The sequence below is a fragment of the Nothobranchius furzeri genome, chromosome 16 (assembly GCF_043380555.1).
Source record: "Nothobranchius furzeri strain GRZ-AD chromosome 16, NfurGRZ-RIMD1, whole genome shotgun sequence".
Taxonomy (NCBI): Eukaryota; Metazoa; Chordata; class Actinopteri; order Cyprinodontiformes; family Nothobranchiidae; genus Nothobranchius; species Nothobranchius furzeri.
The window spans coordinates 49,311,341-50,418,840 of NC_091756.1; the positions used below are offsets into that span (position 1 = coordinate 49,311,341).

The 1,107,500-nt window shown below is 42.0% G+C and overlaps 32 protein-coding genes and 4 long non-coding RNA genes across 58 annotated transcripts in view; 17 read left to right on the forward strand and 19 right to left on the reverse strand.

Moving 5' to 3' along the window:
- The first annotated feature begins 9,673 nt into the window (after positions 1-9,673).
- On the forward strand, positions 9,674-49,038 carry wnt3 (wingless-type MMTV integration site family, member 3). Its single transcript, XM_015962660.3, has 4 exons — positions 9,674-9,825; positions 35,171-35,412; positions 40,687-40,952; positions 48,427-49,038. The coding sequence occupies exons 1-4, from the start codon at positions 9,746-9,748 to the stop codon at positions 48,904-48,906; spliced, it is 1,068 nt and encodes a 355-aa protein (XP_015818146.1). The 5' UTR covers positions 9,674-9,745; the 3' UTR covers positions 48,907-49,038.
- Positions 49,039-53,098: 4,060 nt separating this feature from the next.
- Positions 53,099-80,120, reverse strand: LOC107387615 (vesicle-fusing ATPase). Of its 2 annotated transcripts, XM_015962657.3 has the most exons (22): positions 80,002-80,120; positions 77,785-77,870; positions 74,474-74,570; positions 74,039-74,078; positions 71,250-71,416; positions 71,054-71,164; positions 70,909-70,978; positions 70,156-70,311; positions 65,367-65,566; positions 61,700-61,865; positions 61,495-61,569; positions 60,450-60,637; positions 59,849-59,944; positions 59,169-59,325; positions 58,955-59,088; positions 56,909-56,975; positions 56,747-56,826; positions 55,585-55,719; positions 55,348-55,461; positions 54,174-54,229; positions 53,973-54,028; positions 53,099-53,506 (listed from the first exon to the last, which is right to left on the reverse strand). In XM_015962657.3, exons 1-21 carry the CDS (start codon positions 80,011-80,013, stop codon positions 54,007-54,009), a joined length of 2,229 nt encoding a protein of 742 aa, XP_015818143.3. In that variant the 5' UTR covers positions 80,014-80,120; the 3' UTR covers positions 53,099-53,506; positions 53,973-54,006. The 2 variants fall into 2 exon arrangements, with proteins under 2 accessions (XP_015818143.3, XP_054605356.2); XM_054749381.2 differs by having other exon boundaries at positions 70,909-71,164.
- Positions 80,121-81,023: 903 nt separating this feature from the next.
- Positions 81,024-91,076, reverse strand: psmd11b (proteasome 26S subunit, non-ATPase 11b). Of its 2 annotated transcripts, none has more exons than XM_015962658.3 (13): positions 90,932-91,075; positions 89,956-90,057; positions 87,521-87,717; positions 86,144-86,201; positions 85,121-85,315; positions 84,410-84,554; positions 84,254-84,314; positions 83,970-84,032; positions 83,180-83,305; positions 82,367-82,402; positions 82,233-82,284; positions 82,006-82,148; positions 81,024-81,918 (listed from the first exon to the last, which is right to left on the reverse strand). In XM_015962658.3, the coding sequence occupies exons 1-12, from the start codon at positions 91,020-91,022 to the stop codon at positions 82,006-82,008; spliced, it is 1,269 nt and encodes a 422-aa protein (XP_015818144.1). In that variant the 5' UTR covers positions 91,023-91,075; the 3' UTR covers positions 81,024-81,918. The 2 variants fall into 2 exon arrangements, with proteins under 2 accessions (XP_015818144.1, XP_015818145.1); XM_015962659.3 differs by having other exon boundaries at positions 81,379-81,913; positions 90,932-91,076.
- Positions 91,077-93,269: 2,193 nt separating this feature from the next.
- On the forward strand, positions 93,270-94,929 carry cdk5r1b (cyclin-dependent kinase 5, regulatory subunit 1b (p35)). The gene is made up of 2 exons (XM_015962655.3): positions 93,270-94,322; positions 94,770-94,929. Exons 1-2 carry the CDS (start codon positions 93,421-93,423, stop codon positions 94,789-94,791), a joined length of 924 nt encoding a protein of 307 aa, XP_015818141.1. The 5' UTR covers positions 93,270-93,420; the 3' UTR covers positions 94,792-94,929.
- A 6,927-nt stretch (positions 94,930-101,856) lies between these two features.
- myo1d (myosin 1D) lies at positions 101,857-244,763 on the reverse strand. Its single transcript, XM_015962652.3, has 22 exons — positions 244,320-244,763; positions 196,324-196,532; positions 195,653-195,746; positions 194,436-194,601; positions 191,728-191,781; positions 191,218-191,313; positions 190,595-190,711; positions 188,855-189,058; positions 188,476-188,621; positions 188,234-188,348; positions 186,780-186,950; positions 171,926-171,996; positions 168,846-168,920; positions 167,621-167,753; positions 166,906-167,072; positions 163,531-163,738; positions 151,378-151,601; positions 150,611-150,749; positions 149,828-149,932; positions 149,568-149,681; positions 141,770-141,924; positions 101,857-102,236 (listed from the first exon to the last, which is right to left on the reverse strand). Exons 1-22 carry the CDS (start codon positions 244,412-244,414, stop codon positions 102,080-102,082), a joined length of 3,015 nt encoding a protein of 1,004 aa, XP_015818138.3. The 5' UTR covers positions 244,415-244,763; the 3' UTR covers positions 101,857-102,079.
- Positions 244,764-249,281: 4,518 nt separating this feature from the next.
- LOC107387612 (uncharacterized) lies at positions 249,282-251,764 on the reverse strand. The gene is made up of 4 exons (XR_011516860.1): positions 251,492-251,764; positions 249,893-250,099; positions 249,697-249,797; positions 249,282-249,627 (listed from the first exon to the last, which is right to left on the reverse strand). It is a non-coding gene; the product is annotated as an uncharacterized lncRNA (long non-coding RNA).
- Positions 251,765-253,572: 1,808 nt separating this feature from the next.
- Positions 253,573-261,540, reverse strand: pdk2a (pyruvate dehydrogenase kinase 2a). The gene is made up of 11 exons (XM_015962651.3): positions 261,303-261,540; positions 260,519-260,660; positions 259,982-260,053; positions 259,713-259,897; positions 258,670-258,759; positions 257,538-257,615; positions 257,344-257,420; positions 257,148-257,246; positions 256,476-256,586; positions 254,625-254,738; positions 253,573-254,526 (listed from the first exon to the last, which is right to left on the reverse strand). The coding sequence occupies exons 1-11, from the start codon at positions 261,418-261,420 to the stop codon at positions 254,386-254,388; spliced, it is 1,227 nt and encodes a 408-aa protein (XP_015818137.1). The 5' UTR covers positions 261,421-261,540; the 3' UTR covers positions 253,573-254,385.
- Positions 261,541-269,535: 7,995 nt separating this feature from the next.
- tbkbp1 (TBK1 binding protein 1) lies at positions 269,536-600,872 on the forward strand. Of its 3 annotated transcripts, none has more exons than XM_054749384.2 (10): positions 269,536-269,720; positions 338,439-338,697; positions 364,025-364,150; positions 367,785-367,889; positions 371,378-371,525; positions 375,700-375,902; positions 378,002-378,063; positions 593,040-593,155; positions 596,953-597,740; positions 600,528-600,872. In XM_054749384.2, exons 2-10 carry the CDS (start codon positions 338,455-338,457, stop codon positions 600,654-600,656), a joined length of 1,920 nt encoding a protein of 639 aa, XP_054605359.2. In that variant the 5' UTR covers positions 269,536-269,720; positions 338,439-338,454; the 3' UTR covers positions 600,657-600,872. The 3 variants fall into 3 exon arrangements, with proteins under 3 accessions (XP_054605359.2, XP_054605360.2, XP_070401875.1); XM_054749385.2 differs by lacking the exon at positions 269,536-269,720 and adding an exon at positions 323,218-323,357; XM_070545774.1 differs by lacking the exons at positions 269,536-269,720; positions 338,439-338,697; positions 364,025-364,150 and adding an exon at positions 366,246-366,978.
- LOC107387610 (uncharacterized) lies at positions 345,452-346,280 on the forward strand. The gene is made up of 3 exons (XR_001573226.3): positions 345,452-345,776; positions 345,849-345,979; positions 346,118-346,280. It is a non-coding gene; the product is annotated as an uncharacterized lncRNA (long non-coding RNA).
- A 67,740-nt stretch (positions 600,873-668,612) lies between the features above and the next one.
- On the reverse strand, positions 668,613-683,129 carry LOC139063433 (uncharacterized). The gene is made up of 3 exons (XR_011516793.1): positions 683,015-683,129; positions 681,870-681,920; positions 668,613-668,799 (listed from the first exon to the last, which is right to left on the reverse strand). It is a non-coding gene; the product is annotated as an uncharacterized lncRNA (long non-coding RNA).
- Positions 683,130-685,920: 2,791 nt separating this feature from the next.
- Positions 685,921-711,561, forward strand: tbx21 (T-box transcription factor 21). Its single transcript, XM_015962405.3, has 6 exons — positions 685,921-686,693; positions 701,233-701,387; positions 708,580-708,701; positions 709,343-709,501; positions 710,197-710,258; positions 710,585-711,561. The coding sequence occupies exons 1-6, from the start codon at positions 686,149-686,151 to the stop codon at positions 711,393-711,395; spliced, it is 1,854 nt and encodes a 617-aa protein (XP_015817891.1). The 5' UTR covers positions 685,921-686,148; the 3' UTR covers positions 711,396-711,561.
- Positions 711,562-717,734: 6,173 nt separating this feature from the next.
- osbpl7 (oxysterol binding protein-like 7) lies at positions 717,735-750,177 on the reverse strand. The gene is made up of 22 exons (XM_054749386.2): positions 749,426-750,177; positions 746,557-746,761; positions 742,601-742,744; positions 742,478-742,531; positions 742,132-742,245; positions 741,890-742,042; positions 741,666-741,789; positions 741,298-741,416; positions 741,138-741,227; positions 738,572-738,722; positions 738,336-738,442; positions 738,094-738,250; positions 737,522-737,668; positions 737,297-737,433; positions 727,074-727,211; positions 725,695-725,758; positions 725,543-725,621; positions 724,550-724,694; positions 724,320-724,470; positions 724,026-724,152; positions 721,521-721,643; positions 717,735-721,068 (listed from the first exon to the last, which is right to left on the reverse strand). The coding sequence occupies exons 2-22, from the start codon at positions 746,686-746,688 to the stop codon at positions 720,960-720,962; spliced, it is 2,565 nt and encodes an 854-aa protein (XP_054605361.1). The 5' UTR covers positions 746,689-746,761; positions 749,426-750,177; the 3' UTR covers positions 717,735-720,959.
- A 213-nt stretch (positions 750,178-750,390) lies between these two features.
- mrpl10 (mitochondrial ribosomal protein L10) lies at positions 750,391-753,074 on the reverse strand. 2 transcript variants are annotated; one of them, XM_015962414.3, is made up of 5 exons: positions 752,984-753,074; positions 751,940-752,109; positions 751,443-751,607; positions 750,919-751,063; positions 750,391-750,843 (listed from the first exon to the last, which is right to left on the reverse strand). In XM_015962414.3, the coding sequence occupies exons 1-5, from the start codon at positions 753,021-753,023 to the stop codon at positions 750,605-750,607; spliced, it is 759 nt and encodes a 252-aa protein (XP_015817900.3). In that variant the 5' UTR covers positions 753,024-753,074; the 3' UTR covers positions 750,391-750,604. The 2 variants fall into 2 exon arrangements, with proteins under 2 accessions (XP_015817900.3, XP_015817899.3); XM_015962413.3 differs by having other exon boundaries at positions 752,963-753,059.
- Positions 753,075-753,401: 327 nt separating this feature from the next.
- Positions 753,402-760,422, forward strand: pnpo (pyridoxamine 5'-phosphate oxidase). Its single transcript, XM_015962411.3, has 7 exons — positions 753,402-753,630; positions 756,775-756,899; positions 756,981-757,080; positions 757,660-757,713; positions 757,824-757,952; positions 758,030-758,100; positions 758,214-760,422. The coding sequence occupies exons 1-7, from the start codon at positions 753,448-753,450 to the stop codon at positions 758,374-758,376; spliced, it is 825 nt and encodes a 274-aa protein (XP_015817897.1). The 5' UTR covers positions 753,402-753,447; the 3' UTR covers positions 758,377-760,422.
- Positions 760,423-761,092: 670 nt separating this feature from the next.
- Positions 761,093-780,768, reverse strand: prr15lb (proline rich 15 like b). The gene is made up of 2 exons (XM_015962416.3): positions 780,585-780,768; positions 761,093-762,058 (listed from the first exon to the last, which is right to left on the reverse strand). Exon 2 carries the CDS (start codon positions 762,040-762,042, stop codon positions 761,716-761,718), a length of 327 nt encoding a protein of 108 aa, XP_015817902.1. The 5' UTR covers positions 762,043-762,058; positions 780,585-780,768; the 3' UTR covers positions 761,093-761,715.
- An 855-nt stretch (positions 780,769-781,623) lies between these two features.
- On the forward strand, positions 781,624-797,630 carry cdk5rap3 (CDK5 regulatory subunit associated protein 3). Its single transcript, XM_054749388.2, has 14 exons — positions 781,624-781,820; positions 782,096-782,141; positions 782,884-783,015; positions 783,208-783,308; positions 783,392-783,440; positions 784,558-784,736; positions 784,815-784,951; positions 787,686-787,830; positions 788,343-788,450; positions 794,157-794,238; positions 794,318-794,406; positions 796,021-796,226; positions 797,113-797,284; positions 797,503-797,630. The coding sequence occupies exons 1-14, from the start codon at positions 781,815-781,817 to the stop codon at positions 797,566-797,568; spliced, it is 1,518 nt and encodes a 505-aa protein (XP_054605363.2). The 5' UTR covers positions 781,624-781,814; the 3' UTR covers positions 797,569-797,630.
- A 1,693-nt stretch (positions 797,631-799,323) lies between these two features.
- Positions 799,324-804,070, forward strand: nfe2l1b (nfe2 like bZIP transcription factor 1b). 2 transcript variants are annotated; one of them, XM_015962407.3, is made up of 5 exons: positions 799,324-800,104; positions 800,843-801,064; positions 801,943-802,032; positions 802,109-802,267; positions 802,465-804,070. In XM_015962407.3, the coding sequence occupies exons 1-5, from the start codon at positions 799,547-799,549 to the stop codon at positions 803,836-803,838; spliced, it is 2,403 nt and encodes an 800-aa protein (XP_015817893.1). In that variant the 5' UTR covers positions 799,324-799,546; the 3' UTR covers positions 803,839-804,070. The 2 variants fall into 2 exon arrangements, with proteins under 2 accessions (XP_015817893.1, XP_015817895.1); XM_015962409.3 differs by having other exon boundaries at positions 801,982-802,032.
- Positions 804,071-806,237: 2,167 nt separating this feature from the next.
- On the reverse strand, positions 806,238-822,519 carry cbx1b (chromobox homolog 1b (HP1 beta homolog Drosophila)). Of its 3 annotated transcripts, XM_054749389.2 has the most exons (7): positions 822,363-822,503; positions 819,246-819,410; positions 816,595-816,676; positions 816,228-816,381; positions 808,791-808,944; positions 806,999-807,093; positions 806,238-806,916 (listed from the first exon to the last, which is right to left on the reverse strand). In XM_054749389.2, exons 2-7 carry the CDS (start codon positions 819,288-819,290, stop codon positions 806,775-806,777), a joined length of 672 nt encoding a protein of 223 aa, XP_054605364.1. In that variant the 5' UTR covers positions 819,291-819,410; positions 822,363-822,503; the 3' UTR covers positions 806,238-806,774. The 3 variants fall into 3 exon arrangements, with proteins under 3 accessions (XP_054605364.1, XP_015817901.1, XP_054605365.1); XM_015962415.3 differs by lacking the exon at positions 819,246-819,410 and having other exon boundaries at positions 822,363-822,519; XM_054749390.2 differs by lacking the exon at positions 819,246-819,410 and having other exon boundaries at positions 816,595-816,732; positions 822,363-822,500.
- A 7,855-nt stretch (positions 822,520-830,374) lies between these two features.
- snx11 (sorting nexin 11) lies at positions 830,375-847,714 on the forward strand. The gene is made up of 7 exons (XM_015962417.3): positions 830,375-830,544; positions 838,098-838,137; positions 838,356-838,442; positions 841,779-841,879; positions 845,936-846,031; positions 846,112-846,333; positions 846,411-847,714. Exons 2-7 carry the CDS (start codon positions 838,114-838,116, stop codon positions 847,570-847,572), a joined length of 1,692 nt encoding a protein of 563 aa, XP_015817903.3. The 5' UTR covers positions 830,375-830,544; positions 838,098-838,113; the 3' UTR covers positions 847,573-847,714.
- Positions 847,715-849,859: 2,145 nt separating this feature from the next.
- skap1 (src kinase associated phosphoprotein 1) lies at positions 849,860-877,071 on the reverse strand. 2 transcript variants are annotated; one of them, XM_015962418.3, is made up of 13 exons: positions 876,876-877,071; positions 875,895-876,000; positions 874,584-874,609; positions 874,384-874,485; positions 863,197-863,277; positions 863,024-863,107; positions 862,827-862,951; positions 861,531-861,594; positions 860,310-860,492; positions 857,621-857,668; positions 857,436-857,545; positions 850,321-850,423; positions 849,860-849,983 (listed from the first exon to the last, which is right to left on the reverse strand). In XM_015962418.3, the coding sequence occupies exons 1-12, from the start codon at positions 876,913-876,915 to the stop codon at positions 850,331-850,333; spliced, it is 1,062 nt and encodes a 353-aa protein (XP_015817904.1). In that variant the 5' UTR covers positions 876,916-877,071; the 3' UTR covers positions 849,860-849,983; positions 850,321-850,330. The 2 variants fall into 2 exon arrangements, with proteins under 2 accessions (XP_015817904.1, XP_070401880.1); XM_070545779.1 differs by lacking the exon at positions 849,860-849,983 and having other exon boundaries at positions 850,104-850,423.
- Positions 877,072-887,103: 10,032 nt separating this feature from the next.
- hoxb1b (homeobox B1b) lies at positions 887,104-889,607 on the reverse strand. 2 transcript variants are annotated; one of them, XM_015962424.3, is made up of 2 exons: positions 887,984-889,607; positions 887,104-887,786 (listed from the first exon to the last, which is right to left on the reverse strand). In XM_015962424.3, the coding sequence occupies exons 1-2, from the start codon at positions 888,528-888,530 to the stop codon at positions 887,491-887,493; spliced, it is 843 nt and encodes a 280-aa protein (XP_015817910.1). In that variant the 5' UTR covers positions 888,531-889,607; the 3' UTR covers positions 887,104-887,490. The 2 variants fall into 2 exon arrangements, with proteins under 2 accessions (XP_015817910.1, XP_015817908.3); XM_015962422.3 differs by having other exon boundaries at positions 887,485-887,832.
- Positions 889,608-889,630: 23 nt separating this feature from the next.
- Positions 889,631-895,914, reverse strand: LOC107387454 (homeobox protein Hox-B3a). 3 transcript variants are annotated; one of them, XM_054749394.2, is made up of 3 exons: positions 895,711-895,914; positions 890,567-890,843; positions 889,631-890,177 (listed from the first exon to the last, which is right to left on the reverse strand). In XM_054749394.2, the coding sequence occupies exons 2-3, from the start codon at positions 890,742-890,744 to the stop codon at positions 889,633-889,635; spliced, it is 723 nt and encodes a 240-aa protein (XP_054605369.1). In that variant the 5' UTR covers positions 890,745-890,843; positions 895,711-895,914; the 3' UTR covers positions 889,631-889,632. The 3 variants fall into 3 exon arrangements, with proteins under 3 accessions (XP_054605369.1, XP_054605370.1, XP_054605368.1); XM_054749395.2 differs by lacking the exon at positions 895,711-895,914 and adding an exon at positions 891,696-892,471; XM_054749393.2 differs by lacking the exon at positions 895,711-895,914 and adding an exon at positions 891,652-892,471.
- Positions 895,915-899,969: 4,055 nt separating this feature from the next.
- On the forward strand, positions 899,970-909,283 carry LOC129166586 (uncharacterized). Its single transcript, XR_008565571.2, has 4 exons — positions 899,970-900,108; positions 903,242-903,381; positions 905,589-905,742; positions 909,199-909,283. It is a non-coding gene; the product is annotated as an uncharacterized lncRNA (long non-coding RNA).
- hoxb5b (homeobox B5b) lies at positions 900,320-902,475 on the reverse strand. The gene is made up of 2 exons (XM_015962419.3): positions 901,684-902,475; positions 900,320-901,271 (listed from the first exon to the last, which is right to left on the reverse strand). Exons 1-2 carry the CDS (start codon positions 902,291-902,293, stop codon positions 901,024-901,026), a joined length of 858 nt encoding a protein of 285 aa, XP_015817905.3. The 5' UTR covers positions 902,294-902,475; the 3' UTR covers positions 900,320-901,023.
- hoxb6b (homeobox B6b) lies at positions 902,923-905,559 on the reverse strand. Its single transcript, XM_015962421.3, has 2 exons — positions 904,571-905,559; positions 902,923-903,726 (listed from the first exon to the last, which is right to left on the reverse strand). The coding sequence occupies exons 1-2, from the start codon at positions 905,019-905,021 to the stop codon at positions 903,470-903,472; spliced, it is 708 nt and encodes a 235-aa protein (XP_015817907.1). The 5' UTR covers positions 905,022-905,559; the 3' UTR covers positions 902,923-903,469.
- ttll6 (tubulin tyrosine ligase-like family, member 6) lies at positions 909,254-929,107 on the reverse strand. Its single transcript, XM_054749391.2, has 17 exons — positions 928,968-929,107; positions 924,554-924,720; positions 921,213-921,365; positions 921,038-921,075; positions 917,709-917,827; positions 917,254-917,384; positions 917,013-917,169; positions 916,795-916,938; positions 914,942-915,027; positions 914,636-914,861; positions 913,739-913,917; positions 913,225-913,413; positions 911,571-911,748; positions 910,992-911,267; positions 910,852-910,908; positions 909,993-910,137; positions 909,254-909,543 (listed from the first exon to the last, which is right to left on the reverse strand). The coding sequence occupies exons 3-17, from the start codon at positions 921,362-921,364 to the stop codon at positions 909,254-909,256; spliced, it is 2,367 nt and encodes a 788-aa protein (XP_054605366.2). The 5' UTR covers position 921,365; positions 924,554-924,720; positions 928,968-929,107.
- A 1,424-nt stretch (positions 929,108-930,531) lies between these two features.
- On the forward strand, positions 930,532-947,213 carry calcoco2 (calcium binding and coiled-coil domain 2). 4 transcript variants are annotated; one of them, XM_070545784.1, is made up of 15 exons: positions 930,532-930,799; positions 931,504-931,692; positions 931,764-931,866; positions 932,568-932,728; positions 938,340-938,465; positions 938,589-938,714; positions 938,787-938,858; positions 938,929-939,026; positions 940,875-940,944; positions 941,357-941,515; positions 941,583-941,771; positions 941,952-942,068; positions 942,156-942,336; positions 943,816-943,844; positions 945,860-947,213. In XM_070545784.1, exons 2-15 carry the CDS (start codon positions 931,525-931,527, stop codon positions 946,022-946,024), a joined length of 1,764 nt encoding a protein of 587 aa, XP_070401885.1. In that variant the 5' UTR covers positions 930,532-930,799; positions 931,504-931,524; the 3' UTR covers positions 946,025-947,213. The 4 variants fall into 4 exon arrangements, with proteins under 4 accessions (XP_070401885.1, XP_015817914.3, XP_015817915.3 ...); XM_015962428.3 differs by having other exon boundaries at positions 931,519-931,692; XM_015962429.3 differs by lacking the exon at positions 941,583-941,771 and having other exon boundaries at positions 931,519-931,692; positions 941,357-941,530.
- On the reverse strand, positions 947,212-950,475 carry snf8 (SNF8 subunit of ESCRT-II). Its single transcript, XM_015962430.3, has 8 exons — positions 950,081-950,475; positions 949,587-949,637; positions 948,967-949,105; positions 948,766-948,870; positions 948,544-948,616; positions 948,286-948,427; positions 947,935-948,009; positions 947,212-947,633 (listed from the first exon to the last, which is right to left on the reverse strand). The coding sequence occupies exons 1-8, from the start codon at positions 950,132-950,134 to the stop codon at positions 947,496-947,498; spliced, it is 777 nt and encodes a 258-aa protein (XP_015817916.3). The 5' UTR covers positions 950,135-950,475; the 3' UTR covers positions 947,212-947,495.
- A 657-nt stretch (positions 950,476-951,132) lies between these two features.
- Positions 951,133-956,810, forward strand: msl1b (MSL complex subunit 1b). Of its 2 annotated transcripts, none has more exons than XM_015962431.3 (9): positions 951,133-951,233; positions 951,720-952,384; positions 952,480-952,679; positions 952,790-953,151; positions 953,256-953,320; positions 953,416-953,483; positions 953,907-954,031; positions 954,143-954,215; positions 955,521-956,810. In XM_015962431.3, the coding sequence occupies exons 2-9, from the start codon at positions 951,785-951,787 to the stop codon at positions 955,609-955,611; spliced, it is 1,584 nt and encodes a 527-aa protein (XP_015817917.1). In that variant the 5' UTR covers positions 951,133-951,233; positions 951,720-951,784; the 3' UTR covers positions 955,612-956,810. The 2 variants fall into 2 exon arrangements, with proteins under 2 accessions (XP_015817917.1, XP_015817918.1); XM_015962432.3 differs by having other exon boundaries at positions 952,790-953,109.
- Positions 956,811-962,083: 5,273 nt separating this feature from the next.
- Positions 962,084-965,339, reverse strand: chmp2a (charged multivesicular body protein 2A). 2 transcript variants are annotated; one of them, XM_015962433.3, is made up of 6 exons: positions 965,168-965,339; positions 963,834-964,001; positions 963,575-963,754; positions 963,354-963,484; positions 963,017-963,078; positions 962,084-962,920 (listed from the first exon to the last, which is right to left on the reverse strand). In XM_015962433.3, exons 2-6 carry the CDS (start codon positions 963,999-964,001, stop codon positions 962,799-962,801), a joined length of 663 nt encoding a protein of 220 aa, XP_015817919.1. In that variant the 5' UTR covers positions 965,168-965,339; the 3' UTR covers positions 962,084-962,798. The 2 variants fall into 2 exon arrangements, with proteins under 2 accessions (XP_015817919.1, XP_015817920.1); XM_015962434.3 differs by lacking the exon at positions 965,168-965,339 and adding an exon at positions 964,887-965,147.
- Positions 965,340-966,056: 717 nt separating this feature from the next.
- mrm1 (mitochondrial rRNA methyltransferase 1 homolog (S. cerevisiae)) lies at positions 966,057-969,683 on the forward strand. Its single transcript, XM_015962435.3, has one exon. It carries the CDS (start codon positions 966,300-966,302, stop codon positions 967,437-967,439), a length of 1,140 nt encoding a protein of 379 aa, XP_015817921.1. The 5' UTR covers positions 966,057-966,299; the 3' UTR covers positions 967,440-969,683.
- fbrs (fibrosin) lies at positions 969,528-987,183 on the forward strand. Of its 5 annotated transcripts, none has more exons than XM_015962438.3 (18): positions 969,528-971,107; positions 973,141-973,317; positions 973,616-973,642; positions 973,733-973,762; positions 973,946-973,994; positions 975,781-976,123; positions 976,211-976,452; positions 976,862-977,106; positions 977,201-977,245; positions 977,380-977,478; positions 977,777-977,845; positions 978,037-978,075; positions 978,457-978,528; positions 978,600-978,753; positions 979,005-979,106; positions 979,232-979,315; positions 983,789-984,005; positions 984,259-987,183. In XM_015962438.3, exons 1-18 carry the CDS (start codon positions 970,805-970,807, stop codon positions 985,817-985,819), a joined length of 3,858 nt encoding a protein of 1,285 aa, XP_015817924.1. In that variant the 5' UTR covers positions 969,528-970,804; the 3' UTR covers positions 985,820-987,183. The 5 variants fall into 5 exon arrangements, with proteins under 5 accessions (XP_015817924.1, XP_054605371.1, XP_015817923.1 ...); XM_015962437.3 differs by having other exon boundaries at positions 969,529-971,107; positions 977,762-977,845; XM_015962439.3 differs by having other exon boundaries at positions 969,529-971,107; positions 977,762-977,845; positions 979,005-979,085.
- Positions 987,184-988,286: 1,103 nt separating this feature from the next.
- srcap (Snf2-related CREBBP activator protein) lies at positions 988,287-1,028,461 on the forward strand. Of its 2 annotated transcripts, XM_015962442.3 has the most exons (34): positions 988,287-988,520; positions 989,831-989,907; positions 991,490-994,515; positions 994,801-994,842; positions 995,109-995,381; positions 996,130-996,315; positions 996,444-996,584; positions 997,448-997,637; positions 999,009-999,184; positions 999,462-999,555; positions 999,703-999,792; positions 1,000,025-1,000,198; positions 1,000,281-1,000,498; positions 1,000,582-1,000,759; positions 1,000,865-1,001,001; positions 1,001,205-1,001,374; positions 1,008,440-1,008,769; positions 1,008,988-1,009,174; positions 1,009,269-1,009,438; positions 1,009,734-1,009,885; positions 1,010,620-1,010,835; positions 1,010,943-1,011,107; positions 1,013,595-1,013,747; positions 1,013,865-1,014,197; positions 1,014,508-1,014,677; positions 1,017,163-1,017,476; positions 1,017,555-1,017,757; positions 1,018,558-1,018,727; positions 1,018,817-1,019,013; positions 1,020,078-1,020,192; positions 1,021,821-1,021,946; positions 1,022,156-1,022,332; positions 1,022,455-1,022,538; positions 1,023,127-1,028,461. In XM_015962442.3, the coding sequence occupies exons 3-34, from the start codon at positions 991,729-991,731 to the stop codon at positions 1,027,288-1,027,290; spliced, it is 12,282 nt and encodes a 4,093-aa protein (XP_015817928.3). In that variant the 5' UTR covers positions 988,287-988,520; positions 989,831-989,907; positions 991,490-991,728; the 3' UTR covers positions 1,027,291-1,028,461. The 2 variants fall into 2 exon arrangements, with proteins under 2 accessions (XP_015817928.3, XP_015817929.3); XM_015962443.3 differs by lacking the exon at positions 994,801-994,842.
- A 129-nt stretch (positions 1,028,462-1,028,590) lies between these two features.
- On the reverse strand, positions 1,028,591-1,043,301 carry stx4 (syntaxin 4). The gene is made up of 10 exons (XM_015962444.3): positions 1,043,103-1,043,301; positions 1,042,700-1,042,804; positions 1,039,399-1,039,498; positions 1,039,204-1,039,278; positions 1,039,059-1,039,129; positions 1,037,771-1,037,879; positions 1,036,698-1,036,771; positions 1,034,847-1,034,984; positions 1,034,657-1,034,767; positions 1,028,591-1,029,756 (listed from the first exon to the last, which is right to left on the reverse strand). The coding sequence occupies exons 1-10, from the start codon at positions 1,043,130-1,043,132 to the stop codon at positions 1,029,679-1,029,681; spliced, it is 891 nt and encodes a 296-aa protein (XP_015817930.1). The 5' UTR covers positions 1,043,133-1,043,301; the 3' UTR covers positions 1,028,591-1,029,678.
- A 6,605-nt stretch (positions 1,043,302-1,049,906) lies between these two features.
- Positions 1,049,907-1,059,286, forward strand: LOC107387467 (uncharacterized). The gene is made up of 4 exons (XM_015962445.3): positions 1,049,907-1,050,270; positions 1,052,204-1,052,344; positions 1,057,731-1,057,919; positions 1,058,001-1,059,286. Exons 1-4 carry the CDS (start codon positions 1,050,030-1,050,032, stop codon positions 1,059,020-1,059,022), a joined length of 1,593 nt encoding a protein of 530 aa, XP_015817931.3. The 5' UTR covers positions 1,049,907-1,050,029; the 3' UTR covers positions 1,059,023-1,059,286.
- A 998-nt stretch (positions 1,059,287-1,060,284) lies between these two features.
- Positions 1,060,285-1,107,500, forward strand: part of LOC107387469 (rho GTPase-activating protein 44) — a 119,646-nt gene continuing 72,430 nt past the window's right edge. Inside the window, exon 1 of the mRNA XM_070545781.1 lies at positions 1,060,285-1,062,977. Coding sequence (XP_070401882.1) covers positions 1,062,925-1,062,977 — 53 coding nt within the window. The 5' untranslated portion in view covers positions 1,060,285-1,062,924. The remainder of the gene's footprint in view (positions 1,062,978-1,107,500) is intronic.

The window sequence follows — 1,107,500 nt, forward strand, 5'->3', positions numbered from 1 at the left end:
CAGAACTGCACAAAACACAGGATCCAGAGTACAAAGGAGGGAGGTGGGCAAGAGGCATTAGGCATTTGCTTAACTACTCCAACAAAATGAGTAATTCCTGGATGCTCCTTTGTGTAAAGAGCTTATGGGATGAGAGCGGTGAAAGGAAGAGGCAAAGGAATGAGTGAAAGGTTGGAGGAAAGAGAGACAGAACAGGGCGTGTTCAGAAACTTTCTCTCTACAGGCTCAATGTGTTTAGATACCCTCCTAATCCCGGTTTTATTGGCTGCCTGTGTCCAGCCACGCTATTCGGATTGAGTAGGATTGGTAGAGAGGTGGGGGGGCTTAACACATGTCCTTCTTTGTGGTAATGAGCTGATTAGGCCTGAGAACGAGCCGGACCTGGTTATGGCCTTTCTCAGGTCACCGTAGAAACCAGCCCGGTAGGGGACCTCTGTGTTTGCCTTCCCCCTCAATCCCGTGCACCAAACTGTGCACCCCCCCCCCCCCCCCCCCCCGTAGATTTCGTTTTGAAACCACCACCAGAAGTGTTTTTCACTTACATTTTCAGTGAATCGGACCGTGATGGCTGTTGCCTTTCGAGGCAGTTCGCGCTGCACTTGCGGCCTCAATCTGGGAAACGTGGTTTCAATGTTGTTTAGATTCAGACCGCAGACAGATTCCTTTGCCTGTACTCATAAATTAGACCACTGACACATTCTCCTAATTCATCCTTGGCCCCGAACTTCGTCTATTGCTCGTACACAGCAGCTGTCATCCAAATCCCAGAGCTGAGCTAGGCACATTTCTGACGATGCTGTAACACACGACAATGTTCGTAATCAGAAACAGAGTTGCCTCATTGTCAGCACCACTGTGACAATACCACATCTTAGGTCGGAGCATGGAGAAAATGACCTGATTGGTCCAGAAAATACATGCTAGACCAGTATGTGTCCAATCCACCCCCCATGGTGAAACATGGCGGTAGGTCCGAGACTCCTCCATCAATGTCTGTTTCCCAAACTCCTTTGTTGAAAAAGACTAAAACTGAGTGGGTGAGCAACTGTTGGAGGGGGCAACACATTACTGACTTCTACACTGTGGTCACCGGCTCCTTCCCCAGTGGTGGGCTCCAAGCCTCTACTGTGTACAGGGCACACTCCCAGCCCCTGCTGAGAGACCCCTCTCAGTCCACAGAACTTCGGGTCTAAAGGACTTGAGCAGAAACCAACGGGCTCCCAGCTTCACAACACTGTCATGTGTAACTGAGGTATTCATGAAAAACTAATGCAAACATATCCATGGAAATATTTTTGATGGGATTGTAAAAGGCTGTGACCAATCTTTGGCAATGACAATAAACAGTTTCATTTTTGTATGATGTTTTTCTGACCAAAAAAAAACAGTTGCTTAAATTTTATTTACCTCTTCAGAGACCTTGAATACTTAAAGCTATTATAGCAAATCTGCAAACAAGCTAGGTTTTGAATGCAAACATGGTCAGGGAACACACAGGTATCTTCACTGGATCAGTTTCAACCGCTACTGGAAACCCGTGATGCCAGACGGAATGAGATAGCGTTAAAAACCAGTCGCTGTTCTCTAGATCCAAATATCTTTTGTCCATGACTTCAAATTGTGTTTTTCTTTTTGGGACTCTGGTATTTTGTCCTAAAGTTGAAGTGGTAGCAGCCGTCTGTTTCTCCTTCTCTGGTATTATTGAGCAGAGAACCTCTCACACCAGTGGTGTTCTGTTGCTAAATACATGAGTGTGTAATGAATGGAGAACCCAGGGAAGTGCAGAAGTACTGCAGTTTGGCATTACCAACATCCGGATCCAATAGTTTCTTTCTGTCCGAAATATGTTATAGAGCTCCGGACGTCACGTGACTCTCAGAGCGTAGGTGCCATGCTGGCAGACATCAATGTAAACAAAATAAACGGGACTGGCTTGAATTTTACTCCGTTGGGAGTTTACTTCACATTTTAAAATAGTATAGTTTTATATACTCAGAAATTAAATAGACTAAACATCTATGACTCTTATCATGCCCCTTAGATACTTTTCAAAACTCCAGAAGCTGTCAGAGCGGACCTTTTACCGTATTTGAGATACCCTAACATTTCCAATTTCCTTATTAATGTTCCCTCATCCTCATCCGGAGCATTGCTAAGAGCATACAAAAACCCGTAGGGATACAACAGGACTCAATCAGGGTTTTGTGTCAGGATCCAGAACTGGATTCTTCTTCCAAAGGATAGAGCTGTTGTCAACGAGAGGGTAAGTAGAGATTTTTATTTCCAAAGTGCTTTTCATGTGTCATCTGACCATTGATCGATCATTGCTTAAAAAAGTAAATACAGCTTAGCCAGTTCCTCACTGTGATCATAAGACACGTAAACACCAGCAGAAATCGTGAATGATTGGGCAAAGTTTTATGTGATGTTTACTTGTTGCTATGAGCAACAAGACAGAAAAAGCCACGCCAAAATAAGTTTAGGAAGCCCACTAACAATCGTAATAAAAGTATTTAAAATATATACCTTAGAAAGTTGAGGAAATGTTGGTTCAAGTACCTGATATGAAGTGGTCACTGCATAAGAGAAAATCTGTGCTCCCAAGATCCCACACTTAAATTTTAGCCTGGTCGCTAGCGTGTTTCATTGCGATGCTCCAACGTTAGGAATCCTATGAAAGGCTCTTCCCTTATCTCATCTGCATCTGTTATGGCATCCTGGGGCACAACAGGTATCTACCAAATTTCCCATTTCTAGTTTGCGTTTTCTGCAAATAATAGCCTAACTGCAGGCAACTGCCTGCCAAAATGGCACCATTCAATGTGAACTGTTGAATGCTGGGAGAAGTGACGTCAACTACTCTCGGAGATTTTTAGACAAAAGTGAGAGAACCACCATTACTTTTTTATCATATTTTTTTTAAATCTCCACAATCTATTTATTAGCCTGGCAAGCCAGACTAAATAAATGTATTATTTAGTCTGGCCATGTTCCATTGGCGGCTCTCGGTTGTGGGGCGGGCTCTACCGTTGTCTTTCAAATGATCTCTGCATTCCACTGGACAATGAATGTGACATACTCTTGTTTCACTCTGTTGCATCATCCCACCCACCAGGCATATAGAGTGCCCTCATTGGCCCACAAAGTGGATAAAGCTCTGTGATTTGTTCACCAAGCAGAAAGAGCACTATGATTGGCCCACCATTATGGACCGATCACAGCTCTTTATGTGTTTGAAACCCCTCTAGAGAGCTGTGATTGGCCAGCCAGAGTCCTGGTAGGAGCTGCTGAGGTTCCAATGGAGCATGCCTAGACCATTCTTTGCAAAGCAAGAATTTGGTCTAGTTCACTAGGCTATCTATTTATAGCTACACTGTTAGAATGCTGTCACGAAAAAAATGTTTTTGTCATGATCAGAACTTGGAAGACCTGTGATGACACCAAACACAGTAAAGCTAATCAAAAAATCTTTATTGGATATGGCGTTACCAGAGGAGGGCGAGGCTGTAGACAGAGTTGGAGAGGGTGCATGGATCAAAAACCAGAAAGAGGCGAAGCAGGTAAATGTAGCTGGTTAGAGAAGGGGTCAAAGACAGGCGGGGGTCGAGATGGCAGGCAGAGTCCTAGGCAGGGGTCAGGCATGAAAACGCGGTCCGGAGGCTGTGATCAGGCAAGGTGAAATGCTGGACGATACTGACAAAGAGCGTTCAATAATCTGGCAGGGAACTGGTGGCTGGCTGGTGAGTATATAGCAGGGGGAGCAGGTGAGTGAGATGAGCTGATGACAGGGTCCAGGTGTTGGTAATTAAGTGGCTGAGGGCTTGATTGAGGAGGCAGCAGAGGCAGAGGAGGGTGTAAGACTGGGAGTCATGACAGTTTTAGGCTAATTTGTTTTCAAAATTTGCCATTGTATTTTTGTCAGATGAAAATACAAGGAGGATCATTTTTGCTTGAAAGTGCTAAAAGATAAGCTGGCTTCTACAGTTATTGCAGCAGTTCATTTATCTAATGTAGTAACGGCTACAAAAGCACAGGAATGACAAAAATCTGCTGATATTATTGGTCAAACGTGTTCTACCTCCACCTGATTCAATGTCACACAAACCAATTGGATTTCAAAGAATCAAATATATTAAAAATCTAAAATAAAGAAATGCACATGAACTTCAAATTATTTCTTTTATCTGTAAACTTTCATGTCTGCTGTATAGAACTGACAGTAGGTGACATAATAATATTAAATTGTGCAGAATTTGAACATGCTCTGTCTTCGTTTTCACTGATGGATGTTCATGAAAGGAAGTAATTAATGCTAAAGATGTGTTAACTTGATTATTAATGTCAATTATGTTCTGTCACTGTGACTTTACGGCAAGTTTGTTATCAACACAGTTATTTCTGTTGTGGCTGTAGCAGTATCTTAACTTTACTGTTAGCAATATGCAATTTAATTTCACTAGATATAGCACCATTGTAATTAATACAAACTTTTTTTACAGGCTGAGATGCTGTAGTAATGATTATATGTCAATGAAGCTGTTAAAGGTGTGAAACACTAATAAAAACATTTTTAATGATTTTTTTCTGTTTATAAAGTTTGTGAGTTTTTCATGCAGACTGAACATGAAAATAGTCTCCTACACCTATCTACTGCATTGGCTTCTGATAGAAAATAGACAGTGAAACTCTGGGATCAGAAATTCCTGGCTCATCCACATCACACTGTGAATTAACATTCATGGACTCGCCCATCTTCAGTCACGATGGAGACAGCAGAGATTGTTTCGACTAGCAGAAGCTAACCATTGGCATTAGCAACTCCACCACACAGTAGAACTCCTTCGGGCTGGTGTTATTTGTGATCATTAAACATCAATGTTGTAAGTCAGTGGTAAAGCCATTTTACTTCGTCCGAGTTTACTTCCCACATTAAAACCGAAGAAATCGTTTTATATAGTCAGAAATTAAATAGACTAAACATCTCCGACCCTTACCGTGCCCCTGAGATACTTTTTAAAAATGCCAGAAGCTGTCGGAGCGGACTTCTTACTGGACCTGGCCGGGGAACCCCTTGGGATTCCCCCGGGGGAGCTGGCCCAAGTGGCTGGGGAGAGGGAAGTCTGGGCCTCTCGACGCTACTGCCCCCGCAACCCAACTCTGGATAAGCGGATGAAAATGGATGGATGGACAAATAACAGATTTACATGTAAGTAGTTTACATGTATTTACATGTAAATAGAGTGCTGTGCTGTTTGAATGTATAAAATGAACGCCAAGAGAAATCACTAGTTTGATTTTTTTCCGTGAATAAAATAAATATGTCAGGCAGGAGCGTCTCAGGATCTGTCTGAGATCTGTCTCGGTGAGACAGATAATAGCAATCCAAAGTGCTTTTTATGTGTGATCTGACAATTGATCAACCATTGCTTAAAAATTAAATACAGCTTAGCCGGTTAATTGCTGTGATCATAAATGTAAACGGCAGCACGCAGAACTCACAAGGCAACGTTTTACGTGATGTTTACTTGTTGCTATGAGTAATAAGACAGAAAAAGCCACGCCAAAATAAGTTTAGGAAGCCCACTAAGAATCGTAATAAAAACATTTAAAATAAATACCACACACAGTTGAGGAAACGTTGGTTTAAGTACCTGATATGAAGTGGTCGCTGCATAAGTGAAAACCTTTACTATCGGGATCCCACAGCTTCATTTTAGCCCGGTCACTAGTGCGTTTTATTACAATGATCCAACGTTTGCGGCGCTCCGGATCTTGGGGAATCCTGTAGATGGCTCATTCCTTATGTCGTCCGCATCTGTTCTGCATCCTGGGGCACAACAGGAATCTACCATATTTCCCGTTTGATTGAGTTTTCTGACAATAACAAATAGTCCAGCTGCGGGCTTCTGCCTGCCAATATGGCGCCGTTTCGATTTGAACCGTTGCATGACGGGAGAAGTGACGTCAACTCCCAGAGCTCTATACCAGTGTGGGTCATGTATCATTTATCACTGTAAATATACTGATTAAACAAGTATTCAACACCTTTAACTCATAATATAGTCTCAGATGTTTGACTTTATATCCCACTTGCCCGATGATGCAAAATTCACTATATCACTAAGTTGAAAATTACCTGCTTGCACATTTTGCACACTATATCACACATGTCTGTGTGATATAGTTTGCATTTGCATATTGGAAAATTGTTTATTAATTAACTTTTATTTTAACAAAGACACAAACATTTTACAGGTGAAACTAAAAATGTTTAATTAGGTGCAAAAGTTCTTTTATGTCAGTAATTCAACTTAAAAGATGAAACTAACATATGAGACAGACTCGTTAAATGTAAAGCCTTTATTTATTCTAAGTGATGATTATGGCTTACAGCTTAAAGTGACAGTGTGTATTTTTCCTGGCGATGGGGGGCAGTAGATACCTAAATCGTTGCAAGCAAGCAGTGTTTTTGTGCTGGAGTAAGACGTTACCAATGGAGGCCCATTAGGGTCAAAAAGCCCTGGGGAGTGCAAACTTTAGCTAAATAACAATCACGTCAAACCCCCTTTCATCACTGGCAACAAGTGAAGAGGTAAATGTGTAAAACAACAACATTTAAGAGTGATGAAAGTTTTGTAACCGTTTGTTACAAATCAGTAAATGCTTTTTGGCTTCATGGGCTCCTGTAGAAGGAAACACGGCATCTAATAGATAACATATAATGGTTATATGTTATGAAGCCAACAATATTTTTCAACAACTGGGCATCATTTCATTCATTTTAAACAGCATTTTGATGGAAATTAACAGAAATTCATGGTAAAAACTACACATTGCCCCTTTAAAAAACACATTCAAAATATCTGACTATTAGATTATTGTGAAAAGATTAAATATTTTAGTCACAAAGTGTCACTCTGATCAGCTAATGAATCCAGAACACCTGTAAAGGGTTTCTGCACCTTTAGATGGTCTCTCAGTCTAAGATGTGTTACTGACACAAATAAACTTTTGGGTCAAATTCAAATGTTTAAAATTTCCCCTATATATGATGATAAATAGTAAATGGCTTGTATTTGGTACTCTAGGTTTTAAGGGTTCTACAGCCCCCAAGGCGCTTTACAACACAACCAGCTATTCACCCACTCACACACGCACACACACACACATTCACAGCTGCACCGTGGCACTCTGACAGAGACCAGGCTGCCGAGGACAGGCAAACCCAGTCCCTCCGACCACCACCAGCAGCCAAGGAGGGCTCTGTGTCTTGCCCAAGGACTGCAACAGATGGGGATCGAACCTGCAACCCTCCGGTTAGCTAGAACTGAGCATTGTTATTTCGTCTGATTTTAGCACCAAGTGCTTAACATCTCTGTAATGCAACAAAATAATTTACACCTATTTACTATATGCTCCTTTTTCAATGATGCTCTTATTTTGTAAGTTATTTCGAATGACTAAACTCATGCATCTTTAGTTGGACTTCAGAGATAGTTAAAAAGGCAGAACCAAAGCAAAGTACACAGTCTGCACATGATGTGGAATATCTGGATAAAAGACCCCCAAAAGCTTCATTTATGACTTCACACACAATGTAGCACCCAATATACATACAAACGCCAAAAAGGTCTGAATGAAAAATTCCCTTTTTTTTTCTTTTTTTTTTACTCTTCCTTGTTTGGGCATCTGTGCTCACATAGCAGCACTTCACTGCTTTTATAGCAACCTTGTGTGTCATGTGACGCATGTATCAAATAGAAGTAAAATTGATAAAAATCTACATGTGTTTTAAAGTTTGAATATTGCCAAAATGTTTGATGTAATTTTTTTTCCTGCAGGCCTGAACATTATTTATCTACATGGAATCTTTACCAGTACAACAAGTACAATCACTAACTCATGTTTATTTAAACCTACAGTTAAACTCTGGATGGTGTTTCCCAATGCTGTAAATTATTGTGTTTACTATTTATGTTTACATATTTACCATAATGTTGTTTTCTCTCAGTCAAGTAGCCCAGATATTAATGGATTTTACAACCCTACTTTAAAACAAAGAGTGTATGTATGATAGATAGATAGATAGATAGATAGATAGATAGATAGATAGATAGATAGATAGATAGATAGATAGATAGATAGGTGTGTGTGTGTGTGTGTGTGTGTGTGTGTGTGTGTGTGTGTGTGTGTGTGTGTGTGTGTGTGTGTGTGCGTGCGTGCGTGTGCGTGTGCGTGTGTGTGTGTTTATGTTTCAAACAGGTTTTGAGAAAAGTTGGTTTCTAAATGTACACCATTAGAAAACAGGTCAGGTGTCAGAAAGGTGGGTGACCAGTGAGATAGTTAAATATTGCCATAAACTGACAAAAAGATTATACCATCAGGAAGCAAAAATCTGGCAGCAACTCCACAGGATAAATCACTTTCATGATTTAGGACTTTTAAATTTACTCTTTTTCTTAGGGGGGGAGGGGGGGATACCACAGACGACTGTTTGTTTTGTCACATGGTCATTCTTTGCACCCAGACTGACTGATAATCCAGATTATCATCTGAACAACCGCCTCTCTTTGATCTTTTCCAGGGTATCTCGTTTGCATTTGTCCTGATCAGTTTCCTTGTGTGTTTATCACATGCAAGTTTACTTCAGGCTAAGTCCATCTCAAGTGTCCCACCCTCCTCCTTTACTCTCCCTCAACCCTCCTCCCCTCTCCGTCGCACGGCTGCTCGCCCCACAGCCCATCAGAATGACAATAGTACTGATGTAAACTGTGTCGCCTTTGGGCCGCTGGAGCACATAACCCCTGCGTGCTCGGCCCGGCTCGCCCCGGCCACAACAGCAGTTTTATGGCTTTATTGTGTCCTCTTTTATGTTCTCCCCTGTTTGGACGGGCGGACAACTATTTAGAATATTCACTGTATTTCTGCCTATAAGTGGGGTGGAGGTTATGAATGCACTAACGTGCATGTTGGTGTGCACTTATATCCGGATCAATTAGTCAGGGCACAACCTCTTAAAAGGGGGAGAGAGAGAAAGAAATCAAGGTGTCAACATGCAGCAGAGCCTCCTCTGAAAACCTCCTCACCTGCCCCCAGCCACTTCTTGGTGTTTTTTTCCACTGATCAGGGATTAAACAAGTTGAGCAACAACTCCGCTCTACCTTTTTCATGTGTCCCTCCCTACACCTCCCTCTCTCCCTCCCTCCTCTCACTCTTCTCTTTCTTTTCCACATTACCAGGGGGTAACGTGTGATTGACAGATGGGAACGAATAATAATTTTTTTTCGTAACCTAAGGCCATCTTCTGTGATTGGCTTGCCAGCTGACATCTCCAAAATCCTCAGCCCCCTACACCCCCCACCATCTCCACCCCGCCGCCCGCCACTTTAATATTGGGCCTGTGGATGAGGCATCCTGAGGGAGAAAAAAGTAGGGAGAGAGAAAAAGATATCTACCTTAGGGAAGAACCTCAGAGAGAGGGAGGGAAGGAGAGGACGGGTAGGAGCGTGTGCACGAGTGTAAGAGACTCTTATTCTCTTAACTACTAGGAGACAGACACACTTTCCTGGCCCGACTCAAAGAAAGGGGGAGAAAACAAGAGGAAGGCTTTTATTTTTTCAAATATCATTTTAATTTTCCCCTCATTCAACAATCAAGCTGCTCTAAACCCCCTCTTCCTGGAAACTCTTCTTCATACTGGAAGCTCTATGTATTGATCCCTCTCACACACTGCACGGTTTACCTCATGGATTTGTATCTGATTGGATATTGGATGTGTGTGTGGTTGTCCAGCTCGCGGGTGCTTGGAGGCTATCCCATCTGGTGGTGAGTACTACAAAGATACACACTTTCAGGCGATCGGACACCATCTAGGTAGGGAAACAAGTCTTTTGGTCAAATGATGGTTTTTGGGAGAGGGCAGAACTTTCAGTTGACTGTGTGGAAAATGTTCTCCTGCCCAGTCCAAAGAATCCTAACCTCAAACACGAGTGTAACGGAAAAGGTTTGCCGGTCTTTTCCCCTTCACACTCAGGTCTATGTAACATGTTGGAGTATGCCGTGATACAAGAATCGTTTTATCTTTATTTAAAGACTTTAAAATGGTTCAACATGGACATTTAGTTTTTAAAGATAACATGTCAGTAAAGAGACATCTCTGTGGACGGTCAACAGGACGTATCAGGTGTTACACGTGGGCTGAAATGATAAAAATACTTAAAGTTTGTTCTTTTACTCAGAAAATTAAACAAACCCAAAGCCACAAAATAACTGATGAAAAATTATTTCTTTTCTGCCAAGAAACTTAGAAATATTAAAAACACAAGAGACAGTGCTATTTTTCTCTTCTTGTCACCCTGCTCAAATATGAAGTTAACAGTTTTTCATCAATAAGCTTTAGCAAAACTTAAAATCTTATATAAACATGCGATCCGGATCATTTGTACTTAAATCTCAGCTAAAACATGCTTTGCGTTTCATTTGCTTAACACTTTACCCCCCACACCACAGATTCGTCAGCAGATGATATGTTCAGGTGCTGCAGGATTTTATTCCTTGGTGAATTAAACAGAAATTGTTACTTTTGCAAAGTCAACTATGCAGCTGAACCTTTAAACATTCTGTAGCACAGAGCTTTTATTTTGAAGACATTTGTGTATGACAGCGCTTCTTTTCTTGTCAGAACTCCTGCGTTTTAGCATCCTGACTAGCATGTGGTCCCACCAGAGAGCTGTCCAAACCGCGAGCATCTTCTGGTTTCACTTACAGACCAGACAGCTGCCAAGCACACAGGCCACAGGGCTGAAGTGTTAATGGCAGAGAGGACTCTACACCCACTCCTGACTCCTATCCGCGCCACAAGACAAGAGTGACAAAGAGCTGGGGATTCTCTCCATGTGAATTACCTGCAGCTGTTCTCTTCAAGGAGCTTACATGACACTGTCTGAGCCTCAACAATGCAGACAACCTTTGATTTTGCTACCAAATTTTTTGAAGTTGAAGTGAAGATGAAACGTAGGCTCGTGTAGCTTCAGGTGACTGGGAGTCAAACAGTGCTGTCAGTGGCTTCAGCCAGCGGTGCAGATGACTAAAGGAGACGAAACAAGATGGCACGTTGAGCAGGAGGGTGCCGAGTTTCAGCGAGGGCCCGGCGAGACTCCTCTCAGCTTCTGTCTCAGGGGCGATCGCTTGGGTCATAAATCCTGCCGCCAAGGTGGGACGACACGGAGCGGAGAGGAGCTGTGACTGCTTCGTGCCTGGCAGCCTTCCCTTTTACAAGACGAGGTGTTGAAAACAAAACAGAGCATAAATAACTCCAGTGGTATGCACATATGCAGAGATGAGTTGAAAGATCAGGTTTGAAGGCAGGAAGTAGAGTGTGATTTTTTTCTTTTTTAATGCAAGAATGTTGGAGGAGTTTTACACATAATGGAGATAACTGAGAATAAACAAGCTAGGATGTGACATGACTTTTTCCACGCATCCTGCAGGGTTTCTGCTTTTGGTCAAAGCAAGAAAAATACTCATTCCAAAGCTGCAGAAATCTCAAATTAAATTCAGCTTCTAATAAATGTTAACATTTCATTTAAAAATGTTTAACTTTTGTCAGCCAGTCTGTGATCTGTTTAAACTGAAATGCAAAAAATTCTTCTTCCTGATTTTTTTCTTAAAAAAACACCTGATCTTAAGAAAATTGCTATAGCACATACAAAGCTAATTTCTAGTGAAATTTAAAGATGAATAGATATAAAACACAAGTGAGAAGAAAATTGAGAATTAAATGTTAAAACTATTTGTAACCCAAGTTAGATAAATAATATTGTTGTGCCAGTTCAATCGAGATGAAACAATACTGGATATCTGATCAATCCTAATCAGTTCATATTATTCAGTCACTGCCACAAATTTCAGTTTTAAAACTTAGAAAATTTTCAACGCCTAAATTCTTCATCTCCAAAATGCTTTTAGAAGTAAAAAAAATAAATAAATAAAAAACACAGCACGAAAAGTGTGAGCTCTGACATTTTACTTTATTAGGCACCAGCAGTTGGAAGGAGTCTGTTACACCGCCTCCTCATTTAAATTGAGAGTATTTAGGAGCTGAATTAAACTCAATCTGTAGTGAGAAGCATCACTTGGGTCTAAATCTGTACACAAACCTTTCCAGTTTAACCTGAGCGGCTCAAACGAGACCAGAGTTCTTCTCTGGGTCTCAGAAATGTCATTAAATGACTGGGACGCCTCCAATCCTCCGTCCGAAAAACCGTAACACTGGCAAAAAAAGGATGGGGGGGGGGGGGGTCACTTACCTATAGCAAGAAAATCCTCTGTCTGCTGTGAAAAGATCAAAGCAATGCACAACTGCCTCAGAGGGAGGAGGAAAGTGTAAAAGAATGTCATTCACAGGAAACGTCAGGGTTTGATCAGGAATGATCAGAGAGAAATGTTTCCACAGAGTGAAGCTGCATTTAGAGAGGTGTACGGTGTAAACACTGAGACCCTCTACACCAACGTGAGCTGATGCTACAAATCATCCCGACAAAGAAATAAGGCCCAGGGGCCAGAGGAGGCCATAGGATGGCTTCCATCTGACCTTTCGTGACATTAAATGATGGGGGAAATCCACGTAACTAATGGTTGGTGGCAGGGGAAGCTATAGTGAAGCTTTAATTTCCCATTTACAGGTGCTGCCATGTTTCATAAGAACCAGAGTCTGAGCATTTAGGATGTGGGGCTAGAAGTCCCACCTACTGCCGCTCTCACTCATGGTGTTGAAGCATCCAATAATAAGCGGTAGGAGATTAAAACAATAGTGCAACCAGCCACTAGATGGTTGTAGATTTTATTTGGCTCCAACTTTTGCATTTAGTTCTCTATTTTCCTTTTTACTTAATCCCATCACTGTCTACTTTTAGGAGTCGTGGCTGCCTGGATGAACATTTTTTCAAAAGCAGTCAGTCATCCAGGAAACACAATGACGGCTATCTACAGACAGATACATCGAAGCAGGGCTTTATGATAATAATATCTTTCATAGCAGTGGGAGTCATGGTATATGATTTACAGACTTTGATTGAATAAAATATTCTCATTGTTACAGGAATTTAGAGGTCACCCTGCAGTAGAGCCCCCTTGTACTGACGGAAGGACAGTGCAACTTAACTCAACAGTAACTTTCCACAACCTTTTTCACTAGTAGAGATCAAAGATATTTCTAATTGTTTTACTGATATAAATAAGAGCATGATATAGATAGATAGATAGATAGATAGATAGATAGATAGATAGATAGATAGATAGATAGATAGATAGATAGATAGATAGATAGATAGATAGATAGATAGATAGATAGATAGATAGATAGATAGATAGATAGATGATAGATGATAGATAGATAGAAAGATAGATAGATAGATAGATAGATAGATAGATAGATAGATAGATAGATAGATAGATAGATAGATAGATAGATAGATAGATAGATGATAGATAGATAGATAGATAGATAGATAGATAGATAGATGATAGATAGATAGATAGATAGATACGTTTAAATAATTTATTTTCATAAATCGACAAAAAAAGCGGTGACACCAAAGGAGTGCATGTACAGTGGTGTGAAAAACTATTTGCCCCCTTCCTGATTTCTTATTCTTTTGCAAGTTTGTCACACAAAATGTTTCTGATCATCAAACACATTTAACCATTAGTCACAGATAACGCAAGTAAACACGAAATGCAGTTTTGAAATTATGGTTTTTATTATTTAGGGAGAGAACAATATCCAAACCTACATTGCCCTGTGTGAAAAAGTAATTGCCCCCTTGTTAAAAAATAACCCAACTGTGGTGTTTCACACCTGAGTTCAATTTCTGTAGCCACCCCCAAGCCTGATTACTGCCACACCTGTCTCAATCAAGAAATCACTTAAATATGAGCTGCCTGACACAGAGAAGTAGACCAAAAGCACCTCAAAAGCGAGACATCATGCCAAGATCCAAAGAAATTCAAGAACAAATGAGAACGAATGTAATTGAGATCTATCAGTCTGGTAAAGGTTATAAAGCCATTTCTAAAGCTTTGGGACACCAGCAAACCACAGTGAGAGCCATATCCACAAATGGAAACAACATGGAACAGTGGTGAACCTTCCCAGGAGTGGGCGGCCAACCAAAATTACCCCAAGAGTGCAGAGACAACTCATCCGAGTGGTCACAAAAGACCCCAGGACAACTTCTAAAGGACGGCAGGCCTCACTTGCCTCAATTAAGGTCAGTGTTCACGACTCCACCATAAGAAAGAGACTGGGCAAAAATGGCCTGCATGGCAGATTTCCAAGATGCAAACCACTGTTAAGCAAAAAGAACATTAGGGCTCGTCTCAATTTAGCTAAGAAACATCTCAATGATTGCCAAGACTTTTGGGAAAATACCTTGTGGACTGATGAGACAAAAGTTGAACTTTTTGGAAGGCAAATGTCCCGTTACATCTGGCGTAGAAGTAACACAGCATTTCAGACAAAGAACATCATACCAGCAGTAAAATATGGTGGTGGTAGTGTTATGGTCTGGGGTTGTTTTGCTGCTTCAGGAACTGGAAGGCTTGCTGTGATAAATGGAAACATGAATTCTACTGTCTACCAAAACATCCTGAAGGAGAATGTCCGGCCATCTGTTTGTCAACTAAAGCTGAAGCGATCTTGGGTGCTGCAGCAGGACGATGACCCAAAACACACCAGGAAATCCACCTCTGAATGGCTGAAGAACAACAAAATGAAGACTTTGGAGGGACTTGGTCAAAGTCCTGACCTGAATCCTATTGAGATGCTATGGCATGACCTTAAAAAGGCGGTTCATGCTAGAAAACCCTCAAATAAAGCTGAATTACAACAACTCTGCAAAGATGAGTAGACCAAACTTCCTCCAGAGCACTGTAAAAGACTCGTAGCAAGTTATCGCAAACGCTTGATTGCAGTTATTGCTGCTAAGGGAGGCCCAACCAGTTATTAGGTTCAGGGGGCAATTACTTTTTCACACAAGGCAATGTAGGTTTGGATTTTGTTCTCTCCCTAAATAATAAAAACCATAATTTCAAAACTGCATTTTGTGTTTACTTGTGCTAACTTTGACTAATGGTTAAATGTGTTTGATGATCAGAAACATTTTGTGTGGCAAACATGCAAAAGAATAAGAAATCAGGAAGGGGCAAATCGTTTTCACACCACTGTATGTCACCAAGGAACATAGTAATTTATGCCATATCTTGCCACCCTTAAAACATTTTGCCCCACATAGGACCACCTCTACTAATACAGAAAGCTAGCTGCTTAAAACCCCCATAAGGTTTTGCTCCAAACGTTAAAGAAATAACATGAGGGATTGTTTCCAATCTATTGATTGACTTTTGCCATGTGACAACCAAAAAGGTATTCAATAATCCAACTGTCCGTCAAGAATCTTCACTGTGGGAGTTCAGGGGAATGTTTTTTTTTCCCACCCCATCCTTGAAAACAACAATGTGAAGTAAGATGTTCCTTTTTAAAAGAACAGAAAAACCAAATGCATCATTCTTTAAACAGTGACAGTTGGTCTCATGTGCTCAGCTACATTATCCAGTCAAATGTCAGCAAAGTGAGAGCTTCAAAGGTGACTATATTTCAAAGCAGTGAAGGTGAGTCGTAATGTTCACCCAGCATCAAAGGATGAGCAACATTCTCGTGTAGGAAATGACAAAGTTCCTCTGCTGCTCAGCCCTTAGCTGCACTAAAACACAAGGCAGGAGTGCTATTCAAAGGGAAATCACCAAAGGCCAAGAGGCAAAGACACCATTAAAGGACACGTGTGGGGGCGCACACACTCATACATTATTTAAAGTCTTCATTACCTGGCTGATCTCACCTGCATGGGCTGTTACACAAGTTAATTATTAGCAGAAAGCAATTTTTCTGACACACAGGTCAGTGACAAAGACATACTGATCACACCTGTATTCAGACAAAGCCCTCAGGTCAATGACCAGGTCAACCAAACCAGCAGTCTCATATAAAGATGAAAAGACTATCATCTACTATCTGTGAATCAGATGGATCAAGTTCCCACGAAGCACAAACAGGTGTTAGGAATACTTTTGAATGGATGGTGTCATGTTGTTTTAAGCCTACAAAATCATCTGCAGAAGTGGAATATGTTTTCGAGTGCAGGCGGCATTTGCTAAAGGGATACGTTGCAACTTATTCATATCATTTTCTTGAGCCAGTATGTGCTAAAATGATCCTATACAGGGTTAATGAAAGACCACCCAGCCCCCATCGCCTCCTGTGGTCAGAGTATTTCACTTGCATCTTCAGACTAGCGGACCGCTCTGTTGGACTTAGAAAAACTGAGCTGACATACCTGGTGCTGCAGTCTGCTTCCAGCACCCTTCCTGCATGTTTTAGCAGATGAACACAGCTGATTTGTTCAATTGAGTAATGAATCACTAAAAGGAAGCCAAAACTGCCTAGTTTCCCTTTAACATTTCATTTGATGAGTTGTTACAAGAAAGACACAAGAGGATCTAGTTAGCTGCAAAATCATTAATCATTACAACCTTTCGGAGGAGGTGAGGCTGCCCAAACAATGCGTTCCTACATTAACTTCCTTCTATAATCCTCAACAGAAATGTGAGATTTATCTCAGACAAATGTATTACATTTTGGTACATGAGATGTGTAAGAACAGCAGAATTGTTAGAGCTGTTGCTAGAGGGTCACCAGGGTCAGTGTGGTTACCAGTAGCTTACTGATAGCTTTGATATTACCTGCTACTGAAGGTTCTCAGTCATCCAGGTCATGGTAATCCAAAAGGGTTCTAATGAAGGCAACTGGACTTCTTTGGTTTCTTGAAGACGCTTTGCTTCTCATCCAAGGAGTTTAGTTAATTCTGACTGAAATATGGGAGAGTCAAGCTTAGAAGTTGTAGCTGTTTGTTGTTGCTTATTGAGCTGAAACTACCTATGAATACCCCTCCTCTCTACATCCCAAGGAGTCATTTATGTTGTTAGTTCCTATTGTGTTTGAATGGTTGTATTGATTAGATGTAGGAGGATGTGACCTAGACTGAAACTGTTTGGGAATTAGGTTCAGAGCTGCATTATAGGTACAGGAAAGGTAAAACCTGAGACCTCCTCCTCTTTGATATAGGATTTTCTAGTTTGACATAGATCGCTTCCTTTACTTCTCTCTCAAACCATCTATTTTCTTTGTCCAGAATGTGTAATTTGCCATCTTCAAAAAAGGGTCCCTTGACCTGATGAGGTGGCTCTCCTGTGTTGTGCCATGCACTCGTGTGTTGTTTACTTTCCTCTATGTAAAGGTTTGGACCGTCTTCACTGCATTGGACCGCATAAACAACGCCACTAAGCTTCTGTTTGTGTTCTCTGAGACTCCTGCCATGTATGGGATAATAGTGATGGTGCTTTTGCGCCCGTTGCCCTTGTCTTTTCCATTTTTGGCTGTGGATTATTTTCCAGAAAACTTTGTTGATTTGTTGTTTTTTGGTTTTAGGCATTTCTTGCTTGTTAAACAACAACAGACAGCTACAGTTTATAAGCTTGACCCTCCCATATTCCAGTCAGAATTGGCAAAGCTCCTCAGATGAGAAGCAAAACGTATGCTTATGTATCCAGGTGACTTTAACTTTCGGTATTTCCAGTGCCGTTTAGCCTTGATGTATTCAACAGAAGATGAAAGCAGTCCAAGATTACATGCCTACACCCACACCAAACAATACAATAACTAAAATAAAGACTGGCTCCACATTCCGATTTTAATACAAATTCACTCATATATTTATCACTTATGTGTTGGGACATGCATAACCTAAGGTAAAACATTTTTATGCAAATGGATCCGTAACATTTGGAGAAATTCAGTCTAACACACCGACAAACCCTCCAGAGGAAGAAACAGAAAACAACATGCACAGTAGTTAATCTCAAACCAAAGGTAGATTATCACTCTGGTTCTGCCTCTACAAAGTATGTGAGAACTGGCAAACTGTTCAACAAAGCCTCCTCCCTGGAATGTGGCTACACATCACTTTTATTTTCCCCTAACAAACCAACCGCTAGAAAGTCAATGGTAATTAATAGTTTTAATTACTTTCACAGACAAAATAAATTCCAAACTGTCACCTGAAGATTCCAAACCATCAAGGATGAGTTATGGTTTGCATCAGATGCATCAACGCTGCCGAGTGCCAGCAGGCAGATGAGGGCTGCCCTTCCTCAACAGCAGCTCAGACTCATGTCCACCTGCAGAGAGCAGCTATCCACCCTAATGTGAATTTGTGCAAAGCTGCTCCCACTTTTTCCCCCAACAGGCAGGTTCACAAGTTTACACCCTATTTAGATTTCCTGCTCATGTCTAGAAACTTGTTACTGGTGGCGCTTTTTGTCCCAACTTTCTGCAAAAAAAAAAAAAAATAATAATCAGCAGAGTTTTGGAAGGAGGGGAGGAACTGTTAGAAAAACAGGTTGTCGTTTTTTTTCTGATAAGCCAGGAGCTGTTGGACTACAAACCAAAAGTGTGCCAAAGAGAAGCAGAAGACCACAAAACGCAGATACGTTTTGGCCTCCATCAGGAAAAGTCCCTTACTCCAGGGAACTCGTCAACTTTACTTGTTCCACTTACTCTCTTTCAAATATCTTCATAGTTTCATGGCTTCCATCATGGGATTTCTATATGCGACTTTTGAAGGCAGTGTTTCCAGAGCACAGAGCATTCTGCTCCTCACGGTGTCCTCCAGGCAAATCTGACAAGATGTGCAGCGGCGTCAACATGTAGAAGTAAAATGAAGGTGGATCAGAGTTTAATGCAAACTATGTTGTGCAAATGTCTTCTTCCACAGAAATGTGTTTGGGACTTGGGGCTCCAGGCACAAACTCAGCACAAGCCAACATTATTACTAACTCTTTAAGTGAACTTATTCAGACACGGCTCAGAACGACTGGCACCCATTGTCAATAATTGCTACGGGCAAACACAACAAAATTCCACAGCATTTTATCAAATCTGACGCCAGCGTCAAATCTGTTTGTACAGGCTGAATCCTCTCAAAGCTCTTATAAAGCCCATTTGGCTGTTGCTTTAAAGACACGCTAAGCAGAAATCAACACATGGCTTATTAGAAGATATAATTCCTACTCATGTTCTGTGACTCACTAGAAGAGTGTGGTGGTGCTTTTTTCTGAGGACATGCTGGATTTTATTTTTTTTTTTTAGTTTGGGATCTTAATCTTGGCTTCTGTTATGTGTTTGGGTGGTGAACTTGGCCAAAGACCAAATGTTGGCATACTTGCTGTTGGTTGAAATCGTTGAAATCCAGGAGGAAAGAGGGTCAAGTTCAAATAGTTTGGTAACAAACTTTAACTACTTTAAAATATTGTGAGACAAAAACAAGGTTTGAACTAAATGATTTAGAATAAATTAAAACGTTTTCATTAAAACCATGTGCTTTTGCATTTTGCTAATGAAAAAGTCGAAAGAAAATCCCAAATTTTATTGACTTTATAAATATACCATTGATTTGTAAGTTTAGCCTGGCTTCTACTAGTTCAAGCCCAAGAAGTAATACACCTAGGTGGGGCTCATAGAGTGCAGTATTTAAGTTACTGCACCCTCACCCCCATAAACATGTATGTAGATGCCCCATTGGACGATGGACAGTGTAACAGTATTGCCATCATCTTGGGTAGGTCTCTTCTTGTGATGGGACTTATGGCTCTTTGAAGGGAGCCGCTCATTAGTCAGTCATTTACCTAATAGAGACGTTCACAAGAGCCAGCCTTTTGAACGAAGCAGAGGCATGAGATCAGGTTGTGTGCGTGTCTGCAACATGTCCCTCTGATAACTGTGAGAGCGCTCACAGGGGAGGGGCACTAGAGGACAAGATGAACGGTTCTCTACAAGGACTCAGCTGTCGTCGTTCACTTTGAAAACCCGTTCAAAACATTCAACTGGTGCAGTATTGGAAACAGATCACTATTGAGTTTTCATGCCTACTTATTGGGATTTTATATTTAAATTAATTTTCATTTATTTTGATTAATAATATTTACATCTTAATTACCATGCCGTACAATATGTTAGCAACTTCCTCAGTAGAAATGAATGCACCGGGGGTGAATGGGGACCCATCCAAGATGGTGGCTCACTGCTATGACAGCTCTAATTAGCAGTGCCATGGGGTGTCTATGTCTGTGCTACACTGGAGCTGATTTAAAAGACTACAAAAAATGTGAATCCCTACCAGTGTTTCACTGGGACCAGCTGCTACTCTGAAACCATGGGGACTAGATATCTTATTATGGAAAAGCTCATCACGCTAAATAAAAAAAAAAACAATTTTCACACATACAATCCTACATTGAAACAATTAGTATCTAGCAGCTCACTATCGTGGACAGAAATACACATCCTCCATAATGAAACATAGGATTATTAATACTAAATAAAAAATATAAACACATCACATTTGTGATTTCAGGTCCACCACAGGCAGTTAATCTTTCCCTGTAAAATATGTTTGGGGCAAATTAGAATATAATTTGAGAAATGTCAGTCCTTTTGATTGGCAGCTGCTGTCCATCCCCATTTTCTGTCTCTATCAAAAGTACTTAACAAAAAGACAAGTTTGATTAGCACCCTTATATGCTGATGGAGCCAACCACGCAGGAAGCTGTTACCATTTTACTATGAAACCAACAAAAAAAAAGTGATATAATGGCGCTGTCACATCTGGGCCGGCTCAAGTTGGGTGGCGTCAGTCCGGGTCTCGCACCGGACAGGTTTGTTCATGCACACTTCTCAGAAACACAGAACTCTCCAAGCACATGGGTGAGGCAAAAGATGAGCAGAGAAGTCTGTGGTGTCTCCTTTACGTTAGTAAACAAAGGCGGCCGTGAGCAGTTTTGCTTTTGGAGACTCTGACTGATATAGCATCCTGCTCTGCTGCGTCTGTCCTCACGACTCACAGCTCAAGCTGTGGCGGCGCTGCCTCTTGCGTGAAGCCCCGCTGGCTGATTCTACCGAGCAATCAGGGGCTCCCACTAATGATAGCCGTGAATTTGAGAAGGCCAGTCGGTCAGCAGCGGGTAAGTTGGGTCACCTCAGCCTGAAGCAGACTGCCGGGGGAAAATCTGAAAAATTAAACGGCCAGTTGAGCACAGAAAAAAACAGGCTACTCAGATGTGAACACAAAAAACCCTACCTGGGCGGGACCAGGCTGGCCCAGATGTGAAAGATCCATAAGGCTACAGACTACCTTGTTGTGGCTAGCAAAACTGAGTTTTAATAGATGTAATTTGTTTCTTTGGCATTCATCATGACAAAAGACGCATTTCCATGAACAAAATTATGTCACACGCAAAGGTTCACTAGCAGCCTGAGCGGAGGATTGTTGGGTGAAGTCAGCCCCTGCTTGTTTTCTTAAAGATGTGGAAAACTGAAAAATTTCTGATTATAATCTGTCACTCAGTTTTTCATGCAGGCTGAACATGAAAATAGTCTCCTATGCCTATCTCCTGCATTAGCATCTGATAGAAAATAGATGGTGAAACTCTAGGATTTGGAAAGCCTGACATGTCTACGTCACACTGTCACTTAGGAATTCATGGATTCACCCATCTTGATTCAAAAGGGGGGGGGGGGGGGGGGGGTTCTAGTGTCCCCCAGGCATGTGCTATTTGTGGAGAAAAAACATCATCATTGAAGAGCAAACAGTGTCAGTGGTTGGGTTTCGTTGCTAGCCAATCAGAGGTGAGAAGCCTAAATATCAGGAAATAAGAATGTAAAACCTGCCATCAAAAGCTACTTCCTTCTTCAGCTGATTTCCTGATTTAGGCGCATCTGCAAACATTTGGAGCTACGCCTTGCCATGCAAGTCAACTCAGGAGCTTCACACATTAGCTCTCCAGCGACATTTAAGTAACAGAAATGTCAACAGGCAATCTGTTACTTTAAAAGTTCATCATATTACCAGCTGCTTCTGGTATTTGTAATGTTTTGTTCTTGTAAAACAAACCTACTGCAGTTCCTCAGATAGGGAGCCCAGGTGTCCTCCCCTTCCAGTCGGCTCATGGGTCCCCAGAAGAACAAAAAAATGAATGCAAGTTATTGGGGCTAAAAGAGATATTTTTTATCTGCTTTGCCTCATGTCCTGTATCACATATGTTGTACTTCAATTTAAATGAAAACTAATGTGCGTTTAAACCACACAATTCATGTACTTTGAGATTTCCCAGCTTGTAAAAATTCGTAATGACTACAAATCAGACGTCACCACAGAATCTCCTCTGCCCTAGCGTAGCTGTTACATGGCCAGATTGATGGTGGTTCTTTCCTCCTGAAAGAAGGATTTGAAGTTTGCTAAACTTAAAGCCATTTTTCCTCTGCTCTTCTCCACATCTACATATTCTGGTTCAGTGACGTTAATCTGGCGATGCACATTTGTAGCTCTGGACGTATATGATATAACTTTTGTCCCTGTTTGAGAATAAACACTTTCTTGACATCACGTGACATCCATGGCACATAACAAACGAAAATAGAAAATGGATTCCTTTTTTCGTTCTTCCAGAGACCCATGGCCCGGAGGTAAATGGGCATGACTTGGACTGCCTATCCTGCTGCTGCCACATAATCAGTGTTTTTCAATGTCAAGGAACCTTGCCTTGATGTCTTGATCCCACCCCAGTTGCCAAGGAGATAACTCATCAGGAACCACCAAGACGTGTTCCAATGTTCATGTTCTACCGCAGTGTCTGTTCTTCGTTTGTTAGCTGTTTAGCTATCTGAGAAAGGATACACTGGAGGTGCCTTGTAGCTTAGCTTTGATCAAAAATTTCCCAGAATACAGAGCGGTATTTTCAAAAGGGTGGCGGATCAGAAGCCAGCAGCTACTTCATGGGCAAATTTCAAGTTTAAATGTAAGTCAACTAATTGTAGCTATCGGGCTGATATCTAAAATATATATATTTTTCATATCCAAAGCAGTTATCTATGGTTGGTTAATTGCTTAGTAATTGCAGCTTTGGTAGCTATCAGGTAGTAACTGGCATACATATTTAATTTAACCAATATATACACAATTAAAAAAGTACAAGCCTTTTTATACTGAAACTAAAAACATAATGTAATAAAAATATAACGTTACCTCACATGTCACGTGACGTGACCATCACGGTCACGTGATGTAAGTCTGTTCCATTTAACTGTTTTCTTTGATGAAGGAAGGACAGTGTCCTCGTAAGCAAGGAGCCTGGCCTCGCACTGCAATGTCTTGACATTGAGAAACACCCAATGTCTATGGCTGCTTCACTAGCAGGCATGTCCTTCACCCTTCACTGTCTGTGTCACAAGGTGATGGCATTATGGTTCCCACTGGTTTGCCTCTAACTTTTATTAGACACTAAAATGTTCAATAGTTAGATCATTTTAGCAGCTCCTAAGCTTCTCTAATGGGGAAGAAAGATGATATAAGTTACTTTTAAGTTGACATGGTGTTAGTGCCAGACAAGCTGGTCTGAGTATTTCAGAAACTGCTGAACTTCTGGAATTGTCAAGCACAACCATCTCTATGGTTTACAGAGAATGATCCGAAAAAGGGAAAACAACCAGTGAGCAGCAGTTCTGTGGTTGAAAATGCCTTGTTGGTGCCAGAGGTCAGAGGAGAACGGCCAGACTGGTTTGAGCTAATAGAAAGGCAACAGTAAATCAAATAACTTGTTACAACCAAGGTATGCAGAAGAGCATCTCTGAACGCACAACACATAAAACCATGAGGCAGATGAGCTACGGCAGCAGAAGACCAGACCAGGTGTCGCTCCTGTCAGCTAAGAACAGGAAACTGAGGCTACAATTCACACAGGCTCACCAAAACGGGACAAGAGAAGATTGGAAAAATTTCTCAATTTCTGCTGCAACATTCAGATGGAGGGGTCAAAATTTGGTGTCAACAAAATGAAAGTATGGATGCATCCTGCCTTGTATCAATGGTTCAGGCTGGTGGTGTAATGGTGTGGGGGACATTTTCTTGGCACACATTGTGTGCTAATTGATCATCAAAATGCTACAGCCTACCTGTGTATTGTTGCTGACCATGTCCACCCCTTTATAACCACAATGTACCCATCTTCTGATGGCTACTTCCGAGATAGATAGATAGATAGATAGATAGATATAGATAGATAGATAGATAGATAGATAGATAGATAGATAGATAGATAGATAGATAGATAGATAGATAGATAGATAGATAGATGATAGATAGATAGATAGATAGATAGATAGATAGATAGATAGATAGATAGATAGATAGATAGATGGATAGATAGATAATAGACAGACAGACAGACAGACAGACAGACAGACAGACAGACAGACAGATAGATAGATAGATAGATAGATAGATAGATAGATAGATAGATAGATAGATAGATAGATAGATAGATAGATAGATAGATAGATAGATAAATAGATAGATAGATAGATAGACAGACAGACAGACAGACAGACAGACAGACAGACAGACAGACAGACAGACAGACAGACAGATAGATAGATAGATAGATAGATAGATCGATAGATAGATAGATAGATAGATAGATAGATAGATAGATAGATAGATAGATAGATAGATAGATAGATAGATAGATAGATAGATAGATAGATCGATCTAAAAAATGTTGCCTAGGAATCTAGGTTCTTTTGCAAACGAACACACGCTCTGCGATTGAAATCTGTACGTAAGTGGGTGTTTAACACTATTGGGTAAAGCTGAGCAGCACTCAAATCAAATTGCATGAGACTCTACGGGACGGGGTGGCAGGCTAACAAAAATGAAAAATCTGACACAATGCCAATATTATATGACAGTACATAATTCATGGAAAGGGAAAATTCTGGATTACAGAACTTGTGTTTGATGAGGTGAACAGTCAGTAGCTCAACACTGCATGTGGAACCTGATCATGAACATTTCCTGGCAGTGAGGTCAGAGGTCATGTTCAGATCACCTGTTGCTTTTGTCATAAAGAAAGCTCCTCTAGTCATTGAGATGCTTTTAAATCAACTTGTTTGCTTGTATACAAAAAAAAAATCAGACCCCCCCCCCCCCCCCCCCCACACACACACACACACACGAGTAGATGGTTACATGCAAGTCAGATGGTTTTGTTGACGGTCTTGTAATTGCATGATTCTGCTTCAGCGAGGTGTGTGGTGGAATCCCTTTGTTTCCTCTGCCTCGTGTCTGTGGTTTCCACTGGGCCTTCGTACTTTCACATCAGCCCAGTTCAGACTCCCAACAGAGTTGTAACCACCCTGCCTCCAGCCCAGGAGAGGCCCCTTTCCAACGTGTCTGGGCATCCACCTTCCAAACCCTGCTGCTGCTGCTCAGCTTGTCTCGGCCCCTGCCCCGCCGCGCTGCCTCTCTGGAGGTCTCCGCTTCTCTTCCACTCAGTTGAGACACGTCGCTCATGGCTTCTGAGAAGTGAGGCGAGGCAGGCAGGATCAGCATGGCATACATGTGGTCTACATACATGAGTCTGCGTGTGTTTCTGTTTGCACAAAGCACCTTATAAATAGGGTTAAGACTCTCATTAGCACCTAGCTAGAAAAAAGGAAGGTCTCTTTCATCTCATCTGTTCTTCTAGATCTAGCAAGGCACATCCATTACTAATGAAGACAAATAGACTGGCAGAGGTGTGTTGTTTAAACATGCTTTGACCACCGCAAAGTCTTTTGTGGCTGTTTAATTGATGCCATCAGAAATGTGAAATTCACTGACTGAGTCAGCATCATCAAAGTGATGAAAGTAGAAAAAGGCTGTGACATCTCTCTTGATCAGGAGACGTTTTATGGTTTTGTCGTGCAAAAGCAGCATCCACTCCAGTCCTTCCCACAAACAAGAGATTAATGGGCAGAAACAAAAACTAGCAGACGGTGTAATTAAGGTGCTTAGTCGCCAGACGGAGTGAAGTCAGCAACATTTGAACTTGGTGATGTTGGTCAGATCTGAACTGGCAGATGAGCTCATGAGGCTTCCTCTGATTAAGTAAACTCAAGACACAATCATGAATAAAAATCAAATGACAAACTCAGTAATTGTAATTCTGTGACTGTAGACATGTTTGTTTACCTGTGAGGCAGAGCTTCCTAAGAATTGTTTGTCAGTCTAACTTTGATCATCATATTTAAACCAACTGTAACTCTTGCAGAAAAACTTCATGTCTTGTAGCATCGCTCACCTCTTAGATCTGAGGCCATAAAGTTGGGGCTAGCAAGGTTTTGGTACAGGAAGAAGGTGCACATATGAGTTGATTTGGGTTAGCAGTGCTCGCAAGAGTTTACTATTTGTTTTGAAATGTTCAGAAAGGTTTTCAACTCTTGTGTATGGGAGCCTGATTGTGACATAAAAGGTTGAATATGCCATACCATGTTTATTTATAAAGCACATTTAAAAACAGCATGACCGCTGTATAGTAAAGTACAGGGAAGCTCCATTATAAAAAGACAAAACTTAACAACCAAAAGATGAAATAAAAAATGTGTTAAAAGATTCACAACAATAGTGGAAAGACAATAAGCTGTGAATGAAACATAAAACACGATACAAATATGTAAAAAATAAAAGGAGGGAAAGCACCACAGAATAAAACACAAATAGCAATCATTCTAAAAGATAATAAAACCAGGTCACTGACCAAAAGCTAAGTGATAAAAATAGGCTTTTGGCCAACTTTCTATGCCTTAACAAAAACAAGACTGGCACTACTATTTTAATTCCAGTAAATCTCAAGCTTTCGCCTGATGACACCTCTCTCCCCTTGCTAAACTTTGCTAGACTTCACAACTTAATGCTACAGTCAAGTCCTTTTTCTTTCAACTGTGCCGCATCACTTGTTTAAAGTCCGTAGATAAGAGACCTCATCTGGAGTCTTATTATCCACGCTTTTATCACCTCAGGATTGAACTATGCTAACTCAGCGCTCATTGGTGTTAAGGTCTATTCCATTGAGCGTCTTCAGAGAGTACAGAATGCCGTAGCTAGATTCCTCACATGCACCTCCAGTCGCTGTCACATCCTCGCCGTTTACACTGGTTACCTGTTCAGTATTGGATTCAGTTGAAGGTATTAATTTTTGTGTATAAAGCCTTGAATGGGCAAACTCCCTCTTATCTCTGAACTGATAACACCTTAGGCCTGTGTATCTCGAAGATGTATTACAAATCTTGGGAGCTCTTATTCGTTGCCTCCGAACTCTGGAATGCACTCCCTATCCATGTACGACAGGCTCTGTCTCAACTTTTGTCTTTAGAGAGACAGTCTATGAGTAGGTGAAAGAAATCTGGTTTATTTATTTATTTATTAGCATTAAAATATCACAGTGCAATTTAATTTAAGGCTGTCGCAGACAGAGTAACACACAAACAAGGCAAATCAAAACAATTCTTATAATTCATTTACATAGAAACACCAACTGGAAGAACAAGAAATATCTAAACAAAAAAAATTAAACAAGATTGAATTAGCTTTCCACCTTTATTTAAAGCCAAATTCATCTGACAGGCATCTGCATAGAGGTGGTAACTCATTCCAAGTTTTGCTAAAATCATTCCCTGTGATAACAAGTAAATTGAGAAGAGGAGTCTTCCCAGGATTGAACCTACAGTAGAGAGACCTCGCAGGGTAGCGGCACAGATGGAGAGGAGCAGTCTTCAATGTGGACACTAAAATGTCTGTCTGACAGGTAAGACCAGAACCAGTCAAGTGGGACCCCTTTCACTCCTGCCCACAATTCAAGCCCCATAAGTAGAATGTTATGGTCTACTGCAGTGTTTCTCAACCCTGGTCCTCAGTACCCCTCTGTCCTGCATGTTTTCTATGTTGCCATTTCCAACAGCATTGTTTCCCCGCTGCCACACACCTGATTTAAATGAATGAGTGATTAACAGGCATCTGCAGCACTTGATGTCCTCCTGAGGAGGCAATGTATCGTATTTTCCAGGGTATAAGTTGCTCCGGAGTATAAGTCGCACCAGCCATAAAATGTATAATGAAGAATAAAAAACATATATAAGTCGCACTGGACTATAAGTCACCTTTTGGGGGCGAATTTTATTATTTTTCTTACAAAATCTGAGACCAAGCGTTTCCCATTGCAAGACAAGTACCGGAAACAATAACAGAATAAACAACCAGGGCGCAGCAGCACACCACGGTCTCCAGCAGAGGATGACGGTGTTTGAAACCCTCCCAGCGGGCGGGGAGAGCTCATTCCTGGGCCGGAGCCGGCCGGCAGCACCCCGCCACAGGCTGCAGCAGGTGATGGCAGGGCAGAGGAGCTTAAACCTGGACCAGAGCCAGCCCGCAGCAGCGCCACGGTCTCTAGCAGGTGATGGCGGGGCAGAGGAGCTTATTCCTGGTCCGGAGCCGGTCCACAGCAGCACGGTATACATAATTTGGTACATAAGTCACTCCGGAGTATAAGTCGCAGGACCAGCCAGACTATGAAAAAAAGTGTGACTTATAGTCCGGAAAATACAGTACATCAGATGTGCTGAAGCAGAGACATGGAAAACATTTAGGTCAGTGTGCCCTGAGGACCAGGGTTGGGAAACACTGCAGTTTCATGGAGTTTACCAGTTCCTTCAGGTGATTCAATGAATATGGAACAATTTATTAAAGACTTATAGTTTGTACCTCCACGGGGCGTTTAGAGGTGTGCGGAATGAAGGTACAGTATTTCCTTTAAAAGTTATATTTCAAATAAAAAATATTCTAATTTTTATTTTGATAGACCTGATACTGGGTTTATGTTTACATCTACCAGCTATTTGAGGGCACAGTCGAGAGTTGCTAAAAAGTGCCCTCGGCACAGCAAGGCTGGCTCTGTGGAAAATGGCGGACTCGGCAAGTCAAGCAGCTGATCTGAGCCCAGAAGATGTCGCTATCCTTCTCAGAAAAGGAGCGACCATAAAAAATCTAAAACCAGAGTGAGTTTAGGTGAAGTCTACAACAAATGGACCCAAATGAAACATTTCACATATTGGCAGTGAACCTGGTATCCCAACAGCTGGAAACCTTGTTCTTGTGTTGCAACTACAACCTCCACACACTAGATGTCACTTTGGTGTTCGTGTTCCATAGTCAACCTTTAAATCATTCACAATCAGTCCATTTTCATAGTATTCTGTCTTATGTCACAATGTAAGAGCCAGCCCATAATGCCTTCCTGATGGGACCCCAGTTCCTTCACTAATCCAGATGTGGCGAGTTATTCTGTAAGCATTTCCAAGGTCTTGGTCCAAATGTTGCCCCTTGCAATCCCAATGGGGTCCAATTGACACTGTGTGTGCTTTTTCGAGTTTTCTTTGGCTTTTTCTGTTTCTTGACTAATTATGCTGCAGCAAGCCCTCTATTCAGAGTTTTGGCAGAAATGTTATGTTTGTTATTTATTTTCTTTATTTTCAACACACCCATATTTCTAATGGGGGCCATGTTTATTCATTTATATCTTTTTTTTTTTTTTGGAGGAGTGAGCAACACCTCACCCCTGCCGCATGGATTCTAAGGAATAAGCCATAAACACTGCTCAACCATCCCTGTCCTGGAGGGGGTCACCCGATAGGACAGCAGGAGGGTTTTTATCAAGTTTTTAAATGATTTGATCTAGGTTAAATGCAGACCTTTTCACATCTAAAACGAAATGTATACTTAAAACAATGTCAAATATTTTTTGTCTAAAAATTGATCTAACCTCCGGTTTTTATGATTTTGTTGATATCTTGCATACTTGAATAACTTAATATCACACAAAGTTTTAATTTTATTCTGTTTGGTTTACAGAGAGGGTGGATCTGGTTTAAGATGTTAAAGACGCAACTTTGATGATAAATCTCATATTCATGCTGCAGAGTTAAACCGAACCAACTCAAAGGTTGGTGATAGAAACTGAACATTTGTTTTAACTAAAGTATTTTTGCAATTTAAAAATTTAAAAATAGGAATAAATGCAGACTATTTCTCGCTCTTAATCCTGAGAGATGCTTTATGAGAGGTTTACTTTTGTGAAGTCAGAAAGTCAAAACTCCACCCACCTCCTAACAGAATAGCAAAACTAGAGTAGCAGCAGCAAACTCAGGTTAGTTTCTGGAAGGGCTGCATGATCAGAATACAATTAGACAATTAAGGCCCTTTGGGACTTAAACATGAATATGAAATTTGTATTATTTTCTGTTACATTATATCATGACCCACATGACGTAGTCAGATAGGAAACCTCTGGAAAAAGTGTTCTATGTATCAGTTTAGTTTCAACTGAAAACGTTAGGATTTAGTCACTTTTGTGTGTCGCCAACAGCTGTAGCTCAGTGACATACTGGTATTTGTAGGGTTTGGGAAATTGAGTGCTTCAAGAGCTCAACACACACCACCTCTACCTATGACCAATGAGCTGGGATACTCTATCTAAATATAGAAAATCAACCCTGCTTGGTCTTTACGGTGTTTAATCAGAAGATTCTAGGATTCTTTATTTATTAGGGGATTGTACACACTTGGTTTTCATTCAGAAAAAGTCAGGTTTATAAAAGTAAGAATTTATTTTACCAACAATTAAAACATGACAAGTTAACTAAACATTTACTGTGATGTATGGAACTAGATATGATGTATGAACCTATGTGTGAATGCGATGTTAGTCAGCACTTCCGCATCTAGGAGAGCTGGGTTCTGGATGTAAAATAATTTGGTTTGCGTTAGGCATGTTTGCATGAAGCTATGAAGTTGATTATCATCAAAAGCACATCAGACGCCATCTGTGTGTCTACTTCACCCATTTTCGGAGACCCTCTTGATGGATCCGAAGGTCAGAGAGGTTGGATGACCTCTGGCACCAAGGGCTGTAGAATACCGTGGCACCAACGCTTCAGTCCAGAGATGTCTCGGTTCACGACAGATGGATGGACCCTAACCGCGCGTCTGGGACTCTTTAAGGAGTCGGAACAAGATCAGCTTGTTCTGCAGGAACTGTTTGCTGTATCAGCTTTGCAGGTGCAAAAAAGGTTTTGACAACGTGTCAAAAGCTTAGATGGATTAAAGAGTGTTTTGCTTCAGATGGTCGGTCTGAAGCTTTCTCTAGAACTGAGGAATCACCAGAGTAATCTGGTTTTGATGTTCTCATGTTATGATTTGTGTAGCCAACCAGAGGTTGAAAAGTTTGAGGAGTATTACCAAGAATCTCAGAAACACACCTTCCTTGATACCGGATGCTGTGATCTGGGGTAGAGGACTATTTATGTGTCATGAGTTTAACTTAACCTCAATTTGTTCTTGTGTGATTGCAAGTGGTGATGACCTTGTCATATAAACATGCTGAAACATAATTCAATCACTGTAATCATAACATAACATTCATTTCAAACCTCAATCATTGAGCACAGATTAATGAAACATGTCATTATATTATAATTATTATAAGTAGCAATAAACAAACATTTATTTAATGATTATCTAGCTTATAAGTTGTAGAAGGTCATATTTGATTTAGGAAATCATTCTTTGATTTAGCAACTAATCCGGGCTGTGAGTGTTCCTTATATGGAGGCATGAAGAATCCTGAAAGACTGGACCTCGAGGAGAGAACATTATTATTGACATTTCGTTATCTGTGTTCAGAGCTGCAGGCTCTGAGCTCCAGCTGGTGGGATGAAGGCAGGCTGATTTAAAGGGGACACATGCAGTCTCGTGTCTCCTTTTTGACCAGATGTTGAATGGTCAAACAGTACCTAAAACTGACCATTGCTGGACGTCACATATTTAACCTACCTAGATGGGATTATCTTGATATAATCTGTGTATTGGGCTGGCTAAACTTGTATGTTGAACTGTGATTGGTCTGAGTCGAATCCTGAGGTCTTCCAGAGTACCGCTCTGGTCTGATCCCCTGGTATGGAGACTCCAGACGACCCTGACCCAACCTCTGATAAGCATGGTCGTAGCATCATGTTTACGCAATTTTAACTCAAAATGCACATGAAAGAAATCTGAGAGTGACTCGTTCGATGATTGAGCTTCAGGAAGAACCTGCACAGTTCTGTTTGAGCATGTTAAAACACGTGGGTGGCAAACAAGTTTTCTGTCTCTTTTATTTCGAGAACTTCAAAGCAATTAAAATTAATTGCCTGAATGAAACTGTAATAGTTTCAGGCATCATCTTGTCCGTCTCATACAGCGATCATTCCCATTTAAGCACATCTTGCTCATACTGTAGATGTGACATTTGTGTCTGTTACCAGCTAAACACAAAAACAAGTCAGCAGCATGCATGGTTGTTGTTGCAACATCAGCTCAAACAGAAAACCACAGAAAAACCATGAGACAGCAGAGACAGGTGCTTTATATGGTTTAATCTGCAGGAAGGGGGCTTTTCCAAAACCAATCAGTCAGGTTTTTATCTGTTAGATGAACAGATTTGTCTGTGATAACAGGGAAACATGTTTGTAAAGTTTGTGCTAACAGCTTGTATTTCTGCATTTCACTACAAGGAGCTAGACTTTTAAAATGGATGTCTGTCTGCCTGTTCATAAAGCGAGATTGTAATTTACATTTTACGGTCTCAACATACAGATGCTTTGTATGTGTCTTGAAAATTCCAGGTTTGTATTTTAATCCTCCTTCAAGGAGGTTCCAATTATGTGTTTCTGGATTTAGTCCTGATTTCACTATAGTTGGAGGTCATTTTTAGAATTTGCACAATGTTTGAAAAATCTCACATCTTCATTAATGTCAAGTGTTTTTCTATCATCAATACAGACTGAACTGAAACAGATTTTTTACTAACTTATTTGTAGTGTGCTTCAGAGTAAAAATGTACTTAAAATACATTCAGGTGAAAAAATTGGTGTTTAATTTTGGGTTTCCCTTGTGGATCTCTGTTTGGTGCCGTTGATTTTCTTTATTGCCCTCTGTTTTATTTAATGTTTTATGTTATTCGAATTAAAATCGGAATACACTTCCAGGTTGAACACCCTATCAAAACGATGGAATTTTGTCCCATGGTGGTTGTTCTAAAAGGAACCTCAGTCTCCTCTAATGGCTGATCTGGTCGCAATAGTGCTGATTATTTATTTATTTATTTTTGTTTAGTAAATTCCTCTAAAGGGGGAGGGGCCAAGCCATGAAAAGATTTATAAACCAGTGTTTCCCAACCCTGGTCCTCAGGGCACACTGTCCTGCATGTTTTCCATGTTGCCCTTTTAAACACCAGTGTTTCCCTGCTGCCACACACCTGACTTAAATACATGAGTGCTTAACAGGCATCTGCAGCAGTCCTCCTGAAGAGCCAGTGTGAAGCAGCTGTGCTGAAGCAGAGACATTGAAAACATGTATGACAGTATGCCCTCAGGACCAGGGTTGTGAAACACTGTTATATACAATGCAAGCATATTTAAAACTTTGGAAGTTTTCTAAACTCAAAAGGTTATATTTTCCTTAAATTGGACAATAAGGAGATGAACAGGGTTTTGTTTAGTTTTTCGCCAAAAAAAAAACTCAATTACCTTTTTATATAGCTGTTCTAAAGGTTTAAGGGCAGTGATACCAGCAAATGACCATATAGTACAACAGTACTTAATTTGTAATAAGCTCATACAATGAAGAAAAGATTTAGCAGCAAGGACCCTCAAGTTGTCCCCTGGGTGTGATACAGATTGCAGCCCGCTGCTCCTTACCAATGGGTCAAATGTAGAGAACTGTTTCGCCAAGGGGATCAATAAGTTATTAATAATTATCATTATTATTATTAATATTACTATCAACATCATCATGATTATTATAATCCAACTTTCTTTAACTTCAGACTAGCATAAGGACATTTAAAGGGGACATATTAAGAAAATTAACCTTTTGCATCCTTTTGTTATGCCATTGTGGGTCTCTGCTGCCTCTATAAACACTCCAAGCATGAAAAAACAAACTGTCTCACTGTTTTTTTTATCAGTGTTTGGTTTTAGAAATTTTGGGCCTGAAACAAGCAGTTTTATATAGTCCCCGTTTGTGATGTAATTAATGAGGAAATTAGCATCGAACCACCTCTCACATGCAAGAGAGAGCTGCTGCTGGAGGAGCAGCAGCTCCACTTTGACCCTCTTCCAGATATTGGAGCTTCTCAGCTTATAGAAGCCTGAGTGGGGTGGGTAGGTGTGGCCAGCTCCAGCTGTTTCTCTCAAAGTGGCAGAGCCCTGTAATGGCTCATTCTCGAAGGTACCGAAACGGTCAAGGAAACTGCTGAAATTGTTTTATGTGAGAGGGATTTATAAATTGACAATAATCGACCACAAAACTACTATAACTTAAAAATAGTCTAAATATGCCCCCTTTAATTTGCAGTGGAGGATTAAATAAGACTGTTTTTTCTTTGCATGTCTAACTTTCAGCCAAATGCTAACTGGTTTAGTGAGTCACAAAGGATAATTGACAAAAAAAAAACTCCAAATTAAAGTAATTTTATTCCTCGTTTCCTTGACAACTCAACAGATTTGGAGATAGACAAATTACCTTGTGTGATTTTAACACCAAATTTTAAGATCTTGTGTGATATGTCAGCACTTTGAATGGTTTACGTCGAGCAGCTGAGATGTGCAACAACTGGACTGAACTGAATTGGACTGGACTTTTGCATTAAATGTTTTACGTACAAATAGAAGTTTGATGGGGATGCTTAAGTTAAAGGTCACTGAAGATTTAAACAAAATTTACTCTTTTTATCTTTTTCCCTACATCTTGTCAACTTTATCCAGAATTCTTGGTATTAAACTGATTCTTGAATGAATCAAACAAGCTGATCCCTTTTTTTCCAAACACATAATTAGCAATGAGGATCTAAGTTTTCATTTTCCTTCGTAGCAGAATGAGACTCAGTTACCAGCTCCTACAGAGGCACATGAGATCAGATAATCACAACAAGACAGATTTGTTGTTGCAAGTCATACATTTTCTTGATGTTGTATATTTTAGAATTTATACATCCTACATCACAGCTACCTTAACCTTAATCCAGCATATTTAAGTATTTGCAGTGAAGCCAGAAATGGTCTGCTGTAACGAAGCCTCTCCTCCTTGTGACTCAGGTCCCTGGCCCTGGGGCAGCAGTACTCCTCTCTGGGATCCCAACCCATTCTCTGTGGTTCCATCCCCGGATTGGTACCCAAACAACTGAGATTCTGTCGAAACTACATTGAGATTATGCCCAGTGTCGCTGAAGGCGTCAAACTGGGGATCCAGGAATGTCAGCACCAGTTTAGAGGGCGCAGATGGAACTGCACCACCATCAAGGACAACCTGGCTATCTTTGGACCAGTACTAGATAAAGGTAGATTTGTTTAGCATATGCTTCATTTCCCCTTAGGTTTCATTTGAAACCACAATCCTAAACCCTTCCACATATTTAACGTTTAGCTGCAACAACATTTTTTAGGCTTGTCAATGAAGATCAACCATGATAAACCAGATCACCACATCTGAATATCTGTGCCCTTGTGCTCTGCCCCAGCCCTTTTGGCTTTGGTTGGCACAAGCATTTGACATGTTAAACAGCATTATTAAGATTATATTTTGTTTCTTGTTGTTTACCACTAACATCTCTGGGAAACAATTATAAAATTTACAGCTGCTCGCAATGATATTTATGAAGTTCTTTCATTCAAGACTGAAAGAACCTGGGGCCTCATTTATCAAGCTTGCTTACGCACAAAACAGGGTCGGAAAACTGTGTAAGCAACTTTCCACGCAAACTTTGGGATTTAGGAAAGAAAACTTAGCAGAAAAATGTGTGCAACTTTAAGTTGACTAAGGACCTGGCTTACGCACATTTTGGACATGGAGAGCACCTGCAGTGCTGCTGCTGAGGATAAAATTATGAAATCCTGCAGCATTATCACTTGTACTGCTTCATTTTCACACAGAACAAGACCCCCCACACGCAAGCGTACACACAAATGCGCGTACACTCACACACACACAGCCTGAAGCGCAGAATACGGAATGCAGAATATCAGCAGGGGGACAGACTGAGACAGAATGTCATGTGTCTGTGACAGTGTGTGTCCTGTCACTGTGACCCTGATCACGCGCCCCGGCTACTTGTACAGGGGAGATCTCTGTTTGGCTGATTGGTTAGCGCGCGTCTTTCGCCTGGGAGTCTGGGGATCGAATCCCGATTGGACCATTTTTTTTATATCCGCCACAGATCTCTGAAGAATTCACAACATTGACGGCTTCAGCCACACTGTGCCACTCTGTGGATTTTCTCTTATTTGTTTTGCAAAAGCACTTCCTTTCATTTCTCCACCTCACCCACAGGTACCTCAATTTCTGCTTCTGTGAAATTGAGCATCCTTGATCTGCCTTGATCTATGGTCGCCATGTCATTGGCGGAGCGCTGCAAAAGCCGGCTTATGTATATGCATGAGATCCACAAGGCACTTTGGATTGACAATTTATGGCAGTAAGTGGGCGTGGTGAGGGCGGGATGTGACTAAAATGCAGCTGAGAAACATTCGTGTTAGTCTCCGATTTATGAAGCGGAGACTGTGTGCAGTTGTGCGTACTCCATGTTTGATAGATCACAAACCTACTTGGCGTAAGTACTTTTTTTTTTTTTTTTTGCTGAGCTCAAGTGCAGTTTTAGTAAGGATTCCACGCAATGTTTGATAAATGAGACCCCTGGGCCGTTTCAGGGCTCTGTCACTTTAAGAAAACAAGCTGGAGCTGACCACGCCCACTCATCCCCCACTTAGGCTGCTATTAACCTTTTTCACCGACGTCACCTAATCACGTGGGTCCACCAAGCATGTAAACAGTGAGCGACACGATTACTAAACAAAGGGAAAAATAGAGCCTGAAATTGTTTTTGCGATCAAAACAAAAACAAAACTCCTCCGGCATTTCTTCAACTATTTCATACCCAGTTCAGTTATCAGAAGTAGCGCATCTAGCGGGGGCTCATAGAGAGCGGTATGTTAACTAGCTTACCAACGTTAGCTTACGTTCTCTCTGCAGCTGTTCACCGATGTAAACATGTTGTTGACTTTGCCTAAATTCACCCCTCTGGATTTATAACTTTATGTTGTAAACAGCATTTCACTTTACACCAAAGCTGATTTTTAAAAAGTCCGGATCCCTACCAGCTTCTGTTGCTGGTGGTGTTACCAGGTTCAGCTGCTGCTCTCACACCAGAATGAGAAGATCTCTGAACGCCGACGCTCATATAAATAAATAATGTAATTTTAACACGTAATCATACATCGGAGCTTTAATATTGTTAATAATTGTCTTGCTTTACACTACAGTGGACGGAGGGCAGTCTCCGTGGTGAAATACCCATCCATCAGGATTATCAATAACTTGTATAAACACATCACATTTATTCCTGTCCCTGTCTTCCTCGTGAAATAAATTAACATTAATCTTACCCGGTAAAAACATGTTCGCTGCAAATCTGAGGCCTGCTGGTCTGCTTGATTGATCGCTGCAATTCATCTCCGTCCTCAGTCTCCATCAAAGTTATTAAAAAGAAAAAACAAGTTGAGTTTACGTCCTTGTCTTTTAGTGCAGCCAACCACACAGCAAGCTAAAACCATTTTACTGTCAAATCGACTAAATAAAAGCGATAAAAGGCTACAAACTGGCTTCACTGGAGTTTCTACGGGTGTAAACAGTCTTTTTGCCATCCATCATGGCGAAGGGGGCGGTCACATGAGTGGTGTGACGTCACGTGCAAAGGGTCAATAAGATGAGAAGCTCTGATATGTGGGAGGCGCTCAGAGAACAGCCACTGCTTCTTTAGCAGCAGCTGCTCTCCACCATGTAAGAGGTGGTTCAATGCTAATTGTGATGTCACAAATGGAGACTTTTTGAAATGGCTTGTTTTAGGCACGTAATTCCTAAAAGCAAACACCAGATAGAAAACAGATGGATGTTTTTTTCACACTTTGGAGTATTTATTGTGGTGTTTTTATGTAATTATTTTTTGTATTTTGTTGACGAAATATTTTTATTATTTTCCATGATAAATGTGTTTTTTGGAAGAAAATGGGTGGGGGGGGGGGGGTGCTGGTAGTATGGGGGCTACAAAGAGGGGGTTGCTTATTGAGTACCGCTGGTCTATAGCACCCTAACTAGCATCCATCACCATTTACATGGCGCATAAAAAATGACAACAGCATTTCAAGATCTGCAGCACTAAAGAAATTAAACTCAACAACTAGAAAGACAAAAAAAACCACTAGAAAACAAAGAACATAAAAAAGTAAAGTCATTGTGTAGTTGTGTAGTTGTTATATATTGTTTTAAAATGGTGAAAAGTGACTCCTGAAAACAAAAATCCAGATATTTGCCAGCCTTTTTTCTACTGATTTTTGTGCGATGTTTAGTGTCTGAAGATCTGAATACGTTTAGCTCTTCGTGTAGAGCCGTCCCTTCATTTACAGCTCAACTTCAAGCCCTCTATCAGTTTTTATATTTTGTTAAAGGAGAAAGTTGATCCTGAATCCCTGATTAACCCTTACATAACTGGGTGACATTTTGTCCTTGGGTTGGACATCCCCTCTTGTCCTGGCAAACCCAGTCGGACCTCAGAGAACAGACCCCTGTGAGCTTTGGGCCCCTGGAACTCTGGCTGTTAACCAAGCCCGGCGCTGCTCATGCTACCTGCTGGGCCCATCAATCCGCCTTTGTTTCCCTTGTGTCACACTGTATTACCCGCACAAAGGGCCCAGCCACCAGCGCCCCCACAACCCCACTCTGCCCAGAGCTGGCATTCCCTAAACCTCCTCCTCCTCCCCCTTTACTCACTCCTTTCCACCAAGCTGAAATCCCATACACCACCACCCATCTTAATCCCACATTTCCTTCAGGCACCCTCCATCGCCGGCATATAGCTGAAGGTGGCGATACTCTGGTAGCTTTTCCTTCTCCAGCTTTTCCATTCATCACTCCTAAAGTGACTCTCTACTTCTTCTTCTTACTTCCTTCCTCTTCCTCACGGGTCGAGTGAGATCCCCTTTCAGCCTGTTTTCATGACAGAGTCAAAAGGGCGTGTGAATGGGGTGTCCGTGGGAGCTGGACTGTGAGGAGCAGAGCGGTCTTCATGCACAGTAGGGGTTGTGCGGAGCCCCCGGCCCTTTTCTGTGGCCTGTAATCTCATTTGCCCTCCCTTCTCCCTTTTATTTGACCGGGAGAGCTTGAACTGCTCACACTGCCCGTCTATGCACCGATGCCTTCCACTCTGACATGCAGGCTCACTCGGAGACCTCTACCTTTATGATCAGGGACCACAGGAGAACACCCGAGTTCAAGAAAGGGATTGTTTTCAAACAGTGGCAACAGTTATTTTAGGTTTTGTGTGAAAAGACGTGTAGGACTACAAATGTGTCCCACCATATTGATGTCATCGAACCAGACATGAAGAAAATGGCTGAGTTTAGCGAGCTTTGAATTCTTCTTCCAGGATTACAGACAAAGCATTAAATGTGGAGAAACCAAAGCAAACTATCTGGCTATGTGGTGTTTTGATTCGGTGGCGATCAGATTCATCCCCATCAATATTTACAGTTGGCAATTTTGTTCACACCACATTTAAAAACCTGTTTCTGCCTTTTACACTCGAGTAAATGTGTTGTCATGGCACAGATTATAGTGGAACTGACCAGTATTTAAACCCCTCTCTTCCATTACCTGGCTCACTTCCAACTTAAAACTGCAGCAAATTTTCCTTCAGCACACGAATATTTCAATTTGTTAATAATACTTCAACTGCGAATAAAACTGAAACCATAATTACATTTTCAACATTTAAGAAAGTGTGTGGCATGCTGGGAAATCTGTTCTAGTTTTCAGAGAAAGATGATTTAGGGAAAGATTTCTGATCGAGTTCTGATATTATCCTTGCTGTGAACCTGGTGTGCAAAGTTCAAGTTTATTCCTCCAATCACGGAAAAGTCCAATCCCATTTATTGCAAGTGATGAGAAAAACCCAGACCACTGAAGGCCGTTTGAGGCTGTGGGTGTTTTCTAGGGATGTGTGATGAGCATGCCTTGGTAAGTGTGCTGTGATTGTGAAACAATGGTGTCTGGTTACATAATAAGCCGTTGCCTTCAGAAGAGGAGTAACCCCATCCCTCAGACGATGCTGGATCTCACCGGAGGGCTTTTGGGGGCTCTGAGCAAGGACGGAACAGGGTGGGGGTAGGGTGACGGCAGGGGTGAAGACAACATTTTTGTCCCACCTGACACCCCAAAAGGCAGGGAATCTTCCACAATGATCCTAATAAATACTGTAAACAACATGTGTGTGTGTGTGTGTGTGTGTGTGTGTGTGTGTGTGTGTGTGTGTGTGTGTATATATGTGTGTGTGTGTGTGTGTGTGTGTGTGTGGGGGGGGGGGGGGGGGGGTAGGCTCACTGTGTCAAATACCTGCGTCTAAATATGTCTCATCAAAGCTGAGATGTTAAAAGGTTACAGCCTGAGGGTCTCCTCTCTGGTGCATCTGTCTGAACATCAGCAGATCTCTTTGTCCATATCCCTACCAGACTAACGTCCTCCTACGTCTTCTTCTCTCCCCTGCCTTTCTGTCTTTCTCATTCAGCAACAAGAGAGTCGGCATTCGTCCACGCCATCGCGTCAGCAGGTGTAGCGTTTGCAGTGACCCGCTCATGCGCCGAGGGGACGTCCACCATGTGTGGCTGCGACTCACACCACAAGGGACCCCCCGGTGAGGGGTGGAAGTGGGGAGGCTGCAGTGAGGATGCCGAGTTCGGGGTGCTGGTGTCCAGGGAGTTCGCAGACGCCAGAGAAAACCGACCGGACGCACGCTCAGCAATGAACCGTCACAACAACGAGGCAGGACGCACGGTAAACAGACTTAGTGCTGCCTGTATTCTGTTACCACCAACCTTAGTGATCCACCTGAACACAGCAGGCTTTAAATCCAAATCGTGTTTATTTATAAAACACTGATTAAAAACAGCAAGGTAAACGAAAGTGCAGTATATTAAAATGCATATATAAATGAGAAAGAAACTATTAGGTGGCACACAATATTTATAGTAAAATTAATAGTTTTAAACTGAAGGGGGAATAGGCGAGTCTTTAGGCAAGATTTAAACACCATAAGCAGATCAGCTTGTTTTACACTAAGAGGAAGCCACACTGAGCCAATCTAGCGACACAAAGTGGCGTGTGACAGCAGTTCCAACAGATAGCAAAGGGCAAAACCATTTAGGAACTTAAAAACAAAGAAAATAATTTTACAATCTATTTGATAACGGACCAGGTGCCAATGAAGAGCAGATAGAACCGGTGACATATGTTCATGCTTCTGTGTCACTGCTGCAGCAGTCTGAATCAGCTGCAGAGGCGTAAGCAGGGACTGGCTAATGCCCGCGGACAGAGCGTTACAGTTGTCTAGCCTAGTCGTCACAAAGGCATGAATCAGATTTTCAAAGTGATAAGGTTAAGGTTGGCTTCATTAATCCCCAAGGGGAAATTGAGTTGCCATGGACATAAACAACAACAAACAGACAAAAACAAAGAAATCACAATCACTGGACTCTGCTATAAACCACAACCATGATCAAAACATCCAATATGAGATCATACCAAATGGTCGTTGTAAAAACGCACTGCAGCAGGAATAAAAGGGGTTCTAAAACATTCAGTGGAACAATGGGGCATTAACATTCGTCCACTAAAAGAGCTCCTGAGATCCTTTAAAACATGGTGGAGAGGGTGATCCTCCAACGACAGAACAATCTTAAGTTTACTCATGCCTTGATCAGAAGATTTTATCTTGGCTAGTTGCCTCAAATGAAAGAAACTAATCGTCACCACAGCACATGTTTATCAAATTTAAATTTCCATTCATTTTCACACCCAGATTAGACACTGTGGGCTTTAAGTGACTATGTGTATTTTCCCTGGTGATGGGGGCAGTACATACCTAAATCATCCAGAGAATAATGTTGTCAGAGAATAATGGTAAAAACTACACATTGTCACTTGAACAAATTGGGTTAATAGTCCCAGGTTAAGAAAACTATTACTACCTGCATCCCTAGGCCCACTTTGCAGAACTTTTTTTTTGTCATTGAAATGCAGGAAGTTTGCAGGCATCCAGGATTTAACTGCAGTTAGGCGTTCCATAGTTTAGCTGCACAGACGTTATTCTCACAGCTAAAGGGCACATAGATGTGGCAATCATTAGTGTATCAGTGAAAAGACACCCCAAACCTTCGAAAAATAGGCCCAGGTAGAAGCAGGTACTGGGAGAACAAGAGTGGCCCGAGGATTGACCCCTATGGGACACCACATGGCATGGGAGCTATGGAGGAAATCAAGTCATCAACCCAAACACAAAAACTACTAATAGTGAAATAGAATCAAAACCATTCCAAAGCAACTACCAAAATACTGACTGTAGGCTCCAGGCAACACAAGAGGACTTCATGATCCACTATATCTGACGCTGCGATCAAGTCCAAGAGCACCAAGACCACAGTATGTCCAGAGTCAGAAGACAGCAAAATATAATTTGTAACCCTCAGCAATGCCAACACTGTGTTGTGATGATTATTCTCAAGCATTTGAAAAGCCTGACATATCTACACCACCCTGTCACTTAATGATCACAAACTCATCCATTTAGACTCAATGGGAAAGGCTGTAATTGGTTTAGCATTCAGGAAACCGCAGAAGCTAACAGTTAGCATTAACGATTGCACAATATGGCAGAACTCCTGCAGATTTAAGTTATTTGTGAAGATAAAACATCAAATTTGCAAAGCAGATTCTGTGGTAGAGTCACGTTGATGTTATCCAATCAGAAGCAAGATATCCAAATATGAGGAAAGAAGATTCTAAAACCTGTCATCTGAAGCTCTCCTCTTCTGCCATTTCCTGACAACGGTGCAGCAGGGCTTTTTTTCCCAACAGAATACAACTTATAAGACATTCATTTCTACAACAGACCACTGCAAAAGTATTGATTAAACGAATATCCAAGTAAGACTGGAAATCCTCAGGAATCTCATGCACATCCAGGAATGCTTTAAACTGATTAAAAACACATTTCCCCTGATTTTAGACAGCAAAGGAAGCTCAGAAATTGGACAGACGTTTGAAGAATCAGTTGAAGCAAGGCCAGACTTCTTTGTTACTGGCTGAACAACAGCATGTTTAAAACTTACCGGCACCACCCCATTTACCAAACTTCCATTCACATTATGCAAAACACAGGGGGCTATAGTGGAAACTACTTATTTCAACAGGCGTTGAGAGATGGAATCATTTGGAGATTAACCAGCTGGCTTCACTAACAGTGAGATATAATCTGCTAAAATAACATCAATAAAGAATTAAAACTGGCTCCTGCCATCTGCAGATCCTCCACCAGAAGGCACCAGACATGTCCAGGACAGGATATGGCAGGTTTATAATGAAAATACTAAACCTGATATTTCATGTGGATGATTTAAGGCTAGAAGTAGTTTGATGAGAATTTGTAACAATCTACTTAAACAGTGATATCTAACTTTGGTCCCAGCTGCTATCCACCGCGTTTTTGTTGTTTCTCTACTCCAACACACCTGATTCAATGGTTAAAAGATCTGTTCAGCAGGTCAACAAGCCTGCTAGGGCCTGTTAATTACCTACTGATTAAATTCAGGTGTGTTGGACAACAAAAACAACTAAACATGCTGGATAGATGCTCACAAGGCCCTGGTATCAATGCTCTGTGGTGTTGGTGCCACTTTGGTATTTGTAAGTTGAAGTTAAAATAGCTGGACTTCCGTTAGCACCCAAAACATAACTTATACCTTTCTTCTTTTTTTCTGTCTATACCAAGTTTAAAAAGTCTAATAATTTATTTACTTATTTAAAGTCTGAACTTCTATTTGTGGCAAGGTGGAGAAATGAGAGCCCGGGTGGGATTTGATCTCCAGACTCTGCATGCAACCAGTAAGCCAAAGGGATATCCTGTGGCCAAGTAGCCAGGATGCATGATCAGTTAGGATACAGAGACAGGATGCTCACCCTGTCACATACTTTTCAGATACATGAAAATATAAATATTTTAACAAAAGTGTATTTACATTTTTTTTATTTAAAGGGGCATTATGGAAGTTTGACAGCCAAAACATGTATAGAAATAATTAATTTCTTCTTCATACATTCTCCTGCAATGCCCTGGTCCTGTAGAATGAGCCCTGCCATTTTTACTGTGATCGCCTGTTTTTCTGTAAAAATCACAGAAAAAGAGAGCAGCTCGGGTCGAGCAGGCTGCTTCATGCGCGTTCACGCTCAGGCATAGCCCGTAGCATTTGCTATCCGTAGCTTTAGCAGCAGAGAGAGAAGTAGTGCCAACTCTGCGACTTTGTTGCTGTTCCTAACGCCTAGTGACAAACCTAGCTACATTCCTGAGGACCCTTAGCTACTTCCTTCTAGATATTTCCTGCAAATTAGCAACAAAATAGCCATTTTCGCTCCGAACCGTTCTTTGGTTTGACATTGTTTCAGCTGTCATCAAGGATATGAAAGTTACAGATATTAAAATTGTTGCTGGTGTGTAGCTCACCTTGTAAGATGTCTGACTCCCATGCTGAACACCTGGGTTCGTTTCTGGATGTGAACATAGTTTATTTAGTTTCTTTTTTACATCAATGGTATGGTTTTTTTTTACAGTAAGATGCCCAAATTTTTATTTGAGACTCGCCGAACAGCATTGAATTCACAGATAAAAAAGATGTGGGTTCAAATTTCATTTTGGAACAATTTTTCAAGCAAGGGAAGGGAATGATCTGAGCATGCAGGAGGACTGACCCATCTTAAACCTTTGTCGGCTGTGCTGAAGAGAAAGGTACAGAACAAAATTATTTAATTAATTAGCTGCATGTTCTCCTGTCCTCTGTCCTCCGGGCCACACACACACACGGGACTGTCTCAGCTGTTATTTTCGTTAAGGAGTGTGCACGTACAGCATGCGCGCCTTGTGCCCGAGCCTACTATTGAAGCTGCCGTTACGCTTTTGGCCTGAGGGGGCAATCGCGAGCATAAAAATTCAAAAGTCCGAAAAGTCCCTTTAAAGATTTTTGAACTCCTGACATCCACATTTTTTAAAAGCCCACATTTATTTTATGGGCTTGTGTTTTTGCTAATAGGTCACTGTCACTACAGGTTTTTCTTAGAAAAATAACATTTTATTGATGGATTTGAAACAAATGAAATGTCAAACTTTTAATTTGTAAACATTATTTTTTAAACCGAAACACAGCAAAAAGTTATGTAATTACTGGATTGTTGAATCATGTTTTCATGTCTTAAAGTTTTAAGTTTTAATCAAGTATCAGCAGCCGTGATTTTCTTTTACTCTGTCTCAGGTAAATGCTGTGGTAAACCACGGATGACTACGTGTTCATGTGATGGGCAGGGATTTGGTATTTGACTTGTCTGCACATTTCTGGGTTTCCAGCTGTAGATGATCTCTTGATTTTGAATGACTGCTTAATTACACATCTAAACAGAACCTTGCCTTTCATGCTCTGCATCCCAATAAAAAATTCCCCAACAGTCAAATAACCTGCGTGAGCTGGGGGGGGGGGGGGTATCAGACTTAAAACATCACCAACTGCTGTCACCGCTGGGGGAGAACAGACCTGGGGCTGGGGGGGTGATTGAAGGACCACACGGCAACAAGACGACCCTTTGATCACAGTCAGAGGGACCACAGAGCAGCACTAACCTCCACCTGCACCTCTCACGCTCCCTTATTTAGCCCCAAGGCCTCAGGACTTTCTCAGTGTGACAGGCTCACATTGTGATGTCACTAGTCCACCTTGCCCCCCCCCCCAAAAAAAAGAAAAACGTTTAACCATCTGCGTCCCACCCCAGCTGGGGGGATTCAGCTGCTAAATGCATCTGATGAATTGCACAACAAAAATCAAAACAAAGGTGAAATACACCCTGAGGGAGCGAGCTGAGAAGGAATGACTTCAGAGAGAATCATCAGCAGCAGAACCGAGCATCTGGGCTTCACAGCTGCAGAAAACTACAACGTAACAGCCGCAGTGACTTTAAAAAAATGTTTTTAAGTCTTGATCACCTGTAAACTCAAACCTATAAAACTGTAACCCATTCAGAAAACAGAGTATGATCACACTATTTCAGATAGACTCCTTTTACAGGATGTAAAATCTGCCTCATTCATCAATTTCCATCAACGTCTGAGTTTTTAGGAATCTTAAAGCCCAAAGGGCAACAATTACTCTTTCTCCACCTCCCAGCTCCAGAGATATGCCTTTAAGAAAATACCTATAAGGAGGATTTAATTTAAGATATGATTTTGTTGATTTGGGGGGGGGGGGGGGGGGGTCTTTTTAACGAGTAAATTGGATACGTAAATGTAATAAGTACATTGTAAACACATCAGTTATGTAGACACTTTAAAACAGCTCTAGTTGCCTCATTTCCATAGACTTCATGCGTTTTTATAAACCTTTACACATGCATGGTAAATGCCCTTAAATTGTAAATGAAAAAGCAGAAATTTTCTTAATACAAATTACAAAAATAAGTCATTTTTTTATTTTTAATTATTATGCAGTCTCCATAAAAAATAAAAAGGATCTGAATTGAACTGAATAAAATAGTCATGGTCAACTTTAAACATTTTGCACATTTACTACAGCAGCTGCTGCCCAAAGTCCTTCACATAGTAAAATACAATCATACGTATATACAGTGCTTGGTGAGAGACAGATAGACGAAAACAAAGAAATCTGTTATTTAAAACATTAAAACATGGTTAAAACAGATAAATGTATAAATGTAGTTCAAACTTGAACCGTAAAAATAAATTTTCTGAAGCATTTTAAGGTTTTAGCAGATCCAACATTGCAAAGAAGACCATCCACAGTCTAGAACTGGCCACAGAAAAAATAACTTTCACTAGGAGACTTAAGTTTTGTCCTTGGAATCACTGAAAAATGCTTGAAGAAGGCGTGTGTGCTTGATCTCAGGAGTTTTAGGAAATTAATTCAACAATAATTCACACAAGCACACTGGGGCAAGACCATTAAAGATGCCAGATCATGCCATTTTAAATATTTGAGAGCAAAGGTAGGCACAAATATTACTATTGGCACTATTGCGATGTCACTTGTCTGAACAACAAGTTATTTTGTCAGCCTGAATTTATATTCGGAAATGAAATTTGTTTTAGCAAAGGTCCGCCCACACCTGCTCCGACTATGTTTATGTTTATGTTTATTTATTTGGCAGACGCTTTTATCCAAAGCGACGTACAATTTTTAACTTATAGGGCATGTTGTGATCTGTAGGGGAAACCGGAGTACCCGGAGGAAACCCACGCATGCATGGGGAGAACACGCAACTCCACGCAGAAAGGCCGCAGCCAAGTTTCGAACCTGCAACCTTCTTGCTGCGAGGCAACAGTGCTAACAACTGCGCCACGTGCACCTACAACAGCGTCTTAGGCAAGGCTGCTGTTGTGTTGATCTTGGTAGTCCATGAGCCATGACCAAATGGAGATGGTGCACAGTAGACTGATCCAAGCCAACATATAAAAAGTTGCAATAGCCCCATCTACAGGAGATGAACAGGTGGATAGCTTGCTCAAAGACTTTAACGAGGAGACAAGGCTTAAACTTAGCTAGCTGCCCAGCCTAAGATGAAAAAAGCCTGACTGAAAAACTGCATTGACTTGCCTGGACAACTTAAAATCACAATCAATATAAATAAATACAACATAAATACCCCAGGATTTTTGGCAACCATCTTATAATAGGAAGAAAAGGGCCCAGAAAACAATCAGACGTGTCCCGGATACATGAACTGCTAAACATGAGAACTTCCATTTTGCTGTCATTAATTTGAGAAAGTTTAGGGCTGAGACATTTTAATAACAGACTGAGTCAGCTCCAACTCGTAAAGGTAGATAGATTTGAAGATCATCTGCAAAGCAATGAAATGACATATTATATTTTTTGAAAAGTGGATCCCAGGGGTAGCATATAAAGAGAAATGAGCAGGACCCACAATAGAACCTTGGGGCACACCACAACTTAGAAAGGCGTCATCAGAACTGAAACAGCTCATATTTACATAACAGGTTCTGTCAGACAAGTAGGAACAAAACCATTTGACAACCGTAGCTTTAAGACAAACACAAGCTTCCAACAGAGATGAAAGATTATTGTGGGCGACCATAACAAATGCTTCTGTTAAATCTACCAACATCCTGGCAAGGGGATATTTTTAACATACAATTTAAATCCTAACTTTGTTCCTAATGAGTCTTTGTGTTTCACAGACCATCCTGGACCACATGCATCTGCGCTGTAAGTGTCATGGCCTCTCAGGAAGCTGCGAGGTAAAGACGTGTTGGTGGGCACAGCCAGACTTCCGCATGCTGGGCGACTATCTAAAGGATAAGTACGACAGCGCCTCGGAAATGGTGGTGGAGAAGCACCGCGAGTCTCGAGGCTGGGTGGAGACCCTACGAGTCAAGTACGCCTTCTTCAAGCACCCCACTGAGCGTGACCTGGTTTATTACGAAGGCTCGCCTAATTTCTGTGAGCCCAACTCGGAGACTGGCTCCTTCGGGACGCGTGACCGTGTCTGCAATGTGTCGTCGCATGGCATCGAGGGCTGTGACTTGCTGTGCTGTGGCCGTGGCCACAACACTCGGACTGAAAAGCGCAAAGAGAAGTGCCACTGCATCTTCCACTGGTGCTGCTACGTCAGCTGCCAGGAGTGCGTGCGTGTGTATGACGTACACACGTGCAAATAAAATCAAACTGACTGCTGGACCTTTAAACCTGTTCCCCTCCAACTCCTGCACGACTTCCCTGCTTCCCCAAACACACACACACACACACAGTGTCCCACTATGTAATCCAGTCAATCTCAGGCTCTACTTCCACATCAGACAGAACCTTCCCCACCTTAAACCTGCACTAAACTCGGTCCGAACCACTTTTCTCCTCGCCCCTGTGTCTTTATTTATTTCCCCCGTCCATGCCAGCTACATGTTTGTGCCATGTCTAATAACACTTCTTTCCTGTGGGATTAATGCAGTAAAACTCTTTGCTTTCAAGTCAAAAGCATCTTCTAACACCTCATTCCTCCAGCCACTCAAGCTGTTTTTGTTCCTTTTTTATTGAATCCAAACCAACTTCTGTACGTGAAGTGAAGCCAAACACACCAGCAGCTTCAGAGAAACCATCACGTTGTAACTACTGAACTGAAAATCCAGCAGGATGTCCTGTTTTTGTAAACTACTGAGCTGATCGACTCCTCAGTGTGGCTCTTTGTCTTTACTTTTCTGACTGACTCGACTGCACAAGTCAACTGGAAGGTATACGCTTCGGTGTGAAATTTTTATAGCCTCGCATTTCTGAATTATTACCACTGGGATGGGACAGGAGGTATGCAGGAGGCTCATTCCTCTGACTAACAACCCCACACACGTACGTGTATGCACTATTCAGTTAATTTCTGAAGGTTAAAAATAATCCCTGCATATTTCCTTCAATCGTCCTGTGAAACAGCTCGTGATCTCCGCAGATTTATGCATCGTTCTTGAGTCAAGCTTTAGCATGTCTAATAATAGTGCTGATCTTCTGAGAAAACACACCTAAGTCTAAAAATAAATCTTTTTTTTTTTAAGAAAAAGAAGGGGGACATGTGATGACATGTGGAGACCACGAAGCAGCAAAGCCTCCGATTGGATGTCTCATCTCTCCTTCATTCCTTCATGTTTTCCCCCTCAGCTGAAGTATTCGAGAAGCCTGATTTATGAACTTGTGTTCTCGTCTCTACACCCTAAAACACGCCCACCTTACTGTTTTGGAGCAGCTTGGTTGGGGAATTTCAGCAGAGGCATGGATGTCTGATTGTTTAAGTGGTTTACAAATCACTGAGGGGGAAAAAAGCTGGAATTTGCAGAAGGAAAAGACTTCCAGTTCTGGTTGCTTCTGAGATGTGGGTTCATAGGACCAACTCTCACCTGCTTCCTTCTCGTTGTGTCGGACAACAGACCCACTGTTTACCCCGTAGCGCGCAGGCGGCTCTCTCCTTGTGACATGACTTAGCATTTCTGTCATCTACCACATCTTTCAGCATCCAAACCCCCATTTTCCCTGCTATATCCAAAGTTTTGTACAAATGTTTTAAAGTGAATAATTCCCTTTTTATTTTATAATCGCAAATGTTATGTTTTTATAAATATTATTTATTATACAATGTATATATCTGTATGACTGAACTAAGATTATATATTTGAAGAACAAAACTTGCCTCCTGATTTTATTACACCTTCATGTCTTCACTTTTCTAATGGTTGTCAGTTATTTTCTTGGGAAAAAAGACCTGCTTCTATTTAAGAGCCTGGTTAAGGTGACAGAATAGAATAGAATAGACTTTATTGATCCCACAGTGGGGAAATTCACTTGTTACAGCAGCACCGACACTTGAGAGTAATTTGAAGAAAAAATAATAAAGGTGTAAATACATACAGGCAGTGAGCTATTATTGTAACCTTCGACCAATAAAAACCACAGATAAAAAATGAAACTTGTGTTTCCAGAACTACGCAGCAAACTGTAAGGGACACAGACATACTATGTAAATCTGGTATTGCACAGGAATTGAACTCAAACTGAGTATTGCATTGGTGTTATTGTTTACCAGGATAATGCCAGTAAGAATTAAAGAGCAAGTCACCCCATACCAGAGTAATACTCCACTCCCACTTACTGTTTGAAAAACACAACAAATGCTGTTGCCTAGCAGACCGAAAGGGCGGAGCCGCTAACAAATACACACACACACACACACACACACACACAGAGAGGCTCACAACGACATTGTGACATCATATGGTACCAGCTAACGTTCTAGGGTACCTCTTAGCCAATAGCGATGGCAGATTTAAATTCAAATGCAGTGCAGTGTTTTTACCTGACAACGGCACAACACTGACTGTTTTAGGCAGAAAATTAAAATTTTTACTAAAATGCACTAAAGTGCTAAACTATTGACTACACATGTCTGCAGCATGATTAGACACTCATTTATACAGTTTATCAGAAAAAAGTTGATTTGGGGGTGACTTGCTCTTTAAACTGAGGAGTTGAACTATGAAATTTTTCGTGCTATTTTGGCTGATATTGGCATTAAAATGTAATGTAGGAATTTATCAGCATCAGTTTTTATTCTTTTAATATTCTTTATCTACTTCTCTCACTCAAAATGACAAAATATGACAGATTTAAGGTTTAGTGTTTGAGATATTTTTGCTTGCTTGGCACAACTGGCCTAAATTATTTTGGAGTAGTTGTCAGATTTTGCACAGATAATGTTTAAAGTTTAATTATGCATGATAGAAAATATGAGATTTTAGCTGCCCAAAACGATTGAGCTTTTCTATTTTTACTGGGGGGATCCCACATATATTTATATTGGTTTATAATGGCATCAGTTGTAATAGTTAGACAAAATCTTTATATCAGCTACAGTATTGGCAAAAAAGCCTAAATCAAACAGCCCTACTAATACATTTGAACAGAATCCACTTTTTGATAATCTCAGGAAAAAACTTTAAAATGCGGAAACTTTGTTGACAACCTTTAATGGATCTTATAAAGACAGATTAAAACCTCAAACGACTTGTGATTTATTTTTACTCAACAAAAGTAGGTTAAAAGTTCTTTCCAAGAATGGATGTCCCAACAAGTTCACCCCAAAAAATAAATGACAATAAAAAATAAAAGAAAGCACAACCTGAACCAATCACCAGAGTTCTGGAACCAGATTCTTTGAACATATTATACCAAAGTTTACCCATAATGCACTGCAGCTAATTAGATAAAGACCTAATTCATTTGTTGCCCTCCAATCATGATCAACACAGCCATTTTATTTAGAATAAAACCAGACATAAGAGAGAATCACAACATTTCTGACGTAAAAATAGTTTGAAACAAATTAGCTTTTAAATGTACTCTTTAATTATAGACATCTATAACAGGACTATGCCTGATTTGATTATCCCTTTGTGTAATTTAACTGATGATTGTTTTAAACAAAGTGCAACGCAAGTTATTTGTTTTCTTTGTGTAATTGCCATAGTCAGATTTAACGGCATAATTTCTAGATTCAGCAAATGAAACATTATTTGGCTGCATAAACAAAAACATGTAGATCTAGTAACCTGCGGCAAATAATAACTTTCCCACAGACGATGCTGCTCAGCAAATCATTTACTGATTTTTTTAAGCCGTTAAACCCAGAGGACATGGAGGTTAACCACCAACATCACTCCTAATTAGGAGGCAAATTGCCATAATTAAACAAACTATTTTATAATTTAATGAGCTTATGTTTTTAAAACTACCGGTTATGAACTTAAGCAAGTTTTTTTTATTTATTTAAAAGAAGCAAAATGTTGTTTTCTACTAAATGTCAATAACTTCATGCGCTGGCCTGAGCTCCTATTTGTTACCAGTTGGTCTAAAAGTCCATAAAGGGAGTCCACGCAGCAAACTTTCAATTATATGAAAGTTTATTTGTCCAAAAAAATTACATATGTAGAAGTGTTGAAATCAGTGGTGAAAAACATGATTTATAATTGCTAAAATATGAAGTAGGCTAAATCAGCTAACAGCTGGTTTGGGGGCTGGTCCAGGATCAGAGCAGTTTTGAGGCCTATATGTAATTAAATTATTTTAAATTAAATATTTAGCATACAAGACAAGTTTGTATGCAGCCAAGCAGGACCAAAGCGTACTGCTGCCCTCTTATTATGGAACTAAAATCCTGTCAGAAATTAACTCAATTTCCCTCCACATAAAGCAAAATATTATAAGTCTGTTATTATTTATAGCATTTATACAGAAAAAGACTTCAAAATGTCCAAAATATCCATTTAATACCAAGTCTGATGTATGATGGTTTGAACAATAATTTCCAACATAACAAAGTTTCTTGTTGGCAACAAATTTAATTATGTATTATTTATTATAATAAAAGATCAGACAAAAGCAAGAGCACAGGATGAACACCAAGTCATGTCAAGGAATGATGAGATTACACGTCTGTGCATCCAGATAAAACATCTTCTATAGTGTTTGAGTAAGCATGTTGCAGTGTGGAAGTGCATCGTTTGCCCAGACTCGTTTTCTTTAAACATATCTAAATAAAATCCCAAAGGAGCGCTGGGGACATCACAGATTAGTCATCGACACAAGCACGTCTCTGATCCTACATGTGCGTGTAGTGCTGAGGAGGAGAAGGCAGGCCTGGTTGGTTTCTGCACCACAAAGCAGAGCTGCAGAGAGCTTCAGGGAAGGATTCCTGCCAGCCTCTTTCAGGCTTCCGTTCCTCAGAGGCTGAGCGAAAAGAGACGAATAAAAGTGAGAAAAGGCAGAGAACGCGCTGCCACAAGAGAGCACCTGTCTAGTCGACCTATTTTTAGGCACGACAGCTATACCATAAGTCTCTGAGGCTGCGATGAGAAGCAAAACTCCTGCAGCAAGAATAAAAGTTGCCTCTCATTGTCTGTCACCCTGGACAGCCGGTCCTCAAAGGAGGTGTTTAAAGGAACAAGTGAGAACTTTCAGAAACTTTGCCGTTTATTAAACTTCATGAACGTGTAAGAATGTATAAACTCTAAATAAAAGGAAAAAAAATGTTTGTATTATCTCAAGATCTTTATACCATGTTTTATGAATTATTGTGACCTTCTGCTTACAGTTTTTGTAGTGAGAATTCAGTTTCAGGCTCACATCTGCAGTTAATCAGTCTAATTTGGTGCCACATCTGTACACCTCCCTAATAAAAGCTGTGCAGCCTTACCGGATTTTCACCATGTGGCTCCGCTGGGTCCAGATTATAGTAGATGAGGACTCAGACTACAGGAAACATAGAACATGGATGTGATTAATCCCACTACAGTGATCAAATGTATACATGTGTCTCTGATGCTTTGGCAAAATAAGATGGCTAAAATTGATGCATGCATGTTCAGTGTCACAGACAAAGGAAGCGACTACTTACGCTCTTTCATCCTTCAGTAGGCTCAGGAACTTACTGACTCTGAGGTCTGGATCCATCTGAAACAGAGCGGGAACTTCTTAGTGGAATTAAAACAGATTTGAATAAACTAAAGTGGAGAAAAGAAGAAAAGGTAAGGTGGATGTTGAGAGTTAAAGAGCTGTAGGACGGGACAGCTACATTGTGAATCATGGCGGTTTGTGCTTCCAACAACAGGATCCTCACATATTAACCACGGTGACCTACGCCAAAAACAACAAATATTTTAGGATACCTAAAACACAAAATAACTGTTCTGACATTAACAACCTGGCATTTAGCATCTGACAGAACTGGGACAAGAACCATAACATCGTTCCAGTCATGTTCTTCTACCTGGAGGTCACTGAAAACACAACCCAGTGAACAATTTGTGTTTTTCACACAGTTACTCCCAAACTCTTATTTTATAACTCATTGCCGTTACCGCCGTGACTTTCAACTCAACATAGTCGACTAAGCAACAGAATCAAGACTCAAGACTCTTTGAATTTCAGCGTTGACTTGACGATCCTTCTTTCTTCCAGTCTAAAGCAAGCAGATAACCTCTGGATTTGGTGACATTGCTCCTGTGATTCCAAACACGCAGATGTAACTTGGGACCGGCCCGGAACACGGTTCCATGAGGCTGAACACACTGGTCCTTACAGCTTGGAGGACAGCCGAAGACTAGAGATGCGCTGGAATCCTTCTGCTCGACAAATCATCCCTAAAGCCACACGCTTTCTTCATTCCAGCCAGGAGGTGACAGCTTTTTGTCCCTGACAGAATGACTGCTGGGAATGGTGACCATATGTGGAGGAAGAGGAGGGACAGGGCTCTCTGGTTTTAGACACAACACCTCAACATTTCTTATCTCAATAGAAACCAGGAGATTTTGAGTTATTGGGTTTGTTTTTATTTTTAAAAGGTAATATTATTTGCTTCGTGATGAATAAACTTTATGTTTTTAGTTGACAGCGTTAAAAATCCCACAAGGTGAAAGAACATCTCATTTGTTTGTTTTTAACTGCATGAATTCATGTTTTTTTAAAGTGTTGTTTCTTAGCGGCAGATTTTATTAAGTTAGCTGTTCTGTGTGGATAAAGGCTGAGGATGTTTGATAATAACAGCCGTGGATATAAAATGTGTGTTTTACCTGTGCAGCCATTTCAATCAGCATGAGCAGCTTTTTAATCCCGATGAACAACCTTTGACCTTTAACAGCTTTAGCTATGCTCAAACGCTCTTTGTCCTGGAACGAGCCCAGCAGCTGTGAGAGGCAGAAGAAAACAAGGATCTCCATATAAGATATAAATAATGAGTGTATCTGTGGAGATCAGCCAACAGAGCATTTGAGGTATAAAAGAAGTTCTGTGTGAGTTTTCTTTTTTACCTCCAGCGCCTCCATGAGCTGTTCTCCCTCAGAGATGTTGGGGATGTTGACGGTGGTGCTGAACGCGTCCAACATCTCCATTTCCTGGAGGACGTCTTTCCGACTCGTGGTGCCGATGATCAGCAGCTTACGACTCTGGAACGGGAAAAAAAGACTCGCTTTACTCCGACTTTCATACAAACATGGAGTAGTGGGAATTATCACGAGTTTGGCCTTGTCTTGTCACTTGGAAGGCGTTTACTTCCTGTGTGACCTCCTCTTTAGTTCCAGTGAGACGTCTATGAGACTTTAAAGACCAGGCCACTGATATTTTTTTAAAGAATGAAACTATGACGTCCGACAAGGTGAGATTTTGCCAGTTTTGTCTCATAACTGCGATTTGGGACTTCTCTGATGAAGGCCGCCATTGTTCAGGGGCTGGGTTACAAGAAATGCCTGAGAAACCAAAGAAAAGAGAAGAATACAGCGTAGCAGAACAGAAGACAACAGCAGAGAGGACAAACACGAGGAAAGAAGACAAAAGAGAAGTGAAAGAACCGTAGCCCCGCTAAGCCGACAACTTGGAGGACGACCAGCAGAAGACAACGAGGGAAGAGATTCAGAGGAGTGGTGAGCAGACAGGGGGATTATGGCTGCCGGCTTCCCCCCCCATGGCGTGGGGGGTTGTGATGCTGCATGTAGATGAGGTGCCACACAGGCGGCGGCGCTGCCAGGTCCTGGCTCTCTCACAGAGCCCTTTCTCCTCCGTGTCCCCCCGGCCTCCCTCGGCCCCAGGCACCCTGCTGGGCTCAGCGCTTTACAACCTCGGAGGATCACTGCAGCCAGGCATTCAGCACCCGGCCCCGCGCCACTTCTCAAGCAGCCATTCGGTGGGTTCTACCCTCATTCACAAACAACAACAGGCACACACAAACTACAACCAAAGGGACTATGAGAAATGGGTCTCTATCGCCACCATTCACTCAGAACACAACGGACCTGGAGCTAAACACTCACTAATAACCACACACACACACATGCACGCACACACACATGCACACAGGAAGCTGCAGCCAAAGAACTCCGACTATTCGTGGTTAGACTTGCTGCTGGCAGCCATAAGATCTGCTGCCCCCTTTCTGCCACCGCTGGACTCACAGCACCACAAACAAAAGGTTTCTACCTTCGGAGGAGGTTTCTTCAGCAGCACCAGCAGCGCTTGTAGCACCAGGTTGGAGAAACGAGGTCCGATTGGGACATAATCTGAGGAAAGAGGAAGTTTCTAATTCAGGCATGTGAAGTCAATTTAACTCTCGTGTTTTATGATCAAAACTAAGGTTGTTACCCAGCAAGCGCTCTATGTCGTCCACAACCACACAGCTCAGCTGGGATTTGTAGGCGTCTTCAAAAATCTGTTGATGAAAAACAAAATATTCACTCAGTTAACAGGGTATGCAGCATTCACCAAGTGAAATTTAAGACCTTTGAGATTTTTTAAGACCCTATAAAATAAACTGAAGACTTTATCACGATGAACTAATCAACTCTTAAGCATTTATATATTTTATTTAAATACAACATTGCTTCCGTTTCCACTTCATCAATTGGTGGGATACGTCACATCGGGACAGCAAGGCTGTAGCAATGGTAGGTAAAGTCGCGTGGTACGGAAACACAAGGAAACAGGTGGAATAGGAGAACAGAAAATCGGTTTATTAGTTTACATGCATCTATTTTTCAAACCTGCAAACTCTGAGGGTGGGAAAAAGGTGACAACTATGAGTCAAGCATATTTTAAATTCATGCGAATACTAACCAAATTTAAGACTAGACTAAATCGATTAAAGACTTTTTAAAGATATTAATGTTCCTTAAATCAATTTAAGACTATTAGACCCTACTGACTGAAGTTAGATTAGGTTGCAGCTGTAGCACCCTTCACCTTTGAAAGTATTGTTCTTGTTTCTTTATCAGTAGAGTTATTATTTTTTTCTTTAATATAAAATCAGAGATAAAAGCTGCTGAATCAAACTTAAGAAAGTAGCATGAGTTGCTATTGGCTGGTGAGAAGGTTTCAGGCAAGATCGACCAATAAGAGCACAGTTTACATCTTTTAGGTAAGGCTCAGTCCCGTTTTAAAAGGACCTGTATCATGATATCTTACACCTTCCACAGCATTAGGAACATCCATCTAATGTCTTTGCCCACTCATCCACGCAGGGTTGTGCGTGTGTGTGTGTGTGTGTGTGTGGGGGGGGGGGGGGGGGGGGGGGCTGGTGCCTATCTCAAACATTCTCTGGAGAAATAGGCAGGGTACACCCTGGACAGGTTGCAGGCCATCGCAGGGCAACACAGAGACACACAGAACAAACAATCAAGCACACACACTCACACCTAAGGACAATTTAGACAGACCAATCAACCTGACAGTCATATTTTTGGACGGTGGGAGGAAGCCAGAGTACCCGGAGAGAACCCACGCATGTACAGGGAGAACATTCGAACTCCGTGCAGAAAGACCCCAGGCCAGGATTCAAACCCAGGACCTTCCTGCTGCAAGGCAACAGTGCTAACCCACCACTGCTCCACTGTGCAGCCCTGCATTAGGAACAATATATGATAAAATATTACCGTTGGCACTATTGAGTTGAGACAGAAAAATCCACGTGTGAAGCCAAAAAGTGCTTTGGATGCGTTTTTCATGAGGAAATATCAATAAAGCATGTTCCTAAGTGGATTTTACATGATATAGGACCTATAAAAACCGTTTTCAGAGTCTCACATTAAAGGTGCAGTATGTAAGAATATAGTGAGAATTTTACAGTGAGAAAAAAAAGACTAACATTTCAGTCACTTTGGAAGGAAGGTTATGGAAACATGTTTCATATCCAACTGATGTGAGGATTGTCAGTTTTTCTCCTTTCTAAACAAAGGTAGAAGGGACGTAACTACGGTTTACCAACGGTGAGTGTGGGGGTGCCGTGTCTCCTGTGAGCTGGTACTGCAGTGTCAACAATGGTAATTTGACGACATCTGACAAAAAGCTCCAGAGTTGTTTAAAGTGGTTACAGTAACCAAATTGTACCACAGGATGTCATTTTTCCTTCATTCCTACATAATGCACCTTTAAGATTTTCTGTTTTCATTTGAGAAACAAAAACATCTTTAAGAAGGGTGACCTGAGGGTGTGTTCCAACTATAGGGGGATCACACTCCTCAGCCTCCCTGGAAAGGTCTACTCCAAGGAACTGGAGAGGAGGGTCCGATCGAGGTGCCGGAGGTGGGAGGTGGGAGTCAAATCTAACTCAACTCTTGTTTCAGACAATGACATCATGTTCAACTTATGAATTAGACAAGACCTTCCTTCCGTCCAAACTTTAAACCTGGTTACCTTTTTGATCGCTTGGCACTTTGCAATCTCCGAGTGTCCGATCATCTTGTCTGGAGAGCAGATCTTGATGAAAGGAAACTGAGAATCTTCAGCAATCTTTGCAGCCAGCGCGGTTTTCCCGCTGCCCGGTGGGCCTGGGGGAGAAGATCAACCAGCAACTCTTTGGTAAACTTCAGTGATGGGGTCACTGCATTGTGTGACGTCATGGCGCTACCTTCTAGAAGCACAGACACTAGTGGCGTGCGGTCGCTGTTCTTCGTCTGCTGAACCAGCAGCTCTCCGTCCTCCAGGACCACCGACACCGGGTCGCCCCACCGGATTATACCGTTCATGATGTAGCTGGCATAATCCTCCTGGTTGGTTCCAAATGCCTGGAGGAGAAAGAGGCAAAACATCAACCTCCTCTTTTGTTTTTAAATCAAATGAGTCAGAAAGAAAACAGAAACTTTCTGTTCAAGTTCTGCATCATCTGCTCTATCATAACCAGAATTGTGTCTCTAGCAGGCTGTTTATGTAGACTGATACTTTATAAGACAACCCCAGTTCCGTGGTCCATGAGGACGAGAGTTTTGGCCCTCATTTTGAAAAGCTTAGACACCCCAGCTCTATACAGATAGCTGCTTTTACCTTTTCAGTCAATTCAATCATTGCTTTCCTCATGTTTCTAGTTGTTAGACATGAACTTTGTAAATTGTAAATCAAAAGGAGAATAATGTGAAATGCGTCCTGAAGCTTTACTAGTCTCAGCTGAGCTATTGGAGGAAGAGCTTCTCTGTCTCTATAAGGACACATGAAGTGGGAGGGGCTTGTGGTCTATTATAGAGTCCAGTTGGTTCAGGGACTTCCTGTCCCACTGTGACTCAAATCGAAACAAAGAGACGCACAGAAACTCACCGGTTTGATATCGTTATTCAGAGAAGCCATGAAGTCCAGCCTGCTGACCTGCAGCTTCTCTGCTGTCTGAATGTCCACTTCCACCGTGTTGCTGGCCTACAAGAGATCAGAAAATACTTCTGTTACTGATGAAACAACATCATCCCCTGCTAGATAAATCTAAACACATCTAGGTTGAGTGTCAGAAGATGATGTTCCTTCTTGGAGCAGAAAGGTCAAACAGAGAGAGGGAGGAAAGAGTTCATAGGAGGGAAGATGAACGTCAACCATCAGACGTTTGTACAGGCCTTGTATGTCATTTATCATCACCCTCCAATATCTGCTGCTGCTGCGTGCGTGCGTGCGTGCGTGTGTGTGTGTGTGTGTTTTGCTCCAGGTCCATTGTGGGGAAGGGGCAGAGCATTTAAGATGAGAACTCCCGCTTATATGGAGAACTTGGGACTGCACCTGATAAAACATTTCACTCAGGGAGCCAAATGACAGCCAACCTGGTTTTTGCATCCATCCACAAACCAGCTGTGGTGATTCATATCCTAAATAACCCGTAACTCCTTTTATTAAGAGGATTAAGTGTAAACTGTGTGAAGATGAGGATTCCTACCTTGATGTGTCTGTTCATGGCGGTGGACTGTGCCGCCCTGACCAGACCCTCCAGCTCAGCACCACTGTAGTTCTTAGTCTCCACAGCGAGCTCCTTTATGTCCACGTCACCGGCCAGCAGGCTGTGTTGTCTCATCTTGGCTGTGTGGATGTTGAGGATCTGAATGCGACCCTTCTCATCTGGCAACCCTTGAAGGAGAAGCAGTGAAAACCTTGAAAAGTCTGTGAGAGGAAGTCTACCGTTTATTCTGTTCTGCAGCCCAATGCTAAAGCTTCTAATGCTGATGGGGTTGCTAAAGGACATTTTACCACCTGAACTCAAACATGCAGGTTTGGTTTTTCAGATGGAACATGTTGGACGTCAGTGCACTGCTTGATCAGCTTGTGGTTCACTGCTTTTAGTATTATAGCAGTATTACTACAAACAGCCACTCATGCATCCTTACTGAAAATGCCTACAAAGGCACTTTTTCCTTTTTCCAGAGACCCAAGCTGGGATTTTGGGTGTGAATTTTTTTTTATTAACGTTAGAAATGTCATATTAGTGGAAGCTGACAAACAGTACTGGGTTTGAACATTCAGTAAACAAGAAGTCCTAGCTCAAGTTCAAGTATCTCAGGGTCTCAGCTGAGGCGTTGGGAAAACGGCCGGACAGTCTACGTAAAATGGAATAAAAGCCAACGTCCTCTTTCGGGGAACCATGTTCCCAGTAGGATGCTATTCAATATAACTGAAGCTTTGTTTTTGTCTTTCCACTCAGACAATGTTTCTCTCTAAATAAGTCATTCAAAGCATCTGGAAATTTTTATGTTCAGCTTCTGTGAGTCAGAAAATGAATACGATAATGGGTAAAATGAGCTCATTTCATTTATTTCAACATTCACCTCTAATTAAAGCAGGAACACAGACACATATTCAGAATATTAGACCATCAATTTTAAGCTCTTCGTGTTATGATTACCATGATTTAAATTCACCCATCCACCCGGCTGAGATAAACCACTTGAGATAAACAGAGCTGTGAGATCTTATCTGTGTGTTCTTACCAATCTCCATCTTCACCTCCAGTCTTCCTGGCCTCAACAGGGCCTCATCTATCAGGTCAGGCCTGTTGGTCATACCTGAGGAGGACGCAAGAGATAAACATGGGAACCGGGTGACTGACAGATGAGATAAAGTGCAGGTGTTCATGTCTACAGAGTTTGAACGTATGTGTTACCATCTCTAAACCCAGAGAGAAAGTGTTCTCACCTATGACTAAGATGTTATTGAGCTGCTCAACGCCGTCGATCTTGGACAGCAGCTGGTTGACCACTGTGTCATGGACACCCGTGCTGCCCGCCATGCTGCCACGCTGCTTACAGATCGCATCGATCTCATCGAATATGATGATGTGCACGCCGCTGTTGGCACCTAGCTGCTCAAAAAGAGATGAGGAGGAGGAAGATTAGTGTGTGAACAAGCTGTCTGCTGTTAGAACATCTGCAGCAGGGAGCTCTTCCTCAACTCTTTATGCATAAAACACTTTTATTCATTCCACTCACACACACACACACACACACACACACACACACACACACACACACACACACACACACACACACACACACACACACACACACACACACACACACACACACACACACACACACACACACACACACACACACACACACACTTTATTGGGTACACCTGTCCAACTGTTTGTTAACGCAAATTACTAATCAGCCAATCACACGGTGGCAACTCGATGCATTTAGGCATGTTGACATGGTCAAGACGATCCTCAGCAGTTCAAAGTGAGCTTCAGAATGGGGAAGGAAGGTGATTTAAGCGACATTGAATGTAGCACAGTTGTTGGTGCTATCAGACAGGCTGGTCTGAGTAATTCAGAAACTGCTGATCAGGGATTATCACGCACAACCATCTGTAGGGTTTACAGAGAAAAGGAAAAAAAACCTGTGAGCGGCAGTTCTGTGTGCGAAAATGCCTCGTTGATGCCAGAGGTCCAAGGAGAACGGCTAGACTGGTTTGAGCTGATAGAAAGGCAACAGTAACTTAAATAACCACTCATTATAACCAAAATGGTAAAATGGCCTGTATTTGATATAGCGCCTTCTAGAGTCCTGGAACCCCCCAAGGTGCTTTACAACACAATCGGTCATTCACCCATTCACACACACATTCACACACTGGTGGGGATGTGCTACAATGTAGCCACAGCTGCCCTGGGGCGCACTGACAGAGGCGAGGCTGCCGAGCACTGGCGCCACCGGTCCCTCCGACCACCACCAGCAGGCACGTAGGTTAAGTGTCTTGCCCAAGGACAACGACAGCGACAGACTGAGCGGGGCTCGAACCTGCAACCTTCCGATTACGGGACGAGCACTTAACTCCTGTGGCACCGTCGCCCCAAGGTATGCCGAAGAGCATATCTGAATGCACAACACGTCGAACCTTGAAGCTGCTGAGCTACAGCTGCACAAGACCAGACCAGGTGTTGCTCCTGACAGCTAAGAACAGGAAACTGAGACTACAGTTCACACAGGCTCACCAAAATTGGACAATAGAAGATTGGAAAAACGTTGCCTTGTCTGATGAGTCTTGACTTCTGCTGAAACATTCAGATGGTAGGATCAAAATTTGGCATCAACAACATGAAAGCATGGATTCATCCTGCCTTTTATCAGCGGTTCAGGCTGGTGGTGGTCGTGTAATGGTTTGGGGGAGATTTCCTTTCACTTTGGGCCTCTTAGTACAAATTGATCATCATTGCAACTCTACAGCCTACGTGAGTATTGTTGCTGACCATGTCCATCCCTTTATGACCACAGTGTACCCATCTTCTGATGGCTAATCCCAGCAGAATACTGCTCCATGTCATAAAACTCCAATCATCTCAGACTGGTTTACTTGAGCATGACAATGAGTTCACTGTACTCAAATGGCCTCCTCACCCACCAGATCTAAATCCAATAGAGCTCCTTTGGGATGTGGTGGAATGGGAGATTTGAATCATGGATGTGCAGCCGACCAATCTGCAGAAACAGCGTGATGCTATCATGTCAATATGGACCACAATTTCCTAAATTTACATTAATTTGGTTTTATGTTTAAAGGCCCTCTCCCAACCTCAAACCTTATTAAAGAGGTCCTTCACTCATATTTTTAATACATTGGCAGTGGTCTCCAGTAGGAATGAATTCCTTGCAAGTCGTACTATGGAAAAAAAATCTCTGGTGTGCCTATTTCAGTTATTAGAAGATTGGCAGATCAAAGTTGAGCTTCAGACGACAAGATTTGGACTCTTCTTTCCTGATGTTTGGACATCTCGCCTCAGACTGGCTAACAGCAACGCGACTACCACGGACTCTGTTTGCGCTGCAACACTGATGTTTTATCTCTACAAATAACACAAGCCTAGAGGAGTTATGTCGTGTGCTAGTGTTGCTAATGCTAACGGTTAGCTTCTACTAGCCGAGACATTCTCTTCTGTTTCCTGGATACTAAACCAACAAAAGCCTTCCCCGTAGTGAGACAAGATGGGTGAGTCCATGAATGTTAAGTGACAGTGTGATGTAGATCTGTCAGGCTTTTCAAATACTAGAAAGCAGAAGCTAATGCAGGTGTAGGAGACTATTTTCATGTTCAGCCTGCATGAAAAACTCTGAGTGACCGATCATTTTCAAAATTAATAAGTAAAAAATTGTTTCAAAGTAAATGACCTGTTTAACCCTCTCAGGTTCAGAATACGTTCTGATAAAAGGACGAACAACTAAGTCCTTCAGGGGTACTTCTGAGTTTAAAAACGCTCATGAAATACGTACGTGGAGTAACCAGGTGGGTAGGTTTAAACGTTGCTAAACTGCAGCGCCTGCCTCCAGAGGGTTAAGGAAGAAAGCAGCCTCTACAGGAGACGACATGAGGCAAATGTTGCTGCTTTGTTTCTACGAGCCTTTATCAATCTGCTGGTTAGGTTTCATGTTTCTGTTATTTTACATGTCAGTATTTCTCCATCCAATGATTCCTGCTTTGAATTGTTTTTCATTTCAATTAATGCAAATTTTTTTCATATAATTGTTTGAAAGTTGGTAATAAAGGTTTTTTTTTAAGTAGCACAGCGACTAGCATCCCAGCACGCGTTGCAGTCGATGACAAACACTCACTGTCTCAACTTGGCAATTGTTTGCACACTTGTGTACCATGCACTTGAAGCCTTACTGCGCACTTCCTCCAAGTGCAATCTACAGAAGATCGTAGGGTGCAGTGAGAGTATTGGGATTGGGCCTGAGATGGACATAAACACACCCAGTGCCTGGATGTAAACATTTAGTAGAAATCAATCAAGTACAATTTGTGACATCATGTTCATCCATTCAGTTTTATTCCTTCTGAAACATGCTCTAATGCTGCAGATGGCACTGAGGAAAGTACCGTCTGTCTACAAAAACACAGATGGGAAAGAGTGAAGGAGCAGCAGAGTGGGGGGTTATCGCTCCATCTACAGGCCTGTCAGCCCTGACGTAGCATTTAGTGCAGGTGGGGTGTGTGTGTGTGTGTGTGGGGTGGGGGTCTAATAGAAGGTCAAGGAGAGCCTAGCCCCTCATTAAGTGGTGCAGAGTGAGGCTCGACGTTCGTGTCAAACCAACAATCAGTGCTGGTTTTCTCTCCTTCTACAAACACACAGCAGAACTTGAATGAGGTATTTCTGGCTAAAGGGCAGATCTCTCCACTCCTGAAGAAATAACTTTTTTTCTTCTCACACAGATGAAACGCTGATCCTTCTCCTGGATACTGAGAAGCAAAAGCTCCACTGTGAGATTCGTGATTTCTCAAATTCTGGAAATTGTTAGTCAGACGCAGCCGCGGACATCTTTTTAGTTTTAGTGTGAACATAAAACGCTAATCTTCCTCTCACCCGTTTCTGCTCCTCTTCAGCATCTGCAAACAGCTTCCTGATGTTTGCCTCGGACTCTCCCACGTACTTGTTAAGGATCTCGGGGCCGTTGACGATCTTTGGCTCCCGGGCTTTCAACATTTTGCCGATCTGTCGAGCCATCAGGGTTTTACCGCAGCCTGGAGGTCCGTACAGCAGGATTCCCTTCACATGCTTACAGCCTGGAGATAAACACACAAACAGGAAGTGCCTTAACAAGAAAAGTGTCCAATTTAGAGCAGGTTTTCTCTCCCGTGGCTCACATTTACCTCATGTAGACTGGATGTAATGTTAACATAACCTCTTTCACTTAAAGTGACAAATCTTTAAAATATAATATAGGTTTGTGTGCTAAAGTCAGAGAAACACACAAGATAAAGAATCTATGTAAGAGCCAAGTGTTTCTACCTACCTACTTTAAACTGTAGGCATTGTGGAGGTGAATTATTCAGATTCACATTCATTAATCCCACGAGAAAGAACGTTTGATTACAGAACCCCACGGAGGTGAAATAGTGTTAACGATGATGATAAAATAATATTACTAATAAAGCTTCAACACATAGTAAACTCAAATCCACCAAAGACAGAACAACAACATCATGATTTTCTCATTTCTAGCTTTACACGAGACCTTCCCTCCTAAAGCCCAGACCTTCTCCTGACATGAAATCAGATGTTTGTGTTATAAAATTATATTTTATCTGTCGGTTATAAAAGGTTTTGTGCAACAGTAACAATCGGATTTCACTTTAAATGCAATATTAGCTTTTTTGTTGTTGTTTTACCAAACCAGCAAAATTTTTAATCAGATAAAGGTTCATCGATGAAAGGTTAGGGTTACTTTAAAAAAAAAATAAAAGCCTTGAATTTAAACATTTCCGAATGTTTAAGTTCAAACAACATCATGTTGGAGAATCCATCAGATTTCTGGATGTCCTTATATAAAGTTCTAGTGCGCTCTCCGCCATGTTTAAAGCGTGGATCTGTTCTGGCCTTTTGCACCTGTTTAATGACATTTAGCCCAGACTAATTGAGAGGCCCCTGATAACCATCAGCGATGCCATTCGGGCCTGCTGAGGGAAAAGCCGGCAAGCTGACAGGTGGGGGATTCTGGGAGAAGAACGCCCTTCTTATACAGCAAGGAGGAGAAAAGGGGCGTGGTTTGTGAGGCGAAGCACTGAAGCTTCTGTCTACCCGTTTCACCTCTCTGGGAGCAAAGGGGAGACAAGGTGAAACTTTCAAACTTTAGTGCGGACGCCGCGTCTCTCCATCAGCACCTGCAGCCCCAGCTCCCCGTGACTCCCTATTAAAACTTTCCCCTGGGCTGGGCATTCTATCAGGACATGGCATCTCATTACAACGGCCAGCTGGCTGCAGCCAAAGGCCAGCCACCCGGCTAAAGGTCAGCTCACGCACTGTGACACACCACCACAGACCCAGAACTCCAAGTCTGTGTGAGTAGCAGCTCTGAGTACAGGACATATTTGCCAAGCTCAAAGGTCCCAACAACAGGTTTTCACAAGTGAGCAGGGATTAAGACTGACCTGATTGTGTGCAGATGTGGGAAGGAAGGGTTTTATGTTTGAGTCACAAAGAGGACTCCGCGGTGGTTTTCATTAGAGCAAGCTGCTGTCCTTTGGAAACTGAATCATCGTGTAATCTGACAGCTGTCACAGATTTATTAATGAGTGTGTGCAGAGGTTTCTGTCAGGGATCCGGGCGCTCAGAGAGGACACTGGTTTGGCTGTTAGATCATCAGGATTTGTGCTGATTCAGGCAAAACGACGACCCTGGGAGGGGTTTGTTTGGTAGCCGTTCGAGGAACGGATTCCAAAAACACTCGCTCATTGTTGTTATGACCTTTGGGTTCTCGCTTTATCTAGTCACAATAAACCACAGTGATGTTTGGCTGGAGAAAGGGCCCAGTGAAGAAATCTTGTGATTTTTTTTAATAATCAGTATTAGAGATAAGCTGATGTATCAGTCGGTCTGTATTTACTAATTTGTTCATACGCCTAACTATATACTTATTTAGTAGAGCTGATTTAAAGTCAGGCACATCCGTGGGCAGCCCAGTGCTGCTGCAGAATTGTATGTAAAAGTACATCTACAACTTTTTAATCATCGGCTTAAAAAATACTCTAAAACAGATTGACAATGGGCATTTATTTTTGTTTCAATGTTTTTGTTTTTAGATTTAAAACTTGGCCAGTTTATTTATTTGCTTGATTTACTTTAGTTAAATATTTCATTTTAATACTGCAGATTGCTGCACATAATTAAGATTCTACAGATTGTTAATTTTAGTTTTGAAAACATGATTCCGGATCAGAAATATTGGTGCATTAGTTGTAATTAGCAATGTTTGTAAAATAGCCTTGAAATCTACACAAATCGGAGCAGTGGGGACAGATGTTGCTCTGCAGACGGGTCTAGCCACGCTGCATTATAGCCTCAGCAGGCCTACCACTGGTCTGAACAGGTGAGTGTCTGGCCGACCACAGCGTGCTACATTTGTGGAGTGGGTTTAATACCAGAGCTGCAACGAAGCAAAACAAGAAAGATGGCGTCAGCTCAGGAACTACTTTTGTTTGAATCAGCTTTCCCATCAACTTTGGCTATTTAGACTTTTTTTTGAGACATGAGCAGAAGGAGGTACTTGAGTTGTTTATTTAGAAAAGGGATGTAGGCATATTTGCTTTTTCTTCAACGGTGTATAACGGACTGCTCTGCTGACTGACATGGGTGGGTAAGTCACGTTATTTAGAGCTCTGATTGGTCCTAGAGCTGTCCAAATGCGTAGATTCTGCCCCTATGAGTGAGCCGCTTCAACGGGTCGTGGCCAGACTATACATTTACATATAGGGGATAACATCATCATCGCTTAAAATCACCAGCTGGTGTTTACAGATCCTGGTTCCGGCTAAAGTTCAGCTGATTCTTCCTCATTCAGCTCCTTCTACCAAATCTGCCTTTCCCAGGATCTACTCTCAGTCCCTTTCTTCACATTTGTTTAAAATCACATTTTTTTTAACTTCTCCCAATTTTATGATATTTTTTAATCATTTATTAATCTTATTTTGAAATTTTTGTTCTTGTAAAAGGCCTCATCATTTTTATCTCTATAAAAGATAATTTCTTCTTCTTGTGCTGTTAAAGGCAACGGTGGCACAGGAGTTAAATACTCGCCTCGTGATCGGGAGGTTGCAGGTTCGAGCCTCACTCAGTCTGTTGCTTTTGTTGTGTCCTTGGGCAAGACACTTAACCCACGTTGCCTGCTGGTGGTGGTCGGAGTGACAGGTGGCGCCACTGTATGGCAGACTCACCTCTGTCAGTGCGCCCCAGGGCAGCTGTGGCTACAGTATAGCTCATCACCACCAGCGTGGGAATGTGTGTGTGAATGGGTGAATGGCTGATGGTGTTGTAAAGTGCCTTGGGGGGTTCCAGGACTCTAGAAGGCGCTATATCAAATAAAAGCCATTTACCCTTTTTACCATTCTTCTTCTAGTGTTCAACCAATGCTAGTTACTAAAAAAGGTAAGCAGTTACCTTATTCAAAAAGTAACTCAGTTACTTTGTTCATTACTTACACTAAAAAGTAATGGATTGCTGTTAAAGTAATGACAGTTACTAGTTACTTTATTCAAAAAGTAACTGATATTTTACATACACCAAAAAGTAACCCATCCATCCATTCATCCATTTTCTGGACCCGCTTGTTCATGTAGGGTCAAAAAGTAACCCATTACTGTTAATAGTAACAATTAACTGTTACTAGTTACGTCATTCAAAATGTTATTTTATTATGTACACTAAAAAGTAATGCATTACAGTTAAAAGTAACAAACAATATTTTTGAAAGAACATTCTTAAAAATCTCCTTAATGCCCTTATAAACTAACTTCATTGCTGTGTAAAAATATAATATAAACTCAAGCACAAACACCATTTTACTTTAAATATTTTTAAATATTACATAAAATAGTTTAACTATTTAAAAATACACAACTGCTTCACAACTTGCATGTCTGCAGCTTGTTTATGCATGTTCCACGAAGGCTGCCCACCACCATGTGATTTATGACGTACTGGTGATGTTACAGCAGATATGTGCAGTTGATTGGACAAACTGACACTTTGTTATACAAAAAAGAACTTTATTACTTGGTTATTACTGATAATTGTTATTGCATCATGTAAATAGGTGAAGTTTATTATATTAGTGACTGCTCATATAGCTAACGTGATTTCTAAATGTCTCCTTTGATAAACGTTTCTGCTTTGTGCTGTAAATAAAATTAGGTGTCTACTGACTGATTAGGATTGTGCCAGTTTACTAATTAATTTTTTTTAACTGCGATGTGAAACGGGCCAAATCTATAGTAATTAGTTAGAGTTAAAAGTAGAATATATTAATGAAATGACAGGTATAGATAAGTCTGGCAACTGTGCACCTTGTATTGGAAGGAAACGGGCCTGGTCTTACTGGTGCTGACTCGTGATATTCAGGAGATAAGTCAAACTTCTTCCAGTAAAAAGGACACAGAAACCTCAGCTGTGATTAAACATGCCCAGCTTTAAGTTGACTCAATGCTGACTAAGTCTTTTCTACAAAAAACTGTTTCATCAAATAAAGGCCAGATTTACAGTTTCAGCACATTTGTGGGTAACAGCGAAGATATCCAGGATGACGCTGAGAAAATCCTCAGATTGTCAACACTTTGAAATTCAAACAGAGGAGCGGGTTATGGAGGTGAGGGGAACTCACCCATCTGCTCAACGATGTCTGGAGGGAAGACTCGGGAGGCGAAGGCTCTGCGGAAGATGTCAGAAAACTCCTTGTCAAGGCCTCCGATCCCCATCTTCTCAAAGTTCCAGTCTGGGCTGATGATGGACTGGCGAGCCTCACGGGTTTTAGATTTGCCTTCAGGGTGAAACAAAAGTGTGTAGCTGACAAGCTGAAAACATGATTATCACAAAGGATTTCAGCCCTACAGGTACACGGAAAACAGCCGTCTCCTTTTGCTTTCTCTTTTTAAATTATCATTAATGGATCCAGGGAATGTTTTTTTTATAATTGGACTTTAAATAAATCTGATTTTTGCCATAAAGTTTATGTAAAGGCAGAAAAATATGTGTCTGTTGTTAGCTGTAAAAATATATGATTATGAAAAAATACAAGATGCACATAAATTAAAACGGTAAAAGGATCAAAAAGGAAATCATGTCTGAATGTGTGTGCAGATCACCCCCAATGGAGATCAGGAGAGCCACTATAACGAGTGTGCAATATTACTGTGTGTGTGTAAAATATATATATATATATATATATATATATATATATATATATATATATATATATATATATATATATATAATTTATTTTTTTTATTGATTGATTTTTAACAAATCAGGTGTTTGGTGTAATAATTTTATTATCAAAATGTATTCATTAATAATTTTAGATGATTTTTTTTCAGTTAATAAGCAGAGTAAACAGGTAAAAGACATAAACATGTACCTGTCAACAAGACAGCCGAGTTGTCTGACTTCTCAAAGATCACCTGACTGTTGGGCAGCAGCAAACCAACCTGCATGAGAGGAAAAAGCAGCAAAGCTTTGGCTGGGTTTAAAGGAACGGATCTGACAGTTGTTGGACAGTTTACCTTTTTCCTAAAATCATCACAAACAGGTTTTCCCTTTAAGATGCTGGCGTCCATTGTTTCTATGTCTTTCACCACAATGTTGAAGAGCTTTTCAGAAAAACTGAACACCAGCTATTGATACAAACACAGAGATGTGTAAGCTAAAACTGTGAATCTTATTCAACAAGTGCATGAAAACACATGACTCCTGGAGGACCTGCTGGCCCACAGTGAAGGCCTGGTTGTTGAAGAGCTGCAGGAACTCCCTGGCCATCTTGTCGGTGTCGTACGGGTTACTGTCAACCAACTTCTTCTGCAGGAAGTCGATTTCCACCGTCATGTTGCTGATGCAGCTTTTTGACTTGTCAAACTTGTAGTTTGTGACTGTGAGGAGGAAAACAAAGGATGTGAGGGCCAAATTTCACACAAACACCTTTTTATCAACAATTCTATGGAGTAATGAGATGTTGGCATCATGAGTGCACCAGCTCCCCTGCTGTGTGAGTGGAAGACATGCCGAGTGCTTCATTCTACTGCAGATGACTTTCATTTTGTCTATTGGGTGTTCACACAATAAAAAAAAGTTTCAGGTTGGTCGATCAAGCATAATATTGGTGAATTTTTGGGCGAATCTCTACTAAAACAGCACTTACCCAAGCACCTAAATCCTTTTGGAGTCTCATCTGAAATACTTCGGTTTGTAAACAAATTATTTTTAAAGAGAATATGTGCAAAATCTGAAAATAACGTCAACATTTCTGTTTTTTCTCATTTTAGAAACACGTTTGGTTTGAAAATGCAGATCAACAAGAAAACGCTTCATTCCTTCAAATTCAATCATCAACCTTTCCTTTCCCATCTGAGCTGATTTTCAAACATTATTCTGTTCTTCCTTCAGATAACGCTCAGGTAAAATGTTTTAAACTGAGGTTTTATTGTAAACAAAACCAAAATTTAAACAATAAATGAAGTTTTGGTGGTTTTATAGGAATAAAAACAGATTATTCCTTTTAATCTGAGACTACAAAGGCTGGGTGCTCTGATGCTTTTCAAAGTGATGTCAAAAATGTTGAAATCAAGATGAAGCTTATTCTTTTACTCAAGACATGGATTCAGTTAGCCTCCATGTCCTTTCATTCCTGAGATGAGGACAGTGTGATAATAGCATGTATCATTTCTGAACATCACTCTGGCCTCAGGGAGCTGAAGGGAATAAGCATCAAAGACGTCCTCTGGATGCTGGCCAACCTCTCAGACAGATGTGTGGAGACACCACCCACACACACTGTCACCCTGTTGTCGTCCGTCTCCACCCCACCGCCCGCAGGGCGGGTAAGGGTCCACGAAGCCCAGAAGTCACTCAAATAAAAGTTCTGCTCATTAAAAGGAATCTTTGGCCATTTGGGAGGGTTTCAATGTAAAAAAAACTATACAAAATTATTTTTTACTTGTAGATCTGCCTAGGTCTCGGCTGTACTTGGACTAGCGGTTAGCTCATCAATCCTGGTAACCATTAACTATTTCTCTGAACAGAGGCCACTCAGCCATCTACAACAATTACTGATAACTGATTGAATGTTTCGAAGGCTGAAGCTGGAGGATCTGAGACGTTTGCAAAAAAAATAAAAAATACCTAGAAAATCTTCTTAATCAACAAATTAAATGACAACGCTAAAAACCAAAAAGTTCAGGCCTGACGCTGCAGTGATGGTGGCAGGATCCATGTAGTACTGTCAAGTAGGTCCATGGATGTGAAGATTGTGGCACCCTGCGCGGGAGCACGAGGACGTGCTTGTGGAAAGAGTGGGGAAGATGTGGCAGTGTGAGCATCCTGTCACTGTCCTGATTGATCATGCGCCCTGGCTACTTGGCCAAGGGGATGTCCCTTTGGCTGACTGGTAAGCGCGCGTGACTCTCACCCGGGAGTCTGGGGATCGAATCCCGCCCGGGCCCTCGTTTTTCCACCCTGCCACATTTGGCATTGTAGCGTGCCCTAGTCCTGTGATGTTATGGCATGATGTTGATGGCGCAGAATACGACGTTACACTGATGAGGCTTCAGGAGGACTGTTCATGAATAAACGCCCGTATCAAAGAACCAAAAATTTATCCACATAAACAAGAATCTGTGAATTTGCTGAACATTGAAAATCAGCGAGACAATTAGTGATTGCTTGAGTGAAAATAGTGGGACTATCAGCGAACCCTTGTGGTAGACGGTTGAAAGTGTATTTTGAGTTTTTGTAGGTGAAAGCAAACCAAGACTGTGAGTCAGGATGAACAGGAACACTGAAAAACGCATTGCTCAGATCAATCGCAGAAAAGTACTTCCTGGAAGGCTTGAGAGAATTTAACAGCGTGTGAGGATCTGGCACGTGTGGAGCACGGGTTTGCACAGCAGAATTAACCATTCTGAGATCTTGTATCATACGCCATGCTTTTCCATCAGCCTCCAACTTATTACCAACAGAATCAGCAACGTGCTTAGAGGTTATGACAGTGAGCGAAGATCTAACCATAAACAACAGCTCTGGGAACCATGTGGAGGATTCTGCGGGATAAAGAGCATTACTCAAAAAAGTTATGTAAAACTTCATTTTATTTATTTTTTACAGAAAACTGTGAATTTTATAAAGTCATGACACTTTAATCTTATTACAGCTTCTAGGAGTTGGTCGATGTGAACTCATTGAACCTAAATTATCTTGTTCTACTTGTGTTTAAACAGCTGTTTCTCAGTTCCAGCAGCAATCACAACAAGTCATTATTTGAGAAACACATTTGAAAAGTCGGATGTGAAATTAAATCAAAAATAATAATTTACTTTAAAATCTCAGACAGCAGCTCTCAGCAGACTTCATGAAAATTTAAAGCTAATGATAAAACATTAACTGGTCCGATACTGGTGTGAGGTATGAAGTGCCTCGGGTTTGTTTAGCTTCAATACTCCACTGCCCCCTGGTGGATAAAGAGTGAATCTCTAAATTAAAATAAGTGTTCAACTCACCTTTAAAGTCATCTCCAAGCACGATGCCTGCCCATTTCCTCTGTAAAGGAAAGCAGCGGTTTTAAATTCATTTTTGTTTATTTAGTAATAAAATGTGTTTCGATGGTGAGAGAATAAGAAAAAACAGAAACCAGGCAGACAAGACTACATGTTTCATAGTGCAACGTTTCTCTTTAATTGATCTTATTTCACAACAGCTTTACCCCCCCCCACACACACACACACACACACACACCGGTCTACTTTATGGGAAACAAGAGTCCAGAGACCGTGTGGTAAAATAAGACCATCCTGAGAAGGTTACAGCAGTACCTGAGTCCTGAAGCAGAGCAGGCAGAGAAAAGCATAAAGAAGAAGAAAGGCTAAACACACTGAAACAGAGAGGTTTGTTAGAGAAGATGTAGGTGGATGCGGAGTCTTTCTGAACAGACGTACCTGCGGCAGACTGAAAGCAATGCTGCCAATGGACACTTCATGATGCATCCTAACGGTGAACACAAACTCATGCTTGTTGTTATACACAGCTACATGTCTGCAGAGGAGGGAAACAAATACAAACGAACAATAAAGAAAAACACAAAAGAATTAAGCTGGACATTGTAGGTGTTTGTGTTTTAATAACAATCACTGAACTAACTAGAAATAAGTGATTAATGATATTAATAATAATAATAATTATAAGTCTGGACTAAAATGACAGCACCCCTAGAAAAGACTGAACCCCCACAGGGACATATAAACCAAGGTGTGTCCTAGGGCTGGGCGATTTAGCCTAAAATCAATATCACAATATATTGCTGATTTCACCTCGATAATGGACGATAGGGAGCCTAAGCCACGCCCATCTACTTCCAGTCCATGGATCCACGGAAGAACGAAAAAATGAATGCAAGTCGATGGGGCTAAAAATGCTATTTTATAATTACGCTTGTTTTGTGTCATGGATTTCAAATATGATGTCCGTGAATTTTAATGAAGCATTTTGATACCAAGAACGCGCTTATCATCGAACGGGGGGAAATGCTATTTTAGGTTGTGTGTGAAAATAAGTCCAGGACTACAAATGCGATTTACGAAATTGACGTCATCAAACCAGACACAAAGAAAAACCAAGGGAAAATGGCTGTAAGTTCAGCTAACTTAAAATCCTTCCTTCAGGAGGAACCATAAATCTGGCCATTTGATAAGTAGCAGTTACACTACGGGAGTGGAGATTATGTGGTGACATCATATATGTGACATGCCGATGAAGTCAAGCTAATTACAAACTTTTACAAGCTGATAAATCTCTAAGTACATGACTGGCGTGATCGAAACACCCATCATTACTTTTCATTTTACCCTCCCACTGTCCTAATGGATGTGACCCTGCAAGGAAAGTTGATCATTGAGCAGGGTTGATGGTTTATCCCTTGGGTCCATGTGGCAGGGGTGAGGAGTGAGCACCACCTCACACCTGCCACGTGGACCTCAAGGGATTAACCATCAATCGTGCTCAGTGGTCAACTTTCCTTGCGGGGTCACCCATAAAGACAGTGGGAGGGTTAAATTCCAGTACAACATATGTGTGATCCAGGGTCTAAGGCAATGCGGATTAGAAAATAGCTATTTTAGCCTCGTTGACTTGTAATCATTTTATTGTTTTTCAGGGGACCCATGAGCAGACCAGAAGGGGAGGAGACTAAAGGTCGGTTTATGCTTGAAGCGTCTGCGAGGTTCGCATGGCTCCGCACGGCGAAATTGCGTCATTTTAACAACCACGCCCCTCCACCGCGCCTCCGCATGGCCCAAAATTTCCACAACGCACACCTAGGAAAATTTCTAACAACGCGGACGGTCGGACGCGGAAAAACATGGCGGACCGGCAAGAACTAGTATGGCAGAGGTTCGTAAATACAGACATTTGTATGATTCAGCTCTCAAAGATCACCGTGATCAACGTGTTGTTAATGATTTGTGGAAATAGCTCGCACTGTCGGAAAAGACGAGGACGCGGTTAAAAATGCTGGAATGCCATGTTGTAAACAGCAATTTCTACTTCTACTATGGTGAAGTGTTGGATGCATGCTGTAGAGCTCCATGCTGCCTCTACAGCTTGGGAGAATATTGGCTCACCGCAGAGACAAGCCGCATGAACCATAAACGCTGCAAGTTGTGAAGCGCGTTCCATCCGCGAGCCGCATCACCAAGCGGAAAGTGAATGCGTCAAGCATAAACCAAGCTTTAGCCTCCCTATGACTACGCGCAGAAAAAAGCTGTCCACTAGATGGGGCTGTCACATGTATTACGGAGTCACATTTTTACGTGACTCAAGGTGATACCGCTTCTTAAAGGGACATGAATGTTGCCAACCTACACACATCTTTTCATTTTTTTATTATCTAATTTACTGACATGGGAGAAATTATCTCGATAAGAATCAGATATTTCGATAACGATACAATTTCGATTTATTGTCCAGCCCTAGTGTGTCCTGTAATCAGCATCTCAGGTGTCTCATCAGTCTGTCTGACCATAAGTGAAAATTAATCACACTACTAATCATTATAATGGCGACCCAAAGAGAAGGGAGGTTGTGATGGCCAGAAAGAAGCTTTCCAGCTCACTGCTCCGCCCAAAGGTCGACTATTCAAGGCTTCATAGAGCTTCATTCAATCAGCCTGATATAGCAACATCTGCTGGTGGAGTTAAATATGAAAGCCAAGTCATCATAATGGTGACCATCATGTCTAACCTGTACAATTAATTAAAGTATGTTTTATGACTGCTGCCCTTTATCATTCCCTCTGAATGCAGCTAATTGTGATTTATGCTCGTGTTCACGTCAAGGTCGCAATCATTCAAGGAAATACTTGTGATTTCAAGACAGAGGAGGTACACAGATGACATTAATGGTGAGGGTCAGTGATCCACATTTTATAGAGACTTTAGGATCAGGTAAGGATAAATTTTCTACCTCAGTAGTTTCAGTAAAATTAAGTAGAAAGTCATGTGACTCAAGTAAAACGAGGCCTCTTTCGTCACCAGCTATGTGGCTTTCTGTGAAACCAATCGAACGCTGAATCGGTACACGCCTCTGCTTCTTGGCCCATCACTAAACATGGGCCTTAGAAAGCTAAGGACAGAGTTGTCCACGCAGACAAGCATCTTGAAGGTAAAGGCTAGAACACCAAACAAATAAGATGCAAATCTTGGTTGACTGAAGATTAGCAGAGCTATGGAGGAGGAGGCGGCAGTGGGGGACTCAAGAGGCTGGACAGCTGTGTCCAGTGGGGGGACTGAACCAGCAGAAGAAAGAAATTTATATTTTATTCAAGTAGAAATCTTTTAATTCAATCTAATAGATTTTGTTTTCCTGAGCAGACACAGCTGTTGCTAGTATTTTCTGAGAATGTCCCATAGTCAATGCTGTGTCCAAGAACTTCTACCCATCCTCCATGTCTCTGGGAGTTCCTTGAAATAAAAAGACATTTGGTGCAACAAACTTAATGAAAAGTGAAAGATTTATCAGACTGTGTGACAAATCTGCACAATAATTTTCAACAATGCTGCCCTGGATTAGCAGGACAATACGGCGAGGATTCAATTACAACAAAGGACAGGAAAATTCTTGTTTCAAGTAGGATTAGAATACTAAGAATTATAATTTAGTACAGTCAGCTCTTCTGTTATGTTCCTCGGTGCAGTACAAAAGCAGTTCAGTGCTGCTGCAGAAGTCAGAGGTTGCATGTGTCAGAGGAACTTACTGCTCCAAGTTTGGCTCCTTTTCATTTATCACAACGCAGTTGGTTAACGAGAGTTCTTCTGTTGGGCATCGAACTGCTTTCAAAGTCTGAAACATAAACAGAAGCCGTATCAACAATGACTCTTCTGGAGGCATCAGCTGATTTATGGAACATAAAGCATAAACTATTTGGATCAGCTTGTTTAAAATTATGAATTATTAATGTTGCTTGTGAGCTTTTCTAATTTCCCCCTCGATGAGAAAATGCTGCGTTAAGAGTCATAAGTGTGAAATAAGGAGAACCTCAACTCCAAACTGCTAAAACTGGATAATAGACAAAGTTTGGCATAAATGATTAATAGTAATATTAGCCTAAAAATCTAGACAGCAAGTCAGTGGCGGGTTGTCCATAGGGGGCGCTAGGGTGCCGGCCCACCAGTCTCACAGGAAGAAGATAGCAAACACAAAATATTTAAAAAAAAACATGAAAAATAAACTAAACTATCTATACATCATACAGATTATGTGTGCTGTTTATAATGTGCATTTAAGTGTTTAGTTTAAATATGTTATTTACACTTTTATCACGACCGAATTGTCTTGTGATGTATTTCTGTTCCTTTTGGGCACTGTGATCTCTACCATAGATGTACGCTAACTGGAGCATGTGTGCTGGATCCCCTCCTCCAATGCAAAGAATAGGAGAGCCTTTGCCTTAGCTCAGCTCAGGATGTTCACCTGGAACCGGAAGCTCTCCACAGTTCACCATTCTTTTTCATTATTTTTAGCTCATCCTTCTATATTTGTTGTAGAGCAGCTGAGTACACCTCCTGGAGTATTTATTTTTTTATTATGGAGAACTGGAAAATTATGCAATGTAGCATCAGAGACTTGTAAACACTCTCCAGCAGGTAAAAGAAATAAATAACACAGGACAGTCAGATATCAGCTCAGTGTGATGTTGGGACCATCGGTTGGGACACAGGATTACACGAACCGAGTGTTATTTTTACTATAACACAGCCTTTTGTGACAATAAACCAGAAAATGTAGGGCAGAACTTACACTTTTGACTTCATGAGATTAGCTTTGTTTAGCTACTGCATTGCACCATGAGTTTTGCAGGTAGAGTGATGGTACTTACTTTGAGTCTTGACTTTAATTTAAACTACTGCTTCTGTGGATAGGATCATGTTGCACCATTGCCAATGTGTCTTTTTCTCAATATATGTTTTTAGCTTTATGTTCAACCTTTTTATTTAGCGTCATTGTTGAGGTAGAAAACGTACATGCTGTAATAAGAATGGTAATTTTGCATCCCCTTGTGGTGACATGTGGTTAGTGCATCTGACAGCATAAACGCACAGCGCCACTGCAGACAGTAGCCTGTATATTATATTCAGATATATATAGGATGGCTTGCCAGGCTAGATTAAAATTAGAAATATAACATAAAACAAACTTTCATGATGAATAAATACAATACTTCTGGGATGATTTAATGAATTGAATACAGCAAAAAAATGAATGTGAAATTGCAAAGAATATAAATCCAAAACATCATTAATAATAAATATTATTAATAATCTATTAAAGAGACAGATTTGAAAGTTGGCTATAACGCATTAATCCACTTTATCATTAAAATCCTTAAATTGTCTAAAGCTGTTTCAACAACATTTGACCAAAGTGGAAATTCTAAATAGTTTTAGGTAATTTCATTAATTAAAAATTACTACGTGCCATGGATGACAGTTGAGGATCAGATAAAACAAGATCATTCATCTCCGGGTTGTTTAATATTTAGCATCCCTGCGCTCAGTTTTTGGACGACTGCTGTTCACTTTTAGTCATCAAATCCTGTGACATTTCCTTCTTTGTAGACATTTAAACCCCGGAGCTTCTTTAGCAGCTCTTACCATCATTTTTGTTCACTAATTGTAACATTATTGACGGTGCAGTTAGGAGCTAGTCAACAGTTAATTGAATCAGAACAACCCTTACAGATTAAAAACATTACAGAGCTAACACAAGTGTTTGCTAACAGTGACGCTGGTCATGAGATTCTACTTCCGGGCTGACGGCTAACTTTTGAATGACAAGTGGTCCTGCCACACAGGCTGCTGCTACGCTGGCTCGCTCTACGTGTGAAAAAGTCTTCGGTCCCCCGACTAAATGTCCGGTTTAGTATTCGGTGATTTCCTGTCGGAGTTTTGAATTTCACACCAGACAAACTCACCCGTGTGCCCATCGCTGCGTTGTTTTATACTCCAGTTCAAGGCAAACTGGACATCAGGGTTCCGCTGACAAAACAACTACAGAAATGAGCGACGTACCAGGGGCGGGATCTGTATACGTAGCCTTGCGTCATCACGCAGAAAACGTAGGCGGGGTTAACCGCAGACATATAAAAGTATAAAGGGCCACACTTTGGTTTTCTTTGCGTTGTAAATTTGTAAAAATTAAAATAGAAGTCGTTCAAATTAATCCCGTCAGTCTAATTTACGTTCAGTACCGGAAACGAGTTAGGAAATAAAGAAACGTGTAAAAGCTGACAAATTTCTTTTTTCACACTTTAGATATCTTTATGTATATTTTAAAAATTACAAGTTAGAAGAACTGTAGGTTTGAAAATGTGTCTACAAACCAGCAAATGGGAAAAATAAATATTTTCAAATGAGATTACAAGCACCCCTATCACACTGGTGCATGTAATCTTGTAATAACTAGTAAACACTCTGGTGAATTGATGTTAATCAATTTTGGCTTAATTGTGTAAAATCATTTAATTTTTAATTCCTATGCCATCTGGATTCTTTTGACAAAAACAGAAAAAAAACTTCACGTAAGTAAAACTGCCTTTTATCCTAATGACATCAGAATAAACAGCTACTTTCATGAGCACAACTTTGTTACATTGCATTATCATTTGAAAACCGTTAAATGAAGTTTTTGTAGTTTTCTTATGAAACTTTATTGTGTACAGCTTTGTAAAATTTACATTTTATGTAAGAGAAAAAAAATCAAAGACAATATTTTATTCAAATGAATAATGCCCTTTGATCAGAAACCATTTAATAGACTGAAAAAGCAACAAAGACTCTTAGATTGCATTTTGTCTTTACCAGTTTAAAAACGATTTCAGTGCATAAACATTCAAATTCAATTTAATAGAAACGTGACCGTTTAGCGACCTGGGGAAACACCTGTTCTTCTCACATTCAGTTACCATCAGCATATTTTAAGAGACAAGACAAAATCTTTAAAATACAAAATATTTATTTTTGAAAATGTATTTTATATAAGAGGAAAATAAACCAAAACCAAATCAAACCAATACAAATTGTTTGGTTACTAGCATACCACGCTAGTGCTAAGAACTACCAATGGAGAAGTGTTCACTCAGGAAAACTCAGATGCTCAGAGGCAACAAAAACATCTCTACCTCCACCCCGTTTCATGTTGCACCCAATCCCCAATGCTAACTCAAGCGCCAAAAAGTGGCACTAGTGGTGAAATGGCATACTGTCTCATCTAGAAACTTACAAAAAAGCAGGAGGGGCAAACCTGTGGCAATCATCTGATTTTCCTTAAAAACAAACAAAAGGGAAAAAAATCACTAAATCAGAAACAAATTGTTTAATACATATTTGAAATACAGAGGGGACTTAAATGTTGGCATCGATATGGTCGAGGACAAATTAAAATAGATCTAGTGAGAGCTCTCTGAACAAAATCCAACCTTCCAAAAACAGTTTGCTTCTGAAAGACGTGGAAAAGCAGCCTTGCTGCTGCTGACACAGCCGCTAGCAGCGCAGGGCCGTGGAGGTCGACGTTGCACATGTGAGGTTGCAGTGGAGTCCGTTAACGGCTGATATAAACCCATTTGTACTCTTAAACCTAGTATTTGTTCCATCCTTGTGGTCGTAAAATATTCCCTGATGGCCTGATTTGGCCGCTGAGTGTTTTACAGAATCCTGAATAGATATAAAAATCAAAGGAAATAAACAGGAGTAGTAATGAGACTGTCCGTGTAGGGAGGGACGTTTGATGGGGAAATCCTCTCTGCTGCTCTTTCTTGTCCCCTTCTTCGAATCTTACACATGCTGGTCAAAACACACACAGTTCCTCGATCGCACAGCCACAGAATCCTGCTCTGAGAACAGAGACAAACACTTTTAGGACATGATTCACAAAAAAATAAAAAGATTTGTGATTCTATTTAACTATGAAATGTCTTCACCTATGTGAGCTTCTTGGCTTTGTTGTAAAGCGAGTCCACAACTTTACTCATGTTCTGAATCGTTTCCAAGGCTGCTTCATACGTTTTGTCCACCGGGGGCTCTTCAAATATGATTAAAACACCTTCACCTTGGTCGAGGATTCCTGCAAAGGTCAGAAAACACATCAGCAAATGGGTGACAATGTTTGTTTTAACCAGATAAAACAAACAAAACAAAGTTCTGCTACCATGAAACTTTTTGTCCAGAATCATTTGTGATAATTTCCTCTCCACATCACCCTTTACAAGAGAAACAAAGGGGTGGGGGTAAGTGCAGTTTGACATATTTTGCTAAAACTGAATTAATTTAAGTCAAATGTACCTTTGATAGTTTGATTAGATCCGATATGTGTTCTATCTGAAACCAGAAAGAGAAAAATGAACAAAAGGCTTGATAATCAGTTTTGGAAAATGACAAATTACACTTGTTAGGCCAACTCTACGATTAGAAATCTCCAGATTTATTAGCATAGACCAGGGGTGTCAAATATGCGGCCCGCAAGTGGGTTAAATCCGGCCCGTGAGATGGTTGTGTAAACTTTATTTTCATACTTTACAATGTAGAGTGAAAGTAAATTTGTCTTTGTGAGCAAGTTTTCTCTGTAATGAGCATAAATAAAACAAAGCTGCGCTCAAGGCTCACACAAGAACTTGAATCACATCCTGAAGTTGGCCACCACTCAGGATGTGACTTCTGATATTGATGTGCCGGTGAAAGCTAAAAGGTGTTAAGTAAAATGAGTCAAATTTACTTTAAGTGCTGCATGAAACTGATCTAGCCATGTGATCTGTAAGCTCTTTGAATCACTAAGGAATGTTTATTTATTTATTTATTTATTTATTTATTCAAATTTTCAAGTACACTTCAGGTGTTGTACTATTTTGGATACACTGTCCTCAGGCTCCAGCCTTGTTTTATATTGATTGTATTAAAACAAAGAAAACAATCTGAGTTGTTTTTAATTTACCAGTCCGGCCCACTTGGGACTAGATTTCCCTCAATGTGGCCCCTGAGCTAAAATGAGTTTGACACCCCTGGCATAGACCAAGTTAAAACCCTCATCAGGTCTGAAGTTTGAATTAAACTGTAGAGCATGAGTACTTGTTCACACGGTTTCACTTGGCAGAGTCTGACCTGTACTCTGGAAAACGGCTCGATGACTCGGATGAGGTTTTGCTCCAGCAGGCTGTCGTACAGCTTGGCCAGGTGAGTGTTGATGATCGGATCGTCCCTCAATTCTGCTTTGTACTCTGTGAGAGCCTGGACGACAGAAGGCTTTCAGTTAAAACCCTCAGATCCTACGATGCTTGCCTACAAACGGCTGACTAAAATGAGTTTGAATCAAAGCAGACCAAACGAATATTGTGAAGACAAACCAAACACATGCAGAACTATCCTAGTCTGGACTTTAATTACACTGCAGGTAGGAATTATGAGGAGAGGTTAATAGATTATTTGGTCAGAATGAAGGCAGTAAAAACAGTTGAATTGTACAAAAAAGAAAAACAGTAAATGTTTACATTCTCCATAAAACATTAAAATCAATACACTGCTTGTACATATCACTTTCGGCATTTTGCGGAGATAATGCCGAGCTCTGGTCGGCATTTATACTGAAAACAAAAGTAAAAACGAGCACAAGTTTCGTTTTTGTAAACGGAATCAGCTGAGATGATAAACTGAAGGGGTGTAGCGCACCAGGAGCTTTTCTCCGTTAGAGCTGGAGCTCAGATCACCTGAGACTGCACAGGGACTGAGTGACAAACACCTTTAGGAGCGGCTTGCGGAAAAACTAAATGAGCGCAGCTTCGATCTCAATGAAAAGCAAGCTATGTACAAGATGAACGGATGTCCGTGGCAGCGCAGAGACCGCCCCCATAAAAAATCTGACAAAAGGATGAAGTGGACCTAGGATGATTCTTACCTTCTCGAAGTCTGCTAACGATCGGTTCTTGCTGGCTTGAGCAACACATTTCAGGGCGTCCGTCTAAACACGGAGACAGAAAATATTGTAATTTAAATCCAACTGGTGGACAGATTACGCTGCATTTTAAGTAAAAATATTTAAACATATTTCACTTAATTTAAATTTTAAAGGCAGGACCAAAAAAGTTTCAATCTAAGAAGTATTGAAACTCAGTTTCTCTTCCACCATAGAAACCCAAACCCCTCAGCTGTTTAGCCAACTGCTTTAGCGGCTGGACTGACCTGCCGGCCGGCGTATCTCAGGGCCAGTTTGCCGCTGATCAGAGCTTGTACCTCCTCTGGTCTGAAGGAAGCAAAACAACTCGTTTACAATTCTTAGTTAAAACGTGAATTCCAGGTTCTGAGTAAATGACCACATAAATTCACACAACTACTCACAGGTTGAGCACAATTTTGCACAGAAGCATGTATTTGAGTGCTGTGATGGCTTTGGGACTGTCGATGGAGTCGTAGCCTTCAAAGGCCTCAAAGAAGTAGGAGTAGGCCGTCTTCCAATCCTTCTCCTCAGCTGCGTGGATGATCCCTGCAGCCACAACGACATGTCAACAAAAACCTGCCAGGCTGATGACACACATTTAGTGTGTGTGTGTGTGTGTGTGTGTGTGTGTGTGTGTGTGTGTGTGTGTGTGTGTGTGTGTGTGTGTGTGTGTGTGTGTGTGTGTGTGTGTGTGTGTGTGTGTGTGTGTGTGTGATGCACAAACTATTATCCGTAGGAAGAAAACAACTAGGGCTGGGCGATATGGCCTCAAATCTATATTGCGACATAATCTGAAGCATGTGCAATTACGATATATACTGAGATATATTTTTTCCTTTGTTAATATATGTCAAAATGACATGCTTTAAAAAAATCCTCTTATGGAAAATATACTGCAGCAGAATAAAGACATCCAAAAAGTGTAGAATGCTGCCACTCTGCTGTTCCAATGTCGGCGCGGGTGCACATCTTAGAGACATCATGTGTTATCGCGGTAGAGCCAAAAACTTATCATTACGCAATTTTATATTGTTTCTACCTTACATTGTTTATATTGCCCACCCCTAGAAACAACTCATTTAAACTCTTTACATTGATGTCGGACTTCTGACCTGACTGCATGTCCAGCGCTGCCTGGAGCTTCGGAGGACAGTAGATGGCGTTGGCAGTGGTTCTGGCTGAGGTCAGGGCAGCACGGGCCTTGGGCAGGTTACTGAGAGCGTGGTACGTCTTACTTTCAAGCAGCTGAACCTCCACAAGAAGAGCTTTGTCATCCATCTTTTTCAGCTCCTGCAGCAGCTGAGAGCCTGTAAGGATGAGTCGTTGTGGTGCACGTAAAGTGTTACAGGAACAGATAAAAACACAACCTTAACTCTGATTTGTGGTTAATCTCTCCTCTAAACTTGCTGTTACCCCCAAATTCCACTACCTCCGCTCCGCTCCGACACGAACGCCGGAGCAAAATCGGTCCCGTCGTAGTCAATCAGAGCAATTCCACTACTGCGGCCGTGCTCCGGCAGTGCGGCGCCGTGCACCGCCCTCTGTTCCGGCGTCCGGCAAAAATGGAATCGATCCTATTTTCGCCGGACGCCGGAGCACCTCCGCAGTCAATGGACAGAAATCACAACCGTCCAACAGGAAAAGGAGCGGGCACAACTTCCGTTTTTCACAATACATCGATAAACAAAAGGCGTTTTTTGTTTCATATGCACAGGTTTAACAACTTTTAACAACTATCAATGGCGGCTGAAGTTTAAATGCACAAAAGTAAGCCATAAATACAGTTTCCACTATCAAAGTGGTCACACTTTGTTGATCCAAACACTGCTGATCTCTCAACACAAATGATGGGCAGATTAAACAGTTCATTTCGATGCTTCTCCCACACAACGGGTGTTTGGATCTAACTTCCGCGTTTATTGCTCGGACTGTATCGGAAGATCTCGAAAATCCCGCGCATGCTTGTTTGCCCACCTCAGGTCTCCGCACCGGAGCGGAGCCGTTGTAGAGCGGGTACCAGTAAAAATTGAGTTCGGAAGCGAGCGGCAGCGGAGGGCGGGGGCGGAGCGGAGGTAGTGGAATTTGGGGGTTAGTGAGGACCTGCAAACAGACTTTTGAAATCTGTGAGAACTCACCAAGAGCCAAGGCCTCCTGGTATCTTTGGGTGTCAAAATACAGCGAGATCAACCGAGCCTGAAATCACAGGAATACATCAGACAGTCGCTTGGATGACATCATATTAAGACAGCAGGATCTTTAGTCTCCATCTCTCTGGACTGCAGCTGCCACTTAAACAGCTTTGACGTGGACGTTCCCAAAAGGTCTTGAAACATTTAAGGGTTCTTGATTTTCCTCCACGAGTGGCATGGACTCACCATCATGTTGCTATAATTTTGATCACTTTCAGCTCATTTATGAGACAAATGTTCTTTCAAAATACTTAGTCATCCGAAACTCACGAGACATCTCAAGTGTCAGATGTAGCGATTCAGAGTGATTCCAGCTGAAGATCTGGGCGTCTCTGACCCCGTCAGCTGTTGACTTTAGCTCTGATCATCCAAATCAGTCAACTCTCCAGTGGGACACAAAAAGCTCTCACATGAGACTTCTGTTAAACAAACTACCAAACTCTTCCATAGGTTTAGGATTTTATATAAAATCAAGTCTAGTCTTGTTTTTCCAACTCATCCTTAATTATTTTATCCAAATAAGACAAATCCATTCAGCTAAAATAATAAACGCAACACAAGTTAAGAAGAAACTTTCTGTTTTTAATCAAGCTTAATCATGTTAGAAGGATTGATCAGGAGGAACTCCAGCAACTTAACAAAAACGACTTTATAGTGATTCTGCATGAAAACTTTTTTTTTTTACCTATTTTATTAATGTATCTTTATTTTAAGGTTGTGTGAATAATTCTAATTAAAATGTCCCTTGTGTCAGCCTCAAACACCACCTTGTTGATTGATTGTTGTCATTTAGATTAAAGCAGCCAACACTGTCTGTAAACACAACATCTGATCACGATGTTTAGTCATGATGCCACCAGCGTGTCATCGAAGCATTTGATAATCTCCTACAACAGCCAAACACTCGTGTATAAAGCTTCTAGTTTTTATTTGGTGTTCTCACAGCGATGTCATGCCACATGGGACTAAACTAAATGCTCCTCCACTTTCTGCGTCAAAGCGTCTCCCACTCCATGAGTCAGAGCATTTAAGAAATTAACATCAGGCGAAGCTTCCACTCAGATTTTGGTTTTGTTTTAACTCTTATTGCTCATAATCTGTTGTATGTGCTGCATTTTGAGCGAATGAGAAACGGCGACTCTAAATGAACTTATTCCTGAGACATCTTAAATGAGCTACTGATGAGTATGTTTGAATTTACACCAACAACTTTGATTACAAAGTGGGGATCAAAGAACTTTCCACTACATTATATTGATAACTCATGTAATGTGTTTGAAGTGGAAGTTTGTGATTGGTGTGGCATACAAGGCTACTTCTGACCTCCAGAGCCTGTCGTAGGAAGGTCCTCTTCTCTGCCTTGGCCCACTCGATGCATTCGAGACACAGCTCCACCTCCTGCCCAGTGGCGGCCTCCATGTCGAGGAAGAGGTCCAGCAGGGAGCGAACGAGCCGGGCTGCCTTGGCTTTGCTGATAGAAATCAGGAAAGGCCTCACAAATTTCAACAAGCCACCAAGCTCTGCAAAACCAAACCACAAGCAGAAATTGTTTGGATGGTGGGATCTTTCTTCAGCTGAATGAAGATAAGCCTGAGATCCTCATCTGTGCCCCAGACAAGCTGGTTCCCAAAGTCAGAGACTCTCTTGGTCAGCTTGCTTCTCACAAGAAACCCTCTGTCAGGAATCTTGGTGTGACCTTTGACCCAGCCCTCACCCTGGATTCTCATGTCAGTTCTCTTGTTCGCTCTTCCTTCTTCCATCTCAGGAACATTGCTAAGCTGAGTCACATTCTGTCCCGCTCTGAACTTGAGACAGTTATCCTCACCTTCATCTCCTCACGCTTAGACTACTGTAACTCTCTTTTCACGTGTCTGAGCAGAACCTCCCTGAACCGTCTACAGGTGGTTCAGAACGCCTGTGCTCGGCTTCTGACCAAGTCCTCCAAACACACCCACATCACCCCGCTTCTCCTCCAGCTTCACTGGCTGCCAGTCAACTTCAGGGTTCATTACAAGCAGGGCAGCAGCTATCAAATATTTTAGTATTCGAGTATTCTATTGAATCCTCCATGGACTAATCGAGTATTCTATTTGACGACATTTCAAGTGAAACAAGATTATGGTCTGCTGCTAAAAATATGAAAATAAAAAAGCAAAATTATAAAAGGCTCAATAATATATATTAAATTGGTGTTGTCTAGTTCCCTTTTTCCCACCTGATCATTATAGTTAATAAATATTTTATGGAACAAAATTTGACTTGCATTTCATTCTCAATTTAGGTTTGTATTGACCTCATCCTAGTCAAAATAACATCTAAATATATTCACATATACTGTAATCAGTAGAATTTAATTAACAAGTTCAATAGCAAGCTACTAGAAATGCTAACATTTAATTTCTAATTGTAACAATGTACTTGTGGTATATTTATTTTATTAATTACTAGTTGGCAACATAATCTAGTCTAAATTGTATTAAAATATACAAGTGTTAGTAAATTATATGCTACAACGGCTTGTCATATACTCCTGCGGTGGATGGAGCAGACTCTTAACAACAACCAGACAGTAGCTGCAGCGGCTCTGCCCCACACTGCAGCAGAGATCCACACATAAACGGGGTGATGGGGATTTTTCTTCCGCTTGTGGAGTTTAGTCGTTCACAACCAAAGTTTTTTCTGAACCACGCTAGCTCGCGACAATGTTACCCGCTAGCTTAGCATTAGGAATTCTGCTCGTAGTTTAACTCTTGATCCAAAACTTTGGGCCGTGTCTGCCTTTTACAATGGTTTCTGTCTTTGCTGGTTTCTCTATTTTCCACCACAGCTCCAGTAAAATGTGTTCAGACTGTGGAGCGCACATTTAACGAAGCTTCAAATCCATAAAAAATGAATCAAGGAATTTAATGAACCGAACCATTCAATTAATTCGATGATTCATTTCAGCCCTAATTTCAAGATCCTGGTTCTGGTTCTTAGGGCCTTACATGGACAAGCACCATCATACATTGAAAAGAAGAAAATATCATTTCTATAGCGCCTCTCAAGATAAAAATCACGAGGCGCTTCACAAAAACAAAAAATGTAAAACTATAAAAAATAATTTAGAAAATGGTTAAATATATTTAAAATGAGCAAAAAATAGAAAATTGTGATTAAAAAATGTTTAAGAGAGAGAGTGACTAGGAAAGAGGGAAATCAGTGGATCCTGAGGAAGGTGGAATAGGTGGGGAGAGCAGAATAAAGAGAGAGTGGTGAAGAAGATCATACAAAAATAGGGACATAGGGACCTTCTCAGTCCCTACACCCCCAGCAGGTCTCTGAGGTCCAGTGACCAAAGCCTACTGGTTGTGCTTAAGACCAAAGGTGACAGATCATTTGCTGCTGTGGCCTCCAGACTCTGGAACTCTCTCCCCCTGAGCCTGAGATCAGTGGACTCAGTGGTCTCCTTTAAAAAGCATTAGACATTAGATTTTAAACATTTCAGATAAGCATCACCACTTAAACTGATAGCACTTTATCAGAGTGCTATATATTTCTGTTGTATTTGAAAGAAACTACATTAGATCCTCAAGAAACGATGCCATCTTGTGAAAAGGCAGCACCAGATGTTTCATTTAAGGCAGTTGTGACATTGTCACCAAGTGCCCAAGTCTTAAAAATAACAATAGTCCTTATAGTTCCTTTTTCTCGTAAAACATTTTAACTATCAAAGATAGTTAGCAGCTATAAAAAGATGCTCAGAGTTAAATCGTTACCAGCAGCTTGTCCCGTCTTGGCCAGGAGTGTCCCCAGCTCCAGGATGCTTTGTTCTTTAACCCTGACAGCTTCTTCATCGTTCTCTTGAACATCTCGTCTCACTAAAATAGAAAGAAATGCAGCAGGTTAAACAGGAAACTAACATTTTAAACAGAACTTTTCTGAAAATGGGTACAAAGTGATTTAGTTTGCCATTGTATTAGAAGTTAATAACACTGAGTTTGGAAAACTAAGAGTAGGCTGATAAATAAAAATGTCAATATTACCCCAAACATCACCTGACTTTAGATGCATAAGGAGCTGATCGGAAACAAAACAAAGCTCCAAATAATAACATAATTTTCAAGTACGAAACCATTACATACCAAGCTTTGTGGAAGATAAAGATCACAGTTTTATTAGTAAATTGAAGAATAAACCAAGTTATTTTTCAGAACCACTAGCTGACAGGTAGGATGACAGTTTTCCGACTGGTGTGACATGGCAAAATGAAAGCCAGGCACGACCAGGTAATCAGAACAGCACGTAATGTTAGTTAACTATTTATCGTTTTTATATAGGACCCAATCTCATAAATGTATCACAGATTTCATAAATAGTGGCTCTTTTTACTCAGAGGGCAGTTTTTCCACTGTGTTCTGATTACCAGAAGCTAATGCTAGCCGCAGCCGTACCCACGCTAACGTGACAATTTTATGCAAAAAATACTTAAGAATCTACAAAAACACAAAGTAACTAGATTTTCATTAACAAAAATGATTTTACTGCTCTCATTTGACTCATGTCACACTCAGGCCTAAAGCCGCTAGCGTCCAGTGGCTAACAGTAACTAGCCGCCGTTCAACAGTGAGTCAGCACGGCACGGAGCACCGGTTTGGGCTACCGAAGCCCTGTATCCAAGCTGTGGACGACTAACAGATAACTAAGTAGTTCCAATGGACAATGTCCACCTGGAAAGACAGAATCAAGACGCACCTATTGAGTGAAAGATGTCGATAGAGGCGTTGCGGTCCGTGCTGATGAGAGACTGAGCTCTCTGAAACTCAACCACTGCTGCAGCCGCCATCTTCCTTATTCAAATTCTACTTCAATGAAAAGTACGTGGGGGGAATACGTTACTGAGCGTGGAGGACGTTCCTGTACGTGCGAAGCCATGCACTTTAATTCACGCAGGGAAATGTAGTTCATTATGGACGGGGCTCCACCATCGACATTCCACCAACTTATACCGTTAAAATAAAAATAATGAGCTTATTTGTCGTCATTCTTCGTTTTAGATTCTATGTTACCATTTTTTTATTTTTCTATTTATAAAAGTTTAATTTTTTAGGCTACTTTTGCTTTCAAATAAGCAACGTGTTATATTTTGGAGCCCTTGAGAAATGGTTCGTTTATAAAATTCATTCAAAACTTTTCTTTACAACGTGGCTAGTCTCGGATGACAACTGTTACTATTGTTGTGTCTCTTAGCCGATAGATAATTTAAACATAATCATTTGGTGTAAAATTGCAAGAGAAGATGGAAAATTCTGTGCTTGATACGTATTTGTTCATTTAGACCTATTTGTTTCTTATCAAATTAATTTCAAGTGGTTTGTAAAAAAAACGAAATGACAAAAATAAAGAGGAAACACAAAAAAATTATAAAGCAAAGTGAGTGGTAAAAAATCCACGTTAAACAAGAAAATGTATATAAACAGACAAATAAGATCGACTAGTTCAAAATAGCAAACCCAAATATTACCCAAAAGATAAATAAATAAATAAATAAATAAATAAACAGTTTAGAAATAAAACAAACTTTTTTTTGTTTTTATTTACAAAAGGGGTTTCCTCAATAATTTCTGACCATTTTTTACTAAATAAGAGCAGCTATTGATTAAAACCCTCTGGATTTGCTTATACCTTTACAGAACTGATGTTATTCATATGTTTCCAGATAACTCTGTCATGTACATTATCGTAAGTAGGGAAGAAGTTTATTTTTAATCCATTCTTTTGACTGATTCTATTTGAGCTGCAGATAAATGGAGCGTCAGGTCGTTGTTGTGGCAGCAGGGGGCGCTGTTTCGACAGGGAAAAGCAGCGCCACGCACAGAGAGAGAGAGCAGAGCGGCGCCTCAGTACCGCCTTTGCGTCAACCATCATCACAGAGACGCAACATCAGCCCGCAGCATCCGCATCCCTCAGCCAGGAGCACATCCTCATCCGAGCATCCATTCCACAACTGCCCTCTGCCGTCTGCGCACCACCGACTCCGGGCGCCCCCATCCACTGCTTGCATCCTCTCTTTTTGTGTTCCTCTCCTTTCACTGCCTCCAACTGGATTATCTCCTTCGTTGCGTTTCAACATTCGAGATGATTTAACGTTTTAAACGCACATTGAGAAGGGAGACGCAGACCTTTTACGCATTGGAGCTGGAGATCTGGTGAGTTTGTTGTGATTTTTTTTTATATATTTGTGGATTTCAAAACAAGCGACAGGAACATAGAGCGTTCCTTTAACGGAGTACAATCATGTACGTGCAGCAATCCACGTCAGGTGAATTTGAGGACATCTTGTGTTAATTACGGTGGAGAGCCATAATCTGGATTTTTAAGCCACCGCCTATCAGAGCGACGGATCTGATGGCTACGCAGCCGCAGTTTCAGCACCACGGAGAGCGCCAAGTAGCACCAGAACCAGCCGTTTATTTAGACCCTGTTATGGCATTTGTGATTACGATAATGATGATGATGGTGATTATTATTATTATTATTATTATTATTATTGGATTATTTGACATTCTGAAGTAAATGAAGAATAAAAAATGATAAAATAATCTGTTTTCATGTTTCTGAATAAAATCATTATGATCTTGTTTGTTTGATGCATTAAAGGCGACCTTCACCTGTTTGTGGTGTTTACGTTTCTGACGTCCATTTTAGTGCGGGGGTGGGGGTGGGTGGTGATTCATTCGTCGTCCATTGCTTGTAAATCCCTCACAGTGAATTATGGATTACAGATCCATTTTCAATCCTTGGTGCAGCTCAGTCCTATTAGAAAATGACGCTGCTTTCACATGAATTTCCCATTAAAATCAAACTAACATTGTTGATCATCTGCAGTAAAAACAACTAATTTTCATGCATGCCTCTCCTGATTTTTGTCAGATAAAGACATTTATGACATCTAATTAGGATATAATCTGATACAAACTAAATATGTTTTAGGTTGGGGTTATATAGAATAATAATTCAAACAGATCTTTATCTGTCGTCTGTCTGTTTCCTTCAGCGCTGTGGGCAGACACACCACTCTGATCCCTTAGAGAGATCCTCACAGTCCATTGATGCCCAGCGGCAGCCTGTAGCCCGGGACTTCCACATCCCAGAAGCACCTGCAACTTCGAGGCCCTCAGGACCTCTTCCCCAGCAGACACCCCCCTGACCCCAAAGCTCCTGGAGCCCCTCCCACCGTCGCCATGGGAACTGTGCTGTCCCTGTCACCTAGCTACAGAAAGGCGGCTCTTTTCGAGGATGGACCTGCAACCGTGGGACACTACACGGCCGTCCAGAACAGCAAGAACGCCAAAGACAAGAACCTGAAGAGGCACTCGCTGATCAATGTGCTGCCATGGAAACGGATTGTGGCCGTGTCGGCCAAGAAGAAAAGCTCCAAGAAGGTGCAGCCCAACGGCACCTACCAGAACAACGTCTCCCACTTGAACAATGAAAACCTGAAGAAGTCGCAGTCTTGCGCCAACCTGTCCAGCTTCACCCATGACCAGAGCACCCCAGCTCTCACCAAGAGCTCCAACAACACTTCTTCGGTGAAAAAGGCCCCGCTGACTAACTCCAATGTGGCCCCTGGGACCCCTAAGAGGGTGATTGTCCAGGCCTCCACCAGTGAGTTGCTGCGCTGCTTGGGGGAGTTTCTGTGTCGGCGCTGTTACCGTCTGAAGCACCTATCCCCCACTGACCCGGTGCTGTGGCTGCGCAGCGTGGACCGGTCCCTGCTTCTGCAGGGCTGGCAGGACCAGGGCTTCATCACACCTGCCAATGTGGTCTTCGTCTACATGCTTTGTCGTGACGTGGTCTCCTCTGAGGTGGCCACGGAGCATGAGCTGCAGGCCGTGCTCCTCACCTGCCTCTACCTGTCTTACTCCTACATGGGCAATGAGATCTCATACCCGCTCAAGCCCTTCCTGGTGGAGTCCTCCAAGGAGACGTTCTGGGATCGCTGCCTGTCCATCATCAACCTGATGAGCACCAAGATGCTCCAGATCAACTCCGACCCACACTACTTCACTCAGGTGTTCGCTGACCTGAAGAATGAGAGCCAGAAGGAGGAGGAGAGGAGCCGCCTACTCATCGGCCTGGACCGGTGAGGGGATGCTGGGGGTGGGAGGAGACCAGGGGTGAGGGTCCTAATCCAGTCTGGCATTGTGACACCTTTTGATTATTAGTGATGCTATTTGCTCATCGTTGTCCAGACCACGGAGAGGCCAGGCCAGTTAGAAGGTGTTTATAGCCACTTAGTAATCAGTCTGGACTTTTTATTTCAGTATTTGCTTTCATCGACTATACTGCTTCTAAAAGCCAAACTCTATTTTCAGCCCTGCAAAAGACAGATTTTCTGTAAACTCAAGAATGACAGCTTTTTTAAATTTACACATTTAAAAAAATGCCAGATTTGGGTGAGTCCTTTGTCAGATGTTAGATAAAGTAAAGACATTATAGAAAAGAAAGCAACAGCATTGAATGTGGACAGGACTGAGGCTGCAGCAGCCCACCAGTGACCTGCTGACTGTTTGTGCACTGCCTACTGCAGGAGGGTGAGAGCCATTGCCTGACTGGCTTCCTTCACGCTCCACGGATGAACATACATCCCCGGCTGGCTCTCTGGAACACCCCTTCCATCAACACGACTGGTTTTTGCCGCGATGCATATCTGACCACCCGAGGACAGAACAACCGTCGGGGCTGGAGTCCCTCTTACTGAGACTCAACAACATGGATGAGGAGATGGACAGTGAGCGCTGCTTTGTGGGACTTCTACAGAAAACAGACAACAGCCAGTGGATGTATATCGTGCGTGTTCAGATGGACTTTATTTTCATCTAGAAAAAAGAAAAAAAAGATTCAAACATGTCAATGGATGTTTTTATTATTTTGCTCCTCAGAAGCTTCGGAGGCTTATATTTATTGCTTTTTCTCAAGTTTTCTTTGCTTTGTTATTTTTGTTAGAAATGTACCATGCGATTTTACTGCATCTTCAGGAGCTAAATATTCTGTTTCCTCTTTAAATTTGGTTTTGTAAATCAAACTGCATCTGCATTAGAGAATGCTGTGAACAAAGTGACTCTAGTTTCATTTAGCTCTGCTTGCTGAAATAGGCTATTTCTGTACCGGGAAAAAACCTTTTTGTACTTTTCGTCTACAGGTTGTGTTGCAGCATCTTGGAATGACGTTTGATTTTCGTGCTCATGATTCAGCGTTAAAACTGTTATAATGGTGCCATATCCTTGATGTCGGAACTGGTGGGGAGGATTTTCATATTCTAGCTACTTTCTGACACCTAATTTGTTGCCATTTAAGTATTTATCGTTTCTGCACATTCGCAGTCATTTTGGTTAAACTAAAGGACAGATTCTGGAGAGGAGAATTTCTTGGTGCTGATGGTTATCAATGGTGGGAATGAAGATTTATCTGGTTTGTGCAAGTGAATGTTACGGGGATTACCAGTGAATAGCTCATGACAAGGCCCTTAAACTTAAACCACAGTTAAATCTGACCATCACCAACGTGGCAGCCTCGAGGACATCCAGAAACAATGCAGTTCAGAGCTTTTAAGTAATGACCTGAAAATATTTTTATTTCTGATCTAGAAGCAAATCCAACCTGCAGTCTCACATATCAGAGACAGAAACCCATTTCCAGGTGGATAAATGGCTCAAAATGGAGGTTTGAAAATCATCTTTGTGTGAAAGTGTAGAAAATGAGTGTGAGAAATGTTGCCAGGTCAAGGTGACACAGCAGCGGGTAAATGCACACAGAGGAGATCATATCTGCAGCTCCTCACACTTTGGATAGGAAGGTGCAAGTGTGTCCATGTAGGCCACTCTTCTGTTCTTCACTTTGAAAATCTATAAAACTTTATGAATGGGTGCCTAAAAAAAGGCTTCTGTATTTTAAAGTTTCCCTCAAAGATTGAAGGACCTGTTTGCTGCCCCCCCCCCCCCCCAATGCAAATCAAGGGAGACATAGCTGGATGAGTTTTTGAAGACAAACAGGAGAGTAAAGACTTCAAACAGAAACCCAGACTATTTCTCTGTCCATTTACCTTGACTCAGCCTGAAATGTGCCATGTTTCTTCACTTGCATCATCAAGTTGTTGTTTATAAGCTTATAAAAGATGAAAAAAGACTCAAGCTGAAGAATTCGGTCTGATTCTTTTCTGTATCTTGTTGCGTACTTTGTAGATAAAAGAAAACAGTGATTAAAAACTTCACAGAGTGGCGCTCAGTGGGCTGATGCATGTGTGTGAATGGACGAAGGTGTGTGTGTGTGTGAATGGAAGCATTTTATTTGTGATGGGGAACGTGTAGTTTTGATTTAACGATAGGAAACAGGAGTAAACACGCTGGAGTTCAGGAGGGTGGATAAAGGCGTTCTTTTCTAAAAGACTGAACCGTTCCTGCTGTAATTTCACCTTTTAAGTACGTTTCGGTTTACTTTTAATTTATTTTTGTACTGTGATGGATAATAAAATGCACTGATTGTTCAAAGGTACAGGTGGTTCTTTTGTGCTGTTTTCTATGACAATCACTTTTGTTTGAACTCGTCTCAGATTCTTCCTGGCTCAAAGTTCATGTTTGACCACAAGTTTTAATTTTACTACTTTGGGTAAAAGTCCCTAAATACAACCACTGAATCTGCTTTTAACAGTCTCTGATCCACATGAACGGAAGGGGTCAAAGTTCACTCTCAAGTAAGCACTGACATTACAAATATTGAAGCCACCGTTAGCCAGAGATGCTTCTCCCCAGATGTGTGCCAGAGCAAACAAGCTTGTCTTATAAAACTGCGCCAACTCTTTGATTGACGGTGTTAATATGTGCAGCTTGTTCCTCGCCAAGGTCACAAACCAGATATAAACACAGTCTGAATAAGGATGCAGTTACCATGGTGATGCTAGGTGATGCCAGCACACCCGCAGCATCACAATAGAATAAATGCTGATTCTTCATGTGTGGTCGGAGTGGTGTGGACACTCTGGACGGGCCTCACTCACACCAAGAGGGTGGTTTCGAATCATCAGTCAACCTAACATGCACGAGAACGCCGTAACTCCAGGCAGGATTTGAACCTGCAACCTTCTTGCTGCAAGGCTACCAACCGCTCCACCATGCAGCCCCTTCTGGTTTGATTAAACAAAATTGTTTTTTTTACCATAAACAAATGTATCTCAAGTCTTTAAACCTCTTTTGCATTTAATCTTCCAAATATGGACACAACCAAAACACATGTGCTCTAATTAGCAAACTATGCAGATTTTTGTTAAAGGTCAGACTTGTCTGTTAGTCATAGCTGATCACTGACCAGCTAGGTGCAACGCTAAAGCTAGCTGAACCAAATATTTCCCCCTTAAGTGTATTTTATTTATTTGACAAAATTTGCTTGTTTCTATCAGTTTTAGGAACTTTGTTCTTAAATTGTGCTTTTTCAACATTGAAAACACGTATGCTAACATGATGCTAATAAGGTCTGTGAAGTCTGCAGCTGTTGGTTTTATCTCTGATCTGATGTTGGGGACACAGGATGCAACGTGATCTGGAATATTTTCTGTTTTCTCCGCGGAATAATAAACTCCATGTTACATGGAAATGATCCTTTAATGCCTCCGTGATTAAAGAGCAGATGAGCTGCTAACACCCATCTAACTGCTCCACAGGACGTTTTTATTGAAATAATCAGATCTAAACAGAACCGAGTGCACACAACTTCATTCAGATAGTTCTACAGATTAAGATTTCGTGTTGTGACTTATTGTAAAAATTTCACACAAAATACTTAATTCTGGTTCAACTCATCACCAATTCTAACTTTAATGACAGAAATCCACCAGGCTCGTGTCATTTTACCACTTATTCTGACAGTCACTAGCTTTGAACTTGTCCATTAAACCACCAACTCCTGACTTAGTCACCCTATTGAGGAGAAAACATCCTCCCTCTCTGCAGCAGTTACTCACTCATTAATGAGAGGATTACAAAGCCTGCTGGTGTGGACTGTTGCACCAGGAACAAGAACTGTCTCCCAAACGACGGGGCATTCAGCCATGTGCACGTGACTCCAAACCAGCTGTTGGTGGGTGGATTAACTCCACCGGGTTTTACGTCAGCCACTGGAAACGAGACTTCTACGTCAGCACGGCATCAGTCTGTCTACCGAATGTAGGTTAAAGGCTTCCAGCAGACCCAAACAGAAACAGGAGCAAATACATTTATTAATGAACTGATTAGTGAAATATTTGACATTATGGAGGATAGAAAGAACTCATACAAACAAACAAAAAAAACTATATGCAACAACATGATAATACAGCCTTTCCTTAGTGATGGTGAATCATTGCAAAACAAAAACTTGATATAAAATTAGGCACATCCAGATTTAATATAAAGTCACTTAGTGCAGAAACATTAACAGCAAACATCAATTTGTTACCATTTGGCTGACATGGGCGGATCTGAGACAAAACACTGGAATAAAGGGCATTAAAGTGAACGACACAATGGCACTAACATCCATATTTACACCAGTTTAGAAAATACAACAGACTTCTTTTACCACTATGAAGCGTCACAACAGAAAAATAATGCTTGTTTTGCATAAATTATAAAACAAGGAATAAATCTGGTGATGCTTTATAACTTGCTCTAAGTGAGGCGAACTGTTATGTTACACTTTCTAAGCCTCACAGCTGTTTAAAATAGCCCAGATAAATGAGAAAACACTCAACGTTGCACTAATTCTGTATTGATACACTGCTGAAAATTTACTTCTGATTACATTTTTCAACTCCAGCTATTTAATTAAATTCTTTGGTTTGTGAATGTTTTGCTAAAGAGTTAACATTTTAGGTTCAAGTAAAAAAGCAGCATGAGGAAGTCTTCGTTTGTATCTGCGAAAGTAGATATTTAAATCTGTTTCATTTGGGATAAAACATGAAACAACAGAAGCTCAGAGTTCTGCTGGGAGTTTAGATATCTATTGTATTTATACGTGCCTTCCCCAAAGAGGTTGGGATGTATTCTTCCTCATCTTCATCTTCATGCAGATTTATTTCTCTTTAAAACATCTTGCAGGCAGAGAAATAAACACAACAAAAACCACCTCTCAGCTGACCTGCAGGACGACACAGTGAGCACAGCTGGGCTGGAAGTCAATTTGACAGAAGAGGAAACAAGGAAAGGAGGGAGGAGGAGCAGAGGAGGCGAGAAGGTCGAATGAGGCTTTGTTCACACCCCCCCCCCCCCCCCCCCATTTTGCCTGAAGAAAGTAGGGAGAGAAGAGCTGGAATGGGAAATGACACGAGATTCATCTTAATGATGAGTAGAGAGGGAAAGCCCTGTGGGAGTTGACCGCCCACACAAACACACACACACACACACACACACACACACACAGAGTGTCACTTCCTCACTATGAATGCACCGATTTCCCTAAACAGCTCTTTTCTGCATGACGGCGTCTGATCGAGCAATGAGAGACAATAAAGATCCGATTCTTCAAAAGACCAAAACTTCTCAGACTCATTCAGCTAAAGACTTTACTCAGAAAACAGACGGAAAGAGGTGGTCGTGGAATAATCTGATGTTAGGAAGCCTCCTCATCTGCTTTAGCTTCTTTTGATTTTGCCTCCAAGCAGCCAGACCTTTTAATCTTTTAGAGTGGACTGGAGTTGGCCCAGCAGTTCTCCAGACGGTCTTTCAGAGCCTTTCTTGGACTTTGACACCTATGTTCTGTTAGTTCTTGTACCTGACCCTGACAGCATGTTTCAGAGTTTCTGCTAGAAAAAGAACAAGTGGAGGACAAAAAAGTCTCAAACCTAAAAACCAACCAACCAACCCCCGGTAACAGAAAAGTCACCTTTAACATCTATAAACTACCTGGTGCTAACTGATATTGCCTGCGTCAAATTGTGTTGCTTTTAGTGGAATCTGAGAAAATAACTAAAGAAATAAGAACAAATTGTTTTTGTGAAGCTGCAGGTACTAAAATAAACAAAGCTCTAAATACAACTGGGTCAGAGCTCTACAAAAACATCCTTCTGAAAATATTCAGGTACAAAAAGCCCTGAACAATCATCCAAAGTCTAAACTAAAGAAGCTCTAAAGACATCAGTGACCCCTGAAAACTACAGATGTAATCAGAGTGCAGGAGAGTCTGGCTGCTGGGAAGGAAACATAAGGGAATGAGTGGATCAAGACTTTTGCACATCATGGGGGGGGGAGCCTTGTTTTTCCGATTTTCAGAAGTCTGATGTATTTGTGGATTAATAAATATTGGCATCAATATCAATCCTTCCTAATTTGGTGGTATGGAAACACTTTGCGTCATAATTATTCTGGCTTTTGTCAAACAAAACTCGATCCAACAAACCCCAGAATTTCTTGACGTTGAAGGATTGAATATGAAACCTCCTCGAACACTTAAAGCTGTTCAACGTGTTGCCAAAGCTAATAGCATCCAAGCTAACCCTGATAAAATCCACCATCTTAAGAGTTTTTACAACATAATTGATCAATGTATAAATGTCAGCATATGTTTGTTCGGTTAATCAGAGAAGTGGTTTGTCAGCTGGAATGAAAAACAGACATTTTATAGAAAGCTCCAGAACATCTACTAACCCGACTGTCTAGCTTTTTTTTAACGTTGAGTTATTTTTTCCTACAAAGAAGAAAATTCAAAGATTTGGGCTGAATTCATCCAAAACAAGCAATAGCACCCATCTAGGTTCAGTCTGTAAACCTAAGGTGTGTACTAGCTTTTACCTAAGGTTTCACGTCAAGCACGCCTCCTAAAACCCAACATCTCATCTGCTGAGCTTCAGCGCTGACATCGGCTGTTTTATAAGTTGGAAACAGAACACGATGTTGCTATCTAACACTTAAAAAAGGTGCAAACATTCAGCACAGCTGACAGCTGGTGGGAACGACACAAAGCCCACTGAAGTGTTGTGTTCGATGACCGTGTGACTCGTGTTGTGTTGCCTTCTGCCCTTTCAGAAAAGTGAAAATCTTCATCAAGCCTGCGGAGCTGCAGGAGTTTAAATGGAAGCCTCTCAGCTGTGTGTGTTTTAACTCCGATCCAGAGCTGAGCTAAACCTTTACCTCTAAATGTGGTTTAACAGTTCCATATAAATATTTATAACCTTATTTCAGATACAACAGCACATAATAACACGTTTTATTAGATATAAAGCTATGATGCAGAAAGAGAAAATATTTAAATTATTAGAACTTAACATGTTATTGTTTTTATTTATCAGACCTTTTTGTCCAGAATATGCTCAACATATTCTACTAAACACCTTGTGACTGAAACTAAAACAGCCCATTTGTCCCTCAGAGGTCTTTTAACATTTCACCAACTAAAACTGGACATTCCAGGTCCGTTTTATCCTCCATTATCCTCTATTTTAATGAACAGAACGAGCATAGCAAATCTGTAGGAAGAAATACAAAGGTGTGTTTGTTGCATTAAAGCAGATGTGAGCAGCTGGTGTTGATATAAACATGATGTTGAGTTTCTCAGGCTTCTGGTTTGATCTGCCCCCACATGGACTCAGAATGATCAGCCTATGAACTATTGCACAGAGGAAATCACCTCTAACTAAATGATAAAGTGGCAGATAAGATTTAGTGAAATGTTTTTAAATCGGTTTAACTAACTAATGTGAAAGATCAAATACTTCTTTAATTATCACCTAGACATCTACAGAAGAGCTGACATTTGGCAAAGATTTGGAAAACAGGGAATCAAAACCACACGAACTGCAGAGCTGCTTTGGCTCATCCATAGAAGCTCAGGAATCATCTTCATCACCCAGCCGGGTCTGAAATCAGCTGCTTTCTCTTAGTTTCCAGGAACATTCAGGATGTAACCAGATCTGCTCTTGGTAAAGTCGGGCTGTGATTGGTTGATCTTGGGCTCGACGATGATCGTGCACTTCCTGCCATTCATGCTGCACTGGATCGGACTCGCGATGTTCACCTGCAGCTTCCTCTTCTCACTGGAGAGTCAACAAACAGAAACATAAAATAAAACATTAAATATGTTAAACCAGATATCTAAGCTGGCTCACACACATCCCCCGCTCTCATCGCTCAGACTTTATACAATTACAATAAAAACTTTAGACTTGTTAATGACCAGAGAAAAAACAAGATGCTGCTTAGAACATAAATCATCACTTCTCATATCAACAGGATCTTAAATGTGTGTTGATATAAACTCATTACACACACACACACACACACACACACACACTAGGACTCTTAAAACACATTATGACATAACCTGAGTAATATTTCCTTCACACACACACTGACACAATTCACAGCAGCACACAGAGACAGGAAACATATTTTCTTTAATAAATAAAACCTTTTTAAAAGATGTTAAATTTGTAAAATAGAAGGAAAGCCTAAAAAGTGTATAAATTACACCCATATACATATATATATACATATATATATATATATATATATATATATATATATATATATATATATATATATATACATACATACATACATACATACATACATACATACATACATACATACGTACATACATACATACATATATATATATATATATATATATATATATATATATATATATATATATATATATATATATATATATGATGGACAATATATCGGCATCAATATCGGTATCGGCCAATGTTAGTCATTTTTTAACTTATAGGTAAAGGTTCGATAAATAAAACCGAGCCGATATTAACAACCAATATTTTTTCCATCTCGTCTCTATTAGTTTGCCTGTTTCAGAGGATGAGGGGGGTGATGTGTAATTGTTTAGTCATGTCATGTGACAGTGAATGTAATCATCTCAGAACCGCAAATGTGTGTGTTGTATGTAAATAATAATGCCAATCCAGCTATAATAATTTTCATTCTATACAAAATCTACTGACTTTAGAAGCATTTATGTCAGCATATCGGTATCGGCAAATATCGGTTATCGGCCATACCAGTGATCTTAATATCGGAATCGGCCCAAAAATTTCATATCGGTGCATCACTAATATGTGTGTGTGTACACACACACACACACAAACACACACACACACACACACACACACACACTGCGGTTTCATGGATGTTAAACCAACAACAGACTTCCCTGCCATGAGTCAAGATAAAATAAACCAAGCTAAGACTTTTATTGATCCCACAGTGTGGAAATGTGTGTGTTACACAGCTCAGACAGACAGCAAGGGAGTACAAAAGTGACCAAGAATGCAAAAATTAAAAAATGGAAGACACTAAATACAACAGTAGTTACTATGTAGACACATACACGGTACACATTATTGATAGGGGTTTTTGAAACTTGTGGATGTAATATTACATAAAAAGTATCAGCTGTTCTGCTACTACCGACCAAGTGATAGATAGCAGAGATTCTCTGCAGGTGTAGGAGACTATTTCATGTTCAGCCCACATTAAAAACTCAGTGTCTGATAATAATAATAACACCTTTAAAATGTTTCCAACTTTTTATCAACAGCAAAACAAAAACAACCATTTAACTCTGAGGAGGTTCTGTCTTACTGAAGTGAAGATGTCTGCTGTGAAACGGCTCAGTACTAAAACAGGTGTTTGGTGCTTTGTGTAGTTATTCTGATCAGAGGCTTTTATTATGTAGGAGACAGTAGCAGGTTACATTCAGCATTGTGGAGCTGGTGTGTGTGTTAGTTGAGGAAACAAAGATGAATACCAGTAGAAATCACACAGGAGGGCTGAAGGACTGATCCATACCGAGCTGCTGGAGCGGAGGGCTTTTAGTGGCTGTCAGACCCAGTTAGAACCTTTCTGGGTGAACGGGTGCTTAGGCTCGTTTGCTGTTAAACAGGATCGATGCAGGGACTCAGCAAGTGAAAATAAAAGCATATAAATAGTGGGGCTGCTAAGGAGACAGAAACGTGGGGTAGCACTAGCATGAAGGAGGAGAGGAGAGAGAGGATGAAAATGACAGATACACATTCATCTGTTTCATCAGCCTAGTGTTGCTCTGACACACTTTCCTGCTGACACAATTACTGATCATATCATCACACTTGTATTCTTCTGTCATTCTGAGTCCCTCTGATCCAGATTGGTTCTGAACCTGCTGACACCAACGTTTTGCACAAAAACAAGTCATAAACAATATGAAAAAAAGAAGAAGAAAAAAAGATTCTTCTGCCTACGCCGCACTCCTCTGCAGAGCATGTTCAGCTCTGAGGCTCAAGGTAGCGCCGATGCTGGTTACCATGGCAACCCTCGTGAACTTAACTCCCCCCATCTGTCATGGCTGCCAGCCAGCCAATGGCACTGTTTAGCACGGGTCTGTCTGTCTCTCATCCTGGTCCTGTCTCATTCCGGGGGGAATGCTGAGCTGAGCTCCTCCTGGAGGACAAACAGGCTCCAGAACAGCAAAATGTTTCAACGATGAACAAAATCTCCTCAACACGGAGTTAAAGACATCCAAACAAATATGCCTTTGAACAGCAAAAACACCATCAGTTTAGTCTTAAGGTCAGCGGCTGGTCCTCCCATCAGGAGCTGCTTCCAGTCAATCGCAGCCCCGAGGGCAGACCAGGTCCACCATTGGACGGCCTCTCCAACTGGAAAATCAATTCTCTCCTTCCCCCTGTCCCCCAATGTCTGTCTTTGCCCTTCAAGCCACATGAAGCCCAAGCTAACTTATTCCCAAAAGGAGCTCCTTTGTGTTTGGATGGAAGGAGACCAGGAGGAGAGTATTACATATGAGCAAAAATAAATAAAAATGTGAGAAAAAATCACCTTCAGTAAAAAGATAAAATAAATAAAGGGCCAAAAATGAATTCAATGACAGAAAATCACATTTCATGTCTGAGTTTAAATAAAATGATCCTTTTTTAAAAATGACAAGAGGTATCGTATGGACGAGGACACTTTAAAACAACGTTACGAGCTCTTTTTACTCATTAAAAATGCATGTGAATAGTTGTAAAACTGACAGACAGAGGAATTTTTTCTTGAGCTACAGACAAAAAAACCCCAGGTTTTTTTTGCCTTTTTCCCCCTAAAATTCTTAGTTGGGCCAAGCTGGTTTGGTTATTGGCACAAAAATCTGTTGGTGAGTGAGAGGAACAGACCTGACACGACCTCAGGCCCAGACAATCAAACACATATGGGGAGCAGAATCTGCTAACACATGCTGCCAGGAGCCAATGAAGAGAGAGGATGTGAAAAAAGAAAAAGCTTCAGAAGAAGCATGACAATGAAAACGATGGAGATCACAAAGTCCAGTCAGAGCCACTAACTGGTGTGCTTGATTTAAACTGTTGCTTTGACAAATTGTTTAGTCTTTGATTTGACACCAGAAGCTGTCACTAAAGCTACTGCGTCTGTTAAAAACCGGCGTGTTAGAGTTAAGACAAGCATTTTCAGAATCTGTCAGGTCACTTGGCTGCTGTGGCCTTCTGTAGATGCTCATCTAGTGATTACTTCTGAAATTTTAAATAAAATCCATCCAGTGGTGAAAGAGCTATCTAGCTAACAAACACTTTCTGGGGCAGGTGATAAATATGAAGAAAATGAGTGCTGAAGTGCATCAGAGCGAGGAGAAGTATTGCAAAGTGATAAAGGAGGAATAGAAGGTAGAGAGGCTATTTTCAGGTTGAAACTCCGGGATCAACCTCTACCCAGCCCGTCCGAGTCATCCTTCTAATGTGTACCTGGACGTTCCCAAACTGCTGCTGAAAAATACGAGTGGAAAAGAGGAGGGAAGCTTTACCCTGGAGTGTCGAGGCTTTGATCAGAGTTTTCTTATTTCCAGCTAAAAGACATTTTGGAACAAAAAACTGTTTTTTTTTTCCTTTTCAGAATAAGCAGTAATTTAGTGTTTGTAAAATTGGTATTTTTACTTTTATCTTTATCACAAATGAGTTCATTAAACTCAAACATTGATGGTAATCGTTGAAAAAGTACAATGTGGTGATGGACTTGGCGCAAAGCGAATGCAGAAGGAACAGTTCCTTTCTGAACCGAAGCACATGTCTGTGCACCATATGGGAAGAGATTTCATGCTGATCTGTCAGAACTTCACTTCAAATCTTCTGCTCAAGATGTCATAAAATGTTTCCTTTTGATCTTTAGCTTGTGAGATGACTAAGATGAAATGCGATGAAATGAATGAAAAGCGAGCTGCTCGTAGTACAGAGTGTTTGCTCCTGTCTTTAGTTCAGGCACCACTGGATTGGATCTGAGGAGATGAATTCTGGTGACAGAACCAAGCTGCCTCCATGACTGATGGGCAGCGAGGCTTTGATCCAGGATCTTAAAAGTGTCCTATAGCACCAACTCAAACACACCAGCATCAAGTAACTGGAAATCAACACAATCAGTGAGATATAGTCTTTGACACGTCACTCTAAAAAGTTCTGTATGTTAAAAGTTTGTATGTTTAGACATATTTAGCAAATAACACATTCTATTTAGGAGCATTTAAAAAAGTTCCTTCAGTCTCTATGGTAACAACATCTTTAGTTGTAAGAAAATGTTTCCTAATGATTCGGTCTGTGCATAAAGTAAAAATGCTGCATGAGCACCTCAGTGTGATCCCAGCTGGAAATAAAAAATAAATATAAAAAATAAGGTAATATCTTCTCTGATTTTATTCGCCTGGCAACCCATCTCTCTCTCTCTCTCTCTCTCTCTCTCTCGCTCTCTCTCGCTCTCTCTCTCTCTCTCTCTCTCTCTCTCTCTCTCTCTCTCTCTCTCTCTCTCTCTCTCTCTCTCTCTCTCTCTCTCTCTCTCTCTCTCTCTCTCTCTCTCTCTCTCTCTCTCTCTCTCTCTCTCTCTCTCTCTCTCTCTCTCTCTCTCTCTCTCTCTCTCTCTCTCTCTCTCTCTCTCACACACACTCACACACACACACACACACACACACACTCACTCTGGCCATTATGCCTGGGGCACACCGGAGGTGGAAGCGCCGCGCCGAGCGGTCATGTTAAATAGAAGCCATTATAGTTAACGAGAGTGGGCACACGGGGAGCGCCGCAACGCACCTAGGTGCTGAAGATAAGCTCCAGTTCTCTCTCTAGCGCCACAGCTGTTTACAACATTGTGGAGTACTTTACAAAAGACATTACGATACGGAATGGCTTTATGGCACAAACTCAACTGTCGGCACAAACCCAGCCGCAGTTTTGATAACTTTAAAGTACTATTGATCTTAAAATATTCTAATAAATAGCATACTTACCAATTTTTAATGAATTTGAGTCTCACAAAACACGATAGCATGTCTGATCTATTAACAATAGAGTCACTTCCCGCTTCCTGTTCTAAGTCCCGCGTGATGTGAATATCGCGCTACCTTCCAAGAAGCGCTAAGTGGCATGGCACATCCTGTGCGACCCCTTTACTTCTCAAAAACTCGGAAACAATGCAGTACGTCAGCCTCCGTTGAGTCCCAGGCTTTAGCCATAGAAACCATATACAGGTTTCTTTCAGTCTCGGCTACAAACAACAAACTCACCGCTACATATGTCAGTCAACAGGGCAGGCTGCCATACTTCATCAAAGAAGATGCAAATACAACCTTTTTCTAAATAAACTTAAGTGCCTCTGTCTATCTGATCTTGACTCAATGAAAATGAAGTCTAAATAGTCCAAAGTTGATGTCAAATTTGTTTTGAACGAGCCGCCGTCACCTTTGTTGTTTCGTTTTGTTGCATCAAATCAACAGAGACCTGTGATTGGCCCACCAAACCTACAGAGAGCTGTGAAAGGTGAGGCACAAGACTGTTCAGGCCAAAGGTAGACCTGCTGAGGCTCCTATGGAGTGTGGCTAGACTGACCTACAGAGCTAAACCATTTAGCTTCAGCTACTGTCTGTCTACATTTCTAGGCTATATTCTGTGCCTCCAACAACCACAGCCCAGAGACATACAGTACTGGTTCTATTGGAGCAGAAATCCAGTAGTAACACAGATTTATGGTCAGGGTGGTTCTTGGCCCGGGTTCTTTCTGTAGATGTTGAATTACTGACGATTTGTGGTGACATAATTAACCTTGAACACATGTTTAAGTATAGATGCTGTTTGAATCCTTCACTTTGCCTTTTTATTGTTGTTTCAGGATTGTCTTCTTGTTATTTTCTGTCTTTCATCATGAAAGAGCGAGGAGAAACTCAAATCACAGATTTTGTGTGAAGGACTTTTATTATAGAGTTGTGTACTTTTAAACAATCGATAGAACCTTTAAAAATGTTGCATTTTAGAAAGTCAGTGTTTTATTGACATTTTCTGAACCTTGATTAGATTTCAATCTTCACCATTTTCTGACTTTTGGCTCCACAAATGCAATTACCACCAAAACCAGACAGAGCGTATTTACTTCTCACCATCACAACCTCTATGCCTCACATGTCTCCCATTCTTGTGTCTGCTACGCTCACGCTGAAAAAGAAAAGGCAAGATGCTGCAGCAGCACAAATACTCCAGACTCACACCTACATAAAAAACTAAAAATAATCCTGAACAACTAACAGGTGGCGCAGCTCTCGTCCTGCATCACTAAAACTCAGAAGGAGGTAGCTGCAGTCTGAAGGGATGGAAGTGAAACCTGCCCCAGTTTAATGTGGCTGTCCAAGTGCAGCTCTAATTAGCATGACTGAGTTCTGCAGGTTGGGTGGAACCGCAAGTACAGATGTCATGTGTGAATAATAGAAAAGGAGAAAATAGTTTTCCTGGAAACTTGGAGAATTATCAGATGTTACATCAGTAGGAGTCAGAGTTCTAACTCCTACTTCTACTATTAACTTACAAAATATCCTTCTAAAGTACAAATCTGCACTATAAAATGTCAAATCTTAACTGCTTTCAGTTTGGCAAAAATGTTCTAACACTTCAGAGACTGAAAATAATATATAAGAAAAATATTTTGTGCGCAATAAAACTTCAAAGATCTATTAAACCCTATGTGCTGTTTTACTGTCCTCTTAGCGCATTCCTATGTTGTTAATCTTTTTGAAACTGCATTTTAAAACGCTGTAGGCGTATTAAAATCAAAGGCTAAAACTTCAGTAGTAACTACAATAATACTGAAGAAAGAGAACAGACATTCTCTGTGGCGGATTAGAGTTCAGAGGTGAATCTCCTCTTGTGATTTTATATCATCAGATAAGACAAAGACCTGAAACTTAGCAAACACTAAATAACAAAAAACACAGCAGAATGTACAGGAGTGTCTGAGTGGCTCTCAGAAACACTGATAAAGGCACTTTATGTTTGATCATACATGAATACTGAATCTGAACTGAAATACTCCTCCTTTTCCATGTGCTAAGCTGGTTTTTCTGCCTTTTATGCACCAAAAGCGAGATCTGGACGGCTGCAGTCGAGGGATTAGAGGCGCTGACAATCAAACGCTGCCGAAGGCCATGAAAGAATCTGAAACTACAAGCATTTCTGTGATCTAAACAAGTAAAAATATCTGAGGAATACATACAAGCGTTTCCAAACTGTAGCTGGATGGAAGATTCAACTGAAGACAAGCGTGACCTTTAAAACGCTGCTTAACTTCTCCAGCTGCTTTCTGTCTGATTAAAGAAGTAGAGTTTGTCCTACAGGGTTTCAGTCACAAGGACAACTGATGTGTGGGCAAAATATTAAGAAAATATGGAATATCTGAGATTTATATCTAAAAATGATCATGTAGTGAATAAACATGTGCTTAGTGTGTAAGATAAGAAGGAGCATTTATGTAACTTGGAATTTGACTGATAAAGACTTGGTAAGACTGCCACTACTTTGGTTAGTAACGAAGCTTTTTCCTGCTTGCACCAAAGTCTCTGAAATCCAAATCTCTTGAGCAATTCAGTGTTAAAGAACACAAACTTTTAGAAGTTTGGAGGGATGGAGTTTGGATTTTAAATGTTTTAAACAACAGAAGGTCGCAACTCTGCAATCTTCAATGGTTCCTAGTTCATCTGAGTAATTTAAGTCTGAATTATAGTTTAAACTCAATAAAAACTCCATATAAAGCTGATTTTATCTCCCTAGTCTGACCAGTTCAACTAAAAAACAAGTGACAACATTCATCAGATGTCCAAACGCCCATCAATTCAATGAATATCTTGGATCAGGGGCATCTGTATGGGCCTAACCACTTTCAGCATGCCACGTGGTATTTACCTTTAAATAGTTCTCATTATCAATCCTCATTATACAAACATTATACAAGCATTCAGTGGGTGAAGGAACATGTCTACGAGAATCTGCAGTCTCTGGGTCTGCAGCTGTGTACTATGGTGGAATGGACAAGAAGGGAGGTGGGGTTTCATTTAATCCAAGAGTCTTTTTTATGGGTAGAAGTAATGGCTCATAAAAAATTACATCTCAATAGTATCAGTGGTAATATTTTACCATATATTACTGTTGCTCTGAAAGGTTTAAAATGACATGATACAGGCCCTTTAAGTTCACATAGTCAGTTTTGGTTTAAGATAAACGTTTAAACAAAATAATCTCAAACAGATTTAAATGAATTTCTCAGGAAATAATTAAGTGCACATCTACAACTGTCTACCCTATTCAATATGGCCTTAAACACAACAAAAGCAGAACACATTGAGTCAAACCAATTCAAGATGGCTGCCACAGGAATGCACATAAAAAAGACAAGCAAGGCTCTACAACTCTGTCGATTTTACCGCTATTGAACTAAAATTTGATGTTATAGTAGCTGAAAGTCATTTACATTTTATGTAGACAGTAAATGTTGTTGCTTTAAAGCTTAATATATTACCTTTACTTATGACCAATAAGCTGTGATACTCTATATAAATATAGAATATCAACCTGCTTGGTCTTAGGATGTTTAATCAGAAGATTCTAGGATTATTTGCTTTTTCCAGGGATCAACACACTTCATCTCTATTCAGACATAATCAGGTTTATAAAAGATAAGAAATGTATTTTCTAAACAAATTAAAAACAAGACAAGCTAACTAAGACGTCTGTGCTGGATGAATCTAAGTGGATGGGATGTGATGTGTGGTGATTTAATGGTGTGTGTTCATCAGAACCTTGTATCTAGAAGAACTGAGTTCTGGGTGAAAAGAATTTGGATTGCATTAAGCTATGAAGTTGGTTCTTCAAAACCGGCTTCAGACACAATCGGTGTGTCTACCTCACCCTTTCTTTGGAGACCCTCTTCGCGGATCAGGAGGTCAGGGAGGTCAGACGACTGCTGGGCACCAAGGTTTGGTAGATTAACCACAGCACCGACTCTCCAGTCCAGGGATGTTTCCGAGTCAGAACAGATAGATGAAATCGTTTGCGTCTAAAAAGACTCTTAGGGAGTAAGAACTGTACCAGCTTTGTTCTGCAGGAACCATTTGCTGTGTCAGCTTCAGCATGTAGCAGGGTTTTTGACAGCTTGTCAAAAGATGCTCTGGGTTAAAGAGGGTTCGTTCCAGATGGCCTGTGTCCGTAGCTTTCTCTGGAACTGACTCACCGTCAAGTGAGCTGTGTTTTAATATTCTCATGTTATGATTTCTTGGCCAACCGGGACATGCCATGTTAAGGGGTGTTAACAAGCAAACCTCACTCAGGCCATCACAAATTCTTTCAGATACAGGATGCTCTGACTTGTGGCTAAGAAAATATCGATGGGTGTGTCCGAATCCGTGGGAAGGATGCTTGTAAGAGCGCATTTTGAGGTCGAAGACGTCACAGTGCAGCGACGAGTACCGTCTGAATTTCAAGAATACTCATTCTCGCTTCCTCAAATGTGTCCTCGCTTCGCCCACATTTCAAGGACGGGTCTGTTGTATCCTCACAGAACAAGGCTATCCCAGTATGCTTTGCACGCCGGCTGTGGATTTTCAACAGGAAAAGAAGATGGGGAGAGCTACGAAGCTTTAAACGTAAGTTTGTTAAAAACCAGCCGTAGAAAACTAAAAAGCTTAAAGCGGTTCTGTTTATAGACATTTTTTGTTTGCATATCCATCCATCCATCCATCCATTTTCATCCGCTTATCCGGAGACGGGTCGCGGGGGCAGTAGCCTAAGGCGAGAGGCCCAGACTTCCCTCTCCCCAGACACTTGGGCCAGCTCCTCCGGGGGAATCCCAAGGCATTCCCTGGCCAGGGCAGATACATAGTCCCTCCACCGTGTCCTGGGTCAACCTTTAGGTCTCCTCCCGGTTGGATGTGCCCGGAAAACCTCACCAGGGAGGCGTCCAGGAGTCATCCTCACCAGATGCCAGAGCCACCTCAACTGGCTCCTCTCGATGTGGAGGAGCAGCGGGTCTACTCCGAGCCCCTCCCAAATGACCGAGCTTCTCACCCTATCTCTAAGGGAGAGCCCAGCCACTCTTCGGAGAACTCATTTTGGCCGCTTGTATCTGCAATCTCGTTCTTTCGGTCACTCATGACCATAGGTGAGGGTAGGAACGCAGATCGACTGGTAAATTGAGAGCTTCGCCTTCTGACTCAGCTCTCTCTTCACCACAACAGACTGGTACAATGCCCACATCACTGCAGATGCAGCACCAATCTGCCTATCGATCTCATGCTCCAGTTTTCCCTCACTCGTGAACAAGACCCCGAGATACTTAATACTTAAACTCCTCCACTTGGGGCAGGACCTCATCCCTGACCCGGAGAAGGCATTCTACCCTTTTCCGAATCAAGACCATGGTCTCAGATTTAGAGGAGCTATTTCTCATCCCAGCTGCTTCACACTCTGCTGTGAACCGCTCTCGTTTGTATATTTGTTTTTTTTAATTACATTTTAGGCAGAAATCAGCCAGAACAAGTTTGTATCAGAGGTCTCGTAGTTATTCCCATTTGTGTGTGTGTGTGTAGTGAATTAAACTTGTCATTTGTTTTAAGGACAATAGAGCGTTTTTATTAAGCTTAGAGGTGGAGAGTGACGCTGTCTACACATGAGTACAATAGTTCTTCTGTGAAAAGTAGTTTTACATTCAGGGATTTACACAGCTGACACGTTTTAATGAAGTAAAAATTGTTTGTGTGAAGAATATAATTTTTATCTTCTCATGTGGATAAATGTAAAAATGTTTTTATTGCCTTTTTGTCACCTGTGAACTGATTTTCTCTGATTAGGACTGCAGGTGTCCGGGGTCAGGAGTGGCTTTACCTGGTGGTCCTCCTGGGAGAAAGGCCTTCTACTGTCATCATGTTAATGTTATCTAGCTGTTTGATATTTTAACACATTTATTAAAACAAATACTAACTGATAACACTTTCTGGTCATTGATTTTATCACCAGTTTTATTATTACAGATGTGTTTGAACATGTTACATGAACAGAAAATGAAAAGATGGTAAGGAGACACGATTATTTATAAAACGTTACAATTATTTACAGATCAAAACATATATGGACCAGTTATGTACGGTTAAAGCAGGATTAACCTGAGTGACTCTTCCTGGATCATTTATTTAAACTGAGTGAGCAGGAAGTCTAACAGTGCAGCTGGATCTGCTGCAGGAGGATCCAGACGTAGATGGAGGGCTGGAGCAGACCCGCGGCTGGACGTTTCTGGCCAGAGGAACATCATACAGGACGGTCTGCAGAGAGCTTTGAGATGCTTCCTCTCACTGTCCACTCCATCGTCCATCTACAGGGACTGCTGGGCTGGCTCAGATGATGGCTTTTACATCTCTAAGATGTATTCAGAAATATGAAATGAGGAGATGGTTTATGGATCCAATGGTATAACAATTGTGACTCTTCAGCAAATAAAACCACATTGTTGTTTTTAATAGAGGTTCCTACATAAATGACTTGCCTGTTAACAGCAGTGGTGGTTTGCTGGCACCTCCTCCAGGACAGTGCACCACTGACCTCCTCCACACACATCTTCCTCAGGCTCATCCTCCAGACCCACAACTTCACCAGCACAGAGGCAGATGTGCAGCACAGTGCATGCTGACCTGTAACAGATTAAAAAAGAGTTTTTTTTATTGAAAAATGTAAAGCAAAACATAACCTGCAGTACATTTGTTCTGTTCAGTTTAAAGAAAAGCAGCAGGAAATAGTTAAATCAAAACTACAGAGAATTTACATTTTTAAGACAAATCTAATCATTATTAGGCTTAAGTTGAATAAGAAATGCACATTGAAAACACTTCAATGCTATTTTATTAAAAATCCTGTTTTTTTAAAGCATTTTACCCCCATTTGATGCAAAATAAGAAGTTCTAAGGCCCAATTTACATTAGAAAACATCCAACCCCATTCAACATTTATAATGCATTTGGTTTATATTAACTACATACACAATAATACTCTGTAGTAATGTGTTGTGTACATTCAACCAGTTCATTCTGTAGCTTAAAACTTACAAGAAACCATCTAAAGTTAACATGTAAGTCCTGAAAGCTTCTAGAATAAACAAAATTACTTTACCTGAAACGGTTGTGAACAAATGCTGCTGATGGAGGTAAAGGGAACACAGCCTGACATCTTGTTCCTCCTGAAATGTCAACAAGGCTGCAGTATCCTTCTGGGTTTGTAGGAAGCTAGGATGTAAAATCCACTTTAGAGAATAGAATTTATGTCTGCAGATGACCGGTGGCATGTAGGTCAATCTGTAGGTGAAAACTGACCATTGCTGGATGTTACAGTTATAACAAACCATTATGATCTGAGTGTAAAACTACTGGCTAAATGGCGGTGATTGAAACAAAAAAACTTTCATTTTTAAATGTCTTAAAAACAACAAAATTGTAAAATAACATAATTTTCATCTCAGTTAACAAAACTACAACAGTGGTTTTTAAGAGACATAACTTCATGCTTGTTCTCAAACCTCTCATTGCCCCATGTTTCTCCTGAAGGTTTGTCCAACTCCATTGTCCTTAACACACAATACATCTCCCAGGAGAGATGGATAAAACCCAACATTTGTGCAAATTACTGGCAGGTTCTCCATGTGACATCCGCAGATCGACTCCACTTATTCCCACAGGAAAGCCGGTAAATGGTTGGGTAAAACTCCTTGAGTCATGTGTTCCCAGACACCCCGTTAAACAAAAGAACAGACTTCTCACCTCAACATCTCACTGTTTAAAAGATCAGAGGGAGATGAATCGGGACCAGAAACGTACAAATCAAAGGCCTCTGTCTCTGGAGGATGGTGTTGCTACTCCACAGATGGTGGCAGCTAACACACACACACACACACACACACACACAGAGCAGAGTCTTTATAACCACACAGCAGGAGGTTTGAATAAGCATGTATCTGTGAAAGGTCGACACTCAGCTGGACCTTTTCTCCTTAAAAACCATTGAGCTGAATCATTCGTGTCAGGGGTCTTTTCTGAATAACACTCCATCCTTTCAAGGCTCAGAAGTGTTAACTTAAAACACATTAGATTCATCAATACACACACACACACTCATACGCACACAGAGTCAAAGCAAATAACAAAGACGAGTTGGATTAATTAGCTGGTCATTACAGAAGGCGACTGCTCACTTCAAGTGGTCACGCCTCCAGTTTGATTAATTAAAGTTATTCAATATTTAAATAAAAGTTTATGCTCTTTTCATGTCATTCTTTGAAAAAGATTAAAAGGTTCAGAGTGAATTATTTAACATGGCCGTCATGTGGAGTGTCCCATCAGCATGTCAGTTTCATTTTGACAGTAAAAGTTTTGGGGTTTTTTTGGAAAAAAGAAATATTCAAAAAGCTTTGGCTCAGAAGCTCTTCTGGCTGTAATTTAGTAGTTTAAAATATATTTTAAATTAACTGAAAAAATAACGATGATTCATGTTTAAAGACGAGCATTTATGTAACACCTTTTAAAGAAGACAAATCATATCTTTAATAGTTTTCTGAGAGGTTCTGGACAAGACCTGCTTGGTTTTAAATACTAAAACCTCTCCACTGCTTAAAGAGACAATGTGTCAGGGGCGGCTGGTCCATACGGGCGATTGCGGCGACACCCTCCCAAGAAAAAAAAAGATTTTTTTTCATGTGCTTCTCATCACCATTGTGGTCTGCTTGTCTGTGTTGTCCAATCAGTCTGAACCCTCACTGCTGGGTGTTCCGGCCTTACAGAGCGATAGGGGGCGATTAGTAAGATCGCCCCTATCGCTCTCATAGAAAGTAATGTAAATGTCAGCGTTGGGCGGGGGAGTCTGCTCATCAGCACCCCAGCAGAAAGGGTCAAACTCTGGTAACCAGTAATGGTTGTACCCAATGTGCAGCAGTACCGGGACCAGAGTGAATAGGGTGTGTATGGGGAGCATGAGTGGGTGCCCGGCATGCATTTTTGTAAGTCTTTGGTTGTATGTGTATGTGTGAGCATGAGGGAGGGAGTGTGTGAATGTGTCTGTCTATGACTGTATATGTCAGGTAGGGCCTTTGACTCCTCTCTTCTCCTGGGACTTCTTTTGATGATATAGATCTTCGTCTCCCCGCACCCTACCACACCTGGTGTGGAGTGTGGTGCCTTGGTCTGCCTGAGTGTTCGTGGCTCCCGGGTCAGGGGGTTTAAGATTTTTGGCGTCTGCCTGATCAATCCCGGTGGCTGTCTGGTGGGGTCTGGGCCCCTGGGCTCTGCTGGGTCCCCGGCGGAGGTGGTCGCCCCTGGGTACCGGGTCGCTGGGTCCTGGGCTCGGCCGGCTAGGGGGTGGGAGGCTGCGGGCGGGCCTGTGGGCTTGCCGCTGATATCTCCCGGAACTCTTCCGGCTGCTGGTTGTGGCCGCCCGGGGCGATCCTCTGTCCCTCTCGAGGGGGGCGGGGGCATTTCTGGTTGCAGTCTCCTTGGGGTTCCTGTATTCTGGGGCAGCGCCTGGATCTCTGGGACTTGGAGCTCCCTCCGTCTCCTACACATCTTTGGGGGGCAGACCTGTGGTCCCTCACACTCTCTATTGGACGCTTTTATAGAGAAACCTTGCATAGACAAGCATGTGTACACACACAGGTGCTCACATGGTGCTCTCAAAAGTATGGGCTTGGGCATGTTCAACACATGTCTTAAGGCTGTCATTGCCACTAAATGCACTATGATTTATTATCGTGTGATTGTTCAGTTAAACAATGTTGATTTTATATTTCATCATCAGGCTGATGCAGTGATAGCTTGCTCCTGATGTATTATTGTGTGTCCCATTTTTTTCTATTCTTTCTCTTTCTGCAGGTCTAGAAGCAGACTCTTGTTCTCCCCACCTTTTGTCTTTTCCCTTCTCTTTCACCTCTGACTGTGTCTGGTCGGAATTACAAAGCATTCAAAAACAATAAAGTTTTAAGTATCAGGCGTGACATTAAAAGCAGACGCTTTGATGCTCCAACTGAGAGCAAATCTGTAAGGCTTGTCACCAGCATTCAGACATCAATTATGTTTGCTTCACTGCCAGACAGGACACGGAGAAGGAAAAATAAATAAATAAATTTGCCTTGTGGGGGAAAGATGAAAGTGAAGGCTCAAAGAATGTAGGCATTTTTCAGGGATTAGTGGACTTGGTGGCGTCTTTGGATGAGGTGTTTGAGGAGCACCTGAAAAAAGCGACTGTTTTCAAGGGCACGCCAAAAACTGTTCAGAACAAACTGCTGGACAGCATTCTGGCGGTTGTCAGAAATTGCATTACTGAGGATGTCATAGCGGCTAGATTTGTTGCCATCCAAGTTGATGAGACTACCAATGGGTCAACACAGACGCAGCTCGCGCTTGTGATTAGATACATTGACGCACAGCACGCAGTGCAGGAGCGGCATTTTGAGTTTCTCCCTGTTGTGGATTCGACGGCCAACTCGATTGCCAATGTGCTTTTGGACAGACTTAACAGCCTCTTTCCTGATGCTCACAAGGAGAAGCTCATCGCCCAGGCTTATGATGGAGTCAGTGTGATGAGAGGAGAGCAGGCTGGTCAAATTTTACTTAAGGGTGGAATAGCCCTTTAAACTAACCAGAATTATAACGAAAGCGCACAAAAAAATCTGCATTTTACCTGTTACTTTATTGTCATATCAGATAATCATTTGACATATACAAAACACTTCAAAGTAATTATAAGCAAACTTTCCATGCTTCTGTTTCACATTCAAGTTAGGGAAATTTTATTTTTGATGCATAAAACTTCTTAGTGTTGTCAAATGACCCACATATTCTTATGCCTATCTAATTTTTTGTATGTTCTGACACTTGGATTTGTTGGTCTCCCCTCAGGCAGTCATCTCAACAGCAGTGGCAGGAGGCCACAGAAACCACCACTAGAAGGAGAACGGCCTTGGGAGAGGATGAGAAGCAGAGGCTGTGGGAGAAGAACTGTGACACCATCCTGACTCACACCACAGAGATGTTCTCCTTCACCAACCACCTGGTCAGTGCCAACTGCTGCAAGCAGAAATGTTTGAGCAGCACTGCCACACATTTCTCATGAATGCTCTAAATGCCACGGTGGAGGCATACCCCATGCTCAACAAAAACAAACTGACAGAACTATCTCTGGTTTATGAGAACCCCGAGTTCAGGAGCTGCTGCAGTGCACTGGCGCTGTATCAGCTTCTCATGAGATACAACCTCCAGGACACATTTTCTGAGACGGCCCCTTTGATGAACATCCTCATCACAACCCCGATGACGAGAGCTGAGGCTGAGAGGTGCTTCTCAACTCTCAAAAGAATAAAGACATTTCTGAGAAATTCAATGGGCCAGGAACGCCTTAATGTGCTGGCCATGCTGTCCATAGAGAGGGAGCTAGTCTGGTACATGCCTGACTTCAGTGAGAAGGTCATCAATCACTTTGCTGCTTTGAAAGACAGACAAGCAAAGTTTCATTACAAATGAGCAGGTTACATATCTTTGCTTGAGGCAAAACTACTCTGTCAAACTTTTATATGATCAAAATGTGCACTTAACAAATCAGACTGCAAAAACTTAATAGGTTCATGAACCAATTCACAGAACTTTTCATTTGTGATAATTTACAGACAGCTGATTTATTGCTGATTGGTTTATATTATAATTATACGTTGTCTATTTTGTTTATTTTGTTCAACTTGTTTATAGATGTTTTATGATAGCCATACAATTATACCTACAGGCATTAATCCATGAGAAAAAAGGTTTACTTTTGTAAAAATGTACAGATAGCCCGACATTGCTGATTGTTTTTTTAAATTATATTTTCTCTATTTTGTTTTTTTGTTCAACTTGGTCATTGATGTTTGTTCTGATGGCCATACATTCTATACTTACAGGCCTGTATTCAAGAGAAATTGTACATTAGTTGTCACATTTGATGTAAATATGACTATTGCATCACAGCATTAAACATTTTTTTCCCTGGAAATTGGTTTCTGTTTTACACTTAAGGTGATACTTTCTGATTTACTTACCTTTCTGTAATATTGGACTATTCCCTTGCTGAAGGGCCAAAATACTCACATTGCTTAAAAAACTATAGGCTGACTCAGATAACAGCTTTGCAGAGCAATATGTAGAGCAATAAATCACAATACAGTTAAACAAGTAGACTTTGAAAAAAAAAGTGGACTTTGTCGTCATGTATCGCCCCCTCTGAGATTTTTCTCAGGAGCCGCCACTGCACTGAATAGTTTTTATCATTATTCTCTGGAACTATGCATCTAAATGTTGTTGAAAATTAAATGAATGATGTCCAGTTGGTGAAAAATATTGGCAGCGTCATGACATATAACTATAAAAAATTGGGTCTAACGGACATAGGGCGAGGGTCTAGCCTCTTTGGGGGATGCTCCGTTTCCTTCTGGCTGGCTCGGGGTCCTGCGCCTGTTGATGAGGCCACACGATGATGATTAGCTGGACGTATGGCTTACGGAAGTTACATTACCACGTTCAAAAACATTTAGGCAGTAAGAAAAATGAATTTAAAACTGCTAAACTCTTTCCAAAACCTATGTGAATGAACATAATCGAAAGAGATGCAATATATTTTGGCTAAGTGGTGTTGCTGTAGTTTGACGTCCTCTGCAGGCACAGGACCCTGAGCAGACCCAGAAGCTACAGCACCAGAAAACTAGCATAGGCATTGCCTTTTCTCAATGGAATTAACTGAAACACCATCTAAGTCTGAGGAGTCAAGCTGAGGTTGCGTCATGCTTTCTGCTCCACAGGTAAAAACATGAACTGTAATGTTTTTATAAACTAGCGATAGTCACAGCGATATGGTGTAAAACTAGCCTGAAATTGATGTACTGCCCCCTAGTGCTAGGAAACTACACACTGTCACTTTAAAGCTTTAAAAAGCTGCTTTTCTTTCATTTCTCAGCCAGTAACATTTGAAATGTGAAATATAAACTAGCCCAAGAGGTTAATCTTTCTCAGTTGATTAAAAACATTTGACTTTATCTTAAGGTTCTTAAATAACTTTTGTCCCGGAGCTCGAGGGCCATTATGTATAGTCCAATGTCATAAGAAGTTATCATGTTTTTTCTTAATGTGTTTGTAGTTTAGTTAGCATGATTGGTCAAAACATAACAATGATCCCTTAGCATTTTAAACTAGTGAGCTGAGAACAATTGCTACTAAAAATAAAATTTTGAAGATATTTGTTCATTGTTCATGAAAAAATCATTCTTATTCTCTTCCAGCCAGTGCAACATTTGACCTCACAAAGCAGAAAAAGCGAACACAGCCCAATTTAGACAAGAGTCCTTAGCTTGTAGTGAACAGTCCAGACCAAGATGCACAAGCAGACAGAGAATTGTCCTGAATCGGAAGTTACCAGCAGCCTATCCTGGTGGTTCTGACTGAAAATGATAAATGGACTGTATTTGATATAGCGCCTTCTAGAGTCTTGGAACCCCCCAAGGCACTTTACAACACAATCAGTCATTTACCCCTTAACACACACATTCACACGTAATTCACATGTAATTATCATCCGTCTCGTTGACACCAACATACATTTGAATTACACACACCTCTGATATGTTACTCCTCTTCACTTAGACTAGCTGGATTGCAGTTCAATCAGCATTCTAAAATAATCAATATTAAATGGTAAAATATGAATATAAATAATGGGCAGGACACATGGACCCAAGGGATAAACTATCAAACCTGCTCAATGGTCAACTTTCCTCGCGGGGTCACACCCATTAGGACAGTGGGAGGGTTAATATAGATTAGTCTAATATGTTATTTTTTACCTTGGATTTTTCCAATAAATATTCAAGTCCTGCAGCCCTGGAAAAGGAAATGAGCCACTTTCCATTTGAGAGGTCTATAAATTAGATTTACTTTGGACGTGTTTGAAAATCATTTTATAATGAGCTGAAAGCATCGCCTCTGTGGGCTCAGGGTGCCATGCATTATAGTATGTTTTGACAGCTTCGGTACACCACTTTTATTGGACCACGTGATGAAGGTATAGGATGCTATATAGTTCTGCAGAGGCCTGTTAAGCACTCAGTGATTCAAACAAGGTGTGCTGGAGCACAGAAGCATCTAAAACCTGCAGGGTAGGACTGGACAGCAATGGTCCCACTACATCACTTAGCGATGAGTTGGTTTTTTGTGCTCCATGGGATGCAGTCAGCTTGAGGTTGACATTACTGAAGCTCTGATGAAAATTGCTTCAAACAGAAGCAGAAAAAACGAGTGTGGTTAAAGACAACAAAAAGGACAGCAAAGAGAGAAGGGGTGGTGGAGAGATGGAAGGAAAGAAATGAGGATAGAGGGAAGGAAAACGAGATCTGACTCAGACAGGCGGAGGAGAAACGAAGACGAGAAGGTGGAGGGGGAGAGCGTGTGCTGACAGTGGGAGATGGTGCTGTTGCTGGGTGAAATGTGTTTTGGGGGGTGGGGAGGATTATATGTAGAGGTCACTGAAGAGATGGAGGCTTTCCCTGTACCATCTCAGCTATCCTGCTTTTAACTCATGCTTTTACAGAAACCAAGAGCCAGAAGAGCGCAATATGTATTTTTACTCTAAAGCAGAAATGAAGTTCCTGCAGAGGAGCACAGAGCATGTCCATGTGGAGGATTTAATATAAAGCACATCAACAGATGGACACAAAAGCACTCCACAGAGGCGAATTTCTGCTCAAACAGGCACCGGCAGGATAAGAAAGGTCTTCTTCCCTTTACTTTGATTAGAGAAAAATAAAAAATAAATCTACAATTTGCAGCAACAAATCCCCCTGTCTCCCTTTTCATTATGTAAACAAAACACACACTAAAATGGAAAATTAGGAATTGGTTGGAAAAACAATGAGTGCTGCATTTATAGCACAAAAAAGCATGAGGCTAATTGCGCGGAGCCTTTAATTTACGGTCGTGATCTGTTTGTAATTAGCATCTGATTCACTGTAAAAGAAGCCCATTAACCAATCAGCAACTGGGACTGTGCTAAGTAGCATTCAGTGCTCAAACAGAAGCCTAAAAGCCAACGTTCAGGGTGTGAATCTATCTAATCTGGAAGCTGAGAATTAAAACAAACAGAAATGCTCATTAACAAAGCAGGAGCGTCCCAAAACGCAGATTAAGATTATTTTCTAGGAAAGGATGAATTCCAATAAAGACTCGGGAAATCCAGCACCACTTTTCTCCTGCACTACTTGGTTCTTTTTATGAGTTGCTTTACCTTCTTTTATGCTGACATTTCGACCACTCCTATAGTCATCATCGGCATTGCCCTCTGCTGCGCGTGCTCTCCTCGCCGATGGCACAGTTCAGTTTGTGATCCAATGTGCAGACGCTATCGTCTCTGATCGTGATTGTGTGTCCATGTCTCCTCAGCTCTATGGCTTCCCTAATCTAGCTTTGTATTTTTGTTGTTAATAATCATTGTTTTGACCCAATCCATTATATGATTTTCCCTTGTGCGGTGGCCTGTTACAGCTGATTTCTTTATTGTACTTTCTGTTTCTTGTTTCGCTGCTTTTGTGCGTCTTCGTAGACAAACAAACACAGCGAACCGTCCTCTGTTGCCTGCGGATAAACAGAGAAGAAAGTGACGCCCCCAACAGCGGCAGCAAGATTTCCAATCCATTTAAACCAAGTTCAGCCCTTCACTCATTGTCGGTTCCATGTGTGTGCTGTATGCGTTTGTCCCTCGCCCCCAGGGCTCCTTGTGCCCTAGCCTTTTTATCCGTTAAAGGATTTTTAACTGCTTCAACTGGCTGCCTTCTGGATTTACCGCATTTTGGGTTTAACTTCAACATCTACCATTTCATGACACAATGTTGATGTTCCACAAATAAGACAAGCCAGAATGTGTTTCGCCATGTAGTGAAGTTGCTAATGCTAATGGTAAAATTCTACTAAGTCACTAAGCAAGTATGTAGCGAGAGTGGAGAGGAAAACACCCTATTAACAGGAAGACACCCCCAGAGAATCCTGGCTCAGTATAAGCAGCCATCTGCCATGACTCACTGGAGACATGTCATTGATAAATCATTATATTACATTTATTCATTCATAGGTTTGTCTTTTAACTCATCCACTGCCGGCCGTTTCCTGATCGCTAAAGCCCTTCGCTGCCAGCAATTCTCGCCGTTTTTTTAAGAGTCACAGAACGTTGCGCGCTAGGATGATGTCGACACCAAAACGACCAAAACAAAGTGGAGACTCACCACTTCCATCAGGAAGAATCCACGCATTTCGAGCGTTACCCGTTCTTTCATAATCCGTTGTCGAATTGTGATCGGCAGACTCTTTTCCAGTTTGCGCCTCACTTTTTTTTACAGGAATGGCCCAAAATAATCTCCTAACACATGGATTTTCTGCTTCCTGATCATGTGACGTGTGATGTATGCGGATGAAGATCAGCTTCAGAGCTGAGATGTTTGTTCTCACGGTGTGGGGGCTCGCTCCGATGCCCAAACAGTAAAAGCGAATGAGTTAACTGTTATGGCTAAATATAACATTAAGTTATTTGAAGATCTTTTTGAGGCCCCCAGCTGGTGTTTCAACCCTAATTTTATTAGTTAATTGCTTATTAAGTAAAATTCATTAGAACTTTACTATTTCTTATTGGTTCATTACATATTTATTCGTGAATAATCAATATTAAATACGATGTAGTCATTATAGAGTGCAAACGTTTATTTAAAAAAGCTGCAGACACATTTTATTTACAAAACTAAATGGAAATGTTTATGATTAGAGGATCATAACATCAAAACTTCATTTGTTCTGTGGGTAATAAATGCACCAAAGATTCTAAATTAAATACTAATTTGCCTTTTATTAAATGTCCCTCTATTCGGGACGCTAACTCTCCCTAAAAAGAAGCAAAAATGTCACAAAGCTCAGATGCTATTTGTGAGGTGACGCACATTTATTTAAGAAGCTCACTGTGCAGTTTTCGTATATTTGATCCAAACACCAGGTAGCTGAGCTCTTACCTGGACCTAAAAGCACAGTTATTACTATTAGTGTTGACTGCTCTGCAGCACACCTAACTAATTATTTTGTCCTTGTGGGTGTGATAGAAAAAAAAAAGAGGTGGAGCGAGAAGATGGCTGGCTGGCTCTCAGTGGATCTGGATTCTCTGCAGTGGAGAAGTAGGTCAACACACACGCGCGCACACACACATCTTTCATTCATACACAACCTCTGAGACAATCCCCACATTTCTACACCTGTAAGCATCATCTCTAATGTGGACTTACATAGTCAGCACATATAAGCGAGCTCTCAGGGGATACAGAAACACAAACGCTCTAACCTGGCCACCCATCGCTCCACCAGCGTCCTCCTCAGGGCTGCTGCATGCTGCCAAATGTGACAAAGACGATTCCTCAGTGGAAACAACAGAGTCTAACAGAGTGATTTTGGGGCCCCTATTTAAAAAATAAATATGTACACCTACATAAAGTTTGACTATAAAACTCAGGTGATTTATGATGGTTGTGCAGCTTAGTCTGTAGCTGTAAAAGCTTTACTTTGTCTATAACTGAACTTAGAAAAAACAATTAAATCAGACAAAATGTTCAAAACTTTTTTAACCACTCTTATCTAAAATGCTAAGTGACACTCTGTAGTAAGCCTGCAGATTAAATTAAATCTTGTTACAGCCTTTGATGTTTTTTTACAGAACAGATTATTCTGACACATTTGGCCTTAGTTGATCTATTTTTCCCCGTCTGTGGTCCAGTGTGAGATACGCTGTTATTATCTGCAGCCAGCGGGGTTATTATTGGATCACATACAAATCCAGACAAGCATGGATCCAACGGTTTCCATGGGAACTGCATCCGCAGCGCCCCAGAAAGGAGGGAGAATGAGAGGGTGGGAGGAGGGTGAAGAGGAGGAGGAGGGGATGTGAAGAGAAAAACAAGAGGGGGAGGGGCAGGAGTTGCAGCAGCAGTGAAGCGAGTGATGGATGGAGAGTGAGGAAATGGAGAAGGAGGGATGGAGAAAAGAGGAGGAGAGAGATGCCCACTTCTATCAGTGTGAAATATTTGATTCAGCAGAAAGGATGACCTTGGAGAGAAAGACAAAGACCACATCTTCCATTCTCTATCAGTTTCTCTCTACCACCTTCCTCTTCCTGTTTTAAAATTATCTATACTGATGTTAATTACATTTCTGTTAGATTAAAATGCAATAAGGGTGTAGCAATTACTATATTTGTTAATTGTGACCAATAAGATGTAATGATTCCATATAAATATTAAATATCAATCTGATTGATCTTTTAATGTTTAATCATAAGATTCTAGGGTTTGTTGCTTATTCAGGGACCATAAACACACTTCATATTAATTCAGACAGAGTCAGTATATAGTTTATAAAATGAATTTAATAATTTTTCCTAATCTAATGATGCATGACAAGATGTGAATAAGGAGATGTGATGTGGTGGATGTGAGGTGTTGGGATGGAAGCTAGATGTTGTAGTAACCATTCTTTGTATCTGAGAGAAATTGTGAAATCTGGGTGTAAAATAATTTGTTGTTTGCTATAAACTAGAAAGTTAGTTATTGATAAAAACCTCAGACACCAGTATGCAGGCTTACGATACCCTGGTATGAGTTGCTCCCGGCGGTCCGGAGGGTTGTGGTAAGAGTGGTGAGGTCACCGGACGTCGAAAACACGATACTCAGAGATTAGAAGCTTCCTCTGAGGTCAGCTTCCCCGGTCATGAGATGCAACTCGGGGTCTGCAGGTTAGAGGTCTGAGGTGGATGTCTGAGTTGAAGTAGCTCTGAAAAGAGCTGTTGTGTCTGTTATCATTTGCAGTGTCGCAGAAAGGTTTTGACTTAAGGTCAAAGGAGTTTGTTTCAATAAGGCATCTTTCCCGATTTTGCAGAATCGGGGGTCAGCTGGAAAATGAATTCCTCGGGAAGTAAATCTTGTTTTATTAAACTACTTTGTTATGATTTCTGGCCAAGTTTGGCCAATCAGAATTTGACACGTTTCTGAGTCCCTCAGAAAGCCGTGGCTTCCTTCAGATACAAAATTGTTTTTAACCTTAATATGTATCTTATTGTAATGTGTATGAGTGTAAACAATGATTAACTTGTTAAATCAAACACATGGTGATTTGTGATATAAATGGATCACTGTTAGAACAATATTCATTTCATGTTAATTGATTTAAGCACAGATTATTCAAACATTTGATTTATACATCTTGTTCATTCATCACATATGATTATTTACTTATTCAGAGTGAAGAATGTTGATGTCTGGCGTTCACACAGTGCGCAAGAACCTTGGGTGAGAATGTTTGAATGTTTTGTCTTCATGGAATGTAAACATGCGCTGAGCAGAACCTTCTGGATTTAGAAGGTCACCTAGAAAGTGGATTTATTTCTGTAGATGAAAGGTTATGTTGATCAATATATAGGAGAAAATTGACCCTTTTGGACGTTACAAGGGCTATACTTATATAACTGCAGATCTAAGTTTAAAAAGATCATATAGAGAAGATTACTTAATTTAATTCTAATAAGAATAATAATGAATAATGTTTTTCTGATACAACCTTGTATCATAGTGAGCTAACTGGCTTTAAGGGCTTCTAATCAAACGAGTTGTTTCTGCAAATATAAGTTTATTCCACGACTTGTGCTGATGGAGCCACACAAAAATAATCTTTGGTTTTGTGTTTACCCCAAAGAGAAATCTGAGTTACAGCAGGGCAGACTTATTTGTATTTGGAGAAAAAGGGGGAGTGATAAAAAAACATTGTGTAAAAAAAACAACAACAAAAAAACTAATCTGTGCAGAAATACCCCAAAGCTCATGGGGTAAAAGAAAAACATGTCAGCACTGAAATCTTCACTCTATAGCAAGATCTTGTATACTCCATTAGTCCTTAAAGTGTGTGTTGACAAAGAATCTCTGCTGCATTCCAACACATTCTCACACCCAAGGCGTCAAAATATGATGCGTGTGACCATTATATACCATATATGACGATTTGGGACGCCCCAGCGAGTCAGGAAACGACGATCAGGGACAAACTGCTGACGCAGCGTCCCAGAGCGTCTGTATCCGACGCCGGTGGTGAGACGGACATTATGTTTATGTTTATTCATTTAGCAGACGCTTTTATCCAAAGCGACTTACAATTTATAACCTGTAGGGCATGTTGTGATCTGTGGGGGAAACCGGAGGACCAGGAGGAAACTCACGCATGCATGGGGAGAACACGCAACTCCACGCAGAAAGGCCGCAGCCGAGTTTTTAACCTGCAACCTTCGTGCTGCGAGGCAACAGTGCTAACCACTGCGCCACCATGTAGCCCCTTAGAACATTAGAACTACTTGCGAACAACTTAACCTTACCCTCACCCCAATCCTAACCTTACGGTCACAGTTTATGGACCTTAAGGTTAGGATTGGGGTGAGGGGAAGGTTAAATAGTCAAATAATGTCCATGTGACCGCGCACGTCAAACTGTGACGCCAACGGAGCCAAGTGACCCTGCGTGTCCCGGATTGTTGTTTCCTGAAGCGCTGGGGTGTCCTGAATCGTCATATATTGACGCTTGGTCACACGCGTCATATTTTGACGCCTTGGGTGTGAGAATGTGTTGTGCATTCACAAATAACTCTCATTTAATACCTAGAAATTCAGTTAGCCATGGTAGCCATCTTGGATTGGAATGACTCCGAAGCAGTTGTAGCGATTCCTCCAACAAAGAGGTTCTGGGAGTTTTATGAAAAAGCAGAGGTTCATAAGAGCCTACGCCAATAGTTTTAAACATGGTCTACTGAGAAAGATAACTACAACCCCGTCAATTGTTAGCTCAACATTTGCTTCGTGATGACCTTGGTTGTGAGGTGAAGTGGTGGCCATCTACAAGTCTTCCATCTAGTGATTTTTTTCTGGAAGTATCATTTTTTCATTTCATGTATTTGTAGAGCACCTTTTTACCACCAGTCAAGGTGGCCCAAAGTGCTGTGCACTCAAGCCAAAGCATTTAAAACCATAAAAACATAAATGAAACTAAAGGACATTTTGATACAAGATGTCCATTAAAAACAAAGAGTCCAAACCTAAAAACAGTGGTCTGAATCAACCTGACAGAGCGCAAAAATGCAGAATGAACTTAAGAATTAAAACGCTGCACTGAAGTAGACTGCATAATGTCAGCAGGAAGTTGGTTCCGGAGCAAACACAGAAAATGCCCAGTGCCCGCAGGATTTCCTTCTCGTTCTCGAACAACCAAAAGATCATGTTCAGATGACCAGAAGGTTCTGGCTGGAGTTTATTTTGACACCAGTGATGAAATGTTACGGTGCTGTACCTGACAGAGACCAGTAGTTTTATGTAGATCCTGTTCTGGACAGGGAGCCATCTCTAAGATGCCAACACTGGAGTTATGTGACCCTATCTGATGCCACATATAAACCTGGCAGCAGCGTTCTGCACTAACTGCAGCCGCGACAGCGTGGACTGACCCAGTCCAGTATACAGGGAGATAACAACAGTCAACTCGCAACAAAACAAAAGCATTTGTGTCAGTCACCAGATCCTTCTTGAAAAGTAACAGCCATTAAACTTTGCTCTGTAGTTTGTGATAGTTTGCTAGTGAACATTCAAATTTTGGCAGCAGATGATAAAACAACAGATGAGCTGATAAAAATAGCTAACCTCTGTAGATTAACATCATAAGACACGTTCACTACGATCATCAACAAAATGGTAAAACATCAATCACACACTGAAAGCAAAACAACACACTTGATGTCGGGAACATCATCAGATTACTCCTGAACCAAGAACGAGATTTTATTTTTCCAGATCAATAAGACTCTACGTGCTCATTCCATGGCCGTCTGCCTTTTTCTTCTGAACCCAATTTTTATCTGATCATTTTAACTCCTCTCTTTCTCACTTCCAGTTTTTGCCCTCGACATTTTCCCTCTTAACACAGAGTCTGACTAAGAACTTCCCAGACTCCTCCAGTAGGGTCAGGAGCTGGCAGAGAGGTGGTTAAATGGTGTCTTCAGGGGAACAGCAGCAGAATATGAGCATATCACTGTGACAGATCAATGAGAGGCTATGCAGTGCACATCAGTGCTGACTCATACGGTCAGGAGAGAGAAGGCGACAGGGTAAACTAGAAGAATCTAAGTAAGTGGAGGTATAATAAAGGAGAACGAAGGCTGTGGTGAAGGTTAGAGAGGAGAGAGAGAAAGCATGAATGGATGCAGCTGCACTCAGATGGCTTTGAAGAAGTAAATCTAGAAAGATCATTCAGAGACAACTCCTCAACCCCAAAGTATTCCCAACCCAGAGTTAATATTTCTTCTCATTCTGGTCGTGCTTCAGGTTCTCTGCACAGTGAGACAAGCCCAGAAAACCTTCAGAGAGAAGCATCCTAACCAGATGCACAAAGCACCTCAGCTAACTCCTTTCTTTGAGGAGCACCAGCAGCTCTACTGAGTGAAGAAAATCATAAGACAAAATAATAAAAATGAAATTTTGAAACAGCTTTGATTTTCATAATATAAGGAAGAAAGTAGGCCAGATAATTCACTGACAGCAGTTTTGTGTCTTTTAGAAGCTGCAATAAGAGCAAGCCCTGTTAGGCTGAGTGCTCTTTGTGCTCGCCAGGGTCAAGTTGTTAGATATCCTGATGATGTCATGTTGTAAACAAAAGACGGCACTACAGGAAAACAAGCACAAGGATAAATGTCTTCTCTGAATGTTTGCATTTCAGAAGACTCTTCTCTAAAACAAGAAGGTTAGAGGCAGACATGTAGCGTTAAAGAACTAGTATTTAAATCTAACAAATTTACAAACTTTATTTTCCCTGACGATAGGGGACATTTCATTCCTAAATCATTGCAGGAAAGTTGTATTTTTGTGTTGAATAAGACCTTACCATTAGGGTCAAAACCCCCTGGGAGAGCAATTTTCAAACAAGTACTTTGTCAGATTATTCAACCTCCAACATAATGACAAGCACATCAGAGTGAAGAGCTAATGTGTAAAACTTTTATGAATGGTGAAAGTTTTATAGCCGTTTGTTACAAAGCAGTAAATGCATTTTGTCCTCATGGGCTCCAGGAAACATGGCATCTAAAATGGCGTCACCCAGAGACTTAGACCCGCTCCCATGTATTTTGACCCGGTTTTTATGGTTAAATGTTACAAAGCCGCCAATATTTCTCAACAACTGGGCATCATTTAATTCATTTTCAATTACATTTTTGATGGATGTTTCCAGAGATTAAGGTAAAAATACACATTGTCTCTTTAAAAGAAAAAAAAAATCCCTTTCATGTTTGTAAATTTTTACAACCTTTGAATTAATCTTCCATTCTCCTGACAGGAAACAACTGAGAAATGCTTAAATAGATCACAAAACAGCAGTGAATAGTTATATTGTGTCTCTTTACACAAACGTCTAGGCATCCTCATTACATTGCTGTGGATTAATGACTCTGATATTTCTGTTACAAAGCACCTGATTTGTATTAGATGGTCGTTAACTGGCTTGGGGACAAGATGGAGGGGTCATTCAGCCATTGAATCAGGCGTGCTGGAGAAGAGAAGCATTGTGGCTCTCAAGGACTGGGACTGGGCATCACTGCAGTAGATAAACCTCTTAGCCAAAAGTGACACATGAAAAACACCATACATACATACATTCAGTGTTTTAGTTTTAAAGACTGTGGTCACTGACAGAGGTAAAAGCCATCAAAGTGTTTCTACAGAAACAGCCATCTGATGATCTGAGAAACCATCCCCAGCCGCTTAAAATAACACGATGTCTACAGGAATCCAGAGTGCCGACGTTGGGACACTCTTGTTACTATGTTTTGACTAGCAAATGCAGAGACAGCAGGAAAAGAAACTGTGCCAACTCACTGTGATTCACTCATTTTGAATAACATGAATAGTGCCACCTTTCAAAACATTCAAATCCTCCTGCTATTAGATAAAATGAAGATTTTTGCATAAACATGTTTCCTTTTGTGGGGAGAAAACTTGCAGCTTTTCCACCTGTGAGAATTGAGGTTTGGAATGAATAATTCAATAAAAAGTTATTTTTTCATTCTGGCTCTCAGTGGAAGGAGGGTTAGAATTAGAGCAGAAGTTTGGGACGCAGAACCGACTCGGAAATTAAAATCAGCAATTGTCAAGAAACTGGAACAAAGTAAAACAAGAAAGGAAACGGCAGTGAGCAACAGACCAGATCTGATTCATTTAGTCCAGAATAAACTTAAAACAATATTAAGTAATTAGTCATTTATTTATTATAAAGTCTAACAACCATTTCCCAGCTCTCTAATGATTCATCAATAGAATTTAGATGTCCATGTAGAGTTCAGATGATGTTTACACATCTTTTCAACCTGAAAATGCCTCTCAGGATCATGTAAGTGGGCAGTATAAATGAACTGTGCTGCAATATTTAACGTCTGTAGCTCAGGTCAACTTGATGTTATGTCCTTTTATGTAGTTGTTGAATTTGAAGTTAAAGAATAATAAAGATGCATTTATAAACTACAGCCAGTCAAAGATTGTTTATTTATCCAGATATCCAGAAATGAGAGGAAGGTTTAGATGTCTCTTTTCTTCATCATGAAATGTCAGCTGAGGACTGAGTCACTGCTGAGATCTTCATGTACAAATGAAGGAAACCGGAGAACATATCAGTAGTAACCCTTCCCCTGACATTGACCCATAAAAGCACAACATGAAATGGTCACAAAGACACCAGAAGTAGCTTCAACAAGTTTCTCCAACCATGACCTTGTTTCTGAAGCACGGTGGCAGAAGCATCATGGTTTTGACTCATTCTGCTGCATGCGTGTAAAATGTATGTAATAAGAAAGTAGGTCATGCAACAGCAGAAGTAACTAAAATGTATAAAATACATATTTTAAAAAGCACAACGTTTACTAAAAAATGTAATTTTCTGAGTTTCATTGATTTTTAAGATAAAACCAACAAATATTGCAAAGACGATTATTTCCTTTGTGCAAGAAAGGAATGAAATTCCTTCCAAATGAATCAATAAAAGGTTTAGCTTTCATTGTTGCTGCAAAACGGGATCATTCCAGACACTAAAACTAAATGAAATATTTATATAAACTTATCATTTACATCTCAAAAGTTAACAAGACCCTATGGACTTTTAAAGCTTGAGAAAAAATCTGATGTTTTGGGTCCCAATTTTGCTGAAATATAGACTTATTACAGATAAATATGGTTTATCATGTAATGTAATCAACAAATGAAAATAAAACATTGAAAATCTTAAACCTGTCATTAACTTTTCCAGGTTTAAATGGTTCTCTGTTATTCCTGCTGTAGACTGTGGGTTTGCAGCTGCTGCTTCACAAAGTGACACCCAGATGAGCGAACGAGTGAAAGGAAGAGAGAAAACGGGGTGGCTCAGTCTCATCTAAATATAGCCTCCACAGCAGCACAGTTTTAAATATTTCATCACCTCTTCACCAGAAATGAATAAAGTGGGAGTCAGAAGGAAAGAAGAGAAGGACAGAGAGAAAGAAGTGAAGAGGAATGGAGGTTCGTTAGAGACACAAATGAGTGGGTGCAGTCAGAAATAAAGAAAGCATGAAATAAGGAGAGAAGAAAAGGAGGAGGGAAGCTGAAGGCGTGCATGTCTGATAATTCCTCCTTTTATATGCAAAATCAAAAATGAACTATTTCTGAATTTCTCCAGACATCTGGTGCGCTGGGGCTGATAAGAGGGTTATCCTCTTAGAAACCAACAGCAGAAACGTCTGAGTCACTACGGTTTGAGGCAGCAGGGCATATCTATACCATCACTTCATTGACACCAATCCAGTAAAAATGCAGAAAGCAGAGAACAGATTCATTCCAAACTGTTATAGAAACGCTGAAAGACAAACGCCCTCCGATGGAGATTTGAGTATCCAAAGGAGGGTTTAATCACACCGGCTGTGTTGGCCTCACTGCCACATTGTGGGGGATAAAGTGTTGCTTTGTTGCTGCTGTAAGCTGCCCTTCTGTCTGCCTGCTATTGTGCATATTGCGCTCCGTGCAGCATGTTGAAGGAGAGATAAAGGTTAAAGCCACATGCAGGAGGAGCTGCAGCAGCAGGACAGTAGAAAATAACACAACACTAACACAGGAATCTCTCAGACCCTCAGCACAGATCTCACCCCACGCGCCGGCGTGCTCTTTGTTCTGTCGGTGCTTCTCAGTGATGGATGAGTTTGAATCTGGATCCCCCCGCCCCCAAATCAGACACCTACAGAGCAACGAGCCCCACAATAGCATGAGATACCATCACAGACTGGCAGTGATGGAGCGTGTTCACACCTTCCGCACATGCGCGCGCACACACACCAACAACCTGTACACAGATGTGGGCACATCCCCCATCATACAATGCAACATTTCTGCTATTGTGACAGAATCCTTCAATGATGAGTGAGATGGCCGAGGTTTTAATGACAATAATCAAAGATTAAGGTGTTTAAACAATCCCTCGTTTGTTGACATAAATTATCCATGAGTGATTTATTTTTATCTTTCATTATTTAGATTTACAAATGTTTTTAAATATGTATAATGATATATCATTATAATATTGGTAAATATCAGTTATAACAGCTATATGAATATAAGATATTGACTTCAGCCCATATTTTCATATTGCTGCATCCCTAAAAACCAGTTTCCAGATCCCTGGACTCCTCAATCACTAAATTCCTTTGGCAGAACAAACCTCCACGAATTAGCTTAAAAAGACCAAAGACAGAGGAGGACTGGATCTACCCAACTTTTATTATTATTTATTAGCCAACAGGCTGCAATATATACCAAGATGGTTGCAAGATAACCCACTAGATGAGTCCTGGTTAGATATAGAACAGGCACTTTGCAATATGATAGAGCTTTCAGACTTACCATTTATTAGCTCAAGCATAAGAAAACATGAAGGTTCAACAGTATTAGTATCAGCAGCTCTGACAGCAGGGTGGAAGTATCTAAAAATGACAAGAGTCTTCACTAATACCGTGCAGACGTACACCTATCTGGAATAATCCTGATATTTTGCAAAATAACAAAATGATTAACCTTCTGGACTGAAAAAATAAAGGAATCCTATACCTGGAACACATATATGAAGGACTGGACTTCATCACATTTAACAGAATAGTCTCCCAATTTGGAATAGATAAGAATAGCTTTTTAGAATATCACCAAATTAAATCTGTAGTCAAACAAAAATTTAAGCTCAATAAAATAGAATTACAAACACCACCAAGGGTATTAGACTTCTATAATCTCAACCCCCCCAAACTACTGTCTTAAGTATAAAAGACACTGTCCAAAATAGACGATAGAATAGTAATCCCTATTGAAAAATGGGAGGTGGATCTATCAGTAAGCTTTGACCAGAACTTCTGGTCCCAAACTTGTTTAAAAACGTTTCAAATGATCAGACACTCCAATTTACAATTAATTCAGTACAAAATTCTACACAGAGTACACTATGCAGGTCATCGGATGTTCAAGATGGGGTTTGTGTCATCTGACACCTGTACACACTGCACAAACAACATTCCTGACAATTACATCCACACACTGTGGTCCTGTCCACCTGTCCAGGAATTTTGGGGTAGAGTATGTGAAGGCCTGTCAAAGTGTCTGAAATGTCATATCCCAACTTCCCCCTCTCTTTGTTTACTGATAAACCTGGACGATGTCCCGATTGAAACATCTTTGGTTCACGTGGTTCTGATTGCCATATGCATTGCTAAGAAAACTATCCTCATGAATTGGAAAAATAGAGATACTCTGCATTAACCAGTACAGAAATCTTTTGTTAGATCATATTACACTTGATACAGCCTCTGCTTCCACTTCAAATCAATCTCTCTGGGCTCCTTTGATTGGTTCCATCACATAGCGATGATGGGGGATCATAGATATTGTCCTGCGGGATGATGTGGGTGGGGGGGTGGAGGGTCTGAGTTTGGAGTATCCGGACGTTCCCTGGAGGTGGGTTCACTGGGAATGTCTGGGACTGCTGCCGCCCTCTGGGGGTGCTTGGGTTGCCTCGGGGGGTGGACTACTGGAGGTTGTGAGTGGGGCCCCTTGGGGGTCTTGGTGGTGGCCATGGGTCGCTGCCTGGCAACTGCATTGCCCCTGAGCGGGTCTGGGTGGAGGCCTGGGGGCTCGGGGTGGCAGACCCCGTGTGGGGGATCTGGGCAGGGTCTTAGGGGTTGGGTCCTGACATGTATGCTGCCGTGAAGAAAGCGGGAACATGTGGCAGTGCCTGGCCCGGGCTCAGGGGCCTCGGGTAGGCCTTGGCTCCTCTGTTGTCCCATCACGGGAGGGGGATGCCCAGGAGGGGGAGGACCCAACCTTACCTGGATGTCCTACGTCTTACATATTCTGGAAGTTGTGCAAATACAGGGATGGGAGTAGATATTCTGCTGGGGTGGGGCTGGGTTGGTGCCCTCGGACTCCGTGAGGCTCTGTGATGCTGCTGCTTTGGGCCCTGGCAAGATGGGCTGGGGTCTCCATGCCCTGGGTGGCATTTTGGCAACATAAGAGCCTATTGGGGCCAATGGGGGAGCTGGCTCCCTGGAGGGCTTAAGCCCAACTAGCCATTCCTCCCCATCTCCAAACATTTTTCTCCTCCTGCTCCCTCACATCATCACAAAACCATGCACATAGGACCTTGGGGGTGGACAAGTCAGGGGGTGCAGGTATGGATCTCATTTCCGCATTTCTGTGGCAACCTGCCCCCCAATTTTATTTGCACCTTATACACTTCCACCAACGACATTCCAGGGAAACACACACTTAGGGCCTTGAGAGTGAGCACATTCAACAGCATTTGGCAGGGGGATTTTTCAGCCTCATCCCGAGTGCCGGTGCCCACTTCCAATTTTAAACTGCACTTAGTCACTGAGGGCTGTGGGTCCAATTCAATTCAAATTCAATTCAAAGATACTTTATTAATCCCAGAGGGAAATTAGGGTGGTGTGGTGTAGGGTTGTCACGGTAACCGGTATAGCGGTAAACCCCGGTAAAAAAGTTGACAATAAAAATAACCGTCCAGTTTTTAAAAAACTATATTATCTCGGTGGGTTTACCGTGGCCGCGGTTTCGGCGCGATGACCCTTACCAGCCACCGTCGCTTCAGCTGAAGTTCCCGCTGCGCGCACACGCACTTTTTAATTTGCAACGGCACCAAAACTTTGAAGCTGAAATAATGGCCGAAGGAGGCGACGGCAGCGCCCAGGACATCCATCAGCCCTCAAAGAAGACTAAATCGGAAGTATGGGCATATTTGGGATTTCTGAAAAATGCTGAGGGACAGTTAATAGAAGACGGCTATCCCGTTTGCAGAACGTGCAGGAAACAAGTGTCTGCAGAAGGCAGCAACACTTCAAATCTCATGGCACATCTGCGTGACGATCACCCACGTCTCCACAGCCAGTGCAAGGTAAGATAACATTAGCATTTTAGCTGAAATGCATGACGTGAGGACTTTTGGCTGAGGGAGAATGCAACGAGTCTATATACTGCAGCCGCAGCGTCCTCTGCCAGCATTTAAACCGTGTCACGGACACCCTGTTGCTGGATGAAGCATCTTATTTGTTGATGATGAAGAGAAATATACAATTAGTTCCTTGTCATGGATTTGTTTACTTATTCAATGCCATTTATACTTGAACATTTGGATTTGATTACATAGTGTAGTAGTTATTTTAGTAATTTGTTTAAAGTGGCTATTTATTTTCAATACATATTTTTTAAGGTTGACTTGTACAGTGCTCAAGTCAAGTGTGGACTGGAGTTTTAGATTTTCATTTTGATAATGAAGAAAACAAGTATATGAGAAAACAAGTGGTGTTTCTTTGATTTGTTTACATATTGTTTATGTTTTGAATGTTTGGATTTGTATAATTTAAACCTGCACTGACTACTGTAACATGTTCCAGAAAAATAAGCTATTTGTTCCTTTACTTGTGAAAAGTTGCACTTTTGCTAAGGCTTTGTGTTATTTTAGGTTTAATAAACACTGTTAAACCTTTTCAGAACTATTTCAGTTTGTGTAGAACAGGACTATCAATGCTTTCTGAACATATGCAACACCGTTTAAAAAAATACCGCGATAATACCGAAAACCGTGATAATTTTGGTCACAATAACCGTGAGGTTAAATTTTCATACCGTGACAACCCTAGTGTGGTGACAACAGCTGGCGTAGGCCAGACGATGCACGCACTGCCCGCTCACCACAGCCATGGAATACACCTCATCAACACACACTAACACTATATTGGAGCAGGCGGAGGGAAACAAGGGGTCTTAGCACACCTCTGTTGCCGCTTGGCTTCTCGGGGCTGGAGGCTAGGAGGGAGATCTGGCCGTCTGGTTGGGGTCTTGGGTGGTGAGTTGCTTTGCTTGGGTGGGGGGTGGGGGGGTGGGGGGGGGTGATAATAAGTAAATTAACCTATTTCCAGGCATTCAGACTTAACTATTATATACAACATTATGTCCCAAGATATTTGACGAGTTACTCACCCGATATAAACCATCCCATCCACTTAGGTCTCAACAGCATGATCTGCTAGTTGTTCCAAGAGCAAAATGCTCAACTAGAGGAGGCGGGGCTTTTTCAGTTTTGGCCCCCAAGCTATGGAATGGTCTTCCACTTGAGGTCCATCAAGCACCCTCTCTGCCGATATTTAAGAGTCGGCTGAAGATACACTTTTTTACAGTGGCGTTTCCTCAGCATGTGAGCTAGCCATATTTTTATGATCATTTAGCTTATTTTGATCAAGTTTTGTTGCATTTAGTTACTATGTTTTCATTTCATTATCATTCTTTGCTCTTATCTGTTTTTATGACCATTTTTGATTACCATTGTATGGGTCTGTGATGTTTTTATGTGTGTACAGCACTCTGGTTTGCCTTCAGGCAGTTGGAATAAAGTGATGATGATGATGATGTTCTTTTTTGTCTGACGTGGTACTTAAGGTCATTGATAAGACTAGGGATGCTCCAATCCGATCAAGTGATCACAATTCAGGCTGGTCACATGATTTTAAAATGGTCATAATCACCTCTTAAAACAAAAACCACGACTTTTAAAATTCATCCTGAGATTTTCAAATGGAACAACAATGGCTTAGTTTTAAAGTCAATAAGTCCCTCTACATCAGTATTCTTTGTTTCTTGTATGAAAACACAATTAAGTCACACAATTCACAGCGGGCAGGGACTCAGGCACCAAGTGCCTCTGTTAGCAAGCGAGCTAACACAGAGCTAATGTGTCTCTTTTGGAGAACTAAAATGTCTTCACCTTGGTGGTATTTTAAACCGTACAGTGAAGGCAGAGCTACAGACACTTGTAATGTGTGCATACTGGGCATTCAACATGCTGGAAAGGACACAGCTCCATAATTCACTGCCTTCAAACAAACTACTTTCACTACTTGCATTTCCCTTCTGGCATTAACAAAGCAAATCACTGGTCTCCAATAATTCCCAGTTTGCCTCTAACAGTGCAAGTTTACTAGCCTAGTGAACTAGACCAAATTCTTGCTATTTATTTAGTCTGGCTTGCCAGGCTACCAGTTTACAACTAACTCAGACAAAAAAGTGAAGCCAGTTGACAGAGAAAGATATGTTAATAAACAAAAACAAATTGCCAACAGACTGCTAAATGTTGGGTTAAGTCTCCTGCAGCACCCAAGCTGCCCGTGGTAGCTAGAGGTGTTATGCAGGGAAAAGTTAGCCTGTCGGCCGAAGCTCCACATTCCAGCTCCATCACAGGAATGCCTGTCGCTGCATATTGAGGAAATAAACAACTTGATATATGAGCAACGCTGCCACTTCTAAATATATTTGTAATATAAACATGCCTTTTAATTTTAAAAGTGAAACTTAAAGCACAACTTAGATCTGTTTTATTTTTCTTATTATTTAAATGCTTTCCTTAAAAGTATCGATCAGAACATCACCAGATAATATGTGGGGGCTCAGAGTAGACCCGCTGCTCCTCCACATCGAGAGGAGTCAGTTGAGATGACTCAAGCACCTGATTAGGATGCCTCCTGGACACCTCCCGGGTGAGGTTTTCCAGGCACATCCAACCGGGGGAAGACCTAAAGAGGAAGACCCAGGACACGCTGGAGGGACTATGTCTCTCGCCTAGCCAAGGTTTTGGGGTTCCCCCGGAACTGGCCCAAGTGGCTGGGAAAAGGGAAGTGTGGGCCTCTCAACTGAGACTGTTGCCCTCGCGACCTGACCCCGGATAAGCAGAAGAAAATGGATGGATGCTGAGTTGTAGAATTTTTATAGCAACATTAAAATAGATACCAGAAAACATTTTAAATACATTTAGCTCATTTAGCCAATCTCAAGCCCCACCCCCTGGGCAATGCTTAATTAAGATGTGAGATCATGTACTGCAGCACAAACCGCCAAGACCTGCTCTTCTGCATCAGTCTAAGAATAGTAAGATCTAAGGTGTAATGTTCCGGTATTTAGGACCACTTCCTTCCTTCAGTGACAGCACCACCATTTGACTGTCCTTGTCACGTTGAGAGTGCAGGAGGACTGGACCCAAAATGCAGATACCAGAACAACTCAAGGCAGGAGCGGTAGTATAAATAAATTCCTTTATTTAAAGGAGGATATACAAAAAAATCCAGAAGGCACAAAAACCAAGCTTAATCTCGAAAACACGGAAGGACTGAAAAAATAAATAAATAAAAAAACAGAAGCTCACTCATGGGCACAAACCTGGGGAAACTCGAGAGGGACAAAACAACGCTGACACAAACAATGGACCGACAAAACACTGGGACGCAGACAGGGTTATATACACAGGGGCTAGGTGATTGGGAGACGAGGAGCAGGTGCGTGGGGAGAGAGAACTGAGGAGAGACTGGTGAGATTAACTAAATGGGAAGGGAAAACCAAGCAGAGGAGGGAATAAACCATAACCTATGAGACACTACATAAATAAACCTAAAAGACTAAGGGCACAGGAGAACCAAAGATAAATAACTAATGACCTGAGGAGTGAGGGAGACTAATAAACAAGTGGGGAAGGAAAACACACACACAAAAGGAGACTAATAAAATGAAAACCTGAACCTATAGAAAACTACAGAGGAGTGACTAGGGAAAAACCTCAAGGGACACCTGGGGGAAAACCTGAAGGGGCTAGGGAACCAAAAGGATACAGAAACACTAGGGGGAACATGAGGGAAACCAGAAGGGAGCTGGGGACAAGAAGAGACACAGGAGGCTTGGGGACACAGGAGGGGAACCTGGAGGGGGCTGGGGACCACAAGGACACAGAACATGACAGTCCTGAACTGAACCTAAAATAATCTTCTGAGTACTTTGCTCCTTGGAAACCAAGAAACTAATGTTTTATTCAGCATCCTGCCCTAAACCGAGAGCTGTGAGCTCAGATTAAGTCAACATTACAGTTTTACTGAGGACAGCCGCGACCGTGTCCTCTAGCTGCCCTATAATCCTCTCCACTCAGGTCAACACCAAACACATCCTTCAGTGCTACTCAGTCTGATGTGTCAGAAATGCCCTTTAGGGAACAAACAGGGAGGGGTTCCAGTTGTTTAATTTAGGCCACTCCTGCAGTGATGCTGCAAATTAGCTCAGATGAACCTCAGCAGGTTTAAAAGGAAACAAAATGCTGATTGAAAGTGTTTTCTCTGAATAATAACTAGAAGATATTAATCAGGACCTGGTTTTACTTTCAATTATGATTTTACTAATTTTTTTAAAGGAACCCAGGTTACAAAACCTTGTGGTTCTTAAAAGATAAATGTTAGTATCAGTTATATTAAAATGGTGCAAAATACCTTCTTGTTGTCCTACGTATGTCAAAAATGTACTAAATATTATAGATTTATAAATAAACAGCAATATTTTGTGTGTTTGTGTGTTTCTAACAACAGTTTGGTATAACAGAAAACTTGTGGCTTATTAGGGCATAGATGTCCTCATTGCTGGAGTTACTTTTAAGGCAGATTAATAAAAAATAACTGCTTCTATCAGTACTTGTTGCCCACTACTTGTTACCACTTTCTCAGATAGCTAACCTCTTAAAATGGCTGAGTAGAGTTCCAACCAGCTCCCCGATGCGGCTCTCGTTGGCAGGTACCATGCCCTGCAGGCACACCACGAGATCCCTGCTGTCCTTAGTGTGGAACACAACTAGCTGATCCTTCCCCGAGGAAATGCTCATCCCTGTCACCTGGAACCAACAAACACACAAATAAAACAGGTAAACATGAGAATAAAAGCATCCAAATACATGCGTAAAAGGCTCAAATATGGATAAAAATCTGTTTAAATCTACATGCATGTAGGCACATGATCCAGAGACACTGGAACGTGTAGCATACAAGTGGATTTAGTGAGAATAGAAGAGCTACAATTAGAATTTCAACATTCTAGTAAATGGTAAGAGGCCTGTATTTGATTTAGCGCCTTCTAGAGTCCTGGAACCCCCCAAGGCGCTTTACAACACAACCAATCATTCACCCATTCACACACACATTCACACACTGATGGTGATGAGCTACGATGTAGCCACAGCTGCCCTGGGGCGCACTGACAGAGGCGAGGCTGCCGAGCACAGGTGCCACCGGTCCCTCCGACAACGTGGCAATGTGGGTTAAGTGTCTTGCCCAAGGTCACAACGACAGCAACAGACTGAGCGGGGCTCGAACCTGCAACCTTCCTATTACGAGGCGAGCACTTAACTCCTGTGCCACCGTCGCCCACAGTAGAAGTGCTCTCTTTTATTAGCCTAAATCTAGACCAGCAGTAGTAGCAGCAAAAGATTTTGCTCTGCAGGTCGGTCTAGCCACGCTCCATTGTAGCCTCAGTAGGTCTACCATTGGCCTGATCAGTATTGTGTCATGTAAATTACAGCGCTGTTTGCTGGGCAGGTTTAATGCTAGAGCTGCAACAGGAAAAAAACAATGATGGCGTCGGCTCAGGAACGGCACTCGTTTGAAACGACTTCGGCATCAACTTTGGACTATTTAGACTGCCTTTTCTTTGAGTCAAGAACAAATAGAGGTACTTAAGTACTTTACTTAGAAAAGGATGTATTTGTACCTTCTACAACAATGTTAGATTCTTGGATTGGTCCTAGTGCTGCCCTATAGCATGCAGAGGCGGTTTGAAAGACAACCATAGATTCCCCCCTCCCTCCCTCCTTTTAAGACTATTAAAAGAAGCAAACTGATTAGAACAAAGGATTTTAATGTGTTTGGATGGTGAAATCATCCCCCACTGGGAGATCAAAGCGTTCTGCAGAAATACAACAGGTAATGTTCAAAAATCAAAGTTTTGTTTCCTTAGCATGTTTGAAAACATTATTAACTGAGTGCATTTTACTCTACCTTTACAAAGTCATTGTGTGGTGTCTATTAAGGAATGTGAAGGTTTCTACTCAAAAACAAGATCAGCATGTGGAGTATAGATTTATTGACCCGAGTCCCAAAGGACAAATCTTATTTTTCTAATTAGAACCACCCAACTACATTCCAGTGGAGAACAGCGAAGTCAAAAGAGAAACTCCTGAATTATTGTTGGATGTTTCTGCATTAAAGGTCTTCAAAGCGGATGCTTCAGGAAGAAACAAATCTCTTCACAGGGAAACACTTCTCAGGAGGAAAGAGAGCTCAGCTTTGTGGCTCATTAACTCCCCATTCTTTGCTCTTTTTGTGCTTTAATCTCTTTTTGTAGCACAGCTTTCTTCTGCCTCGTGAATTTATTCCTTTCCAAGCCGTGCCACGGGCGGGGATTATTGAGAAAACAGCCACGGGGCAACAAGGCAGGTACTTTAACATCCATCATCTAAATGCAACGCCGAGAGAGAGACTGACAGAGACAGGCCATCACTGGCAGCTAAACAGGAAACAACTACACAAACTCTTGACGTAATCATCAAGATTTAGAGCCTAGAGCCAGACCTCTCTGTCTAACAATCCACCCACAGTTCATTACAAGGCGGCAGTCACATTTACATTTTTATTAAAGGCCTAATTAAACGGAACGGCGATTTGTGTTCTAATGAGTTGAGTGATGATACGTTTAGATTCATTTCCTTATCTCATTTTTTATTTCGATTTACAAAATCCATTTTACCCCATGTATGAAATCTGTAGGAGACGTTTATCTGCTCAGCCATCTGTCAGAAAGCCCAGAGAACATTTCACCACTGGTGCCTGCTTCTCTGCAGAGGCCTACTTCATTAGCTCTAGCAACCATAAACACTTGAAACCCAGTGAGAGCGTTAATCTACCTCTCAGACTGAAATGAGTGACCCAACCAAAGTCTTGTTACAGGAAACTCGAGGCCTACTTCACATCAGCTGTGAAGACTTTCTTCTTTTCTTTGTTAATGTGATAGAACCATCTATATAATGTTTCTAATGAAAAAACAACCTGCTGTTGTTGAAGAGGGGAACTAGAAAGTCCATGCTGCCATATTGAGTCTGTGCACCTGAGAGTCCTGCACAGGATCATGATGGTTTTTAGACTGAAAATAACTAAACACAGCACAAAGAAACACCTGAAAAACACACCAGAGGTTTTCATCAGAAAAATTTCCCATTAGTTTTTATAAGGGGGTGAGACTTAACATTCATAGTGGAACCAGCCATTGGGCAATCCTTTGTGCAGTCATATCATGTGCTCATTGTTTTTAAAACATTCCTGGCAGGTCTGTTGTTCGGTTTTGGTTCTGCGTGATTACGTTGTGGGTTTTCAGAGTCAGGGGAGAGGCTATAATCTGGTTGGTTGGAAGCGTTCTTGCCCTTTCCCTTGTTTGGGCCGGGGCTCACAACTCTCTTTGGGTGTTTAAATCAAACTCTGATTCGTTTTCCTCCCTGGTGGGTTTTCAAATGAACTTCTATGTGGTTCATTTATGAGCATCATCTGACCTTGATCCTACAACTACGTACACGGGAAGCCTGAGCCAAACACTGACCTGTATTTGGGGATGCTTTGCATTTTGGGAAGTGGTGAAGGACAAACTTTGGTAGCTAGCTACCTAAAACATAACCCAGAGCCAAAGGCTCATGTGGCAAAACAATGAGGAATTCTGCCTAATTGACATCTAGGCAAGTGTAAATTATTTATGGACTTGATCGGGCTCAGAACACGGACCCTACTTCCTGTATTTCCCTTTGACATTTAAATTATCTAGCTGTTTGCTGTGTCCCTTCAGCCTTTATTGACACCAGATCTCAGCATAAACGTAAATATTAAACCTAAAAGTCATTTTGTTCTTCATAAGCAGTTTGCTGACAGTATTATGAAATTTACCAAGATCGAGCACCTAAACAGAAATCATTCAATCATAAAACTGTGTGCAAAAGTGGAAAGTGCTGTGACATCGCTGACCTGGTGTAGACATAACAACAACCCTTTTACATGATAAATGTCGAGCTGTAATGGTGAGGAAATTGGTCAAGGTGAAAATGTGCTGACGTAGGAGAATAAGAATAGAGATGTAATCCGTAGGCCACAGCAGCATGACGTGGAGCTATTGATCAGAAAGGGTCAAATTGAGGGGAAAGCAGTTAGCTCAGTGTTGATTAGCCCTGATAGGCCAACAGCACAGCATCTCCTCGGCTGCCCCACACTGTGTATTTACTGCAGCTCCTGCGGGGCTAAAGAGGAGGGCTGGGCTAATAGATGGCTAGTTAAAGAGTGAGGAGCCAACAACTACCTGCCAAACGATTTATAAACCAATTCATGTTGGAGCTGGAAAGGTGAGATCACTACATTGTTATCCCTCATTTAAATCAAATAAAGCGGGTAGAAGAAAGATCCTCTGTGGATGAAGCAGCTTGTTCTACCATCTTTTCTCACCTTTTAATTTTCCATCTTCTTTTATCATTTTCTCACCTCCTCCTCCCCCAGATCCTCATCTAAAACACTGACTTTCCCCTTTCTCCTCATTCTACTGTCGCTTGCCTCTTCCTGTTGTTGTCAGGCCAACTTCCCAGGAGATGGTGTTGTCATGGAAACCATGTGCTGGGCAGATCAGCTGATGTCTGCTATCATTCTGGCATGTGGATACATCAGACTATTCTTTAATTTCCTTGATTGTTTGATCCTAACTGTTCTGTGGCTGTGGTGTTTTTGTATAAGATTTTATATTAAACTCACTAAAATAAATATAAAGTATGGAAACTAAAAAACCCAAAGTAATTGTTAAAAGAAGCATCGGCAGAGAGACGGGGATGTTATGAGGCATAAACCGTAGATAAATGAATGAGTACACTTGCTGCACAGGCTTGATTATTATGCCCCACCTAAACATGACTGGTGGTCTTACCCTCTGATTTACAGCTTTAATAGCTGCTCAGCTGCCCTCATCATAATACATTTATTTAGTCACTGACCCTTGATTCTGCTCTGGACAGCAGTTACATAACCAAAAAGGTTAAACTGGGTAAGCCTGCAGTTATAATGATGTCTGTGATGTTCAAGAAGCAGAACATCAGAGTCAGAGTGAAGAGCACTGAGCCAGGACTCCATGTTGATTCATGACAGACGATCCTGATTAGCAATGGTTAATTCTCTGAAGTCTTACACGAAACATTTATTTGTTGGTGAGACTTTGAAAAAGACTAAACAGAGAAGAATCCTGTAAAAATCCAGACAAACAAGAACCAAAACCAGTAATAACCCTTCCATATATCAGAGTAACTACGCAAAGAATAATAATGATGAAAAATATAATATCAACACACCAACAGAACCATACATGACAAACAGAAAAAGATTAGTACTCCCAAAAGACAACATATCAGCAGAAGCAAAATGTGGAGTCATTTACAAAATACCTTGTAAACTCTGCAATAAATCATACATAGGAGGAACTGGAGTCAACACATGAAAAATAGAACATCAAAGAATAGGAGAGGGAAAGAAGTCGAAGAAACACAAGAGCAGCAAAACAAGAAGTAGAAAGTACAATAAAGAAATCAGCTGTGAAAGACCACTGCACAAGGAAGAATCATATAATGATTAGTGGTGTTCACGGATGGGGGGTGTTGAACCGTTTCGGTTCCATCCACTTGCGTACTGTTTTGTTTTTTTTCCTGTTAAATAATGAATTTTTATTTGCATGATTTAAGTGCAGCAAATAAAAGTTCCTAGAAGAGTTTCTATACGGGCGCTGTATTACCATACCATACCATAGTTTATTTATATAGCACATTTAAAACGCAGTATGGGAGCTGCCCAAAGTGCTGCACAGGCTAAACCAAACACAACCAATCTAAGCAACTAAAACAGAAGATAAAAATACCGATCAAAAGCAGATAAAACATGAGGAATACTAAGAACACATTAAAACAATAACACAGTAAAACACTAAAACGAGTCACTGTCTATTGAGTGACGCATGATGGCTGCACGCACCCAATCTCAGTTTAAAAATGTGATCTGCAAAATCTGATCAACATCTTTCAGAGCAGATAAAACCAGCTGGCTGTTGCTGCTACTGGAGCCTGTAGAAACGCCAACACCAGGCATCTCTGATGATGGCTAGAGATACTAGCCGAAACATGTAAGGTTAAAAACTATTTTTTTTTACTAAGCTGTGTAAAAAAGAACTAAGTAATAGATGGAGAAGAGAGAGACTGAATAAGAGACAGTTTGTAGGTAATCAAACCCTCATCTCATTAATGTACATGCTGGAACCGAAAACAAATGTGATATAATGTGTTGATTAGGTGTAAAACAGTTGATTGTTACCAAACCACCAGGAAGACATCAGTCACAGCCAATCACCATGATCTCTAGAAAACAGTATGCACTGTTTGCCCATATGCCAGAAAAAAAAGAAACTATCTAAATAACTCTACCCCAAGCAAAGCATGAATGACTAGTTGGACAAACTGGAGCTGGAGGAAAAAGTTCAACTGTCCATGATGAAGGGGAGGATGTACGGTAAACAAGAAGGGTAAAAATGTATGCACTTTGGAAGACCTTCTGATGACTAATAGATGATTTTAATTGCAGCACCAGACGTTTTGTAAACGTCACCAACGACAGGAAAAGGGCTCTCTGGCACAAACCATGTCTGTGATGCCTGTAGTGTTTACACTATGGACAAAACACTATAAAAACAAGACAAAACGCACACACTAGCATTCTGTCCACACCAAAGACAGCTACTGCCTGTTCCCTTTTACTGTTGTTATACTTGGAGGAAAGAAGAATGCCTTCTAAATACAACACAACAACTAGTGTGACCACACTGGTTTTGCTGCATCAAACTCCTCCAGTCTGACAAACTTGAAACTGTTTGGTGAACAGATTTATTTGGGTTCCAATTAAGGGTTGTTAACAAAAATAAACAACTGTTTTTATTGTGTTGAAGGACGTGTCAAACAACCGTTTCATCTGTGACTCACTGGTTTATCTGTAAAACCTTTTGGTTGATGAAGCATGACATAAATAATATCCATGATTGTTTCTCAAATTTTTATGAACTCTACTGGCAAATAATGGAAAACTGCCTGAAAAAAAGGTGTTTTTGTGTATTCTTAGCCTTTTACACACTGTCACTCTCCCCTTGAGTCATGTTTGTAGACTGAATCTGATTAGTTTAACGTTTGTGAGTGACAGTTTGGCTCCATGTGAACAACTAAAAACTTGTCCTGCTCTTCCCTTTCTGCCACCATCTGTCTTGACTCCAGCCCTGTTTTTCACTTCCAGACGCTCAAGTAAAGACTTCAGGTTTCCACTTTGCAGCTCTGTGATTCCTACTTGTCATTTTGTCAGTCTGAACTCTGCGGTGTCTCGTCACAGCTGTCACTCCTCACCAGCCTCATATCTCACTCATTTTCACCAAACAACAGAATCCCGCCTCTGCCTTGGAGATTAATGTCTCACACATTTCCTTTCTTCCTGACCCCCAAGGTCAGTGGACCAGAAAAAAGGGTGCATGCACTATTTGTGCCACAGCAAAAATAAAAAGTAACATCCTACTCAAGATATTACTGTTACAACTAACTGTAAATTAAACTTGAGTGTACATTTAGAAGAAGGAGAAGAAATGATCTTTTATATAGCACCTCTCAAGATAAAAATCACAAAGCGCTTCACAAGGACAAACCATTAAAAAAAAATATATATATTTTATTATTGAAAAATGTAATAAAATTGGGAAAAGTAACAATTGTGATAAAAATGTGAGGAAAGGGAAAAAGAAAATTAATTTGAAAAGATAATCAGTGGATCCTGGGAAAGGCAGAACTGATAGAGAGAGCAAACGGTGTGATATTCTTCTCTTAGGCTGCATGTAAACATGGTAGGATCTTAAATTTTACATTAAATCAAATACATGTTGAACATCAATAAGGTCCTGCAGACCTTCAGCTGAAACTACTAACCGGTTGGTTACTTTTGATAAATAAACTTAATACGCTACTCTAAAACCTCTAAGGCCACAAAAATTGTATTTTTATGTCATGATATCCAGATTAAAAGAAAAATTAGCTTTTAAATCACCAGTAATGTCACCATGATTATATTTCAGTCTGAGATTTTTGAAAGTCTGAAAAGCTCTTAACTTTGCTAAAATTAAAATAATTGTAATATATTTTTTATTTCTTGAATGTCCCATCATTGTAACTTCACTAAAGCACATTCAATCCAATTAAAACAAACTTTTAATAGCTAATTCAGAGCTATTTGTCATCTCCATCTTTACGGATTTCCATTTAGATTTTCTGACACTTTTAACCAAGCGTACAGTAGGTAACTTTTACCCTACAGTGCTAACACTCTGTGTGTAACAAGGTTTTTATTACCTCCTGTTTGCTCTAAAGGAGGCAGTAAAAAGAAGGGGGAGTCCTACATTGTAGAGGGGGATGCTCTTCATGGGTTTGTACTGCCTCAGGGGGTCCATCTTGTACAGGTGCCGATCAGTGATGAGCACGGCTCGGTTCTCCGTCTTGTGGAAACGGTTGATCTGGGAAGCACAAAGCTCCTCATTAGTCATCCCATGAGATGCAGCTCAAGCACACAAACAGGCTAACATCTACACATCCTGCAGGAAGACGATGCTCTCCAGCTGCAGTTTAGAGATTCATGCCCTGAACCCTCTGAGCCTTTCACCTTTCGCACGTTGCAGGAGAATAAAACTCTCATGAATTTGTCTTTGCGCTGCAGCATGCTGGAAATGAGGGTGAAGGATGATGCCGTGTCAGGGCTGTCGCGCTTCTGTTGGACCCAAAAACAACAAGAGGAAAGTTAAAGGACATCACATCAGACTCGACAACATCAGAATTTTTTTTATTTAAAGGATTCACTAACAGAATGATTTTATGTCCTGTTGAAAGTGGCAACAACTTTCTGAAGTGAACCATCTGAATCCCATCATACTAAAGCGTAACTCGCTCTTATTACTGTTGTTGATCTCAGTGGCTTCATATAGCATGGACTATAAAAACATCAGCTATGTGCTAGATAAACAAGAGTAGAATGAAAAAAAAAACTGTTTCAACTGTTTTGAACTTTTATTTTATCTTTTTAAATCAATGATCGTGTAGCGATGTGTAGACATTTTTTGACTTTTGATTTTTTTTGACATTTTAAATGACAACACTACAACCTGTGCATTTGACTGAAAAATATTTAAGTCATAAAAGTCTGACTAATCAGTCTTTTATCTCCCTACATGATGAACCTTTTTATTTACAGATATCTCAACTCATTTGGAAAAAAAAAAAAACCTGAAAACTCTTCAGTGAAATCAGAAATTAGCTTTGAAGCGAGTAATAAAAAATACTGGTAAGCTGCATATTCACAGAGACACATGTACAAGTATAACAGAGGGATTTTTTTCCCCTTCTTTGCATTAAGTATTTTTATCCCATCTATTTTCCTCCTCCCCCTCACCAGGTAGTTTCCTTCCCAGTCTCTCTGTAGACCCAAGTCAGCCCTTTGGCTCTTCAGGGCCTCCAAGCAGGCTACTTTGGCTCGAACCTGTAGAGTCTCCTCCGGAGAGAGGCCTTTGATCAGAGTCCATGCCCACCACCTGAAGGAAGCATCCAAAAATATCCATGAAGAGAAAACTCTTCTCACAAAATAAAAAAATGAAACATTCTCCTTTAATGGACCAACACAAGTCCTGATTTTGTGTTTGTTATCGGACCCCAGCTGTCCTGTCCTGTGTTTTCATCTTTCCACTCACAAATCCTGACAGCCAACATAATTCAAGGCTGCTTTTTCCAACTGTGCTGCCTTCAAGGAGCAAGAAAGAAAAGCAAACAAAGGGATGAAAGGCAGTGACGAGTCTTTGATGAAGGAAGAATAAAATCGATGCCCAGTTAGAGCCGGAGGCCAGAGGAAACATATGTAAGTTCTTTCAAAAGGACGGATCTGGTTTTGAATCGCACTTGAGGCTATCTTTCATCTTTTAAAGATAGGTTTGATGTCAAATTCAGTGTTAGTTTAGCAAATTTCAGAAAACTCAAACTAACAACATGTCGTATTTAAAATATCAATCCTGTTCTGAGAGAACCTTACCAGTCTGACAATGAAAACACGTTTTATTTACACTGAAGTTGCTTTACATAACTATGAGCTAACGCTGAGACCAGACACATGAACATCACTCCTACGCAGGTTCTCCAGCAGAAAGAAGCGTAATCCCAGGTGGGTACCTGCTGTGGATGCTCTTCAGCGACTCCTCAAACTTTCGCAGGACTTTGGGAGGCGTCGGCCACTTCACGTGTCTGCCATAATCCTTCATGGATTGCACATTTTTGAAGCGACGGTTGACCTCACGGATGTAGGACTTGACCTTGTAACGTCTGTAGGCCTGCAGGATAATGAGGGCGGCGCGCATTCGCCGGTAACGCCTTCTGGCAAGTGCACCCCTCCAAACCTGGACACATGGAAGTTTGGGGAGTAAGAACACTGTAAACACGTGAAACTACAGATAAAAGAACTACATGCTTTATGTTGTGTTTAAAATATCGGTTTGTGATATGTACGAATGAGGTTTGATAAATTCATGCTTTTAAAAGATTTTAAAGGCATTTTTTATCAGTTCCTGAACAATTTCTTTCAAGTTTGGGGACAGACAAGTGAAGACATGGTAAATATCTTGCATATTTAGAAGACAATCCTACATTTTTGAACCACAGTTAATGAAATTAAATCTAGTTGTCAAAAAATACTCCGACTTGTCATAATAGCTCTAATTTCTATCTTTACCTGATAGAGTGCCACTTCAAAGGGAACATGCATACCTTTGAAGTGTTATACAATTACGATAACAATGTCTTTCCGAGTCTGGTCCTTGAACAGAATGAATTCAGACTAAAACTGGGCATAAAACAACCAAAACAAACCTACCTCTAAACAAACAGACACTGAGTGGCTATGAGACCCTCTATTACATGAATAATAGATGTAAATGGGGCTTTGGGGGCTGTAACTCCTAATCCAGCCTCTCTAAAATCACCACCATATGTTCAGCTTCTATTGTACACACTCTCTCTCTCTCACACACACACACACGCACACGCACGCACACACACACACACACACACACACACACACACACACACACACACACACACACACACACACACACACACACACACACACAGATGATAGTGTGCCTCCTAAATAACCTTTTATACCCACTAATCCAGTGTCACAGACCTAACCATCACAGATTTAAACCAATTCAGCGTAGTGCATTTAAAGATCTGAGAGTATCATTTGAATTTGATGCAGAGTAATCATGAATATTTAATATTCCAATGAGAGGGGGAGGCCAGAGCACGTTAAGAATGATTTCTTGTTTTTGCATATTAAAACAGTGGAGGGGGCAGTATTAACCTGATGAGACCTGCATGCTAAGATAATTCAGATGAATCAACCTTAACAGCTGCACATATAATTGTTAATAAAACCTCTTTGACACTAAAGGAATGCCAGCCACACAGACACAAGGACAAACCGTTTGGAGAGCTACACACACATGGACCCGTTTCTGATCTGGAATGAGAGTAGCCTTCTGAACACGGCCAGTCAGCCATCTAATCCGACACTCAGGCTGGACTTTCTGAGAAAAGAAATCTGGATTTTCAAGCTTTTAACTTTATGCAACCATGTAATGTGCATTAAGCTTTGATCAGCTTTTATGCGCAGAAACCAGGCCGGGGCTTTAGCTTATACAGGCTGTCACCTCAGAGAAAGAGTTCAACCATCCCTAAAATTTTTGTCTGATTGTAACCAGAACAATGAATAAAAATAACCCGAGACGTTTCATATTGAATTATTCCACCTCTGCTCTGGTTCTTTGAGGCAAGGCTTGTACTTTCTGTTTAGGCAAATCAATCAACATAATATCTGTTCCAACTATAGTTGTTGGTGTACATCTCGCACAGAGTTTCTCTGAATAAATGATGATTGACGACCCAGTCCTCCATTCTTACCACGCTGCACCATTTCTGATACATAATGCATGAGAAAGAGAGAAGAACGATTACATTTTCATCACCGACTGTCCCCCGAGATGACTCCTCCACGTGTTCAGGGTGACAGCAGCGGGAGGGATGAATGGGTTTCATTCACTGCAGCCAATTGAATTTCTCTGGCAACAAGGCTACCAGTTGTTTCCATTTAAATTCTGACCGTTTTCACTGTGGTTCTGCTAATTAAACCAGGTTTTACGAGGAGGCGCTGGGTCAAACATTCACGTCAAAATGTCAGTGAGAATAACAGACAATACATTTAAATCAGATCCCTAAAATCATACAGCAGCAAAACTTCAAGAGTTTTTAGTGCTGCTCTTAGTGAAAGTCAGCTTTCCTCCCACTCAAGTTCAGATTTAGATGTTATGTTTGCATGTTGCTTAATTCTCTCCACTGTTGGAGCAAAACATGGCTCATCTTCTCCAGGAAGCAGTCAGAGCAAAAATCCAGCAGCAGAAAGTCACCTGCAACTCATTTCACGTCATTTTTAGTGTTGTCACTCAAATTACTTAAACTCCAAAACTCAAGACTGTAAAACTGCTTTCTGCTTCTTCAGCAGTTATTGAGTATTAAATACTTCCGTCTTCAAAACTCTGATTTGAATCTCACAGATTAATATCTCTGTTTTGACCATCGAACATCATTATATCTCATCTCATTCTATCATTACTTTATGATAAAACAAGTTAGGTGCATTACCAGATTTAGTTTTTATCAATTCTCTGCTAATTTAGCAAACGGCTGTTGATGTTTTGGGCGGACTTGTAAAAATCAAAATATTACCATGCTTGTGAACTCCTGAAACCTTTTTGTGGTACAATTTCCTTCACCTCTCCTTGCAGCGACACTTTAAGTCATGTGCTTTCTGTTTAGTTTTGAGAGGGGAGGCCTTGGTGATGGAGCATGCCTTGGTCAGTGTTTTTGATTGGTTGGGAGTAAGTGATGACTCTGGTATAGGGTTGTCACGGTAACCGGTATAGCGGTAAACCCCGGTAAAAAAAGTTGACAATAAAAATAACCGTTCAGTTTTTAAAAAACTATATTATCTCGGTGGGTTTACCGTGTCCGCGGTTTCAGCGCGGTGACCCTTACCAGCCACCGTCGCTTCAGCTGAAGTTCCCGCGGCGCCACACGCACTTTTTAGTTTGCAACGGCACCAAAACTTTGAAGCTGAAATAATGGCCGAAGGAGGAGACGGCAGCGCCCAGGACATCCATCAGCCCTCAAAGAAGACTAAATGGGAAGTATGGGCATATTTTGGATTTCTGAAAAACGCTGAGGGACAGTTAATAGAAGACGGCTATCCCGTTTGCAGAACGTGCAGGAAACAAGTGTCTGCAAAAGGCAGCAACACTTCGAATCTCATGGCACATCTGCGTGACCATCACCCACGTCTCTACAGCCAGTGCAAGGTAAGTTAACATTAGCATTTTAGCTTAAATGCATGACGCGAGGACTTTTGGTTGACGGAGAATGCAACGAGTCACTATAGACTGTAGCCGCAGCGTCCTCTGACAGCATTTAAACCGTGTCACAGACACCCTGTTGCTGGATGAAGCATCTTATTTGTTGATGATGAAGAGAAATATACAATTAGTTCCTTGTCATTGATTTGTTTACTTATTCAATGCCATTTATACTTGAACATTTGGATTTGATTACATAGTGTAGTAGTTATTTTAGTAATTTGTTTAAAGTGGCTATTTATTTTAAATACATATTTTTTAAGGTTGACTTGTACAGTGCTCAAGTCAAGTGTGGACTGGAGTTTTAGATTTTCATTTTGATAATGAAGAAAACAAGTATATGAGAAAACAAGTGGTGTTTATTTGATTTGTTTACATATTGTTTATGTTTCGAATGTTTGGATTTGTATCATTTAAACCTGCACTGACTACTGTAACATGTTCCAGAAAAATAAGCTATTTGTTCCTTTACTTGTGAAAAGTTGCACTTTTGCTAAGGCTTGTGTTATTTTAGGTTTAATAAACACTGTTAAACCTTTTCAAAACTATTTCAGTTTGTGTAGAACAGGACTATCAATGCTTTCTGAACATATGCAACACCGTTTAAAAAATACCGCGATAATACCGAAAACCGTGATAATTTTGGTCACAATAACCGTGAGGTTAAATTTTCATACCGTGACAACCCTACTCTGGTATTAAGCTACCCGATAGGCTAAAATGAAAAAAGAAAGGAAACTTTTTTTCAAAGTTTATATCGGCTCACCTGTTCTTCTATTTAACTACACGTCTATGGATAGATATAAATATATATTGTTATTGAATTATTGTCCAACCATACTTTAAAGCATGTTTTTATGTTTGCAACACTCCCCCATATAAATCTGACTATTGTCGGTTTTCTTTCTGCTGCTACAGTTTTTATGTTCCGAGTTGAGGGTGTTGGGAAATACAATAAAACACAAACACTCACAGTTTCAAGCCAAAGCACAACAAAAAGTGAACAACATGCAGCATCCGTGCAGACTCTGTTAAGATGCTGGCTGTCTGACATCAACATGGCGCCCAGGCTGATGCCAGATCAACAGCTCTGTTTACTGAAACCATAAATGATTAATTACAATGTGACTGATGTTGGAGGTGAGAGGCAAAAAAAGAGGACCATAAAAAAATAATAAATCAGATAGGAAAAGACGTTAAAGGACTAGATGGTCTTTGGAGCATCATTACTGTGTGTGACAGGTGGAGACATGCTAGAAAACTGCTGTTGGGGGGGTGGGGGTCTACTTTCGGCCCCATAAAGACACAAACCCTTTTCTGCAACTCAAACCGTGTAGCAGGCCGGCTGGTTGATGAAGATGACACTCTGGGGGATTGTGGATAAATCAGGCCAATAACAAGGCCCCTGACGGTCTGCTGCTTCACGCTTCGGGCCAATAAAGCCATCTGATGGTTATGGAGCCAGTCCTCACTGAGCTGCTGGGACCTGGATTTATGAGATCATCACATCCAGATTGGGCATTGTTCTTTTGTAGCAACAAATTGGGTTGGACAACTGGTGTTTGGGACTGAGAAATGAACACTGGGTAAAAGTTTACCTGTGCTGGTAAAAGGTAAAATGCTTCTAGTGAGATGAACAGAAGAAAATCAGAACCTGATCGTTAGCTCTTTAGAAGTACTGGGGTAAAGGTCCAATCGAAAACCTTCAGAGACAGCCAACAAAAACAACAACATGATTAATTCTGGCTTGGAAACACCCATGAGCTAGACTGAACCACTGACACACTTGACTGCAGCTGAACGCCTGAGTTTCCACATCCTCAGGGGACATTGAGCTGCTTGCCCAGTGAAATCCTCGATGCACATGTTGGGCTGAAGCTGAACAAAATCAAGAATGTGTGACAGGCTATGGCGAGGCTGCAATGTGCACTCACCATTTCCTGTTAGATGGAAATCTCAGGCCGAAGCGCAGGTCAGCAGTCATTATCATAAATCAATAAGGGGCTCGTGTGAGCAGCAATCTCACCACTAACGCCGCTATAATCAGGTTGATTCCTCATCCCTCCATTCATGTCTCCCAGCATTGCATCGGTTTGGATTCTTACCTCGGGGCTAATGCACTCCAATGATGTGAAACAAACATGTTCATACTGATTTGAAGCTGTGCAATCTCGTTAAAAGAGGCATTATTTAAAACTCAAATCAGCTCAATGGGACCAAATCGAGGGGGGGATATTGCTGATGGTCAGCAGTTGAAGCCTAAAATAACAATTAGTCAAAATGGTTAGGACACATTTACATTAACAGTATTTATCACTTTTGGCATTCTCTTGATTCAAGAGGTAGTCCTTCAAGACTGGTGGAAAACCATTTCAAGTGACTACCTCTTGAAGCTCATCAAGAGAATGCCAAGAGTGTGTAAAGCAGTAATCAAAGCAAAGGGTGGTTATTTGGAAGAAAATAGAAAATAAAACATGTTTTCTGTCATTTCACCTTTTTTGGTTAAGTACATAACTCCACATGTGTTCATTCATAGTTTTGATGCCTTCAGTGAGAATCTACCAATGTAAATGGTCATGAAAATAGAGACAACACATTGAATGAGAAGGTGAGTCCAAACCTTTGGCCTGTACTGCATATGTTTATTTATTTAACTTAATAAGGCATTTGAAAGTTAACTCCCAAAACGATGTCTTGAGAAATTGTATACATAAATTCATCAGTAGATTCAATGCATCTAAAAGTGTATTTATTGATGTCAAAAATTAAACTTTGAGCCATTCTCTACCAGTCTGAGCTTTAGACACACTCGTACAGCTGTCTGATTAACACACATGTAGGTTTATCTTTATGTGTTTTACATGGTACCTTTTTACAATATTTTTTTCTGTTTTAATGTAAGCTGGACCATGAGTCTGTAATAGTGTGTATGTCTGTCTGTCTGTCTACCTTCCTATCCATCCATCCATTTACAAAAAAGGCAATGAAAAGCTAAAGCTACATGTCTCAAATGCCAAATAGGCACTTTTAGATCTTTCCACACTAATAGGAAAAACAAAACCTGGTGCAACAGCCATGGAGAAACGGATTCCTAAAAAACAAACAAACCCCCAAAATTAAAAATCATGAAGCTAAATGCAAAGTTCATAAAACACCTTAACCCGGAACATTTTTATTTATCTAAAAAACAACTTGTGTTAGAGCAGATGCATAAGAATACATATAATGGCCGCTTAGAGATGTAGAAGCAGCAAAGCTAGCAGGTGTGACGTTCACTGGTCGTTTATCTACAGAGGTGTGAAAAACTATTTGCCCCCTTCCTGATTTCTTATTATTTTGCATGTTTGTCACACAAAATGTTTCTGATCATCAAACACATTTAACCATTAGTCAAAATACAGTTTTGAAATGATGGTTTTTACTATTTAGGGAGAGAACAAAATCCCAACCTGCATTGCCCTGTGTGAAAAAGTAATTGCCCCCTTGTTAAAAAATAACCCAACTGTGGTGTTTCACACCTGAGTTCAATTTCTGTAGCCACCCCCAAGCCTGATTACTGCCACACCTGTCTCAATCAAGAAATCACTTAAATATGAGCTGCCTGACACAGAGAAGTAGACCAAAAGCACCTCAAAAGCTAGACATCATGGTAAGATCCATAGAAATTCAAGAACAAATTAGAACAAAAGTAATTGAGATCTATCAGTCTGGTAAAGGCTTTAAAGCCATTTCTAAAGCTTTGGGACTCCAGCGAACCACAGTGAGAGCCATTATCCACAAATGGCAACAACTTGGAACAGTGGTGAACCTTCCCAGGAGTGGGCGGCCGACCAAAATTACCCCAAGAGCGCAGAGACAACTCATCCGAGAGGTCCCAAAAGACCCCAGGACAACTTCTAAAGAACTGCAGGCCTCACTCGCCTCAATTAAGGTCAGTGTTCACGACTCCACCATAAGAAAGAGACTCAGAATTCCAAGACGCAAACCACTGTTAAGCAAAAAGGAACATTAGGGCTCATCTCAGTTTTGCTAAGAAACATCTCAATGATTGCCAAGACTTTTGGGAAAATACCTTGTGGACTGATGAGACAAAAGTTGAACTTTTTGGAAGGCAAATGCCCCGTTACATCTGGTGTAGAAGTAACACAGCATTTCAGACAAAGAACATCATACCAGCAGTAAAATATGGTGGTGGTAGTGTGATGGTCTGGGGTTGTTTTGCTGCTTCAGGAACTGGAAGGCTTGCTGTGATAAATGGAACCATGAATTCTACTGTCTACCAAAACATCCTGAAGGAAAATGTCCAGCCATCTGTTTGTCAACTAAAGCTGAAGCGATCTTGGGTGCTGCAGCAGGACAATGACCCAAAACACACCAGCAAATCCACCTCTGAATGGCTGAAGAACAACAAAATGAAGACTTTGGAGGGGCCTAGTCAAAGTCCTGACCTGAATCCTATTGAGATGCTATGGCATGACCTTAAAAAGACTGTTCATGCTATAGAAAGCCCTCAAATAAAGCTGAATTACAACAACTCTGCAAAGATGAGTGGGCCAAACTTCCTCCAGAGCACTGTAAAAGACTCGTAGCAAGTTATCGCAAATGCTTGATTGCAGTTATTGCTGCTAAGGGAGGCCCAACCAGTTATTAGGTTCAGGGGCAATTACTTTTTCACACAGGGCAATGTAGGCTTGGATTTTGTTCTCTCCCTAAATAATAGAAACCATCATTTTTAAACTGCATTTAGTGTTTACTTGGGTTATCTTTGACTAATGGTTAAATGTGTTTGATGATCGGAAACATTTTGTGTGACAAACATGCAAAAGAATAAGAAATCAGGAAGGCGGCAAATAGTTTTTCACACCACTGTATGTTGATATAACTGTAAATGGAACCAAACCGAGCGCTGCCAGATTGCACAAGATTTTACAATATCACCTAAAATCACACATTTTTTTCTCTTAGTTTTAAACCTTGGACTAAAACTCTGGCATGGAAGGCAGAGGGTAATATGCAATGGTTCAAAGAATGCTAGGACTTTTATTTCAATTTGGACTTTAAGATTGGTTAAACAGTAAAACGATGTTACCAGGCTGGACAAAACAGAACCAACAGAATATTTGGTAACAAAAACAAAGAACGCATAAGAAACATTTCTTTTCATCTAAATCTAGCAGAGTGAACATTACTGAACAGGTTAGAACATCCGACCTATATTTTACCAAGAGTTTTGTAAACGTGAAAGCCTTGAATGATTCCTGAAACACTTTGCTGGATCAGAAGGGATCAGGGGATTACAGGTGAGGTTTAGCAGAGGACGGGTCAGGAAGCACTGTTGGGTTTCGCTCCACACTATTCATCACCTTTAGACACAACTCACCCTCTAGGAAACAATAAAAATGCTAAAATAAAGGTCTTCATCCCTTGTAGGTTTCTTCATTTAGCCCCCATCTGAACAAACCCAGCGTGGGTTTGCTGTGAAAGCTGATGACCCAAAACTCTCCACATCTGATAAAACTCATTTTACACACAGGCTATGTAAGGCTTTGGAAAGCAAATATGACTGTGTCTCAGAATACTCGGGGGGTGGGGGGTCCTCTCATCACATTCCCACTCCGACAAACGCTGACAGGTACTGTGATGTGGATGGCTGAGCTTGGATTTATGAAATATTCATTTGTAACACACAGAGAAGGTGGGGGAAGTTTATGTATTATTTATATTGTCTGTATTTATGCTGAACTGCAGGATTCGTTTCCTATAATTCTTAAAGATGCAATGATTGGATGGTTTGGTGCTGTTTTCTGTGATGTCAAAGTAGGATTGCACATATGTAGAGCAATCAGCTGTAACGCACCAAGAATTTCCTGTAGATGTGTCCGGAGCACAAGAGTAGAAAGATGAGGTAAGTGTTTTAGGATGAGAGAAGGACTGATGAACGGAGGATTAAATAGTCATGGAGGTGCTCCTCCCCCCTCCTTACCTCCAACTACACCCCCACATCAAATGAAAAGACATTATAGTAATTTAAAGGGATAAAACGAGGGGAGAGCAGCAGAGAAACATCATGTTCTCACAATTCAGCCAGGCAACTTCACGATGAGCTGCCACTTAAAGTGTATGCAGAGTCACAGATTGTGTTGTTTGATGGGGCAAACTGGGGGTTATTATTATACATCTGTGAGGCAAATGGAGAGGCAGGGAGTGTGTCTGAGCCTCGATCGTACCCGGCAGACTTGGCATAGAGGGGGATGGTGTGCCAGGTGCTGATAAGACAACTGTTTGGCACAGTGGCTCAGACTCAGGCTGGGATCACAGCACCGTGGATACAGGAGTCACTTCTGCTGTCACACTCTGGTTTGATTTGGTGAGAATATACGAGTAAACATGGATCCTTGGCTTTAACTCATCTGTTGCCTTAGACCTGCTGTGATGTCTGTTTGGTGGAAAAGCTGCAGCTCCTCTGGGTTTTCCTTCTGTTATCAAAGCTGGCTTACAACCGAGATACAAGATGGGATTTCTCCTGAGAGAGAGGTGGAAGGAGCACCCATAGGGTCATACGGATCAATACAAAGGTCCACCAATCATTCTGCCACAGAAATAGTTCACCTTGGACAAGTCTTTCATGCCAGGGCTTTGCTTTAGAGAGGCATACATGAAAGCTGCTCAGTGTGGAGGAATCCGCCAACACGTTGGGGGGATATCTGAATGTCAGGCTCCCAGGTGTCGAACACGGTTCTTCAGATGATTTACACACACACACACGTGCGCACACACAGTTGACAACCTGGTGCCGTTTCTGCACAGCTGTCAGTCAGAAATGACATTTTTTAAAGCACCCGGTCAGTTAGGCCTGAATTTGAAACCAGACAGAATCTCAATCCGCATTTTCAAACCCAATCCCTGCATCTATCTCCCTCTTAGCCTGAAAACTGAAATGGTGCCTGTCAGCAAAGGCAGAATAATCACACCAGCATCTTCTCGCCTCAAGGAGGTGTCATTAAATCAGTGATGCATGAGCAGACTAACAATTCAGTGACACCTACAGCAGTCAATATTCACAGCAGATCGTTTAAAACATGTTCAGCAGACTGTTGGATATATTAAAAATCTTTTTTATTTTGAGAGTAAGGAATTTTTTCTGAACAGGTTAATGCTGTGAAAATACCAACATGTAGTTCATTTTAATGTGACTATTATAAAAACCCATCTACATTTACCATTTATTGTTTTCCTCATGAAGGTCGAATGAACTGAAAATAAATGAATATTAGCTTGAAAAAAAAAAACAAATTTAATCAATTATAAAATTGTTTATTTAAAAAAATCTTCTGAGGTCTCTAGTATGAATGAATGCCTTGTGAGTTGTTTTCTGAGGGAAAAAAGAGCTCTGGCATTCCTGTTTCAGAAAGTTAGCACAAGGAGTGGGGGCAGAAAATGGCTAACAGCTCATTCACTGCCTCTATTCGCCTGTCAATCATGGGTAAAAATATACAACATTGATGTTTTATCTCCAGGAATAACACAAGCCTGAAGGAGTTCTGTCATGTTGTGGAGTTGCTAATGCTAACGGTTAGCTTCTACTAGCCAAAACACGCTCCGATCTCTCCTGGTTGTTAAATCAACAACAGCCTACCGTGATCGTGAGCAAAGATGGGTGCGTCCATGAATGCTACGTTTCAGTGTGACGTAGATCTGAGTGGCTTGTTCTGATCCAAGTGTTTCCACATCTTTTTTTATTTTAAAGCTAATGCAGGGACTAATGGTGAAGACTTTTCACATTCAGTCTGCACGTGAAACTCAGAAACTGTAAATCTAACTCAGTTACATGTCTGTGAAGGTTCTCAGTCATCCAGATCATTGTAGTCTAAGGAGCTTTGAAAGAAAAGCGTCTGGACTTCTTTGAGTTGCTTGAAGACGTTTCACCTCTCATCCGAGAGGCTTCTTCAGTTCTAAGGTCAAATGGTGGAGAGTCCCAGATTCAAACCCAGTGGGAGTTTCCCCCCGAAGAGGGAACAAAAGACCCCCTGATGATCTTCTACCAAGGTGTTACCTACAACATCGCGAAACACCTTGGTAGAAGATCATCAGGGGGTCTTTTGTTCCCTCTTCGGGGGGAAACTCCCACTGGGTTTGAATCTGGGACTCTCCACCATTTGACCTTAGAACTGAAGAAGCCTCTCGGATGAGAGGTGAAACGTCTTCAAGCAACTCAAAGGAGTCCAGACGCTTTTCTTTCAAAGCTCCTTAGACTAACTCAGTTACATATGTCTCTCAGATTTAAAAGTCACATTTTTAGCTTACTTAAACACCTTTATTGCACTATTCTGTTTTCTGTGGCTAAATGAGAGACATTTAAAAGTCTAATTCTAATTGTAGCATAAAGTTAGAGGAGCTGTGTGGGCTAAAACAGGCAGGGAGGCACTTGCCCTCAGAGACCAGGAATAACACCGCTAATACAAGATGATATCAGCTCTTTAAGTGCCTCTGTGCTTGGGTAATTTTGTGCAGACTCAGGGCTTTTCTTGTCTCAAAGGTTATTCTGATGCAGAACAACGGCTGATGAATTCCAATGCGAGCATGACTCTGAAACCAGAGGAAGCTGATAATCTCGTTTCAAGGTTGTAATCAGATGACAGCTGTTGACCACTGCCAGCCAGACGCTTTTATAATGACGGGTCGGGTGTTTGCAATTATCATCTGAATTAATTAGTTTAAATACAAGAAATTAATTCTGGGAAAGTGTAAAGAATTGGAATAAGAGTTTTTTCTCTGTATATATGTTTAAGTTTAATCAAGGTTCTAGCATTCACATTTGCATTAAAGTTCATGAAATAACTTGACATGTTCTCATTTTTACCTTTTGCAGGAAGAGGATGATTCTCTGGACCATCTCTGCTCGCTGCTCCTCCAAGCTGAAGAGCGTACGCGGTGTTCGAATGAAGACTTTTGTTTTGCCATACGCCACATCGTGATCAAACCTGCAGCCCTGTAGGAGTTTCTTTACAGCCTCTTTGTCTGATGGCAGGTCATGGTTAGGCCATGTAAACTCTGAGATCATCTTGTATCTGAGGAAGGAAAAAGTGGCTGCATAAATATTTAATTTGCCTAATCTTGGAAAACTGTAGAACATGATGTCAGTATTTAGTTACAAAAGTGCCAGTTCTGCGATAGTTGGGTGGTATATAGTCTAATGTTTGATACTGAGTGAAAATATATATCTGTGATCGTACAGACATTATAGTTCATTTTGAAAAAACGGACCCATTTTTACCCTAAAATGCTAAGATTTATATGAAACTATATGAAGGGCTTAGAATAATTCAGGTATACTAATAGCCATGAAGCATCAGTAAGCTGAACATTTAAATTTAGAGCTGTCACACCTTAAATAGATTGATGTGATGATTTATTTATGTTTGACTGTTTTTTTAATCTAAATGGTTTGACAAAAGTTCAAGTTGCTTTAGAAAAACAATCTTGAAGATGGCTGATGAGGAAAAACGAGTCAGAAACTGAATCTAAACCTTAAACGTTTATCTACCCATGACTGAAGGAGTATATATACCTGCAGCCAGCATTTTATTTGTGGATGGAAATGACAGGAAACATGGGTTTAGAGGTGGTGTGCATATAGAGAAGTGGAGAAGAATGAGGGACAAATGTGTCTTTGTTGAAAAGTATGTGGAATACAAAAACACAGTATAAATGCAAAAATAAGTGCACTATCGTGGACCGAATACATGACCAATGGTAGCAGGATACCCCAGAAAAGAGCTACCCTCTCCGTTTCTGACGGGGAAATGCTTTGCAACATTACCCAGCAAACGGAGAAGTCCGAAGGCAAAACGTCTATGTCAATGCGTGTGCGTCTCTCCCTGGCAGAGCTGACGGAGAAGTATATATCAGGCTTAAAACCTTAACAACAGATGGCCATTAGGGTCAAAAATCCCTGGGAACACAACCTCCAGCAAAATCCTAAACACATCAGACTCCCTTTCATCAGTTGCAACGAGTGAAGAGGTAAATGTGTAAAACATCATTTATGAATGGTGAAAGTTTTGTAACTGTTTGTTACAAATCAGTAAATGTATTTTGTCCTCACGAGCTCCCGTAGAAGGAAACATGGCGTCTAATATGGCGTCGCTCAGAGATTTAGACCCGCTCCCATGCGTTTTAGACCAGATTTTTATGGTTATTTGTTAAGAAGCCTCCAATATTTTTCAACAAATGGGCATCATTTAATTAATTTTAAACAAGATGTAGATGGATTTTCTTAGAGATTAACGGTAAAAGCTAAACATAATCTCTTTAATTGATTTTATTTTTGACACCTTTAGCTGTTTTCTAACTATCATTGATCCCCATCTACGACCATATTTGATCATATATGAGAAGTGACTATTATGAACATGTATTAAAGTGGTCTTTGTTAGCAATATTTGTTTTCTAGAGCGGGGTTGTCACGGTAACCAGCGTAGCGGTAAACCGGTAAAAAGGTTGACAATAATAATGACCGCCTTGTTTTTAAAAAACTATATTATCTCGGTGGATTTCCGTGGCTGCAGTGTAGGTGCGGTGACCCTTACCAGCCACCGTATCATCTGCTGAAGTTGCCGGCGGCACATACGCACTTTGTTGTTTACAACCAAAACTTTCTTGAAGCTAAAGCTGAAATAATGGCCAAAGGAGGAGACGGCAGCGCTCAGGACATTTATTATCCCTCAAAGAAGACAAAGTCGGAAGTATGGACATTTTTTGGATATTTGAAGAATGCCGAGGGACAGTTGATAGAAGACGGCTATCCTGTTTGCAGCACGTGCAGAAAAAGTGTCTGTGAAAGGCAGCAACGCTTCAAATCTCATGACACATCTGCATGACCATCACCCACAACTCTACAGTCAACATAAGGGAAGTTAACGTTAGTGTTTTAGCTAAAATGCGTGATCCGAGGATTTGGGTTGAGGGAGAATGCAACGAGTCTCTATATAAAGCAGCCGCAGCGCCCGCTACCTGCATATAACCCGTGTCGCGGACACCCCCATATTGAAATGACGCTATGCATTACGGGGCTCCCAGGGGCAGATAATAGTTGGTCTCTCTCAAAGAATAATTATGAATTTAACAATGATTACTGCCTGATGACATTTTCCCAAATCTGCAAAGCTCACTGGAAGGACACAAACTGAGGACAATATTTTGCTGATACAGGGTTTATTACTCAAGTAAAGGTATAAAAGTATCTGATTCGAAGGCTACTTGAGTACTGAGTATCATCTGATCTAATATTTTTAAATGATGAAAAACAGACAAAAAATAAGTTATGGGCAAATATTGGTATTTTAAAGACTAAAGGGGAAAAATGTTAACAAATAAACAACATAATTACAAAATAACAAATTTTAGGCAAAATTTTGACACAAACTGAGGACAATATTTTCCTGATATACAGGGTTTATTTAGTTGTCTGAAAATGTAACACATTTAAAAAAAATACTGCGATAATACCGAAAACCGTGATAATATTGGTCACAATAACCGTGAGGTTAAATTTTCACACTGTGACAACCCTATATACAATTAATCTAAGAGATCCCTAATTGCCACTCACACTCACAAACAAATTAGTGCTAATTGGGATGTAAACATGTTTTTAATGATGAGAGTTTGAGCTACTATATGAATAAAACATGAGCTATTAACGCAGGTCATTTACTTGTGCTGGGCTCATTCATCAACACATAATATGTTTTCATCCGCATCTCTCCAGCAATTACAATCAAACCTGGGCATTTAAATGGGCTTCTTAACCAAAACACTAAATATTATGGTTGCGGGAAAATAATGACAGGCTATATCGGAGTCCTAAATGATGAGCTGCAGGAGATTGCATGTCAGGTGAAGAGGTCAGGACACAGAAATATAAGCCTCAAAGTCAGAATCTCATTGAGCCACAAAAGTCAACTTTCCAAAAGGTTGTGAGTCATTTGCGAGGATGCTCATTTTGCTTGTGAGTCTCAGAACATTGCTCTTGTGTTTCTAAAACTCTGAATAAAAGTGAATCTAAACAGAATCCCCGTGAACACAAGGAACTTGCCTCAACTTAGTTTCTGTGTGTGAAAAGCGTGAGACAATTTCAGGAGGTGTTGGCAACAACATTTACAATGAGACGAGGGTAAATCGCGGCTAAATGGAGAAATAAAGCAGCTTTTTTGATAATAGTTTTGTGTCATACCTCTGTAGAAAGCGAGGATATGTCTGCCTGTAGGCGAAGCCGGCTCGACGCACTCTGACATTCTCCAGCAACCCGAGGTACTCCACCTGATGGCGGCAGCGCTCGTGCTCGAACAGCAGAGGGGACTTAACATCATTGGGCTTGATGCAACGCACATAGTAGGGTTCCTACAAATTCAAACAGAGCACAATCACGACCTAACAGAACACATTCACCAGTCAGGTGCAAAAACAACTCTTCCAGAGAACAACCCAGCAACAGGAAACAAACAAGACTCAGATAAACCTGAGATGTCTTTAAAGTTAGTTTGGTTTGGTTATTTGGTGACCTGCACTGTTCCAGACAGGTGGTTTAAAGTTGTACCCGAATATTTGCTGCTTCTAAGTAAACTTCTGTTATCTAACATTTTCTTAAGAGCTGTTTATTATCAGCAACAGGTTCAAATCAGTCTTAAGGACATTTCTGCCTCCTCTTAAGACACAGATGTAGGTCAAACCAGTTATTAATAACAAGAGTAAAATATGAGCTGTTTAACATAAACAGACCAACCAACACAGATTATCTCAATTACATAATTTGTTGACTGAGATCTCGCCATCCCTTTTATAATTATTTTTCCAAGAATGCATTATGCCCATGGCTTTAGTCGGATTATCCACCATCTTGTTTTGGGTTATTTATTTATGAAGTGGTTTGAATAATCCCAACTCCTCACCTTGCTGGCAAGGTTCTCCACCAGTAAGATCATGGAGTTTTTGAAAAGTGTTGCTGCTGTCAGCGGCCGTTTGGTGACCTCAGTGATGCGGAGTTTACCCTCAGGCCACATCCCCTTCAGGACTGGGTTGGAACTGAGAAGACAGGAAAAACAACAAAATAAATCCTCTACGAGACTGTGAGACACAAACACACTAAACACGGGGCACCTGCTGGTTTAAAGAAGACCATTTTAAGACCTTTAAGACTATTTTGATGACCATTTGGATCAAAATTAAAATCTTAACAATAAAGCTATGTGACCCATAGTTCTGTCCAAACCTTTATTGGAAATGAGCGTGCTAAAGAATAACACAAATATCAAGATAACTGCACTGCAGAGGATGAAAATGCATTTATTTTCCAGAAAACAATGCAGAATCACGAAACCTGCACTTCCCCATGGCTCACGCACCCATTAGCAAAAGTGGCTCATGTGCATTCCTGAAAATAGCCCTCCCCATTCACACACTCAATTGAATGGTGGTAGTTCCACTCATGCCAGTCTCATGAAAAAATGAAAAACACCAATTAAAAATATGCAATTTCTTTATAGATGTCCTAATGAAGTAAATCTTGTCTATTGGGTCTGTGGTATTTTTAAGAGCTTTGGACTCTGGATTCAAGAACTTCATAAAACTGAATTTCAGGCTGTTTAAGACTTTTTAAGGACCTGCTGCTACCCTGGAAACAGTACTTTAAAACAAATGTAGAAAATAGTTTGTTTTTAAATTATTTTTGTTCACCTCATTATTATAAGATGAAGATCGAACAGTTGAATCACATATATGAATTCATGTAATAGATTTGATTTTAGGAAAAGCACCATATCGCATGGTATTTTCTAAGCACTAGATGGACAGCTCCTTCAGTGGCAGACTGAGACATCCCAGGTGTAAAACAGAGCCTACCATAGGTCATTCATCCCCTCTGCAGTAAGAGTGTATAACTCCTCAGTTTAACTGGTACTGGCATTATCCTGGTACACAATACCATCAATGCTATACTCCGTATGTGTTCAATACTTGTGCAATTTCGGATTTACATAGTATTCTATTCTATTTTATTGTTACGGAGCAAAGCTGAGCAGAGACTATTTGACCTCTAATGGTTGAAACTTTAAGAAGGATTCTAACAAACAAAATAGATGTTTGAAGGAAGGGGAGGTGTTTGAAAATGCGTGTCACCTGTTGTACAAGAGTCTCTTAAAATCCTGGAACAGCGTGTCTTTGTTCTTATCAATAAAGCCCACCACGGAGTACCTGTGAAAGAAAGACGCAGGTAAACACACATACACACACGTTGATGTTCGTACACACTGTGCTGCTTCCTGTTCCTTTAACAGCTTCATCATAACTACAGAAACAGTTTCCTTAGGTCTCCATGATAAAAAGAATCGTATTCATCTGCTCTCTGACAGCGGATCCTCTTGTTAATGTGCATTTAAAGATGAAGTATTGTGTTAGAGATGGAGCTGCTATAAATATCAAAGCTGTTATAATCTACGCTGTGAGATGTGTGGAGCTCTCAGCCTCCTGCCTGGTCTAAGTGTGGCTCGGGGATCAATCAAGTCCTGCACCCCCGCCTGAGCTCTCCCCCAGGTGGCAGACACTTAGCCTTTACAAATGGGCTCAACACATTTCTATGAGAGCTCTTTCTGAGGACTTAGCGCGTGTGATTTAATCACTTGAATCATGTCCAGGAGCTTTGGGGATTAGAAAGTGGTGATGGCGGTTTAAGAGGGGGTGCATCGTACAACAAAGATGTCATTTAAGTATTCAGATCTGTGGTGTAGAACTGTTAATGCTAGTTTATAGTTCAGAGTCTAGAGGAGCTTTCTGGGTAAAGATCATCTTGGCTGCTGTGGTTATTTATAATTCACACAAATCTAGATTGGTCCACATTTTCAGATTTCCTATTTAACAAATATCGTCAGAGTTAATTTCCGATACCGATATATGTTGTCCCCCTTTCATAAAGACTGCAAAACTGAAACATTCTAGGTTACCAACATCACATTTATCCCATCATGCAGGCTTAAATTGTAAACACTTTCTTCACAAAATAACAACTACTTCAATCTACAATGGTATTAGGAAAAGTTACACATTTAGTTTGTCTCCAACAGCAGCTGAGTCTCTTTCTCCATCACCGTGATGCTAAGATGTGTGTATAACTGAGTAATGTAGTTTTTCTGTAAATTGCAGCTATGGTGATAAAACATTTATAAAGATCTTCAGAAAATTAAAACACGCCTTGAGTGATGATTCTCCTTTTTGTTTTAGTCGTTTGTTAGCAGTCTAGCGATACAGCTATGTGATGTGAGTCCAGCGTACCGTCACTACACAGGGCAAATTTCTACTACACAAGTTGTGCCAAATAAACAGAAATATATCACAGAAACTACCTTAGATCTGTCCTATTTTGACATTTTGAGAAAAAGAGGAGAAGTAGCTGAAGAGTCTGATGTATAATATGTGTAGTATGTTAAAGTTGTGTCATTAAAAGACTGAAAACTGATACTTAAATTAAATTGTAATGCATTAGGGCGTAACGGATCATCATTGATCCATGATCCACACAGATCTCTCTCTATGGTTCTGAGCACACATGATTTGCAGATCGGTCACGTGAAGGGCCGAGGCACCCGCTGTTCAATCCAAACGAGAAAAACACAGCGGTGGTCATGGAGGAGGAGGAGGAGAGGAGCTTGAAAAACCACCTGCATTGTTGAAACTGTTTATGGGAGCAAGTTGGTTTCCCTGTAAAACACGACAATGCAGGAAAAATAAACACGTGCGTGCCTCCTGTCTGATGGTGCAGCGCCACTCACACGTGCATCCTATCGTTGTGAAAGGCACATGCAAAATGCCTGGGACAATTATTACATTAACATGGTGGGACCTGAATATTGGTGTGGACAAATCTGTAAAAGAGGAAAGAAAAATAAACAGCACTTCACAAAAGTGAGGTTATGAGGTGAAACCAGGACAAGCAGGGAGTGAGCCCCCATCGGTAAGCTGTTTTATTATTTAGTCTGCTATCGGATCTCTATAACTCTTATTTTTACAGAAAGTTACAAATTGAGCATGAAAATATTGCATGAAGTGTTCTACAAAAAAAAGGAGAACAAAGCCATTTGTCTTATTTTCGTTTTGTGGAGCCAATGAAAACTCCTATTCGGACTGAAAACTGATTCGATCCGAACCATGAGTTTTTTGATCCGTTGCACCAATAGCCGATATCGGCCCATATTAATGGTAGACCAATAATATCAAACATCCCAAAATTTTAAGGCATACTATGCAACTTTTTCATATTTTAAAAATAATTTACTTGCGTCAGTACCTTATATCTTGAGTCAGTGCTAAAATGACCCTTTACAGGGTTAATGATGTCCCTGCGCCCTCCACTCCTTGTGAGCAGGATACCAAGTTCATAACTCCAGCCTCTCCTGTCCTAAAGTCTCACAAAGTCACGCTTTATTCCATGTGCTAGGTTAGCATTCAGTAACGTGTTTATCATGGTGGAGCCTCAGAAGAAACAATGATAACATTAAAAAAAAGGAGTTTTCTGAATCACGAAAGCTCAGAGTCATGATTCCTGCATTAAATGACAGAAGTAGCTCAGCAGGTAGAGCGAGTTGTCCAGTAACCCAAGGGTTGTAGGATCGATACCATCTCCCAGAAGAGAATGCTGCTGTTGTGTCCTTGTCAGTGCGTCCCAGTGCAGCTGTGGCTAAATTGTAGCTCAACCCCACCAGCATGTGAATGGATGAACGACTGATTGTGTTGTGAAGCACCTTGGGGGGGCTGTAGAAGCCTAGAAGGCTCTAAAATCTTTCTACAAACTCAGTTAACAAAATCTAAATAATAACATTCCATTTCAGTTTCACATAAAATTACCGTTCATAAACAAGAAGAGCGTGTGTTCCTGCAGACTAAAGTAAAACACACACAGTTATCTTTGCTGATAGAAATTATATTGATCTCACGTCTGCAAAAATAAATAAGAAAAACAAAAAATATATTACACATTTCAGAGGATTTAATGTTTCTATCAAACCAGTTTATAAAGAGAACATGCGGTTAAATTCGAATTAAAAACTCTGTATAAGTGGTGTTCCTTAAGAGACCTCGGTCAGTTCTGAAAGTACACCACTGTGGTTCGTCTCTGCAGCTCTGAGGCATGATTATGTAAAAGTGTGGAAAAGAGGATGAATCATCAGTAAAAGCTTTTCCAGAATAAATCAAACTCGGATACTTACGCCACATCGCCTGCATAGTGCCTGATGCGAAAGTCTCTGTCAAACTCCAAACTCTTGTCAGTCGGTGAGAGCTGTGGAGAGACATGACGAGAGAACAAAATTACACAAAGAATCAGTTATTTAAAGGTCAGAGCGTTTGGGCAAAGAAAACATTCAGCATTTACCTGAAATAAACCGTGTTACATCACATCATATAGATCCATGTCCATTACACCCTACTCAAGTGTTGATCAGCACTCGACAGGCTCCTAAAAACCTGGACCATTAAAAGTGACTGACTGTAGGGCTGCTCAATTAATCGAATTTTAATCACGATTACGATCTGAGTTTTGGACGATTATAAAAAACAAAACAAGCCGATTATTTGCTCCTCCCGCTTGCGCTGCCCTGAGTTACAAATGAAGCGCTCCTCCACAGTGTTGCCAACTTAGCGACTTTGACGCTATTTCTAGCAGCTTTTCAGACCCCCTTCTTGACTTTTTAATCCTAAAAGTACCTGGCGAACATCTCAGAAACATCTCTGGTAACCCTTAGCTACTTTCTGGATAACTGTCGTCGACATTTCCTGCAAGTTAGCTAAACACTCCGCCTGCGCTCCGGACCGTTCTTCAGGACATTAGGAAAGGGAATGATGCAGTGATGTGTCGGTCGCTAAAGAAACAGCTCTCGGAGCCGGCTCCCTGTTGGAGTAACCAGAGTGAGTGACACACACACCGCACCTGCGGACTCCTGAGCCACTAAAAACAGCTAAATGTGCGCGTGCAGCGTGCTAAACACACGTGCAGCTTGCCCCGATTGCTGTGAGACCGGGTTGGGGGGTGGGGGGTGCAGCTGTGGTTGGGACAATTATTACATTAACTGATGGACTTGTAAATAAATAGTTTATAAATAAGGTAGAAATAAGTTCCTCACGCTGATAATTAATAACTAATCTCTCTGAGGACACGGTGCTAGTGCACGCTCCTACAGCACCTTGACACGACTCAGTAAATGTTACGCAACATTTTGTGAACATCAATTTATTTGCATTTATTTGTTATAAATGCCACTGTATAATTCTTGCTGTCAGTATTTGCAAGATATTGGTATTTGGGTCTGTACTGGTTAGACTTAAATGAGTTAAACCAAGGTCTATAGCCCTTGGGTCATAGACTATGAGCTATAAGTATATTGGTCTTTTTATACTGGGAATCAGGAGTTATTTTAGTGATCATCTTGTTTCTTATTTTTGTCCTGATTGTGCCCTGAGCAGTTTTATGACTGAATAAAAACAAATAAAATCAACATAAATTGAAAAATCGTCCTAAATAATCGTGATCTCAATTTCAGTCATCATAATCGTGATTATTATTTTTGCCATAATCGAGCAGCCCTAACTGACTGGCTTTAATAGAGGTGATTAGCCCATACGGCTGACAAGGAGAGGTGAATTACATAAATCGGGATTATGTACTCAGATTACAAAAATAAGTAATCAGTCCAGACTTTGTTTTCAAAATACATTTTCTTCTTAAGGAGTAAAAGTCATTGTTCTGATTCTAAGTAAAAAGTAACTGATTAATATACTATTACTATTACTATGACATTGTGGCTTTAATCTAGAGGAAAAATAAGACTTCTAATGCCCCAAATATACACGCCTTAGACAAAAACACTGACAAGTCCTCAATAATTGGAACTTTTATCATGACAGTGCTCTCAATCGCAGGGCAACACAGACACACACAGGACAAACAACCGGCGACACACTCACACCGAAGGACAATTTAGACAGACCAATTAACCTGACAGTTGTGTTTTTGAACTGTGGGAGGAAGCCGACGTACCCGGAGAGAACCCACGCGTGCACAGGGAGAACATGTAATCTCTTTGCAGAAAGACCCCAGGCTGGGGTGTGAAGCCAGGACCTTCTTGCTGCAAGGCAACAGCGCTAACCACTGCACAACTCTGAAGCCTGTGCAAGAGATCATTTTAGATTTTATATTTAAAACTGAAACTTGTATGAATCTTTGTCTCTTTGGTTTGCTGTTGCACTGGTTTCACTCATGAGCTGTGCTAATCATAAAACCTTATTTTTAAAGACTAAGTTCACTTGTTTACTCAAGACAGTTGCAGTTGATTCCAGTATGAATACTTTGTGAAATAATCTCTGTGGGGGAAAATGTGCTCACACTGCTGTTTCAGAAAGTAGGCAATAGCCAGAGGAAAGGGAAGCAGAACACGGCAGGATTTAGATTTCTTCATATTCAGACATCTTGCCTCTGACTGGCCAACAGCAACGTGACTGTACCACCTACTCCATTTGTTTTGCAGCATTGATAATTTATCCCCACAAATAGCTCAAGCCTGGAGGAGTTTTGCCATGTTGTGGAGTATTCAATGCTAGCTAGTGTTAGTTCCTACTAACTGAGACATGCTCTGCTCTCTCCTGGTCGCTAAATCAACAACAGCCTTCCCCATTGCGAGCCAAGATGGGAGAGTCCCCAAATTCTAATTTCTGATCTGACGTGCAAATGTCACTTGCTTTTCTGATTTGTGCATTTCACCGTCTATTTTCTATCAATGGCTAATGCAGAACCTGCATGTTAAACAAAAATAACAAGTAAAAATTTTCTTTTTCAGTGAACCTTGGCCTTTGATTAAGAGCCTGACTTAACTTTAAGGCCCCAAGTAGGCATGAATGGATTTTACAACAAATTGAAAATCTTGAACCGTTTTAAGAACAGAGTTTAAATCAGAAACTGTAGTTTATGTGATTAATAAAACCACCACCTCAGAGCTGATTCTGGTTTCCCTAGTAAACGTTGGCTACACCCAACACTTAAAGATCGTCTCCACTTTGCCGTTTTGTCTTCACTTCCCATAATTGTTGGATAAAGCTTCTTCCGATCTCATGAAAAATTGTATTGAATTTCTGATAAAACAAACTGTCCAGATTCATCAGTAGTCTTTTGATCATAACTCCCTCCAAGTTGAGCCGTGAAAGTTAAACCGAGTACTCTGAATGATTTGTAGAGCTGTTAGTGCTACAGTTACAGCTAAGGCACTGGTGCAGAAAACGCTAAAGACTGTCAGGTTTGATTAAGTCTTACAGGGAAGAGCGAGAGGAAGAAGAGGATTGTGCACCAGTGTGAGGACCGAAATTCAAACACAGAGTAACAGAGACATTGAGATGAACACTGAGGAAGAAGAGGAGGGAGAGGATTTTCCATGATGTGATAAAATGAGACACCCTAAGCTAAAATAAAAGGAAAGATGGTGGTGATACTGATGTCTGTATGAGGATGGGTTAGAGTGAGAAGCAGCAGAAAGGATTCCTTTGGCATTGAAGCAGCTTCTGATGAGTATGTATCTTCACCATGATGAGCTGGAAATGACGTGTGTGTGTGTGTGTGTGTGTGTGTGTGTGTGTGTGTGTGTGTGTGTGTGTGTGTGTGTGTGTGTGTGTGTGTGTGTGTGTGTGTGTGTGCTGTGAGGAAGAAGTGATTAGCATATAAGAGCAAATGAACTAAAATGAACAGATAATTAAGGCATGACTCATTGATTGAATCTAAGAGTTAACAGACCCTGTCAGTAATTTAAGACCCTCATAAGTAAAAGTAGAAACTTTACGGAAAAACTTTTGAAGGATGTCAATTCAGTTACTGTCTGACAATCTAATTTTTTGACATATCAATATTTTTTTGTTACAATAATCTGAAATTGTGGCAGAAATGAAGGAATAACAGATAAACAGCATGAAAGGGAACTTCAGTGGTTAAGTGTCCGCATCTGTAATTGGGAAAACCAGACAGGGAACAAGCCCCAAAATAAGCATATTTTACAGCCACACTGGCTTCCGACTAGAGGTTATTTCTGTCTAACCAGCCAACACAGTATGTTCTGTTTCTTTCTGAAAGAGCTGAATGACTCACTGATGTGCTTGGTGCTCTCAGACACACAAATGCTGACCGATACACACACCTAGTGAAAGGAGTGACAGTCCTGTATGAGAGGAAATACTGCAAACACCATAAGAGACTCAAACATTTTAAAGAGCTAAATCAATCAATTAATCCGGATTCAGGCCCAAGGTCCTAATCAAAACCAGCAGGGACCTGAAAGTAAATCTTTGATAGCTCCAAGTGAAATTCCTTATGGAAATCAAAAGTCTATTTACCTCCCCGACACTTTCTGAAGCGCTACACTGCCATTAGTGAGTCAACAATGATGATAAATGTGTGAATGACACAAAGTAATTAAACCGTAGAGCTATTGTTATGATGATGAAAGTCTGTCATCATCAGACAAAGGTAGATGCTGTTGTTCAGCGGTTTTCATCTTTGTTGAGTCTGATTTTTAAGTGCTCTCGCTCTGGTTGGATCCACCACTCAGATCTAATGGATTCATTACACGCAGACAAACGTCTGAGTATTGAACAGTTTAGAAAATCCTATTTTTTTTCTGTCAAACTGGAATGCTGATGTTTTCAAGAGAGGAACAGTGACTTTTGAATAATTGAAGAATTGTTGAATAAATATACATTTAAGACATGTTACTTCCTATTAATGGTGCGGATCACTGATCTTTTTTTATTTTATTATTATTTCTGATTATAATCGATCACTCACATCTCCTGCATTAGCTTCTGATAGAAAATAGACGGTGAAACTCTAGGATACAATTAGAGGCCAGATGTCCAAATATCAGGGAATAAGATTCCAAATCATGTCGTCTGAAGATCTCTGATGTGGGTCACTTCTAGTTCCTCGAAGAGGCGCACTGGAGCTTTTTTACCACAGAGTATGAGTTTCAAGGCATTCATTCCTACTAGAGACCATTGCAAGTGTATTGATTAAATGAGTGAACCAAACCTTTAAAAGTTAACTTTACTCTTTTACTGCATTTGCAATGAACTAGTAGGAATTATGTCATGTAAGTTGTGCCTTTTTCAATTTTTTTTGAGGGCACAGAATTAAGCTGGAGGAGAAAGTAGCTTCAGACAACAGGATTTGAAGTCTTGTTTTCCATTATTTGGACATCTAACCTCTGATTGGCCTATAGTAACGCAACTCTACCACTGACTGTTTGCTTTGCAATGTTGATGTTTTATCTCCACAAAAACACAGGCCTGGAGGAGTTCTGCCGTGTGGTAATGTAGCTAATGCTAACAGTTTCTACTAGTCGAGGCATTCTCTGCTGTATCTTAAAAAACAGCCTTCCCCATCACGAGCCAAGATAGGAAAGTCCATGCTGACCGTGTGACGTAGATCTGTCAGGCTTTTCTTTTTCTTATTTTTTTTTTCTCTTCTTGGGCAGCAGTAGCTCAACAGGTTGAGCGGGTTGTCCAGTAATCGGAAGGTTGTAGGTTCAATCCCGGCTCTTGACAGAGAATTCTGCTGTTGTGTCCTTGGGCAAGACACTTAACCCACCTTGCCTGCTGGTGGTGGTCGGAGGGACCGGTGGCGCCTGTGCTCGGCACCCTCGCCTCGGTCAGTGCGCCCCAGGGCAGCTGTGGCTACATCATAGCTCATCATCACCAGTGTGTGAACGTGTGTGTGAATGGATGAATGATACACTGTAGTGTAAAGCGCTTTGGAGTCCTTACTCTGAGAGGTGCTATACAAGTGCGGGTCATTTATCATTTTCTGGACTGTCTATTTTCTATCAGAAGCTAATGCAGGAGATGGTGTAGGAGACTTTCACATTCAGCCTGCATGACAAACTCTGAGTGACTGATTATTTTCTAAAACAGGTTAAATAAATGGTTTCTCACAATGAACCAAGTGATGACCTAATCACCATAATGAATTGCCTAACAGGTTGAATCTTTCAGAACACCAACAAGATATCTCACCATCCCAGTTTGATCCTCAAAGTATTCCAACGCAGAATTTGGAGAAACAAGAATGTGCACCCCTGCAACTGTTACAGTGTAAAGTGTTTTCATATTATTTAGTCTATATAGTTAATTCCCTAATAAGGGAAAATGGGGCAATAGATCAATGAGGATGTCCAAAGTTGGCTGACAAAATAAATAGTGATGTGGACTCTAAAACCAATGGTTATGGTGACAGGGACGGTGTGGCGGATTCATTATTACTTGAAGAAGTGACTCAAAAGGATATTCTTGTAAATGTCAGAGCATGTAAAACTAAATTTTCATTAGATGGAGATGACATAGATATGTTTTTAGTTAAACAAACTATTGATTGTATTGTCGAACCACTCACGTATATATATATAATTTAACATTTAAAACAGGAAAATTCCCAAATAAAATGAAGGTGGCTAAGGTGGTTCATTTTTACAAGTCTGGCAATAAGCATCAATTTACAAACTACAGACCGGTCTCCTTGTTACCTCAGTTTTCAAAGATATTGAAAAAAATTTGCAATGGCAAGCTGGCAAAATTTGTCGAAAAAAAAAAAGGCATTTTATTGGACTGCCAGTATGGTTTCAGATCAGGTAGATCTACCGCACAAGCTCTAATGGAATTGGTTGAAGACATATCCACAACGCTTGATCAGAAAAAATATGTTCTGGGAATTTTTATTGATTTGAAGAAAGCCTTTGATACAGTCGATCACAAAATACTTATATCAAAAATGGAGATGTATGGTATAAGGGAGACAGCTCTTAATTGGCTAAAACGTTATTTGAGTAACAGAGCTCAGTATGTCCAGTTGGGTTATCACAAGTCTAGCTGTCTCGAAGTTCACTGTGGAGTTCTGCAAGGGTCGGTACTCGGCCCTAAGTTATTTCTTTTACATATAAATGATATCTACACAGCATCAAATTTATTTAAATTTATTGTGTTTGCTGATGATACAAATATTTTGTGTTCAGCAGAAGATATACAGCAACTTGTACAAAAGGTCCAGAAAGAATTGAGTAAGCTTAAGAATTGGTTTGATAAAAACAAACTGTCGTTAAATGTCAGCAAAACAAAGTTTATGTTATTTGGACATAAAAGAAGTAGTAAAGAAATCTATTTGACTGTTAATGAAATAGCCATTGAAAGAGTGTATGAAATTAGGTTTTTGGGGATATTGATTGATCATAAGCTCTGTTGGAAGCCATACATAGAATATGTGTGTTCTAAATTAGCCAGAAGCATTGGGATAATAAATAAAACAAGGTATTCTCTACCACAAAAAGCACTACACATACTTTATCGTACAATGATTCTACCATACTTATCATATTGTGTCAAAGTATGGGGTAATACTTATGAATCTAATTTATTACAGATTTGTGTTCTCCAAAAAAGAGTGGTAAGGATAATTACTAATTCTGGATATAGAGATCATACAACTCCATTATTCTATAATTCCAGATTACTCAAATTTTTTGACTTAATTCAATTTAAAACTGTCCGAGTACCGTATAGGGCCATGATGGGTGTACTACCGGGTAATTTGCAAAGGATGTTTAACACTCATGAAGAAGGTCATGAATTGAGATGCGTTAAAAACGTCATTTTTCCATTATACCGAACAACTATGAAAAGTAATGTGTGTATCTGTGTGTGGTATCAAACTGTGGAACAAACTTGATGTGACTTTAAAATTATGTAAAAACATTAGATCATTTAAAATGTTGTATAAACGACTTATAATTGACTCATACATAAATAGTAAGTGATAAAAATGGTAATTGGTAGCAAATGGAATATTTTATTTTTGTTGTTTATTGGTTTTCTTTTCCTTTTTCTGTAGATTCATGTGAACAATTGTTTTGTAACTGTATTTTTATGTAGCAAGGTGAAGATAGAATGACCTGAATAAAGAAAAAGTTTGTTTTTTTCTTTCAAATTTGCTAATGTGAGCAAATGTGATTTATTAACTGAATTGGGGCTGGACTAGATAAGCTTTTTCTTCTTCCAGTTCCCTCTCAAACGGTTTTATGTTATTGTATGTTTTGTATTGTTTTCTTCAACAGCATTTGTTAATCGTATTCCACATTTTTAAATTTTTTATGCAACAAGAATATGGAGGAGTGCATATGCAATTTGATGTTTTTCAATGGTTTGAGATAGATCAATAAATAAATAAATAAATAAATAAACAAACAAATAAATAAATAAATAAATAGGATTGGTGCTGAAAGTTTTAAAAACTACTTATCAGGACAAGTTTAACCAATCAGAAGAAAACCCAGTCGTTTGTAAAGAAATGTAAAGAAAGGAGGTCTACATAAACACCTTTTGACATAGCACAAAAGCTGGGAGGAGAACAATGTAGACAAGTGATTCTGTAGCTGAAACACAAAAGTGTACTCTTTCTGACAGCAATGACAAGCTCAGTCTGCGTGGGTAAAATAGACAACAGAAAGGAACATCACATATAGTTTGTACTGCATCCTGCATGTTCTGACATCTGTCTACTACAGGAAATTCACAATAAACATTTTAAAAGTTAATACAGTTTATTTATTTAAAGTTTAGATATTTTTTAAAAACTGAGCAGGTAGACAAACAGATGCTATAGCGAACAGACAGACTGCATCAGCTGGAGGTCACACAACCCCTCATCCAAAACAATCAGTCACACTCTAACACACACACACACACACACACACACACACACACACACACACACACACACACACACACACACACACACACACACAAGCAGCACTGTGACAACCATCTTGACATCAGACTGGATCCAAATCACAGCAGAGACACCAGTAAAGGTGCCAGTGTTTTTCTTGTGTGCATATATATATATATATATATATATATATATATATATATATATATATATACATACACATTTTTGTTTTCATTTTAGCAGCATGTGCCCATAAAATTTATTGTATTTGCTTTTCAACTGTTGCATCAAGGCTTAAAATGTGCACTTGGTTTCATATACTAATCTATTCATTATAGTGCACCATTTAGGATTGCTTATTTTATCCAATTGTGTTTCATGTAATAATTAAAACTAGTTCATTAACTTATCAGTATTTATCAATAATATATGACCTAAAAACTGAAAAAAGGAAAAGTAAAAAAGAAAACTCATCTAGTTGGTTGGCTCTGATTCTAGATGACAGTTTAATGCAGATTTTATTGTAACACTGCCAGTAAAACAGACCTCCACCTTAATCTGCAGCTCCCCAGCCACCCTCCTGCACATCCCCATCACCACTTTTCCTGTAGTCCTGTTAGCCACCTGTGCCCTATAAGCTCCAGCTCCTGGAACAAAGAGGCATGTACCAGAGAACAAGCCAGGCTTCCTGATGAGCAGCATCTGATCACCTCAAATCTCCACAGCAGGTGAAACCCACTTCAGCTGATTCTGACAACAGATGAGGAAATGAAGTTTGTGTTTCATGCCTAATCGGATGACTGGCAGCTATCAGGGCTTTACAACATTATGTCTCAAGCTACATTTTTATCCTAAACAGAAGGATCCTGCTCTGCTGGATCTTACCTCCCCTCCGCCTGATCTCACAGGCTCCTCTGTGTGTCCTTTCTGACCTTGTGTCACCCTGGTGTTAATGATCAGTGTGAACCAGTGATTAGCCAGTAAAAGCTCTGCTCTTTAGCACATCCCCCCAAATGCATCTATACACGTGAGAGCAGGTAAAGGGCACCGGCAGAGTTCCCTCTAGGAAGCTCCACCTCTACATGCCATGTGCTGCAACACACATTAAAGTGTACTTAAGAAAAGAGCAAGAGATTATCGACACAAAGAAGAGAGGAAAACATGAGGGATTGTAGAGTAGAAAAAAGGGCAAGCAATTAAACTTTCCCTTTCAGATGCTTAATAAACAAAAGCACAAATTAATTCTGAAATCTGTGAAATATTCAGAAAAAACTGTTGGGGTTAGGGCAAACAGATCCAGGCTATGCACTGAACAAACATTCACATTCCTGGATCAGATTGGTGAGGTTTCTTCTGTTAACAAACCTGCATCAATCACTACCTCATGAGAAACAAACTAAGAAAGAAGCTGGAAATTAAATAAAGATGATCAGAATCAGCAGACCGTAAATACCAGTTCAGAAGCCACAGAACCGTACATCTGTTATGGATCCATACTTCCTCTCTGACTACGTCCCTTCCCGTCTATAGCAACATGCAATCTGATCATGCCTTCAGCAGACTCCTGACAGCTCTGTGAGACTACATATGTGGTGTGTATTTACTGTCCATATGCTGAATTTTGAGTGAATGAATGAACCAGCAGGAAGAACAGCCTGGGCATAGTGTGAGTATTTGTGTGTCACGCAGTGAGCTGTGATTCTCAGCACAAAACACAAAGTAGCATCACACAGGACAGGAAGCAGGGTGAGAACGTCACAGTAGACATGCAAGACCAACTCGGCTCACTCACAGTCTTCTGCACCACATTGTGTTCAAGTCTTTTTTAAATGAAGCACCTTAAATTTTCTGGAAGCTGCCTTCATCATAATCGGCTCCTGCTGACATCTCTTTGTGAGGCAGACATTTGTAAAACCAGATCCATTTCTCACAGATTTATGTCAGACATCACACTTTCTGACATTGTTTTTCTGCCACTCACTTGTTTGAACATGAGACAGAAAGGGATAAGTCACCATGGTAACAGATGAGAAGTGAACTAGCTTCTTGATTCCATCCTGAACTGCCTACCCTGCTTAATTTTTTATCCTAATCCTAATTAGTACAATAACCATCACCTGCATCCTTAAATGACTAACTTTCTGTTTCTTTGTCGAGTTTTGGATGTTGAGAAGGAAACAGTGGATCGTAAAATAAGAAAAACTCCTTTTTCTGGAGACTTTCAAAGTGCATATCTCACCTCACATTTCATTCTCAGTCTCTCGCTTCACATCACTCCTCTCTCATTCTCACAGGTTTTTTTCCAACCTTCGCACCTTTATCTTAGCAAACAGACATGAGATGTGAACTATGCAGACTGACGAGCTGCAGTGAGGTTTTAAAGTTTACTGAGCTCATGTCGACTCTCTGTCCTCAAAGCCTCGAGAAGTTGTTAACTTTTAAAAAGCTAATATTCATCCCAAGTGTTGGATATCCACTTCAGGTCATATTAAAATCTAGTGAGAGCTTTTCTTTACCTTCCTTGTCTGTGAGTTAAAGTCAGGGCTCCTTAAGATAAAGAAACATAAAAACCTAAACCAAAGTGAAGCAAATATTTACATTTAAATCCAAATCTTCATTTTTTTAGTTTAGGAAAAATCTAACCCAGACAAATGTGGCTTTGGTGTTTATGAGATGGGGCCATTTCTGTGTCTCCAGTGGAACCTGGCTTAACAAATATGACAATAGCACTAACCCATTGTGTGCAGAATTGAGATCATTAGGTATATTTTAGGTTTTGCTTAATTCATTTAAATTCAAAATACTTTAATAATCCCAGAGGGAAACCATGTTGTTTTAACTCCTTCAAAAAAATAAAGTAATAATAATTATGATCTCGGGTGATAATCTGCAAAGAATCGTTAAAGATGCTGATTGCTGGTGGTAAGAAGGACCTCCTGTAGCAGTCTGTACTGAAGATTCTTTGTTGTTTCAGGATGCTCAGGGTTGTCCATATTTGCTTTTAGGAAGAATCCTTCTTTGCACCATCCTCTCCTGTGTTTCCACAGTTGTCCCCAGAAAAGAACCAGCCTTTTATCAGGTCCCTGGCTCTAATGCTGCTACACCAAGAGACTAGACCCAGCTCTTCAGAGAGTCTCTTCTAGACTAGCACCATCCCTGCACCTGTCCTCCACTCTACTGACCGCTCCTTGTTCACTTCCCTTTATGATTTATTATGCTGCCTCCATGCCACCCAAGATCGACTGATTAATATTTGTTGTTAGCCTCAAGGGCAAGGCTCCAGGGATGGATGAGATCCGCCCGGAGTTCCTTAAGGCTCTGGATGTTGTGGGGCTGTGTTGGCTGACGCGGCTCTGCAATATCGCGTGGACATCGGGGGCAGTCCCACTGGACCGGCAGACCGGGGTGGTGGTCCCCTTATTTAAAAAGGGGGGGCACAGGGTGTGTTCCAACTACAGGGGGATCACACTCCTGAGCCTTCCTGGTAAGGTCTATTCAGGGGTTCTGGAGAGGAGGGTCCGTCGTATTGTTGAACCTCAGATTCTGGAGGAGCAATGTGGTTTTCGTCCTGGCCGTGGAACACTGGACCAGCTCTATACCCGTAGGGGGATCCTGGAGGGTGCGTGGGAATTTGCCCAACCAGTCTACATGTGTTTTGTGGATTTGGAGAAGGCGTTTGACCGTGTCCCTCGGGGGGCCCTGTGGGGGCTACTCCGGGAGTATGGGGTACCAGGCCCTCTGATACGGGCTGTTAGGTCCCTGTATGACCGGTGTCAGAGCTTGGTCCGCATTGCCGGCAGTAAGTCTAGCTCGTTTCCAGTGAGAGTTGGACTCCGCCAAGGCTGCCCTTTGTCACCAATTCAGTTCATAACCTTCATGGACAGGATTTCTAGGCGCAGCCAAGGTGTGGAGGGCATCTGTTTTGGTGGCCTGAGAATCAGGTCTCTGCTTTTTGCAGATGATGTGGCTTCATCAGAACGTGATCTTCAGCTTTCGCTGGAGCAGTTCGCAGCCGAGTGTGAAGCAGCTGGGATGAGAATCAGCTCCTCTAAATCTGAGACAATGGTCTTGATTCAGAAAAGTGTAGAATGCATTCTCCGGGCCAGGGATGAGATCCTGCCCCAAGTAGAGGAGTTTAAGTATCTCGGGGTCTTGTTCACGAGTGAGGGAAGACTGGAGCGTGAGATCGATAGGCGGATTGGTGCTGCATCTGCAGTGATGCTGGCATTGTACCGGTCTGTCGTGGTGAAAAGAGAGCTGAGTCAGAAGGCGATGCTCTCGATTTACCGGTCGATCTATGTTCCTACCCTCACCTATGGTCATGAGCTTTGGGTAGTGACCGAAAGAACGAGATTGCGGATACAAGCAGCCAAAATGAGTTTTCTCCGAAGAGTGGCTGGGCTCTCCCTTAGACATAGGGTGAGAAGCTCCGTCATTGGGGAGGGGCTCGGTGTAGACCCGCTGCTCCTCCACATCGAGAGGAGCCAGTCGAGGTGGCTCGGGCATCTGATCAGGATGCCTCCTGGACGCCTCCCTGGTGAGGTTTTCTGGGCACGTCCAACTGGGAGGAGGCCTAAAGGTAGACCCAGGATATGTTGGACGGACTATGTCTCTCATCTGGCCAGGAAATGCCTTGGGATTCCCCCGGAGGAGCGGGCCCAAGTGGCTGGGGAGACAGAAATCTGGGCCTCTCGACTTAGGCTACTGCCCCTGCAACCCGACTCCAGATAAGCGGATGAAAATAGATGGATAGATGGACGGACGGACTACACCTTGTCTCTTAAAGATTAGATTTTTAAGAAAATTCTTCTGACCAGTAGGTGGCAGCGCTGGAACAAATGAATGAATAATTTTTCCTTTTGCATTAGTCCACAGAAAACTATTGATTACTTCTTAACCTCAATGTATACGCCAGATAAAACACATCACTTAACTAATTATTAATGTTTGTGGTTTTAGAAGCATAGTTTTAAATAATATGTACAAGCTGCATAAATTAATAGTCAATAGTGTTTATTAGCATCTTTAAAAGGGCACAAAACAAGAAAAAGGGTTACTACCACACATGATTACAGCATTCCTAAATCACTTGTTTTTGTAAATGTCTCCTAAAAATGAAATGTTATTAGGGATGAAATAGATTCACCTTGAAAGGTGACAGAACAAACACCATATTTCATTAAAGAAACCAAAAACACAAACTATGAACAAATCAGGCAACTCCATGATAAAATAAAGAAAAAACTACAGACGGCAGATGAAAGAAACAGGTTCCTTGCCAATATTGACTCATGCTGATATCAGTTCCAGGAAGCAACAACAGGATTACTGTATCCTGAAGGCCTTGATGTGTTTGAAAGTGAAAGTCGGAGGCAGGAAGAGCAGGTCAGAGAGTAGCAGAAGAGTGATAGCAGAGAGAATATCTATTCCTAGATGAAAGGAGGAAAGCAAGCTTCACACCCTGCAGCAACAGTGGTCACCATTTCCCCACCAATAAGCATCTTTTTCACTCTGAACTAAACGTGTGGAGGGATAACTGCCCACTATGTGACCATTTGGATCATATGGGATCGTGGAGACACGCTGTGTCACTCTGAGGCCTGTTGCTTTTTTAAACTGTGACCCACAGATTCTCAAAACTCCCTGCAACCTGTCAAAGGTTGTTTTCAAAGCATCGCCATGTCCCTTCCTCGTTTTCTGCCCCAAGTTTTTCCTCTCTCTGCATGATTCTCCTCATAAATATATAACCTGTATCCTCCGATTCCCTCCACAGGTTCCTATAGGCTGCCAGTGACATCACATAGTAAAGTGTTGAGTCAGACTCCCAAACACACATTTACAAACACACAACACCCTCTTGTGTTCAGAGAAGTAAACTGCAGTCTTTCAGACAAAAACAGCTGTAGCCTGAGATCTATTTAACAACTTTTCTAATGTAGGAAAAACCAAACAGACCTGAACCCAGATCGGTGAAGATGAGCGACTCTGACCCCATCTAAGCTGTGTGCGCTCTAGACACTAATGTCAACTGATTTAATTGGCTTAAACAGTCTGAACAGACCACTAGAGTGAATTAGACTGTAAGCCTACCTGATTATCGTATCTGACAGAATCAAATTGAGTCTCTACTTCCAGCACTAAGTGCTGCTTAATGCACAGAAAACCCGCCCCTGCTGTTCTCAGGTTACAATAAAAGGATTAGATTCTAGTATTGTGCAAATCTATCAAATAATTTCTACCCCCCCCCCTTTTATTTTTACCACCTGCAATAGAAACATACCACCGATTGGGTCAAATGTGTGTTTTATTCTCTGTACCTTGCGGCTGGAAAAGTGGGCGTGCTTGGCCAGCTTGACGTCGAGTCCTTGGAGGAAAACCTCGTCAGTGACTTTGCCCACATTCATACAGGCTTCATCCAGGATAGAGAAGATCCCTTTATGCTGCTGCTCCACCAAGTCAACAATGATCTGATTGTTGAAGTAATCAATCTAGAAAAAAAACAGGGGATTAAACAGATAACAAGGTCATAAGAGATATTTTAAAGTGCTAAAAAAGGTAAATGAGAATTTAACTTGTGGAAACAGCTTTTCTTAGTTGGACTCCATGATTTTTTTTTTCATTGCGTTTATTTATTAGCTTAAGACGGACAGTGTGTATTAATGAACGTTATTACAGTGATAACGTAAAAACAACCAATTACAATCAAAGGCTGTATGACATGTATTAATGTTAAAACTATAAAGAAAAAACACAGCAAGATACATATTATTATATGATAAAAAATTATAATATAGCAAAAACAACAAAAATACTATGTAAACGGGTAATGTTCACACTGCAGCATTTACACTAATTAACAGTCATCCACAAACAGGCTAAAAACAACAAATACTAAAATCCAAAACACCAAAATACTATATTGCAACGCCATCATGATAACGCCACATAAATAAAAAATTGACTATTTTCTATCAGAAGCTAATACAGCAGGTGTAGGAGACTATTTTCATGGTAAGCCTGCATGAAAAACTCAGTGACCGATTTTTACCAGAAATAAGATTTTAAAAAATGCTTTTTTCAGTGTTCCACACCATTTGTTAAATTAACAACTGAACCATAAATGTGGATGGATTTCAGCTCAACCACAAGTAACATGGAAACTACATCACACACTAACAACAAGGTCCAACTGAAACACAAGTTAAATATCAGTTCAACATAAAACAAGCTGATGACCAGGACCAAGAATCCATAGTTTTACGAGTCTTTGCACCCACTTGGAAAAAATGTTTGAAACTCTGATCTGAACCACATATGAAGGTAAAGTTAGATGCTCAGCTGGAACAACCTAACCAACAAAAATGTTTGAAACTCTGATCTGAACCACATATGAAGGTAAAGTTAGTTGCTCAGCTGGAACAACCTAACCAACAAGAGCAGAAGGGTAAAGGATGCAGATCTAGGTTTAAAAATGTAATAAAAAATCTTTGTGTTGCATTTGTCTCCATTCTCATTTCCTCATGACTACTAGAAATAAGCAGGACCCTATTAAAAAGTCTTTCTAATTCAAAAATGTAGTCATATCAATAATGGTGTTTGCAGATAGTATCAAACCTTTTATCACCTTTTCTCAAATCATAAAAAGAGAAAAAACAAATCAAAAGATTTAGATCTAACTAAACTGGTAATGTTCTCACTTCTTAACTTCCTCCAAAGCAAACTAAAACATCTGAATTTAGTTAGGAACAACGAGGTGGAAGAGAAATCTTACATGTTTCCAGGGGATGCCTTCCCTCTGATACTCCTCCTGTTCCTGCTTCAGCACCAGCTGGATGAAGAGCTGCTGCAGCTTCTCGTTACAGTAGTTGATGCAAAACTGCTCAAAGCTAATGAATAAAAACAAATAATTTAAAACACTTCATGAAACGTTTTACAATATTAAAACATCAACGTTTTAGTGTTTCAATCTCACATTTATACACATGAAGAAATGGAGATAATTGAAATCCGCACCTGTTGTTCTGGAAGATTTCAAAACCGTAGATGTCCAACACGCCGATGACCGTATTCTTCCCATGGATTCTGGCGTCGTAATTTTTCACCTCAATAATGTCGTTGATTCGCCCGACGATCCAGCAGAACAAGCGCTCATACATCGCCTAAAGACAAAATCGTAATAATCAGAACAGCAATTCAATCAGTCAGACTTCACAACCTCTCAAAGTAGGTCTCCCAGCTGCTTACATGGATGCAATGCTGCAGTGTCCAGCCTGTCTACAGTCATAACATTATGACTCACTAGTGAATGAATGAAAGTCAACGCAGAGCACTAAGTGAGGCATCCAGGGAATTTTAGACTAGAAATGAGAACCAACTTGTGCCCAGAAATGACCTTTGCAAGAGCGTCTCTCCCGTAACTGGCCTCCTGTGTGGTATGCTGCTTTTCGATGACGTCTCGACCCGTCGCCACCGTGCGGTAAAGCAGAGCCTTTTCCACGTTCTCCTCTTTGGTGGAAAGCAGGTCCCTGATCACAGACACCTGCTTTGTGTTCTCTATCAGGGTCACATCACCGTCCACTCCAAACGTCAGGTTTCCCTGTAGGAAACAACAAAAGCACCAGCTGCTCTTCACAACCAACAGCTTCACATATGTAATCTAATCATCCACTGTAAATGAAGATTGGGGGAATGAGAAAAATCTTTCCTGTGTGCAGCAGTTATGGAGCTGTCAGGTCAGAGTGCCCAAGCTACTGTTAGCACCTAGCCTGCAACTCTTCTAATAAACAAATGTTTAAATAATAAAATGGTCCATGGTCTGTATTTATATAGCTCTAGTTCTACAGCCACCTGAGGAACTTTACAACCCCCCAAGGCACTTTACAACACATCAGCCATTCACCCATTCATAAACACATTCACATGCTGATGAGCTACATTATAGCCACAGCTGCCCTGCTGTACACAGGCGCCACTCAGATCATCGCCAGCAGGTAAAGAGGGTTGTAGGGCGGGCACTTAACTCATCGGCCACCATTACATATTTTAACAAGGAACCATTCACTTCTTTTTTAACGACTGTTTACAGGGAGATATTACATAGAAATATTACTTGTCTTCGTTAAACAAAAGGATAGTAAATAAACATGTTTCTCAAAAGAAAACATTAAAGTTCTTAGTCACTCAATATTTCAACACATTTGCAGTGGTCTAGAATAAATGAAAGTCTTATCAGTTGTTTTCTGTGGCCAAAAAAAAAAGCTTGTTTCAGGAAGTAGACTTTAGATGGAGGAGAGGGGAGCTGGATCGCTAATATTTTCTTGATATGCAGACATCTCTCCTCTGACTGGCCCTACCTCTGACTCTGATCTGCAACACTGATGTTTTACCTCCACAAATAGCACAAGCCTGGAAGAGTTCTGCCGCATTGTGGAGCTGCTAATGCTAATGGATAGCTTCTGGCCAAGACGCTCTGCTCTCTCCTGGTTGCTAAACCAATAACAGCCTTCCCCGTCGTGAGCCAGGGGAGTCCATGAATGTTCAATTTTAGTGTGACGCAGATCTGTCAGTTTTTCTAATCCAAGAGTTTCAACGTCTATTTTCTATCGACAGCTAAAGCAGAAAACAGGGGTAGAAGACTACTTTCACATTTAGCCTGAATGTTACCTGGAGTCCCATTTTGTATGGAGACCTAGTGTTCTTTTTTTGAAATATTCTTTTTTAAAACTTAAAAAAACAACAAAAAAAACAGGATAGCTCGGAAAATAAATGATGCTAAATAAAGGCTACAGTGTTCAGTTGGTGCCTTTTCCATTATTTTGCATGTAACGAGGTAAGAACTTCTTTATTCTTTTAATGCCAAATTCTGACATTTATCTGAAGGCAAAAACACAACTCTACATCCTAGAATTACAGTTATGAGAATAAATGTAACTCGGTAAGACTGGTGTGATTCTGGGAATCAGAAAAAAAAGAGGAAAAAATTCCATTTGTTTATCCTTTAAACTGTGCACCTCTAAAAGTGAATATTTTACATGTGCTATGTCAGATCTTCTCTGCAGTCATCTAAGACGAGTATAAACAGAGGATTTCCAGACATGGATGCATTTGACGCATGAAGTGATTTGGGTATTACCAGATGCAGGATGGTGGCCAGGATCTTATAAACCGTCTGAATCTCATCTCCTGTGAAACCAATCACTTTCATGGCATCAGCTACAGCTTTGAAGTCTGCGTTATCGTTGATGGAGGTCTGAAAAGAGAAAGGGAAAAGTGCTTTTTAAGTAAATAAACAACATAAGTATAAATCTAATTACAGCCACATTATAACATATTTGATCAAAACAGGAACATGAGGGATGATACATGTTAATATTAAATATCTTCCAGCTGGGTTTTCACTCCTTTCTCTTTTAGTTATTGCAGGCAGGATATCAAGTTTCAGCAGCTAATTAAACTACAGGCTGGTGCTGAACGGTAATGTCTGACTGTAAAAACATGAGTTGCCTGGACACACGGAGCAGAAAACCAGTGCCTCAGCTGTTTGCCTGTACTGTGTTCCATGACGTAAGGTACTTTGTTGTTGTCAAGTGATTTTGTTGCTTTGCTTTCCTTCCTACTCATTAAACGCTTGCAAAAACAGCTGAGATCTGAATTAAAACATCTTTAAAAAGGACTGAACGCAGTGTGCAGCAACACTATGTGTGACGTGTTTCCAGAACTGTGGTGAGAAACACTTTAATTCTGTAAATAGATTACCTTAATCTGCCCTCCGATTTTGATGTAGGTGTAGGCCTTTGGGTCTTTTTTGATGTGAAGAGAGTGTAAGAGGGAATCTGGAGCTCCACTGAGCAGCTGGAGGTGGAAAACACAGATGATGTGAAAACCCAACCTACCCCCCCGCCTTCGGATTGGCGGACTTCAGCCTGGCGAGGACCTCAGCTGGAGGAGTCAATGTGCTCTTTGCTTCTCCCAAGATCTCCCTCCCACCTGTAACTGTACAGTAGATGAGCGCCTTGGATGGCTGCTCTTGCTGGGGGAAAACAGGATCCCAGCCCCCCCTCCCCCTAATGTGAACTAATGTGAAAACTATTTTATTCCAATGTTCATATGCAAATATCATGTGTGAGAACAGAGAAAACAGTCCTGGAAACAAGGAGCAAACAACTCCAAGGCCACGGCAGTATCATCAATCTCCCCAGGGAACCCTTCACCAACAACCAAACAAATGGAAGAATGAAAATGACACAGGTGCAAATATACATTTACCTGGTAGAAGGAGTGAAAGCTTCTTTCCCCTTCCTGCTGAAAAATTACGCGGGACTGTTTGGGAAATTGAGAAAGAAGGAAAAATAAAGTTGTTGCATCTCAACAAGAGAATCATTCATTTTATGTAAATGGCCACATATGATATGGAACAAGCAACATCACAATATTGCCGGAGATTTAGCACAACTACAAATCTACTAAACCTTACAAAATAAAATGTTTCAGCAGCAACGCATTCTTATGATTTAGGACTTTTTAGTTTCCTCTGTAACAGTTCAACCTCCTGAGACCCTGTGTCCTCATATAAAGACATTGGCTTCATGCACTAAAAATTTTATTCTCTTCAACTTAGTCCTTTTTAATTTATATAGAGACACTTGACTTTTCGTTTAAAGCATTTCCTTTTTCTTTCCTTTTTTTAGGAAATTTGTCAACATTTGTCCATCTGTCCATCCATTTTCTTCCGCTTATCAAGAGTCGGGACGCGGGGGCAGGAGCCTAAGTCGAGAGGCCCAGACTTCCCTCTCCCCAGCCACTTGGGCCAGTTCTTTCGGGGAATCCCAAGGCGTTCCCTGGCCAGGTGAGAGACATACGCTGTGTCTCAATTCAGGGTCTGCATCCTTCGAAGGACCCAGCCTACTTGGCCGACGTGGGCTGGGTCCTCTGTCGGACCGCAGACTATATCCTTCGTCGGCCGGTTACGTCACAGCGCCGCGACCAGGCCTGTCCCAATTCGAAGACTCCTTCAAATGCGGTCGACGAATCCGGCCTTCTTTTCGCCTGAATGAAGGATGGGTCCGGTGTATTCTTCAGTGGTTTACATTTCCTAAGATGCCTTGCGGGCCGGATGGCAGAACTTTTAAAAACAATGGCGGACAGTGAAGCGGGAGCTGTTGGAGAGGACTGCGCATATAAATGTCAGTATAAACTAGAAAACTGTTAGGTTAAGGGCTTTTTGTGATACATGAACGTTATTTTTGTTTGAAATGTTACAGTAAAAGTGCTTGTACTGCGATCTCGGCTCGTATGTTCGGCCGCTCGGTGTCGTACTTTTCCCGCTACATTTTCCCCCTGATTTTAATAGGAGTTTGTATTTTAGGGACAAAAGAGAAAACCACGGACTTTATTAAGCTTAGGGCAGAGATGGACCACATGTTCACTGGAGCAAAGTATTCGGCGGCTGTGGAGGTACAATAACATCTCATATTTTAAAAACTGTAGTGTAGTTTTTTCTGCAAAAACATGAAAGGAATAACCCGTTGTCCTCTTTTCTCTTCCTGTTTTTTTCCTACATGTTTGTTAAGACTATTCTGGACAAAATGGGCATCCTGGGGAAGGTGACAGCGATGACCAGCTTCTGGAGCTGATCAGGGAGGACTTGAGGCTGCAGAGGGAGGCAGAGCAGCAGAGGGCACAGGAGAGAAGGGAGAATTTTGGCAGGCTTTTTACTTTGCTAGAAAAAAATGGTTAAGAAAGATTAAACATGTACATATGAAAGGAATATCTAAATAAAATCAGTTCTGTATTAAACTCTTGAATTTTATTTTTGTTTACAAATGTGAATTGTTTAATATTACAGGGTATCCGCTGGGTCTTGAAAAATCTTAAAAGGTGATAAATCGGTTTTGGTCAAATTGAGACCCTTAGAAAGTATTAAAAACTATTATCACATCTTTGCTCAGGCTCAGCTAGTCGAAAGTATTTTCTCTGAATTAGCTCTCCAACAGTCAAGGAAATTATTAAAAAGCTAAATAAAACTTCGAGCTCCATCGTTTAAAGTTCCTTCTCCGTTTGGCTCAGCGGTTCCACGGTTGCTAGGCGACGCAACGTTCGCGAGGGAGTGGCGGGAATTCATGAAGGCTAGGCCTGTCCAAATTCACAGCCGTTAACATCCGGTCTACTAGGCCGACGGAGGACGCAGCCCACGTCGGCCGAGTAGGCTGGGTCCTTCGAAGGATGCAGACCCTGAATTGAGACACAGCGGCAGTCCCTCCAACGTGTCCTGGTTCTCCCTTTAGGCCTGCTCCCGGTTGGACGTGCCTAGAAAACCTCACCAGGGAGTCTCAGGAGTGTGATCCCCCTGTAGTTGGAACAAACCCTGCAGTCCCCCTTGTTAAATGTCAACATTTGTATTTCATTTAATTTTTACATAAGTAATATTTTGCTTAAAGAGCAGGTCACCCCCAAATCAACTATTTTTTCTGATAAACTATATAAATGTGTGTCTAATCGTGCTGCAGACACGTGTAGTCAATAGTTTTGCACTTTAGTGCATTTTAGTTCAAATTTAAATTTTCTGCCTGAAACTGTCAGTGTTGTGCCATTGTCAGGTAAAAACTCTTCACTGCATTTGAATTTAAATCTGCCACCGCTATTGGCTAAGAGGTATGCTATGATGTAAACTGGTACATTATGATGTCACAATGTCGTGAGTGTGTGTATTTGTTAGTGGCTCCACCCTCTCAGTCTGCAAGGCAACCGCATTTGTTGCAGTTTTCAAACATGAAATGGGAGTGAAGTACGCTTCTTGTAGGGGGTGACTTGCTCTTTAAGTTTATGAGTCAACTACTTAATAACTAGAATTGTTTTCTTCTTTTAAATTGCACCAAATACAAATTCGGGAGGTTCCTAAATATGTACGTAAACGTGTATCTTATTACATAAAGTACGCCTTTATTCCCTTATTTTTTCCCAAACCAGCCTGATACCTTCTCCAGCAGATAGTTGTTGATGTGGCCCCCAATGGGATCTCCTTTAAAGTCAAAGTTGATGTCCATGTATTTGCCGAAGCGGCTGGAGTTGTCGTTGCGGTTGGTTTTGGCATTTCCGAAGGCTTCCAACACACAGTTGGATTTTAGCAGCATGTTTTTTACTCTGTGGGGAAACAGGGGGGTATAGAGAAAGTGTGCATCTGAATCTCTTGTTTAGGGCGTATTTCTCCTCACGAATAAACAACAAGAAACACTTGAGCCTGAATTCTATTTATTGGGTGAAAAGCTCATTAACAATTCACTTTAACAATAAAATTTAAGTTTAAATCAGCACAACAGATGTCAATCACATGTCGGGTTTTCAAGTTAAGTGAATAAACTCCATTAAAAGCTAATATTGTGTACAGAAGAGGGTTTGTTTTTCATGCAACATTCTGCTACAGTTTAAATTCACTGCATTCTCAATCTGGTGTGTAAAAATAATAAAACTGCCAAAAGAAAATACAGAACAAGTTTTAAAGGTGTTGCCTGACACCGCTCCTACATCTAATCTCAAAAAATCATATTTTAACGAAAAAGGAGACTGGAAAGATAGAAAATTCAAACTTTTTTCATAAAAACAGAAAACTTATCTGAGGACCTACATATTTATAAAGGTATCCTCTATAATAACATGTCCTTAATGGTGTTTGGATGTAAAAATATGTGCTTATGATTTACTGTGTTTATGTGTATTATCAGCACTTTGTATCAGTGATCACTTTGATCTTTATCTGACCTGCAGTTTGTTAACTTTGAATAAAGTTTATTTCCTTTTAATCCTTCATGGAAAGCTACAATCAGTTCTTCTGTAACATGGTGCAATAATGTGTTGATCATTAAGCACAGCTGCTCAGGTACATGAGACGCCTTTCTAAGGTGAAACTTAAGCTCTTCATGTTGTGTGAGCATTAGACACTGATATTTCCTGTTATATACACTAATAACTACCTATAAAATGGATTCAACAAAAAGCACTACCTGATACCAGATTTATTAACACCTGGTAAAAAGCTAATCACCTGAATTGTGAATCCCAACATTTACATGAAAAAATAAAGAATTCAGGATGAAACTCAAAGCAGTTTCATGATCCAACAAAAACCAAAATCCCCTCCCTCTCAGAAAATATTTGCTCTTTAGCCACCAAACCCAGTTTAATAACAGCAGCTCACCTTTCGACTTCAGCCCTCTGATTAGGATTGGTAATAGCAGCAATATACTGCATTATGTACTTGCTGGCCTCGGTCTTTCCTGCACCACTTTCTCCTGCAATGAAATGAGCATAAATCTTTCTGACACCTGCAAATTAAGCTGCCAGACCATAAGTGGACAAAATTACCACTGAAAACAGTTTTCAACTTTTACAGTGAACATATTAAACACAAATCTGTCCTTTTATGGTCAACGATGCCGCAGACCAAGACCCATATGAAAAGCCTGAATTAGAGCTTTATAGTGCTTCATAGTGAATTTAATGATTTTTATTCTGTCAGAAACAAAATGTTCAAATGAATCACACACACACAATGAAAGGTGCTTAAATGTTTTAGAGCCATTATTTGTTTGAAGTAACATGACGCCAGGATTTGGATGGTCTCAATTCCTGTTCCGACCACCGAGAGGTGCTTCGTTCTCTTTCCTCTATGCTGCCTCACAGCACAGCCTAACATCATATGGAACTTTTGATTTAAGAAAAACATATTTCTTAAAAATAAGTTTCAAAGTAGGAAATGATAAGATATAAATTCTTTACACCATTCCTTTGAACATGTCTAGTACACAAAGCATTTTTGTGCTCTTGTCAAAGTTTTCCTATCCGATCCACAGGGGTTTCCTGTGTTACCTGAGATGACAATACAAGTGTCTTTGTTCCTCCTCTTCATGGCTTTGTATGCGGCGTCAGCGATGGCAAAGAGGTGGGGGGGTCTCTCGTACAGCTCACGGCCCTTGTACTGTTCTATAGTGTCCCGACCATAAATGTTCATGGCACGGTAAGGGTTAACGGACACCACCACTTCTCCAATGTAGGAGTAGATCCTCCCCTTCTCAAACCTAAAACACAAAAGGCAGATAAGGTGGAATTCATTTAAATGTTATGAAAAAAGGGGAGTCTTTTTTCCCCTCTCTGTCCAAGAAGAATTAAACTATTTTTTTTTATTTCATTTATAATTAAAATAGAAAAAAAACAATACTAACAAATAAAATGAGGTTTCTCAAACCAAGAAAATGAAAAGGGAACAAAAAGAAGGAAACTTATGTTATCTGCCCCATTTGAACTAAAATGACATTTTTACAATGAAATAACAATAATTGTAAATTGGCCTATACAAAGTAATTGCGTGACTGGTTAGCTAACTTGAGTTCAATTTTTAAAGAAGAACAAAAAAATTAATAGTAATAATAATTCAAAAAGCAAAATGATTTTTGCACATACATAGATACATTAACTCATTCACTGCCATTGACGACTAAAGTCGTCATTTTAGATCCAACCGTTCACTGCCAATGACGACTAAAATCGTCATTTGCATTTTTTTTACTGTTTGAGCATCGGAACGAGCCCCCGCGCTGAGAGAACAAACATCTCAGCCTTGAAGCCGATCTTCATCCGCATACGTCACAGATCACATGATCAGGGAGCAACACATCCATGTGTTTGGAGATCGTTTTGGGCCGTTCCTGTAAAAAAAAGTGAGGCATGAACCGGAAAAGCGTCTGCCGATCACAATTCGACAACGGATTAGGAAAGAACAGATAACTCTCGAAACACGCGGCTTCTTCCTGATGTAAGAGGTGAGTCTCCGCTTTTTGGTTGTTTTGGCATCGACATCATGCTAGCGCGCAACGTTCTGTGACTCTTAAAAAAAAACTGTAAAAACGGTGAGAAACGCTGGCAGCGAAGGCCGTTAGTGATCAGGAAACGGCTGGCAGTGAATGAGTTAAAGTGCATCGCATGCCCATATTGTGAGATAGTAGTGGAGTCATTTTCTAACACACTCCTAGTCATAACAACTCATATGTCATTCACAAGATATTGTAAAAAACATGGTCTTAGTTTGATGATCTGAATTGCAATCACACAGGCAGGAGACCAAGGACAAAGAACTTAGTGGAATAGTTTGGGAACAATCATCTCATTCTGAATGTGAACTAAAAGGAGATGCCTGTGAATTTTAGAAGAAGAAAGAATATGTCAGAAGTTTCCATCATGGAAGGACTGGATTTGGTGGAGGAATATAAAGCCTTCTGTGTTCACCTGGACAACTGACTGGAGACACAACAGTGAAGCTGATAACAAGAAGGGACAGAGCAGAAGAAGCTGAGATCCTTCAGTGTTTACAGCAGGATCCTCTATATATCTATGAGTCTGTTGTGAAGAAAGCATTCTCATCTGCAGTCATCTGTTGGGCCAGAGGCATCAGAGCCAGTAGTTGCTAAGAGATGAACAAGCTGTCATAGAAGCCTAGTTCTTTTCGGGACAGATTTGAAGTTGACTGGACAAAGTGGAATATCACATATAATAGTGAACATGGAGGACAGCCATAACCATCTAGTTCACAAGATGGTAACCAAGGTTCACTTTAAAGTTTTCACAATAGTCAAAACAGACATTTGACAACCGCTTTAGATTGATGCTCCAAGACCTGTTCAAAAACAAATGAGTTTACTGCAACAACCCCAGAGCATAGAGGACTTAAACTTTATCCTTGAGTCAGCATCTTATTTTGAATCAAAACATATTCACTTCTGGCAAATCTTCAGACTTTTTTTTTTTTATAAGTTGGGTTTTGTTTATCTGGCAGTACTTCAGAACTTAAATGACAGATTTTATTCAAGTATTTTGGAAAAATAAGCTTCTGGTGAGGCAGCAGCAGAGGTTTAAGAGTTGTGGAGAAAGAGTTCATTCTTCTTTGGAGAGAAACAAAAATGCTAGAAGTGTTTAGAGAGGAAGGGAGTTGGTCTGTTAGCCTCATGCTGTGAGAATCAGAGAAATAAAAAGGTTGTATAGTTCCAAGAAAGATGTTGGAGGCCTTAGGTAAGACAGGAAGAAGAATAAATAACATCTGGTACGTGTATGCAAAAATAACTATAGATCAGCGGCTGTCACTTTAGCTTTTATAAATAATGTGAATATTAGCTCACCGGAAAATAGTTTGATTATAAAAGTTTACTTATTTTATTCTAGTAAATGTTCCATTAGCTCATCACCTCTTCTGTTTTTGGCTAAAAACAGAGTAATAAACATCAGTGGAAATATGAGCTAATTCCTAATTTATACTTAAAATTTGTCATTGAGTGTTTTAAAAACGGACAACCCAAAAAGACAAAGTTCTAATTTTTTTGGATCTAAATGTGATAAAATATGTCCCCCAAAACAAAACCGGTCAGGTTATTCCACGGGAAGATTGGACAGTCTCAGGTGCACCAGGGCTCTGTTGTGTGGTCACGCATAAAGATGAAACACAACCTGTTGATAAGCCGTTTAGCTCCCCTTTCATTACTTTGTTGGTGATGTAAGTTCTTCAAGCTTGGTTCATCACAATTGTAGAGTTTACTACACATTCAGTTGGAGATACTGAAAATGACCAATCAGATTAACCTATGAGGCTTAGATCACGTATAAATATCCCGGATACTTGTATATCAATCTAAGTTCATACACCAACCTGTTTGGTCTAATTTTAATCCAAAGATTAATGTTTAATTTAAATAGTTAAATTGTATAGCAAAATTTATTTTGAATCAGAAGCTAGGAATCTTTGCTTTTCAATAACCAGATATATTATACCTTTTCTGTGGTTCGTTTCAATAATGAGGCAAGTTTAAAAATGAAGAAATTTTATTACTAACAATTTTAAACTTAAAGATTTGAAACGACAATTATAAACGACAATTCATGGATGACAGTTTAATGACAATGTTTAACAGCTTTGATATTAAACTTGTTTTAAAAGGCAAACCTGTGGCTGGATGGAAGCTAATTTGGAAATACGAGTTTGGATGCATGAATGGAATTATCAGAAGATTTCTTTCAGAGAGAGAGGAAGCGTTCTGAATGGAAATGATGTTTTGCAGCTAACTTGAGTTTTTACTTAGAGAAAACAGCATCAAGTACATTCTGTCGAAGTCTACCTCACCCAATCAGAAGACCCCCTTTAGGATCTGAAGTGTCCAGGTGGAGATGGGTTTCCTCACGGCACGAGGTTGGTAGAAAAACCTCTAGCACGACCAAATCGGTCCTGAGATGTCTCCTTGGGCCACTCGACTGGTGGAACTATTTGCTTCTCAAAGTCCGTAACTCTGAAGGAGTTTTTGCATATTAACTTGACTCAGAAATCAATAACTCTGGGTAGAGTTTTCGTCAGCTGGTTACAGTTAAGTTTATTCTTAGCTATTCTTGTCGGAGTGACAGAACAGCACGAGAGGTTAGGGACGGCAGTTCCCTTCCTCAGTGATGTTGGTTCAAGAACTGAACATGAAGCTGTGATGGTTAGTTTTACAAAGCTCTCAGGACACTCTCACTCTCTCAGCAAGAAAGCTTGGTCATGCGTCAAAAACATGTGTTGCAGTTATTGTTTATCTGGACTCTGTGTTAGATGGATAAGGTGAAACTGACCTTCTTTGCTGAACACATCTTTTACTGTCATCAACCATAATCATAATTAGTCATTATTATGCCCAAAGCATAGTAATTCATTTCATGTAATTAAAATACCTTGATATTGAACCAAGTGATCATTTATGATGATTATAATAAACAGTAATAAAATCAATGAGTTTTATTAATATTATTATCTAATTATTATCATCATCATGAACTTGAAGTGTCCTCCTCCTGGGACGGAACAGCAGCAGATAGGTGATATGTTCTTCCAGAAATCATGGCTCCTTGGTTAATCTGTGGATTTAAAAGTACTGTTTGACCCAGCTTGACCCAGCTGGGTAAATGTGACCTTTGCCACAAATTAGAGAACCTTGATGATGCTACACAATGAAAGACACTTGTAGCTTTGGGGTCAGTGATATTGCTGCTGTGGTTTATTAGCTGCTGTTAGCAAAAACCAGAAGATCTAACTTATCTGTTTGTATTTAGACTTGTTGGGAGCTGTAGAGCGTAACTGAGTGTCCAACATTTTGGATGGGTCTCCTCACTGTCCAAAGTCATTGCTGAGTGAATAACTATGCCCGTTATTGTGCAGTCAGCAGGTTGCAACAACCGGCGTACTGTTGAAAACAGATCACATGGGATTACTATTGATGACATAATGGCGGCTCGCCATTATGGCATCTCTCATAGGCAGCGCCTGTCCATGGGGCGTCTACGTATGTATGTCTGTGGTAATTACACGTATTCTCACGCATCTGCACAATCAGAAATCCTCTGGGTCAATGTTCTGCTCTAAACTTTGCGTCTGGCTTTGTGGCTTTTATTATTTGGAGACGTTTGTTTGTGTTTTAGCAAGCCCTTTCCCCCTGACTGCCGACCGGAGTTCTCTTTATCCTGTCTTTGTTGAGAAAAAGGCCAAACCTTATTGGTAATATTGTAAATGGTAGGAAATGAGCCACCTCTAGATAGAATTTAAATTATTTTACATTAAATATAAAATAAATAAAAGTGCATCTGAGACATGCATTTCTAGCTCTTCAAATGGATAGAGTGATAGGGATAGATATTGGAAAGTAGGAAGGTATTTTAAATTGATGTATTTAACTGATAAATAGCTTCCTAAACATTTGAATTGTCGAAATGGAAAGAAATTGCGATCATGATTTTGCAACAAAAAAATATCTGATATGACCCCAAAATTCAAACAAAAAGACAAGGGATGATGGATGATAAAAGGGCTGCAGAATGCCTGTAAGAAAAAAAAACCTTATATAGATGCTTTTTAAAGCAAAGAACAAGTGAAGCAGAAAATAGGTACAAAAAATACAAGAATACATTAGTTAAAATAATAAGAAAACAAAACAAAAAAGGATTATAATAGCAATTTATTAGACAAAAATAAAAATAATATCAGAGCAATTTGGGGAATACTAAATAGTGTAACAAAAAGAAATAAAACAGCTTCAACTGTTCCGCAATACTTTGTAAATGGACAGTCGGAAATTAGTGAAACTAGCACAATAGCAAACGAATTTAACCATTACTTTACTAGTGTGGGAAAAAACTTAGCAAACAACATTCCTAAAAGAACTAATTATAACATCAGTGGAAACATAACAAGTAATAAAAATAGTATACTTCTGAGTCCAGTAAATAGCGATGAAATAAGAATCATTGTAAATAAATGCATCAATAAAAGAACTACTGACTGTAACGATCTAGACATAACATTAATAAAAAATATAATAGAAAATATCATCCATCCCTTCACTTACATATGTAATTTATTTTTCACAACAGGGACATTTCCAGATAACATAAAAATAGCAAAAGTCATATCGATATACAAAAGTGGTGAAAACACATTTTTTCCCAATTACAGACCAATAGCCTTATTGTCACAATTTTCAAAAATATTAGAAAAACTATTTATTACTAGGCTAGATGAATTCCTGACGAAAGAAAATATATTAAACGACAGTCAATATGGTTTTAGAACTAATCTTTCAACTTCCATGGCACTAATGGAACTTACAGAAGAAATATCAGAAGCCATTGACAAAAATAACCATTTCATAAGTATTTTTATTGATTTAAAAAAAGCGTTTGATACAGTAGATCATGAAATTCTTCTTTAAAAAAACTTAGTAAATATGGTATTCAAGCAATGGCTCTAAAATGGTTAACAAGTTATTTGAATGATAGGAAACAATATGTACAAATAAATGACATTAAATCAAATCTACGTGATATTACTTGTGGGGGTACCACAAGGGTCAGTACTGGGTCCGAAACTATTTATTATGTATATAAATGATATTGCCTCTATATCAAATATATTAAAATGTATTCTATTTGCAGATGACACTACCTTTTATTATGCAGGAGATAATATCAAACAGATGGTAGAAACAGTACAAACTGAGATGAAAAAATAAAAGTATGGCCTGATGGGAATAAACTCTCATTAAACACTGATAAATCATGTTTCATGATATTTAGTAAACATAACTCAAATGATACAAGTCTATTGAATATAGATGATATTAATATTACAAGAGTAAAAAAAGTAAAATTTTTGGTAGTTATAATCGATGAAAATGTATCTTGGAAGCCACATATAAACAATGTGAAAACTAAAATAGCTAAAACAATTGCAATGTTATATAGAGTAAAATGGTCACTGGATGATAACTCCCTAAATTTATTATATAATTCACTTATTGCACCATATTTGAACTGTTGTATAGAAATCTGGGGCACAACATACAAAACTTATACAAATTCTATCTATATATTGCAAAAAAGCAATAAGAATCATTACAAGGAGTAATTACAGAGATCCATCTAACCCGTTATTCATAAAAACAAAAACATTAAAATTCTATGACCTAGTAGACTACAATATTTCTAAATTAATGTATAAGGCAAACAAAAAAAACCTTCCGAAAAATTTACTTAGAAGATTTAGAAAAAGACAGAGTAAATATGAACTAAAAGAACATGAATTATTTATAATACCTAAGTATAGAATCATTATAAAGGAACGCTGTGTCTCTATATATGGAGTTAAAATATGGAATAAGCTAGGTAATGTAATCAAGGATGCGAAAACAATATTTACTTTCAAAAAACTAGTTAAAATGAAATACTGGAATCATATAGGTGCAAATCAATTAAATATATATATATATATATATATATATATATATATATATATATATATATATATATATATATATAACTAAATAAATAAAGCTATAGAAGATGTGTGTAGGTATATTCATGTGTGTATGTATAAATTTGTATGTATGTGTAGTGGAGACGTGTGTATATCTATATGTATAAATTAAGTATGTGCGACCAATAATACCTATGACACTATCTACATTCTAGCTATTTATGTGTTTGCTAAGGTCCATTAGCTTGAATTTGACTGAATTCAAATACATTTTTGCTATGCATGTACACCTAGTGAAGACAACTGTGTCATTTAAAATTGATCCAGTTGTTTATGAGATATTTTGCCAACAGTAAAAAAAGGCGTAACACAATATAGGGGCTTGTCTGAACGTGTGCAATAACATATCTATGAAACATTGCCAATGTTAACCCAAGTACTGTTCCAATCCTTACATAACATGGCAAGTACGCACAAAGTTCCCAGATGAGTTCTTTCTCTACTCATTATGGAGGATAAACCAATGCATCCTCCTGTGGACTTGGGTTACCAAAGTATCCCATAATGCATTGCATCACAAACTGTTAGAACTACACCCCGAACAGAAAATGTCAAAGAAAGATAACTGCATCGTTTTCTATTAAATACAAATAATTAAATTTGAATAAATAAATAAAATGTTGTCTTTCATTGTAGATCTTGGTGTGAAACCTGTAAATTTTGCTGTGTTTTTGGGTTTCTTCTGACTTTTCAGGATATCTTAAAAGGCTAATTAGCTAACCCACCATCAAAATAAAACCAGCATTGCCATAAACAGCTCTGTTGATTAAAACAGCTTTGTTTTTCCCCATTCTATTAAGGAAATGCTGGTATTTTATCAATTTTGATAAAAAGTGTTGCAAATATTAAACAAATACAAAGTATTCACTTATATTTTTTTTTACTAAAGGGACAAACTAGACCTTTTTTTAAATTTAACCATAGAAAAAAACAGGATGGTTTTGTTTCAAATGCTATCCTCATCCTCCCATACTTGATAGAGCGGACTTTGTGCCGTATACTAGCCAAGAACATACTTGTCAAGTGTGCAAGACCGTACTAGCGTACTTTGGTATTGTGAAACTGCCTAAAAAATGGTGCTATGTGTAACATTTTGAGTATGTGTTAGGGGTGGCATTTAGCTAATACAAGATAAAATTTTAGCTCACTATCAGTAAGACTGAATTAGCTTTAATCACTTATGTGTCTCTATGCTTACAGAGGCCTAAAATAATGCTAATGTCAATCAAAACATGCAAGCGGTCATTTATCAAAATTTGAATGACAAATAGTAAAGTTGAGTTAAATTTCATTAGTGAATTTCAGAATAGAAGTATTCAAGGCTCCATTAGCTGTAACAGAGCATTATTACAATGTAGTTAACTGGTTAATTGATGTTAATGCTGTAACCGGGTAAAATAGTTTTGCCCAGTTACTGCTTCAATTCCTTTGGCTGGAAACACGTTAGTTTCCTTACATTGAACTAAACCTTTTTTTTATTAAAACCATGGTCTCCAGAACGCGCTTATAAGCACGCAATCGCAAGCAGCGCTATGTGTATTTAAGCCCAGATGGTCCGCTGCGCAATAAGTTCTGAGTCTGATGGATATTTCAGCGGTCATCCCACGGTTTACTTTTGTTCATAAATGTAACAAGTGTGGGACTTTTGTTGTGCGTCAGAATTATATTAAAAAGAGTAGATGGAAAAAACGTTATTATTTATAGAGCGGGGGCAAATGTTTGTGGGCATTGGGGGGGTTGAAGAAATTTTTGAAAACGTGCATCCCTGCAATGTAATGATCCTGTAATGTTTAATGTTTGATGCAAAAATCAAAGAAACAAGATCCAGAGATCTTTATGACAGTAGGCTGTTGCAGTGATCAGAATGCTGACAGTAAACAGCTTATCTGGATGTTAACAGCCAACAAAACCAAAGAAAACTTTCCACTTTCTGCATCTATTAATGTAAATCTGACATAAAGTGACAATGCAACCTTCCAGTTGCAATAGAAAAAGCCCTATTGTGCCATTTATCTCCTCAGTCAGGAGGCTGCTGTGTGCTTGCTCCATTGTCCACATGTCAATCGGAGGTCTTTGTCTAGGTCCCCCATCCATGGGCCAGCACCACAAGCTGCCCACCCCATCTCACACGTACAATAGTTTTGGTGTTGATGCTTTACATGATGGGAGGGCTGAATATGAGACTTCAACAAACGTATGTGAAGGAAACAGGATTAGCTGATGAAAAGATAACTTAGAATGGGATTTTCAGTTTGCTGCTCTTCCAAATTTTACTGACGAATAGAAAACACAACAGAAACACAAACTTCTTTCACCACACTTGGCATTTGAGAATATTTGGACCTGAACTGAATAAAATATAACATTTACTAGTGCATACCACCCAAAAAAAAAATAGAAATCACAAAACGTGTGGAAAATGTCAACGTAATTTTTTGTAATTTACTTATATAATTATTTAATTTCATCAATAAAATTATGACCAAAATTAATTTGATCAAGCTCGAATAATTGCTTTCTTCTGACTGACTGTGTTACGGTGAAACCAGTCAGCTCCAAAAGATGGAGGGAAATGCAGGCAGTATTTTTACTTTTGTTATCAGGAGAGACATCTCTGGGGGGGTTAAAAGTCTGCCCAAAACAAAACATGTACGAAACAACATACAAATAAACCAAACAACAATGAAATCATTAAAGTTGGAAGAAGTGTTTAGATCATTGAATGAGTTACTGTAATTCCCCCACCTCCAAGTTCATCAAACAAACATTCATCTTCATCCCACGGCATCAAGTTGATTAAGATGGAAGAAAAAAAACGAGAGGCCAAGGTATTCAGTTGTCAACTGAAACAGAGATGTGATCCATCTGTTGCCATCTCATCTAGTAGGATTTAGACAACAGCTTCCTGGATCATAGTCATGCTTGCTGAATGTGATTCAGTATCTACACTGAACAAAAATATGAACGCAACACCTTTGTTTTTGCTCCCCATTTTTCATGAGATGGACTTAAAGATCTAAAATTCATTCCATATACACAATATTACCATTTCTCTCAAACATTGTTCACAAATCTGTCTAAATGTGTGATAGTGAGCACTTCTGCTTTGCTGAGATAATCCATCCCACCTCACAGGTGTGCCACAGGTGCATTTTAGGTGCAGTTTAGCATTGAGCATGTTTGGAATGTGCTTGACCGGCGTATACGACAGCGTGTACCAGTTCCCACTAATATCCAACAACTTTGCACAGCCATTGAGGAGTGGACCAACATTCCACAGGCCGCAACTGACAATCTGATAAACTCCATGCGAAGATGTGTTGAACTGCACGAGGCAAATGGTGGTCACACGAGATACTGACCGGTTCTGAGTCCCCAGACCCCCAATAAAGCAAAAAACTGCACATTCCAAGGTGGCCTTTTATTGTGGGCAGTATAAGGTACACCTATGCACTACTCATGATGTCGGATCAGCATCTTGATGTGGCACACCTGTGAGGTGGGATGGATTATCTCAGCAAAGCAGAAGTGCTCACTATTACACATTTAGACTGATTTGTGAACAATGTTTGAGAGAAATGGTAATATTATGTATCTGGAAGGAAGTCCATCACATGAAAAACCGGAGCAAAAACAAAAGTGTTGCGTTTATAAACAGTCGTGTGGCTATCGTGACCCAGGGATTTGTTTTATCTGTGTGCTATCTAAATCCTTCTAAATGAAATGGGAACACATGGATCTCCACCTCTGTTTCAGGTGACAACAAAATTCTCTCTCTCCCAGGTTGCTTTGCTGCCATAGTTGAGACTGCAACACGCCCCCTACTTTTTTGTTGACAGTCATTAGCATTCATGCCACCAGTCTCAAACTAAACAAACTTAGCTTCAGTGCAGAGTTTACCTGCAAGTTGCCGACTTTGAAGCCCAGAATCAAGATTTCACCTGCTCCGTAATCCATTTGCTGTCGAAGGGGAAAGCACACTAACCAACCTCCAAAAGGGAAAGGATTAGAGAGACATGCTCAAGTTAAAATATGATTCTCTGGGTGATGCAGAGCTTCCATCTTTCCTCCCCGACACACTAACCCAACTTCTGGCCAATCTGCTCAAATGCTCTCCATGTTCGCCAGCACATAGGTGAGGAACTGGTGTCTTTGATGAAGATGAACAAAACAACAGTCACTGATGACCACCTTCCTTAGCTCACAGCCTAACCCCAGATACAGATGGTCCAAGAAGAGATGCAGGTATCTGGATTGAACCAGTAAATCAGTCTAGCAAACTGAGCTTGAATTATTGTGGTTTTTATGCACTTTTTCTATTCCAAGGTATCGACTGTTAGTAGTTGAAAGACTGCATTTTCATTTCAGGAAATTATTAGTATTATTTCATGAAATTTTCTTTTAACTGTTATTCTGTGAAAAAGGATTTACAAAAAAGAGACATAAAAGGGAGGGGCTCAAATGCAATAAAGTCTTCAACAGCTGTGCTTAATAGCAAAAACGAATAAATAACAATTTTGAGTACCTGTCCACTGTAGTGACCATTATGCATCAAAGGGTTAATATTATGTGTGCTATATTGTTATTGTTTTAGTTATGTTTGTTATTTAGTTTCTGAACGGTGAAGGTCCATAACAACAGTTTGGTAATTCCACTTGAGGCTTATGTAATCATTTTTGAATTAGTCCCGGTAATACCATACACTGTGGAGAAAGCTAGACCATATAAAAATCTGGATACCGCCCAAGCCTAATGTGCACAGTTGCAGTCAATTTTTCCATAAACATTGAGTTTTTCCCATGATTTTGTCCCAGTTTTTCATTTTGGCCCCTCACCTAATGTGTCATGCATGTTTTGTTTAGGATGGAATTATAAACAAGTTGTTACATGTTGTGTCCTTGGGCAAGTCACTTCATCCACCTTGCCAGCTGGTGGTGTTCGGAGGGACCGGTGGCGCCTGTGTATGGCAGACTCACCTCTGTCAGTGTGCCCCAAGGCTGCTGAGGCTACAATGTAGCTCATCACCACCAGGGTGTGAATGACTGATTGTGTTGTAAAGTGTCTTGGGGGGATCCAGGACGCTAGAAAGCGCTATATCAAATACAGGCCATTTACCATTTTTTAAACCATTTTACTAAAGCGATGAGCTCAGTCTCCTGACATGTTACCTCTGCCTACATTTCTCTCCATCTTTTGAAGGGGACTGACTTCCCTGACACACAACCACTGAATATAATAAATATAAGGAGCTGAAAGATGCTTTTGGATGTAAATCAGTTCAAAAAGCAGAAGAGATTTTATAGGTTTCATTCCTCCTTCATCCTCTTGTCCAGAAGGAAGGAAATGAACTGGTCTGACCTGCAGCCATGTGATTTCCTTTCATAAAAGCTCATTTAAATCCCTGTCAGGAAATAACCAGGATCACACAGAACAGAGAGAAAGGAATGGAGAGATAAAGATTAGAGATTAAACATGGAAACAGAAATTATTCATTCCAACATCTCTAGCAGTCCGTTTTTGAATGATAGTTTGGTCAAATATCTCAGAAAATGTTTCTTATCTTATTCGTTACTTCATGAAACTTTACAAACTAAAGACAAGTTGTTTTAATAAATGCCCTGTATTTGTATAGCACCTTCTTAGGTTTCTACAACTATGGGCAGACCGATATATCGGCCGACTGATATATCGGGCCAATAATAACTTCTTCTATATCGGCCAAAATATTTTTTTAAAGCTGGGGGGAAAAAATTTATATATATATATATATATATATATATATATATATATATATATATATATATATATATATATATATATATATATATATCAAGCACCTGTGTGGCCAACTGCCACCACTAGTAGACTGAAAGAAGGACAGAAGGACCACAACACACCATTTTTTTTAATGTTTCAAGTTTGTTTTACATTTGAAGTTCAATAAATAATAAGAAATGTAATCAATGTGCTGCTAAAATGTGTGTGTATATATATATATATATATATATATATATATATATATATATATATATATATATATATGTAAATCGGCCTTATTGACCTCAACTTTTACATATCGGCAGTGGTATCTGCAACAGAAAAACAAACATCAGTCTACCTCTACTTCTGACCTTAATTGAACCCCTGAAAAAGGGCTTATTTTGATCTTGCTGAGTTGTTGAAAAATTTAACCGGCAAATGGTAACATCTAATACTCTAGATCCTAAACTGTTAAAACAGCTAAACCCAGTCAGAAAAGGTTGGCATTAGCTTACAATCAGCTTAAGATGGTGGAGGCTCCTTAGATCTGTGACATTTTAAAAACCAATTAAGACAGGAGCAGCAATGTGTTTAAGGTTTGTAGAAACAGCAAAATGGGCACGACCAAATAATTCAGACATAATGCGAATAAAACACAATGCCTATCTAGGGAACTGCCCTTAAAATATCAGAGATACCCAAATACTACCCACACAATAGGGCTGCACAATATATCGAAAAATTATCATCATCGAGATAACAGGATGTGCGATGGGCCCATTGCAAAGCACATCAAAAATGGCGATAAATGTTTGGTTCAAACATCTCCATCCGTGTCATACATCAACTTTTTGTAAACCAGCTCTGTTTTTTACGCGGAAGTATTATTTGACCAATCAAATGTAGCCCTTCTGGTATGCGGCCAATCAGATGGATCCGTTCACGTAATATGCCCGTCCCCTACACAGACCCTTAGGATGGAAAGCAACACCCGAACTGAGTATGCGGCGCTGTTCCCTTGTTTGTCATGCTGGCTCAGAGCAACAAACACACTTTGTGCTGAGGTTTCTGGAATCAGCGCTGCTTTCAAACGTGAACGTGAGTCTGCTCGGTGTCGTTAATCATTTTTACCGGGCTGACTCCGACACGTGCCGGTGAACCAACCCACCTTCATGTCGCTAGTATTCCACCGGGTGGTGATGTTAGCCCCAGGCTCCAGTTAGCTTCCAGCTAAAAGGCTACAGAACTCTCCTCCCAGTCCCACCCTGCTAAAGAGGGCCTGGAAAAGTTCCCCCACACATCAAAGTGATTTTTCATTTATGAGCTTTTATAACCTTGTTAATCAGGATAGTTGATTTGCTGCTGCACATAAACTGTCAGTCAGAAGCTCTGCTAGCCGGTTATCTAAGAGGAGCTAGTTCAATTTGTTAGCTTGTTATCAGAATCATAGTTGCAGTTTCATCCTCTGAGCTGCTTTTTAAGATCTAGGTAAACTTGTTCAATTTGGGGTTAAAATCAAAGGTTTTCACATATGTTCCATGTAGTTTTTTGCCAGTTCCTCTTCTGAAAGGCAGACAATAGTTTTTCTCTTTCCCTCAAAAAATCTTAATTTTCTCCTAGTTTGGCCCAGCACAGATCACTTCCCAATAGCAGCAACAGCCTTATATCATAACCACATATGTGGAGAAAATGTTCAGTAGCAATGAGAGAATTTGCTGTTGCATTTAAGTGATGTTAACTATTATTTAACATTTAAACTTATTTTCTGATTTTTTTTTTATTTAATCAAAAAACCCTGGTAAGGGATGTTTTTCTGTATTTGGAGCATCAGAAAAGGTTTTACGGTGGTGACTGCATGCATGCAGTTTGCTGTTTTGCTGCGAGTACAGTAGCAGATGCAGCTGCATATTTTTTCAATAAAAATGTTATGTTGTAATGGAATTCATGCATTAGTTTTTGTTTGCTTTGAACCCAGAGCAGACATCACACGCCAGACGACATCAACACTGCATACTTTAGTATTTGTTCATTTATCGTGAGTAATATCGATATCGCAATATTAAGCACTGTTGTTGAATATCGCATGTTTTCCTAATATCGTGCAGCCCTACCACACAAGCTGGTGAAAAAACATTCTGCATGTAAACATTCACGTCACTCTGCCCTCAGAATTACAGAGCAAAGCAGGACACAACCGCTGTCTCCAATCTTGTTTGGGTGGGTCTGTTTTATGGTTAACTCAGGGAGGAGCAGAAGGGAACCATAACATTTTCTCACCAGCAAGGCTCCATCTCCACACAAGGAAGAAACAGTAAATGTGACTGGGATAATGATGGAAAAAGCCACTCTCGATACCAGTGCAGTTATAGCATTAATAATACTTTTTCTCTGAAGAATCGAAGATTGGTTCCGTTTTACCACAAAATTACTTCATGGCAGGAGCGTGATCTGAAAATGACTGTAATAAGATGTACTAAAGCTGTAATCAAAGCTTCTTCATACAAAGAGCATGTCTTAGCTTTACCACTAAATCCAAATTTACTGTGACATCTTAGTTTTAATTACAGTGAGTGGTTTGAGAAATATTACCTTCTAGAACAATGTGACAACCCTTCAGCATACCGATTGTTGCTCATTCCTTAAATGTTAATGGACCCAGCAGTGACTCTGCTGAAACTCTAAGCTGGTGTGATCTGTAGGAATCAGTCATTGCCTGCCACTAAATAAAAACAGAGACATGTTTAGGAGCTGCTAATGCTGGCAGCTCCGTGTAAAGCCGGGCAGACACTGTGCGACTTTTTCACTCGCAGCGTTCAGCTTCAGCTCAAACTGTACAACTTCCTCGCAGAGCAGATCTCACGAGCCAGGCGCTCACACTGCACGACCCAGTTCTCGCATGCGACCTGACTGCTCACACTGTACGTCTGGTAGCAACACGTCGGCCCTAAAAATATGCTAAAAATAGCAGTTTTTACTCAACACGTCAGACTTTTTTGTCTTGTCTTGCCTGTTGTCCTTCGGGAGTGATGCAGGAGGACACACAGGGATTTATTGGGGTTGGATGAGGAAAACGAAATAAAGAAAGTAAATCTGTGTTTTGTGATCAGTTTAATGTGACATGAACACGACAAATATGCTTTCTTGACAATCTTTGTGAGTAAAAAAAACATGTAGAAACAAAAACGAACGGCGTGTGTTATTAGGGAAATAGTGAGCGAGCAGCGTCGATGCAGGATTGCGCATGCGCCGTGAGCGGTTCTGATACTTTTTGGGTCGCAGCTGCTCGCAGCGCCGCTTCAACAGTGCGATACCCTCACGAGGGACGAGAAAAATATTAAACACGCCAGAAGTCAGTGCGACCTCACGACTGCTGATCGGCAGCTGGTCACGTGGTGTTAATCGCCTCTTGTAACCCCCTGTACACTACACGACCGCTCGGCGCAAAACTCGCCCCGATGTCGTGGATTCTCGCACGACTGGAAAATCGGCTAAAAAAGTGAAAAAGTCGCACAGTGTACGCCCGGCTTTAAGGAAGTATAGATGACTGAAAACTGTTTGCTCTGTTGTTAGCCGCAAGTTAATTAGGCTGAAAGGCTGTTAGCAAAACTTCTCAGACAAACATGCAGACAAATTCTATTTCAGAAAGCCAGAGTGTAGGGCTGGGCTTTACGGCCTAAAATTTTTAAATTCGATTTACGATTTTTTTCCGATTCTCTCTCCCCCTTAATTATTAATAATAGCAATAAGTACAAATGGAATGAACCTTAAAGCCAATTTTGTATTTTTATTTCTTCACAAGAAAGACAAATGTAACCCTCATTTTTGAGATGAATAATGAATAAATGAACAGCCTCTTGGAATAAAACTGCCACGCTCCACGTCCATCGCAGCAAACACAAACCAGTTCCAAACAGAGGATGATTTATTTAATTTCTTAGGAACAAACTTCCCACTCTCACTGGTGGCCATGGAATCGCTTACTATTGCTGTTCCATGTGCGTGCTGTGACATTGTTGTCGCGGTTATGTGAAACTAACGCTACGGAAGCTTCGGAGGGCCAAAAAGGCACCGTTACATTAAAATTCTATTTACTTTTTTTCTGTCACCCTCAACAAAAATTCGAATTCAATAAATCAATTTATCACCCAGGCCTGCCAGAGTTACTACTGGATGTTCATCTACAACTGATTAATGGTATTCACAGATAACAGAACTTGGCAAATACAAAAAAGATATAATTCAGTCAATTCTGCAGGTGTTAAGCTAAAGATTTGTTTTTGTAGTCGCTAAAAGTGCTTCATAACACAAGTGAAAGATAAAACACACATGCTGTTGCAGTTTTGATAGATATTTTCAAGATTTGACCACAATACCTATTAACTCCATAAGTTCTCTAAATAAGATGCCTTGTGTTTAAAGGTGTCGAACACTCATTTAATAAATATATTTGCAGTGGTCTCTAGTGGAAATGAAAGCCTTGTAAGTGAGCCACATCACAGCTGAGCTTCAGACGACAGAATTTGGAGTCTTATTTCCGGATTTTTGGACATCTTGCCTCTGACTGGATAACAGCAACGTGACAATACCCCTGATGCGTTTTTTGCAATGTTGATGTTTTTTCTCCACAAATACCTCAAACCTGGAGTTCTGCTGTGTGGTGGTGTTGCTAATGCTAACGGTTAGCTTATACTAGTCAAGACATTCTCTGCGGTTTCATGGACGCTCAAACAACAACAAGCTACAATGATGTTCTGCTGAGCTGTGGTGGCCTCATGGAGGGAGCCATCAGCTTGAACACTGCCGCTAACCACTTAAACATTCTCCCTCTCCTGATAATAATATTTTACTCTCTTTGACATTGAATGTGCTACTACTAGTTTACCGTTTAATTATAGATTCACTAAGATGAATACAATAAAGTTTATCTCTCACTTAATAGAATATTTACTAAGAAATCACAATGTAACCATAGAAACACTACTTGGTATATATGTTATGTGTGTGGATGTGTGTGTCTGTGTGTGTGTGTGGGTGTTTGTGTGTTTGTGTGTCTGCTGTCTTCTCGATCTCCAGTGAGTCGTGGTGGATGGCTGCTTATACTGAGCAAGGATCCTCTGGAGGTTTCTTCCTGTTAAAAGGGAGTTTTCCTCTCCACTGTCGCTAAATGCTTGCTTAGTATGAGGACTGCTGTAAAGTCACTGACACCAGTCAGTGCCTCAATGCAATTTGCTGGGTTCCTTATATAGGAAACTTTTTTACTGATTGGCTTAATGAACTGACCTGTATTGGAATGTTTACTGTGTGAAGTGCCTTGAGACGACTCTTGTTGTGATTTGGCACTATATAAATAAACTTGAATTGAATTGAACTGAACAACAGCCTTCCCCCGTCGTGAGTCAAGAAGGGTGAATCCATGACTGTTAAGTGACAGTGTGATGTAGATCTATCAGGATTTTCAAATTCTAGAGTTTCACCGTCTATTTTCTATCAGAAGCTGATGCAGGAGAGAGATGTAGGAGATTTTCATGTTCAGCCTGCATAAAAAAACTTAAAGAGTGACTGATTATAATCAGAAATAAGATCTAACAAAATCTACTTAATTCACCTTTAAATTAATTTGAGGTGATCCAAATGTGTTCCTTTATCCTTCCCTGTAACATCTGTGAGCCATATTAGTGGGAGTTCTGGCAGCACGTGTTATCCATGTGTGCCAAGTTCACGGTCACCATAGGAATTAGGAAGGGCAGAGACATAATCTGAGTCTGTTCCACTTTTATCACAGAGTTCATTACCATCACTGCTCTTGTTTAGAGTCACAGCAGGATCCTTTCAAGCTTATCTCTACAGCTGCCAGGGACGAGCCTGACTTAAAAGAAAATGTAGCATTTTAGCATTATATAACCATGAAAATTGTTTCTAAAAATAATTGATTTCATTCACAGATTAATGCAAGTTCATTTCACAACATTTGAATACAGACAGCATTCAAAGAAAACAAATAACTAACACACACACACACACACACACACACACCTTGAACAGAGAAACAGCAGCAAGCTTCCTAGTCTGGAGGATTTCTCCATCTCCTTCACCAGATGAAAGAGGAAAGGGAAGGGAGGAAGGATTTTTGGAAGAGGTGAGCGGCTCTGAGCCATATTGTTTCATATCAACTCAGGTGGAGAAATGGCCATGACTCAGCTTCAGTGCAACGGAACCTCGTAATACAGTACCGGTAAAACATCATAAGATACCGCTTAGCCATTATCAATGGCTGATTCAAATTCAAATGTAGCACCTGAAGAAGGCACCACACTGACAGAATATTTATATTTTAAATGAGATGCACTAAAATGCCAAAATAATGACTACACACGTCCACAGCACTATCAGACACACATTTATACAGTTTTCCTAGTAAAAAAAAAAAAAAAGAGGTTAATTTGGGAGTTGCTCTTTAAGCAGGATTGTGATGCCCTTTGAACAGAAATTGTTTCGCTGATCATGTATAATATGAGGATCAAGGGCCTTCAAATTCTGTTTTCACAGCAAGGGAGGAATTTCTTTCTTACATACATTAAATAGGGAATGAAAAACACACTGGAAGTACAATATGATTCAAAGGGATATTCCACCCCTAAGTGAAATTTTGTCTATTTCTGTATTCCCCAGACTTAGATACGTGAGAAAAAAGAATTTTGTAACCAGGGGTCTTATTTAGCAAACATTGCGTAGAATCCTTACTAAAACCGTACTTAAGCTCATCAACAACAAAAAAAGTATTTACGACAAGTAGGTTTGCGATCGATCAAACATGGAGTACGCACAGCTGCACGCAATCTCCGCTTCATAAATCAGAAACTATCTAAAATGTTTCACAGCTGCTTTTCAGTCACATCCCTCCCTCACCACTAGCGATGGGTACTGAATTCGATACTTTTTAAAGGTACCGACCGAATTCCATAGGACCGACTGAGCACCGATTCACGTCATTTGAAACGGTGCCTCATTTCGGCACCCGTCCTTCATAACAAAAACTTGCCTAGACAGCTGCGCATGCACGAGAGCGTTATGTCGTCAGTCGCTGCGAGCCAGTTGTAAACAGAGCAGCATGGTAGAAAGAACGAACGCTAAAGCTTGGGTCCACTTCACTAAATGTGATGGGTAACTGGGTGATGATGAAACCAGCGACAACGATCTAAGTGAGACATCCTCATCTTAATCTGCTCCGGTAGGTAAATAAAATGTTCAAGATAACGTTAGCTTGATATGGTAGCTTCCGTTCCGCTAATGGTGCGTTCGCTTTTTCCTCGGAACTCCGAATTTCCGAATAGAAGAACATGAACGCACTCTAAAGTTTGGTTTCACTTTACTAAATGCGACGGGTGACTGGGTGAAGATGAAACCAGCGACAACGATCTAAGTGTGAGGCATCATCGTTTTAATCTGCTCCAGCAGCTAAATAAACTGTTTAAGATAAGGTTAGCTTGATAAATTAGCTTCCATTGCCACCATTGTTATCAGCTAATGGTGCGTTCGCTTTCTCCTTGGAAATTCTAACTTCCCAGTAGGAAAAATCTAATGAAAAAGGACGGCAAAAGAAATGAAGGTACACAGTAAATTTAGTTCACAGTAAAAATGTTTGCTTCAGTTTTATTATCAGCTTATAAAACTACAAGGACGATGTTAAAATAAAAACAGTTGTATGTTATTTATCATGATATTTATCAAATGTGGTTATAGATTGAGAAAAATATATATTTAATTATAAAAGAGAATTAAAATATTAAACACTCAAAAGTATCTAAAATTGGTATCGATTCCTAGGTACCCGGAATTAATACTGAATCGATTTAAATGTCAAAGGTACCCATCCCTACTCACCACAACCACTTACTGCCATAAATAGTCAATGCAAAGTGCCATGTGGATCTCATGCATATACATAAGCCGGCTGTTGCAGTGCTCTGCCAAAGACATGGCGACCGTAGATCAAGGCAGATCAAGGAAGCGCAATTTCACAGAAGCAGAAATTGAGGTACCTGTGGGTGAGGTGGAGAAACAAAAGGAAGTGCTTTTGCAAAACAAATAAGAAAAAATCCACGGAGTGGCACAGTGTTGCTGAAGCCGTCAATGTTGTGAATTCTTCAGAGAGATCTGTGGCGGATATAAATAAAATGGTCCAGTCGCGATTCGATCCCCAGACTCCCAGGTGAAAGTAACGTGCGCTAACCAGTCACCCAAACAGAGATCTCCTTTGAATAAGTAGCCAGGGCACATGATCTATCGGGTCACAATGACAGGACACACACTGTCACAGACGCACGACATTCTGTCTCAATCTGACCCCTGCTGATTATCTGCATGCCGTATTCTGCGCTTCAGGCTGTGTGTACGTGTGTGCACGCGCGCGTGTGTGCGTGAGAGTGTGCGTGCATGTGTGTACGCGCACGTGTGTGCATGGGAGTCTTGTTCTGTGTGAAAACCAAGCAGTACAAGTGATAATGCTGCAAGATTTCAAAATTTTATCCTTCTCAGCAGCAGCACTGCAGGTGCTCTCCATGTACAAAATGTGCGTAAGCAAGGTTCTTAGTCAACTTAGAGTTGCGCACATTTTTACGTTAAGTTTTCTTTCAGAAATCCCAAAGTTTGCGTGGAAAGTTCCTTACGCAGTTTTACGACCCCGTTTTGTGCGTACGCAAGCTTGATAAATGAGGCCCCAGAGCAGTAATTCTCCTGATCTGGTAGCAGTCCATCTACTTTAGTTTAGCATAAATAATGGAAGTGAATAGCAGTAGTTAGCATTTTGTGTGCAAAAGTGATTAAAATTACTCAATAATGATACCAATTATTTCTGGTGAGTGCAATAACTGTGTGCAATAACTTACGATCAGAATAAAAAGTGGGTCTACTTTAGAAGAAGAAATTTACATTTGAAGTCAGTATGAATGTACAATTTTTATGAAACAAACAGCTAGTTGCCACAAGAGGTGGGAACGAGATGAAACAAAAACGAAACACGTAGAGGTGATGTTTTGAGCTGGAGTATAATCACTTTGCTGCCATATTGGATGGGTCCCTAACTCCAAAACCTAATTGGAGTCAAAACTGAGTGAGCAACTATGCCTGTTTTTTTGCGGTCTACGGTTCCGACAACTGGCGTACTACCGAAAACAGATGTGGGATTACTATTGTCTTTTCTAGCCCAATGAAAGCACTGAGGGCAAAAGTGACCCATCCAACATGGCGGCCTGCAGTTACAGCAGTGCCAATACAAAGCCCCAGCCCATGTCACCTCTACGTTTATTTGATCTCTATGCTTCTCATATTCATTTTCTGTTGTGTGTAGGGTCATGAAGAGTCTGTTTTTCCACCTAAAGGTCATCTCCTTGATATTGCTCAAGGCCTGTGATGCCTCGGCATCTAGACGGTTTAACTAGCTATTTGCCTCCCCCTACAGCTCAAGAGAAGACAAGAAGAACTCTTAAATTAAGAACTCTTTTAGAATCAGAAGAACTATTAAATAAATAAATAACATATGTTAGTCCAAATAATGATGTGAAGCAATGTTCAATTAATCTGTGAAATGAAAATATTAATTACTTGATATTATAATCCTATGATAGAATATAACAAGTAATATAACTTTAAATATTTACACTAGACATACTGATCCACGTAATATTAAGTCACATGACACATTCCTTTTGTCTCATCCAATCAGTGCTTTCGTTCTGACGCGTGGCATGGCTTTGTGTGTGTTTACAGCATCCCCTTTTGTTGTCAAATCCTGATTCGACCATAAATCAAAACATCTGGATTATAAAACAAACTCCCACGTCACCCTTAACGCAGTTCAACGTTCTAGAGTTTCAAGCCGGCCACTCGTCACTTTTTAACAACAAGAACCTTGACAAGCTGGATAACAAACCTGTTGCGAGCTGCATCTGAACACAACGTCCTTCAGACTAAGAGCTGAACTCACCGACCCGGCTGGGTCCCTGCTGACGCTGTAAACCACCTGTCGCTTACCTGGAGGCATTCCAAAGACTAGTCTATCGTACCGAACGCTGTTTCATTGGTTTCGGTACCAAAAGGGGGGTCCGAGGACCTGGCATTCTGGATCTACCACGGAGGTCTCCGCAAGGGTATGTAGACGACAAGATAGCGTCCGAATGTGTTTTTGAAACTCCGAATGTAGTTTAGAGCAAACCTTTCGCTCCCACACAGAACTAATGCTTTTCCGAAAACGAGAGTTCTGATAACAACATTCCATCACACCACCATCTTGCCTCATTCACAACTAGATCCATTCATCACATAGAGTGTTTAGAGTTATCCTTGTTTTAATTTGTTTAGAAATAAATCTTCTTAAACTTTTAAACTTGGTCTCCATCTCTCTGACTCTTGGTTAATACAAAGTGTTATCTAATCCCTGCAATAAAAGTTCAGATCTTCTGGTTAAAGTAATATTCCAAGATCCATCAGACTGATATTTCTTAATTGTATGGAATCTCACATTTTATGGTTCATACATAAAACGTATGAACGTAACTATCAATGAACACAATGTCCCGACAAACAGGAGTTTGTACAACCATACACAAACATTACCTGTTGTTAAACTAGTTGAATCTTCAAGTTTTTCTTGGGGTAGGTAATAAGTCACGTGACCCCAAAACTGAGTGTTTTTTAGGGAAGTCTGCCCACTTCCCTAGATTTAGTATTTTTAAACACCTGCTAGTTATCTGAAAATCTGGATGGACAACCAAAGTAACTTTTTGACCTTAGACTATGTTTTTCTACCATTTAAAGAACATTAAAGATGCACTTTAAAGGACATGTACAGTTGGATGTCATCTGCATAAGGACGGTAGGAATTTAGAACTGAAAGATTTTGGAAAATAATCTAAATGTGATTTTTTTTTCCAATATTGCAATTACTATTTATTTTGAGATTATTTTCTCAAAGGGCATTTCTCATGTTTTTCAACTAATGCAAGCAAAAAAAATCAATTAATGTATTAGTAAAAAGAATGTCAGATTTAGTTTACATAAATTATTCTCATACAGCTCTGTCAGTGATCTCTGTTAGATGAAAGTGTTTACAGAAAGTTAAAGCACTGGTGGCTGGCCTTTTAGTCATGCAACTCTCATATATGGTGGTGTGATGTTTTTTTTAGGTGTTTGTAGTGTTACCTTGTGAGGTAGCAACAGTAGCAAGGCAGGTTCTGCACAATATCTCACATTATACAGCATCTTCTTTTTTATAGTCATAATTCCACACAGCTGATATGCTAGTCCTCTTTGGTACCAAACTTTGTGCAGCGTTGGACTCTGTTGAGCCCAAGGCCATTTTATAACAGGTTAAATCAAAGCGTTTTCGCACACGACTTTCCTAAATCTTGCGACCAGTCAAATAGCAACTTTGCGATTAGAAAATATCATTTTGTCACATTGCAGCATTTGTGCACGTTATTAATTGTTCAGCCTTATAGGCGATTCCTTTAAAAGAGCTCAGGATGTGCTAAAGAGGAAGCAGATAGAGGAGGAAAAGTAGAGGTCCCAGAACAGAACCTTGCGGGACACCATGGGTAAGGGATGTGGTAGAGGAGCTGTATTATATCCATGCACCATGCAGCAGTGACTTACACATGATCCAACATATCAATTGATTCCCAAAATAATTGGTGACAAGTTGATTAATCGAAATAATCATTTGAGGCAGCCATGTTTATAATCAGCATCAGTGCTCTGCCCAAATGCATCACACACTTTGCGTAGGGCACAGAGTGGCCAGGGGTGTACCAACCAATCAGGCTTATAACTTTAGTGAGGCGCTCCGCATGCTGAGCGCCTTCTGACAATCATATTAAGGGGAATTCAATTCCACTTAGGGCATCCATGTGGCCAGCTCTGTGTCGGTTTACAATTAAAACTCTGAAAATAATATATTTAAAGTTCATAGTTTCTTCAGAGACGAAAAAATTTAGATCCATGATTTCAGGTTTTCACAACAGTGTTTACTATTTTTAAATTACCATTTTTTAATATAAAGTACTCATCCTAGGAGACATTATCTTTCTGAGTCAGATTCCCTATGCCAAGTCAGACTTTTCCATTAGAAAGGCCAGAGGATTTTCTCAAACCAGGTCAACCACCACGACTTTCCCGACATGACCTATAATCTTTAGAAAATAAAATCCTTTATTTTTATTTTCCTCATTCTACTGACACAGACAGCAATTACACAATGCTTCCAGGCACAGATGTGATCTGCACCAAGACATAAGAGGAAATATTGCAGACATAACAAGTGTGTGCAAGACCATGTTTTTGCTGCTTTCTGTCCTTTGAACTAGATGAACAAGCGCAAAACAAAAACAAAAAGCTGAATACCTCAATGAGGATAAACGACACTTAAAGACAAGTTAGGTGTGATGTGTAATTTTCACTTCAACAGCTCCTGATGACAGCTGCAACACTTATAGTGGAAATAAAGGAAAACCAGTAAGCCTCTCAGATACGTGAAGTGTAAATCTTGGGAACCCACCAGAAACCAGAGAGACATGTTGCTCATCACACCATTTTTAAGTGTGACAGAGGCTTTCTCCATGGTCTGTGGCTGACAGACATCTGGGTTCTGCATTTGGGGATTTTCCACTGCTTTTTTTGTAAAGCCTGCTTAGTGCTAAACAGACTGTAGGAGTCACGGCCCATCAACACACCCACCCTCCCACAGGCCCACATTTATCTTTCACAAAAATCAGGAGTTAGATCATACGCTACCTGAAACATGTTTCGAGGAGTAAAACAGGAGCAGTATGACCATTCTTGTAGAAATTACACTCCGTTTAAATCCTGCTGTAACAACAAATGATGTAATGACTTTTATTTTATAAATTGGCTCAAGTCTCTGTTGTAACAATAAATTAATCTAGTTTGAAGATTTAATTAATGAAGGTTTTTGATACATCTGAAAGTGAGTAGTAACATTTAGAATTTGATACTGGGTTGTATGGGCAGCCAGTAGAGCTGTTGGAATTACTGGGTTGATGTGTGTTTTGGAGGAAATGTGATGTTGCAGAGTTCTGAGGGAGCTAGAGTCCTTGGAGAGATTTGTAAGGGGGGGGGGGGGGGGGGGGGCAAAAGAAAAGCCATGTAAATCTGAGAGATGACGAGGCTAAGTGAAGAAGAGAGAAGCCCATTAATACTGTATGTGGGCGCTGGCTGGGTGATATTACTGATGTGGGATTGAAATGATAAGGTTCTGTTGAGGATCACAGCCAAGTTTTTCATCTGGAGGGAAGAGGGGGACAGAGAAACTGTCAATGTTGATGAATTTTTAAGATTTGGTTACTGGAAGCCTGTATAATGAGAAGACATTCTGTTTTATTAGTTTTAAATTTGAGAATGTTAGAGGAGAGCCTTACTGGTCAGTTATTCGATGTATCCTGGCTTGGTCACGTGAGCCGATAAGCTGTTCAGGTACTAGGGTTGGGAATAGAAAACCAGTTCTTGTTGAGAACCAGTTCCCATTCTTTCTATTCCTAGGAATCATTCACCACTTTTGCAAACGCTTCCCCTCATCAATTCCAGTCTGTGCAAATGACGCCAGCGCGCACATTACGTAGATTATGGAAGCGGGAAACATGGCATCTAAGTGGTACAAACACTCGAAAGTTTGGTCATATTTTACAAGAAACCATGACAAACTTCCAATAACTGCAAAGTAGATATTTTATCAAGGGAGGACGCATTACAGATTTACAAAAGCCTTTGGGCACAAAATATGCTAAAACTTTAAGTTATTGATGTGTTTTGACCCGCTCCGTACTAGTGAATATCAATGCAGCAGCAGCGGGGATGTTCGCACGTCCTCTCCTGTTAATACTGCAGGTAACTAAGTAACTAACACTGCATTTCATGTTAGCGTCATTTACCTTATATACACACCTCCACACTAGCAGACTCCAGGGACAAAGATCTGACCTTTGGTGAGATTTTTCCCACCCTACAAAGGCTACAGCAACACTGCACCAAACAAGATGACTACCTTCAAAGGGTGCATGAAGAAGAACATTTGGAAAGATGTTTCCAACCAATACAGGTACAACTGATTATTTATCATAAAGAAACCAGTTAAATAGCACGAGCCATGAGCAATTACTTTTTGCTACTTGTTTAACTACTCTGACGTTTGATAAGGGAAATGATAAGGAAATGGATCGATAGACAGAATCGATAATGCAATTGATATTGATAAAAACTTATCAATTTCCACCCCTATCAGGTATAGGTGTTCAGATCATGTGTAAGCCAGATTGACAGATGTTTGAGCTAAAACTTGGTGTTGTAGCAGCTAAGTGTCATGGCCACCACATGTTCTGAGAACTAGACACTATGAAAGGCTGCCAGTGATGTGCATTCCTTCAAGGAGTGCTAAGCTTTCAAACTGATAACAGACACAAAATCAAAAAAAGAAGTATGCCACAAAAATCCAAACCATGTTGAAAGATATGCACATTAATAATTAGTCATTTTTTCACTACTGCACAACACAGATGTTGCTCGCCATATGTCAACACATATTCCTGAAGTTTGACTCAACAACCTTCAAACTTTAAAATCTGAGTAGAATATATGTTCCAACATGCATCACCAGTACAGCCGGAGCTACTGTAAAGATATTAGGTTGGTAGTGCATCAGCCGTTTTAAAGAACTTGATCCAAAATTTACACACCTTTAAAAATGTAAACAACTTTTTCAAGATTTTCCAACACCCATACAACCCTGATGATCTTATGGCTTAGCTTCTACTCCCAGTAAATGCTGTAATGGGTGTGCTGCTAATGCAGGCAGAGACAGATACACGCAAAAACAAACTTTTACATCATAGTTCACAGGATTTCCGTTAGCCTGGTAGTTCTCCTGGAATAGGTGCTATGTGTCAGGTGGCTGACCTTCCTCTCCAGGTTAACTGCAGCTGACCACTACATCTCTATAAAAAATCTGCAAGCGTGCGTGCACACACACACACACACACACACACACACACACACACACACACACACACACAACTGATAAACCATAACTAAAGTTGGCCTTGTAGCGTGTAATTAGCAAATGGGTTTCGCTGTGTAATAAAAATGAACTTGTCATCTGTTGTATAATTGCTTTATACAAGTTATTGATCACTACTGTTTGTCAATCACACTTATCATGAGGATAATCATGGTAGAGCCGAACATAATGTGATCATGAGGATGTAATCAAGGTAATCTTGGTGGAGGTGTGCAGCTTTGCACGCACATCAGGGAATGTATAAGGAGCAGAGCAGAGCTCAGAGCTGTTAGAGCTGCTTGTTGGATTCTACCTGACGAGGTTCATGGATTACATGTGTTCAGTTCTTCACCTATCATGGATTACGTTTTCTAACTGGGGTGTTCAGCTCTCCACCCATAAGCAACGGTAAGAGAAATGTTTCGTTCATGATTGATAACTTGTATGAATGCCGGTTTAATAAAGCCTTGTTGTTCATCTGATATTCAAGTTGTGTTTCATTGTTTCTGGCGTCGACTTGACAACGATCCTGATTAAATAAATATAAAGTGTAAAAAGAGACTTTGAGTCTTTTTTGGTAATTAAAATAAAATAAAACATTTTATTTTAGAACATTTTTGGCGTCACGAACAGGATCAGTCAAGCTATTCCAGCAACAATGAAGTGTTTTTGGAGAAGCAAAAAGGAGCCGAGTGCTTCTGGGGAGGGAACGCCGATTCCCGTGCCGATTCCCGGCTGGGAAACGGAGGAGTTCCGAACCATTGGTGATATGTTAAGGCAGCGCGGTGGACGCCCTGGGCCGTGGGGAGAGTTAAATGGAGTGGTCAGCCCCGCCGTGGTGCTGGACCGTTTGACGCGGATAGAAGTTAAAGAAAAAGCGCCGCTGGCAGGAGTGAGAGATATGATGTGGCTTTTTGCAGAAGCATGGAAAAAACAGGAGTTAGAATTGAGCAGTTGTAGAGAGCGAGCGGCGCAGGAGAAAATCCATGCTGAAGAAGTTGAAAAATCATGCTCAGAGTTTGAGCAGAGAGTGTGTGTGATGGGGAAAGAGCTAAAGCATGCTCAGAATGTTTTGGATAAAACGCTGACTTTTGTGTCTCGAGCGCAAAGGAAGGAAAAGAAGCGACCTCGTAGAGCAGGTCCTGCTCAGATCCGGGCGTTTGTAAAGAATGTTGGTGAAGATTGGAACCCAGAGAAATGGAACGGGGATCTTTGGGGGGATGATGAGGAGGAGGAGTGGGCGATTAAACCTGACCCACCACCTCAGCCCTTGTATCCATCATTACAGGGGATAAAGATGTCAGAACAAAGACCTATTACTAGGCGTCGGCGAGAACAGCAAATTATTCCACCAATACTGGTAGATATGGTGGATGATCAGGGACGGCCGGAACTCGATGAGGCGGGTAATATAAGAAGGATGTTACAACAGCAGCCACAACCCGCCCCTAGGCTGCTAACAACGCTAGAGGATTATTCACAAGATGAGTTAAATCACATGAATGGGAAGCTGAAACAGCGCCCAGGCGAACCAACTGACTCCTGGCTTAATCGCCTTATGGAGGATGGCGCGTGTGATATAGCCATAGATGCCGGTGATGCCATGAGATTTTCAGGATTAAGTACTGATGCACAGATAAATGCTGAATACCGGGCTACAGTCCGGGCATTGCCAGCTGATGAAGATTTCAATGTGGGGGATGCATATGCTCTGGCATGTCATGTAATCTATCCTACCACGGCGGACTGGTCTGAGATTAAAGGGCAATGGCAGACAGTGAGAGATGCCATTCAGCGGCTCACCAGACTCACTATTAGAGAGCAAGTGGCTCGAAACGGGGGAGCTGGAGTGGTGGACTGTAACATCTCTAAGGCAACTAGAGATCACCTCATCAGACATGCCCCACCACATTATAAACCCATGGTGACCAGCTTGTTGTTTGGCGCGGCAGACCAGACTTTTGCCGCGATAAAAGATCGTCTTGGCGAACTCACCACGCTGGGTGATTGGTCTGAGACGAGGAGAGAGGGAGCTAGAACTGAAAATAAACCCAGGATTGATCCACATTCAAGGGGTCGTAAAGGGGGGGCAATGGGCCCCTCTAGAACAGATCTGTGGAGGGCACTGCGACAAGCGGGAGTGCCGTTTGAGGAGATTGATGGATTGCCCACTAATGCATTGATGGAGAAATGCAGCCAAATGGGACTGAAGGTCCATTGTCAGTTCAGACATTGTCCTGAAAAGGACGACAGGATGTCTGTGTCAGAATTGGTTGGAATGTTGCAGAATGTGATCAGGGAGGTGGCGTCGAAGCCTGCTGAACCTTCCGCCCCTCCCAAGGAATCTTCAGAGGAGGAGAGTTCAGATGAGTGTTATCAGGTGGCGGCAGTGAAGCGTAGAAAGAAAAAAACAGCACCGAAGGGAACATGATGATGAATAGGATGAAGGTCAAGCTCAGGTTGTTGCCAGTGCCTCAGGATGGTCAATAAATGATATCAGACCACATGTGGAATTACAGATTTATTGGAAAAAATCAGTACAGACAGTAATGGCATTGGTTGACACTGGGGCGGAGGCCTCGGTAATTCATGGCAATCCTGATAAAATAAAGGGAAACATTGTAGAAAAAGGAGTATCAATGCTCCACGAGCAAGTGGCAGACGTTCCAGAAATGGATGAAGTGCCTTTTGAGGTAAAACCAATCCAGGATTCTCCTGTGAAACTGGGGGTAAGATGGAGCGAACTCACCCCAGAGCAGCAGGAGCGAGCCTGGTTCACTGATGGTTCCTGTCAATATGTGGCAGGAACCAGGAAATGGAAGGCTGGGGCATTTAACCCTGGTACACAACAAGTTATGGAACTCACAGGGACAGGAAAGAGTAGTCAATGGGCGGAGTTGAAAGCAGTACACATGGTAATAATGGCGGCTGGGGTGCAGGGAGTAAGTATTTATACTGACTCCTGGTCAGTAGCCCAAGGAATGTTAACTTGGATGCCAACTTGGCATGCTACACAATGGAAGATACATTCAAAAGAGGTTTGGGGAGCTGACCTATGGAAGGACATTTGGGAGAAATGCCAAAATATTCCTGTGTCAGTATTACATGTGGATGCTCATACTAATAACAATGATCCTGAATCCCTGCATAATCAGACTGTAGATAAGATAGTGAAAATTCAGGCTGTAAGACAATCAAGTCCTGGATTAGCCAAATGGGCTCACGTTACTGCTGGACATTGGGGTGTGCAGGGAACATTGAAATGGGCGAGGGACAGAGGAATAGATCTCATCATTGATGATATTAAAACTGCCATAGAAGATTGTGAACCTTGTCAACATCAGAAAAAGAGAATCCCTCGACATATACAGGGACAGATACATCGAGGTAAACAAGCGGGACAGTGTTGGCAGATTGATTTCATTGGACCATTGCCAAAAAGTAAAAACTGTAAGTATGCATGCACAGCCGTGGATACGGTGTCAGGGGTACTGGTGGTGCATCCGTGTCATAACGCCAATCAGGAGGCTACATTGAAATGTCTGTCATTAATAGAGACCTATTATGGACTACCTTTGCAGGTTCAGACTGATAATGGTACCCATTTCACTGGAAATAAGATCAAAGAATGGGCAGAGAACAACGCGGTAGAATGGATCTATCATGTAGCATATCACCCGAAAGCTAGTGGACTCATTGAGAGAATGAATGGGTTACTGAAAGAGAAACTAAGGAAACTATCGGTTACTAATTCTTTGGACAAATGGAGAGAAAATCTGACTAGGGCAGTACATCAGTTAAATAACAGACCCGTGGGGGATGGAGTTACTCCACTGATGCTAATGGTTGCCAGGGCAGGAAGGGAAACAACTTCTACTGACCCTCCTATACGAATGTGGAAACTAACTTCTGAGGCAGAACTCCCTGTTAGAGCAACTGCGGGCTCTGTGGGATTAGATCTTAAAATCTTGGAAAGCATCACTTTAGTAACCAATAAAGTGACAGTGGTAAAAACAGGATTGGGAATTCAATGTCCACCAGGAACTTATGCTCATGTGTGTCCAAGAAGTGGTTTAGCTTTGAGGGGTCTAACCATTTTAGCTGGGGTAATAGACTCAGACTATCAAGGGGAAATAGGTGTGGTGTGTCAGCATACAGGTAAAGAACCGTTGGTACTGGAAAAAGGAGACAAGATAGCTCAGTTAGTAATCAAACGGTGTGTAATGTCCAAAGTTGAAGAGATTACTAAACCTACCACTATCACTCAGAGGGGTGAAACTGGGTTTGGATCATCAGACTTTACTGCGGGGGCAAAAGTGTGGGTGGAGCAGCTCAATGGTCCTCCCAGAGCTGGAGAGATTATTGCACAGGGAAAAGATGCTGTGGTAAGTGTATTGTTCCCCGGAGAGGAAAAATGGATTAATATTCCGATAAACAAATGTTACAGGAGAGAAAATTAATGCTTGTCATTCTATCTGCAGTTTTGTATGTATCCCATAGGCGGGTGTCTGAGTGACGGTGGTTGACTGGGTCCCCTTCCCCTACAAAAGGATTGAACCCTTGTCGAGGCGATGGATGGGCTCCGCGGACCTGGTGGTGTCGGATGTTTGGTCATCGTCCTCCATGTCCTCGCTGTCATCGCACTGAGGGCACATTTCTGTTGGGGGCTCACGGAAGGACAAGTGTTGGAAGAAGGGGTCATGGGCCATCTGGAATTGGTTAGCAGTATGTCCAACCGCACTCAAGGCACATTCACATGCAGAGCAAATGACGCTTGCTACTTGGGAAACCTAACATCTACCGGTAAGATGTACCGGTGCAGAGGATGTCTTAAAATCCGAGGAAGGGTGATCAGCCCGGGGGTGTTGGTTCAAGGATCAACAGTAACCTTTAATTCTGCAGCGCGCATCTGTGCATACCATCAGGGGAATGGTACTTGCATACAAAATGGCACAAATTGGAGTATGAAGGTTGATCGCGATTTCCGGATCAGGAATGGAACTGTAATCACAGGAGGATACGCCTATTTGTACATATTCTGGGTGCTGCCCGACACAGCTAGAGCTACGCAGACAGCTGTAGCTCCCCTGGTTCACACTTGTCAACAAATGGGACAAATAAGGGTAGCCGAATATGTGCGATGGACTGTGAAATTCCCTCCTATTCCGCCTTGTAACAGGAGGAGGCGAGCATGGTATGACACCGTGCTAGGAGGAACTGGAACTTTGTATGGTCTGGCTAACACAGCAGACAATGAGGTGACACGAACTATGCTGTCCAACACTGGAGAATACACCGCACAAGCTGTCACCAAGACTGCAAGATGGATGCCTTCGACTGTATCTAGTCAGTTAGAAGGAAGTGATGTGTGGAAAAGTGTATTTAAATGGAATCTAAAGCTTTGGAATGAAACTTATGATGCATTGCATAATTTGTCACACATAGGTAATTGGACAGTCTGTTCCTTGCAGACTATTCATGCTGAGACACAGAGAAATAGGTTTCAAATACAGGTAATGAGTAATAACTATCATGCATGGCGAACATTATGGAACATCAGTAGTTCATTATGGCTACAGCTACATGCAGAAATGACGATTTGTAATAAATCTATGTGTACTGGATACTGGGATCAGTATAATATGACATCAGTAATGACTGTGTGTAGATATCAGATACTGCCGGTGATAACCACTAAAGGGTTTTGGTATCTCCATGTTAGTGGAGAGTGGTGGGATGTTAAAACAAATCGAACATATGAAGTAAAACACTGTGATGAGACTGATAAGGGTTTAGCCTGCCCATTGGTAAAAGGACATAGCAATCCATGTTTCACTGATTCAAGGGTCGTACTCTGTGATTGGACGGTCACACCCCCAGAGGAACAGTTTTGGCAGGTGGGTCCTAACACCTTATGCGTGGCTACAATGACCAATTCCCCACAGGTACCTTCAGTTCCCTTTTCAGGTTGTCTCAAGGGTATACATATGTGGGAATGGAATAACGTGACCTATTGGTTGAGTAATTACACTGTATCTAGTCGGCTGACTAAGATACAATGGGAGGTTTTACACTCCCCTTGGACACTCTCACTGGAACGATTCAAATGCGCATTGGATGGTTCCACTGAAGTGGCAAAATTGATTGACTCTCATAGGTCCAACCTTTCCAGGCTCATGGTGTCTACTCTTGTGGCACAAGGGGAAATAAAACATGTTGCTACATTGATTGAACAGGCTTCCGCTCATCATTGGTGGGATATATTTACAGGCATGTCGAGTACCGCTAATAAAGTGCTAATTCCACCTATGATTGCAGCATTAATTATAATCAGCATTCTAACATTGTGTATGTTATTCGATTAAGAAGAGAAATAAATTGGGTAATAATGCAAAGACTACGATGAAAATTAAAGTGGAACTACAAGGTATGTTATAAATGACGTTGGTTTTGATGGGGAAATGGTGATGGATCCATGATGTTACATAAATTAGATGAAAAGTTCAAGAGTGGAATGTAATAAAAATGAACTTGTCATCTGTTGTATAATTGCTTTATACAAGTTATTGATCACTACTGTTTGTCAATCACACTTATCATGAGGATAATCATGGTAGAGCCGAACATAATGTGATCATGAGGATGTAATCAAGGTAATCTTGGTGGAGGTGTGCAGCTTTGCACGCACATCAGGGAATGTATAAGGAGCAGAGCAGAGCTCAGAGCTGTTAGAGCTGCTTGTTGGATTCTACCTGACGAGGTTCATGGATTACATGTGTTCAGTTCTTCACCTATCATGGATTACGTTTTCTAACTGGGGTGTTCAGCTCTCCACCCATAAGCAACGGTAAGAGAAATGTTTCGTTCATGATTGATAACTTGTATGAATGCCGGTTTAATAAAGCCTTGTTGTTCATCTGATATTCAAGTTGTGTTTCATTGTTTCTGGCGTCGACTTGACAACGATCCTGATTAAATAAATATAAAGTGTAAAAAGAGACTTTGAGTCTTTTTTGGTAATTAAAATAAAATAAAACATTTTATTCTAGAACACGCTGTAATTTCTAAATCCAACAGCAGGTATTTTTGAAAGTAGGACCAGTGAAAGAAGGAGTAATGGTTGGTTTATGCGCCTGAATCAAAACCTGTTTACACTTTAATCATGCTCCCAAAAGCAGCCGATGTCAGAAAATATGTTTGGTGGGTTTGGCTACAAAACAGAATCACTGGACAGACTAAGAGAAGCTAAATAAAGAATGATCCAAAAGACCCAGACATTACTCAACAGAGCTATTTCAGGAACGTTCGGGTTTTTTTTTTTTATCTCACATGAGTTGAAAGTTCAGAAGAGAGGAAAACAAAACCAGAACAACAGTCAGGATGGACAAGAAGGAAATAAGGAGACAGAGGAAAATATTCAGTATTAAAAAAAAGTTACAATTAGAATATTTACTGTAGCCAATATGAAAATGTCCACAGAATAATAAAAATGTCAGATATCTGCTCATTTTAAAATGAAACGATGTTTTGACTACAGCACCTGGGTAAACTAAAGATAACTACAGATTTTATTGAAAGGATTGCAGTTTAACAAAGTGTGTTTTAAAAACCAACATGACTTTACTTCTGACTATAACTCAAGGAAAATCTGTGTTATAAAAAACAGGAAAATTGATTCAGGGTTTTGATTTATTAGTTAACTACCGAAGTCCCTGCAGCTCCTATCTGAATGGTAGGTGTGTGTTAGGGTTGGGTGATTTGTGTAAATTTTCCGACCGCCAATTTTCAGTCCAATAAATGATGATGGGTGATATATCCGTGCATGTGACGTCATGATGCACGGACTGATTTGTGAACACAGAAGTAAAAACACAGATTTTTTTTTTATTGGAAGCACAGCGTATATGTTTGCTGGAGGAGAAATTTAGATTTTTGTTTAATTCTATATTTGTAGATTGGTAGAGTGACGTATAAACGGCTTTTATTAAATACGGTTAAAGTGTTAAAAAGAAGTCTCGTCTTTGTTTCCCTGCAGTGCCCACCATTGTGGTATTTCATTTAAGCAAAATGTTTTATTATTTCTGAACAAAGGTTACTGGGTTTCATTCTTTTATGAGTTTGAGTAGGAAATAAAATGAATCGCTGCTGCGTTTGGACGCACTCTGAGGAGGCAGCATTCGATCGCTGCCAGAGATCACATGATCCATTTATCCTGTCACTTTCTTTTTTAAAATAGTCTAAACAAGCTGATGAGTGCCCCAGTAACATTTCACCTGCTGCGGCCCAAACTCACATTCCTTCTGCTCCGCGTAAACCTGAGCTGGTCATCTGCAGCTTGTGCGTAATCAAATGTTTCTAGAGAGCCTGCTGAAGAGGTTATGAGGTCCTGGAATTTTGCCTCAGACTCGTGTCTGTTTAAACGTTGTTCTGGATGAATCCGCACTCCACCAACACACTTGAAGCGGGTGCTGAATAACGAGCGCTACTTAAGCCAAAGTTTTAAAACTAGGAACATTTTCTCTAACTAAAAATCCAGAATCAATTACTCTGTTCTTTTTTAACATGAATAAATTCCGAAGTTACACACAGAACGAATGTACAAAACAGAAGTAACCAGACTCGACACTGCGCTCTTGTGCACGATGTTGAGTGCGTCACAGACGCTCTCCAAGCTCTTCCTCAGCACGCCGCTTGTGCGCACTGTCAACAGCAAGAGGTGGTGAAAGGGCGAGAGAATGCTCATATGAGCTGATGGAGATCTTTCATTGATTGTTGCCTCTGCAATGTTCCCTAAAATATCTGTCATTAACAAACTCATTCATGGGCAAATAAATAAACAAATCACCTCTTGTAAAAACACCTGTAACGGGTCAGCCCATCGCTGATGATCGAACAATACTTCCCATCGCTCAACCCTAGTGTGTGTGTCTGCTCTGTCTTCTCAAACCCCCAGTGAGTCGTGGTGGATGGCTACTTATACTGAGCCAGGATCCTATGTAGGTTTCTTCCAGTTAAAAGAAGTTTTCCTCTCCACAGTCGCAGCATGCTTGCTTTTAGTATGAGGCTTGCTGTAAGGATACTGACACTAGTCAGTGACTTGATGCATTCTGCTGGGTTTCCTTGATTAGGAAACGTTTTACTGATCGGCTTAATGAACTGAACTCAGTTGGAATATTTACTTTGTGAAGTGCCTTGAGGCAACTCTTGTTGTGATGTGGTGCTATATAAATAACCTGGACTGAATGGAGCTGAAATGGATTTGGAAGGTAACAAGTCAAAATAAGGATGTTACAATCTAACTTTATTCTGAAACCAGCCAGATGTAAGAAGAGCTGAAGATTCTACTAAGAGCTAGGTACTTCCTGGAGAAAACGTTGTTGTAAAAGACGTAAAACTTCAATTTAAAAATAAAACTCCAAAAAACAAAAGCCGATTTAGAATTTCTCAATACTGAACTTTGGTGGATTTAGGACAAAAGACAGATTAATATAATTACATATATTTCATTTATATTGCACCTTAAGACTGAAAACAGTAAAGTGTGAATGAAATCTGAACACCTGTACCTGAGCACAAGATGCTTCACAACACACAAGCAGAAAAGACGGCAATAAAAAACATCAGGGTAGAAAAAAATAAACAAACAAGCTAGGAAACTGTCACATAAGAACAGATGAAAATAAGACTAATAAAAAGCAGTAATCATAAAAGATCATTAATAAAGACACAATGCAAGCCACAGATTGTCCTATACTTTAAAAGGCCTGTGAACAATATGAATTCAGGTCTGTTGTCTGAGCAGACCAAGTCCCTTTGGTGCTGTAAAGGGACGCGATGAACTCTACGAGAATTAGCAGCTCCACCCTGCCAGAGATCCCAATAGTGCAGATCCAACAGGTGGACTAAAGAACAATAAGGCACTGAAGGCAACAGGTGAAAACATCAAAGCAGCCTGAGGCATACTAACCAGGGACAAATAGATGACATAATAATCTAAGTATGCCGTAAAGGCTTTATTGTGAATCTGATGATTACTAAACATGACGGCATGCAGGCCTATCCTTCAGAAGTGACTAACACTCTTTACCTCAGTTATTCAGGCTCAGGTATGAGATAAGTAGTGTGTGTGGGTGTGTGTGTGGACTTGACAACAAGAAGCTTGTGTGGTGGTGTATCGTTGCAGAGGACAAGGTTCTTGTTAAATTATGAGCCAGACAGGTTACATGTGACACCTGACAACTTTAACCCCTGTGTCAAACAGCATCAGTGGTTTCCTACTGATAAATTTTAATTCTAGGAATCACAGAATGTTATTTAATCAAAACAGAAATGACAGATTAGCATTTCTCGGCCTGTATCCCCATATGTTCATAAGAAAATGAAGTATTCCTAAACTATGAGGAGATAGTAATGGTGGTTACAAATTAAACTTTTGGCTTCAGCCATGTCAGTTCACATAAGCAACCAGATATGTGGATGCAGACTTAATCATTTCTAAATGTATTATACAACATAGTCGGAATAATTGCGTTTTAGATTAGACAGTTTTTATTAGTGAAACAGAAACAACCTCTAAAAATGTACAAAAACTCTAGAGGCCAGCCTATATATTCAATCTTTTCTATATCGGCAATCGGCCACAATAATTTTTAAAAGCCAATGAAAAAAATAATCAGGCACCCGCCACTACTAGACTGAAGAAAGGACCCGAACGACCCCAACACACCATTCTTTTTTAGTTTGTTTTATATTTGAAGTCCAATAAATATTAAGAGATTTATCAACTTATTTATTTATATTGCACACATTGAGCGTTCAGTTGTCTTTCACAATTGATGTCCTGCTAAAACGTATATATGTTTCGGCCTTAATAATTGGCCATCTGCAACAAAATTCCTTAAAAATCTGTATCGGCATTGACCTTAAAAAACCATAATCGGTCGCCGACCGACGGTCGGCCACTACAAAACTCTTTGTTACGTTCGTTCTGTTTTCTATCCTATTTCATTTTTTATGATTCTTCATCGTACACAAAGCAAAAAGAGCTTGTTTTTACTTTGCTGACTTTCGGCATTCACTGCCCCCTTTGGCAGAGCAAATGCCGATGACTATTGAGTCACTTCCATTTGGGCAGTGGAGGGAGATCTCACCCTCTATACTGACAAAGACGGCAGTGGACGCCAAAAACATGTCAGCAAAGGTAAAAATAAGCTCTTCTTGCTATGTGTACAATGAAGAATCACAAAAAATCAAATGCCCCAAAACTTCCCCATAAGATTACTGATTTTCCTCAACATGCAAAGTCAAACAGGGCAAAGTCATTCAAGGCAGTCATGCCACTATTGTATGCAAAAAATAATAACACAGATCTATTGGGGGGATACTCTATTTGGCACCATTTCCTCCTTTTTTTGGAACACAACCCCATTTTTTCATTGCAGAACACATGCTGTATTGCTGACAAGCATTTGCAGACATGAACATGTAAGAAACAGACCCTACTTGACCCTAGAAGCAAAGTAAAATGGACAAGAGAAGGGAGTGCAGCAGAACCTGTTTCTGCACTGAACTACACAGAAACACAAGGGTTCTTGCAGCCTTTCTGGATTCTCCTACAAGATGGCGAACGCATGTTAAACATCTCGTTTTTCTGGTTTAACTGGTAAACTTCATGCAGCCATGATGATCAAGAAATTATTTTGATAATAATTGTCTTTGAAAGAAAAATCAAAAATCGTATGTATTCATGGAGGTCTGATTTCCTGGCCATTTATCCTAATTTCATTTTAGAAAACACGTGACATGTTCCATTAAGCAACTTGTGTTTAGAGCTGAGGGAAAGTTGGGGTGAAAGTGAAAAACTGTGAGGTAGAAACCTAATGTAATGAGAAACTTTGACACAATCGTTCCAGGAAAAAGAAATAACAAACTGGTCGTGAAAGCCTGAACATAAGACCCGATCCTGACCCGATCTGCCAGCTCAGTCAGTCCACAAATGAGATGTCTGGTGAGCCTATTTTAGAGAGAATAAAGCTCCACAAGCACAGCCCCTGTTTATGCAGCAATGGGAATGTGTTTCAGATTACATTTGGTCATATGGAAATTCTTGTGGTGAGACTGGACTTTTCACTGCTGGATTACAGGAGAGCAGACCTGTGAGGCATTTCTCATGGAGCCTTCTATGAATCAGTCAGCTAAAAGGAGATTTTTTTTTCTTCCTGGTTAGCAAGAAAAAGTGTCAGTATTCCAGTCTGAGGACACCCTTCCATAGATTAGTTTGTTTTGAGGCAGTTTTGCTTCTACATCATAAACTAAACACACGACAATGACACAATGTGCCTGTGATCTGTAAAGGTTTCAGATTGTATCTTTGCATCATATTCCACTGCTGCTTGCTTTTAGTGACATCAACTCCCGGAGCTCTATGTGAGCACAGTGTTTCCCTTACATAGGCGTAACCATGGCGGCCTGCCACGGCTGAAATCCCAGCGCCATGCCTACAAAATCCCAAGTTGTATTGATTTTTTTTTTTGCGCCATTTCCCGAAGAAGCAGCGGGAACTACTCTGTTGTTGCTTGTGATCACAGCTGGCAGGCAGCAAGGAGAAGAGGCAGGCCAGGGTGGTTACAGCTAGGGATGAGCCGGATACTCATATCAGACGAGTATCCAGTACGGATAAAGCATTTTTGACGAATACGAGCATGAAACGAGTAAAACTCGTAAATATCTGTAATCGTGCTGAAGGAAAATCCTCATTGGGTAACTGACTGTCTTCATGTTCTGTGATTGGCCAGTCACATAGAGCGCCCGCCCCTCCCTTCACACAAAACTGCAGCCGGGAGCTCAGTCCGTCCGGCCCATCCACACACACAGTAATGGATCTCTGTGCTTGCTTCACTGTTGCTCACATTTCTTCAGTGCTCCCTAGGTTTTCTTCAGATCGCCTCTTTTTCAGTTGAATATTAAAAGTTACTTTTATCGTAACGTACGCGGTGACAAGACAGCTGAAAACGGCTCGTGCTGCAACGGTCACTGCCTCCGCTCGGGTTTTTTTTTTATTATTATTATTTTAACTCTCCCTCTCTATCTCTCTCTCACACACACCTCAATCAACATTGTTTTGTTTAACTGTGTGTGGGAAAAATACCAACAACGTTAGGAAAAAAATCAGTTTAATCAAATTAAAATAAATTGGTTCTAGTATTTCATATTTTCTAGTTCCTACTGCATGAGTTCAGATGCATTAATTCATGCACTTAAATAATAATGTTCTGATTTTACTGAAAAACTTGTTCTGTAATAGTTCCTTTACTATTGTGATCAAAACTAATCTCAACTCTGAGGCTGCTCTGTCAATAGTTTTCAAATAAACAATACACATAGCATCTTCTGATCAATCCATATCAATTTCAGATTTAAAATAAAGTATTAATATAAACTACACCCACTAATTTCCAAATAATAAATACGATGTGTATCTCCTTTGTTCCGCATTAGTGATGCTTTCAGCACCAGAACAATGAAGCAAAGAAACAGATTCCTGAGGTTATGTTAGTAATTTTATTTATTAGGTGCATCTGACCTGTTCTATTTTTCTCTGAAATGAGATCAGATCAGTGCTTCTATGGGTTGTCTCCCCTCTGCACTAGAAAAATGTACTTTATTTTAATGTTCACTGTAATGCATCTTGATGTTCTTAACAAATAAATTAAATCAAAGATATTGGTCAATATTGCCAAATATGTAAATTTGTGTTTCAGTCATTTTTATACTGGCTTAAAAACACTTCATTAAGTCAACTAAGCAGGGGTGTAGAAGGTTTTTAATAGGGCCAGCCCAGTAATGATCTTGGACCAAAATAAAGGGGGCAGAAAGTCAAATACAGGGGGGCAGAAGGAGATGTTTTTCCAGACGCCAAGAAAAATTAAATGCCAAATCCATCCTGCAAAGTGTGTCACTGAGAGTTTAAAACAAAAATTATTCTTATGCAAATATTGGTGTATTCACCTTTAATACTAGTTATTAAAATGCAGCAGTTGCTGGATTGGTGCAGTTCAAAGTGGAGTGCATAAAGTAAAACAATATTAACATAAAGGTGAGACGTGTCATAATCCCACACCCCCACACCCACCACCAGAGCTGGAAACATTCCTAGGGGAAACACTGGAGCAAGTAAAAAAAAACAGTCCCTATAATAGCAATCATCTATAAATATTTCCCTTCCAGTCTGTGACCACTGCAGGGAGGAAAAGACGGTAATAGGCGGGTTGGGATTAAGTATACTTAGAAGCATCTTCAGCACACTATCACCGTTTTCATCTCTGCTGCCGGGTGAGTGGAGCAGCACTGTGTGTTCTCCATATGGACTTTGGTTTTATTGCTCAGGAGGACTGAACCAAAGCATAAAGAGCAAATAAAGCGGACAAACCCTGTGCTCAGTGTGTTTCCAATATGCCAGTTATCAATTTTAAAAAGGAAAACAGACCGAAGCACCAGCTCACTTATTGCACTTTGGCACAAGAAAAAGGTAACGTTTAACCTTCACGTTATCTTCCTGGTGGTTTGATCTTAAAGCAGGATTAATAGAGGCAGAGTTAGCTTGTTTTTGTCTGAGCCACACCTCTTCTACCTGCAGCCAGAGCCGTAAAACAGGAGAACCACTGTTCCTTAAGGGCTGTATGAAAACAATTTACCAGGGAGCATTAGGGTGAAATCAGGAATAGCAACTGTAACTACACTTACTGTGAGTTATTCAAATGATAGAACCATGTGTCTGTGCCAGCTAAAACATCCCTCTGAGTGCCGAAACACACACAAATAACAAGAGAAAACACACTAAAAGAAGTTCCAGGAAACAATGAAACGCAAGGAGCAGAAGGGAAATGCCAAGCTTTCCTGCCCTGCTGACCTGTTCCATATTATTGGAGACTTCCTGCTCAAAGTCCTCTTCAACTACTCATAGACGGGTTCAAAGGTCAGATCACTCAGAGCAGTTCAGAAGTACAAAACCTTTAGAGCCACCATTCATATATAAATATAAAGAAAGTACATGTTAAATGAATGAAAAGTATTTTAACAGTGCCAAAAACAACATTTGCGGATGATGTGGTCCTCCTAGCTTCATCCAGCTCTGACCTTCAGCTCTTGCTGGGTAGGTTCACGGCCGAGTGTGAAGCGGCTGAGATGAGGATCAGCACTTCCAAATCTGAGACCATGGTTCTCGACCGGGAAAGGGTGGCTTGCCAACTCCGGGTCGGGGGAGAGGTCCTACCTCAAGTAGAGGAGTTTAAGTATCTCGGGGTCTTGTTCACGAGTGAGGGTAGGAGGGATCGGGAGATCGACAGGCAGATTGGTTCGGCGTCTGCAGTGATGCGGGCGCTGAACCGATCTGTCGTGCTGAGCTGAGCCAGAAAGCCAGGCTCTCGATTTACCGGTCGATCTACGTCCCAATCCTCAACTATGGTCATGAGCTTTGGGTAATGACCGAAAGAAGGAGATCGCGAATACAAGCGGCCAAAATGAGTTTCCTCCATAGGGTGGCCGGGCTCAGCCTTAGAGATCGGGTGAGGGTGAGGTGTTCGGACATTCGGGAGGGACTCGGAGTAGAACCGCTGCTCCTCCGGATCGAAAGGAGCCAGTTGAGGTGGTTTGGGCATCTGGTCAGGGTGCCTCCTGGATGCCTGCCCCGGGAGGTGTTTCGGGCATGTCCTGCTGGCAGGAGGTCCCCGGGTCGACCCAGGACACGTTGGAGAGGTTACATCTCCAATCTGGTCTGGGAACGCCTTGGGGTCCTGTCAGAGGAACTGGTGGAGGTGGCCGGGGAGAGGACGGTCTGGAGCTCCCTAGTTGGGATGCTGCCCCAGACCCAGATAAGCGGAGGAAGACGACGACGACAAAAACAACATGAACACATGTACTAATATGTGTTCGGAGTGGTGCAAGTGCTTAGGTAAATCATGCACAGAGTTTTGAAGGTTTTTTATTTCCCTGGACTCCTGGTGAGACTAAACAATGCTGCCTTATAAAGACATTTCAGACAGGATGTCAGATCTGCAGAATGCTGGGAACCTTTACTCCGTGGGGTTACTTTTTCACATTCTCATTTAATCACCTTTGAGAAACTTCCAAAGAGAACCTTCATTAGAATATTCCTGTAAAATGTTCTAATTACTTTTACCTTGGAAAGGTTCATTTAAATATTTCTCATGTTTTGTAATACACAAGATGAGGGGCCATGGCTCAGTGGTAAAAACTTCTTCCAGTTGGTTCACGCCTCAGCCATGCTGTGTGTTGAAGAGGCCTGAAGCGAGACAGTGAACCCACATCAGCCCTATGAGCATATTGTTGTGGGATTCCTGTGGAGTGTTTACACCTATCCTGTTGATTTCTACAATGGTGATGAGGTGAATGAGTGAACTAGGTTGTCTAAAGCCTTTCGTGTTCTCATCTAAGGAAAATATAGTCAAGTCTTTTCTCCTGACAAATTTTCCAAGACCCCACAAGAATTTGTACTTTTATCTCTCCAGGCATCTCCACAAAAGGGCCGGGCATCTGCTGGGCTCTATTTAGAGAATGGCAAACTCAGTGGAACAGGCCACAAAGTTCTACTTCAAATCAAGCTAAGTAAATGTCAACTTGAACAACCCTGTTTGGCCATATGCAATCTTTTCCAAATATGCCTTAATTGTTGCCTCAAGGGAATGAGACTAGCAACCCAACATAACTGGCCTTCAACAACAGTAGAAATCCCCTACTGCAGGAGAAAAAAAGTCAATACACGACAGCTCACCCAAACTTAAGCTACCCTTCAGTTTTCCGTGTTTAGAAAGACTGATCAGTAGATAAAAGCACAGTAGTTGTGTTGACTAAGTGAGGCTAGAAAACACTGAGCAGATGTGCTCCAGCCCTATTTGTTTTGGAAAACTGCACCAGGACAAATGGAGACCATTAGATGCTGTCTGCATCCGCCTCTCAAGTGGTCTGCTTCTGCTCAGACAAACACACTCACACTTGCTTGCATGAATGCGAACACCCCTGAAACTAGAGGAAAAGGAGCAAAAAGGAAGTGCTCCTGGCTGGTCACACCCTCTACAAATAACAATCTGCACACGCCACCTCCGGACCGAGCAGTGTAGCTGGAGGGAAAGCAAACAAACTGAAAAAGGGTTGGGGAAAATTAGGCCTGGTGCTGTCTGGCCATACACAGGTCTTCTAGCTCAGCTTCCAAAGCTACTGTTCACAGCACAGACGCTGATCTAATATTAAAAGAATGGCTATGAAAACCGCGCTAACCAGGGAGGCTGGGTGTTCTTTCAAACACGTTCACTTGTTCACCTGGCACTCATTTTCCCCACACGGTCAAATTACCCATTAAACCTGAGATACAGATATATTGAATGGATGCAACGTTCACACTAAACAAGGCACAGATTTGTCCAAAGCCGGTCACTTTCAAATCGGGCTGAGATCTACAGTTTTAAACTGTAAAAAAAATAGGGATGCACCGATGGATCGGCATTTGATCCCAATCGGCCGATAGCGCCCCTATCAGTTTTGATTGGAGTTTTCAAAATAGATCAAAGCAGACCGATCAGGTAGGGTTGTCACGGTAACCGGTGTAGCGGTAAACCCCGGTAAAAAAAAGTTGACAATAATAATAACAGTCTTGTTTAAAAAAAATTATATTATCTTGGTGGGTTTACCGTGGCTGCGGTGTAGGCGCGGTGACTCTTACCAGCCACCGTATCATCTGCTGAAGTTGCCGGCGGCACATGCGCGCTTTGTTGTTTACAACCAAAACTTTCTTGAAGCTAAAGCTGAAATAATGGCCAAAGGAGGAGACGGCAGCGCTCAGGAGGACATTTTTTATCCCTCAAAGAAGACAAAGTCGGAAGTACGGGCATCTTTTAGATATTTGAAGAATGCCAAGGGAGTTTATAGAAGACGGCTATCCTGTTTGCAGCACGTGCAGAAAAAGTGTCTGTGAAAGCCAGCAACGCTTCAAATCTCATGACACATCTGCGTGACCATCACTCACAACTCTACAGTCAACGCAAGGCAAGCTAACGTTAGCGTTTTAGCTAAAATGCGTGATCCGAGGATTTGGGTTGAGGGAGAATGCAACGAGTCGCTATATAAAGCAGCCGCAGCGCCGCTACCTGCATATAAACCTTGTCGCAGACACCCCCATATTGAAATGACGCTATGCATTATGGGGCTCCCAGGGGCAGATACGAGTTGGTCTCTCTCCGAGAATAATTATGAATTTAACAACGATTACTGCCTGATGACATTTTCCTAAATCTGCAAAGCTCACTGGAAGGACACAAACCGAGGATGATATTTTCCTGATAAAGGGTTTATTACTCAAGTAAGGGTAAAAAAGTATCTGATACTACTTGAGTACTGAGTATCATCTGATCTAATATTTTTAAAATGATGACATCAAACAGACATAAAATAAGAAGTTATGGGCAAATATTGGTATTTTAAAGACTAAAGGGGAAAAATGTAAACAAATAAACAACATAATTACAAAATAACACATTTTAGGCAAAATTTAGACACAAACTGAGGACAATATTTCCTGACTTACAGGGTTTATTTAATTGTGTGAAAATGTAGCACGTTTAAAAAAAATACCGCGATAATACCGAAAACCGTGGTAATTTTGGTCACAATAACCGTGAGGTTAAATTTTCACACCGTGACAACCCTAATACAGACCATTTTAGATTAGGTTACATTTCCTTTATTCCCAGATTATGTAGTTTGTAGCACTCATTATAATGTTGTAGAAAAATTCTGGCCAATCCACGTGATCGGTATCGGTGATCAGTATCGGTGATCAGCATTCTTTGATATCGTATCATGATCGGCAGCAAAAAACCTGATCGGTGCATCCCTAAAAAAAAGGTTTAATTCTTCACATTTCAGTCATTCTGTTGTAGATTTCTATCTTTGTCCTGTTTGATGATGTGGTTTGGTCAAAACTGTCAGAAAATTTCAATTAAAAATCCTCTATCTTCAGGACAAGCCCAAATCATCAGCCCCCCACCACCATGCGGACAGCTGTTAGGCTGTTTTTCATTTTACCCAGGTATTGTGCGTTATGGGTCAGTACCTCCACTATGATCTCTTAACTGTCTAAAGGACCTTGTGACAGATGTTTTTGGTTCTCTCAGATGCAGCTGAGCTCACAAAGGTCTCAACCACTTGGGGTTCTTTTAACTTGCTGTTGTCTCCAGTATGAATGAAAGAATGCAAGTTGTTTTCTGTGGAAATAAAGCTCTGGGGCTACTGTTTCAAGTAGTAGAGGTTAGCCAGATGAGATGGGGCAGAAAAGAGCAGGATTTCAGGTCTAACTCGGTATTCGTGATATTACAAATGTCTTAACTCTGATTGGCTAACAGCAGCGTGACTCTTCCACTGCTGCCCTTCACTCGTATTTCTTTGGGACAAAGGCCATGTTGATGTTTTATCTCTACAAATAACATAAGCTCAAAAGTGTTCTGCCACATTGTATAGTTGCTAATGCTAATGGTTAGCTTCACCTAGAGAGCCCTGCTCTCTGCTGGACACCAACACAACAGCCTTCCCCGTCATGACTCAAGATGTGTGAGTCCATAAATGCAAATTGACAGTGTCACATAGATCTGTGAGGCTTGATAAGTTGCACATTCTGTTATAATAAACCTTAAAATTAAAAGATTAATTTATTAAACGGCTATTAGATGTTAATTGCCTTTGAACTTGCTACCTCATTTACTAAACAGGGGGGCTTGCAGCATGTTCTATGTGCTTATTGTCCCTGCTGCTGAGTAAAGACACTTACAGCTCTAATCGGGGATCAGTTTGCACTTTCATCCCAGATGGCAGAGGTGAGATGATGAAACCGACTCTGAGCCACAGCCCATCTGACTCCACAATGCTCTCCCTTTATACACTCACACACACACACACACACACACACACACACACACACACACACACACACACACAGGTGTGTTCACCAGGTACCTCCGAGCTGAGTTTTATCAGCTGAACCACTTGGTGAGGGACAACTAAAAGGCGTCCACTGAGACGTTTCTCCCAAATAAATAATTAAACTGAGTGGTTTCAGTTTGAGTCCGTGTGAAAGGTGCACATCCGTGAAAGCTGCAGTCTTACCTGAGTTTTAAGTTAGCCATAAATTCTTCCATCGACACGGTGTCCAGAAGCACGAAGTCCGCCTTCCCAAACTCCAGGCTCTCGTGCTCTGCCATCCTGCAGCTTGTTTTAGAGCTGGGCTCAAAGAAAATATCTCAACAGCTTATTTTGAAGTACCAAAGAGTTCATTGACGACCTCCACCTCCTCTCCTCCTCCTCAAAACACGGTGGCGAAAGCGGTTCGCACTCAGATTCCTCTGGCAAGTCGGACTGTGATGTCACTCATAAGTTCAGGTGGAAGTTATTAATACTGATAATTTGGAAAATAAATCCTTTGTATTTTTTAAACGCTGTTCTCCTTCAGCAGCGGCTTCTTTGATCCAGAAACATCGCCAGGTCCGTACAAAGTTCCCTCTCCTTTCCGAAGTTCAGTCAAAGCGTGCGCGAGCAGCACCGTTTCCTCCTGTCGCGCGGACACACCGTCCACCAATGGGATAGAGGCATGCGCTGCTACGCCCCGCCCCCTCGCCTGTACAGAGGTGTGGCTCAGACCCAGACCTGAGTCAGCTGAAAAGCATCGCAAACATCTCCAAGTACCACGGCTTCACTGGTTTCTGACCATTTCTGACACATGCTTCAGCAATGCCGAGGCCGCCGTTAAAGAAAGGGGGAAATAACATCTACTGTTATATTTTATGATGTTTATGTTACCATAAAAAATACCGTTTTGTTGTTGTTGTTGTTGTTATTTTGCTAAGGAGGTACAAATGAAAATACAGCCGTGCGTGTAGGGAGAATTTATTGTAAAAACAAACATTTTCATTGAACCTTCATACCTGAGAGGGTTCTATGGTTCTAAGCAAAATAATCACAAGCTTGCCCTAGTCCCAGAGCGCCCTCTTGCGTAAGAGCAGTGTAAGTGTAAGACTTCGCCTAAAAATATGCCTGTCGCTTAGAAACGTGTTTAAAGCATCGACATATAAATATTTAAAGTTTTAAAGTATAAGCATCTCACCTGATATAGGCAGCGCCCTGCAGGACCGACAAGCTAACGGCTAGTCTTAACTGGACTGCCATGTTAAAACAGCTCATTATTAAAAATTATCATTATGTTTTGTTCAAACATTACTTAATTAAACAGTATCTCAGCATATCTTTTACATTGTATGGTCATTTACAATCAGTAATATCACCAGCAGTTAAACATAGTGCTATTGGTGGTTTCAGGGGCAGAAACCCCACAATGTTTCTGCTAGAACAATCCTGTAAAACAAGATTTACAAATATGTAAATATTTTTTAAAAACAACTGTTGTGAGATTTTGGCAGTCAAATACGTTTAAAATTCAGCAGCAATACGCTTGAATTGTGCTGTTGCTGTTGTGTGTCACAATGAAAGATGCTCCTTAGGGGTGTCAAACATACGGCCCACGGGCCGGGTCCAGCCGCAAACGGGTTAAGTCCGACCCACGAGATGGTCGTATGATGGTCGTATAAACTTTATTTTCATACTTTACAATGTAGAGTGAACATAAACTATGTTTTCAATACAAAACTGCTGTTCCCAATACGTCCACTAGATGGAGTAATAGGCATTGTGTTAAGTAGTGCAACAGGTGTTCTGACGAGCTACTTTGTTTTGCCCCTGAGCTAAAATAAGTTTGACACCCCTGTTTTAGATTAACTAGAAAATGGCCAATCTATTTAATAATGACTCTGTTTTTCAAAATCTCAAAACAGACCAATCTGGCCAAAGACTACCAGACTCACAAAGAGTTGCATTCCACAATCCATCAGGCTTCTCGTTAATTCATCATCACTGCTGCCATGAGAAAACCAAAAGCCAATTTTTGAATTATAATGTGAAATGGATTTTAGAGGATTCATCTGTGGTTGATTTCTGTCAGCATTTATTAAAACATTCATGAGTAAAATAAACATGTTAATAAATAATAAAGTTATTATTTTAAACCTGAACGGGTCTGTTTCTACTAACCTGACCACTAGAGGGAGAATTACACAGCAAAAAACAAACAGCTCCAACGTGATTTAGACATCATGTTGTCAGTGACAGCTGCAGCTCAGTGAGAGATTTAGCACTACGTGTTTATCATCTTACACCAGTCATTATTATTATTAGGCCCGAGCAGTGAAAGCGCTGCGAAGGCCTATTGTATCTGCTCTGTTTATTTTTCTTCCGCCAAGTTAATTGGCTTTTTGGAGGCCTTAACATACCCGAAAACTCAGGATTTTTTGCACACGTGTCAGGCATGGTGTAAAATTTTGTATTTTAAAGGTCCCAAAAAAATCGCAATAAAGCTTGCTCCACAGCGCCCCTGTCACGGCTGCCAGCCAGAAGAGGGGAAAAAGCAGCCAGGATCACCCAGCTCTGGTGACTGACTAGACACCGCCCCTCCTCCTCCTCTCTTCCAGGCTGCTGAGGAGCACAGCTGAGCTGAATCCTCCTGATGAGCCACACCTAGGATAAAAAGGCTGTGCCTTCAGCAGTCTCGGAGGCAGTAGTGCAGGGGTTCTGCTGTTCTCCATGATTTGTTTTATTTTAACCCGTTCGTTCGTTCGTTCGTTCGTTCGTTCGTTCGTTCGTTCGTTCGTTCGTTCGTTCGTTCGTTCGTTCGTTCGTTCGTTCGTTCGTTCAGTCCTTCGTTTTGATGAGTTTAACTTTTAAAGATGAAACTCTTGAGTGATCATGTGGGATCTTGTGCTCGTTGGTTTTTAAGGTTAACTTCGTTTGTTGCAATTTTATTGACTTCGTTTTTAAAACACCTTCTGTTCCGGTAAAACTTTAAACATAAGTTTTAATCAGGTGTTTTATGTCAATGAATTGTTTTTAGAACTTTTATCAACTTTGTGGATTTAGAAACACCTTCTGTTTTGGTGAAACTTTTAATAAGTTTTAACTAGGCGTTTTTAATGTTGGTAACTGCTCTTTTAATGTTAACCTTTTTGAGTATTTTTGTTTAGCATTATTTTAATAATGCTCGCCATCTGTTTGCTTGTGTTTTTAATACCTTTTTGTACAAATAAACCCACTTTAAACTCCTCCGCCAGTTTTTATGTTATCCCCATCCTTCACATTTTACCATCTCATGTCGGGGACGTAACAGCCCCCAAGAATGTGAAAAATACCCCCCTCCATAAACCTTAGTTTGTCCTACAGTTATGAAATTTTGTACACTTGTAGTATTCAACAGTGTGCACAGAAAAGCCTCATGCAACCATGGTCAACATCAAACAGGAAGTCGGCCATTTCGGGTTGAAATGGTGATTTTGACCCCGGTTTGGTCATTTCTAAGGTTCGCTTCTGATTGATTTACTCGATCATTTTTCGCACAATCATCTCAAAAGTTGTGGGAAATTGCTCAGAGGGAATGGGCGATCAAATAGAAAAAATAAAACTGACTTTTTGTATATGCTGAGGGGACGTGACCTGGCCTCGAAGTACGACTACTCGCCAAAAATATATAAATGGCTATAACTTCATGCCCAAATGGAGTAGAGTTACAAAAATGTCTGTGGTCATTTGTCATCCAGCCACAAACTAAAATTGATGGTCAGATGATGACATCACACAAGCCCTGCCCCCTCAGGACCAAAAAGGTCAAGTTTTACTGTGATAGTTCCCAAATCGCCCCATTTCACTTAATCACCACAAATTTTTAGCTGGTAACTCAAGACAAGTGGGTGTTTCTTGGCATCACTTTATGGGAGTTTTCAAAAGAGGGCGGGGCTGTGGCTGCACGGCAAATTCAGGCGTACCGCTGTGGCCATACAGTTGCCTCCCATTTCGTCATTTCTAAAGATATCGCCACGAAACTTCCGGTGAGTGATCCTAGTCTGCACCCCCCCTCCCCTCCCCCAAAAAAATCTGATGTGAAAATCTGGTGGGCGTGGCCTATATTCTGAAATAGCGCCCCCTAGGACCATTAAAACTGTCGGCCCCAAGCCATGCTTTGACTTAGGATTACAAAATTTAGTACACTAATGTAGTGTCTCAGGACCTACAAAAAAGTCTCTTGGAGCCTAGCGCAAAGTCGCACAGGAGGTCGGCCATTTTGGTACAAGTACTCAATTTAGTGGTTTTTGCACACGTTGTTTGGAGAATGATGCCCCGTCGCCCTTTTCACCGATCACCTTCAAACTTCTGCTATATACTCTTAAGCTATAGGGGGAAACATTCAACTGTTGGATTTTTCAAAAGTTGAAAGGTGTGGGCGTGGCTAAGCCTCAAACTTTGACGTGTCGCCACACCACTCTTCTTTTTAACAGCTCCCTATTGGACTCCTTTCACCCACTCACCAGCAATCTCTGGCAAATAGCAGTAGACAAGTTAAGGTAACTTGGTGTCCAGTATTGGCAGGTTTCAAAAAAAGGCAGGGCTTTGGGAGCATGGCTAATTTTGCCATCACGCCATGTAAATATGTTTGCCTCTCATTTCCTCAGTTATCATGATATCACCACGAAATCTCTGGTGAGTGATCCTTGTCTAATCCCCAATAGAAATGAATGTGATAGGTTGGTGGGCGTGGCCTATTTTCTGAAATAGCGCCCCCTAGAACCATTAAAACTGTCAGCCCCAAGCCGTGCTTTAATTGAGAGCTACGGAATTTGGTACACTAATGTAGTGCCTTGGGACCTACAAAAAAGTCTCTTGGAGCCACGGACCAGGAACAAACATGTGTAGGTTGATTAGTGACTCTAAATTGTCCCTAGGTGTGAGTGAGTGTGTGACCGGTTGTTTGTGTATCCCTGCCCTGCATCTGCTGCAGATGGTGACTGGTGACCAGCTCCCTGTGACATGTGGTTCTCACAGTGACTGAGTGAGTAAAGTTTCATACTTGTTAAAATTATTCAAACGTGCTTAAACTAGTTTTATTACTTCTGAATGACTTTCTAAGCCATTTACTTTCAAGCAAAGACTTGTTTTTACAGCTATTTCTCATTTCACATTTTTACAGGCAATGGTGATTAATTTATTTGTCCAACTTTAATCGTGTGACTCGGCTGAAACCTTCACATTGTCGGTACATAAACACATAGGATGAACGAGTTCAGGATTCCAGAACACATCAACACCAGACGCTGGACAGCTTGTCCCCTGGCAGTTGTTGCTTTGGGACATTAATAATCTGATCCTTTTGTTTTATGTGATAAGGAGGCGGACAGCGCTGGATTCTTTCCACTCCTCCGTGTGCGTAGGCCCGCTGGCTCGAGTTTGGATAAACCGCTCAGCTTCACATTTAGATCAGCTGCTGTTTTCCTGCTGGCCCTGGATCAGACTTGAGTGTGTAAAACTAGACCCATGTGATGACCTATTCATCGACAAAAACAGAACAGATGACATGGAATACTCCAAGTTTTAACTCATTCATCATTTTTACCTGTAGTTACTCCTCTGTAGGGTCTATTTATTAACCATTTGTGTTTTTCAGGGAGGATGGTTGTACAGCATGCTCATGGGTCTTCTTGTGTTGTGATCACTCTGGGATGACAGACAACGAAAATGACAGAAATCAGAAGAGTCTGGTTTGACCTATAAATCAACTTTAATCTCCTGTTTTGACTTGAAGGTTGTACCTTCTGGTCTGCTTTTGAGCACACAAAGAAAGGACGTCAGCAAATCTAAAATAAACTCTTGTTAAGTTGTTACGTGTGACTTGGCGCGTTGGTTTCTGCTGCCCTCCAGCTCTTCTCTCTGAATGAAAGTGGTGGCAGGGTCAGTGGAGATTCAGTTTACTGTGTTAAGGGTCAGGCCAGCAGCAGCTGATCTAAATATGTTCACAGCTTGTTTATCACAAAACACACACACACACACACACACACACACACACACACACAGAGAGAGAGAGAGAGAGAGAGAGAAAAAAAACTCTTTTAGGTTTATTATCTGTATCCTACCTCCAGAGTTTTGTGACAACATCCTTCAAGGACCAGCCTTTGCTCCACCTTGCACCTGCTCCTAAATTAAGTATTCCTACAAGCTGCCAGGAATTCAGCCAAAGCTGTTCTGTTCTCTCTGTGGTCTATTAAAGTGATTTCTAAAGCAAGAATGTAATATCACTCTATGGTACCAAACACTGATTACAAAGATTTTCTGGGCAGGAATAACTTTCCCCCCATTTAGATCTTGTTAATCACCTTAAAGAAGAGTTTAACTGCTGTTGCATCAGAGAAATTTTCACTCCTTATCTGCCAGTGTGGAGATTGGTGGTAATCTAGTGGGATAAAGAAGTTTAACAACAGTGAATGAATGGAGCTTTCAGAGTTACTCAATCCTGGCCCTCCTCCACAGATCCCACTACAACGGTACCAACTCAACAAGTCCCAGAACTATCTTCGCAGAGCCTTGATGAAGTCTTGAGTTAAACATGATGGATCACTCACCACTGCTCTTAGCTTGACTTCATCAGATATCCTTTATCTAAACCTGGGGCATGTTTTAGTTGTTTCTCATCTGTGCTATAACATTTCATGGTTGAATCACCTGTTCAGCAGGTCATGAAGCTCTGCAGAAGCCTGTCCATTACCTGCTGATTAGAATCAGGTGTGCTGAAGTAGAGAAACATGCAGGCTAGGGGTCCTTGAGGACCAGGACTGAAGACACCACTGACTAATGCAGGTGACATCATGATTGGAGTCACTCCAACAACTAAAAATGTGATTAATATATGGTGCTTTGTTTTTTATCCATTGATGCCGTCAGGGTAAACTTGTGCTGCTTTGATGCCGTCATATTTCCAAACTATCCAACTGAAAAAGGAGTCAGTTATCAATAGAACAGTTTCAGGTTTTAGCCTTTAATTCAGGAGCCTCACATGTCCTGGATCCTGGACAAGCACAAGACCTGGTGTGTTTCTGCTCCGTAACCTCTGTCTTACTGGGCCCTGGACCAGAAGTGGCAGGATGGGAAACCATGTGAGCTCCTTCACTTGCTGGCATTATAATGATGGAAGCAGTTGTCACCAATACTTACAGAAACCTTTGCAGATTAGGCAAAAGGTGGGGTCAGGAAGAAGGAAGATTTAATTTGTTCTTAAAATTCTGAAGGTCTGATGATAAAAAAAAAGCTACTTGGTCTCATCTCCAAGTTTAGTAAAGATCCAGAAAATTTATTTTTTTAAACCCTTCATTACAAAGTTTGATTTCACAGATCTAAAAGCAAGTTGTAAAGATTACCTATCTATTTTCAGCCACTTATCCAGAGTCGCATCATGGGGGCAGTAGTCCAAGCAGTGGGCCAAACTTCCTTCTCCCCAGCAACTTGGATCGGCTCCTCCAGGGGAATCCTTAGGCGTTTCCTGGCCAGCCGAAAGACATAGTCCCCCCAGCGTGTCCTGGATCTTCTTTTGGGTCTCCTTGGTGGACCTGCCCAAAAAACCTCACCAGGGAGGCGTCCAGGAAGCATCCTAACTAGATGCCCGAGCCACCACAACTGGCTCCTCTCAATACAGAGGAGCAGCGAATACTCTGAGCCCCTCCCGGATGACAGAGCTTCTCGCCCTATCTCTACGGGACAGCCCAGACATCCTGCGGAGAAAACTCATCTTGGCCGCTTGTATTCGCGATCTCATTCTTTTGGTCACAACCCAAAGCTTGTGACCATAGGTTAGTAAGTTATAGATAGATAGATATATCTATACATACGTACACTAATTGAAAATATAAATGCTACACTTTTGTTTTTGCTCCCATTTTTCATGAGCTGAACTCAAACATCTGAAACTTTTTCTATATGCACAGAAGCCCCATGACTCTCAAATATTGTTCTGAAACCTGTCTATATGAGTGTTAGTAAGCACTTTTCCTTTACCAAGATAATCCATCCCACCTCACATGTGTGGCATATCAAGGGGCTGATTAGACAGCATGAATAATGTACAAATGTACCTTAGACTGCCCACAATAAAAGAACACCCTGACATGATGAACATGATGATGAATGAATGATGAATTTTTATGAATTATTACGCCTTTTTATGTCTAGGGACAACAGATGGAAATTAGCCTTTGGCTATAATCTGGCATGTTTACATTCATGTAATCTGCTTTTACATTTATGTTCATGTACTACGCCTGCCCATACCAGCACCCCACCGCCACCATGGGCCACTCGTTCCACAACAGCAAATTGCTCACCCACACGCAGTCTGCCATCTGCCCTAAACAGTGAAAACTCGGACTCATCTGTGAACAGAACGCCTCTCCAATGTCCCAAATGCCATTGAATGTGAGTGTTTACCCACTCAAGTCGGTTACGACGACAGACTGCGGTCAGGTCCAGACCCAGATGAGGATGACAAGCATGCAGATGAGCTTTCCTGAGATGGTTTCTGAAGGTTTGTGCAAAAATTCTCTGGTTATGCAAACCGATTGTTGCTGCAGCTGTCCGGGTGGCTGGTCTCGGGCGATCCTGGAGGTGAACATGCTGGATGTGAAGGTCCTGGGCTGGTGTTGTCACATGCTGTCTGCGGTTGTGAGGCGGTTAGATGTACTGCCAAGTTCTCTGCTTTGGAGATGGCTTATGGTGGAGAAATAAAGATTAATTTCACAGGCAACCGCTCTGGTAGACATTCCCACAGTCAGCATGCCAATTGCACGCACCCTCAAAGGTTGTGGCATTGTGCTGTTTGATCCAACTGCACATGACAGGGTGGCCTTTTATTGTGGGCAGTCTAAGGCACACCTGTACATTATTCATGCTGTCTAATCAGCCCCTTTATATGCCACACCTGTGAGGTGGGATGGATTATCTTGGTAAAGGGAAATTGCTCACTAACACTCATGTAGACAGATTTCAGAACAATATTTGAGTCATGGGGGTTCTTTGTCTGTTGAAAAATTTCAGAGTTCATCTCATGAAAAATGGAAGCAAAAACAAAGTGTTGCATTTATATTTTCGATCAGTGTACATATATATATATATATATATATATATGTACACACACATAGGAGTTGATCCATTTGCCTTCTGCTAACCTGCCTACATTTCGAGGCTGTGTAATTGCTGACACCAACTTTTCCCCCCTCAGGGACAGTAAAGGAACTCGATTTCATTTTATTTTTCACAAAGACAAAGCATTGAAAAAACATCTTAGAATTTTTTTTAATGTTGTTTTATTTGCATCAGTTCAGTCACAAACAAGTTTAGTTTTAAAAAAAATACCCATTTGCATTCTGTATGATTAAGATAAACACAAAGTAAAACCATTGATTCTGAACACATCTGGACCCAAGACATACTCGTTTGGCACAGTAGGAAAATAAAACCGACACTAGCCTTTTGAACCTCAAACAGGTTTAACGCTGAGCTCCCACTGGAGCATGAGAACACTTGATTTTATTGAACATAGCCTTTACTCAAGGCTGGCAAACACCAACGCCGACTCGAAACACGGATCGACGGTTTCTGTTACATAGTGCACATTTCTTCTTTCACACGTAAAAGGAGAATTACATTCAGCCTGGTCCGGACGCCTGACTAAACATCAGTCCTAAATTTGTACAGGCAGAAATAAACTCAGAAAAGCTGAAACATTCACACAAATAAAAATGTTGTTCTACACTTTGAACAGTTACAGTACTGTCTTCAACAAGGTGAAAAGATTAGTTTTAATAGTTCAAGTATTCCAACAAAACAACTTGCCCTTGGGTGGATTTGCTACTTTAAGGCTAAAACAGGTCTTCCTGTTAATGTGTCAAAACATGCAGGATGTCTTTCAAACACCTCTTCCCATCACATCTCATCAGTCCACTAATACGACTTTTCTTTTCTAAACACCCACAACATCCTGAGTGCTGCCTCCAACCTGCACTCTGTCCCCATTAATGCTGAGGGAATTTCAACGCCACGCAGGCGACTCCATCCAAGCATCCTGTTGTCTATTTTTCTACTAAAAACCAAAAAGGGGATGACAGGAGCTGCATCATGCTGCTGGTAAAAACAGGCTGTTCCGCTCTGTTCTTGGGAGGGTACTTGGTTTAGGAAGCTCTTCGTCCTTGGCAGATGATTCCTTGGGAAAACAAGGAGATTTGTGGTCGAGAAGCACCAGCCAGTGCTGCAGAGCTTCTTGCTAAGCCACCTTGAATTTGCGCAGATCTAGAGGTTCTTTACTGGGGACGCACCAGTCATCAGCCTCCTGTGCCATCTTATAATTCTTCAGAGCTGTTTTGTTGTAAACCGGCAGCCTTTCGATAGAGTCCGTGGACAGGGCCTGAAGGGACGGGACGACAAACGTGTTTACAAGCTGACCTGTCAGGTTTGTGTTGCACTGAGGCTGCTCATGCTGGTTGCTCTGCACATCTGGCTCACCTTTAGGTAGATGACAGCATCTGTGCCGTAACCCTCCATTGAGTAAAGCTGCAGATCTCCCTGGAAGTACTTGGCATAGAGACGGGAGATGGGGAGACCGTAGCCAAAGCCAGCCTGTGGAGACAGAACTGAATCATCAGCTTCAGGTCCTTGAACTGAATTTGGATTTCATGTTGATAGCTGCTCAAAGACAAGAATGTGTTCAGTCTTTTGTCTGAAATCAGTTCTGATCATGGGTCACCTGTTGGGACGATCACAACACCATACATGAGGACGGCTGATGGTTTGAGAAGTAAAACAAGAAAGGATGTTCTCTCAGGTTTCAACCCAGTCAAGTCAAGTCCAGTCAAAAGCCCAGTCACTACATGCGTTTACACGACCAAACATTCGGGTTAGAAAAGGGTTACCCCAGGTGTAGTAACCGGGTTTTTAAAAACCCAGTTATGAGCATATCCGGGTTTTTGGCGGTGTTTACATGGACCTGCGGAACCGGATTATTGTGAATATTCAGGTTTTAAAAGGGTTGCTGGCTGCATGTAAACACACTGATTTTCACACTGTTTTGCATGTTTATTAGGGCTGTAGCGAAGCCTCGACGAAGTCGACGGCTCCATTCTAAAAATTTGTCGACGTCAGATCCGGAAGTCGACGCACCGCGCCCACTTGTTGCATCCCCAGGAGTTTGTAAATAGAGGAGGAATCTGCCTGTTTTTCCTCTAGTTCGCCCTCTTCTCCGCCTTCACTAACATCTCCGCCAAATACCGAAGACCCGGAACAACGTCCGTCCACTACTAGATTATTTTCCTGTTTTGCCCGCCTTCGTCTCCTGGCAACGGACAACAACTTCCGGGGTCAGATGCGCTGCTTCGTGTCTATCGCAGATGTAGAAAATCACCGGGAGCGCTTCTCCCTTCATTAAGGAGCTTCTTTCAGACATGAGGAGAGCTGTTTTGGTGGTAGCAGTCTCTCCTCCATGCTGGTCTGTTTGCTGCTGGGTGTTTTTGGTTTATTTAAACTTGGTAACTTGAACTTAATGTTGGTAAAGCTACTGTTAGCATCTTCGCTAACAGCTTCTTGCGTTGGGATAAGTTGTTACGTTTTGGTTTAGAGTTCGTCTTTTTGTGGTGTAGATCTCCCTTTTATTACATTTAGAGTGTTGTGGGTTTTCGGTTGAGTGTAAAATATCACCTGAGTTTGGTTTAACCCGTAAGACCACTCGCCTCACGCACATAAGTGACCAAAACAAAGCAGCATGGAGACACTCCATCTTCTACCACCTCTCACTGTTCACTCCCAAGTTCTACACGTCACCAGAACATAACCAAACAACACAATAAACGCAGTGGTATACAAAATGGAAGGCCTGTAGTGTTTATTCTCTTACAGTAAGAATTTATCAATTTTTTTGAGGAATTTATTTGAGATTTTCTGGTTTTTGTTAATTGTGCAATAGAAAAATAATCATTAGATTAATTTTCTAAATAGTCATTAGAATAGTCGACTATTCGATAAAATAATCGTCAGAATAATCATTTTAAAAATAATCGTTTACCCCCAGCCCTAATGTTTATGACTGAACAACTGCATGTGTAGCAGGACAACAGAGGACCTCCAGCTGGGAGGAGGGGGATTTACGATATGTAAATCCTCCTCACTGTAACTCCATTCACTGCAACTAAATAGAGATAAGCTCTTCATATTTTAATGAGAAAACAAACAAAAAAGATGGGTGGGTCGCTTATTCATGTGACCTCAACAGCCCAGTTCATGGGAACGTCCCTACAGCATTTAACTCATGATAGAGCTTTTCAGACCAGCTCTGAAATGTCCCAGTGAACGCTTTTAGCTCACCAGAGGAGCCCTGGAGTGGTCTCCGATCTGAGGAGCAGGAGCAGTGGAGTACATGTAGCTGAAAAGGTTCTCGATCCGGCGGAATGCAACACCACCGCCTCGGTCGCTCACCTGCAGGAGGGGAGAAGGAATTTTAGCCCTTGAAGCCTGTTGATAATTTTAAAAAAAATTCACATAAAAAATAAACAAAACCATGCCTAAATTGAAGGCCAGATCAATAACAATTTGTTTATTCCAGCTGAAACCGGAAGGGTAATGCTGGCTCTGTGTAAAACATTAACTCTGAAGTTTTCCAGGCTCTACGGGTGGAAAAGCATGATCCCGTACAGCTAATCTTATCAGAGCTCTGCTGTCGCTGCAGGCACCGAACAGAAACCAGGTTACATAACAGGTACAACGGAACGAGAAACCAGCAGAGTGGCAACTCCTCAATAGATGTTTAAGGTCGTTATTTAAACATTTACTTAAGTGCAGACCTTCCTTCAGCCTTTAGTAAACAACTGAAATGATTATGGGTGGAAACAAAAAACCCAAATCCCAACTCCTTCAAAAGAAAATATGATATTGGACTAGAAACTTAGATTAACACTCATTGGTGACCCCGAGTTTCTACATTTATCATAAAAACCACACTTTGTTAGTCTTAACCATATGTGTCACTTTGTGACTCACCTTGATGGACATGTCCTCTCCACCCAGGGACACCATGACTCTAATGGGAGGGAGGTTGTTGCTGCTTTCGTGGGTCTCGATTGTTGCTCTCATAGCATTCTGGGGAAAAAAGGAAAAGATTATGATTAAAAGGCACAACTTTTGATATTTTAGCCTATTGGAAGTGAGTCTGCAGAGTGAAGTTGGAGTTTGTTACCTTGAAGAGCTCAAACAGCATGTGATAGAGGTGAGAGGGGACGTACACGATGGATATCGGATGATGATGATTCTTGTCTGCACAGGAATGAAAAAACAGTTTAATGCATTTGTTTATTACTTCTAAGCTCCCCTGTGCACATTACAACTATTAATGTTAAAATCCTGATTTTAAAACAATCTGAATAAACTCACTGTTCATCTCCTGTACAATCAGATCGGGGGAGCAGAGGTAGTACTGCTCACACAGCATTTTGGCACTGTGGAAAGCATCTAATGAAAAGAGGGAAATGTTAAAGTAGCTGATTATAAACCCAGAGTAGCTCAAACACAAGCACAGACTTTAAAGGGACTCCAAGGAAGTTTGAAGTTTTTATGCTCGCGATCGCCACTCAGGCCTAACGCGGAAAAAAGTAAGCTCGTGCATGAGGTGCGCATGCTGTACGTGCACACTCCTTAACGAAAATAACAGCTGAGACAGTCCCGTGTGTGTGTGTGGGGGGGGGGGGGGGGGGACAGAGGACAGGAGAATACGCAGGTAATTAATTAAATAATTTGGTTCTGTACCTTTCTCTTCAGCACAGCCGACAAAGGTTTATGATGGGTCAGTCCTCCTGCAATGCTCAGATCATTCCCTTCCCTTGCTTGAAAAATTGTTCCAAAATTAAAGTTGAGCCCACATTTTTTTTATCCGTGAATTCAATGCCTTTTGGAGAGTCTTAAATAAAAATTTGGGCATCTTACTGTGAAAAAAATATACCATTAATGTAAAAAAGAAACTCCAAATAACAAATTATGTTCACACCCAGAATCGAACCCAGGCCTTCTGCATGAAAGTCATGGCATGAAAGTGCCAGTGACATGTATTCTATCTGTAACTTGATGAAAGCTGAAACAACGTCAATCCAAAGAACGGTTCGGAGCAAAAATGGCTATTTTGTTGCTAATTTGCAGGAAATATCTAGAAGAAAGTTCTACAGAAAGTAGCTAAGGGTCCTCAGAAATGTAGCTAGGTTCATCACTAGGCGTTAGGAACAGCAACAAAGTCGCGTAGTTGGCACTACCTCTCTCTCTGCTGCTAAAGCTACGGATAGCAAATGCTACAGGCTATGCCTGAGCGTGAACGCGCATGAAGCAGCCTGTTCGACCCAAAAATCTCTCTTTTTCTGTGATTTTACAGAAAAACAGAGGCAGTCACAGTAAAAATGCCAGGGCTCATTCTACAGGACCAGGGCATACATGTTTTGACTGTCAAACTTCCTTAGAGTCCCTTTAAAACGCAGCAATTCCACACATTTAAAGCGAACTTCAGGAAACTAAAACTCACCCTGAATCACATCTTCCACTTGGCATTGAGGGTCAATACTTCCAATGGTGTTGGGGTGGACTGGGTTAGTCGTGCCATCAAACACCAGAGCTGCAGAAGGTTGGAAATATAGAAATGTCAGGAGGAGAAAAACAACAGGCTGCACTTGTTTTGGTAAAAGCACCCACAACGTTCTGCCTCTTAATTCCTGCTCACGGGTGAAAAGTCTGAGAGGATGAAGGTTAAAGAAGTCATAACTACTTGTGCAGTAGCCGTTGTGAAACACTTTGGATCACTGATTCGGTTTGCTTCAGCAGTTTCTCATGCAGGGTGACGCAAGAGCTCTAAACAAACACGACTCCAGACGGAACGGGATCAGTCCAGAGCAGCAACGTGCCCTTTCATCCCGTCTCATCTGCTGACTCTGCAAGTTTGTTTTCTACGTGTTCTTAACATGAGCAAATGCGCAGAGAGCCTCTGCACACAACCAGCTGAGCAGAGATAGCTGCCTGCTTTATTTGTAAAAGCTGAAGTATGAGGCTTTCTTCCCTTTTTGGTTTGCTGCTCTAATCTGAATTATTGCACTGGATATCTGTGTCTGCTGCAGGTTTTACCAAGATAAACAGAATAATCTCTTTAGTCATATCAGTTTACAAGCAAACCAATGCAACAAGTGACTGAAAATAAAACTTTTAACAGTAAAACACCAGAAATAGTTTATCTAAGCCGCCTTCCCAAAAATGCATTTAATTTTAGATTTTAGCTGGGAAACAATTAAAAATCGACCCACTATGATCAGTTGGACTATTTTTGGTTTCTGTGATTTCTGTATTTTTCAGGCTCCCGTGCTTATTTATCATTAATTTTCCATTCTTAAATCTTTTCTCATAATCTTTTTTAAATATTCTTTTCTTTTATATTTGTACATTAACTTTAAAAAAAAAACAATGGGATGGGAATGTAAATGTTCCCATACAAGACAGCTTCAACTGGAAACCGAGAATCTAAGAATAAATATATAAAATCAAACATGCATTAAAAATTATAATGTAGTATTGACTCACTGTGCTGGTTGATGAGCATTCGGATGGAGATGCGGCTCATGTAGAACCGATCCAGGAAATACTGGATGTTCTGGTTGGTGACCGCGTCCTGGGGGAACGTCTCCTTGTATTCGATGACCCCCTGAGCCATTGTCGGCACCACGTCGTTGTGCCGGTTTCTGATGGAGACTAACGCATCGACAAACCTGAAAAAGGAGAATAAAACGTGTCAGGGATTAATATGATTAATTTTTGCTATTTGGAACATTTGTAGATAACTTCCAACTTACTCTGAAAGAACTTTATGGTCATCTGGATTTGTGTCTAAAAAGTCGAGGATCTCCATTAAACTCTGACTATACCTAAAAAAACAAACAAACATGTACACAATTGGGGTGAAAAACAGAACAAACTGAGTGTGTGTATGTGTAGAAAATGAAAGTTCACAAAGAGGGCAAAAATAGACCACAAAAAAAAACCACACACACACACACACAGATCACGTGGAGCTGTGACCGGGAATCTGGGGTAAAGTTCAGAGTCTGCAGCCACCTCCCACATCCTCCACTGAGCCAGAACAACTTGGTCAAAGGGCATTGTTGTAATTCAGAGCGTGATGTAACTTATGAGGGTAAATAAACCGCCCCGGTTTGCGGCACAAAACAGCAGCAGAGGCTGCAGTTACATCAGAAAACAGCATAAGGCTGATAAAGAAGCTGAGAGAGGCGGATCTGAACTTTTAGCTCCTGTTTAGAGATGAAGTTACATAAAACCAGCTGAGCACAGATAACCTAAAGATGATGATCAATAATAGGTCATGGACTCACCATCTCTGCACCATCTGAACTGACGGGGTGGTGAGCAGTCGGTCAGGCAGGAGGTTGATCTCCTTCATGATGTTTGAGAGTCTAACAGGAAGTTCCTGCCTGAGGAAAACAAACGATGTCTTCTCACAGGCGTTTATGGAACCTGGGTCAGAACAAAGAAGGCCTCAATAACAGACATCTGGGAGAAAACAAACATCTTTGACTAAGATACATGCACAGATATGAAGAGCTTGTTATTTCCGCATCAGAAAAGGACACATTTTATCATTTTTAATCAATTTTCTTTCGGAATGTAAACATTTGGCTGCAAAATAAAAGGAACCAAGAGGACTTTCTGTTTTCTGACAAAAAGGTTAACCAAACATGCTCGTGTTTTTTTTTTAGAATTAATCATCTTCTCATGCCTTAATATTAATAAAACTATTTAAGCTCTGCATTATTTCCATACATTTTGCAAAGTAAACAACATTCCTGCTCATGCTACAGATTTTCTGACAGTTATGCTTATTTTTTCTGCACACATTCTTTAGCAGTCATTTTCATTTCACATAGTGAAAATTATTTATATTTAGAAGTATTGAGCGGTGCAGCACGATCCTGCAGGTCTGATGCAACACTTGCCATGAACTACATGTACTAGGAGAGCAGATCATGCAAATTCTCACTCACATTATGACACAGAAAATACAATATATCACATAAATAGTGTGCAAGATGCTCAGACTTAAAAGACACACGCATCCGAGTTGTTCCCTTAAATATCCCAAATTGAAATAAAACTCACCGAAATCAATAAACTGCTTCATGGAAAGCGGCGATGGAGAAAATTTAGAGAAATGATCGATGTGTTTCGGCGCATTTGCCAGCGCAGCGTTCTTCATGATAAAGCGAACGAACTTCATGATTGCTGCAAAGTCTCAGCTCCACCTTTCTGTGTCCTTCTGTGTTTTGATGCTAGGCTATTCTAGGCTAACAGCGCGAGCTCATTCCCTCTCTGAACATTCACAACAGCAACCGCAGCGTGAGGAGAAGTACAGAGGCTCAGCCAATCAGAGGAGAGGAATTTTATTTTCGCCAAAGACGGACCAATGAGAGCAAAGAGGGGCGGGGTAATTTCCACGCTACACTTAACACCCACCAGAGCACTTGGAGCTGCAGATCAGAACGTTTGAGCTATTTGGCAGCTCCTGGCAATTCCACGAATCCCTTATGTCTTTCCTAGATATATATCTGAGCGGGTGGAGTTTAAAACGTACGTACAAAGCTGGGACACAACATGGAAAGAGTTCTTTCAGAAGTAAACAACATTTTTCCTCCAGTAATTTCAATTCAGTAATTATTGTTTTTTAATTTCTACCAGGAGCACAACTTTGGGCGTACAAACATACAGGAACGTGGTTGTGACCGTTTTATTCAGTAAAGGGAAAGAAAACATCCGTGTCACATTGCTCAATGTTTGTTTTACACAACACTAAAAGCTTCTGAACAGATATAACAGATAACGTGTTGGATCAATAGGGTTAGATGCCACCAGACACCGATGAAATGGCATGAGAAAGGAAACTGTGGACATTAATAAATCTAATATTCGATCACATTAACACAATAACTCTTGGAAAACTAAAGAAATCTGCCGTCCTCTGGTTCCAGGTTTTCCATCTGAAGGAATAAGTCAGAGTGTTTCCCAGTTGAACCAAGGATTTTACAAACACCCACATTAAATATATGAAATAATCTAAATGGGTGTTTAAAGTGCAACTATGAAAGCATTGGGACTCTTTTTGCATGTCAGCAATGTTTGTTTGTGCTCAATTTAGACTCGAGCAATAAAAAAGAATGACGAAACTAGGTCTTCATGGTGAAGGTATGAAAGTTGGTACAATTATGTAACCACTAACAACGACATTGAGATTGCATTTGAGCGTCTCATGAAATATGATGTCCTGAGCAGAACGAACTTAGTGCTTCATTTCTTGCCACCTTGCGTCAATAAACAAATGTCTTGGTTCTTGAAGAGTACAGGTTAGACTCCCATAGGCCTTGTTGATGTTGATTTTAAGACACTAAACTTGAAAACTACATTTTCAAGGTTTAGTATGTGGTACACACTGCCGTCTAGTGGCACAAATTACCATTTGCATTCTAAATGTATGTTTATGAGGAATCTGACAACCTGATTTGTCCCTTTTGGGTTTAACCTTGGATCTAGAAATATTCTGTTATAAATGAAAATACATGTTTCCTCCAAGTGGCGCAAAAGCATTTTTGTTTATATCGAGAAAAAACTAAAAGCACATATCCAGGATGGTGTTCAAATACTCTCCATGAACATGTTCAAATGCACATTATTTTTTTTATATTCAACTGAAATGGTGAATGTTACCTTTTTAATGCTGAGAATATAATAGAGGCCAGTTGGAGGAAAACAACCTGAGCTCATTCAGTGTTAACTAAAGATGAGATCATGCTGTTGGACCATGAAAAGCTGAGCTGTACTGGTGTTTATTTGCATTTGAATCCAGTAATAAAGATATGGATCAAAGTCCTTGATGAGATAAATTCACCTCCTCCTTTATCTTAATCTTTATGATGCCACAATCAGATCTTGTTTGTTTTCTCCTCTCTAGCAGGAGTTCCTTCCCTCTGAACGGCTCCCTGGATGTTTGCCACTTATGGTTTGAATAGAAATGCCTTCATCAGAGAACACACTGTCCCCATCAGCTGTCCTGATACATAACACTTAAATGTAAACGTCAGCACCACTGGGGTGGTTTTTCACTAGAGTCACCAGGTCTCCCTCGAAATCACAACAACTTTTTGCCGTCTTGGAAGAAAAAAACACACACCAGAAAGAATAATTTTAGAAAGGTTTTTGGAAATCTGCACCATAAGAAATCATCACAGTGTTTCAGGAAACAGAAACCTGATCCCTGCAGAACCAAGCAGCCGTTGTTTTCATGGGTCGGCTGGATGTTTACCAGCTGCTGCTCAAACTTCTTCTAATGTTCTTTTCTGTTTCATCTAAAACAGGGGTGTCAAATTCAAATTCACACTGGGCCAAAATGAAAAACTGGGACGAAGTCGTGGGCCAAACTCAATATTTTTTAAAAAGTAATGGCAAATCTGCATATTTTCCTTTATAAACGGTTGAACCTTTTCATTTGGAAACAAACTTATTTTTGCAGTAACAATGAATGTGGAATAACCAAATAACACACGAGTAAAGCACACATCAGTGGTATTCGTTACTTATGTGTCAATTTTAAAAAAATATTTTTATTCCTTAAAATCTGCATATATTCAGCATTTCTTATTTTTTTATCTTATGAATCTTTTAAGTGTTTCTATTTTACGTTTTCTTGTTTATTCTTTATTTTTTACTCTCCTTTGTTGCTCCTTTAATGAATGTTATTGCTGTGACACAGGGCCGGATTTAGCCAGCCCTAGAAAGGGGTGCAGGTAGACGGGGGGGGGGGGGGGGGGGGCAGATCTGGGAAATAATTTTTCGGGTGTCACATACCCCCAAATCCCTAAAATGCATAGAAAACTATGCTATCATCATTACAGTTCTTCTATCCATATATCTATCTTTTCCCTTGATCCATTCCTTACACAGTCCTCTGCATCTATCTATCTATCTATCTATCTATCTATCTATCTATCTATCTATCTATCTATCTATCTATCTATCTATCTATCTATCTATCTATCTATCATCTATCTATCTATCTATCTATCTATCTATCTATCTATCTATCTATCTATCTATCTATCTATCTATCATCTATCTATCTATCTATCTATCATCTATCTATCTATCTATCTATCTATCTATCTATCTATCATCTATCTATCTATCTATCTATCTATCTATCTATCTATCTATCTATCTATCTATCTATCTATCTATCTATCTATCTATCTATCTATCTATCTATCTATCATCTATCTATCTATCTATCTATCTATCTATCTATCTATCTATCTATCTATCTATCTATCATCTATCTATCTATCTATCTATCTATCTATCTATCATCTATCATCTATCTATCTATCTATCTATCTATCTATCTATCTATCTATCTATCTATCATCTATCTATCTATCTATCTATCTATCTATCTATCTATCTATCTATCTATCCATCTATCTATCTATCTATCTATCTATCTATCTATCTATCTATCTATCTATCTATCTATCTATCTATCTATCTATCATCTATCTATCTATCTATCTATCTATCTATCTATCTATCTATCTATCTATCTATCATCTATCTATCTATCATCTATCTATCTATCTATCTATCTATCTATCTATCTATCTATCTATCTATCTATCTATCTATCTATCTATCTATCTATCTATCTATCTATCTATCTATCTATCTATCTATCTATCTATCATCTATCTGTCTATCTATCTATCTATCTATCTATCTATCTATCTATCTATCTATCTATCTATCTATCTATCATCTATCTATCTATCTATCTATCTATCTATCTATCTATCTATCTATCTATCTATCTATCTATCTATCTATCTATCTATCTATCTCTATCTGTCTGTCTGTCTGTCTGTCTGTCTGTCTGTCTGCCAATTTTTAAAATTTTTAATGTTTTAATATTTTTTATGTCTTTAATCTATTTGAGCTATCTTATCTGTCTATCCTTCCATTTTTTATTTTATTTTTTATTTTACTTATATATTTTTTATTTAGTTTTTTAGAATTGTTGTTGTTTTTATTTCTTTATGGCTTTCATCGTTCATGACAGAATAAGTTGTCTGCTTTTCTGTGCAAAAGTCCTAACAAATCCATCCCGATCTAGGCCTGTTGTTATGGCCTTCTCATGACCCAGAATGACTAAACTTATTTTTCTCTCATGTAGCGTAGTACGGCGGAACGGGGTAAGAACACGAGACAAAGTGGAGAAAGAGCTCTCGCATGATGCTGCTGATATTCTAATCACAAGGGAGGTCACATACATGCGATGGAGCTGAGGAAAGGCATTCTTCTACCCATGTAGATATTTGCAAACGGTGGAGAGGTCTACAAACTCTTCACTGTTACCATCATCAGTCTTTTTGAATTCTTTCTCCAACATTATTTTTGCAACAAGAATCTCAATGGAAAGTTTGTCACTGTCACTTCCTGCCATTTTCTGCAGAGGACTTAACATGTCAGGATCCAGAAGAGAGGGAGACTGAGGTTGAAGGCAGTTAACTGCTTTCATGAGATCGAGATTGCTTTTGGAGAATCTTGCCTCCATCTCTGCAATGACTATGTCCAAAATGTTGAAGAGCTCTCTTCAGAGCCTGGCTAGGAGTTGTGGAGTCTTCTGCGTGGCCCACAGTGGACATTACAACGCTACCTGTTAGCAATGAGCTTGTTTTTCTTTGTCTTTTAGCAGCTGGTGTAGGTGTGCTGGTTAATGTCTCACTTTCCTCCTCTCTCATCTGCTTCAAAGCCTGCAGAGATGCACTGACTACTTCTGAAGCACAGCACAGGTCAACAGAGTGAGACTGCAGCATAGAATTAGCAGACTTCAAGGAACCCAGAACTTTTAATAGGAATTTTCCTATTTCAAAGAAATTGTGCCTCCTTAACATAATCAACAGTCCTGATGCCTCTGTACAGATATCAACAGGAGCAGCTCTGTCCTGTGTAACCTCTGACAGGATACTCATAACAGCATCCTGATTCTCCACAAGGCACTTGGTCACATCATGGTGGCTTGTCCACCTAATCTCCAACAGTCGTTTCAGGGAGGGAACGTCATAGCTCTGTGAAACATAATGACGGTGGAAAAATGAGTGTAGAGATCCTGAAAGATCAAAAAAGGTTTTTGCACATGGCTCTGCTTGCATTGCATGGACCACTGCCAAGTGCAGCTGGTGGTTGTAGCAGTGGATGTAGGGAATATCCTTCCCTACCTTCTTCTGCAGTAAGGCCTGAACCCCACCCCTGACCCCACTCATGACAGAAGCTCCATCATAGCACTGACTGATCATTTCAGCTGCACTATAGCCTGAGTCAGAGAGATACTCAAGAATTTGGGTGGTAATAAATTAGCATATAACTGACTTCAGATTCACATTCAGATGGCTCGTGATGTCGCACAGAAATGCCATTTCACACAGAAAATTTTCATCTCGGAGCTCTGTTGAGTCTTTCCCTTTGCTTTCCATGAACAGACAGATCTCCTCACGCAGCTCGAAAAATCTTTGCAGCACCTTTCCCTGGCTTAGCCATCGCACCTCTGTGTGATAGGGCAAGTCACCATACTCTGTATCTAACTCGCCCAGAAATGCCTTGAACTGGCAGTGATTTAAACCTCTTGCTCTGATTAAGTTAACCGCCCACGTTATGGTGCTCATTACATGTTCCATTTTCAAGGCTTTGCCACACAATGACTCCTGGTGTATTATGCAGTGATAAGCTGTCAGCTCACCTGTGACATTTTGCTCCTGCATCCTCTCACGCATCCTTGCCACCAATCCACTCTTGTGCCCACACATCGCGGGTGCTCCTTCTGTCGTCAAACCCACGAGTTTTTCCCAAGGCAGGCCCATCTCATTTACACATCTGGATACCTCTTCATACAGATCTTGTCCTGTAGTTGTGCCATGCATAGGACGTAATGCCAAAAGCTCTTGTTATGCTCAGGCTGGAGTCCACTCCACAAATAAAAATTGACAACTGGGCAAAGTCAGATGTGTCGGTGCTCTCATCTACAGCAAGGGAATATGCGATGAAATCTTTTCCCTTTCTAACAAGCTGTTCCTTTAGATCGGTGGAAAGCTGGTCTATACGTTCAGCAACAGTGTTTCTGCTCAGGCTCACGTTTGAAAATAGTTACCTTTTGTCTGGGCACACTGCGTTACAAACTTTAAGCATACAGTTTTTGATAAACTCTCCCTCTGTAAATGGCCGAGCGGATTTTGCGACCTCTTCTGCCACAATAAAACTCGCCTTGACGGCAGCTTTGCTTTGTGATTTTGCTTTTGTGAACAAAGCCTGGGACTTAAGACCTCGTTTTAATTCTTCCACCTTCTGTAGTCTTTGTTCCGTGTCCTTATTCTTGTCTTTGTCTTTGTGTTTCTTAGATGTTTCATGGCGCCTTCTTAGATTGTATTCTTTCATTACAGCCAAACTTTCTCCACACAGAAGACACACAGGTTTGCCATTTACCTCAGTGAACATGTACTCTGCCCCCCACCTAGCTTGAAACCCCCTGTTCTCAGGATCCACCTTCCGTTTAGCCATTTTTTGGGGAGGAGGTAGCTGAAAGTTGACATCTGCTCTGACTGCTAATGAATGATGAAGGCAGCCGAAGTCCACTTGCTGCGCTGCAGTGAGTTCGCAGGTTACCGTTGCATTGTGGGAAATGTAGTATTGGTGGGTGCAAAACACCAGCGGGCGGCTACGGCCTGCGGGTCGGTTCTAATACTAATCAAATATCATCCCGGGGGCCATAGATAATTCATTCGAGGGCTGGATTCGGCCCGTGGGCCTTGACTTTGACATATGAGTGTTAGATCTTTTTGAGTTCATCTCAAACAGACTCAGCTCAGAAGTTAGTTACTGCCTGTATCATAATTAATAGCTTTAATTAGAAATCAATACAGTTTAAAACAATAATTTAGTAATAGTTATTAAAATTCTGTGTATTCACTGTAGTTAAAAAACAACAAAATAATAATAAATACATAGGTTAAGACTTTTGCACAGAACTTTACTTTTATTTGCGATGAATTCAAAAACATGTGAAGATTAAAAGAAAACAACACTGCGCTCTAGTGTTCATGGCAATGTTGTTTGTAAAATCGTTTTAATGAAGACATCCATAAAGTAGAATGTCAATAAAACACCCAAAATGCTTCAAATGTAAAAAAGCAAAATGGTAAAACACATTATGCTGATACAACGCTACAGATAAACGTGTTTCTGAGCTATTAACAGTTTAGATAACTTTCACAAAAGGTTTCAGAATCCCGAACAAGCTGTAAAAACACTAAGAGATGCAACAAGAGGGACGTAAAGTTTTAGAGGATTAAACACATTATACAACATATAAACACTTGGTTCTGTCATGGTTTTTCTTTTAAATTGCCATTTCAGAAAACAAACACAACGTTTATAGCCTTTAAAAACACAAAAACTTAAATAATTTCATAAAACATAACTAAACAAACTCGTCTGTCTGCAGTTTCTAAAAATGAGTTTAACACAAATACAGAAAGACACACACACACACACACACACACACACACACACACACACACACCTATAGGGTGTCAGCCACCTGGAAAACTGAATCCTAATAACCTAAACAAAAAAAATCTGTCATCATTATCCTCAACAACAACAAGACGTTTACGCAGCAAATTCAAAATTCACAAAACAGCAGTAAAAGTCATTTTAAAATGCAAAAATAAATTATGTCAGCAAACTAAATAAAATAATTTTACAACTATCTCAAACAGAAAACACACCAAAGTCTCACAGACTAACAATTATCTTTTAGGTGTGAGTGAATCAATAGTTTTCAGAAGCATTTATTAAAAGTTTACGGTCAAAGGGCCCAGTACGCTGCTGAAGTGAAGTGGGTCATTGACCCACGGAGAACGGATCCGGACCAGATCGGGTCTGTGGGCCAGCAGAACCGCGTCTTCTCGTCTCCTGCACACAGCAGTGGGGGGCAGGAGCCTCGGAGGCGTGTGGCTTTAAATGTTCTGTTCAGGCTCCGGAGCCAGATAGATAGGTTCCAGTCGGGCTGATCCAGGATCAGGTTCTGGTTTGATCTGGACTCCATATGTGGATCCATGGAATGCGTTTTCTGGCACGCTTAACGTGATGACTCAGGCTGATCTCGTTCTGAGGTAACTAACGCGCATATTCCCGCGACATCAACACCGTCATCATCCTCCTCCTCCTCACCATCATCTTCTTCATCAGCCCACATTAGTAGAGCTTCACTGTGAAGCTCAGTCCTGCTTAGGAGCACCAGGAGGCGGGCAGATCAGTTCTACGGGAGGACCGGAACCAGCGGGCTTTTACCGGGGCTCTGACCGGACTCACCGGAGGGGAAACAAAAACAGGGTGCGTTTTGTTCCTCCGGAGGGGGGTTGTTACACCTCCGCCTTCAAAGATCACAGACGATGGAATCTGCGGACCGATCAGCTGGAGCGCGTGAGTTGATCTGCTTTAAATCCACACAGCAAGACGCATTGTGTCTGCCTGTGTTTGTTGAACCAGCGCAGAGCCTCACAGCCATGTTCCGGAGAGCAGAGCTCCGTCTCCGTCAGAAATGGGCCGAGCTTAAACGCACACCTCTCCGTTTGGTTGTGAGCTGCGTGTTTCTACAGGAAACGGAGGGTTTTACATCCTCAGAGGGAGATCCTTCAGATCGCGGCTGCCTCTGCAACATCAGCACCATGCTGGGAGATGCTCCGACTGCAGGAGAGCTCCAACTTCAGTCTGCTGCTGATGGATCAGAGAGAGAACATCTGCTGGTTCTCAGAGCTCTAGTTACCCTCAGCTCAATGTGTTTAATTATTACTACTACTAATTATATTAGACTAGAACTTTTCAGTGCGTTAAACCAGAAAGTTTAACATTTGCTACAAAGCTGTTTTCTCTTCTTTTCCTCTCTGGAGACAAACTAAAGGCTAAACATAGGAGCATTCAGACACAGCCTGACCTTTTCTCCAACAATAGATGGACTGGTGTGTATTTGAAGCTCACATCTGTTTCTGAAGCCACACAAAAACAAACATCCTCTCTGCAGCGCTGAGGATCTAACTGATAAACAGGGGAAGTCATGTTATTTTGTTTATGTGAGACCAACATCTGTGCAGATGTTGAAGTAAAGTCAACCTAATATTTTGTGTGTATGAGGTGAAAATCGTCTTATGGGAGAGGCTCCATCCTCTCATGTTTATGAACATCAGAACAGCACGATAGCATGCTGCTTTTGTGTTTTGAATAAATATAAAATAAACAATGTGGAAGAAGTAAACAGAAAATATTACATTAGACCCGGTTAATTATAAAACACCCACATTCTGTTTATTTGTGATTTAAAAAAATCAGTTTAAAGTGAGGTTTTGTAAAGGTTTAATTATGTTTCTCCCTCAGATCATTTTGTGTTAAAAACTCAAAAATGTTATGAATTTAAAGTTTACTTTAAATTGTGTTATTTTCCCTACAACTCGGGCTTTCTGTTAGGTTATCTCATTATCCCAGAACAGGAGTTTAATCAACTATCATGAGGTAATTGTTAGTTTTGTATTTACAACCATTAGAGTCAGCCCAATTAAAGATGGCCACATCAGCTAAGTGACATGGCAAACCAAAAGCAGCCTCAAGGTTACTATAGCAATAGATCAATCAATCAATCAAAGCTTTATTTATAAAGCGCCTTCCGCAACCCTGTCAGGAAGCCCAAGGTGCTGAACATGGTACAGTAGAAGTACAAATATAGTGAATAAATCAAAAATATAAGCAATTCAGAAATAAAAGCAATTCAAATTACAAAATACAAATTACAAAAAAAAAGTGAAACATTCTAGTACAGGACAGATGGGTAAAACAAGGGATAGAGAGAACCAATGAAAACTGTGAAAGAAATTCAACGCAAAGAGGGCCGAATCAATCATGTTCAGGAAACGCCAAGCGGAGAAGGTGTGTTTTTAGGCGACACTTAAAGGCTGGCAGAGATGGGGACAGCCTAACTGAGGGTGGCAACTGGTTCCAGAGAGACGGTGCTAGTACTGAGAAAGCCCGGTCCCCGCGAGTTCGACACCTAGAACGAGGGACAGCGAGCAGGCCTTGTTCAGAGGAGCTCAGAGCGCGTGATGGGGAATGTTTGTTCAGGAGTGTGGCTAGATAGGGGGGAGCACCACCCTGGAAGAAATTGTAAACAAAGACGAGGATTTTGAATTGTGCACGATAGCAAACCGGAAGCCAGTGCAGGGAGGCCAAAACCGGACTGATGTGGTCCCGTTTCCTGGTCCCAGTCAGGACAACCTGTAGGCGATGCAGTGATGACTGACACAACCCTGAATAAAGAGAGTTGCAGTAATCAAGCCTAGAAATAACAAAGGCATGCAGTACCCGCTCCAGGTGGGCTCTCGACAGCATAGGCTTGATATTTGCAAGGCGTCTCAGGTGAAAGAAACTGGACCGGATCACTGAGTTGATGTGAGCCTCAAATTTAAGTCCAGCATCAATTTTCACTCCCAAACTGGTAACAACTGGTTTTGAGTAGGGAGAAAGAGGGCCAAGATCAACATAATGACCCACATTCCTGCTGTTGGGGTGAAAAAACAATGAGCTCTCTCTTTCTCTCATTCAGATGCAGATAGTTGGCCATTAGCCAAGACCACCTCGTTAACACAGGACACAAAGGACTGGATAGAGTGACCTTTCTCTTGACACAACGGAGAGTAAATCTGGCAATCGTCAGCATAGAGATGGATAGATGAGAGTTAATCACAATACGTGATCCAAGTGATGTCTGCATTCCTGTTGTTTTCAGTGAGATTGTTCACATCATTTACAAGATATGACCAAAATCTTTCCCCTCAGTCCACAAGAGGAGGTTTAAATTCTGAAAAGTGATGAAATACCCAACCAGGCCACGAGGAGGCGATTGCCTGGTTGGGTACAAAGAAAGAAGTTGTGATTCTGTTTCATGTGACATCATTTGTTTCCTTTTGGTGTCTGAACGTTTAGTCACAGGACTCTGAGGTTTAACGATAACAGCATCAGGACATGTGTAAGGGGTTAATTTACATCTAAATAATGACCCATAAGACATGAGATTCCATAAAGAATATGGAATCAATCTTGTGGATCTTTGTGTACTTTTAACCAGAAGATTGGAACTTTTTATTGCAGGGATTATGTAACACTTCGTATTAACTGAGAGACAAGAGAAGAGAGAGTCACCCTTAACCCCCAGAGACCCACGGTTGTAATATTACAACATCAGATTTAAGTCTACAAAAATAAACCTTCCCCATTTTTTTTCTTTTTAAAACCACATTTACATTGCTAATAGGTCCTATTGTTCAGTTCTGCAACACTATTGGCTGTTAAAATGTGTAAATAGGCCCGTTTATCTGGCCTCCTAGAGCAACGTGTGAAAGGTTAAAAAAAGATTTTGCAGTTGTTTTCAAAATTTTGGTCTCTGGGGGTTAAAACGTTTAAGAAGATTTATTTCTAAACAATTTTAAACAATTTAACTCTAAATTCTAAATGATGAATGGATCTGGTGTGAATGAGTCGTGAGATGAATGGTGTATGTGTGAGTGATGTTTTAATCAGAACTCTCATATCCAGAGAAGCAAGTCTGAATGATGTTGTGATGTTTTGCTTTAAGCAATGATCAGAGTTTCATAAACACATGAGACGCCATATTGTCGCTCCACACATACCCTTCAGGATGAGACCAACGTACAGAGCCAGACTGCCAGGTCCTCGAACCCCCCTTACGGTACCGGAGCCGATGAAACAGCGTCAGCAGTATGACAGACTAGTCTTTGGATTGTCTCCAGGTAAAAAGCGACAGTTGGTTGACAGCGTCAGATGGACCCCCTTTGGGTCAGTGAGTTAAGCTTTTATTCTGAAAGGAACCGTTGCTTGGTTGGTGAAATGCAACAAAATTTATCCAGCTTGTTGGTTCTTTGCTTAAAAGGAAGTCCGGTTGGCCGGTCCGATACTTTTCTTAGAATGTGGTGAACTGCTTAAGATGGCGTAGGGACTGGTTTTATTAATCTGGATGTTTTGATTTATGGTCGAATCAAAGTTGGCAGATTTATAAACACCACAGAGACTATGCCACACTTCAGAAAGGAAGGTTCTGATTGGATGAGTCAAAGCAATGTGTCATGCGTTTACATTACGTGTCGTCAGGGTGTCTAGTGCAGCTAGATTAAAGTCATATTACTCATTAAAACACTAATCATAACATTGTCATTTCACAGATTGGTCAACATTATATTATTGACTAACACTTTGTTTGATTAGCTTTATTAAAAATAGAGTTCTTTGATTTATTAAAAGGAAAGAGTCTTTTGTCTTCATTCTTCCCTTGAGCTGGAAAGAAAGCAGTTTAGAAGCAAATGCATGACCTCGAGGCAGTCTCATGCAGATTAGTTCTGTGTCAGAGGCATCTGTGTGGAGAAGGTAAATAACCTTCCGTGGAATAGCACCTTCGTCACGTTACACATGTGTGGAGAAACTAGTAAAAAAATGTGCCTCTGTTGTCATTTTCAGCTGCTACTTGAAGTATTTCTTCATCAAATTTCTTTCAGGCCAGAGTTTTAATCTAAGAAAATTTTATGTGAAGAAATGAGGGAGTTGTAGTTGTTTTGATACAGTGTTGAAAGAAGACTGCATCATCTTGATTAACAAGATCTATGAGTTGTGAATGACTATCACTCAAGTTTATGTTGCAGTAAATGCGACCTGCAAACACTAGGTTTTGATATATGATTTAAAATGAAACTATTATTGTGCTTTAAAGGGATACTAAGCAGTTTTGGCTTGCTTTTAGCACCGCTAGTGTTCCGATAGTGAAACCAAAAGTGAAATGTATCTCCTCACTGTGCCATCATGTTTTTTAACACCTTAATCTAACAGCTGAAATGTTTACCCAGCCTTCCTTAGTGTCTACTGGAGTTATTCATAACTACATCAAACAAATCAGCTGTGTTCATGATCTAAATGTGCAGGACATGTGCAGGACAGGTGGTGCCCGCTACTCAGAAGTTACAAGTGCAGTATTCTGGCCAAAGTGGGAGGTGGGGTCTGAGGTCATTTAATCAACCCTGCAAAGGTCATTTTAGCACATACTGGCTCAAGAAAATGATTTAAAAATCTGAGAAAGTTGCATTATGTGCCTTAAATGATATTACCATCAACCTTATTTGTAAAATAATTTTGCAGGTGCTAGCTTAGCCACAAAAAACAGCTAAAGTTCAAAAGCAAAAAGGGCAGCAGCAATGTTAAGTATAGAAAAGGAAACTTTATTATAATTTCCTGCTAAATGAAAGATAAACAAACGATAGAGTGGACAGTGAAGCAGTGGTAAAATGCTGCTGGGGTTGTTTTCCACAAAGGCTGCAGGAAATGGAGCAGAAACTACGAATAAGGACCAGCTTCACCCTGAATCCTGACCGTTATTGTTGGTTCTAAAAATCTCTGACAACCAACCTGACCCAATCTGATAATCCTGCTTTAATCTACCCATCAGTGACCTTACAGAGAGGTCACCAGGTGCAACATCAAGACCTTTATTAGTCTAAAAGGTCTTCATCACTTTATTTGAACCATTCAGCTTCTGTTTTCAGCTCTAGTGAGAAGAGCTAATTTAAGGACATGATTCATACGTTCACCTGCTAATCACCCATCACACAGCCGATGCGCAGAGTCTCCATTGGGCCTCTGCTTGTTTTGCTGTTTTTCTGCCTCTTTAATAAAGTTTTTTCTCTCCACACATTTAAATTGGATCTCAGTAAACCCCATGACGCTTGAAGCTGTTGTATAATCTGCTTTTTAATGTGCTGATTAGTGCCTTTTTTTAAAGGATATGCTGTAAAGTGAGTCCTAATACTCAGGAGGAAAGGGCCTCTCAATCAGACTTTGTTTAGAAAATCTCTCCAACAAGGATCAGCGCTGTGTGTTAAATCAGATGTGGCTTTTACTTTGGAAGAAGTGAGACTGCCATGTCTCTGAGATTATAAATGATTCACAGTCAGAAACAAGCTCGTTCGTTTGTGCAGATAATTGGATCGTGTTTGAACCGAGCCAGCTGACCTTGAGGAGGGCTGCTCAGGAGTCACTCCTCTGTGTGTGTGTGTGTGTGTGTGTGTGTGTGTGATTTTTGGATTGAACAGACAAAGGGTTTTGTTTGGTGCTGACTGAATTAACTCAAAGAAGCAAACAAGAAGCAGGTTCTGTCAGGACGACCTGATCCAAATTCTGAATATTTGTCTGAAAAATGACTATTTTTTTTCTTCTGAGAACAAAATGCATGATCGCCACACGGAGTTCTATAAAATGAGACCTTAGTCGACCAAACATTTTGCAAAAGCCATGAGTGGTTTTTGGTTTTCCTAAGCAGAAACTATTGTAGTTTCATCAACAGAAATTTTTTCTGCCTTTTGCATCTAAACTGTGCAAAACATACAAGTGTTTTTCTGTTATTAGAATATTTTTGCCTCAGACACAATATGATTGTAATTAAATTACATCTCTCTAATCAGAATTTCTCAGCCTCGGGGTTCAGAGCTTCTTCATTCACACTCATAAAGCTCCTCTGAGCCTCTTTATTTGTCTAAGTTACAGTTTTATTTGGCGTTTGTTTTCTCTGGGTGTTACATCTTGTTTTATTTCTCTTCTGATTGTCTCAGTTTCTTGACTTTATGGTTCTTACATTTACGAAGGATTTTCTGCAGTGGCACAAAACAGAAAACATGAAGGTCAACTGCTTGATTGGACATTTGTGGGTGTTCCATGCCCGTGAAAGCTAACGTAGCCTGCTGATCTGCTGAGGACTCACAGGTCTTGTAAACTAATTTCAAACTCATACTCAGGCTCAGTCATCCGTCTCATCCTTTAGAGCCGCAAAAGGGTTTGTACAGCATTTTCTCTCGGAGGGAACCAAACTCTCGCAGACATGAAAAGAGACTTTGATGTGGAAAATCACAAGGGTTCCCATAAAAGATGAAGGAAAGGTGGAAAAAGGCTTTAAAGGAACCAACTGAGAACAGAAGAGCCCTTCTCCCCTTCAAAAAGCAATAAAACCCCATGTAACAGGGAAGTTTGTCCACCGTTTATAAACAGGGAGATGGTCAGCTTCTCGAAAGTAGAGCACTGATTGCACCAGAGTAATACTCCCTCCTTAACAATGGTGTGTAGTGAACATTTGTTGTTTGGCTGAAAGCTGATTATTAATGAAATATTCTGACAAGCAGACAAGTTGGATGATATTTTCAGGCTTTGTTATTTTTCTTCATAATGAGATTTTGGCAAAGACAATTTGCTTTAGTGAAACACAGCTTTGATTTTGTTGTTGCTGCATAATAAAATCACAGTTTGTGAACTTTAAAATCTCTAGTGGAACTCTTGTCTTTTGGTGCCATCTTAAAAAAACTCAAAGCATGTTTGTAAATGATCCATGTCAATAAGTGTGATGTTTAGCGCTCCAAGGTGTAATGGACGCATCACATGAACTGCAGCATTTTAGATGACCTGTTTAAAAGGTCAAGTTCACGGAGAGAACATGTTTTAGTTGTTATTTTTTATTTATGATCAGTCACTTAGAGCTTAACATGCAGGCTGAACTTTAAAATAGCCTTCTACCCCTATTTCCTTTATTAGCTATAGATAGAAAGTAGATGAGGAATGCTTGAGACGGAGTACGCCACACAGATCTACGTCACACTGAAAATTTGCATTGATAAGCTCACCCATCTTGGCTCATGACCGGGGAAGGCTGTTATTGATATAGCATCCACGAGAGAGCAGAGCACGTTTTGGCTAGAAGCTAACTGTTAGCATTAATAACTCCACCATACAGCAGAACTCCACCACTCCAAACTTCTACTTCCTGAAAAAGAAGTGAGAGAGCTTTACTTCCACAGAAAATGACTCACAAGGCACTCATTCATAGAGACCGCAGCAAATGCTTTGGAGAAAAACAACAAATAAATGAAACTATAAGACTCTAACACAGACATACAATTAAAAATGATTTAAATATCCCTTTCAAACCTATTTTGGTCCTAAACACACAATAGTTGTGTTTCCACTTTAGGAGTTCTGTAAAATTTCTCAGAGGGAGGAGATGGCCCCAAAAAGTGTCCTGTCGTGCCGGCCCAGTCAAATAGAGATGTGCCGTGAAGGTCTGGTAAAATCTGAATTTCAGGAAATAACTGCCCTCTCCAAGTTTTGAAAAAATACACATGAGAGAGAAGAGTCTGCTAAAACAACTCTGGTCTTATTTCTCACTTTGGAGGTGTTAGGGATTTTATCAATATGTTTATCATTAAACCCATTTCCTGCAGCTAGAGAGAGGGACAAGAAGCAATAAGGCAGACATACAACCAAATCATGATTTGTGGCAAGTGTGCAGGGCAAATGCCCCGAACATCTGGTCACAGAGTTTATTTATACAAAGAGATAAGAAAGGAATGGGAGTGGATCTTGTGCGAGAGAGAGAGTGAGTGTGTGTGTGTGTGTGTGTGAGAGCGTGAATGCTTTCAGGACATTCAGTTAATAGATTTGTTATTAGGACTAAAGTAATGAAATATAAAATTTCCATAATATAATCCCTCCTGTTTATCTGAATAGGATAACCAAACAAAAAGAAAACAACAACATGAAGAACAAATAAAATAATAAAACACGATAAGGCAAACACGACTGACAATAACATCAAACAGCAGTTTACAGAGATACAAGTGAGATAATGGGAATCAGTTAAATCAACACCAACCTAAACTTAAGAAAAGCCATTTCAGACATATTTAAGTGAATTTACTGTAATGCAACAGTTCTACAATTTATAGCAGTCCCTAGAAAGAGATTGGGAAGGGTTAGCAAAACCATATAATATACAAAAAACATCAGTAGAGTTTATTGAAACATCAGATGAATTTAATTTAAAGCTTCAAGTTGCAGACGAGTCTTCCTGTGAATGAGGAAAAATGAACGTGTAATATTAATTTATGCAGCTCTAACAATGGCAGGATATCGTTCTTCATCAAGGGCTTGTCTCGGTTAGAGAATAGTTTGGAAGGTCAGAATCCTCTTCAGTTGGTCAGGATGGTTTCAGTCTCACGTTGATGAGTTCCTTGAAGTCCAGGTCTGGAGTGCAACAATGGAGTTTGGGATGTGGGAGCGCACAGTTCACCTTCTCAATAGGAAGACGTCAGAGTCCTTCCATGGCGTGTTGAGGCGGTTGTCCAATTGTCAGGGAGCTGATCTTGTCCCCGAAAAGTCCTTCTGATTCTTTGACCGTGAAACCATATTGGAGATTGGGTGCAGGTGATTGAAGTAGTTGATCCTTTTCCAGCGTCTCTTCTTCGCTGTGTCCTGTTGTAGTTGCGTCCAGGGGGTCTTCAGCCGAGGTGGATGCAGGTCACGTTGTCATGTAGATGTGTGGTCAGGAAGGAGCCCCAATCCGTCGTTCCAATTCCAGTTCTAGTACCCCCTCAGATGCTGCTGTCCCAGTCGTTCCATCAGGTGCTGAGAGGCGGCCCAAATGCAGGCCATGAACGTGCACCAACATCAGCAATGCGGTGAAACCAGCAAGCTTGAAGCAGATCTTTATCTTCATCTTCACCGGCGTTGAGACGTGGACCATAGAGGTAACCCACCCCTCTGCAGCTGGACTTCGTTGCCGCTCTAATATCAGTCAGCTAACGTTGATAAGCTTGCAGTGGGATAGATGAATCCAAAATGGCCTCTCAGCAAACTTCACAGCAGTGGGAGTGATGAGGAGTACTTCGAATGGATCTTCTCTGGCTGCTGCAACTGTCTTGCTTCAGCACCTTCATTATCAGCCATCCCTCCGCTTGAGCCATGAGACAACTCATGGCTCACCAGAAACAAAACATAAACAAAACAGGTCAGACACCGGCAAGCATTGTGCCAACCCGATGCAAAAGTTGGACCTCACATAACATGTTTTCTCTAAAAGCTAAAAATACCCACCCCAAGGAACTTGCAATTGCCAGTTTACAACAGCAGGGGGCAGAGCCGTGCAGCACAGTGTGCATAAAACAACAAAACAAAACAAGAAAAAACTAACAAAAAAATGCCATAATCAGTGTAATTGAAAATAAACACAAATGTGATTTACATCACCTAGAAGTAACAGGAGAAATTGCAGTAGAAGAGCTGTTGCAGAAGATTGTAATCTAATGAAATCAAAAAGGATCAACCCAAGGTAAGGTTGCGTCAGAGTACATCAACAATGTACAATGTAACTCAAATGATGTGTAAAATTTGTCAACAGGAGATAAATACTGCTAAATTCAAACTCCGCAAGTTAAATTGGATAGCAGATATATTTAAGGAAAATAAAACTCATTTGTCACATAGAGACAGTGGACGTTCAAAAAAATAAAAATAAACAACTGATGGTGTTCCTGGATACACACAACCCTAAAAGTGTTTGAAAAGATGATAATCGTTTCCGGAAAGGAAAAGACGATCTAATTTGTAATTTGTAAAAATGTAATTTGTCTACAATGGTTATACTACGGGAAACAAGCTATGCTGAGGAAGGGCCCTAATGAGATTAAAGGTCAAGCAGAGGAATACAACCTAAGTGTGATAATGAACAACGAAAGTATTTATATTCACAAAACAACAAGAAATAAACCAAATAAAAGAACAACATAACAGGAGGCCTTTCTCTTCTTATCATAGACTTCAAAGACACTTTTTCTCTTGCGACTCTCAGCCATTTTCAAAAGAACCCGGTGAGAACAGCGAGGAGTGAAGGCGTATCGCTCTGCAAAATGCGCAGAAAGTGAAAACTAACCCATTTTGTATTTATTTCCTATCTTTTGTTAGCTGAGAGAGACAGCACTAGCTCGGGAGGTAGAGCTGGTTGTCCAGTAATCATAAGGCTGCAGGTTCAATCCCAGTTTTACCAGAGAAAGCTGCTGTTGTGTCCTTGAACAAGACACTAAACCCACCTTGCCTGCAGGTGGCGGTCAGAAGGACCAGTGGCGCCTGTGTATGGCAGGCCTCGCCTCTGTCAGTGCACCTCAGGGCTAGGGCTGTCGCGGTTGAGGAATTCCCCCTGCGGTGAAACAGGGTGGCTTAATATTGCAGTGTGCGATATTATTGCAGCACTTTTTTTTATTGCAGTACTATCTAAACATAATGTTTACACATTTAAAAAAGGTTAAAAATTGCCATGCCTTCTTTTATAACACTTTACTGAATGCAGATCAAAGGGCAGTAACAACACAGATCGCAGTAACTTTTGTTTCTCAGACAGTCGGAGTCCGACTGAACTTAAAAACAACAAAATTCAGGAGAAGGTTAAACTTTTAAATGCAAATTTGGCTGCAGCATCTAACAAATAAGAAACAAGTCCCCATTTTGTTTAGTTGTTTAAAATCAAGCATAAAAAATTACATGTACGGGGGGGGGGGGGGGGGGGGGGGACACTATCATTTCACTTTCACACACACGAATGACGGTGATTTATAGCTCGGTCACGTCCTTGTTACCCACAAGGAAAACCAGCATGTTAACCATATACGGTTTGAGAGAGGATCTGAGAGGGGTGGCAACATTTCCAGCAACACTGAAAACCCTCTCGGATGGTGCGCTCGTTGCACTAACGCACACGTACTTGCGTGCGACTCTGGCGAGCAAAGGGAATCTCTCCCGGTCGTTGCTCCACCATGTCAAGGGGGTTTCTTTAGGGTGGATGCATTCCTCCTGCAGGTAGCGAGTGAGCTCCAGCTCGGCTCAAACTCTCTTCGGGACGGTTGCAGAAGCAGTGCTTGTCTGGGACTTCAGCAGGTTTCCGAGCGTTTATTATTATTTTTTTGCCGCTGGTGGCAGCTCTGTCTCGGCCAAGGACTCTGGCTGCGCAGCAGCTGACGTACTGAAAACCAAAATGCTCCCAAAGGAGCGAAGTAACGTTTCGTTTTGATACCAGTGCAGCCATCCTTCTCAACATGCATCATTGAGTTGAATCAAGTTCAGTAATCGCGGTGGCCCATGATGCAGCGCGGTGGGTTTCTTCATATTGCGATATTTCATTTTTGCGGTTACCGTGACAGCCCTACTCAGGGCAGCTGTGGCTATGTTGTAGTTCATCATAACCAGTGTGTGAATGTGTGAATGACTGATTGTGTTGTGAAGCGCCTTGGGGGGGTTGTACAACCGTTAGGTGCTATACAATTACAGGTCTTTTACCATTTAAACCAGAAACGAGCACGTATGATGACGGCCTTGCATGAAAGCTTCACCAGAAGGAATGACAGTTATGCGGACCAACAGTTATGATGGTCCACCCAGAAGAAAAAGATCCTCCCCTATACTTAAGACAGTGGAAATGAATCTGTGGTTCTTTGTTGGAAATAGATAAAAAGGTACATAAGCTGTTTACTCGCCTCATTATAGATTATATTTTAGGACATTGAAGGTTGATAGAGGTGGTCTAAGAGCTGCTTGCTGTTGGCTCTTGTTGTGCAGCAGGATGTGATGGATATGTGTGTCTATAAAGATATCCACGTGGATATATTAAACTCTAAATGTAATTTCCTGCTCAGCTTTCTGAATGCTAGAATATTGCTGTCTCAAACACAGGACTTTACAGGATAAATAACCCTCCCAAAGTCTGGACCAAAATGAGCACCATTTTCTATTTTCCAGTCCAATCTAACTTTATTTAGCTATGTAACACTTTTAATACTGCAAAAAAAAAGTGTTGAACAGCAACGTAAAAAAACAATTACAGTTCTTATACACAACTCATAGTAAAACAGGCCACATAAAATGCTAAAAAACAGTAAAATAAAAACAGCTAAAATTGTATAAAAGGAGGAAAGGTGGTGAGATAATCAAGCATGATCTTGTCTCCTTCTGAGGAGCTTTTAAGATGCTTTAGGAGTTCAGATTTCCTGCAGGATGAAAAGTGTTTTCAGGAAGGTGAACGGAAACAGAAAAGCGGAAGAACCAATCAGAACAGACGGGAAGCTTTGGTCAGGCTTCGGCTGTTAGATTAATATCCACTCAAAGGTTTTCATGCCTCACATTTAAGCTGTTTGGACGTCTATTCACACAAAAAGCAATTTTGATTGAAAGAAACAAGACTGGGTCTCAGAATCAGAGCTGATTTATTGCAGAGTGAAAACATGCCACAGCACTGAGCAGAACAAACTGTTTCCTTTTCAGAAAATAAATCTGTCTGCATCTTCTTCTGCCAACAAATGCTTTTTTTACAGGGAACTCTGGCATGGTGATTTAAAGAAATGTTCAAAAAATGCATCTAGATTTGAGTCATTCAAGCTAACAAAACATGGGAAATAAATACAATGTCTCAGAGTGGTGTTCATCAGGTAAAAAAATAATGAAACATGTCAGCAGAAGTGAATCAGCTGCATTTTCTTTATGTTGTAAAACCTTGGTTCTTTCAGCCGCCTGTGCACACAGGCCTCAGCTCCTCTCTAAGCTCAGTCTTTAGCTGCACTAGTTTGGCACAAACTGTGAATGCTTATTTGTTTTGTCCTTCGTGATGTTTGCAAAGTCTGGATCAGGCCTCCCAGCAGCATCACTGCTGGTCTGATTAGGTTGACTGGAATTAAATAGAACCTGCAGTTGGATAAGTCAGGGCTAAGGCTGATGACAGATACACACAGAGGAAAGAAAAGCTGTGCTTTCCCTTCAGCAGCCCAAATGTTTCATGTATTTATTGAAATGTGATTAATTTTGAGCAAACCCTCTCCATGCCCAGATGGTTCTTCACTTGAGTTCAGATGATCACTTGACTTCCTCTCTCATGATGCTGATATTTGTGGAGTTGAGAGGAAAATGTCAAATACAATTAATTAAATCCACCCCAAGCTAATTTTGATTCTTTTGTTTCATGAGCAGGTCACAGCTTATTATTACAAAAGGCCTCAGCTGGAGTTTACTTTGTAGGCTAATGTGTAAAATTCACACAAAGCAGAAAAATGTTCAGCTTTTATTTGCAGAAGTGATTAAGTGAAGAAGTCTGGGTAGTTTAGGTGCCTTTTTGCCACGGAGCTGGCAGGGAAAACCAACTGAACTGAGGTGAGCTGTGTTAACCCACGCTGTACCGAGCCGTTTTTGGCAGAGTAGTGTTGGAAACCAGCTCAGTGGCGTAGTAGTAGAGTGTCCGCCCTGGGACTGGGAGATTGGGGTTCAAAACCAGTCAGGTCATACCAAAGACTTAAAAGATGGGACCCAACTCCTCCCCGCTTGACACTCAACATAAGGTGGTTAAACCACCAAATAGTTCCCGAGCACAGCCACAGCTGCAGCTCGCTGCACCCGATGGGATGGATCAAATGCAGAAATGAGTTTCACCAGTTTTTGATGATGACTTACAACTACAGAGAGGTTTGAATCCAGTCTAATCTCCAGGCTGGTAACGTACAGCTTAGATTAACGGACAGTGAAGACAGGTCTGGGTGTGAGATAGTGGGTTTTACCTTGTTTAAAAGAAGAAAATTGGACGCAAACCAGCTTTTAACCCTTGAAAAACAATCCAGGACAGTGGAATTGTTGACATTAATGGATAAATTGATTTTGTAGTCATCAGTGTATACAGTGGAGGTTGACAGGTTGTTTTTAGAGAAAGTAAGCTAAAGCCGGGTGTGCACTGTGCAACTTTTTGGCTTTTTTGAGCCGATTTTCCCCTCATGCGAGAATCTTTGAGATCAGGGCGAGTTTTGCATATGCCTTGTGTAGTATACAGATGATTAACAACTCACGACCAGCATCTGGAAGTAGATGGGCGTGACTTGGGCTCCCTATTGTTTAGTACACAAATATTGACAGGATTAGATAAGATCTTCATTTACAATTGGTACACATACATGGAAATTATGGTGCAGAGCTCAGAGCCAAAATTCAGAAATCTGGCATTAGCAGTAAACACAAGTAATAAATGATAATAAAATGAAACAGTAGAATATTATAAGATCATTTCATAATATTTCTGTCAGAATGATCATGTAATGTGAAACTGATGGGAATGTAAATGTTAATAAAATGGAGTTTACTCATTGCTGAGGCGATTTTTGGATGCCACAATCCACTTTGTTCTTAACTCTGCTTGGATTGGCCACAATCTGGCCAGAATAAAAAAAAACTGAGGTTGCTCAAACAGCTTATTATAGCTGATAAAATTTTAGTTGTTCATAACTTTTCCACACAGTCGGTCCTTTAAACATTTTACTCTGTAAACAAAGTCAACTTGAAAATACTAAAATAGATTCAGCCAGACAATGGTTCAATAAACACATTTATGTAGAAATATAACTGTTTGGCCCAGCACTGGGTGCTCCAACATCCTAGTTGCAGCTCAAGAAGCTGTACATCATTAGAAGCAAAATATGAAGAAGTGAGTACAGATTACTCTTTAATTAAAGCCCATAATTAGATTTTTGTGGAATAATCGTGATTTAGAGCTGAGTTGACCCGTGGAAGCAGCCTTAAAACCTGGTTCTGCTCACGACTCAGTGATGCTTTTGTTTCTATTAGAGCCATAAGAACAAGAGGTCATCTATCTTACTGTGTAATTATCTGTGGCCAACACACACACACACACACACACACACACACACACACACACACACACACACACACACACACACACACACACACACACACACACACACACACACACACACACACACACACACACACACACACACATCCTGCCTGGAGACAGAGCTGACATAATTCACAGATAGATAATTTATGCAAAACCTAAATCATTCTCCTCCAACGTGTTTGCGACTGTTCCTTACTCATCTCCCATGTTTCCTGCCTCCGGTTTTATGAAGCCATGATTGCGGTCACATACAGACACATGGACTTTTATATAAGATAAATACAGACTGAATCATTCGATGAGGGGCAAGGGCAGAAGCCCTGCTGGCTGATGGAATATTCATGGATGGCTTTCAAGGGTCAGAAGAGGTAAAACAAAGAGGAGACAGAAAATCGAGGCAATGACGCACTTCTGTTCTGCTCTTGGAGGAAGTTTTACATCTGATTTTCCATTTAGCTCTTAAATAATTTAAAGGACCACTGTGGCAGCAAATGTCAAGTGTTTTGTTTTGTAAGTTTGAGGTCTATTAATTTGTGGCCACAAATGTCTGCTGATGTAGGACATCTGGGGAAGTAAGCTAATTGAATAACTTTAGTAGTATAAAAAGCTTGAGATGCTGTTGATTGGATACAATTTAATATCAATCAGTTAATCAACTTTATTTATTTAGCACTTAATCCTACAATACATGCAACTCAAAGTGCTTAACAAATTAAAAAGTCCCCACATACCCACATTCCTTCCCATCCCCAGAATTTTAAAAACAGTCTGACAGTAAAAACCCCTTTACAACACTCCTCCACCGACACACACGCAAATGAAACAATGAAAAACTTTCATGCAGAGGAGGTCAGACATGTGCAGCATCAGTCTAATTTCTGCACTGTAGCTCAGACAGGATTATCCAAGTTGTGAAGTCGTGCCCCACGTTAAACAGACCTAATGTTTAGGTGAAGTGTACATTAACATGGAGCCATCCTTCACTGCAAAATCCTGTAGTCTGTAGTTTATTTTGGAAACTTCTGCAAAGAATTGAAACACAGCTGCAATTGTTTGATATTTTTTCTTTTTTTTGGAACTTTAAAAAAACAATTCACATCAAACTGCTTCTGGTCTTCTAGCATCCATATGGAGTATCAGGACTAGTACCTTCATCATAAACCTGCCACACCCAGTCCTATCTGCTTCAGCTCTCTGGTGGAGGATCTGCAGCTGATGAGTGCCAATTTAATTTTTTTCATCACAGTTACATAATAACATAAACAGATTATTGTAGAGCTGTAATATCTATATTAGGGAATAAATGGTTTTAAAAACTAGATAAAATATATTATTTTTTATGTTTGAGTCTTTTAAGTGTTTAAGCCAGTTTCTCACTGGGCCACAGAAAGAATTAAAGGGAGTATATTCCATGGGCATTGCCTAGTTTCTCCTGCAGGGACCATACGATGGGCAGAGGCAGTATTTGGAGGAACACACTCATCCTATTAGAAAGGCAGAACTCTGAGGCCTAGTCCACACGTAGCCGGGTTTTTTTTAAAAACGATTATCCGCCCCTCCAAAAACTTGCATCCACACCACCTCGTTTAAAAAAAAAACTCTGTCCACACGTACCCGGATAAATACGTTGTTAAGGACATGCCAGACCTGTAGGCGGCAGTACTTCCCCCGTTCTTAACCGCGTCCTTCGTTTGTGGTCTTCCGCAAGGAGCAGTAATTCCGCTTGCAAAAACAAACAAGCAAAAAGCGCTTGGACGATTGATAAAGTGAGCGCAGCTCTGAGGGCATCCATGCTATCAGCTAGTGTAAACACAGGTCACAGGTCAGCATTTTTTTGTTGCGGAAAGTGACGTTGCGGACCTTAAAACTCCGGTTTTGTCTGTCCACACGCAGACACCCAAAACGGAGAAAACGCAGATCTTCACTTTGGCCGGAGTTTTTAAAAAGATCCGTTTTCGTGTGAAAAAACTCCGTTTTCGTGTGGATGACAGGCCAAAACGTAGAAAAATATCTACGTTTCGGCAGATCCCTGGCTACGTGTGGACAGGGCCTGAGAAACATGAAATGGGCATGGGATGATCCATTTGCAGTTTTGGGATATTGTTATTCATAGTGGTATCAAGTTTTATTCTAAACTATGTATCGCTCATCCTTATTAATGAGTTCTTGAATTATCCTTATTTTGTAGATGTAAACGTTGAATGTCAAGTTTACTGTTTTATTACATACTGTAGTTTCACAGGATGCAAACTTCTGTTTCTCCACTTTCTGATTCACAGAAACTAAACTGAGTTCTATTTGTCCCCCATAGTGCTGTGATTGTTCACATGAGGAAATAGAAAAATCTCATTTTGACACATTTTTGAAACTTTTTTATGAATGCTGTTTGCAATTAGTCACCAGCAGTCGCAGCCCAGTAAGATACTGGTTTTAAAAGGAGTACATGAGTGGAGTAGGCTCACAGTAAAAGTTGAGAGTGATGCATTAAAAGATAGATCCATATAAAGTTAAACAGTTAATCAGTCACATAACCTGTTACAGATTATTTTCTCAAGAAAATTAAAAAGGTATTGCCTTAAGAAAAGAAAATTGTTAAACTAGAATCTGATAGGCTGATTATTTTCTAGTTTTTGGTTGAGGATAAGTTTGAGAGCAACAAGAACAGGACCGTGGGTCACTCTCTGCTGTTTTAATTTATTTTTAGTAATGGTGCAACAGTTTGTGGTTCTGCTTATCAGAAAATTAAATAAAAATAGATAAAGGTTGGTTTAAAAAGACAGATTTTTAAGAGACTTGGATGTTTTTTTGTATTTTCTGTTTGGTCTCACATTACTAAAAATCTGAGTATAAAATAAGTCTGCATCAACAGCATGTGGTGATTAGTTTTATTTATCATTATTTAATTTTGCATTTGAGGGCAACAAAATATATTTCCAAGGGCAGCAAACGGCCCGCCGACCACATTTTGGACGCTCCTGATGCAAACAAACCCTGGCTAATGTTAGAAAATCAAACTACACAAATCATTTCTCATACAGATTGTACCTTAATGCTGAAAGTTCAGATGTTCCTTTCCCTCTAAATGCATCTGTAGTGAGACATTTGAGGCTTACAGCAGCTTGGTGTGCCTGTGAGGAGGCGGGACTTTCAGCCTGACATCCCAAACTTCAGGCTCAGAAATCCAACTTGGCAGCACCCATATGATGTGCCATCATGGCTTCACTTTTCAACTATGAACAATATTCAAAATGTTATGTTTATCCTTTTTACTGCCTCCCTGCTCATTTTTATACAAGAGTAGTGAAATACCTGAGTGTTTAAGGCAGAGACCCCTCGTTCTATCTTCAAAAAAAAAGCCACATTCAGCTATCTTCCTTGGAAGTCCTTCTTTAAAACTGAGTTTTAGCTTCAGATGAGTCACCTTCCTGAGAATAAAGCCCTCTCAATCACTTATTTTCTTCTCTTAAAGACAGAACACTCACACCTCCCACTGCAGCGTCCCGTCTGTGTTCGCTGTTCCCCCACTGATTGTTCTGAAGTCTTTTCACAGGAGCAGAGCTGAGCTACGGCAGTTTGTTTGTTGTGTAACCTTGAACAATGTGTGACGACTGGAGTAGGTGGTTCTACTGTTCCAGGACACCTGGTTGCTGAGGAGACTGAGACAATGTGATGTAACAGCAGCGTAATGTGACCACTGACTCCTTCAGCCCACTCAGGGCACCGTGGAGCAATAATGTGTTCAGGAGCTCCGTGTTTGTGTTACAGTGGGTCTCAAGAATAACAGAGTCACAGTAAAAACACACAAGACAACAGAGAAGAGGTGGGCAGCTATCCTGGTTTGAAACAGGAAGAAGACCAGTGTCTGACTTGGAGTCCTATGGGTCTCTGAGGATTCATGCGTTTCTTTTTGTGTCTCAGGAAAACCAGGTTACCCACTTGCTCCTCGCTAGTTACTGGACCACTCATACTCCCTCCCTCTGGTGCTCCTAAAAATATCTGCTCTGAAGATGTCCTACCTGTGTTCTACAAGGAAACGTCTTGTTGACATTTCCAAATGTCCTTTTATTAGGTCTCGAATGATAAACGTTTTAGAATAAATTACTGTCACCAGGCATGAGATGCAGAAAAAATCAAGTGTGGTTTGGCTGAGGCAGGAAAAATATTCAGATTTGTTCAAAAATGTTGCACAGAGATAAATAGAAAATGCATGATTTGCATCAGTTAAAGGTCAGACTATTAGCATAAATGAACACACCTCTAGTTTACATGGATCTGTAAGAGGTCAGAGTTTGGGTGGATTTTTGTTTTCTGAGTCTGAAGTCTGTAAATATGCTGTCTGTGGCCGATTCAGACGTATTGACAATGCTTATCAGAACCAAAATGCCTTTTTCTGTCTGGACTCGGGCCTCGCTAACAACCTGTCAGCAAACTGACCGAGGATACAAAGACTGATCACGTCAGTGGAATAATCTATGTGTCTGCAGCCGGGTCAGGGCCAAAGCATGGATTGCAATAAACAGCCAGCTTCAAGCAGAGTGACACACAAGCATCTGAGTCAGAGAGAACCCCCAGGATGTGTTTTTACAGAGAGAACTGGTTCTTCTTATGTCACACAGGTCAATTCCTGCAGGACTTTAGTTCGAGAACGCGTGGAGGATCAGAACCTTTGTTTGGTTAAGATCACTTGTTCTTTTGTCATTTGAAATAAAAAAAGGAGATAATCAGCCAGTCAGAAGGGCAGAGACGTGAAGTGTCAGATGGTTGATTAAATAAAATGATTATAAAAAAATTAAAAAATTAAAATTAAATTATTACCTCTATTGTTGTTTTCAGACCAGGAGAATTTTGTCTGAATGTGTGAAACACAGACTCAGAGGGATTTTACAGCCAAGTGTTTCAGTGTAAATGTGGGGCATAAATAAGTCCAGTTCCTGCAGGACAGACGAGCTAACGGCTAGCCCAGGTGAGGCCAGGACCAAAGTGTGTTGTTGTGGTAAAAACAGCTCCAGTCTTCTAGATTTTAGAGCTGTTCAACGTTAGTTCATAAATCTTCACTCCAAAGACAATGTTATGCTATTTTACTAACATAATAATCAGAGGTGGGGAATTGTGGCATCAACAAGTCTATAGCGCCAGTGCCCTATACACTGGCACTACCTGGTTGCTGTTGCGGGTGGTCTTTACGTGTGCTTAAAGAAATGCAGCTTGAGTTTATTTCCGATGATGTTTATTATTTTGTCTGGTTCCAAAATGTCCATGATGATCCATTTACAGCAGTTAAAGTGGTTTGCAGTGAATGCGTTACTTGCCCCAATGACAGTCCGCAGAGTCCTTTACATACAGCCACAGTCCTCGCCACACAGTAAAAAACTGTTTGTCCCATCCAGCCACACCTGAGTCCAATCTGTGCTGGCTTAAGTAGGCTGGTGCTTCCACAAGCAATTAACCAATAACATGAGGCCAAGCCTCCTCTCAAGTGCACAAAAAGAAATGACACATATGGCTCCTACAAAGTCATCTCTGGGCTGTGTTTGTCTTCAGTTCTGCAACTAAACCAGATGATTTCAACCAGCACAGAGAATGAACCTTGTTCAGTTGCTGAGCAGAAAAAAAACATGGCATGGAGTTGACTTGCTGATGCCACAATTCCCATCTCTGATAAAAACTGAAGGTTCGACAGCAGGTTGGGAATGTTTATACAGAAGGAATTACATTATTTTAATATTACGATGCTGTGAGATTGGAGCTGCATGTAAGCAACACACTTTAGTCTCAGCTGCAGTTTGACCAGCCGTTAGCTCATTAGTCCTCCGACATCAGAACGTCTGAATCTGTCAAAAAATGGTTTTGTGATGCGATGAGCAGACCACAAGCTCACTGCATCACAAAAACGAGTGATTCATGTACACTTGTTCAGCCAATAGACATATCAAACTGATCCCTGGTCAGTTTAGAAGCTCCTTCATCAGTCTGAACCCTCCGTTCTTTCTCTTCTCTTGAGAGAATCTATCTATCTATCTATCTATCTATCTATCTATCTATCTATCTATCTATCTATCTGTCTGTCTGTCTGTCTGTCTGTCTGTCTGTCTGTCTGTCTGTCTGTCTGTCTGTCTGTCTTGTCTGTCTGTCTGTCTGTCTGTCAATGAACAGAGGGTGTTAAGTATTAATGACTTCTTACACAGTAACAGGCTCGTATTAAGTGAAAATCCAATTAACTGTGGTTTGTTGTACGACAACAACAGCTGTTCAGCACAATTCACAAATACACCCAATAGGTGACTTTTTCTTTGAGTGTTTTATTACAGAAAAAAGCTTTAAAAAAAGTTTGCAAACCAAAACCTAAACCAACAGTTAAGTATTTAAAAAAAAAACGAGTTAATTTTGAAGCTCCTCATTTTAGAAAACCTGACATTTCACTGATGTTTGAATTTTAATCATGAGAGTTGCTTTGATAGACTAAACAGTAACGCCAGTTTTAAAAATATCTTAGATGTTCCACAAGAAGTTAGCAAAAAGTAATTGACGTATTGTCTACATTATATCACAGTAAAGGGTAAGACTATCACTTTTACAGATTTCTATGAAATCATACGTAATTCCTGAAAGCAGAAAACTCCTGACTGCTGCTTTAAGGCACTTCATGACCAAACTAGATAATTTGCAAAAATGCCACCATTTTTAGGCAAACACATGCCCCATGTGACTAAACCTTATATGAAAAGTGTTATTTGGGCACGACAGGGTAGCTTAATTTGTATAACACAGTAGGCAATTCAATGTGCTTTCCAGGAGCAAGAACGTAAAACATTAAAATCAATGTGACAACATAAAACAGCAATTTTAAAGTCAGAATTAAAATACACAGTTAAAACCAGTTGTAAGAATAAGATAAAAGACAAAGTTAAAGACTGAGCAGTTACAGTGCATAAGAAAAAACCTTTCAAAGGTGATGAATACATAATAGTTTTCAATTTTGTTTTAAAAGTTTCCAGAGTTGGGGAAGATTTGAGGTTCTGGGGGAGCTGATTCCATCTGTGAGCAGCATAGTACCTAAAAGCAGCTTCACCATGTTTGGTTCTGAGCCGAGGCTCTACCAGCTGACTACTTAAGGATCTCAGAGCCCTGCTGGGCATATATACAGGAAAAAGATCCAACATTTATTCTGCCCCATGCCACTGAGTGATTTAGAAGTACTTTGAAATAGATTCTGTAGTTTATTGGTAACCAGTGTAGAGCTTTAAGAACAGGAGTGATGTGTTCGGTTCTCTTGGTTCTTGCTAAGACTCCAGCAGCAGCATTCTGAATAAGCTGCAGTTACTTCACAGCTTTTTTGGGAAAATCCAGCCAAAAGACCATTACAATAGTCCAGCCTGCTGGAGATGAATGCATGAATGAGTTTCTCTAGGTCCTGTCTGGACATGAGACCTCTGAGTTGTGCTATTTGATGAAGATGATAAAAGCTGATCTATTTATAGCCTTAATGTGACCAGTGAAGCTCAAGTCTGAATCAATTATAACACAAATGTTTCTAATCTAAACTAATTTATTAACTGTGTGATTTTAACCAAAAATAAAAAGCCTTATTATTCTGTAAGATTGAAATGCTGCTAAAGAGCATACACCTGCACTCAGACCTCACTTTTCCTTTTGTCACCGAAACACAGAAATTCTAACAGATTTCTGGTGTTTTGCTGATTTCTGTGGCACATGATGGTTCTGCTTACTTAATGTGGGGGTTCTCTTGATTTGAAGGGAGGTCTTTTATGAAAACACCTGCTAGTCATTTAATAGATAAACGAGCGAGGAGGACCTCATTCCTAGTGCTCCCACTTTATGTGATGCATGATGTTGCAGTAAGAGAGCCCCCCATCCCCACCCCCAACTATCTCAGTGCATTTTTGTCATAGATGTAAAGTAAAAATAGTTGCAGGTGAGAGACGTGCTGCTAGCCTTTTCTTTGTGTGGATGGCTGGAGTTAATTCTGGTCTACAAGTGTGACGTGTGCAGAGACACGTGAACTGGAACATATGGCCATGGCGCTCTAATGACTCTGTTGTTCTGCTTGTGTTGAGTAATTGGCTGTCAAATTCAGCTCCGCTATATTTTCATTCTAAATAGAAAGTGCAGCCCTGCAGTCTGAGAGCCTCTTTAGCTCCTGCTCATCTCTCCTCCTCAGTCCGTCTCTCCTCCACCTGTTTCAGCGTTCAGTTTTAGCCTCCTGAAGCGCTGCCGTCTCTCTGGGTAACTGGGTCATTTGGTTACTGTTGTCCCTCTTCTCACCTTACAGTAATAAATAAGACCCAGGTTTTTACCTTTAGGGATATTTTTTAAGAATGTTGTGCTTTCTTGGTGAACTTTTTCCTGGCGTTTGTCCCCTCAGACATGCTTTTATGTTTTGCTTTTGTCTCTAGGTATCTAGTCCGTCCATGAACACTGCACCAGTGTGACATTCACATCATCTCCTGTCTCTTACACATGGCTGCATTAATACCCTCAGGATGAATTTGGTGCTGGCTCCTCACTGACCTCCACTGTACATGTCAGTTTCAGCTTTTCTGCAGGCCTCATGAAACCAACCAATGATCATCTAGAGTTGAGGTGAACAAATGAAATAAATAACTAATATAATAAGGAGGACTACTATTTGCTATTGCGGGTTGTAAAGTTGGGTTTGATTTTCTCTGCTCTTTAGTTTTATCTTCAGGTTTTGTTCTTGTTCTTTAAATCTTTTAACAAGGGTTTCTTTAGAAATCTCACAAACAGGTAAAATCTTACTTGTTGTAGATTTGGCCAAATTCACAGCAGATATTTTTATTTGAAGGAGTAGAGCAAGCAAAGGTTGCATCACTGAGGGCTGCATACAATTACTGCACCTGTGGATGCTGTTTGTTGTGGAAAATTGCTAACAAGCAGACCATATTCTTATTGGAATGCAGGCCTCAACAACAAACCTGTGCTTTTACTAGTACTTCATGTCTGCTGTGAAATTGGCCGGTGGCTCTCTGAGCTATAGTTTATTGGCAAAAAACAGTTGATTTAGCTCATTGACAAGCTAACAGTTAGCATGAGAGGAGCTAAGAGGAGGGGCATATTACTACTGCCTCAAAACAAATCCAGCCACAAAGTTAAGTTATGCTATATTAATTGTGATCTGAATTGTTGTCTCATTGGAACACTGATTTTGCATATTATTATTATCAGCACAGATTCTGATTATAAAGGAAAAATGTTTCTGACGTTGGGCTGTGTGGAGTATGATCTATCAACACTGGAGTGAAGGTCTGAGAACCGGATCGCTGCTACCACCGTAACACTTAAAACCAGGGGAAACTCTTAGATGTGCACTCACCAAGCAAATACTTTTCAGATTGTCACATTTAATGCTTTTCCTCCGAGCTGTGGACATTGTCTCCTTGTAGACATAAATTGTTCAACTGTCACTGACATAGACATCAGTAAACCGTGTCTGCGTTAGCTGATTGGTTCTTTTCTCATCTAGCCCCGTCTGTTCCTTGTGTGAACTGGTTCTTTTGTCTGTTTCTCTCATCATTCCCATTTTCTGATAGGATTTTTGTTACTGTCAATTTTTGTTGTCGTCTTTTACAGTTTTTTTTTACAGACGCTAGGAAACATTTGTCAATACTTAGGTCACTTTTGCAAAACTCTTCACACAGTGAGCACAACAGAAGTCTGTGGGCTGGGTTATCCGTCTTCGTCGTCTTCGTCTTCCTCCGCTTATCCGGGTCCGGGTCGCGGGGGCAGCATCCCAATTAGGGAGCTCCAGGCCGTCCTCTCCCCGGCCTTGTCCACCAGCTCCTCCGGCAGGACCCCAAGGCGTTCCCGGACCAGATTGGAGATGTAACCTCTCCAACGTGTTCTGGGTCGACCCGGGGGCCTTCTGCCGGCAGGACATGCCCGAAACACCTCCCCGGGGAGGCGTCCAGGAGGCATCCTGACCAGATGCCCAAACCACCTCAACTGGCTCCTTTCGATCCGGAGGAGCAGCGGTTCTACTCCGAGTCCCTCCCGAATGTCCGAGCTCCTCACCCTATCTCTAAGGCTGAGCCCGGCCACCCTACGGAGGAAACTCATTTCGGCCGCTTGTATCCGCGATCTCGTTCTTTCGGTCATTACCCAAAGCTCATGACCATAGGTGAGGATTGGGACGTAGATCGACCGGTAAATCGAGAGCCTGGCTTTCTGGCTCAGCTCCCTCTTCCCCACGACACATCGGCTCAGCGTCCGCATCACTGCAGATGCCGAACCAATCCGCCTGTCGATCTCCCGATCCCTCCTACCCTCACTCGTGAACAAGACCCCGAGATACTTAAACTCCTCCACTTGAGGTAGGACCTCTCCCCCGACCCCGGCTGGGTTATCCACACAGGAAATTTTGCACTTGCTTACATACTGTTTTCAAAACAGTTTAACTTATGTTTAAAACAATAACATAATGCAAAACTAAATAAGAACGCTAAATTCAACAGCAATAGTTTATTGAAACATATTTTAAATCTAAATATGAAGTTTAACCATCCACAGCTGATTTTCATTGTAGATCAACATCTACACAGGTGTAACTCTTTCTATTTCATTCCAAAAAGAGACAACTGCTAAATAGGTTTGTTATGTGATGTAAATATGGAGCCAGCCAGAAATGGAGAAGTGGCTGAAAGCGGAAGACGAGAGGCTGGGAGGGGGTGAGGATTACGTATGGATGCCTGGACATATCAGTCTGCTGTATCTGTATCACTGGATGGTGTGTTTACAAATTCTTGTATTTTGGAATTGGCAAAAACATAAAAAAAAAAACCAAAATATTGACAAATTCTGCATCATGTCTTATTCACTCTGGTAACACATTTTGCAATTAGAAACAGAGGTGTGTCCTTGTTTTATACAAGAAAACACAGAGTAATGCCTGTTAGTGTTTTTTAGGTAATTGTTTTGTGGGTGACAACGTGTGTTTGTCACCTGTCAGCCTTTGCTAGTGTTCTGGAATGAAGTGTTTATTTGAGACCTGAATGAAGTGTTTTGGTAGTTGGGGTGCATTTTGAATGTGAAAGGAACTGCTTTGCCAAGCTGAAAGTCAGGAGAATTGCATGAAGAGTTTAGCAAAAGTGATCTAAGTATTGAGAAATGTGTCCTAGCATCTGTAAAAAACTGTATTCGTAGATGAAAATGTCAATCAATATTAATCATAATTTAGTTTTAATAGAAGTGATTTTTCTTTTTGTTTTAGTTCCTCCTCCCAGCAGCTGTTACCATTACTGCTCCCAACAAACTCCGTTAGCAGTTTTTACATTCCTGCTGCTTCATAGATTTTTGGGGGTCAAAACATAAGAAGTGTGTTACATTTGAACAGGTTTTGTAATGAGGGACTAAAGCCTATTTTATGCTTTTGTCAGCTCTGCGAGTGAGAGACGCACACGTATGGACAGAGACGTTTTGTTTTCAAACTTCATCACCTGGGGAGTGTTGCGAAGCAATTCCCCACCAGAACAACAGAGGGCGAAGTGCTGTTCTGGGGTATCCTGTCATGTATCCACTCCAAGATAGTGTGGTGTCCTGACCTATCACAAGCTTGCATTTTCTGTCCCGTTTTACAGATATTTAGAAAAGTGGGCATAACTCCGTTCTTGCAAGGGCTCTCCAGCAGGCTCGCAAGAAGGGATAATAGAGTTGCGTGCCTTCGTACCGACGCAGATGCAGAAGCATAAACTAGGCTTCAGAATGTCAGCAGATGCCCTCACTGAGCTAGAGATGAATGTGTGTGTGTGTGTGTGTGTGTGTGTGTGTGTGTGTGTGTGTGTGTGTGTGTGTTTGTGAATGTGGAAGCGAATGAAGAGGAACTTTATCCTTTGCCAAGAACCGACTTCCATTAGAATAAAGCGCCAGCACTTTAACAAAAGCCACACTTGCACACACTTTCAGTTGACACACACTTTGCATTTTTTCTCCCTGACTGAGCAGATGCTGTCCGACTGAACAGTGTCACATGAGATGTGTTCTGCCTTCACGCAGCTGGTATTTATCACAGATTCCTTCTGATCCAAGACTCGCCTCTTTTCTTCCCCACGCATCATCTCATCGTCTCATCCAGCGCGAACCAGCAGAATCATTAAATAATCATCAGTCTCAGAACATAATTTCAGCTTTCAGTGCAAATGAAACTCTTTTTTGTATTTTCTCTCTTCAGCTGACCGGCACAGTTTACTGTCCTGTAATGACAAAAGCTGGATTCAGATGCATCTGGTACTTTTGGATTTGCAATTGTTATAAAATGTCTAAACACATGAGAATGGTGCTTTTATAAAACAATAGACTATCTCTGGCTAAGCGTAATAGTTTATATATTTTTTCAGGTTTTCTTCTCTTTGACACCTGGTTTTACTTGCTGATCACCAACCTGCTTCCCGCTAGTTGCTTTTGGGAGCCACTAGGGAGATTTTGAATTATTTGAACTATGACAACTCACTTTTGCTTTAACACAGCAATACTTCAATAAAAATCGACGAGGCAGTGATTCAGGTTTATCTTGGTTTACATATATAAAGCAGAGAGAATAGTACAAACACAAAAACATGAATTCCCGACTGCAGGTTTCCTAAAATACTCACTCTGCATTGCTGACATCATCATATTGTGGGGGCCTTTCACCCCCTTCTGTCACGGCATTCCCTAATTGGATTAGAAACCAAAAACTAAGTGTTCAACATGACTGTATCACGCTGATGCTAAACGATTGTGAATTATGTTGTGTCTGTGCCTGAGATAAGTGACTGGAATGAGATTAAGGCAATTCCAACAAGTTTCTAACTAACAAAGTGACCCAGGACTTAAAACACAAATACTCCAACAGATTAATTTAAACCCAGAGAGGATATTTAAGAACAAACTTAAGTATAGGCATGTTTTCTCTTTTATAATATTGTCACACTGATTCTGTTCTGACTTCTCTGGCATGCCAATCTGTAACATTTTAAACCATTAATTAACCTTTCAGTGATGTTTGACACCAGAACAGACATTTCTGACCAGGATGGGATGCTGTGATGCTGTTTGAGGCCTTAGATCTGATTGAGGATGTGTTACAATTAAAATCTCTTCATTATTTCAATGCGGTGTTGCCACAAAGCAGAGAATAATTAGCTAAATCTCAGAAAATGTTACATTCTGAGAGTTTGACATGCAAAGAGCATTCTTGCCATTTTCTGCCACCTCCAAGTTCTCCTGACATCCCATGGTGTTCCCAGGTCAGAGAGGAATTCTAATCCCTACAGCAAGTTCAAGGTCTGCCCCAAGGTCTTGGAAAACCTCCAAAGGGCAGCCATCAGAAGGCATCCCAGTCAGAGCTAACCCAGCTGACTCATTTTGATGAGGATGAGCAGCAGCTCTCCTCAAAGCTTTGCTCAAACACCGGAGCTCCTCTTTACATATCAGAGGCTAAGCTAGCTCAAATAGTTTACTGGTAACCAGTGTAGAGATTTAAGAACAGGAGTGATGTGTTCAGTTCTCTTGGTTCTTCTTAAGACTCCAGCAGCAGCATTCTGAATGAGCTGCAGTTACTTCACAGTTTTTTTGGGAAGACCAGTCAAAAGACCACTGCAATAGTCCAGATGAACACATGAATATGTTTCTTTTAAGTCTTGTCTGGACATGACACTGCTGAGTCGTACTATTTGAAGAAGATGACAAAACGCGGATCTAGTTATATCCTTAATGTGACCAATGAAGCTCAGGTCTGAATCAATTGTGACACCATGATTTCTGACTTGAGAATGTGTCTTTATTCTTCTGGAGCCAAGTTGATCACTAACCTTTAAATTACTTTACTACAATGTTTAGCACGGTAAGGGCAAGTCTGTGCTGCTTTCTTCATTTTAAACATGGTCTAAATATGAAATTAACATCATTACCATCTAGTCAGTTTTTGGTAAATGGCCTGTATTTGATATAGCGCCTTCTAGAGTCCTGGAACCCCCCAAGGCGCTTTACAACACAATCAGTCATTCACCCATTCACACACACATTCACACACTGGTGGGGATGAGCTACAAAGTAGCCACAGCTGCCCTGGGGCGCACTGACAGAGGCGAGGCTGCCGAGCACTGGCGCCACCAGTCCCTCCGAACACCACCAGCAGGCAATGTGGGTTAAGTGTCTTGCCCAAGGACACAACGACAGCGACAGACTGAGCGGGTCTCGAACCTGCGACCTTCCGATTGCGAGGTGAGCACTTAACTCCTGTGCCACCGTCGCAGTTAATTTGCAGTTAAGAGACAATAAATCAGGTGTGGGTAACCTCTACCAGGGATTCCCAAAGTGTGGTGCTGCCGCTAGGGGGTGCGCAAGATGAAAAGTGTAATGGCTGCGGAGCTCAGAGAAGTCTGTCATATGTCACCATTAGCGTAGCCAGAAACTCATTTGTGGGTGGGCCTAAGAAAAAGTAAGTGGGCCCAATAAATGTAATTGGAAACAAGTATATTTTTGCGCACGCACGTGTGTGTGTCCTCCACATGTGCCCTAGCTTCATAATACAGGGTATCTGCAGGTTTAAGGGAGCCAAATTTAAGACTTTTTAAGACCTTTTTTAAGGCCACTTGGACCAAATTTAAGCTATTTTTAAAATTAAATTTAAGCTATAATTTCCAGCTATTGCCTGGAACCGGTGCTAACCACGTCACAAACGTGGGATTAGCCATCCAGTTACCATTAAACTTGCACTTCCCCATGGCGCAAGCTCCCACTAGCTTAACCAGCTAATGTGTTAATCTAAAATAGCCCCCTTTCACAACCAACTGAATGTGTATGGTTCCGCTTATGCCAACATCGTACACAAAAAATGCTGAACACTAACTAGAAATTCACGAAAATTTTTATAGAAATAAAATAATCTTGTTTATTGGGTCTTTGGTAATTTAAGACCTTTGGAAACTGGATTTAAGGATTATTTGTCATTTTTAAGGATTTTCAAGGCCTTAAATTTGGAAAAGTAAATTTAAGACTTTTTAAGACTTTTTAAGGACCCACGGATACCCTGTAATAACAATGCGCCGAGCTTCAGCACTCTGGCCTGCACACGCCGATATGTTCCGTATTTGATCATTTTTAACGGTTTTGGAGGAATCTGAGGGTGGTGAGTCATTCTGGCAGATTGTAATTAACACCCTGTCTCATGCAAGTGTTCTGACATTGTAAACCTCACATACAGAACATTGTGGATGTAACAAAATATATCAAGATATGATTCCCATTCAGGCTATTAGCGCGCTGAAGATCTGAAGTTCAGAGTGCGCCTGTCAGAGGTCAGACGCGTTCCAGCGGAACCACGGCTCACGGGTGCACAAGTGAGCACATCTGGGCTGGGCAGAAGTAATTTTACAACATTGGTTTAAATAGCGCCAATAACGAGATGCGGTGACTTGAGTGGCTCATGGAGCTGTGCCGCGCGCGCACACACACACAGAGATTCAATAAGCGCGCACGCTGCGCAAACTCCGGAGCGCCGTCAGACTGAAGACAGAAATGAGCGCTGCCTCCTCTGTGATAAAAACTTTTAAGAGGTTTTATAACGACATTTTTCATTCCAGGTCAAATTAAGATATTAGCTTCTATTTTGGGATAACGTATTAAAGCCGGGTCCGCTCCAGCCAGTGACTCCGAACCTGACTACAGCTCATGTTACTGCAGCGTTATTCCAGTCCGCGTGGCAGCAGATCGCAGATTCAGCCACACCATGAAACAGCAATAAGTTGGTCTGAGGCAAAAGTGAACCTCATGGCTATATCTTTTCCATATTTTCCCCTATAGACATTTGATTACGCACAAGTAGGTGACCAGCTCAGGTTTATGTAGAGCAGAAGGAAGGAGAGCGCTCTGGCTGCACAGGTTAAACGTTCCTACTTTAAGAAAACTGTTAAATTGCATTTTTTATATGCTACCTGGGCACTCTAAATATTTATTTAAAATTAAATCAAAGGAAATTGTAATGGTATCGAATGTTTATTAATTACTATTTAAAAAATGAAAGTGATGGGGAAAAAGGTCGATCACATTTTTTAACCCTGTCTGTTTAGCTTGACGTCTGATATGTATAGCCATGCCCTGATGTGGGGGCTGGGGGGTGCGTCGACATGGTCGGGACATAGAAGGGGATGCGCAGCTAAATAAGTTTGGGAACCACTGCTCTACACCAAAGACTCAAGCGCTGGTGGTGAGGAATATGCAGCACCGTGTCTTTTATTAGCTGCACATGCACCAGGGTTGTATGAGTCACAGGCTGAACAAGACAGTTAGCTTTTATTGTTTTCGTTCTACTGTACAAAGTACAGTAGACATGACAAGCAACATCCACAGCATGTGTAAAGTAGCTCATGACTTCAGTGTATATTATTATGCTTTGGAAGTAAATTTTAAAAATTTTGATGTAATATGACCATTGTTTGTACCATAATGCAGCCTAGTTAGTACGTGCATTTGCATTTTCTTGATATTTCTTAGCCACACATGCAGCAACGTCTGCAAGTGCAGAAGGCTTTGGTGAATTGTGCAACGATTTTATGTCTGTAGGCAACAGAATCACACAATCATTCACTGATGTGCAACAAACCCTGCCATAGGAACATCTAAACTCATGTTCCTGCAGTTGAGTATGAATCATAGACTAGAAAGTAGAGATTGAAAGCGATTTTCTTCTTCAGCAGTTGAAAGCAAAGCCATGATTTCATATAGGTGCTGCCATGTTGTGTTTTTGGGACCAGAGATGGAGCACTAAAGTCCGTCTACTCTGTTATTATGCATCAAATAGCCAATCACAACTAAAGCAGAAATTTATAAATCAGCAGCAACAATAGAATTACATCAACCAAAAGGAGTCAACACATGGAATAGTTTTTTTGTCTCTTGACCTGTAGGTGCCATTTTTCTGGTCATCAGGTGCCAGCCATTTCATAAATTATTCTTGAACATCTAAAGCAAAACACAAACTTATGTTGTGATTTATTTTATTTTTTTTGTATTTCTCACTGCCTAAATGTTTTTAAATGTGGCAATGCAACTTCCATAAGTCGTACGCCCAGCCAATCATCTAGTGTGACATCATCGACAGGTGCAGGACCCTAGCCAGAAGGAAACATGTTGGGTGTTTCTCAATGCCAAGGAACCTTGCCTTGATGTCTTGGCCCCGCCCCGGTTGCCTAGGAAATACATCATCAGGAGCCACCCAGACGTGTTCCAATGTTCATGTTCTACCAAGGCGTCTGTTCTTCGTTTGTTAGTAGTGATGGGAATTCCGGCTCTTTTTAGAGAGCCGGTTCTTTTGGGTCAGCTCACCAAAAAGAGCCGGCTCTTTCGACTCCCAAGTGGCTCCTCAGATTTTCTGTTGCGTAGAGTACATTTATAACCAAAATAATGCAAAACTATAAGTAAAATGATTTACTAATGTAAAAAATGCATCGTATCAAATATTTATCATTTCTATGGATTTAATATCTGAACACTTTAAGAAATCTCCACTTTCCCACTGCTGGCGCTCATTTTCTCATCGTCTACGTTAGTGATGTGTCGGTCGCGAATGAACCGGCTCTAAGAGCCGGCTCTTTGAAGTGAACGACGGGAGCCGGCTCGTCATTGGGAGCCGTCCCCTCCCCTCCCCCCTCCCCTCTTGCTTTGGTGAAAGCTACAGGCGATTAGTCAACATGTGTAACTGTGTGTCCAGACTGTCCACACACAGACCAGACTGTCCACACACAGAGCAGTAGGGGCGGGGAAGACGGAGGATCAGACTCAGACACACAGCAGAGCACATGCGGGCGGAGGGAGATGAGAGGGAATGAGGAGGAGGAAAAAGGAGAGCGAGAGAGGAGAGTGCGATGAAGACGGTGAGAAAATGAGCGCCAGCAGTCAGAAAGTGGAGATCTCTTAAAGTGTTCAGTTATTAAATCCATATAAATGATAAATATTAGATATATTGCATTTTTTTATATTAGTAAATTATTTTACATATAGTTTTGCATTATTTTGGTTATAAATGTACTCTGCGCAACAGAAAATCTGAGGAGCCACTTGGGAGCCAAAAGAGCCGGCTCTTTTTGGTGAGCTGAGCCAAAAGAACCGGCTCTCTAAAAAGAGCCGGAATTCCCATCACTAGTCTACGTCACACTCTCCTCTCTCTCGCTCTCCTTTTTCCTCCTCCTCATTCCCTCTTGTCTCCCTCCACCCGCATGTGCTCTGCTGTGTGTATGAGTCTGATCCTCCCTCTTCCCCGCCCCTGCTGCTCTGTGTGTGGACAGTCTGGACACGCAGTTACACATGTTGACCAATTGCCTGTAGCTTTTACCGAAGCAAGAGGGAAGGGGGGAGGGGACGGCTCCCAATGACGAGCCGGCTCTCGTCGTTCACTTCAAAGAGCTGGCTCTTACAGCCGGTTTGTTCGCGACCGACACATCACTATTTGTTAGCTGTTTAGCTAGCCGAGCAAGGATACACGGGAGGTGTCTTGTAGCCTAGCCTTGGTCAAAAATTACCCAGAATATGCCGCGGTATTTTCAAAAGGATGGCAGATCAAAAGAGGCAGCTACTTCAGAGGCAAATTTCAAGTAGATCAACTAATTTAAAAGGTTTTTTTTTAGATCCAAAGAAGTTATCTATGGTAGGGTGACCATATTTCCATTTCCAAACAAAAAGGACATAGATTAGTTTAGACGATAGGATCAATGAAAAAAAAAAGTTGTCACACTCCATGGAAACTTTCAGAGAATCCACAAATATTGGCTTTCAAATGGTTTTGTTACCTTTTGCAAGTTTAGAAAAGAAGCTGATGAGAGAGCATGTCTAACAGTTTTGTTTTTCATCTGATAATATTAAAACATGTTAGTGATGTCTGAGGGGTTTTAACAAACACCGTATAACTAATACTCCTGGACAGGGTATGAATTACACAGAGGCTTCTGGGGAGCCCAGTTATGGTGGGTGTTCTGTTTTGCCTTGGCCCCCAAAATGTCTTGAAACGGCCCTGGGTGTGTGACTGTGTTTTGAAGGTGATCTGAATTGTATCAGATGTATAAATATTACATGTGTATAACTTATTGTTTTATACAGGTAAAAATGTGTAGTGGAGATAAATCTACCTACATTTTACTTTTCAACACTTTGTTTTGTTTTCTTGTTTTTATTTAACTATTTTCCTGTCCTGTCTGTCTCTCATCTCCCTGCATCTCCTCTAAACTCTCCAGAAAAACTGCTGCCTGGATTCTTACTTTTTCACCTCATCAGTTACTTTTGAGCAGATCAAAGGGATCTCCTGACCGCAAAGTGGAGTGCGCGTTTCGATGCTGCGTCAGTGAGGTGAAATCACCGCAGCACAGGTGATGAGCTCCGCAGTAGCAAAGAGCTTCAGGCACAAATAAGACAGTACGTAGAGAATATGAGAGGACATGAACAATCGTGGGTTAATGATAGTTTGGGGTTGCACCACTTTGAGAATAAAGTTAAAGTTAAAGTCCCATTAGTTGTCACACACACTGATGTGTGTGCGAAATTTGTTCTCCGCATTTGACCCATCCCCTGGGGGAGTGGTGAGCTGCAGACACAGCCGCGCTCAGGAACCATTTGGTGGACCGTGCGCTGGACGATCAGCGCTCTGCCGCTCTCTGTGCTCTCAGCTCAAAAGAATACCTGGTACGCTGAGAGTCCATATAAATGATGTAATATAGGTAGAAAACTTTTTTCTGGCTCTCCCTGGATGTGTAGGATATTCAGCCCCCCTCAATTTCCTGAGACATGAAAGTCATGCAGGCACCCCCTTGTCAGCCATCTTGAGTATCTTGAGTCATATTTGTTGATTTAAAGAAGGCTTTTGACACCATTGACCACAGGAGATTATTGAAAAAGATGGAAAATTATGGCCTACGAGGTATAGCGAAGCCCTGGATAGAGAGTTACTTAAAAGACAGACAACAGTATGTAAAAATTAAAGATATAAAATCTGGATTTAGAGAAATAAGTTGTGGAGTTCCACAAGGGTCAGTAGTAGGTCCTATATTATTTACTTTATATATAAATGGCATATGTAACATGACAGATTTTTTCTAATTAATAATGTTTGCAGATGATACAAATTTAGTTTGTTCAGGTAAAGATGTAAAAGAACTTTTAAAGAAGGCCGGAAAAGAGTTGAATATCCTCAAATCTTGGTTTGATGTAAATAAACTATCACTGAATATAAAAAAAACTAAATTTATGATCTTTGGAAATAAGAAAGTAAAAACTGGGGACTTTAAATGAACAATTTCAGATACTGAAGTTGAAAGAGTGTCTGAAATAAAATTTCTTGGTGTTGTGATTGACTCTAACTTATCTTGGAAGCATCATTTAAATTAAATTAAAGGAAAATTTGCCAAATCTTTTGGTCTATTACATAAACTGAAGGACATACTAAACCGTAAGGCCTTACGTCTAATATACTGTTCACCAATACAACCATACATGGCATATTGTATAGAAATATGGGGTTCAACTTTTAAAACATATATACATGAAATAAAAACTATACAAAAGAAATCTATTCGAGTTAAAAACAAGAGCAATTATGCTCATACTGACCCGTTGTTTTCAAAGTCACAGATTGTGAAATTAGAAGATCTATATTATTATAAAATAATGCAATTTATGTTTAGAGTAAAATTAACGGCTCTGCCAGAAAATATACTAATGTTTTTTGCAAAGAGGGAAAGTAAATATGATTTAAGAGGTGTATGTATGTTTGTTCTACAAAAAGCCAAAAAGGGCATGAAAAGGAGATGTATCCCTGTAATGGGAGTACAATTTTGGAATGAGGCTAAAATAGAATTAAAATTAGCAACATCTCTTTCAGTTCTTAAAACACTTACCAGTAAAAATATTTTTGAAGAGTATTAATTTGATGTTGATGGATGGATTTGTGTTTTATTTTTATTGGGTTGTTGGTTCATTGTGGGAAATTGAAAAATTGTTTTGTAAGTAGGTTAGGCAATTATATAAGCTATTGCTTCTGTCTAAACCTATTCAGTCAAGAGATACCAAATAAACACCATATACAAATGAATGCATATGTTAGTGAGAGATGGTATTTGCATCTATTTGTATGACATGTTATTGTACACATTATCTTAAGATGACTGAATAAATTCATCATTCATTCATTCATAATTTGATCCCTGCTCCTGGATGAAAAACCGGACATTTTCATCAATACAAGAAACCTGCCCGGATGCCCCGGACAGAGAATGAAAAGTGGACATGCATGGGGAAAAGAGGACATATGGTCACCCTAATCTATGGTTGGTTAGTTGCTTATTAGTTGCAGCTTCGGTGGCTAGTGGGCAAGGCACCTGGCCTCACAAGACATCGCCTCGCAAGGCCAGATGCCATGACAATGAGAAACACCCGTTGTCTAATATAGCGTCCCCCGAAGACGCTAGTTCTGCGCCCTATGTACTTTAGACACAAATTTGATGGATATATGGTACAAAGCTGCCAACATTTTTCAACAACTGGACATCATTCTATTCATTTTTAACAAAATTTCGACGGATATTTCCAGAGACTAACGGTAAAAACTACACATTGTCTCTTTAAGCCTGCCTGATTTCCAGATTTGCTGTCTAACATTTAGGGTCAGTTTACAATTATCACATAATGAATAAATCACTGACGCGTGTCACTGCAGCAATGCTGGCACTGCAAGATGGCAACATATACAAGTTGCTCATCTAATTGGTCTATATCTATATTATATCAAGGTTTCTATTGACCCATTTTGATATATCTATTGAGGAAAAGTTATTTCAAAATGTATATTGGTGCTTATGTTGGTATCATTTTATCGTATCCTTATTCCTGAGTCCTTATTCATTTACATTTGGTTATATCCCCCATTGTCTTAAATAGAAGAAGGAGGAGAAGAAAAACAAATGTGGCACCTACTATCTTAATATTGGAGCTAAACTCATCTAAGCCAAGTTCTGCACCAGCGAACTGAGAAGGACTCGGCCCAGTCTGTCATGGTCTGTGGGTTTACCTTCTGTTCAATGTTTGCTCCATTTTATTCTAAAGGGGACCTTTTCATTTAAGCATTTTAGATGTTTTATCTCTCCTTCGTTCCAACTTGTTAGTTATTCCGGCTCTTCTAGATGATGGTTCTTGTTACTCAGTTTGAGGTTCCAATGTTATTTTTAATTGTCCTGCTTAAGAAGCAACTTTAATCTTAATAACGGTCTATCTTTCCTTTTGCTGACTTGTCTCTCAGGCTCATGTTTGGGTTCTTCATCAGGGATGACTGTCACTGCTCATGTTAGAAGCTGCAGACGCCACTCTGCTAGGCTAAAGGGCTTGAAATGCTTGGTTCTGTTTTCAGAGCAGCTGCTACCCGAGTCCTAGATTCACGTGTCTTTGTTTCTGGGTGACATCACAGACCACAGATGTGTCACTACAATACCAGATCAAGGAACACCAATTAAAGGAGATGTACAATATTCTTGTTAATTGATGCTGTTCGTTTTTGTTGATTTACATTTTTTTAAATCTTTTTCAGCCATTTGCAAGCATTCTGAGTAAATTTAAACATGTCCTGCAACATCGTTCATGTGTAGTCATATACCTGACCACTGAGGACATATAAGTGTAATACAGGCTCTTTAACTAATACATTCTGGAATATTGTGTATTTACCTGGTAGATGCTAATTATATTTCACATGTTTAATTCTAACCAAATATATAATCTATAATTTTAGTTTAAATCAACATGTCTATGTCCCCTATGCTGCATAATTCTGGAAACCCAAGTTTCCGTTAAATTTGTTGTGTTTAGTGGTTGAAGGTTAGGGTAATATCTTACTGCCTTTGAGTGTTTATACCTGTAATCTTGTTATTATTTTCCTTTTCTCTAAGTGTGTCTGCTGCTGTGGCAAGTGAATTTCCCCACTGTGGGATTAATAGTCTATTCTATTCTAATGTTGACAAGAAGAAAACAAAAAGCATGAATATCTGGAAAAATTATATTTCACTCAGTCATTTGCTTGAATGGTAAAATGTTAACAGTACGGCCTAAATGATCTCCATTTGGCCTCCAGGCTCACTTCTTCCACTGACTGTCACATTTTCTTTTCATCATATTGCATCTCATCTATCCATACACAGCAGCCATTTCCCCCTCAGCCTGCTGGCGTGTACACTGCCTGAGAGAAACCACTGCACTCTGCCTTAATGCTCTTTTTACCAGCTGGGACCAAATTACAGGCTTTGTTTCACTAGGAAACACACAAAGGCTTGTGAGTCATCCAACTCACTCATTCTGTCATCAAGTATGAGTATTGTGCATTTGCACCACATGTATTCGTGACTGCGTGTGGTCATTGTTAATCGGTTACAAGAAGGTTGTTTTTAATTGCAGGCAAAAGGAATAAAAATTATTCTTATCAAACATTATGCCTTTTTCCTCTTTGGGTCTTTCTTACTAAGCTGCAGCTTAGCTTGACACGAATTTCAAAGTGAAGAAATCCAATAATTTCATTGGTTGTAGCAATAATGAGGAGATTAATGACTTTTGTGGGGAAAGTTCTCATTCAAAGTCAAGATAGTTATTTTTCCTGCTCATAGGAGGGATGAGATGAACCTTGCTGCTGAATATGAAGATGGATGAATGTAGGAGAGGAAGGCGGGAGGGAGAGACAGGGGGGGACGTTAGCGGAAGGAGGTGAAGGAATTGAAAACTAGTTTCAGTTTCAGTCGAAAGAAAGATGAGGAGTGCTTTAGTGAAGGAGAAGTGAAGACAGAAAACTGTGAGCAGAGGAGGAAAAATACATCAACACAACTCATTGTCTCCACCTTGCCCCTGTCTTCAATCTCCCAAATGGCAGTTGACACACACACACATGCACACTCTCATGTCCACTTGCACACAGCCGACCCCCTTGGTGATTAATCATGGTGCAGCATGGCATGGCACAGTGCGGCATTTGTTAGAGGTGCTGTTATTCTCCTGCACTTACAGGCTGCAAAAGCACGTTTTACTCCATGTTTCTGTGTGTGTGTGTGTGTGTGTGTGCGTGCGTGTATGTGTGTGTGTGTGTTTGTGCGTGCGTGTGTATGTGCGTGCGTGCGTGTGCGTGTTGTAGACATGGGAGAAGTGGCCAAGGCTGTTCTGTGTGAGTGCTACATTTCTATTTTTGAACTCTAATAATTATTGTCAGGCAGTGTCTTACCTGCCTGGGCAGCCAGCTATGCTTCCTTATGGATCTCTTCTATTCAAATAACCCCACCACCTGAGAATTCTAGCTGAGCCAATCAGTGCTGAGCAGTGTATGTCACACACCGCAACACTCAGTTTCTCATAAACAATGAAGACTTGGACATGAAGAACAAGAAGAAGCCCTGAAAACCTGTCTTCTAAAAAAAAACAATAATTTGCGCTGTTGCCAGACGCCACTTTTCACTAAAAAAAAAAACTACAGTGTTCCGCCCATCATGTGCCTCTCTGCCTGTGAGTAACCAGACTAGTTCTCTGAGCAGAATTAAACCTCGGACGAGTCTGGCAGGCCAGGCTATATCTTACCTGCAGTGGACAACAATCAGAAGGATCAAACACAAACACAGGGAGCTAAAAGATGACCAAAATGTTATTAACACTGGGTGTGCCGCTGAAAGTGAGGCTAACAGCTAGGGAGAGAAAGCTAATGTCCCCTTTTTTAACAGCCCTTCTCAATGTACAGTAACTCGGATGGGTTTGGTTTGGCTGGACAGACTTTTCCAACAGCACAGGTCGCTATTTCCCCCAATCTTTTCAGTTCCTGCTTTGTTGTGGTTCCTTGCATGCCGAGCCATTTCAAAATTGCGACATCAGAAACTATTGGCCACTGATTGGCAAGGAGGTGGAGTCACTGGTTGCTCTGGAGCTTCTGCCTGCTGCCTTGCTGTTTCCGGGTTTAGAGTCTGTCAAAAAGCCAGTAACAGTGACATTTCAAGATAGCAGCCATTGTGGTGTTGTGTTTTTTGTGGCACACAGTCTCCCCCATGCATTTTGACGAGGGCACCCATTAAAGCCATCATTCAGTTTGACTTGGAAAACAACCAATACTAGCTGAGCTTAGTTAAATTTAGTTGAACTCTTCATTAACAAAAAGGAGCATTAGTCTAGCTAACAGCCTCATTTTTTCCTCAGCGCCCCTTTCAACTTTTTATAATAGTCAAAAAAAAAATCTCTGGACTCCTCGATTACTAAATTCCTTTGGCAGGACAAACCTCCACGAATTAGCTTAGAAATGCTTGAGAAGACCAAAGACAGAGGAGAACTGGATCTACCCAACTTTTATTATTATTTCTTAGCCAACAGGCTGCAATATATACCAAGATGGCTGCAAGATAACCCAGATGAGTCCTGGTTAGAAATAGAACAGACACTTTGCAATATGATAGAGCATTCAGACTTACCATTTATTAGCTCAAGCATAAGAAAACAAGAAGGCTTCAAAAGTATTAGTATCAGCACCTCTGACAGCATGGTGGGAGTACCTAAAAATGACAGAGTCTTCACTAATACCATGCAGATGCACACCTATCTGGAATAATCCCGATATTTTGCTAAATAACAAAATTATGAACCTTCTGGACTGGAAAAATAAAGGAATCATATACCTGGAACACATATATGAAGGATTGGACTTCATCCCATTTAATAGAATAGTCTCCCAATTTGGAATAGATAAGAATAGCTTTTTAGAATATCACCAAATTAAATCTGTAGTCAAACAAAAATTTAAGCTCAATAAAATAGAATTACAAACACCACCAAGGGTATTAGACTTCTATAATCTCAAACCCCCCAAACTACTGTCTAAAGTATATAAGACACTGTCCAAAACAGACGATAGAATAGCAATTTCTATTGAAAAATGGGAGGTGGATCTATCAGTAAGCTTTGACCAGAACTTCTGGTCCCAAACTTGTTTAAAAACTTTTAAAATGATCAGACACCCCAATTTACAATTAATTCAGTACAAAATTCTACACAGAGTACACTATACAGGTCATCGGATGTTGAAGATGGGGTTTGTGTAATCTGACACCTGTACACACTGCACAAACAACATTCCTGACAATTACATCCACGCACTGTGGTCCTGTCCACCTGTCCAGGATTTTTGGGGTTGAGTATGTGAAGACCTGTCAAAGTGTCTGAAATGTCCCGATTGAAACATCTTTGGTTCACGTGGTTCTGATTGCCATATGCATCGCTAAGAAAACTATCCTCATGAATTGCAAAAATAGAGCTACTCTGCATTAACCAGTACAGAAATCTTTTGTTAGATCATATTACACTTGATACAGCCTCTGCTTCCACTTCAAATCAATCTCTCTGGGCTCCTTTGATCGGTTCCATCACATAGCGATGATGAGGGATCATTGATATTATCCTGTGGGATGATGTGGGTGATGGGGTGGAGGGTATGAGTTTGGAGTATCCAGACGTTCCCTGGAGGTGGGTTCACTGGGGGTGTCTGGGACTGGGGGGCTGCTGCCCCCCTCTGGAGGTGCTTGGGTTGCCTCGGGGGGTGGACTACTGGCGGTTGTGAGTGGGGCCCCTTGGTGGTCTTGGCAGTGGCCATGAGTCACTGCCTGGTAGATGCATTGCCCCTGAGCGGGTCTGGGTGGGGGCCTGGGGGCTCGGGGTATGGGGGTGGTCAGCCCCGTGTGCGGATCTGGGTGGGGCCTTGGGGGTCGGGTCCTGACATGTAAGCTGCCGGGAAGAAGGCGGGAACATGCGGCAGTGCCTGACCCGGGCTCAGGGGCCTCAGGTAGACCTTGGCTCCTCAGCTGTTCCATCACAGGGGAGGGGGATGTCCAGCAGGGCAAGGACCCAACCTTACCTGGATGTCCTATGTCTTATATTTTCTGGAGTTGTGCAAATGCAGTAGCCTAGTGAACTAGACCAAATTCTTGCATGGCAAAGAATGGTCTAGGCATGCTCCATTGGAACCTCAGCAGCTCCTACCAGGACTCTGGCTAGCCAATAACAGCTCTCTAGAGGGGGTTCAAACACATAAAGAGCTGTGATTGGTCCATAATGGTGGGCCAATCATAGTGCTCTATATGCTTAGTGAACAAATCACAGAGCTTTATCCACTTTGTGGGCCAATCAGGGCACTCTATATGCCTGGTGGGTGGGATGATGCAACAGAGTTAAACAAGAGTATGCCACATTCATTGTCCAGTGGAATGCGGAGATCATTTGAAAGACAACGGTAGAAACCGCCCCACAACCGAAAGCCGTCAATGGAGCATGGCCAGACTAAATAATACATTAATTTAGTCTGGCTTGCCAGGCTACAAATGCAGGGTTTTGAGTAGATATTGTGCTAGGGTGGGGCTGGGTTGGTGCCCTCGGACTCTGTGAGGCTCTGTGTTGCTGCTGCTTTGGGCTCTGGCAAGATGGGCTGGGGGTCTCCATGCCCTGGGTGGCATTTTGGCAACGGAAGTGCCTATTTGGGCCAATGGGGGAGCTGTTTCCCTGGAGAGCTTTAGTCCAACCAGCCATTCCTGTTAGTGTTGGTCAGAGGGGCCAACGGCGCCAAATGGCAGCCTCGCCTCTGTCAGACCTCCCCAGGGCGGCTGTGGCTACAAGTAGCTTATCATCATTAGCAGTGTGTGAATGTGTGAGTGTGTAAAAGCGTCTTTGGGGGTCTTGAAAAGCGCTATATAAGTTCAATGCATTATTATTATTATTATTATTCCTCCCCACCCCCACACATTTTTCTCCAGCTCTCACATCATCACACAAACATGCACATAGGACCTTGGGGGGTGGATAACTCAGGCAGTGCGGGTATGGACCCCATTTCCGCATTCCTGTAGCAACCTGCCCCCCAATTTTATTTGCACCTTAAACACTTCCACCAATGACATTCCACGCAAACACACACTTAAGCCTGATTTATGCTTCTCCGTCTGCGTCAGTGCAGAGACACGCAATGCCATTATCCGTCCTTGTGTAGGGCTCCGGCAGGCACGCAAGTACGTTCGGAGTCGAGCTCTCCTTTTTAAACATCCGTCAAACGAGACGGATTACACAAGCTTGTGATTGGTCAGGACGCCGCTGTTTACAGCTCCGCCATTGTGCCCTCAAAAACATAAAGAGAGCCGAGGATAACTAGAGGCAGACACGGAGAAGCTTGAAAAATACCTTGCGAAAAAACTCTAAAAACATGACGTTTAATTCCGCGTGACTAGAGGAGTGAAAAGATGTGCAGCAAGCATTTTATTTGTGGACGGAAATGACAGGAAACGTGGGTTTAGAGGTGGCGAGCGCATGAAGTGGAGGAGAATGAGAGACAAATATGTCCGTGTTAAAAAGTCTCTTATATACACAAAAAACACAATATAAACACACTATCTTGGACCGACACATGACAGGATACCACAGAACAGCGCTACACCCTCTGTTGTCCTGCAGGGCAATTGCTTTGCAACACTCTCCAGGAGACGGAGAAGTATGAAAGCAAAACGCTTCCGTCAATCCGTGCGTGTCTGTCCCTTGCAGAGCTGACGGAGAAGCATAAACCAGGCTTTAGGGCCTTGGGAGAGAGCACATTTAACGGTATTTGGCAGGGGGATTTTTTATCCTCATCCCGAGTGCCGGTGCCCACTTCCAATTTTAAATTGCATTTAGACACGGAGGGCTGCGGGTGCAAGTGGGGTGGTGTGGTGGCATCAGCTGGCGTGGGCCAGAAGATGCCCGCTCACCACAGCCATGGAATACAACTCATCAACATGCACTAACACTATATTGGAGCAGGCGGAGGGAGACTAGGGGTCTTAGCACACCTCTGTTGTCGCTTGGCTTCCTGGGGCTGGAGGCTAGGAGGGAGATCTGGCCGTCTGGTTGGGGTCTGGGGTGGTGGGTTGCTTTGCTCGGTGTTGGGCGTGGGAGGCTGCTCATCAGCACCCCAGCAGAAAGGGTCGAACTCTGGGAACCGGTAATTGTTGTACCCTATGTGCAGCAGTACCGGGACCAGAGTGAATAGGGTGTGTATGGGGAGCATGAGTGGGTGTCCGGCGTGCATTTTTGTAAGTCTTTGGTTGTATGTGTCTGTGTGAGCATGAGGCAGGGAGTGTGTGACCATGTCTGTGTATGACTGTATATGTCAGGTGGGGCCTTTGACTCCTACCTTCTCCTGGGACTTTTTGTGATGCTATACATCTTCGTCTCCCCTCCTACTATCACACCTGGTGTGGAGTGTGGTGCCTTGGTCTGCCTGAGTGTTCTTGGCTCTCGGGTCAGGGGGTTTAAGATTTTTGGCATCTGCCTGATCAATCCCGGTGACTGCCTGGTGGGATCTGGGTCCCTGGGCTCTGCTGGGTCCTCGGTGGGGGTGGTCGCCCCTGGGTCCCAGGTGGCTCGGTCCCGGGCTCGGCTGGCTAGGGGGTGGGAGGCTGCGGGCAGGCCTGTGGGCTTGCCGCTGATATCTCCCGGGACTCTGCCGGCTGCTGGTTGTGGCCCCCCGGGGCAATCCTCTGCGCCTCTCGAGGGGGGCAGGGGCTTTTCTGGTCGCAGTCTCCTTGGGGTCCCTGTGCTCTGGGGCAGCTCCTAGATCTCTGGGACTTGGAGCTCCCCCGTCTTCTACACATCTTTTTTTAGGGGGGGGGGGGGGGGGCAGATCTGTGGCCCCTCACACTCTCTATTGGACGCACCTATAGAGAAACCTTACATATACAAGCGCGTGTGCACACACAGGTGCTCACATAGTGCTCTCATAAGTATGGACTTGGGCACATTCAACACATGTCTTAAGGCTGTGGTTGGCACTAAATGCACTGTGATTTATTATTGTGTTATTGTTTAGTAAAACACTGTTGATTTTATATTTCTTCATCAAGTTGACACAGTGATAACTTGCTCCTGTTGTATTGTTGCATATCCCTTTTCTGCAGGCCTAGAAGCAGACTCTTGTTCATCATTGATTGTTTATTTTTGGGGACCCCCTCCCCCTTTTGTGTCTTCATTTCTCTTTCACCTCTGTCTCCATGTCTGGTCCGAATTACAAAGCATGCAACAAACAGTAATAATAAAGTTTTAAGTATCAGGCGTGACATTAAAAGCAGACGCTTTGATGCCTCACCTGAGAGTAAATCTGTAAGGCTTGTCGCCAGCATTCAGACATTAATTCTGTTTGCTTCACAGTCAGACAGGACATGAAAAAAAGATATATATATATATATATATATATATATATATATATATATATATATATACTTTATCTAATGTATTTTATACAGATAAGTACAACTCTGGTAAAAATGTATGCAGTCCTAATTCTGATCAGGACTGTGTGAGTATTTTGGTCTTAGGAAATGGAAATCAGATCTTAAGGTGTCGTCACTGGTATAAATTTTTAAAACTCAATTGCACATATTTAGCATGATGTGAGGAATGAATATTCACATGCAGAATGGTGAGAGTTCTATTTTTAACAAGGTGCCAGACTTAAATAGTATTACCTCTAATTTCCTGGCTTTGGCTGAAACCAGCTTAACAAATGACCTGACCTTATCCTTATACTCTTTAACCCTTTAGAAATTTCTCATTCTTTCAGATAAAAGGCAGAAGTCTTCAAAACACACAGCCAGTCAAATCCTTTACTTTCAATTCCCAGAATTGCAGTGTTATTTGTAACGTCACCTACCTCCCTGTCGGTACACTAAGTGGGCCGAAACAATTCCCATGTTTATTATTTGAGTTCTGACAGCCTTCAGAAAGGTTCAGTCGCCGCTTCACTTTGAAGAGACTTGACGTTTTACTCACAGCTGCTTATTCAGCTCATTTCTCTTGAGTGCACTGTAACAACCAGACAGCTTACATGAGGGTGTAAACATTTCACTCAACATATATCTTCTCTCAGATGGACAAGGACAGTCTAGATGGTGCTCAGAGATTTGCTAATACGCGTAAATTAAATAATAAAGACAATGGGCCTTAGCCATGGCCAAATCTGCATATTTTACTGGTGGAAAAAGGAGTTATATTCTTTTTAGTGCATTAAATGAAGTATTTGTGAGGGTGAACATCAACAAAAATCATTATACTCTTGCATCAGTGCAGTAATCTATCTTTTGGACTTTACATTGTTTATGTAAAAATAAAAAAGTATTATTTTCTTTGTACTACAGTTCATGCCAGGTTTAGATTAGAACGCTCCATTTTAGCTCCTCCTTCCAGAAAGCATCCAGCCTAAAGGCCAAATTTGTTCTGACTGATCAGCTGATCGGTCAAAACTGCACTTGGAGGAAGCCATTCATTCTTTTTTGCTGGTACAAAACAAGCTGCAAGGCAGGAACAAGAAATTTCAAAAGTTCACTCTGGAAAGTGACAAAAGGGGAATTCATAACCTTACAGAGTTTTTACAAAACAAGCAACAACAACTCTCGAATGAAGTGCGTACTACTCGGGTACAGTAGGTGGCAACGAATGAAGTGCGTACTACTCAGGTACAGTAGGTGGCAACATGTGCCCTTTCGTGTCGGTATTCTTCGGGTTAGCATTTAGCAACACAAATAGTAAGGAAACACTGGCAGGAGTGAAGCAATGGCCAAAGGAATGAACAGCAACAACGCTGCAGCACAGCTTATTTGGTACGTACTGTTTGATGGTGCTTGGGGTTGGGGTTGCTCAGGGTATAGCCGCTGCTCCTCCAGCAGCAGCTTATCTCCTGAAGGTGAGGGGTTGCTCTATTATAAATTCCCTGTTTGTGGCATCACAAACAGGGACTTTTTGAAACAGCTTTTTACTCACACAATCCCTAAAACCAAACCTTGACAGAAAACAGATGGATGGGATTTTTTGAATGTTTGGAGTGTTTATGGAGGCAGTAGAGATCCACATATTAGCACAAGCTTAAAGCTCAAACTCACTGTTTTACTTCTACAATAAAACTTGAGTTTCAAAAAGACAAAAACATGACTTTTAACCAAATTTTGACATCAAAGGCTTTCGTCTGATATGTTTTCAACTGACCTTTTGGTTTAAAAAAGACTTGTTAAGCAATAAATGTGTCATTGCAGAAAGGTCCGGAAGTGTCTTCCATCATAGCGTCGGTGCCTAATGTAATGTTTAGTAGTTTATTAACTTCTAGAAGAAATTACACTGAACAGAACTATAAACGCAACACAGTTGTTTCTGCTCTGGTTTTTCATGAGATGGACTTAAAGATCTAAAATTCATTCCAAGTGGAGTTATGGTATGGGCAGGCATCTGTTATGGACGAAGAACACAGGTGCATTTTATTGATGGTATTTTGAATGCACAGAGATACCGTGATGAGATCCTGAGGCCCATTGTTGTGCCGTACATCCATGAACATCACCTCATGTTTCAGCAAAATAATGCATGGCCCCATGTTGCAAGGATCTGTACACAATTCTTGGAAGCTGAAAATGTCCCAGTTCTTGCATGGCCAGCATACTCACCAGACATGTCACCTGTTGAGCATGTTTGGGATGTGCTTGACTGGCATATACGACAGCGTGTACCAGTTCCCATTAATATCCAACAACTTTGCATAGCGATTGAAGAGAAGTGGACCAACATTCCACAGGCCACAATTGTCAATCTGATAAACTCTATGCGAAGAAGATGTGTTGCACTGCATGAGGCAAATGGTGGTCACACCAGATACTGACAGGTTCTGAGTCCCCAGACCCCAAATAAAGCAAAAAAACTGCACATTCCAGGGTGGCCTTTTATTGTGGGCAGTATAAGGTACACCTGTGCACTACCCATGATGTCAGATCAGCATCTTGATATGGCACACCTGTAGGGCTGCAACAAACGATTATTTCCATAATCGATTAATCTTTCGATTATTTTTTTCGATTAATCGGTTTGTTATTGTTTAGCTATTTAACCTATACAAGTTGTAGGAGCCAAAAAGCAGTGTTCTGTGTACGTGCATTTTGACAAGATGTTGATCAGCCCAGCATCCTGTGTACGTGCACTTTTAACATCTTGATTGTCCAGCTGCTGCGTACGTGCTCAACAACATGTTGTTCAGTCCAGCTTATGTAACTTCCAGTAAGTATTGGCTTACTTTGACCATATTGGGTAATAAAACAGCCATCCCATCATTTCCCGAAATCATGAGGGTGGGGGCCAGAAGAGTATAACCGATGCTGCGTGGTGTAGGAGAAAGGGCTTTTGCAGCAGGTTTCCAGCCGAGGCATTTAGTTCGAGGCTGAAGGCTGTCCCCATGAAGTGTTGGTGATGTATTGCTGAATTGTACAAATAAAGCCCCACGCTGAGATTGGATAAACTGTCTCTCTCTTGTTTTTGATAAGGAAAAAGAACCACAAAGTGATGAATGCATTTCAGTTAAGGAAAAAAAACATAAGAGAATTGTGCAGTTGACAGCAATCTATTTTATTGCACATGAACAGTCAGCAGTGTAAAATGAGCTAAACAGTGCAAAATATCAGTCCAGAATAATTTTTTAGCATTAGCTGGAAGCCTGCTCCTTCCACCATGGATAGTGGCCTCATGTCTTTTACCAGCATGTTTAGAATAGAGTTTGTAAGTGGTATGCATTGCTGGGGGTGAGTGTCTTGTTCCCCATGTAGTTGTCCATCGTTGCTTGTTTTTTTCTGCATAAGAAACACAAATTGACTGAAAGAAGTACACATATAAAATAAAGCAGCACAAACACTACAACACTAAATCAATATTATATTATTTGAATTAATTAACAATATACAGTGATAATTTATTTTGAGGGTTACGTTCTACAAAAAAGCCCGCAACAGGAGATATTCAGAAAAAAAGTCAAATTTTTTTACTATTAAAAAGCTCTAAGTAAGAAGCTCATGAGGTTTTTACTTTGAGTCGGGAGTGTTTAAATTAGCTAGAGAAATGTGAAAAATGTTTATTTTGTGTAATACTGTTTAAGAAACATGATAAAAGTGTGTTGTGAGGCGTTTTACAGCGTTAGATAGTAGAATAGCCTTTTAATAGTAAAAACATGACTTTCTGAATTTCTCCTGTGTTTAAAAATTGAAAGCGTACAACTATGCCGCGTTACATTCACCTGGACACAGCTCGTCTGTATATTTTTCACCGCGGAGTTGTCCTTTTTTGAACGAGGAACATAGTTATGGGTTTGTGCCGTTTTTCTCTTAACGAGAACATTCTCATAAACCGACGTGCTAAATTTGGCAAGCGCATGATTCACAACACGGAGGAGATTCACGATTGCATCTAGTCAATCAGAAGTAGAACACTGTAGACTGACGCGGCAAAAAAGCATGTTTAACATCCACTATAACGAACTCAGCTAAAACACTAAGTCCCAAATTTGATCTGCGTGTAGTATATTTAGCTTGTTTATTTTCTGCTCCCATACTCGTGAGGTTTTTGTCCGGGGTTTCTCTTCTGTTTTGTCGCTTCTATTTTTCTTCCGTATTTCTTCTTGTTCCGCCATCTCTCAAAGCAAGATGAGCGTCAGTAACGTGTTACTTCACGAAAACCGAGGGCACTTATTGGCTCGTTTCTTCTTCTACGGCTCCACTGGTAGATCAGTGGCTCATTACTGCCACACACTGGCGGCAAATTTAACAGATTGTAACCGATGTCAGATTGTGGTAAAAATAGACTTTATGCGGTAAAATGTCATTATTAAACAACTAATCAATGACTAAAAAAGTTGTTAACTACTTTAATAATCGATTATAATCGATTAAATCGATTAGTTGTTTCAGCTCTACACACCTGTGAGGTGGGATGGATTATCTCAGCAAAACACAGGTCCTCACTGTCACACATTTAGACTGATTTGTGAACAATGTTTGAGAGAAATGGTAATATTGTGTATCTGGAATGAATTTTAGATTTTTAAGTTCATCTCATGAAAAATCGGAGCAGAAACAAAGGTGTTGCATTTATATTTTTGTTGAGTGTATTAGCATCTTGTTTTTGCTTTCAATTAAATCTTGAAGTTCATCAGACCAGTTTCAGCACAGACTGAAGTCAAATCACAGCAGAACAACTACCTCTTGGCTCAGATTCAGCTCATAATGAGAGTTTTTAATGAGGTCATAACATAATTTTTCAGATCCAAGGTTAGCATGGCTGCTGTGGTGTTCTTCCACCAACACCCAAAACCCACTTCTACTGGTGTTTATGTCTCCATGAATCCAAAAACAGAGAGTCAACTCCCACCTGCTGGCCCAGTAATCGGTTCCCAGTGTTCGCCATACTGTCCAGCTCCGGCCTCATTTGCTGCTAACGCCAGAGGAAACAGGTGCTCTGCACTCAAGTTATGAATTATGGGAGTATTTGGCAGATCATGGTGGGGATGAGTTGGACCGCCACCTCTCTGCCCTAGACTCACCAGTCACAGACATACTGTCTGAGTCAGAGGTGCCAAATGCTTAGCCTGTGGGGGTCGAGGGGTGAAGCCGAGAGGAGCTGGACTCTGCCAGACATGGAGGTAGGAAAAGGAGGAAATATGGCATGAGAGGAGAGAAAGGGTAGAAGTGAGCAAATAGGAGATGGGATGAGTAGATAACAAAGTCAAGAGGAGCGGGAAAAGACAGGAGTCTTGTTTAGGCTCCAAAATTTAGGGGCAAATGTTACATTTTAAAACTTTAAATCAAAACAGGAAGTAAAATTATCTTAACAAAGAGGCAAAAGATCCTGAAAGTGTTTAATGTTTGACTGTGTTTGGGTAACTGCGATTCGTGACAATTTCATAATTGAACTTGTTTAAGAACTTTGTTGTCCCACCTCAGAAATGCATCACAAAAAGGTTATATCACAATCTAGGCTGCATATGAGCCTTTTTATTATTCTAATCATCAAAAGCATCATTCACAAGATGACCAAGAGGATTTGGAAGAAAAATCACTGATTAAATAATTCCTCTGATGATTCCAGAGATATCATTAGCAGTATTTACAGTACAGAAAGCCCCGCTTCTGGTTTAGGATTGGGTTATGGATGTTTGTAAGTGGATCAGACTTGTTCTCATTCCTTAATTCTGCGTCGGGTTCCCTGCTGAGCCCTTTGCAGTCATTCAGCTGTGGTGGAGAATATTAAACAGAGAAGTGTGTGTAGTATTACAGTTTTATCTTTGAACTCTTCTACATGATGGTTATGTGATGCACCATTCTCATATTTAAAAATGATTTAATGTAGATTAAATAATTCAGATTAGGGTCATCTTGGAGCTGTAAACAAACGCTTCCATACTATAAATGTTATAATAGTACTCTATATTTAACAGATGAACTGCGAAGCTAAACTCAACATTCGTGTTCCATTTGTGTTTAATGAGTAATAACACATGAAGATGAACATTTAAAACAGAATAATGCAGGTTGATGTATTTGCTTTCATGCACTAAGCTTTGCATCATCATCGTGGAAACATAATGTGTAACTCCAAGTTGCATCATTGAAAGCAATACATCCTGCAGACAACAAAAATAAAATGAGGGACATGAAAATATTATGGTCTGTTTCATGTATCAGTAGCAACAAAACAGGAAGTATGAGATGAGGAAATAAAAACCTGTTTGATTCAAATTTTTTACTTTTACTTGGAGTGATGGTGGTAGAGGAGGTAAGTGCCTGCCCCGTGACCGGAGGGTTGCAGGTTCTCATCCCGATCAGTATTTCGCTGTCTTGTGTTCTTGAGGAAGACACTTCACCCTCCTTGCCAAATGGTGGTAGTCGGAGGGACCAGTGGCGCCTGTGCTCGGAAGCCTCGCCTCGGTTGGTGTGTCCCAGGGCAGCTGTGGCTACATTGTAGCTCATCACCACCGTGAATGAGTAAACAATTAGGAAAGCACCTTGGGGGGTTGTAGAACTCTACAAGGTAATACATAATTACAGATAATTTACCATTTTACAGTATTTAGTCAGCCTCTGATTGTGTAAGTTCTCCCAGAGGCCTGTAATGTAGTAATGTATGTAATATAGCTATACCTCAACTATGAGGGACAAAATGAAAAACAAATCCAGAAAAATCGGAAAAGGGTAGAATGCCTTTTCCAGGTCTGGGAGGAGGTCCTGTCCCAAATGGAGGAGTTTAACTCTCCCACATTGTTAATGGGGTCAGATGGATATCTGGTGTATTTTTATTTTTTATTTCAATATTTTTTAAGGGGTGCATCACTTCATCCGTGCCACGGCATAAACTTTAAACCCTGTTTAACCACCCCCTGTCCTGGTGGGGTCACCTGATAGGAAAGTGGAAGGGTTAAGTATCTCAGGGTTTTCCAGGCACGTTCAACCGGGAGAAGGCCTAAAGGAAGACCCATGACACGCTGGAGGGATTATGTCTCTCGGCTGGTCAGGGCATGCCTTAGGATTCTGCCAGAGGAACTGGTCCAAGTGGCTGGGGAGAGGGAAGTCTGGGCCTCCCTGCTTAGGCTACCTTGCAACCCGACTCTGGATAAGCAGCCGAAAATGGATAGATAAATGGATGGAATTCCAGAAAAATCACATTGTCTGATTTTTTAAAGAAATTAGAGAATAAAATATATCTATTAGGCTACAATATTGGTGGTAACTGGGGGCCCTCCCAGTTTGGTTTAACTGAGGAATAAGCTATGTAAGGTTGTACATGTTTTGCAATAAATGAGGCAATAAACTTTATAATTGCCTTTGACCTTGCAGAGTTGTGACTTATTCACTATTGAAACTGTCAAAAGAAAGCTTTATGTGCAGCTTACCTCTAGTCAGGTGTACTTCTAGATCTCTTCAACTTGATTACTCTTTTTGTGTCATGCTTTTAGAAAAACACAACAGAGTATGTTAATAAACTGAAGAGAAAACAAAGTTTTGCTACTAAAAAAACAAATATGATCAAACAAGATAAAATGAAATCTAGTTCACTAAAGATGAGTTGTAGTTCTGATAATTTAATCTAGTTTGTGTCTAGTGCTTGTGACTGTGACAGGATGTGGTTCAGGCTGGACCCATGCTGAGAGAAAAGGTCAGCCGCTTGTTCAAGCTAGCGTCGTTTTTCACAACAGCGACCGTGCACGGGGCAAAAGTCATTGAAACTTGAGCTGTTCAGATAATGAACGCATTAACTAGTCACGCAGTTCAAGGCTGTCTTGATTTTCCAGGTACACTAAATACAAGCAGCACGCTGTGGCCTTTTCATTTCTGTACACAATGACACCAAGAGGGGTGGAGGTTGGTTTCAATCCCTGAGGAGAAAGCTATAAAAGGAAAGAACAGAGAGAGAGAGAGAGAGTCTCAGAGGAACAGCGAGGGTACAGCTCAACCTCTAGAGATAAGGTTTGTTCTGAGCTGAGAAAGAGTGTCCCCAGGATCCAGGAGATGAACTGAGACTGGACAGGAGACGGTATCGAGCTGGACGACAGACCGACCCATTAACTTCACCCCTGATGTGAGAAACCTGGAGGAATAGAGACTTGAATCACGGTGTGCAACTTTATTTTAATTTTGAGGATTAACTCGTTTTAAGACACTTTAACATTTTGGCTCTGCTCAGACTAGCTGTTAGCTTGTCAGTCTAGTTTATCCAAACTGAGATTGTTCAAACAGTTCTCCAGTTTATTTTTAGCTGTTTTTACTGAAACAATTTTAACATAGAGTCCCATCACACTGAGTGTTACAGTGATATCACGTTTATAACATGGGGCAGCAATAGCTCAGGTGGTAGAGCGGGTTGCCTCATGATCGGAGGGTCATGGGTTCGATTCCAGCACCCACCAGGGGTATCCTGCTGTTGTGTCCTTGGGCAAGACTCTTCACCCAACTTGCCTATGTTAGTGGTGGTCAGAGGGGCCGATGGCACCAAATGGCAGCCTTGCCTCTGTCAGACCTCCCCAGAGCGGCTGTGGCTACAAGTAGCTTACCATCACTAGCAGTGTGTGAATGTGAGAGTGTGTGAAAAGCGTCTTTGGGTGTCTAGAAAAGCGCTATATAAGTTCAATGCATTATTATTATTATTATAACAAATCACATCCATCCATCAAAGTAATCAGTACCAATCATGTTAATTATGCAAAAATTATTTTGAATAGGATTAAATCATGGAACAGTCATTTGTGCTGTTTTAACAATGGTATAGCGAATCTAAAGAACAAGCTAGTTTTAGAAACAAACATGGTCATGGAACACTCACCCTGGATCGGCGTTCACTGGAACAGGAAACCTGTATTGCCAGAGGAAACGAGATAGCGCTAAACACCAGTCACAGTTTTCTAAGTTCAAATGTATTTTGTTGTCCATGACTTCAAACTATGTTTTTCATTTTGGGACTGTGGTAGTTTGTCCTAAAGTTGAAGTGGTAGAAGCCGGCTGTTTCTCCTTCTCTGATGTTATTGAACGGACAGCATCTTACACCAGTGGTGTTCTGTTGCTACAGTACGTGAGTGTGTAATGAGTGGAGGACCCTGGGAGGTGGGGAAGTGCTGTGGTTTGGTGAGACAGATGGTCCAGTGGTTGCTTTACTATTTATTTATTTATTTATTTAAATCTCTACAATAAATTTATAGATATACAATGTTAGAACGTTGTTCAGAGACGTGCAAACAATGTTTTAAAGATTTAGCGGAAGACCGTCCGCTCCTCGTTTTGGGAAAAAAATGCACATGAGAAAGCAGATGTCTTCTGTTATAGGTCATTAGATCGTTGCCACAAAAGGGAGAAGCTATGGAACAAACTCCAGGGGTGGACCTTTAAAGCGCCCGAGCGCCAATGGCGCTAAATTTTCTCGTCGGGCGGTAAATACTTGACGACTTACCGCCCGGGTGGCGCCCAAGCCTTATTTGTCATTTACACACCGGCTTTCACCTACATCATGGCCCCGCCCTGTAGGAAGCCGCCGTTGCCGTTTTCGTTTCGCGCGCGTGAACCTGCGCGCCTCTAGCCATACTGCACTTGTACGATTCGTGCACGTACTGCACATTCTAGTTGTAGTTACGTGAACTATAAGTTCACTATTAAAGACGAAGTGGAACCACGCTAGAAACACACAAGCACGCAGGGAGATCGCGCCACCACAGGGATGGGATTTCTTGATGAAATCTCCAGCAAAACGCTTTAAAACTGGTGAGGAGAAGTGAGACAGTTCGAAACGGTATGAAGCAGAGAAGCGTGTGCGTAGGTGGAATGATTCTTGGCGGTTTAAAGAAGACGGGAGGCACAGAGAATGGCCGTGTTCGAGTTGAGCAGCGCATCGCCTGGAAAACAGGCGAGAGAAGGCGGAAGCAGCGGGGGAGTGGCTGAAAGCCGGCGTTTAACGCCGGGGACACACCGGCCGCGGAAGCGCCCGAAGCGAATCGCTCACGGAATCCGGCAGCTGCTCGCCACTCCACAGTTCAGATCAGACGCGCCCCATTCGAGGCGCGCCTCGGCTCAGCTGTAGTTTTTCTTTTAACTTGTCCTCCATTTCCTCTCTATCTTTTCTCAGCTCTTTTCCTCTACGTGTGTGTGTGAGAGAGTGAGAGAGAGAGTGAGAGAGAGAGTGAGAGAGAGAGAGAGAGAGAGAGAGAGAGAGAGAGAGAGAGAGAGAGAGAGAGAGAGAGAGAGAGAGAGAGAGAACCTATGGTGTGAACCAGTTGTTTCTGCCAGTTGAATCTCTTGGATTTTCCTGCATTGTTCAATTTTAATTCTGGTGCCTGTTAGCAGCTGAAACATCCTCACGTGCTTGTGGATATCATGTATTCTATATGAAAACATGACTGTAATAATAAGTAAAGGTTATCAGGTGTAGCTTCAGTGTGCCAAAAGAAGAAACGTGACAAAAGAAAACAAAACACATTTCTCTTTATGGCCTATATTGTTGTCATCATCAACGTAACATGATTTACAGAATACATGTGATCAACTAACATTTCATGTTCTACCACCGGATGTTTGGATCAAAATATGAACCAATCAGATCTTAGATCAGGTGAGAGCCAGGCGTTTCCCATCATCCTCTAGGTTTTGCAGCCGAGGGAGAGCAACTGCAGCGCCTTGCTCCAAAATCTGCGGCCACCTTGATCTCACGAGGTTATCGTTGCCTACGTATGCATGACGTCAGAGCAAGTCGGCGTCAATTCGGACACAAATCTAACCGGCATGCACCGCTCGCCGATCACCGCTGGTCTAATCTGCGCAGAACTTGCTCATCTCGAACACAGCCGATGGCTTGAGTACAGCAAAGCGGAGTTGGTGATGCACTGCGTTGTATGCCGGAAGTATGCGACGACAAAATCGTGTTTTGTTGAGGGAACAAACAAATTCAAACTTGAATACGTTATTATGTTTGTGAATGTGTACAAAATAAAGGTTTATTACATTTAAAACTGTTCAGTTGTTATTTTGACTCGTTTTGGCAGCTGACCAGCGGGGCCGGTAGATTCTTGGTGGGGCTGGTAAATATTCAGAGTTACCGGCCCGGCTGGCCGGTTGGTTTTGAAGTTAATGTCCACCCCTGACTCCCACTTCACCTATGCACGACTACTGATGTATCCTTATTTAAGTCTGGATTAAAGACGCACCTCTTTTGTATGGCTTTTGAAAATCCTTAAGTGATTATTCTTTTTACAATTTTAAAGTGACTTTTCAAATTCTTTTGCATTGGTTTTATTTGTACTACTTTTAAATATGTCCTAAATAGTTTTAAACTGGCTCTGGTTATTAACTTTTTTACGGGGGTTTTAATTGTTTTTTTCCCTTCTTTCCATATTTATGGCAACAATTAGCATGGTAGAGGAAATAGCTAAAGCGATTGATAATAAAAATAATACAATAGGAATTTATTTAGATCTCAAGAAAGCCTTTGATACAATAGATCACAATACCCTGCTAACCAAATTATATAAATATGGCATAAGAGGAACAGAATATAACTGGTTAAAAAGCTACTTAACAGGAAGACAACAATTCACAGAAATCCTAAATGTAAAATCACCAACAAAACAAGTGTACTGTGGGGTACCTCAAGGTTCAGTGTTAGGACTCAAGTTATTCACACTTTACATAAATGACATCAATAAAGTAGCCAATCAATTGAACTACATCCTCTTTGCAGATGATACCAATATGTATATCACAGGGAAAGACATAGAACAACTATTGAATATAGTTGGAAGTGAACTAAAAATACTAAAGACCTGGTCTTACAGTAACAAATTATCATTAAATCTAAGTAAAACTAAATACATTATATTTGGAAAACAAAAACAAAACAATCTTCCTAAATTAATAATAAAGGGGGTAGAAATAGAAAGAGTAAGTGAAATTAAATCCTTGGGTGTCACATTACACCAAAGGCTGAGCTGGAAGCCGCACATAGAAAATGTTAAAACTAAGATGTCTAAAATTATTGCAGTGTTAAATAAATCAAAACATATTCTAAATGGAAAATCATTATTACTCTTATACCAATCATCAGTGCTTCCTCATATGATGTACTGTCTGGAGGTCTGGGGAAACACTTACAAATCTCACATAAAACCCATAGTTTTACTACAGAAAAGAGCATTAAGAGTAATTACCAACTCTGATTATCATGCACCAACCCTGTTTATAAAACTAAAAATACTTAAATTTACAGATCTGGCCAAACTAAAAACAGCACAAGTACTCTATAAATTACAAAATAAAATATTTCCGGATTGTATTCAGAAGCTATTCCAGGTCAAAGAAACTCAGTATGAACTAAGGGGGAAGGACAATTTGTCAGAGAGAAAGTAAGAACAAATGTTAGAAGTCAGAGTTGCACAACAGTAGGAGTCAAATTTTAAAAAATGTACATCAAGAAGATGATGTCATACTGCCATAACGACCGTATGCGAGCTAGTGTATCTGATAGATGTGAATGAAAATGTAATGTTCTTGCACAAGTTATAGTATTTAAATTTCTGTTTTGATCATTATCATACATTGACTTATTAAGATTACTGGTAGTTTTGTATAGTTCTATCTTTAGTTCTGGGTATTTTTCCTCTTGCTGAATTATGGTTTTTGTTGCTCACTATATTTCAATTATCATCATAAATATTATTTTTATCTCACTCTCATTATTATTATTACATTACTTTTATCTTATTATTGTCATTTTTTTTTAGAAGTAATGTGATTGAGTAAACAGGGTAGGCATAAAAAGCTAGGCTTCAGCCTACACCTTTTTGGTTACTATAATCGAGATTCTGTATTACTGTGTTCTTTCTTTTTCATTTTAAATGACCAAAATAAATAAATAAATAAACAACCAAATAAACAAATAATAATAATAATTTAATGTTAAGCACTTTGGTCACCCTCTGGGTTGTGTAAAGCACTATATACATAAACATTCATTCATTCATTGTTATGACTAAATTAACTATATTTGTTGTGTGATTCACTAATTTCTTGACACAGGCTGAACCAAAGAACGTTTTAATTAATGAAGTGTTTTAGTGAGTATCAGGAAACTACATGAAATTAATAGTTTTCAGCTTGTTGGTTAATGGTGAAAAAGTTCAGAGGAAATCAATTGTTTTAGATATCAGTAAAAAAACCTAGAAGTTTTAATGTAAATTACATATGTTTTAACGTAAACTATATTAATATTTACTCTGTAGAACAGAAAACTTGTTTCAACATCACAGAAACTTTGCTGTCCCAGTTGAAGCACGTCTCTTCAGTTTGTTTCATCACACAGACATTTTATTTTATTCAGCTTTTGGCGTTGTCTTTTGGCTTTGTGTGCACCGCTTTATGTTTGTGTGTGTGTTCGTGCTGGTGGGAGTGATGTTGGATCATCCTCCTGGACCCAGCTCAGAAGAGAGAGATGCGGCTTGGTCGCGGCTTTACTCCCCTCGCTCTTGAAATGTAAGAAAAATAGCAGAGTGGAGGAAGGGAGCAGATGAAAATAGCTCAGTAGGCAATCGCTGACTCACAAGGCAGCGCTGAGAGTTAGGACGGCATCCATTCCAGTACACCTCAAATCAGCCCGCTGTTGTGTAACTCCATCTCTATCCGTAAATCAGCCAGCTACACATCTAGGATGCAATCTGTGGTCACGTCTCCTTTGTGGCTGGCTTAAAAAATGATGGTGACATCACAGATCCCATTTATCTCTTCTGACAGCTCTGCACAACGGTTACAGAGCTGAAGAGGACAAAGGCTGGTTGATCTGCTCGTTCATCACGTTGCTCATGGAGCCGTCAGAGCTCATGTTTTTATAAAGTACAGTGAAACTGAACATGAGCATGAACCAAAGTCACATTTAAATCACATTCTGATCAACATAAAACCTTCCCTGCATCCAGAGTTTCTGTTTCTGTGCAAAATGAAGCTTTTTAGGTAGAAATTACTTCCTTGAAGAAACTAAGCATGTTCGCAGAAGACAAAATCATACCGGTTTATTCTCTCGTACTACAAAACCTAGTTTTGGCTTATTGCGTGTAAAAATAACACCCATCTGTAATAACGCAATGAAGCTTTCATGCATGTAAGTAGAAACATCTTTGAGCAAAAACATGACAGACCAGACAAGACAGAGGCAGGGAGATGGGATTTTACTTAATTTACTGTCAGTGGGGGCATCAGTGTTTGCCTCTCACCAAAAGCAGAAAGGTTTAACATAAATCTGTCAAAGTATGTCAACAGAACAGGGATGAAAGAAGCTGCCACTCAGATGTCCATCAGCTGTGAGTTTGGGTTGCCATGGTGACATTAGTTCCAGCACTGTATCTGAAATTCTACAGAAACCTTGTCTCAAACTGCTGCGGTTTCCACAGAAGAGCTGAAAGCCAGAATCTCACTGAGCCGCAACAACAAACATCTCCAGAGTTTCCAAAACGTCTCGAAGTGTTCACGATAGAACTCCACAAGAGACGCAGAGCCTCTCGCTCCATGTCAGAAACTTTGCAAGACATTTCTTTTTTCAAGACTGAGTTGTAGAGGGCATCTGGAAGTCTTTTTATTTAGTTTTTGAGAGACAAGAAGTTACAGACGTGAGAAAAATTTTGGTAACTAAGTTGAGACGTGAAGAGAATCTTACATTCAATTTGTAATAATTTGAGAACAAAGAGAGATGCTCTTCTGCATACCTTGGGTGTAACGAGTGGTTATTTGAATTAATGTTGCCTCTTTATCGGCTCAAACCCATCTAGCCATTCTGCTCTGACCTCTGGCAACAACAAGACATTGTTACCCACAGAATTGCCGCTCACTGGATGTTTTCCCTTTTTCGGACCATTCTCTGTAAACTCTAGTGATGGTTGAGTGACAGAGAAGATCAGCACTTTCTGAATTACTCAGAACAGCCCGTGGCAGCAACAACCATGCTACGTTCAAACTCACTTAAATCACCTTTCTTTTTGAAGCTCGGTTTGAACCATGTCAACATGCCTAAATGAGTTGAGTTGCCACAATGTGATTGGCTGATTAGTAATTTGTGTTAACGAGCAGTTGGATAGGTGTACTCAATAAATTGGCCAGTCAGTGTAGATTTTCTCTGACTGGTCACCAGCGGCCCCAGCACAGTGGGAAACTCGGTCACTGATACTATGATCCAGACATTGGTGTGTTTGGTGGTGCAAAACGGGAATCTGAGGATGACTTAAAGAAGAATTATGAGACGAGCATGCTCCTGTTTTCAGTTGGAGTTCATTTGGGAGATTGACACAGATTCTCCTAGCCTGGCAAGCCATCTTATATATGTGAAAATTTGGTCTAGTTCACTAGACTAAGATTTTCCTACATTTTAGAAGCATTAAAACTGTGACACCTTCACTTTTCAGGTTCAAGCTCTAAACTTCTCACACATTTATTTCTGTGGGGTTTATTTTCACATAAATTACGGAAGTTTAATGTTTCCTCTAAGAGGGAAAAAAAGCATTTACATTTTTTATTTTTCTGCACTTATTTTATCCATGAATAGTTTTAATGTAGTGTAGCGTTGTGGTTTTAGGCTCTTTTATGAAAGAGGAACCATGCTACGAATTAATTCGGAATATTAATTTTTAATAAATCAATAACCAAATTTTATATTGTTAAGAAGACTCAAAGGTTGTTTTCATCGATAAACTTACGATAATATCTGTGTCTGTGTTTCAGTTCAATGAACAAACAAGTTTCAAAATTAAAAGTTTTAATTCTTCAAACTAGACTAATGATTTTGAAATTGACAAACATGGGAATAACAATCAACATTGGCAACTTTGTGGGGCAATCTTTAACAGTTGATATGCTGTTCTTGCTCAAATAGACCTTCTGTTGGTGAATGAAGATTGAGAGAGATGTGATGAGGTGAGATGAATGCGTGTGTGCATCTGATTTTGCTTCAGGAAGAAACAGGTGTCTGAGTGAAAAGTGATGGTTTGAATAAACTTAGGTTTAGTTGGAAAAGATGCATCAAAATGCTATCTGTCGTGTTCTGCCTCACCGAAAATCGGACCCCCTGTTGGACCCGGGACGTCACCTTAGGATGATGTTTCATCCAGGGCACCTTGGCTGGCAAAGAAGACAAAGATGCGCCGCGAACCGGTCCAGAGTTGCCCTCGGTACACGTTGATGGTAAAGCGTTTTGTCGATGCGCTTTCTTAAGTTAATTCACTCAGAAATCAAAGACTCTGTATGAGTCTGCGTTAGAAGTTGCATTTCAGCTATTCTGTCTGGCTTGTCAGGAACAGCGTGGGGGGGGGGGGGGGGAACGAGCCAACCGGCTCTGCCCCCCTTCGGTTTCTTCAGGTCCTCTCTCTTTCGTTGTCAAGCATGAACTGAAATCATAAGACAGAAACTTACCAAAAGCCTTTCTCTTCTCAAAGCAAACGTGTGCGTCAGCAAATGTGTTTTGGAGTTTACTGTGAGAATCTGTGTGTGGGTGTGTGCTTGAGTGTGTGTGTGTGAAGGTCGGTAACAAACATCCTCAAACATTAACATGTAATTAAGAATGGATTAATTAAATCTCTTATAATTACCCAAAGCATAATAGTCATTCATTTGATTAAAACACATTTATAATGAGCAAATTGATGATTAAACTTTTAACATTCAAAACAAGAAAAGGAAGTTTAAACTTTATGTTTTGACTTGGTCTGGGTACAACTCATGGAAACACGTCTTCTGGACGCTGCAGGTGGCTGATGTTATGGCTTCTTCCAGACTCTCGCAGACTTCATGTCTGCAAAGGTCCCAATCTGTGTGTTAAAGTTCTGAGCGACCCAGTCGGGTCAAACACCAGCTTTGTGACAGAAAACCCACACTTCCTCACGTTACATTCCCCCCTTTTGTGACGACATGGTGGTCAAGCAGAGGCCACCTGACGTCACAACCTCAATAACGTGATGTACTCGTGAAGGTAGACATCCCAGATGAAGGCAGGAACGATGAAGCGTCTCCACAGGTCTCGTGTAGAAGGGAGTATATCCTGATCAGATGATTAAGGCCAAAACTGTTGCAATCATTGTAAAGCAATCCACTCAGGAAATCTTGAAAGCAGGGCTATGCCAATAGCAGTTAATTTCATCAGCAATAATGCAAAGGTATTCAAAGGATAAGCATTTCGTGTGTCACACGGAGCTGGGCAGGTGATGTATTCCTCAGGCGTAATCCAAGTGAAGTCCAGCGCAGACCTCGACCCATCTCGAACCACGACCGAAGCCCCATGCGACAGGAAACCAGTTGAAGGATGGTGAAGACGACCCCTCTGATGGGATGTAGCCCATACGAGCTCGGAGAAGGAGACAAAGTGAGACAGCCCACACGATAGATAGCATTTGATGCAAATCAAAGAAATCAATCAAAACCTATCTATGGGTGCCTCTGGGAAAATGTGGATGCCTTCTGTGAATTATCTAAAGAAGAAATGTTCTGCACCCTGTTCTACATGTCATGTAAAAACGTGATGCAGAGAAAACACAAATAAAAGAAAGTAAATCCTAACTGATATGTGAAACTCAGCAGGCTGCACTAATTAAAGGCATATATATAAAAGAAATAATCATGAAAATGAAGGGCAAATTGGCTTGTGGCCCTTTAAGGGAAATAGTAACAAAATAAAATTAAATTTGTAATCAAATATAATCATGCTACACAAAGCACTAATAAAAAGACAGAGATGTAAATCAATTCTAAAAATGTAAATCAGCAGGTTAGTAATCCCTAAAAATGTGAGTTAGTAACAGGTGTCCTGGCTGGAGGCAGGCAACCTGAAAAAAAAAATTCAAAGGATATCACATTTGTTAAAAATTCATCCCACAAACGAGAGAAATTGTAACGGTCCACCAGTTAGTGGAAAAGAATCCGGTCAGAATAGAGTTGGTCAGAATAGAGTTGTTCAGTAAGCGTTTTGAATCTGGTATTGCGGACCCACAGACACGAGTTTGGACGTATCTGTGGGAGCCGTGTCATAATAGATTTGGTCATCATGCGGTTTATATCTGGTGTTACGAACCCACAGGGAAACTTGTTTGAATTTACCTGCGGGTCCCGTTTGGAACTGGAGCGAAGCTGATGGTTTAGCTGTTAGATCAGAACCTGTTTTTTCCTGCTCAAAATTGTGTTGCAGCTTAATGGAGGCGACTTTGTTGTGATCAGAAATTGGAGTGAACTGGAGATGCGAAAATGATGCTCGCAAAGCAGGAGGAGGCTCCCCACCCCCCTTTTGTTTCTCAAACTTATGCCGCGTCTGTGAGACAGGAGAAGCATAACAAAGAACAGTTCCTAAGCTCATAAAAGCCCTATTACCAAGAAGATGCACAGCATCACCTGAATCGTGCTGAAAGAGTAGGTGTTCAGATGTCCACAGACCTGGAGGTGTCGGACTAGGAGGTTCTGAAAAGGAGTGATCCAAGGATGGTTGTGTCACGGGTGTCAAAGCAAACCTAGCCATGTTTAGAATCAGATACAGACATGACACTATCGAAAGGAACATGTTCTGCCCTGAAAACTGAAGCCAAGAATACTTTATTCCCAAGAATGATGGAGGTTCCCACACAGAATCAGAAAAACCCGGTTTAACCAGAGTATTTACAGACTGACTAGAATTCCGCCCTTTAGAAGGTGTACCACCTGTCTCCGGGTCGGAGGTCAAAGTTGTCAGCTGAATCGATGGAAGGTCAGTGTCGAATTCGCCAATGACCCAACCGCTCGGAGGAGGGTTTCCCCCGAACAGCCTGAAGTCCGCAACTGAAAACTCAGTGCCACTCGGCACCCCCCCTTTGTCAGGCGGGGCCCCGAGCAGGGCATCACTGCACGCACCTACTGCTCCCGGGCCGGGTGGCGCCCCCGGGCCCGTGAGAGAGATGCCCGCAGCAACCACCGGAGCCCCCTCAATATCGCCACTGACCACTTGACTACTGGAAACCGCAGGTTTTACTGCGCCGTTGTGGTCACCTGAAAGAGAAATCACAGGAAATAGAACACAGAGGCCAGAGACAAAGTCACACCCCTGTGAAAGGAGAAAAGAATTGGCCACCGTATTAGCAGAGGTCACAAACTGAGAAATGACAAGGTCATTTACAGAAAGGTCAAGATGTCCGTGCGCAAACCCTTCAAATGGTAAGATGGCCACGTTTGGAGGCCACAAATGCTTCACGGCGGCTGATGTTTTCATCGCGCCCCGAGAAACAAGCCGGTTTGTGCATGAGGCGGACTGACGATTAAAGCAGACCTCTGACTGAAGCGGCGGGTCACAGCCTGAGAAATTCACACCCATGCTGGAGAGATGGTCAGCCCCTAACATAGTGGAAAGAGAAAATACATCAGGAACCAAAGGGTTAAGCACCACCTGTTTGTCAGAGAGGTTAACCATAGGCTCAAGAGATTTATTTAGCTTAAAAGTAGCAGAGAAAGTGTTGTTTATTTCAAACCTTGATATCGATGGTGGGTTTTTGACCCCCTGGAAGAAATAAAGGTAAAGAAAAAGCGTTATGACTGTAAACAGCATGTTGCTTGAATTCACGTCATGAAGTGCAAACCAGAACCACCTCCGACCCAGAGCAGCTGGCACCGAACCGCTGCCACTAGTCCCCACCGCGCCCGACCGGTGGCACCCGACTAATGCGGGCCCATTCGGGCGGGCGGCAGGACCAGCGTGGCCCGGCCGGTAAACAGTCTCCTGCGTCTTGGCATGTTCTGGAAGCAGAACGTCAGAGAACCTTACACCAGGTGTAACAGTACAAGAAAGATTTTGTTGTGTCTCGTCCATCTCACATTAAAACAGAGCAACTCGCGTTTTTACCTCCTGAGTCGACGTATGAGCCCGGTACAGATCCTTAATTCATCTCACAATCAAGGACCGCCCGTAGCCCAACTTAACTTTATGACACAGGGTAAAACAAGGAGGTGTTGATAGAGAAAGGAATGTACACAACTTCACCACAAGATGGAAGAAAATGGCATGGAACTGAGCAATGGAGGCTGTGAATGCCGACCCGTTCACCGGCCCCGAAAGAAAAAAAAAAAAACCTACGCGGACGTGATGGTATTCCACGGACAAACTTCTGTTTTACTCCGACGGAAGGCCACGTAGCAAAATGTCGATTCTACACACTGTAGTGATTTACAAGAACCACCGCCAATGCGGGTTTTGTGAGGACACTGAACTTATTGTGTCAGAAATGGTTTGACAATTTATTGGGACGCGTTCCCTTTTTTGTCTAACTGTGGCTCGCTAGCTTAGCTCTCCGGCTAGGTCTAGCTTTTCGTCTGTAGCGACCAGACTTAAATTTGCCCGACTAACCAAGCAGGCATCTCGCTCCGCTGCTTAAACGGACTTTAAAGCGTACGCAATCTGGATGCAGTAACGCCTCCGGCATATATAACCCGAATCACAGCGGTTACCTAGCAAGTGAAGCTAACGGTAGTTGCTAACGAGTCATCCAGGACAGATTCGGCGTTGATCAGTCGCCTATGTAACGGAAATATCTTCCACAATAGCTCGCCCACAGTGTCAACACACTGAGACGAAGGGTGTCCGAGAATTCGGATAATTTAGACTTAATTTTAGGATTGAGGATAAGCCGCTCACGGTAGCTCACCCAGCAAGTTTCAGAGCGGAATTGTAGCTTTCCGACCTGAAGAGATTAGAGGCGCGGCGTCGCGTCAAAATGGGCAGAATTTAGTCAAAAGCACAACTCACACGTTCGCTCCGAAGGCGAAGATGGGATAATCAAAGTACTGTCTGTAATTTGCGTACAATTTGAGATAGGAGAACTTCCACCGTCAAGTTTCCACCAGGACGTCTCCCGGAAGAGTGACTTCAGCGGAATAATTTCCGTTTTTCTCCAAAATAAGACATCAAAGTGAAACACAGAGAAAAGGCGTAACTTGTGAAAAATTAGCTTTTAGATGTTTGAAATCAGATATAGAAGTCTGGATACGCTCGCCATATTGTAGCGTTGTGGTTTTAGGCTCTTTTATGAAAGAGGAACCATGCTACTTATTAATTCGGAATATTAATTTTTAATAAATCAATAACCAAATTTTATATTGTTAAGAAGACTCAAAGGTTGTTTTCATCGATAAACTGACGATAATATCTGTGTCTGTGTTTCAGTTCAATGAACAAACAAGTTTCAAAATTAAAAGTTTTAATTCTTCAAACTAGACTAATGATTTTGAAATTGACAAACATGGGAATAACAATCAACATTGGCAACTTTGTGGGACAATCTTTAACAGTTGATATGCTGTTCTTGCTCAAATAGACCTTCTGTTGGTGAATGAAGATTGAGAGTGATGTGATGAGGTGAGATGAATGCGTGTGTGCATCTGATTTTGCTTCAGGAAGAAACAGGTGTCTGAGTGAAAAGTGATGGTTTGAATAAACTTAGGTTTAGTTGGAAAAGATGCATCAAAACGCTATCTGTCGTGTTCTGCCTCACCGAAAATCGGACCCCCTGTTGGACCCGGGACGTCACCTTAGGAAGAGGTTTCATCCAGGGCACCTTGGCTGGCAAGGAAGACAAAGATGCGCCGCGAACCGGTGCAGAGTTGCCCTCGGTACACATTGATGGTAAAGCGTTTTGTCGATGCGCTTTCTTAAGTTAATTCACTCAGAAATCAAAGACTCTGTATGAGTCTGCGTTAGAAGTTGCGATTCAGCTATTCTGTCTGGCTTGTCAGGAACAGCGTGAGAGGGGGGGGGAGAAACGAGCCAACCGGCTCTGCCCCCCTTCGGTTTCTTCAGGTCCTCTCTCTTTCGTTGTCAAGCACGAACTGAAATCATAAGACTGAAACTTACCAAAAGCCTTTCTCTTCTCAAAGCAAACGTGTGCGTCAGCAAATGTGTTTTGGAGTTTACTGTGAGAATCTGTGTGTGGGTGTGTGCTTGAGTGTGTGTGTGAAGGTCGGTAACAAACATCCTCAAACATTAACATGTAATTAAGAATGGATTAATTAAATCTCTTATAATTACCCAAAGCATAATAGTCATTCATTTGATTAAAACACATTTATAATGAGCAAATTGATGATTAAACTTTTAACATTCAAAACAAGGAAGTTTAATCTTTATGTTTTGACTTGGTCTGGGTACAACTCATGGAAACACGTCTTCTGGACGCTGCAGGTGGCTGATGTTATGGCTTCTTCCAGACTCTCGCAGACTTCATGTCTGCAAAGGTCCCAATCTGTGTGTTAAAGTTCTGAGCGACCCAGTCGGGTCAAACACCAGCTTTGTGACAGAAAACCCACACTTCCTCACGTTACAGTAGTGTAAGTTTATAATATTCTAAAATACTATAAAAATGTAATGATTATTTTTTTATTCCAACATTCTATATTCATTCATTTATTTATTTATCTGTTTGTCATTTATTTTCAGTTCATGGTTTACGTGCATACACCAAGTTGGGCTGCAGGTTTAACGGTTAAAGATTTTAGGGTTCAGTAAACTGTAAAAAGTCAGATAGTGACCTAAACCACAAAAAGAAGGGAAAACTGGTCACGTTTTTTGTTTTGTTTTGATCTAGTTAAGGGTTTTAACATGTTTTTAACGTTTCATAATTCAATCCGTAAAGCGTTCCATCAATCCCATCCAAGAGGTACAGTTGAAGTAATACGTCACAAATCACTCACAGCAACAACACAAAATAAAGATGTTTTTTTAAAATAAAAATGTTCATACATTAATAAAATGCATCATAAAGTAATTTTACTCCCCTTGTTGACGAAAGGTTGACTATGTCAAGTTAAAACACATCTGCTACACGTGTGCTGGAGAGCTGCTTTGTTTGTTTACAAAAATAAAACAATAAATTCATAAACAGGTGATTTCTTATGCGTGTTAGCCCCAAAGCTACAATCACGTAGCTAATTCTGCACTTTTAAATATCCCTCACCACAGCAGTGATCCCAGTCTCGTCGTCTGAAAACACGTAGCTTCTGAATATTTTACTCTTCATGCACCAGGAGTCTGTTTCTGGCTGTTTGAGGAGCTGACGGATGTTTCCGGGACTCCTTCAGACTGTCTGGCAGCACTTTGAAACTCTGTTATTTTTAGAGTTTAACTGAATGGAAACATTCTGGTGATTCAATAATTAATACAGAACTGTTTGTGTCTGCTTCCAGTTTGAGGCTCTGAGCGATGCAGTCTCTTTTTGGTGGAGGGGAGCTGGGGCTGCTGGGGGGAGGCGGTGACGCTGGAGACCTAAAGGAGGATGGTTGCGGCAGCATGGCGTGGAGAGCCTCGCCCCTTCCAGCCGATGACGTGTACTCTGCCTCACACTTTGCCCTCATCTCCGCCTATCAGGAAATCAAAACGAGGCTGGGCAGCCTGGAGCGGGAGAACACCAGCATCAAGAGGAAGCTGAAGATCTACGAGATCAAGGTGATGATATTTTACAAACACACCCACACTTACATAAGTAATGTAATACAAATTAATTACTTCCTGTACATTACTTTTCCTTTTATGTCCCCTCCGGGGTGCCGTAGAGCAGAACTAGAATGAAAAAAATGACAAACTTAAAATAATGAATCATTTAAGTTTTTGTTAAGATGGCAATTGTAAATATTAGAAATAATACTGAATCAAATTTATAGCAAAATAGCCAAGATAAAAAGGCTGAGTGCACACAAACAACATGTATGAAGTTAATTAATGTCTTTTGTTTTTGTTAACTTGCATAAAAGTTTAGCACAAATAAAATCTGCACACCACAGCATTTATACTATAATTTGCAAAGCTTGTCTCCAGATGGGATGTTTTTTCAAATACATTTTAATAACACAAAGAAAAGAAAATACAATAAACATCAGAATAGATGCATGAGCTCTGTGACAGTTCCATACAGATAACAATTCTGTTCTGGGAGGAAAACGTGAGTTTCAGAAGTGACTGCGTTGTTTTTATTAGAATTGTTTGTTCATTTCTTCCTTTCTGGGTTGATTTCACCATCTGGCTCCACTCTGCTGATCTGTGTTCGTCCATCTCCTGCCAAGTACATCTTCAAAGTGACTGTCTTTCTTTCTTTTTTTTAAATACAGTTTCCAACAATGATTTCTTAGATGGTTTTATGTAACAAACCATCTGGAGTGTCAGGTTCACAAATAACAAAGCAAAATCCCCAAAGTCTGAGCCAGAAAAAAAGTATATTTGTACCACAGATGATGACTAGCTCAGTTAGTTTCACTTTAGGTAATGAGTTAATTAAATCCATCTGCGATTAGAACGGTGATTTCTCATCGTTTATGCTTGGCAGCGTGGATTTATTATGGGACCTCCTCTGTTGTGAGTGGAAATGTGAAGCGTGTAGAAAATACCAGCTGCTGGTCAGAACCGCATCAGTCACAGCAGGCTGATTAATCCACACAGTTTAAGAAAGTACATCTGGGATGTACAGCACCTTACAGAGGAGGCATGCTAAAGCAGCTTAGATGGAGATGTTGATTAAACAAACAAACAGCTAATCAATCAGCTGGAACAAAGGCTGATCTTAACACTCAATTTACTGTTTAACCTCTCACTCCTGGAGAAATCACAGAACATTTCAGAACATTTAATGTGTGAGATTAAGAGAATCTGTCCTGTCATGTATATTGGTTTCGTTAAAAAACAAATCCTGCATTCTGACTGTGTATCGAATGTGAGGTTTCTGTGGCTTCATTCCTTTTTAAATACAGCCTGGGGGCAATGGTGGCCCTCGAATAATCCAGTTTTGTCTTTAAGGTCCTTAAATAGATTCAAAACTAAATCCTAGAAGAAGAATTTGCAGTTGCTGAGCAGTTTTATAGCTTTAACTGAGTTAAATGTCCCTGATCTGTGTCGAATCTTCCACAGTCCAGCAGAGTCATGTGGTCAAGAGTTAAAAGTAGTTTCAGAAAAAAAGCCGTGAGCCACAGGGCTCTGTCCTTGGCCCCCTCCTTTTTTGCAGTGTTATCTTCTCTCACTGGGTCCTCCTTCGTCGGCATAATGTGAAATTCCATTTTTGTCTGCCAGATCTATCTTTCCCTCCAATGGGGGAAGGTGGATCTGTCTCTTCGCTGCTGGACTGTTTGAAGGACATTAAATTATGGATGGGTTCTAAATTTCTACACTTAATAATAATAATAATAATAATAATAATAATAATAATAATAATAATAATAATACTCAGTCCCAGCAGAAGAGATGGTTCATGTTCAGAAGTTGACCTCGTCTCTTTGGCCCATACAAAAGTAGGTAGTCAGCAATCTGGGGAGAAAAATGGATTCATCCCTGTGAGATACCGAAATTATTGCAAGCAAGCAGTATTTTTGTGTTTGAGTAAGACCGTACCAATGGATGGCCATTAGGGTCAAAAATCCCTGAGAGTGCAACCTCCAGGAAAAACACACCAGACTATCTTTCATCTCTGGCAACAAGTGAAGAAGTAAATGTGTAAAACAACAATGACCCATCCAATATGGCAGTGATGCTGCTATGCTCTCCAGCGCCCAACGGGGCACCCATGTATTCAGGTCTATGCTTAGACCTCACTCCCATGTAATTTAGGCCCAATTTTTATGGTTATATGTTACAAAGATGCCAATATTTTTCAACAACTGGACTAAATTTAATTCATTTTCAACAACATTTTGCTGGATGTTTCCAGAGATGAACAGTAAAAACTACACATTGTCACTTTAGAGGAGCTGTGTCTCCTATAGTCTCTGAAGCTGAACTCTTTGGCTTCAGCCAGACCTGCACATTTGTTGTTGGACTTTTTATGGAGATGAGATGGCAGGTGAAGCAGAAAACCTCCTCTCTGTAGCTGAATCAGCCGGCTGATTGAACAGGGGAACGAGGGGTAAATGAGCATAAAGGAACAGCGTTGGAGGACAGAAAATGAGGGAAATTGGAAAATAGGTTGAATGAAAGCAGCACATGTGCAGAGGAATGTGCTGGCAGACACAAACATGAGGGAGTGAAGGGAGATAATGATGTGAAGAGGAAGAAAGAGATGAATTGTTGAAATTTGTAACAAAGAAGGATTAGGGGGAAATAAGAAATACACCCCTGGATATTCCTGCCATCATTAGTCTTTGGTGTTCTTCCAATTCAAGGAATTATACAGCATTACTGCCACTCTTTAATGTTCAGTTTCTCCTTTTGGCTTTTAGATAGTGTAGGACCCTCAGTAGTAGGAGAGAGTGGTGTCAAAACAGCTTGTTCTTCTATAAAAAGGAGAGAACAATGGTGGACGTCAAACTGCTGCACTTCAAACTCTCAGTAAGACAAAAGGCAGCAGACATGTAGGAACAGGTTAGGTGTGTTCTTGCTGTGTCTTGTTTCTAATTCCATGCCATTGTTCTTTTTTAAAACACGGAAACGGTTTCGTTACCTGTTTTTTCGCTATGTTTCGCCTGCGGTTGCAGACTTCCTCAGGCTGACGCTGGTGCCCGCAGATAAACGGAGAAGGAAGTGACGCGCCACCATCAGCCTGAGGAAGTCTGCAGCCGCGGGCGAAACGTAGGGAAAAAACAGGTAACGAAACCGTTTCTGTGTTTTAAAAAAAGAACGATAGCATGGAATGTAGGAACAGGATTTTATTATTTTTCCTTAAAAGCGAGCAGCACGAAGATGCTGTTAGTGAGGAGCATCAGAACTCCTGCCTGGTTCTTCTGAGCAGCTGTTACTGAAGGCTTCAGGCTGCCAAACGGCTGTTGACTTACACACAAACATGCATTTGATTAGGGACGGTTTCCAGACACTGGTGTTGATTTTGGTAGAATGGATGCAGATGTTTACCCATTTGGAGTCTGAGCTGTCACACCTGTGATCGTGTCAGTACAGCTCGTTCTTATTTTTAGATTACAACCTGCCTCCAGTCATTAGGCAGCTGCTAAGTTAATACCCAGCTGAGTTTTCTCTAGTTTCCTCCCACAGACCAACATATTTTGGGATAATTGGAATAATAATGATTGTATTCAGAAATAATAGATGTTATACATTACTCGCCCAAAGTGAACTCTCCCAATGGTCAACATTGATCGATGTCATATCTTACCCACAATGCATCGTGATACTCAATAAGAGTCTTGAATGACACCAACGTTTGTAATTTCTCTTAATTTTGCAAAAATATTTTAATTCTGCAACAGGAGAAGCAACATGCATAACTTGACAGGTCAAAACTTTTACAGTAAATGCAAACATCTCACAGACTGCATTACAACTGAATTAAATTATCTCCTGATACCTAGAAAGCATCAGTGTGTGTTTGTGCTGTTTGTCATTAGAGATGATAGAGATGAAGAAACCACCCTTTCTCACACCGTTTGACAGGTTTATTGTTCTTTGACCTTTACGACCTTTCCCCCAAACCACCTTAAGTCAAACTTGACAGGTGTATTGTTTTATGACCTTTTGTGATATGACCTTTAATGACCCCATATTTCAAGAAATGAATTGATGACTGTTGTGTAATGACCCATGAAGTTATAGATTGTAGTCCCCTTCTGTCAAGATGTATATTGATGATCTGCTTTGATGTGTTCAATCTGCAACACTTTACGTCAAGTTAGGTTTGATAACGCTTTTGTGTTAGGATACCTCACCCCAGTTCCCACAGCCCCTCCCTTTCATACGTAATACCCCATATCCCTCCCTCCAACCATTGTCAGCTCTTTAAAAGGTATTAATCAGTTTCAGCACGCAGTGTCAGTTAGAATAGAATTCAACTTTATTGTCATTGCACATGTACCGGTACAGGGCAACGAAATGCAGTTTGCATCCATCCAGAAGTGCTTTAGCCGTGATATAGATGTATTACAATATATATTAGCAATAATATAGATGTGCAAGTATATTACAGAAATGGATCTATTACGTTTGTTATAATGTACACGGTATGAAGTATGTTATGAATATTCTATGACTATAAGTATGTATAGGCTGTAGTTAATGCAAGCAGTCCATGAGTTTAACGTGGGTCATATGTCAGGAGGCAGAGTTCAGGAGTCTGACAGCTGTTAGGAAGAAACTGTTCCGGTACCTGGTGGTCTTAGTCCGGAGGCTCCTGTAGCGCCTCCCAGTGGGCAGCAGGGTGATCAGTGCATGTGATGGGTGACTGTGGTCTCTGATGCTTTTCCTAGCCCTTTTCAGACACCGCTTCCTGTAGATGTCCTTTATGGCAGGAAGTGGTGCTCCGGCGATGCGCTGGGCAGTTTTCCCGACCCTCTGCAATGCCTTCCGGTCCGAGGCGGAACAGTTCCCATACCAGACTGTTACACAGTTGGTCAGGATGCTCTCGATGGTGCAGCGATAGAAGTTCACCAGGATGTCTGAGGACAGGTTGTTCTTCCTCAGAGTCCTCAAGAAGAAGAGGCGCTGGTGAGCCTTCTTGACCAGCTTGGAGCAGTTGGTAGTCCATTTGAGATCCTCGGAGATGTGGACTCCCAGGAACTTGAAGCTGCTCACACGCTCCACTGCCGTCCCCTTAACGTGGATGGGTGGATGTGGGTCAGCATTCCTCCTGTAGTCCACGATGAGCTCCTTAGTCTTCTCAGTGTTGAATTCATAATGAAGTTATCAATTCACACGCGCACGCACGCACACACACACACACACACTTAAAGCACTTCCCCCTTTCAGAAAATGCCTGACTTTCTCTAAGACAAGTACAGAATTCAGGGTTACCGACTCTAAACCATTCAGCATCCATACAGACATTTGTCTCAGCCACCCCACTCCTCACCTCCTCTCCTTATCCTAGTGTTAAATTTACAACAAAGGGAGTCACCATAGAGACATTTGTCTCATCAGCTCATTGGCCCACCCCCTTGCTTCCTCTATCGCTCATTCACTCACTCACACAGGCATCCCTTTTTTTTTTTAGGCATCCCTTTCAACCCCTCTCCTCTCCTTAGTGTCACATTTTGAACCATTCAAAATACACATTTTACAACAGGGGAAGTCATCAATATACACACATTCAGGCATTTGTCTCAGCCACCCCTTGTTTCCAATGTGACCCACACACACACACGCACGCACGCACGCACACACACACACACACACACACACACACACACGACTCCTTTCATCCGGTCACCCTCTCCTCCCCTCCTCCGCCACAGCAGCAGAGAGCTGCTTTAATAAATCACAACAGGTGACACCAACCAATACCGATCACTGTGCACATCAAAGTTATCTTTCAACAGAAGATAATCAATAAAATGATGTGTTTAAAATGGATCCAGAAGTTGTACTCTGTCTCTGCCTGCAGTATTTCAATATTTTTCACCCTGTTAGTGGTTTTACAGAGCAGGTGCCACTTTTGTCACACATCTCTCCTTTTAAAACATGATTAAAATGTTCAGAATGCAAATCTAGGCTCTGTCAAGTTGGGGGGGGGGGGGGGGTTCGGAGTGCGTCGCAGAACCAGAGCGGGTGAGGGGAGATTCTTCACACAGAAGCAAGTGCTTTCCAAATCCTGTCTCTCATCCAGGACCCTGTCTGAGGAGCACCCCAGAATCTCATATCCTCTTCAGCTCAGAAAACATATGATTATGCACAAGCGTGCCTGTTCAGGTTTGCACAGACAATCTTTACATTTAGAATTGGCATACAGACATAAAATTAATGCAGTAAAATATAAAGCATTTTATTTAAACATTCATTCATTATTTTACAACCACAGAGAGCCGCATCAGATGGGTGCAGAGCCGCGGGGTGCCGTCCCCCTTACATTCAGACACTCCCCTCACGCAGGTCCCCTTTTATTCAGTTACCCCCTCTCCTCTAGTGCTATTTAGAGATCCTTTCCAAAGACAAGAGAGGCAAAATGAGTTTTGATCTGAAAAACATACTTTTGCTGAAATCAACGTTTGAATTACGTAATGATGAGAACGGCTTAACCTCGCATCAGATTTTTCATAAACGTTTAAAGGAGCAAGTTACGGGGACAAGGCCATTCATCCGTTATATGTTGAATAGTAACGGTGATTTTATTCCTGTGGTACAACCATTGTTATGCATGGATTTTGAAGAACCGATGGACACAACTTAAAAAATACAACGCCGCACCCCCCCCCCCCACCACCACCACCACACACACAGATAATAGTATTAGATTCCACTGTGATGTTTTAGAAAAGGTAGGAATTGTATTCAGTCTCACCGTCCAATAGCACCATTTCCAGTCAAGATTTTGTTTTAAAAAGACCGTATAACTGTAATGGGAAAAACCGTCTCGGATCTCTTTCTCAGAAACACACCGTGATGTCTGGTAAGTGGAAGAATTTACTCAAACTCCACTTTTCATTGTTTTATCAATCTACTGACTTCACGTCTATTTTTAGCCGCAATTGTTTTATCGTCGGATGAGGGTGAATGGGATGGCAAGATACCTCTTTCTCAATTAGAACACGAACGCGGGACATCACCACTGCCACCAACCCCGCAAGATGCATTTAGTCAACTCAACAGAGATTTGAACAAACTTAGTAAGTGATTTTTGTACGTAATTTAATAACATAATATATCCCTTTCAGCTAAGAAATATCTTATTTCTCCAGATTGACAGGGCGGGAACAGAGACAATCAGGAACGCCCCTCGCAGCGATACGCCGAAAGTCAGGACTTTACCCCACCCACACCTCAACATGGCTGTGACGAGGGGGTGGCGTCACAGCCAGAACAGCCACCGGTGAGCAGCGATGAAGACTCTGTTCCACGCCCTACTGCCGCTGATACACAGACACCTAGTTCATCAGAATAAAGTGTTTAATAAAGTTTTTATTAAAAGATGATGATTCATTCATCCTCTCTCCATTTTTCCATCCAGAATTATGTCGGAGGAGGAATCAGCGGCTGACTCGGCTGCAAAGGACTAACAGAATGAAAATGGTCTACATGCTTCTGCAGATTACCTACGGGCTTGTGAACATCGTGGGCAATGTTCTGTCTCTGTGAGGATTAAAAGAGAGAGAGAGAAGAGGAGGACCAAGGATTTTTTGTCATTCATCAAGTTTATAGTAGTTTTTTAAATTTATTTTTCTCTTTGTATCATGAGTCATACGTCTGGATACAGTGATGTGTTACCGGATTGGTTCGATCTGAGTGGACTTTCAGAAATGATTGAAGTAGATGATGATGAATTTTCTTCTAAAAATGAGATTTTAGATAGATTTCTAGCCTGCCAAACTCCTCCTCCTTCAGATGAGGCAGAAGAAATTCTATTAGGTGGGGGGGTGCTTGTGCACCTTCCCCTTTTGACCGAAGTGCCCAAAGTGCCCTTTTTTCGGTCTTCCGTCAGATTTTACCATCCAAAGCTGTCATACTTGGATACAGGTTAGGCACTAGGACCATGTGGAGGCAGCCTCCTCAAGCTGAACCCTTAGACCCGCCCACAAGCTCACTGATTAATTCTGCTGCGTCATGCCAATGTGTGATTGGCTGTCCTTGCTGTCGCTCTAAATCTGTCGCCATGGAGACAACTGAAACCGGTGTTTCGCTTGTCAACAGGGGTCTGCGCTCATCTAGCTGAGTTTTATATTCTGCCTGCATCACGTCAGCTGGATGGATTTTAATATCAGAGCTTTTGTTTACATTAACATTTAAGTCCGTGGTTAGTGTGTGTGGAGCAGAGTCAGCATGTCTGAGACAGAAAAGAGGACACTAGAGATTCTCCGCGTGATAACTTCTGAATAAATTATCAAATGAAAATAATTCCAACGGTTTCTAAAAGCACATAAAACGAGCTTTCCAACGACGTATTACATGATGTAATTCATTTTATTAGGAAAATCGCTATTAGAGGGAAACCAGCTTTTCAGCATCACAGGAAACGGAGCAAACCGCGACGGGAGAGCGGAGAATGGAACGGAGGAGATAACTGATCATCTGCATAAGCAGCTTTTATAAAGTTATGGAAAGGTCTCAAGAGAAAATCCACCTTAATCAGGTGTCCCAGAAGTTTCTGGTGACATGAGGGGCTGATTACTGTCAAACTTTTATCAAATATTTACTAAATGTAAGATTCAGCTTAATTCCAGCATTATTTATACGTACAATAAATATTTTTTTAGCAGAAAAAAATAATTTTATATCTGGGCAGAATTTTATTAGTTGACTTTTTGCCATGAAATGTTTAGATTTCACCTTTTATTATTACTTTTTAACTGGCTTATCAATAATTATAGAAATAATGGTAGAAATTTCCATACAGTTGTGATGTGTGAGAGTTTCTTTTATGTTACCTAATATTTATTTTACTTCATGCCGTTCTCTGAACCAGAGCATAGACCTACCTGTGGTCACAGACAGGCTGCAGTAAGAAATTTAAAACATAAAAAAAGTCTAAACCGATAAACACAGGGCAGGGTTCACACTGTTTTCTGACTGTAATGATGTTCAGAGTTTAAACTGTTCATTTGAAATAGTTTGACCAAGTCCTTTTGAGGTTCCTATTTAGTAATAAATGTAAAGAATTCAAATCTTTTTTTTTGTTTCATTTAAGCACTGTTTTTACAGACTTGGATAAACATAAATACTAAATACAAACCAGACACTGAAAGCTGAGGTTGTTCTGAAAAAAGGAGCAGAGTTACAAACATTTAGCACTTTTTGGTACTATTTCACAGCCAGAAAAAAAAATACATGTTATATTTATGGTAATAAGAGGGTTAAACATGTCATAAATGTTCTGCCGCCCACGAAGATGGTAAAAGTGAATGTGAGCATAACTGCATATGTTTTATTACTTAATTATGTTTTTTTATTGTTGACTATTATGTTATTATTATAACACTAGAAATAAATAATGAGGTAAATATTCTGGATCAGCACCATGAAGCAAAGTTATGGCCATAGTATGTGCAGTATTCTGGAAATGGTATGAAAGGATAGTGTGTGTGTGTGTGTGTGTGTGTGTGTGTGTGTGTGTGGCCTGCTGTAAAGAGTGTTGTTAGGTTGGTAGCAGAGCTCTCATGTTTAGTGTTAAGTTCAGAGTGAGATAATGGAATTGGATCAGGAATTTCCTACAGACAGGAAAAGATCTCAGCTACCACAGCTGTAGATCATGCTGGATAACTTCCTGTGGTTGCATTTATTTTACTTATTTTATTTTATTCATATTTTACCACCTCTTACATGAGCTGTCTCTAGTCAATTTCAAATACAAATACAGATAGAAGGACAATTTGGGACCAGCTCAGTGGCCTTGTGGTAGTGTCCTCCCTGGGACTGTGAGATCAGGTTTGATTCCCGGTTGGGTCATACCAAAGACTTTAAAAATGGGTCCCAATGCCTCCCTGCTTGACACTCAGCTTTAAGGGGTTGGATTGGGGGTAAAACCACCAAATAGTTCCCGAGCACAGCCACTGCTGCATCTCACCACTGCCCTCCAAAGAGATCACCAGTATGTGATGATGACTATGGGAATTTCTCCAGTTTTTACTTCTTTTAAATGCATTGCATCACCATCTGGTATCAAAACAGGATTCAGTATTGGAAGAAAATCAAAAATCAAACAACTTGGATTCAGATCAGGGGCAAAATATGGTTGTAACATAAGTCAGCTTTAAAAACTAAAACACCTGTTTATGAAATAACGTTACCTTAATGACATATTTTTACTAGTTTACATTATGTTGTTTGAAACCAAGGGTGTCATTATCTGAAATTTTTAACTTGTTGGATCGTGAATCTGTTAAAAAACTTTGCTCTATATGTGCCCTTTTTTTTAACTTTGAGCACCCGCCCCTTCAAAGGTCTCTGCACGGCTCTGTTCAAATGATGAGATTTTAGAACAAATTCTAGCCAAACTCCTCCTCCTTCAGATGAGGCCGAACAAATTCTATTAAATACAGATACGCCATCTCATCTTACTTTAGATGAAATTCGGAGGCAAATAGAACAATCATACGATGTTAGCCAACGGGGGGAGGGAGCGTTAATGTTGCGTCCTCTTCCAATGATGCTTTTAATCAGCGTGCAATTAGAGAAAGCGTCTCTTTTTCAATAAACCACGGAATCATAGACCCTGCAGAGTTTTATCTCAACGTTATGGATATATTAAATAGATTTACTGAAAGGGAAAATCAGATCGCTCGCGCAAATGATAGGATTCAGTTCAAAATCAACACTCAGCATTCAACTCACCACGTTAACTTTAATTATGACGGTGCAAATATGATGCAAAATTTTCAATAATTATTCGACAAATTAGTCAAATCGAATGAAGCGCTGGCGGTTGACAGTGATTTTAATTTCAGACTGCAGGTGGTGAACAACCATCTGGTGCTGGGAAACGAAAAATTAAGAGTATTCTTTATCAGGAATTAGTGGATAAAAAGCGGATTCATCTCATTTCACTCCCCGAGAGCGATCAGGCCTTGTGTTTCGTGCTCAGCTTAGCCGGGCTGTCAAACCCCGCAGCGACAGATACGGAGTTAATGGATGTGGCAAAAAAATATTCATCATCAAACCGGACTTTCCGTTCAAACCCCCGTTTCATCCAGCGACGTGATTCAATTTGAAAATATTGTTCAAAGAAAAATTGTCATTTTTATCAGAATCGCCAAAGTCATTTAAAAATTTGAAACAGATTTCTCCGACCGTTCCAACCCATTGTTTCTTTTGCTGCTGAATCACCACTATTACAGCATAAAAAATATTAAAGGTTTTTTAGGCGCTAAATATTTTTGTTCTTGGTGCTTTACCCACTATCAGACAATGAGTGGGCATCATTGTGCATGGTTTTGCAACAGAAACCTCGCTCATCACATGCGGCGATTGTAACAGGACATGCACAAATTTCATCTGTTTTCAAAAACACAAAACACCTGTTTACAGACCTCAAGCGGACAGGGCTGTTTCTCCTTACGAATTGCTTAAAAAATGCATGAGTTGTAAGCGTGTTTATTATATCGCTATGGGGAAAACCAATTCAGGCCACGTTTGTCCTACAACTAAATGCACCATCCGCAAACAACCAGCGGTCCATGGTCATCAGTGCTTTATTCAGCTTGAAAAAAAGGATGAAAGATTAACGGATAAAGTCATTTATTACGACACGGAAACATTTCAAGATCAGAATGGTGTGCATACACCGTTTTTGATCTGCGCAAAATCCGATTCAGGCGAGATTTGGGAAAAATATGGCATGGGGTGCATACAAGATTTCATCATGCAGATGAGGCGGCCTAAATTCAGCAATTTTACATTTATTGCTCACAACGCCAGAGGATTTGACTCCTATTTAATCCTGAGAGCCATGATCCAATTCAAAATTGTACATGAAAATATTCTCATGCAAGGCTGCAAGATCCAATGTTTTTCTGATCCAGATTTTGGCTTAAGATTTATAGATTTGTTAAGTTTTCTCATGATGAAACTAGCCAACCTCCCCATGGCCTTGGGATTTTCAGATTCATGCAAAGCCTTCTTTCCTAACAAGTTCTCTAGTGAGGAGAATTTGAACTACATCTGGGCTTATCCTCGGGTCTCCGATTTAGGCTTTGATCAAATGTCTACAGAGCAGAAAAATACATTTTTAGAATGGTACACCGAAGTGAGTAAGCAGCAGCTTTTTGATTTTAAGAAGGAAGCGGTGTTTTATTCCAGGAACGATGCCGAGATTCTCCGTAAAGCATGTGGAATTTTCAGAGAAGTTTTTTTTTTACTGAAACGGGGATCGATCCTTTAAAATCAGTGACCATCGTGCCCGTGTGCCTGCGTGTATTTAGATTAGATTTTCTAAAACCCAACACATTGGCCATCCCTTGTCCTCTCGATTATCGTACTCAACAAAAACCATATTCAACAGCGAGTATTGTGTGGTTGGAATGGTTTTCTCATCGTCAAAATGTAGAGATTCAGCACACTTTGAAACCATCATGAGATGATGAAAACAAATCCGGAGGTGAAGCAGTTTGTGCAGGAATTTGACCCCCCACCAGCTCCGCTTTCACCTCGCGAGACGCTGTTCGGCGGGAGGACATTCCCCGTGCGTCTCAGATATTTGGCTCAGAACCATGAAAAGATCAACTACATCGATTTTACAAGTCTCTATCCTTACGTAAATGCGACACAAAGTTACCCCGTCGGTCATCCACAAATTCATGTGAAAAATTTCAGAGATCCAAAAAGCTATTACGGTTTCATTAAAGCTGTGGAATGCCCACCCAGAAAACTGTTTTTCTCCTGTTCTACCTTTTTAAACAGCAAAGGGTAAACTGGTTTTCACACTCTGCCACACTTGCGCTGGGGAAAATAACCAGACAGACTCTTGCAAGCACAACTCAACTCAGCAAGCGCTAACGGGGGTTTGGGTCAGTGTTGAATTCAATGTCGCTCTGGACGTAGGCTACCATGTGGTGAAAATAATCGAGGTGTGGGATTTTGACAAAAGCAGCACAAATGTGTTTGCCGGTTATATTCACACGTTTCTGAAACACAAGCAACAAGCCTCTTGTTTTCCTGAAGGTGTGACCGACGATGAATCAAAAAGGAAATATGTTCAAGACTATGAACTTCATCAGGGGATACTTCACATTTGGTAAAAATTGAGTGTGATCCTGCTAAACGTTCCATTTCAAAATTATCTCTCAATTCATTGTGGGGAAAATTCGGACAGCGAAATGAAGTTGTACAAACCACATTCGTTAAAAATCCTGATCAATTTTTGACCTTTTGTTTTCAGATAAATACGAAGTTAAATTCTTCCACTTTATAACCTCTGAAGTGGTCCTGGTGCAGCACAGCTTGAGTGAGAGATGTGTGTCACCTCCTGGCAGGAGTAACAATCTCTTACAACAGCGCGTGCACGTCTCAAATCATTAAAAGAATTGACTAAATTGGAAAACCGTGTGCTCTATTTAGACACAGATTCCGTGAGTTATGCTGTAAAACCGGGCGAGTGTGTTCCCCCCACAGGATCGTTTCTGGGAGATCTGACTGATGAACTTGGAGGTGATTCCATTCAAGAGTTTGCATCATCGGGGCCCAAAAGCTACGTTTACAAAACCTGGGACCGCCAGCAGGTGATGTTAAAGGCTAAGGGTATCACTCAGTCTTTTATCTCATCTAATCAGATTAATTTTGACGGCGTGGCACAGCTGTTGGAGGGATACCTTGGTGGAGAGAGGGGGGAGTTTCTGCAGGTGCGTCAGGACACCATTGGGAGGGATAAAGCATAGCATAGCATAGTTTAATTATATAGCACGTTTAAAATGCAGCATGGGAGCTGCCCAAAGTGCTGCACAGGCTAAAACAAAACGCAACCATTACAAGGAGCTAAAACAAAGGATAAAAATCTCAATCAAAGGCAGGTAAAACATGATGAATCCTAAGAACACAATTAAAACAATGATACAATAAAACACTAAAACAAGTCACTGTCTAAAAGCCAAAGTGTAAAAGTGGGTCTTTAAACGAGATTTAAAAACCGCCAGAGACGGAGCCTGCCGAACTCCAGTGGGCAAAGAGTTCCAAAGCTTTGGGGCAGCATGCACAAATGCTCGATCCCCCAGCGATTTTAGTCTCATCCGTGGCGTGTACAGCAGCAAAAGGTCAGCCGACTTCAACGTGCGAGTGGGCACATATGGAGTGAGAAGGGCAGAGAGGTAGGGAGGTGCCAGGTCATTGAGTGCTTTAAAAACAAAAGTCAGTAACTTAAACTGCACTCTGAAAATGACAAGGAGCCAGTGAAGATGTGTCAAGACAGGGGTAATGTGGCTACGTCAGTGTGTACCCGTCAAGAACCGGGCAGCAGCGTTCTGAACAACCTGTGTTTAAAGAAGGGCTCACTCTCAAATGCTTCATTTGTGAAAAAGTTTTGTGTGGTTTTTGATAATCAGAGGTTATTTCCTGACGGAACAACTCTGCCTTGTGGTTATTAGATTAGTGAAAATGGAAACTCATTTTGATCCCAGACTGAAAGTCCCTTTCAGCGCTCTGATAGCAGGACCATCAGGCTGTTTGAAGACTGTTTTTGTAAAAAGTATTTTGGAAAATTGTCTGGAATGTATGACTGAAATGCCAAACAATATCTTTTTTTTTTTTTTTTTTACTTCTTATCAGAAAATTTATGATGATCTGAAACTTTGTAATAAAAATATTAGATTTTTTCAAGGTCTCCCTTCTTCATTCGATGACGATCAAATGTTTCCACCTGATTAAACTCATTTGATTATTTTAGATGATCTGATGCATCAGATGTCCAACCATCCAGAAGTGGTAAAATTATTCACTAAGTACAGACATCATTGGAATATGAGTGTTTTTTTTACTCACACAAAATATCTTTCATCAAGGGAAAAATAATAGATCAATCAGTCTAAACACTAGTTATTTAATTTTGTTTAAATATCCACAAGATAAATTGCAAATAACTGTTTTAGCAAATCAAATCTACCCTACTCAAAAAATATATTTTCTCGAGAGTTTCCAAGACACAACACAGGACCCTCACGGTTATTTAATAGTGGATTTGAAACCGGAAACACCCGAACGTCTAAGGCTGTGCAGCAGAGCACTTCCGGGTCAAATGCCGGTGGTATATTTGCCTAAAATAGAACAGTGTCGTCCAGGATAAAACACAATGCCAGGATTCTCAAGGCTTTGGTTCACATTAGCCCCAGAAACGTCACAAGTTCTTAAAAGACTGCTCGCTGGATGTTGTGCACGCTCTGTGCGAGATTGCTTTAAACGTGCTGAAAGGGAACATCCGGCTCTCTCCTCTCCAGTATAAGAAATTATCTAAAAACAAAACGCTCCTGCGGAAGTTGGCTGATAACAAAACTAGCTCTTTTAAAAGAAAAAGCTTTTAATGAGTCAAAAAGGCGGATTTCTGCCGATTCTCCTAGCAGTGGTTGCACCTCTACTAGGAAAAATAATCAGCGGTGTTATAAACAAATAGGAAATAATGGCTTCTCAAAAAATTTTCATGGTTACCCCTCAACAATTACACCGTCTCACAAAACCCATCATCAGAGACGTAGCAGAGGCGGATCTTCACGCGGATATGAAATTAACTATGCAGGAGATGGGACTAATGCCGTATGAGAAAATTAAGAAATACAACGCACTGCTACAGCGTTATCTTGCTCTGGCGAGAGCCGGATTACAACAGGATTTACAGATTGTGTCGTCCCCCCCCAACCCCCCACCCCACCCCACCGAACTCTGAATCAGCTGATACCGCTGCTGCTGCTGTGCCAGCTGATCAACCTGAAGCTGTCATTCAAGACGCGCTGCAGAATTTGCCGGCACGCAGCACGAGAAATGCAGAGTACCTGCTGAAAATGACACAATTTAATTGGAAACCAACGGGTGAATTTATATATAAAGGCGATGTGCAGAAAGGATCTCACATCCTTGACTTGGTTAAAAACATCACCAACCCATTAAAAAAAAAACAACCAGAACCAACAGGGTGGATTAATTTCCTAAAACCTCTGGTGGAGAAAAATGTCCCGTTATCAGCGGTGACAAACCCGCTCGCACGTCAGCAGATTACCCAACTCAGGAGCGAAGGGGGGTTACTTCCGGCTGCGGGTGAAAAAAAGAACAAGCAAATGCCCGGTCAGGAAATGGCCGGTATTTTAAAGAGGAGACACAAGAGAGAGATAATTTTATCTCCCAGTTGGAGCGATCAACCCGCTTTGGAGAAATGGATCCGCTTTTCCCCTTAAATGAATCACATGTTCAACTTTTTGTTTGTTCAATAAAACATTTATTCAAAACAAATTTCACAGTCCGTGACATTCTTTAAACATTTTGAGAGTACAGTTCATCTGTGTGAAATACAAATCATGGCATTTTATACAATTTCTATATTTTTTAACAAAATTATAAACCATAGCATCATTCATACATTTTTATGATATTTAGACAGAATTTGTTTGGGAGAAATCCAGCTTTATGGCATAGGAATAACATGTAGTGATGTCCGCAGCGGTCGGATGTCAAACTCTGCAGCTGGCCATCCTGATAATAAAATTCTCAGCATGGTTCTTTAGAAAATTCAGGATGGTTTTGGGATAATATACAAACTCTGGTGAAAATTCGTAAAAATCGAAATATGTCCCGAGGCCATCTTGCTCCACAGCTAACGCTAACCAATGTTCACCAGGTAATTGAGCCAGGTGGGTGTTTACCACAAAATAGGCCAGGAGCTGTATTTTTTTAGGGATTGTAGACAGCTGATCAGAGGCAATCACGCCCAAAAAAAGATGATCTCCCAGCAGGCTCGATAATATTCCATGCAGTTCATGATTATCCATCAATAATAATCAACCAGCACCTCTCTCTTTGAGTTTATCTCGAGAATGGATTCATAGCATGCATACGCATACAAATGAGTGTAGCCGTCTCTCTCAGCGGGGCGCCGAAGCGCATTTCCATTCTCAAGTTGCCATTAGCAACAGGAGACAAAGCCTCTACGTCATCCGCAGAGTTCAGATTGAAGGCAAACAATGTATAGCCTTGTTGATAATCTATCCTGTTAATCACAAGAGGCAAATCTTTCAAATGTCTGGAGGTGGCTGTAAACAGATTATAAAATTCTCTGACGGATGTTCTTTGATCAAAAGTCGGCTGGAATGCTTTTGATGGGATCTGTTTGCGTCTCTGCACAACGCAAGCTATTCCACATTCATGTGGCTAAAATTAAACGAAGAAAGGTCGCAGTGCCCAGAATAAGCTTCTTGATCCACTAATCCCAGTACTATATATTTAGGGATAGCTTTGAGAAAGAGGTTCTCCAGATTACATATCCTCGAATTTTGTGGAATGGAGTATGTTTTGACGGTAACACGTGAAAGGGGATACAAGGTGTTTGCTTTTAGTAAAGCAGATTCGTGACCCAAATGTACGGCGGGTGAAATATTAACTTTTTTCACATAAAACGAAGCACCCAGCAGTTTCAGCTTGTAGGTGGAGTCACGCACCCCTATGAGGCAGAAAGCATCGCTGGCTCTTGTCAGCTTAATTCTGAGAACAACTGAGTTTAAAAGAAGCCTTTCACAGAAAAATATGGAGTATGGAATATGGAATGGAGAGGCCCTATCAGGTCCACCACTCTGGAGCTTTCTGTAAAAATCGCTTGCTGATTAAGACCTCTATTGGGCCCATTATTTATAACGATGGAATCATGCACGCCTGCTGTGTCTTTGAAAAATAATCCGGTGCTGAACTGAGATTTCAAACTTTCTTCAGAATAGTTCAGCAGAGTTTCAATAACTGCGCGGTAGGGATGCATTGTGCTGGATTGAGAAATCAGGCGGTCGCCGAGGATCACGTCACATTGTGGGAAAATTGTGTTTATAGGATAATTAATCAGAGCAGTGGCCGCTCCATCAACCAGGGGAGTTCCATCATCATTGGTGATTTTCACACGTAAAAACAGCAGGGTGTCGTTTAAATCCAAATATTTTTCGCCATCCCCTGGGACAAAAAAATTCTACAGGTCCATTATTTGTCAGCACCGCTATGGGTAAAATTTCGCTGTAGATCTTATCTTCGATAGACAGTTGCGTCATAGGCACGGTGAAGAGGTCCAATTTGCTCAGTGTGCATTCTGATGATTTACTGTGAAGCAGTGACATGATTAGAAAATGTCGGAGCCTTGCTGTTGATACTTCTTCCTCTTTTGCCTGCGTTTTGTAACTGCGGCTTTTAAGCGCCAGTCGTTTCGTGAAGTAGATCCCTTTTCACGCCTGCCGGGGGGTCTTTTCCGGACTCGACTTGACAGAACCATGAGCTCTGACCCCTCCTGGGCATTAGACTCAGTGATTTTGCTGACGGCTCGCGTCAACATGTCTGACGCGATCCCGGTCAGAGCCTTTTTGAGATGCGGCTTCGCCAAAGCAAATCCTTTTTTAACAAAAGGTGATATAAATCTGAAGAGTCTTGAAAATATCGAACCAAAGCCGCGCCCATATAAATAAGGAACGCCGTATAAACCCGGGAGACCTTGACCAGCCTGAGTTACGTAATAATTAATAAATCGGTTGGGGTCATTTCTCTGCAGGTGATAAATCATTTTTCATTTGCAAGATGTATGCTGCACTGAGTAAAAGAACATAACTGACCCTCACCCCACTTCATGCATGTTATATTATTGTATTTCTCTGAAAGGAGTGAGCGGGCCTCAAATGAAGCCTCACCGTTGTTTTTCCGTATAAGAAGTGAATCGGCTCACTCTGATCAGATTTTATTTCAATATGAATGTTTTCTATATGATTCGTAGAGACGGGGATGTAATCCACAGGGTTAACATGAGTGATCGTGTACACAAAGGTACCTTCAACTTTCACCATATGTAATAATGGGGCATACACATCACCCACCAACTGCTCGGTCACTATGCCTGAATAACAATCAAACTGATATAGACCGCCGGTTAAATTGGGGTGGTGAGGCGCTGATTTGACCGGTTTATTGCTGGATGACGCTTCAGGTGTCAGCCACTCCTCCACATTAAAACCTAGCATACACACCAAAGGCGCTGCAAATCTAAATTCTATTTCATCACCAATCTGATATTTGAGAGTGGGATCGGGGGTTCTGAAAATGAGAAAGAAATCAGGATTAATCTTTCTCATAGCAGTCTCGCACTCGTTCGTAAGTAGTTGTAAATTTTTATAATATCCGGGACTAATCGGAGCTCTGTTGATTTTCTGAGGTTCGCTCATTCTTCGCCATTCGAAAAAAGCATGCTCGTATGGTAAATTAAACCAGGAGTGGGTATGGGTGATTTCTGTTAGCCCTACTTGCAACCTGCCTTTCAGATTGATGTGAGGCGCAAGATCGGTTCTGTAACTGGAAATTGTATTATTTTTAAATACATCGGTACTGGCGTTACAGGGCAATGTGATATAAAAACCCTCCTCCTGTCTCAGATCCATATTTTTTTATTATCTCTTTTTAAACGTCATGTAGGTCTGAGGCCTTAATCCAACTTGAAAATTTTTGGGGCCAGCCAAGCCACTTAACAAAAACTTGTCGCTCTCCTTGGAATGTCTGGCGATTTAAAACTTTTTCAATGTGAAAGGATCTCTCAGTCGATAGGTTTACTTTCTGCAACTCGGCTTCATAAAATGACCCTTCAATTTTTTCCCCATCAAAATCTTTGAGTTTATAAACCGGTGGCGAGCGATGAAGACGCTCATCCACTGTGAACAGTTCGTGTGTAAAACTGCTCATATTTTTGATCAAAAACACCTGAGTTTGGAAATTCTCATAACGTTACCCTTTTTAAACTCCATTTTCTTTGCAGGATTCAGTGAGGTGGCTTCGTAAAGGTTGCGAAACACCTGTCTTTGATTTTCCATGTTTACTTCAGCGGGGAACATTTTGATGGATGAGTGGTAGAGCCCTGCACGGGCCTAAAATCTGAGCCCGTGTCCGGCCCGGCCCGAGGGGGTGGAGCCCCAGCCCGACCCGGCCCGAAAAGGTTTTCAGGATTCTCTGGCCCGGCCCGAGCCCGACTTTTTTTTAACCAGCTAAATGAAAACAAAGTGCGTCAATCCTGACCAATGTGTTAAAAGACGTGCAGGATCCGATCAATTTTTTTCCCCTCGTTTACCATCACGGAGATGACGGCGCACTGGCTCTGGTGGTAATCAAGTTAAATTTGATCTCTTTCCAACAATTTTCACAAGAAAACAGAACAGTCGAAAGCAGGGCTTGAGTTGACCGGATAGTTCCAGAATAGAAAGAATTACCCCGACGCATGCAGACTGAAGTAAATCTGATCACAGCAGGCCTACAGATTAGCTTGTTTGCATTAGCAGTTTGAAGAGACGGAATCAGCTTAAGTGTTAAAACTGCTGATAATGTCAAAAAAGTGAATATCGTAAAATTTTTCTTTTTCAGCTATGTAAAGACATTCATGTTGCCGCTGACTGGGGTGACTGATCTTGCCTCTGTGACAGATTGTTGGTAGGAGAGCTTTGATCGCCACCATCTTCACTCGGTCCACCGTGTCTTCTGAAAACACCCAGTTAGACAGACGTAGAGGTTCCTCACCGGTGCTCTGGATGCCGAGGGTCTGCTGCTGCTGCTGTTGCACACCATCCTCCCGAGCAGGTTGAAGTGAAACCAGTGACGGGTCAGGGATTGATGTCTCTGAAGGATGCGGAGTATCAGGACTCACTGGAGTCTCGTCGATCCAGGGTCTGAATGGTACATTAGCAGAGACTGTCTCCGGAACCTCCATGATTGTGGGGAGCCGTGGGAAGTTATCCTCCGGAAAGCATGATAGTGGTGGCGGCGACGTGTGCCGCGGACTGCCGTTCTATTTCGGTGGTGATGAAGTGGCTAGCACCCAGCTTGGTTGTGGAGAAAAGCTGTCTGGGGTCCATAGTTCATCAAGGGTTGACTGAGTGTAGAAACCCATCATGCTGATGCACTATATCATCTGGGATGAAATGGTTTCTAGCTGAAAGCTCTTTATAACTAGTGATGGGGGGCGTGGTGTGACGATGCGACCGCCACTCCTCCTCCTCCTCCTCCTGAGGCAGAGCTTAGAATTCCAGCTTTTTTTGCACTGTCAGAATGTCTTCCCAGCAGCGGCTGGTACAAAAAGGTGAAGTGATACGATCTGCCACTTCATCGATTTTCTCACACCAGGACTCGAAAGGTACAACCTGGAAAAGGCGGTAAATACTGCATTCAGCATGCACATTTTCCAGCACAAAAGAGCTCCCATCCTCTCTCCACTGCCCATCCGCATCCTCCAGCCCCTCCCATGAAGCGCTGAAAGCTATCACAGCGTTCTGGATTTCATCCAGCGATGGAAGAGCTTGCGGCTTGTTGCGTTTGACAGCCGGACGAGGTCTCTCACAATCATCCTTGTACACGCTGCGTGGAACTGCGAGGTTGAGCACTACCCAGTCGTTATAGGAGAGAACTGCTGAATGTGATAAATATTGCTTGAGAGGTTCGTCCTCAGCCACATCATGGATTAGACACAGCTCCTTGGTAGCTGAACCGGTACCCAAAACTACCTGTATAGCTGTAAGGTTCCAGCGGCCATATTTGCTCCAAGGAATCTTTACCGCCAAAAGGAGGAAGCTGAACTCTACACATGTAGAACAGGGGCGGATTAAGGACTGAAGAACATCCGGGGCTTAACACACGCACACGTGACATGCACTAGTCAACATCATATATGTCTTGTACCACATAATTTTTATCTGAAGCTACATATTAAGCATTTTCAGGGCAGAGTATTGTTCCTGTTAGTGTTTAGTGTGAGATGATAGTAAACATTCCCTTTCTTTCTCCAACAACGTTACCTGATAGTAAGCTAACTTTAGGCAAACCAGCAGCACAACAAATATTTTCAAATAAGACTCACAAACCTGAGTCAACACCAGTTCATCAAAGCTGGGGTTCTGTCGCCGTACTTTTGGTCTAAAAAACGTCCTTATGTCCATCTTCACTCATGCGTTTCAGGCAGAGAGTAGAAGAAGCTGGCTGCTGAAGGGCTTCTTCTTCAGTGGTGGAGGCTCAGGCAGGCTGTATACAAACTACTGCCAGCGGCTCCCTCTCTGTTGGACTTTGGTACTGCATGATAGTCTAATGAGCTTTGAAAGAAACAGACGTACTGCATGTTACTTCCGCGATTTAGATCCGGGGCTTCCTCTGAAACATCCGGGGCTTCAGCCCAAGTAGTCGGGCCTAACGCCGCCCCTGATGTAGAATATAGATTTGCGGGGAGCACCACCCCCTGCAGGCATCTGATGGATCGCTATGGATTTTTCACAGAGCAAGGTCTGTGATAGCGGCGACGGCGTGTCCACGCTCTCCTCTTTCACCTCCTTCTTCTCTCGGATAGAGGTTGAAGCATTGGTTGTAGACACTTCATCCATCTTCTCTTGCTTCACCATTTTCTTAGAGACATTTCTTCGGCCTTTCACCATTCTGACACATTCTCAGTCTGTCCCCTGAAATGGATCAGAGCTTTTGAAGAGGCAAGCAGGGTTGGAGGGAGGGATATGGGGTATTACATATGAAAGGGAGGGGCTGTGGGAACTGTGGGGTGAGGTATCCTAACACAAAAGAGTTATCAATCTTAACTCAAAGCAGATCATCAATATACATCTCGACAGAAGGGGACTACAATCAATAATTTCATGGGTCATTACGCAACAGTCATCAATTCATTTGTTGACATACAGTATGGGGCCATTAAAGGTCATATCACAAAAGGTCATAAAACAATACACCTGTCAAGTTTGACGTAAGGTGGTTTGGGGGAAAGGTCATAAAGGTCAAAGAACAATAGACCTGTCAAAAATTGTGACGAAGGGTGGTTTCTTCATCTCTCTCTGATAATGTTCCACTAGCCTGTGCTACTTCAAACAGCTGAAACAGCTTCCTGAGCGCAGCTGCCATTTAGATGGGGAAATGTATCATTCTGCTTTGAACACGGGTCGAAACAAAGTTGTTCTCCGGTTCCTGAAGCTCGGAGCTGTCAGAAAATTCAGGCCCTCAGGGAAAAACTGCACGTGTTTACCTCATTTACTGTTAAACTGAGCAAAGAACGATGCTCTGCTGAATGAAAAAAAAGGTTGTTTTCTCCTCATATAGACATTGCATCAGGAATCCAATGAGTGCACGGTGAAAATGAAGAACCCTTATAGTAGGCACTCTAAATGTAAATGTGTTCATTTAGGTCCAGCAACAAATGCATATATAACCTGAATGTTTCTTTCACAACAACCTGCTAACAACCAGAGTCTGGTTTTGTAACCAAAAGTGATCCAAGCTTTTTAGGTAACATTTCAATGCTGCATAATTTCTTGCTTGAATCCTGTTTTAGAAGGACGTTTTATCTGAGACAGTGTTATTCATCAGCACAATGTAAACACAGAAGGCATCTGCATTCTCTGGTGATTTTGCAGCTAATGCAAACAAGCTAATCTGTAGGCCTGCTGTGATCAGATTTACTTCTAGTTAGTCTCGCAAAGCAGAGGTTTACTGACAAGTGTGTAATAATTGGTCTTTTGAAATATGATTGGCTTTTCTGAGATTCACATGGTTCACAGATTAACATGGAAGTATTCTTCAACCCCTATATTCTGCATTAGCCTCTGAAAGAAAATCGATAGGTAAACTCTCAGGCCAGATAAAGCCAGTCTCTATCCACATCACACTGGTTTGCATTCATTACCTTACCAGTCTGAATATCATGAATTTTAATGAGTAAGATTTCATATCCTACCATTTTCTGCCCCTCACTCCTCTGAGTAACTTCCACTTCCTGAAACAGGAGCGCCAGAGCTTTTTCTACAGAGATTGACTCACAAAGCATTCATTCATACTAGGGACCGCTGCAGAGATATTGAAATTAAAAAGTATGCCAACTTTAAACTCATTTATCTTCTTTAACCAGCTTGATAGAAACAAAGACAACTTCCTTTAACCCCTTCACATTAAGAGCTTCAGTCAACGTCTCTGTGCTGAAATCAGCATTGGTGACCAGATCCCATCTTGCCAAATGTGGGACAGAGTCCACTCAGTGTGGGACAATGTGAAATTCCAATGCAACGAGATGAAGTAAAAAAAATTCCAATGCAACGAGATGAAGTAAAAAAATTCCAATGCATCGAGATGAAGTTAAAAAAAACTGTTCTAGCTCTAACACCACTGGTAAATTATGATTATCGTAATTTATTTCAGGTACTATATATTATATTTTGATTCAATTTGAACAAGGAAACAGCAAAGCTTTCATACTGTTCTACAGTTCCTCTCCTGGCACCACAGCTTAACTCAAGCACTTTGGACCTTCTACAGTGGCCCTGAATAACTTTAACTAACATTATTTTAAACCATCAACTCATTTTAATAATATAGATATGCCCACAATAGAAAATGCAGGTTTAAGCAGTTATTTAGAGTTTTCATTGAATATTTTCCACAACAGAATTGCAGCAGACTTCTCCACGCTCTTTTACCCCGTCCACGTGCTCGGATGCGCTCATGACATCACAGGCCACAGGCCGCCCGTGTGCTCAATCATGTCTACATTCCTAAGAAAGTGTGCAACGAATGCGGCCAGGCTTGGGTGGGCGGAGTCAAGCAGATGCTAATGTGTAAGCGCAAAAGACTCTGTCAGCCTCACTGAACAGCTTTAACCCACGAGTCCTTATTCAGACAGTGTTTTCTCATCTGTGCTCTGGCATTTCTGTTTTGATGGTTCGTGGCGCACTCTACACGCTACGGACCTACATTAAAGTACTGCCTCACGTAATGTGGGACTTCTGGTCACCCTAACATTGTAGTCCCCTCCACCCTCTTAAAAGCACATAAAACTGAATGCTGGTTGCATCATGTTTTTATCCTGCAGACTAATCAGCCCTCTCCCTTCTCGTTTACTTATTATACAGCAGATGATGAACTGTTTGTTTAGAGTTTTTCAACAATAAAAACAGCGAGGAAGTAAATGTGATTATGTAAAACCATTAATAAACTACTAATACTACCTAAACAAGATAACTGATTAATTTCAGTGATAATGACTGGCTCAGGCAGAGAGAGAGAGAGAGAGACAGAGAGAGAGAGAGAGTGTGTGTGTGTGTGTGTGTGTGTGTGTGAGAGAGAGAGAGAGAGAGAGAGAGAGCAGTTGTTATCTGTATCCACATGAGTCATGAAACTGAAGAAACACACAGTTTTGTTTGAACTGAAAAGTTTAATGTCATTGTGTTCTCCCTGCCTGAATGTTTTGTTTCTGCAGTTCCCGATGATCAATGAGTTCGGCGAGGACACTAACTCCTACTGCTCCTTTGAGAGTAAAGACACAGCGCTGCTGCAGTCAGAAAATGGCAACTTGCACCAAAGAGTCAACGTCCTCACCCACGAGGTATCCGTTCAGTACAAGCGGGAATATGAAGCAGAACAAAATCTAATTTTACATATTAAATTACATAAAAGAAACCCTTTATCACACTTTTTTCCATGTTGAAATTTCTTCTTTCATTAAAATTAATTTAATTAAATTTGGGCCAATAAACATTTGGAATTAAACGATTTAAGCTTCTTTCTGGGGACAAACACTGAAACAGAGGATGAGATGGAAGTTTTATTTCTAAAATGCTGAGAAACTGGAAAAAACTGTCCCAAGATATGGCTAAATCTTGAGTAAAAGCTAAAGAAAATGTAGACGGTTTCATATAAGTAGGAGTGCATGCAGAACAGAGATAATATTCCTGTTCTTTGTGACTCCAGTATACTTCTATGATTGTGTGACCAAGCGCAGGAGGAAATGAGACCCGTCTGATACAGGAAGACCGTGGTGAAGCTGGTGGCAGCAGTAAGGAAATGCTAAGGAGCATCAGAGATGATTAGACTCTCACGCAGTGTTGTCACGGTGTGAAAATTTAACCTCATGGTTATTGTGACCAAAATTATCAGTTTTCAGTATTATCGCGGTATTTTTTTAAACATGTTACATTATCAGATAATTAAATAAACCCTGTATATCAGGAAAATATTGTCCTCAGTTTGTGTCTAAATTTTGCCAATATTTTTTTGGAATTATGTTGTTTATTTGTTTACATTTCCCCCTTTAGTCTTTAAAATACCAATATTTGCCCATAATTTCTTATTTTTTGCCTGTTTGTCATCATTTTATAAATATTAGATTAGATTATACTCAGTACTCAAGTAGCCTTCTTATCAGATACTTTTTTTTTAAACCCTTACTTGAGTAATAAACCCTATATCAGGAAAATATTATCCTCGGTTTGTGTCCTTCCAGTGAGTTTTGCAGATATGGGAAAATGTCATCAGGCAGTAATCATTGTTAAATTCATAATTATTCTCGGAGAGAGACCAACTCTTATCTGCCCCTGGGAGCCCCGTAATGCTTCATTTCAATATGGGGGTGTCCGCGACACGGTTTATATGCAGGTAGCGGCGCTGCGGCTGCTTTATATAGCGACTCGTTGCATTCTCCCTCAACCCAAATCCTCGGATTATGCATTTTAGCTAAAACGTTGATGCTAACTTGCCTTGCGTTGACTGTAGAGTTTTGGGTGATGATCACGCAGATGTGTCATGAGATTTGAAGCGATGCTGCCTTTCACAGACACTTTTTCTGCACGTGCTGCAAACAGGATGGCCATCTTCTATCAACTGTCCCTTGGCATTCTTCAAATATCCAAAACATGCCCATACTTCTCACTTTGTCTTCTTTGAGGGATAATGAATGTCCTGAGCATTGCCGTCTCCTCCTTTGGTCATTATTTCAGCTTTAGCTTCAAGAAAGTTTTGAAAGTGCGTATGTGCCGCCGGCAGATGATACGGTGGCTGGTAAGGGTCACTGCGCCTACAACGCAGCCACGGTAATCCACTGAGATAATATATATATTTTTTAAAAAAGATGGTTATTATTATTGTCAACTTTTTTACCGGGGTTTACGCTACACCGGTTACCGTGACAACCCTACTCTCACGTGGAGGTAATGTGTGTGTAAGGGTGGGGGGTTGACACCTGATATTCATAGTGATAAAATGTGCTACAGCTCACTGAGCATGCTCTGTTGGGACAAGGCTACTGGAGCAGGACAATCACACACACACACACACACACACACACACACACACACACACACACACACACACACACACACACACAAACACTTGTCGTTTGTGTGGAGTTGTGACCTGTGGTATTTTACCGTTGTATTGATTCTTCTTCTCATTGAACTTGTCTCTGGTAAACACACCGACTTCACCTTTAGTTTGTTCAACTGAAACCTCAGAAGGTCCTTAAATCAAACTCATCAAACTGAAGATTAGATGATGGTATTATCTGAACCGGGAGATGGCTGCAATGTGGTTCCATAATGTAATTAAACATGTTACACCAACAAAGCTGGCATGAATGCCAGTTCTATTCCTTTTCCTGTAAAAATGTCTCCTGTAACAAGATCTTGGTAGATTTCGGTGAGGATGAATGCTGCTGCTCTGAGTGAGAACATTTTGGGTAAGCCGTTTCACCAATGAGTAATGGGAAATATGTATTTACCTGTCTGGTCTGGGAGTAAATTCAGTGACTGAAGATGCAAAGTCTGGTACGAATCCAGGAGTCACCCAGTAGTAATGAGGTCTACAGTCTGCAGCGATGCGGGCGTTGTACCGGTCTGTCTTGGTGAAGAGAGAGCTGAACCGGAAAGCAAAGCTCTCGATTTACCGGTGATCTACATTCCTAACCTCACCTATGGTCACGAGCTTTGGGTAGTGACCGAAACAATGAGACCGTGGGTACAAGTGGCTGAAATGAGTTTTTACCGCAGGATATCTGGGCTCTGCCTTAGAGATAGGGTGAGGAGCTCAGTCATCTGGAAGAGGCTCAAAATAGACCCGCTGCTCCTCCATATCAAGAGGAGCCTGTTGAGGTGGCTCGGGCATCTAGTTAAGATGCCTTCTGGATGCCTCCCTGGTGAGACACATCCAGCCAGGAGGAGACCTAAAGGAAGACCCAGGACACGTGGGAGGGACTATGTCTCTCGGCTGACCAGGAAACACCTTTGGATTCCCATGGAGGAGCTGGTCCAAGTGGCTGGGAGGAGGAATTCTGGGCCTCTCTCTTTAGGCCACTGCCCCGCGACTCGACCCCGGATAAGCGGAGGAAATTGGATGATGGATGGATGCACACATACCAAAACAATACAAAGGTCTATAGAGGTAAAGACAACAGAAAATATAATATTCACTTCAGTTCCTTATCTTGAGAACCTGCAGCTCTTCACAGAAACATTAGCTTTCAAGTCTTGTTTTCTTCCACCAGTTGTTAGAAGCAACTTAACGAGTAAAAACTAAAAATTCATTCTCCAGAATAAAAACTCAAGATGTTTTCTGTCTGTATCTCCTAATGGAGACATAGCTGAGGAGCTTTTTTCTTTCCCAAGACCATCTACACGTTGGTGCCAGTTTTTCTGCAGTCATATGTTTCCATAAACACTCTGAAAAGCAGCAGGCAGCGATATATGCCTTTTTCCTTGCTGACTGTTTATCTCACTCCCTTGCTGATGCTCCCACTCTCTTTCTCTGTTGTCTAAAGTGACCATGTTTTTTCACATCCTTTAATAAGAAGCTCTTGGCCTCAACTGCATTAAAAGTCCTATTTTGCTCAGTGTGGTGAGTGCCGCTGCCATCAGATCTGTCAAGTAATTACATGTGGCTTTCTGCCACAATCTTCTAATACCACACAAAAAGAATACTAAATCTGCAGCGCATCAAGAAATCCTCTTTTTTTTAACAAGAACAAGTGCTGCTTTGCATGAGCTGAGGTCTCAGATTTCCAGTGTCCTAATTTTACTTGGTAATAAAACTGGAGGGACACATTTGATGACTCTCACAATACGAGTTTTTTTTGGCCTTCTTTTTCTTTGTTAGGAAGTTTGAGACAGAGAAGTGGAAAATGTGTCAGGTCTTAAGTGTGTGTGTGTGTGTGTGTGTGTGTGTGTGTTTCTTTTTCTGTCTCTCTTCAGCTTCAGAAGAGAAAAGAAAGGGAGGAGCAGCTGGAGGAAGTGATCCAGGCCTATGAGAAGATCCACATGGAGAAAAACAACCTCCAGAGGGATCTCGACAAGATGGTCAGAGGCCTAACAGGCTTTGCTGCTATTTGCTTTGGAATATTTTACAGGGCTCAGTAATGACTGTTGGTTGGCAAATAAATAGTTAAAAAATACGATTCTACAAAGCTGTGATACTTAATTTTCAGCGCTGGGTCTGCCTTTAATGATCCTGAGTTTCTGCTTGTCAAAGAACTTCACAGATAGACTAACAGTTTTGACTAACAGCAGCTGAGCTTCACCTGGATGATGGAGCTTATCATCTTATCTATAATGCTAATTGTCTTCACGTGCTTGTCTCCAAGATGTTTTGGTTATGATCCAGATGTCATGGACACAACAGAGTGATAAAAGGTAGATGGACCAGAATATGGAGAGTTGACCACATGGATCACTCCACCTTTTGTTGGTCAAGAATCGTCACCTCAGATTTAGAGAAAAGGAACTACAAAAACATAGCCTGGCAAGCCAGAATAAATAAATGTATTATTTAGTCTGGCAATGCTCCATTGACGGCTCTCGGTTGTGGGGCGGGTTCTACCGTTGTCTTTCAAATGATCTCCGCATTCCACTGGACAATGAATGTGACATACTCTTGTTTCACTCTGTTGTATCATCCCACCCACCAGGCATATAGAGTGCCCTGATTGGCCCACAAAGCAGATAAAGCTCTGTGATTTGTTCACTAAGCAGATAGAGCACTATGATTGGCCCACCATTATGGACCAATCACAGCTCTTTATGTGTTTGAAACCCCTCTAGAGCTTTGTGATTGGCTAGCCAGAGTCCTGGTAGGAGCTACGGAGGTTACAATGGAGCGTGCCTAGACCAAACGTTGCAAAGCAAGAATTTGGTCTAGTTCACTAGGCTAACAAAAACAACCAAATTACATATGATTTAAAAACTAATTAGGTTAAAGGTTGAATTTGAAACAATTTAACAAAAAGCTATGTTAAAAAACTAAATACCCTCACTGGGTATTTAGAGGTGTGCAGAATGAAGGTATAGCATTTCGTTTTAAATAAAAGTAATAAAATATTTATTTAGATAGGTACAACACTGTGTTAATGTTTACATCTACTCGCCAATAGAGGGCACCATTGAGGGTTGCCAAACACTATGCTCAGCTCAGTGACGCTGACACTGTGGAAAATCTGCCCATCAAGCAGCTGCTTCTGAGCCTAGAAGATGTTCCAACGTAAAATACTGTTGTAAAATAAACGTATTAGTAGAAATTAGTCCTTATCCTGTGAGATTTGTTTCTGGACATGGTGTTGGCTGGTCACTTCACGTATCTGAAGTGAACCTGATATCCAACCTGACAGAAATGTTGTTCTTTTGTTGCAACTACAACCTCTACACACTAGATGTCGCTTTGGTGTTTATGCTCCACATTCAACCTTTAATTGATAATTCAGTAAAAAAAAAATGTTTTGGAAATCCAGTTATGGTTCAGACTCATTCTTGATCTCTAATGTTAAAGTACAAGGACCTGTCTGACTTATTATCACATAATTCAACACATGTAGTTAATAGGATGATGAAATATTCCTCTGAGGGATGCCAGTAACAGGGAATAATTTATTCAGAGTTTGGAACAAAACACATTGACCTCTAAAATCAGAAAATATTTATTTTCCAAGAAAATTCTTCATTTATAGATCAGAATGAAACTAACTTTCAGTGAATTTCTTATTTTGCCAAAGTAATTCTGGAAAGAGGAAATCTACTTTAGGCAATCCATTTAAGTGGAGTTCTCCCCGTTCAAATGTGCCAGATGTGGTCATTTAAAAACTCCAATTAACTTTCCTTTGTGTATCATTTTGTTGGTAGAAACTGTGAGAGACTCGTTTTTATTGAGTGATAACAAATCTCAAGCAGGCAAAGCCGTCCAAACGAACAGATTGGCTGGCTGGACTTCTCCATAGGTGCCCTCTGTGGTAATAATCCATCTCACCCGACAGACAAGTTGTCGGCAGCTTCGTCCACTCAGAGGAACAAGAGTATGAAGGTGCTGGAGCTGCCAAGAACCTTTAGAAGGACTTCATCAGCAGAGTGGCACTTGAGCTTCAACTATCCAATCCTTCTCCCACTAACCAACATAATACAGAGTTGTAGGGATTAAAAGTGGTTTTATTGTCATTGGTGATCCCAGATTTACTTCATGATGTCACAAACAAGTCACGTTTGTCTGTAGCATATAGTGATTTCCGAGTTGCTGCATACTGTAAGATCACCACGTGTGTGGTCTGTCATTCGTTAGAAAATCAGTAGACTATTTAAAAATCCTGCTGTGTGATCCAGGCTTAACATCAATAAGCCTGGGAGAGCATCATAACTGAAGTAATGAGCAAAGTCTGACAAAGTGGGAGCAGTAGGTAGTAATCACTAACATTCTGTCAAATATGAAAGTTCATAATAAAACATGAAGAAAAGGAAAAATAAACAGACCCAAATAACTCAGAAATATGAACATTACATTGTTATCTTTATGTAGATGATACTTAACCGTACATAAAACCTAAACTTCACAGCTTTTCAGAGTCAAACGTGCCTCACAAAAGCTTGTCTTTTTGACCAATCATAGATGGGCCTGCATGTTTGTAAAATCATTAATTGTTGCCGTTTTCTATACTGCAGATTCTCAAGGATAAACCTGAGCCTTTCACTCATGTAGTAGTCAAGGCCTCCATCACCTGAGTTCGGTTTGAAGCACTGCATCTGAGACAAAAAGACCTAAACAATCCTAGAAGTTGATTTCCCACCTTCTAAACCTTCTAAAGTCATAACAGGTTTAACAGAACCTTACAGCTTTGCAGAGTAGTACTATGTTTAAACTGTGCATACTCAGGGGGTTTCAGGCTATCTCTGTAGTTTTATAGCTACTAAATGAAATAATGCAACATTTATGGCCAAATAAAAAAAAGGAAAATTAATAACTGCATCAACTTTCTTTAAGATTTAGACCAACCTCCCTTCTTTCAAAGGTTTTCAGCCAATCTGCTGAAATAAATCAGAACCAGTTAAATCTTTGAATCTTTAAATGCTCTAACATCTCAAACTTCAGAGTTCATATATAGACCTTCTTTGAATCAGTAAATCATCCTATTGGAAGATGAACAGTCACATTAATCACTTTGATTGAGACAGACTGTGTGGGACACGTGTCAAAAGGATATGCGATCATGTAAAAATCTCCCTATTTCATGTCTTAATGGTTTGATATCTCTGATTAGATGTTCTGTATTGCCTCTAATGCAACACCTACAGTGCTGTTTAGCAGCTGATGAGCTGTATTTTGACCTGCACCAGGATCCAGCTCTTACAGATGGAACCGTCGCTGCAAATGCCACTAATACAGATGAGTGAAATTTCACAGCCACAAGTGCAAAGATAATAACTGTACTTTGCTTTCATCTTAGCTGTAAGGCTGCCAGGAAAGGCAGATTTTATCTTTAGTAAGTATTTGATACCCCAGTGTTTTGAAACTAAACATTGTGTGTTTTCAGACCAACCTGGTGGAGAAACACGTTGAGCGGATCCTGGGACTGGAGTCGGCTCTGAGGCAGAGGGACGAGTCCCTGCAGAAGATCAACATGCAGCTGCACAGCAAAGACATGCAGTACCTGCAGCTGCACGCAGGCCCTGACAAACACAGTGAGCAGATTAACACTTCTGTGCATTTATTGAACTCATTTTAATGATCACACAGCATTACAGTACCAGAGGATAGTTGCAGCTCTGCCTTGGTGAAGCAAGTCACTTACTTAACACTAACGTGGGTTTAATTATGGTTAAATGTTTCCAGATTAAAGAAAGAAAATTGCAGCAGTGAGTATCAGCAGAATTTAAAGAGACAATGCGTAGTTTATACCTTTAAACTCTGGAAATATCCATAAAAATGTTGTTGAAAATGAATGAAACGCAGACAGTGGAAAATATTGGTGACTTTGCAACATATAACCATAACAACGGTTTTGAATACATGAGTGCAGGTCTATGTTTCAGGGGGATGCCATATTAGACGCAATGTTTTCTTCTTTCTATCAACTGTTCCCCCACCCTCTACAGGAAGCTTAAATGAAGAGCTTCATGTACATACTGAACGCTGGCAGCTAGGTGTAACTATAGGAGGATCTTTTTGGCTTTGTAGCTAGAGCAAATATTGCCTGCTATCAATACACAACACACACTTTCACAAGAGTTTACAGGTGAAATCCACTAAATATAAACACTTTAACACCTACAGAGAGGAGGTTTAGAAAAAAGCTTAATATGTAGATAAACCTGTATGAGCTCTGGGATGACAGAAAATGGTCCAATTCACCGTTTTTATTTTTATTATTTTTTTTTTTTTTACAAATCTGCTGAAGAGACATTTATTCCATTTTGATAAAAAGCCCAGGGTCCTCATTTATCAAGCTTGCTTACGCACAAAACGGGGTCGGAAAACTGCGTAAGCAACTTTCCACGCAAACTTTGGGATTTATGAAAGAAAACTTAGCGGAAAAATGTGCGCAACTTTAAGTTGACTAAGGACCTGGCTTACGCACACTTTGGACATGGAGAGCACCTGCAGTGCTGCTGCTGAGAAGGATACAATTATGAAATCCTGCAGCATTATCACTTGTACCGCATTGTTTTCACACAGAACAAGACCCCCCACACGCACACACATGCGCTCGTACACACACATGCGCGCACACTCACACACACAACCTGAAGCACAGAATACGGAATGCAGAATATCAGCGGGGGGACAGATTGAGACACAATGTCATGTGTCTGTGACAGTGTGTGTGTCCTGTCACTGTGACCCAATTGATCATTGTACAGTGGAGATCTGTTTGGCTGACTGGTTAGCATGAGTGACTTTCACCTGGGAGTCTGGGGATCGAATCCCAATTGGACCATATTTTTTAATATCCGCCACAGATCTCTCTAAAGAACTCAGCATTGACGGCTTCAGTAACACGGTGCCACTCTGTGGATTTTCTCTTATTTGTTTTGCAAAAGTACTTCCTTTCATTTCTCCACCTCACCCACAGGTACCTCAACTTCTGCGAAATTGTGCTTTCTTGATCTGCCTTGATCGCGGAGCGCCGCAACAGCTGGCTTATGTATATGCATGATATCCACAAGGCACTTTGCATTGACTATTTATGGCAGTAGGTGGGCATGCTGAGGGCGGGATGTGACTAAAATGCAGCTGAGAAACATTCTCGTAAGTCTCCGATTTATGAAGCGGAGATTGCGAGCAGCTGTGCGTACTCCATGTTTGATTTATGGCAGTAAGTGGGCATGCTGAGGGCGGGATGTGACTAAAATGCAGCTGAGAAACATTCTCGTAAGTCTCCGATTTATGAAGCGGAGATTGCGAGCAGCTGTGCGTACTCCATGTTTGATAGATCACAAACCTACTTGGTGTTAGCACATTTTTTTTTTGCTGAGCTTAAGTATGGTTTTAGTAAGGGGTCTACGCCGTGTTTGATAAATGAGACCCCTGGACTTATGAAAATGAAAGGAAAGAATTTAATTGATTTTAGCAAATGGCTGCACTGTAAGTCCCACTGTGACTGAAAATCTGGGCAAGTCTTCATTTGTTTGCTTATTTATTTATTAATTCATGGTTCTAATGATCGCAGGTTGAGACACCTGAATCAGAAAGTGAAAACATTATGATTCTGTGGATGTAAAAATACGACGATGAAAGTTTTTAAAAACATCTTTTCTAATTATCTCTTTCGTATTTTGCGGTCCTTTATGGAGGAAATCCCAATAAAACTCCAAAATATATATATCCCCGGGCCGAACAATCAACCACACAGCAAGAACGATCCATGTGCATCGCCAAATCCTCCTCCAAGCGTGCTAAACAATTGTGCTAAGACACTCCCAGGGATTTTGAACCCTAATGGCCATTCGTTGGTAAGGTGATGTCTTACTCGAACACAAAAATAATGCGTGCTTGCAGTGATTTAGGTTTGTATTGCCCCCTACCGACATGGAAGGTACACACCATCACTTCAGGAAAAGTTTAAAGAGGTCATCTTGTTCGTCAAATTTATGGAACAAAAACAAACAAACCTGGTTTATATCTTTATAGCAAATGTCAAAAATATGATCAACATTACTATAATTAAAATAAGAAGATATAGAGTTAAGTGTGCAGCTGGTTATGCTGTTGCTTTGCAGTGAGAAGGTTGCTTGTTTGAATCCCAGATGTGCAGGGGCGTTTCCAGGTGGTAGTTTGTAGTACAGCAAGATTTGGACAAGCAACTGCCTGGCAACCCCAATGATGTTCTTGCCCCATATATATATATCTTAAAGACAACCTGTGTGGACGTTTGGTTCTGTTTGAAAACTCATTATTTATGTAAGCGCTTGTAATTATCATTCATTCTGGCTCTAAGATCATTTATTGTGGAGTGATTAATGCTGAAAATTTGTATTATTCGTCCTACTGCCTCCATCTGCACCACCAAATGATCTGTATTGTGAGTAGACTGTCCAAAAAAACATGTGAAAACCCAAAAGACAAAATGTGACTGAGGAAATCCTGCACACAGAGCAGAACAGTTTGATCCAGGCCTGCTACTCCAAAGCCCTTTTCAGACTGACATTCTGGAACATTTGCGGACAATTCAATCCGGTTTTTAATCGGAACTGTGTTTTCAGACACACCACTTTTGTACCGGAACTTGTCCTTTCGGCTGCGTTCACACAGCAGGGAAAAGTTCCAGATGTCTGACGGCGGCGGGGGGTGGGGTGGAGAATCAGACTCATGTTAAGAAGAAGAAGAAGAAAATATCATTTCTATAGCGCCTCTCAAGATAAAAATCATGAGGTGCTTAAGCATAATTCTGCGCACACGAAGATGCATAAGAGACCTGGATGATGAAGCTCAATGGTTAAAGGAATCACTGAAGCGGTGTGAAGCGCTCCGTCGCTCGTCTAGGCGGTACCGTAGGAGGCGAGCTGCCGTGGTTCGCCGCATGCTACAGCAGCGGGCTATCTAGGTGCGCACAGCGTCCCCCGGTCCCCTCCCCCTTGTCCGGAACTTTACCTCACCAGTCTGAAGCAGCCAACCTGTCCGTAACAAGTCCGGACCTGTTACTAGGGGCTTCGTCCGGATAAATTCCGGAACACGTTATCCGGATGTTTGTATTCAGACAGAAAGGTCTTACGGACAGATTCCGGAACATTTCCGTTTTTCATGGCCTGTCTGAAGGGGGCTCAAGAGATGTGGGGTCGTGGAGTTCAATGAGGTCCTGTTGAGTTTAACTGCTCGAGAGTGATGCTAAACTCTGACCCTCTTCAACGATGTGGGTGGCTGAAAGATGGGAGAAATGTGTCACCACCACCTCAGCAGAAGCCTGTGCTGATAGTGTACCCCGATGATGAGGAGGAGGACTCGCTCTGCATGAGCATGTATCCTAAAAGGACATTTTTGTTCCTTAAACTATGTTGAATTTGCAGGTTGCGTATGTGAATGAGGGGAGATGTGTAAAGCATTGCAGCGCTCACTGCAGCTTTAACTACATGTATGAGTGTTGTGTTGAGGAGGTAGGATAAAAGATGATAGTTTGCTGTTGCTATGCCTTCTGTAGCTCAAGGACTGTGAGAGCAGAGCTGAATCACTAAGCAGCCCACACAGACCAAATCACCCAGGTACAAGCTGAAAGATGCTGACCTTGGAAGGAGTCAGCTCTTTGGCTCTTTCACGGGCATCACTTGTGAACAACAACAGGGAAACAAAATAAAAACTCCTTTTTGTATTTTGCCCTTTCTGATGCATCTTTATATCTCCTCATTTGTTTGTCCCTGTCAGTGCTAGACTGTCCTGCCCTGACCCTGCAGAGCTCTCGCAGCCTGGATACCCTGTCCGACCTGAAGCTACAGCGGCTGGAGGCGGAGCTAGAAGGGGCGCGGCACGAGGCCCAGGGGGCATGCCAGCGTGAAGATGAGCTAAAGGCCGAGTGTGAGAGGCTGAAAGATGAGATAAGACAGCTGGAGAACAACCAGAGGGAAAGGGTCAGTAAAGTAAAGCTCTGAGTGGGCAGTGACTCACCAGGTCTAGTCCTCAATGGCCACTTCCTGTAAGCTTTACATGTTTCACGCTCCAGCACACCTGAAGAAAATGATCTCTGTGTTGAGTTCCGCAGGAGCTCAATAGTTATTCATTAATTGTGTCAGGTGTGTTGGAAACAGGAAACAGGTCAAATTTGCATGGATGGTAGCTTCAAATCAATTCATTGGTTTTATTTATATGACGCCAAATCACAACAAGAGTCGTCTCAAGGCTCTCCACAAAGTAAACATTTCAAAACAGTTCAGTTCATTAAGCCACTCAGTAAATAGTTTCCTACCTAAGGAACCCAGCAGATTACATCGAGTATCTACAGCACTTCAAGGACTGGAGAAGGTGACCCATGGGTCAAAAAGAGAATTGTGATAGAAATAAAAAGGCAGTTGTTACATTTGAATAAATACATGAAACACGAGAGATAAGTTTTCTATCAGGGCAGGTTGGCAGGAGCGTAGGATGTAATCCTGCCATTGCTGCAAATTTTCTTGTCCCAGTTTAATCACAAAAGGACATAACTGTCTCTGTCTCACACAGACTACACAGGGTTCCTGGTGGGTTTCTGACACATACGTATCTCATCTGTCTTGCACATGTTTTAAAGTTCATGTGAAATGTAACTGAGACCCTGTGACTCTTACGAAGAAAATGATAACAGGGGCTTCTTCTCACAGTTGCTTTGAGCAGCTTTGGAAACATTTTTCAATATCTATTGGCAATTTACTCGCATCAGTCGCAGCTCTGTGAGGGCTATTCACGGCCATTCATACGCTGTAACACCAGTTACCTCCTGTCAGTTACAGGGGCTCGCTTTCTTTTCTTCTCACAAGTCAAATATTCATCAGGAACCCATCTCAAACATCTCTCCCTGGGGTTTTCTCTGGGAAACATATGTAGTCATGGGTGCATCAGCCCCAGCAGAGAACTAAACTGCAAACAAATTGAGACAAAATTTGGAAAACTTGTGACAAAACTGAAACAAGAACAGTCACACAGGGCTAAGCCAGTTGTTTTTAACACTAGTGACAAATGTGCTTCAGTGTCTCACTGTGATTTCTATTCAAAGTTTGCTGCCAGCAGGAGCAGCGCAGAGATAAATGAACAGATTACTTGTCTGAAATGCCTGACTAAAGAATTTACTCAGAACTACAGTCAATTAGCATCATGCAATTACAGAGCCACTGTGAGTTTGACAAAAGTCCTGTTCTGATGTGTTTTCTCCACAGTTTTTGCTCTTTTTGTGACTTGAACTTCACTGTTTTTAACTAAAGACCAACTTTTCACCGCTTGCTCCTCAAACTTGGGCTTTAAAAGATTTCCTGGTGAAAAGCCTTGGGACATTTTGTTCCTTTAGAGCTAAATGCCTTTCACTGTAACACGTTAGAGCTCACAGCTGAGTGAAAATGGTGTATTAAGGTCAGCCATGAATGTTTAAGGATAAGTCTCCCTCATGCTGGTGATTACCATTTTGCAAAATAGCTTCAAATTATCAAAGATTTAGGAGATTTATTTGATTGTTATGGAATTAAAAAGAGACAACAAGCTGCATGCAATTCTGACATCTTTAGGGGTTTTAAATGTTCAAACTCGATGTAAAACTGACTGAGATGAAATCAAGACAAATTCACCAGAGCTAAGATTAATCACTACTGTGGAGAACAGCACACTACAGAAATATTTTGGATTATTAGAAGTGTTTTTTTTTTAGCTTTTGTGTCTTCAGTGGGTCACTTCTTACAGAAGATTCTAGTCAGAAATCACATAAAAGTTACTGTATATTTTAAAATGTTGTACTCTAAAAAGTCTTTAGGTCTGCAACATGAAAATATATCATCAGTTGAAAAGGAAATGAGATCCACCACCTGTTTTTGCAGTCTCTATAAAAATACCACAACTGTTAAAGACAATTACCCATGAGCTCATGCAGCATATTCTGCTGTTTTTGTCCCTTTAAACACGTCGCCTTGATGTGCTCATGCTGTCAGATTTTGTCCAATATTCCAGCAGCACCTGCACACTAATCAAATTTCATGCTCTACTTCTGCAGGAAATGACTTCTCCGTGCAAGCAGTGTGATGTGGAGTGGATAAAGAAGGTGGGAGATGAGCAGTAAGTGGCCACGGTGGATCACTGGGTGGTGGGAGATGGGAGGGGAGGCACGTGGGAGGGAGAGATGCATGAGAAGCAGTAGAAAAGAGCCCAACACCAAGAAAAATCACAAGCATCTCTGACTAAATGCTGTGAATTCGATTTTTTCATCGTGTTTCCTGTTAATTTTTATAAATTTAATTAAATGTCCGACCCAGTTTCTGCCTGACAGGAATGAAACTCAATGCTCATAAATTCTGCTCAATCAAATCTCAGTTTCACTCATTAGTTGTTGCAGTGCATAGGCCTGAGCAGCAGGGGGCAGTGTTGGCTCAGACCTAGACATCTTCCTGTCAATCTGACTCAGTCATTTTTTTATTATTAAACAGAAACGTTAAGTCTACAGTTAGACCTTTAAATGCTCCTCTATATCATTTTTAAGCAGACTCTACATTTACCTGTTTTAGTCCCTCACAGCCAGAGAGTGCAGCTGTTTTTCTTCATCTCTGTCAAATCGCCCAAGCAGACAAATGTTTACAAGGTGTCTGGCGTATAAAAAAGGCAAATACCACAGCAGGTTGGGCAACTGACTCCCACACAGTGAAACCCCAGAGGTGTTTCGATGGGGAACAAACAGAAAGTAGATGGCACGGCAGCAAAGAGAGGCTGACTTTTTACATTTTACTGTGCGGTGGAAGCCTACTGCTTTTTTCCAGACTTCGGTCACCTTTTGGTTTTACTCAACAATATCAATACTCCTATTGAACTGCCTCTACTTCATTTCCTGGAGCGTTTTCTTGTAATTAGGTCCATTTAATGTAAAGTGCACTGATTGAATTAGAGGATTTTCTTTAGGCTGTAGAAAATATAAATAAAGTAGCATTGAGCTCTTGATCATCAGACCTTTATCAGCAAAATAATCCTGTTGGATAATTGAATATGATATTTAAAAACTTCTCTGTGTGAAATAGTTTAAGCAAACAGCAAACTAGACAAAGATATATCAAAATCAATCATTTGTCTTCCGTTTGTCAGACACATTTCGTCTTATTATTTTTATTTCCTGCTTTTCATCCTTCCATTTCATCAAGTTTATCTTTTTCTGAGTTTGCAGAATTTTACCAGTTACTGTTAATACAACCTGTCCTAGTCAACCACAAGCCACAGAGCTGTAGGCGAAGACAGGTACCTGACACCCCCCCCCCAAAATCTACCTCCCCATCTCCCGTCACACACACACACACACACACACACACACACACACACACACACACACACACACACACACACACACACCCACCTCAACAGACTGACTAATCCACCCTCAGCTTTCAGAAAACGAGCTGTTTCCTATAAATAACAACATGTTCAGGTGGAATTCCCTTTTCTTCTGAACACATAATCTGTAATGAAGCAGCTTATTTAAGAAAACTGGATCTGAGTTCAACTTTATAAATACAAAGCATTACCACACTGTGGCTTGGCGTAAGAATAGTTTGACACCTCTCACCAAACAATGCACAAAGTAGAAGCAGAAAAATGATAGAAGAGTGTGAAAACCCTCATTATTTCTGCTTTTCATGTATTTGTTTCCTTCAAAAAAACAGTTTAAATCCCAAAACGAGGCTTCACTATTCAGACCAGATTTCCTCTAAATTCAAGGCCATGTTCTATGTTGGAGCTCCCAGAGGCAGGTGTGGTGTCGACCCTTATTTTAAAACACCAGATTAGAGTTCATGTTTAAGCATGAAAATTAAAATCCGCAATGAAAATCCCAAACTCAGTATCTCTGAATATTAGAACGCTTCGAAAAGGTTCAATTCTGAAGACCCCTGGTGCCACAAACTAATCAGCTAATTAACTCCAAACACCTGCAAACGCCTTTAAATTGTCTCTCAGTCTAGTTCTGTAGGCTACACAATCATGGGGAAGACGGCCGACCTGACAATTGTCCAAAAGATGACCATTGACACCTTGCACAAGGAGGGCAAGACACACACACACACACACATGTATGTGTATATATATGTATGTGTATATATATATATATATATATATATATATATATATATATATATATATATATATTTCTCTGGTTTGCGGGGTTCTTTCTTGCCATTGGCTGCCCGGGAGACAGCCTGCTCTCTGAAACGGCAGTGATGGCAAAGAGGTGAAACGTAAGAGAATCCTTACATCCTCTAGCTGGGTTATTTTTGGTGGACAAAGCTCTTCACGGTCCTTCGTAAAAAAAAAAACATAATCATTGCAAGTTTGAAACCAGAACTCATGAGACTAGTGAAAGCTTCCCTACAAACTGCTTTCAAGAGATGCTTCTCTTCAAGCAGTCCAGACAATAAATGTCCCCTAAAATGGATTTTGTTGACATTTACTGAGAGCAAAACACTGACATGTCTCAACCTCTAAAAAGTATTATTCTGTGGCCCCACAGCTGACAAACCAATAATTAAACCAAACAGCTTTAATCCCTTTTAAACCATTTAAATGGGATTATATCTGCTGGGTTGTAACTTTGATTTAGACACAAATGTCATTCTCTAGAGTTTCTAGAGAATATGTTCCCAAATCTTCTCTGGCCCTCAAACAAGATTACCAGAGTTGTGATCCCAGTTATCTTTAACTGCAGGTGGTTCAGAATGCTTGTGACCAAGTCCTCCAAACACCCACATCACCCTGCTTCTCCAGCTTCACTGGCTGCCAGTGAACTTGAGGGTTAATTTCAAGATCCTGATTCTGGTCTTTAGGGCCTTACATCGCATGTGTCAGACACAAGGCCTGGCCCGCGGAGCATTTTTATGTGGCCCGCGAGGTAAATATCATAAACATATTAAAACTGACCCGCTGGCGGAATTTACCACAAAGACTACAACTCCCATGATGCTTTGCGGCGTTAGCATGGAGCCGAAGCGCCCCCTCCTCTGTGTTTTTTCCAGAGTCTGCTGCCGGTGTCAGTACAGGATCTGCTCGGGTGCAGGATCGGCTCGGGGCCATCCGATTGCCGATGACGTCACATTACTGCAAATCTACTCTGCTTTCACACATGTTTTGGAAAGATATCAGCAGTTTTGTTAATAAATTCTTGTTTGTTAACACCTAAATGTTTTCTTTATAATTGTAATTTGTTAATAAAACACCATATTATCTTTGTTTTGTAAAGAATGTGAAACTGCATAAAACCAACATCGGACTGACAAAAAATAGAACAGTACTTATATGTGAAGCCATATCTGTTTGTATTAATGTGGAATTCGTCTGTATATCTCCTTAGTTATCTAAATAAATTCTTTGACTCAAAATATTGCTTGGTGTCTTTCAATAAAGTTCTTATGTTTTATTTTGCCTCATTTCATCAACATCAAGAGCTTTTGAGGGTCACCGTTTATCATTTGCTTATATTTTACACTTCCTTTAGAAATTCAAACACATTTTCTCCAAAAAGTGTTGATTTTTGGACTACAGGACTACAACCGCTGAGACTACGACCGCAAATTTGTTCTGCCCAATCAAAATCTGAACGTGATAACGTAACTTCCGTAACTTCATGTTCAGCCAATCAACTACTTTGACGTCACTGGCAGTCGAAGGACCCCGAGCAGATCATGCATCCGAGCAGATCCTGTACCGACACCGGTGTCTGCAGCTCCACTGTCTCGGACAAACTAAACACTCCTCTCACTCAGCGCCGAGTTTACTCAGCTATTTGCTGACGCTGAAGCCCAGAAATGGAGATTTTAACCGCTCAGTAATGTGTTCACGACTGAAAGAGAAAGTTTTCCAACTAACTTCCAGACAGAGCTGATATAACTCCAACGAGCAGCGACACGCTCAAATCAGCATGACTCTGTGGCTGCTGTAGTTTTTATTTTTCCTCCCCGACACACAACAACGTGGTCAAGCTGCTCAGACATGTTCAGCAGCCCAAACCCTATGTGAGCACCTGTTGTCATCTAATGTTGTCATTATTATGACGAAGATGAACAAAACAACAGGAATCTCCTCCTCAGCTCAGATCAGCCCCATGATGCAGGTATCTGGCTGGAACAGGTGAGCATCACAGTAAATCAGTGGAGCAAACGGAGCTTTAAATATTTTGGTTTTATCCTCGTTTTCTGCTCCAAAACATGAAGTTAACGGGTGAGATTTTGCATTTTCATTTAAGATAAAATGATATATTTATTTTGTTGTTGGCCGGTGAGAAAAGATTTAACCTACAGTAAACAGGAAGTGGAAAGGCTGCAGTTAGATGAATAGAATAGAAAATGCCCTTCCTCAGTGGGAAAGCTAGATGTCACAGCAGCGATGACACTTATTACAGGAGAAAATAGGGAGAATAAAAAAAATAAGAAAAATGAATAAACAACAAGAAAACATAAATCCTGAATAGATTTTAAAAATGCTGAACATACCACAAGTAATGAATTCCACTGATGCGTTTATTTAAGACCGACTTGCTCGTGTGTAATTTGGTTATTCCACATTCAGTGTTAACGCAAAATTGAGTTTGTTTCCAAATTAAAAGGTTCAAAATTGCACATATGTTGGTAAAGAAAATGAGCACATTTGCCAATACTTTTTCAAAAGATATTAAGTTTGGCCCCCGACTTTGTCGCAGATTTTCATTTCGGCACAGTGTCTATTTGAGTTTGACACCCCTGATATACATGGACAAGCACCATCTTACATTGGTGATCTTCTCAGTCCCTACACCCCCAGCAGGTCCCTGAGGTCCAGTGACCAAAGCCTACTGGTTGTGCAGCACCAGGCTAAAGACCAAAGGTGGCAGATCATTGTGTGACCTTCATCATCACCCTCTCCTTATTCTGCTCTTATTCCGCCTTTCCCACGATCCACTGACTTCCCTCTTTCCTATCCAATTTCTCTCTCCCTTTCCTTACAGTTTTAATCACAATTGTTTTCTTCTCATTTTAAACATAGTTTTAATCTTTTTTTAAAATGTTTATATATATTTATATACATATAGCCTCGTGATTTTTATCTTAAGAGATGTTATATAAAAGATCGTTTTCTTTCTTTCTTTCTCGTTTTTCTTTAGTTGAACGCAACGCGAAAACAATCTTAATAAAGAACAAAATTAAGAACAACAGCTTCCTCTACTGCACATTTTCTGTCTATGTTTGGCAAATATGTTGAGCTTTTACATATATTTCTTGGAAAAGGGTCAAGTTTTCAAATTTTACTTGATTTCAGGAAATCAACTCCAGACCCCAAACAGTGTTTAGTGACTCACGTTGGGGTTGTGTCCCCGATATAGAAATCCATGCTTTGGAGAAGGAAGGCTACTGCTGTTCCTATTCTGAGAAGATCTAATTACTCTTCTTGACACTTAGTCCTCTGTGGGCTGGGAACACCTAGGAATACCAAGAAGAGCTGGGAGAGTGATGTCTGGATTTCTGATGTCTGCATCTCAAACTTGGTTATGTGGTAGAAAATAGATGAACGAACAGGTAAATGAATCAGTCAATGTACAGATGGATGGATGGATGGACGGCCTAGTGTCTCTGTTGAACCTGTTCTGTATGGTTGTTCATATATTAATGACCATTTCAGACCATATTAATGAGCTTTTTAGGTCAAACTGACAGCATCAAGGAACTTTTTTAATATTTCTCTTTTAAAGAAGAAGCGTTTATGTTTCTTGTTTCAGCTCAGCCCTGACTTAGTGACACCATCAGAACCCTTCCATCCCCTCAGTTTGTCCTACATGATTCGAGTGTGACAACAGACCCAAAATCAGAAAGCATGCTCTATGTCTTCAGCAGCCAGTGGGTGACCGAGTCCACAATGTACCCACTAGAAAAGGAAGAGATGCTGTAAAATGAACTCGGCCAACGTTGGAATGAGGCTGAAGCCAATTATGTGGAAACTGAGTTCTTGTTTGGTTCTTTTAATATTAAGAAAAACAAAGCTCTCACACAGCCGCTGCTCATGTCAGCTTGAAACGATGGCAAACCACTTAACAACAATCCTGTCGACTTCTCCATGTCTGTCTGTCTCTGTCTGCACCTGACAAAGTGATGGACACACTGATGTTTTTTCCCTGTTCGCTTAGTCAGATCTGGAACAGAAGGCTCGCAGTGACATTTACCCACATCCCTTTCTTGACACCTCCACGTACTGAACTTCCACTCTGAGAGTGCAGAGGGAAGAGTTTGTTTGGTTACAAAGCACAAACACAAGCCAACAGCTAACTAGAGAGGCTTAAAATGTAGCAGTGAAACAATCCCACATGTCTTCACTTCACTGTGAAGCGGCTGTTAATGTTTATGTTGTTCTTATTGATTTTTGCCGTGTGGTAGCTAGTGAGATAGATGTTTAATGTGTTAAAGAGCAAGTCACCCCCAAATAAACTTTTTTTTGCTGATAAACTAAATAAACGAGTGTCTAATCGTGCTGCAGACAGGTGTAGTCAATAATTTGGCACTTCAGTGCATCTTAGTTAAAATTTAAATATTCTGCCTAAAACTGGCAGTATTGTGGCGTTGTCAGGTAAAAACTCTGCACTGTATTTTAATTTAAATCTGCCACCGCTATTGGCTAAGAGGTATGCTATGATGTAAACTGGAACATTATGATGTCACAATGCTGTCGTGAGCCTGTGTGTGTGTATTTGTTAGCAACTCCGCCTTCTCGGTCTGCCAGGCAACAGCATTTGTTGCATTTTTCAAACATGAAGTGAGAGTGGAGTTAGACTCTGGTAGGGGTTGACTTGCTCTTTAAGTGGTTTTCCCTGCTGCTGTTGCCCAATCCTGATGGTTCAGGGGTCTCATTTATCAAACATTGTGTAGAATCCTTACTAAAACTGTACTTAGGCCAAGCAGGTTTGTGATCTATCAAACACGAAGTACGCACAACTGCACGCAATCTCCGCTTAATCAATCAGATATTATCTAGAAAGGTTCTCAGCTGCATTTTAGTCACATCCCGCCCTCACCACGTCCACTTACTGCCATAAATAGTCAATGCTAAGTGCCTTAGGAATCTCATGCATTTACATAAGCCGGCTGTTGCAGCGCTCTGCCAATGACATGGCAACCATAGATCAAGGCAGATCAAGGAAGTGCAATTTCACAGAAGCAGAAATTGAGGTATTTGTGGGTGAGGTGCAGAAATGAAAGGAAGTGATTTTGCAAAACAAATAAGAGAAAATCCAGAGTGGCAAAGCGTTGCTTAAGCCGTCAATGTTGTGAATTCTTCAGAGAGATCTGTGGCAGATATAAGAAAAAAAAAATGGTCCAATCGGGATTCGATCCCGAGACTTCCGGGTGAAAGTTACACGCACTAACTAGTCAGCCAAACAGAGATCCCTCCTGTACAAGTAGCCAGGGCGTGTCATCAATCGGATCACAGTGACGGGACACTGTCACAGACGCATGACATTCTGTCTCAATCTGTCCCCCTGTCCGTATTCTGCGCAACAGGCTGTTTGTGTGTGTGTGTGTGCGCGCGCGTGTGTGTGTTAGTGTGCACGTGAGTGTGTGTGTGTACGCGCGCATGTGTGTGCATGTGGGGGGTCTTGTTCTGTGTGAAAACGAAGCGGTACAAGTAATAATGCTGCAGGATTTAATAATTGTATCCTTCTCAGCAGCAGCACTGCAGGTGCTCTCCAATGTCCAAAATGTGCGTAAGCCAGGTCCTAAGTCAACTTAAAGTTGCGTACATTTTTTGGGCTCGGTAAATAATGGTTTAGCAATATTGTCCAGGGGGAAATATGGAGAAATTTCGGAGAATGTTGGCTCCGGGTTAGAGAGATGGTCAAATTCATTGCGTCATTTACTTTTAACACGTTAAAATAACAACATTAACGTTAATAATTAACGCACAAATTTTCCCGGCCCTAATTTACATATATATACATACATGAATGTAGACCCCTTATTTGTTTACAAACACGGCGGATGTGCGCCGGCCCTTTAAGACAGTGTTGTTTTCAGCGGTCATTGTGTTGGAGTTGCCGTACGTTGTTAGCTAGATGATTCAGCATACTACAGCAGTTTTTCCAAGTTTCTACTTACTTGATGTTCTGGAGCATTAAAAAAAGACCTCATGTCTGCCGTTTTTTGTTTCTCTAACATTTCAACTGACCTGGTCTGCTGACAGTTGGACAGCAACACACACACAGGTGGGATATTGTCATTGGAACGGAGCTAGAGGATATTGATCAACAATAATATCTTGCCAATTTTGTACATCTCCATAAGCATCCTTTCTTTTTGTTTTCATTTCAATAATAAGACTGTGGCCTAAAACGGAATAAGCAATTCAGAATAAAGCTTTAAAAGTAGATCGTTAATAGTTGAAGCAACATGTCCTGAAATGACATGGCTATTAGCTGACCTACAACTACACGTGTGGACGGATGCAAAGCATTAATTTTAAGTACTAAAACATCTAACTTTTTCACAACAAAGAGAGAGAACATAAAATGTCAAATTAAAATTTTATTAAATCACATAACATGAAAGCTACTAAAATCCAAATAGTTCCATATTGATTTTAATATATTTGAGATTTTTCTTCTAAATATGGCTAGAAAAAATAAACTTCAAATCAGCTTTCACAAGTCAAGTATGACTGAAATATCTTTAATAAATCATAGAAATGTTTGTAGGCTATTAGAGAATAACTCTGTAATATTTAATAACTTTATCTAAGTCCTACTGAACGAAAAGATACACAAAAACCAAAAATATTTTGTTGAAATATTTGTTTCATTTTAATAATAAAAATTAAAAACATTTACTTTACAAATACACTAAACATATACATACTCTAGTTTATCTTTCAGTTTAATCGATCTGTCACTTTTCTCAGTATTCATAGTGTTATTGGGTCTGTGTGGCCAATGGGATTTTTGGCTCTGTTTTACACAGAGCTTTGAGCAACGTGCCTCCACCACACATTTGCTGCAACCAGTTCATCCCTAAGCTGCACTGTGCACTTGCACTTTGACATATGGTAAACAACTGCAGAGCCTGGGGAAGACGTGATAAGAGCGGTTAAACACTGTGGCTTTCCATACATCGGACCAGTTAGTTTTGATTCTACCATTTTCATCTGCTAAATAGGATGAAAAACGGACATTTTCATCGATCTATTAATGCTCCGCAGATTCCAGGGGCAGACAGTGAAAGCGTACATGTCCAGAGAAAGGAACTTATGATCACTTTAGTGAATGGAAAAATAATAGTGGAGTAATCCTGGAATGACCAGAGAACATGAAGTGACAACTTTTTTTTTTAATGTGGTGGTGGTCTGTCAAAGGGATCTTCCGACCGGTGATCAAAATCTAAAGATAATCGGTGTCTATGTTTAACATTTATGACCACATCTGACATACATATTTAAGTTTGTAGAACAAGAGTGTGATAAATGACTTACTGCTGGAAACCGCTGACTTTTTGATTCCCGCCTCCTGTGAGCCGGTGGGCTGCTGTGAGCGGGGCAGAGCCGGCAGCCCCGCCCATTGGAAACAGCATGTGTGGACCGACCATACAAACTTCAGGAATTGGGGGGGGGGGGGGGGGGGGGGGGGGGCCTGATAATACTTTCTCAACAATTAAAAACACATTGTTTTGTATTTGCAGACTAACCTTTACGTTGTGGTTTTAGAAGACAAAACAGGTTTACTGATAGCATTTATGTGTTTACAATAACTTTTGTGGGGGTGACAACTTTGTGTCCCTCCTGGGATCTCCGCCTAAGGCTGTAACTTCACCTTGCCCTGCCTACTCCTCCTTTCTGCCTGACGGCTGTGATCACAAGCGACAACATAGTAGTTCCCGCTGCTTCTTCGGGAAACGGCGAAAAAAATATAAAAAAATAAAACTTGGGGTCTTGTAGGCGTGGCGGTGGGATTTCAGCCGTGGCGGCCCGCCATGGCTACGGCTATGTAAGGGAAACCCTGTGTTTAAAATGACCTGAAAAAGTATTAAAATACACACACTATGGTATATTGTTTCGTATTACCTGAAATTGCATTAAAATACACAAACTGTAGTAAAATGTTTAGTATGACCAGATTTAGTATTAAAATACACATACTATAGTATAATGTTCAGAATGACCTCACATAGTATTAAAATACACACACTATAGTATATTGTTTAGAATGACCTGAAATAGCATTAAAATACACATACTATAGTATGTTTAGAATGACCTCTCTAAAGTCATTGTATAGAAGAAACTGGTCCTTTAATTTGTTAAAAAATTAATAGAAGCTGAATGACCTACACATACTATTAGAATTAGAATTACCTGAAATAGCATTAAAATACACATACTGTAGTATAATGTTTAGAATGACTAGATTTAGTATTAAAATACACACACTATAGTATTTGTTTAGAATGACCTGAAATAGTATTGAAATGCACATACTATATACTATAATGTTTAGAATGACCTGAAAAAGTATTAAAATACATACACTATAGTATATTGTTTAGAATTACCTGGAATAGCATTAAAGTACACATACTTACGTATAATGTTTAGAATGACCAGATAAAGTATTAAAATACACATACCATAGTATAATGTTTAGAATGACCCTCTTGGAGGGTGCAGACGCTTTTCTTCTCCTCTCCTCCATGTCTTATCCTCAAGGCCTTTGTCTGTCTGTGTGTGCTGGGTGAACGGCTGCTTCCGCATTTTTTCTGGAAACTGAAATTCACTTAAATGGATCTCGTCAGTTGGTCACTCAACGCGGTTGATGAAATTCTTTCAACGATGAGAACGGGAGAAGGGGCTCTCGGATGCCCATCCGGGACAGACCAGCTGCCTGTGGGGGACTCTGAAGATGTGTGGATATTCGTGGTGTTGGTGTCGGGTTTCCTGCCGATCGGCCTTGGAGGCTTCCTGTCTTCCCAGAAAAATAATGAGCTGTAGAGGAATATTGGCCTGATCCCCGAACTCAGAGATGGCTTGCACCACGCTGTGAATTCACAGACTCACATAATTGTTGAGATGAATCATAAGCTTGGAACTTTTGCCGAGATTCTTTCATTGGCACAGAAGATGGATGCCATGAAGGATAGAGTGGACGAATCAGCACAGATTGGGATAGTTTAATGTCCATTATTGGGATTTTGAGAGGTTGAGGACCAACAAACTGTAAGACAGAGAGGAAATTATCTCTGTCTAACCCCAAAACAATTTCTAATCGGAATCTGGCGCCCTTGAGTCTGCAAGGCTACAACAATCTCCCACATCAGATATGTGGAATGTGCCGTCATTATGGCAACTCAACTCTGTCTCCTATCCCAGTATACTATAGTATGTTTAGAATGACCTGAAAAATAATTTAAACACACATAATATAGTATAATGTTTAGAATGACCACAAATATTTTTAAAATACACATACTATAGTAAAATGTTTAGAATGACCAGAAAAAGTTTTAAAATACACACACTATAGTATAATGTTTAGAATGACCTGAAATGGTTTTAAAATACACATACTATAGTATAATGTTTAGAATGACCTCAAATAGTATTATAATACACATACTATAGTATAACATTTAGAATGACCAGAAAAAGTATTAAAATACACATACTATAATTTAATGTTTAGACTGACCTGAAATAGTTTTAAAATACACATATTATAGTATGTTTATCATCCAAGGTACACTTACGAACAAGATTGTCGTTGACATAGATGAGGGTACCTCGCTCTCGAGCATCAGGGCAGGCTTTGTCCAAGAAGATGTTGAACTCAGCTGGTGAGTTGGAATAACCAAAAGGACACCGAGTTAAGGTGTACTGGCAGTTGGCAAAGGAGAAGGTTAGTTTGTGTTGGTCCGATTTATGGACAGGAATTGTCCAGAATCCAGACGCAATGTCAAAGGTGGAGAAGTATTTAGCGTATTTCACTTTTGGGAGTTCTTGTTCCAGGCGCGCCATCGGCTACCTAGACAAGGGAACCTGTCTGTTGAGTTGCCTGTAGTCAATGGTTGGTCGCCACTTACCATTAGGCTTCTTTTCTGGCCACAATGGAGCCGAGTAGGTGCTGTTGCAGGGTCGGATGATCCCTTTAGCCAAGAGGCTTTCAATGATTTCCTGAACTGGCCCGCTGGATGCCAGCGTACTCTTGTATGGACGCACAAAAGTCGGCGCAGCATGTGGCAGTGTAGGAATCCTGACCTCGTGGATAATGGTTAGACCACAGTCCAAGGAGTCGAGTGAAAGAAAATCTTTGTATTTTAACAAAAGTTGTCATAGTTTGTCTCGCTCGACATCGTTGGTAAGAGCATCTGCTTGGTCCATGACCTGTTCAATCTGAGAGAAAACATCAGAGGGAGTCTGATGGCTTTGAGATCGGCAGTGAGCATGCGGTTCCCCCATGCTCAGAATCACCTACCGCAAGGCAGCGTGAGTCGAGGAAAGAAGGTGGAGTGAACGGCAGAGGTTTTCTAACACCTACCTTCAGTTCCCCTTCTCCAATATCGATAAAAGCATCAAAGCGCTTCAAAACATCGATGCCAATGAGCAAAGGCATGGTTCCACAATCACAGATGTACACGGGGTGTGTCAAGCTCATGGGACTGATCGTGAATTGGAGCAGAGTCTTGGAAGTTTGCTGTAGAATCAGAGAAAACACAGATAGTTAATGCACAGGGAATCAGTTCTGGAGGACGTACGCCTCCCCCTACATCCAAGCAGACGCAGTCGAAAAGAGACTTGCTCACAATTGTAAAATCTGAACCCGTATCTAAAAGTGTATTGCAGGGATGCCCCGTTGCAATATGACAGATACTGTGGGCTTACCACCCTGTGGCAGGAGAGGTCCCAACAGTAGTTCGTCAGGCTCGACACCACGGGGCGCCGGGCCACTATCCGTGGAGGTTACACTTATCATCAATGTGGATGGAGCGATATGGGACATGCGTGTTTCCTGTAGTTCAGAGCCAGTCAGTACATCTGGTTGAAGCGTTTCCATCTTATCTGGAGGCAAATCAACGGAGCACAGGGTTTGAGCCCCTCCCACCTGGGAGTCATCTCCAATGGTTTGGACTTTTGTGACTTCCTGTTGCAGATTGAAAAGTTGCATCTGCATGTTTTTCATTTCAGCAAGCTGCATATAGCTGGGTCTGCGTTTCATATTCCCACTGGCAAAATAGCATTTGCATTTGAAGTTGAAATTCATTTTTCATCTGTAGAAAGAGAGAAGTCAAATGACTATTTTTCTCTAAAGCCATTGTATAGAAGAAACTGGTCCTTTAATTTGTTAAAAAATTAATGGAAGCTGAATAGGAAACCCCTACACATACTATAGTATAATGTTTAGAATTACCTGAAATAGCATTAAAATACACATACTGTAGTATAATGTTTAGAATGACCAGATTTAGTATTGAAATACACATACTATATAGTATAATGTTCAGAATGACCTCACATAATATTAAAATACACACACTATAGTATTTGTTTAGAATTACCTGAAATAGCATTAAAATACACATAGTATGTTTAGAATGACCTGAAATAGTATTGAAATGCACATACTATATACTATAATGTTTAGAATGACCTGAAAAAGTATTAAAATACACACACTATAGTATATTGTTTAGAATGACCTGAAATAGCATTAAAGTACACATACTTACGTATAATCTTTAGAATGACCAGATAAAGTATTAAAATACACATACCATAGTATAATGTTTAGAATGATCTGAAATTCTCTTCTTCCGGCTCTTGGAGAGTGCCGACGCTTTTGTTCTCCTCTCCTCCATGTCTTATCCTCAAGGCCTTTGTCTGTCTGTGTGTGCTGGGTGCACGGCTGCTTCCGCATTTTTTCTGGAAACTGAAATTCACTTAAATGGATCTCGTCAGTTGGTCACTCAACGCGGTTGATGAAATTCTTTCAACGATGAGAACGGGAGAAGGGGCTCTCGGATGCCCATCCGGGACAGACCAGCTGCCTGTGGGGGACTCTGAAGATGTGTGGATATTCGTGGTGTTGGTGTCGGGTTTCCTGCCGATCGGCCTTGGAGGCTTCCTGTCTTCCTGGAAAAATAACGAGCTGTAGAGGAATATTGGCCTGATCCCCGAACTCAGAGATGGCTTGCACCACGCTGTGAATTCACAGACTCACATAATTGTCGAGATGAATCATAAGCTTGGAACTTTTGCCGAGATTCTTTCATTGGCACAGAAGATGGATGCCATTAAGGATAGAGTGGACGAATCAGCACGGATTGGGATAGTTTAATGTCCATTATTGGGATTTTGAGAGGTTGAGGACCAACAAACTGTAAGACAGAGAGGTAATTATCTCTGTCTGGCCCCAAAACAATTTCTAATCGGAATCTGACTCCCTTGAGTCTGCAAGGCTACAACAATCTCCCACATCAGATATGTGGAATGTGCCGTCGTTATGGCAACTCAACTCTTTCTCCTATCCCAGTATACTATAGTATGTTTAGAATGACCTGAAAAAGAATTTAAACACACATAATATAGTATAATGTTTAGAATGACCACAAATAGTTTTAAAATACACATACTATAGTAAAATGTTTAGAATGACCAGAAAAAGTTTTAAAATACACACACTATAGTATAATGTTTAGAATGACCTGAAATGGTTTTAAAATACACATACTATAGTATAATGTTTAGAATGACCTCAAATAGTATTATAATACACATACTATAGTATAACATTTAGAATGACCAGAAAAAGTATTAAAATACACATACTATAATTTAATGTTTAGACTGACCTGAAATAGTTTTAAAATACACATATTATAGTATGTTTATCATCCAAGGTACACTTACGAACAAGATTGTCGTTGACATAGATGAGGGTACCTCGCTCTCGAGCATCAGGGCAGGCTTTGTCCAAGAAGATGTTGAACTCAGCTGGTGAGTTGGAATAACCAAAAGGACACCGAGTTAAGGTGTACTGGCAGTTGGCAAAGGAGAAGGTTAGTTTGTGTTGGTCCGATTTATGGACAGGAATTGTCCAGAATCCAGACGCAATGTCAAAGGTGGAGAAGTATTTAGCGTATTTCACTTTTGGGAGTTCTTGTTCCAGGCGCGCCATCGGCTACCTAGACAAGGGAACCTGTCTGTTGAGTTGCCTGTAGTCAATGGTTGGTCGCCACTTACCATTAGGCTTCTTTTCTGGCCACAATGGAGCCGAGTAGGTGCTGTTGCAGGGTCGGATGATCCCTTTAGCCAAGAGGCTTTCAATGATTTCCTGAACTGGCCCGCTGGATGCCAGCGTACTCTTGTATGGACGCACAAAAGTCGGCGCAGCATGTGGCAGTGTAGGAATCCTGACCTCGTGGATAATGGTTAGACCACAGTCCAAGGAGTCGAGTGAAAGAAAATCTTTGTATTTTAACAAAAGTTGTCATAGTTTGTCTCGCTCGACATCGTTGGTAAGAGCATCTGCTTGGTCCATGACCTGTTCAATCTGAGAGAAAACATCAGAGGGAGTCTGATGGCTTTGAGATCGGCAGTGAGCATGCGGTTCCCCCATGCTCAGAATCACCTACCGCAAGGCAGCGTGAGTCGAGGAAAGAAGGTGGAGTGAACGGCAGAGGTTTTCTAACACCTACCTTCAGTTCCCCTTCTCCAATATCGATAAAAGCATCAAAGCGCTTCAAAACATCGATGCCAATGAGCAAAGGCATGGTTCCACTCTCACAGATGTACACGGGGTGTGTCAAGCTCATGGGACTGATCGTGAATTGGAGCAGAGTCTTGGAAGTTTGCTGTAGAATCAGAGAAAACACAGATAGTTAATGCACAGGGAATCAGTTCTGGAGGACGTACGCCTCCCCCTACATCCAAGCAGACGCAGTCGAAAAGAGACTTGCTCACAATTGTAAAATCTGAACCCGTATCTAAAAGTGTATTGCAGGGATGCCCCGTTGCAATATGACAGATACTGTGGGCTTACCACCCTGTGGCAGGAGAGGTCCCAACAGTAGTTCGTCAGGCTCGACACCACGGGGCGCTGGGCCACTATCCGTGGAGGTTACACTTATCATCAATGTGGATGGAGCGATATGGGACATGCGTGTTTCCTGTAGTTCAGAGCCAGTCAGTACATCTGGTTGAAGCGTTTCCATCTTATCTGGAGGCAAATCAACGGAGCACAGGGTTTGAGCCCCTCCCACCTGGGAGTCATCTCCAATGGTTTGGACTTTTGTGACTTCCTGTTGCAGATTGAAAAGTTGCATCTGCATGTTTTTCATTTCAGCAAGCTGCATATAGCTGGGTCTGCGTTTCATATTCCCACTGGCAAAATAGCATTTGCATTTGAAGTTGAAATTCATTTTTCATCTGTAGAAAGAGAGAAGTCAAATGACTATTTTTCTCTAAAGCCATTGTATAGAAGAAACTGGTCCTTTAATTTGTTAAAAAATTAATGGAAGCTGAATAGGAAACCCCTACACATACTATAGTATAATGTTTAGAATTACCTGAAATAGCATTAAAATACACATACTGTAGTATAATGTTTAGAATGACCAGATTTAGTATTGAAATACACATACTATATAGTATAATGTTCAGAATGACCTCACATAATATTAAAATACACACACTATAGTATTTGTTTAGAATTACCTGAAATAGCATTAAAATACACATAGTATGTTTAGAATGACCTGAAATAGTATTGAAATGCACATACTATATACTATAATGTTTAGAATGACCTGAAAAAGTATTAAAATACACACACTATAGTATATTGTTTAGAATTACCTGAAATAGCATTAAAGTACACATACTTACGTATAATCTTTAGAATGACCAGATAAAGTATTAAAATACACATACCATAGTATAATGTTTAGAATGATCTGAAATTCTCTTCTTCCGGCTCTTGGAGAGTGCCGACGCTTTTGTTCTCCTCTCCTCCATGTCTTATCCTCAAGGCCTTTGTCTGTCTGTGTGTGCTGGGTGCACGGCTGCTTCCGCATTTTTTCTGGAAACTGAAATTCACTTAAATGGATCTCGTCAGTTGGTCACTCAACGCGGTTGATGAAATTCTTTCAACGATGAGAACGGGAGAAGGGGCTCTCGGATGCCCATCCGGGACAGACCAGCTGCCTGTGGGGGACTCTGAAGATGTGTGGATATTCGTGGTGTTGGTGTCGGGTTTCCTGCCGATCGGCCTTGGAGGCTTCCTGTCTTCCTGGAAAAATAACGAGCTGTAGAGGAATATTGGCCTGATCCCCGAACTCAGAGATGGCTTGCACCACGCTGTGAATTCACAGACTCACATAATTGTCGAGATGAATCATAAGCTTGGAACTTTTGCCGAGATTCTTTCATTGGCACAGAAGATGGATGCCATTAAGGATAGAGTGGACGAATCAGCACGGATTGGGATAGTTTAATGTCCATTATTGGGATTTTGAGAGGTTGAGGACCAACAAACTGTAAGACAGAGAGGTAATTATCTCTGTCTGGCCCCAAAACAATTTCTAATCGGAATCTGACTCCCTTGAGTCTGCAAGGCTACAACAATCTCCCACATCAGATATGTGGAATGTGCCGTCGTTATGGCAACTCAACTCTTTCTCCTATCCCAGTATACTATAGTATGTTTAGAATGACCTGAAAAAGAATTTAAACACACAAAATATAGTATAATGTTTAGAATGACCACAAATAGTTTTAAAATACACATACTATAGTAAAATGTTTAGAATGACCAGAAAGTTTTAAAATACACACACTATAGTATAATGTTTAGAATGACCTGAAATGGTTTTAAAATACACATACTATAGTATAATGTTTAGAATGACCTCAAATAGTATTATAATACACATACTATAGTATAACATTTAGAATGACCAGAAAAAGTATTAAAATACACATACTATAATTTAATGTTTAGACTGACCTGAAATAGTTTTAAAATACACATATTATAGTATGTTTATCATCCAAGGTACACTTACGAACAAGATTGTCGTTGACATAGATGAGGGTACCTCGCTCTCGAGCATCAGGGCAGGCTTTGTCCAAGAAGATGTTGAACTCAGCTGGTGAGTTGGAATAACCAAAAGGACACCGAGTTAAGGTGTACTGGCAGTTGGCAAAGGAGAAGGTTAGTTTGTGTTGGTCCGATTTATGGGTCCAGAAACCAGACGCAATGTCAAACGTGGAGAAGTATTTAGCGTATTTCACTTTTGGGAGTTCTTGTTCCAGGCGCGCCATCGGCTACCTAGACAAGGGAACCTGTCTGTTGAGTTGCCTGTAGTCAATGGTTGGTCGCCACTTACCATTAGGCTTCTTTTCTGGCCACAATGGAGCTGAGTAGGTGCTGTTGCAGGGTCGGACGATCCCTTTAGCTGAGAGGCTTTCAATGATTTCCTGAACTGGCCCGCTGGATGCCAGGGTAATCTTGTATGGACGCACAAAAGTCGGCGCAGCATGTGGCAGTGTAGGAATCCTGACCTCGTGGATAATGGTTAGACCACAGTCCAAGGAGTCGAGTGAAAGAAAATCTTTGTATTTCAACAAAAGTTGTCATAGTTTGTCTCGCTCGACATCGTTGGTAAGAGCATCTGCTTGGTCCACGACCTGTTCAATCTGAGAGAAAACATCAGAGGGAGTCTGATGGCTTTGAGATCGGCAGTGAGCATGCAGTTCCCCCATGCTCAGAATCTCCTACCGCAAGGCAGCGTGAGTCGAGGAAAGAAGGTGGAGTGAACGGCCGAGGTTTTCTAACACCTACTTTCAGTTCCCCATCTCCAATATCGATAAAAGCATCAAAGCGCTTCAAAACATCGATGCCAATGAGCAAAGGCATGGTTCCACTCTCACAGATGTATACGGGGTGTGTCAAGCTCATGGGACTGATCGTGAATTGGAGCAGAGTCTTGGAAGTTCGCTGTAGAATCAGAGAAAACACGGATAGTTAATGCACAGGGAATCAGTTCTGGAGGACGTACGCCTCCCCCTACATCCAAGCAGACGCAGTCGAAAAGAGACTTGCTCACGATTGTAAAATCTGAACCCGTATCCAAAAGTGTATTGCAGGGATGCCCCGTTGCAATATGACAGATACTGTGGGCTTACCACCCTGTGGCAGGAGAGGTCCCAATAGTAGTTCGTCAGGCTCGACACCAGGGGGCGCCGGGCCACTATCCGTGGAGGTTACACTTATCATCAATGTGGATGGAGCGACATGGGACATGTTGTGTGTTTCCTGTAGTTCAGAGCCAGTCAGTACATCTGGTTGAAGCGTTTCCATCTTATCTGGAGGCAAATCAACGGAGCACAGGGTTTGAGCCCCTCCCACCTGGGAGTCATCTCCAATGGTTTGGACTTTTGTGACTTCCTGTTGCAGATTGAAAAGTTGCATCTGCATGTTTTTCATTTCAGCAAGCTGCATATAGCTGGGTCTGCATTTCATATTCCCACTGGCAAAATAGCATTTGCATTTGAAGTTGAAATTCATTTTTCATCTGTAGAATGAGAGAAGTCAAATGATTATTTTTCTCTAAAGCCATTGTATAGAAGAAACTGGTCCTTTAATTTGTTAAAAAATTAATGGAAGCTGAATAGGAAACCCCTACACATACTATAGTATAATGTTTAGAATTACCTGAAATAGCATTAAAATACACATACTGTAGTATAATGTTTAGAATGACCAGATTTAGTATTAAAATACACATACTATATAGTATAATGTTCAGAATGACCTCCCATAGTATTAAAATACACACACTATAGTATTTGTTTAGAATTACCTGAAATAGCATTAAAATACACATAGTATGTTTAGAATGACCTGAAATAGTATTGAAATGCACATACTATATACTATAATGTTTAGAATGACCTGAAAAAGTATTAAAATACACACACTATAGTATATTGTTTAGAATTACCTGAAATAGCATTAAAGTACACATACTTACGTATAATGTTTAGAATGACCAGATAAAGTATTAAAATACACATACCATAGTATAATGTTTAGAATGATCTGAAATTCTCTTCTTCCGGCTCTTGGAGGGTGCAGACGCTTTTCTTCTCCTCTCCTCCATGCCTTATCCTCAAGGCCTTTGTCTGTCTGTGTGTGCTGGGTGCACGGCTGCTTCCGCATTTTTTCTGGAAACTGAAATTCACTTAAATGGATCTCGTCAGTTGGTCACTCAACGCGGTGGGAGAAGGGGCTCTCGGATGCCCATCCGGGACAGACCAGCTGCCTGTGTGGGACTCTGAAGATGTGTGGATATTCGTGGTGTTGGTGTCGGGTTTCCTGCCGATCGGCCTTGGAGGCTTCCTGTCTTCCCGGAAAAATAACGAGCTGTAGAGGAATATTGGCCTGATCCCCGAACTCAGAGATGGCTTGCACCACGCTGTGAATTCACAGACTCACATAATTGTCGAGATGAATCATAAGCTTGGAACTTTTGCCGAGATTCTTTCATTGGCACAGAAGATGGATGCCATTAAGGATAGAGTGGACGAATAAGCACGGATTGGGATAGTTTAATGTCCATTATTGGGATTTTGAGAGGTTGAGGACCAACAAACTGTAAGACAGAGAGGTAATTATCTCTGTCTGGCCCCAAAACAATTTCTAATCGGAATCTGACTCCCTTGAGTCTGCAAGGCTACAACAATCTCCCACATCAGATATGTGGAATGTGCCGTCGTTATGGCAACTCAACTCTTTCTCCTATCCCAGTATACTATAGTATGTTTAGAATGACCTGAAAAAGAATTTAAACACACATAATATAGTATAATGTTTAGAATGACCACAAATAGTTTTAAAATACACATACTATAGTAAAATGTTTAGAATGACCAGAAAAAGTTTTAAAATACACACACTATAGTATAATGTTTAGAATGACCTGAAATGGTTTTAAAATACACATACTATAGTATAATGTTTAGAATGACCTCAAATAGTATTATAATACACATACTATAGTATAACATTTAGAATGACCAGAAAAAGTATTAAAATACACATACTATAATTTAATGTTTAGACTGACCTGAAATAGTTTTAAAATACACATATTATAGTATGTTTATCATCCAAGGTACACTTACGAACAAGATTGTCGTTGACATAGATGAGGGTACCTCGCTCTTGAGCATCAGGGCAGGCTTTGTCCAAGAAGATGTTGAACTCAGCTGGTGAGTTGGAATAACCAAAAGGACACCGAGTTAAGGTGTACTGGCAGTTGGCAAAGGAGAAGGTTAGTTTGTGTTGGTCCGATTTATGGACAGGAATTGTCCAGAATCCAGACGCAATGTCAAACGTGGAGAAGTATTTAGCGTATTTCACTTTTGGGAGTTCTTGTTCCAGGCGCGCCATCGGCTACCTAGACAAGGGAACCTGTCTGTTGAGTTGCCTGTAGTCAATGGTTGGTCGCCACTTACCATTAGGCTTCTTTTCTGGCCACAATGGAGCTGAGTAGGTGCTGTTGCAGGGTCGGATGATCCCTTTAGCCAAGAGGCTTTCAATGATTTCCTGAACTGGCCCGCTGGATGCCAGGGTAATCTTGTATGGACGCACAAAAGTCGGCGCAGCATGTGGCAGTGTAGGAATCCTGACCTCGTGGATAATGGTTAGACCACAGTCCAAGGAGTCGAGTGAAAGAAAATCTTTGTATTTCAACAAAAGTTGTCATAGTTTGTCTCGCTCGACATCGTTGGTAAGAGCATCTGCTTGGTCCATGACCTGTTCAATCTGAGAGAAAACATCAGAGGGAGTCTGATGGCTTTGAGATCGGCAGTGAGCATGCGGTTCCCCCATGCTCAGAATCACCTACCGCAAGGCAGCGTGAGTCGAGGAAAGAAGGTGGAGTGAACGGCAGAGGTTTTCTAACACCTACCTTCAGTTCCCCTTCTCCAATATCGATAAAAGCATCAAAGCGCTTCAAAACATCGATGCCAATGAGCAAAGGCATGGTTCCACTCTCACAGATGTACACGGGGTGTGTCAAGCTCATGGGACTGATCGTGAATTGGAGCAGAGTCTTGGAAGTTCGCTGTAGAATCAGAGAAAACACGGATAGTTAATGCACAGGGAATCAGTTCTGGAGGACGTACGCCTCCCCCTACATCCAAGCAGATGCAGTCGAAAAGAGACTTGCTCACGATTGTAAAATCTGAACCCGTATCCAAAAGTGTATTGCAGGGATGCCCCGTTGCAATATGACAGATACTGTGGGCTTACCACCCTGTGGCAGGAGAGGTCCCAACAGTAGTTCGTCAGGCTCGACACCAGGGGGCGCCGGGCCACTATCCGTGGAGGTTACACTTATCATCAATGTGGATGGAGCGACATGGGACATGTTGTGTGTTTCCTGTAGTTCAGAGCCAGTCAGTACATCTGGTTGAAGCGTTTCCATCTTATCTGGAGGCAAATCAACGGAGCACAGGGTTTGAGCCCCTCCCACCTGGGAGTCATCTCCAATGGTTTGGACTTTTGTGACTTCCTGTTGCAGATTGAAAAGTTGCATCTGCATGTTTTTCATTTCAGCAAGCTGCATATAGCTGGGTCTGCGTTTCATATTCCCACTGGCAAAATAGCATTTGCATTTGAAGTTGAAATTCATTTTTCATCTGTAGAATGAGAGAAGTCAAATGATTATTTTTCTCTAAAGCCATTGTATAGAAGAAACTGGTCCTTTAATTTGTTAAAAAATTAATGGAAGCTGAATAGGAAACCCCTACACATACTATAGTATAATGTTTAGAATTACCTGAAATAGCATTAAAATACACATACTGTAGTATAATGTTTAGAATGACCAGATTTAGTATTAAAATACACATACTATATAGTATAATGTTCAGAATGACCTCACATAGTATTAAAATACACACACTATAGTATTTGTTTAGAATTACCTGAAATAGCATTAAAATACACATAGTATGTTTAGAATGACCTGAAATAGTATTGAAATGCACATACTATATACTATAATGTTTAGAATGACCTGAAAAAGTATTAAAATACACACACTATAGTATATTGTTTAGAATTACCTGAAATAGCATTAAAGTACACATACTTACGTATAATTGTTTAGAATGACCAGATAAAGTATTAAAATACACATACCATAGTATAATGTTTAGAATGATCTGAAATTCTCTTCTTCCGGCTCTTGGAGGGTGCAGACGCTTTTCTTCTCCTCTCCTCCATGCCTTATCCTCAAGGCCTTTGTCTGTCTGTGTGTGCTGGGTGCACGGCTGCTTCCGCATTTTTTCTGGAAACTGAAATTCACTTAAATGGATCTCGTCAGTTGGTCACTCAACGCGGTGGGAGAAGGGGCTCTCGGATGCCCATCCGGGACAGACCAGCTGCCTGTGGGGGACTCTGAAGATGTGTGGATATTCGTGGTGTTGGTGTCGGGTTTCCTGCCGATCGGCCTTGGAGGCTTCCTGTCTTCCCGGAAAAATAACGAGCTGTAGAGGAATATTGGCCTGATGCCCGAACTCAGAGATGGCTTGCACCACGCTGTGAATTCACAGACTCACATAATTGTCGAGATGAATCATAAGCTTGGAACTTTTTCCGAGATTCTTTCATTGGCACAGAAGATGGATGCCATAAAGGATAGAGTGGACGAATCAGCACGGATTGGGATAGTTTAATGTCCATTATTGGGATTTTGAGAGGTTGAGGACCAACAAACTGTAAGACAGAGAGGTAATTATCTCTGTCTGGCCCCAAAACAATTTCTAATCGGAATCTGACTCCCTTGAGTCTGCAAGGCTACAACAATCTCCCACATCAGATATGTGGAATGCGCCGTCGTTATGGCAACTCAACTCTGTCTCCTATCCCAGTATACTATAGTATGTTTAGAATGACCTGAAAAAGAATTTAAACACACATAATATAGTATAATGTTTAGAATGACCACAAATAGTTTTAAAATACACATACTATAGTAAAATGTTTAGAATGACCAGAAAAAGTTTTAAAATACACACACTATAGTATAATGTTTAGAATGACCTGAAATGGTTTTAAAATACACATAGTATAGTATAATGTTTAGAATGACCTCAAATAGTATTATAATACACATACTACAGTATAATGATTTAGAATGACCAGAAAAAGTATTAAAATACACATACTATAATTTAATGTTTAGACTGACCTGAAATAGTTTTAAAATACACATATTATAGTATGTTTATCATCCAAGGTACACTTACGAACAAGATTGTCGTCGACATAGATGAGGGTACCTCGCTCTCGAGCATCAGGGCAGGCTTTGTCCAAGAAGATGTTGAACTCAGCTGGTGAGTTGGAATAACCAAAAGGACACCGAGTTAAGGTGTACTGGCAGTTGGCAAAGGAGAAGGTTAGTTTGTGTTGGTCCGATTTATGGACAGGAATTGTCCAGAATCCAGACGCAATGTCAAAGGTGGAGGAGTATTTAGCGTATTTCACTTTTGGGAGTTCTTGTTCCAGGTGCGCCATCGGCTACCTAGACAAGGGAACCTGTCTGTTGAGTTGCCTGTAGTCAATGGTTGGTCGCCACTTACCATTAGGCTTCTTTTCTGGCCACAATGGAGCCGAGTAGGTGCTGTTGCAGGGTCGGATGATCCCTTTAGCCAAGAGGCTTTCAATGATTTCCTGAACTGGCCTGCTGGATGCCAGGGTAATCTTGTATGGACGCACAAAAGTCGGCGCAGCATGTGGCAGTGTAGGAATCCTGACCTCGTGGATAATGGTTAGACCACAGTCCAAGGAGTCGAGTGAAAGAAAATCTTTTTATTTTAACAAAAGTTGTCATAGTTTGTCTCGCTCGACATCGTTGGTAAGAGCATCTGCTTGGTCCACGACCTGTTCAATCTGAGAAAACATCAGAGGGAGTCTGATGGCTTTGAGCTCGGCAGTGAGCATGCAGTTCCCCCATGCTCAGAATCACCTACCGCAAGGCAGCGTGAGTCAGGGAAAGAAGGTGGAGTGAACGGCAGAGGTTTTCTAACACCTACCTTCAGTTCCCCTTCTCCAATATCGATAAAAGCATCAAAGCGCTTCAAAACATCGATGCCAATGAGCAAAGGCATGGTTCCACTCTCACAGATGTACACAGGGTGTGTCAAGCTCATGGGACTGATCGTGAATTGGAGCAGAGTCTTGGAAGTTCGCTGTAGAATCAGAGAAAACACGGATAGTTAATGCACAGGGAATCAGTTCTGGAGGACGTACGCCTCCCCCTACATCCAAGCAGACGCAGTCGAAAAGAGACTTGCTCACGATTGTAAAATCGGAACCCGTATCCAAAAGTGTATTGCAGGGATGCCCCGTTGCAATATGACAGATACTGTGGGCTTACCACCCTTTGGTAGGAGAGGTCCCAATAGTAGTTCGTCAGGCTCGATACCAGGGGGCGCCGGGCCACTATCCGTGGAGGTTACACTTATCATCAATGTGGATGGAGCGATATGGGACATGTTGTGTGTTTCCTGTAGTTCAGAGCCAGTAGGTACATCTGGTTGAAGCGTTTCCATCTTATCTGGAGGCAAATCAACGGAGCACAGGGTTTGAGCCCCTCCCACCTGGGAGTCATCTCCAATGGTTTGGACTTTTGTGACTTCCTGTTGCAGATTGAAAAGTTGCATCTGCATGTTTTTCATTTCAGCATGCTGCATATAGCTGGGTCTGCGTTTCATATTCCCACTGGCAAAATAGCATTTGCATTTGAAGTTGAAATTCATTTTTCATCTGTAGAATGAGAGAAGTCAAATGATTATTTTTCTCTAAAGCCATTGTATAGAAGAAACTGGTCCTTTAATTTGTTAAAAAATTAATGGAAGCTGAATAGGAAACCCCTACACATACTATAGTATAATGTTTAGAATTACCTGAAATAGCATTAAAATACACATACTGTAGTATAATGTTTAGAATGACCAGATTTAGTATTAAAATACACATACTATATAGTATAATGTTCAGAATGACCTCACATAGTATTAAAATACACACTATAGTATTTGTTTAGAATTACCTGAAATAGCATTAAAATACACATAGTATGTTTAGAATGACCTGAAATAGTATTGAAATGCACATACTATATACTATAATGTTTAGAATGACCTGAAAAAGTATTAAAATACACACACTATAGTATATTGTTTAGAATGACCTGAAATAGCATTAAAGTACACATACTTACGTATAATCTTTAGAATGACCAGATAAAGTATTAAAATACACATACCATAGTATAATGTTTAGAATGATCTGAAATTCTCTTCTTCCGGCTCTTGGAGGGTGCCGACGCTTTTCTTCTCCTCTCCTCCATGTCTTATCCTCAAGGCCTTTGTCTGTCTGTGTGTGCTGGGTGCACGGCTGCTTCCGCATTTTTTCTGGAAACTGAAATTCACTTAAATGGATCTCGTCAGTTGGTCACTCAACGCGGTTGATGAAATTCTTTCAACGATGGGAACGGGAGAAGGGGCTCTCGGATGCCCATCCGGGACAGACCAGCTGCCTGTGGGGGACTCTGAAGATGTGTGGATATTCGTGGTGTTGGTGTCGGGTTTCCTGCTGATCGGCCTTGGAGGCTTCCTGTCTTCCCGGAAAAATAACGAGCTGTAGAGGAATATTGGCCTGATCCCCGAACTCAGAGATGGCTTGCACCACGCTGTGAATTCACAGACTCACATAATTGTCGAGATAAATCATAAGCTTGGAACTTTTGCCGAGATTCTTTCATTGGCACAGAAGATGGATGCCATTATGGATAGAGTGGACGAATCAGCACGGATTGGGATAGTTTAATGTCCATTATTGGGATTTTGAGAGGTTGAGGACCAACAAACTGTAAGACAGAGAGGTAATTATCTCTGTCTGGCCCCAAAACAATTTCTAATCGGAATCTGACTCCCTTGAGTCTGCAAGGCTACAACAATCTCCCACATCAGATATGTGGAATGTGCCGTCGTTATGGCAACTCAACTCTGTCTCCTATCCCAGTATACTATAGTATGTTTAGAATGACCTGAAAAAGAATTTAAACACACATAATATAGTATAATGTTTAGAATGACCACAAATAGTTTTAAAATACACATACTATAGTAAAATGTTTAGAATGACCAGAAATGGTTTTAAAATACACATACTATAGTATAATGTTTAGAATGACCTCAAATAGTATTATAATACACATACTATAGTATAACATTTAGAATGACCAGAAAAAGTATTAAAATACACATACTATAATTTAATGTTTAGACTGACCTGAAATTGTTTTAAAATACACATATTATAGTATGTTTATCATCCAAGGTACACTTACGAACAAGATTGTCGTAGACATAGATGAGGGTACCTCGCTCTCGAGCATCAGGGCAGGCTTTGTCCAAGAAGATGTTGAACTCAGCTGGTGAGTTGGAATAACCAAAAGGACACCGAGTTAAGGTGTACTGGCAGTTGGCAAAGGAGAAGGTTAGTTTGTGTTGGTCCGATTTATGGACAGGAATTGTCCAGAATCCAGACGCAATGTCAAAGGTGGAGAAGTATTTAGCGTATTTCACTTATGGGAGTTCTTGTTCCAGGCGCGCCATCGGCTACCTAGACAAGGGAACCTGTCTGTTGAGTTGCCTGTAGTCAATGGTTGGTCGCCACTTACCAGTAGGCTTCTTTTCTGGCCACAATGGAGCCGAGTAGGTGCTGTTGCAGGGTCGGATGATCCCTTTTGCCAAGAGGCTTTCAATGATTTCCTGAACTGGCCCGCTGGATGCCAGTGTAATCTTGTATGGACGCACAAAAGTCGGCGCAGCATGTGGCAGTGTAGGAATCCTGACCTCGTGGATAATGGTTAGACCACAGTCCAAGGAGTCGAGTGAAAGAAAATCTTTGTATTTTAACAAAAGTTGTCATAGTTTGTCTCGCTCGACATCGTTGGTAAGAGCATCTGTTTGGTCCATGACCTGTTCAATCTGAGAGAAAACATCAGAGGGAGTCTGATGGCTTTGAGATCGGCAGTGAGCATGCGGTTCCCCCATGCTCAGAATCACCTACCGCAAGGCAGCGTGAGTCGAGGAAAGAAGGTGGAGTGAACGGCAGAGGTTTTCTAACACCTACCTTCAGTTCCCCTTCTCCAATATCGATAAAAGCATCAAAGCGCTTCAAAACATCGATGCCAACTAGCAAAGGCATGGTTCCACTCTCACAGATGTACACGGGGTGTGTCAAGCTCATGGGACTGATCGTGAATTGGAGCAGAGTCTTGGAAGTTCGCTGTAGAATCAGAGAAAACACGGATAGTTAATGCACAGGGAATCAGTTCTGGAGGACGTACGCCTCCCCCTACATCCAAGCAGACGCAGTCGAAAAGAGACTTGCTCACAATTGTAAAATCTTAACCCGTATCTAAAAGTGTATTGCAGGGATGCCCCGTTGCAATATGACAGATACTGTGGGCTTACCACCCTGTGGCAGGAGAGGTCCCAACAGTAGTTCGTCAGGCTCGACACCACGGGGCGCCGGGCCACTATCCGTGGAGGTTACACTTATCATCAATGTGGATGGAGCGATATGGGACATGTTGTGTGTTTCCTGTAGTTCAGAGCCAGTCAGTACATCTGGTTGAAGCGTTTCCATCTTATCTGGAGGCAAATCAACAGAGCACAGGGTTTGAGCCCCTCCCACCTGGGAGTCATCTCCAATGGTTTGGACTTTTGTGACTTCCTGTTGCAGATTGAAAAGTTGCATCTGCATGTTTTTCATTTCAGCAAGCTGCATATAGCTGGGTCTGCGTTTCATATTCCCACTGGCAAAATAGCATTTGCATTTGAAGTTGAAATTCATTTTTCATCTGTAGAATGAGAGAAGTCAAATGATTATTTTTCTCTAAAGCCATTGTATAGAAGAAACTGGTCCTTTAATTTGTTAAAAAAAATTAATGGAAGCTGAATAGGAAACCCCTACATATACTATAGTATAATGTTTAGAATTACCTGAAATAGCATTAAAATACACATACTGTAGTATAATGTTTAGAATGACCAGATTTAGTATTAAAATACACATACTATATAGTATAATGTTCAGAATGACCTCACATAGTATTAAAATACACACACTATAGTATTTGTTTAGAATTACCTGAAATAGCATTAAAATACACATAGTATGTTTAGAATGACCTGAAATAGTATTGAAATGCACATACTATATACTATAATGTTTAGAATGACCTGAAAAAGTATTAAAATACACACACTACAGTATATTGTTTAGAATTACCTGAAATAGCATTAAAGTACACATACTTACGTATAATGTTTAGAATGACCAGATAAAGTATTAAAATACACATACCATAGTATAATGTTTAGAATGATCTGAAATTCTCTTCTTCCAGCTCTTGGAGGGTGCCGATGCTTTTCTTCTCCTCTCCTCCATGTCTTATCCTCAAGGCCTTTGTCTGTCTGTGTGTGCTGGGTGCACGGCTGCTTCCACATTTTTTCTGGAAACTGAAATTCACTTAAATGGATCTCGTCAGTTGGTCACTCAACGCGGTTGATGAAATTCTTTCAACGATGAGAACGGGAGAAGGGGCTCTCGGATGCCCATCTGGGACAGACCAGCTGCCTGTGGGGGACTCTGAAGATGTGTGGATATTCGTGGTGTTGGTGTCGGGTTTCCTGCCGATCGGCCTTGGAGGCTTCCTGTCTTCCCGGAAAAATAACGAGCTGTAGAGGAATATTGGCCTGATCCCTGAACTCAGAGATGGCTTGCACCACGCTGTGAATTCACAGACTCACATAATTGTCGAGATGAATCATAAGCTTGGAACTTTTGCCGAGATTCTTTCATTGGCACAGAAGATGGATGCCATGAAGGATAGAGTGGACGAATCAGCACGGATTGGGATAGTTTAATGTCCATTATTGGGATTTTGAGAGGTTGAGGACCAACAAACTAAGACAGAGAGGAAATTATCTCTGTCTGGCCCCAAAACAATTTCTAATCGGAATCTGGCGCCCTAGAGTCTGCAAGGCTACAACAATCTCCCACATCAGATATGTGGAATGTGCCGTCATTATGGCAACTCAACTCTGTCTCCTATCCCAGTATACTATAGTATGTTTAGAATGACCTGAAAAATAATTTAAACACACATAATATAGTATAATGTTTAGAATGACCACAAATATTTTTAAAATGCACATACTATAGTAAAATGTTTAGAATGACCAGAAAAAGTTTTAAAATACACACACTATAGTATAATGTTTAGAATGACCTGAAATGGTTTTAAAATACACATACTATAGTATAATGTTTAGAATGACCTCAAATAGTATTATAATACACATACTATAGTATAACATTTAGAATGACCAGAAAAAGTATTAAAATACACATACTATAATTTAATGTTTAGACTGACCTGAAATAGTTTTAAAATACACATATTATAGTATGTTTATCATCCAAGGTACACTTACGAACAAGATTGTCGTAGACATAGATGAGGGTACCTCGCTCTCGAGCATCAGGGCAGGCTTTGTCCAAGAAGATGTTGAACTCAGCTGGTGAGTTGGAATAACCAAAAGGACACAGAGTTAAGGTGTACTGGCAGTTGGCAAAGGAGAAGGTTAGTTTGTGTTGGTCCGATTTATGGACAGGAATTGTCCAGAATCCAGACGCAATGTCAAAGGTGGAGAAGTATTTAGCGTATTTCACTTTTGGGAGTTCTTGTTCCAGGCGCGCCATCGGCTACCTAGACAAGGGAACCTGTCTGTTGAGTTGCCTGTAGTCAATGGTTGGTCGCCACTTACCATTAGGCTTCTTTTCTGGCCACAATGGAGCCGAGTAGGTGCTGTTGCAGGGTCGGATGATCCCTTTAGCCAAGAGGCTTTCAATGATTTCCTGAACTGGCCCGCTGGATGCCAGCGTAATCTTGTATGGACGCACAAAAGTCGGCGCAGCATGTGGCAGTGTAGGAATCCTGACCTCGTGGATAATGGTTAGACCACAGTCCAAGGAGTCGAGTGAAAGAAAATCTTTGTATTTTAACAAAAGTTGTCATAGTTTGTCTCGCTCGACATCGTTGGTAAGAGCATCTGTTTGGTCCATGACCTGTTCAATCTGAGAGAAAACATCAGAGGGAGTCTGATGGCTTTGAGATCGGCAGTGAGCATGCGGTTCCCCCATGCTCAGAATCACCTACCGCAAGGCAGCGTGAGTCGAGGAAAGAAGGTGGAGTGAACGGCAGAGGTTTTCTAACACCTACCTTCAGTTCCCCTTCTCCAATATCGATAAAAGCATCAAAGCGCTTCAAAACATCGATGCCAACTAGCAAAGGCATGGTTCCACTCTCACAGATGTACACGGGGTGTGTCAAGCTCATGGGACTGATCGTGAATTGGAGCAGAGTCTTGGAAGTTCGCTGTAGAATCAGAGAAAACACGGATAGTTAATGCACAGGGAATCAGTTCTGGAGGACGTACGCCTCCCCCTACATCCAAGCAGACGCAGTCGAAAAGAGACTTGCTCACAATTGTAAAATCTTAACCCGTATCTAAAAGTGTATTGCAGGGATGCCCCGTTGCAATATGACAGATACTGTGGGCTTACCACCCTGTGGCAGGAGAGGTCCCAACAGTAGTTCGTCAGGCTCGACACCACGGGGCGCCGGGCCACTATCCGTGGAGGTTACACTTATCATCAATGTGGATGGAGCGATATGGGACATGTTGTGTGTTTCCTGTAGTTCAGAGCCAGTCAGTACATCTGGTTGAAGCGTTTCCATCTTATCTGGAGGCAAATCAACAGAGCACAGGGTTTGAGCCCCTCCCACCTGGGAGTCATCTCCAATGGTTTGGACTTTTGTGACTTCCTGTTGCAGATTGAAAAGTTGCATCTGCATGTTTTTCATTTCAGCAAGCTGCATATAGCTGGGTCTGCGTTTCATATTCCCACTGGCAAAATAGCATTTGCATTTGAAGTTGAAATTCATTTTTCATCTGTAGAATGAGAGAAGTCAAATGATTATTTTTCTCTAAAGCCATTGTATAGAAGAAACTGGTCCTTTAATTTGTTAAAAAAAATTAATGGAAGCTGAATAGGAAACCCCTACATATACTATAGTATAATGTTTAGAATTACCTGAAATAGCATTAAAATACACATACTGTAGTATAATGTTTAGAATGACCAGATTTAGTATTAAAATACACATACTATATAGTATAATGTTCAGAATGACCTCACATAGTATTAAAATACACACACTATAGTATTTGTTTAGAATTACCTGAAATAGCATTAAAATACACATAGTATGTTTAGAATGACCTGAAATAGTATTGAAATGCACATACTATATACTATAATGTTTAGAATGACCTGAAAAAGTATTAAAATACACACACTACAGTATATTGTTTAGAATTACCTGAAATAGCATTAAAGTACACATACTTACGTATAATGTTTAGAATGACCAGATAAAGTATTAAAATACACATACCATAGTATAATGTTTAGAATGATCTGAAATTCTCTTCTTCCAGCTCTTGGAGGGTGCCGATGCTTTTCTTCTCCTCTCCTCCATGTCTTATCCTCAAGGCCTTTGTCTGTCTGTGTGTGCTGGGTGCACGGCTGCTTCCACATTTTTTCTGGAAACTGAAATTCACTTAAATGGATCTCGTCAGTTGGTCACTCAACGCGGTTGATGAAATTCTTTCAACGATGAGAACGGGAGAAGGGGCTCTCGGATGCCCATCTGGGACAGACCAGCTGCCTGTGGGGGACTCTGAAGATGTGTGGATATTCGTGGTGTTGGTGTCGGGTTTCCTGCCGATCGGCCTTGGAGGCTTCCTGTCTTCCCGGAAAAATAACGAGCTGTAGAGGAATATTGGCCTGATCCCTGAACTCAGAGATGGCTTGCACCACGCTGTGAATTCACAGACTCACATAATTGTCGAGATGAATCATAAGCTTGGAACTTTTGCCGAGATTCTTTCATTGGCACAGAAGATGGATGCCATGAAGGATAGAGTGGACGAATCAGCACGGATTGGGATAGTTTAATGTCCATTATTGGGATTTTGAGAGGTTGAGGACCAACAAACTAAGACAGAGAGGAAATTATCTCTGTCTGGCCCCAAAACAATTTCTAATCGGAATCTGGCGCCCTAGAGTCTGCAAGGCTACAACAATCTCCCACATCAGATATGTGGAATGTGCCGTCATTATGGCAACTCAACTCTGTCTCCTATCCCAGTATACTATAGTATGTTTAGAATGACCTGAAAAATAATTTAAACACACATAATATAGTATAATGTTTAGAATGACCACAAATATTTTTAAAATGCACATACTATAGTAAAATGTTTAGAATGACCAGAAAAAGTTTTAAAATACACACACTATAGTATAATGTTTAGAATGACCTGAAATGGTTTTAAAATACACATACTATAGTATAATGTTTAGAATGACCTCAAATAGTATTATAATACACATACTATAGTATAACATTTAGAATGACCAGAAAAAGTATTAAAATACACATACTATAATTTAATGTTTAGACTGACCTGAAATAGTTTTAAAATACACATATTATAGTATGTTTATCATCCAAGGTACACTTACGAACAAGATTGTCGTAGACATAGATGAGGGTACCTCGCTCTCGAGCATCAGGGCAGGCTTTGTCCAAGAAGATGTTGAACTCAGCTGGTGAGTTGGAATAACCAAAAGGACACAGAGTTAAGGTGTACTGGCAGTTGGCAAAGGAGAAGGTTAGTTTGTGTTGGTCCGATTTATGGACAGGAATTGTCCAGAATCCAGACGCAATGTCAAAGGTGGAGAAGTATTTAGCGTATTTCACTTTTGGGAGTTCTTGTTCCAGGCGCGCCATCGGCTACCTAGACAAGGGAACCTGTCTGTTGAGTTGCCTGTAGTCAATGGTTGGTCGCCACTTACCATTAGGCTTCTTTTCTGGCCACAATGGAGCCGAGTAGGTGCTGTTGCAGGGTCGGATGATCCCTTTAGCCAAGAGGCTTTCAATGATTTCCTGAACTGGCCCGCTGGATGCCAGCGTAATCTTGTATGGACGCACAAAAGTCGGCGCAGCATGTGGCAGTGTAGGAATCCTGACCTCGTGGATAATGGTTAGACCACAGTCCAAGGAGTCGAGTGAAAGAAAATCTTTGTATTTTAACAAAAGTTGTCATAGTTTGTCTCGCTCGACATCGTTGGTAAGAGCATCTGCTTGGTCCATGACCTGTTCAATCTGAGAGAAAACATCAGAGGGAGTCTGATGGCTTTGAGATCGGCAGTGAGCATGCGGTTCCCCCATGCTCAGAATCACCTACCGCAAGGCAGCGTGAGTCGAGGAAAGAAGGTGGAGTGAACGGCAGAGGTTTTCTAACACCTACCTTCAGTTCCCCTTCTCCAATCTCGATAAAAGCATCAAAGCGCTTCAAAACATCGATGCCAATGAGCAAAGGCATGGTTCCACTCTCACAGATGTACACGGGGTGTGTCAAGCTCATGGGACTGATCGTGAATTGGAGCAGAGTCTTGGAAGTTCGCTGTAGAATCAGAGAAAACACGGATAGTTAATGCACAGGGAATCAGTTCTGGAGGACGTACGCCTCCCCCTACATCCAAGCAGACGCAGTCGAAAAGAGACTTGCTCACAATTGTAAAATCTGAACCCGTATCTAAAAGTGTATTGCAGGGATGCCCCGTTGCAATATGACAGATACTGTGGGCTTACCACCCAGTGGCAGGAGAGGTCCCAACAGTAGTTCGTCAGGCTCGACACCAGGGGGCGCCGGGCCACTATCCGTGGAGGTTACACTTATCATCAATGTGGATGGAGCGATATGGGACATGTTGTGTGTTTCCTGTAGTTCAGAGCCAGTAGGTACATCTGGTTGAAGCGTTTCCATCTTATCTGGAGGCAAATCAACGGAGCACAGGGTTTGAGCCCCTCCCACCTGGGAGTCATCTCCAATGGTTTGGACTTTTGTGACTTCCTGTTGCAGATTGAAAAGTTGCATCTGCATGTTTTTCATTTCAGCATGCTGCATATAGCTGGGTCTGCGTTTCATATTCCCACTGGCAAAATAGCATTTGCATTTGAAGTTGAAATTCATTTTTCATCTGTAGAATGAGAGAAGTCAAATGATTATTTTTCTCTAAAGCCATTGTATAGAAGAAACTGGTCCTTTAATTTGTTAAAAAATTAATGGAAGCTGAATAGGAAACCCCTACACATACTATAGTATAATGTTTAGAATTACCTGAAATAGCATTAAAATACACATACTGTAGTATAATGTTTAGAATGACCAGATTTAGTATTAAAATACACATACTATATAGTATAATGTTCAGAATGACCTCACATAGTATTAAAATACACACACTATAGTATTTGTTTAGAATTACCTGAAATAGCATTAAAATACACATAGTATGTTTAGAATGACCTGAAATAGTATTGAAATGCACATACTATATACTATAATGTTTAGAATGACCTGAAAAAGCATTAAAATACACACACTATAGTATATTGTTTAGAATTACCTGAAATAGCATTAAAGTACACATACTTACGTATAATGTTTAGAATGACCAGATAAAGTATTAAAATACACATACCATAGTATAATGTTTAGAATGATCTGAAATTCTCTTCTTCCGGCTCTTGGAGGGTGCCGACGCTTTTCTTCTCCTCTCCTCCATGTCTTATCCTCAAGGCCTTTGTCTGTCTGTGTGTGCTGGGTGCACGGCTGCTTCCGCATTTTTTCTGGAAACTGAAATTCACTTAAATGGATCTCGTCAGTTGGTCACTCAACGCGGTTGATGAAATTCTTTCAACGATGAGAACGGGAGAAGGGGCTCTCGGATGCCCATCCGGGACAGACCAGCTGCCTGTGGGGGACTCTGAAGATGTGTGGATATTCGTGGTGTTGGTGTCGGGTTTCCTGCTGATCGGCCTTGGAGGCTTCCTGTCTTCCCGGAAAAATAACGAGCTGTAGAGGAATATTGGCCTGATCCCCGAACTCAGAGATGGCTTGCACCACGCTGTGAATTCACAGACTCACATAATTGTCGAGATAAATCATAAGCTTGGAACTTTTGCCGAGATTCTTTCATTGGCACAGAAGATGGATGCCATTAAGGATAGAGTGGACGAATCAGCACGGATTGGGATAGTTTAATGTCCATTATTGGGATTTTGAGAGGTTGAGGACCAACAAACTGTAAGACAGAGAGGTAATTATCTCTGTCTGGCCCCAAAACAATTTCTAATCGGAATCTGACTCCCTTGAGTCTGCAAGGCTACAACAATCTCCCACATCAGATATGTGGAATGTGCCGTCGTTATGGCAACTCAACTCTGTCTCCTATCCCAGTATACTATAGTATGTTTAGAATGACCTGAAAAATAATTTAAACACACATAATATAGTATAATGTTTAGAATGACCACAAATATTTTTAAAATGCACATACTATAGTAAAATGTTTAGAATGACCAGAAAAAGTTTTAAAATACACACACTATAGTATAATGTTTAGAATGACCTGAAATGGTTTTAAAATACACATACTATAGTATAATGTTTAGAATGACCTCAAATAGTATTATAATACACATACTATAGTATAACATTTAGAATGACCAGAAAAAGTATTAAAATACACATACTATAATTTAATGTTTAGACTGACCTGAAATAGTTTTAAAATACACATATTATAGTATGTTTATCATCCAAGGTACACTTACGAACAAGATTGTCATAGACATAGATGAGGGTACCTCGCTCTCGAGCATCAGGGCAGGCTTTGTCCAAGAAGATGTTGAACTCAGCTGGTGAGTTGGAATAACCAAAAGGACACAGAGTTAAGGTGTACTGGCAGTTGGCAAAGGAGAAGGTTAGTTTGTGTTGGTCCGATTTATGGACAGGAATTGTCCAGAATCCAGACGCAATGTCAAAGGTGGAGAAGTATTTAGCGTATTTCACTTTTGGGAGTTCTTGTTCCAGGCGCGCCATCGGCTACCTAGACAAGGGAACCTGTCTGTTGAGTTGCCTGTAGTCAATGGTTGGTCGCCACTTACCATTAGGCTTCTTTTCTGGCCACAATGGAGCCGAGTAGGTGCTGTTGCAGGGTCGGATGATCCCTTTAGCCAAGAGGCTTTCAATGATTTCCTGAACTGGCCCGCTGGATGCCAGCGTAATCTTGTATGGACGCACAAAAGTCGGCGCAGCATGTGGCAGTGTAGGAATCCTGACCTCGTGGATAATGGTTAGACCACAGTCCAAGGAGTCGAGTGAAAGAAAATCTTTGTATTTTAACAAAAGTTGTCATAGTTTGTCTCGCTCGACATCGTTGGTAAGAGCATCTGTTTGGTCCATGACCTGTTCAATCTGAGAGAAAACATCAGAGGGAGTCTGATGGCTTTGAGATCGGCAGTGAGCATGCGGTTCCCCCATGCTCAGAATCACCTACCGCAAGGCAGCGTGAGTCGAGGAAAGAAGGTGGAGTGAACGGCAGAGGTTTTCTAACACCTACCTTCAGTTCCCCTTCTCCAATATCGATAAAAGCATCAAAGCGCTTCAAAACATCGATGCCAACTAGCAAAGGCATGGTTCCACTCTCACAGATGTACACGGGGTGTGTCAAGCTCATGGGACTGATCGTGAATTGGAGCAGAGTCTTGGAAGTTCGCTGTAGAATCAGAGAAAACACGGATAGTTAATGCACAGGGAATCAGTTCTGGAGGACGTACGCCTCCCCCTACATCCAAGCAGACGCAGTCGAAAAGAGACTTGCTCACAATTGTAAAATCTTAACCCGTATCTAAAAGTGTATTGCAGGGATGCCCCGTTGCAATATGACAGATACTGTGGGCTTACCACCCTGTGGCAGGAGAGGTCCCAACAGTAGTTCGTCAGGCTCGACACCACGGGGCGCCGGGCCACTATCCGTGGAGGTTACACTTATCATCAATGTGGATGGAGCGATATGGGACATGTTGTGTGTTTCCTGTAGTTCAGAGCCAGTCAGTACATCTGGTTGAAGCGTTTCCATCTTATCTGGAGGCAAATCAACAGAGCACAGGGTTTGAGCCCCTCCCACCTGGGAGTCATCTCCAATGGTTTGGACTTTTGTGACTTCCTGTTGCAGATTGAAAAGTTGCATCTGCATGTTTTTCATTTCAGCAAGCTGCATATAGCTGGGTCTGCGTTTCATATTCCCACTGGCAAAATAGCATTTGCATTTGAAGTTGAAATTCATTTTTCATCTGTAGAATGAGAGAAGTCAAATGATTATTTTTCTCTAAAGCCATTGTATAGAAGAAACTGGTCCTTTAATTTGTTAAAAAAAATTAATGGAAGCTGAATAGGAAACCCCTACATATACTATAGTATAATGTTTAGAATTACCTGAAATAGCATTAAAATACACATACTGTAGTATAATGTTTAGAATGACCAGATTTAGTATTAAAATACACATACTATATAGTATAATGTTCAGAATGACCTCACATAGTATTAAAATACACACACTATAGTATTTGTTTAGAATTACCTGAAATAGCATTAAAATACACATAGTATGTTTAGAATGACCTGAAATAGTATTGAAATGCACATACTATATACTATAATGTTTAGAATGACCTGAAAAAGTATTAAAATACACACACTACAGTATATTGTTTAGAATTACCTGAAATAGCATTAAAGTACACATACTTACGTATAATGTTTAGAATGACCAGATAAAGTATTAAAATACACATACCATAGTATAATGTTTAGAATGATCTGAAATTCTCTTCTTCCAGCTCTTGGAGGGTGCCGATGCTTTTCTTCTCCTCTCCTCCATGTCTTATCCTCAAGGCCTTTGTCTGTCTGTGTGTGCTGGGTGCACGGCTGCTTCCACATTTTTTCTGGAAACTGAAATTCACTTAAATGGATCTCGTCAGTTGGTCACTCAACGCGGTTGATGAAATTCTTTCAACGATGAGAACGGGAGAAGGGGCTCTCGGATGCCCATCTGGGACAGACCAGCTGCCTGTGGGGGACTCTGAAGATGTGTGGATATTCGTGGTGTTGGTGTCGGGTTTCCTGCCGATCGGCCTTGGAGGCTTCCTGTCTTCCCGGAAAAATAACGAGCTGTAGAGGAATATTGGCCTGATCCCTGAACTCAGAGATGGCTTGCACCACGCTGTGAATTCACAGACTCACATAATTGTCGAGATGAATCATAAGCTTGGAACTTTTGCCGAGATTCTTTCATTGGCACAGAAGATGGATGCCATGAAGGATAGAGTGGACGAATCAGCACGGATTGGGATAGTTTAATGTCCATTATTGGGATTTTGAGAGGTTGAGGACCAACAAACTAAGACAGAGAGGAAATTATCTCTGTCTGGCCCCAAAACAATTTCTAATCGGAATCTGGCGCCCTAGAGTCTGCAAGGCTACAACAATCTCCCACATCAGATATGTGGAATGTGCCGTCATTATGGCAACTCAACTCTGTCTCCTATCCCAGTATACTATAGTATGTTTAGAATGACCTGAAAAATAATTTAAACACACATAATATAGTATAATGTTTAGAATGACCACAAATATTTTTAAAATGCACATACTATAGTAAAATGTTTAGAATGACCAGAAAAAGTTTTAAAATACACACACTATAGTATAATGTTTAGAATGACCTGAAATGGTTTTAAAATACACATACTATAGTATAATGTTTAGAATGACCTCAAATAGTATTATAATACACATACTATAGTATAACATTTAGAATGACCAGAAAAAGTATTAAAATACACATACTATAATTTAATGTTTAGACTGACCTGAAATAGTTTTAAAATACACATATTATAGTATGTTTATCATCCAAGGTACACTTACGAACAAGATTGTCGTAGACATAGATGAGGGTACCTCGCTCTCGAGCATCAGGGCAGGCTTTGTCCAAGAAGATGTTGAACTCAGCTGGTGAGTTGGAATAACCAAAAGGACACAGAGTTAAGGTGTACTGGCAGTTGGCAAAGGAGAAGGTTAGTTTGTGTTGGTCCGATTTATGGACAGGAATTGTCCAGAATCCAGACGCAATGTCAAAGGTGGAGAAGTATTTAGCGTATTTCACTTTTGGGAGTTCTTGTTCCAGGCGCGCCATCGGCTACCTAGACAAGGGAACCTGTCTGTTGAGTTGCCTGTAGTCAATGGTTGGTCGCCACTTACCATTAGGCTTCTTTTCTGGCCACAATGGAGCCGAGTAGGTGCTGTTGCAGGGTCGGATGATCCCTTTAGCCAAGAGGCTTTCAATGATTTCCTGAACTGGCCCGCTGGATGCCAGCGTAATCTTGTATGGACGCACAAAAGTCGGCGCAGCATGTGGCAGTGTAGGAATCCTGACCTCGTGGATAATGGTTAGACCACAGTCCAAGGAGTCGAGTGAAAGAAAATCTTTGTATTTTAACAAAAGTTGTCATAGTTTGTCTCGCTCGACATCGTTGGTAAGAGCATCTGCTTGGTCCATGACCTGTTCAATCTGAGAGAAAACATCAGAGGGAGTCTGATGGCTTTGAGATCGGCAGTGAGCATGCGGTTCCCCCATGCTCAGAATCACCTACCGCAAGGCAGCGTGAGTCGAGGAAAGAAGGTGGAGTGAACGGCAGAGGTTTTCTAACACCTACCTTCAGTTCCCCTTCTCCAATCTCGATAAAAGCATCAAAGCGCTTCAAAACATCGATGCCAATGAGCAAAGGCATGGTTCCACTCTCACAGATGTACACGGGGTGTGTCAAGCTCATGGGACTGATCGTGAATTGGAGCAGAGTCTTGGAAGTTCGCTGTAGAATCAGAGAAAACACGGATAGTTAATGCACAGGGAATCAGTTCTGGAGGACGTACGCCTCCCCCTACATCCAAGCAGACGCAGTCGAAAAGAGACTTGCTCACAATTGTAAAATCTGAACCCGTATCTAAAAGTGTATTGCAGGGATGCCCCGTTGCAATATGACAGATACTGTGGGCTTACCACCCAGTGGCAGGAGAGGTCCCAACAGTAGTTCGTCAGGCTCGACACCAGGGGGCGCCGGGCCACTATCCGTGGAGGTTACACTTATCATCAATGTGGATGGAGCGATATGGGACATGTTGTGTGTTTCCTGTAGTTCAGAGCCAGTAGGTACATCTGGTTGAAGCGTTTCCATCTTATCTGGAGGCAAATCAACGGAGCACAGGGTTTGAGCCCCTCCCACCTGGGAGTCATCTCCAATGGTTTGGACTTTTGTGACTTCCTGTTGCAGATTGAAAAGTTGCATCTGCATGTTTTTCATTTCAGCATGCTGCATATAGCTGGGTCTGCGTTTCATATTCCCACTGGCAAAATAGCATTTGCATTTGAAGTTGAAATTCATTTTTCATCTGTAGAATGAGAGAAGTCAAATGATTATTTTTCTCTAAAGCCATTGTATAGAAGAAACTGGTCCTTTAATTTGTTAAAAAATTAATGGAAGCTGAATAGGAAACCCCTACACATACTATAGTATAATGTTTAGAATTACCTGAAATAGCATTAAAATACACATACTGTAGTATAATGTTTAGAATGACCAGATTTAGTATTAAAATACACATACTATATAGTATAATGTTCAGAATGACCTCACATAGTATTAAAATACACACACTATAGTATTTGTTTAGAATTACCTGAAATAGCATTAAAATACACATAGTATGTTTAGAATGACCTGAAATAGTATTGAAATGCACATACTATATACTATAATGTTTAGAATGACCTGAAAAAGCATTAAAATACACACACTATAGTATATTGTTTAGAATTACCTGAAATAGCATTAAAGTACACATACTTACGTATAATGTTTAGAATGACCAGATAAAGTATTAAAATACACATACCATAGTATAATGTTTAGAATGATCTGAAATTCTCTTCTTCCGGCTCTTGGAGGGTGCCGACGCTTTTCTTCTCCTCTCCTCCATGTCTTATCCTCAAGGCCTTTGTCTGTCTGTGTGTGCTGGGTGCACGGCTGCTTCCGCATTTTTTCTGGAAACTGAAATTCACTTAAATGGATCTCGTCAGTTGGTCACTCAACGCGGTTGATGAAATTCTTTCAACGATGAGAACGGGAGAAGGGGCTCTCGGATGCCCATCCGGGACAGACCAGCTGCCTGTGGGGGACTCTGAAGATGTGTGGATATTCGTGGTGTTGGTGTCGGGTTTCCTGCTGATCGGCCTTGGAGGCTTCCTGTCTTCCCGGAAAAATAACGAGCTGTAGAGGAATATTGGCCTGATCCCCGAACTCAGAGATGGCTTGCACCACGCTGTGAATTCACAGACTCACATAATTGTCGAGATAAATCATAAGCTTGGAACTTTTGCCGAGATTCTTTCATTGGCACAGAAGATGGATGCCATTAAGGATAGAGTGGACGAATCAGCACGGATTGGGATAGTTTAATGTCCATTATTGGGATTTTGAGAGGTTGAGGACCAACAAACTGTAAGACAGAGAGGTAATTATCTCTGTCTGGCCCCAAAACAATTTCTAATCGGAATCTGACTCCCTTGAGTCTGCAAGGCTACAACAATCTCCCACATCAGATATGTGGAATGTGCCGTCGTTATGGCAACTCAACTCTGTCTCCTATCCCAGTATACTATAGTATGTTTAGAATGACCTGAAAAAGAATTTAAACACACATAATATAGTATAATGTTTAGAATGACCACAAATAGTTTTAAAATACACATACTATAGTAAAATGTTTAGAATGACCAGAAATGGTTTTAAAATACACATACTATAGTATAATGTTTAGAATGACCTCAAATAGTATTATAATACACATACTATAGTATAACATTTAGAATGACCAGAAAAAGTATTAAAATACACATACTATAATTTAATGTTTAGACTGACCTGAAATAGTTTTAAAATACACATATTATAGTATGTTTATCATCCAAGGTACACTTACGAACAAGATTGTCGTAGACATAGATGAGGGTACCTCGCTCTCGAGCATCAGGGCAGGCTTTGTCCAAGAAGATGTTGAACTCAGCTGGTGAGTTGGAATAACCAAAAGGACACAGAGTTAAGGTGTACTGGCAGTTGGCAAAGGAGAAGGTTAGTTTGTGTTGGTCCGATTTATGGACAGGAATTGTCCAGAATCCAGACGCAATGTCAAAGGTGGAGAAGTATTTAGCGTATTTCACTTTTGGGAGTTCTTGTTCCAGGCGCGCCATCGGCTACCTAGACAAGGGAACCTGTCTGTTGAGTTGCCTGTAGTCAATGGTTGGTCGCCACTTACCATTAGGCTTCTTTTCTGGCCACAATGGAGCCGAGTAGGTGCTGTTGCAGGGTCGGATGATCCCTTTAGCCAAGAGGCTTTCAATGATTTCCTGAACTGGCCCGCTGGATGCCAGCGTAATCTTGTATGGACGCACAAAAGTCGGCGCAGCATGTGGCAGTGTAGGAATCCTGACCTCGTGGATAATGGTTAGACCACAGTCCAAGGAGTCGAGTGAAAGAAAATCTTTGTATTTTAACAAAAGTTGTCATAGTTTGTCTCGCTCGACATCGTTGGTAAGAGCATCTGCTTGGTCCATGACCTGTTCAATCTGAGAGAAAACATCAGAGGGAGTCTGATGGCTTTGAGATCGGCAGTGAGCATGCGGTTCCCCCATGCTCAGAATCACCTACCGCAAGGCAGCGTGAGTCGAGGAAAGAAGGTGGAGTGAACGGCAGAGGTTTTCTAACACCTACCTTCAGTTCCCCTTCTCCAATATCGATAAAAGCATCAAAGCGCTTCAAAACATCGATGCCAATGAGCAAAGGCATGGTTCCACTCTCACAGATGTACACGGGGTGTGTCAAGCTCATGGGACTGATCGTGAATTGGAGCAGAGTCTTGGAAGTTCGCTGTAGAATCAGAGAAAACACGGATAGTTAATGCACAGGGAATCAGTTCTGGAGGACGTACGCCTCCCCCTACATCCAAGCAGACGCAGTCGAAAAGAGACTTGCTCACAATTGTAAAATCTGAACCCGTATCTAAAAGTGTATTGCAGGGATGCCCCGTTGCAATATGACAGATACTGTGGGCTTACCACCCAGTGGCAGGAGAGGTCCCAACAGTAGTTCGTCAGGCTCGACACCAGGGGGCGCCGGGCCACTATCCGTGGAGGTTACACTTATCATCAATGTGGATGGAGCAATATGGGACATGTGTGTTTCCTGTAGTTCAGAGCCAGTCAGTACATCTGGTTGAAGCGTTTCCATCTTATCTGGAGGCAAATCAACGGAGCACAGGGTTTGAGCCCCTCCCACCTGGGAGTCATCTCCAATGGTTTGGACTTTTGTTACTTCCTGTTGCAGATTGAAAAGTTGCATCTGCATGTTTTTCATTTCAGCAAGCTGCATATAGCTGGGTCTGCGTTTCATATTCCCACTGGCAAAATAGCATTTGCATTTGAAGTTGAAATTCATTTTTCATCTGTAGAAAGAGAGAAGTCAAATGACTATTTTTCTCTAAAGCCATTGTATAGAAGAAACTGGTCCTTTAATTTGTTAAAAAATTAATGGAAGCTGAATAGGAAACCCCTACACATACTATATAGTATAATGTTTAGAATTACCTGAAATAGCATTAAAATACACATACTGTAGTATAATGTTTAGAATGACCAGATTTAGTATTAAAATACACATACTATATAGTATAATGTTCAGAATGACCTCACATAATATTAAAATACACACACTATAGTATTTGTTTAGAATTACCTGAAATAGCATTAAAATACACATAGTATGTTTAGAATGACCTGAAATAGTATTGAAATGCACATACTATATACTATAATGTTTAGAATGACCTGAAAAAGTATTAAAATACACACACTATAGTATATTGTTTAGAATGACCTGAAATAGCATTAAAGTACACATACTTACGTATAATCTTTAGAATGACCAGATAAAGTATTAAAATACACATACAAGAGTATAATGTTTAGAATGATCTGAAATTCTCTTCTTCCGGCTCTTGGAGAGTGCCGACGCTTTTGTTCTCCTCTCCTCCATGTCTTATCCTCAAGGCCTTTGTCTGTCTGTGTGTGCTGGGTGCACGGCTGCTTCCGCATTTTTTCTGGAAACTGAAATTCACTTAAATGGATCTCGTCAGTTGGTCACTCAACGCGGTTGATGAAATTCTTTCAACGATGAGAACGGGAGATGGGGCTCTCGGATGCCCATCCGGGACAGACCAGCTGCCTGTGGGGGACTCTGAAGATGTGTGGATATTCGTGGTGTTGGTGTTGGGTTTCCTGCCGATCGGCCTTGGAGGCTTCCTGTCTTCCTGGAAAAATAACGAGCTGTAGAGGAATATTGGCCTGATCCCCGAACTCAGAGATGGCTTGCACCACGCTGTGAATTCACAGACTCACATAATTGTCGAGATGAATCATAAGCTTGGAACTTTTGCCGAGATTCTTTCATTGGCACAGAAGATGGATGCCATTAAGGATAGAGTGGACGAATCAGCACGGATTGGGATAGTTTAATGTCCATTATTGGGATTTTGAGAGGTTGAGGACCAACAAACTGTAAGACAGAGAGGTAATTATCTCTGTCTGGCCCCAAAACAATTTCTAATCGGAATCTGACTCCCTTGAGTCTGCAAGGCTACAACAATCTCCCACATCAGATATGTGGAATGTGCCGTCGTTATGGCAACTCAACTCTGTCTCCTATCCCAGTATACTATAGTATGTTTAGAATGACCTGAAAAAGAATTTAAACACACATAATATAGTATAATGTTTAGAATGACCACAAATAGTTTTAAAATACACATACTATAGTAAAATGTTTAGAATGACCAGAAATGGTTTTAAAATACACATACTATAGTATAATGTTTAGAATGACCTCAAATAGTATTATAATACACATACTATAGTATAACATTTAGAATGACCAGAAAAAGTATTAAAATACACATACTATAATTTAATGTTTAGACTGACCTGAAATAGTTTTAAAATACACATATTATAGTATGTTTATCATCCAAGGTACACTTACGAACAAGATTGTCGTAGACATAGATGAGGGTACCTCGCTCTCGAGCATCAGGGCAGGCTTTGTCCAAGAAGATGTTGAACTCAGCTGGTGAGTTGGAATAACCAAAAGGACACAGAGTTAAGGTGTACTGGCAGTTGGCAAAGGAGAAGGTTAGTTTGTGTTGGTCCGATTTATGGACAGGAATTGTCCAGAATCCAGACGCAATGTCAAAGGTGGAGAAGTATTTAGCGTATTTCACTTTTGGGAGTTCTTGTTCCAGGCGCGCCATCGGCTACCTAGACAAGGGAACCTGTCTGTTGAGTTGCCTGTAGTCAATGGTTGGTCGCCACTTACCATTAGGCTTCTTTTCTGGCCACAATGGAGCCGAGTAGGTGCTGTTGCAGGGTCGGATGATCCCTTTAGCCAAGAGGCTTTCAATGATTTCCTGAACTGGCCCGCTGGATGCCAGCGTAATCTTGTATGGACGCACAAAAGTCGGCGCAGCATGTGGCAGTGTAGGAATCCTGACCTCGTGGATAATGGTTAGACCACAGTCCAAGGAGTCGAGTGAAAGAAAATCTTTGTATTTTAACAAAAGTTGTCATAGTTTGTCTCGCTCGACATCGTTGGTAAGAGCATCTGCTTGGTCCATGACCTGTTCAATCTGAGAGAAAACATCAGAGGGAGTCTGATGGCTTTGAGATCGGCAGTGAGCATGCGGTTCCCCCATGCTCAGAATCACCTACCGCAAGGCAGCGTGAGTCGAGGAAAGAAGGTGGAGTGAACGGCAGAGGTTTTCTAACACCTACCTTCAGTTCCCCTTCTCCAATATCGATAAAAGCATCAAAGCGCTTCAAAACATCGATGCCAATGAGCAAAGGCATGGTTCCACTCTCACAGATGTACACGGGGTGTGTCAAGCTCATGGGACTGATCGTGAATTGGAGCAGAGTCTTGGAAGTTCGCTGTAGAATCAGAGAAAACACGGATAGTTAATGCACAGGGAATCAGTTCTGGAGGACGTACGCCTCCCCCTACATCCAAGCAGACGCAGTCGAAAAGAGACTTGCTCACAATTGTAAAATCTGAACCCGTATCTAAAAGTGTATTGCAGGGATGCCCCGTTGCAATATGACAGATACTGTGGGCTTACCACCCAGTGGCAGGAGAGGTCCCAACAGTAGTTCGTCAGGCTCGACACCAGGGGGCGCCGGGCCACTATCCGTGGAGGTTACACTTATCATCAATGTGGATGGAGCGATATGGGACATGTGTGTTTCCTGTAGTTCAGAGCCAGTCAGTACATCTGGTTGAAGCGTTTCCATCTTATCTGGAGGCAAATCAACGGAGCACAGGGTTTGAGCCCCTCCCACCTGGGAGTCATCTCCAATGGTTTGGACTTTTGTTACTTCCTGTTGCAGATTGAAAAGTTGCATCTGCATGTTTTTCATTTCAGCAAGCTGCATATAGCTGGGTCTGCGTTTCATATTCCCACTGGCAAAATAGCATTTGCATTTGAAGTTGAAATTCATTTTTCATCTGTAGAAAGAGAGAAGTCAAATGACTATTTTTCTCTAAAGCCATTGTATAGAAGAAACTGGTCCTTTAATTTGTTAAAAAATTAATGGAAGCTGAATAGGAAACCCCTACACATACTATATAGTATAATGTTTAGAATTACCTGAAATAGCATTAAAATACACATACTGTAGTATAATGTTTAGAATGACCAGATTTAGTATTAAAATACACATACTATATAGTATAATGTTCAGAATGACCTCACATAATATTAAAATACACACACTATAGTATTTGTTTAGAATTACCTGAAATAGCATTAAAATACACATAGTATGTTTAGAATGACCTGAAATAGTATTGAAATGCACATACTATATACTATAATGTTTAGAATGACCTGAAAAAGTATTAAAATACACACACTATAGTATATTGTTTAGAATGACCTGAAATAGCATTAAAGTACACATACTTACGTATAATCTTTAGAATGACCAGATAAAGTATTAAAATACACATACAAGAGTATAATGTTTAGAATGATCTGAAATTCTCTTCTTCCGGCTCTTGGAGAGTGCCGACGCTTTTGTTCTCCTCTCCTCCATGTCTTATCCTCAAGGCCTTTGTCTGTCTGTGTGTGCTGGGTGCACGGCTGCTTCCGCATTTTTTCTGGAAACTGAAATTCACTTAAATGGATCTCGTCAGTTGGTCACTCAACGCGGTTGATGAAATTCTTTCAACGATGAGAACGGGAGAAGGGGCTCTCGGATGCCCATCCGGGACAGACCAGCTGCCTGTGGGGGACTCTGAAGATGTGTGGATATTCGTGGTGTTGGTGTTGGGTTTCCTGCCGATCGGCCTTGGAGGCTTCCTGTCTTCCTGGAAAAATAACGAGCTGTAGAGGAATATTGGCCTGATCCCCGAACTCAGAGATGGCTTGCACCACGCTGTGAATTCACAGACTCACATAATTGTCGAGATGAATCATAAGCTTGGAACTTTTGCCGAGATTCTTTCATTGGCACAGAAGATGGATGCCATTAAGGATAGAGTGGACGAATCAGCACGGATTGGGATAGTTTAATGTCCATTATTGGGATTTTGAGAGGTTGAGGACCAACAAACTGTAAGACAGAGAGGTAATTATCTCTGTCTGGCCCCAAAACAATTTCTAATCGGAATCTGACTCCCTTGAGTCTGCAAGGCTACAACAATCTCCCACATCAGATATGTGGAATGTGCCGTCATTATGGCAACTCAACTCTGTCTCCTATCCCAGTATACTATAGTATGTTTAGAATGACCTGAAAAAGAATTTAAACACACATAATATAGTATAATGTTTAGAATGACCACAAATAGTTTTAAAATACACATACTATATTAAAATGTTTAGAATGACCAGAAAAAGTTTTAAAATACACACACTATAGTATAATGTTTAGAATGACCAGAAATGGTTTTAAAATACACATACTATAGTATAATGTTTAGAATGACCTCAAATAGTATTATAATACACATACTATAGTATAACATTTAGAATGACCAGAAAAAGTATTAAAATACACATACTATAATTTAATGTTTAGACTGACCTGAAATAGTTTTAAAATACACATATTATAGTATGTTTATCATCCAAGGTACACTTACGAACAAGATTGTCGTTGACATAGATGAGGGTACCTCGCTCTCGAGCATCAGGGCAGGCTTTGTCCAAGAAGATGTTGAACTCAGCTGGTGAGTTGGAATAACCAAAAGGACACCGAGTTAAGGTGTACTGGCAGTTGGCAAAGGAGAAGGTTAGTTTGTGTTGGTCCGATTTATGGACAGGAATTGTCCAGAATCCAGACGCAATGTCAAACGTGGAGAAGTATTTAGCGTATTTCACTTTTGGGAGTTCTTGTTCCAGGCGCGCCATCGGCTACCTAGACAAGGGAACCTGTCTGTTGAGTTGCCTGTAGTCAATGGTTGGTCGCCACTTACCATTAGGCTTCTTTTCTGGCCACAATGGAGCTGAGTAGGTGCTGTTGCAGGGTCGGATGATCCCTTTAGCCAAGAGGCTTTCAATGATTTCCTGAACTGGCCCGCTGGATGCCAGGGTAATCTTGTATGGACGCACAAAAGTCGGCGCAGCATGTGGCAGTGTAGGAATCCTGACCTCGTGGATAATGGTTAGACCACAGTCCAAGGAGTCGAGTGAAAGAAAATCTTTGTATTTCAACAAAAGTTGTCATAGTTTGTCTCGCTCGACATCGTTGGTAAGAGCATCTGCTTGGTCCACGACCTGTTCAATCTGAGAGAAAACATCAGAGGGAGTCTGATGGCTTTGAGATTGGCAGTGAGCATGCGGTTCCCCCATGCTCAGAATCACCTACCGCAAGGCAGCGTGAGTCGAGGAAAGAAGGTGGAGTGAACGGCAGAGGTTTTCTAACACCTACTTTCAGTTCCCCTTCTCCAATATTGATAAAAGCATCAAAGCGCTTCAAAACATCGATGCCAATGAGCAAAGGCATGGTTCCACTCTCACAGATGTATACGGGGTGTGTCAAGCTCATGGGACTGATCGTGAATTGGAGCAGAGTCTTGGAAGTTCGCTGTAGAATCAGAGAAAACACGGATAGTTAATGCACAGGGAATCAGTTCTGGAGGACGTACGCCTCCCCCTACATCCAAGCAGACGCAGTCGAAAAGAGACTTGCTCACGATTGTAAAATCTGAACCCGTATCCAAAAGTGTATTGCAGGGATGCCCCGTTGCAATATGACAGATACTGTGGGCTTACCACCCTGTGGCAGGAGAGGTCCCAATAGTAGTTCGTCAGGCTCGACACCAGGGGGCGCCGGGCCACTATCCGTGGAGGTTACACTTATCATCAATGTGGATGGAGCGACATGGGACATGTTGTGTGTTTCCTGTAGTTCAGAGCCAGTCAGTACATCTGGTTGAAGCGTTTCCATCTTATCTGGAGGCAAATCAACGGAGCACAGGGTTTGAGCCCCTCCCACCTGGGAGTCATCTCCAATGGTTTGGACTTTTGTGACTTCCTGTTGCAGATTGAAAAGTTGCATCTGCATGTTTTTCATTTCAGCAAGCTGCATATAGCTGGGTCTGCGTTTCATATTCCCACTGGCAAAATAGCATTTGCATTTGAAGTTGAAATTCATTTTTCATCTGTAGAATGAGAGAAGTCAAATGATTATTTTTCTCTAAAGCCATTGTATAGAAGAAACTGGTCCTTTAATTTGTTAAAAAATTAATGGAAGCTGAATAGGAAACCCCTACACATACTATAGTATAATGTTTAGAATTACCTGAAATAGCATTAAAATACACATACTGTAGTAAAATGTTTAGAATGACCAGATTTAGTATTAAAATACACATACTATATAGTATAATGTTCAGAATGACCTCACATAGTATTAAAATACACACACTATAGTATTTGTTTAGAATTACCTGAAATAGCATTAAAATACACATAGTATGTTTAGAATGACCTGAAATAGTATTGAAATGCACATACTATATACTATAATGTTTAGAATGACCTGAAAAAGTATTAAAATACACACACTATAGTATATTGTTTAGAATTACCTGAAATAGCATTAAAGTACACATACTTACGTATAATGTTTAGAATGACCAGATAAAGTATTAAAATACACATACCATAGTATAATGTTTAGAATGATCTGAAATTCTCTTCTTCCGGCTCTTGGAGGGTGCAGACGCTTTTCTTCTCCTCTCCTCCATGCCTTATCCTCAAGGCCTTTGTCTGTCTGTGTGTGCTGGGTGCACGGCTGCTTCCGCATTTTTTCTGGAAACTGAAATTCACTTAAATGGATCTCGTCAGTTGGTCACTCAACGCGGTGGGAGAAGGGGCTCTCGGATGCCCATCCGGGACAGACCAGCTGCCTGTGGGGGACTCTGAAGATGTGTGGATATTCGTGGTGTTGGTGTCGGGTTTCCTGCCGATCGGCCTTGGAGGCTTCCTGTCTTCCCGGAAAAATAACGAGCTGTAGAGGAATATTGGCCTGATCCCCGAACTCAGAGATGGCTTGCACCACGCTGTGAATTCACAGACTCACATAATTGTCGAGATGAATCATAAGCTTGGAACTTTTGCCGAGATTCTTTCATTGGCACAGAAGATGGATGCCATTAAGGATAGAGTGGACGAATCAGCACGGATTGGGATAGTTTAATGTCCATTATTGGGATTTTGAGAGGTTGAGGACCAACAAACTGTAAGACAGAGAGGTAATTATCTCTGTCTGGCCCCAAAACAATTTCTAATCGGAATCTGACTCCCTTGAGTCTGCAAGGCTACAACAATCTCCCACATCAGATATGTGGAATGTGCCGTCGTTATGGCAACTCAACTCTGTCTCCTATCCCAGTATACTATAGTATGTTTAGAATGACCTGAAAAAGAATTTAAACACACATAATATAGTATAATGTTTAGAATGACCACAAATAGTTTTAAAATACACATACTATAGTAAAATGTTTAGAATGACCAGAAAAAGTTTTAAAATACACACACTATAGTATAATGTTTAGAATGACCTGAAATGGTTTTAAAATACACATAGTATATTATAATGTCTAGAATGACCTCAAATAGTATTATAATACACATACTACAGTATAACATTTAGAATGACCAGAAAAAGTATTAAAATACACATACTATAATTTAATGTTTAGACTGACCTGAAATAGTTTTAAAATACACATATTATAGTATGTTTATCATCCAAGGTACACTTACGAACAAGATTGTCGTCGACATAGATGAGGGTACCTCGCTCTCGAGCATCAGGGCAGGCTTTGTCCAAGAAGATGTTGAACTCAGCTGGTGAGTTGGAATAACCAAAAGGACACCGAGTTAAGGTGTACTGGCAGTTGGCAAAGGAGAAGGTTAGTTTGTGTTGGTCCGATTTATGGACAGGAATTGTCCAGAATCCAGACGCAATGTCAAAGGTGGAGAAGTATTTAGCGTATTTCACTTTTGGGAGTTCTTGTTCCAGGTGCGCCATCGGCTACCTAGACAAGGGAACCTGTCTGTTGAGTTGCCTGTAGTCAATGGTTGGTCGCCACTTACCATTAGGCTTCTTTTCTGGCCACAATGGAGCCGAGTAGGTGCTGTTGCAGGGTCGGATGATCCCTTTAGCCAAGAGGCTTTCAATGATTTCCTGAACTGGCCCGCTGGATGCCAGCGTAATCTTGTATGGACGCACAAAAGTCGGCGCAGCATGTGGCAGTGTAGGAATCCTGACCTCGTGGATAATGGTTAGACCACAGTCCAAGGAGTCGAGTGAAAGAAAATCTTTGTATTTCAACAAAAGTTGTCATAGTTTGTCTCGCTCGACATCGTTGGTAAGAGCATCTGCTTGGTCCACGACCTGTTCAATCTGAGAAAACATCAGAGGGAGTCTAATGGCTTTGAGCTCGGCAGTGAGCATGCAGTTCCCCCATGCTCAGAATCACCTACCGCAAGGCAGCGTGAGTCAGGGAAAGAAGGTGGAGTGAACGGCAGAGGTTTTCTAACACCTACCTTCAGTTCCCCTTCTCCAATATCGATAAAAGCATCAAAGCGCTTCAAAACATCGATGCCAATGAGCAAAGGCATGGTTCCACTCTCACAGATGTACACGGGGTGTGTCAAGCTCATGGGACTGATCGTGAATTGGAGCAGAGTCTTGGAAGTTCGCTGTAGAATCAGAGAAAACACGGATAGTTAATGCACAGGGAATCAGTTCTGGAGGACGTACGCCTCCCCCTACATCCAAGCAGACGCAGTCGAAAAGAGACTTGCTCACGATTGTAAAATCGGAACCCGTATCCAAAAGTGTATTGCAGGGATGCCCCGTTGCAATATGACAGATACTGTGGGCTTACCACCCTGTGGTAGGAGAGGTCCCAATAGTAGTTCGTCAGGCTCGACACCAGGGGGCGCCGGGCCACTATCCGTGGAGGTTACACTTATCATCAATGTGGATGGAGCGATATGGGACATGTTGTGTGTTTCCTGTAGTTCAGAGCCAGTAGGTACATCTGGTTGAAGCGTTTCCATCTTATCTGGAGGCAAATCAACGGAGCACAGGGTTTGAGCCCCTCCCACCTGGGAGTCATCTCCAATGGTTTGGACTTTTGTGACTTCCTGTTGCAGATTGAAAAGTTGCATCTGCATGTTTTTCATTTCAGCAAGCTGCATATAGCTGGGTCTGCGTTTCATATTCCCACTGGCAAAATAGCATTTGCATTTGAAGTTGAAATTCATTTTTCATCTGTAGAATGAGAGAAGTCAAATGATTATTTTTCTCTAAAGCCATTGTATAGAAGAAACTGGTCCTTTAATTTGTTAAAAAATTAATGGAAGCTGAATAGGAAACCCCTACACATACTATAGTATAATGTTTAGAATTACCTGAAATAGCATTAAAATACACATACTGTAGTATAATGTTTAGAATGACCAGATTTAGTATTAAAATACACATACTATATAGTATAATGTTCAGAATGACCTCACATAGTATTAAAATACACACACTATAGTATTTGTTTAGAATTACCTGAAATAGCATTAAAATACACATAGTATGTTTAGAATGACCTGAAATAGTATTGAAATGCACATACTATATACTATAATGTTTAGAATGACCTGAAAAAGTATTAAAATACACACACTATAGTATATTGTTTAGAATGACCTGAAATAGCATTAAAGTACACATACTTACGTATAATCTTTAGAATGACCAGATAAAGTATTAAAATACACATACCATAGTATAATGTTTAGAATGATCTGAAATTCTCTTCTTCCGGCTCTTGGAGAGTACCGACGCTTTTGTTCTCCTCTCCTCCATGTCTTATCCTCAAGGCCTTTGTCTGTCTGTGTGTGCTGGGTGCACGGCTGCTTCCGCATTTTTTCTGGAAACTGAAATTCACTTAAATGGATCTCGTCAGTTGGTCACTCAATGCAGTTGATGAAATTCTTTCAACGATGAGAACGGGAGAAGGGGCTCTCGGATGCCCATCCGGGACAGACCAGCTGCCTGTGGGGGACTCTGAAGATGTGTGGATATTCGTGGTGTTGGTGTTGGGTTTCCTGCCGATCGGCCTTGGAGGCTTCCTGTCTTCCTGGAAAAATAACGAGCTGTAGAGGAATATTGGCCTGATCCCTGAACTCAGAGATGGCTTGCACCACGCTGTGAATTCACAGACTCACATAATTGTCGAGATGAATCATAAGCTTGGAACTTTTGCCGAGATTCTTTCATTGGCACAGAAGATGGATGCCATTAAGGATAGAGTGGACGAATCAGCACGGATTGGGATATTTTAATGTCCATTATTGGGATTTTGAGAGGTTGAGGACCAACAAACTGTAAGACAGAGAGGTAATTATCTCTGTCTGGCCCCAAAACAATTTCTAATCGGAATCTGACTCCCTTGAGTCTGCAAGGCTACAACAATCTCCCACATCAGATATGTGGAATGTGCCGTCATTATGGCAACTCAACTCTGTCTCCTATCCCAGTATACTATAGTATGTTTAGAATTACCTGAAAAAGAATTTAAACACACATAATATAGTATAATGTTTAGAATGACCACAAATATTTATAAAATACACATACTATAGTAAAATGTTTAGAATGACCAGAAAAAGTTTTAAAATACACACACTATAGTATAATGTTTAGAATGACCAGAAATGGTTTTAAAATACACATACTATAGTATAATGTTTAGAATGACCTCAAATAGTATTATGATACACATACTATAGTAAAACATTTAGAATGACCAGAAAAAGTATTAAAATACACATACTATAATTTAATGTTTAGACTGACCTGAAATAGTTTTAAAATACACATATTATAGTATGTTTATCATCCAAGGTACACTTACGAACAAGATTGTCGTTGACATAGATGAGGGTACCTCGCTCTCGAGCATCAGGGCAGGATTTGTCCAAGAAGATGTTGAACTCAGCTGGTGAGTTGGAATAACCATAAGGACACCGAGTTAAGGTGTACTGGCAGTTGGCAAAGGAGAAGGTTAGTTTGTGTTGGTCCGATTTATGGACAGGAATTGTCCAGAATCCAGACGCAATGTCAAACGTGGAGAAGTATTTAGCGTATTTCACTTTTGGGAGTTCTTGTTCCAGGCGCACCATCGGCTACCTAGACAAGGGAACCTGTCTGTTGAGTTGCCTGTAGTCAATGGGTGGTCGCCACTTACCATTAGGCTTCTTTTCTGGCCACAATGGAGCCGAGTAGGTGCTGTTGCAGGGTCGGATGATCCTTTTAGCCAAGAGGCTTTCAATGATTTCCTGAACTGGCCCGCTGGATGCCAGGGTAATCTTGTATGGACGCACAAAAGTCGGCGCAGCATGTGGCAGTGTAGGAATCCTGACCTCGTGGATAATGGTTAGACCACAGTCCAAGGAGTCGAGTGAAAGAAAATCTTTGTATTTCAACAAAAGTTGTCATAGTTTGTCTCGCTCGACATCGTTGGTAAGAGCATCTGCTTGGTCCACGACCTGTTCAATCTTAAGAGAAAACATCAGAGGGAGTCTGATGGCTTTGAGATCGGCAGTGAGCATGCGGTTCCCCCATGCTCAGAATCACCTACCGCAAGGCAGCGTGAGTCGAGGAAAGAAGGTGGAGTGAACGGCAGAGGTTTTCTAACACCTACTTTCAGTTCCCCTTCTCCAATATCGATAAAAGCATCAAAGCGCTTCAAAACATCGATGCCAATGAGCAAAGGCATGGTTCCACTCTCACAGATGTATACGGGGTGTGTCAAGCTCATGGGACTGATCGTGAATTGGAGCAGAGTCTTGGAAGTTCGCTGTAGAATCAGAGAAAACATGGATAGTTAATGCACAGGGAATCAGTTCTGGAGGACGTACGCCTCCCCCTACATCCAAGCAGACGCAGTCGAAAAGAGACTTGCTCACGATTGTAAAATCTGAACCCGTATCCAAAAGTGTATTGCAGGGATGCCCCGTTGCAATATGACAGATACTGTGGGCTTACCACCCTGTGGCAGGAGAGGTCCCAATAGTAGTTTGTCAGGCTCGACACCAGGGGGCGCCGGGCCACTATCCGTGGAGGTTACACTTATCAATGTGGATGGAGCGACATGGGACATGTTGTGTGTTTCCTGTAGTTCAGAGCCAGTCAGTACATCTGGTTGAAGCGTTTCCATCTTATCTGGAGGCAAATCAACGGAGCACAGGGTTTGAGCCCCTCCCACCTGGGATTCATCTCCAATGGTTTGGACTTTTGTGACTTCCTGTTGCAGATTGAAAAGTTGCATCTGCATGTTTTTCATTTCAGCAAGCTGCATATAGCTGGGTCTGCGTTTCATATTCCCACTGGCAAAATAGCATTTGCATTTGAAGTTGAAATTCATTTTTCATCTGTAGAATGAGAGAAGTCAAATGATTATTTTTCTCTAAAGCCATTGTATAGAAGAAACTGGTCCTTTAATTTGTTAAAAAATTAATGGAAGCTGAATAGGAAACCCCTACACATACTATAGTATAATGTTTAGAATTACCTGAAATAGCATTAAAATACACATACTGTAGTATAATGTTTAGAATGACCAGATTTAGTATTAAAATACACATACTATATAGTATAATGTTCAGAATGACCTCACATAGTATTAAAATACACACACTATAGTATTTGTTTAGAATTACCTGAAATAGCATTAAAATACACATAGTATGTTTAGAATGACCTGAAATAGTATTGAAATGCACATAATATATACTATAATGTTTAGAATGACCTGAAAAAGTATTAAAATACACACACTATAGTATATTGTTTAGAATTACCTGAAATAGCATTAAAGTACACATACTTACGTATAATCTTTAGAATGACCAGATAAAGTATTAAAATACACATACCATAGTATAATGTTTAGAATGATCTGAAATTCTCTTCTTCCGGCTCTTGGAGAGTGCCGACGCTTTTGTTCTCCTCTCCTCCATGTCTTATCCTCAAGGCCTTTGTCTGTCTGTGTGTGCTGGGTGCACGGCTGCTTCCGCATTTTTTCTGGAAACTGAAATTCACTTAAATGGATCTCGTCAGTTGGTCACTCAACGCGGTTGATGAAATTCTTTCAACGATGAGAACGGGAGAAGGGGCTCTCGGATGCCCATCCGGGACAGACCAGCTGCCTGTGGGGGACTCTGAAGATGTGTGGATATTCGTGGTGTTGGTGTCGGGTTTCCTGCCGATCGGCCTTGGAGGCTTCCTGTCTTCCCGGAAAAATAACGAGCTGTAGAGGAATATTGGCCTGATCCCTGAACTCAGAGATGGCTTGCACCACGCTGTGAATTCACAGACTCACATAATTGTCGAGATGAATCATGAGCTTGGAACTTTTGCCGAGATTCTTTCATTGGCACAGAAGATGGATGCCATGAAGGATAGAGTGGACAAATCAGCATGGATTGGGATAGTTTAATGTCCATTATTGGGATTTTGAGAGGTTGAGGACCAACAAACTGTAAGACAGAGAGGAAATTATCTCTGTCTGGCCCCAAAACAATTTCTAATCGGAATCTGGCGCCCTTGAGTCTGCAAGGCTACAACAATCTCCCACATCAGATATGTGGAATGTGCCGTCATTATGGCAACTCAACTCTGTCTCCTATCCCAGTATACTATAGTATGTTTAGAATGACCTGAAAAAGAATTTAAACACACATAATATAGTATAATGTTTAGAATGACCACAAATATTTTTAAAATACACATACTATAGTAAAATGTGTAGAATGACCAGAAAAAGTTTTAAAATACACACACTATAGTATAATGTTTAGAATGACCTGAAATGGTTTTAAAATACACATACTATAGTATAATGTTTAGAATGACCTCAAATAGTGTTATAATACACATACTATAGTATAACATTTAGAATGACCAGAAAAAGTATTAAAATACACATACTATAATTTAATGTTTAGACTGACCTGAAATAGTTTTAAAATAGTTTTAAAATACACATATTATAGTATGTTTATCATCCAAGGTACACTTACGAACAAGATTGTCGTAGACATAGATGAGGGTACCTCGCTCTCGAGCATCAGGGCAGGCTTTGTCCAAGAAGATGTTGAACTCAGCTGGTGAGTTGGAATAACCAAAAGGACACCGAGTTAAGGTGTACTGGCAGTTGGCAAAGGAGAAGGTTAGTTTGAGTTGGTCCGATTTATGGACAGGAATTGTCCAGAATCCAGACGCAATGTCAAAGGTGGAGAAGTATTTAGCATATTTCACTTTTGGGAGTTCTTGTTCCAGGCGCGCCATCGGCTACCTAGACAAGGGAACCTGTCTGTTGAGTTGCCTGTAGTCAATGGTTGGTCACCACTTACCATTAGGCTTCTTTTCTGGCCACAATGGAGCCGAGTAGGTGCTGTTGCAGGGTCGGATGATCCCTTTAGCCAAGAGGCTTTCAATGATTTCCTGAACTGGCCCGCTGGATGCCAGCGTAATCTTGTATGGACGCACAAAAGTCGGCGCAGCATGTGGCAGTGTAGGAATCCTGACCTCGTGGATAATGGTTAGACCACAGTCCAAGGAGTCGAGTGAAAGAAAATCTTTGTATTTTAACAAAAGTTGTCATAGTTTGTCTCGCTCGACATCGTTGGTAAGAGCATCTGCTTGGTCCATGACCTGTTCAATCTGAGAGAAAACATCAGAGGAAGTCTGATGGCTTTGAGATCGGCAGTGAGCATGCGGTTCCCCCATGCTCAGAATCACCTACCGCAAGGCAGCGTGAGTCGAGGAAAGAAGGTGGAGTGAACGGCAGAGGTTTTCTAACACCTACCTTCAGTTCCCCTTCTCCAATATCGATAAAAGCATCAAAGCGCTTCAAAACATCGATGCCAATGAGCAAAGGCATGGTTCCACTCTCACAGATGTACACGGGGTGTGTCAAGCTCATGGGACTGATCGTGAATTGAAGCAGAGTCTTGGAAGTTCGCTGTAGAATCAGAGAAAACACGGATAGTTAATGCACAGGGAATCAGTTCTGGAGGACGTACGCCTCCCCCTACATCCAAGCAGACGCAGTCGAAAAGAGACTTGCTCACGATTGTAAAATCGGAACCCGTATCCAAAAGTGTATTGCAGGGATGCCCCGTTGCAATATGACAGATACTGTGGGCTTACCACCCTGTGGTAGGAGAGGTCCCAATAGTAGTTCGTCAGGCTCGACACCAGGGGGCGCCAGGCCACTATCCGTGGAGGTTACACTTATCATCAATGTGGATGGAGCGATATGGGACATGTTGTGTGTTTCCTGTAGTTCAGAGCCAGTAGGTACATCTGGTTGAAGCGTTTCCATCTTATCTGGAGGCAAATCAACGGAGCACAGGGTTTGAGCCCCTCCCACCTGGGAGTCATCTCCAATGGTTTGGACTTTTGTGACTTCCTGTTGCAGATTGAAAAGTTGCATCTGCATGTTTTTCATTTCAGCAAGCTGCATATAGCTGGGTCTGCGTTTCATATTCCCACTGGCAAAATAGCATTTGCATTTGAAGTTGAAATTCATTTTTCATCTGTAGAATGAGAGAAGTCAAATGATTATTTTTCTCTAAAGCCATTGTATAGAAGAAACTGGTCCTTTAATTTGTTAAAAAATTAATGGAAGCTGAATAGGAAACCCCTACACATACTATAGTATAATGTTTAGAATTACCTGAAATAGCATTAAAATACACATACTGTAGTATAATGTTTAGAATGATCAGATTTAGTATTAAAATACACATACTACATAGTATAATGTTCAGAATGACCTCACATAGTATTAAAATACACACACTATAGTATTTGTTTAGAATTACCTGAAATAGCATTAAAATACACATAGTATGTTTAGAATGACCTGAAATAGTATTGAAATGCACATACTATATACTATAATGTTTAGAATGACCTGAAAAAGTATTAAAATACACACGCTATAGTATATTGTTTAGAATTACCTGAAATAGCATTAAAGTACACATACTTACGTATAATGTTTAGAATGACCAGATAAAGTATTAAAATACACATACCATAGTATAATGTTTAGAATGATCTGAAATTCTCTTCTTCCGGCTCTTGGAGGGTGCCGACGCTTTTCTTCTCCTCTCCTCCATGTCTTATCCTCAAGGCCTTTGTCTTTCTGTGTGTGCTGGGTGCACGGCTGCTTCCGCATTTTTTCTGGAAACTGAAATTCACTTAAATGGATCTCGTCAGTTGGTCACTCAACGCGGTTGATGAAATTCTTTCAACGATGAGAACGGGAGAAGGGGCTCTCGGATGCCCATCCGGGACAGACCAGCTGCCTGTGGGGGACTCTGAAGATGTGTGGATATTCGTGGTGTTGGTGTCGGGTTTCCTGCCGATCGGCCTTGGAGGCTTCCTGTCTTCCCGGAAAAATAACGAGCTGTAGAGGAATATTGGCCTGATCCCTGAACTCAGAGATGGCTTGCACCACGCTGTGAATTCACAGACTCACATAATTGTCGAGATGAATCATAAGCTTGGAACTTTTGCCGAGATTCTTTCATTGGCACAGAAGATGGATGCCATGAAGGATAGAGTGGACGAATCAGCACGGATTGGGATAGTTTAATGTCCATTATTGGGATTTTGAGAGGTTGAGGACCAACAAACTGTAAGACAGAGAGGAAATTATCTCTGTCTGGCCCCAAAACAATTTCTAATCGGAATCTGGCGCCCTTGAGTCTGCAAGGCTACAACAATCTCCCACATCAGATATGTGGAATGTGCCGTCGTTATGGCAACTCAACTCTGTCTCCTATCCCAGTATACTATAGTATGTTTAGAATGACCTGAAAAAGAATTTAAACACACATAATATAGTATAATGTTTAGAATGACCACAAATAGTTTTAAAATACACATACTATAGTAAAATGTTTAGAATGACCAGAAAAAGTTTTAAAATACACACACTATAGTATAATGTTTAGAATGACCTGAAATGGTTTTAAAATACACATAGTATATTATAATGTCTAGAATGACCTCAAATAGTATTATAATACACATACTACAGTATAACATTTAGAATGACCAGAAAAAGTATTAAAATACACATACTATAATTTAATGTTTAGACTGACCTGAAATAGTTTTAAAATACACATATTATAGTATGTTTATCATCCAAGGTACACTTACGAACAAGATTGTCGTCGACATAGATGAGGGTACCTCGCTCTCGAGCATCAGGGCAGGCTTTGTCCAAGAAGATGTTGAACTCAGCTGGTGAGTTGGAATAACCAAAAGGACACCGAGTTAAGGTGTACTGGCAGTTGGCAAAGGAGAAGGTTAGTTTGTGTTGGTCCGATTTATGGACAGGAATTGTCCAGAATCCAGACGCAATGTCAAAGGTGGAGAAGTATTTAGCGTATTTCACTTTTGGGAGTTCTTGTTCCAGGTGCGCCATCGGCTACCTAGACAAGGGAACCTGTCTGTTGAGTTGCCTGTAGTCAATGGTTGGTCGCCACTTACCATTAGGCTTCTTTTCTGGCCAAAATGGAGCCGAGTAGGTGCTGTTGCAGGGTCGGATGATCCCTTTAGCCAAGAGGCTTTCAATGATTTCCTGAACTGGCCCGCTGGATGCCAGCGTAATCTTGTATGGACGCACAAAAGTCGGCGCAGCATGTGGCAGTGTAGGAATCCTGACCTCGTGGATAATGGTTAGACCACAGTCCAAGGAGTCGAGTGAAAGAAAATCTTTGTATTTTAACAAAAGTTGTCATAGTTTGTCTCGCTCGACATCGTTGGTAAGAGCATCTGCTTGGTCCACGACCTGTTCAATCTTAAGAGAAAACATCAGAGGGAGTCTGATGGCTTTGAGATCGGCAGTGAGCATGCGGTTCCCCCATGCTCAGAATCACCTACCGCAAGGCAGCGTGAGTCGAGGAAAGAAGGTGGAGTGAACGGCAGAGGTTTTCTAACACCTACTTTCAGTTCCCCTTCTCCAATATCGATAAAAGCATCAAAGCGCTTCAAAACATCGATGCCAATGAGCAAAGGCATGGTTCCACTCTCACAGATGTATACGGGGTGTGTCAAGCTCATGGGACTGATCGTGAATTGGAGCAGAGTCTTGGAAGTTCGCTGTAGAATCAGAGAAAACATGGATAGTTAATGCACAGGGAATCAGTTCTGGAGGACGTACGCCTCCCCCTACATCCAAGCAGACGCAGTCGAAAAGAGACTTGCTCACGATTGTAAAATCTGAACCCGTATCCAAAAGTGTATTGCAGGGATGCCCCGTTGCAATATGACAGATACTGTGGGCTTACCACCCTGTGGCAGGAGAGGTCCCAATAGTAGTTTGTCAGGCTCGACACCAGGGGGCGCCGGGCCACTATCCGTGGAGGTTACACTTATCAATGTGGATGGAGCGACATGGGACATGTTGTGTGTTTCCTGTAGTTCAGAGCCAGTCAGTACATCTGGTTGAAGCGTTTCCATCTTATCTGGAGGCAAATCAACGGAGCACAGGGTTTGAGCCCCTCCCACCTGGGATTCATCTCCAATGGTTTGGACTTTTGTGACTTCCTGTTGCAGATTGAAAAGTTGCATCTGCATGTTTTTCATTTCAGCAAGCTGCATATAGCTGGGTCTGCGTTTCATATTCCCACTGGCAAAATAGCATTTGCATTTGAAGTTGAAATTCATTTTTCATCTGTAGAATGAGAGAAGTCAAATGATTATTTTTCTCTAAAGCCATTGTATAGAAGAAACTGGTCCTTTAATTTGTTAAAAAATTAATGGAAGCTGAATAGGAAACCCCTACACATACTATAGTATAATGTTTAGAATTACCTGAAATAGCATTAAAATACACATACTGTAGTATAATGTTTAGAATGACCAGATTTAGTATTAAAATACACATACTATATAGTATAATGTTCAGAATGACCTCACATAGTATTAAAATACACACACTATAGTATTTGTTTAGAATTACCTGAAATAGCATTAAAATACACATAGTATGTTTAGAATGACCTGAAATAGTATTGAAATGCACATAATATATACTATAATGTTTAGAATGACCTGAAAAAGTATTAAAATACACACACTATAGTATATTGTTTAGAATTACCTGAAATAGCATTAAAGTACACATACTTACGTATAATCTTTAGAATGACCAGATAAAGTATTAAAATACACATACCATAGTATAATGTTTAGAATGATCTGAAATTCTCTTCTTCCGGCTCTTGGAGAGTGCCGACGCTTTTGTTCTCCTCTCCTCCATGTCTTATCCTCAAGGCCTTTGTCTGTCTGTGTGTGCTGGGTGCACGGCTGCTTCCGCATTTTTTCTGGAAACTGAAATTCACTTAAATGGATCTCGTCAGTTGGTCACTCAACGCGGTTGATGAAATTCTTTCAACGATGAGAACGGGAGAAGGGGCTCTCGGATGCCCATCCGGGACAGACCAGCTGCCTGTGGGGGACTCTGAAGATGTGTGGATATTCGTGGTGTTGGTGTCGGGTTTCCTGCCGATCGGCCTTGGAGGCTTCCTGTCTTCCCGGAAAAATAACGAGCTGTAGAGGAATATTGGCCTGATCCCTGAACTCAGAGATGGCTTGCACCACGCTGTGAATTCACAGACTCACATAATTGTCGAGATGAATCATGAGCTTGGAACTTTTGCCGAGATTCTTTCATTGGCACAGAAGATGGATGCCATGAAGGATAGAGTGGACAAATCAGCATGGATTGGGATAGTTTAATGTCCATTATTGGGATTTTGAGAGGTTGAGGACCAACAAACTGTAAGACAGAGAGGAAATTATCTCTGTCTGGCCCCAAAACAATTTCTAATCGGAATCTGGCGCCCTTGAGTCTGCAAGGCTACAACAATCTCCCACATCAGATATGTGGAATGTGCCGTCATTATGGCAACTCAACTCTGTCTCCTATCCCAGTATACTATAGTATGTTTAGAATGACCTGAAAAAGAATTTAAACACACATAATATAGTATAATGTTTAGAATGACCACAAATATTTTTAAAATACACATACTATAGTAAAATGTGTAGAATGACCAGAAAAAGTTTTAAAATACACACACTATAGTATAATGTTTAGAATGACCTGAAATGGTTTTAAAATACACATACTATAGTATAATGTTTAGAATGACCTCAAATAGTGTTATAATACACATACTATAGTATAACATTTAGAATGACCAGAAAAAGTATTAAAATACACATACTATAATTTAATGTTTAGACTGACCTGAAATAGTTTTAAAATAGTTTTAAAATACACATATTATAGTATGTTTATCATCCAAGGTACACTTACGAACAAGATTGTCGTAGACATAGATGAGGGTACCTCGCTCTCGAGCATCAGGGCAGGCTTTGTCCAAGAAGATGTTGAACTCAGCTGGTGAGTTGGAATAACCAAAAGGACACCGAGTTAAGGTGTACTGGCAGTTGGCAAAGGAGAAGGTTAGTTTGAGTTGGTCCGATTTATGGACAGGAATTGTCCAGAATCCAGACGCAATGTCAAAGGTGGAGAAGTATTTAGCATATTTCACTTTTGGGAGTTCTTGTTCCAGGCGCGCCATCGGCTACCTAGACAAGGGAACCTGTCTGTTGAGTTGCCTGTAGTCAATGGTTGGTCACCACTTACCATTAGGCTTCTTTTCTGGCCACAATGGAGCCGAGTAGGTGCTGTTGCAGGGTCGGATGATCCCTTTAGCCAAGAGGCTTTCAATGATTTCCTGAACTGGCCCGCTGGATGCCAGCGTAATCTTGTATGGACGCACAAAAGTCGGCGCAGCATGTGGCAGTGTAGGAATCCTGACCTCGTGGATAATGGTTAGACCACAGTCCAAGGAGTCGAGTGAAAGAAAATCTTTGTATTTTAACAAAAGTTGTCATAGTTTGTCTCGCTCGACATCGTTGGTAAGAGCATCTGCTTGGTCCATGACCTGTTCAATCTGAGAGAAAACATCAGAGGAAGTCTGATGGCTTTGAGATCGGCAGTGAGCATGCGGTTCCCCCATGCTCAGAATCACCTACCGCAAGGCAGCGTGAGTCGAGGAAAGAAGGTGGAGTGAACGGCAGAGGTTTTCTAACACCTACCTTCAGTTCCCCTTCTCCAATATCGATAAAAGCATCAAAGCGCTTCAAAACATCGATGCCAATGAGCAAAGGCATGGTTCCACTCTCACAGATGTACACGGGGTGTGTCAAGCTCATGGGACTGATCGTGAATTGAAGCAGAGTCTTGGAAGTTCGCTGTAGAATCAGAGAAAACACGGATAGTTAATGCACAGGGAATCAGTTCTGGAGGACGTACGCCTCCCCCTACATCCAAGCAGACGCAGTCGAAAAGAGACTTGCTCACGATTGTAAAATCGGAACCCGTATCCAAAAGTGTATTGCAGGGATGCCCCGTTGCAATATGACAGATACTGTGGGCTTACCACCCTGTGGTAGGAGAGGTCCCAATAGTAGTTCGTCAGGCTCGACACCAGGGGGCGCCAGGCCACTATCCGTGGAGGTTACACTTATCATCAATGTGGATGGAGCGATATGGGACATGTTGTGTGTTTCCTGTAGTTCAGAGCCAGTAGGTACATCTGGTTGAAGCGTTTCCATCTTATCTGGAGGCAAATCAACGGAGCACAGGGTTTGAGCCCCTCCCACCTGGGAGTCATCTCCAATGGTTTGGACTTTTGTGACTTCCTGTTGCAGATTGAAAAGTTGCATCTGCATGTTTTTCATTTCAGCAAGCTGCATATAGCTGGGTCTGCGTTTCATATTCCCACTGGCAAAATAGCATTTGCATTTGAAGTTGAAATTCATTTTTCATCTGTAGAATGAGAGAAGTCAAATGATTATTTTTCTCTAAAGCCATTGTATAGAAGAAACTGGTCCTTTAATTTGTTAAAAAATTAATGGAAGCTGAATAGGAAACCCCTACACATACTATAGTATAATGTTTAGAATTACCTGAAATAGCATTAAAATACACATACTGTAGTATAATGTTTAGAATGATCAGATTTAGTATTAAAATACACATACTACATAGTATAATGTTCAGAATGACCTCACATAGTATTAAAATACACACACTATAGTATTTGTTTAGAATTACCTGAAATAGCATTAAAATACACATAGTATGTTTAGAATGACCTGAAATAGTATTGAAATGCACATACTATATACTATAATGTTTAGAATGACCTGAAAAAGTATTAAAATACACACGCTATAGTATATTGTTTAGAATTACCTGAAATAGCATTAAAGTACACATACTTACGTATAATGTTTAGAATGACCAGATAAAGTATTAAAATACACATACCATAGTATAATGTTTAGAATGATCTGAAATTCTCTTCTTCCGGCTCTTGGAGGGTGCCGACGCTTTTCTTCTCCTCTCCTCCATGTCTTATCCTCAAGGCCTTTGTCTTTCTGTGTGTGCTGGGTGCACGGCTGCTTCCGCATTTTTTCTGGAAACTGAAATTCACTTAAATGGATCTCGTCAGTTGGTCACTCAACGCGGTTGATGAAATTCTTTCAACGATGAGAACGGGAGAAGGGGCTCTCGGATGCCCATCCGGGACAGACCAGCTGCCTGTGGGGGACTCTGAAGATGTGTGGATATTCGTGGTGTTGGTGTTGGGTTTCCTGCCGATTGGCCTTGGAGGCTTCCTGTCTTCCCGGAAAAATAACGAGCTGTAGAGGAATATTGGCCTGATCCCTGAACTCAGAGATGGCTTGCACCACGCTGTGAATTCACAGACTCACATAATTGTCGAGATGAATCATAAGCTTGGAACTTTTGCCGAGATTCTTTCATTGGCACAGAAGATGGATGCCATAAAGGATAGAGTGGACGAATCAGCACGGATTGGGATAGTTTAATGTCCATTATTGGGATTTTGAGAGGTTGAGGACCAACAAACTGTAAGACAGAGAGGAAATTATCTCTGTCTGGCCCCAAAACAATTTCTAATCGGAATCTGGCGCCCTTGAGTCTGCAAGGCTACAACAATCTCCCACATCAGATATGTGGAATGTGCCGTCATTATGGCAACTCAACTCTGTCTCCTATCCCAGTATACTATAGTATGTTTAGAATGACCTGAAAAAGAATTTAAACACACATAATATAGTATAATGTTTAGAATGACCACAAGTATTTTTAAAATACACATACTATAGTAAAATGTGTAGAATGACCAGAAAAAGTTTTAAAATACACACACTATAGTATAATGTTTAGAATGACCTGAAATGGTTTTAAAATACACATACTATAGTATAATGTTTAGAATGACCTCAAATAGTATTATAATACACATACTATAGTATAACATTTAGAATGACCAGAAAAAGTATTAAAATACACATACTATAATTTAATGTTTAGACTGACCTGAAATAGTTTTAAAATACACATATTATAGTATGTTTATCATCCAAGGTACACTTACGAACAAGATTGTCGTTGACATAGATGAGGGTACCTCGCTCTCGAGCATCAGGGCAGGCTTTGTCCAAGAAGATGTTGAACTCAGCTGGTGAGTTGGAATAACCAAAAGGACACCGAGTTAAGGTGTACTGGCAGTTGGCAAAGGAGAAGGTTAGTTTGTGTTGGTCCGATTTATGGACAGGAATTGTCCAGAATCCAGACGCAATGTAAAACGTGGAGAAGTATTTAGCGTATTTCACTTTTGGGAGTTCTAGTTCCAGGCGCGCCATCGGCTACCTAGACAAGGGAACCTGTCTGTTGAGTTGCCTGTAGTCAATGGTTGGTCGCCACTTACCATTAGGCTTCTTTTCTGGCCACAATGGAGCCGAGTAGGTGCTGTTGCAGGGTCGGATGATCCCTTTAGCGAGGAGGCTTTCAATGATTTCCTGAACTGGCCCGCTGGATGCCAGGGTAATCTTGTATGGACGCACAAAAGTCGGCGCAGCATGTGGCAGTGTAGGAATCCTGACCTCGTGGATAATGGTTAGACCACAGTCCAAGGAGTCGAGTGAAAGAAAATCTTTGTATTTCAACAAAAGTTGTCATAGTTTGTCTCGCTCGACATCGTTGGTAAGAGCATCTGCTTGGTCCACGACCTGTTCAATCTGAGAGAAAACATCAGAGGGAGTCTGATGGCTTTGAGATCGGCAGTGAGCATGCGGTTCCCCCATGCTCAGAATCACCTACCGCAAGGCAGCGTGAGTCGAGGAAAGAAGGTGGAGTGAACGGCAGAGGTTTTCTAACACCTACTTTCAGTTCCCCTTCTCCAATATCGATAAAAGCATCAAAGCGCTTCAAAACATCGATGCCAATGAGCAAAGGCATGGTTCCACTCTCACAGATGTATACGGGGTGTGTCAAGCTCATGGGACTGATCGTGAATTGGAGCAGAGTCTTGGAAGTTCGCTGTAGAATCAGAGAAAACACGGATAGTTAATGCACAGGGAATCAGTTCTGGAGGACGTACGCCTCCCCCTACATCCAAGCAGACGCAGTCGAAAAGAGACTTGCTCACGATTGTAAAATCTGAACCCGTATCCAAAAGTGTATTGCAGGGATGCCCCGTTGCAATATGACAGATACTGTGGGCTTACCACCCTGTGGCAGGAGAGGTCCCAATAGTAGTTCGTCAGGCTCGACACCAGGGGGCGCCGGGCCACTATCCGTGGAGGTTACACTTATCATCAATGTGGATGGAGCGACATGGGACATGTTGTGTGTTTCCTGTAGTTCAGAGCCAGTCAGTACATCTGGTTGAAGCGTTTCCATCTTATCTGGAGGCAAATCAACGGAGCACAGGGTTTGAGCCCCTCCCACCTGGGAGTCATCTCCAATGGTTTGGACTTTTGTGACTTCCTGTTGCAGATTGAAAAGTTGCATCTGCATGTTTTTCATTTCAGCAAGCTGCATATAGCTGGGTCTGTGTTTCATATTCCCACTGGCAAAATAGCATTTGCATTTGAAGTTGAAATTCATTTTTCATCTGTAGAATGAGAGAAGTCAAATGATTATTTTTCTCTAAAGCCATTGTATAGAAGAAACTGGTCCTTTAATTTGTTAAAAAATTAATGGAAGCTGAATAGGAAACCCCTACACATACTATATAGTATAATGTTTAGAATTACCTGAAATAGCATTAAAATACACATACTGTAGTATAATGTTTAGAATGACCAGATTTAGTATTAAAATACACATACTATATAGTATAATGTTCAGAATGACCTCACATAGTATTAAAATACACACACTATAGTATTTGTTTAGAATTACCTGAAATAGCATTAAAATACACATAGTATGTTTAGAATGACCTGAAATAGTATTGAAATGCACATTGTTTAGAATTACCTGAAATAGCATTAAAGTACACATACTTACGTATAATCTTTAGAATGACCAGATAAAGTATTAAAATACACATACCATAGTATAATGTTTATTCTCTTCTTCCGGCTCTTGGAGAGTGCCGACGCTTTTGTTCTCCTCTCCTCCATGTCTTATCCTCAAGGCCTTTGTCTGTCTGTGTGTGCTGGGTGCACGGCTGCTTCCGCATTTTTTCTGGAAACTGAAATTCACTTAAATGGATCTCGTCAGTTGGTCACTCAACGCGGTTGATGAAATTCTTTCAACGATGAGAACGGGAGAAGGGGCTCTCGGATGCCCATCCGGGACAGACCAGCTGCCTGTGGGGGACTCTGAAGATGTGTGGATATTCGTGGTGTTGGTGTCGGGTTTCCTGCCGATCGGCCTTGGAGGCTTCCTGTCTTCCCGGAAAAATAACGAGCTGTAGAGGAATATTGGCCTGATCCCTGAACTCAGAGATGGCTTGCACCACGCTGTGAATTCACAGACTCACATAATTGTCGAGATGAATCATAAGCTTGGAACTTTTGCCGAGATTCTTTCATTGGCACAGAAGATGGATGCCATGAAGGATAGAGTGGACGAATCAGCACGGATTGGGATAGTTTAATGTCCATTATTGGGATTTTGAGAGGTTGAGGACCAACAAACTGTAAGACAGAGGGGAAATTATCTCTGTCTGGCCCCAAAACAATTTCTAATCGGAATCTGGCGCCCTTGAGTCTGCAAGGCTACAACAATCTCCCACATCAGATATGTGGAATGTGCCGTCATTATGGCAACTCAACTCTGTCTCCTATCCCAGTATACTATAGTATGTTTAGAATGACCTGAAAAAGAATTTAAACACACATAATATAGTATAATGTTTAGAATGACCACAAATATTTATAAAATACACATACTATAGTAAAATGTTTAGAATGACCAGAAAAAGTTTTAAAATACACACTATAGTATAATGTTTAGAATGACCTGAAATGGTTTTAAAATACACATACTATAGTATAATGTTTAGAATGACCTCAAATAGTATTATAATACACATACTATAGTATAACATTTAGAATGACCAGAAAAAGTATTAAAATACACATACTATAATTTAATGTTTAGACTGACCTGAAATAGTTTTAAAATACACATATTATAGTATGTTTATCATCCAAGGTACACTTACGAACAAGATTGTCGTAGACATAGATGAGGGTACCTCGCTCTCGAGCATCAGGGCAGGCTTTGTCCAAGAAGATGTTGAACTCAGCTGGTGAGTTGGAATAACCAAAAGGACACCGAGTTAAGGTGTACTGGCAGTTGGCAAAGGAGAAGGTTAGTTTGTGTTGGTCCGATTTATGGACAGGAATTGTCCAGAATCCAGACGCAATGTCAAAGGTGGAGAAGTATTTAGCGTATTTCACTTTTGGGAGTTCTTGTTCCAGGCGCGCCATCGGCTACCTAGACAAGGGAACCTGTCTGTTGAGTTGCCTGTAGTCAATGGTTGGTCGCCACTTACCATTAGGCTTCTTTTCTGGCCACAATGGAGCTGAGTAGGTGCTGTTGCAGGGTCGGATGATCCCTTTAGCCAAGAGGCTTTCAATGATTTCCTGAACTGGCCCGCTGGATGCCAGCGTAATCTTGTATGGACGCACAAAAGTCGGCGCAGCATGTGGCAGTGTAGGAATCCTGACCTCGTGGATAATGGTTAGACCACAGTCCAAGGAGTCGAGTGAAAGAAAATCTTTGTATTTTAACAAAAGTTGTCATAGTTTGTCTCGCTCGACATCGTTGGTAAGAGCATCTGCTTGGTCCACGACCTGTTCAATCTGAGAGAAAACATCAGAGGGAGTCTGATGGCTTTGAGATCGGCAGTGAGCATGCGGTTCCCCCATGCTCAGAATCACCTACCGCAAGGCAGCGTGAGTCGAGGAAAGAAGGTGGAGTGAACGGCAGAGGTTTTCTAACACCTACTTTCAGTTCCCCTTCTCCAATATCGATAAAAGCATCAAAGCGCTTCAAAACATCGATGCCAATGAGCAAAGGCATGGTTCCACTCTCACAGATGTATACGGGGTGTGTCAAGCTCATGGGACTGATCGTGAATTGGAGCAGAGTCTTGGAAGTTCGCTGTAGAATCAGAGAAAACACGGATAGTTAATGCACAGGGAATCAGTTCTGGAGGACCTACGCCTCCCCTACATCCAAGCAGACGCAGTCGAAAAGAGACTTGCTCACGATTGTAAAATCTGAACCCGTATCCAAAAGTGTATTGCAGGGATGCCCCGTTGCAATATGACAGATACTGTGGGCTTACCACCCTGTGGTAGGAAAGGTCCCAATAGTAGTTCGTCAGGCTCGACACCAGGGGGCGCCGGGCCACTATCCGTGGAGGTTACACTTATCATCAATGTGGATGGAGCGACATGGGACATGTTGTGTGTTTCCTGTAGTTCAGAGCCAGTCAGTACATCTGGTTGAAGCGTTTCCATCTTATCTGGAGGCAAATCAACGGAGCACAGGGTTTGAGCCCCTCCCACCTGGGAATCATCTCCAATGGTTTGGACTTTTGTGACTTCCTGTTGCAGATTGAAAAGTTGCATCTGCATGTTTTTCATTTCAGCAAGCTGCATATAGCTGGGTCTGCGTTTCATATTCCCACTGGCAAAATAGCATTTGCATTTGAAGTTGAAATTCATTTTTCATCTGTAGAATGAGAGAAGTCAAATGATTATTTTTCTCTAAAGCCATTGTATAGAAGAAACTGGTCCTTTAATTTGTTAAAAAATTAATGGAAGCTGAATAGGAAACCCCTACACATACTATAGTATAATGTTTAGAATTACCTGAAATAGCATTAAAATACACATACTGTAGTATAATGTTTAGAATGACCAGATTTAGTATTAAAATACACATACTATATAGTATAATGTTCAGAATGACCTCACATAGTATTAAAATACACACACTATAGTATTTGTTTAGAATTACCTGAAATAGCATTAAAATACACATAGTATGTTTAGAATGACCTGAAATAGTATTGAAATGCACATAATATATACTATAATGTTTAGAATGACCTGAAAAAGTATTAAAATACACACACTATAGTATATTGTTTAGAATTACCTGAAATAGCATTAAAGTACACATACTTACGTATAATCTTTAGAATGACCAGATAAAGTATTAAAATACACATACCATAGTATAATGTTTAGAATGATCTGAAATTCTCTTCTTCCGGCTCTTGGAGAGTGCCGACGCTTTTGTTCTCCTCTCCTCCATGTCTTATCCTCAAGGCCTTTGTCTGTCTGTGTGTGCTGGGTGCACGGCTGCTTCCGCATTTTTTCTGGAAACTGAAATTCACTTAAATGGATCTCGTCAGTTGGTCACTCAACGCGGTTGATGAAATTCTTTCAACGATGAGAACGGGAGAAGGGGCTCTCGGATGCCCATCCGGGACAGACCAGCTGCCTGTGGGGGACTCTGAAGATGTGTGGATATTCGTGGTGTTGGTGTCGGGTTTCCTGCCGATCGGCCTTGGAGGCTTCCTGTCTTCCCGGAAAAATAACGAGCTGTAGAGGAATATTGGCCTGCTCCCTGAACTCAGAGATGGCTTGCACCACGCTGTGAATTCACAGACTCACATAATTGTCGAGATGAATCATAAGCTTGGAACTTTTGCCGAGATTCTTTCATTGGCACAGAAGATGGATGCCATGAAGGATAGAGTGGACGAATCAGCACGGATTGGGATAGTTTAATGTCCATTATTGGGATTTTGAGAGGTTGAGGACCAACAAACTGTAAGACAGAGAGGAAATTATCTCTGTCTGGCCCCAAAACAATTTCTAATCGGAATCTGGCGCCCTTGAGTCTGCAAGGCTACAACAATCTCCCACATCAGATATGTGGAATGTGCCGTCATTATGGCAACTCAACTCTGTCTCCTATCCCAGTATACTATAGTATGTTTAGAATTACCTGAAAAAGAATTTAAACACACATAATATAGTATAATGTTTAGAATGACCACAAATATTTTTAAAATACACATACTATAGTAAAATGTGTAGAATGACCAGAAAAAGTTTTAAAATACACACACTATAGTATAATGTTTAGAATGACCTGAAATGGTTTTAAAATACACATACTATAGTATAATGTTTAGAATGACCTCAAATAGTATTATAATACACATACTATAGTATAACATTTAGAATGACCAGAAAAAGTATTAAAATACACATACTATAATTTAATGTTTAGACTGACCTGAAATAGTTTTAAAATAGTTTTAAAATACACATATTATAGTATGTTTATCATCCAAGGTACACTTACAAACAAGATTGTCGTAGACATAGATGAGGGTACCTCGCTCTCGAGCATCAGGGCAGGCTTTGTCCAAGAAGATGTTGAACTCAGCTGGTGAGTTGGAATAACCAAAAGGACACCGAGTTAAGGTGAACTGGCAGTTGGCAAAGGAGAAGGTTAGTTTGAGTTGGTCCGATTTATGGACAGGAATTGTCCAGAATCCAGACGCAATGTCAAAGGTGGAGAAGTATTTAGCGTATTTCACTTTTGGGAGTTCTTGTTCCAGGCGCGCCATCGGCTACCTAGACAAGGGAACCTGTCTGTTGAGTTGCCTGTAGTCAATGGTTGGTCGCCACTTACCATTAGGCTTCTTTTCTGGCCACAATGGAGCCGAGTAGGTGCTGTTGCAGGGTCGGATGATCCCTTTAGCCAAGAGGCTTTCAATGATTTCCTGAACTGGCCCGCTGGATGCCAGCGTAATCTTGTATGGACGCACAAAAGTCGGCGCAGCATGTGGCAGTGTAGGAATCCTGACCTCGTGGATAATGGTTAGACCACAGTCCAAGGAGTCGAGTGAAAGAAAATCTTTGTATTTTAACAAAAGTTGTCATAGTTTGTCTCGCTCGACATCGTTGGTAAGAGCATCTGCTTGGTCCACGACCTGTTCAATCTGAGAGAAAACATCAGAGGAAGTCTGATGGCTTTGAGATCGGCAGTGAGCATGCGGTTCCCCCATGCTCAGAATCACCTACCGCAAGGCAGCGTGAGTCGAGGAAAGAAGGTGGAGTGAACGGCAGAGGTTTTCTAACACCTACCTTCAGTTCCCCTTCTCCAATATCGATAAAAGCATCAAAGCGCTTCAAAACATCGATGCCAATGAGCAAAGGCATGGTTCCACTCTCACAGATGTACACGGGGTGTGTCAAGCTCATGGGACTGATCGTGAATTGGAGCAGAGTCTTGGAAGTTCGCTGTAGAATCAGAGAAAACACGGATAGTTAATGCACAGGGAATCAGTTCTGGAGGACGTACGCCTCCCCCTACATCCAAGCAGACGCAGTCGAAAAGAGACTTGCTCACGATTGTAAAATCTGAACCCGTATCCAAAAGTGTATTGCAGGGATGCCCCGTTGCAATATGACAGATACTGTGGGCTTACCACCCTGTGGTAGGAGAGGTCCCAATAGTAGTTCGTCAGGCTCGACACCAGGGGGCGCCGGGCCACTATCCGTGGAGGTTACACTTATCATCAATGTGGATGGAGCGATATGGGACATGTTGTGTGTTTCCTGTAGTTCAGAGCCAGTAGGTACATCTGGTTGAAGCGTTTCCATCTTATCTGGAGGCAAATCAACGGAGCACAGGGTTTGAGCCCCTCCCACCTGGGAGTCATCTCCAATGGTTTGGACTTTTGTGACTTCCTGTTGCAGATTGAAAAGTTGCATCTGCATGTTTTTCATTTCAGCAAGCTGCATATAGCTGGGTCTGCGTTTCATATTCCCACTGGCAAAATAGCATTTGCATTTGAAGTTGAAATTCATTTTTCATCTGTAGAATGAGAGAAGTCAAATGATTATTTTTCTCTAAAGCCATTGTATAGAAGAAACTGGTCCTTTAATTTGTTAAAAAATTAATGGAAGCTGAATAGGAAACCCCTACACATACTATAGTATAATGTTTAGAATTACCTGAAATAGCATTAAAATACACATACTGTAGTATAATGTTTAGAATGACCAGATTTAGTATTAAAATACACATACTATATAGTATAATGTTCAGAATGACCTCACATAGTATTAAAATACACACGCTATAGTATTTGTTTAGAATTACCTGAAATAGCATTAAAATACACATAGTATGTTTAGAATGACCTGAAATAGTATTGAAATGCACATAATATATACTATAATGTTTAGAATGACCTGAAAAAGTATTAAAATACACACACTATAGTATATTGTTTAGAATTACCTGAAATAGCATTAAAGTACACATACTTACGTATAATCTTTAGAATGACCAGATAAAGTATTAAAATACACATACCATAGTATAATGTTTAGAATGATCTGAAATTCTCTTCTTCCGGCTCTTGGAGAGTGCCGACGCTTTTGTTCTCCTCTCCTCCATGTCTTATCCTCAAGGCCTTTGTCTGTCTGTGTGTGCTGGGTGCACGGCTGCTTCCGCATTTTTTCTGGAAACTGAAATTCACTTAAATGGATCTCGTCAGTTGGTCACTCAACGCGGTTGATGAAATTCTTTCAACGATGAGAACGGGAGAAGGGGCTCTCGGATGCCCATCCGGGACAGACCAGCTGCCTGTGGGGGACTCTGAAGATGTGTGGATATTCGTGGTGTTGGTGTCGGGTTTCCTGCCGATCGGCCTTGGAGGCTTCCTGTCTTCCCGGAAAAATAACGAGCTGTAGAGGAATATTGGCCTGATCCCTGAACTCAGAGATGGCTTGCACCACGCTGTGAATTCACAGACTCACATAATTGTCGAGATGAATCATAAGCTTGGAACTTTTGCCGAGATTCTTTCATTGGCACAGAAGATGGATGCCATGAAGGATAGAGTGGACGAATCAGCACGGATTGGGATAGTTTAATGTCCATTATTGGGATTTTGAGAGGTTGAGGACCAACAAACTGTAAGACAGAGAGGAAATTATCTCTGTCTGGCCCCAAAACAATTTCTAATCGGAATCTGGCGCCCTTGAGTCTGCAAGGCTACAACAATCTCCCACATCAGATATGTGGAATGTGCCGTCATTATGGCAACTCAACTCTGTCTCCTATCCCAGTATACTATAGTATGTTTAGAATTACCTGAAAAAGAATTTAAACACACATAATATAGTATAATGTTTAGAATGACCACAAATATTTTTAAAATACACATACTATAGTAAAATGTGTAGAATGACCAGAAAAAGTTTTAAAATACACACACTATAGTATAATGTTTAGAATGACCTGAAATGGTTTTAAAATACACATACTATAGTATAATGTTTAGAATGACCTCAAATAGTATTATAATACACATACTATAGTATAACATTTAGAATGACCAGAAAAAGTATTAAAATACACATACTATAATTTAATGTTTAGACTGACCTGAAATAGTTTTAAAATAGTTTTAAAATACACATATTATAGTATGTTTATCATCCAAGGTACACTTACAAACAAGATTGTCATAGACATAGATGAGGGTACCTCGCTCTCGAGCATCAGGGCAGGCTTTGTCCAAGAAGATGTTGAACTCAGCTGGTGAGTTGGAATAACCAAAAGGACACCGAGTTAAGGTGAACTGGCAGTTGGCAAAGGAGAAGGTTAGTTTGAGTTGGTCCGATTTATGGACAGGAATTGTCCAGAATCCAGACGCAATGTCAAAGGTGGAGAAGTATTTAGCGTATTTCACTTTTGGGAGTTCTTGTTCCAGGCGCGCCATCGGCTACCTAGACAAGGGAACCTGTCTGTTGAGTTGCCTGTAGTCAATGGTTGGTCGCCACTTACCATTAGGCTTCTTTTCTGGCCACAATGGAGCCGAGTAGGTGCTGTTGCAGGGTCGGATGATCCCTTTAGCCAAGAGGCTTTCAATGATTTCCTGAACTGGCCCGCTGGATGCCAGCGTAATCTTGTATGGACGCACAAAAGTCGGCGCAGCATGTGGCAGTGTAGGAATCCTGACCTCGTGGATAATGGTTAGACCACAGTCCAAGGAGTCGAGTGAAAGAAAATCTTTGTATTTTAACAAAAGTTGTCATAGTTTGTCTCGCTCGACATCGTTGGTAAGAGCATCTGCTTGGTCCACGACCTGTTCAATCTGAGAGAAAACATCAGAGGAAGTCTGATGGCTTTGAGATCGGCAGTGAGCATGCGGTTCCCCCATGCTCAGAATCACCTACCGCAAGGCAGCGTGAGTCGAGGAAAGAAGGTGGAGTGAACGGCAGAGGTTTTCTAACACCTACCTTCAGTTCCCCTTCTCCAATATCGATAAAAGCATCAAAGCGCTTCAAAACATCGATGCCAATGAGCAAAGGCATGGTTCCACTCTCACAGATGTACACGGGGTGTGTCAAGCTCATGGGACTGATCGTGAATTGGAGCAGAGTCTTGGAAGTTCGCTGTAGAATCAGAGAAAACACGGATAGTTAATGCACAGGGAATCAGTTCTGGAGGACGTACGCCTCCCCCTACATCCAAGCAGACGCAGTCGAAAAGAGACTTGCTCACGATTGTAAAATCTGAACCCGTATCCAAAAGTGTATTGCAGGGATGCCCCGTTGCAATATGACAGATACTGTGGGCTTACCACCCTGTGGTAGGAGAGGTCCCAATAGTAGTTCGTCAGGCTCGACACCAGGGGGCGCCGGGCCACTATCCGTGGAGGTTACACTTATCATCAATGTGGATGGAGCGATATGGGACATGTTGTGTGTTTCCTGTAGTTCAGAGCCAGTAGGTACATCTGGTTGAAGCGTTTCCATCTTATCTGGAGGCAAATCAACGGAGCACAGGGTTTGAGCCCCTCCCACCTGGGAGTCATCTCCAATGGTTTGGACTTTTGTGACTTCCTGTTGCAGATTGAAAAGTTGCATCTGCATGTTTTTCATTTCAGCAAGCTGCATATAGCTGGGTCTGCGTTTCATATTCCCACTGGCAAAATAGCATTTGCATTTGAAGTTGAAATTCATTTTTCATCTGTAGAATGAGAGAAGTCAAATGATTATTTTTCTCTAAAGCCATTGTATAGAAGAAACTGGTCCTTTAATTTGTTAAAAAATTAATGGAAGCTGAATAGGAAACCCCTACACATACTATAGTATAATGTTTAGAATTACCTGAAATAGCATTAAAATACACATACTGTAGTATAATGTTTAGAATGACCAGATTTAGTATTAAAATACACATACTACATAGTATAATGTTCAGAATGACCTCACATAGTATTAAAATACACACACTATAGTATTTGTTTAGAATTACCTGAAATAGCATTAAAATACACATAGTATGTTTAGAATGACCTGAAATAGTATTGAAATGCACATACTATATACTATAATGTTTAGAATGACCTGAAAAAGTATTAAAATACACACGCTATAGTATATTGTTTAGAATTACCTGAAATAGCATTAAAGTACACATACTTACGTATAATGTTTAGAATGACCAGATAAAGTATTAAAATACACATACCATAGTATAATGTTTAGAATGATCTGAAATTCTCTTCTTCCGGCTCTTGGAGGGTGCCGACGCTTTTCTTCTCCTCTCGTCCATGTCTTATCCTCAAGGCCTTTGTCTTTCTGTGTGTGCTGGGTGCACGGCTGCTTCCGCATTTTTTCTGGAAACTGAAATTCACTTAAATGGATCTCGTCAGTTGGTCACTCAACGCGGTTGATGAAATTCTTTCAACGATGAGAACGGGAGAAGGGGCTCTCGGATGCCCATCCGGGACAGACCAGCTGCCTGTGGGGGACTCTGAAGATGTGTGGATATTCGTGGTGTTGGTGTCGGGTTTCCTGCCGATCGGCCTTGGAGGCTTCCTGTCTTCCCGGAAAAATAACGAGCTGTAGAGGAATATTGGCCTGATCCCTGAACTCAAGAGATGGCTTGCACCACGCTGTGAATTCACAGACTCACATAATTGTCGAGATGAATCATAAGCTTGGAACTTTTGCCGAGATTCTTTCATTGGCACAGAAGATGGATGCCATGAAGGATAGAGTGGACGAATCAGCACGGATTGGGATAGTTTAATGTCCATTATTGGGATTTTGAGAGGTTGAGGACCAACAAAATGTAAGACAGAGGGGAAATTATCTCTGTCTGGCCCCAAAACAATTTCTAATCGGAATCTGGCGCCCTTGAGTCTGCAAGGCTACAACAATCTCCCACATCAGATATGTGGAATGTGCCGTCATTATGGCAACTCAACTCTGTCTCCTATCCCAGTATACTATAGTATGTTTAGAATGACCTGAAAAAGAATTTAAACACACATAATATAGTATAATGTTTAGAATGACCACAAATATTTTTAAAATACACATACTATAGTAAAATGTTTAGAATGACCAGAAAAAGTTTTAAAATACACACACTATAGTATAATGTTTAGAATGACCTGAAATGGTTTTAAAATACACATACTATAGTATAATGTTTAGAATGACCTCAAATAGTATTATAATACACATACTATAGTATAACATTTAGAATGACCAGAAAAAGTATTAAAATACACATACTATAATTTAATGTTTAGACTGACCTGAAATAGTTTTAAAATACACATATTATAGTATGTTTATCATCCAAGGTACACTTACGAACAAGATTGTCGTAGACATAGATGAGGGTACCTCGCTCGAGCATCAGGGCAGGCTTTGTCCAAGAAGATGTTGAACTCAGCTGGTGAGTTGGAATAACCAAAAGGACACCGAGTTAAGGTGTACTGGCAGTTGGCAAAGGAGAAGGTTAGTTTGTGTTGGTCAGATTTATGGACAGGAATTGTCCAGAATCCAGACGCAATGTCAAAGGTGGAGAAGTATTTAGCGTATTTCACTTTTGGGAGTTCTTGTTCCAGGTGCGCCATCGGCTACCTGGACAAGGGAACCTGTCTGTTGAGTTGCCTGTAGTCAATGGTTGGTCGCCACTTACCATTAGGCTTCTTTTCTGGCCACAATGGAGCCGAGTAGGTGCTGTTGCAGGGTCGGATGATCCCTTTAGCCAAGAGGCTTTCAATGATTTCCTGAACTGGCCCGCTGGATGCCAGCGTAATCTTGTATGGACGCACAAAAGTCGGCGCAGCATGTGGCAGTGTAGGAATCCTGACCTCGTGGATAATGGTTAGACCACAGTCCAAGGAGTCGAGTGAAAGAAAATCTTTGTATTTTAACAAAAGTTGTCATAGTTTTTCTCGCTCGACATCGTTGGTAAGAGCATCTGCTTGGTCCACGACCTGTTCAATCTGAGAGAAAACATCAGAGGGAGTCTGATGGCTTTGAGATCGGCAGTGAGCATGCGGTTCCCCCATGCTCAGAAACACCTACCGCAAGGCAGCGTGAGTCGAGGAAAGAAGGTGGAGTGAACGGCAGAGGTTTTCTATCACCTACCTTCAGTTCCCCTTCTCCAATATCGATAAAAGCATCAAAGCGCTTCAAAACATCGATGCCAATGAGCAAAGGCATGGTTCCACTCTCACAGATGTATACGGGGTGTATCAAGCTCATGGGACTGATCGTGAATTGGAGCAGAGTCTTGGAAGTTCGCTGTAGAATCAGAGAAAACACGGATAGTTAATGCACAGGGAATCAGTTCTGGAGGACGTACGCCTCCCCCTACATCCAAGCAGACGCAGTCGAAAAGAGACTTGCTCACGATTGTAAAATCTGAACCCGTATCCAAAAGTGTATTGCAGGGATGCCCCGTTGCAATATGACAGATACTGTGGGCTTACCACCCTGCGGCAGGAGAGGTCCCAATAGTAGTTCGTCAGGCTCGACACCAGGGGGCGCCGGGCCACTATCCGTGGAGGTTACACTTATCATCAATGTGGATGGAGCGACATGGGACATGTTGTGTGTTTCCTGTAGTTCAGAGCCAGTCAGTACATCTGGTTGAAGCGTTTCCATCTTATCTGGAGGCAAATCAACGGAGCACAGGGTTTGAGCCCCTCCCACCTGGGAGTCATCTCCAATGGTTTGGACTTTTGTGACCTTCTGTTGCAGATTGAAAAGTTGCATCTGCATGTTTTTCATTTCAGCAAGCTGCATATAGCTGGGTCTGCGTTTCATATTCCCACTGGCAAAATAGCATTTGCATTTGAAGTTGAAATTCATTTTTCATCTGTAGAATGAGAGAAGGGCAGGATTGGCTCCCACAAAGTTCTTTCCAGGATCTGACCACAGTTTTCTAGGGTGTCGTCTCAAAGCTGTAAACCTTTGGTAGGCTAGCAGAAACTCTTCAGTTGACTGTGCCCCAACAACATCTGTGTGCATGGCCCTTGATGCCATACAGCAGAAGACAATACCCCATACTTTCAGCCTCACTCTCTTTCTGACTGCATCCTTTACTTCATACGGTCCAAATAGATCCATTGTTGTGAATTCAAATGGTCTGGCCGGCTGTGTTCGCTCCAGTGGAAGATCCCCCATGATTTGTTGGCATCTTCTAGCTCTAGCTTTTCTGCATAACACACAGTTGTCCACAACTTTCTTAGCCAACTTCCGGCCTCTCACAACCCAGGCCCTTTTCCTCATTCGTAGGAGAGTTCCTGCAATCTCCTCATGATTCATCCTGTGAGCTTCCTGAGCTAGAAGTGTTGATATCCAGGCTTCATAAGGTAAGATTGGTACTGCGGTTCCCTCTTCATTGAAGATCTGGATTCTTCCTCCACACACTAGCAGCCCTGACTCCCTTTCTTTGAATACAGCCAGTCGGTTGAGGGTAGAGTCATGAAAGGCGACTCCATCCTGGGCTGCAAGGCAAAGGTCTCTAAAAGAATCTTTAAACTCATTTGCAGACAGTACAGCTTGCTTGGCTTTGGTCTTGATGTCCTCCTTTGGTAAAACAACCTCCCACTTTAGCTTACCGACTGCTGGGCACTTCCATCTTGTAATAGCTCTCCACACCCAGGCAAGGACTCTGACTAGTTTGGTCAAACTACTGAACTTTCTCTCATCAACAAGTAGTCTGACTGCAAACCCAGCCGGAGGTCTGTGGATTGGAATGTCCTCCAGACTGTTAGAAGTTTCTGGACAAGTCGCTGGTTTATTACATGCGGTGATTTGCTGTGCATTATTCTGACCTGTCTTTGCTTGCGCTCTGGTCAGTACTGCTGAGAAAGCTTTTCTTCGTAGTTTATTTATGCTCTCCTTGGCATTGGCTGCAACTTCTTTAGCCGACTTTTTTGGCCATTCTTCCACAGACTGTTTCAAGAAATAAGGTCCGTTTTGCCATTCTGAAACCTCATTGAGATCCTCTGGAGTAGCTCCTCTTGTCAAAATATCAGCAATGTTCACATCACCAGGAATCCACCACCAGTCCTCTAGAGACCCAGCCTTCTGAATTTCACCAACCCTGTTGGCATAGAAGGTTTGGTATCCATAACTGTCCCAATGAATAGCTCCTAACACAGTTTGACTGTCCAGTAGGTGGAACCATCGCTCAATTTCCATTCTGCTATGTTTTTCAATATATTTTCTGAGTCGGGTTGCAAAAACGGCCCCACAAATTTCTGCCTTGACTGGTTCCCCCTTTTGGTCCAGTGGCGTGAGTTTTGCTTTTGATTCGACCAATCTGACCTGGACGCCTTGCTTGGTCTCCCACCTGAGGTACACTACAGCTCCAAAGCTCTTGTCACTCCCATCGGAGAAGGTTACTCCCCAAGGTTTTCCAATCCAGCCAGTTGGTGTGAGGCTCCTAGGGAATGTGATGTGGCCAACACGCACATACTCCTCAAATAGTTTGATGGCTTCTCTCCTGAGGTCCTCAGAGAGTGGCTTGTCCCAAGTGTCTCTGATCAGATCTCCACTTGCTGCCTCTTGGAATGCTTTCCTGACAAGTATGGCTCCTTTTTGCTTGATAGGGGAGACTAGCCCAATAGGGTCATAAAGGCCAGCCACTTGACTTAATAGGTCCCTTCTAGTTAGTGGGTCAGGAGTCCTTTCTTTCACTTCCTCTTCAAGGAGGTCTTGGCCAGTCCTCATCTTCTTTTTCCTTCTTGAGAAGTCGATCGACGATAATATATACAGTTTGTCCTCCTGGACCATGTATCCAATCCCAAGGGCTCTATTGTCACTTTCTTTCATCTGATTGGGAAGTATCACAGCTTTCCTTGTTGGGTTTGCTGATCCAGGTTCACCTGCTTCCTGGTTTATCTGCCTCTCACCTTGCTCTGACAGAATCCATGGCTTGAGAAAGAAACCCCCTGCTCTCAGAATGTCCTCAAAATTTTTTATGATCTCCTCCAACCTTTTGGAGTCATTGTGCGATGTCAGGATATCATCCACGTAACTGTCCTCTTCTAAAACTCTACACTCCTCTTGTAGGTGAGCAAACATTGGTAACCTTGCGGTCTCCCGCATAGCCAGCTGTGCTATGCATCCTGCTGGTCGATCTCCCATGTTTACTCTGGTGATCACATACTCTCCAATCTCCTCTTCCTGAGTATCTCTCCAGAGAAATTGGTGAAGGTGCATCTCTTGGTCTTCCAACCACACAGAGTTGTACATCTTTTTGATGTCCCCCAGAGCTGCTACACTTCCCTTTCTGAACCTGAGTAAGACTCCCCGGATTGGGTTAAGGACATCAGGCCCTTTTAGCAGGAGATCGTTCATACTTAGTCCCTGGAACCTTTGGCTGCTGTTCCATACGATGCATATAGGTGTTGTTAAAGAGTGGGGGTTTGGTGCCATTAAGTGGCTCACATACCAAACTGGCCCTTTCCACCCATCCATTAACTCCTTGGTGAGCTTCCTGGCTGCTCCTCTTCCAATCATCTCATGTATCTGGGCTGCATAGGCAGCCCTCCACTTAGGATCTTTCTTAAGCTGTTTCTCCGTTCTCCGAAAGGTAGCTTCTACCCCACTCCGGTTATTGGGAAGCGAGGTTGGGTCTTCGATCCAGGGGTATTTTGAATCCCAGTGTGGTGCATCACTGTGGGCATCCGCTTTGACATGTGTGAGCCCTTGTTTTATGATTTCAAACTCCCTTTCTTCATTCAATGTCATTTCCTTTCCTCCTGGATGACAGCTTCCACAGCGACATCCACCACACTTTGGTTCACAGGCTGTCCCAATGCTGTCCCATTTCCACCACTCTAGAAACTCTCTGGCAGTAACTGTGGTCTCAGCATGCTTCTCTCTTGTCTCCTTGATCTCTTCATACTTCCTTGCAGCTGTTCTCATTGAGCGAGCAAAGTGCGTTTCGGACCGATGTGCTGTGATGTCCACCTCCTCAAAGAGATCTGGATGAGCTCCTCCCACAACTTTCCCCAGCGGGCTGTGCCACAAGACTAGATCCCCAACAACTTTCACTCTCTGTGGAGCAAGTCGACCTTCACGGTGGCTGATGAGTAGATCGACGCTCTCCGGTCTCTTCAAGTCCTCCAGCGCAGTTTCTGGGAAGAATCTCTTCAGCCGCTCAGGTTCAATAACTTTGTGGACTTCGGCTATTTCACGCAGACCATAGCAGATGAGTTCATGAGCTATTTCTGTCCCTCTGGGTGTTCTGATCCTTACCCTGAGTAGATATCGTCTGGTGTTAACCTTCATAGCCATTCCTCCAACTCCATGGACGACCAAAACGATTTTTTCACTCCTCAGTTTCAATCTTTTAGCAGCTCTGTGTGTTATATAATTAGTGTCCGATGCCAAGTCAATCAGAGTCCCTATCTTCTGACCTGCATTGGTGGTGACTTCTAGAAGCATCATAATGACTGGTAGCTCTTTCAGGCCGTTTGCATCCATTAATCTCATCTTCTCTCTTCCTGGGTTGTTTGGTTTTGCAGTCAAGTTTGTAAACGCTCGTCTGCACTTCTCTACCATTTCTGGGGAGAGTTCAGCCATGAATTTTTCCTGTTCTTCGGTAAGCTTGGGATTTTTCTTGCCGTTTTTCCACCTTTATCTTCCCCGATCCTTCTGTATTCTCCTCTGGGGCAGAGGAAAAAGTGGTGATCTGACAAGCTCCCCTTTCCACAGTCTTTGTTTCTGCACAGGTAGTTGCCTAAACAATCATCCTCTTCTCTGTGGCATCCTAAGCACCGCTTACATGCTCCCAACTTCTTAATGGCATTCATTTTCTCAGGCAGCCTCAGTTCCTTGAACCTTTTGCAGAAGAATATTTTTTCCTTATGTCTTTCATCTCCACAGACGACACATCCTCCCTTTTTTATGGAGCGTGTGGAAGCAAACCTTTTTTCAATCTTACTCTCTTGCCTCTCTGGCTTCTCAGTTACTCCAAGTTGTTCCAATTTCTCCAGAATTTCTTCTTGAGTTTTCAGGAACTTGAGAAGGTTATCAAAATGATTGTCTGGTGTGACATTGTTGCGAGGGTTCACCATAAACACAAGCCAATCTTTCTTTACAGCCTCTGGTAATTTGCATTCAATAGACTTGGTTACCAGAGGGTTCTTAATGGCACCCACATCTCCAAGCTCCATACGGTCAGCCAGAGCTTTTTCCACCATTTGGATTAAGTCAATAACCTTTCTTGGCTGGTTTGCTTTTACTGTGGGTGTTTTCTGAAGTTCTTCAATTATTTCCAAGGCGATAGTAGATTTATTGCCAAATCTGTTTTCAAGGACCCTGAAAATTTCTTGAGCCGTATTGTAGGTTGATAGATGTAGGTCTCTGGAAATTTTTCCATCAATGCTGTCCAGAAGTTGTATTTTTTTCACTTCCACTGAGCCAGTGGGTTCTCCTTGCCTTTGTAGACTTTCCCAGTCTTTCTTCCATCGGTGAAACTCTCTTTTACATCCATAAAATCTGGGCAAATTTGTTGGCTGTATTCTCACAATGGGCATAGGGTGAGTGGCTGGTGTAGTAGCCATATTGTTGGCCACTGGTACAGCAGCTGCTGCCACATCTGCATCTCTTTTGTCCTTTGCAATTTTTCCTGCTATTGCAAACTCTACTCTCTTTGCTTCAAGCTTGTTCTTCATGAGCTTTAGATCTCTTACCCGGCCTTCCAGCTCAGGTCGCTCTGCGGCTGGAATCCACATCTCCCACGATGCTAGGGTCTCAGCAGCTTCCTGGACCAGCTGTCTCATGAATGCGATTTGTACTTCATATCCATCTTGGTTTATGGTGCTGACTGGCATTGCCATTGCCTCCTCACATGATTTTTCTGCTTCCCGGATTGCAGTTATCAGCTCAAGTCCATAGCTTAACCATAATTTGTCTTGAATTAGGGCTCTGACTTCATCCAACTTTGTCTGACAGTCGTTCTCAGTTTTCACCAGGTCAGCCTCCTGCTGCTTGCCAAGCTCTTCTCCATCTTCAGCCTCGAGGTCTGCTAATAAGCCAGCTTTATAGTCATCATTTGACTCACAGAGTTGTCTTGCTGCACATGTGAGTTTCTTGAACTCCTCTTGTAGTTCACCCTTCATCATGTTTTCCACTTCTCTTGTGAAGGAATTAGCTGCTTTGGTGAAAGTACTTTTAGCCATGGTTCTTTCTCTCTTAAGCTTACTCACTGATTTCCCATAAGCTTCTTCTGCCATCTTGTGTGAAACAACAACTTATAATCAAGAACGTAGTCCAGGCTTTATTTGTCTTTATTTTCCTCTGCTGTTGAAACAGCTTTTTCTCTTGACTCAGGCCTTTGATCCTTCACCGTGAATGCAATGGTTTTCAACTGTCAAGTTTTCCCCTGTCCAGCTTCTGTCCAAACTTGAAAAGGACTGGTTCCACCACAAAAAGTGAGCTAGGAAACAACTCATTCTTTTCTCGGTTTATTTTAGGTAAATCAGGTACCAAGGTAATCAGGTACCAAAGAAATCAGGTTGAAAACCTTCAAACAGAAACAGATTTATATGATTACAAACCAAATGAATAAATTATCTTGTCTAATCTAAGCAGGTAATGTCATGTAACTTTATTTAACAGTAGAATGTTGTCAGATCCATACCAGTAGCCTCTTTGTGGTTTCCCCAAGCTGAACAGTCTTTTCATTTCTTTTTGCTGCATCTGCTTCCCTTCTGAGGTGCAGACTGAATTTGTTTGTATCCTGCAGACAGGTGCTCTCACTCAGCTGATGAGCTGATCAGACAGGAACTGGTCAGACAGGAATGGTGGTGGTGTTACTCGGCCTCCAGGGGGTGCAATTACTGACTGGCTGACTGATCTGACTTTGAGCCTGACAATGACCTCACATAGTATTAAAATACACACACTATAGTATTTGTTTAGAATTACCTGAAATAGCATTAAAATACACATAGTATGTTTAGAATGACCTGAAATAGTATTGAAATGCACATACTATATACTATAATGTTTAGAATGACCTGAAAAAGTATTAAAATACACACACTATAGTATATTGTTTAGAATTACCTGAAATAGCATTAAAGTACACATACTTACGTATAATGTTTAGAATGACCAGATAAAGTATTAAAATACACATACCATAGTATAATGTTTAGAATGATCTGAAATTCTCTTCTTCCAGCTCTTGGAGGGTGCCGACGCTTTTCTTCTCCTCTCCTCCATGTCTTATCCTCAAGGCCTTTGTCTGTCTGTGTGTGCTGGGTGCACGGCTGCTTCCGCATTTTTTCTGGAAACTGAAATTCACTTAAATGGATCTCGTCAGTTGGTCACTCAACGCGGTTGATGAAATTCTTTCAACGATGAGAACGGGAGAAGGGGCTTTCGGATGCCCATCCGGGACAGACCAGCTGCCTGTGGGGGACTCTGAAGATGTGTGGATATTCGTGGTGTTGGTGTCGGGTTTCCTGCCGATCGGCCTTGGAGGCTTCCTGTCTTCCCGGAAAAATAACGAGCTGTAGAGGAATATTGGCCTGATCCCTGAACTCAGAGATGGCTTGCACCACGCTGTGAATTCACAGACTCACATAATTGTCGAGATGAATCATAAGCTTGGAACTTTTGCCGAGATTCTTTCATTGGCACAGAAGATGGATGCCATGAAGGATAAAGTGGACGAATCAGCACGGATTGGGATAGTTTACTGTCCATTATTGGGATTTTGAGAGGTTGAGGACCAACAAACTATAAGACAGAGAGGAAATTATCTCTGTCTGGCCCCAAAACAATTTCTAATCGGAATCTGGTGCCCTTGAGTCTGCACGGCTACAACAATCTCCCACATCAGATATGTGGAATGTGCCGTCATTATGGCAACTCAACTCTGTCTCCTATCCCAGTATACTATAGTATGTTTAGAATGACCTGAAAAAGAATTTAAACATACATAATATAGTATAATGTTTAGAATGACCACAAATATTTTTAAAATACACATACTATAGTAAAATGTTTAGAATGACCAGAAAAAGTTTTAAAATACACACACTATAGTATAATGTTTAGAATGACCTGAAATGGTTTTAAAATACACATACTATAGTATAATGTTTAGAATGACCTCAAATAGTATTATAATACACATACTATAGTATAACATTTAGAATGACCAGAAAAAGTATTAAAATACACATACTATAATTTAATGTTTAGACTGACCTGAAATAGTTTTAAAATACACATATTATAGTATGTTTATCATCCAAGGTACACTTACGAACAAGATTGTCGTTGACATAGATGAGGGTACCTCGCTCTCGAGCATCAGGGCAGGCTTTGTCCAAGAAGATGTTGAACTCAGCTGGTGAGTTGGAATAACCAAAAGGACACCGAGTTAAGGTGTACTGGCAGTTGGCAAAGGAGAAGGTTAGTTTGTGTTGGTCCGATTTATGGACAAGAATTGTCCAGAATCCAGACGCAATGTCAAACGTGGAGAAGTATTTAGCGTATTTCACTTTTGGGAGTTCTAGTTCCAGGCGCGCCATCGGCTACCTAGACAAGGGAACCTGTCTGTTGAGTTGCCTGTAGTCAATGGTTGGTCGCCACTTACCATTAGGCTTCTTTTCTGGCCACAATGGAGCCGAGTAGGTGCTGTTGCAGGGTCGGATGATCCCTTTAGCCAAGAGGCTTTCAATGATTTCCTGAACTGGCCCGCTGGATGCCAGGGTAATCTTGTATGGACGCACAAAAGTCGGCGCAGCATGTGGCAGTGTAGGAATCCTGACCTCGTGGATAATGGTTAGACCACAGTCCAAGGAGTCGAGTGAAAGAAAATCTTTGTATTTTAACAAAAGTTGTCATAGTTTGTCTCGCTCGACATCGTTGGTAAGAGCATCTGCTTGGTCCACGACCTGTTCAATCTGAGAGAAAACATCAGAGGGAGTCTGATGGCTTTGAGATCGGCAGTGAGCATGCGGTTCCCCCATGCTCAGAATCACCTACCGCAAGGCAGCGTGAGTCGAGGAAAGAAGGTGGAGTGAACGGCAGAGGTTTTCTAACACCTACTTTCAGTTCCCCTTCTCCAATATCGATAAAAGCATCAAAGCGCTTCAAAACATCGATGCCAATGAGCAAAGGCATGGTTCCACTCTCACAGATGTATACGGGGTGTGTCAAGCTCATGGGACTGATCGTGAATTGGAGCAGAGTCTTGGAAGTTCGCTGTAGAATCAGAGAAAACACGGATAGTTAATGCACAGGGAATCAGTTCTGGAGGACGTACGCCTCCCCCTACATCCAAGCAGACGCAGTCGAAAAGAGACTTGCTCACGATTGTAAAATCTGAACCCGTATCCAAAAGTGTATTGCAGGGATGCCCCGTTGCAATATGACAGATACTGTGGGCTTACCACCCTGTGGCAGGAGAGGTCCCAATAGTAGTTCGTCAGGCTCGACACCAGGGGGCGCCGGGCCACTATCCGTGGAGGTTACACTTATCATCAATGTGGATGGAGCGACATGGGACATGTTGTGTGTTTCCTGTAGTTCAGAGCCAGTCAGTACATCTGGTTGAAGCGTTTCCATCTTATCTGGAGGCAAATCAACGGAGCACAGGGTTTGAGCCCCTCCCACCTGGGAGTCATCTCCAATGGTTTGGACTTTTGTGACTTCCTGTTGCAGATTGAAAAGTTGCATCTGCATGTTTTTCATTTCAGCAAGCTGCATATAGCTGGGTCTGTGTTTCATATTCCCACTGGCAAAATAGCATTTGCATTTGAAGTTGAAATTCATTTTTCATCTGTAGAATGAGAGAAGTCAAATGATTATTTTTCTCTAAAGCCATTGTATAGAAGAAACTGGTCCTTTGATTTGTTAAAAAATTAATGGAAGCTGAATAGGAAACCCCTACACATACTATAGTATAATGTTTAGAATTACCTGAAATAGCATTAAAATACACATACTGTAGTATAATGTTTAGAATGACCAGATTTAGTATTAAAATACACATACTATATAGTATAATGTTCAGAATGACCTCACATAGTATTAAAATACACACACTATAGTATTTGTTTAGAATTACCTGAAATAGCATTAAAATACACATAGTATGTTTAGAATGACCTGAAATAGTATTGAAATGCACATACTATATACTATAATGTTTAGAATGACCTGAAAAAGTATTAAAATACACACACTATAGTATATTGTTTAGAATTACCTGAAATAGCATTAAAGTACACATACTTACGTATAATCTTTAGAATGACCAGATAAAGTATTAAAATACACATACCATAGTATAATGTTTAGAATGATCTGAAATTCTCTTCTTCCGGCTCTTGGAGAGTGCCGACGCTTTTGTTCTCCTCTCCTCCATGTCTTATCCTCAAGGCCTTTGTCTGTCTGTGTGTGCTGGGTGCACGGCTGCTTCCGCATTTTTTCTGGAAACTGAAATTCACTTAAATGGATCTCGTCAGTTGGTCACTCAACGCGGTTGATGAAATTCTTTCAACGATGAGAACGGGAGAAGGGGCTCTCGGATGCCCATCCGGGACAGACCAGCTGCCTGTGGGGGACTCTGAAGATGTGTGGATATTCGTGGTGTTGGTGTCGGGTTTCCTGCCGATCGGCCTTGGAGACTTCCTGTCTTCCCGGAAAAATAACGAGCTGTAGAGGAATATTGGCCTGATCCCTGAACTCAGAGATGGCTTGCACCACGCTGTGAATTCACAGACTCACATAATTGTCGAGATGAATCATAAGCTTGGAACTTTTGCCGAGATTCTTTCATTGGCACAGAAGATGGATGCCATGAAGGATAGAGTGGACGAATCAGCACGGATTGGGATAGTTTAATGTCCATTATTGGGATTTTGAGAGGTTGAGGACCAACAAAATGTAAGACAGAGGGGAAATTATCTCTGTCTGGCCCCAAAACAATTTCTAATCGGAATCTGGCGCCCTTGAGTCTGCAAGGCTACAACAATCTCCCACATCAGATATGTGGAATGTGCCGTCATTATGGCAACTCAACTCTGTCTCCTATCCCAGTATACTATAGTATGTTTAGAATGACCTGAAAAAGAATTTAAACACACATAATATAGTATAATGTTTAGAATGACCACAAATATTTTTAAAATACACATACTATAGTAAAATGTTTAGAATGACCAGAAAAAGTTTTAAAATACACACACTATAGTATAATGTTTAGAATGACCTGAAATGGTTTTAAAATACACATACTATAGTATAATGTTTAGAATGACCTCAAATAGTATTATAATACACATACTATAGTATAACATTTAGAATGACCAGAAAAAGTATTAAAATACACATACTATAATTTAATGTTTAGACTGACCTGAAATAGTTTTAAAATACACATATTATAGTATGTTTATCATCCAAGGTACACTTACGAACAAGATTGTCGTAGACATAGATGAGGGTACCTCGCTCTCGAGCATCAGGGCAGGCTTTGTCCAAGAAGATGTTGAACTCAGCTGGTGAGTTGGAATAACCAAAAGGACACCGAGTTAAGGTGTACTGGCAGTTGGCAAAGGAGAAGGTTAGTTTGTGTTGGTCAGATTTATGGACAGGAATTGTCCAGAATCCAGACGCAATGTCAAAGGTGGAGAAGTATTTAGCGTATTTCACTTTTGGGAGTTCTTGTTCCAGGTGCGCCATCGGCTACCTGGACAAGGGAACCTGTCTGTTGAGTTGCCTGTATTCAATGGTTGGTCGCCACTTACCATTAGGCTTCTTTTCTGGCCACAATGGAGCCGAGTAGGTGCTGTTGCAGGGTCGGATGATCCCTTTAGCCAAGAGGCTTTCAATGATTTCCTGAACTGGCCCGCTGGATGCCAGCGTAATCTTGTATGGACGCACAAAAGTCGGCGCAGCATGTGGCAGTGTAGGAATCCTGACCTCGTGGATAATGGTTAGACCACAGTCCAAGGAGTCGAGTGAAAGAAAATCTTTGTATTTTAACAAAAGTTGTCATAGTTTTTCTCGCTCGACATCGTTGGTAAGAGCATCTGCTTGGTCCACGACCTGTTCAATCTGAGAGAAAACATCAGAGGGAGTCTGATGGCTTTGAGATCGGCAGTGAGCATGCGGTTCCCCCATGCTCAGAAACACCTACCGCAAGGCAGCGTGAGTCGAGGAAAGAAGGTGGAGTGAACGTCAGAGGTTTTCTATCACCTACCTTCAGTTCCCCTTCTCCAATATCGATAAAAGCATCAAAGCGCTTCAAAACATCGATGCCAATGAGCAAAGGCATGGTTCCACTCTCACAGATGTATACGGGGTGTATCAAGCTCATGGGACTGATCGTGAATTGGAGCAGAGTCTTGGAAGTTCGCTGTAGAATCAGAGAAAACACGGATAGTTAATGCACAGGGAATCAGTTCTGGAGGACGTACGCCTCCCCCTACATCCAAGCAGACGCAGTTGAAAAGAGACTTGCTCACGATTGTAAAATCTGAACCCGTATCCAAAAGTGTATTGCAGGGATGCCCCGTTGCAATATGACAGATACTGTGGGCTTACCACCCTGTGGCAGGAGAGGTCCCAATAGTAGTTCGTCAGGCTCGACACCAGGGGGCGCCGGGCCACTATCCGTGGAGGTTACACTTATCATCAATGTGGATGGAGCGACATGGGACATGTTGTGTGTTTCCTGTAGTTCAGAGCCAGTCAGTACATCTGGTTGAAGCGTTTCCATCTTATCTGGAGGCAAATCAACGGAGCACAGGGTTTGAGCCCCTCCCACCTGGGAGTCATCTCCAATGGTTTGGACTTTTGTGACCTTCTGTTGCAGATTGAAAAGTTGCATCTGCATGTTTTTCATTTCAGCAAGCTGCATATAGCTGGGTCTGCGTTTCATATTCCCACTGGCAAAATAGCATTTGCATTTGAAGTTGAAATTCATTTTTCATCTGTAGAATGAGAGAAGTCAAATGATTATTTTTCTCTAAAGCCATTGTATAGAAGAAACTGGTCCTTTAATTTGTTAAAAAATTAATGGAAGCTGAATAGGAAACCCCTACACATACTATATAGTATAATGTTTAGAATTACCTGAAATAGCATTAAAATACACATACTGTAGTATAATGTTTAGAATGACCAGATTTAGTATTAAAATACACATACTATATAGTATAATGTTCAGAATGACCTCACATAGTATTAAAATACACACACTATAGTATTTGTTTAGAATTACCTGAAATAGCATTAAAATACACATACTGTAGTATAATGTTTAGAATGACCAGATTTAGTATTAAAATACACATACTATATAGTATAATGTTCAGAATGACCTCACATAGTATTAAAATACACACACTATAGTATTTGTTTAGAATTACCTGAAATAGCATTAAAATACACATAGTATGTTTAGAATGACCTGAAATAGTATTGAAATGCACATAATATATACTATAATGTTTAGAATGACCTGAAAAAGTATTAAAATACACACACTATAGTATATTGTTTAGAATTACCTGAAATAGCATTAAAGTACACATACTTACGTATAATCTTTAGAATGACCAGATAAAGTATTAAAATACACATACCATAGTATAATGTTTAGAATGATCTGAAATTCTCTTCTTCCGGCTCTTGGAGAGTGCCGACGCTTTTGTTCTCCTCTCCTCCATGTCTTATCCTCAAGGCCTTTGTCTGTCTGTGTGTGCTGGGTGCACGGCTGCTTCCGCATTTTTTCTGGAAACTGAAATTCACTTAAATGGATCTCGTCAGTTGGTCACTCAACGCGGTTGATGAAATTCTTTCAACGATGAGAACGGGAGAAGGGGCTCTCGGATGCCCATCCGGGACAGACCAGCTGCCTGTGGGGGACTCTGAAGATGTGTGGATATTCGTGGTGTTGGTGTCGGGTTTCCTGCCGATCGGCCTTGGAGGCTTCCTGTCTTCCCGGAAAAATAACGAGCTGTAGAGGAATATTGGCCTGATCCCTGAACTCAGAGATGGCTTGCACCACGCTGTGAATTCACAGACTCACATAATTGTCGAGATGAATCATAAGCTTGGAACTTTTGCCGAGATTCTTTCATTGGCACAGAAGATGGATGCCATGAAGGATAGAGTGGACGAATCAGCACGGATTGGGATAGTTTAATGTCCATTATTGGGATTTTGAGAGGTTGAGGACCAACAAACTGTAAGACAGAGAGGAAATTATCTCTGTCTGGCCCCAAAACAATTTCTAATCGGAATCTGGCGCCCTTGAGTCTGCAAGGCTACAACAATCTCCCACATCAGATATGTGGAATGTGCCGTCATTATGGCAACTCAACTCTGTCTCCTATCCCAGTATACTATAGTATGTTTAGAATTACCTGAAAAAGAATTTAAACACACATAATATAGTATAATGTTTAGAATGACCACAAATATTTTTAAAATACACATACTATAGTAAAATGTGTAGAATGACCAGAAAAAGTTTTAAAATACACACACTATAGTATAATGTTTAGAATGACCTGAAATGGTTTTAAAATACACATACTATAGTATAATGTTTAGAATGACCTCAAATAGTATTATAATACACATACTATAGTATAACATTTAGAATGACCAGAAAAAGTATTAAAATACACATACTATAATTTAATGTTTAGACTGACCTGAAATAGTTTTAAAATAGTTTTAAAATACACATATTATAGTATGTTTATCATCCAAGGTACACTTACGAACAAGATTGTCGTAGACATAGATGAGGGTACCTCGCTCTCGAGCATCAGGGCAGGCTTTGTCCAAGAAGATGTTGAACTCAGCTGGTGAGTTGGAATAACCAAAAGGACACCGAGTTAAGGTGAACTGGCAGTTGGCAAAGGAGAAGGTTAGTTTGAGTTGGTCCGATTTATGGACAGGAATTGTCCAGAATCCAGACGCAATGTCAAAGGTGGAGAAGTATTTAGCGTATTTCACTTTTGGGAGTTCTTGTTCCAGGCGCGCCATCGGCTACCTAGACAAGGGAACCTGTCTGTTGAGTTGCCTGTAGTCAATGGTTGGTCGCCACTTACCATTAGGCTTCTTTTCTGGCCACAATGGAGCCGAGTAGGTGCTGTTGCAGGGTCGGATGATCCCTTTAGCCAAGAGGCTTTCAATGATTTCCTGAACTGGCCCGCTGGATGCCAGCGTAATCTTGTATGGACGCACAAAAGTCGGCGCAGCATGTGGCAGTGTAGGAATCCTGACCTCGTGGATAATGGTTAGACCACAGTCCAAGGAGTCGAGTGAAAGAAAATCTTTGTATTTTAACAAAAGTTGTCATAGTTTGTCTCGCTCGACATCGTTGGTAAGAGCATCTGCTTGGTCCACGACCTGTTCAATCTGAGAGAAAACATCAGAGGAAGTCTGATGGCTTTGAGATCGGCAGTGAGCATGCGGTTCCCCCATGCTCAGAATCACCTACCGCAAGGCAGCGTGAGTCGAGGAAAGAAGGTGGAGTGAACGGCAGAGGTTTTCTAACACCTACCTTCAGTTCCCCTTCTCCAATATCGATAAAAGCATCAAAGCGCTTCAAAACATCGATGCCAATGAGCAAAGGCATGGTTCCACTCTCACAGATGTACACGGGGTGTGTCAAGCTCATGGGACTGATCACGAATTGGAGCAGAGTCTTGGAAGTTCGCTGTAGAATCAGAGAAAACACGGATAGTTAATGCACAGGGAATCAGTTCTGGAGGACGTACGCCTCCCCCTACATCCAAGCAGACGCAGTCGAAAAGAGACTTGCTCACGATTGTAAAATCTGAACCCGTATCCAAAAGTGTATTGCAGGGATGCCCCGTTGCAATATGACAGATACTGTGGGCTTACCACCCTGTGGTAGGAGAGGTCCCAATAGTAGTTCGTCAGGCTCGACACCAGGGGGCGCCGGGCCACTATCCGTGGAGGTTACACTTATCATCAATGTGGATGGAGCGATATGGGACATGTTGTGTGTTTCCTGTAGTTCAGAGCCAGTAGGTACATCTGGTTGAAGCGTTTCCATCTTATCTGGAGGCAAATCAACGGAGCACAGGGTTTGAGCCCCTCCCACCTGGGAGTCATCTCCAATGGTTTGGACTTTTGTGACTTCCTGTTGCAGATTGAAAAGTTGCATCTGCATGTTTTTCATTTCAGCAAGCTGCATATAGCTGGGTCTGCGTTTCATATTCCCACTGGCAAAATAGCATTTGCATTTGAAGTTGAAATTCATTTTTCATCTGTAGAATGAGAGAAGTCAAATGATTATTTTTCTCTAAAGCCATTGTATAGAAGAAACTGGTCCTTTAATTTGTTAAAAAATTAATGGAAGCTGAATAGGAAACCCCTACACATACTATAGTATAATGTTTAGAATTACCTGAAATAGCATTAAAATACACATACTGTAGTATAATGTTTAGAATGATCAGATTTAGTATTAAAATACACATACTACATAGTATAATGTTCAGAATGACCTCACATAGTATTAAAATACACACACTATAGTATTTGTTTAGAATTACCTGAAATAGCATTAAAATACACATAGTATGTTTAGAATGACCTGAAATAGTATTGAAATGCACATACTATATACTATAATGTTTAGAATGACCTGAAAAAGTATTAAAATACACACGCTATAGTATATTGTTTAGAATTACCTGAAATAGCATTAAAGTACACATACTTACGTATAATGTTTAGAATGACCAGATAAAGTATTAAAATACACATACCATAGTATAATGTTTAGAATGATCTGAAATTCTCTTCTTCCGGCTCTTGGAGGGTGCCGACGCTTTTCTTCTCCTCTCGTCCATGTCTTATCCTCAAGGCCTTTGTCTTTCTGTGTGTGCTGGGTGCACGGCTGCTTCCGCATTTTTTCTGGAAACTGAAATTCACTTAAATGGATCTCGTCAGTTGGTCACTCAACGCGGTTGATGAAATTCTTTCAACGATGAGAACGGGAGAAGGGGCTCTCGGATGCCCATCCGGGGCAGACCAGCTGCCTGTGGGGGACTCTGAAGATGTGTGGATATTCGTGGTGTTGGTGTCGGGTTTCCTGCCGATCGGCCTTGGAGGCTTCCTGTCTTCCCGGAAAAATAACGAGCTGTAGAGGAATATTGGCCTGATCCCTGAACTCAGAGATGGCTTGCACCACGCTGTGAATTCACAGACTCACATAATTGTCGAGATGAATCATAAGCTTGGAACTTTTGCCGAGATTCTTTCATTGGCACAGAAGATGGATGCCATAAAGGATAGAGTGGACGAATCAGCACGGATTAGGATAGTTTAATGTCCATTATTGGGATTTTGAGAGGTTGAGGACCAACAAACTGTAAGACAGAGAGGAAATTATCTCTGTCTGGCCCCAAAACAATTTCTAATCGGAATCTGGCGCCCTTGAGTCTGCAAGGCTACAACAATCTCCCACATCAGATATGTGGAATGTGCCGTCATTATGGCAACTCAACTCTGTCTCCTATCCCAGTATACTATAGTATGTTTAGAATGACCTGAAAAAGAATTTAAACACACATAATATAGTATAATGTTTAGAATGACCACAAGTATTTTTAAAATACACATACTATAGTAAAATGTGTAGAATGACCAGAAAAAGTTTTAAAATACACACACTATAGTATAATGTTTAGAATGACCTGAAATGGTTTTAAAATACACATACTATAGTATAATGTTTAGAATGACCTCAAATAGTATTATAATACACATACTATAGTATAACATTTAGAATGACCAGAAAAAGTATTAAAATACACATACTATAATTTAATGTTTAGACTGACCTGAAATAGTTTTAAAATAGTTTTAAAATACACATATTATAGTATGTTTATCATCCAAGGTACACTTACGAACAAGATTGTCGTAGACATAGATGAGGGTACCTCGCTCTCGAGCATCAGGGCAGGCTTTGTCCAAGAAGATGTTGAACTCAGCTGGTGAGTTGGAATAACCAAAAGGACACCGAGTTAAGGTGAACTGGCAGTTGGCAAAGGAGAAGGTTAGTTTGAGTTGGTCCGATTTATGGACAGGAATTGTCCAGAATCCAGACGCAATGTCAAAGGTGGAGAAGTATTTAGCGTATTTCACTTTTGGGAGTTCTTGTTCCAGGCGCGCCATCGGCTACCTAGACAAGGGAACCTGTCTGTTGAGTTGCCTGTAGTCAATGGTTGGTCGCCACTTACCATTAGGCTTCTTTTCTGGCCACAATGGAGCCGAGTAGGTGCTGTTGCAGGGTCGGATGATCCCTTTAGCCAAGAGGCTTTCAATGATTTCCTGAACTGGCCCGCTGGATGCCAGCGTAATCTTGTATGGACGCACAAAAGTCGGCGCAGCATGTGGCAGTGTAGGAATCCTGACCTCGTGGATAATGGTTAGACCACAGTCCAAGGAGTCGAGTGAAAGAAAATCTTTGTATTTTAACAAAAGTTGTCATAGTTTGTCTCGCTCGACATCGTTGGTAAGAGCATCTGCTTGGTCCACGACCTGTTCAATCTGAGAGAAAACATCAGAGGAAGTCTGATGGCTTTGAGATCGGCAGTGAGCATGCGGTTCCCCCATGCTCAGAATCACCTACCGCAAGGCAGCGTGAGTCGAGGAAAGAAGGTGGAGTGAACGGCAGAGGTTTTCTAACACCTACCTTCAGTTCCCCTTCTCCAATATCGATAAAAGCATCAAAGCGCTTCAAAACATCGATGCCAATGAGCAAAGGCATGGTTCCACTCTCACAGATGTACACGGGGTGTGTCAAGCTCATGGGACTGATCACGAATTGGAGCAGAGTCTTGGAAGTTCGCTGTAGAATCAGAGAAAACACGGATAGTTAATGCACAGGGAATCAGTTCTGGAGGACGTACGCCTCCCCCTACATCCAAGCAGACGCAGTCGAAAAGAGACTTGCTCACGATTGTAAAATCTGAACCCGTATCCAAAAGTGTATTGCAGGGATGCCCCGTTGCAATATGACAGATACTGTGGGCTTACCACCCTGTGGTAGGAGAGGTCCCAATAGTAGTTCGTCAGGCTCGACACCAGGGGGCGCCGGGCCACTATCCGTGGAGGTTACACTTATCATCAATGTGGATGGAGCGATATGGGACATGTTGTGTGTTTCCTGTAGTTCAGAGCCAGTAGGTACATCTGGTTGAAGCGTTTCCATCTTATCTGGAGGCAAATCAACGGAGCACAGGGTTTGAGCCCCTCCCACCTGGGAGTCATCTCCAATGGTTTGGACTTTTGTGACTTCCTGTTGCAGATTGAAAAGTTGCATCTGCATGTTTTTCATTTCAGCAAGCTGCATATAGCTGGGTCTGCGTTTCATATTCCCACTGGCAAAATAGCATTTGCATTTGAAGTTGAAATTCATTTTTCATCTGTAGAATGAGAGAAGTCAAATGATTATTTTTCTCTAAAGCCATTGTATAGAAGAAACTGGTCCTTTAATTTGTTAAAAAATTAATGGAAGCTGAATAGGAAACCCCTACACATACTATAGTATAATGTTTAGAATTACCTGAAATAGCATTAAAATACACATACTGTAGTATAATGTTTAGAATGATCAGATTTAGTATTAAAATACACATACTACATAGTATAATGTTCAGAATGACCTCACATAGTATTAAAATACACACACTATAGTATTTGTTTAGAATTACCTGAAATAGCATTAAAATACACATAGTATGTTTAGAATGACCTGAAATAGTATTGAAATGCACATACTATATACTATAATGTTTAGAATGACCTGAAAAAGTATTAAAATACACACGCTATAGTATATTGTTTAGAATTACCTGAAATAGCATTAAAGTACACATACTTACGTATAATGTTTAGAATGACCAGATAAAGTATTAAAATACACATACCATAGTATAATGTTTAGAATGATCTGAAATTCTCTTCTTCCGGCTCTTGGAGGGTGCCGACGCTTTTCTTCTCCTCTCGTCCATGTCTTATCCTCAAGGCCTTTGTCTTTCTGTGTGTGCTGGGTGCACGGCTGCTTCCGCATTTTTTCTGGAAACTGAAATTCACTTAAATGGATCTCGTCAGTTGGTCACTCAACGCGGTTGATGAAATTCTTTCAACGATGAGAACGGGAGAAGGGGCTCTCGGATGCCCATCCGGGGCAGACCAGCTGCCTGTGGGGGACTCTGAAGATGTGTGGATATTCGTGGTGTTGGTGTCGGGTTTCCTGCCGATCGGCCTTGGAGGCTTCCTGTCTTCCCGGAAAAATAACGAGCTGTAGAGGAATATTGGCCTGATCCCTGAACTCAGAGATGGCTTGCACCACGCTGTGAATTCACAGACTCACATAATTGTCGAGATGAATCATAAGCTTGGAACTTTTGCCGAGATTCTTTCATTGGCACAGAAGATGGATGCCATAAAGGATAGAGTGGACGAATCAGCACGGATTAGGATAGTTTAATGTCCATTATTGGGATTTTGAGAGGTTGAGGACCAACAAACTGTAAGACAGAGAGGAAATTATCTCTGTCTGGCCCCAAAACAATTTCTAATCGGAATCTGGCGCCCTTGAGTCTGCAAGGCTACAACAATCTCCCACATCAGATATGTGGAATGTGCCGTCATTATGGCAACTCAACTCTGTCTCCTATCCCAGTATACTATAGTATGTTTAGAATGACCTGAAAAAGAATTTAAACACACATAATATAGTATAATGTTTAGAATGACCACAAGTATTTTTAAAATACACATACTATAGTAAAATGTGTAGAATGACCAGAAAAAGTTTTAAAATACACACACTATAGTATAATGTTTAGAATGACCTGAAATGGTTTTAAAATACACATACTATAGTATAATGTTTAGAATGACCTCAAATAGTATTATAATACACATACTATAGTATAACATTTAGAATGACCAGAAAAAGTATTAAAATACACATATTATAATTTAATGTTTAGACTGACCTGAAATAGTTTTAAAATACACATATTATAGTATGTTTATCATCCAAGGTACACTTACGAACAAGATTGTCGTTGACATAGATGAGGGTACCTCGCTCTCGAGCATCAGGGCAGGCTTTGTCCAAGAAGATGTTGAACTCAGCTGGTGAGTTGGAATAACCAAAAGGACACCGAGTTAAGGTGTACTGGCAGTTGGCAAAGGAGAAGGTTAGTTTGTGTTGGTCCGATTTATGGACAAGAATTGTCCAGAATCCAGACGCAATGTCAAACGTGGAGAAGTATTTAGCGTATTTCACTTTTGGGAGTTCTAGTTCCAGGCGCGCCATCGGCTACCTAGACAAGGGAACCTGTCTGTTGAGTTGCCTGTAGTCAATGGTTGGTCGCCACTTTGCATTAGGCTTCTTTTCTGGCCACAATGGAGCCGAGTAGGTGCTGTTGCAGGGTCGGATGATCCCTTTAGCCAAGAGGCTTTCAATGATTTCCTGAACTGGCCCGCTGGATGCCAGGGTAATCTTGTATGGACGCACAAAAGTCGGCGCAGCATGTGGCAGTGTAGGAATCCTGACCTCGTGGATAATGGTTAGACCACAGTCCAAGGAGTCGAGTGAAAGAAAATCTTTGTATTTTAACAAAAGTTGTCATAGTTTGTCTCGCTCGACATCGTTGGTAAGAGCATCTGCTTGGTCCACGACCTGTTCAATCTGAGAGAAAACATCAGAGGGAGTCTGATGGCTTTGAGATCGGCAGTGAGCATGCGGTTCCCCCATGCTCAGAATCACCTACCGCAAGGCAGCGTGAGTCGAGGAAAGAAGGTGGAGTGAACGGCAGAGGTTTTCTAACACCTACTTTCAGTTCCCCTTCTCCAATATCGATAAAAGCATCAAAGCGCTTCAAAACATCGATGCCAATGAGCAAAGGCATGGTTCCACTCTCACAGATGTATACGGGGTGTGTCAAGCTCATGGGACTGATCGTGAATTGGAGCAGAGTCTTGGAAGTTCGCTGTAGAATCAGAGAAAACACGGATAGTTAATGCACAGGGAATCAGTTCTGGAGGACGTACGCCTCCCCCTACATCCAAGCAGACGCAGTCGAAAAGAGACTTGCTCACGATTGTAAAATCTGAACCCGTATCCAAAAGTGTATTGCAGGGATGCCCCGTTGCAATATGACAGATACTGTGGGCTTACCACCCTGTGGCAGGAGAGGTCCCAATAGTAGTTCGTCAGGCTCGACACCAGGGGGCGCCGGGCCACTATCCGTGGAGGTTACACTTATCATCAATGTGGATGGAGCGACATGGGACATGTTGTGTGTTTCCTGTAGTTCAGAGCCAGTCAGTACATCTGGTTGAAGCGTTTCCATCTTATCTGGAGGCAAATCAACGGAGCACAGGGTTTGAGCCCCTCCCACCTGGGAGTCATCTCCAATGGTTTGGACTTTTGTGACTTCCTGTTGCAGATTGAAAAGTTGCATCTGCATGTTTTTCATTTCAGCAAGCTGCATATAGCTGGGTCTGTGTTTCATATTCCCACTGGCAAAATAGCATTTGCATTTGAAGTTGAAATTCATTTTTCATCTGTAGAATGAGAGAAGTCAAATGATTATTTTTCTCTAAAGCCATTGTATAGAAGAAACTGGTCCTTTGATTTGTTAAAAAATTAATGGAAGCTGAATAGGAAACCCCTACACATACTATAGTATAATGTTTAGAATTACCTGAAATAGCATTAAAATACACATACTGTAGTATAATGTTTAGAATGACCAGATTTAGTATTAAAATACACATACTATATAGTATAATGTTCAGAATGACCTCACATAGTATTAAAATACACACACTATAGTATTTGTTTAGAATTACCTGAAATAGCATTAAAATACACATAGTATGTTTAGAATGACCTGAAATAGTATTGAAATGCACATACTATATACTATAATGTTTAGAATGACCTGAAAAAGTATTAAAATACACACACTATAGTATATTGTTTAGAATTACCTGAAATAGCATTAAAGTACACATACTTACGTATAATCTTTAGAATGACCAGATAAAGTATTAAAATACACATACCATAGTATAATGTTTAGAATGATCTGAAATTCTCTTCTTCCGGCTCTTGGAGAGTGCCGACGCTTTTGTTCTCCTCTCCTCCATGTCTTATCCTCAAGGCCTTTGTCTGTCTGTGTGTGCTGGGTGCACGGCTGCTTCCGCATTTTTTCTGGAAACTGAAATTCACTTAAATGGATCTCGTCAGTTGGTCACTCAACGCGGTTGATGAAATTCTTTCAACGATGAGAACGGGAGAAGGGGCTCTCGGATGCCCATCCGGGACAGACCAGCTGCCTGTGGGGGACTCTGAAGATGTGTGGATATTCGTGGTGTTGGTGTCGGGTTTCCTGCCGATCGGCCTTGGAGGCTTCCTGTCTTCCCGGAAAAATAACGAGCTGTAGAGGAATATTGGCCTGATCCCTGAACTCAAGAGATGGCTTGCACCACGCTGTGAATTCACAGACTCACATAATTGTCGAGATGAATCATAAGCTTGGAACTTTTGCCGAGATTCTTTCATTGGCACAGAAGATGGATGCCATGAAGGATAGAGTGGACGAATCAGCACGGATTGGGATAGTTTAATGTCCATTATTGGGATTTTGAGAGGTTGAGGACCAACAAAATGTAAGACAGAGGGGAAATTATCTCTGTCTGGCCCCAAAACAATTTCTAATTGGAATCTGGCGCCCTTGAGTCTGCAAGGCTACAACAATCTCCCACATCAGATATGTGGAATGTGCCGTCATTATGGCAACTCAACTCTGTCTCCTATCCCAGTATACTATAGTATGTTTAGAATGACCTGAAAAAGAATTTAAAAACACATAATATAGTATAATGTTTAGAATGACCACAAATATTTTTAAAATACACATACTATAGTAAAATGTTTAGAATGACCAGAAAAAGTTTTAAAATACACACACTATAGTATAATGTTTAGAATGACCTCAAATAGTATTATAATACACATACTATAGTATAACATTTAGAATGACCAGAAAAAGTATTAAAATACACATACTATAATTTAATGTTTAGACTGACCTGAAATAGTTTTAAAATACACATATTATAGTATGTTTATCATCCAAGGTACACTTACGAACAAGATTGTCGTAGACATAGATGAGGGTACCTCGCTCTCGAGCATCAGGGCAGGCTTTGTCCAAGAAGATGTTGAACTCAGCTGGTGAGTTGGAATAACCAAAAGGACACCGAGTTAAGGTGTACTGGCAGTTGGCAAAGGAGAAGGTTAGTTTGTGTTGGTCAGATTTATGGACAGGAATTGTCCAGAATCCAGACGCAATGTCAAAGGTGGAGAAGTATTTAGCGTATTTCACTTTTGGGAGTTCTTGTTCCAGGTGCGCCATCGGCTACCTGGACAAGGGAACCTGTCTGTTGAGTTGCCTGTAGTCAATGGTTGGTCGCCACTTACCATTAGGCTTCTTTTCTGGCCACAATGGAGCCGAGTAGGTGCTGTTGCAGGGTCGGATGATCCCTTTAGCCAAGAGGCTTTCAATGATTTCCTGAACTGGCCCGCTGGATGCCAGCGTAATCTTGTATGGACGCACAAAAGTCGGCGCAGCATGTGGCAGTGTAGGAATCCTGACCTCGTGGATAATGGTTAGACCACAGTCCAAGGAGTCGAGTGAAAGAAAATCTTTGTATTTTAACAAAAGTTGTCATAGTTTTTCTCGCTCGACATCGTTGGTAAGAGCATCTGCTTGGTCCACGACCTGTTCAATCTGAGAGAAAACATCAGAGGGAGTCTGATGGCTTTGAGATCGGCAGTGAGCATGCGGTTCCCCCATGCTCAGAAACACCTACCGCAAGGCAGCGTGAGTCGAGGAAAGAAGGTGGAGTGAACGGCAGAGGTTTTCTATCACCTACCTTCAGTTCCCCTTCTCCAATATCGATAAAAGCATCAAAGCGCTTCAAAACATCGATGCCAATGAGCAAAGGCATGGTTCCACTCTCACAGATGTATACGGGGTGTATCAAGCTCATGGGACTGATCGTGAATTGGAGCAGAGTCTTGGAAGTTCGCTGTAGAATCAGAGAAAACACGGATAGTTAATGCACAGGGAATCAGTTCTGGAGGACGTACGCCTCCCCCTACATCCAAGCAGACGCAGTCGAAAAGAGACTTGCTCACGATTGTAAAATCTGAACCCGTATCCAAAAGTGTATTGCAGGGATGCCCCGTTGCAATATGACAGATACTGTGGGCTTACCACCCTGTGGCAGGAGAGGTCCCAATAGTAGTTCGTCAGGCTCGACACCAGGGGGCGCCGGGCCACTATCCGTGGAGGTTACACTTATCATCAATGTGGATGGAGCGACATGGGACATGTTGTGTGTTTCCTGTAGTTCAGAGCCAGTCAGTACATCTGGTTGAAGCGTTTCCATCTTATCTGGAGGCAAATCAACGGAGCACAGGGTTTGAGCCCCTCCCACCTGGGAGTCATCTCCAATGGTTTGGACTTTTGTGACCTTCTGTTGCAGATTGAAAAGTTGCATCTGCATGTTTTTCATTTCAGCAAGCTGCATATAGCTGGGTCTGCGTTTCATATTCCCACTGGCAAAATAGCATTTGCATTTGAAGTTGAAATTCATTTTTCATCTGTAGAATGAGAGAAGGGCAGGATTGGCTCCCACAAAGTTCTTTCCAGGATCTGACCACAGTTTTCTAGGGTGTCGTCTCAAAGCTGTAAACCTTTGGTAGGCTAGCAGAAACTCTTCAGTTGACTGTGCCCCAACAACATCTGTGTGCATGGCCCTTGATGCCATACAGCAGAAGACAATACCCCATACTTTCAGCCTCACTCTCTTTCTGACTGCATCCTTTACTTCATACGGTCCAAATAGATCCATTGTTGTGAATTCAAATGGTCTGGCCGGCTGTGTTCGCTCCAGTGGAAGATCCCCCATGATTTGTTGGCATCTTCTAGCTCTAGCTTTTCTGCATAACACACAGTTGTCCACAACTTTCTTAGCCAACTTCCGGCCTCTCACAACCCAGGCCCTTTTCCTCATTCGTAGGAGAGTTCCTGCAATCTCCTCATGATTCATCCTGTGAGCTTCCTGAGCTAGAAGTGTTGATATCCAGGCTTCATAAGGTAAGATTGGTACTGCGGTTCCCTCTTCATTGAAGATCTGGATTCTTCCTCCACACACTAGCAGCCCTGACTCCCTTTCTTTGAATACAGCCAGTCGGTTGAGGGTAGAGTCATGAAAGGCGACTCCATCCTGGGCTGCAAGGCAAAGGTCTCTAAAAGAATCTTTAAACTCATTTGCAGACAGTACAGCTTGCTTGGCTTTGGTCTTGATGTCCTCCTTTGGTAAAACAACCTCCCACTTTAGCTTACCGACTGCTGGGCACTTCCATCTTGTAATAGCTCTCCACACCCAGGCAAGGACTCTGACTAGTTTGGTCAAACTACTGAACTTTCTCTCATCAACAAGTAGTCTGACTGCAAACCCAGCCGGAGGTCTGTGGATTGGAATGTCCTCCAGACTGTTAGAAGTTTCTGGACAAGTCGCTGGTTTATTACATGCGGTGATTTGCTGTGCATTATTCTGACCTGTCTTTGCTTGCGCTCTGGTCAGTACTGCTGAGAAAGCTTTTCTTCGTAGTTTATTTATGCTCTCCTTGGCATTGGCTGCAACTTCTTTAGCCGACTTTTTTGGCCATTCTTCCACAGACTGTTTCAAGAAATAAGGTCCGTTTTGCCATTCTGAAACCTCATTGAGATCCTCTGGAGTAGCTCCTCTTGTCAAAATATCAGCAATGTTCACATCACCAGGAATCCACCACCAGTCCTCTAGAGACCCAGCCTTCTGAATTTCACCAACCCTGTTGGCATAGAAGGTTTGGTATCCATAACTGTCCCAATGAATAGCTCCTAACACAGTTTGACTGTCCAGTAGGTGGAACCATCGCTCAATTTCCATTCTGCTATGTTTTTCAATATATTTTCTGAGTCGGGTTGCAAAAACGGCCCCACAAATTTCTGCCTTGACTGGTTCCCCCTTTTGGTCCAGTGGCGTGAGTTTTGCTTTTGATTCGACCAATCTGACCTGGACGCCTTGCTTGGTCTCCCACCTGAGGTACACTACAGCTCCAAAGCTCTTGTCACTCCCATCGGAGAAGGTTACTCCCCAAGGTTTTCCAATCCAGCCAGTTGGTGTGAGGCTCCTAGGGAATGTGATGTGGCCAACACGCACATACTCCTCAAATAGTTTGATGGCTTCTCTCCTGAGGTCCTCAGAGAGTGGCTTGTCCCAAGTGTCTCTGATCAGATCTCCACTTGCTGCCTCTTGGAATGCTTTCCTGACAAGTATGGCTCCTTTTTGCTTGATAGGGGAGACTAGCCCAATAGGGTCATAAAGGCCAGCCACTTGACTTAATAGGTCCCTTCTAGTTAGTGGGTCAGGAGTCCTTTCTTTCACTTCCTCTTCAAGGAGGTCTTGGCCAGTCCTCATCTTCTTTTTCCTTCTTGAGAAGTCGATCGACGATAATATATACAGTTTGTCCTCCTGGACCATGTATCCAATCCCAAGGGCTCTATTGTCACTTTCTTTCATCTGATTGGGAAGTATCACAGCTTTCCTTGTTGGGTTTGCTGATCCAGGTTCACCTGTTTCCTGGTTTATCTGCCTCTCACCTTGCTCTGACAGAATCCATGGCTTGAGAAAGAAACCCCCTGCTCTCAGAATGTCCTCAAAATTTTTTATGATCTCCTCCAACCTTTTGGAGTCATTGTGCGATGTCAGGATATCATCCACGTAACTGTCCTCTTCTAAAACTCTACACTCCTCTTGTAGGTGAGCAAACATTGGTAACCTTGCGGTCTCCCGCATAGCCAGCTGTGCTATGCATCCTGCTGGTCGATCTCCCATGTTTACTCTGGTGATCACATACTCTCCAATCTCCTCTTCCTGAGTATCTCTCCAGAGAAATTGGTGAAGGTGCATCTCTTGGTCTTCCAACCACACAGAGTTGTACATCTTTTTGATGTCCCCCAGAGCTGCTACACTTCCCTTTCTGAACCTGAGTAAGACTCCCCGGATTGGGTTAAGGACATCAGGCCCTTTTAGCAGGAGATCGTTCATACTTAGTCCCTGGAACCTTTGGCTGCTGTTCCATACGATGCATATAGGTGTTGTTAAAGAGTGGGGGTTTGGTGCCATTAAGTGGCTCACATACCAAACTGGCCCTTTCCACCCATCCATTAACTCCTTGGTGAGCTTCCTGGCTGCTCCTCTTCCAATCATCTCATGTATCTGGGCTGCATAGGCAGCCCTCCACTTAGGATCTTTCTTAAGCTGTTTCTCCGTTCTCCGAAAGGTAGCTTCTACCCCACTCCGGTTATTGGGAAGCGAGGTTGGGTCTTCGATCCAGGGGTATTTTGAATCCCAGTGTGGTGCATCACTGTGGGCATCCGCTTTGACATGTGTGAGCCCTTGTTTTATGATTTCAAACTCCCTTTCTTCATTCAATGTCATTTCCTTTCCTCCTGGATGACAGCTTCCACAGCGACATCCACCACACTTTGGTTCACAGGCTGTCCCAATGCTGTCCCATTTCCACCACTCTAGAAACTCTCTGGCAGTAACTGTGGTCTCAGCATGCTTCTCTCTTGTCTCCTTGATCTCTTCATACTTCCTTGCAGCTGTTCTCATTGAGCGAGCAAAGTGCGTTTCGGACCGATGTGCTGTGATGTCCACCTCCTCAAAGAGATCTGGATGAGCTCCTCCCACAACTTTCCCCAGCGGGCTGTGCCACAAGACTAGATCCCCAACAACTTTCACTCTCTGTGGAGCAAGTCGACCTTCACGGTGGCTGATGAGTAGATCGACGCTCTCCGGTCTCTTCAAGTCCTCCAGCGCAGTTTCTGGGAAGAATCTCTTCAGCCGCTCAGGTTCAATAACTTTGTGGACTTCGGCTATTTCACGCAGACCATAGCAGATGAGTTCATGAGCTATTTCTGTCCCTCTGGGTGTTCTGATCCTTACCCTGAGTAGATATCGTCTGGTGTTAACCTTCATAGCCATTCCTCCAACTCCATGGACGACCAAAACGATTTTTTCACTCCTCAGTTTCAATCTTTTAGCAGCTCTGTGTGTTATATAATTAGTGTCCGATGCCAAGTCAATCAGAGTCCCTATCTTCTGACCTGCATTGGTGGTGACTTCTAGAAGCATCATAATGACTGGTAGCTCTTCCAGGCCGTTTGCATCCATTAATCTCATCTTCTCTCTTCCTGGGTTGTTTGGTTTTGCAGTCAAGTTTGTAAACGCTCGTCTGCACTTCTCTACCATTTCTGGGGAGAGTTCAGCCATGAATTTTTCCTGTTCTTCGGTAAGCTTGGGATTTTTCTTGCCGTTTTTCCACCTTTATCTTCCCCGATCCTTCTGTATTCTCCTCTGGGGCAGAGGAAAAAGTGGTGATCTGACAAGCTCCCCTTTCCACAGTCTTTGTTTCTGCACAGGTAGTTGCCTAAACAATCATCCTCTTCTCTGTGGCATCCTAAGCACCGCTTACATGCTCCCAACTTCTTAATGGCATTCATTTTCTCAGGCAGCCTCAGTTCCTTGAACCTTTTGCAGAAGAATATTTTTTCCTTATGTCTTTCATCTCCACAGACGACACATCCTCCCTTTTTTATGGAGCGTGTGGAAGCAAACCTTTTTTCAATCTTACTCTCTTGCCTCTCTGGCTTCTCAGTTACTCCAAGTTGTTCCAATTTCTCCAGAATTTCTTCTTGAGTTTTCAGGAACTTGAGAAGGTTATCAAAATGATTGTCTGGTGTGACATTGTTGCGAGGGTTCACCATAAACACAAGCCAATCTTTCTTTACAGCCTCTGGTAATTTGCATTCAATAGACTTGGTTACCAGAGGGTTCTTAATGGCACCCACATCTCCAAGCTCCATACGGTCAGCCAGAGCTTTTTCCACCATTTGGATTAAGTCAATAACCTTTCTTGGCTGGTTTGCTTTTACTGTGGGTGTTTTCTGAAGTTCTTCAATTATTTCCAAGGCGATAGTAGATTTATTGCCAAATCTGTTTTCAAGGACCCTGAAAATTTCTTGAGCCGTATTGTAGGTTGATAGATGTAGGTCTCTGGAAATTTTTCCATCAATGCTGTCCAGAAGTTGTATTTTTTTCACTTCCACTGAGCCAGTGGGTTCTCCTTGCCTTTGTAGACTTTCCCAGTCTTTCTTCCATCGGTGAAACTCTCTTTTACATCCATAAAATCTGGGCAAATTTGTTGGCTGTATTCTCACAATGGGCATAGGGTGAGTGGCTGGTGTAGTAGCCATATTGTTGGCCACTGGTACAGCAGCTGCTGCCACATCTGCATCTCTTTTGTCCTTTGCAATTTTTCCTGCTATTGCAAACTCTACTCTCTTTGCTTCAAGCTTGTTCTTCATGAGCTTTAGATCTCTTACCCGGCCTTCCAGCTCAGGTCGCTCTGCGGCTGGAATCCACATCTCCCACGATGCTAGGGTCTCAGCAGCTTCCTGGACCAGCTGTCTCATGAATGCGATTTGTACTTCATATCCATCTTGGTTTATGGTGCTGACTGGCATTGCCATTGCCTCCTCACATGATTTTTCTGCTTCCCGGATTGCAGTTATCAGCTCAAGTCCATAGCTTAACCATAATTTGTCTTGAATTAGGGCTCTGACTTCATCCAACTTTGTCTGACAGTCGTTCTCAGTTTTCACCAGGTCAGCCTCCTGCTGCTTGCCAAGCTCTTCTCCATCTTCAGCCTCGAGGTCTGCTAATAAGCCAGCTTTATAGTCATCATTTGACTCACAGAGTTGTCTTGCTGCACATGTGAGTTTCTTGAACTCCTCTTGTAGTTCACCCTTCATCATGTTTTCCACTTCTCTTGTGAAGGAATTAGCTGCTTTGGTGAAAGTACTTTTAGCCATGGTTCTTTCTCTCTTAAGCTTACTCACTGATTTCCCATAAGCTTCTTCTGCCATCTTGTGTGAAACAACAACTTATAATCAAGAACGTAGTCCAGGCTTTATTTGTCTTTATTTTCCTCTGCTGTTGAAACAGCTTTTTCTCTTGACTCAGGCCTTTGATCCTTCACCGTGAATGCAATGGTTTTCAACTGTCAAGTTTTCCCCTGTCCAGCTTCTGTCCAAACTTGAAAAGGACTGGTTCCACCACAAAAAGTGAGCTAGGAAACAACTCATTCTTTTCTCGGTTTATTTTAGGTAAATCAGGTACCAAGGTAATCAGGTACCAAAGAAATCAGGTTGAAAACCTTCAAACAGAAACAGATTTATATGATTACAAACCAAATGAATAAATTATCTTGTCTAATCTAAGCAGGTAATGTCATGTAACTTTATTTAACAGTAGAATGTTGTCAGATCCATACCAGTAGCCTCTTTGTGGTTTCCCCAAGCTGAACAGTCTTTTCATTTCTTTTTGCTGCATCTGCTTCCCTTCTGAGGTGCAGACTGAATTTGTTTGTATCCTGCAGACAGGTGCTCTCACTCAGCTGATGAGCTGATCAGACAGGAACTGGTCAGACAGGAATGGTGGTGGTGTTACTCGGCCTCCAGGGGGTGCAATTACTGACTGGCTGACTGATCTGACTTTGAGCCTGACAATGACCTCACATAGTATTAAAATACACACACTATAGTATTTGTTTAGAATTACCTGAAATAGCATTAAAATACACATAGTATGTTTAGAATGACCTGAAATAGTATTGAAATGCACATACTATATACTATAATGTTTAGAATGACCTGAAAAAGTATTAAAATACACACACTATAGTATATTGTTTAGAATTACCTGAAATAGCATTAAAGTACACATACTTACGTATAATGTTTAGAATGACCAGATAAAGTATTAAAATACACATACCATAGTATAATGTTTAGAATGATCTGAAATTCTCTTCTTCCAGCTCTTGGAGGGTGCCGACGCTTTTCTTCTCCTCTCCTCCATGTCTTATCCTCAAGGCCTTTGTCTGTCTGTGTGTGCTGGGTGCACGGCTGCTTCCGCATTTTTTCTGGAAACTGAAATTCACTTAAATGGATCTCGTCAGTTGGTCACTCAACGCGGTTGATGAAATTCTTTCAACGATGAGAACGGGAGAAGGGGCTTTCGGATGCCCATCCGGGACAGACCAGCTGCCTGTGGGGGACTCTGAAGATGTGTGGATATTCGTGGTGTTGGTGTCGGGTTTCCTGCCGATCGGCCTTGGAGGCTTCCTGTCTTCCCGGAAAAATAACGAGCTGTAGAGGAATATTGGCCTGATCCCTGAACTCAGAGATGGCTTGCACCACGCTGTGAATTCACAGACTCACATAATTGTCGAGATGAATCATAAGCTTGGAACTTTTGCCGAGATTCTTTCATTGGCACAGAAGATGGATGCCATGAAGGATAAAGTGGACGAATCAGCACGGATTGGGATAGTTTACTGTCCATTATTGGGATTTTGAGAGGTTGAGGACCAACAAACTATAAGACAGAGAGGAAATTATCTCTGTCTGGCCCCAAAACAATTTCTAATCGGAATCTGGTGCCCTTGAGTCTGCACGGCTACAACAATCTCCCACATCAGATATGTGGAATGTGCCGTCATTATGGCAACTCAACTCTGTCTCCTATCCCAGTATACTATAGTATGTTTAGAATGACCTGAAAAAGAATTTAAACATACATAATATAGTATAATGTTTAGAATGACCACAAATATTTTTAAAATACACATACTATAGTAAAATGTTTAGAATGACCAGAAAAAGTTTTAAAATACACACACTATAGTATAATGTTTAGAATGACCTGAAATGGTTTTAAAATACACATACTATAGTATAATGTTTAGAATGACCTCAAATAGTATTATAATACACATACTATAGTATAACATTTAGAATGACCAGAAAAAGTATTAAAATACACATACTATAATTTAATGTTTAGACTGACCTGAAATAGTTTTAAAATACACATATTATAGTATGTTTATCATCCAAGGTACACTTACGAACAAGATTGTCGTTGACATAGATGAGGGTACCTCGCTCTCGAGCATCAGGGCAGGCTTTGTCCAAGAAGATGTTGAACTCAGCTGGTGAGTTGGAATAACCAAAAGGACACCGAGTTAAGGTGTACTGGCAGTTGGCAAAGGAGAAGGTTAGTTTGTGTTGGTCCGATTTATGGACAAGAATTGTCCAGAATCCAGACGCAATGTCAAACGTGGAGAAGTATTTAGCGTATTTCACTTTTGGGAGTTCTAGTTCCAGGCGCGCCATCGGCTACCTAGACAAGGGAACCTGTCTGTTGAGTTGCCTGTAGTCAATGGTTGGTCACCACTTACCATTAGGCTTCTTTTCTGGCCACAATGGAGCCGAGTAGGTGCTGTTGCAGGGTCGGATGATCCCTTTAGCCAAGAGGCTTTCAATGATTTCCTGAACTGGCCCGCTGGATGCCAGGGTAATCTTGTATGGACGCACAAAAGTCGGCGCAGCATGTGGCAGTGTAGGAATCCTGACCTCGTGGATAATGGTTAGACCACAGTCCAAGGAGTCGAGTGAAAGAAAATCTTTGTATTTTAACAAAAGTTGTCATAGTTTGTCTCGCTCGACATCGTTGGTAAGAGCATCTGCTTGGTCCACGACCTGTTCAATCTGAGAGAAAACATCAGAGGGAGTCTGATGGCTTTGAGATCGGCAGTGAGCATGCGGTTCCCCCATGCTCAGAATCACCTACCGCAAGGCAGCGTGAGTCGAGGAAAGAAGGTGGAGTGAACGGCAGAGGTTTTCTAACACCTACTTTCAGTTCCCCTTCTCCAATATCGATAAAAGCATCAAAGCGCTTCAAAACATCGATGCCAATGAGCAAAGGCATGGTTCCACTCTCACAGATGTATACGGGGTGTGTCAAGCTCATGGGACTGATCGTGAATTGGAGCAGAGTCTTGGAAGTTCGCTGTAGAATCAGAGAAAACACGGATAGTTAATGCACAGGGAATCAGTTCTGGAGGACGTACGCCTCCCCCTACATCCAAGCAGACGCAGTCGAAAAGAGACTTGCTCACGATTGTAAAATCTGAACCCGTATCCAAAAGTGTATTGCAGGGATGCCCCGTTGCAATATGACAGATACTGTGGGCTTACCACCCTGTGGCAGGAGAGGTCCCAATAGTAGTTCGTCAGGCTCGACACCAGGGGGCGCCGGGCCACTATCCGTGGAGGTTACACTTATCATCAATGTGGATGGAGCGACATGGGACATGTTGTGTGTTTCCTGTAGTTCAGAGCCAGTCAGTACATCTGGTTGAAGCGTTTCCATCTTATCTGGAGGCAAATCAACGGAGCACAGGGTTTGAGCCCCTCCCACCTGGGAGTCATCTCCAATGGTTTGGACTTTTGTGACTTCCTGTTGCAGATTGAAAAGTTGCATCTGCATGTTTTTCATTTCAGCAAGCTGCATATAGCTGGGTCTGTGTTTCATATTCCCACTGGCAAAATAGCATTTGCATTTGAAGTTGAAATTCATTTTTCATCTGTAGAATGAGAGAAGTCAAATGATTATTTTTCTCTAAAGCCATTGTATAGAAGAAACTGGTCCTTTGATTTGTTAAAAAATTAATGGAAGCTGAATAGGAAACCCCTACACATACTATAGTATAATGTTTAGAATTACCTGAAATAGCATTAAAATACACATACTGTAGTATAATGTTTAGAATGACCAGATTTAGTATTAAAATACACATACTATATAGTATAATGTTCAGAATGACCTCACATAGTATTAAAATACACACACTATAGTATTTGTTTAGAATTACCTGAAATAGCATTAAAATACACATAGTATGTTTAGAATGACCTGAAATAGTATTGAAATGCACATACTATATACTATAATGTTTAGAATGACCTGAAAAAGTATTAAAATACACACACTATAGTATATTGTTTAGAATTACCTGAAATAGCATTAAAGTACACATACTTACGTATAATCTTTAGAATGACCAGATAAAGTATTAAAATACACATACCATAGTATAATGTTTAGAATGATCTGAAATTCTCTTCTTCCGGCTCTTGGAGAGTGCCGACGCTTTTGTTCTCCTCTCCTCCATGTCTTATCCTCAAGGCCTTTGTCTGTCTGTGTGTGCTGGGTGCACGGCTGCTTCCGCATTTTTTCTGGAAACTGAAATTCACTTAAATGGATCTCGTCAGTTGGTCACTCAACGCGGTTGATGAAATTCTTTCAACGATGAGAACGGGAGAAGGGGCTCTCGGATGCCCATCCGGGACAGACCAGCTGCCTGTGGGGGACTCTGAAGATGTGTGGATATTCGTGGTGTTGGTGTCGGGTTTCCTGCCGATCGGCCTTGGAGACTTCCTGTCTTCCCGGAAAAATAACGAGCTGTAGAGGAATATTGGCCTGATCCCTGAACTCAGAGATGGCTTGCACCACGCTGTGAATTCACAGACTCACATAATTGTCGAGATGAATCATAAGCTTGGAACTTTTGCCGAGATTCTTTCATTGGCACAGAAGATGGATGCCATGAAGGATAGAGTGGACGAATCAGCACGGATTGGGATAGTTTAATGTCCATTATTGGGATTTTGAGAGGTTGAGGACCAACAAAATGTAAGACAGAGGGGAAATTATCTCTGTCTGGCCCCAAAACAATTTCTAATCGGAATCTGGCGCCCTTGAGTCTGCAAGGCTACAACAATCTCCCACATCAGATATGTGGAATGTGCCGTCATTATGGCAACTCAACTCTGTCTCCTATCCCAGTATACTATAGTATGTTTAGAATGACCTGAAAAAGAATTTAAACACACATAATATAGTATAATGTTTAGAATGACCACAAATATTTTTAAAATACACATACTATAGTAAAATGTTTAGAATGACCAGAAAAAGTTTTAAAATACACACACTATAGTATAATGTTTAGAATGACCTGAAATGGTTTTAAAATACACATACTATAGTATAATGTTTAGAATGACCTCAAATAGTATTATAATACACATACTATAGTATAACATTTAGAATGACCAGAAAAAGTATTAAAATACACATACTATAATTTAATGTTTAGACTGACCTGAAATAGTTTTAAAATACACATATTATAGTATGTTTATCATCCAAGGTACACTTACGAACAAGATTGTCGTAGACATAGATGAGGGTACCTCGCTCTCGAGCATCAGGGCAGGCTTTGTCCAAGAAGATGTTGAACTCAGCTGGTGAGTTGGAATAACCAAAAGGACACCGAGTTAAGGTGTACTGGCAGTTGGCAAAGGAGAAGGTTAGTTTGTGTTGGTCAGATTTATGGACAGGAATTGTCCAGAATCCAGACGCAATGTCAAAGGTGGAGAAGTATTTAGCGTATTTCACTTTTGGGAGTTCTTGTTCCAGGTGCGCCATCGGCTACCTGGACAAGGGAACCTGTCTGTTGAGTTGCCTGTATTCAATGGTTGGTCGCCACTTACCATTAGGCTTCTTTTCTGGCCACAATGGAGCCGAGTAGGTGCTGTTGCAGGGTCGGATGATCCCTTTAGCCAAGAGGCTTTCAATGATTTCCTGAACTGGCCCGCTGGATGCCAGCGTAATCTTGTATGGACGCACAAAAGTCGGCGCAGCATGTGGCAGTGTAGGAATCCTGACCTCGTGGATAATGGTTAGACCACAGTCCAAGGAGTCGAGTGAAAGAAAATCTTTGTATTTTAACAAAAGTTGTCATAGTTTTTCTCGCTCGACATCGTTGGTAAGAGCATCTGCTTGGTCCACGACCTGTTCAATCTGAGAGAAAACATCAGAGGGAGTCTGATGGCTTTGAGATCGGCAGTGAGCATGCGGTTCCCCCATGCTCAGAAACACCTACCGCAAGGCAGCGTGAGTCGAGGAAAGAAGGTGGAGTGAACGTCAGAGGTTTTCTATCACCTACCTTCAGTTCCCCTTCTCCAATATCGATAAAAGCATCAAAGCGCTTCAAAACATCGATGCCAATGAGCAAAGGCATGGTTCCACTCTCACAGATGTATACGGGGTGTATCAAGCTCATGGGACTGATCGTGAATTGGAGCAGAGTCTTGGAAGTTCGCTGTAGAATCAGAGAAAACACGGATAGTTAATGCACAGGGAATCAGTTCTGGAGGACGTACGCCTCCCCCTACATCCAAGCAGACGCAGTTGAAAAGAGACTTGCTCACGATTGTAAAATCTGAACCCGTATCCAAAAGTGTATTGCAGGGATGCCCCGTTGCAATATGACAGATACTGTGGGCTTACCACCCTGTGGCAGGAGAGGTCCCAATAGTAGTTCGTCAGGCTCGACACCAGGGGGCGCCGGGCCACTATCCGTGGAGGTTACACTTATCATCAATGTGGATGGAGCGACATGGGACATGTTGTGTGTTTCCTGTAGTTCAGAGCCAGTCAGTACATCTGGTTGAAGCGTTTCCATCTTATCTGGAGGCAAATCAACGGAGCACAGGGTTTGAGCCCCTCCCACCTGGGAGTCATCTCCAATGGTTTGGACTTTTGTGACCTTCTGTTGCAGATTGAAAAGTTGCATCTGCATGTTTTTCATTTCAGCAAGCTGCATATAGCTGGGTCTGCGTTTCATATTCCCACTGGCAAAATAGCATTTGCATTTGAAGTTGAAATTCATTTTTCATCTGTAGAATGAGAGAAGTCAAATGATTATTTTTCTCTAAAGCCATTGTATAGAAGAAACTGGTCCTTTAATTTGTTAAAAAATTAATGGAAGCTGAATAGGAAACCCCTACACATACTATATAGTATAATGTTTAGAATTACCTGAAATAGCATTAAAATACACATACTGTAGTATAATGTTTAGAATGACCAGATTTAGTATTAAAATACACATACTATATAGTATAATGTTCAGAATGACCTCACATAGTATTAAAATACACACACTATAGTATTTGTTTAGAATTACCTGAAATAGCATTAAAATACACATACTGTAGTATAATGTTTAGAATGACCAGATTTAGTATTAAAATACACATACTATATAGTATAATGTTCAGAATGACCTCACATAGTATTAAAATACACACACTATAGTATTTGTTTAGAATTACCTGAAATAGCATTAAAATACACATAGTATGTTTAGAATGACCTGAAATAGTATTGAAATGCACATAATATATACTATAATGTTTAGAATGACCTGAAAAAGTATTAAAATACACACACTATAGTATATTGTTTAGAATTACCTGAAATAGCATTAAAGTACACATACTTACGTATAATCTTTAGAATGACCAGATAAAGTATTAAAATACACATACCATAGTATAATGTTTAGAATGATCTGAAATTCTCTTCTTCCGGCTCTTGGAGAGTGCCGACGCTTTTGTTCTCCTCTCCTCCATGTCTTATCCTCAAGGCCTTTGTCTGTCTGTGTGTGCTGGGTGCACGGCTGCTTCCGCATTTTTTCTGGAAACTGAAATTCACTTAAATGGATCTCGTCAGTTGGTCACTCAACGCGGTTGATGAAATTCTTTCAACGATGAGAACGGGAGAAGGGGCTCTCGGATGCCCATCCGGGACAGACCAGCTGCCTGTGGGGGACTCTGAAGATGTGTGGATATTCGTGGTGTTGGTGTCGGGTTTCCTGCCGATCGGCCTTGGAGGCTTCCTGTCTTCCCGGAAAAATAACGAGCTGTAGAGGAATATTGGCCTGATCCCTGAACTCAGAGATGGCTTGCACCACGCTGTGAATTCACAGACTCACATAATTGTCGAGATGAATCATAAGCTTGGAACTTTTGCCGAGATTCTTTCATTGGCACAGAAGATGGATGCCATGAAGGATAGAGTGGACGAATCAGCACGGATTGGGATAGTTTAATGTCCATTATTGGGATTTTGAGAGGTTGAGGACCAACAAACTGTAAGACAGAGAGGAAATTATCTCTGTCTGGCCCCAAAACAATTTCTAATCGGAATCTGGCGCCCTTGAGTCTGCAAGGCTACAACAATCTCCCACATCAGATATGTGGAATGTGCCGTCATTATGGCAACTCAACTCTGTCTCCTATCCCAGTATACTATAGTATGTTTAGAATTACCTGAAAAAGAATTTAAACACACATAATATAGTATAATGTTTAGAATGACCACAAATATTTTTAAAATACACATACTATAGTAAAATGTGTAGAATGACCAGAAAAAGTTTTAAAATACACACACTATAGTATAATGTTTAGAATGACCTGAAATGGTTTTAAAATACACATACTATAGTATAATGTTTAGAATGACCTCAAATAGTATTATAATACACATACTATAGTATAACATTTAGAATGACCAGAAAAAGTATTAAAATACACATACTATAATTTAATGTTTAGACTGACCTGAAATAGTTTTAAAATAGTTTTAAAATACACATATTATAGTATGTTTATCATCCAAGGTACACTTACGAACAAGATTGTCGTAGACATAGATGAGGGTACCTCGCTCTCGAGCATCAGGGCAGGCTTTGTCCAAGAAGATGTTGAACTCAGCTGGTGAGTTGGAATAACCAAAAGGACACCGAGTTAAGGTGAACTGGCAGTTGGCAAAGGAGAAGGTTAGTTTGAGTTGGTCCGATTTATGGACAGGAATTGTCCAGAATCCAGACGCAATGTCAAAGGTGGAGAAGTATTTAGCGTATTTCACTTTTGGGAGTTCTTGTTCCAGGCGCGCCATCGGCTACCTAGACAAGGGAACCTGTCTGTTGAGTTGCCTGTAGTCAATGGTTGGTCGCCACTTACCATTAGGCTTCTTTTCTGGCCACAATGGAGCCGAGTAGGTGCTGTTGCAGGGTCGGATGATCCCTTTAGCCAAGAGGCTTTCAATGATTTCCTGAACTGGCCCGCTGGATGCCAGCGTAATCTTGTATGGACGCACAAAAGTCGGCGCAGCATGTGGCAGTGTAGGAATCCTGACCTCGTGGATAATGGTTAGACCACAGTCCAAGGAGTCGAGTGAAAGAAAATCTTTGTATTTTAACAAAAGTTGTCATAGTTTGTCTCGCTCGACATCGTTGGTAAGAGCATCTGCTTGGTCCACGACCTGTTCAATCTGAGAGAAAACATCAGAGGAAGTCTGATGGCTTTGAGATCGGCAGTGAGCATGCGGTTCCCCCATGCTCAGAATCACCTACCGCAAGGCAGCGTGAGTCGAGGAAAGAAGGTGGAGTGAACGGCAGAGGTTTTCTAACACCTACCTTCAGTTCCCCTTCTCCAATATCGATAAAAGCATCAAAGCGCTTCAAAACATCGATGCCAATGAGCAAAGGCATGGTTCCACTCTCACAGATGTACACGGGGTGTGTCAAGCTCATGGGACTGATCACGAATTGGAGCAGAGTCTTGGAAGTTCGCTGTAGAATCAGAGAAAACACGGATAGTTAATGCACAGGGAATCAGTTCTGGAGGACGTACGCCTCCCCCTACATCCAAGCAGACGCAGTCGAAAAGAGACTTGCTCACGATTGTAAAATCTGAACCCGTATCCAAAAGTGTATTGCAGGGATGCCCCGTTGCAATATGACAGATACTGTGGGCTTACCACCCTGTGGTAGGAGAGGTCCCAATAGTAGTTCGTCAGGCTCGACACCAGGGGGCGCCGGGCCACTATCCGTGGAGGTTACACTTATCATCAATGTGGATGGAGCGATATGGGACATGTTGTGTGTTTCCTGTAGTTCAGAGCCAGTAGGTACATCTGGTTGAAGCGTTTCCATCTTATCTGGAGGCAAATCAACGGAGCACAGGGTTTGAGCCCCTCCCACCTGGGAGTCATCTCCAATGGTTTGGACTTTTGTGACTTCCTGTTGCAGATTGAAAAGTTGCATCTGCATGTTTTTCATTTCAGCAAGCTGCATATAGCTGGGTCTGCGTTTCATATTCCCACTGGCAAAATAGCATTTGCATTTGAAGTTGAAATTCATTTTTCATCTGTAGAATGAGAGAAGTCAAATGATTATTTTTCTCTAAAGCCATTGTATAGAAGAAACTGGTCCTTTAATTTGTTAAAAAATTAATGGAAGCTGAATAGGAAACCCCTACACATACTATAGTATAATGTTTAGAATTACCTGAAATAGCATTAAAATACACATACTGTAGTATAATGTTTAGAATGATCAGATTTAGTATTAAAATACACATACTACATAGTATAATGTTCAGAATGACCTCACATAGTATTAAAATACACACACTATAGTATTTGTTTAGAATTACCTGAAATAGCATTAAAATACACATAGTATGTTTAGAATGACCTGAAATAGTATTGAAATGCACATACTATATACTATAATGTTTAGAATGACCTGAAAAAGTATTAAAATACACACGCTATAGTATATTGTTTAGAATTACCTGAAATAGCATTAAAGTACACATACTTACGTATAATGTTTAGAATGACCAGATAAAGTATTAAAATACACATACCATAGTATAATGTTTAGAATGATCTGAAATTCTCTTCTTCCGGCTCTTGGAGGGTGCCGACGCTTTTCTTCTCCTCTCGTCCATGTCTTATCCTCAAGGCCTTTGTCTTTCTGTGTGTGCTGGGTGCACGGCTGCTTCCGCATTTTTTCTGGAAACTGAAATTCACTTAAATGGATCTCGTCAGTTGGTCACTCAACGCGGTTGATGAAATTCTTTCAACGATGAGAACGGGAGAAGGGGCTCTCGGATGCCCATCCGGGGCAGACCAGCTGCCTGTGGGGGACTCTGAAGATGTGTGGATATTCGTGGTGTTGGTGTCGGGTTTCCTGCCGATCGGCCTTGGAGGCTTCCTGTCTTCCCGGAAAAATAACGAGCTGTAGAGGAATATTGGCCTGATCCCTGAACTCAGAGATGGCTTGCACCACGCTGTGAATTCACAGACTCACATAATTGTCGAGATGAATCATAAGCTTGGAACTTTTGCCGAGATTCTTTCATTGGCACAGAAGATGGATGCCATAAAGGATAGAGTGGACGAATCAGCACGGATTAGGATAGTTTAATGTCCATTATTGGGATTTTGAGAGGTTGAGGACCAACAAACTGTAAGACAGAGAGGAAATTATCTCTGTCTGGCCCCAAAACAATTTCTAATCGGAATCTGGCGCCCTTGAGTCTGCAAGGCTACAACAATCTCCCACATCAGATATGTGGAATGTGCCGTCATTATGGCAACTCAACTCTGTCTCCTATCCCAGTATACTATAGTATGTTTAGAATGACCTGAAAAAGAATTTAAACACACATAATATAGTATAATGTTTAGAATGACCACAAGTATTTTTAAAATACACATACTATAGTAAAATGTGTAGAATGACCAGAAAAAGTTTTAAAATACACACACTATAGTATAATGTTTAGAATGACCTGAAATGGTTTTAAAATACACATACTATAGTATAATGTTTAGAATGACCTCAAATAGTATTATAATACACATACTATAGTATAACATTTAGAATGACCAGAAAAAGTATTAAAATACACATACTATAATTTAATGTTTAGACTGACCTGAAATAGTTTTAAAATACACATATTATAGTATGTTTATCATCCAAGGTACACTTACGAACAAGATTGTCGTTGACATAGATGAGGGTACCTCGCTCTCGAGCATCAGGGCAGGCTTTGTCCAAGAAGATGTTGAACTCAGCTGGTGAGTTGGAATAACCAAAAGGACACCGAGTTAAGGTGTACTGGCAGTTGGCAAAGGAGAAGGTTAGTTTGTGTTGGTCCGATTTATGGACAAGAATTGTCCAGAATCCAGACGCAATGTCAAACGTGGAGAAGTATTTAGCGTATTTCACTTTTGGGAGTTCTAGTTCCAGGCGCGCCATCGGCTACCTAGACAAGGGAACCTGTCTGTTGAGTTGCCTGTAGTCAATGGTTGGTCGCCACTTTGCATTAGGCTTCTTTTCTGGCCACAATGGAGCCGAGTAGGTGCTGTTGCAGGGTCGGATGATCCCTTTAGCCAAGAGGCTTTCAATGATTTCCTGAACTGGCCCGCTGGATGCCAGGGTAATCTTGTATGGACGCACAAAAGTCGGCGCAGCATGTGGCAGTGTAGGAATCCTGACCTCGTGGATAATGGTTAGACCACAGTCCAAGGAGTCGAGTGAAAGAAAATCTTTGTATTTTAACAAAAGTTGTCATAGTTTGTCTCGCTCGACATCGTTGGTAAGAGCATCTGCTTGGTCCACGACCTGTTCAATCTGAGAGAAAACATCAGAGGGAGTCTGATGGCTTTGAGATCGGCAGTGAGCATGCGGTTCCCCCATGCTCAGAATCACCTACCGCAAGGCAGCGTGAGTCGAGGAAAGAAGGTGGAGTGAACGGCAGAGGTTTTCTAACACCTACTTTCAGTTCCCCTTCTCCAATATCGATAAAAGCATCAAAGCGCTTCAAAACATCGATGCCAATGAGCAAAGGCATGGTTCCACTCTCACAGATGTATACGGGGTGTGTCAAGCTCATGGGACTGATCGTGAATTGGAGCAGAGTCTTGGAAGTTCGCTGTAGAATCAGAGAAAACACGGATAGTTAATGCACAGGGAATCAGTTCTGGAGGACGTACGCCTCCCCCTACATCCAAGCAGACGCAGTCGAAAAGAGACTTGCTCACGATTGTAAAATCTGAACCCGTATCCAAAAGTGTATTGCAGGGATGCCCCGTTGCAATATGACAGATACTGTGGGCTTACCACCCTGTGGCAGGAGAGGTCCCAATAGTAGTTCGTCAGGCTCGACACCAGGGGGCGCCGGGCCACTATCCGTGGAGGTTACACTTATCATCAATGTGGATGGAGCGACATGGGACATGTTGTGTGTTTCCTGTAGTTCAGAGCCAGTCAGTACATCTGGTTGAAGCGTTTCCATCTTATCTGGAGGCAAATCAACGGAGCACAGGGTTTGAGCCCCTCCCACCTGGGAGTCATCTCCAATGGTTTGGACTTTTGTGACTTCCTGTTGCAGATTGAAAAGTTGCATCTGCATGTTTTTCATTTCAGCAAGCTGCATATAGCTGGGTCTGTGTTTCATATTCCCACTGGCAAAATAGCATTTGCATTTGAAGTTGAAATTCATTTTTCATCTGTAGAATGAGAGAAGTCAAATGATTATTTTTCTCTAAAGCCATTGTATAGAAGAAACTGGTCCTTTGATTTGTTAAAAAATTAATGGAAGCTGAATAGGAAACCCCTACACATACTATAGTATAATGTTTAGAATTACCTGAAATAGCATTAAAATACACATACTGTAGTATAATGTTTAGAATGACCAGATTTAGTATTAAAATACACATACTATATAGTATAATGTTCAGAATGACCTCACATAGTATTAAAATACACACACTATAGTATTTGTTTAGAATTACCTGAAATAGCATTAAAATACACATAGTATGTTTAGAATGACCTGAAATAGTATTGAAATGCACATACTATATACTATAATGTTTAGAATGACCTGAAAAAGTATTAAAATACACACACTATAGTATATTGTTTAGAATTACCTGAAATAGCATTAAAGTACACATACTTACGTATAATCTTTAGAATGACCAGATAAAGTATTAAAATACACATACCATAGTATAATGTTTAGAATGATCTGAAATTCTCTTCTTCCGGCTCTTGGAGAGTGCCGACGCTTTTGTTCTCCTCTCCTCCATGTCTTATCCTCAAGGCCTTTGTCTGTCTGTGTGTGCTGGGTGCACGGCTGCTTCCGCATTTTTTCTGGAAACTGAAATTCACTTAAATGGATCTCGTCAGTTGGTCACTCAACGCGGTTGATGAAATTCTTTCAACGATGAGAACGGGAGAAGGGGCTCTCGGATGCCCATCCGGGACAGACCAGCTGCCTGTGGGGGACTCTGAAGATGTGTGGATATTCGTGGTGTTGGTGTCGGGTTTCCTGCCGATCGGCCTTGGAGGCTTCCTGTCTTCCCGGAAAAATAACGAGCTGTAGAGGAATATTGGCCTGATCCCTGAACTCAAGAGATGGCTTGCACCACGCTGTGAATTCACAGACTCACATAATTGTCGAGATGAATCATAAGCTTGGAACTTTTGCCGAGATTCTTTCATTGGCACAGAAGATGGATGCCATGAAGGATAGAGTGGACGAATCAGCACGGATTGGGATAGTTTAATGTCCATTATTGGGATTTTGAGAGGTTGAGGACCAACAAAATGTAAGACAGAGGGGAAATTATCTCTGTCTGGCCCCAAAACAATTTCTAATTGGAATCTGGCGCCCTTGAGTCTGCAAGGCTACAACAATCTCCCACATCAGATATGTGGAATGTGCCGTCATTATGGCAACTCAACTCTGTCTCCTATCCCAGTATACTATAGTATGTTTAGAATGACCTGAAAAAGAATTTAAAAACACATAATATAGTATAATGTTTAGAATGACCACAAATATTTTTAAAATACACATACTATAGTAAAATGTTTAGAATGACCAGAAAAAGTTTTAAAATACACACACTATAGTATAATGTTTAGAATGACCTCAAATAGTATTATAATACACATACTATAGTATAACATTTAGAATGACCAGAAAAAGTATTAAAATACACATACTATAATTTAATGTTTAGACTGACCTGAAATAGTTTTAAAATACACATATTATAGTATGTTTATCATCCAAGGTACACTTACGAACAAGATTGTCGTAGACATAGATGAGGGTACCTCGCTCTCGAGCATCAGGGCAGGCTTTGTCCAAGAAGATGTTGAACTCAGCTGGTGAGTTGGAATAACCAAAAGGACACCGAGTTAAGGTGTACTGGCAGTTGGCAAAGGAGAAGGTTAGTTTGTGTTGGTCAGATTTATGGACAGGAATTGTCCAGAATCCAGACGCAATGTCAAAGGTGGAGAAGTATTTAGCGTATTTCACTTTTGGGAGTTCTTGTTCCAGGTGCGCCATCGGCTACCTGGACAAGGGAACCTGTCTGTTGAGTTGCCTGTAGTCAATGGTTGGTCGCCACTTACCATTAGGCTTCTTTTCTGGCCACAATGGAGCCGAGTAGGTGCTGTTGCAGGGTCGGATGATCCCTTTAGCCAAGAGGCTTTCAATGATTTCCTGAACTGGCCCGCTGGATGCCAGCGTAATCTTGTATGGACGCACAAAAGTCGGCGCAGCACGTGGCAGTGTAGGAATCCTGACCTCGTGGATAATGGTTAGACCACAGTCCAAGGAGTCGAGTGAAAGAAAATCTTTGTATTTTAACAAAAGTTGTCATAGTTTTTCTCGCTCGACATCGTTGGTAAGAGCATCTGCTTGGTCCACGACCTGTTCAATATGAGAGAAAACATCAGAGGGAGTCTGATGGCTTTGAGATCGGCAGTGAGCATGCGGTTCCCCCATGCTCAGAAACACCTACCGCAAGGCAGCGTGAGTCGAGGAAAGAAGGTGGAGTGAACGGCAGAGGTTTTCTATCACCTACCTTCAGTTCCCCTTCTCCAATATCGATAAAAGCATCAAAGCGCTTCAAAACATCGATGCCAATGAGCAAAGGCATGGTTCCACTCTCACAGATGTATACGGGGTGTATCAAGCTCATGGGACTGATCGTGAATTGGAGCAGAGTCTTGGAAGTTCGCTGTAGAATCAGAGAAAACACGGATAGTTAATGCACAGGGAATCAGTTCTGGAGGACGTACGCCTCCCCCTACATCCAAGCAGACGCAGTCGAAAAGAGACTTGCTCACGATTGTAAAATCTGAACCCGTATCCAAAAGTGTATTGCAGGGATGCCCCGTTGCAATATGACAGATACTGTGGGCTTACCACCCTGTGGCAGGAGAGGTCCCAATAGTAGTTCGTCAGGCTCGACACCAGGGGGCGCCGGGCCACTATCCGTGGAGGTTACACTTATCATCAATGTGGATGGAGCGACATGGGACATGTTGTGTGTTTCCTGTAGTTCAGAGCCAGTCAGTACATCTGGTTGAAGCGTTTCCATCTTATCTGGAGGCAAATCAACGGAGCACAGGGTTTGAGCCCCTCCCACCTGGGAGTCATCTCCAATGGTTTGGACTTTTGTGACCTTCTGTTGCAGATTGAAAAGTTGCATCTGCATGTTTTTCATTTCAGCAAGCTGCATATAGCTGGGTCTGCGTTTCATATTCCCACTGGCAAAATAGCATTTGCATTTGAAGTTGAAATTCATTTTTCATCTGTAGAATGAGAGAAGGGCAGGATTGGCTCCCACAAAGTTCTTTCCAGGATCTGACCACAGTTTTCTAGGGTGTCGTCTCAAAGCTGTAAACCTTTGGTAGGCTAGCAGAAACTCTTCAGTTGACTGTGCCCCAACAACATCTGTGTGCATGGCCCTTGATGCCATACAGCAGAAGACAATACCCCATACTTTCAGCCTCACTCTCTTTCTGACTGCATCCTTTACTTCATACGGTCCAAATAGATCCATTGTTGTGAATTCAAATGGTCTGGCCGGCTGTGTTCGCTCCAGTGGAAGATCCCCCATGATTTGTTGGCATCTTCTAGCTCTAGCTTTTCTGCATAACACACAGTTGTCCACAACTTTCTTAGCCAACTTCCGGCCTCTCACAACCCAGGCCCTTTTCCTCATTCGTAGGAGAGTTCCTGCAATCTCCTCATGATTCATCCTGTGAGCTTCCTGAGCTAGAAGTGTTGATATCCAGGCTTCATAAGGTAAGATTGGTACTGCGGTTCCCTCTTCATTGAAGATCTGGATTCTTCCTCCACACACTAGCAGCCCTGACTCCCTTTCTTTGAATACAGCCAGTCGGTTGAGGGTAGAGTCATGAAAGGCGACTCCATCCTGGGCTGCAAGGCAAAGGTCTCTAAAAGAATCTTTAAACTCATTTGCAGACAGTACAGCTTGCTTGGCTTTGGTCTTGATGTCCTCCTTTGGTAAAACAACCTCCCACTTTAGCTTACCGACTGCTGGGCACTTCCATCTTGTAATAGCTCTCCACACCCAGGCAAGGACTCTGACTAGTTTGGTCAAACTACTGAACTTTCTCTCATCAACAAGTAGTCTGACTGCAAACCCAGCCGGAGGTCTGTGGATTGGAATGTCCTCCAGACTGTTAGAAGTTTCTGGACAAGTCGCTGGTTTATTACATGCGGTGATTTGCTGTGCATTATTCTGACCTGTCTTTGCTTGCGCTCTGGTCAGTACTGCTGAGAAAGCTTTTCTTCGTAGTTTATTTATGCTCTCCTTGGCATTGGCTGCAACTTCTTTAGCCGACTTTTTTGGCCATTCTTCCACAGACTGTTTCAAGAAATAAGGTCCGTTTTGCCATTCTGAAACCTCATTGAGATCCTCTGGAGTAGCTCCTCTTGTCAAAATATCAGCAATGTTCACATCACCAGGAATCCACCACCAGTCCTCTAGAGACCCAGCCTTCTGAATTTCACCAACCCTGTTGGCATAGAAGGTTTGGTATCCATAACTGTCCCAATGAATAGCTCCTAACACAGTTTGACTGTCCAGTAGGTGGAACCATCGCTCAATTTCCATTCTGCTATGTTTTTCAATATATTTTCTGAGTCGGGTTGCAAAAACGGCCCCACAAATTTCTGCCTTGACTGGTTCCCCCTTTTGGTCCAGTGGCGTGAGTTTTGCTTTTGATTCGACCAATCTGACCTGGACGCCTTGCTTGGTCTCCCACCTGAGGTACACTACAGCTCCAAAGCTCTTGTCACTCCCATCGGAGAAGGTTACTCCCCAAGGTTTTCCAATCCAGCCAGTTGGTGTGAGGCTCCTAGGGAATGTGATGTGGCCAACACGCACATACTCCTCAAATAGTTTGATGGCTTCTCTCCTGAGGTCCTCAGAGAGTGGCTTGTCCCAAGTGTCTCTGATCAGATCTCCACTTGCTGCCTCTTGGAATGCTTTCCTGACAAGTATGGCTCCTTTTTGCTTGATAGGGGAGACTAGCCCAATAGGGTCATAAAGGCCAGCCACTTGACTTAATAGGTCCCTTCTAGTTAGTGGGTCAGGAGTCCTTTCTTTCACTTCCTCTTCAAGGAGGTCTTGGCCAGTCCTCATCTTCTTTTTCCTTCTTGAGAAGTCGATCGACGATAATATATACAGTTTGTCCTCCTGGACCATGTATCCAATCCCAAGGGCTCTATTGTCACTTTCTTTCATCTGATTGGGAAGTATCACAGCTTTCCTTGTTGGGTTTGCTGATCCAGGTTCACCTGTTTCCTGGTTTATCTGCCTCTCACCTTGCTCTGACAGAATCCATGGCTTGAGAAAGAAACCCCCTGCTCTCAGAATGTCCTCAAAATTTTTTATGATCTCCTCCAACCTTTTGGAGTCATTGTGCGATGTCAGGATATCATCCACGTAACTGTCCTCTTCTAAAACTCTACACTCCTCTTGTAGGTGAGCAAACATTGGTAACCTTGCGGTCTCCCGCATAGCCAGCTGTGCTATGCATCCTGCTGGTCGATCTCCCATGTTTACTCTGGTGATCACATACTCTCCAATCTCCTCTTCCTGAGTATCTCTCCAGAGAAATTGGTGAAGGTGCATCTCTTGGTCTTCCAACCACACAGAGTTGTACATCTTTTTGATGTCCCCCAGAGCTGCTACACTTCCCTTTCTGAACCTGAGTAAGACTCCCCGGATTGGGTTAAGGACATCAGGCCCTTTTAGCAGGAGATCGTTCATACTTAGTCCCTGGAACCTTTGGCTGCTGTTCCATACGATGCATATAGGTGTTGTTAAAGAGTGGGGGTTTGGTGCCATTAAGTGGCTCACATACCAAACTGGCCCTTTCCACCCATCCATTAACTCCTTGGTGAGCTTCCTGGCTGCTCCTCTTCCAATCATCTCATGTATCTGGGCTGCATAGGCAGCCCTCCACTTAGGATCTTTCTTAAGCTGTTTCTCCGTTCTCCGAAAGGTAGCTTCTACCCCACTCCGGTTATTGGGAAGCGAGGTTGGGTCTTCGATCCAGGGGTATTTTGAATCCCAGTGTGGTGCATCACTGTGGGCATCCGCTTTGACATGTGTGAGCCCTTGTTTTATGATTTCAAACTCCCTTTCTTCATTCAATGTCATTTCCTTTCCTCCTGGATGACAGCTTCCACAGCGACATCCACCACACTTTGGTTCACAGGCTGTCCCAATGCTGTCCCATTTCCACCACTCTAGAAACTCTCTGGCAGTAACTGTGGTCTCAGCATGCTTCTCTCTTGTCTCCTTGATCTCTTCATACTTCCTTGCAGCTGTTCTCATTGAGCGAGCAAAGTGCGTTTCGGACCGATGTGCTGTGATGTCCACCTCCTCAAAGAGATCTGGATGAGCTCCTCCCACAACTTTCCCCAGCGGGCTGTGCCACAAGACTAGATCCCCAACAACTTTCACTCTCTGTGGAGCAAGTCGACCTTCACGGTGGCTGATGAGTAGATCGACGCTCTCCGGTCTCTTCAAGTCCTCCAGCGCAGTTTCTGGGAAGAATCTCTTCAGCCGCTCAGGTTCAATAACTTTGTGGACTTCGGCTATTTCACGCAGACCATAGCAGATGAGTTCATGAGCTATTTCTGTCCCTCTGGGTGTTCTGATCCTTACCCTGAGTAGATATCGTCTGGTGTTAACCTTCATAGCCATTCCTCCAACTCCATGGACGACCAAAACGATTTTTTCACTCCTCAGTTTCAATCTTTTAGCAGCTCTGTGTGTTATATAATTAGTGTCCGATGCCAAGTCAATCAGAGTCCCTATCTTCTGCCTGCATTGGTGGTGACTTCTAGAAGCATCATAATGACTGGTAGCTCTTCCAGGCCGTTTGCATCCATTAATCTCATCTTCTCTCTTCCTGGGTTGTTTGGTTTTGCAGTCAAGTTTGTAAACGCTCGTCTGCACTTCTCTACCATTTCTGGGGAGAGTTCAGCCATGAATTTTTCCTGTTCTTCGGTAAGCTTGGGATTTTTCTTGCCGTTTTTCCACCTTTATCTTCCCCGATCCTTCTGTATTCTCCTCTGGGGCAGAGGAAAAAGTGGTGATCTGACAAGCTCCCCTTTCCACAGTCTTTGTTTCTGCACAGGTAGTTGCCTAAACAATCATCCTCTTCTCTGTGGCATCCTAAGCACCGCTTACATGCTCCCAACTTCTTAATGGCATTCATTTTCTCAGGCAGCCTCAGTTCCTTGAACCTTTTGCAGAAGAATATTTTTTCCTTATGTCTTTCATCTCCACAGACGACACATCCTCCCTTTTTTATGGAGCGTGTGGAAGCAAACCTTTTTTCAATCTTACTCTCTTGCCTCTCTGGCTTCTCAGTTACTCCAAGTTGTTCCAATTTCTCCAGAATTTCTTCTTGAGTTTTCAGGAACTTGAGAAGGTTATCAAAATGATTGTCTGGTGTGACATTGTTGCGAGGGTTCACCATAAACACAAGCCAATCTTTCTTTACAGCCTCTGGTAATTTGCATTCAATAGACTTGGTTACCAGAGGGTTCTTAATGGCACCCACATCTCCAAGCTCCATACGGTCAGCCAGAGCTTTTTCCACCATTTGGATTAAGTCAATAACCTTTCTTGGCTGGTTTGCTTTTACTGTGGGTGTTTTCTGAAGTTCTTCAATTATTTCCAAGGCGATAGTAGATTTATTGCCAAATCTGTTTTCAAGGACCCTGAAAATTTCTTGAGCCGTATTGTAGGTTGATAGATGTAGGTCTCTGGAAATTTTTCCATCAATGCTGTCCAGAAGTTGTATTTTTTTCACTTCCACTGAGCCAGTGGGTTCTCCTTGCCTTTGTAGACTTTCCCAGTCTTTCTTCCATCGGTGAAACTCTCTTTTACATCCATAAAATCTGGGCAAATTTGTTGGCTGTATTCTCACAATGGGCATAGGGTGAGTGGCTGGTGTAGTAGCCATATTGTTGGCCACTGGTACAGCAGCTGCTGCCACATCTGCATCTCTTTTGTCCTTTGCAATTTTTCCTGCTATTGCAAACTCTACTCTCTTTGCTTCAAGCTTGTTCTTCATGAGCTTTAGATCTCTTACCCGGCCTTCCAGCTCAGGTCGCTCTGCGGCTGGAATCCACATCTCCCACGATGCTAGGGTCTCAGCAGCTTCCTGGACCAGCTGTCTCATGAATGCGATTTGTACTTCATATCCATCTTGGTTTATGGTGCTGACTGGCATTGCCATTGCCTCCTCACATGATTTTTCTGCTTCCCGGATTGCAGTTATCAGCTCAAGTCCATAGCTTAACCATAATTTGTCTTGAATTAGGGCTCTGACTTCATCCAACTTTGTCTGACAGTCGTTCTCAGTTTTCACCAGGTCAGCCTCCTGCTGCTTGCCAAGCTCTTCTCCATCTTCAGCCTCGAGGTCTGCTAATAAGCCAGCTTTATAGTCATCATTTGACTCACAGAGTTGTCTTGCTGCACATGTGAGTTTCTTGAACTCCTCTTGTAGTTCACCCTTCATCATGTTTTCCACTTCTCTTGTGAAGGAATTAGCTGCTTTGGTGAAAGTACTTTTAGCCATGGTTCTTTCTCTCTTAAGCTTACTCACTGATTTCCCATAAGCTTCTTCTGCCATCTTGTGTGAAACAACAACTTATAATCAAGAACGTAGTCCAGGCTTTATTTGTCTTTATTTTCCTCTGCTGTTGAAACAGCTTTTTCTCTTGACTCAGGCCTTTGATCCTTCACCGTGAATGCAATGGTTTTCAACTGTCAAGTTTTCCCCTGTCCAGCTTCTGTCCAAACTTGAAAAGGACTGGTTCCACCACAAAAAGTGAGCTAGGAAACAACTCATTCTTTTCTCGGTTTATTTTAGGTAAATCAGGTACCAAGGTAATCAGGTACCAAAGAAATCAGGTTGAAAACCTTCAAACAGAAACAGATTTATATGATTACAAACCAAATGAATAAATTATCTTGTCTAATCTAAGCAGGTAATGTCATGTAACTTTATTTAACAGTAGAATGTTGTCAGATCCATACCAGTAGCCTCTTTGTGGTTTCCCCAAGCTGAACAGTCTTTTCTTTTCTTTTTGCTGCATCTGCTTCCCTTCTGAGGTGCAGACTGAATTTGTTTGTATCCTGCAGACAGGTGCTCTCACTCAGCTGATGAGCTGATCAGACAGGAACTGGTCAGAGAGGAATGGTGGTGGTGTTACTCGGCCTCCAGGGGGTGCAATTACTGACTGGCTGACTGATCTGACTTTGAGCCTGACAATGACCTCACATAGTATTAAAATACACACACTATAGTATTTGTTTAGAATTACCTGAAATAGCATTAAAATACACATAGTATGTTTAGAATGACCTGAAATAGTATTGAAATGCACATACTATATACTATAATGTTTAGAATGACCTGAAAAAGTATTAAAATACACACACTATAGTATATTGTTTAGAATTACCTGAAATAGCATTAAAGTACACATACTTACGTATAATGTTTAGAATGACCAGATAAAGTATTAAAATACACATACCATAGTATAATGTTTAGAATGATCTGAAATTCTCTTCTTCCAGCTCTTGGAGGGTGCCGACGCTTTTCTTCTCCTCTCCTCCATGTCTTATCCTCAAGGCCTTTGTCTGTCTGTGTGTGCTGGGTGCACGGCTGCTTCCGCATTTTTTCTGGAAACTGAAATTCACTTAAATGGATCTCGTCAGTTGGTCACTCAACGCGGTTGATGAAATTCTTTCAACGATGAGAACGGGAGAAGGGGCTTTCGGATGCCCATCCGGGACAGACCAGCTGCCTGTGGGGGACTCTGAAGATGTGTGGATATTCGTGGTGTTGGTGTCGGGTTTCCTGCCGATCGGCCTTGGAGGCTTCCTGTCTTCCCGGAAAAATAACGAGCTGTAGAGGAATATTGGCCTGATCCCTGAACTCAGAGATGGCTTGCACCACGCTGTGAATTCACAGACTCACATAATTGTCGAGATGAATCATAAGCTTGGAACTTTTGCCGAGATTCTTTCATTGGCACAGAAGATGGATGCCATGAAGGATAAAGTGGACGAATCAGCACGGATTGGGATAGTTTACTGTCCATTATTGGGATTTTGAGAGGTTGAGGACCAACAAACTATAAGACAGAGAGGAAATTATCTCTGTCTGGCCCCAAAACAATTTCTAATCGGAATCTGGTGCCCTTGAGTCTGCAAGGCTACAACAATCTCCCACATCAGATATGTGGAATGTGCCGTCATTATGGCAACTCAACTCTGTCTCCTATCCCAGTATACTATAGTATGTTTAGAATGACCTGAAAAAGAATTTAAACATACATAATATAGTATAATGTTTAGAATGACCACAAATATTTTTAAAATACACATACTATAGTAAAATGTTTAGAATGACCAGAAAAAGTTTTAAAATACACACACTATAGTATAATGTTTAGAATGACCTGAAATGGTTTTAAAATACACATACTATAGTATAATGTTTAGAATGACCTCAAATAGTATTATAATACACATACTATAGTATAACATTTAGAATGACCAGAAAAAGTATTAAAATACACATACTATAATTTAATGTTTAGACTGACCTGAAATAGTTTTAAAATACACATATTATAGTATGTTTATCATCCAAGGTACACTTACGAACAAGATTGTCGTTGACATAGATGAGGGTACCTCGCTCTCGAGCATCAGGGCAGGCTTTGTCCAAGAAGATGTTGAACTCAGCTGGTGAGTTGGAATAACCAAAAGGACACCGAGTTAAGGTGTACTGGCAGTTGGCAAAGGAGAAGGTTAGTTTGTGTTGGTCCGATTTATGGACAAGAATTGTCCAGAATCCAGACGCAATGTCAAACGTGGAGAAGTATTTAGCGTATTTCACTTTTGGGAGTTCTAGTTCCAGGCGCGCCATCGGCTACCTAGACAAGGGAACCTGTCTGTTGAGTTGCCTGTAGTCAATGGTTGGTCGCCACTTACCATTAGGCTTCTTTTCTGGCCACAATGGAGCCGAGTAGGTGCTGTTGCAGGGTCGGATGATCCCTTTAGCCAAGAGGCTTTCAATGATTTCCTGAACTGGCCCGCTGGATGCCAGGGTAATCTTGTATGGACGCACAAAAGTCGGCGCAGCATGTGGCAGTGTAGGAATCCTGACCTCGTGGATAATGGTTAGACCACAGTCCAAGGAGTCGAGTGAAAGAAAATCTTTGTATTTTAACAAAAGTTGTCATAGTTTGTCTCGCTCGACATCGTTGGTAAGAGCATCTGCTTGGTCCACGACCTGTTCAATCTGAGAGAAAACATCAGAGGGAGTCTGATGGCTTTGAGATCGGCAGTGAGCATGCGGTTCCCCCATGCTCAGAATCACCTACCGCAAGGCAGCGTGAGTCGAGGAAAGAAGGTGGAGTGAACGGCAGAGGTTTTCTAACATCTACTTTCAGTTCCCCTTCTCCAATATCGATAAAAGCATCAAAGCGCTTCAAAACATCGATGCCAATGAGCAAAGGCATGGTTCCACTCTCACAGATGTATACGGGGTGTGTCAAGCTCATGGGACTGATCGTGAATTGGAGCAGAGTCTTGGAAGTTCGCTGTAGAATCAGAGAAAACACGGATAGTTAATGCACAGGGAATCAGTTCTGGAGGACGTACGCCTCCCCCTACATCCAAGCAGACGCAGTCGAAAAGAGACTTGCTCACGATTGTAAAATCTGAACCCGTATCCAAAAGTGTATTGCAGGGATGCCCCGTTGCAATATGACAGATACTGTGGGCTTACCACCCTGTGGCAGGAGAGGTCCCAATAGTAGTTCGTCAGGCTCGACACCAGGGGGCGCCGGGCCACTATCCGTGGAGGTTACACTTATCATCAATGTGGATGGAGCGACATGGGACATGTTGTGTGTTTCCTGTAGTTCAGAGCCAGTCAGTACATCTGGTTGAAGCGTTTCCATCTTATCTGGAGGCAAATCAACGGAGCACAGGGTTTGAGCCCCTCCCACCTGGGAGTCATCTCCAATGGTTTGGACTTTTGTGACTTCCTGTTGCAGATTGAAAAGTTGCATCTGCATGTTTTTCATTTCAGCAAGCTGCATATAGCTGGGTCTGTGTTTCATATTCCCACTGGCAAAATAGCATTTGCATTTGAAGTTGAAATTCATTTTTCATCTGTAGAATGAGAGAAGTCAAATGATTATTTTTCTCTAAAGCCATTGTATAGAAGAAACTGGTCCTTTGATTTGTTAAAAAATTAATGGAAGCTGAATAGGAAACCCCTACACATACTATAGTATAATGTTTAGAATTACCTGAAATAGCATTAAAATACACATACTGTAGTATAATGTTTAGAATGACCAGATTTAGTATTAAAATACACATACTATATAGTATAATGTTCAGAATGACCTCACATAGTATTAAAATACACACACTATAGTATTTGTTTAGAATTACCTGAAATAGCATTAAAATACACATAGTATGTTTAGAATGACCTGAAATAGTATTGAAATGCACATACTATATACTATAATGTTTAGAATGACCTGAAAAAGTATTAAAATACACACACTATAGTATATTGTTTAGAATTACCTGAAATAGCATTAAAGTACACATACTTACGTATAATCTTTAGAATGACCAGATAAAGTATTAAAATACACATACCATAGTATAATGTTTAGAATGATCTGAAATTCTCTTCTTCCGGCTCTTGGAGAGTGCCGACGCTTTTGTTCTCCTCTCCTCCATGTCTTATCCTCAAGGCCTTTGTCTGTCTGTGTGTGCTGGGTGCACGGCTGCTTCCGCATTTTTTCTGGAAACTGAAATTCACTTAAATGGATCTCGTCAGTTGGTCACTCAACGCGGTTAATGAAATTCTTTCAACGATGAGAACGGGAGAAGGGGCTCTCGGATGCCCATCCGGGACAGACCAGCTGCCTGTGGGGGACTCTGAAGATGTGTGGATATTCGTGGTGTTGGTGTCGGGTTTCCTGCCGATCGGCCTTGGAGACTTCCTGTCTTCCCGGAAAAATAACGAGCTGTAGAGGAATATTGGCCTGATCCCTGAACTCAGAGATGGCTTGCACCACGCTGTGAATTCACAGACTCACATAATTGTCGAGATGAATCATAAGCTTGGAACTTTTGCCGAGATTCTTTCATTGGCACAGAAGATGGATGCCATGAAGGATAGAGTGGACGAATCAGCACGGATTGGGATAGTTTAATGTCCATTATTGGGATTTTGAGAGGTTGAGGACCAACAAAATGTAAGACAGAGGGGAAATTATCTCTGTCTGGCCCCAAAACAATTTCTAATCGGAATCTGGCGCCCTTGAGTCTGCAAGGCTACAACAATCTCCCACATCAGATATGTGGAATGTGCCGTCATTATGGCAACTCAACTCTGTCTCCTATCCCAGTATACTATAGTATGTTTAGAATGACCTGAAAAAGAATTTAAACACACATAATATAGTATAATGTTTAGAATGACCACAAATATTTTTAAAATACACATACTATAGTAAAATGTTTAGAATGACCAGAAAAAGTTTTAAAATACACACACTATAGTATAATGTTTAGAATGACCTGAAATGGTTTTAAAATACACATACTATAGTATAATGTTTAGAATGACCTCAAATAGTATTATAATACACATACTATAGTATAACATTTAGAATGACCAGAAAAAGTATTAAAATACACATACTATAATTTAATGTTTAGACTGACCTGAAATAGTTTTAAAATACACATATTATAGTATGTTTATCATCCAAGGTACACTTACGAACAAGATTGTCGTAGACATAGATGAGGGTACCTCGCTCTCGAGCATCAGGGCAGGCTTTGTCCAAGAAGATGTTGAACTCAGCTGGTGAGTTGGAATAACCAAAAGGACACCGAGTTAAGGTGTACTGGCAGTTGGCAAAGGAGAAGGTTAGTTTGTGTTGGTCAGATGTATGGACAGGAATTGTCCAGAATCCAGACGCAATGTCAAAGGTGGAGAAGTATTTAGCGTATTTCACTTTTGGGAGTTCTTGTTCCAGGTGCGCCATCGGCTACCTGGACAAGGGAACCTGTCTGTTGAGTTGCCTGTAGTCAATGGTTGGTCGCCACTTACCATTAGGCTTCTTTTCTGGCCACAATGGAGCCGAGTAGGTGCTGTTGCAGGGTCGGATGATCCCTTTAGCCAAGAGGCTTTCAATGATTTCCTGAACTGGCCCGCTGGATGCCAGCGTAATCTTGTATGGACGCACAAAAGTCGGCGCAGCATGTGGCAGTGTAGGAATCCTGACCTCGTGGATAATGGTTAGACCACAGTCCAAGGAGTCGAGTGAAAGAAAATCTTTGTATTTTAACAAAAGTTGTCATAGTTTTTCTCGCTCGACATCGTTGGTAAGAGCATCTGCTTGGTCCACGACCTGTTCAATCTGAGAGAAAACATCAGAGGGAGTCTGATGGCTTTGAGATCGGCAGTGAGCATGCGGTTCCCCCATGCTCAGAAACACCTACCGCAAGGCAGCGTGAGTCGAGGAAAGAAGGTGGAGTGAACGGCAGAGGTTTTCTATCACCTACCTTCAGTTCCCCTTCTCCAATATCGATAAAAGCATCAAAGCGCTTCAAAACATCGATGCCAATGAGCAAAGGCATGGTTCCACTCTCACAGATGTATACGGGGTGTATCAAGCTCATGGGACTGATCGTGAATTGGAGCAGAGTCTTGGAAGTTCGCTGTAGAATCAGAGAAAACACGGATAGTTAATGCACAGGGAATCAGTTCTGGAGGACGTACGCCTCCCCCTACATCCAAGCAGACGCAGTTGAAAAGAGACTTGCTCACGATTGTAAAATCTGAACCCGTATCCAAAAGTGTATTGCAGGGATGCCCCGTTGCAATATGACAGATACTGTGGGCTTACCACCCTGTGGCAGGAGAGGTCCCAATAGTAGTTCGTCAGGCTCGACACCAGGGGGCGCCGGGCCACTATCCGTGGAGGTTACACTTATCATCAATGTGGATGGAGCGACATGGGACATGTTGTGTGTTTCCTGTAGTTCAGAGCCAGTCAGTACATCTGGTTGAAGCGTTTCCATCTTATCTGGAGGCAAATCAACGGAGCACAGGGTTTGAGCCCCTCCCACCTGGGAGTCATCTCCAATGGTTTGGACTTTTGTGACCTTCTGTTGCAGATTGAAAAGTTGCATCTGCATGTTTTTCATTTCAGCAAGCTGCATATAGCTGGGTCTGCGTTTCATATTCCCACTGGCAAAATAGCATTTGCATTTGAAGTTGAAATTCATTTTTCATCTGTAGAATGAGAGAAGGGCAGGATTGGCTCCCACAAAGTTCTTTCCAGGATCTGACCACAGTTTTCTAGGGTGTCGTCTCAAAGCTGTAAACCTTTGGTAGGCTAGCAGAAACTCTTCAGTTGACTGTGCCCCAACAACATCTGTGTGCATGGCCCTTGATGCCATACAGCAGAAGACAATACCCCATACTTTCAGCCTCACTCTCTTTCTGACTGCATCCTTTACTTCATACGGTCCAAATAGATCCATTGTTGTGAATTCAAATGGTCTGGCCGGCTGTGTTCGCTCCAGTGGAAGATCCCCCATGATTTGTTGGCATCTTCTAGCTCTAGCTTTTCTGCATAACACACAGTTGTCCACAACTTTCTTAGCCAACTTCCGGCCTCTCACAACCCAGGCCCTTTTCCTCATTCGTAGGAGAGTTCCTGCAATCTCCTCATGATTCATCCTGTGAGCTTCCTGAGCTAGAAGTGTTGATATCCAGGCTTCATAAGGTAAGATTGGTACTGCGGTTCCCTCTTCATTGAAGATCTGGATTCTTCCTCCACACACTAGCAGCCCTGACTCCCTTTCTTTGAATACAGCCAGTCGGTTGAGGGTAGAGTCATGAAAGGCGACTCCATCCTGGGCTGCAAGGCAAAGGTCTCTAAAAGAATCTTTAAACTCATTTGCAGACAGTACAGCTTGCTTGGCTTTGGTCTTGATGTCCTCCTTTGGTAAAACAACCTCCCACTTTAGCTTACCGACTGCTGGGCACTTCCATCTTGTAATAGCTCTCCACACCCAGGCAAGGACTCTGACTAGTTTGGTCAAACTACTGAACTTTCTCTCATCAACAAGTAGTCTGACTGCAAACCCAGCCGGAGGTCTGTGGATTGGAATGTCCTCCAGACTGTTAGAAGTTTCTGGACAAGTCGCTGGTTTATTACATGCGGTGATTTGCTGTGCATTATTCTGACCTGTCTTTGCTTGCGCTCTGGTCAGTACTGCTGAGAAAGCTTTTCTTCGTAGTTTATTTATGCTCTCCTTGGCATTGGCTGCAACTTCTTTAGCCGACTTTTTTGGCCATTCTTCCACAGACTGTTTCAAGAAATAAGGTCCGTTTTGCCATTCTGAAACCTCATTGAGATCCTCTGGAGTAGCTCCTCTTGTCAAAATATCAGCAATGTTCACATCACCAGGAATCCACCACCAGTCCTCTAGAGACCCAGCCTTCTGAATTTCACCAACCCTGTTGGCATAGAAGGTTTGGTATCCATAACTGTCCCAATGAATAGCTCCTAACACAGTTTGACTGTCCAGTAGGTGGAACCATCGCTCAATTTCCATTCTGCTATGTTTTTCAATATATTTTCTGAGTCGGGTTGCAAAAACGGCCCCACAAATTTCTGCCTTGACTGGTTCCCCCTTTTGGTCCAGTGGCGTGAGTTTTGCTTTTGATTCGACCAATCTGACCTGGACGCCTTGCTTGGTCTCCCACCTGAGGTACACTACAGCTCCAAAGCTCTTGTCACTCCCATCGGAGAAGGTTACTCCCCAAGGTTTTCCAATCCAGCCAGTTGGTGTGAGGCTCCTAGGGAATGTGATGTGGCCAACACGCACATACTCCTCAAATAGTTTGATGGCTTCTCTCCTGAGGTCCTCAGAGAGTGGCTTGTCCCAAGTGTCTCTGATCAGATCTCCACTTGCTGCCTCTTGGAATGCTTTCCTGACAAGTATGGCTCCTTTTTGCTTGATAGGGGAGACTAGCCCAATAGGGTCATAAAGGCCAACCACTTGACTTAATAGGTCCCTTCTAGTTAGTGGGTCAGGAGTCCTTTCTTTCACTTCCTCTTCAAGGAGGTCTTGGCCAGTCCTCATCTTCTTTTTCCTTCTTGAGAAGTTGATCGACGATAATATATACAGTTTGTCCTCCTGGACCATGTATCCAATCCCAAGGGCTCTATTGTCACTTTCTTTCATCTGATTGGGAAGTATCACAGCTTTCCTTGTTGGGTTTGCTGATCCAGGTTCACCTGCTTCCTGGTTTATCTGCCTCTCACCTTGCTCTGACAGAATCCATGGCTTGAGAAAGAAACCCCCTGCTCTCAGAATGTCCTCAAAATTTTTTATGATCTCCTCCAACCTTTTGGAGTCATTGTGCGATGTCAGGATATCATCCACGTAACTGTCCTCTTCTAAAACTCTACACTCCTCTTGTAGGTGAGCAAACATTGGTAACCTTGCGGTCTCCCGCATAGCCAGCTGTGCTATGCATCCTGCTGGTCGATCTCCCATGTTTACTCTGGTGATCACATACTCTCCAATCTCCTCTTCCTGAGTATCTCTCAAGAGAAATTGGTGAAGGTGCATCTCTTGGTCTTCCAACCACACAGAGTTGTACATCTTTTTGATGTTCCCCAGAGCTGCTACACTTCCCTTTCTGAACCTGAGTAAGACTCCCCGGATTGGGTTAAGGACATCAGGCCCTTTTAGCAGGAGATCGTTCATACTTAGTCCCTGGAACCTTTGGCTGCTGTTCCATACGATGCATATAGGTGTTGTTAAAGAGTGGGGGTTTGGTGCCATTAAGTGGCTCACATACCAAACTGGCCCTTTCCACCCATCCATTAACTCCTTGGTGAGCTTCCTGGCTGCTCCTCTTCCAATCATCTCATGTATCTGGGCTGCATAGGCAGCCCTCCACTTAGGATCTTTCTTAAGCTGTTTCTCCGTTCTCCGAAAGGTAGCTTCTACCCCACTCCGGTTATTGGGAAGCGAGGTTGGGTCTTCGATCCAGGGGTATTTTGAATCCCAGTGTGGTGCATCACTGTGGGCATCCGCTTTGACATGTGTGAGCCCTTGTTTTATGATTTCAAACTCCCTTTCTTCATTCAATGTCATTTCCTTTCCTCCTGGATGACAGCTTCCACAGCGACATCCACCACACTTTGGTTCACAGGCTGTCCCAATGCTGTCCCATTTCCACCACTCTAGAAACTCTCTGGCAGTAACTGTGGTCTCAGCATGCTTCTCTCTTGTCTCCTTGATCTCTTCATACTTCCTTGCAGCTGTTCTCATTGAGCGAGCAAAGTGCGTTTCGGACCGATGTACTGTGATGTCCACCTCCTCAAAGAGATCTGGATGAGCTCCTCCCACAACTTTCCCCAGCGGGCTGTGCCACAAGACTAGATCCCCAACAACTTTCACTCTCTGTGGAGCAAGTCGACCTTCACGGTGGCTGATGAGTAGATCGACGCTCTCCGGTCTCTTCAAGTCCTCCAGCGCAGTTTCTGGGAAGAATCTCTTCAGCCGCTCAGGTTCAATAACTTTGTGGACTTCGGCTATTTCACGCAGACCATAGCAGATGAGTTCATGAGCTATTTCTGTCCCTCTGGGTGTTCTGATCCTTACCCTGAGTAGATATCGTCTGGTGTTAACCTTCATAGCCATTCCTCCAACTCCATGGACGACCAAAACGATTTTTTCACTCCTCAGTTTCAATCTTTTAGCAGCTCTGTGTGTTATATAATTAGTGTCCGATGCCAAGTCAATCAGAGTCCCTATCTTCTGACCTGCATTGGTGGTGACTTCTAGAAGCATCATAATGACTGGTAGCTCTTCCAGGCCGTTTGCATCCATTAATCTCATCTTCTCTCTTCCTGGGTTGTTTGGTTTTGCAGTCAAGTTTGTAAACGCTCGTCTGCACTTCTCTACCATTTCTGGGGAGAGTTCAGCCATGAATTTTTCCTGTTCTTCGGTAAGCTTGGGATTTTTCTTGCCGTTTTTCCACCTTTATCTTCCCCGATCCTTCTGTATTCTCCTCTGGGGCAGAGGAAAAAGTGGTGATCTGACAAGCTCCCCTTTCCACAGTCTTTGTTTCTGCACAGGTAGTTGCCTAAACAATCATCCTCTTCTCTGTGGCATCCTAAGCACCGCTTACATGCTCCCAACTTCTTAATGGCATTCATTTTCTCAGGCAGCCTCAGTTCCTTGAACCTTTTGCAGAAGAATATTTTTTCCTTATGTCTTTCATCTCCACAGACGACACATCCTCCCTTTTTTATGGAGCGTGTGGAAGCAAACCTTTTTTCAATCTTACTCTCTTGCCTCTCTGGCTTCTCAGTTACTCCAAGTTGTTCCAATTTCTCCAGAATTTCTTCTTGAGTTTTCAGGAACTTGAGAAGGTTATCAAAATGATTGTCTGGTGTGACATTGTTGCGAGGGTTCACCATAAACACAAGCCAATCTTTCTTTACAGCCTCTGGTAATTTGCATTCAATAGACTTGGTTACCAGAGGGTTCTTAATGGCACCCACATCTCCAAGCTCCATACGGTCAGCCAGAGCTTTTTCCACCATTTGGATTAAGTCAATAACCTTTCTTGGCTGGTTTGCTTTTACTGTGGGTGTTTTCTGAAGTTCTTCAATTATTTCCAAGGCGATAGTAGATTTATTGCCAAATCTGTTTTCAAGGACCCTGAAAATTTCTTGAGCCGTATTGTAGGTTGATAGATGTAGGTCTCTGGAAATTTTTCCATCAATGCTGTCCAGAAGTTGTATTTTTTTCACTTCCACTGAGCCAGTGGGTTCTCCTTGCCTTTGTAGACTTTCCCAGTCTTTCTTCCATCGGTGAAACTCTCTTTTACATCCATAAAATCTGGGCAAATTTGTTGGCTGTATTCTCACAATGGGCATAGGGTGAGTGGCTGGTGTAGTAGCCATATTGTTGGCCACTGGTACAGCAGCTGCTGCCACATCTGCATCTCTTTTGTCCTTTGCAATTTTTCCTGCTATTGCAAACTCTACTCTCTTTGCTTCAAGCTTGTTCTTCATGAGCTTTAGATCTCTTACCCGGCCTTCCAGCTCAGGTCGCTCTGCGGCTGGAATCCACATCTCCCACGATGCTAGGGTCTCAGCAGCTTCCTGGACCAGCTGTCTCATGAATGCGATTTGTACTTCATATCCATCTTGGTTTATGGTGCTGACTGGCATTGCCATTGCCTCCTCACATGATTTTTCTGCTTCCCGGATTGCAGTTATCAGCTCAAGTCCATAGCTTAACCATAATTTGTCTTGAATTAGGGCTCTGACTTCATCCAACTTTGTCTGACAGTCGTTCTCAGTTTTCACCAGGTCAGCCTCCTGCTGCTTGCCAAGCTCTTCTCCATCTTCAGCCTCGAGGTCTGCTAATAAGCCAGCTTTATAGTCATCATTTGACTCACAGAGTTGTCTTGCTGCACATGTGAGTTTCTTGAACTCCTCTTGTAGTTCACCCTTCATCATGTTTTCCACTTCTCTTGTGAAGGAATTAGCTGCTTTGGTGAAAGTACTTTTAGCCATGGTTCTTTCTCTCTTAAGCTTACTCACTGATTTCCCATAAGCTTCTTCTGCCATCTTGTGTGAAACAACAACTTATAATCAAGAACGTAGTCCAGGCTTTATTTGTCTTTATTTTCCTCTGCTGTTGAAACAGCTTTTTCTCTTGACTCAGGCCTTTGATCCTTCACCGTGAATGCAATGGTTTTCAACTGTCAAGTTTTCCCCTGTCCAGCTTCTGTCCAAACTTGAAAAGGACTGGTTCCACCACAAAAAGTGAGCTAGGAAACAACTCATTCTTTTCTCGGTTTATTTTAGGTAAATCAGGTACCAAGGTAATCAGGTACCAAAGAAATCAGGTTGAAAACCTTCAAACAGAAACAGATTTATATGATTACAAACCAAATGAATAAATTATCTTGTCTAATCTAAGCAGGTAATGTCATGTAACTTTATTTAACAGTAGAATGTTGTCAGATCCATACCAGTAGCCTCTTTGTGGTTTCCCCAAGCTGAACAGTCTTTTCTTTTCTTTTTGCTGCATCTGCTTCCCTTCTGAGGTGCAGACTGAATTTGTTTGTATCCTGCAGACAGGTGCTCTCACTCAGCTGATGAGCTGATCAGACAGGAACTGGTCAGACAGGAATGGTGGTGGTGTTACTCGGCCTCCAGGGGGTGCAATTACTGACTGGCTGACTGATCTGACTTTGAGCCTGACAATGACCTCACATAGTATTAAAATACACACACTATAGTATTTGTTTAGAATTACCTGAAATAGCATTAAAATACACATAGTATGTTTAGAATGACCTGAAATAGTATTGAAATGCACATACTATATACTATAATGTTTAGAATGACCATAAAAAGTATTAAAATACACACACTATAGTATATTGTTTAGAATTACCTGAAATAGCATTAAAGTACACATACTTACGTATAATGTTTAGAATGACCAGATAAAGTATTAAAATACACATACCATAGTATAATGTTTAGAATGATCTGAAATTCTCTTCTTCCAGCTCTTGGAGGGTGCCGACGCTTTTCTTCTCCTCTCCTCCATGTCTTATCCTCAAGGCCTTTGTCTGTCTGTGTGTGCTGGGTGCACGGCTGCTTCCGCATTTTTTCTGGAAACTGAAATTCACTTAAATGGATCTCGTCAGTTGGTCACTCAACGCGGTTGATGAAATTCTTTCAACGATGAGAACGGGAGAAGGGGCTTTCGGATGCCCATCCGGGACAGACCAGCTGCCTGTGGGGGACTCTGAAGATGTGTGGATATTCGTGGTGTTGGTGTCGGGTTTCCTGCCGATCGGCCTTGGAGGCTTCCTGTCTTCCCGGAAAAATAACGAGCTGTAGAGGAATATTGGCCTGATCCCTGAACTCAGAGATGGCTTGCACCACGCTGTGAATTCACAGACTCACATAATTGTCGAGATGAATCATAAGCTTGGAACTTTTGCCGAGATTCTTTCATTGGCACAGAAGATGGATGCCATGAAGGATAAAGTGGACGAATCAGCACGGATTGGGATAGTTTACTGTCCATTATTGGGATTTTGAGAGGTTGAGGACCAACAAACTATAAGACAGAGAGGAAATTATCTCTGTCTGGCCCCAAAACAATTTCTAATCGGAATCTGGTGCCCTTGAGTCTGCAAGGCTACAACAATCTCCCACATCAGATATGTGGAATGTGCCGTCATTATGGCAACTCAACTCTGTCTCCTATCCCAGTATACTATAGTATGTTTAGAATGACCTGAAAAAGAATTTAAACATACATAATATAGTATAATGTTTAGAATGACCACAAATATTTTTAAAATACACATACTATAGTAAAATGTTTAGAATGACCAGAAAAAGTTTTAAAATACACACACTATAGTATAATGTTTAGAATGACCTGAAATGGTTTTAAAATACACATACTATAGTATAATGTTTAGAATGACCTCAAATAGTATTATAATACACATACTATAGTATAACATTTAGAATGACCAGAAAAAGTATTAAAATACACATACTATAATTTAATGTTTAGACTGACCTGAAATAGTTTTAAAATACACATATTATAGTATGTTTATCATCCAAGGTACACTTACGAACAAGATTGTCGTTGACATAGATGAGGGTACCTCGCTCTCGAGCATCAGGGCAGGCTTTGTCCAAGAAGATGTTGAACTCAGCTGGTGAGTTGGAATAACCAATAGGACACCGAGTTAAGGTGTACTGGCAGTTGGCAAAGGAGAAGGTTAGTTTGTGTTGGTCCGATTTATGGACAAGAATTGTCCAGAATCCAGACGCAATGTCAAACGTGGAGAAGTATTTAGCGTATTTCACTTTTGGGAGTTCTAGTTCCAGGCGCGCCATCGGCTACCTAGACAAGGGAACCTGTCTGTTGAGTTGCCTGTAGTCAATGGTTGGTCGCCACTTACCATTAGGCTTCTTTTCTGGCCACAATGGAGCCGAGTAGGTGCTGTTGCAGGGTCGGATGATCCCTTTAGCCAAGAGGCTTTCAATGATTTCCTGAACTGGCCCGCTGGATGCCAGGGTAATCTTGTATGGACGCACAAAAGTCGGCGCAGCATGTGGCAGTGTAGGAATCCTGACCTCGTGGATAATGGTTAGACCACAGTCCAAGGAGTCGAGTGAAAGAAAATCTTTGTATTTTAACAAAAGTTGTCATAGTTTGTCTCGCTCGACATCGTTGGTAAGAGCATCTGCTTGGTCCACGACCTGTTCAATCTGAGAGAAAACATCAGAGGGAGTCTGATGGCTTTGAGATCGGCAGTGAGCATGCGGTTCCCCCATGCTCAGAATCACCTACCGCAAGGCAGCGTGAGTCGAGGAAAGAAGGTGGAGTGAACGGCAGAGGTTTTCTAACACCTACTTTCAGTTCCCCTTCTCCAATATCGATAAAAGCATCAAAGCGCTTCAAAACATCGATGCCAATGAGCAAAGGCATGGTTCCACTCTCACAGATGTATACGGGGTGTGTCAAGCTCATGGGACTGATCGTGAATTGGAGCAGAGTCTTGGAAGTTCGCTGTAGAATCAGAGAAAACACGGATAGTTAATGCACAGGGAATCAGTTCTGGAGGACGTACGCCTCCCCCTACATCCAAGCAGACGCAGTCGAAAAGAGACTTGCTCACGATTGTAAAATCTGAACCCGTATCCAAAAGTGTATTGCAGGGATGCCCCGTTGCAATATGACAGATACTGTGGGCTTACCACCCTGTGGCAGGAGAGGTCCCAATAGTAGTTCGTCAGGCTCGACACCAGGGGGCGCCGGGCCACTATCCGTGGAGGTTACACTTATCATCAATGTGGATGGAGCGACATGGGACATGTTGTGTGTTTCCTGTAGTTCAGAGCCAGTCAGTACATCTGGTTGAAGCGTTTCCATCTTATCTGGAGGCAAATCAACGGAGCACAGGGTTTGAGCCCCTCCCACCTGGGAGTCATCTCCAATGGTTTGGACTTTTGTGACTTCCTGTTGCAGATTGAAAAGTTGCATCTGCATGTTTTTCATTTCAGCAAGCTGCATATAGCTGGGTCTGTGTTTCATATTCCCACTGGCAAAATAGCATTTGCATTTGAAGTTGAAATTCATTTTTCATCTGTAGAATGAGAGAAGTCAAATGATTATTTTTCTCTAAAGCCATTGTATAGAAGAAACTGGTCCTTTGATTTGTTAAAAAATTAATGGAAGCTGAATAGGAAACCCCTACACATACTATAGTATAATGTTTAGAATTACCTGAAATAGCATTAAAATACACATACTGTAGTATAATGTTTAGAATGACCAGATTTAGTATTAAAATACACATACTATATAGTATAATGTTCAGAATGACCTCACATAGTATTAAAATACACACACTATAGTATTTGTTTAGAATTACCTGAAATAGCATTAAAATACACATAGTATGTTTAGAATGACCTGAAATAGTATTGAAATGCACATACTATATACTATAATGTTTAGAATGACCTGAAAAAGTATTAAAATACACACACTATAGTATATTGTTTAGAATTACCTGAAATAGCATTAAAGTACACATACTTACGTATAATCTTTAGAATGACCAGATAAAGTATTAAAATACACATACCATAGTATAATGTTTAGAATGATCTGAAATTCTCTTCTTCCGGCTCTTGGAGAGTGCCGACGCTTTTGTTCTCCTCTCCTCCATGTCTTATCCTCAAGGCCTTTGTCTGTCTGTGTGTGCTGGGTGCACGGCTGCTTCCGCATTTTTTCTGGAAACTGAAATTCACTTAAATGGATCTCGTCAGTTGGTCACTCAACGCGGTTAATGAAATTCTTTCAACGATGAGAACGGGAGAAGGGGCTCTCGGATGCCCATCCGGGACAGACCAGCTGCCTGTGGGGGACTCTGAAGATGTGTGGATATTCGTGGTGTTGGTGTCGGGTTTCCTGCCGATCGGCCTTGGAGACTTCCTGTCTTCCCGGAAAAATAACGAGCTGTAGAGGAATATTGGCCTGATCCCTGAACTCAGAGATGGCTTGCACCACGCTGTGAATTCACAGACTCACATAATTGTCGAGATGAATCATAAGCTTGGAACTTTTGCCGAGATTCTTTCATTGGCACAGAAGATGGATGCCATGAAGGATAGAGTGGACGAATCAGCACGGATTGGGATAGTTTAATGTCCATTATTGGGATTTTGAGAGGTTGAGGACCAACAAAATGTAAGACAGAGGGGAAATTATCTCTGTCTGGCCCCAAAACAATTTCTAATTGGAATCTGGCGCCCTTGAGTCTGCAAGGCTACAACAATCTCCCACATCAGATATGTGGAATGTGCCGTCATTATGGCAACTCAACTCTGTCTCCTATCCCAGTATACTATAGTATGTTTAGAATGACCTGAAAAAGAATTTAAAAACACATAATATAGTATAATGTTTAGAATGACCACAAATATTTTTAAAATACACATACTATAGTAAAATGTTTAGAATGACCAGAAAAAGTTTTAAAATACACACACTATAGTATAATGTTTAGAATGACCTCAAATAGTATTATAATACACATACTATAGTATAACATTTAGAATGACCAGAAAAAGTATTAAAATACACATACTATAATTTAATGTTTAGACTGACCTGAAATAGTTTTAAAATACACATATTATAGTATGTTTATCATCCAAGGTACACTTACGAACAAGATTGTCGTAGACATAGATGAGGGTACCTCGCTCTCGAGCATCAGGGCAGGCTTTGTCCAAGAAGATGTTGAACTCAGCTGGTGAGTTGGAATAACCAAAAGGACACCGAGTTAAGGTGTACTGGCAGTTGGCAAAGGAGAAGGTTAGTTTGTGTTGGTCAGATTTATGGACAGGAATTGTCCAGAATCCAGACGCAATGTCAAAGGTGGAGAAGTATTTAGCGTATTTCACTTTTGGGAGTTCTTGTTCCAGGTGCGCCATCGGCTACCTGGACAAGGGAACCTGTCTGTTGAGTTGCCTGTAGTCAATGGTTGGTCGCCACTTACCATTAGGCTTCTTTTCTGGCCACAATGGAGCCGAGTAGGTGCTGTTGCAGGGTCGGATGATCCCTTTAGCCAAGAGGCTTTCAATGATTTCCTGAACTGGCCCGCTGGATGCCAGCGTAATCTTGTATGGACGCACAAAAGTCGGCGCAGCATGTGGCAGTGTAGGAATCCTGACCTCGTGGATAATGGTTAGACCACAGTCCAAGGAGTCGAGTGAAAGAAAATCTTTGTATTTTAACAAAAGTTGTCATAGTTTTTCTCGCTCGACATCGTTGGTAAGAGCATCTGCTTGGTCCACGACCTGTTCAATCTGAGAGAAAACATCAGAGGGAGTCTGATGGCTTTGAGATCGGCAGTGAGCATGCGGTTCCCCCATGCTCAGAAACACCTACCGCAAGGCAGCGTGAGTCGAGGAAAGAAGGTGGAGTGAACGGCAGAGGTTTTCTATCACCTACCTTCAGTTCCCCTTCTCCAATATCGATAAAAGCATCAAAGCGCTTCAAAACATCGATGCCAATGAGCAAAGGCATGGTTCCACTCTCACAGATGTATACGGGGTGTATCAAGCTCATGGGACTGATCGTGAATTGGAGCAGAGTCTTGGAAGTTCGCTGTAGAATCAGAGAAAACACGGATAGTTAATGCACAGGGAATCAGTTCTGGAGGACGTACGCCTCCCCCTACATCCAAGCAGACGCAGTCGAAAAGAGACTTGCTCACGATTGTAAAATCTGAACCCGTATCCAAAAGTGTATTGCAGGGATGCCCCGTTGCAATATGACAGATACTGTGGGCTTACCACCCTGTGGCAGGAGAGGTCCCAATAGTAGTTCGTCAGGCTCGACACCAGGGGGCGCCGGGCCACTATCCGTGGAGGTTACACTTATCATCAATGTGGATGGAGCGACATGGGACATGTTGTGTGTTTCCTGTAGTTCAGAGCCAGTCAGTACATCTGGTTGAAGCGTTTCCATCTTATCTGGAGGCAAATCAACGGAGCACAGGGTTTGAGCCCCTCCCACCTGGGAGTCATCTCCAATGGTTTGGACTTTTGTGACCTTCTGTTGCAGATTGAAAAGTTGCATCTGCATGTTTTTCATTTCAGCAAGCTGCATATAGCTGGGTCTGCGTTTCATATTCCCACTGGCAAAATAGCATTTGCATTTGAAGTTGAAATTCATTTTTCATCTGTAGAATGAGAGAAGGGCAGGATTGGCTCCCACAAAGTTCTTTCCAGGATCTGACCACAGTTTTCTAGGGTGTCGTCTCAAAGCTGTAAACCTTTGGTAGGCTAGCAGAAACTCTTCAGTTGACTGTGCCCCAACAACATCTGTGTGCATGGCCCTTGATGCCATACAGCAGAAGACAATACCCCATACTTTCAGCCTCACTCTCTTTCTGACTGCATCCTTTACTTCATACGGTCCAAATAGATCCATTGTTGTGAATTCAAATGGTCTGGCCGGCTGTGTTCGCTCCAGTGGAAGATCCCCCATGATTTGTTGGCATCTTCTAGCTCTAGCTTTTCTGCATAACACACAGTTGTCCACAACTTTCTTAGCCAACTTCCGGCCTCTCACAACCCAGGCCCTTTTCCTCATTCGTAGGAGAGTTCCTGCAATCTCCTCATGATTCATCCTGTGAGCTTCCTGAGCTAGAAGTGTTGATATCCAGGCTTCATAAGGTAAGATTGGTACTGCGGTTCCCTCTTCATTGAAGATCTGGATTCTTCCTCCACACACTAGCAGCCCTGACTCCCTTTCTTTGAATACAGCCAGTCGGTTGAGGGTAGAGTCATGAAAGGCGACTCCATCCTGGGCTGCAAGGCAAAGGTCTCTAAAAGAATCTTTAAACTCATTTGCAGACAGTACAGCTTGCTTGGCTTTGGTCTTGATGTCCTCCTTTGGTAAAACAACCTCCCACTTTAGCTTACCGACTGCTGGGCACTTCCATCTTGTAATAGCTCTCCACACCCAGGCAAGGACTCTGACTAGTTTGGTCAAACTACTGAACTTTCTCTCATCAACAAGTAGTCTGACTGCAAACCCAGCCGGAGGTCTGTGGATTGGAATGTCCTCCAGACTGTTAGAAGTTTCTGGACAAGTCGCTGGTTTATTACATGCGGTGATTTGCTGTGCATTATTCTGACCTGTCTTTGCTTGCGCTCTGGTCAGTACTGCTGAGAAAGCTTTTCTTCGTAGTTTATTTATGCTCTCCTTGGCATTGGCTGCAACTTCTTTAGCCGACTTTTTTGGCCATTCTTCCACAGACTGTTTCAAGAAATAAGGTCCGTTTTGCCATTCTGAAACCTCATTGAGATCCTCTGGAGTAGCTCCTCTTGTCAAAATATCAGCAATGTTCACATCACCAGGAATCCACCACCAGTCCTCTAGAGACCCAGCCTTCTGAATTTCACCAACCCTGTTGGCATAGAAGGTTTGGTATCCATAACTGTCCCAATGAATAGCTCCTAACACAGTTTGACTGTCCAGTAGGTGGAACCATCGCTCAATTTCCATTCTGCTATGTTTTTCAATATATTTTCTGAGTCGGGTTGCAAAAACGGCCCCACAAATTTCTGCCTTGACTGGTTCCCCCTTTTGGTCCAGTGGCGTGAGTTTTGCTTTTGATTCGACCAATCTGACCTGGACGCCTTGCTTGGTCTCCCACCTGAGGTACACTACAGCTCCAAAGCTCTTGTCACTCCCATCGGAGAAGGTTACTCCCCAAGGTTTTCCAATCCAGCCAGTTGGTGTGAGGCTCCTAGGGAATGTGATGTGGCCAACACGCACATACTCCTCAAATAGTTTGATGGCTTCTCTCCTGAGGTCCTCAGAGAGTGGCTTGTCCCAAGTGTCTCTGATCAGATCTCCACTTGCTGCCTCTTGGAATGCTTTCCTGACAAGTATGGCTCCTTTTTGCTTGATAGGGGAGACTAGCCCAATAGGGTCATAAAGGCCAACCACTTGACTTAATAGGTCCCTTCTAGTTAGTGGGTCAGGAGTCCTTTCTTTCACTTCCTCTTCAAGGAGGTCTTGGCCAGTCCTCATCTTCTTTTTCCTTCTTGAGAAGTTGATCGACGATAATATATACAGTTTGTCCTCCTGGACCATGTATCCAATCCCAAGGGCTCTATTGTCACTTTCTTTCATCTGATTGGGAAGTATCACAGCTTTCCTTGTTGGGTTTGCTGATCCAGGTTCACCTGCTTCCTGGTTTATCTGCCTCTCACCTTGCTCTGGCAGAATCCATGGCTTGAGAAAGAAACCCCCTGCTCTCAGAATGTCCTCAAAATTTTTTATGATCTCCTCCAACCTTTTGGAGTCATTGTGCGATGTCAGGATATCATCCACGTAACTGTCCTCTTCTAAAACTCTACACTCCTCTTATAGGTGAGCAAACATTGGTAACCTTGCGGTCTCCCGCATAGCCAGCTGTGCTATGCATCCTGCTGGTCGATCTCCCATGTTTACTCTGGTGATCACATACTCTCCAATCTCCTCTTCCTGAGTATCTCTCCAGAGAAATTGGTGAAGGTGCATCTCTTGGTCTTCCAACCACACAGAGTTGTACATCTTTTTGATGTCCCCCAGAGCTGCTACACTTCCCTTTCTGAACCTGAGTAAGACTCCCCGGATTGGGTTAAGGACATCAGGCCCTTTTAGCAGGAGATCGTTCATACTTAGTCCCTGGAACCTTTGGCTGCTGTTCCATACGATGCATATAGGTGTTGTTAAAGAGTGGGGGTTTGGTGCCATTAAGTGGCTCACATACCAAACTGGCCCTTTCCACCCATCCATTAACTCCTTGGTGAGCTTCCTGGCTGCTCCTCTTCCAATCATCTCATGTATCTGGGCTGCATAGGCAGCCCTCCACTTAGGATCTTTCTTAAGCTGTTTCTCCGTTCTCCGAAAGGTAGCTTCTACCCCACTCCGGTTATTGGGAAGCGAGGTTGGGTCTTCGATCCAGGGGTATTTTGAATCCCAGTGTGGTGCATCACTGTGGGCATCCGCTTTGACATGTGTGAGCCCTTGTTTTATGATTTCAAACTCCCTTTCTTCATTCAATGTCATTTCCTTTCCTCCTGGATGACAGCTTCCACAGCGACATCCACCACACTTTGGTTCACAGGCTGTCCCAATGCTGTCCCATTTCCACCACTCTAGAAACTCTCTGGCAGTAACTGTGGTCTCAGCATGCTTCTCTCTTGTCTCCTTGATCTCTTCATACTTCCTTGCAGCTGTTCTCATTGAGCGAGCAAAGTGCGTTTCGGACCGATGTACTGTGATGTCCACCTCCTCAAAGAGATCTGGATGAGCTCCTCCCACAACTTTCCCCAGCGGGCTGTGCCACAAGACTAGATCCCCAACAACTTTCACTCTCTGTGGAGCAAGTCGACCTTCACGGTGGCTGATGAGTAGATCGACGCTCTCCGGTCTCTTCAAGTCCTCCAGCGCAGTTTCTGGGAAGAATCTCTTCAGCCGCTCAGGTTCAATAACTTTGTGGACTTCGGCTATTTCACGCAGACCATAGCAGATGAGTTCATGAGCTATTTCTGTCCCTCTGGGTGTTCTGATCCTTACCCTGAGTAGATATCGTCTGGTGTTAACCTTCATAGCCATTCCTCCAACTCCATGGACGACCAAAACGATTTTTTCACTCCTCAGTTTCAATCTTTTAGCAGCTCTGTGTGTTATATAATTAGTGTCCGATGCCAAGTCAATCAGAGTCCCTATCTTCTGACCTGCATTGGTGGTGACTTCTAGAAGCATCATAATGACTGGTAGCTCTTCCAGGCCGTTTGCATCCATTAATCTCATCTTCTCTCTTCCTGGGTTGTTTGGTTTTGCAGTCAAGTTTGTAAACGCTCGTCTGCACTTCTCTACCATTTCTGGGGAGAGTTCAGCCATGAATTTTTCCTGTTCTTCGGTAAGCTTGGGATTTTTCTTGCCGTTTTTCCACCTTTATCTTCCCCGATCCTTCTGTATTCTCCTCTGGGGCAGAGGAAAAAGTGGTGATCTGACAAGCTCCCCTTTCCACAGTCTTTGTTTCTGCACAGGTAGTTGCCTAAACAATCATCCTCTTCTCTGTGGCATCCTAAGCACCGCTTACATGCTCCCAACTTCTTAATGGCATTCATTTTCTCAGGCAGCCTCAGTTCCTTGAACCTTTTGCAGAAGAATATTTTTTCCTTATGTCTTTCATCTCCACAGACGACACATCCTCCCTTTTTTATGGAGCGTGTGGAAGCAAACCTTTTTTCAATCTTACTCTCTTGCCTCTCTGGCTTCTCAGTTACTCCAAGTTGTTCCAATTTCTCCAGAATTTCTTCTTGAGTTTTCAGGAACTTGAGAAGGTTATCAAAATGATTGTCTGGTGTGACATTGTTGCGAGGGTTCACCATAAACACAAGCCAATCTTTCTTTACAGCCTCTGGTAATTTGCATTCAATAGACTTGGTTACCAGAGGGTTCTTAATGGCACCCACATCTCCAAGCTCCATACGGTCAGCCAGAGCTTTTTCCACCATTTGGATTAAGTCAATAACCTTTCTTGGCTGGTTTGCTTTTACTGTGGGTGTTTTCTGAAGTTCTTCAATTATTTCCAAGGCGATAGTAGATTTATTGCCAAATCTGTTTTCAAGGACCCTGAAAATTTCTTGAGCCGTATTGTAGGTTGATAGATGTAGGTCTCTGGAAATTTTTCCATCAATGCTGTCCAGAAGTTGTATTTTTTTCACTTCCACTGAGCCAGTGGGTTCTCCTTGCCTTTGTAGACTTTCCCAGTCTTTCTTCCATCGGTGAAACTCTCTTTTACATCCATAAAATCTGGGCAAATTTGTTGGCTGTATTCTCACAATGGGCATAGGGTGAGTGGCTGGTGTAGTAGCCATATTGTTGGCCACTGGTACAGCAGCTGCTGCCACATCTGCATCTCTTTTGTCCTTTGCAATTTTTCCTGCTATTGCAAACTCTACTCTCTTTGCTTCAAGCTTGTTCTTCATGAGCTTTAGATCTCTTACCCGGCCTTCCAGCTCAGGTCGCTCTGCGGCTGGAATCCACATCTCCCACGATGCTAGGGTCTCAGCAGCTTCCTGGACCAGCTGTCTCATGAATGCGATTTGTACTTCATATCCATCTTGGTTTATGGTGCTGACTGGCATTGCCATTGCCTCCTCACATGATTTTTCTGCTTCCCGGATTGCAGTTATCAGCTCAAGTCCATAGCTTAACCATAATTTGTCTTGAATTAGGGCTCTGACTTCATCCAACTTTGTCTGACAGTCGTTCTCAGTTTTCACCAGGTCAGCCTCCTGCTGCTTGCCAAGCTCTTCTCCATCTTCAGCCTCGAGGTCTGCTAATAAGCCAGCTTTATAGTCATCATTTGACTCACAGAGTTGTCTTGCTGCACATGTGAGTTTCTTGAACTCCTCTTGTAGTTCACCCTTCATCATGTTTTCCACTTCTCTTGTGAAGGAATTAGCTGCTTTGGTGAAAGTACTTTTAGCCATGGTTCTTTCTCTCTTAAGCTTACTCACTGATTTCCCATAAGCTTCTTCTGCCATCTTGTGTGAAACAACAACTTATAATCAAGAACGTAGTCCAGGCTTTATTTGTCTTTATTTTCCTCTGCTGTTGAAACAGCTTTTTCTCTTGACTCAGGCCTTTGATCCTTCACCGTGAATGCAATGGTTTTCAACTGTCAAGTTTTCCCCTGTCCAGCTTCTGTCCAAACTTGAAAAGGACTGGTTCCACCACAAAAAGTGAGCTAGGAAACAACTCATTCTTTTCTCGGTTTATTTTAGGTAAATCAGGTACCAAGGTAATCAGGTACCAAAGAAATCAGGTTGAAAACCTTCAAACAGAAACAGATTTATATGATTACAAACCAAATGAATAAATTATCTTGTCTAATCTAAGCAGGTAATGTCATGTAACTTTATTTAACAGTAGAATGTTGTCAGATCCATACCAGTAGCCTCTTTGTGGTTTCCCCAAGCTGAACAGTCTTTTCTTTTCTTTTTGCTGCATCTGCTTCCCTTCTGAGGTGCAGACTGAATTTGTTTGTATCCTGCAGACAGGTGCTCTCACTCAGCTGATGAGCTGATCAGACAGGAACTGGTCAGACAGGAATGGTGGTGGTGTTACTCGACCTCCAGGGGGTGCAATTACTGACTGGCTGACTGATCTGACTTTGAGCCTGACAATGACCTCACATAGTATTAAAATACACACACTAGTATTTGTTTAGAATTACCTGAAATAGCATTAAAATACACATAGTATGTTTAGAATGACCTGAAATAGTATTGAAATGCACATACTATATACTATAATGTTTAGAATGACCTGAAAAAGTATTAAAATACACACACTATAGTATATTGTTTAGAATTACCTGAAATAGCATTAAAGTACACATACTTACGTATAATGTTTAGAATGACCAGATAAAGTATTAAAATACACATACCATAGTATAATGTTTAGAATGATCTGAAATTCTCTTCTTCCAGCTCTTGGAGGGTGCCGACGCTTTTCTTCTCCTCTCCTCCATGTCTTATCCTCAAGGCCTTTGTCTGTCTGTGTGTGCTGGGTGCACGGCTGCTTCCGCATTTTTTCTGGAAACTGAAATTCACTTAAATGGATCTCGTCAGTTGGTCACTCAACGCGGTTGATGAAATTCTTTCAACGATGAGAACGGGAGAAGGGGCTTTCGGATGCCCATCCGGGACAGACCAGCTGCCTGTGGGGGACTCTGAAGATGTGTGGATATTCGTGGTGTTGGTGTCGGGTTTCCTGCCGATCGGCCTTGGAGGCTTCCTGTCTTCCCGGAAAAATAACGAGCTGTAGAGGAATATTGGCCTGATCCCTGAACTCAGAGATGGCTTGCACCACGCTGTGAATTCACAGACTCACATAATTGTCGAGATGAATCATAAGCTTGGAACTTTTGCCGAGATTCTTTCATTGGCACAGAAGATGGATGCCATGAAGGATAAAGTGGACGAATCAGCACGGATTGGGATAGTTTACTGTCCATTATTGGGATTTTGAGAGGTTGAGGACCAACAAACTGTAAGACAGAGAGGAAATTATCTCTGTCTGGCCCCAAAACAATTTCTAATCGGAATCTGGTGCCCTTGAGTCTGCAAGGCTACAACAATCTCCCACATCAGATACGTGGAATGTGCCGTCATTATGGCAACTCAACTCTGTCTCCTATCCCAGTATACTATAGTATGTTTAGAATGACCTGAAAAAGAATTTAAACATACATAATATAGTATAATGTTTAGAATGACCACAAATATTTTTAAAATACACATACTATAGTAAAATGTTTAGAATGACCAGAAAAAGTTTTAAAATACACACACTATAGTATGTTTAGAATGACCTGAAATGGTTTTAAAATACACATACTATAGTATAATGTTTAGAATGACCTCAAATAGTATTATAATACACATACTATAGTATAACATTTAGAATGACCAGAAAAAGTATTAAAATACACATACTATAATTTAATGTTTAGACTGACCTGAAATAGTTTTAAAATACACATATTATAGTATGTTTATCATCCAAGGTACACTTACGAACAAGATTGTCGTTGACATAGATGAGGGTACCTCGCTCTCGAGCATCAGGGCAGGCTTTGTCCAAGAAGATGTTGAACTCAGCTGGTGAGTTGGAATAACCAAAAGGACACCGAGTTAAGGTGTACTGGCAGTTGGCAAAGGAGAAGGTTAGTTTGTGTTGGTCCGATTTATGGACAAGAATTGTCCAGAATCCAGACGCAATGTCAAACGTGGAGAAGTATTTAGCGTATTTCACTTTTGGGAGTTCTAGTTCCAGGCGCGCCATCGGCTACCTAGACAAGGGAACCTGTCTGTTGAGTTGCCTGTAGTCAATGGTTGGTCGCCACTTACCATTAGGCTTCTTTTCTGGCCACAGTGGAGCCGAGTAGGTGCTGTTGCAGGGTCGGATGATCCCTTTAGCCAAGAGGCTTTCAATGATTTCCTGAACTGGCCCGCTGGATGCCAGGGTAATCTTGTATGGACGCACAAAAGTCGGCGCAGCATGTGGCAGTGTAGGAATCCTGACCTCGTGGATAATGGTTAGACCACAGTCCAAGGAGTCGAGTGAAAGAAAATCTTTGTATTTTAACAAAAGTTGTCATAGTTTGTCTCGCTCGACATCGTTGGTAAGAGCATCTGCTTGGTCCACGACCTGTTCAATCTGAGAGAAAACATCAGAGGGAGTCTGATGGCTTTGAGATCGGCAGTGAGCATGCGGTTCCCCCATGCTCAGAATCACCTACCGCAAGGCAGCGTGAGTCGAGGAAAGAAGGTGGAGTGAACGGCAGAGGTTTTCTAACACCTACTTTCAGTTCCCCTTCTCCAATATCGATAAAAGCATCAAAGCGCTTCAAAACATCGATGCCAATGAGCAAAGGCATGGTTCCACTCTCACAGATGTATACGGGGTGTGTCAAGCTCATGGGACTGATCGTGAATTGGAGCAGAGTCTTGGAAGTTCGCTGTAGAATCAGAGAAAACACGGATAGTTAATGCACAGGGAATCAGTTCTGGAGGACGTACGCCTCCCCCTACATCCAAGCAGACGCAGTCGAAAAGAGACTTGCTCACGATTGTAAAATCTGAACCCGTATCCAAAAGTGTATTGCAGGGATGCCCCGTTGCAATATGACAGATACTGTGGGCTTACCACCCTGTGGCAGGAGAGGTCCCAATAGTAGTTCGTCAGGCTCGACACCAGGGGGCGCCGGGCCACTATCCGTGGAGGTTACACTTATCATCAATGTGGATGGAGCGACATGGGACATGTTGTGTGTTTCCTGTAGTTCAGAGCCAGTCAGTACATCTGGTTGAAGCGTTTCCATCTTATCTGGAGGCAAATCAACGGAGCACAGGGTTTGAGCCCCTCCCACCTGGGAGTCATCTCCAATGGTTTGGACTTTTGTGACTTCCTGTTGCAGATTGAAAAGTTGCATCTGCATGTTTTTCATTTCAGCAAGCTGCATATAGCTGGGTCTGTGTTTCATATTCCCACTGGCAAAATAGCATTTGCATTTGAAGTTGAAATTCATTTTTCATCTGTAGAATGAGAGAAGTCAAATGATTATTTTTCTCTAAAGCCATTGTATAGAAGAAACTGGTCCTTTAATTTGTTAAAAAATTAATGGAAGCTGAATAGGAAACCCCTACACATACTATAGTATAATGTTTAGAATTACCTGAAATAGCATTAAAATACACATACTGTAGTATAATGTTTAGAATGACCAGATTTAGTATTAAAATACACATACTATATAGTATAATGTTCAGAATGACCTCACATAGTATTAAAATACACACACTATAGTATTTGTTTAGAATTACCTGAAATAGCATTAAAATACACATAGTATGTTTAGAATGACCTGAAATAGTATTGAAATGCACATACTATATACTATAATGTTTAGAATGACCTGAAAAAGTATTAAAATACACACACTATAGTATATTGTTTAGAATTACCTGAAATAGCATTAAAGTACACATACTTACGTATAATCTTTAGAATGACCAGATAAAGTATTAAAATACACATACCATAGTATAATGTTTAGAATGATCTGAAATTCTCTTCTTCCGGCTCTTGGAGAGTGCCGACGCTTTTGTTCTCCTCTCCTCCATGTCTTATCCTCAAGGCCTTTGTCTGTCTGTATGTGCTGGGTGCACGGCTGCTTCCGCATTTTTTCTGGAAACTGAAATTCACTTAAATGGATCTCGTCAGTTGGTCACTCAACGCGGTTGATGAAATTCTTTCAACGATGAGAACGGGAGAAGGGGCTCTCGGATGCCCATCCGGGACAGACCAGCTGCCTGTGGGGGACTCTGAAGATGTGTGGATATTCGTGGTGTTGGTGTCGGGTTTCCTGCCGATCGGCCTTGGAGGCTTCCTGTCTTCCCGGAAAAATAACGAGCTGTAGAGGAATATTGGCCTGATCCCTGAACTCAGAGATGGCTTGCACCACGCTGTGAATTCACAGACTCACATAATTGTCGAGATGAATCATAAGCTTGGAACTTTTGCCGAGATTCTTTCATTGGCACAGAAGATGGATGCCATGAAGGATAGAGTGGACGAATCAGCACGGATTGGGATAGTTTAATGTCCATTATTGGGATTTTGAGAGGTTGAGGACCAACAAAATGTAAGACAGAGGGGAAATTATCTCTGTCTGGCCCCAAAACAATTTCTAATCGGAATCTGGCGCCCTTGAGTCTGCAAGGCTACAACAATCTCCCACATCAGATATGTGGAATGTGCCGTCATTATGGCAACTCAACTCTGTCTCCTATCCCAGTATACTATAGTATGTTTAGAATGACCTGAAAAAGAATTTAAACACACATAATATAGTATAATGTTTAGAATGACCACAAATATTTTTAAAATACACATACTATAGTAAAATGTTTAGAATGACCAGAAAAAGTTTTAAAATACACACACTATAGTATAATGTTTAGAATGACCTGAAATGGTTTTAAAATACACATACTATAGTATAATGTTTAGAATGACCTCAAATAGTATTATAATACACATACTATAGTATAACATTTAGAATGACCAGAAAAAGTATTAAAATACACATACTATAATTTAATGTTTAGACTGACCTGAAATAGTTTTAAAATACACATATTATAGTATGTTTATCATCCAAGGTACACTTACGAACAAGATTGTCGTAGACATAGATGAGGGTACCTCGCTCTCGAGCATCAGGGCAGGCTTTGTCCAAGAAGATGTTGAACTCAGCTGGTGAGTTGGAATAACCAAAAGGACACCGAGTTAAGGTGTACTGGCAGTTGGCAAAGGAGAAGGTTAGTTTGTGTTGGTCAGATTTATGGACAGGAATTGTCCAGAATCCAGACGCAATGTCAAAGGTGGAGAAGTATTTAGCGTATTTCACTTTTGGGAGTTCTTGTTCCAGGTGCGCCATCGGCTACCTGGACAAGGGAACCTGTCTGTTGAGTTGCCTGTAGTCAATGGTTGGTCGCCACTTACCATTAGGCTTCTTTTCTGGCCACAATGGAGCCGAGTAGGTGCTGTTGCAGGGTCGGATGATCCCTTTAGCCAAGAGGCTTTCAATGATTTCCTGAACTGGCCCGCTGGATGCCAGCGTAATCTTGTATGGACGCACAAAAGTCGGCGCAGCATGTGGCAGTGTAGGAATCCTGACCTCGTGGATAATGGTTAGACCACAGTCCAAGGAGTCGAGTGAAAGAAAATCTTTGTATTTTAACAAAAGTTGTCATAGTTTTTCTCGCTCGACATCGTTGGTAAGAGCATATGCTTGGTCCACGACCTGTTCAATCTGAGAGAAAACATCAGAGGGAGTCTGATGGCTTTGAGATCGGCAGTGAGCATGCGGTTCCCCCATGCTCAGAAACACCTACCGCAAGGCAGCGTGAGTCGAGGAAAGAAGGTGGAGTGAACGGCAGAGGTTTTCTATCACCTACCTTCAGTTCCCCTTCTCCAATATCGATAAAAGCATCAAAGCGCTTCAAAACATCGATGCCAATGAGCAAAGGCATGGTTCCACTCTCACAGATGTATACGGGGTGTATCAAGCTCATGGGACTGATCGTGAATTGGAGCAGAGTCTTGGAAGTTCGCTGTAGAATCAGAGAAAACACGGATAGTTAATGCACAGGGAATCAGTTCTGGAGGACGTACGCCTCCCCCTACATCCAAGCAGACGCAGTCGAAAAGAGACTTGCTCACGATTGTAAAATCTGAACCCGTATCCAAAAGTGTATTGCAGGGATGCCCCGTTGCAATATGACAGATACTGTGGGCTTACCACCCTGTGGCAGGAGAGGTCCCAATAGTAGTTCGTCAGGCTCGACACCAGGGGGCGCCGGGCCACTATCCGTGGAGGTTACACTTATCATCAATGTGGATGGAGCGACATGGGACATGTTGTGTGTTTCCTGTAGTTCAGAGCCAGTCAGTACATCTGGTTGAAGCGTTTCCATCTTATCTGGAGGCAAATCAACGGAGCACAGGGTTTGAGCCCCTCCCACCTGGGAGTCATCTCCAATGGTTTGGACTTTTGTGACCTTCTGTTGCAGATTGAAAAGTTGCATCTGCATGTTTTTCATTTCAGCAAGCTGCATATAGCTGGGTCTGCGTTTCATATTCCCACTGGCAAAATAGCATTTGCATTTGAAGTTGAAATTCATTTTTCATCTGTAGAATGAGAGAAGGGCAGGATTGGCTCCCACAAAGTTCTTTCCAGGATCTGACCACAGTTTTCTAGGGTGTCGTCTCAAAGCTGTAAACCTTTGGTAGGCTAGCAGAAACTCTTCAGTTGACTGTGCCCCAACAACATCTGTGTGCATGGCCCTTGATGCCATACAGCAGAAGACAATACCCCATACTTTCAGCCTCACTCTCTTTCTGACTGCATCCTTTACTTCATACGGTCCAAATAGATCCATTGTTGTGAATTCAAATGGTCTGGCCGGCTGTGTTCGCTCCAGTGGAAGATCCCCCATGATTTGTTGGCATCTTCTAGCTCTAGCTTTTCTGCATAACACACAGTTGTCCACAACTTTCTTAGCCAACTTCCGGCCTCTCACAACCCAGGCCCTTTTCCTCATTCGTAGGAGAGTTCCTGCAATCTCCTCATGATTCATCCTGTGAGCTTCCTGAGCTAGAAGTGTTGATATCCAGGCTTCATAAGGTAAGATTGGTACTGCGGTTCCCTCTTCATTGAAGATCTGGATTCTTCCTCCACACACTAGCAGCCCTGACTCCCTTTCTTTGAATACAGCCAGTCGGTTGAGGGTAGAGTCATGAAAGGCGACTCCATCCTGGGCTGCAAGGCAAAGGTCTCTAAAAGAATCTTTAAACTCATTTGCAGACAGTACAGCTTGCTTGGCTTTGGTCTTGATGTCCTCCTTTGGTAAAACAACCTCCCACTTTAGCTTACCGACTGCTGGGCACTTCCATCTTGTAATAGCTCTCCACACCCAGGCAAGGACTCTGACTAGTTTGGTCAAACTACTGAACTTTCTCTCATCAACAAGTAGTCTGACTGCAAACCCAGCCGGAGGTCTGTGGATTGGAATGTCCTCCAGACTGTTAGAAGTTTCTGGACAAGTCGCTGGTTTATTACATGCGGTGATTTGCTGTGCATTATTCTGACCTGTCTTTGCTTGCGCTCTGGTCAGTACTGCTGAGAAAGCTTTTCTTCGTAGTTTATTTATGCTCTCCTTGGCATTGGCTGCAACTTCTTTAGCCGACTTTTTTGGCCATTCTTCCACAGACTGTTTCAAGAAATAAGGTCCGTTTTGCCATTCTGAAACCTCATTGAGATCCTCTGGAGTAGCTCCTCTTGTCAAAATATCAGCAATGTTCACATCACCAGGAATCCACCACCAGTCCTCTAGAGACCCAGCCTTCTGAATTTCACCAACCCTGTTGGCATAGAAGGTTTGGTATCCATAACTGTCCCAATGAATAGCTCCTAACACAGTTTGACTGTCCAGTAGGTGGAACCATCGCTCAATTTCCATTCTGCTATGTTTTTCAATATATTTTCTGAGTCGGGTTGCAAAAACGGCCCCACAAATTTCTGCCTTGACTGGTTCCCCCTTTTGGTCCAGTGGCGTGAGTTTTGCTTTTGATTCGACCAATCTGACCTGGACGCCTTGCTTGGTCTCCCACCTGAGGTACACTACAGCTCCAAAGCTCTTGTCACTCCCATCGGAGAAGGTTACTCCCCAAGGTTTTCCAATCCAGCCAGTTGGTGTGAGGCTCCTAGGGAATGTGATGTGGCCAACACGCACATACTCCTCAAATAGTTTGATGGCTTCTCTCCTGAGGTCCTCAGAGAGTGGCTTGTCCCAAGTGTCTCTGATCAGATCTCCACTTGCTGCCTCTTGGAATGCTTTCCTGACAAGTATGGCTCCTTTTTGCTTGATAGGGGAGACTAGCCCAATAGGGTCATAAAGGCCAACCACTTGACTTAATAGGTCCCTTCTAGTTAGTGGGTCAGGAGTCCTTTCTTTCACTTCCTCTTCAAGGAGGTCTTGGCCAGTCCTCATCTTCTTTTTCCTTCTTGAGAAGTTGATCGACGATAATATATACAGTTTGTCCTCCTGGACCATGTATCCAATCCCAAGGGCTCTATTGTCACTTTCTTTCATCTGATTGGGAAGTATCACAGCTTTCCTTGTTGGGTTTGCTGATCCAGGTTCACCTGCTTCCTGGTTTATCTGCCTCTCACCTTGCTCTGGCAGAATCCATGGCTTGAGAAAGAAACCCCCTGCTCTCAGAATGTCCTCAAAATTTTTTATGATCTCCTCCAACCTTTTGGAGTCATTGTGCGATGTCAGGATATCATCCACGTAACTGTCCTCTTCTAAAACTCTACACTCCTCTTGTAGGTGAGCAAACATTGGTAACCTTGCGGTCTCCCGCATAGCCAGCTGTGCTATGCATCCTGCTGGTCGATCTCCCATGTTTACTCTGGTGATCACATACTCTCCAATCTCCTCTTCCTGAGTATCTCTCCAGAGAAATTGGTGAAGGTGCATCTCTTGGTCTTCCAACCACACAGAGTTGTACATCTTTTTGATGTCCCCCAGAGCTGCTACACTTCCCTTTCTGAACCTGAGTAAGACTCCCCGGATTGGGTTAAGGACATCAGGCCCTTTTAGCAGGAGATCGTTCATACTTAGTCCCTGGAACCTTTGGCTGCTGTTCCATACGATGCATATAGGTGTTGTTAAAGAGTGGGGGTTTGGTGCCATTAAGTGGCTCACATACCAAACTGGCCCTTTCCACCCATCCATTAACTCCTTGGTGAGCTTCCTGGCTGCTCCTCTTCCAATCATCTCATGTATCTGGGCTGCATAGGCAGCCCTCCACTTAGGATCTTTCTTAAGCTGTTTCTCCGTTCTCCGAAAGGTAGCTTCTACCCCACTCCGGTTATTGGGAAGCGAGGTTGGGTCTTCGATCCAGGGGTATTTTGAATCCCAGTGTGGTGCATCACTGTGGGCATCCGCTTTGACATGTGTGAGCCCTTGTTTTATGATTTCAAACTCCCTTTCTTCATTCAATGTCATTTCCTTTCCTCCTGGATGACAGCTTCCACAGCGACATCCACCACACTTTGGTTCACAGGCTGTCCCAATGCTGTCCCATTTCCACCACTCTAGAAACTCTCTGGCAGTAACTGTGGTCTCAGCATGCTTCTCTCTTGTCTCCTTGATCTCTTCATACTTCCTTGCAGCTGTTCTCATTGAGCGAGCAAAGTGCGTTTCGGACCGATGTACTGTGATGTCCACCTCCTCAAAGAGATCTGGATGAGCTCCTCCCACAACTTTCCCCAGCGGGCTGTGCCACAAGACTAGATCCCCAACAACTTTCACTCTCTGTGGAGCAAGTCGACCTTCACGGTGGCTGATGAGTAGATCGACGCTCTCCGGTCTCTTCAAGTCCTCCAGCGCAGTTTCTGGGAAGAATCTCTTCAGCCGCTCAGGTTCAATAACTTTGTGGACTTCGGCTATTTCACGCAGACCATAGCAGATGAGTTCATGAGCTATTTCTGTCCCTCTGGGTGTTCTGATCCTTACCCTGAGTAGATATCGTCTGGTGTTAACCTTCATAGCCATTCCTCCAACTCCATGGACGACCAAAACGATTTTTTCACTCCTCAGTTTCAATCTTTTAGCAGCTCTGTGTGTTATATAATTAGTGTCCGATGCCAAGTCAATCAGAGTCCCTATCTTCTGACCTGCATTGGTGGTGACTTCTAGAAGCATCATAATGACTGGTAGCTCTTCCAGGCCGTTTGCATCCATTAATCTCATCTTCTCTCTTCCTGGGTTGTTTGGTTTTGCAGTCAAGTTTGTAAACGCTCATCTGCACTTCTCTACCATTTCTGGGGAGAGTTCAGCCATGAATTTTTCCTGTTCTTCGGTAAGCTTGGGATTTTTCTTGCCGTTTTTCCACCTTTATCTTCCCCAATCCTTCTGTATTCTCCTCTGGGGCAGAGGAAAAAGTGGTGATCTGACAAGCTCCCCTTTCCACAGTCTTTGTTTCTGCACAGGTAGTTGCCTAAACAATCATCCTCTTCTCTGTGGCATCCTAAGCACCGCTTACATGCTCCCAACTTCTTAATGGCATTCATTTTCTCAGGCAGCCTCAGTTCCTTGAACCTTTTGCAGAAGAATATTTTTTCCTTATGTCTTTCATCTCCACAGACGACACATCCTCCCTTTTTTATGGAGCGTGTGGAAGCAAACCTTTTTTCAATCTTACTCTCTTGCCTCTCTGGCTTCTCAGTTACTCCAAGTTGTTCCAATTTCTCCAGAATTTCTTCTTGAGTTTTCAGGAACTTGAGAAGGTTATCAAAATGATTGTCTGGTGTGACATTGTTGCGAGGGTTCACCATAAACACAAGCCAATCTTTCTTTACAGCCTCTGGTAATTTGCATTCAATAGACTTGGTTACCAGAGGGTTCTTAATGGCACCCACATCTCCAAGCTCCATACGGTCAGCCAGAGCTTTTTCCACCATTTGGATTAAGTCAATAACCTTTCTTGGCTGGTTTGCTTTTACTGTGGGTGTTTTCTGAAGTTCTTCAATTATTTCCAAGGCGATAGTAGATTTATTGCCAAATCTGTTTTCAAGGACCCTGAAAATTTCTTGAGCCGTATTGTAGGTTGATAGATGTAGGTCTCTGGAAATTTTTCCATCAATGCTGTCCAGAAGTTGTATTTTTTTCACTTCCACTGAGCCAGTGGGTTCTCCTTGCCTTTGTAGACTTTCCCAGTCTTTCTTCCATCGGTGAAACTCTCTTTTACATCCATAAAATCTGGGCAAATTTGTTGGCTGTATTCTCACAATGGGCATAGGGTGAGTGGCTGGTGTAGTAGCCATATTGTTGGCCACTGGTACAGCAGCTGCTGCCACATCTGCATCTCTTTTGTCCTTTGCAATTTTTCCTGCTATTGCAAACTCTACTCTCTTTGCTTCAAGCTTGTTCTTCATGAGCTTTAGATCTCTTACCCGGCCTTCCAGCTCAGGTCGCTCTGCGGCTGGAATCCACATCTCCCACGATGCTAGGGTCTCAGCAGCTTCCTGGACCAGCTGTCTCATGAATGCGATTTGTACTTCATATCCATCTTGGTTTATGGTGCTGACTGGCATTGCCATTGCCTCCTCACATGATTTTTCTGCTTCCCGGATTGCAGTTATCAGCTCAAGTCCATAGCTTAACCATAATTTGTCTTGAATTAGGGCTCTGACTTCATCCAACTTTGTCTGACAGTCGTTCTCAGTTTTCACCAGGTCAGCCTCCTGCTGCTTGCCAAGCTCTTCTCCATCTTCAGCCTCGAGGTCTGCTAATAAGCCAGCTTTATAGTCATCATTTGACTCACAGAGTTGTCTTGCTGCACATGTGAGTTTCTTGAACTCCTCTTGTAGTTCACCCTTCATCATGTTTTCCACTTCTCTTGTGAAGGAATTAGCTGCTTTGGTGAAAGTACTTTTAGCCATGGTTCTTTCTCTCTTAAGCTTACTCACTGATTTCCCATAAGCTTCTTCTGCCATCTTGTGTGAAACAACAACTTATAATCAAGAACGTAGTCCAGGCTTTATTTGTCTTTATTTTCCTCTGCTGTTGAAACAGCTTTTTCTCTTGACTCAGGCCTTTGATCCTTCACCGTGAATGCAATGGTTTTCAACTGTCAAGTTTTCCCCTGTCCAGCTTCTGTCCAAACTTGAAAAGGACTGGTTCCACCACAAAAAGTGAGCTAGGAAACAACTCATTCTTTTCTCGGTTTATTTTAGGTAAATCAGGTACCAAGGTAATCAGGTACCAAAGAAATCAGGTTGAAAACCTTCAAACAGAAACAGATTTATATGATTACAAACCAAATGAATAAATTATCTTGTCTAATCTAAGCAGGTAATGTCATGTAACTTTATTTAACAGTAGAATGTTGTCAGATCCATACCAGTAGCCTCTTTGTGGTTTCCCCAAGCTGAACAGTCTTTTCTTTTCTTTTTGCTGCATCTGCTTCCCTTCTGAGGTGCAGACTGAATTTGTTTGTATCCTGCAGACAGGTGCTCTCACTCAGCTGATGAGCTGATCAGACAGGAACTGGTCAGACAGGAATGGTGGTGGTGTTACTCGGCCTCCAGGGGGTGCAATTACTGACTGGCTGACTGATCTGACTTTGAGCCTGACAATGACCTCACATAGTATTAAAATACACACACTATAGTATTTGTTTAGAATTACCTGAAATAGCATTAAAATACACATAGTATGTTTAGAATGACCTGAAATAGTATTGAAATGCACATACTATATACTATAATGTTTAGAATGACCTGAAAAAGTATTAAAATACACACACTATAGTATATTGTTTAGAATTACCTGAAATAGCATTAAAGTACACATACTTACGTATAATGTTTAGAATGACCAGATAAAGTATTAAAATACACATACCATAGTATAATGTTTAGAATGATCTGAAATTCTCTTCTTCCAGCTCTTGGAGGGTGCCGACGCTTTTCTTCTCCTCTCCTCCATGTCTTATCCTCAAGGCCTTTGTCTGTCTGTGTGTGCTGGGTGCACGGCTGCTTCCGCATTTTTTCTGGAAACTGAAATTCACTTAAATGGATCTCGTCAGTTGGTCACTCAACGCGGTTGATGAAATTCTTTCAACGATGAGAACGGGAGAAGGGGCTTTCGGATGCCCATCCGGGACAGACCAGCTGCCTGTGGGGGACTCTGAAGATGTGTGGATATTCGTGGTGTTGGTGTCGGGTTTCCTGCCGATCGGCCTTGGAGGCTTCCTGTCTTCCCGGAAAAATAACGAGCTGTAGAGGAATATTGGCCTGATCCCTGAACTCAGAGATGGCTTGCACCACGCTGTGAATTCACAGACTCACATAATTGTCGAGATGAATCATAAGCTTGGAACTTTTGCCGAGATTCTTTCATTGGCACAGAAGATGGATGCCATGAAGGATAAAGTGGACGAATCAGCACGGATTGGGATAGTTTACTGTCCATTATTGGGATTTTGAGAGGTTGAGGACCAACAAACTGTAAGACAGAGAGGAAATTATCTCTGTCTGGCCCCAAAACAATTTCTAATCGGAATCTGGTGCCCTTGAGTCTGCAAGGCTACAACAATCTCCCACATCAGATACGTGGAATGTGCCGTCATTATGGCAACTCAACTCTGTCTCCTATCCCAGTATACTATAGTATGTTTAGAATGACCTGAAAAAGAATTTAAACATACATAATATAGTATAATGTTTAGAATGACCACAAATATTTTTAAAATACACATACTATAGTAAAATGTTTAGAATGACCAGAAAAAGTTTTAAAATACACACACTATAGTATGTTTAGAATGACCTGAAATGGTTTTAAAATACACATACTATAGTATAATGTTTAGAATGACCTCAAATAGTATTATAATACACATACTATAGTATAACATTTAGAATGACCAGAAAAAGTATTAAAATACACATACTATAATTTAATGTTTAGACTGACCTGAAATAGTTTTAAAATACACATATTATAGTATGTTTATCATCCAAGGTACACTTACGAACAAGATTGTCGTTGACATAGATGAGGGTACCTCGCTCTCGAGCATCAGGGCAGGCTTTGTCCAAGAAGATGTTGAACTCAGCTGGTGAGTTGGAATAACCAAAAGGACACCGAGTTAAGGTGTACTGGCAGTTGGCAAAGGAGAAGGTTAGTTTGTGTTGGTCCGATTTATGGACAAGAATTGTCCAGAATCCAGACGCAATGTCAAACGTGGAGAAGTATTTAGCGTATTTCACTTTTGGGAGTTCTAGTTCCAGGCGCGCCATCGGCTACCTAGACAAGGGAACCTGTCTGTTGAGTTGCCTGTAGTCAATGGTTGGTCGCCACTTACCATTAGGCTTCTTTTCTGGCCACAATGGAGCCGAGTAGGTGCTGTTGCAGGGTCGGATGATCCCTTTAGCCAAGAGGCTTTCAATGATTTCCTGAACTGGCCCGCTGGATGCCAGGGTAATCTTGTATGGACGCACAAAAGTCGGCGCAGCATGTGGCAGTGTAGGAATCCTGACCTCGTGGATAATGGTTAGACCACAGTCCAAGGAGTCGAGTGAAAGAAAATCTTTGTATTTTAACAAAAGTTGTCATAGTTTGTCTCGCTCGACATCGTTGGTAAGAGCATCTGCTTGGTCCACGACCTGTTCAATCTGAGAGAAAACATCAGAGGGAGTCTGATGGCTTTGAGATCGGCAGTGAGCATGCGGTTCCCCCATGCTCAGAATCACCTACCGCAAGGCAGCGTGAGTCGAGGAAAGAAGGTGGAGTGAACGGCAGAGGTTTTCTAACACCTACTTTCAGTTCCCCTTCTCCAATATCGATAAAAGCATCAAAGCGCTTCAAAACATCGATGCCAATGAGCAAAGGCATGGTTCCACTCTCACAGATGTATACGGGGTGTGTCAAGCTCATGGGACTGATCGTGAATTGGAGCAGAGTCTTGGAAGTTCGCTGTAGAATCAGAGAAAACACGGATAGTTAATGCACAGGGAATCAGTTCTGGAGGACGTACGCCTCCCCCTACATCCAAGCAGACGCAGTCGAAAAGAGACTTGCTCACGATTGTAAAATCTGAACCCGTATCCAAAAGTGTATTGCAGGGATGCCCCGTTGCAATATGACAGATACTGTGGGCTTACCACCCTGTGGCAGGAGAGGTCCCAATAGTAGTTCGTCAGGCTCGACACCAGGGGGCGCCGGGCCACTATCCGTGGAGGTTACACTTATCATCAATGTGGATGGAGCGACATGGGACATGTTGTGTGTTTCCTGTAGTTCAGAGCCAGTCAGTACATCTGGTTGAAGCGTTTCCATCTTATCTGGAGGCAAATCAACGGAGCACAGGGTTTGAGCCCCTCCCACCTGGGAGTCATCTCCAATGGTTTGGACTTTTGTGACTTCCTGTTGCAGATTGAAAAGTTGCATCTGCATGTTTTTCATTTCAGCAAGCTGCATATAGCTGGGTCTGTGTTTCATATTCCCACTGGCAAAATAGCATTTGCATTTGAAGTTGAAATTCATTTTTCATCTGTAGAATGAGAGAAGTCAAATGATTATTTTTCTCTAAAGCCATTGTATAGAAGAAACTGGTCCTTTGATTTGTTAAAAAATTAATGGAAGCTGAATAGGAAACCCCTACACATACTATAGTATAATGTTTAGAATTACCTGAAATAGCATTAAAATACACATACTGTAGTATAATGTTTAGAATGACCAGATTTAGTATTAAAATACACATACTATATAGTATAATGTTCAGAATGACCTCACATAGTATTAAAATACACACACTATAGTATTTGTTTAGAATTACCTGAAATAGCATTAAAATACACATAGTATGTTTAGAATGACCTGAAATAGTATTGAAATGCACATACTATATACTATAATGTTTAGAATGACCTGAAAAAGTATTAAAATACACACACTATAGTATATTGTTTAGAATTACCTGAAATAGCATTAAAGTACACATACTTACGTATAATCTTTAGAATGACCAGATAAAGTATTAAAATACACATACCATAGTATAATGTTTAGAATGATCTGAAATTCTCTTCTTCCGGCTCTTGGAGAGTGCCGACGCTTTTGTTCTCCTCTCCTCCATGTCTTATCCTCAAGGCCTTTGTCTGTCTGTGTGTGCTGGGTGCACGGCTGCTTCCGCATTTTTTCTGGAAACTGAAATTCACTTAAATGGATCTCGTCAGTTGGTCACTCAACGCGGTTAATGAAATTCTTTCAACGATGAGAACGGGAGAAGGGGCTCTCGGATGCCCATCCGGGACAGACCAGCTGCCTGTGGGGGACTCTGAAGATGTGTGGATATTCGTGGTGTTGGTGTCGGGTTTCCTGCCGATCGGCCTTGGAGACTTCCTGTCTTCCCGGAAAAATAACGAGCTGTAGAGGAATATTGGCCTGATCCCTGAACTCAGAGATGGCTTGCACCACGCTGTGAATTCACAGACTCACATAATTGTCGAGATGAATCATAAGCTTGGAACTTTTGCCGAGATTCTTTCATTGGCACAGAAGATGGATGCCATGAAGGATAGAGTGGACGAATCAGCACGGATTGGGATAGTTTAATGTCCATTATTGGGATTTTGAGAGGTTGAGGACCAACAAAATGTAAGACAGAGGGGAAATTATCTCTGTCTGGCCCCAAAACAATTTCTAATCGGAATCTGGCGCCCTTGAGTCTGCAAGGCTACAACAATCTCCCACATCAGATATGTGGAATGTGCCGTCATTATGGCAACTCAACTCTGTCTCCTATCCCAGTATACTATAGTATGTTTAGAATGACCTGAAAAAGAATTTAAACACACATAATATAGTATAATGTTTAGAATGACCACAAATATTTTTAAAATACACATACTATAGTAAAATGTTTAGAATGACCAGAAAAAGTTTTAAAATACACACACTATAGTATAATGTTTAGAATGACCTGAAATGGTTTTAAAATACACATACTATAGTATAATGTTTAGAATGACCTCAAATAGTATTATAATACACATACTATAGTATAACATTTAGAATGACCAGAAAAAGTATTAAAATACACATACTATAATTTAATGTTTAGACTGACCTGAAATAGTTTTAAAATACACATATTATAGTATGTTTATCATCCAAGGTACACTTACGAACAAGATTGTCGTAGACATAGATGAGGGTACCTCGCTCTCGAGCATCAGGGCAGGCTTTGTCCAAGAAGATGTTGAACTCAGCTGGTGAGTTGGAATAACCAAAAGGACACCGAGTTAAGGTGTACTGGCAGTTGGCAAAGGAGAAGGTTAGTTTGTGTTGGTCAGATTTATGGACAGGAATTGTCCAGAATCCAGACGCAATGTCAAAGGTGGAGAAGTATTTAGCGTATTTCACTTTTGGGAGTTCTTGTTCCAGGTGCGCCATCGGCTACCTGGACAAGGGAACCTGTCTGTTGAGTTGCCTGTAGTCAATGGTTGGTCGCCACTTACCATTAGGCTTCTTTTCTGGCCACAATGGAGCCGAGTAGGTGCTGTTGCAGGGTCGGATGATCCCTTTAGCCAAGAGGCTTTCAATGATTTCCTGAACTGGCCCGCTGGATGCCAGCGTAATCTTGTATGGACGCACAAAAGTCGGCGCAGCATGTGGCAGTGTAGGAATCCTGACCTCGTGGATAATGGTTAGACCACAGTCCAAGGAGTCGAGTGAAAGAAAATCTTTGTATTTTAACAAAAGTTGTCATAGTTTTTCTCGCTCGACATCGTTGGTAAGAGCATCTGCTTGGTCCACGACCTGTTCAATCTGAGAGAAAACATCAGAGGGAGTCTGATGGCTTTGAGATCGGCAGTGAGCATGCGGTTCCCCCATGCTCAGAAACACCTACCGCAAGGCAGCGTGAGTCGAGGAAAGAAGGTGGAGTGAACGGCAGAGGTTTTCTATCACCTACCTTCAGTTCCCCTTCTCCAATATCGATAAAAGCATCAAAGCGCTTCAAAACATCGATGCCAATGAGCAAAGGCATGGTTCCACTCTCACAGATGTATACGGGGTGTATCAAGCTCATGGGACTGATCGTGAATTGGAGCAGAGTCTTGGAAGTTCGCTGTAGAATCAGAGAAAACACGGATAGTTAATGCACAGGGAATCAGTTCTGGAGGACGTACGCCTCCCCCTACATCCAAGCAGACGCAGTCGAAAAGAGACTTGCTCACGATTGTAAAATCTGAACCCGTATCCAAAAGTGTATTGCAGGGATGCCCCGTTGCAATATGACAGATACTGTGGTCTTACCACCCTGTGGCAGGAGAGGTCCCAATAGTAGTTCGTCAGGCTCGACACCAGGGGGCGCCGGGCCACTATCCGTGGAGGTTACACTTATCATCAATGTGGATGGAGCGACATGGGACATGTTGTGTGTTTCCTGTAGTTCAGAGCCAGTCAGTACATCTGGTTGAAGCGTTTCCATCTTATCTGGAGGCAAATCAACGGAGCACAGGGTTTGAGCCCCTCCCACCTGGGAGTCATCTCCAATGGTTTGGACTTTTGTGACCTTCTGTTGCAGATTGAAAAGTTGCATCTGCATGTTTTTCATTTCAGCAAGCTGCATATAGCTGGGTCTGCGTTTCATATTCCCACTGGCAAAATAGCATTTGCATTTGAAGTTGAAATTCATTTTTCATCTGTAGAATGAGAGAAGGGCAGGATTGGCTCCCACAAAGTTCTTTCCAGGATCTGACCACAGTTTTCTAGGGTGTCGTCTCAAAGCTGTAAACCTTTGGTAGGCTAGCAGAAACTCTTCAGTTGACTGTGCCCCAACAACATCTGTGTGCATGGCCCTTGATGCCATACAGCAGAAGACAATACCCCATACTTTCAGCCTCACTCTCTTTCTGACTGCATCCTTTACTTCATACGGTCCAAATAGATCCATTGTTGTGAATTCAAATGGTCTGGCCGGCTGTGTTCGCTCCAGTGGAAGATCCCCCATGATTTGTTGGCATCTTCTAGCTCTAGCTTTTCTGCATAACACACAGTTGTCCACAACTTTCTTAGCCAACTTCCGGCCTCTCACAACCCAGGCCCTTTTCCTCATTCGTAGGAGAGTTCCTGCAATCTCCTCATGATTCATCCTGTGAGCTTCCTGAGCTAGAAGTGTTGATATCCAGGCTTCATAAGGTAAGATTGGTACTGCGGTTCCCTCTTCATTGAAGATCTGGATTCTTCCTCCACACACTAGCAGCCCTGACTCCCTTTCTTTGAATACAGCCAGTCGGTTGAGGGTAGAGTCATGAAAGGCGACTCCATCCTGGGCTGCAAGGCAAAGGTCTCTAAAAGAATCTTTAAACTCATTTGCAGACAGTACAGCTTGCTTGGCTTTGGTCTTGATGTCCTCCTTTGGTAAAACAACCTCCCACTTTAGCTTACCGACTGCTGGGCACTTCCATCTTGTAATAGCTCTCCACACCCAGGCAAGGACTCTGACTAGTTTGGTCAAACTACTGAACTTTCTCTCATCAACAAGTAGTCTGACTGCAAACCCAGCCGGAGGTCTGTGGATTGGAATGTCCTCCAGACTGTTAGAAGTTTCTGGACAAGTCGCTGGTTTATTACATGCGGTGATTTGCTGTGCATTATTCTGACCTGTCTTTGCTTGCGCTCTGGTCAGTACTGCTGAGAAAGCTTTTCTTCGTAGTTTATTTATGCTCTCCTTGGCATTGGCTGCAACTTCTTTAGCCGACTTTTTTGGCCATTCTTCCACAGACTGTTTCAAGAAATAAGGTCCGTTTTGCCATTCTGAAACCTCATTGAGATCCTCTGGAGTAGCTCCTCTTGTCAAAATATCAGCAATGTTCACATCACCAGGAATCCACCACCAGTCCTCTAGAGACCCAGCCTTCTGAATTTCACCAACCCTGTTGGCATAGAAGGTTTGGTATCCATAACTGTCCCAATGAATAGCTCCTAACACAGTTTGACTGTCCAGTAGGTGGAACCATCGCTCAATTTCCATTCTGCTATGTTTTTCAATATATTTTCTGAGTCGGGTTGCAAAAACGGCCCCACAAATTTCTGCCTTGACTGGTTCCCCCTTTTGGTCCAGTGGCGTGAGTTTTGCTTTTGATTCGACCAATCTGACCTGGACGCCTTGCTTGGTCTCCCACCTGAGGTACACTACAGCTCCAAAGCTCTTGTCACTCCCATCGGAGAAGGTTACTCCCCAAGGTTTTCCAATCCAGCCAGTTGGTGTGAGGCTCCTAGGGAATGTGATGTGGCCAACACGCACATACTCCTCAAATAGTTTGATGGCTTCTCTCCTGAGGTCCTCAGAGAGTGGCTTGTCCCAAGTGTCTCTGATCAGATCTCCACTTGCTGCCTCTTGGAATGCTTTCCTGACAAGTATGGCTCCTTTTTGCTTGATAGGGGAGACTAGCCCAATAGGGTCATAAAGGCCAGCCACTTGACTTAATAGGTCCCTTCTAGTTAGTGGGTCAGGAGTCCTTTCTTTCACTTCCTCTTCAAGGAGGTCTTGGCCAGTCCTCATCTTCTTTTTCCTTCTTGAGAAGTCGATCGACGATAATATATACAGTTTGTCCTCCTGGACCATGTATCCAATCCCAAGGGCTCTATTGTCACTTTCTTTCATCTGATTGGGAAGTATCACAGCTTTCCTTGTTGGGTTTGCTGATCCAGGTTCACCTGCTTCCTGGTTTATCTGCCTCTCACCTTGCTCTGACAGAATCCATGGCTTGAGAAAAAAAAACCCTGCTCTCAGAATGTCCTCAAAATTTTTTATGATCTCCTCCAACCTTTTGGAGTCATTGTGCAATGTCAGGATATCATCCACGTAACTGTCCTCTTCTAAAACTCTACACTCCTCTTGTAGGTGAGCAAACATTGGTAACCTTGCGGTCTCCCGCATAGCCAGCTGTGCTATGCATCCTGCTGGTCGATCTCCCATGTTTACTCTGGTGATCACATACTCTCCAATCTCCTCTTCCTGAGTATCTCTCCAGAGAAATTGGTGAAGGTGCATCTCTTGGTCTTCCAACCACACAGAGTTGTACATCTTTTTGATGTCCCCCAGAGCTGCTACACTTCCCTTTCTGAACCTGAGTAAGACTCCCCGGATTGGGTTAAGGACATCAGGCCCTTTTAGCAGGAGATCGTTCATACTTAGTCCCTGGAACCTTTGGCTGCTGTTCCATACGATGCATATAGGTGTTGTTAAAGAGTGGGGGTTTGGTGCCATTAAGTGGCTCACATACCAAACTGGCCCTTTCCACCCATCCATTAACTCCTTGGTGAGCTTCCTGGCTGCTCCTCTTCCAATCATCTCATGTATCTGGGCTGCATAGGCAGCCCTCCACTTAGGATCTTTCTTAAGCTGTTTCTCCGTTCTCCGAAAGGTAGCTTCTACCCCACTCCGGTTATTGGGAAGCGAGGTTGGGTCTTCGATCCAGGGGTATTTTGAATCCCAGTGTGGTGCATCACTGTGGGCATCCGCTTTGACATGTGTGAGCCCTTGTTTTATGATTTCAAACTCCCTTTCTTCATTCAATGTCATTTCCTTTCCTCCTGGATGACAGCTTCCACAGCGACATCCACCACACTTTGGTTCACAGGCTGTCCCAATGCTGTCCCATTTCCACCACTCTAGAAACTCTCTGGCAGTAACTGTGGTCTCAGCATGCTTCTCTCTTGTCTCCTTGATCTCTTCATACTTCCTTGCAGCTGTTCTCATTGAGCGAGCAAAGTGCGTTTCGGACCGATGTGCTGTGATGTCCACCTCCTCAAAGAGATCTGGATGAGCTCCTCCCACAACTTTCCCCAGCGGGCTGTGCCACAAGACTAGATCCCCAACAACTTTCACTCTCTGTGGAGCAAGTCGACCTTCACGGTGGCTGATGAGTAGATCGACGCTCTCCGGTCTCTTCAAGTCCTCCAGCGCAGTTTCTGGGAAGAATCTCTTCAGCCGCTCAGGTTCAATAACTTTGTGGACTTCGGCTATTTCACGCAGACCATAGCAGATGAGTTCATGAGCTATTTCTGTCCCTCTGGGTGTTCTGATCCTTACCCTGAGTAGATATCGTCTGGTGTTAACCTTCATAGCCATTCCTCCAACTCCATGGACGACCAAAACGATTTTTTCACTCCTCAGTTTCAATCTTTTAGCAGCTCTGTGTGTTATATAATTAGTGTCCGATGCCAAGTCAATCAGAGTCCCTATCTTCTGACCTGCATTGGTGGTGACTTCTAGAAGCATCATAATGACTGGTAGCTCTTCCAGGCCGTTTGCATCCATTAATCTCATCTTCTCTCTTCCTGGGTTGTTTGGTTTTGCAGTCAAGTTTGTAAACGCTCGTCTGCACTTCTCTACCATTTCTGGGGAGAGTTCAGCCATGAATTTTTCCTGTTCTTCGGTAAGCTTGGGATTTTTCTTGCCGTTTTTCCACCTTTATCTTCCCCGATCCTTCTGTATTCTCCTCTGGGGCAGAGGAAAAAGTGGTGATCTGACAAGCTCCCCTTTCCACAGTCTTTGTTTCTGCACAGGTAGTTGCCTAAACAATCATCCTCTTCTCTGTGGCATCCTAAGCACCGCTTACATGCTCCCAACTTCTTAATGGCATTCATTTTCTCAGGCAGCCTCAGTTCCTTGAACCTTTTGCAGAAGAATATTTTTTCCTTATGTCTTTCATCTCCACAGACGACACATCCTCCCTTTTTTATGGAGCGTGTGGAAGCAAACCTTTTTTCAATCTTACTCTCTTGCCTCTCTGGCTTCTCAGTTACTCCAAGTTGTTCCAATTTCTCCAGAATTTCTTCTTGAGTTTTCAGGAACTTGAGAAGGTTATCAAAATGATTGTCTGGTGTGACATTGTTGCGAGGGTTCACCATAAACACAAGCCAATCTTTCTTTACAGCCTCTGGTAATTTGCATTCAATAGACTTGGTTACCAGAGGGTTCTTAATGGCACCCACATCTCCAAGCTCCATACGGTCAGCCAGAGCTTTTTCCACCATTTGGATTAAGTCAATAACCTTTCTTGGCTGGTTTGCTTTTACTGTGGGTGTTTTCTGAAGTTCTTCAATTATTTCCAAGGCGATAGTAGATTTATTGCCAAATCTGTTTTCAAGGACCCTGAAAATTTCTTGAGCCGTATTGTAGGTTGATAGATGTAGGTCTCTGGAAATTTTTCCATCAATGCTGTCCAGAAGTTGTATTTTTTTCACTTCCACTGAGCCAGTGGGTTCTCCTTGCCTTTGTAGACTTTCCCAGTCTTTCTTCCATCGGTGAAACTCTCTTTTACATCCATAAAATCTGGGCAAATTTGTTGGCTGTATTCTCACAATGGGCATAGGGTGAGTGGCTGGTGTAGTAGCCATATTGTTGGCCACTGGTACAGCAGCTGCTGCCACATCTGCATCTCTTTTGTCCTTTGCAATTTTTCCTGCTATTGCAAACTCTACTCTCTTTGCTTCAAGCTTGTTCTTCATGAGCTTTAGATCTCTTACCCGGCCTTCCAGCTCAGGTCGCTCTGCGGCTGGAATCCACATCTCCCACGATGCTAGGGTCTCAGCAGCTTCCTGGACCAGCTGTCTCATGAATGAGATTTGTACTTCATATCCATCTTGGTTTATGGTGCTGACTGGCATTGCCATTGCCTCCTCACATGATTTTTCTGCTTCCCGGATTGCAGTTATCAGCTCAAGTCCATAGCTTAACCATAATTTGTCTTGAATTAGGGCTCTGACTTCATCCAACTTTGTCTGACAGTCGTTCTCAGTTTTCACCAGGTCAGCCTCCTGCTGCTTGCCAAGCTCTTCTCCATCTTCAGCCTCGAGGTCTGCTAATAAGCCAGCTTTATAGTCATCATTTGACTCACAGAGTTGTCTTGCTGCACATGTGAGTTTCTTGAACTCCTCTTGTAGTTCACCCTTCATCATGTTTTCCACTTCTCTTGTGAAGGAATTAGCTGCTTTGGTGAAAGTACTTTTAGCCATGGTTCTTTCTCTCTTAAGCTTACCCACTGATTTCCCATAAGCTTCTTCTGCCATCTTGTGTGAAACAACAACTTATAATCAAGAACGTAGTCCAGGCTTTATTTGTCTTTATTTTCCTCTGCTGTTGAAACAGCTTTTTCTCTTGACTCAGGCCTTTGATCCTTCACCGTGAATGCAATGGTTTTCAACTGTCAAGTTTTCCCCTGTCCAGCTTCTGTCCAAACTTGAAAAGGACTGGTTCCACCACAAAAAGTGAGCTAGGAAACAACTCATTCTTTTCTCGGTTTATTTTAGGTAAATCAGGTACCAAGGTAATCAGGTACCAAAGAAATCAGGTTGAAAACCTTCAAACAGAAACAGATTTATATGATTACAAACCAAATGAATAAATTATCTTGTCTAATCTAAGCAGGTAATGTCATGTAACTTTATTTAACAGTAGAATGTTGTCAGATCCATACCAGTAGCCTCTTTGTGGTTTCCCCAAGCTGAACAGTCTTTTCTTTTCTTTTTGCTGCATCTGCTTCCCTTCTGAGGTGCAGACTGAATTTGTTTGTATCCTGCAGACAGGTGCTCTCACTCAGCTGATGAGCTGATCAGACAGGAACTGGTCAGACAGGAATGGTGGTGGTGTTACTCGGCCTCCAGGGGGTGCAATTACTGACTGGCTGACTGATCTGACTTTGAGCCTGACAATGACCTCACATAGTATTAAAATACACACACTATAGTATTTGTTTAGAATTACCTGAAATAGCATTAAAATACACATAGTATGTTTAGAATGACCTGAAATAGTATTGAAATGCACATACTATATACTATAATGTTTAGAATGACCTGAAAAAGTATTAAAATACACACACTATAGTATATTGTTTAGAATTACCTGAAATAGCATTAAAGTACACATACTTACGTATAATGTTTAGAATGACCAGATAAAGTATTAAAATACACATACCATAGTATAATGTTTAGAATGATCTGAAATTCTCTTCTTCCAGCTCTTGGAGGGTGCCGACGCTTTTCTTCTCCTCTCCTCCATGTCTTATCCTCAAGGCCTTTGTCTGTCTGTGTGTGCTGGGTGCACGGCTCCTTCCGCATTTTTTCTGGAAACTGAAATTCACTTAAATGGATCTCGTCAGTTGGTCACTCAACGCGGTTGATGAAATTCTTTCAACGATGAGAACGGGAGAAGGGGCTTTCGGATGCCCATCCGGGACAGACCAGCTGCCTGTGGGGGACTCTGAAGATGTGTGGATATTCGTGGTGTTGGTGTCGGGTTTCCTGCCGATCGGCCTTGGAGGCTTCCTGTCTTCCCGGAAAAATAACGAGCTGTAGAGGAATATTGGCCTGATCCCTGAACTCAGAGATGGCTTGCACCACGCTGTGAATTCACAGACTCACATAATTGTCGAGATGAATCATAAGCTTGGAACTTTTGCCGAGATTCTTTCATTGGCACAGAAGATGGATGCCATGAAGGATAAAGTGGACGAATCAGCACGGATTGGGATAGTTTAATGTCCATTATTGGGATTTTGAGAGGTTGAGGACCAACAAACTGTAAGACAGAGAGGAAATTATCTCTGTCTGGCCCCAAAACAATTTCTAATCGGAATCTGGTGCCCTTGAGTCTGCAAGGCTACAACAATCTCCCACATCAGATATGTGGAATGTGCCGTCATTATGGCAACTCAACTCTGTCTCCTATCCCAGTATACTATAGTATGTTTAGAATGACCTGAAAAAGAATTTAAACATACATAATATAGTATAATGTTTAGAATGACCACAAATATTTTTAAAATACACATACTATAGTAAAATGTTTAGAATGACCAGAAAAAGTTTTAAAATACACACACTATAGTATAATGTTTAGAATGACCTGAAATGGTTTTAAAATACACATACTATAGTATAATGTTTAGAATGACCTCAAATAGTATTATAATACACATACTATAGTATAACATTTAGAATGACCAGAAAAAGTATTAAAATACACATACTATAATTTAATGTTTAGACTGACCTGAAATAGTTTTAAAATACACATATTATAGTATGTTTATCATCCAAGGTACACTTACGAACAAGATTGTCGTAGACATAGATGAGGGTACCTCGCTCTCGAGCATCAGGGCAGGCTTTGTCCAAGAAGATGTTGAACTCAGCTGGTGAGTTGGAATAACCAAAAGGACACCGAGTTAAGGTGTACTGGCAGTTGGCAAAGGAGAAGGTTAGTTTGTGTTGGTCCGATTTATGGACAGGAATTGTCCAGAATCCAGACGCAATGTCAAAGGTGGAGAAGTATTTAGCGTATTTCACTTTTGGGAGTTCTTGTTCCAGGCGCGCCATCGGCTACCTAGACAAGGGAACCTGTCTGTTGAGTTGCCTGTAGTCAATGGTTGGTCGCCACTTACCATTAGGCTTCTTTTCTGGCCACAATGGAGCCGAGTAGGTGCTGTTGCAGGGTCGGATGATCCCTTTAGCCAAGAGGCTTTCAATGATTTCCTGAACTGGCCCGCTGGATGCCAGGGTAATCTTGTATGGACGCACAAAAGTCGGCGCAGCATGTGGCAGTGTAGGAATCCTGACCTCGTGGATAATGGTTAGACCACAGTCCAAGGAGTCGAGTGAAAGAAAATCTTTGTATTTTAACAAAAGTTGTCATAGTTTGTCTCGCTCGACATCGTTGGTAAGAGCATCTGCTTGGTCCACGACCTGTTCAATCTGAGAAAACATCAGAGGGAGTCTGATGGCTTTGAGCTCGGCAGTGAGCATGCGGTTCCCCCATGCTCAGAATCACCTACCGCAAGGCAGCGTGAGTCGGGGAAAGAAGGTGGAGTGAACGGCAAAGGTTTTCTAACACCTACCTTCAGTTCCCCTTCTCCAATATCGATAAAAGCATCAAAGCGCTTCAAAACATCGATGCCAATGAGCAAAGGCATGGTTCCACTCTCACAGATGTACACGGGGTGTGTCAAGCTCATGGGACTGATCGTGAATTGGAGCAGAGTCTTGGAAGTTCGCTGTAGAATCAGAGAAAACACGGATAGTTAATGCACAGGGAATCAGTTCTGGAGGACGTACGCCTCCCCCTACATCCAAGCAGACGCAGTCGAAAAGAGACTTGCTCACGATTGTAAAATCTGAACCCGTATCCAAAAGTGTATTGCAGGGATGCCCCGTTGCAATATGACAGATACTGTGGGCTTACCACCCTGTGGCAGGAGAGGTCCCAATAGTAGTTCGTCAGGCTCGACACCAGGGGACGCCGGGCCACTATCCGTGGAGGTTACACTTATCATCAATGTGGATGGAGCGATATGGGACATGTTGTGTGTTTCCTGTAGTTCAGAGCCAGTCAGTACATCTGGTTGAAGCGTTTCCATCTTATCTGGAGGCAAATCAACGGAGCACAGGGTTTGAGCCCCTCCCACCTGGGAGTCATCTCCAATGGTTTGGACTTTTGTGACTTCCTGTTGCAGATTGAAAAGTTGCATCTGCATGTTTTTCATTTCAGCAAGCTGCATATAGCTGGGTCTGCGTTTCATATTCCCACTGGCAAAATAGCATTTGCATTTGAAGTTGAAATTCATTTTTCATCTGTAGAATGAGAGAAGTCAAATGACTATTTTTCTCTAAAGCCATTGTATAGAAGAAACTGGTCCTTTAATTTGTTAAAAAATTAATGGAAGCTGAATAGGAAACCCCTACACATACTATAGTATAATGTTTAGAATTACCTGAAATAGCATTAAAATACACATACTGTAGTATAATGTTTAGAATGACCAGATTTAGTATTAAAATACACATACTATATAGTATAATGTTCAGAATGACCTCATAATATTAAAATACACACACTATAGTATTTGTTTAGAATTACCTGAAATAGCATTAAAATACACATAGTATGTTTAGAATGACCTGAAATAGTATTGAAATGCACATACTATATACTATAATGTTTAGAATGACCTGAAAAAGTATTAAAATACACACACTATAGTATATTGTTTAGAATGACCTGAAATAGCATTAAAGTACACATACTTGCGTATAATCTTTAGAATGACCAGATAAAGTATTAAAATACACATACCATAGTATAATGTTTAGAATGATCTGAAATTCTCTTCTTCCGGCTCTTGGAGAGTGCCGACGCTTTTGTTCGCCTCTCCTCCATGTCTTATCCTCAAGGCCTTTGTCTGTCTGTGTGTGCTGGGTGCACGGCTGCTTCCGCATTTTTTCTGGAAACTGAAATTCACTTAAATGGATCTCGTCAGTTGGTCACTCAACGCGGTTGATGAAATTCTTTCAACGATGAGAACGGGAGAAGGGGCTCTCGGATGCCCATCCGGGACAGACCAGCTGCCTGTGGGGGACTCTGAAGATGTGTGGATATTCGTGGTGTTGGTGTCGGGTTTCCTGCCGATCGGCCTTGGAGGCCTCCTGTCTTCCCGGAAAAATAACGAGCTGTAGAGGAATATTGGCCTGATCCCCGAACTCAGAGATGGCTTGCACCACGCTGTGAATTCACAGACTCACATAATTGTCGAGATGAATCATAAGCTTGGAACTTTTGCCGAGATTCTTTCATTGGCACAGAAGATGGATGCCATTAAGGATAGAGTGGACGAATCAGCACGGATTGGGATAGTTTAATGTCCATTATTGGGATTTTGAGAGGTTGAGGACCAACAAACTGTAAGACAGAGAGGTAATTATCTCTGTCTGGCCCCAAAACAATTTCTAATCGGAATCTGACTCCCTTGAGTCTGCAAGGCTACAACAATCTCCCACATCAGATATGTGGAATGTGCCGTCGTTATGGCAACTCAACTCTGTCTCCTATCCCAGTATACTATAGTATGTTTAGAATGACCTGAAAAAGAATTTAAACACACATAATATAGTATAATGTTTAGAATGACCACAAATAGTTTTAAAATACACATACTATAGTAAAATGTTTAGAATGACCAGAAAAAGTTATAAAATACACACACTATAGTATAATGTTTAGAATGACCAGAAATGGTTTTAAAATACACATACTATAGTATAATGTCTAGAATGACCTCAAATAGTATTATAATACACATACTATAGTATAACATTTAGAATGACCAGAAAAAGTATTAAAATACACATACTATAATTTAATGTTTACACTGACCTGAAATAGTTTTAAAATACACATATTATAGTATGTTTATCATCCAAGGTACACTTACGAACAAGATTGTCGTAGACATAGATGAGGGTACCTCGCTCTCGAGCATCAGGGCAGGCTTTGTCCAAGAAGATGTTGAACTCAGCTGGTGAGTTGGAATAACCAAAAGGACACCGAGTTAAGGTGTACTGGCAGTTGACAAAGGAGAAGGTTAGTTTGTGTTGGTCCGATTTATGGACAGGAATTGTCCAGAATCCAGACGCAATGTCAAAGGTGGAGAAGTATTTAGCGTATTTCACTTTTGGGAGTTCTTGTTCCAGGTGCGCCATCGGCTACCTAGACAAGGGAACCTGTCTGTTGAGTTGCCTGTAGTCAATGGTTGGTCGCCACTTACCATTAGGCTTCTTTTCTGGCCACAATGGAGCCGAGTAGGTGCTGTTGCAGGGTCGGATGATCCCTTTAGCCAAGAGGCTTTCAATGATTTCCTGAACTGGCCCGCTGGATGCCAGGGTAATCTTGTATGGACGCACAAAAGTCGGCGCAGCATGTGGCAGTGTAGGAATCCTGACCTCGTGGATAATGGTTAGACCACAGTCCAAGGAGTCGAGTGAAAGAAAATCTTTGTATTTTAACAAAAGTTGTCATAGTTTGTCTCGCTCGACATCGTTGGTAAGAGCATCTGCTTGGTCCACGACCTGTTCAATCTGAGAAAACATCAGAGGGAGTCTGATGGCTTTGAGCTCGGCAGTGAGCATGCAGTTCCCCCATGCTCAGAATCACCTACCGCAAGGCAGCGTGAGTCAGGGAAAGAAGGTGGAGTGAACGGCAGAGGTTTTCTAACACCTACCTTCAGTTCCCCTTCTCCAATATCGATAAAAGCATCAAAGCGCTTCAAAACATCGATGCCAATGAGCAAAGGCATGGTTCCACTCTCACAGATGTACACGGGGTGTGTCAAGCTCATGGGACTGATCGTGAATTGGAGCAGAGTCTTGGAAGTTCGCTGTAGAATCAGAGAAAACACGGATAGTTAATGCACAGGGAATCAGTTCTGGAGGACGTACGCCTCCCCCTACATCCAAGCAGACGCAGTCGAAAAGAGACTTGCTCACGATTGTAAAATCGGAACCCGTATCCAAAAGTGTATTGCAGGGATGCCCCGTTGCAATATGACAGATACTGTGGGCTTACCACCCTGTGGGAGGAGAGGTCCCAATAGTAGTTCGTCAGGCTCGACACCAGGGGGCGCCGGGCCACTATCCGTGGAGGTTACACTTATCATCAATGTGGATGGAGCGACATGGGACATGTTGTGTGTTTCCTGTAGTTCAGGGCCAGTCAGTACATCTGGTTGAAGCGTTTCCATCTTATCTGGAGGCAAATCAACGGAGCACAGGGTTTGAGCCCCTCCCACCTGGGAGTCATCTCCAATGGTTTGGACTTTTGTGACTTCCTGTTGCAGATTGAAAAGTTGCATCTGCATGTTTTTCATTTCAGCAAGCTGCATATAGCTGGGTCTGCGTTTCATATTCCCACTGGCAAAATAGCATTTGAAGTTGAAATTCATTTTTCATCTGTAGAATGAGAGAAGTCAAATGACTATTTTTCTCTAAAGCCATTGTATAGAAGAAACTGGTCCTTTAATTTGTTAAAAAATTAATGGAAGCTGAATAGGAAACCCCTACACATACTATAGTATAATGTTTAGAATTACCTGAAATAGCATTAAAATACACATACTGTAGTATAATGTTTAGAATGACCAGATTTAGTATTAAAATACACATACTATATAGTATAATGTTCAGAACGACCTCACATAATATTAAAATACACACACTATAGTATTTGTTTAGAATTACCTGAAATAGCATTAAAATACACATAGTATGTTTAGAATGACCTGAAATAGTATTGAAATGCACATACTATATACTATAATGTTTAGAATGACCTGAAAAAGTATTAAAATACACACACTATAGTATATTGTTTAGAATGACCTGAAATAGCATTAAAGTACACATACTTACGTATAATCTTTAGAATGACCAGATAAAGTATTAAAATACACATACCATAGTATAATGTTTAGAATGATCTGAAATTCTCTTCTTCCGGCTCTTGGAGAGTGCCGACGCTTTTGTTCGCCTCTCCTCCATGTCTTATCCTCAAGGCCTTTGTCTGTCTGTGTGTGCTGGGTGCACGGCTGCTTCCGCATTTTTTCTGGAAACTGAAATTCACTTAAATGGATCTCGTCAGTTGGTCACTCAACGCGGTTGATGAAATTCTTTCAACGATGAGAACGGGAGAAGGGCCTCTCGGATGCCCATCCGGGACAGACCAGCTGCCTGTGGGGGACTCTGAAGATGTGTGGATATTCGTGGTGTTGGTGTCGGGTTTCCTGCCGATCGGCCTTGGAGGCCTCCTGTCTTCCCGGAAAAATAACGAGCTGTAGAGGAATATTGGCCTGATCCCCGAACTCAGAGATGGCTTGCACCACGCTGTGAATTCACAGACTCACATAATTGTCGAGATGAATCATAAGCTTGGAACTTTTGCCGAGATTCTTTCATTGGCACAGAAGATGGATGCCATTAAGGATAGAGTGGACGAATCAGCACGGATTGGGATAGTTTAATGTCCATTATTGGGATTTTGAGAGGTTGAGGACCAACAAACTGTAAGACAGAGAGGTAATTATCTCTGTCTGGCCCCAAAACAATTTCTAATCGGAATCTGACTCCCTTGAGTCTGCAAGGCTACAACAATCTCCCACATCAGATATGTGGAATGTGCCGTCGTTATGGCAACTCAACTCTGTCTCCTATCCCAGTATACTATAGTATGTTTAGAATGACCTGAAAAAGAATTTAAACACACATAATATAGTATAATGTTTAGAATGACCACAAATAGTTTTAAAATACACATACTATAGTAAAATGTTTAGAATGACCAGAAAAAGTTTTAAAATACACACACTATAGTATAATGTTTAGAATGACCAGAAATGGTTTTAAAATACACATACTATAGTATAATGTTTAGAATGACCTCAAATAGTATTATAATACACATACTATAGTATAACATTTAGAATGACCAGAAAAAGTATTAAAATACACATACTATAATTTAATGTTTAGACTGACCTGAAATAGTTTTAAAATACACATATTATAGTATGTTTATCATCCAAGGTACACTTACGAACAAAATTGTCGTAGACATAGATGAGGGTACCTCGCTCTCGAGCATCAGGGCAGGCTTTGTCCAAGAATATGTTGAACTCAGCTGGTGAGTTGGAATAACCAAAAGGACACAGAGTTAAGGTGTACTGGCAGTTGGCAAAGGAGAAGGTTAGTTTGTGTTGGTCCGATTTATGGACAGGAATTGTCCAGAATCCAGACGCAATGTCAAAGGTGGAGAAGTATTTAGCGTATTTCACTTTTGGGAGTTCTTGTTCCAGGTGCGCCATCGGCTACCTAGACAAGGGAACCTGTCTGTTGAGTTGCCTGTAGTCAATGGTTGGTCGCCACTTACCATTAGGCTTCTTTTCTGGCCACAATGGAGCCGAGTAGGTGCTGTTGCAGGGTCGGATGATCCCTTTAGCCAAGAGGCTTTCAATGATTTCCTGAACTGGCCCGCTGGATGCCAGGGTAATCTTGTATGGACGCACAAAAGTCGGCGCAGCATGTGGCAGTGTAGGAATCCTGACCTCGTGGATAATGGTTAGACCACAGTCCAAGGAGTCGAGTGAAAGAAAATCTTTGTATTTTAACAAAAGTTGTCATAGTTTGTCTCGCTCGACATCGTTGGTAAGAGCATCTGCTTGGTCCACGACCTGTTCAATCTGAGAAAACATCAGAGGGAGTCTGATGGCTTTGAGCTCGGCAGTGAGCATGCAGTTCCCCCATGCTCAGAATCACCTACCGCAAGGCAGCGTGAGTCAGGGAAAGAAGGTGGAGTGAACGGCAGAGGTTTTCTAACACCTACCTTCAGTTCCCCTTCTCCAATATCGATAAAAGCATCAAAGCGCTTCAAAACATCGATGCCAATGAGCAAAGGCATGGTTCCACTCTCACAGATGTACACGGGGTGTGTCAAGCTCATGGGACTGATCGTGAATTGGAGCAGAGTCTTGGAAGTTCGCTGTAGAATCAGAGAAAACACGGATAGTTAATGCACAGGGAATCAGTTCTGGAGGACGTACGCCTCCCCCTACATCCAAGCAGACGCAGTCGAAAAGAGACTTGCTCACGATTGTAAAATCGGAACCCGTATCCAAAAGTGTATTGCAGGGATGCCCCGTTGCAATATGACAGATACTGTGGGCTTACCACCCTGTGGGAGGAGAGGTCCCAATAGTAGTTCGTCAGGCTCGACACCAGGGGGCGCCGGGCCACTATCCGTGGAGGTTACACTTATCATCAATGTGGATGGAGCGACATGGGACATGTTGTGTGTTTCCTGTAGTTCAGGGCCAGTCAGTACATCTGGTTGAAGCGTTTCCATCTTATCTGGAGGCAAATCAACGGAGCACAGGGTTTGAGCCCCTCCCACCTGGGAGTCATCTCCAATGGTTTGGACTTTTGTGACTTCCTGTTGCAGATTGAAAAGTTGCATCTGCATGTTTTTCATTTCAGCAAGCTGCATATAGCTGGGTCTGCGTTTCATATTCCCACTGGCAAAATAGCATTTGAAGTTGAAATTCATTTTTCATCTGTAGAATGAGAGAAGTCAAATGACTATTTTTCTCTAAAGCCATTGTATAGAAGAAACTGGTCCTTTAATTTGTTAAAAAATTAATGGAAGCTGAATAGGAAACCCCTACACATACTATAGTGTAATGTTTAGAATTACCTGAAATAGCATTAAAATACACATACTGTAGTATAATGTTTAGAATGATCAGATTTAGTATTAAAATACACATACTATATAGTATAATGTTCAGAATGACCTCACATAGTATTAAAATACACACACTATAGTATTTGTTTAGAATTACCTGAAATAGCATTAAAATACACATAGTATGTTTAGAATGACCTGAAATAGTATTGAAATGCACATACTATATACTATAATGTTTAGAATGACCTGAAAAAGTATTAAAATACACACACTATAGTATATTGTTTAGAATTACCTGAAATAGCATTAAAGTACACATACTTACGTATAATCTTTAGAATGACCAGATAAAGTATTAAAATACACATACCATAGTATAATGTTTAGAATGATCTGAAATTCTCTTCTTCCAGCTCTTGGAGGGTGCCGACGCTTTTGTTCTCCTCTCCTCCATGTCTTATCCTCAAGGCCTTTGTCTGTCTGTGTGTGCTGGGTGCACGGCTGCTTCCGCATTTTTTCTGGAAACTGAAATTCACTTAAATGGATCTCGTCAGTTGGTCACTCAACGCGGTTGATGAAATTCTTTCAACGATGAGAACGGGAGAAGGGGCTCTCGGATGCCCATCCGGGACAGACCAGCTGCCTGTGGGGGACTCTGAAGATGTGTGGATATTCGTGGTGTTGGTGTTGGGTTTCCTGCCGATCGGCCTTGGAGGCTTCCTGTCTTCCCGGAAAAATAACGAGCTGTAGAGGAATATTGGCCTGATCCCTGAACTCAGAGATGGCTTGCACCACGCTGTGAATTCACAGACTCACATAATTGTCTAGATGAATCATAAGCTTGGAACTTTTGCCGAGATTCTTTCATTGGCACAGAAGATGGATGCCATGAAGGATAGAGTGGACGAATCAGCACGGATTGGGATAGTTTAATGTCCATTATTGGGATTTTGAGAGGTTGAGGACCAACAAACTGTAAGACAGAGAGGAAATTATCTCTGTCTGGCCCCAAAACAATTTCTAATCGGAATCTGGCGCCCTTGAGTCTGCAAGGCTACAACAATCTCCCACATCAGATATGTGGAATGTGCCGTCATTATGGCAACTCAACTCTGTCTCCTATCCCAGTATACTATAGTATGTTTAGAATGACCTGAAAAAGAATTTAAACACACATAATATAGTATAATGTTTAGAATGACCACAAATATTTTTAAAATACACATACTATAGTAAAATGTTTAGAATGACCAGAAAGTTTTAAAATACACACACTATAGTATAATGTTTAGAATGACCTGAAATGGTTTTAAAATACACAAACTATAGTATAATGTTTAGAATGACCTCAAATAGTATTATAATACACATACTATAGTATAACATTTAGAATGACCAGAAAAAGTATTAAAATACACATACTATAATTTAATGTTTAGACTGACGTGAAATAGTTTTAAAATACACATACTATAGTATGTTTATCATCCAAGGTACACTTACGAACAAGATTGTCGTAGACATAGATGAGGGTACCTCGCTCTCGAGCATCAGGGCAGGCTTTGTCCAAGAAGATGTTGAACTCAGCTGGTGAGTTGGAATAACCAAAAGGACACCGAGTTAAGGTGTACTGGCAGTTGGCAAAGGAGAAGGTTAGTTTGTGTTGGTCCGATTTCTGGACAGGAATTGTCCAGAATCCAGACGCAATGTCAAAGGTGGAGAAGTATTTAGCGTATTTCACTTTTGGGAGTTCTTGTTCCAGGCGCGCCATCGGCTACCTAGACAAGGGAACCTGTCTGTTGAGTTGCCTGTAGTCAATGGTTGGTCGCCACTTACCATTAGGCTTCTTTTCTGGCCACAATGGAGCCGAGTAGGTGCTGTTGCAGGGTCGGATGATCCCTTTAGCCAAGAGGCTTTCAATGATTTCCTGAACTGGCCCGCTGGATGCCAGCGTAATCTTGTATGGACGCACAAAAGTCGGCGCAGCATGTGGCAGTGTAGGAATCCTGACCTCGTGGATAATGGTTAGACCACAGTCCAAGGAGTCGAGTGAAAGAAAATCTTTGTATTTTAACAAAAGTTGTCATAGTTTGTCTCGCTCGACATCGTTGGTAAGAGCATCTGCTTGGTCCATGACCTGTTCAATCTGAGAGAAAACATCAGAGGGAGTCTGATGGCTTTGAGATCGGCAGTGAGCATGCGGTTCCCCCATGCTCAGAATCACCTACCGCAAGGCAGCGTGAGTCGAGGAAAGAAGGTGGAGTGAACGGCAGAGGTTTTCTAACACCTACCTTCAGTTCCCCTTCTCCAATATCGATAAAAGCATCAAAGCGCTTCAAAACATCGATGCCAATGAGCAAAGGCATGGTTCCACTCTCACAGATGTACACGGGGTGTGTCAAGCTCATGGGACTGATCGTGAATTGGAGCAGAGTCTTGGAAGTTCGCTGTAGAATCAGAGAAAACACGGATAGTTAATGCACAGGGAATCAGTTCTGGAGGACGTACGCCTCCCCCTACATCCAAGCAGACGCAGTCGAAAAGAGACTTGCTCACGATTGTAAAATCGGAACCCGTATCCAAAAGTGTATTGCAGGGATGCCCTGTTGCAATATGACAGATACTGTGGGCTTACCACCCTGTGGCAGGAGAGGTCCCAATAGTAGTTCGTCAGGCTCGACACCAGGGGGCGCCGGGCCACTATCCGTGGAGGTTACACTTATCATCAATGTGGATGGAGCAATATGAGACATGTTGTGTGTTTCCTGTAGTTCAGAGCCAGTAGGTACATCTGGTTGAAGCGTTTCCATCTTATCTGGAGGCAAATCAACGGAGCACAGGGTTTGAGCCCCTCCCACCTGGGAGTCATCTCCAATGGTTTGGACTTTTGTGACTTCCTGTTGCAGATTGAAAAGTTGCATCTGCATGTTTTTCATTTCAGCAAGCTGCATATAGATTTTCATCATCTACCGGCCAACTTGGCCGGTGAGTAAAAAATTTAATTTCGGACCCTGCATTATGGTACGAAACATCGTTTTAATTGTTTGCTCTGACATGGTCATTAGTGCCAACACTGTGGGTGTGACGAGTGGAGACTCAGCTTGAACCTGGTTGGTTTTCATATTCTCTAACATTCTTGAGCTTCTTGTCTTTTTCCAATGGCAAGTGAGTTGCTACGATTCTTCTTTCTAGCATACTGGCCATTTCAAACTGTTTTCTTTTTGAAGGCTGGCTGGATCCAGTTTAAAATTGCCACATTTCCTCCCTAGTTTTAACATGATGCTAGATATCTTTGGTGTGTTCTTACTGTATTTAGTTTCTAATTCCATTTTTGGTTCTTTTTAAAACACAGGAAAGGTTTTTCTTTACCTTGCTGACGTACGTTTCGTTTGCCGACTGCAAAACATCCACAGGCAGTCAGCAAACAAAACGTAGGTCAGCAAGGTAAAGAAAAACCTTTCCTGTGTTTTAAAAAGAACCAAAAATGGAATGATGCTAGCTAACCGCTACATCGATATGTATGATGTGTATGGGGCAGGTGGGAATTATGTAGGGTGCAGTGGTAACATTTCACGTATGCTTGTGTACGTAAAATGCAGACGGGAGAGGAGCAACAGAAGTCTGTCAAAAAGACATAAGATAAACAGAACTAATTTGGCGCAAACTTTTAGTCACCTTAGATCACATATGTCAGTCAAGGTCCGTGGGCCAGATGCGGCCCGCGGAGCATTTTTATGTGGCCCGCGAGATAAATATCAAAAATATATTAAAACTGGCCCGCTGGCCAATTTTACCACAAAGACTTCAACTCCCATGATGCTTTGCGGCGTCAGCGTGGAGCCGACGCGCCCCCTCCTTTGTGTTTTTTCAGCGCCTGCTGCCAGTGTCTGCAGCTCCGCTGTCTCGGACAAACTACTCCTCTCACTCAGTGCCGAGTTCACTCAGCTATTTTCTGACGTTGAAGCCCAGAAACGGAGATTCTAGCCGCTCAGTAATGTGTTCACGACTGAAAGAGAAAGTTTTCCAACACGTCCAGACAGAGCTGATGTAACTCCAGCGAGCAGCGACACGCTCAAACCAGCACGGCTCTGTGGCTGCAGTCGTTGTGTTTCCCCCCCCGACACACAACAACGTGGTCAAGCTGCTCAGACATGTTCATCAGCACAAACCTATGTGAGCACCTGTTGTCATCTAATGTTGTCATTATTATGATGAAGATGAACAAAACAACAGGAGTCTCCTCCTCATCTCAGATCAACCCCATGATGCAGGTATCTGGCTGGAACACGTGAGCATCACCGTAAATCAGTGGGGCAAACTGAGCTTTAAATATGTTGGTTTTATGCTTTTTTTCTGCTCCAAAACATGAAAGTTAACAGGTGAGATGTTGCATTTTCGTTTAAGATAAAATGATATTTTTATTTTGTTGTTGGCCCGTGAGAACAGATTTAACCTACAGTAAACAGGAAGTGGAAAGGCTGCAGATAGATGAATAGAATAGAAAATCCCTTTATTGTTCCTCAGTGGGGAAAGCTAGACGTCATCATAGGCATCATTTTAACCGGGGACGCTGGGGACATGTCCCCGGCAAAATTTGTGATTGGCAACTGTGTCCCCCCCACTTTCAAAAAAGCCTGCTGATGAGGATTTTTGTTTTACCAGCTCAGATCTTATACCAGGGGTCGGCAACTTGTTCCCATCAAAGAGCCATCAATACCCATTTCCCACGGTAATTTTGGACGGACCTTAATAAGCAGTGACTTAAGTGAAGCAGGCAGGTTGCGCTAGAAATTTTCGTTTAAAAAGACGTCATAAATGTTTCCCCCGTCATTTTTATTTATAAAATATGAAGTAAAAACTCACAATTTAATTTTCATTCATTTGTCATTAATATGTAGTCTACAACCGTGCGTTAAGTGGACCATCTTCCAGTAAAAGCAAAGCATCCAGCCCACCTCTCCAAATGCGTAAAATGTGCATCAGCCGCTAGTTAGGCGCGCCGCGCGCACCATCAGCTACGTCAGCCCCGACAAGAGCAGAGCAAATAGAGAAAGAATAGAGGATAATTCTGTCTGGATGTGGATGGAGATTACATTTTACAGCAGCCTGATCATCATTTAAATATGTAAACCATCGCCTGTCTTATAGTCCACGCTATCAGCATTATTTTAATTGGTGTGTGTGTGTGTGTGTGTGTGTGTGTGTGTGTGTGTGTGTGTGTGTGTGTGTGTGTGTGTGTGTGTGTGTGTGTGTGTGTGTGTGTGTGTGTGTGTGTTTTCCACTTCAAACACTGGTCTAACCAACCACACCAGCGTGTCCAGTAATGTATTAATGTTACAATTAAACAGTTTCACTTCATGTAGGCTAGGAACATTTCACCTGCAGTGGCCCGACCGCTTCTGCTCCAAATAAACTTTGTGCGTAATCAAATGTCTCTACAGGTGCTTTCTGAGCTGAAGAGAATATTCTGCCTCAGACTGGATGCGTCATGTGTTTCCATATTAGAGACGAGAACAAGCGCTGTTCAGCCAAAGTTTCATAATTTCATAAAAGAACATTTTTCCAAGTGATTCATCCCTCAGAGAGACTGGGTTTCCAGACCGCTTCAGTGGGAGGAAATCTTATCGCATGCACCATGGTTCTGCGCTGCGCTGCGAACCCCTCTGCAGATCTTCAGCCCACTGTCCACCGTGGGCGCTCTGGTCCGCACTGAGCACAATGTCCAGTATAAAGCTCTGATGTTCTGATGAGAATCATTTCTTGATTTAGTTACCTCGGCGATGTGCGTAACAATTAAAATGTCAGCTCATCCATGCGCATCAGTGTGCGTCGGGGTAATTCTTTCAAAACAACCAACATCTTTGAGTTTATCCGTCAAAATAAACAGTCAAATGGAAATATCTGTAACCTACCATTTAACTGTTTTGCCTTCTTGTGAAGATTGTTGCAAAGAGAAACAATTAAACTTGATTAACCCCAGAGCCACGCGTACTAAGCTGTATTTCGTGACTGTAAATGAGGGGGAAACGATTTAATCGGATCCTTTTCTTTTCAACATGGTTTAATGTAAAGTTTCATTCAGTACAAACTTTAGTTACACCAGTCTAACGAGACAGAGCCTGGATTTGTATTCTGAACAGTTTAAACATGTTTAAACGCGTGACGCGTCTAAAATTCGCACCTGCTCCGCTATTATGGAAATTAAACTAACAAGATGAATAACATAAAATTATTTTAGGCACAGACAACATCCCCCACACTTTTGAAAAGCTTGCAATGCGCCTGGTCGCTCGTGTACGTCAAAGTTATCTTTCATAAGATGATAATCAATAAAATGATTTATGTAAAGTGGATCCAGAAGCTGTAGCCCGTCTCTGCCTACAATATTCACCCTGTTGGTGCTTTTACTGAGCAGGTGCCACTTTTGTCATACGTTTCTTTTTAAAACATGTTTAGACTGTTCAGAATACAAATCCAGGCTCTGTCACGTTTGACTGTTGTAATTAAACTTTGTAGGTGAGGAAGGTCAGAAAAGGATCCGATCATTTTGTTTTTACCTCATTTACAGTGACGGAGATAATGGTGCAGTGCGCCTGGCTCTGGTGGTAATCAAGTTTAATTTGTAACAATTTTCACAAGAAAACAAAACAGTTAAAAGCAGGGCTTGTGTTGTGTTGACCGGATAGTTCCCGTTTTGGCCGTTTGACCGTTTATTTTGACAGAGAAAGAATAGAAAGAATTACCCCGACGCATGCAGACGAACTGACATTTTATTCCACTTAAATCACAGATGTAGCTAAATCACTCAAGAAAAGATTCCCATCTGAACATCTGAGCTGGACATTGCTCAGCGCAACTCACTGTCAGCGCGTACATAAGGTCCACAGTGAGCTGAAGATGTGGAGAGGGGCTTGGAGCGCGTCGCAGAACCAGAGCGCATGCGGGAAGATTCCTCAGACTGAAGCGAGACTTTGTCACTTAGAAAATGTTCCCTGATTATGAAACATTGGCTGAATAGTGCTTGTTCCTGTCTCCAATGTGGCAACACATCCAGGAGCCGTCTGAGGAGAAGCCCAGAATCTCACGTCGTCGTCAGCTCAGGAAGCACCCATGATTACGCACAAGCGTGACGCGTCAACCCGGTCTCACAGTAAGACTGGGTTGGAACTGTTCAGGTTTACGCAGACAATCTTTACATTTAGAATTGACATACAGATGTAAAATTAATGCAGTAAGATATAAAGCATTTTATTTAAATATCCATTCATTATTTTACAAGCACAGAGAGCCGCATCAGATGGATGGAAGAGCCGCAGGCGGCTCCAGAGCCGTGGAGTGCCGACCCCTGTGCTAGCCTACTTTATTGTCCCCAGCAATTTTTAAACCCCACTCAAGTGTATGGTTATTGTCCCCAGCAATTCTGAAAACAAACTGACGCCTTTGGACGTCACAGCAGCGATGACACTTATTACAGGAGAAAAAAAGGAGAATAAAAAAATAAGAAAAATGAATAAACAAGAAAACATAAATCCTGAATAGATTTATAAAATGCTAATTATACCACAAGTAATGAATACCACTGATGCCTTTTATTTAAAACTGACTTGCTCGTGTGTAATTTGGTTATTCCACATTCAGTGTTAATGCAGAAATAAGTTTGTTTCCAAATTTAAAGGTTCAAAATTGCATATATGCTGATAAAGAAAATGTGCAAATTTGCCGTCACAAAAATATTAAGTTTGGCCCTCGACTCCATCCCAGAGTTACATTTCGGTCCCGTGTGAGTTTGAGTTTGACACCCCTGCCTTAGATGCAGATGGCACTCCCAATTTTCCTCGCCAAATGGAGAATTTACTCCCATTTGGCGAGTGTTAATGTCAAACCCTGTCTGAAATATAATTCTTCCTAGGACAAATTACGTCACATTTCCCATTCATGTGCATGGTTATTTAGTGCTTCCTAATGACATTCTTCCTGTCTAGAATGAACATTGTCAATAGGAGAAACTATCATGTGAGATAGCTATAATTCAGTTTATATTAGAAATATATTCCTGCTGTCTGTAACCAGATATCATGAAAATCTTTTTGGATATGTTAAAATACATTGTTGCTAGTCATAAATGTATTTACTGATATCTCAAAGTGTTTTTACAATTTAAAATATAAATTAAGAATATCCTCAATACAATTCTTACAAATGTATGTTTGGATATCTAAAATACAACCACAGACAGCCTGCATTTGCAGCTATAATGAAACACAGAGGAAAATACCAGATGTCTAAAATACTTGACACAACAGATCCTGGGATTTTCAGGAGTACTGCAAAACAATTGCAACTTTGACAATTCCATGATCATGTTGTTTGAAATTGTAATTTTGGTCCAAAAACGTAGGTTTGTTCTGCCCGAGATTTCATCTGAGTAACAAATAAATTTCACCTACTGTGCACAAAATGTCTGAGCATTAATATATACTTTTACTACAGCATTTTACATCATTTTTTTACCATTATTGTTGTTAGAGTCAAAGGTTGAGGGATTTCCCAGATTTCCCAGGGACGAAACTGTAATTCTCTGTGTATATAAAACAGATTTGCAATTATTAGTGACTGTAAAAACTACCAAAAACCTGACTCATAATAATGACAAAATTGTCAAACAAAACATGAATTATGTGCTGACCTCAGCAGTAGAGACAGGTTCAGGAACATCAGACTGAAGGTCTGATGAGGCAAAAAGCTGAAGCAGAAAAGAACAGCAGAATTAATGAAGGACGGAGTTTTACAATGACACCTTTTTTGATTTTATACAAAACTTCAAGAATTGGACATTATTAGAATTACATTTATACATAATTAGTAGAAATTTTCAAGTTAGTTTAGTGACAGATAAGCACTATATTCTACATACTGTTTCAGACTCCAGGGAGTTCGTATATTTGGACTTCTGCTGTTAAATAACTTTGGCTCTCTTTATTTTTGAGAGAGCAATGGCAGTGCTCCTGATTAATTTAGATTGCGGCGTCCTGACCAATCACAAGCTCGTGCTCTGTCTTGATGGATGTTTAGAAAAGTTTGCTCAACCCTGTTCATCCTTGCATAGCCATCGGGAAACCCTCACAGCAACTTAAAATTAAAGTTAAAGTTAAAGTCCCATTAGTTGTCACACACACTGATGTGTGTGCGAAATTTGTTCTCCGCATTTGACCCATCCCCTGGAGAAGCCGTGAGCTGCAGACACAGCCGCGCTCTGTAACCATTTGGTGGTTTAACCCCCCAATCCAACCCCTTAATGCTGAGTGTCAAGAAGGGAGGCATTGGGTCCCATTTTCCTAAGTCTTTGGTATGACCCGACCAGGAATTGAACCCTGATCTCCCAGTCTCAGGGTGGACACTCTACAACTAGGCCACTGAGATGGCGTTGCATTTATCTGAACTCACGCAGATGGAGATGCCATCAGATAGTTTACTGTATGTTTTCAGTTAATGCAATATTCCAAAAAGCAATCAACAGTTTTTTTTATACAATTAAACATAAAGTGTAAGAAACTGCATCTGAAACGGGCAGCCTTTAATGTCATTTGTTTTGTTTGCTGAGCTCATCAGGTATGTTAAATATCCATCTGTTATTGATTACTTATCCAAGGTCGGGTCACGGGGGCAGCAGCCAAAGAAGTGAAGCCCAGACTTTTCTCTCCCCAGCTACTTGGGCCAGCTTCTCTGGGGGAATCCCAAGGAATTCCCTGGCCAGATGAGAAACCTAGTTCCTCCAGCGTGTCCTGGGTCTACCGTTAGGTCTCCTCCCGGTTGGACGTGCCTGAAAAACCTCACCAGGGAGGCGTCCGGGAGGCATCCTGACCAGATGTCCGAGCCAACTCAACTGGCTCCTCTCCATGTGGAGGAGCAGCAGGTCTACTCCGAGCCCCTCCCAGATGACCGAGCTTCTCACCCTATTACTAAGGAAGAGCCCAGACACCCTACGGAGAAAACTCATTTCAGCCGCTTGTATCTGCGATCTCGTTCTTTCGGTCACTACCCAAAGCTCATGACCATAGGTGAGGGTAGGAACATAGATCAACCGGTAAATCGAGAGCTTCTCCTTCCGACTCAGCTCTCTCTTCACCACAACAGACCGGTCCGGTACAACGCCTGCATCACTGCAAACGCAACACCAATCCGCCTATCGATCTCACGCTCCAGTTTTCCCTCACTCGTGAACAACAGCCTGAGATACTTAAATCTCCTCCACTTGGGGCAGGACCTCATCCCTGTCCTGGAGTAGGCATTCTACCCTTTTCCCACTCCTCGGATTTAGAGGAACTGATTCCCATCCCAGCTGCTTCACACTCGGCTGCGAACCGCTCCAGTGAAGGCTGGGGATCAGGTTCTGAAGAATCAATCAATCAATCAATCAAAGCTTTATTTATAAAGCGCCTTCCGCAACCCTGTCAGGAAGCCCAAAGCGCTGAACATGGTACAGTTGTAAGTAATTATACTGAATAAATCAACAATAAAAGAAATTCAAATTACAAAATACAAAATGGAAATTACTCTATATATAAAAGAAGCCAACAGGACCACATCATCTGCGAAAAGCAGAGGCCTGATCCTTTTTCATTTGTCTAATATATGCTTATTTATTTAATCATTAACTGTCCCTACAAAAATATCCTCATTTGTTCATGAGTGAGAGGACTGGGGAGCCTCTAATGGTGTTTGATTTGTGTTTCTGATGACAGAGAGTTAGTTCAATTCCAAAGATGTCCTCCTTCAAAAATAACCCGCTCAGTGCAGAAGTCTCTGAGGTCCTGATGGCTGCTCATACGGAGTTTGGTTCTGTTGGAGGTTTCTTCCTGTTAAAAAGGAGTTTTCCTCTCCACATTGCAAAATGCTTGTTTAGTATGGGGATTGCTGTAAAGACGCTGACACTAGTCAGTGTCTCCATGCAATCTGCTAGGTTCCTTAAATAGGAAATTTTTAAGTATTTGTCATAATTACATGAACTTAGTTGGACTGTTTTTCTTTGGGAAGTGCTTTGAGACAACTGTTGTTGTGATTTGGCTCTATATAAAATATAATAATTTATAATAATATATAATAAACTTGAATTTGATGCTAAGGAACTTGTTAAAATTAAAACTGAGCCATTTTTTTCACTTGATAATGTCTATCACACAATGAATTTTAAACATATATGTTGTTTTATAAGGCTAAATTAGATCTTTATCCACCTGATTCTGTTCCTTTTAAAATCACTGAATCAGATCAGAGCATCCTTATCAATTGTAGTAATATTTAAATCTCTAGGTTTTATTTTGTTAGCTTAAATCAGGGGTCGGCAACCTGTTCCCATCAAAGAGCCATTATTACCCGTTTCCCACAGTAAAGGAAACACTGGGAGCCACAGCAGCCACGGTGTTGTGGGCGGGGCCTACCCTCAGACAGCAGAGAGCTGCTTTAACCAATCACAACAGGTGACAGCAGCCAGTACCGGTCGCTCGTGTACGTCAGAGTTATCTTTCATAAGATAATCAATAAAACGATTTATAAAAAAATGGATCCAGAAGTTGTAGTCCGACTCTGCCTACAGTATTTTGATATTTTTCACCCTGTTGGTGGTTTTACTGAGCAGGTGTCACTTTTGTCATACGATTCTTTTTAAAACATGTTTAGACTGTTCAGAATACAAATCCAGGCTCTGTCACGTTTGATTGTTGTAATTAAACTTAAAGGTCAGAAAATGATCCGTTCAATTTGTTTTTCCCTCATTTACAGTGACTGAGATAATGGCGCAATGTGCCTGGCTCTGGTGTTAATCAAGTTAAATTATATCTCTTTGCAAAAAAATTTCACAAGAAAACAACAGTTAAAAGCAGGGCTTGTGTTGACCGGATAGTTCCCGTATTTGACCGTTTATTTTGACGGAGAAAGAATAGAAAGAATTACCCAGACGCATACAGACGAACTGGCATTTTATTCGTTACGCACATCGCAGATGTAGCTAAATCACACAAGAAAAGATTCCCATCTGAACTGGACACTGCTCAGCGCAGCTCACTGTCAGCGCATATGTACGGTGCACAGCGAGCTGAAGATGTGGAGAGGGGCTTGGAGCACATTGCAGAACCAGAGCGCATGCTGGAAGATTCCTCCGACTGAAGCGAGACTTGTCACTTAGAAAATGTTCCCTGATTATGAAACTTTGGCTGAATAGTGCTTGTTCCTGTCTCCAATGTGGCGTTGCATCCATGAGCCTGTCTGAGGAGAATCCCAGAATCTCACATCCTCTTCAGCTCAGAACACGCCGATATGATTACGCACAAGCGTGACCCGTCAACCCGGTCTCACAGTAAGACCGGGTTGGAACTGTTCAGGTTTACGCAGACAATCTTTACATTTAGAATTGGCATACAGATGTAAAATTTATGCAGTAAAATATGAAGCATTTTATTTAAATATCCATTCATTATTTTCCAAGCACAGAGAGCCGCAACAGAGCCACGGGTTGCCGACCCCTGGCTTAAATCAAGGACTCACAGGTCCTGATAGCAGCTGCAGGGGCTCTTTTTACCTGTGTTGAGTGCGTTATTACCCAGATTAAAGCAATAAAAATTTAAGGGGCCTATATAATTCCATCCAGCATGATTGAGATATTGCTTGTGAATATTTCCCTGTAATATTCTTACATGTTTAAGTAGAAAAATGTATAAACTACTAAGGAATTTTATGTCATTTCACTTTTAACTGAAGTAAAGAGTCAAAAGGTGGAAAGTTTACCAACCTCTGTAGCAGTGGAGACAGGTTCAGAAACATCAGACTGGAGAACTGACGGAGAGAGGGAAATTAGTACTACAATTTCAATTTCAAAAGAACAATCACAACCAGCAAATCAAAATACTACACCAAGCAGCAGAAATTACACAAAAAAAAAAGTTATTAGGGCTCACTATCCTGGCTCTTGCCTGTAAAGCCTGTGTTGATTTAATGTCCAGGAGAGGGCAAACATCTCAGCTGTGAATGCACTGATCCACTTTTTTTTACTACCAATACTGATATCTGGTTTGATATCGATCGATATCCATCCAACACCATCACAGAAAACCAACACTGTATTACCTAATGAAATACACTAGAACAATTGGAGAAGCATAAATTAGGCTGTAGCCCCTCTATAAGACCTCAAATCCTGCTGCTCTCTGCTTTGGCTTACGTCTATATCTTGAAACAGGAGAACCAGAGTAGTTCCCCCACAGAAAAGGGCTCAAGAAGCAAACTTAATCACTTCAGATGTCCAAAACTGTTTGGAGGCCTGTGTTTTAATTGTAATAAAAAAAAAAATTACATTCATAGACATTTTACTGTTGGTCAGAATATTTTACAGAGGATGTTTTTCTGTCCATATGAACAACGCGACCCTGTCTCAACAAGTGCTCCTTAATCCAACCACTCCGCATACAATTTCTATAAAAAAGATGGCCAACCCCCACCAATAGCTTTCTGTAAAACAAATTGTAAGCCAAATGGGCGGTTCCCACCACCACAATCATGGCTGTAACTCATGTTATGTCAGCAAAACCCAAAAATAATCATCAAATGGTTGACACCAATCAAACTCTGAACTAATGTAGCCACAAGCTAGCCCCAAAGTAACAGAGTTAACACGGAGCTAGGGGCCAACAGGAGTTTTAAGCCAGAAAATCCAACTGAGTGACTCAAAGCAAAGCACACATCAGCTCCAAGAATAGTTTTTGTGGTTTTTAGGTTGTTTATTTTTTGTGACGCACTATTGTATTTTTATGTATTTCAGGGACTTTTTAATACAGAATAATTTGTCTCTCATTCTCCCCCACCTCTTCCTATGGTCACAACCTCTAAACCCACATTTTTTGTCATGTCCATCCTCGAATAAAAACGCTTGCTGTGTATCGTTGTACTTCTTCATTCACGGGTGACAAAACATTTGACTTTCTCAGTGAGATGTTTTGTGTCTGACATTAAATAAAAATGTGGCTCACTTTTCATCCTAAGCTTGCGATCTCAGTCTCGACAGATGTTTGAACTCCGCCTGTCCTTGCGTGGCTGCAGAAGAGCCCTTACAACAACAGATAACAGCGTTGCGTCTATCCGAACCAATGCAGACAGAGAAGTAAAAATTAGGCTTGAATCCTTGCCTTTTTCCAGCCTGATGTGCTTCTCTTCCTCTTGATGCTGGTTTTGTCTTCTTGGAAGACTTCATGATATTCACAAAAAAAAAATGAACAAAAATCTAATGAAAAGCCAGTACTTTGTACAAGTACACACAGTAATCCAAATATTCTCACAGATCACATCATCTTACTATCCTTCACTTCATTTCAGGGTTTCCCTTACATAGGCGTAGCCGTGGCGGCCCGCCAGGGCTGAAATCCCACCGCCACGCCTACAACATCCCAAGTTTTATTGATGTTTTTTTTTTTTTGCGCCATTTCCCGAAGAAGCAGCGGGAACTACTGTGTTGTTGCTTGTGATCACAGCCGGCAGGTAGCAAGGAGGAGGAGGAAGGGCAGGGTGGTTACAGCTATGAGCGTACGGATAAAGCATTTTTGACGAATACGAGCAAGAAACGAGTGTAAAACTCGTAAATATCTGTAATCGTGCTGAATGAAATCCTCATTGGGTAACTGACTGTCTTCACGCTCTGTGAATGGGCAGTCGGATAGAGCGCCCGCCCCTTCCTACACACAAAACTGCAGCCGGGAGCTCCGTCAGCTCGGCCCAGGCATCAACGCACACACACACACAGACAGTAAAGCCGGGCGGACACTGTGCGACTTTTTCACGTTTTTGAGCAGATTTTCCACTCGTGCGAGAATCCACAAGATCGGGACGAGTTTAGCGTTGAGCGTCGTGTAGTGTACAGGGGGTTACGAGAGGCGATTAACACCACGTGACCAGCTACCGATCAGCAATCGTGACTCGCACGGACTTCTGGAGTGTTTGATATTTATCTCGTTCCTCATGAGGGTTGAAGCAGCGCAGCGAGCGGCTGCGACCCAAAAAGTATCAGAACCGCTCACGGCACATTCGCAATCATGCATCAACTCCGCTCACCCGCTATTTTCCTAATAACACACATTGTTCGTTTTTATTTCTACACGTTTTTTTACTCACCAAGATTGTCAAGAAAGCGTGTTTGTCGTGTTCATGTCAAATTAAACTAATCACCAAACACAGATTTACTTTATTTTGTTTTCCTCATCCAACCCCCATGAATCCCTGTGTGTCCTCCTGCAGCACTCCCAAAGGACAACAGGCAAAACAAGACAAAAAAGTCTGGCGTGTTGTGTAAAAACTGCTATTTTTAGCATATTTTTAGATCCGACATGTTGCTACCAGACGTACAGTGTGAGCACATGACTCGTGAGATCTGCCCTGCGCTGAAGTCGTACAGTTTGAGCTGAAGCTGTGTTACGAGTGAAAAAGTCGCACAGTGTCCGCCCAGCTTATTATAATGTTCACTGTAATGCATCTTGATGTTCTTAACAAATAAATGAAATAAAAAATATTGGTCAGTAATGCCAAATATGTAAATTTGTGTTTCAGTCATTTTTATACTGGCTTAAAAATACTTCATTAAGTCTACTAAGCAGGGGTGTAGAACGTGTTTAATAGGGCCAGCCCAGTAATGATCTTGGACCAAAATAAAGGGGGCAGAGAGTTAAATAAAGGGGGAAAAAGAAGATGTTTTTCCAGACGCCAAGAAAAATTAAATACCAAATCCACCCTGCAAAGTGTGTCACTGAGAGTTTAAAACAGAAATTATTCTTGTGCAAATATTGGTGTATTCACCTTTAATACTAGTTATTACAATGCAGCAGTCGCTGGATTGGTGCAGTTCAAAGTGGAGTGCATCAAATAAAACAATATTAACAGAAAGATGAGACGTGTCAGCCCCCCCCCGGCCAACACCACCTCCACCACAGCTGGAAAAATTCCTAGGGGAAACACTGCATTTGTACCACAACCAGGGGTGGACTGTGACCAAAAACTGGCCCTGTCATTTTGTACCACTAATAATTTTTTTACACCAGCTTTCTGACCCTGATCTTCTATATTCCATATCCATCATGTTTTAATTGTTTCCCTGCTCCATCACAAAAGGTTTTTTTAGCTTTTCAACACAACAAAACACGATCAGGGCAAGAAAACTGCTGATATTTAGCAGCTCATTTTAGGTAAAATAAAAACAAGCAAATTTTCTAATTTATCACAAACCTAAGTTGTATTCCCTAAAGATCAGTAAAATTGTCTCTCACACACATCATATTACCAGTGTACATTATTCTGATGTCATTAGAATTACCTTGAACTTATTTGGAATACAAATTTCAAATGTGATTCTTCTCATTGATTGCTAGCTTTTTCATATATATTTTAGTTATTCAGTTCACAGAATTATCCTCCTTTCTGTCTCATGAGCTGCAGCAGCAGCAGCTGGGATGTTTATGCCCAGTTTTAATTTTTTCAACAACATTCTCACTTTCACATGAAGCCCACTATGTTGTTAGGTCCATTTTAAGAGGGCTTCAGATCTTCTAAAACATTCCTAACCCCCTTATTATTTTAGGTGGATTGAGCCTAAACTTGTGCACAGTGATAAAACTGCACACTTGCTCCGCACTTGTGCAGCTCACTCTCTGCGAGTGAATTGCAGGTTAGATACTCCCATGTTTAGAGACATAATATAAACTAATTTAAACATTTTTTACACGACTATATATTATTTAGGCTTTTAGAGTCATTTTTGTGAAAACGTTTTTTTTTTTTTTTTGTGGCAGCTGAGGGAGTCCTGTTAGCTTAATCCAGAGAAACATATGGACACTAATGCAGCTCTGACACAGAGCTGCATTAGTGGAAACTTTAAATGTTTATAATTCTACTTCTGATGGATCAAAACCATAAAGTTATGAGTTTGCTGCACGCCTCGGAGAGCAGAGAGCAACCAGAGGGAGAAACCATTGGCCAAAGCAGAAATAATCATTAGAAATTGTTTTTCAGTTTTCCACACCTTTAAAAACATTCATCTAGTTCATGAAAAACAAAATAAACCGTTCTCCATGATGAACGTACCTCTGGGACCAGGGCCAAGCAGAAAAAGGAGAATTTCCGATCGACCGGGCAGGAGGATGCAGTTCTAATCACGGCCGCTTCTACACCCGAACTTGACAGAACAGGAATCAGATGAGAATTTCCAGCCGAGTGAAAGACAGAAGCAGGGGTTCCGCGATCGCTATAACCACTGACGCTATTATTAACGGGGGGGGGGGGGGGGGGGTGTCGGCAATACCCATGCTGGTACGTTTGACATGAATACAAGGGAAGCAAAAAATTTCAGCCGAGAGGATGGTGGCGCGGGAGTGTAGCGCCGATGCTAGCGCTAGCAAAGCGGGAGTGTAGCGCCGATGCTAGCACTAGCAAACCAGACTGAAATATGTTACCTTTCTAGCTCCAGAACTAGCAACGGCGGGGAAACTCCGGCCGAGTGGGAGGGAGGAGCGGAGGTTCCGGTTTTAATTACCCTGTCTGTATGGTACCATGCTGGTACGTTCGACATGAACACAACGGAAGCAAAGGAGAATTTTCAGCCATGGTGGAGCGAGAGTGTAGCGCCGATGCTAGCGCTAGCAAAGCGGGAGTGTAGCGCGGATGCTAGCACTAGCAAACCAGACTGAAATATGTCACCTTTCTAGCACCAGAACTAGCAACGGCGGGGAAACTCCAGCCGAGTGATAGGGAGGAGCGGAGGCTCCGGTTTTAATTATCCTGTCTGTACCAGATCACGGTCCGAATCAGGTAGCTGAGGAATTTAGCCAAATGGACCGGTGTTCAGATAAACTTTGATAAACAGACACAATGTAAAGCATTATTTTTCCTAATGTTTTGGGGTCTTTGCCAGAAATACAGTTTTATAACAACTACATCAGCACATTTTAAATAAAGATTCTTACCTCTGAATTGTCGGTCTTTCCGTCCTTCCTCCTCCCTGGAAGCTGGAACTCAAAGAAAGGCCGGATGATGGACTTATGCCTGGTTGTGTCAGGAGGCGCGAAAATGTATCGATGTTCGCAGTGTTGTATCAACCCTGTAATGCAGGTTTTCTACCACTAGGGGCGTTTTTGTTGTAAACTACACACACGACATGGTTTAGGAAACCAATATTAGTTTAGGCTATAAAAACGAAAATAGAGGTTAAGTTGCTGAAATAAATAAATATTATGGTAGTAGAAGTTAGAAGGTCTGTATTAATCTAACAACAACATTTAGATTTTACTTTCATAGAAAATAGCAAGACATTAAAACTCAAGGTTTATGAGACCATCAAAAATGGTCTCATAAACATATTGGTTTCATAATGCTGGTGAGTGACCTGAAAAATTGGGCTTGCACACCATATCCGCACACACGCATATACAGGTGCTGGCCAGTAAATTAGAATATCATCAAAAGGTTGAAGATATTTCAGTAATTCCATTCAAAACGTGAAACTTGTACATTATATTCATGCAATGCACACAGACCAATGTATTTCCAATGTTCATTACATTTAAATTTGATATTCATAAGTGACAACTAATGAAAACTCCAAATTTGGTATCTCAAAAAATTAGAATATTCTGAAAAGGCTGAATATAGAAGACACCTGCTGCCACTCTAATCAGCTGATTTACTCAAAACACCTGCAAAGGCCTTTAAAAGGTCCCTCAGTCTTGTTTTGAAGGCACCACAATCATGGGGAAGACTTCTGACTTAACAGCTGTCCAAAAGACAATCATTGACACCTTGCACAAGGAGGGCAAGACACAAAAGGTGATTGCTAAAGAAGCTGGCTGTTCGCAGAGCTCTGTGTCCAAGCACATTAACAGACAGGCGAAGGGACGGAAAAAATGTGGTAGAAAAAAGTGTACAAGCTCTAGGGATAACCGCACCCTGCAGAGAATTGTGACGACAAACCCATTCAAAAATGTGGGGGAGATCCACAAAGAGTGGACTGCAGCTGGAGTCAGCGCTTCAAGAACCACCACGAGGAGACTCATGAAAGACATGGGATTCAGGTGTCGCATTCCGTGTGTCAAGCCACTCTTGAACAAGAAACAGCGCAAGAAGCGTCTCGCCTGGGCCAAGGACAAAAAGGACTGGACTGATGCTGAGTGGTCCAAAGTTATGTTTTCTGATGAAAGCAAGTTCTGCATTTCCTTTGGAAATCAAGGACCCAGAGTCTGGAGGAAGAGCGGAGAAGCACAGAATCCACGTTGCATGAGGTCCAGTGTAAAGTTTCCACCGTCAGTGATGGTGTGGGGTGCCATGTCATCTGCCGGTGTTGGCCCACTCTGTTTCCTGAGGTCCAGGGTCAATGCAGCCGTCTACCAGGAAGTTTTAGAGCACTTCATGCTTCCTGCTGCTGACCAACTTTATGGGGATGCAGACTTCACCTTTCAACAGGACTTGGCACCTGCACACAGTGCCAAAACCACCAGCACCTGGTTCAAGGACCATGGTATCCCTGTCCTTGATTGGCCCGCAAACTCGCCTGACCTTAACCCCATAGAAAATCTATGGGGTATTGTGAAGCGGAGGATGCAATACGCTAGACCCAACAATGCAGAGGAGCTGAAGACGACTATCAGAGCAACCTGGGCTCTCATAACACCTGAGCAGTGCCACAGACTGATCGAGTCCATGCCACGCCGCATTACTGCAGTTATTGAGGCAAAAGGAGCCCCGACTAAGTATTGAGTGCTATACATGCACATTCTTTTCATGTTCATTCTTTTCAGTTGGCCAACATTAGAGAAACAAACATTTTTTCATTGGCCTTTAGAATATTCAAATTTTCTGAGATACCAGATTTGATGTTTTCATTGGTTGTCACCTATAAATATCAAAATTAAACGTAATAAACATTGGAAATACATTGGTCTGTGTGCATTGCATGAATATAATGTACAAGTTTCACGTTTTGAATGGAATTACTGATATATTTTCAACCTTTTGATGATATTCTAATTTACTGGCCAGCACCTGTATATATGTATATATATATATATATATATATATATATATATATATATATGTGTGTGTGTATATGTATATATATATATATATATATATGTGTGTGTGTGTATATGTATATATATATATATATATATATATATATGTATATATATATATATATATATATATATATATATATATGTATATATATATATATATATATATATATATATATATATATATGTATATATACATATATATGCACACAATATGGTGATGTGGCTGATCAATCAGCCTGCACAGGCCTTTCATCAATTGTGCACGGGTGTAATCACACCCCTCCCACACACACTGTGTACACAGTACAAGAAAAAGGAACATGTGAAAATTTTTGCAAGAGAGCAGATGCATGCATTTTTTGACCTACAGTTTCTGCAGCAATCAAACACAATCCCTCTCCTGCAGGTGTAGCACCTCCACTGAGAGGTGTTGCACTCGGGCCACCGGGGTTTGTGTCAAAGAGACAAATATGTGACAACATGTGTGTGAAAAAGGAAGAGGTGCGTCAATCTTAAAGCTGTCAATAAATTAGTTCCACGCCGAATTTTAGAAGTCAACAGCAGCTTGAGAGTTTAAAGGAAAGAAGGTAAATGTATTGAATCTGACTTGTTTAAAAGTCCCAGTCTTGTGCTGCAAGCTCTCCGCCACGCACAGCAGTAAGTAACAGATTATCTTTTGTCTTTGTGAGTTCATGTGTGCAAGAAAAGGAGCATCTGCAGGTAGCACCACAGAGGGATGGGTGGTCTGTTAGAAGATGGAGACTGACGGGGATGTGATGTCCCCTTAGCTACACACACACACACGCAGTGCACACACGCATGCGCACACACACACACACACACTGTGGGTCAGAGGAAAGCTAGGTGGGCTAATTGGTGGAAGTTCTGAGTTTACTTTAGGTGAAACTGACGGCAAACGTTAAGCAGGAGAAACAATTGGTTTCTAAAGCCTGACAAACTTTATAGTTAAGAAACTTAAATAAATAAATAAATACAAGTCATAATACGAAGAAGCAACTAAACACTATGGAATGAGTTTGTGGGTGTTCCAGAGAGCTTTATTTTTATTGACAGTTTGATTGCTGTGTAGGAAGCACACAGAAGTATTTTCTTTCCATTTTTTCGTACAACCATCTTATTCCTAAAAACAAAAATAAGAAAGAAAAAAAAACAATTTCCCCAAATTGTAGAGAAGCACTAGCTGCAGTGTTTCTATCTACCACGATCTTTATGGAAGAATGAGTTGGGTCAAACATTTCATCATGGTCATCAAAGTGTTTATCAGATCTGAGTTGGGCTGCAAACATCCTCTTTTCACGGCTGGCTCTTAGGCTCTCATGGGGCTGATGCTCAGGCTGTCCGGACTGATGCTTCTCCTAGAGACCCGGTGTTTTTTCTAGAAGCGCTTGCGTAGGCGTGGCAGTTGCAGCGTGTTCACTTGTTAATGAAACTAATGATAACCAGAGTCTTCTTGAAATAAAAGAGATTAGTCATAGTAGTAAAATGATTGTTGTGACAGATCTTAAAGATTTGGAGGTTTCATGTCCGATAAACATTATTATCTACGTCTGAATGAGTCAATTTCACATAAAGACTGAGCGGTTTATAAAAACAGTCACCATTTTTCACATAAACCACCTCTTATCAAATTTAAACATAGTTAACATCAGTTGTGACTAACTTCTTTTTCTGCCTGGATTCATTCAGATCTTATAGTGCTCCCACACATTCACAGTTAGTTCATTTGCCTCCATTTGGTGATGTATTTCAATTGTTGTTGGATTTGAATCAGTTTCAGTTTAATGGACTGAGACAAAGTCAGCTTGTTGCCATGGTTAAAACAATGTCATTCTCTTATTTTAGCTCTGGAAATAGAGTTAAGTCTAGCCCCTGAGAGTGTCATGACACATCCAGCATGAAAACGGTGTGGTTTGGGTGCACTCGAATTCTGTGCTCTTACATGCAGTCTAAAAATACACCCTTCTTTTTCCCCCGCAAGTCGAAGCAGGAGGTCTGATTCAGAAGATAAAAATGTAATTCAATTGCATTTCTTTGAATTTACAGTTTAAATAATTTCATATAATTAGCACCTTAACACTCTGCCAGCACAGTAATGTTCTGCAAAAACTATGATTATAATAATTACATAATTGCCTCCATCTTTCCTCCTTCAGGGTGAACTTGGCTCTGGCTTACACAGAGTTAACGGAGGAACTGGGACGCCTCCAAGCGCTGTGCTCCAAGCAGACGGAGATCCTGAGGAAAGCCACGCAGGAGCAGGCGAGTCCAGGTTAGCACTGACGCTTCGCCTTTAAAGCACCTGAGAGATTAAATGTTGCTGCTCAGCAATGAGAGAAATCTGGGTCAAGATCATCTCAGTATGAGGAAATGAGGCATTGTGGTTCTTTATCTAAATGAAAGCAGGTGCATCAAATGCAATAATAATAATAATCAAACACAAGATAAAGTCCTGCATTCAGAATGAAACTTCAGAAGTTCTTCTACTCAGATGTGATCCAGTGCTGTTTTTTTATATAAGCATCAAAAAGCTGTCCAATAATAAAGAGTATGAGTTCATTCAGCTAGAAATGCTTCTACAGATCTACAACACACAACTGTGTTAAATTTGAAATAATTTTGATTGTTTCAGAGGTATTTTAAAATATTGATAGTGATGAAAATAATGGCTTCACAGTCCTTTTGTTCAAATGCAAGATTGCAGATAGAGCTCAGGATGTTTTGTGAATGAGTCTCCGCTGTTACCATGTGATACCAGATTCAGCTGAACGCAGCTTTAGCTTGTTTTGTGTTCAGTGAGGATGATTAGCTGTGGTGGCCATCGTGTATTTGGTTAAATGCCAACGTTATTAATTTAAAGATGTTGGTCACTAAGAGACTCGTTTATATCTGACTTGGAGTTAATGAGATGTTTTCCCAACAGCAAAACTACAAACAGGGGTGGACTGGGACCAAAATTCGGCCCTGGCATTTTTATGAATCATCGGCCCTCCCCATTGGGAGAACGGTGGGGGTGGGGGGTGTTGCCACCCGCGGACTCGTCTCTAGGCCAAATGTGAGATCTAATAGGGACTGATACTGTTAAATCACAAGCAGGGCCAGACCGCTGCGACCGAGAGCTCTGGCCTTCCAGATCAGCTCATTCTCTACGGGCGGAGATCAGCGGGACATTAGCTACATGCTAACGCGGTAAAACAACTCCTACGTCATCGCTCTGTTGCGTTTTTCTTGCTGAAAATGTCTAGAAAAACTCTGTTAGCTTCAGGTTACCATGTAGCTAATGTTCTGCAGATCACCAACTGTGTAGTGTCTGTCCAAGCTGGGCAAGCAGCCTACTCGGCTAAGCAGCCCACCGGGACAGTGCCAGAATGCCAGAAAGGCCAGTCCACCCCTGACTACAAACACACAAGGCTAGAACATTATCACCAACCTTTTCACCATAACATCACCAAGGTAATAACAACCTCATTGAAAAATAATCACATGCAATATTTTATATAAATTTTTTTGAGGATTGAAAATCCTAAAATATTTCAAAACATGATTTCATTAAAAATATATTAAAAAAGATTTCAAGCTCTTGATAACCCAGCTTATTTTTATTTTTGTGGTGGGAAATTTCCCGTAGCTATTCCAGATTAGAACGCCTCATTAGGATTAATCCAACAAGCACTGTCTTTGAATAATTAGTTGTTAAAAACTGAAAATAAAAAAAATATTTGACCTAAAATCCAGTCTCCTTAAATGATAACTGCTGAGCTGAAATGTAAAATATTAACGCAATAAACCAACGTCCTCAGGAAGATGTGACGCCTGTTCACTGATTAATTAAAAAGTGCTGCCTGTGATATATTTGGGGGGGGGGTTGGAGGTGGGGGGGGGGGGGTTCCAACTTTAAAAGTAAACTACCTGAAACGGGTTGCTGCGTAAAACTTAGAGGTGCCAAACAGTAGCAACACCTTTTTCTTCCTACGCAGTCACACAACGTCTCACGAGCGAGAGTCTTTAACTCCACAGAGAAACCAAAAGCCCTGCTGTACGCAGACTGAGCTGCTTTGTGAATAAATGCCCCATTGGACTCAAATAAAAGTAGAAAACACAGAAATCCTCAAACTGTTTCTGCGTTTTCCTGAACTTACAGTATTTTTGTGTCCCAGTAATCCAGACAGCTGATTCCCCCTAATCTGGTTTGCCTTTCGGCCATCTTTGTTAACAAATGAAAGCCGTTCCTGGTTTGTGTACATGTTCAGTAAAAGAGGGAGCTGTGTGGAGACACTGAAGCCTTCCTGAGTGTTAGGGGGGAAGCAGTGACACTCCTGTTCGACTGAGAACACCCCCTCCCCTTTAGCACCTCAACCAGGCTGCCCTGAATGAAGTTTCCTCTTTGTAATGGGAAGTATAGCTGCAGGGTGGAGGACAGGGCTGACTCACGCATCAGCATATCTCATAATTACAGGAAACACAACAACTGTACTTGTGCTGATAAATCATTTGAAGGACAGAGGAACATGTAAAGTGTTCATGAATTATCTGTCTTCTTGCAATATATAAATCTTTTGAAGGACAGAGGAACATGTAGAGTGTTCATGAATTATCTGTCTTCTTGCAATATCTGATGAAGAGGTTTCAAACTCTGAGAAGAAAAACATAAAAATAAACTTAGTAGTACAAACAAACTTTTTTATGTACAATAAAACCTAACGTGGTGATTTTTCGTCCTTCGATGGCGGTATCTCACAAATATACCATGAGAGTCATTAATTACAGTACAAAGAAAGCCAAACCACTTTCAACGTTAAATAATTCAAACTCATCTCAAATGAACAGGCAACAGAATTTGTTGAGCAATACCCACATGGAAAACCTATGTCAAACAGACCACCCCCCGGTCCAGAAAGCTCCGACACAAAATCTTCCGTCCGACCTTATGAGTCTCTCACATGATTTTGGAGGGATTCTGACCCACTCCTACTTAAGGTTGTTGCTTCAGCTCATTGAGGTTTGCAGAAATTTGTGTCTGCTCAGCTCTCTGACGACCTCACCTCAGTGTTTCAGTCAGGATGATGTCTGCAATCTGACTAGATCCTTCAGCTGTTCAGCTCAGTTGCTGTGTTTGGATCCTTTGTTCTGTTTTATAACCTGGTTCAGACCAAGTGTTCGCTATCAGACAGGTGGTCTCACATCAAACTCCAGAATACTTTGGTATTCAGAGGAGTTTGTGGTGGATTCATTGCCTATAAGGAGCCCAAACCATCAGCACCACCACTATCCAGACAGCTGGTAAGAGGTGTTTGTTCTGATATTCTAACATGACACTGTAAATTATGGGTAACCATCTCCACGTTGTCCAGATGCCAAGTGGATCATTCAGATGAAACTTTACAAACACTAAGCCAAGCTGCCATCTTACTTTTAAGAGGTCACCCTTTGCAACCCTTCCAAAATACAGGCTTGCTTTTTCTTATTTTACTTTTCCTGTCATGAACCCATACAAACTCAGGTCTTTAGCGCCTGGTACAATGACCTCTGACCTGTGGGCGAACCTACTGAGACATCCTCTCTTGAAGAATCTGGCAGCTGCCTGAAATATTTTCTTTTTCACTTCTGAATAAGTGTTCTTTCTGCAGAGTGATGAATTTGGAAGAGTTTGGAGATGACCTCTGATTGTGGTTGTGCTTCCTTCTTGCGTTAACACACCCTTGTATGCACCAGACCAGCATTTAATTGGCTGACACTCTCAGATGCTTTCAGAGGAGGCCCCACTGATGATCAGTTCTGTTGTGTTTAATAAATCATAACAAGGTAGTATTTGTTATGTTTTGTTCACTTGGGCTCACATTTTAATGATTGTAAAACCTGAAGAACACCAGATTATACACATAAATTTCTTATAGATAAAACACAATTACTGTACAACCCAGGAGGAACCTTCCTTGTCCCTTTCCTTTAATATAAGACCAAGTTAGCATTACAGTATATGTAACGGGTGAATAGAGCTCACCATATCTGCACACATTTGTTTTAGTGCTTGTGTATTGAATTGGATTTTTCCCCTCTGTCTCCCTTTAGTGCAGCTTCACTCTCCCATCCACCACCAGCGTCACTCGCCAGTGTCCCAGCGCCACTCGCCCATCTCTCAACGCCATTCACCAGTCCTGCCACAGCCTCATCACTCCCCGATCCAACAGCGACGCTCTCCAGTCTTACAGCGCCTCTCCCCTGACATGCACCGCCGCTCGCCCCTACTGGACGTGGGGGATGGACCTGCTTCCTACTCCTACAGACCACCCTCTCAGCACCTGAGAGCCAGCTTCCAGGGCCGTCGTAGTTACTCAGAGGTGGCTGACCCTTCAGCTTACCAGTGCCCACCTCGCTTCTCCTTAGACCCAGTCTCTACCCTACCCAAACCCCGGCCTTACGTCGAAGGCTACCAGAAGCAGCAGCCCCAACACATGGGCTCTCCTCACAGCGGATTGCAGCACAGAGGATCTCCTTCTCCTCTTCAGGGTGGGGTAGGAGGAGATGGGAGCCTGGGGGAGAGCTCCCTACGCCACTCAAGAGAGATGCCTTTTCCATTGTCAGAGGTGGCGCACCTTCACTTTGAGCCACCTCCTCCTTCCACACCCGCCCCTCAGCCACCACAGTCTTCTGAAGATGAGGAGGAGTGGACCTGTCCTCACCCCATCAGCCCACCGAGGACGCTGGGTGTGCTCTCTCCTGGAGGGGCCAGCGGAGTCATGAGGGGCCCGGCATCCTGCTCGGCTTTTCCCATCCCCCAGAGGTCCAATAACCTGGGCTGCCACCCTCAGCCAGGGTACTTGTCAGCAGAGCATGCTCAGTCCTGGCCTTCAATCAATGTGAGTTAATGTCAAAGAAAATGAACTATTACAGCTGCTCATTCTCAGGGTCTGTGCAGTAACCAGCCACACAGATTTTTTAAATTTCTTTTAACATTTATTTAAAGAGGAGTAACCCCATGAGGTGTGCCATCGCATTTTCATGAGGGTGTTCTTAAACAAGATAAAGAAATAAAGATAAGTGACAGAAGGCACCCATAACCATGTACAGTAAATGAAAGCAAGAAACATTTTTTCCATCGAAGTAATAATAATAAATGAATATTCATCAAAAACAAAACAATTACAAACCATTACACACACACACAGACACACACACACTCGGATGCTGGCTGGTTTACAGTTTTTCTCCATTGGTTTGGCTCATTTCTTGAAACAGAAATTACATTCTCAAACCTCTAAGATCGATTGGCAAAACACTCTTACAGTTTAGCACAACACTATAGCTCACCTGCAAAATCTCATAGCTCTTCCAAAACTGTTCACTCAGGCTTCAATCTAAATCTCTTTCTCATTTAAACAGTCAGTGTCTCTGAAATGGCAAAGACCCTTCTCAATAGCTTTGGCTCATTTCTCGACACAGATTGGACATTCTCATAATTCTTGGTGCTTTTGTCAAAATAAACCTGGATGGTTGATCACAACAACCTGGTTTACCTGCAGCTCATATCTCTCCTAAAACAGTTCACTCATGTGTCAAAACTACATTTCTTTCTAATCTGAATAGTCAGTGCCCCCAAAATGCATCGTCCCTTTGGCATTGTGTGAGTACTGCCATACAAAATGTTTAGATATTTTGTCACTATGGCAGAGGACCAACAATATACAACCGAAAAGAGTAGCCTTCAATGTCCAAAGTAGTAGTGTGAGTGCATCACAGATTGCACTCACACTACCAAGGAAATTATAACCAATTTTTATTCACACGCAAAGAAAGTTTCCTACATATGTAAAGTAAAATGTACATTACAGTATTACACTAAATTGTATGAACCCAAAATCAAAAAACAAGGACGTATTCAGTGGTCACTGTACTCATTCTCCCGCACTTGTCCACTGTTTTCACCCTCCTGACGCTGTTGTCCGTCTGGCCGCAGATTCTCGTCCACATCACAGCGGACACTTTCTCTTGCGATGCAACGAGGGAAGAAACAGCGTGCATGCCGCAACCATCCCCTGCATTGATCTCCTGTAATGTTGTCACACTCTGCGTCCATAGCATGGTGCAGGGACGGCTGATCCTGCGTCCATAGCATGGAGCAGGGACGGCTGATCCTGAGCATGATGCTCATACACTCTCCACCTCCTGGCAGAGAAAAACTCCTCTATCGGATTGAGGAAAGGAGAATAAGATGGTAGGAACTCCATGGCCATCCTTGGATTCGTTGCAAACCAGCCCCTAATGAGTGGGCTATAGTGGAAATTGACATTGTCCCACACAATTACACAAATGGGTAGGTGAGGCCCTATGAGACCTCTCTCATTTTCAGGGATAAAATCAGTATAAAGGTGATCCAAGAAGATGAGAAGCTTGTCTGTGTTGTATGGGCCGAGAGTGGGGATGTGAGTGGCCACACCATTTTCAGAAATGGCAGCACACGATCATGGAAAACACTTGTGTATGACACTCCCCATTCGTTAGTCTACTTTCACTGACTGTCAATGTATCAAATATTCAAAGAAATTCATATATGGTATTCATGGTCTTATGTTCTTGAATTCTGACAATTGAATAGACAGTTGTGCATGTGAGTACTTATACAATGCAATCATGCCGACATGTTTTGGAGAGAATGATCATTAGACTGAGAATCAACTGATCAGTTTAGAGCTACAAGATCTATTCATTTGGAAAATGGGCTAAATGTGGTCTAACTGTATAACTGTAGGCTACAATCATTAGCAAAGATGCACTGAGACAATTGAGACATGTACTAAGGTATTTGCCATTTGATAAAATGAATGAGAAATGCCATTCTGTTGTGAACATTTGCCAAGAGGTTGGAGGTTTGTCCATGTTATTTTGAGAATGTAATTTCTGTTTCAAGAAATGAGCCAAACCAATAGAGAAAAACTGTAATAAAAGAGGGATTTATGTTTTTCTCTCCAAATGTCGCAATCATCTTGAGGTCTGTTTTTTAGTTATAGTTCCTCCAACAGAAAAACTCAACATGTTAAGAAATAGTCTTTTTTTTTTCTTCTTATGCCGGTCTCATGACTGTGCATGATGTACAGAGATGGAGTTGAGATATGAAACTAAAACTAGAAAAAAGAGAGAAGAAATGGCTTGTTTGGGTCAACGGGGTTATTAGAGAGGCTGGTTTAATACTAATAAACTTATTTTATCTGTAAATGAAAAGACAAACTATTAAAAAAAAGTCTTTATTTGTTTATATACATGTGTTGTGTTCTTAAACAATCACCTCTCCAAACGTGCTCCTGAACCAGAACAACTCTGTGTTCAGTTGCTTGTTTACAGACAGCAAATTCTCTCATCTATTTTACTAGCAAAACAAACAAATATTTTCCAGGTTTCTTTGCTGTTCAACATTTTTTGTTGAATCAGAGCTGATTTGCATGATTAGGTCTAATATTCCTGACACGTCATCCATAACCATTAACTGTATGTATTTTAAACTAAGATCTTATGTGGAGGCTTGATCTTAGCTGAAGCTGATATGGTTAAGCTCAAAAATGACAAATGTGATTTCACACAAAATCGTGTGTGTGTGTGTGTGTGTGTGTGTGTGTGTGTGCGCGCGCGCGCACGTGTGTGCACTTTTGCAGCTCTGGATGGAGACCGAGGACAACGACATGAGGAGCTGCCCTCTCTGCCAGCTGATTTTCCCCGTTGGTTATCCTGACGATGCCCTCATCAAGCACATTGACTCCCACCTGGAGAACAGCAAGATATGATTGCCATGGCAACCAACCTTGCACAAACACACACAGACACACACACACGCACACATGCACACACACACACGCGCACACACACATCTGCTCCCTCTCCCTCTCCTCCTGTCGGTTAGGTAACTATCAGTAACTACAGGTCTGTAGACAAACAGGATGGATCTGGATGTGACGCAGCAGCTGGGTTTATTGGGGACATTCTTGACCAGTGTCCTTTGCTCTGAAGACGGATCTGCCGGTAGGAACTCTGGCTCTGATTGATGCTGTTTCACTCAGAGTTCCTTTGTGTGATCTTTTGATTTTTTCACTTTTCAATGTAAAACACTTTGATTAGGCCAGCCACAAGGTGTGGGTCAATGTGTTTTGGGGCTCAGCATGCCTTAAAGCTATAGCTTGAGTTTTCATCAGGGAGATTTGAGTCCAGTAATTGATCACTCTTGCTTTTTCTGCCCCACATATGGTGGTTTCTTTAGCAGAGAACCCAGAGCAGTAGAAGGAACAGGAGACTGCTACAAGCTGGTTTATTATAATGGTCTGTCAGTTGTATGCAGACATATGTTGGCAAAGGATTTTTAATGCAGAATGATTACACTTATTGTGATCTCATAACACAGTGAAGGATGTCTTCTGTTGATCATTGACTGACTACAAAAGCATTCCACTTTTACCTGCTGGGAAATAAAAGGAGAGGTTGGATGGTATGGACCTGGACATGAGTCGGATGCGGTGAGGCTCTGCAGGGCAGGGCGCTTTTCAGTTGTTTTTAAGAGGAGAGAAAGTTTTAGTCAGAACAATACCTTTATGCTTGCGGTCTGTTCAAAAGTATCTTAGCACTTTAAGTTAACATAGCCTATAAAATGTACTTGTTGTCAGTATGCGAATGCACCAGTCAGCCACAGAACAAATATTCAGTCTTTATGGAGGAAAGACGTGATGAAGCCGGACCAGAACCTTGAACTTCGCACCACCGCTGAAGGGCTTGTAGTGGTTAGTGCCAGCTAACAGCAGTACGTGATCCCTTATGTGAAGCTGAGCTGAAGTGTGTGATGCAGGTGTTCACACACAGACAAGAAATCTGGTGTTGTCCAGATGTGTTCCAACAATAAGATAGTTTTATCTGATGAATCACACCCTGGTTATCTGGTGAGGAAACTGCAGCAGAGGAGGAAGAGGGATGCTGATGCAACCCAGTTGTTGTTGCAGAGATTTCTGACACCTTCCCAGCAATATCAAAAGGCCTCCCAAGCAGGATTGTGTGTGCTGACCTGTTGGGCGTGTTGAACGTGGAGTCCTTCTCCCAATGTGGCTGATTGGTGTATATATCCTGTGTATATTTTACTATTTGTATTGTCTATCTATGAGACAAAAAATATTCAACATATGAAGATATATTTTTGCAGTTTTTAATTGTTTATGCACCACACATGTCATGCAGGTGGCTAGTTTTTCTGTGCGTTTGCACACTGATGTAAAAAGAGAAGACAAGGTCCAAATTCCCATCAAACCAGAAGCTTTTCTTCACAGAGACTAAATCATCAACCAGGATGCTCTTTCGTCTTCCTCCTGTTATGACGTTCATCACAGTTTGATGTCAGAACTGCCCAGACCATTCATCAAAAACCACAAAACATGAGCTGCATGAGTTTAAAAGTCATGTTACGAAGATATTGAATTTTAAAAAAAATCTGCTCCAATCAGCAACAGTGTTTCTGCAGGGTTTGATCAATGGCCACACTCTTCTTTTGTTATGCAGATTTAGTTTTTTAATTATCTTCACACAAAATCTCTGAATCAAACTTGATCTTTATTAAACAGAAACAGAAACAAAGACCTTATGTCAGCAAAAATTAGGTTTTTGGTTTTCTCCTGTAGGGGACGTCCCCACGCAGCCATCCACTTATTCTTACAGCTCTCTGATGAGATGCAGAGATGTGAGCGGGGATTGGGACAACACATTAAATGTAAAAACTAGCTCACATTTTCACTTTCCTCTAACACTTTAGGAGGTTTTTCTGATGAGAATTAGATTGCATTAAAGGACAATTCTGGTTTTTAACATTTCAGCGAGTAAATGGAAGTATGGATGCACGTTTGATGCTTTTTATTTCAACAGCTGTAATTCTTTGTTTGGCCATAGGTTAAGTCAAGTGTTTCTGTTTAAGGTTATAAATTATAACTTTCTTACCTGAACTTTCTGAACAGCCTCAGGTCAGACAGATAGCTTACTAAAAAGTTAACGGCTAGTCTAGAACAAAGAACAACATTTTTTGCTGCCATCTAAAAACACTAAAACCTTCTGCATTTAACAACCATTATGTGACACTATTTTTAAAGTTTAGAACACTGAAAAAAAAATTTTTTTAAATCTGTCTTCTGATAATAATCAGTCACTCTGAGTTTTTCATGCAACTGAACATGAAAAAAGTCTCCCACACTTATCCCCTGCATTAGCTTCTGATAGAAAATGGACGGTGAAACTATTTGAAAAGCCTTACAGACTCACCCATCTTGACTCAAGACGGGGAAGGCTGTTGCTGGTTTGTGTCCAGGAAACAGCAGAGAACATCTTTGCTAGTAGAAGCTAACCATTAGCATTAGCAACACGACCACACCGCATAAAAAACTGATTTTGAAATCTAATTTAAAATACGCAAATAAAAATTTGTTAGAAAATAATGCAAATATCTGTAGAAATAAAAATGTAAGCATTTACACTCTAAATTCATAAAAGATTCATTGGAACAAGCAAACCTATAGGATTAGACTGATGTTCAGATGAGATAGGAAGCATCACAATGAACCATAAAATGTAATTAAATTAAAAAATGTTCCCCCCTTTTAACTAGAGTTTACAAAACGCAGACAAGAAGCCAGGGGTGTGTTTGGGGGGGGGGGGGGGGGGGGGGGGCAGGTCTCCCCTACAAAAAAGCTGGCCACCACAGATACCACCCCAAAATCAGGGAGCAAAAAATCTAAAACGTTATACATCAATAAAAACATCCAATCTAAAACATATAAACAATAAAATAACAAATGTTAAATGACATTTAGAAGTTTATTATTTTTTTATGTTTTAGGATTTTAAGCATCCAAACCAACAAACCAGGCCAGATGTTTCTTTTCTTGTTGACGTTATCTAATTGATATTTTTCTCTTTTTTCACTGATATTAGGTTTTAAAGCTAACCTATTGATGTTGTTAGTTGAAAAACATTTAAATTATTACAAATGAACAAAAAGTTAAAATGCACTAAAATGTTAAAATGACATCTACTTAATCCAAAGTGCACCTTTCTCTTTTCTAAAATAATCCTGACTTTACAATGTCAGAGAAAGTCCCAATTTTATTATAATAAATGTATGCATTTATCCATGGGGAAAATGTCATGGATAATTACTGATAAAAATGCACCATTGGCATTGTGATTATACTTTGGGGGGGGGGGGGGTTATAGTAAGTAGCAAATTAGATTATGATTTATGTTTTGTAATGAAAAATTATTGGAAGTTATGAGCTGTTTACACGTGCCACCCTTGTCCAGATTTGTGCCCCTACTTGGCCACGCCCAAAAAATATTCTCAACACACCAATGCAAGAAGCTGACTAAACTTTACAAAATCCTTTGAATTAAAAGAAGAGCTACACTTTTAGGTACTCAGGTCTCTGTGAGAATGTCTGGGAGTTTTAGACAAAAGTAGGAAAATAAGTTCCTCCTCACATCAAAACTCATCTCAAAACCTGAACTAGGAAAGCGCTGTAGATCCAGTGGTGATGGGTTTGGGGTTAGGGGATTTCTAACCTTCCAGCTAAGAGCTGAGATTATTTTTGATGAAGTCTTCTTTATCACGTCTGAGCATTTTCAGCATCATTCTTACAGCAGTTAGACTGTTTCTGACATGTTGGTTAAATGAAGCTATGCTGAAGCTAAATTGTACTTTTATTTTTCACCATCAGCAAATGAAATAGCTGACAGACTCCATTAAAAATTACTTTGAACTGAGATTTAGGGGGAAAACAGGTCAAATTTAAGTTACAGGTGTAAAACCTGGTCATATCAGAACTACTGAAATCACCTAGAAATGTTCACCACAAACACAATTATGAATGAAAGAAGTAGCATTTTCTTTTATGAAATGCAAACTTTTATTCAAACTGATGCAGATTTCAGCTAAAAAACAAAACATATTTGAACTTATAGAAACAGTTTCGTTTTCTCATTGGATAAGCATAATAAATTCAGCTAAAACTACAAAGTTTCAGTTTTCGATGGTCGTACTCACTTTCAAACTGAAGACGAGCTGTAGAAATCACAGCTCACTGCTTGTGAAACCAGCTATAACGTAAAGAGGATTCACACATTCAACTGCAGTAAAATAAAATCTGTTTTTTGACACTTTTGGTTAACAGCTTGCTAAACAGATTAAAGAAATGTGTTCACTCTGTAGTCATTTACTGATCCGAATTGTCCCTTAAAGACTGAAGAGCTACAGAAAAGAACTCAGTTTTCGTTCATATCGGCGTGAAAATCCTTCCTCTCTTGTAAGATTTGAGTTCATCCTGATAAACCACATTACTGTAAGTATTTTACACCCAATAAACTATTTAGGTTTCACAAAATTATATATTTTTCTAATTTGGTGTTAAAAGTGAATTCTGTCTTTCCTTCTTGTTTTTGGAGAGGGTGCGTTGTGAGGAAAGTAATGCTCATCACCTCCATTAACCAGTTTCCTGGGGGAAACCCTGAGAACTACTCAGAATTTCACAAGAAAGAGCAAGACTTTCAAAGAAATCTGAAAAGGATCCTGCTCAGTTCTGCTGTTATTACTTCTGCTGTCCTCATTACCTCATTTTAGTTCTTTAACAAACCAGAACTGTCCTTTAAAAGCTGAGGCCACGGCCCCTGCTCCGTGTACATTATGTTCATTTTGATGTGTACAAATATTTAAAGTTTTGTACAGACATTTTTTGCAAGTGTTTAATGCTGATGCAACATGTACTTTAATATTCCACAACTTCAAATTGGAGTGTTTGTAAATTGATAAACACATTTGTACAAACACACTGAATATAAATAAATGTGAGTGATACACAAGTACTTCACACTTTTCCACTTGAACTCACATGTAGTAACGTGTCTTCTAGTGGGTTTATATGCAGTCACAGCCTGGTGATGACATGTATGTTTGTCTGCAGGTTTTGGTGACTGTAAAGACATTTATTTAGATTTTTATTGATTCAGGACAACTTATTGTGCAGAGTTGTCTGTTGTATGTGTAGGATGGTTCAGAACTGCTGAAGTGGCTTTCTGTGGAAATGTAAGAAATTATATGATCTTATGAGGTGTGAATTTCTATTTGGATAAATTCTGTTTTCAAAAAAGATCAATTAAAAAACAGAAAGCCCAGTGGCTGACCTGACCTGATCTGACCTCAACAGATAACAAACTTGATTTCTGCAATTTTGAAAACTCCAATCTTAACTCATTTACTGCCATTGACGACTAAAGTCATCAAATGTATTTTTTTATGGGGCGGGCGTCGGAACGAGCTCCCGCACCGTGAGAATAAACATCACGTCTCTATAGCTGATCTTCATCAGCATGTGTCACACGTCACGTGATCAGGAAGCAGAAAATCCATGAATTAGGATATCGTTTTGGGTCGCTGCTGTGAAAAAGCGAGGTGTGAACTGGAAAAGCTTCTGCAGCTCACAATTCGACAACAGATTATGAAAGAACGGATAACGCTAGAAACACAATCAGAACTTTTCATAAGAAAAGTATTTTGTGACCCATTTGTTTAGCATCACCCTGACACATCATTTGGTGGTTATTTGTAATCAAAAATAGTCAATGCAGCTAGTGAGTTAGCACTTTTAGTGCTGTGTGAGACTCTTCAGGCAGGATCATCTCATGTCAGAGTTGCACAAGTCATGTATCTCTATGTTTTCAAACTGATGCTATTAGCCGGGGTGTCTAGAACAAATAAAATATTTAAGCTTATCCACAGAAAACCATTTCGACGGTTCAGAACCATCCTTTAAACATCAGGAAAGTTGAATCACAACAATTTACTTTACAAATGAAAACATGAAATGCTTTGTCTCGAAGACTGATGCTGTTCTTCAGAAAATGAAAGGAAGTGCTGCTGTTCACGATTCTACAAACAAAATGTGTTTCTTCTTCCAATCAGAGGACCTGTGTCTGCTCTTAACCAAAGACAAACTAATAGTTCCTGTATTTTGAACAACGACACAATTTATGATGTGAATATGTTTTTGTGGTTAATGATACCGACAGGTTCTCCACCACAGCGGGCTGGCCAGCAGCTGCAACACAGGATGATCACACCCTGCACATGATGTGATGCACACAGATGTTCATACTGCAATGCATCCTCTCAAAAGCTGCACTGAGACCAGGTGAAAATGGTTTAGAACGATTGTTCCGTTTTTGGGTCCAGTTGCAGACCAGAACCTCCAGTTCTGTATCTCTTATTTCTACGTCTAAATGACAAACTGGCTTCATGGTTTACTTGTGATCAGAAAGAAACACAACAGCTTTTAATCTTTCATAAAATTTCACTCAAAATTCCTCTCAGGAGATAAAGTTCAATGAAAAACTCACGTAAAATAAAAAAGTCTGGTGTTTTATTCTTTGTATAGCTCCACTCACCTTTAAGTAACTGTGTGAGTCAGGCTGTTTTTGATTATTCCAGGGTAACCTCAAGCGCACACCGAGACCTCAGCACTAATGAACTCTCCACAACATTAATGAGGAATAATGTCTGTGTGTAAAACTAATGTGTGGTAGAAAAACCCTGCTGGCATTCAAGGACTCTGAGCGTGATGAACAACGAGAAGTCCACCACAGAGTTCCATCCAATGTCTCTTTTTCTTTCTGTAAATATTCTAATGAATAAACTTGCACTGAAACATCGCCTTTATTGTGTGATTGTGAACACTTCATGGCTGCATCACACATCCTTTTAGAGCTGGAGGCACTGTTTTATGAAATATCTGTGCTTGCTTTTTAATTCTCATTTTCAGTTTTTAGAAGCATCATATTTTTAAATGTTACTTAATTTAAAAGTAACATATATATATATATATATAAGAGTGGTCCTTGGCCAAGGCACTTCACACACTGAAACCTGTTGTCCTTATTTTGGCAAACATACTTTTAATTCTCTATTTTGAACATTTTAACCAACCTTTGTTTGTTTAATGAGGCCCTATTCATCCCAAACTGCTAAAAGGGAGAAAACATGGCATATTAAAACTTGGATTTCGCCAGGCTAAACAGGAAGTTTAATAAAGTTTGTATCCATTTAATCACAAAAATACTCAGTTGCTTCAACTTCTTTGACCATACCATAACACCCCCCCCCCCCCCCCCCCCCCGTCTCTCGTCTTCCTCCGCTTATCCGGGTCCGGGTCGCGGGGGCAGCATCCCAACTAGGGAGCTCCAGGTCGTCCTCTCCCCGGCCTTGTCCACCAGCTCCTCCGGCAGGACCCCAAGGCGTTCCCGGACCAGATTGGAGATGTAACCTCTCCAACGTGTCCTGGGTCGACCCGGGGGCCTTCTGCTGGCAGGACATGCCCGAAACACCTCCCCGGGGAGGCGTCCAGGAGGCATCCTGACCAGATGCCCAAACCACCTCAACTGGCTCCTTTTGATCCGGAGGAGCAGCGGTTCTACTCCGAGTCCCTCCCGAATGTCCGAGCTCCTCACCCTATCTCTAAGGCTGAGCCCGGCCACCCTACGGAGGAAACTCATTTCGGCCGCTTGTATCCGCGATCTCGTTCTTTCGGTCATTACCCAAAGCTCATGACCATAGGTGAGGATTGGGACGTAGATCGACCGGTAAATCGAGAGCCTGGCTTTCTGGCTCAGCTCCCTCTTCCCCACGACAGATCGGCTCAGCGTCCGCATCACTGCAGACGCCGAACCAATCCGCCTGTCGATCTCCCAATCCCTCCTACCCTCACTCGTGAACAAGACCCCGAGATACTTAAACTCCTCCACTTGAGGTAGGACCTCTCCCCCGACCCGGAGGTGGCAAGCCACCCTTTTCCGGTCGAGAACCATGGTCTCAGATTTGGAGGTGCCATGTTTATTTATAATGAACATTTTATAATATTTAATATTATTATTTGCACCCGGAAAACGACTAATAACTGAAAAATATTACGGTTCAGAAAGTAACTTTATTTTTGTAGACCTACATATTCACATATTCACCTTTATCAACCAAAAGACATTTTTTTCACTTTGTTGGCAGTTTTCGGTGTAATCGGGACTCAAAGGGTGCCAGGCAGCATTGCTTCAAATACATCTGTCATTTTACTGGAAGTCCCTCATGTGAAAAACCTTGTTTTGTATGAAGAAAGTATGTTATGTTTGTTTTTAACTTCAGGCCATGGCCTCCAGGTCTGTTTCCTTCATCTTTAGCTCTGTGCCGCTAACTTCAATACTTCGACTTCTTCAGGAAAAAGACAAATGCACCCACCCTTCCGGACCACAAAACCACAACCTGTCAGGCTCGCTCAAGTAGCTAAAAGACCCGGCTCCAACCTGCAGAGAGGAGTAACAAAAACCGCACAAACTCTGTCAATAAAGTATAAAAAGCAGCAGTTTCTGCTCACCAATCAAAAAGAGCAACAGCCTCTCAGCGCCCATGAAGACCCAAACACAGTTCAAAGTTTAAACACACACCAACACAAACAAGACCCACTTCTTAGAAATAAAGCTTTGTTAGCTTTCTGTGGTTGTCATTTCCAGGAATACTCCTGATTCCTATAAACTGCTTGTTTTGATACAAACTGTTTTATCTTTAACTCACAATTTAAAATAATCTGCTCTATGTTGTCAGAATAAGTCACTTTTAACACTTTTTAAATGAATGTATTAATATTTTATAGTTTAGAATATAATCTGTCTTTTACAGTTTTCTCTAATGTTCTAATTCATAATTTAGCTTTTATATTTAGTACATTTACTCTCAAAACATGAGCATATATCTAGTTTTAACATATGGGATCATGCAAGTCAGAGTCAATAAAATCATCCCTGCTTGATCAAAAGTGATCGTTTGTTAAAAAATGATAGATTTGCTATCTTTTGACTTCAACTCAAAGTTTAAAAACAGGTGACAAATCAGAAAGCATCCTAGATGTTAGACAGTTTACCAAAATAAAACAGGAAACTGGTGTATGCTGAAGGTTTGCTGTGTTTCAGCCAAACCTCAAAAATCAGACAACAAAAGATGTTTGGACCTAGAAAATGGTGACTGGTGTTTAGCACTATTTTGCTTCCTCTGCTAATCTGGTTTTCCATTTCCGGTGGACGCAGAACAAGTGGATACACCTGATTGGAAGTGTGTTCCATGGTCATGTTATAGCATTCAAAATCTAGCTTGTTTGGAGATTTATTATAATAGCTTTAAGTTTTACACAAGTGTTTCATTTGAAACTATAACTATTAGGTCATTTTCAGTCTGTCAGACAGTTTCAGGTGTCTCCACTTGTTCCGCGTCCAACAGAAATGGAAAACCAGATTAGCAAAGGAAGTAATATAGTTCTGAATACCAGTCGCCGTTTTCTAGGTCCAAGCATCTTTTGTTGTCCGTGACTTCAAATAGTGTTTATTGTTTAGTAGATACAAATATGTCAATAAAATGCTTTTATAATTTTGGTCTTTAAAGCTGTTATAGTAAATTTACAGAACAAGCTAAGTTTTAAACGCAAATACGGTCATGGGACACTCACCCCTCCCCTCAGGTATCTTTCCTGAAATGCTTCTGTCGGAACCGGAAACCCGCAATGCCGGTTGAAATAAATTAGCTCCAAACACCAGTGATCATTTTCTAGGTCCAAACGTTTTTTGTTGTCCATGACTTCAAATGGTGTTTTATTTATTGGGGGGGGGGGGGGGGGGGGGGGGGGCTCTGATAGCTTGTCCTAAAGTTGAAGTGGGTAACAGCTGGCGGTTTCTCCTTCTCTGATGAGAACCTCTCACACCGGTGGTATTCTGTTGCTAAATACATGAGTGTGTAATGAGTGGAGAACCCAGGGAAGTGTGGCAGTTCAACCAGACTGACAACTGGATGGTGCAACAGTTGCTTTCTATCTGAGTCGTGTTATTGGCAGATAATTTTAGACGAACGTGAGAGAACCACTTTATGATTTTTATTAATTTACTTTTAATCTCATCATCATTATCATCATCATCATCATCATCATCAACTTTATTCATAAAGCGCTTTCCTTCAGGCAGGAGGCGAACTGAGCGCTGTACAAAGTAATTTAAAACATCACAGACCCATGCAAGGGCCAACAAAATATACATTAGGACAAATAAAAGCCTCTCCACAATATATTTATAGCTATACAAAGTTAGAATGTTGGCATAGAAAAACTCAAGCTAATGTGTTTTTCTAATTTTCCACGGGCAGCAGTAGCTCAGGAGGTAGAGCGGGTTGTCCAGTAATTGTAGGGTTGTAGGTTTGATCCCTGCTCGTGCCAGAGAATGCTGCTGTTGTGTCCTCGGGCAAGACACTTAACCCGCCTTGCCTGATAGTGATGGTCATAGGGACTGATGGCATCTGTGTACGGCAGTCTCACTTCCATCAGTGTGCCTATATTGTAGCTCATCTCCACCAGCGTGTGAATGGGTGAATGACTGATTATGCTGTCAAGCGCCTTGCAGGGTTGTAGAACCCTAAGAAGGAGCTATACAAATACAGGTCATGTACCATTTACCAAGCATCAAAGGTTTCCTTAAAGGTCTTAAGAGGAACAGCAGCTAAAATAAGCTGCAGACAACACAGCTGTTCTCAGGAACCATTTGGTGTTTTAACCCCTCAATCCAACCCCTTAATGCTGAGTGCCAAGCAGGGAGGCATTAAGTCCCATTTTTTTTAGGTCTTTGGTATGACCCAACCAGGATTTAAACCCCGATCCCCTAGTCTCAGAGAAGGCACTCATACTACTAGACTACAGAGCTGGTTTTTAGTTGTAAAAGAATGAAATATGACGAGCAGTTTCCCTCAGCATTTTTCTTTTTGTTGTTTGGCCCAAACTAGAGCAGACTGTGTTTTCTAGAAATCACAAATTTTACAGTAAACCCACAATATCTCTAAGTAAAACTCTCCAGCTGACGTCTGAATCCTGACGTTTCACTTTCACTCCAAATCAAAAGGTTAAATGTGTTTAAAAGTCAATGTGATTCAACAATGAATCATCAGCTTTGAGGTGGTGTGTGTTTGAAACAGCTCTTGTGTTTTCCACCTGGTTTAGTTTCCATGTGGGAAGTATCTCAGCAGCCCACTAGGTGGCCACATAAACCACACAGACCACAGGACTTCACATCATGGCAGCCTGGAGACACTGCAAGAACAGCAGCTCAGACTTGCCCCAATGACGCCAAACATCACATTTACATCAAGCACCAGAGGAGGCAGGCACAGGAGGTATTCCTACAAAAGTTACATTTGCAGGACAGGAGTATTAATTGAAAACCGCATTAGCATGTTAGGATTGGCCAACAGGTGTCACAATGTGTCAGAGATCTCACTTTACTGAGTCAAATCTTTTTCTCAGGTTGAAACTAAACTAAAATAAACTACCTGTACTTTAGTTTTTATGTCTGACTGAACAATTACAACACAAACCTTCTGACTATTTAAGAGATGACATTAAATAAACAAAATACAAAATATGGCATTAGTTTAAAAACATAGCTTGTGTTACTGTTTTTAGATGTTCATTTATTTAATTTAAAATAAAGCAATAAAAGTTTCTTCAAAAAGACTGAGTCCACTGATCAGTTGTGTGTTATGAGTTGTTCCTTTTTATTCAGGTTTTGGTTTCTGTTACTGGTTTTCTGATCATCTCTGTTTCTGTGTTTTGTGCAGGTCAGCTGCAGCTCCTTCCAGGTGCACTGGAAGTGTGCAAATAATTGCTGAATTAGGGCAGTAACTGATGCGTCATCAACCACAATGCATGCGGGGATGCTGGTCGATGTTTGTGCTACTTTAAAACATTTATTTATTTATTTATTTGTTTGTTTGTTTGTAAAGTCCTTTACCGCCGCCAATCAAGGCCGCCCTAAGTGCTCAACACAGACTGCACCAAATCATAAATGGACATAAAATAAGTGCACAATGAATCAATTTATGCAACTTATGCTTATTATCAACGTTCAAACAAACAAGTGACAAAATGTACATTCATTGCTGTTCACATCAAATCTTAGTCTAAAACATTCAGAGCATGATTAAGTTTCAATACATTTTTTCAGTGTAGCGTACCGAATGGCCAAGTTTTTCATCAAAAATGACCAGAAGTTAACTTTTAACTTGCAGGCCAAACTTCTACATACAGGTCAATCTGACACCGTGGTGCTGATGTGAAGAAATGAACTTGAGCCAATATTATTATGTGAAGTGCCTTGAGACGACTCTTGTCGTGATTTGGCACTATATAAATAAACTTGAATTGAATTGAATTCTTAAATCCTCCGTGCGTCATGAGTCCTCAAGGGTGCAAGACCAGGACTTCTTATCTTTTACTCTCTGAATTAAGTCTATCTTCCCGCATATAAACTACTTTAAAACTTTGTATAATCATATGTTGTTGAATGAACAATGTGTTTAAATCCAAAGTGTTTTAATAATGTGTCCTATACTTTACATTAATGAATGATGGGTTAAAATTAATATTTTTCCTGTAGTGATTTATTTCAGATCTTAAACCACACCAAATCAGTAAATGCTAAATTAAAATTTTAATCTATCACTATGAACACAATTATGTCATAACATCATTAATGTTTAACATTTTTGCTCCACATAACTGTTATTACATTTTTACTTTACACTAAGAGTAACCTCTAAGTATCTGAGTAAAGGAGCGAATTTGTTTACGACCTTTAAAATTTGTCAAATTCTGATTTGTCTAAATTTGTCAACAACAGTTATTAGAGGTTAGATCGCTTCCTGATCAAACCAGTTCTTCGCCAGCTTAATCAGTTGGCCGACCGGGTGAACAAGCATTTGAAACCATCCTCTCTTTTGACCACAGGTCAAAGCCACTCTGCAACGCTTGAGAGTGATATCAGACATTACAGCACCTCAAACATGAAACAGCTAACTTGCGGGCCCTGGTTGCATCTCATAGCCGGTGATATCTGAATTCAAAGGAATCTAAGACTCTTTGAGATTTCTGTAGCCATGACATCCGGTGAACTCACCACTCTGGCTGTCTCTCCTCCAGACCGCCGAGAGCAACCATCACACAAAGGGTAACTTAGACTCTGCACAATGGTGTCGGATGGTTTTACAAATAATCTCTAGCTTATTAAACCATACAGTCAAACTGATTTTAGAAACCAGAGATCACAAGATCTCTCAGATACTTAATAATGTTTTGCTACAAACATCTAGCTTACATTCCACCATTTCATTTATTGTCTGTTATGTTGTACAACCATCATTTCATTCATACATTTTCATGTATAATCATTAGGTTAGAAATATAGAATTCATTTTCATGAACTACAGTGTATCCTTGACTCTGTCTGAATTAATATGAAGTGTGTGTTCCCTGAATAGTTCAAAGAACCTAAGGTAATATTAAAACAAATGTTTCAGGATCCAGACATGGATGGAGGGCTGGAGCAGACCCATGGCTGAAAGTTTCTGGTCAGAGGAACATCATACAGGACGGTCTGCAGAGAGAGCTTTGGGATGCTTCCTCTCACTGTCCACTCCATCATCCATCTACAGGGACTGCTGGGCTGGCTCAGATGATGGCTGTTACATCTCTAAGATGTATTCAGAAATATGAAATGAGGAGATGGTTTATGGATCCACTGGTATAACAATTGTGACTCTTCAGCAAACAAAACCACAGTGTTGTTTTTAATAGAGGTTCCTACATAAATGACTTGCCTGTTAACAGCAGTGGTGGTTTGCTGGTACCTCCTCCAGGACAGAGCACCACTGACCTCCTCCACACACATCTTCCTCAGGCTCATCCTCCAGACCCACAACTTCACCAGCACAGAGGCAAATGTGCAGCACAGTGCATGCTGACCTGTAGTAGATTAAAAAAGAGTTTTTTTAATTGAAAAATGTAAAGCAAAACATAACCTGTTTAAAGAAAAGCAGCAGGAAATAGTTCAATAAAAACTACAGAGACTTTACATTTTTAAGACAAATCTAATCATTATTACGCTTAAGTTGAATAAACAAATGCACACTGAAAACACTTCAATGCTATTTTATTAAAAAGCCTGTTTTTTTTTAAACATTTTACCCCCATTTGATGCAAAATAAGAAGTTCTAATGTCCAATGTACATTAGAAAACATCCTACTCCATTCAACATGTATAATGCATTTGGTTTATATTGATTACCTACACAATAATACTCTGTAGTAATGTGCTGTGTACGTTTAACAAGTTCATTCTGTAGCTTAAAACAAACATGAAACCATCTAAAGTAAACATGTAAGTCATGAAAGCTTCTAGAATAAACAAAATTGCTTTACCTGAAAACGGTTATGAACAAACGCTGCTGATGGACGGGAAGCTGCTGTAGCTCCTCAATATACCTGCTCAATTTTTGCTAGCTTTAGCATTTTTCCTTTGCATGTAGTTGCCGCCACGGCTGTGACGGGGCCTAAGGGCCACCGTAGAGGTGAAGTCTAGACTGTCCAAATTCAGAGCCGCTGGGTTCCGGTCTTAGCCGGCGAGGACCCGTACTCATAAGAGTCCTGCCTACGGATTCGGACACACCCTGTGTTACTGGATCAGACAGAGATCCAGATTAGACACCATGAACAACTATGATGTCTCAGGTTAAAACATATTTTTAAGTTCTGCGTCTTGAATCACCAATTTATGTCTCAGTCAGTTCCAGTGTGTCAGGATTTACAGGCTGCTTTTCTAGATTTGTCAGATGCAGAAACAATATTAATATTAATAATAATCAGAAACAGGTTGCAATAAAATGTAATGTTTGTGCTTTGAGCTCTCAGATGTTCTGCTGCTGTTGTATTGATTGTTGGGACACTTTTCCTCTCAGTCATAAGTAGCAATTCAGCCAATCAAGCACACTTTCACCACCTGCTGTTCAGCATGAATCAGAGCTGGTGTCCCACATGTCTAACCAACAACATGATGTTAGAAACAGGACAAAAATTGAAAGTATCAGCAGCAAGCGATGATAAACAGTCTCTAAACACACAGGCTGCATGACTGAGAACCTTCACCAGTGTTTCTATGCAGGAATAAAGTCACATCCACACAGTTAGACCTGCACACAGATGAAATGCAAACACACACTTACACGCTCTGACACTTCACCAGCCTGCATGAGGGAGAGGTGCAGCGAGTGTCGACGAGAGGCGGTGAACTGCGTTTGAACCGCTGACCTCTGTAACTCACCCATATTGATGGCAGGCAGCGAACTTGTTCACAGCACAGCGCTTCTGCAAGCATAGCATGGCCCCAGGGACCACAGCATCACAGCAGGGAGGGTGGAGGATGGGATGGACGGGTGGATCAGGGGATGACAGATGAGTGAAAAATATTTTCAGTCAGGTTTATTCAGAAAGGTGTCATTATGAAATCACAAAGAAGGAAGAAGATCCATGAAGAGGCTTTCTGTGGTGGTGGAAAAGAGATACCATGTTATTTTGTGTCATCTGACTTATTATATGATCATTTTCCCTCCTTTTGTTCACACAAACATGTAAAGTCATCAAAACACAAATTATCCCTTTTGACACCTTCTGGTTAAAGGATTTATAAAGAAACTGATTTTTTTCATGTTGTGGTGTGTAGTGATGGGAATTACGGCTCTTTTTAGAGAGCCGGCTCTTTCGGCTCCCAAGTGGCTCCTCAGATTTTCTGTTGCATAGAGTACATTTATAACCAAAATAATGCAAAACTATATGTAAAATGATTTACTCATGTAAAAAAAATGCAATGTATCAAATATTTGTAATTTCTATGGATTTAATAACTGAACACTTTAAGAAATCTCCATTTTTCAACTGCTGGCGCTCATTTTCCCACTGTCTTCGTCGCACTCTCCTCTCTCTCGCTCGCCTTTTTCCTCCTCCTCATTCCCTCTCATCTCCCTCCACCTGCATGTGCTCTGCTGTGTGTATGAGTCTGATCCTCCCTCTTCCCCGCCCCTACTGCTCTGTGTGTGGACAGTCTGGACACGCAGTTACACATGTTGACCAATTGCCTGTAGCTTTCACCAAAGCAAGACGGGTAGGGGGAGGGGAGGGGACGGCTCCCAATGACGAGCTGGATCCCATCGTTCACTTCAAAGAGCCGGCTCTTACAGCCTGTTCGTTCGCGACCGACACAGCACTAGTGGTGTGAAAGAGGATATTAATGCAAGCTGAAATCCAGTGACCACTGGTGTATGGCAGTTAAACCCAACATTTTGAATTTCCCACTCAGGGTTGATCTTTGTGAATAATGGAGCGAGAGATGGATGTGTGGATTGTGGTATTATCTTAGGTGTGTTCATGCTGTGTCGTGGTTCTAATTCCATGCTGTCGTTCTTTTTAAAACAGAAACAGTTTTGTTACCTGTTTTGTCGCTACGTTTCGTCTGCGGCTGCAGACTTCCTCAGGCTGACGCTGATGGTGGCGTCACTTCCTTCTCCGTTTATCCGCATCAGCCTGAGGAAGTCTGCAGCTGCAGATGAAACGTAGCGACAAAACAGGTAACGAAACTGTTTCTGTGTTTTAAAAAGAACGACAGCATGGATCTATTTGCTCTGTTATGTTCAGGATCTGAATTTCTGAGTTTGCTGCTACATCGGAACCCAAAGGGGTTTGAATGAAGGCAAAATTGGCAACCTGACCAATCACAAGCTAGCGTTCTCTGTCTTGTTGGATGGACATTTAGAAAAATGGGCTTGACTCTGTCCATCCTTGCAAGCCTACTGAAGAGCCCTTGCAAGGACGGATAATGGCATTCCATGTCTCTGTACTGACGCAGACAAAGAAGTATGAATTAGGCTTTAGAAATAAGGTGAGGAGGAGCTTGTTGTAGAGCGACTGTGGTTCCTTGTCAAAACAAGTCAGCTGAGGTGATTCGACATCTAATATGATGCTTCTCTCTGAAGGTTCTCTGGGTACGCTTCCAAGGAAGGTGATCCCAGGACAGACTCAGGATGCACTGGAAGAGTTATATTTATCTACAAACTAGCAAATGCTTTGGGAAAAGTGGATGGATGGATGGATGGATGGATGGATGGATGGATGGATGGATGGATCTATCCATCCATCCATCCATTGATTGATGGATCGATAGATGGATGGTTGGATGATTATTGGATGGATGATTGTTCTTTGGGTGAACTGATGGATGATTGTTTGTTGGGTTAATGAATGATTGTTTGTTGGGTGAATGGATGGATGATTGTTTGTTGGGTGGATACATGGAACATGTTTTAACCCACACATGTAAAGAGGTAGACTGAAATTTGCTCTAATTGCTAACAATAGCAACAATCCTTCTGGATGTACAACTTGTGATAGAAGCAGTTAAGTTGGGCATGAACTCGTTTCCAAATCCAACTGGTAAAGCAAATGGGGAGCAACACATTCATGATATAAGAGCGAACTCAGCTCCACCTTTTATTCATCTGTGAGGTCTATGTGGCCTAAACGTCACCATCTATAGCAAGAGTCCATCAGATTCCTGTCTAGCTAATTGGGTCTGGATGGGTGGATTTTGAGAATATGAAGTTAGTGCCAAGGTCACAAAAGTTCTTGAGTGAAATCACAAGCAGAATAAGCCATCCAAACAAGTAGATAGAACTAACTTTGGTTATCTGCATCTGCAACATTTATATCAGGAACCACCCAAATTGTAGTTGACAACCTTTTAACCTTCCTTTTAGTCAGTCCGGCACATTATCACCATCTAGTAGAACCGTAACAATAAAACATAGTCGTTTGGATATTTTGCAAGGTTATATATTTATTCTTTTGAATATATTTAGCATTAGTGCTAACATCCAGCTCTATTTTGAGTGACATTGGTGATCCATAGAGATGCTGACAGAACCTTCTACTTGTTTGTGGACATGGATTTTTAATAGATGTGACAAGAAATAGTAATTTTGTTCACATAACTTTTGCACTGCTTACATAGTAATCCTATTGAGAATCAATATTATTATTTAATCAACTGTCATGTGATCTATTTGGGGGGGCACAGATTGGCCCTGCCACAAGCATTAGGGATGACACAGAGGTGAGCCATCATTGCTATGAATAATTTACTTCGTTTTCATAATTTGGCATTAACATTTAACTGTTAAATTGCAGATGTCCCACTGAATCCAATATATCAAACATTTAGCCTTCTGCAGCGTCCCAATTTAAGCGCACATTCTTGTTGGCATGTTCTTATTCATAACACATTATCAATGTTGGATGTCCGGAGACAACTGCAGTCTGATTTAAAAGAGAGCTATTTTATGAGAACCAACTCTGACTCTCAGTTCTGGCTTCCACTTTAATATTTAATCAAGAGCAGACAGCCACTGACATATTACAAGGGTCTTCACTAGAGTCTCTTCCCAGATGCCAAACACGCAGTACCAGTGAGTTCATCTTTGGCCCACTGACATGGAAGAAATGACCTTTTTGGAGGCAGACAGAGCATGTATGATACCTGCTGTGATCACTCCAACAACCAAAAACAGAGGAGGTTGTAAAGGTTAGCCAAAGGTTTCTGTGTGGATCACTCAAACAACGAACCTCTGTCCTTTAATTTAGAATGTTTTATTTTGGGAAGATTTTACTTCAAATGTAGGAAATTTGCATCTGCATTACTTAAAATTTGCTCTTGATATTATTGGATTATCTACATAAGGTGATGGACTTTAACAACAAAAACCTAATTAACGGATCCAATGCCTGAGAGATGAACTACCCTTTGTTCATTCACTCATCAGTCTCCTGGTTCCTTTACAATTTTTGATTTGCTTCACCTCCAACTTTGGGAAAACCCTGCAAAAAGAAACAAAAAATCTATCAAATATAAGGTTAATGGTAATGCAGTTTTTGGTGGCAGTGAATGGCAAATGGCCTGTATTTGATATAGCGCCTTCTAGAGTCCTGGAACTCCTCAAGGTGCTTTACAACACAATCAGTCATTCACCCATTCACACCCTGGCGGGGATGAGCTACATTGCAGCCACAGAATGAGCAGGAATCCAGATAAAACAAATGTCACTCCACTCAGCCTATACAGTAACAACCGGTGAGTCGGAGTAAATGACCGCACGCACCGGCGCACAACCTTCCAACCGGCACAAGGTGCACAAAATAGCCACTGATTTCATCTTGAATATCAAACACCAGTTGTTAGAAGCCCCAAAACTCACACATCTTTTATAATCACCCACTAATTGCAAGGAAACAGATCACAGGTGAGGATGGTTACCTTTAGCAACCATTCAACCATAAGTGTCAGGTTGTGTGTGAGTTTCAGGCCAAAACCACTGGGGTGTGTAAACTTTTTGCCTGGGTGATTATGGTATTATTAATTTTGCTATACAATATTGGCTGTCTTGATTGTTCATATGTAAGTCTACAATTGTAGGAGTTGTAGACATTTGATTTTCATGCAGTAGCTACCCTTCAACTTGAATACTGGACTTGGATTCCTCATTTGGCTTTTCAAATAAACCCAACACAAACAAAACCAGAGTCTCTGAGGGAAACAAATGGAAGCAGGTGCTCGAGGGTCTGCCAAACCAACCATATGGCCCCTGATGTGGAAGTAACAGGACAGACTGAACAGAAGCTCTTGGTTCCCCTCTAAGCTGAAACATTCTGCTGAGCAGACTGTATTCAAACCGCAGGTTTTGGTAACAGAAGTGACAAAGGTGTTGTAGCCAGCAGCGGTCCCACTGACCTTGGCTGCTTTGGGTGAGAACAGACATGTCTTCTTCAAAAAGTGCTGATACCATTTCAACACTTGTAGCTTTATTGTCAGATAAAATATGGAGTTTAGCAGCAGTGGTGAAAACTGAGGCTTCACTGGACACTAACTCTGTGACGTGCAGATTCGTCTGACATCTTCTCTGTGACTGGTGGATGTTTGGCTCGACTTGGGGACGTTTCATCATTAAGCTGCGCTGCATGGCAAACGAGCGGCGTGGCCTCTTTTTTCCTCACAGGCAGCAGTATCACAGCTCTGATCTGTCACCCTTCGCTTGCCTTAATGTGTGAAAGCAAGACGTGTTGCGCCTATTAGCACTTCTTGGCAAGGCTGGCATGCTGATCCTTCATCCCCAGGGAGCCCGGCAATATGGTGCAGCATGGTGACCGCCCGCCAGCCCCGGCTCCCGCTGTCACAACACATCACGCATCCTCAGCAAGCACCGCCAGCACCTCCTCTTCCACCACACCTCCACCACTGCGACCGGATGAGTGACATCAGCACCACAGTAGGAGCCAGGGGTCCTCCAGCTGGATTTAAAACTTTTAAAGCGATGGGGTGGCATAAGTGGACTTTCACTTTAATCAGTGTTTGATAAAAGTGTAACTATAACTTGGAAGAGGAATTAATGCAGGTGAAATCACATCTGATTTTGGCTGAAATTTGAATTTTTATTTGGTATTTAACCTAAAACGTTCGTTCGATCTTGTTATTTTTTCTTTCAGAAAAACCAGAAATTATGCAGATACATCTTTGTGGTATTTTTCATAAGTTGCTTTTCCACGCCCAGGTTTTTCTTTATTTCTTTTGAAAAACGAGACGATTAAAATTACTTTAAATCTGCTGCAACAAATCCGACTAATTTTCACAAAATTCCATAAGAAAAGGTTATGAAAATAAAATTACAAACTGTTGCAAAAGGTTTTTTATATTTATCATAAGTTTGTTTCTTTCTTCCATTTGTGAACCTCTACAGTACTGTCCTCCCAACACCGCCTCTTATTTCCCCACTTTCTGACAGACAGAACGTAACCAGAGAAGGTTCCAGACAGCCGTGATGATTGTGGAACTGTTTTGAGATTAAATTTGGCCCACAGCATTTTCAGAATTGTTCAAAGTTCAGAGACAATGTCAAGGCCCTGCAACTTGAGAACACTGAACAATAAATTAGAGAAACATAAGAACCGAAAAATAATAATATCTAAAACATTCAGAAGTTTTTATTTTACAGTAGTACTCGACAGCAGATGATTGTGGCAGATTTAGAGTCGATCTAATGAGCGGTCTGCAGAGATAAAGCAACTTCTGACTCATGAGGCTTCCAGATCGTAGACCTAGAGCTCACTTATCAGCCATGCATGGGGGGGGGGGGGGTCCACCCTAAGTGTCTGGTTTACTCTAAGAGGAAATAAACTTGTGAATAATGTTACATTTTTAGTTTGTGAGGTTTTAAATGTGCTTGTTGTTGTTAGAGGAACATATGCAGTGATGCATATAATCTATCTAACTATCGCTATAATTCCATTTTTGGTTCTTTTTTAAACAGATAAGATTTTTCTTTACCTTGCTGACGTTTCGTTTGTAGCCGCAAACGAAACGTTAGCAAGGTAAAGAAAAACCTTATTTGTGTTTAAAAAAGAACCAAAAATGGAATTTGAAGACAAACACAGCAAGAACGTACAAAATATGTTGCTATAATGTTCTCTTTAATAATAACATTAACTTCTCCAAATACAGGTGATGTTTTTTTAGATCCGAGACCTGATAAAAAGACCGACCCCCAATGTGAAACCTGTTGCTGAAATACATCTGAGTATTAAGCCTTATATCAACATAAAATCTGAGGTCTGCATCTGCTTGAACATGTTCTCACCTCAGAAGCACTTGAGTCTCAGTCACAAAGCTGTGATGTTTACTGTGCATGTGGCATCCTGCACATGCATGAAAAAAGTCAGGTCAGTCTTTGTACGCAGTGTGAAAGAATTAGGGCGTCCTACCTGCCTGTCACAACCATAAACACCCGTTCTGCATTTATACCCATCGTACATGTGTTCCTGGTAGATCTACAGGTCAGTGCTGTGACACACTGGCTTTATGGTGCCTGGTATCACCGCTGATCCTTTGTGCCACCTCACCAATACCCACAGGAAATCTTCTGGAGCATTGTAGCCTGAGTACCAGAGATGGACGTGTTCTGACCTGAAATTAAATAAAAGTGTGCCAGAGGTGACGCCTGGACATTAAAGGGAATTTAATCTCTAAGCTGAAAGCGGGGAGGTGGGTGGAGAAAGATGTTTCAGGGGCTTTGTCCGCTGATCTGTCACAGCTCCACGCCTGGCTGCCCATGCTCACATTAACACTGACGAGACAAAGAGGCGACACATCTCGGCCTGCAGGGGCAGGGCACACATTCATCAACATTTACTCTGGTTCACGTATGCACACACACACAGCTATGCTGTGTGTCACGAATTCTGATTTTTAAGTAAAACAGTCGTTTCGTCCCAGTTGCTTTTGGATTCTTGATGATAACACACAGTCTGTGTCTGTGGAAGAGTTATAAATAACTGCTACTGTTACCTGTTGAAGATACGTAGCTTGCTCAGCAATCTCAGTTCATAGAATGGTGAACACCCTTCAAGACTGATGAACTAAGTGGTAAGTAGCTAGTTTGACCTCAGCTAAGACCAACGTTGGCTTCCGATCTCCAAAATCTCAGTGCACTGATGCGGAAGCTGAACCAATCTTCAGCGGTGAAAAGAAAACTAAGCCAGAAAGCAAAGCTCTCAATTCACAGGTCAGTCTTCATCCCAATCCTCACCTGTGGTCATGGGCTGTGGGTAGTGACTGAAAGAACAAGATGGTGACAAAAGTGCCCAAAATAAGTTTCCTTTGTAGAGTGGCTGGGCTCAGCCTTAGAGATAGGGAGAGGAGCTCAATTATTCAGGAGATACCTGGAGTAGAGGCCCCTGAGGGACTCCCAGGTCAACCCCAAGACACGCTGGTGGGATTATATTTCCTGGATGGACACTTGGACAGGGAATACCTTGGCGACCCATGGGTAAAGATCATGGAGGTTGTTGGGGGCGGGGGTCTTGTCTGGTTGGTTCGCTGGAGTTTTTGACAGTTAAAAATCCAGTTATCAATGCGTCAACTGTATGAAGAAATATATGATCAACATTGTTTAACTGAACAATCACACGATAAAAATCACAGTACCTTAAGCGCCCACCATAGCCTTAAGACATGTGTTGAGCGTGCCCAAGTCCATTCTTATGAGAGCACCATGTGAGCACCTGTGTGTGTTTGTTTATGTAAGGTTTCTCTATAAGAGCATCCAATAGAGAGTGCGAGGGGCCACAGATCTGCCCCCTAAAGATGTGCAGGAGACGGAGGGAGCTACAAGTCCCAGAGATCCAGGAGCTGCCCCAGAACACAGGAACTCCAGGGAGACTGCAACCAGAAAACCCCCGCACCCCTCGAGAGGCACAGAGGATTGCTCCGAGGGGGCACAACCAGCAGCCGGCAGAGTCCCGGGAGATATCTGCAGCAAGCCCACAGGCTCGCCCGCAGCCTCCCACCCCCTAGCCGGCTAAGCCCGGGACCCAGGGGCAACCACCCCCACCGGGGACCCAGCAGAGCCCAGGGACCCAGACCCCACCAGGCAGCCACCGGGATTGGTCAGGCAGATGACAAAAATCGTAAACTCCCTGACCCGGGAGCCACAACCCAGGCAGACCAAGGCACTGCACTCCACACCAGGTGTGGCAGGGAGAGGGGAGATGAAGATCTATTTCATCAAAACAAGTCCCAGGAGAAGGGAGGAGTCAAAGGCCCCACCTGACATATAAAGTAATTTACAAACACAGTCACACACTCCCTCCCTCATGCTCACCCATACACATACAACCAAAGACTTACAAAAATGCATGCTGGACACCCACTCATGCTCCCCATACACACCCTATTCACTCTGGTCCCGGTACTGCTGCACATGGGGTACAACCATTACCGGTTACCAGAGTTTGACCCTTTCTGCTGGGGTGCTGATGAGCAGGCTCCCCCGCCCAATGCTGAGCACAGCAACCCACCACCCCCGACCCCAACCGGATGGCCGGATCTCCCTCCTAGCCTCCAGCCCCAGGAAGCCAAGCGACAACAGAAGTGTGCTAAGACCCCTAGTCTCCCTCCGTCTACTCCAATATGGTGTTAGTGAGTGTTGATGAGGTGTATTCCATGGCTGTGGTGAGCGGGCAGTGCAGGCATCGTCTGGCCTATGCCAGCTGATGCCACCACACCACCCCACTTGCACCCACAGCCATCAGTGTCTAAGTGCAGTTTAAATTTGGAAGTGGGCACTGGCAGTTGGGATGAGGCTGAGAAACACCCCTGCCAAATGCTGTTGGATGTGCTCGCTCCCAAGGCCCTAAGTGTGTGTTTGCGTGGAATGTCGTTGGTGGAACTATTTAAGGTGCAAATAAAATTGGGGGGCAGGTTGCCACAGGAATGCGGAAATGGGGTCCATACCCGCACTCCCTGACTTGTCCACCCCCCAAGGTCCTATGTGCATGTTTGTGTGATGATGTGAGGGAGCAGGAGGAGAGAAATGTGTGGGGATGGGGAGGAATTCCTCACCTCCTGTCGGCTCCATTTTGACTTTAACCCAAGCGAATTCCCCTCAGAGCAGAGCAAGGTTGCTTTTGCTTTGAGTTTCCTGACGGGCAGAGCCAAGAGGTGGGGGCTGGAGGTGGTTCGTTCCTTCAGGACCTTTTCCACTCAACTCCTCGTGGTGTTTGTCCCCTCCACGCCACACCGCATGGCTGCTTCTGAGCTGCTCCGGCTCAAACAAGGAGATGACAGCGTGGCGTCCTATGCAGTGAGGTTCCGGACACTGGTGGCAAGCTCCCGCTGGCCTGATGATGCACTGGTCGACGTCTTCCTTCAGGGGCTCTCCAGCATGCTCAAGGACGAGCTAGCCGCGAGGGAGGTTCCTGAGGAATTGGAGGATCTGATCGACCTGGCTGCCTGCATCGATCTGCGGAGGATGGAGCGCTTTCACGATGAGCTCCGCCTGCTGACTTCTTCACCTCGTCCTCACCCGTCTTCCGTGAGTGGTCCTCACCTGGGCAGTGGAGCCCCACCCATGGAGCCCATTTAGCTAGCGGGTCGGGTGTCATCCTTTTCTCCGCTCTCACGACCGTCCACCAGAGTGTGGTTGACCTATGAGACGGAACAAGGTGAATATGACACTCTTATTGACTCCGGCTCTGACGGGGATCTGATGTCTCAGGCAGTGGTAAGCGAACTTTTGATTCCAGTTGAGGAGGTGTTTCCTGCCTTGTCCATCCATTCTGTAAATGGTTCCCTTATTCACAAAGTGACTGCACGCACTGTTACCGTCACTGTAACTGTCTCTGGGAACCACACAGAGCGGATGTGTTTTTATGTGGTTGACTCTTTGGTGCTTCCTGTGATCCTGGGTTACCCCTGGTTAAGTAAACACTGTCCCCATATTGACTGGGTTTTTGGCCTCATGATGACGTGGAGCCTTGTTTGTTTATTGAATTGTTTGTCTGCTGCCACTGTTCGCCCTGTTCCTAGCCAGCCTCCTTTGGAACCACCTGACATCTGTAATGCCCCCCCCGATATACAGAGTTGGCTGCGGTGTTCAGCAAGGCTCGTGCTAAGAACCTGCCCCCCCCCCCCCCCCCCCCCTCACCGTCCTTACGACTGTGCTGTGGACCTCCTTCCTGGTGCTCAACCTCCTGAGGGCCGTCTCTACCCTTTGTCCATCCCTGAGACGACAGCCAAGGAGGAGTACATCCGGGAGGGTTTACAGGCAGGCATTATTCGCCCATCCTCATCCCCTGCGGGGGCAGGGTTTTTCTTTGTGGACAAGAAGGATGGGGGTTCATGGCTGTGTATCGACTACAGGGGTCTGAACAGCATCACCGTTCCTAATACTTACCCCCTGCCTCTCTTGCAGTTTGCCTTTGACCAGATTAGAGGGGCTCGGGTGTTCACTAAGCTGGATCTACGGAACGCTTATCATCTGTTGCGCATACGGGAGGGGGATGAGTGGAAAACTGCTTTCAACACCCCGTGCAGCCATTTTCAGTACCTGGTGATGCCTTTTGGACTGACAAATGCACCAGCTGTGTTTCAGTGTTTATTAAATGATGTTTTGAAGGACATGATTAACAAATTTGTGTACGTCTATCTGGATGACATTTTAATTATCTCCCCAGACCATGAAACACATGTGCAGCATGTCAGGGCCGTTCTGCAGCGCCTTCTTGAGAACCAGCTCTTTTGCAAGGCTGAAAAATGTGAGTTTCACATCACCAAGACTAAGTTCTTGGGGCATGTGATTTCGCTTGGATTAGTACAGATGGACTGTGACAAGGTTAAAGCGGTTCTCGAGTGGCCTGTACCTACTGGTCAGAAGCAGCTTCAATGCTTCCTGGGGTTCGCCAATGTCTACAGGCACTTCATAAGAGGTTTCAGTGGCGTGGCTGCACCCCTCCACAGACTCACCTCGGCTAAGGTACGTTTTGTCTGGGACACTACTGCCGACATGGCCTTTGCCGAGCTTAAGAGATGGTTCTCTGCGGCCCCTATCCTGACCCTGCCCGACACCTCCAAGCAATTCATTGTGGAGGTCGATGCGTCTGAGTCAGGGGTGGGTGCCGTGTTGTCACAGCGAGCGTCTGATAATAAAATTCATCCCTGCGCATATTTTTCCTGCAAGCTCACTTCTGCAGAGATAAATTACGACATTGGGAACAGAGAGTTGCTAGCTGTTAAGCTAGCACTTGAGGAATGGCGCCACTGGTTAGAGGGTGCTGAGCAGCCATTTCTGGTGTGGACCGACCACAAGAACTTGGAATATGTGCGGACTGCCAAGCGCCTTAACTCCCGCCAAGCACGGTGGGCTCTGTTTTTTGACAGGTTCAACTTTAACCTCTCTTTCCATCCGGGTAGTAAGAACATTAAACCTGACGCCCTGTCCTGCTTGTACCAGCAGGAGAGTGAGGCTATGGAGTCAGAGTCCACATTTATCGTGCCGCCCAACTTGGTCCTTGGGGTCTCTCATTGGTCCTTGGAGCGCAGGATCAAGGCTGCAGTTCGGGACTCCACCACCATTCCATCAGGGTGCCCCACACACTGTTTGTTTGTTCCCTCAGGTTTTCGCCCGGCGGTGTTGAAATGGGGGCATTCATTACGCGTGGCCTGCCATCCTGGGGTAACCAGGACCGCCTTCCTGGTAGCGCAGCGGTTCTGGTGGCCTACGGTGTCATCTGATGTTCAAGCTTTCGTCTCCTCTTGCCCAGTATGTGCCAGCGTCAAGACACCCAGAACTCCTCCAGCTGGACTCCTGCAACCTCTGCCTGTTCCCTCCAGACCTTGGTCCCACATTGCAATGGACTTCATTACTGGACTACCCAACTCAAAGGGTAAGACTGTGATCCTGACTGTAGTGGACAGATTCTCTAAGATGGTTCATGCTATACCCCTGCAGAGACTGCCATCAGCTCAGCAACTGGTGGAGGTGGTGGTGCGGCATGTGCTTCGGCTGCATGGACTTCCAGAGAACATCACCTCGGACCAAGGTCCCCAGTTTGTGGCAGCTTTTTGGAAGGAGTTCTGTAAACTCCTTGGGAAAATGGTCAGTCTGAGTACTGGCTTCCATCCTCAGACCAATGGTCAAGTAGAGCGTTTCAACCAGGATCTGGAGACCACCCTGCGTGCTATGTGCCTGAAGAACCCCCAGACTTGGTCCTCCCAACTCCCCTGGGCTGAGTACTTGCACAACTCTCTGGTTAACTCTCCCAGCTTCTCCCCTTTCAGGCTGCCTACGGATACCAACCGCCTCTCTTCCCCCATCTGGAGAGAACGGCTTCCACCTCCGGTCCCGCAGCATTTGTAAGGCGTTGCCATCGCACATGGACTGAGTACCGTTCCCGACTGGTTCGGAACCAGGAACGGTTCGCCTCTGTGGCTAACCGCCGGAGGTCTGCTGCTCCGGATTACAAGGTGGGTGACAGGGTTTGGCTCTCTTCGGCTGATCTGCCACTGAAGGGGGGTGCCAGGAAGATGCATCCCCGATTCATTGGACCATTCCCTATCACTAAGGTCATCAACCCAGTGGCCGTCAGGTTGGAGCTCCCTCGGGCACTAAAAATCCACTGTTGACCCAGGACACGTTGGAGAGGTTACATCTCCAATCTGGTCTGGGAACGCCTTGGGGTCCTGCGGGAGGAGCTGGTGGAGGTGGCCGGGGAGATGACGGTCTGGAGCTCCCTAGTTGGGATGCTGACCCGGACCTGGACCCGGATAAGCGGAGGAAGACGAAGACGACGAAGACGACGATGACGACGATGACGACGCAATTTGCTCAGTAACTCTTCTTCTGTGAATGCCTCTAAAGACTTAATGATTTTGTCTAACTCCTGAATACATTTGTTTTCTGTTTTTTTTTTCTTATGTGATGAGAAAGAGATTATTTTACCTCTCATCACTGCCTTTCCTGCCTCCCAATGAACGGATGCTGATGTTCCAGGCAGGTCATTATGTTCTAAATATAAAGCCCACTCCTTTTAAAAAAATTCTCTAAAATCTTCATCTTTAAGCAGTGATGTATTAAACCTCCAGTTTTTGCTTGGTGGGATTGTCTTCTTGTTTTCAAGAGTTAAAGAAAATGGAGCATGGTCGCTGACAACTATGGGGTGTATCTCAGTGTCTGAAATGTCAGCCAACAATGAGCTGCTGACTAGAAAATAATCCAAATGTGAATGAGAGTGATGGAAGTGTGAAAAAAAGTATATTCTCTATGGTTAGGATCAGTGTTGGGCAAGTTACTTCAAAACTAATACATTAATTATTACTTGTTACCCTCATTTTAAAGTAATTCATTACATTACAATATTACTGATTTTAAAATGTAAGGCATTACACTACTTTTGCATTACTCTAAGTTACTTTCAACAAAACAACTTCAGTATGAGTTTGGTAATCTGATGCCTGGTGAACTCATGACACATCCGGTGGAAGGTGATGTGGTGTCTGAGCTAGGACTGCTGTTAAAAACAGTTCTTTAAAATGATTGTTTATGAAATAAATGAAACAACAATCTGTACTCTCAGCACGCTGCCATCTTAGATTAACTGAGCAGGGAGTGAGGTGGTGGGGGCTCCAAGTCTATTTAGCCTTGGTCCCCAAATGCCTTGATACGGCCCTGGATGTGGGACTGACTTCTGGGGTGATCTGATTCTATCACATGTATAAATATTGAATGCTTATATATTATTGCTTTTCACTGGTAAAAATGAGTATTGGGGATAAATCTACCTACTTTTTTCTTTTCAAGCACTTTGTTTTGTTTTCTTGATTTTATTTGAATTATTTCCTGCCCTTTCTCTCTCTAACCTTCCTGCATGCTGCATGTTTTCTCCGTATTCCAGAAAAAACTGTTTCCTAGACTTCCTACTTTCTAACTATCAGCCAAAGGAATCTTCACATGCGCGGCGCTCCAGCAGCAATGAGTTAAAATCACCGGAGCCCAGATTAACTCAGCTGAGGCAAAGCACGTCAGAAAAGTACAGAATACCAGAGAACATGCGCTGATATGAACGATCGCAGGTGAATTATTTTGTTTTAGTGGAGCGATTTTGTGAATGTTGCAGCGGCCGCGTGGAGGATGCAGCTGGAGTATTTGAGCCAGGTGCAGAACAGAACACCGGTACCGCTGCGTCCTCTCTGCCTGCAAAGCGGAGTCCATAAATGACGTAATATATGCTTGCTTAGTATGAGGATTGCTGTATAGTCACTGATACTCGTCAGTGACTTGATGCAATTTGCTGGGTTCCTTATGTAGGAAACATTATTTCTGATTGACTGAATGAACTGTGAATTGGAATGTTTATTATGTGAAGTGCCTTGAGACGACTCTTGTCGTGATTTGGCGCTATATAAATAAACTTGAATTGAATTGAATCTGTCTGGAGCGAGTAAGAGCTCTGCGCCTTTCAGCTCTAAATAATCCTGGAGAGTCCACATACATAATGAAATATAAGTAGAACCAGGATTGTTTTGCGCTCCCCTGGGTGTGTGAGCTGAGGGCTTCCAGGGGAGCGTCATCCTTTGGGGTGAACCGGGATCCCTTTTACTCACCCATAATTCGAATCCTGCGGGTAGCACAAGTTGGTTGCGTAAAATGCCGGATCCTAGCAGACATTTGCCGGAGCAGTTCTTTCAAAAGAAGACAGTTCCCGAATCTTGTTCCGGCAAGATCCGGCTCAAATTAAGCACTGTTATATATATATATATATATATATATATATATATATATATATATATATATATATATATATATATATATATATATGTATGAAGAATTTAAATTAATCATTCTACACTTAAAAGTATTGAAAATTGGTACTTAAAGTACCAGTATTGATTGCTAGGTACTAGGAATTGGTATTGTATTGATTCAAATGTCAAATGTACCCATCCCTTCAACCAAGAGACTCCTCTTTAGCCCATGAGCTGCTAAATAATGACCCACAGTTTTATAGTGCCTTTCAGAGTCAGAGGACTCTAAAGCACTTTACACTACAGTGTATCATTCATCCATTCACACACTGATGGTGATGAGCTACAATGTAACCACAGCTGCCTTGGGGTATACTGACAGAGGTGAGGCTGCAGAGTATGGGAAGGTGGGTTAAGTGTGTTGCTCAAGGACACAACAGCCGAATTCTCTATCCGGAGCCGGAATCGAACCTACAACCTTCCAATTAAATTAGAATTAACTAAAATTAAATTGATATAACATCTAACTGCTAGAATCTGCTTCCAAATAAATAAGTTATTATGACTTTTTTACATGTGTGCGATGTTCTTTCCATTAATTAGAGATAGAAGAAACCTAAGAAATGCAGCTGTTTCAGAAGGCCACGACAATATCATTGTTGCTTGAGCCTAAAACCAAAGGTTCCCAAATAAACAAGCCTTAAAATTCAACCTGTCACTCATCAGGTACGGCAGAATGCATCACATTTAACAAACAGTTTGTCTGACGGATGAGGGGTGGCAGAAAGCGATTCCAAAGCAGATTGAACTTTAGGATGTTTCTGTTTTCGACAGCTTCAACTAGCAGAGGGCATAAAGCGGTCACTGGGGGGTAAGTCTCCGGTCAATGGGGGCCACCACAACATCCTGAGGAGGGTGTTGGGTGAGGAGGCTGAGGATGATGGCGAGTGGGGGGAAACAGAGCGCACGAGGCGTTGTGGTGTCACCGTAATGTCAGCCTGTGTCATGTGCAATCATCGTTAGCTGGAATTTTCTGAGCAATTAGAGTGCTTATATTGAGAACGCTCGCCAGATAACGCCACACACACACACACACACACACACACACACACACACACACACACCAAAGGGTGACACAAACAGACATGTACTGGACAACAGCCAGGGATCACACATTTATGCACTCATCTCCGTTAAATTAACCACATGTCAAATAACTGATACAGAAAGTATTGTCCAGGGTAAAAAGTGTTCCTCACTAATAATAAATCCTAAAACTGTTAGTAGCTAATCTTTTACAGAAACAAAACACGTGACAACATGAGGAGAACACTGGACCGACTCGTTCTACCGACACACCCCTCATATCCTCATGTTTATTTGTTTATTTACAATAATACATGCTTCACCTTTTAGTTTTTACTGATAACTTTTATTAATCACTCTGATTATTAATTATCTTGTGATTAAAAGTGTCACAACTTCTTATGTAGCTTCTGTCAAATCTCATTTTGGTTCATTAGACCTACAGCAATCTAGACGGTTTTAATTTAGTCTTATCGACATTTCCTATCACCTTCAAAAAACCTGCTGAAAACAAATATTTTCAATTAAAAAGCTTCTACACACAGCTAATAACAGGCATGCTCATTTTCCTGTGCACTTGTGCTGGACAGTGGACTTAGATACTTAATGTGTCTCCTTTAGTCCCATAGTAGTGTGTATGTGAATGATCATGTGTGTGTATGATGAGTTGTGCATAAAAAAAAGGAAATAAAACAACAGTGATAGAAATAAAAGATGGACAGAGCAAAAGAGACCAGACAATCTACGTTCCTACCCTCACCTATGGTCATGAGCTTTGGGTAGCGACCGAAAGAACGAGATCACGGATACAAGCGGCTGAAATGAGTTTTCTCAGCAGAGTGGCTGGGCTCTCCCTTAGAGATAGGGTGAGAAGCTCGGTCATCCAGGAGGGGCTCGGAGTAGATTTGCTGCTCCTCCACATCGAGAGGAGCCAGTTGAGGTGGCTCGGGCATTTGGTCAGGATGCCTCCCTGGTGAGGTTTTACGGGCATGTCCAACTGGGAGGAGGCCTAAATGGAGACCCAGGACACGGTGGAGGGATTATGTCTCTCACCTGGCCAGGGAATGCCTTGGGATTTCCCCAGAAGAGCTGGCCCAAGTGGCTGGGGAGCGGGAAGTCTGGGCCTCTCGACTTAGGCTGCTGCCCCCGCTACCCGACTCCGGATAAGCGGATGAAAATGGATGGATGGAGAGCAATAGAGAATATTTTCAGTGATCTAAATTTATGCACACCAGTGAAGTGCTCATTTAGTACAAGTCTGTTTACACACACACACACACACACACACGCACGCACACGCACACACACACACACACACACACACACACACACACACACACACACACACACACACACATTTCTAAAAAAGGACTGGTGATAGGGTTTATAGTTAGTGTGGGTATAGAGGGGTATTACTAGGGTATTATCAGAATGAGACTTATTTTTGTTATTACCATCAGCTCACAACTCAGATCCAGAAATGTCGTCAGATTCAATTTAACCATCTTCCAAGTCAGAATAGACATAGACCAGACTAACTGCCATTAGATTTCACATTAGTGGCACTGCTATTGCAGCAGAGGAAGCCACTTTGGATTTTCATGAAAATAATGGCCAGTTATCTAATCCAGGTAATTTTCAAATTATGCAAACTGCATTGGGTCCAAACATACACCCCCATCAACCAGCAGCTGGGCCATGAGGATTATTATTCTTTATTTTATACATAAATGTGTACTTTTGGCATCCAGTGTGGGTAGCAAAGTAAGAATTTCATTGTACAGGGAAACATGTTGACAAGAAAGCTTTCAACCTAAGAAGTTGTATTTGCTTACAATGCTCCAATCAGTTACTCCATTATAACTGATTGGAGCAGGGCCAGGGAGGAAGAATATCAATCAGATTCGCTCAACCATGTTTTGCTTGCTAAAAGTACCCAAAACCTCTGACATTTGGATGCTTCAGGCAAATTGGCACACTGAACCACCTCCACCCCCAAACTTACCCCAAGTACTTGAACAACAGGTCAGGGGAAAGTGTGTGTGTGTGTGTGTGTGTGTGTGTGTGTGTGTGTGTGTGTGTGTGTGTGTGTGTGTGTGTGTGTGTGTGCGTGTGCGTGCGTGTGCGTGTGTGTGTGTGTGTGTGTGTGTGTGTGTTTGTTTTGAAGACAGTTTCTTCCTCTTTGCAGACCTTTGTTACAGTCACATGACCCTAGTGTTGTGTTTGCACCTGAACTAAGCCGCTCTGACCAGTACCTACACTTACTTGTATATAGTAGCTGCTTCCCTAAATATTGACTCCTTAGTGTCATGTTCTGTGTCCCTTTGGTCCCCAGCCCCTTCCAGGTTTCCCTCATGTTCCCCCTAGTCACTTCTCTTGTTTTTAGTTTTCTATATGTTCAGATTATCTAGTTCTTATCTCCTTTAGTGTGTTATGTTTCCTTCCCCATTTAGGTCACTAGTTTACTTATCTTTAGATCTCCCGTGTCTTAGTTTTACAATGTTTAGGTTTATTTTAGTTCAGTAGCCTTGTTTTACAGGATTTAGATCTGGTGTTCTCCCCTGCCTGTTTCTGCTCCTCCTCTCAGTTTATTAGTCTCACCTGTGCCCAATTCCCTTAATCACCCTGCCCCTGTGTATATAACCCTGTCTCGTCTCTCAGTGTTTGTTGGTCCACTGTCTTGTCAGTGCTGTTCTATTTTCCTTCCTGTGCTCTCTAGGTTCCTGCTCATAAGTTAGAGCTTTCGTTTTGGCTTTTAGTGTTTTGTATTCAAGGCTTAGATTCCAGCCCCTTTGGATTTTTACAACTCCTCCTAAATAAAGGATTCTTCTTTTTGCAACCGCTCCTGCCTGTGTAGCTCTGGGTTCTTGTATTTTGGGTCCAAACTTCCTACCCTCAACGTGACACCTATTATTATTATTTCATTGTGTTTCTTAATTCTATTTTGCTCATCATTTATTTTTTCTTGCACCAAGTAAAGTCCTAATATTGTGATTATCGCATGTATGGCAATAAAACCTTCTGATTCTGATTCTAAGACACCAAAAGCAGACGTTGATGCTTGCAAGCTTCTGCCAAACCTGAGTAAAAGATGCATTCAGGATCCAGATCAGGCTACAGACTGGCTTTTCATAGTTAGGTGGCTCAGGGGTGAGGAGTTCTCACTGCAATCAGTGGGTTGCCTATTCAAACCCAGGCTCTGCCTGTGTTTGTTAGTTAGTCCTTGGGCAAGGCGCCTAATCCCCCTTGCCTGGTCCCAGGGCAGCTGTGGCTACAATGCAACTCATCACCACCAGCGTGAATGGGTTATTAACTGACTTGTAATGTCAAAGCACTTTGGAATCCTGACTATGAAGGGCGTTAAATAAGTGTAGGGTATAGACCATGCCGTTTTGATGGAAGTTTTACATGAGATAAAAATGTGCAGTGATTTAGAAACAGAAAAATACAAAACTTCATTAGTGAACATAACATGATTGCTGTTTTTATTGTTGTTGAGCAAAGCTGAATTGGTCACAGTTGTCAAGGAGAAGAACAAACTTAAGGTTAAACAGAAAGCACCACCTCATCTTTAGACATACTGAGTGCAACACTTTGTGGAGTTCTTGGTATTAAAAAAATTATCTAAATAAATTAAACTATATTCCTCCATGGGCTGTTGTTGGTTAAAACAGATAAAAATTCAAACTCACTTTCTCCACACACAAACACAGTTTCTAATACTTTCAGAAAGCTTTCGCATCTCCCATCACATGGGCATCCTCCAGCGTCAGCTGCTGTTGTTCTGATGCTCGTCTATCTGGGACGAGCTGCTGCCCACATCCTGTCTGCTCTCGTTGGCTGGTCCCTCGTCAGAGGGCCACCCGAGCACCAGCATGTGTCTCCACCAACCCCAGACAGAGACAGGATCAGGATATGACACCAGCCTGAAACCCAGGCGAAGATACAGCTGTGGTTTTATCACTGAGAAATACTTCTGAAGCAACACGCAGCTGCTCGAGAGTTCAAACACACTCTGGTGTTTTTAACTTTGCAGAATGCCTGGTCAGATTCAAAGCATTATTGCCTGTTCCAGAACAAGCACATCCTCAGAAAGACACTTAAGTGTTTTATTTTACAAACTTTCTAGAAAATGAAAACAAAGTGTTTAAAATTCTTCAGGAATAAATTTACAGATTTTATTTCAATGCTCATATTTAATAGGCACAGACTCATTATCAACAGTAGCTGTTTGAAAATGATTAATTTTGTTGAAGCAGCTAAAAAGGCTCCTCCTTGAACCGCCACCTTACCGTGGTGGAGGAGTTTGAGTGCCCTAATGATCCTAGGAGCTATGTTGTCTGGGGCACTTTGTGCCCCTAGTAGGGTCTCCCATGACAAATGGGTCTTAGGTGAAGGGTGAGACAAAGAACGTTTCACAAGATCTTTCATGGACGTAAAAACAAGGAGTCTGAGTACCCGGCCCAGAGGGTTACTGGGGTCCCAACCTGGAGCCAGGCCTGGGGTTGGGGCCCGTGAGCGAGTGCCTGGTGGCCGGGCTTTCACCCATGGGGCCCGACCGAGCCCAGCCCGAACTGGATACATGGGCTCATCCAACTGTGGACCCACCACCTGCAGGAGGAACATGAAGGCTCCAGTGCAATGTGGATCGGGTGGCAGACCAAGGCGGGAGCCTTGGCGGTCCAGTCCCCGGACAAGGAAACTGGTTATTGGGACAAGAAACGTCACCTCGCTGGCGGGGAAGGAGCAGGAGCTTGTGGCAGAGGTTGAGCGGTACCAGCTAGATTTAGTCAGAACGGCCAGCATGATTTGTCCTTGAGAGGGGTTGGATACTCTCCTTTGCTGGATTTGCTCCGGGTGAGAGGCGGAGGGCTGGGGTAGGCCTTTTATTTGCCCCAAGACTCTCTGCCTGTGTGTTGGGGTTTACCCCGGGGGACGAGAGGGTAGCTTCCCTGTGCCTTCGGGTCGGGGAACGGGTCCTGACTTGTTTGTGCTTATGGGCCAAATATCAGTTCAGAGTACCCACCCTTTTTGGAGTCCCTGGGAAGAGTGCTAGATAGTGCTCTATCAGGGAACACCATTGTCCTGCTGGGGGACTTCAATGCTCACGTGGCCAATGGCAGCATGACCTGGAGGGGTGTGATTTGGAGGAACGGCCAGCATGATCTGAACTCGAGTGGTGTTTCGTTATTGGACTTCTGTTCAAGCCACAGTTTGGCCATAACGAACACCATGTTCGAACATAAGGATGCCCATCGGTACACTTGGTACCAGGGCAGCCTAGGTCGCAGGTCAATGATAGACTTTGTAGTCGTATCATCTGACCTGCGGCCGTATGTTTTGGACACCCGAGTGAAGAGAGGAGCAGAGCTGTCCACTGATCACCACCTGGTGGTGAGTTGGATCAGATGGCAACAAGGACAGTGGTGCAGGTCGCAAGTTCAGTACGTTGGCCTCCTGGTGGGACCACAGGGAGTGCAGCCTCAACTTGGCAGAATTCAGGGCATTGCCACCATCACCCCTCCGACAAACGTCTCCGAACTTCGGAGCTTCTTGGGGGTCTGCAACTACTCGCGTCAGTTCGTGGAACATTACGCGGACATAGCACGACCTCTGACTACTCTGTTGAAGAAGGATGTGGCATTCGAGTGGGCAGAGCAGCACCAGCAGGCCATGGATGACCTGACGGCCGCGATGTGCTCGGCTCCGTGCTTGGCGCTCCCCGACTGTGACAAGGCGTTCCACCTTGAGGTTGGTTTCTCAGCTCACTGTTTGAGTGCTGGTCTCTACCAAATTCACGACTGCGACAGGCGTGTGGTAGCCTATGCTAGTAAGCTCTTGGCTGGGCCTGAGTTGAAGTACTCAGACTGTGAAAAAGCTTTGCTTTCCACCATGTGGGCAGTTAAGTACTTTGCGAACTACATTGGCGGCCAGAAAATCATCATTGAGACACGGCACCAGCCGGTGACCTTCCTTAAAAAGTCAACGCATCAGAGATGGTGTGGTGACCAATTCGCCCATCGCGTCATGGCTGCTGGCTCTTCAAAGCTTCGACATCGAGGTGCGCTACGCCCAGAACCGACGTAGCCCTCTTGGCATGGATTTGGCTGCGTGCCAACACTGCTCGGACGACGCCATCGCGTCAGTCCCGCCAGCCAGCCCCCTCAGACTCTTCTAAACCACAACCACCACTACTACGACCAGTCAGTCTGTGCGGATTTGCCGACCGTGTACGTAGATGGCAGTGCTTTTCGGCACGGTCCTGCGCCTGGAGAGGGCGTGAGTGTCGTCTGGGTGGAAGGTGACCGGAGGGAGTCCCAATTTTACTCTCTGGGGGTGAGGACCTCACAGTTTGCTGAAGTAGCGGGGATCGTGATCGTGCTACGCGGCGCTAGGGCCAGTGGCTTCCGTAAACTAGTGATTTGCACTGATTCGGGCTACACGCGTCTAAGTTTCCTATGTCATCTCCCATCTTGGAAGAGCAACGGACTCCAGACCGCTAACCGGAAGCCCGTCAAACATGAGGTGCTCTTCAGAGCATGTGACGTTCTGGTGACGGCACTTGACATGCACGTTTACTGGCGTAAGGTCAAAGGCCACTCTTGCGCACCCGGTCCTGAAAAGGAGTTGAACGATCTCGCAGACTCTTTGGCCAAGCGGGGCGCGACCGAGGGTCCCCTGTGGGTTTTCGACCGCAGGTGGCTTAAGGGACGGGTGTGGTCTTTCCCTGATCAACGCCAGGTGTGTGTTGTTACTCGAGCTCAGGTCGCTAAGGCGTCCACCTTGGACCCAACCAAAGGTGCGTTGTCCGTTGGACCTGCCTGCTCGGATACCGATCTTGTCAGTCTTCAATCCCGGGACCCTGCTATCAGCAGGATGATCAAATACATTTCCGATCCTAAAACCCAGCTGCCAACTTCCATCAAGCTTGGCTCCGTTCCTGAGCTTCGCTCTCTCTTTCACGTGCGTTCCACGCTGAGGATGGTCAAGGGGCTGCTGATGCACGCCGCCAAGCCTCCTTTGCCGCCCGTCCTTGTCACACCACAGCCGCTAAGGAGGGCCATGATCACGCAGGCTCATGACTCCCCATCCGCCGGTCACAAAGGGGTCAAGGCCACGTTCGGTAACCTGAGCCAGGTTGCTTATTGGCCGGGGATGCGCCGTGACATCTCGGACCACGTCGAGCGTTGCTTGGTTTGTTGTCAGTTTCAGCCAACCAACCCTACGCACAGAGCTCCCCTACAGGAACGGGGCCCGACCACTCCATGGTCGGACTTGCAATTCGATTGGGTGGGGCCTCTGACCAAAACCGCCAGGGGAAGTAGATATATGTTGACAGTTACCTGTGCATTCACCAAATGGGTTGAATGTTTGCCAGCGCCTGATGACACGGCGAAGACGACAGCGATCCTCTTGATGAACCACGTCTTTGCCCGCTTCGGTCTGCCCACGCGGGTCGACTCGGACAGGGGTACCCATTTCACCTCTGAAGTGATGAGACATCTGTGGAAACTGTTGGGTGTCAAGGCTAAGTTCCACATTAGCCACCATCCCCAGTCTTCTGGACAAGTCGAAAGGGTGAACCGCACAGTTATCAGCATGTTGAAGAAGTACGTGTCGGCTAACCACCAAGACTGGGATGTGAAGCTTCCGTTGGTCCTCATGGCCATACGGGCTACCCCCCACGAGTCTACAGGCGTCTCCCCGTTTGAAATGATGACAGGCAGACAAATGACCCTGCCGCTTCACCTGCTGTATCGACGAGTTCAGCCCGACACAGCCCCGGCGTGTACGAGCGGCCAATATGTGCAGGACCTGAGAACTCACCTGCTTGCAGCATTCTCGTTCGCACAGGCATCTCTGGAGAAGTCGGCTGAAGGCAGAAAAACTTATTACGATAAGAAAGCCTCACATTCCGAACTCGAGGTGGGGGATGAGGCCTGGTACTACATTTTCGCTCCCAAAACGGGTGGCGTTAAGGGGAAGCTGGCTAAGAAACTTTTGGCCAAATGGTCGGGTCCGTACCTGATAACAGATAAGATCTCTCCGGTCGTGTATCAGATCAAGATAACCGGCAAAAACAGGGCGCCCGTCTACAAATGGGTACACAGGGACCATATCAAACTGCACAAGGGTTCCGCAGATTTGGCCGATGACAACAATCTACCGACTTCAAAAGGGGGGTGAAAAAAGTACGTCCCGTTGGTACCACAGATTTCTATCTCTGGTTACACAAATTTGTTTGTTTGTGAGCGTGCATGGTTGTCTTTCATGTTATGTGTCACTTGCAGACTTAGGGTGTGTTGAGATGGACGTGCTGTGGGCTCCTGGAGTCAGGTAAACGGCCAGGTAACAGTAAGTGGGTTAGGCCACATAGTACTGTTGTCCAAAATTTTGTTTTTTTTTCTCTTTACTAATAACAATTCCTTATGGGTACATTCACATGAAGGGATTACTAACTACTGATTTACATTTTAGTACTGATTTACATTTCTGTTTTTTTTAGTATCTTTGAAGTTGATTTAAAAGTGATTGCTATGATTATCAGGTTGATTTACCTTACGGGCCATTACCAGTTTTGCCCCTATCCTGACAGCATGTATTTCCAGTGAGGATTCACTGATACCGGTTAGGGTTCTTTCATTTTCTGCTTTTCGCATCATCCTTTTTGCATCTTACACAGAGAGGGTTGCATCCATTTCTTCACTTAATGGGTAATTCACATAAAACGTACACATAGTACAACAGGTACTCATAGAATTAGATTTTTTTATTTCTTTGATGACATGAAATGCCATTTTGTCGTGTCTACATTGAAGTGCCTGCACTGTGCTCTGTCTCCTCTGCTGAGCTCGTGAGGATCCTGCTTCCTGGGGGTAGATCCGTGACTCGTCATCTGCATCGACTACTCCTGGGTGGTGCTCCGGCTCATTGGCCATGGACGACCGTGGTTCCGGCATGGCTGCTGGGACACCGCATTCGTTGGGATTACTGTCTACTACTCTTCCCTTTTTGTGGATTACGATAAGTACTGTTGCAAAGTTCAATTTTTTTATTTGGAATATTACCCTACAGGTGGATACAAAGATTAATTTGCTTTTTGGGATAATTACCTGCTCGTGGATATACACAAGATTTGCTCCTGCTTTGCATTTTTGCCCGTGAGGATATAAAGCTGCTGTTGCTTCAATTGTGGCTTCCCTGGGGAATAGTTAATAACCTGCTGACTTGTTTTCTTCCTGAGGAGTGTGCGGGACTGTTCTTCGGCGTGGGGTTCGTACCTCACCACAGTTGGCTGTTCCGGTGGGGTCGCGTCCTGTCGGTTGTGAAGATTCTTCATAACTTGGGTTTGTTCAGCGACCAAGTGGTCTCTTGCAGGACCACATTGACCTTGAAAAGGGGGGATGTGTAGCGTTAGGAAGTATATTGGTCTGCCCTTAACAGCTGCCCCTTCACACAGTAACACCGCCAAGGTCGGACGCTTGGTTCAGTATGTTTACATTCCAGGAGAAGAGACAGAAGAACAGAAGAAGAACGCTTTTCATGGGTTAATCAAAGTACTTCATTTGTGATAAGCTAATCAAAGCATTTGTTGATCATTAATAATCAGGTGAATTATCTGTGAAATAAAGATGTCATGAGTTATGTGTTTAAATGAATAAACAGGGCTGCATCAGTAGCACTGATATGCATTACCATGGAAACGCATGACACATTGTTTTCAACCAATCAGAACTTTCGTCTGTGGTAGGGCAGAATCTGGTTTGTTTATGAAAGTAGTCCAATCTGGTTACTAAGATTCTTAAACAAATGGGAGATATAAAAAGAAGGCAACGCCATTTCAAGTCAGTTCCACGTTACGTTCGACTTTCAGCAGTTACGTATTAAACTCAGCTCCAGGACATCCGAGTTCCTAAGGATTTCCATCGTCATCATTTGGAAGTGCAGACTGGCCAGATGTACTTCCTACTTTGAGCTGAAATCTGTCAAGCTGGAGATTTTGCGTCGTTTGTACCAACGAAACGACTTTCCTTCAAAATAAGAGTGAACTTGCTGACGCCTGCCGACTACAACCGGAGTTATCCTCAGACGGGCGTTGTGTGCTGCGACCGCTGTTTCAACCAGCTCCAGTACCCATGAAGGTCCGAGGACCTGGCAATTCCTGATCTACACGGGAGACTCCCTACGGTACGTGGTCACGGCACAAAATGGCGGCTCATGTCATCAGCTTCTGAAGCCTCGTGGTAGCCTAGTCATAACAAACCAGAACCGCTACTCAGCCTAGAGATTCTGAAAAAAACACACACACACACACACAAAACCGAACCATCTACATCCATATGCATCCATCATTGAGATAGTCCTGGTAGATTGTAAGAATTTATAATTATAGAAATTAAAGATTCTTGAACGATCCCAACTTTCTCTCTTTCTTGTCTCTCAGTCAATACAAAGTGTGGAAGTAAACTCCCTGATGATAAAAACGACCACTTCTGATTGATTATTTAGATTTGTATAAATATACAAAATCAGGTAATTAAATTATCTAATTACAGTATATAAATATACAAACTTCAAATCACAACACAGGGTAAGATGCCGCGTAGACCTGACAGACCCAAACTTATAGTGAGGGTCTGCTGGGAATGCTTGGCAGAAGAACCTGTCCAGATGGTCTTCAACTTCCACCTCCGGCAGAGCTTTGACCGCGTCCCGTGAGCAGTGGGGGACATCGACTCCGAGTGGGCCTTGTTTCACTCTGCGATTGTTGAGGCGGCTGTTGCTAGCTGTGGTCGCAAGGCGGCCGGTGCGTCGTGGCAGCAACCCCCGTACCCACTGGTGGACACCAGAGGTTTGGGGAGCCGTCAGGCTGAAGAAGAAGGCCTACAGGGCGTGGCTGGTCTGTGGGTCTCCGGAGGCAGCAGACAGGTACCGGATAGCCAAGTGGGGTGCAGCAATGGCAGTTGCCGAGGCAAAATCTCGGGCATGGGAGGAGTTTGGTGAGTCCATGGAGACAGACTATTGATCAGCGCCAACGAGGTTCTGGCAAACTGTCTGGCGCCTCAGGAGAGGAAGGCAGCAACTCGCTGTCATGTTCCTGGGAAGGTGTTTAACCCACGACATGAAGAACCATCACAGGACAAAGGCAGAAAGTTCAAACAATGATTTATTAACCCTAACAAAAAGTGTCCTGGAGATATCCAAGTGTGAAGTAGTCGGCAAGAGTCCAAAGCCAGCAGGGAGGGCAAACGGTGTGACGGGGTACGTCCAGGAGAGGAAGCCAGATGATGGCGGCAGAGGGCAAGTGAAGCTGGAGGAGAGGTGAACCTTGACTGTGTAATCCAGGCGGGTTATGGTGACTTCCAGGTAGGTACATCCATCTGTGGTTCAGCGATTCCGAGTATCCTGAAGATGAAACAGACTTGAGTCCAAACACCAAAAAATCCAAGCACAAAAAAAAAACCCAGATAAATCCAAAAACTGTGACAGCACAAATGTCTGAGCAGAGACCAAGTAAAACCTAGTACTGAGTGGCAAGATTCTACCGTGAGTAGTTAATCATCCAGCGATGTGAAGTGGTTCCCTCTCCTCTTAAATAGAGCTCTGCTGCGGTTGATTAGAGGATCTGCAGCTGCCACTGATCGGCAATGCCCCACAGCTGGTGAGTGCCCTCTCCTGGAATGACAGTCTTACAAAGATGTTGTGGAGAAGAGGGAGTACTCACCCCGTCACACAACAATGCCCCCCCCTCAACGGACGCCACCTGGCGTCCTAGCAACCGACTCCTCGTAGTCCCGAATGAGGGAATGGTCCTCGATGAAGGAGCGCGGGACCCAGGAGCATTCCTCTGGGCCGTACCCCTCCCAGTCGACCAGGTACTGGACCCCACGACCACGGGGTCGGGAGTCGAGGATCCGCCGGACTGAGTAGACCAGTCCCCCCTTGTAGAGCCGGGCCGGCGGCGGAGGCGCAGGAGCAGGGCAAAGAGGACTGGAACCAACGGGTTTAACCAAGGAAATGTGAAATACAGGGTGTACCTTCATATTCCTGGGGAGGTCCAGCCGAACCGTGGTGGGAGTAGGCGTGTCCAAGACCCTGAAGGGGCCGATGAACCTAGGAGTGAGCTTCCTAGAGGAGGCCTTTAGCGGGATGTCCCGGGAAGACAGCCAAACATTCTGACCAGGAGAGTACAGCGGGGCGGGGCGCCGGTGTCGGTCTGCCAGCTGCTTGTTCCTGGCGGCAGTGCGCTCCAAAGCCGCCCGGGTAGAGGCCCATGCCCGTCTGGCCCCCCTGAGAAACTGTGGGATGGAGACTGAAGCCGAGGACTGCTGTGGAAACAGTGAGGGTTGGTAACCCAGAGACGCCTCAAATGGTGACTGACCGGTGGAGGTGGATACATGGCAGTTGTGAGCATACTCGATCCATGCTAAATGTGTGCTCCAGGTGTTGGGCTGGGAGGAGCAGACACAACGCAGCATGGCACCCAGCTCTTGGTTTAACCGCTCACACTGCCCATTAGTCTGAGGATGGTGGCCGGAGGTGAGGGCTACCTTGGCGCCCAGAGCTTCTGCGAACTCCTTCCAGACCCGAGCCACAAATTGGGGACCCCGGTCAGACAGAATCTCCGTGGGAATACCATGCAGCCTAAAAACATTCTTCACAAGGAGTTTGGCAGTAACAGTGGAGGAGGGAAGGCCTTTAAGAGGCACCAAATGACATGCTTTAGAAAACCTGTCGACCACAGACATGATACATGTGAAGCCCTGAGATTCTGGAAGACCTACAACAAAATCAAGCGCTATATGCGACCAGGGACGTGACGGATTAGGAAGGGGACAGAGGAGCCCAGCTGGGTTTCGGTGGTCTCCCTTTTGCTGAGCGCACACATGACAAGCTGAAATATAGTTCTTAATGTCTATATACATGGAGGGCCACCAGAAGGTCCGTCGTATCAGAGCTATAGTGCGTCCCACACCTGGATGAATGGAAAACCTTCCTGTGTGTGCCCAATGTATAACCTGCCCCCTAAGCGCCTGAGGAACGAATAGCCTCCCTGGGGGTCCCCCTGGTCCGGGCTCGGTTTTGAGTGCCTCCAAAACCTTGTCCCGGATCTCCCAGGTGATCCCACCTACCACACACGACGAAGGAAGGATGGGTTCGGGCTCGGGTTCTTGGTCTGGTGCAGAAAGTCTGGATAAGGCATCGGGTTTAGTGTTCTTTGATCCAGGGCGATAAGAAATCTGAAAATTAAAGCGTGAGAAAAACAACGACCACCTGTATTGGCGGGGGTTAAGACGTTTGGCTTCTTTCAGATAGATTAAGTTCTTGTGGTCTGTCCATATTAGGAATGGCTGTTCCGCTCCTTCCAGCCAATGCCTCCATTCCTCGATGGCGAGTTTCACCGCGAGCAGCTCCCGGTCTCCCACGTCGTAACGGCTTTCCGTCGGGGACAGCCGCCTGGAGAAAAAGGCACACGGGTGCAGTTTATTGTCCTCGGGCGCTACCTGTGAGAGGACCGCCCCCACCCCGGTCTCAGATGCATCCACCTCTAGCACGAACTGCCTCTGGGGATCGGGTCTGTGGAGGACTGGAGCGGCGGTGAAGCGCCTCTTAAGTTCCTGGAAAGCAGCCTCGGCTTCTGGGGACCAGACAAATGGGCGTTTCACAGACGTTAAGTTAGTTAGCGGTGCGGCTACCTGGCTGTATCCCTTAATGAAGCGCCGGTAAAAGTTCGCAAATCCCAGGAAGCGCTGCAGCTGTTTCCTGGATGAGGGGGTGGGCCACTCCGTGACCCCGCGGACCTTCTCCGGATCCGCTCTGAGCCTCCCGTGTTCCACGATGAACCCGAGGAACTTGACCTGTGGGACATGAAACAAACACTTCTCTGCTTTGACATATAAGCGATTCTCCAACAACCGCTGGAGAACCGCTCTAACATGTTCCACATGCTGTGCAGAGTCCTCTGAAAAAATCAAAATGTCGTCTAAATAAACTGTTACAAACTTATTCAGGAAATCGCCCAACACAGAGTTCACAAGCGCCTGGAATACAGCAGGGGCGTTAGTCAACCCAAAAGGCATAACCAAATACTCATAATGTCCAATAGGAGTCTTAAAAGCCGTCTTCCACTCATCCCCTTGCCTGATGCTCACCAGGTGGTACGCGTTCCTAAGATCCAGACGGCTAAACACCCGTGCGTTCTGCACAGGTTCGAAGGTCGAGCTGAGTAGAGGCAATGGGTATTTATTCTTTACAGTGATCTGGTTTAGTCCTCTATAGTCTATGCAAGGTCTGAGGGTACCTTCCTTCTTTGGGACGAAGAAAAACCCCGCGCCCAGGGGAGAGGAAGAGGGTCGAATGAGTCCAGCGGCCAGGGATTCCTGTATGTAGGTCTCCATGCTCTCCTGCTCAAGTCTGGAGAGGTGGTACAGACGACTGCTGGGAAGAGGAGCCCCAGGCAGCAGCTCTATGCTACAGTCAAAAGGCCTGTGTGGAGGAAGAGAAGTAGCTCTGTCCTTACTAAATACCTGTGCGAGGTCATGATACTCCTGGGGTACATTAGACAGGTCAATCTTCTCGGCTGATGGCGGTCTAAAAGCGCTGATGTTAGGAGGGGCTGCTCCGAGGCAGGACTGGGAGCATCTCGGGCTCCATCCCTCCACTCTTCCCGTCTCCCAGCTCACCTGGGGATTGTGGCGGAGGAGCCAAGGGTGACCGAGCACTACTGCAGTCTGTAGGGAGGGAAAAACAAAAAACTCTATTTCCTCCACATGATTTCCCGACACCCTGAGTTTTACCGGGACAGTCCGATGCGTGATGGTGGTTAAGCTGCGTCCATCCAGAGCCGCCACCGCGAGTGGAGTGGAGAGCCGGGTCGTGGGAATTCCCCACTGACGTACTCGTTCTGTGTCAATCAAAGATTGTTCACAACCTGAATCCAACAAAGCATCAACCGGAAACTGTTTAGCATTAGCATACAACATACAAGGTAACACACTGCGGGACCCCTTAGAGTTCTGACTGCCCACCAGTAGTCCCGACATTACCGGTGGGCACGCCCCTTTTACCAGAACCGGGCAGGCTTTGGCAAAATGCCCAGACCCCCCACAGTACATGCAAAGACCTGACCTCATGCGATGTTCACGTTCCTCCTTGCTGAGTTTGGTCTTTCCTAATTGCATGGGTTCCTCCGGGGGAAGACTCTCCGAGGAATGACTTACTGACCCAGTTGCCGGTGTGGGTGTGGGCACGTGAAGCTCCCGGTGCCTCTTGTCGAGGGAGATGGCCAGCTTGATCAGCCCCTCCAGGGACTGAGGTTCCGGGCACATGGCGAGCTGGTTCCTGATGCGGCTGTTTAGAGCCTCCGTAAAGGCGGCGATGAGGGCCTCCTCGTTCCAGGCGGAACGAGCCGCCAGGGTACGAAAATCCAGGGTCATCTCTGCCACCGTCCTCTGCCCCTGTGACAGCGTCCACAGCCTCCTGCATATGTCCATAGGGGATATGTCAGAGCCAAAAGTCAACTTAAATTCGGCCAGGAAAACGTCCAAGGGGCCTGCCAAAAAGGCAGGGTTGTGGCTCTTAGCTTCTGCCCACCTTAATGCTTTTCCTCGTAGCAGTCCAACAATATAAGAAATGCGACTTACATCAGTGTGGAAGGCTCCAGGAGACCGTGCAAACGCCAACTGACACTGGAGGAGAAAACTGTGGCACTCCTCGAACTCTCCACTGTACGTCTGAGCAGGAGGCGCAGGGGCGGTGTGGTAATAGGCGGGTTCCGCGGCCGCGGCCCCTTCAGTATTGAGCTCAGGAACGGCGAGGTTTCCTTGGGAGGTGGTGGCTCTCTCCTGAGAGGGGTCCTGAGCCTGGAGCTGGGTCAAGCCCTGTTGAAGTTGACGGATCATGGCCTCCAGCTGTTGAGATCGTTGGTTAACAATCTGGAGGTGTTCAAATAAGACCGGCAGGGCCTGTTCCTGCTGAGTTAACCTAGAACTGAAATCGGTGAGTGATGATTCCGTGGGGTTAGCGTTTTGGCTGGATGATTCTGTCATGTTCCTGGGAAGGTGTTTAACCCACGACATGAAGAACCATCACAGGACAAAGGCAGAAAGTTCAAACAATGATTTATTAACCCTAACAAAAAGTGTCCTGGAGATATCCAAGTGTGAAGTAGTCGGCAAGAGTCCAAAGCCAGCAGGGAGGGCAAACGGTGTGACGGGGTACGTCCAGGAGAGGGAGCCAGATGATGGCGGCAGAGGGCAAGTGAAGCTGGAGGAGAGGTGAACCTTGACTGTGTAATCCAGGCGGGTTATGGTGACTTCCAGGTAGGTACATCCACCTGTGGTTCAGCGATTCCAAGTATCCTGAAGATGAAACAGACTTGAGTCCAAACACCAAAAAATCCAAGCACAAAAAAAAACCAGATAAATCCAAAAACTGTGACAGCACAAATGTCTGAGCAGAGACCAGGTAAAACCTAGTACTGAGTGGCAAGATTCTACCGTGAGTAGTTAATCATCCAGCGATGTGAAGTGGTTCCCTCTCCTCTTAAATAGAGCTCTGCTGCGGTTGATTAGAGGATCTGCAGCTGCCGCTGATCGGTAATGCCCCACAGCTGGTGAGTGCCCTCTCCTGGAATGACAGTCTTACAAAGATGTTGTGGAGAAGAGGGAGTACTCACCCCGTCAAACAACACTCGCTCACACTGTTTACAGTGAGGATGGGGAGCTGCTGACATCAATTGGGGCTACAGTTGGGCGGTGGAAGGAATACTTTGAGGAGCTCCTCAATCCCACCTATGTGCATTCCGAGGAGGAGCCAGAGCCAGGAGACCTGGGAATGGACTGTCCAATCTCTGGGGCAGAAGTTGCTGGGGTAGTCAAACAACTACACAGCGGCAGAGCCCTGGGGGCAGATGAGATTCGTCCTGGTTATCTCAACGCTGTGGATGTGGTAGGGCTGTTGTGGTTGACACATCTCTGCAACATTGCATGGTCATCGGGGGCAGTTCCTGTGAAGTGGCAGACCGGGGTGGTTGTCCGCATCTTTAAGGGTGACCGGAGGGTGTGTTCCAACTATAGGGGGATCACACTCCTCAGCCTCCCTGGAAAGGTCTACTCCAAGGTACTGGAGAGGAGGGTCTGATCGATAGTTGAATGTCAGATTGAGGAGGAGCAATGTGGTTTTCGTCCTGGCCATGGAACTGTGGACCAGCTCTATACCCTTGCAAGGGTGATGGAGTGGGCATGGGGGTTTGCCCAACCAGTCCACATGTGTTTTGTGGATTTGGAGAAGGCTTATGACTGTGTCCCCAGGGGCACCCTGTGGGGGACTCTCCAGGAGTATGGGGTGGGTGGCCTTTTGTTAAGGGCTATTCAGTCCCTTTACCAGAGGAGCGTGAGTTTGGTCCGCATAGCCGGAAGTAAGTTGGACCTGTTCCGGGTGAGGGTTGGACTCAGCCAGGGCTGCCCTTTATCACCAGTTATGTTCATAACCTTTATGGACATAATTTCTAGGTGCAGCAGTGGTGTGGAGTGTGTCGAGTTTGGTGGCGGGAGAATCTCGTCTCTGCTTTTTGCGGATGATGTGGTCCTCCTAGCTTCATCCAGGTCTGACCTTCAGCTCTTGCTGGGTAGGTTCGCAACCAAGTGCGAAGCGGCTGGGATGAGGATCAGCACCTCCAGATCTGAGACCATGGTTCGCGACCAGGAAAGGGTGGCTTGCCTTCTCCGGGTCGGGAGAAAGGTCCTACCTCAAGTGGAGGAGTTTAAGTATCTCAGGGTCTTGTTCACGAGTGAGGGTAGGAGGGATTGGGAGATCGACAGGAGGATTGGTTCGGCATCTGCAGTGATGCGGATGCCGAGCCGATCTGTCTTGGTGAAGAGGGAGCTGAGTCAGAAAGCCAGGCTCTCAATTTACCGGTCGATCTACGTCCCAATCCTCACCCATGGTCATGAGCTTTGGGTAATGACCGAAAGAACGAGATCGCAAATACAAGAGGCCGAAATGAGTTTCCTCTGTAGGGTGGCCGGGCTCAGCCTTAGAGATAGGGTGAGGAGCTCGGACATTCAGGAGGGACTCGGAGTAGAACCGCTGCTCCTCCGGATGAAAAGGAGTCAGTTGAGGTGGTTTGGGCATCTGATCAGGATGCCTCCTGGACACCTTCCTGGGGAGGTGTTTTGGCCATGTCCTGATGGCAGGAGGCCCCCGGGTCGACCCAGGACACGTTTGAGAGGTTACATCTCCAATCTGGTCCGGGAACGCCTTGGGGTCCTGCCGGAGGAACTGGTGGAGGTGGCTGGGGAGATGACGGTCTGGTGCTCCCTAGTTGGGATGCTGCCCCCGCGACCCGGACCCGGATAAGTGGAGGAAGACGACAACAGCAGTCCGGTTTTCTTTCTTCCTCCTCACTGATCAAAAATCATTGAGTTCCATCAGAGCATCCACACCAGCTGTGGTGTGGATCTGGATCAGAATGCAGAGCTCTATAAAGTTTCATCTTGGAGTCAATTTTTTCTGGATGCTGCACGAGGGTTGTCCTGAAGTTAAAAAATGAATTGAGCCAGATAGGAAAAAGACGTTTTACAGCAAGGTACATCAATTTAAAATAAAATAAAATAAGAATAAGAATAAGAACAACTTTATTTATCCCGAGGGAAATTCTTGTGTCATGTACATGCTCAAAGCAGTTGGAGAGACAAAGGAACAGGTGAAATAGAAATATGATATACAATATATTCATTAAAAAAATAAAAAATAAAAAAATAAAAAATAATTAATTAAATACATGACTGCATCCTTGTGGATAAGTAATTAAGCCGTCGGTGCAGGCGATTCACAAAAGTGATTGAAGTATTGCGTAAAAGAATATGGGTTTGTAGCAGCATATGATATGATGGGGGGATAAAAACATATTTACAATCAGAACTCTTGGGTAATATTGCACAGTCGGTGAGGGCACAGAATAACCAAGGTAATAGTATTTGGAGAATCACCTACAGCGTGAGGAAGAGTTAAACAGTCCAATTGCCACCGGTACGAAGGATTTCCTGTGGCGGTCAGTTCTGCATTTCGGGGCAATGAGTCTTTTGCTGCGTGTGCTTCGGTGGTCCATCATGTGGGCGTGCATGGGGTGGGAGGGGTTGTCCATGATAGAGAGAAGCTTTTTTAGCATTCTCCTCTCAGACACCTCCTCCAGGTTCTCCAGTCTAACACCCAGGACAGACCCAGCCCTTCTAATCAGCTTGTTCAGCCGGTTGGCATCTGCTATCTTCACCCCACTGCCCCAGCACACAGCTGCAAAGAACACAACGCTCTCCAACACCGAGTGGTAGAACATGGTCAGCATTTTCCTCCCAACATTGAAGGACCCGAGCCGCCTCAGTAGGAAAAGCCGACTCTGCCCTTTTTTGAAGATGGCATTGGTGTTCTTAGACCAGTCCAGTTTACAGTCCAAGAGTACACCCAGGTACCGGTAGTCCTCAACGATCTCAACGTCAGCCCCTCTTATGGTGACAGGAGTAGGAGGTGGGGCCTGCTTCCTAAAGTCCATAATCAGTTCCTTAGTCTTTGTGATGTTAAGTTGTAGGTTGTTTCGCTCACACCACTCCACAAAGCTGTCCACCACACTCCTGTACTCCACCTCCTGACCATCCCTGATACAGCCCACGATGGCAGAGTCATCAGAGAATTTCTGCAGATGGCAAGACTTGAGACTTGTACATGAAGTCAGATGTGTAAAGGGTGAAGAGGAAGGGTGATAGGACTGTCCCCTGCGGCGCCCCTGTGCTGCTCAGGATGTTATCTGAGCGGCAGCTCATCAGTTGGACATGCTGTGGTCTATTTGTTAAATAGTCCGTAATCCAACCTACAAGTGGGGCGTCCACCTGCATTTCTGTGAGCTTGTTCCCCAGCAGTGATGGTCTGATTGTGTTAAACCTGTGTTGCATTATTTTTGCCAGATTTAGTTTTGTTATTAAACATCCATCAAATTTTGTCCGCTTGTCCAGGATCTGGTCGAGGTGGCAGCAGCATGAGCCGAGAGGCCCGGACTTCCATCTCCCCAGCCTTGGGCCAGCTCCTCTGGGGGAATCGTTCCCTGTCCAGCCATAGACATAGTCCCTCCACCGTATCCTGGGTCTTTCTTTAGGCCTCTTCCCAGTTGGAGGTGCCTGGAAAACCTCACCAGGGAGGCATCCTAACCAGATGCCTGAGCCACCTGAAGTGGCTCCTCTCAACGTGGAGGAGCAGCAGGTCTACTCCGAGCCCCTCCCAGATGACTGAGCTTCTCACCCTATCTCTAAGGGAGAGCCCATCCACAATGCGGAGAAAACTCATTTCTGCCGCTTGTATCCATGATCTTGTTCTTTCAGTCACTACCCAAAGCTCGTGACCATAGGTGAGGGTAGGAACGTAGATCAACCAGTAAATTGAGAGCTTTACCTTCCGGCTCAGCTCTCTCTTCACCACGACAGATCGGTACAATGACCCAGCAGCTGCAGCTCCAGAATGACTGTAGTGGAACGCACTTTGGAGTCCTCTTTTTTTATGTAAATATTTTCAAAGCTGACAATAAAGAGGACTAAGAGGAGAACCGGACAGATGAGAATGCAAACATAAACATGGACCTACTGAGGGAATAAATAACAGAAGACAAATGTTATGATTAGCATAAATAAATTAAAGTAAGATAAGCACAAACTGTTAGAACAAACCCACAAACCAGGATCATGTGGGGGTTTACATGAACATTTCTTTAGAATTAGAAAAAAGTAGTTGGATTTTGTAAGGTTTTCCTCCAGTCACTGAAGCATGCTGTTGTCCGATTGTGTCTCTCTTGTTTGAGTGTGACAGTGGAGGTGAGAACAAGGCAGTAAGAGACAAATAGTGAGACTTACTGGACAAAGACAGAGGAAGGTAAACAGAGAAAGAGAGAGGATGTTCAGCTGAGACAGGAAAGGATTCAGAGCTACTTCCTCCCCCTCTCCATCATGTGTAGGTGTATAAATACCCCAGTTTTCCTCCAGGCCAATCCTCATCCCAGCAGGACCCTTTTCTAACCCCCCCCCACCCCCCACCCCCCCACCCCCCATCCTCCCTGTCCAGCTCCTTCTAATACCCCCCATCTCCGTCATCTCCCCTCGTCTAATTAGGATCTTGGGCCTCGTTAGGGCCAGCAGCCTCCGGGGGCCCGCAGATACAAAAAGCTGATTTTATCTGACGTAACAAGTCAATGCCGAGGGGACAGATGCTAATTTTAATTAATTAAATGGAAGGGTCAGCTCATGACAAACACGGGCCAGAGGGCGGGTCGGTGTACCAGCCAGGCCCCCGCTCCTCTGCAGTATAGGATCATTGCTGCTGCATTCACTGGGAGAAGGGAAAGTCTGCAACTGGAAAGAGGCAGAGAATTACAGAACAAAAATAGAATTATTTGCTCTTTTTCAAACATCTAAACGTCCTTGTCAGGATTTGATTTTCAGATTTTAAGTCAAGTGTCCCAAAATAATGACGTCTGGTCACACTATTCCATCTCAAAATTTTTGTGTTTATTCTATGGTGAAGCTGTACCATGGATAGAAGTAAACATGTTTGAATACATGTACAGTGCGTCTGTTTTCAAAGTTTGGGTTTGGACTCGTCTGTGGGCCGTGACACATTAAGGCTGGGGTCTGGAGATACTCTCATAAAATATTTAAATGTAAGAATTATTTCTGATGAGATCTTCTGCGATCACAGAGGTTGGCTGTGTGTGTCCTCTTTCACTGACTTACCTGCAAATGCTTCCATGTTTCAGATAACAGGTCCCATTCCTTTTTGATCAGATGACAGAAGTTTTTGTTTAGATCAGCACATAAGGCAGTTTCAAACTAAATCACTAAACAGAAAAGGAAATAAAATCTGTTTGAAAATAACTTCAAACTAACAGAGTGAGCCTCAACGTAGATAACTTATGTACTACTACCACAACATCATACGTTTTTATTCAAATGTTGTTTGATGGGAATAGCAGCTGTTTTAGTTTTTACACTTTAGTTTTTCAGACTACACACTGGCACAATATATTATCATCCTTCAGAGCTCCCTGTGTTTTGTTGATTTTAGATGTGAAATGTTGGAAATTAGCTCAAACAAGGAAAAATAAGACAAGAACAGAATAAACACCAACAAGCTAGTTAATACATTAATTTTAAAAATATTTTTTAATAAATCTGTTGTCATATTCAATGGAAAATTACTTAAGTTAAGTTAAGGTTCACTGAGAAAAGTATACTTGTTATTTATTTATTTTTGTTGTTGTTGTACAAATTGTCATTCTGAGTTTAACTTGCAGGCTGAACACAAAAATAGACTTCTACCTCTGTTAGCTGCTGATAAAGAATAGAAGGCGAAAACACTTGGATCAGAAAAAGCCTTTCAGATCTACATCTCACTGTAAATTAGCATTTCTGGCCTTACTAATCTTAACTCACGACCGTACTAGGCTGCGTTGATTTTTGCAGCCTGAAGAAAGAAGAGGATGTCTCAGCTGTAAGCATTAGTAACTCGACATCATGATGGAGCTCGTTCAGGCTTGTGTTCAATCTTTAACATTGCAGAGTGACTGGAGTCAGTGGCAGAAGTGAGATAATGTCAGGCAATCAGAGGCAAGATGTTTTAATATTATGAATATTCATGAGTAAGACTTCAAATCCTGCCGTTTCTTTGCCCTCCACTCCTCCAGCTAGCCTCTACTTTGTGAAACAGGAGCATGAGAGCTCTTTTTCCACATAGAATGACTCACAAGGCAATAATTTATATTAGAGAACACTGCAGATATATTGAGATAATGGGTGTATCTCCCCACATTAAGTTAAATTATAAGATGTATGTGCTGGACATTTAAAACATTATGAATGCAAGAAACAGGTTGGAGTACTGATACAGAAATGTTTTCTCTCTTTTTTCACTACATTTGTGGAGGATCAAACCTAACTAAGGTAGAAAGTATGACTTTAATCTAAAGAAATAAAAAGATGATCAAAAAGGGCCAAATCTAATATTTTGATCTATGTTTGCTCTCTTAGGCTAACATCAAAACTAAGAGCTAAAATCGCAAAACCTGGTGTCTAAATAATTTGATTTTTTTTTTAAGATTTCCACAAAATCTCTTAACTGCTTAAAATATTTTAAAGGTTACATCTAGAAACAATACATGAAAGAGGTCTAGTACATTTACCTTAATAAAAAAATGCATCAAAATTCCCTGGATTTGATGGATTGATAGTTTTCTCGGTTCTTGGTCCTGGAAATGAATTTGTGAGACAAAGTTGTGAGATGCTAGAAACATTTCTGTATTTCAATTTTGTCCTTTTCATGATTCTAAAGCAGTAAAGTAAATTTTCTGCTTATGCCAGCAGCTGTTGCCCTTTGAATGTATGAGTCTGGAGAACCTGCGGTAACAACCACAGGTGTCTGCTGAGCAGAATGGACCAAACCAACACTGACAATGAAACCACATGACTGTCGATGTCTGCTGGCTGACGTCTGTCTGATAAACTCTCAGCATCGTCTTTGGCACAGAGCTGCAGACGAATAAATGGATGGATGGGTGGATGGATGGATGGATGGATGGATGGATGGGTGGATGGATGGATGGATGGATGGGTGGATGGAAAGATGGGTGGATGGAAAGATGGGTCAATGGATGAGGCTGCCATCTAAATATTTAGGTGCTGAACACGTCCAAGTATTATGAATAATATTTTTATTTGAGACCACTTTTTTTCATTGAATCTCCCTTTTCCCCCTGACCTAGTTTTGGCATTTGATCTTGACTGGAAGATCAACCCCTAGAGGGTGCACCGTGTCAGCCTGGTAGCACGTCAATTCCCACGCAAAGGGCACCCTTTGTCACTTCATATTTTCAAAGCTCCAAAACCCAGGATTTTTCATTGTTTTTTCAGTGGCAAGGGTCATTTCCTGGTGATGACCCCGCCTCCCTGCTGTTCCAACCAACAGTGCACCTGCTGCCATTGTTGACCATCACACAGCGAGGGGCCAAACATCTCCGTTCACAGATTTAACATCTGAGCTTGATCCAAAGCTTCACCACTCAGGAGGAAATATTTATTTTACCTTGAAAGACGTTTCAGATCTGATTTTAACAAAATATGTTGGAGCCATCCTCTTACAACAAAGTTTATTTTACTGCATTTTGATGTAAAAGTCACTTACCATCATTAGATCATTTAAAAATCAGTCAGCGGTGTCATAAATTGATATTTTGTTTTTGTTCATTAATGAAGGGCAGCAGCTTGTGCCAGGTGTTTTTGGGAAATATAAAGGGGGAAAATCCTGGGGGAAAGGGATGAAAATATATTTAAACACCCACAAAACCCCTGCAGCATCATGCATGGTGAGTTTAAAAAATATCTAAGATCTATAATCTAGTGATGGCAATCGTCCTTTGATGTCTTCCTGAGGAAGTTGCAGAAGTTTAGTTTACACTATTGTCCTCTCCTTCCATCTCCTGGGTGATCCAGAGAGGTTGAGTGTCCTTGATGACACCCAGCCCAAATTAACCAACGTGCCATCTTAGGCTTTGACAGAAGGAGAGTGAGGGCGGCTCCTGGCAGGAAGTGATCGCAGAACCTGGTATCATTGGTGGTCCGACTGGCCAACTGACACGGCCGATGTGGCACCGGGGGGGGGGGGGGGGGGGGGGGGGGGGTCAGCAGCCATCACACACAACATCCTAATGCTGCTGATGAGAGAGTGCCCACCTCGCAGGCTTTAACAGCCCCAAGGTGTGGCCACTCTGTGTCAGGTTAACCTGAGCTGACAGATAGTCAACTACACACACACAGCTACATGCACACACACACGTGCGTGTGCTTGTGCTCGCACACACACGCACACTAAGATATGCACTAGGTCATAAGCACACATACAATTTAAAACTGCACATGTAAACACAAGTGCATAAATATTCACAAAAACAACTACAAATATGACTGCTTTTAACTACAACAGCATATTTAAGCACACACACACACACGCACGCACGCACACACACACACACACACACACGCACGCACGCACGCACGCGCACACACACACACACGCACGCACGCACGCACACACACACACACACATGCTTACACTGGGATAAAGTTTCTTAAATCCAAGTAACTGATTTTTGCATGTAGTTAAAGGCAAATTAAGTACAATTTTCATAATTACAAACAATTTTCTTGAGCCATAAAAGCTCTGAAGCACCTGCAGCCTTGTCAGGATGCTTCTGCTAGAGTCTAGAGTCTTAACAAGAACCAAGATAACTGAGCACATCACTCCTGTTCTTAATGGCGTGGAACACTGAAAACCCATTTTTTAATGCTTATTTTTGATTATAATCAGTGACTGAGTTTTTCAAGCAGGCTGAGCATGAAAATAGTCTCCTACACCTTTCTCCTGCATTAGCTTCTGATAGAAAATAGACAGCGATCCTAACAGATCTATGTCACTTAACATTCATGGACTCACCCATTTTGACTTAACAGGGAAGGTTTAAAGGAGACATAACATGAAAAACCCACTTTTTTATCCATTAACACAGTGTGTTTCACATTTTTAGTGTCCAAGTGAGCAAAAAGGCTTTTATTATTCACTAGAATTGCTATTTAGATATTTAATAATTAAGTGTTGGGCATATTTGTCCACCCATTCAGTTTTTTAAAATACCTAATACTGTCACACCCTGTCCTGTCTCCCCTTTCGGTTCAGTCCTGTGTCCATGTTAATTGCTCCCACCTGCCTCTCGTTTCCCAATCACCCAAGCTCCCAGCCCTCTTGTATTTAAACCCCTTCAGTTCTGTGTCTCTTGTTGGATCATTGTTTCTATGTTGGCGTGTTCTGTATTAAAACCTTTAATCGTTCCTGTGTGCCTGCTTACCTGCTTCCCTCACCCGCATATGGATCCTTGCATCCGCTTCATTCACCGCCACGCGCTGACAAAATGATCCAACCTACTAAAGGATCCAGCGGGGAGATTCTCCCCTGGGAGTGCCTGCTCCAATTCCTCTCCTCGGACCACCGGCCGGCTTCTCCTCCTCCGGCGTCTCCTCGCCGCGGACGCCGTCACCGAACTTCAGCCTCGGCGATCCTCTCCACCCTCCCGTAGCCAGATGAGAGGTTGGACCGGGAGACACTGCCAGACCGCTCCTGCTACGTAGGCACCAGACTGGCTGTGTGCTCCTCCGGAGTTGGCCCACGGCGTGGGGAAGGATGCCGGGCTCCACCGCAACCCTGTGTCCCAGCACGGAGCCGCGAGCTCACCGCTGCTCCGGCTCGGCGCACCAGCTTGGACCTGCCCCCAGTCAGACCAGCAGTCCCGTCTCCGGTCCAATCAGCGCCTCCGTCATCTGCAGGCGGAGGAACCACGCCTACAGCCCAGCTGACAGAGCTTGCCGGTCTCCAGGCGGAGCATGGCCGGATCCGTCAGCTCGTCAGCCTCCAGGAGCTCCAGCTGGATACCCTATCCTCCCCGAATCACCAGGAGAAGGTTTCAGTCCAGTCAGCAGCTCCCTTGTCTCAGGGTCAGAGGAGCGAGCCCGCGGTCCACCCAGCAGAGCTCGCCAGTCTCCGAGCTGAGCTGGCCCAACTCCATCAGAGCCTCAGTCTCCAGGAGCTCCAGCTGGACGGTATGTTCTCCCTGCTCTCCCAGTTTCCAGCGCCTCCAGTTCGGTCCGCTCTGGTCCCGGCGGTGACCCAAGAGGCTCTTCCCCCGGGCCGGCCCGCCCAGAATTCAGCAGCTCCTCCTGCAGCGGCTCCGCCTCCACTCCAGAAGTCCAAGGTTCCGGTCCAGAAGTCGGCGGTCCAGAAGTCGACACACCCGGATCAGAAGTCGATGCCCCCGGACCAGAAGCCGACGCCCCTGGATCAGAAGTCGACGGTGGTCAACACCCCCGGACCAGAAGTCGACGGTGGTCGACGCCCCCGGACCAGAAGTCGATGGTGGTCGACGCCTCTTCCAGTCCTGTGGTCGACGCCTCTCCCAGTCCTGTGGTCGACGCCTCTTCCAGTCCTGTGGTCGACGCCTCTTCCAGTCCTGTGGTCGACGCCTCTTCCAGTCCTGTGGTCGACGCCTCCTCGTGTCCTGAAGTCGACGCCTCCTTGTGTCCTGAAGTCGACGCCTCCTCGTGTCCTGAAGTCGACGCCTCCTCGTGTCCTGAAGTCGACGCCTCCTCGTGTCCTGAAGTCGACGCCACCTCGTGTCCTGAAGTCGACGCCACCTCGTGTCCTGAAGTCGACGCCATCTCGCGTCCTGAAGTCGACGACTCCTCGTGTCCTGAAGTCGACGCCTCATCCACAACATGAACAACGAGGTGCTTTATTAAATTGCTGGTATTTCCATAAGCCAGCAGGTTTTAGTTTCATCTCTGTGTCAACACACCTGATTTCAATCAGCAGGTGATTACCAGGCTTCTGCAGAGCCTGGTGAGCTGCTGCACAGATGATTCAAACTGAATCAAGGGTATTGGAGCAGAGAAATGTCTAAACTTGCTGAATAGCAACCCTCCAGGACCAGGATAGGGAACCCCGCCCAAAGAATTATAGAGGCACAAAATAGCCATTCATTCACTGAGCCTGCTGCACATCTCTAATCTATGCTCTTTATCACCTGAGGGATCACACTTTTATTTACCTAAAAAAAATCACGTTGTATTATGAATTTTTTTCTAGTTTTTTTTTTTGTGGGGGTCAGGGGGAATGTGATGGTTTTCACACCTAGCTGGTTTGTGCAGTTAAAGATGGTTCTGGTTGAATTATTACAAGTGTGCTGGTTTCAGCTAAAATGTGAAGTCCGCAAATCAAGCAAAAGCTGTGACTCAAAATCTAATTAGGATCCAGTGTTTTGCTTATGGGCACTTGCAGAAATTGATATCACAAAGTAGAAGTGTAAGACTTTGAACATTATGTTCCCTGAAGTTTTAAAATGTCACTTCCAAGCATCACTTCTGATCATGCAATTAGCACGTATCCATGTTCCACGTGGAGGGGGAAAAAATCTAGTGAGAAACTGAGATTTTTGTCACCAACATCACTGATGGCATTTCAGGTTAGACAGTCCTGCTCTGACAGCGTGTCAATTCAAGTAGAACGGCTTTATTTTGTATGAATGCACTTGTGCACAGTTAGGTGTGTTATCACTTGTCTCTAGAGAATACCACGATTAACAGTTTTGTGGGATCTGATAAGACAGAGCTGTGAAATCTACTGCATGGGTGGTGGGCAGCATCTATAGTCGCAGCCCCCCTCTAAGCCGCTTCAGACGAAGAGCGCAGTCAGCATGGTAAGCAACCACGTGTATTCAAACACTCAGAAAGGGTTTACTTCCTTTTTTATAAATGTTATGTTACACTTATGTGCAAGGGCCACCGAGAAATAAATTAAAAGATTAATGTTGAAATGTTTAGGAAAAAAGAAAAAAGTTCCACAAACGAACTAACAGATCTTTGAATCCTTTGCAAAAAAAGTCTCAAATATAAACACATAGCCCAAAACATCTGAAACCTGCAGGATAATTAAAGTAGTTGTCTGATTAGGGATTAACTTCAGGCAGACAACAATAGTAATAAATTGTTTTTATTTGTTCAGGAATGTGAGTGTGTTAGTGTTACCCTGAAAGTTAGTGTGACCTCTTGCTGCTAGGAGGTCACAGTAACAGTGATTCTGCTGCATTACAGCACCTTTACATCAAGCTAGTTCATCCTGATACCCCAAAATGTGACTGTTTATGTTTATTTTATGTTTACTTCACATTTCAGTTTGTAGTTTAGGCTTGTCTCATTACCATGTTTACATTATACTTTTACATTTTTGCACCTTAAACTGGCTGTGTGTGTGTGTGTGTGTGTGTGTGTGTGTGTGTGTGTGTGTGTGTGTGTGTGTGTGTGTGTGTGTGTGTGTGTGTGTGTGTGTGTGTGTGTGTGTGTGTGTGTGAGTGTGTGTGAGTGTGAGAGAGAGAGAGAGAGAGAGAGAGAGAGAGAAACATGTGTGTGACTTCTATGTTAGCCTTGTTATTTAATTTCACTACCTCCTTATGTGTGCTGTCTTCAGTGAGTGCAAATGTAATTTTGTTGTACACCTATGCAATGACAATAAATGATCTTGAGTCTTGATATTGACCACAGTACACAGGCTGCCTGTTTGATGTAGAATTAATTCACACTTCTTTAATTGGTTTTTAAATGTTTGAAAGGTCCAGCTCATCTGATATGCTGCATTTCTCGTCACATTCTCTTCGATCTGAAAACTCAACTCTTGGCTTAAGGAGGGATAGAGGTTTTTCAGTGGCGGCCAAGACCAAGACCTTGGAAAGAGCTTCCCTTACATATCAGGCAGTCCTCTTCTGTGGTGGTTTTAAGTCTACCGTAGGATGAAAACCTAATTTTATCATCTGACATTTAACACTGTGAGAAGTGTTATTCCTGTTTTTGTGTCTTTTAACTTTTTAATTGCTTACAAAGGATTTCACTTTTCAGTGTGAGATTAATTTTATCTGAAAAGTGCAACATAAATCAAATTTGAGTCAAGTAAGTTTTAATTGTTTTGAGGTACATGTGTATTTAGGGATGCTCGACATTGGCTTTTTTACCGAGGTCCCCCCCTAAAAGGTTAAAAGATTTAGGTTGCTAACATCACATTTCTCCTATCACAAATGCTTAAGTTTTAAACATTATCCATGCAAAATTCCAACTACTTTGGAATACGTTTTAAAGTTAGTAATAGTGCTGAGTTGTGGTATGAGTGTCCACCCTGGGACTGGGAGATTGGAGTTCAAATCCCAGTCGGGTCATACCAAAGACTTTTTAAAAATGGGACTGCTTGACACTCAGCATTAAGGAGTTGGATTGGGGGGTTAAACCATCAAATGGTTCCCGAGCGCAGCTGTGTCTACAGCTCATCACTCCCCCAGGGGATGGGTCAAATGCGGAAAGCAAATTTCAAATCTTGAGTTGAGTGTGACAACTAATGGGACTTAAACTTTAACTTGTTTCTGTACAACTCAGACTATCACTGACATAGTTTCTGTTTTCTCCGCTCCATGTGTTTACAGCTTACATTTGGGCAAAACACTTATAAAGATCATTGAAGAAAAGCAATGCTTAGGTGTGGATTCTTGTGTTTGTTTTGGTTGGTTGTTTGCTGCTTTGCTAAACAACACTGCACTAAGGACAGCAGAATCTATTTGTACAAATTCCTAACTATTCACAACATGTGCCAAATTAAACAAAAATATCTCAAAAACTAAACCTCAGATCTGTCATATTTTGGCATTTTGAGAGAGATGAGATGAAAACCGAAGAGTTTAATAGGTAATATGTGCAATAATGTTGGTATGTAAAAGTTAGGTCACTACAGGATTAAAAACCGATACCAATATATTCTTAAATTGCACTTTAACCTTTTGATGCATGAATTATGAAATCTTCAACTATGATTTTTTTAAACAATTGTTTTCATTCATCTTTAGGTGTGAATGAAACAAATCTCATGTTTACATAGTTTTTGTAACATTTAATTTACACAGTTTATTACATGTCCACCTCAGTGGACAGCATGCATTCTGAACATGAAATATGTTGGCTTGACTTACTGAAGTCGAAATGGAGGGGCTCAAATGCAATAAAGTCTTCAACAGCTGTGCTTAATAGCAAAAATAAATAAATAACAATTTTGAGTACCTGTCCACTGTAGCGACCATTATGCATCAAAGGGTTAAGGCCAAAATTGGTCTTATCGGTAGACCGATAATGTCGGACTTCGCTCATTTTATTGTGAAGGATCTCCTTGTCTCTGCATTTGTCAGCTAAGATCGTTTTCTGAAAAACATTGTAACCAAGAGGAAGACGGATGGAAAAAACAATAAGACCTCCTGAAGAGGTCCTGAAAATTTTCCCAGTTGTTCCAAAGATTTTTCACAGCTAATGTCAGCAGCACGTTGAGTATCTGCTGGTGACATGGATTTGGACGAGTGAAAATCATCTGTTGACGTATTGGTATCAAATCATCTTAGCTCAGGGAACTTGTCTCTATCGCCACGCTGGGAGCAGCCAAGACTGTTGGCCCAGGCCACATTTCTATCATGTGACAGAAACAAAACTTATAGGATTTTGATGATTTAGGAGGGTTCATGTTTTAAACTTGTTCAAGCTGGCTTTTGTATGACCTTCTTCACCACTCTCTCTTTATTCTGCTCTCCCCACCTATTCCACCTTCCTCAGGATCCACTGATTTCACTCTTATCTATTCACTCTCTCTCTTTCTTTACATAATTTTATCACAATTGTCTATTTTTTGCTCATTTTAAATATATTTTTAACCATTTTCTAAATTCTTTTTTATATTTTTACTTTTTTGTTTTTGTGAAGCGCCTCATGATTTTTATCTTGAGAGGTGCTATAGAAATGATATTTTCTTCTTCTTCTTCTTCTTCTTCTTCTTCTTCTTCTTCTTCTTCTTCACAGAGGCATATCAAATTTTTCAGACTTTGTTTCAAAGATTTTAGACAACTTTGGGATGTTTGGGTGACTTGACTTGAACTTGTTACAGTGCCTTATTTTGACTGTGAACTCATAAAACTATAAAATCATTAGATGACAATAAAACAGGAGCTTCAGCAGATGTAGAGGTTCAGTAAATTGACAGCTAGGGGAATATCGTGGGCGATTAATTAGACTCAGTTTGACTGGAAAGTTTGGCCCTTATGTTGCAGCAGACACCCAAATAATGGTTGAATTTTTTTCCTGTTCTTCGTTTGGAATTTAAACAACATTATTGATTTAATGTCCACTTTGAACAAGATTGTGATATAAAATCTGTGAGGTGAGCTGCAGGATGGTGGATGAGGGGTGAAAGGAAACACCGTGGTGTTGATCTCCTGGTATGCAACACGCCAGAGGGCTGGCTCGACTGGCACCAAACCAAATGTTTTCAGGCCTCCTCTGAACTCCAGCCCCACTCCTCCCCTCTCCTAGTTCTCTCCCCCACTGTCCCTTCCCTTTTCTCTTCCACAACCCATGAAACAGGAGAGCCAGCGTCTCTGCTTCCTCGGGCAGGATCAGTGCTCATTTTGCCCAGGCCTCCTGACAGACGACATTCCTTCCCCCTGCTGCTGCTGCTGTTGCTGGCCGGCTGTTGCAGCAGGCTTCTAGAATAGATCGCTGACGTCCGCCTGGTTACTAGAATGTGCCAGTGTCCTGAGAATCAAAGGAACATGCAGCACAGACACATATACTTTCATTTATAACACCACCAAAGACCAACTCGGATGCTGTCCTGTAGAGCTACAAAGATCCTACGATAACATAATTACGTAGTCATGTCAGGATAGTGAACTGAATGCTGGGGGAAAGGACGGGCCATGACCCAGATAGTGACCTGACACTGACCCCATTTTCTAATTGCCCATATCAATACTATCAATATAAAAAAACAACCCTACAATAGATGAACTTCAACAGCGAGGTCATCCAAAGCTGATACTGAGTTTTTCTTCTGATTCCTGATGTAAAAATCCAGTCCATACATTAGAATATTGGAAGAAACAAAAACAACACAGCCTTTATTTAGGTGGTTATGTTTACTAGTTGTTGTGGTGATAAGATATTTAGTCATATAAACAAGGAAGTGTCTGAGCTCATTTATATATAGTTTGTTAACTTCAACACAAAACTTTTATAAAGGCTTGTCAACCAGAATGTTCAAATCGATATTTTTAAACTGGGTTTAGAGAAAAAGGCTTGTGAACAGTTACCTGTTGTAGATGTCTGAATGGCCTCAGTTTGAATAAAATACAGATTAGCCTCAACAAGCTAACAGATAGAATGAATTGTTCCTGTCTTTAACAGACTCCAATAGTAATACACACTCACTCACTCACACCCACCCACACACCCACCCACTCACCCACCGACTCACCCACCCACTCATCCACTCTGACTCACTCACTCATTGATGAATAAATGATAAATGACCCACATTTGTATTGCACCTTTCAGAGTCAGAGGACTCCAAAGCGCTTTACAATACAGTGTATCATTCATCCATTCACACACACATTCACACACTGATGGTGATGGGCTACAATGTAGCTACAGCTACCCTGGGACACGCTGACAGAGGCGAGGCTGCCAAGTACAGATGCCAATAGTCCCTCTGACCACCACCAGCAGGCCAGGCGTGTTAAGTGTCTTGCCCAAGGACACAACAGCAGCATAGGGAGCCTAAGTCACATCCGCATCATGGGTTCCCGGAAGAATGAAAAAATGAATGCAACTCAACGGGGCTAAAAATGTTATTTTCTAATCCGCTTAGCCTTACGCCCTGGATCACACAAATGTTGTATTGCAATTTATATGAAAAGTAATGATGGGTGTTACGACCACGCCAGTCACGTATTTTGAGATTTATCAGCTTGTAAAAGTTTGTAATTAGCATGACTACAAACTAGAAATCGGCACGTTGCATATGTAACATATGGGACCCATGATGATCAATTAATGGACAACCCGCTCTACCTCCTGAGCTACATCCCCCCCGTTCATTCACTTACTCACCTTTTTTACCTCTTTCTTTGTGAAAGTATTTGAAAATAACTTTTTAGAAAATTGGACTCATTTTATTATTGACTCATTGCTCCCCATTTGGCTTATGGAGATATAACACATACAAAATCAAACCGTGGTTTGGGACACACAAACAGTTTTTAGAATTTTGCATGAAGTTTAAGTTGGACAACACAATATTGTCACGATGCAGTGTTGGTAGGACCCAAAATGTAGTACCCAGGATGACACGAGGCAGGGGATGATGTAAAGTAAATCCTTTATTTTTGCAGGATGAGTCCAAAATCAAAATAAATCAAAAAGGGCTGGAAGCTAAAAATCCAAAAATGTCCAAAATATAAACTAGAGATAAAAACACTAGAGACAACGAGAAGCACCAAGAAACACTAGAGATAGGAACGCTAAGACTGACAGAATTACCATAATGGACCAACAAGACACTGAGAGAAGACAGGGCTTAAATACACAAGGGAGGATGAGAGGGAGATGAGCTGCAGGTGTGTGGGGTGTGGGAGGAGGACCAGGTGAAGGCAATGACTAATCAGGGGAGAAACTAACTTGACCTAAGAATAAAACCTAATACAAAAGAGCAGGAAACATAATTACAATTTCAAAGGGAGGGGGGAGAAAAATAATAAACACTGATAGGAAAAAACATACTAAATCATGAAAGGCTGTAACTGAAGGAAATTACTTGAGAAACCTAGAGGGCTGGAGATCTAGGGGCAAATGGGGAAAACAGAAGACACATGAGGAAGACGCAGACATGACACATGAGGGTGCAAGGACACAGAAGGGAATCTAGAGAGGATGGAGAAACACCAGGAGGCACATGAGGGAAGGGGCAGATGCAGACCATGACATTTATATTGTTTGCAACTTTTATTGGAGGCTAATTTAATGTATAAGGCTATGATTCTGACTTTGTAATTTTGAGATAGAGTTCACATAAGATTTTTCTTCTTCCCTTTCACTTGAGTAAGCAAGAACAATGCACGAGTGTATGTTGTTTGTAACTCAGTGAAGGTATTTGATGAATCAAGAGAGAGCAACTAAAGAAACTCGTTAAGGTCTCAGGGAGCTGGTGTGTATCTCCAGATGTAATCAGGTTAGAGACGGGGGACACTCTGGACAGGTCTTCAGTCCATCACAGGGACACACAGAGTCCAACCAATGGAGCTTGTTGTGGAGGGGGCAGTTTGGGCTTCTTTGCTTCAATATCATTGGTGTAAAATTAAACCTGTTATTTTCCAGTTCCAAATGTTTAAGGGCAAAAAAGTTGAGCACTTTGCTCTCCTACAGAAAATAACCTTTGGGTGGAAGTGGAAGGTTATTATCAGGAAGGAAATGGAGTAAAATGCAAAGTAAAACCAGGATGTTTTTATTATGTTTATTAATCTGTTGCTGTACAAATTAAATCAGGCATTTTTGGTTTGAACGTAATAATTGCTGCTGTTTTTCATACATTTGCAAAATTCCAAATAATTAATAGAAATTGTTCTGTGTCATTTGCCCTCTGACCATACGGCAGCTTATTAAAGGGACTTTTACATCACATCTAGCTTTGTGTTTGCAAAAATACATAAAATAGTCAAATATTTAAAAATATCCTTTTAATTACCAAACGTAAAGGTTTGTGGAGGAAGGGAAGATGGGGTGTGGTGATGGGTTACATGGTTGTCACTTTAACTGGTGTCCACTTACATGATTCATGTTGACTGAAGCCCTGCGTTTGTCAGGGGAGGTGTCTGCTGTAAAAGTGCCACAGCCCTCCAGATTGACACTCATTAATGAGGGGCTGCAAGGCAGAGGGAGCCCACAGGGGGGCAAGAGGGCAAGGAGAAGGGCGAGAGGCCACATCCCACTAAAAATAAATGATTTCTAATGATTGATACAGATAACAGTGGACTGATGGAGCCAGATGAATCACAGGGTGGCAGGCAAGACCTCTGGTTGGCAAGCTGTTGTCAGCTGAAACGTTGCTTAAAGACACTGTGTTGAGCTCAAACACTCACACACATCCTCCACTTTTTGTGTTTGACCACCGCTAGCAGTGCCCCTTTCTCTGCTGCCACTCAAGCCACAGCCACAAGTACACACATTGAACAAAATGCCAGCGCTCTCCCAGGAGCAAATAAAACAGAAGCTGGACCGTCGTTCATCGGCACGCACAGTTCAGTTCTATTCAACCCACATCGCTACGTCCATGTCTGTGCTTGTCCATAAGATTTTTTTATCTCAGGTCATTCATCACACATGTCTTTCACTGCCAATCATTCAATCAATCCAGGCTTTATTTCACTGATTGTAAAATCAGAGCCGCTAGCATCAAGCTTACAGGACGTCAAAGAGCAAGTAGTCAGGATAATTTAAAACAGCACTCAGATCAGATTTTCTTCAAAATAAGTTTCTGCTAAACCTATTTTCATGAAGTCTGCCCTAAAGTCTGAGAGCAGGAAAAGTCCAAAGTTTTTTGTTTGTTTATTTTTCGTTGAATTTAAACAGGGCAACAGAAAAGGTACAAACAATGAACATTTCATCTAATCACAGAATTATTAACCTGTTTTTTCCATTTTTTAAAAGTCTCGATTATGTGTGGAACCTATTTTATCATTGAGAGCAACACATTAGCTTTCCATCTGTGCAAGATTTGTTTTCAGTGCACACATTTAGAATGAAACAAACAAAAACTGAACCAAAGCTGGTGAAACAGTGACATGACATTTTTGTTCCAAGGCTTATGATACAATAAGAAAACTAAAAACAAAAAATCAATGTGTGAATGACAAAAAAAAAAAAAACACACAAACAGGAAGAAACAACATTCTAGAAAACCTGACAAGAGAGGCTCAGGCATCTAGTTAGGATGCATCCTCAACACCTCCCCGGTGAGGTTTTTTGGGCACGTTCAACCAGGAGAAGATCTAAAGAAAAACTCAGAACATGCTGGAGGGACTACGTCTCTCTGCTGGCCAGGGAACGCCTTAGGATTCCCTCAGAAGAGCTGGCCCAAGTGGCTGGGGAGAGGGAAGTCTGGGCCTCCTTGCTTAGGTTGCTACCCCTACGACCTGGCTCTAAGCGGCCAAAAATGGATGGATGGATGGATGAATGGATGGATGGATGGATGGATGGATGGATGGATGGATGACTAAAGAATAAAAATAAATGAATGACCATTGGAGAAATTGATTTTGCTGAAACATAAAATGTTTCAACATAAACAAACAAGAAAACATCCTGAAGAAGAAAATAATCCTATTATCATAAAAGGCCAGACATTGTAGGATACGAATTAATAACCATGAACATAGTACATTTACCAGCAACACCACAAAACAAGAAAAGTAGTTTAAGAAACATGAACAAATGTAAAAGACCTGTTTCTGATGCTTATGGGCTCAACACATGAGAGAGGGCAAATGACTGCAATCAGCAAAACTTTTTGCTGTTGCTTTGAGAACTTTGCACACGGGAGCCGACATGCGGTAGCGGCAAAAGCCAGCGACGAGCTCTGTTCCAGAGCGAACAGCAATTCTTCCCTTGTTTTGATTGGCTGTCAGATTAGAGGAGATGCTGGGTTAGCAATAGAGATGCAGCGATACCGATACTGGTATCGGTATCGCTGCACATATCAACACTGATAGGAATTTAAAAACACACAGAATTTACTTAATGAAGAAATGTTAAGGATTGTACAACAAAAAACGCATAATAAAGACAAAGCAACACTTTAGAAAATTGAAAATACTTAAAAGACTGACATTTTTAAATTAAAAAGAAAAGTTTTCTATTTTAGTATAGCAATGAAAACTGACCAGAAGGGGTGTGTGGCTAAATACAGAAAAAAGATTTAACAAAGCACAGTAACTAAAGCAATTAAATTCTTCTCAAATCATAACATACACATCTTGTGAAATATCATTACGTTTGTGTTTTGTTTTGCTCTACAGCAGCGAATCTCAACTGTCGGCCAAGCCCCCACAATGCGGGACAGAAATTGAGTCCAATGCGGAAGTGAAATAAATTGCAGTTCCACCCTCATCCGCTGGGGGCTGGTGTCAGAAGCGAGCAAATCCTCATTGACTCCCATGTTAAAAATACCAATTTCACAGCAGAGATAAACATGTTTACAGCCTGGTACCAAAACATGTTTTTTGTTTAAATGATCTAGTTTACACTCATTAAAAATCTTAGGGGGGTGAATTTTTTTTCTCACTCTTCTGTTTAAGTGTATTAAAAGCCTAAAATTCTGTATAAGTAATGACCATCAGACCCACGTGACCACAGAGCTAGCTCCGGAGAAAGGCCTCAGTCTGAGCCTCGACCTCGCCTGAAAACTGTTCGGTCATTTTCAGTCTCTCAACTTGGACCATTAGTTGTAGCGTTTGTGCGTTCTTTTTTGGATATTATTTGTGCAATTGTTGGACAAAATGACTTGCTGTGGCATTAATTGCACTAATAGAGCATCCAAGGAGTCTCCACTTCATTTTTTTTTTGGTAAGTAAAATTATATTTATGTATTTTAGGTCACTGCTGAGCTGAGCTTAGATTTTAACATGTACTGTTTAACCATGAAATTTAAATTTAATAGGGTAAAACCCAGTGCATTTAACATAATGCTGCACTTTATAAAATGGGTTGAAATATAACATGTTGGTGGAGCTGGGTTCCAACTATCGGCTTGTGGAGCTCTCGGGAGACCTCTGTTTTTCACCTGTTTCTCCCCTCCCCGCAGCTCATCGCATCTCTGTCTGATCGCGGCTTCTGTCTGCTGCGCGAGCTGCCGGCTGGTTCTCCCCGCAGCTCAGCGCATCTCTGTCTGATTGCGGCTTCTGTCTACTATGCGGGCTGCTGGCTTGTGGAGCTCTGGGATGGAAACCTTTCCACCCGGTTCTCCTCAGCGGCAGCTCTGCGCATTTCCGATCGCAGCGGCGCTTGTCTGCTGTGCGGCGGCCGGCTTGTGGAGCTCTTGGAGACCTCTGTGTTCCACCCGGTTTCACCCAGCGGTCAGCCCGGCGTATCTCTGACTCAGAAGCTCTGGTGTTGAGCACAGTTAACTCTGGTAGCTAGGTTGCTACCTCCGTTAGCTTAGCTCTCACCTCCACATTAGCTTTGGGTTAGCTTCAGGTAAGCTTGTAGCTAGTTCGACCGGGTGTCGTCAGTTGATCCCAGCCTTACAGCCCCACCCTCAGCTCCACCTCTCTTCCCTTTTGTGGAATTGTCTGGGCTTGACGGAACCTGTGACATGGTCAAAATGGCGGTGGTGGCCATCTCCCATTTCCCCTCAAAAACGTGTTATTGGAGCCTATGGAAATGAATTGTCCAGTATATATGTCGATGCTGCCGGCCCACGGGCCACATCCAGCCCACCAGGCCTGTGATCTTAAATATCAATAATTGTTTCTCCAAACACAACTAAAACTATAATCAAAACAGTTTAGATGGAAAACAAAGTCATTTAAAATATTGATAAAGTAGGATACAATAAAACTTTGACTTTATTTTAGAAGAGAATCAGGTCCTCACTGTGTCTACTGGAAAAACTCTGACACTTGAACAAATTCAGTTGAGAACCCCTGCTCTACAGGACACTGTGGGTTAGGATCAATGAAGAAAACATCTAAAAATCCTTCAGTGTTCCTCATTCCTCTTCTTTCTTCTTGCCCCGTCAGCTGGATTCAAACCTCTAACCGAGTGGCACTATCACAGTGCCCCCAAGGACCATAAAAGGTGCCCACGGGCCTTTTGAATTAGCACAATAAGTCCAAAACATATTTTTATCTTCTTTCATCACAGATTCATTAATATAGATTTAAAAGCCATAAATTTCTTTTTTAAAGCATTAAAATATATTTATTATGCATGAAGTTTAGACATGTCCAAGTAAATCCATGTGAATGTGAGGATCACTAAAATGTTTCAGGAGGTTTATATAAAGTCATCAGCAGCAGCATCCATATAATCCATATTTGATTAGTTTTACATCTTTAAAACCTGTATGAGCTACAGCGACATACGCAATCAAGGAATTACTTTGAAATTGTGACAGTGGGACTAACAAGCAGGACAGACACTCAGGAACACGTTCTCCGACCCTGAATCTGGTCAAATATTAAACAAACAAGCCATGCATTTATTCAGAGGTGACCCACGGAAATCCTTGACTGCATTAAAAGCACCTGACACCTGATTCAGAAGGATTTATGGGCTCCTAATGAGGCGTGTGAAGGGAGAGTGTTTCCACAGAGGCAGCTGATGGACAGCTGTCACTCTGAGTGGACAGAAATAAGCTCCTGACTGAAGGAAAACACATCGTGTCCTGACTGACTTCCTCTAAGGTAAGGAGAGGGTGAGTTCTGCTGCGTCCCTCACCCACTTCTGACAACAGCCACGTCACATCTACACTTCTCATAAGAAGACACTCCACACGGGGGAATGCTGAGTCACTAACGGAATTAGCATGAAGCTAAATAATATGAGGTTCGGTCAGTGTGTTGTCATTAGTCATGTTCTCCAGCTCCACTGAGAGATAAGAGCTTGGTTTGAAACAAAATTCAACACACTCATTTGATTGCACTCAGTTTTTGTAATAAAAAAATTTAAGATGTGTGTGAAAATATCTTCAAATAAAACTCTGTCTCAGCTTTTATTTTATGTATTCTAAATCAGTAAACCTGGCTAGTATTAGCATTATAATCTTATATTGTAGTAGGGTTCTTGTTGTTTATATAAATTGTTTTAAAAAATTAAACAAAACACAATGATTGATTATTGAGGCTTGTTAAATCTTAAGATTTTAAATCAAAATTGACTATCTTGTAGCCAAAGTTCAGTCAGCTGTAGGTGGCCATCTTGAATTGGGTTCATTCCAAAAGTTACTCTACAGGTGAACCTCCAATGATTATTTTCTGAGATTTATATGAAACCAGCCTTTAAAAGCAGATTTCGTGGTTGAGTGGTTGTGGTTCAATATAATGTTTTGTGCTATCTGATGGCACTAGGAGTATCTGTCGTGTCTCTGAACTATGTTATGGTAGGGCCACAGGAGGCTAAATGCTTAACTGCAGACAATCTGCAGCAAACACTCAAGTGTCGTGTGAATTTCTTGTCACAGATCAGTCAAAAAGAATAATTTATGACTCAGTCTATTTGCACTTTACCTTAGTTTATTTTCAAATCTCCAACATCTCCCAAAATAGTTTCACCTTTCTTGTAATTCCTGGCTCAGAAAAGCAAAACCAGTACCTTACAGGGCTCCAACTGGTCATTAATTTCAAGCTACATTTGCATACAAGGTTCCAAAAATATCTTAAAACATTCACATGTGTTGTCATTTTCTTAGCAAGTCTCAAAGTCCCACTGTCGCACTTCCAGAAAATATAAATTTCTTCTCTAAAGAGTGTCAGAGTTGTTGCAGGGATCTGAAGCTCAAGTGTGCAACCCTTCTCAATTTGGCATTATTGGGTCAGAAAGTGCCAGAAACATGAGGTAACATAGGGAAATGTTGCTGGCCTAATTGAGAACAAAAAGTGAGTCAACCATCTCAGAAACGCTGAGACTAAACTGCAACAGGAACACTGAACATGTTTTTGATATGCTTGTGTGGCACAAGCTTCCGTGAGCGAGCGATAAACCCAAAGTGTTGTGGAACACGGAGTGTGGTTCCAACAGAAAATTTGTATATTTTTTCCTCACAAATTAGTGTCACCAGGAGTTCCACCATAGTGAAACATTTAAAATGCACCTCTTATTTATTTATGTATTTATTGATTTACTTATTTTTATTGCAAATACATTTTTCAATTCTATTCCCCATTTTTTTTCCTAAAGTTTTGTTCTCTGGTTTGTAAATTGACATGGACGTGAAAACTTAGGGCACAAAATTTCAAACATGTTAAAAAAACTCAAGCGACAGGCCAATGAGGTTGCATAAACACCAATGGTGTATCCTCACAAATATTTCCAGAATGTCTTAGAAACACACTCACTTAAATGGTTAGCTATTTGTCACCAACAATCCCTATTAACACTTGTGTAACTGAGACATTAGCTTGACACCTACATCCATAATAAAACATCAAGCTGATGCAGCCTTTTATTGCTAAACAGGATGTGTTTGAGGACAGATTTCATCAGACTGATGTGAACACATACATTCCCACGGCTCGTGTCAAACCTTCATCTTTGGCTCAAAATGACAAGAATTAATGTCTCAGTGTTGAAAAGTTCATCAGGAGATTGAGGGACTGCTCAGCTTTACAAATAACCTCTCAGTATTCACAGGGGTTAGTAAAAGTTGAAAGGTCAAGCACAGAGTGCCAACTGTCCCATTACTCTCCCCTCACGACACCCCCCACCCCTCTCAAACAAGCACTTGGAGAAAGTGGTAAGTGTCTGAGAAGTCACACCACGACATGTGCCAATGGAGATGTTCGTGTTCTCCACCGGGATTCTACGTCACAACAAAGGTTTTTGTAAAATATCCTCCAAAGGTCACATAAGTCTCTGCAGTAAAGCCACAGTAGAGAATCTTTTTAGAGGAAATGTAGTTACACATCCTCCTGCTCATAACTCAGTGGTTTAGCAGACATGAAAGCTGCTAATGTAGAATCCTCAAATGTGGAATGGCCTACCAAGCCCTACAAGAACAGGGGCTTCCTTTTCGACTTTCAAGAAACTCCTGAAGACCCTGCTCTTCAGAGAGCATCTTCTAAACTCACACCCTCCCTGCACCCACCCCCTCTCTACTGTCCACTACTTGTTCCCTCCTCTCCATGATTCATCATGCTGCCTCACTGCCACCTACGACTGACTGGAAATTGTTTGTTGTTGTTGTTAGTGTTAGCCTCAAGGGCAACATGCCGATTATAACTTAAGCCGCTTTGGACAAAAGTGTCTGCTAAATACATAAACATAAACATATACACAATGTAACTGGAAACGCCTCGAAATGCCATTCTTCCTTCTGAAGACGCTCCAGCTTCTGATCAGTCAGAACGTTGTTAGAGTTGGTGAGCAAGGCCTCCTCCCCAAATTCATGCATTCACCATCTTAACTGCTGAATCCTGAGTGAATTCAAAGATCAACCAAATAAATCAGAAAGTCAAAAAATGATCAAAACAACATGTATTCAACTCATTTGGCTGGGCTGTCTTGTCCCACTTCTGCAGGAAGTGGTAACAGAGGTTTTGCTAGGATTTGGTTTATTTCCAGGAAAACTAGGCATTTTCTCATCACACCAACTGTCAAACTGCACACATGCATGGTTAGATACTGAAGTGTATAGTGTACGGTAAAATTTAAACTCAGCAGATTTTTAAGGAATTTTATAAAAAGTATCAGAATGAAAAACTGGTCCACAACACTTACTGATATATCTGCCTATGCTGATTAGTCATCTGACACTTGAGGGGGTTTAGTGTTTCCCCATGATGGCGGATGATGTCTGGCAGGACAGAAACCCACCCAGCATTGATTACCAGTTAATTATAGGCTAAGGAAGTGACAGCTTGTTTGTTTCTGGGTTGCTGTGGAATACATTTGCACTTCACCCAGAGTTCATGAGCTATCGGGTGAGAATTCCACTGAGCTCCAAGTGCAATCTTTTCTATCTCACTTGGTGTCTGAAGATCTTTCCATTTACTCCTTCCTCACCTAATTCCACCATCCCCTGTTTTCACAGCCTCTGTGGGTGGTGCCTCCAGACGCCCTCTTTCACACCCTGTTTAGAGATTTGAATAAACATATGCCGCGTTAATTAAGACGTCGTGCTGTGGAGCCTCTGACGGGAAGATGCTTTTCAGGAACTGCTTCTGAGTCTGAGCCAAGTTCATCTAATAGGAACGTTTCCATGGCGAATGTGAGGGATGTCCTCAAATCTGCTTCTCACATCGCTGTGATTTATGATACCTTCATTTTGTCACAAACACAACTAGAGTCAGCTTGTTACCCATATTTGAATTTACTATCAAATTTGACCACATTTTTTTCAGAATTGTGAATCCAAAAGCTACCACTGGGTGGTTGGGTGGGTGGACGGATGGAAATTTTGACTGGAACATTGAGTTATAATTTGTATTTCATTGGGTCATTCATCAATCAATCAATCAATCAAATTTTATTTGTATAGCACCTTCTACAACATGATCGGAAGCCCAAGGTACTGAACAACATCATTAAAGGAAAAACATTCCCAGTACATGGGCATAAAAGCAGGATAAAAACATAAAATCATAAAATACCAAGCAAACACTATTACAGATAAAAAGAGATATCAGAATAAGACTAATCGATAAAAAAAACAAATGTTGGACAAAATAAAATCAAGCATCTGGGTTAAAAAGAATAGTTAAAACCATGATGTCAGGGCAATTCAAATGACCCTAGCGCTAAAACGCAATCAAATAAAAATAAGTCTTTAAACGAGACTTAAAGACTTGAAGGGATGGTGCCTGCCTAATGCTCAGTGGCAATTCGTTCCACAGAGTTGGACCCAAAATAGAAAAAGCACGACAATCCCTCGATCGATATTTCGACCGGGGGACCACCAGAAGACACCAGAAACTGTGTCTTATAAAATGGTTATTCTGTCCCTACAACTGAACTTGAGGCTGCCACAAAAGGAGGAGGTCTGGACACATGATGTGAGTTTAAGGTATTTTTATTTGAAAATCAACCTCCAAAAGGCCTCATCAAAAAATGCCACACAACCAAGGACTCCCAAAGGTGTTCCCTCTGATCAGTCTCATCTCCTCCAAGTTGCACCAAGCTGGCTTTTATGATGGCCCTGCAGGTGCAGCCATTTAGGGCATTTGCAGACTGCAGACAGCCAGACCAACCAAGAGGCAGAAGAGTGTAGGCTGGTCATTCCAAGCTGCCAGTCATCTGGTTGCACTGGCACAGCAGCATTTGTTTCCTAGTTGTATGGGTGCTTTGTTTCTCCCATTGCCAGGAGCTGTAACAGTCCATCACAACTCTAATTTTATGTTGCTTTCAAACTCCAAAAATTTGAAAATGAAGCAAAAGTCCATTCATTTCAGTTATCCAACTTAAAAGGTGAATCTAATGAGACAGCCTTGTTCCATGCAAAGCCAGATATTTCAGTTTATTTGTTATAATTGTGATGATTATGGCTTACAGTTTGTGAAAACCCCACATTCAAAGTCCCAGACAATTGGAATATTGTGAAAATGTTCAAATTTCTAGACTCACAGTGTCACACTCTAATCAGCTAATGAATCCAGAACACCTGTAAAGTGGTCCTGAGCCTTTAGATGGTCTCTCAGTCTAAGATGTGTTACTGAAATAAACAGACTTTTTCACAATATTGTAATTTTTCCAGTTTAACCTATAGGTATGGAAGATGAGATGGTACATGTGTCATGATGCAGAAGGAACCTAGTGTGTAAATGTGACACACAACACACAAATATTACAGAAAATGTGAAATAAACATTTTAGTGAAACAAAACAATACTTATGTTGATTTTTTTTATTATATTGTTAGGTTTATATATATATTTGCGGATTCCCATTAGTCTTCACCAAAGTAAAAACCATTCTTCTTGGGGTCCACATTTTAACATTACATACCTTATTACAAAATTAATATTAAACGTTATATAAACTCCTTATGGATTAATGACTGAAGACAGGCTTTAAAATACTATGATCATTTCTTAAAAGTATTCCATAGCATTCAGTGGGGTCACTGTATAAATTAAAACATGAAACCATCATGCACACATCTGTTTTAAAGGCCTGTACCTCTGTTTTATGTCTGTAGAATGTGTAGAACAGTCTTTCTCTGGACATTTATTATCATTTTCATTTAATTTCTCCTTGCTGGAATTGGAAATGTATTTTTTTAATGATATAACATGCTGACAGTGATGAGGCGTCATCCATGCAATAGGGACTAGTCAATGCAGTACCAAGCTCCTAAAATACCAACAGCTGCTATGTGACCTTTCAGCCTTTCAACTGCCGTCGTAAACAGTAGGAACTAATTTTTAAATGACACTGGGATCGCAAAGCTGTGTTTTCTTGTGATAAATCTGTCATGGGTGTCTCTATGTGATGATAACAACATATTTTCCAATTTGTCTGCTTGTAGCAAGCGCCAGACTGGTGGTCCAGTGAAATGAATGCCACTGCTCAGCTTGTAGACTGGTTTTTGATTTGTGAGCTCTGTGTCAGGCCTGAAATGCCCACCCACAGTGTCGCGATGTCAAGATTGGATATTTAAGGCTGAGGGGTTAAGCATCCGAAAGGCAGTCACTGACTTCAAGTGTGAGCAAAAAGAACGACTGAAAACAACGGCCCCACAACTATACCCTCAACAATATTATGAAGCAGGAGAATTTTTTATACTTTCAGTTGAAATGTATTAACAGGGAAGTGGGTATAAATGACAAGTATGTGTGAGTTTGGCGTGGTAAATATGGAGGTCATGTTGCCTCCTCGGGTTTCAAACGAGGACTGGAGGGCCTACCCAGAGCAGAATCAGCAAGAACAAGTTGTAAACTAAGTGGTGTCTGCCTGAAAACATTAGACTTAAAGTCAGTGAAGAAGGTGATGAAGAGGAAATCTTCATAGTCTTTAAATTGAAAGTGGAAGAAAGAGCAAAAAAGAAGAGGATTTTGCTCAGACTGCTTTGGAGGGGAAGAGGCTTGGATGGAAGGTGCCCTGACTTCTCCCTTTCTCAAACAAACTCAGTGTGGGTTTATTCTAACACGCTCCAGTCTGAGATGAGTCAGTTCAGTGGTCTTCAGAGGTTCCCAACCTTGGGTCTGTGAGCCCCCAAGGGGGTCCTTACAACTGTGTCTGTCCTGAGCTTGTGAGATTACATAGATTATATTTGTAAAAATTTATTTTTATAAAATCCCAATAACACACCCAGTGGTATAATCAATACTATATAAATTACAACTCCATGTGACTTATCACTTTGATGTGTGTATGGGGGTAAGAGGTGGGGTTGGGGAGGCCCTGGCTTGTCTTGGGCACAGGCAAGGGTGTCCTTGTTGAAAAATGGTTGGGAACCACTGTTAAAGTTTAACTGGCTCTAATGTTTCACGTTGTAATCGATGTCTTTATTCCCACTCATTCCAGACAAATGCAGAACTGAGGTGGCATTAAATGAGCGATAAGACTTAGAAAAAGAGAAGTCAGCACATTCTCCATGAAGAAAGGATGAAACAGTCAACTTTAACCAAGGTTGTTTGTCTGAAAAAGTTGGATTCTCAGTCTCTTTACCTTGAACAAAAGTTGAATAATAACAAAATAGAGCACAGTTTCAACTTTTTAGAAGCATTGTTCATTAAATTACATCAGATCCTTTGTAACAAGTCAAACACAGCACTATGATGCTGTGTCATGCAAAACCTGTCACGCTGGGTGTAGGAGGTTGGACCCAAGATGCAGAAATTCCCAGAACTACTCAAGGCAGGAGAGGTTTAAAGAAAATAATTCCTTTATTAAAGGAGGGTGTGCCAAATTCCAAAGCACAAATAATAAGACTAACTCCAAAAAGCTCAATGAAAACTCAAAACAAACACATACGACAGTGACTCATCAAACACTGAAAGACAAGACAGGCTTTTAACACAGAGGGAAGCAATCAGGGGAACAGGTGACAGGTGTAGTCAATTAACTAAATGGGAAGGAAACACCAAGCAGAGGGGAAGATAACGTAACCTATATAAACACTAAATAACAAAACCTAGAAACTAAAGGCAAAGATGAACAACTAATGACAAGAGGAGTAAGGGAGACTAATTAACAAGTGGGGAAGGACACAAACACTAAAGGGAACTAATAAAATGAAAAGCTGAACCTATAGAATATAAAACTACAGTGGGGTGACTAGGGGAGACCTGAGAAGCTGGGAAACACCAGGAGACACATGAGGAGAACGCAGAGGACAAACAGGAGGGGGCTGAGGACCAAGGGGACACAGAACATGACAAAACCCATTGGTAGGATTCCATTGGAGGTGCTTAAAATTATTAATTATTCAACTGTTAATGATGGACCGAATTCTGTGTGTGTCACCCCAAATGATAAAATTCAAGGGAAAGTCCAGGTCATTTTGGAGAAGTAATCTGATTGATGTGCTTACAGCTAGTCTGAGCAGAGTCAGAAAGTGGATTGTTGCTATTTGAAGTCCAGTCTTAGAAATAAGTATAAAGGATATTTAAATAATAAAATTGCCTGTATATGACATAGAGCCTTCTAGAGTCCTGGAACCCCCCGAGGCTCTTTACAACACCATCAATCATCCACCATCGACATATATACTGGACAATTAATTTCCATAGGCTCCAGTAACACGTTTTTGTGCCAAAATGGGAGGTGGCCCCCACCGCCATTTTGACAGAGTCACAGGTTCCGTCAAGTCCAGACAATTCCACAAAAGGGAAGAGAGGTGGAGCTGAGGGTGTGGCTGTAAGGCTGGGATCAACTGACGACACCCGGTCGAACTAGCTACAAGCTAACCTGAAGCTAACCCAAAGCTAACGCGGAGGTGGGAGCTCAGTTAACTGAGGTAGCAACCTAGCTACAACCAGAGTTAACTGTGCACAACCCCAGAGCTTCTGAGTCAGAGATACGCCGGGCTGACTGCTGGGTAAAACCGGGTGGAACACAAAGGTCTCCCGAAAGCTGCTGAAAGCCGGCAGCCCGCACAGCAGACAGAAGCCGCGATCAGACAGAGATGTGCCGAGCTGCGGGGAGGGGAGAAACGGGTGGAAAACATCGGTCTCCCGAGAGCTCCACAAGCCGATAGTCGGAACCCAGCTCCACCAACATGTTATATTTCAACCCATTTTCTAAAGTGCAGCATTGTGTTAAATGCACTGGGTTTTACCCTGTTACATTTAAATTTCATGATTAAACAGCACGTGTTAAAATCTAAGCTCAGCTCGGCAGCGACCTAAAATAAATAAATATAATTTTACTTACCGAAAAAAATGAAGTGGAGACTCCTTGGATGCTCTATTAGTGCAATTAATGCCACAGCAAGTCATTTTGTCCAACAATTGCACAAATAATATCCAAAACAGAATACACAAACACAGAGACTCAAAATCCCAGAACAGTTTCCAGGGCAGACTGAGGCCTTTCCACGGAGCTAGCTCTGTGGTCACCTGTGTCGGATGCTCATTAATTATACAGAATTTTAGGCTTTTAATACACTTAAACAGAAGAGTGAGAAAAAAATTCACCCCCATCTGAGTTGTCATGAGTGTAAACTAGATAATTTAAACCAAAAACATGTTTTGGTACCAGGCTGTAAACATGTTTATTTCTGCTGTGAAATTGGTATTTTTAACATGGGAGTCAATGAGGATTTGCTCGCTTCTGGCACCAACCCCCAGTGGATGAGGGTGGAACTGCAATTTTTGGTACTTTGGGGTTGGGCTCAATTTTTGAGCCGCATTGTGGGGGCTTGTCATTCACCCATTTACACACACATTCACATCCTGGTCGTGATGAGCTACACTGTAACTGCAGCTGCCCTCTGACCACCACCAGCAGGCAAAGTGGGTGAAGTGCCTTGCCCAAGGACACAACAGCAGATTTGTCAGCTGGGAGCCAGGATCGATCCTACAACCTTCAGATTGCTGGGCAACCCGTTTTACCTTCTGAGATACTGATAATCCATCTTTTACCCTCAGCTGCATAAAGCTTGATTCACAAAGAAGAATGATCAAGCCGATTTTTGACCAGTCCTGCAGTTCCAACAGCTTTAAGATTCCTCACAATCACCATAACAGCTATAAAGAAAATCTTATCAGATTATCCTAGTTTGTGTGGTGTGTTACAAGTGCTCTGGTCAGCTCTGAAGGATGTCAGAACAGCATTAATTCTTCTTGGTCTGATATTGGGGAACAACAAGAGTGCTGCCTGTTGAATGTGACATGTAGCCAATTAGAAAGGGAGCTAACTGAAGTGTGCAGCAAGCTCCTCCTCCAACATATTTGTTTGGTCACATTTTACCATGTGAGATTCCTCTTTCACACGGGGGAAGTGAAAGCAAGTTGTGTGTAGTGTGTAGTATTTGCAGAGCTGCAACACAACAAAGACTGTGCGACCAAAGCTGGCTTATCTGCGGTCTTTTTCATCATCATGTGTATGGTCTTCTATGCTTTGAAAATCGGCCAACCATTTAAAATTCCCAGCATGCGAGCTGGGCTTTAGAGGACACAGACTTACCTGCTTCTGTTGTAATCGGGTGCTTTTAAAATGAATGGTTCCTTGGACATTCTGTAGAAAAATAGTAATCACTGTCATTTTCATGGAGGTAAAACTTAGAAATATGAGTTTTTTTTCCCCCCTTCTTTGATTTTCCCTCACACTTGACTTTCAGTTTGAGTATAGTTCATAAGGGTCAAATAGATGTTTGGGGAGGTTTTTGATCTTAGTTAAAAACGTATTCATAAAATTATTGAGCCTGATTGCATAACGATGGTAACTATTATGAGAACAGGTTAAAGAATGTATCTGATCATGCATTATTTTTTTTCAGTCTGATTGATGAGGAATTATAATCTGAGCGATGAATAAATTATGGTCATATTTTGTTGCTCACTTTGGGAAACAGAATCCAATTTGACACTAAAATCTGTCCAACATTTGCTCCAATTATTTAGGTGAGTAAATAAACTCAACCCAAACTTTGTCTCTAGTTTTAAATCCCTGTGATTTACAGGAACATATTTCATTTCTAATGAAACCAGCAAAAGCTTGGCAGTGTTCCTGTTTGGCAGCAAAAGAATCAGTTTGACTTCTATTAGTCATTACTGCTGCTGCACGGGTGCATAAAGAGATGCACAATGAGCCACAAAGACCATCAGAAAATCCTGAACTCAGTGTTAGAGATAAGAAGGTTGGTGTGCTTAATTTCATCTGTGGCTAGATTAATGCCAAAATAATCGGTTTCTATCAGATTATTAACTCAAAATGTATCAAACAGAAAATGTTGCTTTTGAAGAGGGTTTCACATGGAGGCCTTGGCGTTTTGAGATAATCAAAATGTCACAAAACTAAAATATTTTCACTTTATCAGCTATCGTGATGAAAATGTTAAAACATCTGATGACTTCTCTATAGTCTATGCCCCACAGAAGTTGTTTACAAGCCAACAACACTTACTTTTACAGCATTCTTTACAGCCAATAAGCTTTTACATCCGTGTCCAGTTGCAGTGGAGTATTTATAACTCCTGCTCACACAGACTGACTCACTCTGTGTTACATTCATTACAAAACAGCCAGCAGCAGGAGTTTTGGGGTTCAGAAGCTAATGGCTGAAATTTCAGGTTTTCCAGCAGGATAAAAGACAGTGTTGAGAAGACTCACCTGACCTGCTGCCGACAAGAAATAAAAGCTGATTTAGTTTAACAAGGTGGCGGCCCCAGGCTCTGACCGGAAGCGGGGAGAGTGGAGTAGAGGAAGTGGCAGCCGGAGGGGGGTGGACACACGCCTGGCTAGCTGTGGCAGCGGGGGTGTCGCTCAGACCATGGCCCCTCGCCACCCATGTCAACAGTGATGACTTCACAGAGCGCCCTTGTGAGCTCACCTTGCTAAAAGAGACACAGGAAGTGGGATTAGAGCTGTGACAGTGTTGGGGGGATAAGTGTGTCATACCTGCACTGTGGGATGGGAGGGAGCAGTGTGTGTGTGTGTGTGTGTGTGTGTGTGTGTGTGTGTGTGTGTGTGTGTGTGTGTGTGTGTGTGTGTGTGTGTGTGTGTGTGTGTGTGTGTGTGTGTGTGTGTGTGTGTGTGTGTGTGTGTGTGTGTGTGTGTGCGTGCATGCAATCACAGGGGAGAACTCCAGGAGCAGACAGGAAATGTATGGAACCACTTCCTGTTTGATCCAAATCACTCCACCATTCAAACAGGAGACATTCTGAAAGTTCAGATTGCAGACTTTAACCTGACCTGATGCTCTCAGATGAGCCAGTTGTTCAAAAACAAACAAATCTCGTCACCTTTAACTCTATGTTTTTCAAATGAGGAAAATTGTGGATATAAAGGTGTGGAACACTCATGTAATGAATAAATTTGCAGTGGTCTTGAATACCTTGTAAGTCATCCTATTTCCTAAAATTTGGGCATCTAGCCTCATACTGGATAACAGCAACACAACTCCACCACTGACTTGCAACACTGATGTTTCATCTGCACACACAAGTTTGAAGGAGTTCTGCTGTGTGGTGGAATTGCCAAAGCTAACGATTAGCTGAAACATTCGCTGCTGTTTCCTGGACACTAAACCATCAACAACCTTCCCCGTTCATGAGTCAAGATGGGTGAGTGCATAGTGTTTCCCAAACCTGGTCCTGAGGGCACACTGTCCTACATGGTTTCCATGTCTCTGCTTCACCACACTTGCTTCACACTGGCTCTTCAGGAGGACATCAACTGCTGCAGATGCCTGTTAATCACTCATTTATTTAAAGAGCAAGTAACGCCTAAATTAACTTTTATTTTGCTGATAACCTGTATAGATGAGTGTCACTGGTCTCCAGGTGAGACAGCCACATCTCCACCTGGCTCAGCAACTCACCTGCTGATATGACCGATAGGCGCTCGGAGCCGCTCGCCTCCTTGAAAAAAATGCCCTCCTCCCCTTTTTCATCTGATGATCGTGTTTAGCGGGAAATCCTCCAGAATGCTGCAGAATCTGTGTTTGCTTTTCTCTTGAGCGTAAGTCTTGTATGAGTGTGTGCTTAAGTGCACGTGCTTGTTAATAACTCGTTTTTAGATTGAGAAACTCTGACAGCACACGCGAGGGGGTTGAGGAAGTGCGGTCTACCACTGCCTCAGTGCCGCTCTCTCGGTCCGCCAGGTGACGCCTCTTTCAGAAGCGTTTTCCTAACAGGAAGTGTGGATGAAATACATCTCCACCCTTGCATTGACCCTCACTTTAAGTCAGGTGTGTGGCAGCAGGGAAGCACTGGTGTTTAAAAGGGCAACATGGAAAACATGCAGGACAGTGTGCCCTGAGGACCAGGGTTGGGAACCACTGTACAGTGTGACGTAGATCTGTCAGGATTTTCAAGTCCTGGAGTTTCACCACCTAATTTCATCGTCTATAATCAGCTAATGATGGAGATAGGTGTTGGAGCCTGCACAAAACACTCAGAGTGACTGATTTAATCAGAAATAATAATTAAAAATTAGTTTTTCAGTGTTTCATACCTTTAAACCCTTCTCTGATGAGTTTTGCATTACCATGCACCTTGAAGGGTTTGTCAAAAATATGCTGGCTTCAGATGAATACCCGATCAAATTAAACTAATAAATCTTCTTAATATTTGTACCAAATTATCTCAAAATAAAGATCAAATGTTGATTTAAATCATCACAACTTTTAGTAAATATTTAAAAATGATAATTTAAATCAATCATTACTTCTTCTTTTCAAGAAAACATGATCTTATTTTGAGTTCATTTCCACAGTTAATGATAAAATATGAACTGTTTATTATTCACAAAAACCCTACTTTTTTATTAAAAGCCAGCTGTACTTTCTGAGGCGGAGCATGACTGAAATGGAAAAGGGAAACCAAATCCATTATGAGCTGATGATTCAATCTGATGGTTTATGGGTTTTAAATAAGCCGAAAAAGAGAAAAAAACACGCGGCTACAAAGAGTGGGCGATGAGTTTTGTTTCTTGAAACGATTTCAGTAAATTACAATAAAAGCTAATTTTAATGAAGAGAGGTTTGAAGAGAAATGGTCAGGAAATGGTGAAGAATTAATAAAAACGGCTGTTCTCTCATCAATAAAAATCAAGACAAATCACGCAGGACAGCGCGCTGTTTTGCTGCTTTATTCTTACCTATAAGAGAACATTTGTGCAGCAAATGCATAAGCATCCATTACATCCAAAACAGTGTTTTAACAGTCACGTGCTCAGGAAAATTATTTATTTTTGAATAATTTATAATTGCTGATTCTAGACATCAGAGAGAGAGAGAGAGAGAGAGAGAGAGAGAGAGAGAGAGAGAGAGAGAGAGAGAGAGAGAGTGTGTGTGTGTGTGTGTGTGTGTGTGTGTGTGTGTGTGTGTGTGTGTGTGTGTGTTCACTCTATGAGGGGGGTGGCTCGTTCATATCTGGAGCCTATCACGTCCTCCCTCCGCATCAGACACTCCTCCGCAACATGACCACTTACTATATCACAGGTTTCAAAGTGGAGCATGTGTTTGAGTCACTTCTTGTGTCTCCACGCGTCAAAAAGAAAAGACGTCAACCCAGTCCTGAAGTAAAAAAAAAAGAATCAAAAAAAGAAAAAGAAAGTTTGTGTAAATTAGAGCGGGATGTTTGAGAGGAGGAGGTTAGACCAGCATGTCCGTGCGCTCTGAGCCATAAAGGTGCGTTCCCCGTGCGCGCTGTTTTTGTTTTATTTATCGTGCATGCTGATCTTCATCCGGACTCCTGAGTTTAACTTATGACTTTTGACACAGTCCGGGAGCGGGGCTGCAAATGGGCGGCATAGGTGGCAACCTCTACTTCAGCATGTTGAATGGGACTGAAACGCAAACTCTCGGAAAGAGCGCTGACATCAGCAGTCACCTCCACCGCGGCAGCAAGGACCTGGCCGAGTTCAAAATGGGAATTCAGGACACGAGGTTCTACTACTCGGACTCGGTTACGACCGGCCAGGACTCGCTGGCTCTGCAGTACCACCCAGAGCAGTCGGTGGGGGGCTACGCGCCGCAGCCCGGAAGGTTTTACGCACAGACCTTGAGCAACTGCCCATACGGCGGCGTGCGCTCCCCGCCGCGGAGTGGCACCGGACAGGGTTACATCCCGACGCCGGGAGACGGGTTTCCCTCCGGTGGGAAAGACGTGTATTCAACGTCAACGGAGAGCTACCCGGCGGGCTTCCAGCACGGCTACCAGCGGCCTCTCTATCCCTTACCTGGCCTGCAGGTGTGCGGGAAGACTCAGGTTCTGCTCAATAACTACCCGCTCTGGGCCAAGTTCCACAAGTTCCAAACGGAGATGATCATCACCAAACAGGGCAGGTAAGACTCACTTTTCTCCATTACCACACTTTAAAAAAGTTCTGCCAATTAACGAGAATTAAACAAATAATCTGACGCTGACGCGCTTTGCGGTTTTTGAAAACTCATAGTCACTGGCTGTCTAGTATTTACGAGCTTCTGATTTTACTGTTTAAATTCAACTGAATGGCTTTAGTGACAAGGAGGTCCTGTAGGAGCGCGCAGATTTCATCACTGAGCAGGTGATGGGTTTATAAATTAGCGAATTCAACGATGACATCGTTTAATCCGGTTCTCGTTAATGATTTGAGCAAATCTGAAAGATGATGAGAATTAGATTCAACTGAAACATGTGCGTTTTAAATATTTAGAAAATATGTAATCCTTAAGAAGTCAAAAATAGCAATTATATTTAATTCCAAGTTAATACTTAATTATTTATTCATTTGGGGCGCAACAAGTCTTAAATAGTTAAATTAATGATGAAGTTTAGTTTAGGTCTTGTGCGGTTGTTTTAAGCCGAACGCTCTAATTGTCTTTACTTGCCGTGATTTGCTCATTTTAAATTGTTTTTATTTGGTGACACCAAGTCGTTTAATCATCCAGCTCAGACGCAGAAGATGGCCTCTAGAGGAAGAACAGTTTCTCCTGGAAAAACTTTCAGACAGGAGCCGAATGCTGCAGAAACCGCAGCGAGACACGCTGCCGGGCCCCTCTGATAGGTCACCGAGCATTAAGACGCATCACGTCCATGAAGATTAATCCACTAATGTGCAACACTTGAGTCTGACAGAAGGCCACAGCTTTCTCAGAGCTCGGAAACAAACAGGGCGATGATATGTTATTCATCTAGCTGGGATCTCTTTTATTTTTTCAAAAATTACATTAGAAATTAAAAAAATTGAATGTGTGAAGTTCATCTCGTTTGAATTTTTATGTATTCTTTTAAAGTTTCTAAAGCAGAAAACTGTCGAGTTGTAGATGAATAATTTCAGCTCAGTGCCAGCCTTTCATTCATGTTGTCTTTACTTTCAAGTTAACTTAATCTAAATAAGCTACGAAACACAGAAAAGTTTTGACTTTTCTGATGAAATCATGGGTGATTCTTTTAAGTCTGCAGGCTACTTGATTTAAAAAAAAAAGATCCAAACAAAACAAAAAACGTTTTTCCTTCTTCACATTTTTACAAACTCCAAGGTTTTACACAAAAAGCTGAAAATCTGCCTTTTCTCTCTTGTTATTTTCATCCGAGTGTGTGTGTGTGTGTGTGTGTGTGTGTGTGTGTGTGTGTGTGTGTGTGTGTGTGTGTGTGTGTGTGTGTGTGTGTGTGTGTGTGTGTGTGTGTGTGTGTGTGTGTGTGTGTGTGTGTGTGTGTGTGTCTGTGTGTGTGTGTGTGTGTGTGTGTGTGATTGATATTAATCAGCTTTGACAGTTTCCTCAGCTGAGTTCCTGTAATTAGAGCACTTTCATATAAAACCTCAAATTTTATGAGCCTTTTCTGCAAAACAGAAAAAAACAATGAATAAATAAAATTGAAAAATATTATATTACAAAACTCTTTGAAGACTTTTCTTGAATACATATTACCCCTAAATTAAATATCATGAGGTGTCATCCATCCATGTGAGACAAAAGCTATTTTTCATTGTCAAAAAAACCACAGACCTCATCATATGAACATGACAGGAACCGTGCATTTACATGCAGAGTGTGATTTTAAACGACAAGAACATGAGAATAACCATAATTTTGATACAGGAAGACTTTGAACAAGGTTGAAAAAGTGTTAAAATACAATTTTTTCCAATATCAAAGGCAAAATCCTCCTTAAATTTTAATTTAAGTTTCAGGCCTCCAAAGCACATTTGCTGGGATTTCAGAGAGGAGACCAAGGGTCTACAATGTTAATCAAAACAAGGAGAAAAGGTGAAAGAAATGTGGGGAGAAGAGGGTCAAACACCAGCGAGGCTTCAGATGGCCACACTCAGGAGGTGAAGCATCTTTTGAAGTTCAGGAAGTAAAAGACTAGATTCTCTTTTTTCTGCTTTCTTTAGCGGATCCAGAGCATGCAGCCTGACAGATCTCTCACAGGTTTTGCTCGTGCACCGCACCTGCAAGCTTTGAAATCTGCACACATTTTCATGACCTATGGCATGGAGGGGCAAATTCATCTGCACAACTCTCGTGAGCTAAATTCAGATGGCCTCACAGGTTGCCGCTGCCATTTCAGGCTCTGCATGTCCTGTTCAACTGTGGCAAAGTTTGCAGAGGCAACACGCAACGATGGGTGTCGATTCACTTACTAATAGTTCTCAAAACAAAACACACCGAAGACAATTTGGTTCCGACAGGTGGAACTTTTTTGTTTATTAAAAAAAAAAAAGAATGAGATGACTGCAGCCTGCAGATCCCACACCTGGGGAGTTTTTGGTTTAGACATGAGTCAAAAAGGGTTAGCTTTCCAACCAGTAATTGCCAAGAGCAACATGCTTTTGAGGGGACTTTTATTGTGGAATATGCAATTTAATAAACCAAATTTAAAGTATTATCCAAAAATTTGTAAAACAGCAGCAATGCAGATAACATTAGCGATGATGAAAAAAATCCTGAAAATCATAGTTCTGCCTGATGGGACGTGTTCTAGGATCTAGGAAGGAGAACATACTGACTAAGATCTTACCAACATCATTAAGGGAAATAATGTCAGACTTTGCTCCCAGTGGAATCATGCTCCTCTGCTCTCTCTCTCCTCCACTGAGTCCAAACGGTAAAATGCTGCCAACTGTTGTTTGGTCACTTTTCAGAAAGGAAATGAATCCTTTGATTTATTTGGCTCCTAAGAATAACAGGCTCCTATGGAAGAAGGAGCGAATATTAACCCTTTGATGCATGAATTATGAAATCTTCAACCATGATTTTTTAACAATTTTTTTCATTCGTCTTTAGGTGTGAATGAAACAAATTTCAACAAATATTTTTTGGAAAATTTTATAATTTACAAATAATTTATTACATGTCCACCTCAGTGGACAGCGTGCATTCTGAGCATGAAATATGTTGGCTTGACTTACTGAAGTCCAAATGGGCTGCATGGTGGCACAGTTGTTAGCACTGTTGCCTCGCAGCACAAAGGTTGCTGGTTCGAAACTCGGCTGTGGCCTTTCTGCGTGGAGTTGCATGTTCTCCCCATGCATGCGTGGGTTTCCTCCAGGTACTCCGGTTTCCCCCACAGATCACAACATGTCCTATAGATCATAAATTGTAAGTCGCTTTGGATAAAAGCGTCTGCCAAATAAATAAACATAAATAAAACAAATGGAGGGGCTCACATGCAATAAAGTCTTCAACAGCTGTGCTTAATAGCAAAAACAAAAAAATTTTTTTTGAGTACCTGTCCACTGTAGTGACCATTATGCACCAAAGGGTTAACATGAACTTATCAAAGAGATGCTTATGAAGAAACACTCAGATTACATCTTATGCGTTTTCAAAAACTGTTATCATTTTTTAAAATCTAAATGAGTACAATAAGTCACATTTTGGAGATGAAAGATTGACATCAACAGAATAAATATGCATGAGACAAAATAAAGATGTATTTGAACACATTTATGTTAAAGAAGACACTAATCAATAATATTGATGCAGTTTATCACAGTAAGATGGCAGTCTGGGTATTGTTAGGAAGTCAAGCGCTCTCTCTCTCTCTCTCTCTCTCTCTCTCTCTCTCTCTCTCTCTCTCTCTCTCTCTCTTGCTGTCTGAAAGCAGAAGTGGGCCTGTTTCAAGGCTTTGACAGTATGACCAGTCACTTCCTGTTCAGCTGTCTATGGTTGCCTGTGCAGCTTTTAGCAGAAGCATCTAGTGCCAATATTTTCACATAGCCAAACAAGCACTTCCTTCTTTTGTGCAAATAAGCTCCTCTAATAACTGAGCGTTTGAGTCCACCGCACTCTGAGCCGCAGGCATATATAAAAACGACCTCAGCGCTGGTAATTCTCACTGGTATCTCTATATTTGGTTCCAATAAACCAGAAAGAACTAAAACTGAGTGTAAAGCTGGAGTTCCATCTTAACGGTTCTATATTTAAGGGCTAATGTATTGTTAATCTTTGCTATTTTGCATGATCTTTCTTCAATAACTGTTAGAAAAGACTCAAGATATGATGCAGATGGAAATAGCATGTTTCATTAATCCACATATAGTGTAAAGCTGGTAGTTCATTACAACTTGTCTTTACTTTGTTTTCATTAAAAACACTCAAAACTGCTGTTTCTAGATGTGTGATAGAATAGAATAGAATAGAATGAGGAAAATTACTTGTAAAGGAAGCACATACACTTAGAGAAGTAGAAAAAAATAATATAGGTAAATACACAAGGGCAGAAAGCTATTACCATAACCCTCAGCACTCAGAAAACAAATACAAATAGAGCAAAAATAAAAAATTGAGTTTCCACAAAGAAACGGCATAAACACACAGGCATACTGATGTGCATCCGGGTATTGCACAAGTATTGATTATCTCTGAAGTTGGTGTGTAACAGGATAATGACAGTAGCAGGTTTAGGAGTTGTGGATTTATACAGTCTTACTGCAGTGGGAATGCATGCTCTACGGCAGCGTTCTGTTTTACATCTTGGGTGTCTCAGTCTGCCGCCAAAGGAAAGATCATGATGTGGATTTTGCTCCCATCAGAACTCATACAGAGGCTTTTCAGGGCCTCCATTTGTTGTGTTTCTGTGCAACAGTTGAGTAGATTTGAAGCTTTGTTTGTTTGTTTGTTTGTTTGTTTGTTTGTTTGTTTAAATATCTTTCTAGAAAATGCTCATTAGCGAAATTTCCATTATGTAGTTTGGAAAGGGAATTGTGTTATAATTATATGTGTGAAAACAACAGTGGTTGCCGAGCACTTTCAGACATCTTTGCATAGAGCATTTTATTCATATATCTCTGGCCGTACTTGGTTTATTCAACTCAAATCCTTCACTTCCCGTCCCTTTCCTGTCACTACTGGCGTCCCCCAAGGCTCTGTTCTTGGTCCACTTCTTTTTATCACTTACCTTCTTCCCCTGGGAAATATTTTCCATAAATTTGACATCCATTTTCATTGTTACACAGATGACACCCAGCTTTATGTATCCTCCAAACCCTCAATTCACTCCCTCCTTCCTCCCTCACCAGTTGTTTATCTGAAATCAAAGACTGGTTCACCTCATACATTCTCAAATTTAACAGTGATAAAACAGAAATGTTACTTGTCGGCACTAAATCCTTACTATCCAAAATCCACAGCTTTAAACTTCCTGTCGACAACTACTTTGTTTCCCCCTCCCGTCTGGCCAAGAATTTGGGTGTCATTCTCAACTCCTCACTATCCTTCCAGTCCCACATAAACAATATTACCCGGTCTGCCTACTTCCATCTACGCAACATTAACTACCTCCGCCCCTCCCTCACTACTCACTCGGTCGCCATCCTTGTCCACAGCCTCATCACTGCCCGAGTTGACAACTGCAACTCTCTTCTCTTCTGTCTTCCTCACAAATCCCTCCATAAACTACAACTTCTCCAAAACTCGGCAGCCCGCATCATTACCAGAACTCCCTCCTTCCACCACATCACCCCTGTTCTTCAGCAGCTCCACTGGCTCCCAGTCACTTCCAGAATCCAATTCAAAATTCTCCTATATACATTCAAAGCCATCCATAACCTAGCTTCCCCATACCTCTCGGACCTCCTTCATCCCTCAACCTCCACCCGTTCCCTCAGGTCCTCCTCCTCCATCCACCTCTCTGTCCCACCTGTCCGTCTGGTCACCATCGGGAGCAGGGCCTTCAGTTTATCTGCTCCCCAGCTCTGGAACTCACTCCCTCCTGACCTCCATAACATTGGCTCCCTCACTCTGTTTAAAACCAGACTCAAAACCCACCTGTTCCGTCTAGCATTCCAATAATTACTCTCTTTGCTCCAATCTGTCTGTTTGTTTTATGCTGTTCTGTCTTTTATTGTTGTGTATTTTATCTCTGTCTGTAAAGTGTCATTGAGTGTTTAGAAAGGTGCTGTTGAAATAATATATATATATATATATATATATATATATATATATATATATATATATATATATATATATATTACTCTATGCAATAAAATTAGCAGGAAAAAAATTAGTAAATTAAAGCAAATTTAAAGGAGTTTGAAACGTGTTTAATCTATACATTTGCAGTGATTTCTGGTAGGAATGAATGCCTTGCAAGTCGTACTCAGGGCAAAAAAAGCCCAGAATCTCTTGGGTCAGCACGAAGTCTGCCCACCAGGACAGTGCCAGAATGCCAGATAGGCCATTCCGCCCCGGTAAGTCCCTGAATGTTCATTAACAGGGTGACGTAGATCTGTAGAATGCCACCATCTATTTTCTATCAGAGGCTGAAGCAGCAGATATGTGTAGGAGACTATTTTCATGTTCAGCCTGCATGAAAAACTCAGAGTGACGAATGATAATCAGAAATAATCATCAAAAAATGTTTTTCTGAGTTCCACAGCTTTAATAAAACTGAGGACGTTTAAATAAAAATATTGAAATTTTGACTAATTGTTAGAATTGTTTTATTGTTCTCGTTTTATATTTAGTCCCTTTTGGCTGTATTTTTGTCCAATTTCCTAACACACACTTTTAGTCTCAGCATCAAAAGTTTTCCTCACATCCTCGCCATAGTGGCTCAGGTTGTGTGTCCTCTACAGATATAAAGATTAATTTGATGCTGAAAAAGAGGAAGGTTCTTACTCCCCCACACAGTTAAGTGTGACCTATTTGAATTATTTACATTCTGCAAAAGGAATGGCACGTCTTGAGGATTCAGAAACAAACCTGCTCTTTCAGTGTGACAACAAAAGGTTAGAATACATTTATAACATATCTAACACCGTGACAAGCTTCCAACTCAACCCTATAAATGACTGAATCCATTTGTAAGCATCATCCTCAGTCATTCTGGTCCAGGTCTAGTGTTAAACGTCTCATGCAGAAGTCAACACATAAACCACTGTCTGCATGTTAAAGGAGCGCTTGTGTCCGGCAGCAGCTGTAGACTGGCATGTTTTCGTCACAGATGATCAAACGCACACACGGTGACAAAAACTGGACCTGAGCTGCTGTCTGGATGAATCAGTGAGAGCGCTGACGTGGAAAAGTCCTCTCCCTGGTGAATAGCCGGTTTTCTCTTCACGTCTTCCATCCCCAGGATAAAACCCCCCTCCTTCCCCCTATTCACTCCTCCCTCTGCTCTTTCCTCTTCCTTCTCTCTAACCTCCACTTCCCCCCGTGGTTTACCCTCCTCTGCTAGCCCTCCTCTCTCTCCAACATCCACACATTTGGATGCTTTTGTTTTAAATGTCAGAATCTCTGTATTACTGTCTGGTTCACCACACTCCTCTGTCTGAACACAGACTCCAGCTATGAGTCTTTTTGGAGACGTTTGTTGTTTTTGTCAAAAAGCTGCAGGTTTCAATGAGCCTGGCTCCAGAAAAGAGCAGATAAACTCCTGCTTGTGACACTGCAGTCAAATAGCAGCGGAGCAACTGCTGGCTTTGGCACCAGAGTGCCACCAAGGCTGAAAATAGTTGTATGCTCACATTGTTTTTCAACTTCTCCGTACGTAAACTCTAAGATCCACCCACGCATGCAAATACCCCTTTGTGTTGTCTTTTCTTGGTTTCCCCGTCTCTAGTTCTGATTTCCTATAAAAGGCTCAGTATAAGTAAATGGACAATATCAGTGGAGCAAAAAATGACAACTATTTATAGACTTTCTAGATTACTTTCACAGAGCGTGGGTGGGTGAAACCATTCATAGGCGTTTCACTTGTATTAACAGTGCAGTGGAAGAAGAGCTCTTTCACCTGTTCCTAGCAGAGAGCTGCTGCCATGATTGTGTTTCACTGTGAGCTGTAGGATTGATCATTAAACGTCTGCCAGAAAGATCCAACTGGGACCGTCCAGTGATGGGTTTTGTTTTACCAGCAAATGGCAGGAGAGTGCAAAACACGTGACTATGGGCATCATACAGGAATCAGATGTAATCATGTAGGCGAAATGCACCAATGAAAATGGTCTTTTCTTAGATATTTTTATATGCAAAACCATTTTAATTTATGGAATATTATATTTAAGATATTTTTTGCCTCGTTGATGTGAATTTCTATGAAAAAATGGCTTTCTGTATGTGGTGTGTATACATTATAACACTAATGTATTATATGTATTTATTCAATTCTTATATTTAGAGGTGTCTATTGGCAAGAATCTGGTGATAAGATATATATCACATGGGGATATTTTACGATACATTAAGATACTAAAAGCCAGTCAATATTTGCAAATTTTTAGAATGAAATTAATTGGAAAACTCAGACCACACTCCTCCAAGACACATCCAGTTTTATCGCAAGATCTTGTGCCAGAATAAAGGCAGTAAAAACTGCTGCCACCTAGCAGTCAGAGCTTGAATTGCACCACACAATAAAAGTACAGCACGTTTGCATGGAAAATCTAAATAAAAGATCTATACACTGCTTTTGAATTTCCTTTCAGCTTCTGAACACGAAAATCGCAAGATTTTAGTCTATCGATATTTTACATTTCTACTTATATGAATGTAATATGGGTAAATATTGGTGATCAGATAGAACAACAACATTAAAATCGGATATTGATGTCGGCCCACATTTTTGCATTGGTACATCCTACGTATAAAACAGCTCCATCTTCATAGATTTCTCAGCATTTAGTGCAACATTAATCTATAAACCTTTAAATTCCACAAACCTGCTCCTTAATGCACCAGGACTACTAGAATCTGATGCTGAATGGGATAATATCTGCACTCTGAATTTCAGTGGAAACAAATGTGTATTTTGTAAGTGCTGACAAAAAAGGGTTTTATAAAATAACATCACATGAACTGCTGCAACATTTAGATGATGTGAGCTGTTTTAAGATGGCAGTAATCTTCTTTTGCTTTGGCTGTGACAACAGTCATGAACATAAATCTACCGTAGGGGGCTGGAAAGAGAGAGAGTCCTCTGTTCAATCAAGAGAGAGTCTGCAGCATTTGCATACAGCCTCATCTCCCGCTTTCCAGAGGGGTGAAGGAGGCCAGAGGGTAGCAAAGAGAGCAGTGAGTCGTTCATGGCTCCACGACCTTCCACCCAGATCCACATTTCCACGTCAGGAAAAGGTTTGGAGGAGTGGAGAGCGAACATCTGAGTTCATTCCACAGAGTTTGAGTTCTTCAGCCAGGGCCGAACAGGGAGCCAGATTGAGATAACAAGAAGATGCAAATACATCCTTTTTCTAAATGAAAAACTTAAGTACCTCTCTCTGCTCTTGACTCAAAGCCAAAAAAAGCCAAAGTCTAAATAGATCAAGGCTGATGCTGAAGCAGTTTAAAATGAACCATCACTGTCCTAATTGTACCGCTCCGTTGCATCATCCCACCCACCAAACCGATAGAGCACTGTGATTGGCACGACACAAGACGGTCCAGCCTGCTGATGCTCTAATGGAGCGTGGCTAGACTAACTTGCAAAGCAAAATTATTTAGCTTTGGCTACTGTCTGTTTAGATTTTTAGGTTAGAAACCACAATGAGATGCTCCTTTTCTCCCTAAAAGAAATAGTTCCTCGCTTTTGCTTTTAACATCTGTGGGTGGAAATAGAAAGAAGTGTGAGGCACGCTTTGCGTGATGCACCAAGCAGCAGCATCTAAGAGAAGCAACACAGATCATTTAATTGACACAAACTGCATGAAGAAAAATCTCGACAACCTCTCCTGGTTGTGACTACAGCCGATTTGTTAGCCCTCAGCTATGGTTGCTCAGACACAAGTCTGCAGCAGCTGGAACCATGACCAGCTGCTTCACCAGCCATCCCACAGCCAGCGGCTTTGTACTTTTGCAGCTCAACTTTAAGGAGCTATAAATACATTACATTAAGTGTCATATCATCTTTCATCTTCATTGTGTCTGTAGGGTATTTCCATAAAGGGACTTAACTAGATTACTGCTGGATTCAAATCAAGCAGGATTATTTGTTAAATGCACTGGAGATAAAATAGCAAGGAAAAGGGAAATTATGGCCCGAATAAAAGGTTCTACGAGACTTTTAGGGGTCTTTGACATGCAGTATATCATTTACAAACCAAAATGAAGGGAAACAAAAATGTTTTAAAAACAGCAAAAGTAAATAAGTTTGGATAAGATTGGAGGCATAGAACTAAGCCAAAATAACATATTTATAGGAATAATTTGGGACTGGTGAAATCTACCACCCACCAGTTGTGCATTAGCAGTACTGGCATGTTATTTGTGTCCATGTTTAACTGCCACAGGCTCTGTTAATCTATTATTCTGATCTAAAATTACAGAAAGCTTTACGAATTCATGCTAAAATCCTTGCAATCAACCCACAAACACATTGTTAGTTATGATGTTACACTCCTAATATATATTTTTTACTCCCCAGATTTAAAATGTGACTTGTCATTGTCATGTTTGTGGCTTTATTCAGTAACTTGTTTTTTTTTTGTTGTTGTTGTTTGTTAGAGTAAAGCACCTGTTTATTTCAGAACTGATCTTATCTGTTCCTCCCACAGCAAAGCTGAAACAGAAGGGTGTTTCTTAAAAACCCTCTAGAATGCGTGTGCACATATTGCCACAGTGACTGAGATGACACATGAACACTTACGCACATCAACTTTATTCAAATTAAAGTTTATGCGCTTCAACCTGACCGTTCACCAAGTTAACATGAAACAGCTAATGTGACGCATCACTCGTTGCAGAAAGCTCCACAGCCTCAGGAGATGTTATCCAGTGTTAAACAGTCAGGCCAAATGTTAAACACGCAGAGCCCTGATAGAAGTGGGCGGCTCTACAGACGGTTCTGTTAGCATGTAGCATTAAAAAATATCACGTGTGTTGTCCGTCTGGCATTATTTCACACTGAAGATTTTTTTAGATTGAAAGTAATTCAAATGTGCTTATTCTAACATAAACATGGAAGCAGAAAGCTTGGCTTGCTTCAGGCTCCTGTAGAAAAACTGTTTTCTCATTTAAAACAGGCTTCTGGCTGTTTTCCAGTCTGTGTGTTACCGGGTCACTATATACCCTCCATGGATAAAGTGATCTAAGTCTGACAGTTCCTTTGAAATTTTGAAACTGAAATATTCAATAAGATTTACAGCTCAGAAAGGGGACTTTTTAGCCAAACCCATTCTAAAACTGAATCTACTTGTTTTACCTTGAAAATGACAGAAGTTTTTTTGTTATAAGAGTTTATTTGAAATATGTTTGTTTCTTGACTAAAAAGTCTAATAGACCGAGGTTTCAACTGTGGGTCATGAGTTATTGTTTATGGTACCTTTCCTTTCACAGTCACATGCTCTGGAAAATCCTTAATTCTGTCATTAAACATAACTGCAAATTTCTGCTAAATATCTGAAAACTTCACGGATGCAAGAATATTAAATACTACCTGCTGTGACATCATAAATGTGGCAGTCCACTTACTGGGCAGTGTGTGTGTGTGTGTGTGTGTGTGTGTGTGTGTGTGTGTGTGTGTGTGTGTGTGTGTGTGTGTGTGTGTGCGCGCGTGTGTGCGTGCGTGCGTGTGTGTGTGTGAGAAATCATTTAACTTGTAGGGAAAAGTTACAAGGTTTTTGAGGATCATCAGATGTGTCATCTTGTACCATCTCAGAGCTGAAATGTTACATTCACTGAATTTAATCTGGGACCTGAAATTAATACATTAAAACATATTATTAATTAAATAATATTAACATCAAATTGCATACTTTTCACAGAGGAAAATCCCTACAGACTGATTGTTAAACCAACAGAACAGAGTCACCTGCTGGATGCTGAAGATAATCCACCTCTGAGCAGTGTCAGGATGATGAAAAATGTCACAGCTGTTTGATAAAAAACTGAATCAAAGCAGATTGAGTCATGTGGTTAAATATAGTATCGTTTTGTGCTCTGTGATGGTAAAAATCAGCTACTCAGGATGGCTAATTCTCTGTTTTCTTGTTAGATCTTAGATTCACTGTGAGTGTTTGGTGTCAGCAGGGCTTGTCTGTGCAGTGTCTGTAGTCACAGCTGTGTGTCATTTTGATTCAACACAACCCAGCGTCTTTCTCTGCTACTTCCCTGGCAGTGAACCCGGGGACGCCCTGACCTCCCAGTTACCCCGTCTCACTGAAACCATCGGTGGTCAAAATGAGTTCAACATGTAGAGTCCCAGCAATCAAGAGCATCTTCTGGGGCATCTTTTATTAACAGCAGCATTAAATATTCACCCACAGTGTCAGCCGTTCCCCTCCACCTCTCGGTCTTCACTCCCACTTTGACTCTTCATGCAGTAAAGAGACAGTCATGTTAGACTGAGGTCCACATCTGATTTGTACAATTCTTCATATTTGCAAAATAAATGTTAATTTACTGACCTAAATGACATTTTCCTTATTGGTTATAACCACACGGTTGGGTGTTCTTGGGGTTCTGTTTCATGATTTTTATGTCTTTGAATCAAAACAGCCCATACGAAGATAAAACACAGGTTTTAACTGTTAAAGGCTCATAATCAAGTGCTTGTCAGAAAATCCCAGGGTTTCTCAGTTCAGGGGACATGGGTATTTTCCTGCTTCAATGCATCTGCTCTGAGTTTTAAGGGACCCTAGAGTTTACAACCACATTTATCTTGTTATTGTTGAATAAAAACAGCTAGTGTGTCTAATGTAGCATACCAGGAGTCTGTTCCATCACCTATCTGCTTTCCTATGTGATCATTATTGTTAATATGGCTGCTAAGAAACAGCTTTAGGACACACCTTTTTACATTAGCATGCTCCATCCCTCTTCAGTGTCAGCAACATATAAATGTCGGTTATGGTAATGCCAACCACAGAACAATGCTAACCCGAGCTACAGTACTGGTAATGCTATCCCAAACTACTCCTAATGCTATCCCGAGCTGCTGCTAATGCTAACTAACCTTACCTAATGCCAGCCTGAGCAGCTAACACCCATGTTGGACGAGAGGAAACCAACAAAAAAGGATGTCGGAGCACCACTCAACTTCCAGAATGTACTGGAAACATCTGGACTTTGAATGAATGTGTATTTTGGACCGTGCCAGTCATGAACTTTGACATTTAACAGCTTGTAAATATCCATAATTCCTATGACTAAAAATCCGACGTTGACACGTTGCATATATGGCATCACCACAGAATCTCCTTTCCTCTAGCATAGCCACTACTTACCACATGGCCAGATGTATGGTAACTATTTCCTCCTGAAGGAATGTTTTGAAGCTGGATGAACTTATTCCCTCTGCTTTTCTCCGTATCTGGTTCAATTCTGTCGATTTGGTGAAGCACATTTATAGTCTTGAACCTTTTTTCACACAAAATCTGAAATAACTTTTTCTCCCGTTCAAATATAAGCACTTTATTGGCATAAGAATGTGTCTTTAAAATTCACGGACATCATATGTGAAATCCATGACACATAACAAACAGAATTAGGAAATAGCGTTTTTAACCCCTTCGACTTGCATTCATTTTTTTTTTCATTCTTCTGGGGACCCATGGTCTGGAAGTAGATGGGTGTGTCTTAGGCATTTATTGTAAAAAGTCTCCTTTCTAAGACATCTCTAAATAATAAAAAGTGCTTCTTAAGCTGCTGAGGTGATTTTTTTCTTTGAGCTTGGAGACAGCTGACCCAAAGACCAGGGTAAGAAAACATTGTTATAGAGCAGGGTTATTCAACTTGAGGTCTCAAGGGCCAGTATCCAGCACATTTTGGTTTAAACCTGCTTCAGCACACTTTATTTCAATCAGCAGGTAATTAACAGGCTTCTGCAGAGCCTGATGAGCTGCAGCACAGGTGATTCAACCACTGAATTAAGTGTGTTGGACCAGAGAAACCATTGAAACCAGCCCTCAAGGCCTGGAATTGATGATGTAAAGGAAAAAAACTTGCATCTGTCTAATACTGATGGTGAAGGCTGCAAAGGAGAAACTGAATAAATTAAACAAACATGGATGTAAAAGCCATGCCAACATCAACTTCAGGGACAAAAACTTAAAAAAATTATTTCCAAAGTAGAGATAGATGCATGAAATGTTTGTTGGTGTATTTATACAAAGTGGCTGGTGTTGTCCTGTAATTTATTATCTCCTCCCTCGTGTGGCATGAGGGTCATTCACAATGATTGGATGATACTTCCCAAGACTGTGCATTTCAGAAGTTATTGCAATTATTCCTTTATTCTTTTAACAAGACATTTAATTTATTGGTTTTCTTTAGTATATGAAGAACATTTCAGGCAATGTGACAAATAATGTTATAGAAATACGTTGTCTACGCCACCTTTAAAGTTCCCATATCTGGTCCAAAATCAGCTAATCGAAATTACATTTAAACTAATGATTGGGTATTTAACGTCTGCACGAATAACTTTTTTCATAAATGTAAGCTATTTTTTCTTGCTCTCCTCTAGGAGGATGTTCCCCTTTCTGAGCTTTAATATCAGTGTTCTGGATCCGTCGGCTCATTATAACGTCTATGTGGACGTGGTTCTGGCTGATCAGCACCACTGGAGGTACCAGGGCGGGAAGTGGGTCCAATGTGGGAAAGCAGAGGGCAACATGCCAGGTACGTGTACATCACCATGGTCTATATTAATCATTTCACAATGTATTTAAAAATAATAGATGAAATAACAATAAAAACAATTAAAGTACAGGACTGGTTTTACAAATAGTTAAATAAAATAGACTCAAATGTAATTAAATGTACTGAAAATGAAAAAAATGGTTTGAATTTACATTTTATTCCTATTTCATATTTATATTTTGTAGCATACCAGCAGGAAAGCATCTGAAAAATATAAATCACTCAACATAATGAATAAACACCTTTAGAGCAAATGTCAGTTTCAAGTTAGTCCCACCTAGAGTCAATAATGTTAGAAGTGTGTTAATTTTACTTACTATAAAGTAGACTTGCTACACAATTTGGGATTTTTGAACCATTGCTACTTTTCTTTATATTATTGTTAGATGCTGAACATCTGCTATTTTTTTGCAGTTTTAACTTGCAGATGAAAAGGCACCGTTATTAAAATGTGCACTAAAAATACCAAATAACAATTTCTAAGGAATATGAGGATGTTTTAATGAGCATTGTTGGGATTTCTTTAATACAGAAATCGTAATGTGATTGTTTCAACTTTATGGTATTAAAACTGTTACTGTGTAAAAAAAAAATAAATAAAATAAAATAACTAACATTGCTTTTTATGTTGGTGTGGAAGTTAAAAGGTTAAAATGATTTTATACAAACAAGTCTTTACAGTAACACTTACCCCCAGCAGCAAACATTAAGAATAGAAATGTCTACTTTCTTTGTGAGCCGAGCTTTATCTCATCATTGATGGTCAGAAATCAGCTTGTGAACAACACGTCAATCTCATTGGAGGAGTGAGGCCTTTATAGAGTGTGCAACCTGGGAGATCTGAAGGAAGTGGTTTGTCTAGCAGTACATCCACCAACATAGGGAACCAAAACATGCATCATGATGCACCAGAGGGCTGGAAGCCTTTTGTGAACAATCTGGTGATGCTTTTTCAACTCTTCCAGTCAGCAGCACATTTCTGCACATGTTGCAGAATGTGATGACATCATTTTTCTATTTTGGTTGAAGCATTTCTTTAAAGGCTTCTTCCTGTTCCAGAGAAGCATCTGCAGAACAGACAAACACATAAATGTATCATAGAGTATTATTATTAATCAGTGGTTCTGCAGAATATAACTCATTGACAACATTTTTTTGTCTCGAATTTTAGGTTATGGTGAATTTTGCACGCAGTTGGACAGCTCTAGGACTTATCAGAGAAATTAACAATGTGACGTATTCACTGCTACCCATGTCGGTCAACGAAGCAGTTTGCTATACACCATCAAAGAAGTCGCAAATCCATCCTTTTTATTAAGGATTCAAGTGTGTCTATCTGCTCATGGTTCAATGAAATACCCAGGTCTAAATCGGCCAAAGTTGATACCAAAGCCACTTCAAAAAGGCGCTGTTCCTGAGCTGATACCATCTTTGTAGTTTTTTCTCTGTTGCAGCTCTAGTGCTAAGTCTGCCAAACAAATGTAAAGCACCGTGACTGGCAAGACACACTTTTCTCTTTTCTGGGCTGCATGGTGGCGCCCTTGTTAGCACTGCTGCCTCGTAGCAAGAAGGATGCAGGTTTGAATCCCAGCTGCGGTCTTTCTGCGTGGGTTGTATGTTCCCCCCATGCATGCGTGGGTTTCCTCAGGGTACTCCGTTTTCCCCCATGGATCACAACCAGTAGCGGTTTTAGGCACGGGCCGACAGGGCAGTTGCCCGGGGCGGCATTTTTTCATGACACAAAAGGGGCGCACAAGCGCGGAGTAAAAAAACAAAAAAAGGAAATCTGCGCCGCACCGAGGTTTTCTATTATCTGTCATATGACAGTGTCTGGATTGGAAACAGCAAGTTGGCGCCCCCTGCAGCTGCAGGCGCTCCTGCTGACTGAGAACGTTCACGTGCACCGTGTGTCTATGAAGAACAGAAAGGGGAGGGGTGTGGCGGGGGAATTCACCTCTGCGTCTTTCCCAAATGAAATGAGCGTGCAGGGGCTGAATCAACTGTATTAACATGGCTAAAGTCAATCACATCTTAACGTTCTTCCATATTTCATTCATAATATCATAAACACAGGCCTATCATTCTTTCAGGTTTCTCTGAATTGTGTGGAAATGGCCCAATAAAAAAAGGAAAAACAAAACGATTTTGTGGTCACCCCCCCATCAAGGTCAAATTGTTTAGTCCTGACTAAAGGAAACTTACTGAGTCAGGAGCCAAACAGAAGAGATGAACATAAAAAGGCTAAAACCACCAGGTGCCCCATTCAGGGGGAAAAGGAAAAAAAAGAAAAAAGAGGAGAAAGATAAAGGTATGTAGCTCTCATGATGCATGTTTTCAATTTTTTGAACCAGTTAACTGTGATTTTAACGGTTAAATGCGGTCAACTAATTGCTAACAGAGCTAATAGGGCTGAAATATTGAAACGAATATTCAAATGGTTCGAAAAAAGTCCTTGAATTGTTTTTTACTGATTCAAACTAGGATTTGTTAAATGCTCACTGCAGCCTGTGGCCTGCCTGAACAACAACAAACACATGTTGATCATGTTCACATAATAATAAATAAAACAACTCTACAAGCAGAAGAAAACTCCCCAGTCACCACTAACTATCCTGTTTATTTATTGCAGATGGCTGCACTGATTATTTTTACATGATTTGTTCTATAAAAGTTGGCATTTTTGGTAGTCTACAGTTTTTTATGTCAGTTTAAATTACAATTTCAGAGGCAATTCTAAAATATTATGGATCATGATAAAGATCTATTGGAGATCTACCCCAACTTTTGGACTGCTCTGCCAGTCACTGTGGCTCAAGCTGAGAGGAGCTTTTCAAAACTTATACTTGTACGGGGAGTAATTCGATGTAGAGCCGCCACTGATCACAACATGCCACATAGATTAACAATTGTACATTGCTTTGGATAAAAGCATCTGCCAAATAAATGAACATAAACATAAACAGCTCAAGCCAATGGTAGACTTGCAGAGGCTACAATGGAGCATGGCTTGACCAACCTGTAGAGCAAAATCTTTTACACTGCAATGGTTTGTTTAGACTTCTGAGCTAGACCCATAGTGTAAAATGTGTGAAAATAAAACTTGTTGTGTGTGTGAGTGGGGGGAGGGGGGTTTAATTACAAATTTCAGCCAAAATATTTCACCACATTCTAATCATGTTCTTGTGCTTTTACACTCAACATTTTGGCTCTGATGTTTATCCGTGTAATGCCAAATGTACCATTTGTAATACACCAATTTCTAGGGTTTAAAAAGTACAACACATCTGACAAGATTAGCAGTTTTCTTCAAAAACTGGTTGTACTTAATCCTGTTCATGTACTGTGTCCTCTGGTGTGGGATCTCAGTGTTGCTAGTGGAAATAGCTATTTTCTTTAATTTTATCTTGTATTACCTTTAATTACGTCATACAATGTCACAGATAACCTTTTCACTGTTATGATGACATCAGCCAAAACAAAGACTGTTTGTCTGGAGTTTTCACATTTTTATTTCATGCACCAGATTTGAAAGGGTTAATCCAAGTATAAATCAGAATAAGCAAGCACAAGAAGTGAATCAAAAGAATGCAGACAAGAGATTTATAACAGATGGTAAAAAAAACAGATTAAGCTGCTATGCCACATACCTGATTTTTCAAAAATCAAGGCTTGACCCCTCTCTCCTTAGCAGCTTCAGACCCATCTCTAAACTTTCGTTCTCTCCAAGATCTTGGAAAAGGTCGTGGCTAAACAGCTCACAGCTGCTCTTGATGAACATAACATCTATGATAGTTTCCATTTAGGTTTTTGTAGAGCTCATTCTACTGAAACAGCTCTTCAGGGTTTCTAATGGCCTTCTGACCCACAGTGATGCAGGGAACTGTTCTGTCCTGGTCCCGCTGGACCTGACCGCAGCCTTTGATACTATTGACCATCACCTGCTACTGGAGAGGCTGAGAGACTGGGTAGGCCTATCAGGATCTGCTCTGGAATGGTTCTCCTCTTATCTGTATGAGTGTTCCTTCTCTGTGTCTGTCTCCAAGTTTTGGACATCCACCACTTTGTATATTGACCACTTGGTACGTTACAACTTCCCTGACCCATGGTGTCCCACAAGGTTCCGTGCTGGGGCCTCTACTTTTTCTCCTCTATCTGCTTCCTCTTCAGCACATCGTGAGCTCGTTCAAAGGAATCTCCTACCATCTTTATTCAGATGACATCCAACTGTACATCTCCTTTAAGCCCCATGACATGTCTAAGCTGCAGCTGTTACACTCTTGCTTCCGGCATGCATGATTCATTTTCATTCTGGTTGTTGTCAAGTAAACATTTCTGTCTGTTGCACGGATGTGTTGCAGGGATCGGAGCGGGGTTTGAGGACACGCACAGCAGTGAGAGAACAGGGAACAAACTAATAAAATATTGTGGTTCAGAGTCTTCAAAAGCAACACAGCTCACGCTCGCCTTTATCTCAATAAGGACACCATGGACGTTCCCGTCTTTGATGCTGCCCACATATTGTGAGGTTTCCACATTCCTGAAAGTCATTGGGAACCAAATATGAACAGAAAACGCATGTATGAGACCGAACCAATGCGATCCCCCCGACCGTACTGACCCAGATGTGGAAGAAGCTAAAGTCAGAGACTGTCTTGGTCAGCTTGCTTCTCACACCAAACCCTCTGCTAGGAATCTTGGTGTAACCATTGACCCAGCTCTCACCCTGGATTCTCATGTCAGTTCTCCCTTCTTTCATCTCAGGACCATTGCTAAGCTGAGTCCAATTCTATCACTTTCTGAACTTGAGATTGTTGTCCACACCTTCATCTCCTCATGCTAACTTGTTTCACACTGGAAGCATCAAGTGGTGCAGAACGACAGCGGAACGTTTTGCTCGCGAGCTTTAATGCAGTCCATTACACACCGGGAGTGTCTTGGCCATGGAACAGCTTCCTTGCTGTGCTCCTCCTGGACTCGTGAGATCACAAAATCCCCTGAGACTTCAAAGGTTACAGTTTGTTTATGCAATTTGCCATTAAACCAAAAAGAAGGAAATCACGTTTGATATCGCTGTTTGATGTCATGCATGATGTTGTTCCTCTCCAATGCCTGGATTAAAGCCATGAAAACACGCCACTGCACTTCTGGAATGATGCTTTGATTAAATAAGCCATTGGGTCACACATAAGTTTCATATATATGAAATTGCATTGCTACAGGTCTTTTATTTTGAAAATTACCAGGGATTTTACACTGAAATCATGTGCAATTTCCTGTGTAGCCCTATGTTGACTGCAGAAATAGACGTGTCCCAAAAGCGACTCATGGCAAAATTAGAACTCGATCTTATCTTTAGCAGTGAGGCGTGCCGCTTCTGAAAAGCACCTGAAAATTGCAGCGTCACAGCTGGTTTGAAACACTCCATAGATTATAATGGATTAAATTTGAAGCAGTGACATTCCACTTCCGTTCCACGCCGCTGATACTTGCAGTGTCAAATAGACTTTAGGCTACTGCAACTCTCTTTTCACTTGTCTGAGCAAAACCTCCCTGAATCGTCTACAGGTGGTTCAGGATGCCTGTGCTCGTCTTCTGACTAAGTCCTCCAAACACACTTACATCACCCCGCTTCTCCTCCAGCTTCACTGGCTGCCAGTAAAATTCAAGGTTCATTTCAAGATCCTGGTTCTGGTCTATAGGGCCTTACATGGACAAGCACTATCATACATTGGTGATCTTCTCAGTCCCTACACCCCCAGCAGATCCCTGAGGTCCAGTGATCAAAGCCTACTGGTTGTGCAGCGCACCAGGCTAAAAACCAAAGGTGACAGATCATTTGCTGCTGTGGTCCCCAGACTCTGGACTTCTCTCCCCCTGAATCTGAGATCAGTGGACCCAGTGGTCTCCTTTAAAAAGCAGCTGAAAACTCACCTGTTCAAGCTGGCTTTGGTGTGACCTTCACCACCACCCTCTCCTTATTCTGCTCCTTCTACCAATTCTCCTTTTCCCGGGATCCACTGATTACCTCATCTTCATTCTTTTTCTTTTTCCTTTTCCTCACATTTTTAACATAAATTTTCCCCCATTTTTGTGATATTATTTTAGGCATTTTTGACTTTTTAATTTCTTTATTTTTGTTTCTATTACATTTTTTGTTCTTGTGAAGCGCCTTGTGACTTTTATCTTGAGAGGTGCCATGTAGAAATTTGTTTCTTCTTCTAGCCCTCCCACTGTCTTCATGGGTGACCCCGCCAGGAAAGTTGACCTTTGAGCAGGATTGATGGTTTATCCCTTGAGGTCCACGTGACGGAGTGAGGTGGTGCTCACTCCTGCCACGTGGACCTCGAGGGATAAACCATCAATCCTGCTCAATGGTCAACTTTCCTGGTGGGGTCACCCATGAAGACAGTGGGAGGGTTAAATAGACAGACAGACGCATCTTCTGTATGTTACTGAACGATTGTAATCTTGATTGATTTTTATGTACATTTCCTCTCAGACATTTGCACTGATTTCATGACCCTGTTTCCCTTTAGAATAAAAATTTACTTTCAATTGCTTGAAATATTTAAAGCTTCTGTGGCAAACCTGTTTGATTTATCACACCTTCCTAAATCCTCAGGAAGTAAAACACAGTAATATAAAGTCAACCAAAGAGGTGCTTTATGTGCGATTGATGTTAAACAAACCACAATAATAAAAAGTAAAGAAACTGCAGATGTTGTCACACTTGTGCCAAGGGTGAAAAGGTGAATGCTGATGTGCTACAATTGTGGAAACTGTGGTGTAACAACTTTTTACTATTACATTTTATAATGCATTCCTGTGGCGCACAAATTAGGTTAGCAGGTCACTGTAATACATGCTGTGAAAAACCTTGGAACTGAAATAGAATGTTTTGTTGGAGTAGCTAGCTGTTTAACATTAACCGTCTACCTGGCAGGTAAACAGTAGATTTTAGTCCCTTTATCTTATTGGAGGATGTGCTGAACTAAGGTAAAACAAGTGGCGTAAGACTGGAGGGATTAATTACCAGAGACAGAGTTTAGTTTTATTGTTTAAAGCAGAAAGAGGCCAATGAGATGCTCACGCTCGATGTTTTTGTGCTTCAGCTCAGAGGCCTCCCTGGTGAGGTGTTTTTGAGGCTCACCGCACACTTTATTGATTACAGGAAACAGAACCTACATGCATCCGGACTCTCCCAACACAGGAGCTCACTGGATGAGACAAGAAGTGTCTTTCAGCAAGTTAAAGCTCACCAACAACAAGGGCAGCACCAACAACGTGGCACAGGTAAACAGACTTTATTATTTCTCTGTAAATCCAATCCGTTGATGTCACCATACTCACTCCCGACATACAGGACTGTGCAAAATTCTTTTCTTACTGCCTATTGTGATCCTTTCCAGCAGCCAGATTTTTCTGATCAATGGCTGAAGTCTTCCTTCAGATTTTAGATACTTTTCCACTCACTTGCACTCACTTCTGCCTGAACACGACAGTGATAGTGTTTTGAAAAAGGCTAAAGAAGTAGTGTCGAGCCACAAAATCTTTCTCATTTAGTTGATCATTTATGACAAGTTTTTAGCTAGCAGCTCTTTGGAGATAACCATGCAAAATGTAAAATGCTTCCTAAAAAGGCCAAAGGTTCTCATTTGGGATCAGTTCTTTACCCAAACATGTTACTCACTGGTCTGTTTGTTGGAAACAAGTCATAGTAATCCCAAGGGGGTTTCCAAGGTATCACTTTGAGTTAGGGGCTAGACATTTATAGCTTGAGTGAGATAAATGTTCTCTCAAAGTAGTCTCAGAGACACTGTTAGCACCAGGCTTCTGAGAGTCAATATTCAAAATACAGAGTGAGGAGTTGGAAGGTAAATGAAGGAAAAGTCCAAACAAACCGAGATGATTTTATGTTTTTTCTCTGTCTCCAGATGATAGTCCTCCAGTCACTCCACAAGTATCAGCCTCGTCTTCACATCGTGGAGGTCAAAGAGGACGGTTCTGAGGACCCTTTCCTGTCTTCTAAAGCTCAAACTTTTGTCTTTCCGGAGACTCAGTTCATCGCTGTCACTGCTTACCAGAATGCAGACGTAAGTCACTTTCACTTACCAAGAAGAAACAAGTGTTTTTTTAATTACCTGTACAGCTTAAGAAGTGTTGATGCATCAATGTGAGGCACCAGTAGCACAGGAGTTAAGTGCTCGTCCCATAATCTGAAGGTTGCAGGTTCGAGCCCCACTCTGTCGCTGTCGTTGTGTTCTTGGGCTAGACACTTAACCCCCCTTGCCTGCTGGTGGTATTCAGAGGGACCGTTGGCGCCTGTGCTCAGCAGCCTCGCCTCTGTCGCACCCCAGGGCAGCTGTGGTTACATTGTAGCTAAACCCCACCAGGGTGTGAATGGGTGAATGACAGATTGTGTTGTAAAGTGCCTTGGGGGGTTCCAGGAATCTAGAAGGCGCTATATCAAATACAGGCCATTTACCATTTATTTACCATCACACCAATCCAGCTGAGAATCACTCAACTTTGTGCCTCACGTCTCTGTGTGCTGTCATTTCTGACGACCACTCAGAAACATTTGAGTGTCTCAGCGTGCTAAGACCAGTTGTACTGGTCTGGTTTGGTGTGCTCACCCACTCTCCAATTCCACAGATCAAGTCTTTCCAGCACGAGGTTATTAATTATTAGTCAGTGGCCTCCACTCTAACTGCTCTCTTGTTTCTCTGTTGCTCACTCCCTCTCTTTTTCCTTTGCCTGTGTTCTCCTCCTCCTGTTCCCTACACAGATCACTCAGCTGAAAATAGACCATAACCCCTTCGCTAAAGGTTTCCGCGACAATTACGACACGTAAGTCATTTGGAAAACACTCAAGAAAATTCACAACAAATCCTCTCGTTTTGCACTGGATTGAAGGACATTGTGTGAACTTAGCATAAATAATGAAACTGGATCGCTGCTGGCTACGAAATGCCTTGAGTGCTCATGTCACCTATTTTATATTAAAATAGATGCAATTACTGTGCTGCTGCTGCTGAGAATGCTGAAATGGAAGGGTGTGAGGGGCTGTGAGATGTTTGATAGTTGTTTGAGGTTTGGGCAGGAAATAACACCTTCTTCTTTTTCCTTTTCTTCTCACACTCACTTCTCTTCCCCTCCTCCTCCCTCCTGCCTAGGCTCTACGCTCCTCCCGACTCTGATCGCCTCACCCCTTCACCTACAGAGAGCCAGCAGTTGTTACCAGGGAGCTGTTACACCCAGGGCTACCTCACAGAACCATACATGAGCCCCTTGCCGCAGAGCCGCTTCTATGGCCGTGAGCCCATCAGCATGGGCCAGCAGCACAAAGACCCGTCCTCCAGCCCGGGACCCCACAGTCGCTGGTACCTGCCACCACAGCAGAGTGTGGCACCAAACCGGCTTGATTTCACTTCCTCCTATGAGGGTGACTTCTCTGGGAATGGTTTTTACAAGCCTTTCCCTTTGCAGACGTCTGCTCACCATGCCCTCAGCTACTACCCAGAGCATCCTTTTGCATCCACCAGTGTGTCGGTATCAGGAGCCACCTCGGCTGGGTGGAGCACCAGCCGACCCACGCCACAGTACCTGACTCATCCCAGCAAACCAGCCCCCAGTCTGGGTTGGTTTAGACCCATATCCTGCTCTTCCTCCTCCTCATCGTCTTCTACGCCTCCTGGTAACCCCAGGCTGCTGCATCCTCCCACTCTCCTTGAGAGCCTGCAGCTACCCCTGCTGCAGGACAAACCCAAAGACTCTGTGAGCGTGACGATGGAGGACCCTTGGCTTGAACCGCCCTCTGGGAAATCAGCTGACTCAGCCGACTCGGGTCTTTTTGAGGGCCGCAAGAAGAGGAGGGTGTCACCCTACACGTCCAGCACTGAAAACTCCCCACCTCCACGTGGTGGAGACATCTGCGATAAAGACAGCAACAGCGATGCAGACTACTATGGCTACTACACCCACTGAAGGCCTCACACTTCTCCACGGACGAGTCAGGGTCTTCAACATCTTCCCGCACCACCATCGTGGACACACAGCTGTTCAGTCAAGTGAAGGCAAAGGGCTGGAACAGTCAATGTTTGTTCATGCACCAAAATCAGACAGTCGAATTTGAGGGCAAAACTTAACCAGGGACGAGACTTTAATTAGCCGCTGGCTAATAAGCAGCCCAAAGGCTGCATTATTTGATATGTAACATTGTTATTTTTTATTATTATTTGTCCCTGTATAAATAAAGACTTTAAATATACATAAATCCACACAGTGAGGTCATCCACTCTGTAAAAAGTCCCTTTTCAAAAGTGTCAAACGATTACAGGAGGAACTTTAAAAAAGTCAAAGTGAACAAAAGTGGATGTGACTGTGACGTTGCCCTGCAGTCACATAAACAACAAACAAACAAACACACAGAGGTGTGACTTATGTCTTTGAAACATTTGGAGATTTGAAAAAAAAGATCTACATATCTGCTTGCTGACAGCTGCCTGCGGGCATTGTCTGTTCTTTCTGCATCAAACACTCTCTTTAACCGTTTCTGTTGCGCTTCTCACCCTCAACCATTCACACACTTCCTCACAATATGCTCACGTTTGTTTCCCCAGATCCTTCTGAGCAGAACTTACATTTAAACAGCATCATCACTTTCCAGTTAGGCCCAAAATGTGTGTTGCAGTGCCCACTAGTGGTGACAGTGGACTTTTACAGGTACATGGGGAAGAATCTGAAGAGAGAGAGAGAGAGAGAGAGAGAGAGAGAGAGAGAGAGAGAGAGAGAGAGAGAGAGAGCTTGACATCCTGACAATACCCAGACTGCAACCTTATTGTGATAAACCAAACTATCCACTTTTTCTGAAGTCGCAATCAGACATCAAAGCTCCTCTAGATAATTAAGAATTGTCTTCAAACTATTACAGCTTGTTTGTATAATCATTCAACAACAGAACAATGACTGCATTAAAACACTTGATTTATTTTTCAACCTGGTATCATCACACAGGAAGATTGGATTTTACATTTCCTTTAATTTCTCAGTTTTTATTTATGTCATTTAAAAATCATCCACCTTTATGAACTATTAGTTATTCAAGAAAATGTGTGTGCGCTTTGCTGATCAAAAATAGCTAAGTGAAATTAGAAATCTAGTAAAAGCTCAGGAAGATATTTTTAAATAAATACACGTTGGTAAATTATACTATTTCAAAGTAAAAGCACATGTGAAAACATTTTGGAATATAGCATTTTTTATTCAGATAGTCTGCTCCAAATAATTCTAATTTATCCCATTTCAAGTTTTTGTTCAAATGAACTTTTTGTTGTTGTTATTATTATTATTATTATTATCATCATCATCATCATCATCATCATCATCATCATCACCATACTTGGCTGACTGACACTTTTTTATACTTTTTTATCTTCAAGATGATTCAAATTGTTCAAAAGGCAAAGCTAAAATTGATAATAATGTTTCTAAATGAATTAATGCAATAACATAATGAAGATGGAGGCTTTAGGATATAATAATGCTGTTGTGAAAACCTGACTAGAGTCACTGTTATGGTGTTTTAGCAGCACTAATGTGAAAAAACCAGGATGAAATCAATGATTTTTGATGTACCTCACAGACGCCAGCATTCAATCGCACAGTTACTTCTTTTGGAACCATTTAACTGGCAAACAATTAAAATTGAATTTCTGTATGTTTCTCAGCTTATAAAGAATGAAAACAGCTCAGGTCTGAATAATAACATTCTGTAAACTAATAGACAAATCATTCCTTCTACTCTGCAGTCGGTGATGTAGTCGGTGGGAGTTTCTGAAGCTCTTTAGCAGCTCTTTGGACACATGCTGGCAGCTTTGAGGTGAGGCGATGTGTGAAGTGATAATCATTCAGAAAAGCTTTCCACCGTGTCTTTAGAAGTGAGAGATCTGCGTGGAGGGTCAGAGGGAGATGAATAATAGATCAAACTCTGGAAAACGACTTGTTTTTTTCGGCACAAAAAAACTGTCCCGGTTTGGAGTTTTAACCAGAAGTTAGTCCCACTATAAACTGAACTGATGATGTTTCTCTTTTCTCTCAGCTCTACGCAAGGTTTCATGTTTTAAACAGCGGCAACTGTACTCAGGCTTGCTTATAGAGCGTGTAAAGGTCGTGACCCTGCAACATTTGGTCAATATTAAAATGCTCCTGTCACCACACAAAGCTAACAGTCAATATCAGTATTGATAACATGTAGAGGGGGGGGGGGGGGGGGGGGTGGTTTTGCCGGCTAAAAACACACAATGACCCATGGAAGCTCTCTCTGACTTTGTGGTATTTTGAGTTTAAACAATAACTGAATTTATGAATGAGCGATGACAGCGTTGCTCCACATTATCCCCAGACTGCTGCACAGTTGGGAATGGACGAGGCTGCTCTTGTGATATTTGTAGGTAAACAGAAAAGGAGCTGTCACCCACAGACTTCCTTAAACAGGAAGCACAAAGTGACCAGACAGACACTCTGAATTTCCCCCCTGGCATCGTGCGCTGACCCCGGCTGTCAGCGGCCCGGTTCCCAGCCCGCTGACAGAAATAAAGAGTGAGGCTAAAGTCGGAGCTGATCAGAGCTCTGCTCCTCATTCATCACCAGGTGCGCTAACGGACACAGACAACACCAGGGGCGACAGTCAGGGACTCCATTCTGTCTATCAGGGCTGCTGCAGTCTTCATGGAAAACAAAAGAAAATTCAAACATGTGATGTTACTCACCAGGGACAAAACACCATCCACAGCCCAAATTCAATATTCACTGCACTTATAACGTGTTTGTCTTTTACATTTTATTCCCTGTTTATGTATGTTGATACACTTGAAGTGCATCTGACAGAAAAGAGATTTGTAAATATTAGAGGTGTTGAAGCTAGTTCCCCTTTGAAGAAAATGGTCTTAAAATACTCATAAAGCTTTAGAAGGAAGGGCTAAATTTGACTGTTTTCTTAAAGATCCCAGCCCAGAATCAGATGCATTTACACTGGATCAAGCTGAATATTAAACTAAATCTGGTCCACATTTCACTCAGGTAACTTCACATGACAACAACCTGCAGCAGGTCGAGTGACCATTACTAGAAAGCTGCATCTGAGAGATCAGCTAAAGCTGATTGGCTCGATTTATTATTTCTTTATAAAATTATAATGATGTATCTCTAAATCAGTTCAGTCACGAGGTTTAAGTATAAAAGTGATTTATTTATAACAGCAATAACAATTCTGGAGCCCTGCAGAATTATTAATATTAGAAACATTCAGCTACTCTTATTTCAGAGTTTAAGCATCTTCCCTCGATTTTAAGTCTTTTGGCTTTACAGAAAATGTTTTAAAGAGCTTTTCTATGGTCACTTTGATTTGTGATTTTTGCTCCATATTTTTAAAGTAGAAACAACAAAAACAAATTTAAATTAAAACATGGCATCGACATCTGTTCGCTGCTGAACAAATAAAAGAAAGCACTGGTGAAGAGGTGGAGCTAAATCAGCATTTATCCCCTTTTTGTGTTTGAAAAATAAATCCATAGCAGAAAAGGCTGACCTGATACCGTGTGTGGTCACAGACTCCAGAGTTTGATATCCTGCTTTGGTCGTTGACCTTGACCTGATCCACTGGAAGTTCTGGACAATAAGCTGTACAAATAACATTAAAACATCAGCACAGATGCGTCAAGCTGTCCCATATGCAAAACCCTGGATAAGGTGAAGTGATAAAGATGTTTTAGTGTTTTCTATCTAACATTTGTGAAATAATCTCCCTAATGTACAAAAGGCAATTCATGTTTCAAGTGCAATTAAATGAGCTGAAATTAGTTTAGAATGAACCAACACACAGACCGGTGTGAACACTGACCTCTTGGCGGTAGCACTTCTCACTGTGGTTTGTGTAGCGTAACGATAACGCTGTAGCTACATGAAGCAAAGTCTAGCATTAAACAGCTCAGGACCTGCTTAGTATTGAAGTTAAGCTTGACAGTAAATGCCAACAATTTGGTTCCTGCTTTCTCTATTTTTAAGACTTTGTGTTGTTGTTTTTTTCTCTTAGATAAAGAATATGACTCAAAGTCCACAAAGTTTACTTTTTATTTAAAAAACAAGAAAGGGAGCGAGGGAGACCATGCAGCTGGAGCAACAATGTTAATGTTCAATGTGTTATTTTTTGTACCGTTCAGGAATCAGTAAATAAGGGTAATTTCTGAAGAAGAAAGAAGCAAATGTTATTTATTATATATTGTTTAAAGTGTGTATTTGTTTTTATATTGATTAAATTAAAGTGTTCATGTGCAAAAGCTTTGGTGCTTTTTATTACAAAATAAAAGTAAACATTTGCATTTTTTGTCATTCCTTTTATCCAGTATTGTAATTACAGTTTTGGGCTGGTTTTCGGCATCTGTTGGGTGTTTTTTAAACTGGAGCAAGAGCGATGCCCATGTTACTCTCCACTACTAAATGGGTTTTTTATTCTTCTGTCAACTTTAACGCCACCAAGCCAACACCAATGCAAATGGCTGTACACCAGAATGATCTGTATTTTGAGTCACCATGGCGACATAATTCACTCACAAAAGAAACACATCGAGTGAGGCCCTCCTAGGAATCTTTCTCCTTGTGATGGACTACATCACCATGAGCTTAGATAGAATTCATTCAAACTTTAATCAGGTCACAAGACTTTAAAGAAACAATAGCTACGTTTACAAGTAATTGAAATGAACACCCTATCAGATCAAACACTCTTCATGCAAACATGTCACTTGGAATATTCTGATCCGATGCGGCCCGATTGGAATGAAATTTCAGTCATTCATTCAATGGTTTTGTCCGATCATCATTCCAATTGACATCCATGTACACATCCATTTGGATTGCTGGAGTAAAGTAATGTCCACTGCGCATGTGTGCAACATAGTACTACCCATCGTCATTTGGATGGCCTGATTCTAAGGTTACAGCCTAATTAACGAGCTACGGCTTTTAAATTTGATGGTAAGCTGTCCCCGTTTTCAGTAATGTCTAATCCTGGACAGAAGACGTAAAATAAAAATCAGATTATTGCACAACTCATTTGACAAACGTGTTCAAGTCTGTACTGGAAATAGGCAGATTCAGTTGCAGCACGGACCCCCGTGTCTGTCAAATTTGAACACAGAAGCTGTTTCTGCAGTAGGTGGATGGAGATGTGCTCGTAAAGGAGACAGGGTAGCATCGGTTATACAGACCTGGTTTGAGTTTAAGGAGGCTGATGTTGAGCAGAAAAACGTCCTCGGTTAAATGGTCTGGGTGACAGTAAAGTCCTATCTCTGTTAAAAGCAAGTTAACGCAGATGAGATGCGGCCGTCAGCAGGCGCAGGACCCCGAGCAGATGTAGAAACTAAGGCGCCAGAAAACTACAATCAGCATTGCATTCTCCCTCTGGAATTAACTGAACGACCATCAAAGTCTGAGGGGTCACGCCAAGGTCACATGCTTTCTGCTCCACAGGTAACATTTACCAAAAAGTTTTTTAACTAACAACAGTCACGGTGGTGTGGTGTAAAACAACCCAGAAATATACTGCCCCCTAGTGTCAGGACACTGCACACTGCCACTTTTATAGATTATAGTATATTATAGCATAACATATTCTATCATTTAAATAAAATCACAGTTTACGTTTTAAAACTTTGGCCAGTGTCTTATTGTGGTGGAATGATCCACCTACATGTGATCTAGATCGAGGAGCTGTGTAAGAGATAAATGCAACCTTCACAATCCCATTTTAGATTCAGATGTAGGGATGTTTATCTTCTTCTAATTAGTGTGTCTATCTTTGCTGTCAGACTTTGTTTACTTTCAAAACTCCCCAAATGACAGAGAGTGCAAAGTTGCTTGCGGGCTTCATTTTAAACAAAACCCAAAACAAGAAATAAAGTCCTTTTTATAACTTGCTGTTTATTCAATATGAAACACAAACAGGAAACTTCCCACAAGTCACTTTTCAGGCTGTCTCTCTCTCTTTTATGTCCCTCCATTCTCATTCTCTGTCTTTCTGCTCTTTTCTGCCTGTCTCCTCTGTTTGTTCAACATATCATTAATTCTTCTCAGCTATGAAAAATGGTGCACATAGTGGCAGGCACCATCAAAGTTTCTTCCTCTAGGTTATTCCAAGGCTTTTATGAGATAGCCATACCTGAGTTAGGTGGATTGCATTCCTAATCACAAATGCTATTTTTAAAATAATCTTTAAACAGTACAACATTTGTTTATATCATCAAAATTATATTAGAAAAATAACAAAAGACCAATAACACATTTTCAAGTCTTGCAATAAACACAAAATGCAGTTGGACGTTATAAACTTTATTGCTCAATATTCTGCCCACACTTGATGCAAGTCGCATTTCAGTGGGTGTGTGTAGTCGATACACATCAGGAAGAGGACAGGAATGGATTTTCTCCTATCTCTGTATGTGTGAATATGGTGTGAAACAAGTGCTGGTCATAAAATTAGAATATCATGACAAAATTCATTTATTTCAATATTTCTGTTCAAAAAGTGAAACTTGTGTATTACAATCATTCATTACACACAGACTGATACATTTCAAATGTTTATTTCTTTTAATTTTGACAACTATAACTGACGACTAATGAAAATCCCAAATTCACTATCTCAAAATATTAAAATATTATGAAATGGTTCAATATTAAAGACCCCCTGGTGCCACACTCTAATCAGCTAATTAACTCCAAACACCTGCAAAAGCCTTTAAATGGTCTCTCAGTCCATTTTTGTAGGCTACACAATCATGGGGAAGACTGCTGACATGAAAGTTGTCCAAAAGACAACCACTGACACCTTGCACAAGGAGGGCAAGACACAAAAGGTCTTTACTAAAGAGGCTGGCTGTCCAGAGCTCTGTGTCCAAGCACATTAATAGAGAGGCGAAGGGAAGGACATGATGTAGAAAAAATTGTAGAAGCAATAGTGATAACGGCACCAAGGAGAGGATTGTGAAACAAAACCCATTCAAAAATGTGGATGAGCTTCACAAAGAGTGGACTGCAGCTGGAGTCGGTGCTTCAAGAACCACCACGCACAGACGTATGCAAGACAGGTTTCAGCTGTCACATTCCTTGGGTCAAGCTACTCTTGAACAAGAGACAGCATCAGAAGCGCCTCGCCTGAGCTAAAGACAAAAAGGATTGGACCGCTGCTGAGTGGTCCAAATGTTCTCTGATGAAAGTAAAGTTTGCATCTCCTTTGGAAGTCAAGGTCCCAGATTATGGAGGAAGAGATGAGAGGCCCAGACTCCACATTGCTTGAGGTCTAATGTAAAGTTTCCACAGTCAGTCATGGTTTGGGGTGCCATGTCATCTGCTGGTGATGGTCCATTGTGTTTTCTGAGGTCCAAGGTCAACACAGCCATCTACCAGGAAGTTTTAGAGCACTTCATGCTTCCTGCTGCTTACCAACTTTATGGAGATGCAGATTTCCTTTTCCAACAGGACTTGGCACCTGCACACAGTGCCAAAGCTACTAGTACTGGGTTTTAGGACCATGGTATCCCTGTTCTTGATTGGCCAGCAAACTGCCCTGGCCTTAACCCCATAGAAAATCTTTGGAGTATTGTGAAGAGGAAGATGCAAAATGCCAGACCCAACAATACAGAAGAGCTGAAGGCCACTGTCAGAGCAACATGGCCTCTCATAACACCTGAGCAGTGCTACAGACTGATGGACTCCATGCCACGCTGCATTGCTGCAGTAATCCAGGCCAATGGAGTCCCAGCTAAATATTGAGTGCTGCACATGTTCATACTTTTCAGTTGGCCAACATTTCAAAAAAAAAATTTTTTTTAACTGGTCTTAATTGATATTCTAATTTTCTCAGATACTGAATTTGGGGTATTCTTTAGTTGTCAGTTATAATCATCTACATTAAAAGAACATTTTAAGTATATCAGTCTGTGTGTAAGGAATTAATCTAATATACAGGTTTTCATTTTTTAATGGAATTAACGAAATAAATTAACTTTGTTATGATATTCTAATTATATGACCTGCACCCGTACACACGCACATACACACATACACACATGCACACACACACACACACACACACACACACACACACACACACACACACACACACACACACACAATAATGCATACATAGTGGACATGTCAGCATGAATCTACAGTTTTTGGGTCTGCAGATGTGTACTATTGTTGAATTGACAATTGAAGTGTCTCATTTCCAGGTAGAATGGCTCACAAAAATAACTTATAATTCATAAAAAATTACAACTCAATAGTGCCAATTGTAATATGTTCTCATTGTCATGTTCTGTGTCCCTGTGGTCCCCAGCCCCCTCCAGGTTCCCCTCGTGTATCCTCTAATCTTCTGTGCCCCCCTTGTGGTCCCCATCTTCTTCAGGTTCCCCTTTAGTCACTTCACTTATCATTAGTTTATTTATCTTTAGTCTTTGTTCTACAGTGTTTAAAGTTCAGGTTATTTTAGTAGCTTAGGTTTAGGATTTAGATATGGCTTTCTCCCCTGCTTATTTCTGCTTCTTCCCTCAGTTCATTAGTTTCACCTGTGCCCAATTCCCCACGCACCTGCTCCTCGTCTCCTATCACCCAGCCCTGTGTATATAACCCTGTCTGTGTCTCTCAGTGTTTGTCGGTCCACTGCCTTTGTCAGCGTTGTTTTGTCCATCTCGAGTGTTCTCCTGTTCTTGCTCATGAGTGAGTTTCTGTTTTACCTTTTTGTCAGTGTTTTTGCCTTAGGATTTTTGCCCAGCCTCCTTTAATAAAGGACTTTATTTTCTTAAACCTCTTCTGCCTCGAGCTGTTCTGGTGTTCTGCCTCTTGGGTCCTAACCTCCTCCTGTGCCACACGTGACACTCATACATTGCACCTATCTTTGCTTTGGAAGGTGTAGATTCTTTAAATGTGAAACTCTAAACATATTGAATGTGTTAACAAGAATGTCAATTAAACATTTTTGCAGAAGAAAATTGATCCAGCTGGTACATGGTAATAATTCAGTCCCTGCTAGACACTTTTAATGACTTGTTCACCCACAGGGCAACACTTTCAGCTAGTCTGTAGCAGTCCAGGTCACACAGCTCATTCATAAAGTCTGTTAAAGATGCTGCTGAAGCTGGTTGAGAAGATGTGGTATAACAAATTCTGCCTCTCACTGATCTGAAAGGAAAAGCTTTGCTTTTACTGTTAATTGAGATTCACATTAAGTAAAAATACAGAGACTTTACTGAAATAATAAAGTAATATTAATAAATGCACTAAAAAGTCTTTCTTATTTTAAATATGAGCCACCAGTCATGTTTGGTAGCTAACTGTGCTAATGAAGGTGTCTCATGATCCAGTCATGAGTTTGATGAGCAGCACTGTCTCCACTCACTGAGCAGGTCATGTATGCTGGTCCAAACACCAAACGCTGATGCTGTGTTTTTCTGTTATGTGAGGCCTTCTGCATGTTGCAGTGTTCTTGTCTTGTCACCACAAAGTTATGTTTTCAAGTTTAGCAAACCCTGGATTCTGTCTGAGTTCCCAGTAAGTCCCAGTGTTCAACCACACGTCCCGTCCAGAAGAATCTTTGGCTTTCCTGGGGACAAACCAACAAAGGAAGATGGTTGTTTAACAACTCTGAAATTGCTGTAAAGTCACTGACACTAGTCAGTGACTTGATGCAATTTGCTGGGTTCCTTATATAGGAAACTTTTTTCTGATTGGCTTAATAAACTGACCTGTATTGGAATGTTTATTATGTGAAGTGCCTTGAGATGACTCTTGTCATGATTTGGCGCTATATAAATAAACTTGAATTGAAAATGATTTTCCTATCATGCACAGGAAAGCAGAGCATAAGCCCAAACCCAGAAAGATGATGTGGGCAAAATCCTTTTAAAACAGTTGGACCCAGAGGCTGTCTATCTCCATCAGTCAGCAGGCAAAAAGCAGGGATGGTGATTTCTATACAGTTCAATTGTCCCATTATGCATTCAGCTTAATTGGCCCAACCAAACCAAACAGTCCTTTGAGAAGTACCTAACTCACCTGAAAAACCGTGGAGTGTGCTCTGAACCCTTTTTAGCTAGCTCTTTTCTCCGCTCCCTCTGGAGTTCTTCTATCTCGTCTTTCTTTCTATCGGCTCCAGAGACGTTTCCCTCCTCCAACATTCTGCAGCAAAGGGACAAATGTTGCAGCAATGAACGATATTAAATCATGTACTTTTTATTTATTACTAAGTAAAAGAGAGGGCACTCTGGGCCACCCTGCTACTGTCCCCGTGACCCGACCCCAGATAAACAGTTGAAAATGGATGAATGGGGGACGCTCCAGGAGTATGTGGTGGGTGGCTTTCTGTTAAGAGCCATTCAGTCCCTTTACCAGAGGAGCGTGAGTTTGGTCCGCATAGCCGGTAGTAAGTCGGACCTGTTCCCGGTGAGGGTTGGACTCCGCCAGGGCTGCCCTTTGTCACTGGTTCTGTTCATTACCTTTATGGACAGAATTTCTAGGCGCAGCCGTGGTGTGGAGTGTGTCGAGTTTGGTGGCAGGAGAATGTCGTCTCTGCTTTTTGCGGATGATGTGGTCCTCCTAGCTTCATCCAGCTCCGACCTTCAGCTCTTGCTGGGTAGGTTCGCAGCCGAGTGTGAAGAGGCTGGGATGAGGATCAGCACCTCCAATTCTGAGACCATGGTTCTCAACCGGAAAAGGGTGGCTTGCCAACGCTGGGTCGGGGGAGAGGTCCTACCTCAAGTAGAGGAGTTTAAGTATCTCGGGGTCTTGTTCACGAGTGGGGGTAGGAGGGATTGGGAGATCGACAGGCGGATTGGTTCGGCATCTGCAGTGATGCGGACGCTGAGCCGATCTGTCGTGGTGAAGAGGGAGCTGAGCCAGAAAGCCAGGCTCTCGATTTACCGGTCGATCTACGTCCCAATCCTCACCTATGGTCATGAGCTTTGGGTAATGACCGAAAGAACGAGATTGCGGATACAAGCGGCCGAAACAAGTTTCCTCAGGCTCAGCCTTAGAGATAGGGTGAGGAGCTCGGACATTCGGGAGGGACTCTGAGTAGAACCGCTGCTCCTCCAGATCGAAAGGAGCCAGTTGAGGCGGTTTGGGCATCTGGTCAGGATGCCTCCTGGATGCCTCCCTGGGGAGGTGTTTTGGGCATGTCCTGCCGGCAGGAGGCCCCCGGGTCGACCCAGGACACGTTGGAGAGGTTACATCTCCAATCTGGTCCGGGAACGCCTTGGGGTCCTGCCGGAGGAGCTGGTGGAGAAGGCCGGGGAGAGGACGGTATGGAGCTCCCTAGTTGGTATGCTGCCCCGCAACCCGGACCCGGATAAGCGGAGGAAGACGACGACGACGACAAAGTGCTTTATAGTTAATGAGCGTCAGAGGTGGAGACAGATGACCAGACTCACAAAAATTAATTAGTAGGTAATAGATTATTAATTTTTTTAAGTAGGTAACAAATTCTAAAGCAACTGAACAGCTGTTAGAAGCAAAGGAAATGTGGAAACACACAGTTATATCAGTGAGGAAACGTATAAGAAGACGGTGAGTCAATATTACAAAATGAGACGGTAATGAAAACACAAATCATAAAATAATGAGGAGTACCAAATACATAAAGTTTCCAATACTAACAAGATTAATTTTGAAATAAAGATCTATAAACCTGTATTGCTTGCATTGTTTTGTTTTTGATGGGGGGTGTTTGTTTGCTTTTTTGTCTGATAGGTACTGGTTGTATGTACATAATCATTAAAGGTGTGGAATACCAAAAAAACATTTTAATGATTATTTCTGATTATAATCGGTCACTCATGAAAATGGTCTTCTACACCTGTCTCCTGCTTTAGCTTCTGATAAAAAATAAAACCTGACAGATCTTCGTCACTTTGGCACTTAACATTCATGGACTCACCCATCTTAATTCATGAACGGAAGGCTGTTGTTTTAGCTTCCAGGAAACAGCAGAGAATGTCTCAGCTAGTAGAAGCTAAGTGTTGTGCATTAGCAACTTCACCACATAGCAGAACTCCTCCAAACTTGTGTTATTTATAGAGATAAAACATCCATGTTGCAAGTCAGTGGTAGAGTTGTGTTATCCAATCTGAGACGGGATATTCAAATATCATGAAATGGGACTCCATCCCACCACCCCACCCCCGAGTAAGATTAACAAGGCATTCATTCCTCCTAGATACCACTGCAAAAGTTTTCCACACCTTTAATGTGCTAGCAGAATGCTAAAAAAAAACAGAAATTTGTAGATTAATGTTAAAAATAAGCTAAAGTTGCTTTTATAAAATGACATATGTGCAGAATTAAACAAAATATGAAAACTAGGTTTTTAAAAAGGCTTAACAGATTAAATTATTCTAAATATTGCTAAAATCATTGTCCCATCTAAAAGCCAGATTGAAGAAGATTCGTCTAAAAACATCCAGTGTCTTCCAGAGGACCTGATGTCTGCTGACATCCTCTGAAGAGTCATTATATGATGTTGTCTTGTCTTCCTGTATTTTACAGACCCAACAGATGTCTGACCTTTGGTCCGGGCGCAGCCGAGTGTCGGTAGGAGGCAGGAAAGGTCTCAGGTCTGGGGTTAACTCGTTAAGCTCCATGGCAAAGGTGGAGAAGCCGTAAAACTGCAGATAATCCTTGGGCTGGGAATCTGTGGGAGGACAGAAACCTCTCAGATGAGCTGTTTCACAAACGTGACACTTGGATTTATGCTGATTAGGGCTGTTGGCAGCAGCTTCATCTCTTCACTTCCACCTAAACCTTAAACCAGCATGTGCAACCCAAGGCATTATTATAAAGTCAGAAAAACAGACTCACTTGGCTTCCAAATGCATTTTGGTGTTGGCAGAGTGTCACAGAAGATCCCTTCGTGCCAAAGACCTCCAAACCGGTGGATCACGCTCCCGCCTTGGTCGAGAACTGTACCCTGCACTTCGTTCTTGTTTGTGTCAGAACCCCAATACCGAGACTAGAGGAGAAGAAGAAACCAGCTAATAAAAGTCGTATTAGATGATTAATTTAGTTCACACAGGAAGGGGTTTGTTCACCTTGACAAAGGTGATCTTGCAGGTGCATGTGCTGTTCTTCAGGTTTTGGATGGTCACCTCTCCATAATGCTCCAGATACCGCTGCTGGCTGAGGACATTATGGATGCAGGTCACCACCTTGTTCCACTCATAGTGATCTCCGTACCTGAACACGTTCAGAACATCGTGTTAGGACCTGAACAAACACGAGAGTCAAAGTCTCTCTGCTCACAACTTCTCATTTAGGAAATTCTTTTCTGTTTTATTATCATCTGTGGTGCACATTTTGTTATTTATTCTTAACTGTTGTTTATCAAAACAAATATAATAAAACAGTTTTGTGAGCATAAAATGCATGTTTTACTTGTTTAAACTCTATTCGACCAAATGTTCAATCAACCAATTCTAAAAAGATGAAATCCTTTGAATAATCTTTGCTAAATGTAACACAATTCAAACCAAAACAAAGAACAGCAGATGCTGTGGACCTAATATCATTGTCTAATCATTTGAATAGCACCAGTTGCCATATTTGTTCCATGACTCTTTTGAAAGTGCTAGCAATGATTTAAACATTAAACACATTTTGCTTTATCCAGTAACACTCTGGGTCTCAGAGTTTTAGATTGAGACCTAGACCATTATGGAACCACAGGTTTTCAGAACCTCCTTTCAGTCAGAACTTCGTCTACCTTCAAAAATCTCTTTAATACTCATTTGGTCCAAGGCCGTAACACCTCTAACACATCTAATCCTACCCCTTTACCTTTTCTACTTGTCCTTATAAACAGATTTAGCTCTTAATGCTGAAGCGAGGGTTTTACTCTGTGTGGAAGAACAGGAAGTTGTTCCTCAGACATACATCAGAGTAAGAACAGCTGCTTAATGAGAGCATGTAAATGTTTCAGCCTAATTATTATCATCTCTGGGTTCATGTTCTGAAAATAGGGTTTTGTTTAGTGTGTTTCGTCATCTGACAGAACAGCATAATAAACCACATAAACGTATTTTTACCTCGATAATGTGACATTGACCATTCCTGTTGGCAAAATCTCCAGCGACTTTCCCCAGAACTTATTTTTCCATCGTTGATCTGTTAGGATATATCATTATATGCAGATGACGCACTGCAGCAGGAGAACATTAATATATAACACAAGACTCACCTTGCCAGAATGTAAAATTTTCAGACTCAGCATGACAGGCAGAGATGGGTGGATGGTGGCAGACCTGGTGGAGGAGAGGAAATCACAAGACCTGTCTTTCTCATTTTTAACCATTGCAGACCAGACAGCCAGAAATAATAATAGGGAATAAAAGGGGAAAATGGAGTTCAAGTTATTCAGCCACAATTAAAATCATGTCAGCAGGATGCTAAATATGGCAATAAAAGTGAAAGATTTCTGAGGGTTTTCAGTCGTTTATTTATTTATTTATTTTTGTATGTCTTGTGTTGCAGGAATTTTTAATGTTTTCCAATGATTTACACATTTCCCCATGAAACAGGTGTCCAGAACTGGCCCATAAGCCTTCTCAGTTTAGTTTTCTTTAGTCCAAATTTTTGACCAAAAAAACCTTTGAGAGGGTTTGGTGACCAAATTGTGAACAAAACAAGTTTTAAATACGTTTTGTAAGTTTTGTCATGAATATTTGCTCAACTATTGTAATTTCTTTGCAAGTGCAACAGATGATTGCACATATACAAAAATAGCCCCAAAAATGTCATTTGTACCAGTTCATTGTGAATCCAACGGACACTTCACCGGTCCGATTCTGTCCTCCACCCGCTGCACGGTGGACTGCTTTGTCCTCTCTGACCAGCTTGTGTGTAAGCCAGCTTGGTCCAACTTCTAAACTAAATTGAAGAAATCTGGCCCAGCCTGCATTCAACCTGGGTTCCCTGCATGTAAGTCAGTGGCTCTGCCCACAGCCCAGAGGCAAATTTTTTATGAGCTACTGACACTATGTATAAACTACTAGAAAACGGCACAGGTTTTGTGATTTTGGCTAAAAACAATATAATCGTATCAAAGACCACTGAGAAATATTTAAAACAGCTAAGAAAATTATTAGAGTGAGACTTTAAGGGGTTGGATTGGGAGGTTAAACCACCATAATTCCCGAGCACAGCCACTTCTGCAGCTCACCCCTCCCCACAGGCATGGGTCAAATGCAGAGGTGTAATTTCACCAGAGTGTGGTTATGACTAATAGGACTTTACAATCCAGAAATCCCAAACAGTCCAAATGATGAACTATGTTGTGTAAAGAGTTAATTGCTTTGTTGATGAGTAGTGCTGATTCATTTCCACCTAACGGCAGCTGGTTTAAAATTAACAATTTTTTATTTTATTTTATTAAAACAGTAAATCACTATGAGTTTCCTCATGCAGCTCTATGAGAGGGAGTGTCTCAGTTATCCCAGAGAACAATCTATCCTAATTCATCAAGAGGAGATGATGGAGGCTCATCTATTCTTACTAAAGGGCACCTGCAGCCTCTACAGCCTAGCAAATGAAACAATGAAACATGTCAGTCTCAGATACCTGCTCGCTGATGAAGCGGAAGCCCCGATCCTCTCGGATACATTCGTAGGTCTCCCCCAGCACCGGGTTAAAGGGCTTGTAGCGGTTCCTGAATGTTGCAGTGGTGTAACCGGAAATGGCAAAGGCAGCTATGTAAACCTGTATGTGATCAAAAACAGTAAATTAGCCCTGTCTTTAAGTCCTTGCTTAAAACTCATTTATTCAACCTGGCTTTTATGTAGGATGATTTTATTTTGTCATTGTCAGTCTTTCTCTTTTTTTTTATTGATTTTATAATTATGTGATGAAATGCTGTTTTTATCCTAACTTGCTGATTTTTATGGTTTTATGGTTTTTAGTTATACTTGTTTGCGATTTTATCTTCTGTGTTGTACAGCACTTTGGGAAGCGGAAGCAATAATAAGTGTGCTTTAGAAATAAATGTGACCTTGACCTTGACCTGTTTGTTCAGCACTTAGGTCAGCTGTAATGCTGTGTTTTAAATGTGCTTTATAAATAAGGGAAGGATGGATAAATGAAGATTTTTGTGGATTTTTTCCAACAATGTACCAAGAAATGTTAACATCACAACATTAAACAATATGTTCTTTAAATTTTGAATAGTTAATGGTTCAAAGATTTATGTTTTTGTATGAATATTTATAAGATGTGTATGATGGGTAATCACATTTTTCTGAAACTGTCTGGAAAATAATGGGATACTAAGCAGTTTTGGCTTGCGTTTACCACCCCCTAGTGTCTGTTTAGTAAAACCAAAAGTAAAACTCTGCTCCTTGCTGTGTGTTTGTCTTTTTAACACCTTAATCTAACAGCTGAAATGTCTCCTCAGCCTTCATTAATTTCTGCAGGAGCGGTTCATCACTTGTTATGGAAAAATTTATGTTTATTAATTATTGATCATTGACTCAATCAACTGAATGTAAATGTATTGCTCTGTGCCTCTTTGCATGACTTCCCCCCCCCCCCCACACACACACACACAGAGTCTCTCTCTCTCTCTCCATCTCTTGGTATAAATAAACTCTGTGAACAGATGTTCAGGCATTTAGCCTCGTGCATTATGCCACAGTTATAACTGTTTGACTTGTCTGCTCATTGTCTCCTTCGCTCTTCACTAAAGGAAATGGGTTATTGATAAACACATTGATAAAATCCATGACATTAAGCTGGGGTCCCATCGCCTCACGGCGCCAGGAGCTGACGCCGGAAAACTGTCGACAACCTAAATCTCCTCCGGCGCTGTGCTTTCGCTGAGGGTCGGCGTGAGGATCTTGACGTCGCTGGGGGGGATGCGGATCCACAAATTACTCAAAACCTGAGTGGAGAGATTTGGTGAGACAAGTTTGTTGTTTGTTTTGTGGTACCGAGAGAAAATCCTGGGTGACTAGAGGTCAAAATTTGGTGTCGACCGCCTTGACTAGGATGGTTTTGACGGGTTATTTTGAATGCTGTCTGTATTGGCTTGGTTTTCAGCATTTTAGCCAAAATTAGAAATGCATCTCTGGTGTGAGAAATAAGTGACCGGTGTGGTAACTATTGAGATTCAAATTATGGTGATGTCCGCCTTGAATAGGATGGTTTTGACAGGTTCCTTGAATCCTGTAAAGTGGTGATGGTTTTAACAGATTCTCTGAACGCTGTCTGTATTTGGCTTGATTTTTGAGCATTTTAGCCGGAGAATTAGAAACGTGCTCTAGTTATCTGTGTTGTTGTTTGTTGTCTTAGTTGTCTGCTTTAATTGTTGTTTGGATAAATGAGAGAGTGTATGGATTTGCTTTGTACGTGTGGTATCTAATTATGGGGGAATAAGAACTCACAAATACCTTTTTGAATGAAGATGTTACATTGATGGAAATGTAAATCCAGCAAATGGGGAAATGATTTGAATCTTATCAGAGCACAGACGCTTCTGCTTTGCTCCCTTATCTTTTTTTTCCCAAGGCTCTTTTGTCCTGTCTGCCTACAGAGCGCTTCTCTGCATTTCCTCTGGAAATCCCTATTTTTCAGAAATGGATTAAATTAATTGGTCATTCAACGCGATTGATAAGATTTTTTCTACGATGAGAACGGAGGAGGGGGCTCCCACTTGCCCTCATGGGACACACGCAGCGGGATATATGCTACATTCCTGGAAGGAGTGGAAGGTCGTCTGTCTCTCTCAGCTGTCCATTGAGGACGTCAAAGATATGTGGATATTTGGCCTGATGATCACTGGATTTCTTCTGATTGGAGTGGGAGGATATCTGGTTTTCCGGAAAATTGGGAAGACGGGAGCGATTGGAGCGCGACCCGCACCCATGGACAGCACTGTCCGAGCGAAGACCTCACAGACTGGGACGTTACTCAAGGTGAATCGTAAGCTGGACAATGTCTTAGCTGCGTTACCGGTGTTAGTGTGCAAAATGGATGTCATCTCGGAGAGGGTCACCGGACGGTGTGGAGATGTTTAATAACCCGAATTGGCTTCACTGAAGGACTGGAATGACCAGTTACAGACCAGTGTTAATTTTGACAGGAAATTTTAATTTTATTTTAGTCTTAGTCTTTTGGCTAAAAATTAATTTTAGTCTTAGTCCAATTTTAGTCATTGGATTTATTTTAGTTTTAGTCCCATTTTAGTCGACGAAAATAACAAGTAATTTTAGTCGATAAAAATAAGCAATTTTAGTCAACAAAATGCATATATTTTTTCTAATGAAGTAATTTCATACTTTTGTAAAGAGCACGGAAAAACTAGTGTAATTTAATACACAGGGTCCAAACTCTTAACCACCACTGATCAGATATAGCACACACAGCTAAGAACATAGAATATTTGAATAAAAAAACACTTCACATGTTTAACACTTACGTGTTTAATAAAAAAACAAAAAGCACACTGGAAATTACAAAGGTGCTCTTTTTAGCAATTGCACAACAAGAATTTACAAGAACAGCAAATTTAAACATGTTAACCCTGAGTCTGTAGATATTCACTTGTTACAACACAGGCTCAACCAAACAGTATGAATATTTATTTGCTGCGATTCATTTTGAGAAAAGCACTTCGTGCTAGTGTGACCTTTGCTCGGTTGCGTTTCCCTCTAGTGAGGTCACCTGTGATACTGAACACTCTTTCTGCAAAAGATTGAGAAGCTGGCATTGCCAATATATCTAATGCTAATGGTTTCAGGCTGTGATAAAATGTGTCACATTTTCCAAGCCAAAACTCCTTTCCCGTTTCACAAGTGATGGACTGTGAGAGCTCTTCCTTATACTGGCTTATCTGCTGTCTTACACTACACTTGGAAGATTTTGGTTTAGGCTTTGTTCCGAATTTGGAGAGAAACCTAAAGACTGGTTGTCTGGAGGAGGAGGAGGCAGATGATGAAGAGGAGGCGGCGGCGGGTGGTGCCGGTTCAGGTCCATTCAGTTCCTCCAGATCAGAGTGGTTCTCCTGTGTCTGAGAGCACCAAACAACATACCCTTCTGCCTGCTTGAGCAGCTCCTGAATGTTATCATCAGCCACATTGAGGAGGGTCTGACACACAGTGGGATTGAGAAAGCAAGCAGCTGCTACAAGTGGGGAAAACTTGTCATCTGAGGGATCAAGTACCCAGGCAAAGCGCTGGTTCACATTCCCTTCCATTTTACGGGCTAGAGCAGCAACATCTCGACTTGTGTTTTGTTCCACATCTGCCAGATGGCTGAGTAAATCAAAGAGAGCAGGGAGTATTAATGACATCGACATTGTGTCACTCTGAAGAGTTTGTGTGTGTTCAGCAAAAGGCTGCAAAAGTTCTTGCATTGACTTCAGCTTCTGCCACTCACTTGAGAGCAAGCAGTCCCATCCCATCTCGTTTGCTACTTCACAAACAGATTCTTTAACTTTGAGGAGACGTGCAACCATTTCATAAGTACTTGACCATGGGGCAGTCATTCACAACAGTTAGGCCGCACTCATCCAAAATCTTCTGTGTTGCGACTGATGACTTGCGAAAAAGTTTCACGATTGATCGGACTTTGTTCAAGACTCTGTTGATGCTTTCCTCCTTGTTTATCATGTGGACAACAAGCTGCAGCGTATGGACGACACATGGCATCCTGTCCATGCCCATGTCCTGACACTGCAGGTTTTCTGTCTCCTTGGAATCACTTTCACTTAGGATGGATGCATCTGGATCATCCGAGCTGGAATCTTCATCTTCTGGAGCACTATGTTTGAATGCTGCCACCATATTGCTACCATTGTCAGTTATTAAGGTGAGAACTTTCTCATTTGGGATCCCCCATTCTTGCATGCACTTTTCCACACAAGCCTTAATGGACTGGGCGGTGTGCGGATGGTCAAGTTGTTCAAGAGCTAGCAGTAAGTGTTCTGGTTTTTGTCGTTCAACACAGAAAAAGCAGCAACTTATGCCAAGGAATGATGCCGTCAGTCCCTTTTTAGTCCACAGATCAGTCCCAATACATACTTTTCTGGCACTAGACAGTCTTTTCTTAAATGTAGCTTTTTTGTTTTCATAGTGTTTTTCAATTAGATTACTTATCTTGGTTTTCTTTGGCACAGTAAACTTCTTATCCAAACTTTCCATCATCAGAATAAAATCCTCATCTTCTACTGTTGTGACCGGCAATCCTGTACATCCAGTCCATGTAGCGATAGCCTCTTCTTTAATTTGTTGTTCTTTGGCATCACTCTTGTACTTTGTAGTACTTGTAAATGCGTCCTCAATGTTCTGGTTGGACATTTTTGCTTTTTTGGTAGCTGGTTGGCCACCATCAGCAATGGTTTTCTGCAACTGCAAAAAAATAAAAATACACAATTAAAACATTGACTTTCTAACAATGATTTACCTGTTGCTTTTTGAGATTTCATACATTATATTATATATATATACATACATACACACACACACATAAACATCTGTGCGGGCTCGGGACTCGGATCATATTAGTGCAAACCAGACATTGTGAAAATTATAAACAGCCAACAGCATGCTTCACTTTACTGGTCTAGTCCTGGTTTAGAGCGCACGTGCAGCGAGCGGCTGTGACCCAAAAAGTACCAGAACCGCTCACGGCGCATGCGCAATCATGCATCAACACTGCTCGCCCGCTATTTCCCTAATAACACATGTTATAGTCATGAAAATACGGTACTTCCGAATTTTTATCCCAACATGACAGTGTTGATACAGTTTTATTTGCCTGTATATTACTTTTCGGGTCGTCACGTGTACAACATTTAAGTGGATTTACCTCGGAGAAAATGGCGAAGTGGCCATTCTGTAGATGCCTCTTCAGATTCGTTGTGTTCTTTCCTCGGAACGACAGTCCACACTCTCGGCATGTAGTTTTGGTAGCAATGTTATCATAAGAAAAATGACTCCACACATCTTCTCTTCTTTTTCACCCAGCAGTTAACATTTTCCTCTACTCCTTCTTCTTATGCCGTCGATATATTCAGTGAGCTATGTTTAGCACACCGCGCATACCTGCCCCTTTATACTATTCAGGGTCTGTCTTCTCTCACGTCGTCCCGCACGTTCACGGCACGCCACGCCCCTTGTCTTCTACTACGTTCGCATCTCACAACAACACAATAGTCGCACCGCACCATAGAGCGCCATGTAGAAGAGCGTCATCGTAGATTTTCGTCTCGTCTTTCATTCGTTGACTAAAAGTTTCAATCAATTTAATTATCGTCTTCGTCTTTTTCCAAGCTTTTATTTTGAATTTTTGTTTCATTTTCGTCTGTAAATATATTTTCGTGACCAAAAAAAAGACGAAAATATTTCGTCAACAAAATTAACACTGTTACAGACTGAAGGCAGAGGGGAAAATTATCTCTGCCTGACCCAAACACAGTCTTGTTATCCTAATCTGACGCCAAGGCAGCCTTGAAGCTGCTAACAACAACCCCCACGAAGGAAGGAATGCAGACAGATGCTGTGGAAACCCGTCCTACCCCCCCGCCTTCAGATTGTGGACTTCTGCATAGCGAGGCCATCAACCTGCAGGAACTCAAATGTGCTCTGTGCTCCTCCCAAGATCTCTCTCCCTCCTGTGGATACAGCTGGCTGAGCGCCACACATGGCTGCTGGCCCTGGATAAACTGGATCCCAGCCCCCCACCCCCACCCCCCACCCCCCCACCCCCGCCTCCCTATCGGAGTCTCATGTTGTGAATGTTGAAGTTCGTGCTTATATGTTTGAGGTGTTTTTTTTTTTTTTTTGCATAGTACAGCTATGCCCTGTCGGGAGTAACTCTGGTATGCTTTTTTTTCCCTCCCCCAACTTATCCTCATGTAATTCCCTTTTCATCTATTAAGGTAGCACGACTCGTGTTGCGAATGACTGCAGTCACCAATTATTGTCATGTGTCTTGCCCATGTATGTATGATCTCTGAATTGTGTGTACTGAAACTCAATTTCGTTTCTCTGTATGTCTTGCACATGTGGTAGAAATGACAATAAATGACTTTGACTTTGACTTTGACAGAGGATTGATAAAAACATGTTTCGCTGGTATTTTGGTAATCGCTGACATGTTGCACCTGCAGGGTAACCTTAAAGTGAGATAGTAAAAGAGAGAGAAATGAGAAAATTACAAATGAACTATCAGGAGGATTATGGTTAGGAGGATACACAGAGCAGTGGAGAGAAAGAAAAATGTTTAAAATGTGAAACAGAGGAGGAAGAGCCTGCCTAAAGAATCAAAATAATCACAGCTGTGCTCTGAGTCTGAGCCACCAAGGTCAATTGCGGCCTGAAGGGTATAACTAGAAAATAAAGATGAAAAATATAATTTGAACAGGTTCTCAAAATTGTAATTTACCTATTTCTTTTTGCTATTAAGCACAGCTGTTGAGTAATTTATTGTATTTGAGCCCCTCCGTGTGGACTTCAGTAAGTCCAGTCAACATATTCCATGCTCAGAATGCATGCTGTCCACTGAGGTGGACAAGTAGTAAAATTATTTGCTAATTATTAAATGTTACAAACAATATCTGTTGAAATTTGTTTCATTCACACCCGAAGATGAATGAAAATAACTGTTAAAAAATCATGGTTGAAGATTTCATAATTCATGCATCAAAAGGTTAAGCACTGGCCAAATATTTAATTCCTGGTATTCTGGTGGTTAATATAATTTGAACTATAAACTGTGTCACTTTTAGTGGCTGAAAGGGAAAGGGTTTTAGTGGAATCCCTCAATTTGAGACATTGACTATTTATCAGTACTTGGTAGTAAATGAGTGCCCAAATAAAAGCTAAGAGTATATATTTTGGTCAAAACAGTAATCCCAGACCAACAAAATGTCAGACCCTGTCCTGTCTCCCCATTCTGTTCAGTCATGTGTCTTTGTTAATTGCTCCCACCTGCCTCTCGTTTTCCAATAACCCAAGCACCCAGCCCTCATGTATTTAAACCCCTTCAGTTCTGTGTCTCTTGTTGGCTCATTGTTTCCATGTCATGCGTGCTCTCCTCATTAAAAGACTGTTACTCGTTCCAGTTTGTCTGCCTGCCTGCTTCCTCCCCAGCATTTGGATCCCCACCTCAGCTCCACTCACCAGCGTGTTGTGACAGAATGAGCCAACCCATTAAAGGATCCGGCGGGGAGGTTCTCCCTTGGGAGTGTTTGCTCCAGTTTTTAACCTCAGATCACCGGCCGAATTCTCCTCTGGCGTCGTCTTGCCGCAGACGCCGCCGCAGAACTCCAGCCGCGGCGGTCCCCTCCACCCTCCCGGAGCCAGATGAGAGGTTGGACCGGGAGATGCTGCCAGACCGCTCCTGCTACGTGGGCACCAGACTGGCTGTGTGCTCCCCCGGAGTTGTCCCACGGTGTGGGGAAGGATGCCGGGCTCCACCGCAACCCCATGTCCCAGGACGGAGCCACGAGCTCGCCACTGCCCCGGCTTGGCACACCAGTTTGGACCCGCCCCCAGTCGGATCAGCGGTCCCATCTCCGGTCCGGTCAGCGCCTCTGTCATCTGCAGGCGGAGAAACCATGCCCACAACCCAGCAGACAGAGCTCGCCCTATCTCCAGGTGGAGCTTGGTCAGATCCGTCAGCTCGTCAGCCTCTAGGAGTTCCAGCTGGACACCCTATCCTCCCTGAATCACCAGGAGAAGGTTTCAGTCCAGTCAGCAGCTCCCATGTCTCTAGGCCAAAGGATTGAGCCCGCAGTCCACCCAGCAGAGTTCGCCGGTCTCCGAGCTGAGCTGGCCCAACTCCATCAGAGCCTCAGTCTCCAGGAGCTCCAGCTGGACAGCCTGTCCTCCCTGCTCTCTCAGTTACCGGTGCCATCAGTTCAGTCAGCTCCAGTCCCAGCGGTGACCTAAGAGGCTCTTCCCCCGGGCCGGCCTGTCCAGGTGTCAGAGCCCAGTCCGGCGGCTTCAGCCAAGGAAGTGGTCCCATCTGCAGCAGCTCCTCCTCCACTCCAGAAGCCGGCGATCCAGAAGCCGGCGGTCCAGAAGCCGACGCCCCCCGGGCCAGAAATCAACGCCCCCGGACCAGAAGTCGACGGAGGTCAACGCCCCCAGCCCTGAGGTAGACGCCCCCATCCCTGAGGTCGACGTCCCTTCGTGTCCAGAAGTTGACCCCCCAGCCCTGAGGTCAACGCCCCTTTGTGTCCAGAAGTCGACGCCTCCTCGTGTTCAGAAGTCGACGCCTCCACTCCTGTGGTCGACGCCCCGTCCAATCCTGTGGTCGACGCCCCTTCCACTCCTGTGGTCGACGCCCCTTCCACTCCTGTGGTCGACGCCCCTCCCAGTCCAGAGGTCGACGGCTCCTCCCCCAGTCCAGTGGTCGACGGCTCCTCCCCCAGTCCAGTGGTCGACGGCTCCCCCCCAGTCCAGTGGTCGACGGCTCCTCCCCCAGTCCAGTGGTCGACGTCGCCGCCCCCAGTCCAGTGGACGTCGCCGCCCCCAGTCCAGTGGTCGACGTCGCCGCCCCCTCCAGACCAGTGGTCGACGCAGCCGCCTCCAGTCCAGTGGTCGACGCCGCCGCCTCCAGCCCAGAGGTCGACGCCGCCGCCTCCAACGTCTCCTGCCGCATCTCTGCCTCCGGTCACCGCCGGTCCTGCCCTCGCTAGGCGCGAGCCTCCCAGGGCCCGTCGTCGTCTCCTCCTCTGCCCAAGACGCAGGCCCCCAAGAGCCCGTCGTCGCCTCCTCCTCTGCCACAGACGCAGGCCCCCAAGAGCCCGTCGTCGCCTCCTCCTCTGCCACATACGCAGGCCCCCAAGAGCCCGTCGTCGCCTCCTCCTCTGCTACAGACACAGGCCCCCAAGAGCCCGTCGTCGCCTCCTCCTCTGCTACAGACACAGGCCCCCCAGAGCCCGTCGTCGCCTCCTCCTCTGCCCCAGACGCAGGCCCCCGGACTCTACTGTCCCTGCCTCCTCTCCAACGGTCCATCGGCCCCTCTCGGCCCTCCCTCCGGGTCCCTCTCCTCCCGTCCTGCTCTGTGTTCCTATGGGCGTCTGGGATCTGCCCTTTGAGGGGGGGGGGGGGGGTACTGTCACACCCTGTCCTGTCTCCCCATTCTGTTCAGTCATGTGTCTTTGTTAACTGCTCTCACCTGCCTCTCGTTTTCCAATCACCCAAGCTCCCAGCCCTCATGTATTTAAACCCCTTCAGTTCTGTGTCTCTTGTTGGCTCATTGTTTCCATGTCCTGTGTGCTCTCCTCATTAAAAGACTGTTACTTGTTCCAGTTTGTCTGCCTGCCTGCCTGCTTCCTCCCCAGCGTTTGGATCCCCACCTCAGCTCCACTCACCAGCGCGTTGTGACACAAAACTAGTGATTATTGTCAAATTGCATTGTATCTCCTTTTTTTAAGTCTTTGTCTCTGACATTTTAAAATAAGACAAGAGAGTTCTTAGCGAATGACAATCGAGCCCGGGCAACAGCAGATATGGTGTACAGCACCTGTTGAAGTAGAAAACTGCATTTTGAACATTAAAAATATCAGTTGTCATGAACTGAATCTCCTGGTGTCTGTCAAATGTAGGAATTTGTTCAGTTCCCCGATTAACGGACATTGTGTGATCAGTTTAGCACATAGTGGCTCAAGACAATGATTTGAAAATGTGAAAAAATTGCAAAGTATGGCTTTAATAAAACACACATGCATGACATTATTGTATAAAAGGCAACTCAATTGAATTCTAACATAAGGTTTAGGAGATGTAATAAACAATGATGTCTAGAAGCAAATGTGGAATTTTATTTGGAGGTCTTACCATCCTCTGGTATGGGTCTGGGGTGTTATTAGCCACGTCCAGCAGCTCGCTGTACTCCAGCTCTTCACACAACCTCTGCAGCAGGTTAACCGGCTCGTTCAGTGCAGCCGGCATTGAAACACGAGCCAAGTCTTTACCTGAGCAAGAACGGCACACACACAGTTCAAACCAACATATTCATTTAAAAATCGACTTTATCTTTGAGATGCAATGAGAGGTTCCTGCCTATGTTATTGTAGAGGATGGCCATGAGGCCGACATGGCTGTTATCAGGGCAGTGAGCTGGTAAAGCTGTCCGACGTCCGGTGCTCTTAGGAACAAAGTTGTTCGGAGTCCTGGAGATGCTTGCACGGTACTTCCTGGTTGTTGATGCTTCGAGGTAGGTGAAAAGAAGGATTATTAGATTCGTAATCAATTTATTCATGCTCCAGTATTAGACAATAAACACACATGAATCATTGCTGGTTAACTTTAAGATAAATACTAAAATCAACTTGCAAACGTGTTCAGAAACACCCTAGAAACATGATCAGTTTGCAGTTTGCTCTGGTTTAGGCAACTGAGTTTGGATGATTTTTATTCTGATTACACTTAAAATCACCAGAGTTCACATGTGAGATTATGGTTTATATAGTCTATAATTAATATGCATGTATTAAATACAGAAAGCTGTAGGTTTTGCTTTTGAAAAGACACCAACAAAACTTTAACAAAAGAATCCTTTTCTGTTTTATCGTTCAGTTATGAACAACAACCAGTCCATCACATAAAAATGTGTAGCCCTGCTAAAGACTCACCGTGTCCCTCCTCTGGCTCTGAGTTGGTGGTGCTTCCATCGCTAAGTCCCGACTCATCTGACACCTCAGAGGAACTACCACAGAGGATATCGTCACTGGCATCAAAATACTCTGCAGCTGAATCTGCTACTGAAGGCGGCCCGTGGGATGGTGCAGGCTGATGGTGGAGGAGGAGAAACAAGGAGAAATGTAGGAAAACAATTTTTTGTGAAAATAATGGAGGAAGGCAGCATTCATCTTACCACAGCTAAAGTGTTTGATTGGTGGACGTTGTTGGCCTCCCAGGCTTCCTGCAGCTTTTGTCTCTCCAGGGTCAGAGTTTCATGAACTGATTTTAGAGAAGCAAGCACTAAAGGGGAATAAAACAGAAATGTCTAACGTTCACATCTTGTTTAGATAAGATGTCAACACGTTGACCATTTTCTAAATGTATCAAAACCCATTCAAGTCTTTGTAATCTACTGTCTGTGTCTCTGACCTCGCAGTGACATGGTGCAGATGTCCTGCTGAATTTTCTTGCCCTCAAGGGATACGACGGAGAGAGGGGACAGCTGAGAGTAGACGTAGTCGGGAATGGAGGGCACCGAAGCCCCGAGGTGGGACGAGCTACTCAGGTGATTGGAGGACAGCTGTGAGGTGAGCAGGAGGACACACCGGGTCACTGATTGATTCAGGAGTTCCCTTGTTATCAGGCTGTGTGATGTGTGTCTGGTTTAAGATGCTATCTAGCAGAGAGTCTGTCTGGCTCTACATGCACTCAGCTGGGCTAGATCAACAAGCTGGCCAGTGGCCACAGAGCGCCAACAACATCTTAAAACACCTGAGCAGTTCTTGCTGCTTTTTTCACCTTTATCATTTGTTTTTCTTTTACCTCTTTTATTTCTTTTGTACCCAGATTTTATCAGCCCAACACTTAGCGGTAGCAACTAGCTCATAGCAGCTTGAATTTTTCTAACAGTAGAGTAAAGTTTTATAAACAAACCTGCACTAAAACCACTTGTAACTGTTTTAAATTGCTGTTGTTTTAAGCCAGTAGTTGTTTTTTTTAGGTAAAACTAATGTTTATTTATCCAGTTTGAGGTTGTTCAAAAGGATACCTAAAGCAGTTTAAATGTAAATTTTACAAACTATGTACAAAAACAACTTCTAAATATCTGAGCCATCCATTTAAAGCTGACTGGATATCGGCTTTCATTTAGTGCGTTATTTTATGTGAATGTTTTAGCTAGCTGGCTTTTTAAGTTGTTTAGAAATATATACAGTATAGAAAAAATATTTAAAACACAAACACGCTTATTTTTTCTATCAGTTGAAATCATCATCCAACATCTTTGTTTACCAAAGTCATCACTGAGTTAGCCATTTTTTAAGCAACAGGTTAATTTTGGTTTGGTTATGCACGCCTGCTACCTCCTAAACTAATTTAAAGCAAACATTCTTAACACAAGTGTAACGTCCAGCAATGGTCAGTTTAGGTACAGCCTGACCTTTCAACATCTATTCAACATCTGGTCAGAAAGGAGACACAACATTGCATGTGTTCCCTTTAAATGAGCCTGTCTTCATACCAGATCACAGACTCTGCAAGTCTGAAAGATAAACAACAACTTTCTTTCCCAAGGTTCCATCTGTCTGCCTCCACAGAAGGAACAACTCCAGCTCGAATCAGTTGCTAAAATCAAGAATGATTTCTTAAATCAATATGAACTTCTTCCGTGACTTATAATCTAGATAATCATTAAATAAACATTTGTTTATTACTACTTATAATAATTATAGTATAATGAAATGCTTCATTAATCTGTGCCCATTGAATGGATGTTATGTTATGTTTGTTTACTAGAAGCTGCCATGTGTTCAACATGTTTTGACGATGAGGTCCTCACACCTGCACTCACACAATAACAAGTAAGGTTAAGTTAAACTCCAACACATAACTTGCCCTTTTAACCAGTCAGAACATTCGGTATCAAAGAAGGCGTTTTTCTGAGTTGTCTTGGTAACATCTCCCAAGCTGTCAGCCTTTGATTGGCTGTGCAAGTCATAAAATCAAAACCTTAAAACTGGATCATCCTGGGTGATTCGACAGTTCTAGAGAATTACTCAGACCGGCCATCCTAAGCAAAACCTCTTTAACCATCAAAGATTTTGACAGGTCGTCAAAAACCTTTTTGCACCTGCAAAGCTGATGAGCAAACAGTTCCTGCAGAAACAAAGCTGATATTGTTAGACTCCTTAAGAGTCCGCCAGACGCACGGTTCCATCCAGCTGTTGTGACCCGAGACATCTCTGGACTGAAGAGTCGGTACCACGGTATTCTACAGCCCTGCAAATTATTTGGTTTGCTCAAAGCTATAAAGTTCTTATCATCAGAAGAACATCAGACGCGATCTGTCATGTCTACTTCACCCATTTTGGAGAGACCCTCTTGGTGGATCCGAAAGTTGCAGGTTTCAGCTGACCTCTGGCACCGATTGCGATGATCATCTAGATTATAAGTCATGGAAGAAGTTCATATTGATTTAGAAAATCATTCTTGATTTTAGCAGCTGATTCGAGCTGGAGTTGTTCCTTCTGTGGAGGCAGACAGATGGGACCTTGGGAAAGAAAGTTATTGTTTATCTTTCAGACTTGCAGAGTCTGTGAACTGGTAAGAAGACAGGCTCATTTAAAGGGAACACATGCAATGTTTTGTCTCCTTTCTGACCAGATGTTGAATAGATGTTGAAAGGTCAGGCTGTACCTAAACTGACCATTGCTGGACGTTACACAAGTATCGTAATAACATTAGAGAACATTGTTAGCATAGTGGGGATGGTGTGAAAAGTTTTTTTTAATGTTCTGCTTATTGCAAACTCACCGATTTGGTAATCCCACGAACAGGCTTTGGATTAGATTAAAGAAAGGCCCCAAAATGTTACTGGATAGTTGAGATGTCATATTTATAGACCCAATATTTTCAGACAATTTTGATCAAATGTTCTTACTACAGTTCTGTCAACCAACAATCTATTTAGGATAAATGACCAACAGTCCGCTCTTACCATCCCCAGGGCCTCCACTCTGGACAGGGTTCGAGAGTGACCCCACATCTTTCCTGACTTTGGCTTCTTTGGCTTCTCAAGAGACAGATTCTGCTCCAGAATCAGATTAATTTAATATTTACATGAAGGCATAATACAAAACAGTTGAATCCGTGTGCACCTGTATGCTGATGATCCGCTGCAGATCCCCGTTAGTGAAGGAGTGGCCCACCTCCAGAACCTGAAGACTCTGAATCAAACGGTTCAGCTCAGAAAGGTCCAGATTACAGCGGTTCAGTTCTGAAGGAAAACATGGTGTTTGACCTCATTTAGAGTTTTATTCTAGGCATTCCTAGGGTTTTTATTGTAACGTTTTTGAACACATATTTTCCCTTCAAATTTTTGCTTGTTTTGCAAAAATGTCTTTATTTGCTCTTTAAAAGAGCATAAATGGGTCTGAACTAGTAGGTAAATTTGTATTTTTTAATAGTCTTTTTTTGGGATTATTTTGGCATTTTCTGCTTTTGAAGCTGTCTGTCTAACAAACACCTTGAACACATGTGACTGGGTCATGGCTTTGCCTCAGCCACGCTGACACCTTGGAGTTCACAGCTGTGTTGGCCGATGGTAAGACCCCCGACCCTCCAGATGGATCCTCCATCCCTGCAGAGCTCTGACAGCATGGAAACGGGGACACGGAGACACAGGATGATCAGACTCACTTCTAATAAGGGTGCGCTGTAAATATTTATTTTACTCTATTTTATAGTCACCAAATCTCCATTTTTCTGAGCTTGTCCAGCTGACGCTGTGTGGGACAAAATCTGTATGATGCTGCTGTGAGCATTAGCTGTCTCGTTCTTTTTGTAAAGACGGTGTGCTTGTAGCTTGGTTACCCAAATGTAGAAGAGGTCATGACTCTTTGCCTTTGGGGAGGAAATACGTAACATTTGTCATTTAAATATGATGAGACACTATTTCTTTGTTTGGCACAGCATTTATTTAGCACGTTTACCTTGATGTGATAGAGAATGTCTCCTGTATCCAAGTCAATCCGATTAGATTTCTTGTTAATTGACATCACAGCTAGGCTAACATCTAAAGAACCCTGAACTCTTCCCCTGGACACCTTAGTAAAAAAATAAAAAAATTAAAAAGTTAGATTATGAAAACACTAAATTACATTTAAAAAAGTTGTTTTGAAAAAAAAAAGCTACAAAACACTGATGTTAAATTATATTTAACCAGCAGTTTTGATACAGTAAACAAACAATCCATGTTTGCAATGTTTTTATCATACAACATTTTTCAGTAGAACGTGTAAATTTGCTTTTCTTTTTAAAGATTTTACATTCACTCACATCTTGATGACTTTTGGAGTAGCGCAAGGTTCCACCTTCCAGGACAAAGTATCTCTACAATAAAAGAAATGGATGTTAAGAGCTGACTCACACATCCAGCAGCTACTTCAGGTCTAACCCCACCTTGTGCCAGCCCTTCAGAGGCCACTTCCTCCTCTTCAGCAGATACCCTTCACAGATTCCTGGAGTGATCATGACCTGAGGACTCTCTCCTCCCACATTCATGTCTGCATGAAAGTCGTCAATCACTTCCCAGTCTTTGATTATCTGAGAGCAAGGGCAAAAAAAAGATCACTTCGGAAAAGAACTTTTATAGGTTTAGACAATTTGATCCAACATTTAGTGGGAAATATGTTCTTTAAAAGGCTCATTCATCAAAATTATCAAATCTTTTGGAAGAAACTATTGAACCATGATTTAAAGATCAAGCGCTCTGATTTATGTACTTTTGGTGAACTTGTGAACAGTTGGTGTTAGTAACAAAAATAAACAGTTATCTATTTCTAAATTAAATAATGAATATATTTTAGGATTGAAACTGAGCAGTACAAACTGTAGCTACTCTGGTCTGCTCAACAAATTGGACTTCACGCTCCGTACTGATGTCCACAGACATTTATTTTCTTCTGTAGCGTCATGAATGTCCTGTTTTTGACCAAAAAGTCATGATCTGCTGCGTCTGCTCAAGCAGAGACATAAAGTCTCTGACAGGCTAATCTACATGAGATAGGGGCCAAGGTCTTTCATGCACTCTGCTCATCTGAACTGCTTCACCTCTGTTACAGCTCAATACGAAGACGAAGAACTCTCTTTTGATAAACACATAATCAAACAACTTTGTTATTACCAATAATAATGTGAGCCCAATGTTCAATCAATCTGTGAATTGACAATGTTAACACTTGATATTATACTCCTGTGATCAGTAGTATTTTACAAGAAATTATAATCCTGGACATTTGCACTAGACACTGAGGACACGTAATGCTAAAGTCACACGACACATTTCCTTTTATCTGATCCAATCAGAACCTTTGTTTCTGGTGCGAGGCGTGGTTTTCTGTGGTGTTTGTATAAACCCTCTTTTGCATGTCAAATTCTGATTCGCCAGTAAACCAAAATATGACAATTATAAAAACTATTCCACGCCACCTTTTCTTTAGTTCAAAGCGTTCTAGAGAAGTCTCGGACAGGCCATCCGGACTTTCTCTTCAGCTAAAGAACCTCGACAAGCTGGATAAAATCTGTTGAAAGTTACACCTGACCGCAACGGTTCCTTCAGAATAAAAGCTGAACCTCACGACCCCTTCAGGGTCTCGCTGACGCCAATGAACCTGTCGTGACCTGGAAGCATTCCAAGACTAGTTTGGTCGGTACCGCTGCTTTTCTACCGGCTTCGGTTCCAAGGAGGGTCCAAGAGGACCTCGACATTCTGGATCTAATCGGAGGCTTCCCCTGGGGTACGTAGACCGACAGATGGCGTTTCATGTGTGTTATAAATCTTCTACTAAAGTTTAGAGCGAAACACTCACACCCACTCAAAACTAAATGCTTCTCCGGATCCGCTGGTTCTGAATAACATTCCACACACACACACCATCATTCATCTCACGTCTCACTCCACCTTAGTTCCATCAGTACATAGAGTGTTTAAGTTAGTCTAGTTTAAATTGTGAAGAAATAAATTTCTTAACTATTTTAAACCCGACTCTCTCTCTTTCCTTGGAGTTAATACGAAGTGTCGCTTAATCCCTGCAATAAAAATTTCTGATCTTCAGGTTAAAATATTCAAAGATCCATCAGATTGATATTTCATATTCTATGGAATCTCACATTTTATGGTTCATAAGTAAGATGTAAACTACCCATCCTTTACACTTCAAACACTCAGAAGGTTTTGGTACACCGTGAAAACTAAAAAGAAATCAAATATCTTAATTTAAATTCTTAATAATCTCAATAACAACACAATTACAACATTAAAAACAATATTACTAACCGTGTGCGCCTGTTTGACCAGTAGTAGACACACAAGGAAGATATCACGTCTTTATCGTAGCTTTCTCTTACTTCTTTCACATACCATACCATACCATATTTATTTATAAAGCACCATTTCAAAATAGCATGGCAGCTAACAAAGTGCTGTACATAAAAAAGCCAAATGCTTGACCAAGAAACACAATAAGAACAGGCAAAATACATAAGAACAAAGCATAAATAGTCGGAGATAAAAATTCCTACTAAAAACAATAAAATAGGAGAACAGTTAAAAGCACTATAAAAATAAAATAATGCGACGAATAATAAAAACATTTGAAATGGCACAAATAAAACGAAATAAAATACCAGATGGTGCAAGGTGCCAAAAATGAGCAACTAAATCATAAAAACTAAATCAAAAACTCAAATCCGGTGCTAGATTGTCATGAAAAGTGTCACGGAGGGAAGGCAATGCTAAAGAAGTGTGTTTTCAGGGCCGACTTGAAACTGCTAACAGAGGGAGCCAGACATGTAGATATGTCTTCTTCATGTCACAACAACTTTCTCTCGAGCACTGGTGGTTTCATTATAAATTTAACACTCTAACCTATAATATTCCTTTTAAATGGCTGACCAGTTAACAATATAAACCAAAAATAAAGCTCGTAACACGTTTGAACTCGTTGTTGTCATGAAAACATAACCGGACTTTTCTAGCATCAGCTACACAAACTTCAACAAACAAGATTTTAAATTTTCTTTAAAATAATAAAAACATTTCTTTTTTATGATTTGTGGAAAAGTGGATTTGAAGTTCAGTTTCTGAAAGCAGTTAACTGGAACAGAAATTATTAGAAAATGACTTTTGTTTCTCTTTATGCAATTCTGTGTATACATGTTCTGCTGTGATTTAACCCAACCTTGTTGTTTGTGTTCATAGATTACATCCAACATGTCAGGACTATTGTGTTTTTAACTGACTGTTTTTGAGCAGATCCACGAAAAGATCAAAAGTAAAACACAACATCTTGGAGTAAGGACCGAAAGCATTTTGGTGTTGGGCCTTTTATGTATAATTTATGTTTAATCCAGATTAGGACAGATTCTTAACACTCATTTTTCCTTTGTGAATTATTTGCAGTCACACATAGATTATATTATAAACTGCCTGGCCAAAAAAAGTCACCACCTTGATCTGTAAGCTAATAGATACGAGTCTCCTATTGTATAATTACTGCACGGGCAAGTGTCTTTCAGCTAGCAACAAGTTATTTAACCCTAACTGGTGCATTGCGTTGCTTCTCATTTCTTAAACAACCATGAGGAAAGACACATCTGGTGGTCGAGGAAAAGATGTTAGTCTGTTTGAGAAGGGTCAGATCATTGGCATGCATCAAGAGATTGTAGACATGACTAAAACTGGGTTAAGAACTGCACAACGAATTATTAAAAACTGGTCTGATGAGTCCAGATGGACCCTGTTCCAGAGTGATGGTGCATCAGGGTAAGAAGAGAGGCAGATGAAGTGATGCACCCATCATGCCTAGTGCCTACTGTACAGGCCTGTGGGGCCAGGGCTACGATCTGGGCTTGCTACAGTTGGTCAGGTCTAGGTTCAACAACAAGAATGAGGTCAGCTGACTACCTGAATACACTGAATGACCAGGTTATTCCATCTTCCCTGATGGCACGGCCATATTCCAAGATAACAATGACAGGATTCATCGGGCTCAGATAGTGAAAGAGTGGTTCAGGAGCATGAGGCATAATTTCCACACATGGATTGGCCACCACAGATTCCAGACCTTAACCCCATTGAGAATCTTTGGGATGCGCTGGAGAAGGCTTTGTGCTGCGGTCAGACTCTACCATCATCAATGCAAGATCTTGGTGAAACATTAATGCAACACAAATCTTGTGACATTACAAAAGCTCATCAAAACAATGCTTGTTACTGATCCATTAGTGACCTCTAACTGACTTGTTACTGACCTGCAAATTACATGTTTATGACTAGTTGGTGACTTGCTACTTACCTGTTAGTAACTTTTTACTGACGTGCTATTGACCTGTTACTGACCTGACTTGTAACTGACCTGTCTGGAGTGACGAGACGACAGCGTGCTGCTGCTGTGAGATAGAGCTGGTTTGTTCCACGATGGTGATGTTTTCTCCAAACCACTCGCCACTGACTGGCTGCGATTGAGTGAAGACCCATTTGAGTCCATTTCAGAGCGCAAACTCTTCTTGTTGTGATCTGCTGATCATTAAAAATCACCATCTGCATTCTGCCAAAAGCCTCTGGAGGGTTACAGAGAGATCGAATTAGATGAGAGGTAATGATTATCTCTGAAATAAGAACAGCAGCCTTCTGGTTGGACTTAAAGAATAGAAAAAGAGAACTTTCAGGATTTCGAAAGCTTTGATTTAAATTATTTTTTATAATTATTTTTCTGCCAGAATGTTTAACCCTTCAGCTAAAAAACAAAACAAACACCTATTGCAAAGTCACTTAGTCCTCTTGCTAAATTCAAGTGACTATTTTTATTCACTGCATAAAGTTAATGCCCCATTAGTCATCACACACTGGTGAAATTACAACTGTGCATTGACCCATCGCCACGGGGAGCAGTGAGCTGCAGCTGTGGCTGCGCTTGGGAACTATTTGGTGGTTTAACCCCCCAATCCAACCCCTTAAAGCTGAGTGCCAAGCAGGGAGGCGTTTGATCAGAATTTTAAAGTCTTTGCCATGACCCGACCAGGATTTGAACCCTGATTTCCCAATCCCACTCTACAACTGGGCCACTGAGAAGGTCAAGGAGAACTAAATAAAAAATGTAATCCTATTTGTGCTCAAATAGAGCTCTACTCAGGATTGTATTTAATATATTATAAAGACGCCCAAGCACTGTACAGTAAATGTATTCACACACTGATGAGCTACATCATAGCCACAGCTGCCCTGGGGCACACTGACAGTGGTGAGGCTGCTGTAAACAGGCAGTCCCTCTGACCACCAGCAGGCGAGGAGGGTGAAGTGTCAAGGACACAATGACTGACACAGGCAGGGTCTGTGTTCAAACTAGCAAGCCACCTTTTCATTTACAAGGTGAACTTGAGTCACAGCGCTTGTTTATCAGTCAGGTTTGTTGACTCTAAGAAGTTAAACTCAATGAAAGTTTTGCTATTTTTTGGGACCACTTTAATTCTGATTTGGCAACATGTTTATTCAGCCTTTTCAATTCAAAATAGACACTAAATAGACCCAAAACACCAGAAGATTTGACCACAGGCTTGTTACGTTCATTCAAGTATTTAAGAGTGAGAACCAGCAGCAGCATTTCAATGTTTCAGGGTAAAAGCAGAAATACATAAAGATGTCATGTTTATTTCAGATTACTTTTTACAAACATCGCTCTGAACTGATGATAAAATTCAACAGAACATCCAGATTTATGTTTATAAAGTGCAACTATTGCCAGACTTTCTACTTTTTTTAAAAACCACAAATCAAATTTACCTAAATACCCAAAGCCTGTTTTAAAAGAGTGGCTTTTGGTTGTTAATCCAGTGTTGTATGTGACACTATGGCCAAGCCTGCCTGCCTGCCTGCTGGAGGAAGATTAACTTCCACCTAATTGGTTTTTCAGGAGATATTTTTAGCAGCTTGAAGCGACTTGGACAGCAAGCAGCTCGATTTCAAGCCAGCGAGCTCTGACATGACACTAAAAGTGCTCCGTAATGATTGTCGTCTCCGAGGTGCAACAAGAGCAGTAATGTTTCAGAGTAAAAAATATATACAACTGTGGTTGTGAAACATTTTATTAAATAACATGCAATTTTTTTTTTTTTTTTTTTTTAGAAAAATCCATATCAGAAGGTTTTTAGTTTTTCAAAACAGTTTGCAGCATTTTGTGTTTGAGTTTGCTCACTAAGCCTCCAGGTTCAGCTTAAGGATTTTGGGTAAAATCAAGAGTGGGTCCTTTTTTATTCTAACAGACTTCCTGCAGTTTTTAGAGCTTAACAGGAGAGTTTGAGGCAGCTCAGCTCAGCTGGTGGAGTTATGCAAGGGCGAAGGGATGATGAGAGTAAATGACCTCAGTAATGAAAGCATGATGTGGTGAAAACAGGATGAAAGGATTTGGAGGAGTTTGCTTGTTCCAGAGGGAGCACTATGTAGAACATTAAAATTTGTATTGAAATAAAACCATTTATGTAACACCCAAAAGCTAATCTGGTGATCTTTAATATTAGCTTTGCTTTTTTTATAACATCTATTGTTGATAATTACTTTGTTTGGCTAAAAGAGAACAGATTATTCACAGTTCAGAAGTTATAAATCAAAATCTTCCCATGAGTTGCCTAAAGAGGGAAACTGATGACCAAGAAGGCAGCCAAGGTGGAGGAGGTATCTTGCCAAAGGGTGGGATTAAGGTACACAGATTATGACGGGTATGTTCTCGCACAGGAAATAAAGAATGAAGCAGCAACACAAGAATCAGCTGTGTTCATAACAGAGTCAGAAATAGTCACCCTGACCTGCAGAGTTAACAGCTGTGTTTAAGGGTGTTGCGTTGTTTTCATTTAGACTGGTTTTATTCGGATTTACGTTTATGTTTACCTGTCATGTAAAACTGGTCCTGTGCATTTAATTTTTATTAATTTACTGTTTCTTCTTAAGTAAATATTTAAAACACCAAACTATGATTTCAGATCTCAGCAACAGGCAAACGTTTTGATGTTTACGTCATTTAAATGCAGCTGATGGACCTCTGAGCCTTTTGTAAACGTTTAAAAGTCTAATTTGACCCCTAAAGACGTTTCATCTGTCAAACTAACTTTTAAGGATTTTAAGCATTTATTCAAGACATGCCGGGTGAATCCTGGTCTGATGGTTTATTACAGTTAAAAACTTTTATGAAACATATAACAGATCACGTTTTACATTTTATTAGACGCTCTTACCTGAATCTGACCTCCGGCTCTCATCATCCGCTAAAGTCTTCTGACTAATCCAACAAAAATCTTCTCTGTGGATGAAGAATAAACCTGAAGTGACAGAAGCGTATCTATCCTCAAATTAAATGGGAATACACGCTGTTTATGCAGATTATGACGAGTTTGGGACACGTAATCTGACGGGCAGTGTCTTCTCTGCCGGCGGCTTCCGTCCCAATCCAAGGAGCGCTGCGCGTCGCGGACAGCGCGCGCCGTGCGCAGTGTCCTGAGTATTATCCGCATTAGCAGGAATTAAAGCGACTGTCTCAGATGGAATGGAGAGGAAACATAGCTCTACTCACTCCACACAACCAGGTCACTCATGGAGCTGCAGCCATGAGTTTATAATAGTAAATTCACTGTTGTTGGATGAGACAAAACGCAAAATTACGCGCGAATAATCCGCTATAGATTGAAATCCGTTTAATCTAATATTAGCTGTTATTGTCGTGCATACTGTAACAGTTTGTGCCTAATCAATATTTTTATACATTTCCTTTTGCTGGACAGAGTAATGTGTCTAAGAATGGCTGGGCATGTTAGCCTAATTTACCCAGATTAACATGTAATCTGCATATTAACCATCAGAATCTGTAGCCGCCTGTGTTTACTTTGGTTAAAGTTTTTGTTTAAATTATGCAACTAATATCATGGAACATCTCATTCAAGAGAAGTGTTGAAACGAATAGTTTACATTCAAGTTTAATCAGGTGTTTTGTAAGATTTTGCTTTTTACTTCCAAATGCTTTAATCTGAGAGCCCCGTCAGGTTTGCCTTTCTATTCATTTTCAGGATTTTTTAATATGGCTATTATATTGTTTCTATTTAAAATATTTTAGTGTCTTTGATCTGTTTTTGATTAATAATTTAGTGCCATAAATTATAGTTTTACAAATAAAAACCAGTAGGAAGTCAAAAAACAAAAGAATGAGTCTGAGCAGAAACGTTCTCTTTTAATAACAAAGTATCCTTAAATAAGGGGTTCAACTATAATTTCTGCAGCATTGTCCGTTTGACGCACCTTGATGTTAAGATGCACTGATAACATTCATGTTTACTCTCATCTGAACACAGTGTGCCTCCAGCTGCAGTTCATCTTTGCTTCTTTTAGCTGCACGATCAGTCTCAAAACGTTCCTGTGGATCTCTATGTTGCCTGCTCTGCTGTAGGACTGGCCTCTGTGCCGTTGTTTGGGTTCTGCTGTTTGATGTACTGCTGAAGCAGAGAGGAGAGGTGGGCCGGGTGGCGCTGCAGCAGAGAGGCTGTGTGGGAGGTAAGCATCGTCAGCCCACTAACTAGCTCTCCCTGTACAACGGTCATCGCTGGCAGTTTGGAGTAACTGACAATGCCCTGAACGCTCAGTAAGGTGTCATCTATGCAGGCGCCTGCAGAGACAAAACAACCATCCATCACTCTTTGGTGCTGCAGAGTTCATCTGTGGGAGCAGATACAACACTCACCTAAAAGTGTCATCTGTGGGCTGGCCCTCAGAGAGGTCAGCATCTCCTTTACCTTCGGTTCTTTACTGACAAGCAGAACTGTCGGCCCAATAAACAGAGGAGCCATGTTGCAATAAATAGAGTTGATCAGGAACGGCCGAGTCACCTGCAAATTCACATATGAAAGCTTAAAATACCCCACAAGTACAATTTCAATTTACCACAGGTGTGTCCTGATACACAAAAATACAAACTCAATTATAAACAGTCATAATTGGACCTAGTTTAACATGTTGTTGAAGGACTCATCTGTGTTTTTAGAACCTGAACACGTAAAGGACAATAAAACGTAAAAATAAGTAAAAATCTAATCAAATTCTAATTAAACATTTGCCTTCTGCATTGATGAACTTATAAGATTAACATTGTTTTTGCAGAATGCATGAAGGGATGGGGAGCTGCTTTTTGTTATAGATCTGAATGCAAACTTAAGAGTGGACCTGTTTTGATAAATTACACAAACAGCAGATATTCATCACTTGTACCTTGTTTGGGAAGAACTTGACACTGATTCCATGTTTATGAAGTCTGTGCTTCAGAATAACCATGTCCTCAGCATTGCCGCAGTTGTTCTGAACCACAGCGATCATTTTGTAATCCTCAAATATTTTCTTTAAATCCTTCTTCTGGAGTAACATCAAGCCATTATCCTGATGAAATCAAAGAGAAGAGACTTCTAGCAAACTTTTACTCCCATATCTGTTGACAGTGATGTGAATACAAAATGCTCTGAAACTCATGAAAGCATCATTTTAAACAGAGGATGAATGCATGATTAAATACCAATGCATTGTGTGTTTTGGCAAAATAAGGTTGAAATTAGCCATTAAAAATTAAAATATTTAACTGCAACCTCCAGTTCCCAGATTTGTCATAAAATAATTACATTTGCACACAAGTTAATTATCTTATTCTGGCTCTAAATTATACAGACGCAGAGACAAGGGGTTGCTGTGACTGGGTGACATTGTTGCCGATTTACCTCCTGGTTGTGATCACTTTCTGATGGGTAGGCTCCACGGGGAAAAGGCTGGGGTGGAGGAATGTACTTTGTGACAGCCAGGAGCTTCTGTTTGAGGATGTGAAGTGGTTTCCTGTGACGGGTCACAGCCTTGGAGCCATGTCGAACTGTCTGAGTGAGAGGAAGCCATCCTAGAAGCCACAAAATGTTCTAGATTAGTGTTTGATGAAGACACGGGGATTTGATTAAAATTTGTATCCACATCCATTTATTTTTGTGTGTATTTCTACGGTCCAAAACCGTTTCCCCAACCAACGTCTTCAGATTCATTTGACTGTCATCCACAGCAGGTTGGAAACATCGGAGGATGAGATGTGCTACTCAGGTGAGCTAAAATAAATAATTGCATACTAAAAATACAGTAAACAATGGACTGATGACTGCTCAAGGATCAGAGATCATGTTCATAACCAACTCAGTGAAGAAGACATCCTTGTTGTCTGACCTTTGAGGCTGATCAGTTTTCTGCCCGAGGGAAGGAGAGTAACTGGCTGGGCTAAGGTTGATTCTTACCCCTCTAGGTTTCTTCCTTCCTGCTAAAATGCTCTGTTTTGGCAAAGGAAAATAAAATTATCTTGCACTTCATGAGGAAATAAACCAACTGTATGTTTTTGACTTGTGTGATTTGGGAAATAACCTAACTCAGCACCCATCTTAAATAGTAATATTAGTGATATTCTGCAACCAGGGTGTGTTCCCTGTGCTGAAATTAACAATAACGAAGAATTTCCTTTATATCAATTATCTTAAAATTATCTGACCATTAAAGGTTAAAGAGAAAACAGCGAAGCATACTGTAAAAATGTTTTTGACCAGGTAGCATATCGTAACACAGGCTGCTAAGCTAACCCAGCTAACCGGTAACACTTCCGATATTAACTTTAACCAAAGCTAAGAACCATGCTTAGAACACATCGAACAGTAGCTACTTTAACAACCTATTTACTATCCAGCAGATAGTTTTGTGAATATGTTGTTAAATACCATATATATGATGTCCATTACCATGTTTTGGAACGAACTTCGCAAACAAGGTCGCGGCCATCTTTAACAGAAAGAATGAGTGACGTTGGGAAAATGCTACATTCGCTTACATTCTGTAAAACAGAAAATTATACAATTTAAACGTGAAATTGTGTCCCTGTGGCAACGTCTTGATTGCTCAAGTAGAAGCTAGTACATAAAAAATGTGTATCTAATACGGTGATGATTTCGGATTGAAGTGTAATCGACAAATACACTTTGAATTTACGAAAACTTGCATTACATGAACGCCTCACTACGAACAAACGTCGGTTTTCAGTTTAAATTATTTTTATTGCAAACCCACATTTTATTGATTTTGTATAAATATACAAAATCTAACTATTCCGTGTGATTTGAGATTAATTTTCTTCTCTTTCCAACAGTGACGGCTGCACGTTTATCTTTTTACGTAAAGGACGTTACGTCAGAGTAATTTTGACAGTATGAGGCGCATACTCAGTACGAATTTATTAAGACGTTTCATTTTGTTCGACAGAAATCTTCCCTTCAGCAGTCCTCTGTCAGCGGTGAAACAAGGTGCTTTTGTTTTAAACTTGTGCCGTAAAGCGAGCAGTGACAGCATGGATTTGAGCCACATGAGGAAGAAGTACAAAGGAGACGAAGAGGTGAGGAGCATTCAGGGGGAGCGATAGGGTGCACTGCACCGAGAAATTTAGGTAATCAGAAAGCATGCTTCGTGACTGCAAGGTCAGGCGGCATCTGGCAACGCTGACCATTACCTGTATGGGGGTCTGGTTTTTGTTCCGCAGTAAGCACAAGCTTGTACTTTGATTTCAATAACGTACACTTATAAAAAGCTCAAACAAACCTTCCACATATAAAAAACAGATTCATGTGCTCAATGAGCACACATGAGTGATTTATTAGAGCTGGATAAAGGGAGGAATCAGGCTTATAATGAAAAATGTACCAGAAGAGACGTTATTTATCCTCAAATTAATAATGTGATAAACTCCCAAAGCTATAAAGAGTGGTCAGATCTTTTGACCTTTATCTGTAAAGATTTGTAACTATAACATATACCTGATGCAAATGGCTCTTTGAACAATCTCAGTTTGGAGAAACAAAGATTAGTTCTGTCCTGACATGTCAAGTCTAATTTATACTTCACCATCTGCTTGAGTGTGGAGTCACGCACACCCTTTGATGGAGATGTATTTCCTTCAGACTTTGCCGTTACCTGGGAAGTGTGGCAACGTAATTCGCCACCAGAACAGCAAAGGGCGTCATGCCATCATTACAGTCATGTATCTGGTCCAAGATAGTGTATTTACTATTGTGTTTACATTGTTTTAATGTATTTCAGATACTTTATAACACAGACAAATTTGTCCCGCATTCTCTTCCACCTCTTCATGCGGTCGCCACCTCTAAACCCACATTTATAGTCATTTCCATCCACGTTTAAAACACTTGCTGCTTATCTTTGTACTCCTTCAGTCACGAGTGAATAAACATTCATATTTTCAGGCTTTTTCCGCGAGGCGTTCTTTCATCTTTTCCAATTCTGCCGCTAAATATGTTCTTATTTTTTTGAGGGGACAATGGCGTTGCTGTTCAGTCACAAGCTTGCGGACTCCATCACTTTTGACAGATTGGTAAAAAGTTGGACATGTCTCCGCCAGCCTCTGCAAACCCGCCGGAGAGCCCTTGCACTGATGTGTAATGACGTTGTGTGTGTTTGCATCCACACAGATGGTGAAGTATGAATTAGGCTTTAACCATATGTGAGTCTTTGTGCTGTTTTAAACCTGCTATAAAACATTTTAAAAATGTTAACAATGTCAGATTTGAATTTCATACAGAAATAATTAAAGGTATGGGACGCTTGTTTAATCAATACATTTGCAGTGGTCTCTAGTAGGAATGAAGGCCTTGTAAGTCATACTCAGGGAGGGGGTAGAAGCACCTGTATCAGCACAAAGAAGTCAGCTGGAGGAGAGAGTGGCAGTACATGGCAGGATTTGGAGTATCATTTTCTGATATTTGGATATCTTGCCTCTGACTGGCTAACAGCAAAACGACTCTTCCACTGACTCTGTTTGCTCTGCAACGTTGACGTTTTATTTCCAAAAATAATACAAGCCTGGAGGAGTTTTGCTGTGCGGTGGAGTTGCTAATTCTAAGAGTTAGCTTAGTCGAGACGTTCTCTGCTGTTTCGTGGACCTGAGTCCACAGCCTTCCCCATTGTGAGTCAAGATGGGTGAGTCCATGAATGTTAAGTGACAGTGTGACGTAGATCTGTAAGGTTTTTATAATCCTAGAGTTTCACCTTCTGTTTTCTGTCAGAAGCTAATGCAGGACATAGGTGTTGGAGACTATTTCATGTTCACCTTCTGTGAAAATCTCAGAGTGACTGAAGTAAGATTTTAAAAATTGTTTTTCAGTGTTCAACACCTTTCAAACATGACCTAGAGTTTAAAACCACATTTAACTTGTTATTGTTGAATTACGACAGCTTGGGCGTCTAATAGCATACCAAAAAGCCTGTGCCATCTCTGGCCTGCTTCCCCGAATAAATGGCTGTGGCGAAACGGCATATTTCAAGAAAAGCTAGTATAACACATAAGTTTAAGCCTGATTTAGACTTCTCCATCTGTATCGGTACAGAGACATGCAGCGCTGATGCATCAGTGCAAGAACTCTGCGGTAGGCCCACAGAGGTTGACAGAGACACGCCCAATTTTTAACTGTCCGTCAAAAGTGATGGAGACTGCAAGCCTGGACTTGGTCATCGCCATTTCCCTGTCAAAAAATAAAACGAGTGCCGAAGATATCTAGTGGCAGACACAGAGGTGATGGAATAACATCATGGGGAAAATGTACGATGACGTGAATGTTTATACACCTGTTATTGAAGAAGAACAAAGATTTGCAGAAAACTTTTTGTGTTTTAGAAGGAAATAAAGGGAAAGAGGTGGAAGAGCATGAGTAAAAAGTCTTTGAAATACGTAAACACAAATACACTAAGTACATTATCATGGACCAGAGATGGGACTGCAATTTTGGCAGGATCCCCCAGTAAAGCCCTGTTGTCCTTGTAGGAAATTGCTTTGCAACTCTCCCCTGGTGATGGAGAAAGGAAAACATCTCCATCAATGCGTGTGGGTGCCTCTGCACCTGAGCTGACTGAGAAGTATAAATGAGACTTTAGAGACACGCCACCTTACATTTGCATGTCCCAACCTATTTCAACGTCTGCAACATACAAACATTGGTTACGGTGATGCTAACCACAGAACAATGCTAGCTCGAGCTGATGCTACTGTCCTTGTTGGATGAGTGGAAAACAACAAAGAATGTTGGAGCACCACTCACATGCCAGGATGTACTTGGAGTTTCCAGGCTTTGAGTGAATGCCAGATAGATCCACGCCTTGTCTTCTTTTCACTCGTCCACAAACACCCGCTGCAGTCACTTTGCCAGAAACTCATTTCATTTCTCGTTCGGTGATTTTCCTGCACCCACCCAGGAACATCGTCTGACTTGACACTTCCTCCGTTCATCTACAACACCTCCACCCCCAGAAAAGTTTCATATGCTAAAGAAAGAAAGAACAGTTTATAAATTATTATTATTATTATTTTACTCTTTCTTGCCTAGGACATCTTTAAAATGTCTAATAGGCATTGTTACACAAATTGCCAGCTCTGTGGTTAAAGCCGTAGGAGAATTTGAACCAGAATCACACATTAGCAATGGTGTTTTTTTGCTGAGGAAATATGAATGATGGATTGTTTTCTTTTCAGTGTTTTGAGGAAAATCACCTTGTGTCTGTGGACCCCATCAAGCAGTTTGGAAACTGGTTTGATGATGCAACGAAGTGCTCTGAAATCGGAGAGGCTAACGCTATGTGCATAGCCACGGCAAACAAGTAAACAGCACCACCACCTGGGGTAGAAATGACTCAAGATTTATAGTTCCACACAGTCTGATCTAATGTTTGCCTGTCCAGAGATGGACGTCCATCTGCTAGGATGGTTCTCCTGAAAGGTTACAGCAATGACGGTTTCACCTTCTACACAAACTACGAGAGCAGAAAGGGTGTTGAGCTGGTGAGGAACTCTTTCTGACCACGTTTTACCAACAATTCAATCAATTCAAGTCGTCTTCATACTAAATCAATCATACGCTTGTTTACTGTCATTTATTTAATTGTGTTTTAATTTCAGGTGAAGTAAAACTAAAATAACTAGAAATGTCTGATTTTATATTTGTATTGTGTTTGGAGTTATTGCTTGAAAATGGCACCAAACTACAGTCTTTGATTATTATTTGGACAACTATCAGATTAATAATGTCAGCCTAGTTGAATTATGAGTAAATACCCATGTGTAATAAACAGTTCTAATGCCTCAGATGAAATTAAACGTTTTCTTGATTGAATCAGGAAAAATATTTAATCAGGACAATGATTATCATCGGTTATTACAAATGTAGGTATTTCTTTTTTTATTTGTCTTCTGCTCTTTGGGTTGTTTATGATTTACTATAGAAACAATATGAAGTTGTTTTGAAGAGTTGATGAATAATCAATAATGAAATTGTGAATTAATTATGAAACCACCTTCATCCACCACACTTGGCATTGTTTTTGTGAGTTTTCTTTTCTGATCGGTTTCTTTTTTCTGCAGGAGAGTAATCCATATGCATGTCTGGTTTTCTACTGGGAACCATTAAACAGACAGGTGGACCATCTTTACTGTGGATTTCTCTCGTCAATATTATCGCACCGTTTTGTTTCATTTTGTACGTCTGTTTGTTGTTTCATACTGATCTGAGTATTTGAAATGTGTAGATCCGTGTTGAAGGCTCAGTGGAGCGGATTCCTGCCCAGGCCTCCTGTGAATATTTTCACTCACGACCAAAAAGCAGCCAGATCGGAGCCGTCGTGAGTCGACAGAGTAGTCCAGTCCCTAACAGAGATGTAAGAGAAAAACGTGCGCTTTTTAATCTGTGACACACTCAGGTTTGGTGCTTGGAGGATTAATTTGATTGTTTTAGTATCTAAGGCAGAAAAATGTCGAACTGCAGGAAAAGTACAAGGACACTGAAGTGCCGATGCCTGAGTATTGGTAAGTGTTGTTTTTTTACTTTGTGTGAAAGGAAAAATTAAGTAAATAAAGAACAGTGATTATGAAATGTTGTAAACGTTCCATAATTCTCTAACCGTCTGGTGGTGATTTAGGGGCGGCTACATGGTCAGACCTTATTCGATAGAGTTCTGGCAGGGTCAGACCAACAGGCTTCACGACCGAATCGTTTTCTCCAAGCTGAAGGACGGAGAGACACTGGGAGAGTTCCAGCACGAGGCGGAGGGAGGCTGGGTGTACCAGAGACTTTCTCCATGAGAACGATTCATCTTGAACATCGTGTGACGTGCAAACATCTAAAGGTGGAAACCATCTGATATTTGTTTCACCTCTCTGTAACTGAAGCTGTATGTAACACAACCTGACTTTAACATGCATTATAAAACAGAATTGAGATGTTCACTGAGCCACTCAGGAGATGAAAGCTGCTCCTGTTTCAATAACCCGATTTAGCAGTTTTCATTTAGGACAAAATGTGGATTCATTCTAAAGAATTTTTTAAAAGCCTGTGGTTCAGTTATAGAAAAAAAAGGAAGAGACCTGCTTGAGTTTTGGTTGCTTGATTTAGATTTAATGATTTATTTTTATTTCTTTTAAAAAAAGTTGATTTCTTAGTAGTCTGTGTTCCTCCAGTCATCTAAAATGGTCTTCATCAGCTGGTCTTCAGACTTACTGTAAGCCCAGTCCTTCTGCTGGACCGTAGCGTAGTGTTTAAAATATCCGAGTCACGTTTATTGATGAGTGACAAACAAGTGATTTGCATTTGTGACTTGGTTTATACATCATAATAATAGACACACAAAAGAAAACGGGAACACGCAGTTGCCACTTACAAGAAAATACATGCAAATAAAGGATGTGCAGAACATGCAAAACAGAAGTTAGACTGACTACAAATCTGCATGTTGTAGAAGTCTGTTTGGCTGTTTGTTCTGGTGGTTCTGATGGACCGAGCCTGGCTTTAAGGGAAACCGTAATCTGAGGTTACTTACTTCTATGTAAACATCAAAAAGGAAGCAGAAAAGGAAAGACAATGGAAAATGTTTAAAGGGAGAAAAACATAGACCAAAATGGAAAATAGAAGAAGAAAAAAGAAAGGCAAAAGCACAGGAGCACTGACAGGAAGAAGAAAGCAGAGCAAATATTGAAGGCACTCAAAGGGAGAGAAAGACAGGAAAAAAGAGAAGGACTAATAAAAAGTGAAGATAACTCATGTCAGAAGAGGGTAGAGTTTTGCAAATCTGGTTAACGAGAAGATTGTCAAAAATTTTATGTAAGGGGGCCCCATGTCTGTGTTCGCCTTGGGCCCACAAATTGCTAAATCCGCCACTGATCACAAGCTAGTCGGGCTGTGATATTTGTTTCGATTTACCCTATTTTACTGTGTAGCACTTTGGACCTGTGCTGGGTGTTTGAAAGTGCTTTGTAAATAAAGTTGGACTGGATTTCAGATTAGAATGTATAATTTACACAAGGCAAATGCTAATTAATAAATGTTCTATTTTTGCCAAATACATTTTATGTCAGATGTGTTTTAATGTGTAGCTGATATTTGTTAGTGATCTTGTGCTTCACTGTTGGACGAAAACATCAGTCAATACAACTACAAGCTCACATATAATTATGTTACTACTGACACCCCTCTAGCTGTTTAATCAGTGAAATATTGGATAAGTATGGCGGTAAGAATAAAGTTTTACTGATTATCTTCAATTTTTGTTTATTTTTTCTTAACCATTCAGCTTAGATGACCTGCAGGGTCATTTTTAGGATTGAGATAATTTCAAATGATTTTAGCTCATAAGTGTTGAGTGTGTATAATAAAGCATTTTGTTGTCTCCATTGTCTAAGAAGACAGAAACACTGATGTGCTTATGTGACAGCTGTTGTGTAAGAACAGAGATTGTGTTTGGTAAATGCTGGTTGGCCTGCATTTGTATAGCTCCTTTTAGGGTTCTACAACCCCCCATGGTGCTTCACAACTCGGTCAGACATTCACCCATTCACATGCTGGTGGGGATGAGCAACGATGTAGACACAGCTACACGGGGCACTGACAGAGGCAAGGCCTGCCAAACACAGGTGCCACTGGTCCCTCTGACCACCACCAGCAGACGAAGCGGGTTAAGTGTCTTGCTCAAGGACACAACAGCAGCGTTCTCTGGTAGGAGCCGGGATCAAACTTGCAACTTTCCGACTACTGGACAACACGCTCTACTTCCTGGGCTACTGCTGTTACTGTGCTACTGTGTTTAACCTTTGACCCAAAATATCAGAAATAAAGTTTTATTATTAACAAAAAGATGTGTGTGTACGTGTTTACCTTCTATTTAGGGCCTTTTCTAGCATATTCACTAACCTGGAGACCAATGGGCCTTATGGGGACCAAAGGACGGTGGACCCCTTTTTAGGCTTGGGGGCTACGTTTAGAGGTAAGGTGTGTGACTAAAGGTTTTGTTACTGTTAGGTTTAGGAATACACTGGTGAGGGTTAGAGGAGAGGTTGGGCATGAATGCAGTTATATTAATGTCGATGGTCCTAATATGGGTAAAGAAATATGAAAATGCGTGTCTGTGTGTGTGTGTCCGCGCGTTTGGCCAGCAGGGTACAGCAAAACACAAATATGAACAAGACAGGAATCGACATCAGACACACTAAATGTTCCATATAAACATAAACAGCTGAAATGTGAGTTTTTTATATCTAATGTCAGTTTCAGATGCTTTTATTCATATTTGCTGCTTTCTGAAAAAAATTCACGAGTTTCAGATGTCGGTTTCTGTTTACGATCACCATGACCACGACGTCTGCCAACAGCCTTTCAGGTTAAACAGCAACTATAGAGACCAACCCAGTGCTCCTTTATATCTAAATATGCAAACAAGTCCTTCATTTTTCAGGATTTTCTGTTTGCTTAAACAAGAATTTCACAGAAAGGAATTTTAAACATTTGATTCATGAAAAAGACACTTCATCAGCATTTACACCTTTTATTCATTAAATATTTGATTTATTCATTTTCTACATACAAAAAACTTTTATTACAATGTTAAGCAAATGTTTTGACTAAAAAGAAAAATATCATCTTAAAAAGCATTGAAGCAACATTTAAGTGGCGACAAATACATTGAGTGGTTCATTTCATGTGCTAGAAACGTTACTTTTTCTTTTTTATTTCTAAGATGATAAAAATATGTATAATTTGTTTTTCTTTTATAAAAATGTAATTGTTTTTGACATGTAGAAACTATAGGGGTCAATGAATGTGTTTAACACAAAGCTTCAGGGCACCATTTTAAATGCTTTTATTTAGTTTGTTCATAAAATTTACTATTTTATTAAAACAAAAAGAACTTCATATTAAAGCAATAAAAACTTAAAAATGAAATTCACAGAAGTGTTAAATGAGGATGGATGGATTATTTCATTCTTGTAATCATTCAAGAGGAGCAGTTGGTAGAGGACATCCTTCAGAACTGATCATTGATTGGATTTGTTTTCTGATCCACTTCGTTGATTTGGTTTGAATCTATTGGGTTTTCTCAACCCTCCCCAGAGACGTTGACCGTGACTTATGACATGTTTATGATGATAAAGTTACATGTCAGTCTTATTTTTATGGTTCTCGTTGCTGAGGTGGTGCTCTGCGTATAGATTAGGGTTCTCGGCCAGGGTGGCTCGGACCTTCTTCTTCTCCTTGAAGCGACCGGAGTGGGAGACCTTGACGTGGCGACCCTTGGTGGCAGATTTATCTACTATCTTCTCCAGTCTGGCGTTAAACTGGCTGTCCATATTGTCTGCAGGGCTGTGCGGTTGCTCCTTGTTGCCATTGTTGGTGTGCTCCGCTGGGATCTCATACAGAACTTTGGGCTCAGATTTCTTCTTGCGTGAGAACGTCAGCTTCCACCAGCTTGAGTCAGCCATGGCACCAACAGAGAACCTGAAACACACACAAGACCAACTGTTGAGAACAGCCAACACATGATATAAGTAGTGATCATTAAAATTTCATTAAACGCAGGCAGCAGGTTGAGGATCCTCCTCCTCAGCTTACTAATTAATTATTACAACACTGCAGCAGGCTCAGACACACACCACTCAGAGGATATGGTAAATGGCCTGTACGGGTATAACACATTCTACAACCCCCCAAGGCACTTCATAACACAATCAGTCATCCACCCATTCACACACACATTCACACGTTGGTGTCATGGTCTGCGTCTTCCCTTCTGTGTCTCATAGCGCCCGCATGTGTCTTTTGTCTGCGTCTCAGTTAAGTGTCTTATGTTGTTACCCTTTTTAATAATTTCTCCCAGGTCAGCTCCAGCTGCTTTGTCCCCAGCTCGGTGTGTGTGTGTGTGTGTGTGTGTGTGTGTGTGTGTGTGTGTGTGTGTGTGTGTGTGTGTGTGTGTGTGTGTGTGTGTGTGTGTGTGTGTGTGTGTGTATGTGCTATGTCCTCCTCCAGCTAGTTTATGTGAGCCCTTCCCTCTGTCTTTAGATAAGTGTTGTTTAGTTTTGTGTTTAGGTATCTGCCCTTCTCGGTTTCTGCTTCCCCATTTAGAGAAATTGTTGTCACCTGTCTTCCCTCCAGCCCTCACTCCACACACCTGCTTCCTGTTTCCCTAATTGTTCCTCCCAGTTTATTTAAGCCCTGTCTTGTGTCGGTCCATTGTATGTGTATTCTGTCAGTGTTTGTTCGTGCTCTTGGTGAGCTTTGTTTCTCCAGCTTTGGAGTTTTGGACTTTAGGCTCGCTGCATGGATTTATTTCTGTTCCTCCTTCAATAATAAAGGATTTTACTTTTCATCATCTCCTGCCTCGTGTCATCCTGGGTAGCTGCATATTTGGGTCCTAACATCCTCAAAACGTGACAGTTGGTGATGATGAGCTACAATGTAGCCACAGCTGCAGTGGGATGCACTGACAGAAGCGAGGCTGCCGAACGCTGATGCCACCGGTCCCTCCGACCACCACCAGCAAGGTGCAGTGTCTTGCTCAAGGACACAGCAGCAGCATTCTCTGGTGGGAGCCAGGATTGAACCTACAACCTTTCATTTACTAGACAACCCACTCTACCTCCTGAGCTACTGCTGCCCGTCATGTTCTCTTTCTTGAACAAAGGTTTGGGGTGTTTTTGTACCTGATGTGTTATCGTAACTTTTTTTTTGTTTCATACAAACTATGACTAAGTATTTACTACTAGGGAACATGTACAACAAGCAGAACCATCAATAAATATATATTGACAGATTTGTTCTACTAAAAAGCTAAAAGAGCATCCTATAAAACTTGTCGTAGCTTCACTGTCCTCTAAAGTCACTCATAACTAAAGAACAGAAAGTGCTTTACATGAACTTACAAGATCTATAAAATCACTCGAATCAAATTCAGCAACAGCAGCTGAATGAGAAGATCCTGTGTAAACAATAACCTGGGAAGTATTTAAAATAAGAACTTAAACATCACCTTCAAAACCACTCAGTAACAAAGTAACAAGCAGTGGACCAAATATTAATCCTTGAGGGAAACCACAATTATAAACTGGATAAATCTGAGGTTATGTGATAACTTACCATGACAATGGAACCCATTCAGTTTGTTTTTTACTCTAATTTTCAGTGTTAATCCTGAACCTGTCACACCCTGTCCTGTCTCCCCATTTGGTTCAGCCTGCGTCCCTGTTAATTGCTCCCACCTGCCTCTCATTTTCCAATCACCCAAGCTCCCAGCCCTCTTGTATTTAAACCCCTCCAGTTCTGTGTCTCTTGTTGGCTCAGTGTTCCCATGTCCTGCGCGTGTTTATTATTAAAAGACTTTACCTGTCCCAGGTTGTCTGCCTGCCTGATTCCTCCCTAGCGTTTGGAACCTTACCTCCGCTCCACTCACCAGCGCGTCGTGACAGAATGAGCCAACCCCATAGAGGATCCAGCGGGGAGATTCTCCCCTGGGAGTGCCTGCTCTGTTTCCTCTCCTCGGTCCACCGGCCGGCTTCTCCTCCTCTGGCGTCGCCTCGCCGCAGCTGCCGTCACCGTCACCAAACTTCAGCCTCGGCGATCCTCTCCACCCTCCCGGAGCCAGATGAGAGGTTGAACCGGGAGATGCTGCCAGACCGCTCCTGCTACATGGGCATCAGACTGGCTGTGTGTTCCCCCGGAGTTGGCCCACGGCGTGGGGAAGGATGCCGGGCTCCACCGCAACCCTGTGTCCCAGGATGGAGCCGCGAGCTCGCCGCTGCCCCGGCGCACCAGCTTAGACCCGCCCCCTGTCCAATCAGCGCCTCCGTCATCTGCAGGCTAGGGATGCACCGATGGATCGGCATTTGATCGTAATCGGCCGATAGCGCCCCTATCGGTTTTGATCGGAATTTTCAAAATAGATCAAAGCAAACCGATCAGGTAGGGTTGTCACGGTAACCAGTGTAGCGCTAAACCCCGGTAAAAAAAAAAAAAGTTGACAATAATAACCGTCTTGTTTTTAAAAAACTATATTATCTCGGTGGATTACCGTGGCTGCGGTGTAGGCGCGGTGACCCTTACCAGCCACCGTATCATCTGCTGAAGTTGCCGGCAGCACATACACGCTTTGTTTACAACAAAACTTTCTTGAAGCTAAAGCTGAAATAATGGTCAAAGGAGGAGACGGCAGCACTCAGGACATTTATTATCCCTCAAAGAAGACAAAGTGGGAAGTACGGGCATCTTTTGGATATTTGAAGAATGCCGAGGGACAGCTGATAGAAGACGGCTATCCTGTTTGCAGCACGTGCAGAAAAAGTGTCTGTGAAAGGCAGCAACGCTTCTTATCTCATGACACATCTACGTGACCATCACCCACAACTCTACAGTCAACACAAGGCAAGTTAAGGTTAGCGTTTTAGCTAAAATGCGTGATCCGAGGATTTGGGTTGAGGGAGAATGCAACGAGTCGCTATATAAAGCAGCCGCAGCGCCGCTACCTGCATATAAACCGTGTCGCGGACACCGCCACGTTGAAATGACGCTATGCATTACGGGGCTCCCAGGGGCAGATAAGAGTTGGTCTCTCTCCGAGAATAATTATGAATTTAACAATGATTACTGCCTGATGACATTTTCCCACATCTGCAAAGCTCACTGGAAGGACACAAACCGAGGACAATATTTTCCTGATATAGGGTTTATTACTCAAGTAAGGGTAAAAAAAAGTATCTGATTAGAAGGCTACTTGAGTACTGAGTATCATCTGATCTAATATTTTTAAATGATGACATCAAACAGACATAAAATACGAAGTTATGGGCAAATATTGGTATTTTAAAGACTAAAGGGGAAAAATGTAAACAAATAAACAACATAATTACAAAATAACACATTTGAGGCAACATTTAGACACAAACTGAGGACAATATTTCCTGACATACAGGGTTTATTTAATTGTGTGAAAATGTAGCACGTTTAAAAAAATACCGCGATAACACCGAAAACCGTGGTAATTTTGGTCACAATAACCGTGAGGTTAAATTTTCACACCGTGACAACCCTAAACAGACCATTTTAGATTAGGTTACATTTCCTTTATTCCCAGATTATGTAGTTTGTAACACTCATTATAATGTTGTAGAAAATTTCTGGCCAATCCACGTGATCGGTATCGGTGATCAGCATTCTTTGATATCGGTATCGGTGATCGGCAGCAAAAAACCTGATCGGTGCATCCCTACTGCAGGCAGAGGAACCACACCTACAGCCCAGCTGACAGAGCTAGCCGGTCTCCAGGCGGAGCTTGGCCAGATCTGTCAGCTCGTCAGCCTCCGGGAGTTCCAGCTGGACACCCTATCCTCCCCGTATCTCCAGGAGAGGATTTCTGTCCAGCCAGTGGCCCCACCTCCGGTCCAGTCAGCAGCTCTCTCGTCTCCAGGCCAACGGACCGAGCTCGCAGCCCATCCAACAGAGCTCGCCGGTCTCCGAGCTGAGCTGGTCTGACTCCATCAGATCCTCAGTCTCCAGGAGTTCCAGCTGGACAATCTATCCTCCCTGCTTTTCCAGTTACCGGCTCCACCAGGTCCCGCGCCACCACTCCAGCCAGCGCCAGTTCCAGCGGTGGTCCCAGAGGTCGCACCGCATCCTGTTCCAGTGCTGGTCCCGGAGGTCGCACCGCATCCAGTTCCAGCGGTGGTCCCAGAGGTCGCACCGCATCTGGTCAAGCCTGTCCAAGCGGTCCCATCTGCAGCAACTCCTCCTCCACTCCAGAAGCCGGCAGTCCAGAAGCCGGCAGTCCAGAAGCCGGCAGTCCAGAAGCCGGCGGTCCAGAGACCAGCGGTCCAGAAGTCGACGCCCCCGAATCAGAAGTCGACACCCGCAGATCAGAAGTCGAGGCCCCAGGACCAGAAGTCGACAGTCCAGAAGTCGACGGTACAGAAGTTGACAGACCAGAAGTTGACACCCCCGGACCAGAAATCAACGGTCCAGAAGCCGACGGTCCAGAAGCCGACGGTCCAGAAGTTGACACCCCCGGACCAGAAATCAACGGTCCAGAAGTCGACGGTCCAGAAGCCGACGCCTCCAGACCAGGAATCGACGCCCCGGACCAGAAGTCGATGGAGGACGATGCCCCCAGTCCTGTGGTCGACACCCCTTCCAATCCTGTGGTCGACCCCCTTCCAGTCCTGTGGTCGATGCCCCTTCCAGTCCTGTGGTCGATGCCCCTTCCAGTCCAGAGGTCGACGCTCTCTCCAGTCCGGAGGTCGACGCTCTCTCCAGTCCGGAGGTCGACGCTCCCTCGTGTCCGAAGGTCGACGCTCCCTCGTGTCCGAAGGTCGACGCTCCCTCGTGTCCGAAGGTCGATGCTCTTTCCAGTCCAGAGGCCGGCGCTCTTTCCAGTCCAGGGGCCGGCGCTCTTTCCAGTCCAGAGGCCGACGCTCTTTCCAGTCCAGAGGTCGACGCTCCCTCGTGTCCAGAGGTCGACGCTCCCTCGTGTCCAGAGGTCGACGCTCCTTCGTGTCCAGAGGTCGGCGTGCCCTCCGTGTCCAGAGGCCGGCGTCTCCCCCTCCAGTCCAGAGGCCGGCGTCTCCCCCTCCAGTCCAGAGGCCGGCGTCTCCCCCTCCAGTCCAGAGGCCGGCATCTCCCCCTCCAGTCCAGAGGCCGGCATCTCCCCCTCCAGGCCAGTGGTCGACGTCGTCTCCAGTCCAGTGGTCGACATCTCCTCCGGTCCAGTGGTCGACATCTCCTCCGGTCCAGTGGTCGACGTCTCCTCCTCCGGTCCATTGGTCGACGTCTCCTCCTCCGGTCCAGTGGTCGACGTCTCCTCCTCCGGTCCAGTGGTCGACGTCTCCTCCTCCGGTCCAGTGGTCGACGTCTCCTCCTCCAGTCCAGTGGTCGACGTCTCCTCCTCCAGTCCAGTGGTCGACATCTCCTCCTCCAGTCCAGTGGTCGACATCTCCTCCTCCAGTCCAGTGGTCGACATCTCCTCCTCCAGTCCAGTGGTCGACATCTCCTCCTCCAGTCCAGTGGTCGACATCTCCTCCTCCAGTCCAGTGGTCGACATCTCCTCCTCCAGTCCAGTGGTCGACATCTCCTCCTCCAGTCCAGTGGTCGATGCCGCCGCCTCCAGTCCAGAGACTGCCTCCAGGCCAGAGGCCGTCGCCGCCGCCTCCAGTCCAGGAGTCAAGGACGTCTCCTCCGGCATCTTTGCCTCCGGTCACCGCTGGTCCTGCCCTTACCAGGCGCGGGCCCCCAAGAACCCGTCGGCGCCTCCTCCTCTGCCACAGACGCAGGCCCCCAAGAGCCCGTCGTCGCCTCCTCCTCTGCCACAGACGCAGGCCCCCAAAAGCCCGTCGTCACCTCCTCCTCTGCCACAGACGCAGGCCCCCAAAAGCCCGTCGTCACCTCCTCCTCTGCCACAGACCCAGGCCCCAAGAGCCCGTCGTCGCCTCCTCCTCTGCCACAGACACAAGCCCCCAAGAGCCCGTCGTCTCCTCCTCCTCTGCCACAGACACAAGCCCCCAAGAGCCCGTCATCGCCTCCTCTGCCCCAGACGCAGGCCCCCAAACTCTACTGGTCCCTGCCTCCTCTCCATCGGCCCCTCGGCCCCTCTTGGCCCTCCCTCTGGATCCCCCTCCACCCACCCTGCTCTGTGTTCCTGTGGGCGTCTGGAATCCACCCTTTGGGGGGGGGGGGGGGTACTGTCACACCCTGTCTTGTCTCCCCATTCTGTTCAGCCTGCGTCCCTGTTAATTGCTCCCACCTGCCTCTCGTTTTCCAATCACCCAAGCTCCCAGCCCTCTTGTATTTAAACCCCTCCAGTTCTGTGTCTCTTGTTGGCTCAGTGTTCCCATGTCCTGCGCATGTTTATTATTAAAAGACTTTACCTGTCCCAGGTTGTCTGTCTGCCTGCCTGATTCCTCCCCAGCGTTTGGATCCTTACCTCCGCTCCACTCACCAGCGCGTCGTGACAGAACCCTTGAGCTCTTTCCCTCTAACAAAGCTGACGAAAGTACATGAACTGAAAGTACTGTCATCCTTTCTTTGTTGATTGGTTTAGAAAAACAAATAATAATGTTTGTCCTGCACTCGTTAGAAAGACGAGCTTTTGTTGCCCTTTCACTTCTTGCTCATCTTTGTGATTAGGAGTTGCAACCAAACATGAACACTCGGCTCTCAGCTGATAAATTAATGATCATCCAAACAGGATCTTCTATCACCACCCCGAGTGATCTGATATGAAACGACTTCTTACTGATCAGGAAGCAAGCTGTCGTCTCACTCTTCAACCTGCGGTATGTAACAGCAAAGTGAAGAAGACAGTGTGTGTGTTGCATTTATGTTCTTGTAGGACAACAGGAAACAGTATGAAACATATGTGATACACTGCCTAGTTACTAGGGCTGCAACAAACGATTATTTGGATAATCGATTAATCAGACGGGGTCTTGACATGATTAATCGATTAATCGGTTTATATGGGGAAATTTTTAAAAACTGCTAGGGAAACGTTATTTCTCTCCTTCCTTCACTTTATTTAACACAACATTATTAGAAAACAGTTCAATAGCAGAAAAACAACATGCCATCACCTAAATTGTCTTATAAGGTGTATAGACAGAGACCCTAAGCTACATCTATCTGTGACCTAAAATGCTTGGTCCAAGTTAAACAGCTTAAGGGCAATTCTCATCTGTTTTGTTTGATCTCATCTGTTGACATTTATTTTAAATGTAATTAAACATAGGCTGTGAATTAATCAAAATTGATCACTATTTCCAAAAATGACTGAAAAAAATACCAAATAAAACAAAAGTAAATGAATGCCATCCACCTTGCGATGATGCCCTGGGCAACTGCCATAAAGTCACATCAAGAAATGCTGCTGATCATTCCAATGATCCCAAATAGACTCACATTAGGCCACATGAAAGCAACTGAACCCAAAAATATATTAACCAGTATATAACTGCACTCTCACACAACACGCCTGCAGCAACAGTTAGGACTCCTCCCTCCCTTTTAAAAGCGTTTTTGCTTCCGAGGACATTGTGGTTGTAAAACCACATGCTAGTAGTCTGGCCCTGGTGTGATCAACCAGTTTCTGCGGGAATGTGACGGTGGAACCAGGGCCAGATTAACACTTTGTTGTACCCTGGGCAACAATATTCAAGGGCTCCATCATCACGACCCAAGGATCACCATAATGTGGTCACATACAGAATATTTTACTGTAATATGCAGTAAATATACTCAATACTTGAATGCCTGACAACACGTAACCCGCCCAGAGTAACCTTTGACCCACCTCGTGTGGACTGACCAATGAGGAGAGGGTCTTAACTTGAGGCCCTCTCTTCATTGGTCAGTCTGCATGAGACTGACTCTCAACTGACGTTCAAAGTCATAGGCAGCGAAGCGTCTCTGTGCAGCGCAAAAGCCCGGGTGGACAGTTTGTTTAATGTAGGGTGATCATATTTCCATTTCCAAACAAGAGGACAGGGAATCTGTGCCTATGACGTCACTCTATGGCAATGCCACACAAACCACGTTGGGACCCATTTTTTGTAAGAACTAAATTAATATCAGATTCTGCCAATAAAAGGGCTCTAAAACAATTCATATGTAAATATTTTGCATATTTAATGCAAAATCTAATTTTTATGCTTTAGTGCTGCAACAAGGTTTTATTAATAAGAAACTACCTTTTGTTTTACTACAGCATCGGTAAGCTTCCTGTGCACAGATTATTAAGGATGCTTGTTTCAGCTGTGAGATTAGACGATAGGATCAATGAAAAAATAAGTTGTCACACACTCCATGGAAACTTTCAGAGAATCCACAAATAGTGGCTTTCAAATGGTTTTGTTACTTTTTGCAAGTTTAGAAAAGAATCAGATGAGACAGCATGTCTGATCATTTAGTTTTTCATCTGATAATATTAGAACATGTCAGTAATGTCTGAGGGGATTTTACTAACACTCCTGGAGAGGGTATGAATTACACAGAGGCTTCTGGGGAGCCCAGTTATGGAGGGGGGGGGGGGGGGGGGCATTTTGCCTTGGCCCCCAAAATGTCTTGAAACGGCCCTGGCTTCATTTACAGGTTTTCTTCGCTTTTGAAGCCTGTTTTGTTCTTTTCTAATTTCATCTCTTACACTTTTAAATAAAATTCTTCGTGTTTATTGTGCTGTTGTCTCTGCTTTGTGACAACAGTTGCTTAATGCTGCAATAATGTGTGATCATCAGGGTCAAGAGCACAGAGCAGTTTGGTTGTTTGTTGGTGTTCAAACACAAAGATGTTTTAGCAGGACATTCAGAGGTTTTTATAATGCAAAGTAGAATGTTTACAATTGTTCTCTGTTGTCTGTTGTCTCAAATTGGAAGGAGTTGAATCATCAATGTGTTTTTGGTCCTGTGTTGTTCTGAAAGTAAGATGTTATCACATCTAAGGACAAAAATTAATTCAGTAATCTGTAGTCCTGTATTTTACCTTTCTCACAGATTTTTTTCATCCAAGAATTAATAGCTATTGCTTTTTCTTTTTTTGATGTTACTGATTAAATTCAATAAAATTTCATGGTAAAAAGTAAAAAAAAAATGTGCATGAATGTTAATGTGCATACCTAAGCTGCAATGTTTTGTTGATGAAAATCAAATATTGTTGTTTTGGTTCATTTCATGAAAAATTATGTGATAAAACAGATTCTTTTGAGAAACGTTTTGCATCTTTGATGATGAGGAAAATATTACTTCCAGCTAAAATGTGCTTTTGATTTTTTTTTCATGGAATTGAAGTATTTTATGTGTACCAAAAGAACCGACAATTAGCATGAGTAACCTTAATCTGTGGCTCACAGATTAGAAACACAACTACACGGTCTGTCTTTGGCAAATGTTTGACAACATTCACTTGTTCATTGACATTCCCGTAGCAGAAAAATCCTCAAGAATTCCCTTCTGTTAAAGAGTGAACCATCAAGCACTAAGACAGAAGGTAAAACGAGGCTGGGGGTAAAACCGACTCAAAAATCCCTGTTTTCACTGTCTGTTAACATTCTGATAATTCAGTCCATTTTAACATTTGTGCCTAAACAAACATGTGCACACTGTCCCTAGGTGTACTTTACAGTTTCAGATATTGACAGATACTCATCACTTCCTTTGCAGATCTCTTCCTTATTGGTCCACACAATAAAAAGACACACATGTGGAGTCTCAGTGAGTGAGCTTTAGCGTGATTTTTAATTGTTAGGTTAGATGATGGTCAGTAGCTAAGGTGTAGTTCCTGTAACAGGTTCTCTTTTGTTTCTTAGAAGTTTGGTTTGTTGCTTTTGTTGTGTTCCTTTTCTGTAAATTGTCCTTTGTGTATTAATTATTAGTCAGGCTCTTACACACAGACTCATGATCTGCTGGTTTTTCATCAGCTGGTGTACTTTTTCCCCTCAGCTCCCCCGACGTTCTCTCTCCACACCTTCTTTAATCAGCTTAATTAAATCCACCTGAGCCATGTCTAATTGTTCTCTCTCACCTGCACTACTGCACCACTCAGATTACCTACAGATGAAACTAGGCATATTAGAATATGATGCAAACGTTCATTTATTTCAGTAACACAACTTGGACTGAGAGACCATCTAAAGGCCCAAGAACCCTTTGCAGGTGTTCTGGATTCATTGGCTGATTAAAGTGTGACTCTTTGAGGCTAGAATATTGACAGATTTTTATCTTGAAAGGTGCTATATAAAAGATTGTTTTCTTTCTTTCTTCTGTACTTTTCCACAATAGTCTAATTGTCTGAGATTTTGAATGTGGCGTTTTGTTAAGTTGTAAGCCATAATCATCATAGTTATAACAAATAAAGGCTTGAAAAATCTACCTTTGAATAGAATGAGTCTGTCTCAGAGTAGTTTCACCTCTTAAGTAGAATAACTGAAATAAATGAACTTTTGCACCATATTCTAATTTTTTGGTTTTGTGTGAACAGGCTTGTGCCAGAAGACTTCCAGCGTTCTGTCCATGCTCCTATATCTCCAAGTTTACGACAACATTCCTCTCCACTGAATATTTTTGCTTTTCCCGAATCTACAGTTCTTTAGTTTTCTGGAGTCTGACCCATGTTCCAGGTCCCAAATCTTGCTGTAGGTATCTGAACTTCCTTCCTATGCATGACCCTTGCTTATGTACTGACCACATTTCTGAATGATGAGTTTTTATATTTGGAGGGATTTATTTTAGTGTTTCTGACCCCATGAAAAAAGTCCCACACTGACTGGAGAGGAACACTACAATGTCCCGAACTATAATCCAGTTTTCTGCTGAGTAAATCATTTTCTGTCAGCACCTACACTTGTGTTGTGGCTGAATTTATGGGTCCTCAGTATAAAACATCACACTAGCCTAAATGCCATGGAGAAACTCTAAAGGAGGACTCGAGCTAACAGCTAAAGCTAACAGCCACTCAGTCTGGGGATAAGTCCAAAGCTTATTTTAGCCACCTGAAACCATTCAGAGCCTAACAATAAGCAGCAGTTCAAGAAAACATTTTACTTCAAACTTTTGCACATTCTTCAACATCAAACAGATATTAGTTAGAACATTGGCAGTCCAGTGCAATGTTGTGTATGTGGAGTGATGTTGGTGAAAAAACATGCATAACACTCACTTAAAGGTGTGGAACACTCGTTTAATCAATACAATTGCAGTGGTCTCTAGTACGAATTAATGCCTTGTAGGTCGAACTCTGGGTAAAAAAAAAAAACACCAGTGCATTGTTTTCAGGAACTAGAAAGAAGCCACATCATAGCTGAGCTTCAGACCAAAGACATGAACATGTAAACATGCCAGTGGACGCTGGAGAGAGTAATGGTATCACCGCCATATTGGGTGGGTTCAACACTCCAAACCCAACTAGAATGGGACACTTTGCACAATGCCTGTTTTTTGTGCAGCCTATTGTTGCAACAACCTGCGCACTGTTAAAATCAGAGATTACTATTGACCTTTATAGTCTACATGATGGGATTTCATTATGTCATTTACTTTATTTTATTGTATCTACACTGCTCACAAGAATTAAAAGGAACACTTTTTTTATTGGGCCTGGAATGAAATGAATTAAACCTCTCTGATAATTTCCTGGTTGATTAAGCAGCAGAGGGCATTGTTAATCACTTTCAGCTGTATTGGTGTTCATGGACTTAACGACAGTTGCACTAAAGTGACAACAGTTGCAAAACCCTCAAAACAGGACTGGTTTAACATGTAGAGGTCATTTCAACTTTCTCCCTCTTGATCTTTTTCAGCTGGTTTTCCACTCGTGCTAGTTTTGGCTCTCTACTGGCAGTATGAGGTGATTCCTTAACCCTACAGAAGTTGCACAGGTTGTCCAACTTCTCCAGGATGGCACATCCACACGTGCTGCAGCAAGAAGGTTTAATCTGTCTCCCAGCACAATCTCCAGAACCTGGAGGAGATTTCAGGAGACTGGCGGTTATTCTCGTAGAGCTGGACAGGGCCGTGGAAGGTCCACAACCCATCAGCAGGACCGATACCTGCTCCTTTGTGCAAGGCGGAACAGGCTGAGCTCTGCTCATGCACTACAGAATGACATCCAGAGGGCCACTGGTGTGAATGTCTCTACCCAATCAGGAACAGACTTCATGAAGATGGCCTGAGGGACTGACGTCCTGTAGTGGGCCCTGTGCTCACTGCCCAGCACCGTAGAGCAGTGGTTCCCAAACTTATTTAGCCTTGCACCTCCTTCTATGTCCTGACCATGTTGACACACCCCCCAGCCCCACATATATATATTTCAGACGTCACGCTAAACCAGGGGTCGGCAACCTGTTCCCATCAAAGAGCCATTATTACCCGTTTCCCACAGTAAAGAAAACACCGCAGCAGCCGCGGCGTTGTGGGCAGGGCCTACCCTCAGACAGCAGAGCGCTGCTCACAACAGGTGACAGCAGCTGGTACCGGTCGCTCGTGTACGTCAAAGTTATCTTTCATAAGAAGATAATCAGTAAAATGATTTATATAAAGTGGATCCAGAAGTTGTAGCCCATCTCTGCCTACAATATTTTGATATTTTTTACCCTGTTGGTGGTTTTACTGAGCAGGTGCCACTTTTGTCATACGTTTCTTTTTAAAACATGTTTAGACTGTTCAGAATACAAATCCAGGCTCTGTCACGTTTGATTGTTGTAATTAAACTTTGTAGGTGGGGAAGGTCAGAAAAGGATCCGATCATTTTGTTTTTCCCTCATTTACAGTGACGGAGATAACGGTGCAGTGCGCCTGGCTCTGGTGTTAATCAAGTTAAATTTGTAACAATTTTCACAGGAAACCAGAACAGTTAAAAGCAGGGCTTGTGTTGACCGGACAGTTCCCTTATTTGGCCGTTTATTTTGACGGAGAAAGAATAGAAAGAATTACCCCGACGCATGCAGACGAACTGACACTTTATTCGTTTCGCACATCGCAGATGTAGCTAAATCACCCAAGAAAAGATTTCCTTCTGAACATCTGAGCTGGACACTGCTCAGCGCAGCTCACTGTCAGCATGTACTACATACGGTGCACAGCGAGCTGAAGATGTGGAGAGGGGCTTGGAGCGCGTTGCAGAACCAGAGCGCATGCGGGAAGATTCCTTCCACTGAAGCGAGTTTTCCAAACCCGGTCTCTCAGAGAGACTTGTCACTTAGAAAATGTTCCCTGATGATGAAACTTTGGCTGAATTGTGCTTGTTCCTGTCTCCAATGTGGCATCTGAGGAGAGTCCCAGAATCTCACATCGTCTTCAGCTCAGAAAGCGCATGTGATTACGCACAAGCGTGACGCATCAACCCGGTCACACAGTAGACCGGGTTGGAACTGTTCAGGTTTACGCAGACAATCTTTACATTTAGAATTAGCTTACAGATGTAAAATTTATGCGGTAAAATATAAAGCATTTTATTTAAATATCCATTCATTATTTTACAAGCACAGAGAGCCGCATCAGATGGATGGAAGAGCCGCATGCGGCTCCAGAGCCGCGGATTGCCGATCCCTGAGCTAGGGCATGTGCGGAGGACACACACACACACACACACACACAAGCAAAATATACTTGTTTTCAATTACGTTTATTGGGCCAACTTACATTTTCTTAGGCCCACTCACAAATGAGTTTCTGGCTACACTAATGGTGACTTTTGACAGACTTCTCTGAGCTCCGCAGCCATTACACTTTTCACCTCGCGCACCCCCTAGCGGCAGCTCGCGTTCCCCAGGGGGTGCGCGCACCACACTTTGGGAATCCCTGCCATAGAGCTCGACTGGCATTTGCTCAAGAACTCCAGAATTGGCAAGTCCGCCACTGGCACCCTGTACTGTTTACAGACGAGAGCAGGTTCACCCTGAGCACCTGTGATAGATGTGAAAGAGTCTGGAGAAGACAAGGAGAACATTATGCTGCCTGCAACGTTGTTCAACATGACAGGTTTGGTGGTGGGTCAGTGATGGTCTGGGGAGGCATATCCATGGAGGGACACACAGACCTCTACTGCCTAGGAAATGGTGCTCTGACTGCCATAAGGTATCAAGATGACATCCTTGAACTCTTTGTCAGACCCTACGCTGATGCAGTAGGTCCTGGTTTTCTCCTAATGCACGACAATGCCCGGCCTCATGTGGCAAGAGTATGCAGGCAGTACCTGGAGGATGAAGGAATTGAAACAATTGAATGGCTTCACGATCCCCTGACTTAAACCCAATAGAACATCTGTGGGACATTATGTGCCGGTCCATTAGGCGGCGCCAGGTTGCTCCTCAGACTGTACAAGAGCTCAGGGATGCCCTCACACAGATCTGGGAGGAAATGCCACAAGACACCATCCGTTGTCTCATTAGGAGCATGCCCCGACGTTGTCAAGCATGCACACAAGCTCGTGGGGGCCACACAAGATACTGAAAAGCAATTTGAGTTGCAGAAATTAAGTTTTTGAACTAATGGAGTAGCCTGCCACATCTTCATTTCACTCCGATTTTAGGGTGTCTACACAATAAGAGCCCTCTGTAGGCTGATAACTTCCATTAAAAGATTTGGCATCCTTTTGTTCCTAAGACATTGCCTTGTCGTTATTTGTATAGATATCCATCTTCATATTGAGATCTGATGTATCCAATGTGTTTCTTTAAAGTGTTCCTTTAATTTTTGTGAGCAGTGCATATTTTAACTATCATGCCACATGTCTGAATTTGTGAAATAGCTAAATAAATGTGTTTTTTTGTGCGGTAAACACCTTCCTCAGTTGAAATAAATACACCGGGGGCGAATAGAGACCCATTCAAGATGGCACCTGACCACTACAGTAGCTCCAATAGGCAACACCAGTCCACGTCGCGTCTATGTAAATGATGTCTGAGCTTCAGATGACAGGATTTGGAGTCTTATTTCCTGATAATTGGACATCTCGTTTTGGATTGGATAACAGCAACTACAACTCTACCACTTGCAGCATTTATGTTTTATCTCCACAAATAACACAAGCCTGAAGGAGTTCTGCAGTGTGGTGGAGTTGCTAATGCTAACAGTTAGCTTCTACTAGTCAAAATGTTCTCTGCCGTTTCCTGTACACCAAAACAACAACCTTCCCCGTCGTGAGTCAAGATGGGTGAGCCCATGAATGTTAAGAGACAGTGTGATGTAGATCTGTCAGACTTCTCTAATCCTAAAGTTTCACATCTATTTTCTGTCAGAAGCTAAAGCAGGAGATAGATGTAGGAGACTTTTCATGTTCATCCTGCATGAAAATCTCAGAGTGACTGATTATAATAAGAAGTTGTCATTAAAAAATGACTAATAATTGTTCCACACCTTCAAGTGGCTAAAAATATTTTAATTTTGTTTCAGGTGACTGGAGTTTTCTGTTTAATGGTTCCTGGTTTTTGTAGCCGTTAGTTTTAGTTTCTGGCTTGAGCAGCTGTTATGTTGACCTTGAGGTGGTTAGCATCAATCCTTCATGACGGTTTCTGTTTCTCCAAACTGAGACCGTAAGACTAATAACTGATCCACAGAAACTCACTTTAAAAAGAGACAAAAATAACCCCCTTGTAGACTGTAAAACATGTTTGGGTAATGAATCAGAATGAAAAATAATTGGTTATTTAAACATTTCAGTAATTGGTATTTTACAGTGTAATAATTTGTGATTACATTTCTCTTGTCTTTCTGCTCTTGGTTAATGACTAATAAGCTTGTTTGTAATCTTCAATCACAAATATCACTGATCGTTTATGGGTTGGAGTTTAAATGTGTTGTCATATATTACCACTTTAAAAACAAAATCTAAAACATTTGTTTACTCCTAGTTTAGGAGAAGATGTTGACTTTTCACAAGAAAAGGAACGTTTATTCCAAAATCTTGCTCAGGTTTACACATTTTATGGTATGCTATGGTTTATACTTATGTAATTTCTGATCACATATCCTCTGCATCACTTTTTTCAACTGAAGTTGCCACACTAATTTACTATTTTGGAAAGTTAAAAAAAATCTTTTAAAAATAAAGAGTTGCAGTTTTTAGAAGTGGATGTAAAAAGGCAACATTATTATCCATCCATTTTCTGTAGCCGTTTGTCCATGGAGGGTAGCGAGGGGCTGGTGCTCGTCACCAGCAGTCTCCATGCAAACAGGCAGGGTACACCCTCACAGGTTGCCTGTCCATCGTAGGGCCACACACACACACACACACACACACACACACACACACACACACACACACACACACACACACACACACACACACACACACACACACACACACACACACACACACACACACACACACACACACACACACACACACACACACACACACACACACACACACACACACACACACACACACACACACACACACACACAATTTAGAGAAACCAACCAACCTGACAGTCTTGTTTTTGGGCTGTGGGAGGAAGCTGGAGCACCCAGAGAGAAACCACGCATGCACAGGGAGAACATGCAAGCTTCATACCGAAAGGTCTCACCCTGGTAAATTAATCCAGGACCTTCTTGCAGCAAGCCACTGCGCCAATGTGCAGCCCTATCTTATTATTCTTATTCTTATTCTTCTTATTATTATTCCTTGAAAGCCAGCCTTTCCTACCAGAAAAAGTAAAATGATACTTAAACGTGTGTTCATGTGGATCCTTTTGAAGTTTTGACACTGGACATTTTCTTTTGTCTGAGCAGAAAGTCGAAACTACGGCTGACAATGAAATCTGGGAAAGTTTGTTTGTATATTCTGCAGATGGTAAATCAAGCTTTCTGAGTTCCAAAAACTCAACAATATCTCTTTTATGAAGGGTTCAAAGGAAGCACAATCTGCCTTTGGTGTGGTCATGTTCTATCACGAAGCACCTATGCAAATACAGAGAGTGTGTCCTTTTGCAGAAACTCATCAGACTCTTATCTGAGTCATGTGACACTCAGCACCTGGACCATGAAGCTCAATGTGCACAGATTTTTGATTTCATGTTGTGTCGGGTCTCAAAACTTGTCATTGTCTCCTCAGCGCCTCAGGTTCACCCCTGTGGGCCTGATGTACCAGTTTAACCCAGAGTTACATAATCACACCAGTTGGTGTTTGGAATGCTTAAAGGCACTCAGGTAACAACATAACTGAGCTTTATGAGCTTTTCACCCACAACCTTCAGATTTGAAGCTACAGGTTATCAAAAATGTGCTTCAAAGACAAACTGCTGTACATTTTAAAAGTATTTTTGGTGATTTTGTCACCAGTCCGTCCACAGGTCGATGTAACCGAGCTGCATTTTCATATTACAGATGATAGCGATGCAATGTGCACTTGTATTTTTTTAGCATGCCATGTTTGACTTAGATGTGACCTTTGAGACAAAATCTGCTGTTGACACAAAGGAGGCCCCTCTGCAGGTTTTTGTAATAAGTTACCATGTATTCTGTTCTGTGTGGGTGAGCCGGGCAGGAACGCTGTAGAGGAGGAAACATTGAAATTTCTAACCAGCTGCAAAGTTTTTTGGAAGCGGGATGTTTGAGCGGAGGAGGCCCCATGGCCCGGGTAAGCCTCAGCAGAAGGCTGGAGGTTCTGCAGACGCTCAGGTTTCATCTCCAGGGGACAGCCGGCTCATATCAGGAGGGATCTCTTTGTCTGATATTTATGCTGATACTTATTTGCGTCATTGAACGTGACAGCATATCTGGGTGTTGTTGGGTTTCTTTCACGGGTTTATCAGAGAAATAACAGGAAGTTGATTTGTTTTCTTTTTAAAGAAGCAAAGTCCACTAGATTGTTACTGTTTATGACTTTGTGAGGATCCGGAAGGAGGACATTACTCTCAGGTTCAAAGGCCGCAGCCCAAATTAGTTGCGAAGAAGTTCATTAAAATTAGTTAAATTGTATTTACAGTTTCAGTTATTTTAATAATTTCAGGTCTTCGAATGTGAAATTTTCATTTTAGACACAACAGAATACATCGTAAATATAACAAATATAATAAATGTAACAAATCTAAATCTTCACATTTCTGTATACTTGACACAATAAAGTATAATATCACTTGTAAATCTGAAATTGTTGAATCTCTGGCACATTTCTTTCAAATTAATTTATATTTGTTGTTATTGGATTGTCGGAAAAGTCTTTGGATATTTATTGGAACCCACACATATCAAAAAATGCTCAGACAAAGAATGTAGAGAATAGCTAAAAAATGCATTGAATTTGTACAGTATAGAAGTACAAAGCAATTTAAAATATTTAATGATATTTAGATTTTACATAATATGTTTAGTAATTCTACTAGTTATTATTATTATTATTATTATTATGTTGGTTTTTGTGACTCTTAAATAACTTAAATCAAGTGTTGAAACCACTGTCAGCTCAAGCAATTAGTTTGATAAGGTGCTTTAAAAAGCCCAAACACAGGATGCTGTGGTGTGGTTCCATATAAATAAAAATGCTTTTAAAGTTTTCTTACTTGTGTGATGATGAAGGAGATCCTCTCAGATGTGAAACAGTCCCACCATGCTGAGAAAACTGTCTTTTCTTCTTGGTTTTGTTGTGTTTTTACCCTCTGGCTCGTCTCCTCAGGTGATTGTTAGCAGGTGCAGCATCTCTGTCCCTCCTGGCTTATTCTTGTTCCCCTGTTCTCCACTTAAGCACACACCCTTCTCAAACACACCCACACACACACACACACACACACACACACACACACACACACACACACACACACACCTAAAGCCCGCCCAGCGCAGAAAAGTGCTGCAACCTCTGACTCGTCTCACATGAAATATTTTGTCTTGGTTTAAACTCACACACTTTTTTGTTTGAGTGACGTTTTCCCTGCAGATCTAATATTGAAAAAAATATTGGTGTTTTTGTTTTTTGTCTATATTTCCTGTTTCAGAATGCCTGTAGGCTGTAACATGAGGGAGAGGGGGATTTAGAGTTGTTTTGCATGGCTTTGTGTATAGTCACAAGCAGTGAATGGGTGCTTGGTCTCCATTCAAATGACCTGAAATTAGGTCATCTAACTAAGACACAACTCTGAGACAAGGATTTAAATGTATTTATTTATTTTAAATTCTTGATTGTGTATTGGTTCAAAACTTTATCTATTTGGTATAAATAAAAATTTGCTGAAATACCTTTTGTAATCAAGCTAAAGTTTCTTAAATAGTTTTATTTGGGGAAGTCAAAATGACTCCACAAAAATAGTGAATCCAGGAACGTATATGTTACATAATATAAGATTTGTGACGTTTATTCTGAATACAATTTATTAAATTGACACTAAATTATGAAAATGAGTTTGTTGTCTTCTTTTTCTTTTAAAATGAACTGGAATCTATCAAAAAGAAATAATATTTATCCTTTTATGTGTCGGTGTATTTATGTGAAAGTTGTCGAACTTGGAAAAATGCCAGCCTGTGAGTTGTCGCCCCCTATTGACATATTTTACTTATTGCATTACTTTGGTCACAGACACTAACCAATCAGCTGCAATTGTCAGTATACTTGAGCATGATTGGTCTGTTGTTTCGGCAAAGCTAACCTCGCTTCCTGTTATTGGTTGTACTTCTTTTAACGTGTCATAAACAGTGAAATCCAGATGGTGACCGAAATAATCTGGATTGTAACATTCTAAATTAATGAAGCGGTGAAATATTGGAATTTGGGGGTTTAAAAAGGCGAGAGAGGAATAATGGAGGTGAGCTAAAATCAAATTTCTTTGACTGTAATGTTGTTATCAGATTGTTAGCTAACAACTGCTAGCAGCTACCTATCAAAGTCCAGTTATTCACATTAAATGAAACGCATCCCTAAAGTTTTATAGCTCATGGTGTATTCTGTGTAATTAACTAGTTAGTGTGGATTCCTGTCCTCTGTAACTTAGTTCGGGATGTCCCTTTTTGTTTTAAAAACTTAAAAAAAAAACGTTTAAAAATACATATTGTTGTCTTACCTGTTGCCTCTTTTATACAGAATATTCAAAATCTTCCCATCGATATACAGACCAGCAAGCTTTCAGGTGAGACAAAATACAAAACCTTTAAAAAAGTCAAGTCAAGCCAGACATGCAGTCTGGTAAAGTCTTTTTTTCTTTCTTTCTTTCTTTCTTTCTTTCTTTCTTTCTTTCTTTCTTTCTTTCTTTCTTTCTAGGAGACTTAAAAATAGAGCTTTTTTAAACACTCAAATGTAAACTATGAATTTATTTGTAAACCAAAGTTTTGTCAACTTTGAAACTTCACACTTTGTTTTGAACATCCTGTCAAAAAGACACATTTTATTTGCATCTCTTTAGCTGAATCTGTGACAAAAGGCAACCATAGCAGAAGATGAATTGACAGATTATCTGATTGGCAAAGAGCTATCAATCGAAACTCTTTATATTTCAGAACTTTGGACTGTTTTTCCATAAGAAACAGAGGGAACAAATTTGATAAAACATAAAGTGACACAATAAAGCTGAAATCGTCAGCAGCAGCTTTATTAAAGAGACAAACAAGTCCAATACTTTAACAAATAAAATGCCCTTTCCTTCATGAATGATCAAAAATTAGGACTGGACTGAAAATTGTCTAAAGTGATTTAAAGAAAACTTTTGCACCATATATAAACTTAATAAAAAGAAATCTGATTTATCTTACAGTATGTTTATTAGATTATTGTGCAGAACTATGATCAGCTTTTACTCGTCTGTTTTGGTGTGACATACTAACTATAACGCATGACAAATTTCAGTCATACTAAATCGTTTTGTGTGTTTGCAGACTGGCTGCTGGATCGACGTCACTGTAACGTGAAATGGCAAAGTGCAATAAAGACAATCAGAGAGAAGATCAATACCGCCATTCAGGACATGCCAGAAAATGAGGAGATCAAGCAGCTTCTGTCAGGCTCCTGTAGGTTCTTGTGGGTAGCACCACACCTTCTTGTTATTGAAACAGGACTTAAACTATAATATCCTACAAACTATTAAATCATATAAAAAATAGGTTTAAATGGACTTTTTATATAGAATCAATCTGTCTACTTTTTTCTTTGCTTTCTTTAAATCCTCCTCCCATTTTGCATTCCTGCATGTTCACTGACAGACATTCACTACTTCCACTGTCTGAGAATCGTGGAAATACTGAAGGGGACTGAGGCATCATCAAAGAACATCTTTGGCAGATATTCATCTCAGAGAATGAAGGTGGAAACAAACAGCTGTTTGTGTTTCCCAAAGCATGTTGATCTGTCATAAGCTACAACTCCAGTTTGTTTTTGTGCCCACAGGACTGGCAGGAGATTATTTCTCTGTATGAAGCTGATAACGTGTACCTGGGTGAGTGGGTTTCTATCATGCATCTGTAAACACAAGATCAGGGGCCTCATTCATCAAGCTTGCTTACGCACAAAATGGGGTCGGAAAACTGCGTAAGCAACTTTCCACGCAAACTTTGGGATTTATGAAAGGAAACTTTATGAAAAAAGTTTGAGAAAGAAAAAGAAAAAATTATGAAATCCTGCAGCATTGTCACTTGTACTGCTTCATTTTCACACAGAATAAGACCCCCCACACGCACGCACACACACACACACACACACAGCCTGAAGTGCAGAATACGGACGGAGGCAGATTGAGACAGAATGTCATGCGTCTGTGACAGTGTGTGTCCTGTCACTGTGACCCGATAGATCATGCGCCCTGGCTACTTGCACAGGGGAGATCTCTGTTTGGCTGACTGGTTAGCGCGTGTGACTTTCACCCAGGAGTCTGGGGATCAAGTCCCGATTGGACCATTTTTTTTATATCCGCCACAGATCTCTCTGAAGAACTCACAACATTGACGGCTTCAGCAACGCTGTGCCACTACGTGTATTTTCTCTTATTTGTTTTGCAAAAGCACTTCCTTTCATTTCTCCACCTCACCCACAAGTACCTCAGTTTCTGCTTCTGTGAAATTGCGCTTCCTTGATCTGCCCTGATCTACGGTCGCCATCGTCATTGGCGGAACGCTGCAACAGCCGGCTTATGTATATGCATGAGATCCACAAGCTACTTTGCATTGACTATTTATGGCAGTAAGTGGGCGTGGTGAGGGCGGGATGTGACTAAAATGCAGCTGAGAAACATTCTCGTTAGTCTCCGATTTATGAAGCGGAGATTGCATGCAGCTGTGCGTACTCCATGTTTGATAGATCACAAACCTACTTGGCGTAAGTACTTTTTTTTTTGCTGAGCTTAAGTACGGTTTTAGTAAGGATTCTACGCAATGTTTGATAAATGAGACCTCTGTTCTGTTCACATGAATAAAAGTTGCTTTTTATTTGAGGTTTTTTCTAAACCAATGCCAACCTGAACAGTTTGTTCGTTTTTTTTGCATCAATTGTGTGAAGATGTGAATGAGGTTAATGCACAGAATAGTAAAATCCTTAACGGTGTGTTTGTACATCTCTAGCGGAGGCGGCCAGCTTGCTGAGTCGTAACGTGAGTTATGAAGGGCCGGCTCTCAGGAAACAACTGGCTAAAGCTCAACAGCTGCAGCAGGAACTCAGCAGGCGGGAGGTGGAGTGTCAGAGCTCAGTAGTAGAGCTGAGGGAGCGCTACTACGCTGCCTGCAAACAGTATGGAATCACTGTGAGTACAAGACTCAAACTGCTTTTCAACGGGAAGACACAATGATACTCTGTTGGTTGATTATTTTTCTTCTAACAGGGTGAAAATGTTCCCCGAGAGCTTCAGGCTCTGTTGAAAGACTTACCGGCTGTCCTTGAGGAAGTCGGGAAGGATGCAGCAAAGTTAGAGAAACAAATCCAACTCTACGTTGCTTTCTCAAACTTTGTGTGTAACTGGTGAGTTCATCGTCCACTTTCAGTACCTGCCCAATGCGTTTCCCACATGCACATCTGCCAAGGAAGTAAAGAGAACTAAATCTTAAATGTTTTAAAGGGGAATTATGGAAGTATGACAGCCAAATCATGTATAGAAATAATACATTTCTTCTTCATACATTCTCCTGCAATGCCCTGGTCCTGTAGAATGAGCCCTGGCATTTTTACTGTGATTGCCTGTTTTTCTGTAAAATCACAGAAAAAGAGAGATGCTCTGGTCGAGCAGGCTGCTTCATGCGCGTTCACGCTCAGGCATAGCCCGTAGCATTTGCTATCCGTAGCTTTAGCAGCAGAGAGTGAGGTAGTGCCAACTCAGCGACTTTGTCGCTGTTCCTAATGCCTAGTGACAAACCTAGCTACATTTCTGAGGACCCTTAGCTACTTTCTTCTAGATATTTCCTGCAAATTAGCAACAAAATAGCCATTTTCGCTCCGAACCGTTCTTTGAACATTGTTTCAGCTGTCATCAGGAATATAAATGTTACAGATACGAAAGACGTCACTGATGCTATAGCTCACCCAGGAAGACCCGGGTTCGATTCTGGATGTGAACATAGTTTAATTAGAGTTTATTTTTTACATTAATGGTATATTGTTTTACAGTAAGATGCCCAAATTTTTATTTGAGACTCGCAGAACGGCATTGAATTCACAGATAAAAAAGATGTGGGTTCAACTTTCATTTTGGAACAATTTTTCAAGCAAGGGAAGGGAATGATCTGAGCTTGCAGGAAGACTGACCCATCATAAACCTTTGTCGGCTGTGCTGAAGAGAAAGGTACAGAACCAAATTATTTAATTAATTAGCTGCGCGTTCTCCTGTCCTCTGTCCTCCGGGCCACACACACACTCACACACACACACACACACACGGGACTGTCTCAGCTGTTATTTTCGTTAAGGAGTATGCACGTACAGCATGCGTGCCTCGTGCACGAGCCTACTATTGAAGCTGCCGTTACACTTTTGGCCTAAGGGGGCAATCGCGAGCATAAAAATTCAAAACTCCGTAAAGTCCCTTTAAGGAGTTCTGGAATTCAAAATGTTTTCACTTAAAAGCAAGGTTGATTTAGTGATTTTAATTCTTTACAATAAGCATTTTATTTTTGGTACAAGAATATGAGCTGTGTGAATGTTTTGTACACAGTCTAAACCAGTGTTTCCCAAACATTTTAATTTTTGACTAGGCCTGGGACGATAACATTTTCTGGACGATATATTGTCCCAACAAATTATTGACGATAAACAATATTATTGTCGACATTATTGAGACCAAAATAACTTATGTAATGTTCATATGTCATAATAATGCAAGTACACCCTTTAAAATGCAACAATTAAACCTTTATTTAACATTGGAATGTCCAGAACCAGAACTACTAAATAAATAAATAAAACAAACAAAATAAATAAAGTTAAAATATAAAAGGACTCACTCTCTGTTAAAAAAAATATTGCACCAAAAACAATAAAATATATCCTTGATATTTCGAGGCTGGAAAAATTATTGAGTCAATTTTCATCTATCGTACCATTAATTGATTTATTGGTTATCATACCAACCCTATTTCAGATCCATAAAGCTGCAGCAGCAAAGACCCAGGAATAGTAATAATAAATATCACTGCTTGAGCTATAAAAATATTGATTAAAAATCAAAATAAACAAGAACAGAGCAAAACAAAAACAGCTTAAACTCTTTTTAGATCACCTATGTTCATTCATTGTTACTATTAGCATTTACAACAGTTATGGTATAAATATGCAGTTAGGGATTATAGCTCAATTTTATTCCAATTCTAGAGATAATTTCAAGACTAAAAATTGTAGTTTCACACCTCGCATTGGGCTCCCAGCCCCATTGATCGTGTCTTACTCTTATCGTTATGTCAAACACTTGTAATCAAATTTGTAGTATTTATTTTCTTTTTGAGTTGATTTCAAAAACCGAAACCTGAGAACCGTAAGTTTATTTATTACCATTCAAGTCATTCTATTCAATAAAGAACGTTCCGATTTAAGACAGTTTGCATTAATTTTTATTCACGTTTGTTTTTATGTTTTCTTTTTCCTTTCAGATTTGTGTTCTCAAGGTATAAAAAAATGCTGTGATTTAGGGATGTAAGAAAATATCGATTGACAATATATCGTGATATTTTTCCTGCGATATATCGATATTCAAAAGCTGTGTATTGACTTTTGGAAGAATTTACATGCAAACCTTTATGTATTTTCTTGTCTTTTGGTGCAATTCAAATGCAGACAGCTAGTTAGCAGCAGTGTGCAATGGGTTTTGTTTCCACCACTGAAATGTAAATCCCTCTATTATGGTTCAGATACCTGATGTTAAACATGTTGCGTATCAGTTTGGACTGTTTATTGAATTTTCTTACAATAACTTCATTCAAAAAATAAACAAGCTGATATCATCTGGCTGAATGTATCGTAATATGTCGTGATATATTGTTTCTTCTTCCTGTATCGTGATACTTATCGTATCGCCAGAATTTCACCAATACACATCCCTACTGTGATGTTTATTTAACCTTTTGTTTATTAACGTTTTTTATTGTCTTTGGTTACATGATGCGTTATTATGGAGCTGTAGCACCTTGTAGCTCATTATCAGAACTGACATTGAAACATTCAGATTGTTTGTTTTTGGTCCAGTGAGCTCACATGCTGTTGTTTGTAGGTCTGAGCCGGTTCTGCCGATGCTGACGTTTGCACAGAAGAAAGGGAACGTCACATTTTATGAGTGGAAAACTGGAAAAGTCCCGGTGGTTGTTGAAAGGCCGGTCGTGGAGGAAGTAATACCTGAAGCTTTGACAGAGAATACGGTTGGTTTAATCTTTACTGTTTCATGCAGTCGTTGTACCAGAGAAGATTAACCATCTACAGCACATGTGTCAGACACAAGGCCCATGGGCCAGATGTGGCCCGCGGAGCATTTTTATGTGGCCCGCGAGATAAATGTCAAAAATATATTAAAACTGACCCACTGGCTGATTTTACCGCAAAGACTACAAGTCCCATGATGCTTTGCGGTGTTAGCGCGGAACCGAAGCGCCCCCTCCTTTGTGTTTTTTCCATCGTTTGCTGCTGGTGTCTGCAGCTCCGCTGTCTCGGACAAACTAAACTCTCCTCTCACTCAGCGCCGAGTTTACTCAGCTATTTTCCGACGTTGAAGCCCAGAAACTGAGATTTTAACCGCTCAGTAATGTGTTCACGACTGAAAGAGAAAGTTTTCCAACTAACTTGTCTTCCAGACAGAGCAATGTGACCTTTGACTGTTTTAAATATTTACCCAAAACCAGCAGCTTTATCATAACTTGTATTTTGTTTTTACCAGATCGACTGGGGTGATTTTGGTACAGGAGCAGATGGTGTTGGGGTAAATGCTGTCGTCGCAGTGGAGGATGGAATAGACTGGGGCATCAGTCTGGATTCTACATCTGAGGTAAATCTCCTGAACATGCCAGTTTAACATACGAACAAGCACTATAGAGCTCCGGACGTCACGTGACTCTCAGAGAGTAGACGCCATGTTGGCAGGCAACAAAGGTAAACAAAATGAACGGGATCGGCTTGGATTTTACTTTGTCAGAGTTTACTTCACACTTTAAAACCGAAGAAATCGTTTTATATAGTCAGAAATTAAATAGACTAAACATCTCCGACCCTTACCGTGCCCCTGGGATACATTTTAAAAATGCCAGAAGCTGTCGGAGCGGGCCTGGCCAGGGAACGCCTTGGGATTCCCTTGGAGAAGCTGGCCCTAGTGGCTTGGGAGAGGGAAGTCTGAGCCTCTCGACTTAGGCTGCTGCCCCCGCAACCCGACTCCGGATAAGCGGATGAAAATGGATGGATGGACAAATAACACAGATTTACATGTCTTCGTCTTCGTCTTCGTCTTCCTCCGCTTATCCGGGTCCGGGTCGCAGGGGCAGCATACCAATTAGGGAGCTCCAGGCCGTCCTCTCCCCGGCCTTGTCCACCAGCTCCTCCGGCAGGACCCCAAGGCGTTCCCGGACCAGATTGGAGATGTAACCTCTCCAACGTGTCCTGGGTCGACCTGGGGGCCTTCTGCCGGCAGGACATGCCCGAAACACCTCCCCGGGGAGGCGTCCAGGAGGCATCCTGACCAGATGCCCAAACCACCTCAACTGGCTCCTTTCGATCCGGAGGAGCAGCGGTTCTACTCCGAGTCCCTCCCGAATGTCCGAGCTCCTCACCCTATCTCTAAGGCTGAGCCCGGCCACCCTACGGAGGAAACTCATTTCGGCCGCTTGTATCCGCGATCTCGTTCTTTCGGTCATTACCCAAAGCTCATGACCATAGGTGAGGATTGGGACGTAGATCGACCGGTAAATGGAGAGCCTGGCTTTCTGGCTCAGCTCCCTCTTCCCCACGACAGATCGGCTCAGTGTCCGCATCACTGCAGACGCCGAACCAATCCGCCTGTCGATCTCCCGATCCCTCCTACCCTCACTCGTGAACAAGACCCCGAGATACTTAAACTCCTTCACTTGAGGTAGGACCTCTCCCCCGACCCGGAGGTGGCAAGCCACCCTTTTCCGGTCGAGAACCATGGTCTCAGATTTGGAGGTGCTGATCCTCATCCCAGCCGCTTCACATTCGGCCGCGAACCTACCCAGCAAGAGCTGAAGGTCAGAGCTGGATGAAGCTAGGAGGACCACATCATCCGCAAAAAGCAGAGACGAGATTCTCCTGCTACCAAACTCGACACACTCCACACCACGGCTGCGTCTAGAAATTCTGTCCATAAAAGTGATGAACAGAACCGGTGACAAAGGGCAGCCCTGGCGGAGTCCAACCCTCACTGGGAACAGGTCCGACTTACTACCGGCTATGCGGACCAAACTCACGCTCCTCTGGTAAAGGGACTGAATGGCCCTTAACAGAAAGCCACCCACCCCATACTCCTGGAGCGTCCCCCACAGGGTGCCCCTGGGGACACGGTCATAAGCCTTCTCCAAATCCACAAAGCACATGTGGATTGGTTGGGCAAACTCCCATGCCCCCTCCATCACCCTTGCAAGGGTATAGAGCTGGTCCACAGTTCCACGGCCAGGACGAAAACCACATTGCTCCTCCTCTATCTGAGATTCAACTATCGATCGGACCCTCCTCTCCAGTACCTTGGCGTAGACCTTTCCAGGGAGGCTGAGGAGTGTGATCCCCCTATAGTTGGAACACACCCTCAGGTCACCCTTCTTAAAGATGGGGACCACCACCCCGGTCTGCCACTCCCTAGGAACTGCCCCCGATGACCACGCAATGTTGTAGAGACGTGTCAACCATGACAGCCCTACAACATCCATAGCCTTGAGATACCCAGGACAAACCTCATCCGCCCCCGGGGCTCCGCCGCTATGTAGTTGTTTGACTACCTCAGCAACTTCTGCCCCCGAGATCGGACAGTCCATCCCCAGGCTTCCCAGCTCTGGTTCCTCCTCGGAATGCGCATTGGTGGGATTGAGGAGCTCCTCAAAGTATTCCTTCCACTGTCCGACTATAGCCTCAGTTGACGTCAGCAGCTCCCCATCCCCACTGTAAACAGTGTGAGCGAGTTGCTGCCTTCCTCTCCTGAGGCGCCGGACAGTTTGCCAGAACCTCTTTGGAGCCGATCGATAGTCTTTCTCCATGGCCTCACCAAACTCCTCCCACGCCCGAGATTTTGCCTCGGCAACTGCCACTGCTGCACCCCGCTTGGCTATCCGGTACCTGTCTGCTGCCTCCGGAGACCCACAGACCAGCCACGCCCTGTAGGCCTCCTTCTTCAGCCTGACGGCTCCCCGAACCTCTGGTGTCCACCAGCGGGTACGGGGGTTGCCACCACGACTGGCACCGGCCACCTTACGACCACAGCTAGCAACAGCCGCCTCGACAATCGCAGAGTGGAACAAGGCCCACTCGGACTCAATGTCCCCCACTGCTCTCGGGACGTGGTCAAAGCTCTGCCGGAGGTGGGAGTTGAAGACCGTCTTGACAGGTTCTTCTGCCAGGCGTTCCCAGCAGACCCTCACTATGCGTTTGGGTCTGCCAGGTCTACGCGGCATGTTCCCTTGCCATCTGATCCAACTCACCACCAGGTGGTGATCAGTTGACAGCTCCGCCCCTCTCTTCACTTGGGTGTCCAAAACATACGGCCGCAGGTCAGATGATACGACTACAAAATCTATCATCGACCTGTGACCTAGGCTGCCCTGGTACCAAGTGTACCGGTGGGCATCCTTATGTTCGAACATGGTGTTCGTTATGGCCAAACTGCGGCTTGCACAGAAGTCCAATAACAAAACACCGCTCGAGTTCAGATTAGGTGGGCCGTTCCTCCCAATCACACCCCTCCAGGTCAAGCTGTCATTGCCCACGTGAGCATTGAAGTCCCCCAGCAGGACAATGGAGTCCCCTGATGGAGCACTATCTAGCACTCGTCCCAGGGACTCCAAAAAGGGTGGGTACTCTGAACTGATATTTGGCCCATAAGCACAAACAACAGTCAGGACCCGTTCCCCGACCCGAAGGCGCAAGGAAGCTACCCTCTTGTCCCCCGGGGTAAACCCCAACACACAGGCAGAGCGTCTCGGGGCTAACAAAAAGCCAACCCCAGCCCTCCGCCTCTCACCCGGAGCAACTCCAGCAAAGTAGAGTGTCCAACCCCTCTCCAGGTCTCGGGTTCCAGAGCCAATGCAATGTGTCGAGGTGAGTCCGACTATATCTAGCCGGTACCGCTCAACCTCTGCCACAAGCTCCGGCTCCTTCCCCGCCAGCGAGGTGACGTTCCATGTCCCAAAAACTAGTTTTCTTGTCCGGGGATTGGACCGCCAAGGCTCCCGCCTTGGTCTGCCACCCGATTCGCATTGCACCGGACCCTTCATGTTCCTCCTGCGGGTGGTGGGTCCACAGTTGGACGAGCCCATGTATCCGGTTCGGGCTGGGCCCGGCCGGGCCCCATGGGCGAAAGCCCGGCCACCAGGCGCTCGCTCACGGGCCCCAACCCCAGGCCTGGCTCCAGGGTGGGACCCCGGTAACCCTCCGGGCCGGGTACTCCGACTCTTCGTTTTAACCGCCATGAAAGATCCTTCGAGATTTACATGTAAGAAGTTTAAATGCTGTACTGTTTGAAAGTTATAAACTGAACGCCAAGAGAAATCACTAGTCTGATTTTTTTTCCGTGAATAAAATAAATATGTCAGGCATAAATGTTTAAAACAATAAAGTACTGCTTCACTAACCAGTGGTAAAAACCGTGTTTAGGTAAGTATTGGCCTCAGGATCTGTCTGAGATCTGTCTCGGTGAGACAGATAATAGCAATCCAAAGTGCTTTTTATGTGTGATCTGACAATTGATCAACCATTGCTTAAAAATTAAATACATCTTAGCCGGTTAATTGCTGTGATCATAAAACACGTAAACGGCAGCGCGGAGAACTCACAAGGCAACGTTTTACGTGACGTTTACTTGTTGCTATGAGTAATAAGACAGAAAAAGCCACGCCAAAATAAGTTTAGGAAGCCCACTAAGAATCGTAATAAAAGCATTTAAAATAAATACCATACACAGTTGAGGAAATGTTGGTTTAAGTACCTGATATGAAGCGGTCGCTGCATAAGCAAAAACCTTTACTCTCGGGATCCCACAGTTTCATTTTAGCCCGGTCACTAGTGCGTTTTATTGCAACGATCCAACGTTTGCGGCGTTCCAGATCTTGGTGAATCCTGTAGATGGCTCATCCCTTACGTCGTCCGCGTCTGTTCTGCATCCTGGGGCACAACAGGAATCTACCACATTTCCTGTTTGATTGAGTTTTCTAACAATAACAAATAGCCCAGCTGCGGGCTTCTGCCTGCCAAGATGGCGCCGTTTCGATTTGAACTGTTGCATGCCGGGAGAAGTGACGTCAACTCCCGGAGCTCTACATCATAACTAATTACACTTTACATTGTTGAGTCAGTAAGGTGGCATTTCACCCTAGAGTGAATTAATCAGATGTCTTCTTGAATGTTGGGTCTTTTGCTTGTAAACTTTATTGTCTCATACCTGCATGATATTATCATTACTTTGTCACACCTTATTTTTTGTTTGGAGAAAAAGTTTAGGTAAATCTGGTCAAGAGTAAAGGGATTACAGGGAGGAGCAGCATGGAAAGAGGAAGTGTTATCAATGAAAGAAAACTATAAAGTCCAATAATTGAAGGAAGGAATGCATATCCCACCCACTTCTAATGCCAGAGTTTTAAATTGATTTCATCTAGTTGAAGATAATATCTTATGCAGAACTGTAAGATCTCCCATGATCTGTCGTGAATGACTCTCAGCATCAGATTTGACCTCAGCTGTAAAAGTTAGACTCATTTCTATGTTGGCTAATGTAGGTTAGCTGTGGCAGCTACATGAGTTGGGTTAACCCGTTGTAGATAGACGTCCATGATGAATTTTGGAGCACTGAGGTATTTTGCTGACAGACATTTTGACATAGACACGGGCCAAAACATTATCACTGTGTTTCCCCTTTTGGGGTGGATTGTAAACTAGGAAAAGTGAGAAAGATAAATAACATAGCAACAATTAACCTGGTAAATGTCTGTGTTTTGAGAGTGTTGAGCTCAATGGGAACCTGGACACTTGCGGCAGTGTTTAAAGCTCCAAACACCTCTGAATTTCTACCAGATATTTTGTTTTATAAATAAATAAATAAATAAATAATGACTTTTTTTAACATATTGCATTTTAAATGCATCACTCTATTTAAACTACGAACTCTGTTACAGATAACTGTTGTTCTTTATGAATAAGAATGCTTTTAATGTAGAAAGTGTGACCAAACAAATGAAAAATAACAGGAACCTTTCACATAATTAGTCACCAGACACCTGCATCGAGTTAAAACAAGCAGGATTAAAATATTAAAGTAGAAAATAATCATAAAATGTGAATCTAAAGTGTAAATATAGTTGAAATGTGAGGTTTCTGCTAGATTGTGCTATCCAGATGCTAATCAAACTGTTGTTGACTTTTCTCTATAATGAAACAAATCTATAATCTTTATTTCAGTCAGACTCATGACTATATGCAGGGCTCTGTGGGTCTCTGAGAGACAAAGCTGTAGCAAAGGGATAAATCCTTCCATTTGCTCCATCAGGGCGCTGATGCAGGCGGCATCGACTGGGGCGACAGCAACGTGGCTCCAGTTGAAATCGAGTTAGTAGATGTGGGCACAGACTGTGAGTATTAAAATATTAAGAACTAGCATTCAGCATACTCTGAGGCTTTGGGACACAATCAGATGTATTTGTGTTTTAGGTCCTGAGGGTGTTGCGCGGGGGGAGGATGCTCTGAGTTTACTGGAAAACTCTCAGTCACGCAGCCAGTTCATCGATGAGCTGATGGAGGTAGTGATGGGCCTTTACAATGTCCAGTTCTTACACTTATTGAGTATTTACTTATGTCAAAATGTGAGCTCGTAGTCAGAACGTGCAGAAAAAAGTGGAAACCATTTGAGTCAGCAGGTTGTATTCCTAAAGAGAAAACTGCCCAAAGCTTCTCAAGCTTCAAGAGTGTTGGGCTTTTTAGGCGGAAGAATCAGGAAGTGCTCTTCTTTAAATGGGGGATTAAAGAAATAAAAAAACAGCACCCATTTATGAAACAAAGACGAGGCTCTGTTCTGGTTTGAGTCTGTGTGGAACAACAAAATCAGATTCATCAAGAAGCTCTGGAGGAAATCGTATTATCATCTGTCTCTGAAAGCTTCCTCCTCAGCTTCTTCTAGAGTTACAAACACTTTCTAAAAAGGTTGTGCTGAGTAATCAAATGAAGGTGTGGGATTTTTTTTTTCATTTTCTTTACGTTGTTTTATGTTTAATCGGTCTGTGTGTTCTGTCAAACAGAGACCAGCTTGTTTTACTAATATTAGTCGAGGCTCAAATCATAAATGTTTAAAACAATAAAGTCAGTTCACTGCTTCACTAACCAGTGGTAAAAATCGTGTTTAGGTGAGTGTTGGCCTCTTTTCTAACCATTAATATTTGTCAACAATTATTTTTGTCTTCCTAAAACAAGACAAAAACTGTCCACCTCTTGCTCAGTTTCTAAGATGTTTGGCAGAGGTTGAAACAGAAAATCGTTTTAACCCAACGTCACGAGCATGGGCGTAGTTTAGAATTTTTTTTGGGGGGGGGGGTATGGGGGGGGATTTACAGTAAGTATACAAACATATGTTTAAAGCTGCAGCCTAGAAGCTTTTATGTAATGTCTGGAATGCAGAACTGTCAAGTACACAGGTGGCAGGAACGAGTATCAGCAGAGCCAGTAGATGAGCTTATGGACAGTTCTAATGAGAAGCAGGCTTTAACACAAGCGGTTGTTTTCCGCTTGGTCCTAGTGCTCAACCAAAATATTGTTATTGCTCGGTAAATAGTGCAGTGGACAAAAATGTACTTTTACTATGTCCATAGTCAGGAGAGATTAAACCAATTAGGTCCTCTCACAATAAGCCATATGACTTTTATAATGGATTTTGTCTTGAACATTTTAGTTATTAAAACCACATTTTTCTCACTCTCTTTTCCTTCTGTCATGCTTTAGCATTTTAGCCACTAGCATCAACGTAAGCTGTTAGCATTTAGAGCAGCGAGTGTTCATCTGAAGGTCAAATATAGTATCTGCATGCAGTCTGAGACTCTTTGATTTCTTTGCTCACAGTGAAACTTTGATGGTGATGAACTCTTGATATACTGTGCAGTTCCAGAGCAAAGTGAGACAAAAAGTGAGATAAAAATAAAGATACTAATTTTTATTTTATTTCTATACTGTTTTTTTAAAGAGCCAGACATCACTGTTATTGTAGTAGAAATCAGGAAGTATTTCCTGGATGTCCAGTTGACATCAGTTATGTAGGATCTATCTTACAATGATCATTGTTCCTTCTGAAATGAAAATATTTTAATAATAACCTGACTCTGTTCGTGGTTCTGGTATTGTTTTTTTTTTTTTTTTTTTTTCCCCAGCTAGAGACGTTCCTCACCCAGCGCATCTGTGAGATGGGGGAGGAGGGTGATGTGGTGGCTATGAGCCAGTTCCAGCTGGCCCCCTCTGTCATCCAGAACCAGACCCAAGGACACGTCCAGGACATGCTGTCTCAGGTGCAGGACCTTCTGGGTCGGCTCACCTCTCTGCGGATGCAGCACCTGTTCACAATCCAGGCCTCACCCAGGTATCACCTGAGCATCTGCATCACCTACAAGCTGAATTTGGGTCTTCAAGACATCAGGAAATGTATCTAAAGGAGCATTTTACAGCAGGAGGTGTAATAAAAGACTAATCTATCAGCATTCATTGAGACACTAATTTTTATATATTTATTTATGGACATAGTAAAAGTACATTTATGTCCACTGCACTTTTTACCGAGCAAAAACAATATTACGGTAGAGCACTAGGACCAAGCAGAAAACAACAGCTTGTGTTGAAGCCCGATTCCCATTAGAACTTACTGTAAAGAACCCCCCCCACCACCACCACCACCACCACCACACACACACACACGCATACACACACACTTCTAAAGTCAAAACTACGCCCATGTTGTTGTGTTTATGAACATGTGTGTTTGACCTTTATTTTAATTTTTAAGCATCTCAAATATCTTTTACACATTACAGTTGTGCTACTTTTAAAGGGAATGTCTTTAAAATCAAATTTAAGAAAATATTTTACTCTAATTACTGAAGTTTCACAGCAAAATGTAAAAAAATTAAGACTGAAAATTGTGAATTGCAACTGGGTGGTAGTGGATCAGTGGGTAAAGCGGTTACCTATTAGTGGTTTAATCCAGGCTTCCTCACCACATGTTGAAGTGTCCTTGGGCAAGACACCACTCCATATAATCCCTTCAGTTTGTGAATGGGCTTTGTAATTAAAAGCTCTATGAGTGGTTGAAAACATTTCAAAAAGTGCAATATAGACATAGTATATTTACAATTTTACTATGACAAATGTGCAAATGTTATCATTTATATTGCCTACATTTGGTCTTATCGATATTTTACTAATTCCAAAAAAATAATTATGCTTGTTATTATTTTTACGTGTGTGTTCAGGTATGTTGAGCGTGTATCAGAAATGCTGAGACAGAAGCTGAAGCAGGCAGACATTCTGGTGCTGAAAGCCGCTACCATGGCTGAGAAGAGGCAGGAGGCCCTACAGGAGCAGTGCAGGCTGGAGCCTTGTGTTGACCTGCTGGCAGGATGCACCCGGGAGCTCCAGAAACTGGTATTACATTACTTTTACTTTTATTACTGCTGAGGGTGGGAGGGACTTTCCACTGGGAAAACAAAACAGAAAATCAAAACCCCATGTCACAAGATCTGTCTTAAAATAGAGGGAGGGGAGCCTAAAGAAGGAATATAGAATAAACTACAACCTCAGTCACTTCTATAATAACAAAGTATCATCATTTGTTATGACTGATTATTTGCTTGTTTTTGCAGATTGAAGCAGACATTTCTAAGCGATACCACAACAGACCAGTCAACCTAATGGGAGTCAATATTTAGTGATGTTCACCTGAATATTTTGTCATGATTGACAGAGAAATAAAAATGGTATTTAACTTCAACTCATGTATTTTTGTGTTTTATATATGCATATAAAACAAATATAAAAGACAGCTGATCATTTACAAACTTTTGGATCAATTGTAAAATAAATGGCCTTATATATGGTGTTTATGTTTACATATTTTTTAATTATTACAAAATGTTAGTTTGCTTTTATGTTTTGTCCAAACTCCAGGCCAGACCAATGACTAGTACAACATATTTTATGTTTTTATTCATAAAAACTTGAAGATGATGCAACAGTTGTGTAAAAATGTCAACATTTATGGTGATGGGCTAAACTCACATCTTCTGCCTAAGTCAATTATTTGTACAATAAATACAAAATATGTTGTTCCTAAATTATTTCTCTTGGTAAATTCGTTTTAGTTTTTTTTTTCGGCAAATAATTGTAGAATAAACTCATAACTCCGTGTTCTGAGAGGAGGGGATTTTCCGTTGGCTGATGAAAGCTTAACACTAGAATGTTCTACGCATGCTCTGTGTGTGCGCGTGTTTTCGCTAGAGCTAGGGTAGGCTAACCGGCCCAGCTAGTAATTTTGCAAGTCATGGAGGGCCATTTAATGAGGAAAGGCTGGATAAAGCTTTAACAGCAACCTCAGTGGAACTGCTAATGAAACCAGGCTTGATGAAGGGTTTAAGATCATTATGAACGTGCGGCCATGAAGACACAGCTGCTAAGTTTGGCGTAAGTATGAATTAAGATGTTTTATTTAAATTATCGCGTGCGTTTATATATGGTCCCTAGTGTTTCATGGTAACACTCCCATCAGTGGGTATAATTAAAGTAGTATTTGTGGTTTAGTTGCTGGATACATTTTGTTGACCGTACAAGTTACTTTTAAAAGGAGCCGGATGGTTAAGTTAGATAGCAGCAAACTAGCTCGCAGGGCTAGCATAGTAGGGTTTGACTTGCATTTGATTGTGTCTCTAAATCCCGCCTGTGCTTGTTTCGTACTGGCGGAGACGGGCTGGAGTCATGTGACGTCGCTACCATTGAAGCCTGTAATTGGCTGAGCTATGTGTCGATCGTGTATTCACCACTTGTTGCTAGGGAGATTGTTTGATATCCTCGGGGGCGAAAGTAAATATTAGCAGGCGCACCTGTCACTTTTTGAGCTAAGCAGAGATGCGAGACTATAACTTAATGCTGCGGCCCGTCTCCTCATTGTTACTTCATGTTGATGAAGATGGTGTGTATACATATATATGTATAATTGTAGGCGGCTTGTAAACTATGAGGTAGCTAACAGCTATCGTGGTTAGGACAAAGATAGGCGCAGCTGTGCTTGAGGAGGGAGGGACCCAGCCTGCCGCCTATCAGCTATCTGTGGTGCGAGCCAGAGCCAGTCCAGCGAGCTTTCTCGACTCCCATTCACCTTCAGCAGCATCCACCAGAAGTAGTTGTCCTGTCAAGGGTGGGGTGATGCATTGCTCTGTTTTTATCATGTCTGCTCTGCGGAATATCCAAGAATGAAGAGGCACTACGTTGTTACTTCGTTTCTCCTGTCTTGGAACGATGAAGTGGTTTCAGTGGGCGAGCAAGTCCTGCTTTCTTTTTTCTTTAATTTACATGGTTTAATGTGAATGTAGGTAGCATCGAATCGCGAGTTTAAAGTAAAATGACTGTTCAGTGTGAGCTGATGTAGATTGTAACGTTTACATTCTTGTTTTCTTCTCAGAAACTGGAAAATGAGAACCTTATGAGGAACATACCCTGAGAAGTGGAACCTGATTTTGGATCTTAAACTCCTCTCAAACTTACTTTTGAAGACCCCTTTGCCCTCCTCAGTCACTTTTATGTTTGTATTTCTGTTTCCCTCTTTTAGTGTTAGCAAAGATTTATTGATCAAAGAAAGTTGGCCCAATTTTCATTTTTATCTTTTGCTTTTATTTTTTGTTCCGTTGTAAAGAAATGCTTTACCTGAAAAAGTACTTCACAGAGGGCCTGATTCAGTTCACCATCCTTCTGAGTCTCATTGGGGTGCGGGTGGACGTTGACAGCTATCTCAGCAATCAGTTGCCCCCATTAAGAGAGATCATCCTGGGGCCTAGCTCAGCCTACACCCAGACACAGTTTCACAACCTCCGCAACACGCTGGACGGTTATGGGATCCATCCAAAGAGTGTGGACCTGGACCATTTTTTCACTACCCGACGGCTGCTAAACGAGGTGCGCCAGCTGGATCGCCTCTCTGTGCCCAGTACTGAGCTCAACACCTGGCTGGTGCATCGTGACTCTGAGTCTGTAGTATCTGCCAGCAGTCAGTCCAGCTCCAGCATAACCCTGGACAATGGGGCCGGCTTAGAGGACATTAACAACATTGAAGTTACCCCGGCCATGAGGGGAGGAGGTGGAGCACCTGAATCTACATACAACTTGAATGCAGCCGACAGCGGCCTGGGAGCTGGGGCCCCAGAAGAAAACCAGGAGCAGGGCAACAGAAATGGCAACGACGACCTCACCAAAGAGGTACATCTTGATGTTTGTAGCTTCTCTCTGAAGAGCATTGGTAAGCTAGAAGGAAGGCAGTGGTATGTCTGTCACTGCAGGCCAAGCACACTTGTTATGACTGATTTAGAGAAATAAAAATATTTTATGTAAGTGACACCATTTAGAGTTGAAGTTCACTTCCAAGGTAAACAATAGCTTAAAATGTCACAAACCCTAAATGATCATAAATTGTTAATTCAGATGAAATCATTTATGGTCCACACCCCTGGTCTCTTTTGTTTTTTTTTCCTTCTATTGGTGTCAGATATTTTTAGTCAAACCAGTTGAGTCACATTCATCTCAGCTGGGCACATTTACTGTCCAAAAGGGTGGAACTTTAAAACGCTCAGCTCAAAGGTTGTTCAAATTAATGTTATTGCTGTTCACACACAAAATGGCCAAATGGACAGTTTGGTGTCACACAAAGTCACATGTTCATTTATTTTTGATCACATGATGACCACCATGCCAAAGTGTTTATATCATGGTGGCGTCATCTGATTTGTGTTTCGTGATCTGTTCCTATGAGATTATTTCAGCTCTGAGGAAAAATACAAAAGTACTCTATCTGAGCTTTCTCCTGACCAAAAATAAGTAACTCAGTTTGTTTGTAACAAAGATTTTGGACTTTATTCAAGAGTGATTTGGTTTTCCTAACAACATCTCTTTTCTTAAGTGTATAGGGTGGTTTTCTAGTCATTCTTGTGTCTTTTTCAGGACATTGACTTGATTGACATCCTATGGCGACAGGACATTGACCTTGGTGCAGGAAGAGAAGTGTTCAGCTACACCAACCGTCAGAAGGAGACCGAGGAAGAGAAGTCCAACCCTCAAGAGGACAAAGATGGAAAAGAGGAACAGGAGAGCTGGAGGAATGGCGTAAATTTACAGGGAGCTAAGCCGGTAGACGGGGAGACGGGAGAGAGCATACAAGAGCAGGTTTGTTGGGACTAAACACATCCTTATGGGCTCAAGAATTATTATAATGATGTGGAATTATTTCCAGTTAGTTAGTGGGTTTCAGTGGAAACATTTAGCTGAACATTTGTATCAAATGTGTATAGATAGCTTTTTTTATGATTGCATCAACCAAGGATTTATTTATTTTTCCCAAGAAAGAAAATACTCCTGAACTTACGAGATCCAAGCAAGTTTAAATTGTGTCTTTAGGTACATTTTTACTGCTTAAGTACCGCCCCCTACCAGGGCAGTTCCCTGGGGTAAATAGTGGAAATACAGAAAACTCCCCAGGTTTCCAAAGCGGTAACCTGCCTTCTCAGTTTGTTTCTATTTTGTGTTTGTCTATGAAAAAAGCCAAAGAGAAGGCATGATGCAGAGTTTAGCACTAATTTTTAAAGAATGTATGGCCGCATAGCTGAACATTATTTTTGAGTTGACTAAATGCTAGTCAGCTGTAGATGTACATCCAGTGATTGATTCACTTCTGTGCAGTGGTACATGAGACATCGTCCTGATGAACACACAGACAAAAGAATTATCAGCCACCTTTCAGCAGCAGGTGTCATTGTTTTCATCTCATCGTAAACCAGCCTGTTCTTCAGCTTAAAAAGACTCAAACACTGCCTCATGAAGCAATTTCAAAGACCTTCTTGCATAATAGTTTGAAATTTCATTCCTACACATGCATCCTTGTGATGCAGCTGATGATGCAGATTTAGAGTTTAGATGGTTGCTGAGACAAGTTCTTAATTTGTAAGGAAAAGCGAAAAGCACAAGAACAGGTTTTATTTTCATTTTTATTATTTGAGGTTCGTCGGGTACCCCTGTAGCATGTTGCGCGTTCTTTCTGTTGCCAGCTGCCAGGTCTTGGCTCACAGACTTCACTGTCACTACAGGAGTGCTTGAGACTGTTGGAGGCCACGTTCCCATTTGGAGAAGAAGCCGAGGTAAGATTGGAACGTCTGCAGATGTGTGCTTTGTAAGCGTTACTGTGGATTTAACCTTTTTGGTGTGTTTAATTAGTTCCCAGTTCCGGTTGTTAACCCAGAAATTCCAGTTACCAGTGAAGAGGCTCCTTCCACGTCTCAGGGCCTCCTCCTGGCACCACAGCTTCCTCCAGCCGAGCCTCAGTTAGACCTGGAGCAGCAGTGGCAGGACATCATGGCCATTATGGAGCTGCAGGTAAGAATGACTTGTTTGGAAAAACATTTCTGTTGGTAGTTTTGGAATCTAAATTCCAGATTTTGGAAACAAAAAATTCAAGGAGAGTAGATAAGTTAAAGGGGTGTCTTTTCAAGTTTACTGATGGATAGGGTGGTAAATTTTTAATGGTGACAAAAATAAACATTTAATATACTGTTTCCACTCTTTCTTCAAAGGCAATGGAAGTGAACAACACTTCGCTCCAAACCACCTCCAGCAGTGGAAGTCCCACTAACGGAACGCCTGAGCCCAACCCCGCTGGAACCTTTGGGCTTTCCACGCGTTCAACACCCATAAACCAGGACGTCAGCCTCCACCAAGCCTCCCTCCCCAGCTGCAGCCAGGACTTCCCACATGTTTTCACCCCCCAACTGGACTCTGTTAGCAGCACTCCAAGAACGAGCATGCTCAGGCTTTCCTCCAGCAACTCCACCAACATCAACTCCACGTTTGGAGCCACCAACCTGACTGGGATCTTTTTGCCCCCAGTAAACAGTTCTAGTAACATTACATCCACCCCTAACCTGTCCGACCCATTCACCACCCTGCTGGAGGAGTCCATGCTTGATGAAATCAGTCTGCTGGACCTGGCCATGGAGGAGGGCTTCAGCCAGGCCCAAGCCTCCCAGCTGGAGGATGAACTTGACTCGGATTCTGGTCTCTCCCTGGACTCCAGCCACAGCCCGGCCTCCCCGAGTAGCTCTGAGACGTCTTGTTCATCTGCAGCTTCTTCCTCCTCAACTTCGGCCACCTTCTCTGAGGAGGGGGCCGTGGGCTACAGTACTGACTCTGAGGTGGCCACTGCAGAGACGGAGGAGGGGGCAGTCGGGGGTTACCAGCCTGAGTTTAGTAAGCTCTGCCGTATGAGCTACCAGGACCCGTCCCAGTTCCACAGCCTCCCTCAGCTCGACGGCATCAGCCACAACCACACCTACAACCTGCCACTCTCCTCCGCCTTCTCCGAGCACCCAGAGCTTCCCGTTCCAGTTGGGAAGAAGACGGCTCGTGACAAACACAACTCAAAGCTCCAGCCTTCTCAGGACCTGCTCGACAAACACGCGAGTCGTGATGAGCGGCGAGCCCGGGCCATGAAGATTCCTTTCTCCAATGAAAAGATCATCAACCTCCCTGTTGAAGAGTTCAACGAGCTCCTGACCAAGCACCACCTGAGTGAAGCCCAGCTGGCCCTCATCAGGGACATCCGCAGGCGTGGCAAGAACAAGATGGCTGCCCAGAACTGTCGCAAGCGCAAGCTGGAGACCATCATTAACCTGGAGCAGGGCGTTCATGACCTGAGACGCGATAAGGCCCGTCTGCTGAAGGAAAAGATGGAGTTCATCCGCTCCATCCGGCAGATGAAGCAGAAGATGCAAACTCTGTGCCAAGAGGTTTTCAGTCAGCTACGGGACGAGGACGGTCGGCCATATTCCTCTAGCGAATACTCATTGCAGTACAGCGCCGACGGCAGCGTGCTGATCATGCCCCGCAACGTGACAGCAGCTCAGCAGAACCGTAAACCCGAGAAGAAACAGAAAGACAAAAAGAAGTGAGGGCGGACAGATTCCTGTTTATTTTATCACTTCGCTAAATCCGTAAGAACGGTTTGCGCAGATAAGAGAGAGGTGCCCTTTTCCTTTAAGAAGATTCTGTTGAGGAGAAAAAAATGGCGTTGACTTCACCTCCTGCGTTAGTTTCCCCCTTTTCATTCTGTTCCTACAAATTTTCCTGGAAACGTCTCTGAAGCAGAAATAGCTCTTTGTTTGAGTACCAATGTTTTATTCTTTAGACAAGAAAAGGAGGAGTATAAAGGACAAAAACCGAGCTACTAGAAGAAGAAAAAAAATAGCTGCTTTTGTTCCTTTTGCACCAAACCACTAAAGATGGAGGTTTGTAGGGTGAAAGACGGGCTGCTGTCGAGAGACATGGAGATTAATGAACACCGGAGATGGTTGGAATACCTATGCACCGATGGTTTAAAGGACTATCAGATCCCATCCCATCCTGGAACCTTAGTGGTAATTATTTTCCTTTTATAATTACCAATGCTTTTGAGTTGCAGATCTTCAGGCAGAGCATCATCTACAGTTGTGAGGGTTAAAGATACCAAAGGCTAAAGAAGGCCATTGCTTTAGGATGCCATTAACACCTTTACTAACCAAAGGTTGGTCGGTTCATCCCCTGATCTTTTTGATACAGAAGCGCTCAGACACTGCACTCTTGTTCTCTAGGTTTCTACTGCTAGTTCTAGTATTTGAGTCTGTTTGTTGGTGGCGTCTAGGTTTTAAAAGCCCCTAAGAGAATCAGCATTGACGTTTGCACATCTGATGTTGGGATGGGAAGTGGGAGGCTGAGCATTGTCCGGCTGCTCAGAAGCCTGGAGGGGTAAGTCCTGCAAGAGGAGCGGGATGTTTTTGGGGCGGAGGCCCACTGCGTTGCAAAATGTATTAACTTCCTTATAAATTATACATAGCACTGTAATTTGTCTTTAAAAGGCTTGGCTGTATGCATTTTGCCATGTCTGTTGCTGTTCCTTTGCTGCAGGTTTAAATACGGGAGCTGCATTTACGAAGGCTCTTATAAACTGTTCATAATCTGTAGTATAAACAAGGTTATAGGTCTGTCATCAGCCTCTCCCGTTCGTTGGTAAAGTGGAGCTTTTAACCACGAGGAGCTCCAGAAAGTACTGTAATGTTTCAGCCAAGTCCAGCCGTCACGGATCACGTTTGTGGGTCGTTTTCTTCAACATGACGCCGGCTAAGCTGAATCCGTAGCGTAGGCAAACGTATTCCATTAAACAAACTCATTTGCCAACTTTATCCAGCCGAAAGCCACTTTTTTTTAAACTGCTGTAAAGCCGAGCCGTTGGCTTTGATGTTACAAGTCCTACATTTAAGTGTTTGTGTTGACAGAGAGAGCCCTGTTAGATGAGATCAAAGTTAAGAATGTGTGTGTGGCCACTTTAATATGAATGCCTTTATTTAATAATAATCTATCTAAAGGGTTTGAGAACAGTCAGAACGTTCTCAGAGTAGAAGTGCTGTTACTCGTCTGTCTGAATGAAGTCTGTCGGTGCGTGCGTGTTTTATGGCTTTCCTAAAAAACTGGATCTGTTGTTGCAGCTTAGGTTCAAATATTTACTGGAGGCTGAACAGATCAGCATTAAGACATCGTTCCAAAAAGATTTGAAAGGAGAATTGTTCTTAATGTGATATTCAGGCATGAATCTCTGGTTCACTTTAACGTAACCCAGTGCAACACAAATCATTAAGTACTGCTACTAATTAGTGCACTTTTCTGTCTGTCTTGTTCTGTAAATATTTTCATGTTTGTGTTCGTTTTGATTCATGTAGTTTGTCAGATGTCTCCATAACAGGCTCACTATTGAGTTTGGATGTAGTTCCCCGTTTTGAGACATGTACCGGCAATCAAATTGTTTCTATTGATTAATAAAGTTTTTATTTTCACCTGTGACCCTAGTGCTGCTCGTCCATGCTTTACCAGGTAGATGCATCCATCAGTCAGTCTGCACTGATAAACATTCCAGGAGACAATATTTTAACAAAAGTGAGTTTATTTTTTAAAAAGTGACGAGCAAGACAAAGAAAACTGAAGCACAATGGCCTAAATGATCCACAGAAACAGATTCATAAGCCAACACCAAACGAGTGAGGAGAGCTGCTAACGGTTCCCTCTGAAAAGCACCAAATAATCTGAATTTAAACATGTGGCACAGTAAATAACACCACTAAGGACTAATCAGTGTATCATTTATTCTTTTCAATGTAATTACCAGAAAAATGACATTTGTCAATCATGAAAAAAAAGTCCTGATTAGTGACTTGTATTTTTTGCTTCTCTTTAAAAAATGAAAACAAATGGATTTTAAGCGGTAACATTTTGTTGCTGTAATTATACTTTGAGTATTTAGTCACAAATGTTCACTCAAACATGGATGTAGTACCTTCATTTGTACAACTTAGTTTAATTTACATAATTTCAAATAAGACTTGCTGGATTATCTCACAAGCTCATTTTCAAATGAAAACATCACCTGAATACTCTAAAATTAGCACTGGAAACTATATGAACCCATTCCTTCATCCACACCCCTTCGAACCAAAGTGATTCCAATTACAGCAGAAGTGTCGGTCCAAGCCAACAGCAACACTCTGCCTTACAGAGAAAAGAAAACATGATACACGGACTGGAAACAGTACCAAAAGCATCGGGACTGGAATGTTTACTAAAGATTAACACTGTTGTGTTTAACCAGGAATGTCAAGCAAATCTGAAGCATATATATATATATTTAGATAACATCCACATAAAAGTAGAATCAGGTGAGTGATAACTACACCAAAAGACAGATGAATGCACAATGTCTTGCTGGTCTTTCCCTACCTGCCACTCCACATCTGACCCTCCCCCCCAAAGTACAATGAAGTTCAAAACTAGTTCTCTCTCCACTGACCCTCTGCCTCAACCCTTAGTTTTTATCATCTTTCTTCTCGTCTTCAGAAGGGTACGAGTGCCAAGTCAGTCTCTCTTCGTAGAAGGAGATCACCACCTGTGGACACTTCACATTAGCCTCTTTCGCCGGCACCAGATCCGCTTCATCTGAGTTTTTCCTGAACAAAAAGTTTTTTCATGTCACATTTCATTCCCCAAGAAAAGGATGAGATATTTTTTTACAACACAGCAGCTACAGACCATTTCATGAGGAACATGAGTTCTCCTGTGGAGTCTGTGGCACCGATGATTCGTTCAGGCTCCAGGCCTCGAGCAAAACCCCGTAGCTTCTCATTCTGAGGAACAAAGTCAGTCAGTCAAACAGGTGAGGTATCACGCTATTGAGGGAAACAAATCCTATGAGCAGAATTATGCAAAAAAAAAAAACATCTGGAACAAACAGAGTTGTAGGTTTTATTTTGGAGAAGCTAAAACAGTGTGTAGAGCTATCATGTCCACAACTGCATTAAGTAATGTTATAATTTTTTGCACAACCCATGTATTATTTACAATCTTTGAGAGATTTGTGCAAGTTTCGCCTGAAGTTATTTTATGACAAACCTTTTTGTTATGAAGACTTTTCCTTAAATCTAATAAGAGGACACTTTTTTCCCTTTTAGCCTTCTGGGCATTTGCAGAATAGTTTATTTTAAAATTGTTTGATTTTGAATGAATCTCTTTATCCACAGTTGTTAAATGGAAGCTTCACATCTGTATTACAGTTGAAGGTTTAATGCACTCAAAATACCATCAAAGTCAAACAAAGGACCTCCCCTTGTCTCTTTCCAAGCTCTATCATTTGATCTGATTGAAAATATTGTAGGATTAAAAAAGCACCAATTTTTAAGGGCTCAACAAGAATCCAGCCACGATGAGGTGCTTTGCAGCGCTGCAACTACAAGCTGTTGAAAAATCATTAAGTAACTATTTCTTATACATTGTTCCAACCTGCTCCTCCAAACCGATAGCCACCTGTTGCAGGTAGAAGTAAACCACTTAAATCCAAACTATTAAGGCCAGGGTGAAGCTATTTAACCTTAAGGCGGTGACGTTAGTTTGGTCGGACCTTTCCTTTGTCTGCTTCAGCTCCTTCAAAGCTACACAGGCGGCAGTCCAGCATTCGACTATTCAACATCCCTTAAGAGTCCACCTTCATTCCGATTGGTTGGTTTTCATTCAGGCATCATGGACTCTTCAGAGAACTAGGAGCAGCCAGACAAACCTGAATTTTTTTGTATACGCTGAATATTTTGTTTTTGGGGATAATGGCTAAAGCTTGGTTTATGCTTGACGCATTTACTTTCCACTTGGTGATGCGGCTCGCGGATGGAACGCACTTCACAACTCGCAGCGTTTATGGTTCATGCGGCTTGTCTCTGCGGTGAGCCAATATTGTCCCAAACTGAACGGGGCAGCATGGAGCTCTACGGCATGCATCCAACACTACACCATAGTAGAAGTAGAAATTACTGTTTACAACATGGCATTTCAGCATTTTTAACAGCATCCTCGTCTTTTCCGACAGTGCGAGCTATTTCTCCCCAAGAATTATTAACAACATGTTGATCACGGTGATCTTTGAGAGCTGAATCATACAAATGTCTGTATTTACGAACCTCTGCCATACTAGTTCTTGCCAGTCCGCCATGTTTTTCCACGTCCGACCGTCCGCGTGGTTAGAAAACTTCCTAGGTGCGCGGTGCGGAAAGTTTGGGCCGTGCAGAGGCGCGGTGGAGGGGCGTGGTTGTTAACATGACGCAATTTCGCCACGCGGAGCCATGCGAACCTCGCGGACGCGTCAAGCATAAACCAAGCTTAAGATACACCTGAGACCTAAACAGCTGTTTCAATGTGTAATAAACTGTTGTTATTAACTCCTTATTGAGTAAAATAATCACAATTGTGATTTTTCCAATAAAAACAAACCTGACAAACAGACAATTTTATGATATATCAGATTAACAAATGAGTAAATAAAGTAACTTGTACTCACATCTTCTTTTTTCTTTTTTGATTTATTTTCATCCCCATCTGCTTCTCCAGCTGCCTTCCTTTTGCCCTCATGAGCAGTTTTATGAGTCTGCAGATATTCTGCGATCAGATCTGGACAGTCTAAGTTTTCTTCAGGCTCCCAAGTGTTATCTTCCCTGCAGAATCAAAAACATGCACATTCATTATTAAAAGCATCTTTATGATTTTTAGTAATTTATGTGTACACACACCGCGAGAAGACAGAGTAGGATGAGAAGAATTGCAAAGTTCATCTCATCAAAGTTCTGTTTGTGTTTTCTGCTGCAAACCATCAGACTGAATATCTAAAATTCTCTCTCCAAGTGTCAAAGTAACTGGTTTAAGTTAGGGCCTGACCGATATATCTGCCAGCCGATATCATCAGCCGATATTGGGGTCATTAACAGTATCGGCTATTGGCCAAAAAGACGGCCGATATGGCCGATATTGCGCTACCTATCCAGCAGATGGCGCCAGCTTTATGAACTCATGTTGTGTGGCTCCACTCCTTTGAACTTTGAACACAAATTATTGTTTTGGAACTTTATTTATTTATTATTTATGTTTCTTATGTGCAATTATTTCCTGTCCAGGGTAAATAAGTTCACTAAGTTAATTTCCACAGAGTGTTACTTTGTTACAAAGCACAAGTATTACGTTTTATTTATTGCTGCATTTTTATTATTTTAATATTCTTATAGGGATCTTCTGTCCCTAAACTTGTGTGTGTTGTTAGATTCCCCAGAGTAGGGCTGCACAATATATCGTAAATATATCGTTATCGCGATATCAGCATGCACAATATGCATATCGCAAAGAACAGATAAATATCGCAATGAATGGTCAGCTCAAATGTTTGCTACACATAATGTATTCTGTCAATCAAACGGAAGCCTGATGTTTTTTTAAACAAATCAAATAGAGCTCTTCACCCATTTGGCCAATTGGGTGGGTTCTCATGGGTTAGATGCCCGCCCCCGAGGCGGACACACTTCATTTAGATGGTTAGCAAATACCTGAGTTAGCTTTGTCCTGCTCTTTCTGCTGATTCTGCTTTTCCAGGGATCCACTGATTGCCTTTCCTTTTCCCCTTTCCTCACATCTTTTGCTTTTCACATTTTTTATGATTTTTTTATTTCTTTGTTTTTGATTATTTTTGTTCCCGAGTTAAGTTTTTAATTTATCGCAAGCAATATCGTCATCGCAAAATTAATCATTGTTATCGAATATTGCAGGTTTTCCTAATATCGTGCAGCCCTATCCCAGAGTTAGCCAAGTCAGAAAAAAAACATTTTGTAACCAGTTGTTTTGGCATAAAGCAATGGAAAGGAAGGCTTGCATTCACCTACATAAAAAATCACTACAATGTATGTGAATTCACTTACACTGTTTTATGCTAAACTAAGAAAACCAACTGCTGCCAGATCATATTGGGCTGGTTATAAAATGCTTTTTCTGACTTGTCTAACTCTGAGGAATCTTAACAAGACACAATTTTACGGAGTGTATTCCTTTAAGTTAAAATGTATTTGTGGAAACCACAGTTTACAAGAAAAAACTTGAATGTTAGATTTATGCTGTGACTGAGTTTGTGTGTTCTGTTGTTTTTGAGATCTGCTAAATAAATCTTATTTGCATTATGTTTATGTTTATTTATTTAGCAGACGCTTTTGTCCAAAGCGACTTACAAGTGATAATCGGCATATTGCCCCTGAGGCTAACAACAACAACAATCATTGACATCAGTCATGAAGAGGAGGGAACAAGGAGTGGACAGTAGAGAGGGGGGACGGGCGCAGGCAAGGTGCTAGTTAAGAAGATGCTCTCTGAAGAGCAGGGTCTTCAGGAGTTTCTTGAAAATTGAAAAGGAAGCCACAGTTCTGGTAGTGCTTGGAAGGTCATCCCACATTTGTGGAACGATGCATGAGAAAAGTCTGGATTGTCCTGAGCATGGTGTAGGCACAACACCCAGATTTCGAACTGCCTTTGAAGGAGTCAGAGATAGGAAGTCATTATGGATTGAGATATTGTGCTGTATGGATGGTTTTGCTGGGATGACAAGTAATTCAGTTTTAGAGAGGTTGAGTTGGAGATAGTGGGATTTCATCCATTTTGATATGTCAGAGAGACAGTTTGATATTTGTGCAGACAGTGTGGTAGTCCGGTGGAAATGACAGATAGAGCTGGGTGTCGTCTGCATAGCAGTGGTAGGAGAAGCCATGTGATCGAATGATCTCACCCAGTGAGGTGGTGTATATGGCAAAGAGAAGAGGTCCTAGTACAGAGCCCTGGAGGACTCCTGTGGCAAGATGGTGCACGGTAGAGGATTGTCCAAGCCAAGACACACTGAATGATTGTCCTGTGAGGTACGATTCAAACCAGGCGTGTGCTTTCTCTGTAATGCCCATGCTAGAGAGTGTGGACAAAAGGAAGCCATGGTTGACAGTGTCAAATGCAGCCGATAAGTTGAGCAGGATAAGCACTGAGGATTACTTGGAAACCCTAGTGAGTTATTGAGACAGTTCTTTGGTGTGTAATAGAGAAATAAGTTTTCATCAAAAAGGCAGAGAATGAAGGGTTTAAGCTTAAGAAAAATTGTATTTCTTTTTTTGTGAGGGAGATTTATCGGCCATTATATCAGCTATCGGCCTTTGTTAGAAGTTTTATATCGGTATCGGTCCCAAAAAAAAGCATATCGGTTGGGCCCTAGTTTAAGTGTTTTCCATTAAATCAATTCTAGTATAGTTTAGGATGGCTTGGGTGCTAGAGCAAGTTTTTAACTGGTTTTAGGGGGAAAAAAAACATCTAAGAACTTGTTTGTTTCTCTGCAGAAGTCCACCACAGATAAAGTAGCAGGAGGTAAAGAGGGCTGTCCAGTAATCTGAGGGTTGTGGGATCACCCACGGCAGAGAATGCTGCTGTTGTGTCCTTGGGCAAGACACTTCACTGACCTTGCCTGCTGGTGGTGGTTGGAAGCTCCGCCTCCGTCAGTGACCTGCTGTGACTACATTGTAGCTTAGCACCATCGGGGTGTGAATGTGTGTGTGAGTGGATGAATGATACACTAGTGTAAAGCACTTTGGAGTCCTCTGACTCTGAAAGGTGCCATACAAGTGTGTGTCATTTATCATTAAAGTATCAGATAAAATAATATTTCACAAAATGTTGAGCACCTTCATCAGAGTTTCTGTGAAGGACCCAAGTCAGGGGTGTCCAATCTTTTCAAAAGGAGGACTAAAATCATCCAGTTAAAAGTCTTCATGGGCCACAAAAAAAAATTGGTTTTTGTATGTTAAAAAAATGCAATAATTATTTTATTGTAAATATTTTTACTTAAAAAGGCATAAAATAGACATAGTAGACAATTTTGAAAATAAAATGGTAATAAAGGTGTACACATCAGGTGTACATCAGCAGTCTGCTGGAGAAACTAAAGCCCACCATTCTAGAAATGCTGGTGGAGGCTACGCAAAAACACAAATGGCCTCAGGGCTGCACTATGGACATGACTGACCAAAGTTCCTGCTCCCTTGTCACTTGTGTATAGTAAACAACATGTTTGTGATTTTATGACATTATTTGTTAATGAGAGAAATAATGATTGATTGGTAGGTTAGACTGTTATTGTGTCATAAATACCACTGTTACAAACAGAGCAGTTTTACAAGTCGCCGTGTGTCTATGAAATGATAAATCAATGGACTTTTCCATCTTCAAGCAACGGCTGGCTTCTACCTTAATGAAATTTGTGTTGTTTTCTCCACTTTTCTCCACATTAATTGGGCAAAACCTGGGCTTTCACCAGGTCTAACACCTACTTCACACTAAAGCATCAGCGGTGCAGAACAGCAGCAGAACATCACTGCTTCAAATAGAATTCATTATAGTCTATGGGGGTGACTCAAACCAGGTGCATCCCACAACCAGTTCACCACGTTGTGCCGCTAAAGATAGGATTGTATTCTATTTTTGTTGCGAACTGCTTCTGGAACACACAAATTTCCGCAGTCAACATAAGGTTAGGCAGGAAATCAAATGTGATTTCAGTGTAAAACCTGTGGTAATTTTCAAAATAAAAGACTACTGCAGCGATGCAGTTTCATATCTATGTAGATTATGTCACCTAATAGCTTATTTACTCACAGCATTGTTCCAAAAGTGCAGCGGTGTGTTTTTCATGGCTTTTATCCTACCAGTAGAGAGGAAAAACATCATATACAACATCAAACAGCGATATCAAACGTGATTTCCTTCTCTTTGGTTTAACGGCAGATGGCATGAACTTGGGGGATTTTGTGATCGAGAGTCCAGCAAGAAGCACAAAGAAGCCGATTCACAGCTGAGACTCTCCCGGAGTACACTGTAGGCAGCAAAAGTCAAAAGTAAATCCTTCTGCTGCCGTTCTGCTCCGCTGAATCCCTCTGGGATTAATAAAGTATCTTTGAATTGAATTGATGCTTCCAGTGTTAAGTAGGGGTAACTCAACAACAGATCAATATACAGACGAAGAACACTGGTAGCTTGGCCAAAGATGTTAATCTTTGATGACTATTCCCCCTCAGATGAGCTCTGTCTACATTACGCTACTACAATATCAAACATCTGTAGTAACAGGATCAGTATAAAGTGACCCAAAAGCAGAAAAACTAGTAAAAACAATAAAGCATCTATTGATCATTATATTTTAGTGCACAAGATAACGGTAAGGATTTGCAAAGCAAGTTGTGGGGGACATGTTGGATTTATTTTAAAAAAACTCTCTTTTGGACAATTATTTTTAAAAAATTCATTGTGAGTGGGTGGGGGTGCAAATGAAGAAAACGAATTTTAAGAATATCTGAGGTAGCGTGGATGAACCCTCAGAGTGGAAAAACAAAATGACACTTTTGGAATGTCAGAGGACACACTCCTATCACCAGACATGTCAAGTTACCATCCCTGTTCAAAGTTAAGGCATCTTCAGATCTGCATCACAACACAAACAAAAGCCTATAGCTAGCTGGTAGGTACAAATATCCATATCACAACAAACAGAAAGGGAAATTAGACAATTAACACGCTGATAAAGCTTAGCACTGGGGCAGCAGTGGGTCAGCCAGCAATCAGAAGACTGGCGGTATGGACCCAGCTCCTTCCTTCCTAGTTATTCTGCTGTTGTGTCCTTGGGCAAGACACTTCGCCCACCTTGTCTATGGGTGAATGCTGGATGTGGTCAGAGGGGCTGAAGGTGCAAAATGTCATCCTGGCCTTCGTCAGTTAGTTTACCATCCCCAGAGTGTGTATGAATAAAGCATTTTCTGTAAGGCAGTTCGAGTCCCTTAAAAATCACATATAGACTCGCTGACACGTGACATCACACGCCCAGCTTCTGGTCAGAGAGCAAAGAGCCGACCCATCCCCATTGACCACCATTGTTATCTGTCCCTTTGTCAATAAACTGACCTAAACAGCAGCAAAATAAAATCAGCATGGTTAACACACTGTAGGCTGCACAAAAAGTAGAAAGGACAGGAAAACATTACATTTTAAAGGTTTCCAGCTGAAAAATACACCAAAGGCAATGGGTACCAGTCATGATGGTAGCCAAATTCTCATGACAGAATAAAAAATTAAAGTATCTGCCCCACATGTCCAGACAGAAATACAAGTTATAGCCACCTAGTGACTTGTATGCCTTTTTAACTGGGTTAAATTAGTTTATTTTTAATATCATTACACAAATTGTTCTCTAATTGGAGCAAGCAGCCTTAAATGTCATTCGTTTGTGTTTACTAAGCTCATCAGGTATGCCAAATGTGTAAAAGTCATGTATTTTTTATAAATGGTTTGTTCCTCCTGAGATCTGCCCTTTTGATGCTTTTGTGTTGTGGGAGCGGACTTGGAGCAGGCAGCCTTTAGTGTCATTCGTTTGTGTTTGTTTACTGAGCTTGTCAGAATAAACAAAGCACCTGTTCATCTCCAAAGATGAACTGTGTCACAGCAATCCTTGAACATTAACCTGCACAACGCAGAGGAGATCCGGTTACACATTTGTTTCTTCAGCTGTGCAAAGTCCAGGCATGTAAATAAAATAATTGTAGAGCGCCTTGTACAGCTGTAGCCTGCCTGTAACCCGTTTTGTCTACATGTTGTGTGTTTAACCTTGGTCGGGTTGTGCTGTGGAGACAAGTTTCTATTAAGCTCCAGGATGCTGGTAAAGTTGATTCTGATCCCTGAACTAGTGGCCAGTTATGAAGACTGTCATCATCCTCAGCTTGTTAGCTATTTCAAATGGATCTGAAAGCTTTGCGCTAATCGCCTCTTGCATTGAGATATCTTTTTGATCTGTACAAAAATGTCTTAATCTAAAGTAATGATACCTACATACCTAGGTTTTATTTTATTAGCTTCAATCGCGTAGGCACAGCTCTGAATGGTGGGTGCAGAAGCCCCCAACATTGTGCGCATGCGCGCTATTACCCAGGATAAAACAATAACTTTCAATGTGTCTTATAGATGGTTTGCTGAATTTAATCTATTATTATTATTATTATTATTAATAATATATTGAATTGTTCTGGCTGAAAGTTACTTTAACTCAAAAGATTTTCAAGATGAAAGTGATAAGAACATTGGTTGTAATAATATTGGTCAAGAGACGATTGTCTATGTTTGGATGTTTAAACTGTAGCAGATGGTAAAAAGAATAAAATCAACAGAAATGTTAAAGCTGCTGCTGCCTGTGACTCATCAGGGTCACCATGGTAACAACCAAGGGATCTAAAAGTGGCCATGATAACCAACAAAACTCCAAAGTCACCATGATAACCATCAGTGGCTCATTAGGGCCACCTGGCAAGCAAAAGGGTTTGTTGACATCACCATAGTAACCACACACCTGTGCCTCTCACTCCCTGACACCAAACAAAATGAGGCAGACAGAAACAAAACGTTGGTGTCAGACAAAACAGCTGCTGATGTTGGGAAGTAATATTGGTGAAAATTCTTGAAGTGCGAGCAGCACAAGGCTTTGATGGTCATTTTTACACAGTGGTCCATGTAGGAAATACAGGAGCTACACCTTTAACTTAAAGTGAGTTAATTATTATTTTTGAGTTGAAGTATAAGTGAAGTCTGTGGGAGCTTGGGTGTGTACTCGCTGTAATCTGGGTTCGCCTCTGTCAGTGCGCCCCAGGGCAGCTGTGGCTACACTGTAGCTCATCACCACCAGGGTGTGAATGTGTGTGTGAATAGATGAATGATACACTGTAGTGTAAAGAGCTCTGGAGTCCTCCGACTCTGAAAGGTGCTATACAAGTGTTGGTCATTTATCATTTAGGTTTGAGAGAAGACTTTATCATCATGCAGCAGTAAAAGAGTGATTTATTTGTTACATGATCATAATCAACCAGTTACTCATAAAAATGTTCAAAACACTTACTCAGAGAAGCCCTTCCACTTGAGAAGGTACTCTACCCTGCCTTTCACCACCCGTCGATTCAGGACCTTTTCCACGACGTATTCCTCCTCTTCCTCTTCTTCCTCTGGAACATCGTCTGGCTTCTTTTCTTTCTCCACTGAAGTCACTTTAGCCTCTGTCAGGTCATAAACAGGGTCATGGGAACACGACTGCATCGTTAAAATAGTTCTGCTGCTCAAACCACTTAACTTCCTGAAGATTTCAAACTTTCAAACATTTATTTAGGACAGGGGTTTGCAAATGAACATTCACATGTATCATAAATATTCACAGCTGTAAAAGAATAGTCAAACACACATTTATGTTAGAAAGTAATGAAATATCAAACCTTCTGTAACAGCAGGAGCATCATTAGAGGGTTCTGGAGTCTGGCTCATACTCATCGGGTAGACCTGGGGACCAGCAGGATCCTGACCAACACCAAGATGGGTGCACGATGGAATTGAGAGGAGAAAACAATGGAAAGCTGGAAATGAGCCTTTTGGTTATAATTGGGTACATGTACATTGTAAAATGTTCATTAAAGGGCCCATGTGTGAAATTCATTGAAATCATGATGAAAAAATGCGACTCTTTAGCGCCATGCAGTTCAGAGTATTGCAGCTACGGTGGCTCACTCATGAGTTTGACTGTATAATCAATTTCCAACCTGTGTAGCCTAACCCACACAAAGCTTAAAACAAGCTACTTGATCTCTTTAAAAAAGTATTTATAATTATGACTGTTTTATCAGCCTACCAGTTCTGAAGGAAGCAAGCTAGTTCTGTTCTTGAAGCTGTCACAATTCACACACGGAGGAGGGGTGATGTCAACTGGGCGGTCAGGTGTTGTGAGAATTTGAGGTTGTTTAGTCCTCATTATGGACAATAAGTTCTGTGGATTTGGAAATATTTGCTCGACTGCCTAAGGGAAACAATATTTCAGGGGAACACAATTTCCCACAACACCCGTTTCACGTGGATCACGGTGCCTCAATGTAAACAAACTGGCTGCCGCTACCAGCTTATATGATATGGAGAAATCACTGGCTGATCGTTAACTACGGCTGGTGAAGGCGTGTTGGTGAGCCGGGGACATGCTGGAGATCAACTAAACAATGCTGATTTATCCACCAACTAATCTTGGCCCAAGGCTGACGTGGTTGAGATCGGTGTCACGAGCTACCGAGCTACTAGTTAGCCGTGGCTAGAGCCGGGGAGACGCTTTGTATGCTGTGCGTAAACTCCTACAGATTACCAGCAAAAGGAGACCAAAGTCTAAAGGTAACATTTGAGACAAAGCCCTCTGTCAGAGCATCTCTGTAGCGCGTGAAAAACTACATCACTGTTAGTAAAGTGTTGTGGAGATAAAGTAAACAACGCTGATTTAGCCACTGGCTAGTGTATGAGAGCTGGAGCGTGTTGGGCAAGATGGCAGGCTGCAGGAAGAGAGGAGACTTGAGTAGAAGGACTCTGGAACTGACACGTTGGGACCGGATACAGAGTTCTGGTACTGACACGTTGGGACCGGATCGGGAGTTCTGGTACTAGGAAAAGATGGATGAACAACTTGAGGTGAGTTTGGGAGTCAGAGACACTAATCGGAGGCTAGCGTCCAGCTAATAGCGGGTGGGGGTCTGAACATATGCAGCTTCCTTGTGTTGGACATGATGAGGAACTGACAAAGTTTATGTGTCTTTTGATTTAATAGTTTTTTTAATTCAAACTAACAAATAGAGCAACGGTGTAGCTATTCTTTTCTATTTCTTAGTTGAATTACCAAACTCGATGCTTCCAGGGCACACTGCTGCCCTCTGATGGTTCTTTCAGGTTACAGTCACATTCCAAATGGGTAACGTGGAGCTCGTATGTCCCTAAACGGCTACTGTATTTTAAGATGGTGGATGACCATAGAGCGTCAACCACAGTTTATGTATACAAAATGTATAATTTCAAGTTGAGAGGAATATTTAGAATTGATGTTGGTGAGAAATATTAGTGAAAAAGGACAAGTTTGTGAACCGGAAACACAGGATTTGATAGTAAACTGGTAAAAATATCACACACTGGGCCTTTAATGCACCACTGTCCATCTAAAATGAATAAAAGTTATTCATTCATTGAGGCACTGCAAAGGACTTCAAATGAATGTTATCTTTGAACCCTACAGCAGCCCAGATGGGACCAACCAAAACCAGCTCAAAGGGTCTTTCACTTTTCATTGCTAGAACTACAATTTCAGGGCAACAAGCCGTTTTGCTATTTGAAGACACATTATGCAACCTTTAAACCTTAAATTAACATTTTTTGAAAGGTTTTGGCAGCATACTATCATCTATTATGTTCATTTTCAGAGCTGTGATAGTGTTATGGAGTCCCACGTCTGTTCACCGCGCTGTACAGTTTTTGACCTGCGGTCCACCGCTGGAAGTGCCAACTGTGTATTGATTTACGGCAGTATTACGTAGACCCCATAGACATGAATACCGGTACGTAGATGCCCCATTGGGTGCTGGAAAGCATAACTGCGTCGCCACCATATTGGATGGGTCTCCTCACTCTCCAAAGTTAAAGCAGTGGACAACTATGCCCGTTTTTGTGCAGCCTAAGGTGATAACTGGCGTACAACTGAAAACAGATCACGTGGGATTACTGACTTTTCTGGCCTGCCTGATAGAATTTTATATTTAAATATATTTGTATTTATTTTGTTTAATGATATTTATATTTTAATTATCATGCCATACCACCGATTTCCCTCTTTCCTATTAATTGTCTTTTCCCCTTTCCTTACATTTTTTTAATCACAATTCTTTTCTCATTTAAAAACATATTTTTAAAATGTATTTGAAATCTTTTTTATATTTTAATTATTTTGTTTTTGGAAAGCACCTCAAGATTTTTTACTTGAGAGGCACTATAAAAAAGATTTTCTTTCTTTACCTTATGTCTGATTTTGTGAAAAAGCTTGATAAAATGTGTTTTTTAGTTGGGTAAGCACCTTTCTCAGTAGAAATTCATGCACTGGAAGCAAATAGAGACCCATCTAAAAATGGTGGTCGGCCACTACGGCAGCTCCAGTCCACGGGGCATCTACGTATATGTCTGTAGTAGACCTGCAGGGCAGATCCACCAAAGAAAGCAAGAAATCCCTCATCAGAGGAATCTAGGGAAAAAAAAGAGAGAATGTGATAGAGCAAGAGCAAAGACCAGAGTTAATATTGGGCTGGCTTTTCCTCGTTGGAGAGCTCTTCTTGAAAGAATGGCATGTACTACAGAATCTGACCTAGCCATGTTGCTAATGAATAGGTAAGTAATAAATTATATCACCAGAGTTATTGTGTTTGGTTGGACATAAAGTTGTTATAAAGACCTGATAAAACTTTATTCAATGCTGAAATGCAGCTTAATGTGTTTGCTTGGGCATGCTAGTTAGAAAACAGCCACTAAAAATGCCTCTAATTCATGACAGAGATTCGATTTTGACAGTGATGTTACGCAGCAAGCCTGCAGAGGGCAACAGAGAGCAACAGAGAGCACATATCTGCAAAGTTCAGGAGAGTGTCTAAGTGTGAGCTACATTCTGAAATAAATACATTTTAAAAATACTTTAGCATTCTACCGTGTATTGTTCAATTTCCTACAGTCATTTCTAAGACTCAGACAGATTTTTACACCTTTTTTGATGACACATTAATGCAAACAAGCTAAACATTTATTTTTTATTTCAACTGGATAAAAGCAAGCCAGCTTGTGAAGAAGACCTCAAGCTGAAAGCTAAAACTATCAGGTAAAGTTTTTTTTTTTTGCCAAGTTACTTGCCTGTCTAAAGACATTTATTGCTGAAAATGCTAACAGATTATGTGAACATCAAAACACAAGTTTCTGGGATTAAATGTTTTTACATTGAAAACGTCATGAATGAATGAACAAATAGGTTTTTTAGTACAAATATATCCAGTTGACCTATGTATCAAAAAGCATGTAGGCAGAAGCAAAGCTTATAGTGTTCACCTACCCCTTTTAACTTAGATTATCACCATAACACCAAGACACGCACTTTGGTTTATTAAAAAAAAAAGAATCTCTCAGGTCATATCATAACTTGATTTTTTTCATCATCATACAGAAGCATACTGCATTCGCTTGAAAATAAAAAAGCTCAGTTCTTTTTTTTACAAAAAATGTCTGTTTTTCTGAACCAACTATATATGAATTGTCAACATAATTTGTACTAAAATATGAAACTTCTGCCAAATTGTCCTTGAAAAACAGGGCCGCATCCAGAAAAGCAGACAGGGCTTTGTGCCTGAGACACAAACTTCCCAGGTGTCTGCACAAATTTGACAAACTCATAATAATCATATCTACATAGTTTAGAAACAAGCAGTTTTTTCCAATATTTCGATCTCAAAACAAAGTGAAAGTGAATTAAACTGACAAAATAGGACACACTTGCTTCGCCAGTTATTAATGCCTACAGGTAATGAACATTTTCTAACAAAAACCCTGCACAGGAAATAATTTATTATACACTGCCAAGCCAAAAATAGGTTGCCACCTGGATTTAACTAAACACATAGGAACAAGCCTCCTATTGGATAATTACTGCACAGGTGATTATCTTTCAGCTGGCAACAAGTTATTTAACCCCAACTGGTGCAATGAGCTGCTTCTCATTTCTTAAACAACCATGAGGAAAGACACATCTGGTGGTCGTGGAAAAGATGTTAGTCTGTTTGAGAAGGGTCAGATCATTGGCATTCATCAAGCAGAGAAAACACCTAAGGAGATTGTAGACATGACTAAAACTGGGTTAAGCACTGTCCAACGCATCATTAAAAACTGGTCTGATGAGTCCAGATGGACCCTGTTCCAGAGTGATGGTGCATCAGTGTAAGAGAGGCAGATGAAATGATGCACCCATCATGCCTAGTGTCTACTGTACAACCCTGTGGGGCCAGGGTTATGATCTGGGGTTGCTGCAGTTGGTCAGGTCTAGGTTCAGCAACAGGATGTGCTCCAAGATTGAGGTCAGCTGACTACCTGAATACACTGAATGACCAGGTTATTCCATCTTCCCTGATGACAAAGGCATATTCCAAGATAACAATGCCAGGATTCATCGGGCTCAGATAGTGAAAGAGTGGTTCAGGAGCATGAGACATCATTTTCACACATGGATTGGCCACCACAGATTCCAGACCTTAACCCCATTGAGAATCTTTGGGATGTGCTGGAGAAGGCTTTGTGCTGCGGTCAGACTCGACCATCATCAATGCAAGATCTTGGTGAAACATTAATGCAACACTGGATGGAAATAAGTTTTGTGGAATTGCAGAAGAGAATGTAAACAATGCTACAGCAAACGTGTGCTGTAATTTAAGCTAAAGGCGGTCCAGCAAAATAGAAGAGTGTGACCTCCTTTTGGTGGAGACATTTTTTTTTTGGTCAGGTAGTGTATTTCTTCCTTCAGCCACTTTTGTTATATATTTAAAGAAATGTGTGTGTGTGTGTGTGTGTGTGTGTGTGTGTGTGTGTGTGTGTGTGTGTGTGTGTGTGTGTGTGTGTGTGTGTGTGCAAAAACATTTTTTTTCTGTTCTCCTTTTGAACGAAATTAATAGACAATACATACGTGAATCTCTTCATAAAATTGTCATTATTTAGCTCTGTGTCTCAACAGATAAACGCATGCCATACAAGATGCGACCTCACCTGATCATTCAACCCCCCCAAAACGGTCTAAACATCAAAAGCAGGTATTTAACCTGCACCCAAGTGGAGAGCTGCGCTGTAAAATAATCACTACACTGATTTCCAATGGGGATGGGGGTGGGGAGACACGGTTAGACCTCGGAGACCCGCAGTTTCCAGCTAACCGTTGTTTCTCCTCCATATTGCTTTAGCGTTAGATCACTGCTGGAGAATTCCTGGACATGTCTGTTGGTTAGCACGGTAATTTGTAGACACACACACCTTTAAAACGCGCTTGCCAACTTTGTCAAGCGCACAGGTGGCTAAATCACGCGGTCAAATATGCGCTTCTACATAACTGCCCACCACAGTCTCGCGCACAATTGATAGAAACAAAAGAAAACGAGTGGAGGGGCATACTCACCGATAGCTTAAAACGCAACTCGTTATTTAAAAGTGTATCAACTGGACTGCAGCTGTGTCACTATAGTACGGTTAATATGCCGCTGTTAGTTTGAATTTGTTGTTGAACGCAGAGCCGTTAGCTTGACTACAACAAAACGTGCCGTTTCCGCCCCTTCGTCTAGCATGAGCAGAGGGGGGAAAAAATCTCCGTTTTTTTCCTTTCGAGCACGCCGCGTGTGTAATCTCACTAACTGCGAAGCGTGTGGAGTTTAACAAACTGTACGCGTGCTACATCTATGTGTTTTATAGATCAGTAGTTTTAGTGAGCGAGTAAGACGTGGACTGGATCACAGCGGAACGGTCTCGACGCATCAAGTACAGGGTTCACGGCTGGATGAGCAAATAAAAGGGTTGGGGCCTCTCTTTCCAGGTTCTTTTGAGTTCTCTACGTTCACCGCTCTCTTTTTACCAATAAATTGTATAAGAAACTTGCAACAAAAAAAGAAAAATTAGATTAAAAAATGACAATAATTGCCTGGTATTATCAAAGTACAGAAAAATCAGTTTCAATTACTGTAAAAGTAGGTAAATTAAGTATCCTGATTGAGAATAAAATAACGTGAAAGGGAAAAAACTGATTCCCTTTGTATTGGTGTGTTAATCAAACAAACGATGGTGATTTGTTTGATTAACACACTAATCCCTTTCACTGGTAATTTGTGCTCCTTTGTGTACCTTGGTCGGGAAAGTACTTTGTTCTGGCTCTGTCATACATTTTCTTTATGGACGCTGTCTCTTTAAGAGAATCAGGAAGTTGAGCGTTCAGGCCACGCCGTGCAGCGATCGCGGCAGTGTGAAGCAGCCGAGAGCGAGTTGTTGCGTTAACAGCTGTGGGTTTTCAGTTCAGAAAGGGCATTCGATAACATAATGTTTAAATGAATAATTAGTTATACAAATGGCAAAACTGAGTTCATCCAGGACGTAAGGAACTATTTACAAGTATTATTTAAAGGGCATCCTTAAATTGTTTGTGGCTGCAATGAAGCATGATTATGATTTATTTTCTGACTTATGTGCGTTTTTACTTATTGATGTGTATTTGTTGTTACAGTTTCACACCTGCCATATAAAGTACAAGGTCCAAACCACCCAGGCGTCTGCAACTTCTTGTGTGGAGGTGTTTAACTAAATTGATAGTGGAAAAGGTTTCCACGAGGCTGTAAAAGTGAAAAAGGAGGACTTCTCAACGAACTACTGACTCCCAGGCTGCGTGAATGCTGTTTTCAGAACAGCACATCAGACGCGGCGTTACCAAGTCAGCATAAGGCACAGTAAACCAACACGAACCATGGATGAATCGGAGTTTGAAGTTAGATCTACAACGTTGCGGTCAAGCAGAGCTTCCGCTGCAAGTGTAGCATTAGCAGCTGCTCAAGCATGTGCTAAAGCAGAAGCTGCCGAGGCCAGAGCTGCCTTTGCAAAGAAAGAAATAGAAGTCAAATTGGAAAAAGCCAGGCTAGAAGCAACACTGCATGCACTACACATAGAAGATGAAGCACAAGCTGCAGCTGCTGAAGCAGCAGTAATCGAGGCTGCAGCTGCAAGTTTGGAAACTATAGTGGAGCCCCCAATTAATCTGGGCCAAATACAAAGTGCTTCTGAGCGTACGGCTGTATATGTTGCAAAGCACAGTAATCCCTGTGATGAAGAACCAACTAAAATGAATGAGAAGGACTTTAAAAAAAGGAAAACACGCACGAAAAGCAATCTGATGGGTCAGATATGGAAAGAGGAAACATGTGCACGGATCTAAAAGAATATCTGCCCCAGCGGGCCCCAGAAATCATTGACTCTAAACCAAAACGGCATGAATCTAAGAAGCAGGACAACCAGTCATTCACACCAAATGCTCAGGAAAATAGGGCTCACAATAATCCCCGCTATACGACACCTTCTACTGGCCACTCTCAGCATTGGCCAACTGCTCAGCGCTACAGCAGTGACACCAATGAACTTGCTAAATATTTAATAAGGAGTCAGTTGTTGGTGTCTGAGCTTGATAAGTTTGACGACAAACCAGAAAACTATTTATCCTGCAAATCATCATTCATTAATGCTACCGAGCACCTTGATCTAAAAGTTGGAGAAGAAATTGACCTCCTGATAAAATTGCTGGGCCCAGAATCAGCAAGACTTACAAAACACATTAAAGCAGTAAACATAAGCAAGTCAGCCATTGCCCTAAAGCTCATATGGGAACGGCTAGTAGAGACATATGGTTCACCAGAAGCCATAGAGGGTGCTCTTTTTGCTAAGCTTGATCAGTTCCCCAAAACTGGGCCAAGGGATAATAACTGAGGGAACTCAGCGATCTATTGTTGGAAATAAATTCAGCAAAAGGAGGAAGGATATCTAAATGGACTGTCTTATCTGGACACAGCTCGAGGCATTGGTTCAATCGTGGAAAAGCTGCCGTATGGACTGCAAGACAGATGGATGATGGAAGGTTCGCGTTACAAACAGGAAAATGAAGTGGGATTTCCTCCATTTACAGTTTTTATACAGTTTAATCAAACGCAAGCAAAGGCACTTAATGACCCAAGCTTCAATATCCAGTCACTATCCATCGGCGGGATGAAAAAAGACAGGCTTGTCGAGAACCAGAGTAATAATCGCCAAACAGTCTCAGTGCACAAAATAAACATAACATCTTCACCCGCGAGCGAACCAGACAAATGGTGTCCTGTGCATAACAAACCACATGCACTACTGCAATGCAGAGGCTTTAAAGAGAAAACACTTCATGAAAAAAGGAGACTATTGAAACAACACAATGTATGTTACAAGTGCTGTGCATCTAACAAACACGTGGCTCGTAATTGTGAAGCGGTACTTAAATTTTCTAAGTGTGAATCTGATAAGCACCCCATTGTTATGCACCTTACTGGCCTACACAGTCCGTAGTTCCAGCAGATTATGGCGGGGAGGGAGAAGATGGGCAAGAGCAAAGAGTGGTTACAAGTTGCACTGAAGTATGTGAGGAGGGTTTTACTGGGAAGTCATGTTCCAAAATGTACCTAGTAAATGTCTAACCAGTTAACGACCGCAGCAAGAACTAAATATTGTATGCCATGTTGGACGACCAGAGTAACTTGTCATTAGCCCGCTCAGAGTTTTTTGACATGTTCAAAGTTAACAGTTCTCCGGTGCCACACACCATCCAAACCTGTGCTGGAGTGGGGCTCACAGCTGATCATAGAGCACTGGGTTATGTCATAGAGCCGGTAGATGGTGCTCCTGCAATACCACTGCCAATGTTGATCGAGTGCAACATGATACCAAACAAGAGAGAGGAGATTCCCACTCCAGCAGCAGCGCAAGGTCATCCTCACCTTGAACGCATTGCACATAAAATACCGCCAATAGACGACAGTGCTCAGGTACTGCTACTACTTGGAAGGGACATTCTACAAGTCCATAAAGTTTGCAGTCAAATCAATGGTCCACACAACGCACCGTACGTGCAGAGATTGGATCTTGGCTGGGTGATCAAGACTCAAGACAACTTAATTAGTCCCCGAGGGGCAATTTGAGACAGCATTGTGAAGCAGCCGGCACTAAAATCTCTAAATTATAAAAACCCAACCAATTAACACATTTGTAAAACTCATAAAACCTATATACGCATTCATGTCATATCCTCACATGTGAATGACCAACAATGAGTAAACCTTTGGCGCACACACGCACACACAAATACACATGCATACATGTAACTACATGCACGCACACATACAAGTAATGCACACACACCCTATCGGCACTAAGAATTAAGAAGAAGCACAGCTCTGGGAACAAAGGAACTTCTCCTCTGTGTTTTACAGCATGGGCATCGAAGTCGGCGTTTGGAGGGCAGCTACTCGAAAACAGTATGAAGACGTTTGATGGGTCTTTAATAATTTTCTGTGCTAAACTTCCTGTATGCTGGTCACATTGAGAAGTTAAGTTTCGCAGTGGTAGTCCAATGATCCGAGAGCACACCTTGACAGTGCTTTGTAGACAGTTTCTATACTGCAGGCTGACAGAATAAAACTAACGGGATGGAAAATGTGATAACACTCTCTATAAAAGAATAATAGAAAGTCAGTAAAATGTCCTTCCTGACTCCAAATGAATTCAACTTCCTCAGGAGGTAGAGTCGTTGCTGGCACTTTCTGAGGATGTCCTCAGTGTTGGAAGCGAATTTCAGGAGGTGATCAAAGGTGGTCCCTAGATATTTATGCTCTTCAACCAGCTCCACTGGCTGTCCATGAATGATAGTGGAGGCAGCAGTAACCAGTGCTCTCTGTTTGTTTGAGAAGGACACCACCATCTCCTTAGTTTTGGTCACATTCAGCTCCAGGCATGTAGTGTCACTCCAATCCACAAACTCCTGCAGGACCTGCCCATGGTAAACAGTAAGGCCTGACAGAAGAGACAGGAGCACAGTGTCATCGGCGTACTTTACCATATAACTGTTAGGCTGGATGGATCTACAGTCATCTGCATAGAGAATGAAGAGTAGAGGAGACAACACGTAGCCTTGTGGGGTGCCAGTGGAGGTGTAAAGAAGGTCTGAGAGAGTGTTGTTAACCTGCACTCTTTTTGATCTGTTAGCTAAGAAATCCAGGATCCATAGGATTATCTGATCATCCAGGTGAAAAAGAGAAGAGAGTTTGCCAGCCAGGATGTGAGGTTGCAGGGTGTTAAACGCTGAAGAGAAGTCAACAAACAGGAGTCTAGCTGAAGAGTTTGGGATCTCCAGATGTCTGTGCACAATGTCTAAGATGAATGCTTTTGCATCGACAACACTTCTCCCTTTCCGATATGCAAACTGAAGTGGATCTAACTGAGGGTGTAAGGCTCCGATAATGTGATGTTTCAGGATCCTCTCCATAGCCTTCATCAGTAAAGAGGTCAAAGCCACAGGTCGAAGATCATTGAGAGCCTTAACCCTGCTGGTCTTGGCAATGGGTATGAACGTAGAGTGTTTCCAGAGCTGGGGAACTGTGCTTGTATCCATGGAGCTCTGCAACAAGGTCTGAAACACACCCCCTAGTTGCTGTGCACAGTTTCTGAGAACTCTGCTGCTGATGTGGTCTGGGCCAGGTGCACTTTTCTCCTTAGTCTGCTTAAGAGCTTTCACAACCTCCTGCATGGTAAATCTGAATCTGAATGCAGGGTTTAATTTAGATTTTGTTTCCTGGAGCTGGACGTGATTATCAGACTCGAACCAAGTATAAAAAGAATTGAGATCATCAGAGAGAGATGTCGGTGTGCTGCTCTCCACCTGAATTGACCTGCCACTAGGTGTTGCTATTGCTGTGTTTGCTGAGGCCATGGTCTTCAAACCCAGCCAAGAGGAGCAGAGGTTTCCCTCCCTGAACTTTTCCTCCACTTACTGTATATATGACACTCTGCTAAGAACAAAAACATATGTAAAAAAAAGTAAGCATTCTTATATTTGCTGTTAAAATTATGAAAACCAAAAATAATATTTTTGTAGTAAAGCTGAAAACCAGGAAGAACAGAATCACTAATTAATGTGTGGAAGTCCTGCCAAAATTTATGGGTAAATTTACAAGACCAACACAAATGACATAGGCCTACTGCTTCAGGTTGCTCTTGACAGAAAGAGCAATGAACATTAATATTAGCCGAGAATTTGGACAGATACTGTCTGGCAGTGTAGAATATGTGAGTTAATTTAAAATACATTTCTTTGACCTTGTTTGTTAGTAAATACCTTTTTGGTAGTGAGCAAACATTTTTCCAACCAATATCCGTTACAAAATTGGACCAGTAAGACACAGCTGGTAGTACAGAAACCTTTGCAGTCTGATAAAGAGACCATATTTCTGTGATGTGTCTTAATTGAAGAAAAGCAAATGCTACCAAAAGAAGAATTTGAAACATCCAAAGGACTAACTGCAAAGGGAGAACTGTGGGAACATCTAAAAGGCAGATAAACCAAAAGGGATAGCATCAAATACTATTGAAAATTCTTTAGGTGTGATTGGTACATTTTACTTTTCAAGAAATTCAGAATAATTGTACAGAATTCCATCTCCCACTGACTATCCAACATGGACGTAATTTGTTTATTTGGGGGGGGGGGTCCCCCACTTTTTCCAAAGTCAAGTTTTGACCCCTGCAATGTTTACCATCCAAAAACAATATTATTATTGTAATAGGGCCATTTAATATTACCCTATATTAAATAGACACTGATTGAGCACTATAGCACTGTAGTGTAAAGTGCTTTGGAGTCCTTACTCTGAAAGGTGCTATACATGCGGGTCAAATCAAAGCTTTATTTATAAAGCGCCTTCCGCAACCCTGTCAGGAAGCCCAAGGCGCTGAACATGGTACAGTACAAAGTTAAAGAAAGTGAATAAATCTGAAAATAAAAGCAATTCAAATTACAGATTACAAATTACAAAAAAGGTGAAACATTCTAGTAGAAGACAAATGTGTAAAACAAGGGAAAAAGTGAACCAATGAAAACTGTGAGATAAAATCAACATAAAAGAGGGCCAAATTCAAACATGTTCAGGAAACGCCAAGCGGAGGAGGTGGGTTTTTAGGCGACTCTTGAAGACTGGCAGAGATGAGGACAGCCTAACTGAGGGTGGCAACTGGTTCCATAGAGACGGTGCTAGTACTGAGAAAGCCCGTACCCCGCGAGTACGACACCTACAACGAGGGACAACGAGCAGGCCTTGGTCAGAGGAGTGCAGAGCGCGTGATGGGGAATGTCTGTTCAGGAGGGTGGCTAGATAGGGGGGAGCACCACCCTGGAAGAAATTAAAAACAAAGACGAGGAGTCTGAAGTGTGAACGATAGCAAACCGGAAGCCAGTGCAAGGAGGTCAGAACCAGACTGATGTGGTCCCGTTTCCTGGTCCCAGTCAGGAACCTGGCTGCGCTGTTCTGCACAACCTGTAGACGACGCAGTGATGACTGACACAACCCTGCATGTAGAGAGCTGCAGTAATCAAGCCTAGAAAGTTCAGGGTCATTTATCATTTATTACTAGGACCAAGCGGAAAGACCCCCCCCCCCCCCCCAACCCCCGTCCTCATGCCGGTTGTCCCCCCCCCCCCCCCCCCCCCACACACACAAAAGTCAAAACTACATCCAAGCTATCCAAGATAATTCCATTAATAAACCAGTTATTTATAAATAAACTTTTGTTTTTGTAAACTATTTTGCAGTTATTCCAAATAATACAGTTCTGTGGAGATACATTGCGTTTGTAAATCAGTGTCCGTGCCAAAAGAATCTGTTGATGGAAATGAGAGAGTGTAAGTGGTATTTTCAGAATGCTATCGTTACAAAGCAACAGGAAATTAAGGCCGCCTATTTGGAAAATACATGGCATGAAATGAAGTTCCAAATATATATGGGCTCTTGGTATTTTTAAATCCAATTTATTTTAAAGGTGTTGTTAAGAGCGCTAAAGTCAATAAAATGTAAGCCTCCTTTGTCATAGAAGTTTAAAGTAACAGATTTTCGTAAGTAATGAGTTTTATTTTTCCATTAAAAGTCTTATCATTTGTGAATTCGCTTACAGATTATTCTATTGACATGGAGGGTCCTGAGCAGGTCAACTGGGAGCCATACCTTCTGCCTTTGAAAGAGGAACTCTTCCTTTCAAAGATACGTCTCGTTGTAACCACTGGTTAAAAATCTTTTACGCTAAATCTGTAATATGATTAAAGTTTGCTCAGTTTTAATAATTTGAATTCCAAGAAATCCCTCACAGATATTCCATTGATTAAGTAGCCTAGCAATATTTAACTGGTAGGAGTTCACACATATACATGTTAAAGAAGAGTCCAAAAGCACGTGAGAAAGGCTGTATATAATCGAATACGTATATGTCTGTGGCCGCACCCGACCCCTGACAAACACCAATGGAGAGCCCTTTCAACTATTATATGACAACTTGGCTTGCTATATAGGCGCAACTGATTTCTATGCGCGATGACGTCACCCAGCAATGGTTGTTCTTGCGAAATTGAGAGAGGAGCTGGAAATAGGGCTCTGCCCCGGCATTCGGAGGAGTTTGTCCACTAAAACAATCACATTCGACGACCAGGACAACACTGGCAGCAGTCTGAGCAATAAACAATTGAAGCCAACGCACAATTCGTGAAAGTAAGTTGCTGTTTGGGGTTAGCTTTTAGCTACCTTGTTTACAACTTTCATTACCCAGGCCTGAACTAAACAACCCTTTAATGAGTTGTTCGCCTTATAACAGCACAGTTTACTGATGTGTCGCTGCTGTTTTATTTCATTTTGTGTGATTGTTAGTGCAACAAGAAACTCGTTAATTCAGACAAATAATTTAAATGTTTTACTGATTAAACTAGCATGTATAGTAGTAAAGAAAATGTAGTAAATTATAGACGACGTTTGTGTTTCCTGTTTTAATATCATTATGGTAAAAATGGTCTGCATTTGATATAGCGCCGTCTATAGTCCTACAACCCCCCAAGGCGCTTTACAACACAACAGTCATTCACCCACGCGCACACACTCACACCCTGGTGGTGATGAGCTACATTGTAGCCACATCTGACAGAGGTTGGTAAATATAAAGTAAGCATTTTTTTTAATCATTTTGATTGATTTTTGTTATTGAAAATGTCAAATATATCTGCTATTTGTAGTGTTCTTCTTTTTAAGTCTAACTGAAAGTCACCAGGTAACAGTATAAACTTGTAAACGTAAAGGAAGACATCTTACAATGAATTATATAAATGGAAACCGTGTTCCCTCGCCCGGACGTGGGTCACCGCCCGGGGCCCCCCTCTGGAGCCAGGCCTGGAGGTGGGGCACGTTGGCGAGCACCTGGTGGCCGGGCTTTCACCCATGGAGCCTAGTCGGGCACAGCCCGAAGAGGAAATGTGGGTCCCCCTTCCCATGGGCTCGCCACTCGTGGGAGGGGCCAAAGGGGTCAGGTGCAGTGTGTGACGGGTGGTAGTCGAGGGCAGGGACCTTGGCGGTCTGATCCTCTGCTACAGAAGCTGGCTCTTGGCACATGGAATGTCACCTCTCTGGTGGGGAAGGAGCCTGAGGTGGTGTGTGAGGTTGAGAGGTTCCGACTAGATATAGTCGGACTCACCTCAACGCATGGCTCTGGCTCTGGAACCGATTTCCTTGAGAGGGCTTGGACTTTCTACCACTCTGGAGTTGCTCCCACTGAGAGGTGCAGAGCAGGGGTGGGCGTACTAGTTGCCCCCCATCTTGGTGCCTGTACGTTGGGGTTTACCCCGGTGAATGAGAGGGTAGCCTCCATCCGCCTACGTGTGGGGGGACGGGTTCTGACTGTGGTCTGTGCTTATGCACCAAACTACAGTTCAGACTACCCACCCTTTTTGGAGACCTTGGAGGGGGTGCTAGAAAGCGCTCCTTCTGGTGACTCCCTCGTTCTGCTGGGAGACATTAACACTCACGTGGGCAACGGCAGTGAGACCTGGAGAGGTGTGGTTGGGAGGAACGGCCCCCCTGATTTGAATTCCAGTGGTGTTTTGTTATTGGACTTCTGTGCCAGTCATGGATTGTCCATAATGAACACCATGTTCAGACATAAAGGTGTCCATATGTGCTCTTGGCTCCAGGATATCTTAGGCCGCAGCTCGATGATCGACTTTGTTATTGTTTCATCTGACCTGCGGCCGCATGTCTTGGACACTCGGGTGAAGAGGGGCGGAGCTGTCAACTGACCACTACCTGGTGGTAAGTTGGCTCAGATGGTGGGGGAGGATGCCGGTCAGACCTGGCAGGCCCAAACGTATCGTGAGGGTCAGCTGGGAATGTCTGGCAGAGTCTTCTGTCAGAAGGAGCTTCAATTCCCACCTCCGACAGAACTTCCAAAATGTTCCGGGGGACATTGAATCTGAATGGACCCTTTTCCGTGCCTCCATTGCTGAGGTGGCCGACCGGAGCTGTGGTCGCAGGATCGTTGGTGCCTGTCGTGGTGGCAACCCCCGAACCCGCTGGTGGACACCGGCGGTTAGGGATGCTGTCAAGCTGAAGAAATAGTCCTATCAGGTCTTTTTGGCCTGTGGGACTCCAGAGGCAGCTGACGGGTACTGGCAGTCCAAGCGGAATGCGGCTCGGGTGGTCGCCAAGGCAAAAACCCGGGCATGGGAGGAGTTTGGTGAAACCATGGAGCAAGACTTCCGTACGTACGGCTTCAAGGAGATTCTGGTCCACCATCCGGCGCCTCAGTGGGGGAAAGCAGTGCGCTACCAACACTATCTATAGTGGGGACGGTGTGCTGCTGACCTCTATTCAGGACATTGTGGATCGGTGGGCAGAGTACTTCGAAGACCTCCTCAATCCCACCGACACGTCTTCCAGTGAGGAAGCAGAGTCTGGGGACTTTGAGTTGGCCTCTCAAATCTCTATTGCTGAGGTCACTGAGGTGGTTAAAAAACTCCTCTGTGGCAAGGCTCCGGGGGTGGATTGAGATCTGCCCGGAGTTTCTTAAGGCACTGGATGTTGTGGGGCTGTGTTGGCTGACGCAGCTCTGCAATGTTGCGTGGACATCGGGAGCAGTCCCACTGGACTGGCAGACCGGGGTGGTGGTTCCCTTATTTAAAAAGGGGGACTGCAGGGTGTGTTCCATCTACAGGGGGATCACACTCCTGAGCCTTCCTGGTGAGGTCTATTCAGGGGTTCTGGAGAGGAGGGTCCGTCAGATTGTTGAACCTCAGATTCAGAAGAAGTAATGTGGTTTTCGTCCTGGCCATGGAACACTGGACCAGCTCTATACCCTTAGGGGGATCCTGGAGGGTGCGTGGGAATTTGCCCAACCAGTCTACATGTGTTTTGTGGATTTGGAGAAGGCGTTTGACTGTCTCCTCCTTGAACCGTCACCTTATCGTGGTGGAGGAGTTTGAGTGCCCTAATGATCCTAGGAGCTATGTTGTCTGGGGCACTTAGTGCCCCTGGTAGGGTCTCCCATGACAAATTGGTCTTAGGTGAAGGGTGAGACAAAGAACGGTTCGAAGGATCTTTCATGGTGGTGAAAACGAAGAGTCGGAGTACCCGGCCTGGAGGGTTACCGGGGTCCCACCCTGGAGCCAGGCCTGGGGTTGGGGCCCGTGAGCGAGCGCCTGGTGGCCGGGCTTTCGCCCATGGGGCCCGGCCGGGCCCAGCCCGAACCGGATACATGGGCTCGTCCAACTGTGGACCCACCACCCGCAGGAGGAACATGAAGGGTCCGGTGCAATGTGAATCGGGTGGCAGACCAAGGCGGGAGCCTTGGCGGTCCAATCCCCGGACAAGGAAACTAGTTTTTGGGACATGGAACGTCACCTCGCTGGCGGGGAAGGAGCCGGAGCTTGTGGCAGAGGTTGAGCGGTACCGGCTAGATATAGTCGGACTCACCTCGACACATTGCATTGGCTCTGGAACCCGAGACCTGGAGAGGGGTTGGACACTCTACTTTGCTGGAGTTGCTCCGGGTGAGAGGCGGAGGGCTGGGGTTGGCTTTTTGTTAGCCCCGAGACTCTCTGCCTGTGTGTTGGGGTTTACCCCGGGGGACAAGAGGGTAGCTTCCTTGCGCCTTCGGGTCGGGGAACGGGTCCTGACTGTTGTTTGTGCTTATGGGCCAAATATCAGTTCAGAGTACCCACCCTTTTTGGAGTCCCTGGGACGAGTGCTAGATAGTGCTCCATCAGGGGACTCCATTGTCCTGCTGGGGGACTTCAATGCTCACGTGGGCAATGACAGCTTGACCTGGAGGGGTGTGATTGGGAGGAACGGCCCACCTGATCAGAACTCGAGCGGTGTTTTGTTATTGGACTTCTGTGCAAGCCGCAGTTTGGCCATAACGAACACCATGTTCGAACATAAGGATGCCCACCGGTACACTTGGTACCAGGGCAGCCTAGGTCACAGGTCGATGATAGATTTTGTAGTCGTATCATCTGACCTGCGACCGTATGTTTTGGACACCCGAGTGAAGAGAGGGGCGGAGCTGTCAACTGATCACCACCTGGTGGTGAGTTGGATCAGATGGCAAGGGAACATGCCGCGTAGACCTGGCAGACCCAAACGCATAGTGAGGGTCTGCTGGGAACGCCTGGCCGAAGAACCTGTCAAGACGGTCTTCAACTCCCACCTCCGGCAGAGCTTTGACCACGTCCCGAGAGCAGTGGGGGACATTGAGTCCGAGTGGGCCTTGTTCCACTCTGCGATTGTCGAGGCGGCTGTTGCTAGCTGTGGTCGTAAGGTGGCCGGTGCCAGTCGTGGTGGCAACCCCCGTACCCGCTGGTGGACACCAGAGGTTCGGGGAGCCGTCAGGCTGAAGAAGGAGGCCTACAGGGCGTGGCTGGTCTGTGGGTCTCCGGAGGCAGCAGACAGGTACCGGATAGCCAAGCGGGGTGCAGCAGTGGCAGTTGCCGAGGCAAAATCTCGGGCGTGGGAGGAGTTTGGTGAGGCCATGGAGAAAGACTATCGATCGGCTCCAAAGAGGTTCTGGCAAACTGTCCGGCGCCTCAGGAGAGGAAGGCAGCAACTCGCTCACACTGTTTACAGTGGGGATGGGGAGCTGCTGACGTCAACTGAGGCTATAGTCGGACGGTGGAAGGAATACTTTGAGGAGCTCCTCAATCCCACCAATGCGCATTCCGAGGAGGAACCAGAGCTGGGAGGCCTGGGGATGGACTGTCCGATCTCGGGGGCAGAAGTTGCTGAGGTAGTCAAACAACTACACAGCGGCGGAGCCACGGGGGCGGATGAGGTTCGTCCTGGGTATCTTAAGGCTATGGATGTTGTAGGGCTGTCATGGTTGACACGTCTCTACAACATTGCGTGGTCATCGGGGGCAGTTCCTAGGGAGTGGCAGACCGGGGTGGTGGTCCCCATCTTTAAGAAGGGTGACCTGAGGGTGTGTTCCAACTATAGGGGGATCACACTCCTCAGCCTCCCTGGAAAGGTCTACTCCAAGGTACTGGAGAGGAGGGTCCGATCGATAGTTGAATCTCAGATAGAGGAGGAGCAATGTGGTTTTCGTCCTGGCCGTGGAACTGTGGACCAGCTCTATACCCTTGCAAGGGTGATGGAGGGGGCATGGGAGTTTGCCCAACCAATCCACATGTGCTTTGTGGATTTGGAGAAGGCTTATGACCGTGTCCCCAGGGGCACCCTGTGGGGGACGCTCCAGGAGTATGGGGTGGGTGGCTTTCTGTTAAGGGCCATTCAGTCCCTTTACCAGAGGAGCGTGAGTTTGGTCCGCATAGCCGGTAGTAAGTCGGACCTGTTCCCAGTGAGGGTTGGACTCCGCCAGGGCTGCCCTTTGTCACCGGTTCTGTTCATCACTTTTATGGACAGAATTTCTAGACGCAGCCGTGGTGTGGAGTGTGTCGAGTTTGGTGGCAGGAGAATCTCGTCTCTGCTTTTTGCGGATGATGTGGTCCTCCTAGCTTCATCCAGCTCTGACCTTCAGCTCTTGCTGGGTAGGTTCGCGGCCGAATGTGAAGCGGCTGGGATGAGGATCAGCACCTCCAAATCTGAGACCATGGTGCTCGACCGGAAAAGGGTGGCTTGCCACCTCCGGGTCGGGGGAGAGGTCCTACCTCAAGTGGAGGAGTTTAAGTATCTCGGGGTCTTGTTCACGAGTGAGGGTAGGAGGGATCGGGAGATCGACAGGCGGATTGGTTCGGCGTCTGCAGTGATGCGGACGCTGACCCGATCTGTCGTGGGGAAGAGGGAGCTGAGCCAGAAAGCCAGGCTCTCGATTTACCAGTCGATCTACGTCCCAATCCTCACCTATGGTCATGAGCTTTGGGTAATGACCGAAAGAACGAGATCGCGGATACAAGCGGCCGAAATGAGTTTCCTCCGTAGGGTGGCCGGGCTCAGCCTTAGAGATAGGGTGAGGAGCTCGGACATTCGGGAGGGACTCGGAGTAGAACCGCTGCTCCTCCGGATCGAAAGGAGCCAGTTGAGGTGGTTTGGGCATCTGGTCAGGATGCCTCCTGGACGCCTCCCTGGGGAGGTGTTTCGGGCATGTCCTGCCGGCAGAAGGCCCCCGGGTCGACCCAGGACACGTTGGAGAAGTTACATCTCCAATCTGGTCCGGGAACGCCTTGGGGTCCTGCCGGAGGAGCTGGTGGACAAGGCCGGGGAGAGGACGGCCTGGAGCTCCCTAGTTGGGATGCTGCCCCCGCGACCCGGACCCGGATAAGCGGAGGAAGACGAGACGAGACGAGAGTTTGACTGTGTCCCTCGGGGGGCCCTGTGGGGATACTCCGGGAGTGTGGGGTACCAGGCCCTCTGATACGTGCTGTTAGGTCCCTGTATGACCGGTGTCAGAGCTTGGTCCGCATTGCCGGCAGTTAGTCAGGCTCATACCCAGTGAGAGTTGGACCCCACCAAGGCTGCCCTTTGTCACCGATTATGTTCATAACCTTTATGGACAGGATTTCTAGGTGCAGCCAAGGTGTGGAAAGCATCCGTTTTGGTGGCCTGAGGATCAGGTCTCTGCTTTTTGCAGATGATGTGGTCCTGTTGGCTTCATCAGAACGTGATCTTCAGCTTTCGCTGGAGCAGTTCACAGCCGAGTGTGAAGCAGCTGGGATGAGAATCAGCTCCTCTAAATCTGAGATCATGGTCTTGATTTGATAAAGGGTAGAATGCCTTCTCCAGGTCAGGGATGAGGTCCTGCCCCAATTGGAGGAGTTTAAGTATCTCGGGGTCTTGTTCACGAGTGAGGGAAAACTGGAGCGTGAGATCGATAGGGGGATTGGTGCTGCATCTGCAGTGATGCGGGCGTTGTACCGGTCTGTCGTGGTGAAAAGAGAGCTGAGTCAGAAGGCGAAGCTCTCGATTTACCGGTCGATCTACGTTCCTACCCTCACCTATGGTCACGAGCTTTGGGTAGTGACCGATAGAACGAGATTGCGGATACAAGCGGCCGAAATGAGTTTTCTCCAAAGAGTGGCTGGACTCTCCCTTAGAGATAGGGTGAGAAGTTTGGTCATTTGGGAGGGGCTCGGAGTAGACCCGCTGCTCCTCCACATCGAGAGGAGCCAGTTGAGGTAGCTCGGGCATCTGGTCAGGATGCCTCCTGGACACCTCCCTGGTGAGGTTTTCCAGGCACGTCCAACCGGGAGGAGACGTAAAGGTAGACCCAGGACACGGTGGAGGGACTATGTCTCTCACCTGGCCAGGGAACGCCTTGGGATTCCCCCAGAGGAGCTGGCCCAAGTGGCTGGGTAGAGGGAAGTCTGTGCTTCTCGCCTTAGGCTACTGCCCCCGCGACCCGACTCCGGATAAGCGGATGAAAATGGATGGATGGATGGATGGATGGGATGGCAATGCCTTACTCTCACGTTACACAGACCAATGCTTGAATTGTTTTCAGTTGAGAACAAACTGAAAACTAAGTAAATAATGAAAGTGAATCCTCAGGAGGAGTTGCTGAGAGCAGTTAGAAGAAAATCTGATTCACCAGTCTGAGGAATTATCTTTGAAAGGATTTCACAGCAGTCAAACTGAATACTATGTTAAGAAGAGTTTTATAGAAAAGTTGAATGATAAAGGGGAAAAATAAGGATGACTGATGTCATTTTAGCTTTTCTTTTATGGGATGATTCATCAGTTCATGGCATATAAGAAAAGACACCCAACTTTCAGTGCGTTTGATCAAGTTTATTTATGCGTCTCATTAGTGATTTGTCTTCTGGTTGCAGTGCAGCTCTCGGTAGGATGACCAGGAATCACGTAGATGATGTGAGTAACTTTCTTCCCTCTTTTAATATCTGGATGTGGATGATTAGCACAAGTTCTCATTTTGTCATCACAAACTCCGCTTTAGCTACACTTCTGCTAAAGAACGATAATACTCTTTGAGGTGTTAAGTGTGAAGAATTAGAGGAACTAATTTTTTTTTTTGCCAGAGGCATGTGTTAGAACATGTGAAACTTAATTATTACGTCTGTTTTTTATAGGAGTTTGTTGCAGTGCGTGTTCAAGATCCCCGCGTTCAGAACGAGGGTTCCTGGAATTCATACGTGGACTACAAGTTATTCCTACATGTGAGTTTTCACACAGGAATCATAATTAATAAAAGCACAGCTTTTCAGAAGTATACATGAACATTGTCAAACAGCAGGAATCAAGAAAAGGGATTTTTGATATTCGTGGGAACTATAATAATAAATGATAAAGGGATATTTTGAAGTATTTTTGTGTAAAAGTCATAAATACTATTTTACTGACTGTAGAAATCTTTTTGAATAGCCTGTTTTTGGAGAATTAGAATTTACATTCTTTAGGACTGATAAGTTAACGGCTAGACCTACTGCAGCCCAAAATGTATTGCTGCTAACTTAAAGTGACATCAAAGCTTCTAAATGTCACAGCAGTTCGTGTGAACAATGTTCTATAAACCTTCGTTTTTCAGAACATCCGGACCCATGAATGCACCAGAGGTGCTGCATTTAGCTGCTGCTGCTATTTATAAATATATGAATTCCTAAATAACCAAGTATTTAATGTGCATAACTGTGTCAAGTAAAACTGATGACAGTTTCAAGGTTCAGAAGATTGGATCTGTTTGAAAATGGCAGCGATTCATCTTTGGTCTCAGCTGTGTTTGGACTAGCTGTTAGCTTATCAGTAAGTAATATTTATAAATAACTCTGCATAGGAAAAACAAACACATGGGACTGAGATTACTTTCATTCAAACAACTAAAAGGTGGTTACAATAATCTAAACAAGATTAGATGAAGGACAAATGATTATTTGCAATTAAGATTTAGACACTAAGGTTAGAAGTTTACAGATTAGCTAAAAAAAGAACGGTTTCTGATTAGCTGTCGAGAGTGTGGCTCTATGCCATTGGTGCCCGGTCCTGGTCCTGGAGAGCCAGTATCCAGCACATTTTAGTTTTAACTCTGTTTCAACACACCTGATTTCAGTCAGCTGGGGCCTCATTTATCAAGCTTCCTTACGCACAAAACAGGGTTGGAAAACTGCGTAAGCAACTTTCCAGGCAAACTTTGGGATTTATGAAAGAAAACTTAGCGGAAAAATGTGCGCAACTTTAAGTTGACTAAGGACCTGGCTTACGCACATTTTCGACATGGAGAGCACCTGCAGTGCTGCTGCTGAGGATAAAATTATGAAATCCTGCAGCATTATCACTTGTACTGCTTCGTTTTCACACAGAACAAGACCTCCCACACGCACACACATGCGCGCGCACACAGTCTGAAGCACAGAATACAGAATGCAGAATATCAGCAGGGGAACGGATTGAGACAGAATGTCATGCGTCTGTGACAGTGTGTGTGTCCTGTCACTGTGACCCGATAGATCATGCGCCCTGGCCACTTGTACAGGGGAGATCTCTGTTTGGCTGACTGGTTAGCGCATGTGACTTTCACCCGGGAGTCTGGGGATCGAATCCCGATTGGACTTTTTTTTTTTATACCCGCCACAGATCTCTCTGAAGAATTCACAGCATTGACGGCTTCAGCAACGCTGTGCCACTTCGTGGATTTTCTCTTATTTGTTTTGCAAAAGTACTTCCTTTCATTTCTCCACCTCACCCACAGGTACCTCAACTTCTGCTTCTGTGAAATTGCGCTTCCTTGATCTGCCTTAATCTACGATCGCCATGTCATTGGCGGAGCGCTGCAACAGCCGGCTTATGTATATGCATGAGATCCACAAGGCACTTTGCATTGACAATTTATGGCAGTAAGTGGGCGTGGTGAAGGCGGGATGTGACTAAAATGCAGCTGAGAAACATTCTCGTTAGTCTCCGATTTATGAAGCGGAGATTGCGTGCAGCTGTGCGTACTCCATGTTTGATAGATCACAAACCTACTTGGCATAAGTACATTTTTTTTGCTGAGCTTAGGTACGGTTTTAGTAAGGGGTCTATGCCGTGTTTGATAAATGAGACCCCAGGTGATTAACAGGCTTCTGTAGAGCCTGATGAGCTGCTGCACAGGCGATTTAACCACTGAATCAAGTTTGTTGGAGTAGAGAAACCACTAAAACATGCTGGATACCGGCCCGCCAGGGCCAGGATTGGGCACCCCTGCTGTCCTGTATGACAAAAACTCCCATTCTCGTTAAGCTATCTACAGTAGGTATGATAATAAGTATTTATAACTTTTACACCAAACGCACTTGAGAAAGGTCAGTTTCCTTTTAACCATTAAAGGGCCTGCGCAAAACAGAAGTGCTGAAATCTTGTAATACACTTTTAACAAACTGTACCAAGTTAACAAAGATCAACTTGATTCTACACAAAGGTTGTTCCTCAGAATATAAATGTAGCAAGATAATCATTCCTAGAAGAGTTTAACCTGTGTTTTGGGTGAATCCAGACAGGACACAGCTTCAGACTCCACATCTACAATTTGTCTGGACAGGCGTGTGTGTTGTCATGGCAGCAGCTGGTGTTGAGCAGTCGTCAGCATTAAGGTTGCGTGCAGACTCGTGTGTCGTGTGGGTGCTGACTCATGAAAGTGACTGGGATCAAGTGACTTCATGCAATCTTTAACGGATTTGCTTGTGCAGACATGTTGGATCTGCTGCTTTCTGGTCAGAATAAGGAACGCTCTACTTTTATCTGCTCAAAAACCTACTAATATGTTATCTTCTTTATAGCATTACAACAACAAGGCAAAAGGGACTTTTACAGGATGTTGCCCATGTTAACGTGTCTCATTTCCTCCTAACAACAGCCTAGCTTAATTCAGATTACTGCTGTACAGGCTTCAGATTCTCAAATTAAAGCAGAAATGTGCAAAAAAAAAATTCAACAAATTCTCTTCTAAAATAATGTTGTCATCTAATTGATTATTTGTCATTGTAGCTTTGTCAGTGAAAGGACATTTTACCCTTCGGTGCTGTGGTTTTACCCCTCTCTCCATTACTAGCATGACTTTAACATGAATCAGTAGTGGCATTCTGCAGCAGCAGCCCATGATGCTAACACTTTAGTATCACATGTGAGTGGAACAAATCTGGCATGTGATAATTGCTCCTGTGTTGACCACAAGATCAGTGACAGATTGAGCAGCTGGATTATGCGTCATTTACATCTCAGCACTACATGAAATGAGTTTATAATCTGTAAACAGGAAGAACGAGGGTCCCGTTACTTCCCGTCTGACTCAACTTCAAACCCAAATCCTGGAGTTTAGTTTTGTCTTTAAAACAGCAAAATAATAAATGAAACTTTTGTTTGTTTGTTTTTTTATTTCCTGCAGCAAAACTTTTAGATCACATGAATTTAAGAGTTATTTGTGACAGAGATGACCTTTCAGATTAACTGATAAGGACAATCACCAGTTTGATGCGTTGATGATGTTTAAATGGTCCTTTTATTGTTTCTGTGTTTGTCCTCAGACCAACAGCAGAGCCTTCACAGCTAAGACGTCATGCGTGCGCCGGCGCTACAGCGAGTTTGTGTGGCTCAAGAAGAAGCTGCAGAAGAATGCAGGCCTGGTGTAAGTCAGATCGTCCTCTTCTCATTTCTTTGCTAAAATTAATGAACTAAAATCTAGTTGTTGTTCATAAATGACCAAAAACAAACAGGATGTTAAATATCATGACAGAAATGTTTATTTCTGCTAATTTACCTTCACATAGGAGCCTTTGACTGAACAGGGAGACGTTCTAAATCACCCGTTGAACAGTTTTCTGTCCACTTTGTTTCTAGTTCTTCCATAAAGCTCCATTAAAGGTTTTTTATGCCTTAATTACATCTGGACAAGACTTGTATGTGGGTGGATCTGCCGTTGTCTACAGGTCATCCAGAATGCCAACGTTTGCTGTTGGACTCCAGTTTGTTTCCACCTCTCTGTTCTTATTTCTGAGTTTTCTTAGTTTTACATTTTTTAAACATCAACCAGTGAGCTTCTGTTGCTGTGTGTCTAAGATCTAAACTAACACACAAAGGCGATCAAGCTTTTAGGGTAAATCTCAGCTTAGGGCTCTAGGAGTGCAACCCTGCTCCTGTTATCTCTAGAGGGTATTTCATTGTGTTTGAGTTGTTCTCTTATATCTCATCCTCTTGCTGTTTGACATAACTGCCCAGAACGAGCTTCTGTAATTCAGATGCTTATAAAATCAGCATGTTGTAGCAGTCATGATAGAGATTTACCTTCTCTTCTTCGTCTTCGTCTTCCTCCGCTTATCCGGGTCCGGGTCGCGGGGGCAGCATCCCAATTAGGGAGCTCCAGGCCGTCCTCTCCCCGGCCTTGTCCACCAGCTCCTCCGGCAGGACCCCAAGGCGTTCCCGGACCAGATTGGAGATGTAACCTCTCCAACGTGTCCTGGGTCGACCCGGGGGCCTTCTGCCGGCAGGACATGCCCGAAACACCTCCCCGGGGAGGCGTCCAGGAGGCATCCTGACCAGATGCCCAAACCACCTCAACTGGCTCCTTTCGATCCGGAGGAGCAGCGGTTCTACTCCGAGTCCCTCCCGAATGTCCGAGCTCCTCACCCTATCTCTAAGGCTGAGCCCGGCCACCCTACGGAGGAAACTCATTTCGGCCGCTTGTATCCGCGATCTCGTTCTTTCGGTCATTACCCAAAGCTCATGACCATAGGTGAGGATTGGGACGTAGATCGACCGGTAAATCGAGAGCCTGGCTTTCTGGCTCAGCTCCCTCTTCCCCACGACAGATCGGCTCAGCGTCCGCATCACTGCAGACGCCGAACCAATCCGCCTGTCGATCTCCCGATCCCTCCTACCCTCACTCGTGAACAAGACCCCGAGATACTTAAACTCCTCCACTTGAGGTAGGACCTCTCCCTCGACCCGGAGGTGGCAAGCCACCCTTTTCCGGTCGAGAACCATGGTCTCAGATTTGGAGGTGCTGATCCTCATCCCAGCCGCTTCACATTCGGCCGCGAACCTACCCAGCAAGAGCTGAAGGTCAGAGCTGGATGAAGCTAGGAGGACCACATCATCCGCAAAAAGCAGAGACGAGATTCTCCTGCCACCAAACTCGACACACTCCACACCACGGCTGCGTCTAGAAATTCTGTCCATAAAAGTGATGAACAGAACCGGTGACAAAGGGCAGCCCTGGCGGAGTCCAACCCTCACTGGGAACAGGTCTGACTTACTACCGGCTATGCGGACCAAACTCACGCTCCTCTGGTAAAGGGACTGAATGGCCCTTAACAGAAAGCCACCCACCCCATACTCCTGGAGCGTCCCCCACAGGGTGCCCCTGGGGACACGGTCATAAGCCTTCTCCAAATCCACAAAGCACATGTGGATTGGTTGGGCAAACTCCCATGCCCCCTCCATCACCCTTGCAAGGGTATAGAGCTGGTCCACAGTTCCACGGCCAGGACGAAAACCACATTGCTCCTCCTCTATCTGAGATTCAACTATCGATCGGACCCTCCTCTCCAGTACCTTGGCGTAGACCTTTCCAGGGAGGCTGAGGAGTGTGATCCCCTATAGTTGGAACACACCCTCAGGTCACCCTTCTTAAAGATGGGGACCACCACCCCGGTCTGCCACTCCCTAGGAACTGCCCCCGATGACCACGCAATGTTGTAGAGACGTGTCAACCATGACAGCCCTACAACATCCATAGCCTTGAGAAACCCAGGACGAACCTCATCCGCCCCCGGGGCTCCGCCGCTGTGTAGTTGTTTGACTACCTCAGCAACTTCTGCCCCCGAGATCGGACAGTCCATCCCCAGGCCTCCCAGCTCTGGTTCCTCCTCGGAATGTGCATTGGTGGGATTGAGGAGCTCCTCAAAGTATTCCTTCCACCGTCCGACTATAGCCTCAGTTGACGTCAGCAGCTCCCCATCCCCACTGTAAACAGTGTGAGCGAGTTGCTGCCTTCCTCTCCTGAGGCGCCGGACAGTTTGCCAGAACCTCTTTGGAGCCGATCGATAGTCTTTCTCCATGGCCTCACCAAACTCCTCCCACGCCCGAGATTTTGCCTCGGCAACTGCCACTGCTGCACCCCGCTTGGCTATCCGGTACCTGTCTGCTGCCTCCGGAGACCCACAGACCAGCCACGCCCTGTAGGCCTCCTTCTTCAGCCTGACGGCTCCCCGAACCTCTGGTGTCCACCAGCGGGTACGGGGGTTGCCACCACGACTGGCACCGGCCACCTTACGACCACAGCTAGCAACAGCCGCCTCGACAATCGCAGAGTGGAACAAGGCCCACTCGGACTCAATGTCCCCCACTGCTCTCGGGACGTGGTCAAAGCTCTGCCGGAGGTGGGAGTTGAAGACCATCTTGACAGGTTCTTCTGCCAGGCGTTCCCAGCAGACCCTCACTATGCGTTTGGGTCTGCCAGGTCTACGCGGCATGTTCCCTTGCCATCTGATCCAACTCACCACCAGTTGGTGATCAGTTGACAGCTCCGCCTCTCTCTTCACTCGGGTGTCCAAAACATACGGCCGCAGGTCAGATGATACGACTACAAAATCTATCATCGACCTGTGACCTAGGCTGCCCTGGTACCAAGTGTACCGGTGGGCATCCTTATGTTCGAACATGGTGTTCGTTATGGCCAAACTGCGGCTTGCACAGAAGTCCAATAACAAAACACCGCTCGAGTTCAGATTAGGTGGGCCGTTCCTCCCAATCACACCCCTCCAGGTCAAGCTGTCATTGCCCACGTGAGCATTGAAGTCCCCCAGCAGGACAATGGAGTCCCCTGATGGAGCACTATCTAGCACTCGTCCCAGGGACTCCAAAAAGGGTGGGTACTCTGAACTGATATTTGGCCCATAAGCACAAACAACAGTCAGGACCCGTTCCCCGACCCGAAAGCGCAAGGAAGCTACCCTCTTGTCCCCCGGGGTAAACCCCAACACACAGGCAGAGAGTCTCGGGGCTAACAAAAAGCCAACCCCAGCCCTCCGCCTCTCACCCGGAGCAACTCCAGCAAAGTAGAGTGTCCAACCCCTCTCCAGGTCTCGGGTTCCAGAGCCAATGCAATGTGTCGAGGTGAGTCCGACTATATCTAGCCGGTACTGCTCCACCTCTGCCACAAGCTCCGGCTCCTTCCCCGCCAGCGAGGTGACGTTCCATGTCCCAAAAACTAGTTTTCTTGTCCGGGGATTGGACCGCCAAGGCTCCCGCCTTGGTCTGCCACCCGATTCGCATTGCACCGGACCCTTCATGTTCCTCCTGCGGGTGGTGGGTCCACAGTTGGACGAGCCCATGTATCTGGTTCGGGCTGGGCCCGGCCGGGCCCCATGGGCGAAAGCCCGGCCACCAGGCGCTCGCTCACGGGCCCCAACCCCAGGCCTGGCTCCAGGGTGGGACCCCGGTAACCCTCCGGGCCGGGTACTCCGACTCTTCGTTTTAACTGCCATGAAAGATCCTTCGAACTGTTCTTTGTCTCACCCTTCACCTAAGACCAATTTGTCATGGGAGACCCTACCAGGGGCACCAAGTGCCCCAGACAACATAGCTCCTAGGATCATTAGGGCACTCAAACTCCACCACCACGATAAGGTGACGGTTCAAGGAGGAGATTTACCTAAATATTAAAAATGAGTTCTTGTCCTAGTCCTGTTCCGGACCTTCCAGGAAAATCTTTCTTCTACTTCAGCAATGAGGACTTTCTGGAGAGGAGGAGGAAAGGACTTCAGGCCTTCTTAAACAAGTCAGTTTACCGTCTAATGAAAGTTTATCATCTGCTGCTGTGAAGAGTCTCTACCCCCAACATCTTTGTTATGGTTGCAGCGTGGTGCACATGACTGTATGTCTGTCAGACAGCCAGCTCCACCTCTTCCTGCAGACGCAACTGCCCATCAGTCACATCCAGGACTGCGTCCAGGGCCTCACTCCCTACTCTGTGACGGACGCCATCCTCACCTACGCCTCATCCAATCGGGGACTAGCTCAGGCTCAGGAGGACTCCATCAGGGAGCACAGTTTGACCATTTCTTACGAGTCAATGGAAAGGTATGAAAGAGGAACACTGGTTAAATGTGTAATTTCTGCACTTTGTGTAACCTTTTTTCTCCGCTAATGCTCTACAGTCCAGCTCCCCATCAGCCTAATGCCCCCTCCAACTTTAAATCACTCCCATGTGGCGACTCGGATGCTCTGGAAGATATTCTGGAGCTCAGTGAGCAAGACTTGGATGAAACGCTGCTCAAGCAGAATCCCTCAGTAACCATCTCCCAGAGAAGTGACCATTTGGAGGCTGTTGTCGAGGACTGTGACCCCACACAGGCCACCTTTTACCTGGGGGAGACCTCGGATGATTCTGGGAGTCTCAGCTCCACGGAGCAGACGGAACGGAGGAGCTGCCAGATTCAGACTCCGGTGGAGGTCCATTCCCCCATGGGGACAGATGGTGGAGTGGACAGCATGTTTGAGGAGGAGAGCGTTACCATAAACACAGAAGAAAACACAGAGGATCACTTGGACTCCAAAGAAAACGAGGATATAGAAAAATCTGAGACAGGAATTTTTGTAAATTCAGAAGAGATTTTAGGTTTGAAGGTTGCTGATGAAGAGCAGGAAGTTACAAGATTAGAAGATGTCTGCTGTGAAAATCCCTCTCAGGTTCCCAAAAGCCATGTGGTTGATGTCAAACCAGTAAGAGACTTGGAAAAGAAAAAGAGTCCTGAACCAGGCAGAGAAGAGGAAACTCTCCTTCAGTCCGAACACCACGAGGAGACTCAGATTATGAACGGAGCACCAGAGGTGGACACCGATGACTCGGCATTAAAACTTCACCAGGAGGAAGTTGGACACAAAGAGGACAGCTGTGATGAAGACAGCTGTTCACTGCTGTCTTCTAATGAGAGCATTGTGAAGTGTAGCGAGGAGGAAAAGGAGGACTTGATGCTCATCAGGTCGTCTCCTGAGGATGTCCAAAACTGGTCTGAAGTGGACGTCTCCACTAGGGACATTCTGGACCTGCATGTGAATGGGTGTCTTGAGGAAAAAGAGGACATTTCTGGTCAGGAGGATGAACATCAGCAATATGTGACCAACCTGAGTGAATTGAGTCAGTCTCCAGAGCTTAAGGCAGCTGTTGCCGTTGGAGATTTGAATGAAAACAGTGACTTCAGCATCTTAGGGTCCAGCTGTCAGTCAGGAGGAGGTGATGGTAAATGCACACAGCAGGACATCCTGTCCTCGTCTTCTCTGGATGGGTCAGGGGAGAGTCTGGGACTGGAAGTGCATTAGAGAGACTAGTGGACTGTCCTCCAGATCACTTCAGTTACGGCGGTCTTCCACCAAAGACACATGAAGTCACGTACTGAGAGAGGTGTTCTGTTATCAAAAACTCTTAACATAATAAATACCGTGCGCTAAAGACACAAGCTTATTTAAATTTGACTCCTGGTGGTTTGATTTTCGATGATTCTTCATGTTGAATCTCTGAGCCTGCAGAGGGCACTAAAAGGTCACGGAAGGCCAATTTACACCAAGTTCAGATGTTTTTTATCAGCCTAGAGGGTGGGTTGTTAAATGTGAGGAGAATAGAACACTGGATGTTTTATTCCATGACAAATGCATCTGATAGACCTTTCTGCTGTGATGATGCAGCTTCAGGAGGTAAACCAGCCTTATTGTTTGCTCGCTCGCTGAGCTGCAGACATGAGAGGTGTTTCTATTGAAATGTTTGGGTTCTGGATGCATTTAATTCAAGAAGCGATCTTCAAACATGAAGACCCCATACTGTCATGATGTGTTTGTGTCTTTGGAGAATGCAAACCTTTTCTTTGTTGGTGTTACTTTTACCAACATCTGTGAGCAAATCACTCACTATCGTTGGGACCTAGCCCTGCTTCTGGATTACTGTTGTGTGTCATCTTCATAGTTTGTAATCTGGGTTACTCCTGAGGGAAGATGACGGCACAGACAACAACAAAACAAATCTGAATATGTGACCGGTGGATTAAATCAGATATTTTCATTAAACCCAAACAGTTTTCCTATTTGTGCTTGATGCTTTTAACACAGGGCGGTTCTTAGACACGTTTTCATCGTGTTAATGAGGACGCTAATGTGAATTCTCTTAACTGTTCACTTTTTTTGAAGAGTTAAACAAATGTTATAAATCTGCATTCACTCTTGCTTCTTACTGGAAAATGATCTCCGATAAGAACATGCTTGTTTTCTTTTCTGACAGTTGGAGCCTCAAGTCCAAAGATGAGTGATGGTTACAGTTTGACCTCCTGACACTTTACAGCATCTCAAAGGGACCTTTGGTGTTTTGTTGTTTCACATGTTTAAATGTGCTGCTTTTGACTTTTGCCTATTTGAAAATGTTTAGTTTCTTTAACAAAAAGGAAGTGATACTACTGTTCAGGATGATGGATCTACAAGGGTAACTTTTGTATTAAAACATTTTGCTTCAACACAGTGTCATAGCTGTTTATTTTTTTTAATCAAACAAATGAATGGCTTTTAGATATGGACCAATCCTGCCACCTAGTGGCTGAAATTTAACTGACAGTCAAACTCTGTGGTGTCCTAACGTCTCAAGATGAGGTCTAAGGACCCGAAGATCCAAAAAAGGCATATTTGTAAAATTCTGAACGTATTATTTTATTTTTTTGCTTTTATTCTAAACAGTTAACGTACAGGTGGAACTCTGAAAATTGGAATATGGAGCAAAATTTCATTTGTCAGTAATTCTATTTAAAAGGTGAAACTAATATGAGACAGACTCATTCCATGCAAAGCCGGATAATTCAAGCCTTTATTTGTTATACCCGTGATGCTTATGGCTTACAGCTGATGAAAACTTCACATTCAGAATCTCAGACTATTAGAATATTGTGGAAAGGTTATCAGACTCAAAGTGTCATATCAGCTTATAAATCCAAAACACCTGCAAAGCGTTCCTGAGTCTTTAGATGGTTTCTAAGATGGATTACTGAAATAAGTTGCTTTGTAAATGAGACGTAGTTTCAAAAAATGTGTACATAGTTATTTTATAAAAAGGAAGGAACCTGAAAAAGTTCAAAACATAAATGTCTCCATCTGTATTTAGTCAGTTTGTTGCATCACATTTTGCTGTGTAAATAAACATTTGTTTATATTTTGTGATCATGAGGTGACTCCACAAATAACTCAAAGGGCTTTTCCATCCATTTTTAAGTGTTTGGGTTGACCACCTTCCTGACAGGTGTCTGTTCAGAGAAATAGCCGTTTTACCCATGACATCAGTCATAACACACTCCTCTACATGTAAACCTGTGGTTGTTTACAAGCAGTAACAGCTGAATTATGGTGCATCCAGGGTCAGGCCCAGCACTCACTTCTTAAAGGTACTGAAGAGAAAAGGTTATTAATAAACAAAATTGTATTTTATTATTTTTTTACTGGGGAAATCCTTTAAAATGACTGAAAAATTCCTTTGAGATGACACCAAAACTGAAAACTTTAAACCGTTCCACAGCTCGGTCATCAAAAAGATCAATCTGAATAATTAAATATCAGTTCCAGCAAAACACAAGTGGTTTATAGTGTAGAGAAATAACTAACAACAGCACATATACTACAAATTTACATTATAATAAGTGAAGGAAAATAAACATTTCTGTTGTCTGGTGAAGTTATGGCTGGATGTGTCGGCGGCGGCAGCGCTGCAAAGAGGAAAAGAAACATCAGAAAAACATCCATTAATAATTCAGAGTCCATTTAAGCTGGGCCTATCTAACAGTCATATGGAATTATTTTCTTAAATAGGACAAATGACGCTGTAATCAGGCTTTTGGAGCACATATTTATTCACACGGATTGCCCATTGCGCCGTTCGGATTGCTTTATGCAGTACTTCTTCCAGCCAGCAGATGCCTTAAACCGCAGGTCAATGACTGAATCAACCTTAGTGGCAGTCAGGATGAGCACCAGGTGGACACTTTCTGTGTGTTAGGCCTCAATCATGGTCCATAACGCTCATGAGAAGAGAGTGTCTCACACCTGTTGGAGCTCAGAGGATGTAGGCGGGTTGCAGGAAGTCTTTGGGGACGATACCGACGGTGCCGTCCAGTTCGCCGACCCACCAGCCGAAGATGTTGTACTCCTAAAACCAAAAATGCAATCTGTGTGAGAGCTTCACAAACACGTTCAACCATAAAAACCACATTTGCATTTGACTTGATTGTGTTGTTTACTCCAGATTTTTCATGCGATAACAAGATGACCTGAACCGCAGTTCTGTCGTGTGTCAAATGTTAAGTCGCTTCAAAAATGTTCTTGTGTTGCTTAAAGTCAATTTAAGCAAAGGACATCCAGAAGAGTCCGGAGCCCATCCCACCAACGGCCATTTGCAATATTCTAATAGACATTTGGGCTCATTAGCTTCGGGGGTTTTCATTAAAAATTGTACAAAACGGTAAACAAGGCAATCAAGATGGTAATTTTCTAAAATAAAACAGCTTTTTTAAACTGCTCTAAAGCCATAAGCACAGCTGGCTTCCTTCCCCCGGACTAATTAAGTGGAGACATCTTCTCTGCACTGTGACTGAAATGACAAAAAAAACAATCAGATTTCCCTACAATGCTTCGTTACCTCAAAAAAACAAACAAACAAAAAAAAACACAAAATAAAGTTGCATAAATTTTCACTGCAAAAACTGTTCCTTCAGGGGCGAACAGAAATATTAAATGAGCTTTCTTTTTTTTCTGTTTTAATTCGCTATTTTTGTCTAAAATGATTAAAACAAACCAGGAGGTGTTTGAGTCAGACTGAAGCAAATCAAAGGAATTAAGCTAAATTATATTTATATTTAGGAAAAGAAAAAAATGTGGGTTGAATTTAGTGGATTTAAAAAAAGACACACCAAACAGATGTCATTTAGAGCAAATAAAGCCATTTTTAAAATTACTTTATCTTTTTTAACTCCTTCTTTGTCTGGTTTATCATTAACAGATGCAACAGTGAAATCAATGTTTGACAAGAATTTAACAAAATTTTTAACAATTTGAGATGTCACTTCCTAAATGAAACATTAATCAATTTCCCTCTGGGATTAATAAAGTATTTTTGAATTGAATTGAATTTGAATTAACTGTTCAGATTTGATCCGTTTCCTAAGACAGTTTCCTTTATATCCATCTATGAGATGGAAGCTCATCGTGAGCTGAAGCCGCATCGACCACCACATGATCGTCTGATCACAGCTGAGCCAGAGTTAAGTCTGTTGGGGTCAATATTTGGCCAAAGACCAAAAGGAGGCAAAATCCCAGCAAAGGAGAAACTAGCCAATCCTGGTTCTGATGAAGCGTTTCCTGTCATCCCTCCTCTGTTCTCCAGCAGATTGAAAATGGCTGCAGTTCATCTGACCACCTTACACACATGCGTGTGTAGGTGTGTGAACATTTGGTAGTCCTGCTCCCAGTTGCAGGAGCACAAACCCACGCTGACATGATGAAACGTTTTGTGTCAAAGGTTTAGATGATCTGTGAGGCTCGACGCCTCTCTGCAGCCAGAGAAATGAGGCCTGCAGCTAATGAGCTGTTCCCGGACAGGGAGGATGGATGAAGCGCTCCGACGGTGATAAACCACAAGACTCACGAGTCTTTACAGCACAAACACACATAAGCAGATTGTCCACCCAGGCCTCATCGTCTCCCCCACTAACAGCAGCTCAGACTGGGATGTTCGGTGCACTTGGCTCTCTGACAAACTGACAATCCATCGCGTGTCTGAGCTCGTAACGAAAGGAAAAGTTAGGTAGAAATGGTCTTTTTATGCTCCCCACAAGACCAAAGAGGGGAAAATCCAGAAAGCTGGCTCCGGCTCTTGGAAGACCGTGAGCAGAGGAAGGGAGGGGAGACAGACGGACACGGGGGGGTAAGGCATTTCAGAACGAAGGAAGCGAAACAGTTCTTCTCTCCCTTGGGGGCGTCGCAGCACTATTCCACCAACCGTGGTGACAGAGAGTTTTATTTATCTCCGCAGCCCATCTGTGCAGTCGGTCTCAAATTCTCCCTGAGAAAGGTCTTTTGGATTATCAGCGCCGCCATTTTAATACAACTGCTACATCACAGAGAGGGTGCCAATGGCGGCGGAAGTCTGTCAGGCGTGCCGAGTCCATCTTCCTCGTACTTGAAATGGGTTCATCCAGAGTACACCTGCTGTAATAGGGACATTCCAAAAGGCGCGGAGTAAATTATCCAAATGACAAAAACTACGCTAGCTCCTCTGTGTCAGCCTCTGTGTTTTCTTCTAACTGAAGTTTAGAAACGTGGGGGGTGAGAGTATAAAAAGGCACGTTTGAGCTTTTAGCAGCACTGTTACACATATTTATGTCTCAGTAAGAGCCAGTTAGGGCGGAAGAAACAAATGTTGTGGGAAGTGTCTGACAGCAGCAGCAGGAAGTCTGAACAGCGACATGGATCAGATCCGAGTGTGTTTGCTGCATCCAGTCGGCTCCATGTGGGAGCAGGGGGTGGGGGGGGTGGGGGGTGGGGGGGCAGGCAGAACAGCGCCTTGTCGAGGCGGCTGCGGCGTGTTGACTCGCTGACCTCCCGGTGACTCCTCCGCTGAGAGCGCTCGGAATGAGGGTGGGCGGGGCTGGCACTGAGAGTGTGTTACTATGACAACACCTGCAGTGTACCGGCGTGATCGTTTATTTACCACTCAGGGGGGCTGGCTAATGGTGGCATTCTGATAGGCCCATCGCTCACGCTGCCGACCGGAGGACAGACTGACAGCTATCGGAGCCTGAAGCGAGGAGGTGAGTCGAGGCTGCTCGGGTGGAGCAGGTGTCACGTCCCGCCGCCATTATGCACTCAAACAAAACATCTCTCCTGCATCTGTTTTCTGCCTTGGAAAATTCTGCCCTTTAAAAAAATAACATCCTAAACACATTCTTCCTTTTCTCTTTCCCTCACACACCTTCGACAGTTGAAACGCAAACACACACACACACACACACACAATCCCAAATGCATACAAACTAGGGGGAGTGCTAATAAGCCTGACACATGAGGCATCTCTCCTCGGCCACCAGCTGACTGAGGCAGGCCTTGGGCGTGATGGAGCGCAGGAAGTCTCTCATTGCCCTGCCGCTGAACCCACCGCCTGGTTGTTATAATCTCTCCCTCCTTCCACATTTCCAACCCCCTCCATCTTTCCATCTTTTCCTCTCTTCCCGTTTCTCCTAGAGCAGCCTTTCTGCTCCCATCCCAGCTTTTCGCTCTCTTCGATTCTCTGCACAGACTCACCAGATGCACTGCGGCTCTCTGCGGTCCTTCCACCATGCCATCAGAATAATAAAGAAACAACTTGGGAGCAGGAACAAACTCACGACCCCTAAACCTGCCTTCAGGTTAGCTGCTGCTTACACAGGTGCACTCGACATCCAGGTGTACAAAAAATGTGAGAGTACATCTAATAAGGAGGATTCGCGGCTAAAATGTAGCTGAAGTCCCTGAAAAATGTGGATGATAACCAGAGACCGGAATGGCTACTTAGTGTCCGTTTTTCCGAGTGGGCTTTTAATTAAATCAGTGAATTGGCCTCAAATTGGAAACATGACAGAACATGAGAACGTTTGAAAATATCTCAGGGACGATGAGATTTAATAAAAAGATAAGCTACTTGCTTCTTTCTAATGCACGCCTGGGATTACAGATAGCTTCTTAACTTAATAGCAATTTAAAGTGGATTTGTGTATGCCACTGAGTGTCTGTAATGATGGCTGTTTATGCCGCCCCTCATTTATAATAATTAAGCAGAATGGACCGGGGGGGTGTGGGTTGCTCGGACGCGGTTCTGGGCTATTGGCTTGGGCTGAATAATGACCTACTGTAGTTGACCGGGGAATGACCGCTGCCTCCTGCATGACCCCGGACCCCAGACTCACCCCCTGCTACTTTGGGTGGTAAATAGGATGTCTTGCCTGTCTATAGTGTCTTGGTGTCTATGGCCACAATAGCAGCTAGGGGTCTTTAAGTTGGTGTGTGACAGGGTTCACACAAAAGAATGGATGGGACCCCCCCCCCCCCTCTTTGTCTCTGTTGCTTGACTTTTCCCATCTGACTATTTGCCCACTTTTCCTTTTCTTCTGCTGAATGTGTGACCTGTGGACAGCAGGCTGAGTCCGAATAAAAGCCCTCAGTTTGAAGCTTTTATTTCAGAGACTTTGAACAAAAATACAGTTCTGATGTCTTAACTCGACTTTTCTTATGAGAAGTCAACTTTAAATCAAGTCAAAATATCTCTAGATCAGCTATAATGCGTTGGACAACTGCCTGAAACCACCACTAGGTGTCAGTGGTGTCCACGTTCTTCTAGCAACTTTGACCAAGCTGAGGTGACGCTGTGCTTTGGGAGCCGCACCGGATTGGCTGTTCCAGCTCCCTCTCTCTAGGATCTGGTTGGACGCAAGAGGGAGTAAGGGAAGTGAGGAGGGCAGCGGGGAGAAGGAGGAGGGAGAAACAGCACCAACACTTGCCAGAGTTTTAAGGACCATGGATGGGTTTGTGTCATAAATCTCGTCCCACTCCATCCTGCCGTTCCCCATGAGTGCCTGTGGGAATACAGGAATGTGGCAGCTGACCTGTAGAGCTCATGTCTTTTGATTCTGGGTACATAAATTTGAGGGCAAGAATGCAAGACAACCTTCTGCTTTGGTGTTGGACGGGTCCGACAGAGTGCACGGGAAACACACAAGTCCGGGAAACGGGGAACAATAGTTTCCGCTGCTGCGGCGAATGAATCTGATGCACGTTCTAAATCCTGCTATGATGCAGCTTAGCTGAAGCTGAAAAAAATGATCCAGTGATTAAAATGTCAGCATAAAGTCACAATGTGCTTCAGGGAAAGGAAAATTGAATGCTAGGGGTGGGGAAAAGCCCACAAGATGGATTTTAAGGTGTTTGCAGCTCATGTATCATCACCACGGAGCTCCGCGTTAAGCGTGTTAGACATCGCCGAGACTGGCGCTGAAGCAACGCCACCAGATTAATCCTCTCGAACTAATGGGATTCGTATGAGTTGTGAGGCTCCTAATTTATTTACTTTGTCGCTGATGCTTGAATATGAGCGCGCACACATCAACACACAAGAGAAAAAAACACAAATACAGTAAAAAAAAAAAAATGCCCCCACTTTACAGTAAGTGAGGGATCAATAATGATGGATGAGGGCCTTTTATACAATCGGCATGTTCTCCTCAGTTCACAGCCATATGACACCACGCCTGTGGCTATCCCATTCTGCACTTCAGCAGTCAATCACATGCTAGCTTTAAAAATAACAGTTTGTTAGCACCATTGATTTAGCACTTAGAGCGTGTCCTTATTACCTTGTAATTATGGTCAGTGTTGACATAACAGCACAGACAACCAGGCCTCCCACCCTCCAACAGAATTTATGGGCCCTGGTTTTATTACGGCCATTTCATGTGTCTGGGTCCCCAGTTAAGCGACAGCGTTGAGTTCTAGCCAAGGGCCCGTATTTCACTCATCGAGGTCAGGGTTCTCGAGGAGTCCCCCCGTAAAACGGAACAGTGGCGGGGTCTGCGCGTCGACACGGGGGAGTCCTCCCCAAGGGCTCATTAAAATAAACAGGCTATAATCCAAATAATGCCATTCACTGGGGCAATGGTGACGCTATTAGGACGCAAAATGGGACACGGGTTGAGTCGTGTCGTTGGAGAAAGCCAAACATTCGGAGGCCGTCCGCAGATCCCATCTAAATAATTTACAACCTGACCCTCGCTTAACGTCCATTAGAAGATAATCAGACTGCTTTCCTGGTCCGTCACTGCGTTAGGGCTTTATCTTTGGAGCCCGACAAAACAAGAATAATCTGCATTGTTAAAATTCCCAGAAACAAAACTAACAGCTCCTACCTGGACTGTTTGTTTTGAAGGTCTTAAGTGAGGCAGTAATCTGATCTAAACAGTGAAATATAATCCACCAGCAGGGCCAAGGCTGCAGAGAAAAGTCAGCCCCTCTTTGTTACCTTCCAGTACGCCGCTTTTGTCATCAATATGTGAAAAATGAAGGTGGCCGTTTTGAAAATTTCGCCCTATCAACCAGCACACACAGATGGAGAAGGCTGGCTTCTCATTAATCAGATTCTGCCAAGAGGAGCTCAATTAAACCTCCATCTTCTGTGATGAGTACATTTCACCTGGGCTTAACATGTTGGTATAAACACGACAATCACGTTCATTAAAGCCGATGCCGTTTAGCCATTTAGACCTGAAACATCTACCGCCATGACGCAAACACCTGTAAAGAAAATGCTTCAAATAATTAATATTTCAACGATCAAAGTTGAGAAATTGTTGAAGCTGAACGCACAATCTCCAAATCTCTAACTCGTAATTAGGAGAAAATAAGATCCTTCCTTCTTCCTGCCTGTCTTCTTCAGATAATTTGGGCTAAACACAGAACATGATGATTCAATTTGAAATCGACCAATAGCAACAATCTGGGAACAAGTCCCAGAGTAGAAGTGCCCGAATTACAAGTCATTGATTTCCAGTAGGATGTCTTTTCACTGGTAGATACTCTGCATGTTACGACAAGACGGCCATAAAACACGAGGAAACAGATTGAGGGAAAAGAGCTGAGATGCAGGATGGCTTTCACCTGCAGTTTACATCAAACAGAAAGGAAGAGCCTTGCATGGCTGCCTACTCAATTAACCCCTGTGATAGAGGCTCCATAATGAACAACAGCTCCATTACGCAGCATCCGAATGGCGCCTCACCCGAGCGGCCCGGGAGCAGACAATACAGCTGCTGGTGCTTCTCCGCTGCGTTGAGATCCAAGTGCACGCTAACGGAGGAATTTAGATGTTGGAGGTATCAGCAGGTTCAGAAATTAAACGAGGATGGGGGGGCATTACTGAGGCTGATGTTGTTTAACCCTTAAATAATTAGGCTTTTTACACATCTGCCTCTCATTTGAAACCACTACAGCTGCTCATAGAAACATAGCAACAAGTCACGTTCCTGCTCAGAAATTTACTTCCATTAGAAATGAAAAGTAACCTGATCTAACAAAGTAGTTCTAGAAACTACAGGAATAGAAGACAAGTTTAAATAACCTCCTGGATTGACTTAGCTGACCTTGCTAATGATGTAGATGAGATCTCCTCTCTTAAAGTCCAGCTCATCTGGCTCATCGGCCGGGCAGTCCCATAAACCCTGGTAGTAGTTAGCGTACTCTGATGACCACGCTGAACGGAGAGAAAAGAAAACACATTCAGATAGAAATACCGATGGCACAGCTCCACCAGGGAACAGGTTCTGACCTGATTTGTTCTCAGTGCCATCATCAGCTTGTACCGAATCCTCCTCCTCTGGACAAACAAAAGAAAAGGATGAAAAGGAAACAAAACCTAACATTTGGTCATTTAAAACATTATTAATAAACTATTTGGGGGTGGGGGAGGAGATCAGCATTAAAATAAACAGTTTTAATTATTTTAAGATCAAATTTAACAGTTGATTTTTATGTTAGCTTGAGAGCACGCTTAGCCAAAGTCAGCATCACCCTGGGCTAATGTTGGAGATAAAACAGCTTTCACACGAAAATTTCCAAATGTTCCGAAACACTGAATGGAGTTAATAACTTCCTTGCACGAGTCTCAGGGCCTTGCTGAAATTTAGAAAATGATTGAACATTTTGTTGACAAACGTTAGCTCCCATCTGCAACTGTCCTTAATTAAATCTCACTTGTTTCCCAAAGTAAAACAGTAAATGTCCTGTATTCATATAGTGCCTTCTTAGGGTTCTACAACCCCCCCAAAGTGCTTCACAACACAATTAGTCATTCACCCATTCACAAACACACACACACACACACACACACACACACACACACACACACACACACACACAGCTGCCCTGGCGAACACTCCGACCACTACCAGCAGGCAAGGGTAATTAGGGCCATTAGGCACCAATTTAATGAGAATCCACCTCAAAATCTCCATATTTTTTATTCAGTTTTGTGTCTCCAAACATTTGCCAAAATACACATCCAAGGGATATTGGTTTAGATGTGTTTCTTAAACCTTGATTCAGAAGAAAATGTGTTCATTTGTTAAAAATAAATAAATAAATAAAATCATTTCTGCTGCAGCAAACAGTCCCAACATCAGAGGGATCAGATGATGGGAGATATGACATTTCTTTTAGCTTCATCCAGACATATCAATACAATAAAAACAATACTGATCATTATGCAGATATGATCACGACTTTCTGGAGTCATTCTGACTGGCCCAATGGAAAGACAAAAGAATAATAAAATTCAGCAAGACTTAGATTCATTTCTACGACTGAATTTTTCTCCAATAAGTCAGAACTCCTCGATTAGAGCCAAATGGTTCAGATCATCAGATCAGAGCAAAGTTAAAGATTTAAGTCGAGCAGAGGCGGACGTGTCACCGAGTCCGGGTCGTGGCAGTCGGTGGTCTGTTAGGTGACACAGTGATACGCCTGCCCCCGTCTCCCACATCCATCCTGAACACAAGCAGGCTGACAGCAATGCCACAACCCAGCAACACAATCCACCTTCCAGCACAACCTGTGCCTTGCCTTCCAGGAAGAGCAGCAAAGATCTCACACACACACACACACACACACACATGCAAGCATGCACACAAACGCACTCACATAAGCACGAACATTCCTGCTCATGTTGGAAAGTCATGGTGTAGCTAGTCCTTCCTCCACAAACATAACTTTCCTGATCAAAAGCGCTCGTTACTAAAGCAGAAAAGAAGCGATGTTCTTTTTGTTTGTTGTGGCTCTAAACATTTGTTCAGTTCTCCTCATCTCCTGTAAAGAGAAGCATCATTCCACTGAGGAGCCGCTGCTATGGGCCGATGGTTTCGATATCAAAGTGATTTAATTTTCCAGTCAATAAAATCAGTCATCAGCACCAGAGTCAATGCCACCATCGCCTCGCAATCTGCCTGCAGCCGAGCCACGCTGCTCCGAAGAACTGATGGCTCTCATCAGCTAAAAACTGATGCTGCCGTAAAGGACGCCATTTCACAAAATATTAACATTTCTAGATGTTCAATGTTAACAACTTCAAGAAAATTAACTCCCGTGGTGGAACTTTAAATACAAGTGTGCTTGAAAATTAACAAAAATTATTTATTTTTGATAATAATCCTTAACCGGAAACCACTAACAGCTTTCTTGCTCTCCTATAGTCCTGATTAGTGGAAACATTAATAATTTAAGAGGCTCTAATCACTGTGTAAAAGCTGTTGGTGAGCACAGAGAGGTTCAGTATGATTGATAAACGACGGGGTGAGAAAGTGAACGAAAGAGCTCGTCATTCGATATGCCATCTGTGGTCAGGGTCTGTACCTCTTCCCAGATGGCTTTGAACGGCGGACATGACAGTTTGAAGACTGATTTCCCTTTCACCAGCGATTTTGGCAAAGGTAATGTACTCACGGAGTGAAACAAAATCTTGATGTATCTTATTTAATAGGAACAGTGATGGACGATGGCCCTGAAAAGATCAGATCGCCTCTTTTGTCCTTCTTGGGATCTTGTAGCTGCCCTGACACGCCAAACCACCCCTGCCCCGCCCTCCCTCACTCAGAAGGAAGTCAGGGTCTCGTCAGTCAAACTAATCTGTATTAAACACGTGACATCAAGATATCCAGTACTATTTTAAGCCTTGAAGGATGCAGTTTTTACTTCCTTTCAGTGAAACTGCTGTTGCTAGGCGATTTTGGTCAAAATTTGTCTTAGTGGATTGAGCTGTGGACTATTTGTTGCCAGGCAACATTAGCTAATTGGATGTCGTATGACAGAGCATTTCCAAACCACCCGGCTCAACCACACGAGCGCTCAGAGAGGAGCAAAACCAGATTTCAGGTCTTTCTCCTGTCCTGACTCCTGAGTGACTCTGCAGCAGATGTTTGTAACGGTTTCACGAGACTGCATGGGAGGTGTCCACCTCCTCATACCTGGCAGTGCCTCGTAGATATCCTCCCCATCTTCCTCAGCTTCATCCAGCTGTCCTCCTCCTGGTCTGATTATCAGAGGGGCTTTGGGTAACCGTGATGGGGGAGAATTGACCAATCCCTCGATGTCATCATAGGTTTCCTCCTCCTCATCCTCATCCACAGGGATGACACTGGAGCTGAGATCTAAGAGAAATGCAGAAACAAAAATTCGTGGTGCGAGAACAAAAGACAGACGTGCGTTAAAGAGAATTAACAAACAAGGAAGAACATTTAGATGGTCCTCGCTGCAAAACAAACAACAAAACCTGCTATTTAAGCCAGAAACAGTAAATGAGATGTATAAACACGGTAAAGAGAAGCCAGGAGACAGATCTGTGTTTTGCTGATATAAATCCTAAATATAAATCTGAAATATTAATCTTTTTTAATAGTTTTTAACTATAAAACAATATTTTATAGCATGTTTTCATGCAATTCATAAAAATGTCTGAATTGAAATATGTTTTTTTTTAGGTAATGCAAACGTGTGTGTCTTAATCATTCATTCACTTTGTGGTGGTGCTGTGAGGTGGTGGCTTTCGGAGCAAAAACGGAGCTTGGAGGATGTAAAACAAACTGCAGAGTGTCCCTTTCTTCCCGCAACGCCGTGGCCCGGCCCGAGCCCATTTTAGAGGAGACAAGACGCGAGTGCTCGCACAGATGGAGGAGCTGTCTGATTGCAAGCGACTGGCCGCTGCAACATGGGGTATCAGGTCCTCCACCATGCTGCAGCAGCCAAGCAGAAATCAATGTCACTGGAGGATAACCAGAACATCTACCAATCAATTTCCTGTAAGCTGGAATTCAGTAGGAGGTTCTGGGAGGAGGAGGAAGAGGAGGAGGAGGTGGAGGAAAACTTGGGCGACATGCTGGTGCACATCACAGGGTGGGTAACTTGTTAAATGGGGAGATTCTTGTGTTCGGGCATGGAGTTTGTGACAAATTGGGTGCTTTTCAGTTAAAGATGATAAAGAGATTGAGTGAACTTTTGACCCTTTTTTGCAGCATTAAAAAAACTGTAAAAATGAACTAAAACCCATCTTAGGTTTAAAATTTCTTCTTTTTTTATTCCAATCTACTTTTTAAAAAGTCTAGTCAATCACATTTTTAAATTTAATACATCCAAAAAATAAATCAGGATGCTTTAGGAAAGAGAAACAACACAAAGAGTCGGCTTCTTACCTCTGAGGACAAAATTGATTTGGTCCACCCATTCTCGGGCCTCTTGAGGGCTGCTGGCTGTGAACTGCAGGGCGGACAAAAGTAATAAGTGTGCCATTGAGTCGCATCGAAAGGTGATTTTGTTCTGATCTCTAAATATTAGTACAATAAAAAGACAATAAATGTGAACATTTCTCTTTTTAAGTTGCCATAAAGAACAATGACAATCTGTCTCCAACATTTTTAGGCATTTCCACATCGTAGCAGAAACAGTAATGTTTGATGATTTAAGTAAGCGTTTACAATTATCATTTAATTAAAGGTTGACTGACAACAGAGCCTCAAAATGAGATAAAAATGAATAAAACTGCCCTATTTATTTGTTTGTTTATTGTGATTATTTACTCAGTCAGATTGATTTTTTATTCTGTCTCACAAAAACAACAAAATTTCAATTGTCCTGACAAACGTCTCATTAAAAGACGTAAAGTTACTTCGCTGCTAGACGCATAAAAATGAGTAAATAACTATTTTCAGTAAATGGTAAGTCAGAAGTTTAATTTTCAACACATCTAAATACATCTATAAGATGATTATAAAAATCAGTCACGTGACTATTAATCAATAGATTTGATTGTGACTGAAACTCAACTGAACTGAAATTATACAACATTTTGGTAGACGATTAATTAAAGTCAATAAATAAAAATTTTGTGTGTGTTTATTTTCATGCTAGTGTTGCAGGATTAGCCTTTCAGCCATTTAAAATGTGCATTATAAAAATAAAAACTAAACTAAATTAAAGAAACATTTTAAAAAGCAGGTCTCTGTGAAGAAGTGGTAGCTATGATAGGAGCATCATTAAAAGAGAATACACTCCATTCTTTTGTGGTAAAGGAAGTGTGTGCGTGTGTGTGTGTGTGTGTGTGTGTGTGTGTGTGTGTGTGTGTGTGTGTGTGTGTGTGTGTGTGTGTGTGTGTGTGTGTGTGTGTGTGTGTGTGTGTGTGTGTGTAGGTGGGGGTATTATATCATTCCTCTTAGATTCATCTACCTGCTTTTATATTGTAACTGTGCTGAAATGAATTTAACTTCTCTTTAAATTATTTTTTAACAATAAAAGGCCTCAAACATCAGATCCATAACTAAATGATCTCAAGAATTTTTATAATGCAGTTTAATATTTTTAATTTCAAATACTAATATTTAGATAATTTACATTCTAATGTTCAATATTTTTCTTATTTTATCTAATCTTTTAAATCACACATTTAATCTGATTTTTATTTTTCACAGGTCATTTACGATTAGTCATCAGACCTGGAAGGCGCGCCGACCTGGAGCCGTGAACTCAAAACAGGCGTTTCTCTTGGAATCTTTTCTCAGGTTGTTCGCCAGTCGAACGTTATAGTCGCTGATGAGGAAGGAGCCTTTCTGCTGTTTATCTACAGGGAAAAGGACACGAATCACTCTGGTCCTGCTTTTGTAGCACATATGTTTCTGCATCACTAACAAACCTTTTTCACTTCCAAAGTAGTAAAATATTGAATTGTTCAGGACACACCATCTCTTTTGCCACTCTGAGCCAAAGAAGCTGTGATCTGAAGCAAATACAGACGAGGGTGATCAGAAACAAGGGCATTAAAAGAAATCATGTGTGGGCAAAGCAACACGACAAACGCTGTTATACCTTTTCGTTTTTTTTCCAGGTGGCCCTGCTTCAAGACATTAGTCAGGTCCTGTGCTGCCACTAAGGGGATGTCGTCAAAATCTGTTAGAAAGAACAAATCGGTCAGTTTCAATACTCAAAGAAAATCCATTTATAATCAAATGAAACAATTAAAACAACAACAAAAAAAACTTATGAGCTTTAATCAAATCAGAGTTTCTAAATTGCTTCTGATAAATTAGCTTTAAGAACAATTTTGTTAGTAAAACTGCTTCAATCAGACAGCTAATTCATTTATCAATAAACTGTTTCAGCGCTGACGCCAAATAAGCTGCACTTAAACCTTCTCTCCTCCTAAGGCAACACACGTAAACGCATCAGAATATAAATTCTCCAACCCCTTTGGATCAAATACATCCCCGGCAGGCTTGAAGAAACCCGGATCAATACATTTACAGTGCCACTGGGCGCTGCAGTCCATTCATCTGCTCGCATAACGATCTAATAAGAGCTACCTTCCTGTGGGGATCCGACGACGGCAAACATGAGAGGACAAACTCAAGAGGTAATTAGTGCAGTGTGTAAGGCACAACACACACGTGTGTGTGTGAGTGAGGATGTGACACGCATGTTACTTTCTAACCCTGTTCTGACTAAATATCTGACTGTTGGGTCCATTTTCCAGCCTGTAGACATCAGAGGGAACATGATTCCTTGATGGCTTTAAGGGCCATCTTCCATGGTGTGCTTTAACAGGAGTACCTGGATTTTCTACGCGTCAGAAACAAAGCTCAGCTTCCTCCTAATTCATTAGTCAGCAGCAGGGAAAACGCAGAGGAACAGCAAGAGGTTCCTTTTTAGTCCGAAGCACAGGAACACTTTAAACACCATTTACATAAGTCAGCATGACACCCCTATTCAGACAACAGATGACAAGGGGAATGCCTGGAGTCCATCCCCCTCAGAAAGGGTCTGTTTAACTGCTGTGAAAAGCCAAACATGTCAAACCACAACTGGATCCTTAAACAAAGAGCATTCCCCCAACTTTGGACTAACGGGAACCTGTGACTCATTCATAAAAATCACAACAAACAATTAGGGGGAAATCCCTCTTTAAAGTTTGTTTGATCACACTTGTTGTCTGAATTTAATCTGAAAAGCTTTAATAAAGCAAAGGAAAGCAGAGAGTAGTGAACATTTAGGAGATTTAAATCCCACCTGGCAGACTTTGGGTTTGTAGTTCTGACAGATGAGGGGGTCACTCCAGAGCAGCTCTCACAGCACTAACACTCTCACATATCATCGGCTCGCCTTTGTGGATGGACTGAGCGGTGACACCATAAATACAGAGGTGCTAAGGACTGTTTTGTCAAAGAGAACCTGATTCGGTACATCATAACAAACAGCGATCGTTACGCTCCTCCACCTCATTTATCCGCTGGCAGCCTGCTGGTGTTTTTTTCTTCCTCTTGTCGGCCTTACTTCCCTGTTGCGGCTCACTTCTAATCCCCTCATCTGTCTGCTTCCCTTCGCTCTTCATTTATCTCAAAGGTCGAGCTCAGATAATAAATGAGGAGCTAAAAAAATCAACACAGGTTCACTCTGAACTGCGCGAGTCAATAAACATTACACATTTAGGCGTGCTTAAAGCTTCATCGCCAGGTGACCTGACCTCACGCGTTCGTCCTTTTGTATGAAATGTAAAGATAATGGCTGCAAACACACACACACACACACACACACACACACTAGTTCTTGAGTCTTCCACACGGTAGCAGCACAACCTAAAAACACCTCTGGTTGGTGCTGCTTCCACCCTAAACAAAAGCCGGACCTGATTGGTGCGGATTTAACAAGTCCTCCTCTGATGAAAATCACACACTAACACCTCTCTGGGACCAATGCAACCGTAAGTGGATATTTAGAGGCATTGTTATTTGAAAATGTGTAATTTAGCGCATTAAAAAGGCCCAAAACCATCATGGTGTTTGAGTTTTGAGTTTGAGTACAGACACAGAGAGGCGCATTAATGCATCTAATTAGGCCTCATCAAAACCGCAGACAGACGGCACTCTTTCATAAAAATCATAAATTGCATTATCAATTATTCAGAGCAATGCCACGACTTCATTTTCATCCCTTTTGCGTTTTAATTAGCACCATCCACAGCTTTGATATTGACATTAATTTGATGGCAATTTATTGATATTTCAGCATAACCTATTTAGCTGAGTGCAATTACCAACAAAGAGAAGCAGATAGATGCCGCGTTAGAGTCGCATCCCGCCTTTCGTAAATCAAGGTGAGGAGTTGCTACGGGCCTCGCTAACTGAATCTAACGGCTCTCAGCGGTCATCAGCGAGAAAAGATTCGAGTCACCCAATTTCCAAATGGGGGGAAATAATCAATAGAAATTGACTGGAAATATGTGTTTAATTGATTCTGACAGCGGAGCATTTCCATAAGTGGAGCTGACCTGTGTGACGACGAGCGATGAGTTCTGAACTTGTGTTAAACTCTGAGGGGACACACAACGATGCATCTGAGCTGCCAGCAGTTTGCCACAACCGCAATCTCTCATTTGGTTATTCACACTCCCTCAGCATGGTGTTCTGAGCTCAGCAGTTGATCCGGCAAGAAGAAGCTGATTTATGTTAGCATGACCAGAGGGAGTTAATATATTCTCTCATTAAAATCCACTTTAGTTCGGCTGAAAGTCAATCAAAGGCTGGAAAGAGTGTGAATCAAAATGAAGGAAAATGGTGGAGTGGGAGGACTGGTGTAATGCATCAGATCCGACGATGGTCATAACGCAACGAAGATGGTGTGAAAACACAAAAAATGGGCTGAAGATGTTGATGTTCTACTGGCATCTTGTTTGTAAGACAGTAAGACGGCAGAAGCACAGGCGGGATTCAGCCGCAGCAGGAAAACACGAGGATTCAGGATGACCCGCTGCACTCAAGAGTCCAGATCCACGCAGAGAAACAGAAACTCGTTAAGAAAAGTAAGAACGATGCTGCTCAGTTTCATACACAAACACATCTAAAGTGCCAAAGATGTTCTGATGTTTTATATTCAAGCCGTACCTGCTGTGTGTGATGGATACAAACTCAGACGTGAAAATAAAAATCAAGGACAGCGTAACCTCAAGTATTCTTAGCTTTATGCCCTGGATATCCGTCCTACAACACACCAAACTTCTGCATCACTATTTCATCAGTAGCATTCATCATCAGAGCTGACAGCTTAACTGCTGCCGGTTTCTACACTTTTATCCTTTTTCATTTCTCCTCCATGAACGCTGCACTGTTGCTCTGATATCACAGATGTTTACATCAATCTACTCTATTTGTTAATTATGTTTAATTTCTAAGAAATTAAATTTTGTAATAACGGTTTATAAAAAGGTCAAAAATATCTTGATCTCAAGCCAATACTGATAGTACAAAAGCTTATTTTGTTAGACACAAACATAAATTCACACCGACGAAAGCCGTCTGTGTTATTCTGTTTGGATATTTTCTTTTTGTTTTGTGTCCAGCTGCCCTCGTGGCCAGGTCTCCCATGCAAATGAGAATGATTTACCTAGATAAATAAGAAAATAAAATCTATAGCTGTATTTGGGCTAAGGCTAAGAATAAAAATTAGATCTCACATCACACATCATGTCGACAGAAATTTTAACACTAGAATTTAACTTTTAGTCTAAATCGCTTCAGAACTGGTTTTCGATGCCATTATTTGTTAGTTACTGGTAAAACATCAGCGAGAACTGTGCTGATTATTGCCGTGTCCAGATATGACCCTTCATTGCACAGGATCAGAAAGTTATCATACGTTTTCTTTCTCCTTTGCTCAGTCCTTGAGTGCGGAAGCTTTCACAGCGCCTCTCAATGCGAGAGGTATTGCATTGAATGCAGCATCAGGGGGCAGGACCTGACCCCTGTGCGAACTCTGCTGATGAGGTGAAACAGAAGGCACAGAGAGGCTCCCGGCCCTGAGGGGGCTGCAGGGAGGAATGCTGCTGATTCTACAGACGAGGAGAACGAGACCGCAATCCTCTTCGATACTGTCCTTGATTAGGAAAAAAGGATTCACTCAGTGCACCTTCACCCACCCAGCGCTCAATCTGCGCGCAGGCCAGGCTAAATTGATACATTTTTCCTCATTACAGTGGGAGGCCTCTGCTGCGCGTCCCTCCAGCGAGGCGTCCGTCAGAAAGGAGGAGAGACTGAGAGGCACTGAGGTTAAGGGCAGAATGTCTCCTCGGCCCTCCTTCCCTCCCCCTGATTTGATTAGGACTTCAGTCATCGATACATAAACCATGTTTAGAAACTCCTAATGCATGAGTTTGAACCAAAGAAAACATGCAGTGCATTATATCAGCCTGCGTGATGACTGTGTCACATCTAATGATGTTTGATGGCACCGGGAATTTATGCAGAAGGATTTGGGATTTTTGTTTTCTTTTAAGATCACTGATGTCGGTCTGATTTGAACAACAGATCAGACTCACTCCGGGTGAGTGAAGAAGCCTTTTACTGAACAAAATTAAACTTTCATTAAACAGAAAGGATTTTATCACGCTTACATGACTCTTTAAAATCAGGAAGATGCTTCAGTAAAATCTAAAGGAAAAGTGTGTGACTTGGTTGGTTAATTTTGATACAGTTCTGAAGAAAAACTACATATTTTATTTTTTCCTCAGAGGAACAGATGTTAAGTCATTGTTGGCTCCGGTTTGCTCTATTCCTGCGTTCGAACATCGCAGACCGGCCTCTTTAAAGACACTAAGGGGCTAAATTTACAATGTGACATGGGTTTCCCCCTGGGCAGCCATAAGCAGCGTCTACAGCGACCCTGAATTTCCCTTTTCTAGATTTACTACCACTATTCAAATGCTTAACTGCAGATACAATGATCCTCTAATCGCTGGGGATGGTTTTCAGCTGCTTCACTGACAGAAACAAAAAAAACCACACAGTAGTAAGAATATAAATACCAGCAACAGAGGCGTTTGGGCCCACACAGGTGCCTGTGTTTTAAAAATGGAATAGAGCCTGGAGGAACACGTAAAACACTCAGAAAATACATTTAAATAAATAAATACCTTCCATTCTCACATTTAAAGTGCTGCACATATTTTTGCTCAAACAGAATTAAGAGTAATCAAAATAAGATCTCACACCTGTTGACCTCCTCAATAAAACACTCCTATTTTATTGTCTCGGCTGTTACATGTAGCACGACGACACTGCTTCACCCGCAGCGAATGGTAAAATGTCTAAATATTAGGGTGCAACAGATATTCACTGATGTTTATTTGTGTTATGTGAAGCGATTTTCAGGTCATTTGTCTTTACAAAGGTGTGAAGAAGAAGTGTGTCAAAAACAAAAGTGTGTTTGAAAGCAAAACTAAATATGCTGAATTATTTAAAAAAAATACCCATGAAATAAATGTAATGAAAGAATTTGATATTGAAGCAGACCGAAAATAAAATAGAAACAATTGGGGATTTTATACAATTATTTTCAAATATTTTAGAAAAAACTAATAAAGATGAAATAATGATTAATTGGTTTGGGAATTAAAAATAAATAAATAAACATTTAAACTTTAGTTTTCATACCCTGTATTTATTTAAAAAATTAAACGTTAATCATTTTTTAAAAAGAGCCAGTTTTGTCGTCTCTGTTTCAGTGAAATGAGACAATACTCATCTCTGAACAATTCAAATAAAAAACTGCTGGATTTTTAACGAATTAATTCATTAAACACAAAAAATAAATATTTATAGCAGAATAATTTAGGCTTAAGGAACCTTCACTTTTAATTTCAGTTTTTAAAATCATGTGGGTTTTTCCTTTTAGAACCAGAGCCCAAAAATCTGAACGGATCGAAAAGCCTTTCCTAATGACGCTTCTTTAAGTGTGATATTTCACCAAAGGGAGTCCATTTATTTCTGATTAGTGTTGCAGTGAATTTATAAACCAAAATTAATTATCTAAGTGCATTTTACAAATGAAAACGCAGTTGCTTTACAATGAAATGCGCTCCCAGTCGACAGGCTTCAGCCTAGTTAGGCCACTGCAAATCAATGGTAAAAATGACCACTGTGGATAAGTGATCTTCTGACAGCACACAAGTCCAGAGCAGCCTTGTCCCACTTGGCACACACAGAGCGGTCCCGTCTCCCTGCCGTGTGGAATTCCCGGTGTAAAGAAGGATGCATCCTGAACATCCCAGAATCACTCCACGAGGGTGTGTTAATGACCTTAAAGTGCTATATTACAGCAACAATTAAAGGCAGGCATCCCAGAGGCGTTGGAAGCCACCATGTCACTGTCTGTGTATGGGCCAAAACATCTCTCCCATCTCCATTTATTTCCCTAAGAAATCAGCAGGGCCACCTGGGCTTGGCATTGAAACTTCATTCATCTCCAGAAATGGATTCCAGTGGAGGGCAAAATCAAATTCTCATTTGCAAGGAAGGAAGAGAAAGAGAGGGAGTGAATGCAGGAGGTACCTGGGAACGCTAACCTCTGGGTGAACCCGCTGCAACTGATAGTTTTGCTATTTGTCTGTGACATGGACAGCTCTGGGGGAGATTAGAAGCAACCCTGCCCCAGCTTCCCACTTTGCATTCTGCCTATGTGCTCCCTTACAGATGGACGGCTGCACATTTACCTTCGCCTGTTTTCCCTGGGTTTCAACACGCTGCTGCACCAGAGGCTGAGCAGGGATGTAATTATATGCAGAGCAACAATAAAACAAAGCAAATGAGCAGAGAGCTGCATCAAACCAGGAGGAAGCAGAAAAAAAAACCTCCACGGTGTGGCTTTAGGCTGGGGGTGAAGTCGAAGATGAGAGTGATGGATGCCCTTCGGTTAAATACGTCCAAATCCCCCCTTCAAGCCGCTCTCTTCTTGCCAGGTCGAGTGAGTGAGTGTGTGAGAGAGAGTGTACAAGATTAATAGTGTAAACAGCGAGGGAGAGAGGAAAAGAAAGGCAGCCAGGAGAGAGGCAGAAAGAAAAGACTATCAGCATCTGCAGCAGCACAGTAGCCCTGGGGGAATAGGGTGAACTTTTGAACCCTGCTGGCGAGCAGTCGCAGCAATCCACAGATCCAGCGCCTGCCTCGTAATGTGCGAGCGACTTTCTAAAAAAGCACACAGATAGCAGCCCAAGTCAGGGAGGGAAGGAGAACGAAGGAGAGAGTGGAAGTCATTAACATATTCCTCGCTTGCCTGCAAACGAGCAGCCGCTATCCAAATGTCACAAGATCCATACACCAATGAGCACGGCGAGGAATGAATCTCCAGGCAGAAATTGTGACAATCACGCGCGATAAACGACTACCAGCAGGTGGAAGGAAACTTTGCAATTTATGAGCGTCCCGTGACAGTCGGGACAATCCTTCACACATCTCTGAACAGACTGCAGATGGGTCACAGGTTGACCAAACAAAAGGTCAAATGTCAAAAATTCAGTAAGTGGGCACGAGCAAGAAAATAATAAAATAATAATTATCTCAAAAAAACAGACACAAAAACGTGGTTGGAAGTGAAATCAGAAAGGAGGTGAACTTTCTCCTCCTCCACAATCAGACTTCAAACACAAACAGCAGTTGGCAAATTAAACACTGGAGATTAAACCTCTAATAGAGTTTTAGTTTGTCAGCTGGCGTACTTTGTTGGTTTTTTTCTCTCTCCCAGCATTACCAGCCAACGGGCCCAGGCGCACACACACACGCCACCTTAAACACATGCCACCTTAAATGGCTTTTCCAAGCTTTAGCCAAAATGACAGAATTTAGATTTAATATTCTATTTACAGGCACTGTGTAATAATGTTGTTACTGTGCATTGGCCCCTCATATTCAAATGAGGAATAGGCAACAGTGAGACATAACTTCAAATTGGTTGTCCAACTGCATACTGACGCCAGTAATTGGTTTAGGAAATTGGACCAGCAAAGCCATCGCTGACAGGAGTCCCATTCTTGGCTGGTACACGTGGACAAACGTTCCTTTGGAGCTGAAAGTATTACTTTATTAATCAACCAGTCCACAGAGAGAAAACGAAATCTTAAATATTTAAGTGAATGTGAATAATTGGCTTCTAGTTCTAGCATTTGTCCTGAAAGAACAGGATTTTCTTTGTCCAATTTCTCCAACGTTAACCTTGAAACTTTTGAAAATTTGCATCCTGATTGGACAGTTTGTGTTTCCATGCACGTTAAAGAAATATACATTTTTTTAAATTACACAAAATAAATCTGCAAACATTAACATAAATAGCTAAAAGTGTTGCAGACCTTTAATAAATGTGTAAACTAAATGTTTAGGGTTTAAACAGCAATCTAATTCAGATTATTTTTAGCTCAAAAGGGCCTGAAAACAAGAGTTTTAAGATCATTTATTTTTAAACAGCCACACCTGAGTAATACAAATAAATGGTGCATCACACTCAAGGCACTTGTATCATATCAAAACCATCTTTTTTTTTTCCTGCATGACTCCTGGAACAAAGCTCCTCCTGCAGTGCTCTGTCACCGCTGCAGCAGCAAACATCCGCGAGCGCCCAGCAGAGCTCCCCAATCAAAGAAAAACAAACAGGCCATTTCAACTTCGTACACTTGACCTGCAAACAGCATGACGGGGCTAAAAGCCCCACATCTCCAGCTGTCTCCCGGGGTCTATTTGTGTCTGCGTGAGGGCGAGCACGTGCGTTGTAGAGCGTTTTCACGCCAGAGGGAGAAATTTGTGCCTGTATTTGTTTATGTATGCATAATGTACTGGAATGATGGTGGAATGGAAATTCCTTAAAATGGGAGCTAGTCCCCACAGAGCGGCTGCTACGAGCGAGGCAGAGGGAGTTGGGGTGTATGAGGCTACAGGCGCGGTCAGGTCACCGGTGCGGTCGGCGGGTGAAACTCAGTTCACATTACCATGCAGACACCCTGGCTAACAAAGGAGGCTCCATCTGTTCCTTTCAGCCATTACAAATATGGTGTCACCCAGCCCGCCGAAGACAACAGGCCACCGCATCTAATCAAACGGCGCAGGCTCCTCCTGCGAGTAAAAGCAGCCATCGACTTCACACTCACTCACTCACTGGTTAGAGAAGGCAGTGCAGCGAAGGCAGGCGGTCGATTACCACGGCTCATACATTCTCCAAGTCACAAAGTCTCTATTGTGTACAGTAGACTCACATAAAGAGAGACGCAATCAAACATCAAAGACAATACATTTTCTACTCTGTTCTTTTTCCAACAAACCTCTCAATCACGAAATAAATTTTCAAAATAAGATTTCTGCCATAAAAAGGTTTTTTAAATATTAAAGAACCCCCAGATTGTGTCGTGGATAGCTGCTCCTCCAAAAAATGTCTCTGATTTCATTAAGAACTGAAGCCATTATTTTCCACTGACACCCCCCCCCCATCCTCTGAAACAGATCCGCCCAGCAGAAACATGCGAGTCGTTTCTTTCAGCTGGCAGTGAACACTGGATGAACTCTGAACTCAACATGCCCTTTTAGTCAGGACAGACCTGTCGCTACGCCGACAAAGCTGCAGACACAAAACAGCCTCAGTGCTGCAAGGTGTTTCCTCCCATCAAATGTTTTGATTATTTATCAAACAATAACATCAATCTGGTTGTTTATCGTTTAAAAAAATAATCATTAAAAGGAAAACTTAAGAAAAAAATATATGTTACAGTTTGTGCAGCTAATTTGGATTTTCGCGTGTGTGTGTGTGTGTGTGTGTGTGTGTGTGTGTGTGTGTGTGTGTGTGTGTGTGTGTGTGTGTGTGTGTGTGTGTGTGTGTGTGTGTGTGTGTGTGTGCACGCGTTAAAAACAATCACTTCCACAGCGACACCATTTACCAGTGTTATCCATAAGCCTTAAGGGGACATTTTAAGCGTTTTATGGTTCGATTTTGAATGTTTCCCAAAGGAAATCTCTTCTTATTCACACTGAAATAAAAAAAAAAATCAAATAATTGTCTTCTGTAACTGTGGTCTATTCTCACACCATCTGCTTTGATGTTTTTTTTTTTGAACTAGTAGAAACAAGCAGCAGTGTTTTTTTCTGAGAGCAGAGATGAAGCTCATTAAGCCACTTCTATGCTTGACTTTTTCCAGCTGGCATTAACCGTCAGTATCCTAAAAAGACTGAAAATATTCCCTTTTTTGTAGTGAGAAATTCCAACTTGCGTCCTGCTTTATCTCATGAGAACAGCTACAGAAACAGCAGAGATGGGCACCTGAGGCTGCACAGTCCATAACGCCCACCTGCGGCATGTCACGTCAAGGGCTATTAGAGTCAGAAATACTAAAAGTCTGAATGGGAGGGAGGCAAAAAGAGGAAGATAGAAAGAAAGAATGATAAAGGGAGAGAGGAATGGAACACACATGGCCCCTCAGGTACAGTGTTGTATTTCAAACCCAGTTGCGAAAGAATAGAGGAGCTCAGGGTCAATAAATCATTGCATTAGCCTGCAGCTACAAAGCCTCCTCTCTCCTCTCTGTGTGGGCTTCCTCCTCTCCTCCCACCATCCACACACGTCCCTCAGAGATCAGAAACCTGCTGGCGAATCTGCCACTGGAGGGAGCTATAGGTCACCATTCAGGTCTCTGAGACCCACCAGCAGCATATTTCCAGCACCAAGGTACCTGAAAGTCCAGGAGGGAAGAGGAGGAGGAGCCGCTGATGTCACCGGACAGGGAGGTAGGAGGCCAGCAGGGAGGTAAAATTCACAGATGTGATCTGTTGTTTTTTTTTTATATTTAATTAGAGGGTGTGCTACAATATAACAAAAGGATCCACCTGCTCTTCCTGTGGTGAGGCGAAGCTTTGTGAATGTGCTAAAACTGTAGTTTTCTCAGAGGAGTTTGGCATTGCCTTCTGTGGCGCTGACGCCTCCTCTTCATCATTTCCTTTGTTAATACAGAACTTAGCCTTTCAGTGTAAACGCGTGTTCCTAATATTTTCCAGGATGTCGTTACCGAGGCTTACATTTATTCTGCTGGACTGTGGTTTGCTGCTAGAATTGTATGTTATTGGGGAGTAATAAAAAGCCATTGCTACACAGCAATTAGACCATTTTGAGCTCAGATCTCTGCATTGTGCAAAAATTCTGCAATTACAGACATGTAGAAATCACAGAGCGGGATCCAAAACAGGATTGTTGATAACTTACACTCAGGGACTTCATCCTGGTAGTCTGATGTGTCAGAGTGAGCAGAACGACCCAGACTGGAGCTGCGGTTATCATCAGAACCGTCGTCTTCTCTGAGATCCACTGAGTTTTTATTCAAGTGTGTGAAATAAAAACATAAAGAAGGGACAATGAGTTGGTACATAGGCACCAGTACATGATACTTTTTGATATTTACTCACATCGTGAGGCAAAGTCATGAGGAAATCTAGAAAAGTGAAACACAAAAAAGGTAAATCGTTTGCACCGACCTGAAGCGTTTTCTTTGCTTTCTTTTTTTTTTTTTGCTACAAGATTGCTTCTAAAATGTAATAATTGTTTCCTGCACAAAGAGCCACAAAACCACAGGTTTTCTGTAACACAGCTCATGTCGGCATACATGTTTTGCAGGCACCACAACATCCGGACAGAGCAAGCAGACTACAGGCAAGAGTTTCACTTTCTGGTTTCAAATACAGTTCTTTAAATCACCTTAAAATGCATGATTAGAGTAAAACAAGAGTTTTCCAGAAGATCTTTTAAAAATGTTAAAGTTTATTTCAGCCATGTAGAGGTCTGCTTCTGTGTAGAAATTGGATCTGTAGATGGGTTCTTAAACTGAATCAGTTCAGAGAAAAGGCTTACACACCTCAGGTCTAATGAGCTAATAGCTAGCCTAGATCTAAATGATGATAAATGATAAATGACCCGCACTTGTATAGCGCCTCTCAGGGTAAGGACTCCAAAGTGCTTTACACTACAGTGTATCATTCATCCATTCACACACTCATTCACACACTGATGGTGATGATGAGCTACGATGTAGCCACAGCTGCCCTGGGGCGCTCTGACAGAGGCTGCCGAGCACAGGTGCCATCAGTCCCTCCGACCACCACCAGCAGGCAAGATGGGTTAAGTGTCTTGCCCAAGGACACAACAGCAGAATTCTCTGTCCAGAGCCAGGATTGAACCTGCAACCTTCCGATTACTGGACAACCCCCTCATCCTGTTGAGCTACTGCTGTCCCAAGGTTAGCGCTAAGGTTAGCGCTAATCTATGAAACAACCCAATCTTCTAAATTCACTGCTGTTTTAGTAGCATTTCCTAAACCATCAACTTCACATTACGTGTTTACATGGAATTATAATTTACGAGCCTAGATATGAGCAGCAGCAATAAAATGTAGTGCCTCTGGAGTGTGCAGGGGTCAGCTGCTGCATGGATTTCCAATAGCTGTGTAACGTGACACTGGCAGGTATGTAAGGTTTATAAAAAACACCATGAAAAATTCCTTAAATAATAATAAAAAATAAAAGCAAGAAGGAAGTCTTTAAATTGGGGCCATTAGATGAAATGAGCTCTTTCTAAAGCAAATTACACACCGTATGTAAAGCAATTACAGTTAAGGTTTTTTCTTTTGTGTTAATAACAAAATGTTTAATGAGGAGGCTGTAAGGTTACATCGTCACACTTCAGCAGTAAAGAGTCTGTAGATTCAAGATTAAAAAACCTACTTTCTAAAAATGACCCAGAAGTTGCTCAGGAGGACTTTCCGTGTCTCTTGAGAGTTTTCACTCAGTTCTTCCTCTTGAAGGATGTCTGATATGAATAATTCACAATCTAAAAACAAAAATATGAATAAGTGTTAGATTTTAGTGGAAACAGTTCATAATCAGAAGCTACAGAGGAATAACACAACTGCATACATTGCCTTCACACAACTACCTTTCATGCTTTGTGTTTGTTACAATTGACATTTTGAATGACGGTTTACAGTTTTATACATAAAATTACGTTATTTTATACTTAAACCAACAAAAATGTCCAAATAATTTAATTAAAAAGAAAGCAGCCATCCTAATGTGTTTGTTCTTTCTGTCAGGATGATTAAATTCTTCATTTTTGCCTGCTACGTTCACTGCTGCACAACTTTCCCAAACATAAACAGCTACATTTTTCTATGACTTGAACAATAGGTGAGAAAACTGGAACCAACAAAAAGGAAGAACATTTTATTTCAAGATCCTACTGAACTAAAACCACAAATAAATGTGATAATGAAAAAAATAAACAGGTTGGTCCACATCACTTATCCGATTCAGTTTCTTTATGTTCCCTTATTACACAAATAAACCGACACACGCAAACAGGTTTGTTTTTTTCCAGTGGTTCGGCAGCACATGCAAATGTGATCAAATGATAAGGTGCCACAACGAAGGAAACCATTTGACTGTACATGACGTCTGAAATGAGGAGGTGGGATATAAAACTTTATATGTTCCAGAGTTTACTTCTGTAAACCAGACAATTATTTTAGAAAGTCACTCTACTTTCCCTTCAATGTCAGTGTAGAAATGTTTTATAATAGTCATTTGACTGAGACAGTTCTGCCTCATCATATTGTATATAAAAAGCTCTTTTGCTTTAAATAATAACATTTTAAAGTGAAACTTGGTAGTTTTGATGAAAGATTGAGTATAAAACAAAGATGTTACCATCCAAGAGCCTCTTGACTTCTTTCGGGATGGCACCCATTCTTGGCTTTCACCTGCTCAACAATAAGTCGGAACAGCCTTTTCTGCTCACTTAAATCTTGATAAAAAAATTTTACCCTCAAACAGCTTTAATGCATCCAGACTCTGCTACAGCTCCATGACAGGAAAGAAAGCCTGGCACACACTAAAAAAATCTACAGGCAGGCAGGCAAACCATCCAACCCCTTACAACTGAAACTTTACTTCCGCTCTAGATTTGCAATTGGGGTGGAGCAGATGCACAGATGACAACTTCCTCTGCAGTCTGGTTTCTTATTTGAAACACACCAAAGCCTGGCTCACACCTCTGACTCACAATGCTGCAAAGCTGCTCAGTGTGCTAAATGTGTATGGGTGCTTTCATGTTCAAATCAAACGATAAAATCTATTTCTACAATGAGCCCTGCTGTTGTGTTATGTACAGGAAGTCATCGAAACCACCCTCTAAAAACGGTTCTCTAAAAGGAAGTATATGTTGTTCCATAAAAAGCACGGGTTATCCACACAGACGACACAGATGTTGGTAGGTGATAAGACAGATGATCGTTCTTGCATGGAAGAAATCAGCATTCACTTGGCAATGATGTGTGTTCACTGAAGATTGCTTTCAAAATGTGTGAACCCATTTCAGAAATGTGTGTTTTAATGCAGTACTACTGATGGGCCTGAGGATCTCTATATGTTGTCTTTTGGCCTCATACAGAGATCACTGCAGATTCCCCAAAAACTGTGGTAATGTTCATTTGTATTGTTGATTAAACCACCTAATTAAATATAACACCTCAGTGGAACACCTTTATATTACAGTCTATTCGCTAACCATTTGCCAATAATTTTCAACTTTGAAGTTTAACCACAAACTTGACATTTTTTTCCTTTTTGGATTTAGTTTATTAAGAAAGAACCAATTCACAACACAGGTCATCTCAAAGCATTTAGCAACAAATCCAAAGCCCATCGAGGCTAGATACAGGTGAGTTGACTGTTGCAAATGCAATAAATTTGTAATAAAATTAGATTACTATAGAATGTCAGTTTGTCATGTTAGCTTTATATAATGAAACCATCACAATGTAATGATGAAGCAGAACAATATGCACTTATCATTTTACCACATGTGTAAATGAAAAGCAAACCAGAAACTTTCAACTATATTTTGCAGTTTGGCATTTCTATCGAAAAATTATTTATATTTTCAGCAAAAAATTAATTAGGAGGAAAATGTGTTTGTAGCTAGCTAGTTAGCATAAGCTAGCATGGTTAAACCGGAAATTAACCTTGGCACCGTCATACTCGTGATAAAGGTCACTGTGTAAATGTATTAAAAATCTAATTTGTCTTAGCCTTCGATTAATAAGGAACGATTTGGACTTAAAACTTGGACTTGAACACAATTATCTTACCTCATAAAGTTTGGTCAGAGGCTAACTTGACGGGCTAGCTAAGTGTGTTTTTGCGATGTCAGTCTAGCAGGAGGAAGATGCATTCAAGTACCCTCAGCAAACATTTTGATGCAGTTGTTGTAATTGTAAATCAGGCTTTACAGAGTTTTTGCTTGAACATTATGAATTTAAGTTAACCAATAAAGCTTTGCAATACACTGTCTCTTATCAACATGCCGACCAATAAGGTGAAAAACAACAATTATTGTTTGTTTGTTTTATTTTACTGTACATGTCAGATTTGTGAAGTGGCTTCTTTCAAGTACATGTAAGCACAAATAAACAGGGTAATGCTGTACTTCAATGTTGATAAACATGCAGTCTAATAATTCTTTCTTGTGTTTAAAGATAAATACATGTCTGGATGGTTTTAGCAGCCAATAAACAACTACACTTAATTTAAGATGCAACGACTGAATTTTAAATCAAATAAACAATGTTGTCTTCAGCACATCTCGTTGAAATGTGTTTCAGAAATTCTCACTTTACTGTTTAAATCTCCCATAAATGTTCAGGATAAGCAGAAAAAACTAACAAGAATATTTCAGCCGGCACATGAATTCAGCGCCACTAAATTGGTCCCTCACTACATCTGACAGGGTGTGGATGGATGGTTCAGATTACCAGTAGAGAGTGAACAGCAATGGATTGAACTGGACTGGGCTTTTACACACACAATTGACCCTTGCAGAAGAGACAGTGGCAGCAGATGCAGCACATAAAGAAATACTGGTGGCTCCTGCTATTGTCTTATTGATCCTGTATTACTGAAACACAGGAAAGGAAAGCAATTGAGTAACTAAATCTCAATCTGCTGATGTGGACAATATTTATCAAGCTTTGTTAGACCGTTGCAATTTTTGGTGGTTGTTGCTCTAAAATGCATTAATAATGTATTTTGTTTTAAATTAAAGGTTGTCGAAAGACACAAGCAGCTGAAATGTTTCACAAATAATTTATTGTCTTAAATTTTGTAGAAGTAGTGCTCGTTTTGCATTTTGTATGGTAGTCAGTGGCAGTTTTACCATTAGGCATAGGTCAGCAGCCGCCTGGGACCCCCTTATGTTGGGGGGGCTCCTAGCCCTGACCGCCAGCACCCCAGTTTATGCCACAATGGACTATTCCTTTAAGATGCCGATGCACAAACAGGAAGCGATTGGTAGTCATTCCACTCCAATCCAGTTGGTGGCAGTAATGCACCAAATTGTCATGTGCCAAGTGCCATGAGACCACAAATAAGAAGAAGAGAAAGAAGAGAGGCGGGAGCATTCGTAACAAACTTGAAGCGGTAGTCAAAACATTAAGCATGAAATGGAATTATCCTAGTAGCTCCAATAAGAGAAAGAAGCAGCTTGCTTTAAAAACACTTTTATCCTCACTTCCAAAAGTTACATCGTTTTTCAATGTAAACATCAAAAGGAAGCAGAAAAGGAAAGACAATAGAAAATGTTTAAAGGGAGGAAAACATAGACCAAAATTAAAAATAAATTAAAAAAGGCTAAAGCACAGGAGCACTGACTGGAAGAAGAAAGCAGAGCAAATATTGAAAGCACTCAAAGGGAGGGAAAGACAGGCAAAAAGAGGAGGACTAATAAAAAGGGAAAATAACTCATGGCAGAAGAGGGGAGAGTTTCGTAAATCCAGTTAAAAGTAAGATTGCCGAAATTTAGTTTAAGGGGGCCCCATGTCTGTGTTTGCCTTGGGCCCCCAAATTGCTAAATCCACCACTGACGGTAGTAGGACTACTCAACTTTCTGAATTTTTTTTTTCATTGTTGTTGTTTTGTTTTACTTTTAATGATTTTTAAGGTAGGAAGCTGTCACTTGAAGGCCTCCTTCCTTGTCACCTCCCAACAGGAATCCACAGGGTCAGGCTGAGTTGAGTCCCACATCAGGATTGTCCCCACGCTGACCTGTGCCTGACTGGCCTCCCAGCTAAAAGCCCCTGTGAAGGTAAGAGGAACTGGGGTCCCATCCCCTGGAAAAGAGGTCCCCTCCCCTTGACAGCTCCACAGACCCCCAGCCACCTGCCTGCTGAGACAGCCCCCCCATGTGGAAAGGGAGGCTCTTTGTAATCCGACGGGGATTACACCACCCAACAATGCACCTCTGAAAGAGCGACAAAAGCCCTGTATCAAACGCCACTGAGGGGGAGCAAGGCTGTGATCTACCACTACTACCAACACTGACTCCTCATTCTCCTCTCATCTCCCCAAGAGGCTCTCCCCCCTTGAAGCATTTGCTACCTCTGTCCTCCTCCTGCCCTCTCATCTCCAGGATCTGGCCTTTTATCAGCACATTCCTTTTTATTTGCATTGCAGTGTGGGGAAGGACGGCAGGTCTCTCTGATCTGATAGCATCAGGAGAGAGTCAGGAGGTTCCTCAGGGCACAGTGTGTGTGTGTGCATCCTGTCCTGCAAACAGGCACACACTGCATTCTCCAGATAGGCCGTGAGGTTTGCACATTTTAAAGGGACAAATAAAGCATGCATGTCTTTAAACCTGTATTTGACTTCATCTAAAAAAAAGAAACTTTGTTGGATAAACTTTAATTCAATCTCATTATTTGTGAAACCTTTTGCAAACATCTCAAGTTGTTGCTCAAATCTGATCCCAATTTAAATATGTTTAAAAAAGGGTGTTTGGTCTGACTCTTAAGCTGCAAATGTTTGTGCTGCTCGAGGAGATAAAAAGAGGCAGTTTACTTTTCGGATTTCCTCTGAATCATTGTATTCCCAAACCACCCATTGCTCAAACATATGTGAGTGCAGGAAGGAGGGGCGGGTGCTTCGGTGGTGACAGTATAGAAAAGCGATGAAAGACTGAGGAGGCGAAACGACAGAGGAGCAAATCTGAACGCACAACCTTCAGTCTGCCTCAAAGAGTTACCTCAGCTCAGATCAATGTTAGCCCTGAAAGCACCGAATGGAAAATCATTCAAATTGTATTATGTTAGAATATATGAGCCATTTCAAAATATTAATTCAGCATTATTTGAGGTGTCTGTTAAGGACAGAAGTTCCAGCAGTGACTGAGTGATTAGGTGCCTCAATTACATGTGATGTATGAATGTGTGAGAGGGGCCTATTTTTCACTGTCCCTGGAGGGAGAGAGGACTGTGAATTATTCCCCAGGAACAACTGGCCTTGTAATAATCCGAGAAGAGAGGAAAAGGGAAGCCAAGCACTATCGGTATTGAGAGACTGGGAAAATGCCAGAGGAATGCGTCTACATCTTGCCTGTGATCCTGCTGCCTCTACCCCTGTCCAGTTAATTGGAATACAAAGCAGAGCGGGGTCGATGAGAGAGCGGTGGTGGTATGAAGGAGAAGAGGAGGAGGAGGAGGAGGTGTAGCTGCTGTCTGTCTCCAGCAACCTTCACCGCTCGCTGGAAATTGACTGGGGAACCAGCAAGCGAGACCGACACACTGTCACTGGTAAAATGAACTGTCACCTTGCATTTCTCAACCTCCTGGCAGCATCGAATTGGTCGCTTTGAACCATGTGACGTGACACTGATTGAGTTCTGGTTTCCCCTCCTGGGCTCCAAAGGAAGGAGCTGGTTTCATTTCAGCTTCTCCGTGCAGAGTATCCCTTTTCCTCACCCCAAACATTACAGGAGAGCACCATTCCTTCTCACCACCCCTCATTATTTCATTGTGCCGCTTCGTTAGCGGCTCCTCAGCTGCTCTTGTTTTTATTTTTTGTAATGGTGTGCACTCATAGTGGTCTGACAGGTGCACAGAGGAGGAAAACTATTGGGGCTAGCCATTTGGATCCTGGAGGCAATCCCGGGGAGTATTAACCCTCTGATGCATGAATTATGAAATCTTCAACCATGATTTTTTAAACAATTTTTTTCATTCATCTTTAGGTGTAAATTAAACAAATTTCAACAAATATTTTTTGTAACATTTTGTTAATTTACAAATAATTTATTACATATCCACCTTGGTGGACAGCGTGCATTCTGACCATGAAATATTTTGGCTTGACTTACTGAAGTCCAAATGGAGGGGCTCACATGCAATAAAGTCTTCAACAGCTGTGCTTATAGCAAAAATAAATAAATAACAATTTTGAGTACCTGTCCACTGTAGTGACCATTATGCATCAAAGGGTTAAGACGTTAACCCTGGCCAAGTCACTTGTCTCTCTCAGTTACTATGCTGATGGAGTGGGGAAAAGATCCAGTCGCAAGGGAAGGGGGGAGTTCCAGGAGACTGGAGCTTTGGGTCAGCTGCTGCTTCCAGATCCAATTGAGCCTGACTCAGATGGGGGATGGTTGTCACGAGCCCCCCTAGCTGGGCTGTAAGGAGGCTTGGTGCCAAAACAAAGGAGAAGTGTGTGACATTCATTTCGTTACAGCATCTCTGAACAATGTCTTACTGATGATGGTTGTGAAAAGTGATTGATATTATTCATGACGGACATGGCCTACTAATGATTGCATGCTGAATATTATTCAGGTTTTATCCGATTGAACATTTTGTTGCAAACAATAAACACAACTTGCAATAATGATTCTTAATCAAGCAAACACCTGGTATTTTTCACTTTATCTACAAAATGCAACTCAATTTTGATTTGAGCATGAGGAAGACTCCACAAAAATATTATTTTAATATAGAAAAGTAAATGAAAGGGATCAAGAAGAGATGCTCCTTTTTCCATGATCTAATCAACAGACATCATGGAGCTGAAAGCAAAACAAAACAAAAAACAATGTCATTATGTGTCGTTCTTTGTTCAACCAGCAGCCTGGAAACAAGAAATACTCTCTTTCATCTTGTCGCTAACAAAGCAAAGCATTACGTTGTGACACTGAAGGCGTTTGAACATTGAAAATGTGCTTTATTAAAAAAAATCACTAGAATTATATTCTGTCAGCAGGATTGTTGCCATTTAATTTTCAGGGATCGATTGCTGCTCTTTTTCTAATTCCTCTCACCCATTTTCCTCCTCTAATCTGAAAGCGAGTGCATATTTTAACCCTTTCTTCTCTTACATGATTTGCTTCAATCTTTTAGGATAGCATCAAGAACCCAGTCGAGTCCTTAAACTTTTACAAACTGGCCTAAGCAGGCATTTTGACAATAAAAATCTCTTCTCTGTGGCATGTCTCTATGACCAACCCCCTGTAATGCCATGAATACTGAATCCTGTTCCCTTTGAAGCCTCTGGGACCCTGCAGAGCGACATGCGAGAGAGGAACTGGTGGAAAAGTGAGGAAGTGAGCCTGGCAATAGACTTATAAAAGAGCCTGCAACAACTGCAAGCAGTGTGGGGTACAAACTGCACCCGGCTAACCTCAAACAAACCGCAGGAAAGGCAGAACAGATAAAAATGTCTAAAAATAATTTAAATATCTCCTGAAAAAAGTCATAATAATAACAATAATAATAATAATACATATGTTTTGTAAGGCGCTTTTCACAACAAATCAAAGACGCTGAAGTAAGAGATAAGGGTAACACTTTAAAATAGGGTCGCTGTATTACGTTAGTGCATTATTAAGCAATAATAAACTATTAAATAAAATACTGCTTATTATTAATGTTACTATTAATGCATTACTAAGCAGACACCCCCTTTGGCCTTTTGTCCTAATATTTGACAATAACAATAATGTTAATGAAGGGACCCTTTTTCTATTAATGTTTAGTAATGCACTAAGCAACATTAAAAGGGGACCCTTTGTTTATTAAAGTTTAATAATACACTAAGCAGCGTTAATGGAGGGACCCTTTTTCAAAATTATTGTTTAATAATGCACTAAGTAACGTTAATAAAGAAATCCTTTAGCGCTAAGCAACATTAATAAAGAAAAATTTGTTTATTAATGTTTAATAATGCACTAAGCACCGTTAATAAAGGGACCCTTTTTTAATTATTGTTTAATAATGCACTAAGCGATGTTAATAAAGGGATCCTTTGCTTTTTAAGGTGTAATAATGCACTAAGCAACATTAATAAAGGGGTCCTTTGTTTATTAAGGTTTAATAACGCACTAAGCAACGTTAATAAAGGGATCCTTTGTTTATTAAGGTTTAATCATGCACTAAGCAACGTTAATAAAGGGACCCTTTCTTTATTAATGTTTAATAATGCACTAAGCAATATTATTAATGGGACCCTTTATTTTTTTATGTTTAATAATGCACTAAGTAACGTCGATAAATAGACCCTTATTGTAAAGTGTTTCCGAAATAAGGAATTTTTTTGAGAAATTACTAAGTTGATCTTTATATATATATATATATATATAGAGAGAGAGAGAGAGAGAGAGAGAGAGAGAGAGAGAGAGAGAGAGAGAGAGAGAGAGAGAGAGAGAGAGAGAGAGAGAGAGAGAGAGAGAGAGAGAGAGAGAGAGAGAGAGAGAGAGAGACAGAGAGACTGCTGGTACGATCCCGGCTCCGGACAGATAATTCTGCTTCTGTGTCCTTAAGCAAGACACAACTCACTTTGCTTGCTGGTGGTGGTCGGAGGGACTGGTGGTGCCTGTGTTCGGCAGCCTCGCCTCTGTCAGTGCGCCCCGGGACGCGTCATTTGGAATTCTAGGATGTCCAAGGGAGATCCCGCCTTTCTCGTCTCTGATTGGCTAGAAAGGCTCTACTACGATTGGCTATTTAATTTAACAGCAAACTGGCTGTCCTCGCTAAGGGCGCTAAGGTCCTTCTGCCACCAGCAGAAAGCTGTGTTGGGGAGTTTAGTAAAGAAAATGTGAACTTAGCGTTATAATAAAGATTCTGTCCTGGTTTGCAAAATATTTTGTTTCATTAAAAAATGAAAAAACGTAAAATGTGAATGTTAAATCTTGTTGGACTTACTTTATATCTCTTGGCTCCAAAGCATTAGAGTACATAGGATAAACATATGTGCCTTACCTGGGTATGACATTTAATAAAACTGCCCTATTCTGCCCAGCTGTGTGCATCAGGTCTGTTTCTTCTCTAGAATAATGAAAACTGGTGAAAAATAGGTCTAAGCTTTAACTTAATTTTTGATTAAATGATTTAATCTGATGAGAGATGTGCTCTTGTAAACAGCCTTAACCTATTAAAGCAGGATAGCCTAATAATGAAGTAATAAGATAACCCCAATAGAGCCAACAGATACAAATTCAGTCTGCAGTGTGATAAAATGCTACAATAATTATTACAAGTTCACATTTGATGTTTTTCGGGGTTTTTTAATGAAAGAAACTGAAAGTGGTTTGTTGCTAAACAGGAAAGGATGTTTATTATAGCGATGAGTTCACATTTTCTTCAAAAAACTCCTCAAGATCTGGCTGTAAACATAAAAACCTGCAGCACGGGAAAACTGTTTCCTCTTACACTAAATAGCCAATCGTAGTAGAGCCCTTCCAGCCAATCAGAGGCGAGAAAGGCGGGACATTCTTTGGACATCCTAGAATTCCAAATGATGCCCCCAGGACAGATGTGGCTACAATACAGCGCATCCCCATGAGTGTGTGAATGTGTGTGTGTGTGTGTGTGTGTGTGTGTGTGTGTGTGTGTGTGTGTGTGTGTGTGTGTGTGTGTGTGTGTGTGTGTGTGTGTGTGTGTGTGTGTGTGTGTGTGTGTGTGTGTGTGTGTGTGTGAGATGAATCATACTCTGTGGTGTAAAGCGTTTTGGAGTCCTCTGACTCTGAAAGGCGTTTAAAAAGTGCGGGTCATTTATCATTTATCATATATAGTTGTAGCAGTCAGGTCATGTTGTTGATTTTTTCTCATGAACAGATTTTATTTATTTTATTAACCATTCCTGTACCCTTTATGCCCTGCGTTCTCCACTGATCGGAAGGTGAAAAACCTCCTTGTCCTCTCTCCCAGCTGAACATCTGTCTTCCCGGTGTTGGCTGCACCACCGACTCTGTCACCTCCAGATGGAGAGCCTGCTGGGAGCGCTGAGGTATTACCTCCAGAGATGGCAAGGATCACACCCCTGAAAGAAGTCCCACGCTTGTTCTCTCCTTAATGTCGTTGGATCTGTCACTTCTCAGCACGACTCGCCCGATGAGCTGGATTTTTGGTTTGGTGATTCTTAAAACGTCAAATATCCGAGCCCTTCTGATCTGCAGGCTGCATGGTGTCTCAACTGTAAAGTCTTTTCAAGTAAAAAAAAATACTCATCTTGCAGATAAATTTCAAAGGAGTGCGGATTTTCATTCCTCCAAAACACCTCTGAACAGATTAAGTTCATGGCTAAAACATCCTAGTTGGAATATTAAAAGCAGTCTGTGTGAAAATGTGAATTCTAAAAGCCAGAGAGTTTTGCTCCACAAAGCCTCTCTGGTGTCTTGACAGATTGACTCTGCATTCATTTGTGGCTGAACTCTGCATGAACCTCGGCTTCAGGAAGAAGGGCATCAACAGGCCGGTGCTGTTGGAGCAGAAACTGTGTGTGCAAACCCATCACCCAGAGCAAATATTGAAACTGCTGCCCCATCTCAATCAGAGGAAACTAGGTGGTCAGGCTCTGGAAACGTTTAGCCGCCCCTTCCGCCACAATTAGCTCTGTTTTTATACAGCCGCTTCAAGAAGGATTCTAACTTAGATCTATGACAAGATGTGTCAGCAAGTAGAATTTGTGTAACAAATCCAGCGAGAGACCTGCTTCCTGGAGTTTGTTGTCATGTTTAGAGCCCCTGGAGGTATTTGGAGGTGAAAAGGTCACCCAGAACCACCCCGTGTGTTGTTGTGAAAGATTCCTCTTGTCACATTATGCAAGCAAACTTTGTGGAAGTCTGTAGAATCTGATTGAAATTATATGTTTGAAATCTACAAGTGTTTGTGTCATTTTAAACTAAACCAATTTGTGTTTTTAAAAAAATCCAAAGGATGACAAGATGAGAATATTTCCTTTTATGCAAAAAAAGTTTTATTTTATAAACTTTATTTAAGCTAAATCTTCTGGACAAATGTTGTAAAATACCCTGTAAATAAATAGTGCAAATGATGACGTCAGTGAAGCAACAAAAGCTCATGATAAAAATATTCAACACTAAAATAAAAACATTTTCAAAGAAGACCCTGTAAAGTTCTCAAATCCTCATTTCCACATTTCTTTGTCTTTTCTTTTGTTTGGAGAGGTGCAAGAAACACGGAGTCATGTTTTCAGAGTCCATCACTGGTCACAGCTTTTCCCCTTGAGCCTGAGGAGAGGCGTCAGAACCACCGGCCTTCTTCTCCAGCGGAGCCAGAGCGCAGCCCAGCTTCTCCCGCTTCTTCTGCTTCATCCTGCGGTTCTGGAACCAGATCTTCACCTGCGTCTCGTTGAGCTCCAGACTGGCCGCCACCTCCACCCGCCTGGCTCGCGTCAGGTACTTGTTAAAGTGGAACTCCTTCTCCAGCTCTGTCAACTGCTTGGTGGTGAAGTTGGTCCGGATCACGTTGTGCTGGCCCGGAACCCCGAACTCCGACATGACAGCTGTGAGGAGAGATGGATGAATGGGCGATGGAGGAAAAACATGGAGCTGAAGCACGATGGTTATGTGAGTGAAACGTGTGTGAGGAGGACAAGTAAAAAAAAAGTGTTAATATATCAGAATATATCAGGCTTTCTTTCAGCTGATTTTGGATCTAACGTGAGATTTACGCACGCTTCACATCTCGGAAACAACAAACCTGTTTTAGGAGGATTTCTTTTTACTTTCATCCAGTCAAAAGTTCTAGAAGAGTCTTCCGTTTGCTCCAGATCCTTCTCTTTGCACTGCGGCCTCGCGTAAAAGCTTTCAGGGTACTCTTGGAGCCTCTGATCCCCAAACTGCTGCAGATATTGGCTCCCTGGCGCACCTCCAGGCCCGAAGCTGTCTCCGTTGTAGGGTGCCATGTTTGTTCCGATGGACGAGGAAACCTGCGCGTGAGTAAAGCTCCGGTCCTGTTCGGGATCGAGGCCATACTGGTGTCCGTACTCCAGAGGTGACCCATATACGGGGATTCCCGGTGCTGGGAACTGCAGATCCACACTGGCGTGGGCCTGGTGGTGCAGAGGGAGGTTCTGGTGCGGCGCAGGAGCTGCAGCCAACAAACGGCCATCTGATGCGTAACCGTCACTTGTTGCGGAAGAGCTGGACGACACATATCCATGATTTAGGTTGGGATATCCGGACTTATTGGCACTGAAAATGTTTGCTCCGCGGCTGCACACAGGATAGTCTAAGTAGGAGTTCATCCCGAACCTGGGCCTGTTTGTTCAAGCGATCAAGACCGAGCACTCATTAATGGGTGCTCCTTTTGCCCTAACCTTAGGTTGTATGTCAAAGCTGTAAAACTGCCCTCCACTCTCATATCACCTTCCTGACGCACCATGTGACCCTCTGAACGCCCAATGGCTAAAGACCCGCAGCACTCTGTCAAGTCTGCGCGCTCGTCCATCAAACGGCGCAAATTTACATGACAAACGCTTCAATCCGCGCCGCTCATCCATTTGATAAGAGCGCAAACATCAGGACACATCTGCACTCAGAGGAGCTCCAACGACAGACAAAAAATGATCATAAAAGTATATATGTATAATTTTAGCCTTTCTGCTCTTCAAGTTTTGACTTTTTTCACCTTAACATTAAAATAATATTTGGTTGTTTTAAATTGCTATCGTTTTAAATATCGGTTAGTTTAATTATTCTGTTGCCTTAGTAAAATATTCCCTCTGACTTGTTTCTGACCGAGTCTGGGTCAGATAATGTTGCAGAGACGTGTCAGCGCAGTGACTTCAGTCATCCATCACGCCTCTTTTTTTTAACACTGACAGCTTGTTTGGTGCATTTTGACCATATAAGAACAAAAGCCCGTTTAGGACACAAACAGAGATTTATTTTCCTCATTCCTTTTTTGAGCGCTAACGACTTTTTTTGGGTGGGAAAATCTTCCAAACGCTTTAAGATCGTCTGAACGTAACATCTAATTACGTTAATGTGATGCTGAGGTCATAATAAGCTAAACAAGAAGGGAAAGATTTGCCTTTTCAGAGCGTTTTGGTTTCTAAAACGAATGTTTTAATCAACAGTTAAGATTAAAATCTCTTCAGAAATAATTATCCTTTAATTATATCCCAAAGTGAATTCATTAAGGATGGTCTGAAGCATTATTGTTTTTAAATAACGTTAAGACACGCATGCGTAAAAGGGAAATCGAACGCAAAAAATTACAAACACGCATCACTTTAATAAATAAATAAATAAATAAATAAATAAATAAATATGGAGAATTATATTTAGATTTGCTGTTCTAAAAATAAATAAACGGTTCATGCAGTGGCAGCTGCGCCATTTGTGCTACAGATGGGTCAGTTTTGGAGCTTGCATGATTCTGTCCTGAGGTGAGCAGCTCTGTGAGAAGTACGGACCGTTCAGGTCGTCTCCCACGGTTGGGTTTTGTGTGTTGTACTGCCGCACATCAAACTGCGGATCGTGCGTAAAGGTCGGAGGTGGGTATTTGGAGTATTCTGCCGGGTAAGCCGGCCGCTGTTTGAACGGAGGGGAAGCCGGCTGGTAATCAGCACCCAGATGGACATAGCCAAGGCTCGCCAGAGTGGGGCTGCACGCAGTGGAGGGGGAGGATGGGGGTGAGGGTGAGGAGGTCGTGGTGGAGAGGCCCTGGACTCTTTGGTCCTTCTTCTGCTTCATCCTCCGGTTTTGAAACCAGATCTTGATCTGCCTCTCGTTCAGGTTGAGCAGGCTGGCCATCTCCACCCGCCGCGGCCTGCACAGGTAGCGGCTGAAGTGGAACTCCTTCTCCAGCTCAACCAGTTGCGCGCTCGTGTACGCGGTGCGCATGCGCTTGGAGGCCGGGGTCGAGCTTGGACACTTTTCGGTGAAATCTGGAGGGAAGAGGTGTGAAGTAAAGAACATTACAAAAATAAAACAGTTTGAAGTTGTGTTGATGGGCTGATTATCAGTTATTTATTTTGCTGTCCTTGTTTTTGACCTAATTCTAACTAAAACCTCCTTTTATGCTTTTATCAGTTTTTTACAATAAAAAAACAATCTAAAGCAGACTTGCTATTTTGGGTGACAAATGAATATAAATCTATCTGTGCCAACTAATGTTTGTTTTAATATTTTTGATTAAATTTTCATTTTGTGGCTCAAATGTATGTTTTCTCATTTGCACCCAAAGAATGATCTTTTTAAACCTGAAAAAATGTCTGAAATTATCTTGTTAAGAAGAGGTAAAAAAAACACTGCTTTTCTTTACTGTCATACAGACCTGTGTTCTCATTGGAGTGTCTGGACTCTTTCATCCAGGGGAAAATCTTTTTGGTGCTTGGGGGTTTGGACCTGTGTGCAGGCTCGTGTTCTTGACTAGAGCCTCCAAACCTGGAGACACCATCCAGAGAGTCGCTGAAGAAGTCTTGGTGGATGCTGTGTGTGGCACAGGACTTCATTTTTATCAAACATGCACTGGGGCCCCCTTTAACCTTCTGGCAGAGCACTGGCAGCCAAATGTCACATGGCAGCTTTCCAGAGACCAAAAGGCTTCAGGCCTGAGAGGATTCAGGGAAAAAAAGAGACTGAATCAGGGAGGAGACTAAATAATCCATCTTATCAACTCAATGGTGAGCTGACATGAATAGCAAGCAGGCGAAATGACACGTTTGGAGCCTGGAAAATAACACCAAAATGAGTCAAATCTGTACAGAAATTCTGATCCCTTTTTTATTAAACCCTCCTAGAATACTTTATACTAACAGTTTTAACAAAAACAAAAATTCAGACACAAAAATACAAACAACAAAATATATGGCTTCCGCTTTTGACAGTTTTTATTTAATTAGAACGGATTGGATAAAAAAATTGCATAAATTAAACAAGTATAAATACCTAAATAAACATGGCTGGAATTTTAAAACGAACAAGGCTTTATTAAGTGTTCTGTGGTGTTTTCTGGGCCCAGTGACTGTTAATAAATAACAGCCTGTGTTTGGATAAAAGATGGCCCTGTTTGCAAGAGAAAAATTAAATGTTGCATCACAATCTATTGAAAATCTCATACATCAAATGCAAAATTATACAAATGCCCATTGTGCCACCGCTGCTGCTGGAGGTGTTTATACCCCGAATCGAGATCAAATCCATCTTTTCAGCTGTAGGGTCTCCTAAATGTATCTAATTATTTCGGTGAAATCCCACAAAACCGCATTACAAAGCATCATTTTCCAAAAAAAGAGGAGAGAAATGCAGCGAGAGGGAGAATCATTCCGGAGGCATGCAGTTTTATGAACTCTGGTTGAACCGCGGCTGGAGTCAGGCTCGTAAATCATAAAGACACATAACTCGGCTCGACTGCCTTACCTTCACGACCCTCATTCCGCTCAGAAACAAACACCCCCTCTCACCTTCAAATAATAATAAAAAATCCTCAGATTAGAATAATCCGATGATCGGAGGCAGCGGCTCCCAGATGAAGGTGAGATGAAGCAGAGTGGACACTCTTTCTGCAGCTCAGACCGCCCTGTGTTTCTGCAAATAGCTCGAGCGTGTGTGTGTGTGTGTGTGTGTGTGTGTGTGTGTGTGTGTGTGTGTGTGTGTGTGTGTGTGTGTGTGTGTGTGTGTGTGTGTGTGTGTGTGTGTGTGTGTGTGTGTGTGTGTGTGTGTGTGTGTGTGTGTGTGTGTGTGTGTGTGTGTGTGCTATAATAATGACCCCACGATAAAAATCAGAATAGAGGTTTAGTACAGGATATATGGAATTCTGCTGCATCTTTTTGGCCATTACTAGAATAATAATGATAAACTGATGTTGATATTTTAGTCAATAAACTCAATTTCGTTTAGATAAATCACAGCTTGATGTGAAGCACTCTCACTTTGATGCATTAAGTTTTGCTGACTTACATTCTTCCAAAAGCAGCATTTATTTTTAACATTCAACCTGAGCGTTTTTAGGGCTGCACACCAAAAGAGACAAAAAGATAGACCTCAGGTGAACCAAAGCCAAAAGGTGCAGCAGGCTATAAAAATTATACTTTGTGTGTGTGTGTGTGTGTGTGTGTGTGTTTGTGTGTGTTTGCAGTGTTTTTTTTGTTAGCAAAACTTTACTGAAGCTCTCATTAATGTAATTATTGGATGTAGTCATGTGTATAGCTTTTGGAATGGCTGCCATTGCCAGGGGCGCTGCAAGGAAGGCAAACAAGGCAACTGCCTTGGGCCCCAAGCTGGCCCGGGGCCCCCAGACAATTAATGTTTATGAAATGCATGCAATAGTTAGCTCGAGGGGGGCTGCCTCTTTAAGTCTTTACATGTTTTTATGGGATGGTGAGAGATTCAAGTCCGTTTTGCCTTGGGCCACCATCCTGACCATGGCTAGTTAACATTAGCAAACACAAAAACGCTGCATCACACTTAACGACTTTTACAGACAGTGGTGGAGCCTACAGGCTATAGATAAAAGGCATATCAACAGTGACCACCACAGCAGATGACTTTGGCCTTGTTCAAGTTGAGCAGCACCTCGCCTGGAAAACAGACGAGAGCAGACGGACGCAGCGGGGGAGTGCTTAAAGCCGGCGTTTAAGTCGGACTGATTTCCCTACATCCATGCTTTCATTCTTTTTTAAACACAGAAACAGTTTCTGTGTTTCTGTGTTTAAAAAAGAACGAAAGCATGGATTTAGAAAGACACAGCAAGAACACACCTAAGATGATTTCCCTACATGTAGCTCGCGGGTGACTATGGATGAAGATATTGCGTTAGCGTTCATACTTGTGTAATTATTTATTGTAACTCTGGTGCCTGTTAGCAACTGAAACACATCCTCTCGTGCTTGTGGATATCATATATTGTATATGAAGATATGACTAAAATAATAATTAAAGGTCATCAGCTGTAGTTTTAGTGTTTCATGGGAAACATGAGAAAAGAACACAAATCACATTTCTCTTTATGGCCCATATAGTTGTCATAATCAACGTAACATGATTTACAGAATACATGTGACCAACTAGCATTTCATGTTCTACCGCCGGATGTTTGGATCAGAATGTGAGCCAATCAGAACTTAGATCAGGTGAGAGCCAGGCGTTTCCCATCATCCCCTAGGTTTTCCAGCAGGTGGAGAGTAACTGCAGCGCCTTGCTCCAAAATCAATTGTGGCTGCCTTGCTCTCACGAAGATATCGTTACCTGCATATGCATGACGTCAGAGCAAGTCGGCGTCAAGTCAGACACAAATCTAACCGGCATGCACTGCGCGCCGATCACCGGTGATCGAATCTGCGCAGAACTGGCTAATCTCGAACAAGCCCATTAGTAAACACAAAAATGGCAACAACATCTCAGGTACTGAACAAAACTTTGGCATGTTATTTATTGAGAGTAATCATTCACAAACGCTGAGCCCTGGCCTACATTTTGTTTTAGTCAGTCATATTAGCAATTTTCTGGATAGCTTATATTTTTGACAAAACTCTCTGAAATCAATCAGCTGATTAACTTCTGGAAACAAGCATTCCAGATGTTAATCCCTCATCCTTAAAATTAGTAACAACAATAAGCAGCTCAGTAGTGGGTGCTGGTGCTGACAGATCGCGCAAGATCTCGCGATACTGGGATAGGAAAGTTCTTTTGGAGATTTTCCATCATTTCTAAACACGAGATACATGTATTGTGATACTTTGACACCAGAACCGCCGGGTACATTCCCCGAATGAGGCCTTGTATTTAAATTAAGATCAAATTAGTCTAGTCTCTGAGACAGACGGTGGTCCGTGATGAAACTGCTGATTTGGGTGACAATTAGGCTGCTGCCTTCGATCGATTAGCGGCGCTTTGATCTCTCGTCTTCACGTTTTGCTCCGTTGATTTGATTGGATCTTAAAGGTAATATTTAACCAAGTGGCGTTAATTAATGCAAACTGGTGTCTTTGATCTCTGGTGCGAACATTTTGCTGATGACTTGTGCAGACTCGTGCGCAGCGGCACAGTCCTGCTCGGTGTTTACTGGAAACCGACTGCAGACCCGGAACAGTATTACCGAGCTGCGTGAGCGCACGAATCCTGTGAGTGAGATCTGGCGTAAAACTCTGGAAATTAGTGACTGCGCAGCTGCGTTTAAAATCATTAGAGTGATTAAATCTGTTTCAAGTCAAACCCCTGCATTCACAGCTGAATCGCGACTAAAATGCAAAAGTTGCATCATGTCAAACTGCATCACTTCTGCACTTTCGTCATGTTGTTTTTATGACATTAATGGAAGCTAAAGGGGATGGGGTTGAATTTAGGGCAGTGTGACACTTTTTATGATGCATAAAATGACACTCTATTTGCCTCTTGTTTTATGACATCAGCAGGCGCACATAAGATGCATAATTAATGCTTTGAGCTAATCCTGAAATATTAACCTGCAACAAATAAGTGAATAAACAAAAGACATAACGCTGTTTGCCTCTGAGAAAGTGCAAAAATGATCACTGTACTGCAGTAAACATGTGTGTACAAAATAAACAGGTCAATAATCCATAAATCTGGCTGATAGCCTATAAAAAACGCCATAAAGGCACAAAGAAAATCAGCAGTCATTGTGCTGTATGGAGAATAAACTGTCTCCTGATGTATGAGAGGAGAGGTGGAGATCTGATGTTCCGAATAAAGACAGACTGGATGAATATAAACACACATTTGAACCCTGTGGGCTGCAGCTATCACTCACATGACAACATGGCTGAGCTGCATGCCCTCTCCTCACAGAGCTGCATGCCTGATGGACATATGCAATGCGCCCCCCCCCCCCCCCCCCCGCCACACACACACACACACACACACACACACACACACACACACACCAGTGTCAGGCCTCCTGATGAATGCAGCTCTCTGAAACCTCTGCTGTCAGTTAGCTGCAGGAACCACGTGTCTGCAGGCAAACAGCATTTATTGCTCTGAATTAATTCAGAGGCGGTTGAATCAACAGTGGCAGCAACTCGATTTCCCACCGACAACACGAGCAAGGCAATACATAAACTAATGCACTTATCAACAAACAGCACAGATGCACTTTAAAGCTCCAAAAACAACATTTACAAATTAGTCCTTATTGTATTATAAAAATATTGAGAGATTTTTAGTAAACCGCTAATATTTTTAAATTCAAAATGTTATTTTTTTTCTGTCTACTGCCGGAATGACCTTATGAATGTAACACATGTTGTTTTTCTGCCAAAACAAAATCAAATTATATTCTGTTAAGATTATTTTTTACCAACATGCAAAAATAACTTCCTCAGAGAACTTTGTAAATAAAAGTAAATGGATGATTTAGTTAAAGTCAAAGCAGTTTTTTAACCACAATCACTTCATCCAGATTTAGCTCTCCTTTCTGCTTTTATCTTATGAAATGCAAACTTTTAGAAAACTTACTTCTGTTTCCGACCTCGCCTCTGCCTCTCCCTCTCCCTCTGCCAGCCGAGCATGTTGTAGCTGTTTGTGGAGTTCCTCCTCACATTTACCCCTCAACCTCAGACGGTGGCTGTGAGAAGGAGATGTGACAAATGATGTGCTGAACAATGGCCACATTCAAGGCTCGCCCTGCGACTCTCCCACATGTCATATCCTCCAACAATGTGGAGCAAAAGAATAAAACAAAACAGAGAGGAGGCAGAGAGCATTCTAACTGGAGGCCTGCAGCTCTGAAACGCCACGTTTGACCAGAAACACAACATTTTTGGTTTGTGTATTTTCTTTTTTGAACTTTTTGTTTTGTTTTCCTTACGGAGAAAAAAACGTCATCACTAAAATTCTGCTCAACACTCTACACATGAAAAAATTCAACAAAATGCCTGAAAAGTAATTCATCATTACAAATTATAATAAATGTGTTTTGTTTAAAAAATAAAATAAGGTGTCATCTTTAAAGAGCAAGTCACCCCCAAATAAACTTTTTTTTGCTGATAAACTAAATAAACGAGTGTCTAATCGTGCTGCAGACACGTGTCATCAATAATTTGGCACTTCAGTGCATCTTAGTTAAAATTTAAATATTCTGCCTAAAACTGGCAGTGTTGTGCCGTTGTCAGGTAAAAACTCTGCACTGTATTTTAATTTAAATCTGCCACCGCTATTGGCTAAGAGTTATGCTATGATGTAAACTGGTACATTATGATGTCACAATGCTGTCGTGAGCCTGTGTGTGTGTATATTTGTTAGCAGCTCCGCCTTCTCGGTCTGCCAGGCAACAGCATTTGTTGCATTTTTCAAACATGAAGTGGGAGTGGAGTTAGACTCTGGTAGGGGGTGACTTGCTCTTTAAGGGTTAAAGAAACTAGATTAAAAAGTCTCATTGATCAATTAACATCACTCGTAAGTTTAACGTTTTCTTGTACTTGAAAAGTCCTGTCACAAGTGTTTACACTAAAGATTCATAAACCATAGTCTTCATTATTTTATCAACTGTGGTTATTATTGGTAATAAGATATTAGAAAACAGTTTATAGCAAAGTGATTCATAAAATGTTTTGTTAAAAAAATTTGTTGTAATAAATGTTAGATATTCATTAATAAAAACGTCTGCTTCTCATGTTAATTAAGCGTTAACAATGATACTGTATAGGTTAGCAAAATGTTAGTATAGGGTGTAATTAAAGTCGTTTTGGCTTTATGAGTGATAATAGGACAATAATGGAAAAAAGTTAGGTTTTAATAAATATTCTAAAAAGTTTTAACCTCTGTAAACCCAAACTTGTATTTGATGTGATGTAAAATTAAAATAAAAAATATTAACAAACACTCCATCACCCCCAATAAAATAAATAGAGAAATGTTTTCACTTAAAGTCAACATCAAGTGTCTCTAAATAATAAAACAGAAGCCAATGTCCTCAAATGTGTAACAGGGTCTGGTACAGCATTTATTTGTGCTGTTAACTAATGCTTTTTCCAGTAAATAAATTAAATACTCATGCTTTTCATGTGATGTTTGCACAAATTGTAGTTAAATGTACAAAAGTGTAGGTTATTGAATCAGAGCCTCTCCAATTAATGTTTGGAAACAGTCACGCAGCTAAAATGTTTTAACCCTCTCGGGCTCGAAATGAGTTTTGATAAAAGGATGAACAATTAAGTCCTTCAGGGGTACTTCTGAGTCAAAAAATGCTCATGAAATACGTATGTGGAGTAACCAGTTAGGCAGGTTTTAACTGTTGTAAATCTGCAACGCCTGCCTCCAGAGGGTTAATGACAATTTAAAATTAGTTTGCATTTAGACTTCCAAAACAACAAATACAGACCGTCAATAAACTGACAAAAGGCCTTTGTGAGTTTATTTGGTCATTTTTCAAACTTTAAAATTAATCCTGCAAAGTAAAAGAGATGAAGTTCAAAAACAAGTGTTTACAAACCAGTCTAGAGAAGTCTTTCTGTGCTGAACTCATCTGACAGTAAGGTCAGCCTCAGAAGGTGTAGAGTCAGTGCTGAAATGTTGTCATTCAGAGTTTTGTTTTGAGTTTTGTCACAGTTTTTTTTAATGTTTATGTTTATTTATTTGCCAGACGCTTTTATCCAAAGCAACATACAAAGGTGGTACACACATGGGTTAATTTATACATTAACCCTCTGGAGGCAAGCGTTGCAGATGTGCAACAGTTAAAACCTACCTACCTGGTTACTCCACATACGTATTTCATGAACATTTTCAACTCAAAAGTACCCCTGAAGGACTTAGTTGTTCGTCCTTTTATCAAAACTTGTTGTGAGCCTGAGAGGGTTAAGTTAGTGAAGAAACACAACTTCAGCACAAACATGTACCGTTGTTATGGGTGCTGTATATTTGCAGATAGAATATTTTCATACCAATGACATGCAGATCTGAGCGACAATTTTACTATTTTTCTCTTTTGGTTTAAGAAATATTAAGAATTTAAGCCATCTCGACTTTGAAAAGGTTACAGCAATAAATCAGTGAAAAGGATATGCTCTTAACTTCAGCCCACTTGCATTTCAAACAAACTGATAAGAGTGAAGAAGCAGAGATTTCCACCGACTTTCTCCTTTGAAAAATCTGCTTCACTTTCAGCTGAGAGAATCTGGGATTAAAGCTTCATTCCTCCCTCTCAAACTCAACAGATAAGAACTTGGAGTTGGTGTTTGTGTTTCTTTTCTGCGTGTTCTGCTTGGTAACCTGCCTAACATCTGTTGATAAACGCTGAAGGGAGAACAAACTCATCCATCATCCTCCGAGCCGGTCTGAGGCGCCCTCTGCTGGCAGAACCTTGAAACTGTAGATAATCAGCAGCACACAGATGTTGAGCATCCGTCTCAACTCCCCCACCCCCCAAATTAGGAAAAAAGCTCAAGGTGACATTTGGTTTGCCATCACTATTAGATCAACTAAATCTAATCTAATGTGGAAATTTTAAACGTTTATAACATTTCGACAGGTCTGAGGGACATTTTGGTGAGTGTTGTTATTATTATGAAGATGTGTTAAAAATAAAAATTAACTGCGATAAAACAGAATTTGTCCCACAAAATATTGTTTGAAATTATACTAGTTAAATTGTTTACCTAAATTGTTTTCTGTCTTTTTTTGCACTAATTTCTCATTTTTTATGTTTAATAGTTGTAAATTAGAAATAAACAAAATCATTTAAATCATTCTTTTCATTTAATTTTTTTGTTTAACTAAAGGTGATCAATTAGGAGCCTTGACAATGTTTCTTCTTCTGAACTTCCACCAACAGCCTTCCGAGTCTCGGTGGTGACGGTGCAAATAGCGGCTGCAGCGCTGCTTCCTCCTGACGCATCTGCGGCTGCAGCTCGTCTCCTGACCCGCCGATGATCCCGGCTGCAATGAATTATGCATGAGATCCGGGTCCAGATTACCCCTATCAATATGCAATACTCATTAAGCTGGCTAAATTGCCCCTTAATAGTTATGAATATGTGGAAAATGTCTGGCACTCATATAGCACCACTACTTTTAACTTCGTTTTTTTTTTAACCTGAAATGAGTTTGAAGGGACTTTTGATGTTATTAGAGGAGTCTCCGACTGCTTCCCTCCACGTAACATCATTATGTTTTATTAGAGGCCGGTAGACAAAAGCAGTGGAGGTGCAGGAGCTGGGATGTCTTTATGCTATAAAGCCTGCATCCAGCTCTGAGTTGTCCGAGATTTCACCTTTGGCCGCTGGATGACTCGACTGAAGGGAAGATAAATCACTCAGTGAGCTCAAGTTCGCTCCATAAAGCCTCACTTAGTTTTTTCCTACGAGTTATTTTGTTCTTTTAAAATAAAAAATATAAGGTTGCCTTTGTTCAGCAGAAAAAGGCGGATTTAAACTATTTTAAAAATTTTATTTTAATATAATGAAAATACAAATAAATTTAATCCTTTTTATTTGACCTTTATAATAATAAAAAATCTAGAATTCTTCCCTAAAAAGAAAAATAAATTAAATAAATGTTTCAATTACGTAAAATCCCAAGTTGCGTAGCAGCTCAGATATGACTGGACACTTCCTTCCCCAGTCCACCCTTTCCAGTCCCATCCATGCAGTTAAGCCGTCACTTTCATTCAAGGTTGTGAATTATATAGTACATTGTCTACTCCCCAAAACCATAAAACCAACTTTATGGACCTCACGTGACTTTTCACAGTCTGTAAGTAATATAGGCCTATACAATCTTTGGTAAGGGACTATTTTTACCAACTTCAGCCTTGCAGATATACCTGAAAAGCCAAAGATACTCATAATCTTTTTAAGAGGGGATTTTTATCTACTATTAATTTTTCATTTGGGGGAAAGTGTCACTTCAGAGGAGGTAAGTCCGAAAAAAGTTTTCTCTTTCTGCTCAGCTGACAAAAAAATGTGTCCAAAACGGTTCTTAAAGTCCGAGGTGATTTCAGCGGGTTAATCATTAACATGGAGAGGGGGGTGGGGGGTAAAGAAAACAGCTGAAAAGTTTCTCTGGAAAGTTGTGCCGTAACAAAAATAAATAAATACATTTGAAAAAATTACGTTTATATGAGACATAACAGTTGAGAGAAACTTTATTTTCAAGCGCTATGAGTTCACTTACAAATACAAAAAGCTTATTGGCGAAAAAAGCTCACGTCACTGCCTATATCACAGAATAACCCTTTACACTAAGTTTATCACATTGACAGGTTGAATACACTTGCATTGCTTGTTATTAGTTCTAAACAATAGTCATAATAATAATAATAATAATAATAATAATAGATACACAAAATACTTTAGAGCAACACATTGGCTGAAAGTTTTATGGATTTTGGCCACAATCGAAAATAGCAGTAAAATTTACACTGAAGCGCTTTTACATTCAATGAACAGCAGCATATGGTTTGAGAAGTTTTTTTTCTTTTAAACTGAATGTTACTCCTGTTAGACCGTCAAGAATAAAGAGCTCAAGTTGAAACACTTCCGAGAGAGACAGCAAGAGACAGAAACAGAGAAAGAGCAACAGACAAATCCCCCCGAATATTTACATTTATCTTTAACTTCTCCCCAAATAGGACATCTAAGCTACCATATCAACAACAGGAACTAAAAGAGGCGTTTTCAGACCACGGAATACTTCTTTTTCTATCACAATGGCATGCTGGAAGGTGCTGCGCTTTCAATAACTTTACAGTACTCTTTTTCAAAATTTTTCTGTCTTTTTTTGTGTGAATTTTAGCAACATTTTACTTCCTCCTCCCAAAAAACAAGTTATTCAGTTGTGGAAGGCGCTGCCTCCGGTCACCAGACTCATGCTTTTCAGCTTATTGTCCTTCTTCCATTTCATCCTGCGGTTCTGAAACCAGATTTTGATCTGTCTTTCGGAGAGGCACAGGGCGTGGGCTATCTCTATCCTCCTCCGTCTGGTTAGGTACCTATTGAAGTGAAACTCTTTCTCCAGCTCTAGCGTCTGGTAGCGGGTGTACGCGGTTCGGGCCCTTTTCCCATCAGGTCCAGTCATATCTATAATTTTACAAAAAATCCAGAACAATTATCAGCAACACAAGGGGAGGCAAATGGAAGCTTTCTGAATGTATGTTCCCTCGCTACGAGGAGATGAAGGGGTGAAAATGAAATGATCGGATGGAAGATGGAACGCATGCAACCAACACAGCCCTGCAGCCTCGCGTCTCCTGCACCAACAGCCTCTGCGGGGATGTTTTGCGCACATTTAATCCAGATTACACAAAGCAGCCCTTCTCGGGGTCCGTGGTGGCGAAACCCCTCCAACAGCGAACAAACCCATAAACACTTCACAAATACTGCCCTTTTTCAGCCATTCACACCATGCTCACTCATGCAACACTTGACAGATTAATGGCGCACCGGCAGCGTGACATCCCTCCAAACTTAATATTATTAGCTGTAAATATACCATGGCTTATGTGCAGTTTCCGCATCCAGGGGAATATTTGTGGCGTTTGGCAATCATTTGGTGTGGGAGTGGAGGAGGTGGCGTTGGGTTCCTGGTGCTGCTGCTGCTGCTGCTGCTGCGCCCGGGATGCCGAGCCGGAGCCGCCGCTGCTGTGTGCGCCTTCCTCGGTCTCGGTGCCCACGGCTCCGTCCTCTATCTCCGTGAAATGAGCGACGCCGGGTTTCCCCAGGTTGTTGCCGCCCGAGGAGGTCGCGCTCCGGTCAGAGGGAGGAGAGGCGCTCTTCAGCTCGAGCGGCTCCCGGCTGACCGTGGCGCACGAAGGCGGCACCGGATCTGGAGACGAGAGTGAGCAGTTGGGTGTTTGTCTGTACCGAGCGTCCGGACCGAATCCCCGGGCATCCTCCCTCACGGCACCGAAGTGGCTGCCGGTGTTGGTGCGGTTCACGGTTAGGTCCATGCCATTGTAGTTGTAGCCGAAAGACCCGGAGTGCATGGTGCCAGGGTCTCTGAAGGAGCCGCTCACAGCGCCGTTAGTCCCATAATTTAGTAACTGATAGTCGGAGCCATTTGGATAGCGCCCTGAGAACGAGTTTACAAAGTAAGAGCTCATTTGCTTGGATTTTTAAAGCCTCGATTTGTAGATCTTTGTCGCTATAATCCTGTGTGCTTGCACGATTTATGGATGCAATCATGAATTATAAGCAATGAAGCCCTACTGTACTTTGCCAGGTATGCGGCCAAATATGGGAGCGCGTTCGGGAATCACGTGCCTTTGTTGACCAGTCGTAAATCCTCACTGATGACTTCAAGAGGTAATTCATGCTCCATGGTTACAAATGATGACGAAATAATGGTCGTTAGGCTCCAGTCAATGGTGCCTCCCCGCTGCGCCCTGAGAGGCGCGCAGGCAGATAGCGCCATCTTCTGGACAGAGGTGGAACTGCACCGGCAGGGGCGCGCTGTCAGGCCCCGGACTCATCCATCATTTATGTAACCCGCTGAAAAACAGGCCACGAGCGGCTCAGGTAGCGTAAAACAAAGACTTATCAGCAGTGGCGATTCCACACCAAGCCGCAGCGACTCAGACAGCACGTTTTTCAGTCTTTACGCTAGTTTTATCATTTTGTAACCTTATTGTGACTCAAGAGTCAGCGCAGAGGCTGCGTAATGATCATGATGATGATGATGATAACAATAATAATAATAATCTTTTTGTTGGGAAAGAACGAGGACAGCAGATTTTCCACTATACATCAAAAAGCCTTTATTTTATATGTACAATTTCCTAAACAAAATATTGCACACAATATCCAGATGTGCATTGGACACGTGGTGAACAACAATAAATAACAGGTAGCATGTCTTTTTTGTACAAATTGTTGATGGCACATCTGTAGACAGCAAGCCTAAAACTATCACAGTCACAGCTACACGCTAAGAGACACAACCTGCTAGATGCCATGCGGATTAAATAATAATAAAAATAATAATAATAATGGGATTCATACATTGGTGAGGAAGCAGCAAACTAAACACTGATTTATTTACATTTTGGCAGATTGTTGCATAGTCCTCTAAATAAAGACACAAGCACAAGGACAAACAGAGGAGGACCTGATTAATGCGGACGGTGCTGTCGTGCTGATACTCAAACAAAGTCCATCGTGGGATTCTGCTGCACTTCATATTATCTACAAAGTAAGTATACATCATTTTAACTTGGGAGTGTGCACAGAAACGCACGCGCGCACACACACACATTCTTTTTGTTTCAGAGTCCCTTTTTTTAGCTCTTTTTCTCAGCTTGTTCCTCCTCCTCGGGTGTCTTTGAGGGGTTCAGGAGTTTGTTCTCCTTTTTCCACTTCATCCTGCGGTTCTGAAACCAGATTTTGATCTGTCTCTCCGTCAGGCACAGAGCGTGGGAGATCTCTATCCGGCGCCTCCTGGTCAGGTAGCGGTTAAAGTGGAACTCCTTCTCCAGCTCCAGGGTCTGGTAGCGGGTGTAGGTCTGTCGGCCCCTGCGGCCACTGCTGCCAAATGGGCCTGCAATAAAAAAAAAGATTCCCCTGTTAATAATTAAAATGAAAACTGGAAATGAATAAATATAAAACAAACAACAAAATCAGCAATAGGAAAATGTAGGGGAAATATGTCAATCTTTATTTTTGACATTAAAATTTCACATTTTGCGCGTGAGACGTTGAAAATAATCATATCTGCTGAATAATCTATGCAGAGTATTGAAATTTTCTTCTATAATATTCACTGAAGAGCCCTAATCTCTGCACACAATAAGACACATTGGGTTGCTTTTAGATGATGTGCCAAAATATGACAATAAAATCCATTATTTACGCATGAGTGCGTAAAGTGAATAAAATTGCATTGATCTGCAGAATGTATCAATAATATTTGATGCAATTCTTGTCATTTTGAGCTCGTCTGCACTGTTCATGCACCATGGGTATGAGTCTGACTCTGGAACATTTGGTGGTGTTAGGATCTCCATACAAAGACGAATTCTGTGTATTGTTTTTGTCCTCTCCCCGCTGTTCCTGTGTTGAAATCTGGTAAAGGCCATGTGAGACGGGCTGCAAGCTGGAGCTGATGCAGGCCCACGGTGTGCGTGTGTTGTTGGGTGCGCGCGTGCGGTCGTGTAGCTCCAGTACATCATAATGATGGGGACAAAAACCCCGAAGGCGCACGAAGATCCGCGCGTAGTCGCATCTAACCACAAACTCCCCTTGTCCCCCCCACAATATGTTAGTGTTTCATTATTTTCTGATTCGTCTGTGTTTTTATAGTTACTGAAAGGTTTGGAGGCGCTCCACAGCTGACAGGCAGCCCTCCTCCGTCCTACGTGACAACAACACAGTCTGCTACTCACCAGCGGAGCAGGCGTTCATCCTCTGCATCCAGGGGTAGATGAGCGTGGACGCCTTGTCGTCGAGGCTGCTGCTCATGCTGACACTTTGCTCCGAGCACTCCGCCTTGCGCTGCTGGTGCTCCTGAGTGACAAACAGCGGCGGGTCCTCGCGGCTCGAGAAAGCGCACGAGCCCTCGGCGTCCTTGTAGAAAGTCCCGACCGGGTTGTAGTCGCAGGGCGCTCCGCTGCCGGCGCGGCCGTAGATGGCCGCGGCTGCTGCGCCCGTCTGCTGGTAGTAGGACGCTGGGTAAACCTTCTCCTGCATGTTGGCCCCTCCATACGTGGCCGCGTTGGAGTAGTGTCTTAACGGATCCGTGTATCCCGAGGAATAGAGCGGTATCTGACCCAGGAGAGAGTCCTGTCCTCCCGGCAGAGACACGGGAAAAGTTGAGTTAACGAAATAGGAACTCATTGGGTGGACAACGGGGTGTATATACTCCGGAGGAATATGATTTGTTGTCTTTTATAGTCCAAGTGCTTTTGCCATTACTTTATCGGAGATTTGGTTTTTGCTGAAAGGGGGGTTGTGAGGTGCCACTGAATACAGAGGGGAAGTGTACCATCTGATCAACCTCTGGCCAATCACCGCCGTCTGTGCTTGCACTATTGCACCCATGGGGGGCTCTTGTTGCGCACAGGAGTCCCCGGTGAATCGAAATGAAGCGCTCAAGCCTGTCTGTCTACGCACACGCACTCACATACAGAAATGTCTTGGCGCACAGAAACACACACTTTTAATAAAGAAGCAAGAATTAAAACATGCACAATCACATGCGTTCAGATAACAAACCCCAGCGAGTAACGAGCATTTCTTCAGTTTTTTTTTATCCTCTCTTTAATTAACACACTTTGGAGAATTAAAACACCAACACAACTGTTTGTTCTCCCTTCAGCAGGCGGCCATGGTTACAATAACCCGATTCGTTCAAAAACAAACGGAAAAACCAGGTCATTAACTATAAATGTTTACTCTTTAAAGCTGTGCGTCTTTCCCGAGGAGACCTGATTCGAGACTGAACGGAAGGGAACAGAGAAGACACGCGCCTGTATCCACATCAGCATCATCATCATCATCATCATCATCATCATCACTTTGGTCTAGTGTACAAACAGCTCCCAAAAATAATAAACAGGTAACGGAACAAGAAAATCATTCTCATGCATCTGTTTGACAAATATTGAAAAATATTGATGAATATCAATCCAGATCAGATGAATACCCTTAAGTCCTTATTCTTATGGGCATCATATCAGATGCAGCTGATGGTCTTCCATCTAAATGTGTGAATACAAACTTAGAAATTGCTTATTGGGCTATTTGATTAATTAAGAGACACGAGTCTACTAATAATGCTGAAAACATTTTTGTGCACTGAAATAATCTGCAGCTGAAACATATAATTATTTGTGGAAAATGATTGTAGAACATATGGACAAATTAACTTTTAAAAAGTGATGTATATTTTACAAATTGTTTAGTTTTACTCTTTTTATCCACTGACTTTGCTCTGAGGCAGCTATGTGCAAAAATCCGCTTTTGGAGGGATATTTTCATAAAACATTTCAATTAAAAACACAATAAATATAAAGAGTTTGAAATAATATCAATTACTGATACTTTTTGCATTTTAATGTTGGTCTGCAAAGCAGAGAAGAACAAATCTCTTGTTTTTATTTTACTTTTTTAAAAGCGCAACAGAGAAGCGCAAGCGAGACGCCTAAACCCTAAAATAAAACACACAGAAAAGCAAAAAGTGAACGGTTTTCCACCACACATTTAGCACAAATTTCATTAACAATAACTATTAAAGGGAGATTAAAAAAAATCATGCAGAATCTGTGAAGACGCAGAAAAAGACGCTATGAAGGGACGGCGCGACGCAATCTCAACAAAAAATGCACTTAACGTGATTTTTTAGAATATAAAAGAACACAAAATAAAAGTTAAATACCAGAAGATTTAATAAGAACCATCATTGGTTAAATATTGTGCGTAAAAGGCTGATTTTAAATAAAAACATGCGTCAGAGGCAGCGCAGGCCTCGTATGACCCTCATCTACGCCTTCATCATCATCAAAGTCAAGCCTGTCTGGCCTGTAGCCGCATATCAAATTTCCAGTCTCCAAAGGGCCTCAAACCAAGAGCATGCCCCAGTTTCAACTCATTTAGCGGATATATTTGGGCTGTAAAGGGAGGTGCAGCATCTCACGGGTTAACCTGAGACAGACACCGGGCTGAGGACAGAAAAAAACAGCCTAAGAGGAGGCTTTGCTCTGGAGAATCACCGCAATTAAAGACAGATTTCCCCTTCTTCACTAATGTAAACACTGGGCCTAAAGTGACAGTTCAGCCACAACAGAACAGCAGCAGCAGCGGCGGCAGCAGTGGCGAGCTGGGTTCATCCTGCTTTATCAGAAACATGGTGCCCTTACCTTTGTTGATAATCCATCATTCCCAGAGCTCGCCACTCCGCTCAAGCTCCTCTCGCCTCCTGCTTGCCCCTTTTTCCCACGGAAATCTCCCACTTTGTAGAAGTGATTTCTTCAAAGTAATCCCTCCACCAGGAGTGTGATGATTTCTCATTTTCAAAGCCACAGAAGGAACATGGCGCGCACACTCACGCGTCGCGCAGAGGCTCCATCACAGTGTTTTTGAGGGAAATGACGCACCAGCAGCCAAGTTTCTCACAGCAGCACTCCAACAGGCGTGTTAAGCTGGAAAGGGTAAGAAAACGGTTGTGTTTCAACTGTTAGGTGAATGAGCGCTGCAAAACAGCAGCTGCATTATAACCTCATGGGAAATAAGTTCCCATTCCTGCTGCCCACATGACCGCAAGCAGCCAATCCCCGAGCCCGGCGAGTCGTAAACTTCCATGGCAAAGTTGTAAATTTTCATAAACCGCAGAGGTTTTTGTGCTTTGGACACGGTTTCTCTTCGCCATCTTTATTTTCTTTTAAGGCAGAAATGTTTGGATTTGGATGTGGATGAAAGGAGGAAGTGGAAAAGGAGGCGGAATATTGTGAAAAAGGCGCAACACAGACTTGATTCCGCTGGTTTGTGACAGGTTTGCTCTTATTCTTCCCCTTAGAAATCTTAATCGGTAAACTAGTTTGTTTTTATTTTATTATAGGCTCCCGGCCTCTCGAAAAGTCACATTCTTTCTCCTTTTACTCAAATTGCATCAAAATAATCATAACGCAGATGAACTAAAACGCACTTCGTCAAATGATTTAATTTTAAGCATTGAATTAAGGATTAAAATAATATTTGAGTCTCAGTTTGGTTAAAAGTTGGAGCAGAAACACATTGGTTGTCCCGGGAGGGGTTTTGATGTCATAAGCTCCCAACAAACAATATTTGATCATTTAGATAAATGAAGCTTAATCGATAATTTAAAGGCTTGTGTCTGTTCTGGTTTGTGCTTATTTCTGGTATCAATTCCGTTTTGCTTTATTTAAAACTGATCCCATTTCATGCGGCCTACTGGTGTCTCCCACTGACCAAGAGAAGTCCCGACATTTATAGACGCAATAAAACAATTTATCTTAAACTACAACACGGCTTCTGACTAGTTTATTCTTTTATTTTTTACACTTGTTTAAAACTCTATAATAGAGCGTTGCTGTTTCTCTAAAAATGAAGTTATAAAACAAATTAATTTTAAAAATGACTCAGATGCGCCTCAATAAAACGTGTGACACTTTTTCTCCTTTAAAAATCAGATTCTACAGTAATGATTTCATTCAGCCTCCTAAATTAAAGTTTATTTAATTTTTTTTTTGTAATTTCTAACCTATAATAAAACTGAAAAATATCAACAACACCAAAATATGTGTGTTGGCCAGAGTTAGAGGCCCAAACCACTCGATTTAATTGAGTTTCAGACATTGAATAATTCCCATCTGAAATAATAAAAATAATAACAAACATTTTAAATACCTTTAAAGCTATTTCCTAACACACCAGTTTATGAAAGAAAACCCAAATTTAAAGAAAATTACGTTTTCCATAACATAAAACTTGTAAGATTAACACATGGTGTATTTTTTCATCCCTACGATTCTTGGTTTTCTTTTTCTTTTTTTTCATCTAAAAAATATTTTTGTTTGCAAACAAAACTTTGTGGCCCCAGAGTTTAGATCAAAAAGCTGCAAATCTCCTTGTTTTAAGACAATAAAACCACAAAATGACAGAGAAGAATACAAATCTAATTAAAAAGCATTCCCCCAAAAAAATTCATATATATATATATATATATATATATATATATATATATATATATATATATATATATATATATATATATATATATATATATATATAATAAACACACACACGTTTGTGTATGTGTGTGTGTGTGTGCGCGTGTGTTTGATTTTAATGTTTGAAAGAAATTCAGACGCTGCCTTTTTAAGTCACTGCTTTATTCTTGGCACTGAGATTCTTTTCCATAATCTGTTTTTTAAGAAACCCATAAATCTAAAAGGCCATTGGATAGGAAAACAGTCAGTGTGCAAATATTAAGTAAAAAACAGAAATTGAAGAAAAGAAATCCTTAGTTCCACTGATCCATTATTTCTCTTCACAGTTAAGGATGGGTCTACCTTCACCTCTGAAGGTTCCCAATAAACCCCAGGGCAGCATCAACTTGGCTCTCCAGTTCCTGCTCTGCTGCCACCATGGAGGTTTGTGTGCTGCAGAACTAGAGACCTTTTACTTTTTGAGGAGCTCTGCAGGAGGAGTTTTGGACGAGAGAGTCCAGGCCTGCTGATGATCGGGATGCGAGTGGAGACAACAAACAGACTCTGGAGGTCTGCAGGGTCGTGGGACGTGTGACCCCCTTTATGGACCTGGTTTATGGCGGGGATCCTTCCTCGGAACTTTGGGAACACAAAGGAGCTGCTCCCGCTGTCCTGCCTGACAAAATCTCTCTCTAAAAGAAAAAGGAGGTTTAAAAAAGACAACATCCAATTGATTTTTATTTTTTTATATGTGAGACAAAATATTGGAAATGTAAACAAAAAGAGTTGAAGCCAAGATAAGTTGGTGAGGGTGATGGATAAAAATAATCAGAATATTCAATAATTAACTAATCAAACCCGTTATTTAACCCACACTGAGATTTAGTACCTCTTAATCAAACAGTCAGTGGGAAAAAATAATGTTCCATCATTTAAAAATTTTATTTTGGACTAATTTTAAAAACAGCTAAAGAAAGAAAGAAAGAAAGAAAAAGAAAGAAAGAAAGAAATAGAAATAATTCCTCTGAGAAGAAAAAAGAAACCTGCAGCAGCTATGTGCGGTTCATGCTAATTTAAGAAAAAAGCAAAAAATGAAGAAAAACACAAAAACCTGAGCAGATAGATTTAAATCTGCGCTCACCTAAACGAGGGACCTGCTGGCTGCTCAGGTATCCGTCTCCCAGTCTGCTCCGGCTCTTTGCCTCCGAGCTTTCAGACATATTCTGGATCCTCTGGTCTATTGTGGGCCTGAGAAAATGTTGCTGGGTCGTGTGTGAGTAGAGCTGCTGCAATGAAAATTATGTCATTTTAATTCTGCATAATAAAGATGTTCTGCTCTGCAAATGTTGGCAGGGCAGCCTGCGAGCACAAAGGGACGCAGGCCTTTTCATTTTCAACTTGAATTATTAATTAACATAGTATTAATAAAAAAATTAGTTGTTAATGCTATGTATGAATCCAATCAGCTTCTGGATTTCTGAGGAGCTGATTTAATCTGCATTTTCCAGATAGAATTGTTACATAAAATAACGAGTGGCAGCAGACAACTTTCACGACTTTATCTGACAAATAATCTGGAAAAAGATACCATAATAAAATCAAGCAGTTGTCTGGTTTGTAACATTTTTTGCTAAATAATTGATAAGTTAGCAAAAATCATCCAGAAATAAATTTGATAATTAGTTTTTATCTTATTTTTATTGTCATGTATAATTCTTAGATATTCTAAAATCCTTTTATCCCATTTCTATTTTTCACATTGTTCTACCAACTATCATTTAATAAAGCACACATTTACAAATATCTCATTTAAATAAATGATGCAAAAATGTGAAACTCAAGCACCATCGTAGAAAAACATTCTTTAAAAAACTGAATAGAACGTTTAAAATAAGAATATGTAATGTGACATGGGATGTTTTTAACGTGATCATTATTTTGGAATAATTTCTCCATAACGGGGCAGCGCTGCTTTCATTTAAAGGTATTGGCTTTTCTACCTGCCGTGTCACCTCCTGCTGTTTCCTCTTCTGGTCAAACAGCATCAGAGAATCAAACTGAAATAAACACATTCGTAAAATCTTAAAATATGATCTAATTGTCACCATGATGGCTCAGAATCAGTTCAGTCACTTCTCACCTTCACCTGCTCACATCTCTGATCAACCTGTCTGCTCTGCTGGTTTCTGCAGGCCTCCCTTCTGTCCTGCAGGTCTTCTCTCCTTTTTGTCTGAATGGGGAACAGCTGATGGAGTTGGTCCACCACTCCCAAGTCCTCCAGCAGCTTCTTCCTCTGCAGCAGAGAGTTTATTCGCTCCTGCTCCTCTACCTCCTTTACTTCCTCCCCCTCCCCCTGCTGCTCCTCTTGGAGTTCTGCGACCTCCGGATCCACAGCAATCACAGACGGCGGTGACTGCTGGGGAAGAGAAATGCTTGATCTAATTAGCTTTTATTGCCAGGCTATGTTTGTGAGAGTTTATGAAACATTAGCCGTTATTGTCACTGTGTAACCTGGATAACACCATTTGTTGTTGCTGCATTGACATTAAAGTACATTTTTAATATATAAAATAATAAAATGAGGGACATTCAATAAAAGTTATCTGCACATGTATTATTTAACTTGTGTGTTGGCTCTGAGGGGTCAGCCAGGAGATGGGCCATTCATCTCAGGCTAAAGCAGGGTGACGCCCCCCTGTGGCTCCATGTGGACCTGCACCTGATCAGCAGCACCATCATCGGACAGATGCTGCAGGTCACAGGTCGCCTGTGTGGATGTTCGTTTAGGTTTGACTTTTTCTCCGGCTGTCTCTCCCTGTAAGTCTCTCCTGCTGCTTCCCCTCAGCTCCTTCAGCTCCTTCTGCTCCTGTTTCAGATGCAGTCCCTGCAGCTTCTGCCTAAAACCACAAACAACCACAACCATCAGCACCTGTTTCCTATAAAAACATACCTGACAGGTGAAATATTATCAGTAATCAAGGAAACCCCGGCTACATAATTTCTGAACAAAATACCAGACAGGAAATGTGTAATAAAACAAGACATCAATCGTATGATTCTTTGGTTTAGAAATCCCCCCAAAAAATCATATCAGATAAAAGTTTGCTGCCTAAAAGTTGAAAAAATAAAACATTTGAAATAAAAAATTCATTACTTTGATAATGGTTTGGGGAAATGAGAAAGAAGCTTTGGTGTAGCCGATATTACACGTTAAACTTTCTTTGATCAAACTGAAGCTGTTTGAAGCCATCGGCTCAGATTTATCATCATCAGGACGTCACATCCAGCTTTAATGTGACTGAGCATCATCGGTCTGAGGAAATTCATTCTTAACTGCAGCTAAATGAAGCCACATTTGATTAGACGCTGTTGAATTAGATTTCAGCACAGGTTTAAATTAATTTAATTCATTCCATTCATAAAAATTCTGATTTACAAGGAAACCGTCAGCATGTCCAGTTTAGCCCCAACTAGAGCAGTCCTAATACAAACTAAAAAAGTTTATATTCAAAATAAATAAATAAATACTATTTTAATTTAAAAAGTTGTAAATGCTTCAAATAAATGATTACATAAACAATACAAATAAGAAATATGTCACGTCAAATTAATAAATCATAACATTTAATTAATATCAACACTGGTAATAATTGAATAAAATAAATTTTTATGTATGAATAATTTTTGCTTGTAATAGTAAAGTTAGATCTCTAACATTTAACATTGAGCAAAACAAACAAATAAATAAATACATAAATGCACACTCTGTCAGTTTGTGATTATTTAAGATGCATAAACACAACATGAAGCTCAATGATAAAAAAATAACTTCTAAAAAAGATCTTTCTGGAATTTATTGGAATTCATGGCAAAAGACACGTATTTATCTAAACATCAGTGATGGTGTACAGCTTCATTAGCCCATTAGACATCATTAACATCAAACTCAATATAAGCTGCTGAACATCTCTGTTGTTGAGAGATGTTTGACTTCCCATCCTCCAATGAGATTCTGGACCAGCTAGAATACCAGAGTATCTGAATGGACTACAGGTTTATTTCACAGCCACAAACATGCTGCATGTTTCTGACATAGACATAACTCGCCTGCCTGTGGTCCAGTCCCATCACACAGGAAACATACATAAACCTTCAAAATGTAAAACTCACTGGAGAAGTTTCTGACCTGCTAAACAGCTGAAAAGAGTTTTGGACGTCGACATTTTGCATTTCTAATGGCCCAGTTTTATTTTTAAATCTTGCAGCAGTCTGTTTTTTTAAGACTTTATCAGCAACAGGATAAAATCATGTGATGTATGCACCACTGGTGTTTTCTGCCTTTTACCGTAACACACTCTTGTTGAGAGTATTACCTGGCACACTCCTCTCTAGCTTTGGATGCTGTGGTCTCCTGGAAGAGCGAGATGCTGTGTTTGAAGTACTTGTCGTATTTTTCTCCTCCCTCCCTGGGGTAGATCCTTTTAAACCCTCCCAGGTGTTTGGCCTCATACTCCTCCATCTGCTCCATCATGGCTGTCTGGCACTGTCGCATCTCCTCCGACCTGGTGGTGAAACACACACACACACACACACACACACACACGCACACGCACACGCACACACACATACACACACACACACACACACACACACACATGCATACACACACACACACACACACACACACACACACACACACATGCATACACACACGCACGCACGCACGCACACACACGCACGCACACACACACGCACACACGCACGCACACACACACACACACACGTACGCACGCACGCGCACACACATACTGTAATGAACATAACTGCCAATGATATTGTGTTTGTGTGTTTGACCTTGGAGGAAAATGTCACACATCATTTATCCACCTGGCCTCTCTGGAGCGGTTCTGCTGCAGCCTGTCCTTCACCATGCGGCGCTCCTCCTTGGTGATCTTGCAGCGGTTACAGGAGCTCAGGTTGATGAGAACCAGCGTGTTGTAGAGCAACGCGTCCTTCACCTCGTGGTCCAACTGGGAGTCAGTGGTAAAACTTGGGGAGTGATTCACCTGAATACACACAAAGCTATTAGAGGTTATTTCCTAAAATCCCCCAATAAACGGATCATTTGCAGCTAAACAACAGACTGTTAGTATGGGCTTAAAGGTATCAATATTCAAGTGAATAAAAACAGGTCACCCTGGTTTCTGGATCATGCCACCTCAGCAAATAGATCCCTAAATTTTAGCATGATCTTTAGAACAATATTTTATCAGTAACACCTGCAGTCAGTTTTGTCTAGTCATGTATTTCCTACACGTCTAGAAAAAGTATAAATAGAATGATGTAAAAATATATTTGAAAATGTTGAGCCATCAGCTCCAAACACAGAAGTTGGCAGCAGTAGCTCAGGTGGTAGAGCGGGTTGCCTCATGATCGGAGGGTCATGGGTTCGATTCCAGCTCCCGCCAGGGGTATCCTGCTGTTGTGTCCTTGGGCAAGACACTTCACCCAACTTGTCTGTGTTAGTGGTGGTCAGAGGGGCCGACGGCGCCAAATGGCAGCCTCGCCTCTGTCAGACCTCCCCAGGGCGGCTGTGGCTACAAGTAGCTTACCATCACTAGCAGTGTGTGAATGTGAGAGTGTGTGAAAGCGTCTTTGGGGGTCTTGAAAAGCGCTATATAAGTTCAATGCATTATTATTATTATTATAAGTTTGACGACTCTGGTGGAGTAATATTTGTCTTTGCTTTTGGCTGACATCTAATCGTAGTGATTGGCGTCTCACCTCCAGGATCCAGGGTTTGAGTCGGTGATCTAGCAGCACATCAAAGCCGAGGATCTCGAAGCAGGCGCTGCTGGTGATGTGGTTGGGGAAACACGTGTGGTAATTATGCTTGAGGATGGGGTGGGCGGATATCAGAGTCTTTATGATGATGTCCTCAATGTCGTTCCACATCTTCTCAGTGTTGCAGCTGATGGACTCCAGGTGCTTGCTGAAGGTGGACAGCTTTCTGTGGGACAAACGCCAAAACAATGATGCTTTAAATATGATGATGCATCTTTTACAACACAACCTGCATCAGTTTGTTACCGTTTGCTGCCAACATCCTCATCACGAACAAAGTTCTCACTGTTCTTGTTGATGGAGTAGTTGGTGAGATGCATGCACACATTGTCCTGATGATGGGAGGAAATGTCAGTCTGCCTACGTTTGTAAGAACACGGATATTATCTGTTGTCAGAACTGTGCAGAAATGTACTAAATAATAGCTCGAAAAATTAAGTGCTAGAATTCATTGAGGGAATGCATTCTTAACCCTTTATACACTCTAAGAAATGAGATGATGAATTTACCAAGTTATGTCAAACTTAGTTGCTTTTGGAAATAGACTTTTAACAGGTCACTGTATAACAATTTAAAAATTTCTTTCCATTTAAGTAACTATGTTTAGTGGAACCAGTCAACACACCTTGCTTAAGTAAATTCAACATTTCATTTCTTATAACTGAATTTTGTTGCAAACTAACATCAAACCCCTTCTGGCCTAAAGCCTTCAGATGGAGCACTAGGATTGGTACCTTCATCATAAACCTGTGTAATATGTGTACATATTTGTTTAGAACAAGTTCCTAATATATTTCTCAAAACATTTGTTCAAAGGAGGCTCTAACCTGCAATATGCTCTTTAAGTAGTCCTATTCATGTCTGCTGCCCTCTGGTGGAGGATCTACACCAGGCAAGGGCCCATTTTATTTCTTTAGTACTATTATATTTTAATACAATGATAATAAAATAAAACAGGCTATTAGAGCTGTTTTATCAGCCTTAGCCAACAAATGGTTCGGTTGCACAAATGTTAATTTCATATGATTAAAATTATTTCATAATTCAGGCTTTAACTGTTCTTAAACAACATTTCTGTTAAAAGCTATAGATGTTTTGGTTAAAGTAACACTGAAGAGCTTTTTAAACTTTAAAATTGATCTCAGTGATTGCTGTGTTAGAAACTTGACCAGTTTCATATTTGACTCCACTCTGCAGCCCTCTACAGGCCTGATACTACACTTACTCACAGGCAGATGCTCTATAGGGGGAGCTCTTTACCTGCTTTACAGCTTGGCTGTTAGCTGTTATGCTAGCAGTTAGTGTTTTCAGTTTGCAGATTGTCAATAAAAAGCACAGGAAGAAGAAAAATAAGATGTTTACTTTTTTGTTGGCATCACAATGGATCCTGGAAGTAAAAGTAAGAGAGTAAAGGTTTTGGAGGCAAAACAAAGAGCTAAAACCAGAGTGAACATTGGCGCGGCCTACGCTGTCTTTATGTTTTATGTTTATTTATTTGGCAGACACTTTTATCCAAAGCGACTTACAATTTATAACCTATAGGGCATGTTGTGATCTGTAGGGGAAACCGGAGTACCCAGAGGAAACCCACGCATGCATGGGGAGAACACACAACTCCACGCAGTAAGGCCGCAGCCGAGTTTCGAACCGGCAACCTTCGTGCTGCGAGGCAACGGTGCTAACCACTGCGACACCATGCAGCCCACTGCGCCACCATGCAGCCCTCATAGACATGAATACATAGACGCCTCAATGGGCACTGGAGAGTGTAACAGTGTCGCCACCATATTGGATGGGTTCTTCACTCTCCAAAAACCAACTGGATGGACCCACCGCAAAACGAGTACCTATGCCCACTTTTTTGTGCCGCCTACAGTTCCAACAACTGGCATACAGATTACATAAGATTAATATCGACTATTCAAGCCTACCTTTTGGGATTTTATATTTTAATTTATTCGCTCAGCTGTTTGGGGTTGACTCCAAAAAGAAATCATATGTTTTTGAACATCTAATGGTAACTGTGTTTGATTAAAATCAAAGTAGATCTTGATTTGTTTTGCACACACACACACACACACACACACACACACACACACCATGTTGCCGTGTGTGGGCTCATTGTACTTGGTGGTGCAGAACCGAACCAGACCCTCCTTGAACATGAATATACTCAGAGGGTCGCATGAGGTCACCAAAACATAAATCCTCAAGTCAAACTTGTATCCGTCGATTATAAAAGGCTGGAAAACAGATAAAAATACATTTAAAGGTTGAGCTGAGCGTGTTTCTGTGCAGTCGTTTATCAGAACCTCACCTTGGAGATGTAAACCTGGCAGATCATGTGTTCTCCAGGTTGGATTTTTTTACTGGACCTGGTGATGAAGATGCCTTTGCCCTGACAGCCGGTTTCCGGCTTACAGATGTATGTCTTGTGTTTTCTGGCTCTGGTATACGCTTGTAAGTCACTGAAGCTGTAAAGCATAATTAAATCATGAGTGGATTTATTAAGATGTGAAACAAAAAAAGTGAAACAGTGCAGTTAAAAGTAGACTGACTCTGCAGGAAGGCACCATGTTCTGGGGAAGATGTTGTAGTCTTTAGGAAAAAGCTTCATCATGCGGTTCAGGTTCCTTGCCAGTGAGTCTTTACGGCAGATTTCACTCATCCCTGGAAAATGGTTAATTTTCTAAAAGACAAACGAGTTTACACAGCTTGAGAGGGCAGTTGCCACATCTATTTTATTTCTATGATTATATTCGGATTGTATTCATTTTAAAGGGGAGAATTGGGTCTTTTGGTCACATCCAGTTGAACAGCAACTGCACTGAATAAGCACATTAGAGCAGATTACAAATTAAAAGCCTGAACTGAGCTCTGAATCTGTCCCTGAAAGGAGAACTCAGCTACAATCAGAAGTAATAAAATTACATGGGTAATTTGTAGAGATGAAAGCAGTTTCCTGATGATGGCAGTAATGTTGGTGTAAATGTGTGCAGTCTGACTCAAATACCTGGTAACGCTTCATGTCCCTAACACGGTCCAGAGACACGGAGCAATCAGTCCAGAACAGAGTCCAGTCTTCCTCCTCCGTCACCTCCCTGAGGTTACATCTGCGTGCAGCTCGCCTCACTGAAAACAAATCAAATTTTAAACCACTTCAAAATGTTTCACACAGGAAGCTGGGTGAAATGCTTTATTTATGCAATGTGTGTGTTCATGATGAAATGACTAATTATGTTTTCATTGTGTTTTTGATCCAGGAGCATGTGTCTACTTTAAATATGGTGTGTTGGGTGTCTGCAGCTGGTGTAAGAGAGCATCTCAGGGTTGTTTAATATGCACAGAATTCATCAAATTAAGCAAAGAATCAATCACACATATGTTATAAAGCTGTTTCACCTTATTTTTCCATGGTTCAAAATGATACACAACACTGAATCAGAAGAAATATGAGAATTTAGTTGATTAAAGATGTAATTTTGTTCATAAACTATGATTTTGTTTCATTGTTAACTGCATGACCCCGTTGAGGTGTCTACAGGTACTGGTCATAATATTAGAATCTCATTACAAAGTTAATTAATTTCAGTAATTCCATTCAAAAAGTAAAACTTATACATTAGAATCATTCATTACACACAGACTGATATATTTCAAATATTTATTTCTTTTAGTTTGATCATTATAACTGACAACTAAAGAAAATCCCAAATTCAGTATTCAAAATATTAACATATTATGAAAAGGTTCGATACTGAAGACCCCTGGTGCCACACTCTAATCAGCTGATTACTCCAATGGTTTCTCAGTCTAGTTTCCACAGTCAGGGAGGGTTTGGGGTATCATGTCATCTGCTGGTGTTGGCCCCTTGTGTTTTCTGAGGTCCAAGGTGTAGCAATTAATACATATTAATTATAACCAATAAGATGTGATATTCCATACAAATATGAAATATCAATCTGATCTTTGAATGTTTAATCAGAAGATTCTAGGGTTCGTTGCTTATTCAGGGACCATAAACACACTTCGTATTAATTCAGACAGAGTCAGTATATAGCTTATAAAATGAATTTAATTATTTTTCCTAATCTAATGATGCATGACAAGATGTGAATAAGGAGATGTGATGTGGTGGATGTGAGGTGTTGGGATGGAAGCTAGATGTTGTAGCAACCGTTCTTTGTATCTGAGAGAAATTGTGAAATCTGGGTGTAAAAGAATTAGTTGTTTGTTATAAACTAGAGAGTTAGTTATTGATAAAAACCTCATCAGATGCCAGACAGTGTGCAGGCTTACGATACCCTGGTATGAGTTGCTCCCGGCGGTCCGGAGGGTTGTGGTCAGAGTGGTGAGGTCACCGGACGTCAAAACCACGATACTCAGAGATTAGAAGCTTCCTCTGAGGTCAGCTTCCCCGGTCATGAGATGCAACCTGGGGTCTGCAGGTTAGAGGTCTAAGGTGGATGTCTGAGTTGAAGTAGCTCTGAAAAGAGCTGTTGTGTCTGTTATCATTTGCAGTGTCGCAGAAAGGTTTTGACTTAAGGTCAAAGGAGTTTGTTTCAAAAGAGGCATCTTTCCGATTTGGCTGAATCGGGGGTCAGCTGGAAACTGAATTCCTCGGGAAGTAAATCTTGTTTCATTAAACTACTTTGTTATGATTTCTGGCCAAGTTTGGCAAATCAGAATTTGACACGTTTCTGAGTGTTTACCAACATCCCTCAGAAAGCCATGCCTTCCTTCAGATATAAAGATGTTTTTAAGCTTAAAACATATCTTATTGTAATGTGTATGAGTATAAACAATGATTAACTTGCTAAATCAAACACACACTGATTTGTGGTATAAATGGATCACTATTAGAACAATATTAATTTCAAATTCATTGATTTAAGCACAGATTATTCAAACATTTCATTTAAACATCTTGTTCATTCATCACATATGATTATTTACTTATTCAAAGTGAAGAATGTTGACGTCTGGCATTCACACAGTGGGTGCAAGAACCTTGGGTGAGAATGTTTGAATGTTTTGTCTTCATGGAATGTCAACACGTGCTCAGCAGAACCTTCTGGATTTAGAAGGTCACCTAGAAAGTGGATTTATTTCTGTAGATGAAAGGTTATGTTGATCAATATATAGGAGAAAATTGACCCTTTTGGACGTTACAAAGGTCAACGCAGCCGTCTACCAGGAAGTTTTAGAGCACGTCATGCTTCCTGCTGCTGATCAACTTTATGGAGATGCAGATTTCCTTTTCCAACCGGACTTGGCACCTGCACACATTGCCAAAGCTACTCGTACCTGGTTTAAGGACCATGGTATCTTAACTCCTTAGGAAATCTATGGGATAATTGTGAAGAGAAAGACCCAACAATTCAGAAGAGCTGAAGGCCACTATCAGAGCACCATGGCCTCTCATAACAGCAATGCCACAGACTGATCGACTCCATGCCACGCCACATTGCTGCAGTAATCCAAACCAAAGGAGCCCCCACTAAATATTGAGTGTTGCACATGCTCACACTTCAGTTGGCCAACATTTCTAAAAATTATTTTTTTTAATTGATATTCTAATTTTCTGAGATACAGAATTTGGGATTTTTATTAGTTGTCAGTTATAATCATCAACAAGAAAGAAATAAACAGTTGAAATATATCAGTATGTGTGTAATGAACAAATATAATTTACAAGTTTCACTTTTTGAATGGAATTACTGAAATGAAACTTGCCATAATATTCTAATTTCATGACCAGCACCTGTATATATTGGTTAAGCGGATTCATCACTGCATTGCGGGACAACAACACACTTTCCAAAAGTTGAATTTCTACAATTTCCCTAGCCTAGTGAACTAGACCAAATTCTTGCTTTACATTTATTTAGTCTGGCTTGCCAGGCTACAATTTCCCATCTATATTAAAGACCATCATTAACCTATTAAAAGAATCATTAGAAATATACTGTGCTTTGAATGATGTTCAGAGATTTCAATTAATTTTTCACCAAAACAACGAAAAAACCCCATTCTGATCTCATAACAAAGCCATCTTGTATCTGCCATGTAGAAGATTGCAATACTGATATTTGTGCACCTTAAATGTGTTTACAAGAAACATAAAACATGTAGAATATTTCTTCACTTGTTTGACAGAATAAGGTAAAATTTCCAATGTTTGAAATGTGTTTTGCAGAATGGATGTGTATTGCCACTCGTGCAAAAATGAACAAGACAATATAAAATAACTTGTGTTCAAACTGTTTGCAAATAAATCACAATAAGTTTAAGAATCTGAATAATTTTTGCCTGAATGTGTGATTTTTTATTGAAACATACCGCTTTCATACTTGCAGTTGGTTAGGTTGATGGTCAGTCATCTGAAAGACAGGAGACACAAACAGGACAGACTCCTGCTTTGCTGCACAGTCTCACATAAACCTCGTTAGAAATGTCTCAACGGTTCATAACCTGCAAAGAGAAAGGAGAATAAAAAGCTGCAGCTGTAAAATACCTCCTCCTGCTTTTCCTTTTCTTCTTGCTGACAGGGGGTGGCTGATTGGAGACACATGTTTCTGTCTGGTTTTCTTTCCCTTCTTCCTCCCCGGGCTGCTCATGATCATCTGCACCAGCATTTCTATCCAGACCATCCACTGGTAGACCCATTCTGAGTGTTAGGAGAAAAATCCAGTTGCCAAAAGATAATGTAATCATGTTCAACAAACATGTAAATGATACGGTTCCACTCTTCAGCACTCATTCACATGGTTCTTTTTTAATGCCCCGTGTAGAACAGGTCCACTGTGAAACTCAATCAAACAGAACCAAGTATATGCTGTAGGAGAGCTCATGGAGTCGTGTTTCTGTTTCCACTCCTCTCATCAGATGAGTGCAGCGGCTGTCAGCACACAGAGTGGCAGGGCTGACACACACACACAGGCTAAGAGGCTAATGCTACAGCAAAGACAAGATTTAATCTGAAAATCCACCAAATTTAGAGCTTTAAGACTGCAACACAGCAGAGCAATATCTAAATGATCATGCAACAATATGCAACAATATATTCAATAATCATAGATTATGCATTTAGCATGACATAATTTGCTGTATTCTATCAATCATTCCATCTGTACATGATTATTTCATTTCAACTTATCATTTCGCCCATCCTTTCCCTGATGTTTTTGGTATTTATGAGCATGTCATGATGGCTCAGTGCTGGCTCACACTAATTTCCCTGTCTGTGTGTTTCTAAACTTTAAGAGAAACTGATAAAAATCCACAAGCTGTTGTCATTCAGCTTAGATTGTGCAAACGATGAAGAGAGATGAGAAGATTAGTAAGTATAATGGCAGTCAGGTAAATAGAATGGAGTTTTTTTTAAGTGACAGAAACAAGAAATGAGACAAAATTGTTAACTTTGTTTTAAAATGACAGATTTTAGGTGATAAAACATTTATTGCTTCAGAAAGACTAATGTGAGAGGGAATTTCTTGGTAGTAATGAAGGAAAGCTAAAAAAATGAAAATTTCAAGGATGACGGACTATGTTTTTGTAACTATTTGTATGATGGATTAGTTGACTTTTGTAATGTAATAATTATAGTAATTATGCCACCCCAGATTAAAACAAACTGTAACTGGGGTGGGTTAAGCGAGTGTCCTCTGACCTGAGCACAGTGGGGGCGTAGATGCAGCAGCATCTGAGTCGCTCACCTCCATGTCCACTCTGGTGTCTTCCACCATGTGAGGTGAAGCTACTGATTAGTACTGATGGTAGCCTTAAGAAGGGACATCCCAGGTAAACAGTGAGAGGCTGTGGTGCTGGGTGACAGTATTCTGATCCAGTGATCTGGATAATCCTGCCTCTGAACTGTAAGCCTTACACTCAGCTGAGACGCCTCACTGACCTCAGAACAGTTACGGTTACAAACAGAGTCTCAGAGACTCTGTGTCAAGTTGTGATAGCAACAAAACTTCTTTGTTTAGGTTCTAAATGGATCATGTATGGGTTACTTTTAATGTAAAAATGTAATGATTAGAATTCAAACCACAATTTCTCTCTCTTTTGTGAGGGCAAAATAATACAATAATGAAGGTTTCTACAAGTAGAATCAGAACAGAAAAGGTAGATTCAAAATTGAAAACTTTCATGTATTCATCAGCCTTGAATGAATGTTTCTTATGCCGCACTTTCTGCACTGTAACTGCTCCCCTTCAACTTGGTCTTTTTTCCTGACTCTTAAACCTGAAATTAATGTGTGTATTTAATTTGACCTAAATTTGTGTATTTTATTTGTGATGTCACGTTACTTTAATTTCCATGCTGTTCTCGCTAATGAAAAACACGTTGATTTGCCTCTTCGTATGCAATGTGCTACTCAAATAAAGTTCCCTTGCCTTAAATACAACCAGTCTCACTAAGATGTTCTGTTAGACTATTTTATATCTGATTAAAAGCTTTGCAAGCTAACAATTTTTGATCCTTAAGCTACTTAAAAGTGTTCTCCCCATGCATGCGTGGGTTTCCTCCGGGTACTCCGGTTTCCCCCACAGATCACAACATGCCCTATAGGTTATAAATTGGAAGTCCCTTTAGATAAAAGCGTCTGCCAAATAAATAAACAAACATATGTGCTTGACATTCCAGATGTAAAACAGATCACCACCATAGGTCATTTATCTGCAGTAAGAGTGTATAACTCCCCAGTTGTACTGGCATTATCCTGGTACACAATAACATGAATGCAACACTTGTACGATACCGGATTTACATAGTAAGTCCTTGCCCATTACAATGTGCTGCATAGTGGAACCCAGGTTTCATTTTTGTTTTTTAGTGGTCAACTGTTATATGTTATATATATATATATATATATATATATATATATATATATATATATATATATATATATACATAGCTCTATATGTACCTTTGTTATTATTTTTTTCTTCTAATTATTCTCTAAGTGTTTGTAATTGATAGCAGTTCCACTGTCACCCCTGCCCCACCCCATCCTGGTGAGGCATAGATATTTCTTGGCTGAAATTATGTTCCAGTCCATCCCTGATGCCGTAGCCTATGTTACAAGAAATTACGCCTGGGTTTCAAATTTTACTGGCTAAACATAATTTCTACAACTGTGGAGCTTTGCCTGCCGGTGCAGCATTAGCAGACTTGGCAACCCACTGAGTGTACACAATAACTATGTCCCTCTTTTTTTTTTTTTTTTTTTTTTTAAAAAAACAACTGACCACCCCCCCAGCTGTCTCAGAAGGAAATCTGCTCCAGTGTAACATTCTTTCCAACATTAGACTGTTTTGTGATTATTTCACTGCCGAATTCTCACTTATTCTACCTTTAACCTGCCATTTTGAAAATAAAAATATCACATCTATTTAATGAATAAAAATGCAAATATCTGTAAAAGGCTAATTTTCAGATGTCACATGAAATTGCTTCAGATTTTCAAAAGATTCTTACAAAAATCACCATCAACTAGTTGGTTAATATACAGTCAAGTATTTGTGTCCACAGTGCAATGCACTTCTAAAAACAATTCATTTAAACATACTGTATACCACAAAACAAAGCTGTTAAATAATCAGGATAATTATTTTCACAAACTGCACCTAGTTATTTTTTAACTCAGTCTAACATTTGGCAAAAGTTCACTGATAAATAAAAACCTCACCATCTGCAACCATAAAAGCCTCAAAGCAATCACAAAGAGTCAGCAGCTCCCTAGAAACTCAACGTTGACAAAGACTGTTGCATTAAACATGATTTGAACAAACCACCAGCTTTATGATTTTTGCTTGTTTCGTCTCATTATAACAGAAAATGTTTACTCACTTGTTGACGCTACATTTATGATTCAGGACGATGCCGCAGCGTTCTCTCTCCTCTCGTCTTTTTAACAGGATTCTCTTCCTTCAGGACCTTTCCAAAGTTCCATCAAACTCCTTGATTACAAAACAATAAGCCATGTCTCATCTCCATGCATCATCTGCTTCTAGTATCTTTAAAAAACACAGAGCAGATTTTTTTCATCAGTGTAAGAATGACTCGGTTCACACTCAGGCGGTGGATCTGGTGACCAATTAGAAAAACCTGATACATCACAACATGATGGAGAGAAAAGGAGCACAAGACCTCAGCAGGGAGTAAGAAGAGAGGAATAATCCCTGATATTTGTTCACTGAAACAGGAGAGGCGTTCTTCATTACCGCCAGTTGTTAAATTCAAATCTGTGCTGAAAAGCTCTGCAGCGTGAGAATCAGCTGACTGAAGCACAACTGAAACAGAGATGCACAGTCAGAGTGGAATATGTTGGTCAGTGTGAAGACAAAGAAGAGAAGAAAGTCAACAAATAGGACACGTATTCTCATGTTTCCAGAGACCAGGTGTCACCATCCAACAAACTAAAGGGAGCTGAGAGACACTGAGGAGAAAATCTGGTTAGACTATGTGGAGCTGATACGACTCTTTGATTAACCAGTCAATCAGGATTAATGAATCATTAATGGACAACTCACACCCTGCCACACCTCGACCATCCGGATTTGTAGTTACTATCTCCCAGCATGGACGTTAGTATTAACTGAACAGAGAGTGGATTTCATTCATTTATTTGTGAATATTATTCAACGAGAAGACACCTGCATTCAAAAAGAAGAGATGAATTTGGTTTGACATGCGTTTGAGTTGTAATCTAAAATATCACTATATGTGTTAACTTTGTGGCTAGTTGTTATGAAAGACTGTAAGGCTTCTTCCTTTCCCTTTCAACAAAAGAAGATAGACAAAAACCAAATAGATCATTTAAAAATGGATTCAGGTTGTGTTACTTTTCATTTAGCAGTTATGTTGTTTACATTTTATTTTTGCCTCTCTTTTGGTCCTCTTTGTAGTTAATGAAGCATCAATTCTTTCATATATATATATATATATATATATATATATATATATATATATGGTCTCATCCTTCAAAGCTCAGGTCCTCTACCAGAGGCCTGAGAGCTTAAGGGTTCTGTGCAGTATCCTATCTGTTAGAACTGCACTTTTCTGGACTGAGATGTCTGATGTGGGATCTACTACTCCTCCAGTTTGGGGGTTACTGCCCCGAGTGCCCCGATGACCACGGCCACCGTCAATGTCTTCACTCTCCAGGTTTTCTCAAGTTCTTTGATGCCCTGGTACTTCTCTAGTTTCTTGTGTTCCTTTTTCCTGATGTTGCTTCACTTGGTATTGCCCCATCAACCACAATGGCTGTCCTCTGTTGTTTTTCCACCGCCTCAATGTCCGGTTGGTTTACCATCACCATTTTGTCAGTCTGGATCTGGAAATTCCCACAGGAACTTGGCTCTCTTGTTCTCAACCACCTTACGGGGTGTTATCCACGTTGACATTGGGGCTTCCAGTCCATACTCTGCACAGATGTTTCTGTACACTATGTCAGCCGCTTGGTTGTGGCGTTCCAAACTTTCCCTGCCACATCCTGCAGTTATGTGCCAGATTGTCTCAGGGTCCTCTTTGCATACCCTACACCTTGGGTCTTGTCTGGTGTGGTAGATCTAGGCCTCTGCTGCTCTGGTGTTCAGGACCTGTTTCTGTGCAGCCATGATGAGTGCCTCTGTGCTGTCCTTCAGACCAGCTCTGTCTAGCCATTGGTAGGATTTCCTGATATCAGCCACTTCAGTTATCTGTGTATGGTACATCCCATGTAGGGTATTTCCAGCACCTCCACCTCTGTTCGCCATTGTCTGAGACATTCACTGAGCACGTCATCTGTTGGGGCCTTGTCCTTGATGTACTTATGGATCTTGGAGGTTTCATCCTGGACAGTAGCTCTCACACTCACTAGTCCTCCTTCTTTACAGCCAGTGCACAGTCTAAGGATGCTGGACTTGGAATGGAACCCTTCATGCATGGTTAGGAGCTTCCTTGTCTTAACATCTGTGGTCTGTATTTCTTCCTTTGGCCAGCTTATTATTCCTGCAGGATATCTGATTACTGGCAGGGCGTAGCTGTTAATTGACCGGATCTTGTTCTTGCCATTGAGCTGACTTCTTAGGACTTGCCTTACTTGAAGGTATTTGGCTGTGGCTCCTTTCCTTTCATACATATGATATATACATACTGTTTAACATAAATTAGTACACCCCCCTTTAAAAACTATGAATTTAATCAGTAGCTCATTAAATAAAAGAACAATTTCTAGAATTTTCACCAGGCTGGGTTTTATTGAACTCTTGTTTAACTCCATAACATGAAATTAACGTTAATCATGGAACTTAGATCACAAAATCTTCAGTTTTACTAAAATTGGTTGAAGCAAAAATGAATACATCCCGCAACAAAAACTACATTTAGTATTTTGTACGACCACCGTGATTTCAAGGACAGCACCAAGTCTTCTAGGCATGGAATAAACAAGGTGGCGACATGTTGCAACATCTATCTTTTTCCATTCTTCAAGAATAGCCTCTTTTACAACCTGGATGCTGGATCGAGAGTGATGCTCAACTTGCTTCAAAATTAACCACAGGTGTTCGGTTGGGTTGAGGTCAGGAGACACACTTGGCCATTCAATCACCTTCACCCTGTTCTTCTTCAAAAATGCAACAGTAGCTTTAGATGTGTGTTTTGGATGACTGTCATGTTGGAAAAGTGCACGACAACCAAGTGCACAGAGTGATGGCAGCATCTTCCCCTTCAGTATAGAGCTGTACATTGTTGAGTACACTGCTAACTGCATTGAACTTGCATGGTGATTTTCTTCAACCCTTCTCATCAGACGATGCTCCTGTCGAGATGTTAACTTCCTTAGATGGCCTGGACGTCTTTGTAAGATGGTTGCACTTCCGTCTTTCTTAAATTTTTGGATCACTTTTGCTACAGTATTCTGACTGATATGTAAAGCTTTGGTAATCTTGTAGCCCTCACCTTTTTGTGTAAAGAAATGATTTCCTTTCTGGTTTTGTGACATTTCTCTTCCATGTGGAGCCATTGCTGAAAACATGACATGGGAAGGGCTTTTCTTTGTTAAGTAATGTCCTTTTATGGTCCCCTGTCTGCTGGACACTTCCTAAATTAATCATTAGACTCACCTGTGGATGAATGCCTGTTCATTTTAATTTTGTAGTCTTAAGTGTGGCTTTTCTTCTAAGACTATAACTGGGATGTACTCATTTTTGCAACATGGGCCTGAATAGATTTGTTGGGAGAATACTTCTTTGTGTGCAAGTGAACAAATTTTGTTTGCAACCAACAACCCACATTTGTGGGAGTATTTTGTAGTATGGTATCTCATAGAACATGTTGATTCTGAATGTAATTACTAACATTGTCATTATTTTGCAGCTCCATTAGATTGTTTTTGTAGCCGAGATGTAGAAAACCAGTCTTGTTGTGTTAATTCGGACCAATTTGGTCATTTTGCTTTTAGTTTGCATTTATTTAGTAGTCTTTTTATTTATTTTATTTTATTTTATTTTTTTGCTTTTCTTGTGGATGAGGATTTGTTAGTGAGATGTGTTTTCCATTGCCTTCATTCGTTTTTTACTAATTTTAGGGTCTGGTGATCACCCAACATTTTATTTTGTTGGTTGCAGAGACATAATGATCAAGTTTGCAAGCACACGCTTCAACCAGCACATCCAAACCATTTAATTTACACAGTAATGTGCACATAACTCTATGAGCTGAACATAACTTCATAAAACCATTAAATCCCTTAATCATGGAAACTCATCTCTTACCACTTATATTTTTTGTTTTATTTCTGTTATGTATTTTTTTATATATGGTAAACACTTATCAATTAATTAAATTATTTTTTGTCATTTATTTTATTTTTTTTATTTTTGTACAGCACTTACATTTACAACTTTTTGGTATTTCAATTCTGCCTGATAAAAAATATTGAATCAGATATTTTTGTGATTTAGAAAACAAAGTTCACTTATCATCAGTACCAATAATGACAAATTATCAGTGTAAATATGAAATGGAATATTTTAGACTTCTTAAATATCCACAACCTGGTCTGAAACCAAATCCAAGCGACGATTAATGAACAAAAAAGGAATGTTTACGTTGGGAAAAGATGAGACCTACAGCACATTAGCTGCTCAGTGCTGCACTGTCACCATGGTAACAGAATGCCGACCTCTCCCTGCTTGGGCAGCGAGTGACTTCGCTAGCAGCAGACTTTAGACTCTAATTTTTAACTGGAACAATAATATTGTAACACGGGAGACTTTACCGGTAATATTTGTCCTCGTTGCTCCGTTGAGACATGCTAAGCGGACCAGAGACGTTCTGGTTTGTTGACGGGACGTTCACAACGGGTTAGCTAACCCTAAAGTAGAGCCTGACAGCCAATCAGAAGCCGAAGATGTGAGGTTCTCGTTTCTGATTGGTTGCTGAGGCACCGACGCGAATAAGAATGGATACCTTTGTGTTTGGGCTTTCTGAAGCAGCTGTACAGCATAACAGATTTAACATTTACCTTCAAATTAATTTTAACCTCAAAAAGTAAATGTGCACATTTAATTAGCATTTGCTTATCTTATTTAATTTTAACAAGGGTCTACAATCTGCCGTTTTGGAGTTACTGAGGGCTCTTTGCCTCTCTGATGTGGCTAAGTTACCAGAAACAAGATAAACTTTACATTTTCAAAGGAAAGCAGCAGTTTTAGCTGTTATGTGCATGCCACAGAATACAAGCAAGTTGGAGCTGCTTCAGTAAAGGTAAAAACGTTTGTGTGGCTCCACTTTTAGTAGGAGACTTTAAAAATGGCTCTTGAAGGTTGCAGACTCTTGATGTTGCTCAGATTTATTAGAATAAACAGGCTCCTGCTCTCTTTAAAAAGCTACCTAATATAACCCCCCCCCCCCCCCCCCAAAAAAAAAGCAACCAAATCTAACAACGAAACATGACAAGGTAATCAGAGAGAATTTCAAATGAAGGGATTCTGTATTTTGCATCAGTAGTTTCTTTTAAAATGGGGCACGCTCCAGTAAAAGAATGTTTGCTACAAAAGCTGTGTGCACACGTTGGCGTAATTAACTGATTTTATTTTATTTTTTGTGAAACAAATTAGAACTTGATCAAACAACAACTTTCACTTTCCACATACTCATATAATAATAATAGTAATTATTATTATTATTATTGTTGTTATTATTATTATTCTGTCACTTAGTAAGGGTGATGTTTATTTATTAAAACCCAAAATACAGAAGGAATAATAACAATTTTGTTGGTTCACAATTTTTTTTATTAATCAACCTCAACATAAAAAGCTTCTCTTATAAGCATCGTTAGAGACCTTATTTGTTTTAAAACAACAGGAAATGTTAAAAAGGGAATTTGAAAATAATTTACCAAGATTAAGAAAATGAGTTGCATAGCGGACCTTTTATCCCTCTGGAGGCAGGCGTTGCAGATTTGCAACGTAAAAACCTCCTACCTGGTTACTCCCCATACGTATTTCATGAGCATTTTTAACTCAGAAGTACCCCTGAAGGACTTATTAGTTGTTTGTCCTTTTATCAAAACTTAATTTGAGCCTGATAGGGTTAAAAAAAAATTTAGTTCGAGAAAAGAAAAGAACATGTCTCCCTCTAGTGTTCATCAATAGAACAGCAGAAAATAAATGTTTCCCATGATGCACTTCGTTGTTTATTATTTTAACTAATGTAAATAAGTTTACCGAAAAGCGTTGGGGGATTTAGATTAGGTTTTGTTCCTTTTATATTACTAGATATTTTAATTTTGTCTAAAGTGCCTGAATGGTTTATTAATCTTGCTTTAACAGGTTGCACTTTTTTAAACATACGTAGCATTTCTATTTCATGAATTTTGAATTCCCCCCCCTCCCCAGAAATGCAGTTAGTAGAAAAATTTCATTCATGATAAAATACAAATATTTTAAACATTTTTAGTCTATTCTTGTCTACGTGTGACGCGTGCATCAGTCGCGTGTATGTGAAGGAAATCTTATTTTCCGAGGTGCCCCGAACACATCACAAGCCTTCCCGTGCTGTTCGCTGTGTTGTGTCTCCCCTCGAACTGCGACACCTGCTAAAAGTGTAAGTTCAACGTGTTTACCTGTACATTTACTGTTCATTTTAGGTTTAAAGTTCATATAACTTGTGTTTTAAACATTGTTTCGTGTCAGTTTTACCAAATATCTTTCCGTTGCGGTCTTTAGTACAGTTTTCGGTTTGTAAAGTTTCTCTTTCCTTGCTCGTTTCCGATCATTTCTAAGCTACTTATGAGAAAACTTAGTATAGTATGATGTTTCCACGTGTTAGGTGTGTTTTGGACGCACGGCAGCCCTTTTTTAGTTTGTTACAGAGAGATTATTATTGAGTCTAAGCGAAATGAAAATGCGCATAAACAGAAAACAACAGGAAGGAGGACGCCTGTTTGGAAAACATGGAGCTGCTGTGTTTTTTTTAACTTTATTTAACAAACAATGAGTATACAACATAGAAACGAATGAAGTATACAAAACAACGGAATATAAACACACAAAGTCAGGGGTAAAAGAAAAAAGTAATTATAAGAATACACGCAAAAATTCACATATATATATATATTGTTTTGAGAGCCTTTTTGTTGGTGGATTCTGATATTGATTTTATGTACAATTCCACATCCTTAAAAAAATGACAGAAATATGGTGTTTTGTTGGTAAACTTACATTTGTGAATAAAGAATTTAGCTAAGAGCTGCTGTGTTACATAACCTGCTGTAGCACCATCTACCAACACTCACACATTATGAGAAGTTTTCTTTTCTGCAGTTCAGCATGGAGACCCTCACAGAGGCAGGAGCTGACCTTTCACCTCCCGCCTTCTCCCAGGTGGTCTTCATAGACATCCCACAGGCATACCCACGCTCAGCCCCCATCACCTGCCGCTTTACCCTCAATGCTGCCTTACAGCCCAGCTCCAGGGACTGGGTGGGCATCTTCAAGGTGGGCAAACTTCCACCAGCGGTTCACGTTATTTTTAAACAAAATGTTAAAGTGTTTTTCTTTTTGTCCAGGTCGGGTGGAGCTCCGCTAAAGATTATCATACCTTTGTGTGGGTGGAGCCCACTGAGGATCCCGAGGCGAGTCAGAGGATAACGAGGCAGGCTGTGTTCAAGGGTACGTTTCACTGTTCCTGTAGAGTAAGCCAAGGCTTTGGTCATGTTTGTGGGTAAACTGCAAGCCCAGGTAATCTTCACACAGGTAAGTACACAGAGATAGTCCTAAATCTGGTTCCATAACCAGTGGATCTTTAGGGATAAACATATTTTGGGTTAGCAGCAAAAACACGACTTTAATTATGTATTTGAGTCTGAATTTAGAACATTTTACCTTTTTAATGTTTTCAGACAGCACTTTATAGGCTTTACGGTTGTTGTTTTTTTTTTCAGATAAAATAAAATATTTAAATCACACAGCTGTGACATTCCCCAGCTTGTAACATGGTTGATTCCTATAGGAAAGCACAGAACCAACAAGACTAGGAGTGTCGTAAAATGAAGTTAGCATGTGTCTCTCCTCATTTTACTTATTATCTTTATAAAGTGGTTTTATATCTTACATATTTTTTATTTGACTAATATTGGGGGAGTCTTAAATCTCACAGCATCCCAGCAGCTTCAATATTATCATCATAACAATTTGACCCTAGCTTCAATGCTCACTTTTCTTTTATAATTTTAATCTGAAGTTTTCAAAACAAGTAAATACATTTTAATAAAAAACATTATATGGTTTGAATAGCCAAATAATTGTTAAAAACAATCTTTCTTATCATTAGTATAAAAATAAGCTTGGCTTTGTTCCTCTTCCTTTGTCAGAATACTACCTGCCTAAAGACGAGATCGAGTTCTACCAGTTCTGCTACATTGACAGTGTTGGACAGGTGAGAGGAGCCAGCACTCCGTTCTGTTTCAGAAACCAAGCTGAGCAAAACACAGGAAGCCTGGTGGACGACGAGCTGCTGGTGATCACAACACAGGTACAACTAAAAACACTTAACAGAAGATGAGTTGTGATGTTTGAATTTAGGATCAGATTGGATTTTAGAATTAAAATAACAGAAACCGTCGTCTCGTCTTCCTCTGCTTATCCGGGTCCGGGTCGCGGGGGCAGGATCCCAACTAGGGAGCTCCAGACCGTCCTCTCCCCGGCCACCTCCACCAGCCCCTCCGGCAGGACCCCAAGGCGTTCCCAGACCAGATTGGAGATGTAACCTCTCCAACGTGTCCTGGGTCGACCCGGGGGCCTCCTGCAGGCAGGACATGCCCAAAACACCTCCCCGGGGAGGTGTCCAGGAGGCATCCTGACCAGATGCCCAAACCACCTCAACTGGCTCCTTTCGATCCGGGGGAGCAGCGGTTCTACTCCGAGTCCCTCCCGAATGTCCGAGCTCCTCACCCTATCTCTAAGGCTGAGCCCGGCCACCCTACGGAGGAAACTAATTTCGGCCGCTTGTATCCGCGATCTCGTTCTTTCGGTCATTACCCAAAGCTCATGACCATAGGTGAGGATTGGGACGTAGATCGACCGGTAAATTGAGAGCCTGGCTTTCTGGCTCAGCTCCCTCTTCACCATGACAGATCTGCAGCGTCCGCATCACTGCAGACGCTGAACCAATCCGCCTGTCGATCTCCCGATCCCTCCTACCCTCACTCGTGTACAAGACCCCAAGATACTTAAACTCCTCCACTTGAGGTAGGACCTCTCCCCCGACCCGGAGTTGGCAAGCCACCCTTTTCCGGTCGAGAACCATGGTCTCAGATTTGGAGGTGCTGATCCTCATCCCAGCCGCTTCACACTCGGCCGCAAACCTACCCAGCAAGAGCTGAAGGTCAGAGCTGGATGAAGCTAGGAGGACCACATCATCCGCAAAAAGCAGAGACGAGATTCTCCTGCCACCAAACTCGACACACTCCACACCACGGCTGCGCCTAGAAATTCTGTCCATAAAGGTAATGAACAGAACCGGTGACAAAGGGCAGCCCTGGCGGAGTCCAACCCTCACGGGGAACAGGTCCGACTTACTACCGGCTATGCGGACCAAACTCACGCTCCTCTGGTAAAGGGACTGAATGGCCCTTAACAGAAAGCCACCCACCCCATACTCCTGGAGCGTCTCCCACAGAGTGCCACTGGGGACACGGTCATAAGCCTTCTCCAAATCCACAAAACACGTGTGGATTGGTTGGGCAAACCCCCATGCCCCCTCCATCACCCTTGCAAGAGTATAGAGCTGGTCCACAGTTCCACGGCCAGGACAAAAACCACATTGCTCCTCTTCAACCTGATATTCAACTATCGCTCGGACCCTCCTCTCCAGTACCTTGGAGTAGACCTTTCCAGGGAGGCTGAGGAGTGTGATCCCCTATAGTTGGAACACGCCCTCAGGTCACCCTTCTTAAAGATGGGGACCACCACCCCGGTCTGCCACTCCCTAGGAACTGCGCCCGATGACCATGCAATGTTGCAGAGAAGTGTCAACCATGACAGCCCTACAACATCCATAGCCTTGAGATACCCAGGACGAACCTCATCCGCCCCCGGGGCTCTGCCGCTGTGTAGTTGTTTGACTACCTCAGCAACTTCTGCCCCCGAGATCGGACAGTCCATCCCCAGGCCTCCCAGCTCTGGTTCCTCCTCGGAATGCGCGTAGGTGGGATTGAGGAGCTCCTCAAAGTATTCCTTCCACCGTCCGACTATAGCCTCAGTTGACGTCAGCAGCTCCCCATCCCCACTGTAAACAGTGTGAGCGAGTTGCTGCCTTCCTCCCCTGAGGCGCCGGACAGTTTGCCAGAACCTCTTTGGAGCCGATCGATAGTCTTTCTCCATGGCCTCACCAAACTCCTCCCACGCCTGAGATTTTGCCTCGGCAACTGCCACTGCTGCACCCCGCTTGGCTATCCGGTACCTGTCTGCTGCCTCCGGAGACCCACAGACCAGCCACGCCCTGTAGGCCTCCTTCTTCAGCCTGACGGCTCCCCGATAGAGCCCTGCACTGAAGCCCAAGGCTCTCGGGTCGGCCCGGGCTTCGGGCCAATGACTGTGTAATTACCTCGGACACGGGCCGGGCGCCTTTATTTTTAATCGAATTCATTAAAAAAATTGAAACACTTAAACGCAGCAGTAGAGTCCTGCGCGGGACTGTTTTCTTCATCCCGCTCCTGCCCGCTCCCGCTGAATTTCTGACAATTACCGCCCACACTCGCAGCGTGCATGTCTACTCCCGCCCGCAACCGCAAAACTCTATTATTGCCTCACAATAAAAGAGATGTATTGAGTTTGCATCCTCAAAATGTCATTTTATAGGCAACCCGCGGCTCTTCCATCCATCTGATGCGGCTCTCTGTGCTTGTAAAATAATGAATGGATATTTAAATAAAATGCTTTATATTTTACTGAATTAATTTTATATCTGTAAGTCAATTCTATTTTAAGATTGTCTGCGTAAACCTGAACAGGCCCAACCCAGTTTTACTGTGAGACCGGGTTGACGGGTCACGCTTGTGCGTAATCATACCGGCGCTTCCTGAGCTGAAGAGGATGTGAGATTCTGGGCTTCTCCTCAGACGGCTCCTGGATGCGTCGCCACATTGGAGACAGGAACAAGCGCTATTCAGCCAAAGTTTCATAATCAGGGAACATTTTCTGAGTGACAAGTCTCTCTGAGAGACCGTGGTTGGAAAACACTCGCTTCAGTGGGAGGAACCTTCCCACATGCGCTCTGGTTCTGCAACGCGCTCCAAGCCAATCTCCACAACTTGCAGCTCGCTGTGCACATATGCGCTGACAGCGAGCTGCGCTGAGCAGTGTCCAGCTCAGATGTTCAGATGGGAATCTTTTCTTGGGTGATTTAGCTACATCTGCGATGTGCGTAGAATAAAATGTCAGTTCGTCTGCATGCGTCGGGGTAATTTTTCTATTCTTTCTCCGTCAAAATAAACCGTCAAATACGGGAACTATCCGGTCAACACAAGCCCTGCTTTTAACTGTTTTGTTTTCTTGTGAAAATTGTTGGAAAGAGATAAAATTTAACTTGATTACCACCAGAGCCAGTGCGCCGTCATCTCCGTGACGGTTAGGGTTGTAAATGAGGGAAAAACAAATTGATCGGATCCTGCACGTCTTTTAACACATTGGTTAGGATTGACGCACTTTGTTTTCATTTAGTTGGTTAAAAAAAGTCGGACCGGGTCGGGCTGGGGCTCCACCCCATCGGGCCGGGCCGGGCCGGACACGGGCTCAGATTTTAGGCCCGTGCAGGGTTCTACTCCCCGAACCTCTGGTGTCCACCAGCAGGTACGGGGGTTGCCACCACGACTGGCACCGGCCACCTTGCGACCACAGCTAGCAACAGCCGCCTCAACAATCGCAGAGTGGAACAAGGCCCACTCGGAGTCGATGTCCCCCGCTGCTCTCAGGACGCGGTCAAAGCTCTGCCGGAGGTGGGAGTCGAAGACCGACTTAACAGGTTCTTCTGCCAGGCGTTCCCAGCAGACCCTCACAATGCGTTTGGGTCTGCCAGGTCTACGCGGCATCTTCCCCTGCCATCTGATCCAACTAACCACCAGGTGGTGATCAGTTGACAGCTCCGCTCCTCTCTTCACTCGGGTGTCCAAAACATACGGCCGCAGGTCAGATGATACGACTACAAAGTAGGGCTGGGGGTAAACGATTATTTTTAAAACGATTATTCTGACGATTATTTTATCGAATAGTCGACTATTCTAATGACTATTTAGAAAATTAATCTAATGATTATTTTTCTATTGCACAATTAACAAAAACCAGAAAATCTCAAATAAATTCCTCAAAAAAATTGATAAATTCTTACTGTAAGAGAATAAACACTACAGGCCTTCCATTTTGTATAACACTGCGTTTATTGTGTTGGTTTTCTGGTGACGTGTAGAACCTGGGAGTGCAGGCTGCTGCCTGAGAGGTGGTAGAAGATGGAGTGTCTCCATGCTGCTTTGTTTTGGTCACTTATGTGCGTGAGGCGAGTGGTCTTACATTTTTAACTAAACCGAAAACCCACAACACTCTAAATGTAATAAAAGGGAGATCTACACCACAAAAAAGATGAACTCTAAACCAAAACGTAACAGCTTATCCCAACGCAAGAAGCTGTTAGCGAAGATGCTAACAGTAGCTTTACCAACGTTAAGTTCAAGTTACCAAGTTTAAATAAACCAAAAACACCCAGCAGCAAACAGACCAGCACGGAGGAGAGACTGCTACCACCAAAACGGCTCTCCTCATGTCTGAAAGAAGCTCCTTAATGAAGGGAGAAGCGCTCCCGGTGATTTTCTACATCTGCGACAGAGACGGAGCAGCGCACATCTGACCCCGGAAGTTGTTGTCCGTTGCCGGGAGACGAAGGGGCAAAACAGGAAAATAATCTAGTAGTGGACGGACGTTGTTCCGGGTCTTCGGCATTTGGCGGAGATGTTAGTGAAGGCGGAGAAGAGGGCGAACTAGAGGAAAAACAGGCAGATTCCTCCTCTATTTACAAACTCCTGGGGATGCAACAAGTGGGCGCGGTGCGTCGACTTCCGGATCTGACGTCGACAAATTTTTAGAATCGAGCCGTCGACTTCGTCGAGGCTTCGCTACAGCCCTACTACAAAGTCTATCATCGACCTGCGACCTAGGCTGCCCTGGTACCAAGTGTACCGATGGGCATCCTTATGTTCGAACATGGTGTTCGTTATGGCCAAACTGCGGCTTGCACAGAAGTCCAATAACGAAACACCACTCGAGTTCAGATCAGGCGGGCCGTTCCTCCCAGTCACACCCCTCCAGGTCATGCTGTCATTGCCCACGTGAGCATTGAAGTCCCCCAGCAGGACAATGGAGTCCCCTAAAATAACAGAAACAAAACAGCAAAAGCAGATTTTGAACACTTAAGATTTAGAGGATAAATGAATTAGATGTGTTAAAGCAGCATCTGCAGAGCAAAAATGAGCGTTCAGTGTTATCATTCTAGCGTGAGATAAAGTAAATTATTCAGCATGAGGAGAAATTCCCTAAAACCTCTGCGTGCAAAGTGCAGGCACATATTTTCATAGAGCTCTTCTGTCAGGGATTTATTTAAATAAACACGATAGAAGCCAGATCATTTAATTCTGCTGCATTATATCTGGGTGTGTTTTAAAAGGTCAGAATTCAAAATAATGGAATAATTTCTAACGTTTTTCTGTCCTGTTCTACACGACAGTTTAATGAACACACAGCATGTGGTGAAAGTTTTAGTTTCATCACAGCAGAGCAGCATTGACACAGATTCATTTCTTTAATCTCTAAAGGTTTAATTTCTCAAAATTTAAACTAAAACTAGATGAATTTTTATTGTCTTGATTTTTTTTTATTGTTACTCTTCTACAAATTAGGTGATTTTCTCTGATTAGATAAAGAATGAAAACACTAGTTATCTATTATTATTATTATTATTATTATTATTATTGATGTTGCCATACTGGGTGATTTGTGACTTAGGCTCTAAATCTTATATTTGACTGGGAATTGAACTTGTGCTTTTGTACCTTTTGCGAAAATAAAGATGGGAATTTACGTAATTTTTTTTACTTCAGGACCAAGTTGATCAGAGCCAGCGGGAGAAGGCAGAAATGCAGACAGAGTTGGACCTGCTGCGAGTGGAAAACGATGCATTAAGGAGTGCTTTGCAGAAGGAACGGAAGGAAATCAACAGCTCCATGGTAATCTTATTTAATTTATTTATTCCTTCACAGTTGCATGGTAGTTTAGTCATTGTGCAACAGAGAAGATGTAAATTTAAGCTGAACTTTGGTAAGTTGACACACTGTGTTTGATTTGTTCAGGAGCACGATGAGCAGAGAGTTACTGAAATAACGAAACTGAACAGAGAAATGGATCAGATCAAGGAGCACAACGATAAGCTGAAGCAGACGCTGCAGCAGCAGCTGAAGGAGAACGACCGGTTAAAGGTTTGTTCTCAGTTTACAGTTAAATCCAAACTCCTTCATAAGTGTGGAAATCTAACTTTGCTGCTTAATCAGGAAAAGATGGCGACCCAGCAGACTGAGCAGGAAATGCTGAATCAAAGCTTGTTGTCCTCAAAATCAAACGAGGTGAGATGACTTTCAATCAATGTTAAGAGTCTGTAAATCCCAACTGACCTCTTTGTCCCTTTTTCCTCAGGATAAATATGAACGAGTTTTGGCGAAGGTCAATCAGCTGAAAGAGGAACGTGACGAGCTGAGGACGAAGGTTGATGCTCAAAGGGACGAGCTTACCAAGTGAGTCGACTCTGCCCTGAACAAAAAGACAATGCAAAGCACATCTTTGTCTTTTTAACTAAGAAGATGGAAAAGCCAGATGTTACCAGTTACCAGAGAAAATCATCTCTCTGGAGAGACATGGGAAAATAACATCATTTTACCATTTATTCAACATCATTTTACCATTTATTCAATAAACCCCCTGAAACTAGTTCAGGGTATTTTTCATAGTTACAAACTTCGTAATTTAGCTTTATCGTGTAAAAAAATAAATGCTTTAAATATTTATTTGTACCAAAAGAAATGAGACGGACCCAAATTCTCTTGGAGAATTTGAATTTCTGTTTAAAAACCAAGACATTAACGATCTAGACAATGGAAATACAATAAAATATGATTACATTTAAACATGTTTTTGCTATAAAAACAAAGTCTTTTCATTGCTGTTGACTCTCCCTGAGTCACTAACAATCTGAAGCTAATAAATGTTGGTAAATGTCCTGTTGGAAATATAATCAGCAGGGAAGAAATCAAATCTGTTCATGAATAAACCAGCTGGGATAATTGGCCTTTCTGCGTGGAGTAGCGTGTTCTCCCCATGCATGCGTGGGTTTCCTCCGGGCACCCCGGTTTCCCCCACAGATCACAACATGCCCTATAGGTTAACAATTGTAGATCACGTTGGATAAAAGCGTCTGCTAAATAAATAAACTAATTCTGTTTTTAAATTTAGATATGACTCACTAAGTCAGGGGTCCTCAATTATAATGGTCCGAGGACCACTCACACAAAAGACCCAGAAGCAAGAGGGCCGGACCGAGGTGGGGGGTGCGGTGCTGTGCTGCTGTTTGGATCGCTGGCTGTAATGCACATAACACACAAGCTTGCAATATGAAGAAGGACAACACCTGTCCCCCTCCAGCTCGGCTGTGTGACTGCACTAACCTGTCCTGTGGGACCCTCACCATGTGACCCTCATGTCCATGCTGTCTCTGGAGGAGCAGACAGGAAACAAGATCTCCTGTAACCTAAAGTGAACCAAAGCGTCCTCCCAGTTTCTCTTTAAGCTGAATTTAACATCAGTTTATCATCATGAAACGAAAGAATAAAGTGGAACAAGAACTTCTATTTTCTATTTCTCTCCTTTTAACTTCATGTTTCCCTACATAAAAGAGACAGATGATCACGCTGCAGCCGCCATCACTGACCCCGCTCCCTCCCCAAGACCGGACCTCCCGACATCTCAGCACTTGGTCTGACTGAGCTCTTCCAGGAGAAACAATAATGAAATTATGAAAATAATAACGCGTGTTTGGAGGAGCATCTTCCGACCCCCCCCCCCCCCCCCCCTCTCTCTCACTCAGTCACTGATCGAGCGAGCGGAGCGCGCCGCACGACAACCCGCTCAATTAATGTAATTCACAGCCCAAATCCAACAGAACCGATCGGGCTGATTCAGTTCGGGTTTGGTCTCAGGTTACAACTCCAGCGCTCAGCCGTGCAGTACCACATCAGGGCAGATCAAAGTTTCCTACCCGGTAAATGTGGAGAACACCTGCTCTGACAGATCTGGATGTTACGCTGGTGCCGCCTTTAAAATAACAAAACCCCATTCCACTGTAACTGATTACTCTTCTATGATGCAGAATCGTTTATGCCCGCATCTCATGCATTAATTATTTGATTATTTTCCTCAGCTCTATCTATCCTACACCTCCCGGTCCGCCGTCGGGGGTGGTGGTGGGGGTGCGCGCGTGGTTTGGGGGCCACAAAGAGAGGGCTCGTGGGCTGCCGTTAGCGGATCACTGCACTAAGTCATCCTCCGCATGTTTAAACTAGTCCTCTAATTTCATCTTTGTGTTTCAGGCTGAATGCCAAACTCAGAGAACAAGAACGAGAGCTGTCCAAAACAAACGACAGATTCCAGCTTCTGCAGGTAAATTACATTAAGGATTCTCATAATGAGAACTTTCTTGTTCATTCACTGAGTTGAGAAGTCTTTGCTAACTTCAAAGTAAAAAAAAAGTTCCCTCAAAAAGACTTTTGATGCTAAAGTGAGTCTGTGTGAGGATAAAAATGTGACAGAACTTCATAGTTTCAGGACCAGCTTCACTCACAAAGTGAACTGCATCTGTTCATCTGCAAATGTCTGTTTTATTAGATTATTTTTAAATCTTGAAACACAAGCTTCAATAGAGCAACATATCCGGAAGTCAATAAGTTACATAACCCCTGAACAAAAATGGTAAAAACCAGCTGAAATCACTATTTCTGTTAAGAAATGTGTTTAATACAATTTGAAACACAATCGATGACTTTTTTAATTTTTATTATTTGGTTTACATCAGGTGGACTATCAGAGCACCCACAAAGAGAAGGAGAAACTCACAGTTGAGCTGCAAAGATTACAAAGCCTCACCTGCAGCATAGAGGAAGTGAAGAGGGAGAACCAGGAGTTGTGCAGGAGGTTGTCACAGCAGGAGACATCGCCACAGGATGACGTGAAGGTACGAAGAGCAAAAGTAAGCGACCTGATTTATGACAGGAGCATAATACTCATCTTGTACTCTTAAGGTACAGTATCAGGGTGTCACCAGGCAGCTGCAGGAGACTCAGGCGAAGCTGGCATCTGAGAAGGAGGAGACCAGAAAGGCCAGGAGACAAGCTGAGGTCTTCCAATCTGAGCTGGAAGATGCTAAAAAACAGCTGAAAAAAGTGTCTGAAATGTGCAACCAGGAAAAAAGTATAAATGGGAAATATGAGGTGATTTCAAGCAACACAAAGGAAAAATATAAAGATCGATTTAGATTTGTTTATATTGCATTTTCTATGAAATTTCTCCTCCCATATTTATTTTTCATCAATGATAATCATAGATAACAGAGTAAAGATTGTTGTTTTGACTTCTGGTCACATAATTGTGTTTCTTTGGTCATTTTTCAGATGCAAGTTAAAGAGATGAGTGGACTGATGGCCAATAAGGACATCCTGATTGAAGACAATGAGAAAAGGGTTATGCTGTGGACTCTAGAGAAGAACGAACTTGTCAGAGAAAATGAGGTACACAAACATAAACGCCGTCTTTACTGAGTAAATATTTAAAATGACTCGTGTGATTTCTGACACCTGAAACCTTTATTCCATCAGAAACTCAGAGGTGAGATTGAGAAGCTGCGTGTGGTTTACACAAGCCTCGGTGATCTTGGTACTCCTGCTGCCGCTTCAGAATCAATGTACCTGCAGCACGACGACATCGGAGCACCTGTCAGAGAAACTTCAGCCAACCAGAACCCGCAGAGACACCAGGAGAACATCTATGAGACCTTAGGTGAGGAAGAATCACACTCCGGACAGCTTATGGGCTCGACACACGGGAGGCGACAAACGATCGCGATCAGTAAAATTTGTCGCCGTCGCTTTTATTACCTAACACACAGGAGGCGATCCGCGGCAGCGGCAAAGCCGTCTACGCGTTCTGTTCCATGGCGAAATCGAAACTTCCGTTGTTTTGTTTGGCTGTGTCAGGTTGGAGGGAATTAGGCTTATTTAAGCGGTTCAGAGTTTAAAAAAAGTGGTAGATATGATGTTTCACAAGGTGCTGCTAGAGTTATGTGAAATCTTACTTCTGATTTTACTGTATAAAACATAATAATAATCAACTTCTCCTTCATGTTTGCTCGGAGGTGTACGGAGCATCCTGTCCTCTCATTGGTCAGTGAATGAAACCTCCGTTGATTGGTCCTCGTCCGAGCGACAGCGATGAAAAGTTGAAAATGTTTCAACTTTCTGGGATCGCGTCGCTGGGTCGCCTGTGCACGACACGTGCACGAGCGCAAAATTTCACACGCACGTTTTTCGCGTTTCGCTTGGCAGGAGGGAGACCCGCGATTATCGCTTTGTCGCGCATGTCTCATTGAAAATGAATGGAGGAGAGGTGATGTCGCCTCCCGCGTGTCGAGCCCATTAGTCTTCACTGGCGTGAAGCTCACATTAATGAAACTAATTATATTTCTTTGTTTAGCTGAAGTTTTCTTGTGCTTTCTTGGCAAAACTGTCTTTAATTGTGATAATTATACTTTACAGACATTTATTTTTCACCACTCTGCTTGTCCTGGGGAATGCGACCCTTTTGCATCATTCTAGTAGCCTTTAGTGTAAATATTTTATTCACACATACCGTAATTTCCGGACTTTAGAGCCCACCTCATTATAAGCCGCATCGGGCTAAAAGCCGCAGATATCTACTGAATTGAAAACGTAGTTTAACTGTCGGTGTCGCTCTCTGTGTTGCTGTCATCATCCGGGGGTGAAGCGGTGAAAACACGCAGCGCCGTTTTACTGTGAAAAAATCCTCCAGGGCGCTTTCCGTAGCACTCCTTTCCAGCATCCATCCTTTTAAAGCTGCACCTCATTATAAGCCGCGTTCAAAGCGTGGGAAAAAGTAGTGGCTTATAGTCCGGAAAATACGGTAAATAATGTAGTACAGTTTCATTATTGTTTAAATATTTATTTCCTGGTTTCTGTAAAAACGATGCTGCTGTTCTGTGGTTAAACGTTTACATCTGGAGTTTGTTTATTTTTAGATTTTCTGTTTATGGTTAAAAAGACCCTAAATACATTTAAATTGTCTGTAGATGTCGAAGTTGGGTCTTCTAACTCAGTATGAGACATCCATGTATTTGGCTGAGACAGGCAGGAAAAAACAACACTCCTCCTGGGAGAAAGTTGTTTGGAGATTCGGATTCAGATTGACGGTAAAATAAAACCCAATTAGTTTGTAATTCTGTTTTTTTTCTCTCTTCTACAGACAGCATCCGGCCACCACAGGAGGAGGAGGTCAGTCAAGTGATTTTGTGGAGCTATTTTCATAAACTTAGTGGCTCCTTTGGGTGATTTTAATAAACATTTAAATTAATCTAGATTCAGATGTGTGAATTAATGACAAATTTAAATGTTTTTGTCAAGAAATAGTATAGAATAAACCTTTATTATCCCACAAATGAGAATTTTGTTACACAGTGTTACACACATCTTATAGCAAAATGAATTCAGATGACGACACAAAAACAGCTCTGTGTACATAGCAATCAAACAAACAAAACTTGTATGTGCAGAAAATGTATAAAAATGTACAAAAAAATTATAAAATTTTACAGATCTTTTGAATTTGTATAGGTTTTGTGATATTAATTACTAAAGCAGACTAGGGTTGTCATGGTAACCGGTGTAGCGGTAAATCCCGGTAAAAAAGTTGACAATAATAATAACCGTCTTGTTTTTTAAAAACTATATTATCTCTCTGGATTACTGTGGCTGTGGTGTAGGCGCGGTGACCCTTACCAGCCACCGTATCATCTGCTGAAGTTGCCGGCGGCACATGCGCACTTTGTTGTTTACAACCAAAACTTTGTTGAAGCTAAAGCTGAAATAATGGCCAAAGGAGGAGACGGCAGCGCTCAGGACATTCATTATCCCTCAAAGAAGACAAAGTGGGAAGTATGGACATTTTTTGGATATTTGAAGAATGCCGAGGGACAGTTGTGTTTGCAGCACGTGCAGAAAAAGTGTCTGTGAAAGGCAGCAATGCTTCAAATCTCATGACACATCTGCCTGACCATCACCCACAACTCTACAGTCAACACAAGGCAAGTTAACGTTAACGTTTTAGCTAAAATGCGTGATCCGAGGATTTGGGTTGAGGGAGAATGCAACGAGTGGCTATATAAAGCAGCCGCAGCGCCGCTACCTGCATATAAACCGTGTCGCGGACACCCCCATGTTGAAATGACGCTGTGCATTACGGGGCTCCCAGGGGCAGATAAGAGTTGGCCTCTCTCCGAGAATAATTATGAATTTAACAATGATTACTGCCTGATGACATTTTCCCACATCTGCAAAGCTCACTGGAAGGACACAAACCGAGGACAATATTTTCCTGATATAGGGTTTATTACTCAAGTAAGGGTAAAAAAAAGTATCTGATTAGAAGGCTACTTGAGTACTGAGTATCATCTGATCTAATATTTTTTAAATGATGACATCAAACACACAAAAAAAAGTTATGGGCAAATATTGGTATTTTAAAGACTAAAGGGAAAAAATGTAAACAAATAAAAAACATAATTACAAAATAACACATTTTAGGCAAAATTTAGACACAAACTGAGGACAATGTTTCCTGATATACAGGGTTTATTTTGAACATATAAAACGTTTATAAAAATACCGCGATAATACCGAAAACTGTGATAATTTTTGTCACAAAACCTTGAGGTTAAATTTTCACACCGTGACAACCCTAAAGCAGACAAACCTGCTCTTATCCAAGAAGGAAAATAAGACAAAAACATATTTACTTTTAAGATTCAGCAGGATTAAATGTCTGATTATAACCAATTTAGTCCCTTTAATGAAGCAGATTTTATTTTAAACTGGGAAATATATGGAACAAATCAGTGAAAATGACTGAAATGAACTGAACCCAAAAAGATGAAATGTTTGCAATAATCTGATATTTATATAAACTGGCCTACAGCTGTATGTGTTAAATGTAATTAGACTGGGATGTGAAGCAAAAAAACAGTTTTTCATGAAATGATTCATGATTTTATGTAAATTTAGAAAAGCAAGTGTTTAATTTTGGCACAAATTAGAATGAGGACCAGATGTCGTGTGCCTCTCTCACCTCCAAATGAATGATAAAAACATCCCTCCTCACACGTGTTTCACATGATGATCTGCTCATCCAGCTGGGTCACTCGGCTGTTTGCCGTTTATTTTTAACGCCAAACATAATCCACTCCTGATTTTGTTTCCTCTTGTGACGCGGTGTCTCTTATTTCCGCCTCCAGCCGGTGTTGGTGTGTCGTCACTGCCAGGAGAGCTTTCCAGGAATAACTGAGAACGAGCTGGAGCAGCACGAGCAGAGCCACCGGGTTTGTCCCTTCTGCACCATGATCTGTGACCACATGGAGCAATCTGTGTTCGAAGATCACGTCTACGGCCACGAGCTGTGAGGGCGCTGGTGGTGGGGATTTTACTTAACGGTCACGGACTTCTGGACGAGCTCCAGATGAAATCTGCTCTCGTTCGTCACAGCAAACATCACGTGTGTTACTTTTTTAAATGTGAAGCAGATCAAAATGTCTAAATAGGAAGGGTTGAAATGTTTAGTTCTGTAAGTTCAAATTTGCCCCAAAACAGTTTTTTTTTCTTTCTATAATTCTTTAAAATATAGGCGCCTTTCTTTCATCTGTTGATCCAAAAGAAAAAAATCTAAAGTTGGTTAGAAATTGTTTTTTAGTGCGTAAATCTTTTTTACAAAATCACTGGCAACAATCTACTGAACTCTGATGTTAAACTCCTGCAGCCAATACTGTTATTTAACTGAGATGCTTTCTGCAGGTTGTCCTGAAATAGAAAATTAGAAATAAAGAAGAAACTGTTCATGTGAATGTTTAATTTTTTCATGATCTGTCCAGCTTTCTTAAAATGCCTAAACCTTTGCCCGTTAGATGCTGTGCTGTTTTAAATCTGCAGTGATTGTAGAAACATAACTAGACTCAATTCAAGACACATAGCTGATGGTTCTTATTCTGAGTTATCACTAAACAGCAAAAAGACAGACATACATTAATAGAACAACTCCTGGCACTGGAGAAGTTCATGGAAAAGCAGTTTTTATAGACCTTAATACATGGATAACTGATCATGTTGGTGTGAAGCGGGTTGTTGTCGGTGGTTTTAATAAAGGGAGACATGTTTGTGGGACACCTTACATCTGAGTGAGCCAGACATGACGATTTATTTAAATGTAATTGTTAAAGCTAAACTTTAATTGGGATCGTTTAAAATTAATTTCAGTGTAATCTTTGCTTTTTTGAACCCTGATTTATGTAACTAATGCTGCCATAAAAAGTCTTAAAATTTGAACCTGGAAGATGCCTTTTGAAGTAAACGAGTAACAAGCCTTAAAGGGGTTGGGACCTGTAGCTTACGATGCAAAAATAACCAGTAGATGGTAACTCAAAGCTTTGCACTTTAATGATTTGAGAGTAATTTGATCGACTACAATAAGAGCAGAGTATTTAACGATGTTTGATTCACGTATACACGCTGGGTGAAACGGGAGTGAGTTTGAGTCAGAGATGATTCTGTATGAATGTGTTAAGGAGGCTGATCTGAATAAAGAAAAACTCAAAACTGTTGCAAACTTTTTATTTAAAATGTTCCATTTTATTGCAAGAAAGAAAAAGTACATTTTTATAACATTTAAAATGTGTCCCTATGAGCCCTTAAAGCAAAACACCACCTAGACTAAAACAAACTCCTTGTCCAGTAGTTTTCTTCATGATGAAAGAGCACCTGAGAAGGAGAAAACCTCCTCCTAGAGTCTGATCACAGGAGGAGTTCATCCAGCTCCCTCACATGAACCTTCAGGCACATTTTGTTTATCAACACGACGCTCGTCTAAATCCAGGTGGCGCTTTAAGGCGTCATCTGATTGGCTTCCTCTGGTGTGACATCACGAGAGGTCAGCTCGGAGAAGAGTGCTGGCAGCCAGTAGTGAGCCTCTCCAGTTGCTTGCGAGTCTAGCCAGGCCAACCCTTCCTTCAGCAGATGATCCTGAAACATTACTCAATATGAGCGCAGGATTTCCCCGTCATAAGGCCTTAGATCTGTTTACTTACACTTAAACACAAATAAGCACTATTCAGTTTTCAACAGGAATAGTTTGGCGTACGTTCGGAACCTTGATTATTGATCGACTTATCCAACCATTTATGTAAAAAATTGTTTTATTCATTGAAAAATCTAAGTTTCTAAAATTCATGGCTGTTAAGAAGAAAATGTGCCTCGTTCCTGCAGCTAGAAGGAAGCACTGTTTGTTTTTATATTTTTAAAGCGCAACGCCTCCTTCACTCACCAAGACGTGACAGGCTCGCTCCTTCTCCCATTTCAAGCCGTCTCTGATCTCACTCACGGTCACGTAGCCTTTTTTCTACAAACAGAAAAAAAGAAACAAAATTCTGAAACAGACTTCTTTCATAAATCAGTGAAAGCTTCTGGTTTCAATCGTGTCCTCTGATATTAACAAGGAAGCTGCAACATCAGGCCGATGGTTGTGATTTTGTGAATTACAACAACTGACATACTTGATGTTTGATCTGTTTGCGATTGTTGTTTCTGAAGAGGAAAAGAAAGACTAACAGAAAATATCACATCAAAAAAAAAAAAAAGAGTAAAACAGCAAAACCAACTCAAAGCTCCAGCACACCTCCGCCAGCTGCAGCACTACAGTATGATCCATGTTGAGTTCTGCTGGGACTGACTGGACCAAGTAAGACCCACCAACAGGAATCATGCCAAAACCATTTCCCATCACCTTCAGCTTCTTTATGGCTCTGACCAAATCGTCTCTGTGGAGCACAAACAAACTCATTTTACAGATCACCCAGGAGAAATGACGATGCAACGCATCATTATCAGAAAGGATGATCCTTATGGAAACAGAAATTTAATCAGTCGAACTTACTGGCTCACATCCTGAACATATTTACCCCGTCCCTTCAGCACTCTCTGGTGGAGCTCATCCAGAGTTATTAACCCTGTTAGAAAACACACGAGTAAAATCCCACACACACACTTTCAAATGTACTAAATCCACCAAGCTGCCACTGACTGTTGCTGACATGTACTGGACCCTGTTAACATAATATCAGATGAATCAGATCCACAAAAACGCATCATTACAAACCTCCATTTCTGTGTTTCAGGGCAAGACACACTTCAATGATCTGAACACCAAGCTCATAGTAGAAATCACCAACGCCGAGCATCTCAGACCAAAAGCCTTTTCCAGCTATGAGGGGAGAAGAAATCAGGTTTCATGGTGTTGTTGGACCAGGAACCCCTCTCATTTCAAATGTATAAAACAAAGAATCGAAGAAATTCTCACAAGCAAGTGGATCGACGCCGATAGTGGCACACATTTCCTGAAACTGGACCCTGAACTGGGGGTCCTTACGGATCTCTTGTTTGTGCTTGCTGGCAAACTCCTCCAGGTTGGACTTAAATGTTTCCAACTGTTTTGACATCTGGCAGAAAGAAAAAAAAACAATATTATATTATTGTAATATTTTATATGTTAAAATTAAACAGTTCCAAAATGATAGCAAACATGACATTTGTTTTAATACAATGCACAAATGAAATTAATAGACTAAGAGAGGACTGAAAAAGTTCTTTACTATGTACAGTAATTTCAGTTTATGGCTACATGCTTTTTCTAACAAACTGGAGCCAGTTTCTTTTTTAATAGATGGTCACAAGGAAAATTTAAGAGATTTTCACCTTAAAAGAAAATCTAAAACACATCAACGATTTGACTTTTCACACATCTCAAGAGACATTAGTAAATAAAAACAACAATTATCTCAGAAGCCAAATCCTCTCACGTGAGAGGGTGGAAACAAACAATATTTCATTTTTCTTCACCATTAATGCTTGACATCATTACAAGGCAGGTAAATTTAACAAATGATCTTCCTATGGCTGTTTAAATAAACAACAACTTACCTGTACAATCTGGTCTTCTGCAAGTACTGTTCCTCTTTCTTTATATTTGGCCTGCAAACAAAACAAAGTTTAGGGATATCGAAGATTTAACTCGTATTTCCTAATGAATATTTTGTAAATAAAAATGTGCTGAGATGACAAGAATGAACAAATGGCGTGTTTAGTGCATTTGAAGAGTCGTCAATAGTAATTTTGATAGATTTGTTGGATGACAGCTTCTTTTAGGTCTACTCAGACTGTTTTAATCATAATAAACATTGCTATGATTTTGAGTGCTGATTTTACCAGAAAGACTTATTTCCTGATTACTATAAATAATGTTTACAGCAAGAAGCCTACATTTAATCATTTGTAAGCTTTTCACTTTCTATAACTATAGAATCCAAACAATACTGAATATTTCCAAAACGTTTTATAACATCGCCTTTTAGAAATTTTTAAGTTTACACGCCTTTAAAACAACAATAAAATGTTTAACAATGGTGTAAACAAACCTCGGCCAGTTTCTTTTTGGCTATAGCTCCCGCACCGACACCTCTACGATGCATTGTGGTGGTTTTGGGTGGAAACTCTAAAAGTAAACTACAGGTGGGTTTAACGCAGACAGATGACACAAATCCCAGATATTGTTACATTAATATTCAGAAATACGCCATAGCTTCACAGAAAACACTAGCTGTTCATTAGTTCCTAATGTTTTCACCACGACACGACATTATACACTAAGTTCTGCCTTTACACTATCAGTCTATGATATATATATATTCAGTTCCTAAAACTCTAAATGTAGTTTTCCAGAAAGATGTAGCATATTTAACGCTCGTTTAGCAAAACTGTTTTCATTCTATCTTACAGGAAGTAAATCTACTTCCTGTATATTAAGCTACCGCCCCCTGGTGTTTCGGTGGGTAACGTACAGGCCACAGTAAGTCTGAAAAGCCTCAAATACTTATGAGAAAAGAGATTTTATTTAAATTTGTGCCTTAGATATTGAAATGATTTTACCTTGCAGTAATCAAATGTACATTTTTGAATGAGTCAGTAAATAAAATATTAAGTTTAATTAACTATTTTCATCTGAAAAAAGTATATCACTGCTGCATCACGTTTTTTGGTTTCTTGTCCTCTTGAGAACACTTCAGATATGCAAGCAACGTAAGACAGCCATTGTCTGTTTCACAAACAGGAGAATGTATATTTAGTTAACTAAAAATCTGTGATAGAGCTAATAAACCTGATCTAAATTTATGTAGTGCACTACATTAATTTCTTAAATTATTTTTACAGTACATTGAAGAAAACATAACAAATAATATAGATACTATAGATGTAAAATAAGCTATTAAATGAAAATAACATTTTGTTTGTAAAATTGTAAAGCTTCTTTTCGGCACGTCATTAACATTCTAGTTTTCCACCAGACGTTATATATATATATATATATATGTATATATATATATATATATATATATATATATATATATATATATATATATATATATATATATATATATATATATATATATATATATATATATATATATATGACTGTCCAACACATTACGCATGCGCTGTAGAGGGCGCTTTAATACAAGTCTTGAGGAGGGAACACGAAGATACTGTAGTCTCCCTTGAATTCCGCTCGAGGTAAGATTATAACATAAAAACTAACGTGCATTAAAACGGGTCCGGTTTAGCGTTTAGTGTTATGACGTCGTCGTTACTTTGTATTTGCTCCGGAGACGAATTTTCGAAGTGAGCCTAGCCGGCTAACGTTAGCCAGCTAGCTAGCTGGCTGTTATTGTTTTTCAAGAGAACCAAAATGGAGGAGACTGCTGTCCTACTCAGCCACTCCCGAGTCTCCTGAGTCCTCGTTGAAAGCCTTCACACTAAAATGTCTGCCCTGACGCAGCAGTTATCAGTTCAGTTCCTGAAAAAAACCGTGTTTGCTCTTTAAGTGATGTAACTTAGAGCTAATGCGTCTTTGCTTACGTTTTGCTCGCAGAAAGGTTTAAATGAAAGATGTACATTTATTCTGACACGTTTTTCTTGGGTTGAAAGTGTTCTCAGTAGCTGCGTAGTTCCTGCTCAACACGTAATCATATACCGGTCCTTACTATGTTTGTTTTACAGACATTCCCGGCTGGGTGGTGAGTTGGACCACTGTGGCGCCGCAAAATGAGATTTTCGTGCCTGTCATGACTCTGAGATCCAGGCAGTTTTCAAACCCATGGTTCAGGCAGAACGCTGACACCGACGACAAAAGACACGCCGTGAGTCCTGTGAGCATCAAGCGGCAGCCCTGCGCCTTTGTTCTAGATGTGCACGACCTGCAGAAGAAGGGCAAGATCCCAAACCTGTCACAGAACTTAAATCGGATTTACATGACAAGCAAACTCGTTGCTGCCACAGTCACAGAAATAGTTCAAGGAGACAAAACTGTGGGGGTATTGTCCCCTGTCAGACCAATGGGGGGTGAGGGAACCCCAGTGAAAGGTAAAACCCTCTCTGTTGATAACATGGATAATCCTCAGATGGCTGTGAACAACACTCCTAGAGATGCTGGTGCTGGTGACAGTGCAAGGGGGGTTGTCCCTGGAGTCCTTGGCTCTGCCTCCATCGAGCTCTCCCCTGAGGGTAAATGGAGGAACATCAGGAAGACTCCTGCCAGTCCCCAGGCACAAGCCAACTGCCTCCGTCAGATTCTTCTCCTGCAGCTGGACCTCATCGAACAGCAGCAGCAACAGCTGCAGTCCAAGGACAAGGAGATCGATGAGCTCAAATCAGATAAGGAGATGGTGTGTTAAACTAATAGTTGTATGGTGTATTGCTTTGATGTGCCTTAAATTTGGCTTTTTCACTTACCATGTAGATTGTTTTTTGTTTTTTGCAGTTACTTGCACGTATTGAGCGTATGGAGCGTCGCCTCCAGCTCACAAGAAAGGATCCGCCTCGTGACAAGCGCCTCTTCCAGCCTTTGGAACCATGGACTCCTGACAAGGAGGACATGTGGGATCTGGATATTGAGGAGAGCTTACAGCCCAACTCAGCCACTCCTTTACCATTCAGTCGGGGAGGCAAGGGGCAAAAAAGGTGAAAGAAAGAAAAAAAGAAACATTGACAGCCTGTGGTCTAAACTAATACAAGTTTCTGGTTCCACTGTTGCACATGCACAAACTTTTTTTTTTTCTTTGCAAACACAGGAAGTCTTGTTTCGGGGATGCTAAGGGTCAGAAATCTCGGGGTAAAAGTGCAAAGCTAAGTCCCCAGAAGTCTGAACTGGAGCCCGGCTCTCCTAACCAAAGAGAGCTGCGCAGTAAAGAAACCCCTGAGAATATGTTCTCAGCAAGGTCAGGACCAGAAAGGGACAGTTTGCTCCCGTGCAAAGAGGAGCCGGAGCTGAGCTGCCAGATGGAGGATCTGCCCTTCATGTCAACCACAGAGATGTATCTGTGTTGCTGGAACCAACCTCCTCTCTCCCCGCTGCGAGAAACTTCCCCTAAGAAAGAGGAAGAGGTGGCCAGTGAGTGGACTCCTCATGTAGTACATGATATGCTGATTGTTTGTAAGCCTAACCCATATCCCAACTTTAATCACTTTATCCAACACATCTACTGAGCAAACCATCTATGAATAACTCCCTCCCCTTTATCTCTCCCCACCTGCCAGTCCCCTCCTGGAGGGAAAACCACATAGAGCCTGTGGAAGAGGACTCTTCTTGCAACCCCCCCGAGGTGAGGCACGTCTGAGAGGAACGTGGTGAGCATTTGGTCAGATCCAAAAGCATTTAACCTTTTCAATTAACGTTTCAACTCTGTCTTCCATCAAGCCGCTGGATGACGGCGCGTTCCTCAAACGCCACGCAAAGCTGGAGTTGGATGAGAAGCGGAGGAAAAGGTACCGTTCACATCAGATTACATCATTCTGGATATCTTATGAGACTCTACCAAACACAGAGGAGACGGTGTTTCCTCTCATCTCGCTTGGATTTTTACTCTAAGCGCAAAAAACTCCAAAAGAAAATATTTTAACATAAATTTTAAAATGGATACATACAGACTTCATGGCTAATTCTGGACATTAAACTCTACATTGTTATAAACATGCAAGTAAATTAGAGCACGCTAATTATTATCTAAGTGACTGCTCTTAAAGTACGCGTTTCCATCTCTGCCAACCAAACTCAGAACATCAAAGAGGAAACAACAGATATTTTATATTCTCTCCTCCAGACGTTCACATTCTGGTCGTACACAATAACACAATCTCCACAGGGTTAAAGTGACTCCTCCCTCTTTAAATACTCGTGTTTGCTTCTAGGTGGGACATACAGAGGATCCGAGAGCAGCGCATGTTCCAGCGTTTGCAGCAGCGCATGAACAGGAAGAAGGTCATCCAGGAGGCGGAGCCTGAGCTCTCGTCCTTCTACCCTGAAACCGAAGATGGTACGGCGCCACAATTAACCTGTACAGAACTGTTTGCTGGGATCCTATCTGCCAGCAGAGGAGCGTGGATGTGAAGATGATGTTTTAATTTGATTTTTTCATTTCTTCCAGTTGAAGCTATAGTGGTCACTCCATTCTTGCCCGTGGTCGCTTTTGGCCGGCCACTGCCCAAACTCTCACAACAGTAAGTAAAAAATGTCACAAAGAATCAAGTTAGCTTAAGTTTAAGTTAGCTGATCTGAGCCGGGTTGGATAAGATGATCAGAAAGGCTCTTCCTGCTTGAAATATAGAATAAATTACATAAATGCTTTATTGTATCAGCAGCAGTTCAAGGTTCAACAATATGAAGGTTTTGCTTTTAAAGGTGTGAAAGGCTTAAAAACCATTTCTTAATTATTATTTCTGATTATAATCAGTCACTGAGTTTTTCATGCAGGCTGAACATCAAAATGGTCTCCTACACCTATCTCCTGCATTAGCTTCTGATAGAAAATAGACCGAGTAATTCTAGGATTTGAAAAGCCTGACAGATCTACGTCACATTACAGTCATGGACTCACCCATATTGGCTCGAGACGGGGAAAGCTGTTGTTGGTTTAGTGACCTGCAAGCAGCAGAGAATGTGCCGACTAGTAGAAGCTAACCATTAGCATTAGCAACTCCACCACGCAGAAAAACTCCTTAAGGGTTGTGGTATTTGTGGAGATAAAACATCAGCGTTGGGAGTCAGTGGTAGCGTCGTGTTGCCGTTATCCAATCTGAGATGAGAAAATAAGAGTCCAAATCCTGCCATGTGGTGCCACTTACTGCTGCGACAGGCATGTCTGTGCTGCTCCGAGCGCTTCTGGGCATTTTTTGCTTGCAAGACATTCTCGATTAATCAAGTTTCCCATACCTTTAAGAGCTTAAACTTTTTCTGTGTTTATTGTTTATCCTATAAGACATTATGTTCTCATTTTAACATTAGAAATGATGCATTTGCTAAAAATATTGGCATTTTAATCAATCACTTCAGACAGATTTCTGTGCTCCTGTCCTTTAATGTGAAGGAAGAAAACAGAAATCAATTGACCGACAAACAATGTGCACAAATGTATTTTAAAAAATTGGCAATGAAGCTCAGTACTTCGCCTTTTAATCGTTTTTAGAGAATAAATTCATAATTTTTATTTTAAAATATTATAATTATTGTTTATGTGTAGTTTAGTCATTTTGTCGCTCAGTCTCTGATATCAGCTGGAAACGATAACCTTTTTGGTGACGATTGATTAATGTTAAATGCAGCTGCAGACAACAGCTCTGTACCTTCTTGTCCTTGAAACAGAAAGTTTTGTGTAGTTGTAACTCTTTTTCAGTATTTAACATCTTCATCTGTCCTTATTCTCTTGTTAATAATTTGTTCTACTGGGATGAATATTATGAATTTGCATTCATGTGTTTTATTTAAAAGTGGGCTAATCAAATATCTCCCCACACCCACACACACAGGAACTTTGAGCTGCCTTGGCTGGATGACCGAAGTCGATGTCGCATCGAGGTGCCCAAGAAACACACGCCTCACCGAACGTGTCGGAAGTGAAACTCCAGCGGCATCAACTGCAGAGGGTTTCTGCTCCATGATGGCTGGAACAAATCTTTGTATTAGCTTGAAGCAACATCTTACCATGGGTCAGCTGATCTACTGCAGAAATATTTAAAAAGTTGGGAAAAATAAAACAAGATTTGTTTCGACACGTTAGCATCCGTTGATGCAGGAGTTCGGGGCATGTTCTGTGCCATAGAAAATCTGTTTTAGTCGCTCCAACGTACAGTTTCAGTCAGTTCTAATGTTCTGTCATCTTGAGCTTGTAGGAAAATGGTTTGTCCACAAAACAAAGCCTAAACTGTTCACTAATATTGAAGCTGAATATTGCTGTGAGTAGTTCTGCCGCGCTCATTCTTCCTGCTTAAGTGGAAAAACCAGTCAGAATCTGACTATCGTGTTGTGTACTGCTCATATTGTTGTCTGCACACACATTTAAGAAAATTTTATTAATGTTAGACGTTATGCTGGGAGTTTAGAACCAGCATGCTTACAGAAATTATTAAAAAAAACTTAAGACAATTCATTGTACGGATAAGCAGTAAACTGGTGCTGGTTGTGTGTTGGCATGGCAACTGAAACCAGTGGAAGACTTGCTTTGTTACTGTTGGTTTCCTTTTTATGTGAGCTGCATGGACTCTGTTGCAACAATAAGATGGTAGCATGGCTTGATCCAAGAGTGGAGAGCTTTTGCCTGCTTGTTCGGGCAACAAAATCTAAAAATGTTAACCTTGTACGCATGGGTTGTTGAAAAGCTGCTCCTTTCAGAACAGCAGGCTGAAACATTGACGTATGTCTTTCTGATCTTTAATAATCTGCTTACAGCCAGTTCATATTTGGAGAGTTCTGCACATGCACTGCATCAGCTGATTAGACGATTAACAGGCTCTCTAGTTGTAGTTCTACCTGCCCGTTCTGAGCTCGTTCCAATCGCACTGATTGATTTCTGTCTTCCTGTTCTGATGCTGAAGCTTTTCTGCAGGCGTCTGCCAAGGCAGAGTTTAAAAGGAGGTGCAAACATTTTTTTGTCACTGTACATAGCTTTCAGAAACAAATGTACATAAAACATGGCTGTTATTTTTTTATTATTTAATGTTGGAGGTGTTTCGCACATTCAACATTGTTCTATAATTGTATGTTGACAAATTGACCAGTTTTGAAAGTTAAATTTTTGGAATAAAACTAATGTTTATGGACATGGATTTGGTGTATTTTTAAAAACATTTTAAATATTTTTTACTTTGCGCTAAAATGATTCATGTAGTTTGATTTAAACACAGAGTAACCTGTTACCAGCACATCCTGAGCTTTTTTAAAGGAAGCTCCAACCATCTATGCAGATGACATCCAACGGTACATCAGCTTTAAGCCTCATGAGATGTCTAAGCTGCAGCTGTTACTCTCCTGCTTAGACTCTATCAAAACCTGGATGGCTGGGAGCTTTCTTCAGCTGAATGAAGATAAGCCTGAGATCCTCATCTGTGCCCCAGACAAGCTGGTTCCCAGAGTCAGAGACTCTCTTGGTCAGCTTGCTTCTCACACCAAACCCTCTGTCAGGAATCTTGGTGTGACCTTTGACCCAGGTCCCACCCTGGATTCTCATGTCAGTTCTCTTGTTCTCTCTTCCTTCTTCCATCTCAGGAACATTGCTAAGCTGAGTCCCATTCTGTCCCGCTCTGAACTTGAGACAGTTATCCACACCTTCATCTCCTCACGCTTAGACTACTGCAACTCTCTTTTCACGTGTCTGAGCAGAACCTCCCTGAACCGTCTACAGGTGGTTCCGAACGCCTGTGCTTGGCTTCTGACCAAGTCCTCTTTTTCATACTTATTTATTTTCCTTCTTTCAAATTTTTTATCTAAATTTTTACTTTTTCTCCATTTTTTATTTTTAGTTCTTGTGAAGCGCCTCATGATTTTTAGCTTAACCCTCTGGAGGCAGACATTGCAGATTTGCAACAGTTAAAACCTACCTACCTGGTTACTCCACATATGTATTTCATGAGCATTTTTTAACCAAGAAGTACCCCTGAAGGACTTAGTTGTTCGTCCTTTTATCAAAACCTATTTAGAGCCTGAGAGGGTTAAGAGGCTGTCATGGATTGTATCAATATGTTTATCAATAACCCATTTCCTATAGTGAAGAGAGAAGGAGACAATGAGCAGACAAGTCAAACAGTTATAACTGTGGCATAATGCACGAGACAAAATGCCCCGGACATCTGTTCACAGAGTTTATTTATAGAGAGATGGGAGTGAGAGAGAGAGAGCGAGAGAGATTGTGTGTGTGGGAAGTCAAGAATGTGTGTGTGTGTGGCTTGTGCGGGTGTGTCTGAATTAGTGGGCATGCAGAGAGGCATAAAGCAATACATATTACATTTGTCGCAAGCTTGTACTTTTATTGGTTCCGTTAGAACCTGGTTCAGTTAGAACCTTAGAATACGCTGCGTTTTCAGGGAGGTTGAGGCCGTAGGTGAGTTTTATCGTACTGACCCATGGTTTGGACTCCCTAATTTAGAACTCGTTTTCTAGTTTAAGGTGAAATGAAAATTGTCGTACTTGTTCTTCTGTGATAACACTCTTCCTTTTAAACTCTCCCGTTATTTCATTGTTTTAAATACTAGGGCGGAAGTTCACTAGAGGCCATCTCATATTATTTGGGTCCTATCAGGGTTAATTTGCGCCTCTGTCAGCAATGTGGGCGATGGTAACTAGAAAATGATTCCTGTTAGTTGATCAGACTAACATGGATTTATCTATTAATCTAATTAATCCACCCTTTGAAATGGTTCCTTCCCACGCTAAACAGAGACTTTTTCAGCGCAAAACAGAGCCTGTTTGAACCATCAAACCATTATGATCTAAACATTCCTTAGGGTGTCCCACTACCAAGGAGGAGGGGAGACTAGCTCCCATTACCTAAGGTATCTTTTCTTAATCTGTCACAACCTGAAAACAAGTCCTGAAGCACAGGAACAAGCAAGTCAAGGTGGCTTACCTCTCCTTTAGGTCTGGTCGGGGCTCCCAACTCAAAAGGCTAAAAGAGACCTTTAAGAATCGAGAACGAGGATTCTTTTTCCAAAAAATTTATTTCAAAATTTAAAAATACAAAAAAGAGTAAATATAAGATTAACAATCCCCTTAGGAGGATGCTGCTTCTAAAAATCTTCCTGAGAATAACTGCTGCTACTTTGTCAACTTGTGTCAACTCTAACTGTCTAAGTCCAAGACTAAGACTCTCTTCAACTTCTCTCGTCGTCCTCCGTCCAGAGGACTGCACCAAACACATTGATGTGGTTGTTGGTTCAAATCCCTTTAGCTCTGCCCCCTTTCAGCTCTTTGGCTCTAGAGAGCACCCGCAACGTCTGATTGATGCCAAACTACCACAAAACCATCTTTGACTCCCTAAGAGGACCTCAATGGGATTTTTATGTAATTGGTTACAGCACCCCCTAGATAAGATCAAGAGTTAATTACTTCCTAATACAAGGTCACAATGGCATTAAACTTGGCTTGTGTCATCACGTGACTGCACTAAACACATTGATGTGGTTGTTGGTTCAAACCAATCCCCCACAATGCGGCTCAAAAATTGAGGCCAACCCGGAAGTACCAAAAATTGCAGTTCCACCCTCATCCGCTGGGTCTGGTGTCAGAAGCGAGCAAATCCTCATTGACTCCCATGTTAAAAATACCAATTTCACAGCAGAAATAAACATGTTACCAAAACATGTTTTTGGTTTAAATTATCTAGTTTACACTCATGACAACTCAGATGGGGGTGAATTTTTTTCTCACTCTTCTGTTTAAGTGTATTAAAAGCCTAAAATTCTGTATAATTAATGAGCATCAGACCCACGTGACCACAGTGCTAGCTCCATGAAAATGCCTCAGCAGAGCCTCGGTCTGGCTTGGAAACTGTTCAGGGATTTTGAGTCTCTGTGTTTGTGTATTCTTGTTTAGTTATTTTTTGTGCAATTGTTGGACAAAATGACTTGTTGTGGCATTAATTGCACTAATAGAGCATCCAAGGAGTCTCCACTTCATTTTTTTCTGTAAGTAAAATTATATTTATATATTTTAGGTCACTGCCGAGCTGAGCTTAGATTTTAACATGTACTGTTTAACCATGAACTTTAAATGTAATAGGGTAAAACCCAGTGCATTTAACACAATGCTGCACTTTAGAAAATGGGTTGAAATATAACATGTTGGTGGAGCTGGGTTCCGACTATCGGCTTGTGGAGCTCTCGGGAGACCTCTGCTTTCCACCTGTTCTCCCCTCCCCGCAGCTCGGCGCATCTCTGTCTGATCGCGGCTTCTGTCTGCTGCACGGGCTGCCGGCTTGTGGAGCTCTGGGATGGAAACCTTTCCACCCGGTCTCCCCAGCGGCAGCTCTGCGCATTTCAGATCGCAACGGTGCTTGTCTGCTGTGCGGCTGCCGGCTTGTGGAGCTCTCGGAGACTTCTGTGTTCCACCCGGTTTTACCCAGCGGTCAGCCCGGCGTATCTCTAACTCAGAAGCTCTGGTGTTGTGCACAGTTAACTCCGGTTGTAGCTAGGTTGCTACCTCCATTAGCTTAGCTCCCACCTCCGTGTTAGCTTTGGGTTAGCTTCAGATTAGCTTGTAGCTAGTTCGACCGGGTGTCGTCAGTTGATCCCAGCCTTACAGCCCCACCCTCAGCTCCACCTCTCTTCCCTTTTGTCTGGGCTTGACGGAACCTGTGACACGGTCAAAATGGCGGTGATGGCCACCTCCCATTTGGCCTCAAAAACATGTTATAGGAGTCTATGGAAACCCATTGTCCAATATTTATATGTCAATGGTTCAACCCCTGTAGCTCCACCCCCTTTCGGCTCTCTGGCTCTAGATAACATACACAACGTCTGATTGATGCCAAAATAACAGAAAACTATCTCTGTCAACCAAAGCTGACCTCAAATGGATTTTTCTGTAGTTGGTCACAGATAACTTTAACCTTTAACTTCAAAAAATGTGGTCGAATAGCATTAAACTTGGTCTGTGTCATCACACCACCAGTGTGGTAAAGATAGAGTATCCCCTAGTAGTTAGATGTGTAATTTAATGGTCGGCTCAGAGAAGATGCTGAGTCAGGGTGTGATGCAGACGAAGAGACCGTTCACTGTTTCTGGTGTCAGGGTGGTCGATGTTTATGTTCAGCGGACGTACCCGGGTGCACCAAACTGCCGGCCAGGCCGGAGCTGCGAGGGCCGAACGACGCTGCTTGCAGCTTTAATTATTATTATTATTCAATATGCTGCCTCACTACCACCTAGGATTGACTGAATAGTGTTTGTTGTTAGCCTGCAACAATACAAAAACATAAAGGACTTGAAGAAAATCCAGCTTTTCTACATTCTATTGAGGATTCACAAGTCTTACAACATGGAAATAACCATAGATTTCTCTCTGAAATAATTCAGTTGTTGGTCTTTGTGACCATAGATTATAGATGTCTTTATAATAGACCAGTAAATGTATTAAAACTAAAGATTGGTAATGAAGTTTGTACCAGATGTGACTGTGATCATTGACTTGGTCAAAATGAGTTGAGCTGAAATCAAATTATTTAGTTTGTAACAAAATAATTGAGCTGTTTTTATTAAATCTGTAGATATTAACTCAGTCTTCACATCACCCGTGAGGCAGCTGTTACACTGTATTTAGCTTCAGAGGTTAAGAAGGGCATTAATGTCACAAAAACACTAGTGTCATTCCCAACCCATGACCATACCTGTACTCATTTTGCTGCCCCAATCAATCAGAAATTCGACACCAAAGTGCAGAAAAATGTCTTCCTTTTAACTTTTGAAGTCAATAAACAGAGACCAATTTTCTGTATCAGAAGGCTCCAAAAGACAGAAAATCGATCAAATGTCTCATTGGGTGCAAATAAAAATGACCACAAGACTTTCTCACACAGGAGGTTTTGTGTTTAACTTTTCAGAGCAGAAAAAGTCACACCAATCCGTGCAGTATTAAATTGTGGTGCTCCAGAAAAGTATGCACAGTTCTGATTTTCCTGGATAAATCAAGTTTAAGACAGTTCTGGTGATTTGAGTGTGAAATCCACCTAAAACACCATGTCTAACATCACCATGGCAACCTGAAACCACAGGTTGACAGGCATCTGCTGATCTAAAGATAGTCTTCTCTTTATTTTGGTAAATTCAGGTTAAACTTGTAAGAGTTTCAGTAGAAAAAGTTGTTTTGTTGCTTTTATCCGACCTTTCTACACTTCTGGCATATCTGATTCACGGTGAATGCTGTTTTTGTTCTAAAGTAGCCTCCACTTTACCATTCACAACTGACCGTCTCACTCAGACATGACAGACTTATCTGACTACAGGTTTCCACACGTTAAAAAGGAAGTAAATTTAATCCTATTTAAATACCTTAATATTTTCCACTCTGAGTGAATGGTTATTAAACAAAGTCCAACCATATGTTTTTCTTTTCAAAACTGGAAAACAAAAAGTTTATTGAATAAAGAAAAGGACAGTTTCTCAAAAATAAACACCAGTGAATCCTTTTGGTGACAAATGCTGCTGATCTCTGCGTCATCACCCTCAGAGTCACCAGGCAAAATGCAGGAGTGTTTCCAATATCACTTAGAAAATAAACCACTCAGGTACGAATGTCAGACCAACTTATGATCACATTTAACAACTTTCAGCCTCTTCAGGAAATATATTAAAAATGCTGAAAATGTTTTGATGATGATAGAAAGTACACCAATCCAGCCTCAGGTACAAAACACCGACATCTGCGAAAGGAAATCATATAAAATATGATTTTCTTTAATATTACCGTTATTTTTGGTTTTCTTTAAATATTTTAGTGTTCATTAAAACTGAAAACATGCTTTGAGGTTAGTATTTACACAGATAATGAAGTCACTGTTTATTTGGCAGAGTTTTGAATTAGTTGAGAATTTACTAAACCTATGGAGAATTTTTTTACCTTTATAATAGTTTTTCTTTTGATAAGATACACAATAGACACATTAAATGGGGGGGAAAAAAAACTCAAACAGCGCCACAGACCTTAATAACAGCCTCTTTGTGAGACAGCTGGACTGTTACACCTTCAAAATGAATCTAGACTCAGATTTGAGTATATTTGTGTTGACAAAATCTCCACAGCTCGTCTCTCGGACAGCTTCAGTCTCTCCGCAGGTTATTCAGACGCTCCTCCAGGTCTGCGTCTGCATCGGCCAGGGCAGCCTGGGGCTCTGCCTTCTTCCCTCCCGCCACCGACAAGCTTCCCCCGGTGCTCGGAAGACCTGGAATAAACACACAGCAGGAAATCAATGTTGTGGTAAATGACATAAGGAGATAAATTAGTAACAATTCTACAAGTAGAGCTCAAATTTTCTTACTTGAAAGTTCATCGGACAGATTGAGACCGAGCTCGTCCAGCACTTGGGACACAATGGCGTCGCTGCACAAGAAGCAGAGACACATCACAAACAGATCAGAATAAAAACACAAACCATGGAGACTTCATTAAACTCTGAGGAGTGGATTGTTACAAGTCAGGCTTTAACTCTTGACTTTCACTTCCAGAACAAACAAGCAGAACACTGGGGGTCAAACTGTAAACAAGCTAAATAAAAGCACGTGAGTCCTTATGCTAAACTATGCTAACTAACTGCTGGTTTGGTTTGACAGGCAAAGAACTGAGTCGAGGAGAACACCAATGTCTTATTCCCTCACCTCTCCTCCTCATCGTCTTCGTCACCCATGGCGTCATCGATGGCGTCGTTCATCATCTCCTCTTTCATGTCCATGATTTCACTTTGTCGCTCAAACTCCATCATGATCTTCTGAATCTGAGGCAGTTTTAGCTGTGAAAGTGGAAAAACTAGTTGTCAAACACAGGAAGGATTCATGTGTATCTCTGTTGCACACACGCACGCACGCACACACACACACACCTGTCTGTTCATGGTGGCCATGGCTTTGGTGACACCTTTCATGGCCTGTGCCATACTGTTGTTGGATTTGAGCGTCTGGATCTTCAGACTGACGGCCTGAATGTTGGCTTTCATCATGATGAACTTCTTGACATAGCGCCGCGTACGAACCAGATCTTTGGCCATAATCTTCACTGCATCCTGCCAAGAACCAAACAACACCAACAGCCATCAGAGGTCTTCTTTACCTTGTGAATCGACTCTGCTTCCCTCTCCTCACCATTTGTCCCTGTTTGGCCATTTTCTTTATGTCAGCAATGATCTTCTTCTCCTGTTGCTCCAGTTTCATTCGCTCTCGATCCAGTTCTCTCATGGCTCTGTTAAGCGCCCTCTGATTCTGCCTAAGCATCTCCTCTGGAGTCTTCCTCCTCCCAAACAGAAAATCCATCTTTTCACAAGAAACAAAATCAGAACGTTAGTAAGGCTGAACAGCCAGAAAAGTTAAACTTGAAAAGAGGAAATGTTTCAGCTTTTATCAGACATGCTGTGATTGTTATGAAGACACCTGAAGAGGATTTGAGGATGGACATGTAATTTGACAAAAATTCAATTCATTCAACCGAAATCTTATTACTGTTAAAACTAGACTTAACTAGACTTAACCCAGAATAAATATTACACACAGGCTCATTTAATATTGAATGTGACATGATGTGGTACAGAAATAATTAAAAAAAACCACAGAAAATAATTTTTCATGTTAAATGACTATAAAGTTGTTCAGAAATGCTGACTCATTCAACTCCTGACTAATGACATCAACTTTATGTCAGTTTTCTGCTATTTAACCACAAGTGTAAAGTATAGAGTGAAGAACACAACACCCCAACAAAGGAAGCTTAATTTCTGTTTTACTGTATTTGAAATATACTACCTAGACAAATCATAATTTAAAAGACAGATTAATATTTGAATTTCTTTCTCTCTCTCTTTTTTTTTTTTTGATTATTCACTTCTTTAGGCTGACATGAAAACTCTGTTCCCCTATCCCAATAAACAAAATATCTTTGCATTAACTGGTTGGGTAATTTAAGTTTGTGCGAAATTGCGGCATAAAGTGAAGATAGAGACAAAAAAACCCTAATTTAACACAAACGTAAATGTGTTTATAACAAGTCTCTGACAGTTTCTGTCACATAAGGTGTGTCACCAACCCAGGTGTGATTTATAAAAGAGTAGTATTATTTATTTACTCGGTAGTTATAAATCAACAAGGCTCAGATAGGAAATGATCGCCAGTTGAAGTCCCAGCAGACAAATGTGAGTAACTGACCTTGGTTTAGAAATGCAGTCAGCCCAGTGAAGGTAGTAGCATTGAACACGGAGGGGCTTTCCAGCTAAACTTTTACTCAACACTTTAAAGTCACATTTAACATACTTCCGGTAACAGCAGTTCTGACACTAACTACTCTGTTTTCCTGACTCAAATTACTCAGCAGTCAGTTGTGTGGCTAGAGGCCCAAGGTTCGGTTTCATCACTGTTCGGTTCGGTTCTCCTGTCCCGACCTGAAAGCTCAGACCGAACCCAGTGGTACCGAACAGTATCACACTCACCGTTAACTTCACTCGTCAGCGACGACACAGGAGTCTGGGAATTCAACGGCGCTCAGGGAGAATTCAACGACTTTTACTCGAGTCCAAAAATAAAACAAACGGTTATTTGTTTTCTTTCCAACACTTCCGTGTTGAGACGGTTGCTTTTCCGGGAAATGACGCAGCCGCGTACGCCCCGAGAAACATTTTGCCACTGCGTCACGTGCGTCAAGTTCCAAAGAAACGACAAGTACAACGGAGCCGAAAAGTTTCAAAATAAGACACTCATCGAGGATCGTCAGCAACCGACCTTTGACACAGAAATATTTTGAAAATGTGGTTTCAACAGTAAAAACTATTACTAAACATATTGATCATGTAAAAATAAATAAATAAATAAATAAATAAATAATGAAAGATTGAAAAAATATTTTAGATTCTGTGCCCTTGCCCACAAAGTCTACATAGTCACCGTGAGCTTGTGAAACAAAAATCACTTGTTTGTGCTTAATTCAGCTGACTCTGATACTTAGTTCATGGTCAGTTCAGTTGTCAGAATTTTTATCAAATGTTTTACTAGGCTCTTTAATTTACATGCTTGCTCAGCCTATGTAAACAACTTGCATGTATCATTTAGACTCCTTTAAGTCCTCAGTTCCATCCATCCATCCATCCATCCATCCATCCATCCATCCATCTATCTATCTATCTATCTATCTATCTATCTATCTATCTATCTATCTATCTATCTATCTATCTATCTATCCATCTATCCATCTATCCATCTATCCATCTATCTATTTATGGCTTGTGTGAGTGTGAGAGTGTGTTTGCAATTTTTTGTTTTCGGTATTGACATGAAAATCCACAGTCAAGACTTTTAATTTAAAGGGAAACTTCCTGGCATCCGGTCTGCAAATCTGTAGCTTGACTGATCTCATTGTACACGTGCTGATCAATGGTGCTGTTATAACGTGAAAGCAGCAAACGTATTTCTGCTTTTTGAATGTTGATGATTAGGATTGCGCTCACCTGGTTGATCTGCAGATCCATGGGCTGTTCAGGCAATTTTCACTGGGACTGGATTGATTGTTTCTACAATTTTTAAAGTACGGTTCGTCAAGACAGTTCGGCTCTCAGTCATCTCAACACTATGCTTCTTTGGAGCAGAAAACTGCACACACTGGAGTCTTTCTCTCTGGCAGCTTCTTACCATGTCACAGCTTGTCTCCTGAGGACAGAGGACAGGAACCCAGCTGTAAGGAGACACTTCAGAGGGCCTAAAACATCCAGTGATCAACAACGGCCTGCTGCATCTGGGGGGTTGCAGGATCGTGGGAAGTCATCCCAGAATAAATTTGTAAAGACTGAGAACCCCCTGTTTCAGAAACGGAATCAAGTGAGGACAGATGTCTCCAGAGTGTCATCTGAACTCAGGAAACTGTGTCTAGAAGATTTCCCTGCAGACAGTGGGAGGCTGGTGATACAGAAGCCAGCACTTGACTCCAAAGCCCAGGAGGTGATTTTTGGTGTAGCCCCCTGTTTCTTGGCTCTCACTCAGCGTAGAAGACATGCCTACAGACTGTTTGTAAAAGATGGTGAGACTTCTCAGAGAGCTTCTGTCTTAAAGGTATGTGAGGAGGCAAACCAACGAGGAGTACAGATCAATAGGGTTAGCAAGAAAGATCTGGACAGGATGTCCTCTGGAGGAGTTCACCAAGGAGTCTGTCTGTGCGTAAGTCCTCTCAGCTACATAGCCTTGGACTCAGAAGCTAAGCAGCGAGACACCAGCGCCCCTCTTTGGCTGGTCCTTGAGAGAATCCAGGACCCAATGAACCTTGGTGCCATCTTACGCTCTGCCTATTTCCTTGGTGTGGACAAGGTCATCAGCAGTCTTCGCCACAGTTGTCCCCTGTCTCCGGTGGTCAGCAAGGCCAGCTCAGGGGTGATGGAAGTGATGGGGGTGTACGCGCATGAAAACCTGGAGGAAATGCTGAGGCTGAAGGTGGTGCAGGGCTGGCAGGTGGTCGGTACAGTGGGAGCAGGCACAGAAGTGTCTCACATTCCTGTCGTCCCGTGTTCAGACTTTCAAATGAGTGCTCCGACAGTGTTGCTGATGGGAGGCGAGAGCGAGGGTCTGTCGCCCAAACTGCTGTCTCTGTGCCAAACCCTTCTCACCATCCCAGCTGGAAGGGACTTGTCCCCCGGCATCGAGTCACTGAACGTTTCTGTGGCTACAGGCATTCTGCTGCACTCCCTTCTGTTCACAGGGAGCTCAAAAACGCAGCATTAATCATCAAGACTCCTAAAACTACATCTGAGCATAAAGATCAGTTTAAACTGATATAATGAACTTTATTGTATCGTTATGAGCAAAACATCTTGGTAGTTGATTTCTATGAAGGATTTTAATTTAAAATAAACTACTGAGAGTGTAAAATAATTGTCTCGGATATGTTTTCAAAGGCTTTGTTTTATTCCAGTTTAGTTTTCACTCAGATGTTGAATAGTAGGTGTAGAAAAACATGCATTTATGTTTGTTTTATCTTTCTGGAAATAAATTGTAATTATAAATATATAAATCTAAATATTTGAGTTTAACGCTTTTAGCTTTACTAAATGTTTGTTCTTGTTTTATAATCGATTTGGCATTTGTTATTTTTCTTATATTCAGAATAATGTTGAGTCTGGACTGTTGAAATGATCAGAAACACCAAACTGTCACTGAAGTGTATTAAACTTTAGAACATTTTATCAGTACTGTAGTAGTGGCTAATAGAAAATTCAGCACATTACATCACTTTAGTAGCACTGTTTATAGGATAAATTATTAAATGTACAGGTTTAAAAAAAACAAATGTAATTTCTCTCAAGATTTGTTAACTTTAATAATGTAAATATTCATTTTAGAGTGATCATAAAAGTAATTGTTGGTGGTTATATTATTGCCTCATATGTTTTTTTTAAATTAAATATTCAAATGTATATTGGAGAAAAACAACTCAGGACACTGATCCATCTAGTGTGTCAAAAATTCAAAATCTCAATAAGCAGTTCAACAATTAAAAACCTAAGTTGGATTTTTAATCATTTCCACTACATTTTTTCTTATTCAAAACTTACTGAGGTTTTGGGAGACAACGTCTTGAAGAGATTCAATCCTCAGGTTCAGGTTGAAACGGTAAAGTGTGGTAATCCAGTTTCCGCACCGTACATTTAAAATAAATACATTATTACTGATCTCTGGTTACAGTGTTTTTCCAAAGTGGTCAGATTTCATCTGCACGTGAAGAAATTCTGCTAAATATTGGTTTGCCATTATTCTATTCAGCTGCATTTTTCATTATATCTGTACCTAACAAGCCTGGCAAGCCAGACTAAATACATATATTTGCTAAATAAACTTTGCAAAGCAAGAATTTAGTCTATTTCACCTAACAGCTCTGGTGATGTGTGGATCCTACAAACAGTGCTGAAGTTTTGATGTGAGTCCTGTGAGAAAAAAAAACAACCAGAAAAATGTACATATTTCCCCAGCCAGCACAATACAAAAAATCCTCTGTAATGCAGTTTTTATTATAGCCTAATAAAATGCTAAATATCTGAACATTTGCCAGGGACATGAGACCAGCAGCTGCTAAAGTGTCAAGAACTAAATTACTGGTTGTGGAAAATAGTGAGGAAATAGAGGAGCATCTCAATATTTGAGGATGATGTACAGGTGAACCTCAGTAACAAAGGCTTTGTATGTGATGAGTTTATCTCATTCATTGGTTTCACATTTTATTACTGAAATAAATGAACTTTTGCACCATATTTTTCGAGTTTCACATGTGACTGTGTTGTCAAAAAGGAGGTCAGCTAATGCAGCGAATGCCGTTCTCATATAAACCATGAAAACCACACTTCCACTGAAAGTTTGTTTTTCAAACCTACCGGATTATCAATATTTATAGGTAGGTAGTCATGTGTACAACACTTTTTATGGTAAAGTAATCCAGGTTCCAGACCTTATTTTTGAAATAAATACATTATTACTGATCTTTGGTCAGGCTCAGTGTATTTTTGTTTTGTGAAGAGCCTCTTGAGAGGCGCCAAATATCGTTTTCTTTCTTTCTTTCTTTCTTTCTTTCTTTCTTTCTTTCTTTCTTTTGCCGTAATCACAATAAAGTGAGTGCAAATACATGTGCACATGTAGTAAACAGAATTGTCCTCTTTTATGTACTATTTATTGTGCATTAGCATAGTCAGATTTTTTATATTATGTCATGATTAGCGTTTATTACACACTGAGGATGTTCTTGGTCTCCACTCGGTGGCGGTACGGACGAGCTCGGCTCCAACCTCCAGCCTGATGACTGAGGAAGAAGAGCGAAGCACACAATGCACAGCAGCAGCACGGCTGGGCTGACAGACAAGGGTTGTGTCTCCCTCATTTCACCATTAATTCCCAGTTCCGTGGAAACTTGTGAAACAACAGCAGCGGAGCCGTTCAGTTCCTCTGCTTGTACAGTTTCACCCAGGACTATGAGATAAAGAGACCGGAAACGACGGCTGACGGTTAACTTCTTCCAAACATTGGATTATAAAGAGGCTGTATGAAGGAGCTGCCCAGCCCATCGGGGGGCTCGACTCGACGGACACCCTGGAAATCGACACCGAGGCTTTAAAATTTGGGCCTTGGTGTTTTTCTTGTTATGAACGAAAGGAGAGTTCTACGTGAATAGGCGACATATTATTATTCTGTGGCGGATATTTTTATATAGCGTATGTAAACTTCCTGCACGCGTTAACGTTTGAGGGATTGGTTGCGGGTGGTTTAACTGGTTAGCCGCATTGCTAACATTACGTCTTTTCTTTTGATCAACCATCGGCCATCAACATTGGGACATTAAGAAAAATGGCTCGTGTGGCTGTGTGGTTTTAATTAGCTTTCATCTGTATAGCTCAGCATGTCCGTCTTTCCGAGTGTGTTTTGCTAATATTGTGATATCCTTAAGTTGCGGTCCAAATAAATTGTAATATATTGCGCTAGCCGCGATGCTATCGAAAAGAAGCTAATCGCTGACCTAACGTCAACAAGCCTTTACTACTTAAAGTCAACTAGACAGCTTATTTTTATTGGTTAGATTGGGCTCGGTTAACATTAGCTGACAACATTAACGCGACAAAATGAACATTAATGATAAACCGCATTTTTTAGCTAATACATTTTTGTAAATAAATGTAAAATAACGGTTGTGTTGTATAAAAGCAGGGTTTGATTTTGTTGCATTTAGGCAGCTTATTGGGGTTCGTCTGTTACACTAGTCTTTTTGTTTACATGCGTCTGACCTGTGTGAATATATAACCCGAGACACAATCAGCCATGTCCTGACATCTGTCGTGGATGCGGATCTCCGTCTGTGTTCTGATTAATTGAAATGACACTAAAATTTCGCAGAAAGAAAGGCACAGATGCCAATAGACTCTTGTCATTGGACGGTAAATAAACTGCTGGTTACATTAAGGCCATTTTAAACAGAGGCTCCCTCTGAGGGCCTGTGTGGTATTTTTGTTTTACTTCACCCACAGTGGTTCGGTGCCTTCCACCGAACCTGGACTTAAATAAGTGCCTTTTGGTCCCGTTGGCGTTACAAAGGGAGGTGGTGTTCGAACATGGAGGGCCCGAGCCGGAGCGCTGGTTTCAGACAGAGCCGACGGTCCCGTTCACAGCGAGACAGGGAGCGGCGGCGGAGGAGAGTGGACCTGGCCGATGAGCGGGCCACGTCCCTGTCCTCGGGCTCCGATCGAGAGGCTTGCGGGACGAACAACGGCCTCGGCCCTACCGGGAGAGAATGTCGGCCCGGTTTTGGGAGAAACAGGCCTCCACGTCGGAGGAAGAGGGAGTCCGTGTCCTGCGAGGAAGACATCATCGATGGCTTCGCTATTGCGAGCTTCATCAGCTTGGAGGCACTGGAGGTAAATATATCCACAGCAGCTGTCATTGATCAAACTGCATCCCACAACAGCGTGAACATGATCATTCTTTAATGTGGTGTGACAGGCAGTGGGCACACGCCTCTCCTCATTTATCTTCGTCAGCATGTGTAGACCTAAAGGTGACAGATCTGATCCTCTAACTCCACATCACCTCAGATAATGCACGTTTTCGCAGCTAAATGTGTGAAAAGCTGCACATTGAACTCATTAGCTGTGACACCATTCCTGTCTCAAGCAATTCACTCACCCCAACTCCAAACCCCAAGGTATCCCAGTGATAGGTTCTGGATATCCTTAATTATTCATGCTCTAATTCTAGGAGGTGTTGATGAGCTTCCTAATGACTCATTAGGCAAGAAGGAAGAACAAGAATTAAAGTGTGTATTAACCCTCTTACTGGGTTTGTGTAGTCAGAGTACCTGGATCCAGTTGTGTAATACTTCAGTTTTACCTCAGGTCCGTCATGACAGTAAAGGAAATGTGTTAAACACTGGAGTACTATTAGGTTCACTACTTGTCATACTACCTATAATGCAGCTGTGTGTCTAAAGATTCTATTTAATGGCTTAAAAAAATTCCTAATCTGCATCCACATGATTATTTCAATCTAATTTCTTTGTGACATCTGCATTAAGATGGAAAAACCAAATTTAGGTTACACACACACACACACACACACACACACACACACACACACACACACACACACACACACACACACACACACACACACACACACACACACACACAGAGTCAAACAGAGCTTCTGTTCTCATGTGCAGCTAGATTTTCCAGTCAAATCAAGCAGTAAATTTCACGTTTGCTCATTGGCTCTGCTATAGACCAGCAGAGGCCTGAAAGTGGAAATCTATAGAAAACCTCAGAATTTCCTTCCTGAAGTTCCTGCTGACTAAGCAATTCCTTTTTAAACAAAAGTCATCTTGTTTGTGACAAATTCACTTCACTTTCAAAATGAATATTTGTTTTTATAATCTCAACTCCCTTATGTGTTTCTCTGCATAACTTTCAGTTGAATCCCATTAAAACAATGACATGGTCCTGCTAAACTGAATTTCAGAATTTAATTAACTGGGTTATTGACACTAAATCACAAGTCATTTTAGGTTGCATGCATTTTATTCTAATCGCCTTTGAAATGTGATGAACTGTTTTTGGAAACTATTGGTAAATCAGTTATTTATAGCTTGTATTACTGAATAATAATAACTCAAACGTCTCATCAGTCATGGCCTATGTCTTTTGCATAGTGGTTTAATAAAGCAATCATTTAACTTTTACAATATCCCTTGTGTTAAACCTCCGCTGCCTCCAGAGCTTTCTTGTAATTCACAGAGGAAGGGCAAAAGGGAAAAAAAAACCTAAGATATTACAATGCAGCAATGCTTTTTCTATCTATTTTTTATGTTTATTGATTTAGGAGATTATTTTATCCAAAGGGACTTAAAATAAATTAGCATAACATGTTTTTTGTCTGTGGGAGGAAGTAGGAGTACTCAGAGAAAACCCACGCATGCATGAGGCGAACATGCTAACTCAACATAGAATGACTGCACCTGGGACTTGAACCTGCAACCTTTTTGCTGCAAAGCTGCAGTGCTAACGCGCTAACTGTTGTTTTCAAGAGGATGTGTAGTCCTAAATGTGTTCACCCCATGGTTCATTAGGACGTCTGTGAAAGTCTATGATTATATCTTTAAGCGATTTTACATTTTCTCTAAATCAGTAAGTCAAAGTGATTAGATGCATCATAAGAACAAACTCGTAACCCAACATTTAACAAAATACACACAAATAACTCACATGATGTTCTTGTGTAGGCTGTAGTTCACTCCATCATTTAGTTTGCTCTCAGTAATCCACAGATCTTTGTGGGAAGTTGTTTGTCGGTGCGTTTTATCAGCATTGAGTTTGCCTTTTGTCTCTGCCATGACACATCCATATTTGTGTTCTTCGTAGACTCAAAAACTCTGATCCTGTTCCTTTCTTATCAGATGGACTGTTCCCTGAAGCCCAATCAGCGTACCGACATGTTGGGAAGGAGGAACAAGGGGAAGAGGGGCCCCGAGCAGAACGGCGGGGAGCCGCTGTCGGGACCAGAGGAAGGACCTCCTCACAGCTACTCCAGCAGCTGCTGGAAAAAGAGCATTAACAAGAGAAGAAAGATCGAGGTGCTGCACTTTCATGTTTTGTTGGACTGCACAGCCACTTGAAATGTTAGATGATGAGATAATTCCTAATCAAACAGCCATGTTTACAGTTCTGTAGTGCTAATGACCTGTGCTTCCTGCTATTCAACGTGAGCAAGTAAAACTGGTTCACTGTCAGGCCGTTGAGCAACTCTGTCATTCTTGGGTGGATTAGAAATTAAACACAGGAATATTTCTTTGTAACTAAGAAGGAAAATATCTCCCAAATAATTCACAGATGTGAAAATTATTTCTTCTGATACGTATTTTCTCTCTCTAGGGTCCTCTTTTGGAGACTGGCTACATAGTATGTTTATTTTCTGATATTCTAGTAATTGTTTTGTTTATATGTAAACATTTTTATAAACACTAATGTTGTTGTTTTTTTCTGTGTTAGTGTGACGCTGAAAGCGATACAGGAGACAAGGTGAGTACTGTTTGTTCTAACAAGAATTTTCTCTGCAAGCCTTTACTTTACAAGGCAGCATTTCACAGCATGTCACTGATTTGTGTTAACTCAATGGAGTCAAACATCACAGTTTAGTGTGCTAACGTATTTGGAAGCTAACGTCATGCTAACTAATCTTTTATATTCTAATTTCTCTTGTAGGCTTCTGACAACGACATGGATCCCGTGTTCACAGTCAGCACTAGAAAAGGTTAGAACAGGTTTCTGCTGCTGCTCCTCATTAACAGAGATGTGTTCATTTAGGTGGTTGTTTTCAGTAAGTGGTCAGGATTGGCTTCTTGTCGTTTGAAATCATACAGAAGCATGCAGCATGGCATATAAAACTTGCAGTGGCAGAGTGGATGTTTGCTACATGGAATCGGGATTTAAAGCTACAATGGCAAATTTGGAAAACAAATAAGCTTAAAACTGTTCTTTAATGCCTCTTAGCAATGTTCCAACATTGTATAACTTAATACACACACACACACACACACACACACACACACACACACACACACACACACACACAACAAAAAAAATGAAGTGGTTCTTTCATATTTGTCTAAAGACTTTCCCCAGTAGCACTTTTTGGGCCAAAAGCAACCATTGGACCATCCGGTTGTCTGTCTCGCCATACCGCCATACTTACCTGGGTCCTCCACTCATTACTCACTTAGCATCAGAACACCACTGGTGTGAGAGGTTCACCGTTCAGTAATATCAGAGAAGTTGAAGCAGCCGACTGCTAAAACCTCAACTTTAGGACAAACTACCCGAGTCCCAAAAAGAAAAACACCATTTGAAGTCATGAACAACAAAAGACGTTTGGACCTAGAAAACAGTCGCTGGTGTTTAGCACCATCTTGTTTCATCTGGCATGGTGGCGTTCCGGTTCCGGTGGATGCGAATCCAGAGATGATACCCGAGGGGAGGGGTGAGAGTTCCATGACCGTATTTGTGTTCAAAACCTGGCCTTTGCTGTAGATTCTCTAAAGCAGCTTAAACTGGAGGGAACTCCGAGATTATGTTAATGCTTTAATGTAGGATAAAAGTTTTCTTAAGTTTAATTTCTTTCTAGTGACCACGAGTGCCGTTTTTATGATGGGATTAACCCTGATTCTGATGTCTGTGTTCAGCTGAATTCATCAGCTCCAGACTTGTCAGTGAGAATTTGCTTTTTAGAAGTCTTATTTCAAATTCACTGGACAGTATTTTTTCCTTTTCAGGTTTTTTTATTTATCTTTTTCATTTTTCTTTTTTTTATGAATTTACAAAGTCTGCATGTATCCCTTTGGTTTTATAAGATCCACGTCGACCCCTGTCGATTGTCCGTTTTTGATTATCTGGTGTTTGAAAGTTTTTAGGATTGCAGGATTTTTAATAACAAACCAAATTCTGCAGCATTTGTTTCTTGTTTTATCCAGTATAAAGAGTGCTTAGTTATGGTTTATTGGTGTTATGATAATTTACATTGTTAGATGTATAAAACCCGGTCGGTTTAAACTAAAGGAATCTCATCTCACTGAGCCGCTTCTATTGGCAACAAGTTGCAAACCACATTTTTGAGTGAGTCTCCCAAGAGTTTTTAGTTTCCACGTGTGAGTTGAAGAGCTTCGCTCTTGTGCTGCAGGTCCTTACAACATGGTTTGAAAGTTCTGTGACAAATTTCTTCCTAAGTCTCTGACTGGTCATATCTGGACTCCTGCTCAATTAAGCCTCGAGTCAGACATGTGAGAAATGTAAACAACTCTGGGGTTTTTGCCACAGACTGTGGATAAAGTGAGGTTAAAATTAAAACAAATTAAGACATAACGAAGACAAAATTGCAACAAGAAAATTTGCACAGGTGTCTTAATTTATTTCTAATTGTGTATAATGCACCACAAGACCCGTCTGAAGCAGTAAGACAAAGTGTCACATGTAACAAGTCATTGTTCCTAACATGAGCATGTGTGAAGGAAAAGAACACGCTAACAGCTGCTCCTCTTTTTCAGTGGTGGATCCCGCTCCTTCAAGCATGAGCACGTCCGTGGGTAAAACCTGCCAGTCTCTAGCTGCAAGTTGTGGCGGAGTCTCGCGGTTAATGGTGACCCCTCGAGTGTCCGGCCTGGAGCGAAGTCAGGAGAAAAGCTTGGAGTCGCACTTCCCAGAGCCGGTTTCTTCGTCTTCTACCTCTTCTGTTTCCCTGTCTTGCCTGTCTTCCAACTCCTCAGTCACAGCTTCAGGCGCCGTACCCCGGCCCAGTCCGATGAATGGGAACAGCACTCGTTACAACTGCAGCCCGCCACTCTCCAAACCCAAACCCTTCCACAGTTTGCCTCCACGCTCTCACTACAAGTGTGTTTCCTGCATTTATCAACATCTGAAGGATTTTTTTCTTCGGGTGTGTTTTCAGAGTGTGATTATCTCTTTCTCTCTCCTCAGGAGCAGCACTCCAGTCAAACCTCCATTGTCTGCTTCATCTGTTGCCTCCCCTTCAATCGCTATGCGTTCTCCAACTCCTTCCACTAGCGTGTCCCTGTCCCACAGTCGGGGCTCAGGCTCTTCAGGGCCCCTCCGACCCCCCTCCCGAGCCAGTGCTGGGGCCTTGTTCACACCTTCACCTGGCCTGCCTCTTCCTCCACCTCTACTACAAATTCCTGCTAATTCAGCAGCAGCTGCAGCAGGTATGAAGAACGGCCTGCCACCGTTAACTTCTGTTACAGTCCACTGGTTTGTTTTACTTGCTCAGAAGTGCACAATGACTTTTGTGGTGCAAAAATAAACCCAACTCAGACTTCCTCTGGTGGTGGTCTGAGTGTGTGGAGGAAGTTGTTTGTGAAGTGAGATCTAATAATTTTCGCACGACCAGTTTTTTATTCTTGGTATAAAGCAGAAGCTGCACATGTGACCTGCCGTGGATGTGCATGAACTCTTAAACATATCACAGTTTGTGCTTAGTTGTTGACGTGTTTCTTCTTTTTTTGAGCTAAACTGTGTTAGTTATTAACGGGTTATTTTCAGCTAATGATTCTCACACACTATCTCCTACTGACTTAGAATTAAGCCTTCACCCATTGCTGTTGTTGTCACCAGAGCGCGAGGGCAGACGCAGCGTGCCAGGGGCAGAAAATAACTCTACAGCAACGGGCCGCACCACCCCCGGTGCTCCATCGGGATCGAGCTCGGCCTCCAGCTCTTCGTGCCGGACGTCTCATAACCAGACGAGCGTCCCGCCGCTGGCCTTCCAGTTCCATCAGCACAACCACCAGCACCAACACACACACACACACCAACACTTTGCGCCCTTTATGCACCCCTCAGCTACTGCACCTCCTCTGGTGAGATCTGCTGCTCAGCTGAACATCGGGGTGTCTGGGAGATTTTCAGTTTGGTTGAAGTGTGTTGATCCACTTAAATAATTCTGTTTTGCAGTTTGAGAAGTATCCAGGCAAAATGGAAGGGCTGTACCGGCATCCAGTATGTATCTTATCCTAACAGTGATAGTTTTACCCAGCCTAAAACAGATTCTTGGTTTTTAAACCAAGCTGCCATCATACAGCAGTGATGATCAGCTTTTGACGATTACTAAGTTGTGTTTCTTTGTGTTTCAGTTCTTCCAACAATACACCCCACCCTCAGTGTCAAGTATTCAGCCTGTGATTCCTCCTGCTGGGCCTTTTGGCTCATTGCAAGGAGCATTTCAGCCAAAGGTGAGGAAGAACTCTCTTTGTCTGTCTGTCGGACATTTCTCATGTTACCCTGCGTAACTGAAGCTTGCTGGAGTGACAGTATCTGATCTCCCACACTGAGAGGCTAACGATGAAACGGTGGAGCTTGTTTGGTAACTATTAGAGCTTTGAGCATTAAGCTCAACTCGACTCAACTATAGCAGAAGTGCTTTTAGTCAGTTACGATAAAACAAAAATAAACTGATAAGGAAATGTCTTTATTTGAGTGAATTGGAGATCAGTAATGTTGTGTTGTGTTTGACAGCCTCTTGTTCCCCAGGGAACAGCTCCTGACGTAACAGCGCGACTCGGGGTTGTGCCTCACCACCTGCAGCCCAAAGACCCCAGGGTAAGAAGAACGATGAGCTAACGTGATATCACATCTCTTGAGTTATTGCTTTTGAGTTTGCATGTAAGATATGCACTGCCAGCTAGGCCAGGGCGTGCTGCACCGCGGGCATAGTCAGAGCAGTAAAGAGTGCAAAACGTTAAGCGAGGTTCGGTAATTAAAAGTGGTCTTGCACTTCTGTTCTCTTTTAGCTAACTGATCATTTTGGGACATCGTTGAAAATCAGTAATGTAAGCAAAAGCAGATGTTTTTGAATCTCTTGGCTCCTTTAAGCCTTCAGCCTCTTTCACTGTCTCACTGTTTCACTCATTCTGCACTAATCTCACTTGTAATCCTGACTGCTGCTGGTCTATTCTCTGCCCTTGCACACCCAGTTAGATATTTCAGACCAAGACATTATTCAGCATATGGCTTCCTTTTCTTTTATTCCTACTTTTGTGTTTGTATTCAAACCCATACTGATCCACAGAGAGGAACCTTATGTAGAGGCTAGACCAGATATTTCTGAAGTACATAAAGAATGTCTGACTCTGTGTGCAAAGGCTTTCAAGTGACGTATGTAATATTTATGATTATCATAGTGAAGCTCTTGTGATTTTTGTGCTGCGCAGAAGCCAGGAAAATGGTGTGCTATGCACGTGCACGTGGCCTGGATGATTTTAAGCCACCAAAAGAAAGTGAAGGTAAGTATTTTCAGATGGCTGCACTGAGATGATGACATGAACACCACATTAACCATCCTACCCAACTCCAGCTGATGCAGGCCGAGCCTCACAAGCTGGACTTTCGGAGTGACCTGCTGGCCCGTTTTCCTGGAGCTGTGGGTCTGGGCCAGCTGGGGCCCATGGGAGGAGCCCTGCCTCCAACTCATGACTTGACTAGACCCCCTACTCTCTTCCAAGCTGCAGGTACGTACCTGAACAGGCTGCTTTAAGAAAAGCAGAATGAATATTTCAGATGGTTTTAAAAATGTGTTTCGCTACAGGACAAAAAATGGTAACCAAGTTGTTCTTTTTTTGTGTTTCTGCCATTGCTTTGAGCTTTGATTTCCTGGAGGCGTGATAGTTCTTGTAGTAGAACATTTGGTTTCATGTTAGCCTGAAGGGCTCGATTTGATTAATCTGTTGTTTTTGTTAATTCTTGCTGTGTTTTCCTTAAGGTGCAGTTAATCCATCTTCAGCACCTTTCATCTCTCCATCTGCGCCACACTCCTCTTTCCTTCCGCCCGCTGCTCACTTAGGTAGGAGAAACTTAAAACATAGTGAGTATTTTACTTTAACTTTAAAGGGTTTTGGGAGTGTGCCATTTTTATGTGTTTATTTTGCTGTAATAGTAGTAAATGTTATATTCATGCAGGATTCTGAGGATTATTATTATCTGTTTTAGATCCATATGTTCGATCCCCACCATTTACTCCCCTTGGAGCTCTTGGTTCTGGTGCCTTTGGTGGACTCGGCAGCCCAACGCTGGGTCAGTTTTTTTGGTTTCCATACTCTTCAAGCACAGAGTTTAAACAAGGGGTTAACATTTTAAAAGCTCTTCTAATTAAATCCCACTCGTTATGTATTTGTGGCACATCAGTGGGTGTTTAGAACAGAAAACATGAATATGTTAAAGCTAAACAAATCATTGCTTAGTGGGGTCACAAAACTTCCATGTACAGGTTAAATAACAGGATGGAAAAATTCTGTTTTTAAATTAATTCAAACACTGAAGAAATGACAACCTGTTATACAAAAGCATGTTTCACATTTTTTTTTTATTCTGCAGTTCATTTGATTCCTTTGTTACTTGCCAATTTCTTATCAGACCCAGCCTCTAGCTTCAGCCTTTTAATTTTCACATCTTAGCTATAGTCTGAGTTGGATGCAGTTGTGTTTAACGAACGTCCTAATGGCACGTGGCATTATGCATGTTTGTCTTTAATAGTTGAAAAAACTCAAAAGCAAAGAAAGAAACACGTTTTTAGGGATCATGTGTAATTTCTTTGTCTAGAGCAGGTATGTCCAAAGTGTGGCTCAGGGGGCATTTCTGACCCTCTGAGTGATTTTGTGTGGTCTCCAGTTGCATTTCTAGAATGGGTTAGTTGATTTTTCTGCAAGCTTTTGAGTGAAACTTTTCAACATTTTAATTCAGATGCTGAGGTATATTTTTATCAGTACAAAAATTCACTACACGATAATTTTTACAATTTGTGGGGGAAAAAAAGTCCAGTTTTTGTGGCCCTCAAGAAAGTATAGTGTAATGATTTTGGCTCTTTTCTTGGAAAGTTTGAACACCCCTGATCCAGTATAATGCATCACACTAATGAAAGTTTATTTTCTGTATTTTTGCCTTGCTTAAAGTTAGAGCCTCCAACTAAAGCGGTCCTCTATTATAAAGTCAGACTTATTGGACACTAATTAGTCCTCCTCCACAGAAGTGGGCAGTCTGTGCACAAATGCATTACTGAAGTTCTGCTGAAACTAAATAAGTCTAAATTGAACATTTTCACTATGGGTGTTGTGGTAAACTTGATTTATGTTTCTGTCTTTATTTCTCTGTTGTTACATGATCAAAACATTGACAGCTGTTTCTATGCAGTAGTGGAGGCTCTCTGTGTTCTTCGGACTGTTTCAGAAGACACAATAGTTACTGGACTTTGCTCAGAGATCCAGGACGTTAGTGTGTAGCTCAACCTGAAATTCAGAAAGGTTTTGCAAGTAGCATGTACCTATGAAAATGGAGGACGGTGTGAGGCGACAGCAGTAAAATGACTTCACTTCCAAGAAGAACAGTTGACTTAAAGGTTTGAAACACCAAAAAAAACTTTTTAAAATCTTATTTCTGATTATAATCGGTCACTCAGAGTTTTTAATTATAAATGGACGATGAAACTCTAGGATTTGAAAAGCCTGACAGATCTATGTCACACTGTCACTTAACATTCATGGACTCACTCATCTTGGCTCATGACGGGGAAGGCTGTTGTTGTTTTAGCTTCCAGGAAACAGCAAAATCGAGGGTAGTAGAAGCTAAGCATGAGCATTAGCAATTCCACCACACCGCAGAACTCATCCAGTCTTGTGTCATTTGTGGAGATCGAATATCAATGTCACAAAGCAATTAGATTCAGTGGTAGAGACATGTCCAAATATCAGGAAATAAGACTCCAAATCCTGTTGTCTGAATTTCAGCTGTGATGTGGGTCACTTCTAGTTCCTGAAAATAGTGCTCCAGCATTTTTCCCAGAGTACAACTTACAAGGCATTCCTATTAGATACCACTGCTAATGTATTGATTAAACAAGTGTTCATAACCTTTAATATTCTGGATTATCTTCTTGGATTTATTTGGAAAACAATTTGCAAAAATTTACAAATAGACCAAGACCAAGTTTACAAATTTTTTTTTATTACATTTGCAGTGATCTCTAGTATAAATGAATGCCTTGTGAGTCTATCTCTGTGGGATTAAAAGCTCTAGTGGTCCTGTTTCAGGAACTAGAAGTGAGCCACAGTAGAGGTGAGCAGATGACGGCAGGATTTGGAGTCTTATTTCCTGATATTTTGACATCTCGCCTCTGGTTGTCTGAAAGCAATACGACTCTACCACTGACTGACGACGTTTTATCTCCACACAAGTCTGAAGAAGTTGTGCCTTGTTGAAGATTTGCTAATGCTAACGGTTAGCTTCTACTAGCTAAAACATGCTCTACTCTCTCCTGAACGCTAAATCAACAACAGCTTTTCCCGCCAAGGTGGTTGAGCCCATGAATCCCAATTTGACATTGTGACATGCAAATGTCAGGCTTTTCTAATCTGAGCATTTCCCCGACTATTTTCTATCAGCAGCTAATGCAGAAAACAGAGGTAGAAGACTATTGTCTCGTTCAGCCTGCATGTGAAACTGAGTGACCGATCACAAATAAAAAATAACAAGTAAAAATGGTTTCTCTAGGAATTGATCTTATAGCGTTACAACACTGTTTTACTGTAGTTTAATATAAACTAAAACAAGTTTTCAGATCGCTGTATCATTTAGAAACTACCATCACCTACAGTCTGGGCACATGACTGTATGGAGGGAAATGAGTCTTAAAGTGCTGAAGCTTTATATATGTTTACTCTAATCGTAGACGTTTTATTTATAGGAGGGTGTTTACTGATGACTGTGACCATCTTGGCAGTGCCACACACCATTTAACCATCAGAAGGCCTTATCAGATAAGCCCTGAATGTATAACAGATTTTCCTCACTTGTATTTGGGCTCAACGGAGTGAGAATTAAACTTCTATTATAACAGGCCTTTTCTAATACATGCTAAAACACTATACGTTGATAAACTTGATAGATATATGTGCCTACTGGTAAACAGACAGGAAGAACTATCTTAACATATCTGTTGTCATCAAAAACGATGAAAGGAATCAAATCAAAGGAAAGAACAGAAGAGACAAAAAGTTTTCTTGGAATTAGATTAAATACGTAGATTTAAACTAATGGAAAAGGATGACTAACCTGTTTCCTGGTTGTGTTGAAACCTTTCCCTAACCATATCCTTGTGTTTTCCTTCATATAATCTGATGCTCTTTCAAAACAGTGTTTGGCAATAAACAGTTGTACATTAGCATCTCCTCTTAAAAAAGCACATGAAGAATTTTAAATCACAAAGATTCTATATGAACAGGTACAATAATAAATATAAATCAGTGCGCTTCTTCTTCATAGTCACACTGAAGAGCTTGTGTGCTTAAGAGGTGAGGTCATAAACAGTGATTTCTACTGAAAACAGGAACTTACACGGTTGCTACATCTAAAGAGATAGTCGTAACTTAATCACAAATCACTCTTTTGAGTGAGTTTTATGATCCTCACTTATTTCCTTCCTCTGGAGCTTATCGTTTCGTCAGAAACACAATCCTGTTGGTTCACAGTCTCTGGCTTCTTCAGTGAGCAGTTTTCACATTGAGTTGTGTTGTGAAAAACGTTTAATTCAGTTCAGTTTATTTATATAGCGCCAAATCATGACGAGTCATCTCAGGGCACTTGACACAGTAAACATTCAGTTCATTAAGCCAATCAGTAAAAAGTTTCCTACACATGGAACCCAGCAGATTGCATCGAGTCACTGACTCGTGTACTAGCCGATTATGCTTCTACATCACAAATGATTACAAAAATCCTTTCAGCCCAACTAGAAAACAGACCCGTTAATGTGCTCCGTCCGCCACACCTCTCACCCTTTGTCTCAAGTTTGTGATCAGTGCTTTTCTCCCCCCCCTTAATGCTTTTCTCTCCTGTCTCATAGCACAGCTACAGCTCAGCTGTCACAGAGACTTGCTGTGATTGGCTGTGCTGGGGCTTGTCATTGAAATACAAGTACAAGGTTGTATACATTAATTACAGTAGCCATGAACAGCGGGTCCACCAGAACGACGTGGATTAAACCCTTCTGGCATATCGAGAACGCAGTTTTGGTCTGTTGGGAAGTTGTCCCAACGTTTAGTTGTGCTTGATCAACTAGACTAAACTGGGCGAGTTAATACACGTTCCAGTGCTAAACTGTCTCAACCATAGAGTGACAATTGTTTAGCAAGGAAAATCTCATGGTGGTATTATTAAAAAAGTGTGTTTAACTTGCTTCTACAGGCAGGTTTATGATAAAATTTCTGACTGTTTTTTTGCTGTACATAATTATTAAAAACTGGGCTTCGTAAGATCAGACGCTAATAAGAAAACCATTTCTATGTTTTGTTCCACAAGATGGCAGAAGTAGTTGTGTAAATAATTTCAAATGGAAGTTTGTTACTTTTGCAGTGATAGCATAACCTAACTACTCTGTCCTTTGTTCGTCAGCTTTTTATGCTGTAACAAAATCACTTCTACTTGGAGTGGCTATTCTTGTATGATTGACCAACCATATAGCCCATTCTTACATTTAAATGTCTTTGTTACCTGTAGCTGGCTCCATGTTTGGTCATAAAGACCCACCGCCCAATACGGTCGGGGGTTTGTCCACACCTAACCATCTCGACGCGTGGAACCGTCTGCATGGTGGTCCATCTGGGTTCCCTGCACCCCACAGCTGGGCTAAAGGAGCAGAAAAAAGGGAAGAGAGGGATCGAGGGAAGGATGGAGAAAGGAGGGACATGCCCCAAATAAAGCATGAAAAGGACAGGTATAACTGACTTCTAGGTTTAAACAGTTATGTAACTGTTTTATTGTTTATCAATATGGAGATGTTTTATATTACACACAAACTGAACGTAAAACCCTTTAGCAAACTTTTGCTCCTGTGTTCCTAAAACTCTAAAAAGTTCTAGTTGTCTGCTGATGGTTATAGATGCCAAAACAAAAATGCACAATTATGATTTTACAAATTACCATTAATCATAATTTGACATGTGGTTTGTATCATTTTTGATTTGCAGAGACAACATGCTGTATGGCCGACAACCCGTGAGAATGTCTCCACTTGCCTCGTCCTTCAAGCCCCGCAGTAGCACCCCAGTCTCCCACTTAAATGGACACAGCAGTGCCCTGGGGGGGAGCGGTGGACCATTAGAGGACCTGACGCGCAGCTTAAACAGAGACCGAGATGAAGACAAGAGGCCAGTGCCCACAGTGTCCTCAAGGATTCCTCCTCTTGGCCCTTCATCTTTGGGAGCAGAGAGGGACAGGCCTCGGTCTTCCTCATCTTCTGTCCTCACTACCCCACCACCTTCCAACCACTCAATCCCATCTCCTTTGGACCTGTTCCCTCGCTCACAGGCTCAAGCGGCCCACAGCCTCCACAGTGAACCATCACACACTCACAGAGACAATAACGTCCCGGCTTTGTCAGCAGCTTCCTCTTCTGTTGCTTCGTTGTCTCAGGCCAAGAAGTCTGACCGCACCACAACGCCTGTTTCCAAACCTCTGCCCCCCCCACCAGTTAAAGTCAAAGAGGAGAGGAAAGAAGAGCCAGAGCCCATCCCCATTACCCTCCATCCCCAACTGCCTAGTCACAGCTTTGACCGCCCCAACAGCCACCCACATCACCCCAGTTCTGGTACCCCTTCCTCCTCCTCCTTATCACTCACTCCCACTCCTGTTGTTTCCCTCCCACCACCCACTTCAAACACTCCTTCCCACCTGCCACTACTGGACCGCTCAAGGGCAATTGAGGCTTTCCTGGGAAGTGCACCGAGTGCTGCTGGGTTTGTTGTAGGTCCAGCAGGTGAACGCTTTACTCCTGGTCACCCTCAAGGCCCCGGTCAGGGTCCACATAGCTTCACCTGGGATCCCTGGAGGGAGTTTTCAGTTCAGCAGCAACATCGTAGGGATGCTTTGGCAATTCGGTCAGATCCGCACCTAGCCCTGAGATCTGATCCACATTTGGCTCGATTGTTCCAACAGAGGCAAATGATGGAAGCAGAAAGGGCTGCAGCTGTAGCTGCAGCAGCAGCAGCAGCCGCACCTCAGCACCCTCCTACGTCTACCTCCGCTGGTCCCTCTGCTGCTGTTCGCCCCGATTTTGGACTGATTCCCTTTGATCGCCATCCTCACCTTGGACCTCCCGGAGGCAGTCTCATTGATGAGGAGCGAGCCCAGATCTTGAGGGAAGACTTTGAGCGTGCCCGCTACTTTGGGATGCACCCACATCTCCCTCATGGCCCTCACCTGTCAAGCCCTTCTCATGCTGCTGCCGCTCACCTGGAGCAGCTCCACCCTGGCCTTCTCGGCCACCCCCTCCCCTCTGGAGCCAGTGCTGCTTCCCAGCACCACGGGGGTCTGTACTCTCGGCTCGGGCCGATCAACCCGCATCACATGCCCAATGGCATCCTCTCAAAGACAACTGCAGAATTGGTGGGAGCTCTGTCAGTGGGGGCACCACCTCCTCTCATTCCGTCCATAACCAGTCGGTCGTCTACTCCCCCTCGTAGTTCAAGACTGGGACGGCCAGGTGAACTGGCGCTGTACAGCACCCACAAAGATGGGGAGTCCAGATAGTACTGGGATGACAATGGCGGAGATTAAGGGAAATGTCAGGATCACTGTGCTGCTCTCAACTTGTCCCCTTTTCCTCATTTAGACTACTAAATCCTGCCTTCCCATTTACACAACCAAACCAGCTTCAGACCCCCACCCCCCCACCACCACCACTCAAATAAGAAGAGACAGACAATAAAAAGTAACAACAGGCTGAAGGAGCATGGTTGTGAGGAAAATGCAAGACTTTGTGTAAACCCAACAGTCTTTTCGGTGCAATGGCTTCGGTACATGGTTTCTCTGCATCCATGGTGAATTTTTAAACTGGCTGTTGGTTCAGCTCTGAGTTTATGAATCTGTAAGAAGAGGCAGAGGACAGATTCATCAAGTAATTTATGATCCAAGCTCTTAAGCAAGCATTTCCTAGGTGGGTTAGAGGTGACTTCCAGAGAAATTGACACCTTAAAACATGCTTCAACTTCAACCTGGTCACTTATTATCATGTACTTTAATGCCCTTCTTAACATTAGCCTGGTATTGTTTTTGAGGGGTTTTAAAATCACAGTAGTAAACACATTTTTGCATCTGTCATTGTGAAAAGGCACATTACTGATTAGACCATTTAGTTAAGATCAGTAAACATCTTACCTCAGTTTAATGGTTTATCCAAAAATCCTGACTCCACACCCTCACCTTTTACTGATGATGAGATTGATATGTTTGGCTGTTTTGCTTTCAAAGGATGTATGGCTAATGAACTGTGCAACACTGTGTGTGAGTGCACACGGTGTTTTAGAGCTTCCTTTAACTGATTCCCAGTCTCCTCTTGACTATATGAGCAGGACCAGATTATAGTAGTCTAGAGAAATTGCCTTTGTAATTATTATTCGTAACATTAATTATCTTCTATAATAATAAATATATTCATTGTTATGTTACTTGTCATTGTTTGGTTATCAACCAGCACTGTCTCTCTGCAGGAAGTAATCATGCAAAAGGCTGGCTTCACTGAAACCTTTTTCATGCTTGTGAACATTAAGCCTTATCCGTGGCAGCCTCTGGCCTCATCAAGGAACTGAGTTAAAGCCGAGAGCCAGGCTGGCCCATGAGTCACTGGTTGTGTGTTATTGTTGGGACTGTTGAAACCTTGTACATTGAACTGTCAATGTTGTTTCATCAACAAAAAAATAAGTTATATACAATAATGAGTGGGACATCTGCTGAAGAACTGAAAAAAAAAAAATTAAAACCATGTTGAAATGAAACCAGACAGTGAGTATCCTGAGGTAAAAGACTGGGTCGGATATTTTAATATGACCATTTTATACCTTTCAAATCCTCCCCTAGAGACCACAAAGAATAATTATTAAATGAATTGTTGTTTACTCTGTTGTGTCTTTTTTTATTCTGAATTATTTTATAATGCAAGAATTAGCAATGATGTTTTTCTTTGAGGGGATTTCAGAAATAAAACAAAAGTGGCTGGTGATCAGAATTGGCTTAATCTCTTGGCTTTCATGGCAGAAAGCCAAAATTAACATTTTTAAAGGATTGGAAAATGTTTGGTTTCTAAGTTTCAATTCATGCCAGCAATAATAATTTTACTTCAAAAATCCTGATTTTTAAGCCTTTTAGAAACTGAAAAATGGCTAGTAAATTTGATTATCCTTAAATGTATATGTGCAAATGAAATCGTCACAAGATTTCTAAAAAAATATTAAAACCAGACTCAAACACCTTCTATAAATATGAGACCTTATGATTTAATTATTGGTAAGCTTGTTATCTGAATTAAAAGGTAAGTACATTTACAAAGACCACACGATCAGATCTTGAAAGATTTAGCAGGAAATAAGACCTTCATTTGTGTCATACAGTATATGATACAATGTAGCAATTTGTTAAAACGCGTTTTTCACCTGGGAACCCTAGTGAGATACCTTAAAACTGGCATCTCAAGTGTCAGAGTAATATGATTTCACACCCTGGATTATCTCACCCCCCCCCCATCTATATATATATATATTCTGATATAATCTGATTTTAATATATATATATATATATATATATATATATATATATATATATATATATATATATATATATATATATATATAAAAATCAGATTTGCAGCATGCATTAAAAAAGCAACAGGAATGCTTTTTTTAAAAACTACAGCCAACTGCGCAATTTTGTCTAGAAATGATGTGTAAATCTGCATCTCATTTCCATAATACTGATAACAGAAACATCATGTGGGAAGCCCCTCATTCACGTTGTTATCGTCTCGTTGCATTTTATAAAGGTTTCTACAAAACTTATATATCGCAATTTTTGCAAGGCAACAATATTATTTTAATTCTGACAGTTTTTAATTACCCTAACCGTTAAATAATCTGAAGATTTATTCAACATTTCCTAAATTCAAGTGGCGCGCTTCGTTGGAATCTCGCGAGATGACAGAGTGTTGTGTACTTTGTCAGCAGCAGCGATCCTCCACCATTTCGCTGCGTAACGTCTCCTCCCCGCGACCGCTACATTCTGCGCCGAAACCCAGTCTCTCCCGGTCCGGATTTTAACTTCTTCCCACAGACCTAGGGGTACCTCGTTGGGTACCGAGAGACAGTTTGGATTACTGGCATCACGGATTGAGTACGATTTTACGCGGATGACGACTCCTTCAACGAGAATTTAGTAAAAGAAAATCGGTCGGAAATTTCAGGTAGGTGGGAACTTAAGATGGCGGCTTTGAAAGGGAGGGGGGCAAAGTAGGAAGTAATGGGGGTGCTAGAGGGGGGTGCTTAAACGGACGAGAGGACGCTTTAAGACTACATTTCATTACACACGAGCTGCGTATAGCTTCAGTTTCTCTTGCAAGACGGAATAATGAGTTACAAAGTAGTAACATCAAAAACTCAATATAACAGCTCGCATCGAAATTAGTTGCTGCTGAGCCGTCATTTTCTCAGCGTCGTTTCTAAAGATCCGGAGGTGGGGCATTGTAGCCCCCCTTAAGTCCCCTGTAAAAATCATTGCAATTTTGTATGGAAGTTTTAAACAATGTTTATTGATGTGTTGTGCTTTTATGTTTATTAATGCTATTATCAGCTGATTAAAATGAAATTACCAGGTTCTATATTTTTAAGATTTGACTTCACACCGTGACGTCACTAGCGATTCCCCCACCCTTGTGTAGTACATGCAGAAGCGGGGTTTTAATGAGACTTTTTGATGTTTTTGTCTCATTGAGTTGTAACTTGCCAAACGTCTTCACTTGAACATAACGATTTGAAGCCGAATCATTACATAAGAGAAGGAGGGCAGGGGCGCCTGCGCGTAGAACGAGCGCACCCTACTAGTTCGAGGTTGCTTTCCCTTTTCGTGCCACACCACTGTTATTGTAGAGGCTAATGCTAGCCCGCTAACCACGCTAGCCTAACCGGCAGCGTTAGGCGTTTGCTGCCTTAAGGAATAACTCTGATTTTGAGCTTGTTGCCGCTCACATTTGGAAGCGAAAAAGTCTACACGAATCACATGATCTGTGCAACCGGTGCACACACATCCTTTGACAAAAGACACAATTGATCCACGTAGACCTTCACGTACATGTGGCGACAACCTGCCACAATAAGAAACATTAAAGAGATCACAGACTGAATGACTCGAGGCCCGGCGCGCGCTTGATCACCGGCTTTTTTAGTCTGGGAGCGCGTGCTGCATGATTTCTAACAGCTTCCTGTGGGCGACTGCAGCAAAATTCAACTTGAAGCTGCTCATTTAGAGCTGCTCCACTGAGTGTTTTTTTTTTTTTTACTGCTGCAAGATTACCCACTCACACACAGCCACATACTCCAACTAGCGCGGCGCTGACATGCTTCTCATCTAAACGCTCACGGTTATTTTCAGTAATTCATTGTCGAGTAAACCTCATTTGACCTTTAGCCGCGTACCTAAAACACTATTTATCATTCACAGAATAATGCTGCGTGATGTATCGATAAAGTTACCACCTTTTTTTCTTTATCACCTCAGAAAATATGGAAGGCATTCTAATTTCAGCATCCTGGAAGTAGAAAGCACAGAAGACCTGTGTCTCTCACCACGAACAGGTGAGAAGTTGCAACAACACACACACACACACCTCACTCAGCTTTTAGTCGGTTGTTTTCTTTCATATGAATCAGTTTGGTGAAAGCGGTTTTCTGACATGCAATCTTAGAAAAGTTTTTAAAATCAGGTCATCTGAATGTAATTCTGAGTATCCCCTTCTTTTTGTGACAGACTGATGTAATACTTGTGTGTAGTTCTTATGATGTGGTGAATTGTAGTAGGCTGCAAGTAGAGTACGGTACATGGATTTTAGATGTTATAATAAAGTAGGTTTCAAGAGCTCACAGACTGAAGGTGGCTGAATTTATTATTGTGCGGTGTTGTCTCATGATTTGTCCTTGGATGAAAAGAAAATTGTACTAATAACTTCTGATACTCCAACTCTAAATTAAATGTGCTCTGATAAACCCTAAATATCATCAGGAATGTTACTGCAAAACGTTAGCGTGTGTACTCTTCTGGTATTTATCAGGACAATTAGTGGTACTTAATGTCACACAAGGTTTGTGGGAGAGAGTTGAATCATATTTTGTGAGTCTGTATCCAGTTCTTACATATATTATTTGAAGTCTAATAAAAGGATTTTCTTTGGATTTACATAGACATGAATACATAGATGCACCATTGGGCGCAGGAGAGTGTAACAGTGTCAGCCATATTGGGTGGGTTCCTCTTTTTCCAAACCTAACTGGAGTCAAGGCAGAGTAAGCCACTGCCTATTTTTGTGCAGCCTACTGTTGCTGTGGTATCAAAAACAAGAAGGAGACAGGTTCTGTCCAAACTCAGCGGGGGGCATTTATTTACACAACTCATCCATACATCACCAACACTTCACAGGGGACAGCGTCCAGCTTCGATCTAACCACCTCGGCTGGAGATCCTTCTGCAAAAGCCCACTCCCCTACACCACGCAGCATCAGTTATACTATTCAACCCCCACCTCCCTTTTGATTCTGAGAAATGATGGGGTGCTACTTCCACATCCTAATATGGTCAAAAGTAGTTGAAACTTACATAAGCTGGGCAGATCAACATGTTTTTGGAGCATGTACTCAGCAGCTGGGCTGCCTGATAACCGGCTGGCATTGATAAGCAACATGTCAACATGCAGTACACAAAACACTGCTTTTAGCTCCTACATTGCAACAACTGGCGCACAGTTAAAAACTGATCACTTGGGGTTACTATTGACTTTCCAAGTCTACCTGTTGGAATTTTATATTTTAATTTATTTAAATATATTTATATTTTTATTATCGTGTCATACCAAATGTCTGATTTTGTGAAAAAGCATAATAAAATGTTTTTGTTGTTGTTGGGTAAACACCGTCCTCAGTGGAAATAAATGCAATGGGAGCGAATGGGCACTCATTGTCAGTCCACGTTGCGTCTACGTATATGATGTCTGTGGATCTAACATATCAGACGGCTGGCAAACCATGCGTTTTAGTTTCACAAAAGTATAGTCTTCAGAGAATATTTGGTCAGCTTGTTATATCTTACTATCAATTTAACTTTGTAGCTTCTAAACAGGTAACTTTCCTACAAACACTCTTCTAACTGCTGGCGTTTCCAACACAGGTGCCGTGTGTAGCCGGAGCAGCCCAGAGGAAGAAAAATCTGGGGAGGAGGCGGAGCGGCAGCACGCCTCTCCGGCTGTGGATGTGCTGGGTAGCAACCCCCAGGCTGCACAGAATGTGGCTGGGGAGTCACCTCGGCATGCCCCGCAGCCGGTTGCAGCTGCCCCCCGCCCAGTCCCTCCACTCACATGTTCGTCCACTGTGTCGCTGCCGAACAGCTGCAACTCTGCGTTACCTGGCATGGAGAACACAGCTCCCAAGACCTTGCCGGGGACTCCCCCCAGCAGCAACCTTAAGGACTTCGTTTCACAAGAGGTCCCTTCTGAGGAGAGCATCGCCGGACTTGCAAGATCTTTGCCAACATCACTGTCTGAGGACTGCAGTTCCTCTGCTGACATGCAAAGACTTCAATCATCCTTCTGTCCTCCTCTCAAGTCGCAGATTGACAGCACACTGCAAGAGATTCAATACGGGTCACAAACTATTAAAGAGGAAAGCCTTGCAAACAGTCAGGCAAACCAGATTCAGTCACCTGGAGAAAGTGTGGAACCTGTGGTTGTTGCAGAAACAGAGAAGGAACGGTCCATTGTGGAATATAAAACAGAGACTGGAATACATGTTGAACTTGGTGGAAAAGAGCATACAGGAGCAGAGATTCTCTTTCGACCCCAGTCTCAAATCTGTTTCACAGTCTCATCTTCCTCCGTTCCCCAATCAAGCATTGGTTTTAAAATACAAGAGTCTGGAGAAAGTAGAGTTATTGAGCAGTCTGACATGGTTCCACTTGTCTCAACAAGTCAGTGCAGCCAGAAACTTCTATCATGTGATGCAGAGTCAGCAGGTTGCCTCCAGGTCTCAGAGTCTGCACTCTCACTTTATTCAACTGGTAATACAGAGATTAAACACTCTGACCAGTCAAAAACCCAGCCTACAACCATCAAAGACATTTCAGAAAAAGCAAACTCTTTGGAATCAGTTGAGACCTTCAAGTATGCTAAATTGCAACCTCCTTCAGCTGAAATGTTTGAGACCTCAAAGGCTGCAGAGCCCTCACATGGATTATACTCTTCTGCTAGAAACAAAATCTCAGCATCCACCTGCAGTCCCCCTGAAGCAGAACAAGTGGATGGCAACTCAAAGGATGAACTAATGGACTCAGCCCCCTCCTTCTTCACAATGCTGCCGGAGTTCTCTTCTACGAAAGAGAGCTCCTCAAATCCCACTACAGGGTGCCCTCTATCTGACACAAGCCTACTAGTCTCACTGCAGTCAGGGGAGGTTGTTGGAGCAGAAACATCTCATATCGCAAATCATTCCCTGTCAACAGAAACTTCATTGATTGCTAAGATCGTGCACACCGGCGATGCTCAAGAAATTGTGGTTGTTGGAGAGGAGGCTCATATTAGTGGAGACTGGTCCAATATGCATCTGAATCAGAATTACCTCCTGCAACGAGAGGACGGCAGTGTCTGCGAGGCTGCTATTGTTAACGAGCTATCAACTGGGGAACCAAAGTTGTATGAAGAAAGTATTCAGGCAGGTATCGAGCTGGGTTCTCAACCAGTGGAGGTGTATGAATTATGTGGCTTGGTGGAGGAGGTTGCAGAGGAAACGGTCTGCGTCGGCAGTGGCGTGCCGATACCTCACTCTCCAGGATACGAGGTGAATTTATTCAACGCCTTATTGGAAAACACTGACGAGGACTTCGAACCAACTATTCATACAGTTGGTGAAAATGACACCATCATAATTTCCCAACAGCCTTTGCCTTCATCTGGTGACGATTCCCATAATTTGTCCATACAGAATGCAGGAGTAGCTGCTGTGGGACACCATTTAGTTCTAAATTCCAACCAAGCGGTTGAAGTGGCACACTCAAGTGAAGTTTGTTTAGTTCAAGTAACTGCCGTTACATCTGACTCATTCACTGTTGAACAGACAGACACCACAACACAAACTGGGACGCCCTGTTCACAAGTCAGTGCAGCACAGTCAGAGTTAATGGAGGTGAGTGATTCAGCTGCAGTTCAAACTGTTTATCCAAAGCAAGAAGCAGAAATAACAGCTGGTTCCTTATCCCTCCTGTCCCCACTGGTCACTAGTGTAGACACAGGGATACAGTCGCCTACTGCTGTCTCTTTACACATTTCTTGTGTAGAAAATCAGACTTCAGGATTCACTGTTGTAAGTGCCATCAATCCTGATGTCTGCCCTAATGAAGGAACCAAAGTTTCTCCTCCTTTGACTCAGTCACAGAGTATTCAGAATATTGTCGTAGACAGCAAACCAGAGGTATTCTGCACCACTTACTCCACTGGTGTTTTAAGTCCAAAGCTGCTTCTGCTGAAACCTGGAGAAGCTCCTCTTCTGAAACATCCCCCCTCCCTCTTTGCAAAAATGTCTAAACAACCGAATGCAGACAGCAAGTTGACCCATGCTCACGGATCTTTGTCTGGCACAGTATCTGAGGACGGCCTTCCCCCAACTGTCTCAACAGCAGAGCCTCTCCCTGCACCTCCATCTCTCTGCAGCTTGAACGATCAGACCCAGATGTCTGTCAGTAAAATGTCTGAGGTAGCAGCTCCTGTAGAAGTTCAGCAGCTGGCTTTGAGTGGGACAACCTCACGTCAGTTTGGGCAGACTGATTCAGTCACCCCCACAGCTTCAACAGTCACATCTGAGGGCTCACCTTTACTCAACACATCATCAAGCAATGAAGATCTCACTCCTCAAACTGTTGCAGTACCCCTTGAAACCACCCCAGTTGCTACATCTCATGCAAAAGACACGCTTATGGCTGCAGAGAAAGAGGAACCAATCGTCAGTCTGTCCACCAATCCCAGTGACTCCAACAGCTACCCGGATGATGTAGAGGAAGAGAGTGATGATATGGATCAGGACGATCCGGTGGAAGAAGGTGAGGTCCATGAGGACATCTCGGGACAGGTTAGCAGTGCAGAGGAGGACAGTGATGATGAGCCAGATCCCGACAGAAACGAGATGACTACTCCAAGCTCCTCACACAAGGTACTTCAATCTAAAATCACTTTCTTAAATAATCTAAATTGTAACCACTTCTCTTTTTGTGTGTGTTCAGCTGATTTTAGGATGTTTTACTTTTGAACTTTAATAAAGAACAAAAATTTTATATGTTTTATCAAAGAATTGTTGTTCACTACACCACAGTCAGGTACTCCAGCTTATTATTCTGCATGTAGTCCATTACTGCATCTCAGGAAATCAGTGTTTTTGTTCTGTAGTGATTTATTTTTTTTTAAGTTGGCTGCATGCTAAGCCATGTGTGTCTTCCAGCATGGACAGAGCAGGACAGACAAACAGGCACTGTTCCTGAAGGTAAGCTGTGGTTATCAGACACCCAGAGAGACTCACATTATCATGAGCATGTCTTACTTAGGCACTGGACAATTTCTCTTTATTTATTTATTTATTTAATTTTTTTTTGCATGAAGAGAACAATCTAGCAGAAACTCACTGATGGATTTTGCTTATCTTTGCTTTTTAGCCTTCAGCTTTTAACCCCATCCAAACATGCACATGCTTTTGTCCTTTTTGTCACATTCTTTTCAGAAATAATTTCCTCCTTTCCTCTTCACTCTCAGGTGCGTCGGTGGATTGCGGATAGAGTCACCATCAATTCCTCTCCTGCCTCACCCTCCACCTCCTCCTCGTCCTCCTTGCTCGGTCCCTCGTCCACCTCTGACTGGGCATCATCCCGGCGGGAGAAGTCGTCGCCTCTCAGAGGTCCCCATGGCCAGTTTGTTTCTCCTTCCTCTATCGGCTACACTTCCTCCTCCTCCTCCCCACCTGACCAGACCAACCCTCAGCGGTCCCGTGGAGAACGTCTCACTGACATGGCAGAGTTGGCCAAGCACGTGAGTGAGCCTTAAGTTGTACTTCTGGTGTTTTGGGGTGAACTATAAGCGAGCTGATCCATGTGTGTGTAGTGGTTTGTAAATGTTTTTGTTTTTAATACATATTTATTTATTTTTATTACTATGATTTAGAAAATATTTCTTGCTTTCATTAATTGTACATTGTAATGGCTGTCATCTGTCGCTTTCCTTTGCTTTATTTTGTTTAAGATGACCCTCATGAAAACGAGATGGCACATCTCATGGGGTTACTCCTCTTCAAATAAATGCTAAATAAATACCAAACTTAATGTTTTAGCTAGAGTTTACTTTGACATAATTTCAGTGAGGTTTATTTGTATAATAGTAACATATGTCACAACATAAAAATCTGTTTGGTATTTAAATGGTAAATGGCCTGTATTTGTATAAGGCACTTCACAACACAATCAGTCACACACACATTCACACACTGGTGGGGATGAGCTACAATGTAGTCACAGCTTCCCTAGGGTGCACTGACAGAGGTCGAGGCCTCCCGATCCCTGGCGCCACCGGTCGCTTCGTGTCTTGCCTAAAGACACAACAGCAGCTTTCTCTGGTCGGAGACGGGATCAAACCTGCAAACTTCTTATTACTGGACAACCCGCTCCACCTCCTGAGCTGCTGCTGCCCTGATACAAGCTATCATTTCCCACTACAGGCCTCTTCATAAGTTAATCATTTTAGAGAAGAGGTTTACCGACTGATGTGTATACATATCTTGCAGGAAGCAGATATTGAACATCGATCTCAGGCTCTAAAACGAGAAGGTTTCTGGTCAATGAAGCGTCTCACTCGTCTAACGGAGCCACCGCGACCCAAAGTTCACTGGGATTACTTGTGTGAGGAGATGCAGTGGCTCTCTGCTGACTTTGCTCAAGAGAGGCGGTGGAAGAGAGGGGTGGCGAGAAAGGTAGGATTGCTAATTATCGCAGAGGTGTGATCGGTGGATTTTATATTCCTAAAATATTAGTCACACACTGTTTTTCTGATGATGTACGCTGTATATGTTCTAGATGTGTTCTGTTGATTTGTTATTAGGTGGTACGAATGGTGATGCGCCACCACGAGGACCTGAGGCAAAAAGAAGAGAAAGCCAAAAGAGATGAGCATGCCAAAATCAGGAGAGTAGCTTCTTCTATTGCAAAGGAAGTGCGGGCGTTCTGGAGCAACGTAGAGAAGGTACAGTACAGAATGGGTAAAGTCATGGTGAGATCTTTGTTTATTTCTTACTTGTGGCATGTTTTGTGTGTGTAGAATTGTTGTGAATATATTCAGCTTGTACAGTAATCCCTCGTTTATCGCGGTAGATGCGTTCCAGACCTGGCCGCGATAGGTGAAAATCCGCGAAGTAGGGACTCCCAGCATGCCCCTCGCGGGGATTCCCTCCACGTCGCACCTACGTCACAAACCGCGGCTATAAACGGAAGTCACCTTTCCAGCTCACCACTCAGTAATCGTTTCTTCAGATTCATGATCAGAGTTTCCAACCTACCGATCAATCCAACGAACTATCAGCTCATAGTAAGTTATCTTACTTACTTCTGGAAAGCCCGGCATTTCCGTGTCACTTCGTTGACGCTCGAACGCTCGGGGGTTTCCTAGATCAGCCGGCGTTTCACCGACGCTATCACTTCCGCGTCTGTGAAACCACGCTCCCTACAAGATCAGCTCCCGAATCCAGCCGACCTGTCTGACATACAGTACTATATTGAATTATCGTATGATCACATTCTCTTTTTGTGGGTAAAACTCAAGAAAAAAATTTTTTTTACTTGTTTTTTTTAGTTTTATTACAAAAAGTGCATTTTATGATGAAATTGATGAAAAAAAACAAGAATTTCTTGATATTTCGCATAGAAAAATACCGCGAATCAGTGAAAAATACCGCGAATCTGCGAATTCCCCCTGAAAAATGCTCCAAAGAAAAAATCCGCAAAGCAGCGAATCCGCGATGAACGAACCGCAAAGTAGCGTGGGATTACTGTATTTTGTTTTTGTCTGAAGTAAAATCGGCTAACGGTCTTATTTTATTGTGCTTGAAGGTGGTACAGTTCAAGCAGCAGTCCCGACTGGAGGAGAAGCGGAAGAAGGCTCTGGACCTTCAGCTCGACTTCATTGTTGGTCAAACAGAGAAATACTCGGACCTCCTCAGTAAATCCTTGGCACCCGTCAGGCCTGCTGAAACCACTGTGTCACCACAAAAGTCTCTGCCACCTCCCGTTGATGAGGAAGGTATGTTTCTCCTCAAATGAAAAAACGTTCGGTTCAGTCAACATGTTAAAGAGAGCCTTCAGAGCCGATTCATTGGATCAGACAGGGATGTTGTCATAGCAACACACCAGCGACTGAATGGTTCACACGTAGGTAAAATGTTTCAGAAACAAAAAGCTGTTCATCAATTGCGAAGGTCGCTGTTACTTTGGGTTATGTGCTCAAAGTTCTGTGAAGTTCCCCTGACTACCTGAGCTCAGATGGGCTTTTATTTGTTTTTAAAGGAGTCTCGGCTGTAAAATTCCATGTGTACCCTATGCTGTGTGACACCCATCAGGGGTGACACTCGTCAAACCTGCAAGACTAGACTGCTGCAGGTGTTGCCATTGACATTTGATTGCAGAAGTGTGGAGGTGTTGCAAAAGCGCATCCAGGAACTTTGAGAGTACTTGCCATGATGCATACTTAGGATTGGAACAGTACTTGGGCCAATTGGCATTTCACTAGTACATGAGTACACAAGTTCGGATGAACACGCATATTGAGTTACGGCCATCTAAAGGGACTTAAAGGCATCCTGGAAGCTTTTCCTGCAGCTGAGACCACTAACTCAACAGGTGCTTTTCTACTAACTAAACTATAGCCTATATTTCAGTCTAGGTTTGCTGTATTCAATAAGGTCTTGGGTGGAGGGTGAAATAATGAAATTGAGTCCACTGATGTGAGGTTATTTTCTGGGCCAATCTCCTTTTGGTTGTCAAGAGAGTGTGTGTTGGTCAGAAATGAAGTTTTCCAGCTGGTTTTCACTCAATGCTTCTTAATATTTCACCTATTTAGTTTTCTTTGGACCTTAGATTGTAACCAGTGTTTGATTTATTTTACTGATTAGCTCACACATCAGCTGCTGCTTTAGCTAAACCAGGAGGTGTTTCAGCTATAGTGACTCTAAATCTGTTTAATTTCTGGGTGTTCTTAACATTTTCATTGACGTTATAAACCTACCTGCTGTGAAATAATTAGAGCTGAATGTTTTTTGGCCCAGTTTTAATCTTTTGTGGCTCCAAACAAAACTCCCCTGCCAATTAAAACTGTGTGTGACTTAGAAAGTTTTGTTGACAAACAGAAACAGCTGTTGTTTTAATCACTAAATGGATTTTATGAACTATTGTGGATATAAAGCCTGAGATTGATGGAGAAAAGTGTTAATAGTGCTCCATAAATACTCAGTCGGACATGGTTGAGACTGTTCTACCTCCCTCTCACAGAACTCTGTTCAGCCGAGTTCCTTCAGTTAAAAAGAAAAAAAATGAAGGCTTAGAAAATGTCCTGGATTTAAACCTGTAGCAAGGGGAAAGTCCTGGTTTAATACAAAACCATCATGTTTTCATGCAGACCGAGACTTTGAGCCTTTGTGTGAAGAGGATGATGATGAAGAGACCATAGAAGTGGAGGAGCAGCAGGAGGGCAACGATGCAGAGAGCCATCAGAGGGAGATTGAACTGCTGAAGGAAGAGGGCACGCTGCCTCTGGACCAGCTGCTCAGCACGCTTAAGCTCCCACCTCCAGAGGTACCAGCGCATGCTTTCAGACAAAACGTGTACAAATATCTACTGAAGAGCCAGGTTTTCATTTTTTATTTAACATCACTGGGACCCCTTCATGTTACGTTTATTCTCAAAGTAGCCCTTGTAAGCAGGTTTGTTTAATGCTATTCTAGTTAAATTTGTTTTCACCTCATTTTAAACTCACAATTAGTGTTTGTTTGTAATGTTTGGTAATAAATCTATAAAGCTGAAGACAATCTGAAGTTTTAAGTTCTGTATGTAATTACCGTCGTGCTTGTAGGACTCCGGCTCAGATGATGAAGGCTCCAATGAATCATCATCTTCTTCAGAGGAGGAAGAGGAAGACCGGGAGTTCACTGCTAACGATGAGGATGGTAAGATTATTCTTTATAGTTTCACACCTGGAAATGAGGATAAATCAAACAGGAAAACTGAGTGTTCTTTAAATGCAATGAAGTTTCATGATGTCTTTTTTCTTTCTTCATTATTTTTGAAAAATAAATTTCACATTGTGTGTTCAGCTGAGGATGAGGAAGACACTATAGCAGCCCAAGAAAGGGTAGAAGGAAATGTCAATCATGCTGAAGAACTGGATGACCTGGCTAAAGAGGGTAAGTGTTTTCCTTCTGTTTTCATGATTTAAGAGGTTTTAATGAATATTATAGAGCTCTTAAAACTGACATTTTTCTAAAAGAAACTGCTTCTGTTCTCACCCTTCTCCATAACATGAGTTTGTTACCTATTTTTATTTGGTGTGAATACGGTTTCATTTATCTGAAGCCGGACTGTATTTATAAACGGAAAGGGTTCGCTTTTGCCCTGACACATCTGCTTCTCTTTCAGGAGATTTAAGTCTGGAAGAGCTACTGGAGAAGTACAAAGGAGCTTATGCATCAGACTTCGAGGCTCCTTCTGCTTCTGTGTCTAAAGGAAGCTCTGACTCCGAGGTGTCTGGGGACGAGGAGGTGGAGAATGAAGAAGACGAGTGTGATGTGGAGAGCAACTCTTCTTCCTCCGGTACTAACGCAGTCAGAGTTTATCTGCTTTCACTAAAGACACAGATGTAAAAGCTTTGGGTTCACCAATGTGTGTCTTTAAGATTCAGCTGGAGACAGTGCAGATGATGAGACCGACAATGATGATGGGGAGTGTGATGAAGAGGATAATGAGTGTGAAGATGAAGGGATGGAGCTTCTGCTGAAAGAGGGGGGCCTCAGTCCGCCTTCCTCCAGCTCTCGGCCAAAGAAAGAGATCAGCCATATAGCTGCGACTGCAGAGAGCCTCCAGCCTAAAGGTTACACTCTGGCTACCACAAAGGTCCGGCTTACACTCGATACATGTTCATCTATTTAAAACTTTTCTGTTCTGGACTGTTAATGTTTCTCATTTCCCAACTAAAGGTCAAGACCCCCATCCCGTTCCTGCTACATGGCACACTGCGAGAATACCAGCACATCGGGCTGGACTGGCTAGTCACCATGTATGAGAAGAAACTCAACGGGATTCTGGCTGATGAGATGGGTCTGGGTAAAACCATCCAGACCATCGCTCTGCTGGCTCACCTCGCTTGTGAAAAAGGTAACAGAGTTCTTCCTGTGAGAGCTACTTTCTCCTAAACTTCTATTTTTTATTATACATTCTTGATGTGATAAGTGTTGGGTGTTTTTATTTGTTTACTTTTAGGAAACTGGGGTCCCCATCTTATTATTGTTCCCACTAGTGTGATGCTAAACTGGGAGATGGAGCTGAAGCGCTGGTGTCCAGGCTTTAAAATCCTCACCTACTTTGGCAGTCAAAAGGAGAGAAAGCTGAAGAGACAGGTAATCAAACAGCTTCTCAGCTTTTGGCCTGCCTGTTTATATATTCAGTGACTGATTTAACATCCTGCAGAGACAACAGTTCAAAATGGTCCAGGTAGTGAACATATCACAGAAGTAAATTGAAACAAGTGACTTTTCCTTAAAAAGAACAAACTGAAAATGTCAGTACTGAAAACTGAGAAGTGCTCTGTTTCTGTTCTCAGGGCTGGACAAAACCTAATGCCTTCCATGTGTGCATAACTTCCTACAAGCTGGTTCTGCAGGATCATCAGGCCTTCAGACGAAAGTCTTGGCGCTATTTGATCCTCGACGAGGCTCAGAACATTAAAAACTTCAAGTCACAGCGATGGCAGAGCCTGCTGAACTTCAACAGGTTTGTAGTCTGAGATTAAATGCGTTAGTAGAATTTCATCCCTGCTAGTTTAAACACAGACATTTCAGTGCTTTGGTGCTGAATTTGGAGGATTTACAGTCTTGGACACATGATTAGTCTAAAACCTCATATCAACCTGGTGGCTTTGTGTTTTTGGTGAGACATTTTCCCCATCTGCCGTTACTGCACTTTATGTGAATCATTTTCATGTTTCTGCATACAGAGGACAAAATTATGTTTTACAGTCCTAATTGTTTCTCTGATATAATGTAGAGGCACATCATGATTCAAACTAAACATCATTTAAATGCCAGAATGGCAGCAGCTTCTGTCTTGATATAGTGCGGCTAAAGATCATTCATCATAAGGCTCTTCACTCTAAAACAAAGTGCTCTTCTTTTGTTTGCTGTCTGATATTATTTGTTAAAGCTGCTATAGCAAATCTACAAAACAAGCTACCTTTTAAACACACAGTCACTAAACACTCACCCTCCTGTCGACCGTCATTCCCGGGCCACGTCCTCTGGAACCAGAACCCGCATTGTCGGAAGAAACAAGGTCGTGCGTTACACCTGTTACTGTTTTCTAGGTCCAAACATCATTTGTTATCTGTGACTTCAAATGGTGTTTTTCTTTTTGGGACTCTTGTAGTTTGGTAGTTTGTCCTAAAATTAAAGTTCTAGCATCCGGCTGTTTCACCTTCTCTGATATTATTGAGCGGAGAACCTCTTAAATCAGTTGTGTTCTGTTGCTCACAAGTGCGTAATGAATGGAGGACACAGGGAAGTGGTTCGGTGATACCAATAACTGGATGGTCCAATATCAAATCAAATCACTTTTATTGTCACGTCACATGTGCAGGTACACTGGTACAGTACATGCGAGTGAAATTCTTGTGTGCGAGCTTCACAGCAACAGAGTTGTGCAAAAATACAATAACGTAAAAACAAGCAAAATATAAAAAATGGCTAGTCTAAGTAATATGTACAGTATGTAAGGTGTATACATTACTAAATGTGTGTGCTAAGTATTTTATTTTATTTTTTATTTTTTTTCTACGTGTGTGCGTGTGTGTATAGTGTGTATATACATATTTTACAAATTAATAAAGTAAACCATAAGATAAGAGATATAAAATGTACAGAGGTTGATATGTGCAAAACAGTGGCATTAATGTACAGTATGGAGTGTGTAATGTTGGAGTTTCAGTAGTGAAGGTGAGGTGTCTGCGAAGTGTTCAGCATTCTGATGGCCTGATGGAAAAAGCTGTCTCTCAGTCTGCTGGTTCTGGACCGGATGCTGCAGAACCTCCTTCCTGATGGAAGTAGTCTGAACAGTTTATGGCTGGGGTGACTTGAGTCCTTGATGATCCTCCCCGCTTTCCTCAGGCACCGCTTCCTGTAGATGTCCTGGAGGGAGGGAAGCTCACCTCCAATAATCCTTTCTGCACACCGCACTACTCTCTGGAGAGCTTTGCGGTTGTAAGCGGTGCTGTTGCCATACCAGGTGGAGATGCATCCAGTGAGGATGCTCTCAATAGCACAGCGATAGAAGGTCCTGAGGATGCGGTGGCTCATGCCAAACCTTTCCAGTCTCCTGAGAAAGAAGAGGCGCTGCTGTGCCTTCTTCACTGTGTTGTTCGTGTGCACTGACCATGTAAGATCCTCAGTCAGCTGCTCACCCTCCACAGCGTGGCCGTTGATGGTGATGGGGGTGTGTATTCCTCTGCACCTCCGGAAGTCCATTATCATCTCCTTTGTCTTTGTGACGTTGAGGGTGAGATGGTTGTCCTGACACCAGTGGGTTAGGGCGCTGATCTCCTCCCTGTAGGCCGTCTCATCATCGTTGGTGATGAGACCTACCACTGTGGTGTCGTCCGCAAACTTCACATTGATGTTGGAGTTTCTCGTGGCCGTGCAGTCGTTGCTTTTGTCAAAAAAATGTTATTGGTGAAGGCTTTTTGACAAATGTGAGAACCAATTAGGGTTGGGCCATGGGACGAATGAATCAACCATCGGCGATGGGCTGAGCCGTTATGGTTGTATTTATGCAGGAGGCGATTTATTTGTTTGCCCGTGAGTTATTTTTGTTAATGACATATATTTTACACGTTACGCACAGAAAACATCGCAGAGGTGACGATCAAGAAAAGATCTCCGTCAGCGCATCTGAGCATTTTCTCACCATCTCGCTGCCGACAGTGGGCGTGCATGCGGTGTGCTGAGGAGGGGCTCGGAGAGCGTCTGTGACGCACTCAATATTGTACACAACAGCGCGGTGTTGAGTGGAAGTGGAAACCCTTTCATCTTTCAGAGAGTCTGAACGACTTCTGGTTTTTTCAGTTGGAGAAAAGTTTCCTGTTTTAAAACTTTGACTGAAGTAGCGCTCGTCGTTATTCAGCACCTGCGTTGAGTGTGTCAGCTGAGTGTGTTCATCCAGAACAACATTTAAACATCCATGAGTCTGTCTGAGGCAAACATCTAGAACCTCATGACTTATTCAGCAAGCTCCCTAGAGACATTTGAGTATGCACAAGCTGCAGGTGAGCATCTCAGGTTTACACGGAGCTGAAGGAATGTGCGTTCAGGTGAATTGTTCCGAATTTAAGTGAAATTGTTTAATTACACTGCATCTGCATTCACAATAGTGCGCGCAACAGCAGTAAACCTGGGTTGTCCGACCCGGAAATGTAACCGGCAGTAACCCACTGCAACTACGCACTGACCCAAGGGGACACAGCGCAATGCATGCCAGAGAAAGGTTTGCAATAGGCTGGCTGCTTAACGGTGTCATGGTGGTGCGGTTGCCCTCTAGCGGAGCGGGAGGGCATGGCACCGTGAGTGACGACACACGTTCTGAGCTCCGTGTCTGCAAACAGTGGAGAGCCACTGTTTTCCAGCCAAATGAGAAAATGGACTCCCCTGCCTTGTTTGAAGTCATCTGCAGACACGAGTTGTGTAGAAAATTAAGCCATTAGATGGCAGCAAAGTGGGCTGACACAGCCTTATGTGACCAATTTGAACCGCAACATTCAAACACGTCAAATTGACATTAATTTGAATGCAAACTACAGTCTTATTGAAACATTGTTCAAAACTGTTGAACCAGTGCAACTTTCACCCACCTGCGGCAGTAAACAAAGTCTCTTGGGACTAGGGGTTTGATCGGCAACCGAACATAGCCAATTCACCCGATTAAAAGTGAGACTTGGAAGACCGGCAGAGACCTGGGCACTGTGAAACCTCTCCTGCTGTGCGGTGGAAAACCCACACTACGTAGAGGGAAATGGCAGGTCCACTCACCTCATTGTTACCAGTCAAGGCCAAATAAGCTACCAGTAAGGGCTACAAAGGGGGAGAAGGTCCACAAACCCCAACCTCTTGGCACCATCGAGGTCCACGAACTGTCCATAGCCCAACACCGCGTTGCAGATGGACAGTGGCTTCCCCCAGTATGACGCAAGCTCAGCCGCGAAGCCCGGGAAAGGTGGTAGTAAGTTTTTGACCTCAGCCGATTCGGTGGGGAGGTAAAAAACTAACAAAATGGGACCCATTTGGTCCGGCGGATGAGCAGGCCAATCCACTTTAAGTTTCTCCGCCGCTCGTCGGCAAAGCGGAAGAAAAGAAGTTTCCTCCCGATGTTCGGGAGTTGAGGCAGCGGTAACACAATCCACCGCAAAGAGTTTCCTAGTCCCCGGCAGGTCATGACTGTTGGCAAATGTCCAGCACGCCCTACTCATTCTCCTCAGAAGGAGAGAACTGGGAAATCTCCAGGTCGGTCTGCTTGTCCGTCACCTCCATGTGATCTGCCCAGCTAGCAACGGGGAACTCAATCACTAGACCTCCCACGTCAGAACCGTGCAAAGGCGCTGGAGCCGACTCTGAGAGCATGAGGTCCTGCTGCAAACCTGCAGTGTCCCCCAAGACACGTTGGAAGAAGTTCACACGCCAATCGAGCGTGGAACAATGAAGCTGGCGACAGAAATCGCACACCTCCGGGTCTGAGAGCGCTCTGTTGGCATGAATAACCCACATTCCGACATGGCAGGCCTCGTGCAGGTGCTTCTCATGGAGAAAAACCCCACAGCCTTGAGAATAGGGACGCGAAGCAGACTTTCGCCTAGCTGAGTCCAACACGGTGCTCATGGCGAGACGCAGAGCGGAGCGGCAGGGGCAAAAGAGCACGGAGGCACAAGGCTAAAACTGCCACGAAACGGTAGCGCTCGATGGGCGAAAGCTGACCAGAAGGCAACAGAATCAACACCAATGAGCAGTTAAGCTAACTTTTCAGTAGCATAGCTAACGATAGTTTATTTGTTCTCAAGTGTTATCAGCGAGGTGAAGAGTATAAGAACTGAAAAATGCTGGTGACGCTGGGGGCTTGTAGGTGGAGGGCGGAGCCATCACCCTGCGTCAGGCTCATTTGCCTTTTCAGGCATGATTAACGGTCTTCAGCCAGGCCACACGAGGGCATGATGTCCCATAGTACCTTCGTTTTACTGAGTGAATCGACTGAAAGGGAACCATTTCCTACTCAAACTCATAAAAGAAAGAAACCCAGTAGCCTTTGTTCAGAAAAAAACATTTTGCTTAAATAGGCTACCACAATGGTGGGCACCACCAGGAAACAAAGAGAAGGCCTCCTTTTAACACTTAAACCATGTTTAATACGGGTCGTTTATACGTCACTCTACCAAACTACAAATACAAAATTAAACAAAAAGAAAATTCTAAATTTCTCTTCCAGCAAACATATGCACTGCACTTCTATTAAAAAATGTTTAGCTGTAAAAACACATTTTTATTTATTTATTTATTTAATTATTTAAAAAATGTTTTTTTTTAAATCTAAAATAGCCCAAAACCATGAACCATTTCTCCAGGCTGTAGTACTGTGTGAAAATTAAGTTTTTGTGAACTGATCCTACCATTTGAAACAGTTTGTTCTTTCCCAAAAGTCTGTAAAGAACCTAACTAGCCGTCATTTGGCTGGAGGTTTGCGCCAGCTGGTGGTCATTTCTCACTCAGATGGGGCTTTCAGCAGTAGGAGGTGCTCACAGTTTTATTATGTGAGGATCTTCTTAGATGATGTACAGGAAGCAGATGGAGACTAAGAGTGAGCACCTGTGTGTACATTGGACACAGTGATGATCTGAAATACAAGATTTCTGCACACAGAAAAATCATTGCAAAAACTTTCAACTTTAAAAATTGATTCAGCTGTGTGAAAATTTAATTGCAAGCTTGAGCTTAATGTTTCAGCATAGATGCAACAGGAAACCATGATTTTGATTTAGCAGTATGATTTAATAAGGACTGCCTTTATTAAGGCTTTAATTTGAGTAAATATGAACTGAAAATGACTAAATACATTTTTTCCAAATAAATCTGGAATGTTTGGAATACATGTTTTAAATAATAATAATAATAATAATTGTTGTTGTATTATTATTACTAGTTTTATTTATTTACTTTATTATTTCTTTAATTTGCATTATTTCATAATCACCCTCATTGCCTCTGGTGAATAAAAGAAACGCAGAGATGTATTTTTTTTTTCTTGGCGTGGTAGTTAAAAGCTTAAAAAAGTGGTATTAAATGTATGAAATTTGCATCTTCAAGCATCTTTTTAACCAGGTTGGTTATATTTTTAGGTGAATACAAGGTGCTCAGTTAATCCATCCATCCATTTTCTGAACCCGCTCTGTCCACACAGGGTCGCGGTGGTGGTGGTGGTGGTGGTGGTGGGGGGGGGGGGTGCTGGTGCCTATCTCCAGCGGTCAATTGGCAATCAGGCAGGGTACACCCTGGACAGAGAGCCAGTCCATCGCAGGGTGTGCTCAGTTAATAACTTATAAATTAGATTTCAAATAACCGGAGCATCCCAGATTGGTAAACTGCAATAAAAGTAGCCAAACTAAAAGTTAGAAAGAGGGAAAACTAATTATGCAACTTTGTATTGAAATAAGTTAATAGAAAATACAAATGGAAAAAGAAAACTTAACTAAACCTACAGAGTACAAATAAAATGAGGATAAATTGTTCATCTTAAAAGTAGGGATGCACAAAATATCAGTATCGGCTGATGTTAGTCATTTTTTAACACATCAGTATCGGTCCGATGAATAAAACCGAGCCGATATTAACAACTGTTTTTTTTTTTTCAATCTTGTTTCCATTTGTTTATCTGTTTCAGAGAGTGAGGGTGTGCCGTATATTAGTTTAGTCATGTGACAGTGATTGTAATCATCTCAGAAGCGTGTGTGTTGTGTGTAAATAATAATGTAAATCCAGCTTTAATAATTTTCATTCTATACAAAATCTGTTGATTTTAGAAGCATTAATTATTCATATATCAGTTATCGGACATAACAGTGATCCTAATATTGGTTATCGTTATTGGCCCAAACATCTCATATCGGTGCATCACTACTTAAAGGGGCATTATGGAAGTTTGACAGCCAAAACATGTATAGAAATAATAAATGTCTTATTCATACATTCTCCTGCAATGCCCTGGTCCTGTAGAATGAGCCCTGGCATTTTTACTGTGATTGCCTGCTCGGGTCGAGCAGGCTGCTTCATGCACGTTCACGCTCAGGCATAGCCCGTAGCATTTACTATCAGTACAGCATGCGCGCCTCGTGCACGAGCCTACTATTGAAGCTGCCGTTACACTTTTGGCCTGAGGGGGCAATAAAAATTCAAAAGTCCGTAAAGTCCCTTTAAGTGTTTGTAAAGATTGGACCCTTGTTTAACAATAGAAGTCTGTTTTTACTCGAGGCACAAACCTCTTTACTAATGATTGTAATGAAAGAGCCTGATGCTGTTGGATGAAGGACAGAGACATACAGATGTAAAATCAGAAGTGATGCTGGTGCCAACTGCACAATCTTAAATCTGCTGAATGTGAGACTGCAAAAACTGCTGAAGGGACAAAAGTGAGAGTACCAGCGATGTGAAACATTCAAAAGCAAAACAAAAATAAACCATTTAAAATTTGATTTCGTCTGATAAAATAAATTCTGGGATCTTTGTCCAATCCTGTTTTTTAACCTTGTCACAGCCACCGGCGACTGCTGTTGACAGGAACCCCTCTGCAGAACAGCCTAATGGAGCTCTGGTCACTCATGCACTTCCTGATGCCCCACGTCTTCCAGTCTCACCGCGAATTCAAGGAGTGGTTTTCCAACCCGCTGACGGGAATGATCGAGGGGAGTCAGGAGTACAACGAGGGCCTGGTGAAGAGGCTCCACAAGGTGCTGAGACCATTTCTGCTCAGGAGGATCAAGGCAGACGTCGAGAAGCAGATGCCCAAGAAATACGAGCATGTGGTTCGCTGTCGCCTCTCCAAGAGGCAGAGGTTTCTCTATGACGACTTCATGGCTCAAGCCTCGTGAGTTCCTGAATGATTATGTTCAAAAGAAGAACATTAATATTGAATGAAATAGCTTTGTAAATAAGGGTGATGCTCAACAGGAATATTTAATGTCATGTTTTATAAGTGATTCTTTTTAACAAACGTACACCCACTTTACCTTGATGTTTCGTTTCTCCTGCAAACATTATTTGTTTATTTGATCTAAGCTATCTTGTTATCCATTTCATTGTCAGGACTCGGGAAACACTGGCCAGCGGTCACTTCATGTCTGTGATTAACATCCTCATGCAGCTCCGTAAGGTGTGCAACCATCCTAACCTGTTTGACCCTCGTCCAATCCAGTCGCCCTTCATTACGCAGCCCATTATTTTCCGCACAGCCTCCCTGGTGCAGGACGCTCTGGATGTTCCTCCTCTAAAGGTTGGCAGCAAAGAAAATTTAGAAAAATATAAAATAAATGAAGCATAAACGTTTTCCAAGAGTAGCAACCCCCCATCTTCTATATCTTTTGCAGCGCTGCGATCTTTCCATGTTTGATTTTGTTGGCTTGGAGAGTCGCGTGTCCCGTTACCAGGCAGATGCCTTTCTACCTCGCCACAAGGTCAGCCGCCAGCTAATCCAGGAGATAGTGGAGTCTCCTGAACCCCCTCCGAGACCTAAACCGGTCCGCATGAAAGTCAACAGGTATGAGCTGTAGCTACAGTATTCAGCCATATATTTTTTGCAGCAGATCTCAGTCTGGTCAGATTGAATGGACTTCAGCATTATTTAACCTAACTCAGTATGTCATCCATCATATGTCATGAAGACATCCGTCATGACGTATGAAAACTGTCCTAAATAAATAATCAAAATGTGGCTTAAGCTATCTTGAATCTGGTGTTCAAGTCATTAAGAATAAAAAAAGTGTAATACAAGAGCCCTACGAGTGAATCCATGAGTTGATGAGTGTAAAACAAATATTCCTTTTTCATCTTAGAACGTTTCAACCACCTCCCAAAGGTGATAATCGATCCGTTGTGCTGATGAACAAACCCACCTGCTCAGTTCCGCCTGCAGCTCAGACCCCTAAATCCCCTCCGGTCTCCGAGATCTCCTCAGCTCCAGCACCTCCTCCTGCAGTTCAGCAAGGCAAGTAAAAATAAATAACAATGACTAAACAAAAAGCATTAATGGTTTCAGGAAGAAAATACCTTTAAAAATGATACCAGATGAAGGTGCAGTTTTACACGGCCATCATTGAGTCCATCCTCACCTCCTCCATCACTGTGTGGTACACTGGAGCCACAGTGAGGGACAAAAATAGACTGCAGCGCATTGTGCGCTCTGCTGAGAAGGTGATTGGCTGCAGCCTTCCATCTCTCCAGGACCTGTACGTCTCCAAAACTCGGGGGCGTGCAGGTCGGATAGCAGCTGACCCTTCTCACCCGGATCGCAGACTTTTTGAGCCGCTTCCCTCAGGCAGGAGGTTACGGTCAATCCAGACCAGAACCTCCCGCCATTAGAACAGCTTCTTTCCATCTGCCGTTAGACTTGTGAACAGCTTATAAACACACAACCGTGCTCGTCTTCGGTACTTGACATAACGTCACGTTATCGGCCATATTACCATTACCTGCCATTTTTATAGCAAAGTTTTATGCTAGTTTATTATATTTTATTCTACTTTATTCTATTTTTAATTATATTATTCATGTTATATGTAGCACGTTAGTACCGAAGCAAGTTCCTAGTTTGTGAATTGTTTGTTCACTGACAATGGCAATAAACCTAATCTGATTCTGATCTGATTCTGATTGAGTAATTGTGTCAGTAGTTGTATTTTACGTGGCATGCTAACTGATTTATTTATTTTTTTATTAAAGTGGTGTGTTCTGTGGCCTCCATACCCCCACCTCGCCTTCTGGTGAATCCTGCTCCTCAAACAGCTGTGAGATCCAGCACCCCAAAACCAGTGTTGACTGTGAGACCTCCCAGTGTTCCTGGTGCAGCCAGTGTTCCAGCTCACCCAAGTCCAAACCCCGGCAGCATCATGCCCCAGCGAGTTTTACTCAGTCCTGACATGCAAGCAAGGCTGCCTTGTGAGTTCATAGATTTTTGTGAAGTTTTATCTTCTTAAAACTTTTATTTTGATGCAGCTCAATTTGTGTGGGTGTGACGTCTTCTTACCTATCTTTTTCTTTTGAAGCGGGTGAGGTGGTGAGCATTGCCCAGCTGGCCTCTTTAGCAGGGCGACCGGTGTCATCGTGTCAGGGTAGCAAACCCGTCACCTTCCAGCTTCAAGGAAACAAACTGACTCTGTCTGGAGCTCATATCCACAAAGTCCCAGCAGCTGTCCCACGCCCTGTTCAAGGTTGGTGTTACACAGCAACTTTGGGGCTGCCTTGCACCTTTCAGCTGAGGCTTACAGCTGTGCTTTGTCAAAAAATAATCCCACATCTAAAATGGTGCCTGTGATTCCTTTATGTTACTAATTATTCTTACTTGCAATCAGTCTGATTATTTAGGTCACAGAGCAGAATTGAGATCACTATTGAGGGATTTTAAGAATGTTTTAACTCACAATGCTAGTTGGATACATTCACTAACTGTGTTTTATGCTAAGCTAAAGAAGTACAGCTGGGTCAGGAGAATGACTGGGCTGGTTAAAAATAGTTGTTTCCCCACTTATCTAACTCTGGGAAATATGTCAACCCACAAAATTTCAATTTTGGGTGGAATATCCCTTTAGCCTAACACGGGAACATTTTCAGGGAAAACACCAAAATGCCAAGATGGCGGGAATAAGGAGAATAATAGTTTTTAGGTTTTAAAATAGTTTCTAGGCAAAATTTGGAGACTTGACAGGTGTGATCCTGAAATTGTTTATGAGCAATCAATGAAGGATTTCACATCCATATTAGAGGTGGGAATCTTCGGGAACATCACGATTCGATTACGATTCAGGAAGCTCCGATTATTGATGCATCTTTCTCCTCCCTCACCTGGCTGTCAAGTGATTACGTGGTACTTGATAAAAACATTTATAATGATGAAACATTAATTTACTTCCAATATCTTTCATTAACATAAGTGTCAGTGCAATGTTTTAAAGAAAAGAAGTGCTGTCATTAACGGCTTCCAAACAAAATAATGCTGGATGTCCAATTAATTTGAACATGAATAACTGTTCTTTTTCAAAAAATAAATACGATTAGACAACAAAATTTTGAGTATAAATACCCTTGACAAGAACTTGAATTAAATGTATAAATGCATAAAACAGGAACAAAATAGCATACAGACGCAAATCTTTCGCCATAAAACTTGCTATGTGCTTTGTAATTCTGTTCGCCCTTTCCGAGTTTGGTGGAAATTTTAACAAACGCCTGCTCAATAGTTTTCTGGTTGGTGGCGGCAGCCGCAGCTACCGGTGTCTGTTTCTCCTCCTCCGGGTGAAAACGATCAATGTGGTTTCTCATGTTTTTTGTGTTTCCAAAATATTTCAGTATTTTTTTACACAACTTTAATACCGTATGGCTTTTGTCCAGGTCCCTTTCCCCCTCAAACTCATAAAAACCAAAGTAATTCCATACGCTTGCTTTTAATGTTGGTGGTGCTGGCCCTATTCCTCAGTCAGCCATGTTGTCCCGTGCATACTGTAACCTTTCTGTCCAAGCACCAGACTTCCTTTTAGCTGAGTTCCTCTTTTAGCGCCTCATCATTAATAAAATAGATTTTTTACTTTTTTTAAATTGATAATCGTTCGTGTTCTCATCTCGATGGATCTAAAAACCAAGTTTATCTCCCACCCCAATCCAAACTACCTGTAATGAGAACAACCACTCAAAAATGTCTATTTAATAAAAAAAAATCACAATTGAGCATTAAGACCTGCAGTGTGAACATAGTCTTATTTATATGAATTCTCTGTTTATTTACATCAGCAGCATAAAACATAACTTTTGTGGTAAATCAAGGTGTCGAATCAAGCAGGAAACTACTGAAATAAACATGTAAACTAAACAGAGAAAATATCCATTTACAGTATCAAATCAAATTAAATCAACTTTATTTATAAAGCACTTTTCATACAAAAAAAATGCAACTCAAAGTGCTTCACAGATTAAAATGGCCCCACAGATCCCATATTCCCATCCCAGTCCCCCTCCCCAAGTATAAAACAATTGACAATTACACTTCCCCTCCCGCAACCAATTTCCAAGGTGAACGTACACACACACACACACACACACACACACACACACACACACACACACACAGACACACACACACGCAGAGCGAGCAAATCCAGAGTAGATTTAAGTCTACTGTTAAAATCACTGAAGATAAAATCACAGGGGGCATTTAAATTCATAGGAGGCATCTTTTTAAAAGTTTCCAGAAAACCAGCAGCCACTTCAGGGGTTAGATGGCGTTTCATGACAGTTCTCACAGAAGTCTCCTGCTGAATTATGCTGGTGATGTTACAAAACACACAGAAATGATCTGAGATCGCTAAATCCACGACAGAGGACACACCGGTGGACAGACCATACGTGATGACCAAGTCCAGGGTGTGTCCTCTGTTGTGGGTTGGTTGTGCAACCAACAGTAGTGACTTCACATTTATTTATGTTGACACTGTTTGATCAGATTGTTTAAAAGTTACTTTGAATGATGCTACTGCAAAAAGTTAATTTAGAGAATTTGGTTAGCTCTTACTCTAACATTTCATTCAGGACGTTTCCTTTAGTTACATTTCTTACTCTGTGATTGCTGGCAGTGGCACCCCGCCATCTTCACACGAAGAAGCTGTTATAGAAAAAGAATGAAAGGACTGGTTTTCTCGTCTCTGCAGGTAATGTGATGCACCTGGTGTCTAGTGGGGTGCAGCATCACCTCATCAGCCAGCCTGCACAACTGACTGTGCAGACAACAACCAGTGCACATGCTGCAAACACACCTGCTGCTTCTTCTGTAAACAAGCTGCCACTCAGTGCCTCACCTCAAGGTATCTTAAAAATGTTACCATCTTATTGACATTCAGCCACTCCCCTCACAATTTTAAATCCCAAAAATTTTCATCATTTAACCTGTTGGAGATAATTTAAGCTTCCTTTGATTTCAGTATCCTCTTCTATGGTGAGCAGCCCTGGAGTGGTGAAGATCGTTGTACGTCAGTCAGCAGGCAAGGAGGGCGGACCCGTGCCCACGCTGGCAGTGGCCCCTTCCCCACGTGTTGCTCCCCAGGCACCAGCCCCATCCCTGCACCCACACACTAACACTACACCTGTCAGAAACACAGTGCCGCTACAAATTGCCCCACGCACACCTGGTCCTGCTACTGCCCACTACACCATAGCTCCTCTCAGACACCCAGGTTCAACCCCAAACCAGCCCCAAGCCCCCCGTCCTGTTCTCAAAGTAGTGCAGCCACCTCCACCCAGTACAGTGCAGCCAGGTGAGAGTGCTCGCTTCATTCAACTCTCCTCTCCCAGCTTTATAAGCATGTCTACAAGCAAATCCTCTTCCTTCAAGCCTTTTCCAGCGGTTTAAAACCTGATCAGGTTTTATGTTTTTTAGTCACTCAGAAGACACGTTGGTAAAATATGTTCGTATAACCCATATGTTTTTTTCTTCAACCTTCCTGATTACCAAGAAATTGATTCTCTGAAATGAAGCCAAAAATATTAATAATTAAATAATATTAAAACCACTACTAGTTTTGATTTTACATGGATTGTCTGCGTTGCTCTTTATTCTGTCCTCAGTTCCACCTCAAGCAGCTGCATCTGTGTCCAAGTCCTCAGCAGCACCACGGGACAGTACCAGCAGCTGTCAAACACCAGTTTCCACAAAGTCGAAGCCCACTGTGCGTCCAAAACCTAAACCTCCACCCAGGAGGCTACCCCGTCCACCTCCTCGCTCACCTTTCTATGTGGTAAGACTCAAACCTCAGCTAAAAATCCACATTTACTCATACGTAGAAATTTGTTTATAAACTTTAAAATTAACATAATGACATGTTAAATGATAAATGAGGCGCATTTGTATAGTGCCTCTCAGAGTAAGAACTCCAAAGCGCTTTACACTACAGTGTATCATTCATCCATTCACACACTGATGGTGATGAGCTACAATGTAGCCACAGCTACCCTGGGGCGCGCTGACAGAGGCGAGGCTGCCGAGCACAGGCGCCACCGGTCCCTCTGACCACCACCAGCAGGCAAGGTGGGTTAAGTGTCTTGCCCAAGGACACAACAGCAGAATTCTCTGTCCGGAGCCGGGATCGAACCTGCAACCTTTCGATTACTGGACAACCCGCTCAACCTGTTGAGCTACTGCTGCCCCCAAAGAAACAGATTATTGTGACAAATCAAACCAAGTCTGAAGCTTTAAAGTACATTTTAGGGTTAGTTTACCTGTATTACAATTTCCTGGCAGGTTTGTGCAGGAAGTTGTGTTATTGTTAATTGATCGACACTGCAGAGAAATAGGTGGTATATTCGTCCAGCTTTTGGACCAATATGAGCCAGGTGCTGCTGTGAATGCCATTTGAGGTTATAGAACTTTAAAAGTTACTGTTTCCTTCACTCGTTCACATGTTAAGATCTCTGTTAACTTCTGTTCAGTCTCTATTATATTTTTAAGCCTCAGTAGCTGTTGCAATCCTATTACTAAGTGTCCAGGGCCTCTTGTATCAAACATTTGTAGGAGCTGTTCTGTATTCCTTCGAACGAATTAAATTTGAATGTTCGTATGAACGGCTAAAATCCTGATTTATGAAAGCGATGATAAATCCCAACTGCGCTTACTCAGGTGCTTGTGTTCGTTCACCATCATTTACATACAGAAATGCCCTCAATTAGAGACATCCCAGCATTCTTCCCAGGAAAAAAACAACAACTTCATTGACAGCGAGATCAAGGCACTGTTCGCTGAAGTAAAAAAGAGCCAAACATGTTGCAGCGGAGGTAAACACAGTTGGGACAGAGGAGTTGTCATGGTTAGAAATTAAGAAAAAATTATTCCTAATAAAACTGAACATGAAAAAATGTGGAGTAATGGATCAAATGTTCTGTTGTGTTATTTAGGGCTGGGCGATATGGCCTATAATTAATATCACAATATAATGAGGATTTCACCTCGATAACGATAAATGGACGATAACTACAGGTGTGCGCAGGAACAAAAGTTGTCCACTAGATGCTGCTCGTACAAACGTCTGAGACTTTCTTGTATTTAGGAACATTTCTAAACACATTAACAAAATTGGTGACCGAAAGAACGAGATCGCGGAAACAAGCGGCCTAAATGAGTGGCTTCACAGAGTGGCTGGGCTCTCCCTTACCCCTCCTTTCAACCGGAGCCGTCAGCAGCGCAAGTCGGCCGCGTCTCAGGAGCAGCATGTCGCGGCCCTTACGCACCGGTTCTATTTTCTACGCGCTACGCCTCTGAAACGGGTCAAGTTCAACATTTTTGGGGAAGGAAAGACAGGAAATCGGATGCAGAAACGGAGCGAAGCTTCCCGAGATTTTCAGAATAAAGAAACATACTGCCTTCTGGTTGCTTTACTTAAGTCGAGAAGGATAACGCATAGAGTGACGTATCTGCGGTTTTGGGGCAAGATGGTGAGTTATGTGAGCCATGTTGTAGTTTTCGCCTGCTTGTTGTTGTGTTTACTGACGAAGTCACTTGTGATTTTGCTAATGTTGCGTGACCGTGCTCCGTCAGTGACAGCTGCTCCCCTGTTGCTTCGCGTCTCGTGGGAAAGGCCGAGCAGCAGCATACGCGAGCAAGACGTGCTGCTGCGGTAACTTGCTGCTGACTGCTCCAGTGGAAAGGAGGAGTTAGACATAGGGTGAGAAGCTCGGTCATCCGGGAGGGTCTTGGAGTAGATTCGCGGCTCCTCCACATCGAGAGAAGCCAGTTGAGGTGGCTCGGGCATCTGGTCAGGAGGCCTCCCGGACGCATCTCTGGTGAGGCCTTCTGGGCACGTCCAACCAGGAGGAGGCCTAAAGGGAGACCCAGGACACGATGGAGGGACTATGTCTCTCACCTGGCCAGGGAACGCCAGGGAACGCCTTGGGACTCCCCTGGAATAGCTGGCCCAAGTGGCTGGGGAGAGGGAAGTCTGGGCCTCATGACTTATGCTACTGCCCCCGCGACCCGACTCTGGATAAGCGGAAGAAGATGGGTGGTTTAACAAAATTGTAAATGCCACACAATGCGTGAAATTATTCCTACTCGCCAAATACGCACTGACCTGTGTGTAAGTAAGGTTGATGAATGAGGGCCCATGTTGATAGTTTGTCCCACCTCACCTAGAATCTGATTTATGAAACAGACATTTTGTAAAGTTGGTAAAAACATGACCAGTTTTTCTTCCAGCCTCTCACCTACTTCTTTTTTCTCCTTTTTGACAGCCATGGCTATCTGAAAGCCTCAAACAGCAGCACCAGAGCCGACTGGATTTCATCTGTCAGGTCAACGAACGCCGATGTGGAGCAAAACCTGTGTATGGTCGAGAGGTTCTGGACTTTCTGACTTTTCTTCCCGGTCCTGATCCATCCCCGGCAATGCCGAAGGTTGCCGGGGAGTGGAGCCGCTCAGGCCACAGCAGCTGTTTGTTCACATGTTGGCAAAACAGGAACAACCACTGGTTTCAGAGTTCTGCTTTAAGTGGAGCCATCAACGGCATCGAGGAAAGACTGGAGCTCCTCAGTGAAATAATAGACCGGTAGATTATTGGTTAAATGTTTTCTAAGTGACAAAATTTGTGTCATCAGAAGAGTTTGTAAAGCTGCCGTTTTTCTAGGTTTGTTTTTGCGATTCCTCCTGTGGAGGCTCCTCGGATCTCCATGCACTGCTGCCATCCTTCGCCATCTCTAAGCCACAAACAGGCAGTCTTCTCCTCCGTGCTATCAGCTCAGGTCGCTCCGCTCACCTGCAGCCTCCACCGCATCCATTGCAACATGAGGACTCAGTTCCCTGACCTGAGACTAATTCAGTATGATTGTGGTGAGTCATCAACAGAAACGATCAGTCTTCATTTGACATTTATCCCAAGTTATTTTCAGTAGCCCTGCTGGTTCTTAATTACAACATGCAGGAGAGATGTATTCAGCAGCTTTATGAAATGCAAGGAAAAAACTGAGCCTTTGAATAAAGTGTAGATAAAACTCTTGACTTTATGCTAACAAGCTGTGTTTACTCAGGTGTTTGGAAAGTTCTGCAAGTTCACTTTTTTCCAGTAAAGTCACCTGAGCCAAAAAAAAAAAAAAGTAGCAATCGTTTTTAATAGTCGTTTTGTTCCCATTGGCTCAAATTTGATTTGTGCTTAAAAAACTAAAGTTTTACCAAAGTGTTTTTAAAGAGGTAGAGCAGGAGATGAGTTGGCCTTGGGTCTTGTAGAAAAAGGTTTTCAGCATTTTTCTGATGAAATGATCCAGTTTCATATAATTTTCATTGAGTTTCACTGCAAATTTACAAGTTTTCTAATATTCATTATGCTTGTCTGATGCAGGTTGCATCCAGATTTGTTTTTTTCACATAAAAACAAACTGACTTCATTTTTTACTTACTGTAAAATCCTAATTTTAAACACCTCTACTCTTTCAGGCTCATTGAGTTTTGTGATGGGTATTTGATCTATTAAACAAACTTATTTTGTTTCTGCAGCAGGCACAAAATAACTGCAGAAAGGTAGAGATCAAACATAGAAACAAAAGAAGTGGTTCTACACTTAATAAGGTGCCAGCTATCAAAAAGAAAACGAATCTCTTGTGTTCTGTTTTCTTAAAAATGTCATTTGTTTGCAGGTAAACTTCAGACTCTCCACACTTTGCTAAGAAAACTGAAGTCTGGAGGCCACAGAGTGCTGATCTTCACTCAGATGACGCGTATGTTAGATGTGTTGGAGCAATTTCTCAACTACCACGGGCACATCTACCTCCGTCTGGATGGCAGCACCCGAGTGGAGCAGAGACAGGTATTTTTTTTTTATATATAGTCTTGGGGTCAAATAAAACATCCTGGATGTCCTTGTGATGCTAACTGTTTGTTCACCTTCTGTTATAGGCCCTGATGGAGCGCTTCAATGCAGATAGACGCATCTTCTGCTTCATTTTGTCTACTCGAAGTGGGGGTGTTGGAGTTAATCTGACGGGGGCTGACACTGTAGTCTTCTACGACAGCGACTGGAATCCCACCATGGACGCCCAGGCACAAGACCGCTGCCACCGTATCGGTCAGACCCGAGATGTCCACATCTACAGGTGACTTGTGTACACACACAAAATCAGAACTTACCCCATAAAGGCCTTTTTTTACTGATTTAAAACCATACTCTCAACAAATAACAAATGCAACAGTTGTTTTGTTTGTTCTTTTTGCACAAATGGCTTTACAGAATTTGTGTAGAAACATTGTGAGGAAAAATAAAACTTTTAATATAAAAAGAAGCCTTTAAGGCATAATTTTTTTTTAAGAAATATATTTTTCCGGTTACAAAATCTGATCTGATCCAATCAATCCTGTCAGGGCAGATTGAACTCAAACATAATAAAATTTGGTGTCTGACAGAAATAATAGCGAAAAAGAAATTTTATAACTACAAGCAGGGAGGATCCAACCATCTCTTACCTTTGATGACTGCTGCTGCACAATTCACAAGAATGTGTTGGTTTAAACTGCACAGAAACTTTAAGGAATTGTAGTATAGGGTTGTTGAGGTGGATGAAAGGATCGGTTATTAAGGAAATATTATGGAAATACCAGCAGCTGGTGCTCAAAAAAGGGAAAGGAGTTGTGAACCAGGAAGCAGCCTTGCAGCTTCTCCAACACGTACAAGACACGACAGCAGACAACGTTGGCTACTCTCAAGCAGTCTGATCAGCTGTTGGCTGCTGCTCACAGATAAGACGGGTTTTATTTGTTTTATCTGATGCTTTTAATCTTATAAAAAAAACTGAAAAGTTTTTGGGATGTTGCACTTTGTTGCTGAAATTTTGAAGCTTAATATTTTAGGTTCAGGTTCCTTATTGTATCACTGTTTAGTTAATATTCTGGTTGTAAATATACAACTAAATCACAAACATGCATAATATGGGAGAGAAAAAAAGAATATTTCTTATTCCATGCTGTCGTTCTTTTTTTTAAACACAGAAACGGTTTCGTTAGCTGTTTTGTCGCTATGTTTCGCCGGCACCGTTTCTGTGTTTAAAAAAAAGAACGACAGCATGGAATTAGAACTAATACACAGCAAGAACACACCTAAGATGTTCAAAGAGAATATTTCTTGTTTCATGTTAGAAAATCAAACCCTGTTTTCTGTTTACAGGTTGATCAGTGAGCGTACAGTGGAGGAAAACATCCTGAAGAAGGCCAACCAGAAGAGGATGCTGGGAGATATGGCCATCGAAGGAGGAAACTTCACCACAGCTTTCTTCAAAGAGGTACCTTTGACATGTTTTGCGTGCGTGCGCGTACGTACTGGTCTATACATCAAAGTGAGAACCAAAACAAGAGTTTACCTGCAAACTGAGGACGTTGGTAACAAAGTGAGGACATTTTGCTGGTCCTCACTTTGGGACAATGTTACAGAGCTCTACTGGTTAGTTTTAAGAGGTGTGGTGTGAATTAAGTTTTAGATGAGGTTAGGGTGAGGAGTAGACTGGTTAGGGTTAGATGTGGGGTTAGGGTTAGGTGTTAGGCACAATCCAGTCACTAAAATGAATGGAAGTCAATGACGGGGCCTCACAATGAATGCTAGACTTGTGTGTGTGTGTGTGTGTGTGTGTGTGTGTGTGTGTGTGTGTTGGTGCTTGTTTAGATGAATTATCAGTGGCATTTACAGCCAAATTCAACAGATGACTATTTTTAGATTCCCTCTGAGATCCTAATGGGTTTGAAATGGTAAATGGCCTGTATTTGATATAGCGCCTTCTAGAGTCCTGGAACCCCCCAAGGCGCTTCACAACACAATCAGTCATTCACCCATTCACACACACATTCACACACTGTAGCCACAGCTGCCCTGGGGTGCACTGACAGAGGCGAGGCTGCCGTACACTGGCACCACCGGTCCCTCCAACCACCACCAGCAGGCAAGCAAGGTGGGTTAAATGTCTTGCCCAAGGACACAACAGCAACAGACTGAGTGTAGCTCAAACCTGCAACCTTCCGATTATGGGGCGAGCTCTTAACTCCTGTGCCACCATTGCATGGTTTATTACTGTATTTTAAAACTAAAATATGAGGCTTTTATTCACACCATCTGATCAGAGAAACAAGGTTCTTTATCTTTATTTGTTGGCTTTATTATTAATGATTTTCAGTGTTTTCTGATGTGATTAATTTAAAAGTTAGCTGAAATTAGATCTACTGGTGCATGTAAACGCTTTTAATTTACACATATATGACTTTTATTCTTTTGTCTGGGTCTGCCTTTATAAAAATAAACTATTTATTACTAAATCCATTTGTTGTTCTAAAACGGTTTACCTTTAACATTAAGCATTTGGTGTTTTTGAAGCTGAGTAACGCAGCAGCATCTGTGTGTGTGATGGCAACAACAATGTCAAGCAGAACATTGTTTGGGGGTTCATCTGTGAGCTGGAAATCTAGTAAACTCAACTAATTTTGGAAATGGTTATTAAAATTAATTAAAACAGTTTGTTGGTGTAGTCACAAACTCATCTAGTCTAATAGTTTTCTCAGAAAATAATTAAGATTCTGTTTTTTAATAAAAGCAAAACTTTTTTAGCCTCTGAGACGGTGATGGCCAACTCGACAACATCTGGAGTTTTATTGTTTACGCTTTCTTTCTCGCCTCTCTGTAGACCTTAATGCACATAATTTGGTTGCTTTTTTAAGAATGTAACATTTTATTTGTAACTGAATAAAATTTGACGTCTGCACATTAGTACAGTCTTGATGTGTTATTTGCCAGCATGTTTAGAAGTATGTAAACTCACCTTGAAAGACCTCGACTTAATTAGAAACCTACAAGATAATGTTTTAGGTTTTTTTTTTAAAGCGACCGATCCTTTTCCAGGACTTAATGCTCCTGCTTTCCTTTCAGCAAACCATTCGAGAGCTGTTTGATGTGAACGACGGGGAGAAGAGAGAGGTGGCTGTGGAGCTATCGGTGCCTCAAGCTGATGAAGAGGAAGGTGTCAACAAGCAGAACACCACCATCCTGGAGCAGGTGACAAACCTTTATTCAGCTCTTGGTATTCATCACTCGCTTAAGGGTTGTGGGTTTTACCTTTTCAGCCACTGCAGGACCAGAAACACGTTTTTGCCAAACGTCTCAAACATAAACAGAGTGGGGTCCATGCTGGATAAATTGTATGGTTAATTACTTTGGCTTGTTGCTGTTGGACTGATTGTGTTAATGCGTCATAAATTGTTTAGGCACTGTGTCGGGCAGAGGATGAGGAGGACATTGTGGCAGCTTCTCAGGCTAAAGCGGAGCAGGTGGCTGAACTGGCAGAGTTTAATGAGAACATACCGCTGGATGACGGAGGAGAGCAGGAGGAGGTGGAGGAGCTCTCTAAGGCCGAGCAGGAAATAGCTGCTTTGGTGGAACAGGTGCGGGACTAACGCAGCTCTTTGAAGAAACATACCTTCGTCGTTATCATAAAATAAATCCATTCTGTTTCTGTCATGGAGAGATTTAGATTATGCTCACACTTTTCTCCGTTTTTCTTCAGCTCACTCCCATTGAACGATACGCCATGAACTTCCTTGAAGCCTCTTTAGAAGACGTCTGCAAAGAGGAGCTGAAGCAGGCTGAGGTGAGGCCACCTTATATGTTTATATTGATGTTATCAGCTCAGTTTCTTTCTTTAACTTGATGTTACTCACCGATCCGCTCTTGGTTTATCCAATATCCTGTTTGACTGGTGGTTTAAGGTGGATATCCACTTGTCGTTTACTCATTTAGAAGCATTTTGTCCAAGATTTAGTTTGTTTTCATTCACCACGAGATCCATTTACGAACTGCGGGTTTTCTTTTTCCAAAGCCAGTGTTTTGTTAAAAATTAGGACACTGGGCCCCTGATATCGGTTGTTCGGTGACCGCTACCAGGTCTCAGATTGTATTTGGTGTGTTTGGTCTATAAGGGCAGATTAAAGAGAAAAAGTGACAGATTAGCATATTTCAAAGATATAAAAGAGCCTTTATTCTGGTCAGATATTTGCTCTCATAAAGCACTCATCCTTGAGAACGTCAACATTTTAGTGTTCATCCAGGTTGAACTCTTTCCCTTTGCTGTTGTGTTGTAGAATGATTCAAAATAAAACACAATAATTTTTGTTTGGGGAACACAACCCTGTCCTGAATGAGTGTAAACTCTTGTCTGGTGTGTGTTTATGTTCTTTAGGAGCAGGTAGAAGCTGCCAGGAAAGGCCTGGACCAGGCCAAGGAGGAAGGTCTCCTGCTCCACCCTTCATCGGATGTAGACGATGACGACTTCTTATCAATCCCCACATCTTCTGAGCCCGCTCAGCCAGCTCCTGCTCGTCGTGGACGTAAACCCAAGGACAAGACGCTCACCTCCACAAGGACAAGTGGTCGACTTCGTGGCGCGTCACCTGAAACAGAGCCTGAGCCAAAAGAAGTGCCTGAAAGACTTCGCAGTGGTCTGAGAGGACGAGGCGCTGGTGCTGTGTCGACCCCTCGCACAGATCATAAAACCTCCTCAGCAAACAGAGTTCAAGATTCATCAAAACCTTCAAAGGGTTTGTCTCCTGCCAGAGATCAGCAGGCCATAAAAACCCGGACTCAGCCAACTCGCTCCCATCACAGCCCAGTGCCTTCGCCGTCTACGAGCGTTCCTCCTGCAGGGAAACAACATGCTGGGGAGCCTGACGGCAGGAACTTCAAAACGGGCAGAGAGGAGAAGGAGAGGAGAATGTCTGAGTCCTCTCTGGACTCCAGCTGTGCAGCAGACCATCTGAACAAGGACTACGATGAGAAAGAGCACAGCTCCAGATCTCCTCGCAAGCGTCAGTCAGCCGACGGCGAGGTGCTACGGGGCCTGATGGACGACTCCCCATCAGCCAAAGTCTTGCGGAAGCTTCCAGGGAGGCTGGTCACTGTGGTGGAGGAAAAGGAGCCCCAGAGGAGGAGACAGAGGGGGGGTGGAACTGGAGGCTCTACAGAGGAGGCAACAATGAAGGAGAATGTTGCTGAAAATGCTGAAGAACCAAACCAAGACAACACCCCACAGAGTCCTGATGGAAAGACTAAAGTGACTGTTGATGGATCTCCTCAGGATCAAGAGTCCACTCCGAGTTCTGCTGTCCACCCACAGCTGGTCCGAGGCTACCCTCCGTACTCCCCCCCACATCTGTCCCCTGACATGCCCGTTCTCAGAAACCTCCCCGTGCGACGCAGGCTCGAGACAGAATCCCGCATGGCCGCTCAGCTTGGAGAACAGCAGCAGCTCTCTTTGGGCCGAGGACGAGGAGCAACCTTATCTAAGAAGGTAGACCCCTCTCCAGGCAAAGACAACTCCTCAGCTTCCACAGTATCCAGCGGGATTTCCTCCATGATGCCTCTGAAAAGAAAGCGGGGCCGTCCCCCGAAGACTCCTTCTAGTGTACTTGAGACTGACAGCAGTGTGATTCCTTCACCCTCCTTACCAGGAGAAGAAAAGAACCCCCCTCTGTCCCCAAAACGTAAGAGGGGCCGTCCCCGTAAAGACACCACAGCCACAGCAGACGCTGTTAGTGAAGCACAGAGCTCTGACACTAAAACAGAACAGGGAGTCCCATCAGAGACTCAGGCGGCACATCAAGCCGCTCAGTCCACCAAAGCTGGAGAAACGACGAACGTTTCATCTCTTGATCCAGTTCCAGCTCAGACGTCTGAAACAAACTTGGATCAAACTCTCACACCTGTCTCTGCTCCACCCTGCACACCACCCACCCCCCAGCTGTCTTCACCCCTTCCTGTTCCTGCCTTCACCACAGCATCCACAAGCTCTGCTCCACCCCCAGGTCAGCACACATCCCCCCTAGGTACTTTAGAATCGTCTGTCCCAGGGTCCACGTGTCCCACTGTTACTGTCGCCACTTCAGTTCCACCCAGTTCATCAGCCTCTGAGAGACAAACTACAGTTGTTTCCACAAGTGCTGCAGAGCCAGATTCCTCTTCAGTATCTGTAAAATCCACAGAACCAGAATCTAAACCCGCCACAGATGCTAGCCCCCGACCAGCTGTGTCACCCTCAGCAGAGCCTTCAACAACCATAACAGCTACAGTAGCACCACAAACACAAAGTGTTCACACTTCAGAGGAATCAGAACATTCTGCTTCTTCCACCTCACTAACTGGAAGCTCCACTACTCTAACTGGTCCGGAGGTTACAGCCACAACTTTGACTCCAGTAGAAACAACCGATGCCGACCCATTAGACAACACGTCAGTAAAAACAGAACAAACAAGTTCGTTAAACCCAACTGTGTCTGATGAGGCGTCTGCTGCACCACCTGAAGAAACAACAGCTACACCTCCTGAGCAACATGAGACTCCATCAGCTAAAGAACAGACTAATAGGACCACAGTAGTTCCAGCATCACCACCACCACCACCACCAGATACAGCTGCTGAGGATTCATCAGAGCTCGAGAAGTCTTCAGTAGCGTCTCCTGCTCCACCCAGTCCAACCACACTGTCTGTTAGTGATGCAGCTGCTCTGCCAACTCCAACAGAACAAGTCCAACGAGCTTCTTCCACCTCCACCTCCACTATCCACACTCCAATAGCAGTAGCAACCTCTACAGAAGCTCCTTTAACAGTTGACGCAACATCGCCCCCGGAACAACCACATACAAAGACAACAAACATAGCAGCTACACAAATAACCGCAGAGACCTCTGAGGTCACCTGTCCACAGGAACAGAACCCACCTTCCACCCGTGGTTCAGAGGAGACGTCAGAACCAGCTCCTGCAGAGGCTCTGCCTTCTGCCGCTACACCTGCTGATTTATCTGAAACTGAATCTATACAGCGGGTAACTAAGCACCAGTCTGAGGAAGAGATGTTTGTTGATGCTGTGGAAAAATCTAACGAAGTGGCAATAAAGCCCAATGTGTTTGAGTCCCAGACTAAACGAAGAAGAGAGGAGAGTTTGTCTGAGACAAAAGAGTCCAGCAAAGATGGAGAAGGAGAGACAAAAGCTATTCATCAGGAAGTTAAGCGAGAAAATCAAGATCAGAAGAGACCCCTCAGCCGCCAGAGTAGTCAGGAGTCTGTGCGCTCATCTTCACCATCATCTGGGAGCTCTTCATCAACCCTCACCCGGCACGCTCACCATAAGAAGACTTACGAGAACAGACATCCTGTCAAGAGAAGGCGGGTGGACGTCACCTCTGAGGGAAAGACTGAGGAGAAAGAAGAAGATGGGGCAAAGAAAAGGGAAGGTGAAGAAATGGAGACCATTCCTGTGCCATCCCACAGGAAGCGGTCAAGGTCATCCTCTTCCTCCTCTGACTCGGACAGCAGTGAGAGCAGGAAGCGTCTGACGCGCTCTGCCAAACGCCGGCTCCAGGATGAGGAGAAGGAAAAGGGCAACAAGGCCCGGAAGGGAGAGAAACCTGTACGCAGTTCAGACAGGAATGCCTCACACAACACCACCTCTACGGGAGGGGAGTCTGGAAGCGACACGTCCTCCGTTAGGATCATCAGGAAATCTGCAGGATCTCAGTCATCACAGGACAGTAAATCACAGACCAACAATACACCCCCGCTGCCTCCTGAGCCTGAGGTTCTGGGGAAAAGGTGCTCAGCTCTGAATGCTGCTGCCAAGCTGTTAGCAATGAAAGGTAGGGTGGATACTCCAGGTCACACAACTCGGAAAGATCCTGGAGCCAAGTCTGCGGCTTCCTTTGACAAGATCCAAAAGCCCAAACATGTCCTGCCTCAGAGTAATTCTGTAAATTCCAATAACGATAAGAGCAAGAGTATCAAACCTTCAACACCTGAGCAGACGAGCCGCCCTGCAGCTCGCTCCACCAGACAGTGTCCGGGCGCGCTGGTTCCTCCTCTAGAAATCGAGTACAAGAGACCCAAAGTGGAGGACAAGGACAGCAGCAGTAAGTTGAGAGGAAAAGAAGCAGAGACGGAGACGAGGTCTTCATCACGAGGCCACAGTGCCTGCAGCAGCATGAGCAGCGACGGTGAGGGCGACTGCGGCGGGCGCAGGAGCAGGAGTCGCAGCAGCAGCAACAGCAGCCAGCACACCCTCAGCCTCAGCTCCCAGAATACAGAGCGCCGGGGTTCCCGGGCTGCCTCCTCTGGCAGTGAGCGAGACAGGGACCGCAGCCCTGAGCACGGCAAGAGCCACAGTAAACAGGACAAGCGGAACCAGAAGGAAAGCAGGAGGGGCCAGAAGCTCTCGCAGGAGGTTTCCAGTAGTTCGGGAACAGAGGGGACACCGGACAGAGTGCTGAGGAGTGTCGCAGCACTTGCAGCAGTGCAGGCCCGCTCACCAGCTGCAAGCACCCGCTCCTCCTCCAATCAACAACGCAACAAGACATGATCGGAGTGCCAAAGAGAAACAAACAGAAGCGAGGGTGTTGCAGAGAGCATGTCCTGACCTCTGAGGCTGCTGCACGGGAAGCAAGCCCTGCAGAAGTCTGACACGGAGCTGGTCTCCTCTCTAGCTCAGAGACTGACAGCAGGGTGGAAGCGCCGGAATACTGGACTGACTGTAAACATGCAGGCTGAGGCGCTGCAGGGGATCAGTCCTCCATCAGGGGCCGAGGCCAGCAAGTTCCCATGATGCTCTGTAATTATTAGAGACTGGAACCCTGAAATGGGACTTTACTGCTCCTCTGGTCAGAGCAACACATGGAGTCATTTGTGTGACATTTAAACCTATGAGTGATGAGTTGTCTTGTAAGTGGGAGGGTCTAGAAGGTTTGCTTTTGCAAAGCTTCATCAACTGTCCTGATTTTGGTTCGGTGGAGTCAGTTAAGTTATGCATATTTTTGATTTCTTCCATGACAGAACAAGAACAGGTCAGTGTGCTGGGCCCCCTTTTCATGTCATTTCTGTTCAGAGGATTGAGTTCAAATCCAGCCTTGAATTTCTCATTTTTGCACATTCAGAAGAAAAACTGTGCCCTCTGCTTAGTGAGCTCGTTACAGTGTAGCGACACATTTGTCAGTTAAATGATCTTTAGTGTCTTGCAGTGTTCACCTGGTTTAAAAAAAAAAAAGGAATGGTCTTACAACTGGTCTCCAGAGACAATAGATCTTCTCTCCAATCTTCCACAGACCGCTGAAGTCATGTATTTATGCTGGAAAGGAAAGTGTGTGGAGGAACAGTGCCTCTTTGGCTTAATGGTTTCCAGCCTGCCGTTGCCTTGAGAAGCATCCAGTGTGGCAGTGTTGAGCCTCGTTTTATAAAAACTAAATCCATCAAAAACCCAACAAAACACGTCTATTAGTGCTGGTTTGTGCCACCTGATGTTTTTCATTATGAGTTTCTTGGTTCATGTAGAAAATAAAATCCTGGGACAAAATCTGTGAATAAAGTGGCCGCTTCAGCTCCAGGTGACTGTAAATTGATTTAATTTTGGCAGGAGTAGCTGGTTCCTGGTGATGGTCTTTTGTTTGATTTGGTGCATTCCTTTGACCCCTTGTAATTCCACATTGTTTTACTTGAAAAATTAAGACAATTACAGTTGAATAAAAAGAGTGATTTTTTTTGGTGTTAACTTCTGTTTCTGGACTGGGAACACAGTGGGGTCCCCGAGGAGGAGCGGGAAGGGGATGTTCAAGTTTCCCTCCATAACCAAACTTAGACAAGCAGAAGGCAAATAATTACACAAGAAAAACAAGAATAGAATGAGATTTTATTTAAAAACAAACATGCATCTTATAATTTTACAGTAGAAAGTTCTCTTCAGCCCTTTTGGTGCATTTTCCTGCATCTAAAGTAGACTAATGAGAACTGCACAGAATTTAACAGTCTGAACTTACTTCAGACACACTTGTCTCATTGAGACGTCTCCATAATTATTTCTGACTTGCTGCTCCTGCATCAAACCAAACTGGACGGAGACGCCACTACGTGACAAACTGGGGAAGAAGATTACCAACATGTTAAATCTGTGATGCAACGACGACAAACTCCATCCCTTCTTGACAATGTTAGTGCACAATATGGTGTTCCTAGACCGGTGTGAAGAAGGCACTGTTCTAAAGGCTCCAAGGGTTTCCTTATGGGTTGAGTAGTTTTTTTTTTTTTTTTGTAGCAGCTTACATAATGATCAGATCATAAATACAAATAAAAGCAGGTTTGGGTTTACTGTTGCAGCACTGAGATAAACCTATCAGTGTTAATCCACAACAAAACAACGTATTTACACTTGTTACATGTAGACAGTTTGAAACAAATGAGTTAAAAAAAAACATCCACCAATCACCAGCAGAGTTCTATACAATTATATTAGTCTATGTTCTGTAGTCGTCTATAAAGAAAAGTTTTATTCTATAAAATTGTTCTTTTTGTCTCGAGTTTTTCCAAAAGCGTAACGAGGATCAACAGCTTTCCTGAGTGCAGTATTATCAGCGCCAGTCTCGGGGTTAAATACTGCATTGTGCCTTGCTCAAGGTCACTTTGGTTTCCTCTCAGTGGAAGGAGGGAAGCTGAAGTAACAGTTCATGTATTCAGGTCTTTATGTTTGTATAGAAAACAGATTATAACCTGCAACATCGCCTCAACTGGAGGTTGGAAAAGAAGAAGGTGAAGGGGAAAAAACTACTTTCTGATGGACAGGTAAGTTGGAGGAAGACTAGTGTGAAATGCAGGAAAGAACAAAACTTAAATTCACCCGTGCATCCTGTGGGTTGATATTTACACAAACAGGGATTTATCTGAAGCTAATAACCTTCTGCAGAGTTTTCCTGCAGAGACGTTACTAACTGAAGGAGACGCCAACAGCGGCGACGATGATGATGATGAGGACGGCCAAACAGACGGCAATCCAAATTTTTTTCTGCAGTGGAAAAAAGAAAAGAGTCAATAAATAAGGAAACAAGCAGGTTGTGAGAGGTTATTCATCATGTTTAAATGTTCGGTGCAACAATTATTCAGACTTGTTTTCTTCCATTAGTGTTTTTGTGCTGCTGCTTCTGCTAGTTTTGTGCCATTTTCAAATTACACACCAGAAAGTTCAGCTCATTCAGGACTTGCTTGTCAGGAGTTGTTATAATTATAATCAAAATACTTTTTACTTAAGTTATAATAGTTCTACGATCTATCCAGACATGTTCATCTAGTTCTTTATGTTAAACCGCTCTCACATGCAGCAATTTTATTCTTGACAGTTTCAGTGCCTTCCTGAATGAGCCGTGTCAGGGCTTTATTACTTTAAAGAGCAAATTGCAAGTTAGACTCCCACGAACCAGTGTTTAGGGAAACAATAGAAGCTCGTTTAAATTTTCTTTTTTACACATATATAAATTATTTAGGCTTTTAGAGTCATTTTTGTGAGAACATTTATTTATTTTTGCCAAACTAAGGCCCTGTCCACACGTAGCCGGGAATCTGCCAAAACGTAGATATTTTTCTACGTTTTGGCCTGTCATCCACACGAAAACGGAGTTTTTTCACACGAAAACGGATCTTTTTAAAAACTCCGGCCAAAGTGAAGATCTGCGTTTTCTCCGTTTTGGGTGTCTGCGTGTGGACGGACAAAACCGGAGTTTTAAGGTCCGCAACGTCACTTTCCGTGACAAAGAAATGCTGACATCACGTGTGCAACCTGTGTTTACACTAGCCGGCATCATGGAAGCCCTCAGAGCTGCGTTCTGTCACTACCCAATCCATCAATTGTCCAAGCGCTTTTTGCTTGTTTGTTTTTGCAAGCGGAATTACTGCTCCTTGCGGAAGACCACAGACGAAGGACGAGGTTAAGAACGGGGAAAGTACTGCCGCCTACAGGTCTGGTATGTCCTTAACAATGTATTTATCCGGGTACGTGTGGACAGAGTTTGTTTTTAAAACGCGGTGGTGTGGATGCAAGTTTTTGGAGGGGCGGATATTCGTTTTAAAAAAACCCCGGCTACGTGTGGACTAGGCCTAAGTGACGTCATCAGTAGGAGTCCTGTTAGCTTCATCCAGAGAAAAATATGGATTCTAATGCGGCTCTGACACAGAAGAAACTTTAAATGGTTATAATTCTACTTATGATGGACAAAAACCATAAAGTTATGAGTTTGCTGCACGCCCCAGAGAGCAGAGACAAACCAGAGGGAGAAACCATCGGCCAAAACAGAGAGATTGAGGAGAAGAAGCAGCGAGGGAGCAGCAGGTGAGTTAACCATGTTAGCTTAAACTCGTTTGCCAACACCACAATATTGTACAGATTACTATCATGTACCAGGCAATTGAAATAGTATCGGTCAGTTAATATAATATTAATGATAAATGACCCGCACTTGTATAGCGCCTCTCAGAGTAAGGACTCCAAAGCGCTTTACACTACAGTGTATCATTCATCCATTCACACACTGATGATGATGAGCTACGATGTAGCCACAGCTGCCCTGGGGCGCACTGACAGAGGCGAGGCTGCCGAGCACAGGTGCCACCGGTCCCTCCGACCACCACCAGCATCACAATACTAATGAACGTCTGTCAACTGTCTCATACTCGTTAATATCCGTTCACGTAACGTGGTTTAGCGCTTAGAGAGAGGGAGAGAGACGCCTGTCATCTGGTTCTGAATGAGCCAGTCAAGCTAGTATTTTTGAAGGTTTATGTTTATTTATTTATTTTTTTGGCAGACACTTTTATCCAAAGCGACTTACAATTTATAACCTATAGGGCATGTTGTGATCTGTGGGGGAAACCGGAGTACCTGGAGGAAACCCCCGCATGCATGGGGAGAACAAGCAACTCCACGCAGAAAGGCCGCAGCAGAGTTTCGAACCTACGACCTTCGTGCTGCGAGGCAGCAGTGCTAACAACTGCACCACCATGCAGCCCATGCGCCTGCGCATGATCCTCTCTTGGAGGTCCACAGCGGTTCTTATCTGGTTCCGACTCAGAAACTAGCTCGACTGGCCCGCTGAGCCGAGAGAGAGATGCTTGTTGTTCGATTCTGGAGCTCATGCGGGCTTCTGTGAGCTGGATCCGACCCAGAAACCAGCTCCACTGGCCTGCTGAGCCGAGCGTCTCTTCTGGTGGTTGGTTCTGACCTGGTTCTGACAATGATTTGAGCTCCAGAAATCCGCATTTAATTCTTTAACCCCACCACGGGTCTACGGAGCCCAGCGCGGACCTCCCTGACCCGGTACTGACCAATGTGGGCTACAGAATTCCCGTCTTTTCAACGCCCTCCGGCACAGAGATAGAGATGTTGTTTCTCTTATCTGTAAACCCGTGGACTCGACGTCTAGGCAGGCTGGAGTTAGTACAGCCTTCACAAACTATAGTTTATCAACATGAACACAATCCAAAACTACTAAACATACACACTGACTCGAAAACATGACCTCTCTACCCTAAAACTAGCCACTCTCCACACTGAGCTGAGGCAGTGCCTAACTTATAACTCCCTTTGGTTACGTCAGAGGTTCAGATTTAGAAAAAAATAGCCCTTTTAGAAGCTCTGCTGAGAAAGGCCACTTTTTACTCAAAAAAAAAAACGGTGCTGTTATTTTAAAAGGAAATATCCACAATAAGCATTTCAAATAGTATTTTTGGACAGCATTTTATACGAATTAGAAAAAAATGTAACCTTCAATTTGCTCTTTAAGGAAACAAGCTGGAGCTGGCCACACCCACCCATCACCTCCTTCAGGCTGCTATAAGCTGAGAAGCTCAGATTTCTGGGAGGGGATCAGAACAGAGCTGCTGCTCATCCAGCAGCAGATCTCTCTTGCACATGAGATGTGGTTCTATTCTAATTTCCTGTTTGTGACATTACAAACGGAGACTTTTTAAAAACTGCTTGTTACACAATTCATAAAACAAAATACGTAACACATTTAGCAATTTCTGTCTTGTAATTTTTGTTGGCCAGTTAAGCCGTTTTTACAAACAATACCGTCAACTTGCCACAACGCCGTGGTGGCATAAGAGAGCCTTAGGTCATTTATAAGTGGTCAGAGTGTGGCGGTAATGTAGCGCATTCATGTCCTTTTTACAAAAGATTAGGAGATGGCATTATAAAGGGGGTAGGAAAGCGGTCTACGCGCTGTGGCGGACTTCCGTTTAACTTGGACATAACTTGCTTTTTATTGCAATCAAAGCTGCACTTATTAAGTTTTCTTGACAAGCCGCTCCTAAAGGTGTCTGTCCTCAGTCCCTGTGCAGTCTCCGGTGATCTGAGCTTCAGCTCTAACAGAGAAAAGCCCCAGGAGCGCAATAGCACTCCAGTTAACAGTCTCAGCTGATTCGGTTTACAAAAACAAAAATTACGGCCCCGGAGTTCGGCAGTATCTCCTCACGTCATCACGACACCTCCCTCTGCTGCGCCAAGGCGTAATTGCCGTTTATAACACAGACCATCACTGCAATATAACTAACAAGTGAGGCGGAACGAATGCCGCAAAATTCACACATTAAAATGCCGGCATGGCACGTTTATAAGACACACCGTTGCTGTATTACGCTGACTTGCTGTGTGTCTTGTAAAAAGGGCTTTAAATATATATAAAATCTGTCCAATACTTTTTCCAAGTTCACTTCTGCCAACTTTAATCTGGTGTCTTCATTCAAAGCTCATACAAGTCACAATAAATTCTGGTTTTTAACCTTCAACTACAGCAGTAGAACTATAAGGGAGTTTCTCAATGTCAAGGAACCTTGATGCCTTGGTCCTGCCCTGGTTGCCTAGGAGATACATCATCAGGAACCGCCAGTCGGTTGCAATGTTCATGCGCTACCGAGGTGTCTGTTCTCCGTTTGTCTGACGTTTAGCTAACCGACCACGAATACAAAGTATCTTGTTGCCTTCTCTAGGTCAAAAACTCATCAGAATACAGCGTGGCAATTGTTTTTTCCTGATTAAACTTCAAATAATCAAAACCATTTCACTGACTTTGAGTTTAGCTAAAGATAGCCCAGCTTCAGCAGTTCACTGCATTCTGCTAAGAAATTAAAATGTGTAGTTTAGACAGATTTTTTTATAAAGCAAAAAGACTAATAAATAAAGACTCTTAAAACATTAAAATTTAGAAAGTTTCCTCCAGAAAATGAAAAAGGAACGTCCCAAAATGCTGAGCGAATCTCAAATTCAAAAATGAAACCAACTCGTCACGAAGGGCTGGGCAGAAAAACATTCCCAGTGAGTTAGTCAATGGAACAGATAAACTAGACGATCATCTGATGAAATGTGCCCTCCTTCTCCACCAGTAAATGCTTCTGATTCTACAGAAGAAGTGTTGGAAGGTGAGAGTCATTCACAACACTGAGTGATATTACAGCAGAAACGTCGTTGCAACGGCAGGGTTGTGGAGAGAGACTAGAAGGGAACAAAATCCTCAAAGCAAAGTAAGAATCAATGCAAAAATTAGAGAAGTATAACAGGTCAACCACTGGTGATGAGGTGTGTGGACACATAAAAACATGTTTAGTTGTGCACAACAGCTGCAAACTGTTCTTCATGCAAGTATAATTCTTGCACATAAAAAGACAAGTTTAATGTAAAACACTGATGTTTTAAAGTGTGCAGTCAGTGTCTACTATTAAAAAGCATCAACTCCAGATCATCTTAGTTTAAAGATGGATGATGAGACACATTCCTTTAGGGGATGCTAGGTCCTAATGGCCTATCAGATCAGATCTCAGTTCTAACTCTGCTTCACATTTAAGTCTGAAAATAATTTTAGGGAATATTTTCAGTTTCATGATACAGTGTTTAGTTAGAATAAAGAGAGTGAACATACCTTCCGAGCTTTCTGCTGATATGTGACAGCTTTGGCTACATTGTCGTTTGCTTTCTTAACATAGTCACAGGATTGTATGATGTTGGTCTCGATCCGGTCGACCATCTCGCCCTGAAGGTAACAGAATCATCAGAATTAGATGTCCTTTAGGGATCGGTGCAGCCTGAGGGTCGCGGAGGCGTTTCTGCACCTGAGCCTCCACCTCCATGGCGAGGTACTGGAACATCTGGTGCAGCTCTGTGATGCTCTTCTCCAGCTTCAGGATCTCATCGTGTCGGGACTCGATCTCATTCAGAGCCTGCTTCGTCGCTTTAGCGTCACTCAGGATCTGTGCGACGTGGATTTATACAGAATGAAAGGGTGGTAATCATTTTAGGTTGCACAAAGGTTTCTCACTTTATCCACTACTGACACTAAACATCTGAAATCTGTCCGGGTTGTTCTGACCCATCTGGTGTCCAGTTAGAGCGGTGAGAACAGAGAAAACCTGTCATGATTTCACCTTTTTACAGAAAACAGCTGGAACTGTATAAAAAATGCCTGCAAGAAAAAAAATTATTTATATATAAGGTTTTTGACGCTTAGGACGAAAGAATCAGAAGTGAGATATCAAAAAATATAAAAACATAATAATATGGATTATAAAACATCAGAAAAGGGAGTATTACAGTTAATTGTTAGATAAAAACAAGGATAACACAAAAGAACACATGGGGTGTAATTAGTAAACTTCTAAAAAAAGATAAAGTACGACCACAAATACCAAATTACTTTATAAAAACAAGATGGATATTTATGATAAAAAGAAATCGTAAATGACTTTAATACATTTTTTGTGAACATCGGCTCAAATTTAGCTAAACAAATTCCTAAAGTTAAAAATACTGGAAAAACAATACTGTGGATAGTATTTTCCTTGATAAAGTAGATGAGAGTGAAATATTACAAATAGTGCAACATCCGAACAAGACTTCAAATGATTATGTCGATATGAATATGTCTCTTGTGAAAAACATCATAGACTTAGTTATTAAACCTTTTACATATATATGCAATCTATTATTCGTTAAAGGAATATTTCCAGAAAATATGAAAACTGCTAGAGTGTTACCACTCTATAAGGGTGGAAATAAGCATGAATCCTCTAATTATAGGCCAATATCACTGCTTCCGCAGTTTTCAAAAATTCTGGAAAAATTATTTGTTGTTAGACTGGAAACGTTTATTAATAGGCAGAGTGTTTTGCATAATAGTCAATATGGGTTTCGTTCTAATCATTCAACTGCAACAGCAATAACTGACTTAGTAGAAGAGATTTCAATAGCAATAGATAATAAACAATATCTGGTGAGTGTTTTTGTAGATTTACAAAAAATGTTTGATACACTGGATCATGTAATATTATTACATAAATTATACAAATACAGGATTAGAGGAGTAGCACATGAGTGGGTCCGAAGTTATTTGATGAACCGCCAACAGTTTGTGTAAATTAATAATATAAAATCCTCTTTACATGTTTGTTGTGGAGTACCACAAGGATCGGTCTTTGGACCATTACTCTAAAAAATCTAAAATTTAATCTAAAAGGAACTGATATTTTCAAAAAAACCAAGATTGCGAACAGCGATAATGGAAAGATGTATCTCAGTTAAAGGTGTCTATTTATGGAATAGACTCAACAGTGAAATAAAACAATCTAAATCATTTTCTGTATTTTAAAAAAATGTGAAACGTGTCATGATGAAGTAATAAGACCTTAAGTAGGCTGATTGACTTGTTTTGTGTTGGGAGTGGGGGTTAGATGAACGAAATTCTTTGAGTTGAACAGCTAATGTCGATGCGAAAAGGGGGCAGATATAAGTTTTTGCTTCTTTCTGCTCCTTTTCATTTATGATTATTTGTGAACATGAAATGTTTTAATGTAACTTTTGATTGATTGAATGAAATAATCGAAACGAACGAACGAACTGTTCTGCCACTGTGATTTCTAGCAGCAACACAAACAATTACGCCCTTCTTTAACCAGACATGCACTCACGTTCTGAGTGAAAACATCCGTCTGGCCACTCTCCAGCATCATGTCCAGCTCTTCATCTGTCACATTGGTGCCAGCTGTGGACAGACAGGATGCAAATCAGAGGTAAAAATAAAATATGACCTGACTTCAAGTTTGTCCCAGGCCATTAAATCAGATCCAGTCTGGAGACGTGTTGACATGAAGAAATGTATCCTCCTCTCTTTGAGGAGTTCAATCTACAGATTTATCTGGATAATAAAACATGAAGGTCGTTCATGAAGCAGCTTCAACTTCTGAGTTCAAAGCCTAAAAATATACTTTTATCGTCACATTTTTTAAAATAATCCCACATCATTTTAACAGTGTCACATTTGAAGGTATTTAAGGTTGATTATCATTGAAACAATAACATAACTGTCTCTATAAAAGTATTTGTTAATGAACTGCTGCTCGGTTTGCTACCGCAAACATGCTAAACTGTTCTTTAAGGGCCCAACATGAACATGTAGCAAAACATTTCCTGCATTTCAAAGTAAAGTCAAACGGAAACAAACGCAACTGTTACACCATCTGGGAAAGTTGTAGAGCTAGGCCTGATTCAAACCACAAGGTTTCAATATCAACACACTGTTTGCTTAAAGCTGAGAACAGAGGAGGCTCACTGAAGCAGGAAAAGCTCTCATCAATGATGTATATGATCCATCTGTTCACATGAGGCCGAGTGAAACAACAAATAACTTTACAATAAAACACAAAAGAAGTTTAGGCTGCATGGTGGCGCAGTTTTTAGCACTGTTGCCTCGCAGCACGAAGGTTGCAGGTTCGAAACTCGGCTGCGGCCTTTCTGCGTGAAGTTGCGTGTTCTCCCCATGCATGCGTGGGTTTCCTCCGGGTACTCCGGTTTCCCCCACAGATCACAACATGCCCTATAGGTTATAAATTGTAAGTCGCTTTGGATAAAAGTGTCTGCCAAATAAATAAACATAATAAACATAAACATAAAAAGTTTCCAGAGAACTGAAACCTGCACCAGGCAGCCTTGCTTATTCCCCGTTAAACCACAAACAAACAGAAAGCATTGCAGTGGTACGGACTGATTTTTAGCTGCCTCTGTATCCTCTCCACGTTACGGTCCCTGTACTGAGCCTGGATGGTGTTACAGCGACCCATCAGCTCCACGAAGTCCCTGGACAGAACGCCGTGCTGAGGAGACATCAGAATCAGGAGTTTTAATTTATATTAGATTACAACAAAAAGAGTGTGGGATTAAAGGTGCACTATGTAGAAATGAAGTAAAAGTGACACCCTGTGGTATAATTTGGTTACAGCAACCACTTTAAACAACTCTGAAGTTTTTTGCCAGCTGTCATAAAATTACAATTGTGGGCGCTGCAGTATTAGCTCGCAGGAGTCGTGGCAACCCCACACTCACTGATGGTGAACAGTAGTTACGTCCCTCCTTTCCTTGTTGTAAAAGCAGAACAACGGAAAATCCCTGCAGCCAGCTGGATGTGAAATATGTTTCAGGATAACCTTCCTTCCAACATGACTGAAGCATCAGACTCTTTTGGGATTTTCTCACTGTAATGGACTCGACACGCGGGAGGCGACATCGCCTCTCCTCCATTCATTTTCAATGAGACATGCGCGACAAAGCGATAATCGCGGGTCTCCCTCCTACTAAGCGAAATGCGAAAAATGTGCGTGTGAAATTTTGCGCTCGTGCACATGTCGTGCACAGGCGACCCAGCGACGCGATCCCAGAAAGTTGAAACATTTTCAACTTTTCATCGCTGTCGCTCGGACGAGGACCAATCAACGGAGGTTTCATTCACTGACCAATGAGCAGACAGGATGCTCCGTACACCTCCGAGCAAACATGGAGGAGAAGTTGATTATTATTATGTTTATATAGTAAAATCAGAAGTAAGATTTCACATAACTCTAGCAGCACCTTGTGAAACATCATATCTACCACTTTATTAACTCTGAACCGCTTAAATAACCTTAATTCCCTCCAACCTGACACATCCAAGCAAAACAACGGAAGTTTCGATTTCGCCATGGAACAGAACGCATAGACGGCTTTGCCGCTGGCCGCTGCCGCGGATCGCCTCCCGTGTGTCAGGTAATAAAAGCAACAGCGACAAATTTCGCTGATAGCGGTCGTTTGTCGCGCCCCTAAAATTCTCACTTTATTCTTACATACTGCACCTTTACATTCAATCTGGGGCTCATATAATCCACATCTGCCAGGATTACAGGATTTCATTACAAAATCAACACACACATCTGATATAACATTACAACATTCCTACACAATATAAAAGAATAAACAGTAAAGCCATCTAAAATGCGTTTGCTTTCTCATTAAGATACTACCTGGGTGCGCTGCATGCGCAGATTTATGGACACATATTTCCCATCGTCCTCGCCCTTTTTAGGTTCAATATCTGCAAAGAAACCGTAAATAGTTACAGCTGAAGTAACTAAGAGAAGAGCTGAACTGCAGCTCAGAAACACTCACTCTTCAGCTTCTTCTGGATCTGGCTCGCTAACGTTTTGATCTCGTCTCGCAGAGTTTGGAGCTCCTTTTTCATACCTAAAGGAGATGGAAACAAGGTATTCTGTACTTTATTATAAAACAACTCCAATGATTTTAACGGTTGAAAGCTTTAGACACTAGAACTGAAATGCTGACGCCCAGCACAAGAAGACGTACTCTCTTCTGGCAGTGCAACTCCAAGAACAGTTTTCTGTTTGCTCTCCAGGTCGGAAACCATCTTCTTGAGACTCTGAAGCCCGTCATGGATTTCCTGCACCTGTGGAAGGAAGGAACTAAACTCAATTTCAGGATTAAGCTTAATCATTTATACACTGCTCACAAGAATTAAAGGAACACTTATTTTATTGGGCCTGGCATGAAATCAATTAAACCTCTCTGATAATTTCCTGGTTGATTAAGCAGAAGAGGGCATTGTTAATCACTTTCAGCTGTACTGGTGTTCATGGACTTAACGACAGTTGTACTAAAGTGACAACAATTACAAAACCCTCAAAACAGGACTGGTTTAACATGTAGAGGTCATTTCAAGTTTCTCCCTCTTGATCTTTTTCGGCTGGTTTTCCACCCGTGCTAGTTTTGGCTCTCTACTGGCAGTATGAGGCGATTCCTTAACCCTACAGAAGTTGCACAGGTTGTCCAACTTCTCCAGGACGGCACATCCACACGTGCTGCAGCAAGAAGGTTTAATCTGTCTCCCAGCACAATCTCCAGAACATGGAGGAGATTTCAGGAGACTGGCGGTTATTGTCGGAGAGCTGGACAGGGCCGTAGAAGGTCCACAACCCATCAGCAGGACCGATACCTGCTCCTTTGTGCAAGGCGGAACAGGCGGAGCTCTGCTCATGCACTACAGAATGACCTCCAGAGGGCCACTGGTGTGAATGTCTCTACCCAATCAGGAACAGACTTCATGAAGATGGCCTGACAACCCGATGTCCTGTAGTGGGCCCTGTGCTCACTGCCCAGCACCGTAGAGCTCGACTGGCACTTGCTCAAGAACTCCAGAATTGGCAAGCCCGCCACTGGCGCCCTGTACTTTTTACAGACGAGAGCAGGTTCACCCTGAGCACCTGTGATAGACGTGAAATGTAGAATGTTATGCTGCCTGCAACGTCGTTCAACATGACAGGTTTGGTGGTGGGTCAGTGATGGTCTGGGGAGGCATATCCATGGAGGGACGCACAGACCTCTACTGCCTAGGAAATGGTGCTCTGACTGCCATAAGGTATCGAGATGAAATCCTTGAACCCTTTGTCAGACCCTACGCTGATGCAGTAGGTCCTGGTTTTCTCCTAATGCACGACAATGCCCGGCCTCATGTGGCAAGAGTATGCCGAGGCTGGAGGATGAAGGAATTGAAACAACTGAATGGCCTTCACGATCCCCTGACTTAAACCCAATAGAACATCTGTGGGACATTATGTGTCGGTCCATTAGGCGGCGCCAGGTTGCTCCTCAGACTGTACAAGAGCTCAGGGATGCCCTCACACAGATCTGGGAGGAAATGCCACAAGACACCATCCGTTGTCTCATTAGGAGCATGCCCCGACGTTGTCAAGCATGCACACAAGCTCGTGGGGGCCACACAAGATACTGAAAAGCAATTTGAGTTGCAGAAATTAGGTTTTTGAACTAATGGACTAGCCTGCCACATCTTCATTTCACTCCGATTTTAGGGTGTCTACACAATAAGAGCCCTCTGTAGGCTGATAACCTTTATTTCCATTAAAAGACTTGGCATCCTTTTGTTCCTAAGACATTGCCCTGTTGTTATTTGTATAGATATCCATCTTCATATTGAGATCTGATGTATCCAATGTGTTTCTTTAAAGTGTTCCTTTAATTTTTGTGAGCAGTATATTGTCATGGGGTTATTAAAAAAAGTAAAAGTGAGTAAAAGCTACTATGGGTGTGAACTTTTCAACGACTCACAATTCAATCCAGAATCGATTCTCAGTTCAAATTGATTCACAATCAGCACTCTTAGTAACAAAGAGTGTCAATTCCAGGATTAACTACTTTCTTCTGTAAGTTGGAAATCTGCCAGGTGTCTGTGACATAGCGAGCCATGAATGTGATGGAGGAATGGGTTGGGCTGGAAGTCCGCGCATCACTTAGAATCATGCAGTACGGAAGCCGTTGACTGACACAAAGTACGAGCAACAAACAAGCTAGGAAATGTTGAGAAAATGCCTTCTCAAGTAACAAAACTTGGACATTTTGGGTCCATTCAGACTCTTTATGAACCGATTCAGAATCTTCATAAATAAGAATCTCAATTCAGATGAGAATCGAGTTTTTTCCATGGCCTCTAAAACTTACCAAACTTACCATCAACAGTTTTTCGGGTAATTTTAGTTTTAAATTAACATAAAGATGCATTTTTGTTTTAAATCCAACAATGAGATCCATCAATAAATCAACATGTAATCACTTCTCTCAGTGACAAATGCAGAAATCTTAATGTACCATTGTTATGATTGAACTAAAAATGCACCAAAACAATCAGCTGCTGATAAGAGTTGGTCAATATTTAGCATGATCAATTAATCTGGGACTGACCACTGAGAAAGTAACATTTTAGACTATTTGTTGAGTTCTTGAACACATCGTTGTCAAACACCAATAGAAAATCTTAACATTTAAAAAATGAAACAATTCATGCTAGCAATTACAGATCTGCCAAATTAAAGTATTTACTTTCACAATAATAATAAAATATTTCAGATGTTTAGAATTCAGAAATAATAAATACTGAATAATAAATTATAACCTTTGAGTGACTTCTTTAACCATATTTGAACTAACCTCCCTGCAGGCATCAGGTTAGCCAAAACCAATAATATGTTGCTTCTTTTGAATGGTGGCATAGTATTTAGCACTGCACCCTAACCCTTGCAGCAGGAAGGTTGCAGGCTCAACACCCAGCAGCTGCTGCTGTTATGAGTGGAGTTATATGCTCTCCCTGTGCATGTGTGGTTTCCTCCAGCAGGAACAAACATATCTCAACTAGACTCTCTGAACTGTCCTTAAGTGTATGTCAGTCATGTTTGTCCCTGTTATGACCTGGAGACATGACCATCGTGTCCCTTGCCTCACACCTGCAGACTGCTGCACATTGACACCAACTCCTTCCTCGTGCTGAACAAGTTACAAAAGATGGATCATCACATCAACTTCCTGAGAACTAGAACTGAACAATCAGCTCAGTTCTATTGATTACATTTGAGGGGCTTTGTCATTAAAAGTTGTTTTAGTTCTTTTGGGAACTCGATTGAAAGAAAAACTGGGATTAGCAAAGACTCATGTAGTCAAAACAAGCAATGAGTGAGATTTCATCTTCAGAACTGACTGACCTTTAAGACTTTTCATAAGTTTAGAGCTGAGACAATCAGTTTACTCTAAAAACAGTGAGAATATCCTGAAGCAGCTCCAGAGAAAGCTTAACATTTCTCACCTTTTTAAAGAAAGCATCATTCTCCTTCTCCTCTTTAAGTGAAGAAGTTCCGGATTTGGTCACCAGAGCTTTGCCCTCTTCATCCTCATCTGAAGTTTCAGCCTTCTGCAAAATGAAAGCCCCAAACAGAGCTGAAATAATGACAGTTTAGGTATAAAATGAGCTCCTGCTGCCCTGCCCTGTTGGCCTCACAGATGAGCTGAAACGGAAGTTGGGAACAAAGTGTCGCCGAGGCTCTTAAACTCAGCAAAAAGACCCAATAAACTCTATTCTAGTCATGACTTAACGTGCGTTACTGTTTTACCAAAACTGTCACAGCAGTCTGAAACTAAAACGCGACTGAACCAATGAACTTTTACACCCTGCTAGCGCGCTACTATTAGCCGCTAAAGTTTGAACTCACATTTCCTAATTCTTTTGTTCGGTCTCGCATTTTCCCCGAGCGAAGTTCCCAGTCGGATCTCAACAAAAACGTGCAACTCGGTACCGAAAGGAGAAACTGTCGTTTCTGTTCTGTGAACTCTGTTTTTCTGTCATTCGGCAAGTAAACTCCTGTAGCTCATTTTCTTCTGTGGTTGAAATGGCGAACGGCGACGCTCTGGCGCCTCCACGTGGGTCCTTCTGTAACGACACAAACCGCCATCAACCAGAGGGTAAACCTAAACGTAAGGTGATATCGCTCTCATTTGAATGGGTGGCAGCTCTACTTTGCCATACATTTCTATTGTTAAATAATAATGACCCACACTCAGAGGATTCCAAAGTGCTTTACACTACAGTGTATTCATCCATTTACACACATGTTTACACCATGGTGGCGATGAGCTACAATGTGGCCACAGCTGTCCTGGGGCACATTGACAGAGGCCACAGGCACCATCAATCTCTCCAACCACAACCAGCAGAAGGCAAGGGGGGTTAAGTGTCTTGCCCAAGGACACAACGGCAAAATTATCCACCAGGAGCCAGGATTGATCCTACAGCCTTCCGATTACTGGACAACCCGCTCTATCGCTGCCAGTGTTCTTATTTTATAAGAGAAAAAGCAAAAAATTGTCCCATTTCACCCACATATGCTACATATTCCTACTTAGCTTATCTTGTATGTGTATGTTAACTTTATTAAAGACACCCAAATAGGTCCATGTCCATCCATTTTTTTATCTGTACCCGCTTGTCCACACAAGGTCGTGGGGGGCTGCTGCCTATCTCCAGCAGTCTATGGGGATACAGGCGGGGTACACCCTGAACAGATAATTGCCAGTCCATCACAGAGCGACACAGAGACACACAGGAAAAACAACCAAGCATGCACACACTTACACATACGTACAATTTATATAGACCAATTGACCTGACTGTCATATGTTTGGACTGTGGGCAAGGCCGGAGTAACGGCATGGGCAACTGGGCAATTGCCCAGGGGTCCACAAACTCTAAAGGGCCCAGGCCCAGGGCAGCAGACCTGCCAACCTGTATGCATCTTGCGTAGCCAGTTCACAATTTGGCATCTATTTATGCTGGTACGACTCACCCCTCTAAACTACGCAAAGAGCTGCAGATACGTGAGTTGAGTTCTGCGGCAAATATGCACGTGAGGTACTCATGTCTGACAACACGACTCAGCGGCGTGGTGAAGAAGTTTAAGCCAGTCATCGTAGAAAAACTATCCTGCCCAATAGCGTAACACCCCTGCCCCCCTCCTCCCTGCTTCGTCCTGTCCGCTGCTCCTCTCTCCCTCCAGTTCGCCACTGGCTGCTGTTCTGGTAAGGTAAACTGTGTGTGTGTGTGTGTGTGTGTGTGTGTGTGTGTGTGTGCATGCGTGCGTGTGTGTGTGTGTGTGTGTGTGTGTGTGTGTGTGTGTAAAAATTTCCATGCAGTATATGGGGAGATTACAGCGTGAAAAGCAATGGAGTTGCAAAAGTCCGCAAAAAAAAACGTCGCACAAGTGGTACTCAAAAAATGTTGACAAGGTTGGCAGGTCAGGGGTAGCAAGGGCACGAGCAAAATACTGTATCTGTAATCTCCCGCTTTATATTAAACAAACTGTCCACCCGGGCTTTTGCGCTGCACAGACGCTTCGCTGCCTTTGACTTAACTTCAGATTCAGAAATGTTGCATACAAATTTGAGTTAAATATAAGAAAATAAAAGATTTAGGTAAAAGCAGCTTTAAATACAAGGGTCTTTAGCTGTTTTTTTTTTAAGTGTCCAGACTGTCAGGAGTCAACTGCTGTCTAGGTCCTAGCCATGGAACGCTGGACTATGCCTTCTCCACGTCAGGAATGAGGTCCTGTGCCAAGTGGAGGAGTTTAAGTATCTCTGGGTCTTGTTCACGAGTGAAGGAAAAATGGAGTGTGAGATCAACAGGCGGATTGGTGCTGCATCTGCAGTGATGTGAGCGTTGTACCAGTTTGTCGTGGTGAAGAGTGAGCTGAATCAAAGGCAAGCTGTCAATTTACTGGTTGAGGTATGTCCCAACCCTCACCCATGGTCACAAGCTTTGGGGTAGTGACAAAAAGAACGAGAACGTGGATACAAGCGACCAAAATGAGTTTTCTCCACAGGGTGTCTGGGCTCTCCCTTGGAGATAGGGTGAGAAGCTCAGGGAGGGGCTCGGAGTAGACCTGCTGTTCCACCACATCGAGAGCATCTGTAGGATGCCTCCTGGGTGCCTTCCCTGTTGAGGTTTTCCTGGCACGTTAAACCAGGAAGAGACCCAAGGGAAGACCCAGGACATGCTGGAGGGACTAGGTCCAATACCACACCCTACTCCCTTCTGTGACGTACACTCATGCCACTTCCACATCAGCCAGTCCGGGCTGGATGACGTCAGGTCTGGGTCCTGCACTGTTAGAGATTGTTCACACGCACTTCTCGGTAACGTGTATCTCTGAGCACGTGAGCAGGGCAAAAGATAGTTGGTAAGTAAGTAAGTATGTAATTTTTATTTATATAGCACTTATCACATAGAATCATAAAGTGCTTCACAGAGATCAAAACAAAATAGAAACAAAGTAATAAAATCATCCATCCATCCATTCATTGTCTGAACCCGCTTTGTCCACGTAGGGTCGCGGGGGGGTGGGGGGGTGGGGGGGTGGGGGGGGGGGGGGGGCTGGTGCCTATCTCCAGTGGTCAATGGGCAATCAGGCGGGGTACACCCTGGACAGAGAGCCAGTCCATCGCAGGTCATAAAATCATAAGGATCTCAAAAGAGAATTAGCATCAGAAAAAATTAAGTCATAAAATTATAAAATTTCATAAACAGATGAAAGATGATTACAAATGTGAGTTAAATATAAGAAAATAAAAGATTTAGGTAAAAGCAGCTTTAAATACAAGGGTATTTAGCTGTTTTTTTTTAAGTGTCCAGACTGTCAATGCTACGTAAGGATAAAGGAAGTTCATTCCAAAGTCAGGGTGCAACAGTCTGGACGGAGCGATCACCTCGACTTTCAAAACTGGGCTTTGGAACTTCTAGAAGGTTCTGATGCGCGGAGGAGTCCGCGGTGTCTCCCTTATGGTAAATAAAAGCAGATGTGAGCAATCTCTGATATTGCATCCAGACACTTTTATTGTATCTGTCCTCCTTCTGGCTTGGAACTGTAGGATGTCCAAGGAAGATCCTGCTTTTCTTGCCTCTGATTGGCTAAAAGGCATTTAGCATCAAACCATCTTCCTTTGCTAAGTGCAGATCCTCCCACCAACAGAACTGGTGTTTTGAGTAGTTTTGCAAAGAAAATGCAAAGCACTATTCTGTCTTGTTTTGTGAAACAGATTTTGTTCTGTGAAAAAAAAGTAAATTGTGAACTTATAATAAATCTTGTTACATTTATCACACTGTTGGATTTACTTTATATCTGTTGGCTCTCAAGCATCAATATGATCTTATTAAAGCAGAGTACATAGGATAAACATATGTGCATTACATGTGTATGAAGTAGAATGAAAGTGCCGTATTTTGTCCAGCTTTTGTCAAAGAAACTGAAACTGATATGTTGCAAAACAGCCCCGACTGGTTTTTATGGCACTAAGTTCACATTTTCTTCAAAAAACTTAAGATCTGGCTGCAGACCTAAAAAGAAAAAACCTGCAGTGAGGGAAGATCAATATAGATGTCTGTGGGGAGGACGGCTTTTTAAAAAAAACTTGAAAGAGGAGTCTCCTCCCTTTCCAGTTGGAAGAATGAAAACATGAATACAAGTCAACAGGGCTGAAAGCTATTTTCTAATCTGCTTTGCCTTAAGCCCTGCATCGCACATATGTTGTACTGCAATTTAAATGAAAACTAATGTGCTTTTACCACACCAGTCATGTACTTTGAGATTGATCAGCTTGTAAATGTTCGTAATTAGCATGACTACAAATCAGACATCGGCATGTTATATGAAGTCACCACAGAATCTCCTTTCCCTATCACGGCTGCTACTTACCACTGTAGTGAATATGTCATTACATTTAATTAGAAACCATAAAATGTGAAATATCACAAAGTATGAAATATCACCTTAATGGCTCTTTTAATAAATTTAACCAGAAGATCTGATCTTTTTATTGCAGGGATTGAGCAACACTTCATATCAACTTCAAGAAAAGACAGTGAGTCAGGCTTAAAAGTTTCAAGATTTATTACTAAACAAATTAAACAAGACTAACACTATGTCATGATGAACTAAGGTGGAGTAAGACTGAGGATGGTGTGTGTGTGTGTGAAAGGTGTTCAGAACCAGCAAATCCGGAGAAACGATTAGTTCTGATGGGAGTGAAGATGATGTTTCGCTCTAAGCTTTGGTTTGGAGATTTATAACACACATCGAGATGCCATTCTGTTGGTCTAAGTACCCTTGGCGGAAGACCCCGTTAGATCAGGAATGTCGAGGTCCAGCTTGACTTCCTCTGGAACCGAAGCCGGTAGAAAAGCAACGGTTGCCGACCAGACCAGTCTTGAGATACTTCCAGGTCACAACAGTTTTATTGGCATCTAGCAGGACCCTCAAAAGGGTTTGTGATGGTTCAGCTTTTATTCTGAAAGGAACCGTTGCAGCAGGTGGAACATGTAACAGATTTAATCCATCTTGTCGTTAGGTTCTTTCGGCTTTAAGAGGAAAGCTACGGATTGGCCACTTCAACAACTTCTCTAGAACACTTTGAACTGATGTTAAGATGACGTGGGCATAGTTTTATGATATGGATGTTTTGACTTACGGTCAAATCAAAAAAGGACAACAAGAGGGGATGTACCAAGCACCAACAAAACCACGCCTCGTGTCAGATCTGGAAGGTTCTGATTGGATCAGAAAAAGGAAATGTGTCATGTGACTTTAAGCATTACATGGATGAGAAGGTCTAGTGCAGCTAGTTTAAAGTTATATTACTCATTGAAAACTACTGATCATAACATTGTCATTGTCACAGTCTGAGGTGTATTCCTGCTGTCACTCCCTGTCTCTTGAGTTTTCCCTCTGCAGGTGGGCGTGTCTGGAGGTTAACCAAGCTGCAGCAGATCTGCTCATCAGCCGGCCAGGTGTATTTAAGCAGCTGAGAGACTTCTACACTTTGCTGGATGATTACTCTACCTGGGTACCTTCTAAGCCACCTCTTAGTATTATATTTGAGCTCTTTGGACCTTTTGAGATTTTAGATGTGTTTTTGGATTTTTGCATTTACCCTTCCTGCTCTTGTTCACCAGATAAAACCTCCACCTTCATCTCTGACTGACTGAACTCTGGAACTCCTATCATCTGGATCTCCAACCTGCTTGTCTCTCAGCCGCTCCCTGGCCAGAACCACCTCCAGCTGCCCACCTAAGCTTCCTGGACCTCCACAAACTCAGCTCCCTCCACATCTCACCTTTTGGATCTCAGTCCCAGGAAAATCCTCTCAGCTCAGATCGGACCACTCCTCCCTCGAGTTAGTTCCCTCCTCTCCAGACTTAGATTTCCACACCACAACATGACATTCATTTAACAAATTGGTTCACATTTTATTATTGGACTAACACTTTGTTTGATTAGCTTATTAAAAATAGAGTTCTTCTGATTTATTAAAAAGAAAGTGTACATATTATTCTTGAGCTGGAAAATAAGAAACAGTTTAGAAGCAAAGCATGAGACCTTGAGCAATATCTCATGCAGATTAGTTCTTGTCAGAAACTTCTGGTTTTGCTTTGAGCAGAGCAAAACAGAGCAGGGCCTTTTAGGTCAGAAATGGACAATTCATCACGCTACATATCCCCCCTTTTCAAGGGCACGGTGGTCCGTCAGAGACCACCTGACGTTGAACACAGAGGCCTGAAGGGTCTACGTCGAGTATGCTTGATGTAATTTCCCCGGCAGAGGCCAAAAGGGGCTAATTTCCTTTGGAGGGGTAAATCCTTTGAAGGTGTTTAATCATAAGTCAGCAAATCCTTAATATATCCACGTGGAGGGAATAATTTGAAGCAGTATCTTTGATCATTGTAACTGCACTTAACGTAATCCCAAGTAGGAGGAAGACGAGCAGCAAACAGGTCAGGTCCCAGCGAGCGAAGTATCCCAGCAGCAATAGCCGGAATCACGGACGTCCAGGTCCCACGAGCCGGAATACCAGTCAGGGGGAGTAGTATCCGATGACTAATCATAGGTCCACCCCCAGGAATCGAGGGTCATCAGCGAAACTCAGCAGAGGAGAGAGAGCACAACACAGGGCACTTCAATGTAGACACAACAAAATGGTGTCTAATGTAAATCAATAAAGAAAAAGAAACCTGTCAGTATGAGTACCTGCATGTACTATGTGTAGCAATTATGTGAATAGAGCCCAAGTGAAGAAATGGATGCAATACACTACATGTACTGGAAAAAGTGTTGTAAAAAGAATATAGTTATTAAACCCTATACTGCATTCTATTTTTCCCATATGTATGGGAAACCAGACCATTGTGGAACGCGAATGGAAACAGTTTAACATGCCATTTGCTATTGTAGTAACCGAAACAAAATCAGAGACTAATTAAAAAAGTAACAAATGTGGATCTCTGAGTATGAAAAATCTACTAATTGGAGAAGAAAATAAATGTAAATTAGTGATATAATTCCTAAAACACAGCTGTAATAGAGTTTAGTTTTCCCTTTTTTATTCTCTCTCCCCCTCGACCCACACTCCAGCACAGTAGCAGGCGGAAATGCAACTACAAGCTAGATGCCACCCGCCATTAAACAACAGAAGAAGAAGAAGAAGAAGAAGAAGACGAAGAAGAAGACGCGTGGCATGACGGGATAAACGAGTGTGTTCAACGGAACAATCAGTCGCTTTGTGTGTGTGGCTGTGAGCTTAAAAATCTGTAGAAAATGGTACACTCGTGTTGTGTGAATGGCTGCCGTGCCAGGTCACACAATTACAAGAGACAAAAACTTGATAATAGCATTAGATTTTTTAAGTTTCCTTCTTGGAAAAGAAGTTTTGGAAATAAAATAGGAGAACTAACAAAGAGACGTCGAATGGCGTGGGTCGCAGCTGTCGGAAGGAAGGACATAACTTTCAAAACCGCACCTTCCCACATGCGTGTTTGCTCGCTGCATTTTCACAAAGGCAAGTAAAACAGTTGTTTTGTGTAAGCGAACTCACAGATTCTGCTTTGGGGATGAGGCTGAAGTCAGCTTCCGATTCGGAAATGGTTAAAGGGCAATTACACCCAAATGTTCTCTACTTTGACCATCTTTAATCTGCCCTAACTCGAAAACTACAACACATACACTATTCAGACCTGTACTGGATTATTCCATACTAATAGCAGATTACATAAAACTTAGTTTGTGATTTGTGAAACTTCAAGAAAGACAGATTTATACATTTTTTTAAGAATCTAGAACTTGTTTAGCCAAAATACCTACAACACCCACACTCCAAACCTGGACTAGATTATTCTGCACTACTAGCAGAACAGTTAAAACCACCATTGGGATTTGTGAAAAATCAATAAAGCCAGATGTTAGCATTTCCTCTGCATCTAGACCACACTAAAACAGCTGTAATTTCAAAACTACAACATCTAGACCGTTCAAATCTGTACTAGATTATTCTGCACTACTAAGTCGTTTGATACCTTTTAATGGTACCTTGTTTCACAGACCAGGTTCAAATGTAAAGCACTTTTCAGGACAAGAGAGCTTATGGAGCTCATGTAGAGATTTACTTAGATTTGTTATCGCTTGTGCACTAGGGGCACTTCGTTCAGAAGGATTCAGCAGCTCACTCAAAATTCATATAATCTGATAGTCGCAAGACATCGCAGAAATTAAATATTAAAATTCAAATTGTTAATGCGACCTCGTGTTTCATTTTCTTGATCCAATAATAAAATTCTAAGAATGAAAAATTACCATAACCAAGAGCCTAACTGTTTACAAACACTCCATTAAGCTCAGGATTAAACTGATCAGATATCATGTGCTACAAATTGACATACTTTTTTTTGTTTTAACCTTTCTCTGTTCCTTTCCAAATTTCATGTAAAATTAATAAATCAAACTCAGTAATAGACATTCACAATGGAACTTCACTGTCAAACTTCAAAGTTTTGCTCATCCAATCTTCTAATTCGCATTTTGATCAATAATGGACTATTTTAATTATATTTATGTAATCTGCTATTAGCCTATAATAATCCAGTACATGTTTGAAGAGTGTGGGTGATGTAGTTTTTGCACAGGACCAGTTCCAATGTAGTGTATTTGCTAAAAAAAAAATCATAAATCTGGCTTCCTTGAAGTTTCACAAATCAGAAAAAGGTTTCACAAATCACAAACTATGTTTTATGTAATCTGCTAGTAGTCTAGAATAAACCAGTACATGTTTGAAGAGTGTAGGTGTTGTAGTTTTCGAGCTAGAGCAGATTAAAGATGGTCAGAGTATAAAAAAATTGGGTGTGATTGCCCTTTAGGCAATTCCCTAATCGGAAGCTGACTTCAGCCTCATGTTTTGGGGCCATATAAAGTCCCAAACTTCTGCATAAATGGAGGGCAGTTGATTGCAGATGTGGGTAGCAATTTACTCAGAAACGGCTTTCATCTGCTTAAAACGTATTGTTGTGCTATTAATTTGTATAGTTTCTTTCTTTTTAGTCTTTAAAATATCATAACTTGTCAACAACTTTATATGTTTTTGTTTGAAAGATGACATAATTTGAAGATTGAGTGCTCAGTGCTCAAGCAGTGTTTTACTAAATATCTTTTACTGTTAGTGGAGTAATGTTTTTGGGCTGCTACTTTTTACTTGATTATAAATATGTTGAAGAAATGCTACACTTACTCAAGTGATATATTTGGGCACTCTACCCACCCCTGGTATAATGTAACAGTAATAATAACACATAATTGTGCAATAACACATTTGCCAAAGTGTGAGCTTTCCTCATATGATTTAAGAGTGATGCTTGAATGGTTAACCAGTAGCATGTCTGATCCAGTAGTTAGAATAAAAAAAATGGTTGCATCCAACATTAACAAACCACATTTGATTCCAGGTCAACCAGCATATGAAATGATGGAGACCGACCCTGACTGGGCACCATCCCTTCATATGGGGCACAATTCGGTGAGGCCAACAGACACTTCACGGGCAGCACGGCGAATGGCACGATTGCAGCTGCGGCAAGAGACGTCAGGTGAAAAAAAGTAGTCAGAAACAGAATGAGGAGGCCACTCCATATTGGTGAAGGTGAACGTGCAGTTGAGGGTCAGGCATCACACGCTACTTTCAATAGTAGTTTTGCTATGCGTTATTTATTTTTACTTGAATAATATTGTGAATTATTGCTACTCTTACTTCAGTAAAATCTCTGGAAGCTCTACCCACTCTTGAGTAAATTCACTGAATGATGAGCAAACATATTTTAAACAAAAAATACACCGGATACAGACACACACCTACGGCTTATTAAGGGACTCCACCTGTTTTTACACAAGCTTTTTTGATGTAGTATTCTGTCTGTTCTGCTTGTTGCGTTTTGAGATCAAGTGATTATACAGTAAACACCATAAACTGTCACGGAAATACTATTAACCTTGTTTCACGACATATTTATCATTATAAATTCTAAGTATTGGTATTTAATTGCAAAAAACTAGTTAGTCTTTTTTATGCTTACAATTTAATATGTAATTTTGTTATTTATTTGTATCAATATATTTTTCAATTTAGTGTCAAAAATAGAAGGTTGCCCATAACCTTATGTTTATTTTATGTCTGATGATGTAATTCTAAAAATATTAAATAAGATGTTACTCAGCACCCAAGTAGCCTTTTTAACAAATACCTTTTTACTCTTGCTAAAGTAATTTTTGGCTTCTTTTTTACTTTCATTTGAGTAAAAATGAAAAAAAAAAGTAGTGTTACTCTCTAGTACAATTTTTGGGTCCTCTGTCCACCTCTTTTCTCGAGTGAAAGGGGATCACTGAAAAAGCTTACCTTGGCAGAGACGACCATGTTATTTCAGTCTTGCGTTTAAAATGTTAGCAGATCTTACCCAGCCATGTGTGAAATGTTCATATGCATCCAGTGATTTGTAAGTTTTAAACTGTTGATGTGTTTACACACCGATCCCAAACACTAGTTTGTAAGAACCAATGCGGTAGTTTGAGGCAGTAATGAAATGACTGAGCTCCATTTGTTTCCTTTGAGGTCGTAGGGATCTACATTGACGATTTATAGACAATTTCTGAAAATACAGATCCTTAGTTTCCTTCACAAGGTTATTCCTGTAAAGCCGGGCATACACTGTGAGACTTTTTCACTTTTTTGAGCCGATTTTCCACTCGTGCGAGAATCCACAAGATTGGGGCGAGTTTTGCGCTGAGCGTCGTGTAGTGTACAGGGGGTTACGAGAGGCGATTAACACCACGTGACCAGCTACCAATCAGCAATCGTGAGCTCGCACGGACTTCTGGCGTGTTTGATATTTTGCTCGTCCCTCGTGGGAGTATCGCACTGTTGACAGGGTATCCGCGGGTCCTTAAAAAGTCTTAAAAAGTCTTAAATTTGCTTTTCCAAATTTAAGGCCTTGAAAATCCTTAAAAATGACAAATAATCCTTAAATCTAGTTTCCAAAGGTCTTAAATTACCAAAGACCCAATAAGCAAGATTATTTTATTTCTATAAAAATTTTCATGAATTTCTAGTTAGTGTTCAGCATTTTTTGTGTGTGATGTTGCCGTAAGCGGAACCGTACACATTCAGCTGGTTGTGAAAGGGGGCTATTTTTAGATGAGCACATTAGCTGGTTAAGCTAGTGGGAGTTTGCGCCATGGGGAAGTGCAAGTTTAATGGTAACTGGATGGCTAATCCCACGTTCACGACGTGGTTAGCACCGGCCCCAGGCAATAGCTGGAAATTATAGCTTGAATTTAATTTAAAAAATAGCTTAAATTTGGTCAAAGTGGCCTTAAAAAGGTCTTAAAAAGTCTTAAATTTGGCTCCCTTAAACCTGCAGATACCCTGTGTTGAAGCGGCGCTGCGAGCAGCTGCGACCCAAAAAGTATCAGAACCGCTCACGGCGCATGCGCAATCATGCATCAACACCGCTCGCCCGCTATTTCCCTAATAACACACGTTGTTCGTTTTTATTTCTACACGTTTTTTTACTCACAAAGATTGTCAAGAAAGCATGTTTGTCGTGGTCATGTCTGATTAAACTGATCACAAAACAGATTTACTTTCTTTATTTCATTTTCCTCATCCAACCCCCATAAATCCCTGTGTGTCCTCCTGCAGCACTCCCGAAGGACAACAGGCAAAACAAGACAAAAAGTCTGATGTGTTGTGTAAAAACTGCTATTTTTAGCAAATTTTTTAGGTCTGACGTGTTGCTACCAGACGTACAGTGTGAGCAGTCAGATCGCATCCGAGAACTGGGTCGTACAGTGTGAGCACATGACTCGTGAGATCTGCCCTGCAAGGAAGTCGTACAGTTTGAGCTGAAGCTGAGTGCTACGAGTGAAAAAGTCGCACAGTGTCCGCCCAGCTTAAGGGATGCGTTTGACCTTGTTCTATATTTTCATCCTTTTGACTCTTGTGTGCTGCTTTAACTTTGGCTGCAGCTTCCCCTAGCAACCCGAGTACACTAAAAATGGCGCCAGGGGATTGTGGTTGACAGGCAGGTCACGTGTCTGACAAAGACTGATTGGGACTCGGCCCCTGTTTCTTGGTTGGCCAAGGAACAACCTCTCTGCTTGAGCTACGGTGCCCGCGACCCAACCCTGGATAATCAGACAACAATCGGGAGCCTAGTCTCCTCACTTTCTGGTTGGCTCATGGATCCCCGGAAGAACGATAAAATGAATGCAAGTTAATGGGGCTAAAAGAGCTATTTAATGAAAACTAATGATGGGTGTTTCGACCACACCTGTCACGTACTTTGAGATTTTTCAGCTTGTAAAAGTTTGTAATTAGCCTTGTCTTCTTCTGCCTATCCGGGTCGCGAGGGCAGCATCACAACTAGGGAGTTCCAGACCATCCTCTCCCCGGCCACCTCCACCAGCTCCTCCAGTAGGACCCCAAGGTGTTCCTGGACCAGATCGGAGATGTAATTTCTCCAATATGTCCTGGGTCGACCAGAGGGCCTCCTGCCGGCAGGACCTGCTTGAAATGGCTCCCTGGCGAGGCGTCCAGGAGGTATCCTAACAAGATGCCCAAACCACTTCAACTGACTCCTCTCGATATGGAGGAGCAGCGGCTCTACTCCGAGTCACTCCCGAGTGTCCGAGCTCCTCACCCTATCCCTAAGGCTGAGCCCAGCCACCCCGCGGAGAAAACTCATTTTGGCCACTTGTATCCGTCATCTTGTTCTTTTGGTCATTACCCAAAGCTCATGACTATAGGTGAGGACTGGGCTGTAGATAGACTGGTAAATCAAGAGCTGTAATTAGCATGACTACAAATCGGACATCGGCACGTTGCATATATAACATCACCACAGAATCTCTTCTCCCCTAGAGTAGCTGCTACTTACCACATGGCCAGATTTATGGTGGTTCTTTCCTCCTGTGGGAGGTTTGCTGAACTTACAGCTATTTTCCCTCTGTTTCCTCCATGTCTGGTTCGATGACGTCACTTTCGTGAAGCGCATTTGTAGTCTTGGACTTATTTTCACACAAAACCTAAAATAATATTTCCCCCGTTCTAAAATAAGAAAATTTTCTGTATCAAAATGTGTCTTCGAAATTCGCGGACATCATTTGGGAAATCCATGGCATGTAACAAGCGGAATTAGAAAATAGCGTTTTTAGCCCCATTGACTTCCATTCATTTTTTTCGCTCTGTTTTGGAATGTGATTTGGAATCGTAAGATGTCCAGGGAAGATCCCGCCTTACTCGCCTCTGATTGGCTAGAAGGGCTCTACTACGACTGGCTGCTTCATTTAGCAGCAAACCGTCTTCCCTTGCTAAGTGCAGACTGTCCTCCTCACAGACATTCAGTCTATGGCCCTCCTACTACCAACAAAACAGCAGTTTTGGGGAGTTTTGTAAAGAAAATTTTTGCGCTATAATAACCATCCTGTCCTGTTTTGCAAAATATGTATTTTTTTACATTTGTTTTATTTAAAAATGTAAAATGTGAATTTATAATAAATCTTGTTGCATTTATCACACTGTTGGTCTTAGTTTATATCTCTTGACTCAACCGCATTGAGATTCTTATTAAAGCAGAGTAAATAGGATAAACGTGTGTGCCTTACCTGGGTATGAAATATAATAAAACTGCCCTGTTTTGCCCAGCAGTGTGCAGCAGGTCTGTTTCTCTTCTAGAATAATGAAAACTGCTGAAAAATAGGTCTAAATCAGCTTTGAATCAAATTTTTATTTAATGTTACACATTTAATCAGATGCTGAGTGATAAAATGCAACAAGATTTATTACAAGGTCACGTTTGACGTTTTTAGGTGTTTTTATCTAACAAAAAAACCTTAACTGGTATGTAGAGAAAGTGGACAGAATGGTTATTATAACCATGAGTTTACATTTTCTTAAAAAAAAAAAACTCATCAAGATCTGGCTGTAAACAACCCTGCAGCAAGGGAAGGCTGCATCCTTTTACATAAAATAGCCAGTCGTAGGCGAGAATTACGGGATCTTCCTTGGACATCCTACGATTACAAATCACGCCCAAGTGGTGGAGCTACTTGCGCCAGGTACTTGGAAAAAGTATCTGCCGCTGCACAGAACCACTCTTGTCTATTGACTGGGTGTCAAAATGCCTAAAACATGTGCTATCTATGGTTTGTTCAACTGTTCTAATTAGGACAAACAAACGTTTTTTTTCGTGTCTTGAAAGGAGTGTGCCACAAAGGGCTTCATTAAAAAAATGTACTCAAAGAAGACGGAAGAGGTGGATCAGTAATCTCCGGCTCACATCAGGAGGTACTAAAAGGGACAATGCTAGAGTTTGCAGCGATAACTTTCTAACTGGTAAGAATTTACCAAGTCTTAAAAACTTAATAATTGTTAACTTAATTCTACTGCAAAAAGCTTTGAGTGCTAATGTTGTTAGCAACTAGCTTAGAATCAGAATTAGAAGGTTTTATTGCCATGTGAGCGAGAAAGCACAAAATTAGGAAATTGCTGCGGTACTTGGTGCAAAAAAAGAGACATAAAAAATACAGGAAGTAACAATATAATCATGATAAAATAAAATATAAAGTGACAAGTGTAGGTACTAATCAGAGCGGCTCAGTTCAGGTACAAACACAACACAGGGTCATATAACTGAAACCAAGCGACTTGATTGGGCAGTCCTAAGAGTCCAACTGCAGAGGGGAGGAAACTTGTTGTGGTGAGAGGTTCTGGTCTGGATGGATCGGAACCTCCTGCCAGATGTGAGCGAGTCAATGAGACTGTGTCCAGGGTGGGACAGATCTGCTGTTATTCGACCTGCACGCCTCAATGTCCTGGGGGTGTACAGGTCCTGTATGGAGGAGAGTTGACCTTCTCAGCAGAGTGCGTGCCACGCTGCAGTGCCATAATGATGTGTTTATACTTTATTTTACATTTCTTAGGTTGGCCTAGTAAAGCAAAAGATGTTAAGTCTGAAGACTGGGCCTCTACTCTTAACCTGTGTTACCTAAAGTGTAACGAGGGGCCACAAACGGAAGCATGTAAGCAGCCATGCACTGAGGAGGTAGCTGACTTCAATGATGTTCTCAGTGATGGAGGCTCACCGATCCCTTATGTTGAATTTGTCGAAGGTAAATAAGCCTCTATTTATTTATTAAAAAAAAAAATCCTAAACCACATTATTAATAGTCACAATGATTGGATGTTTGCAGATGAGTGCCAGACGGATCTGACCATGGTCGACCTCACTAGGCTGGAGGATGCAGTGAAAGACTACACGTCTGATATCTGTGGCCTTAGGGAAAAACTTCAGAACACTAAATTCACTCAAGAAACCTTCCAGGATAACGAGAAAACAAAGTTCTACACTGGATTGCCCAATTTTCTAGTTTTGATGCAAATTTTTCAGCTCTGTGAACAGTTCATCACTGTGTCATCGATATCTGCTCTCTCCAAGTTTGAGCAGTTCATTATGGTACTGATGCATCTCAGATTAAATCTACAATTCCAAGACCTTGCTTACCGATTTAATGTGTCAACATCTACTGTGTCTCGAATTTGGCTGAAGATGATTCCTGTTCTCCATGAAAGACTAGAATTCCTCATAGAGTGGCCTGAGCGAGAAGTAACGCTGTCAACCATGCCCATGTCATTCAGAAAAGCCTTTGGTTCCAAAGCTGCAGTGATATTGGACTGTTTTGAAGTATTTATTGAGAGGCCTTACAACTTTTTGGCAAGAGAACAAACTTGGTCCAAATATAATCGCCACAACACAATAAAATTTCTTACTGGTATTTCTCCTCAGGGTTATGTTACTTATATTTCAAGTGCGTGGGGAGGGAGGACCAGTGACAAACAAATAACAGAGGAGTGTGGTATCTTAAACAAACTGCTACCTGGAGATATTGTACTTGCAGATCGGGGGTTCACTGCTGAAGACTGTGTAGAATTTTTCTGTGCTTCTTTAAAGACGCCTGCTTTCACAGAAGGGAAAAAGCAACTGTCTGCTTATGAGGTTGAACAAACAAGGAAGCTGGCAGGTATTCGTTTTCATGTAGAAAGAGTAATAGGTTTAGTTAGGAGAAAGTACCAGATTTTGCAGAGTAGGACCATGCCTATCGGGCACGTGGCTGTCAAATCAACTGACTCACTTGCATTGGTTGACAAAATTGCAGTAATTTGCTGCGCTCTGTTTAACCTTTCCGAGTCTGTTGTCCCTCTGGAGTCATGTTAATGCAATCCCATTTTGGAACACGTGTTCAAGTTGTAATTGTTCTATGTGTATTGCTAATCTTTTGAAATTAGTTTGAGCTTTAATAGCGTGTTACTGGCCATGTTTGTACATATTTTGTTAGGAAGACAATAATTAGGGACTTCTCATTTCAGCTTGAATTTAATGTGTTTCGGTATACGTCGAAAACACCGGTTTTGTGTATTTGTCAGTAGATGAGTGTTTCTTTTTTCAACTGCTGTTGATTGAAATACATATGTTGATGCATCTGGTAACATTTATTTGTGAAGTACAATGGAGTTTAATATACACTGTTATTTGAAATGTTTTAGAATACCTTTAAAATGCACATTGCAACCTCAGATACTGATTCAGTATAACTGATAACTTTTCACTTTTTAATTTGATGTGCAGCAAAAACTAAGTGGTAAAAACAACTGAATAACCTATCCTAATCTATGGGTAATGATATTTTCTCTTCTTCACACAAAGTTTTCATGACATTTTTCAGCCTCACCTGTTCCCTTCATCAGAAGAGTCACGTGACGTGTCTTGACAAATGTTCTGTCCAGGCTAGTCAGACTGCAGGGGGCATGGTCCTCCACATCTGCATGGAACTATAGGTGAAGGATAATTAAAGGCTACAGATGTAGCAGAGACATATCAAGGTAGAGAACGCTGTTTTCACCCGTCTACCTGTCCCGATATATTGGATATAGGATGCAGTGTGTAAAGTGCTGCTGAGCTTTGTTGAGTGCTGTATCCTAGAGCTGAACATCTGTGTAGTGGTTTGAATGTGCTACATTTATTTAATGATCAATAAGATGTGATGTTCCATATAAATATGAATCATCAATCTGATTGGTCTTTGAATATTTGTTCTTTGGTTATTCAGGGAACACACACTTCATAGTAATTCAGACAGTCAAGTATATAGTTATAAAAATGAATGTAATTATATTTTCCTAAACTAAGTGATTATACATGACAAAGCATGAATGAAATGGTGGAATGTAAGCTAGATGTTTGTAGCAAAACCTTGTTAAGTATCAGAGATCTTGTGATGTCTGGGTTGTAAAATCAGTTTGGCTGTATGGTTTGATAAGCTAGAGAAGATTCATAAAACCATCCAGCGCCATTTGTGTCAATCTATGAACCTTTTGTGCTGAAGGTCCTTGTGCGTTCCAGGGGTCAAGAGGTCGGTATGGACAAACTGCCGGTGGCGGGACCTCTGGGCACGGAACCTGTAGTTCAGCTCTGAGCACGACCCGTCTAGTTTGAGATACCCTCCATGTGATGGCAGGAAGCTGGCATATTTATTCAGAAAGGATGGTTCCAAAGTGCTTGGCCCACCTGGTTGGCCGAACTGGGAGACAGCTGGATAACTGAGGGATCAGGAAGTGATACCTGTTTTTATGAACTGTTGACAAATTTAGAAAAATCTGAATTTGACAAGTTTAAAGGCGTTACCAAAGACCTCAGAGAATCACTCCCTCACTCAGATACTTGGAGGTTAACTCTTAGAAGTGAAAGTGTTGTACAGTTATGTGGGGCAAAAATGTTAACATTTAATAATAATATAGTGATATTATTGTGTTCATACTGATTGATTAAATTACAAGAATCAACAATTACTGATCTGGTGTAATGTAAGAGCTGAAATGAATCATTAAAGAAAAATATTAATTTTAACCCACAATGTAAAGGATATAGGATACAATAATCAAACACTTTGGATTCAAGCATATTTTTTATTCAACAGAATGAGGTTTTAAAAAAGTCATTTATGACAAGAAAGTGAGCTTTATTCAGAGAGTAAAAGTCTTGTCTTCTGCATGAGACCTTGAGTTTCCAGCTAAGATCAGGGAGCTAGGAGAAGGACTTATTATGGCTCCCTTATTCAGTAAAGTCGCTGAGCAGTGCTTTTCTGGTTTGGAAACCAGACAGATATGATGTGGCACACCAGTTCACCTCGTATCAGCACCACCGTGTCAGATTGACCTGTATGAAGAAGTAATTTAGGCCTAAAAGTTAAAAGTGAACTTTTGGTCATTTTGATGAAATACTTGGCCCTTTGGTACACTGCATCTGGCAGAATTCCTTCTACATGAATATTTTCTTGTTTACGAGTGAAGGAAAAATGGAGCATGAGATCGATAGGTGGATTTGTGCTGCGTCTGCAGTGATGCGGGTGTGGGTGAAGAGAGAGCTGATCTGGAAGGCAAAGCTCTTGATTTACCAGTCCATCTACGTTCCTACCCTCACCTGCTATGGTCACGAGCTTTGGGTAGTGGCCGAAATGAGTTTTCTCCGCAGGGTGCCTGGGTTCTCCCAGGGTGAGAAGTTCGGTCATCCGGGAGGAGCTCAGAGTAGACCCGTTGCTCCACGTTGAGAGGAGCCAGTTGAGGTGGCTAAGGCATCTGGTCAGGATACCTCCTGGATGCCTCCCTGGTGTGGTTTTCCAGGCATGTCCAACTGGGAGGACAAACTCTGTAATATGGTGCCCTGGACATCAAGGCAGCACTTTTTCTCAGAACCTTTCCCTGTTTCTGAACGGTTGTGGACTTGTGCAACTCTCAGCTGTCTTGCCTGCAGTCAAAAAGAACAGATACTGTACCAAAATGCTGAAGGAATTAAATTTAAACAATGCATATTTTAGTTTTTAGTTAATAAATACAGCCACATAACAAATGATGTCTCTTCTGCACATTCTCATAATTTCACTGAACACCTCTATAGTTTTTAATCAGCCCTAACTCATAAGATTCAAACATTCCATAAAAAGGTGCATTTTTATGTATTATTTTTAAACAAATTATAGTTTTTTCTGTTAACTGCTGCAGATTAAAACATACAACAGTTTTCAGTTGACTTTCAGAGCCACAAGATGATGCTGTTTGCTTGCTAAATGTGTATAAGCTCATGCCTGGATGGGGTGCTGCATTCTCATTCCTTCATAATATGGTGCAGCATCCTGAAAACAAATGTAAAAATGGCCTACAGGCAACAACAGTAAGAAGAAGTCTAAAAAATGTAACCAGTTTTTATATGTAGCTGACTATAGAAATTAAAAGTTAAAATAAGTTCAAGAATTGTGTCCCATAGGTCCATAATCAGTCTAAAATGTTAGACAATCCTTTGATCCATGTAGGACCATCATTCCATCTAAATTGTTCGCTTTTCACCTCTGGGAATCAGAGAAATTATATATTTATGGGGTTGGTTGTCAGTCTTTTTGTAAGATATTTTCCTGGTCAGCTTCAATAGATTAGATTTTTAACACCGTTTTGGTTCTATATTTTCAAAATACAAATTCTGATGGAAGTCAGGACGGCAAATGTTCATAGTGTATATGTGCTTTTGACCTCAGAGTTAACACCTTCAGAGTGTGAATCAGTCAGAATGAGGATGAGTCTCGGTGCTGATTTTTGGTCTGATGTGCCCTGAACACATCTGTGATCGTCTCTCCAGGAGGAGAGTTTATTTTTCTAATTTATGTAAGTCTTACAGGCAAAACTATTTTTAAAGCTGTATTTCCCCTTTAATGTTATAAGATTAGTATTCAATCACATTTTTTAAACATTGTACAACCTCTTTTAGAGGCATCTTGAGGAAGAACCACATTTCCCATGATGCATCTGCGGGGAGCGTCGAGCTGTCATCGCTGGCGGAGAGGAATCGGTCCAGCATCTGCGGAGCGGCGCGGCTGACAGAAACACGGTGTTCACCAACAAAATGAGCAGGGAGTAGCTCTCCGACAGCCTCCCACACTAGTCCGCTAGGATGACCGAGCCGGATTTCTAACCACCGCACCTCGCCCGTCTCGTATCAGCGCGGAGACCTGACTTTAATTCATCAATGAGATACGTGGAGAGGCTGTACCGCTCGCTGCTGAAAAACACAAGATGAAGAAGCAGTTCAACCGAATGAGACAGCTCGCCAACCAAACAGTGGGCAGGTAGGAGCCGACATTATTCACACACTGGGTCCGAAGATTCACGAAACCGAGCCGCGAACGTCCCGGGTAATTGGCAGAATGTTGTGCAGAGTGATTGGCTCGGTGCTGCTCAGCTGGTTTGATTTGCACAAAGCGGTAACTGTCACTCAGTGTGGGTCACAGACGCAGCTGTGTGACTGATTGAGCCCAGCAGGGAGGAGCGAACCCGCACACTGATGATGGGGAGGCGAGCCGACATGGTACCCAGAATCTGGGCTGCTGCTGCTGCTGCTGCCCACCGACCAATGACACAGAGCCAGAGGACACATTGTTTTTAATGTTGAGAAAGAATGGGTCTGAATGAAGAAACGATGACTGACAGATGGAGATAATGTATGATTGATGTGTCAAATATTCATAACTTACATTTATGCAGGAATTTTCAGAACCTTTTATTATCCACTCATTTATTTGTGTTCTGGGGTTAAATTATTGAAAGGTGTCGTCATCGTCGTCTTCCTCCGGGCTCGGGTCGTGGGGGCAGCATCCCAACTAGGGAGCTCCAGACCGTCCTCTCCCCGGCCACCTCCACCAGCTCCTCCGGCAGGACCCCAAGGCGTTCCCAGACCAGATTGGAGATGTAACCTCTCCAACGTGTCCTGGGTCGACCCGGGGGCCTCCTGCCGGCAGGACATGCCCGAAACACATCCCCAGGGAGGCGTCCAATCCAGCGGAAAGGCACAGAGCGTTTCCAAAATCATTCACTGATTTGGCAGCTTGCCGTACTATGTTATAGCTAAAATCTTATATTGGACTTTAAAACAAAAAATGGTGAATATCTTAACTATGGCTCCTGGATTAGGGTTAGACCCCCATGGGCAAAGATGAGCCTCTCCCCCAGGCTGGCTCCAGGGTTGAGGCCATCTCTAAGCTGGGTTCCTTGATCTAGTCATTTTAAGTGTTTTTGATTTGGTCCAGTCCTTCAACCTGAATCGGCTTTCCATAGAAGACCATACCAGGGGTCAGTCTATGGTCCAACCCTCACCAAATAGTCATGAGTTGTGGGTAATGACTGAAAGAACAAAACTGCAAGTAAATGACTGAAAGGATTTTCCTCCTCCAAGTAGCTGGACTCCCCCTGAGGGATAAAACGAGTGAGCTCAGCTGGTCAAGAGGAGCTTAGAGGGGTTACTGCCCTTCGTCTGCATTGAAAGGAGCTATTAAAGTTGTTTGTACATGTGTAAACATCTGGTAGGGTGCTTTCTGGACACCTTCCATGGAAGATGCTCCAGACATCTCCTACTGGGAAGGGACCTTGAGGCTGACCCAGAAGTCATGTAGAGATTATCTCATGACAACTAAAGGAACACCCCAGCATCCCTCTGAATGAGCTACAAGACTTAGCTGAGGAGAGGAGGAGGTCTGGGGACCCAATACCTGGTCCTGAATTAGTAGCACATAATAGATGGATCAGAGTTTAGTTAGACACGGACATTTGTAAAATAAGCTTTCATTCTTTCATCCCAAGTGCAATAATTGATTTTATTGAGAACAACAAAGAAAAATGTTTAGTAAAATTGTTTGAGACATCTTTAAGGAGAGCATCAGTGTGTCATTAAGAGACTCTGCAAGAAGATTTTTTTTCCAGAATTATAATTTAAATAAATGACTAAGGATAGCACCTTGTGGAACTCCAGGAACCAGTTAGACTTTTCCTCATACCATTAGAGATGCACTTGTCTTGTAGCTTAAGCTAATGGATTTGAATGCCTCTCTGTCTGTACTAAATACAGTGTGTGCTACTCACACCAAACCTTCCGTCAGGAATCTTGGCGTGACCTTTGACCCAGCTCTCACCCTGGATTCTTATGACAGTTCTCTTGTTCGCTCTTCCTTCTTCCATCTCAGGAACATTGCTAAGCTGAGTCCCATTCTGTCCCGCTCTGAACTTGAGACAGTAATCCACGCCTTCATCTCCTCACGCTTAGACTACTGTAACTCTCTTTTCACGTGTCTGAGCAGAACCTCCCTGAACCGTCTACAGGTGGTTCAGAATGCCTGTGCTCATCTTCTGACCAAGTCCTTCAAACACACCCACATCACACTGCTTCTCCTCCAGCTTCATTGGTTGCCAGTCAACTTCATGGTTCATTTCAAGATCCTGGTTCTGATCTATAGGGCCTTACATGGACAAGCACCATCTTACTTTGGTGATCTTCTTAGGCCTGATTCATGCTTCTCCGTCTGCATCAGTGCGGAGACACGCAACATCCTTGCGGACCTGCTGGAGAGCTCCGCAAGGACGGAGGGAGTCGAGCTCTCTTTTCTGTCAGTCAAGACGGACAACGCAAGCTTGTGATTGGTCAGGACGCCGCTGTCATCTACACCGCCGCCATTGCGCCCTCAAAAACATAAAGAGAGCCGAGGATAACTAGCGGCAGACACGGAGCAGCTTGAAGAATACCTCGCAAAAAAAACCTCTAAAAACATGAATGTTTAATTCCCCCGTGACGGGAGGAGTGAAAAGATGCACAGCAAGCGTTTTATTTGTGGATGGAAATGACAGGAAATGTGGGTTTAGAGGTGGCGAGCGCATGAAGAGGTGGAGGAGGATGAGAGACAAATTTGTCTGTGTTAAAATGTCTCTTGTATACAAAAAACCCCACATTATAAACAGACTATCTTGGAGCGATACACGACAGGATACCACAGAACAGTGCTACGCCCTCTGTTGTCCTGCCAGAGAATTGCTTTGCAACACTCTCCAGGAGACGGAGAAGTATGAGAGCAAAACGCTTCTGTCAATCCGTGCGTGTCTGTCCCTTGCGGAGCTGACGAAGAAGCATGAATCAGGCTTTAGTCCCTACACCCCCAGCAGGTCCCTGAGGTCCAGTGATCAAAGCCTACTGGTTGCTGTAGACCCCAGACTCTGGAACTCTCTTCCCCTGAGCCTGAGATCAGTGGACTCAGTGGTCTCCTTTAAAAAGCAGCTGAAAACTCACTTGTTCAAGCTGGTTTTTGTGTGACCTTCATCACCCTCTCCTTGTTCTGCTCTCCCCACCTATTCCACCTTCCTCAGGATCCACTGATTTCCCTCTTTCCTATTCACTCTCTCTTTCTTTACAATCACAATAGTCAATTTTTTGCTCATTTTTAAATATATTTGTAATCATTTTCTAAATTCTTTTTTATATTTTTACATTTTTTGTTTTTGTGAAGCACCTAGTGATTTTTATCTTGAGAGGTGCCATGGAAAATATCTTTTCTTCTTGTTCTTCTACAGTTTTTGGTTCTAAAAACTGGAGGGAGTTTGGTTGTTTTGGGGTATTAATGGTCAGAAAATGAATATCAAGGTGATTATTCCTGCAAAATCCTGCATGAGGGCAAATGAGACTTGCTCCTACAGATAGGCTAAATGTAAAGTTTGTTAATCTCTCAGTCTGAACCCTGAGGCTTGTCATGAAGTGAGTGACCCACTTTCTCTCTTCAGATAAAAAACAGGTAATTTTTTATTGAGTGAAGCACTACTGGATCTCAGTGTACCTGTTTTATGGTTTAAATGTCACCTTTCTGTCAGTAGGTCATCAGCATCACAACCTGTTTCGCTGCTGAATTCTTAGTTTTGTTTTCAATAGGTGTTCTGAAGTGTTTTGTCTCTCATTGTGTTTGCCAACTCCACCCTTAGCTCAGAGTCAATGTCATGTGTCAACATGGAGCCCGGGGCAGTTTTACATCATGTTTTGTTTGACCGTTTGAAATAAATGTTACACAACTTTGGAACAAAGTCACTGAAGTGTTTCGGAAGAAAGATGCATCGTAACCTGTCATTCCTGATGAACGGATCTGGCTCCAGGCTGATTATGAAACACAGCTCAGGCACTGAAACCAGTTAGGCTGATGGTGACTACACAACTACACTTAGGGTGTTTCTCAATGCCAAGGAACCTTGCCTTGATGTCTTGGCCCTGCCCCGGTTGCCTAGGAGATACGTCATTGGGAGCCACCAAGACGTGTTCCAATGTTCATGTTCTACCGAGCCGTATGTTCTCCGTTTGTTAGCCGCTTAGCTAGCTGAGCAAGGATACACGGGAGGTGTCCTGTAGCCTAGCCTTGGTCAAAAATTACCCAGAATGCACAGCGGTATTATCAAAAGGATGGCGGATCAGAAGCCGGAAGCTACTTCGGGGACCATTTTCAAGTTTAAAAGTAAGACAACTAATTTAAAATGTTTTTTTTTTAGATCCAAAGAAGTCGTCTATTGTTGGTTAGTTGCATAGTTGCAGCTGCGGTGGCTAGCGGGTAGTAACTCACTTATATTTTTAATTTAATAAACATACACAATTTAAAAAGTAAAAGCCTCGTTATATATTTATCGTCGTCGTCTTCCTCCGCTTATCCGGGTCCGGGTCGCGGGGGCAGCATCCCAACTAGGGAGCTCCAGGCCGTCCTCTCCCCGGCCTTGTCCACCAGCTCCTCCGGCAGGACCCCAAGGCGTTCCCGGACCAGATTGGAGATGTAACTTCTCCAACGTGTCCTGGGTCGACCCGGGGGCCTTCTGCCGGCAGGACATGCCCGAAACACCTCCCCGGGGAGGCGTCCAGGAGGCATCCTGACCAGATGCCCAAACCACCTCAACTGGCTCCTTTCGATCCGGAGGAGCAGCGGTTCTACTCCGAGTCCCTCCCGAATGTCCGAGCTCCTCACCCTATCTCTAAGGCTGAGCCCGGCCACCCTACGGAGGAAACTCATTTCGGCCGCTTGTATCCGCGATCTCGTTCTTTCGGTCATTACCCAAAGCTCATGACCATAGGTGAGGATTGGGACGTAGATCGACCGGTAAATCGAGAGCCTGGCTTTCTGGCTCAGCTCCCTCTTCCCCACGACAGATCGGCTCAGCGTCCGCATCACTGCAGACGCCGAACCAATCCGCCTGTCGATCTCCCGATCCCTCCTACCCTCACTCGTGAACAAGACCCCGAGATACTTAAACTCCTCCACTTGAGGTAGGACCTCTCCCCCGACCCGGAGGTGGCAAGCCACCCTTTTCCGGTCGAGAACCATGGTCTCAGATTTGGAGGTGCTGATCCTCATCCCAGCCGCTTCACATTCGGCCGCGAACCTACCCAGCAAGAGCTGAAGGTCAGAGCTGGATGAAGCTAGGAGGACCACATCATCCGCAAAAAGCAGAGACGAGATTCTCCTGCCACCAAACTCGACACACTCCACACCACGGCTGCGTCTAGAAATTCTGTCCATAAAAGTGATGAACAGAACCGGTGACAAAGGGCAGCCCTGGCGGAGTCCAACCCTCACTGGGAACAGGTCCGACTTACTACCGGCTATGCGGACCAAACTCACGCTCCTCTGGTAAAGGGACTGAATGGCCCTTAACAGAAAGCCACCCACCCCATACTCCTGGAGCGTCCCCCACAGGGTGCCCCTGGGGACACGGTCATAAGCCTTCTCCAAACCCACAAAGCACATGTGGATTGGTTGGGCAAACTCCCATGCCCCCTCCATCACCCTTGCAAGGGTATAGAGCTGGTCCACAGTTCCACGGCCAGGACGAAAACCACATTGCTCCTCCTCTATCTGAGATTCAACTATCGATCGGACCCTCCTCTCCAGTACCTTGGCGTAGACCTTTCCAGGGAGGCTGAGGAGTGTGATCCCCCTATAGTTGGAACACACCCTCAGGTCACCCTTCTTAAAGATGGGGACCACCACCCCGGTCTGCCACTCCCTAGGAACTGCCCCCGATGACCACGCAATGTTGTAGAGACGTGTCAACCATGACAGCCCTACAACATCCATAGCCTTGAGGCAAGTTATATATTTATATTGAAACTAATATGTATCAAATAAAACGTTATCTCCTGTGTCACGTGATGTTACGTGACCACCGTGGAAGCCACGGTCACGTGATGCAAGTCTGTTCCGTTTAACCGTTTTCTTTGACCAAGGAAGGACAGTGTCCTCGTAAGCAAGGCGCCTGGCCTTGCAAGACATCGCCTCGCAAGGCCAGGCACCTTGACATTGAGAAACACCCTTGGACTTTAAATTGCTGAGCTGAATTTTGGCACACTTAAGATATTAGATCAGTAATTTTTGATCAGAGTCACGATGAACATCTGCAGCTACAGTAAGTACCAGACTTGATTATGACAGTTGGAGGAAAAGACCAATTTAGTCTAAAACTAAGCCCCAAATTCTGCCCAAATCGATGTCTGTACCAAGTCCTGATGTGACTGAGACAAAAATGTTATTACTGTGGCTGATAAACCTGCTGATCTGATATCCAGACAGAACATTTTGGTTAAAAAATGGTGTGAATGGTGTTTTGTTGTGAACTGATGGAGTCACATGCTCTGATCCACTCCAGCAGAATCAGGATGAACAGGATAGATGCTGGTTTGTTTCCCCACATTTATCTGGGAGCATCAAAGTCCTGTGAGGTGAATCATCCTGATTGTAAATTCTAACTTGCATCATAAAACAAAGCAGCAGGGTCATTAGTGGTATTTGGTGTTGAGGTTCGAACACATAACCTGATGGCTGCATGGACTCACAGCAGGCTGCTGGCTTTGTCTTCATGACCTTAGAAACCTGTAGCAGCTGGAGCAGGTTCTTGGCTTAAATTAAGCTAAATTCTTCCCCCTTTGTCTTTTTTATCTGCTGATCTTATTTCTGTAAACAGATCTTACACCTGGCAGATCAGCAAATCTGATTTCAGCTGAGCTCTTGTTATGTAAAATGTATGTATTTGACTGAGTTACCAATGAGGCTAACAATGAACTACTTGGAGAGAAGAACAGTAGTCAGAGAGGTGACAGAAACCCAATCCAAAGAGGTTTGAATGAAAGCAACGGGACTATTTTGGTTTCTTGAAGATGTTTTGCTTCTCATCCAAGGAGCTTTGTAAATTCTGACTGGAATATGGGAGAGTCAAGCTGCCGTCTATTGTCGCTCAATGAGCAGAAACTGCAAATGAATACCCCAACTCCTTACCCCCTGATAAGTTGTTGAACTCTATTATGTTTATGTTTATGTATTTAGCAGACACTTTTGTCCAAAGCGACTTAAAAGTGATAATCGGCATGTTGCCCTTGAGGCTAACAACAACAATAACAACAACAACAACAACAACAACGTGACATCAATCATGGAGAGTAGGGAACAAGGAGTGGACAGTAGAGAGGGGGGACAGGTGCAGGGAGGGTCCTAGTTAAGAAGATGCTCTCTGAAGAGCAGGGTCTTCAGGAGTTTCTTGAAAATTGAAAAGGAAGCCCCTGTTCTGGTAGTGCTTGGAAGGTCATTCCACATTTGTGGAATAATGCATGAGAAGAGTCTGAATTGTCCTGAGCGTGGTGTAGGCACTACTAGCCGACGATCATGTGATGACCGGAGCGGCCGGGCCGAGACGTAAGCCTTTGTAAGAGGATTCAGGTAGATGGGAGCCGTACCATCTCGGACTTTGTATGCTAGTGTTAGCAATTTGAATTTGATGCGTGCTGCTAGCTGTAGCCAGTGGAGCTCAATGAACAGAGGGGTGACGTGTGCTCTTTTTGGCTGATTAAAGACCAGACGCGCATCTGCGTTCTGGACCATTTGAAGAGGTCTCACAGTACAGCCTGGAAGACCAGTTAGAAGAGCATTGCAGTAATCGAGGCGGGAGATGACAGTAGTTTGCACCAGGAGCTGGGTGGCATGTTGTGTTAAGAATGGTCTGATCTTTCGTAAGTTATACAGCGCAAAGCGGCATGAACGAGCAACAGAGGCAACATGATCTTTAAAGGTCAGGTGTTCATCAATCACAACACCCAGATTTTGAACTGCCTTTGAAGGAGCCAGAGATAGGAAGTCATTTTGGATTGAGATATTGTGCTGTATGGATGGTTTTGCTGGGATGACAAGTAATTCAGTTTTAGAGAGGTTGAGTTGGAGATGGTGGGATTTCATCCATTTTGATGTCAGAGAGACAGTTTGATATTCGTGTTGAGACAGTGTGGTAGTCCGGTGGAAATGACAGATAGAGCTGGGTGTCGTCTGCATAACAGTGGTAGGAGAAGCCATGTGATCGAATGATCTCACCCAGTGAGGTCGTGTATATGGCAAAGAGAAGAGGTCCCACAACACAATAAGTCCTCCACCCATTCACACACACATTCACACGCTGGTGGGGATGAGCTATGATGTAGCCACAGCTGCCCTGGGACACACTGACAAAGGCGAGGCCTGCTGAACGCTGGTGCCACCAGCAGGCAAGACGAGTGTGTCTGTTGTGTCTTCCCAAGGACACAACAGCAGCATTCTCTGGTGGGAGCTGGGATCGACCTTTAGATTACTGGACAACCTGATCCACCTTCTGAGCTACTGCTGTCCTTTATGTGAAAGTGAAAGATGCTTTAGCATTCGCTGATCATGATTAGCTGTGGCAGCCATCTTGAATTAGGCGGACTCCAGAAGCTAGAAGTTTATCCATTAAATATTGAGTTTCATTAGAATCCACAAAGTGGTTCATTAGATATTTTGCTAAAAGACAAACACACACACACACACACACACTCTCACATGCAAAAACATTACTGAGATACGTGTCTCATTAAATACCGGAGAAACTACAGGTGAATCTCAGTCAAATATTCAGTTTACTAAGCAAAATGTTTATTGTAATATAATCACGATTCACTCAGATGTTTCCAATTACACTCATTTGTTTCAAGTGCTGACTGTCATAAAAGCTAAAGATTTTGGATTCTTCACATCCCTTTGTCCTCCTGCAGAAATAAAACCAACAGGTTACACAAGTTTCTCCCAGGGTTTCGTTAAAGGGAGGGAACGTGTACAGCACAGAAATAAATGCATACAGATGCACAATACAACAAAGAAAACAAGCATACAGAAAAAGCTAATTCTAAATAATGAACACGTTTTAACCCTCTCGAGGCAGGCGCTGCAGATTTGCAACGTTAAAGCCTACCTACCTGGTTACTCCACATACGTATTTCATGAGCATTTTTTAACTCAGAAGTACTCCTGAAGGATTTAGTTGTTCGTCCTTTTATCAAAACTTATTTTGAGCCTGAGAGGGTTAAAGCTAGCAGATCATGTTTGTGCAAACACAACAGTTCTTGATATCTAATCATCTGCAGCCTAAATGTTACACAACAACAAAAAGAAACTAAATGGCCTGTATTTGATATAGCTACTTCTGGAGTCCTGGAACACCCCAAGGTGCTTTACAACACAATCAGTCATTCACACATTCACACCCTGGTGGTGATGAGCTACAATGTAGCCACAGCTGCCCCGGGGCGCATTGACAGAAGCGAGGCTGCCGAGCACTGGCTCCACCAATCCGTCCGACCACCATCAGCAGGCAAAGTGGGTTAAGTGTCTTCAATTCAATTTAATTCAATTCAAAAATACTTTATTAATTCCAGAGGGAAGTCTTGCCCAAGGACACAACAACAGGGACAAACTGGGCAAGGCTAGAATCTGCAACCTTCCGATTACGGGGCGAGCACTTAACTCCCGTGACACCATCACCCCTATTTTGATGAAGGTTAGAAATTTGTTTCAGACGTCAGTTTAATAGATTCTGACTGTTTGGACTGTTATCTCACCGCCACATTCTTCAGTCTCCTTCATGGGACAAAGCCACATTAGGCTGTTTTCTGATCGCTGAAGAATCCGGGTTTTTACATTAAGTCAGAAACCCAGACCGACTTATCAGCAATGAAAACATGGGGCTGAGAAGATGAGTTAAAAAAAAAGATCCTGCAGACGAAGTGACAGAGCCTAAAGAGGATTACGCTTGTCCCCTTCCTGCCATAACCTCACTGTGCTCACACACAAAGTCACACGTTTTCATTCAGACGCACAGTTTACGCAGCATTACACAGGATTAATGGGGGAGGCAGACTGTTTCAGAGATGAATTTATCTGTGTCTGAACCTCTCTTGACCTGGATCCTAAACTGGAGAGATGCAGAAGGATGCTTTATTACCTAGGTTTTCTACCCAAAAAGATGGATTTGAGAATTTGGATACTGTAAACACAGAAAAGAGGAAAAACGAGGCACGCCAAGTTGCATTTCATTGTTTATTGTCTAGTAATAATGCTCTCTTACTGGCAACAAGCCCAGTCTCCTGGGTTTCCCCCTCTTCTTTTAGAGGAATGACTCTGTTCCATTTCTAAAACCGTGTTTCAGAAGGTTTCAGAATCACTGTGACGATACAACTGATTTCAAATTTAGTAAAAAACAAAACAAAAAAAGGTTAAATCTATTTAAAAACTAAAGAATAAACCTCTTCTTGCAACAAACTCAATAAGAAAATCTATAATAATGCAAGATTTCCTGATTTTACTGAAATGCATGTTTATGATAATGTGCAAACAGGTGCAATTTGTACAATCCTGCAAATAAAAAGTGCTTCTTGCAAACTAAAACTACACACAACAAACCTTAGGTGACCTCTGCAGCACCCTGCAACTCAGCACTACCAGAACAGGGGCATCCCTGTCCATCTTTAGGAAACTCTTGATGACCTAGATCTTCAGAGAGCATATCCATTTCTGCACTTCCCTTTCCCTCCCCTACTGCACTCTCTCTGTGCACTTCCCTTTCCTAGCACCACGTTTCTTTCTGCTGGTGAAGGTTCTCAGTCATCCAAGTCATGGCAATCCAAAGGGGTTCGAATGAAAAACACTTGACTTATTTGGTTTCTGCCTCTATAATGGTGATCTAGGTGGGCTGTCCTCTCACCTGAAGCAAAGCTTAAAAAGCAACTGCAAGCACTTTCTAACAGACTTGAATCTGCACCGAAGGGCCTTGAGTGTTTGTTAGTGCTTGTTTTTGTCTTCTTAAACTTTTGCTTTGCACTATCTTCCATTGGGAAAAGAGAAGGAAACTCATCTGTGGGTAATCCTGTTGTCTAGTAGCTCCGGTTTGGGCCAACTGAAAACAATAAGTGCAATCAGCAGTTTCTCCCCTCCCTGAATACACTCATCAGGTGATCAAGGTCTCAAACATTGCAATCAGCTGCTGCATGAACACCTGTTTCCAACTAGTAGCACAGCATAAGTTTGGTGGCATAACTGAAGCGTCTGCGGAAGCGTCAGCCCTTGTGTCTCAGCCCCTCCGGTGTGAAGACACTCAGGGGTAAAGACATCCGTGTCTACCTGCGTGTGTCCACAGAGCAGGTAGACAGAGCAAACAAACTCGACCCAGACGCTGCTCCATCGACACCTTGCAAATGTGCCATTATCCTATACCTGTGATCACTGGCTTCAGAGGAAGGTCACTCACAGCAAACCGCTTTCGCAACCTTCAAAACCTCCGCTCGCTACCCCCCCCCCCCCCCCCAGAAGACACCCACATGTCTATGGGACTGTGGAACTGCCAATCAGCTGTAAACAAAGCAGACTTCATTTCCGCATATGCAAACCACCTGTCACTCGATGCACTAGCTCTCACTCAGTGCGTTTACATGCAGCCAGTAACCCTTTTAAAACCCGAATATTCACAATAACCCTGTTCCGCAGGTCCTTGTAAACACTGCCAGAAACCCGGATATGCTCATAACCGGGTTTTTAAAAACCCGGTTACTACACCTGTGGTAACCCTTTTCTAATGTTTGGTCATGTAAACGCATACCGGGATATCCCCATCAAAGCGTGTGTTCTGCGCATGCTCTGTTCGCAAGGAATCTTGGTCTTTTGAGTAGCGAGACGTCTTGTATGCGCCAGAACTCTGGAAGTAAACAACAAGTTGGGGGCAACATGGCGAGTCGCGGCACAGCACCACACTTTGAGTGACGAGGAAACTAAAGCGCAAACAAACGCGGTCGCTATCTCTTCCGAACTGGGAAAAATGTTGTTGTTTTCACGGATACCGGAACGAGAAGAACCGGAAATGAGGCATATTGCGTCTGGACGTAGTCCACACGTCCTGACGCTACCCCAACGTCCGCATTTACATCGGGTTATGCAAGTTAGAGGTAACTCTTTCTATTTATGCTTGTAAACGGGTTATTCTGATCAACTCAGAAACCCGAATACCGACCTTAACCTGATCATAACCCGGATATTGGCTGCATGTAAACGTACTGACTGAGACCTGGATCAAACCATGTGACAATGCTACCCCATCTACTCTCTCAATTAACCACATTTTCTCCCACACTTCTCGTTTATCTGGCCGAGGTGGTGGAACGGGCATGTTAATTTCCAACAAATGGATATACAGTCAGTCCTTTGAATACCATGCCGTCCAGGTAACTGTACCGAAAAACTTATTTTTGGTTGTCATATATCGCCAACCAGGTCGACTCTGAGACTTTCTTGATGAACTCGACACCCTGCTCTCCTCCATTCCTGAGCATGACTGTCCCACAATGGTCCTTGGAGACATGAATATTCACCTGGACAATCCAAGCTCATCAGGCTTCCTGTCACTAATGTCATCATTTGATCTAAAACTACAAAGCCCTCCAATCCACAAAGCTGGAAAAGCACTTGACCTCATTTTCACCAGAAACTGTGCCATAGACACAATCTCTGTCACATCACTGCATCTTTCTGATCATTACTTCATCCATTTCAGCCCGACTCTACAAGGGAGGTCCACTGCTTCCTCCCCAATGATCTCATTCTGCCGCAACCTCCACAATCTGGCACCCAACCACTTCTCTCTTGTTGCCTCCACCCTTCCATCTCCCAGCACATTCTCTGCTTATGAAGTGAATGATGCCACTGAGTCACTCTGCTCCACACTCTGCTCTTGTCTTAACAACTTGTGCCCTTTAGCCACTAGACCTGCTAGATCCTCTCAGTCGCACCCTTGGCTAAATGATACCCTCCGGTCTCTACGCACCAATCTTAGAGCTGCGGAACGGAAATGGCGCAAAACAAAAGATCCTGGTGATCAACTGAAATTTCATGAATTACCGCTCTCATTCTCTGCCAGCATCACTGATGCAAAGAAAGCTTTCTACACTGACAAAATTCTCAGCTCTACTGACTCTCAGAAACTATTTTCAACTTTCAAAACTCTGCTCCACCCTCCGTCTCCACCTCCTACCAACAATCTGTCAGCTGACACCTTTGCCTCATTCTTCACTGACAAAGTGGCAGCTATAAGCAAACAGTTTACCCAACTGGCCACTCCTGAACATTCGCTATCACAAACTCCTTCTAGCCCAACCATCTCAGGCCCAACAGCTTCATTTTCCTCATTTTCCCCTCTCACTGAGAACTGTGTGTCCAAGCTTCTTACGAGCAGCCGCCCTACCACATGCCCACTTGTCCCCATTCCGACTAAGCTGCTCCAAACGATTGCTCCCACAGTAGCCGCAGCAGTCACACATGTGGTCAACGCTTCACTGACATCTGGTACATTTCCCTCCTCTCTCAAGTATACTCAGGCACCGCTGCTAAAAAACCCATCTCTTCCTCCAAATCATGAGGAAGGGAACGTTCAGGCTTTTAAGAATAGGCTCAAGACCCACCTTTTTAGCTTAGCTTTTAACTGATTACTATTTAACTAACTTTATCACATGTCATATTTGTTTATACCTATTTATCTCTTATACTTCATTTTATTATTTTATTCACATCTTAGTGTTTTTATATGATTATGTTTTCTTTTACTATCTTTATAATCACTTTTTATCAGTTACTTTCTATCCATATTAGCTTTTGTTATTTTACAGTTATGTATTTTAATCCTCCAGTGTTTCCTCTGCGGAGCCCTCTGCCTTGGGGCCAGTGGTCAGCGGCGGCAGCCGGGGCGCTCCTCGGGTAGTACCCGGGCAGTGGTGGGGGTCTCCGCCCTCCCTCCCTGGGCGTCATGGGTCGGTGTCTTGGCTGCTGCCGTGGATCTGTTGCTGTCGAGGCAGATGGCTTCGCTGATGATGTGCCGTCCATTACCTGACCCATCTGAACTCAGCCTATTGTTTACTCTGTTGTTCGTGTGTGTGTGTGTGTGTGTGTGTGCGTGTGTGTGCATGTGTGCGTGTGCGAGTGTGTGGGTGGTGTATTCTTTTAACTGCAGAGCAAATTTATTCACAGAAAAATAGAATGCTGCCGTTTTCATGAGAATAAACGAATGGTTTCTGACATATCAAAGTGGACATAAAATGGCATATTAGAATAGGGGCACATGTTTCAATCAGCAGTTTGAGAATTTGTTTATATAGGCACATTTATAAACCACACAGACCTTAACTGAGCTAACGGGTGCCGGTGCGTGAGAAGCAGGCAGGTGCTGCTGCGTTTAAGTGTTTCCGTTTATTTTAATGAATTCGATTAAAAATAAAGGCGCCCAGCCTGGCCCGTGTCCGAGGTAATTACACAGTCATTGGCCCGAAGCCCGGCCCTCAGGCCGTCAGGCCGGGCTGACCCCCGGGCCTAGGGCTCCAGTGCAGGGCTCTACTACCAAGCACTACCAGAACACGGGCTTCCTTTTTGATTTTCAAGAAACTCCTGAAGACCGTGCTCTTCAGAAAGCATCTTCTAAACTCGCACCCTCCCTGCACCCGTCCCCCTCTCCACTGTCCACTCCTTGTTCCATCCTCTCCGTGATTAATCATGCTGCCTCACTGCCACCTACGACTGACTGGAAATTGTTTTTTGTTGTTGTTATTGTTGTTGTTAGCCTCAAGGGCAACATGCCGATTATCTTTTTTTTTTTTTTTACCGTGTCCTGTCTGGCTGTGAAGCAAGCAGAATTGATGTCTGAATGCTGGTAACAAGCCTTACAGATTTACTCTCAGGTGGAGCATCAAAGCGTTTGCTTTTAATGTCACGGTTGATACTTAAAACTTTATTGTTATTGTTGTTGAATGCTTTGTAATTCCGACCAGACACGGAGACAGAGGTGAAAGAGAAAGGAAAAGAAAAGGTGGAGAGAGAGGAGGGGGGGGGGGGTCCACAAAAATAAACAATGAACAAGAGTCTGCTTCTAAACCTGCAGAAAAAGACAAAAAAAAACAAAAGGACACAAAAAAGGGACACAACAACAATACAACAAGATCTACCTATCACTGCATCAACTTGATGAAAAAAAAAAACAAAAACAAAAAAACAATCAACATTGCTTAACTGAAGAATCACGATAATAAATCACAATGCATTAAGTGCCCCCCATAGTCTTAAGACATGTGTTGAACGTGCCCAAGCCCATACTTTTGAGAGCACCATGTGAGCACCTGTGTGTGTACACGCGCTTGTTTATGTAAGGTTTCTCTATAGGAGCGTCCAACAGAGAGTGTGAGGGACCACAGATCCGCCCCCCAAAGATGCGCAGGAGACGGGGGGAGCTCCAAGTCCCAGAGATCCAGGCGTTGCCCCAGAATGCAGGAACCCCAAGGAGACTGCAACCAGAAAGGCCCCCGCCCCCCTCGAGAGGCAGAGAGGATCGCCCCGGGGGCCCACAACCAGCAGCCGGCAGAGTCCCTGGAGATATCAGCGGCAAGCCCACAGGCCCGCCCGCAGCCTCCCACCCCCTAGCCAGCCGAGCCCGGGACCCAGCGACCCGGGACCCAGGGGTGACCACCCCCGCCGGGGACCCAGCAGAGCCCAGGGACCCAGACCCCACCAGGCAGCCACTGGGATCTATCAGGCAGATGCCAAAATCTTAAACCCCCAGACCCGGTTGCCACGAACACTCAAGCAGACCATGGCACAAGCCCCCACACCAGGTGTGGCAGGGGGAGGGGGGACAAAGATCTATATCATCAAGAGAAGTTCCAGGAGAGGGGAGGACCCAAAGGCCCCACCTGACATATACAGTCATACACAAACACAGTCATACACTCCCTCCCTCATGCTCACACATGCACATACAACCCAAGACTTACAAAAATGCACGCCGGACACTCACTCATGCTCCCCATACACACCCTATTAACTCTGGTCCCGGTACTGCTGCACATGGGGTACAACCATCACCGGTAACTAGAGTTTGACCCTTTCTGCTGGGGTGCTGATGAGCAGGCTCCCCCGCCCAACGCTGAGCACAGCAACCCACCACCCCAGACCCCAACCAGACAGCCAGATCTCCCTCCTAGCCTCCAGCCCCAGGAAGCCTAGCAACAACAGAGGTGGCTAAGACCCCTAGTCTCCCTCCACCTGCTCCAATATAGTGTTGTGTGATCATGAGGTGTATTCCATGGCTGTGGTGAGTGGGCAGTGCGGGCATCATCTGGCATATGCCAGCTGATGCCACCGCACCACCCCACTTACACCCTCAGCCATCAGTGTCTAAGTGCGGTTTAAAATTGGAAGTGGGCACCGGCACTCGGGAGGAGGCTGAAATATCCCCCTGCCAAATGCCGTTGAATGTGCTCACTCCCAAGGCCCTAAGTGTGTGTTTGTGTGGAATGTCGTCAGTGGAAGTGTATAAGGTGCAAATAAAATTGGGGGGCAGGTTGCCACAGGAATGCGGAAATGGGGTCCATACCCGCACTCCCTGACTTGCCCACCCCCCAAGGTCCTATGTGTATGTTTGTGTGATGATGTGAGGGAGCAGGAGGACAGAAATATGCGGGGATGGGGAGGAATGGCTGGTTGGGCTTAGCCCTCCAGGGAGCCAGCTCCCCTACTGGCCCCAATAGGCACCTCTGTTGTCAAACTGCCACCCAGGGCATGGAGACCCCAGCCCATCCTGCCAGGGCCCAAAGCAGCAGCATTACAGAGCCTCACGGAGTCCGAGGGCACCAACCCAGCCCCATCCCAGCAGAATATCTATGCCCACCCCTGCATTTGCACAACTTCCAGAATATATAAGACATGGGACATCCAGGTAAGGTTTGGTCCTCCCCGTCCTGGACCTCCCCCTCCCCTGTGATGGAACGGCAGAGGAGCCAAGGTCTACCTGATGCCCCCGAGCCCGGGCCAGGCACTGCTGAGTGTTCCTGCCTTCTTCCCGGCAGCATACTTGTCAGGACCCGACCCCCAAGGCCCCGCCCAGATCCCCACACGGGGCCGGCCACCCCCAAACCCCGAGCCCCCAGGCCCCCACCCAGACCCGCCCAGGGGCATTGCGGCCGCCAGGCAGTGACCAATGGCCGCCGCAAAGATCCTCAAGGGGCCCCACTCACAACCGCCAGCAGTCCACCCCCCGAGGCAACCCAAGCACCTCCAGAGGGGGGCAATAGCCCCCCAGTCCCAGACACCCCCAGTGAACCCACCTCCAGGGAACATCCGGATACTCCAAACTTAGAACCCCCCCCCCCCCACACACACACACACCATCCCGCAGGACAACATCAATGGCCCCCCACCCTCGCTATGTGATGGAACTGATCAAAGGAGCCCAGAGAGATTAATCTGAAGTGGAAGCAGAGGCTATATCAAGTGCAATATGATCTAACAAAAGATTTCTATACTGGTTAATGCAGAGACTTTCTCTATTTTTCCAATTCAAGAGGATAGTTTTCTTAGCGATGCATATGGCAGTCAGAACCACGTGAACCAAAGATTTTGCTATCGGGACTTCGTGCAGCTGTCCCAGTAAACAAAGAGAAGGGGAAGTTGGGATATGACATTTCAGACATTTTGACAGATCCTCACATACTCTACCCCAAAATTCCTGGACAGGTGGGCAGGACCACAGTGCATGAATGTAATTGTCAGAAATGTTGTTTGTGCAGTGTGTACAGGTGTCAGACGACACAAACCCCATCTTGAACATCCGATGACCTGTATAGTGTACTCTGTGTAGAATTTTGTACTGAATTAATTGTAAATTGGGGTGTCTGATCATTTTAAAAGTTTTTAAACAAGTTTGGGACCAGAAGTCCTGGTCAAAGCTAACTGATAGATCCACCTCCCATTTTTCAATAGGGATTGCAATTTTATCGTCCATTTTGGACAGTGTCTTATATACTTTAGACAGTAGTTTGGGGGGTTTGAGATTATAAAAGTCTAATACCCTTGGTGGTGTTTGTAATTCTATTTTATTGAGCTTAAATTTTTGTTTGACTACAGATTTAATTTGGTGATATTCTAAAAAGCTATTCTTATCCATTCCAAATTGGGAGACTATTTGATTAAATGGGATGAAGTCCAATCCTTCATATATGTGTTCCAGGTATAGGATTCCTTTATTTTTCCAGTCCGGAAGGTTCATCATTTTGTTGTTTTGCAAAATGTCAGGATTGTTCCAGATAGGTGTGCGTCTGCATGGTACTAGTGAAGACTCTGTCATTTTAAGATACTCCCACCATGCTGTCAGAGAGGTGCTGATACTAATACTTTTGAAGCTTTCATGTTTTCTTATGCTTGGGCTAATAAATGGTAAGTCTGAAAGCTCTATCGTATTGCAAAGTGTCTGTTCTATATCTAACCAGGACTCGTCTAATGGGTTATCTTGCAACCATCTTGGTATATATTGCAGCCTGTTGGCTAAGAAATAATAATAAAAGTTGGGTAAATCCAGTCCTCCTCTGTCTTTGGTCTTCTGAAGCGTTTTTAAGCTAATTTGTGGAGGTTTATCCTGCCAAAGGAATTTAGTAATTGAGGAGTCCAGAGATTTAAACCAGTCAGCTGGAGGTTTGTTTGGGATCATCGAGAATAAGTAATTTATTCTGGGTAAGACCATCATTTTAATTGTAGCAACTCTCCCCATGAGTGATATCGGTAAGGATTTCCATCTTGCAAGATCATCTTCCACTTTCCTTAAAAGTGGGATGTAATTCAGTTTGGTTAGATCTGCTAACTTGGGAGAGATATTAATTCCCAGGTATGTGATATTCCCTGACTCCAATTGTGTATTAAGCAAATTGACAAATGAGAAATTAATTGGTAGAACTGTGGATTTTAACCAGTTTATAGAGTAATCTGAAACTCTGGAAAAAGAGTTTATCAGTTCTATTGCTTGGGAGAGAGAGGATTGAGAATTCTGGAGAAAGAGTAAAACATCATCTGCATAAAGACTGATCTTATGTTCTATTTTCTTACACTTTATCCCTTTAATATCTGTTGTTTGCCTAATTGCTGCCGCTAGTGGTTCGACAAAGATAGCAAACATGCCGATTATCACTTGTACGTTGCTTTGGACAAAAGCGTCTGCTAAATACATAAACATAAACACAAATAGTCCCAACATGAAACGTAGACTCGGACAAGGCTGTTGCTAGTCAACACAAACATTTTCTACAATAACGGTTAGAAAGCCTGTGCACAGCAGAGTGATACTCTTTGTAAACAGTCCCAGTGTGTTATAGTCCAATATCAGCACCCTTGGAAAGTCTCTTGACCAATCAAATGACTCGGTCGGAACTAACTGTTGTATAAATCTCAATATTTTTCCTCCTGTAAAATAGTTACAAGTTACCTCCTTTCAACCGCTCTTGAGAAATTGTTTACATACAGCAGAGTAAATGCATAAATATATATTTACTTTTGTCAAACATCAACCTTAGTGCCATTCTCTATCAGTCTGTGCTTTAGAAACACTTGCACAGCTGTCTGTAAACACACATGTAGGTTTATGTCTTTATGTGTTTTACATGGTTCATTTTTATTGGATTGGATTGGACAAAGTGTTTCCTGGTTGCTTTGTTCTGAAGTTTTCTGGGACAGATCCAGAACTCAGATCATATTTGCTCTGGTGTTACTCGTGTTCTCTGGGGTGGAGCTGAACAGTGCCACCGAGGAAAGGAAGTTTCCATCCTGGATATGATACTTCTGTGGCCCTTATATGCAGTAGATGTTTGTCTCTCACACATTTTGTTCTGTTTTTCATGTCCTCATTTTAGTCCTTGACCTTGTGAGTGGATTTTATCCCATAAAATGATGCTTTTGACATTTTCCCTTGAAGTTAATCATCACTGGAATGAATGCAGCAATGTGAACAATAACAGGATATGATTTTCCTACATTTTGTGCATGCTTAAGGGTTAAAAAAACATTTTTCTGATCCTGTCAGTCAAATATCCTCTGAGACGTTCTTTTTTTGGTGAAATGTTGGGAGTTGCTTTGGGAGATGTCTCTGCCAGTGGAGCATTAAGGAGTTCAGCAGTGTGTTGATGGATTCACTGCTTTGGGTTCGCCACAGAGCCTCAGAGGAGCTGACAAACAACACAACAAAAAGTCTGGAACTGTAACACCAGGATGCTGCAGTAATATCAACTTTAGCTGGATCAGACTCCACGCAATGGCAGCAGACTTGAATCTGAATCAAGTTTCTCAGAGGATTTTCTGATGGGATTTGTTCCTGCTATTAAATTATAAACAGATGTATTTAACATGTTGCTGATGATGAAAAAGTAAAAAGATAGGTAGAGAAATGAAAAATTACTCAACTGAGACTAAAATTTAACTCCTCTGACTGGCAGGTCACCAGTTTGGAAGAGTACACTTAAGTCACTACGGTTTATTGAATTTAACTAAAAGCAAACTAATCAACTAAATAAAACCTAAAAAATATTGGGTTGTCTGAATAAAATGTTAAAAATCATTGTCTTGAATTATTATTACCTAATGAAAAATGATATTATGACATTATTTAACCATACTTTATATTAAAATCCTATGTGTATTCTAAATGGAAAATAGTACTAAAAAAAAAAAAAAAACATTTTTGGTCAGGATACCATGGTAAATCGAAACGCTTAGAAAAGTAATAACACACTTTCCATGGCCGAGTCGGTCGTTTTGATGTAACATTTCTGGGGGTGCCCGCTGCCGTTTGTGGCACATCAATCAGTCAATCAACCAATTAATCTTGGGGTGACGTTGGGGCGATCACCTCAAAATCGTGATACTGGGGGCGACGGATAATAATATCTGTGACCATTTGTTTTCAATTAAATCCAGTTAAAGAATAAAGCAGAGATCTGATTATGAAATAGTCAAATGAAAACACGATCCACAAGATGAAAACAAAAGAGCAGGAACTTTAAAAATGACTGTTTTACAAAAGAATAATTAACAACAAAAGAGAAGTTCATGAAATGAAAAAAAAATCAGATATACTAAAATAAAAGCCCTAAAACAATTAAACTGCTTTTAAAATCTTAAACCCTTATTTAACCTCAGCTGCCCTTTAGAAAAATCACCATAAAACCAGATGTGTTTTAGAGACTTGCATCAGATAAACTAGATCTAAAACATAAAGAGACGTGAAGAAAAACGATGATCAGAAAAAAAAATCATGACACCATGCTGAAAATATTCACTCAGCTGAGAGCAAACTCCACCTAAAATATCCTCTGAGGGCTGGTCAACACAGGAAGTGACATCACTGAACGGCCGAAGGTTTATCCAGAGCTCCTGGAGTGTTTTCCATGTTGTAATGGAGTGAGTGAGCCTGCTCTGCAGGATGGACCTCACCCAGACATGCTGATGTTTGACTCTGCTGTCAGGTTCAGTTCAGCTGATCAGAAAACACAACGTGTCTACTTCCTGTCAGTCACTGTTCAAGCGGACATTGGACACTCAGTGGGAGCCTCAAGGTCATGTTTCAGCTGGAGGAGCACAACAATAAGGAGGAGATAATGAACTGATTTAGCTCTCTGATAATTACAGGCTGGTCTTCCAGAGCAGCAACCTGACTTCCAGGTGGTGCATGTGCTCCTCCTGCCTCACCCTCACCCTCACCCTCACCTGTTTAGGATTGTTTTCAAGTAAAAATGGAATGGAATGCAGCCATGAAACGTTTGCTAATAAAAAGGTGATTTGTTGGCTTGTGAGGAGTTCTACGAATATGAAACCTAAAGACTAAACAAGGCTGTTGACAATGTTTTCTCCAAGCAGTCTACGGACTTTTATAAACTGGAAGGTAAAATCATTGTGCAGAAATGTGCGTTTAGTTTACAAAATTAATTGTATTAGTTGGTTTTAAATTGAAAATATGCAATTAAGACATTTCTTTTTGTCTATAAGAATGTGCAAAAACAGGTTCTGAATTTTTTTTCTGCATTATTTGGATTTGGAAATCTGTCTGGATTGTGTTCAGCCTTCTGATCAGCTGGAGAACACACCCCCTCGGCTACGCTCACATCAGACTCAACTGTCTGAGACGCTGTCCTCATTATTCTTCCCTGTGGATCCTCATCCGCCCTAGTGGGAACGTTTAGTTTCTGCCCTCGGCTGTCAGAGGAGATTTTTAACGTAGTGCAGTAAAATATTTTGTGCTGCAATGGTGAATTACAATCTGCTAGCTCTTACACAGAGGTCATCGTTTTTTGAGTTTATGCATTCAAACTTTGAAAATTTTGGGCCCTGATTAGCAGGACAATTCATTGTTGTTCTAATAATTTTGGTGAGTGTTATTGTGCACCTCCAGTGACTGCAGGGTGAGTTTTAAAGAAGCCGAAGGGAACCCTCCAGCTGTCTGAGGCCACAAACCTCTTCCCCATCAGATGTTTGTGACGGCCTGCCGCCTCGTTTCCACAGCTTGGGTCTTTGTGTTAAACTTTAATGGGAAGTCAAACCCTGGCAGCTCAGATGTCACTGCCTCTCAGGCTCTGGTATGAGATGAAGGCAGGGGTGAAAAGCGCAGTGCCACATTAACTAGACATCCTTCATGTCCACAGAGCTTTGTGTTTGTAATTAATTAAAGTCTTAGTTTTATTTTTTACCCCTGTGAAACACACTGAAAGACTCATAGAGCTCAGTTTTCCTGGTTTAAGACTCATCAGTTTGTGATGTTGTTGCTATGGAAACTCCTTTGAAATTAAAAAGATATTATGCAACCTTTTCAAAAATTTTAAATCATTTTCTTGAGCCAGTATGTGCTACAATGACCCCTTACAGGGTTAATGAAAGGCCACCCAGCCCCTATTGCCCTCTGTGGTCAGAATATTCCACTTGCAACTTCAGACTGGCGGGCCGCTCAGTTGGGACTTAGAAAAACTGAGATGACACACCTTGTGCTGCAGTCTGATTCCATCACTTTAGATCACTTACACAGCTGATTTGTTTGATTTAGTGTTGAATCAGTCAGACACATAAAGGCTGGGGAGACATTTCAGCTGTGAGGAGATAAGTTTTGCTTTTAGTTCTACTAAATGGACATTAGGGGGTGCTATGAGCAAGCAAAAACTGCCTAGCTCCCCTTTAATATGATAAAACAATGACTTACATTGGTTGTAATTAAATTTAGTGACCATTATCAGGATTATTATCCTCATCTTTTTGGATGAAAAGGTGAATTAAAATAAGTATAATAAATAAAAACAAAGAGCCTCTTTGATACTAAACTATAATTACAAGCTGCTAAATCATAATAGTATCTCCAAGTATAAAGGCAAGTTTTTAGATACGGATGATGATCAAATAAAATCAAATCAAAAATACTTAATTAATCCCAGAGGGAAATTAGAGTTTCAGTACACACAATTCAGAGATCAGTCATACATAGGCAAGACACATGACAAGAATTGGTGACTGTGGTCATTCGCAACCCTGAGTCGCGCTACCTTAATAGAGATAAGAGGGTTACATGAGGGTTGGTTCAGGTGGAGGGGAAAAAAGGCACTTCAGAGTTACCCTCCCACCATGAGGGCAGCTTTGCTCTGCAAAAAACACCTCAGATAGAAATGCAACAGACTTCAGACAACACAACATAAGTGTCCACTAGGTGGGGTGGTCCCTACTTCAGTTCCTGCAGCCACGATAGAAGCAGCGCATGTCACCTCAGTGTGGATAGAGGGAGGAGCATTGAGGGTTGGAGGGTTGCAGTGACCCTGGAACGTTTCAGCGGCCTTCCCGCAGTCCCACCCAGGCTGGGATAGGATACAGAATTGAGTTGCCATAGCGACAGCACATTCCACATATCTTCTCAGGGGGGAGTTTTCGTTGTAGCCTTGTAGGCTCGAGGACGCCAGATTCCGATTAGAAATTGTTTTGGGGCCAGACAGAGATAATTTCCTCTCTGTCTTACAGTTTGTTGGTCCTCAACCTCTTAGAATCCCAATAATGGGCATTAAACTATCCCAATCCGTGCTGATTCATCCACTCTCTCCTTGATGGCATCCATCTTTTGTGCCAATAATGAATCTCGGCCAAAGTCCCAAGCTTACGATTCATCTCGGCAATTATGTGTCTGTGAATTCACAGCGCGGTGCAATCCATCTCTGAGCTCCGGGATCAGGCCAATATTCCTCGACAGCTCGTTAATTTTCCGATAAGCCAGGTAGCCTCCAATGCCGATCAGCAGGAAACCCGACACCAACAGCACGAATATCCACACATCTTCAGAGTTCACTTGTCGCACCAAAAGTGGAGAAAGCTAGGGCTGCTCAATTAATTGAATTTTAATCACAATTACGATCTGAGTTTTGAACGATTATACAAACAAAACAAGCCGATTATTTGCTCCTCCCACTTGCGCTGCCCTGAGTTGCAAATGAAGCGCTCCTCCCACAGTGTTGCCAACTTGGCGACTTTGACGCTATTTCTAACAGCTTTTCAGACCCCCTTCTTGACTTTTTAAATCTTAAAAGTACCTAGCAAACACCTCAGAAACATCTCTGGTAACCCTTAGCTACTTTCAGGATAACTGTCGTTGACATTTCCTGCAGGTTAGCTAAACACTCCGCCTGCACTCCGGACCGTTCTTCAGGACATTAGGAAAGGGAATGATGCAGTGATGTGTCAGTCGCTAAAGAAACGGCTCTCAGAGCCGGCTCCCTTTTGGAGTAACCAGAGTGAGTGACACACACCATACCTGCGGGCTCCTGAGCCGCAAAAAACGGCTAAATGTGTGCATTCGGCGCGCTAAACACACGTGCAGCTTGCCCCTGATTGATGTGAGACTGGGTTGGGGGGTGGGGGGTACAGCTGTGGTTGAGACAATTATTACATTGACTGATGGACTTGTAAATAAATAGTTTATAAATAAGGTAGAAATAAGTTCCTCACGCTGATAAACAATAACTAATCTCTCTGAGGACACGGTGCTAGTGTACGCTCCTACAGCACCTTGACACGACTCAATAAATGTTATGCAACATTTTGTGAACATCTCCGAATAAGGAGAGGGTGATGGTGAAGGTCACACCAAAGCCAGCTTGAACAGGTGAGTTTTCAGCTGCATTTTATAGGAGACCACAGAGCAGGGGCGGCGTTAGGCCTGGCTACTTGGGTTCAAGCCCCGGATGTTTTATGAAAAGCCCCGGATCTAAATCGCGGAAGTAACATGCAGTACCAAAGTCCAACAGAGAGGGAGCAGCTGGCAGTAGTTTGTATACAGCCTGCCTGAGCCTCCACCACTGAAGAAGCCCTTCAGCAGCCGACTTCTTCTACAGTCTCTGCCTGAAACGCACGAGTGAAGATGGACATAAGGACGTTTTTTAGACCAAAAGTACATCGACAGAACCCCAGCTTTGATGAGACTGGAGTTGACTCAGGTTTGTGAGTCTTATTTGAAAATATTTGTTGTGCTGCTGGTTGCCTAAAGTTAGCTTACTATCAGGTAAAGTTGTTGGAGAAAGAAAGGGAATATTTACTATCATCTCACACTAAACACTAACAGGAACAATACTCTGCCCTGAAAATGCTTAATATGTAGCTTCAGATTAAAAATTATGTGGTACAAGACATATATGATGTTGACTAGTGCGTGTCACGTGTGTGTGCACGCACGCACGCGCGCGCGTGAGTGAGTGAGTGCGTGCGTGCGTGTGTGTGTGCGTGCGTGTGTTTAAATGAGTCAGTTTAAGTGGTTCCAAGATCTTACTGGGATGTCTTCTTGTCACTTGTCTCTGGAGGTTTTTTGGAGTGCGGGGCAGACCCAGAATTCACTGGAAGGATTTTAAACCCTCTCTGGGATGGGAACAGCTTAGGATCCTTCAGTGGGAGCTGGAGAGTGTTGGTAGTGAAGGAGATATCTGGGCTTTCCTTTTGGATTTGTTACAAACATGACCTGACCTCAAATAATCAGAAGAATGTTGGATGGCTGGATGGATGGATGGATGGATGAAATGGGAAGTTACAGTAACTTTACAGTACAGACATTAGGATTAATACACTTTTATCTGTGTTTTTTCTCTTAGGGTCACTGAAAACCCATTTTTAATAATTGTTTCTGATTATAGTAAGTTTGAGTGTTTCATCCAGGCTGAACATGAAAATAGTCTCCTACACCTATCTCCTGCATTGGCTTCTGATAGAACATAGACGGTGAAACTCTAGGATTTAAAAATTCTAACAGATCTACGCCACACTGTCACTTAACATTCATGGACTCACCCATCTTGACTCACGACGAGGAAGGCTGTTATTGGTTTAGAGTCCAGGAAACAGCAGAGAATGTCTTGACTAGTAGAAGCTAACTGTTAGCATTAGCAACTCCACCACACGGCAGAAGCTCCTCCAGCCTTGTGTTATTTGTGGAGCTAAAATGTCAACGTTGGAAGTCAGTGGTAGAGTCCGAGGTGAGATGTCCAATTATGAGGAAATAAGACTCTAAAACCTGGTGTCTGAAGCTCAGCTGTGATGTGGGTTACAACCAGTTCCTGGAAATGGTGTGTTGGTATACTCCCCCAACCCCCAACCAAACCCCCCCCCCCCCCCCCCACACACACACACACATTTTCAAGGCATTCACTCCTACTACGTAGAAACCACTGCAAGTGTACTGATTAAACGAGTGTCCCACACCCTTAGCCTGTCATTAAAAAAACACTTTTAACGGAATATTTCATTTGTTTTTATGCTGCATGGCTGTTGTGAACCATTGCTTTACTTTTAGTAGCTGAACTCTTGACAGGAACATATTTATGAAATGTTCTTTGAATCTCTGTTTGACGGACATTAATCCCACATTCCTCAGCAGAACACATCTCCTCCTCACAGAGGTGTGCTTTCACAGACAGGGTCTGACATCCTCTCAGTGATTTCACGTTAGCTCTCAGATTTAATATTTTAGCTGTTTGCCCTCTGTTTAGCTCCCCTTTATGAAGCTAATATTATGTGAGAAATCAGCTGTGAGATAAGACCCTTTAAGATTTCTTAACTGATAAGATGAAGCTTCTGAGACAAGACTTTAACTCGTGTCTTTTAGTTTTAGATACAGATATCGGTCGGCTGTGATGCCAGAGATTACTGGATGGGTGACGTAGATGATCAGATAAAAGGAAGACGGGAGCTCTGATGGGGATTATGTTAGACACCTTCTACGTCACTTCCTGTCTCCTTCTGATGGGTTCTTTAAGCTGATTAAATTTACTCTGTTGGAACCATTTAATCACATGCTTTTGTTTTGTCCTGTGTTCCAAATGATGGGCACTTCCTCTTCAGAAGACTTGTGGTGTTTTAAAAAGTCTGCACAAGTAAAGATGGCAAAACGAGTGCAAAACACACTGGGAGTGTGAAACGAGTCAAATATGTGACAATTATGTTCAGCTTTGACTCCCCAGATGTTCTAAGGCATGGTGGTCAAGAGTATTTCTCCATATGGATCTTTTTTCAAGCATCACTGCTTCTAAAACCATATTTTATTCACACCAACTCCTTTTGGACTTCCAGACTCTCCTAGCAGCTCTTATCTGCTTTCATAGCTGCGTTGATAGTTCATTTTTTCCCATGTGACTAATTAATCAGGTAGGGAATGTTCAATTAGTCAGCCTTTATGTTCAAGTATAAAAAATCATTTTGGTCTAATAATATGTGCAATCATATGTTTTAATTACTGCTATACAGTGTAACTAAGCTAGATTTGGATAGTTTCTCCCAACTTAATGACTTATTGGTTTAAATATTTTTCATTTCAACATTGACCTAAACAGTAATTTAATCAAGCAGCTCTATTTCCCTTTTTGTGTGGAGTTTTGGAGTTTAACAGCCTGAAATGTAAATAATAAAAACATTGAAAATAGAGAAACATTCAGAAAATTAAACCTTTATGACAAAAAAGTCAGGGCTTACGATGCATTCACTAAGCAAACTCCATTCTACCGTTAAATGTCACATATCTCCTTTGCAGGGTGATATAAAGAGAAAGTGGGTTGTTTCCTATTTTATGAGTCAGCAGCTGAGTCATAAGGAGAACTCCTTTAACATTATTTATATCTCTGGCTTTTGGAAATGCAAGATCTCCTGCAGAAAATGGACATTTCCAATTCTCTTTAAAGAGGAAAATTGAAAAGGCAGATGGCAGTTTCAGTTTGACAGATTGAGGTGACAGTTTGATGACGTGTAAGGGTGTGCTGCTTCAGTTTCATCCTGGAGAATGGATCTGAGCTAGAGTTAGTTATCGGAGTCCAGATTTACCTTACATACCTGGAAAGCTGTAATTTCTCTGACTGCAAAGTAACGTTGTATAATTTATGTTTCATTACTAATATCATTACATATCTTGTAGTGCTTGGTAGGTCATTCCACATTTGTGGAACGATGCATGAGAAGAGTCTGGATTGTCCTGAGCGTGGTGTAGGCACTGCTAGCTGACGATCCTGTGATGACCGGAGCGGCCGGACCGAGACGTAAGCCTTTGCAAGAGGATTCAGGTAGATGGGAGCCGTACCATCTCGGACTTTGTATGCTAGTGTTAGCAATTTGAATTTTATGCGTGCAGCTAGCGGTAGCCAGTGGAGCTCAATGAACAGAGGGGTGACGTGTGCTCTTTTAGGCTGATTGAAGACCAGACACGCCGCTGCGTTCTGGACCATTTGAAGAGGTCTCACAGTACAGCCTGGAAGACCAGTTAGAAGGGCATTGCAGTAATCGAGGCGGGAGATGACAGTAGTTTGCACCAGGAGCTGGGTGGCATGTTGTGTTAGGTATGATCTGATCTTTCGTAAGTTATACAGCGCAAAGCGGCATGAACGAGCAACAGAGTCAACATGATCTTTAAAGGTCAGGTGTTCATCAATCACAACACCCAGATTTCGAACTGCCTTTGAAGGAGCCAGAGATTGGAATTCATTTTGGATTGAGATATTGTGCTGTTTGGATGGTTTTGCTGGGATGACAAGTAGTTCAGTTTTAGAGAGGTTGAGTTGGAGATGGTGGAATTTCATCCATTTTGATGTCAGAGAGACAGTTTGATATTCGTGCAGAGACGGTGTGGTCGTCCGGTGGAAATGACAGATAGAGCTGGGTGTTGTCTGCATAGCAGTGGTAGGAGAAGCCATGTGATGGAATGATCTCACCCAGTGAGGTGGTGTATATGGCAAAGAGAAGAGTCCTAGTACAGAGCCCAGGGGGACTCCTGTGGCAAGATGGTGCTCGGTAGAGGATTGTCCAAGCCAAGATACACTGAATGATCGTCCTGTGAGGTACGATTCAAACCAGGTGTGTGCTTTCTCTGTGATGCCCATGCTAGAGAGTGTGGACAAAAAGAAGCCATGGTTGACAGTGTCAAGTCGAGCAGGATAAGCACTGAGGATTTGGCAGTCGCTCTAGCTTCTTTTAAGGATTCCAACACAGCTAACAGAGCAGTTTCAGTGGAGTGGCCCTTTTTGAACCCAGATTGGTAAGGGTCAAGCAGACAGTTTTGTGAGAGGTATTCTGTGATCTGCTTGAAAGCCACCCTTTCAATGATTTTGGACAGAAAAGGGAGGAGAGAGATAGGTCGGTAGTTCTCCACTTGATTTGGTGGAAGAGATGTATTTTTAGTAGCGATTTAACCTGAGCATGCTTGAGTTGTTAAGACAAGAGCAGAGTGACTCGGTGGCATCATTCACTTCATAAGCAGAGAACGTGCTGGGAGATGGAAGGGTGGAGGCAACAAGAGAGAAGTGGTTGGGTGCCAGATTGCGGAGGTTGCGGCAGAATGAGACCATTGGGGAGGAAGCAGTGGTCCTCCCTTGTAGAGTCGTGCTGAAATGGATGAAGTAATGATCAGAAAGATGTAGCGGTGTGACAGAGGTTGTGTCTATGGCACAGTTTCTGTTGAAAATGAGGTCAAGTGCTTTTCCAGCTTTGTGGTTTGGAGGGCTTTGTACTAGTTTTAGATCAAATGATGACATTAGTGACAGGAAGCCTGATGAGCTGGGATTGTCCAGGTGAATATTCATGTCTCCAAGGACCATTGTGGGACTGTCGTCCTCAGGAATGGAGGAGAGCAGGGTGTCGAGTTCATCAAGAAAGTCTCCGAGTTGACCTGGTTGGCGATATATGACAACCAAAAAGAATTTTTTCGGTACAGTTATCTGGATGGCATGGTATTCAAAGGAGTTGTATTTAGTGATGGGTAGCAACTGACTGCATATCCATTTGTTGGAAATTAACATGCCCATTCCACCACCTCGGCCAGATGCACGAGAAGTGTGAGAGAAAGTGTGGTTTGCTGTGTGTGACCTTCCTCTGAAGCCGGTGATCACAGGTATAGGATAATGGCACAATTTGCAAGGTGTCGATGGAGCAGCCTCTGGGTCGAGTTTGTTTGCTCTGTCTACTTGCTCTGTGGACACACGCAGGTAGACACGGATGTCTTTACCCCTGAGTGTCTTCACACCGGAGGGGCTGTTTGAAAGTGCTTGCAGTTGCTTTTCAAGCTTTGCTTCAGGTGAGAGGACAGCCCACCTTGGTCACCTGATGAGTGTTTTCAGGGAGGGGAGAAACAGCTCGTTCACAGCCCCTGATTGCACTTATTGTTTTCAGCTGGCCCAAACCAGAGCTACTAGACAACAGGATTACCCACAGATGAGTTTCCTTCTCTTTCCCAATGGAAGATAGTGCAAAGCAAAAGTTTAAGAAGACAAAAACAAGCACTAACAAACACTTGAGCCCTTCGGTGCAGATTCAAGCCTGTTAGAAAGTGTTTGCAGTTGCTTTTTAAGCTTTGCTTCAGGCAGAGGTGGGAAGTAACAAAGTACAAATACTTCGTTACTGTACTTGAGTAGTTTTTTTTAGGTATCTGTACTTTACTTGAGTATTTGTTTCTGACAAATTTTTACTTTTACTCCCTACATTTAAGCCCAAATATTTGTACTTTCTACTCCTTACATTTTCAAAATGGTCTCGTTGTCATGATGTGACGGGTGGAGATGGTGGACCAAGTGTGGTGGAGGGTTCCAGGAGGCAGAAGAGCAGGCACGGATGAAACAAAAATGGATTTAATAGCAGCGGGAGCGACAGGAGAAAACGAGACATGCACATACAATGATCCGACAAAGGACAGGAGCAAAACAGGTGGTATAAATACACAAGGCTAATTAGGAAAACATGGGCAGGTTAACGAGGGACAGGTGAGAACTATACAGACCAATCAGGGCAGGAGAGAGACACAGTCAGGAGGGCAGGGGCAGATCATGACACTCGTTTCTTCGAAATTTACCTCACATATTACACATATGTCGATGACGTCATTACGTAGCTGTCGGAACAAAACAGAGGGAAAATCAACGGGGCGGCAAGAAGGAGTCTGGTGGGAGCACGGTTTGAGACCCAGAACAACACTAGCTAACAACATGGATGAGGACAGTGGCCTGAGAAATGCTGCAAGTTTGGAGGAGCGATGCATTCATCATCCTTGGCCTTATTTAAAAGAACTCTTTAACGTTGTTGGCTCCAAGAACGATTCGTGGCGAATGCGCTGTGTTTTGTGCCAGCCTAAAAACCACAAGCTTCTGGCGTTTAAGAATTCACCGTCAAATCTGAAAAAATGCATACAGGTAAGCGCGATTGTATTTTTTTCTGCTACTGCTGAGCTTTTAGAGCCACAATGGAAACAAGTGTTTTACAGTTTACTGTGTTACCCTGTATATTTAATGTCAAATTGTGTAATGGCACTTTCACGTTAGAGTCGGCTCGACCCCCACAGCCAGGTTGTTATGACACAGCCATCTCAGGGACACGGAAGTGAACAAGCACTTGGTCTCCACCATAAAAGTGGCACAGAGAAATCTGCACATGAGCACCAAACATTAGCAAAAAAATAAAATAAAATAAAAAAAAACGCTCGTGAGCTTGATCAGTTGAGACTAGTGGGATAAGACTGTTAAAACTATGGAGAACTTCGTAATGATCAAACAACCGAGCCAATCCTAATGTGAAAGAGCCATTTCATTCTACAATTACATTATCTATGCAAGTAAAAAAATCAATAAATCAATTGAGTTAATTTAGCATGATTTGTAAGTGAGTTTATAACTTTGGTAATGCTAGAAACTTCAGAGTGAGCAAATATCTGCAGGGGTTGGAGTAATTATCACAGAATATAAATGTTTTGGTCACAGCTGACCCTCTGCCCCAGAAAATTGTCTCGTTAGGCTTAGAGTTCTGAACACACGTTTGGTTGTTGTGTGTGTGTGTGTGTGTGTGTGTGTCTGTCTCATGCTCTAAATGTAACACGTGAGCTGAGCTCTGCAATTGTAGTCATTTGTCAGTTACCCCTTTAGAAAACCAGTTGAAGCGCATAGGGATTTTTTCTTCTTCATCTTGTATTTTGTGGACCTAACTTTTTTGCTCTTCTCTTTGTGTAGAGGAAGCACGCAAATCACCTGGAAAAGTATAACGAGCTAACATCGCCCAATCTGAAGCGGAAATTGAACACTGATGACGGAGGCCCTAACAATCAACTAAAATTGCGGGAAACCAAGAGAGTTTCACAAAAAAGCGTGGATGATGCCATCATTAACTTTGTTGTACAAGGTCTGCACCCGCTCCGTGTTGTCGAACAGGAGGGTTTTAAAACTCTTGTGCATCATCTACAACCAGATGTGACTATAATGTCTCAAGGCACTGTAAACAACAAAGTTGAAAAAGTAACACTAGAAATGAAGAAAAATCTAAAGGCTGCTATGAATGTGGTTGAGCACATTGCTACCACACACTGTTGGACTGCACACAGACGAAGTTTCTTTGGTGTTACAGCACACTGGATAAAGCCTGAAACCATGGAAAGATGCTCTGCTGCACTAGCATGCAAACTCAAAGGGCCGCACACATTTTCTGCACTTGCTGGTGCACTAAACGACATACATACAGAATATAACATCTATGATAAGATTATTCGCACAACTACTGATAATGGCTCTAATTTTATTAAAGCTTGTCGAGTCTATGGAGAGCTGGATGCAAAGAGGGGACAAGGCCAAATGAAACCGCAGAAAAAGAGAACAGAGAGGATGAAGGGGATAATGTGGATCTTGAGTTTGTTGAAGCTGGAGCCATGTTGGATGAAGATGATGGCCTAGAATACCAACTGCCAAAACATCGTCACTGTGCCTGCCACCTCCTGAACAGTTGATGTCTCAGAAGCAAATGCCAACACTACCTACAAGAAACTCTCGTTCAGCGTTTTCAAAATGCTGGAGTCTGTGGAACAAAAGTGATAGATCCACCGCAGCTGCAGAGGTTATTGCAGAAAGATGCAAACTCCAGCTCTTGAGGCCAAATGAGACGAGGTGGAATTCTCTTTTTCTGTCTGTGGAGAGACTTGTCAGGATCATGAGAGAACAAGGAGAAGGAGCCATTGCAGCTGTGTGCAGTTCACTAAAAATTCCGTAAGTGCCATACCACTTCACTTTTCTAGCTTAGTGACTGTAGTATATGTAATAATATAATATACATGGCAATACAATGTATTAATAAATATTGCAATTTGTGCATGTATAGAGCTCCGGGAGTTGACGTCACTTCTCCCGGCATGCAACAGTTCAAATCGAAACGGCGCCATATTGGCAGGCAGAAGCCCGCAGCTGGACTATTTGTTATTGTCAGAAAACTCAATCAAACGGGAAATATGGTAGATTCCTGTCGTGCCCCAGGATGCAGAACAGACACGGGCGACATAAGGGATGAGCCATCTACAGGATTCCCCAAGATCCGGAGCGCCGCAAACGTTGGATCATTGTAATAAAACGCGCTAGTGACCGGGCTAAAATGAATTTATGGGATCCCGAGAGTAAAGGTTTGCACTTATGCTGCAACCACTTCATATCAGGTACTTAAAGGGACTTTACAGAGTTTTGAATTTTTATGCTCGCGATTGCCCCCTCAGGCCAAAAGCGTAACGGCAGCTTCAATAGTAGGCTCGTGCATGAGGCCCGCATGCTGTACGTGCACACTCCTTAACGAAAATAACAGCTGAGACAGTCCCTTGTGTGTGTGTGTGTGTGTGTGTGTGTGTGTGTGTGTATGTGTGTGTATGTGTGGCCCGGAGGACAGAGGACAGGAGAACGCGCAGCTAATTAATTAAATAATTTGGTTCTGTACCTTTCTCTTCAGCACAGCCGACAAAGGTTTATGATGGGTCAGTCTTCCTGCATGCTCAGATCATTCCCTTCCCTTGCTTGAAAAATTGTTCCAAAATGAAAGTTTAACCCACATCTTTTTTATCTGTGAATTCAATGCCGTTCGGCAAGTCTCAAATAAAAATTTGGGCATCTTACTGTAAAAAAAATATTTACCATTAATGTAAAAAAAGAAACTCTAAATAAACTATGCTCACATCCAGAATCAAACCCAGGTCTTCTGCACGAAAGTTCAATGTCTTACCAGGTGAGCTAAAGCGCCAGTGATGTCTTTTGTATCTAACATTTATATCCTTGATGACAGTTTAAACAACGTTCAAAGAACGGTTCGGAGTGAAAATGGCTATTTTGTTGCTAATTTGCAGGAAATATCTAGAAGAAAGTTCTACAGAAAGTAGCTAAGGGTCCTCAGAAATGTAGCTAGGTTCATCACTAGGCATTAGGAACAGCGACAAAGTCGCTGAGTTGGCACTGCCTCTCTCTCTGCTGCTAAAGCTACGGATAGCAAATGCTACGGGCGATGCCTGAGCGTGAACGCGCATGAAGCAGCGTGCTCGACCCGAGCAGCTCTCTTTTTCTGTGATTTTACAGAAAAACAGGCAATCACAGTAAAAATGCCAGGGCTCATTCTACAGGACCAGGGCATTGCAGGAGAATGTATGAAGATTAAATTTATTATTTCTATACATGTTTTGGCTGTCAAACTTCCATAATACCCTATAAACTCATGAATTATTGTGGGATATATTACGAAATACAACAAAAGTAAAAAATGATCAGGTCACTCTGACTTCATGTGATTAATTCACATTTAGATTATTAAATTCTGAATGTAGTATTGACCTGAATGTAGGACGCACCCCCCCCCCCCCATTTCTAAAAAGCTGGCGCCCTCTGCTGTTGCAGTCGTGTAACGATCCCAGACAACTATCAGCATGTGTCAATGGTTAGACCCCGATTATTAAACGACACCATATTCTTACATTATTTTCAACGACGAAAATCTTGTCCTACATTCAAGTCAATACGGTAAATCTTTTTTTTTTTCATACTTTATTTGGTATGCAACAAATTAGCTATGTTATTTTAAATGAGGTGATGAATTTGGTGATAAATTATAATCTTTTTGATTTTGTCATTCATAGGTCTTGGCTTCATCTGATGGAGCAACCTGTGGTGCAGCCAGGTGACACGTCCTTTTCTTCAGAGGAGGAGGACTTCTTTTTCACCATCAGGCAGGGCAACAACCAGGAAAATGCCAAGCAGCTGGAGTCCTACCTGGCCTGTCCATCAGATTCAATAGATATCTTGAAATCTTTTCCAGCAGTATGAAATTTAGTACTGAAGCTGAACACACCTCTGCCTGCCTCAGCTTCTTGTGAGATGCTTTTCAGCACTGCAGGACTCATTTTCAGACCCAAAAGGGCACGTGTTGATGCAAAGAACATTGAAAACCAGCTTCTGGTGAAGCTCAATAAAAAGTTTATTTAGTCTCAGTCATTTCCACTCAAAAGGAAATAATACTTGAAGATTTGAAGTGACCTTGACTCCATAATCACAATGTTTTAAGTTAAGTTGCCGAAAAAATTATAAAATTATATGTGGTGATAGCAATAACATTAATAGCATCATATCTCCAGGAATTATTGTTGTGTTGTTGAAATAAACTTCTCAATCCAAACCAGATGCCTTTATTTCTGTTATTTAAGGTTTAATTTTTTACTTTTTACTTTTCGTACTTAAGTACTTTTTAGAGCCTGTATTTTTTACTTTTACTCTAGTAAATAAATTCGCTCAGTACTTTCACTTTTACCAGAGTAGTTTTTTACACAGGTATCTGTACTACTTAAGTAAAGAACGTCGGTACTTTTGCCTTCTCTGGCTTCAGGTGAGAGGACAGCCCATCTAGATCACCTGATGAATGTTTTCAGGGAGGGGAGAAACAGCTAGTTCACAGCCCTTATTGTTATTTACTGCTGAGTATATATTCTTGGGAACTCTTTATTTTGTCTCGATAAATCTGCAAACATTCCTGGACTAGATGGGCTCATTTTCTGCAGATTGCAGACTGCCTCCGTGTTGGAGCCGCCTAAGGCTAAATGACGCAGCTGATGACTCACACAGCCAGGCGAGCCTTCCCCGCTCCAGTTCATTGTTCCTTTCTGAACCTCTCAGGATGGATTTCTGCAGTGTTTGTGGCTTCCTCACCCCACACTGCTGACTGGTGCTGCAGAAAACCCAGATAATAGAAGAAACCTCCTTTATGTGACTGTAAACAGCAGTTAGCTCTGTCCCTCTGGATTAAAAGGGTCCTGCCTGTTTTCATGCTGCTTTCAGGTTGAGATTGTTGCTCACATTAGAGCACTACATGCACGCATACACACAATAGAATCATGACAAAATAAAAGGATCAGATGTTACTAGCAGGTCTTTCAGGTTTTCCGTCATACATTGCAATACATGTATATGATTTCATGGTGGTTTATTAATGATGGATCAGCGTTAGAATGAATTAGATTTCATTGGATTACAGACATAGGCGTCATTTTAACCGGGGACACCGGGGACATGTCCCCGGCAAAATTTGTAATTGGCAGCTGTGTCCCCCCCACTTTCAAAAAAGCCTGCTGATGAGGATTTTTGTTTTACCAGCTCAGATCTTATACCAGGGGTCGGCAACCTGTTCCCATCAAAGAGCCATTATTACCCATTTCCCATAGTAAAGAAAACACCGCACCAGTCGCATCGTTGTGGGCGGGGCCTAGCCTGAGACAGCAGAGCGCTGCTCACAACCAGGTGACAGCAGCCGGTACCATGGGCGTCGCACCCGTGGGGGATTCAACACCCACACTTTTCCAGCTGTTTTGCTCACCTCCACACCAGTCTGGTTTCTTTATGTCGCACTCACTCTGTTTGCCTCATCTCCTTCTTCACCTCCGCTTCTGACAGCCGATGTCGGGTTTCCAGGAGAGCAGGAGAGGGAGGGACGGAAGAGCTCGACTGAGTAATTTTACACCTTGACATTAGCTGTACAAAGTCTGAGTTTGATAAAGTGAAGAACAACCATTTGCAGAGGTTTATAATAGGCGCGGCGCCAGGTTTTCATTTTTGGGTGGGCCAAGGTAATTTTGGACGGACCTTAATAAGCAGTGACTTAGTGAAGCAGGCAGGTCGCGCTAGAAAATTTTGTTTAAAAAGACGTCATAAATGTGTTCCCCCGTCATTTTTATTTATAAAATATGAAGTAAAAACTCCCAATTTAATTTTCATTCATTTGTCATTAATATGTAGTCTACACCCGTGCGTTAAGTGGACCATCTTCCAGTGAACGCAAAGCATCCAGTCCACCTCTCCAAATGCGTAAAATGTGCATCAGCCGCTAGTTAGGCGTGCCGCGCGCACCGTCAGCTACATCAGCCCAGACAAGAGCAGAGCAACTAGAGAAAGAATAGAGGATAATTCTGTCTGGATGTGGATGGAGATTACATTTTACATCAGCCTGATCATCATTTAAATAAGTAAACCATCACCTGTCTTCTAGTCCATGCTATCAGCATTATTTTATCTGGTGTGTGTGTGTGTGTGTGTGTGTGTGTGTGTGTGTGTGTGTGTGTGTGTGTGTGTGTGTTCCACTTCAAACACTGGTCTAACCAACCAGACCTGCGTGTCCAGTAACATATTAATGTTACAATTAAACAATTTCACTTCATGTAGGCTAGGAACATTTCACCTGCCGTGGCCCGACCGCTTCTGCTCCACATAAACTTTGTGCGTGATCAAATATCTCTACAGGTGCTTTCTGAGCTGAAGAGGCGACTGGATGCGTCATGCGTCTCCATATTGGAGACGGGAACAAGCGCTGTTCAGCCAAACTTTCATAATTTCATAAAAATAACATTTTTCCAAGTGACACATCCCTCAGAGAGACCGGGTTTCCAGACCGCTTCAGTGGGAGGAAATGAACGAACATCCTTGAGTTTATCCGTCAAAATAAACAGTCAAATGGAAATATCTGTAACCTGTCATTTAACTGTTTTGCCTTCCTGTGAAGATTGTTGCAAAGAGAAACAACTAAACTTGATTAACCGCAGAGCCACGTGCACTGCGCTGTACTTCGTGACTGTAAAATGAGGGGGAAACGGTTTAATCGGATCCTTTTCTTTTCAACATGGTTTAATGTAAAGTTTCATTCAGTACAAACTTTAGTTATACCAATATAACGAGACAGAGCCTGGATTTGGATTCTGAACAGTTTAAACATGTTTAAAACGGAGACATGCGTGACGCGTCTAAAATTCGCACCTGCTCCGCTATTATGGAAATTAAAATAACAAGATGAATAGCATGAACTTATTTTAGGCACAGACAACATCTCCCACACTTTTGAAAAGTTTGCAACGCGCCTGGTCGCTCGTGTACATCAAAGTTATCTTTCGTAAGAAGATAATCAATAAAACGATTTATATAAAGTGGATCCAGAAGTTGTAGCCCCCGTCTCTGCCGACAATATTTTGATATTTTTCACCCTGTTGGTGGTTTTACTGAGCAGGTGCCACTTTTGTCACGCGATTCTTTTTAAAACATGTTTAGACTGTTCAGAATACAAATCCGGGCTCTGTCACGTTTGATTGTTGTAATTAAACTATGTAGGTGGGGAAGGTCAGAAAGCAGCTCAGAAGCGCCTATGATTACGCACAAGCGTGACGCGTCAACCCGGTCTCACAGTAAGACCGGGTTGGACCTGTTCAGGTTTACGCAGACAATCTTTACATTTAGAATTGGCATACAGATGTAAAATTAATGTCACGGTTTGCCTCTGCAGTAACCCATTTGCAGGAATAAAGATCCTTTATCCAGAGTTCAAAAAAGATTTAATAAACAAAACTTCCTCCACTGACTGTGGGAACCAAAAACCAAAACCAAACTCAATCCATACAAGTACAACTCAGCAAAGACAACTCCACACTGATGACTGGCAGCAGTGGCCTGAAATAGGGTGAGGGCAATCAAGATGATGTGGTTCAGCTGCAGCACTCCAGGAGGTTCACAGGGAAGGGGAGGATTCCTGAGAGGAGCTGCAGCTGACCTGAACAAAAACAACAGAGAAAAAGTTAAACACAAACACAAAAAGGGGCGAATCATAACAATTAATGCAGTAAAATATAAAGCATTTTATTTAAATATCCATTCATTATTTTAAAAGTACAGAGAGCCGCATCAGATGGATGGAGGAGCCGCATGCGGCTCCAGATCCGCGGATTGCCGACCCCTGTGCTAGCCTACTTTATTGTCCCCAGCAATTTTTAAACCCCACTCAAGTGTATGGTTATTGTCCCCAGCAATTCTGAAAACAAACTGACGCCCTTGATTACAGAGACTTGGCAACGTTTTCATATTTAAAATAATTTTCTTGAGCCATTGTGTGCAAAACTGACCCTTTACAGGGTTAATGAAATGTCACTCAGACCCCTACTGCCCCATGTGGCCAGAATACCACATCTGCAGCTTCAGAGTGCCGGTCTGGTAACTGGCGGCAGCCAGATCTCTATGTGTAGCCCCGCCCCATATCGAGTCACATTTAGGATTCTCCTAAGTTTGGAAAACTCCAAATCTCGCGAGAATTCATCTTGCAGCACAAGTTTACTGATCTGATCTGTTGGACTTAGAAAAAAATTGAGCTGACTTAGCTGGCGCTGCAGTCTGCTTCCAGCACGTCTTGCATGTTTTGGTCTTTTTAACATCTTAATCTGATACATCTCTCCAGCCTTCATTAGTGTCTACTGGAGTGATTCATAACTACATTAAATAAATCAGCTGTGTTCGTGATCTAAAACATGCAGGAAACAGGCTAGAAGCAGACTGCAGTGGCAGGTATGTCAGCTCCAGTTTTTTGTAAATCCAACAGAGCACTCTGAAGCTGCAAGTGGAATATTCTGGCCACAGAGGGCTTTAGCAGCTGGGTGGCCTTTCATTAATCCTGTAAAGGGTCATTTTAGCACATACTGACTCAAGAAAATAAATTAATTAAAAATATGAAAAAATAGCAAAGTGTCTCTTTAAATGAATTCATCTTAAAAATGTAAAATATTTTTGGGCTTTTAGTATCACAATATATTGCATTCTCTCCTCTATTGTGAAATATAGCCTATGGTATTGCCAGATTCTTGCCAATACACACCTAGTTTTAACTAAACAGTCATGTTTAGTTTTGCTCATCACATTTAGGTGCTTTGTTTAGGTTTTAATGAAACTGATGGTGCTGGTGAAGGTGATGGTTACTATGGTGACCCTAATGAGCAACTGATGGTTACTGTGATTCCTCTAACTGGCGGCAGCTTTAACATTTCTGTTATCTGGACTCATGCTGTTTCTTGTCACACATCTTATATAGTTTATATCAAAACATAGACATTTTGTCTCAGCCTAAATTATTATAAAATAAGTTACCAAACCACTATTTGGATTTATCTAATACATGATATGCTAACATTTGAATTTTGGGTGACAGCTGCATTGGCTTACTTCAAAATCCCTTTAGAAATCTCCTAGCCCTCATAACTTTTCCACAAATCGCCACTTCACAGGACTTGAAAGATTCCTTTGAGTCTGGAAACTAAAATGTTTTTCCACACACTCTTCTTCCATCCTGGAAAAGAATAAAATTAAAATCCAAACTTTTTCTTGCCTTCAAGGCTTCACAGAACCCCTGCAGTTAAAAACTGAGTTTCACACAGCGCAGAGCTCCTCTGTCTTCCCATAACACCCCATTTGTGTGAGCTGTTGTAAGGATAAATGGTTCTTCCTGCTTGAATCACTTGTTGTGAGGCTCTGACTTGTAGCTGAGAGCAGCAGCATATGTTCCATAATAACAGAGCAGGTGCTTTTTCCACAGCAGGCAGTGAAGCACGCTCTCAGTGCTGCGTTAAGCTTCAAAGTCTTCCTCCTTGTAATGCAGATACTTTTTTCATGCTTCCTCTCCATCAGCTCAACATTTGTGCTGAGTTGCAGAAGCGTAGCCATTCTCGTGTCTCACCTTCATTTCAATTTGATGCTGAACAAAAGCATGTTTGCAGACAGATGAGGGATTATATGAGCTGCTCATATCCAGGCCCCAAGATAAAATCACGCTCTGAAACTAAGGAACACCCAGCAGGATTGATGCAGTGCAGGAACAAAGGATTGCATGTTTCGAAGGCAGATTTAGATGAATTTTCTTACATTTTTCATCCTTCATTATTTTTCCTGTTGCACGAATGACCTCTCCTGTTTCACGTATTAGAGGTGTGAAGCATTCATGTTTACTGACAGAATAAAATCCAGAGAAGGTGACACGCTTTGTTTATTAACCGTTAAAATATGCAGCGCTGCCAAACACAGTAGGAGCTGCAGTTTGTTAGCCTAGTGAACTAGACCAAATTCTTGCTTTGCAAAGTTTGAATAATACATTTATTTAGTCTGGCTTGCCAGGCTAGCAGTTTGTGGCTTCCATCCTGATTGGTAACGATAAGAGAGATGGAATTTTCACAGTTGCAGAATGTGGGTCGCAGGGAGGAAGCAAGGCCTTGCAGGGAGCGCCATAAATATCTTGCTCTGGTTTTAATGGGTGCGCTTTATAACGGTTGTGTGCATGTGTGTGTGTGTGTGTGTGTGTGAGTGAGTGACAGAGAGTGCGTGTGCATGTGTGCGTGTGAGAGTGCATGTGTGTAGTCACCAGGCCCAAGAAAAACCCAGAGGAGTGTAGAACAGCCTGAGGTGAGGGGTTGCTTCATCCACAGAGAAATCCTTCTATTTATGTCATCATTGAGTGCCCCCCCCCCCCCCCCCCCAGTGACTGTTAGATGAAGATAAAGTTCTACTCCATCAGATCTGTATGTTGAGAGGACAGGGTGTCCTCCCATCAACATGGAAAGGGAACTAGGTTTGCTTTTAGCATCCCTTAGTGTCTGTTTGTAGAACCAAAAGCCAAATTCATCTCCATGCCGCGCGTTTGTCTTTTTAACACCTTTATCCAACAGCTGAAGTGTCTCCCAGTCTTCCTTAGTGTCCAGAGGAGTGATTCATCACTAAATTAAACAAATCAGCTGTGTTCATGATCTAAAATATGCAGGAAAGTGCTGGAACCAGACTGCAGCACCAGGTATGCCAGCTCCATTTTTTTCAGAAGCCCAGCAGACCGGATTGGCAACTCTAAAGTTGCAAGTGGAATATTGTCGCCTCAGGGGGCTTTTGCAGCTGGGTGGCCTTTCATTAACTCTGTAACTCTGTTTAGCACATACTGGCTCAAGAAAATGTTTTTAAATTATGAAAAAAGTTGCTAAGTATTCCATTAAAATCATTCAGGCAGGATTTGATTTCAAACGGGAGATTTTTAAAGAAACAAATTTCTTTGTTTTCTTTGAGATAAACTTCATAACTTCTGAGATCGGGAGCTGAATGCAGAGTAAAAATTAAACATATCTTCTAGAAAGACAAATGCAAATAAATAATTCTTGAGTGCTTTATAATATAAGTGTGGATGGAATAGCATAAACACAGTTTGTATTGTTATAAATAAAATACAACCTCTTTTAACTAACTTTCAGATTTTTCAATCTAGTTAGTCTTATTAGTGACATTAATAGTTTTTGTAATACTTTTTCTCTTATCCTTGTCTCATGTTTTCATTCAATTATGCTCATCTCTCACTGTTTTTTATGATTGCTTTTATCAGTTGTTTCCTTTTTTTTACTGTTTTATGATCTATGATGTCTCTTTTGTTGTTATCATGTATTTTATTATAGCGTTCAGGCTTCCGATAAGGTTGTGGAAGTGCTTTATGAATAAAATTTAACAGAAAGTTGAGTACTTTTACTTATAATGATGATATATTTTATTATTGTCTGTGTATCTAAGCAGGAGATAATGGTTTTGTCTGTATGTGTGTTAATCTGTTGACAAAAATCTCTTCTTATTCTTCTACTGCGTCTTCTTGGTTGGATGATGTTCTGCAGCCTTTAGAAGAAAACCCAATTAAAGATGGCCTCCACAGCAAACATCATCATTTCAAGTGAAGAAATACTTCCCGAAGTTTTTTTTTGTCGTAGCAGCTGGAAGTACTCAGAGTACTCACTGATCTTTGGTTGAGGATAAAGTTATTTCAAGATTTGTTGAAAAAAATAAAGTCATCATTTCTCATCATAAAATCATCTGAGTTTAAATCTCTGACATGAAAGGAGGTGTTTGATCTGTGTTCTTTCAAAAGATAGACCATTAATTGAAAAAGGTTTTCATCTCTTCAAGCTTAGTTTATGTTTTTTGTTTAATTTCCAGTCTTTTTCTGTTTAATTATCTGTTTTTCTGTCTAAAATCCCTCTGATTTAATGTTTTTCATGTGTTGTAGCCTGCTTCTGAGCTAGTGACTGTTATTTTATCTCATTTATTTATTTGGGTCTGTCGCTAACCTGCTGTTGAATGACAATAATACGATTCATCTCTGTTATTTTTCAGTTTTAACTCTTTCTTTCTCCTTATCCTCAGTTTGTTTCAACAGTTTTATCAGGGTATCCGCGGGTCCTTAAAAAGTCTTAAATTTGCTTTTCCAAATTTAAGGCCTTAAAAATCCTTAAAAATTACTAATAATCCTTAAATACAGTTTCCAAAGGTCTTAAATTACCACAGACCCAATAAACAAGATTATTTTATTTCAATTTTCATGAATTTCTAGTTGGTGTTCAGCATTTTTTGTGTACGATGTTGGCGTAAGCGGAACCATACACATTCAGTTGGTTATGAAAGGGGGCTTTTTTAGATGAGCACATTAGCTGTTTAAGCTAGTGGGAGATTGCGCCATGTGGACGTGCAACTTTTATGGTAACTGGATGGCTATTCCCACATTCGCAACGTGGTTAGCACCGGTTCCAGGCCACAGCTGGAAATTATAGTTTAAATTTAATTTAAAAAAATAGCTTAAATTTGGTCAAAGTGGCCTTAAAAAGGTCTTAAAAAGTCTTAAATTTGGCTCCCTTAAACCTGCAGATACCCTGTTTATGATTCATCATATTTTCTGCCAGCAGGTTGTAAAAATGTCACCTGCTTGTTATTTTGTGCTGATTTCAGCTTCTGTCACCTTTCTCATCCACACAGAGAACAGAATGAATGAGCGTTTAACTCATCGTGAGTTTGAGATCATGATTTATATTTACTGATGCAGAGAGATGATGTGTTATCATGCAGCTGTTCTTAATGACATATAATCACAAAACAAGACACGAGAATTGGAGCAGCTTTTGAGTTTCAGAGATCATTTCTCCACTAAGAAGTTTTACCACATAAAACATAACATGAACTTTTATTTAGATTCAGTTAAGTTCAACAATATATCTTTCTTAAATCAGTTCAGATGGGAATT

Bases quoted from the DNA above. Each gene is read 5' to 3' on its own strand.
- wnt3 (XM_015962660.3), top strand. From the start codon at position 9,746: ATGGATTTGTATCTGATTGGATATTGGATGTGTGTGTGGTTGTCCAGC. The intron at 9,826-35,170 runs GTGAGTACTACA...CTTGTGACTCAG, and splicing joins GGAGGCTATCCCATCTGGTG to GTCCCTGGCCCTGGGGCAGC. The intron at 35,413-40,686 runs GTAGATTTGTTT...TTTCTCATTCAG, and splicing joins TGGACCAGTACTAGATAAAG to CAACAAGAGAGTCGGCATTC.
- LOC107387615 (XM_054749381.2), bottom strand. The intron at 56,976-58,954 runs GTAACCAGGTTT...TTTCATCAACAG, and splicing joins AGTGCCAAGCGATCAAAAAG to ATTTTTGAAGACGCCTACAA. The intron at 54,230-55,347 runs GTAAAACACACA...GCTCTGTTTCAG, and splicing joins TGATTGAAATGGCTGCACAG to ATGGATCCAGACCTCAGAGT.
- psmd11b (XM_015962658.3), bottom strand. From the start codon at position 91,022: ATGGCGGCTGCAGCAGTGGTTGAGTTTCAGAGAGCTCAGTCTCTCATC. The intron at 87,718-89,955 runs GTAACGATTTAA...TTGGTTTTGCAG, and splicing joins CAAGACGGGACAAGCTGCTG to AGCTTGGTGGCTTGTTGAAA. The intron at 83,306-83,969 runs GTAAGAATCATC...TCTGTCGTCCAG, and splicing joins CGTTAGCAGACTTCGAGAAG to GCTCTCACAGAGTACAAAGC.
- cdk5r1b (XM_015962655.3), top strand. From the start codon at position 93,421: ATGGGAACTGTGCTGTCCCTGTCACCTAGCTACAGAAAGGCGGCTCTT. The intron at 94,323-94,769 runs GTGAGGGGATGC...TGCCTACTGCAG, and splicing joins CTACTCATCGGCCTGGACCG to GAGGGTGAGAGCCATTGCCT.
- myo1d (XM_015962652.3), bottom strand. From the start codon at position 244,414: ATGGCAGAGCACGAGAGCCTGGAGTTTGGGAAGGCGGACTTCGTGCTT. The intron at 188,349-188,475 runs GTGCGGATTTCA...TTTATTCATTAG, and splicing joins GAAATCTTCCAGAACAACAG to CTTTGAGCAGTTTTGCATCA. The intron at 171,997-186,779 runs GTACAGAGAATA...GTCTCTCCACAG, and splicing joins CCCACTTTTCCAGCCGCAAG to CTCTCACCGACTGACAAGAG.
- pdk2a (XM_015962651.3), bottom strand. From the start codon at position 261,420: ATGAAGTTCGTTCGCTTTATCATGAAGAACGCTGCGCTGGCAAATGCG. The intron at 257,616-258,669 runs GTGAGTTTTAGT...TCTTTTCATTAG, and splicing joins AGTGGAAGATGTGATTCAGG to ATGCTTTCCACAGTGCCAAA. The intron at 257,247-257,343 runs GTAACAAACTCC...TTTTTTCCCCAG, and splicing joins TGCTGTTTGAGCTCTTCAAG to AATGCTATGAGAGCAACAAT.
- tbkbp1 (XM_070545774.1), top strand. From the start codon at position 366,394: ATGAGGTCTACAGTCTGCAGCGATGCGGGCGTTGTACCGGTCTGTCTT. The intron at 378,064-593,039 runs GTAAGTGGCCAC...TTCCTCCTTCAG, and splicing joins AAGAAGGTGGGAGATGAGCA to GGTGAACTTGGCTCTGGCTT. The intron at 597,741-600,527 runs GTGAGTTAATGT...GCACTTTTGCAG, and splicing joins AGTCCTGGCCTTCAATCAAT to CTCTGGATGGAGACCGAGGA.
- tbx21 (XM_015962405.3), top strand. From the start codon at position 686,149: ATGGGCGGCATAGGTGGCAACCTCTACTTCAGCATGTTGAATGGGACT. The intron at 708,702-709,342 runs GTAAACAGACTT...CTCTGTCTCCAG, and splicing joins GCACCAACAACGTGGCACAG to ATGATAGTCCTCCAGTCACT. The intron at 710,259-710,584 runs GTAAGTCATTTG...CCTCCTGCCTAG, and splicing joins TTCCGCGACAATTACGACAC to GCTCTACGCTCCTCCCGACT.
- osbpl7 (XM_054749386.2), bottom strand. From the start codon at position 746,688: ATGGACTCAAATGGGTCTTCACTCAATCGCAGCCAGTCAGTGGCGAGT. The intron at 741,417-741,665 runs GTGTTTGTTAGA...GTTTTCCTTCAG, and splicing joins CCCAGTCACATGTGTTCAAG to AACTGAACCGCTGTAATCTG. The intron at 741,228-741,297 runs GTGCACACGGAT...ATTCTGGAGCAG, and splicing joins AGCGGATCATCAGCATACAG to AATCTGTCTCTTGAGAAGCC.
- mrpl10 (XM_015962413.3), bottom strand. From the start codon at position 753,023: ATGGCCGCGACCTTGTTTGCGAAGTTCGTTCCAAAACATGGTAATGGA. The intron at 752,110-752,962 runs GTATTTAACAAC...TGTGGCTTCTAG, and splicing joins TAATGGACATCATATATATG to GATGGCTTCCTCTCACTCAG. The intron at 750,844-750,918 runs GTGAGTGTTGTA...TTGTCTCTGCAG, and splicing joins CCCACAGATGACACTTTTAG to GCGCCTGCATAGATGACACC.
- pnpo (XM_015962411.3), top strand. From the start codon at position 753,448: ATGAGGCGCATACTCAGTACGAATTTATTAAGACGTTTCATTTTGTTC. The intron at 757,714-757,823 runs GTGGACCATCTT...TGAAATGTGTAG, and splicing joins GGGAACCATTAAACAGACAG to ATCCGTGTTGAAGGCTCAGT. The intron at 757,953-758,029 runs GTAAGAGAAAAA...TGATTGTTTTAG, and splicing joins GTCCAGTCCCTAACAGAGAT to TATCTAAGGCAGAAAAATGT.
- prr15lb (XM_015962416.3), bottom strand. From the start codon at position 762,042: ATGGCTGACTCAAGCTGGTGGAAGCTGACGTTCTCACGCAAGAAGAAA.
- cdk5rap3 (XM_054749388.2), top strand. The intron at 787,831-788,342 runs GTTGGTTTAATC...TGTTTTTACCAG, and splicing joins AAGCTTTGACAGAGAATACG to ATCGACTGGGGTGATTTTGG. The intron at 788,451-794,156 runs GTAAATCTCCTG...TTGCTCCATCAG, and splicing joins GTCTGGATTCTACATCTGAG to GGCGCTGATGCAGGCGGCAT.
- nfe2l1b (XM_015962407.3), top strand. From the start codon at position 799,547: ATGCTTTACCTGAAAAAGTACTTCACAGAGGGCCTGATTCAGTTCACC. The intron at 800,105-800,842 runs GTACATCTTGAT...TGTCTTTTTCAG, and splicing joins ACGACGACCTCACCAAAGAG to GACATTGACTTGATTGACAT. The intron at 801,065-801,942 runs GTTTGTTGGGAC...TTCTGTTGCCAG, and splicing joins GAGAGAGCATACAAGAGCAG to CTGCCAGGTCTTGGCTCACA.
- cbx1b (XM_054749389.2), bottom strand. From the start codon at position 819,290: ATGGGTCTCTATTTGCTTCCAGTGCATGAATTTCTACTGAGAAAG. The intron at 816,382-816,594 runs GTTTGATATTTC...ATGACCTGACAG, and splicing joins TGCTCCTGCTGTTACAGAAG to AGGCTAAAGTGACTTCAGTG. The intron at 806,917-806,998 runs GTCTGTAGCTGC...CTTTTTGTTCAG, and splicing joins CTCATGTTCCTCATGAAATG to GAAAAACTCAGATGAAGCGG.
- snx11 (XM_015962417.3), top strand. From the start codon at position 838,114: ATGACCAGGAATCACGTAGATGAT. The intron at 838,138-838,355 runs GTGAGTAACTTT...TGTTTTTTATAG, and splicing joins CCAGGAATCACGTAGATGAT to GAGTTTGTTGCAGTGCGTGT. The intron at 846,334-846,410 runs GTATGAAAGAGG...AATGCTCTACAG, and splicing joins TCTTACGAGTCAATGGAAAG to TCCAGCTCCCCATCAGCCTA.
- skap1 (XM_015962418.3), bottom strand. From the start codon at position 876,915: ATGGGTGCCATCCCGAAAGAAGTCAAGAGGCTCTTGGATG. The intron at 874,610-875,894 runs GTAGGTTTTTTA...TCACTTTTCTAG, and splicing joins TTCTGGGTCATTTTTAGAAA to ATTTCCTCATGACTTTGCCT. The intron at 857,669-860,309 runs GTATGAGGAGGT...TTGTTTGTCCAG, and splicing joins TATCTACGAGGCACTGCCAG to AGGAGGAGGATTCGGTACAA.
- hoxb1b (XM_015962424.3), bottom strand. From the start codon at position 888,530: ATGAACTCCTACTTAGACTATCCTGTGTGCAGCCGCGGAGCAAACATT. The intron at 887,787-887,983 runs GTTTGTTGTTTC...CTCTCCTCACAG, and splicing joins AAGAAATCCTCCTAAAACAG to CTGTCATGTCGGAGTTCGGG.
- LOC107387454 (XM_054749394.2), bottom strand. From the start codon at position 890,744: ATGAAGTCCTGTGCCACACACAGCATCCACCAAGACTTCTTCAGCGAC. The intron at 890,178-890,566 runs GTCTGTATGACA...TCTTCCCTCCAG, and splicing joins ACACTCCAATGAGAACACAG to ATTTCACCGAAAAGTGTCCA.
- hoxb5b (XM_015962419.3), bottom strand. From the start codon at position 902,293: ATGAGCTCTTACTTTGTAAACTCGTTCTCAGGGCGCTATCCAAATGGC. The intron at 901,272-901,683 runs GTATATTTACAG...GTAAAATTATAG, and splicing joins GAAACTGCACATAAGCCATG to ATATGACTGGACCTGATGGG.
- hoxb6b (XM_015962421.3), bottom strand. From the start codon at position 905,021: ATGAGTTCCTATTTCGTTAACTCAACTTTTCCCGTGTCTCTGCCGGGA. The intron at 903,727-904,570 runs GTGAGTAGCAGA...TTTTTATTGCAG, and splicing joins GATGAACGCCTGCTCCGCTG to GCCCATTTGGCAGCAGTGGC.
- ttll6 (XM_054749391.2), bottom strand. From the start codon at position 921,364: ATGGGTCTACCAGTGGATGGTCTGGATAGAAATGCTGGTGCAGATGAT. The intron at 917,385-917,708 runs GTATTTGAGTCA...TTTGTCTTTTAG, and splicing joins GGGACATGAAGCGTTACCAG to AAAATTAACCATTTTCCAGG. The intron at 917,170-917,253 runs GTCAGTCTACTT...TATGCTTTACAG, and splicing joins ACATGGTGCCTTCCTGCAGA to CTTCAGTGACTTACAAGCGT.
- calcoco2 (XM_070545784.1), top strand. From the start codon at position 931,525: ATGGAGACCCTCACAGAGGCAGGAGCTGACCTTTCACCTCCCGCCTTC. The intron at 931,693-931,763 runs GTGGGCAAACTT...CTTTTTGTCCAG, and splicing joins ACTGGGTGGGCATCTTCAAG to GTCGGGTGGAGCTCCGCTAA. The intron at 931,867-932,567 runs GTACGTTTCACT...TTCCTTTGTCAG, and splicing joins GAGGCAGGCTGTGTTCAAGG to AATACTACCTGCCTAAAGAC.
- snf8 (XM_015962430.3), bottom strand. From the start codon at position 950,134: ATGCATCGTAGAGGTGTCGGTGCGGGAGCTATAGCCAAAAAGAAACTG. The intron at 948,871-948,966 runs GTGAGAATTTCT...CTCCCCTCATAG, and splicing joins CGGCGTCGATCCACTTGCTT to CTGGAAAAGGCTTTTGGTCT. The intron at 948,617-948,765 runs GTTTGTAATGAT...GTTTTCTAACAG, and splicing joins CCTGAAACACAGAAATGGAG to GGTTAATAACTCTGGATGAG.
- msl1b (XM_015962431.3), top strand. From the start codon at position 951,785: ATGACTCTGAGATCCAGGCAGTTTTCAAACCCATGGTTCAGGCAGAAC. The intron at 954,032-954,142 runs GTACGGCGCCAC...CATTTCTTCCAG, and splicing joins CTACCCTGAAACCGAAGATG to TTGAAGCTATAGTGGTCACT. The intron at 954,216-955,520 runs GTAAGTAAAAAA...CCACACACACAG, and splicing joins CTGCCCAAACTCTCACAACA to GAACTTTGAGCTGCCTTGGC.
- chmp2a (XM_015962433.3), bottom strand. From the start codon at position 964,001: ATGGATTTTCTGTTTGGGAGGAGGAAGACTCCAGAGGAGATGCTTAGG. The intron at 963,485-963,574 runs GTGTGTGTGTGT...CCACTTTCACAG, and splicing joins TGGCCACCATGAACAGACAG to CTAAAACTGCCTCAGATTCA. The intron at 963,079-963,353 runs GTGAGGGAATAA...CTTCTTGTGCAG, and splicing joins GAAGACGATGAGGAGGAGAG to CGACGCCATTGTGTCCCAAG.
- mrm1 (XM_015962435.3), top strand. From the start codon at position 966,300: ATGCTTCTTTGGAGCAGAAAACTGCACACACTGGAGTCTTTCTCTCTG.
- fbrs (XM_015962437.3), top strand. From the start codon at position 970,805: ATGGAGGGCCCGAGCCGGAGCGCTGGTTTCAGACAGAGCCGACGGTCC. The intron at 973,643-973,732 runs GTATGTTTATTT...TTTCTGTGTTAG, and splicing joins TTTTGGAGACTGGCTACATA to TGTGACGCTGAAAGCGATAC. The intron at 976,453-976,861 runs GTATGAAGAACG...TGTTGTCACCAG, and splicing joins TTCAGCAGCAGCTGCAGCAG to AGCGCGAGGGCAGACGCAGC.
- srcap (XM_015962442.3), top strand. From the start codon at position 991,729: ATGGAGAACACAGCTCCCAAGACCTTGCCGGGGACTCCCCCCAGCAGC. The intron at 1,009,886-1,010,619 runs GCAAGTAAAAAT...TTTTTATTAAAG, and splicing joins TCCTCCTGCAGTTCAGCAAG to TGGTGTGTTCTGTGGCCTCC. The intron at 1,022,539-1,023,126 runs GTGAGGCCACCT...TATGTTCTTTAG, and splicing joins AGGAGCTGAAGCAGGCTGAG to GAGCAGGTAGAAGCTGCCAG.
- stx4 (XM_015962444.3), bottom strand. From the start codon at position 1,043,132: ATGCGAGACCGAACAAAAGAATTAGGAAAT. The intron at 1,039,130-1,039,203 runs GTGAGTGTTTCT...GTTTCTTTGCAG, and splicing joins GATCCAGAAGAAGCTGAAGA to ATATTGAACCTAAAAAGGGC. The intron at 1,034,768-1,034,846 runs GTGCAGAAACGC...TGTTACCTTCAG, and splicing joins CCATGGAGGTGGAGGCTCAG to GGCGAGATGGTCGACCGGAT.
- LOC107387467 (XM_015962445.3), top strand. From the start codon at position 1,050,030: ATGGTACACTCGTGTTGTGTGAATGGCTGCCGTGCCAGGTCACACAAT. The intron at 1,050,271-1,052,203 runs GCAAGTAAAACA...ATTTGATTCCAG, and splicing joins CTCGCTGCATTTTCACAAAG to GTCAACCAGCATATGAAATG. The intron at 1,057,920-1,058,000 runs GTAAATAAGCCT...GGATGTTTGCAG, and splicing joins TTATGTTGAATTTGTCGAAG to ATGAGTGCCAGACGGATCTG.